This window comes from Bubalus bubalis, chromosome 1, assembly GCF_019923935.1.
Source record: "Bubalus bubalis isolate 160015118507 breed Murrah chromosome 1, NDDB_SH_1, whole genome shotgun sequence".
Taxonomy (NCBI): Eukaryota; Metazoa; Chordata; class Mammalia; order Artiodactyla; family Bovidae; genus Bubalus; species Bubalus bubalis.
The window spans coordinates 113,645,092-114,791,282 of record NC_059157.1 but is presented as its reverse complement, the minus strand read 5'-3'; the positions used below and the strand labels follow the sequence as shown (position 1 = coordinate 114,791,282).

The window sequence follows — 1,146,191 nt, the reverse complement described above, 5'->3', positions numbered from 1 at the left end:
CCCTCCCAGCATCAGAGTCTTTTCCAATGAGTCAACTCTTCCCATGAGGTGGCCAAAGTACTGGAGTTTCAGCTTTAGCATCATTCTTTCCAAAGAAATCCCAGGGCTGATCTCCTTCAGAGAGAGGAGGAGCAACCCCACGCCCAAGACCAGGGGCGGCAGCCGGGAGGACCAACCCCACATCCAAGGAGCGGTGGCTGCGTGGGCACAGGAGGGCCTGGAGGAGCTATCCCATGTTGAAGGTCAAGAAGGGTGGCAGTGAGGAGATACCCCTTGTCCAAGGTAAGGAGCAATAGCTGCACTTTGCTGGAGCAGCTGTGAAGAGATACCCCACGCCTAAGGTAAGAGAAACCCAAGTAAGACGGTAGGTGTTGCAAGAGGGCATCAGAGGGCAGACACACTGAAACCATACTCACAGAAAACTAGTCAATCTAATCACACTAGGACCATAGCCTTGTCTAACTCAATGAAACTAAGCCATGCCTGTGGGGCAACCCAAGACAGGAGGGTCATGGTGGAGAGATCTGACAGAATGTGGTCCACTGGAGAAGGGAATGGCAAACCACTTCAGTATTCTTGCCTTGAGAACCCCATGAACAGTATGAAAAGGCAAAATGATAGGATACTGAAAGAGGAACTCCCCAGGTCAGTAGGTGCCCAATATGCTGCTGGAGATCAGTGGAGAAATAACTCCAGAAAGAATGAAGGGATGGAACCAAAGCAAAAACAATACCCAGCTGTGGATGTGACTGGTGATAGAAGCAAGGTCTGATGCTGTAAAGAGCAATATTGCATAGGAACCTGGAAGGTCAGGTCCATAAATCAAGGCAAATTGGAAGTGGTCAAATAAGAGATGGCAAGAGTGAATGTCGACATTCTAGGAATCAGCGAACTGAAATGGACTGGAATGGGTGAATTTAACTCAGATGACCATTATATCTACTACTGCGGGCAGGAATCCCTCAGAAGAAATGGAGTAGCCATCATGGTCAACAAAAGAGTCCAAATTCCAGTACTTGGATGCAATCTCAAAAACGACAGAATGATCTCTGTTCGTTTCCAAGGCAAACCATTCAATATCACAGTAATCCAAGTCTATGCCCCAACCAGTAACGCTGAAGAAGCTGAAGTTGAATGGTTCTATGAAGACCTACAAGACCTTTTAGAACTAATACCCAAAAAAGATGTCCTTTTCATTATAGGGGACTGGAATGCAAAAGTAGGAAGTCAAGAAACACCTGGAGTAACAGGCAAATTTGGCCTTGGAATACGGAATGAAGCAGGGCAAAGACTAATAGAGTTTTGCCAAGAAAATGCACTGGTCATAGCAAACACCCTCTTCCAACAACACAAGAGAAGACTCTATACATGGACATCACCAGATGGTCAACACTGAAATCAGGTTGATTATATTCTTTGCAGCCAAAGATGGAGAAGCTCTATACAGTCAGCAAAAACAAGACCAGGAGTTGACTGTGGCTCAGATCATGAACTCCTTATTGCCAAATTCAGACTTAAATTGAAGAAAGTAGGGAAAACCACTAGACCATTCAGGTATGACCTAAATCAAATCCCTTATGATTATACAGTGGAAGTGAGAAATAGATTTAAGGGCCTAGATCTGATAGATAGAATGCCTAATGAACTATGGAATGAGGTTCGTGACATTGTACAGGAGACAGGGATCAAGACCATCCCCATGGAAAAGAAATGCAAAAAAGCAAAATGGCTGTCTGGGGAGGCCTTACAAATAGCTGTGAAAAGAAGAGAAGTGAAAAGCAAAGGAGAAAAGGAAAGATATAAGCATCTGAATGCCGAGTTCCGAAGAATAGCTAGGAGAGATAAGAAAGCCTTGCTCAGCGATCAATGCAAAGAAATAGAGGAAAACAACAGAATGGGAAAGACTAGAGATCTCTTCAAGAAAATTAGAGATACCAAGGGAACATTTCATGCAAATATGGGCTCAATAAAGGACAGAAATGGTATGGACCTAACAGAAGCAGAAGATATTAAGAAGAGGTGGCAAGAATACATAGAAGAACTGTACAAAAAAGATCTTCATGACCAAGATAATCACGATGGTGTGATCACTGACCTAGAGCCAGACATCCTGGAATGTGAAGTCAAGTGGGCCTTAGAAAGCATCACTATGAACAAAGCTAGTGGAGATGATGGAATTCCAGTTGAGGTATTTCAAATCCTGAAAGCTGATACTGTGAAAGTGCTGCACTCAATATGCCAGCAAATTTGGAAAACTCAGCAGTGGCCACAGGACTGGAAAAGGTCAGTTTTCGTTCCAATCCCAAAGAAAGGCAATGCAAAGGATGCTCAAACTACCACACAATTGCACTCATCTCACACGCTAGAAAAGTAATGCTCAAAATTCTCCAAGCCAGGCTTCAGCAATATGTGAACTGTAAACTTACTGATGTTCAAGCTGGTTTTAGAAAAGGCAGAGGGACCAGAGATCAAATTGCCAACATCCACTGGATCATGGAAAAAGCAAGAGAGTTCCAGAAAAACATCTATTTCTGTTTTATTGACTATGCCAAACCCTTTGACTGTGTGGATCACAATAAACTGTGGAAAATTCTAAAAGAGATGGGAATACCAGACCACCTGACCTGCCTCTTGAGAAATCTGTATGCAGGTCAGGAAGCAACAGTTAGAACTGGACACGGAACAACAGACTGGTTCCAAATAGGAAAAGGAGTACGTCAGGGCTGTATACTGTTTCTCTGCTTATTTAACTTCTATGCAGAGTACATCATGAGAAACTCTGGACTGGAAGAAACACAAGCTGGAATCAAGATTGCTGGGAGAAATATCAATAACCTCAGATATGCAGATGACACCACCCTTATGGCAGAAAGTGAAGAGGAACTAAAAAGCCTCTTGATGAAAGTGAAAGAGGAGAGTGAAAAAGTTGGCTTAAAGCTCAACATTCAGAAAACGAAGATCATGGCATCCGGTCCCACCACTTCATGGCAAATAGATGGGGAAACAGTGTCAGACTTTATTTTTGGGGGCTCCAAAATCACTGCAGATGGTGACTGCAGCCATGAAATTCAAAGATGCTTACTCCTTGGAAGTAAAGTTATGTCCAACCTAGATAGCATATTCAAAAGCAGAGACATTACTTTGCCAACAAAGGTCCATCTAGTCATGGCTATGGTTTTTCCAGTAGTCATATATGGATGTGAGAGTTGGACTGTGAAGAAAGCTGAGCGCGGAAGAATTGATGCTTTTGAACTGTGGTATTGGAGAAGACTTATTGGAAAAGACTCTGCCAAAGATTGATGGCAGGAGTAAAAGGGGATGACAGAGGATGAGATGGTTGGATGGCATCACCAGCTTGATGGACATGAGTTTGAGTAAGCTCCGGGAGTTGGTGATAGACAGGGAAGCCTGGCGTGCTGCAGTCCATGGGGTCGCAAAGAGTCGGACATGACTGAGCGACTGAACTGAAAATTAAGCCTTTACCTGTATGAGTCCTGTCTTTGTGGGCCTTCAATCTGCCCTCAGGACCTATGTCAATTGAAGCCCTGGACCTAAAGGAAGACCTTGAATGATGAAGATCTATGAATTCAGTTTCTTAGAAATCAGTGGCATTCAGTGTCTGAGGCAGAGCTATCAACAGTTGGTATTAACCTGGACATAATAAGAAAAATATGTCCAAAATGAGCCTTAACCTGAAAGGAATTGGGTTCAGGGTTTTTGAAGAGGGTGGTTATGGGAGAAGGTAGATGTAGAGACCCCTCTCCAAGTGAAGTGGATGTGTCTTTGGGATAAGCATCAGTATTAAAAGTAGAAATAATAAAGTTGGAGAAGAGAGATGGTTCAGGACATCAGAGTGGAGACCCTTTGCTTTAGTAAATATTAAAGACAAATTAAAACAGTGCTAGAAAACATAAAATATAGATACCCAGAATCTCAGGTTTGGAAATGATTTTTAGCCATTGTTTATTACAACTACTCTTAAAAAAAAAAAATAACAAAACTTCAATTCGTCTCATCTGAGTGAAGTGAAGTTGCTCAGTCATGTCCGACTCTTTGTGACCCCATGGACTGTAGCCTACCAGGTTCCTCCATCCATGGGATTTTCCAGACAAGAATACTGGAGTGGGTTGCCAGTTCCTTCTCCAGGAGATCTTCCCAACCCAGGGATTGAACCCAGGTCTCCCGCATTGTAGGCAGACACTTCACCGTCTGAGCCACCAGGGAAGTCCTACTCATCTGATTACATGTCCCAGAAACAGGGAGCTCATTTGCTTAGAGGAAGCCCCCTGCATATCTCAATAACTCCAGTTGCTAGAAAGTTCCTCCCTATTTTCAACCCAGTTATTTCATTCTTCTTGGATAAGAATCATTTTGGGAGTGGCAAAGAATTTGGAGGGTGGAGAAACTGGATTTAGGTTAGGGCTGTATAGGGATAGATTTGAGCAGAGCTAAGCAGGAGAGATGAGGGGTTGAGGCTAAGGAGGAGGGTCTGCATGAAGGCAGGGTGGACTTCAGGTACAGAGAGACACCAGTGACTGGGGACACAGGGTCCTCTGCTCTGGGTGAGACACAACCAACCTCCCAGGAGTTTTTGGGAAAAATGTGAGGAGAAAGAGGTTCTTGCTCGTCTCTGCAAATTTTTCTCCAGCCATCCTTGCAGATGTGGAGGGGAAGGGAAAAGGTTGACAAGATGGTAAGACAGGGGAGATGACCCTGGCCACTCATGCAGACTTCCTGGGGTCATACCCTCACTTACTTGCTCTATGACCCTGGACATATTATTGTTATTTAAAAAAATTTTTTTTGGAGTATAGTTGATTTACAATGTTAGTTTCAGTTATATAGCAAAGTGAATCTGTTAAACATATACATATATCCATATTTTTTTTTAGAATCTTTTCCCATATAGACCATTACGGAGTATTGAGTAGAGTTTCCTGTGCTGTTTAATAGGTCTTTATTAGTTGTCTATTTTATATATAGTAGTGTGTATATATCAATCCCAGTTTTCCAATTTACCCCTCGCTCTCTTCCCCCTTGGTAACCATAAGTTTATTTTCTACATCTGTAACTCTATTTCTATTTTGTAGATAAGTTCATTTGTACCATTTTTTTAAATTCCACATGCAAGCAATATATGATATTCATCTTCATCTGACTTACTTCACTCACTGTGACAATCTCTAAGCTCATGTTATTGCAAATGGCATTATTTCATTCTTTTTTCTAATTGAGAAATATCCCATGTATATATGTACCATATCTTCTTTATCCATTGATCTATTGATGGACATTTAAGTTGCTTCCATGTCCTAGCTATTATAAACAGTGCTGCAATGAACATTGGGGTGCCTGTATCTTTTCAAATTATGGCTTTCTCTGGATATATGCCCAAGAGTAGGATTGCTGGATCATATGGTAGTTCTATTTTTAGTTTTTTAAGGAACTTCCATACTATTCTCCATAGTAGCTGTACTAATTTACATTCCCACCAACGGTGTAGGAGGATTCCCTTTTCTCTACACCCTCTCCAGCATCTATTGTTTGTAGATTTTTTTGATGGTGGTCATTCTGACCTATAGTAATTTCATTGTAGTTTTGATTTGCATTTCTCTAATAATGAGTGATTATTATTAATAATCTAATAATGGCTGAGCACCAAAGAATTAATGCTTTTGAACTGTGGTGTTGGAGAAGACTCTTGAGAGTCCCTTGGACTGCAAGGAGATCCAGCCAGTCCATCCTAAAGGAGATCAGTCCTGGGTGTTCATTGGAAGGACTGATGCTGAAGCTGAAACTCCAATACTTTGGCCACCTCATGCGGAGAGTTGACTCATTGGAAAAAACCCTGATGCTGGGAGGGATTGAGGGCGGGAGGAGAAGGGGACGACAGAGGATGAGATGGCTGGATGGCATTACTGACTCAATGGACATGAGTTTGAGTAAACTCTGGGAGTTGGTGATGGACAGGGAGGCCTGGCATGCTGCGATTCATGGGGTCGCAAAGAGTCGGACATGACTGAGCGACTGAACTGAATAATGAGTGATGTTGAGCATCCTTTCATATGCTTTTTGGCCACCCATATGTCTTCTTTGGAGAAATGTCTATTTTGATCTTTCACTCATTTTTTGATTGGGTTGTTTGGTGTTTTTTTTTTAACATTGAGTTACATGAGCTATTTGTATGTTTTGGAGATTAATTGCTTGTCATTTGCTTCGTTTGCAAATATTTTCTCCCAGACAACCCTCCCTGAGATTGTCATCATTTTGTTTATGGTTTCCTTTGCTATGAAAAGCTTTAAATTAAGTCCCATTTATTTATTTTTTTATTTTCATTACTCTAGGAGGTGATTGGGAAAAGATCTTGCTGCAATTTATGTTCTTATTATTTTTTAACTGAAGGATAGTTGATTTACAATGTGTTAGTTTCAGGTCCTGGGCAAGTTATTTTTAATCATTCTGTGCCTTAGCTCCTCAGGTAAAATCATAATGGAATCTACCCCTTAGAGTTGTCTTAAGGATGAAATGGGTCATTATCTATAAAACATTTACACCAGTATTTTACGTGTAGTAAGTCTTATATGTTTGTTAAACATAATACATTTCGGAGTTCAAACTGGAGAACAAATTTATGGAACTATGACTTGGATTTCATGATGTATATAGCTGATTTCATACACTGCCAGGTCACTTTTTTATTACTATATTCCTGAAAACCTCCTAAACAGTGAAACTAGTTGAGAATCACATTATAATGAGAGAGGTTTTCTAACAAAAGTTGCTAAGAGAGCAAGTTCAAGTTCTCACTGCAAGAAAAATAATTATTTTGTAATTATGTGTGGTGATGGGTGTTAACTAAATTTATCGTACCAGTCATTTCACAGTCTAAACATATGTCAAATCATTATATTGTACACCTAAAACAAATACAGTGTTATTTGTCAATTATGTCTTGGTTGGAAAGAAAACCAGGTCTTCTCCTGAAAGAGAACGAAAGTGTGTGATGGGAATTGAAAAACCATCTGAAGTGGCTGCTTGGGAAATGATAGGAAGATGATTCAGGACATGGGGTAACAGAGAGGCAGAACAGGAAGCCTGTGGTAGTAGCAGCCCTGACAATGCTTTTTCTCTAGCAGAACTCAGCAATAGGTATTAGAGCAGAGAAGGGGCCAACGAGTGGACCCAGAATTGAGGTTTGGGCAGGTGGCACCAGATGAGATAATATCGGCTGGAGGACTTTACCGCAAACGATGCCTGTGGGTCTGGACTTAGAAGAAGGAAGGACTGGGTGAAAATGAAGGGCTGATAACAGTTTATATTTTTAATCCACAAAAATATGTAAAAAAAACTCATACATTTTCATTAGAACATTATGAATAACCCTCCCCCTGAAACAACAGACAAAAATTATAGACAGGAACTACACATAACCTAACAAACATATGGAGAATGTTCAATGTCATTAGTGGTCAAAGAAATGAGAATTTAAATGCTGAGATAGCATTTCTCACCTACCATGGTAGGACTAAAGCCTACTTTTTACTAGTGAAAATACTTGTGCTCTTGGGTGAAAAGAAAACTACTGGGCAGTAAATTAATATGAATCTTTAAGAACATAATTTGGCCAATGATTTCAAGAAGCCTTAACATTTTTACTCTTAAATTAGTAATTTTATTCTTTGTAATTTATACCAAGAAAACAATACAATACAAAGGCAAAACAGGAGAAAGGCACATCCTTCTTGCTCCCTTGTCACACCTTAGTTCTTGTATCCAAAGAACTAAGCTAGTTAACCTTCAGGAAAAGTGGAAGTTTGAGGCCATTAATGTCCTGTCCCCTGAAGCTCTCTGTCCTTTGATTAATAGGTATCACAATAAAGGAAGTTTTCTCAGCCCACTTCTCTATAGAGGCAGGCGGATCAAAGTCCCCCTGACTTCATTGCCATCGATTTCTACATTTCTATTAGCCTAAGTTTCTATTACTTAGCACTTCGATTATCACCTGCTGGACTGTGAACTCCTCAAGGGCAGGAACTTCAGATTTACTTATCTCTGTTTTACATCCTCCTGTATTCCATATGGCAAACACTCACACACTAGACGCCTCATAGATATTTATAAAATTGGCTGTCATTTCAGCCGCTTCCCACTCCATAATGCCCCATTCTCTACCCTCTTCAGTCTGTGCATTTGGCCAAAGTTGGTGTCTCTGTTCAGTTGATTTATGCATAGATATCCTTGTGTATGTGCCAACCAGTCTGAATTTCAGGAGTGCTATGTTTATTAAAGGACTCTCGTGTCATGTACCTTAAAGCAAGGTTCAGGGTCCATGCCTCTCTGGGCCTGTCAACAGTAATTGCTTTCCGTAACTATTACTAACAGAGGGATGTGGTAGTATGTGGGTAATAAAACATGATGGAAAGCCAGTTGACTCATAGAAAGTTAAAACTGGAAAGGAGCTCAGAAAATGGTGGTATCACTCATGCTCCACTCTGATTTTACATCCAAGGTCTAGGCAGCCAGCTCATTAAGATTTCCAGGGCACTTGTCTTCAAAAGTATGTGTCAGCAGAGCATGTGAACTGCAGAAGTGTATGGGGGACAGAGAGGACAGTGAGCCCAGCCATGGTGACTGACAAGGCAGAGCTCCACAGTGGTGGCAGAGGCAGCAGGGATTCTGTGAGATGGCCTAGATGGCAGCATGGGTGGGTGAGGGGGGAAGGCCTGGATAAATATCTAGATGAAATAAAAACAGTGTGGTAAGGTGAGTTGAGCATGACCTTTAAAACTTGGAATTCAATCTCTGGACTGCCAAATATCCCTTTGTTATGTAACCTCTCTAAGATCCAAGTGTTTGGTCTGTAGAAACTTGCCCACAGACTTGACTTCACAGAATCAAATTAAGAGAGCCAGTGGAGGTAATTTCAGCTCAGCACCAGGAAAGAGCCCCGGAAGATGGTGGTTGGTGCCCTCCTCATCAGGGTCAGGTCTCATGGTCCGAAAGTGAGCTCTTGTCCCTCTGTCTGTCCTCAGAATGCTTTTGGATATGTCATGCTCCTACCTTGTGAGGGAGGACCTGTTCCCAGTGGGCTGACTGCACTCATGAGCATGGGTTGGCCAACTACAGCCCTAGGCTGAAGTCTGTCAGCTGCCTATTTTGTAGGACCTACAAGCTAAAAGGGATTTTTACATTTTTTTTTAAACTGGAAAAAATTAAAAGAAGAATCATATTTTGTGAAATGTAGATTATGTGGGATCCAAATTTCAGTGTCACAGGGCCTTATTGGAACAGAGCCACCTTCATCTGTTTGTATGTTGTCTATAGCTGCTTACATATAGTTGCAGGGTCATTTACTCATAAGAGGTTATGGTGACATGACGACACCTGATCACTTCACACTGCTACTCAGCACACTAAACACCATAGTGATACAGGTATAACCCAGTAGTATTTCAGATGCCATATGTAGTAATACTATGGCATTTTGTGAAATATAATTGATGTACAACCTTATGTTAGTTTCAGGTGTACCTCATAATGATTTGACATTTGCATTCCCCAGTGGCTCTGCAGTAAAGAATCTGCCTGCAATGCAGGATTCACAGACAATGTGGGTTTGATCCCTAGGTTGGAAAGATCCCCTGGAGGAGGGCATGGCAACCCATTTCAATATTCTTGCCTGGAGAATCCCATGGACAGAGGAGCCTGGCAAGCTACAGTCCATGGGGTTGCAAACAGTCAGACACAGCTGAAATGACTTAGCTGCTGCTGTTGCTAAGTTGCTTCAGTCGTGTCCGACTCTGTGCGACCCCATAGACAGCAGCCCACCAGGCTCCCCCTTCCCTGGGATTCTCCAGGCAAGAACACTGGAGTGGGTTGCCATTTCCTCCTCCAATGCATGAAAGTGAAAAGTCAAAGTGAAGTTGCTTAGTCATGTCCGACTCTTAGCGACCCCATGGACTGCAGCCTACCAGGCTCCTCCATCCATGGGATTTTCCAGGCAAGAGTACTGGAGTGGGGTGACATTGCCTTCTCCAATGACTTAGCTAAGTCATGGTAAAATGATAACCATAAGTCTAGCAATCATTTGTCCTCACACAAAGTTATTAATACAATGTTATTAACCATATTCCTTATGCTGTATGTTATATCCTTGTGACTTACTTATTTTGTTACTTATGTGACTGGAGTTTTGCAACTCTTAATCCCTTTTACTTGTATCCTTCATCTTCCACCCTATTCCTTTCTGTCAACCACCTATTCAGCCTCTGTATCTATGAGTCTCTTTTCATTTTGTTTTATTTGTGTGATTGCTTTTTTGATTCCATATATAAGTGAGATGATGTGATATTTGTCTTTGTATTGCTTATTTCACTTAGCATAATTGCTAAGATCCATCCATGTTGTCACAAATGTCAACATTTCTTTTTTATGGCTGAATAATAATACACTGTATATGTACACCACATCTTCTTTATCTATTCATATATAAATTGGACACTTAAGTTACTTCCATATTTTCTCTATTGTAAATAATGCTGCAAACAGCATAGCATTTCCATACCCACTCACCCCTGGGCACTGTTTAGGACTGAAAGTGGCAGGACTTTCTGCTGTCCACCTACAAGCTGGCCTGAGTGCTTGTCCTACCTGAATGCTGGTCATTGCAACAACCAATGCAAGATTGGTCATCCAAGAATCTTGAACCTCCATATCAGAACTTGATTTGCCATTAGTAAAAATCTAAAAAATAATTTTAGACCCTTAGACTTAAAGAACTCCAACAAGACATGCTCATTTTCCAATTGTTTGAGAAGTAATGAAAGTTAAGGGGCACAATATAGAGATTACATTAGCCAGAGTCCTCCTGTCTTGGCTATTGCTCAGTCAGGACAGTTTTAAACCCTCAAAATCGAATGACATGAAGTCACCTGGTGCAGCACATATGAACTTTAGATCAGAAAGATACAAGAGAGAGATACTAAGAGAAAGAAATGCAGGTGGATATTTACTGACCTCATAAAAACTTACAGCATTATCAGAAGGCTTAGGCTCTAACCAGCTGGTACGAGACACTCCCTCATAGTTTCCTGGCTGTTTTTCCCAGGTTGTGGTGTCAGGCCTAAGAGTCTGCTCATCTCCCTGAGCCTCAGTGTCCTGACGTGATCAGGGAAGTGGGGATTATTATCCCCACTTGTGTTGCCTCCCAGAGTTGTTGTGAGGAGGAAAAGGGTGAATTCATATGAAAACACTCTGTAAACTACAAAGAAACATAACACAGGTTCCCTTCAGCAGGGCCATCCTGTCCCCAGAAGAAAGACAAGCAATTACAGGATTAAGGTATCACTTCAAAGCTGACTCACTAGTAACTTGGACTTGCCATCAGAGCACTGCTGTGATTTCTCCTTCACTCCTTCTCCCACCTGCTCCCCCTATCATAAAGGGATTAATTGGCTAAAAAGTGTAAGCTCTGTAAGGTAGGAATTAGTGCCTGGCATCTAGTAGGCATTCACTAAACAAAGAATTGGTAAGTGGGTGGATGAATCATCCAGTAGAAGAAGTATATGGAAGTTAAAATTCCTGGAGACCTACTCCCTCTGGTAGCAGCAGGCTGATGACTGGCTGATGATAGAAAAATATATAGCTATGACATGTAACTGAATAGGAACTCAGCAAAGATCTCTTGTAGCAAACAAGGCTCAAGCAGGCATTTATGGACCCCCAAAATTGAAAGATATTCTAGAAATCCCTTCACCTGATGAATTACGGAACAACTATACAGTGAAATATCACTCAACAAATAAAAGGAAGAAAGATAATAGATATCTGTGTATTAATTCTGTATCCTGAAACTTGGTGAATTTTTTAGTTCTAATAGTTTTTTGATAACATCTTTAAGATTTTCTATGTATTATGTCATCTGCAAACAGTGACAGTTTTACTTGTCCCTTCCAAATTGAATTCCTCTTATTTTTCTTGTCTGTTGCTGTGGCTAAAATTTTCACTATTACGTTGAATAAGGATGGCAAAAGTGCATATCTTTGTATTGTTTCTGATTTAGTGGAAAGGCTTTCAGCTTTTCACCGCTGAGTATGATGCTGGCTCTAGGGTGTCATACAGGATTTATTATGTTGAGGTATGTTCCCTCTATACCCACTTGATTGAGAGTTTTTATCATAAAAGGATGTTGAATTTTGTCAAAAAGTTTTTCTGTATCTATTGAGATGATCATATTATTCTTCAGTTTGTTAATATAGTATATCACATTGATTTAAAGATATTGAACCATCCTTGCCTCCCTGGGAAAATCCCACTTAATCACGGTATATGTCTTTTAATGTATTATTGAATTGTTTTTGCTAATATTCCATTGAAGACTTTTGCATTGATGTTCATCAGTGATATTTGCCTGCAATTTTCTTTTTTTGTGTGGTACCTTTGTCTGATTTTATTATCAAGGCAATGCTAGCCTCGTAGAATGTTTGGAAGCATTCCTTCCATTTCAAAACTTTTAGAATAGTTTGAGAGGGATGGGTGTCAGTTCTTCTCTAAATATGTCATAGAATTTACCTGTGAAGTCACCTGATATTGGACATTTGTTTGTTGGGCTTTTTAAAAAAATTACTGATTCTATTTTATGACTGGTAATTGATTGGTTCATATTTTCTATTTCTTCCTTTGAGAGTGTACATTTCCAGGAATTTCTCCATTTCTTCTAGGTTGTCACTTTATTGTCATAGAGTGTTCATAATAAATCTCTGCATTTCTGCAGTGTCAGTTGTAACTTCTTTTTCATATCAAATTTTATTGATTTGGGCCTTTTTTTGCCTCATGAGTCTGTCTAAATGTTTATCAATTTTTGTTTATGTTTTCAAAGAACCAGCTCTTCATTTCAATGAGCTTTTCTATTGTCTCTTTAGTATCTATTTTATTTATTTCTGTTTGATATTTATTGTTCCTTTCCTTCTATAAAACTTGAGTTTTGTTTCTTCTTTTTCTAGTTACTTTAGATATAAGGTTAGGTTGCTTGAGATTTTTGCTTGTTTCTTGAGGTAGGCTTGTATCACTATTAACTTCCCCCTTAGAACCGGTTTCTCTGCATTCCACAAGTTTTGGATCATTGTGTTTCATTTTAATTTGTCTCCATATGTTTATTGATTTCCTCATTTCTTCAGTGACCCAATCATTGTTTAATAGCATCTTGTTTAAGCACCGTGTGTTTATGTTCTTTTGGAGTTTTTTCCTGTAGTTGATTTCTAATCTCATACTGTTGTGGTTGGAAAAGATGTTTCTTATGATTTCAGTCTTCTTAAATTTATCGGCACTTGTTTTGTAGCCTAGCAAATAACCTATCCTAGAGAATATTCTATATACACTTGAGAAAAATGTGTTATTCTGTTCCTTTCATTTTTGTTTTTGTTGAAGTATAGTTGATTTACAATATTGAGCTAGTTTCTGTTGTACAGCAAAGTGATTCAGTTACATATTTTTTTTCTACCTCTACTATATATATATATATATATATATATATATATATATATATTCTGTTTCATAGACTTTTCCCTTATGGTTTATTACAGGATATTGAATATAGTTCCTTGTGTTATACAGTATGTTATACTTGTTGTTTATCTATTTTATATATAGTAGTTTGCATATGCTAATCCCAAACTCCCCCACTCCTTTCCCCTTTGGTAACCATAAGTTTGTTTTCTATGTCTGTGGGTCTATTTCTATTTCATAAATAAGTTATTTTGTATTATCTTTTATATTTCACGTATAAGTGATATCATATGATATTTGTATTTCTCTTTCTGACTTAGTTCATGTAATGTGATAATCTCTAGATCCATTTATGTTGTTGCAAATGTCATTATTTCATTCTTTTTTATGACTGAATACTATTCCATTGTGTACATATACCACATCTTCTTTTTCCATTCATCTGTTGACGGACAGTTAAGTTGCATCCATGTCTTGGCAATTGTAAATAGTGCTGCTATGAACATTGGGGTGCACATATCTTTTCAAATTGGGGTTTTATCCATATATATGCCCAGGAATGGGATTCCTGGATCATATGAAACTCTCTTTTTAGTTTTTTGAGGACCCTCCATACTGTTTTCCATAGTGGCTGCACAAATTTATATTCTCATCAACAGTGTAGAAAGGTTCCCTTTTCTCCACACTCTCCCCAACATTTGTTATTTGTACATTTTTTAATGATGACCAGTTTGACTGATGTGAAGTGGTACCTTATTGTAGTTCTCATTTGCATTTCTCTAATAATTAGCAATGTTGAACATCTTTTCATGTGCCTATCAGCCTTTTTATTTTCTTGGTGAGCCTGGCCAGAATTTTGTCAATTTTGTTTACCCTTTCAAAGAAACAGCTCTTCATTTTATTGAAATTTTTTCTATTTTTAAAATCTCTATTTTATTTCCTTTCTTATCTTTATTATTTCCTTCCCTCTGCTGACTTTAGGCCTTGTTCTTTTCTTTCTAATTCTTTTTAGCGATAGGTTATGTTGTTTATTTGAGATTTTTCTTGTTTTTTGAGGAAAGCCTGCATTGCTATGAACTTACCTCTAAAAATTGGTTTTGCTGCATCCTACAACTTTTGTGTGGTTATGTTTTTATTGTCATTTGTCTCAAGGTATTTTTATTTCCTCTTTGATTTTATTATTGATCCATTAGCTTTGTAATACCATGTTGTTTAGTCTCTATGTAATAATCTTTTCTTTTTCTGTGACTGATTTATAGTTTCATGCTATCAGGAAAGATGCTTGAAATAATTTCTATCCTCTTAAATGTGTTGATGCTTGTTTTTTGTCCTGGTATGTAGTCAATCCTTGAAAATGCTCTATGTGCACTTGCAAAGGATCACATTCTGGGTTTTTTGGATGTAATACACTGAAAATATCGAGTCTAACTGTTCTGTTGTATTATTAGGATCTCTGTTGCCTGATTGATTTTCCCTCTGAAAGATCTGTCTATTGATGTGAGTGGGCTGTTATAGTCTCTTACTATTATTGTATTCTCATCAATTTCTCCCTTTATGTTTGTCAGTATTTTTTTGTGTATTTAGGTACTCCTATATTGGGTGCATATATGTCAATGAGTTTAATATCCTCTTCTTGTGTTGATCCTCTTATCATTATATAATGTCCTTCTTTACCTTTATAGCTTTTCTTTTAAAGTCTGTTTTATCTAACATGAGTATTACTAATTATTTCTTGTCATTTCCATTTGCACGAAATATCTTTTTCCATCCCTTCACTTTCAATCTATGTGTATCCTTTGCCCTAAAGTGGGTTTCTTGTAGGCAGCTTATTGTAGGCTCTTCTTAAAATATTTAATCTGCCACTCTATTTTTTTGATTGGAACATTTAGTTCATTGACATTTAAGGTAATTGATAGGTATTGATAGATATGTATTTATTGCCACTTTAAACCTCGTTTTCCAGTTGCTTTTATATTTCTTCTTAGTACTTTCCTTTTTCTTTTTCATTTTGTAGTTTGAGGTTTTTCTATTATGCTATGGTCTCTCTTTTTTGGTTTTGCGAATCTGTTGGCCACCTGATGCAAAAAACTGACTCATTCAAAAAGACCTTGATGCTGGGAAAGATTGAAGGCGGGAGGAGAAGGGGATGACAGAGGATGAGATGGTTGGATGGCATCATCAACCTGATGGACATGAGTTTGAGTAAGCTCAAACAGGAATCCTGGTGTGCTTCCTGTCTATGAGGTCACAAAGAGTTGGACACGACTGAGTGACTGAACTGAACTGTGTGTTTTTTATTTTTTGTTACTCTGTTTTTCAAGTATGTTAAGGCATTGCCGTATCTATTTGCTTTAGACTGGTAATCATATAGGCTCAAACACATTCTTTTAAAAAAAATCTATATTTTCTTACTTTCCCCACAACATTTTATGATTTTTATGTCTTATTTTACATCTTCATGTTTATCCTTTTGCTGTTCATTGTAATTATCATTGCTTTTATAAGTTTTTTAAAAATCTGTGTACTGGCTAACTTAAATTATCTACTTTCCAATTATGATATTCTCTTTCCTATAAATTCTTGCTTCTCTGTTTAGAAAAGAACTTTCAATATTTCTTTTATTTTAAAAGAATAAACTAAAAGGTTTAGTCTTGCTGTATTCTTTAGTTTTTGGTTATCTGAGAAATTCTTTATCACTACTTCTATTTTAAATGATAATCTTGCTGGGTAGATTAAGTTGCAAGCTTTTCCATTTCAGGACTTCAAATACATCTTGTTACTCCCTTCTGGCTTGCAAGGTTTTTAGAGAGCAATCAACTTATGGAGGTTTCCTTGTAATTAACTTTGTTTTTCTCTTGTTGCCTTTAGAATCCTCTCTTCATCCTTAACTTTTGCCATTTTAGTTATTATATGTCTTGGTATAGATCTTCTTGGGTTCACCTTGTTGGGGACCCTCTGTTCCTCCTATACATGGTTATTTGTTTTCTTCTTTAGGTTTGGGAAATTTTCAGCCATAATTTTTAAAAATACATTTTTGACCCCCTTTTCTCTTTCTTCTCCTTTTGGAATCCCTATTGTTCATAGATTGGGATGCTTTATATTCCCATAGGTCTCATATATTGGTTTCATTTTGTGTGTGTGTCTTTGTCCGCTCTTTTGATAGAGTGATTTCCATTATTCTACCTTCCAGCTCACTTATTCACTATTCTGCATTACCCAGTTTGCTATTTACTGCCTTTAGCTCAGCATTTGTCTCAGTGGGTGATTTTTCCACTGAGTATAAGAACATTACATGAACCGAGAACTTCCAGATGTTCAAGCTGAATTTAGAAAAGGCAGAGGAACCAGAGATCAAATTGTCAACATCCATTGTGTCATCAAAAAAGCAAGAGAGTTCTACTTCTGCTTTATTGACTACGCTAAAATATTTGACTGTGTGGATCACCACAAACTGTGGAAAATTCTGAAAGAGATGGGAATTCCAAACCACCTTACCTGCCTCCTGAGAAATCTGTATGCATGTCAGGAAGCAACAGGTAGAACTGGACATGGAACAACAGACTGATTCCAAATTGGGAAAGGAGTGCATCAAGGCTATATATTGTCACCATGCTTATTTAACTTTTATGCAGAGTACATTATTAGAAATGCTGGGCTGGATGAAGCACAAGCTGGAATCAAGATTGCCAGGAGAAATATCAATAACTTCAGATATGCAGATGACAGCACCCGTATGGCAGAAAGTGAGGAAGAACTAAAGAGCCTCTTGATTAAAGTGAAAGAGGAGAGTGAAAAAGCTGGCTTAAAGCTCAACATTCAGAAAACTAAGATCATGGCATCTGGTTCCATCACTTCATGGCAAATAGATGGGGAAACAATGGAATCAGTGTCAGACTTTATTTTCTTGGGCTCCAAAATGACTGCAGATGGTGACTGCAGCTATGAAATTAAAAGACGCCTGCTCCTTGGAAGAAAAGCTATGACCAACCTGGACAGCATATTAAAAAGCAGAGACATTACTTGGCCAACAAAAGTCCATCTAGTCAAAGCTATGGTTTTTCCAGTAGTCATGTATGGATGTGAGAGTTGGACCATAATGAAAGCTGAGCGCCAAAGAATTGATGTTTTTGAACCGCGGTGTTGGAGAAGACTCTTGAGAGTCCCTTGGACTGCAAGGAGATCCAACCAGTCAATCCTAAAGAAATCAGTCATGAATATTCATTGGAAGGACTGATGCTGAAGCTGGAACTCCAATACTTTGGCCATCTGATGTGAAGAACTGACTCATTGGAAAAGACCATGATGGTGGGAAAGATTGAAGACAGGAGGAGAAGGGGATGACAGAGGGTGAGATGGCTGGATGGCATTACTGACTCGATGGACATGAGTTTGAGCAAGATCTGGGGATTGGCGATGGACAGGTAAGGCTGGCATGCTACAGTCCATGGGGTCACAATGAGTCAAACACGACAGAGTGAGCGACTAAAGCGAATTGAATTGTGTCCTCTTTATAATGAAGGGATGGAGCCAAAGGAAAAAGAATACCCAGCTGCGGATGTGACTGGTGATAGAAGCAAGGTCCAATGCTGTAAAGAGCAATATTGCATAGGAACCTGGAATGTTAGGTCTATAAATCAAGGCAAATTGGAAGTGGTCAAATAAGAGATGGCAAGAGTGAATGTCGACATTCTAGGAATCAGCGAACTGAAATGGACTGGAATGGGTGAATTTAACTCAGATGACCATTATATCTACTACTGCGGGCAGGAATCCCTCAGAAGAAATGGAGTAGCCATCATGGTCAACAAAAGAGTCCGAAATGCAGTACTTGGATGCAATCTCAAAAACGACAGGATGATCTCTGTTCGTTTCCAAGGCAAACCATTCAATATCACAGTAATCCAAGTCTATGCCCCAACCAGTAACGCTGAAGAAGCTGAAGTTGAATGGTTCTATGAAGACCTACAAGACCTTTTAGAACTAACACCCAAAAAAGATGTCCTTTTCATTATAGGGGACTGGAATGCAAAAGTAGGAAGTCAAGAAACACCTGGAGTAACAGGCAAATTTGGCCTTGGAACACGGAATGAAGCAGGGCAAAGACTAATAGAGTTTTGCCAAGAAAATGCACTGGTCATAGCAAACACCCTCTTCCAACAACACAAGAGAAGACTCTATACATGGACATCACCAGAGGGTCAACACTGAAATCAGATTGATTATATTCTTTGCAGCCAAAGATGGAAAAGCTCTATACAGTCAGCAAAAACAAGACCAGGAGCTGACTGTGGCTCAGACCATGAACTCCTTATTGCCAAATTCAGACTGAAATTGAAGAAAGTAGGGAAAACCACTAGACCATTCAGGTATGACCTAAATCAAATCCCTTATGATTATACAGTGGAAGTGAGAAATAGATTTAAGGGACTAGATCTGATAGATAGAGTGCCTGATGAACTATGGAATGAGGTTCATGACATTGTACAGGAGACAGGGATCAAGACCATCTCCAAGAAAAAGAAATGCAAAAAAGCAAAATGGCTGTCTGGGGAGGCCTTACAAATAGCTGTGAAAAGAAGAGAAGCAAAAAGCAAAGCAGAAAAGGAAAGATATAAACATCTGAATGCAGAGTTCCAAAGAATAGCAAGAAGAGATAAGAAAGCCTTCTTCAGCGATCAATAGAGGCAAAGAAATAGAGGAAAACAACAGAATGGGAAAGACTAGGGATCTCTTCATGAAAATCAGAGATACCAAAGGAACATTTCATGCAAAGATGAGCTCGATAAAGGACAGAAATGGTATGGACCTAACAGAAGCAGAAGATATTAAGAAGAGATGGCAAGAATATACAGAAGAACTGTACAAAAAAGATCTTCACGACCCAGATAATCACAATGGTGTGATCACTGACCTAGAGCCAGACATCCTGGAATGTGAAGTCAAGTGGGCCTTAGAAAGCATCACTACGAACAAAGCTAGTGGAGGTGATGGAATTCCAGTTGAGCTATTCCAAATCCTGAAAGCTGATGCTGTGAAAGTGCTGCACTCAATATGCCAGCAAATTTGGAAAACTCAGCAGTGGCCACAGGACTGGCAAAGGTCAGTTTTCATTCCAATCCCAAAGAAAGGCAATGCCAAAAAATTGCTCAAACTACTGCACAATTGTACTCATCTCACATGCTAGTAAAGTAATGCTCAAAATTCTCCAAGCCAGGCTTCAGCAATATGTGAACCGTGAACTTCCTGATGTTCAAGCTGGTTTTAGAAAAGGCAGAGGAACCAGAGATCAAATTGCCAACATCTGCTGGATCATGGAAAAAGCAAGAGAGTTCCAGAAAAACATCTATTTCTGCTTTATTGACTATGCCAAAGCCTTTGACTGTGTGGATCACAATAAACTGTGGAAAATTCTGAAAGAGATGGAAATACCAGACCACCTGACCTGCCTCTTGAGAAACCTGTATGCAGGTCAGGAAGCAACAGTTAGAACTGGACATGGAACAACAGACTGGTTCCAAATAGGAAAAGGAATACGTCAAGGCTGTATATTGTTACACTGCTTATTTAACTTCTATGCAGAGTACATCATGAGAAATGCTGGGCTGGAGGAAGCACAAGCTGGAATCAAGATTGCCGGGAGAAATATCAATAACCTCAGATATGCAGATGACACCACCCTTATGGCAGAAAGTGAAGAGGAACTAAAAAGCCTCTTGATGAAAGTGAGAGGAGAGTGAAAAAGTTGGCTTAAAGCTCAACATTCAGAACACTAAGATCATGGCATCTGGTCCCATCACTTCATGGCAGATAGATGGGGAAACAGTGGAAACAGTGTCAGACTTTATTTTTGGGGGCTCCAAAATCACTGCAGATGGTGACTGCAGCCATGAAATTAAAAGACACTTACTCCTTGGAAGAAAAGTTATGACCAACCTAGATAGCATATTGAAAAGCAGAGACATTACTTTGCCAACAAAGGTCCATTTAGTCATGGCTATGGTTTTTCCAGTGGTCATGTATGGATGTGAGAGTTGGACTGTGAAGAAAGCTGAGCACCGAAGAATTGATGCTTTTGAACTGTTGTGGTGGAGAAGACTCTTGAGAGTCCCTTGGACTGCAAGGAGATCCAACCAGTCCATCCTAAAGGTGATCAGTCCTGGGTGTTCATTGGAAGGACTGATGCTAAAGCTGAAACTCCAATACTTTGGCCACCTCATGCAAAGAGTTGACTCATTGGAAAAGACTCTGATGCTGGGAGGGATTGGGGGCGGGAGGAGAAGGGGACAACAGAGGATGAGATGGCTTGATGGTGTCACTGACTCGAAGGACATGAGTTTGGGTGAACTCCGGGAGTTGGTGATGGACAGGGAGGCCTGGCGTGCTGCAATTCATGGGGTCGCAAACAGTAGGACACGACTGAGTGACTGGCCTGAACTGATAGTAGACTGGAGAGTTCTGTTTCATTGTTCTTTCAGGGAAGTTCTCCTGATCTTTTAATTGGGAGTGGTTCCTCTGCTTCTTCATTTTACTCATACTTCTCTGGCTTTATGAGTTTCGGAGAAACAGTTATCTACTGTGGTCCTGAAGGTTTTTTAATTTGGGAATGTTCCTGTGTGGCGTCCGTGAGTCTTATGTTTTTTTGTGTGAGGGCTGTTTGTAGTATGGATGCCTGCCACATCTTTCCTCGGTGTATGTTGGCCATTATCGCCCTGACAGGAGAGTGTGATTTTGTGGTGACCAGAACCTGCACTGAATGTTGAATGGGACCTCCTCTGTGGTTGTCACAGCCCTATTGGGGCAGGATCTGCTCCCCAGTTGTTGGAGTAGACATCCCCCAGATCTGTTTCTGAACTGCAGTGTGCAGTAGGCAGGACTGGAGCACTCCCACTGAGAGACGAGCCACTGTGGATTCCTCTGTAGAAACTACATTCTGGAAAGTGCTCTCCATGGTGTCTCCTATCACCCCTTGTGCAGGCTCACAAAATACAGTTTGGGGCGCTGCCCTCAGCCCCACTTCAACCATGGAAATTCAGGTGGTTGGCCTGGGTGTCCCTTAGGCACTGAGCTCACAAAGCCATTAGCGCGGACCCACTGGTTCAGAACCACTGAGGTCAGGCACCAGAATTGCTGTAGTCATACATCTGGACTCGCCACGGGAGCTATTGAGTTAGCCCAGACCTCAGCCCTACCTCTACATGTTCCCACAGAGCCTTCAGCTGCTATTGCTGAACCCGACCTACCCACCGGAGCTCCAGTAATCTGATTGGATATCCCCCAGGCACTAAGTTTACAAAGCTGCCAGTGGCACATAAATCTGCAGATTGCACAGCTGCTGGGACACAGCTCAGATTTTAGCCCTGCTTTTGAAGTCACGTGGCCCTTGAGGATCAGCTTGGATTTTAGCCCTGGCTACATGTGTGGACAACCTGCCAATGCTTGCATGCTTTCAGAGCTTGTAAAGGTGGAGCTGTACCCACCATAAGAATGAGGCTGCTCTGATGGGCGCTGCCTCTCCCTTCAAGTATGCACATTAACAATGGGGCTTCAATGGCAGACACAAGCTCCTTCCTGTGTACATCCCCAGTTGCTGCTTGGACCGCATTCCAGACTTTTCAGGCTATCTCTGTATAGCCAACCCCAGTGCTCTTCCCAGGTCTGTCCTTTGAAACCCAAGTTTTAGCACCCAGCCCTTACACACAGTAGCAGATTTATTTCTTGGGCTGGGGGGTGCAGGGAGGTGACAAGGATCCCCTATACTGGTCTCTCTCTGTTTGCCTGCCATAAGCTGACTGCTGTGCTCTTCTCTGAGCCTCTGAAGTTCCATTTCTGTCCCAGCTCATCTCCCAGTTGTTGAAGGAGGTTTCTAGGATGAAGGAACCTTTCCTCTTTCACAGCTCCCTTCCAGGGTTGCTGGTCTCATCCCATTTTTTTTTTTTTTTTCCCTTTATTTCATCCTTCTTGGTTACATGGTGATCTTTCTTGTGATTTTGGTTTCATGAGATCGTCTGCCAGCATTCAGCAGTTATTCTGTGAGAATTGTTCCCACATGCAGTTGTATTTTTGATGTATTTGTGGGAGGAGGTGAGCTCCAAATCTTTCTATTTCACCGTCTTGATCCAGCCCCCCTCAACTCTTTCCTATTCTGTTTCTTTTGGATGGAAATAACTAAACAACAACAATATATAAAATCCATCTGGTCTAATGTGCCATTTAAGGCCAGTTTCCTTAATGATTTTCTGTCTGGATGATCTGCCCGTTGATGTAAGTGGGATGTTAAAAGTTCACTATTATTACTGTGCTACTGCCAGTTTTTCCCTTTGGGTTTACTAATATTTGTTGTATGTCTTTTAGGTGCTCTTTTGTTGGGTCATATATATTTATAATTATTATACCTTCTTGTTGGATCGGTCCCTTTGTCTTATGTATTGTCCTTTGTCACTTGTTACAGTCTTTGTTTATTTATTTATTTTTTTTTTTTTTTACCCAATCAAATTTTAATTTTTTATTTATTTATTTTTTTTTATTTTTTTTTTAATTTTATTTTATTTTTAAACTTAACATAACTGTATTAGATTTGCCAAATATCAAAATGAATCCGCCACAGGTATACATGTGTTCCCCATCCTGAACCCTCCTCCCTCCTCCCTCCCCATTCCATCCCTCTGGGTCGTCCCAGTGCACCAGCCCCAAGCATCCAGTCTTTGTTTAAAAGCCTATTTTGACTGACAGAAATATAGCTACCAGCTTAATTTTGGTTTCCATTTGCATAGAATACCTTTTTTTGTCCCCTCACTCTGTTTGTCTTTAGATCGAAGTAAATCTCTTGCAGACAACAAATAAATGGTTCTTCTTTCCCATCCTTTCAACTACTCTATGTCGTTTGGCGCATTTAGTCTATTTACATTTAAAGTAATCATTGATGGGTATGTACTTATTGCCATTTTGTTCATTTGTTTTTTTTTATTTTTGTAGTTTTTTGTTCCTTTCTTTTTTTGCTCTTTTCCCTTGTGACTTGATGACTATCTTTAGTGTTATGTTTGGATTCCTTTCTCTTGTGTGTGTGTGTATCTATTATATATTTTTGATTAGCAGTTGCCATAAGGTTATATATAACAACATATTTTTTTAAGTTGATGATCTCTTAGGTTCAAATACATTCTAACAACCCTGCATTTTCACTCCTTCCCCACAACATTGAACAGTTTGGTGTCATACTTAACATTTTTTATTTTGTATATCCCTTTACTATGTATTGGTATATAAATGATCTTACTACTTTTGTCTTTTAATCTTCCTACTAGCTTTATGAGTGGTTGGTTTACTACCTTTACTCTATGTTTGTCTTTACCAATGAGATTTCTTCCCTTTGTAATTTTTAAATTTCTGGTTGTGGTCTTTTCTACTTAGAGAAGTCCCTTTAACTTTTCCTGCAAAGCCAGCTTAATGGCAATGAACTCTTTTAGGGTTTGCTTATCTGTAAAACTCTTTGTCAGTCCTTCAAATTTGAATAATAACCCTGCCAGCTAGAATATTCTTGGTTATAGGTGTTTTCCTTTCATCACTTTAAATATACTGTGCCACTTCCTTCTGGCCTGCAAAGTTTCTGCTGAAAAGTCAAGCTTATTGTTGTAGGAGAGTTCCCTTATGCATAAGTAGTTGCTTTCCTTTTGCTGCTTTTGTTATTCTATCTACGTCTTTAATTTTTGCCATTTTAATTATAGTATGTGTTGGTGTAGGCCAATTTGGATTCATCTTTTTGAGGACTCTCTGTGCTTGTTAGATCTGAATTTTGTTTTTCCTTTCCCAGGTTAGGGAAGTTTTCAGTTATTATTTCTTCAGATAAGTTCTCTGTCCCCTTCTGTCTCTTTTCTCCTTCTGGGACCTCTACAATACAAATTTTAGTATGCTTTATGTTGTCCCAGAGATTTCTTAAACATCCCTCATTTTTAAAAAATGTTTGTTTTTCTTTTTGGCTGTGCTATGCACGGACTTTTCTCTAGTTGCAGCAAGTGGGGGCTGCTCTCTAGTTGCGGTGCACAAGCTTCTCATTGATGTGGCTTCTCTCGTTGCAGAGCACAGGCTCTAGGGGCTTTCAGTGGTTTAGGCTCCTGGGCTCTAGAGGGTCAGTTCAGTAGTTGTGGCACTTGGGCTTAGTTGCCCCTTGGTATGTGGGATCTTCCCAGATCAGGGGTCAAACCCATGTTTCCTGCTTTGACAGGCAGATTCTTTACCACAGAGCCACCGGAGAAGTCCACACTCCTCATTTTTTAAGAATTCTTTTTTGATTTCCACTACTGTCTTCCACTGATCTGTTCCTCTGTAGCATCTTATCTACTGTTGATTCCTTCTAGTATGTTTTTTATTTCGGTTATTATATTCTTCAGCTCTGTTTGTTTCTACTTTGTGTCTTCTAACTGTTGAAATCTCACTGTATTCATCCATTATTTTCCTGAGTTCACTGAACATCTTTATGATCATTAGATTGAATTCTTTATCAGGTAGATTGCATATCTCCTCTTAGTTCTTTTACTGAGGTTTTGTCTTGTTTTTGTTTTTGTTTTTGTTTTTTTCTCATTTGCAACATATTCCTCTGTCTCCTCATTTTGCCTAATTCTCTGTTTATTTGTGTGTATTAGACTGGTCACTTCTCAGTCTTGGAGAAGTGACCTTATGTAGGAGACATCCTATGGGGCCCAGCAAGACATTTCCCTCTGATCATTAGAGTTATATGCGCTAGCAGTGCCTTATATGTGGGCTCTTCTGTTGTAGAGAGGCCAACTGCTATGGGCACATGGTAGGCAAGCCTGGCCCTTAGCCTGGTTGGCTGCCAGGCCTTGCCTCATGCAGAGGCTGCTGGCCCATTTGTGAGTGAGACTGATTCCTGGGGCTGCTGACTACAGGGTCCAGGGAGTTCCAAGGGTGGTTCTGGCCAGCTGATGGGCAGGGCTGGGTCCTGGGGCTGTGTCTGTCCACTGGTAGGCAGGTAAAGCTGTGATGCTAATAAGCTAGAGAAAGGACACCAATATGGCACTCACCAGCACCAGTGTCCTCCTGGTAGAAGGAGTTCCCCCAAATGGCTTCTGCCTGCATCTGTGTCCCCAGAGCATTTCCCCTTTGCTTTCTGCCTCTCTGGGAGGTACTGTAAGATCAACAAGTGTGTCTGACCCAGGTCCCTTTCAATGTATTGCCTCTGTACTGGGACTTGGAGCATGTGAGATTTTGTGTGAGACCTTTAAAAGTGGAATTTCTGTTTCTTTGAGCCCTCCAGCTCTCCTAAACTTAAGCTCTGCTGGTCTTCAAAGCCAGACATTCTGGGAATTCATCTTCCCAGTGCCAGACCCCTAGGCTGGGGAACCCGGTACAGGGCTTAGACTCCTTGCTCCTTGGGAAGAATCTTGAAGATTGTGTTTATCCTCCTGTTTGTGGGTTGTCTCTCCAGGCAAGTGAATCTTGAGTATACTGCATCCCTGCCCCTCCTACCTATCTCATTTTGGTTTCTTCTTTATATCTTTAATTATAGAAAATCATTTCTGCTGGGTTTCAAATTATTCTAATCAATAGTTGCTTTGCAAATAGTAAGTTTGATGTGTCCATGGGAGGAAATGAGGTCAGGCTTTTCCTACTCCCCCCTGTTGGCTTCACCTAATAGCAGACTTTGTATTAGCAATGGGAAATGAGTTCTGTGTCCCCTCTGGTCCCTAAGGACATGCCAATGCTTCAACATTTTCATTTTAAAATCACCAAAGCATATTCATCATGTCAAAAAATAGGGGGGGGGGGAGAAAAGTTGATGCCAAATGCCATACTTTAAAATCCCAGTATGGATTATTCTGAAGTATGGATTATGGATTATTTTGTTATCAAATTCTATGACAAGGCATTACTTATTATACAGTGACACTATTGGTGGGCTAAAATAACAGATTGTGTTAATTTACCAGACTAAGGGTGTATCCTAGTATTCCCAACTCACAGGAAAGCAACCATCAGGAAAAATAGAAAATTTTAAATGAATTATCTCATTATGGAAAAATTTCTTCATGAAATTAAATAATGAAAATGAGTCTGCAATCAAAGCAAGTTTGCAAGTGGCTCATGTGTTAGCCAGGCAAGGAAAACCATTTAGGGATGAGTTAATTAAGTTGTGTTTGATTGTAGCAGCCAGAGAAATGTGCTCAGATGAAAGAAGCTTATTTAAGACTGTTTTAGCCAGAACAGTTGTTCAGAGAGTTGAGAACATTGGGAACAATGTCATAGTCAATTAATAAGCAAGGCAAATAATTTTGAGTGTTTTCTCTTGAATCTTGATGAGTTGATGGATGTTACCAATACTGCTTAGTTGTGGTTTATTCAAGAAGTCAGTTACAAGGTTGAAATGACTGAATAATTAGCCTCTATGAATAGCTTCTATGGCAAAACCTGCAAGAAATAATATTTTCAAAATGAAATTATACACTTCAAATGGGTGAATTATATGATAGATAAGTTGAATCTCAATAAAGCTGTTTTGTAAAAAAATTTTCAAGGTAATTGTGAAAAACAGTATGAACCAAATAAGAATCTCCTCAGGTATGTCATTGCTCTTTACAGCACTGGACTTTACTTCTATCACCAGTCACATCCACAACTGGGTGGTGGTTTGCTTTGGCTCTGTCTCTTCAGTTTTTCTGGAGTTATTTCTCCATTGATCTCTAGTAGCATATTGGGCACTTACTGACCTGGGGAGTTCATCTTTCAGTGTCCTATCTTTTTGCCTTTTCATACTGTTCATGGGGTTCTCAAGACAAGAATACTGAAGTGGTTTGCCATTCCCTTCTCCAGTGGACCATGTTTTGTCAGAACTCTCCACCATGACCCATCCATCTTGGGTGGCCCTACACAGCATGGTTCATAGTTTCATTGAGTTAGACAAGGCTGTGGTCCATGTGATCAGATTGGTTAGTTTTCTGTGATTGTGGTTTTCATTTTGTCTGCCCTCTGATGGAGAAGGATAAGAGGCTTATGGAAACTTCCTGATGGGAGAGACTGACTGAGGGGGAAACAGGGTCTTGTTCTGATGGGCAGGGCCATGCTCAGTGAATCTTTAAACCAATTTTATGTTGATGGGTGGAGCAATAATGGATGCTGTAAAGAGCAATATTGTATAGGAACCTGGAATGTTAGGTCCATGAAGTAAGGCAAATTGGAAATGGTCAAACAGGAGATGGCAAGAGTGAATGTTGACATTCTAGGAATCAGCAAACTAAAATGGACTGGAATGGGTGAATTTAACTCAGATGACCATTACTTCTATGACTGTGGGCAAGAATCCTTTAGAAGCAATGGAGTAGCCATCATAGTCAACTAAAGAGTCTGAAGTGCAGTACTTGGATGCAATCTCAAAAACAACAGAATGATCTTTGTTCATTTCCAAGGCAAACCATTTAATATCAAATTAATCCAAGTCTATGCCCCAACCACTAATGCTGAAGAAGCTGAAGTTGAACGGTTCTATGAAGACCTACAAGACCTTTTAGAACTAACACCCAAAAAAGATGTCCTTTTCACTATAGGGGACTGGAATGCAAAAGTAGGAAGTCAAGAAACACCTGGAGTAACAGGCAAATTTGGCCTTGGAATACGGAATGAAGCAGGGCAAATACTAATAGAGTTTTGCCAAGAGAATGCACTGGTCATAACAAACACCCTCTTCCAACAACACAAGAGAAGACTCTACACATGGACATCACCAGAGGGTCAACACTGAAATCAAGATTGATTATATTCTTTGCAGCCAAAGATGGAGAAGCTCTATACAGTCAGCAAAAACAAGACCAGGAGCTGACTGTGGCTCAGATCATGAACTGTTTAATGCCAAATTCAGACTTAAATTGAGGAAAGTAGGGAAAACCACTAGACCATTCAGATATGGCTTAAATCAAATCCCTTATGATTATACGGTGAAAGCGAGAAATAAATTTAAGGGCCTAGATCTGATAGATAGAGTGCCTGATGAACTATGAACGGAGGTTCATGACATTGTACAGGAGACAGGGATCAAGACCATCCCCAAGAAGAAGAAATACAAAAAGGCAAAATGGTTGTCTGAGGAGGCCTTACAAATAGCTGTGAAAAGAAAAGAAGCAAAAAGCAAAGGAGAAAAGGAAGGATATACTCATTTGAATGCAGAGTTCCAAAAAATAGCTAGGAGAGATAAGAAAGCCTTCCTCAGTGTTCAGTGCAAAGAAATAGAGGAAAACAACAGAATGGGAAAGACTAGAGATCTCTTCAAGAAAATTAGAGACACCAAGGGAACATTTCATGCAAAGATGGGCACAATAAAGGACAGAAATTGTATGGACCTAACAGAAGCAGAAGATATTAAGAAGAGGTGGCAAGAATACACAGAAGAACTATACAAAAAAGATCTTCACGGCCCAGATAATCATGATGATATGATCACTCACCTAGAGCCAGACATCCTGGAATGTGAAGTCAAGTAGGCCTTAGGAAGCATCACTATGAACAAAGCTAGTGGAGGTGATGGAACTCCAGTTGAGCTATTTCAAATCCTGAAAGATGATGCTGTGAAAGTGCTGCACTCAATATGCCAACAAATTTGGAAAACTCAGCAGTGGCCACAGGACTGGCAAAGGTCAGTTTTCATTCCAATCCCAAAGAAAAGCAATGCCAAAGAATCCTTAAACTCCCGCACAATTGCAGTCATCTCACATGTTAGTAAAGTAATGCTCAAAATTCTTCAAGCCAGGCTTCAGCAATACATGAACTGTGAACTTGCAGATGTTCAAGCTGGTTTTAGAAAAGGCAGAGGAACCAGAGATCAAATTGCCAACATCTCTTGGATCATCAGAAAAGCAAGAGATTTCCAGAAAAATATCTGCTTCTGGTTTATTGACTATGCCAAAACTTTTGACTGTGTGGATCACAACAAACTGTGGAAAATTCTTAAAGAGATAGGAATACCAGATGACCTTACCTGCCTTTTGAGAAATCTGTATGCAGGTCAGAAAGCAACAGTTCAAATTGGGCATGGAACAACAGACTGGTTCCAAACAGGGAAAGGACTACGTCAAGACTGTATATTGTCACCCTGCTTATTTAACTTCTATGCAGAGTGCATCATGTGAAATGCCAGGCTGGATGAAGCACAGGCTGGAATCAAGATTGCCAGGAGAAATATCAATAACCTCAGATATGCAGATGACACCACCGTTACAGCAGAAATCGAAGAAGAACTAAAGGGCCTCTTGATAAAAGTGGAAGAGGAGAGTGAAAGTTGGCTTAAAACTCAACATTCAGAAAACTAAGATCATGGCATCTGGTCCCATCACTTCATGGCAAATAGGTGGGGAAACAGTGGAAACAGTGACAGCCTTTATTTTCTTGGGCTCCAAAATCACTGCAGATGGTGACTGCAGTCATGAAATTAAAAGACACTTGCTCCTTGGAAGAAAAGTTATGACCAACCTAGACAGCATATTAAAAAGCAGAGACGTCACTTTGCCAACAAAGGTCCATCTAGTCAAAGCTATGGTTTTTCCAGTAGTCATTTATGGGTGTGAGAGTTGGACCATAAAGAAAGCTGAGCACCGAAGAATTGATGCTTTTGAACTGTGGTGCTGGAGAAGACTCTTGAGAGTCCCTTGGACAGCAAGGAGGTCCAACCAGCCAATCCTAAAGGAAATCAGTCCTGAATATTCATTGGAAGGACTGATGCTGAAGCTGAAGCTCCAATACTTTGGCCACCTGATCCAAAGAACTGACTCATTGGAAAAGACCCTGATGCTGGGAAAGATTGAAGGCAGGAGGAGAAGGGGATGACAGAGGATGAGATGGTTGAATAGCATCACTGACTCAATGGATGCGAGTTTGAGTAAACTCCAGGAGTTGGTGACAGACAGGGAAGCCTGGTGTGCTGCAGTCCATGGGGTTGCGAAGAGTCAAACACAACTGAACGACTGAACTGAACCAAACTGAACAGGTATGTTATAACTGAAGGTGGTAGAAATATGTGTGGAGCAGAAAAAGCTATAGTTGGATTAATTTGCAAAGCTTATGAAAATGTTGCACATTTAAAGCCTATGTCAAAGATAAGGTGTCCATAGGTGCATGGATTTCTCTCTGGGCTTTCTATTTTATTCCATTGATCTATATTTCTGTCTTTGTGCCAGTACCATATGTCTTGATGACTATAGCTTTGTAGTATAGTCTGAAGTCAAGCAGGTTGATTCCTCCAGTACCATTCTTCTTTCTTAAGTTTGCTTTGGCTATTCGAGGTTTTTTGTATTTCCATACAAATTGTGAAATTATTTGCTTGATAGGTATTGCATTGACTCTATAGATTGCTTTGGGTAGTATACTCATTTTCACTATATTGATTCTTCCAATCCAGGAACATGGTATATTTCTCCATCTATGTGTCATCTTTGATTTCTTTCATCAGTGTTTTATAGTTTTCTATATATAGATCTTTTGTTTCTTTAGGTTGATTTATTCCTAAGTATCTTATTATTTTTGTTGCAATGATGAATGGAATTGTTTCCTGTTTTCTCATTGTTAGTGTATAGGGATGCAAGGGATTTCTGTGTGTTAACTTTGTATCCTGCAACTTTACTATATTCATTGATTAGCTCTAGTAATTTTCTGGTGGAATCTTTAGGGTTTTCTATGTAGAGGATCAAGTCATCTGCAAACAGTGAGAGTTTTACTTCTTCTTTTCCAATCTGGATTCCTTTTATTTCGTTTTCTTCTCTGATTGCTGTGGCTAAAACTTCCAAATTCAAGTACTATGTTGAGTAGTAGTGGTCAACCACTTGTCAAAGAATGAAACTAAAACACTTTCCAACACCATACACAAAAATAAACTCAAAATAGATTAAAGATCTAAATGTAAGACCAGAAACTATAAAACTCCTAGAGGAAAACATAGGCAAAATACTCTCTGACATAAATCACAGAAGGATCCTCTGTGACCCACCTCCTAGAGTAATGGAAATAAAAGCAGAAATCAACAAATGGGACCTAATTAAACTTAAAAGCTTTTGCACAACAAAGGAAGCTATAAGCTATAAGGTGAAAAGACAGCCTTCAGAATGGGAGAAAATAATAGCAAACGAAGCAACTGACAAAAAATTAATCTCAAAACTATACAAGCAGCTCCTGCAGCTCAATTCCAGAAAAATAAATGGCCCAATCAAAAACTCGGCCAAAGAACTAAACAGACATTTCTTCAAAGAAGACATACAGATGGTTAACAGACACATGCTCAACATCACTCAAAGACTTGGTAATGCTTCTTAATGAATTCAACTTACAATAACAAGGTAAAACAGCAAATTTTATACTACAGTTAAGTCATCTTAACAGCAATTTAATAGTGTTGTGTAATTTACAAGTGTTGTCAAACTAGTTTCTATATGACCCATGTAGCCAAAATTTAAAATGAGAAGCAAGACCTTCCTATCTGGCCCATTACTGAAAAACTTGGCTGACCCAGATTCAAGTCACAGTCCTAACTGTGCTTCAGAGTCCTAGCTATAATATATGTATTATAATGGTAAATCTTCTTCATGATTTTGAGTAAATTAGTGTGAAGTAAATTGTGTAGAATAGTGGCACATGGTAAGTGCTTTTAAAGTTTAAGTTGTTCTTAATAACTATATTTCTATAGCTCTTCTGAACTATACAGAGTTGTGGTCATTATAAAAGATTATCTGTAGGCAGAGGGAGGTCTTCGGTGAATAGAAATTTCCTTTAAAAGACAGTCCTCTTTAAAATTACTGGAGGAATTTCTACCTTGTCCATCCCTTGCTTTTTTATGTTTTGGTAGCAGCTTTATTGAGATATAATTCACATACCAGATAATTCACTGATTTAAATTCAATGCATCATCACAACCAATTTTAGAACATTTACATCATCCCAGAAAGAAACCCATACTTCTTAACCATCATCCCCTAATCCTATTTGCCTATTTTGGACATTTAATATAAATGGAATTATACTGGGCTTCTCTGGTGGCTCAGATGGTAAAGAATCTGCCTGCAATCCAGGAGACCTGGGTTCAATCTCAGGGTTGGGAAGATTCCCTGGAGAAAGGAATGGCTACCCACTCCAGTATTCTTGCCTGGAAAATCCCATGGACAGAAGAGTTTGGCAGGCAACAGTCCACGGGTTTGCAAAGAGTCAGACATGACTGAATGATAACACTTTCGCTTTCATATGAGATGAGGTCTTTTGTGACTGGTTTGTTTCGTTTAGCATATTATTTTCAAGTTTTAAACATATTGTACTTTATTCCTTTTTATGGAGGAATAATGTTCCATTTATGAATATACCACATTCTATTAAACCATTCATCAGATGATGGAGTTCAGTTGTTTCTATCTTTTGGCTATTGTGAATAATGAACGAACTGTCATGTACAAATTTTTATGTGGACATTTTTTTCATTTCTCCTAGGAATGTATCTGGAAGTAAAATTGCTGCATGAAATGGGAACTCAGCATGAAACAGGACCATATTTTTGTCCAAAGTGGCTATACCATTTTACATCCCTGCCAGCAGTATATGAGGATTCCAGTTCCCCCATATCCTCACCAACTCTTGCAATTACCTGTCTTCTTTATTATAACCATCTTAGTGATGATAAAGTGATATCTGGCTCACTTTTAATTCTCTGGGATGACATATTGGGGAAAACTACTCTTCTCACCACTCCACGCTGGGTTCACGAGGGGACAACACCCTGAGGGCCCAGCCCTGCAAGAGCATGAGGATATTTCCACTAAAACTCAAGTTTTTCTCAGAGGAGAAAAGATTCCCAGAGATTGTGCTCAACTGGTAATTAGTTTTCAATTCACAGACTCACACATTCATACCACCCTCAGAGGGGGCATTATTGAAAAATGAGGAAATATTTTTCAAGGTATGGCCAAAGAGTTACAGGGCATGTATGCTCAGTCACTTCAGTCATGTCCAACTCTTTGTGACCCTATGGACTGTAGCCCGCCAGGCTCCTCTGTCCATGGGATTCTCCAGGTGAGAATACTGGAGTGGTTGCCATGCCCTCCTCCTCCAGGGGATCTTCCTGACCCAGGGATCGAACCCAAGTCTCTTATGTCTCCTACACTGGCAGGCGGGTTCTTTACCACTAGTGCCACCTGAGAAGCCCAAGTTACAGGGCAGATGATCACAAAGCATCTTGACTCAGCAGAAGCCAGGACAAGCTAGCTTCCAGAGAGAAGTTCTATGGACATTGCTGCCCAGCCCCACCTCCTACCATCTGCTCCTCATCTCTGCAATTTTCGGAGACACAAAGGAGCCTTCTAGGGAGAAGGATCAGGGCTACTGGGAGATAGTTACCATAAAGGAAAGAGGAGTCTCCCTGAAGAGGCAGACCCTGCATCACAGCAGGACATCAGAAGGTGCCGGGGTCCAGCCCCAGCAGGATCCAGGGGTACCCTCAGGATGACGGCCTAGGCGAAAGGATAGCAAAGCAGAGAGAGAGGCTTGATCTTCCTTGATTAACACAGAAAGCCAATAAAGCTCCTGTGTTCCAAGGAGTCATCCTGAAAGAAGAACAGAGAGAGAAAAGGAAAAAAGAATGACACAGAGAGACCAAGCTTCGGTGAGCGAGGCCCATGACTATTTTCAAAAGGAACTTTTATACTTTGACTTGTACATAGAGGGAAATGAAAGATGCAAAGTCATACAGAGTCAGCCCAAACATTACATCTGTTTTGTCTTTATCAAAACCAGGATTTTTTCTGCACATCTTTCCCATAAACAATGTTGTGTACAGTATCTTCTGGCCTTGGAGGCCTGTGGACATTTTATAACCCTTTTTTGATAAAGGCTGCTCAACCAGAAAACCTGTTTTCCCTTAAGGTGTTTCTTCTTTATTTCTCCCAGCCTCAGAAAGTACTAAACAGAGTTACATTCTCACGGAGCAAAGGTGCAGTGGGTCACAACAAAGAACCAATTAGCTCAAAGGTCTGATGTGGTTAATTCCAAGGCTGCTACTTGTTTTTCTTACATTCCAACTATGTTAACTAATGCACTCCCAGGTGCACAATGGATAAGGCATATGGGCATCTGGCAGCAAGCATTGGCCCAATAATGAAGCCCTTTACCAGTACTATCTATTCTAATAATTTTTCATCCCTTAAAGGACTCTATGCTCATTAGGACTTTTAGAATGTTTTGGCTTCCCGTGTCTTTCAAGGTTGGGGAGTTGTGAACCATCATGTGTGTTAATTGCAAGGGTATGGATAAACCTGTCAGGCAAGCTAGAATGCCAACAGAGGGGCTTGAATTGAAACAGTCCTATCATGCCCATTAACTAAAGCCCTAAGTTTATTTTTTCCAGAGAAAGGTGGTCAGGGATAGCCCCCTGTTAATGTCAGAAGAGTTGGTGAAAGGCACAAAATAGTAAGACAGATTTTGGTTTTGGGGTGGATGCTCGAGCAGATTCAGGGGGTCCCTTGAGGCCTGATCCAACTTTGCCTGTCAGGTCTCTTCCGCATGATCTTTGTCATGGGTGGAATCTCCCGTGGTGGCTTCCGGCAACAGGGGAGGGTGGTTTCTGGTCCTGCCCTGTATGGTGACTGCTGCCCAGGGTGGAGAGATTTGCCCCCAGAGGAAGTCTGCCAATTGGTGGCTGTTTACTGCATGCCTGCATGCACTGGCCTCTGCTGGGTGTTGTGCTTACTGGGTGCACTTTGCAGAAAGTGTTTCAGGGTAAGGTTTCCTCTTTACGTGCTCCCACCACCCCCCAAGTGTGTCCTGTGTAGCACTTTCACAGTTACCGCAGAAATGTAAATTTCAGTTCATTGCTCTGTTCTCTAGAGTCAGAAATAACACCTGACATTTGTAGATGCTCTAAAGTATTTGCTGAATGAGGATAAAAACTGAAGTCGACACTGGCTCATTGAACCCAAGCATAGTACCTCACTGTATATATTGTTTTGTAGTTTATTTATGCCTAGTAAATATAGTATTGTTGAAAATTTCCTTTGTCCTAGTGACTATGTAGTATTCTTCTCACAAACTCCCCAAATTTGTCTTGACCAGGCTCTAGGTTTTGGACATTTACATAGTTGAAAATTTGTAAGCACAGGCTGTAGGTGAGCAGGCTTCAGTAGTTGCAGCACATGGGCTCGGTAGTTGCTACTTGTGGGCTCTAGAACATTCAGGCTTCAGTAGTTGTGGTGCATGGGATTGGTTGCTCTTTGGCACATGGAATCTTCCTGTACCGAGGATTGAACCCATGTCTCCCTCGTTGGAAGGTGGATCCTTAACCAGGGAAGTCCCAATATTATTATTGAGCACAAGTCTCACTGTTTCTTAGGAGAAATTCTTAGAATGGAATGGAACATTGCTGGGTGGAATGATAGGTCTGTTGTTAAAGGTCTGCAATGCATATTGCCAAATTTCCCTTCCCCCAAAGACTCTGTGTGAAACCTATTTCTCACACACATTGTCCTTGGCAAGTGCCGTCATTCTCTTCATCTTTTCAGTGAACTAGGCCCACAGAGTATCTCATTGATTCCTGAAGCTATGCAGCCTCTCAGGAGATTGCTTATGAATGCCTTCCCAAGTTTTATTTAAAATTTGTCATAAAGAAAACTGTTCCCGAGAAAGCCAGATCAAAGATTCCTTCTTGAAAGAGACATTTTATAGGTGACGAAGAAAAACAGCAACCAAAATGAATGTCTGGTGAAAGATCACTGGGAAAGTTGAAGGTCAAGTTTGAGCCTTGAATGTCAGGTTAAATGTCATTACATTCTCCCTAGACTGACAGTCAGCTGGGGGGCAACTTCCCTGGAACAGGTGCTTATCTGAAAATAACTCAGTTATCAGAAAGGAACTCAGAGTCCAGCTCCAATGCAGGCTTGGTGCAGTCTTCTCTTTTACTACTTTCATGTGACATTTGCCATGTTATTGATATTTCCTATTTCTTTTTCAGTTCATTTACCTGTTTGCTTCCCCCACTACCCTACTTTTAAAGACCATTTTCCTCTACATGCATGCAGTGATGTGTCCTAGCGTTGTGTGGGTTCTTGACAAACCATATATCATCTCTACTTTTGTCTTCCATAATCTGTCTTCTTGAAACTGACTTATTTTTTTTCAAGACCTAAATAAATTTAGTTCTAAAATAAACTTTACATCACCTGAAATAAAAAAAAACTAGTTTCGTTTTCCATGAATAGAAAGTCCCCATAAAATAAATACAATTAAAGTGTGATTGGATTCTGGGTGGGTATCTATGATTGTCAAAGGCTCTTTGAGCAATTCTCTTCCTTGTAATGGGAAACAATGCAAGAAAGAGATATGCTAGCAATAGATGAGATTTCACAATCAGAATGACTGAAATAAATTTGAGAATGCAGTTACCTCTCCCCTCTAAGTAAGCCAATGTTCTCCAGTACTGTGTCCACAGATGACTTAAAATCATCTGTTTACCTTGGGCACAGTGGCTGTCACACCCGAGCATGCATCAGCGTTTCCTGGAGTCTTGTTAAAACACAGATCACTGATTCATTAAGTCTGGGCTAGCACTTGAAATGTGCATTTTTAAAAAGATCCAAGCCATGCTGGTGCTGCAGGTCCAGATCACAGACTCCAAGAAGCACAGGCCTCACTGCATCACCTCTCACTTTAGGAAAAACTGGCTGGAGAGGGCCAGCAGGTGCAAACCTACTCCATTCATTGTGACTATTTTCCTCTCAAAGTGCAACAAGCCCAGGTCCAGCTATAGCATCCAGAGAGCAGTGCTATAGTCTCTCTAGAACCACTCACTTCCTCTAGAAGGAAAACTGAATTACAGTGTGTGACCAGAAGAGAGATTTATGGCCTTCATAAAACCTCCCCACAATCAAGGAGCAGAGGAGGAAGTAGGTGAGAAGCCTTCCTTGGGAAAGCCCCTCTCTATGACTTCTCCCAGAGCTGAATTTCCTGAAGACTGATAATCAAATGGAATTAAGGAGTTCACAAAATTTGACTCTCCATGATGCAAAAAAAATTGTTTTTGAGAACTGACTAAACTCAGTGAGATGAGTAGATAAGTGATTGTGGAATTTTACAAGCCAACCTTCTAAAGTTAATGCCTCCCTCTTTTGAAGGCCAAGGTGTTTGAAACTTAGCTCCAGTGATAGAATGCCCATGTGTCAGCATTGGAATCTTCCTCTGAGCCCTTGACATCAACTGTGTGTGAGAATAGAAAATCTCAAGAGAGCTCAACCATAATACTGCCTCCCAACAATTCAAAGCACGTTAATTGGTCCATGTTTCCCTCTAGGGTTGGCCCTGCTGCTGCTAAGTTGCTTCAGTCGTGTCCGACTCTGTGCGACTCCATAGACGGCAGCCCAAAGTCTCCCCCATCCCTGGGATTCTCCAGGCAAGAACACTGGAGTGGGTTGCCATTGCCTTCTCCAGGGTTGGCCCTAGAGGGGACCATTTAAAGAAGTTTACTGAAGTACATGAAGCATAGTTGATTTACAATGTTGTGTTAATTTCTGGTGTATCACAGAGTTATTCAGTTTTATGTGTATTTATATATTTTCCATATTCTTTTCTATTATGGTTTATTATAGGATATTGAATATATTTCCCTGTGCTATACAGCAAAACCTTGTTGTTTATCTAATTTATATACAGTAGTTTATTAACCCCAAACTCCTAATATATCCCTCTCCACCCCTTTCTCCTTTGGTAACCATAAGTTTGTTCTCTATGTCTGTGAGTCTGTTTCTATTTTGTAAATAAGTTCATTTGTGTCACATTCTAGATTCCACATGTATGTGATATCATATTTGTCTTTCTCTGACTTATTTCACTTAGTACAATAATATCTAGGTTCATCCATGTCACTGCAAATTACATTATTTCACTTTATGGCTGAGTAATATTCCATTGTCTATGTATACCACATCTTCTTTATCCATTCATCTGTTGATGGACATCTAGGCTGCTTCCATGTCTTTATTATTATAAAGAGTGCTGCTAATGAACATTGGAGGTGCATGAATCTTTTGGAATCTGTTTTCTCCAGACATATGCCCACCAGTGGGATTAGTTGGGTCATATGGAAATTCTATTTCTGTTTTTTAAGGAACCTCCATATTGTTCTCCATAATGGCTTGACCAATTTACATTCCCACCAACAGTGTAGGAAGGAGAACCCTGTTTTTTTTCCACACACTGTCACAGTAGAAGAAATGCTCTCCTTTACTGCTGTATCTAGGCTTCCCTTATGCCATGTATCATTCGCTGCATCAAGGATAGTCACCACAGTTATTGCTCTGTTCTTTGATTTATTTGACTGGAATGGGTCTTAGTTGCAGCACTCAGGATCTTTGTTGCATCCCGTGGGCTCTTTCACTGGGGGCACACGGCCTGTCTAGTTACAGCTCACAGACTCTGGAGCAGGCAAACTCAGCAGTTGTGGGGTGTGGGCTTTCGTTGCTCCAAGATACGTATGGGATTCCCTGACCAGGGATTGAACCGGCATCCCTGCATTGCAAAGCAGATTCTTAACCATTGGACCACTGGGAAAGTCCGTATTCCTCTGGTCTTGACTATGAAATGTTCCTTTTAATTTTTTATAATAAACATAATAGTGTAACAAATGTATTTGCACATATAATTTTCCCTTCAGTTGAAAATATTTCCTTAGGATACATGCCTAGAAGTGGATTTCTCAGTCAAAAGCTAAGGATATTTTGAGGGCTCTTAATATTTGAGGCTAAATTGCTTTTGGGTATGGACCTAACAGAAGCAGAAGATATGAAGAAGGGGTGGCAAGATTACACAGAAGAACTATACAAAAAAGATCTTCACAACCCAGATAATCATGATGATATGATCACTCACCTAGAGCCAGACATCCTGGAATGTGAAGTCAAGTGGGCCTTAGGAAGCATCACTATGAACAAAGCTAGTGGAGGTGATGGAATTCCAGTTGAGCTATTTCAAATCCTGAAAGCTGATGCTGTGAAAGTGCTGCACTCAATATGCCAGCAAATTTGGAAAACTCAGCAGTGGCCACAGGACTGGCAAAGGTCAGTTTTCATTCCAATCCCAAAGAAAAGCAATGCCAAAGAATCCTTAAACTCCCGCACAATTGCAGTCATCTCACATGCTAGTAAAGTAATGCTCAAAATTCTCCAAGCCAGGCTTCAGCAATACATGAACTGTGAACTTCCAGATGTTCAAGCTGGATTTAGAAAAGGCAGAGGAACCAGAGATCAAATTGCCAACATCTCTTGGATCATCAGAAAAGCAAGAGATTTCCAGAAAAATATCTACTTCTGGTTTACTGACTACGCCAAAACTTTTGACTGTGTGGATCACAACAAACTGTGGAAAATTCTTAAAGAGATAGGAATACCAGATGACCTTACCTGCCTTTTGAGAAATCTGTATGCAGGTCAGAAAGCAACAGTTCAAATTGGGCATGGAACAACAGACTGGTTCCAAACAGGGAAAGGACTACGTCAAGACTGTATATTGTCACCCTGCTTATTTAACTTCTATGCAGAGTGCATCATGCGAAATGCCAGGCTGGATGAAGCACAGGCTGGAATCAAGATTGCCAGGAGAAATATCAATAACCTCAGATATGCAGATGACACCACCCTTATGGCAGAAATCGAAGAAGAACTAAAGAGCCTCGTGATGAAAGTGAAACAGTTGGCTTAAAACTCAACATTCCGAAAACTAAGATCATGGCATCTGGTCCCATCACTTCATGGGAAATAGATGGGGAAACAGTGACAGCCTTTATTTTCTTGGCCTCCAAAATCAGTGCAGATGGTGACTGCAGCCATGAAATTAAAAGACACTTGTTCCTTGGAAGAAAAGCTATGACAAACCATATTAGACAGCATATTAAAAAGCAGAGACATTACTTTGCCAATAAAGGTCTGTCCAGTCAAAGCTCTTGTTTTTCCAGTAGTCATGTATGGATGTGAGAGTTGGACCATAAAGAAAGCTGAGCGCTGAAGAATTGATGGTTTTGAACTGTGGTGCTGGAGAAGACTCTTGAGAGTCTCTTGGACTGCAAGGAGATCCAACCAGTCCATCCTAAAGGAGATCAGTCGTGAATATTCATTGGAAGGACTGATGCTGAAGCTGAAGCTCCAATACTTTGGCCACCTGATGCGAAGAACTGACTCACTGAAAAAGACCCTGATGCTGGGAAAGATTGAAGGGGGGAAGAGAAGGGGACAACAGAGGATGAGATGGTTGAATGGCATCACTGACTCTATGGACATGAGTTTGAGTAAACTCTGGGAGTTGGTGATGGACAGGGAAGCTTGGCGTGCTGCAGTCCATGGGGTCACAAAGAGTTGGACACGACTGAGCGACTGAACTGAACTGAATATTGGCTGCTGAATTGCCTTTGGGGGAGGGGGGATGTAGAACTGACCAGCATGTTAAATTACATATACCCTCACCAGAAATGATTATTATCAATGTGAATATTTTAAACAGATGCATGTCATTTCATTTCTGTTCTGGTTAGCAGCATGTCTTTAAAATGAGTGTAAAGTTGAGTACTTTTCCCACATTTCTTAATGAATTTTATTTTCCCTTTCTGAATAATTTGATTATGTCAGCCAACTTTTGGAAAATAAATTATGATGAGTCTGAAGACCCAGAACAGTGTCTTATTTACTTGCATTCTGTGCTCCCTGAACCTTCAACAAACTGGATGACATTAGTCCATTCTTTCCTTTAATCCATAAATATTTACTGAGCACCGGCTGTGTGCCAGTGTTCTGGCTGCTGGAGACGGAGGAGTGAATGAGGCAGGGAAGCTCTTGTGGGCAACAGACACTCAAACCAACAGAGACAAAGTCATTTCATACATGGTGAGAACATGGAGGAAATGAGCTGCAGATGGATAGTCAGGTGGCTCTCTTAGAGGAGACCACAGAGAACCCCCCTGTCATTCACCTCTTTAAAAAAAAAAAAAAAAAAAAAGCCATCTCTACGGCTTCCTGTTTTGCACTCCCTGCAGAATCAGTCCTCAGTCTGCCTCTCTGACATCACCTCCTTCCAATCTCCTCCTAAACAACAGTGCTCCTCAAACACCAGACTCGTTCTCATTGCTCCTTCTGCCTTCAAAGTTCTTCTCCTATGTTTAAATGGCAGCCTCTTTCTTAATATCAAGTCTGAGTTCAGATATCAACTCCCATGAGAAGATTCTGCTTACTGTCCTATATAAAGAAGTACCTTCTAACCCACCAGTCACCATCCTGTTGTGTTTTATTTTCTTCATAGCATTTATTAATTGCTCTGAAATTAATTGTTTGCTGCCCAGCCCTTTGCCTCTATAAACTCCAGGCGCATAGGAACCATTGCCCTCTTGTCCACTGCTTCAGTGATGTGTCTGATAAATACACAGAACTGCCCCAGACATCTGATATCAATCCCTGACTTTATTCCTGTAAAGTATCCATTAGGTGAAAAGTTAATTTCAGTAGATAAGAATGCCAGGATTGGCAATGGTTTTTGTCAAAACATCACCAGTTAAACACTTGAGTTGGGAATATTGCTTTTCCACAAGGCATTTCTCTGGGGATGGTTTACTAAAATAGGAAAATAACTGATAACTTTATTTATTATCCAAATAGGATATTAATAGTATTAGTGAATCTGAGAAGACTATATATCAAGGGACTAGAATTAGTGAGAAGTAGTTAAGGGCAGTTAAAATTTCTTGCAACATTTGATCCTGTAGGCAAAAAATTCTGTGGGCCAGTTATTTAATCCTGATAGAGATTTTTGGTTTCTAATGATTCCCCAAAGCCTTGGAGTGTTGATGCTGTGGAATCAAAGTAGCTGAAGAGGGGCTCTTGACGAATCAGATTCAAATCCTAAATGTCTTTGACTCAGCACTCTTCTGTTTGCCCTATGTCTGAATATTCAGATATAATTTTAAATTAACACATCCTGTCCATCTCTATAGATAATAGATCATTGATAAGGCCTCTGCTGAAGTATAGTTCTGTGGTAACCAAGTAATTACAGGTAAACTTAGCTCTTTTTAGCTGTTTCTGCGTCATCACCTACATATCACATTGTTTTTATGGGAAAGTGGCATCTGTGTTTTTGACTTATAGGTAAATACAAAAAATATAGCTGGTGTGGTGCTAATATCACCCCTTTTCCTTGCCCAGGAATCATGTGAGAAATGAGACAGAATATGGCAAATGGAGACAAATATCACTTGCAATAGGAGCTTATTTTGGAGACTTTGATTTGGGGGCCTCCTTATTTAAAATATTTACTTATTTATGACCGTGTTGAGTCTTGGTTGCATCGGGTGGCCTCTTCGTTGCAGTGCTTGGGCTTCTCTCTAGTTGTGGCCTGCAGGCTCCAGAGCACATAAACTCTGTAGTTTGCAGCACGTGGGCTCTCTAGTTGAGAACTCATGTGAACTCAACATGTGAACTCAGTAGTTCTGGCCCATGGGCTTAGTTACTCCATAGCATGTGGGATCTCTGTTCCCTGATCAGAGATCAAACCCTGTCCCCTGCATTGCAAGGCAGATTCTTAACCACTGGACCACCAGGTAAGTCCCTGATTTAGGGCTAATACTGAATCCTGACCCTCCCTGTTACAACAGTCCTGAGTGGGGCTCTGGGAGAGTCCAGGTGCTCTCCCAGAAGGGAAAGGCAGGATCAGAGGTTAGTATTCCTGGTTTATTCTTCTGAGATAGGTCAGTACACCTCACTTGGGACAGAGTGAATAAGGGCTCTGAGAGGCCAGGAGCATGGCACTTATTGAGCTGCTCCACATGGAAGGAAATATCAGCAATGAGCAAGAAGAATTTCCCCTCCTGAGAAGGTCTAATGGATTTGTCTCTGTAGTCCTAGAGTGTTGCCGGCTGGTGTGGCCTGGGTTCAAAAAGGCCTAAGAAAGGATGACTGTGGATTCATGCTTTCAGGACTGCCTGACCTTCTTGTTGCTCACGTTTTGCCAGGGAAGAGTCAGGAAGGCAGATGCCTAGCAGATCTGCATTTCTTCCTGGTCACACTTTCTTGTGTCCTCAGTAGGGAATTGGAGTAGAAAGCCACGGCAGATACTGACACTGTTGTAGTAGAGTTCCATTAGCAGACATTGGCAGTAGGAATCTGTGTACAGTACTCTCTTGATGTCTTGAACCCAGGAAAAGGTAGAGCAGTGGGCTCTTCCTGTTTATGAAACAGGATTTGAGACGCAGCAGCTAATTATGTGACCTCAGGCTACTTTCTTAATTTTCTTAAAATCCTGGTTAGCCTTTTGTAAAGTGAATGTATTATGTAGAAATGCCATGTAAAAATGGTGGAAAGGGAGAACATATTTGTGAGACATATATAAAGAACACTGACAACTCAAAAATAAGGAGACAAACTGGTCCACTAAAAATGGACAAATGATTGATTTGGAGCAAATATTTTTAAGAGACATGAGTAGCTAATAAGCACATGATAAAAGGCTCCGTATCATTTGTCATCAGGAAATGCAAATTAAAACCAAAGTGAGATACCACTACATACCCTTTAGAATGGCTAATATTATAAAAACTGGTAATAACCAAGTGTTGGCAAGGCTGGAAGCAACTGGAACTTCTATGTTACTGATGGGAATGTAAAATGGAACAACTCTGGAAAACAATTTAGGATTTATTATAAGTTAAAAACATACCTATCATATGATGTGGTCTTTCCACACCTAAGTATTTACCCAAGAGAAATGAAAGCATATGACCACACAGAAACTTGTGTTTAAATACTCATAACATCTTTATTTGTAATAGTCAAAACCTGGAAACAACATAAACGTCCATCAACAGGTGAATAGATAAACCATGGTATGTCCAGCATATCTACACAATGGAATATTGTTCAGAAGTAGAAAAAAACCGAACTATGAAATATATACAATAATATGGATGAATCTCAAAATAATCATGCCGCGTCAAAGAAGCCAGATCAAAAAATAAACCCCTCCAAACCCAGTACTTTGGCACCAACATTTTGGCCACCTGGTGCAAAGAGCTGACTCATTGGAAAAGACCCTGATGCTGGGAGGGATTGATGGCAAAAGGAGAAGGGGGCAACAGAGGATGAGATGGTTAGATAGAGTCAGTGACTCAATGGACATGAATTTGAGCAAACTCCAGGAGATAGTGAAGGACAGGGGAGCCTGGTGCGTGCTGCAGTCCAGGGGGTCACAAAGAGCTGGACACAACTTGGCGGCTGAACCACAGCAACAAACCCAGTACATCTGTATGACTCCTTTGTATAAAATTCTAGAAAAGACAAATTAATCTGTAGTGACAGAAAGCAGATCAGTGGTTACGTTAGACTGCAGGTATGGGAAAGGTTGAACACAAGAAAACTTTTGGGAATTATAAGAACATTTGATATCTTGATTGTGCTGATGGTTTCATGGGTGTGTGTACATGTCAAAAGGCTTCCCAGGTGGCTCTAGTGGTAAAGAACCTGGCTGCCAGTGCAGGAGATGTAAGAGACATGAGTTTAGTCCCTGGGTCGGAAAGAGCCCCTGGAGGAGGTCATGGCAACCCACTCCAGTGTTCTTGCCTGGAGAAGCCCATGAATACAGGAGCCTGGCAGGCTACAGTCCACAGTGTCGCCAAGAGTTGGACAGGACTGAAACAAGTTAACATATACACGCACACATGTCTAAGCTTTAAACATGTTCCATTTACATAAAGTATACCTCAATAAAATTGTAAAAGAAAGCAAAAACAAGTAGGGAAGGAAGAAGAACTGATACACAGTAATAAGGAAGAATTTCACAAACAGTGTGCTGAGGGGGAGAAGCCAGACACTGAAATAGCACATATCATACGACTCCATTTATATACAATTCCAGAAAAACCAAACTAATCTCCAGTGACAGAAAGCAGGTCTGTACTTGCCTGGGTTAGAGGGTGGAGGAAAGAATGGACTGCAAAAGGGCAAGAGGAAACTTTTGGATGTGATAGAAAAGTTCTGTATCTTGATTGTAATAGTGGTTTCACATGAATATACATCTATCAAAGCTCATTGAGTTTTATACTTTAAATGGATTCATGTATTGAAGTAAATTATATCTACCTCAATAAAGTGAGTTTAAAAAGAATTTTAAAATGCCTTTGTTTAACTCTCGCTTCCAGGAATCATTCAAGCTGAGAATAACACAAAACATATGGGCCTGAGAGGTATCTTTGCTTGGGAAAAATACTTAAACAGGCCTCTCTGCTATGTAAGAGTTAATCCCAAATCCTATTCCTGAATGAAGACTTTGGGGACAACAGGGAACTCACCTGCTGTGTAATAACATAAAAATTTTTGCTTTCACTAAGGTTAGAATTAACATTCTGGCTAATATTCACGAGGTGTTACTGGCTTCATTCCTCTGCCTAGGGCCAAATTGCAAAGGGAGTTGGGGTCCTGGATTTTTAAAGAGGGAGGATTGGATTAAAAAGACCCTCATCCAGTACTTCCCTGGTGGTCCAGGGGCTAAGACTCTGTGCTTCCAATGCAGGGGGCACAGGTTCGATCCCTGGTCAGGGAACTAGATCCCACATGCCGCAACTGAGTTTGAAACCCACAACTAAAGATCCCCCATGCCACATCCCAAGTGTCACAACTAAGACCCAGCACAGCCAAATATATATATATATATGTTTTTTTAAGAGTTAGCAAAGTTTAAAAAAAAAAAAAAAGACTCTCATCCAAGAGATAAACTGGTTCCTGAAACGTGAGAGGTCAGGGGCTAAGGAGCAAGAGGTGAGTAGGGGACCTTCGAGGGGGGACGTGGCTTGTGAACAAGCAGGAGTCACGATACCAAGTAACCTGTTTTGAGTTGTTCTCTTCCTTTCCCTCCTTGACCTGCCACCCACAAGCTCTCAGTAAAGTTAAATGCTACAACCTTATATTAACTGCTTTTGAGAACATTAGTGGGGGGCCATGTCCAGTTACAGTGATATGTGGGGAGCCAGGGAAACTTGGAGACATGAATACACAGTTGTTGGAAGTGGTCATCAAAGAGACCCACAGTAGTGATCCACAGCAAAAGGTGATAAAAGCTCAGCAACAAACAGTCAGGGGAAAGACATGAGGACACCTCAGGGATTCTCAGAACTACAGCTGGAGGAAACTGGATTTCCCGCACTCCATCGCAGCACGAGGGGCCCAGACTCTCTTACTGGGTGTTTAGACGAATGTGACGTCCTAAAATGTGATAACTTGGGGATGTTTGGGATATAAAGACATTAACATTCCCCCCTTCACCCCATAATCTCCCAAGGACGTTTGGATGGACTGTCCTGAGTTATTTTGGACTATGAGACAGAAAAAATAATCCGTAAGGTCTGGTTCACCTCTTTGTTCTCAAAAGCTTGAGAGAGACCTATGTTATACGACCAAACCCTAACTAGAAATTGCCTCTGTTGGGTTTGACGTCAGTTGATGACTGGACTTTGAACCCGAGAGAGAGTTTAAAAGAAAGGTAGCTGGAGGCAAATCATTTCCTTCCTGGATTACCTAGCGAGAACATCCAAAATGAAAGCCTTCGCTCACCTCACTCTTCTTGCCCTCCTTTTTCCAGCCTTAGGTAAGGAACCCTTAAAATTTTTTCATTCCTTTAGTCCTGTTTGTTGTCTCTGAGATAGAATCAGCAGGTTTAAGCTACTAATTCCCACCGCCCCATTAGGTGGACTGTGTTGTGGATGAAGTTTCCTAGGGGCTCAAAGGCACAAGGCATTTCAGTCTGTGATGAAGGCAGATAGAACAGTAGTGAAAAGAAATTTCTGGACTAGGATTTGGAATTCAGAGAGCCTGGGATTTGCCCTTGAAAGTCCTGAGGCCAAACAAAAGCAATTTAGTAGTTCCAAGAGCTCAGTGCCCTAGAATCTCCTTCTGTTTAATCCCCAAATGTCATTTGGGTCCTAATGCAGAGCATGGACCTGGTTTAATCCCTGAATGTGGCATCAAGAGTTTTCTGCCCCTTATACTTGGGAATTAGCGTTTATCTCTGGGCAAATCCCTTAATCCTCTGAGTATTGGTGGCACTTCTGTCAAATGTTGATGCTCATATCTGTTCCACAGACACAGATGGGCACAGGTAAGCCCTTGATAAGTGGGAGTAACAGCAGGAGCAGGGTAGCAGCAGTCAAAATGGCCAGCTGGTCAACTGTTCTCTTGTTCCTGGAAGGACACTTGCCTATGACTGACTGGTTAAACCAAGCCCTGTTCAAGGTGAAGAGCCAGATTCTACCATCCAGGGGTGTCCAGACCCAAGGGGAAATCCGATAGCATCTTCAGCAGTTTTCTATATCCAAAGGTTTAGGAATAGCTTCCTCACTAAAACTTTTCTTTTAATTATTTCTTTTAAACTGACCATCATTCTCAGAGCTCTTGGAGACAGTTAAGGGTTCTAGAAAAGTGATTTGGAGAAGGCAATGGCACCCCACTCCAGCACTCTTGCCTGGAAAATCCCATGGACAGAGGAGCCTGGAAGGCTGCAATCCATGGGGTCGCTGAGGGTCGGACACAGCTGAGCGACTTCACTTTCACTTTTCACTTTCATGCATTGGAGAAGGAAATGGCAACCCACTCCAGTGTTCTTGCCTGGAAAATCCCAGGGACGGGGGAGCCTGGTGGGCTGCCGTCTATGGGGTCGCACAGAGTCGGACACAACTGAAGTGACTTAGCAGCAGCAGCAGCAGAAGGTGGCTCAGATGGTAAAGCGTCTGCCTGCATATGCAGGAGACCTGGGTTCAGTCCCTGGGTCGCGAAGATCCCCTGGAGAAGGAAATGGCAACCCACTCCAGTATGCTTGCCTGGAAAATTCCATGGACAGAGGAGCCTGGTAGGCTACAGTCCATGGGATTACAAAGAGTTGGACACGACTGAGCAACTTCACTCACTCAAGAGTTTACTACTTCATGTGTCCAGGGATTCCTAAGAGTGGAAAAAAGGTGACTTTGATGAATACCATAGCCCTTAGGGCAAAGATTATCTCTATTCATTTTACTCTTTAAAAAGTTTCTGTGTCTAGGATTAAGAATTGGGTACACATCACTAGAAAACATCTTGAAAGAAGTTTGATACATTAAATACCTTAATGGGGGTATTTTTCATCATTGTTTAAACATACCCCCTTCTCTACCATCCCTCAACTAATATGTCCTGTAATTGAAAATAGGGATAATTGCCATGAACTGTAAGGACAAAAGGAAGCTGCTTCCAGATGGTAAACAGTGTCCCCTTGTGGCATTTTAAATTGTCCTCACTGAGAACCACTCTGAGGAATATTAAACTCAGATTGACAGTTCTGCAACTACAGACATAAATGATATTACATCTCATAATAATAGGATATGTTGATATTAATATATAATTAATATTTTACATTATATTAATACATTATAATTTATAACAATTAATGTAATAAATGATATTTACCTCATATTTTTCTAAGCAGCTGAGCTAACAGACCAACTGCCATTGTACTTTTCAGTGACTTTTTTTTTGCTATGATGCACAGCTTGTAGGATCTCAGTTCCCTGATGAGGAATGGAACCCGGGCCATGGCAGTGAAAGCCCAGAATCCTAACCACTAGACCACCAGAGAACTCCCTAGTAATATTTTTCCAGTTTTGTCTGTTTAATTTTTAATTTGTGTCAGTTTTTTTTAGTAGTCATGTATTTTTATTTTTAATATAGTCCACTACATTTATTTTTTCAGAAAAAAATGGATTAGGTACTAATTAATATTAAATAATAGCAACTGCATTATATGTTCAGTGTTTTGTCTTCTGAAACTTGGTATCTTTATTCTTCCAGCCATGATCCAAATTGGCACTGCAACCTCAGCTACTACAACCCCTACCACCACAAGTGCACCTACTCCTACCACAGCTACTACAACCCCTACCGCCACAAGTACACCTACTCCTACCACAGCTACTACAACCCCTACCCCCACAAGTACACCTACTCCTACCACAGCTACTACAACCCCTACCGCCACAAGTGCACCTACTCCTACCACAGCTACTACAACCCCTACCGCCACAAGTACACCTACTCCTACCACAGCTACTACAACCCCTACCGCCACAAGTACACCTACTCCTACCACAGCTACTACAACCCCTACCGCCACAAGTACACCTACTCCTACCACAGCTACTACAACCCCTACCGCCACAAGTACACCTACTCCTACCACAGCTACTACAACCCCTACCGCCACAAGTACACCTACTCCTACCACAGCTACTACAACCCCTACCGCCACAAGTACACCTACTCCTACCACAGCTACTACAACCCCTACCGCCACAAGTACACCTACTCCTACCACAGCTACTACAACCCCTACCGCCACAAGTACACCTACTCCTACCACAGCTACTACAACCCCTACCGCCACAAGTACACCTACTCCTACCACAGCTACTACAACCCCTACCGCCACAAGTACACCTACTCCTACCACAGCTACTACAACCCCTACCGCCACAAGTACACCTACTCCTACCACAGCTACTACAACCCCTACCGCCACAAGTACACCTACTCCAACCACAGCTACTACAACCCCTACCGCCACAAGTACACCTACTCCTACCACAGCTACTACAACCCCTACCGCCACAAGTACACCTACTCCTACCACAGCTACTACAACCCCTACCGCCACAAGTACACCTACTCCTACCACAGCTACTACAACCCCTACCGCCACAAGTACACCTACTCCTACCACAGCTACTACAACCCCTACCGCCACAAGTACACCTACTCCAGCCACAGCTACTACAACCCCTACCGCCACAAGTACACCTACTCCTGCCACAGCTACTACAACCCCTACCGCCACAAGTACACCTACTCCTGCCACAGCTACTACAACCCCTACCGCCACAAGTACACCTACTCCTGCCACAGCTACTACAACCCCTACCGCCACAAGTACACCTACTCCTACCACAGCTACTACAACCCCTACTGCCACAAGTACACCTACTTCTACCACAGAAAGTACAACTCCTAACACTGCTACGAGTACACCTACTTCTCCTGCAGGTAGTACAAGTCCTGCTAACACCTCGAATACGTCTACTTCTACCATACATACTCCAGGTAAGAGCAAGACCCTCAAATCTCCTCACTAAGGAGTCACAGTATTGTGAAGGATGGTAAGTATGTGCGTTCTGCCAGAGAAGGGAAGTGTGTATGACTAAGCAACTGAACTGAACTGAACTGAACTGGAGGTGTCTTTGGATATAAAACCCTGGAATTAGAAAGTCTGGGTCACACAGGCTAATAGTGATGGCAGAGATGCTAAAAGATTACCTGCAGTTCCATTCTATTCTTTCCTCAAGCTACTAGCTAGATGTGGAAAATTTTTTAAACTTGGACTTTGTGAAAGCTACTTTTGCAGTTTCCCTCTCCCTAGGAGATTTTTGGAAATAGTTTCTTTTCTCTGAGGTCAGGTGCTAATAAGCACTGATGAAATCTCTATGCTATGCTATGCTAAGTCACTTCAGTTGTGTCCGACTCTGTGTGACCCCATAGACGGCAGCTCCCCCGTCCCTGGGATTCTCCAGGCAAGAACACTGGAGTGGGTTGCCATTTCCTGCTCCAGTGCATGAAAGTGAAAAGTGAAAGTGAAGTCGCTCAGTCATGTCCGACTCTTAGCGACCCCATGGATTGCAGCCTAACAGGCTCCTCCGTCCACGGGATTTTCCAGGCAAGGGTACTGGAGTGGGGTGCCATTGCCTTCTCCGATGAAATCTCTAGCCCCACTACTAGATCCTCGGTCTACTGAAGAAATGAGTCAGTTCTACCCTGATTCTTCATCAAATGTTACTGAAAACAGGTGAAATTACCAGAGCCATGGTCCAAAGGACAGATGTTTAGGGATACTGTTTAAGAGATGAAAATTGACCTCCTGCCTAAGTTATTGAGACAGGAAACACTTGCTTCTTTTGCCAAATTTTGGTATAGAATAGAGGTCAGTAAACTTTATCATTGAAGGCAAACTAATAAATATTTTAGGTTTTGTGGGCCATAATAAGATCTGTTAAACAACTACCCCACTCAGCCATATTAACATCAAAGTAGCCATGGACAATATACACATGAATGTGCTGATTGTGTACTGATAAAACTTAGTTTACAAAAACAGAAGAGGACTGGCAAGAATTGGCTTATGAGTCATAGTTTTCCAAACCCTGGTCTAAAAGAGTCCTCAAACCTATGTTTAAAGGATGTAGATAAACCCTGTTATTCTCAGTTAGGGAGACTGAGGCTCAGTGAGGATAGCCACTTGCCCAGGGTCAAAGAGAAAGTTGATGTCTTCCTATACATTCTTCTTTTGGCTTCCTCAGTAATCTTTGGTAGATCTAAGAAATAAATGATTAAGGAAATGGAGCCAGAGGGTGCACTGAAACCTGCTTCCCAATCTTCTTTCATGTTTGGAACAGCTACACAATCAGTTCTCCTGTAGTCAGGAAAGGGAGCTTTTCTATGCCATTTCTGCTTCCCTAGACCCTCTGTCCGGAGAAGGCAATGGCACCCCACTCCAGTACTCTTGCCTGGAAAATCCCATGGACGGAGGAGCCTGGTAGGCTGCAGTCCATGGGGTCGCTAAGAGTCAGACACGACTGAGTGACTTCACTTTCACTTTTTCACTTTCATGCATTGGAGAAGGAAATGGCAACCCACTCCAGTGTTCTTGCCTGGAGAATCCCAGGGGGAGGAGAGCCTGGTGGGCTGCTGTCTATGGGGTCGCACAGAGTCGGACACGACTGAAGTGGCTTAGCAGCAGCAGCAGCAGTAGACCTTCCGTCAGAGTAAGGGAGCCTTCTTGTGTTCTGGCCCTATACTAACTGTTAGGCATGGGCCAAACCAATTCTCTTTTGGCTTCAACATACTCACCTGTAATAAGAGATGATTGAACTAAATAGCCACAAAATCCTTTTCCCACTGTAACATCCTGTGACTTTATTCCTGGCACACAGAAATGCTACCGAGTCTGTCCTTTATTGCCAAGGAGAAAACCACACTGGGAGTTATCTGACCAGTATATCCAAAATGGTGCTGCACTTGATTTCTTCCCTAGGCTTTTCCAAATCATCCTTGCAATGTGGTTAAGTCTTTGTTAAAAAGCCATTTACTTTACTTAGAATATTGGTTAACACCCTGTTAGAGAGCTGGCCCTTATTGTTGTTTGTGAGATACTGCATGCACTATGCCTCCTATGTCCAGGTAGCCCGTTTTGTTTTTTTCTTTTACTCTTAAAAATATTCTTTTTAGATAGAATTTATTTTTTAGAGAAGTTTTAGATTCATAGCAAAATTGAGACAGAGGTAGAGAGATTTCCCATAGTTCCCTGCCCCCATACCTGCACGGCCTCCCTTATTATCAACATTCCTCATCAGAGGGTACATTTGTGACAACTGATGAATCTACACTGACACATCATAGTCCAGTTTACTGAGGGTTTACTCTTGGTGTTGTATATTCTATAGGTTTGGACAAATGTGGAATGATATGTATCCATCATGAAGACCTTTTCACCTTCCTAACAATCTGCTGTGCTCGGCCTATTCACCCCTCTTTCCCTGCTAACCCTTGGCAACTGCTGATCTTTTGTTGCCAGAGTTTTGCCTTTTTTAGAATGTCATGTTGTTGGAATCACACAGTATGTAGCCTTTTCAGATAGGCTGCTTTCATTTAGTAATATGCATTTAAGATTCCGCCATGTTGATTGTCAAGGCTTGAACATGAATAATATTCCATTGTCTGGCTGTACAAGTTTGTTTATTCACTTACCTACTGAAGGACATCTTGATTGCCTCCAAGTTTTGGCAATTATGAGTAAAACTGCTCTAAGTATTCATTTGCAGGGTTTTGAGTGGAAAAAGGTTGGTAAATACTAAGTGAATACTTAGCATTTATATTGGGTAAATACTAAAGCTTGCACTTGCTGGGTCATATATTTAGTTTTGTAAGAAACTGCCAACCTGTCTTCTGAAATGGCTATGCTGTATATTTATATTCCCACCAGTATGAGAATTCCTCACTAGCACTATTTTATTTTTTAGTAAAAGTGAATTAGGCCCATAGTTATGGAAAAAATAGCTTAAATGGGGTAAAAGTTTATCCTGCTGCTGCTGCTGCTAAATCACTTCAGTCGTGTCCAACTCTGTGCGACCCCATAGACGGCAGCCCACCAGGCTCCCCCGTCCCTGGGATTCTCCAGGCAAGAACGCTGGAGTGGGTTGCCATTTCCTTCTCCAATGCATGAAAGTGAAAAGTGAAAGTGAAGTCGCTCAGTCACGTCTGACTCTTCGCAACCCCATGGACTGCAGCCCACCAGGCTCCCCCGTCCCTGGGATTCTCCAGGCAAGAACGCTGGAGTGGGTTGCCATTTCCTTCTCCAATGCATGAAAGTGAAAAGTGAAAGTGAAGTCGCTCAGTCACGTCCGACTCTTCGCGACCCCATGGACTGTAGCCTACCAGGCCCCTCCGTCCATGGGAGTTTCCAGGCAAGAGTACTGGAGTGGGGTGCCATCGCCTTCTCCTAACCACCAAAGGGGAGGGGGACAAATTAGGAATATGGGATTAACAGATTCAAACTACTATGTATAAAAGAGATAGGCAACAAGGATATATTATATAGCACAGGGAATTATAGCCATTATTTTGTAATAACTTCTAATGTAGTATAATCTGCAAAAATACTGAATCACTATACTGTACACTTGAAACTAACATTGTAGATCAACTATACTTCAATAAAAAAGAGACCATGTTATATACATTGTACCTTATATGTAGTTTTATTTTTTTTTAAGCAACGATTTCCACCTATGGAACCATAAGAATTTTAAGACAGCTCTGAAGGTTGTCAGTCATTCAACCTATTCTGAAATCAAAGCTCAGAATCATTTCATTTGACAGAGGGAAATGGCTAGCCAAGGTCGCCATTTGGCTAACTGGTGATTTCTCTTCTCAGATCCCGTCAGTTTTCCAAAGATAGGAAAGGTGCTGCACACTGTCTGATCTAGGAATCCTCGCCAGTGGTGTAGAAACCATAGTAATATTCTTCTCACCATTTATTCAGTCATCCACTCAGAAAGCTAGAAAGTAGAGTGGCCCTTCATCACTTCCTCTTAGAATTTTCACTGAGTTAATCCACGTTGTTCCCTTCCCCTTCCTCATAGGTCTGTATACCATGTGTGTTAACCAGAGTATAATATCTAGTTTTGGGTGGGGGTTAGTTTTTTGCCTGGTCCTCCCTGTAAGTCAGTCATTCATATCTTCTGAAAAAAATATGGTGCTTTTTCTAAAATGATTTTGGAGCACCCCACCTAGTATTAGAGGAGCGGACATCAAAGTTCTGGGGGATCTGTGAAATCCAAACTATTTCCTTACTCCTTGGAATTAGAACACTGGGATCTCTTTCTGAGCAGACTGTTACTCACCAACCTCTGACCTTTACTATTGACAAGTGCTTGGCTCTAGAATTTTAGCAACAATCTTCCTAGAGACATAAGAAAATATGTGTTTGTTTCTAGATGTTCTAAGGGTATACCATGGCGTAACACAGCCAAGTAATAGAAAGTGCCCAGGAGGGAGACATGAAGATTTAAAAGTGTATTTCCAGGTGTTATTTGTTGTCACTTGTGGATTTTTAATCTCTTTCTACTGTATCTCAGGTCCCAGCACACCTTGCAAAGAGGATTCATGTAAGGATGGTTCTTTGTGTGTTAATCTGCTTAATGATTATTTCTGCCTGTGTTCACAAGGATATTACTATAATTCTTCCACATGCAATAGAGGTGAGTTACAAAGGATGAACAATGGAAATGTGCATCTCAGGCCTAAAGGGAATAGAAAACTTAAAATAATGATGAAAAGAGCTTCTGGAATATTAAAAGGAGAAGAAAATGTGGAGGCAACAAAGGCCAGCCAAGCAGAAAAAGAGTTTGTCTTTATCTCAGTGGAACCTAGTGGGAGAGGAAATGGATCAATTCAGATATGTGAACTAGTTCTAGAGGCGCGGGAGGGAATGGGTCCCTTCACTTTATCTGGTTGAAGGATCAGAGCCATGGGGTCAAAATGAAAATGATAGGTGTAGAAAGGTAGGTGTGTAAAACGATAGATGTGGGTGTGTAAAACTACAAAGACTGTATAAATACAAAGCAGTGCTGTTACATGGGGACACTGATGCAAAATAAGGTGATTTCCTAAAACTACAGAGTCAGACAAGCCAGGAACCTGGTCTCTGACTTTGGCTTAGTTTTTTTTGTCATAGAATTTTCTTGTACCATAACACCAAATCTTAGTTTTGGAGACTTAAGAACTCAGCTCTGGAAATGGACTTTAAGAGCAAATTGACACTACACTTTTTTGGTTAGATCAGCTGGGTGCTATAAAAGTCCAAGGCTGTTTCCTGAGCTATATGTTTTTGTCTGTTTTATGAAAAAGAAATATCCCTTCTTGCCAACTGCACTGGAAATGAATGTATCGTGTTGGCACAGGGATTAGAGATATCCCCAAGGCCAAATGGCTGTTCCTGTTGTTAGCATGAGTAATCTCATTTTGGGGATCCACTGCAGCCTACCAGGCTCCTCTGTCCATAGGATTTTCCAGGCAAGAGTACTGGAGTGGGTTGCCATTGCCTTCTCCGCCACTGTAAGTGAATGACCCCAAATATAGAAAAGTTTTGTGCATTGAGATGTTTGTGCAAACTTTTTTTCCTTTTGAATAATTAAAAGCATTGAAAACAAAGAGTGACTCCATCAATGAAGGAAAGATGTGTTTCATAGATTATTATATAGCATTTAAGATGATAATTATGAAGACTGAGTAATGATTTGGAAAAATGTTTACTATTAAGAGTCAGTAAAGAAGACTCATGATATAAACTTGCAATTATAACGATACAAACTAGACACATACACACACACAAAAGAGCTGAGAGAAATATACCAAAATGAGAATAATTGTGATAGGTTAGGTTGGGTTTGGGATAATGTTTTTCATATTTCCAGAATTACTGTAGTATCATCATATGTTTAGAATTTAAAAATAATCTATGCTTTAAGCAAAATGGACCTTGTTTACATTGAATATCACAGAGGATTCTGCTTAAATTTCAGGAAAGATATTCCCTGGTACAATTAAGGTCAAAATATCATACACACCTGAACTTGAAAATAAAACTTCTGAGGCATATCAGAATTTATACTTTCAAGTTACTACATTTGTAAGTATTTTCCAAACATCCTTCCTCTATAAATATTCTTTATTCTAACACTGACTTGTATAGACTGGCATTTGGGTGGTACAGGCTGGTACAGCTATCCCAGTGTTTCAAACAGTGAAATGTACCCTTATTGGTCTGTAAACAGTAGCTGTTCCAAATTCCCAGTGCCACTGCTTCCTTGGTGCCTGGGCTCTTCCTCTAGGACCTGGGGGCCTCCCTGTGATCCCGCAACCAGAGGTAATACAAGGCACGGCCGAGGGCCTTCAAAGCCACTTCTAGCCATGCCATACTCTTTCTTACAGAGGCTGATTAAATGGGCAGATAAATGTAATGCTCTTTTAAAATAAATTATTTCCATAGAATTAAAGAGAAAAAAATTGAAAAATTGTATTTTTTCCTTTTGCATACATTAGCATACATAGTCTGGCTTCTTTAATGTCCGGAAGAGGAAGTCCATCTGAATTAATAAACATTACTTCTTTATCCCGTTGTCAAAAAGGTCAAAGTGAACAACAGTTTCATTTCATGTTGATTACTGTGAGTGAGTGTGTCGACATGGAGGAAATGGAGATCTCTATTCTGGAACCACATATGTCAGGAAGGTCTGGAAGGTCTCAGAGAGGGTGTCCAGCCAGTGTTTCTCAAAATTTAGTTTTGAAAGGAAAAATATTAGGTTGGAAATATATCTCAGAACTCTAGGTGGAGAAAGACTTTAAAAAACTAATGTCTTAATGGGGGCCCACGAACCATGGTGGCATGAAAATGGACCACAAAGTACAGAATAACAGCATCTAGCGACAGATTAAAAATTATGTAAAGAGGATAAACACACCTCTTTTAAGTCAAAAATCAAAAGATGTCAAAGATCCTTGGAGTACGGCATGAGGATGAATGTGAGGTTTGTCAGAGTTGTGTGTTTTATTAGTTGTGTGTGCTTTTGGCATGACGCTTTAACTCTTAATCTTGTCTTCTCAGTTTTCAAATGAAATTTGATTAGATTAGAGGCTCTACAGTAGAAGCTACCATGCTTTATGGTTTTTGTGTTTTTAAAGAAACCAATAAAGCATCTTATACAAATTTGAAAAAAAAAAAAAAGTAACGTTTTACTCTATGACAGTGTGTTTATATTTGAAATTACATAATTATAAGAGAGTTTTGTTATTAGAATTGTTAAAACATGAAAAAATATTATCCAAATGATCTTACAGATAGTCCAGGGAGAGCATGTGCTCATGACCAAACAGCTGGTGCCTGGCACTGCTGTGATAAAAGCTGTGTCTGCTGTATCCCAGGCTTGCCTGAGCCCCTTTGCCTTACCTCTTGGGCATGAGTGGCCTGCTGGCCGTGACTTAGCTTCTTACCCTGGATCTATAGTCCAATTTCCTGCTCAGATGATATTTGGCACATTGAGGATAAGCAACACCAGTGTTTCCATTTCTAGGAAATCCTTCAGCTGTCTCATGTGGCTTTACTGAGCACTGGCCACTGTGGCCACTGCATTTCCCAACATGATTTGGGTATATGAGTGTCCAGAAGCCTTTTCCTGCTACAGATCTAGGCCCCTGGTCTTCAGAGACTAGTGACTTGTTCAGTCAGATCTTGATGGTCCCAGAGGTGCCAGGGAGGGGATAGAGCACTTTATAATATCCAAGAAACTTTTAATCTGAAAGGGATACACCAGAACTCCTTTGCAACTCCTGGAGATAGGATAAGAAAGACAGTTTACATTCTTTAATGTCCTCTTAGCAGACCATGTTGCCAGGGCAGTGCCAGCTCAGGCCCTGAGAAGCCTCTCAGGGTCTATTTTGTCCCCAGCTAGATCCAAGTGGACAGGCTGCATAGGGATTTGAAGTTTCCCTGTTATGCTGTACCTGGCATTTTATGTATATTTCTAATTCGCAAAGTAGCCACATGGGGAAGATGGTACTATGATACTGTTTAGCAGATGAGGTAGGTAGTCAAGGATCAGGAAGGCTAAGTAAACTGGCTGAAGGTCACCCAGCTGGTGAGTGAGGACGAGGAATTTGAACCCAGTCCTGCCTGACCCTCAGGGCTGCTGCTTCTCCCCTGCTGGCTCTGTTGTGCAGTGGGGGCCTGGCAGGCCTGTTTGCATAATTCCTGCCCCCATGCCCAGCCTTTTGGCCTTTCAGATCAATAAGTGTATATCCTCAAATCCTCGAAGGATGACCTGGAAGAAGGAAAAAAGAAAAGGAAAGCCTTTTTCCTATGCCAGATGCTAATTTTGCAATCTTTTTTTTTTTTTTTTTTTTGAGATTTAAGAAATTTAAATGGCCAATGGTCAATAGTGGAGCTGGATAGAACCTTGGAGGTCATCCAATGAACTTGATCCTACGTAGACTCCCAGTGCTCTGATGGTTTACAGAAATACTAGCTCTTTCTGATATTTAAAAGGAATAGAGACATATTCTGGATACAAGGCTGCTCAGCCTTAACTAGAGTATCAAATTTATTTGAATTGGACTAGAATAAGAGAAATGTTTTAATATCTCTTAAAATTACACTGGTTGCCATGATCTTTTAAAGTGTGGGGAAAAATAATCAAATTCTTGAATTACAAAAAGTTGCACCAACCCAGTTCAACTTTCATGTAATAAATATCAAGACTGGGGTCCAAAGAGAGGAAGACATGTCCAAGGTTATGATTTCACATTTAATTTCATCAATCATCAGTCAGCTTGTGTTTGTTGAGTGTTTCCTGGAGATGGCCCTATGCTGAGTGCTATGGGATGGAAGTTGGGGATGGGCAGGAATGGGTGGTATCATAAGAGGAAATGAACCCATTCTTGGCATCAAATAACTTACCTTCTAGCTGGGACCTCCAGCCTACCTCCACCTCACCCCTGCCAGAGGTCCCAGCTTCATCTCTGGCCGCTTGTTTACAAGTATCTGGAGTTGTCTGCTCTTAGAACACAACTCAGGCCTAATAAGATCTACCAGTGCTGGAGCCCTTCCAGCTCACAAAGCTATGTATCATGTATTCTGTCTCATTTTCTACACATTAGAGCCCTATTCGGTGGGAATTACTGCTGTCTCAAATTTCCCAGTGAGAAAGTGAGGTTCAAAGAAGTTAAAATTTGCAAATGCTGACAAATGGAGAAACTTGACCCTTCAGCTGTCTTCTGAGCCACACTGCTCCCAAGCATTGGTGCGAGCTATTCCTTCCTCTGCCTACTCCCTGGACCCGCGCCACCTACTGAAATGCTTTACGGCCCATTTCCTTTATGAAGCCCTGTCTTGCGCTCTGAGACTGGAAGAGCATTTCTTTGAACTTCCATGGAAGATTGTATTATCTCTGGCACTTACCTCTGTCAGCTTCATGGTGTAATCTGAGGTTACATGGTGTAACTTGATCATAGGCTGGGTCTGCCCATCTTGGTAATCTATGTCTCTGGCATAATGCCTTGGGAAGGTAAGCATTTAAGTCTTCCTTGGGTAAATTGATGAGTGTATGAAGTATGCCTATAGGTAAGTCTAACAAAGATGCAAAACTTCACATGACTTTGAAAAGAGAAAACAAGTCAGTCACGCTATATTTAAGAGTATTGATTTGACTGAGCGCTTCAGGTTTCCATCTTTTTCCTGGGTAGCTCTGACTTATAGCAGAATCATCCTATTTTAGAGCAGAAATTACTGAAAGGTGTTAGAGCACATGTAAAGAATAAATTTGCTGTGTTACACAAATGAGTTTAGAAATGGGTTTATATTAAAAATCTAGATATGCTATTACTTTTCCCCGTTGCTGTAGTTGTTATTAAATCTGTTCTTCTTCTCCACAGTTTAAAGATACATTTAACAATTCTGAATACGGACAGACTGTAATTGTTAAAGTAAGGTAAGTTTGCTGTGGACGGAGTACTTTGGAAGCAGGCTGTGTTCCCTAACTTTTAGCCTCCTCTTGCATTCCCCATATGGCACTGAAGTCCTAGGGTGGCCAGTCACAAGTCAAGAAGAGGTGGTCAGTCTGAGTACCACAAAGGGCCCTGACTCAGATGTGTATTGACCCTGGCCTGGGTGGGCAGAGTGTAGCCTGGGGATAGCAAGATGTTCCCTGTGATTGGCTACTTAGCAACTTGCTCACATGGTCCAGGACATCACCTGAATCTGTTTGATCCCTTGAATACAAACCACACCTGGCCATTCCCTGGAATGTGCATCCCAGGGGGCCTGGAGGAGAATGAATGGTTCATGGCCATCTCTTCCTTCAAAGGGGGAAATGAGGCAGACAGGAAGACCCCAGTCACACGACTGGTCACTGAAGGGCCTGTCATGAGCTCTTTCTACAGTAAGAACAGGCATGCAGTGAGCGTATCAGCATGTGGTGACCAGGGCTGTGTGCTATTTGGAAACCCAAAGAGGTAGAAGAGTCTCAAGAAATTAGTGATTCCATCTTGGCCTTCTCTGAAGCATATCGATACACAAGTGCTGCAGGCTGAGGAAAGAACTCTCTAAGGTAAACAGAATCGTGCAGAACAAGCAGCTCTAATGTATTTATATTTCTGTGGTTTTATTATCACATCTATCTTCATAAATGTTGTCAAATCCTTTGTGGAAAAAGATGAATTAAGAGAAGACCCCCTAAAAGTCGTGAGTTTTGATCTTGGCGATGAGCAAGGGGCACGTGTGACTGGTAGCCAGGAGGCAGTCTGATGGGAGGCATGGCACAGGCAGCAGGCAGAGAGGCTGGGCCCCAACACTGGCTGGAAGCTGGAGACACAGCAGACAATACTGAAGGCTATACATCACTGAAGTGTGTTAGGCTTGCTTTAGGGGACAACAGGGAGTTCATGCATCAGGATGACTGGATAAAAGCAGGAACAGTGAGGCATGACAGTAGTAGGTAGTAGGCAAACCTCTTCTTGAATCCCAGCCTTGGCACCTTATTGCTGTGTGACTGGGTGGGTGTTTTAACCTCTCTGAACTTTTGTTACCTAATCTGTATATCTGGTTTACTCTGATCAACTTTCCCAGAACCCTGTGGGGAGCAAATAAGACACAGTTGGAAAGCTTCCCCGTGCAAAGTACCCAGCATGTAGTCAGTTTCAACATGTGTTAGTTCCCATCTGTTTGCCTTCCAGAATAGGGGACCCTGCAAGTGTGATGGAGAGCTGGTCCCACGGAATCATTAGGTGGGCAGTGGTTCCCTGAAACTGTGGCACTCCTTCCATTTTTAGGGAGTTACTGAAAGGGAGCCAGGGGGAGTTTGGTGACAACACCTTACCTGTGAACTCAGTGTCCTGAGAGGAGCAACTCCCCCAGCTTGGGGGCAGTGGTGGGCAGATGGACCTCAGTCTCACTTCAGAGGGCATTTCTTAGGCTCCAGACCACTGCTCTCTCCCCGGAATCCCCAAGCTCTTTATTTACTGCCCGAATGTTAGAATTGGAAGGATCCTCAGAATTCCTCCTACACTCCAATCTCTCTTTGGACAGAGGAGGACACTCAGGCTGAGGGAAGTTAGGACTGGTCTTGGGCCACAGAAGATGGTGGCTCCCCTGGGTCTAGATCTCTAGGTTCTTAACTTGGAAGCTAGCGCCCTGGTTCTGTATGCTGCTGCTGCTAAGTCGCTTCTGTCATGTCCGACTCTGTGCGACCCCATAGACGGCAGCCCACCAGGCTCCGCCATCCCTGGGATTCTCCAGGCAAAAACACTGGAGTGGGTTGCCATTTCCTTCTCCAATGCATGAAAGTGAAAAGTGAAAGGGAAGTCGCTCAGTCGTATCTGACTCTTAGTGACCCCATGGACTGCAGCCCACCAGGCTCCTCCATCCATGGGAGTTTCCACGCAAGAGTACTGGAGTGGGGTGCCATTGCCTTCTCCCCTGGTTCTGTATACGACAACCTTTTGTCACTTGAGTACATGGCCACTCCATCCTTTCCTTGAACTCGTCCATGAGTAATGTCTTGCCTCCTGAACTGTATGCTAGTAGGTTCTTCAGATGATGAATGAATTATGGATGGCATGTCTTTCCTAGCCCCACAGCAAAATTATACCATAGATCTCTGGTCGTCTTTCAACTGACAAAGACGAGTTTGTACCAGGTACCCCTTTCTCACTGCCTGGTACCTTCCTTTGTTACTTCTGAGTTCTACCATGAACAAATCATAAAACTTTAAGATTCTAAAGCCCACTTTGCTTTTTGGACTCCTTTTTTTGAGGTGATCATTCCTAAAAACAGAATTTGGTTCATGTTTTGGATTTTCTGGATTGTTCCACAGAACCCATATAGCTGCAAACATTATCTAAGTAGGGTTGGCTGTGTTTTCAAACTTCTGTATTTATTCAAAAGTCAGAATGGAGTATAGGAAAACAATAGGACTGCAAAAATATATCCTGAGTCTTAAAAATACATGGCCACAAGTCAGAGAGGGAAGAAGTCTTTTAAAGTCCTTTTTTTCTTTTTTTCTCTCTCAGTGGTTTTATCACTTGATTTTTTCTTGGATAAATGAAAGAATTAGAACTTGGCACAGCCGATCTCAGGACCCCAACTGTAGTGCTAGTTAGAGAGAGGGAAAGACCCTTAGGATGGCTTGCAGCAAGGTGATGTGATTTGGTATTACATTCTGATGCTTCCTGGGCTTCCCAAGTGGTGCTAGTGGTAAAGAACCCACCTGGCCAATGCAGGAGACCTAAAGAGATGCTGTTTCCATCCCTGGGGTGGAAAGATTCCCCTGGAGAAGGGAATGGCAACCCACTCCAAAATTCTTGCCTGGAGAATCCCATGGACAGAGGAGCCTGGTGGGCTATAGTACACAGGATCACAAAGAGTTGTACACAACTGAAGCAACTTAGCATGCGTGCACGTCTGATGCTTCCCACGGCCCCTCCTTTTTTGGGATCAGTTCTCCTCTGGGTCAGGTGTGCCCAGGCCTAGTCACACACACACACTTTGAAGCTGCCTGCTGGCTTTCTGGGCCCTTTCTGGGAATGATCCAGACTCAATATGGTTGATTACTGCTCTCTCTGTGTGCAGAAAAGAATACATATCCCTTTGTCTCTCTCAAGGCACAAATCTGAGATTTTGCAGCTTATCAGGAGATCTACTCTTGATTTTCTACAGAAAATGACAGCTTACTGTTTCACATGTCACTGATTCTACTTCTGGTTCAATCCAGGCACCTAGTAATGATTGTCCACAATTTTTCTAAGTGCCTTCCACTAGGACCTTACTATAGTCCTAGATTTCCTCTGAATGCATATTGATTAGAGATCTCTAAGTCTATAAATGGCCATCTTATAGCAACCCCAGGCCTCCCTCTTTAAGCCTCAACTGTGGATATAAAACAATGGGTTGGGACTAACTCTGGGAGATTTGAGAGTCTGGGAGGTCTGAAGACCAATTTGGTGATGCTTTAGTTCAATTCATCAAGTGATGGATTCATTTCATTTTTAGCGCATCCACTTCAGCAAGATCTGAAATGCGTGCTGGTAACCAGGGTGTTGACGTAGAAGTAGTAAACATTTTTACAGAAAGTACAAAGGAAAATGAGACAACCATATCAAATGCCATTACAAAGGCGATTGATGCACAGTCATGGAACTTTTCAGGATATGACCGTAAGTATTAAATAATTTTTATTCAACATTTACCTAAAGACCTATCTATATTTTCTATTATAAATAAATAGAAGTAAATTTTTTACTTTCCTTGTGAAGGGGGCCAGAAGAACTGGATAATTGAATCCACAGACATCTCTGAGTTTTCTTTGAACTGTCCTTTCTTGCTCCCTCCCTTTCCCCAGTCACTTGACTTCTGCTCATTTATAACCATCCCCTAAGTCATCAAACTGACTAGTTTCTTCCTCTTCTTTGAAGGTAGCCTTGGATAAATAGCCTCTGGACTGGGAAAGATGAAGAAAGGCAGAAACAGGAGTGCTCTATACCAAGTTACAGCTTTCCAAATGCTTAAAGAAAATCTTAGTTCCACGGTTTCCCCTTTAGGCGGATGCACATGCCCACAGCAGAGCCGCAACAGTTCACTTTAGCTGTTTTACAAACACGCCAACCAGGCCTGGCCTTTCCATGAGCCCTTGTGACGTGGAAAACACGCACGCTCTTTATTTGCTCATTTTTTATTTTTAACCCTTTGCTCTTTGTAATTGGATTTTTTGTTGTTGTTGTTTTGGGTTTTGCTTGTAACAAGCCTGAACTCATTTGGGACTCTGGACTGTCATACTTCTAATTTTCCACCTTTGGTTTCAGGACTTTCTTTTTATATTTTGTGTATGTCTCTCCTCTGAGAACTTCCTGTGCAAACCATGCCAGTTTCTTTAAATTACCTGGCCTTCTCCCACTATTTTTTTTTTTTAATAGCTCATTGGGGGTCATTTGCAGCTGCACAGTTAGGATTACATTTTCAAAGCTTCTTACTTTTCTGAACTGTTTTCATCTTCCAGAGTCTCATACCATGGAACTACACCTTAGCGTTTCTGAACATTACAACATTTACTCTCTCAAAGTCATACTCCTGTTTCTGGCTATCACTTGGTCCTTGTCTTCCAAGGAGCCAGTCACTTCCACCTGCCAATAAACTTCTCCTTGGGGGTCAGAATTTGGTCCAGAGTAGCAATTCATGTAGTCAGAATAGCTATACCCGCCTGGAAGATGAAATTGTCAGCAGGGCAAGACAAAACCTTACTATACACCCTGCTTTTGGCTAGATGAGATTTCTAGCAAGTGTGAGGAAGTTGAGAGTCCCGATCAGCTTGGGGATGGACCACTCATAATGGTCATCAAATGAATATATCCAGTGCATTCTTCAAGATAAAGTTAGGGTTCCCTTTGCAGTTCTCCCATTTGGCTCTACTTGAACTGCCTTAGCTCTGAGCCTGGCCGACTTGAAACCATTTGGCCTCAGCTCTAAGAACTGCTCTTTTTGACAACTCCTCTCAGCATCTCTCCACTCTGAGACCAGGCATGTGCTCTTAGATACATTAACAGAATCTCAAATGATCCCAGCTGGAGATGGCCACAGGAGCACGAACTGCCCAGCATGTGGAAGGGAGAGCTCAAAACTTATAGAGAAAAGTTGCTGCTCTCTCATTTCAGCTGCAAAGACAGGGTCTGTCTTCTATGTCAACAGTTGTAAAATCTCTTTCTCTGAGTTTTTATTTAGAGGCATTTTCAAACAGCAGGTGGTAAAGGAAGGTTAGTTACAGGCTTGGGATGTTTGGAAGAGAGTAACCACATCTTTTCTACCTGCTCCTATTCTCTCCCCCCAATCTATTTCAGATTCATCTTTTTGTCCTTAATGCCTTCCAGTCTTTTTCTAGACTAACATTCTTAAAAGGTGGTTTTCTCAGGGCCATGCTTCTGCTTAGAATCTACAATGGATTCTCAGACTTGTAGGATAAAAGTCAGTGGCCTTAACCTAGCCTTCTAACCCTGCTATACCAATGAATGAACAAAGGGATGATTATTTGTTGAGTCTCCTATAGTAGACACTTGCATTTGCCCCATTTCACAGGTGGAAGACACCTTGAACCCACCAAAACTCAAATGATTGAACAAAAAGCCTCCAGACAATCAACTGAAGAGCCAAGAATTCTATTTTCTTCCACCTCACCTCCCTGCCTCTCCCCTGCCCAAGTACAGTCCCATCACTCCCAGACAACAATCCTTTCCTTCTTTTCCTCCCTTGTTTACTGCACTTAGACTTTGCCTCGGACTATTAAAATCTTTCCTCTCTTTCAAGACTTAGCCCAATTTCCACCTTCTCCATGTTATCTTTAGCTATCTGAGCCCCTGAATTCCCATTGTACTTAAAGTCTATGTTACAAGTTGCTGGTTGCAACTTCCTATGGGTACAAACAAGTAACTCTTCGAAGATGGGGTCCAAAACTTATGCAGCTACTGTGTCCTTTGTGGAACCCAGCAAAGAGCTAGGTACAAAAGAGAATTTGAACATAATTCTATTGCACGGGATTGAATTATTTTTAATTGAATTATATAAGGAAATATTTACAGAAGAGACCCACTGGGGAGCTGAATTTCAGAATCTTGGATTTTCATTGGTTGAATCCCAAAATGTGTTAAAAGGCAGTGATGAGCACAATGGAATGGGGTGTTTTCACAAGTTAGCTTATCCATATTGACTTGCTAAATATGTCTTTGAATTATTTGTGCCTCTCAGAGCAAGATCGGTGTGATTACTATGGTTGTAAAAAACCGAATGACCAAAATGGCTGTGACGATGGTTTACTATGTGAGTGCAAAGACGGGCTGGTGAGACCAAACCCACAGGCGCCTGTGTGTGTTGGTAAGTGTTCCACCTGCTTCAAATGGTTCACCTCTTTCCCCTTTCCTTCTGCATTCTCACAAAGTACACGCTTTCCTGCTCAAGCCTCCATGTGCATTTCAGAGTCTGAGGGATGTGAATTTTGGCTTTCATCCTACGGGCCTGGAGGGGGCCTTGGGTAAGAGCTGGTGAGGAGGTCCACGTACCACTTCACAGCCACTGAGCACCTAGTTTCACCCAGAAAAAGCAATGTGAAAAATTGTAGTCTGTGATGTGTCGCTTTGGGGTTGAAGAGGTTGTTTCTGAAAATTACCCAGAAATCACTCTCTTTTGAAGCTTTGGGTGCAACGTGTTCCGATACCTGCAATGCACAGAGCAAGAAGCAATGCCTAGTGACGAACAGCATGGATGCTCGCTGCGTATGCCTGCCAGGCTACAAGGAAGATAGTCAAGGAAAGTGTCAAGAGTAAGAGAAATCACCCCTTTTTCATCTTTTCATAGCTAAGGCTAGGTGAAAAGGACAGAGCTTGTAATGTACGTATGAGTTTAGGTTTGGGAAGTTGGTTCACTGGCAGAAGGTTCAGAGCAGCACCACCACCACCAATTTTTGAACGTTTATCTGTGTGCTGGGAACTACAGTAGGTAATGCTTCTCAAATAACAACTTCAGGAATGTATTCATTCCCCCATTTTCAAGTGATAAAACTAAAGCTCAGAGAATATGAATGGCAAGTCCCTGCTCACAGGGCAGCAAATAAGTAATAGAGTGAGCCATGTGGTCTCCCAGCTTGAGGGGTCCCACTAAGTGCTAGGCCTCTGGGACTCATCTTCACCCAAACCGATGAATCCTCCCAGTGCTCTGAAGATGGAGCATTCAGCTGGTAGCCAATGGAACCACACAGCATTGTATGCCTCCTCAATCTTCCCGAGAGCCATGAAAGGTACTTACCTGGAAGATCGGGGTGCATAAGGAAGAAAAGAGAAAGAGGAGACAGAACAGGGAGAAGACAATGAAAGAAGGATGCACAGAAGACATGGAGGTTGGGTAGGAACTCTGACCTGCTTTCATAAGGTTCTTTACCACAGTTTCCTATTCCTTCTTGTATTTTAGGTGTCCATTTGGCTACAGTGGAATCAATTGTAAAGACTGTGAGTAGAAAAGTCTAGCTTTGTTATTAAGCTTCTGAGAAACAGACATTGAGCACATTCAAAATTCTGTCCAGTCCCCCAAAGTCTCTGACATGAAGAGAAAGAAAATCTGCCTGGAGTTTGTCTTCTGGGTCAGGCCAGTCCATGCCCACCCTTAGGTCATAGGTAGAGCCTCTTGGCTATGGGAAACAATAGAACTCAGCCCAAGAGATGGGCTGGAACACCTGGACTTGTCCCAGGCCAAAGAAGGTTGTCCCAACATTGTATTCATTTCCTGCATTAGATTAAATATTCATCGTCTGCTACTAGAAAGGATAAAGACCAGTATATTCCAAAAATGTTTACATTCATAGTGGAGCAAAACTAGAAACCAGACATTTAAATACTCAAATCATCTTTTTGTTTTACTAGTGTTTTTTAACAATTTTTTTCCTTTTTCCAAGTTTGGGATATGTTGTTGTAAATTCAGTTGCCTTGTTCCCTCCCATGCCCTACCCTCACCAGACTGGGACAATACTAACTGTATTATATTTAAAATTTTATATAATGAACTAAAGATCAATGACCCAAGGTGAAGGAAATATTTCTGTTAGTTTCCCAGCCAGCCACAAAGTTAGTGATTAGAAATGCTTTTCTTTTCTACTGTATTTTGTTGTGAACCTGGGTTTGATAAGTCATTTCTTCCTTCTGGGCTTTCAGTGTCTCCACCTATAACATGAGAAGTTTGGCTCAGATGACCTTTGAGGCTTTTTTCCAGACTTAGTGATCAATGGCCCCAGGCATCCTGGTTAGTTAAGAGGTGGCATAAAGGGGAGTCATGGAGCAGGAAGAATCAAAGGGATCTAGAGCAGCACTGACCAATAAAAATACAACATGAACTTCAGACTTAATTTCAGATTTTAAAAATTCTACGTAAAATTTTAAAAGTAAAGAGAAATAGGTGAAATTGATTTTTAATAAAATTTTATTTCACTCACTATCTGGAAAATAGTATCATTTTAGCAGGCAATCAATATAAGAATTATCAGAGATATTTTACTTTTTTTTCACACCATGTGTTAGAAATCCACTGTGTATGTTACACTGACATGCCACATCGGGACGACATTTGAAGTGCTCAGGAACACTAAACAGAGCAGATCTAGAGACTGAGTGGGAATGAACCTCCAGACTCTTCCCTCACCAATCCCATCCAGCCTTTACCTGGCTCCTCTATTAGTGACAAATTTAACTCCAACACAGTTCCCCTAAGTTTATCAGCAAAATCAGTTATGGCGGCAGGCAAAGGCAGCAGAGGTAAGGAGGTAGAGTGGACTTCAGGTGAGATCCCACTCCCTAGAAGCCCAGGAAGGCCTGCCACCATGGCCTCCTTTGGGTTTATGGCCTTCTTTCTTCTGGCAAGTTTGTCTCTTCTGACTGAGTTCTGAAGACACAGTTGGGGGTGACGGTGGACACAGGGTTAAAGGAAGTGAGCCACCCACTCATCCTGGCCCTGGAAGGGGGGTCACAGACCACAGCCCCATTGTGTTCTTGGCCAGAAACCACTGGGAATACCCATACCTGTGCAGTTGACAGGGGGGGTCTGCTTGGGGGAAGCTGTTCCTACTCTTCTCTTTTCCCTTTCAGCATTTCAGCTGATCCTCACGATCGTGGGCACCATTGCTGGCATCGTCATTCTTGGCATGGTGATTGCACTCATCGTCTCAATGAGGTATGGGACAAAGCGTCCCTTTCTTGGGTCACAACGCCGTCAGCGCTACACTCTGGTTTCCAAACACCCCCAGCCTTTCCCAGGCAATAGAAGGAAAATAAGGCGAGACCTCTCTAATACCATTGACCTTTTATCATCAGAACTTTCTTCTGATTCTATGAGCTACACATGATTCACTGAAGAAAATAGAACATGTGTAAGGGAGCAGAATAAAAAAATCACCCACAAAACCAACTACCCTGAAACAACCAACATTTTGGCATACATCTTTCTAGGTTTTGGGCTACTGTTTAAAATGAATTTTGTATCTTTTGTGCTTTTAAATTTTTTGTTGAGATCTGTTTTTGCTTAATACTATAAAGTGACATCAGTGTTAGTTGCTCAGTAGTGTCTGACTCTTTGTGACCCCATGGATTGTAGCCCACCAGGCTCCTCTGTCCATGGGATTCTCCAGGAAAGAATAATGGAGTGGGTAGCCATTCCCTTCTCCAGCGGATCTTCCCAAGCCTGGGACTGAACCCAGGTCTCCTGCATTGTAGGCAGATTCTTCACCATCTGAGCCACCAGGGAAGCCTATAAAGTGACATAGCAACCATTTTCTGATGTCATTAAAAACGCTTTGGGTAGTTTGGGTTTTTTTGAGCATGAGCCACTCATTCTCCTTATTTGCCCTACAATAAACCTTTATTTGCTCAAAAAAAAAAATCAAACAAAAAACTATTTTGTTAGCAATATTTAACTCCATTGATATTGTCAAATATAATTTTCATCAAGTCACCCCTGCCCAGAATCTCACTGCAAATAGCCTAACATCCCTGGTGGCTCAGATGATGAAGAATATGCCTACAATGCAGGAGACCTGGGCTTGATCCCTGGGTCAGGAAGATCCCCTGGAGAAGGTCATGGCAACCCACTCCAGTATTCTTGTCTGGAGAATCCTATGGACAGAGGAGCCTGGCAGGCTGCAGTCCATGGGGTCACAGAGTTGAACGTGATGGAGTAACTAACACTAGGACAAGGACACCTCAGCTGAGCCTCCTAGGTTTTAAGTAGAAACATTATCTCTGCATGGTGTTTTTTCAGTTTGGTGCCTTAAGTGCCCTTTTTAAAAACTTAAGTAGGATCCATTCATTCACTCTACATTTAGATAAAGTTCCCTCCATTAACAGGGATGGAATGCTATCATCTATTCCATTCTAGATGCGCCAAGTGAGGAGCCACTCTGATTTAAAAAAAAATGAAAAGCTACTTTTTAAAAGCAGCATTTGGCTCATAGCTTATATTTTGGCAAATAGTTTTCTTGCGCTGTAATGTGAGAGGACAAATAGTTTTCATTCCTAAAATATTTTGTTTCTTCTTTTTTTTTTTCCCCCTTTTCACTCCATTTTGTTATTAACTCTTCCCCAGAGACTTGATTGCAAGGATGCCAAGCTGGGAACTGGGAACATGGCCTTCCCTTTCCCAGGGGGAGGGGGGCCAGGACATTCAGCTCCGGAGCAAGGCTGCCTCCTCCACGGTGGACCAGCTCACCACCATGGTCTCCAGGGCCCTCAGGGGCTGCAATAGAGCTATGTCCCGGAACAGCCTTGGTTCTCAGTTCCCTCTTCCTGCTGCAGAGCCTGGTTTTGCTCTTAGCTCAGCCTTGGATTCATTTCTCCCGAAGCCCTCCAAGAATTAGAATTTCTTGCCCACTCCCAAGGGAAGGGAGCCTCTTCTCAGCCACCTTAGACAGGAGTGTTGTCACAGGGAAGAACTCTGTGCTGGCTATCAGGGTCAGCAGGTGAAGGGGTCTTCCTTTACAACACCCCAGTGTCTGAGAGTCACCCTTGGACTGCCCTGCTGCCTTTACAGATGCCTCTAGCCCTACCACCCACTCTAACAGAGCAGCACTGTGGGTGACTGTGGGCCAGAAGGAAAGAAGGGTCATGATCAGAGTAACTGGCAGGGAGGCAAGTGCCTCCCTCACCTCAAATCCTTCCACTTGGCACTGAATGCTTACATTTGAGGTCCTTAAGGGCTCGCAGCAGATCCTGGGAAACTTCTATTTCTCCTTAAGACCTTTATGCCTTGAACTCATCCTATTCATTGAGGTGCTTCTATAGAATTGACTTTGCTTGAATGAAAAACTGTATCACAAATCATCCTTTTTCTTTAACGTTTACTATCATTTCCATAAGTAATTCAAAGGCACACTGAAGAAAACTAACATTATTAGCAAAATGTAATATGACAGGCAGAATTATTAATAGATGGTAATGTTGGATCGGGATAATGTTCTGGTTTTGATGGTTACATGGAGCTTATGCGGAGAGTCAAGGAATCTACACTGAATGAAGTACTGAAGTATTACCAGTAATGGACATCAGGTCTGTAGCTTATTCTTAAATGGTTCAGGAATGTTAACAGTTGAGGACTCTGGGTGATAGATGTATGGGAGCTTTGTGTATTTTTCTTTTTTTTTTTTTTGGTAACTTAGGATGTAAATTTGAAATTATTAAAAAAATTTAAATATTGAAAAAAGAATATTAACATTTGCTTCAAGGAACTTGCCGCCATTGTGAGATCCTAATTTCTGTTACCAATTACAGGTTAAAGAACAAAGGCATGAATGTGGAAGAAGAGACCTTGATTGAGAAGGACTCGAGAAATCTGAGACTCAAGGAGACTGGGTTTAGCAATCTAGGAGCAGAGGGGAGCATCTTCCCTAAGATCAAGGTGAACCTGCCCAGAGACAACCAGCCAGAGAACCCCTACACAAGGCACGGTATTCTACCCCTACCAGACTATTAGGTATTATATGCTTTCTATTTGCCTTTGTTAAGTGAAATGCCCCAGGGCAGACTTGGGACCTGGCTACTATATCAGCAGCAGCCCTGGCTGCCCCGCAGACCTTTTTTATTTTTCATCAGGAAGCTATTATAATTAGCCACCAGTTGGTCCCTAACACTGACCATCTATGTGACTTTAGTTCAGTTCAGTCGCTCAGTCGTGTCCGACTCTTTGCAGCCCCATAGACTGTAGCCTACCAGTCTCCTCTGTCCATGGGATTTTCCAGGCAATAGTACTGGAGTGGATTGCCATTTCCTTCTCCAGGGGATCTTCCCAACCCACGGCTCGAACCTGGGTATCCCGCATTGTAGACAGATGCTTTACCGTCTGAGCCACCAGGCAAGTCCTATATGTGACTTTAGACACACCACTTAATTTCTCTTACCATCTATTTCCTCAGCTGTAAAAAGGGAAGCTTAATTCAGATGCCCTTAAGGTCTCTTTATACATTTCTTGGGCTATAACTCCAGTGGTTGTGATGATAATTCCTAGACTGCTGAAGGCCCTAGGACCCAATGTAGGTCTGGCCTGGGAAGAGCTATTGGTTGTAAGCATGGTTCTGTTTACATGGGTCCTTTCCAGCCAGCCCACATAAAGGCAAATCTCTCTTCTCCTCCCCACCCAGACCACAAGGCAACCTGGTCAATTTCTAAAGTAACAAGTGAGGCTGGAAATATTTTCTTTCCCTTGGGAGGACTTTCAAGCTGAATAGCTTGTTCTCCTGAGATTTGTATTAGAGAATTGTAGCTGGCATTGCTCACTGTGACCAAATGAAATACTGAAAGGAGAAAGCCTGTCAGAGGAGACTCCTGCAAGGAGGAGTGACAAGACAGAAGGCAAAGGAGAAGGGGCTGGAGACGAGGAGGGGGAAACCAAAGAGGCAAGGAGAAAAAAGACTTGTTTAAAAGAGGAAGAGTGTGGAGAAAGAGGAAGCAGGAGGGGTGAGGCATCGCAGGAGAGAAGAAAAAGAGGCTGAGGAGAAGGAGGGCCTAGGAGGTTGGGAGAAGGGCCGGGGAAGGGGTCACAGCATCCCCGCTTCCCAGGTTTGAGCTCAGCTTCTGTGGGTGGCCTGGGTGAGTGCGCCATCCTTTGAGAGTCTCAACGCACTTTGAATATTCTGGGAAAATCTGAGTCGTTTTATTTTAAAATCTCATGGTTGATTTTCCTTTAGTCATGGACTCTAAGTGTTTCACGTGTGCATGAAGGGGTGATTTGCACAAAGTGTGCCATGTGGGGTTGGACACAGTGTCTAGTCAGCAGTAGTTGAGAATGGATGTCTCATGGACGCCTGTTGGTCCTACCTGGGGTGAACCTTCCATTGAACTCACTTCAAGCCTCCCTTTCTCCACACTGGTGGAATGCTTACTTCAAGTATTGCCTCTGAAGAAAGGCCTTTAGTGGCTCAGTTTCGGAGAAGGCAATGGCAACCCACTCCAGTACTCTTGCCTGGCAAATCCCATGGATGGAGGGGCCTGGTGGGCTGCAGTCCATGGGGTCGCTAGGAGTCGGACATGACTGAGCGACTTCACTTTATTTTTTCACTTTCATGCATTGGAGAAGGAATGTCAACCCACTCCAGTGTTCTTGCCTGGAGAATCCCAGGGACGGGGGAGCCTGGTGGGCTGCCGTCTATGGGGTCGCACAGAGTCAGACACGACTGAAGCAACTTAGCAGTAGCAGCACGCATGGGATTTAGAATCTGACAGACCTGGTTCACAGTCTGGCCCTTCCTGCTCTGAGCTGTGTGATCTCTGACAGGTTATTTGACTTCTCTGGGTTAGTTTACTCATCTGTGAAATGAACTAAATGAAGCCTACTTCAGAGGATAAAGATCAAATAAGCCAAAGTACATAAAGAGCTATTTGAATAATATTATTCAAATAATATTTTAAAACAATGTTAATCACTTATGAAACTAAATTTTCTTATGCATTTATGTCGGAATACTTCTTTTCTAAGAGTTCCCCTCCCCTCTCTCATTTTGTCTAGAATTTTGTAAGAATTTGGATCCATCTACAGTCCCTCAACCTAACATATGAGCTTTTATTTTGAATGTTCAAAAGACTGATGGAGAAGGGAGCAGCCTTGAAGATCTGGCCTTTGGTACTTCTCTTCCATCCAACATCTAGCCTCTCCGAATGGAAGTTATGACTATTTACAATGAATACAGCTTGTTTGCCAACTAAGTACCTATGAAATTAAATGCATGTAGATACTGTGAGCATTTGCAAGATAGTTGATTTGCTCCAGTCAGGTCAGTGGTTAGTTTTTCTTCCTGGTGGGGCAACAATAACAATTTCCTATCTAGAAGGAAGCTCCTTGGGATTATTCACTCCTGGAAGAGTCTAGAAGAATGTTGCTTGGAGTTGATACACTGCAGATAAGTGGCCTAATTTTGGAAGACTCTTACACACCAGCTATGGAGGTCCCAGGCAATGGGAGGAGGTACCATCCTTCAAGGTGCTCAAGTTCATCCTCTAGCAAGTTAAAACAGAGATGCTACTTCTGTTCCTCAAATATAGGGATTTCATTTCCCTGCTGGGAGTTTGTGACCTGGCCTCACATCCAGGGGACAGAAAAAGAGACATGTCTCTTAGTTTTTGAGGAGCAGTTACTGGCAATGCAGGACCTTCTTAATGTCAACTAGAAGGCCTGGACTGGAAATGTCCCTCGAGCCTTGTGATACAGATTCCAGAGGTACTTCACCAAAGCATCAGCCTTCCCTCAGAGGCTCAGCAGCGGCCACCAACATACACACAGCCAAGAATGGGGGCAGTCACCTCGAGCACAGTCTTTCTTTAATGTTAACAGTATCCTTGCTTATGTCTATTGTCCTGTCTCTGTGCAAGTTATTTTTAATTATTATTATTTTTTCTTGACTGTTAAATATAAAAGATAACAAATACAGTGTCTTTAATAGATGGTCTCCTTCCTTGTGTTTGGGACTTGGGGTGATGCAAATGGTGGTTAAGTTTCACTTTTAATAGCAAACCTGACATGTGGTAAACCAAACTGATTAACATCTGGTCATTAGGCGCAGCTGGATTACCCACGGTAATTTAAAAATAAAACATTTGGCTGCACTGGATCTTCATTGTGGTACGTGGGCTTCTCTTGTGGAATGCAGGCTCTAGAGCACGTGGGCTCAGTAGTTGCGGTGCGCTGGCTTAGTTTCACTGTGGTATGTGGGATTCAATTCCCCGGCCAGTCGAACCTTCATCCCCTGCATTGGAAGGCAGATTCTTAATCACTGAACCACCAGAGAAGTCCCTACCCAAGGTAATTTTTTTTTTTTATCATAGAGTAGACATTTCTGGCTTCTTCCCCTGCATATCCCACTACTCTTCCATTATGAAGCAACCAAGCATTTTGAATGGGACTGATCCAACCACCCGACCCTCAGCTTCAAATGTAGGCCTTGGTTGGCCCAAGCCTTTCAGGGGAATCCCATGCCCCCTTGCCACAGTGATCGACTTAGTGAACGTCGATTGTATGGCCTAAATGCATACAATTAGAATAAAGCTTAAATGTTGGTAGGAGACTTGTGGGAGGAGAGAGTTCTGGAGACGGGGGTTGAAGTATGAGGCCTTGAACTGCTTCGGTTTTGCTGAACTGACACATAGAGGGCAAAACCGAGAGAATCATGGGAAAATGGAGCTGGTGCTCTGATCAGACCATACCTGAAGGCTTTAGATTTTACTTAGAGGCCAGTTTTTGCAGGTGAAAGCAGCCTCACCGATACAGCTTGTGTTTACTCTTGTGTTCTCAAGGCTAACTGGTAAACAGAATAAAAGAAATACACTCATGTGAGCTATTAATGCCCACAGTAAAGACATCTGTTATCAATCAATGAGTTTTGACTGACCACTGTAACTTGTCAAACTACTGTACAATTGCGCTCATTTCACATACTAGCAAGGTAATGCTCAAAATCCTTTAAGCTAGGCTTCAACAGTACATGAAGAGAGAACTTCCAGATGTTCAAGCTGGATTTAGAAAAGGCAGAGGAACCAGAGATCAAATTGCCAACATTCTCTGGATCATAGGAAAAAGCAAGAGAATTCCAGAAAAGCATCTGCTTCATGACTACACTAAAACCTTTGTGTGGATCACAACAAATTGGGGAAAATTCTTAAAGAGATGGGAATACCAGACCATCTTACCTGCCTCCTGAGAAATCTGTATGCAAGTCAAGAAGCAACAGTTAGAACTGGACATGGAACAGCAGACTGGTTCCAAATTGGGAAAGGAGTACATCAAGGCTGTATATTGTCACCCTGTTTATTTCACTTATATGCAGAATGCTGCTGCTGCTAAGTCGCTTCAGTTGTGTCCGACTCTGTGCGACCCCATGGACTGCAGCCTACCAGGCTCCTCCATCCATGGGATTTTCCAGGCAACAGTACTGGAGTGGGGTGCCATTGTCTTCTCCCTATATGCAGAATACATTATGCAAAATGCCAGGCTGGATGAATCAATAGAGGGAATCAAGATTGCCGGGAGAAATATCAACAACCTCAGATATGCAGATAATACCACCCTAATGGCAGAATGCGAAAAGGAACTAAAGAACCTCTTGATGAAGGTGAAAGAGAAGAGTGAAAAAGCTGGCTTAAAACTCAACATTCAACAAACGAAGATCATGGCATCCGTTCCCATCACGTCATGGTAAATAGATGGGGAAGAAATGAAAAAAGTGACAGACTTTATTTTCCTGGGCTCCTAAATTACTACAGATGGTGATTGCAGCCATGAAACTAAAAGACGCTTGCTACTTAGAAGAAAAACTATGACAAACCTAGACAGGATATTAAAAAGCAGAGACGTCACTTTGCCAACAAAGGTGTGTATAGTCAAAACTATGGTTTTTCCAGTAGTACAGATGTGAGAGTTGGACCATAAAGAAGGCTGAGCACCGAAGAGTTGATGTTTTTGAACTGTGGTGCTGGAGAAGACTCTTTAGAGTTCCTTGGATAGCAAGGGGATCAAACCAGTCAATTCTGAAGGAAATCAACCCTGAATATTCATTAGAAGCACTGATGCTGAAGCTGAAGCTCCAATACTTTGGCCACCCGATGTGAAGAACCAACTCATTGGATATGACCCTGATGCTGGGAAAGATTGAGGGCAAGAGGAGAAGAGGGCAACAGAGGATGAGATGGTTGGATATCATCATTGACTCAATGGACATGAGTTTGAGCAATCTCTGGGAGATAGTGAAGGACAGGGAAGCCTACTGTGCTGCAGTCCATTGAGTTGCTGAGAATCAGACATGACTTAGCGACTGAACAACTGTAACTTGTGTTCACAGACTCTAGTTCTGACATGCATGTTACCTCCTTTACATTTGAAGATGATTCTGGATTTAGTGCTAAAAGTAGGCTATTTGAACTTCTTCTCTAAGAGTCTCACCTGTCTCATACTCCTCTTCACTACACTACATCCGTTTCCATCACTTCTCAAAGGTCCTGGGTCATTCAAAACTCTGGGCTTCATGGAGCAGAGTACATTCATTCTTGGGAGACTTTCACTGCTATTGTGTGAATAAAAATAATGCTCTAAATATATATGTGTGTATAATGTTTATGAAAATGGCTCTTGCCTCCAAAGTTGCTTTTGATTCTTATATAATATGCTGTAATTCATTTGCTTCTGCTCACTGGGACTTCTGCAAAGGTCTTCTAACTGACTGTCCTGCAACACTAGAGGGCTGTCAGAATGAACTTTCTAAGATGTGAGTCTGATCATGGCACTTCCTTGCTTAGGGCTCTCAGGGGCTCTGCACTGAGAGAATCAAGCTCAGAGAATCCAGTCAGACTCCTTGTGGCTCCTTTCATCACTCCTGCTATGGCACCAAGAGCTCCAGCTTTGCCACTTCTTCCCACCCCATGCCTCTCCCCCTCCCCAGCAGTGTACTAACACTGGTACACCAGCTGCTCCCTAAACATGCCACCTCTTTCTGCCTCTGCTTTTGGCCTATGCTGTGTCCTACGCTTGACACACCCCTTTCCTTCAACTGCCTAACATACACTTCCATCTGTCTAGAACAGCTAAACCACCATCTCCTCTGACCAACTTTCTCTAATCCTCCTCTTCTCTACACAGCCCTCTTAAGCAAAAGTATCACCTCCCTCGTGTCAGCTGAGACCTGGAACTCGCTTCCCCAGGAAAGAAGTCCTGCACTAGGTAAGTCTGTGTTTCTTTCTCACCCAGAACAATGCCTGGCATAGAAGATTAAATAGTTATGAAACAGTATAAAGCAGGAGTCTCTCAGTTCAGCCTTGAGGAGTATGTTCATTATCTTGATGGTGGTGAAGGTTGCACAGATATTTGTTGTTGTTCAGTAGCTCAGTCATGGCCAAAGTATTGGAGCTTCAGCTTCAGTATCAGTCCTTCCAATGAATATTCAGGGTTGATTTCCTTTAGGACTGACTCGTTTGATCTTCCACTCTCAAGAGTCTTCTCCAACACCACAGTTTAAAAGCAGCAATTCTTCGGTCCTCAGCCTTCTTTATGGTCCAACTCTCACACCCATACATGGCTACTGGAAAAACCATAGCTTTGACTGTATGGATACACTGTCTAGGTTTGTCATAGCTATGACAAACAGCAAAGCTATGGCAAACCTATACAGTGTATTAAAAAGTAGTCCCATCCATACATGACTATTCATGGGTATCAGTTCAGTTCAGTCGCTCAGTCGTGTCTGACTCTTTGCGACCCCATGAATTGCAGCACGCCAGGCCTCCCTGTCCATCACCAGCTCCTGGAGTTCCCTCAAACTCATGTCCATCGAGTCGGTGATGCCATCCAGGCATCTCATCCTCTGTTGTCCCCTTCTTCTCCTGCCCCCAATCCCTCCCAGCATCAGAGTCTTTGCCAATGAGTCAACTCTTCACATGAGGTGGCCAAAGTATTGGAGTTTCAGCTTTAGCATCAGTCCTTCCAAAGAGCACCCAGGACTGATCTCCTTTAGGATGGACTGGTTGGATCTCCTTGCAGTCCAAGGGACTCTCAAGAGTCTTCTCCAACACCACACTTCAAAAGCATCAATTCTTCGGCGCTCAGCTTTCTTCACAGTCCAACTCTCACATCCATACATGACCACTGGAAAAACCATAGCCTTGACTAGACGGACCTTTGTTGGCAAAGTAATGTCTCTGCTTTTGAATATACTATCTAGGTTGGTCATAACTTTCCTTCTAAGGAGTAAGCGTCTTTTAATTTCATGGCTGCAATCACCATCTGCAGTGATTTTGGAGCCCAGAAAAATAAAGTCTGACACTGTTTCCACTGTTTCCCCATCTATTTCCCATGAAGTGATGGGACCAGATTATAGCAAACCTTAAATTATAACCTGTGTATATGAAATTTATTAGACCTCAATAGACCTGTTTTTTAAAAATGGGATGTAGATGCTCACGTGGGAGCCTCTCTGACCCCGAGGAAGGCATCCTCTGGTCACAGCCCCGGGACAGCACAGGAGTACACACATGTAATTCTGCTGATCTCTGCTTCAGCCTGAAGGCTGAGATGAGCGTTGAGCAAAACTAGCTGGGGATGGGCCACTGCCCCAACAGGAGCAGGTCTCGGCTGTACATTGGAGTCCTTGAGAAGATCTAAAAGTCACTGATACCTGGGTCCCACCCAAGAGTGCTTCACTGGTCCAGATCAGACCTGTGCATCCTGCTTGTTGAAGCTTTGCAGGTGATTCAAATGTGTTGGGGAGTTTGAGAACCATTGCTCTAGACCAGCGGCTTGGCTCCTTGCAGTCAAAACCCAGATCATATCATTTTTCCATTCCTTCTCCAGAGATTCTAGAGATCAGGAGTTTTTTATGAATAAGAAATCTTCAGTGGGCTCTGAGCCTCTTTATGGAGAAGGGACTTACCATCCAGGTGGCATCAACACCAAAACAGCTGGAAACTTAAATCTTTGGGGCAGTTTTACCCCTGAATTAATCACCACCCTCTTTCCCCTTCTTAAGTGAAAGTGAAGTTGCTCAGTTGTGTCCGACTCTTTGCGACCCCGTGGACTGTAGCCTACCAGGCTCCTCCATCCATGGGATTCTCCAGGTGAGAGTACTGGAGTGGGTTGCCATTTCCAACCCCCGGGCAAATTACGTGGCCAGTAGGTGGTGCTGTCTCCTGTGGCTTGCAAAAAGCAACTTCGGGTGAGATAGTTCTTTTAAAAGCCTTGTTTGAAATTGCTCACTTTTAATGCAACAATTCTAAATAATTCCCCCTTGACTTTTTCTTGGTCTCTTCATTTCTTCCTCTTGTGCCAGGTAAACATGAATATTATCAGGTCACTCTTGTTACAATATTTGAGTAATTTTGACTGGATCATTAGAGATCATACATTGTTTCTAGTGGGCCTATAATACCTTTAGAATTGAAGTAATGTCAGTGTCATCTTAATGATGCATAAATTTTGCATCATTATCCAGATAATCAATGCTTTATTTAATGGCTTTCCAAAATAAAAAAAAGGAGAAAAATCCATTTCCACTGAAAAATTCATCATTTTGTGTTAAAAAAGAAATGCCACGAGAGGAAGGTTTCTGTCTTTCATCAGCTTTCATGAGGTGAACAAGGTCTGGTTGGATTCCTGGGGCACAGTATGGGAATCTTCTCTTCAACCTCCAGGTTGTAACATGTACATACTTTTATTCAAAAATGAAGCTTGGGGCAAACCATCAAAAGTTTCATTATTCATGCAGTCTCAGTTAACATCTTCTGAGCCAACAATCATGACATGTGGTCTAATAAAAGAACTCTCCTGCTTCCAGATGACAGTCAGTTTGAAAAAACAATAAAAATAGTAAATATATTAGGGAGTATTTAATATATACCAGGCACAATTCTTAAATTCTCACAATAACTGTGAAGTCATGCTGTCATTACTCTTGTTCACTAATTGGGGAAATAGAGGCCAGAAACGTGCCCAAAGCTGTACAGGTAGTAATTAGCGCTGCGTTAGCACTGCTGTGCTGTGTGTAGTCACTCAGTTGTGTCTGACTCTTTGCAACCCCATGGACTACATGGAGCCCGCCAGGCTCCTCTGTCCATGGGGATTCTCCAGGAGAGAATACTGGAATGGGTTGCCATGCCCTCCCCCAGGGGACCTTCCCAACCGAGGGATCAAACCCAGGTCTGTGTGACCTCATGGAATGTAGCCTGCCAGGCTCTTCTGTCCATGAGGATTCTCCAGGCAAGAGTACTGGAGTGGATTGCCATGCCCTCCTGCAGGGGAGCTTCTCAACCCAGGGATCAAACCCAGGTCTCCCTCATTGCAGGTGGATTCTTTACCACCTGAGCCACCAAGGAAACTCAAGAATACTGGAGTGGGTAGCCTATCCCTTCTCCAGCGGATCTTCCTGACCCAGAAATTGAACCAGGGTCTTCTGCATTGCAAGTGGATTCTTTACCACTTGAGTGGTGGTAAAGAATCCACTTGGTGGTTCTTTACCACTTTACCTGGTGAGCTACCAGGAAAGCCCAGATGGGTTCAAATCCCAGGTAATCTGACTCCAGAGTCTACCTTTCTATCATTAATGCCAGAATATTAACATAGGAGCTTCCCAGGTGTAGCTGGTGGTAAAGAACCTGTCTGCCACTGCAGGAGACTTACAAGACATGGGTTCAGTTCCTGGGTCAGCAAGATCCCCTGGAGGAGGAAATGGCAACCTATTCCAGTATTCTTGCTGGGAAATTCCATGGACAGAGGAGCCTGGTGGGCTACTGTCCAGGGGGTCGCAGAATTGGACATGACTGAAGCAACTTAGCATGCATGCAAAATTAACATATGTAGGCTGTTTCGGTGATTCATACACATAGTATTTGAAACTGAGAGTGTCCTATATTTACTAGGCCTGGTGCCAGATACAAACAGGACTTCCTGGAGCATATGGGTTAATGGGCCTTTATTATAAAAAATGAAAATTTTATCCTTATGCAATTGTTCAGATTTCAGAAACTATTCTCTCCATTAAAGTAATTCATCTAAAACCACATACAAAATGCCTGCTGTGGATTACTGATGACCCCAGCTGTGGCTGTGGCCTTACACTCTGGGCACAGGGGCTCCAGTTTCTCTCCAATGAAAACTCTGTGCACTCTCTGCCCACCTGTGGTATCCTGCCCATCTGTGGTGACGCAGGAGTCTTTTGAGGCTTCTTTCCTTATGATGGAAACAATAACCTCTTGACGGGGTCCCAGCCCCCACTGGGTTGACACTGAACACCACTATCCCCACCCGCCCCTTAGTACCACCTTTATCAGCCAGTCCTTCTTTGCTCCTGAGCTTCTGGGGAAAAACCCTCTGTCTTGTTTCTCTGGTGTGTAGAAGGTCCTCAATAAAACTCACTGAGTGAAAGAATGAAGTCCCTATTTCAGTGAACTAACATCCTAGAGAAAAGAATATACTGGACTATGGAAGCAAAGAATAGAATTAGGGAAAAACATCAGGAGAAGTCTCTGGATTATAATAGGGTTGATTGTCCAAATGTCTGTTTGTAATGACACTTTCGAGGTATTTGATTTTTTTTTTTTAAAAAAGCTCAGGCCATAACAGAAAGCCTCTCTTAACCAGCCCTAACTAACCAGCTTTAACATTTTCTTGAGAATTAACTTATACAATACCCTCTAAATGGTACATAATTCTCATTCCACAATAGAACATCTATCATTTTAAACAAATGCTTTAAAATTTTCTATTGTTATTAAGTCTCATGCTTTTAAAAAAACACACCTTAAAAGGGTCAACACAAATAGACTCTTGGACAGTGAACTGCCTGATAGCCCAGAGGCATCTATTTTTGCTCCTGGGGCTCCTGTGAGCCCTCTCTACTCTCCTCTAAGTGGTGATCCAGGCTCCTTCCTGCTATGGCTCATTTTGAATGTTTCTCAAGGTCACACCATACTCATCTGCATCAATGTACTGGAAAGGGAAAGAGTGTGAAGGATCATGCAACAGAGATTTTCATGGGTCGGGTCTGGTGTTAATACCTTTCATTTCTTCCCACATCACACTGGCTTAGAACCCAGTCATATAACTACACTCAACACACCAACGGAGACAGAGGAACATAGCAGAGCTACACAGGCAAGAAGACCAGGAAATGGGTGCTTTGTGAACAGCTAGCCTGCCTCTGTTCCTCTCCCTCCCTTTTACCGTACATTTTCTCACCCTTCAGGATTCTTCATAAATATCGCCATTTCATCCTTAACCTAGAACAATATCTGGCACAAAGTATACACTCAATAAATATTTGTTAAATTAATGAGTCATTCCACAAATAATTTTTTACATTTTATTAAATTATAGTGGATTTACAGTGTTGTGTTAGTTTCTGCTGTACGGCAAAGTGATTTTCTTTTACACATTCTTTTCCATTATGGTTTAGTACAGGATATTGAATATAGTTCCCTATGCTCTTCACCTTGTTTTTTATCCCACAAATACATTTTAAGTGCCTACTCTTAATTCTCAGTTAAGGCAGAGAGTCAGTCATGCCGTAAGCAAACATTTCAAATTCAACTCATCTGATGAAGCAAGGACCAAGCCCTTTGAGAATATGGAGGAAAACATTTTTACAAACATCAGTTCTGGGAGGCTTGAGCTGGGTATGGAAAGATGAGTTGGGTTTATTAGTTGGGAAGATCAAGGATACAGCCTTCTAGGAGAAGAAGCCTGATGTGCGAAGGTGAGAATGTGCTTATGAGGGCGAGTGTCAGGGCCAGGTTATGACGGGTCTTCTTTGTGCTGTTTAATCATTGATTCCTGGTGTGATGACCTTTCAGTTACACAAACTATGTACCCTGCCTGCTTTTCTTGAAGTGAAGGCTGAACGGCAATACCTACTAAAGCGTTCACTCAAGTCCTTCTTGTGTGGAGATACTTAAGAGCCTTCTTGTGTGGAGTCGCTTACAATGCCCTCCCTGGTCCCTTTGGAAGGAGGGAGCCCAGCCAGCTCAAGTTATAGCTCGTGGGTTTCCTGCTTTGAGTCTCGTTGGCTTTGTCCTTCAGCTACACTTGGGAAACATGGTTTGGGTGGCCTAGTCTGGGAGACACAGATCTCCACAGCTAACTACACTGCAGCCTATTGACCTATGGGCAGAAGACCCTGTGCTCGCTGTTAGTTGTTGTTTGGGGATGAATGTTATTAGGGTAGTTATAAAGTATGGAGCTCCATGTAATGAAAAGTTTGCTGTGACCCTGGATAGCCACCCTGTATAACATGACTCAGAAGACTAGTGGGTCAAAACTGTGGGGACTTAATTTAGGAATCACAAGGCAGATTCAATGAACATTTACTGAAAGCCCGCTGTGTGCCAGGTGTTTTCAGATGTATTTGCTAATTTAACCTGCATGTAAATACTTCCTGAAATGATCACAAATAAGACCAATTATGAGATAACATTGGGCTTCCATGGTGGCTCAGATGGTAAAGAATCCACCTGCAATGCAGGAGACCTGGGTTTGATCCCTGGAAGGAAGAGGGCATGGCAACCCACTCCAGTATTCTTACCTGGAGAGTCCCCATGGACAGAGGAGCCTGGCAGGCTACAGTCTATGGAGTTGCAAAGAGTCAGACATGACTGAGTGACTAAGCACATGAAATTACATTGCACTTCAGAAAACATTAAGATATATTTCTTTTAAGTACACTCAAATTAAGACTAGGCCATCATCATAGTGAAGATCAGAGTTTCATTCAAATGAGGCAGCTGTGATAGAATAGAAGGAACTATGGCCCTTGGAGTAAGGTGATCTTGGCTCTATCACTTATCATTACTTCTCCAAAGCCCCAGTGTCCAAATGGGGGAGAATGAGGTATGTTTTACAACATTGATTTGTTCTATAAATACCTAACCTAACTATAAATACTTGACTGGGAGCCATTCTTCGGGCCTCTCTGAATGTGGTGACTTTTTGAATTGTGCTTGTCTTTGGGAGGAACCTAGAAACTATTCTCCTGGAATTACTACAAAATATAATGTCTTCTAAGCTGGGGAGGCACCTACATCTGTGCAACCACGCTCTTTTCTCCTGCACCCGAGATGAGTGCTATGTTAGACTGAGGGCTGAGTTCCCATGAGATGAACCCTTGATGCTGTCAGGCTGGCTAGCTCTTCCCTACATCTTCTTGACTAAAGCCACACGTGGCCTCCAGAAGGCTTGTGAGTCTGAATATTGAGTTGACCCTTGGAGGAACCTCTGGTGGGTACTGCAGGCATTGTTTTATTGTATGGTCTCTGAAATGTTGGAGCAGATAGTGACCAATCTCTAGCAAGGCTAGGGAAGAAACTACCAAAGAAGGAACTTGGGTTACATGGCACGAAGAATGTGCTGTGATTGATGATTAAATAACCAGAGTATATTAGCCAGGGAGCTGGTAGGGGGCTATCCCTTAAAGAGGTAAAGTGGTCCTTTTCAGAGTGCACTCTCAAGATAGGTCCTCACGATCTTCCCATGTAAAGAATGTGTTCAACCGGGTCCTGCATCCTGTTAAAGGGCAGTGGTTTTTCCGCAGGACAATTTTTAGTTGGTAGAACAGGTTATGTAAACCAGAGCCTGCTGCCAAGTGCCAAACACATGTGAGTTCACAAGCAGTAATTATAGAGCCAGCACTGGCATGGATCAGATCCTTTGCTTTCCAAGTGAGCAAACTGAAGTCCAGGGAGGGGCAGGTGATCGCACGGTTGCCCAGCTAGTTGATGGCACTGAGGATTGGAACTGAATTCTTATAAGTTCAGATTTATAGTTTTGCTCCACTAGCAATTAAATATGAAGAGCTATAGTCTACCAAAGGGGCAGTAGCCCCGTACATGGTCAAAGCTGGGTCCTGGGCTGGAGGCTTCTTGCAGGGCTGCTGGCTGTTGACTTCTGCAGACCCGGTCGTTGAGTAGCAGCGCAGCCTCCACTCACCATCATACCCCTGAACTTGGTCCCCAGAAAGGGGTAGAGGTCAGAAGTCCTACCTTTTAAAAAGTGGCTGAATTCCTAGCTCCAGCATTGCCTGAAGGACCACTGATAGAGCTAAAACAAGGCAGAAGAGAAAGGCAAGATGGAAGCGGGGGATGGCAAGGATGGGATTGTAGGAGAAAAGGAGGATTAAAAAAAAAGGTGGTCCTCTACTGGCCAAGGCAGAAAGCTGGATGGGCTTCCAAGAGCGTTCCCAAGTTCACTTGGGAACGTATTGGTGTTCACTACCCTCTATCCTATACCCTCATTTTGTCACATTTCTTCCCAGGCCACATCTGTATGGACCATTACCTGTTCTGTGCCCCTTCCCAATTCCTTACTCACTCCTTTTTTCCTGGCATTTATACTAGAAGTCTCTAGATATGACTAATTAAAAAGGAGTTTGTGTGTGTGTGTGTGTGTTTGTCTTTATTCATTGTAGTTTTAAGTAACTGGAAAAGCATCTGTGCCCTTTAGGTGGTGTGAGATAACGTCTAGGAAAACAGAAACAAATTGTAATGGCTTTGCTAGAGTGGAAAAGGGGCATTTATAGAAAGACTCCAGCAGTCTCCTCTGGGTCTAAGCTCTACAACAGACATGTCAAAATTCATTGAAAAATATCACAACTTTTACTGTAACTAAACTAATGGATATTGTTTTCAAATATCTCAGTTCATGAAAGCTGGAAAACATACATTCCCTCTGGAATATATAATCTTAAAAATATTTTCAAAACTAACCTTCAAAAAAATGCTCACAGAAAGATATAATAATTCATGAGCATTTTCAGAATTGATAATTCCATGAACAGAGAGGTTGAAAAAACATGACTTAATGTATCAAGGGTGTGCTATATTCTCCTTAAATAAGTTTAAAATAAGTTTCTTAACGGATTCCGAGAATTTGATGTTTCTATGCCTTACAACTATATTTGTACATTAAAAGCAACAAGAAACAGAAACTTAGCTCACTGCTGAAATTTCCATCAAGACTGTTTTGTTTTCTGTCTCTCAATATGAAATTCCACCCATCTGAGCCTTGGCATAACCACAATATGTGTCCTTAACCTCAAAATAAACAAAAATTACCGAGATCAACTACATGCCAATTAACATAATAGGCTATTTTCACCAAAATGGAACTTGCTGTGCGTCTCATGGCCTATCATTTGCCCATCTCCTTTGTTCATTTATTACCTGGACGGTGCCTTTAGGTCTGTCCTTGGCAGTCCTGTATGCGCTGCCATGGGGAGTGCTTTTGCCTAACCAGGATCATGTCACATAGAAGTAGAAAAATCTATAAAGAACATTTTCTTATATAAAGGCATATAATTTTATATTTTTAAAACAAAAAGTTAGGGAATTCCATGGTAATCTAGCTATTAGGATTCCAGCCTTTCACTGCCATGGCCCAGTTCAATCCCTGGTCAGGAAACCGAGATCCCACAAGCTGTGCAGCATGGACCAGGAAAAAAAAAAAAAACCAGTTAATTATTAGGTTGATGCAAAGTAACTGTGGTTTTGCATTGTTGAATTTTGCTGTTTGATATTGGAATACATTCTTAAATGCAGTCATGTCATACATCATTTTAATGCACATTTCTTGTGCTTTATTTTTTTACTAATGACTTACTACTTGCTGTTTATTTTATATTTATTTTAGACTAGGGAAATAATGTTAGAAGAAAGCAAATTTAAGCAATCTTTTTATTTGAGTTCAAAATGGGTCGTAAGGCTGCGGAGACAACTTGCAATATCAACAACGCGTTTGGCCCAGGAACTACTAATGCACGTACAGTGTAGTAGCGGTTCACGAAGTTTTGCAAAGGAGACAAAAAGAGCCTTGAAGATGAGGAGGACAGTGGCCGACAGAGGCCGGCCATCAGAAGTTGATAACGACCAACTGAGAGCCATCGTCAAAGCTGATCCTCTTACAACTACATGAGAAGTTGGCGAAGAACTCAACACTGACCACTATGAGGTCATTCAGCATTGGAAGCAAATTGGAAAAGTGAAAAAGCTTGATAAGTGGGTGCCTCATGAGCTGACTGCAAATTCAAAAAAATTGTTTTGAAGTTTTGTCTTCTCTTATTCTATAGAACAACAATGAACCATTTCTCGACTGGATTGTGGCATGCAATGAAAAAGTGGATTTTATACAGTAACCTGTGACGACCAGCTCAGGTTGGACCAAGAAGAAGCTCCAAAACACTTCCTAAAGCCAAACTTGCACCAAAAAAAAGGGTCATGGGTCACTGTTTGGTGGTTTGCTGCTGGTCTGAGCCACTACAGTTTTCTGAATCCTGGCAAAATCATTATACCTGAGAAGTATGTTCAGCAAATTGATGAGATGCATTGAAAACTGCAATGTCTGCAGTGGTCAACAGAACGGACCCAATTCTTCTCTCCCACAATGCCCGACTGCACATCACAATCAATGCTTCAGAAGTTGAATGAATTGGGCTATAAAGTTTTGCCTTATCTGCCATATTCACCTGACCTCTCGCCAACCAACTACTACTTCTTCAAGCATCCTGACAACTTTTTGCAGGGAAAATGCTTCCACAACCAGCAGGAAGCACAAAATACTTTCCAAGAGTTTGTCAAATCCTGAAGCATGGATTTTTATGCTACAGGTATAAACAAACTTATTTCTCATTGGCAAAAATGTGTCGATTGTAATGGTTCCTATTTTGATTAATAAAGATATGTTTGACCCTAGTTACAATGATTTAAAATTCATGGTCTGAAAGCACAATGACCTTTTCACCAACCTAATATTAACATTAAAGAAAATTTTATACATGTTTCATACTCCTATCAATTGCTGCAAAAGAATTTGATAACATTCTGTCATCAAGGTCATTCATTTCTAGCACTGTGACAAGCCCCAGACATGACTATTATAAAAGCAGAGTAAATTAAGCATATTATCTAAAGTAAGGTGAAAACTGTAGGGTTGTTCTTTTCCCCCTTGGACTTCTTTTCCCTGCATATTACAATGTATCTATTTATCAGTGAAATATTTTTGACCTGGATTATAGATTGAATTATACAATAGGACAATTTACCCATGGGAGTGAGTTAGCATGGAAATCTGAATTTCAAAATACAAAATTTTCTTTTTAATGAATTAATTTTATTTTTGACAATGCTGGGTCTTCATTGCTGTGAGGGCTTTTCTCTAGTTATGGCGAGCAGGCTTCTCATTGCAGTGGCTTCTCTTGTTGCAGAGCGTGCGCTCAACAGTTGCAGCTCCTGGGCTCACAGGCTCAATAGTTGTGGTGCACAGGCTTAGTTGCTCCATGGCCATGTGGGATTTTCCTAGACCAGAGATCAACCTTGCATCTCCTGAATTGGCAGGCAGACTCTTTCAGGGAAGCCCCAAAAGTCTTAATTGATTTCAAGTTTTTTAAAAAAATTATTATAAGATATAGATAACACAAAAGTTGTTGTTCAGTTGATCAGTCATGTCCGACTCTTTGCAGCCGTGTGGACTGCAGCACGCCAGGCTTCCCTGTCCTTCACTATCTCCCGGAGCTTGCTCAAACTTGAGTCTATTGAATTGAATTGGTGATGCCATCCAGCCATCTCCTTCTCTGTCGTCCCGCCCCCTCTCCTCCTGCCTTCAATCTTTCCCAGCATCAGGGTCTTTTCTAATGAGTCAGCTCTTCCAATCAGATGGCCAAAGTATTGGAGGTTCAGCTTCAGCATTAGTCTTTCCAATGAATATTCAGGGTTGATTTCCTTTAGGATTGACTGGTTTAAGTGGACAGCTCAGTAGTAGTAAACATTCTCATGTTGTGCAACCATCACCATGATCCATTTTCAGAACTTTCCCATCGTACAAACTGAAATTCTGTACCATTAATAACTTCCAATTCACCCCTCTCTCCAGCTTCTGGTAACCTCTATTATCCTTTCTGAAGCTATGAATTTACTTATTCTAGGTCTCTTATATAACTAGAATTCTACATTTGTCCTTTTGTGTCTTGTTTATTTCACTTACCACAATGTTTTCAAGGTTCATCTGTGTATAATGTGTCAGTATTTAATTCCTTTTTAAGACTGAATATTTCATTGTATGTAGATATATTTTATTTATCCATTCATCTCTTAACAGATATTCAAATTATCTCCACCTTCCTGCGATTGTGGATATTGCTGCTATGAATGTGGGTGTATAACTATCTGTTTGAGGCCTTGCTTTCAATTCATTTGGGAGTTGGAGTTGCTGGATAATATGGTAATTCTATTTTTAACTTTTTGAGGATTTAATCTTATTTTAAAACTAATAAGAAACATAAAATTCCTCTGGGTTATCTATGTTCAAACTTTGAGACTCAAACTCAATCCACCCAGCAGCCTCCTTTGGATCTGGAAGCTCAGCAATGATTAGAAATGGGATGTTGTGGAGGCAGCCACAACAAGAACTATTAATATTCCAGTGGCTGGGGGAAGCACAGCCTTGTCTCCTGCCTGAGAGGGACCATCAGTGCACGCTGACTTTGTTTGTCAGAGGAAGTCAAAGCATTTGAAGGGCACTTCCACTCTCTCTGATGCCTCAGATGGTAAAGAATCTGCCCAGGTTCAACCCCTGGGTCGGGAAGATTCCCTGGAGAAGGAAATGGCAACCCACTCCAGTATTCTTGCCTGGAAAATCCCATGGACAGAAGAGCCTGGCAGGCTATAGTCCATGGGGGAGCAAAGAGTCAGACATGACTACAACTGAGAGACTAGCTTTACTTCTCCACTCTAGCTAATAAAAAGAATGAAGGGTGACTGGACAAGAAAAAGCCACACAACAGAAAACAAAAGCTTGGGAGGAATTAGAAGAGGCATCTACCTCCAAACTAGTTCTGAGATAATGGAACATGGAAGAATGTTGTCATCACTTGGGATTCAGTGGTTTATGGCAGGTCGGGGCAGGTTGGAAACCACCAGGGTGGAACTGGAGGAGAGCAGATTTGGTTGCAGTTTTTTCCAGGTGCAGTCCAGGTAAACAGGGGTGTGTGTTGGGACTGAACAGTGAAGGGCCATGTTGGGGTGGGGGAGGTGGTGCACATACCAGACACCACAGGGTATAAACTTAGAGGATGCTTGATAAATGCAAGTTTTTAATTGTACTTATCAATGCAATACTTATTCAATTTCTGCAACTTTCCTTCCATCTAATCTATCCATCACATCCTTACCAGACAAATCTTTGAAAATCACCACTTGGCACTGACACCTCTCAGTTCAAATTCTTTTACTGGCTGCCCATTAATTATAATCATTGCCTCTCAGGCTTGGTTAAGAGTAGTCCCAAGGTCATTCAGCTGAGGCAGAAAGACCTAAGATAAACCCGGAGAAGCTCTGGCAGCACCAATTTTACTGGAAGAAGTGTAAGGACAAGCATGACTCTTACATCAGAATAAACACTGGGAATATTTAGAGTACAGTGATGTTTACATGCAACTTATGGATGAAACCCTCTTTCAAGTGGAACTTGGAGCTTGGCCTCTATGCACACTGTACCACAAGAATAAATTGACTTCCTCTGGCATCAGGCCACCACCTTGGTAGAATGTGGGGTGGGAGGGCACAATTAAACTCCAAACTCCCTAATCTGGTTAGTTAGAACTGCTACCCCTCCCCCTCCCTCCCCAGAGCCATCTGTCCGACTGGTTCCTGACCTGCAAAGGTCAAATCACTTTGCTTTTTGTTTTGCTGCTTCTGCTTCTAGTCAAAGGCACTCTGAACTTTTGGACAAGGCATCCAGCTCTGTCGCTTTTGGCACGTTAATCCCTTTGCCTCAGTTTTCTCACCTGGTTAACAGTAGGGTTGTGGGAGAGGATTTCAAGAGTTAACAGGGTATTTACATTTCAGTGTCGGCCTAGCTACGGGCTCTTTCTGCTCTACGTGTTAGGCTGCTCTACTGTTATCTCCTTCTACGTGAACACCGCCTCTTCTTCTCTGGCCTACAAACCATTCCGGTCTTAACCCCCTCAACGTGGCGCAGCTCAAGCCCACCTGGTCCTTTGCACATGCTGTTAAGAGAAGCTCCCCACCCCATCCCTTACAGTCAATTTTAGAACCAGCTCTCAGATATAAAGAATAAGGTGAAAGGCTGAGCATCTGTTTTTAATTTGTTTCGCTTTACGGAAACCGCCAGCGTATCGAGATAAGAAAAACGCATAATAGCGACATATTGACCAATTTCAAATCCGCGTAAGGGGCAAAACTTTAAAGAGAGGACAGTGTGTTTCAGGTGTGCTTCCACGCCCCCACGTTCCCCATGGAGCGACTCTCCTCGCGTTAACACGCACGGTGCCTTGGTCTCTCGGGCGAGCGCTGCTTTGGGAAGGTAGACCAGACTGCCGCTGCACGATTCCCCCCGCCCTCTTAAATTCAGCAGTCCCAAGTAATCTCTGCTCTCGGATGGAGCGTGCCCTGCCGCCTTCCCGCAGGTCCACGCTGCTAGGAAAGCCCGGCAGACCCCACCCCGGGATTTAGACCCCCGCTCCGGCCTCCAGGTGCGCCGGAAGCGACTTCCACCTGGATGCCCCCGGCCTCCCGTTTCGGGCCGGTCCCCGCGAGGGGCGGAGCTCGGCCCGCCCCGCCTTGCCGTCAGCGGACCGTGTGGCAGCCGGGCGGGGGCCGGGAAGGGGAGAGAAGGGGAGGAGTGAGGAGAGGAGGAAAGTGGAGCCCGGCGGGCCGGAGCGAGGAAAGGAAGGGAAGGGGTGGAGGCGACTGGCAAGAGTTTGCCGGCGCGCGGGGGAGCCTCCGCCCAGGACGCGTCCCGGAGCCAGAGTCGCGGCCGCAGCGCGGAGCTTGCTGTCCCGCCTCTGACCAGACCGTCCGCCGGGGCCGTCCCGAGCGGCGACACCCCGGGCGTCCCGGCCGGCGAGCCGGCGCAGCGGCGGCCCCGGGACTCGGCGGCGAGCGCTGCGGGAGGGATGGTGGCGGCGGGGCGCGGGCCAGAGCAGCCGCCCCCGCCTCCCGTCCGGCCGAGGCCCCCGGCCCTCCGCCCCCGCTCCCCGGCCGCACGCCCCCGCCGAGTCCGCCGCCCGCGCAGCCGCTGAGCCGGGTGCCCCACCATGCCGCGGGCCCCCGCGCTCCTGTTCTCCTGCCTCCTCGGGCTTTGCGCGCTCGTGCCCCGGCTCCCAGGTAAGCCACGCCGCCCGCTGTGCAGAAAGAAACTTCGTGGAGCCCTGAGCCGCCCGCCGGCGTCTTGGAGGGGCTGGGGCCAGGGCAGTTGTTTGAAGGTGGGAGGCGTCCTCGGGGACACCCCCAGGTGGAGAGCCGCCGGGGACGACCGGGTAGGGGGCTTTCAGACTGCGTGCGCCACCCCGCGCGCGGCCCGCCGCAGCCCCACTGGGCTGTCGTCGGCCCCTGGTCCCCTCCCGGGCGAGGAGGAGCCTTCCTGTGTAAACAGCCCTGCCCGTCTGCTGACCTAGCCCGCGAGCCCCCGCGCCCAGTGCGCGGGGAGGGCCGCCGCCAGCCCCGCGTCGGGATCCGGGCTCTGCAACTCCCGGCACAAAGCGGCCCTTGTGGCCGGCCCGGGGCGGCCGGGCTGCTGGGAGGCACCGGGTGATGCAGCCGGTGCCCCGAGCGCGGGGAGCGAAGGGTAACTGGAGGCGCGTGACCCGGAGCCAAAGCGTGGGGTTCACGGCTACTTTCGAGGGCTAGACTCTTGCAAGCGTGGATGCCCAGGGTCTCCTGGCGAATCCTATAGTTTCACCCCACCTAGGCCAGCCGCCTTTCTTTAAAGATGTAAACACCCCTTCCTCCCCCAAGCTCCCGCATACCCGAGGGGAGACCCGCGTCCGAAACCACAGCCCCACCTGGGAACCAAGCCCCACCTGGGATCTCGCAATCTACTTCCTTCTGCCTGGCTTTATGTCGGAGTTTACAAACACCCCTGCAGCGTACTCCCCCTGATTCTGAAGGATTCTGGAGCAGGGGATGTGCAATTGCACTCGCGCCATCCTGCTCTGGGCTGGCGTCTGTGTGAGGACCCTCAGTTACCTGCTTTAAGTTTTCAGAGTTGGGAGACTGCTGAGGAAGGATGTTCTGTTGCCGCTGGGGTTGCCAGGCAGAAGGATCTACCCCCACCCCGTCCCCTCTAAAAGCAGGAAGCTTCAGACTTTCTCTTTTCCGGTAGGAGATAATTGTGTTGAGGTTCTCCGCTCACTTTCAAGCCTAAAATTCTTGATTGCTGTTCCGAACCCTGTGTCTGGCCAAGAGGGAGGGGAGGACGGTCCCCTGCCGAGTTTCATTTACATGAAGGCAGTGAAGGTTGCTGTCTGAGAGAGAGGAGAGGTCTAGACAGACAAAAACTTTTTTAGGCGATATTTCAGACTTATTAGTGTAACAGGTTTCTTTCATCAGTCCAGAGCTTGGAGTGGATCACTGGTTTCCAAACACCCATCTGGCAACCAGTGCCCATTGCTCATGGGTCCCCAGGGAAGGGCAAAGAGAGGGATATAGCCTGTGTCATACACAGGAATATATTATTGCCAACAGCTCCCTGCTTCACAAGGACTGTCCTTTAATTCGAAATTCTTTTATATTTTTAGGAAAACTTTTTTTTAAATAATTTGTAGTGATAAATCCCATGGATGGAGGGGCCTGGAAGGCTGCAGTCCATGGGGTCACTGAGGGTCGGATAGGACTGAGCGTCTTCACTTTCACTTTTCACTTTCATGCATTGGAGAAGGAAATGGCAACCCACTCCAGTGTTCTCGCCTGGAGAATCCCAGGGATGGGGGAGCCTGGTGGGCTGCCGTCTATGGGGTCACACAGAGTCGGACACGACTGAAGTGACTTAGCAGCATCAGCAGCAGCAGTGATAACAGGGTGGTTTTTCGTTTTGAGCAAACAAAAAAATCGGCAATCCTATATAAATTTTACCTTCTCTTTTTGTTTTCTTTTTAAATCATAATCTGTGCAATACAAAAGTTTAGAAACTGCTGAAGGAGATATTTTTTTAGTTTCCTTACAGGTTGACATCCTGGTTCTGATAAAAACTTAAATACTTCCAGTGGCGAATAATTCTTTCAATCCATTATTTTCCATTTGCATTGTGATTTCTGCTTTTCAAAGTTCATATATTTCTTCTTAATGATCTCCATTTTGGGGGTTGGCCCAGGATAGTGAAGTGATTTGCCCACTATCCTTGTCCATAGGCCTCATAACTTTTTGGTTTAGGGCCCTTTGTCCTGCATGACACAATTTAGGTAGGGAAAAAAGCTTTGAGCCCACAGAGGTTTATTTCCAGTGCTGTCTCTTCTTCTGCAGTTGCCTTAGAGCTCAGCCATCCCTCCATGGATCAGCAGAGCAGTGAGAGAGCAAGCCCATCACTGGCTTCCAGACCTGGCCACCTCCCTCTTAATGCCCTGGAGCTTCTCAAGGTTACCAGGGACTGACACATATCTGTGTGACTTCTCCTAGTTTGCCAGTGTTGCTGAGCCAACTGGAAGCTTTCAAACTGCAAATCTGAAACAGCTTTTCTTTTCTCTTCCTTCCCTTGTCTTCTCTTTTTCTTGAAGCACTACAGGTACTTTATCCAATTTGTGTTTTGCTACTAGGACAGAATTTGACAGAAAAACCTTCATTACCCACTAAGAGAAAAAGGTGATCCGCAGGGTCCTGCCTGCCTGGGTGTCCCTGGATCAATGGTTAAGTTACTAGTCTATTGCTTTGCACTACTTTCATCTGTGTGTTTAATCCAGCAGGAAACAGACTTTTAATTTAAGAGGGCTCACTTCAAACAAGTCCCCAGCAGGCGGACAATCCCCCGTCCCAGAGTTCTCTGCTCTCCTTATTAGCAAAGACCTGCAGACAGGACCTGAGGAAGGGTTTCTCTTCAGGGGGGGGGCTCTTGCTCTCTACTAAGGAGGGAGGGGTATGGCATTGACTGGGCTGCAGAACTGGAGTCATGTTTGCCATCATAGTTTATTAAAAGGAAAAAAAAAAATCAAATGTTCTTTTAGTGAATGCCCTGCACATTAGAATGCTCTAAATCCTAGGCGAGCCCTTTATCCTATTTACTGGACTCCTGTTGGCAGCACTCCCCCACCACCACGATTTCCGATTTCCATGGTCTGTGATGGGGCTGTTGGAATTTGGCCTTGGGTTTGCAGCTCTCAGGTAACCAGGCAAAGGTTTAGAAATGCAAACCAGGGAGCTTGGTGGGTCGGCTGCTGTTTACCCTAGGTATTTACACTTTAGCGCCATCATCCTTGAATTAGGGGGACTTTTAATAAAGGAGATTGAGGCAAAAGAGGGCAGGGTCTAATTAGCTCTAATTAGTATTCCTCTCCTGCTTGTTCTCCATGCTTATTTAGCTACTGAGGCAACAGAGAATGAATATATCTAAGTAGTTGGCGAAAGGCCCTTTGTGCCTGCCTACCCTGGTAACTAGTTTTTCTTCTCCAGCCAGCTCACGGAAATATTCTGAAGTTTTAATGTAATGTGGGGTGATTACCTAGTGCTTAAATGATAATACCCCGCTCACGTGGCAGTGAGCAGCTGGGTTAATGGTGGTGGGGTCGCATCGCAGGTATTTTCAATACACTGGGACTGAGGGCTGTAGTGTGTTTCTTCTTTCAAGCTGAAATGAGATTAATGGCCTTTATGAATGTAAAGGAACACTTTATAGGCACCCATTTGTTTGTGAGGCTGCTGCTTCTATTGATTGCTGGGTTTGATTCCTGGGCCACATGGTGAAAAGTTTGCTTCCAGGGAAGGCCGGGACACCTTCCCTGTGGTTGATGCTAGTTCCCGCCCCCACCAGTTTTTCAAAAACAGTTGCTTGTCTCTTGTAGAGTTAAACTCAACTCTTAGTCAGAATGATCCTTTCAAAACTCAACTTAGATTGTGTTACTCTGCCTAAAGTCCTCCACTGGCTTCCAGAAGTCCTGCCAGGGTCCTGCCAGGCTCTGCATGAACACCCCCTGACCGCCCCCTCCCCCGCCCCACCTAATACCTCTCACTGCTCCCCCTCCCCCACTTCAGTCCCATCACTGTTCTTCGGGCTGGATCACAGGCCTTCCCTCTGCCTGGAATGTTCGCCCTGCCGATCTCTGCACAGCAGGCCTCCGCAGCCTTTTCTCAGCGTGTCATACTCAGGCAAACTGCAACCTCCTGCCTCACGTTCTTCCCATCTCCTTGCCTTCCTTGATTTTTTTCCTGAGCACTTACCACCATCTAGTGTACTTGCTTATCTGGTTTATTGTTCATCTTCTCCTCTGAGCATTCAACCCCCAATCAGGACATAAGGTCCATGAAAGCAGGGAGTTTTGTTGGTTTTATTTGTCCTTGTATTCATCTGTGCTTAGAACAGTGCCTGACTAATACTTGTTGAATGAATGGATGGATCCAAGTTTTGGTACTCTGTATGTGTGTGTGTGTTGGAGGCAGAGTGACCCATCCTCACTTCCTTGCCACCTTCTACAACTAGCTTTGAGGTCAGAGACTATGCATGTAGCTTGTTAGGAAGAAACAGTTGCATGCGAGAGAACTCATTTGAGTCTGTCAAGATTTTTTTGAACTGGCACCTATGATACAGCTCGTTTTCATCACCCCTGAATTGTTTGCAGGGGGATGCTAAGGCCAGGAAAAGTGACTTGCCCAAGGTCATGTAGCCAATAAGTGACAGAACAAGCTCTTGGGTCTTTCATGCCAGGGTGTCCTCTCCTTATCACACGACTCCAGCCCAAATGTTCTGTCTTCTGTGAAGCCTGGTCTGCATCCCTTGGGTGGAGCAGAGTGGGCCCCTCCTTCCCTCCCTCTCATTGCATATTCTGTCTTTTAGAGGAGGCTGGAAGTTGGAGGGGATCTGCCTCACCTGCTATAAGGTGAATTGCCTGGCTCTCACAAAACAACAGCAAAAACAACACTTACCTTTAGGTCCCTGATATGGACAGAATGATTGGTACTGGGTTGATTCCTACCCCCCTCCCCACTCCCACCATGATTTCAATGATCTTTAAAACAAACCACAAAACCCTCAACTTTTTAAATATGTAAAACAGTTTTAGACTTACGGGAAAACTGAGACGTTAGTTTGGGAGTTCTCATGTGCCCCAGTTCCAGCTTTGCCTGTGGTTTGCATGTTGCATTCATATGGCGTATTTGTTACAATTCATGAACCACATCAGTAAGTTATTATTAACTAAAGCCATACTTAGATTTTCTTAGTTTAAGTCTGATGTTCTTTTTCAGTCCTAGGAGCCCTTGCAGGACACCGTATTACATTGAGTTGTCATGTCTTCATAGGCTCCTCTTGGTTGTGACAGTTTTTCTATCTTTTAATGACCTTGACATTTTTGAGGAGGTATTTTGTAGATAGTCCCTCCACTGGGATTTGTCTGTTTTTGTTTTTTTTTTTTTAATGATTAGACTGGAGTTATGAATTTTTAGAGGAAGATCACATAAGTAGTCAGTTGTCTTTTTAAAAATAAATTTTAAATAGGTAATAGATTCATGTACTTTTTAAAAGCATATCCAGTGTAGGGTGAGAGATTGCTCTTTCATTCTTGTTGCTGGTTAGTCTGGGACATTACCCGGACCTGCTTCCCTGCTTAGACCATCCCTGCCAGTTTCTTATTGGGTCCATCGTGTTTTTTATATGTTTACTACAAATCTCCCTCCCCCAGTTTTATTGAAAGGCAGCACTAAACACACTGTTCTGCACCTTGCCTTTTATGTTAACTTGGTGATAACTATCTCAGAGTGAGCATCATACCAGTATGCAGGCAAGAGAGCATGCACATTCTTTTTTAAAGCTGCATAGTATCCTATATATGAACTGAGGTTTTTCAAACAACAAGTCATGTCTGTAAACGTGATGATGTTGAATGTTCTGCAGATGTCTGGTGTTCAGAAAAGCAGTAAAGATACAAATGAGACAGATCCTTTCTAGGGTGTATTTATACTTTGTGGTAACATCTTTAGACCGATGACTATTTAATTGCTAGATTCAGCACTGGAAAGACTTTGTCTATCATGTGACACATGAGTGGCTGTGGTTCAGGGCATGGGGAGAAGCACTCCAGTGCCTTACCATTTTTTTCCCCCCAAACAACAATGATGAGATGTTTTTATTTTCTGTTGTCTTGAAAACAATGAGTAAAATGTAATTCAGGATTGTGTTTCTCTCGCTGGCTTCTCAGTTGTATCTTGAAGGTGGTTGCACAGACATTAACGGCAGGGTCTGTTCTCGTCTGCGTGCTTTCCAGGGTGAGTGCACACCCTACTTGCTCGCTGTGTGTTTCCCACTATTCCCAGTGAGTGGTGTCGTGTCTCCTCTCTCCCTGCCATTAGGGCTGCTCCGTCTTGGGACTCACCTCTATTATCCCATGGAGTGTTTTAGATCAGGAAATTCCAACTGCTGGAGGTGTGCATCAGTGGGTGCTGTGTGACCTTGGCCACGTCGGGTAGATAGACAGAGGTTTGGAGAAGCTGAGTGGAGGGAGACCAGCCAGGAGGTGACCACAGAAACCTGCGGAGGGCCTGGCTTGGGCTGTGTGGGGCTGGAGGAGGGTGCAGGCAGGAAGGTTGGATTAGGAGAAACATTTCATGCATCTTGAAGGAAAGATCGGCCTGGATAAGACTGATAACAGGGAGGGATGAGTCATTGAGTTTCGGAAGGAGAGCGTATTTTCAGATGATGGTTTGCAGTAAACCCCTGGCTTCAGAGACATTAAGGGCTGCAGGCAATTGACACTGAGCTGGGAGTGGTCACCGTGCAAACAGTAACCAAGAAAAGTTGTGGCACTGTCTGGGCCTCTAGCACCTATTACTATGACCTAGACACAACACTCTGACATTTGTGAACTGCAGCTGTTTAAGGTTTTATTCATTACTTCCTTCCTTTCAGAGTGCTGTTGGTGCCGAATGACTCATCCGGCCAAATCCAAACTCACTGCAATATTAATAGGTGGAGGGAGGGGAGATGCCAGAGGAGTAGCACTGGCACTGGGGCACATGTCAGCACACGGTCTATGCTTTTGGTTCCCAGAGTGCCTGGCGGGACTGGCATGACCTGTCCCTGGCAGTTGTGAGCTCCCAGGGAGCACAGCCTGGGTCATTCATCTCTGTGTCTCTAGCATCCCCTAGTCCAGTACTTGGCATTTAGGACTTGCATAGAGCAGGGTTTCTTGAATTTGAATTTGTCTCAACAGCAACCTAATTTTATTTTTATATTTTAAAATTATTTTTTATATGGTTTTTAAAGGTTACTTTCCATTTCGTTATTACAAAATATAGCAACCTGATTTTAGTGGAATCACTGTCGGTGCAGTGAGACCACTATTGCATGTGAATATGTAAGAAGTAACAGAAACGACTAAGAATGGAGTATGACAGATATTTTACAGTTGTTCAATATGTTTTCGTACTGGGTGCTTGTCACATCTGTGGAGCCTCTTCAGGATTTTGTCCAAGGTCTTTTAGGCTAACAAAGCAGAAGACCAGAGACCAGTGTGATATGGGTCAGAGAGGAGGAGCCCTTAATGCTCTGAACCCGAGATCTCTGATCCAAGGTCCCAGAGCTCACTGATGAGGCCCTGGTAATTAGAAAGTGGTGTTTGTGAATTAATGTGAGCTGGGGTAGAGACGTAAATGAGACATCCAACCTCAAATTCCTTTCTGACTGAGGGCCTGTTGAACATCTCCTTCAGAGGACCCGGGAATTCACTGGTCACATGGCCCGTGTCTGGGGGGGCACAGAGACCCCATATGGGTACTTGTGTGCTGGTTCCCCTTCTGACCTCTTACTGGAAGACTGGGCTCCTTGTTATTTTTTTCAAGTTATTGTTGTTTTCTCAGGTTTTCAGCTGTAAAATGAGATGACTTAGTGAGCTGATCCTAAAGCATTTCTAGCGCCAAGGTTCTGCACTTCCATGATTTTATAGAAATGATTTATAGGGATGATTTTATGCATTCTTTATAGAAATTATTTTATATGTCAAAGCAGATGACATGCCACAAGAGCCTGAATGTATTTGATAAGGTGGAAGAGAACAGGAGAAAAGTCACTTTCATTCTATGTTTGATTCTGTCCCCTGTGCAGCTAGAGGTTTCTGTCAGATAAGGAGTTTTTTTTTTTTTTTTTTTTTAATTTTAGTTGTCTGTTTATTTTTCTAAGTTTATTTATTTTTGGCTGTGCTGGGTCTTTGTTGCTGCTTATAGGCTTTCTCTAGTTACAGCGAGTAGGGACCGCTCTCCGATTGCCATGTGAGGGCTTCTCATTGTGGTGGCTTTTCTTGTTGCAGAGCAGGGGCTCTAGGGTGCACGGCATCAGTAGATGTGGCTCCTGGGCTCAGTCGTCGTTGTGGCTCACGGGCTTAGTTGCTCCACAGCATGTGGGATCCTCTTGGATTCAACTCATGTCCCCTGCATTGGCAGGTGGACTCTTAACCACTGGACTGCCAAGGAAGTTCCCATATCTATTTATTTAATGTCAACTTTCAGCTAAATATTCTGGGAAATATTTTTTTTTAATTGAAGTATAGTTGGTTTACAGTGTTATGTTAATTTCTGCTGTACAGCAAAGTGATTCAGGTAAGGAGATTTAACCAAACAATGAAACTGACAGTTTGAAACTTTTCCTGCAATCATTTCTCTTTTTTTAATAGGCTCAGGTACCTATTTGAAAGTCTCCAAGTGAGTGGATTCATTTTAAAGTGAGAAAGGAGGTTGTTAGTGTAAGCAGGTGGATGGCAAGCCCAACTTCCCTGTGGGCTGAATTCTGATACCTTCTTGGTGAATGTTTGGACCTGCGAAGGACTCTTCCTCCTGAAGTGAGGCATGCAGGGTGATTGGTCCTGGCTTTGTTTCACCTATAAAATGCATTCCGAGTCCAGCGTTGTACCCAGGAGGTCCCACTGCAGGCCTGGCAGTGACATTGGGGTCCCCAGCTCTGGTGGTATGAGGTGGAGTCCCAACAGGGTGGCAGTTGGTGGAGATGAAGTGCCGAGGGTTCCATGTTGAGGTCTCTGGCTGGGGAAAACCATCATTCTCACCCTCTGTGGGCTCCCAGAGTCACCTTTCTTTCTTCCCAGCCTCTCAGCTCCTGCAAGTTTCTCCCACTTTCATTGCCTGAAAGTGGGAATAAGCTGCCATTCTCATCCCAAATGGTTTTCCCTCTAGTGCCTCAATGCAGTGACTCAGTGCAGCCTCCTGCGTCACCCGATTTCTGTTGGTTTTTTTCTGCTAGTGACAAAGAAGAATCAAGGAGTTAAAATGACCAAATTAGAGAAATGTTATAGTTTTAAGATGTCTTACAACCAATATTGTTATGTTGTTTGGCGAAGCTGGGGAAGAGACTCAACCTCCCAATTTTCTCCTCCACACTCTCTTGTTAATCTTATTGCCTCTGTTTTTCCCCTTTATGATCTGAGCCCTTCTTCCTAGGGCTGGTGGCCCTGGGTTTTTCTTTTTCCCATTTATCCAGTGAGCCTCTAGGCAATGACCAGAAGAGACCAGTGGGTCTGTTAGTGCTGTGAGGACCAAATAAAGTTACATCTGTTTAGAGAGAAGCCAGTAAGTATTGCTCTTGGTCAAAAGAAATCTGTCCCAGAAGGAAAAGACTTGGGTGATGATAAATTTCACCAAGGATGCCTTTGCTGTTGGGGATGGTAGTGGGAGGGGCATACAGTGGAGAAAGGAGATGGGGGAGGAGGGGGACAATGGATTTAACCTGAATACCACACTTGAGTTTGCTTCAGGAGACCCCTCCACAGATTAATGGGATGGGGACAGAGGGTGGAGAGTAAATAATTTTTACAAGGACGTTTCCTTCTAGTCTTCGTTTCTGATCTTTTTTTTGAACATCAGGGATAGACTTTGAATGGGTGGTTTTTTAATGTGATCAAATACCTTTTTATTATCTCCCCAGATGATATGTATTTTCTTGATCTATTAGTAGCTATATTGAATTAATAGATACCCTGTATCTTAAGCTGGCATTGTAGTCCTCGGCCACATTCTTCTTTAAGGACTTTGCTGCTGTCTTTCGGTACACTATGTATTTGGTGTGACAGTACCTGATTTAGGATTTTCTTACGTCTGAAGAAGATCAATCAGTTCTTTTTTTAATTTGCTTTTTGTGCTATTTATGATATTTTGTCTGGACTGAGCATAGAGGGGCCTTGTTCTCGACGAGCCAGGACCTGCTGTGTCAGGAAGAAGGCAGCGGGACCCCTGGTAGGCACAGTAGAAACGACGGGACTTGCTGACCCAAGTGTGCACGCGGTGGGTGCTTCAGAAACCGTCAGTGTTTAGCTTCTGCCAGTGAGCAGAGGCCTGTGATCAGCACAGGGCCTGCACCCTTCAGCTTCAGGGAGGCCCCCTGTTAGAGACGGAAGTGACTCCTCCTCCCGCCCATTCAAAAGCACATTAATGGAGTTTATGGCTGGAAGCTAATGGCTGCATCTTCATCTTTCTTTGAAGGTCTCAACATATGCACCAGTGGAAGTGCCACCTCATGTGAAGAATGCCTGCTAATCCACCCAAAATGTGCCTGGTGCTTCAAAGAGGTGCGTAGGTGGGGGAGGGGAGGAGTGCTCGGAGGGGCGGGTGGGGGAGGGGTGGGCTTCACCTCGGCATCCAAGTTGACCGAGCAGAAAAAGTGTGTGCAGGTTCTGTGAGCTGCCTCTTCCTTTCTCCCAGGGCGGAGACAAAAGAAAAGCTGCATTTTTAGGTGTTAATCCTGTTGTAGGGAAACAAGATCCTCTTTCCCTTTTGCAGGGGAATCAGTTATGATTCTTGTACAGTTTTCTGCTATTTGATAAAAGACCTGAGCTTGTGAAGTGAGTCTTTTGCCTAACGATATAAAACATGCCTGGGTGGGTGGCCTGTTGGCGGATGCCGGTCATTGTTCAGTGGCTTATCTGAGGATGAATATTATGAATTGGCCTTTATGGAATGGTTTTACTTGAAAAGAATAGCTGCTGTTTCTTTAGACCCTGTAGGAAGGGATGTAAGTTTGGGATGGTGATAGGCATATTGCTCTCGTAAAGCAATACAAATATCAGTGCTTGGTTGGCTAATCAGGAATATTCAGTTTCTAAACCTACACTGCCTCTTCCAAGTGACTGTTCTAGATTTTTTTTTTCTCCTAGTAAAGAGTAAGATTACTAAACAAGCTACTTTGAAAGAGGACTTTTCCCAACATATGAACCCCTCATTGTATTTGGGGCTTAATGGTACTGTTTTGTTATCAACTTTAAAACCTTTCATGGATTCCTTACAACCTGCATGACAAATCCAAGTTCCATGGCCCCTGCCTGTTTCCCTACCTTCATCTCTTGCTTGCCTTCAACACTTTAGCCCCAGGGGATGACCCGAGCGAGGGTCCCCAGAGAGCCCTGACTGGTGAACACCCTCATGGTTTTCTCTTTGCTGCTTCTCCTGAAGAGCGTCCCAGATTTCCCCTCCTTCTCCTGACCAACGCCTTGTCTTCAGTTTTTAAGAGATTAGTTCAAGACTCATCTACTCCATGAAGACTTTGATGGTTTTCCCCAGACACATCTGTCTGTCCACCCAACCATGTTTCCGTCATCTATCCATCTATCTGCAATAAGAACGTCAGCTTCCCCCACCAGAAATTTAGGGCAGGGGTTTTATCTGTTTTCTTCACTGTTGAACCTCCCATACCCAGAGTAGTGCCTGGCTCATAGTATTAATAGCTGCTCAGTAAGATTGATGAAGGATTTCATTGGGTGGCTGTTTATTACATGTCTGCATGTACAGCCCATGACCGACCACCTTTCTGTCTCCCTGTAGTTAGTCCTCCAGCAATAGCACTTGTAACCTCTTACTCGGTGCATTTGTTTTCATGCCTGTTTCCAATTAAATCATTATTTCCTCGAGAATCTGTGTCTTCCTCATCTTCAGAATTGGCCAAGAATCTGTCAGGAATTCATATTTGATAAAAGAGGCCAGCTAAAAAGACACCTTGTTTAGAAAACCAAAGTTGAAATCTCAGTTTCACCATAATTTACTGTTTCTTGGCATGTAAAATGAAGATGACAATTCCCACCCTCCAGTACTTTGGAAGTACAAAACAAGGTCAATTCATGAGAGGGCTTGTGGATGGAACTGCTAATTAACTGAGCCTCCTGTACCTTATAGATATTTTCTAGTGGAATGTGAGCCATGGTTTCTGGAAGTTGGGCTGGATTGTCAACTTTAGGTCTCTTCCTTTCCCCAAGTCTGATGTCCTGATACTGGTAGTATCTGATGACACTTTTTTATGTTTTTGTTTCTGGCTGAGAAGCACAACATATCTTAGTTCCCCAGCCTGTTCAAGTCCATGTCCCCTGTGTTGGAAGCGTAGAGTCAACCACTGGACCACCAGGGAAATCCCGACTGATATCTCCAGGAGTAAATCATTGACCTGCTCCACACCTGGGTCCCCTCTGTAGCTTACTGGGCTCTGTCTGTGCTTATGGCCTCAGTCTTGGCTAATGAACCTCCGGTGATACCTGCGTGGGAATGCAGCTTCCCATCCCCTGTGGGGGTGAACTTTCTCCAGGGCCTGAGTAGTCTCAAAGCTGAGTTTGGGGCTTTCTAGACTGCCCCTTAACAGGGTGAGTGTGGCTGAGTGCCATAATCATGAATCCTGGGACATCATCAAAGAGGTGAGGTTATCTGCAGAGCACATGATGTGGAGGGGCTGGTACCCAGTAGGGGGCTGGGTCCCTAACCAGTGTGTTCTTGTGGACTCCGGGCTGCATACCACCGCAGATTAACCCCCAAACACATTCCACTGAGCGCCTCTGCTTCAGATCCTACAATGGCTTTCTTGTTTACCTGGGGTGGGGGTGGGGACGCCTTACTCTGCATTTAACAAACTTGTAACCTAATTCCATCTCCCAGGTCCCCCTCCCATTACTCTGTTCTCCCACAGGTGTGGCATTTGAGTCAGCCAGTGCCCTTGCCACCCTTCCCCGCCCCCACTTCATGCTACTCTGTCTGCCTGGTTCTGCTGCTTGGCTGGCCCTGTTAACCTGGCTCTCCTGGCTCTCCTTCATCTTTCAACTGTGGCTTCATTTTCTCTGGTAGCTACAGATCTTACCCTCTGGCTCTAAGGTCAGAGTCTCCAGACTCTCCCCTACCCTAGTTGAGGATATGGCATGGGGCAGGGAGACTGCCGGTCCTTATCACACAACTCAACCCCTGTCCCTTGCCCTTTGTCAGAGCCCGGGGCTGTGCTCCGCCAGCTTGAACTCTCCCAGTGCTGTTTGTGCTGCACGGCCTAAGACATACAACAGACTCCGGTGGCTTATTACCTATTTTTCTATTTTGTCCTTCACGTTTCTGAAGTAGACATTTGCCTCTGCTCTAAGAGAGTAAGTTTCACAACCCAGCTGTCTGTGAAGGGGTGTGTGTGGGTAAGAATGTGCGCGGGTGCTTTTATGGCAAGGCCTCGGGGCAGCCCACGTGATTTCCACTCATATTTTCTCATCTAAAACCAGTCACAGCACTCAGCCTAAGTACATAGGGAGCTGGGAGACTTCATGTAGCTGTGTGCCCGGGAAAAAGGGAGAAGGGGCTTTGTGGATCAGCAGCCTGTGCCAGAAGCAGGGAGGCCAGCGTACTGGACAGAGGACGGTGTTTGGGGAGAAGTGGGCAGGGCTGAAGCAGCGGTGCTCCCCCAGGACAGAAAGCAGGGTTACGGGAGCTGGAGAGGAGACAGGCAGGCTAGGCGATGGTGCTGAGGGCTGTGGGGAGACGGGAGGCTGTTGGGATGTGAAGGTGAGACATCCTCAGGAGATGTAGCTGGGAGTAGTTCAGACTGACCTGAAACCAGAGGGAGAAGGACCCAGAATGCCAAGGCCGCTGGAAGGAATCCCGCCGGGACAAGAACAGGGAGGCCTGGGGCACATCGATGGTGGCTGTAGGGGCAGAGGTGGGAGAAGGCTGGGGCACCTGGGCTGTGGGGACCAGTCTTTGCCTTGGAGGTGGACATGGAGAGAAGGAATGAAGGGGTCAGTAGGACTGGAGGCGGGAACGTGAGGAAGGAGACAGATTAGAGGCTGGGAAACAAGACCAGCTGACTGGATCTTCTGGGAGATTACCGTGCTGGGGAAAGTAGAGCGGAGGGGTCATGACCTGTATTCTCCTTTGAGCTGGGAAGGAGTGAAAAACATGAGTGTCTGCTCCAGTTCACAATGAAACACAGATCTGTGGAGAACACCGCTGTGTGGTCGCGAAAGGGAAGCGTCTCAGCCCATTGTGCTTGCCCCATGAACAGCCATCCAGCGCGTAGAGTGAGCCCAGCAGCCCTGACGGGACTCACCCGTCTCCCAGCAGCCGGGCCCCGCGGTGGTGTGCTGACGCTCCCAGCAGCCGGGCCGCGCGGTGGTGTGCTGACGGGGCACAGATTCTAGTTTGTCATCACTCACCTTCGGCCTCCCCTCCCCTCCCCCAGATCCATGAGGGCTCCGATGGAGCCAGGGCCGCAGCCACAGAGGGCCCCAGCTTCCTGCCCCTGCCCAAGTCTCTGCCAGGCCCTCTCCCTGTTCGCCAGTTTGCATTTGCTTCCCCCTCTTACCAGGATCAGGGCGTCTGCCCACGGTCTGCACCCCGCCACCCCGCCCTGTTCCTGCTTGGGTTCCTCTTTCCCCAGGTCTGCAGTTTCTCAGCTCCTCACCCTGCTGTTTCAGGAACAAACCAAAACCCATCTTTTCACCCTGAATACCACCCACATCTTTTTTGAGCTTTGGCTTTCCGCAGCAGGCAGTGAGGCGCAGAGGATGTGATGGCCGGAGTGCTGCAGGCGGACGAGCCGAGTGCCCTGGCCGCTGTGCCCCACTGCCGAGAGCCTGCTGAGCGCTGGTCTTGGCTGCAGGAGGGGGTTTTGATTAACAAAATGTATGAGAGTTAAGTACTATTTCGGTGAGCAGTAGACCTCATTATATCCTCCATGTGACAGGTGACAGAGGCAGCGCAGACGGTCAGCTTGTAACAACTCTGCGCACCAGTGTTAGAACAAAGCAAAAGTCATCTAGGTTTGGTACGCCTGCTTCTTATGTTTTTCTCTCTTATGTAATTACTGTTTAGTGACTAAAAGCCATGAAAGATATTTCGAGTTCCAGTGTGCCTTCTGTTGCTTCTCTTAGTGGGTTGCCTGTCATACAGTTACCTTCCCTGAGCCCTTTGGAGGGTTGGAGACAGTGTTTCTGGAGACTGTGTGGACAGATGCTTCCTTCGTGAACTGAAACTTCTTCCACCACAGAGCTGTGGCGCTAGTGATAAAGAACCCGCCTGCCAGTGCAGGAGACTTAAGAGACACTGGTTCGATCCCTAGGTCGGGAAGATCCCCTGGAGGAGAGCATGGCCACCCACTCCAGTATTATTGCCTGGAGAATCCCATGGACAGAAGACCCTAGCAGGCTATATAGTCCATGGGGTCGCAAAGACTCGGACATGAACTCAAGCAGCTGAGCATGAGAGACCATTCTGAAACTAGTTTCCATTTTTCCATGTTGAGATGAAGTCTCATGCCTGTTTTTCTGCATCAAGTGGATAGTTATCCTCCAAGTTTGATAGGTGGCAGAAGAGTTCTGCACCTGGAGCAGCTAAATTCAGGGGGATGGAGTCTGGGGTCACAGAGTTAGTTTCCTGCTCTGGAATTCAGCAGTGACCTTGACCGAGAAGGGCGGCAGATGATGCAAGGAACACTGAGCTTGTGTTCACAAAGCTGAGGCTGGAGAAACTTAAACTCCTCAGGTGAACATAGGCATGAACTTAGGTATGTGGACCTCAGACTCATCATCTGTAGAAGCGAGAGGCTGGACCAGGTGATGCATCTGAGGTCCCTTCTCCCTGGAAATTGTTTTGTTCTGACACCTGGCAGAGGCTCTTGGCACATCAGACTTCAGGATGTCACTCATGTGAGGAGGATTTTTTAACCATGAGTCTTCCTTTCCTTCAAGAGTTTATAATTTGGGGCATCTGCATTCATTGAATTTAAAGCTTAGGAATGGAGGTATTGAGACATTGTCTTTATAACATTTGTGCCACCTGGAAAGGTCATAGCTCTCATAATATATGCCCTGGTCTTTGTGATTTTGGTTTCTTCTCTTTTAATGTGCATCTGCCCTTATTCAAAATTAAAATATCGAGTGAGGATCTCAGGGGAAGAGAGCGGAAGCTTGTGGAGGGTTTCTCACTCGCTGCTGGGTCTGCAGTGCTGTCTGTCCCTTTCTTGGGCAGCAGGAGCCTATGCTAGAAACCAGGCATGGCTATCTTCAGATTCCATGCCAGAGAGAACTTCAGCTATTGTGGGCATCCTTGATAGACTGTTTGTTTTTTTAAACTGCTTCATCAGAATCGCTTTATCAGAGCCCAGCTTGACTGTACAGAACCCAGCTTTGGACTCTTGTAATTTCTAGAATAATCATTTTTCTCAGCTTGTTCCACAAGTGTTTTTGGAGACATTTATATGTATATTTATTGTGGTATCCCTGAGGTTGTTGACAGGCAAGATCTCCTGTTATGTCAAGAGTTCAATATACAAAATTAAAAAAAAAAAACAGTTATAAACAAACAAAATCACAGAAGCTCAGAACAACACATCTGGTTTCACTTACTTAAAAATACTTCAAAGTCTCCTTGACTTCCTGGTCTTGACTCTTGCAGAGGCCCTACTGGGCACCTACTGGCCTTGGGATATTGTCTGAGTGACGGCTACTCGGCCACTTGTATCTTTCAAAATTTTTAGTTATGCAACTTTTGACCATATCAGTTGTTTTCTTCTGCTTATCAGGTAGACAGGCACATTTTTTTAAAGAAGCATTTTGACCATTAAAATAACAGTGCAGCCAAATGTTTTACTGTGTGTGTTTACAACTTATAAAATGCCTCCGTGTCCAGCACCTCAGTTCATTATTTAATTCTCATAATACTCTGTGAGGCATTTGGGGTGGGGGTGACCATCTTGTCCACTTTTGGGAAATGGACTGTAGAGGGTCCGAGGTCGAGGGGTGATGATGAATCCACAGCCTGAGATGCTCTGGAGCCATCCTGACTGCCCCCTGCCCTCTTCCCCTGTTTCCGTGCCTCCAGGACTTCGGCAGCCTGCGGTCGGTCACCTCCCGGTGCGACTTGAAGGCGAACCTGATCAGGAATGGCTGTGGTGGCGAGTTCGAGAGCCCGGCCAGCAGCACCCAGGTTCTGCGGAACCTGCCGCTCAGCAGCAAGGGCTCCAGCCCAGCGGGGTCCGATGTCATCCAGCTGACACCGCAGGAGGTCACGGTGACCCTGAGGCCCGGTGAGTGCCCTGGGGTGGGCCAGTTCAGGATGGTGGGAAGAGAAGCCTGGCAGGGGAGGGCGATGGGAGGCAAGGCCCAGACCCCGGGAAGGGAGGGCCAAGGCCTTTGGGATAATAAGAGTATCTTTGCTATTTTAAAAATTGTGAAATATACGTACCATAAAATTTGCCATTTTAACCATTTCTAAGTGTGTAGGTCAGTGCCATTAATTGTACTCCCAGTGTTGTCTAACCATCACCACTGTCCATTTCCAGAACTTTTTTCTTATCCCAGACTGAAACTCTGAACCCATTAAATGCTAACCCCTCAGTCCCTCTCCCCCTCCTCACTGCCCCCCAGTCCCTGGTAGCCACCATTCTACTTTCTGTGTTTGTGAATTTGACTACTCCACATACCTCATACAAGTGGACTCCAATACATTTGTCTGTTTGTGACTGGAGCATTTCACTTAGTGTAACACCCTCCAGGTTCATCCATGAGGTAGCATGTGTCTATTTCCTCCATTTTCAAGCTGAATAGTCCTCCATTGGCTGTGTAGACACAGTTGTTTATCCATCCACCCATGGATGGGCTCTTGGGTTGTTTCCACATCTTGATTGTTGTGAATAATGTTCTTATTTTCAATGGGAGGATGCTGGTACGTTTACTCCTTAGTCCATGCAAGTTTCTAAGGGAACGTGCTACCTCCAGGAGCAAGTACTTTTTCCCGTCAGCAAATTTGAATCGGTGGCATTCTGAAGTGGCAAACTTGCAGAGTAGAGATATTTTTTTCTTTATGACCTTGGAACCTCTGCCTTGGAGTTGATTGTGGTATAAGGGGACTAACAGTTTTTGCACACATACTATGTGCTAATTACTTGACCTACCCAAAGGTAGCAGACATAATTTTACACCCGAGGAGCTGTGTGCTCAAGGGCTCGCAGGCAGAGCAGTGAACCTCGTTCAGTGTTGGGTCTTTGTGGTTGCACAGCTCATGGCTTCTTGCTCACCACTTTTCTCGCCTCATATTCCACACATGAGGTTCCTTGTGATGTCAAGGGAGGATGTGAACATGGCCAAATTAGAGAGTATCACTTGTTGAGAGAAGGCAGCCTTTTCCCCCCGAATCCTGTTGACTTTTAGCCTCTTCTCCTTTCTTATTGTCTAGGAAGCCACTCGCAATAACCATTTCCAGATGGTTCGTTGAGACTTCGGCGTGGCTGGGGCTGTGGGAAGATGAGGGATCTGGTTGGCTGTCTGGGCTTGGGTTCTGGCTCTGTTTCTAGCTCGGGACCCTGGGCAAGTGGCCCCACTCCTTAGCATCTCAGGGTCTTTGTCACCTTCATTCCTCACAGCCCTATTCAGAGGCTTAAATGAGACTTTGTTTAAATACACTTTAAGAACTTGAAATTACTGTTTTCAAAGAGTCATGGCCAAAGATGCAGATTTTGGAGACAGCCACATCTCTATTTGGATAGAGATTCTCATATCTCAGAAACAATCTAGCGTGGCCCTGCACATCGTAAGTGTTCAGTCACGCTTCTTCTAGTTGTTGTTAGAAAGGACTCTGAGTCACCGTGCATTTGAGAACTGTCTAATTTCACCTACTGACTTGTCTTGGAAATAAGAAACAAAAGAAGGTATCAGTGGCCCTGCTGGACATAGAGCAGTGCGAACTGCTGTACAGCCCAGGGCTTAGTGCTGGGATTAGCTCAAATACTGTTCTTACAAGTCATCTGACTAGAAGGGACACTCGGAACCTTTAATGAGGTTCCAAGCTGAGAGAGAGAAGGGAGCCCTTCCAGAACTGTGTGAGTGGGTAGAAAAGAGGAAGCCGAGTGGGCAGATGTTTGATGGTGTCCTCTGGGGAAAGACGAATGCCTCTCCTCACGTTAATCTTTGATTCCGACTCAAGGTCAAGGGCTCTGACCTAGAAGGGGACATAGGCATCCTTGTAGATTAGTAAGTTATCAGAGCACAACGTATGATAAAAATGGTTATTGGCTAACATAAGTGGTGTATTTTCCTTTTTATCTTAAAAACTGTGTAACAGGCACTTCAAGAAAAGCCTTGAAAAATCATCCGCTTTAACACTGTTTTCATTTTTGCTAGGTTTTCTGTCTTGATTCATGTATTCGTGTTCATATGTTTATGATGTATATATTACTGTGTACCGTTTTCAGTCAGTTTTTGAAAACAAAGACCAAAATTAACACCTCTAAAAGAGTTTGAGGGTCATCACTGAGGGACGTTTTTATTTTGGGAACTCCTCATCTAGAATTGCTCTGAGCCTGTGCCGCTGTCTCCAAGAAATATTCTTCATGGGGGTGAATCCTTATTCTTGAGGGTAGATTTAATTTAGGGAGAAGCTGGAGGTCACACAAAGCCAAAGATTTCACAGTTTCAATTCCAGTTTTTAAAATGAGAATTAAGGTGTGGCTCTAAGGCAGAGAGACTGTTGTTTGGTTTGAGTTATCAATTCTTTTGAAGCAGCCACCAAAGAAATGACTTGAATAAGGGGATCCTCCTTGTGCAAAGTCCTCATAACGTTCAGTTTATGCGCAATGCTTATTTATGCACGAAGCTCAACATACACTCAGTTAAAGAAAGAAAGCAGTCTTATTTGGTATAGTTACATCTCTCACTAAGCATTGTGATTCAGTTTCCAATATTGAAAATAAAAATACATGATTCTGTGTTTATACAATATCATGATGTAAGGACTGTGTGCAGCTCTGTTCCTACAGAAGGTGCAATAACGGAGAGCCCATTTCAGCCTATAGAGATGAAGATAGAGAATTGGAGAAGAAAATTAGTGAAAAGTGAGGAGACCTGATGAAAATCTGAATTCCTAGAGGCCTAGAACCTCATGAACACGTTTCTTTCTCAAATATAGAAACATGTGATGCCAATGATGCCTCTTAAAATTTTGAAAATTTCAGTATTAATAAAGAGAAATACAGGCAAACCCCAGATATTTATTTGTTTGGGGGAAGAGAAGAATAGTGTGTTGTAATTAGCAACATTTTCAGTTTACCAAGTGCATACTTATTTCAAGGTAATGCCCCTCTGATTCTGGGGAAGGCATTCAGGTATGCAGCGATTGGTTTCTCCATTGTGTAATTTCAGAAATGCTTTTGTGTCTCCTTTGCCCAGCTCCCCCAGACCTCATGATAGGTGTTTGTTGAGTGAAATGTGTAGCACTTTATTAGGTTTATGCCAGACTAGTCAAGGACAAGCTTCAGCACTATATATGAGGCACTTCACCCAGGCAAGGTTATTATTCCAGAATAAGCCTGGAAGAAAAAGAACAATTTTCCCTTTTTTTAAGTAGAATTTAAAAATTTTTATTTTGTTTTTTAATTGAGACATAACTCACATACTGTATAACTTACCATTTTAAAGTATACGATTCAGTGGTGTGTAGTGTATTTGCAAAGTGGTACAGCATCACCACTATATGATTCCAGGACATTTTCACCACTACAACAAGAAAGCCCGGTAGCCCGTAATACTCCTTATTCTCTCCCTCCCCACCACATGCATTCAGCCCCTGACAACCACTAATCTGTTTTCAGTCTCTGGGGTTTTGCTTACTTTTCATTTCATTTAAATCACATAATATGTGATCTTTTATGTCTGGCTTCTTTCACTTAAGCAAAATATTTTCAAGATTCATGGATGCTGCAGCATGTATCAGGACTTCATTCCTTTTTATGGCCAAATAATGTTCCACTGTATATGTATAGATATACCACATTTTAGTCGATGAATATTTGGGGCTGTTTTCACTTTGGGACAATTATGACTAATGCTGCTGTGAACATTTATGTACACATTTTTGTATGGACATATGTTTTCAATAATCTTGAGTGTATAGCTAGGAGTGGAATTGCTGGGTCATATGGTAATTCTGTGTTTAACTTTTTGAGGGACTGCCAAACTTCAAGCAAGATTTTGTATAAACACAAGATCATGTTTTCCATTCTGTTTCCAATCCTGGAAACTGTATGTCAGGATAACAATCTTAAAAAAACCTTAATGAAGAACATAAAATCCCTAAGAAAGAACATAAACTTGAGAATAAAGCATACTGAAATGGTGAAAAGCTAGGGGTGGAGCAATTAGAAAGGGTTTACTTAAGTCTTGATTTGCCTCAGTCCATTAGTCTCTTAAAAAATGACCTCTGATTGGCAGCTTTAAAGCATTTTTTTTTAATGTTTTATTTTGAAGTAATTTTAGAGTCACGAGAAGTTGCAAAAATAATAGAGTCCCTGTGTACCCATCTCAGCTTTCCCCAAGGATAACTTGTTACATAACTGGAGCGCATTATCAGAGCCAGGAAACTGCCCTGGGACTGTACTGTTAACTGCAGAGGATGGGTTGCTTTTGAGATGGGCTTCTTTCCATCCCTGTGTATACTGCCTTTCTCCCGTCTCTCACATTCTGATTGGAGATGGCACGTGCCTGACTTGGGTATTGGGTCTGCTCCCCAGACTGACAATGCACACACTTAAAAACACTTGATAATGGGTGGATAGTGCTTCGCTGTGGGCTGAATGTTTGTATCTCCAACATTCATATGTTGAAATCCTAACCCTCTAATGTGATAGTATTAAGTGAAGTGGGGCCTTTAAGAGGTGATTGGGTAATGGGCTGGAACCCTCATGAATGAGATTAGTAGTATAAAAACAAACCCCCCAAACCCCAGAGGGTTCTTCTGCTTGCTTCGGCAGGAAGTCTGTAGTCTGAAACCCAGAAGAGGGCTCTCATCAGAACCCAACCACACTGGCCTAGTCTTGGTCTTACACTGTTGTTAACTGTGAGAAATAAATTTATGTTGTTTATAAGCCACTTGGTCCATGGTACTTGTTATAGCAGCCCAAACTAAGATTATTTTCAAGGAAACTAAAAATGCTGAGCCCTAATTGCTTGGCGTCAGGTACTGTAAAGGTCAGTAACGTCTTCTGATGGTTCCATCTGTCGAGTCAGAATTCTGAGGAGGGGGAGTAGCGTTTGGTGCAGCACCCAGACTTGTTCTGGGCCAGGGAGGCGATTCTTCATTATGGGTCTGGATTTAATTCTGAGTCTTAATTGCCTTCTGCTTCAGTGAGCAGAGAGCTGGGTGATAGTCTTAGAAGTTATGTGCTGGGGCCCTAATTCCCTGTTCAGCTGTGGTCCATTTATAATGTAGCTGATTTTAACGTTTCTTTCAATTTCTAGCACAGAAGTATAATTCTAAGGAATCAAAAACTACTTGCAATGGGGATAGTAAGAGTGTTTATCTGTTAGATGCTACTTTGTCTAAAATATTTGAACACAAATCAGTTTTAGGAAAACCAAAAGTTGTTGTTAGAATTCTCTACGTTCATTTTCTGGGAATGTTTGTCATCTGGTATATGTTCCCAGGAAACATAACTTCTCACTTTTTGTTGGAGGGAAGACAGAAGAAAGCTTTAAAAATACATTTCAGAGGCAGTGCTGGTAGATACTTGATTATGGACGGAGAATCTACACTGAGGAGCCAAGCAGTGGCGTGAGTTCTGTGCAGAAACAGCTGAGGCTGGCTGAACTGGAAACTGGAGGAACCAGAGGGGCTGCAGGAGTAGCCGTGTCCTCACAGGTGTGAGGTGATCAGCTTTACTTTGGTGTTTGTTTTATCCTATTTCTCTGATTCTGCTGCTGGGCCCAAGGCGGGGATTTTGTGGACTGGCCCCAGAGAAGAGGGTGACAGCCACACAGGGAGAAGAACCTGTAGGGGTCTTACGTGGAGAGGGAGGAGGGGGACGTGTGGGCTGGGCTGGTGTCACCAGAGACAGGTACAGACTGAGCGCCCACAGTGGAGGTGAGCCTGGCTCTCATCCTCCTGGACTCACAAGAGGTGGCGACTGGTTTAACGTCTCAGGTGGTGCCAAACTGGGCGGCTGGATGTATTTTTGAGTGTGTCTAAGTGGCTCAGATGGTAAAGTGTCTGCTTGCAATGCGGGAGACCAGAGTTCGATCCCTGGGTTGGGAAGATCCCTTGGAGAAGGAAATGGCAACCCACTCTGGTATTTTTGCCTGAAAAATCCCAGGAACAGAGGAGCCTGGTAGGCTCCATTTCATGGGGTCGCAAAGAGCTGGTCATGACTGAGTGACTTCACTTTCCTTTTCAAGTGTACTTGGTTCCAGAAGTGTACTCAAAGATGGAGAAGGTGCCCCAGACCCTCTCCTGGCAGGAGGTGCCTCTGGCCTGCAGCAGAGCTTCACCTTCAGTCAGCTAACCCTGGGGGCTCCCTCATCAGGGAGTTGGGACACTGTAGCTTAACTCCCACACTTAGCACCCATGCTGAGAACTGGTCCAGAAGTGTCAGTCCCTCCAAAATCTGCTGTTAATTGAGTCCAAGCTTATATTGCTTGCTGTGTAACAGGCCAGTAAATCACGAGACAAGTTGTTGGGACAAGAAATAATGGCTTTACTCAAAAAGCCAGCAGAGCAAGGAGATGGTGGACTAGTGTCCCAGAGAAGCGTCTTCCCTGAGTTAGAATTCAGGCTTCGTCCCTAATGGCTCAGCTGGTAAAGAATCCGCCTGCAATGCAGGAGACCTAGGTTTGATGCCTGGGTTGGGAAGAGCCCCTGGAGAAGGGAAAGGCTATCCACTCCAGCATTCTGGCCTGGATAATTCCATGGACTGTATAGTCCATGGCATCGCAAAGAGTTGGACACTACTGAGCGACCTTTGCTTTCACTTTTATACTAAAAGGAGAGGAGGCAAAGTCTTGGTTCCCAGCAGGCTTCAAAGGAGATGTTTTAATTCCTTCCTTCCTGCAGCCATTCACAGGTAAGCCTGGTTGGGATGTTTCTTTCGAGCAGATAAACAATGGTATCTGGGAGGCAGTGTTCCCTGAGATGGGCCAGTATGTATAATTTAAGTTTATAGACAACATCCCTTTTAATTTGTGACAAAGGTTCTTCCTGGATTACATTTACAGAAATTCCATTATTGTCAAGGACTACTGAGGAGTTTGTAGCATTTAAAATCCAGCATAGATAAGATAGCCGTAAACCCTTATTTTGAACATTAATGATTTAACCCTTTTTCATACATTCCTCCATTTTTGGAAAACTTGGAGAGAAATTTTTTGTTTTTGTTTTTAGCATTTGCAGTCTCCCTTTGGGGAGGGGTGTGTGTGTGTGTGTTTTAATGATCAGCTTCTCTTAGAATTTACTGGCAATAGATTTCTTAATTCACAATAGAGAACCTTTTGCATACAGAGCGACCTATGTATCACATCTCGTTTCTCTGTTTGCCTTCATGTCTGGAAAATTTGGAGTTAAGTATAATACCGAAGGCTGTTAGCCATTTACACAAGTTTTTGGCAGAATGTTCTGTCTCTCTTTTTAGCCCCACAGGAAATTGCTTTAATAATTGACTTTCAGGGGACCTGGGGTTGAAGTTTTTCTTGCATAGAAGCATTTGTACAGTGTTTATATATATGTGTATATATATATATAGAGAGAGAGTGTCCTCCACACCCACAGTAATGAACATCTTCCCCATTTTACTGATCTAGAAACTGGGCAGCAAGTTTAAAGGAGCCTGAGGTCTGGAATCCTTGGTGACAAGGTCTGGATTCCAACCTGGCTCTTGCTCTCCAAGGCTAGTGTCTACTTCCCTCCCGTGGATGCCTCCCAGCCTCCATGAATCCAAGCTGGTTCCCTGTTTCCTGGTCCTAAAGTGCTCATCTGTTAACTGGTCATAATCCCCCCAAAGGTGGAAGCAGCTTCTGGATTAAAGAAGGTGTAGCTGGGACCTTGGGAGAAGGGCACAGGTCAGAAAACCACAGAAGACCCTGCAAAGAGGTCATAGGCTTGAATAAAGGGGACATGTTTGCAGGCCGCCGCCCCTCCCCTACTGTGGTGTGGCATCCAGGGATGGGAGGGGCCCTGTGCTGAGAACTGCTCTCTCTGCCTCATGGGAACCAGAGACAGATACTGTAGCAGTCCGGAATTCATTCTGGAAGAAATCTCGAACATTCCTCTGAGTCAGACTCCAGTGGTTTTTAAAAATAGACTCATACCAACAGGCAGCCCAAACTACATCAATCTCCAGGTGGCTTGAGCAGCACATGCAAGGACAAGTCAGGGGAAGCAGGCTGGGCTCCGCCACTCAGGCTACAGTGGTAATTATAGTAATCATTCTGCATTTGGGCAGGCCTTCACTGCTTACAAGACTCCTTCTCACACGAGTGCTTCATAGACTTAATGCTGGGTGCTGTTATTGCCATTTTACAGTTAAGGAAATGGAGATTTGGGTGGCATCCCTAGTTGAGGGGCAAAGCTGGAATTTGGACTAAAATCTTTGGGTCCTTAGATTCTTCACGGTCTAATTAATGAAGTATGCCTCGTCTGGGATGGGAGGAGGGGAGGGAGAACAGACCGCTGGGTCTCCTTTCCTGCAAGTTCAAGAAGGCTTCAACCCACTGGTTGTCAGCTAGAGGTGAAGGATTGGTTCCTCTGAAATGTCTCTGTAGGCATATGAGGTGTGGACCCTCATGTGGGAGCAAAGTCACCTTCGACATTGCACCTCTGAACACAAGAGAGTACATCCACATTTCAAACGTGTGTGGGCAGTTCTACGCAAAGAGTTCAAAGACATCTCTTGGTGTCTCTGGGGGGCTAATAACTGTGATGGCAGATAGAATCACCTGGTAGGATTTACTTCTTGAAATTATGTCTGAACAGTGTGTTTTTAGAGGTTATGAAATGATGAAGAATCATTGTCCTGGCATGCATCCCCCAGTTACTGCGCTGACTTGGGCCTTTCTGCACAGCCCGTGGGGCAAGCTTGCAGAGGCCACGCCTCCCAGACACTGCCTTTTTCTCTTTGTTCTTTTCCTCTGAATCAATTTCTTTTTCCTTTGTTTGTTGACTGTCTTATTATAGAACCAAAAACTGTTTTCTCTCTTGTAGCTGTAGATAAATCTAATAGTGTTTTTTTTTTTCCCTTTTCTTTTTGATGGTGCTAAAATTTGTAATACTCTCCTATTTATAGATAATTTATGATAATGATTTGTGTCTGCAATGTCAAATATGCCCTAGAACTAAATACTATTGTTTGATAAATGGCTAGAGAGGTAGAAATAGGTAACACAATATAAGCATAAACATTTTTGCCCTTGTGGGGGTATTTTAAGTAACCACCTTTGTTTTCCCCCTTTCTCTTGCCTTCTCCTCTCCCTTCCCACCTCAGTTCTTATATCTGTACCCTTCTTTTGTTCATTTCTTCCCTGTTTTCTGTTTCACACACACCTTTATAGTCTCCTGGCCATACTCACATCTTGGTCAGTCACCCAGTTTGTGTCCATGGAATTGTCTGGTTCACTATCCACCAATTACCTAAAGTCGTTTTTGCTGAGAAAACAGAACACTGCTAAGGAGACTCAGTCTTAAAGAGTTTCCTTAAAAATTGCTGAGCCCTGTGTGTGAAAGGAGTGGCTTCCCTAGTGGTTTAGATGGTAAAGCATCTGCCCACAATGTGGGAGACCTGGGTTCGATGCCTGGGTGGGAAAGATCCCCTGGAGAAGGAAATGGCAATTCATCCCAGTACTCTTGCCTGGAAAATGCCATGGATGGAGGAACCTGGTAGGCTGTGGTCCGTGGGGTCACAAATACCCCATGTGTGTGAAAGAACCTAGAGATGCATCCTTAGCACCTGTATTCCATCAGTCACTCTGCTTCCAGGAAAAAGATGTCTTCCAAGAGGCACATGGTCACTAAAGAAAAGTCGCAGGTGGACCAGCTTTGAAATCAAAACCCATCCCTTCCGCCCCAGCAAACTGGATGACCTACCTCTAACATGCATGGTCTCTCGGTTGGCACAGGTGACAAGACTACGTTCCAGCTGCAGGTTCGACAGGTGGAGGATTATCCCGTGGACTTGTACTACCTGATGGACCTCTCTCTGTCCATGAAGGATGACCTGGAAAACATCCGGAGCCTGGGCACCAAGCTAGCTGAGGAGATGAGGAAGCTCACCAGCAACTTCCGGTTGGGGTTTGGGTCTTTTGTAGACAAGAACATCTCTCCTTTCTCCTACACGGCGCCGAGGTACCAGACCAACCCATGCATTGGGTGAGTGACAACCGCCTTTCTGTTGGGTATTTAAGGATGGAGGAATGGTTCAGCAGGAAGACTGACCCTAAAGAAAGGCCTAGGGAGGTCATATTTGGGTGGGGGAGGGAACCTGGCTTAGGTGTTAAATTTGCTGAAGGATGTTCTGGCTCTGTTCTCCCTCTGCTTGAGAAGAAAGAAGTTGTTATAAGGTTGTGTAACGCTACAGTGATGATAGCTCTTTTGTTTTCCTGCCTGCCCGACACAGCAGTGTTTTCTACATTTTTCTACAATTTCTACATAGATTTTAGAGAGTGTTCTCAGGAAGTGATGGACACCGATAATCGGGAGCAGGCAGAATAATTTAAACTTTCCCCTTGTTTAGAGTAACTCAGGTGTTTGGAATAAGTGAATTCAAAGTCTATTCCTGTTGTTTATATAAATAACTATAACTTACCTTGACAAAACAAAATGAAAACCCTGCCCTTTATAAGTGTGGTTTTTTTTTCTAACATAAGTACTTGAATAAAAAAGATTCGACACATTATTAGAGAATGGCAGTTTCTAACTACTGCAATGAACAAATCTAAAAAATTATGTAGTGACTCAAGCTTGATGGAAGTTTATTTTCTGAACTCATCTAAGGGCAAATGGGTCTCCTGATCAGTGGGTACCTGTCCTCTAAGCAGTGACTTGGGGCCCAGGCTCCATTGCTTCATGTGTGGCTTGTAAGGTCATCATGCCTCAAGGATTGCTCCTAGGAGGATACTGTGGACCAGAAGAGAGTGGCCTTTGCTCCTACATTCGGTTCTGTAGTACTGGGTTCTACAGGGAGGCTGGGAGCTAGGTTAGCCGTGCACAGTAGAGGAGATAAATGAGTTGATGAATAGGTTTCTGCCCTGGTACATTTGTGTATTGGAGGTGGAGGATCTCTTCCTCCAACTCCCCAAACACAACCTCTGTGAGGTGGGTTTGTTCAGATGGCAAGACTATGTGGTGTGACAACAATGATAACCTTCAACTTTTTCTTATCTCTTCTCCATATTCAGCTTTAGTTAGGCTTTGGCATATGAGGCCCCAAAACAGTTACTAGATGAGGAATAGGTAAGACTTAAGTTCTTACTAAGTGTCAGGCACCCACTGCACTTCATACCTTATATGGATTGTCTCACTTAAATTTCCTAGCAATCTTTTGAGGTTTCTAAAGTAGAAGTGAGCTGTAGTTTTAAGATAAGGAAAATGAGGCTTAAAAATAATAAATAACTTGCCCAAGATTATACAAATAGTAAGGGGCTTCCCTGGTGGCTCAACCAGTAAAGAATCTTCCTGCAGTGTGGGAGACCTGGGTTCAATCCCTAGGTCAGGAAGATCCCCTGGAGAAGCGAATGGCAACCCACTCCAGTATTCTTGCTGGAGAATCCCATGGACAGAGGAGCTTGGTAGGCTACAGTCCATGGGGTTGCACAGTCGGACATGACTGAGGGACTAGCACTATCTATCCACACTTGGAATATGAATCAAGATGAACTACTTCCAGAGTCTGTTTCCATTAATGCTTATTTTTACCCCGTCCAAATCACACCGCCACACAGTTGCTTTACTTGTGTTTCAGTAATAATACGGTGAAGATCGCTCAGTCATGTCCAACTCTGCGACCCCATGGACTGTAGCCTCCCAGGCTCCTCTGTCCATGGGATTTTCCAGGCAATAGTACTGGAGTGGATTGCCATTTCCTTCTCTAGGGAACTTCGGGACCCAGGGATCGAACCCGGGTCTCCCACATTGTAGACAGACGCTTAACCGTCTGAGCCACCAGGGAAGTCCAATACCCATTCCCAGACCACCCAGCCTTCAGGGCACTTGCATAAGGGTCATGTTACCTATGCTACAGTAATAAGCAATCAATCCCCAAATCTCAGTGGCTCAACACAATGAAAGTTTATTTCTTGCTTGTACAGAATCTTGGGAGAGCTGCTTTTTGTTGCAGCTCTTCTTCAAGGGGTGACTCAGGGATTCAGGCATCTTGTGATGTCATTTTTGATTCTTTGTTTCCTTGACTTTCCCTGAAGGGAAGGGGCTGTTCTTAAGTCCCTGAGCCTGTCTGTCCTCTTGGCTCCCGTTCGGCAGCCTCAACAGTTTTCAGGTCTGGTTTGGGCTGGGTGGGGGAAGGGGCGAGGTGATAGTTATGCTGGTATTGTGTGTTCTGAAACCTTCTTCATCCCTCTGTACATTCTTCTGGAAGTTAGCTTCCAGATCTTCTTAGATCTCCTCCGGGGATTGCAATAACACAGTGGTGGAGAAAACAAGAACAAATTTTAGATACAGATGAGATTCTGAGCGCCTTAACCATGAAGAGGTATTAGGGGTCCTCATTGCGGGCTTTGGCTTCCTCCTGGCCACTGTTGGCTGTGGTGTTGTTACTTTGGTCCTCTCCCCGAGTCCCCTGCACCACATCTTTTTGTTGGAGTTCTGTTACTTGCCAGGAGCAACAGCATCTTAACCAAAAGTTTTTTCAGTTCATCCAGAATGGTGATTCTTTCTGTTGCTTTTCCTCTCTGCCTTCCGGTTGGGCCCTGTCTCCAGACAGGCAGGGTGTGTCTGTACTTCGATTCTTCTGGGGACCATCGGCGAACTGTCAGATGCTAGATTGGAAGCTGGCAGAGGATGAAGGGCTGGCTCAGGGCCCTCAGCATTGAGTGTTCAAGGTTATTACACTCTCATTCAGAGCTGCTTCTCCAAGCCCTAGAAGGCAGAACCAACTGCAGACAGTAGAAGTTTTGACAGTGAGTACAAGGCACACTGACAGGCTGCTTGGGAGACAGGAAATCCGATGAAAGAATGGGGGTTTGAAAGGAAACATCAGGTCTGAGCTATGCAGATCCCTCCTGCCTAAGCTGGGCAGCACTTGAGGGAGTTGCTCCCTGAATCAGTGAGCAGGCTGAGATAGATGTCCTGCGTCCAGGCAGTGGACTCTGCTGTCGCCTGGGTGTCCTCGGAGATCTCCCACCACCTCTGGGGGAGAACAGAGCGAGAAGATGTAGGCAGCTATTTCTGCCCTTGATCCGGCCTGTACATGGGCTTTGTTTGCTTTCCTAAGTAAGTGTTAATGGCACTGTGAATTAGTTACCAACAGTTAAGATAAAAGATTTAACAAAGAATGGCCAGGATTTCTAGGTTTTCTCCAAAAAGTAGGAGGTCTGGTAAAGCAGGCTGGTTTCACATGTTACTGGCTGCCACAGTCCCTACCACTCCCTCTTGTCTCCCAGCTGGTCTCATTCACTGGTTCTGTTACTGGGCCCTCTCTAGATTCTTGGATAGCAATGCCATAGACACAAATGTTGCTCCCATAAGACTCTTAGACAAGCAGAGCTTTTTATTGAAAGGATAGCTTATGCATAAGAGAGAAGGTGGAAAAGAATGTCAGTGCCCCAAAGACTGTCTGATAAGGGGTTTTAAAGGCAGTGTGAGGGAAGAGGGGCAGTGGTTTGCCTGATGAGCTTGTACTCAGTTCTTAGATTGGTTGGCATCAGGGTGAAGTTTTGAGCATCATCACCCTCTGTGTGCCTGCAGTCAGCAGTTTTCAGCTTGTGGAGGAGGCGGGGCGGGCCTGCTTCCTGCAAAAACAACTTAGGAATGTGTGTCAAGGTTTTATCTATATCTTTTGGGGAACTGGGAGTTTGGCAGTTCTGCTAGGTGGTGGTTTTATGGTTCCACTTTTGTGTTTTGGAAGCCATGTACAGACAATCTCATGTACAGAGATGGAGCTCATCTTTTATGCCTGTGGGTCTTTAGTTGTTGTCTCAGAAGCCCAAGCTTTTAGGCGCTGTTCTTCTGGCTTGTGAAGCCCACTTGCTCAAGGCCTTTCGCTCAGTTCTGTTCCAGAATGGCTGTATTCTTGTCTCCCTGTCTCATCTTGAGTTCTGTGCTTGGCTCTGTAGATGCTGTCCGGGATCCTTGTCTGTTCTTTTCCTTCCACTCACGTGGAAAGAAGATCACAGCGTTCTCCCCCAGTGGTACGTTCTGTAGGTTTTTCTCCCTGTGATGCTGGAAGCAGCGGTAGTAGCCCCTGGGAAGTTCTGGGGAGATGGGGGTCAGGAGGAACGATCTGACCACCTGTGCAGGACATCTCAGAAGAGAACCAGTTTCTCATGGGGCTTTCCTAAGATGTGTCCCTCCTCCTGCTCCAGATGTTTCTGCCAAAGGATGAAAATCCTAGACTTATCTTCTTCTCCCATCTTAGAATGAACCAGAAATGCCAGAACTGAAGTCAGTAGTACTAGGGCTGCCATAAGAAGAAAAAACAAAAAATAGTTTAATCATCAGATTAAAGAACTGTTTAATTCTTTAATCAGAGTTGCTGAATTTAATCAGCAGCTCTGGGTATTAGCAATACTGTGTTCCTATTCTATTCTGGGTAATAGGAATAGTGTCCTTGGGAAGAGTCACATCATATTCACTGATACAGGATTTGACAGATTAATCCAGCCTGGTATTTCTGGTTCTGAACCTTTTTCTTTTGTTAGAGGTATAGAAGCAGCTCACAGAAACAGACTATAGAGTGGCGGTTGCCAGAGGCTGGGGAGTTGGGGGTGGGGGAAAGGGGGAGAAGTTGGTCAAAGGGTGCAGACTTCCAGTTATAAGGTGAATACATTCTGGAACTTTAATATACAGTGTGGTGGCGGTAGTCAACAATACTGTATTTGAAATATACAATTGTATACTTGAAAGTTGTGAAAGAGTTGTTAAATGTTCTCACGCCCACGCACAAGAAGTGGAAGTACATATCTAAAAATCTTTGCAAATGAGATAAGACATTTTGTCTTTCATCGTTTATATTTTTTCCTTAACCCTTTGTATTTCGTCCAAGAGTGGTACTCCTTTACCACCTCAAAGGTATTATTTCATTGTCTTCTGGCATGTTCTGTGGCTGGTGAGAAGTCTGCTGTCCATCTGATGGTTTTCCTTCTCTCTGGTAACTTTTAATATTTCCCTGTTTTTTCATGTCCTGTACTGATAGGCACTCCAGTGTGACTAGGTTGGATTTAGTACTTTTATTTGCGTTGTACAGAGCTTGCTCTGCTTGTTTAATTCGAGAATACAGCTCTATTCTTGAAAATTTCCAACATCTGATTGCCTTCTCTGATTCTCTTCGTTCTCCTTCTGACACTGCTAGGTGTGTGTTGGAGCCTCTCATTCTAAACATCATGTTTCTTAATTTTTCTTCCATAATTTCTCTTTCTTTCCTTTAGCTGCATAATAGAAAATGTCTTCCAGTTTACCATTTTGTTCTTCAATTTAAAAAAAATCTTTATTTTATATTGTAGGATAGTTGAGTAACAGTGCTGTGTTAGTTTCAGGTGTACAGAATAGTGCTTCAGTTATATCTATACATGCATCTCTTCTTTTTCAAATTCTTTCCCATTTAGGTTATTATAGAATATTGAGCAGCTTTCTCTGTGCTATACAGTAGGTCCTTGTTGGTTATCTATTTTAAATATAGCGGTGTGTACATGTCAGCCCCAAACTCCCAATCTATCTTTTGCCCCTCCCCCCTTCCCTGGAACCATGAGCTCCTACTCTTAAGTCTGTGTGAGTCTGTTTCTGTTCTCTAAGTAAGTTCATTCATATGTATTTTTTTTTAGATTCCACATATGTGCCATGCTGCTGCTGCTGCATATGCAATTTGTCTTTCTCTGTCTTACTTCACTTCGTGTGATAATCTCCAGGTTCATCCATATGGCTGCAAATAGCATTATCCCATCTTTTTAATAGCTGAGTAATATTCCATTATATATATATGCACCACACATCTCTTGATGGACGTGTGGGTTGCTTCCATGCCTTGTCTATTGCAAACAGCGCTGCAGTGCACATTGGGGTGCCTTCATCCTTTCAAACCATGTTTTTCTCTGGATTATGCATAGGAGTGGGAATCCTGGGTCATAGGGCACAGCAGCCCTCTCCAGTATTCTTGCCTGGAGAATCCCCATAGACAGGGGATCCTGGTGGGCTACAGTTCATGGGGTCGAAAAGAGCGGGATACAGCTGAGTGACTAAGCACAGCACAGCACATAGTGTTTCTATTTTTCGTTTCTTAGGGAACCTCCATACCATTCTCCATAGTGGCTGTACCAATTTGTATTCCCATCAATAGTGTAGGGGGGTTCCCTTTTCTCCACATCCTCTCCAGTATTTATTGTTTGTAGATTTTTTGATGATGGCCATTCTGACTGGTGTGAGGTGATATCTCATTGTAGTTTTGATTTGCATTTCTCTAATAATTGGTGATGTTGAGCATCTTTTCACGTGCTATCTCTTGGCCATCTGTATGTCTTCTTTGGAGATACGTCTGTTTAGGTCTTCTCTCTTTTTTTTTTTTCTTAATTTATTGGCTATGCTGGGTCTTCGTTGCTACTTCGGCTTTTCTCTAGTTGCGGTGTCCAGGCTTCTTTTACCGTGGAATGTGGGCTTCAGCAGTAGCGGCACTTGGGCTTGGTAGTTTTGGTTCCCAGGCTGTAAAGCACGGGCTCAGTAGTTGTGGCATAGAGGCTTAGTTTTTCCAAGGCATGTGGGATCTTCCAGCCTTCTGCATTGGCAGGCAGATTCTTTACCACCAAGCCACCAGGGAAGCCCCAAAGTCTTCTCATTTTTTGATTGAACTGTTTGTTGTCTTATATTGAGCCACATGAGCTGTTTGTACATTTTGAGACTAATCCCTTGTTGGTCACATCATTTGCAAATATTTTCTCCCAATCCATGGGCTGACTTTTCATTTTCTTTATGGTTTCCTTTGCTGTGCAAAAAAAGCTTTTGAGTTTAATTAGGTCCCATTTGTTTATTTTTGTTTTTATTTCCATTAATCTGGGAGACAGCTCAAAAAAGATATTGCTGCAGTTTTATGTCAAAGAGTGTTCTGCCTATGTTTTCCTGTAAGAATTTTATGGTGTCTGGTCTTATATTTAGGACTTTAATCCATTTTGAGTTTATTTTTGTGTGTGGAGTTAAAGAATGTTCTAATTTCATTTTTTTACATGTTGCTGTCTGGATTTCCCAGCACCGTTTATTGAAGAGAGTGTCTTTTCTTCATTGTATAGTCTTGCCTCTTATGTTGTAGATTAATTGACCATAGGTGCATGGGCTTATTTCTGCGCTTTTTATGCTGTTCTATTGATTTATATTTCTGTTTTTGTGCCAGTGCCTTGTTCTTTAGTTTTTAAATCCATGCACTGAAGTTTCATTTTTGAATTTGAGTGACAATATTTTTTATTTATTTTTTTCAGACTTTTGCTTTTTTATAATATTTTTTCATAACCTTCTGATTGTTTTTTCTCCCTAATACTATCCCATTGTAGTCTTTGGTATTTATTCCTTCTTCTCCTCAGTGTTTTAAATATGTTTGTTTTAAAGTGCTTTAGATCATTGTGCTATCTGTTTCTTGAAGATCCTTCAGTTGGTTGCATTTGCTGACATTCCTCCATGGTGGTTCGTTTCTCATAGGGTCTGTAACGTTTTCCTTAGCTCCTCTTCAGAAGAGGTTGTTTCCATCAGGGGATGCTGTGTCCCAGGTATGCTGACTTCCCTGCAGGGTGGTTTTTTGTTCCTGCTTCCAGGATCCTCCAAGTCTCACTGTGGGACTAGTTCTCCTGTTTTGTTTCTCAGCAGGGGGGTTCCTTCCTTGTACAAGTAATGAATTCTGACTTGTTCAGGCCTGGGGTAACAATCTTTGTGGGTGATTCATCCCACCCTGGCCCTGGAGTGCATCTTCCTTGCTTCTTTCCCAAGCCAGGGGCTGGAATTTTTCTGGTTTTAATTTTAGTGACAGGGCAACTCTTCGTGGCCCACAACTTTATGCAGAGAACCCTGTTCTGGTGCTTGACCCTGCGTGGCTGAAGTCCATCATCCCTGATAGAACCTGGCCCCAAGCCCCAGATTCTCATATTGAAAACATTGAGGAGAAGAAGGAAGAAATACCAAAGACTAGAATGGGATATTATTAGGGAGAAAAAACAATCAGAAGGTTATGAAAAAATATTATAAAAAAGCAACCCAGTGTAACCAACCAGGGTTCTTGGCCTCCTTAAGCAATAAAAATTAATCAGAGGCCAGACGAGAAATTCAGGCACGGCTTTATTGAGGTCTCTGCTGCAGCAGGGGCGAGTAAGAACGATCAACAGGTTCTCTTGCTTGCTTGCTTCCCGTCCCCCCACACCACCCCCCGCCCCGTTGGAGCCCGGAGTGGTGGTGAGCTTGTTCCTTATATGGGCTGAGGGTAGGGGAGCATCCAGGGGTCGGGCTGGAGGGGAGCTTAGGTGATCTGCCCACCCCTTCAGTGGCATTGCGTGCAAGGGGGCCTGTGCAGCTCCCTGCTTTTGCTCCTGACCCTCTGCTTTTTCACTCCAGGCTCTTCAAAAGTGGCAGATGGGTTTTTTGGACTCTTGTATCTTTTGTCCAGAGTCTGCCCCAGCTGCACATGTGCTCGGTCTTGCACAGTTTCTTTGTGTTTTGTTGCTTGAGGAGAGATGTGTCCAGGTGCAAGCATTGCAGCGCGACAGCAAAGGGGCCCAGGTCCCAGCCTGCCTGACAACATGCCATGGTGGGCGGCAGAGGGCCCCTTTGCCCCGAGATCCCTGCTCATTGCTTTTCCTGCTCACTACTTCCCACCTACTCTTAAGTCCATTCATTTGTGCAGTGCTTTCTTCTCCGTTCCTGGCACCTGGGATTTCCCTGCGAAGCTTCCAGTCTTGGCTACATATTAACATTTTTCAAGATGAGATTTTTACACAGTTCTCTTTGTTTAGAAGAAGAGGGGAGGTCTTTCTCTGTCAGCTCCACTGTCCACAGTATTATTGTTCTGAAGCGTTAGACTGTTTTCTGGATTTGCCTAGATTTAATGTCTTCAAATGGGATTCACTTTTTATACACACATGCACCCCCAGACTCTTTAAGCATATATATTTTATTCATCTTCTTGGTTCATCATCCTTAATTTAGTAACGATTTAGTAGGCCCTAAACTGGGGTCCTACAGCACAGACACAGGTTGGGGGGTGGGCGGGCTTCCTGACACAAGACCATCGAACACCCAGATCTTCAGGTCCCTCAGGCAGCTCTCCCAGGGGGAAAATAACTAGTCACAGGTGACATTATTCTCCAGTGACTGCAGAGACATTCAACAGAGCCTATGTGACAACACTGTTTTCCTCTCTAAGAGGCGCCTCTGATTTGGTTGTAATAAAGTTCTCTGCAGTGAAGACTTCTCTCTGGTAAAGGCATTCTCTAGTTCCTGATTATTAATAGTAATTCTCTGCAGTAAAAATGTATCTATTTAACTGTCCTTTGCAGGAAGGAAGGGAAAGGTGAAAAATGCTGATTTAGCTGAGCTTTTCTGGTTTTCTCATTGAACAGCAGTTGCTGTTCTGTTCTCCTCCCTTCCTCAACCAACCCCATCAGCCATAGCAGTAAATACCCGTAGTCCGCAACCATGGGCCAGCACAGCACAGGGTGAAGTTGCTCCAAGGGCGAAGAGTCGGTGTACATTTCTTCCTTCCTGGGTCCCTCTATTTGCCAGATCACCACAGTGGGACTCACTTCCTATTTCTCAGCTCACTTCCTATTTCCAGCTGGGAATGCAATTTCCGTGACCTTTCTCTTTATGGCCAGCTGAGAATGGGAATAGAAAGTTTGGACGGCCTGGAGTCATGGGTTATAGACAAGCTTGATCTGTGCAAGCACAAGGGGTGGGGAAAGATGTAGGTGGAAGGAAGAGGGAGGAAAACAAAGGAGAGGCAAACAGGGACAGCCTCTGATGGTTCTCCTCGTGCGGGAGGCACCACAGCCATTACGGCAGTGGGGTTGACCAGCCACAGCTGGCTTGCAGCCGGTGACTGATGGAGCAGGTACTGAAGGATCTGAGAGGAATGGGTCCTCTTAGAAAGCCCAGGGTTGCCTCTTGTGGAGGAGGGGAGCCTCTCACACCTGCCCTGGCTGCCCTTCAAGGTGCAATTAGGCAGGAGCTGCTAGGTCCTAAGCCGGCTTCCCTTCCCATGCACATGGCTTGGATTGGGTTATGAAGCCATTCCCTTGTGCCTGTCTGTTAAGTTTGGTTTTCATCTTTGTTCTGAAAGAGAGGCTTCCTTAGCATGGCCACAGACCTGCACAGTCTGTCCAGCTGGCCGCCCAGCTGCCTCACTGCCCATCTTTGCTCTTACTCCCAGCCCTACGGTCTCGCTGGCCGCCCTCCGCCCTTGGGCTCACCTCTGCCGCAGGGCCTTGTATTTACTCTTCCCTCTCCCCCTGTACCTAGTGGACCTTCCTGGAAGAGGTGTCAGGCCTCTCACCCTATTCTGTTGGCTGTATGCCCAACTGACACTCCTGCAGCTATGGTTGGGATCTAACTTCCTCCAGGAAGGGGGCCACTTGGGATCTCTACTGTGGACTGAAGATGAGAACACCCAACAGTCAGGAGAGTTGTTTTTTGTTATTGTTCAGTAACTAAGTTGTGTCTGACTTTTTGCAATCCTGTGGACTGCAGGACGCCAGGCTTCCCTGTCCTTCACCATCTCCTGGAATTGGCTCAAACTCATGTCCATTGAGTCAGTGATGCCATCCAGCCGTCTCATCCTCTGTTGCCCCTTTCTCCTTCTGCTCTCTATCTTTCCCAGCATCAGGGTCCTTTCCCATAAGAGGGCTCTTCCCATCAGGTGGCCAAAGTATTGGAGCTTCAGCATCAGTCCTTCCAATGAATATTCAGGAGAGAGATATGGCATTAGCCTTCTATTGAGATGTGATACTTCCCTCTTTCCAAATTTCCAGATAGAATATTCCATTTGAAGATGATTTGCTCCTAAATGATTTCTCTTTGCATGCATCTGGGAGAGCTGATAGTTTATCATTCCAATATTTATAAATGAATGAGGAGGCAGGAAGGACATTTTCATTCCTATTGCATTTAGTGTTTGCTCATGTGCCAGCGTGTCCTGGTTGTCTCTGAGTGGGTTGACAGGAGAGGTTATGTGATCTTTTATCATGTGACAGCAGCAAAGTGGATGTGAGAAGCTGGTTTTGTAAAGTCACTCTGCCATCCCTTGACACTGCCCGCCTTCGCCAGCCCCAAAGCACCCCCACCCCCTTCCTCAGGCACTGCTGAGGCTATGATGCCCGTGCTCCAGGCCCTTGCCTCTTCAAGGCGCATGTCAGGGCTCCTCTATGGCATCTTCCTCAGACTGCAGAAGCCCATCGTTACCTCTGCTTCTTTTGACCTGTTTGTCCATTTCATGCACTTACAGCCTAATGTATGCTGTCTTTCCTGCCGATTAGGACTTGTGTTTGGGAGGTAGGAACTGTTATTGCTCTGTTGTCCCCCGTGTACCTGTCCCAGGGACACATGGTAGGTGGCTGAGTATTCGTTGGTGCCACTCAGGGCACTCAGTAAAGGCACAGAGAATGTTGTTGTTTAAGATTTTAAGATAATGAAGGAAACGTGACTCTTGTCCTCTTTCTCTCTAGTTACAAGCTGTTCCCAAACTGTGTCCCCTCCTTTGGGTTCCGCCACTTGCTGCCTCTCACGGACAGAGTGGACAGCTTCAATGAGGAAGTTCGGAAGCAGAGGGTGTCCCGGAACCGTGATGCCCCGGAGGGTGGCTTTGACGCAGTGCTCCAGGCGGCCGTCTGCAAGGTAACCTTCCCTTCTGTCCCGTCCCCACATGGGAGGTCAACAAAGAGGCATCAGTGTGCATGTTGGCATTGCCTGCGTATTTTAAGCCACCCCAGCCCATGGGCTCCTGTCCGCTGTTGCTCAGTGGGCCCCTGGGGAAATCTGCAGCCATCAAACCAGCTGGAGTGCAGGGATAACTGGGGGCTGGTGTGTGTCTGTGTCAGGGTGTGGCTGTGTACAGTGGGAAGCCGTCTTTGCCAGCAGACAGCTGTTCTGTGTTTCTGCATTTGACTCTCTCGTCTCTTTTTTGGGGGTGGGGGGAGGGAAGGGGTGGCGTCAAGCCGTACGCATAGAACCTTTAGTGCTTTATGACCCAATTTTCGTAAATACTAAAGATTGCTCTCTTGGGGAAATACAGTGAAAAAAGAAATTGCTTGTCATCTTTGGTTTTGTTTGTTTGTTTGTTTGTCTTTCTCCTGTTTCTCTATAATATATGAATCCAGAGGGAGGACACAGACTTAGGTCAGAAATGAACTCAGGCTTTGAGAGGTTCCAATCTCAGCAAAATATATAAATGGAATGTTGGTAATAATTTATTCTTAAAATAATTTTCTACTGTCAAAACAACCCAATAACATCAACAAAAGATAAAAATAAATGTCACTCTTGAATTTTGCTATCCCAACACATACTTCAGAATTTTTTCCAGAGTGGTCATCACAGACTATGCATAATTGGTAGCACTTTTTTGAACATTTCAGTGGGCTCAGCAGCAGGGCGGTGGTCAGGACACCCATGTCTGGGGGAGGAGAGCTGGGTAGGGAGGTTAGCATTCAGTTTGGGGAGGCCGCATAACTGATCTCAGAGAGCCTGTGTCTAGTGCTTCAGAGACTCACTTCTCCTCTCAATCCTTTACAAAATGATAAGAGAGCCATGGTTGTCCTTCCTGAAATATTAATAAAACCCCAAATGGTAGACAGGGGGGATAAGGGAAAAGGAAAATGTGAAGGAAGCACAGCCTTCTCAGTCCTCTTCTTGGTCCCACTGGCATTCTGCCCATCCCTGTTCCTTGGGGCCGCCCTGGAGAGGAAGGTCTCACAGTGGCCCCTGCCCAGCTGCTGGCCAGAGGTGAATGGTTTGATTCAGAGGCCCCTGATGCTTCATAGCAGCCCAAGAAAGGCAGACAGGACCCAGCTAGATTAAGCTCTGAATCTTTCAAGTAAGTTACAAAGTAGTTCATGGATTTGCCTCAGGAAGAAAAATTATGACTCTCATTCAGGTTTTGACTCTCATTCAGATACTGACTGTATGGGGTGCTATCTTTAGAGATGTTCTTCCAAATCCACTGCTTGGCTGAAAAAAACAGTGCAGGGAGAACACAGGATCCCTCTCATCGCCCCATCCTGGGAATATTGTGGGTTTTCTTTTTGAGGGGGAAAGTCATCTTTAAGGCTTAGGGGGAAGAACCCAGTAACAGGCCTGTACACTGTCCAGTTATATTAATTCTGTTTGATTAGATGAATCAGAATGGCGTGATGGAATGCTGGAGGTTTGGTGGTCTGTGGGAAGCTGTTTGATTTGCTCTTTGCCCAACAGTACCTTCCCTTATTGTCCCAGACCCATGACAATATCCTTCCCTTTGAAAACGCAGTATTTTAAGACTCGGGTATTGAGTGGAGATGCTAACAGATTTCTTAAACTCAGTGCCTGCACCTGGTTGTGAATTGTTGGCTAAGAGGCATTTTAGCGTGTGTTTCGGTTTCATATCTTTTGGCGTTTTTTCTTTATTCCCCACCCTGCCCTTTGCTGTGGGGAGTCTCTGGAAAGTTACTTAATTGCTTGGAATTAGGCAGCTTGATGAGACCCCAGCTTTTCTCTTCGCCATTCCTTCTCCGTTGTGCTGTGTCAGTCTTTGAGTACCAATCAAGCAGTTTCTTTCTCAGTTGAAATCACCTGTTTATAACATGTCATCTTTCCTGGTTGACCACAGGCTTATTTATAGTAGCTGAATATTGGAAATAGATTATGACCTGTCTATTGATGAAAGGCTGTAACAATCAAACCCTATAAGAATATTTGAGCACTTGAATAATTCTTAAGATAAATTAAGAGAAGAAAGAAAAGCAAATGATAAAACAGTGTAGAGGTATGACTGTATTGTGCAAACAAAAAAGAAAAATAACAGAAAAGATTGGAAATAAGTAGACCAAAGTGTTAACAGCAGTTGACTTCTAGTGATAGGATTATGTGTGGCTTTTTTTCTCTGTGTTTTTTTAATTTCCTATTTTACTTAAATTTTCACAATAACTAACATGTGATTTTTAAACTTTGTAATGGAACATTTCAAACATGTGAGAGTAAAGAGTGAAATAAAACCCCATGTACCCATGGTCCATTCTTAGGCAGTTACCAATCTGTAGCCAGTCTTGTTTCATTTGTATTCCTAACCACTTTATTTTCATTATTTGACGTAAATCCTAGATATCATTTGTTTCAGTGATATTTAGATTTTTAATGTTAATTAGATTTCAGTGATAATGAGATTTTTAAAGTTCTTTTAAAAGCCCTAAGCACGCCTTATCTTGTTGACTGTATTTTCTGCCTCCTCCTGATTTGCCCAGATTAAAGGCCCTTCCTCTTAATCCTACAACCCGAATGTGAGAGCACCAGCAGGCCTGTGATCTCTGCAGTTGGAGAGAGGCTCCTGCAGGCTGGAGCTTACTGGGCAGCCCCAGCACTGTCTTCCTCTGACCCCATGCCCTGGAGATGGAGCTGATAACAGGCCTAGTCCCAGCCCACAGGGGCGGGTGCTTTGTTCTGATTTCATTCTCACTCTGGCTTCCCTAGGATGGACTGATAGTTACCAACTAGAGAGACTTAGGGGTGTGGAATGCTCACAAGACTGGTCTTAAATCCCACCCTGACCACCGACTTTACATTTCTTGGGAAGCTGCTCTTTGCAAAAAGAAGGAAACAAGTCTGTTTCTACTTAGGATTGTATTTGGGTTAAGTAGAATTCTGCTTTTATGAGTGGACATTCTGAGTTGCCATCTCTCCCCGCTGCAGGTCACATTGTTAGGAGAGGCCATGGACCCGCAGCCACAGCTAAGGAGCCCCTCTGTCACCAATGCAGGTGTTTTTCCCGAGGCTCTACTGGCCTGGGCTGGAACGAGGGAGGGCCACTACCCCCAATTTCTTATCTTTACCTAGAGACCTGTTATTAAACTTGTTATGCTTTTTCTTGGTCTGAATAATGGTTTCACCCTTTACTGCTTCTGTTGCTCTCCTGGGACTTCCTAGAAGTTGACTGTAAGTTGTTTATTCTGAAATTGAGTAGGTGGAAGTGTGATGAGTGGTTCAGATTGGAACCATGGCTGCTTTCGTGCTCTCCCCAAATAGGGAGAGCTGGTGCCCCGGGAAACAAAGGGTGGAGGGGGGTGCCCAGGCCCTCCGAGTTGTCAGTCTCAGCTTTGCTGTTCTCTGTGACTCTCAAGTCAAACCAGTTCCCTGCAAAGTTATGCCTGGCTGGGTGTGTCCCAGCTATGTGGATTCTGTGGGCTGCTTTCTCTCCCGTCAGACAGAAAAATCAGATCTCTGCAACCCAGCCTGTTTCCCTTTGGCCTCACCTTCTAGCCCCCTAACATTTATCCATCTTACCCTTTAGACAGATTTTCTGTTCTAATCTCAATTACCTAATTTTGCATTATTATTTTTTTAAGCATTGTATGCCTTCTCAGAAATAGGTTAATAAGTGTGTCTCAAAGCAAACAAAGTAAGTTTGCATGTAAACAGTCTTGGTGTGGTGTGGATCCTTTATCCCTTGACTAGTGAGAGCATCCTAATGTAAAGTGGGGACCACAGCCCCAGAGAGGCTGGAGGGACAGCTTCCCGCGATAAGACTTCCTGCAGGAATGCAGATTCTGTGGGCCTCTGGAAGCAAAACAACGGCTGCCCTTGCCCCACTCTCATCCTTGCCCCAGGTGTTTAGTACGCATTAGCTCTGATTCTCACAGCAGTCCTGTAGTGTATGGGTGGTGTTGGTGCACACTCTGGGGGCTCAGTGGTAAAGAATCTGCCTGCCAGTGCAGGAGATGCCAGAGGCACGAGTTCAGTCCCCGGGGGCAGAAAGATCCCCTGGAGGAGGAAACGTAACCCACTCCAGGATTCTTGCCTGGAGAATCCACATGGACAGAGGAGCCTGGCGGGCTACAGTCCTAGGGTTGCAAAGAGTCGGACACAACTGAGCACGCATGCCATAGTGCCCAGTTTACAGGTGAGGAAACTGAGTATCCCGAGGTTCATTATACTGACTGTTGGTGACAGGTAGAGCCAGGTTTGAACCAGTTCCAGTTCCTCCTAAAGCCCAAGCCCTGTCTGTTTCCTGGTACTAGGCACTTTGGGAAGTATCGATAGTGCCATGCAGAGCAGAGAGGACTTGATTTAGAGTCCTCTTGTCCCAATTCAAGCTGTGTCTCTTTTGCTGCTAATGGCTCCATGGTGGTCTGGGTGCTCGGCTGGAGGGGAGGAAGTCCAGGGTGCCCTCCAGCTGTGCTGTCAGCGCCCCTTCTCACAAAGGCCATGTCATAGCCTTGTTTGTGCCCCTTTGCCCAGAGCCCTTGATTTTGCTTTTTGTCTCTCCTGGTTCAGTTTTGAGCCCAGGCCAGGCAGTGGCTGCTGTGGATACAGCAGAGGGTGGAGAATTCCCCAGTCCTGGAGGCAGGCTCGGCTCCGAGAGGTTTTCACTCTGCCCAACCTCCCCTGGAGTTGATTTGGCTTCTTTTGACTGTTGTCTGATTTCTTTTAGACCGGAGACTTGTCATTCTTCCAAGTGTGAACTGAGAAATGTAGACAATTGCCTTTCTTTCTGAGTTATCTGTCTCGGCGTGTGTGAGCCATTTCTGCTAGCAGATCACACAGTGGTTTCTGGGGCCTAGCACAACCCGCCCTGCTTGCTCTTCCCCTGGTCTTTGTGAAGCCCGGGAAAGTATTGGATTTCCCTGTGGTCCATGGAGGCTATGGGGCTGTGTGGGCAGGCACATGGGCCCTCTGTCCATGCTCATAGGTGTTTTTGTCGGAGGTGGTAAAGGTTCTCCTTGGCTTTCTGTTTTGTAGATGGTTGTGGTTTAATGTGGGACTTCCCTGGTGGCTCATACGATAAAGAATCCACCTGCAGTGTGGGAGACCCAGGTTCGATCCCTGGGTTGAGACGATCTCCTGGAGGAGGGAACACCAACCCACTCCAGTATTCTTGCATGGAGAATCCTATGGACAGAGGAACCTAGCGGGCTGCAGTCCATCGGGTCTCAAAGGCGGGGGGGTGCGGGGCACGACTGAGCGACTAAGCATGCATACGTGGTTTAATGTGAACTTTTGAATCACTCAACTGTCTTGGCCCCTCGAGTGATATGTCCTTGTTCTGCCTCCTGTCTGTGAGCTGTGCTGTAGGCCTCACTGTCCTGCTCACAGCTGCTAGTTCTACACGAGGGGTAGGAACAGACAGAGTTACAACTCAGAGTTATCAACAGGGCACAAGTGAAGTGTTTGTGTCTCACTTTTAAAAATAATTAGTTAATGGTGGCTCTGGGTCTTCACCGTTGCATGGGCTTTTCTTCAGTTGTGGTGAGCAGGTGCTACTCTGTAGTTGCAGCGTGTGGCACACACACTCATTGCAGAGGCTTCTCTAGTTGTGGAGCACAGGCTGTAGGCGAGTGGGCTTCAGTAGTTGTGGCTCATGGGCTTAGTCGTCCTGTAGCATGTGGGATGCCCCCAGACCCAGGGATCCCCCCAGGGATCAAGCTCATGTCCCCTGTGTTGGTAGGCGGTTTCTTTACCACTGAGCCACCAGGGAGGCCCATGTCTCAGTTGCCTGCATGGCTGTCCCCACACCTTGGCTCCCTTGGCTGACGAAGGCAGGGAGGACTCAAGCTGGGAAAAGTTAGAAGGCCCCTTCAGTGAATGCCTGGTATTGTTTCAGATGATGGGCTCATTTTTGCTCTATTTGAGGAAAAGGGGGAAAGTGACAAGGGTTTATTCTTGGGCTATCCTGACACTACTCTTCCTAGCCTCCATCCTGGCCTCTGCATTCCAGTCACAGTGACCTTCAGTCCATTACTCTGACTCATGGGAGGCCCTTTGCACCTGCTGTTTCCTCTGCTTGGAATACTCCTCCCCTGTATTCTTGCATTTCTTTCAAAAATTAAAAAAAATTAATAGACTATATTTTCTAAGAGCAGTTCTCTGTTCATAGTGAAATTGAACAGGAAGTACACAGAGTTCCCATATACCCTCCTCCCGTACGCAGCCTTCCCCAGCAGAATGACACATCACTATCTCTCAAGGCCTGTAGTTGATGCAAGGTTTTTCTTGGTGGTTCTATGGGTTTGGACAGATATAACGACATGTGTCCCCCAGTGTCATAGCATGCAGAGCATTCCAGTGCCTATGCATCCCTCCCTCCTCCGCCCATGAACCCTCTTTTAGTGTTTGTACTCTGCCTACTTGGGACCTCTGCTTGCTTGCCTTAGGTCAAGGAAGCCTTCCCTGATCCTCCTGGAGAGGTTGGAGTCGCTGTGCACCAGGCCCTTGGTCATGTCAATGACAGTTATTTTTATTTGAGCTGCTCCTTGAGTGATGTCTGCCTCCCCTGAGAGACTGGAAGCTTCCTAAAGGCAAGGAACCATGTCTGTTTTCACACACCTGGTTCGGCAGCACCAAGCTCATTGGTTGCACACAGCAGTTTCTTCTTGAGCATTTGGCAAATAAGGAGATGCTTTGTCCTCACTGGTTCCTTTATGCTTCTGAAGTTTAGGATGCCCAAGTCTGCCTGGCTCCCGAGTGCTCCATGTCATTCACACATACTTCACACGTCCTCTAAAGCAGAGCCAGAAGTACTATTACTGGACCATGCTTTCCAACTTAGAAATGTTTATTCTGTGCTCAGTAAGTGCTCAGTGACAGGTATGGTGAAGAAAATTAAAGAAAGATGAGAAAAAGTCCTCATTCTCCGAGATTTGATCTGAGCTTGCAGATCCACTCAAAGGAAATAGAACAACCTATTTGTAAACATTAAATATGCTATGCTAAGTCACTTCAGTCATGTCCAACTCTGTGCGACCCCATAGACAGCAGCCCATCAGGCTCCCCCGTCCCTGGGATTCTCCAGGCAAGAACACTGGAGTGGGTTGCCATTTCCTTCTCCAATGCATGAAAGTGAAAAGTGAAAGTGAAGTTGCTCAGTCGTGTCCGACCCTCAGAGACTCCATGGACTGCAGCCTTCCAGGCTCCTCCGTCCATGGGATTTTCCAGGCAAGAGTACTGGAGTGGGGGCCATTGCCTTCTCCATAGAACCATGTAAAATCATGGACATTTTACTGTCAATGAAATTTGATATTTGACTATTGATAGTTTCTCCTACAAAAATTGAAAATGCATATAGTGCAGCTTCATATACTACAAATGTTGTCTTTAGTTGAGGTTGGACTCAACATAAGAGTCTACATTATACATGTTCCACTGCAAGTTGTTAGGGCTTGGGCTGCAGATGAATGTCTAAATCCTGAGTCATGGGCTGAGATTTCCTTTCCCTGAGGAATGAAATGAAACATTTTTACCTGTAAGTTGAACCACAGACAGATTTTTTGAAAAGATTTTTCATTGCAAAGCATGGACGGAAACAGGAGGAACAAACATCAGTAGCATCAGTAGGAATGCCACTGATGAGAGCATGTTTACTGTTACAAAGTGATGGAAGTAGGCTTGAATGTCCACATGATTGGGGAAGTGAATCAGGGAGAATCCAGCCTTGATTTTCCTCATGTGCATCGTTGGAATTGAGACTCCTTGGTCCCCAAGCTCAGCCCTGCTATGGGTTCTGCGCCTTGGCTGGTCAGGTCTGCCTTCTTCCCATCCTTATTTCCTCCCTCAAACCTATTCTCTCTCTGTGCTTGCCTGAAAGGTCAACACACAGAGTGTTTCAGTTGTGACTTTGAAAATTTGTTGGGCACTTACTTGTCTGCAGGATGCCCCATTAGCTGCTGTGAGAGATACACAGATGATGAAGCCACAGCTCCCGCCCTGGGGAGCATCTCTCCAGTTGGACGACAGATGCCTATATGACAGTCTAAAGTACTGGCAGAATGCACAGACTCTGTCGAAGGTCTGGCTTGGGGGACCCAGTGGTTAACTAAGTGTTCTTTCCCTTCAAGGGATCACCTTTGTCTCTTTGCCTCCCTGTGTTGGCCCTGAGGCTGTGATGCTGATGATGCTATTGATTACCATTGGCTGAGAGCCAGGCTTCTATGCCACGTACTTCATTGGGCTTGTTTTACCTAATCCATTGAAAAGAAAGTGAAAGTGAAGTCCCTCAAGTCATGTCCGACCCCATGGGCTATAGCCTACGAGACTCCTCCATCCATGGAATTTTCCAGGCAAGAGAACTGGAGTGGGTTGCCATTTCCTTCTCCAGGGGATCTTCCCGACCCAGGGATTGAACTCGTGTCTCCCGCATTGCAAGCAGATGCTTTTATCACCTGAGCCACCAGGGAAGCTATATTATATCATCCCATTTTGATGATCAAAACAAGCCTGGAAAGGTTGAGTAGCATTAGAAGGTCTTACAACTGGAAATGACAGAGCCAGAGATGGAACTGTGCCCACTCTCCCAGCTCCAGAGACAGAGTTCTTAACCTTGACCTTAGAGAGCCTGCCGCTTTTTGTGGCCACACAGGAGCAGAAAGGTGGGAGGGGTGTGCTTCCAAAGGGGGCGGGTCCTGGTCTCAGGAAGCATTTTGGTTTCCTGTGTGACTCAGTTCACCAGCAGAAGAGCCAGGACCAAGTCTGTCCCTGGGGAGACAGCTGCACATGCTGCTGCCCTCTGGAGCGCAGAGCTTCCTGTTTACCAGAAACAGTTATAAGGAGGCTCCAGCAGCCTCTGGGTTTGCTAGGGAAACCTCAAGTACCATGCCAAGGTCCGTGCGCTGCCGGAGCCCAGCCCTTGGAGTGATGCACATCTTTGCCCTTGGCTTCCCCATCTGTGAGATGGGAACTCGGAATCCCCTTTTGCATTTATAATTTCCAGCATCTGGGAACCGTGGCTCTGCTGTTTGGCTCTCCCACATAGCACTATGGAGATACTTTCTCAGATGGTACGTCCTTCCCAGCAGTGAGGGAGTGTGTTCCATGACAACTGATGCCCATGGCTGTGTCGACACCTGGCTGGAGGCCCCAGGTGTTTGAGTGACCATTGCTTTTACTTAGATAGGCTTATGTTGAGAACAGAGAACCCCATGATTAAAGCTGGTGTTTCTGTCCTTGCAGAAACTGCTAGCTACATGGCATCCTGACCTAAGGCCTCCCCTGTATTGAACTGTGTCTACCCAGAGAGAGTACTGTGGGCCTTGTCTCCGAATAGGAACAAGCTGAGTTGAACAAGGCAGCCTGCCTTTGGGTGGCCCAACCCATGTCCTCTAAGGCTGTTGGGTGGGGTGTTAGCTTTTCTCATGTTCCTAGAGATCGATGTGCCAGGCCCTCCCCCACCCTCCCACAGGTCATATCTGAGACTCCCTTTCACACTTGCCATGCTCTGATGTGGTCCCTGCATGTGAGACGGTCATTGGGATGTGAGCATCAGGACCCACAGGCTTCTGTGAGCCTGTCAGAAGACCCAGCCCCTTGCAGTCCCAGCCCCTCCTTCCTCTGCAGCCAGGCTACATCCCAGGACCTGCATGTGCCTCTGGGGCTGTGTTTAAGACCGACATTGATCCTGGAGAACAGAGAGGGTGAGTGGATGGTGCTGGGGTTGGAAACCACACCCATGAGGAGTGGTTAAAGGTTAACTAGGAGGAGAGACACCACCGGAAGAAGTGTGTTTCCCGACCTCAGATGTCACTACGGAGGAGGGCTGTTCCAGGGAACATACCTGGGTGGCCACAGAGAAACAGGTTCGTGTTCAAGGCTTGGGAGAATTGTCTAATAAAGATCTCTGTTTGGCGTGGAACAGGCTGCCAGATGTGACAGTGGGTCTGTATGGGGACCCCAGGCCCATATGCTTGGGGTGCCATTCAAAAGGTCCCTGCCCGGGGCAGAGCATGGTTGAGCCAACCTCTAGGGTCCTTCCAGCTCCAGGTGCTGGGTATTTCCTCTGAAGTGGCTTTTCTGCCCAGTAACCCGCCGGTGCTTCTGTTCCATAGTGACCTCTTCTAGCCTGTTTCCTTTGGGCCTCACTGCTCCCTTTTAAGCCACATTTGTATTCAGTCACTGTGACTATGAACTCTGCCTGCACACTCGTTTTGTGTGCCAGGCACAGCTAGCCTGAAGCTAATGCCCGGAAAAGCTTTCCGCTCCCGATGGCTTCCCCATGGAGCCACCTTGCCCAGTGGGCAAAAGTCCAGGTGACGTGGGCAGCTGATCAAGGGGACCCAGGGACAGTCTGGAAGTGGACAGGGAGGATGGAAGCCTGTTCTTGGTCCTTTGAGTGACCTTTCTCCTTTGTTAGACCTCGTAGCCCCTTGCGTGTGACTTGTTCCAACCCCAGAAACCAAAACCTCACAGGCCAGAGCTTCGTATCATCAAATAGAGAAACTACACCCTTACTCCCTAGCCCTTATTTTTCCCCAGTCCAACCCTGGAGCCAGATGTTGGAGGTGAACAAGCCTGCAAGTTTGTCTTCACTCCTGGGAGGATCCAGTTTCTATTTATTTTCTCAAAGTCTGTAAGACCGGGTATTCTGTCTCCAGTCTGCTTCCCCTTTAATGAACTGCTGCTCCCTCTTCACCATTTCAAGGTCCCAGGGCCCCCCATTCCAGGCCTGGCTGCCTGGGGCTTCCAATAACGATCCCACTGCCACCCACCCACCCTCCCCTCTCCTGCAGCTTGTACTGGGGGGTCCCCTGGCCTTGCAGCCACTTTTTCTGCAATCCCCATTAGTTTTCTCAGATCCCAGTGTATAACAGGTGATTGGATGCAACATTTTTCAGTTAAATTAGCCCCTTAATGCTTCCCATATTTATATGATTAAAAGAAGATGTTTGTTGGATTCCAAAGCATATTAAATAGTTGGTGGAATAGGGAGTGACGTGAGTGAACACTTCTAGACATTGTGAGGGAGGTTTCTTGTTGCACAGCCCCAAGCTTATTTATGTGTCCCCTTACGACTCATTCCTCACTGGGCACAAAATGTGTGCCAGGCGCAATGCCCTTTGTTGTTTTGGGCCCCACAGCCCTTTCTCTCTTCTCTCAGCTCTAGATTGCTACTGCTTTTTAAGGACAGAGCAGAGTGTTGGTAAGTTCTGTACTGAGCTTCCAACTGGTAAAGTCATCTCCAGCCCCAGCACAGAGTAGACTGTTCAGTACCCAGAAAACCGGAGGGTTTGCCTCCTGCAACCTGGACAGAGTCAGAGATTCTGGGCTTGGTGACAGGTCCCCCCAACTCGTGTGTCTGGAGTCTGTGGATTGCTGCTTTTCACATAGCGTGGTCTCCTATGCACATGTGTGCCTCACCTGGAACAGCTGGAGTAAATGTGAGTCACAGAATGTGTCACCCTCTGGTGGCAGGATGCAAGCTGGTGGCCTGGAGAGGGGTGGGCCTGGGACCTTGGCTGCTCACACAGAGTGGGCTTAGGAAAAGGAAGGTGAGACATGCTGCACTGCCCAGAGGCTCTGGCTCAACACAGGTCATGGGAATGGATTATAAGACAGAATGGACAGTTCGGGACTGGACAGGTGCTGTTGGGGGACCTGGAAGGTAGGATGAAAGAGACACCTCTAAGTTTTCTAGATAAGACATTTGATGGTCCTTTGTCAGAAATGGGGAAGAAGGTGCCTCAACTTTGGAGAAGTTGAGTTTTAGGTGATGGCAGACACATCTGGCTTTTGATGAAGACCCAGCACTAAAACTCCAGAAGGAGGTCGTGGGGGGGGGCGGGGGGAGCAGGGATGTAATTGTGTGCTATTCAAGCAGATGTACGGAACTTGGGTAAATCTCCTCAGAGGACAGTCTTACCTTTGACCTCATCCAGTGCCTGGAGAGGAAGTGGAATCTGCAAGCAGCGGAGCGGAATGGGGCACTGGACAGTGTAATGTCCAGGACACCCAGGGCAGGAGAGCTCGAGGGAGGCCCTGGTTGGCAGCAGAGAGGCGGGAGAACAAGATGAGAGGATCACTGTGGGGTTGGCGACAGGACCTCAGCATGGGGTTCTCCACTTTGGCTGCACTGGAGTCTCACCTGGGAGCTGGAACCTGGTGGCTGGCCTACAGGTCACAGGAGAGCCACTGGGCAGTAGCATCATTAGAGTACCCTCAAGTGCAGCCAGGGCAGAGAACCACTGTGGGGAGCAGCTAGAACCATCTGTGAAAGAGGGAGTGGGGGCATGTGAGGAGACTGGGGTATACAGAATTGGGGAGAGAAAGTGGAGGCAACCTGTCTGCTAGTCTTAGAGACAGGTGATGAGAGATGCTGGGTCAAAAGCAGGGTATTTATTTTAAGTGGGTCATGAGCATATTTTTAGGCACGAGGAAGGAAGCAAAGGAAATTGACTAATGGAACAGTGCCCAGAGAGGGTGGAATTTGGGAGCTGTGTTTCCTAGGGGAGGGAGAGCACTCCTACCTTTAGGGCAGCCAGACCAGAAAAGAAATCAGGAGGATGCGCCATTTATTTATGATGGAGAGACATCCTTGAGTTGTGGAAGCAGACTCTGAGTGCCTGGAGTAGACGAGTCCTGTTCCGTCTTCCCTGGATGCACCTCCTGAGTGCGTGGGAACTGGGAGTTGGGAGGATAGAACAGACCTTATGTGGCTTTGATGCAGACTTGACCAAAGAGAAGGCAAGTGAACTGCAGTCTTGGCCAGATATTGGGTTTCTGACTTCTGAGTCCAGTGCATTTCCGTCCCGCCCACCCCTGACATTTTCATCTGAGGGCAGACCTCTATCATGTTGGAGGAGATTGGCTTTTAAAAATCTTGTTTTTACCCAGAGACTTGGAGAAAAGTTTAGCTAAACAAATAAATCTTTTTTTTTCCCTCTTAAAATAGTTTTGTATAAAAAACAGAATATATTCAATTTAAAAATTTAGAAAATGCAGAGAGCCAAAAGGAGATAAACATCACATCCCTACAATCCAAAACCAAGATTGTGCATTTCTGGATTTCAGTCACAGATTTTCAGCCTCATGGAAATACCAAGGACAGTTACTGTCAGTTCTTCTCTATTTACATCATGCAGTTACTGAACTGATTGCTCCTTGTGTGTGGATTTTGTTTTAATCCTCTCAACAGCCCTATTCTATCAATACTATTATTATCTCCATCTTATAGCTGAGAAGCTGGGACTGGGAAAGATAAAGTAACTTGCCCAAGATCACAAAGAAAAGCTGAGGGAAGGTGTGGGCATGAACCAAGATTTGCCACTCATCCATTCATTGGAGCCCACGCACCCAGCTGCTTCTGTGGACACTGCCACCAGACAAAGGAATACTCAAAACTGGTGTTCCCAGCGCAGTACTGACGTCAAGTCTGGTCATCTAAATTTCTGTATTTGAATGAATTTCTGAGCAAACTAAGCCCTCTTTTTCAAAAAAGAAAAACTTTATTGAGGTATAATGGATGTATGCGCTTCCCAGGTGGCTCATCCACCAATGCAGAAGACACATGAGATGTGAGTTCGATCTCTGGGTCAGGAAGATCCCCTGGAGGAGGAAATGGCAACCCGCTCCAGTGTTCTTGCTTGAAAAATCCCATGGACAGAGGAGCCTGGTGGGCTACAGTCCACAGGCTCAAAAGAGTTGGGCACAATTGAGCTTGCACACTTAAGTTTATTATATATCCATCGGGTACATGCTCAGTCGTGTCTGACTCTTTGTAACCTCATGGACTGTAGTCTGCCAGGCTTCTCTGTCCATGGGATTTTTCCAGGCAAGAATAATGGAGTGGGTTGCCATTCCCTCCTGCAGGGGATCTTCCTGACCCAGGGATTGAACTCATGTCTCCTGTGTCTTCTGCATTGGCAGGCGGATTCTTTACCACTGAGCCACCTGGGAAGCCCCTAGTATAATAAATTACATGTATTGAAAGTGTACAATTTGACAAATTTTGACCTTTATACGTACCCATGAGATATATATGCACTGCAATCAAGACGACGAACACACATCCTTCTCCCCACAACGAGTGCTTTTGCTCTTTTGTCATTTCTCCCTCCTGCATCTCCTGCCCTCTTTTCCCAGGCCCTCACTACTTTGCTTTCTATCACAACATTTGACTTTGCATTTGTTAAAACTTTATGAATCCAGTATATATTCTCTTTTTTTTTTGTCCTGGTTTATTTCAGAACCATTGTTTTGAGATTCATCTGTGCTGTTGAGTGTCTCCATCCCTTCCTTTTGTTACAGAGTAGTATTCCATTGTATAGATCCACCACAGTTTGTCCATCCACCATTGGATTGTTTGGATATTTGGTAGTTTTTGCCTATTATAAATGGAGCAGCTATAATGTAAATGTGTTTAAGTCTGTGTGGACCTATAGCCACGCTGGTATGATCACTCACCTAGAGCCAGACATCCTGGAATGTGAAGTCAAGTGGGCCTTAGGAAAGCATCACTATGAACAAAGCTAGTGGAGGTGGTGGAATTCCAGTTGAGCTATTTCAAATCCTAAAAGATGATGCTGTGAAAGCACTGCACTCAATATGCCAGCAAATTTGGAAAACTCAGCAGTGGCCACAGGACTGGAAAAGGTCAGTTTTCATTCCAATCCCAAAGAAAGGCAATGCCAAAGAATGCTCAAACTACCGCACAATTGCACTCATCTCACACCCTAACAAAGTAATGCTCAAAATTCTCCAAGCCAGTCTTTAACAGTACGTGAACTGTGAACTTCCAGATGTTCCAACTGGATTTGGAAAAGGCAGAGGAACCAGAGATCAAATATCCAACATCTGTTGGCTCGTCGAAAAAGCAAGACAGTTCGAGAAAAACATCTACTTCTGCTTTATTGATTATGCCAAAGCCTTTGACTGTGTGGATCACAATTAACTGTGGAAAATTCTGAAAGAGATGGGAATACCAGACCACCTGACCTGCCTCCTGAGCAATCTGTATGCAGGTCAAGAAGCAACAGTTAGAACTGGACATGGAACAACAGACTGGTTCCAGATAAGGAAAGGAGTATGTCAAGGTTGTATATTGTCACCCTGCTTATTTAACTTCTGTGCAGAGTACATCATGGGAAATGCTGGGCTGGATGAAGCATAAGCTGGAATCAAGATTGTGGGGAGAAATATTAATCATCTCAGATATGCAGATGACACCACCTTTATGGCAGAAAGTGAAGAAGAACTAAAGAGCCTCTCGATGAAAGTGAAAAAGTTGGCTTAAAACTCAACGTTCAGAAAACTAAGATCATGGCATCTCATCCCATCACTTCATGACAAATAGATGGGGAAACAATGGAAACAGTGACAGACTTTATTTTTGGGGGCTCCAAAACCACTGCAGATGGTAACTACAGCCATAAAATTAAAAGACACTTGCTCCTTGGAAGGAAAGTTATGATCAACCTAGACAGCATATTGAAAAGCAGAGACATTACTTTGGCAACAAAGTTCTGTCTAGTCAAAGCTATGGTTTTTCCAGTAGTCATGTATGGATGTGAGAGTTGGACTGTGAAGAGGCTGAGTGCCAAAGAACTGATGCTTTTGAATTGTAGTGTTGGAGAAGACTCTTGAGAGTCCCTTGGACTGCAAGGAGATCCAACCAGTCCGTCCTAAAGGAGATCAGTCCTTAATATTCATTGGAAGGACTGATGCTGAAGCTGAAACTCCAATACTTTGGCCACCTGATGCGAAGAGCTGACTCATTTGAAAAGACCCTGATGCTGGGAAAGACTGGGGGCAGGAGGAGAAGGGGACAACAGAGGATGAGATGGCTGGATGGCATCACTGACGTGAGTTTGAGTGAACTCCGGGAGTTGGTTTTGGACAGGGAGGCCTGGCGTGCTGCAGTCCATGGGGTCGCAAAGAGTCGGACACGACTGAGCAACTGAACTGATGCTTTTATTTCTCATGGGTCAGTCCTTTGGAGTGAAATGGCTGGGTCATATGGATGATGTTTAACTATTTAAGAAACTATCAAACTGTTTTCCAGGGTACATGTATCACTTGACATCCCTTTCAGCACTGTATGTTGGTTACATTTTCTCCCTCAGCATTTGATATGGCCAGTCTTTTTAATATTTAGCCATTAGGCGTGTGGTAGGATATCAGTGGTTTTAATTAACAGAAGGCTTTTAAACTTCCTGGTTTGCAGTTCTTCACTGTCCCTGTGGCAACTGTGGAGCCTCATACATTAGGCAGTAAAAGGAGAAGATGTAAAAGTTATTGCTAGTCTGAGAGTCTAATAACCATAGATCCTTTTTTAAGTCCATCATATGTACTAAATACTTGTTAACCTAGCAACCGCCCTGCAAAATAGGATTATTTTCATTTTACAGATGGAGAAACTGAGGCTTAGAGAGACGACGTGACTGACTTAGTGTCTCAAAAAGCAAAGACTTGAACTCAGCCTTGCCTCTGCCGACACTCTCATACACTGGCCCCCACGCCACACTCCATTTGGTATTATAGTTATTCCCTTAAAAAAATCCACTTTCCCAATACTGCTCTCTGTCCTAAATGTGGATACAAAGCTGAAGCCTTCAAAATAGTCCAGGCAGACAGTGGGAAAATTATTTCTGTTGTAAATTCTCATTGGAGTTGGTGCTTATATAATCTCCCAGCCCCAAAGCCTGGGTGGATGAATAAGCATGTCCCTCTCCACAGCCCGACCTCTTGGCCAAGTTTGTTAACATCACTTACACAGTAAGAGTCCACTTCAGAGAAGACAGAATTAATATTATTATGCTACACTACTCTTCATTTGTGGAACTATTTCTGTTTCAGATGCAATTTTCCAATTCACCAAACCTTTATCTTGGACCCAGCAGTCATTAATTGAGAGCCTGCCATGCACTTTGAATTATTGCAGTTATCACACACCCTCCCCTCTCCCTATGTGAGTGGATAGTTCAGCTTTCTGTGTAGAGGCAGATCATCTGAATCTGACTTCTGTGGTCCTTACTGGTTCAGTGACCTTGGGTTGGTTTCTTAATGTCTGAACACCAGTGTCCTTATCTGCAAGATGACAGTATGTTACCTCCTTCATAAAGTTTGCAGTGAAGATGGAATGGAACAGTGGAGGTGATCAATAAACTTTTAAGTATTATTATTCCTTCTTACTAACATGAAAAAACATAGAGGGTTAAATAATGTGGTCAGATCTACACAGGTAATTGCTGATGGCATAAACCTCCCATGCCCACCTTCAAGCTCCCAAGTTTCACATTATTCTGACTGCTTGTTGTCACTCTCCTGTAGGTTTCTGCATGCCACTTGAGAAGCTGGTGTGGAAGGAAAGGAGGCCAATGACAGAGCCAACATTCAAGTCTTCTAAAGTTGCACTTGGATATTAAAGATAGTTTGAGGGAAAAAAGGGGAAGATTATTGCCTCTAATCTCAACCCCAGTGATATTCTGGTGTATTTTGTTTCAAACTCTTCTCCTTTTAATAGAAAGTGATGCTTGTTTCTTACTTGGTTTGTTCAGTTCAGCTGCTCAGTCGTGTCCGAGTCTTTGCAACCCGATGAATCACAGCACGCCAGGCCTCCCTGTCCATCACCAACTCCCAGAGTTCACTCAGACTCACGTCCATCGAGTCGGTGATGCCATCCAGCCATCTCATCCTCTGTCATCCCCTTTTCCTCCTGCCCCCAATCTTTCCCAGCATCAGGGTCTTTTCCAATGAGTCAGCTCTTTGCATCAGGTGGCCAAAGTATTGGAGTTTCAGCTTCAACATCAGTCCTTCCAGTGAGCACCCAGGACTGATCTCCTTTTGGATGACTGGTTGGATCTCCTTGCAGTCCAAGGGACTCTCAAGAGTCTTCTCCAACACCACACTTCAAAAGCATCAATTCTTCGGCACTCACCTTTCTTTATAGTCTAACTCTCACATCCATACATGACCACTAGAAAAACCATAGCCTTGACTAGACGGACCTTTGTTGGCAAAGTAATGTCTCTGCTTTTTAATATGCTGTCTAGGTTGGTCATAACTTTCCTTCCAAGGAGTAAGCGTCTTTTAATTTCATGGCTGCAGTCACCATCTGCAGTGATTTTGGAGCCCAGAAAAATAAAGTCACCCACTGTTTCTACTGTCTCCCCATCTATTTCCCATGAAGTGATGGGACCAGATGCCATGATCTTAGTTTTCTGAATGTTGAGCTTTAAGCTAACTTTTTCACTCTCCACTTTCACTTTTATCAAGAGGCTCTTTAGTTCTTCACTTTCTGCCATAAGGGTGGTGTCATTTGCATATCTGAAGTTATTGATAGTTCTCCTGGCAATCTTGATTCCAGCTTGTGCTTCTTCCAGCCCAGCATTTCTCATGATGTACTCTGCCTAGAAGTTAAATAAGCAGGGTGACAGAATATAGCCTTGACGTATTCCTTTTCCTATTTATAACCAGTCTTTTGTTCCATGTCCAGTTCTAACTGTTGCTTCCTGACCTGCATACAGGTTTCTCAAGAGGCAGGTCAGGTGGTCCAGTATTCCCATCTCTTTCAGAATTTTCCACAGTTAATTGTGATCCACACAGTCAAAGGCTTTGGCATAGTCAATAAAGCAGAAATAGATATTTTTCTGGAACTCCTCTTGCTTTTCAATGATCCAGCGGATGTTGCCAAAGAAAGCAATGGCAACCCACTCCAGTACTCTTGCCTGGAAAATCCCATGGACGGAGGAGCCTGGTAGGCTGCAGTCCATGGGGTCGCGAAGAGTCAGACATGACCGAGCGTCTTCACTTTCACTTTTCACTTTCATGCACTGGAGAAGAAAATGGCAACCCACCCCAGTGTTCTTGCCTGGAGAATCCCAGGGACGGGGGAGCCTGGTGGGCTGCCGTCTATGGGGATGCATAGAGTCTGACACAACTGAAGTGACTTAGCAGCAGCAGCAGCAGCGGATGTTGGCAATTTGATCTCTGGTTCCTCTGCCTTTTCTGTAACCAGCTTGAACATCTGAAAAGTTCACAGTTCACATATTGCTGAAGCCTGGCTTGGAGAATTTTAAGCATCACTTGACTAGCGTGTGAGATGAGTGCGATTGTGCGGTAGTTTGCGCATTCTTTGCATTGCCTTTCTTTGGGATTGGAATGAAAACTGACCTTTTCCAGTCCTGTGGCCACGGCTGAGTTTTCCAAATTTGCTGGCATATTGAGTGCAGCACTTTCATAGCATCATCTTTCAGGATTTGAAGTAGCTCAACTGGAATTCCATCACCTCCACTAGCTTTGTTCGTAGTGATGCTTCCTAAGGCCCACTTGACTTCACATTCCAGGATGTCTGGCTCTAGGTGAGGGATCACACCATCATGATTATCTTGGTCGTGAAGATCTTTTTAGTACAGTTCTTCTGTGTATTCTTGCCACCTCTTCTTAATATCTTCTGCTTCTGTTAGGTCCCTACCATTTCTGTCCTTGAGTGTGCCCATCTTTGCACGAAATGTTCCCTTGGTATCTCTAAATTATTGAAGAGCTCTCTAGCCTTTCCCATTCTGTTGTTTTCCTCTATTGTTTTGCACTGAACGCTGAGGAAGGCTTTCTTATCTCTCCTTGCTATTCTTTGGAACTCTGCATTCAAATGGGTATATCTTTCCTTTTCTCCTTTGCTTTTCACTTCCCTTTTTTCCACAGCTATTTGTAAGGCCTCCTCAGACAGCCGTTTTGCTTTTTTGCATTTCTTTTTCTTGGAGATGGTCTTGACCCCTGTCTCCTGTACAGCGTCACAAACCTCCGTCCATAGTTCATCAGGCACTCTGTCTATCAGATCTAGTCCCTTAAATCTATTTCTCACTTCCACTGTATAGTCATAAGGGATTTGATTTAGGTCATACCTGAATGGTCTAGTGGTTTTCCCTACTTTCTTCAATTTCCGTCTGAATTTGGCAATAAGGAGTTCATGATCTGAGCCACAGTCAGCTCCCAGTCTTGTTTTTGCTCACTGTATAGAGCTTCTCCATCTTTGGCTACAAGGAATATAATCAGTCTGATTTCAATGTCGACTATCTGGTGATGTCCACATGTAGAGTCTTCTCCTGTGTTGTTGGAAGAGGGTGTTTGCTCTGACCAGTGCGTTATCTTGGCAGAACGCCATTAGCCTTTGCCCTGCTTCATTCTGTACTCCAAGGCCAAATTTAATCACACTCTAATTACAGTACTGTATTCTTTTCCACTGTTATAAATGTTTACAATAATTTCATACTTTTTATGAACACAATTTCTAATGGCAGTGAGGAGAGATCTCAGTTGACTTAACTGTTCCCGAGTAGTAGGGTATTCATCTGTTCCCTGTTTTGTCACTATTAGTAAGAACACTGCTGTGTGTGTTTCAGAATACTTCTTGCAGATAGTCTCCTGAAGGAGAGAGTCATTGAGTCAAAAGATGTGTACTTCTTCAAGGGCTTTTTTCAAGTCAGGTGTACTGAGGGATAATTTACATAGAGTAAAATTCACTCTTTTATATATGTAAAGTCTTAAAGCCACCCCCAGAATTAAGATATAAATGAAGAAAAAAATTGATGAAAAAAGAGATGTAGATGATTTCTTTCGCCTGAGGAAGTTTTCTGGTGTTGTCTCTTGTTGACTCCTCTCTTTGCCCTCAGCCTTTGGCCATCACCGGTCTGTTTTCTATCCCTATATATTTGTCTTTCCATGAATGTCTTCTGAATGAAGTTAGGCTCAAGTTTCCCCTTGAGGGTTTTTTTTAGGCTTTTTCCACTTAAATCTGGAGCTTTGGAGATTCATCTGAGCTGTGTGCATCTGCAGTTTGTTCCTTTTTATTGCTGAATAGTATTCCATCTAGAGATGTATGACAGTATGTCTATGTACTCACCACTTGATGGACATCTGGATTGTTTCTAAATTTTGGTGATCATGAATAGCTGCTATATAAATATTTGCATAGTAGTATTTATGTGAGCAAGTTTTCATTTCTCTTTGATAAATACCAAAGGGTGAGATTGCTGAGTTGATGGTCAGTGTGTATTTAACTTTATAGGAATATGCCAAACTATTTTCCAAAGTTGCCAAAACATTTTGTATTCTCGCTAGCAATTTATGAGAGTTCTGGTTGTTCCACATTCTTTCCAGCACTTGGTATTTTCAGGGCTCTTTTTTTTTTGGCATAGCTATCCAGTGGCATCTCCTTGCGAGTTTAATATGCACTTCCTTAATGACTAAGGATGTTGGGGATCTTTTTGTGTGCTTATTTCCATCCATATCTCTTCTTTGGTAAAATGTCTGTTCAAGTTTCTATTTTTAAAAATTCAGTTGTTTGTGTTGTTACCAACCTACGAGAGTGCTTGCTACATTCTGAGTACAAGTCCTTTATCAGATTTTTATTTTTTGCCAAACATTTTCTCCCAATCATGCCTTGTCATTTAATTTTCTCAATGAGAAACCATTGAGAGAGAGAAGATGGTTTTAATTTTGGTGAAGTCCTGCTTATACCAAGATTACAAACCAAGATTATAAAGCTTTTTCTCCTTTCTTTCCTTTGGACATATTATAGTTTTAGGTCTGTGGTCCTATTTGAGTTCATTTTTGTACATAGTGAGAGGTGTGGGTTAAGCTTCATTTTTTTTCAAATAGATGTCTGATTATTCCATTAAGCTGACCTCGTGTGTGGGTCTATTTCTGGTCTCTGTTGTGTCCCACTGGCCTGAGTGTCTTTCCTTTTGTCAGCAGCACGCTGTCTCAATTACTGTAGCTTTTTAGTAAGTCTTGGCCTTATTGAATGAATTCCACAACTTTGTTGTTGTTTTTCAAAATTGTTTTGAGTTTTCATTGTTGAGTTCTCATATATGCCAGTTATTAGCCCTCCTAACATATTCTCAGTCTTGCCACCAAGGGGACCCACTCCTCTCCACTTCTATCCCTTAAATTAGATTTGTCACAACTTAGGATTTCATGGCTGTAAGGGACTTTCTAGGTTTCTTCCTCAGGGTTTTGAAAATGTGCCCGGCCTCCTCATCATGCCTTTACTGGGCTTCCTTGTGGCTCAGACGGTTAAGAATCGGCCTGCAAGGCAGGAGACCTGGGTTCAATCTCCGGGTTGGGAAGATTCCCTAGAGAAAGGAATGGCAACCCACTCCATTATTCTTGCCTGACCATTATTCCATGGACAGAGGAGATTCTGTCCTCTGTACCTGGCCTTCTTACTGAGCCTTACTAGTGCCTAGGACACCTCCCATCCCCAGCTTCTGCCTTCCCCCTCGTGTCTTCTTCCAGCTTCCTGGAAGGGTCCTCCTGACCTTTAGCTCAGTTTGTGTTTCCTCTGCCCTGGGAAGACTTTCTCGCTTCCTCCCCCAGTTTCTGTTGAGAGTGTATTTACCTTTTTTAGCACACTTATCCTAATATGTTGAAGTTGTATTTCTGCTTGACTGCAAGCTTTTTGAGGTCCGGAACAGATGATTTCATAGACCCAGTGCCTTCCATGGAGCCTGCGCGAGGTCAGAGGTCAGTAATTGTTTGTTGGCTGAATGTTGAGCATCTGGGAAACGGATTCCCCAGAGGTAGATTCCTTGCTCACAGCTGGTATCCTGGCTTTCAGTCCTTGCTGGCTTCCTTTCAAACCACCTTTTCTTCCTTGTGTTACTCTTTTTGTGACTTATTTCCATGCTGCTTTTCGAGTGAATAAGAAAATGTCATAGCTCTTAAAGGCTATTTTGTCCATCATTTTGGTGATAAGAAAGGATGATACCTTCATCCCCTCATCTGCCATAAGGTGATAGCTTTTAACTTGTGAAGTCTATGAATCCGGTCTCCTATTTCAGTGTCAAGTGTTTGTGTGCAGATAACTCAGCAGTGTTTAAACCCTTCCTATGTTCATCCTGCTACCCATGTATTTTCTTTCACTACTGGTATGAAAACACCCCAATCCCAGATTTTGTTGCTCTGTATCAGGATCTAGCTGCTCCTAATGGTAATGATTAGGAGTGCTTTGTGTAATATCAGGGCCACAGTGGTTAAAGATTTAAAATAGAGTCCTTCCCTGACACTATAGCCTGTATTGAGCCATGCTGCTGTCTGAAGCGTGGACATATTCCATACAGGGAAGCAGTTAAAGGGAGAAGAGAGGTTATCTGACTGACCTTAATCACTGGAGTAGTTCAATTAATGATTGAAGTGGTTTGCATCTACCAGAAAGATGGTAGATTTTACCAAATTCTCCAAAGACAAATCCATCTGTTGGTCATTTGGGTGCTCTGTTCTGAGTGATTTGTGTCTTAATTGGGGGACTGAAGTGGTCACTTACTGGTCACCTTAGACTGTGGCAGCCAGCCGAGTGTGTTGGAGTGTGGGGAAGTTGGGGTGGGCTAAAGGCTGTTCTGTGGAAGGAATACTAGGGGAGACTCAAAGGGGAGGCCTCCAGGAGGAGTGGCTATCAGGTAGAGAGTGGGAGCAGCAAGGGCAGGGTGGCCTGCAGCGAGGGGTTCCAGGCACAGGTGGGCCCCGCGGTGGAGATTCACCTCTGCCCTTTGGCTTCCCCCGTCAGCTGGCTCTCTGTGATCCCACAGTGCTTGTAGAGTGATCCCCCAGCTGTGCACGCAGAGGATCACCTGTGATCCGCACTACAACCCCTGGTAAGGGCCAGTGCCCCGTCTGATGCCCCAGGGCAGCCAGGAGGCCTTTAAACCCGTCAACCTCTGTCCCTCAGGAGAAGATCGGCTGGCGAAAGGATGCGCTGCACTTGCTGGTGTTCACCACGGACGACGTGCCCCACATCGCGCTGGACGGAAAGCTGGGGGGCCTGGTGCAGCCGCACGATGGCCAGTGCCACCTGAACGAGGCCAACGAGTACACGGCGTCCAACCAGATGGTGAGGGTCAGACCCCCGGCACCGCCCTTGCGACCCTGCCTGTGGTCTGAGGCCTCACCCAGCCTTGACCACCTTCCTCTGGACTTCTGCTCACTGACTTCCCCATCCTTTCTTGGGACTGGGTTTCTATTCCATCTCCTCCAACTGGGCTTCCAGAACTCCTGCTCATCATTACCTTAGAGCATTTCTCAAGGATTTCTGTAGCTGGTTCAGCTTTCTGCTGTTGTGCATCCACATGAGGAATGTTTAGTTGAAGGAAGAGGTGGGTGAGACAGGATAGATGTCAAAGGGAAGAGGCGATTTTACACGAGAGAGAGGACTGTTCCACAGAGGAAAAAAACTGGGACAGAAGTTATGAGGCAAGACCAGCAAAGATGAGACTTCCTGGTTTCTAGAATGGGTTTCCTGAGGCCCTGCGTTCCATCAGTGTTGGGGGCAGGCGGCAGGTGTCCTGTACTGGCTGAGAAGCCCCAAGGACTTGCCACTCTCAGTAGTCTGTCACTGTGGGTGTGCAGTTAAATAGAATTCATGCAGAATTTCAAACATACAATAGGCCAGTAAATGAACTTCTACCTACCTGTCACCCAGACCGAACGATTAAGATTTTTTTCACACTTGCTATACAAAGTTTGTTTTTTTCCCCCAAATATCCTCTTCCTTCCCAAATGTGCTTTCCAGAGTGCATTTGGTAGAGTAGCTGACTAGAGAGAAATTCTTTCTAAATCTTGCTGGACTAACCCATTTTCTCCAGTTTTAAGAGGTGGTCAAGAATAATGGAGTCCAGAGAAAGAACTCCTAACTATACTACCTGATAACTGTAGAACCTCACTGATGAGCAGTCCTAGACCCATTCAGTTCAGTTCAGTTCAGTCTCTCAGTCGTGTCCAACTCTTTGTGACCCCATGAATCGCAGCACGCCAGGCCTCCCTGTCCATCACCAACTCCTGGAGTTCACTCAAACTCACGTCCATCGAGTCAGTGATGCCATCCAGCCATCTCATCCTCTGTCGTCCCCTTCTCCTCCTGCCCCCAATCCCTCCCAGCATCAGAGACTTTTCCAGTGAGTCAACTCTTCGCATGAGGTGGCCAAAGTACTGGAGTTTCAGCTTTAGCATCATTCCTTCCAAACCCATTACCAGCCCTTAAAATCCTTCAGGACTTTGTTAAGCTGCCTTGCAGCATCCTTCAGGGAGCATTCTCCCTCCCTCCCTCCTCTGTACCCCTTCCCACGCCACAGCCCAACTTGTCCAAATGTCAGCAGCCTTTTCTGCCCATTCTGGGCCGTGAGAGGCCTGAGCAGAACCTGTGCAGGACATTGGCAGGCCCAACACTGGGCATGGGAAAAGGAAAATAGGGCAAGGAGATCAGAAAGAAAGTCTTAGGGGAGAGAGGACAGATAAACAGGTGCTGATGGCAGGATATGGTCGCTGCTGTCTTGCTGGCTTCCCCACTCTGCCGCATTCCTGCGGAAGGGATGGAAACATGGACCAAGTGTGGGAGACCTCCACTCATCACTTCTCCATTCTGGGTTGAGAGGGGCAGGAGGAGTGAGTCTGGTTTGGTGGGTGCCAGAGGGTCCTTTCCTGGAGAATCTTCCCTACGTAGTTTCTCAGTAAGGAGCTGCCCAAGGGGCTTAGCTGTTAAGGGGCTGCTAGGGGAAGATGCTTATTGTCTGCACAGGTGATGAGTTACTGAGTGCACATTGGAGCCAGGTGCTAGTGTCTCTACTTGCACGAAATGTTACAGCCTTGACTTTTGCCTTGGCCCTAGGACTATCCATCCCTTGCCTTGCTCGGAGAGAAATTGGCAGAGAACAACATCAACCTCATCTTTGCAGTGACGAAAAACCACTATATGCTCTATAAGGTACACCTGGAAGGGAGCAAGGAAGGCTGGTGGCCTGAACCTGGGGGCCCTGCTGACTCTGAGATGATTGGGAGAACGGAATGTGGGGCCAGGCGAAGTGTGGGGCGGCCTCATGAGGAGTGTTAACAGCCCTGCTCTGTGTGGGCAGAGATCCAAAGGAGCGTGGAGTATAGTCCTGTCTTGATCTAGTGGAAAATGATGGTATTGAGGAAGCTCTTTAGCATTCACATAGCAGAGCATACCAAGCGAGTTAAACATATGGTTTCTAATTTGATAATGAGGGAAACAGTATCAATTCCTGTTTTTCAGATGATGAAATGGAAACACCCAGGGAATAGGGAAGGAAGATATAAAAGGAAGATGTGCAGAGAGAACACTAGGCACACATGGAGACAGGCTGCATGCAGAGTCTGTGTGCCTTCCCGCAGGGTGTGGGAGACCAGTGGGTTAGTCTGGGGCAGGAATTTCCAAAGAAAACAGTACGTGTCTTGAGTGCACAGAGCGGTCTGTATGAGTCTGTTACAAGACTTTCCCCAGCCATCCCACGGGCCACCGCTCTACTCTCCCCTCATGAATGTGCTTCTCCCCCACAATCATGGGCAAATCGACTTTCACTAGAACTCTCCTGTGAGCTGCTCCCGGAGTGTTCGTGTCCGTTGGTGTGAAGCCCAGCTCACCTCTGACATCCTTTGAAATGAGAGGTCATGAGAAGTTCATCCCCACCTCTAGAACAGTCAACCCCAGTCCCCTCTCTCTGCTGCTCTTAAATATCCGCAAGAGAACCTTTATCTGAAGGCGTGTTTCTACTGTACCTGCCTGAGATGATCATTGATAAAATGCCACTTATATCTTCTTAAGTTCTTACCTTCTTTTAGTCTGAATCAATTTTAGATGAAAACAAGAGAAAGAGTTTTTTTTTTTTTTTTTTTGTCTTTGTTTAGTGAAGATAGCAGGATAGGACATGGCCATTTACAGGGATCAGTTTTGGAGAGGTGGTTGCACGGGCTGTACTCCAGATGCTTCAGGAGGGAAGAGACACACCTTGGCTTAAGCCAGCCTTGCTCAGAACCAAGTACACCTCACTCAGGGAGGAAGCATGTCCAGTCCAAGGCAGGCTGAGGGTGGTGGCTATTTCTAGATGTTTCTGTCACTTTAGTAAGTGACATACACAGGCCTTGGTACCAGTGAAAGAAGAAAGGCAGCCACGTCAAGGCCGCCTGCTTTGTCAAGGACTTCACCCAGAGATACCAGACCTCCTTGGAAGCACCATTCCCATTCCGTTCCCTGCTAAGGAAAGAGACTGTCTTGGAGACCACTGGCAGAGTTTCCTCTTTCACTCTTCCTGGACAGATTGAGGGCATCTTTGAACGGAAACTGGGAATACCTACATAGTCTAGAAGAGAGGACAAGAACATTGAGAATATATTGATTCTGGTGGTGGTGGTGGTTTAGTCACTAAGTCGCGTCCAACTCTTGCAGACCCATGGACTGTAGCCTGCCAGGCTCTTCTGGCAGACGAGAATCCTGCCAGAGATCAAACCTGCATCTCTTGCATTGCAGGAGGATTCTTTACCATTGAGCCACCACGGCTCCCTATATTGACACTAGAGGATGGAATTTCAGAGCGTTTTCCAGTACATGCCAGAGAGGAGGGGTCTCCAGGAAGAAGCCTGATGTTGTACTTTAGAAACACATCTTGTCAGACCCTTCTCACTCAGACCTTGCAGAACCGAGATTCCACAGCCTACTGCAACAGCTCCATTCCCTTGTGCTTGGTGTGGCATCTCTGAGTTCTGGTGCCAGTGAGTGGCAGAAGCAATGCGGAGGGCCCTGACCATTCTAGCTCAGTAGGGCATGTTCACTGTTGGACAGGATGGAAAGGCAGAGTGGGCTCATTTATTTTCTTTTGTTTTTTTCTCGCAAGAATTTTACAGCCCTGATACCTGGAACAACAGTGGAGATTTTACATGGAGACTCCAAAAATATTCTTCAACTGATTATCAATGCGTACAATGTAAGTCACCGATTTCTTCTCCCACCTTCACCCCCACCCTCTCCCCCTGGGGCTCCAGGAGCTGGTGCAGACTCAGGTTGGAAGGGCACCATTGTGCTGGGGTGCTTGGTTCCGTGTCTTGCCTCCTGCCTCTTGAGTTTGGCACCTTCCTCCTCCATTTGGATTCGGGGTAGAGAAGGCATCCTGCCTGTGCATCGGTCTCCCCTCACCCCTGCCACACCTTGACTCACATTGTAAGCGGATCCCAATGAAGCAGCAAATGGCTCAGTCAGTCTCTGGCTGGTGGCCCTGGGATGTGCTTGGGTTCTGACTTTGTGGTAACCCTGGTCCCCATTAGGGCACCACGCTTGGGTGGTGGGTACTGCTCTTCAGCCATCCAGGTGCCTGGGCCATCCTGCCACTGTGTTCCCTGTGGCAAGAAGTGAGAAGCACGCTCACTGCTCGCCTCCCAGCAGAACTGAAATTCCCCAGGCTCCTGGAGCTCCACATTGAGCCACAGACTAAAATGGGTCAGAAGAATCCAACAAGAGTCAACAATAGTTCTTTTGCCTACTTGTGTAGGCTCTAATTGTGTTCAGGTCCTTTTCAAGGGAGCCTGCGGGGCTGTTAAATACTGCACTATTGTAGCTCCATTAGCCTGACTCTGTTGTAGTAATAAGTACAGTGCTTAAGGACATGATTTAGGGGGTCACTGCTGCATCCCAAGCCAGTCATCTGCGATTCCCAAATCCCTCTCCATCCCACCCCCTTCCCTCCATTCCTAACACCCAAAAAGTGCTTGACACAGACTTCCTCTCCTCGGGGAAATGACGAGCCCCGATTCTTGTGCTGGCACGTATGTGCCCCTCCCTGTGAAGCCTCCAGTGCCCACCCAGCCCCTCATGAGGCCTGGTGGTTCCCGAGTTGGAATTCAGAGTGCATCTGCCTGTTAAAAACAAAGTTCTACATAGAGTAAATGTAGTTTAGCTGGCTCTATTATGTAGAATAGACCCGTGGGCTAACCTAGGAATATAATCAACTGCACTGGCATCACACGGTATTAGAAAAACCATCTTACTTTCCCATGAATTATTTACAAATGCACATTTGGAGCTCTATCTTTCCAGCTGAATTTGTTTCCTACTGTGGTAGCCTTATTTTGGGTCACAAAATGCTGCTGTGCTAGACCAGGGGCTGTAGGTAATACCCTTCTTATGGAGGACCTGGAGCATAGGGTGCCAGCCCTCTCCTGGTCCTGAAGGCAGTGAGTGGGTGGCAGTAAGGAGTTGGGGCAGGTTTTCCCTCCTGCCCGTACCTGTCCCCCGATTCTGTGCAGCTAAGGCTCCTCTTTCTCTCATACATACTCTGATCCTCATTCTTGAAACTTCCTGTTGAGAGAAACTGGATTTCCTTCTCCTTCCTAACTCACTCCTCTCACACTAACATCCTCTTTTCTGATCTCTGACCTTTAATCTTCATCGTGTCCAGCACAGAGCCCAGTGAGACCAGGTTTCCAGGTTAGCTACGCTTTGTGGTTTTCAGATTCCTGCAGTGCGTGGAGGCGTAATGTAGTGAGGGAGTCTGAGCAGAGTGTGTGTGAGGGAGGGCCCAGGCCTACCCCATGTCACCACTGTCCCAAGGGCCCCCCTCACCATGATACCCAGGGTCTCAAGCTCTGGATACGAACAGGGTGGTCAGAACGAGAGCCAGAGGCCTGCCCTGGACTGATTGCCCCATCCTGCTGGAGTCCTAGGGCTTGAAGACCCCTGGGTTAGCAGGGGGACTGTTGCTGACCGGCTCTCAACTGTGGAGTGACCACTGCTTACCTCTTGCCAGGCCAGAGCCTTTGGGGAAGAAATGGCTGAAGGGTGACTATGTCCTGAACTCCAGCATGGGGTGCAGGTTTCTCCTGGGCTTCTGGGGAGGAGCCGTCTCCCAGCATCTCCATCCTCAGTCAGCTCCTGAGTTCTGACATCCTGGGTAGCTGGCAGCCAGCTGCTCTCCCTCTGAGGCATGGTGCAATGACCTGAGCAGGACTCACGACAGATGAATTCTCTTTCTTAATGGAAACCCAGGGGCCTGGGTTAGGCAGAGTTCTGGAGGGGATCAGGGAGCCCTCTCTGTGGCTGAGGATTCAGGAACAGGCAGAGTAGAGAGAAGATCTATTCCAGGCAGGGGCTACATTTGGAACCAGGAGTGAGCCCCCAAGGACCTCTATGGGTCCAGTACTATAGCTGCTCCCTGAGTTAGATTGGTGTGTCTGAAAGGAAACATGTCAGGAAACCAGACTCTATGACTCCAGAGTGAGTGTATGAAACCTGCCCTTTAAAATGGGCTTTTCTGGAATATGATCCAAAGTAGCTATTCAAATTCAGTGGAAAACGAAAACAGCTTTCTTGAGAAGTAATTAACAAACTGTAATTTGTAATGCACTGTACAGATTTAAAGTGCATGCTTTGATAAGTTTTTGACAGTTGTACACACCTGTAAAATCATCACCGCAGTGAACGTGTCAATTACCCTGATAAGTTGGGACCCTTGGTCGCTCCCTACTTCTGCTCTTTCCTTCAGTGGAAATGTTAAAGAAATACATTAACTATAGAAATGTGAAACAGCAAGGTGTTCAGAGCCAAGTCTAGTTGGTGGAAGCTGTGTTGGGGGGCACGTTGGTGTTCTGTGTTCATTAGCACCTGATTCATTGGCTGCGGTCCTCTCTGGTAAGGACTGGCCTCGGCCGCCCACACGTCTCCTGGATTTGAGCCTGCACGGGTCCATGTGTATGTGTGTCCTTTGGCCTGTGGTGGGGGCTCTGGTTATCCTTTCACCTGCTCCTCTGCCCGGTCAGGGTCAGGGCATGGCTCTAACTGGACTGTTTGCGTTTCTCGGCGTCACCTTCCCGCCTCCGCACTTGGTGGTGGATTTCCTGTGAGTCACACAAGGCATGACTAAGTGTGGTGTGGATGCCTGCCTCCCCCAGCGCTGGCACACCATCTTTGGGGACATCCTGAAGGGACTGCAGCGCAGCACACGTAGCAGACGAGGTGGTGTGACTGGAGGCTGGGGAGGGAGCGCAGCAGGAAGGGTGTGTCTAATGTATCATCTCGCAGAATCGAGTCTGTTGTTCTCAGCTTTCATGGTGGGACATCTGTACCGCTGGGCTCTGATTGCTACATTTTTTCTCGCTATGCCAGATTCTTCATTGTAAGGGATCCCCGGTGTGGAGCTTTGCGCTACCGTGGGTGCTGGTGGGAGGTTCCCTTCCAGAGCTCGGAGGTGGGGCACTAGGTGCACGCATGTGCGTACACACGACACCAGCATTGTGTCACATAGACAAAGGGAGGGTCGAACTCGGGGAGAAATTCTGGGGGTCCCTTTTCAGGATGAGCAAGAACAGGGTGTGCTGGACGCCCCTAGAGCTGCACGTGGGGGGTGACGTCAGAGGCCTCCTCACCCAGCACATGGTTTTCTTTTCGCTGTTGCCATACAGTCTGCTCTTCCCGCTCCACAGCTGGCCTGCCTTAAAATGATGGCAGATGTCACCTAGCCTGGGTATTTAACAGCCTTTAAACTTCTTGACATTGTCTACTCGTTCTAGGCTGTGAGGAATAAGGAATCATATTCAGAAACAAATTTGGGAGGAGTTCATTGAATTTCAGGAGTGACAAATAATGTTTTCATACATCACAACTGCATTGGCTGTGGCTTTGCTTTTCTACTGTATCCTGTATCCCAGCCACTTCTTCCTTCCTTCCTTCATTCAGCAAACAGAGACAGCTTAACGTGTGGCAGGCATCATGCTACCTCCTGGGGATAAAACTGAACAGAACACAGTGCTACCCTCCAGAAACTCATAATCTTTAAGGGGAGACTGATTGAACCAGGATATGTCCTAAACATCCACAATCCCCGAGGTCAGAGCCAGTTTCCAGTTAAGAAGTGTATAACTGCAGAGAGCACTGCAGGGGGACCCAGAAGGCCCGGTTCTGATCCTGCCTGCCCCTGCCAGCTAAGTGGCCTCAGTTCCCACTTCCATAAAATGGGAAGTTTGAACTGAATAATCTCCACAGTTCCTACCCTTGCTAACATCTTAAAGCGTTTCTCATTCCAGAGACTGCATGGGGATCAAGAATAATACACACTGTGGATCTGAACACAAAGCTTAGGGGTCTCATGGCCAGAGTAGGACATAAGATTCCATGTCCATCTGCTACAGTTACCCATGCATCGACTAGGAGTTCAGTCCTCAGAGTCCCCTTCCTCCGCCAGATTCCCCGTTAATTCTTCCAGGCGGTAGCTTCAGCAGATCTTGATGGCAAGTACTGATGCTTCTTCCCAATGTCTTGTTTGTGAGCCATGGGGCCTTCGCATTTCATGAGACTGAGCCTAAGAAATTTAAATAGCTCCAGTCTACCTAGCCCTTTAATGATAAACTGCTTTGCCTCATCCTCACACTTACTCACGATTAAAATATACAATTTTAATTTACCTCATCTTCCAAAAATTTTCTTCCGCTAAGCCCGAGCTGCCTAGCATAGCTGTTGTTAAAAATATCCATCTTTCCCTTCATCCATCCATTCAATAAAAGTTTATATTCAGTCCTAGAGAGAAATATGCTATGGTCCTTGGAATTCACAGCTCAGTGGGGAGAACAGATTTGTAAAAAAACTGACCACATTTAGCAGGGCTTCCCTGGTGGCTCAGCAATAAAGAATCCACGTGCAATGCAGGAGATGCAGGTTCGATCCCTGGGTTGGGGAAGATTCCCTGGAGAAGGAAATGGCAAGCCACTCCAGCATTCTTGCCTGGGAAATCCCATGGACAGAGGAGGCTGACAGGCTACACTCCATGGGGTTGCAGAGGGTAGGACACGGCTGAGCAACTCAACAGCAACAAATCGCGTTCAGCAGAGCTGTGTGTGCTGAGTGGCACTCTCGCAGTCCTCCGCCAGTGGAGGCTGGCACTACCAAGAGAAGAGGAAGTGGATTTAAGAGAGAATATTTTTAGAGTTGTAGAAGCACTTAGATAATTTGTGGCAAAGGGAGAGACTATTTTTTGCAGAGAGTGTTTTCAATAAGCTGTTAATGTGTTGGGAAAACTGCATATTTAACTAATGCAGGTTTAACACTTCATGCTCAGCAGGAAAAAAAAAAAAAAGATAAGCAGCCCTAGGAGAGCAGGAAGCACTTCTGCCTTCCTCTGCCCAAAGCCTTGTTGCTGGAGTGCACCCGAGGAGGGAGGTAGGGGCTGAAGGGCCGTCAACTGATCTGGGGAGGGAGATCCATGTGTCTCTTGGAGTTTGTGTGCAACCTGCTATTCTGAGTGTATTTAGTGTATAAAAAGTCATTTTTGTAAGATGTACCTTAATTACAAGTTAGTTATTTCATTTGGCCTCTGTCTCCAAAGTATATCCTCCTTAGAGATTTTCAGTGGCGATTTTTAAAACTTGGAGATGTACAGATGATTGTGTAGACTTTTTACAAACTAAATACACCCCTAGTATTGAGCCACCCAGGCCAAAATGGAATTTTACTATTATTGACTCCAGAACTCCTATGTCTTCTTCTATTACTGTCCCCCAGGGGATAGTATAAATAAGCAGAATCATAGATTGTATGCTGTGCACATCTGGTTTCTTTTGGACTGTGTGATATTTATGAGATTCATCTGTGTGGCAACAGGCAGTCATGTTTCATTCATTCTTGTACTGTATGGTATTCTACATGAGCACACCATAATTTGGAACAAAAATTCTATTCTATCGATAAGCATTTGGCTAGTTCCAGTTTCTAGCTGTTACAGACAGTGTTGCTGTGAGCATTATTGTATGTGTCTGCTGGTCAGTACACATCTCTGTTGGATATGATTCTGATGTGAATTGCTTGTCTAAGGTTGACCTAAGCATTAGTAGGTACCAGCTGATGTTTTTCTTGAGGGTTGTACCAGTGCACATTCCCACCAGCAGGGTTTGAGAGCCCCAGTTGCCCCAACTCCTTTCCAACATTTGGTGTTTTTAGTCTTTTATCTTTTCTATTCTGGTGGATAATTTTAACTTGATTTTGGTTTCATCTATTGTCTTGAGGACATATCCACACATAAGATGTTACGTTCTCTCAGAAAGGAGTTGAGAGCTCGTGAATGTGGACCTCATCTGATGGGAGATGGATGTGATGGTGAGCAGTGGAGGGTGGGTTCCAGGAGAAAGTGCCTGCTGAGCTGATGGGAAAGGATGATAAGGAGCTGGTCAGGGGAGGAGAGAGAGGAGCAGTTGAGCAAAGGACCATTACCCCAGGCATGTGCAAGGCCCATAGTCTAGGGAGCACATGGCAAGATATGAAGAGCTCCATGTCTAAAGCTGAGGGTGGGGATGAGAGATGGCTCTGCAGAGATGAGCAGGGACAGCTCATCACCCTTGGAAGCAGATGAGGTCATCATGCGGCAGGTGGACCACTAGCCACTTCTCTGAGCTCCCAGAGGGAGACCTCAGGCCCAGCCTAGTAAGATGGTGTGTGGGTGTGGAGAGGAGGAAAGGGATGAGGGAGGAGCAGCGAACCTAGCTCACTGGCTCTCACCTTGGCTTGAGACCCCAGAGTCAGAGGAAGCCATGTGGGCATCAGAGAACCGGTGTGGAGAGCATCTCAGCTGTAGCCTTGACTGAGTGGTTCCGGCTTCTTCTCTCTCTGTTCAGAGCATCCGGTCTAAAGTGGAGCTGTCTGTCTGGGATCAGCCTGAGGATCTTAATCTCTTCTTCACTGCTACCTGCCAGGACGGTGTATCCTACCCTGGTCAGAGGAAGTGCGAGGGCCTGAAGATCGGGGACACGGTAAGTTCTCACCTCCTCATATGCTTAGACTTGTTAACATTGGCCATCGTGCTTTGGCTTCTGATAACTTTTGTGACTTACTAGAGGCCTTTGGGAGTTTGTATTCTGTCTTCCAGCTCAGCCTTCTCTGTGCTGTGCCTTCAAGATGCAGGTGGACTTGTTAAAAACTCCAGTCAGTACACAGCCCTCAGTATATTGGCTCCCTCAAGTTGACATGGTACCTTTGGTGCCTTTAACTTATTATTTTTTTTTTCCCCACCCCCTTTAACTTATTATTATTACCTTTGTTTGACAAGGATTAAATTGGGTTGGGGGAGTGTAAGTGGAAACCTAAAAGCCCCTGCCTTCATTCCTCGTCTCCTGGAGCTTGCTCTGTGCCTTGGGTAGTCTGATCTTCACTTTCCCCTTCTATAAAATATGAAGAAAACCTTTCACCTCTTCTGATCTGATCAGATGGAATGGATAACTCTGTCACAATGGAGGGAGCATGGATTGCCTTGTCTGAATTTAAGTGGATATAATCAAACGGTGGGGAAGAAATATCGCATATGAAGATACAGTCCAAGCTAAGGACTTGAGGGAGGGAGGAGTATGTACAAGTGATGAGAACAAAGGTGAAACACTGGCTCAGAGGCAGGCAGAGTGGTGATGGAGAGCCAGCCACACTTCTAGAGATTTCTGCCACCAGAAGCACCAGACAGACTGTGAGATGCATTCTTTGCTTTATTGTCACTGTCAGTGCTCAGAAAATGGGAAGGCAGTGAGGGCAAGTTCTCCTCTGTAATGAAAGAATCTGATTGGAGCTGGAAAAATTAGAGGGATCTTAAAGATCCATGACTGTATCTTCTGGGCTTTCATAAGCACTAATGATGACCAAGGTGGAGGTTAGCAGACATATCCTGGACTCCAGGGAAACGGCTCAGAAAGACATGGGTGGGGTCACACAGTTGCTTACACCGCAGTCTGGTCTTTTGGAGTTTCCTCATGTTCTGTAATTGATTCTGTCCCTCCTTCACCTTCCCAACTGCTCTTCACCCACTTTATGACCCACAAGCATACATCTCACCCATTCTAAATCTTATAGGGGTGCCTTACCCCAGCAAAGGGACAGTTCAGAATGTGGTATGAAAGTTCAGAAAGTGAAGGACTCTAATAACCAGATAACAAATCTTTTTCTCACTCAGGTTTTTTTTCCAAGTGTCTTTTTGATCTTAAAAAAAAGGAGAGGGGGAGATTGAGCTAATCAAGTTGTCAGATAATGAATTATTAAAATTTAAAAATGCTTATTTATGGCCTTTAGCTCAGAAGATATTCATAGAATAAGGTGATGTTGCTGTAACAGACTCCTATTCCCATCTTCCTATTGACGTGAATAAATTTTGGAGAGAGTGGTTTAGTCTATACAAATAAAATATAGGAGTAGAATTGATGCTAATCCCTGTCTTACTTATTAATAAGTCAAATTTTTAATATACATGGACTATTTGGGTAGAGAAAGCCCCATCTCATTAAAGTTGTACACCCAATAAAATTTTATTTTTTAATACTTGTCATATTTTGTAATATATTTATGTTGTTTTGATCAGTTGCAGTGATTAGTCAAATCCAGATGGTGTTTTTAAAAACATAAAAGCCTTACAGTCACCGAGTTTAAAGAGGCAATTATGAAATGTAGGATGAGTCAGAACTAACCAGAAAAAATACATGTAAGTGGGTTCTGTAGATCTGTGGTGCAAGGGGTGTTTAGTGCAGTGTGTCAGGAAAGCCAACGAAGGATGCGTGAGAAACACCCAAGGAACCCTTTGCTTGGAGAAATAGGTACCGTGAAACTGAGGAGGCGAGGATGTACAGCACACACCAGATGCCTGGGTGTCAAGATGTCTCTTGACAAATTCTAATGACATCCTAATCCAAAGGTAACATGGGTTGGCAATAGCGTAGCTGGGCAGACGCATAGCTGAGTGAATCTGCTTGCTAGGAGTGTTGATGACATCAGCTGGAGGAAGGCTTGACTGAGGTTCCTACTGTCTCCTGTTCGTGTTTACTACTGGCTTGAGGTTAACTCGTGGGAGAACTGCTTATCAAAGGTGGGAAGGTCACAAAGCTGGAGAAAATAGATTACTTACAAAGCAGGAAAACCAAGATTTAAGAACATTTTTCAAAATGAAGTGGAGTTGAAATCATTGGGATTAGTATCTTGCATTTAGTCCAGAATATTAATAAAATACAGGGAACTTGGTTTGATAGTAGCTTTTAAGTAAAGGATCTGGTAGATTCTAATTCTCAAAGGCTCCACGTGAATAACTAGTGTTGCTTTAAAAAAAATATAATGCCAACTGAGGCTGCATTAATGGAACCCCGAGATAATGGTTTCACTTTTCTCTGTGCAGGTCAGACCGCATCTGGAGTTCTTTGTTCAGGGAAAGTTCTTTGACAGGGAAAGCAACTGTCACGATGAGGTATCTAGAAACCAGGAAGATCAAAAGAGCTAGTTTGTTGATAATAAAGTTGAAATAGTGGATGCAAGAAACTGAAGCCAGTTCAAGAAAGGGAAATTTATTGTAAGAATATTGGGTTCCTGATGGTCCATGCAGGAAGGGGGCCATGCAGTTAGTCTTGGAAAGGACTGAGAAGTGACTGGACAGAGTTAGCTCCATGTTCCTCACTGGGTTCCCTGTAAGGAAGGTAGTTATTCACATTGACAGATGAGAAAAGCTGAAGCACCGAGTTCAGTCACTTCCTCAGGTAAGCAGCCAGTAAGTAGCGGGGCAGAAGTTCAAGGCTCAGACCTTCTGGCTCTGGCACCGGTACCAGTGCTCCTCCCTACCCCCCACCACCTTCCCTTGGCACTCGCTGCCCATCACTGTGTTCCATCACACCTGTTGCACCTATCCAGAGGGCTCACCTCAGAGTATGATCTCAAGGGCCAGCCTCTAGCAAGGGAGTACCTCCCCATGTGCTCTGCACACCCCCTGTGGCTAGGTGCTGCCAGGCACCCTGAGATGTGAGATCACCCACAGACGGGCAGTGGACTTGCAACACTCTCCTAACTGAGTCCCCTCACTGCTCATAGCATCCTGACCGTGGGAATAGTGACGTGAGCTACCGTTTCCTGGGAATTTATAATGCACTCCATGCTGTGCTAGGGGTTTGCTGCCAGGTCTCTGCTGCTTGCAGCACCTGGGTCAGGTAGACATTACTTCTCCATTTTATGTGAGAAAGACTGAGACTCCAGGGTGGGGTTGTGGGGTGGCGCTGAGGGACTTGCTGGAAGTCTGACTGCTGGTGAGTACGCACGCTAGGAGACAGCTGCAGCCACTGATGCCATAGTCCAGGTTTTTTCCGTTAAACCTTGTGCACTTTGGAAAGTTTCAGAGAAGCGAAAGGTGTTATCATCACCACTTTCATGTGGTCACTCTAGTGTGCAGATCTTGTTTTTGCTAGGATATGTCAGCAAGATAGGAACATTGTCCAGAAGATAGGACAGGATTCCAAGCGGCATTTTTCTCACAAACGTGAACAATCTCAGATGTATTTGGATGGTTTCAGGAGCATTTGAAGCAGAAGAAGGAAGGGTGCTTCTCCTACGCTCTCCATAGCATTTCTATCCCAGCAGGTGAGCTGGAGCCTCCCTTGGGCTCCGAGGGGCCTTGACCCTATTGAGACAGCAGCCCAAAGGCAGGCCTCCCATACTGGCTCCCTGTTTCCTCTCTCTGTCCAAGAGGCTACAGTCATGTGGCCCCTGGCTCTTGCTGCCAGGGCTGTTAAGTTTTGTCTTCTGTGGAAGGAGACAGGCTGGCACAGAGCAGCAGCCACTCACCCATCATAACCGGACCAAGTGGTGCTGGCCAGGCCACCAGAGGTGAGCTCCTTGAGGGCCCTGGAGGCAGCAGAGGACAGAACCCAGGGCAAAATGGAAAGGTGGGATCCTTGTTCAGAAATAACTTCAGATAGCAGAGTATTACACCTAAGCATGGGTCATTCTGAGTGTGGGGTCCACCATGCTGGTGTGGCATGGAAACTGGGGGCCTCCCCTCAGCCCCCTTTTTGCTGATGGAGCCCCAAGGAAGAAAGGCCCCTCATCACAGGGGCAGCTATTTCAGCTGAGGCTTAGAGTTTTCCAGACATAGAAGATTTAGAGAATTGAAAGAAAAATGTGTACCCCAATGTTCATCGCAGCACTGTTTATAATAGCCGGGACATGGAAGCAACCTAGATGTCCATCAGCAGATGAATGGATAAGAAAGCTGTGGTACATATACACAATGGAGTATTACTCAGCCATTAAAAAGAATACATTTGAGTCAGTTCTAATGAGGTGGATGAAACTGGAGCCTATTATACAGAGTGAAGTAAGCCAGAAAGAAAAACACCAATACAGTATACTAATGCATATATATGGAATTTAGAAAGATGGTAACAATAACCCTGTATACGAGACAGCAAAAGAGACACTGATGTATAGAACAGTCTTTTGGACTCTGTGGGAGAGGGAGAGGGTGGGATGATTTGGGAGAATGGCATTGAAATACGTATAATATCATATATGGAATGAGTCGCCAGTCCAGGTTTGATGCATGATACTGGATGCTTGGGGCTGGTACACTGGGACGACCCAGAGGGATGGTATGGGGAGGGAGGAGGGAGGAGGGTTCAGGATGGGGAACGCATGTATACCTGTGGCAGATTCATTTTGATATTTGGCAAAACCAATACAATATTGTGAAGTTTAAAAATAAAAAATAAAAAAAAGAAGGTTTAGGAGACCCCATTAGTGGTGAGTCCATGAGGGTATTGCCCTTTTGCAGGTGGGAAGCAGCTGAGGGGAGTGGGCTGGGGACGGAGGGGAGAGTGGCAGGGACAGAGGCAGGATCGGGCTGACTGGTAGGGCCCACGTTCCAGTACGGTGTCTGGCTGTTATTCGGCAGGTGTTTCCTGTTCCTTAGCACCACAAGTTGGGAGGGCTGCGGGCAAGTCAGGAAACAGCGAGGAGGTAGGCAGGGGCACAGGGCACAGCGGAGAGGCGCTGGGTCTCAACCGGAGAAGAGGAATTAGGGAGCGCAGACGGGCTATCACTACCATCAAGTGTGTCTCGGGGCCTGGCCTGTGGATAAGGACATGGCCCATGGGTTGTGGGGAGCCATGAGACAGCTGAGTTCAAGTGGCTTCCGTGTGGGTCTCGCCTCTGTAACTAGAATTTCCTGCAGGGGTCGGGGTGGTCAGGCAGCAGCTCCGTGGTTCCTTCCAACCAGAGGTTGTGGTTCCCTGACTGTCCTGTGTTCTCTGGGTAAGGGGTCTATTCAGAAAAGAAGCAGGTGGTAGGGTTGCTGTTATTCAGTTGCTAAGTTGTGTCCGACTCTTTGCCACCCCATGGACTGCAGCTCACCAGGCTTCCCTGTCCTTCACTGTCTCCCGGAGTTTGCTCAAACTCATGTCCATTGAGTAGATGGTGCTGTCCAACCATCTCGTCTTCTGTCGCTGCCTTCTCCTCCTGCCCCCAATCTTTCCTAGCATTGGGGTCTTTTCCAGTGAGACGGCTCTCTGCATCAGGTGGCCAAAGTATTGGAGCTTCAGCATCTGTCTTTCCAATGAATAATCAGGGTTGATTTCCTCTAGGAGGTGTAGGGGGTAAGGGACAAAGGTGGTCCTCAGAGAAATAATTCTTAAATGAAATCTTGAAGTCCCGAATCTAGTGATTTCCATTTTTCTTCCCAACATCAACCAAGGCTGACTGAGTGGGCCTGGCTGCTGGAAGTTGGTTTTCTCGTGAACTGGCTTTGACACATCAGTATGCAAGTGGCCTGCTGAGTGGCCAGCACTAACGCCTGGTACAAAGGACTCTGTGAGCCCGTCATAGGCTTCCCACGGCGTCCCCTCTACTGTCCCCTCCCCTGGGGCTCTCCACCTCGTGTCCGGGCCCATTGTCTCAGTGAGCTCCTAGGAGCCTTGGCATCTGCACAGCCTGGATTTGGTGGACCCGAGTCGGGGTTGGACAGCCCCTGGGAAAGGATGAATCAGGCCAGCAGCCCCAAGGCGGGAACCAGGAGCATCTCAATGAGGTTCAGATAACAAGGCTGGGCAGAGGAAGGGCTGCTGTGCCCGTGACCATCCTCTGGAACCTTAGAATGGGAAGCAGAGAATCTCCAGAACTGGGGGCCTTCACTGTCAGTCCACAGTGGTCGCAGAAGAGGAGCCTCATTCCAGCCACCTGACAGGCTCGCTGGATTCTTTCCTGATCCCTCAGGGAAATGGACTCTGAGGGGAGGGGTGGCAGAACAGATTGACTCTCTGTTCCCAACGTGCTTTTTATAGCATTCCTGTGCCCAGCAGGACCTGAAGCTTGGCTGAAACTGAGCCATTCCCTGGTTATCAGGTGGCCAGGCAGACATTAGGCCGCATGGGGCCCGACATTGAGGGCCTTGGTTGGACCAGAGCTTGGCTGGGGAAGGCCAGCGGGACCTGCTGAGAAGCCAGGCCTTCCTGCTCCTCCAGCCGGGCAGCCTGGGCAGACAGCAGGTGAGCATTTCTGAATCCTGGGTGGTTGGCTGCCAGCACTCATTGAAGGGCTTCACCTTTCCACTTACTCCTGGTAAGTCCCAGGAGATTAATCCCCCTCTTGCTACTTAATTCCATGATGCAGGCAAGTTTTCCTGGGGGAAGGTTATGCTCACAGATGGATACTACCCACAGTCTTGCAATAATTAAATGCCTTGGACTCTTGGTCCAGGCTGTTTCTTTGTAACTTTTTTCATTTCTGACCCCCAGCTGCCTTTGCAGGGAGCAGAGCTTTCCATTTACCAAGTCCAGCAAAGTTGTTCCCCTGGGAAGCACTAGGCTTCTCTCTGAGCCTCAGAGGGAGAGATGTTCACCTCCACATTCTTGATGCCCTTGGCACCTTGGTCAGGTGCGGCCTCCTTGTCCTTCCATTTGCACCCAGTTTACCCCCAGCCCAAGGCTGGAAGATTTAAATAAACCTCTGGTCACCACTTGGGGGGTCCCCGCCTATGGTCCCTGTGTGAGCTGGGCCTCTCCCTCTGAACCCAGCTCTGGACACTGGACGCCTGCCTCATTCTCTCCTTCTAGGAGGTGATGTGCCAAGGTGAGCACAGGCCTAGCCCCACCCCTCCCCAGCTGTGTGAGCATCACTAAGCCCCCTGAGCCCACCAACCAACCCCGCTTTCTCTCTGGTAAATGAGGATGTGTCCTCCTAGGGCGTGTAAATGAGATGCTCACGGAAATACCAAGCACGGTGCCTGGTGCGTGTAGTACGCAGCAGCTGGTAACTGTCAGGCAGGCTGCAGTATCCTGGGTGGGTCCCCATCTTACTTCCTTACCTGGAGAGCCCCGCTGTACCCGAGGGCCTTGGAACTTACTCTTGAATTTGCTTTCGTCAGTCTTTCCCTTTGTCCCTCCCACTGCCCACGTGGAAGTGGGGCTGGGCCAGTCCCAACTATCTGCAGCTGGCTTGGTCCTCCCAGCTTCCTGACCCTGGCTCGTGGCCATTGTCCTCAATTCACTTGTCCGACAGCATGTCCTGTGACACCCCTTTCCTAGTGCTGACTCCTGCTGTCTTGTTGCCAGCAGGACCCTCTCCAGGGCCTGGGGAGCTGGGTCTCCTGCTCAGTCTCACACTCTCCCCCTCCCACCCTGGGGGGGTCCCTGGGTGTCACGGAATCTGAGGGGAGGCCTTTTAGAATTAGTAATGATCCCAAAGTAAAAGGGATCTATAGAACGTTTAGAAAAAGATATTTTGAGAGTTTTCCGAAAATCTACCTAAAGAGTACCCAGTGAAGCAGGTTATTGATGACTTTTTAAAGAAATCAGTTCTTTTCCAACCCAGATAGTAGAATTAACAACAACAGTAGCTAAAAGTGGATCCTAACTTGTTTTGAGCTTCCAGAATGTTCTGAGGAGCCTTTTGAAAAAGAAAGACATCTGGGCCAGGCAGTGGGTCAGTTTCTGGAGTGGGTCCAGGCCTCTGTCCATTTGAGGGAGAAGGACTCAGGGTATTGTCTGGCCAGGTGTGCCAGCTACCTGTCTGGAGATTTCTGCAGCGCCACGCAGGGAGGGCAGTGCTAGATGGTTCTCACCACACAGCGTGAGGGGGGAAGTGGTGTCATGCTTGACTTCGTGGGAGAATCACAGCGAGCAGTGTCTTTCCTTTCCTCACATCCCAGCCATGTGGGCAGCTAATAGGCGCCTTTCCTCCATTGTGATCTGCCATCGAGGTCCACCTTCCTACCTGTTTCCATGGCAACTCATAAGCAGCTCAGGAGTTGGCAACATGCTTTGCATGCTTTGTTTAATAAGAAAAAGTCTGTCCACATGTATCCCTGGTGACTCAGATGGTAAAGAATCTGCCTGCAGTGCAGGAGACCTGATTTTGATCCCTGGGTCGGAAAGATCCCCTGGAGAAAGGAATGGCTACCCACTCCAGTATTCTTGCCTGGAGAATCTCTGTGGACAGTGGAGCCTGGTGGGCTACAGTCCATGGGGTCACAAAGAGTTGGATATGACTGAGCGACTAACCCTCTCACTTTTTCTTTCACTTCTAAATACAACCTCATGGCCGTGGGCTGATTGTGAAAGACGGTTGTGGGCACCACACAGAGAGAAACTGGGACGAAGGGAGGCTCAGGTGTGTCTGTGAGGAGACGGCTAAGCTGGAAGGGACCCAGGGGTCCTCTGTCCCTTCTCCAGCAGGGGAGGAGGCACCTCTGCGGGAGAGTAGGCAGCTGCCAGGGCTGCTGGGCCCCAGGGCCCCACGTGCTCAGGGAGCATGTCTAGCTTGGCCCAGACGAGGTGCCTGGTAAATTGTTGAATATTTTGTTGACTTTCAAGATGGAGATGAGGAGAGGATAGGTTAGAAGTGAAAAAAAAGGGGAGAAAGAGAACCATGTAACCTTGAGTGAATCTTTCTACCTTCCTATGGAAGCCTTTTTCCTCCAGGGTGTGAGGATTCAAAGAGATAATGAACATTAACGAACCAAGCACGATACCTGTCAGATGATGGTGCCTGAACATGCCCTTCCTGGGTAAAGGAAAGGGCTTGCTGACTTGGGGCCTCATCCTCCTCGGGTGGCTGGAGTGGCCTCTCTGCGTGTGGGCAGGGGCCAGCTTTGATCCCAGCTCTGCACTGAGGGCCTTGGAGGAACTGTGCTCGGGCCCCTGGGTGATGGGGAGGCCAGTACAGGGAGCGGGAGGCCCAGTCGCGCCACGGCCACAACATCCCCTCTCTTTCTCCTGCCCAGGCGTCCTTTGAGGTGTCGGTGGAGGCCCGGAGCTGCCCCAGCAAGCACGTGCAGCACACGTTCACCCTGCGGCCCGTGGGCTTCCGGGACAGCCTGGAGGTGGGGGTCACCTACAACTGCAGGTGCGGCTGCAGCGCGGGGCTGGAACCCGACAGCGCCAGGTGCAGCAGCAACGGGACTTACGTCTGCGGCCTGTGTGAGTGCAACCCCGGCTACCTGGGTACCAGGTGCGAGTGCCAGGAAGGGGAGAGCCAGAGCGGGTACCAGAACCTGTGCCGGGAGGCGGAGGGCAAGCCACTATGCAGCGGGCGCGGGCAGTGCAGCTGCAACCAGTGCTCCTGCTTTGAGAGCGAGTTTGGCAAGATCTACGGGTCCTTCTGCGAGTGCGACAACTTCTCCTGCGCCAGGAACAAAGGTGTCCTCTGCTCAGGTAGGTGCCCCCGCAAGCACTGTTGCTCTGAGCCAAAGCATGCCTTTTACTGATTGCCATGGTTCTGCTGGGAGCAAGCGAGGGCCAGCCTTGGGGGTGGCACCAGCATGTTGAATACAAAAACAAGAGACAGCGCTGCTGCGTGGTCTGAGGTACTCAGGGTTGGCGGGGTCTGCTGTGCGTCCTTCAGCACTCACCCACACAGCATTCCTGACTCGTAGATGATCAGCCTCTTCTTGATCGCCCTGGGGACAAGGAGCTCCCCAGGGATGGTAGTGATTATTCTTTATTAGACATCCATTCATCGCCTATGGGCTTCCCTGGTGGCTCAGCTGGTAAAGAATCTGCCTGCAATGTGGGAGACCTGGGTTCAATCCCTGGGTTGGGAAGATCCCCTGGAGAAGGGAACAGCTACCCACTCCAGTGTTCTGGCCTGGAGAATTCCATGAACTATACAGTCCATGAGGTCGCGAAGAGTCAGACACGAGTGAGCAACTTTCACTTATCTCCTATGGCTGCTCTAACAAGTTTCCATAGACTTAGTGGCTTAAAACAACCCAAGTTTATTCCATTCCTGTTCTGGATGTCAAAAGTCTGAAGTGGGTGTTATTTGGCTAAAATCCAGGTGTCGTCAGGGCTGTGTTCCTTCTTGAAGTTCTAAGGGAGAATCTGTTCCTTGGCCCTCTCCAACTTCCAGAAACCCATCTGCATTCCTTGGCTTGCAGCACCTTCCTCTGTTTTCTCAGCCAGCAGTGTAACATCCTCACATCTCTCTCTGACCTCTGTTTTGCTCTGATGCTCTTTGCCTCCCCCTTATAAGGAGCCTTGCAGCTGCATTGGACCCACCAGATAGTCCAGACCAGTCTCCTCATCTCAGGATCCTTGACTTAATCACATCTGCAGGGTCCCTTCTACCCTGTAAAGCAGCACTGATACAAGTTCCAGGGGTTAGGCTCTGCATATCTTTGAGGGCCATCCTTCTGCTTCCCACAGGTATGATTTGAAAGTTTTCTTTTATATCCAACAGAAAATTGTTTCTCAGTCACTTCCACTGGTGGGTCACATTTTAGGCTTCCCTTTTCCGTATGGCAACCTGCTAAAACATCTGAGAACTAATTTGTGTTTCTCTGTTCTCTTTTTTTTTTAAATTTTCAAAATATTAAATTTTTTTGTTCTCTTTTCTTAACCCAAACTAGATACCAGGTCTCTCCCTGCTTTGAGGCTCTGTCATTTTGTTCAGCATGCTTCTCAGAATCAGGCAGGTTACTTGTCATCTGGGTAACAGGGGCTCAGCCCCAGGTCCAACTAACATTTGCTTCCTGTGACCTGAACATTCCACTTCCATAAACACCTCCTAACAACACTCACCTTTTCTTTTCTATTAAGCAATCACATTGTACGGTTGAACTTGATTTTAACTTGACTACCAAAAGTTGAAGATTAATATTTGAATGAACTGTAACAAAGCCAAGTTTCTGTTGTGTCACATCTGAGCACTTAAGTGTTTGAATCTAAGCATAGGACTTTACATGGATACAGTTAAGTGGAAGTTTGGCAGTTCCCATTCTGGGAGTGGCACTCTGGTGAAACACTGTGTCCTTTAACACATCTCTTAAAGGTCAGTCTGTCCAACACCATGCCACCTGCAGATCGAGTGAACAGAACAGTTTTGGGCAAGATTATAGTTTCTTCTACTATCTCTTATTCTCTTATATGTTCTGTTGCTTCCAGGATCCCTTCTTTGTGAATGGTCTCCTGGTGGTGAAGTGTTGATTTAGAAGGAACATGGAGTATGGCAGGGAAGATGAAGCACAAACGTGTGAAGCGAATCAGATCATAGAAATCATCTGTCCCTGTGGCAGGAGTAACCCCCCTTCTGTCCACAGGAGAAACAAGTGCAGATGGTAGCACAGGGGAGGATAAGCCAGTGAGGTCTCCAGGGGCAGACCACACTGTGAGACACATACATGGGTGTGGCATGCTCAGAATTGGAAATGTTCTAGAAAGCGTAGGATGTATGGTGTCGTAGAAGAGTCAGCTAGCTGATAGGGTCTGGATTTGATGTGCTGAACAGGCAACAGGGATCCGCTCTTCCTGAGGGGTTGGATGGTTCCCCTGGATCAGCAGAAAAGTGCTTAGGATCAGGCAGGCCTGGGCCTGAATCCAGCACCACCATGGGCTGCTTGTGTCCCTCTGGGCACAGGACTTTAGTGAGCAGTAAGAGAACGTGTCTAAGCACCTAGCACATTGCCTTGCTGACCGCCAGCTCCTTTAAGAATCAGGGCCACACGCTCCTGGGAGCTGTAGCCACTCCCAGTGTGCCCGCGGGGCCGCCTTCCCCATGAGTCCCGCATGGTGGGATGGACAGACTGCCGCCACAAACACTCTAAGATACCTGACTGTGTCTGTAATTGGCTTTCAGCAGTTTTTTTTTTTTTTTTTTTTAAATTAGCAAGTATTATTGTGGAATGCTGTCCTTTCCCCTCAAGTGCCAAAAATGCGCTGGTGGGAGACTCTCACATGTCCCTGAGTGAGGAAACGGGAGGTTAGAGATGCTTTGGGGCTCCTGCCTGTGTGGTATGTTGAGTCACTAACTCCTTTGGGTTGCTGAGCTAGATGTCTTCTGTTCCCTCATAGGAAAATTTGAAAAATACAGGGGAGTTGATGGATGTGTGGTCAGTCTGAGCTGTCTGTCTCCTTCTTGGTGACCAGGATTAATTTGGACCATCTGGTGAAGCAGACAAGAAACTTCTTTTACCCTCTGTGTCCTCAGTCAAGAGAATGATTCCAGCTAGCTGGAGGATTATTCTTAGGTCTAGAATATTCTGAAGGGAAAGAAAGAAGTTGTTCATTATTCCAGCATTCTTACTTTAAGACGTCTCCCGTCTAAATTTTTTTCTAAATGTGTATGTGTATGCAATTTTGTATCTTGCTTTTTTTTCTTATGATATTATATCCTAAGAAGCACCTGAAGTTGAATTACTTGAACACAGCAATGATTAGAAGAACATTTGGCTGTCTTTCCACTGCATCCCCAATTAGCCGCCTCCACCCCTTCACTTCCTGGCTCAGACAGTAAAGAATCCCCCTGCAATGCAGGAGACGTGGGTTCAATTCCTGGGTCAGGAAGATCCCCTGGAGAAGGAAATGGCAACCTAGTCCAGTATTCTTGCCTGGGAAATCCCACAGACAGAAGAGCCTAGCGGGCTACAATTTATGGGGTTGCAAGAGTTGGACCGACTTAGCAACTAAAACACCACCCCTTCACTTTGAAAGCAGCAGCTAGTTGAAGCTATCCAAGTCTTCCTGGAGACAGTAGTTTGTAGGTCAGGAGGTGTGGGTGATGTGAGGTCATCCAGGAAGGATGCCCAGCTCCAGGCAGGACCCATCCGCATGCATGCAACCCTGCCTGCCCATCCATGTTGCTTGTCTCACAAGCACTCCAGCTTGTTCAGGAGGCAGCAGCGAGTGGGTGAGGGGTCCACCCCCAGTTCTTGTTCCAGAGGTCAGCTTGGGGCTCCTGCTCTGAAATTGAGTTCTTTGGTTTCAAGCTCTCAGATCACTGTTATGTTGGGGTTTTGTGGGGGAGAAGTCTTATTTCTCAACAGCCGTTCTGGTCTTGAAGATGCTGACTCAGAGACTCACAAGCAGCTGACTTCAGCATTCTCTCAGCCCTTCCCCCTGCAGCCAGGCCTGCGGGGGCTGTGAGGTTGTGATCCACCTTCAGACAGGGCCTGAGGCAGAAACAGGCCAGAGCTGATGGGGACGTCCTGGAGAAGTTCTTCCACTTCTCCCAGGTATTTTCACCTGTAAGAGGCTTCTGGTCCTTTACCCCCAACCAAGACACAGGACCGAGGGTCAGGCAAGAAGTTACAGGTTTGAGACGTGTTATACGTCACAAAAGTTAGTAGTGAAGGAAACCCGACTAAGGTCTGGAAGCAATTGAACATCTTGGTTATTACTTTTGTGGCAGACTGTCATGGGAATGTGTGTGGATCCAGGGCTGCTGTTCCTCCCTCTGGTTTCTAGAGGCAAAATAACTCAGAGTGGTTCTGTCCACAGACCAATCCTGTGAGTACAGAGAGAGCCACAGGACCATTGTGAGGGTTTCTGTTCCTTTGAGTCTCCTTAAGTGTTGACCCTTCAGAATCGCTCTGTTAATAGAACATGTGGACATGGTCTGTTTAGTTGTTTTCAGTATAATTAGAGGTTATTGTGCAAACTTTGTTATTCTTTGCTGGTTTCTGTACCCAAACAGTGCATTTCCTGGGATTTGAGTTACTCTGCTATGGTAAGCTGTTGAAATCATCCCAACCCTAGTGCTTTCAGCAATCTCTGTTCTTAAAATGCCTGCACTGCTGAGTCGCTCAGTAGTGTCCGACTCTTTGAGACCCCATTGACTGTAGCCCGCCAGTCCATGGGATTCTGCAGGCAAGAATACTGGAACGGGTTGCCATGCCCTCCTGCAGGGGATCTTCCCAACCCAGGGATCGAACCTAGGTCTCCCACGTTGTAGATGGATTCTTTACTTGTCTGAGCCACCAGGGAAGCCTGCACTGGGATATGTGGAATAATTTACTGAAAGCTTACTTCTTGGGTTTCATATACTGAGAAAATTTGTATCAAATAGGATATAGAATTTTGAACAGAATGCTTTTGGTCTTGTGATTGTGAGATCCTAGAAGTATATCTAAGTATTTTACTTCATATTTTACTTCATCTAATAGGTTATTTGGGCATTCATCTAATAGGTTATTTGGGCAATTAAGGCAAGTAGAGGTCAAGGGGCAATTGCATTATTCTTCCAGACGTAAGAAAATGGAGAGTTGCATCATTCTGAGTGGCCAGAGCCAGCGTCCAAACAGAGATTCCTGGTCTGGGCTGCTGGTTTCCAGAAGGTTTCACAAGGTTGTATTAAACCCTTCCTGTTAAAAGCACCTCTGACATTATGGCCTGCTTCTAGACTTATTGATTCTTGCCAAATGAAACACCTCCCATGGCAACAGTTATCTGGATATGTTTACAAAGTGCTTCTCACTCTGTTTATACTATTTTCTTTAGAAATATAATTTTCACACTCAGAGTAAGTGTCCTAGTGGCCATCTCTGGAGCTGTGGTCCCAGCTCTACCTTCTGTCACTGCATTGCAATTTCACATTCCATAAATGACTTATAGGATCTTCTGGAATGTAGGTCCATGACAGAGGCCTCAAAAAGTACCTTTTGAATGAACCCAGATTTGACATATTTAATTTCTCAAGAAGAAAGGGGCTCTTGGTGGGATTACTACCACTGCGTGCCTCAGGTGGGAGAGCCTAGAAAATTCTTCACATCTTTTCATGTGTATTAGCCTCTATTCAGTTTCTTGATGCTTACCTGGATGCTTTTTGCAAATGCAAGGAGGCACTATATATGAGTGTAAAAATTCCGTCCTTATCTTGCTCAAGTTCATTTGAAAAAACAGCAAAATGTAGGGCTCAGTCAGTCATATAAGCAAATGATGTATCTTTCAGACTGGCCAGGTGAAGCAGATGAGCTGGACTGCTCAGCTCTGGAGTCATCCAGCATCTTGCAGCCTGAGGCTGGAGAAAGCTCTTTCAAAAACTGTGGTGTAGAAGTATCCGATCTTAGTGTAGCTGCAGACACTGAGGTGGTGATCTCTCACTGAGGTCGTTTCATTTTAGGTAGAGTGCTGCATTCATCCCATTGAGGAGCTCACTGAGCATTCCTCATGTGCCAGGTTTTTACTGGGTGCCAGGGGTACAGAGTTGGAATTGCTCACAGTACTGAATTAATTTTTAAATGTGTGTTGTCACTAGAATTTTCCACTCCTCAGAAATTTTCTGGGTTAGAGGAGTGAGGATATGAACCTCTTAAGCTTCTACCTTCACCATCCAGACTTGTGTGAGATGTTGAAAATTAAGCATGTCGGCAAGCCGTGTGGAGAACCTGCCTTGTTCCATGCTCTGGGCTCTTGTTCCAACTCTGGGAATTGAGTTTTCTTATGGCTCTTCTCACTGCTCAGTTCAGTTCAGTTGTTCAGTCGTGTCCGACTCTTTGCGACCCATGAATCGCAGCACGCCAGGCCTCCCTGTCCATCACCAACTCCCGGAGTTCACTCAAACTCATGTCCATTGAGTCAGTGACGCCATCCAGCCATCTCATCCTCTGTCGTCCCCTTCTCCTCCTGCCCCCAATCCCTCCCAGCATCAGAGTCTTTTCCAATGAGTCAACTCTTCGCATGAGGTGGCCAAAGTACTGGAGTTTCAGCTTTAGCATCATTCCTTCCAAAGAACACCAGGGCTGATCTCCTTTAGGATGGACTGGTTGGATCTCCTTGCAGTCCAGGGGACTCTCAAGAGGCTTCTCCAACACCACACTTCAAAAGCATCAATTCTTCGGTGCTCAGCTTTCTTCACAGTCCAACTCTCATATCCATACATGACCACTGGAAAAACCATAGCCTTGACTAGACGGACCTTTGTTGGCAAAGTAATGTCTCTGCTTTTGAATATGCTATCTAGGTTGGTCATAACTTTCCTTCCAAGGAGTAAGCATCTTTTAATTTCATGGCTTTAATGACCATCTGCAGTGATTTTGGAGCCCCCCAAAATAAAGTCTGACACTGTTTCCACTGTTTCCCCATCTATTTCCCATGAAGTGATGGGACCAGATGCCATGATCTTAGTTTTCTGAATGTTGAGCTTTAAGCCAACTTTTTCACTCTCCACTTTCACTTTCATCAAGAGGCTTTTGAGTTCCTCTTCCTCTTCACTTTCTGCCATACGGGTGGTATCATCTGCATATCTGAGGTTATTGATATTTCTCCTGGCACTCTTGATTGCAGCTTGTGCTTCATCCAGCCCAGCGTTTCTCATGATGTACTCTGCATAGAAGTTAAATAAGCAGGGTGACAATATACAGCCTTGATGTACTCCTTTTCCTCTTTGGAATCAGTCTGTTGTTCCATGTCCAGTTCTAACTTTTGCTTCCCGACCTGCATACAGGTTTCTCACTGCTCAGATCCCAGAAGTATCTGAAGCAGCAATTTACCAGTGACTGTGAAAACTGGAGTAATCTGGACATTGGACCTCACCTTACTACCCTTGTTTCTCTACTTAGAAAGGGAACCTGTGACGTGGACTCTGCACATGCTTTTGAACTTCAGGCCTAATCCAAGGTCATGGAATTTGGCTTGTGAAGGAAATAATGAAACTTTAAAAACAAAGGAAAAGCCTAAGAAAGCCATGAAAATGCCAAAGATAAAATCTTAATCATGTATAGAATTGGGTGGCATTAACTTTTTGATATTATGGAATAACACATTAGGAAATTTTCCATTCTTAGTTAAGTTGAAAACACTGAGAGACCTCTGGTGACTAAAATAGTTATTCTTAGAGCTACTTTGGTTCCCTTTCTTCAGTGTTGAGCTGTCACTTTTGAGTTTAGTCTTGATTTTGGAAACTGTTATATAACTGATGGTAAGTCTCTGCTGCTCAGTGCTTTGGGTGGGGTGTGGCAGGATTGGATGGAGCCCTGTTTTCCTTTGGGGTAAGTGTTCTTGACTGTCAAACACTGACCTAAGAACTCCACCCAGATCCAAACTCTCCCTGCTGTCTGGAAGTTGCTCTAAGTGAGTTCAGCCTCCTGAAATTTTGTGTCTTGTTAATGAAAGGTACCGGGGTCTGTTAGCCTGACTTCCATCAAAGCCATTCGACTGACACTGTGTTGTGGTGAAGGAAAGCACAGTGTTTATTGCAGGTGCCAGGCAAGGAGACTAGGCAGCTCATGCTGGAAAGACCCTTAACTCCCCAAGGACCGTCACAGAAGAGTCTTTAAAGGCCAGGTTAGGGGTGATGGTTGCAGGGAGCCTGACCAGCTTGTGAACATTCTCCTGATTAGCTTATGGTGAAGTAGTAGCATGAATTTTTTTTTTTGAATTTCAGCTGGTCTGGGGTCTACCATCATCATGCAGTCAACTTGCTCTACTTGGTGGGGGCTTTAGTTTCTGCAAAACAACTCAGGGATATGACTCAGGATGTCAGTAGCCCTTGAGGAGGAGCTAAGGGTCCTTGACCTGGTTTTATGCCTAAGCTGTTATTTTGCTTTTCTTGACTGCATTTCTTTATTTCTGCATTTTCTCACTTCTCTGATTAAATTTCCTCTTTGGAACTTGGGGGAGGCCTCGGAGGAGGCTAAAGCTTTTCTACAAACAAGAGTCAGAGGACACAGGGCAGGAGGAAGGTCTATCCCTGGAAGGCCCCTCGGACTTGTTGTCTTCTGGACATCTTCCTGAGCCCTTGCCTATTGCCCTCTGACCCAGAGGATGGGACCTCCTATCACCCCAGTCCACAAACCCCAGCCCCAAAGTCTTGATCAGGTGACCCATCATCCTTAAGCTAAAGGAATATACTTCTCAGGTTGCTATTTTATGTTGTTTGACATTGCAGTATTGGCCTTTAGGCAAACATTGTAACAATGCAAGGAGAATCTACTTTAACACACTTTTTAGTATCTTGAGGTGTTTTCCTTGGGAACACACTGAGGCTAATTTGTACTCTCCATAAGCAAGCATGAAATAGTAGGATTATTTGCATCTCCTGCGTTTCCTGCCACCACCAGACACACACACACACACAGCTGCCTGTTACCTGCACTGACCGTTTGCATTGTGGGAAACTGAGGCCCAGAACCTGGACTAAATCACTTTATGATTCTTGGTTATAGATTCAGACTTGGGGAACCTTGCAAGTAAATAGCTAACCTTGTTTCTACTGAATTTTGCTCATTTTGACTAGCTTGAGACCCTTCCCAAATCTCTCTATTACCAGGTTCAGCCCTTCCTGCCACTACTCAAGCATGAAGCCCACAATTTTCCAAGTCTTCCCTAATAAGTGCGCTTTATTTTGGTCAAAATTTTAGGAAACAGTTAGTCTCTGTTTTGCTCAGTGAGTTTTCTCTGGGTTGCATAAGGAGAGTACACACCAGGCTGAAGAACACACGTGGACCAGGAGGCCAGCTGAGGCGCCCGGTTTTATGACTGTTACTCGAGAGGCACAGACTGTTCCTCTTAGTAGCCATTGAGTGTCTGGCTGTTGTTATTGATTAGACTGGACCCACTTTTCCTTAAATGAGCCTTTGTTAGCCTGTTATGATTTATAAAATGCTCTTGATGTGAATGATCTCATTTGGTTGTTTTCCTCTACCGGGAGTTGGAGGTGGCTGTTACTGATCAGGCCTGTGGGGGAGACTGTGGCCGAGAAGATTGGCATGTTGGCCACACTCCCCACTGGTGGTGGTTGGCCCAGAGCCTTGACCTAAGAAAAGCACACCTACCCTGACCCTCAGGGGATTCTCTTCTCTTGGCAGCTGCTTCCTGCCATCTCATGGCTTGGCTGGGCTTCTGGCAGCCAGGCTTCAGCGTGGCCCACTCTTGTCACATGCCACACCGACTCTGTCCATCAAGAGTGCTGCTCCAGGCTCTGAGCAGTGGCCAGCTGAGGATGGAATATGGAACCTGTTCACCAGCCACAACAACGTGACAGCTTTCCAGGTTGAAAATAGTCACCCTCTCATCCTGTCGCAGTGACCAGAGGAAAGGGGAGAGAATTCACGTCTCCCCAGATGCGGTTGGCATTTCCCCACAGTGCCTGCCAGGCAGATCGGGCAGATTAAGCCACTTGAGAAGTTGATCTGGGGCACCTCTGTTTCTTTTGGCCGCAGGCCTTCTGTTTTTCTTTCTGAGTCAGCATTCTTGGGGGCCTGTGAGGACTCTGGTTCATTGCATTCAGCTGATTACATACTCCTTTGAAACTGGAAAGGTGAGTTCATTAAGGAACTCGGGATTTTGCATCTTCTCTCCATGGCCTGAATCTCCCTGTAATCGATAGAGTTGGGTCAGACACCAAGGCCTTTCCTTGGTGCCCTCGTGTGAAATGCAGCAGTAATAAGAGGGACTTGGCAGCTGGGCACCAGCATGGAGAAGTCAGATGCTAGGACCAGAAAGGCAACAATGTCCTTTGAGAAGGCTCTGCTGCCTTTGACAGTGGAGTCTTGACTTTCTAGCCAGTGAAAGCGAAAGTCGCTCAGTCATGTCTGACTCTCTGCAACCCCGTGGACTATACAGTCCATGGAGTTCTCCAGGCCAGAATACTGCAGTGGGTAGCCTTTCCCTTCTCCAGGGGATCTTCCTAACCCAGGGATCAAACCCAAGTCTCTCACATTGTGAGCACATTCTTTACCGGCTGAGCCACAAGAGGAGCCCAAGAATACTGGAGTAGGTAGCCTATCCCTTCTCCAGAGGATCTTCCTGAGCCAGGAATCAAACCGGGGTCTCCTGCATCGCAGGCAGATTCTTTACCAACTGAGCTATGAGGGAAGCCCTGTCCAGCCTGAGCTATCATCTTCAAGTAATCTTGAGGTTTGGGAAAGCTTAGCTTGAAGCAGCAGCGCCTTGCTTGCTTAGTGGTGCTTGCATTCACCGCTCATATGCAGAATGCAGCATGCAGTCCAGCAGATGCGGGCAAAGGGTGAGGGGCTTATCAGGGCCTCGCCTATTGGGAAGCAGCGTCAGCTGAGCTTGTCAGGGCTGGTTCATTGATACTAAGCCAAGGACAGAGGAGCAGCCGATCCCGGGACTGAGGATGCATCATTGTTCACATCTCCGAAGAGCCTTTTGCTGGAGAAATCTGAACAATGCACAGGCACGGTAGTGAGTGCAAAGCCTGTGACTTCTGCTTGACCACAGCCATGTGTTGCCACAGGAAAGAGTTTCTAATTTTTATTTCTTGTGTCATCCTGAAGTCTCTGTTTTTCTTGGGCATTTGTTGAGAATTTGAAATATCTCAAGAGTCATGTTTAAACATCAGTAATACTCCTTTTCCTTTTCTAATTTCTAGTATCAGATATCTTCTCCAGGGTTTCAGGCTTGTCCTGATGGCGTTCACAGCCTCCAAGAGCCAACAACATATTCTGAGCATCTACTGTGTACCTGACACCATGCTAGGCATTGGGCAAGCAAAAATAAAACACTGCCTTTGATTTTGTATGGGTTTGCAGGCTAATGAGATGCGTCACATGGGGAAACAAATGTATCTGTGTGATAAGTGATGTGTACTATACTCTCCCTGTTAACTATTCTAGTTGACTTAAGAACATGCTCAGGACTCTAAAGAAAAAAAAAAGAATAGAGAAAGAGAAACCCTTAACCCCCGACCCCCCTCACTGTGAGCTCCTCTCCTCCATACTCACAGCCGTATTCCTCAGAACATTTGTCTGCACCCACCGACTACATGAACTACCTCCCAGGCAGCCCTCACCTCAGTCCAGTTCGGATTCAGCCCCACGATTCCACCAGAGCAGGTCTTCCAGGCCCCATATGGCTGTGTCCTGCTACGCCTAAGGCTTATCAGCCCTCCTCTTGACCTGAGTGTTGAATAGCAGCTGACCGCCTTTCAGTGCTGGGATTGTCTGCGGCATGGCTTAGCCATCTGCTCCTCTGGAGTGTCCCTCGGGCATTTCGCTGTGCCCACACCTTCAGTCACCCTTAAGTTGCTCGGTTGCTCAGACCTGCTTCCAAGCTCCCTTCAGCTTTGTATGTCTTAAATGCACCTCAATCTCAGGACGTTTCAGACTGATTTTATGATCTTCTTCCCAGCCGTGGTTCTCTCCTGATTTTCCTTATCTCCCCCTTTCATCCACCTGTACAAGCCAGAAACCTGGAAATCATCCTTTTTCCTACCGTCTCCTCAACTCCTGCATTCCTTCTACTACCAAGTCTTGTGCACTCCCCTCTTCTGTCTGAAATCCGTCTCCTCCCCATCTGTACTGCCACTCTCCTAGTCTGTCTACTCCCCATACTGCGGCCAGAGTAGTTGTTTAAAAATAAATATATGCTGCAGATATATAAAAAAACAAATATATACTGCAGCCAAAGTAATTGTTTCAAAACAAAGATACACTAAAGTTCAGCATGTTTCAGAAGCTTGGAGTGGTTTGGAATGGCCAGAACTTGGGGTGCCTGGGGGCACAGGGGCAGCTGAACAGACTCGAGAGGTAGGCCTCGAACAGCCCCGTATGTTGGGGACAACAGTTTAAATGTGGAAGTTGTGCTTTCGGTGGTGAGGAGCTGTTGAGTTTTAAGCGAAAGGGTGTCATGACATAGTTGACAATTTAGGGAAGTGATGGAGGAGGCCACATGGACACTGACCTGGGGAAAGGACAGACCGTAGTGTGAGGACTCAACCAGGGGAGCGTCGCAGTGTCCAGCTGAGGCACTCAGCCTCCCTTTCGGGAAGGGAGTTTATTGTCCAGCCATCTGGGGGCTACGGAATAAATTCACGCTCCTCAGTCTAGCCCTCAGGCCCTCCTTCCTCCACAGTCGGCCTCCTGCCCTCTTTCCCTTCCTTCCCTTCTGTCGGTTTCTATACACACTTGCCCGCAAACACGTACGCCTACAAACACACATGCAGACAAACAGACCCATGTCTAGCCCCTGGGTGGCCATTCTCATCCACCTCTCCTTTTCAAATACTTCCCCTCCAGGCTGCCCACTCTCTCTATTCATCCTCACAAAGGGATGCATCCCATTTTTTGCACCCCAAATGCCTTCTGTCCTCTACTATTCCAAAACCTGTAGCTTAGCCTAGAGCCTGTCCCAGTCTCTCGCTGCTCTGACCTGGAATAGCAAGTGCCAGTGTGGAGGGATGGGAGAGCCCACCTAGTTACCTACTTGCTGTTCACATAGGAAAATAGAGGCCAAGAGTGATTTAATGATCAGTGATTAAAAGGGCCAGCCTTGGGCATGGGTCGGTTGCACATTTTTAAGCTATAAAATACCCTGGGTCACCTTGAACATTTATCCTGTGTGTTGTTCTAGTTGTTCTGACTTAGTCATGACTAAGTCACGACTGGGCTGGAGAGGCAGTGCATGTAGTGGTTAGGCTCCAGAGTCAAACAAATGTGGTTCCAACCCCAGCCCTGACTCCTACCTGCTTTGTGACTTTGGATAAATTACGTGGCTTCTCTAGGCCTCATTTTCCATACTTGCAAAAATTAGGGTAATAATTATATCAGTGGGACTATTAATGAGAACATTCAGATTAAGTGCTTAGAACAATGCCTGTCCTGTTGTAAGTACCCCAAAAAGTTTCTCTATTAAGAGATTTTAATGACTTGATGTCTCAGTGAAATTAGACATTCCTGAAAGGCAGTACCTGATACAGTTCCTGTAGTGCACATTAACAGAGAATTCCCCTGGTCCTGTGAGATAGACAAGCCACTGCGCCTTTTTTATTGATGAAGAAGCTGGACCGCTGCCAGAGCCAGCAGGTGGCTGGGAGAGGTTGCACGGTAGGTAGCTCCGTCCAGAAGAGGTGCCCCCAGCTGAGGGGTTCCAAGTCGAGTGGCAAGGTAGGGCCGAGTGGGTCTGAGGAGAGTTTCTGTAGAGCTGGCGTCGGGGTTGGTGTGGAGCAAGGAGCGCTGTGCTCTCTTTGGGAGGGGCAGCCCTTAGTTGGCAAGTTCTCCAGTCAGTAACTCATCCTTGGCAAGAGCAGGCTGTGTTTACAGGCTCGGGAAGCCCGTGGTGAGAAGGACACAACCCTTCAAGAGCAACTTCTCTCCTGCCCTTGGAGATTTATTTAGTTTCCGCTGAGGTGTCCGGAGCCAGGCCGAGATCGCTCACATGGGAACTGAGGAGATGTCCTGTGCATTTCCCTGTTCTCTGTTTTTTCCAGCACCAAAAGCCAGTGCATGGAAGGGAACACTGAGACAGGGAGGGGCCCTTCCCATGGGGACCAGACTCATGACACGAGAACACTCGGCTGTTATGTAATCCTAACCTGCTCCTGGGCCAGGCGCCAGGAAGAGTGTCTCTCAGGAGGGTTTTCCCCTTCCCAGCCCCGGACACAGACACGGACCCTTTAGAAGCCTGTGTGTGTGTTTGGCCACAAGGAGGGCAGCCCAGATCTGGCTGTGGTTCACCATGGAGACTGTGTGAGTGCCAGGATGTCTGTGACCATGCCCTTCTGTCTGCTGTTGTGTCCACAGGCTCAGAGAGCAGCTCTGGACACTGGCTGATGCTAAGGAGGGCAGGGCTGTGCACTGTCTGCCTCAGCAGTGGCTTGGGATCCCCGAGTCACACAGACACCGGGGGACTGGAGGCACACAAAGCTCTGAGTTGGTTTTCCTGCTTTTTTTAAAGACGGCTGTTAGAGAGTTCTAGAGGCTGTGCCCCGGGTGTCACCCAGAGGTGTCCACACCGCAGACAAGGCCTGACTTCTGTGGCAGGGAAATCACCCAGATGAGCGGAGGTTTTCCAGCCCACATCCCTTCTTTTTCTTTTCTCTCTTAACCACTTCCTGTTTACATGCTGCCCGTCCTGGGAAGAGTGGGAGAGAGAGGAGGGGGAGATGACGGGCAGACAGAGGGCTGTGGGAAGAGAAGTGTTGGGGGCTGTGAGGGAGGCAGAAGCTGGAGTATATACTTGGATGAGAGAGGGATGCTGCCAGTGGGAGAGGAAGAGACGGGAGTGAGGGACGCAGCCCTCCACTCCTCAGCCTGGAGAGGAAGGGCTGCAAGCTGATCAGTGAAGGAAGCAGCAGTGCATTCCCAAGCTGGATGGAAACTATTTTTGGACCTGCTGTGGAGAGAGATGATTTGTACCCAAAGCATCTGACGTCTGTGGTAACCCTTGTTCCTGGGCTGGGCCAAGATGGGGAGAAGACACCCACTTCTGTTTCTGCCCCGTCCCAGGCTGGCTCGCTCCTTCTTCCAGCCCCAGGGCTCTCACGCAAGTTCTCTGAAGTCACCCCAGGGCCCTCTTGGGTCTCTGCAGACCGGCGTCCAGCTGGGAGCCGAGGGCCACATATGCTCTGCCTCAGATGTCCTGCTCTCCCTGCTGAGGCTGGAACCCCGCCCCCCACACCCCCCTCCTCCAACACACACACAAAACAGGGCCTCCGGCACCATTGGGTGTCAGCCTCCACAGCAAAGCTCTGGGGTCCAGCGAGCGGTCCCACCAAACCCTGAGTGTTCTCTCTTTGGGCTGGATGTGGATTAAGTCACTTTCCGGGAGCTTGTAACTCTGGAAGTCTGTTTTTTTTTTTTCTTTGGCTGTACCATGCAGCTAACCAGATCTTAGTTCCCCAACCAGAGATTGAACCTGGGTCCCGGCGGTGAAAGCGCTGAGTCCTAACCAGTGAGCCTCCAAGGAATTCCCTAACCTTGGAAGTCTTTGATCCAAGCTCCCAGAAAGTGTTTCCTCTCCGAACTCTGAGATCATCTGCTCCAGGCTTCCCTTCCCTCACCCCCCCTCTATTGTGACGGCGACAAGGATGGAGCTAGCTAGCGTTGACTCAGCACTTCTGTCATTTAGTTGCTAAGTTGTGTCTGACACTTTTGTGACCCCCATGGACTTTAGTCCACCAGGCTCCCCTGTCCATGGGATTTCCCAGGCAAGAATACTGGAGTGGGTTTCCATTTCCTTCTCCAGGGATCTTCCCAACCCAGGATAGAACCTGAGTCTCTTGCTTGGCAGGCAGAGTCTTTACCACTGAGCCACCAGGGAAGCCCATATGTCAAACACAAGTGCTTTATACAGGTTAAGTGATTGAACTCATAACAGCAAGCCCACAAGGGAGGCATCATTATTGGCCCTATTTTATTTTTTTAAAGAGTGTTCTAGATTTTATTTAAAGTTACAGTTTACTGAATTTTTATTTTTTGGCCATGCTGCATGGCATAAATGCAGGACCTTAGTTTTCCAACCAAGGATGGAAGCCATTCCCCCTGCAGTGGAAGCACAGAGTTTTAACCACCGGACTGTCAGGGAAGCCCCTATTGGCTCTCTTCTAAAATGAAGAAACTAACATACAGAGGGGTTAAACATCAGTTACTTCTGGCAAATAGCAGAATCAGGAGGCAACCCAGGCTCCCTGATTTCAGAAGCCACGTGTGAGCCGCCGCTCTACCGCCTCGGTTCCTCAATGTTTCCTGTATCCCTGCTCTGTTGCCTATCACCCATGTTCCGTGGTGTGTTTACTCCCCTTCACCCTTTGCCTCATGCAGGAATGTCCACCCCTCCTTTTCCTGAGGACAGGGGGCCTGGCTGTCTCCTATCTGAGTCAGTCACCCCTCGCCTGGCAGATCCTTGCTTTCCACTCCCTTGAACTCCCCCCCTTTGAAGTTGTGTCCTTCCACGGAACAGTCCCATACTTTTTCTCATCCCTGTCTTCTGATCACCCCGGAACAGTGCTGTGACCACTGTCCAGAGCACTGATCCTTGCTTGCTCCGCTCCAAGGGCAGTCCTGTGTCAGCTGCTGCACTATAGGGCTTGATTTGCAGTAACATCAGTATTTCTGAAGACACTCCCATGAGGAAGGCATTGTTCTCATGGACAGATAAGGACGTGATCATCAGTCAGGTTTAGAGATTTGCCCAAGGTGACATAGCCAGTGGTGCAGGATACACTTGAACATGGTTCACACACTTGAACAAGTATGCACAGCCCCAGCCCTTCACGCAGCTGATCAGGGTTATCCTGAGCTCCTCCGGCCACAGCCCTCACCCCAAGCCGTTCAGTCTCCCTTCACCACTCCCCACCACTTCCTCCCCACCTCAGTCTCTTTCTGCTGTGATCTCTTTAGAGTTTGTTCTTCCCTTGATCCCTCCACTTGCCACCAGATTTTCTCTTTTCTGTATCTTTCTCTTTAATCAGAAGGATGCTTAAATATCCCCTCTTTAAAATCCCCAGCCTCCTTGCTCCCCATCTCTTCCTTTCCCTGAACAACCAGATTCCTTGTGGGAGCTGCCATGCTGTTTGTGGCCACTGCCTCACCACTTTGTCACTGGATTCCACCCTCACATACCACTGCACTATAGAATTTGCCCTTGTTGGCCTCTGCAGAGCACTGGTTCTGGCTGGGGCTTCCTCACAGGCCCCCCATCCCTCCTCTCCAGCAGCTCCTTCCTGCCCGCTTCCACGGCACCCCTGCCTCTGAATAGCCCGTATTCTACTTTATCAAGGGAGGCAGGGGGCTGCATCTTGGCCCGTGGCCCACACAAGCACCGTTTTGCTGATGGAAAGCTGTTGAATTCTGTAGAGCTGAAATTCTGTATAAATAGACACATTTACAACTTCCTGTCCATTTAACTATCAATCATTCCAACAAAGGTACTAATAATAACTTGCACATGTAGCAATTCACAGCTTACAAAGTGCTTTCACATGCCCTTCAGTATCCCTATCTGTATGTAATGAAAAAATTTTTTACGTCTGCAGAGTATTAAACAGGCATCATGAAATTCAGCACACTCTGCCAAGGTGCTGGGGAAGCATTATAAATGAGCTCTGTTATGATAAGGACTCCTTGCTTCGGCCCTCTGGGTGTTCCCGTTCCCCGTGCAGCTCTCCTGGTAATAGATGGGTTATTGAGCCTGGGGATGGGACCCAAGTGGCCCTTGTCATTTTAATAACACATGGTCCTCCTAGGGCATTAGGAGAGGCCAAGGGCTGACCAGAGGATGTGGAAATCTGCCTGTGTGGGTCGAGGGAAAGGCAGGTTGAGGCCCAACTGCAGGGTCTGAGATGTTTGGGTTAGCATACATTGTGACCAGATTTACATGCTTTGTGACACTCTGTACAGGTCACGCTTTCTGGAGGAGACGTGGAAGCTTTAGGCTGAGATGGCGCGTGGCTGTGCCTTGTTGCCAGCTCCTCTGGTTGGGAGACCGTCCTTGGAGGACGGTGTTGAGGGTGATTCTGAGGCTAATCCCAGGCTCCCTGGCAGAGACTCCCCTGATTAGACGGTAGGATCTGCCGTGGGAGTGAAGGAGGGCAAAGTGCATGCGCCCCTCTCTGCTGGAGCTTCTTTACACTGTCTTGGGAGGCAATGGACCACCTGACGGACAAACTGGGGCCATCTAGGGAGTCCCTGAGGACAGCCCTTAGGCGGATTCAGCCATTCCACCAAGTGTGGCTTCTCTCTAGTGTGACTTGCTGGGACTTTGTATTGGAACTGGCAACTGTTAGAAGCCAAAAAGCCCCATGGATGAGGACTTTCCAGGGTCCTGTGGCCTCTGTGCCTCCCACCTGCTGCCCCCACTAATGGCACAGCTCTTGTGTCCTCACTCACAGGCTCTTTGCACAGCGTTTCCTTCTCTCCATGTCCTCGCTGCTCAGGTGCTGGGGGCGTGGCTTCCAGGGATGGCTTACGTCTCTGGCCATGAGTCCTGCCCCTCACCACGGAGCCACAGTGGTGACCACCGACTCCTAGTATCTCCTGCCTGTGACTCCTAACTCTGCTCACACCCCAGATCCAGGACACATTCAACTGCTTTGACCTTGGGCTGGGTTTTGGAGCTCTTGGGTTCTCATGGGTCATATGTGCCCGAGGCAGCTGGGTTTACTTGCCAGTCAACAATCATGGGGGAAAGTACGAGCAGTTGGCAACTTTGCTATCTTCTCATTGAGCAGATCTTTTCACGTGAGATGCTCAGTCACAATGGGGAGCAAGTTCTTCTTTCAACACACACATACCCACACTTCACCACAAAAAATAATAAACTACCTCTTCTCCAAACCACTGACAGTTTGGAATAGTTGTCAGGTTACATCTGGTTCATTGTACATTGCTGCCAAATACAGAGTAAGAGGGAAAACAACACTCATCCAGGTCAAACAAGCAGTCTCTCTGGCCTGAGTAGTGTCTTTGCTGCATGTAAATATGGCACCAGCCATGCCTCTTCTGATATTTTTGCTTTATGAGATGCTGCTATGTACAAGCCATTGGAGAGGCCAGAGCTAATGAAAAACCTACCCCTGAAGTGCACTCACTTTGAGATGCGTTTAAAAATGATGGATGGAAGGAGGGAGGGATGTGTGATGGAGCAGGTAACACGCTGGCGGTGGGAGAGCTGGTAAACAGGCGGATGTTCACACCACAGTCTTTTCATCTTGGCTGCAGGTTTGGAATTTTCATAATAAAATGTTGGGGGGGGGGCAGAAATTACCCTGACAGTGAACCATTTTAATTTAAAACAGGCTCCTGACCAATGTGGTCCCGAGGTCGAGAGTGAGGGAGCTAGCTATGTGGATTGGATCCATTTCATTTGGGAAGACTTCCCTGTGGAGGGTGATTTCCTGCCTGCCATGGCTGTTCGAGGACTGGAGGAGAGGAGGGGTGTGCAGGCCTCCCTCCCTGGAGTGGCTGTGTGCTCTGCTCCCCCCCTAACCGTAACCCTTGAGCCAGGGATGCTGCTCTCTCCTGTGGCCCACAGACCGCACGCCAGCTTCCAGGCAGTTAAACTGCATTCCGCAGCCTCCTCCTGGCTGGGCCTGGCTTTCCTCACCTCTCCCAGAGGGCTGCCATATGCCTCCACGCTGCCTGTGAAGTGTGTGTGTGTGGGGGGGCTGTTGCCCAGTGCAGTGTCTGCCGGGGCTCTGCGTCCCTGGGCTGTGGTCCATGTGTGGGGGGTTTGGTGGGGGAGGCTTGTTGGCTCCAGATGGCCACCCTTGCGTCCCGCAGGTCCCAGGCACTACAGTGAGGACTGGGCAGAGAGGGGGACAAGAAGGAAGTAGGGGTGAAGCAGCGCTCTGAAGTTAGGTCCTGACCTGAACTGTGGATCACACTCGCTGGGGGCCCTCACAGAAGGTGCTGAGACCCAACTACCAGGACAGCTGACTCAGGGGTGGGAGTAGAATGCAAGCCCTCCCCCGACATCTGACGCCATCCCCTGTCTGTCTGGTCTCCTGCTAGTGTGTCTGTGGGTTCTCAGTAAATACAAATTCTTGGTCCTTTTGGTATCAGTCTTAGAAGAATGGCATGAGAAAGGAAAGTATGCTACAATAGTAGTGTAAGGAAGACTTTTTAAAAAACTGCCATTTGTAGCACTGCTTTCCGCTGTATTAGCACAGAGAACAGGAGATCCATGAACAGTCAGGCCCCCTGGAAGTTTGCACTCCCCATGCGCCTCACTGCCCAACAGGTGCACGCATGTGCCTGGCGCACACACAGTCCTCTGAGCCCAGCAGCCCCCCTTCCCTTGATGCCTGCAGAGCTTGGAGGGGATGCCCGACCCCTCTTCCCTTGGAGGCTGTGGAGCGAACGGGTCCCTCCTGCACGGGGGAGCCGGGGGACCCTCAGCTGGTTCTCCTCGTGATTAGGGCCTACTCTGTCTCCTGAGAGGCTGCAGGTCCTCAAGGTCAGACTGTGGGTCCTTGAGCCATGCTCCGGGTTTGGGTCCTGGCGCTGTGGCCACCCTCAAGCTGCTCCGTCCTTCCGTGTGTCGTTTTCATCACTTGTGAGCAGGAGATAGTTGTAAGAGTTCCGTGAGCCCACGCTGTAAAGCCTGACACATTCATAGTGAGTTCAGTGTTAGCTGCTGGCGCCCTTGGCCCCTGCTCCTGAATCGTCCCGCTCTGGCCACAGCTCCGGAGTGAGCATCCCACTGAGACTCGGGACAGCGCCTGTGTGCATTTCCGTTGCGGCTGTGGCAGGTTACCACAAATCGGTGACTGAAGACGACTCCAGTGTGTCCTCTTACAGCTCTGGAGGTCAGAGTCTGCCATGGTTCTCCCTGACTACAGTGTCGGTACCAGGAGGGCCACAGTCCCTGCAAGGCTCCAGGAGGGTCCTTCCCTCACCTTTCCCATCTTACAGAGCTGTGCTCCTTGCGCTCCTGGCTCCTTGAGGCTGCTGCCTCTCTTCAGAGCTGGCAGCACAGCATCTTGCTTCTCTTGGCCGTGGCCACCACCTTCTGCAGTCAGATCTCCCTTTGCCTTACTCCTACACGGAACCCTTGTGATGGCACTTAGGGTCCCAGGATAATCTGGGAGAATCTCCCCTGTCTCAAAATCCTTCACTTTACCACGTTGCAAAGTCTCCTTTGCTATAGGGGGTCACATCCACAAGCCCTGGGGCTGTTAGTCACATAACCGGGGAGACAGGAAGAAGTCCTCTGGGGTCCTGGGTCCAGGGCACAACTTGGCCAAGTTCTGGACAAACTTGGAGCAGCATCCAGCCCCGGCAGATGACATGCACCGCCTGGGCGCCTGGGTGTCACCTCGTGGTGGCACCAGGCCCTCTTTGTCTGCCCGGTCAGAGTCTGAGGGCACAGTCTGTGTCTCATTGTTACATCCCCAGGGCCCAGCACGTGGCAGGCACCAGCTTGGTTGTGTGTTCGTGCAAGCAGGCTGGCACTGATGTGTGGTGTGTGTCCTTCTAGGCCATGGCGAGTGTCACTGCGGAGAATGCAAGTGCCATGCAGGTTATATTGGGGACAACTGTAACTGCTCGACAGACATCAGCACATGCCAGGCCAGGGATGGCCACATCTGCAGCGACCGTGGGCACTGCGTCTGCGGGCAGTGCCAGTGCACAGAGCCAGGGGCCTTTGGGGAGACATGTGAGAAGTGCCCAACCTGCCCCGATGCCTGCAGCACAAAGAGGTAAAGCCCCCATCCCAGCTTCTCCCCCAGACCATCCTGCCATCTGGCCAGTCAGCCTCCAGGGCCGCCAGGCTCTCACTGCCCATCTCCCACACCTTGCCCATGCAACCTTGTAGGGGAATGAAACTCTTACTCGCATGAACTAGAATAGGGCCTTTGAAGCTCTGGTTCCATGGAGATTTTGTAAAAACAAAACAAAAGCAAAACAGAACAACAAAAAGCAAGACTGTTATTCAAGTTTAGAAATTACCAGATTACTAGGTTAAATGAAATTGAATTGATTTTGGTACCAAAATAGCATCTTCTTGAGCCCTTACTCTGTCACTGAGTATTTCAAAAGGACATTCAGCATGCATGTTTTTTCCAAATGAATTTAACCCTCCCCATTAACATCTCCCAGTGTTTCACAGGCCACCTTCCCTGTATAGAAAATACTGCTTTAAACAAAACATCATCAGAAGGTAGATTGGACAGGAGGGCATCCGACCTAGATAAGGCATGCCAGGAACAAACTGCAGTGGCTTTTGAATTTTCTGCTCCATTTGCACAGATAATGGAGCGGGTCTCCGTGTTGCTGCTGAATGCAGAGATTGTCCAGATACAGGCTCCAGGCCTCCACTGACCCAGCCACAGGGTCGCGTTCCCCAGTTGACCTCGCAGCTCTGCCTCCACATTCTGACAGAGCACAAATGAGAGGGAATGAAGGAGAGCAGGGAGTTACTGCGTCGGGAGAGCAAGAGTGACAGCTTGCCTTGCTTTTGCTAGAGAAGCAGCTGTGCCATCGTCGTCCTTGTGCTGAGGGGCCAGGAGGGAGGGGCACAGATAATCAGAAACAAGTAATAATACAGACGTTGTTTCCTTTTGGCTGGGAAATGCAACTGTGCAATTTTTTTTGGCAGATATCCCTTCCAAATGCCTGGCCCAGGCTCCTAATGAGAGGAGGTCATGCTCCCCGAGTGGCTGGGGCTGCCGGTCAGTCTGAACTCAGAAACGTTCTGGGTGGCAGAGCCCCTGTCTGGACGTTTGCCACAAATAATCCAGGCGTGGGTAATTGAAAGCTGGCCGCAGATGGAGAGACAAGATAGACAGGGCCAGATTTTATTTTGTGTAATTAGAGGGAAGCCAGGCAGAGTAAGGGAAAAGAAACACAGATCCACTGTAGACCTGCTAAGAGCGGAGAAACAGCAGAAATGCAAATGGAAACGTCCCAGGGGAGGAGGTTAGGACCCTGGGTCTGGAGCCCAAATAGCTGTGGCCATCTGAGCCTGGACTCTCAGCCATTATCAACATGTAATGCCTGAGGGAGGCACCCTCCCCCCAGCTCCCACCAGCAAAGCCCTTTGGAGTCTGTGCTCCCAGACCTTGGGGCATGTGAGGCTGTTGGGAGGTGGGGATGAAGCTGGGACAATACGTGTGGAACAATAAAAGCTGATAAGACCTGTTTCTTTGCCTTCCTCTGGAGCAGCAAGGCAATAAAGGGTCGGCTTAGGTCAGTTAAAAGGCCGCTTGGGAAGACAGCCTTAGCTTTAAATGTTTAAAGCATTCATTTCCAAGAAGACATGGATTTTTTTTTTTCATCCATTAAACAACACCAAAGGAGCAAGGAGAGCAAAGAGATGCCATCAAGGAACCTCACTATTCCTTCTTACTTGTCTCTGGGCCACACTGACACTGCCTCTTTCACAGCCTACTTGTAACTTTAAAAAAACAACAACAACAAAAAAATGAAGTCCTTTTGATAGTGCCTCATTTCAGGCTGTTTTTCTACTCACCGCTTTGCTGAGAACCACCAGATTTCCAATGCCTTATGTCCTTTTTCTTCCCCTCTGGTACTTCAGAGCAGGCAATCTCCACTTTCTAGAACTAACCAAACACACCCTTCACCTTGGGTGAGTTCATATTCAGCCTCAGCTGATTTCAATTAACAGACTCCCTGAGCAGAGTCTGTCTCAGCAGCTTGTTTGTTTAAAGGCCAGACTTATGTTAATACGTGACTATAATAAATCACAAGTTTCAACCCAGTGCGAGGAGCACGTGGGTTAAACTGATTTGCCAGTGTGGATGATGAGGGAATGTTCCCTGGAAGCAGGCCTGTCCTTTCCTGACTGCAGGGCCTGCAGGTGGAGGCCTCCGTGGTGAATCCTAGTGGAGACCGGAACCAGACACCTTTCTTTGCAGTGTGTTGTGGGGAGGGGGGAGGGCAGCGGCATTAGTGTGAAGGACCAGAGGAGGAGCCACCCCTTCCTGGTGCCCAGCCAAGTCTCAGTACCCGCCCACTGGGCTCTGGCCTCAGGGGAAATGCAGCAATTCTGACTTGTTTAACTCCAGAATGTTTCCATGAAGTCATTCCGGGAGAGAGGAATTTGGTGGCCCATCCTGGAATGGTTGAATTCTTCAAACTATTAGAACCCTAGTAAGAAAGTCTTATCTGCTTTCTCTCCATGATCTACTCACTCGCGCAGTCCTCCTCAATGTTCAGAAAGCAGAGGAAGGACTTGGGAAGGGACTTGACGGAGTGGCGGGGGTCCTGGGTGCTGAGCCCTGCTGCCTTTGAGTCCGCATTTCCCTCACCTGTAAAATAGAGCCGCATTTCCCTCGCCTGTAAAATAGAGCGACTTAATGAAACGCTCCCAGCTCCCTTCAGGCCTGGCATCTACTGCACAGGTTTTGTCCTGGAAATGTACTAACTGGTTCCTCCATCCCAAGGAATTTAAAAATGAAAATGAGAAACCTAATGCATGGCAGTTATATTTCCTGCCATATTTTTCCCAGACAGCCTTCCGGACACACAGCCCTGTTGGTCCCCATAGGCCGGTGGGGTATGGACTGCTGTCCCCTGTGTCACTGAGGCTCTGTAAGCTTCCCCTCACCCCTGCCACACTCTGGTGCCAGGACACAGCTGCAAGGAGGCAGTGGCCCGCCCCACATGCTTAACTCCAGAGTCCTCACCCCATTTCCTGGAGAAGCCCCTGTTTGGGGGATCTCTTTGCTCCCTGCAGGTCACCGAGCACCATCAGCTGCAAGTGGACAGTCAGCTGGCAGTTTTGTTGCAACCCACTTCTCCCTGGAGTTGAGTTCTGGCCACCCCATTTATGCACCTCCCCACAGTCCCCCAGAGGGGTTAGGGACCCTCTCTCCCCTCCACAACAATCTCAATGAACCATTAGAGCTTGGCTCCCATGCCACGTGGGCTCTGTCTGGGAGGGAGAAGGGGGAAGGGCCGAGTCTCCAGGACAGTGGTCCTCAGCCCTCACCTTTTTGCTCAATCCCTGAAAGATCAGGCTCCATCCCTAGAGATCCAGATTCTGTGGGTGTGGCTGGGCCCCGGCAGTGATGTCCTAAAAGCCCACCCAGAGAGGTTAATGTGCAGGAGGGCTGAGAGCCCTGCCTGCGTGATGGTCTCCTGGTGGGGATCTTGGGAGTTGGGCCACGGGGGTGTGAGAACCCCTCCTCAAGGCCAGGAATATTTTTTTTTTTTAATCATCAGAAGCTCCCTGTGTTGGGCAGACTCCTCAGGGAGGCATTTGACGCAGCGGAGTGCAGGTGGATGTGGCTCCTGGTGTCAGAATTTGAAAGGCCTCCAGCCTGCAACTTGACATGGGGACCAGACACATCTCTAAACTCACCTAGGCTCCTCCAAGGACCTTCAGGCTTCCCTGCATGAGGGCAACGGGGGGGACAGTAGGGCTAAGCAACTGAAGATGGCAGAAGTTAAAGCTTCAGGGGCCTAAAGGAGGGCTGGGATCTGTACTCTTGGGGCATGTACTCGGTTACATGTGTGGAGCTGATCCACAGCATTTAACACCCACATTTATCGCCTCTCTTCCAAAGAGACTGTGTCGAGTGCTTGCTGCTTCACTCAGGGAGCTCAGCTGACAACCAGACCTGCCAAAACCTGTGCAAGGACGAGGTGATCACACGGGTGGACACCATCGGTGAGTATGCCGAGTGGCCTGGGCAGCCGGCCCCTTTTGGATCCTGGCAGTAGATGTAGAGACGTAGAGACTCTATCCTGTGGGGGTCTTCAGGGCTGCCTGGCAGACAGGACGCTAGTTTTAGCCTTGAGTTAGGAAGTAGCCTCAGGTCCTTGGCCAGTCCTTGCTGGCTCCCCAAGAGGACTTGGGGTACCTGGGCTAGGGCACAGGTTCCAGGCTCTCCCTGTTCATCGGTGTCTATCCTGTCCCTGGGCCCAGTCCCTTCCTAGACACATCTTCTCCCAGGCTTCCTGAGAAGTTGGTGTATTAGTTAGAATAAGTACTGTTAGCTGCCACAACAAACAGGCCCCACACCTCAGTGACTTAACAAAACAGAAGTTGGTTTGTCACTCACTGAAAGTGAAGATGTTCCTGGTTGACAAAGCCTCCATTGGTCCTTCATGAGCCCAGATACCCTCTCAGTTTTGGTTCTACCCTCCCCCATGCCCTCAGAAGCCTCTCCATTGAGTCTACAAATGGGGAGGACAGAGGGAAGGATTGGATGGGAGGTTTACATGGGCTGGACCTGGAAGGGTACATGTAACTTCCCCCCAGAATTCAGTCACCCGGCCACATTTACTGCAGGAATGGTGGGAAATGCCATCCAGGTGCGCCCAGGAAGCTGGGAAACCACGTTTGGTGACCAGCTAGCCAGTCTCTGCCCCATTTAGCCTCAGCCCAGCACAGCTCTCTTGATGCTGCTGGCATCAGACAAGGCAGAGCTTGCATTCTGTCCAGGTGAACCCAGGATAGAATTCCTGCAGGTCTCTCTGCTCCCTGTTCCTGCCTCCCTGGTCTTGATTGATGCTCTGGCCAAATCATGGCAACCAAGTCATGAATGCCATCAGCGCATAGTCACTGAGCACCTACTGTGTGCCAGGGCTTGTACTGCACCTGGGAGCCAATGGGGAGCCCCCCACCCACCCAGTCTGGCCTCTCATGCCAGTTTTCCTGCCCTGCTTCTGTCTTGTGACTTGAGACCTGGCTCACAGCAAGTTCTGCCTGCAGACCTGGGCCATTGCCTCATGACTGGACACCCACAGAAAGACAGGGCAATGCCTCTCCTGACCCACTGACTACTCCGTCACTCTGGAGCAAATGTTGCTGTTCATGCACAGCTGTGACCTGAATCAGCTGCTTCACAGAGAAAGTTTCTGTTCGAATTCAGCAGTTATCCTTCCTTCCTTCCCCCAGGCTTTCACACACACACACACACACACACACACACACACACATGCTCACACTCAGCCAGACTGGGCTTACGGTTAGGGTTTGAGAGGAAAAGCCCAGTTTCTATTCAAATTCAGCAGTTATCCTTCCTTCCTTCCTTCCCCCAGGCTTTCACACACACACACACACACACACACACACACACTTGCTCACACTCAGCCAGACTGGGCTTACGGTTGGGGTTTGAGAGGAAAAGCCCAGTTTCTATTCAAATTCAGCAGTTATCTTTCCTTCCTTCCTTCCCCCAGGCTTTCACACACACACACACACACACACACACTTGCTCACACTCAGCCAGACTGGGCTTACGGTTGGGGTTTGAGAGGAAAAGCCCAGGCCTCTGCATCTGATAACCACTCAAAACTGTCTGGTCCCAGGTAGAGCCTCCTTTGAGCCACAGGCTTACAGAGGGTGGAGCTGGAAGGCGTTCCATGTCACAACATAACCTGCAGTTGTTACTCAGGACCCATGGGTCATTCTCTTATCACCCGCCTCCCTCTTACTTCACACTCTTTCTGGCTTCCTTCCCCCCTAGAAATCAGTCTAACCCCCACCCAGGGAAGCCTTGGACTGTGGATAATGCCTCGGGGGTGGGGGCTGGAGGGGGTGGGGACGGTGGCACCTTCACCTCAGGTGACAGCCATGTGGGGACAGCAGGTGTGAGGCAGTGTGAGGAAAGGAGCTTCTTCGCACGGGGAGCAAGGCAAGCAGTGTGCACCATGCTGGGGGCTGGGAGTCTCTCTCTCGCCTCGTGGCCTCGTGGCACGCTTGTTTCACATCTCAGGACGGCACTGCCAGCTCTCGGCCTCTGTGGCTGGCTCTCGGCAGGGGGCTCGAGCGCAAGCTCTCACTCAGGCCTCTGCGGGCAGCCGGACAGCCGCTTCTTTCTCCAGTTCCATTGTCCTGCCCACCTGGCCACAGTGCGTCCTTTCCTCCCACATCCCCACAGTGAGTGTTACAGAGGTTCCCTCACGTGGAGGGGAGTTGGCATCCCTGGGGCAGTTTAACTCAGTGCTGGGCCTGCATTCTTGATATGAGAGTCTCCCAGTCGGCCCCTCTGCACCCCTTTTCTTTGGGGGCAGGATTTGGCTCTTCACCCATCCCTTGGTGGCTCCGAGTTACTCAGAGAGATACTCAAGACATCTCTGCTTGGTTTTCTTCCAGTGAAAGATGACCAGGAGGCTGTGCTTTGTTTCTACAAAACCGCCAAGGATTGTGTGATGATGTTCACCTACTCAGAGCTCCCCAGTGGGAAGTCCAACCTCACGGTCCTCAGGGAGCCAGGTGGGTGAGGCCTGGCCCCGTCTGCTCCCCCGGGCCACTTGGTTTCTGACTTATCACCCATCCTCTTCTCGCCATCCTTTCCAAACTCCAGAGAGGGGAGGGACACAGTTCCCTGTGAAGATCAGGATCTAAGGCCTCCTCTACCTGACTGCTGTAGTTCAGAAGAAAAATGATTGTTCATCTGGGGACCATCGCTGGGGCGGAGCTGGGGGGCTGTGACTGGAGGGAATGGGAGTTATAGGAGGATAGGGCCCTGCCCTGGGGGAGTGTCTCATCTCAAAGGAAGGGGTACAGGGGTGACAGTAAGCACAAAACACACTTAACCTACATGGCTAATGGCAGTGTGAATGTGCAAGGCAGGGCCGGACCATCAGGGCTAGGCATCAGGGAGCTCTGGGTACATGCATGGCCCTGGCTGGGCTGCCGCTTCCTGGAGTGGAGTCCAGGAAGGGTAGAGTGCTGGGTTAACATTCCCACAAGTGCTGTGCCCAGCCGCTGAGGACAGCACGCTCTGACCCAACATGGACATTTCTGCCTCCTGCTCTGGGCCCAGGGACCAGTTCCTTTTCCTTGGGATAATTAGGGTTTCTGGTATGACCCCTTTTATTCTTTGGAGGAGGTTGGAGCGGGGGTGAGGGTGCAGGAAAAGATCTGCTCTCTTGAGTTCGCAGCATTGCAAACTGCTTCCACATGAGGCCAGACCACATAACATGCCTTCCCGAGGCAGAGGCAGAGGGAAGGGTTGTGGTCTCAGCCCAGGATGCACGCCTGAAGAATGAGGCTTTGTTTCCAAGCGCTGTCTTTGTGGTTCTTTGAAAATAAGCACATTTGCTCCAAAGGCTGCACACTAAGGGCTTACAAATGTTGGCTGGCCCCCAGCCCAGCCCTTGTGGAACGGCTTCGTGAAACCTCCTGCCGCCTGGTCTACTCCCGAAACCATTTACGTGAAAGTTGAGACGTGGTCCAGCATCCTGTGTGGGAGGTGGGGCCGGGCTGGAGCGTGGGTGCTTCGAGTTGGGGGTTGCAGCTGTGCGGAGGGTGTGTGGGAAAAAAGTGGAGCAGCCTCCAAGTTCTCCTGGACTTTGCCCTCGATTTGCTGTGTGGCCTTGGGACAATCACCAGCCTTCTTTGAATCTTTTACTTCATGTGCATTGGAGAAACCCGCCTGCCACCCACACCTCCCAGAAGCCATGTGAGGGTCTTATGAAGCACAGGAGGACCTCTGGGGAGAGCTGGTGGGCCTGAGGTTGGAGGGGGGGCATGGTGATGCCGGCGGCTTGCTCACCGTGCCCTGGTCCTCTATCCAGAGTGTGGGACCGCCCCCAGTGCCATGACCATCCTCCTGGCTGTGGTCGGCAGCATCCTCCTGACTGGGTTTGCACTTCTGGTCATCTGGAAGCTGCTCGTCACCATCCACGACCGGAGAGAGTTCGCCAAGTTCCAGAGTGAGCGATCCAGGGCCCGCTACGAAATGGTACGCCAGTGGGAAGCTGGAAGTGGGAAACATGTCAAGCTTAGGGGTCCAATTGAGTTCAGGCAAAGGCCCCTCACACCAGAGGGCTCCTGGGAGCATTCAGAACAAAGAAGTGAAGCCTGAGGGGTGGTGGGTACCCAGTTCTGAACACCCTGCACAGAGCCCCACACCACGTCCAGGTCAGGAGACTCATGAGCAGAGGTGCTGGGCACAGCCTGAGCAGGGGGAGTCTGGACGGTCTGGACACAGCCCAGGAGGGGACCCCCTTACCCACAGTCTATTGCAATGTCTGTGTGTGCCTTGCTTCCCCAAGCAGACTGCATGTTACCCAAGGACAGAGCACAGTGAGTGCCCCCTGAAGTCCTAGTTAGTTTCTGTTAAAACTGGAAGGGACTTTAGAGACCATCTGATGGACAAGGTCCCTCATTTCAGAGACGGAGAGAGAAAGTTCAGGGGAGGGCGGGGCCCTTCCAGGCCAGTGGGTTGGAGGAGCAAGTCTTGCAGCACAGGGCAGGCACCTCCACCTGCACGCTGAGCCCGCTGCCCTCCTGGTGACTGACCCTGGAAGGGCCTCCAACCCTGTGTGTTCGAATGAGTGAATGAACTAACACGTGTCCTTTTACCCTCCGTGTTCTCTAGGCTTCAAACCCTCTGTACAGAAAGCCCATCTCCACACACACTGTGGATTTCACCTTCAACAAGTTCAACAAATCCTACAATGGCACAGTGGACTGACAGCTCCTTCCCCTCAGAGGGCTGGAGGGGGCAAGCTGTCAAGCCAGAGACTGACACGCTCTGGACAGCTGCTCGGCTTGATCGCTGCTCCCTGCTCCACCGAGCGCAGAGACCTTCCGGCAAGCCCGGGCAGGGAGCCTGTGCAGGAAGGCGCCCGGCTGTGCCGGCTGGCCACCCCTCCAAGCCTGGCCGCGGTACTCTCGGCTCTCCTCAGCACGTCCAGCTTGTCGTCTCAATGAACTACTGAGACGCGGGCCGCGTCCTCCTTCCGGGAGGGCTGGGCCTCAGATCTGGCCCCACGAGAGGGCTCTTGGGAGTGTCAAGAGTGTGTAAAATCCACAGTCTGGCTTTGCTCATGTTGATCATGTTTGTATGAAATAAAATGATCGTGCATTTATGTATAGTTCTGATTCCCGAGAATTACCTGCCTGTTGTCTCTGCCTCGCACGTGGGTGTTGGTGAAGGGATCGAGACGCCTGTTGGAGGCATGTAGTTTGCAGAGGTCAGCTTTCTTCTGTCCACGTTCATCTAGTACTTTTGTAATGAAAAGGAAAGAGATTGTTTGGGATTGAAAGTAAAGATTAAAACCAAAAGATTTTGTGTCTGACACTCTTCATGACATGCACTTACCTTTCTGAAGTCCCCAGCAGGGACACCACACAAGCCAGTCCAATACTCCAGACCAGGGCTCGTCACACAGAGCTCCATGCAGTACTCAGGGGGCATTTGGCAGGGGCAGGGAGGCACTCCAGGGAGGGCTGAGCAGATGTCTTTGGACACTCCCAGCTTTTACTTAGGTTTGAAACTGTGACGATCACCCCTTTGGCTTCTTTCCCATGTCCCAGGTGTTAGGCTGAGAATTGTGCAGGTGAAGAAGGGTCAAGATGTGGCTTCCACATAAAGTGACTTCTTGCACATTATAACAAGTTTCCTGTCAGCTGTCCTTCCTGCAGGGCCCTTTAAGGCCTCTCTCTATCCATATCTGAGTCAAATCTGATCCTATCCCCTGTTTATAGACAAGGAAAATCACTGGAGGAAGGGATGGGGCTTTCCTAGGTGTCATTAAGTATAACTAAGGACAAGCTGGTACAAAGAGCAGGCCTCACAAGCAAAGGTACCTGCTCCTTTTTGCAACATCTCTTTCACTAATCACTTAGCTGCTGCTGGCATCACTTCAAGGCTATTGGGCTTTCATTCCAGATTCATCTGTTCTCAGCCTTGGACCAAATTCCCTTTACTTCATTTCGGCAAACGCTAAGACAAATGTCTATTAATAAACAGCCATATTTATTACCTGGGGCAAATATGAACAGATCCGTGTTTCCTTTGTCCTGTGTAATTAGGATGAAACAGAGACCTTGCGGCTTGGTGAAACTGCCTTAAATCCTTTTTGGAATAAAGCCAAATGTAGGTAAATAGACACAGGGTGGTCTTGTGACTTTTCGAAACTGAGAAAAATATGATTTCAGAAGAAACGTTGGATTTCTCTTTTGATTGTGGGTTTCCTGACGACACGGTTAACTTGTTCAAAGTCTGATTTTCTACCAGGTGGCTCTGTAAGGGCACAGCATTCTTGAGCCAGGGACAGAAAGGATGACTTGCTCCAGGCTTCCACCTGATGTGGAAGTTCGGGCTATTTCCTCGGTGACACCAGATGGCTGTTGCTCACAGTGCCCTGCTGCCCCCTGCTGGAGGCTCTGGGGACAGCTGTTCAGAGACCTGACGAGATTCTGACCCAGTGTGTGATTCCCTTCCTTTTTTTGGTGATTTGGCCAGGTCCTCACTGCCTCCTGTTAACGCAGATAATGGAGCAGGAGCTGAGGGTGCTCTGGACCTTTGCTCTGCCAAGCTCTCTCAAACCGAGGGCCCATTGTTTCTGGGCTGTGGAAGCACTCAGGTGAGAGTGAGCTGCAAAAGGACCTGCCGCTGTGTGGCCACTGGAGGAGCACATGCCTGGTGGCCTCTGGAAATCTCTTTACTGTTATCTGTTTGGACAGGTAATTAGTAACGTGTTTGTTGGAAAGGAAGAGTGGAGGTGGCTATTTACCTTTGTAATCAATCTTTGTTGACTTAATACAGATTTCCAAATGGTACTTTATTCATTTTTAACAGGTTTTCTAATTGCAAAAGCGGCACATGGGAAAAATGAAAAAGAGATCAGAAGGAAAGTAAAAATCTTTTACCATCACAGCACACAGAGGCAACAACTCTTATCCTTTTTGTGGACGACGTCTCAGTCTTTTCTCCCGTGCGTGTATGTGTCATTTTAACCAAATCTGAATTATGCTGTCACTTTTCAAGAGGACTGCGGATTCTCATTCCACTTGGTTGACTAGTACTTAATCAAATTAAAGTAACTAACAGCTGCCTCTTCTGAGGTGATATTTTTTTAAACTTGCTTAATCAGGTTCAAAGCTGGCGGTGATCATTGTGAAACTCGTGGGATGAATTTCAGGTAACAGCAAACAGATGGGGAGATTAGAGGGGCGGAGAGATGGCCCGTTTTCTGTTCACGTGACATCTCTTAATTGAATAGCTCCTCCCTCTCTGGAGGGCTCTCGTCGTGTGGGGCTCCTGTTGCTTCTCAGAAGGGCAGCCTGGCGAGCTCAGCTTCCACGGGCCTTTGTGACTGGCTGGGATGGGGCAGTGGAGTGGAGGACACTCAGGAGGAGGTAAGAGCCTCTGCAGCATCCTTGTGGACGTGTGGGGCCTGTGTGAGGCTTGGTGAGGTCTCTCCTGAGCTGACTTCTGTTTGCACCCAGCTCAGGGGCTCCAGGCTTCCCAGGAAGGACGTAGTTCCATTCTGATCCTCAGAGAAGGATGTAAGTGAAGGCAGGACAATGAGGGAGACAGTTGAGCAGGTGGTGGTGCTGAGAAGGGAGAACTCGTCTTTCTCAGCCCCCAGGGCTCCTCCCGCTGACCTTGTGGCTTTAGGGATGGTCACTGCCCAGCCGGCCCCAGCTGACAGCGCCGCCTCCAGGGCAGGCTGGTGATGTGTCAGTGAGACAGAGGGTCTTCGCATCCAGTTTGTGTCTCTGGAGTTCAGTGCCGGGACATTCGGAGCCTCCTTTTGTCATACCATGGGAATGTATAATCTAGCTTCGGTGTCTGGAATTTTTGCTTTTGGTTGTAATCGGTATCTTGAGCATCAAGAGGCTGGGAACTAAATGCCAGGAAGTGGAACCTACCTCCAGTTCTTACTGAAATCCCCGTCTTCTCCAATGAACCCCACCCCCTCCACGACCCCCTCAATCCTTGCCTGTCTCCCCTCCCACACACGCTTTCTGATCCTTCCGATGTCCTGCTCTGTAGTGCTTCGTTTTAAGTGGCCTTGAATTCTTGTTGCAAACAGGCAAGCTGTAACCTGTAGGTAACCATAGGGCTGTGTGCTGCGGTGACCTTCTAGGAGAGGAGTTCTTGGTCATATTGTGTTGGGGACACTTTTGGTGTTCTAGTGAACCTTTATTAGAATAAGGCTAATACATGCGTAAACAGGGGTCATACTAAAAAGCCTGGACCCGTTTATCAGGGCAGCTGGTTACTATTTACCAGCTTAGCTTGACTTCAGAAACCCCTTGGAATACTCGTCAATTACAGCCTCATTGGTTCTACCTGCATCGCATATCAAATGCCTGCAGCGAAAAGCAGCCTCTCTTCACGTGACCCTCACAGTAGTCGCACCTGGTGTTCAGGGATGGTATTTCCTGTCTTCCTAAGGAGTTGAGACCAGTCACTCTGGGAGAGGGTTGGCACGTGAGACTCCGCCTCTAATTCGATGCTTTCTCCTCTGTGTTCACCTTCTGGGAAAGCAGGGCTGTCAGTTCTTAGAACTCTGCCATGTGACCAGAAGGCGCACATGTCTGCTGAAATTGAGTGAGTGTGGATGAAGAGATTATGTCCCTTCCCCTCCCTCTTGCGTCTTTTTCTCCCATCTCCATCTCATCAGCAATCTCTGGTACATGTGTGTTCACTGGAAATCGAGGTGCTTTTACTATTTAAAACTTGAGGGAAGATGAACTGACACACGTTTCATGGTTCCCGGCACCAAAGTTTAGCAGTTTAAAGACTTTTCCGTGGAGGTGACCATAGGTTGGTGCAGACACTGGTTCAGGGCTCACCTCCCTGCTGGTTCAGCCAGCCCGATGGGAATAGACTATTTGTATGAGTGGTTGTGTGTGCTGGTTGACAGTCACATCCTCGCCTGTGTCCATACAACAGTATTTCTAAGAAGCCTACAGTAAACGGAACACACCGTCAACTGAGGGTTGTGGGTGGCACCCCATGTGAGGATCCCACATGGGCAGCAGAGCTAGGCAGAGGTCCCAGGAGAGGCGGGGAAGCCAGGGCTGCCTGACTGCCTGCCTGCCAAATGTCCCTGAGGGCTTGTTCCTGCTCAAGCCTCGGGGATTGTAGGCTTGAGGTAGGAGACATCCCCTATCTGACGGACCCAGAGAAGAAGGCAACAGGGAGGGAGGGAGAGGGGAACACTCCGGCCCAAAAGGAAACCACAGGGGCTTGGGGAAGTCAGGGCAGCAGGATGTTGAGGGTGAGAGTGGAAGAGGAAGTTGTAAAGGAGGAGGGAGAGCAGAGACTGACGAGGCTGTTTTTCCCTGAGCTAGTTCTTTTTGTTTGTTTGTTTTTTGGCTGCACTGGGCCTTCGTGGCTGTGTGGGCTTTTCTCGAGCTGCTGCGATCGGGGGCGGCTGTCTAGTGTGGCGCACGGGCTTCTCCTGGCAGGGGCTTCTCTTGTTGCGGAGCACAGGCTCGCGGGCGCACAGGCTCCGGTAGTTGAGGTACTGGTCTCAGCAGGTGTGGCTCGTAGGCTCTAGAGCGTGGGCTTAGCAGTGGTGCACGTGGGCTTCATTCCTCCGCTGTGTGTGGAGTCTTCCTGGACCAGGGGTTGAACCTGCACTGGCCCGTGGATTCTACCCACTGTATCACCAGGGAAGTCCTCCCTGAACAAATTCCATGAGATCATCATTGAAGTGTGCAAAAAACATTATTTTTTAAAAAACTTATCACCTCTACTTCAAGTGTCTGTTCAAGTGATGGGAGAAAACAAAGCCACTAAGTAAAGAGAGACAGTGTCTTGTTAAGCACAGTCGTTCCAGGGTCTCCCGAGCCCCAGCCTGGAGGCTCAGTGCAGCATCATGACGTTGGAGGCAGGTCCACAGAGCTGTCTGCACACATGATACCTGCTAAGAGGTCACTGCCCTCATCAGGACCACGTTCCTGCATGGTGGTCGAGAGAGCCTTCAGGTCCACCAGTCCTGTTTCTCAGTTAACTTCCAGGCCCTTTTCAGGGAAATGCGGCTTCTCCCTCACGTTATCTGGAGCCACAGGCCACCTCAGGCTCTGCCCCAGCCACACCTGGCCTCCAGGTCCACTGCCCTGCTCCGTGCCGGGGTCTCTGGCATCGCTGCTCTCCTGGGCCCCTCCTGAAAAGCGAGGCCCAGAGCTCCTCTGCTGGCTGCGTGTCGATTTCCCTCTCTCCCTCCCTGCCTGGAGTGGGGTGCCTGTGCCACAGCCTCCCCCAGGATCTGACTGTGCCCACCCCTGCACCTTCTTTTCCTCTCCCCAGGTCAGAACACTCCTCCCCGCTCCCTTGATGGGAAGGGGAGAGGCAAACGTTCTTCCAGACCAGTCCTTCTGCCAAGACCTTGAACTTTAAAAGTTAAAAAAATACTCTAATTGTTTTGTTTCTCTTTGTATTTCCATTGTGGCATTACTTTCCTGTGGCTCAGAGGCCAAGTGTGGGCTTGGAAGGGCTGTGGAGAAAACAGACTGCGGAGCAAAAAAAACAAAATCACTTGATAATTCATACAAGGCCGGATTATGAACTTTAAATGCCCTAAGCCCTAAAAAAGATATGGCACCTCATGTTCTATAATCTAAAATAAAAGCAGCATTTAACAAGACAGCAGCTACTATTAAATAAAGAACCGCAAGGAGTCCTGATTTGCACCCCCCCCCCTTTTTAAAAAATACCAGATTCCTTCAAAAAACGTGTTTCAGTATCCTTGCTCCCTGGGCCTCTTAGCCCATGCCTCAGTCAGGTGATGGTGTGCCCTAGCGCTGATGGCACGTATCACATCCATCTGCTAAGGGGTGGAGGAAGCAGATGGCAGAGCCCCTGGGTGACACACCGATTGACGCTGGCTTCTCTGCTGAAGCACAGCAATCACGCGAGAGCCAAGTGGCTGTTTGTTTTGGAGAGGTCACTGACTGCAGCCGAAGGTGAAGGCTGAAGGCAGGCAGGAAGCCTGAGTCTTGGTGGAATCAAGCTTTTGTCTTGCTGGTGACCGGGGCTAGATGTGGGGGAGCTGCAGGACACCGTTGAATGTGTTAGTCAGCTGTTGCTGCACAACCAGCTCCGAGCCCCCAATTCCATGGCATACAAGGATGTGCATTTACTACGTGCTCACAGGCTTGCGGACCACGTGAGGCCCCTGTGCATCGGGCCGTGGAAGGCTGGTTTGGGCTCTACTCCGTTTTTATTCTACTGGGATGTGTGGGCTACTCAGAGCGTGTTCTTCTCATGGTGGTGGCAGACATGAAGGGTGAGCGGAAATACAAGTCTAGGCTCAGAACTGGGACCCTGCCCCCTTCCCCCACATTCCACTGGTCAGAGAAGGTTACACAGCTGAGCCCTCCAGTGGGGTGTGGAAATACTCTCCACCTCAAATGGGAGGAACTGATGAGTCATAAGGGAAGGTGTGTGGATTCAGGGAGGAAGGAAGGATGGGAGTATCAGTAGCACTGTCCCTTGTCTTGGCACTTACTGCTGAATCTTGGTAGCAGTGAAACATGAGTCTCCGAGTTGTGACTGATGGTGTTACCGACCAGGGTTGTTTGGCTTCCTTAATCAATAGAAGGTGATCAGAGGCAAGACAAGAAATTCAGGCAAGGCTTTATTGGGGGCCCCTGCTGTAGCGGAGGGGAGCAAGAACAAACAACTGGGGAGTGAGCTTGTTCCTTATATGGGATGAAGGTAGGGGTGTGTCCAGGGGGTTGGGTCAGAGAGCTGCTGTTGTTCAGTCACTCAGTTGTGTGTGACTTTTTGTGACTCCATGGAATGCAGCCACACCAGGCTTCCCTATCCTTCACCATCTCCTGGAGTTTACTCAAACTCATGTCCATTGAGTCAGTGATGCCATCCAATCATCTTTTCCTCTACCACCCCCTTTTCCTCCTGCCTTTGATCTTTCCTGGCATCAGGGTCTTTTCCAATGAGTTGGCTCTTTGCATCAGGTGACCAAAGTATTAGAGGTTCAGCATCAGTCCTTCCAGTGAATATTCAGGGTTGATTTCCTTTAGGATTGATTGGTTTGATCTCCTTGCTGTCCAAGGGACTTTTAAGAGTCTTCTCCAGCACCACATTTCAAAAGCATCAATTCTTCGGTGTTCAGCCTTCTTTATGGTACAACTCTCACACCCACATATGACTACTGGAAAAACCATACCTTTGACTAGATGGACCTTTGTTGGCAAAGTGATGTCCCTGCTTTTTAATATGCTGTCTAGGTTTGTCATAGCTTTTCTTCCAAAGAGGAAGCATCTTTTAAGAATACACAGAAAAACTGTACAAAAAAATATCTTACTGACCCAGATAACCACAATGGTGTAGTTACTCACCTAGAGCCAGACATCCTGGAGTGTGAAGTCAAGTGGGCCTTAGGAAGCATTACTATGAACAAAGCTAGTGGAAGTGGTGGAATTCCAGCTGAGCTATTTCAAGTCCTAAAAGATGATGCTGTTAAAGTGCTGCACTCAATATGCCAGCAAATTTGGAAAACTCAGCAATGGTTTTATATTGGAAACCATTTTTATAATGGTTTTATAATGGAAAAGGTCAATTTTCATTCCAGTTCCAAAAGCCCACCCCTTTTGGGGGTCATGTGCAGCAGGGCATGCATAGTACCCTGCTTTTGAGCTTCTGTTTTTGCTCTAGGCTCTTCAAAAGTGGAAGTTGGTTTTTTGGAGTCTCTCTGTATCTTTTGTCCATAATTTTGCCCCAGCTACACATTTGTTGTGCTTAGTCATTCAGTCAGATCTGACTCTTTACGACCCCATGGACTGTAGCCCACCAGGCTCCTCTGTCCATGGGAACTCTCCAGGCAAGAATACTGGAATGGGTTGCCATGCCCTCCTCCAGGGGATCTTCCCCACCCAGAGACTGAATCCAGGTCTCCCACGTTGCAGGCGGATTCTTTACTGTCTGAGCCACCAGGGAAGCCCCATGCATGCAGTTATTTTTAGTCCTATATGGTTTCTTTGTATTTTGTTGCTCAGGGATAAGTGTGTCCGGGTGCAAGCATTGCAGCCCTGCAGCAAAGGGTCCCAGGTCTGTCTCATTCCCGCCTGAGAGGCTCCACACACTTATTCTTAGGGGCTAAGGAGCTGAAGGTCTCTTCTGAAACTTCTTCCTGCTGGACAGAGGCTGCAGTCCCTAGCCTGCCCTAGAGGTGTAGAAGTCCCTCACTTAACTGTTCCAGGGACCTCTAGGGAACTGAATCATTTTCTTCTTGTAATGGACTGAATTCCTTAAGCCATCATGGTCCTTACTTCAAACTACTGGAACCTGAAAGATGCAAACTTAACCAAAAGGTTAAACAAGGGCTAAAAAGAACAACAACAATAGCTATTAAAGAGCCTAGAAAGGGAAGGAGCCAGGTGAATTTTGGACTTCCTTAGCTGTTGACCAGACAAAGCTATTAATAAAATTGCCAAAATTATGAAGCCACTCTGTCTGAGCATATATTTCCTTAACATTAACTTTCATCTGTCCTGTCCCATTGATCCAAATGCAGCAGGAAGTAATAGTTATTGTGCAAACTCTGCTTTGTTCTGCCAGAAGGCAGTCAAGGGCAGGATGATTGTCAAGAACCACATGATCCAAGGAAACGAGAGGTCCCAAGTCCCATTAAGGCTTCAACTAGGAGCCAGCCCGCTACATCATTTTACTTGTGTGTTGTTGGTGCCTGCCTTTTGAACAGGTGTCTCAGGTCTTTCACTGGCTCACAGGTATACTGTTCTTCTGTTGTGATTCAAGGGGTTTCTGGATAGAAAAGCTTTAGTCTGGACAAATGTGCACAGCTAGATGTCCCTTGCAGAGAAGGGCATGGAAACCCACTCCAGTATTCTTGCCTAGAGAATCCCGTGGATGGGGGGGCCTGATGGGCTGCTGTCCATGGCGTCGCACAGAGTCGGCCACGACTGAAGCAACTTAGCAGCAGCAGATATCCCTTGCAGTTTAACAGCAGTGGGGGTGGTTAAAAGTACTTTATAGGGACCTTCCACTTTGGCAATAAGTAATCTTCAGGAGACCCCTCTTTCTAGGTTTAAAGAACTTGGTCCCTGGGTTTATCTGTGCAGAAACTCCTCCTTCTCTGTAGTTTAGTGGGAGCTGGAAGTGTTTTGTGGGCATAGTCCTGGACTGCCTTCTGAACTTGTCCTAGATTAATAATATATCTCAGGGCCTGATTCACATCCTCATCCAGTAGAATGGCAGTAGTAAGACAAGGTCTCAGACCACTCCTGGGGGTGACATGGACCCTGAGGAGTAATAGGAAGCAAGTTGGTCCAGGGTCCATGAGTTTCTTGGCAGAGGTTTGCTAAGGTTTTCTTTAAAGTACGGTTCATTTTCTCTATTTTCCATGAGGACTAGAGATGTCAAGAGGTTTGTGGCTCATAGTCTATCCCTAGGACTGTCGTGAGCCCCTGTGTGATTTTTGCTGTAAGAGAAGACCCGCTATCACTCTGGAGGGACTTTGGAAGTCCAAACTGAGGAACTATTATCTTTTAAAAGGGATTTGCCAGGGCTTTCCTGGTGGCTCAGTGGTAAAGAATCCACCTGCCAATGCGGGAGACACAGCTTCAATCCCTGATCTGGGAAGATCCCACATGCCTTGGAGAAACTAAGCCTGTACGCCACAACTATTGAGCCCGTGCTCCAGAGCTCGGGAGCCACAGCTGCTGAAGCCTGTGTGCCTAGAGCCTGTGCTCCGCAATGAGAAAAGCCGCCACCATGAGAAGGCTGCCCGCCACCGCTGGGGCAGTCCTCGCTCTCCACAACTGAAGTCCACACAGCAACGAAGACCCAGCACCGCCAAAAATGAAAGAATAATTTTTTTTTTTAAAGGGACTTACTGACTTCCATAGCCTTTTCAAGTGAGGTGGGGAAGGCTTCAACCTATTCTGTGAAAGTATCAACAAACACCAGAAGATATCTGTATACGGGTTGTGGGGGCATGTGAATGAAACCTAACTGCCAGTCTTCCCCTAGATATGTCCCTTGGCATTGAATTGCCCTGACTTACAAAGAGCAGATTGGATAGGTCTGTGGGTTATTACAGGCACATAAACCATAGGAAGCATTACTTGTTTTACTGTTCTTTTAAGCCCTTTCCCTACTCTTCCCTTAAGCTTTTTGCATCAAGTTCCATAGTGCGTCCCTCCCATAGTGGCTGGCATCATGTAAGCTCGTAGTGAATTTCCATTGTTGAGTTTCAGGGATTAGAACCTTATCCTTCTTTTTATACCAACCTGTGCTTCTCTTCTCATAACCCCATTTTTACCATTTTCTTTTTACTGTGGGAAATACTAGGGAAGGCCAGGGAGTTCAGGGGGACCAGTCACTAGAGCTATAACTTTTTCAGGTTCCTGCAAATTGCCTGTTTTGCGATTTGATCACCTTTGCTCTTCTCTTGGCTCACAAAAGATCCATCCCTCTGATACATCCCACTGTAAGGTTGCAGAAGCTACACTGCCTCTAAAACAGCCAGATCCAAATCTTTGTGTTTCATGGGGGAATTTCTAGCAGTTAACATTCCTCTTTATTTCCAAATGGCAGCATGAATCTGTAACACGTGATAGAGTCAGTAAAAATATTTAGAGTCACGTTTAGAGTCAGTAAAAATATTTAATTTCTTATCTTTCCCCAATGGAAAATTCCCATTAGTGCCTTTAGTTCAGCCTTCTGGGCTGATGTCTAGGTTGGCAGACCCTTGGCTTCTATGACTTCATCTAGTCTAACTATGGCATACTCTTGCCCTTTGAGTATGCCTGTTCCCATTTCTACAAAACTGCGCCCATCATTAAATGATTTGACCTCAAGGCTGTCAAGAGGCTCATCTAGAAGATCAGACTTTCTGGAGTAAGTTTGTTCTAGGGTCTCCATACCAGTCTCCTCTCTTGACTGCTGGAAGCAGAGCTGCTGGGTTAGGATCTTGCACACTTTGTAGGTAATGTTGGGGGTGTCCATCAGGAAGGCCTGATATCTTATTAACCTTCTTCCAGTCAACCAATGATGTCCTTTAACTTCCAGCCCAGATTGTACCTGATTAGGGGTTAGCACACCTGAGTGTTGTCCCAGGGTGAGTGGGGAAGCCTCATTAACCAACAGGGTCGTGGCTGCTACTACACACAAGCAGCGTGGCCAGCGCAGGGCCACTGAGTCCAGTTGTTGCGAAAAGTAAGGCCAGTGGCCACTGTCTGGTCCCAGCTTTGGGGCCAGGACTCCTAGTGCTATCCCTGTCCTCTTGTGAATGTGTCGCATCAAGGGCTTGTCCAGATTTGGAAGCCCCAGTGCTGGTGCTCTACTCAGCTCGGTCTTTAGTCTCAAAGGCCCGCTGGTGATCTTCATTCCATCAAAGTTGTTCATTTCTCCTCCTCTTAAAGCCTCATATGGGTTTTGCTCTAAGGCCATAATTTGGAATCCAGATAAAACAGCCAGCCTTCCCAAGAAAGTCTCGGAGTTGCCTCTTTGTGGTTGGAAATGGTAATGCACTAATTGCTATTTTTTGATCAATGGCCAGGGCTCGTGCTTCTGGGATCAAAACAAATCCTAAGTGTTGAACCCCCTGCTGTGAGATCTGAGCCTTGGTTTGAGAGACTTTATATTCCCTTTTATACCAGAAAATTTAGGACCCTAAGAGTATTTTGACCTAAATCTTGTTTGGTCTCACTGCTAAGTCACTTCAGTCGTGTCCGACTCTGTGGGACCCCATACACGGCAGCCCACCAGGCTCCCCCGTCCCTGGGAAACTACTTATCAATAAATCTCAATAGATTGTAGCAGAGTTCCCTTGTTAATGCATTTCCAGAAACATGGGAACTGTCTCGAAAACCTTCTGGAATCACTGTCCAGTATATTGGATAGCCTCCAGGGTGTCAGGGTCCCTCCATTCAAAGGCAAAAAGGTAGTGAGAGTCTGAGTGCAGGGGAATACAGAAAAATGCATCTTTGAGGACCAAAACAGAAATACTGGGCGCTCCCTGGCACTTGGATGAGGAGTGTGAATGGGTCTGGCACCTGTGGCTCATTCACTGCTTGTAAGTCTTGCACAAACTGATACTCCTATTAGGCTTGTAAACAGGGAGGATGGTGTAACAAGGGCAGGATGCAATGAGTCTGTGTTTTAGGAATTTGCTGAATGGCATTTGGACTCCCCTCAGGGCCTTAGGCTTTTAAAGGGCATTTTCTGTTCCAGGGGTATTTTTCCTGAGGCCCTAACCTTATTTTTATTAGGGGAACTTATCTTGCCCTTCCTGGCACCAAAGTATCCCAAACTGCAGGGTCTACTTGTTCTCTGATTTCCTGGAGAATATTTTGATACCCAATAGTAGGTCATCTGGGGTTACTAATAGATGCGTTCTCAGTTCAGATACTTTACCCCTTGGACTTGACCCTGCCCTAAGAATATACTAGTTCCTGACTTATCTAGCAGACCTCTCCCGAGGAGGGGCACAGGGCATTCCGGCATATACAAAAAGGCACGAGTAATAATAATGGACCCAACTCCTCAGGCAAGGAAGAGGAGATGTAAATCACCCTCCCTTTGGCTGCCTGTCAACTCCTGCCACAGTACAGTCCACGGATGGAGAGGGGGCTGGCTGGTCAAGTCAGAACAGAGCAAGCACCTCCAGTGTCTACAGGAAATTCAGTTCTTCTGCCTGCCACATCGAGGGTGACTCGAACCCCCCCTGGGATAATGAGGATGGATCGAGTGGAATCTGGAGCTGGTGCCACTTGGGCCCTATCCGTTGGTGTTTGAGAATCTGTCATCCAAGGGATTCACAAGGAACTGGGGCCAGTCAGGGTTGCCCCTTGGGCATCCCACAGGAGGGAGCTCAGGCCATTCCCCTTCCAGTGGCCCCCTTTCTGAGAAAGATGCACAATGGCTCAGGCCCCGGCAGCTCCTTGGTGGTCTGTCCAGCCAACTCAGCCCCCCAGGGTGCTGCTCTCGAGGTGGTGGGTGAATCAGAGCAGCCAGAAACTGTTTCATTAGCCTCTTATTCTTACTGTCCATTAAGTCTTGGTTGTTGCAGACTTTGAAGACCTCCTCTACCAAGGCTGACAGTGGGGTTTGAGGTCCCATTGAGGCCCCTCAAGCTTCTGTAATTTTCTCCGGATACCTGGAGGAGCTCGGTGGTAAAATGCATGGCCAGTAGTGTCCTCCCTGTGGCAGACTCGGGGTCTGTATTGGTGTATGTCCTGACTGCCTCTCTCACCCGGCTGAGGAAGACTGCCAGGCTTTCACCTTCTTCCTGTGTAACCTCTCAGACCTCATCATAGTTTATAGGCTTCGCCATGTGCCTTTTCATTCCTTCTGATAGACAAGTCATGTCTCACCCTAGCCTGGCCTTACACAGTCCTCTGGTCCCAGTGTGAGTCATGTTCTGGGATTGCATCCCCACCTGCCTGATGAGTTGGGTGGTGTGGGTTGGTGGCCAGGAGGCCATCTGTTCCCTGGCCTTTGAGTACTCTCCTCTTCATCCCTGGTGCAACAATGGGCCAGAATAACCATGAGGTCCTGCCAGGTGAGAGAATGCCAACCCCAGCCTGACAAATTCATCCCTAAACTTGTCAGGGTTCTCTTGAGAACCTCGCAAACCTCTCCTTACAGATGAATCCAGTTAAGTTTAAGATCTCTCTTTGGGGTGTTCAAGGGGCTGCTTGAAGCACCCCAAAGTTAACTGCAAGTCAAGAGAATTTCAATTAGATTTTTAAAAAAAAATTCCACACAGTGATTTTATTTTTTATTATCTTTTAAAATAGTGCCGGTTCTTAGTTGCAGCACACAGGATCTTCAGTCTTCATTGCAACATGCAGGATCTTTAGTTGCGGCTGACCAGAGACTGAAACTGGGTCCCGGCGTTGGGAGTGCAGAATCTTAGCCACTGGACCACCAGGGAAGTCCTTCAATTAGAATGTGGTATTTGGGAAGTCTGTCAAAATTGTTTAAAAGTTTCAAAACACCTGATCAGGTAGGAATTAGGTTTCTTTGAAACAATACTTATTCACTGAGCTAAGGTGGGGGGAAAAAACAAAAGTAAATATAGATCACTTAAAGGCACAGAAACTCAATCAATCTGTTATCAAAAGCAGCATTCCAGGACAATGCTGTTCTCTTATGAGAGAAACCAAATCCAGTCTTGCGTCAGCCTACTCATAATAAAATCCATTTACCTAATTAAATTTAATCCAACCTTTGAAAATTCTGACCACATACAAAATTCTTGTCTCAATGTTCCTCTTCTGCAAACCCGCAACTTTCTATAGCCATACTTTGTCCCTTTTCTTTCCCTGTTTAGAATAGCCAGCTCTAGGACAAAATCACCCTTTTCCCTTTCAACAAAATATATTTGCATTCCTCATACCTTCTTTTCTGGAAACACACCCTACTTTCCTAAATCAACCATGAACTGTCCTCTGTATTAGCATACATCTCACGGTGGCGCCAGCGTTAGTTTCTCTCTCTCTCAGGAAGACAAAGTAGGTAAATTTAGAATAGACCTGCTTAGCAATTAATGTTCCAATATTTTATCTGAAATGATCTGGATATTCAGTGAATTCCTGTCATTTATTTTTAAATTTATCAAAATTTGGACTGTTTTACATGGGTGTTTCCAAGACATAATTATTCCTGTACAGTTTTTCAAATCCAATACGTGGGACTCTCACCCATAAGTACATCAGTATATGGAAATCTGCTGCTTCAGCCCGTTCCCAGGGGACTTTTCTTGGTGGAAGGAAAATACAGGCGAGAATATTGGGGAGAATCAGATTTCGAGCCACTACACGATATGAGGTTTAAACCTCTATCACTCTCATAAATCTTTGGTCAGGGAGAGCCCGCTGGACCAAGGTCTACACGGTGTGAGGCGCGCCTCTCCCACCTCTGCTTGTCACCATCAAGGGAGCCATTACTGCAGAGAGAGCTGAGAGGAGCGGTGCTGAGAGGAGCGGTGCTGAGAGGAGCGATGCTAAGAGGAGCGATGCTGTAGCTGCTGACGTCTCAGAAGCATGGGACAGAGGGAGGAGAGGACAGAGAGGACACAGAAGTAGAGAGATTTCAGGAGAGGGAAAGGGAAAAAGGACAAAGGGAGGGGGGAAGTGCTGCCTGGATGAGGGCAGGAGGCCAGACTTACCGAACATGTTGACACTGAAAGATTCAATTGGTCACTTGTCACCCATGGAGAAGCTGTGCTCAGTATTCCCAGAGGTGCCCAGATCCTCTCCCCAGAAGGGGACAAGCCCCACGTTGGGCACCACAAAGTATGTTACCAGCTAGGGTTCTTGACCTCCTGAATCAATAGAAATTAATCAGAGGCCAGACAAGAAATTCAGGCAAGGCTTTATTGAGGTCCCTGCTGCAGCAGGGGCAAGGGAGAACAATCAACAGGTTCTCTTGCTCGCTTCTGGGTGGAGTGGGGATGGCGGTGAGCTCGTTCCTTATATGGGATGAGGGTAGGCGTGTGTCCAGGGGTTGGGCTGGAGGGGTGGTTTGCCCACCCCTTAGGTGGTATTGTGTGCAGGGGCCATGCGCAGCTCCCTGCTTTTGCTTCTGACCCCCTGCTTTTTTGCTCCAGGCTTTTCAAAAGTGGCAGCTGGGTTTTTGGTCCCTTTGTATCTTTTGTCCAGAATTTGCCCCAACTGCACATGCGCTCAGCCCCATACAGTTTCTTTGTATTTTGCGGTCTGAGGAGAGATGTGTCTGGGTGCTGATATTGTAGCACTGCAGCAAAGGGGCCCAGGTCTCAGCAGTGGAAGGAAAGACTAGCTGTGTGTCTCAGGATGGTATGGAAGTACCTTTGAACCTTTAGTAAGTTCCTTAATGACTGGGATGATGTATATCGGGTTCATTCCGTGTTCAATAAATTGACTCTTTTCGACCCCATGGACTATACAGTCTATAGAATTCTCCAGATCAGAATACTGGAGTGGGTAGCCTTTCCCTTCTCCAGGGGATCTTCCCAACCCAGGGATTGAACCCAGGTCTCCTACTCTTGCCTGGAGAATCCCATGGACAGAGGAGCCTGGTAGGCTACAGTCCATGGGGTCGCTAAGAGTCTGACATGACTGAGCGACTTCACTTTCACTTTTCACTTTCATGCATTGGAGAAAGAAATGGCAACCCACTCCAGTATTCTTGCCTGGAGAATCCCAGGGACAGATGAGCCTGTTGGGCTACTGTCTATGGGGTCGCACAGAGTCGGACACGACTGACGTGACTTAGCAGCAGCTCCCACATTGCAGGTGGATTCTTTACCAGCTGAGCCACAAGGGAAGCCCAGGTTAAATGATGGAAGAATCTTATAGGATGTATCTGCATGTTGACAGAAAAGGGAGGAAAGTTGAATATTATCTACTTTACAGAAAGTGTGAGAACAAAATTACCAACTGGAGGGTAAGGACAGGGATTCTAATTCTTACTCTGCCTGTAATTGGCTCTTCTGCAACCTTGGAGTGGGTACCATTCCTTCTCCGGGGGATCTTCCCAACCTAGGGATTGAACCCAGGTCTCCTGCATTGCAGGCGGATTCTTTAACTTCTGAGTTACCAGGGAAGCCCAGTCATTTTCCAGTGGGCTTCAATTTTATCTGTGAAATGGGGTTATCAGATTAGATGACCTCTAGAGAGCTTTCATGGAGAAGGCAATGGCACCCCACTCCAGTACTCTTGCCTGGAAAATCCCATGGATGGAGGAGCCTGGTAGGCTCCAGTCCATGGGGTCGCTAAGAGTCGGGCACGACTGAGCGACTTCCCTTTCACTTTTCCCTTTCATGCATTGGAGAAGGAAATGGCAACCCACTCCAGTGTTCTTCCCTGAAGAATCCCAGGGACGGGGGAGCCTAGTGGGCTGCCCTCTATGGGGTCGCACAGAGTCGGACACGACTGAGGCGACTTAGCAGCAGCAGTAGCAGAGAGCTTTCAAACTCAAGTTTCCTAAGATTCTGGGATATGTAAGTCACTACATCAGTGGGTGACTGGTCCCAATATTGCCAGATTCCTCCCCTGCACCCCCCCACCCCACCCCCACCCACCTGTGCACTCCCAGCCTCCCCCAGTGAGCCTTTTCATGAATCGGAGCACTGAGGTGCACCATGAATGCTCACAGCCAGGCTGCCACAGCTGGATGGATCATGTGGCTGGGCTCAGGATTCCTGGTTGTGATGGGCCTTTCTCAAGCCCAGTTGATTCCCTCCCTTTGCAAGGGATTATTCCTCGAGATGCTTATAAATTTTCCATCCTTGAAATTCAGTCATATTGACAGATGTGTCCAGGTATACACCTTTGTCCATAACACCCGCCTAGAACTTAGTGGGCCCTTTGCTTCTGCAGACGCAAGTATTTTTTCATGACTGTGGAAACTTTCCTCAATTATGATTACTTCCTGTCCTTACATTGTCTTTTCCTCTTTATATTCATGAATCTGTTCTCTAAGCCTCTCTCATCTACTCCCTCATTATTTCCATTTCTTTGTCCCTTTGTTTTGAATTTTGGTATGTTTTCCACTTGACCTTCCCGCCCACAGATGTAGTTCTCAATATTATACCATCTTGAAATTTTTCCACCTAATTTTCACATTCAAATCATGGCAGAAATCTTCATTTCAGCGACCCCCACCCTGTGCCGGGGCCCCCCAACACACACAAACTGCCATCCTCCTCTTGTTATCCTGCAGTGGGTCTGCTTCCTGTGGCTGCCCCCCTTCCCCAGAAGGCCCTACGCTCACTTTCATTCAGAAGCACTTGCTGGGCCTGCTCCAGCTCCTGCACTGAGCAGGTGAAATCCCTGCGCTCTTAGAGCTTATACCTATCACAGGCGGTTCTCTTTGCTTTCCTCCCCTGGTTGCTGGATTTCCTCAGGTACTTTCTTTCGTCCCTTTCAGCACCCCAACCCCCACGCCCCAGCCAGAACTTGACCCTCATGTAGCAGCAGACCTATCGTTGGTAGGAGGCCCACGGACTGCGTCTATGGGTCAGCACTGCGGTCACCAGAACGGGCTGTCGGAAACCTCAGCTCTTCCCAAGCAAGGGCCATCCAGTTGGTGCTCTGACACCCACACACATGAGCGTGCATCCTAGCCCTGAGCCTCCCCACTCTTGCTCCTGTGTCCACCCACCTCACAGGATTACAGGGGTGCTTCTGGGCCTTGCCTGCACGAACCCAGCAGCATTAGGTTCAGAAGTAGGTGAGTGCGAGCTGTGTCCTCAGGCTGCCATCCGCACCCTCCGGTGCCCGTTTTCCAGAGGCTGGTGGCGGTCCACATCAGCATGGGCGCGAGTGAGCTGGTTCTGAGCCCTGGGCCTGTGTGGCTCACAAGCTGGTTGTGAACAGTGTCTGTACGCCTGTAGCTCTAAACTGAGGAGAGGACCAGGGTTCTGAGGCTCGTGTAGCACTACACATCCGCTGCCCTTTGCTGTACTAAAGACCTGGAGTGGAGGAGAGGCCAGTGTTCATATCGCCCACTCCCACTGCTCTCAGATGTTGTTTTGGGTGTCCTGTGAGGGCTGTCCCCACATTCTTCACTACGTCGGGTGTTTTCAATACTCCTTGACCACAAAAGGGCTAAACTATCAAAAATGCCTCTAAAATAGGTCTAGGCTGAATAGCCCCCTCACAGCTCCTGGACAGCCAAATTCTTCTTTGTCTTGTCTTAGTCAATTTGTGCTTCAAAGTTTCATGATTCCAGAATGTCTGCGCTGGGCTTAGTCTTGAAAAACATCAAAATCACCTGAAGTACCTGTTACAAATGCAGATTTCCAGGCTTCATCGCCTGTCTGCTAAACCAGTCTCTGATGGTGGGGCCCGGGTAGTTCTTTGATGCTCCTGAATTCCCTTCATTACCCCTGAGAAGGGGCCTGAGTGAACCTCAGTACCAGAACTGCTTACGGCAGGAGTGGGTTTCTCAGCAGGAGGTGGAGACCCCACGACCGCCTTATTGCAGAAGAAAAATGTGACGAAGCAGGGCGGTGATGCTCCAAGTGTGGTGCCTGCACCAGAATTAGCATCGCCTGAGAACTTGTTAGAAATGCAAACTTTCATGTCCTGTCCTAGAACTACCCAGAGGCAGAAACACTGGAGCTGGGCCAGCATCTGACTGACTGAGATTCTACGTGATTCTGATGCATGCTGAAGTGCAAGAATCTCAGCACATTACTGCAAAGGTCTCTCAGCCTTGAGGTCACCAAGACTTTGAAGACAATTTCTAACTTTCAGCTCCTCCAGAGTAGCCCCAAGGTCACACCTCTTCCATTTCCTTCCAACCTTATTCTGTGATCATTTCCCTTTCCCAGAGGGGACTTCTCTGGAGCTGCAGCACTGGGACCCGAAGCTGAACTGGACTTTGGGGCAGAGGTGATTAAGTGTAGACTCTAAGATAAGCCTTAAATGGGGCCATTTCAAAATGATCATCTGAGCCCATATCCTTCACTCCCCTCTAAGATGCTTCCTGAACAGACCAATTTCTTTGGAGAACAGGGATCATCCAGAAACTGAGAATTTCTAGGAAAAAGTGCAGTTGTGGCCAGAATAAGAGGGCTGCCTAACTGCCGCATGTGTGAGGAAAGGTGGATGTGCCCAGCGCCTCCACTGTGGAAACCCGGATGGTTGTCACTACCAACTTCAACCCTCTGTTGCTGGGCTCCTTTCTATTTCTGAATCTGAAGGCTGACATCTCTCTAGCGATGCCCTTTGGGACAATCATGTGGGATCCCCTGACAAACTTCCAAGTGAAACCTCAGACCTCTTGACACTGTTGTCTTTTTAAATAAATGAAAGAGCAGCTGCTCCATGTGTAACAGAGAAGCCCTCTCCATGTTGCAATGAAAGCCAGACACAGGCTTCAGGGGCTCATCTCCTGCTTCCCCAGCAGGCCCTCTCCCGTGAGTGAGTGGTTAGCAGTGCTGGGAGCTAGCACCATGTACACACCTGGTCTATTACTTTTAGGCAGAATGGCTAATATTTAAGTATTATTAGGGTACCCCATTAGAGAATAAAGGACCCAGAAATGTTGTACTGGTTTTAAGCTCCTTATGACCTAAAATTTCTGTATCACGGCAGTTAAAAGAATCAAAAGGTCTGATCTGGAGATGGTGGGGGGGGGAGGGGGCACAGTCCTCAAATGTGACATTCTGACAGAATGGGGTTTGACTGCCTAACTAGCATCAGTCTCAGTAACGAAATCTTGAACTGATGACAGTGACAGCGTAGTGATCACAAGTCATTCGATATTTCCTGTCGACCGTGGTAACTCCAGTTCCACACAGGACCCATGGACAAATCCAAGCAGGATTAAAGGCTGCTTATTGTTTCAAGCCAGTGGCATCTCAGGAGTCCATGTATCTATCTCCTGGGCCATCCCAAAAGCACATCCAAGAGGCTCAAACAGCAAGTCTACTCAAGTAAGCTTCCCAAGCAGCTTTTCTGTACATCTCGGCTGCTTCCAGCGGATTAGCTGATGCTATTATGCCCCGGCCCACAATGATGATATCAGAGCCTCGTTTGCCGATGACTTCTTGTGGGCTGTGGTACTGCTGGCCGAGATTATCACCTACAAACACAAAGAAGTCTGTTTAATACAGAAAATGAAAAAAACCTGAAACGTCACCTTTCTGAGAAGTATCGAACCTGATTTAAATAAGAATATGCTCTTGTTCACCATGCCCCTTCTACACAGCAACTGAATAAAGGCAGGTGAAGAGACTCTTAAACTGGCCAGAGATCTCCACAGTGGAAACAGATGCTCACCAATTCCTTTTTGATGTCTAATTTTAGCGCATTTACACTTTAACAGTATAAAAAAAATTTATTTTGCCCTAAAAGGTTCAATACTAAATATAATGCAATAAAATTACCTCACAATTCAAGACTATTTAGTATACATTTTAGAATCACTGTGCCACGCTGTTGGAAAAGTCCTCATAAGGCATCTGCCCTGACCACAACCACATGTTTGAAGCTTTCCCTGCAACTCTACCAAATGCTTCGATTATGTACAGATCCTAATTCTTAATTCTGGCTTTTTTTTTTTTTTTTCCTTTAAGAATTCTTTTTTACTGAAGTGTAACTGACACATGACATTAGTTTCAGGTGTACATCATGACTCAGTATTTGGACACATTATACATTATGAATGTATTTGGAAACAGTATTTGGATACATCATCACAGTAAGTCTAGTCAACACCTGGAAAGGTCTGACAGAATGTGGTCCACTGGAGAAGGGAATGGCAAACCACTTCAGTATTCTTGCCTTGAGAACCCCATGAACAGTATGAAAAGGCAAAATGATAGGATACTGAAAGAGGAACTCCCCAGGTCAGTAGGTGCCCAATATGCTACTGGAGATCAGTGGAGAAACAACTCCAGAAAAAATGAAGGGATGGAGCCAAAGCACGGGTGATAGAAGCAAGGTCCGATGCTGTAAAGAGCAATATTGCATAGGAACCTGGAATGTTAGGTCCATGCTGCCGCTGCTGCTAAGTCGCTTCAGTTGTGTCCGACTATGTGTGACCCCATAGACGGAAGCCCACCAGGCTCCCCCGTCCCTGGGATTCTCCAGGCAAGAACACTGGAGTGGGTTGCCATTTCCTTCTCCAATGCATGAAAGTGAAAGTGAAAGTGAAGTCGCTCAGTCGTGTCCAACTCCTAGAGACCCCATGGACTGCAGCCTACCAGGCTCCTCTGTCCATGGGATTTGCCAGGCAAGGAATCAAGGCAAATTGGAAGTGGTCAAACAGGAGATGGCAAGAGTGAACGTCGACATTCTAGGAATCGGCAAACTAAAATGGACTAGAATGGGTGAATTTAACTCAGATGACCATTGTATCTCCTACTGCGGGCAGGAATCCCTTAGAAGAAATGGAGTAGCCATCATAATCAACAAAAGAGTCCGAAATGCAGTACTTGGATGCAATCTAAAAAACAACAGAATGATCTCTGTTTGTTCCCAAAGCAAACCATTCAACATCACAGTAATCCAAGTCTATGCCCAAACCAGTAACGCTGAAGAAGCTGAAGTTGAACAGTTCTATGAAGACCTACAAGACCTTTTAGAACTAACACCCAAAAAAGATGTCCTTTTCATTACAGGGGACTGGAATGCAAAAGTAGGAAGTCAAGAAACACCTGGAGTAACAGGCAGATTTGGCCTTGGAATACGGAATGAAGCAGGGCAAAGGCTAATAGAATTTTGCCAAGAGAACACACTGGTCATAGCAAACACCCTTTTCCAACAACACAAGAGAAGACTCTACACATGGACATCACCAGATGGTCAACACTGAAATCAGATGGATTATATTCGTTGTAGCCAAAGATGGAGAAGCTCTATACAGTCAGCAAAAACAAGACCAGGAGCTGACTGTGGCTCAGATCATGAGCTCCTTATTGCCAAATTCAGACTTAAATTGAAGAAAGTAGGGAAAACCACTAGACCATTCAGGTATGACCTAAATCAAATCCCTTATGATTATACAGTGGAAGTGAGAAATAGATTTAAGGGCCTAGATCTGATAGAGTGCCTGATGAACTACGGATGGAGGTTTGTGACATTGTACAGGAGACAGGGATCAAGACCATCCCCATGGAAAAGAAATGCAAAAAAGCAAAATGGCTGTCTGAGGAGGCCTTACAAATAGCTGTGAAAAGAAGAGAAGTGAAAAGCAAAGGAGAAAAGGAAAGATAGAAGCATCTGAATGCAGAGTTCCAAAGAATAGCTAGGAGAGATAAGAAAGCCTTGCTCAGCGATCAATGCAAAGAAATAGAGGAAAACAACAGAATGGGAAAGACTAGAGATCTCTTCAAGAAAATTAGAGATACCAAGGGAACATGCAAAGATGGGCTCGATAAAGGACAGAAAGGGTATGGACCTAACAGAAGCAGAAGATATTAAGAAAAGGTGGCAAGAATACACAGAAGAACTGTATGAAAAAGATCTTCATGACCAAGATAATCACAATGGTGTGATCACTCACCTAGAGCCAGACATCCTGGAATGTTAAGTCAAGTGGGCCTTAGGAAACATCACTATGAACAAAGCTAGTGGAGGTGATGGAATTCCAGTTGCACTATTTCAAATCCTCAAAGATGATGCTGTGAAAGTGCTGCACTCAATATGCCAGCAAATTTGGAAAACTCAGCAGTGGCCACAGGACTGGGAAAGGTCAGTTTTCATTCCAATCCCAAAGAAAGGCAATGCCAAAAAATGCTCAAACTACCGCACAATTGCACTCATCTCACACACTAGTAAAGTAATGCTCAAAATTCTCCAAGCCAGGCTTCAGCAATACCTGAACCATGAACTTCCTGATGTTCAAGCTGGTTTTAGAAAAGGCAGAGGAACCAGAGATCAAATTGCCAACATCCGCTGGATCATGGAAAAAGCAAGAGAGTTCCAGAAAAACATTTATTTCTGCTTTATTGATTATGCCAAAGCCTTTGACTGTGTGGATCACAATAAACTGTGGAAAATTCTGAACGAGATGGGAATACCAGACCACCTGACCTGCCTCTTGAGAAACCTATATGCAGGTCAGGAAGCAACAGTTAGAACTGGACATGGAACAACAGACTGGTTCCAAAGAGGAAAAGGAGTACGTCAAGGCTGTATATTGTCACCCTGCTTATTTAACTTCTATGCAGAGTACATCATGAGAAACGCTGGGCTGGAGGAAGCACAAGCTGGAATCAAGATTGCCGGGAGAAATTTCGATAACCTCAGATATGCAGATGACACCACCCTTATGGCAGAAAGTGAAGAGGAACTAAAAAGCCTCTTCATGAGAGTGAAAGAGGAGAGTGAAAAAGTTGGCTTTAAAGCTCAACATTCAGAAAAGATCATGGCATCTGGTCCCATCACTTCATGGCAAACAGTGGAAACAGTATCAGACTTTATTTTTGGGGGCTCCAAAATCACTGCAGATGGTGAGTGACTGCAGCCATGAAATTAAAAGATGCTTACTCCTTGGAAGGAAAGTTATAACCAACCTAGATAGCATATTGAAAAGCAGAGACATTAGTTTGCCAACAAAGGTCCGTCTGGTCAAGGCTATGGTTTTTCCAGTGGTCATGTATGGATATGAGAGTTGGGCTGTGAAGAAAGCTGAGCACCAAAGAATTGATGCTTTTGAACTGTGGTGTTGGAGAAGCCTCTTGAGAGTCCCTTGGACTGCAAGGAGATCCAACCAGTCCATTCTGAAGGAGATCAGCCCTGGGTGTTCTTTGGAAGGAATGATGCTAAACCCGAAACTCCAGTACTTTGGCCACCTGATGCAAAAAGTTGACTCATTGGAAAAGACTCTGATGCTGGGAGGGATTGGGGGCAGGAGAAGGGGATGACAGAGGATGAGATGGCTGGATGGCATCATCAACTGGATGGACGTGAGTTTGAGTGAACTCCGGGAGATGGTGATGGACAGGGAGCCCTGGTGTGCTGCAGTTCATGGGGTTGCAAAGAATCGGACATGACTGAGCAACTGAACTGACTGACCTTATATAACCACAGAATTTTTTTTCTCTTGTGATAAGAACTTTTAAGATTTACAACTTTCAAACAGCAACAAATTTGGCATGTTGTACATTACATCCTCATGACTTACTCTGTAACTTCAAGTCTCTACCCTTTGACCCCCTTCGTCCATTCCATCTATCCCATCCATCCCACCCTAAAACTCTGGGAGCAAGCAATCTGTTTTGTCTATAAGCTTGTTCTTTTGGTTTTTAGCTTACATATATAAGCGATCATATAGTATTTGTCTTTCTCTGACTTATTTCACTTAGCATAGTACCCTCAAGGGTATCCATCCATATTGTCACAAATCCTAAGGTTTCTTTTTTTAATAGCTGAGTGATAACTCCATTGTGTGCATATACAGCATCTTCTCTGCTCACCCATCAGTGGGCACTTAGCTTGTTTCCGTATCTTGGCTGTGGTAAATACTGCTGTGAACATGGGGGTGCAGATATTTCTCCGAGTTTTTGTTTTCTTTGGATAAATACCCAGAAGTGGAGCTGCTGGATCATATGGTAGTTCTATTTTTAATTTTTGGGGGAACATCCATACTGTTCCCCATAGGAGCTGCACCAATTTACATTCTCACATACAGTGTGCAAGAGGCCCTTTTCTCCAGATCCTCACCAGCACATGTTATTTCTTGTGATAGTGGGCATCCTTGTTGTTTCTGATCATAGAGAAAAAGCTTTGACAGTAGTCATTCTAACATGTGGGAGGTGGTATCTCATTGTGTTTGTTTTGCATTTTCCTGATGATAAGTGATGCTGAGCATCTTTTCATGCATTTTTTGGCCATTTGTATTCTTTTTGAAAACTGTCTATTCAGATCCTTTACCAATTTAAAAAATATTTACTTACTATTTATTTTTACTTATTTGGCTGTGCTGGGTCTTGGTTGGGGCATGTGGGATCTTTAGTTGGGGCATGTGGGATCTAGTTCCCTGACCAGGGATCAAACCTGGGTCCCCTGCTTTGGGAGCATGCAGTCTTGGCCACTGGACCACCAGGGAAGTCCCCTTTGCCAATTTTTTAATCTGATTGTTCTGTTGTTCTTATTGAGCTGTATGAGTTCTTTACATTTGTACACTAGCCCCTAATCAGACACATGATTTGGAAATATGTTCTATCATTCCGCAAGTGAAAGTGTTAGTTGCTCAGTCGTATCCAACTCTTTGTGAACCCAAGGACTATAGCCTGCCAGGCTCCTCTGTCCATGGGGTTCTCCAGGCTAGAATACAGAGTGGATTGCCATTTCCTTCTCCAGAGGATCTTCCCAACCTAGGGATCAAACCCAGGTCTCTTGCACTGCAGGCAAACTCTTTACTGTCTGAGCCACCAAGGAAACAATCATTCAATAAGTTGCCTTTTTATTTTGCTGGTTTCCTTTGCTGTGTGGAAGCTTTTAAGTTTGATGAAGTCCCACTTGTTCATTTCTGCTTCTGTTGTTTTGGAGTCAGATTTTTAAAAAATCATTGAGAAGACTGATGTAGCAATGATTACCACATATGTTTTATTCTAGTAACTTTACGGTTTCAGATTTTACATTCATGGCTTTAATCCATTTTGAATTAAGCTTTGTGTATGGTATAAGATAGTGGTCCAGTTTCATTCTTTTGCATGTGGCTAACCAGTCTTCCCAACACCACTTTATTGAAGAGGCCATCCTATCCCCATTGTATATTCTTGGCTCTTTTCAAAAACTAATTGACCGTATATGTGTGGGTTAATTTCTGGGCTATTTTGTTCCATTGATCTAGGTGTCTGTTTTTAAGTTTTGTAATTTGAAATTAGGGAGTGTGATGCCTCCAGTTTCATTATTCTTTCTCCAGACTGCTTTGGCTATTTGATGCCTTTTGTGATTCCAAAGAAATTTTAGGACTCTCTTCCATTTCTGTGAAAAGTGCTATTAGACTGTTAGTAGGGATTACACTGAATCTGTAGTTTGCTTTGGGTAATTCAGACATCTTTACAAGATTCTTCGGGTAGATGAGCATGAAATATCTTTCCATTTCTTTGTGTGCTCATTGTCATTCAAAAATGATTCTGTCTTTATGGTTTTTAGTGTACAGGCCTTTCACCTCCTTGGTTAAATTTACTTGTAGGTATTTTTTTCTGATGCAATTGTAAATGGGATTGTTTTCTTAATTTCTGATTGTTAGTGTATAAAAATGCAACAGATTTTTGACCTTGTATCTTGTAACTTAACTGAATTTGTGTATTAGTTCTAACAGTCTTTTTGAGTCTGTAGGGTTTCCCATATATAGTAATATGTCTTCTACAAATAGTGACAGTTTTACAATTCAGATACTTTCTGTTATACTTTTTCTTGATTAATTTCTCTGGCTAGGATCTCCAAAACTATCTTGAATAAAAGTGGCAAAAGTGGGCACTGCTGTTGTGTTTTTGATTTTAGAGGAAAACCTTTCACCTTTTTTGGTATGATGTTGGCTGTGGCCTTAATTATGTTGAGGTAAGTTCTCTCTATAGCCACTTTGTTAAGAGTCTTTCTCAAATGGATGTTGAATTTTGTCAAATATGTTTTCTGCATCTATTGAGTCTCTCTTCTTCCTTCTGTTGGTTTCTTCCACTGCATATGAGTCTCTTTATTGGTATGCTTAGATTCCTTTCTCTTCATCTTCTGCTTATCTGCTATAGGATTGTGCTTTCCATGTGGTTTATTATATATTCTATTTTCAGTTGATAACTTAAGTTTGACTGCATTCTAAATCTCTACATGTTCATTCCCTCCACAAAGTTTTGTTTTCGATGCCACATTTTACATCTTTTTGTCTTATATTTTAATTAATTCTATAGTTGTAATTATTTTCACTACTTTTGCCTCAACCTTTTAAGTGGTTGATCCACTGCTGCTGCTAAGTCACTTCAGTCGTGTCCGACTCTGTGCAGCCCCATAGACGGCAGCCCACCAGGCTCCCCCGTCCCTGGGATTCTCCAGGCAAGAACACTGGAGTGGGTTGCCATTTCCTTCTCCAGTGCATGAAAGTAAAAAGTGAAAGTGAAGTCGCTCAGTCGTGTCTGACTCTTAGCGACCCCATGGACTGCAGCCTACCAGGCTCCTCCGTCCACGGGATTTTCCAGGCAAGAGTACTGGAGTGGGGTGCCATCGCTTTCTCCGGGTTGGTCCACTCACTACCTTGACTATATATTTGCTTTTTCAGTGAAACTTACTCTTTCCTAAGTTTTCTTGTTACTAATTAGCACCCTTTCTTTTCAGCCTAAAGAAGTCCTTTTAACATTTCTTGTAAAGCCAGTGTAGCAATGCTTGACCTCATTTAGACTTGCTAATCTGGAAAACTCTTCAATTCTGAATAACTCTGCTGGGTAGAGTTCTTTGTTACAAGGTTTTTTTTTTTTTTTTTCACACTTCCGCTATATTATGCCACTGCTTTCTGATCTGCAAAGTTTCTGCTGAAAATTCTGCTGATAGTCTCATGGGGGGTCAGTTGTATATAAGAAGTTTTTCTCTTGCTGCTTTAAGATTCTCTTATGTTTAGCTTTTGGTGCTTTTAATTATAACGTGTCTCGATGTGGGTCTCTTTGGGCTTATCTCGTCTGAACACTGGGCTTTCTGCGTCTGGATGTCCATTTCCTTCCCTCGAGTAGGGAAGTTTTCAGCCATTATTTCATCAAGTAAGTTTCTAGCCTTTTCTCTATCTTTTCTTCTTGGGACTCCTATAACGAGAATGCCAGTCTGCTCGATGCATCCCATGAGTCTTTTAAGCTATCTTTAGTTTTTTATTTTTTTGGTTTCTGTCCCGATTGGGTAAGTTCCACTGCCTTTTCCTCAAGTTCCTTTGCTTCACCCGGTCTACTAGTGAACCACTCTACTGTATTTTCAGTTATGTTATTGTATTCCTCAGCTCTGTGACTAGTATTTTCCACCTCTCTTGAAGTTGAGTTTGGGGAGCATCTTTATGACCATTACTTTGAACTCATTATTAGGTAAATTACTTATCTCCATTTCATTAAGGTTTTTTCCCCTGAGGCTTGTATCTTGTTCTTTCATTTGGAATACATGCCTCTGTTTCTTCATTCTGCTTTTCTCTGGGTTGGTTTCTATGCATTAGATGAAACAAGTGTCTCCCCAGCCTTGAAGGAATAGCCTCATGTATGAGATGAACCTTGTCATTCAACCCTTCCCTAGCTCCTGGTTGTTTCTCAAATCTTCTGATTGTCAAAGCAGCCTATGATATTTGTAATAGCTCCCAGTAACTGAGGGTGTGCCAAGACCTACCAGTGTCCCAGAGAGAAGGGAGTCTCAGTTAAGCATCTAGATTCATTCTCTGGTTGCCATGGCTAGGACTTTCAAATCTATGTTGAATAAAAGTGACAAGAGTGGATATCCTTGCCTTGTTCCTGATCTTAGAGGAAATGCTTTCAGCTTTTCACCGCTGTGATTTTGTCATATATGGCTTTTAATATGATGAAGCAGCTTCCCTCTATGCCCACTTTCTAGAGAGTCTTCATCATAAATGGGTGTTGAATTTTGTCAAAAGCTTTTTCTGCATTGATTGAGATGATCATATGGTTTTTATTCTCAATTTGTTGATGTGTTATATTACACTGATTGATTTGTGGATACTGAAAAACCCTTGCATCCCTGGAATAAATCCCACTTGGTCGTGGTATATGATCCTGTTAATGTATTGTTGGGTTCAATTTGCTAGTATTTTGTTAAAGATTTTTGTGCCTATATTCATCTGGATACTGGCCTGTAATTTTATTTTTTTGTGGTATCTTTGTCTGATTTTGGTATCAGGGTGATTGGCAGCCTCTTAGAATGAATTTGGGAGTGTTCCTTCCTCTGCAGTTTTTGGGAATAGTTTCAGAAGGACAGGTAACTTTTTCTAAATTTGATAGAACTATGAAGCCAAGCCATCTGGTCATGGATTTTTGTTGGGAGTTTTTTTTTACTCAGTTTTAATTTTAGTACTTGTGATTGGTCTTTCATATTTTCTATTTCTTACTTGTTCCGTCCTGGGGGCTTGTATCTTTCTAAAAATTTGTCCATTTCTTCTAGAGTGTCCATTTCATTGGCGTATAATTGCTTGTAGTAGTCTCTCATGAGCCTTTGAATTTCTGTGGTGTCTGTGGTAACTTCTATTTTCTTTTGTATCCATTCAAGCAGTCTGTTTTCTGGTTGGAGCATTTAATCCATTACACTTTAATTATTGATATGTATGTTCATACTGCCATTTTGTTAATTGCTTTGGATTTGTTTTTGTTCATAGACCTTCTCTTGTTCTCTTGTGATTTGATGACTATCTTTAGTGTTGTGTTTGGATTCCTTTTTTTGTGTGTGTACTACTGTAGATTTTCGGTTTGCCATTAACATGAGGTTTTATATAGCTCGCTCGCGCTCTCTCTCTCTCTCTACACATACACACACAAAATTGTTTTAAGTTGTTAGCCTCAATTTCAAATGCATTTCTAATATCTTACATTTGTACTCTTTTCATGATTTCTGGTTTTGATATCAGATTTGTATGTGGATGATTTCCTATCTTTATGTATGCCTTTATTGGTGAGTTTTCCCACTCATAATATTCTTGTTTCTACCTGGGGCCTTTTCTTTTCCATCTAGAGAAGTTCCTTTAGCATTTTTTTTTTTCCTTTAGCATTTTTTGTAAAGCGGTTTTGATGGTGCTAAATACTGTAAAGCTTTTGATTTCTCTAATGTGAATAAGTGCCTTTCTGTGTAGAGTATTCTTGGTTGTAGGTTTTTAATCCTTCATCATTTTAAATGTATCATACCACTCCCTTCTGGCCTGCAGAACTTCTGCTGAAAAATCAGTTGATAACCTTATGGGGATTCCCTTTTATGCTATTTGTTGCTTTTAATATTTTCTCTTAGTTTGATTAATGCCTCTCAGTGTGTTCCTCCTTGGGTTTATCCTGTATGGGACTCAGTGCTTCCTGGACTTGAGTATCTCCTTTCTCTTTTGGGGAAAGTTTTTGGATATTCTCTCTTAAAACGTTTTCTAAGGTCCTTTCTCTTTCTCCCTCTGGGACCACTATAATGTGAATGTTGGTGCATTTCATGTTGTTCCAGAGGTCTCTGTCCTCATATCTTTTCATTTTTCTTTCTTCTCTTCCACAGAAATGATTTCCACTAACTTGTTTTTCAGTTTGTTCATCTGTTCTACTGCCTCATTTATCTGCTACTGATTTCTATGTATTTTTCATCTGTTTGTTCTCAAAAGCTTCTTTTTTTTTTTTCTTTTTGGCTATACCATGCATCTTAATTCCCCAACCAGGGATCGAACCCATGACCCCTGCACTGGAAGCACAGAATCTAAATCACTGGACCACGAGGGAAGTCTCCTAGCTCTTTAATAAACATGTCTTGTATCAGTTTGTGCCTCCATTCTTTTTGAGGTATTGGATCATCTTTACTTTGATACCATTACTCTGAATTCTTTTTCTAGTAGACTGCCTATCTTCACTCAGTTGTTGTTCTTAGGTTTTGTTCCTTCGTCTGGAATGTATTTCTTAGCCATCTGATTTTGTCTGATTTTCTGTGTTTGCGGTCTGTTTTCTTCAGACTGCAGGACTGTAGCTCTTGCTTCTGGTGTCCATACTGTGGTAGGTGAGGTTGCTCCAGGGGTCGTGCAGATTTTCTCGTGGGAGGGATGGGTGCCTGACCACTGGTGGGTGGAGCTGGGTCTTATGTCTGGTGAGCAAGGCTATCTCGAGAAGTACGTTTACAGGCAGCTGTGGAGTCAGGAGGACTTTAGGCAGCCTGTTTGCTTAGGGCTGAGTCTGTGTCTCTACCCTGCAGGTTGCTTGGCCTGAGGTGTCCCAGCACTGGAGCCTACAGGCTGTTTTTGGGGCCAGGCCTTGCCAAAATGGTGACCTCTGGGAGAGCTCACACTGATGAATACTTCCTGGAAACTCGGCCACCAGTTAACTTGCCCCCACAGTGAGCCACAGCCAACCTGCACCTTCTCCCAGGGACCCTCCACATTGCTTTCCTCTGGGTCCAAGTGCATGTGAAACCTTGTGTGTGCCCCCCAAGAGTGGAGTTTCTGTTTCCCCAGTCCTATGGAGCTGCTGCACTCAAGCCCACTGACTCCTGCAGTGGAAGTTCAGAGTCGAAACCACTGGACCACCAGGGAAGTCCTCCAGCTCTTGAATACATTTCTTGCATCAGTTTGCACCTCCATTCATAGACAAGTACTCTGGGGCTCCTTGTCTAGCGTCAGGAAAAGGAGGCTGGGGAGCCTCATGTGGGGCTCAGAACTCACTCCTATGGGAAAACCTCTGCAATATAATTCTTTTTCAATCTGTGGGTCACCCACCTGGCAGGTATGAGATTTAATTATAAGGTATAAGCACCCCCTCCTACCATCTATTTGTGGCTCCTTCTTTATCGTCAGGTGTAGAATATCTTTTTTGGTAGGTTCATGTCTTTGTTGTTGACGGCTGTTCAGCAGTTGTGATTCTGGTGTTTTCATGAGAGGTGAGCTTAACTCCTTCTACTTGACCACTTTGTCTCCACCCCTGGCAAAATCTTTTGAAGTTTGCAAATACATAGTCCTGCAGGACTGCAAGCATTACGTCCTGCTGGCCCCCAGATACGTTCTTTACTAGGTGATAACAGCGGCAATGACGCACAAGCGGAGCACAACGATGGCGCCCACCAGACTATGCTCTCCTGAAAAGGCTGAGCTCCTGGGTCTGCTGCTCCTGCTGTGCCCTGGGGGTGGTGGCTATTTAAGAACTCCCTCTCTGTTGATGATAGTTCAGTGAAACCTCAAGTGTAACCCTCACTGGTCACAAGAAACAGCCTATGCAAATATATCCCTCAATGGAAGCTGTAAAAACCAGGGTCCCAATCAGGGATGTAAGTTCCTTTTTGGGAGATAACAGTGAGCTGGAATGTGGAGAGAGACAGCACAATGATTGTGTCCACAGCCTCTTTTCCCTGAGAGGACTTCCACGGGGCCACTAGGTATCTGCCCCACAGGCCTCTTTCACACACCCTCTTTGTGGGTGCTATCTGTGCAGTGTTGGGGGATGCCAAGTACTGTCTCTACAGCTCTTATTATCATGGGACCAAACATAAGCTCTCCTGACCTTCAGAGCCCAGTAATCAAGGGGTGTTCCTTGGGCAGCAGCTGCAAATATCAGGGGACATTGTAAACGCTCCTTGTTCAGCAGTTCAGCAAAGGGAAAGTGTGAAGATGGTGCCCACTGGTCTCCATCCCTGGAGGAAATTCCCACAAGCTCTTCAACGTATGTGTTAAATTAGATGCCTACCCCTTAGATCAACTCTTAAACATTAGCAATGAGCCTTTACTTCAAGTCTGAGGATGGGCTGCCTCTGAGTTGGGCCCTGAGCCAGGTGAGTCTCAGATCACTAGTCTTGTGAGTCTTGTGAACATGAGCCCAATGGTGTTTCAGAGCTAGATGTTTTTGGGGCTCATCTCTCAGGTTCAAGTTTTTAAAAAGTTGGGATGCCTGATGTGGAGTTCAAACCCTTTGCTCCTCAGAAAAAGCTCTGGGTTTTGAGCTTCACTTTGCATCTGGGTCTCCATACCAGGGGCGAAGACCCAATATCAAGATGGTTTTTCTCGTTTGCTTGCTGTACTGTGCTCAGCCAGCTCTTAGGTTTTATCCAGAGGAAACTGTTACACAGGTAGTTACAGACTCAGCGTATCTGGGAGAAGGCTGGCTCAGGATTAGCCTATGTTGCCATCTTGAACCCCATTTTTCCCTTCCTTTTAAATTCTGCTGTTCCAGAAGACTTCTGATAAGTGGCATATCATTATCTTTCAAATCCAAGATGCTTTAAAAATCCCAGATCCTAACTGTACTATCTACTTGAAAAACTATGGCAGCTTCCAATAAATATTACTAATTAACAAGCCGAGTACTCTATGCCAAGACATTGTGCTAAGTGCTTTGCACACATTATCTTTTAAGCCTCTCAACAACTCTGAGGTTCAGAGTTGTTATTCACATTTTACAGATCAAGAAAATGAGACCGAAACAAGGGAAGTGATTTGTCTAAAGATACTGTAAGGGCTAGGAATCCAAATCCAACCAACTCATAAAATGTTTAGCACAAATATAGGGTTTAAAATAAAAATTGTCAAGTACTTTCTTATTTAGTTGCTAAGTTGTATCTACCTCTTCTGCCACTGGATGGACTGCAGTCCTCCAGGCTCCTCTGTCCATGGGATTTCCCAGGCAAGAATACTGGTGCAGGTGAACATTTCCTTCTCCAGGGGAATCTTCCTGACCTAGGGGTGGAACGTGCTTGGCAGGTGGATGGATTCTTTACCACTCACCCACCTGAGAAGTCCATCAAGCTACTAGAGCAACTCTTTAGTCACTCAGTCGTGTCCGACTCTTTGAGACCCCAGGGACTGCAGCATGCAAGGCCTCCCTGTCCGTCACCAACTCTTCGAGTTTACTCACATTCTGTCTATTGAGTAAGTGATGCCATCCAACCATCTCATCGTCTGTTGTCCCCTTCTCCTCCGCCTTCAATCTTTCCCAATGAGTCAGTTCTTTGCATCAGGTGGCCAAAGTTTGGAGTTTTACTTCAGCATCAGTCCTTCCAATGAATATTCAGGACTGATCTCCTTTAGGATGGACTGCTTGGATCTCCTTGCAGCAAAGGGACTCTCAAGAGTCCTTTCCAAGCCCACAGTTCAAAGCATAAATTCTTCATTGCTCAGCTTTCTTTATGGTCCAACTCTCACATCCATACATGACTACTGGAAAAGCCACAGCTTTGACTAGACAGACCTTTGCTGGTGAAGTAATGTCTCTGCTTTTTAATATGCTGTCTCGGTTGGTCATAACTTTTCTTCCAAGGAACAAGAGTCTTAATTTCATGGCTGCAGTCACTATGGGGGGGGGGGGGGCCTCCGAAATTACTGCAGATAAAGTCTCTCACTGTTTCCCCATCTATTTGCCATGAAGTGATGGGACTGGATGCCATGATCTTAGTTTTCTGAAATGTTGAGCTTTAAGCCAACTTTTTCACTCTCCTCTTTCACTTTCATCAAGAGACACTTTAGTTCTTCTTTGCTTTCTTCCATAAGGGTGATATCATCTGCATATCTGAGGTTATTGATATTTCTCCTGGCAATCTTGATTCCAGCTTGTGCTTCTTCCAGCCCAGTGTTTCTCATGATGTGCTCTGCATATAAGTTAAATAAGCAGGGTGACAATATACAGCCTTGACGTACTCCTTTTCCTATTTGGAACCAGTCTGTTGTTCCATGTCCAGTTCTAACTGTTGCTTCCTGACCTGCATACAGGTTTCTCAAGAGGCAGGTCAGGTGGTCTGGTAGTCCCATCTCTGGTTCCTCTGACTTTTCTAAAACCAGCTTGAACATCTGGAAGTTCACAGTTCACGTATTGCTGAAGTCTGGCGTGGAGAATTTTAAGCATCACTTGACTAGCGTGTGAGATGAGTGCGATTGTGCGGTAGTTTGAGCATTCTTTGGCATTGCCTTTCTTTGGGACTGGAATGAAAACTGCCCTTTTCCAGTCCTGCGGCCACTCCTGAATTTTCCAAATTTGCTGGCATATTGAGTGCAGCACTTTCACAGCATCAGCTTTCAGGATTTGAAATAGCTCAACTGGAATTCCATCACCTCCACTAGCATTGTTCGTAGTGATGCTTTCTAAGGCCCACTTGACTTCACATTCCAGGATGTCTGGCTCTAGGTGAGTGAGCACACCATCGTGATTATCTGGGTCATGAAGATCTTTTTTGTACAGTTCTTCTGTGTATTCTTGTCACCTCTTAATATCTTCTGCTTCTGCTAGGTCCATACTGTTTCTGTCCTTTATTGTGCCCATCTTTGCATGAAATTTCCCTTGGTATCTCTAATTTTCTTGAAGAGAACTCTAGTCTTTCCCATTCTGTTGTTTTCCTCTGAAGAAGGCTTTCTTATCTCTCCTTGCTATTCTTTGGAACTCTGCATTCAAATGGGTATATCTTTCCTTTTCACCTTTCGCTTCTATTGTTTTCACAGCTGTTTCCCCAGCAAGACGGTAGGAGGGGCGAAATCGCATTTACAATCAAACCCCATACCCGCCAGAGATGCTCAGAGGGCTCAAACATACCTTGTGCACACCAGGACCCAGAACTATATTTGAGTGTCTCCTGAGGAGGTAACGGGTCAGCAGTGGACTGCCACAGGGGCTCTGGGTACAGAAGCTTTGGGTATGGCATAAGCCCTCCTAAAGGAGGTAGCCATTAACTCCACCATAGAGCCACCAGAACTTACACAGGACTGGGAAGCAAACTCTTGGCGGGCACAAACAGAACCTTGTGTGCACCAGGAAAAGGGAGCAGTGACTCCACAAGAGACTGACCCAGACTTGCCCGTAAGTGTCTGGGAGTCTCCGGTGGTGGCACCGAATGTAGCAGTGCCATGGAACCTTTTGAAGAAGGTCACTATTATCTTCATTACCTCCACCATAATTTGGCCCTGGGTCAAATAACAGGGAGGGAACATGGCCCTGTCCAATTTCCCCCTCAGTCAGTCTCTCCCATCAGGAAGCTTCTGTAAGCCTCTTATCCTTCTCCATCAGAGGGAAGACAGACTGAAAACCACAATCACAGAAAACTAACCAATCTGATCACAGGGACCACAGCCTTGTCTAACTCAATGAAACTATGAGCCATGCCGTGTGGGGCCACCCAAGATGGACGGGTCATGGTAGAGAGTTCTGATAAAACGTGGTCCACTGGAGAAGGGAATGGCAAACCACTTCATCTTTCAGTGTTATATCTCTCTGCCTTTTCATACTGTTCATGGGGTTCTCAAGGCAAGAATACTGAACTCCCCAGGTCAGTAGGTGCCTAATATGCTACTGATATCAGTGGAGAAATAACTCCAGAAAGAGTGAAGGGACAGAGCAAAGCAAAAACAACACCCAGTTGTGGATGTGACTGGTGACAGAAGCAAGGTCCGATGCTGCAAAGAGCAATATTGCATAGGAACCTGGAATATCAGGTCCATGAATCAAGGCAAATTGGAAGACGTCAAACAGAAGCTGGCAAGAGTGAATGCTAACATTATAGGAATCAGTGAACTAAAATAGACTGGAATGGGTGAATTTAACTCAGATGACCATCATATCTACTACTGTGGTCAAGAATCCCTTAGGAGAAATGGAGTAGCCATCACAGTCAACAAAAGAGTCCAAAATGCAGTACTTGGGTACAATCTCAAAAATGACAGAATGATCTCTGTTTGTTTTCAAGGCAAATCATTCAATATCAAGTAATCCTAGTCTATGCCCTGACCAGTAACGCTGAAGAAGCTCAAGTTGAATGGTCTTCGACCTATAAGACCTTCTAGAACTAAAACCCAAAAAAGATGTCCTTTTCATTATAGGGGACTGGAATGTAAAAGTAGGAAGTCAAGAAGTACCTGGAGTAACAGGCAAATTTGGCATTGGACTATAGACTGAAGCAGGGCAAAGACTAATAGAGTTCTGCCAAGAGAACGCACTGGTCATAGCAAACACCCTCTTCGAACAACACAAGAGAAGACTCTACACATGGACATCACCAGATGGTCAACACTGAAATCAGATGGATTATATTCTTTGCAGCCAAAGATGGAGAAGCTCTATACAGTCAGCAAAAACAAGACCAGGAGCTGACTGTGGCTCAGATCATGAACTCCTTATTGCTAAATTCAGACTGAAATTGAAGAAAGTAGGGAAAACCACTAGACCATTCCGGTATGACCTAAATCAAGGCAGCTATTATCAAGTCTTAAATAGGTAAGTCATTCTGCTGAGGTCTACTCTGTAGTATATAAAACCTACAATGTGAAACTTGAAAAATAGCAGAGACCTTCAATATTCTCTAGTCCCAGGGGAACATCTACTGTTTTTTGGTTAACCTGCAATGTTTTTTGTTTACTTAATTGAAAGCAAAATCCTGAAAAGGATGTCTTTCGTTTTAAGTGTTATGTTATTTATAAAAAATAATTAGTTCTGTCAAGGTTAATAGGTATCCAACAGTTGAAGTATTTCAGGATTTAAAAGCAACTAAGCTTTACCAAATCTATAATCTCATTCAGTATGTTCTCAGTATTATCATTCCATCCACAGAAACACCAATTCTTGCATCTGCTCCTATACAGTGTATTATCCTTCCCTCAACACTTGTGTATTTATAGAACATTTATGATGCACAGGGATACTGTGCTAGAGTATATGCATTCTTCAGAAAGAGACCTCATCCTCAAGGGGTTTCTAGCCTAATAAACGTGTTCCAAATACCCTACATGTGCAAAATATATGTACAACAATGTTAAGTTTATAAAAAGTTCAAGTGTATTCACAGTGAAATGACTGAACATATTACAGCCCAATTGTAACTAGGATACACTAAGGGGTTGTAAAAAAGGTACCTCTCGATGTGGAAACAACATAGCACATACACAAGTCACTTCAGCCATGTAAGACTCTCATTTAGCCATGGACTGTAGCCGCCAGGCTCCTCTGTCCACGGGATTCTCCAAGCAAGAATACGGGAGTGGGCTGCCATTCCCTTCTCCAGAGGAACCCTCCTGACCCAGGGATTGAACCCATGTTTCTTATGCTTCCTGCATTGGCAGTGAGTTCTTTACCGCCAGCACCACCTGGGAAGCCCCAACTCCGCACGTGGAAACATTAGCGGCACGTACACAAACATTCTCCATCCTCTATGGAGCACAGCTGTTTTCATCTTAAACAGTTTTGCTGAAAACCAGATGTTCATAGTTCCAATCTTAAGGAAAGAGATAGAAAGTAGAATAGAATAAACTCCCATACTTGTGATAAGCAAGGTTTCTCATACAATAACCAATTCAGGAAAAATATTTCCAGATCACCATTTCTTCCCCATTCAAAACAGTTATCCAGATGGAAGAATGTGAAGTTCGCCTCCTCCCACAAATACATCAAAAAATACATCTACACATGGAACAAGTCTCGCAGAAGACATCACACTTCTGAAAGGACAAAAAGAATCTCCATATAACCAGGTAGGACCAAAAAAAAGAAAGGAATCTGGGCAGGACCTGCACCCCTTGGAGGGAACTGTGAAAGACCAAAGGCTCCCACACCCTCCTGGTGGGAAGAAAAGGGGACTGAAAATATATTTTAAAAAGTATTTCTGAAAACTCCCCAAACTAAAGAAGGAAATATATCCAGGTATAGGAAGCACAGAGGGCCCCAAACAGAGCTACACCAAGACATAATTAAAATGGCAAAAGTTACCATTTTAAAGGCAGTAAGAGAAAAACAATCAGCTGATTTCTCTACAGAAACGTTGCAGGCCAGAAGGGAGTAGCAACATATACATATTCAAAGTCCTGAAAGAGAAAAATCTATAACCTAGAATACTCTAGTCAACAGCATTATCATTTAGATAGAAGCAGCGATAAAGAATTTCTCAGACAAGCAAAAAGTGGAAGACTACAGTAATACTAAACCTATTATGAAAGAAATACTGCAAGGTCTTCCCCAAATAGAAAAGCTATATTAAAAGAAAATTAGTCAAAAAGTAAATCACTTAAAGCTGGTATACAGATTAAAAAAAAAAAAATCCTGTGTGAACGTTACAATAACCACAATGAACAGCAAAAGGATAAATATGAAGATGTAAAAGAGGACATCAAAATCATAAAACGAAGGAGATTAAAATGTAGATTTTTTTTTCAGAATGTGTTTGAGTCTATGATTACCAGTTTAAAGTAAGTAGATATATGAAGGGGTTAACATAGTTGAAAAACAGGGTAAGCACAATTCAAAAACAAAATACATTCACAAAAGAGAACACAAGCATAAAATAAAAGGAAATCACCAAACTGCAAAAGGAAAAAGGGAGAAAAGCAAATACAGAATCAACTAGAAAGCAAGGTTTAAAATGGCAATAAATACACCTATGAATAGTGACCTTGCTTCTGTGATGATCGAGAGGGGTGGGAGGGATATGTATACATATGGCTGATTCACACTGATGTACAGCAGAAACTAACACTGTAAAGAACTTATATTCCAGTAAAAAAAAGTTATTACCTTAAATGTCAATGGGGTAACTGCTCTAATCAAAAGATGCAGAGTGGCAAACTGGATAAAAAAACAGCAGACAATATGTTGCCTACGAGAGACCCGCTTTAGGGCAAAAGACACGCATAGACTGAGTAGGAAAAGATATTTCCTGAAAATGGCAATGACAATAAAGCACAGTACCTGTGTCAGACAAAACAAACTTTACACCAAAGGCTGTAAAGGAAGATACAGGACACTATATAATGATAAGCACTACAAGAAGAAGATATTTACTCTTGTCAACGAATATGCATGCACCTAATAATAGGGACATCACTACAAACAAAGCGAGCGGAGGTGATGGAATTCCAGTTGAGCTCTTTCAAATCCTCAAAGATGATGCTGTCAAAATGCTGCACTCAATATGCCAGCAACTTTGGAAAACTCAGCAGTGGCCACGGGACTGGGAAAGGTCAGTTTTCATTCCAATCCCAAAGAAAGGCAATGCCAAAGAATGCTCAAACTACCGCACAATTGCACTCATCTCACACGCTAGCAAAGTAATGCTCAAAATTCTCCAAGCCAGGCTTCAGCAATACCTGAACCGTGAACTTCCTGATGTTCAAGCTGATTTTAGAAAAGGCAGAAGAACCAGAGATCAATTGCCAACATCTGCTGGATCATGGAAAAAGCAAGTGAGTTCCAGAAAAACATCTACTTCTGCTTTATTGACTATGCCAAAGCCTTTGACTGTGTGGATCACAATAAACTATGGAAAATTCTGAAAGAGATGGGAATACCAGACCACCTGACCTGCCTCTTGAGAAACCTGCATGCAGGTCAGGAAGCAACAGTTAGAACTGGACACAGAACAACAGACTGGTTCCAAATAGGAAAAGGAGTACGTCAAGGCTATATATTGTCACCCTGCTTATTTAACTTATTTGCAGAGTACATCATGAGAAACGCTGGGCTGGAGGAAGCACAAGTTGGAATCAAGATTGCAGGGAGAAATATCAATAACCTCAGATATGCAGATGACACCACCCTTATGGCAGAAAGTGAAGAGGAACTCAAAAGCCTCTTGGTGAAAGTGAAAGTGGAGAGTGAAAAAGTTGGCTTAAAGCTCAACATTCAGAAAATGAAGATCATGGCATCCAGTCCCATCACTTCATGGCAAATGGTTGGGGAAACAGTGGCTGACTTTATTTTTCTGGGCTCCAAAATCACTGCAGATGGTGACTGCAGCCATGAAATTAAAAGACACTTACTCCTTGGAAGGAAAGTTATGACCAACCTAGACAGCATATTAAAAAGTACACATTACTTTGTCAACAAAGGTCCGTCTAGTCAAGGCTATGGTTTTTCCAGTAGTCATGTATGGATGTGAGAGTTAGATTATAAAGAAAGCTGAGCTCCAAAGAATTGATGCTTTTGAACCGTGGTGTTGGAGAAGACTCTTGAGTCCCTTGCACTGCAAGGAGATTCAACCCATCCTTCCTAAACCTTTAGGAAGGATGGGTTGAATCTCCTTGCAGTGCAAGGGACTCAAGAGTCCTGTGTGTTCACTGGAAGGACTGATGTTGAAGCTGAAACTCCAATACTTGGGCCACCTGATGCGAAGAGCTGACTCATTTGAAAAGACCCTGATGCTGGGAAAGATTGAGGGCAGGAGGAGAAGGGGACGACAGAGGATGAGATGGTTGGATGGCATCACCAACTCAATGAGCGTGAGTTTGGGTAAACTCCGGGAGTTGGTGATGGACAGGGAGGCCTGGCATGCTGCAGTTCATGGGGTCACAAAGAGTTGGACACGACTGAGTGACTGAACTGAACTGAATATAGGCGCACCTAAATACATAAATACTAACAGGAGACTTTAACACGAAACTCACAACAATGGACAGATCCTCTAGACAGAAAGTCAGTAAGGCAATAGAGATCCTAAATGATACAATAGGACAGTTAGCCTTAACTGACATTTTCAGAACACTGCACATTCTTTTCAGGTGCACATGCAACGTTTTCTAGGCTTGACCACATACCAGGGCACGCACACACACAAAGCCAGAACAAATTTAAGTGGGTAAAGAGGGTAGAAATTATTTCAAGAATCTTTCTGACTACACAGCATGAAACAAAAATCAACCACAGAAGAAATGAGAAAAAAACAGTTACATGGACTTTACACACAATCATTCAAAATCGGTGGGATTTGCAAAAGGGGTTGTTAGAGGGAAGTTCATAGCAATATAAGCCTTCCTCAAAAAAACAAGAAAAATCTCAAACAGCAGAACCTACTACCTAGAAGAATTAGAAAAAAGAACAAACAAAGCCTAAGTCAGCAGAAGGAAATAATCAAGATCTGAGAGGAAAAATATGAAATAGATTAAAAAAACAATAGATAAAATCAATGAAACCAAGACTTGGTTAAACAAAATTGACAAACCTCTGGCCTGGATTATTAAGAAGGAAAGAGCGCAAATATGAAATAAAAAAGGAGAAATAACAACCAATACTGCAGAAATACAAATGCCGTAGGACAATATTATAAACAGCTCCATGCTAACAAATTTGCCAGCCCAGAAGAGATGAAAATATACAGCTCTCCAAAACTGAAGTAAGAAGAAACAGATAATGTGAACAGAAACTAGAAGTGAAACAAAATCTGTAATTAAAAAAAAAACAACAAGCTCCCAACAAACAAAACTTAAGGACCATGTGGTTTTACAGGTGAATTCAACCAAACATATAAAGGAAAACTAACACATTTGAGGATCCTTCTCAAATTCTTCCAAAAGGCTGAAGAGGAGGGAACACTCAAAGATGTTTTATGAAGCCACCATCACACTGATACCAAAACCAGACAAGTAAACCACCACAAAAGAAAATTACAGGTCAATACCTTTGATGAATATAGATGCAAAATTTCTAAACAAAGTATTAGCAGACCCAATCCAACAAACATAAAACAGATCATACACCATGGCCAAGTTAGATTCACTTCAAGATCACAAGGATGGTACAATATACGAAATCAATATAATACACCACATTAACAAAGAAAAGTCACATGATCATCTCAATAGATATAGAAAAAAAGCAATGGTGGCAAGCTGAAAGCCTTCCTGCTAAAATCTGGAACAAGACAAGGATGCCAACTCTCATCACTTCTATTCAACATAGTATTGGAAATCAGACAAGAAAAAGAAAAGGTATCCAAATTGGCAGGGAAGAGGTAAAGCTGTCATTTTATGCACATGCACGCTAAGTCGCTCAGTCGTGTCTGACACTTTGCGACCCCATGGACTGTAGCCACGAGGCTCCTCTGTCCATGGGATTCTCCAGGCAAGAATGCTGGAGTGGGTTGCCATGCCCTCCTCCAGGGGATCTTCCTGACCCAGGGATCAAACCTGAGTCTCTTACATCTCCTGCACTGGGAGGCAGGTTCTTTACAGCACTACCTGAGAGGCCCTTTATGCAGATGACATGATACTATATGTAGAAAACCCTAAAGAACTGATCAGTTCAGCAGGGTAATGGGATACAAGATTAACATTGAGAAGCTGGTTTCATTTCTTTAACAATATCAGAAAGGGAATGTAAAACAAAAAACTAAAAAACTTTTAAAATCACACAAAATAAACCCAAAATACTTAGAAATAAACCTGACCAAGGAGGTGAAAGACTTATAAGCTGAGAACTATAAAACGTTAATAGAGAAAACTGAAGATGATTCAAAGAAATGAAGAGATATCCCATGTTTTAGGGTCAGAAGAATTAAGATGGCCATACTACCCAAAGCAATCTTCAGATTGCACCCTCACCATACACAAAAATAAAATCAAAATGGGTTAAAGACCTGAAGACGTGACATAATAAAACTCTGAGAACACAGGCAAAACATTCTCTGACATGAATCGTACCAGTGTCTCAAAGCAACAGAAACAAAAGCAAAAATAAACAAATGGGAACTTACCAAACTTACAAGCTTTTGCACAGCAAGAAACCATAAACAAAACAAAAATACAATCTATGGATGGGGAGAAATATTTATTCGCACACGTGACTGACAAGGGCTTGATTTCCAAAATGTACAAACAGCTCATGCAGTTCAACAACAACAACAAAACCCAATCATGGGCAGAAGACCTAAATTCTCCAAAGAAGACATACAGATGGCCAACAGGCACATGAAAAGGGAGGTTCAACATCGCTGATCAGTAGACAGGTGCAAATCAAAACGAACAACGTGGTCCCTGATGATAGCGAATGCTGGAGAGAGTGGGGAAAAGGGACCCTCCCTCAATGTTGGCGGGATGTACACTGGTACAGTCGCTAAAGACCAGTAAGGAAGTTCCTCAGAAAGCTACAAGTAAAGTTGCCACATGATGCAGGAATCCCATTCAAAAGACACATACGCTCCTGTGTTCACAGCAGCACTATTCACAACAGCTAAGACATGGAAACAATCTCAACGTTCAATGAGTAAAGAAGATGGGTGACACAAACATGCTCATGCATGCACGCATGCACACGCACACACACACAGGGATACTACTCAGCCATAAAGAGAACGAAATAATGCCATCTGTCCAACATGGATGGACCTACACAGTCTCGTACTAAGGAAGAAAGACAAATACCCTATGATACCACTGATACGTGGAATCTAAAATATGACACAAATGAGCACATCACCAAGACAGAAACAGACTCCCAAAGAGAACAGACTTGTGCTCGCCAACTGGGAGGGAGAGTGGGAAAGCGATGGGGTGGGAATCTGGGGTTAGCAGATAGATTCTATTATATATAGAATGGATAAAGAACGAGGTCCTATTGTATATAGCACAGGGAACTACATTTAATATTCTGTGATAAACTATCATGGAAAAGAATATTTTTTAATGTGTATATAGGACTTCCTGGTAACGCAGTGGGTAAGAATCCACCTGACAATGCAGGAGACACGGCTTCGATCCTTGGTCGGGAAGATCCCACATGCCGCAGAGCAGCTAAACCCTGATCACAACTACTGAGCCTGTGCTCTAGAGCCCACAGGCCACAACGAGCAACTTGGGCACCACAATGAAGGAGAGCCCTGGCTCACCCCGACAGGAGAAGGCCCACGCACGGCAACAAATAAAATATATATATACACACACACACGTAACTTAATCACTTTTCTGTACAGCAGAAATTAACACAACATTGTAAATCAACTATATCTCAATAAAAAGGTAACACAAAAAAGCAGCCTTATGGAGTTCCACAGGACATCAGCCTAGACCATCCCTTTGTTAACTCAAGACCACCAGTGGGCAGTTCGCAGCTTTGAGCCACTGCAGCTGTGTTTCTAAGACTGCTAAAAGTGCTCTGTGTTCAGATAAGTTTGGAAGACATGACAGAACCCTGTATTCCACACTGAAAAGTCACAAACATGAGCACAACAAAGATTCCGCAAAGTCCTAAACAAATGTCTGATTCTGTTTCGAGGATTCCTCCTTGAGCATAGAACACCTGTTTTTTGGCAGTATCTTCAAAATATCAGTTGGGAAACAATGATCAGTTTCTAGGCATATTTCAATAAAAAGTAACCTTCCGGATTTTCATCCTAAAATTAGACTGCAAGCTATTTTTACACATCTAGGTTTTATTTTGCTGACTTGGAAAAAGCAGCATTTTAGAGGAATCATTACCAATCAATAGGCTTACCTCCTGCTTCTAACTGAACTCCTGGAGTCAAGTGAAGAAATTCTGGTTTCATGCTTACTTGGGAGCCAGAAATAAAACCAATCACAAATTTAGAATGTTCTTCAGCCATTTTCACCTGAATGGAATGTAATAAACAGATGACAGGACAGCAGTTAACCACACCAAATGTAAGAAACTTTGCTATCTTATAGACGTATTTTCTCACATCACATTAAACTCATATTTAAACAGGTAATCTTAGATATGAAACTACACACTTGCTCCACTAAGACCCTAAAATAACTCCTATCCCCTTCTCCCATAAGCAAACACAAAAACACTAAAAATCCTATACTATTTGCATCGAAAATCTAGATGCTCCATTATTACCTATTTTTAATAATGTTTAGGGACCTACCTACTTCCAAAAAGGATATAAATCATACCCTAGAATACATTTATAATGATCTAAAGCTACACTGAAGTCTTACTGCCCATCGACACAGATATCCAATGACAGCCACCACATAAAAACAGCTGTGCTGTAAAGAGCTAGCTGAAGAAATCTTACCTCCACAGCTTTCCCTATACTTTAACACTGCCTCCACAATTTCTCTTCCATTACGTCACATCTTTAGAAGACTCCCTAGGTCTGCCTAACTTTTTTTCCGCCCCCTGCCTAACTTTCTAATTTGGTTCTTCCCTGAGGCCCAGACTGTTTCGTTCTTGCTACTAAGTACTACCACCTACCAATAATCAATGTATTTCCTTGAGCCAGATCCAGAATGACAAGTATTAACACTGACTCGTGGACCCTCTGTAAGTCAGCTGGGAAATCACAGATACTTATGGTCAAATCAAGGGTAGGGTTAATGCCTGGCCCCAGGGCCATGAGTTTTTCACAGTTCCACAACCTTTGAAATATGAAAAATAAAATTTTAATTTTTACATGGGAATTTATTAAAATAAAAGCTCCTACTACTTTAAAAAGTAGTCTTTAAAATGTATGCAAAGGTAATCCATCTCATCTTTCTAGGTGACTATCCAACTATGAAACTTGCCCAGAGGACAATGTGAAGAGGAACTTTATAACCAGATGATTATCCATCTCTTATTTTGTTCTGGTGTGCAGCGGGTGGGAGCTGGGTATGGTACATTAGAACATGTATGGTGCTATAAGAACTTCCCTGGTGGCTCAGTCGGTAAAGAAACCACCTGCAATGTGGGAGACCTGGGTTCGATCCCTGGGTTGGGAAGATCCCCTGGAGAAGGGAATGGCAACCCACTCCAGTATTCTTGCCTGAGAATCCCCATGAACATAGGAACCTGGCGGGCTGCGGTCCATGGGGTCGCAAAGAGTTGAACACAACTGAGCGACTAAGCACACACATAAGAATTTTTAATAATGGGGAGTTACTAGAGGAAATAACGTGTCTGGACTCTAATTAAGAGCTCTCCTATAGAACCCCAATCAATATCAAAGACTGAAAAAGATAACCCACTTCGTGGGCTGCTGTCATGAGAATGTGCATCTTTGTGACTCAGGAAGATTCCAAGAAACTGGAAAAAAGCTCTTCAATTTCAACTCATGGTGAGATGGGAAAAACTCTATCTTAAAGGCCAGGTACATACAGACACATATGCTTATTTGACCCAATATCTGTGTTTCAATGTTTCTCTTGTAGTACCATTCAAATCTCTTTAGTGTCTGCTATAAAACATAAAAGGCTACTAACCATCAGTGCATTCTAGCCCACTAGTATTACTATACTGTCCCAGTAACAGCAGCTGATTTGTTGTTTTGGGCGGCAATTTCACAGACCCCAAATGCAGGTATTTTCTCTCCCTGTAACATCCAGTGTCACGGTCCTGCCTTCCTTGCCCCAGTCCCTCTCCTCTGTCACTTACTGCTGCCTCAGTGTAGCTCCCAGTAGCCAAGGTGCCAGCAGAGCTCATTTCTGCAACAAGGAGGCATGCCCGGTGCAGCGGCAGGCCGACTTCTTCCAGGCCTTTCACAACTCCTGAGCCGGGCACGGCGTGAGCATTTACAAGATCTGCCCAGGAAGCTATTTTAAAGACCCCACCTCAGAAAGGGAAAGAAAGATCTTTGTCAATTTTCAAACAAAAACCTTTAACTTTTAACTCAACCAGCCATCTACAATATGGAAATAATCTAGTAACATGCTAATGAAACAGTGAAGCACTTCAAGAATTTTAGTAACTATCAGTGGACCTACTTGTGAAAAATGAATCTTTCCATCTGCTTAGCTAGTTGAGAAATAACAAGGAGAAAAAAATCTTGTAAGCTCCATACTTAGTTTATTAGCAAAACTGGTAAGGGTGTTTTTCTTTGCAGGCTGATGTTTGTGACCACCAGTAAGATTTATGCAACTGGAAAGGGACTCCAGTGAACACAGGTGTATTGAGGTCAAAGATAGCAAACTGAAATTCCCCTGAAGATGACAGATTTTCACTCTGTAGGGATATCTCAGGAACTTACCATCTCTTAAATCTTCTTCCTGTTCCTTAGGTTTCACTAGCTCTTCAAATTTCAATAAAGCAATCGTATTCATTTTAAAAGCAGAACAATAACTCAAGTAGATTTTTGAAAAAACTATATGCAAACTTGTAGAAAGCTTGTATAACTTTTTCAACAGTCAATATCTTAAGCATATGAAGTCATTACAAACAAATCTATTCTTAAAGAAGTAGCTTAAGAATATGCATGTATTACTTTAAGAAAAAATTATCTTAAAAGATGCTTATTAAAGAACATAAAATGTCTGTTGTAAGGTTAAGTGAAAACAAAAAAGCATTACATAAATAAGACAGAAATTTGCATAGATGAATGGGTAAAAGAAGCATTTTTACTATGTATGCTCTACTCTGAGTTCCTATTTAACACTTTTAAAAAAGGATGCGTATCAACAGATCTTTTTCTGCTAAAAATAAATCTTACCACTTTACACTCTTTTCCCTTATTTCCTGTATCTGCAATTTTCATTCTCCAAAGATGCAGAACTGTGTTTTGTTCTGCCAGGGCCAACACCTGTCATTTCTGCCTGCCTAAAACCCATGTCCCTTTCTTCTGGCATCAGCACAGCCATTTTCTTTAGGAGAATTAACCCTGTACTCGAGTTTCAAGAAGTTTACGTAAAGCTAATAGCCTCAGATCACCAGGAGCAGGGTCTATTACCCAAGTGAGTTAATAAAGGTATTCTATACCCAGGCCTGAGTGATTGGCTTGGGGCAGGCATGAGCAATGTGCCTACCTGAGAAAGAAGAGAGAAGAAAGCAGAGCTGAGACTTGAGGAGAAAGTAAGCCCGAAAGATATCGCTTGAGCTCCTAGATCCAACCACGCTTGACAGGCTGTTCTACTGCTGCACTTGTCACGTGAGCCAATACATTTCCTTTTGTTCTTCAGCCAGTTTAGGCTGGATTTTGATTCTTGTTGGTTCCCGAATAATGCTTACCTTCATACTGCTTTTTTACTGTGTTTCCTATATCTGCAAATTTCCGGTCTTCAAAAATTAGAAACTCATGGCGTTTTGCCAGAGTGGTTAACTCCTTCATCACATCCAGAGTAAAATCATTCAAAATATCTACGTGAATCTTAAGCAAGCAGATTCTGGATCCCAAAGCATCTGCTAGCTGCAGCAGCTCTCTGGACTCTGAAACATCAGCAGACAGACACAGATTGGTCTCCTTCTTTTGCATAAGCCTGAGCAGCTTCGCTGCAACTGGGTGGGTCCCAGGCAGCTCTGCACGTGCACCAAAACTTAGTTCTTTGGGTTCTTTCTTCACAGAAGGGAGAGAATCATTAGGATTAGCTACCACAAGAACATTCTCCTGAATAAATCTCTTCACTCTCTCCACCATCTCAGCACTGATTTTCTTCTGCTGCTCAAGAATATGCAGTATTGTGGACAAGGTGCACACTGAGTGGAGACGAATCCCACGGGCCTGCAGATTGTCCTTGCCCCCCTGCTCTCTGTCCACCAGCACTACGGCGTCGGTGACCTTCAAGCCTTCTTTCTGAAGAACCTCAGCAGTTTCCCAAACACTAGATCCGCTGCTGACAACATCTTCAATGATCAAGCAGGTGTCTCCTGGATTAACAACCCCTTCTATAAGCTGTTTAGTACCTGGGAAAGAAAAAATTATGTTGATTCCATTTTAAAATTATGTATTTCAACCAACTCAAGATGTATCTACAGTATAAATTTGGCATGTATTTATGAAAAGGTGGGTAATCTAAATTATACTTTCTGATAATCCACTTTGGAAATATATTTTTTAAATTTCTGATGAATCTTCAATGTGCTATGATTTACTGTTCTGTTAAATGTCTCTATTTCAAAACTGTCAAAGTTACATATACAGAATATTTACAGTAAAACTAGCAAATTATTTAACTTTGTAAAACATCACAATGTGTTTATGATCAAAATTTCAAATATGGGGTTTCTTTAGGCAAGATCACCTGGACTGATGAAAGTTATTAAAGAATAGCACAATATCATCAATGAAATCATTCCTTTTTCCATTAACAATTTCTTTATTCAAGATCAGCAAAACAACTGGCCTTTGAGTATACAAATTGAAGGGGGAAAATATTCAACAACCATTTAGATGAATCACTACATCCTTACGAATTATATATATAATGTAATGTGACTAAATATACTGGCCCACTCCAGTGGGCCTACTACAGACTATTTTCAGATAACCTACACATTGTAAATAATTCATGCTGGAGACTACAAAGACCTGTGTTTTCAGAGACGCATTTTTGTGTTTTCCACCACCAAATTTGCCTTATTTTGATGCAGAATATATTTAGTGGGTGTTTTGCCCACTTTTAACTTTCCCACATGTACTATCTTTGTCTTTTCCCCAACTCCTTTTCTTCCTCGAAGAACTGGAAAGTTTAACTTAGACGAGAACATAAGACTGTATTTATAGGTATATTTTAAAATGAATGATCATATGCTAAGAAATATTTTTGAAGATACATAATAAGGAAATAGAAATAATAGTTTCTTTATGGGAGAGATTCATATAGATAAAACACTGTGCCACTAAATACCAAAAATATTATTCTAGTTTTTTATAATGTTGAATAAACTAAAACTAGACAAGAGTATAACAAATCTCCACAAATACAGAAACTTGCCACCTAATAACTCATGGGCGATCTTGTTTCAGCTATAATTCCAATCCCACCCTCCCCCCAATAATTTTTAGAAGCAAATCTCAGACATCATATGATTTCATCATAAAAATTTTTAGAACACATTGGTAAAAAAGGACTCATCAAAAAAAGCAACAAAACAGAAATAATACCAAAACACATTAATTCTTAATGTAATAAAATATGAAGTCAGTCCCAATACTTTTAGACTGATGTAGCTTTAAAACATGTTTGAAATACCCACCTGATAACCTACTGCCATGAACCCATTAAAAAAAAAAAATCTCTATTTAGAATTCCATGCGGCATTTACATTGCCCCCCCCTTTTTTTGCCATGCTTCATGGCTTGTAGGATCTTACTTCCCCAACCAGGCCTCCTGCAGTGGAAATGCGGAGTCCTAACCACTGGGCCACCAAGGAATTCCTTTACCTCGCTTTAAGGGAATGGTTTTATCCAGGTAATTTGAACACGGTACCCTGGGGAAGTATGTGCTCTAAAAGCATTCTGCTGATGAGGAAAGTCCTGGTAAAAATGTTGGGTTTCATAAATTTGGTGCACAAAGCACTTTTTTTTTTTTACTGCCTAATTAAAATAAAGCATTTTATCCCCAGACTCTAAAGGAAAGGGAGTTGCTTTATAACAACAGTTAACACACTCCAAGGCCATAACAACTTAAAGGACTTATGAGGAATATTCAAGGTGACTATCAACCTCAGTACCTAGAAGAACAAATTCTAAAAGTGCCAGGTTATGAATCAACTTAATGCTATACTACTTTTACTTTACCATAATCCTTTTTCTCCTTCCTTCTGACAAGCATTGGAATTTGGTGGGTTGAACAGACAACCGCAGCCAATGGTAAAGCTGTATAAGGTACTCCACACACAGTGTCAAACTTGATCTCTGCATTTTGGGCAGTTTGAAATAACATTTCTGCAACCTGTTAAAGAAAAAGAACATATGAATGACCTATTATTACTATTTTTAAAGCTGTATATAAATCATGTAACAATGTGACAGTAAGAACCTAGCAAAGGAAAGTCTCAAACTTGGGCCAGAAAAATATAAATGCCTTGTTAAATTATTCTCTCCACAAATCCCAGTTTACAAAACAAATATAAAAACACAAGAATTAATCTACTTGGCTAGACTCAGGACTGCTTCAAGGGCAACATGGAATGTGTCAGGAAAGGCTATGAAATTGACCCTGAGACTGGGCATTACACTTAGGCTTCACAGTTGTTCTCAGTAAATTCATTATGCTTTGAGTATCTAAACCCATCAGTTTTATTTTCCCAACACAAGTTTTCAATTAAGAAGTTTTACAAGAGAAATAAAACAATCGCATCAGGACTTGTCTGGTGAATGAGTGGCTAAGACTTGGTGCTCCCAACACAGGGGACCCAGGTTCTATCCCTGGTTGGGGAAGTAGATCCCACATGCCACAACTAAAGATCCTGCATGCTGTATCTAAAGATTCCACATTCTACATTCCACATATCTAAAGATTCCGCAACAAAGGTCAAAGGTCCCATGTGCCACAATTGAGACCCAGTGCAGTCGAATAAATAAATACAAATATTTAAAAAGAAAACAGTTGCATTATGAAGAATAAAACACCTACAAATAAATTTAACCAAGGAAGTGAAAGACTTGCACATTAAAAATATTAGATTTAAAAAAAAACTGAAGGTGGCATAAGCAAATGGAAGAATATTCCAGGCTCATGGATCAGAAGAATTAAAATGTTAAAATGTCCATGTTATCCAAAGCAATAAACAAACTCAATACAATTTCTATATAGTTACAAAGGCACTTTTCACAGAAATGGAACAATCCTAAAATTCGTACGGAACTACAAAAGACCCAGGATACCCAAAACAATCTTGAAAAAGAACAAAACTAGAGGCATCATGCTCCTTGATTTCAGACTATATTACAAAGTAATAGTAATCAAAACAATATGGCATTGGCATAAAACCAGACACACAGGTCAACAGAATGGAAAGCCCAGAAATAAAGCTACACATATATGTTCAAACAATACACATTAAAGGAGCCAAGGATATAAAAAGGGAAAAGGATAGTCTCTTCAACAAACAGGTTTGGGGCACATTAGACTACTGTCTTACACCATACATAAAAATTAACTCAGAATCATTTTGATATTTGGCAAAACTAATACAATTATGTAAAGTTTAAAAATAAAATAAAATTTAAAAAATAAATAAAATAAAGAGAAAAATAAATAAATAAATAAATAAAATCTCTCTTGGTAAATGTCAAAAAAAAAAATTAACTCAGAATGGATTAAAGACAGGAAATCATAAAATTCCTAGAAAAAAACAAGTGGTAAGTTCCTTGACATTGGTCTTAGCAATGATATTTTTGGATTTGACACCAAAAGCAAAGGCAACAAAACCAAAAATAAACAAGTGGGAAAGTGGTTCAAGACTGCAGAGTAAGAACATCCTGAACTCACCTCCTCTCATTGACACAACAATTCTATAACTCACTGTGAACAATTCCCTCTAAAGGAACCTGAGAACCAGCAGAACAGCTCCATCACAACAAAGGATAAAAAGGCCTATTGAGATATGTAGAAGTTAGACACAGTCTCCTCAAAACTCCATCCCCACTTCAGCAACCCATAAGCAACACGGAGCTCACAAAAACCGAACTTCCCCCTGACACCCTACATCAGTCGCCCTAACCTGCGAACCCGCACCAGACAGATAAGTACTCAAAACACTTGGCTTTGAACACCAACAGAGTTTAGATCCAGGAAAATCAGATGGATGCAGGGAATGGAGATTTTCTCTTAAATGGATTGTGAGCAGACTCACTCACCCTGGGACCCAGCTAAAGGGCAGCAACTTGAAAAGAGCCCAGATCATATATCAAGGAAATTCATCTGGTAATCTTAAAAACTCTGCCGGAATGTCACTGCTGGAGCTCTCTCCAGGTATGGAAGCACTGCTGCTGCTGAGTCGCTTCAGTCGTGTCCGACTCTGTGCGACCCCATAGACGGCAGCCCACCAGGCTCCCCCGTCCCTGGGATCCTCCAGGCAAGAACACTGGAGTGGGTTGCCATTTCCTTCTTCAAGGCATGAAAGGGAAAAGGGAAAGTGAAGTCGCTCAGTCATGTCCGACTCTTAGCGACTCCATGGGCTGCAGCCTACCAGACTCCTCCATCCATGGATTTTCCAGGCAAGAGTACTGGAGTGGGGTGCCGTTGCCTTCTCCAATGGAAGCACCAGCAGGCACCATTTTTACATTCTCTAACTTGCCAGTGCCTTCCCCACACGCCTCTGCCCAGCACCCCCAGAGGCAGCAGGGGAATGCACCATTTCCCCATGCTTCTGCAACAGCATAACAGCATGCTCCCCATCCCCTCCAGTCCTGCAGCCACAGCAGCAGTGTGGATACGCACCAAAGCCAGCAGGCATGTGCAACCCAAACAGGGGACACCACTTGAGTCTGTACTCTGGTTGCAAAGGGGGATTTCATTTCTGGGCTCCACAGGTGTGAAACAGTAGAATACACAGTTTGAGAAATAACCAAGAATTACGCAAGGTTAAAGGTTAAGTAAGCTTCATTTCCAACGTGGGGCCACCCCATCAAGACTGGAAGAAATACTGTTTTACCTAACACATGGAAACAAACACAGAGTCAAGCAAATTGAAGAAACAGAGATATATGTTCCAAATAACAAAAAAAGATAAAGCTCCTAGAAAAAATCTTAATGAAAAAGGTAAGTAATTTACCTGATAAAGCATTTAAAGTAATGGTCATAAAGATGCTCACCAAAATAGGAAAAAGAATAGATGAACTTGAAAAAAGAGAAAATGCAAAAATATACCAAAGAGAAATCAGAGAGCTGAAGAATATAACAACTTATCTGAAAAACACACTAAAGGGGTTCAAAAACAGACTAGATAAAGCAGAAAGATTGGTAATCTGGAAGACAGGGCAGTGGAACTCATCCAAACAGGGCAGCAATAAACAAAACCCCAGAATTTTAAAAAGCAGAAACAGTCTAGGAGACCAAGGGGATAATACTGAGAATAATGGCTTCCAGTTTAAGATAGTGGAGTAGAAGATGTGCACTCATCTCCTGTGAGAACACCCGAATGGTAACTAGCTGTTGAACAATCATTGACAGGACACTGGAACCCACCAAAGAAAGATACCCCACGTCCAAAGACAAAGAAGAAGCTGCAGTAAGACAGCAGGAGAGGCACAATCACAATAAAATCAAATCCCATACCCACCAGGTGGGTGATCCACAGACTACAATACAATAATGCCAAAAAGTTATCCCACTGTTATGAAGCTTCCGAATACCACTTCAGGCTTCCCAGCCTGGGGATCTGACAAAGGGACTAGAAATCCCCAGGGACTCTGGCCTCAAAGGCCAGTGGGGTTTGATTACAGGACTTCCACAGGACTAGGGGAAACATGGACTCCAGTCTTAGAGGGCACAAACAAAATCTTGCATGAACAAAGACCCAGAAGAGGAGGAGTGATCCCACTGGAGACTGAACCAAACTACCTGATAGTGTTGGAAAGCCTCCTGTGGAGTCAGCAGGGGCTCACCACAGGGACAGGGGCACCAGTCTGGGAAGGTCCCCCTTGGTGGTTGCCATTAACCATGCCAGCTGAGCTATTTGAAATCCTAAAAGAAGATGCTGTTAAAGTGCTGCACTCAATATGCCAGCAAATTTGGAAAACTCAGCAGTGGCCACAGGACTGGAAATGGTCAGTTTTCATTCCAATCCCAAAGAAGGGCAATGACAAAGAATCTTAAACTACCGCACAATTGCACTCATCTCACATGCTAGTAATGCTCAAAATTCTCCAAGCTAGATTTCAACGCTACATGAACCGAGAACTTCTAGATGGTTAAGCTGGATTTAGAAAAGGCAGAGGAACCAGAGATCAAATAGCCAACATCCGCTGGAACACCAAAAAAGCAAGACAATTCCAGAAAAACATCTACTTCTCCTTCATTGACTACACTGAAGCCTTTGACCGTGTGGATCATGACAAACTGGGGAAAACTCTCAAAGAGATGGGGATACTCGCCTCCTGTGAAACCTGTATGCAGGTCAAGAAACAACAGTTAGAACTGGACATGGAACAACAGACTGGTTCCAAATTGGGAAAGGAGAATGTCAAAGCTGTATATTGTCATCCTGCTTATTTAACTTACACACAGAGTACATCATACGAAATGCCAGGCTGGATGAAGCACAAGCTGGAATCAAGATTGCCGGGAGAAATATCAATAACCTCAGATATGCAGATAACACCAGCCTTATGGCAGAAAGCAAAGAACTAAAGAGCCTCTTGATGAAGGTGAAAGAAAAGAGTGAAAAAGTTGGCTTAAAAGTCAACATTCAAAAAACTAAGGTCATGGCATCTGGTCCCATCACTTCATGTCAAATAGATGGGGAAACAATGGAAACAGTGACAGACTTAATTTTGTTGGGCTCCAAAATCACTGCAGATGGTGACTGCAGCAATGAAATTAAAAGACGCTCGCTTGTTGGAAGAAAAGCTATGAGCAACCTAGACAGCATATTAAAAAGCAGACGTTACTTTGCTGACAAAGGTCCGTATAGTTAAAGCTATGGTTTTTCCAGGAGTCATGGATGGATGTGAGAGTTGGACCATACAGAAGGCTGAGCACCGAAGAATTGATGCTTTTGGACTGTGGTGCTGGAGAAGGCTCTTGAGAGTCCCTTGGACTGCCAGGAGATCCAACCAGTCAATCCTAAAGGAGATCAGTCCTGAATATTCATTGGAAGGACTGATGCTGAAGCTGAAGCTCCAATACTTTGGCCATGTGATTCAAAGAGCCAACTCATTGGAAAAAACCCTAATGCTGGGCAAGACTGAAGGCAGGAGAAGGGGATGACAGAGGATGAGATGGTTAGATGGCATCACTGACTCAATGGACATGAGTTTGAGCAAGCTCCGGGAAATGGTGAAGGACAGGGAAGCCTGACGTGCTGCAGTCCATGGGGTCGCAAAGAGTCAGACATGACTGAGCAACTAAACACCAGTGGGCAGACAGAAGAAGCAAGAAGCAGCACAGTCCCAGAGTGGCTAAAGGAAAAAACATATTACAGAGAGTTAATCACGATGAAAAAGTAAAAAGTTATGTCCCAGATGAAGGGACAAGATAAAACCCCAGAAAAACAACTAAATGAAGTGGAGATAGGCAACCTTCCAGAAAAAAAATTCAGAATAATGATAGTGAAGATGATCCAGGATCTCTGGAAAACAATGGAGAAAATGCAAGAATACCAAAGATCTACTAGAACTAAAGAACAAACAAACAGATGAAAAATACACTAGAAGGAATCAGCAGCAGAATAAGGCAGAAGAATGAATAAATGATCTGGAGGACAGAATAGTGGAAATCACTGCTGTAGAACAGAATATAGAAAAAAGAATGAAAAGAAATGAAGACACTGTAAGAGACCTCTGGGATAACATTAAACCACCAACATTTGCATTATAGGGGTCCTAGAAGGAGAAGAGAGAAAGGACCTAAGAAATATCTGGAGAGATAATAGCTGAAAACTTCCCTAAATTGTGAAAGGAAATAGTCAACCAAGTCCAAGAAGCAGAGAATCCCAGGCAGGATAAACCCAGGGAGGAACACTCCAAGACACATAGTAATCAAACTGACAAAAATTAAAGACAGAGATAAAACATTAAAAGCAACAAGGAAAAAACAACAAATAACATCAAGGGAACTCCTATCAGGCTATCAGCTGATTTTTCAACAGAAACTCTACAAGCCAGAAAGGAATGTCACAGTATATTTAAAGTGATGAAAGGAAGAACCTACAACCAAGAATACTCTACCCACCAAGTCTCATTCAGATTTGATGGAGAAACCAAAAGCTTTCCAGACAAGCAAAAGTTAACAGAATTCAGGACCACCAAACCAGCTTTACAACAAACATTAAAGGAACTTCTCTAGGCAGCAAACACAAGAGAAGGGAAAGATCTACAGAACATAAACCCAAGATAATTAAGAAAATGGTAATATGATCATATACATCGATTAATTACCTTAAATGTAAATGGGTTAAGTGCACCAACCAAAGACACAGACTGGCTGCGCTGATGAAAACAAATGCATGTATGTACTTCCACTTCCATATCACTCTGCCGGACCCCCAAATTGTATCTAATTATTTTATATTGCTAAGTTAATCATGTTCCCGTGTAATTATCTTCTATTTTTGGTCTGGCTATTGATTATGAAAACTGATAAAACATCTTTTACTATTATGATCATGTAATTATTACTTAATATCACTGGATCACAATTGGTCAGCAGAAAAAAATAATAGAACTCTATATCACCAAAACTACAATAGAGAAACCTATAATCACTTTTCAAAATCCAGATGCATATCAGAATTATCTTGAAACTTTTTGAAAAATACAAATGCCCAGGTATTGCTTTTTTTTCTCCAGAGCTCCAGGTATGTTAAAAAAAAAAGTTCTGTCCCCTTTCCCAGGATATCAGCTCATTCAAGTCTCATCTTTGGTAATTAAGAGTAGGCAGGGACTTCCCTGGCAGTCCAGTGGCTAAGACTCTACCTTCCAACGCAAAGGGTGCAGGTTCAATTCCTGGCAGGCGAGTTAATAATCCCACCACCAAAAATCCAAAACATAAAACAGAAACAATATTGTAACAAATTCAAGAGACTTTATCCCTCTCTTATGGAGGACTTCATGCGTGAAAGTGAAACAACTGTCAACGGTTAGGGGATTCTTTTATCTCTTTGTATACACATGGAATTTGCTCACATGATATTTTAAAATTCTGTTTCAGTCCCACACCCCATTATTCAGAATGCCCATCATACTAAAAAAGCTGAAAGAATTCCAAAGGACATATAACTTTAGGTGGGAAAAAACTGTAACACTTATTTTAATACCAATGATCATTTTTTAGACATCAAGACCTTCTAACAGATTCTAACTCCAAGGAGTCCCAAGCTCCCTAGAAGTCCTCCTGCCTCCTGTCTTGACTGTCTTAATTAACAAAGTCCTGTCCTACCCAGAGGCTTGGATGCACAAGGATTTCCTTTTCTCCCTGCTCTCTGCCAGGGAGTTTTCACCACTTGTGCCTCAAAGGGTGAGCCCAGGTGCTTCTTGTTTAGAGCTCTTCCTTTGCCCTTCTTGGATGTGACTAAGGGAAAAAAGCTAGGGAGGAGACATCCCAGCGAGTGGATGCTTCTCATTTAGATCGAAAAAAATCTCCAACCCAATAAACAAGCCCTTCACAAACTACCAACCAGAAAAACTGCTAGCCATTGCCAAGCACATAGTAGGCACCTGTTCAATACTGAAGAAATGAATGAATGAATCTAAAGAAAAAAATACTGAGAACATTCACATTGTACACTATATATATAACAACTGTAAATACATATGTACCCAACACAGGAGCACCTCAATATATGAGGCAAATATTAACAGCCGTAAAAGGAGAAATCGACAGCTACACAATAATAGTGGGGGACTTTAACACCCCATTTACATCAACAGAGATGGTCCAGACAGAAAATCAATAAGGAAACACATGCCTTAAATGACACATTGGACCAGACTGATTTAATTGATATTTATAAGAACATCCCATCCAAAATACACATTCTCAAGTGCACATAGAACATTCTCCAGGATTTATCACATGCTGGACCACAAAGCAAGCCACGGTAAGTTTAAGAAAACTGAAATCATATCAAGCATATTTTCCCATCACAACACTATGAGATTAGAAATACACTAAGACAAAAAACTGTAAAAAACACAAACATGTGGAAGCTGAACAACATGTTACTAAACAACTCACTGAAGAAATCAAAGAATAAATGACTAGAGACAAGAGAAAACAAAAACACAGACTTCCCTGGTGTTCTAACGGTTAAGAATCCGCCCGCCAGTGCAGGGTCATGTGTTGACCCCTGGTCTAGGGGCATCCCACATACAGTGGAGCAGCCAACCCAGTGTGCCACACTGCTGAAGCCCGCATGCCTAGGGCCCGAGCTCCACCAGAGAAACCGCTGCAACGAGAAGCCCGGGCAGCTCGGAGAGCAGCCCCCACTCGCCAAAACTAGAGAAAGCCCATGGACAGCAATGGAGACTTGGTGCAGCCTAAAAATGTACACATTAAAAAAAAAGATTCAAATTCTATGGGACGCAGCAAAAGCAGTTCTAAGAGGGGAAGTTATAGCAATACCATCTTACCTCAGGAAACAAGAAAAGTCTCAATGAAATGACCTAACTTTACACATAAAGCAAACTAGAGGAAGAAAAACAAACAAAACCCAAAGTTAGTAGAAAGAAATCATAAAGATCAGAGCAGAAATAAATGAAATAGAGATGAAGACTACCATAGAAAAGACCAATGAAACTAAAAGCTGGTTGTTTGAAAAGGTAAACAAAATTGATACAGCTTTAGCCAGACTCATCCAGGAAACAGGGGAAAGGGCTCAAATCAATAAAATTAGAAATGAAAACGAAGTTACAGTGGACACCAAGGAAATACAAAGGATCGTGAGAGTACTATAAGTAACTATAAGTTAATAAAACGGACCATCTAGAAGAAATGGACAATTCTTAGAAAGGTTTCCCAAGACTGAATGAGGAAGATACAGAAAGCATGAACAGACCAATCACAAGTATTGAAATTGAAACTGTGAGTAAAAAACTAACAAACAAAAGTCCATGACTAGATGACTTCACAGGCCAATTCTTATCAAATTTAGAGAAGAGTTAACACCCATCCTCAAACTGTTCCAAAAAATGGCAGAGGAAGGAATACTCCCAAACCAGACTCAATGTGGCCACCATCACCCTGATACCAAAATCAGAGAACAATAACACACACAAAAATAAAATTACAGGCCAACACCACTGATGAACATAGATGTAAAAATCCTCAACAAAATACTAGAAAAGCAAATCCAGCAATACATTAAAAGGATCATACACCATGATGAACTGGGATTTATCCCAGTGATGGAAGGATTTTTGAATATCTGCAAATCAATCAGTATGATACATCACACCAACAAATTGAAGAATACAAATTATATGATCATCTCAGTAGATGCAGAAAAACCTGACAAAATCCAAAACGTATTTATTTTAAAAACTCTCCACAAAATGAGAATAAAGAGAATATACCTCAACATAATAAAGACCATATATGACAAAGCTAACATAATAGTCAACAGTTAAAAGCTGAAAGCATCTTTCTAAGATCAGGAACAAGACTAGGATGCCCACTCTCACCACCTTTATTCAGCAGTTTTGGAAGTCCTAGCCATAGCAATCACAGAAGAAAAAGAAATAAATAGAATCGAAATTGGAAAACTGGTAAAACTGTCACTGATCTCAGATGACATATTCTACATAGAAAACTCTAAAGATGCCACCAGAAAACTACTAGAGCACATCAGTGAATTTGGTAAAGTTTGGAGAATACAAAATTAATACACAGAAATCTCTTGCATTTTTACATACCTAACAACAGGAGGTGGTGACCAAAACCACTCCCAAGAAGAAGAAATGCAACAAGGCAATGGTTGTCTGAGGCCGCCTTACAAACAGCTGAGAAAAGAAGATAAGTGAAAGGCAAAGGAGAAAAGGGAAGATACACCCATCTGAATGCAGACTTCCAAAGAACAGCAAGGAGAGAGAAGAAAGCCTTAAGCGAAAAAAATGAAGATCATGGCATCTGGTCCCATCACTTCATGGCAAATAGATGGGGAAACAATGGAAACAGTGACAGACTTTATTTTCTTGGGCTCCAAAGTCACTGTGGACAGTGACTGCAGCCATGAAATTAAAAGACACTTGCTCCTTGGAAGAAAAGCTGTGACAAACCTAGACAGTGTATTAAAATGCAGAGACATCACTTTACTGACAAAGGTCCATCTAGTCAAAGCTATGGTTTTTCCAGTAGTCATGTACAGATGTGAGAATTGGACCATAAAGAAGGCTGAGCATCGAAGAATTGATGCTCCTAAACTGTGGTGCTGGAGAAGACTCTTGAGAGTCCCTTGGACTGCAAGGAGATCAAACCAGTCAATCCTAAAGGAAATCAACCCTGAACATTCATTGGAAGGACTGATGTTGAAGCTAAAGCTCCAATACTCTGGCCACCTGATGCAAAGAGTCAACTCACTGGAGGAAACTCTGATGCTGGGAAAGATTGAGGGCAGGAGGAGAAGGGGTGACAGAGGAGAAAATGGCTGGATGGCATTATTGACTCAATGGACATGAGTTTGAGCAAACTCCAGGACTTAGTCAAGGGAAGCCTGGCATGCTGCAGTCCATGGGGTTGCAAAGACTCAGACATGACTGAGCAAATGAACAACAAAAAATCAGGAAGAGAAATTTAAAAAACAATTCCATTTACCATCACATCAGAAAGAGTAAAATACCAGGACTTTTTTGGTGGTCCAGTGGTTAAGATTCATACTTACAATGCAAGGGACACAGGTTCAATTCCTAGTCAGGGAACTAAGATCCCACATGCCAGCCGGTGTGGCCAAATATATATGTGTGTGTGTGTGTGTGTGTGTGTGTGTGTGTGTATGTGTGTGTGTATGTATATATATAGTCTTGGAGAAGGCAATTGCACCCCACTCCAGTACTCTTGCCTGGAAAATCCCATGGACGGAGGAGCCTGGTAGGCTGCAGTCCATGGGATCGCAAAGAGTTGGACACGACTGAGTGACTTCACTTTCACTCTTCACTTTCACGCATTGGAGAAGGAAATGGCGACCCACTCCAGTGTTCTTGCCTGGAGAATCCCAGGGATGGGGCAACCTGGTGGGCTGCCGTCTATGGGGTCGCACAGAGTCGGACACGACTGAAGTGACTTAGCAGCAGTAGCATATATAGTCTTATTTTTGCTTAAAAATAAAAAGAATAAAATACCTAGGAACAAACCTAAGGAGACAAAAATCTCAACTCTGAAAACTAAGATGGTGATGAAAGAAATCAGAGATGACACAAACAGATGGAAAGGTGTACCATGCTCTTGGACAACTGTCAAAATGACTATACTACCCAAGGCAATCTACAGACACAGTGCAATCCCTACCAAACTACTGATGGCATTTTTCACAGAACTAGAACAAAAAAAATTTTAATTTCTGTGAAGACACAAAAGACCCCAAATAGCCAAAGCAACCACAAGTACAAAAAGCAATGATGGAAAAATCAGGCTCCCTGACCTTAGACTATACTACAAAACTGCAGTATGACACTGTCACAAAAATATAGATCAATGAAACAGGACACAAAATCCAGAAATAAACACATGCATTTATGGTAAATTAATCTTTGAGAAAGGAGGCAAGACTATATATGTAACGGAGAAAGGACAGTCTCTTCAATAAGTGGTCCTGGGCAAATTGGACAGCCATATGTAAAGCGATGAAATTGGCACACTCTTTAATACCATATACAAATATAAACTCAAAATGTATTAAAGACTTAAATATAAGACTGGATACTATAAAATTCTGACAGGAAAACATATGTGCAATGCTCTTTGACACACATTGCAGCAGTATCTTTTCCAATCCATTTCCTAAAGTAATGGAAATAAAACAAAAATTAAATAAATGTGACCTAATTAAACTCAGAAGTTTGTGCACAACAAAGGAAATAACAAACAAAATGAAAAGACAGCCCATAGGATGGGAGACCATATTTGCAAACCATGAAACTGGCAAGGAATTAATCTCCAAAATTTACAAACACCTCATGCAACTCAGTATCAAAGAAACAAACAACTCAATCAAATGGGCAGAAGACCTAAACAGACATTTCTCCCAAGAAGCCAGGCTTATGGCCAAGAGGTACATAAAAAGATGCTCAACACCGCTAATTATTAGGGAAATGCAAATCAAAACTACAATGAGATATCACCTCACACCAGTCAGAATAGAATGGCTATCATCAAAAAGGTTACAAACAATAAATACTAGAGAGGGCTTGGAGAAAGGGAACCCTCCTATGCTTTTGGTGGGAATGGATATTGGTACAGCCACTATAGAAGACAGTATGGACATTCCTTAAAAAACTAAAAATATATATAGCTATGACATTATCCAGCAATCCCACTCCTGAGCATAGATCCAGAGAAAACCATGGTTCAAAAGGATCCATGCACCCTAATATTCACCGCTGTGTTATTCACAATATCCAAGAAACGGGAGTAACCTAAGTGTCCATCAACAGATAAATGGATAGAGATGGGGTACATATATACAATGGAATATTACTCAGCAATTAAAAAGAATGAAATAATGCCATTTGCAGTAATATGGATGGACCTGGAGATTATCATACCAAGTGAATTAAGTTAGACAGAAAAAGACAATGAACATATTTACAAAACATAGACTCACAGACTACAAAACAAACATATGATTATCAAAGGGAAAGATGAGGGGAGGGATAAACTGGGAGTCTGGAATATATACACACTGCCATATTTAAAATAGATAACCAGCAAGAACCTACTGTATAGCACAGGCAACTCTGCTCAATATTCTATAATAATCTAAATGGGAGAAGAATCTGAAAAAGAACAGATACATGTGTACATATATAACTGAATCACTTTGCTGTACGCCTGAAACTAACAACACTGTTAATCAACTCTGCTACCAATATAAAATAAAAACATTAAAAACAAAAAGAAAGAAAGAATGACTGAAAGCTTACTTAACTCGGGGATGGAAGCAGACATCCAGAATTAGGAGTGTTTGAAAGAAGATGAACCCCAAAAAACCTGAACATAATTAAAATGTCGAAAGTTAAAGACAAGGGAAGAATCTTAAAGGAGCAAGAGAAAAACAACTTGTTATGCAAGAGAACAACCCCCCTACCCCATTAGGACTATCAGCAGATTTCTCAGCAAAAACGTTGCAGCCCAGAAGCAGGTGGCATGATATAGTCCGAGTGCTCAAAGGAAAACACTTTCTACCAAGAATACTCCAGACCCTATGGACGACATTCCATCCCAAAGCAGCAGAATACACATTGTTTAAGTGTACCTGCAAGATTCTCAAGGATAGCTCATGTTAGACCACAAAACAATTCCCAAGGAATTTAAGAAGACTGAAATCATATCAAGTATCTTTCTGACCACAATGGCATGAAACTGGAACTCAGTTACATGAAGAAAACAAGAAAAATCTCAAATATATAAAGATTAAACAATATGCTATGGAACAACCAGTGGGTCAATGAAGAAATCAAAGGACAATTAAAAAAAAAACAACCCTTAATTCAAATGAAAATTAAAAGAAAACATACAAAGTCTATAAGATTCAGCAAAAGCAGTTTTAAGAGCAAAGTTTATAATGATACAGGCCCACCTCAAGAAATAAGAAAAATTTCAAATAAACAACCTAACTTTATGCCTAAACAAAGCAGAAAAAGAACAAATGAAGCCCAAAGGTAGCAGAAAGAAGGAAATAAAGATCACAGTGGAAATAAATGGAGACCAAAAAGACAATTTAAATAAATGAACTAATAGCTGGTTCTTTAAAAAGATAACCAAAATTGATAAACCTTTAGCTAAAGCACCAGGAAAAAAAGAGAACTCAAATCAATAAAATCAGAAATCAAAGAGTATACACACCTGATACCAAAGAAATAAAAGGCTCCTAAGAGGTAACTATGAACAACTGTAAGTCAACAAATACCCTGGGAAATGGATCAATTCCTAGAAACAGTCTTCCAAGACTGAACCATAATTAGAAATAATGAATAAATAGGAGAAATATTAAGAATTAATCAATAATAAACAGACAACTCACAACAAACGAAAGTTTAAGACCCTATGCCCTCATCACTGAATTTTACTATTCAAAAAAGATTTAATTCCTATCCTCCTCCAATTCTTCCAAAACATTAAAAAGAGGAGGGAATGTCCCCAAACTCCTTTTACAAGGCCAGCATTACACTGATACCAAAACCAGACAAGGACACATACAAAAAAAGTACAGGTCAATATTGATAATGAATTTAGATGTACAAACCTTCAACAAAATATTAGCAAACCAAACTCAACAATGCATAAAGAAGATAATCAGCTATGATCAAGTGGGATTTATCTCAGGGATACAAGGATGATTCAACATTACAAATCAATGTGACACATCACATTAACAAAATGAAGGATAAAAATCATATGGTCATCTCAATAGGTACAGAAAAAGCACTTGATAAAATTCAACCACGATTGATAAAGACTGAACAATGGGTAGAGATGGACTAATAAAGGCCATATGATAGGCCCACAGCTAATCACACTCAATGGTGAAAAGCTGAAAGCTATTTCCTTAGGATCAGAAACATGACAAAGATGCTCATTCTTGCCACTTTTTACTCAGCATAGTACTGGAAGCTCTAGTCAGAGCAATTAGGCAGGAAAAAAGAAATAAAAGGTATGCATATTGGAAAGGGAGGAGGAACTAAGCGCTGGTGGTGGCTTAGTCACTAAGTCGATTCCGACTCTTGCGATGCCATGGACTGTGGCCTGCCAGTGGACTCTGTCCATGGGATTCTCCAAACGAGAATACTGGAGTGGCCTGCCATTTCCTTCTCCAAACTAAGTGGATGACATGATTTTATATTTAGAAAACCATAAAGATGGCACAAAAAATTGTTAGAATAAACGAACTCAGTAAAGTTGGAAGGTACAAAATCAATATACAAAAATCTGTTGTGTTTTTACAGAATAACAACAAACTATCAGAGAAATTAAGAAGACAATGCCATATACAATTGCCTCAAAAAGAACAAAGTACCTAAGAATAAATTCAACCAAGGAGGTGAAAGACCTGTACACTAAAAGGACACTAATGAACAAAATTGAACATGACACAAATTAAGATATTCCATGCTCATATTTGGAAGAATTAATATTGTAAAAATGTCCACATTACCCAAAGCAATCTGCAGATTCAATGTCATCCCTTTCAAAAATCCAATAGTACTTTTCACAGAAATAGAACAATCCTAAAATTTCTTTGGAACCATCAGTTCAGTTCAGTCGCTCAGTCGTGTCCGACTCTTTGCAACCCCATGAATCGCAGCACGCCAGGCCTCCCTGTCCATCACCAATTCCCGGAGTTCACTCAGACTCACGTCCATCGAGTCAGTGATGCCATCCAGCCATCTCATCCTCTGTCGTCCCCTTCTCCTCCTGCCCCCAATCCCTCCCAGCATCAGAGTCTTTTCCAATGAGTCAACTCTTCGCATCAGGTGGCCAAAGTACTGGAGTTTCAGCTTTAGCATCATTCCTTCCAAAGAAATCCCAAGGCTGATCTCCTTTCAAATGGACTGGTTGGATCTCCTTGCAGTCCAAGGGACTCTCAAGAGTCTTCTCCAACACCACACTTCAAAAGCATCACTTCTTCGGCGCTCAGCTTTCTTCACAGTCCAGCTCTCACATCCATACATGACCACTGGAAAAACCATAGCCTTGACCAGACGGACCTTTGTTGGCAAAGAAATGTCTCTGCTTTCCAATATGCTGTCTAGGTTGGTCATAACTTTCCTTCCAATGAGTAAGTGTCTTTTAATTTCATGGCTGCAGTCACCATCTGCAGTGATTTGGGAGCCCAAAAAAATAAAGTCTGACACTGTTTCCCCATCTATTTGCCATGAAGTGATGGGACTGGATGCCATGATCTTAGTTTTCTGAATGTTGAGCTTTAAGCCAACTTTTTCACTCTCCTCTTTCACTTTCATCAAGAGGCTTTTTAGTTCCTCCTCACTTTATGCCACCCAAATGGCCAAAGCAACCTTGAGAAAGAAAAATAAAGGTGGAGACTTCACACTCGTTTATTTCAAACTATATTAATAAAGCTATCGTGGTCAAAACTAATTGGCATAAAAACAAACAAACAGATCAACAGAACAGAATAGAGAGCCTAAAAATAAACCCAAGCACATATTTCAATTAACTTATGAGAAAGGAGCCAAGAACGCACAATGGGCAAGGACACTCTCTTTAATGACACACTGCTGGTAAAACAGGACAGCCACACGCAAAAGAATGAAAGTGGACCGCTATAATCCACCATACATAAACATTAACTCAAAATGGATTAAACCTGAATGTAAGACCTGACAACATAAAACTCCTAGAATAACACACAGCTGGTAAGCTCCCTGACATCACTCTTGGTGACATTTCTTTGGATTTCACTTCAAAGGCAAAGACAACAAAAGTAAAAATAAACAAATGGGACTATATCAAACTAAAGAGCTTCCACAGAACAAAGGGAGCCATCAGCAACACCCCCTCCCCCCAAAAAAGTAGCCTTCTGAACTGCAGAAGATATTTGCAAATTATATTCCCGAAAAGGGATTAGTATCTAAAATATATAAAGAATTCATAGAGCTCAATAATAAAAAACAATCTGATCAAAAAAATGAGCAGAGGATCTGAACGGACATTTTTTCCAAACAAGACATACAAATAGCCCAGAAGCATATGCAAAGATGCTCAAAATCACCAATAATCAGGGAAATGCAAATCAAAACCACAATGAGATATCAAATGGCTATTACCAAAAGAACAAGAAATAATAAGTTTTGGTGAGGATGCAAAGGAAATGGAACCCTTCTGCACTTATGGTGGGAATGATACTTGGTGCAGCCACTGTGGAAAGTAATATGGAGGTTCCTCAAAAAGTTAAAAACAGAACTCCCATGTCATCCAGCAAGTCCACTTCTGGATATTTACCTAAGGGAAATGAAAACACTACCTTAAAAAGATATCTGCACCCTCACGTTCACTGGAGCATTATTTACAATAACCAAGATGTGGAAACAACCTAATTTGCAAAACAACCATCAATGAACAAATGGATAAAGAGAATGTGGTATGTACATACACACACACACACACACACACACACACACACACACACGCAGCGGAGTATTATTCAGCCACAACAAAGGTAATACATTCCCACTGGCTCAACACTTAAGGGCATTAAGGGACTTTAAGGGCATTATGCTAAGCGAAATAGATGGAGAAAGGCAAATACCTCACGATCTTATTTATATGTGGAGTCTTATCAACACAAAGATAAATCGTAGATATAAAGAACTGATTGGTGGCTGCCAGAGGCAGAGTAGGGGAGAGGCAAAATGGGTGAAGGAATTCAAAAGGTACAAACTTCCAATTATAAAATAAATAAGTCATGGAAATGTATTACAACACACAGCATAGTGACCAGAGTTCATAATACTGTTTTGCATGTTTGGAGGTTGCTGAGAGATCTTGAAAGTTCCCAGCACAAGAAAAAGATTGCAATTATGTTAACTACACTTACTGCGGCAATGATTATGCAATATACACAGTCATTACGTACACCTGAAACAAATTTAAAGTTATCTGTCAACTGTATCTCAATTTTTAAAAAATCAACAAAAGACTATACACCAAAGTGTTTTTGAAAGTTCTCATAAATACAGAGCCACTAGTTGATAATATCTTTTCCCACAAAAATCATCACACTGTAACACTACAATGCATACTCCCACCCAACACCATCTTATTTTAAGAAAAGCGAAGAATTACTAAGTGACCTATATCAGAGGTGTTCAAATTTTTTTGTTCCTGTATTTCTAAAGATTTGAAAAATTTATGAATATTTTTAAGTGGCAAAAAATGTAACTTCTGGAGTCCTGAAAAAATTAACATGTTATTCTAGGACTGTTACATCATTCTTTTAAGTCCAAATGCCTTATTGATTTGATACGCAACATCTGCTTTAAAAAAAAAAAAGAGAGAGAGACTTCCCTATTGGTCCAGTGGCTAAGACTGCATTCCCAATGTGGGGAAAGTGGGATGGGGTTGGGAACTAGATTCCACGTAAGGCAACTAAAGATCCTGGATACCACTACTAAGACTTCAGGGAGCCAGAAACAAAACAAACTACAACATGAAAATGCTTAACTATGAAACCTGGAAAAATTTACACTTTTTTGAACTCATATTCTCATTTCATTATCTCCAGAGGATTTTATTCTAATGCAATATACATTTATGCTTGAAAAACTTCTACTGACCGTTCTATGATACTTCTCCAAAAATGTATGTAAACTGAAATTTTAAATTGTTTAAATTTAAAATTTTTTCCCATGACCTTAAGTCTCTAACTGTTAAAACTTCTATGTTATTACAATTGTTATGATCATAAAATGAATTAAAACATAATCTGCAAATTTTGATAGAAGCATAAAACATATTATTTTGAAAATGCATTGCTTAGTAACAGGAATAGTAGTACCTGATCCTGGCAATTTGGAAAAGGCAATGGCACCCCACTCCAGTACTCTTGCCTGGAAAGTCCCATGGACGGAGGAGCCTGGTAGGCTGCAGTCCATGAGATCACTAAGAGTCAGACACAACCGAGCAACTTCACTTTCACTTTCATGCCTTGGAGAAGGAAATGGCAACCCACTCCAGTGTTCTTGCCTGGAGAATCCCAGGGATGGGGCAACCTGGTGGGCTGCCATCTATGGGGTCGCACAGAGTCGGACACGACTGGAGCGACTTAGCAGCAGCAGCAGATCCTGGCAATTAATTTATGTATCTAGTATAACTATTACTTACTATTAGGAAGTCAGAGTTCAGTGTAAATTCTATTGTGTCTCAGGGTGTGCAAATAATAAGAAACCCTATTTACATACATAAGCAGACATGAAAGAGTTCTGTTATAGCCAGACCTCTCAGTGTTTTGAGCTCCTTCTGAGTTAACTACCCAAAATAACACACACATACACACAAACCTCAACATCTAGTATCAAAAGATAATTTTTAGTCATCTGTAAACTGATGACTTCTTCAAAAATAAACCAATTTTTCAAAATAAGATTCCTAATCATTCACTTTCTCAGCACTGATGAGATGCACCATAGCAAGATTCTGGATTCTAACCCACTTCAACTAGAGCTTCAGATCTTTTTGTAATAACCTCATAGAGTGGGGTTCACAAGGGGTGAACATAAACCCTTAGTGGTGGAGAAAGCTTTACACGTCTTCCAGACAGAACTTCTGTGACAATGGCAAGGTTCTGTATCTTCACTGTTTAAAAAGGTAGGCACTAGTCGCATGTGACTAAATTTAAAAATTCCCGGGACTTTTAAGTTAAGAATCCGTCTGCCTATGCACGGGACAGGAGTTCAACGCCCGGTCAGGGAAGATCATACATGCCCCGGAGCAACTAAGCCCACGTGCCACAACTTCTGAGGTCAGAGTGCTTAGAGTCTGAGCTCCACAAGAGAATCCACAGCAACGAGAAGCCCAGGCACAGAAGAGTAGTCCCCGGTGACCACAACTAGACAAAGACCATGGGCAGCAAGGAAGACCTAGCGCAACCAAAACAACAACAACAACAACAACCCATAGGAAACCCTATTAAACAGCACATTTAGACCCTTCTACTTACACTGTGATCTGCAGCTTTGGTCGGCAGCTTGTGAGGAAAGCATAACCTCCTATCCTGCCTCAGATGTACTCAGTCGATCAGATAACCCATTTTAACAAAATTCCAGGTGATTCATATGAGTTTGAGAAGCATTGTGCTAGAAATCTCTTAACTTCTACACAGCTTTTCCCTTTTATTCACCAAAGAACTGCCTCCATGAAATGTCCACCCTCTGGCCTTAATTCTTGCTCCTGGCCACAAAGTCCAAAATCGAATCCCCTTGTCCTAGCAAGAGCCTTTCCAAGTATTTAAGCAGCTACTAAATTCTTCCCTCACTCACCTTTTCCTCCCCGTCCCATTTTCACGAAGTTGAATACGCAGAACTTCAACTACTTCTGTGAGAGCCAAGGCCCCAAACTGGGTTCCTTGACTCGGCTGCAAAGCACGTGTCAAAGCCAAGCGAGTCTACGAGCACGCTGCCCTCTAGATCCTAAAGAGCCTAACAGTTCCTGGTCTCTGGGTTTCGCAAACCAACTCCCCCAAGCCGAAGCAGGGTCGGCCCTCCTGCTTGGCTCTTTTGATCTCACCCAGAGCCCAGCTTCCGTCACTCCACTCCACTCCTCCTGGTCCCCATTCACGCCACGAAACACTCTTCTTTCCTTTCCCCGGTAGGTACCTGATTCAGAATACTCGGTCGAGACACGATACCCCGCAGATCGATGTACACGGGGGAAGAGAGCCGACTCTTCAGCACGAAGTTCCCAAACTTAAAAGCCTGCACGTCGTACAGACCCGTTACCAATGACCCCAAAAGGGCATCAGCCGCCGCCATGGTCCCGCTCTCCCAGTTCACTCCAAACTCCAAACCTCAGCTTGCCGCGGCGCCCGATGACGCCACCTGAGAAGTCCCGCCTCTTCCGGCCCCTTTTCCGGCGGCTGGGCGGGGTAGCTGGCTGCGCGCGGCTCCGGGTCCCAAGTAACGAGGAAGATGAATTTATACTTTGGTATCAAGGTTATCCAGGAGGAATATCATGCCAGCCAGTCTGAAAATCTAAGCATATTTTGTATTCACAAATCAGTTCCTTAGAGGAAATTCCCTTTATGGGTAGATGGCAATACTTTAAAGATAATTACCGTTAAAAACCATAAGGCTTATAATTGTTACTCATCAAATTGATTCTGACTCATTTGAAGAACTGACTTATTGGAAAAGATCCTGATGCTGGGAAGGATTGAAGTCGGGAGGAGAAGGGGATGACAGAGGATGAGATGGTTGGATGGCATCACCGACTCGATGGACATGAGTTTGAGTAAGCTCTGGGAGTTGGTGATGGACAGGGAGGCCTGGCGTGCTGCAGTCCATGGGATTGCAGAGTCGGACACGACTGAGCGACTGAACTGAACTGAAATTGATTGTTATTTCTGTTTTATTTTCTTTATGTATGTCTGTGTTTTCTGTGAAGACAAGATGACCAGCCAGCGTGAAGGAGCCCATGCTTTTGACAGTTCTCGTTTCAAATAAATGCAATAAAATCTTGATGAAATAGAAACCAAACTTTAAGATATTTTTATTCTTGTTTGCAAAATAAACTAATCATAATACTTCAATCCCTAATACTTGTCAACCTAAAGAATAAAATGGCCAGTTACTGTACCAGCAAGATGAGTTTTATTTGGGAATGGCAGAGGAATTGTATTATCAGCATGGAAACTGTGGCAAACCATAAGCAATCCTGGAGAACAAAGGAGAGGAATGCTACTTTATGAAGACACCCCGGAAATTGGGAGGGTTTTCTTCGAAGGAAAGTTCTTTGGAGTAAATCAAGAGTTCAGGGTGGTGACAGTTTCTTATGGGCTGACAGTTTCTTGGTTGCTTTTCATTGGCTGCATTATTGGTGGGCAAGGAAAAAAATCTTCCATCCTCATGCTAAGGAAGTTAAGTAAACCTCTTCCTACCCAGGGATGTAAAATAAGGTGCACAGGGTGGTATGTGCTTTTGTGTGCAACACAGCTCCTCCTTCAGGGCTTCCTCCCTCCACTTTAAATGAGATTTTTCCTTTACAAAGTATAAATTTTAACACACTCTAGTTAATTGACAATATACTATGAATTAGTTTCATTTGCATTTGGGTGGCACATACAGACTCTTTCAAAGCCTGATTACGTCTGCACAGTCTAATCCAGACTCCTGGAGTCCACAATATATTGTGTAAACTTCTGAGATCCATCCCCTATGGCCTAACAATTTTCTAACTAAGTTGCCAAATGTAACACCATAATGAAGTTAACAACACACATTGAGGCTTCTTTGGCATTTTTAGATAGAGAAATGCCTTAGAGTATTTCTTCAGGCTACAAAATTATTCTTTTCTTTCCAAAATGCTGGGCAAAATGTGTTTTAATAAAAGTGCAATATTTGCATCTTGTCAAAGGCTTTCATATATTTGGAAGAAGAACAAAAAAAATTACTCTTTTCTTTTACTGGACATTTTAATTTGAAAGAAAACAAAAGACCACCAGAAATAATCTTTAATATAGTATATTTATAGGAATGCATAACTTGAGATGTACAGTTTGAAGCTTCATCCATAACTTAGAACATTTACTGTAATGATAATAACAAGACAGCAAGTCATCACTTTACAACATTACACATGAGTGATTTTGACTTACAAATAAAATATTTACAACCTACCTTTACAAAACGACATTGTGTGCATACAAAATGAACAACTGCAGAAAAATTTAATAATGAGACAACCAAAAACCCAGAAGATACACTTAAGGCAGACCAGCAAGACACTGAAATAATTAAGGCTGTGGAATTCTTCTGCACCTTGAAAATATAGAGCTATTTATCAATACTGTGGAGTGATTTTAAATCAATTGTTACAAGCCTGATGGAAGTATGTACTTATATGTATATGTGTAATGGTCCCTATGGGGAAACCTGTCCACTTATGGATAAGGCCCTTTATCTGAATGGCCAGAGAAGCCCACCCCCAAACTCTCAAAAGATCTGGTGGGGAGGAATCACTCAAAACCAAGAGGTGCCAGTAAAATTTGCAAACCAACTGTTAAATATTCAAATATAAAGATTCTTCTGACTCCAGGCAAACAATAACCTAAATGATGGTCCCATTATGTTTCAAGCTTTGTTCGTTTGGCTTTGTAGCTTCAAAAGACAGCAAATAAATCCCCAGTGAGTAGACTCTAACTCTACCCATCAGCCCTAATGGTTTTGAATGGCCCTAAATGGTTTTCTACTAGAAAACTGATCCACCTGGGCTGTCTTCAAATGGATAGATTTCTGCATATGAGCAATAACATATACATACATATTATACACTATATACATGTACAGATGTACATATATCCAGATTTTCCAACAGTTTGCACTTTGATCACTACTGTGCTCTGACTAGGATCTCGTTCTGAAGAACACGTTTAGTTTTTTCAGTCTTCACATTTGTCCTAACTACTAGTTTTACTCACTCACCTTCCCCATAGAGTAGGCCAAAGTTTGGCAGAAACAGAAGTAAAAGCACCGGGGTCAAAAAAAATCAATCATAGAGATGACGTATATGGCTTAAGTTAGTAAGAGAAGACGTATGTTTTGTTACCTTCAAATTCATAACCACAGTCTTTGAGATCATAGTAACAGTCCCCATAATACTCCAAGATGTGGCTTCATTTCTTGATGGAAGTCGGGCACTCTTACACTAGCTATTCCTCAGCTAGTAAATTCATTTGCACTCTTTTCCATTTCTTCAGCCATCCTCATTATCCAAAATAACAGTTATCTGAATAAGCAGTTAATCTTGTTCATCTGAATAAAAACAGAATCTGACCACAATTTAGAATCTCCCAGCAAACAGGCTAACAGGAAACACAATAGCCCATGAGTATTAATTTCAATCTTTTCATAAATGTCCCTTAAAGATGAAAATTTGTCTGAGAGTAATTGTTTTTTCCTCTCTTCTAACTTCTACATGTATTGAAAATGAGGAAGAAATGTCTTTCATAGAAAATATGGCCTGTGTTCTACTATTTTTGTGTATATTTCTCACATGAATAATATTCTCTATTAAAGATATCTAATGCTATGGATAAATTTCAGCTGTTTTTAACCCTCTAGAATTAATGAAACAAAGAACCTTTTAGTTTTTAGAAAATGTATATTAACATAGTAGTTCCCCTTTTCTTAGTAGAGAATGGGTAAATCTTATCTTTTCTAACCCCACCTTGGGTTTAGTTATTCATTTCCAAATGATCCCTAGATTTTAAATAGTTAAGAAAACTGTAATGCTAATAAACCCACTGAAAGCTCACATTCTGTGGTTGCCTAACCCAGACTCCACGGAGATGCTACACAGGAGGGAAATAAATAAGCCCCACATTTCTCAAAACTGAACAAGGATGTGGTGAGTTTGCACTTTTCCCCTCCTCTATCAAATTTACGGGACAAAGTTTTACTTAATATTCAGAAATAACCAGCATCTAGTTTATAACATATTTGCCCCTTTGTAGTCTCACAAATCTAAATGTCCATGCTCTTCCACAAGGCAAGAAAAAAGTAACAACTAACTCACCAGCACTAAATCATGGAGACTATGGAAAAACAAATATGCTACTTCCAGAACATCTAGTTATCTTAAAAAAAAAAAGAAAAAGATCCCAAGTTTTCCCTCCAAAAACAGTTCATTTCTACACCTGTGCATTTAATTTGCCTCTTATTATAGAAACCTGTGAGATTCTAAAGAAATGAGTTGTGATATCAGAAAATATTTTATTCTCATCTCTGCCCTCCCAGTGAGGAAAGTGGCTGTTTGGGCTTTTCTCTGTCAATTTTTCTAGAGCATAAAGCTTGAGAAGAGAGTCGTGGTTGCTTTGGAGGGCATCTTACTCTGTGCTTCTGCCATAAGACATTCTCGAGAAAACAGTTTATTGACAAACACTTCATCAGCTCTCCTAACCTTTTTCTGTAAATAAGCTTTTAAATGATTGAAATTACAGGCTAAGATCAAATAACATTCAGACAAAGAGCACCTAGTACTTCCAATTAAAATCAATTTACAGAATTTAATCTCATAAGTTTGTAAATGGTATCTAAAGTCATGAATATTGAAATCTTGGAATGTTCAAAGTTACCATCAATAAAATTCTTAGCACTGGCAGTGTGTAGCACTTTTTAAAAAATCAAAGTATTTTCTAGACATCCCAACTAAGGTATTTTCCCCACATTCCTATAAGATTAATTCCTCCCTCCTTCCCCCAACTCCCATTTTCACAATGGGGATATTTGGGGAAGAAAAAAACAAAGACTTTCTGTAAGAAAGGACGAATCAGGAACAGCTGAGGTTGAAACTCAAGAATTCCTGGGCTCACCCTATGTTCAGATGGTTTAATTTAAAAGATATTTTAAGGAAAAAATGCTGCAATATCAGTCAATCTAAATACAATGAACTTCTTTATCTCCCATCCTCCCCTCTGAAAGGCACTACTATTTATAAAGACTTAAGCGGTACAGCCAGCTTTTCCTCTGCTTCCTCTGTTCCCCCCAAGAGTGTTTATGGCTGTGAGAGACCTGAAGGACACCTCCAACGTTACAATTTTTTTTCTTAAAAATTTTCTCACATTCAGCTGTAAGTGGATACAAATCTGTTTAATTTGAAACCAATGTAAAAGATGTAGTAAATTACTATATATACCTTTAAAAAATTATTGTGGGTTGTCCCTGATCTTTTCCTTCTTTCTGCATCCCATCCTTATACAACAAAAAAACCCAAAACCCTATACAATGGATATAAGCCAAGCAAGAAACTTGTGACTTTAACCAATATTTATTTTTCCCATTTCAACTGGAAGTTCATTCTTACTGATTCCTAGTTAAGTTTTGATTGCAAAAATTACCATAATTAGAAGGGGACTATTTTCTCATCTCTCCCCTCTTCTCTACCACAAAGTAATAAATCTCTCTGCCAAAATAGGTACAAGAAAGTGGTTCCTAATCCTTCATCCCTCACCACAGTTGCCCACAGAGCAGCTAGAGTATATTTCCCAGCCCCATCTTCTGGGATTCCTTGTTATTTCCAACTTGCTAAAGAGAATTCCTGAACCAGGAACACAATCAACTTATCCTCATTGGGAAGGACCAGGAGCTTTGAAGATAGGATGTCTCCCTGTTGGCTTTCTTCAGTTATCAAACCATATAAAATATATACCCTTTCTCTTGGGGCCACTATTAAATTCATTCTATTCTAATGATTGTTCTTTGGCTCCAGTTAACAAAATCATACTTGCCTTCCATCTGGACCATTCCAACTCTGATGTGAAAGCTGTTATAAATGCTTTGGCTCTAACATTCTTGCCCTCCCAACAGCACAATTTCATTAATGCTCTCCTGTGCAGTCTGGACACCATTATCCTTCTCAAGCAAAAACTCAGCTTGTCTCCTACATGGTCATAAAAACTCATAAAGATTCATCAGGGGGCTTTTTAGTTATCATCCACAGTGGATGGAAAATAACTTGCCAAGCCATACTGTACAGATATTCAGAATCCTCAGTGCCTGTATCTATCCCATGATGAGCCCGAGGGACCAGGCTTTCTTCTTTTATGTTATATCTTATAACAAAGACATGTTTACTAAAAGAGTTTTTAGTAAACTTGTTTTAAATTTCAAAATATTGTATCATATAGTATTGGTATAGAACTATGGGTTTAAATGAAGAATATGAAGGGTTAGAGAGCTCTGAGAAAGTAGCCTTGGTGGCCCAGGGCCATTCGAAAACTGGGAAACAAATACAGTCAGAATCAGTTTCCACTTATTTGGTTAATCCTGAAAATACATAAGTGCTATCTAGTCTTATTGCTTGTACTTTCTACTAATTTATTAGTCTATAATCTTAGATGGGATGAGGTGGAGCATGGATGAAGAAGTTGACTTTGAAGTCAATGGAAAAGAATGATGAGTATTTTTAATTCTACATTTCCACTGCAGGAATAAGTATTTTATATATTAAAGTTCAGGCTTAGTTTCCATCATTCTTCTTCATTAAGATAGGTTTATAGTTCTATTTATCCTTCATAAACTCTCTGCTTGCACTTCTGTGCTGCATGATTTTAATTTTCTCAGTCTTTTTATAAGAGAGAAGCAATGCCATTAAACCTGATTTGAACAAACACTTAAGTTATATTTTTTAAAATAGCATTTGCATAAGAGTAATTTAAAAAACACATTCTAGGAAACAAAAGATGGCTCATGTACAAAACTCAAAAACAAATCTCCCAAAAACCGAGGAAAAAGAAAGAAAGAAAGAGACTATGAAATGCCCAGGTTTAATTTTTTTTCCACCAGTGGAAAAAAAGGCAGTTCATAACCATCTTGTATGGAGAATATATACCAGAAAGCAGCGTCGGCCTCAAAATGCAATTAGTCCTTTTAGTCCAGGGAAATATTGGTGGCTGAGCAGTGATAGATATTGCAATTGCAGTTAAAACTCAATGCTCTGTTAGGATGACGTATCAGATTTTATTCCATGGCTTCAAAAAGGACTTGGGACCAGGCCTTTGAAAGGCCTGTATGGCTGCTTCCTTTTGGTAAGCACCCCTTCATTTCTCTAAGGGGTTAGAAATAAAGCAGGCTAGCTTTCTGAGGACTGCATTCTACAGCTGCAGAAGACATCAGAAAGTGTGGGTACGTTCTTCACAGGAACTGCAGGAAAGGTTTCTATTTGCACTTTTGTATGAACCTGTTTTACTCGTTACCTATTTCAAATCAAGTGTAGACATAAAAAATAGCCCCACAACTCATGCTATATTTGGACTTATTCCCTGGCAGGCTTTCCTGCCAGATGAACTCTGAGCTGCCAGTGAATCCGGGGATAGCATTTCATAAACAGAACCTAAGTTAGTCAAATACCTGTGACCGAGAGAAAAATCTTCTCACTCACAGATTGCAAAAGGGTAACATTGCTTTCTTTTAATGCACAGGTTCTGGTAAAAGAGTTCTATACAAGATTTATAAAAGGCTTTAGAAAAAAAACCCAAAACCTGTCATCTAATTGTGCTTAGTCAAAACAATGTAATGCTTCGGTACATAAGTTACTGTCTTAACTGGAGCACTCAAAGTTACTTAAGATTGATTTCATATATATCTCTATATTATAAAACTCTGAAAGTTGAATGCGATATATTTTTACTGTATGTGTACATGTATCCTATTAAGAAACTATATGTAAGTAATCTAAACCGGTACAGTTGACATACATGACATCTCTGTTAAATAGAACTTCTTGCTTAAAATTTCAGCAAAGGCAGGAACCTTTATTCTTTCTTCAGTGATCTTATGTTTTGCCAAGTTAACCACTCATTTTGGAACACAGTTAAAATGTCATAACAGCTGCTATTCTTGTTATCTCTGCCTCTTTTCTGAATACTTTCCGTGACTCTACATCTGTATCTCTTCTGAACGACCTTCTGGAAAGTCCCTGGATTTAGGGTGATTTCACTGCTGCTCAGACCTTGACAAACCACTGAGGAGGCTTAAGAGGTACATCTCTCAATCCAGAGAACCACATGGAGTGAATGATGGACAGAATTATTTACAGACACATTCAGTCTTGCTTTGGTTCACACTGCACTTCCATGTGAAACCACGAGGGCTGGGAGATGGCTACGTGCCTTGGTTTAGCCGATTGACAATGTAGCTTTTGACGTTGGGAATGGGGCGCACATCATTCTGATGCTTGCGGCGCTCGATGAAGCACGCCAAGCGGGAGGTGTCCAGGGGGATCTTGGAGTAGCTGCCATTGTGGGGCTGCAGCCACGGATGCTGCAGGCAGGTGGCTGCCGTGGGCCGCCTCCGAAAGTCTTCCTGTAGGATCACATTGATGAAATCTCTGGCAGCATTGCTCACACCACAGAAGTACTCATGGGGAAAGCTGAAGTCCACCCTGCACACATTGATACATGTCTCCTCCTTGCTCTCATCCAAGAAGGGGGAGACCCCACTCAGCATGACGTATGTCAAAACCCCGATGCTCCAGATGTCGGTGCCCAGGGATACAGGGATGCCCTGGATCACTTCTGGGGCAGCAAACTCGGGGTTCCCCAGCAGGTGGTGGATATGGAAGTGACCTGAGATCTGGACAGCATCCTCCAAGTCAATGAGCTTCACTCGAGGCACTGGAATCCGTAGGTCAATGAGCAGGTTTTCAGGCTGCGGAGATCCAAGGAGGTGGGGAGGAAAGAAGGCAAGTTCAGCTCTGTTTTGACTTTCTGTAGGACTCCAGCCACTCCAACATGGTTCTGCTATTCTTTGATAAAGCCTCTAGTGTGTGGGATGTTCCCTATGCTTCAAACTGAACTAAACTCTTGAGGCTGGATGGTACTTCAGAGAAGTTGGTTGACACTAAAAATCCTGTCTTTTTAACTAGCCCTTCTGCACTGAAAGAGTAAATTATTTATTTGGGGGGGAACAGGGGCTTCTTTAGAAAAAGACAGCAACATTTAGTGATTCCTTCTATAAAGTTAGACAAAGTGGTTAAAGCCTACCTACCTTCTCTTAGCCCAGATATTATGTGACTCTGATGTGTTCTCATTAATTTAATAATAACACACAAATTGTGTGATGACCCATTTTGTGTTTAATATTCACAGGGATTCTAATGCAAGAAAATAAAATGAGAATTTACATTCCTCAAGGGCAATGACTGGCAGGTTGAACTTAACCATTTCTCTGCTAGGGTTGCTGTTTATTATTACCTTTATGTCCAAATGTGCAACTCTGCAGTTATGAAGGTACTGCAGGGCTTCCATGATGTCTCGAATGTAGAAAGCTACTTTTTCTTCCATCAGCTCATCATGATTCATAAGGTAGTCTAAGAGTCGGCCATCGTCCATCCTGAAAAAAGGGAGGAAAAGGCCAAGGAAATATGTTTGCAAAGAAAACAAAAAAATAGCACACATATAAATCTGTAACATTGCTAATATTTCTCCTATTTCTTATTATAAATGAAGATCAGTGTTGCAAGACATGCGCATTTTAGTTAGAGTCCAAAGTTAGTACAATGTTCAGAACTTACATTAAAAAGATAGATAGATAGGTAAATAGATATGGAGGAGATAGAAAGAGATAGAAATAGATGGGTAGATAAGAGAGAGACGCATGCTTCAGAGAATAAATCTGTATAATCTTAAGAAACATTGTGAATGCCTGCTAAGTCGCTTCAGTTGTGTCCAACTCTGCAAGGCTATGGACTGTAGCCTTGCAGACTCTGTCCATTGAAATTGCTCACAAGGAAAGTCTGACATCCCTTTAAGAGAGGTTGCTGCTGCTACTGCTGCTAAGTCGCTTCAGTCGTGTCCGACTCTGTGCGACCCCATAGACGGCAGCCCACCAGGCTTCCCCGTCCCTGGGATTCTCAAGGCAAGAACACTGGAGTGGGTTGCCATTTCCTTCTCCAATGCAGGAAAAGTGAAAAGTGAAAGTGAAGTCACTCAGTCGTGCCTGACTCTTAGTGACCCCATGGACTGCAGCCTACCAGGCTCCTTCATCCATGGGATTTTCCAGGCAAGAGTACTGGAGTGGGGTGCCATTGCCTTCTCCATTAAGAGAGGTTAGATTGCAAAATACAGAAAGGGAGGAGACAGAGACAGATCTTGCAACTATCTGAATAACTGGAATCTGATGGCTTCAAGGAGCCTCACGTGTTTTGCAAATTGCTTTTCCTTTGTCAGCTTTTAGTTGGGGAAAAGTAGCAAGTAGGCAAAATTTGACCTTGACATTCACGATCCCTTCTTGAATCCTACTCCTCCTGGGAAACTATCCAACTTTAAAAACTATGCCTGAGAGCCTGCTACGAGGAGCCAGCCAAACCTAGACTTGAATCCTGGTTCTGCCACAAACAGGCTGGGGTCTTGGAACAAGTCATTTAAACTCTCTGTGTTTTGCTTTCTTCATCTTTAAAGTGAGAGTAACAACAACAACAGTAACAATCCCTATTTCATCTATGAGGACTCTTGATGGATCAAGTGAGACAATGAGGCATTAAAGCATAACTGGCAGCAATAGTAAGTGTGCAAGGAATGGCAACTATCTTTAGGTGCCCTGTGCCCTCTTTAGCAGGGAGTGACCAGATGTCAGGCGGCTGTTCTCTAACGTGCACTGGGCCATTGAGGACCATCCCCAGGAGAGGCCCAGGCAGAGCAACCTGAGCCAGAATCAGAAGCTACTTTTGAGCACAGCTGATATCCTCCCACCAAGTTCCCATTCTCTTCTCTAGCTTGTTCCTTCCCACCAGCTTGTTTTCTTCTCCTGCTTTCCTTGACAGGCTCAGAGGCCTAAATCACAGTTGAAAGCTGTAAATGGAGGTGCTTCTTTACTGAACAGAGGTACATGTGGAGCCATACACAGTACTGGTCTCCAGTATAAATGTCTGTCTTCTCTCCAGACCCAGGGCCTCATCACACCAACCAGACAACATTTCTATGAGGGATCCATACTTCTGAAAAGACTGTCCTCTTGGGCCTCTGTAAGATTTCTCTAAACTACAGGGCATGATCTCTGTTCTTAGCTTGGGGAAGGAGTGGGAAGGATGTGACCTTATTGCTCTCTTCTGGGACCCAGTATACAGGGATACATACTGGAATGAGTGGAAGTTTTTGAAGGTCTGGAATGAGAGGAACTCTGGAATGAGTGGGAGGTTTTGAAAGTAAGATTCTACCCTGAAAGTACTTTCTTGGGGGTAGACTGGGGATGCTATAGCAGTAGATGAGAGGAGCAACCCCACATCCAAGGAGTGGCAGCTGTGCAGGTGCAGGAGGACCGAGAGGAGCTACTCCACGTTCAAGGTCAGGAGGGGCAGCCCTGAGGAGATACCCCACGTCCAAGGTAAGGAGCAGGGCTGTGCTTTGCTGGAGCAGCCGTGAAGAGATACCCCACGACCAAGGTAAGAGAAACCCAAGTAAGACGGTAGGTGTTGCGAGAAGGCATCAGAGGGCAGATACACTGAAACCACACTCACAGAAAACTAGCCAATCTGATCACATGGACCATAGCCTTGTCTAACTCAATGAAACTAAACCATGCTGTGTGGGGCCACCCAGGACGGGCAGGTCATGGTGGAGAGGTCTGACAGAATGTGGTCCACTGGAGAAGGGAACAGCAAACCATTTCAGTATTCTTGCCTTGAGAACCCCATGAACAGTATGAAAAGGCAAAAGATAGGATACTGAAAGAGGAACTCCCCAGGTCAGTAGGTGCCCAGTATGCTACTGGAGATCAGTGGAGAAATAACTCCAGAAAGAATGAAGGGATGGGGCCAAAGCAAAAACAATACCCAGCTGTGGATGTGACTGGTGATAGAAGCCAGGTCCGATGCTGTTAAGAGCAATATTGCATAGGAACCTGGAATGTTAGATCCATGAATCAAGGCCAATTGGAAGTGGTCAAACAGGAGATGGCAAGAGTGAACATTGACATTCTAGGAATCAGCGAACTAAAATGGACTGGAATGGGTGGATTTAACTCAGATGACCATTATATCTACTACTGCGGGCAGAAGAAATGGAGTAGCCATCATGGTCAACAAAAGAGTCCGAAATGCAGTACTTGGATGCAATCTCAAAAACGACAGAATGATCTCTGTTCGCTTCCGAGGCAAACCACTCAATATCACAGTAATCCAAGTCTATGCCCCAACCAGTAATGCTGAAGAAGCTGAAGTTGAACAGTTCTATGAAGACGTACAAGACCTTTTAGAACTAACACTCAAAAAAGATGTCCTTTTCATTATAGAGGACTGGAATGCAAAAGTAGGAAGTCAAGAAACACCTGCGGTAATAGGCAAATTTGGCCTTGGAGTACAGAATGCAGCAGGGCAAAGACTAATAGAGTTTTGCCAAGCGAACGCACTGGTCATAGCAAACACCCTCTTCCAACAACACAAGAGAAGACTCTACACGTGGACATCACCAGAGGGTCAATACTGAAATCAGATTGATTATATTCTTTGCAGTCAAAGATGGAGAAGCTCTATAGAATCAGCAAAAACAAGACCGGGAGCTGACTGTGGCTCAGATCATGAGCTCTTTATTGCCAAATTCAGACTGAAATTGAAGAAAGTAGGGAAAACCACTAGACCATTCAGGTATGACCTAAATCAAATCCCTTATGATTATACAGTGGAAGTAAGAAATAGATTTAAGGGACTAGATCTGATAGAGTGCCTGATGAACTATGGAATGAGGTTCGTGACATTGTACAGGAGACAGGGATCAAGACCATCCCCATGGAAAAGAAATGCAAAAAAGCAAAATGGCTGTCTAAGGAGGCCTTACAAATAGCTGTGAAAAGAAGAGAAGTGAACAGCAAAGGAGAAAAGGAAAGATATAAGCATCTGAATGCAGAGTTCCAAAGAATAGCAAGAAGAGATAAGAAAGCCTTCCTCAGTGATCAATGCAAAGAAATAGAGGAAAACAAGAGAATGGGAAAGACTAGAGATCTCTTCAAGAAAATTAGAGATACAAAAGGAACATTTCATGCAAAGATGGGCTCAATAAAGGACAGAAATGGTATGGACCTAACAGAAGCAGAAGATATTAAGAAAAGGTGGCAAGAATACACAGAAGAACTGTACAAAAAAGATGTTCACGACCCAGATAATCATGATGGTGTGATCACTGACCTAGAGCCAGACATCCTGGAATGTGAAGTCAAGTGGGCCTTAGGAAGCATCACTATGAACAAAGCTAGTGGAGGTGATGGAATTCCAGTTGAGCTATTTCAAATCTTCATAGATGATGCTGTGAAAGTGCTGCACTCAATATACCAGCAAATTTGGAAAACTCAGCAGTGGCCACAGGACTGGAAAAGGTCAGTTTTCATTCCAATCCCAAAGAAAGGCAATGCCAAAGAATGCTCAAACTATTGCACAATTGCACTTATCTCACACGCTAGTAAAGTAATGCTCAAAATTCTCCAAGCCAGGCTTCAGCAATACCTGAACCGTGAACTTCCAGATGTTCAAGCTGGTTTTAGAAAAGGCAGAGGAACCAGAGATCAAATGGCCAACATCCGCTGGATCATGGAAAAAGCAAGAGAGTTCCAGAAAAACATCTATTTCTGCTTTATTGACTATGCCAAAGCCTTTAACTGTGTGGATCACAATAAACTGTGGGAAATTCTTCAAGAGATGGGAATACCTGACCACCTGACCTGCCTTTTGAGAAACCTGTATGCAGGTCAGGAAGCAACAGACCTGGACATGAAACAACAGACTGGTTCCAAATAGGCAAAGGAGTATGTCAAGGCTGCTTATGTATGTCAAGGAGTATGTCACCCTGCTTATTTAACTTATATGCAGAATAGATCATGAGAAATGCTGGGCTGGAAGAAGCACAAGCTGGAATCAAGATTGCCAGGAGAAATATCAGTCACCTCAGATATGCAGATGACACCACCCTTATGGCAGAAAGTGAAGAGGAACTAAAAAGCCTCTTGATAAGAGTGAAAGAAGAGAGTGAAAAAGTTGGCTTAAAGCTCAACATTCAGAAAAGAAGATCATGGCATCTGGTCCCATCACTTCATGGGAAACAGTGGAAACAGTATCAGACTTGATTTTTTTGGGCTCCAAAATCACTGCAGATGGTGACTGCAGCCATGAAATTAAAAGACACTTACTCCTTGGAAGGAAAGTTATGACCAACCTAGATAGCATATTGAAAAGCAGAGACATTAGTTTGCCAACAAAGGTCCATCTGGTCAAGGCTATGGTTTTTCCAGTGATCACGTATGGATGTGAGAGTTGGACCGTGAAGAAGGCTGAGTGCCGAAGAATTGATGCTTTTGAACTGTGGTGTTGGAGAAGACTCTTGAGAGTCCCTTGGACTGCAAGGAGATCCAACCAGTCCACTCTAAGGGAGGTCAGTCCTGGGCGTTCACTGGAAGGACTGATGCTAAAGCTGAAACTCCAGTACTTTGGCCACCTCATGTGAAGAGTTGACTCATTGGAAAAGACTCTGATGCTGGGAGGGATTGGGGCGGGAGGAGAAGGGGACGACAGAGGATGAGATGGCTGGATGGCATCACCGGCTCAATGGACGTGAGTCTGAGTGAACTCCGGGAGATGGTGATGGACAGGGAGGCCTGGCGTGCTGCAATTCATGGGGTCGCAAAGAGTCAGATACGACTGAGGGACTGAACTGAACTGAACTGATAGCAGTAGATAGATGCACAAACTCCTCTCTTTCATTTCATTTTCACCCCTTCCAGTGAGCCCATTGCCAATAAGCTTTTCCTAAACTCCTGCCCAGCCCAAGAGCCCATAAGAGAAAGAAGATGAAAACTGGAGTGAGACAGCTGTGGGTTCAAGACCCAGCTTCTCCATTTCCTAGTTTTAAGGAGCTACTTTTAATGAACTTCCTTATCTCTGATCTTCTGATCTATTAAATGGGAATCACATTTTTATACAGTGGAGGGGAGAGTGCATGTCACATACAACACTTTGTAAGCTAGAGGCATTGTATGAAATGTAACTGCCATTTCCATTGGGAGCAAGAAAGAAGCCAAGCAGCTGGGGACCGCGCTCGAGAGGCGAGACTGGTACTCACAGCTCCAGAATGAGGATGTAGGACGTGGGGGACTCGTAGGTGTCGTGCAGCGTGACGTACTGCGGGTGCTGCAGGTGCTGAAGCAGGGCAGCCTCGTGCGCGGCCTGCTCTTTTCTCTTCATTTTTTTGCTAACAAATTTCACAGCAACATCTTTGCGAGTAGCTTTGTGAATGCACTTCTTTACTATGGAGAACCGGCCTCTGGAAAACAAAAGGGAGAAAGTGTTTGGCCAAGAGTCCTCAATCAACTAGGTACCATTTTATTCAAGGATGTGAGAAGTTTTATCTGAAGTGCTTAGACAGTAACATTTTATTATTATAGAAATCTACTTTTTTTTGCATTTTTAACTATAACAGTATCATTCAGAATTGTTAACTATAATATTATCTTTCCTTTCTTAGCATTTGAGGGTTCTCCAAGATGCAAAAAACTAAATAACATTTTTAGTCAATGAACATCAACTACAAGTTCAGTTTCCTGAACAGAGTATATTTCTATAGAATACAACAGTAATAATATCAAAGAAGGAGGAATTCTGCTCTATGATATTTTCAAAACATTTTCTAAAGAGGCAATTTTTTTCATCTTATTTTATATTTCTTTTCCTTTTGTTACAGAAAATTTCCTATATACACAAAAGTAGAGAGAAGAGTATAACAGATCTTCTATGTATCCAGCAGCCAGTATCAACAATTATCAACATTTTGCCAAACTCTCATCTACCCTTTACCTATCTCCTGCCCATTTTTTTTTGTTTTTCTGCAGTGTTTTAAGTGCATGTTATTTCTAGAATAAATATTAAGTTTGCATCTCTAGTTTGACAAGGACATTTAAAAATATATCACCACCACTCCATTTTCACTTCTAACAAAATTAACTACACCTAAATTAGACAGACTGTTCCCAGACTCACCTAAAGGCCTATGGAAGGTAGTAAGAAAGTAATACAGGAGGAGAAACTGGTTGGCAGAGAAGGCGAGAGAGGGAGGGCTGAAGAGGTGACAAGGAAGCAACATACAGAATCTGTCCATGAGGGGCCCTAACCCAAGAGTAGGGGAGTGAGAAGTCCTAGGGCAGTCCACTTATCTAGCAGAATGAATGCATCAGATATCATGGGTACCACTAAGGTTGTCCAGTTGACTTCTTGACCTGGCTCTGTGTTCCCTAAGCAACTTCCTGATAGTAACTTTTTTCACTATAAATTTTCCCCAAATAGGAGAAGGCCCTAATTAACAAAGCAAGTATTAGACAAATATTAATTGAATGCCTATTACATGCCAGACATCTATCTTGGCATAGTGAACAAGTATTTGGCCAAACTGGCAGTTCTATTTTACACTATCAAGTAATAAGTTGCCATCCTGGGTTTTAACAGCACTCTCTCTTGTTTGTTTCCTATAGGTCACTCCTTCCAGAGGACTTTAAATGCAGGAAAACAACTGATTGCTGAAGAGAGATCTGAATTGGTGGTTATGTCACAGTATTGCCACCTTAATTTTTAAAATATATTTTGTGTTTATCAATGTTATGCATCCTTAAGGTTTAAAAAGTCATTAGCTTTAGCAAAGTTTGTCATCAAAAGCAGTAATGTCTCATTCTCCATTCATCACCGTTTTTCTTCCCGTAGAAGCAGTTTAATGTATTTTGCTGATTTTTCAGATATTTTCTTCTATCGCAGTAAGTATAGTATGTTTTGTATGATTACTTCTTGATTTTTCAGTTTTAGTTATTATCTGTTGACATCCCGCTATGGAAGATGAGATTTTAGCCTCTTTCCTTCCTTTGTCTCTACTGCATAACCACTTTTCCCATTCCCTGTCCTTCCAAGAGAATTATATTGTAATCAATATTCAGTTTTTCCATTATTGCAACTATGTGAAGTGCTGGTCACAGTTGAACCTCTAGTAAAGTAAGACAATTTTTCATGTTTGTAGTAAAATGCATTCTTTAATAATTTCTGACAAAGAGTGCATGGGAAATAAGTTGTTTGATATTTACATATCTAAAATGCTTATTCTACATTTATAATTGTTAGGTTAGCTCGGTATAATTCTAGGTTGAAAAAATTTGAAGGAGTTATTCTGTTGCCTTCTAACTTCTAGTGTGAATGATGATGTTAACTGTTAATGCCCATAGCATTATTATTCCTAACCCTTTGCATATGATTCTTATAAAAATATTTAATTCTCTTTTCATTGAGATTTCTCTTACATTCTTTAGCTCAAAGACCCTTTCTATAGTTCTGCTGGCCAGAAATATTGGATTCCATCAGAATTTTAGCCTCTGCATCATCATATACTTTCACATGAATACCCTTGGGGGTAAAGGAGTAAAAGAAAGAAGAAAAAGGTGAAAATAGGGATCTCATTGCTCTCTTCCTGTTTTTTGGCCATAAAGACGGATTTCTCTCAGAGAGTTTGCTCTCTGGGGATGCGGGACAGTTCCCTTATTTGGCCCACCCTTGGGTCAAAGCTAGGAGATCAAAGAGAGAAAAAAACCTCAAAGCCCAGAAAACTCACTGCCACTGTCCATGTCTTTTTCAGGTGTTACCCTCCCTCCCCAAGCTCCCTGTTGTTAACTTTTCAGGAAGCTCAGACAGTTGCTGTTTGTATTTCATCCAGAGATGCTGGTGTAGTCAGAGAGAGAACAGGCCACAATGCGCTTACTCCACTTGGCCATCATGAATTGGTTCATGTTAACAACTGGGGACTAGGAAGTTGTTTGGAAGCTCTGAGTTTGTGGATGGAGTCTGTCAACTTGACTCTCACTGTATGGTGAACTGCATGGACTGTGTTGGGGGAAACTTCAAAGTCAGTATCTTTAAATCTTTCCTCTTGAGTTGGTCAAATTTTGCAGAGAAAGATCCTCCAACTTTCTGGCAAGAATGTGAAGCCTTGCTTTTCCACCTCTGGAAGCCTGTTTGGTAAGAGAACAGGGGTCCTCGGTATCTAGCATTTATATATTCTCATAAGGGTCCTGTGTCGGTGATGCCATCCAACCATCTCATCCTCTGTCATCCCCTTCTCCTCCCACCTTCAATCTTTCCCAGCATCAGGGTCTTTTCCAATGAGTCAGTTCTTCGCATCAGGTGGCCAAAGTATTGGAGTTTCAGCTTCAGCATCAGTCCTTCCAATGAATATTCAGGACTGATCTCTTTTAGGATGGACTGGTTTGATCTCCTTGCAGTCCAAGGGACTCTCAAGAGTCCTTTCCAACAGCACAGTTCAAAAGCATCAATTCTTTGGTACTCAGCTTTCTTTATAGTCCAACTCTATGGCTATACTGCTGCCTTTTTGGATCCTGTAACCAAGTAGCATTCCCAGGGGATAACTCTTCAGCTTCTTTAAGCTGCAATGGTGCCTGTATAGTTTATTTCTGGTTAAGTATGCTATGCTCAAGTGCTCTTTGCTTCTATGAATGAGCTACAGGAGTGAAGATATTTCTTTTTTGTAATAATTACTGAAGAGCCATTTCTAACAAGATAGCCATATAGACCCAGAATTCTAGGTTTGTGTGTGATGGAGAAAGCTGACTCACATATATAACCCTGGCACAGTGGCACAGATATATTTTGTGTCTCATGTAAGTATCTACATGTCTTATTTCCATTCTGTTAACATAACAGCATTTTAAAGGATCTTCTAAAAATATGAAGACTATCTTGGGAGAGAGGAAAATCTTCTGGTTATTGGAGATAAAAAACGTGCCTTAGCCTATGACTATCAACAGCAAACACAGGCTTCGGGGAGGACTTAACTGGTACATCCAGGGGACTGAGCCAGTTTCATTTAGAACCAGATGGGGATTTGATCTGCTTATTATTGGGGCTCACAGTGTGGTAGTGTTTTAGTCACTAAGTCGTGTCTGACTCTTGCGATCCCATGGACTGTAGCCCACTGGGCTCCTCTATCCATGGGATTCTCCAGGCAAGAATACTGGAGTGGGTTGCCATTTCCTTCTCCAGGGGATCTTCCCAACCCAGGGATTGAACCTGGTTCTCCTGCATTGCAGGCAGATTCTTTACTGCTGATTCACCATGAAGCCCTGGGGGTCATATATAGCTTCACAAACTTCAGTATCATGGAGCAAACTAGATTTCAATTACCAAAATTTATTTTTGACAAAAATTGCTGTGATGAGAAACAACATATATTAGTAAAAAAAACACAGGCTTAAAGTCAGGTACCCAAGGTTTGAATCCTGGCTGTATACTTACTAGTTGTGGGATCTTGAAAAAGTTACTTAACCTTCTGAGCCTGAGTTTCTTTTATTGGAAATCTACTCAAACACTACCTCATGGTGTTGTAAGGATTAGATTAAATAACTTTTGTATAATATCTACATAGTATCCAGAGGACTATATTACTCAATAAGCATCATCATCATTCATTACCATGTAGATTTCCACTGGCTGTCCCCCGTTTTTCTGTTTGGCTACCTACATGAAGAAGATCAGGAAGTAGAGCTAAAGCTGGGTTTTGATGAAAGGAGCTGTAACAAAAGGCAGTGAATTACACTGTGACTCCTGCCTAGGAAAATGAGAATAATGAACATTTTTGCTCTCTCCACAACCTCTGTCACAACCACTTAGGAAATTTTATGCTTCCTTGAGAAATGTCAATTAGAGATGGAGATGATACCAATGGCCCATTGCTAGTGGGTGCTCTCTTATTTACACATCACAGGAGGTGGGTGACTTGCAAGACCTACTCACATTCTCTCACTTAGACCACCTGGAGACCAATATATCACAAGCATGAACCCCTTTTTTTCCTTATCATCAACTATTTTGTGAGACATGTGATACACTATTTTTCACTATTCTGTTAAAAGTCATATTTTTATCCTTTTCATTTTTGAGAACACATTTTTCTAACTAAAGGGGAGAGAGAAAAAGAGAGAGACACTTGAACCCAACAATTAGTGATTATACATTCTTCTAAGGAAGACATGGAACTTCTTATGAAAATTGACCATATACTACTCATAAAGCAAGTCCCAACAAAAATCAGGGAATCAGTATCACATAGACCAAATTTTCTAACTACATGGTAATTAAATTAGAAATCAGTAGTAAGAAGATAATTTTTTAAATGGACAGATTTTTAGAAAAGTTCCATCTTCCAAGACTGAACCAGAAAGATATAGAAATTATGAACAACACAATTACAAGCACTGAAATTGAAACTGTGATTAAAAATCTCCCCAAAAACAAAAGCCCAGGACCAGATAGCTTCACAAGGGAATTCCATCAAACATGTAGAGAACAGCTAATGCCTATCCTTTGAAAACTCTTTCAAAAAATTGCAGAGGAAGGAACACTTCCAAACTCATTTGATGAGGCCATCACCATGATACCAAAACCAGACAAAACAACACAAAAAAAGAAAACTACAGGGCAATATCACTGATGAATATAGATGCAAAAATCTTCAACAGAATTTTAGCAAACAGAATTCAGCAACACATCAAAAACCTCATACACTATGATCAAGTTGGGTTTATTCCAGGAATGCAAGGATTTTTCAATATACACAAATCAATCAATGTGATACACCATATTAACAAACTGAAAGACAAAAATCTCTTATTGAGACGATAATCTCAATAAATGCAGAAAAAGCCTTTGACAAAATTCAGCACCCATTTATTCTTAAAATTCTTCAAAATATGGGCATAGAAGGAACCTACCTCAACATAGAAAAGGCCATATATGATAAGCCTACAGCAAACATTATTCTCAATGGTCAAAAACTGAAAGCATTCCCCCTAAGATCAGGAACAAGACAAGGGTGTCCACTTTCACCACTATTATTCAACATAGTTGTGGAAGTCCTAGCTAGAGCAATCAGAGAAAAAAAGAAATAAAAGGAATCCAGATCGGAAAAGAAGAAGTAAAGCTCTCACTGTTTGCAGATGACATGATACTGTATATAGAAAACCCTAAAGACAGTATCAGAAAATTACTAGAGCTAATCAGTGAATTTAGCAAAGTTGTAGGATACAAAATCAATACACAGAAATCACTTGCATTTATATACATTAACAATGAAAATTCAGAAAGAGAAATTAAGGAATCAATCCCATTTACCACTGCAACAAAAAGAATTAAATATCTAGGAATAAACCTACATAAGGAGACAAAAGAACTGTACACAGAAAATTATAAGACACTAATGAAAAACATAAACAGATGGGGAGATATTCCATGTTCCTGGGTAGGGAGAATCAATATTGTGAAAATGACTATACTACCTAATGCAATCTACAGATTCAATGCGATCCCTATCAAATTACCAATGGCATTTTTCACAGAACTAAAACAAAAAATTTCACAATTCATATGGAAACACAAAAGACCCAAAATGGCCAAAACAGTCTTGAGAAAGAAGAATGGAGCTGGAGGAATCAACCTTCCTGACTTCAGATTATACTACAAAGCTACAGACATCAAGACAGTATGATACAGGCACAAAAACAGAAATATAGACCAATGGAACAAGATAGAAAACCCAGAAACAAACCCATGCACCTATGGGGATCTTATTTTTGACAAAGGAGGCAAGAATATACAGTGGGTCAAAGACAGCCTCTTCAATAAATGGTGCTGGGAAAACTGGACAGCTACATGTAAAAGAATGAAATTAGAACACTTCCTAACACCATACACAAAGACAAACTCAAAATGGATTAAAGACCTAAATGTAAGACCAGAAACTATAAAACTCTTAGAGGAAAACATAGGCAGAATACTTGATAACATAAATCAAAGCAAGATCCTCTATGACCCACCTCCTAGAGTAATGGAAATAAAAACAAAAGTAAACAAGTAGGATGTTCAGTTCAGTCGCTCAGTCATGTCTGACTCTTTGCAACCCCATGAATCACAGCACACCAGGCTTCCCTGTCCATCACCAACTCCCGGAGTTCACTCAGACTCACGTCCATCGAGTCAGTGATGCCATCCAGCCATCTCATCCTCTGTCGTCCCCTTCTCCTCCTGCCCCCAATCCCTCCCAGCATCAGAGTCTTTTCCAATGAGTCAACTCTTTGCATGAGGTGGCCAAAGTACTGGAGTTTCAGCTTTAGCATCATTCCTTCCAAAGACATCCCAGGGCTGATCTCCTAGGATGGGATTAAACTTAAAAGCTTTTATGCAGCAAAGGAAACTATAAGCAAGGTGAAAAGACAACCCTCAGAATGGGGGGAAATAATAGCAAATGAAACAACTGACAAAGGATTAATTTCCAAAATATACAAGTAGCTCATACAACTCAATGCCAGAAAAACAAACAACCCAATCAAAAAGTGGGAAAAAGACCTCAATAGACATTTCTCCAAAGAAGACATACAGGTGGCTAACAAACACATGAAAAGATGCTCAACATCATTCATTATTAGAGAAATGCAAATCAAAACTACAATGAGATATCACCTCACACCGATCAGAATGGCCCTCATCAAACAACCTACAAACAATGCTGGAGATGTAAATTGATACAGCCACTACGGAAGATGGTATGGAGATTCCTTAAAAAACTGGGAATAAAATCACCGTATGACCCAGAAATGCTACTCCTAGGCATATACCTTGAGGAAACCAAAAAGGCACATGTGTCCCATCGTGCACTGCAGCACTATTTACAGTAGCTGGAACATGGAAGCAACCTGGAGGTCCATCGACAGATGAATGGATACAGAAGTAGTGGTACATATGCACAGTGGAATATTACTCAGCCATAAAAAGGAATGCATTTGAGTCAGTTCTGATGAGGTGGATGAACCTAGAGGCTATTATACAGACTGAAGTGAGTCAGAAAGAGAAAGATAAATATTGTATTCTAACACATATATACCGAATCTAAAAGAATGGTACTGAAAAATTTATTTACAGGGCAGCAGTGGAGAAATAGACATAGAGAATAGACTTACAGACATGGGGAGAGGGGAGGAGAGGGTGAGATGTATGGAGAGAGTAACATGGAAACTTACATTACCATATGTAAAAAGATAGCCAACAGGAATTTGCTGTATGGCTCAGGAAACTCAAACAGGGGCTCTGTATCAACCTAGAAGGGTGGGATGGGGAGGGAGATGGGAGGGAGTTTCAAAAGGGAGGGGGTATATGTATACCTATGGCTGATTCATGTTGAGGTTTGACAGAAAACAACAAAATTCTGTAAAGCAATTACCCTTCAATAAAAATAAAAAGAAAAAAGATAATAAAAAAATCTCACACATTTGGACATTTTAAAAACATTTCTACAGTTGGGCCAAAGAGAAGAATCATAGTTGAAGGATAAAGTACTTAGAGCTGAACAATGAAAATGCCACAATCAGAACTCTGGATGTAGCTAAATTGTACCCTGAAGAGAAGACTGAGCCTTAAATTCTTATATTAGAAAAGCAGAAAGGCTGAGAACTTCAACTTAAGTTAGAAAAAGAACCATATAAAAGACACATAAATAGTCTAGTTTTTTCTTAGTATGGAGAAAATGCACTTAGTGAAAGAAACAAAAAACAAGAAAAAAGTCATTTTCATGATGTGATGTTGTTAAGTGTTCATAAACGAAGGAACAGAAAACTGAGTCATTACCTTCCAATTTCATTCAGCTCAGTATAAGCTGAATCAAAATTTTCCTTCCAAGAAATGGTGGCACCATCGGCAGCAGCGTCTTTGGAAGAGAAAGGATCCATTTATCATATTGAGGAAGTCATACAAGAGGAACGAAAAGGTTAACAGAAAAGCTCCAACATCACCCCCAAAGCAATTCTCATGACTAAATATGGGATCTAACTCAGTGGGAAAATACCACAATTCTCTGAAATGTTATCTAAAAAAATACTAGCCAAGGGGAAACTGATATGACAGAGTCAGACTCCCCGTACTACCTCCATAAATGAAGGGAAAACTTGGAACAATCAGAAATGTAACTTCTGGATGTTTTCAAATAGAAATCTGGTAGCAAAAATTAAAAGGGAGGAAAAAAAAAAACAAAACGCTTTGAAAGGCCTGGAAAAGCCAGTGAGAATCAGGGCTGTAGGAAGGATGCAGCAGAGAGGAAAGGGGAAGAGTTATAAAGCCAAGAAGAAAAGGAACATGCACAGAGCAGGCTAAAACCTGCTCATTCTCACCCCTTTATTCTCTGCATTAACGAGCCTATCTGGTGTACTGAATGATTTAGCTTTACCCCAAATATATTAATACACCTGGCATAATCTTTGGCGGCACTAACTTGTTTGATACGTTAAACAATCATTCCCTGGCAATGATTTATATACACACACAGGCACGCACGCACACACACACACACAAACATGCAAAACAACATTTGTGTTGTCTGCTGGGGAGCAAGGCTCGCAACAGGAAGCAAAACAGAAGCAGTGGTCATCCCAGGTGGGACTCAGGGGGCAGCTGAGAATAGCAGTCAAGCTGCAGCACGTCTCTTTTGACCCTGGTCATCTCAGTCTGCCCACAGCACAGCTGGGCTGATGCTGGACTTGGTTTACCCACGTAGAGTTTTGAGGAAATAAAGAACCAGGACCAAGGTTTCCCAGTGAGTCACAGGCCCCTCAGGAGCAGAGCTGAGCCTGGCTGGCAGTGGGGAGGGCCTGGGGAGCATTTCCGGAGTTAACCGTGGGGGTGGGGGGCGCTGCAACCAGAGGGCCCTAGAGGTCCACAGCCCCTCTGGAGACTCCGGGATGCCCTTGACCCAAAGACACAAGTTCACTGTCTTTTAATTTCAGTGACTTCCTCTCCCTACTCCATACAGTCCATTGTCCTGCACTGTCCCAAACTTCACTATTGGGAGATTTCTTACAAAATGTCCCAGGGACCAAGGTGGCTTGGTGAATTCACGAATGCTGCTGCTGCTGCTGCTAAGTTGCTTCAGTCGTGTCCGACTCTGTGCAACCCCATAGACGGCAGCCCACCAGGCTCTGCCGTCCCTGGGATTCTCCAGGCAAGAACACTGGAGTGGGTTGCCATTTCCTTCTCCAATGCATGAAAGTGAAAAGTGAAAGTGAAGTCACTCAGTGAAGTTGCTCAGTTGTGTCCGACTGTTCGCAACCCCATGGACTGCAGCCTACCAGGCTCCTCCGTCCATGGGACTTTCCAGGCAAGAGTACTGGAGTGGGGTGCCATAGAGGGGCAAAAAAAGAACCAGGTTCGTAAAATACTCAAATGCAGCTAGTTAAATGCATATCTTGGTCATTCAATGTATCTACACAAAAATGTATCCACCCTGAAAAAAGACATTCTGGGAGGGCTGGGGGTGGAGAAATGATACTCATTTTAACTCCAACCTTCGAGCAGGTGGCTTTCCTCTCCCCGTTTTAAATTGGTGAGTGGGGCTGTCACTAATTCTGTGAGGCGCACTTAGGCTGGCAGGGGTTCCCAGGGAAGAGGAGGCTTGGTGTTTCCATCAAAGAAGAGGGACAAGAAGTACCCACGGGGCTCATGGCTCCTGCCTGCCCCTCTAGGTGCCTGGCAGCACACACAGATGCCCAGGACCTGGTAGGCCTCGGGCAGACACGGGTGGCCGATCTAACTTGAGCCCCATACTTTATGGAAACACTCATCATCAGGCCTCTGAAATGCTACTTGACAGAAGCCGACGAGCAAATCCAGGTCACCCCTAGCTCAATGGCCCAGCAGGCCAGTGGGCTGCCAGGGCCAGTGAGTGTATGACAGTTAGCCAGTTATCTTATATCCACCACCAGGGTGCTGGGTGTGGCTGGGACTCACCGTACTCTGGAAGTCGCACGAATTCTGAGGGCTCGCTGGGCAGGCTGATCCCCCAGGGGTTACTGGCACTGACTCTGAACTGATAAGGACTCCCAGGACTGAGGTCTTCAATGACAAGGTAGGTGTCCAAGGTCGACGCTACTGACTGCTGCCAGGCCTGGGAACCTAGGGCACAATTTTCGAGGAGTGGGAAAGACAAAAGGCCAGAGGGACATTGTTTCAAAGACCTTCAGCAAACAATGAAAGGAAAAATGACACATTCCACTCAAGGGACAGTTGTGGTCACTGCCTCGGGCCCTGAAAGCCTGTTGGCTAACTGTGGCAGGTCTGGGTTCGACTTCTTGACAGCCTGAATACATCATGAGTGGTGGTAAAGCAGCTGGCCTGTAGAGTCTGTTCATTTCCAAATGGGCACGTGAGAGAGTGAAAGAGTGTGACGAATTCACAGAGGAACACACAGCACATTTTCAACAAGGCCAGAAAAATATATGGCACATTAATAACAAAGGGAGAGAAAACAGGCATTTCAAAATGGAAACAGAATGGAAATGAACATGTACTGAGCACCATGTACCTGTAAAATACTGTGGAAGGAGTCTACCTGCAATCCTCTCCTTCCACGTTGTCACTTAAATCCACAGAAGCCCTGTGAGATCGGGAGCATTCGTCTCACTTTACACGTAAAGTAACCGAGGCTCAGAAAGATTAGATAACTTTCCCAAGAGAACTTAGTTCATAAGATGAACTATGACCTGAAGAATGCCAAGGGAAATACAAACTTGGAAAGACTTCTCTCGGCTCAGCATCAATGCCATTGTGCTGAGTTGAGAGATAGAGTGAAAAGCTAAACAAAGAGGTGGACAAATATTTTTATAACTGCAGAGGGTCTCTTTAAGAGAAGAAAGAAGGGTGAAAATAAGAAGAGTAGCAGAGAGCAGAGCAAACAAAGGATTCTGGTTCCAGGTGAAAACCGTTGCTTTCAATTCAGGTGTGTGATTCATCACCTGGTTCAGAGAGTGCTATTAACAATTAGAGCTACCTGGCAGCTTCTCATTTCAATGAATTCTTCTTGATAATAGTTGTTCCTAACTACTAAGGATATGTATGCACTCTTAGTGTGTAAATGTAACAAAGTTAAAAACAGAACAATTTAAAAAGTGATGTCTAAATGTATACAGTGATCTCTAAGTTTCCTCCTGGGTAAAGATGAGGGGGGAGGTGGGGTGGAGCATTGCTTTTGCTCTCCTAGTTACTACTCTGGAAGAAAGATCACAGATTAGCAAACTATTAATAGAGAGCTGGGTTCTCATGCCAGCTCTGCCTCTTATGAACCCCAGCTTCATGCTTCTTAACTTTCTTTCAGCTTTAGCCTCCTCATCTGTAAAATGGGCCTGACTGTCCCTGTCCGGCTGATCAGGCTTGTTAGGCAGGTAAGAGCAGGTGAAGGTACTTTGCCACCTGCCATGAGTCATTATCATTTTGGCAAAAAATCGTGCTCGGGGTTTGAGATCAAAGGCAGCTGAAGCCTGGCCTGAAGCCTTGGTGCTGAGTTGGAAGATATGAGAAGGGACAGCTGATGAAAGGCATGGAAGCAGACAGTGTTAGGACTCCGAAGGACCTCCTTAAGAGAGAGAAGATGGAAGCGGAGGCAGGGGAGGCGGCACACCTTCCTCTCTGTACTCCACGGTGTAACCGGAAATGGTGCAGTTTCCCGTGCTGGATGGGGGCAGCCAGCGGAGGATCACGGAAGTGCAGCTTCTCTCTTGGGCAATGGGGCGGTTAGGGGCTGCTGGAACACCTGCGGGACAGAAATTAGGGTCAAATGCCATTTCTGCAGAACTCGGCATTTATGCCAAGGCTGAAAGTCACCTAGGGCATGTGACCTAACCTTTACCTCATATGTTTCCTGTGACCTTGCCCACCAAGTGGTACACCTTCCCTAGGCTAAAGGAGACTTGGGAGACACACCTTGCTGCCGAAATTCTTCTTGGATTAAACGCTGCATACTGGACAGAAAGCTCAGTGAGAGAACCGTGCTGTGGGAGGCATACAGTAGGGCCTGGACAGCTCTTATCAAAGATTCATTCTGTTCCCATTTGCTGCAACCTTGTTTTGGAACTTTCACAATGCCCCTCTTCTTCCCCAGGTCTCAGGGAGCCCTTATAATGTCCAGTTAAAATGTTTGACTAACACAAACTCATAGAAAGTAGAATGGTGGTTGTCAGGGGCTGAGGGGAGTGAGGGGAAGTGGACATACTTTGTTTCAAGGGTGCAGAGTTTCAGCTTTATAACATGAAGAGAGTTCTGGAGATGGGTTACATAACAGTGTGCGTGTACTTCACACTACTGAACAGCGCACTTGAAATTGGTGAAGATGGTACATTTTATGTGTATTTTACCGTAATTAAAAATGAATATTAAAACACGAGAAATGTTTGACTAACAAAGAAACTGTACCTTGCACTTTAACAGTAGCAGATGTTGACGCAGTACCATGGTCGTTTGCTGCTATGCAGGTATAGATACCGCTGTCTTGGGGCATCAGATTGCAGATTTTCAGGGTGATTTCCCCAGAGTCACTAGGGACATGAAAAGGATGTCCTTCAAACACCAGTAATGAGACAGTCAACTCGTAAGGGTACAAGGTGTGCTGAGCGGAGTCCTTTGGACCAAGGTCTAGTCCGTTTGTTATCTTGGCTGAGCACCTTGCCCTCTATTTCCCCAATTCCATACAGAGGAAGAAAATTCTTGGCATGCCTATCTCTCAAGTTGGTTGTAAATGAGGGATAGTAAAGAAGTAAAATAAGATAAGAATTAGAACACGGTTTGAAATAAAGTCCTATACAAATACTGATCCCCAATATTATTACTACCTAAAATATTTGGTCCTAAAATACTTTCAGTCCATAAGCAATAACAAGTGGTACAAAAAATGGAAAGACTAAAGAATGAAAATGTGCAAGTAGTTCACATTCTACATGTGGCACCCTCGAAATAATTGAGTGACTTAAGGCAAATTCCTTCACTGAATAACTTTCCCAGTAGTTCCAGCCTGGGGTTCAAGACATTAAAGACCTACTCTGAAAAGGTTAAACCCAGCGGTCACAGTCAGTCCCACTCCCTCCTCACTGGTTGTAACATAATGTGGTAATCTTCCTGACCCTTGCCACGCACTGACTCTCATCCTAAGCTCCCTGGGTCCACTGATATTTTAGGATCAGGCCATGGAGTCTCTGATAGGAATATCATTTCACACACAAAAACATTAAGCTAAAGGATGAAGTGTCTTGATCCCAGCTGTTTCTTCCATAAATGTTTTTTAAGCATCTAGGGCTTGTTACTGCTTGTCCTATGTAAGCAGCATTGTGCAAGAAAGATCTTAATTAGCGGGGCTTCCCTGGTGACTGAGAAGTAAAGAATCTGCCTGCAATGCAGGAGAACCAGGTTCAACCCCTGAACCAGGAAGATCCCCTGGAGAAGGGCATGGCAACCCACTCCAGTATTCTTGCCTGGAGAATCCCATGGACAGAGGAGCCTGGTAGGCTACATACACTCCATGGGGTTGCAAAGAGTTGGACACGACTGAGCGCCTAACACTTTCACTTTTGGTTCAACCAAGTTTGATTTTATAGTCTTTGCATGGAAGCATACTTGTGGCTGGATTTTCTGTTTTCTATTGTACACTTTGGAGTAAGTCATTCTTTTTTTCCTTCTAAGAAAATTGTTCTTAATGGAGGAATTGAGTATATCACTGTTTCACAGGATCCCAAGGGCCACAAAGGGTCTGTGCTAGAACAGGTTCCAGGGCAGCCCTTCTCTGAGAGACTAAGTACCCTGCACAGGAAATGCATCCCAGACTTAGCTTCTGGGTACTGCCCGAGGTGTGGGGAGGTGCGGTGCTGATGTGGGGCTGCTGCTTACCAGGAGGAGACGGTGTATGTAGCTGAGCTGTTGTCGGTGTCAAGGACGTTCTGGTCTGGACCCTTCCAAGTGATGGTGGGCTTTGGCCGCCCACAGACTTTGCACTGCAGAGTCACTGTGTCCCCAAGCAAGCAGGTCACATCCACTAAGGGCACGAGGAATTCTGGCGCCACTGTGGTCAAATCAACATGACATACATTTGCATTATTCAGAAGAAACTGAACAAAACAATTATTTTATAATACAACCCTCTCATTCCCCACCCATGCTGTGTAATGATTCGAATAATCTTCAGCTTAACAGCGCAGAGTCACTTGTGTCCTGTGAAAAAGTATTTTTAAAGTGCCAGGCCATGTTAAGTCGCTTCAGTTGTGTCCGACTCTCTGTCTGACCCTATGGACTGTAGCCCACCAGGCTCTTCTGTCCATAGGATTCTCCAGGCAAGAATACTGGAATGGGTTTCCATTAATAAATGTTTAGTTTTAGAAAAATTAGGAAATATAGATTTAAAAAAAGAGAAGACAGTCTCCATGATGTCATCACTCAGAGGTTTCTGTGAACAGTCTGGTATATATCCTTTTAGATTTTATAGAAATATATCTTTTCTTACAAAAAGTGGATCCCATTATACACATTGCAAGTTGTGGTCTTTTTTACCCCACTGTTTATCCTAAACATTTTCCCTGTCCATAAGTACAGGACTACATGACCATTGTTTAAAGATGCTACCTCAGTGCTGGATTTGCCATACTTTATTTAGCCAATCCCTGTGTAGTCAATTCTGTCACTTTTTAACTCACCTTCTTGGATGAAATTTGGATTTAAGATCTGAAAAACACAAAGAAACAGAAAATTGCATAAATCCTAAGCTACTTAAAGAGAACAGGAGACTCATCAGAGTGACCAAAGTGGAAGTACGATTTGGGGCAAGAAGCCTTGAGCCCAGCCCCTATAGTTTGTGACCGTAGCACTAGGGCAGTAACAACAAGGGCACCTGATTTACCTTCCCCTCTGCCTGTTCACACTCCCTCTGGGCAGCTGGGGCCCCAGGCAGGGGTACTGTAACTGCAGAGCTGGCCTTGCTGTCCTCCGGCTCTTGCTTTCCTCCCTATTGTATGCATGCAAACCCATTCTCCTCCACCTTGACATTCACTCAAGCATCAGGATGGCACTGATTCTTCCCAGCATTGGGAATATTCAAAAATAGAGGAACTGACATCTGTTAAAGTGGAAGGGTGCTGGACAAGAATCCAGTCATTTCCTCCCAGCAGCTAAATGCACAGTTTGACTGGTTGAGGGGAAAGGAAAGTTCCACTTCTTCATCCTGCCCTCCCAGAACTTCTCCTATGGCCCAAGTCTCCATGCTGCTGCTGCTAAGTCGCTTCAGTCGTGTCCAACTCTGTGCGACCCCATAGACGGCAGCCCACTAGGCTCCTCTGTCCCTGGGATTCTCCAGGCAAGAATACTGGAGTGGGTTGCCATTTCCTTCTCCAATGCATGAAAGTGAAAAGTGAAAGTGAAGTTGCTCAGTCGGCCCGACTCTTAGCGACCCCATGGACTGGAGCCTACCAGGCTCCTCCGTCCATGGGAATCTCCAGGCAAGAGCACTGGGGTGGGGTGCCATTGCCTTCTCCCAAGTCTCCATAGGCAGCTTGAAAACCACAGAACTGCCCTCCTGGCTGCCTGGGTGAGGAAACGGAGACTTGGGCTGCCCTAGTGAACTGTCTGGTCATATGGCTGGTTGGTGGAGGCCCTGCTGGTGCCCTTTGTACATATCAAGCTGTCTGCCATGTGACAACATGGAGCTCACAGAAGGGACAACCTTCCAGTCCACTGGCCGTTACCCCTTCTTGAGAAGATGATTGCTTGATTTCTCTCCCATCTTTTGTCTGACCTCTAACCCTATAATCTAGGTCACAAAGCTGGGTGGGGTGAACAAAACCTGGGCTACAGAGCAGAAGAGGCTGGGGCTCACTTCTTTCATTTTATGTGGTTTTATCCTAGTCATTTAAACTTTACTACCATAACTTTCCTTCATTATAAACTGGGGATAAATAATACCTAGTACAAAGTGTTATCATGAAGATTAAATGACACCATGTATATTGCACAATGCTTGACAAGTATTCAATGACTATTTAAAGATGATCTAATTCTAATCATCTCCCTTCTGCTAAGAGGCCTATTGTTGCAGTGGCTTCTAACAGTTGATCTTGCAAAATTCTTTACTTCACAATGAAGGCAGGAAGCTTGTGTGCCTGGCAAACCGCCCACTGGGGCAGTCACACTTATCTCCCTGATTCACCCAAGTCCCAGGTCAACTCGGTTTCTGTGTGGTTTTACCTTATACAGGCATCCATCAAGCCCTTTGGAAAAAGATATTCCTCCTCTGAGTTCCTCTCTGCAAACCTTTTGCCTGTGTCTATCACTCAGGCTTTTCATGAAACAGGCTGCAGGAAACTGCTGTAATGCTTTGTCCTGGAGCTGAGTGTCTCAGGATTCTGACCACCACAGGGCTCTCTGCTAGTCTCCGAGGCTGCTCACACCACTGCCCTGCCCGCTTTTAAACCGGTGGTTCTCACTCCTTGACCCAGGTGGCTTTAAAAACACACAAAAACCCAATGCCTGGGCCTTATGCCTAGAAATTCTCTTTTAATTGGTTGGGATCAGCAGTTTTAAAACACAGGTGAATCAACATGCAGCCCGTTGAGGAAGGCTGCTAAAAGTTACCCTCAATCCAAGGAAACCAATCTCGGATAGACCAGTTTCCTGCCCCAGAGGTTTTTCTGGGTGGGGTGGGGGATGCATGGGGCATATGGTAAAGGGACTGCTTTTCCCACACTTTTGAAACCCCATCTACGTGAGGAGACCCCAGAGCACGGTAGGAGAAGTGTGAAGAGTTGCCCCAGTTGACAAGGCAACTAAGCCACCGGTGCCCCCGATGGGCAGCACAGCATCACGTGCAGGGGCTGCTGAGGGAGCCAGGAGTCGATCCGCCTGGCTTAGGTGGAGTGGGAGGACGACATGGAATCAGGCATTTCACAGTCAAGGAAAACTAGGAATATTTCCTAAACGTTAACAGTGGTTTTCTCAGGGTGATGAGATGGCGGGTGGCTGTCCCCCTACTCAAAAAATACTGCTTGCTTCTCTCAGTTCAGTCACTCAGTTGTGTCCGACTCTTTGTGACCCCATAGACTGGAGCACACTGGATGGTGTAAGATTTTGTGGATACAGAGATACTAAGACATAGGCTCTGACCTCAGAATTTATAAAACATCGGAACACTGGGTGATTTTTTTTTTTTCTTACATGGGCTTTCCAAATATTCTGCAGTCATTATGTTTCACTTTTGTAATAAATTTTTAAAGGAAAAAATGGTTCGGTCAGAGGTATTAGACTGTACGCTCTTAAAAAACAGGAACCATGTTATTCATCTTTGCACCTCAGGCTTCTAGCCCCCAGTGTGCCATGTAATGGGCATTTAATACACGTTGGTTGAATGAATATTTGATCTATGTCACATTTCAGTTCTCCCATGAATTTAGGACTGATTTATACATAACATCTGGAAACAGGACCAAAAGATCTATAACATAATTACTCCTGTGTATAATCCTAATAATATTTGACTGGAGTCAGCTTTTAAATACAATAGAATGCAAACTTTAAAAAAAAAAAAAGATTAAAAACAATAAAATCCATGGCCTCTGAGAGAGTAGGGTCTTTAGGAATATGGGATGCATGAGGGATTATAAACTCTAGGAGCAGACAGAGCATGTAGTATCCAGACTCTAAGCCAGACACACTCTCTTGCCTTGAACAACATTCCCAAGCAACTGAAGCCTCGGTTTTATCTGTAAACTGGGGATCATAATGCCCACTTGGAAAGTTGTTTGACTGAAGACCTCAACCTATTTGATGATGATTTACTGAGCTTACCATTGGTTAAGTGGTGGTGGCCAGCAGGTGGCGAGGCAGAATGCCCACTACCCTCCTTGAGCCAATGGTCTAGTGGGAAAGATGGAATTAAATGACAGGCAGTGTCGAGGACGGTGCTTGGCTGGTGTCAATAACCAGCCTTCAAGGAACACGAAGCACTGCCCTCTCCCTCCTCCTACCCCAAGTCAATCAGAAGGATTTGACTCTAGGGTCAAAAAGATTTGGGAATGCTGCCAGCTTTGTTCCATGGCCTGTATTTCCCATCTTGATGGGAATCCACAAGGGAGCAAGACACCAAGTCCACGCCAGGAGTCTCAGAGAGCTCTCCAATGGCAGTTTCCTATGTTACAAACATTTGAGTGGGGTTTCATAAACCTACACTGTGGCAGTGCTTTATAAACATCCCACACTGCTGCTTAGAGAGTTTACCTTATTCCCCTTTCTTGTCACAACCCCAACTGTGTTAAGTATATTATTAAACACAGCAAGCATTGTTTAAAAAGAAAATCCTCCTAGCTTTGGTATAGACCTTAGCAGGGACTTTGGAGAGAAAGGCTGCCAGTACGGCTTAACTGCAGGTTCTTTATCTGGAGGCAGCTTGTGGAAGGCATCTCTTTTCATGCCGCTGCCCTTTGGCCGGCCCAGGTGTTGCTGATAATGGTAATACCATCAGCAACATTGGTTTAGCCTTTCATAGTTGGCACAAACTACTCAGACTCCTTCATTTGCTTCTCCAAAGCCCTGGGAGAAAGTGCTGAGCAGTTACTTATTCCCGTTTCCAGTGGAGACAGGGAAGTTAAGTGTAACAGCACAGAGACAGTGATGGGGAAATGGCTCCCAGAGCTTTTTCCACCTTGGTGTTCAGTGCAGAGGCAAGGTCTTGGGAAAAGCATTGGGAGACTTTGTTATCAATGTCAAAGGACTGCCTGCTGACCTTTGCTCTGTGTCCCATCTCTACCCAGTTCTCTACAAACTTGTCCAGCAAGAACAAAGAGCCCGAAAAAAAAAATCCATCCTAATGTTTTTCTGTGACTCTGGATTATGCCCATAGGGGATTCCTTCCTTGTTTTCTTTTATTTTGAAGCAAATCAGATTATTGACTGGAAGAGGGTCATGACAACCTTTCATCCCATAGCTTCATATTTATCTGTGGTTCCCTATGGACCACCAGGCCCGTGTGGGTGAGGGCCATGTTTCATTCATTCACTGCCATTGCCTCAGAGCCTAGCACAATACCTGACACACAGCGTTCCATTGCTGTCAAATCAATGAAGAACTGAAATGATAGGGAGGAGAGTTGAGAAAAATGCCTTGCCATGAACTCGGAGTGTTTTTCTATTTCCATTTATCCGGAACATGGCTTGTTCTGAAATCTCATCAGCCAGGCACGATCTGAGATTTAGCCGACAGTGATCTTCCCCTCTTCTCTGCTCTTCCAGAGGTCGGTCCCTTTGGCTCTGATCGTGTTCTGCCATCTGTCGTCACATCTCCCCTGCATGTTAAGAGCCCCACCAGACTTGTGAACCCTTTTGAAGCCATAACCTGTTCATGTATTTTATGTACTCTTTGTCATGTTGCTTGACATAGCAGAACAAGTAGAATTTGTTAAATTAACTGAGGTCACTCAATGAGTTTAGACTAGAACTTAGGTTTCCTTTCCATTAGACACTACCTCGTCTAATGATCACAGGCGGTGTGGGACAGGACCTGAGGTATCAGACTGGGACTCAAAGGGTTAATTATAAGGGGCACACATTTCTTGAAACCTAATGTTTTCCTTCCTCAGAAACAGTCTGGGAGCCCATGTAAAGTGGTGGCGGGGCAGGGGGAGAGATCTGGATTCCAAAATGGAAGCCGAGGTGGAGGGAAGATGATGTTGTTTATATGAAATGCATGTTCTCTCTCTGAGAGACCAAACTTCAGGAGGAGGCTGGTATAGACCATGTGGGAAAGGGCTGGTTAGGAATCCGGTTGTGTATAAACAGCAGAGGGCAGCAGGTGGTAGTGGGTCCTCCTAGAACCACCACAATCCGGTTCATCAGGAACTCCGTTTCTTCCTTCTGGAGAGAATTCCAATTGTTTTCTTGATTTTACTTTAAAATGGGAGGGTAGTGAGGTAACAGGGAAGAATTACAGGTGAAATCAACCAGCAATGAATAATAAGCTGAGCTTTGAGCAAATCTGGAGTTTATTTTTCTTGCCAGTCAGTGTCCAAGGTTCTGACTCCAAGACCTGAGTGTGAGGATGAAATCCCATCTGTCTAGAAGACCAGGTGTCAAACGACTCCAGAAGAAAAATACATCTTTCTTTTAAATCCCTCATCACCTCTCATAAAACACAGTTCAGAACTATACATCGAGAATGCCGATGGAGTCAAAATAGTCAAACAAAACTCTAGCCAAAGGTCCTAAACTCAACTCAGAGCTACCTTGAGTGAAATAAAATTCCATTCTCTGCCTCCTCTTTCTCTTAGTGCTTGTGTCAAGCGACTCTGTGTTCCAACAAGGAAAGAAAGGGATTTTTAGATGATGAATAAAATGGACAGATAACAGAAAAACAATGTCTAAAAGTTGAGGTATGATTTCTGGTTTGGAGGTTTAGTCCTTCATGTTTCCAATCTGGTGAAACCAGACACAATATTCTATTTTTTTAGTAAACATTTCTCTAAGTATTTAGAAAATATTCCTATTTCTTCTCATTTCTAAGAGGACATAAGCTGGAATTTAAAAAATACATAAATGCAACACAATCCCAGACAACAGAATTCTCTTTGAACTATCCTTACCTCCCCGATATTTTCATTATCATTTAGTTCATTATCATTTTTCTTTCAACCGTGATTTTTTCCTTTGACCCAATTTTAATAGAAATGCTTTTAAATTTACAAATATATGAAATAAAAAAAAATTATCTTCTTGTTCCTGGTTTCTACAGGACTGATTCCTTGATTTTCACTGGGATTTGCTTTATGGGTAGTACATAGTTGATTTTCACAAAAAGTTCCATGTGTTCCTGAGAACATATTAAGCACTAACTACTGGGTAGAGTTATGAGTGTCTATGTGTGGAGCATGTTGTTTCATGGGGACTTCTAGTCCAAAGTGAAAGTGAAAGTCAAATCAGAAATCATACCTCAGTCTTGTCTGACTTTTTGCGACACCATGGACCATACAGTCCATGGAATTCTCCAGGCCAGAATACTGGAGTGGGTAGCCTTTCCCTTCTCCAGGGGATCTTCCCAACCCAGGGATCGAACCCAGGTCTCCTGCATTGCAGGTGGATTCTTTACCAGCTGAGCCACAAGGGAAGCCCAAGAATACTGGAGTGGGTAGCCTACCCCTTCTCCAGGAGATCTTCCTGACCTAGGAATCGAACTGGGGTCTCCTGCATTGCAGGAGGATTCTTTACCAACTGAGCCATGAGGGAAGCCCCTTCTAGTCCAAATCCCTCTCCTATTCTTCAAGCTTTGCTTTAAGAAGATTGTGTTCTCAAAAATAAAAGGGATAAAAATATGACTTCCACAGAATAATGAAAAAAGATCTATCTTCTATCTCACAAAACAGTAGAGGAGAAAGGAACTAAAAAGTGGTATATGGAGTGCACATACTGGTCTCTGGTTTCGTGAGGATGGGGCTGGGGTTCCAGTGGTGGTGGTATCCTTTCCCTTCTGTAACTCACGTTTCCAACGTGGAATCTACAGTCTTGACTGTGAATATTCAAAATCTCTATGCATGAGTGTCCTGAGGTCTCATCCCTTAATGATTTGACCTTGATCATATCCTGATCCCCCAAACCTCTTTTACTGGGGAAACAACCTCCCAGAATCTGTGGACCCACAATAGGTTACGATGTGCTCTGAGGACAAGGGCCAGAGGAAGACTGACTTGTGGATTCCCACCCAGGTGCTTCTTCCCTGAGGTCCCTGAGCTAAACACACAGTTGCTGTCGTCCCTGCTTCCCCTACCAGTCATTCCCTGCCTTTCACCAGCGCTCTTCCTCTCCCTGTCCTGCCCCTTAGGGCTGGGTATTTGCCACCTTCCACTTTAGTCTACTACAACAGCCCTCCAATGGGCCTGCCTGTCCCCACTGTGTTCAGTTAGGTGCCAGTTACTTCCTAAAGCCCAGAATGAATTATCCGGACTCTGCCCAACAACCTTCAACTGCTCCTCATTGTCTGCTCGATCAAGTCCAGGCTTCCTGGCAAATCCCCCGAAACCTTCAGAATCTGGTTAAAACTCACCTGCCAGGCTTTATTTCCTACCACTCTTCTCACATACCTAAACCCCAGGTATCCAGATAGCAGTCTCTTTTCAATATGTGCTAGGCACTCTCAAGCCCCTTCCTCACCCTTCACACTTCTCCAAGACTCTTTACATCCTATCAGTCCCTCCAACCCAGCCCCTGACATTGTGTGAAGCCAATGACCATGCACACAGGCATCCTGGGAGACAGGTTGTGAATGCACAACCTTGGGGCAGTTACTTAACCTCTCTGCTCTCTCACCTGTAAAGCAAAAACAACGTGAACAGTACCTATGTCATGGTATATGGAGCTGGATGCACAGGAAAGGCTGATAAACAGGAGCTACTGTTATTAGCCCAGCCCTGCTGCTGCTGCCGCTAAGTCGCTTCAGTTGTGTCCAACTCTGTGCGACCCCATAGACAGCAGCCCACCAGGCTCCCCCATCCCTGGGATTCTCCAGGCAAGAACACTGGAGTGGGTTGCCATTTCCTTCTCCAATGCATGAAAGTGAAAAGTGAAAGTGAAGTCACTCAGTCCTGTCTGACTCTTAGCAACCTCATGGACTGCCGCCTACCAGGCTCCTGCATCCATAGAATTTTCCAGGCAAGAGTACTGGAGTGGGTTGCTATTGCCTTCTCCTAGCCCAGCCCTGAATGGCTGTTAAATATTCACCGAATGAGTACTTGAATGGCTCTATGACCCCAAAAGAGCAGATTTCAAAGTTCCCTATATAACAAAGGCATTTAATCAAAGCCATCTCCCTCCACGTGGCAGCACAGGGAGGAACCTAAATTACATAATTTGTTGGCCCTCTATAGTACTCACTGCGATGCCTTGTATCAACCAACTTGTGTTAAACTGAATTGACTAGGAAATCATGTTGAGCGGGCCTGTAGGTGGATCTTGACAGCACAGGGTGTGGGCAAGGGAGGTGGTGGCCTCTGCTCCTCTAATAGCTGGCTCTTAGAGCAACTTCTCCTGGGTCAATAGCACCTCATAATCTCATCAGTGTATGATACAAATGAGATGGGCCAGGCTTCCAGATGAGGGTGAGGGTGTGCTGGGTGACTATTCTGAACTGAAAAAACAATTCAGACGTTTCCGGCTCTTGAAACTAGACCTCTTTCCTGGCATTTATGGCTGGACTCCTGAGTCACTGGGAACGGGTGTGGTGAGGCCAAATAATTACCCCAACTGTCAAGGGATTTAAAAAGTTGTTGAGGAAGAAATTCTCCTCCAGCAAGCAAATGTGCACCAGGGGACGGCCTGAAACTGATCTTCCTTTAGGAACTGAGCCTCACTTGGGGAGCAGACTTCTCTATCACATGCCAAGTCTGTCCTCTCAAAGCACCACAATTAAGACCTGCTGTTTCTATCGGTTGTGTGACCATGATCTTTCTGAACCTGTTTCTTCTAGGAGGGTAAGAAAACCCCATATTCACCAAACGGTTGGAAGGAGCAGAAAGCACAGTAGACATGACGGTGCTGTGGAAGATTTTGTAGTGAATCCTCTTGGAGAAACACTAGCTCCAGCCAGCTAAGTGCGCTTCTCCCAGTGGCAGAATATAAATCAATGTGCATGTAGAGTTAGAGCTAAGCTAGGCAAGAGGAGTGAATCTCTGGGCCCAACCCATCAGATCTATTACAAAGAAAATATTTTGTAAAAAATAAAATGAGAGGAATGTGATGTTTCACTTTCTTTTCTCCAAAGAGTTCTTTTCATTTAAAAAAAAAAAAATTCTTTTTATAAAATGCAGAAACAGGCACCAGTGGCGATGCCAGGAGGTCAGTCACCCGACCAGGGGTGTAAAAGTTTCCTTGAATCTGTCTGGCCAGGTTATTTTGAAGCTCTGAATCCGGGACAAGGCGCCGAGGCAGCTAAGGTGGGAGCAGCAGGCTAGCTCTTTGAAGACGTGAAAGCCAGGGCTAGGGAACCGTGGGTCTGGGCGAGAAAGAAAGGTCAATTCTGGCCACTCAAACCCTTCCCAGAGCTGGAAGTGGACGCTCCAGCTGGGGCTCGGGAGGAAATGTACCCAGGCCATTCCTGCCACAGCCCCTGCAGAACAAGTTTCAGGGGCAAAGCACAAACTCTTCTACTTTCTCTTCTGTTGGGGCCTCATTGTTCTCAGAGTCAGAAGTTCAGGAGAGCAAGGTCTTTCAGTACTACACCTTAGACCAGCATGAGGCTCAAAGGGTTCAACATTTCTTAGATAAACACCCGTGCTCCTGGAGCTCTGTGACCTCCCACAGAGAAACCGCCTCAGGCTCAGAAAGGCTGACCTGCCTGAGGCCTTACAGTTGACAGTCCCTACACTGGAGTCCAGGTTTCCTGGCTCCTGTGCCAGTGTTCTTTCCATATGACACTGCCTTTGTGTGATTTTTATTTAAGTCCTGCTTCAGCCTTGCAGGGCCGGGATGGGTGGAAAAGATATTCTTCTTTGTTGAGCTGGAAAACTGAATAACAAATGAACAGAGGAAAACTGGCACTGGAAGGCACGTCTTCTTGTCTGCCAGAATCTGTGTTTTAGATTAAAAACAACCTGAAGATGGGGGTGGGCATGAGAGGGTAACAGGCAGGAAGGCCAGGGGTCTCCAAATGGAAGAAATAGCCTGCAAGTGTCAGACATTTTTATCTCTCTTAAGCGGCAGGAGGAAACAAACTAGCAATATTTTTTTCCTTCTCTATACAAATTTAAAGAGAGGTTTCTCTTAAAATACTGTGTTGCCATAATGACACCTGGTTTCGCCTGAAGTTAGCTATTCTTGAGCCTAGAGATAACCAATGCCTTTTTCTTATGGAAATGTTTGTCTTAAGCTATGCTAATGTACTACGCCTTTACCCCAAACTCTGTCTCCAAGTCGGTTCCGCCTCTTGGCCCAAAACCTACTTGACAAACCAGTATGTTATACTCAGATATTGTTCCCCTAATCTATGTAAATGAAACTTTGTATGGTGGTCTGCCCTTCTTTAAGATTCAAGTTAATTATTTTATGGCCCAGGATAAACCATTTGGTGCCATTCTGAATTATAAGACATTCCTTTCTTTCATTAACAGACTGCTAGTGACTACATAACATCCAGCTGAAGACTAACAAGGGGGTACTCTTTCTGCCCCCTTCTGATGCCTATGTCAGAAGCTTTCTCTATCTCCTTTATACTTTAATAAAACTTTATTACACAAAAGCTCTGAGCGATCAAGCCTCGTCTCTGGCCCCAGATTGAATTCTTCTCCCCCGGGGGCCAAGAATCCCGGTGTATTCGCGTGAATCAACAACAACCTTTCAGGCAGCTCCAAGCGGGGAGCAGGATAGTGTGGGTGGGGGAACAAGGGCCAGGGAAAACCAGAAACAGGCTTCAGGGCACCTGCTCATTTTGTGAACAGAAAGCCACAACTTCCTCTGCCTCGGTTTCCTCTTCTAAAAGTCTTGGAAGGGGCTGGAGAGACGGCGAGTGGAGTGGAGTTATTGTTCAGCAGGTAAAGTTTCAGTTTGGGATGATGAAACAGTTGTGGAAATGAATAATGGTGACGGCTGCACAACACTGTGAAAGCACTTAATGCCACTTAAAACAGGTAAAACGGTAAATTTTACATCATGTATGTTTCAGCACGATAAAAAACAAACAAATGAAGGGGATAGTGTTAACTAAAGGTTTCCAAGATTCCATCAACTCTGAAAGTCCATGATTCTTACCCTAGTTGGAAATTTCTTTTCAAATTAGCTTCATCTTCTCACATGCTTTCTCTCCCACAGGTTCCCAACCCAGTTCTTACACAGTAAGCACCAATACCCACCCCCTGTAGTCAAATGCCTCATGGTTGGCATTATGACTGCACGTAGCCTGTGTTGTGGCTGAGGACGGCCCCGTGTCAAACGGCTAGCTAAGGCAGAGATGTGACCTTTTTAGAATCATGACAACCTCTTACTCTGATGGACTGACCATCTCTGTTAAAAGTGGTATTGGCATTAAAAAATATTAAGATGCATTTAATTAACTGGACTCGACATAAATGCTAGCCTGAAGACTGAGACCCAAGTCTGGGAGGTTGGGTCAGGCCTTTCTACGCCAGCATCCGCTGCAGGCAAGCGGCGATGCTGAGGTTGGAGGAGGAGTGCCAAAGCCCAAGCATTGAGTCTTCAAACTTTTCAAAGGTGGCAGGGATGTGGGAACCCGTGTAGCCTGGGTCCTGGGAGAAATCCAATACAGTTCAGAAAAACCCAGACTCTTCAGAGATGGGTGTGTTAGCTGAGAGGGCGGAGGCTGAGCCTCAAGCCTTCAGCCCTGCCTCCCGCCTGGGTGTCAGTGCAGACACGGGGCAGGACAGGGTGAGGAGCTGGCAGGTGGGCATGTGGTGCCTAGCCCACCATCACACCTGCCTGCCTTGTCAATAAAAGACAACTGGCAGTCTAAGCTCTACTGGGAAAAATGAATTAACATTCACTTGTAGTGAATGTTCCCAAGCCTTGTGTTTGATTTTCAGCCTGATTTGACTCTTCCACGTACAGACATTTCTCTCATTTATAATATCCCCTCCATTGCCACTCCCAAAGTGTAATCAGTGCAGGGTAAAGAACAAGACTAAACTATGGACAGATCTAGTCGTTTTTAGAATGGCCCCTCTGAGATGCGCTCATGGATCAGCAGGAGACAAGGGGGCTGTGAGCTGTGAGGCGATCGCAGAGACCCAGAGCCAGTTCAGCAGGGGCTGGTGGTGTGGCTTGCAGTCCTGGGAGTGGGAGGGGAGGTTATGCTTGAGAACACTCATAAGCATGTCTCTACAGGGGAAGAAAAAGGATGTACACATCAGAGCAGAACTGCCTCCCTTTACAAATCTGGGTGTTCTCAGAAAGCTTTGAAAATCAGATTCCTAGGATTCAAGGTGCTGTATTTTCCTCTTACTAGCTTTCAGGGATGTGCCTATATGTCTCCCTAAAACTGTATGTTAGGACATATGCCTGCCATGAGGGTAGCAATCAGCTAACGTGTAAGCAGAGACCCCAGAAAACTGCCCCTTGAAGGAAACCTTCAACCCAGTAATTGAGAATAAATAAAGAATGCTCTGGAAATTATATTCGTGCAGAGGCAGGAGATAAGAGCCTATACATGACCAGGCTTGGAATCAACATGCTGGCATCAGGTCAAGGGTGGGTAGTCAGCAGGGCAGGACTTAGCACTCAGAGATCTAGCATTGAGCAGTGCACAGGGTGTGTGGAGTGGGTGTCAGCTGGGGGGCTCAGGCCCAGGGGATCTTAGCAGAGGTCATAGGAATTGCAGCTCAGCTCAGCTCAGCTCAGCTCAGCGGGGCACAGGGACACACTCCCAGTGAGACCGCACCTATTACAGTCATCAGGTACAAAAAGCCTGGGGCCAGACTGGGCCTGGAAATGATGCCCAAAGCGCTCAATTTAACAGCAAGAGTCCTTTATGAGGTGGACGGCCCACATATTTCTCAAACCGGGTCTTTAACATATAGCTCTTTTCAGTAGGCACCCCCAAGCCATTTTCTTCTGCAAGGGACATTGCAATAAAGTGCTACCTATACCTATCCCTTGAGAAAATTCTCAACTCATATTGAATAGGTTAACTTTGTATATCTTATTTGTCATCTGTGTCTGAAAACGCTAGCAGTGCCATGATGCCTGCTTTCCCTCAGCACCTGCTTCTGTGCTCAGAGTTAATTTCAACATAGCAACACAGTTTAGAAGAGCCCGATAATTCCTACAAGGATGCATAGGAATGTTCAAGGGCTGCAGGCACTTCTACTACAGAAAACTCGATTAACCAAAATATTTGCAGCTTCCAACTCCTTCAAGAGTTCCAGTTCTGCCTCAACTGTTACATCTGAAAACTTTTCATACATGCATCACACAATTTTTGGCTTTCTATCAGCATTGACATCCTAACATCTTTCCTTATGCAACCACAGCACCTCCCTGTGCTCAAGCTCATGTGAAGCCTTGGATGAACAAGAACCCAAGAAATGTGTGCAATTCACAAAGCAGGGCTACAACACGCACACTTGCAAGCTTTTGCTCATCTAAACGCAGAACAGAGTATTAATTACACCAGTCAACCTTCTCAGTGTTGACCCATGAGAAGATCACCTGGTCCCACACCTCCCTGTGCTCAATTCTTCCTCTAAAGAGCAGAGAAGGAAAGTCATTCTTCTCCCCCTAGTCCACCAGAGCTGAGAAACGTCCCAAATTGCCTTGTAGAATGCAGATACCTGGCTCTCCCCCCTCCCTCCAGGTATTTGCAGATGACATTTTCAGGACATGCCAGCAACACTGAGGTCTGGAGATACAGGTGCCATAAGGCATATCGCCAAGCTGACAGGTGTGGGCGTCCCAGGAGTTGGTGCTTGTCCTGTGAAATGCAAGGAAAGCAGAGCCAGAAATTTCTCCCACCTTCCTCACTCTCTAAGATACATTTAGACTACGAAGGCCATATCTACTTCCTCCCACAGGGGCGCACCGGACTGGCCCACACCTGCCAGATTTAGCTCCGTGGCAACACCTGCAGCCACAGGGGACTATTTTCTCCAGATCTCTCACTTTCAACCACTAGTCTCTGGCTTGGCTCAAGTCAGCTGACATCTTCCACCACCGACTTATCCCTCAGAGTCATTTGGTTTTCCTTGGCTTTTGTGCTGGTTGTCATAATATAGTGGTGGCTTTCTTTGGGATTAGGTCAAATTAGAATAATAAAGGTCCATTTAGTTAAGTGAAAAACATAGGGCTATAAAAAGGAAGAGTTTTTAAAAATACATTCTACATTTTATGCACAGAAGAACTCTCAAACTTTTATCCATTATCAGGGATGTGGGCACAGATTTGGAGAAAAACATTTCAATTTACTGGGAAAGACAAAATGGCAGGAAAGCCATTTGCTCCAATTCTCTAGGGTTTGTAAATTTATGATGCTTGTCAGTGGTGAGCCATGTGAAAATCCTAATTCTATAATCCCAAAGAGTTCCTGGCCTAGGAGGAGTTGAAGTTGATTGGATGTCCTTGGTGGTGAAGATGTTGGTTTCTCTTCCACATTCCTGTAACCCTGTGGTATGAGAAAGGCCCCTGAGCTGGGTTTCAGCGTCCTTATCTCTGGAAAGGACTCAGCAAGGCCTACAGGAGGCAGGCTGTTCCCAAGGCTCTTTTCCTTCATGACGGGTGCAGCTACTGCCCAGGAGCCCTGGGGGCTGGGGAAGAGCAGGTTCTGGAGTTGCTGCGGTCACTCCTCATTTGCTATCCGCCAGCTATACCCAGTGACCAGGGCTCAGGTCAGCCCACAAACCGCACCTAATCCCTGATTTTACTGGTGCCTTCAGGGAGGAATTAGTCCCAGAAGAAAAAGAACATAAAGGGGAAAGGGAAAAGGGAGGAAGGAGAACTAAAAAAAATGGGTTCTTCTCTTTGAGAGCCAGTCACTATTTATAATGCTATTTTCCATGAAAAAATGTTTTCCAAGTCTCCCATTATGAAGCTGGAGATTTTCTACACAAAGCCAGATCGTCCAAAGAAGAAAATAATAAGCAAGTATTCAAGAGAACCAGAAGTTTTTAAAAAGGCATCTAGGAAGAATTTGTTGTTGTTTTTTTTTAAATCAAAATTAAACTGAATTCAGTTTTGTTTTGCTTTTTGTAAGTTGGATGGGACACCCAGAAATGCCCTAATATCACCACGTATCCTTGACTGGCTGGTCACTTGAGCAAGGTCACTGTTACAGAACACATCGAAACAGACAATCATTGTAGTAAAGAGGACAATAGCTGCTTCTACCTCCATGCTAGTATTAGGGTCAAGATCATCACACTCTGACTCCTCGGAACTGTTCGTCTCCTTGATGGGCAGCATGAGGTGGGGGAAGAAAGAGAACACAGTTAGAACACAGGCAGCTTTGGCTAGAGAGTGGGGAGAACTTAAGAGAAGCATGAACAATGGGAAACCGGGCAGAGAGAAGCCAGGTGCTGTGAGGTGGGTGTGGGCCCCCTGGGGCGGCATGCTCTTTCCAGGGAGAGCCGCTCATCTCCCAGGAAATAGCAACGGAAGCAGCCAAATGAAGCACGAGCGCTGTCAAATCTCAGCTGTTGTCTTCTGTGAGGCTGGACTTTTCCGGCGAGGGTGAGGGAGACAGTATAATTTCTTTTCCCCAAGAAGGACATTAGAACGGGTTTTGACTGTTCCTATTTTTCTCAGGAAGACTCAGGTAGATAATACACATTATAACAATATTACACATCAGCAATCTAATTTCCATTGTCCAGAGGCAGATCTTTTCCTCTGAGGGCCCAAAACAAAGAAAACAGATCACATCATTTCAAGATGGGGTACAACAAGGATCTGCCGAAGCTTAGAATCAGGGAGTTCATTATCATAGTTGGGTTATTATAGAGCAATAGCTTGGATTTCATCAACATGCTTCCCTTCTCTGCCCAGGCACAGGCCTGAAGGTGATGTCTGAATTCTGGGGAAAAGAAATGAAACTTTACCAAGGACACAGTAGCCCTTACATTCCAAACCTCAGACTTCAAAGGGTTGGAGGTTTGGAAAACAGCTCTAATCTCTTTACCTTGCATGTATTTTTAAACCCAAGACACTGAATGGGTGACTTTGAGAACTTTACTATGAATCAAGCATCTTGCATTTCTAAGAGAATAAATAATACTGCAGATAATTTTGCTATAAAACATCTGCATAGTATAAGAAGGAAGGTATAAAAGAAAAAAAAAAAGAGATACTTACTTATTTGAATCGAAGTTGCCAGGAGAAATAAAAAATAAAAAATAAATTGATCTCGCATGCAAAATCCTACTAAACTACTTCCCCTCTGGTCCCCATCCACCCAAGTCTCCTTGTGAGAATGCTGCAGGGTGGGGGTAGATGAGAGGTTGGACACAGTTCCGGAATACCTTACTCACTTTAACAGAGACTTTGTTGCCCAGAATATCCTTGGGTTTACGAGGCCCTGTGGCTTCATTTTTACCCGTGTTCTCCACTTCTGCCCGCTTTCTCATGCGTAGAGTATGCCATGAACATGACTTCCTGTTGTACCAAAAAATGCACCAATCAAAATGGTAGGTCAAGGCAGAGTGAGGCGGTGGGTGGGACTGCCACCCTCTGGTGAGTCCGCAAGTGAGGCACTCCAGGGAAGCCCTGGCTGCGGAGGCCCCAAACCTGCACACCAGCTCCTGTGGTGGAGGCTGGCAGCGGGTCTTACTTCCAACAGGAAGTGAGTGAGGATGAACTTTGACCCCTCCCAACAGGCGTGCGAGGTTGGTTGCAGCATTGGAGGGAAGAATGAGAATGGAGTTATTAATACTCTAGTGAGGGAAGTTTTTATATCATACTGATGAGGGCTTAGAGGACTCAGGAATTCCCTTCCTGAAGGGTATGGTGGATGGGAGAAGACTAGGGGTGGGGAGTCAAATAGGAAATATAAGGGAGGTATATTCTATAGTGTGTAAGGTACTTTCCCAGGATCAGACACAAAGACCCAAAAGGATGATAATGAGGTTTCCATCTCATTATTTGTATTTGGGCTGTGGCCAGTCTCAAACGCTGTGTAGTACAGATAGAAGTTTTAGGGCATTGACTTAATAGACTGGTGAGTACCACTCAGTTATCTGGAGGAGTTAGGATGAAGGGTTGGTGTTCTCCACATTATCCCATGTCTGTGAATACAGGGCTCTATCAACCACTGAGAGGTCCTAGAATTTTCCTGTTGGGCGAAGACTCAACATGTGCTCTCAGGAGGTGAGAGTAGCAATGCCCTTTCACACTATCCTAACTTCTTTCTTCTCCCTAGGGGGTTTGGAGCTATTTCTTCATAGACCTGTAAAGAGAGGCTGGTGCAGAGCTCTTGAGTTCCACATATGTCACAACTCAAAGACAAAGACATCAAAAGTCAAGCCACAAACAGCATCGGGGACCTGGGCGAGCATCGTCAGTTTCAGATGTGGTCACAGAGTTTGGATGACATTCTATTACGTCTGGAGTAAATGAGGCTGGCTCCTCTCCAGTGTCTCCTTATCAAATTTAGGCCTATACAGACAAAGCTCAATTAACAGAGCCTTCATTAAGGGAGACAGGGGAGAGAGAGAGAGACCTATGAGATTCAGGAGGAAGGAGGATGCTCCAAAATACATAGCATCTCCTCCAGAAAACTCCACAAATGTCAGGGATTTTAGGATGTTTTGGGGAAGATGTGCTCAAAATATTTATCACAAACATGGAGGTTTAGCAATCTACTTTCTGAGTAAGAAACAGTGATAATAGTCATGTCCTCATTTTTTTTTTTTTTTTTTTTTGGAAAGTAGCTCCTACAAAAGGCAAGAAAGAATCTCCTGGCCAGACCTCTTGTATCTTCTAAATTGGCAGGCTCCCTGGGATCCCTTGCATACCAGCTGTTCACTCCAACAGTTGTTTCTGAGTGAGAACTGGTTACAGAAACTAACTTCAGGTAATATCATCTTAACTCCAGACTTTAATCCCCTATCTTTACCCCCAAAGCAAAGTCCCTGCTCATTCTGAGAACATCTTGAGTCAGGGAGGTCCCTGCTGAAAAGACTCCTAGAGCAGCCAACACAGTGTGTGTGTGTGTGTGTGTGTGAGCACGGGGGTGCGTTCCTATGTTTATCACAACCCAACTAGAAATGCTACAAGTAATGTTGAGAAGCAGACACGAAATAGTACAAGAGGCAGAACGCATTTAATTTCACTATTCCTTTTCTCAGAAGAAGGCGTCATCATGGTTTGGGATCTTCCATCTCTTGGCCACAAGCCCGGGGATTGATGTGGAAACAGAGACATTTCAGTGACATTTATCCTGTAGCAACACAACCAACTTGACACTTGTGGTCACAGCAGCCCTTGGGAGGGTGCAATGAGTGTCCTTCACTGATAAATAGTGACAACCACTTTCAGTCCACTGCTCTGTTCCACTCCCACTAACCCTTGTGCAAGAATTGCTGATAAGGAATCAAATGAGCAATTGGTATTCGAATCTGCTCTCTTTTGCCTGGTTTGACACCCTTCCTACCAGTCTTCCCGTGGAAGGTGTGAAACGTGAACAAAAGATGTGAAGGTGAGAAGGGAGAAGTGCTGAGCGCCTGGATAATTAGATCACAACTAACTGGCTAGCACTGTAAGTCATTGATTAATAAGAACCTGAATGCTTTGAGGGCCTTTATTTCCAAGGCTTCTGAAACCAAATATCTAAAGGATAAGATGAATGGGGTCTATTGCCCTTTAGGGGCTGCTGCTGATTTCCAGCTGGGGCTATGGTTTCCTGGAAAGGCCAGGGTGGGGTCAGCAACCTGTCTCCTGAGCCAGAGAAAGCACCAAGGAGGTGCAGCTCTGCTGGTGTTGCTGCTCAAGTATCCTATGGGAGTTCCTCTTCCCTGGGCACCGGTGACCACTCAGTGTGGAGCACAGTGGGGGCTGCGAGCCACCCCACCGCCTTCTACACTAGCCATTGATCTACAGCAGCACCACCAGGTCACCCAGTTGGACAGCATCTGATCTGCATCATTCCTCATCTCAGAGGTTAGAGACAACCCATGGGGCTGTTTAGAAGGGAAGGCTAGGGCTGGAGCTTTGGTGGCAAAGGCACTTTTTGTTTAGGAAAAAATTGCCAATGCATTCAACCAACTTTTAAAGGAAAAAAAAAAAAAAGAAGAGGAAGAAGAAGAATCATTTGTACATTTAAAAGTTCCAGAACAGTGCAATGAGGAAAAAGGGTCCACTAGTCTTTAACCTCATAAAGACATGCTCATGGTAAAAATTTATTTTACATATTTAAAATAATACATTTAAAATTATTAGTTACATTACAGGTACAATGATGAACATTGTGACTCTCCATTATATTGCACAGCCTGACTTCATTCATATGGGTTTCTTTAAATAGTGCAAAATACTTTATACAGGAATGTGTTTGGAAGGGCCTTCGCAACCAAAATGCAGAAAAGAAATATCTTACAAATGACCATGAACATATATTAAAGAGACAGGGGAGGGGGAAAATTAGAAAAAAAAGTTACAATCTGTACACAGGAATTTCCATAGACAACCAAAAAGTTCCCTCTCTCCTGGGAGAAGCAGCAGGCCTCTGACCTATGCAGGTCTGGCATTTGTGCTAAGGTAATTTTTTGGAGTCAATCAAAAAATAATATATATATATGTGTGTGTGTGTGTGTGTATATATATATCAGTAACTTAATACAATATAAATAGAAGTCCAGTCCAGTGGATCCTGTGGTGGGTCAAATGGAGCAACAGGAGGCATGCCTTTTGTCACCTAGGGTTTCAGTAGGGTTCTTTTCTTAACAAGGGGGTGGTGGGGAGAAAAGAAAAAAAAAAAAACAGAAAATTATAAATGAAAAGGAAAGAAAACCACCACTGTTACCACCACCACCAAAGAAAGAACTGAACAATCCAGCCCGGATGCCCCCTGCTGCGTGTGGTCCAGCACTCAGACCTCGGCTCCGCTGGCGCTGTGGAGAATAAGCAGCAGTAACTCCCTACCATGCGTTTGCATTTTTGTGTTCTTTGTTTTGAAATTTTTTTTAGATCCACATACTCCTCTCCCGGGGACGCCAACGAGGCACTTACTTGATGCTCCCGTCACTATTTTCTGTGGCTGCCGTGGCTTTGGTGAGGGGCGCCAGGATGCTGCCAGGGACCCAGCCCTCAGCGGCAGGGGAGTGGTCGCTAGCGGGCTGGTACACCAGGCACATGTTCTGCTGGTTGACGGCGAGGACCTGGACCACCTCACCTTGGCTCACACAGATTTCATTCTCCTTCAGTGCATAATAATCTTTGATCACGGCCATGGATGAGGCCCCATTGCAGCCTCCCAGGTCACTCTGCGAGGAGACAAAGGTGAAAGGGACACAGATACAGGAAGGCTGGTTCACACATGCTTGCTCTGCACTCTTGTGTGGTTAAAAGCCAATCTTCCTACTAGCAAGGTAAATAGCAGGCAGAAATTATCCTGAGAAATGAAACTATATTCATAAATGGGATCTGAGAATATATTTTATGGCAATGTTTCATTAATATTATAATTGAGGGTGTAAAGGTAGAGATACTGCTCAGCCATAGGGTAAGGTATGAACACGCCTTCCGCATGGAAATCCCTCCTTAGCACGCACCTTCCTGCCAGCATCCTCCAGCTCATGGGAGGAAGAGTGTGGCAAAGGTATGGCATATGTAAACACCTGGGCAAAGGTCAGGTCAGCGGTCACAACCTCCCAGTGAAAAGAACACAGGCTCTTTGATATATTTTTTTTCTTCCTTTTGAAAAAGCACTGGTCTTACTCTACATTCTGACCCTCTTTGAGACAGAAGTAACAATGAGACATTTGCCCAGTTCAAAGGCCAGGCCATGACTTATCCTGACCCAACCACTATGGGAACAGAACTCCTCCAGACCCCCAGCTCCACCCCCCAGCCGGTACTCATTAATATGAAGGATCCTGCCCCCCTGACTTTTTCACGTGACTCGGCACCGGGAAGCTACTTCAAGACAGACCTGCAACTCCCATGGATGCCTGGTTGCCTCACAGCATGGTGAGAGCCAGAAATTCTTCAGTAAATTAATGTGACTTCAACTTACTCACAGGGCAAGGGATTTTAAGATGAAAAAAATCACTTCCAGGTGATAAAATAGGTCAGTATAGTTACTCTAACACAGAATTGAACTTGGTCATCAATAGTTAAAAAAAGAAAAAGGGAATTCCTTGGTGCTTTCACTGCCGAGGGTCTGGGTTCAATCCCTGGTTGGGATCTAAGATCCCACAAGCTGTGCAGTGTGGTTGGAAAAAAAAAAAAAAATCAGTATCATCTAATAATTTGGGTAAGAAAAATAAAACTATAAGGTAAAAACATATAGGTCAAAAATGTAGACATTCCTATCCATAGACCCACTGATTTCTAGAGGAAGTGGAGGCCTGATGAGATTAAGTAACCCACTGAGGTTCTAATGCAAGACACAAAGTTCTGAGCTGCAGAATTTGGAATGGAAACCAGATAGCCTAACTCCTGACCTAGCACTTTTCCCATTCGTTCTCATTTCTACTACTTTGTGGGGTCAAAACAGCTGTGTACATTGATGACAATCCTCATGACAATGTTTGAATTGTGGATTATCTGTGATAAATGTCTAATCCAAGGCTAGCTTCCGCAGTTACACATCAATGGGCAGCACCCCCTTGCTGCATCAGCCTCTGGGTGGTGAAGAGCTGTGGGCTCGCTTCAGGAGCTCATCTTTAGAAAGGGCAATCTCTTTAAGCTGTCAAACCCTAGAGCTTCGACTTTTAGGTGATCCATCTCACAACTCCTCTATTTGCTGCAAATCATAATTGCTACCACACTATTACCTACAGCGTTTCTGCAGATGGCAACAATAGCCCTTCAACACAGAGTGTCTGAACCGGGGGGAAACTGGCCTTACTCACTCAGTTTTTCAGAGAAGGAAGAGACATAATTGAGACTAGAAGGCATTTAGTGGATTCTTCCTGCTAAAACAATCAGCATAAAAAGATGCTACTTTATGAAGAAAGAACAGAGGTTGTGCCCTCAAAGAGGGTGAGGGTGGAGGTGATGGGCCATCACTTACCTTGCTGGCCTCAAACTTGTCCCCAGCCTGGTGGTAGTCAAACCCTGGACTGCCATTGGAGGTAGATATCTTCAGGGGTGGCAGAGGCGGGTTATAGCTGGAGCCCTTTGGGGGCTTCTCGGAGCCCACGGGGATGGAGGAGTAGGGCCTGGGGCTGGCTTGGGGAACCCTAGCAGGCTGGGACCTCATCACGGCTGTGCTCCTTTCTTTCCGCTGATACTCAATGGGCGACTGTAGGGCTGCAGGGAAAGAGCAGACTGTTACTCTCAGCTTTGGAAATCCCACGAGGACTTGGAGGCTCATGAGGTGAAGGCTTTGTGAGAGAGAGAGAGTGGGGATACTCTGTATCCCCAGTATCATGAGGAAGATGCTGCCCTGTTTTTAATGAATGTATAAGCTACTGAGAACTATTCTTAGTGTTGTCTGAATGATGAAAATGCAAAACCAAAATGGTACAAAAGGAGGGAGAGAAGGCTCTGTAGTATGTGTACGTGTGCATGGACACAGGGGTGAGTGGGGGTGGCGACAGAGAGCTTCAGAAACTGCCGGCCCTCAGCCACCATGCAGGCTCTGCAGGGTGGGAACAAATGGGAGGTGGGTCTCAGACACAGAATGGAGTCAGATTCCCTGGTGCACAGGGCCATGGCTCTCCGTGGAGGAAAAGGAGATGAGACGGGTAAGGGAGGTTCAAGTTGCCATGCTGTAAAAGATCTAGAAAGTCAGGTGACTGAGTCTGGATTTAATTCTGAAGATCACGAAAAGTGACTGAATTCAGTGAACTTGCATGTTTTAAATGCAGGTGCTGGCACCAAGACCTTGCAGCAGGTTGGGGGAGGGATAGGCCAGGCTGATCAGGAGCCCTGAGATGGTGACAGGGCAGAGGCGGGACCTGAGCAGAGCCGTGGGAACAAGGAAGGGGTGCGGCAGGTGCTCCAGCGGGAGGCGAGGCTGACACAGCCTAGACGGGAAAAGATGGCAAGAAGCCAGGGTCCCTCGAGTTTGGGGGCTGGGAGAATGGTGGTTAGCGGAACTCAGGAGACAGGGGAAAGCCGTCTTGAAGGGAAAGGGATGAACTTTGTTTTCCTGAGTTGATGATAAAGTTCCAAGGTCTGAGTAGTAAAGAGGTATAGCAGGTAAAAACCACACAGGTCAAATTCTCTAACAGTGACTTCAAGGCTGGCCTGATTATGCTGTTTCTATCAGTGTTCACTGTAACAAATATTTAATTGGGTTAATGGCTGAGGCCCAGAGAACTTTCCATGACGAGGACATTTCTACAGTAATAGGTATATACTTTAACAGGACTCAACATACAGTCCAAATTTCCTTTCCATCTGAGGCCTCAGGACGGGAAGGCTGACTCTGAGGTGCCTGCACACGTGTCTATAAGTAAAAGCCTGGCCCCAGTCCATCGTCACGTCCTTTGTCTTCTGAGTGTGCAAGTGCAGCACGGGCTGCTACCAGACCTCGACCTTTCTCCTTGGAGAACGGTAAATATTTAAGCATTGAGAACTGAGTTCAGTAATAGCTTCATAACTCACTATAATTAGGGAAAAGTTTTCTTGGAACCAGGTATCAATACAAGTCTGGATAAGTGACTACGGTCAAAGAAGTACCATTCCAAATCTGAAGCAGATTGCAAGACAGCTGTGAAGCAGACTGTAGCAAACTGATTTGATGAATCAATATCTGTCTCATGGAGCTGGGGTTTTACTTTGATTATATACAATAATTATGCTAAAGTGTTTGAAAATGGCATATCTTCTTAAATAAGCTCCACAGAGAGACTGTCTTCTTCTACCAGCCTCAATCTGCCTAACTTAGGTCTTAGGATTAGGAAAGCTGTACATCTCTGGATTGGGTTTGTATCTGGCTGACAGATACAGTGTCTTATACCCGATCCTGTTTTTTTGTTTTGTTTGCTGGGGAGTTCATAGACAAATGTATGCCCTACCACTAGCAACTATACTGCAGTTTTAGGGTTAAGAACCTGATTTTAAGTTACACAGCTCTTAGTTCAAGTTCTTATTCTAGCACCTACTGGTTTTCTGACTTGGGACCAGTTTATTTACCTCTCTGAGCTTCCTCTTCCTCATTTGAAAAATACAGTGTGATAATATGTGAAATGCTCAGTACCGTGTCTCACACAGAGAAAGGACTCAATATATGGGTGGGAGCCATTACTGGTACTCAGTTATCTACAGTTTCAATTTATTGTCCTACCTTATTGTTCTTTCGTCCTGAATTGATGAACTTAACAACTTCATTTTCAACTTAGACTCTGTCAGAAATTCCTAACAGAATGCAATTTAATGAATGTTTTTTATATTTCACACATTTTTGCTTACTTTATCCACATAAGCATTAAATCAAAGTTGTGTATTCAAAAGCTGTGAACAATATACAGCTTTCATTACTATCCCTCAGGGCTGGGCTGGTGTTTAATTTTAGATTCTTTAGAATTAGAAAGAACCCTAGAGATCACATAGTTTAGTGTTGTTGTTGTTGTTGTTTTAACCAAATTGTTCTACAGTTGGGAGACAAGAGGCATGGCCCAAACTCTCTGTGTAATTGCTTTAAAGTCTCATGTTGTTGTTTTACTTGCTAAGTCATGTCCAACTCTTTGCAACCCCATGGACTGTAGTCTGTCAGGCTCCTCTTTTGCGACCCCATGGACTTTAGTCTGTCAGGCTCCTCTGTCCATGGAATTCTCCAGGCAAGAATACCAAAGTGAGTTGCCATTTCCTTCTTCAGGGGATCTTCTGACCCAGGGATTGAACCCATATCTCCTGCGTTGCAGGAGAATTCTTTACCACTGAGCCACCTGGGAAGCCTTGAAGTCTCATGTTCTATCTTAAAAAATCAAGGCATTCTACTATATAATCTCATGTTATTTGTTTTAAAATAGGTACAATGTGCTAAATCCCTTACCGTGGAGTACAATTGATACCTGATGATCTCACAGGCTCTGTGGAGTTATCTGGAGACAACAGGGGCTACACAGAGACTGACGCTATCTATGGGAGGTGTGCTGTGTTTTCCTGCTTCCAAAGCTGCAGAGTAGATCGTTCACGAGAGCCAACGGAGGCCCAGTGACACGTCATGACTTGACCAAGGTTCACCACCTCTAGTCTCTCCCCACAGTATTCAGTCCATGCTAGACACCCAGCAACTGCTCTATGTGCATCATTTCAAAGAGACCAGATTCTAGACTAGAAAAAGTGATATGCCTAAGGGTTGGACGTGTGTGTGTAAACAAGGGAACACATATGGCCATACAGTACTCCTGTAAGTCTATAGAGAATGCCATTCTCTGTGTAAGTGACGATTTGTTCTGGGAAGCTTCTTGGTATTCCTGAAATTTAGAGTTAGCAATCACCTCTGTTGGGAGCAAAGAGGGATTTGAGCTGATCTGCCAAACTCCCAGTTATCTCTAGATAACACTAGAGAACCTCTGAGATTACCAGCCATTAACTGCCCAATGGAAAAATGTACATCACCGATAGCTGGCCCCTGAGACAAAGAGAATGTGCTCATTTCAGATTTTGGCCCCAGTTATTACCAGCTGGTAATGGTGGCCACAAGGCACAACTTCTGTGCCAAGGCTGTAAGAGATTCTCTCTTCTTTTGGAAACATGGCCTTCTTTATCATGCCCTATCTGCCCACTTGTATATTTGGGTTCAGAAAAATTCTACACAGTGTTTCTGAAAACTACAAGGTTGGAATGCACGTAAATGTGATCGAGGCTCATAACTCACCAACAGTCCAGACCCAAAGGGGCTTAGGGGTGTGAGGTTCCCTGAAAATGGCCTGCCTAGAAGCCAGACCCAGTACCTACCATTTAAGAAGTCTCGCTGTGTTTCTAAGACTTGGTTGATGTCCTGCACCCAGGCCTGCTGGATGTCAGCATTGGCGGCTTGCAGAATGACCCTCTCTGAAGTCTCCCTGTTCAGAAGCGCAAACTTGCAGGGGTCATTGTCCACGTTCTCCTCCAGGACCAAGTAGTTCATCTGGAAGAAACCAAGGGGATCGTTTACATATCTAAGTGGCTTAAAAATATCAACAATATATTACAGTTCCTTCAAGCTTTTATTTCATATGTTTCCAAAAATGTGCCCTGGCTCTAACAGCTTAAATACTTTGGTTTCTGCTTTTGAGCGAACAACTCGATCTTGGAGAACCCGCACGATCACCTTGGAGACTGGTGCCAAGCTGTCACTTTTTCTCACGATAATCGACCTTCAAGCCTGAAGGCTACACACTTAAAAGAGCTTCACTGTTCTGGATCCTCACTCATGCCAGTGCCTTGTCTTTGGAAAGCAGCTCCCCCAGTGTGGCTCTTCCTTGCCCGTCCTCATCCTCGCCTGGATCCTCACCTTGATGCTCCTTTTGAACATGTAGCCTGGGGTGAGGGAGCCCTTCCTGAGCAGTTCACTGAAGATGACGATTTGCTCAAAGAGGAACACACGCCTCTCCTTGGTCCGCGACTGCATGCCAGCGTCCAGCTCAATCACGTAGAATGTGTCCTGCTGCAGCAGCTTGCCCTGAGCAGTCAGGGTCCCCTGATGGGAAGAAGGGTTGGAATGCAGTAAGTGAAGCACAGGGAGATGACCCTAGCTCTCTGGGTAACAGAACCTCCCCTCTGGGGACATGGACAACAGACAGCAAAAGCCTCAGGTTCTAGTAAGAGACTGAATCAGGGCCCATCTAGGGTAGACTGTGGCCACCTTCCTTCTCATAGGGCCCCAGACGGAAGGGAAAGATGGCTACAGAACCACGAAGAAGCAGTTCGGGGAAAATGCCAGAAAGAAGATAAAATTATTACCTACAAAGATGTTCAGGAATTGTCCTAGCCTTATTTTTTTTTAGTAAAAGCAAAACAGAAAGTAGGTGATGCTGGAGCTGGAAGCGGCCTTGCTGTCCTTCGAGAAAATGTGCCACTGAGAGGTATGCCTGCCTGGCCCTTGGGAGAAGACCGGGGGTACTCTCAAAGCCATGGACCTAGAACCAGTCTAGGGCCAGGGAAATGATGGAGGCAGGACCACACACACACACACCAGATGAGCTGGGACCCTCTCTTCTATTATTTCAGGCTGGTGAAATTGAGACCTTCATCTCCTGCTACAGATCAGCAGGTACAGCTGAGATACTATCAATAGGTACGCTTATTTTATAAGCTGATGGATATTTTTTGGGGGTCCTGGAATCCTTCTTATAATGTCTCCAGTTGCCAGATCACTTGACACCCAGTCTAGGAAGTAGAGTACATTTGGTTTACCAGTTCTAACCAGATTTTCAGAATACTGTCACATCTTTCAAGGGAATCTAGCCAAGCCAGCAAGTCTTCATAGATGCTACTGGACAGCCTTGCTTTTTCTACTGTTCTGCAACAAGAAGATGCTGCCATCTGAGACAGTGACCAGAGCACTGCCTCTAAACTGTATTCTCAGCTGAAAACTTTTGTCCTTTAATGCAAATGTGGGCTATTCTCTGCACATGATGCCTTTTTCCAAACATTACCTAACACATGAGCTATTTTCCTTTCATGTTCCTGAGAAATGCCTGCCCTTTGCTTGGATCATGGTCCTTACTGTCAAGGTCAGCAGCCAAACAGGCTTATCTCTACCCTGGTCCAAAGTTAATATTAAGCCAGTGACCAGCTCTAAAAGCTCTATTAATATTACATAAGAGCCTGACCCAAGAGTTATAGCCCTGCCAACACTGAAGGGAAAGCTAAAGGATGTAAAAGGGAGGGAATCTAAGTGAAGGGGTTAACTTCTCCCTGCCCCAGAGCCATGGACTTCAGAAGGAATGGTCCTTCCCAGTTAGCAGAAGGAATGCAAAGCAGATTCTCTAGGACTTGATGAAAAAAGGAGATGGTGGTGGTTGATTTAAAAAAGAAAATAATTCTACCCTCCTATATACGTCCTTCTGTGGACACATGAACATGTATAATATGGTTCCTGTGAAGTCTGAGTGGGTCAGAAGGCACATCAGATGCTCCTCCTGTCAGAGTTCAGTTCCTCCAGAGACCAAGAGAAATTCAAGTCAGACTCTTGCTCAGAAAAACACAGGGAACATCAAGGATGAAGGGCAAAAGGAATTTCTTGGCTTCTTCAGAACAGCCTCAGACCTGGCATAATTCCAAGCAAACAAGTGTAAAATGTCATCTAGTGTGACTTAAGAAACACTATGTGAAAACTTGAGATGGATTTCTGATGCACGGCCCTTCTTCTCAAATACCTCAGGTCTACTGTGGAGAACCGGAACCTGTGAAAAACATTAAGAGCAAAAAGACACTCCACATAGTTCCTGATCACAACAAAGTGATGAAAATCAGAAAGGGAGAGCAGGATGGGCTGTAAGGGCAGAAAGGACAAAAGAATTTGGCTCAAAACCATCATGAATCAGACTCATTAACCCAAACCTGAATATAGCACTTCCTAACCTTATATATATACCAGTCTACCTTATGTCTATTTTATTCTAGTTTAGCCAGAAAGAAAAGCCCCGTTTCCAAAATGAAAAATGCAATGTTACAAGATTACTGGGAAACAGGATTAGAAGATCCACATCTTTCTCTAAGGGGCTCAACAACAACTATAAGCACTGTCAATAATTGTGTTAGTTCCAGTTTTATCATATTAGTATTTAAAATAGACTGTGTTCAGCTTAAATCAGGAAAGCTAATTTGCTCTTCTGAGATTCATTGTTTTGGGTTGAACTGAATCCCTTCTCCAAGTTGCATGTTAAAGTCTTAACCCCCAGTACCTCAGAATGCAACCTTATTCAAAGACAGAGTCTTTACAAAGGGAAACAAGTTGAAGTGAGGTCATTACAGTGAGCCCTAATCAAATGATTGATGTGTTTATAAAAAGGGGAAATTTCCACAGAGGTATGTACAGAAGGAAGATGATATGAAGGCACAGCAAGAATGCCATGTGAACATGAAGATGGCCATCTACAAGCCAAGGAGGGAGGCCTGAACAGACCCTTTCCTCACAGCGCTCAGAAGAAACCACCCTTGCCTACAACTTGATCTGATTTCCAGCTTGTGGAAACATGAGATGATGTATTTCTGTTGTTGAAGTCCACAGTACTCTGGTTATGACCACCCTAGCACGCTAACTCTGGTTATGGCAGCCCTAGCACACTGCTGCTGCTGCTGCTGCTAAGTCGCTTCAGTCATGTCCGACTCTGTGCGACCCCAGAGACGGCAGCCCACCAGGCTCCCCCGTCCCTGGGATTCTCCAGGCAAGAACACTGGAGTGGGTTGCCATTTCCTTCTCCAATGCATTTAAGTGAAAAGTGAAAATGAAGTCGCTCAGTCGTGTCCGACCTTCAGCGACCCCATGGACTGCAGCCTTCCAGGCTCCTTCGTCCATGGGATTTTCCAGGCAAGAGTACTGGAGTGGGGTGCCATTGCCTTCTTCTCCCTAGCACACTAGCATATTCAATTGAAACCCAAATCCTGGGTACATCCAGCTGTTTCTCCCAAGGCTTGACTCTTCTTGTCAAAGAATAGAAATGTGCACTGTGAGGTTTTAGAGCTTTAAACATCCACTTAACTAAAAAGCCAGTCACTATGTATACCTGTTTATTAGAACCACCCTCTCAGAAGGAAAAAAAAAAGTGTGTTCCATTTCTCCCTAGTTCTACTCCTATCACACAGTCCTGCACTCCCTCACATTCCTAGCATTTCTTAAGTAAGAAAAAGGGAAGAGGTCATTGGCAGGTCCACGGCTATAAAGAATCTTGGGTCTTTCCAACCCCCTTGGAATTCTGACTGCAACCTGGTTGACCTATGACTGCTCTATTGCTGGAAATCCTAAATAGGTGCATCTTCTAGGCCCGTGAACCAGAGGGGCCCAGGCACAATGGCGTAGACAGCAAGAGAGACAGAGAGGGTGGGCACAAGGCTTCAAAGGGAAGCCTGGGCTCCTGCTGCTCCAAAGAGAGAGGGCTAAGAAGCCTTCCTGAGAGCTCACCTCAAAGCCCTGCAGGCGTCCCAGGTTCATCATGTCATTGCAGCGTTTTGGAACAAGGCACATTAACTCCACTGCTTTCTGTGGGGAAGAAAAGCAGTAGTCATAGCCAGGAGCAGCACTTGGGTAGGGGGCTCAGGACAATTCCATACTGGAAGACTGAGGCCTCCTGGTGGCTTCTTGATCCTAGGAAAGGACACTGGTCCCTACTGTCCACTTCAGAAGAGAATGGATTTCCTGTTCTAGGTTGCGGGGTGTTGGTCATCCATGCAGAGGCTCCACACGAATCAGTGACCACATCAGGAAGGAGGCTACCCAGTCCATCCATTTTCTACCTTCCCGCTTTTGTTTATCCATTTGCTTTCCTTCTCACATTTTCTTTCTTCTCTTTGTTGCTTTCTGGCTGCCCAAGCAACAGCTTAGCCTTGTTTGTGAAACACTAGAGGTTTTAACCTAAAATAACCTGCCAGAATGGTCTGTAACCACTCTGGCTTAAAATAATCCCCATGGTGACGTTGTCTCAAAGGACTTCACTTAGAGAGTAATCCTCGGGGCCCAGGGAGGGAGTGAAAATGGAATAATTTATATGTCAGCTTCAAACAGCACCTGGATTCATGGATAAAGCTGTACACTGAAACACTCAATCTCTGCAGGATGTTAGAGAGCTCAAATGCCACCCTTTCACACCACATGTCACTGGGAGCCACAAAGAGAATATCAGTGGAGCTAAGCTCTGCTCTGGCTCAAGTTTGGATTCTTGTGTTCTTGATAAACCCTCAGTGTGCTCCTCAGTGCTTGGCATTCCTCATCCTGCTGGGCAGCTGTCTGTAAGGGGCTCTGCTGTCTGAGTTGGCCTGGATCCTCTATTCTCCAGTCAATACTTCCCCTCTAGAGGGAGACATTCAGTACTGACCCATGACAACCACCAGCATTACAAGCAGAAAACTCACCTCAATATCTGAACACTCCAAACCAGCCTTCTCGCTGTATCTCAGGAAGTCCTAGCAAGTGGGGAGGCAGGGAAGGGTGAGGGGAGGGTAAAACCAGTTAGGAAAATACAGCACTATTAAAAAAAAAGGAAGCATCATAAAAACCAAGATGACACCCAGAAGACTCCTCCCCAGCAGAGATGGCAATGCTTTGTAGTAGCTGAGATATGAAGTTACGAGTCACGGTAGACACGGAGAAAACATTCAAAGATTCAAAACTATGGGTAGAGGGGAGGGGCGAAGAGGAGAGAGTGAGTGAACAGGGACAAAAGGGGAATGATGACAAGAATGAATGAGAAGGAATGGGAGACAAGACAGTTAGATATCTCTTCTATTTGCCTTATATTTCTGTAAGACAACTCAAATGAAACAACTTTAAAAAGTAAAAAATGATCAAATTTTAGGTTTAACTCTTCTGAGATTTCTAGGTTTTTTTGCATTTTCTTTCTCGGTGAATTCTTCTCTGATTTTATGCTCTTATAATTTTTTAGTTTTTAAAGGTACCAAGTTAGTCGGTGACTGCAACAATGTAAGAAAGTGATTTGGAACAAAGAAAATCAAATAATGACCAAACTTAAAGACAGGAACAACAGGCATGCAATTTATTTGGGGGCAAAGGTGATGCAAATAACCAGCGGGTAAGGTAAAACCCACATAGGCCTCCCATAGGAAAAGTGTGGTGGAGACGGAACCTCGAGCTGACCTGCTCCCTAACTCAGAGCCTGACTAAGACCCTGCTCTGGCCCTGAGCAGAGCTCACAGCCCTCTTACCTTGAGGAGCAATTGATATTTTGTTATTCTCTGAATGGGCTTGATAAGGAAGTCGCTAAGCGTCAGCCTTTGATTTATCTCTTGTTTCACCTCCTGGAACACAAGGGAGCTGTATTACGCAAAAAGGAACCAAAGGATTGGGGTGCTCTGGTTACGGGTTCAAAGGAAAGGAAGGCAGGTCTTCATGTTTGCCAGTAAAGGTTTAGAATCTCCAAGGCACACAATGGGTAGAACTGCCTACACAATGGTTCATTGGTTATTAACACATAGCACACCTCATTATCACCTTCTTACCTATCAAGCTCTGTCTCCCTGTGTCCTTACCCCTGTCCTGGGGACAAGCTGGAATGGGTGTTCCTTTCTCTCTTCCCCTTCAGGGTCAAGTCAGAAATGAAGGGATTTCCCTGGGACACAGAGGCCTAGGGGCTGGACCCTGAACTCAGATCTGCAAACAATTAGTTGCGGGCTCTTTCCTAGACAAGGTGCTGCCTCTCCTCCAGCAAAATAAACACTTCCAGGTTGGGACAGAACAGACACTTTGAGGTGCTTGCTGGATCTCTGGGAACAGGAGCAGAGGCTATGTACAAGGTGCCTATGAGCGCCCCCGGGGAGGAGGAGGGCCCTCAGCAGTCTCCAGTGCCTGGTGACAAAGACTGGGGGCACAGTGGGCTCCGGGGCCATGGGAGGAGGACCGGAATTCTGCAGCAGTCTTCGAATTACAGAGTCATTCTATCAGCAGAGACTCCAGTCCACTCACTGGGCTGCTTCTGCTCCTCTCCAGCAAAGGGACTCATGAGAACTTAGCCAAGAAGCTAATTAATGACTCTGAGGAGGTGGCTATCTCTGTCCTGAGGGATGGGCAGTGCTGGGTGGGGGTTCCTGAATGGGTTGATCTTGGCCTGAGTTTCTTGCCCCAACCCTGGTTCAGCCAAAATCGAGCAGCTTACTTCAAAGTAGGCGTCGTACTCGGCAACGATGTACTCGGAGCGTGGCTTGTTCTGGCAGTACCACACGTAGATGTGCAGCTTCCGCTCCTGCAAGGAGGGAAGAGGGAAAAGCGCTCAGGCACCTGAGCTGCGCAGTCAACCTGAGAGCACTAAGCTGGTCTAAGCGTGGAGAAGAGGACACAGATCTGGTTCACGCTCTGGGGATGCACCAGTGCGGCTGAACAACAGGGACAGAAGAGTAAACACAGTGGGCAAGAACCCATCTTCCAAACTGCCAAGGAAGGCAGGAAAAAACCCCAACAGCTCAGAAAGGGGTGAGGAGGAAGAGGAGAGAAGGGAAGGGATTGTAAAATGCATGCAATGAGCCTGCTGTGAGGGGGAGGGGTGGGGCGTGGGGCAACACTCACATATTTAATAAAGAGCTGTGCCAATCTGTCTTGCTCCTGGATACATTTTTCCAGTTCACCCAGGAAAACACTAACGGAGGATGGAGAAGAGAAGAAAGCCACATTCTTCAGAACTGTATTACTTTTCAATGAGGAGATAAATGACAGAAGACTCCCCCCAGACTCTACCCCTAAGGTCAGATGCGGGAGGCTGGGAGAGCCCCAGGTTCCAGGACACCCTGATCCTCAGGGCAATGCAGCACTTACTCCTTATGCCAATCATAAATCTGGTGAATATTTCCAAACACGATTTTATCCTTTCCTCGCATGTCCTCGGGGACACCCTTTTCTTCTATTCTCTTCATGAAACCCTGCAGGGCAGAGGCAATGGTGAGTACAGCATTTCAGAGAATATTTCTAGACCAAGGCCCACCCAGAAGCCTGGAGGAAGCCCACTCTCTGTGTGAGGAGAAGCCCTTAAGGGCTTCTATGGTTTCTCACCACTCAACCAGGACTTCACCCTTATGCAGAGTGACAGACAGAGCTTTCTGAAGTTCTGGGTCCCTTTCTTTGTCTCCAGCCCCCTTAAGAAAGTAGGGACAAAGAAGATATAGCTGGCTGTTCCTCTCCTGTCTCCCAATCCAAGTTATGTCTTTGAAGGCTTAAAACTAGATGTGTCTGACTTAGAAATAAGTCTTAATATGTGAATACTTCAGCTTCTGTAACTGGAGAAGGACATGGCAACCCACTCCAGTATTCTTGCCTGGAGAATCCCATGGACAGAGGAGGCTGGCAAGCTACAGTTCATGGGGTCACAAAGAGTTGGACATGACTGAGTGACTAAGCACAGCACAGCTTCTGTAAAGTGCTAGCAAATATAATCTCATTTCAGCTTTAAGTTCTGATGTTGTTATCAGCAGCATTTGTCCCATTCAAAAGATGAGAAAGCCAATGCACAGGGGATTATGTGATATGTCTAAGTCATACCACTGATGTGACTAATCCCTGGACCTCAGGCTCCAGACTCCTAAGCCCACCACACTCCCAGGCTGGACTGCCTCTGGTAGCTGCTACACCTTTAGCTGTCCCCATCTCACCCTGGAGAAGAGGATAACTTTCCTAAGTTAGAATTCAGGTCCTCTGTATGCCAGGTTAGTCTGTTTATCCAAGGTTCGGGATAGGCAAATGTGTGTGTGTGCATGTGTGTGCGTGTGTGTGTGTATTAGTTGCTCAGTTGTGCCTGACTCTTTGCAACCCCATGGACTGTATGAACCCCTAAATCAGAAGACTGCCTAGGACTGGGACTTATAGACCCAATGCAAGGAAGCAGCAAGTGATTTAGATATCAGGCATTCACGTTGTTAGACTTCACATCTTTTCGTTTAAGATGATTAACCACAGGGCTCTAAGCCATCTAAATTATCCATTTACTTTCTTATACCTTCTCATCCATGTGTCTAAATCCCTCTAAAGTAAACCCCTATGGAGAGAGAATTGTTTTATTTACTATCAAGTTGACTCAACTGTGGATCTGCCAATCTTGCTTTATTGGTGGTTTTTAGTTTGTCTGTCGGCTTGGTAGCAATATGCTGTCCTTAAAAATCTAGGGAAACACAGAAGCCCCGAGGTTTCACTAAGAGTGACCTGCTTGACCTGCTGAGTGCTCATGGTGGCTCATAGCCTTGAGGAATATATGTCCATATATTTCTTATATACACACACACACACACAAATATGGGCTTCCCGGGTGGCGCTACTGATAAAGAACCCACCTGACAATGCAGGAGATGTAAGAGATATGGGTTCGATCCCTGGGTCGGGAAGATCCTCTGGAGGAGCGCATGGCAACCCACTCCAGTATTCCTGCCTGGAGAATCCCATGGACAGAGGATCCTGGCAGGCTACGGTCCATAGGGCCGCAAAGAGTCGGACATGACTAAAGTGACTTAGCACACATGCACACATATATATAACTAATATATACGTTGGTTAAATACCAATGCAAAGCTTTGGAGACAATGGCTTGGTTACCTAAAACAAGGTGGAATGGATTCAGGTCTAACCAAGAGGCTGCAACATTTGAGGCCCTGCATCCCCCTAAATCTCCTATAGTATTTCAAGGGGAAAAGGTAAAAAAAAAAAAAAAAAAAAGTGTAAAAAAAAAAAAAATCACATATTGTATTCGATCTACTACCATTTTTAGTTTCATCTCTGTAAACACCCAGGGAGAGGAAAATACCCTGGGGCCCAGGTAGGGTCCAATATCCCCCTGGCTGGGTGACCACAGACGTGTCCTGAGCCAGGTACTCACCTCCACCACAATTCCCAGGTCCTTGACATAGTCCTTCTCTGTCTGTACCAGTTCATTCAGGACAAACCTGAGCAAGAGATTAAGAACAATGATGGCTCCTCTTCACTGTGAAGCAAGAAATCCTCACATCAAAGTTCACAATAAAGTCACTTTGGTGCCTCTATGACAAGACCACCCAAACCCACACTGAGCACTCTGGCGGAGGTGCTGGCTGATGCCCCCTGGATGAGAGGCCCCCACTGGTGAGAAGCTGAGGGCATCCAGGCTGAGAGGGCTTTCCCAGACGGCAGCAATGCCAAAAGAACAACACTTACAGCCAAGCGTTTGTCTTCCCATTGTTTACAATTCCTCCTCCCTCACCTATAACTGAATAATTGTACAACACAAGGCAGAAGGAATAACAGCCACTTGGGCAAACCTGAGTTATGAAAGCTTTGATCAGCATGAGACTTTTTCTCCTTCAGGTCAACTCTGTTCTTTGCTTAACCAGAACAGAAAGACATTTGTTTGATAAGCAACCTTTGGGCCTCAGAGACACTCATCAAGTGAAGTGTTTGAGATACAGAAGCTACAATTATTCAGATAGGTGTCCATGGTAACCAGCCTGCAAAATCCCCAGTCAAGGTCAGAAAGACTGACTGAAGCCATTCCCTAATCACCACTTTCAGTGTGGCCACCTCCCCAGCCCCACCAGAGGTGGGATTTAATCACTACAAGGATATTTACTTTCTTGGTTTCTTTCTTGTTAATGATTTCTTCTTCTTAGAGCATTTACTTTGTGCTTATGAGAGGGTAAGTGCTGTAAGCCCTAGTTTATGCAGATGTTGAGACTGGCAGTATTGCCAGAAATGACAATGTGAGAGGCAGAGCTGGGATCTGAACCCAGCTGTACGAGAGTTCAGAGACCATTCTTTCACTGCTGCCTGCAGCCTGGCTAAACTACTCAGACTGGCTCTCTGGAGTCCCTGAGGCATCAAACCCAAACATTTCTTTCTGTCCAGACAGTAAAGAGCTGGACATAAAGCAAGTATGGCTGTGTACAGAGGCAGGGTAGCTGTATGCAGCCTACTGGAGTCTGACTTGTATCCAAGTTTGCAAGAGTTCTGCCTAGAGCCGCACAGCTGCATTTTTGGTCTGAGTGGGAGAAGGAATCAAGTTCTAGGACATCAAAGAGGGGCTGCAGCACAAGGGTGGTAGCTGTTCTAAGCCTTGGAAGCAATTCATCTGAAATTTTTGTCCAATACAGCGCAGAGAAGCCACAAATCCCTGGGCCTGGAGCCCCAGGGTGATGGGGTGGAGGCAAGGGAAACACACACTTCTTTATCAGTGTGCCCAGCACTTCCAACCAGCTCCCTCTCTCTGATACACACAATTACGTGTTTCAGGCCACAGGAAGGAACTGGCAAGGCCAAATAAAAGCATTTAAATATACTGGAGCACAGACTGAGTTACCGCTTAGAAGAAAGTGGTAAAAAGAAAAACCACAGGAAAGTTAGAGTGGGAATTTGGGGCTGGAAGGGCTTTCTGGGGAGGAAGTCCGGCTCTCCGCCTCTGGATGGTATTTCTATCCTGCTGACACTGAAGGGTATCCTAGCTTTCCAGCCTCTAGGAAAGGGGATTGGACTAGGTGCTGCTAGTGGACCTAGCATCTCCTCCCTCCAAGAGCTGATGAAACACTTGAAGAGATAAGGACACATGGAAAGACATCTGAAAGGGATGTAAAAGATTTATGCTGCCTGAAACTCAAGGCAGTGCACAATCAATTGCCAAATAAATTGAACTGATAATAAAACAATTTTTCCATGTTCAGTTCTTCTGATTAAAAGTTATTTATCATTTATTAATTATTATTTGTTATTATTTATTTATTAATGGGCTTCCTTTATAGCTCAGTTGGTAGAGAGTCCACCTACAATGCAGGAGACCCCAGTTCAATTCCTGGGTTGGGAAGATCCACTGGAGAAGGGATAGACTATCCACTTCAGTATTCTTGGGCTTCCCTGGTGGCTCAACTGGTAAAGAATCCGCCTGCAATGCAGGAGACCTGGTTTTGATCCCTGGGTTGGGAAGATCCCCTGGAGAAGGGAAAGGCTATCCACTCCAGTATTCTGGCCTGGAGTATTCTCCAGGACTATACAGTCCATGGGGTTGCAAAGAGTAATACAAAGTAAATGTTATTTTCTGGTCCAACTAACTACTTCCAGATACAGGTAAGATCCACATCTGACCCTCTATCCTTCACAGTAGTAGGGAATGGCTGGTTTTCCCCAGAAAATCTCTTAGAGCCTCTGCACTGGCTGTTCCCTGTGCTGAGAATACTTTTCCGCAACGGTTCAACCTCCTTCTGGTCTTCATGCAGAACACTTCAGTCAGAACCATTTAGAGCTGCAGCATGGCCCCATCCATGCTCCCAATCGCCCTTACTATTTTTTTTTCCAGCTTCTAACATACTACATGATTTACTTTAAATTTTATTGTATGATTTCTCACATTAAAATGTGAACTTGCCATGAGAGCATGGACTTTTCTTTTGTTGTTATTGTTTGTTTTATTCACTGATATATGCCAAGCAGTTGGTACAACAGATATTCAACAAATATCTGTTGAATAAATGAGTGGCTAAAACTTGAAGACAATTACATCGATTCTTGACTTTTTTCTTCTCCTGGACAGATAACTGTCTGTTTTCATCTTTTTTCCATGGAGCTCCCATTTAATACTCTGAGGTCTTACTGGATTGAGTCTCAGTTCTCTATTCCCCTCAGCCTCCAGCCTCATGTGGGGTTTACAATTAAACACCCACACATCATCTCTTTCACTGTGGCCATAAATTATAGCAGAATAAGGGCAATATACAGCAAAAGGAATGAGTCATTCTAACAGCTGGCTTTTTGGGACAGCACAGGATGTGGAGAGATACAGAGCTGAGCGAGGGAGAGAGGGGGAAGAAATGAGCGAAATGGGTAAAAGAGGCAACAAACTTTTGCCTCTCGGATTGAAATTAGACAAAGTCACGTCTGGAAGCAAGATAATGACTGGAAGCTTCAATGACTGTTCACAGGCTCTTACGTAGAGACAGGCTTTGCCAAGGAGCACCTGTCATCTCAAAGGTCACCACCCTGATATAAGCGTTCATCTTCCTGACGAAAGTTTTGCTTTGGCTTGACAAGACTGGAACATCAGCTTCGACCCTGTCTCATTTATGTAAAAACAACCTGGAAAGCTAAGAGAATTAGCTTTGTCCAAATCCTAAGAAATTTCCCTTTGGGGATGGTATTTCTTTACCTCTATTCTATTCTTGGGGTTCCCCTGAGCACCATAAAGTTAAGGTGGTAAATACAGAACCAGAGTGCTTACATGCCCCCTGCTCATTTCCCCTAGGTGACAGCCCTGCCCTGGCTATGATGTTTCCTAGGAAATAGTCACAAATGGTCATTTGCCTATTTCCCGGCAACAGGAGGGACTGGCCTCATTTATTTCTGCTCATCTTCAGGTCTATGACCAGGCTCAAGGAGTTACGAGTTTGAGGGATTAGGAACAGGGAGGGGCCTTCCCCAACCGCCTGGCCTGTTCTCAGTGTGCTCACCATCACTCCCACGTCAGGCTACGTGCAGACTCATCAGCAGCTCTGCTGCCAACACTCAAACCCTGAACAAGAAAACTGAAGTTCCAGAGGGACTGTGGTTTTACATTAATGGTGTCGCCATCTTCTTGATCAAACCAAGGAACAGAAGAGTGCCTTCACATCAGGGAGGATAACCCAAACCTTACACAACACCTGGGTCCTTGTGAGATGGACTGCAATGTGAACTGTATTTACCCCTAAACATTCAAATAGCAAAGAGTTTCTCTTGGAACTCAGACCACAGTGAAATAAGTCAGACAGAGAAAGACAAATACTGTATGATATTACTTATGTGTGGAATCCAAAAAAGTAAAACAAACTATGAACATAGCAAAAAGGAAACAGACTCACAGATATACGGGACAAACTGGTTACCAGTGGGGAGGAGGAAGTGGGCAGGGGCAAGATAGGAGTAGAGGAGTAAGAAGTAGAAACTATTTTAGAAACTAGGAGTGAGAACTATAAAATAAACAAGCCAGGGTGTACTGTACAGCACAGGGAAATATACCAGTATTTTATAATAACTATACATGGAATATAACCTGTAAAGTTGCGTGAATCACAATGCTGTAAACCTGTAGCTTAAGTAATATTGTACATCAGCTATAATTCAATCTTTAAAACATTTTTAAAATAACCAAAAAAGAAATATTACTATATAAAAAATGTTTTTTAAATAGACAAAACCTTTGAGAAGCGGTGGAGCTAGACCCTAGCCCGGTAGCCCAACAGCTCCCTTTTCCTATATGTTACTTTCCTACATCTGGGGAAGCGTTTCCTCAGATAAAATTCCATCAGACTTTCTACCAAGGATTCTTTGATATGGGGTCACAGAAATGGTCCCAAAGTTTCCTAATCTTTGTTTTCTTTTTATCATCATGTTTTAAATTTCTAACAGACCTTGGTTATAACCACACTTTGTCAGTAATATTTCAGCTGAAAATCAGAGCCAAACATCTCCTTATTGATCAACACCACACTGTATAGACCGACGGTCACCTTTACTTAGAATGAATGATATCAATGGAAACAGTGCGGGGAATCCCTAATTCTCCCTAAACTTCCCAGGACCCCTGACCCTTGCCCACTGCACACATGCGCAGGAGGCTGGAGTCTGGGGAAGTACTTACATCCTGCCTCTCAGGGCCTTGGCTTTCTGTTCTTCTTCCAGATTTCTGGGAGGTGTGGGTGGGGTCATGCCTTCATTCAGGCAGCCTGTGGGGTCTTTCAAGCTCCCTCGGTAAGAGCCTCCTTCCAGACTCTGAAAAGAGAAGAATAAACAATCCTAAAGAAGCGCACGTGAGAGAGCAGTCCGGAAGTCCTCGCGTCCCCCCAGCCTGGCCACAGCCATCTTGGCAGATCAGTAACCAAGGCTGTTCGCCCTGAACCTCAGGGAAGTACCAGGAGGCCAGACTCCCATCTTCCTGCAGCAGGGCACCCAGAGCTGCCGCCTTCTCAGGCAATCAGGATGTGCTTGGCGTCAGGGGCCGCCAATTTCCCAGACATAATGGACACTGTCAAAGTGACTGATCTCTGGGTAAGAGCTCCAGAGGTAAAGCTAATTACTGCAATTCTACAAACAAGCAGCAAGGAAAGAAAGTCAGTTGTAGGACCACCAAGTGCAAGTTAACAAGGGGAGGGTGGTGATGGGAGAGTTCTTTCAGTAAAATCATGTTTGTTAAATCAGCTACAATTTTCTTTGAAGAGACTAATGAGATGCAGACAAGAAGAGGTAAACTGATTTAGCATTTTCTAAAAACATCTTTGCTAAGGTTATTTACCAAGGGCTTTCTTTCATTTATTAATCCCTTTAATCTCTTTTAATTAAGGTACTGCAGGACTGAGAAACAAGTTAAAGAGCTTAATAAACATGTTACTCTAGAAAGAGCTAAGGGTAAAGGATTCTAATCCCAGACTTGCCAGTCCCTGGACAATTTTAAGACAGCTAAAATCATTCCAAATTGATTTCTTCTCAATTTTTAAATTGGGTTTCTCCTTTTTTAACAGATTTTTAAGGAACAGTCAGAGACAGTAGGCGCATAACCCCTTGAAAAATTTAAAATGCTCTAAAACAGTGAGCTTCCCCAACTACCCCCATGGATGGAACTAACCAGGATGCTAAAAAAAAAATGGGGTCAATCTTAACATTTTTATAAGCACTGTAGGAAAAACAGCACAGAATGACATGTCATTTCATTGTGCAAACTGGCAGAAACCATGTGGATAAACAGTAAGCTGGAGACCAAGGTTATGGTGGGCAACTGTAAAACAAATACGAGAGCGTAATCCAGACTATCCACACAAAACGACTGTCTAGGACAGCCACTGTGTAGGAAAAGGGAAGGCTTTACTTCAGCAGTCTTTGAAAGAAGTGCCCCTAAAGGTAGTAGGAACAAAAGGCTTAAGCGTTGTCTTAAACAACCTGCACCCGGAGCGTCTATCGTGAACTGGCTTAGCTGCAGTATTTCAACACAGGCTGAACAGAGGTAGGAAAAGTCCAGGCAAATGAAACAGAAAGTGAATGAGGTGGCATTATATGAGAACAGGTGGGGGATATCAGAATTGGAGGCAGAAAAACTTAAAGCTGAGAAGAGATGTCAACCTTTTTTTCCTCTATTTCACCCTTAAATCAAGAACCTGCGGCATAGCCTAACATGAATTTGTTATTAACACTAGACCTCAGCATTAAGAGGACAGGGTCTTCAAACTTGAGAGAGAGAATTTCTTTTAACTTGACATAAAGGTATTTCACAGAACAAGTAACCAACCATGGAAGCTGTCATCCGGGGAAGAAGCCTAGGCTAAATATGTAGAAAGGTCAAGAAAAGTTTAGCTAAATTTGCAGATTCAGGATCTGTAACCAGTGATTAAGGAAATGAGTATCTGATGCTGAGGCTTGACAAGCCACCAGACAGACATGCTTTCCAACGACATGTGACATGTCCCTTGGTGCCATCACCAGAGAAAGGCTCCCCAGGCAGATGAACCCAGTTGGTGATTGATCTGATTACACGCCTTTTACTTCCCCTCCCCTTGCCCACATTGTTTCATTTCAGCCTTTGTTCTATAGCTTGTTGGCTGGCAGGATGCTGGCTGCAAGGCCTGGGAAATAATATGCTTACATCTCTGCTACAAGGCTCTCCCATGGACCATCCATCTTGGCGTGGTCCACTCTCAACTCTTGTACAGAATGAAGGACATCTGAGGAGTCCAAAGTGTTACACAGGGAAATATGTTCTGTCTCTTCGTGCCTGACCTGTTATATGAGCAAAGAGCCAGGTTATCTCTGTGCAAGGACTCTCAGGCATGGAGTTGAGGAAGGCAGAGGCAGTGAGAGTAGGAGAAGAGAGAAATTTAGGGTTTGGCTAAAGTGTGTGCTGTTTCGATCTCTGGGTTGGAAAAATTCCCCAGAGAAGGAAATGGCAACCCACTCCAGTATTCTTGCTCGGAGAATCCCATAGACAGAGGAGCTTGGTGGGCTACAGTCCACGGGGTTGCAAAGAGTCGGACACGGCTTAGCAACTAAAACAACAACAACATGCTGGGTCATCCGTCTCAAATAATGGCATTGGCTAGAAATACCGTAACTAATGCAAGAGTGATTCCCTTTGAGGATCTGGCTACCTGTGCTAGAGTTGGGATATGGGGTCCAGCCAAGGACCACTATAGGTGATCTTCAATTGTCTGTCTGTGCTGCTCCTTGGGGGACATGCGCAGTGATGGCTGGTTGATGAGTGGTAGACTGTGCAGCCACAGTGGGGACTTCTGCCCTGTCTGGGGCTCAGGACCACAATAGTCTTAACAGACAAAGGAAAAGGTGTGCCAAGGAGGAAGCAACAAATGCTACAAACGGGGTGCTCCTATTGTTGGTGCCAGGTCAGGGAACAGAAATGCAAATACAATTCAAAAAAGTGGATTAAGAATGAAGGAAGACTATTGCCACAATGGAAATGAACACATTTCCTGTCAGCTTGATCTTGGACCACATATCCATAAAAAGCCCTTCCCTCTGGACTCCTATAAGCACCCTTTACATACCTTCTGAACAGTATTTATCACAGTGTTGTGACTGATTTGTTTATACTTAAGCAAATATTTATTGTACTTCTACTATGTGCTGAATATTTGCAAAGTGCTAGAGAAATGAAGACAGATAACATACGGTTCCCTGCCCACCAAAATCTAAGCTACAATGGGCATTCTTCTAGACAGGAGGGTACCACGGGGAAGATGAGAAAAAAGATCAGGCAGCTCTACAGTGGGGTAGGGAAGGAAGGGAATGGCTCAGTGGAAGAGGAAACGCTTGAACTGAGTAATGAGAAATAGAAAAGATTTCACTGGATACACCAATGGGAGGATGATCCAGGCAGGAGGAGCACAGTGAGGAAAGGATCGACTTGAGCCACTGCCTGGGGCAGCCCGGGAAGCTGAAAGCCACCCGGTGTACGTAGGACAGTCTGTAAAGGGGGGAGAAGGGGAATTAGCAAGTGACTGTGTGTTATGTGAGTTGGGGGGAGTAGGAACTAGGGAAAGAAGAAATAGGAAGTGAAATGGACAACCCTGGAGAAGGATGCAGAGATCAGATTACAAGAAGTCTTATGTGTAGCAAAAAATCCAAACCACTATGCTGAACACCTGAAATTAATACAAGACTGTAAATCAACTATACTTCAATTTTAAAAAAGAGTACCAACTTCCATGACCAATGAGAGGAGAATTTTATGCAGGGAAGTAATGTGATTGGATTAAGTTTAAGAAAGATTTGTCTTAATACTCCTAAGAGCTCTTCATGACTTGGGAAAATATATCTGATGTCAGTAAAGGAAAACAGGACTTATGATTTATATACTCTATGATTAACTACATTATTTTTTAAATATCTGAATTTCAACACTATGTTTAGATGATGATATCATGAGATATAATTGTGCTTAAAATCTTGTCATTTTTCCAATTTTTCTTGAATGAGCATATAATGCTTTTGTTAATCAGAAAAGAACTATTAGGTTTTTTTAAAAGGAAAAATGAAAGAAAAGTAAGATTCCCCCCATCAGTCATGCAAAGAGATGTCAGACTGAAATTAAGGAGGAAATGGTTGCAACTGCCCAGGTGGGAGAGGATTTCTGAGCATCAACCCTAGACTGTGAGCTCCATTAAGGAAGGCTCTATGCTGGCAGGAGAGGGCACAGAGTAGGACTCCAAGAATTTACTGAATGAAACTCTTGGGTAGAGGTCAAAGTTCATCTGAAAGAACAACAGACAAGGGTGCTGATCCAGCATCACCCACCACAACCAACCTTTTAGCTGTCCTACCCTTTCATACAAATAAGTATGAAATACCTTGACAAAAAATATTACGATCTTAGTCATTCCCAGGCAAACTGGGGGCAGCGGTAGGGAAGACATTTTAAAGCAGAAACACTGAAGTCTGGATTTTCCAGGCAAATGACATTACACGTTTGAGACTTCAGATTAAATTTTTTTGGTGGAAATCTAAACTATTCTATTTTAACAAGCTCAGGAATCTTTTCCACAGAAGGATGCCAGAGGAACTCAGTTCTTGAAAGCACACATTTTCACAATGGATATGATGAGGCCATTATTTCCTCCCATCTGGACTGTTAACTCTACTGTACCTTTGACAAAGCAAGCTGATTTATCTAAAAGAGAGCAAAGCATACACACAAATGCAGCCTGGCCCTGGCTACGTTCTGTGACCCACAGACTGACCTAGGGAGGTGAATACTATCAAAGTAGAACCAGAGGGAAGTCTTGCTGAAGCAGATAGGGCCAATTCTCAGGGTGTCAGGCCACCAGGTAGACCAAACAAGAGCTCACTCCTGGCCAGCCTCTTCCCTAAAGATGGAGGATTTTCAGTCAAGGGTCCACCTGTGCCACCATGAGCCCAGTGAACTACTGTGACGTGCCACCTGAGGATAGGAATTCAGTGAGGAGGCTTTCCTTCTTGAGGCCTAGTCCCTGGTGGGTCAGACGGTAAAGAATCTGCCTGCAACGTGGGAGACCCAGGTTCTATCCCTGGGTGGGGAAGATCCCCTGGAGAAGTAAATGGCAACCCACTTCAGTATTCTTGCCTGGGAAATCCTATGGATAGAGGAGCCTGGTGGGCTACAGTCCATGGAGTAGCAAACAGTCAGACACGACTGAGTGACTAACAGTTCACTCTTTCATCTAAGGTAGGTGGTAGAATCCTGGGCTGTTTACAAACACAGTAGATTCCCACAAAGCCAGGAAGCCCTTGCTCCTCAAACTTGAGGCATGCTAAGTCGCTTCACTATGGACTGTAGTGTTAGTCGCTGAGTTGTGTCCGACTCTTTGCAACCCCCTGCCAGGTTCATCTGTCCATGGGGTTCTCCAGGCAAGAATACTGGAATGGGTTGCCATGCCCTCCTTCAGCGGATGTTCCCAACCCAGGAATCAAGCCCGAGTCTCCTGCACTGCAGGTGGATTCTTTATTGTCTGAGCCGCCAGGGAAGACCTTCAAATTTGAGGAATAAAACCAAATCACATAGACTGCTAAGATACTACCCTGCATGCAACATTCACCCAACCACCGATCTATTGCTACTGCTGCTGCTAAGTCGCTTCAGTCGTGTCTGACTCTGTGCGACCCCAAAGACAGCAACTACCAGGCTCCCCTGTCCCTGGGATTCTCAAGGCAAGAACACTGGAGTGGGTTGCCATTTCCTTCTCCAATGCATGAAAGTGAAGTTGCTCAGTTGTGTCCGACTCTTAGCAACCACTGATCTACTAACTGACAAATACTATGTCCCTGTGTTCCGGATGAAGATAAAGTATGACTGACTCCCTTTCCCTGCCCTTCACAATGCAAATAAGGTGGTTAAGAGCTAACATTTGTGGGATGCTCAACTAATCAGTTTACAAAGCACATTCATACCTTACTCAGCCCTCAGTGTAACTCTCTTGAGATTAGATTCAGGTAGACAGAATTATCACTGTTGATAGGCAAGATAAAAGAGAGGCCTCCAAGTAGACTAAATAACTTGCCCAAAGCTACACAATAAGTAGCAGAGGCAAGATTAACATTGTCTTCTGATTCCTTATGTACTTAGTACAACCACAGCCTGTCCCTACATCTAGGAAAAACTTTATTAAAAATCACACAGAAAAACAAGAGAGTCCTTAGTCCTGGCTTAAAGACCATACCTTAATACAAAACCCAGAAAAAGTATGTGAGCTCTCTTTGGGGGGAGATGTGTGGGCATGCTCTCCTGATAAACAAAATCACTGATTAAAGACCAAATTGGGCAGGTGAGATCTCAGGAGCGTTCATTAATGTCCAGAGACTCACCAAAGGAGTTTTTGGGGTTTTATCTGCACTGCAGGTGAGTGGAACCCCGGTCCTAGTTCCCTAACGGCACCTCTCCAGCAGCAGAGATGACAACTTCTGGAGGCTGTAGCCCCGAATGTCATAGACACGTGACCATAACACACCAAGGGCAGCTTTCAGACAAAGGGACATGAGGGATCTCATGGCTTTTGGGTGGAGCTTGGGGCCAAATGATTTCTAACTACAGCATCTAGTACCATCTCCTGAGCAACCCAAAAAGAACGCAGAAAGAATCTAAGCCCTGGATATAAAAGTCCAAGCACGCCAGATGCTCCTGTAATATTTCCAGTTCTGTACATTTGGAAGGACCTTATTAGTTCTCCTTATACTGAATGAATTTCCACTCACAGGTTCTGCCCTCTGGAGCAGCCAAGAGTGAGACCAGTTCTTCTTTCCCACAGCAGAACTCAATTACTAAAAGACAGCTCTCATGTGCCTTTTCTCTCCTAACTTCTCCCCATACTTACCTTCTGCAACTCTACTTCAAATGACATGCACTGCATGGTGTTGGTACTTCCTCCAGGGCCCTTCCACTGAGTTCAAGAACATTTTAGAATGCTGCATTCAGAACCTGAGACATGACTCATACACAGCTCATGACAGGTGTGGTCTGAGGAGCTTTGAGTACAATGGGGCATTACGCCCCTGGATCTGTACGCTGTACTTTCATTAACCCAGTCTATGACCACGCTGGTTATTTTGGCAGCTGACATACTATTGTACTTACAGTCAAATAAAAACTCCAGAACTTTTTTTTTATAGGCTCTAGATCTTATCCTCCTCTAAGCTAGACAGCTCATGAGCAATACGCATACCAGTGTTGGAGGTGAAGATGCAACTCCATATTTTCAAATAGGGCCGAAGAAACAACCACCTACAGGTGCTCTGTTGCTACCCCATGGTGGGTACATAGGATAGGAAGAAAGAGAAAGTAGAGGAAAGGAGAAAGGATGGAATTTTGGTTAGAAGATTCTGAGAAATCAAACCACTGCTCTTGCCTTCCTTTCCGTGACACAGGCTTGGTTTTATATGTTTGGTCAAAGAAATTGCTGTAATTCTGGGTTTACTGCAGGTCCCCAAGAAGTAGCTATTGGTAGGAGAAGAAGTTAAAGTCCTTATTATGGTAAAGTCACCACTGAAAGGCCATTCATTCAACTGCCATTTTTAGACAATTTGTTATAGGCCTGAACAACTCTAGCATTATCCTACACTTCCCCTCTACTCTGGGACATTTGCTCTAATGGGACTTCTCAATATCTGTACTCACAGGGAAAACACGTGACCCATGGACCACACAAACTAGAGGCCTGTAGAGGCTCACGACAGTAGCAGTAGGTGAACAGGATCAGTAAGAAAATGGTAATCCAAAATGTGAAAAATACAGACTTTGGAAACAAGTGTTTACTGATGTAAGTATAAAAGACTAGGACACACTAACACAAGGAGGAGAAAATAATGTCCCAAATGACTAATAATGTAGCTGTGGAGGTAAGCTGCAAATGAAAAGATGAAGATATTTTAACAAGTAACATAAAGGGATTATTAAGAGCTGTCCCAGGGAGCATGTGGTTTGCACAGAAACTGTTCTGGGACTTCTTCTGCAAGAAGAAACCTGGCCTGCGCTGGCCAGGGAGGCCCTTGTGGAGAGATGAGATTTGAGTGGGACCTTGAGGGGCTGCTATACTTTAGATAAACAAAAATAGGGAGAACATTCCAGAGCAGTCGGGGTGGTATGAACAGAAACTTGGGGAGAGGAAGCCAAATGCATGTTTAGGGACAGTGAAGAAAACAATTTGGTTGGAGCCAAGTTCATTGACCAGAATAACACATGGATGTTGGAAAGGGAGGTTGGAGAACAGGCCACAGGACATTAGACTATTGGGTAAGTTTGGGCTTCATCTGTGGGCCAGGGATTTCCAAACTTTGATTATATACTTCAATTAGTGAACACGATTACAGTCATGCACTCCCAAAACAAGTAACTTATTTATAAATTATGTTTCTGTACTCCTGTATTACCTTTAAGTACATAATAAAACATACACAAAACCATTTTAAAAGGATGAGTTAAAGAGATTCTAATATTTTCTTTCAGTACCTCAAAAAACCATCCTGTATACCTGGAGGCACCCCCACATTAGAGACCACTGCCATGAGGGTAGAGGGAGGCAGGGAGCCCTCACCAAGTAGGGAGACAATGTGGTGGGGGGGGTGGCTGGTGAGGCTGGGAGGCAGATGATGGGGAGGAGGATTAAGAAGGCTTCTCTGGGCATGAGGTCAGGCCCATGCTCAGGTGGTAGAAGAGAAAATGCAAAAAAAGGGGCAAAAGAGAAAAGGCAAAAAGAGGGATGATTTTTTAAGGAAAAAAAATTTAATGGTTATTTGGAGAATGAAGAGGGTCTATGGATTAGTGTAGAGAGGAGAGGAAGTGAGGAGTGGTCAGGGAGATGGGCTTTGAGAAGTCAGTGCCGTGCCCATGAGAGCTCTCAGCTCCCTTTGGCTCCCTGCCCCCACCACAGCATTGACAGAGATGGCAGGAAAAGGGACAACCTTCAGCATTTGATACTAGCACTAAAAACACCAGCTAATCTTTTTTTTTTAATTAGTAAGGAAAATTAGAAAGAAAAGAAGGTACTATATGTTAAATTTCAATGGTCCTCTATAAGCTGGGGTATTTGAAAAGGGAGTTACTATAATCAAAACTATATTCAGGCAGCTTTCCCTAGAGAGCATCCATCCTTTTCCAAGTGGAGAAGGGTTTAAACGGTGCTGATTGACAGGACTGCTCCACAGAAGTTTGGCAGAAGCACAGACATTTATCCTAATGAGAGCTGTAGGAAAAACCAAATGAATGATGTGAATAGGAGCAAAGGAAAGAAAGGTGCTTCAAGTTGTCATCCTGTAGTGATACACTCAAACGTAAAGATATGGGAGGAGAGGAATAGCCCTATTCAAATGAGTTATCCAAAAAGGGGCTCTTTCATGCCAAAACCCTGAGCTCAGACTCATAACCCTTCCCTCTAATGGTCTGTTTAGTCTTTGAGACAGTCACAAGCTAGACCAGTTTTCAGTGGTGTACATTCACGATGGGATACACACCGTCTCCCTTAATTTCTTGTGATGAGGTGTCCACATACTTTTGCCCACTCCCCTTTATCATCAGCAACCTCCTTTTGTAAGACTTTGTAAGCCAGAAGACTCTGACATCCCCAGATAAAATTACCCGGTGCTTTCCAAGACCCAAGCCATGTTCTGTGTCTCAGGAGCAAAGTTAGTTTCAGGGCTACCCAGACACACACCAGTTACCAGTGGGAGGCCACTTCCCTACAGGCCAGTGGACCAGACTTACAGAAGGCTACTTTGTCCTTGATACTTTACACCTTTCATCAATGTCACAATCCCAAAAGGACCTGTTAATTGCCCAGGCTCATTCTCAAAAAAAGCCAAAAGGACTTTGGGGTGCAGTTTTTAAGAAATCATCACTGGCTAGAAACAATCCTACAGGAGGAATGAGGACAAGTGCAAAGGAGAACACAGCAAACAGAAGTCAGGCCTGGGAGCCGCATGGAGGTGAAACATGCAGAACTGCCTCCAGGACCCCCACTTACCAGCTTGCTTTTGACCAACTGTTCTATCGCACTGACAAGGTCTGCAGCAGTAGGTACTTCGGTGGAAGCCTGCCGGGCTGCTAGCAAAGAGGAGGACTGCAAGACATTGAGCAGCAAGGGAAAAGCAGATTAGCGAGGAATGAGGAATAGCAATTAGGAAGAAACACAGCAAGTACAAAGCTCAAAGCAGGCAAGGGAAGCAAAGCTCTATGTTTAGAGGGAAGAGATGACAGAGGGAGATAGGGGTAGAGCGGGAGTGGGGCAGGCCTGCCGGACCCCTCGTCAGGAGCTCTGGCCAGCAGCGAAGCAGGGCCAGATGAGGCTCTGTTTAGGCAGGCCTCCAGAGGAGCTGGGGGGAGGGTCACTGAGTTCCCAGGAGGCCAACAGGGAAGGGCTGCGCCCACTGACAGCAACAGGGGAGGGGGTGGACAGGACTTTGGTCGCTACAGGGCTGCCCACTGCTATTCCAGGAAATGAGGGGTCAATAAACCTAGCCTCAAGTGCGTCCAAAGAGAAACTGTCCTTGCTTTGCTGAGATTTAGATCTTTAGCACAGTCAATTTGTGTCAAGCAGAAATGCTAGGGGCAGGGCACTTGGGAGACCAGAAACCGCCTCCTACTCTCTCTCTCTCACACACACACACTCTCTCCTCCACAAACACAACTGTTTCTGGTAAGGCCCAGGACTGCGTAAGCAGGCCTCGTGCCTCTCATGCTGGAGCACACACGGACGACCCTGTTCACAGTGAAAGGAGGCTCAAGCCAGGGCCTTCCTCCTCCCTTCACATTAGCAATGAGGACTGGGCCATGGGACTGTTGGTCAACGTCCCTGCTCCCCGAGGGACAGTGCTTTTGCTTTTGTTTTCTTCCTTTTCCTACTGGAGAAGAAACTGGGAGAGAAATGGTTAACCCTACATGCATGTGTAAACTTTAACCCACCCCGCACTTCCAAGAAGAGGGCAATGGTGTTCGCAGGGCCCAGGACAAACGGCCATAGCGACTGTGGGAGTAGAAAGTTGAACTCCCCAGCTGGGCTCTGGATTCAAGCTTGTTCCTTAAGTTAGGGGGAAGAGTTTCAAAAGGGAAATTTTTTGTTGTCTCATCTAAGACTGACTTGAGGTTTTTGCTTCTGAGATGGGGTAATAATATCAAATGAATGTAATTAAGAGAGCAACAGTCTTTTTCCTTTCCTGGAAAGCAGGAAAACAGCTTACGATTCTTTGGAAATCCAAGTTAGCTACTTCTCAATCTAGTCATCCTACCCCCTGGGAACTGATTCCAAGGAAGGAAGTCAAAAGAAAAAATGCTGTATGTACCAAGTGATCTGCAGCAGTATTACCGAGAGCAGCAAAAACTGGAAACAACCCAGGATATCCCCAAACAGGCTGGTCAAGCGAATTATGATACATAAGTGTAATACTCCTCAACTATTAAAATTACAGTTATGAAGGTAAAATTAATAAGATTTTAGGAAATATTAAACATTGTTTATATTTAATTTTATAGGTATTAAAAATATAAAACAGCGAACACATCATATGCCTATTTAGAATTATAGAAATAAAACATACACGCATATGAACAAATGGAAGGAAACAAACAGAATTAAAGTAACCGCAGAACTAGAATGAGTGAACTTCTTAAAACTCCTTTTATGCTGATTTAAAACTTATTTTAATAATTCCAATTCCATTTGCTAGAAAATTCTGAAGCTCGTCCCACTCCCAAATATTCCAGGAAAACAGAAGTTCAGAAATAAAAAACAGGACTGAGGAGGTTCACTTGTCTTAAAAGGGGCTAATGCCATCTGCCGTAATCCTGTGTCTGGGGTGAGGCTGCATTCACAGTTAAAGATTATCCAGAAACAACACAACATCCTTTCCCCAAAACAAACCGTGTTTGAGGGATTTCGAGGGGGAGGGTTCATGACCTTTCCTTGTAAGTTGGCACCTCCATGTGGAGGGCAGTGTGGGATGGTAGATACGTGACCTGACCACCCTGCTCCCCACACACATTCTCACTGCTTCTAGAACCTTTCACAATAGGCCTCTGGGAACACAGCAGGTTAGTTCTCGTTCCCATCTCGAGGCGAAGGTATTTCTGTCTCTAGGAATCCAGGATGGGTATCATGCCATGCTTCCTCTCCTCTTTCCAACAGTCCAGGGTCAGAGCATCACCTTAGGAGGGACTGTAACTGTGTGCTTCTCATGGGTGAGTCACCGAGGGGGGCAGTACTCACACTGCAGTCACTGGCCTGTCCGTGGAAAATCCCTCTAGCTTAGCACTGAGAAAGAGTGCAAGTAACGTCTGGGGACAACTGATCCAAACGCAAAGCAGAGAGAATGCGAGTGAGATCTGGGATCTCCCGGGAACTCTGAAGCAACTGTACCCAGTACTTCCTGAATTGTACCCTGGGTGGCACTGTGAAGGTCAGCTCCCTGCCCGTGCAACTTGGGCCCACCACCTCTGAGGGGTGGGACAGAGCTGTGCGGGACAGAGCATGAGAGAGCCAGGGAGACCCTGGGGGGATGGCTAACCACCACCAACAGTACCATAAAACAACACTGAAGTCACCACCTCCGCCTCCAGTCCTCTAGGACAGAAACACTGAGAGAAGAAGCAAGAGAAACACGATGAAGTGAGAGGACTTCAGTGGTAAGGAAGGGTGGTGACAGATTACACTACGAAAGGAGGGACCTGCCTGAGCCCCAGCTCGGTACCAGGAAGCAAACCCAGCCTGAGCTCTGCTCCAGAACAGCTGGGATGACCAGCTGTGCTCAGAGACACAGGGACACACACATTCCCAACACCAGCGAGCCTCTGCATGCCACTGAGCCAGGGGGTTTTGCAAACCAAAGAACTGGGCCAACCTGGCATATTGGGTCTGTCCATCTATGACAAAACGTCCCCTTAGCAGCATCTCCATCCCTTACGCTGTTCGCACCAGGCTTGACTGGAAGTTACTGTGATTTGGAGTTTAGAGTTAAGGATGAGAAAAACCATCAGCTAAAACATTGGTTGAACAGTTATGTACAACAGAACGATCACTACCTAGAGCCATCTCAGCTTCCTCTTTGAGACAAGTAGTTTCTTTTGGGATCTGCTGTTTCCGAAGAGAGAGACATTATCCTTCATCAGCAGGACCTGGTACTAGGCAGATTCTCACTTTGAGAATTCTCGCTTTGAGAACCCACCCCTACACTGACCAGAATGAAGTTAGTCCCCATAACCCAATACAGACGGAATCTGCATCATCTGGGAGTCATGAGGCATAAGAGACAACAAGGGAGAGACAGCATTACTACCCTCACACCACACACTAAACAAAATCACTTTTCACACATGGCTCTTTCAAGTGTGAAAAAGATCCTACCATTTCGTCCTGCGTGGGGTCGTTGTCAAAGATCTTCATAGGCGGGGGGAGGGGTGTGTGTGACTCTTCATCTGCCTCATCTTCACCCCAACCTTTCTTGCTCTTCTAGAACAAAAGAGCAGCATTAGTCACTGTTTCCTACAGTTAGAGATGTCAGTTGGTTCAGGACTTGGGATTTCTTAAAAAACAACATATGATAACCTCCTCTCTCAACACACTCCTATTTTTCCCTGTGTGGAATGGGCACCCTTGTTTATCTCAAAGGACAGGGAGGACCAAATGGGGAAAACACACACACACACACACATGAAAGACATCTACTTTACCGGTTAGCCAGGAAAAGAAAGGCTGAGACAGTGGTCAGAGAGAAACCAGCATTTTAAGTTTATGAACAACGATTAAACCACAGTCTAAATGTCACCAGGCCCTACTGTCATTCTCAGAGGAAGAAAAAGCAGATAGCATAAAACTACAAAAAGAGTCTGGTTTCATATCAAGAAGAATCTCTTAGCCATGTCAAGTGACTAGAGTAGGTTAGTTTGCCAGGTAAAAGAGTTATCTCATTCCATAACCAAATACCCTGTATGTTTTGACCACAGAATCCCAGCTTTGGAAGGGATATAAAAGATCATTGGCCAGTCTGACCATCAGGTCAACATGGGTCTCTCCGACTGTTATGTGAGGTCATATGCTCTCCCAGACCTTTCCGATATGGATGTCCATTTGTTTTCATGAAGGCCCATTTCATTACTAGTTGAGCTTATTAAAGGCTGAAACCTTGCCTACTGTAAAGCTTCACCTGTTAAGTGTAATACTCCCCTCTGGAGCAACCAGGAGTTGTATACTCCCTCTCATATATGGCTCTGCTCAACATACTCGAAAAGTCATAATCTCAAAAGACAGTCCTCTTGTTTTCCAACTGAAATGACCTCCATCCTTTTATTCTTATTCTAAACAGGCCTAGCAGGAACTTGCGGGGAAGTCCAGCGGCTAAGACTCCATGCTCCCACCGCAGGGGGCCAGCGTTCTGTCTGTGCTCAGGGAACCAGATCCCACGTGCCACAACTAAGCATCCGTGGGTCACAACTAAAGACCTTGCCTGCGGCAACTAAGGCCCTAAGCAACCAACCAAACATTGTAAAAATCAGTAAATAAAAGTCCTAGCAGGTTTTATGCTGTCTTTAGTAGAGACTGGGGACTTGGTGACCACTGACTGGCTCCCTGTGGGCCTAGACCGCCATCTCCAGAGGGTGGGTGGAGGAGGAAGAGGGATAGACTGGGAGTTTGGCATTGGCAGATGCAAACTATTACATTTAGAATGGATAAACAACAAGGCCCTACTGTATAGTCAGGGAACTACATTCAAACTAGGGATCTGGAAAATACCTAGGCCCAACAAGACCAACTATGGGGAGTTAGAATCCGGCTAGTTCACAAACCTTGGTGAAGGACACCTCTTGAGGCTCCAGGAATGAGGCATGTCAGAAGCCCCTCCTGATGGAAGGCTCCGAGGCCTCATGTAATTACCTCATCAGCGCTGTCTCCCTGAGGGGTCGTCTCATCCCCAGGCTTGGGAGATCCCAGGTCAAAGCTCTTCCGACCATCTCGTACTTTCTTCTGCTTCTTGATGTTTCCGTCTGCTTTCCCACTGTTAAGCCGGCGCACGGGACTCGTCAGCCACTTCTTCAGGGTGTTGGTGGAACGCTTGGGCCCAGGGGAGCTGTGGATGGAGTTCAGGGATGGTTGGGCCTGCAGGTTGGCCACCGACTCGGACTTGCCTCCGTTTTCACTTGAAGAATGAGAGTACGCATCTGAGGAGGAAGAACAGATAGCCATAGCTGTGTCAGGACACTTCAGGTAGGCTGCCAGCCTGGGAATAAGAGTGCTCGGCCTCAGGAAGCAGGGCACGAGGCCGAATGCAGATCCTGGTCAAGGAAACCCCCTTATTATCAGATGGCAATAGCTAACACTCAATCCACAGGTGCTGTGGATACAGTAGTAGTAGAAGACAAAGACCCCTGCTGCTGCTGCTGCTGCTGCTAAGTTGCTTCAGTCGTGTCCGACTCTGTGCGACCCCAGAGACGGCAGCCCACCAGGCTCCCACATCCCTGGGATTCTCCAGGCAAGAACACTGGAGTGGGTTGCCATTTCCTTCTCCAATGCATGAAAGTGAAAGTGAAGTCGCTCAGTCGTCTTCGACCCTCAGTGACCCCATGGACTGCAGCCTTCCAGGCTCCTCCGTCCATGGGATTTTCCAGGCAAGAGTACTGGAGTGGGGTGCCATTGCCTTCTCCGAAAGACCCCCGCCTTCATGGAAAAAAAAAAAAAATCAAGCCTCTAAGTGAGATTCATCAACTGAAACCAATGTCATAAAAGCACTGATGAGTATTCTAAAGTTGTATAAGACAGATTTTATTTTCAAACCCCTTATTTAGTTACATACACAGAGAGAGACAGAGAGACAGAGAGAACAAGAAAGACAAGAGCCAAAGAGCAAGACAGGACACGCAAAATAAAGATAAATGCACAAAGCAGTATATGATTAATTGCCAAAGGGCTGGCATGGACTCTAGACGATAAAGAAACAGAGTTCAGAGGAGGGTCAGATCAGTGTAGGCAGCAAGACTGGTCTGAAAAGCTTTAATGGAAAAGATGTGTCTGAATAGAAGAGAAGGAATTCCAAAAGGGGGAGATGGCAGGAACAGAGGCAGGAAAATGGAAAAATAAGTTAACACAGCCCTTAAATAGATCCTTTAAATGAAATACAGATTAACAGAAGGAAAACTGGACAGAAAGAAGAGTGAAAACATTTAATAATAAACTAGAGGAGTATGAACTTTATTATGAGACTCTACTGGGAAATGGGGTGATAGAAAAGGCTTTTGTTTTTTAATTAATTTGGTAACTACATGTAACATAGCCCTGGGAAGAAGACTGAATCCAGAAGGCCACACTAGGACACAGCGAGGACAAAAGAAGGAATGTGAGGCATTTCAAAGCAAGATGTGATAGGGCTAGTAACTGGATGACACACCAAGGGTGAGCTGTCTCTTGTGCTGCTGCTTCTCAATGGCGAAAGGTCTTGGCAGAATACCTGACCAGTTTCACCTCACCCCTGATGGGCCCTCTTACCCTGGTACCAGTTTACATGCTGGTATTTAAACAGAGTATTGCTGTGACTTTTCATACCCAGTTGTCTCAAAGACCAAATCATCTTTTCCTATAATGACTTTATCTGAGACCCAGACTAGAGGTCTAACCTGGCCTTGGAGGCCCTACAGCCTAGACCTGCCCAACACATTCAGTATAAAGCCTTAAAGTGAATCAGTGTTTTTGCCAATAGAGAGCTGCCTCCAGCTTTTATACTGGTGGATCTCATAGGCACCAAGCTCAGGCTCTTGACCCTGTGGGAACTTCCTTAGCTATGGTCAGAGTTCTGTGCATACTCTGGAAAACAATGGCAGAATATCTGCATGTAGAAGCATTAAAAATTGAGCTCCTAAAGCCCCTTGGTATGAAGGAACACTGAGAGGGCTGCTCAGCTCAGGGACTATGTGGGGATCGACTGGCCTGGTTGACGTCTCTTTAAGGACAAAGCTGTAATCTTATCTCAAGAGAATTCTGTGTTGGCTGTGGTCTTGGTTGTGTTGACATTATTTCTCAAGTGTTTGGTATGGATCAAACTCTTGTTCTCAGAAGCCTGGGTGATAAACATCTCAGAAGCACTGGTAGTGGGCCTCTTATCTTTCTGTTGATAAGCTGCAGAGGCTTTCCATTCACCATACCCATGTGATATCACAAAGTTCTATTAAATCCAAGCCTTCAAAACTTAGATATCAGCATATGTTATGTCAGCAGAGCTAGAGGCCCAGCTACATTAACTGCGCCTGGTACTACTGTGCAGACAGATGACTGAATACATTTTCTGTTCCATGGCAAACCATAGGCTGGCTTTGAGATTCAAGAATGCAAATTTTGACTGACCATTCTTCTTGTCTCTCTGTCATCTGGTTCTGCTTTGGTGCATTCTGCACAGATTAGTGGCAAGTGGACAGATTACAAAGTACAAATAAAAATCAAGAGTATTCTCACTTTTGTTTGAAGTTTATTCTGTGAAAAACAATTAGGGCCATTCAACCACAGCCCACATAAAAGAGAATTCAAGAATTGGAAGCAATCTCTAATTTGTCATTTACACTTAGGGTCCTGTATTGAGGCAGGGCTGCCTCTAAATCACTTTGAATGCAAAAGAATATGGCATCATTTAGTCTCAAATTTATACTTAGTTTATTGCTACTTCAAAGAATAATTGGCACGTGATCCTCATCCTATCTTTGAAAAATGGATGCAATGAGCTGTTTGAAAATTTATTCTAGTACCTTTCCAGGCACAACTGTTAACTGACTGATTTGTAACAACTACAACAGTAATACTGTTATTTCATCAAATCTTCCCAAGCTGAGATAGGCACTATTTAGTAGGATTGTCATTTTAGGAAATAGAGTGTTCCAAGAAACCAAGGGTCAGTGTTGGTAAGTGGCAGAGAAGCAAAATTTATACCTAGATCTGACTCCACTACACATATATTTAATCTTAGTCCAACATCTGTGTTTATACCATGTATTCTTTTAGCCTCTATAATTATTGTAAAAAGGACCATCAAGTTGCTAGTCTATGCAACATTAATATAATATAAATATACATTTATATATAATTTATATGTCACAACATTTCAATGATGAAAACATTCTCAGTCTCACTAATTTTACAGATAAGGCAAGGAAAGCTTATATTTGGGAAATCCATGGTCATAGATCAGTTAGTCATAAAGGTAGGACCAGAATCCAGGCACCTCTACATTTCTCCAGGGTTCTGAACTAATGCTTCATCTTTAGCCTTGACGCATTAAAAACTGCCTCATAAGGTTGGTATCTGGCTTTAAGTCACTGAGAAGACAGGTAATGTGCAGGTAATAAAGTTCCTTGGTATGTCCATCCTTTCTAGATCAGGAAAAAAATATTCTGAGGTTGATTTTACTATGAGATATTTTTAAGACAGAGAAAAATATATAGAAAAAAATTAACATCCAGGTACCTACCACCTAGGTAGGTAGACAATTTTTTTGCCATATTTGCTTGTTTTAAATCTTTCTTTTAATTGAACTATAATTGATTTACAAAGTTATGTTGGTTTTAGGTGTATAGCAAAGTGATTGTTATACATATGTATGTGTACATATATACATATTTTTTCAGATTCTTCACTATTATAGGTTATTATAAGATGTTGAATATAGTTACCTGTGCTGTACAGTAAATCCTTGTTTATCTAATTTATATATGGTAGTGAGTGAAAGTCGCTCAGCCATGTCCAATTCTTTGTGACCCATGGACTGTACACTCCATGGGATTCTCCAGGCCAGAATGCTGGAGTGGGTAGCCTTTCCCTTTTCCAGGGGAATCTTCCCAATCAGGGATCGAACCCAGGTCTCCTGCATTGCAGGCGGATTCTTTACCAACTGAGACACAAGGGAAGCCCATGTAGCCCATATACAGTAGTGTATATATGTTAACCCCAAAGTCCTAATTTATCCTCCCCCTTCTTTCCCCTTTGGTAATCATAAACTTATTTTCTATGTCTGGAGTCTGTTTCCATTTTGTAAATAAGTTCATTTATATCATTTAAGATTTCATATGTAAGTGATACACTATGGTATATGGACTTCACTTAAAATGATAATCTCAAGGTCTATCCATGTTGCTGCAAATGGCATTATGTCATTCTTTTTTATGGATTAGTAATATTCCATTATATGTATAATATGTGTGTGTATATATACACACACACACTACATCTTCCTTATTGATTCATTTGTTGATGGATATTTAGGTTGCTCCCATGTCTTAGCTATTAAAAATGGTGCTGCTATAAACATTGGGGAGCAGGTATCTTTTCAAATGAGAGTTTTCCTTGGATATCTGCCTAGGAATGAGATCACTGGATCATATGATAATTCTATTTTTAGTTTTTTAAGGCATCTCCATATTGTTCTCCATAGGAGCTGCACCAATGTATATTTCCAACAACAGTGTAGAGGGTTCCTTCTTCTCCACATCTTCTCTAGCACATGTGATTTCTAGACTCTTTGATGATCGCCATTCTGATCAGTGTGAAGTGATACCTCATTGTAGTTTTAATCTGCATTTCTCAAATAAGTAGCAATATTGAACACCTCTTCATGTGGCTGGCTGTGGGCCATCTGTATGTCTTTGGAGAAATGTCTATTTAGGTCTTCTGGCCATTTTTTGATTGGGTTGTTTGTTGTTTTTTTTAATATTAAGCTGTATGAGCTGCTTGTATATTTTGGAGATTAATCCCTTGTTGGTAGCATTGTTCATAAGTATTTTCTCCCAATTCATAGTTGTCTTTTCTGTTTATGGTTTCCTTTGTTGTGCCAAAGCTTGTAAGTTTAATAAGGTTCCATTTGTTTATTTTTGCTTTTGTTTCTGTTACTCTAGGGTAGAGAGCCAAAAAAAATATTGCTGTGATTTATGTCCAAGAGTAGTATGCACCTACATCTTCTTCTAGGAGTTTTACAGTACTGTATTTGGTCTTATGCTTAGGTCTTTCATTCATTTTGAGTTTATTTTTGTATATAGATAACGTTCTAATTTAATTCCCTCGCCACCTCTCTAAACTGCCCAATTTCTTCCTTAATATCTAAGAAAAGTAGACATGATGCATGGTCACAGAACACATTCCAAAGCTTCACCGATGACTAGAGAATTCTTGACACCAACATTCATCTCTTAATGATATTTTGTTCAAGCAGATTAAAAAAGAAAACTTCTTACAGTATAACTGGCATAAGTTCCCTGCCTTGATTATATGATTCAAGAATAATCTACTGGTGCCTACTTAATGGATGGCAACAGAGAGATGGCAGCACTGGACAGACATTCAGGCCTCTGTTTCTTCATCCATAAAATGGTCAGATTAGACACAATGCATTCAAAGTCTTGCCCTACCACTGCATAGCTCTGTGACTCTGGGCCAATTACTTGATCTCTGTCTATCTCAGTTTTCTCATCAGTAAATGAAGATAACATTAGTATCAACCCTATAGGGCTGTTATTAGGATTAAGGAATAAATATTTGTGAAGCGCTTATAACAAATGTTATACTTCCACTGGAAGTACCATATAAGTTACATAAAAAGTAATAAAACCATAACTATCTCCCCTAGTTCCATGTCTGTGATTCTACTCTGTATCTTCCTTCACTACATCTGTATGTTCTTCTAAAGGCTAGACTAGATAACATAAGGCCATTTTTAACCTCAAAGTGCTCTGCCTCATGAAAACAAAGAAAAACTTAGGTCTACCAGTTGCTATTCTGTGCTATTCTCCCTTCCAACATAGAATAACTTACAATCAATGCCTAAAATCTCACTGGAGTATAAGGAGTCACATCCTTGGGCTACCAGGTCATTGCTGTCCGCCCTCCCACGATTAAGAAGTTTAAGCAGTACAGGTTACTCCCTGGAGATGACACATGCCTCTTTATCTACAGGGTATCCCTAGGAACAGGAGCTTCTGATGGGCTTGATGACCAGGCAACTGAATGGCTGTGAATATTTAGTTCAGTCGCTCAGTCGTGTCCAACTCTCTGCAACCCCATGAATCGCAGCACGCCAGGCCTCCCTGTCCATCCCCAACTCCTGGAGTTCACCCAAACTCATGTCCATCGAGTCAGTGATGCCATCCAGCCATCTCATCCTCTGTCGTCCCCTTCTCCTCTTGCCCCCAGTCCCTCCCAGCATCAGTCTTTTCCAATGAGTCAACTCTTCACGTGAGGTGGCCAAAGTATTGGAGCTTCAGCCTCAGCATCAGTGCTTCCAAAGAACACCCAGGACTCATCTCCCTTAGAATGGACTGGTTGGATCTCCTTGCAGTCCAAGGGACTCTTAAGAGTCTTCTCCAACACCACAGTTCAAAAGCATCAATTCTTCGGTGCTCAGCTTTCTTCACAGTCCAACTCTCACATCCATATATGACCACTGGAAAAACCATAGCCTTGACCAGACGGACCTTTATTGGCAAAGTAATGTCTCTGCTTTTGAATATGCTATCTATGTTGGTCGTAACTTTCCTTCCAAGGAGTAAGCATCTTCATGGCTGCAATCACCATCTGCAGTGATTTTGGAGCCCAGAAAAATAAAGTCTGACACTGTTTCCACTGTTTCCCCATCTATTTCCCATGAAGTGATGGGACCAGATGCCATGATCTTAGTTTTCTGAATGTTGAGCTTTAAGCCAACTTTTTCACTCTCCTCTTTCACCTTCATCAAGAGGTTTTTTAGTTCCTCTTCACTTTCTGCCATAAGGGTGGTGTCATCTGCATATCTGAGGTGATTGATATCAATCTTGATTCCAGCTTGTGCTTCTTCCAGCCCGGCGTTTCTCATGATGTACTCTGCATAGAAGTTAAATAAGCAGGGTGACAATATACAGCCTTGATGTACTCCTTTTCCTATTTGGAACCAGTCTGTTGTTTCATGGCCAGTTCTAACTGTTGCTTCCTGACCTGAATACAGGTTTCTCAAGAGGCAGGTCAGGTGGTCTGGTATTCCCATCTCTTTCAGAATTTTCCACAGTTTATTGTGATCCCCAGAGTCAAAGGCTTTGGCATAGTCAATAAAGCAGAAATAGACACTTTTCTGGAATTCTCTTGCTTTTTCGATGATCCGGCAGATGTTGGCCATTTGATCTCTGGTTTCTCTGCCTTTTCTAAAACCAGTTTGAACATGGTTCAGGTATTGCTGAAGCCTGGCTTGGAGAATTTTGAGCATTACTTTACTAGCGTGTGAGATGAGTGCAATTGTGCGGTAGTTTGAACATTCTTTGGCATTGCCTTTCTTTGGGATTGGAATGAAAACTCACCTTTTCCAGTCCTGTGGCCACTGCTGAGTTTTCCAAATTTGCTGGCATATTGAGTGCAGCACTTTCACAGCATCATCTTTCAGGATTTGAAATAGTTCAACTGCAATTCCATCACCTCCACTAGCTTTGTTCGTAGTGATGCTTTCTAAGGCCCACTTGACTTCACATTCCAGGATGTCTGGCTCTAGGTTAGTGATCACACCATTGTGATTATCTGGGTCGTGAAGATCTTTTTTGTACAGTTCTTCTGTGTATTCTTGCCACCTCTTCTTAATATCTTCTGCTTCTGTTAGGTCCATACCATTTCTGTCCTTTATTGAGCCCATCTTTGCATGAAATGTTCCCTTGCTGTGAATATTAGGGTCTCAGATAACATCATGGGGTTGGAATAAACATATCAACATTATTGGTCTAAGCCTTGAGAGAAAGGTTCCATAATTTTAGGTATTCAAGAATCATGTTTCTAAGCACCACAGGAGATGAGAGCTGTCTGCTTGACATAAAGATGAAAATCGGAATAAAACCCATGAGAGTTTACATACTTGAACACATCCTAATAAGTCCACTGTTTATGTTGTATATTCTTTTAGTTGGGTAACCTTTCATTATTAACCAAAATATAAGATATTTGTATACAACAGGGGTAGTGACTGAATATACTAGAAATTTTGTTCATTTATAAATTAAATTTTCTTCCTGAAATGTTTTGCCTCATATTTATTTCACTTTTAATGTTACACCTAAAAAAGAAAAGGTTCTACTCTTTTTTTGCTCTAGTGTAAATTTTGCAAAACTATTCCTAAAGAATACATTGTGTACAAGTCACCAAAGAATGCAAATTTAGGATACGGCTGCATCCACAGATCTGTCATCTGCCAGTTTTCTAATCACAAAATACAGGTTCAGCTTTCTTTTCACTGATCTCAAAGTGAGTTGAAAGTGAAGGACCACAACTCCTAGACAAAAAAGAGGCAGTTCTATTAGTTTTGTGTGTTAAATAGCCCCAAAGACCAGGAATGGTGTCCTCAGAAGGGCTAGGCTGGGACCCCAGAGTACACATGTACAGATGGCACCTAAGGTTTTGGTGGGTTACGAGTGCCCCAGATGCATAACTCACTAAGCTGGCCCACCATTTTATACATTGACTCCACGGGCACAACTCAAGAAGGAAAACTCATTTCAATCCAGTCTTCTGCAGTTCAGTGATGGTATTCAATCACATCCCAAAGGCAGATGTGATTCGTAGTACATATACACAGTATGTAATTCACACACTGTATTATGTAATTGCTAAAAGATTTGGGGTCTAGCTGTTCTTTATTAGTCATACCTCATCACCCGCCCTCTAGATGGACAATAGGTCTATAAAATTCTTGCTGGTATTCATCATAATATTGTTTTGGAAGTTTTGACTCCAGTAGCTGAAATCAGAAGAAATCACAAAGATTTCTACAATCATTAGATATTTACAAAAAAGTCCTTTAAACTCCTGTTATTGTGTTTTGCTTCAGCTCCAATGATCCAAGAATAATTGTAAACTCATTCTTATTGCTCTCAATGTCTAAAGTATATGTAATGTGAATGCATTCAAATACATCTGCCTATAGAGATTATCTATGCCCAAACATTTCTGTTTTCTTTGGCTTTCTATAAATAATTTACTTAATATAAAAATCAGAAGTATCATACCCTTTTTTTTTTTTTCACACTGGAAACTGCACATCTAGAGAAGGGTGTATGATGGGAAGGAAGGTCAAGGGTGCAATTCTCTGGGTAATAAACCCATAAGTTCAATTGTTTATAAGCATGGAGAGCACAAAACCTACAGTATTAGTGTATCCTTCATGATACAACAGAAGGGCCCTGGCAGGTCTTTTCACAGAGTGTTTAGCAAAAATGGTCTCCTGGATGCACTTGCCAATGAGGTCCTGAGGCAAGGCATCACCAGTTCCTGGCATGGTTGACTTCCCTGAGAACCACCTGGCTGCCTGTCTTGGTGTCTGGGCCACGTGGCAGCAGAGGAAAGCTGCTACGGTGACAGCAGCAGGGCATGTGGGAGGGTCAGCCTGGTCCAAACCAGGAAACTTGCTGCCCTTGCGATTGCTCCTCCCACAACCTTAGACTAAAACTGGCAAACAGCCTGGCTCAGGACATTCCCTCCCTCACCTCTTAGCCTGATCCAAGTCCCAAATGCATAGTGCAAACCCTGCTTCCTGCTTATTAAGTCATAGCTTTTACACACTTAGTTCAGGAATTTCTTCTCCAGTAAGTCCCTTGCCAACTTATCATTCTTCACCACTCTACTCAGGCTATTTTTATGCTTTTTAAAATATATTTTTAACATTCAGATCTCTATGATTTATAATATGTCTTATTTTTCTCATTAAATTAAAAATATAAAATGAAGGTCCACGCTGAGCCTCAAAAGCACATGGCTTTGGGCTCTATGTTTTTACAAATTTTTAAAAAATTTTATATTGGAGTATAGTTGACTGTACTAGCTTCCCAGGTGGCACTAGTGGTAAAGAACCTGCCTTCCAGTGCAGGAGACATAAGAGACACGGGTTCGATCCTTGGGCTGGGAAGATCCTCTGAAGAAGGGAATGGCAACCCACTCCAGTATTCTTGCCTGGAGAACCCCATGGACAGAGAAGTCTTGTGGGCTGCAGTCCCTGGGGTCACAGAGTCAGAAGTGACTTAGCACACATGATTGACTAACGACATTGTGTTAAGTTCCTGAGCTCTCTCTTATTTACTTTCTACGTATTGGTCCCCTTCTCTTCCCTGCTGGTCCTATCCTGGAGCATGTGCACAGAGATCTGAACCACAGGGACAATTCCAAATCCCAGTGGCATCCATATAGGGCAGGAATCCTTTTCATCTTCAAAGCCCACTGGGATGTTAGCTCTTCATATTGGGATCTTCTCCAACAGACAAAGCAATCTCCACAAGAGTTAAAAGTCAGCACCCCTGGCTCTAATATAGATGAATTCTTTGGAATTCTGTTCTAATTCAGTCCAGATCTCCATTGACTACTGCTGGTTGCTTCAGTGCCTTCGACTTCTGGCAGGATGCCACTGGATACAGAGTAAAATAAAATTTCCAACTGCTCATTGTCAGGTTTCCTTGGCCTCAGTTTCACCTGTGTAATCTTCTCTCTGAGCCAGAGGCAGAGGGAGGAGAGACATCAAAGGGCACTGAGTCCATCCCCTCGCTGATCCCAGACAAGCATCTGCTGCTGCTTTATTGCCTATACCAAAGCCTTGACTGTGTGGATCACAACAAACTGTGGAAAATTCTTAAAGAAATGGAATACCAGACTACCTTAACTACCTCCTGAGAAATCTGTATGCAGGTCAAGAAGCAACAGTTAGAACTGGACATGGAACAACGGACTGGTTCCAAATTGGGAAAGGAGTACATCAAGGCTGTATATTGTCACCCTGCTTATTTAACTTCTATGCAGAATACATCATGCAAAATGCCAGGTTGGATGAAGCACAAGCTATAATCAAGATTGCCAGGAGAAATATCAATAACCTCAGATATGCAGATGACACCGCTCTTACGGCAGAAAGTAAAGAGGCACTAAAGAGCCTCTTGATGAAAGTGAAAGAGGAGAGTGAAAAATCTGGCTAACAACTGAACATTCAAAAACTAAGATCATGGCATCTGTTCCCATCACTTCACGGAAAACAGATGAAGAAAACAATGGAAACAGTGACAGACTTTATTTTCTTGGGCTCAAAAATCACTGCAGATGGTGACTACAGACACAAAATTAAAAGACACTTGCTCCTTGGAAGAAAAGCTATGACAAACCTAGACAGCATATTAAAAAGCAGAGACATTATTTTGCCAACAAAGGTCCATCTAGTCAAAGCTATGGTTTTTCCAGTAGTCATATATGGATGTGAGAGTTGGATCAGAAAGAAAGCTGAGCACCAAAGAATTGATGCTTTTGAACTGTGGTGTTGGAGAAGACTCTTGAGAGTGCCTTGGACTGCAAGGAGATCAAACCAGTCAATCCTAAAGGAAATTAGTCCTGAATATTCATTGGAAGGACTGATGCTGAAGCTGCAGCTCCAAAAGTTTGGCTACCTGATGCAAAGAACTGATTCATTGGAAAAGACCCTGATGCTGGGAAAGATTGAAGGCAGGAGAAGTGGATGACAGAGGATGAGACAGTTGGATGGCACCACCGACTCAACTGGACAAGAGTTTGGGCAAGCTCCAGGAGCTGGTGATGGACAGGGAAGCCTGGCGTACTGCAGTCCATGGAGTCACAAAGAATCGGACATGACTGAGTGACTGAACTGAACTGAAACATGCTACATCATGGCTGTCACAGGCTATCACACTGGCTCATATGATAAACTATTCCCCCTAGTTGGCTCTGGAAGTTAAGGGCCAAGAATTCTGAAGCTTGACACATCAGATTAGGCAAAAGTCAGTGAACAGAGCTCTACTTCTCTTCCAAGAGCAAATATTCTAAATATTAGTTTCATTGATAGTGTTTTATCTCTGAGACTTGTCCACAGTCTCTGGAGAGGAATGCACATTTTTTTTTTCCCCCTAAACTGTGGAATAGGAAACTCTCCTAAAAGGCTTCTGAACAGTTCAAAACATCACCACCAAGACTGTGGTAAAACTTCCCTAAACTGAGACTGAATAAAGGATAAAACCTAAATACAGAATTACTAGTACGAAACCTATTAGTGTTGAACTACGTATCAGTCTAAAACATAAATACAGAATTTTTGTTTAAGTAATCGTTTCTAGTTGTAATAGGGCAACAAGAATCAGCATCAGTAGGAACCGAGGTCACCTGGGATCTGTTTTCTTCTATAAACATATCATGAGCACAAGGAAGTCTTCTAGTTATGACACAAGCACCTGTCAGGTCCCAAGGCTGGGGAAGGCGTCTTCTTCTCATTGGCCATGCTTCCAAGTGCCATGCCTGTCAAGGAAGCCAAACTCTCCTGGCAAAGAAGGGCCACTCCTGAGTCCAGGATGTATCCACACCACTGCTTTCTCCTAAGCCTTCAAATAAGCTCACAGGTGGGCTTCTCTGGTGGCTCAGATGTTAAAGAATCTGTCTGCAATGCGGAGACCTGGGTTCGATCCCTGGGTTGGGAAGATCCCCTGGAGGAGGGCATGGCAACCCACTCCAGTATTCTTGCCTGGAGAATCTCCATGGACAGAGGAGCCTGGTGGGCTACAGTCCATGGGGTCGCAAAGATTGGACACAACTGAGTGACTAAGCACACAGCACACACAGGTTAAATGTAAGCTCTCTAAAATAGCCTTACCCTATTACCTAACATGGTAACATTTCCCACTTTTCAGAATGTGTGAACATAAACAAGTTCAGCTCCAGTAATACACACAAAGCCTCAAAATGACATTATGTAAGTTACTGTATTTAACTGAAGACTCTCAGAGAATGACCAAGACTATCTCTCAGTTTTTCTGTCCTGCAAGCAGATTCTTCATTCACAACGGTTTCTGCAAGGATATGTCTCTTCCCATTCCTGCTTCCACTGCCCTCATTCAGAGACTTTAAAGCCTCTTGTTTTAACTATGTGTTAACAACAACCTCCAAACTGGTCTCTCTGAAGCTACTCTTTTTGTCTTATCTATTCGATGTCTCTCTACTACGAGAACAATTCTATCACTTTGGTCAAGTCCCCATTTAAAACTTGACTAACAAAGTCTAACTTAGCCTGCCATTTAAGGTACTCCATGGTCAGGCCCGAGCTCACATTTCCAGCTCTCTGAGCTTCCACTCTTTGATAATCTAAGGTTCTCAAACTGTGGTCCCCAGAGCAACAAGATAACCATCATCTGGGTACTTGTTAGAAATGCAAAATCTTGGGTCCCGCTCTACCAGATGAGAAATTAAGAGGGTGGCTCAGCACTCTTGTGTTCTAAACAAGCCCTGCAAGTAATTTTGATGTATGTTAAGGTTTAGAAACAACTATCCTATATGAGCCATCTGCTTTCAGCTAATTATTCAGTTCACTGCATTTCTCTTTGCTCAAACCATTTCTGCAGCCTCTCGGCTTGTCTAAAGCCTACCTAGGAGTTCTTAGGTGACTAAGCCCAGCATAATCCTCCTGTTTTTCTGGGAGTATCTCTCATGCGATTCATTTGGCACTGATAAATGCTTGTTTATGTCCTTTACCTCCCTAACTCTATCTAAGGAATGTCCTTGAGGACAGAGATGTCCTCCGTCTTTATATCCCCAGCAGAAGCCCTTTGGTTACAAAGGTGCTCATTAAATAGCTGGTGATGAATAGCTAAGGACAAAGCAAAAGAATTCATTGGAGTCTGATTATTTTCAGACCCAGAGACCTCTAAGAAAAGGTTGTTGAGACCTCTAAGACCTCTAAGAAATTTTGTTGAGGTGCTCATCTCTTAAACTTAGCAATTTGACTATCCATGTAGGCTAGTGCTTCCTGTTCTTTATGGTGTTCAAAGTGTCACCCAATCAATTAAGATGGGTTAAAGAAACTACCTGTTTCCTTTCTGCAGGACTTCTAGGAAACTTTAATATACTAATTAATATGCTCATGTAGATTACTCTTCAAAGGGAATATTTACCAAAATTCTATTAATATGTTATAGAAAGCAGGGTTGTTAGCATCCATCTTGGCTATTATTCCATCTCAGACTGGAATACAAAAGGTGAATTGGATTCCTGAGGATGGTATCCTGAAAACAGGGTTGACAGTCAAACTCAAAACCTTCTATGAACACCAAAGCAAGAGATAAGTTACAGTCCAGACCAGTTATTTTTGGCTATGTGCTATCATATCAGAGTCTACACAGGAGCCAATGGGAAGCCTGACCTGAATTCAACTTATAATGTGCCCTTCAGTAGTAACCTTAACCAAAGGTAACCATGCCAGGCTTAATTACAGAGGGGGATGGAAAGAGCTAAGCAGGGTGCTGCTGGAACATTAAGACTTTAATTATGTGCTACTTAACTGAAAATGTCACAGTGGAAATTCTCCTAGGGAACCTGAGGTGAGGCAAGACAAAAGAGGAGGGAACTACATATCTGGAGGAAGTAACAGGTAGTCAATGATTGGGTTTTCAGGGTCCTTTTTTTGGAAACTACATTTGTGTGTGTGTGTGGGGGGGGGTGGGGGGAGTGTAGGAAATAAACTGTTAAGATTTAGGGTTTCCAGGAATTAATACAACTTGAGACCCTGCAGTCTTAGCCTGGCCCTGTCGTTCCTAAGGACCTGTCCCAAGGGAGTTTTCTTCTAGGGCCTTGCTACCTGGCTTGGAAAAAAGCAGCAGGCAAATAAGACTGTGTTCAGTCTGGGCCTCCCAACCAAGCCCAGCCTCTCCGTCTACATTCTCCCCTCTGCTCTTCATTCAGCAGCGCCCTCACAGTCCTCCCTGGCCTCTCTGGGCCCAAAGCACACATGTACTCTAAGGGTACACTAAGGGAATGCATCCTCAGGTTGATAAGTTCACGAATATCAACCTGGGGTTGAGTTCACGAGTATGATCCCACTGGTGTCATTTCTTAAAAAAATTACTTAAACATAATTTCAGATTTAGAGAAAAGTGCCAAGATCTTGTACAAAGTATTCTTATATCTCCTTCACCCAGATTTCCCAACTAATAACTCTCTACCACTTGCTTTTTCTTTTCTTCCTCTTTCCAAACTGTTGAGAATAAGTTACAGAGAAGATTCCCCTATATCCCTAAATACTTCAGTGTTGTTAGTTGCTCAGTTGTATCTGACTCTTTGGACTGTACTACCCGTGGACTGTACCCCACCAGGCTACTCTGTCCATGGAATTCTCTAGGCAAGAATACTGGAGTGGGTTGCCATGCTCTCCTCCAGGGGACCTTCCCCATCCAGGGATCGAACCCAGGTCTCCTGTACTGCAGGCAGATTCTTTACTGTCTGAGCCACCAGGGAATATAGATACTCTATTTTGCTGAAATGTTGCCAATCATTCCTATAACACGTTTTATGGAAAAAGGTCTTATCTTTCATGACTTGGACATTTTTGATGAGTATAGGGTAGTTATTTTGTAGAATATTCCCTCAAATGGGGTTTGCTGGATGTTTCCTTAATGTTAGAGTCAGCATTTTTGCAGGAACAGCCCTGAATGTGATGCATCCTTATCAGGAGGTGCACAATATCTATTAGATCCAATTCTCATGATGTTAACTCTGATCTCTTAGTTATGGTGAGATCTGTTCCTGGCACAATTTTCTAATCCATCAGGTTAAACTGCAGATACGCTTAGTCCTGGTGTTTTCAAAGTCTGGTATAAACCAACTATAAATGATATTTGAACATAATTCCTAGGTAAAATACTCAATTCCACTCATGAAACAATTTCCTGATCACAAATGTTGTTGTTGTTCAGTTGCTAAGTCATGTCTGACTCTTTACAACTCGATGGACTGTTGCATGCCAGGCTCCTCTGTCCTCTATTATCTCCCAGAGTTTGCTCAAACTCCTGTTCATTGAGTCAGTGATGCTATCTAACATCTCATCCTCAAGAACCCCATGTATGTATGATGACAAGAATCCCATGTATGTATGATGACAAGAATCCCATGTCATGTATGATGACAAGAGCCCCATGTCATGTATGATGACAAATATGAGAGAATAATTTTCTGTTCCACTGAAAACAGATTGAACAATGTATAATGAAAATAGTGATTTTTGCTAAAGGCTAGAACTAGACTTTGTTAAAATTTTGTTAAGTTGTGCTTTGACATGCTATTTAAAATTGATTTTAGCCTTGTGGGTATATAAAACCAGTCAAGCTGAAGTTTCCACATGAAACTCACATTCCTAAACGGGCCCAGGAGGTCCTTTTGTGGCTGCTGTTGCTAAGTCGCTTCAGTCGTGTCCGACTCTGTGCGACCCCATGGACAGCAGCCCACCAGGCTTCTCTGTCCACAGGATTCTCCAGGCAAGAATACTGGAGTGGGTTGCCATTTCCTTCTCCAGGAGTGCCTTCTATAGATCTTGAAGTTGGCCCTGAAAATGACATTGGGGGTTTTGTGAAGAGGCAAAAAAATTCTGACTAGTTCTGTTGATTATTTACAATATTTTACTAATAAGTACAGAAATATCACGACAAAGAGCACTGGTTGCTCTAGTCTTGAGTGTGTGAGCTGACCAGCTGAGAAAGCCAGAGACTAAAGAATGGAAACACAATTCTAAGATACTGGTAGACAGCAAGCCATTTCTGTCTTCACAAGTCAGACTTAAAGAGTGTTAACCGGTGGGACAAATGGCAAGTGAGTGATGAGAGAATGATCACTGAGAACCTTAGCTGGCCCCAGGGGCGCAGGTTAAAGCTAGGTAGGGGCTATGTTGGGAACATACAATGGGAACCCTGGAAGGGTCACTTCCTAATTATACCACATAGATTATTTGCATAACTGGGTCAAGGAACTTTAATAGGCATTCCCTGCCTTTCGGGCAGGTGAGACAAGCTGACACCTTGTCCTCTAACCACGAGCTGGTTCTTGAGACTTACCAGTAGTATTTCAACTTCCCTTCTATCAGCAAAAACATCCAAAGTGCCCACTGGGCTGCTAGAGAACAGAGCGCTTACTCATACAGGGCAGGGGCCAAAGCTCAGATGTCCTTGGGGATTAATAGGAAAGATAAACACGAGAAGAATTCAGATATCAGACAATCAAGAGAGGCATGGAATGGCAACATGGAGAGTGCAAATCTGCTAGGGACATTCATATTCATGTTTTAAGAAAGAATCCAAACACTGCTGCCAAATAACCACATACCTGGGACCAAAGGCCCAAAGGCTGCTACTCTGCCATGCGACAAAGCCATCTCCTTATTACTACAGCTGGAACCCCCAGCTTCTTGATCATTAATGACTGGGGTGGGGTATCATCCAGTGCCCCTGATATCCTGGAGATAGCCTCTGCAGGAAAAATTACAATTGCACTATTTCCCTAAGAATGTCTCTTTGCTAGAAGACTACCTAGATGCTGCCCTACTATGAGGACTCTTTTATTCCTTAAGAACCCTGGGTCCTGTAGGCTCAATTTTTATTTGAAGATAAGGTTTTATTATTATTTCATTCAACAAATGTCTACTGAGTGCTGTCTATATGCCCAGCACAGTTCTTGATTCTGCGCAACACAAAGCCCCTGACATTAGGAAGTTGATTCTAGTTGGGGATGGCGGTGGGGTCAGAAAATAAACTAAGAAATTAATTAGAAACATTTCCAATACTCTTGAGCAGCATTTAGAGAACTAAACTGGCTAATGGGTTGGAGAGGGCCTGCATAACTTTTTCAGAGTGAACAGCTGGTGACAGTCTGAGAAGTAAGCACAGACCTGAATGATAAGATGGAACCAGTCATGTAAAGATGAGGAGAAGACCTTCTGTCAAGGGTGCAGCCGGCGCAGGAATTCTAAGGCAGAAAGAAGTTTGGGATGCTCAAGATACCTGCAGGAAGTTCATGTAGCTGGAACAGGGTTGGTGGGTGATCCTCATCCATGGGATTTCCCAGGCAAGTACACTGGAGAGGGTTGTCATTTCCCTTCTCCAGGAGATCTTCCTGACCCAGGGTCAAACCTGCATCTCCTACATTGCAGGCAAATTCTTTACCACTAAGCCACCTGGGAAGCCCCACATTTAAGAGTACAAACATAAACACATGTACATGAAATTTCAAATGGTACCATAGAAGATTATAGGGTAAAATATCCTCCATTCCTAATTCCGTTCCTACCCCCCCTTCCCCCAAGTCTACTCTTCTACGTTTTTAGCAACCATAGTGTGTATAGTGTGTATAATCTCTCAGACTAATATCCATGTATACAGACAAAAGCACAAAGTAGTTCATATTATACAGCTGACTATTTCTATACATTTTTTAAATTGCGGGAGATCTTTCCATGTTTGTGTTTTCTTTTTTGTTTTAGTGGTTGCTAAACAGTATTCCACAGTAAAACTGTACCACAACCAATCCCCTGTTGAAAACCATGCTGCTGTCTTTTTGTTGGTTATTACCAAAAACTGCCACTGAGCATCCTGGGACAAATGGAAAACTTCTTTATGGTATACTCCTATCAGTCAGTTCAGTTCAGTCGCTCAGTCGTGTCCAACTCTTTTCGACCCCATGAATCGCAGCACACCAGGCTTCCCTGTCCATCACCAACTCCCAGAGTTCACCCAAACTCATGTCCATCGAGTTGGTGATGCCATCCAGCCATCTCATCCTCTGTCGTCCCCTTCTCCTCCTGCCCCCAATCCCTCCCAGCATCAGGGTCTTTTCTAATGCGTCAACTCTTCGCATGAGGTGGCCAAAGTATTGGAGTTTCAGCTTCAACATCAGTCCTTCCAATGAACACCCAGGACTGATCTCCTTTAGGATGGACTGGTTGGATCTCCTTGCAGTCCAAGGGACTCTAAGAGTCTTTTCCAACACCACAGTTGAAAAGCATCAGTTCTTCGGCACTCAGCTTTTTTCACAGCCCAACTCTCACATCCATACATGACCACTGGAAAAACCACAGCCTTGAATAGACAGACCTTTGTGGGCAAAGTAATATCTCTGCTTTTTAATGTGCTGTCTAGGTTGGTCATAACTTTCCTTCCAAGGAGTAAGCATCTTTTAATTTCATGGCTGCAATCACTATCTGCAGTGATTTTGGAGCCCCAAAATATAAAGTCTGATAATGTTTCCACTGTCTCCCCATCTATTTCCCATGAAATGATGGGACCAGATGCCACGATCTTTGTTTTCTGAATGTTGAGCTTTAAGTCAACTTTTTCACTCTCCTCTTTCACCTTCATCAAGAGGCTCTTTAGTTCTTCCTCACTTTCTGCCATAAGGGTGGTGTCATCTGTATATCTGAGGTTATTGAAATTTCTCCCAGCAATCTTGATTCCAGCTTATGCTTCTTCCAGCCCAGTGTTTCTCATGATGTACTCTGCATATAAGTTAAAAAAGCAGGCTGACAACATACAGCCTTGATGTATCCTTTTCCTATTTGGGACCAGTCTGTTGTTCCATGTCCAGTTCTAACTGTTGCTTCCTGACCTGCATATAGGTTTCTCAAGAGGCAGGTCAGGTGGTCAGGTATTCCCATCTCTTGAAGAATTTTCCACAGTTTATTGTGATCCACACAGTCAAAGGCTTTGGCATAGTCAATAAAGCAGAAATAGATGTTTTTCTGGAATTCTCTTGCTTTTTCAATGATCCAGCTGATGTTGGCAATTTGATTTCTGGTTCCTCTGCCTTTTCTAAAACCAGCTTGAACATCTGGAAGTTCATGGTTCAGGTATTGCTGAAGCCTGGCTTGGAGAATTTTGAGCATTACTTTACTAGCGTGTGAGATGAGTGCAATTGTGCAGTAGTTTGAGCATTCTTTTGCATTGCCTTTCTTTGGGATTGGAATGAAAACTGACCTTTTCCAGTCCTGTGGCCACTGCTGAGTTTTCCAAATTTGCTGGCATACTCCTATAAGTAGGTTAATAAAGACATATACATGTTAAGTGTTTAAAGATGCTGTGAAATGGCTCTCTAGAAAGACTGCTGCGGCTGCTGGTAAGTCGCTTCAGTTGTGTCCGACTCTGTGCGACCCTATGGACAGCAGCCCACCAGGCTCCTCTGTCCACGGGATTCTCTAGGCAAGAATATTGGAGAGGGCTGCCATTTCCTTCTCCCCAGAAAGACTATATCAATTTATATTCTTACCAGTGTATGACTATTTCCCCCATTCTTACCATTAATTTTGTTCACCTGAAGGGTTAAAATTTCTTATTTTATTTGTGTTTCTCTTATTTCTACTGTTACTATCTTTTCCAAAAGCTTACTTTTTTTAGTTCTCCTTTTTACTTTGGCCCATTTTCCTATTGGGTTGTTGCCTTTTTTCTTATTGATTTCTAAGAACTCTTTATATATTCTAGATATTAATCTTTTGTCTAATATGTAGATTGCAAGTATTTTCTCTCAGCCTATTGCTTAACTTCCTTTAGAGTGTCTATTAAATTCCCCTGAAATCCATCTGGAATTAATTTTTATGTAGAATGTTATTTGAAAACATAATTTATCTTACTATTAAAAAAAATTTTTTTTTGGCCATGCTGAGCAGCATGCGAGATCTTAGGTTCTTGACCAGAGATCAAACCAGTTCTCCATGCAATGGACTGTGCAGTCTTAACCACTGGGTTGCCAGGAAGTCCCCTTACCTAGTCTAGCATCAGGAAAAATATTTTAAACTTCAAAAGAACCAGTTTTCTATTTATCTCATAAGCTTCCATATTTTATAAATCAAAATCATGGACTTTTTTTTAGCAGATAGGATTCTGAGAAAAGATTAAGCAGCAGTCTTACCCCACATCTCACAGCCTGAGTATCTTCATGCCCCATGCATGCCCCACCCTGTGCAGGCACCAAGCTTGCCAGACTCGTGAGAAGCAAAGCTCAGGCTCTGGCTCTTGGGGCCGTTTCTATGCTCCTCTGGGTCACATGTCAACAGTAAGGTTCCCTATCGAAGAGACGATGCAGTCCAGTCTAAGTATCGCAGAAGGCCCAAGTTTAAGGACCTAGGAATGCCCATATGAAGACATTACAGTCACTACTCCAAATCACAATTTCCCCCATGCAAACACTCCAATAAATGTGATTTTATTTATCTGTTTTAAGTTTTAATATATTTAGGTTCAATAAGTAGTTACAATGAATGCATGAACATAATAAGTTGAATGTTTAAATTATTTGTGATGGCGATAGTATGAGTCAGCAGGGCGCTGAGGTGATAAAGAGGGTTAAAGTCAACAAGAAGTAGATTTTCCAGTAAAGCCTCATGAGAGATGCTAGAAGCTGTAGCAAGAATAACATGCTGAGGGGGTGTGTTTAGGGGAGGAGGGAATCCCAGTCATGTGTGATGGAGAGCTGGGGTGGAGAGTAGGGAGTGGTGGAAGTGGGGCCAATGCCACTCTGCTCTTGGATGTTCTGATATATCATGCTGTCATGGGTGAAGCACAGAGGCTGAAAAACACCTGTGAGTGAATACGCATCTACTAAATATATGAACCAAAAAAACCCTAAGCTACTGAAACTCTATAACTGGAGTCAAAAATTGATGCAGCACCTGTGGTCACTGAAGCTCAATGGGGTGGGTCACAAAGAGCCATCTGCACTGTCCCATCCAACCCCCCAATGACTGTGGCCATGCATATGGTAGACAGAGGACTAGGTTAGAGGTCAGGTAGGGCCAGGACAAAGAGCAGCTGCACTTGCCACCCTGCCCCCATCAACCCCAAGAACCACAAGGCCAGGTGGAAAAAAGAGTCTAGGGACCTGCTCAACATAAAATCTACCATTTTAACCATGTAAGTGTACAATGTTGTGCAACATCACCATCATCCACCTTTACATTCTGTATGTTCTCTACTGAGAGCTTACAACATGACAAACACTCTAATCGTTTTATTTCCACTCTTCTGTAAGGCTTGCAACACTGCCCATGTATAGGTGCTATTATGATGCCCATTTGACACCAAGGATGTGGCATAGAGAGGTTAAATCCTTTCTGGCAGGTTGCAGAGGTGCTAAGTGACAGAGCCAGTATTTAGGGTAGGTATGCAGGACTCTAAAATCTATACTCTTATGGTTTTGAGCCTCATTTGGATGAAGGACCACATTATAAATGAGAGTGAAAATGTCTTAATGCACCTATTATCTGCACACACAAAAATGAATCTTAAAATTTCTAGTTCAAATTGCAAGTGAGGAAAATCTGAACTATTTATAAACCCAAAGAATGGAAATTGCACAGTACTCATTCTATTTAGTAGGATAATATAAGGATCATAAAAATATTTATAGGGCTTTCATAAGCTCATTTGCAAACTACATCTCCCAAACCTATTTTCTACCATTAAGCACCTCACCTTTCAATTCTACTATCACAGGGTTGTGCAGAAACAACTTCTGTGGTTCAGGACAAGCAATAGAGCCCAACAGTAGCACCAGGAGTGGCTTGCCACAGCCCAGTGGGTGACCCCCATGCTCCCACTCTGGAGGACACACTGTTCAAAGCACAGAGAAAGCCTGGAAAATGGAAAAGCAATCTTGATAAGACTATTTTTTTTTGTCCTTACCATGAGTTTTTTGTGTTTGCCACCCATGCGTCTCTTGATTGTTTCAGAAAAGGGATCTCTTAGTAGTAGGATCCCAGTCCAGAGCACACCACCCAGAACCACACATGTGAGTTGAAGTTGTTCATCTGCCTTCTCCTGGTGATGCTGTGAGAAAGACCTGCTCAAAGACCATTGGGTCCCATCTGAGAGCAGGTTTTCCTAGTTTGGTATGATGTATTATTCCAGGGGATGGGACAGGGTTAGGAGCGGGGTGATCCATAGATAGAAACCATGAGGTAAAAAAAAAAACAAGAACAACCTTTATTTCCCTCTAACTCTCGTCAAGTTCAAAGTCAAATGAGGCAACTTTTACTTTAAAGCAAAGGAATCTGACAGGCTAGCAGAGGGGAATACTGACTTTCTTTGAGACAGAATCCCACAGTCAGGATGCACGTTTTCAATATCTATGCCAAGTAACAGCAGAGATGGATATTCCATTCCAAAAACTGGGTGGGTTGGGACTTTCCTGGTAGTCCAGTGGTTAAGAATCCTCCTTGCAATGTAGAGGATGTGGGTTTGATCCCTGGCCAGGGAACTATGATCCCACATACTGTGGAGTTACTGAGTCCATACACCCCAAAGAAGATCCACCGTGCCACAACTAAGACCCAATGCAATCAAATTAAAAGAGAAAACTTGGCTGGGTCCACCCCACAGGTCAGACACAGGTGGGCCTGTAGGCAGCTCTCCTGTGGGGGAGGCGGCCCCTGCACAGTCCAGGGCCCGTGGGCAGAGAAAGGCACAGGAAGGAAGAAGGGATGATGGACATTGCAGGGAAAGCTACACTTTCAGTTACTCAGGTTAACAGGGGGCTCTGGAGGTGAAATCTAGTGGTCTCACTAGGAGAGGTCTGTGAACCCTATGGAAGAATTCAGGAGTGTCAACACAAGGGAGCAGGAAATTAATCACAGTCAATCACAGGCTGCCCTCCTACCAGGAGAAGGCAGGTGGAACACACAGGGTTCTGGGAGGGCTGTGATGACTAGAAACAGCCTCCCTGAGAGAGTTGATACTATTTTAAGAGACAAACAAGAGTGACTGTGGTTAAAGATAATCACAGTCAGATGTTGGCAAAAGTAGACAAACATTCTAGGCCTCTGCTATTTAGGGTATAACAGTGTGTGCACGTGTGCGTGTGTGTGTGTGTGTAGGCAATACTTAGGTTAAGAGCTTTGGCAGCACAGGGTTTATATATGCAAATAAAAGTAATATCCTGCAAGAAAAAGCTGCTTCTGGAACGACAAACCTATCCCATAGTTTCAGAACACAGTATGGAACTGTACCAAATTCCAGCACAGTAATAAAAAATATAGAACTTGATGCAAGGATCAGAATCAAGCTGGGCAGGCAGCAGGGTAAGTGGGAGACAGAGTAGAAAAATGAGAAGAAACCAGGACTCAATTTATTCACCACATGCTGTTGGGAAAATGGTTTCATCTGTCTGAGCCCCAGTCTTCTCAGATGTGAAATGTGTAGGCTGACTCCCCAGAGAACACCGAAGAGGAGGCTGTAGTGGCACCTGGTAAATCATTTCCAGACACTTCCTTTCATGCCTGGACCCCACCTCTTTCCCCAAGCTGTTTCCTTTGCCCAGCTACCTGGATGAAGATGATCTCTCCTGACCCTTCAAGACCCACTCCCCATGTTACCTCTTCACAAGGCCTTCCCTGCACCCAACCTTACTTCTCCAGAAGTGCTGTCCTCTGAGCATGCCCAACAGAGGAGGCAGAGGGACTTGACTTGTCCTTAAACTCACTGCACTTTCTCATTAGACCAAGGGGCCTATAGGTCAACAGAGAAGATACCTGCTAGCTGTCTCCCCAGCACCCACTTCTTTCTTTCCCCTTCACAGGAGCACCTCAGATTTCCCAGCTTTGTGAGTTGAAACCCTGTCCCTGCTCAATCTCCAGCCCCGCCCATATCTCAGGGGTAGGTCCTAAAATAACTGGAATATTTTATTCTCTGGGCCATGGGGATTAAGTCAAGGATGATCACATGCCTGACTCCACATAGGCCCAAAGAAAATCAATTTTAGAGACTTTTTACTTCCTCTTTCTCATTGAACACGAAGGTCTGTGAGTTTCATTATTGGTAAAAGTAATCTAAATCTAACCAATACTACATTTATTTAATAACCAAAATGTCAAGTTTCTTTGTTTAAAAGTGATAAATGCGATTTCTGAATACAAGAAGCTCTGACTGGCTGCTGATGACAGGGAGGACATTTCTGAGCCATAAATGGAAGATCAGATATGTACCAGAGCACAGCAGATAACTGCAGTAATTAAAGGAACACATCCAAGTTGATCAACTTTGGACATGAATACAGGATAATGGCACAGACTAAACAAATGAATATAAAAGTTGTTAGAGATAACCTGCTGAGAAAGTGCTTAAGAACCCAACACACTGGCCTCCAGGTGTAGGGAGGAGACCTTTATACCTCTTAAGAAAAACTGGCACCCTGAACCAGCCCTAGGACCCACCAGTTCAGCAACTTATTTTTAAAAATGGACACTCCCACAGATCAAAAATTGGGCAAAAAGGCCATTAATTGGAGGTCTAATAAGTTTCAGGTCTGCTTTCTTGGAAAGCTTTGAAAAATGTTCACTAATCCTCCATCCCACTTAATGGTCCATCTCAAATTACTGCCCTATAAGACAGAGAAATATCTGATAATGAGAAAGAATATGATTATTCATAAGCTAGCATTTACAGAGTGCAGTCTATGCGCCAGAAAGCAAAGACTATATTAGGAGATACACTCCAGTAAATACCTATTTTCCCAAGTATAAAGATGAAAAAATTAGCATAAAGAAGTAACTAGACTAATGCAGTTTAGTAAATTCTAATGACAGGATAGAAACTCAGTCTGACCCCTCTAACTCACACTTCCCTTAGAGACCTGAGCTCAAAAGAGAATTGCCCTCAAAATCCTTGTTACTTACAGAAAATGACAGATGAGCACAAGATAGCTAAATGGCCCATGTTCCCTTCTGAGTCAAGTCCCTGTTTGTAAGACTGGACATTGTTACAAAGTGCTAGAATCACAGCTCTAGAAGCTTTGTGATCTGGTTCTCCTCGCAAGTACAAACTGGGGCGTTTCAGAAAGACACACCCCATATAGCCTCTCCAAACCTGCCTCTGTTTGTTAGAGATCAAACAGAAAAATAAGATTGCCTATCTGAGTCACAATCTGATACCATTCTAAAAATGTCACATATGTATGTATAAATTTTATGGTGTAGGCTGCTAATCATGACTATAAACACAAATTGGTGGTATGACTAAATTATAATAAGAAATATTTTACAAACTAAACCAGTTTCAATCTTTTGCATTTATACATTTTTCGTATAAAAATGTGCAAAGCTATTCCAGTATTATGGACAATGTCTCTGTCCTGTCTCTGAGATATGTACATGTCGATACATAAAAAGACACAAACCCAACAAAAATACACTCCAGACAACCAAACCAGGGTGGCAGAAACTAGAGCCAGGGGCAGGGGTGGGGAAGCCCAAGGTGGGTGGGTACTGGTGAGTGGGAATTTAGCCCTTTTGTACCTTCATAGTACCTCATGAACCTGGGATTGGTGATTTTGGAATAAGAGGCAACAGTGAACACACAACTGTGGCATAATGCTTGGCAGGAAGCCAGGGTAAGTACAAATCCAGGTGAGTTATGTTGCTGATTCTTTGCAATGGGAGGAAACCAAGAGGGTGGAGAATTTAGCTGACTTTCTCCAGGGACCCAGCCAAGCCTGGATAAACTCCAATCGTCGCTTGGGATGACTATACTTCTCCCTACCCTGAAGTCCTCCTCTTCTCCCCACAAGGCTGCTCTGGCTTTTGGAGGAGCCTCGCACACACCCTTGAGGACAGATCGGGTCTGTTTTGCTCTTGCAGCCCGAGCTTGCATATGCTGGCAGAAGGTCACAGTTAAATTTAGACCTGACCACCTCACTGGGAAGGAGCTGGGAAGCTGGCTGTTTGAGGAGATCCACAGACACTCTGGGAGAGGTGGCTGATTATACTCCAAGTGGAAGCACTATTTGGTGGTCAAAACATAAGTTAAATTGGGAAGGGGGTATAATTTTCAAACCAAAGCATAAAGAAACAGGGACTTAAAAATTAGAAAGACGGGAAAAAACTCAAAAGGTTACTGAGGTCTTCTCTGTTTTCACACAGAATCCAAGTAAATAAATAGAATTGTCTTTTTTAAACCCTTTTGTGGAATGGGAACTGGAAAGAGTCTCAGAAGCCATCGAGTACAATGTCCTACATGTTGTCAAGTCAAGTCTGCAATACTATCGAAGACGATCACTTCGACTAGGCTGAAAACTGTCCTCACGCATGAGGGGGGTGTATCCCTACAAGAGGTGGCAGCTGTGGATGGTAACGCCCCAGAGCAGAAACTAGAGCCAGGGGCAGGGGTGGGGAAGCCCAAGGTGGGTGGGTACTGGTGAGTGGGAATTTAGCCCTTTTCTCTGGATCCCAGTTTCAAAGTATGGAGGAATATGACAGCTCCCGAGGACTCAGGTCATGAACTAGAAAGTGAGGACCTCACCAGTGATCCTTTGTGGACACTGTACAGGTTCCCCAGGTACTTGTGGATCACAGAAAGGTACATAAGCTCTTGAAGCAAGCCAGTGTCAAGTAAGGGAACCTCCAAAAACTATCTAGCTTTATGCCTCTTTTACTTTACGTCCCTGTGTTTATTTTCCCATGATAGTGAGCAAAACTTTTGCAAAAGACTCTTTTAAATGAGGCTCAGAATGCAAATGATACACACTTAGGGACCGGAAGAATGGCAGTAACAAAACTTTTGGTACTTACGTCAGTTTCTCCTACAAGTTCCCTATTGCCCTAGTGTAAATTCTACCTCCTTCTCTCTCCCTCCAACAGATACTCTCATAGCATCCATTGAGAACACTTACAGAGATCTGTGTGTGTGAGAGATCTGCTGCCCTCTCTAAACTGTAAATTTATAAGGGCAACGCTATGTCCACTTTGTTCACTGGCTGTGATCTCCAATTATCCTCCAGTTCTGGAGGAGTCAGAGATGACCAGTCCAGGAAACTTTAAGTAAGGTCCCCAGAATACCGTGGCAGCCACAGACCTCCCTGGGTTGTTTGGGAGGGCTTCATGAGACCCTGATTAGATAGGAGCAGGCTACCCAGGCCTGGCTTTGGATCAACCTTGACCTTCCATCAGGCCTAAAAGGTAATAGGAAGGCCCCATGATATGTCTAAAGAAGGTCCCCAGTATCGCCTGGCCTCACCTAGAGACCCCAGGCCAGTGGAACAGATCCCGACTTGGTCAGGACGAGTGGAACCTAAATCTCAGCTCCAGCATCTGGGAATTCAGCTGTGACTTCATAGTTGTAAAGTTCCCCCAGGATCCCTCTAGACATTTAGAAACACTGGATGCAAGTGGCCACGGCAGGCCAGATTCCAATGGGAGCAAATCTAGAGCAGGTGGCATGGACATAGTTTCAGGAACCAGAGAGTGACTTCTCATTCACTGGGACCCTTGCCCCCCTAGATTCCTTCCAAAGAGCTGGATCTCCTAGAAGACTTGATTCAGTGCTTCTACCCTCCCCATTCCCCCCAAAACAAAAGAGCAGGACTATTCTACATTTGGGCTTCCCTAGTGGCTCAGACAGTAAAGAATTCGCCTGTAATGCAGGAGATCTGGGTTTGATCCCTGCGTCAGGAAGATGCCTGAAGAAGGGAATGGCAACCAACTCCAGTATTCTTGCCTAGAGAATTTCATGGACAGAGGAGCCTGGCAGTTCAAGGGGTCGAAAAGAGTCGGATATGACTGAGCGGCTAACATTCACTTTTTCATTCTACATTTCACTGTCTTTTCTACACTTGGTCTTAGCCAAAAGGCCGAGAAGCAATTCCACTATCTTTTCTGTAAAAGTGTAAGCAGTATACTTGATATTATTTTACTCAGTACCAGCTAAGACTTCAGGCAAGCCCTTTATCTTTTCCAAAGTGCTCTTCTCAAGGATAAAACTGAGATCTTTTGTTCTGTGATGCGGTAACATTCTAGCAATCTATGACACCATACAAACAAGGCAAGCTATATACACACTTTCCCTACACAAATAGGGAGATGGTCCCAATATCTGTACAACGCTGCACTCTGTCAAGCACTCAGTGAAGCTTTGAAAGGACAAAAATGGAATGAAAAATGATGCTCAGAATGAATCAAACATCAAACGTCATTCAGCTCAATGGCAAAATGAAACTTGCCTGAGTTCAACCAAGAGCTGACTTGGTGGGACTGACAGATTTAAAAGATTTACTTCAAAAAATGTAAAATAGTTCAGTAATCTTTTTATAGATTACATATTGAAATGACCGTGTTTTGGACATATTGGGTTAAATATGATATATGAAAATTAATTGTACCTATTTGTTTTTACTTTTTACTGTGACTACTAGAAGATTTTAAATGATGTAAAATTTAAAATCTGGGATCTCCTCTGGATCTCAGTCCCAAGTCAGAGCAGTGAGGCTACCCTCACCCTGCCACACAGCCCCATCATATCCCTCAGATCCTCAGGACAGGCCAGCCATGCTTATGTCACGTGAGGAGGCAGGACTGGAGTGAAGTCAATCAGTTGAGGGTTAGAGAGTTGGGAGCTGGTAGCACATTGTCACTCTTCCTGTTCACTGTTCTTTTTAAGACTTTCCCTCATTTTGTTCCCAAAAGGTGGCTAATCTGAGCTCTCTGAGGAGAACTTGGATTTCAGTCTTGTTTCCTCACAAACTATGTTGGCTCAGAATGGAAAATGTATAACTGCTTTTCTTGAAGGTTTCAGTGGAGAAAGCCTGTGGGCATCTTCAAGCATCAGAGAGACTGCTATCCTCCTGGAATTACGGAGAGGACTGAGGGAATGGGCTGGGATTAGCCCTGGAGTGGGACTACAGTTTCTAATTTTATATCCTTTCTACTCTGGCACATCAATGTATCATGGACTATAAGATGCAGGAAAGCTCCATCCAAGGGAAATATAATGCAAGCCACAAATATGAGCCATGTATTTTATATTACACAAAAAATAAACTGCATAATTTTACATCATTTAAAATCTTCTAGTAGTCACAGTAAAAAGTAAAAACAAACAGATACAATTAATTTTCATATATCATATTAACCCAATATGTCCAAAACACGATCATTTCAATATGTAATCTATAAAAAGATCACTGAACTATTTTACACTTTTTGAAGTAAATCTTTTAAATCTGGCATGTAATTTACACTTCAGTACAGCTCCACTTGGACCAGGGTTCATCTCAAGTCCTCGACAGCCACATATGGCCCGTGGCTACAGAATTAGCATAGCTTGAGAAGGCGGGTCTAACCTTTCCTCTATGGTCTACTGCATTTCCCTGCTGGCTTTAAGCACACTATATACTCAGCCCTTTAAAAACCCCTGTAGGGGGCTTCCCTGGTGGTTCAGTGGAGAATCTGCCTGCCAACGCAAGAGACACAGGTTCCATTCCTGATCAGGGAAGATTCCACATGCCATGTGGCAACTAAGCCCATGTCCCACAACTGTTGAGCCTGTGCTCTAGAGCCCGGGAACTACTGGGCCCATAACCACAAAAGCCAGTGTGCCCAAGAGCCTACGCTCTGCAACAAGAGAAACCCATGAGAAGTCCGTGAACCATAATTAGAAGCCTGTAACAAAGACTCAGCACAGCCACAATAAATAAATAAAATAATTTTTAAAAACCTGTAAGGCCCAGAGAGAACCCTAAATCTCCTGATAAGCCCTCTCAGATCCCCAGGCCACTGTGCTCCCATCAGCCTCTGCATAATTATTTTAGTAAGAAACCAGGCAGATCCTTGAAGCATCTTTCCTCTTATTGTCTTCAGCAACTATTTTCCTTGTTTTTTTGGAGGGGTCATTATTTACTGTTTCATACTTATCAAGCACCCCCAAGTTGAACTAAAAGATCCTCAGGGGCATAGAAACATCTTAAACTCTCTATGGTTGCTAGTCTAATATCTGCCACATGGTACTCAAATATTTGAGGACTAAGCATACAAAATACACTGAGCTCGATTTCTCATAGGATTAAGGAACTGATGAAATCATTTGAAGGCGACAGCACAGTGCCACAGAGACGTCCATACACTCACTAATGTAACAATAATGCAGCACTTACATCCACTCCCCATGGGCCAGTTCTAGGTGACTGACGTATGTCAACCCATCTAAGCCTTGTAAGATCTCCATGACTAGGTTTCATGATCATCAAATTTCACTAGATGTCCATCTTTCAGATCAGGAAACTGAGGCAGAGTTTATGTAACCTGCACAAAGTCACATAGGTAAATGGTAGAACTGGGATTCAAATCCATTCCGGCTCCAGAGTCCAAGCTCTTAATCATTATGATATATTGCCTCTCAATCCATTACCATCACAAAGTGTATTTTTTTACACCATACCTATCAGAACATAGCTTAAGAAACAAAGGCTCTCAGCCAACATATCTTTATAAAAAAAGAATTAAGTTAATTCAGAAAATGTAAACAGAAGTAAACAACAGGAGAGACATGAAATTCCTGGTCCCAGAGGATGTTTCTCATTAATCCTCTTTAAACAAAGAACAGTATACTCTTGCTTTCAAAGAGTATAGAATTGAGGGTAACCGGCAACTAAGTCTTGAAATTTGGGATGTCATTTCTTTCAGGACCTCCACTTTACAGGATTTATCCTAAGGAAGTAATTACAGGTTTGTGTCAAGACTTAACTATAAGAATGGTCATTATAATATTGTTGATAATAGCAAAATTAGAAACAACCAAAAATAGGTTGAAAATAAAAACAAACCTTATTTACACATGATAAAATGAGCATCTAGTGCTATACTATTAAAACAGGTTTCTGAATAAAACAAAAAACCTTGATTTGTGGTGTCTAGTGACGGCACCCCACTCCAGTACTCTTGCCTGGAAAATCCCATGGATGGAGGAGACTGGTAGGCTGCAATCCATGGGGTCGCTACGAGTTGGACACAGCTGAGCGACTTCACTTTCACTTTTCACTTTCATGCATTGGAGAAGGAAATGGCAACCCACTCCAGTGTTCCTGCCTGGAGAATCCCAGGGACAGAGAAGCCTGGTGGGCTGCCGTCTATGGGGTCACACAGAGTCGGACATGACTGAAGTGACTTAGCAGCAGCAGCAGCAGGTGACCCTCTTGGTATAAATACTCCCACTATGGCTGATCTCAAGCTTAACCATCCACTCTCAAAATCCTGAATATTTAACAATCCCAATCTGAACTGAGCTGGTATATCACTGGATGCATTCACAAAAATGTCATGAAAATTGTTTAATATGTTACGTGAAAAAAGTTTATAACACTACTATATCATATTTCTGGAAAAAATATACACATGAAAAAAGATAAAAAGGATATATTCAACATGTTAACATGGCTCTCTCTAAGTAATGGGATTTTATCATCATTTATCTGTATTTTCAAATGCTTTCCCAAGGCAGAAAAAAGTAAATCAAGACTCTCTTTCCCAATAACAATAATTTTGAAATGACCTATCTCTTTGGAGGCATGTCTCAAAAAGAGAAAGAGAAAAATCTCTGGACCTGCTGGTGAAAGCAACTACACAGTTAGAAGCCTCAGGATTGAGGAGATTCCTAACACCAAGTAAGCAAGAAAAGGCTGAGTGGGTAAAATCTGCAGCTCTAGCCCTGTGCATACTGGTCTCATGGGGGAAGGAGGTAGGTTGTACTCCTTGGAAAGGAAAGGTGCGACGTAGGGAGTGGAGATATGTAAATGCCACAAGAATCTGTCTGAACAACCTGATTCTGGAAGGATCTATTTCTTAACCCAAAACTCTTCCTCATCCCTTCCCACCAAATTTTAGCCATTGTATTAAATCAGTCCTGACAATTGTCAAGTTCAAGTCTTGCCTATGGCAAAACTCTCTGTAGCCACTAAAAATATCCTGGAAATACATCTATTTGGGAAGACATTTCAAAGATTAAGCAAAATCTTGTTTAAAAACAGAATATATAATATGAAGCCATTTATTTTAAAAGGGAGCAAACACATAGAAAAGAATGTATTAAATGGCTAAGTAGTTGTTTCTAGGTAATTAGGATTATGTTATCAAAGTTTTATTTTTATGGCCTTTTGGTTTGCCTAACTTTTGATTTTTTTCTTAACTAAGCATAGTTACCATTAAGAGTCTGAGGGAAATGATCACAAAAGTGAAGGAGTCTTAAATGGGAAGAAGGATGCCGTAACTACCCTTCCTCCCCCCTGGGGGCTAATGGGCTGAGAAGATGTGCATGAGTCTTAATGCCAACCCCTCCTCCCATCCCATCCCCCTCAAGTAACAGTGAGTGGGAAGGACCCCCCTCCCCACTTCTCAATCCCCAGGAAGCAAAATCCCTAGGAAGCAGGTCACAGATGCCCTTGCCAGAGCTGGGCGAAGGGAGGAGGAAGGTAGGAGAGGGTGGAGAGGAAAGAACAAACCAAAAATATGAAGCCCTCTGGAGAGCTTGTTAAAACGCAGACCGCTGGGTTGTAGTCAATGGAATTTGAATCAGTAGGGCCAAGAATCTGTATTTCTAATATGTTCTCCAGTGGCAACCACTCTTGTAGCCCTTCTCCTTTAAGGTGAGGAGAGGAGGTGGCACCACACAGGTATGAGGCTGAGATTCAAAATCTGCACAAAGTGGCGTGTTTGTGATTCTTTTGAACAGTTAGGCTTGGTTCATTTTTGGATGGGGAAGGGTAATATCCCTTTCTCCCTGGGAGCAATAATGGATATGCTAATGGAGGAAGGGAAGAAACTGGGACTTCCTGATCAGTCCTGAGCCTGCACATACAAGGTACCCTAAGAGACCAAACACAGGCCTACAACTAATCCTGCCCCAAGGAGAGCAGGATCTTGGATACAGAGATGTTTTATGAGGTACTGTTTCAACCAAGCAGCAGAAGGGGGTTTCCCTTCCTTTCAATTTGTGGTCTCCAGGAAAGTAAGAAAAATGTGAAAGGACTTGTTCTGTAACTCTGATCTTTGCTTTTTATCTGGCAAAAGTCAACCTGGCAGCCTCTTGGCTGCCTCACAGGTGTTTAACCAGGGCTCCCCTCCTTCAAGGAAGTATAACACAGAAGGTTCTGTCAACCTCAAGAGAGGAGCTCCATTAGTCACTGAAGAGACCAAGCTACCCATGTCTCCCATCCACAAGGAATATACAAGATACTGGCCAAACCTCAGACAAATGTCTAGAACCTCAAGGGCTGTGGTGAGCAGGTCATGATTTTTACCTAGGCAAAAACAGCCTGAAGAGGACCTGCAAATCTTTGCAAATGAAGGATGTGCAACAAATGCTGGCTGATGGGATCAGAAAAATGTTTCACTGGATTGTTAGCCAAAGTCAAGGGGCTGGCAGGACACGACATCTTTTTACTTAACATAGGTTCTCAGGACCTAAACTTCAATGCTGGTGTAATTATGATCCAATTCTTACACACTGTGTTCCCCCTCAGAGAAGAATAACTCAAGGATGCTTATGGTATCTTGCCAGTACCTACTCTCAAGCGTTCTTTTATGTAACCAGTGATTATAATACTAAAAGTGTCATGTTTTTTAAAGTTTTAATTGGTTTAATTTAAAAAAGAAGGAAATCCCTATCATCCTTATAGATACAGGCCTTCTTTCCCCACAGTGGCAGCTCTACAGCAGTGAGGCACAGTTGACAACGGTTTGAACCAAGACCATCAAGTTCCCTAGGAAGGTATATTTGCAGCATTTTCACCCAGAAGACCCCACATATTTAGCCCCCTGGGTATGCATTCTACATCTAATATTATAATTACAATTACTGTTACCATTAGTAGCTAACCTTTTTAAAGCACTTTATATACCTGGTGGTAAGCTAAGTCCTTTACATACATTCTGTTAACTAATCCTCATAACAGCCCAATGGGGTCAGCACCATTATGATTCCCATCCATTATCCCCCAGTATCCAGGGCAGGGCTGGCAGGCAGTCAACATGTAAACATGTGTCAAATGAATTAAAATACTGTGTGTTACATAAAAACCAGTGATGTTTAAAAATGGAATGATAGGAATGCATTTCATTGCTTCATTTTTACCCGAAAGCATACACTTCATGGAAGAAGACAAGAAAAATGGGGGGGAAGGACCCTTGGAATTAAATTGAACCAGAGGGAAAAACATGGACAAATATTTACTAAGAACAATGTGCAGAAACTGTTCTGGGAGAGCCAGAGATGCTCAGCCTTCTGTGGTCCTGGGATAGAACAGCCGCTCAAAAGAGACCAGGCAGGTCCAGATCCCAGTGACTCCAGTCACCCCGCAGGAACCACAGATCATTCCACAGTCAACACCCAAGTTCCAGCCTGGGGTCAGCCTCTACCCTTCTCAATTGGGTAAGCCAACTGAGAAGGGTAGAGGCTGACCCCAGATATCTTTGTCCAGAGTAAGAGAAATTGATTGCATGGGCAGGAAGAGGAAAACGCAGTTGCGGAAAGAGTGCTGGGAAAGGGCTATAGGTCTGACCTTGCTACTAAATGGCTGAATCGGTTTCTTCTTGTAGAGAAAAAAAAAGATCTATTAAATAGCTCTGAAGTTACTTCTAATTCTAATGTCCCATGAATAGCTAGCCCCTTCCGTTTGAGAAGCCCTTCTCAGAGTTCAGATCCATGCTCTTTCAAGGGCAGGGAAAATCTGGGATTTGGTCTGAAGGAGAGGGCAGGTCATGCAGCCACTTACACTCACTGGAGAGCAGCAGCATTAAAAGGATGGGGAGTGTTTTTAGGGCACAAGAGAAGCATCAAGATTCAAGAAGAACTTCGCTAAGTAGAAACAAAAGCACTACTCCAGAATAAGGCAGGCCTACAACATTGTTTGGACTCAGAAGTGAATCCCTCCTTCTTCATGCACACATTGCATAAAAATACAAGAGTCTGAGCTGTTATCTTTTTATCTCAGGTTCAGTTCAGTCGCTCAGTCATGTCTGACTCTTTGCGACCCCATGAACTGCAGCACGCCAGGCTAGGACTTACCAACTTGAGGCACATGGAACCACTGTGGTGACAGGCCTACAGCATGATCAGTGATTACTGGACTTATAGTGGTACCAAAGGAAGGATATTTGGCTTCCATTTCCGATTTCTCCCACCACAACCAATTCCATATATTCCTATTTATACTAGGCTACATTATGACTGGAAAACAGGAATAATTGATATCCCTATTACTATTAACTAGTTAGAGAATCAAACATTCAGAAAACTAAGATCATGGCAACCAGTCCCATCACTTCATGGCAAATAGATGGGGAAACAATGGAAACAGTGACAGACTTTATTTTTGGGGGCTCCAAAATCACTGCAGATGGTGATTGCAGCCACGAAATTAAAAGACGCTTGCTCCTTGGAAGAAAAGCTATGACCAACCTAGACAGCATATTAAAAAGCAGAGACATTACGTTAGCAACAAAGGTCCATCTAGGCAAAGCTATGGTGTTTCCAGTAGTCTTGTATGGATGTGAGAGTTGGACTATAAAGAAAGCTGAGTGCCGAAGAATTGATGCTTTTGAACTGTGGTGTTGGAGAAGACTCTTGAGAGTCCCTTGGACTGCAAGGGGATCCAACCAGTCCATCCTAAAGGAAATCAGTCCTGAATATTCATTGGAAGGACTGAAGCTGAAGCTGAAACTCCAATACTTTGGCCACCTGATGCAAAGAACTGACTCACTGGAAAAGACCCTGATGCTGGGAAAGATTGAAGGAGGGAGAAGGGCACGATAGAGGATGAGATGGTTGAATGGCATCATCGACACAATGGAAATGACTTTGAATAGGCTCCAGAAGTTGGTGATGGACAGGGCAGCCTGGCATGCTGCAGTCCATGGGGTCGCAAAGAGTCAGACACGACTGAGCAACTGAAATGAACTGAGTCAGAGGATCAGAGATGGGAAGAGAAGCATAAGACCTAAGTTGGGGACAGTATGTATGTTTGGAAATTCTCCCCAGATTAAGGTATATTCCTGGGAGGCAGAGAAAACCAAGAGGTGTATTGGGAAAACATACATGTTAAATGGTCAATTCAATTTTCATAGTGGTAAAGGCACTTGCTGGAACATAAAGAAAATGGTATGTATTCCTCAATGTCCTAAGGCTTCTCTGTCCTTTGGGAGGTGAACTAAAGTAAACCAAAGTGAAGGTCACTTCTGTTCCTCTCTGAGGTTACCAACACCTTTCTAAAGAAACTTGCTGTCATGGTTTCACACATTAAATTCAGTTTATAAAATGAGCCAGGGAAGGGACACTCAAGGTTTTGAATAAGGTTCCTACTCAGTTATTCTGGGAAAATGTAGGGAGGAGAAAGAAATTATAGATGAAAATGGCTTGCAAACGCCATTTTCATCGGCTTGCAAACGCCCTGTAAACCCCCATAACCTTTGCCCAGACCCACCCACCCCTGTGATGAGAGAGCCATGGGAATGTGATCCCAGCAGCTCTCCTGTGAGCTGACTCAGCCTGGGTAAGTCACCACTGCTTCCTCTTTTCACCTCTGAGACAGTCTCCTGAAGCAGTCACTGTTCACTGTCTAAATGGGGAGCCGTGTCGGCACATGGGCTTCAGCTGCAAGGACAATGATACAACAGTAAGCAAGTATGAATAAAGGCCATGAACCCTGTGGAGAAACAGAGGAGGCCAGTAGTCAGGAAACGTTTCCAAGAAGGGACAGTTGTCCATAGATCCAAGGTTAATTACAAGTTGACTAGAAAATTAAAGCCTCTAAAACTGACTGCCACCCACTCAGGTCTAAAAAATCTCCAGGCTCTGTGATCTAAGAGGTCACAATTTTCAGTCTACAGCATAGGACTTAGCAACCCTCCAGGTGACTTGAAATCCTTTTCATCACTTGGAAACAAGTTGCTTTTTAAAATCTTAAGATCATTAAAGAACAATCCAGAATGGACTCACTTCTTCAGGTGTAGAGGAAAGTGTAACTAGCCAAACCAATCCTGAAACTTTCCACAGAGCGCAGCATCAATGATTGATCACCCTTCACACACACACACACACACCATTATTTCATGTTTGGCTATTTTTCACTTCCAATAAGACAGTTATAAATGTTATTTGCTCTCTTCCTTCCTTCTCACCCATCTCTATTTCCATTCTGCCAATGATTCTCAGTTTTCCTGCTCTTTAACACTAATTTCAAGGTAGGGAAGGAACATCATCTTTCATCAAACCTCTCTGTCACACTCATACTCAACAGAAACAAAAACTGGAACAGAAGAACACCAGACAGCTGCCTTCCTCACTTTCCCAAACCCAAAGACAAGCTCCACTAACTTCGTCTATATTTTTCCCAAATATGATTTAAAGGCCACATAGGTATATCACTAAATCCTTAACTCTTACTCCAGTGTTAGGATTCACCACAGCAAGTCCAGGACAGCTTAGGTTTGTATCAAAAATAACCAAAACATTCCACTTCCTCTTGGTTCCTTTTTTCCCAGCCTTTAGGAGGTATCCTTTAAATGCAGGACTGGAAGCCAGTCACCATCAGCCAGGACCCCTTGACTTAGGAACCATAGTATGGGTTCTGACAGCTTCACAGTCATCTTTACAACCAGAGAAACTGGTTTAACGGAAAAGGGAGGCCAGGCAGGTCCCTGGCGATGCCATCAGCCCCTCGGACACTCTCCTGAATCCTTCTCTGTGTTGCAGCTTGGGCATAGAGTTCTGGGGCTCTGGACAATGCATTCAAGCTCAGTACAAGACCTTATATTTTCAGTCGGCTTCCAGATAGATGTCTATAGGCTGGGTGGGGACTCAGAGCTCTCTTTTCTGTTAGAGCAGATGCAGAAAGCCTCAAGCAGTACCCAACACCTCAGATACTGTCACCCTGCCCAGTGGCGCCAGGAGCTCTTTGAAGGCTGGCTAAGTCATGTCCACCACCATCCTCCTCAGATTTGAGCCTCATTTTCCCATCTTCACATCTTTTAGATTTAGGAAAGAGTAAGGATTAAAGTTGGAGAAGGCAATGGCACCCCACACCAGTACTCTTGCCTGGAAAATCCCATGGATGGAGGAGCCTGGTGGGCTGCAGTCCATGGGGTCGCTAAGAGTCGGACACGACTGAGCGACTAGACTTTCACTTTTCACTTTCATCCATCGGAGAAGGAAACGGCAACCCACTCCAGTGTTGTTGCCTGGAGAATCCCAGGGATCAGGGAGCCTGGTAGGCTGCCCTCTATGGGGTCGCACAGAGTCGGACACAACTGAAGCGACTTAGCAGTAGCAGCAGCAAGGGGTAAAGTGGGAGAAGGGGAGAGGCACCCACCTTTGTTATCCTCCTTTTCCCTTTTAAGCTGCTTTCACTGCTCGGGACTTTTACTTCCCTCAGTCTTCAGCTGAGACAATCTCCTCCACTCAGGCTGCAGCAACACTCCCTTCTCCAAGCCACAGAGCCCGCAGCCACTGCTTTCCCAGTCCTGCAGGCAGGAGGTGACCCAGCAGGCGCCCCAAGTGAGCTCCCAGCCCCCTCCTTGCACCACAACACCGAGGGCCAGCCAGGGCAATTCACAAACAAATTGAAGGCTGAAAGACCCCTGGAGAATTGCTCTGTCAGGAAGCTTGGGCTGCCACACATTTGGACTCAAGGAGGCAGCTGCAGGGCCTTCAGATAAGCACCGCCCAAGTTCCCAAATTTTGCCTTTGGACAGGAAATGGACTCCCTAGAAATCCTACTTGGAAACTCTGCACCAGGACAGCAGCCTAGCCTTCATCGAAAACCCACCCACTCAGATTCCCTTTGGCCATTTCCGGCTTTCTCTCCCTTTTAATACCTGCTTCTTGCAATTCCCAGCCACGGTTTTATATGGTTCTGAACCAGGCTTGGATTTTTGTGAGGGTCCCTGGCCTCCTAAAATTCTTTCTCCCTCTGAATTTTGATTTTTAGAGTTAGCTACTACACAGTTCTGTTTTAATTAAATGCAGAGACTGAGAGAATCTAACACTGAGAGTATGAACCTTAATGACTTGGGGAAAGGTCCTTCAGATTTAATTAGTTTTTGTGGCCTTATATCTGCTTAGGATGGAGAATTTGTCAGAGCTGTGTGTAGGGTGGGCACATAGGATGGTGGTCACTTGGATAAAGTTTATTTACCAGTAAGTCCCAGAGAGTTCCATGGAGACCTTATCAGGTTAAGATGGACATGGAGACTGAAACATCACAACAGGGGTGGAGGCGAGACACCATCAGGTAAAATTTTTAAAAGACCGATGTCAAGTGAGAGCCTATCTTCTCACTTCTAATTACACAGAAACAGACCCTCTGAGCTGAGGTGTTAAAGTGACATGAAATGTGTTAGGAACATCTACTAACTGGCTAGGAAGGGCTCCATTCTTTTTCAGGATGGGCTGCACACTGATAGCCTTCCTTCTGTCATCCTTCTCACCATCTTGTTTTGCAGGCTGATTTTGGGGAAATGAGTTGCTTCCTGCGAAGCTGCTCGACAACATTAAAATTAGCATAATAATTAAATACAGTCCTAATTGGGTACATAGAGAGTTCTTGGTTAATTAATGAGCCAAGCTCTGGCCCAGAGCTGCAAACCCACACTAGCCTGCCAAAGCCCAGGCACAGAAAAGCCGACTCCAGTCCCCAAATAAAGTTGTCACTTGGCAAAAATAGTTCCTGGTGTAGAGACAGTGTCAAATACATTCCTATAGCTAAGAGTCATCTGTTAACCCGCGTCTGAGGTCCATATGTAAATGAGAGCAGGAAAGTGTGACTCTGCCACTACGGGGAGCACAGAGCTCCCAGTGCCCTCTCCCCATCCTCCGCATCCGCGCCCCACCCCCCTGCAGACTGGCGCCCAACAACCAAAGTCGCTGATAAGTAACTTGAGTTCCCAAACTGGAGCTCCGCATCCAAGTCTGAAGCTCTATGAGACAGAGAGCGAGAGAACCGCGTAGTGCCGCAGAAACTGCAAAGAACACAACTGGGAGCAAACTGTCCATCTGCCGTGCTCCACTCCCCAGACCCGTTTTCCCCCATCCCACATCCCGCCTCGCCCCCTCCCCCCGCCCCAATTCAGCCGGTCCAGTCTTTGCCTAAAAAGAAGGTGCCAATGCCGACAGTCACTCACCTCTGCACGGAAAGCAACAGCAGCACTTCGCAAAGAGCCACCCCAAAGAGGGACCTCGGGTGTACGCGCGGTCGCCGCCCTTCATGCTGCCGGTGGCCCCAGCGCTCCGGCATGGCCCGGGGCACCAGCACCTGTGGGAGCGCAGCCGGCACAGCCGGCAGGGCACCTCGGCGGGCGCCGCGGCCCCGGAGGCAGCTCGCAACCTCGGCCCTCCTTCCCGGCCGTCCCGCACCGCGCGAGGCAGCCACTGCGACTTTCTGGGAGCCGGAGCCACCTTGGGGAGGAGAGGAGGGGCCGGCGGGGAGGGCGGGGCTGGGGGCGGAGTTCCAAAGTCCAGCTGTTTGCCCTAGTCCTGCAGGCAGCGTGGCCCAGAGCCTTATGCAACGCTGCTCTGACCCAGGGCACAGAGCATGTAAGGAGACGAGTGTACACAACCCACAGCACAACACAGGTGCTTTTCCTTCAGTGTAACTTCCTCTCCTCAAAGGCCGCCACAGTCAGCTCCGGCTTAAAATATACAACCTGATGAAGCTAGAAAGAAGCAAATTTAGAAGGTTCCAGACTCCATAGTGCTTTTTCTCTAACAGGTTTCCCTCTTCCTTCTCCTCAACCTCCGAACATGGACAGCCCCCTCTGTGTTGAAAATACCTTCACCTATCCTTTTCTTTCCTTCTTTTAAATATTTAAGGTTAAGTAATAATAGTGCCTCCTCTTGTTATCGGCTCCAGGGCGGCAATGTTGTTACTGGAAACTGTAAGACCGAAGTTCAAAGCTTTGTCCCCTACTAGCTGTCTGACCTTAGGCAAGTCATTTCACTTTTTTAATCTTCAGTTTCTTCATTTAAAAATTATAGGAGGGAAAAATAATCCCCATATTACAGGGTTGCTAAGAGAATTTTAAAAGACATATCCATGAAGTTAAGAGATTTGAGTGAGTGCCTACAGAGAAACTGCAGACACCTTACTTGTGGTGGAAGATGTCCATTTATTCCCCTAACCACACCCAGTGGGTCTATCATTCCTTTACCTAAATCTCTAGATGTTTCCTTTTTTAAGTCTTCTCATATTTCAAGATCAAGCTCATATCCACCATACCTCCCTGCCCCCCAGAAGCCCACATGGACCACACCAACTGGACCTTCCCATGAACCACTGAGTTTTATCACTCACAAAACATCTCTCCCATTCCTTTGTGTCCAGATTTAGGAGAAGGGATTTCTGGAAACATACAGCACTCAGAAGGTAGCAATAGCCCAATCATCAGATTAAAAAAAAAAAAAAAAAAAAAAAAAGGAAGCTTGTGAGAAGCAGCAGAAGCTTGATGAAACAGAAGCTTGATCACTGAATTCCCACCTGGAAGAAAGACAGCCACAGGACAAGACTTTGCCTTCTATACATTAACTCATCGATCACACCAAAAAACCTTATAAGGTAAGAGTCCTCTTTTAAATCGAAAGAAACTTAATGTATGAATGGTTATGAGGCTCTGATGATTTAACTCTAAAGAGAGATTCTAAAAATCTTCACCCCATAGGAAGAACAGAACCCAAAGTCAAAATCTACCTTCAAGGTCTACCACTGCCACCTCCTTGATGGCTTCTCCTGGCAAGTTTTTAAATAATAATCTCACTGTTAAGCAGGAAGTATGCCCCAGGTGCTCCAGATATGAAACACAGAAATGAAAGTTCAAATTGCTCATGCAGCCCAAACCCCAGATTCCTGAATTCAGTGATCATTCTATTGGTCAGTCTCATCTTGACCCTTCAGCCCATCTAAAAATGAACCTTGTTTCACTCTGATCCACTGCCTGGGTGCTATGATATGAATCAACATTTGGTCTACCCACCCAATACTGGGGCATTCTGATAGGAATTCAAAGATGATTCAAATTGCTTGATGAGTAACCTCTTTTACTTTAAACCTTCCTCTGGGCCTTTGCATTTGAAAACTGAAACTGTTAGTTGCTCAGTTGTGTCTGACTTTGTGCAACCCCATGAACTGTAGCCCACCAGGCTCCTCTGTTCATGGAATTTTCCAGGCAAGAATACTGGAGTGGGTTGCCAGCCCTTCTCCAGGAAAATCTTCCCGACTCAGGGATCAAACCTGGGTCTCCTGCATGGCAGGTGGATTCTTTACCTGTGTTCAGGTGACACTGGATTATCTTTCCATCAAAATCTTTTGCAAGAGGCTAATGATGTCATCTTGTAGAAGCTGGCTTGAATTAGATGTCTGAGAAAGACTCCACCCTTGCTTCAGAAATAAAAGTACCAGAAACTAATAGGTAAAAAATAAGCTATAAGGGTATATCGTACAACACAGAGAATATAGTGAATATTTTATAACAACTATAAATAGAGTATTTAAAAATGGTTAAATAGCTTTTTAAACTTATCACTACACTGTACACCTGTAACAGAATGTTGTACAGTGAAATGAAAGTGTTAGTTGCTCAGTCATGTCCAACTCTTTGCGACCCTATGGACTGTAGCCTGCTAGGCTCCTCTATGGAATCCTCCAGGCAAGAATACTAGAGTGGGTTGTCATTCCCTTCTCCAGGGGGTCTTCCTAACCCGGGGATCGAACTCTATAAATATACTTCAAAAAGAATCTGAGTACAAGTAGACCCTTAAAGTAGTCTTAGTCTCCATGTAAAGGCTTCATTAGGCATGTTTCCACTTGTCCTTATTAACCAGGAATCCACTATCAATTTAAAGGACATTAAAATAAAGCCATTAGGGACATCTTAAGTTGATATGATCAGCACATTTTGGGCCATTCTGAAGACTGGTTAGGCATCAACAACCCAAGAGTCCCATTGCCATCCTTGTGTGCCTTCCAGAATGAGACCAGTGATGTCTAAAACCCAGAAAGGAAGTCTTGAACACTACTGAAGACACTGACCAATTTCAGGCTGATTCATTGACTCAGCAAACACCTACTGAGTGCCTACTATGTGCCAGGCTCTGTTTAAGGCACTGGGTCTACATTCTCAAACAGAAACAATCCCAGTCGTTGTGGAATTAGCTGCTACAACAGACTCAACATGAACATGAAAGAAAAGGGAATCAATGTCAATCATTTGACCAAGTTTTGAGTTTAGGGATTTAAGAAAATAGGTGCCTGAATCCTCTAACCTACATCTAGATGTTTTAAGTGTCCTCAGGACAAGTTGGAGGGATGGCAGGGCAGTGGTTTTTAAACACAGATGCTTATTAGAATCATCAGGGAAGTTTTTCTATTAATAAATTCTAGGCCTTAGTATTTTTTTTAAGTTTCTCCAGGTGATTTCAGGGTAGAACTAAGTTTAAGAACCACTGATGCCTGGGTCTTCCTCCCCTATCCCTCTCAAGATTCAGATTAATTCACTTTGGGTGAGGCTGTATTAGTATTTTTCCAAGTCCCCCAGGTGTTCCGTAAGATGCAGCATAGTTTGACAGCCACCGCTGTAACGTGCTGGTTCTCAAACTTGAGTGTGCATCAGAATCACTTGGAGAGGAAGCTACAGCACAGATTACCGGGCCCCACTCCCCACTCTGATTCAGTAGATCTGGGGTGGGGCCTAAGGATTTCATTGCTGCAAGTTCCAGGATGATGTTCATGTTGTTGGTAGAAGGACCACACATTGAGGACCAATTCAGTTCAGCTCAGTTCAGTCACTCAGTCGTGTCCGACTCTTTGGGACCCCATGCACTGCAGCACGCCAGGCTTCCCTGAGCTTGCCAACTCCTGGAGCTTGCTCAAACTCATGTCCATCGAGTCGGTGATGCCATCCAACCATCTCATCCTCTGTCGTCCCCTTCTCCTCCTGCCTTCAATCTTTCCCAGCATTAGGGTCTTTTCCAATGAGTCAGTTCTTTGCATCAGGTGGCCGAAGTATTGGAGTTTCAGCTTCAGCATCAGTCCTTCCAATGAATATTCAGGACTGATTTCCTTTAGGATTGACTGGTTTGATCTTGCAGTCCAAGGGACTCTAGGTTGCAATTTACACCCTCTTCTTTTTGTAACAGCACTTTGATTTTTCTTTGAGAAACCGGCTCTCCTCCATTCTTAGACCATGTTTTTGGATGTAGCTGACACCCTCTCTGTGTCCATGCTCAGCACTCTAAGGATAGGCCTATGACCTGGGCTTAGCCAGCCAGCCAAGGGGACTGGTTCAGATTTAGCACATGACCCAATTTCAGCCAATGATCATAAACTAGAGACCATAGCAAGAACTACTGTGAAAGTAGTAATCCCTTCTCAGAAGATTTCTACATTGATAGAATGTTAACCTAAAACAGCGGGAGGCCATCTTGCCAGAAAGCCAACACAGAGGAAAGAGATGAAACGAGAGAGAGGTAGGGGTGTGTGTGTGAGAGGTTCGATGACATCACCTAAATACACTTCTTCCCCAAAGTTTTATTTATCCCTGGACCTTATCTGAGCCCTACTCCAAATAAACACCATTTTGCATAAGATAGTGGAATGTCTATAATCTCAAGGTTTTCAAACTCCACCCCACCCACTCCCAAAGTTCAGGCTAAGAACCACTGAGCTATAGCAGTATCTCTGTTGCTGCTGCTGCTAAGTCGCTTCAGTCATGTCCGACTCTGTGCAACCCCATGGCAGCCCACCAGGCTCCTCTGTCCCTGGGATTCTCCAGGCAAGAACACCAGAGTGGGTTGCCCTTTCCTTCTCCAGCACTATCTCTGGAGTGTTCCTAATTTCCAAACAGATGGTTGACTTTTATTCCTATTTTTGGCGGAATTTGTCTTCAGTGATGTTTCCAAGTCTATCTTGCATGAATCAGGCTATCCCCTGTCTGTGTGTCCATTTTACCTCACCTCCATTTCCCACAACAGTGAACCCCAAAGAATTCCTGCTGGTCTCAGCCTGCAGAGGTACTGGGCCTAGTACACCACAACGCTGGGCTTGGTACCAGTGACTACTGACCTCTCGCCCAAAGTTAGCCACAGGCTTCAGGAACACTGGACCATGATTTCAGGCATCTGCCCTTTTCACTGACAGGTGTGTCCAATTTTATCCTTGAGACTTATTCTCCTCAGATCTATAGGAACAGAGTTTTTAAAAATCACAGCATTTATCCAGGCTTCTTAATGAGAGCTCAGCCTAGAGATGGAAGGAATAGCAACTGTATTATGCCCCTACTCTGGTCTAGAGATTCCTGTGAGAACTTTCTTACAGTGAAAAGCACAGTGCACGCCTTCTACACAATATGCCCAGAGAGGACTGTGGCATGGTTTCTGGAGACTATGGGCAGGCCTGCCTTCCTCAGTCCCACCCCAACCAGTCACTTACCTGCCTTTTCCTCCAGCAGTAAATCTCAGCTCCAGTATGCACTCTCAGGTTCTGATCCAGATTCCTATCTAGAGTTTTTTAAAGCTCTGCAGGTGATTTCAATATGAAGTCAGGGCTAAGGACCATGGGCCTTGGGACTCTGTGATTACTTCCTGCATAGTATAGAGTTTAGGAAGCACCCCAATTCAAATATTTTCACTTTCTCAAACTCTGACAGCTGGTCCTTTGACTCATTCTCCCACCACCTGCTACGCTCTCCAGCTACTAACCACATGCTCCTTAATCCCCATCTTCCTGCGTAGATTTCTGGTCTGTAAACTGCCTAATGGCTGACACCGGAATGGTTCTTAATTTCCCCCAAAGTATCCTGTCCTGGCCTCCATTTGCGACTGCGGCTTAAAACACCAAGGTTCTTGCCAAGTACTGATCATTTATTCAACAAAGAGTTGTTTTTTTAATATCTGCTATCTATGATTCACTAAGCTAACCTATATATGGGAATTTATATGGGAATCTTGTAAGAGAAACACAAACTGAATATGATGTGTTCCCTGAGCAAAGACAAAGAGGAAAAAGGTGAGTTCCAGGAAAGCAGTTGGTTCCATGTTTTTGTAGCACAAAAAGGAAATTGACGGCAAACCAAGACCAGACATAAAGTACAGGTTTCATCTTTATGTGAAGAATAATAATTATCAGTGACCAGAAACACTTAAGATTAAAATAAAGGAGATGCAATGTGTACATTGTTTCTGTATTTAATTTGAACTCCAAACATGTCTTTCAAAATTGTATAATGTCTATGTAGATAGCTAGCCTCAGGTTATATGTGTTATTTTAATAGTAATGTCTATAGAAAAAGCATTATTGCTAGCAGTATGCATAGTAATCTCCTCCAGTTATAGCTGTTTAGTGGTCTAACCACTGAACCACTGCTGGCCCCATGGGTGTCTGCATTCACCTAGCGACAGCTTCTAGACTCCAAGGACTAAACCACCATTGAGCTTGTTCTTTCTGTTTTCAACTATGCCATGTAAATGTGTCCTCGTGTCCCTCTCTGCCTACCTAGCTGACACCTTTCTGCCTCCTTCTGGCTCAAACAGTTAAGCCTGGCTTGCCCTGCCAACACTGCTTTTCAGGAAGGAAGGATCACTGACCACCCTCTGGTTTGAATCAAGCCCCAGGTAAGGGTAGCCAGGTGATGATGAGAAGGCCGTGGTGTTTCACAAAGGACCTAGGGGTCTCACCAGAACAGCCAGTGCCCATGCTCTTCTGGGGGACAGTGAGATAAAGCTACAGCCAGGATGGGTTCCTGGAGGTCCAAGCTCAGGAGGAGACAAGCTGTTTATCAAAGTGAGAGATGACTGCAGCTGGAGTTGCTAAAAACAAACCACTCCAGGTTTTATCTACTTCCCAAAAGGTTCACTTCTAAGTAGGTCAAAGTGTTCCCGAAGTAGGGCAGTAAGAAGTGCCCGTCTATCACTCTGATGGAGTTCCAGTTTGGGAAGGCTCACCATTACCAAGTGTCCACTATGAGGGATGGTATTTTCACTCTGTCAATGCCCACTTCCCTCCCACAGGCAGAAATAGCAGCTGCAGCAGCATGTGGATTCCTGGGTGTGATGAAGAGGTTTCTGATACATTAAATGCAGTGTGGATTTTGCCTTCATGTAACTCAAGTCAGTTTATGGAGGAGTTCATGAATAGGAGGGATATGGAAGATGCTGCCCATCCTTATATTTCTGAATTTTCAACCATTCCAGATGCATGAGAGGTAAGCTTAGCCCATGTGTCCCAGAGGAGATTTCCCAGGAAGCCAGCTTGCAAAGATTTTCTCAGTTAGAACAGGCCTCATAATATTATTCCTACCACATCCTCAGGCCCCCCCTGATAAAGTTAGCCAGTTTCCCCTGCAGTCCTCGGGGGATGGAGGACACTGAGCCTGCTCGTCACAGATGAACTCTCTCAGGAGTCCCTGACACACAGTCCTTTCTCCTTCCTCCCCTCCCTCCTCTCTTCCTCTCTTCTCTTTTCCTCCCTCCTTCCTTCTCTCCCTCCCTCCATCCTTCCTTTCCTTCCTCCCTTTCTTCCTTCCCATAAATATTTACCGAGACCTTCTTACATGTCAGCTACTGTTCAGGCTACCTGGGATAGAGTAAAGAACAAAATAAACAGAACCTCTTCACTTGTACAGGGAATCTGGGAAGCAGTTGGGGAGGGGAATAAACAATAAACACTGGTAAACAAGCCAGGTAGTGACATCATTGCTATGAGGAAAAGTAAAACAGCAAAGGGGTATCCAGGGTGATGGTAGAGGGTGGGAGTGAGGGAAAGTCTCTCTAATCAGGTGATGTTTAAGCAGAGACGTGAAGGAAGTGTGGTGACAAGTCGTCTGGGTACCTGAGGACCTGGGGTGTTCCAGAAGGCGTGCATGCTGGGAAGGAGAATGCATCACTCAGTTGTGGAAGAGTTCGGTCAGACAGGCTGGTCAGGAGTTGGTAGGATGTGGTAGGAAGAATACGCCCCTCCCCACAAGGATGTCCACACACAATCCTTAGACACTGCAAATGCAGTATCTTACAGAGCAAAAGGGACTCTGCAGACATGATTAGGGACCTTGGGATGGGGAGCACACACTTGATTATTCAGGTTAGCACAGTGTAATCATGTGAGTCCTTAAGAGCAGAGAACCTTTCCCACTGTGGTCACAGGGAGATGTGACTTTGGAAGAAGGACCAGAGAGATGCAACATCACTTGCTCTCAAGATGGAGGAAGGGACCACAAGCCAAGGAATGCAGGTGGCCTCTAGCTAGAAGCTGGAAAAGGTGAGGAAACAACCTCTTGTCTAGGGCTTCTAGAAGGAAGGCTGTCCTGCCGCTTCTTGATTTTAGTCCAATGACAATCACATTGGACTTATAACCTAAAGAACTGTAAGAGAATAAATATGGTGTTGTTTGTAGCCACTAAGTCTGTGGTAATTTGTTAGAGCAGCAGGAGGGAACTAAGAGGAGATGAAGTCAGAGAACAGGCTCTGGGGCAGGTTTTGCAGGAGCCTCCCTGCAGCCACACAAGGGCCTCTTGTTATCACTGGAAGTGAGACAGGAGCCATGGACTGTTTTGAGCTGAGCCCAGCCCTCCTCCCTGTAGCCTGGAGCCCAGCAATGGTAATTATCCACATGCCCTCCTGTGTACAAAGGTAGGCACCCACACCCCCTGTAGCATACAGGCCTTGTGGAGAGTAAGGCAAATGGACATAATATCAGAATTGGTGTTCCTAGCTGGGGCTGGGGGACAGTGCTGGGGAAACCAGGCCGCCTAGTCTTTTCCCAAAGGTAAGGACAAGAAAAGAGGCAGGCTGGTCCGTGAGTGGATGGCCTCTCTGCTCCAGAGAATGGGGAGCTGGTATTAAACATGGCAAGACTTGCAAACTGAAAGATTCCTCACCCATGTTGTAGAGTTTGAGCTCAGACTGCAGGTTCAGTGCTACGGGGGTCCTAGACGAGGGATGGTTGCTTTCAAAGTTTGACTGACACAGGGGAAGGCATTGAGGTGATGGGAAGAGGGTCCTCAACACTCTCTTCAGCATGAGTCCCACTGCTGAAAGCTCCTCAGGCCGAGGGCTGCAAGGCTTGCTCCTCATGACCGACTGTTTATGATCCTCTCGTCCCTGGCCTTCCCTGAGCAGGTCCGGTGGGCTTCCCCCCAGCCTTTAGACCTCTGTCGCTCCTTCTCTGCCTCCCAAGCTACAATCTGTGCATGTCATTTCTACATTCCCTGCCCTTTCGTGGGGAAAGTGGTTTTAGCTGGGGTAGCTCTAGTAAAAGAAAACGGCATCATCTTCTCTTTGGGAAACATTCTGTTTTTGATTTCTCCTCTCTATCATTTATCTCCCATTCCTTCTCAGCAAGCACACACTGTGGTAGCCTCTCCTCTCTTGGTCTGAATCTGAGGCTCTCGTTTTAGCTCTGAGCACTACCAGCTCTGAGCTGGTTCATGAGGCTCCAAGGAGCGAAGTTGCTATTCACGTCTCACCCTCCTCCCCCCGGGAATAATAAGAGGCATCATTCTCATGTATATTTCACAGATTTACAGTGGGCACCAGGAGGCATGAAAATATGCTGTCAAGACAGGCGTTTGGCATAAGCTAAGTGTCAGCAGGCTGGTTACACAAAGGAGAGGGGCAGGATCTCTGCAGAGGGTCCCCAGAGGCATCAGTCGTTTCCCTGGATAGTGCAGCGTCTCCTCCTGCGTCACTTCTTCTTGGAGCAGCACCACACTGGGGCGTACTGAAAGGAGGATGTGGCCTGGCCTGACATTTTTCTATTTGAGGCCTCCATTCCAAGCCCTTTGATGTCCTAAATAATATCAGACAATGGTGGCCGGTCCCAGGCAGGACATCTCACCCAGAACAAAGTAGGCTCGGGGCAAGTTCTAACTGTCTTTGCTGATCCCTTATCCTTAAAAGAAAAATAAAATAAAAAGGAGGGTAAGGTGTGAACTAGATGGCACCTACATCTCCCTCTTCCTGAAATTGTCCTGGGAGGGCTCCCATTTGGTCAGTAACTATTGAGTCATTTCTGGCCCATCCTAATACAGACAGGAAAGTGAAAGAAATTCAGTTGAAAGTAAAATAAGGCAGTTTTTACAAAATTGGTCTTTGTCCTTCTCTTCTTTGAATCGGGGAAGGACACATTCATGCCCACCCAGCAACACTCAACATCTCAGCACCACCCTCCATCACGTAGGGTCAGCCCAGCTCTAGGGTATGATTCAAATGTTACCTTCAATGACCAGAGTTAATCAATGAAAGAACAGGGCATCAAGAGGCACAAGCCAGGGAATAATTTGAATTTTCAGTTCAAATATATCATATATAAACTCTACCCTCTAAGTGGAGGCAAAAGAAAATGAGAAGAGAGGAGTCCACCATTATTTCTTAAGAAATCAGAGTCAGCTGGATCTGCTGTTGGTAGTGTAGAAAAGGCTCAGGGTAGGCCAGGAGTGGAAACTGAGGGCAGGGAGAGGGTGCAGAGTAGAGAGAATGGTGGGCCTTCGCAAGGCCTGCGGATGGAACTAGAAACAGCACCTTGACCCTGTGAGCAGCCGTGGGGAAGATTCACGCTGGAGACACCCTAGACGCATCCCTCTAGAGGCATCAGAAGTGGGACAAAGGACAGGGAAATGAACGTTAGTTGACTGTGTGGTACTCACAGGTCAGAAGTCTGACTCAAGGCAAGTGGGCACTATTGCCCGTTTTATAGATTTTAAGTATTTCGTCCAAGATCATCATCTTATCAGTGACTGGGCAAGGATTCAGATGCCCCCAGATCTTTCATCTAAGACTCTTATTCCACACCTCTCATCATGCCATCCATGTCCTTCTACATGTCACTCTAAAACCTCACGCATAGCAGGGTCACTTGTGTTTTAGTCTAAGCAATCTATGCATATAACAAAGAGAACTACTTCACAGCGTAAAAGCATTTCTACTTAACTTTGCAACCTCTGAGGCTCCCAGCAACTGTGAGAGATGAGTATGTTTATCTGCTTCCCCTACAGTTGCAGAAACCAATATTCAGTGACTTTCTACTTGTTTCATATTCTGTCCTCCTTCTGATCCATCTGACTCCCTGAGTACCAAGCCCTCCCCAGTTTTCTCAAAGATTTGCAAGTATGCTTCTATGAAAAAGATAGGCTGGTTATAACATATCAGATTGAACCATTTAAAATTTCTGATTTTCAACCAGTTTTGACTACAAGCCTGGTGGGCTGCCGTCTGTGGGGTTGCACAGAGTCGGACACGACTGAAGTGACTTAGCAGCAGCAGCAGCAGCATGGCTATTTCATGTGGTTCAGCCTAATAAATTGGACCTCAAAATGAAGGTCCAATATATGCTATGCTTGGATGGATTAAACACAGGACGCTTAGACTGTTATCTCTCTAGGTTACTTACAGTACTTGCCAGATGTGGAGAGAAAAATGCAGATGTTTTTAGAACAGGATGGGATCGTAGAGGTAAATCAGGAAGATATGGATGGAAGGTGATACAAATGCTATTTTAGAACATGTGGCAGTATGAGTAACTGTACAGAAAAAAAAAAAAAAAAGACCAGCCCATAGAGAGCCTCAGAGTGGAAGGCAGTCACTATTAAGTCCTGAGAGAGACTGGCAGTGGACTCTCCAGCCAGTAGGCAGGAGGAGACTCTAAGTGTCTGGATTTGACAGCAGAGGAGATAGTAAAGGTGCATTTTCGCTTCTGAAGCAGAAAGTGCAGGGAATTCCCACCCCACAGCGAATCTGCTAGACCAGTTGGACCAGCTCCAGCGGGTATCCGGCCCCCAGCAGAGCTGGACCCCATTTAGCCCACTAGCCAGACTGCTGCTCAGAGCCGTTCTGCTCCAGCCAGGCTCTTTCTAGCGTGCAAAGCACGCCCAGGACAAGTCTGTCTGCTGCTACCGCCCATAGGGAAGGGAGCCCAGGAGACCAGAGGGACAGGGAGTGGGAGGCATCATGTGTACAGGGCTGTGCTTTCTCAACCTTCACCCAGCTAGACTGGGTAAATCCAAGGGCACTGAGTCAGAGAGAAGGACAACAAAGTAAAATAGCTCTCTGCAGTACCTCCAGCCTTGGGAGGTGGTGGAGCACGATGGGAAAGAGTGAGACCTTGGGAAATAGACCTGCGTTGAAATCTAGATCTGCCACTACCAAGCTATGTGACTTTGGGCAAGTTACCTGATCTAAGACCCAGTTTTCAGTCTGTCAAGTGAGGAAAATAGTGAAGCATGAACACAGAATCTGGCGCTAGGTGAGGCCCAATAAATGCCAGGTACTTTTACGAGCTGATGACACGCTTAATACAGGTGGGCAGTATCACGACTCGTGCGGCATCTTCAGCTGTGGCGGCACACCCCTCCAGAGCCCACTGTCCTCCACTGCTCTGTACCGTCACACCTTCCCCAGCCTGGGTAAGCTGTTCCCGAGGCCAGCGAGGTGATAAACGGAGAACTCATCAGGAGACCCCATAAGAGAGGACTCCCTGTAAACAAGCCAGGCCACCACAGGCACGGCCTCTTTCCTCCAGGACAGCAGCTCCAGGGCTCACCAGGCCCTGTTTAGTTTGGCTAAGCAAACAGGCATTTCCCTCGGGCTTCTTCAGGTGCTCAGTTGGAACCAGGGCAAAAATCATACAGGAAAAGAAAAGGAACACAGGTATCCTACAGAGCTGGGTGGAGAAGAACCTGGACTGTGTTTCTGGACCCTGTGCTTCTTTGAAAGACTGCTTTTAAGTATACAGTTCAGCGGCAGTAAGTACATCTCCAATGTTGTTTAACCATCACCGTCATCTACCTCCAATTTTTTTTTTATCTTGCAGAAGTGAAACCCTGTACCTGTTAAACACTAACGCCATAATTCCTCTTCTTTCCCCAGTCCCTGGCAACCACCATTCCGCTTTCTGTCTATGACTCTGACTGCAGTAGTTACCTCACATCGTGGAATCATACAGTATTCGTCCTCTTTTGTCTGGCTTATTTCACCTGGCACAATGTCTTCAAAGTTCATCCACGCTGTAGCATGTGTCAGAGTTTCCTTCTTTTTTTAAGTCTAAATAATATTTCATTGTATGTATATCCTACCTTCTGTTTACCTGCACATCTGCTAATGGACACTTGGGGTGCTTCCATCTTTGCTATGAACTTAACTGTACAAACACCTCTTTGAGTCCCTGCTTTCAAGTCTCTCTGGGGTATGCATCCAGAAGTGGAACTTCTGGATCATATAGTAATTCTATGTTTAATTTTTTGAGCATTCCCATACTGTTTTTCATAGCAATTCACCATTTAACTTTCCCACCAGCAGGGTAAAGGTTTCCAATTTTTCCACAGCCTCACAAACACCTGTTGTTTTCTATGGTTTGTGAAAAAAATAATAGCGTTCCTGATGAACCACTATGAATTGCTTTCTCATTGCAGTATTGACGCGCAGCTCCCTCACGATCAGTGATGTTGCCCATCTTTTTATGGCTGCAAAGTTGCTTCAGTCTTGTCCGACTCTGTGCAACCCCATAGACGGTGGCCTGCCAGGCTCCCCCATCCCTGGGATTCTCCAGGCAAGAACATTGGAGTGGGTTGCCATTTCCTTCTCCAATGCAGGAAAGTGAAAACTGAAAGTGAAGTCGCTCAGTCGTGTCCGACCCTTAGCGACCCCATGGACTGCAGCCTACCAGGCTCCTCCGTCCATGGGATTTTCCAGGCAAGAGTACTGGAGTGGGGTGCCGATGCCTTATTTGTCTTTTTAGGACTTATGACCATTTGTATACCTTCTTTTGAGAAATGTCTATACAAGTCTTTTGTTAATTTTAAAATCGAATTGGTTCTTTGTTGTTGAGTTGTTACATAACTGCATATTAACCTCTACCAACGGACTTCTAAGTCCTTCCTATGCCTGACACTCAGGCAGCACCAAACCCCTAAAGCAGTCACTCTGGACCCATTAGAATTACCAAGGAACTTAAAAAATACTAATGCCCAGGTCCTTGGTGGCTCTGAATTAACTGGTCTGGGTTGGGGCACGAAGCATCAGTACTTTTTAGTCTCCTCCAGGTGGTTCTAAGATGCCCCAGAATTGAAACCACTACTGCCAAGTCTTTGTCCCTTGGAAGGTACTGCCTTTGCCAGTCACTGCTGAGAAAGTCAGAGGGGATTAGGAAGAGGAACGACTAGGTCCACAGGCCCCAACACCAGGGAGAAGCTCTAGGATGTCAGGGGGGCTGTAACAGGAAAGGCAGGCCCCTCTGCTTTGTCACACAGCCCCACCAGCAGTCCTGCCACAAAGATATCAAGAGGAAACAAGCAACCACTGACTCCTAAGCAGCCTCAGGAAGGAAAGACTGGAGAAAGGCCCTGGAGCCTCTTGGAAGCCCAGCAGGCAGAGTGTGGTACAGAGGTTTAGCGAGGAGGTAGGAGCCCTGGTCTCTTCCAGCTCTGCCACCAACTCCCTCTGTGGCTTTGAGAGGTCACCCTGCTTTCCGGAGCCCAAGAGAGCCCCTACAAGAGAGGAGGCTGGCCAGTGCAGTGATTCTCAACCTTTCTGTCCCTTGGATTCACCTGAGGAGGGCTTGAAAAACACTGACGCTTAGGTCTACTCCGGGAATTCCGACACCTCTTGTTCTAGGTGGGGCCTGGATCTTGTCGTTTGATAAAGCGTCCAGGTGACCCCAGGCAGCTGGAGTTGAGAGCCCTGCTCTAGTAGTTCTCCAAGCTCCCTCCTCAGCGCTGACATCCAGGGCTCTTTTGTGTCCATTTCTTGGGATGGCAGTCGTGCCTGAGTACCCACGCAGCACTCAGCACACACATGATTTTCTACCCCTTAAGATTTGTAGGAGCACTAGCCTGATGCTCTCTCAAAGGTTAAGACGACCAGTTGCCTTCTGAGCATTGACAAAGAAATGAATTCTAACCTCTGGTGACACTGGAGGATGCCCTAGCCTATTCCACAACCCCCAGAAGATCATTTCAGCCTCAGTTCCATTGGGCATAACTCAGGAGGTGGAGTGCCCACTGGAGACAAGTCACTTGGAGAGGAGAGAAAGCCAGGTGGCCCACAGGCAGCCTGCTGGATGGGAAAAGGAATAGCTTATCGAATTTCTGCTAAGAGGCTGAGACTCCAGACAGGTCCTAGAGAGAGACAGAGGGGCTTTTCCAAGATGTGGCGTGTGCTTGAGTGTACATACTTGCAGCTGAGGCCTTGTTAGGGCTGTGAGGATGCTCTGAGAAGAGAGACTTAAACCTGACTGCTGGGAGTCAGGCACCTGGAGGAGGGGGGTGGATCCTGAATCCTCGGGGTGAGAAGCCAGTGAGAGCTCACAGGCTGCCATGTGAAACCCCGCCTAACTGGCTTATGCTGGGAGAGAGCAAGCAGGCTGCCAACAGGACGAGCCAAGGAAATGGTGATAGGCACTACGGGTGGTGCTCGTAAGAAGTCATGATGGCAGCAGAGTTAGCTGGAAAGTTCTGTGCCAGGGTCCTGACTTTCTTGCCTCTATTTTGCATCCCCCATCCTCAGCTCCCATTTTTCAATTAACTCTCCACCAACTGTATGCCCCTCTGAACACTTCCACCTCCCCCCTTGGGCCAGGGCAGGGAGGGGCTGCAACCAGCCAGGAACCAGGGAAGCCAGGCCTAGGGCAAGAAGCCCAGGTCCTCCCTGGAAGTCAAGTCTTTTCAGATGGACCACCCCACACTGGGAGATGAGTGACCAGTTAAGTTTCCCTGCAAATGAATGGCTGTCCTGGCTTTGTCTCTGGAGATGGGAGTTTTCAGTCATTTTGCTGAATAATCTGTGGAAGTGATATACTAAGTTATAATAACTATAACTTATCCTGACAGCTAACATGTACTGAGTGCCAGACACTGTTCTAAGTGTTTTGCACATATTACTTCATTTCACCCGCACAATTCTAACCGCTTTGTGTTCCAGGTTCCGCCATGGTGAGATTTCAGGTAGAACCTGAGATCCCCTGCTTGTCCCTTCCCCAAAACCACCAGATTCTCTAGTGACCACTTCAGAGGACCGAGGAGCTACACCTGCAATTACAGATGCACACAACTTCCTGATACAGAGCCAAGAGGGAAACGCGGGTGATGGCTGCACTGGCGGAGGGGAGCACAGGGGTGTGCGTGCGGAGTGAGGTGAATTAGCTTTTAGCAGCCATTCTCCAGATGGAAACCACCCCTACCCGCTCCAGGCCCTTGGAAGAACCAGGCAGCACCAATAATGCAGCCTGCTATCGCCACCTTGTGGACGAGAGGAGGAAGTCAGGTTTTAGAGGTGGACCCGATGGAATTCCAGAAATGAAAACATCACAATTTCATTAGTCAGTAGCATCCACAGCTCTCCGTGGCGACCCTTACCCCTGCCTCCTGACAGAATCAGGTCCTTCCCTCTTCCCATTCCATAAATACCTAGCACAGGGTTGCACGGAAACCCTGAGGTAGATGTCTGACCTGTGACAAAAAGAAGCTCAAGAGTTTTCTGGGCCTCAGTGTCCTCAATGTAAAACGAGTGACTTCCAGGCCCTGACAGCCTTGACTTCTGAAGTCAGAGACGCTGGTACTTGAGTGTGCGTCGGTGTCCCCAGGGACTTACTAACATGCAGACGGCGGCCCCGTGCCAGCATTTCTGGCCCAGAAGGTCTGCAGTGGGGTCTGAGAATTTGCATTCCTAAAAGTTCTCAGGAGATGAAGATGCTGCCAGTCCAGCGACACCCCTTGCCTGGAGAATCACTGTTTCCAGGGGCTCAGTCTCCCTGGTGTGAGACAGTGAATAAACAAGCAAGTGGGAAGAACACAGAGCTTATACAAAACAGAAGCCAAGGCTCCAGTAATTTGTACGTCAGAGGCACATAAATGAATGTCTCAGACCCTGGCAGGGCCGAGGGGAAGGTCAAACTCAGCTGGCTTGTGCTGTGTGTTACCCCCAGGTTTGCTCAGGCTTCTGGGAACCGTGAGTGCCTGGGGAGGGGACGGGCCCAGGGAGCTGACAGCAGCTGTGGAGGGGAGGCTTAGTGGAGAAGGGAATCTAGGTATTGGGCTGTGGGTGGAAGATAACTTTTTTGGATGATCGGTGATACAATGGAAGAGTTAGAAGAGATCTTGGTGGTTTAGTCGCTAAAAGGCGTGTCTGACTCTTGCGACTCCATGGACTGTAGCCTGCCACGCTCCTGGGTCCATGGGATTCTCCAGGCAAGAATACTGGTTGTCATTTCCTTCTCCGGGGGATTTTCCCAACCCAGAGATCAAACATGGGTCTCCTGCATTGCAGGCGCATTGTTTACCGACTGAGCTACCATGGATCTTAAGGGTCATCTAAGTCAGCCTTCATTTTTAAGATGAAAATGATTCAGAAAGATTAAGTGATTCTTTCCCAAAGTTACATGGTTGTTCCATAGCTCTTTCTTTTTAAACTCCCAATGCACTCCCTTCACAAGTAATCCCACAGGTCAAAACAGGTTCCTGAGACAAGCGAGTGCCATGATGCTCTTCTAACAAGTGGGCCACATCTCCAGCAGCCTCTGGTCCTCATCCCTTCCCCTCCTTTCTCCCTACCTTTCACCAGGGGGAAGAAGCAGTCCATCTCCACGCTGCTTCGGGAGTGGGAGATGCACAGGGCGCTGCTGGGGACCAGGCCCTCCTGGGGGGGGCTCCGCTCCGTGGTTCGGACCAGACACCAGCCCGGCCGCTCGCCCGGCCGCTCTAGCAGCTCCACCGTCTGTCCCACCTGGATGCTCAGCTCGCTGCTGTGGCCTGCGTTGAAGTCCTGGAGCACCACGGTCAACTCACAGCCGCCAGAGAGCTTTTGGGGGTGAGGTGGGGGTGGAGTAAAACACGGGGGCATGGGGGAAGGAGATGGGTAGGTGGGTGGGTGGGGAAGGGGACAAAGTATGCATGAGAGCAGAGGAGAGGGGGAAGGGAAATAGAAAAGATGAGATTCAGGGTGGAGAAAAGGTAGAAGATGGGAAAGGGAGTCGGGAAAAGGAAAGGAAATAAGGAAAAAGAAAACAAAAAATAAGAAATTAACACAGTGTTATTCAATTACTGTCATTCACTCTAGCTGCAGAGACAGTCTGGAGCCTACCCAGATCTGGGCTTGCTCCTAATCCCTTCCTGTTGCATGGGAGTTAGTTCTTTTCATCATTCCTTTACAAGCTTCCAGCCAACAGTGCCCTCCAACCCTGGCCCTAGGGTGCCCCTTTTCTTCTTCCAAGGGCTCCTCTGCCCCATGCCTGGCTACACTCCTGGCCCTCCCACTCTTCTGGCATCATTTTTAACTCACTCACTCTCACTTGATTCTAACTGATGTTGGGAATAAGGGAGATGACCTCCCTTCCTTCTCATTCCTGCCACCTTCCTCATCCCCACCCCATGCTGCAGCCATTAGCATAGAATGTAGGCACTAGAGATATAAAAGAGAACAGACCGTCAACTCCATGGCAGACACAGGAGACTGTTCGCCTGGAACAGAATCATCTTCTGCTTGCTCAGCCACTGGGGAGCAGGGGGAAGATGGGCAGAGAAGAACGGACGCATCTCCCTTAGGAACCAGCCTAGTGCTCCAGCCTTCTTCCTTCTAGGCCTGCCACCATTCCTGGGGCAGAATCAGTAAAACTGGGGAGAGAGACCCCGCGACAGGAACACCCTCTGCTAGTTGAACACTGAGACTTATCACTCTCACCGAGAGAAACCGTTCGTTATTCATTTGTCTTCTGGAACTCAGCACACAGCCTGCCTCTTAGAAGAGCTGCTGCACTTAGGGGTAGGGTAAGAAGGGGGCGAAGGGAAGGAACAGGAGACCCAGGGGCCCAGCTCAGCAGCCTGTTCTCTGAGATTCAGGGGGAAGCTCCCTGTTATCTCCAGGGACCTCGCCTTCAGTGTGCACATCTTTGCTTTAAGCCTCCAGGGCCTGCACTGCCAGTGCCAGCAGCGGTAGCTGTGAATTTTACACACATCCAGAGAGGCTTCTGCTGAACGGTAAGCACGGCATAGGTAAGCACAGTGAGTAGGGAGTCAGCAGTGCCCCAGGGTCAAAAGCTTGGGCTGGGAGAAATTTCTATTAAAGGAACTTGAATGTTACAGTGGGCTCGAAAAGGTTAACATGACATATCAGACTCATAGCTGCAATATGCATCATTACCAATCACAAAGCATGGAGTCCACTCTAAACACATTTCCATGGATGGGCGTGGTTCTGCCGTCAGGGTTAGGTCAAGAAGAGAAAGTATAGGACAAGAGGTGGGAGGTGGAAAGAGACAAGAAGAAAGAAACATGGTTTTGGTTCATGTTTTCCATTTGACTCCACAGACCCCACCACCCACTCAGCTGGTGTTATCCTTCTCCAAAATAGAGAAGGATGTTGTGGAATGGAAATACCTCAAGTCTGAAGAGTGCTCTTACAGTGTGTAAAGTACCTTCACATATATTATCCACTCCATTGTCATTTCTTACATCAAGAAATTTAAGCTCAGAAATGTCAAGATCAGTGGTTGGAACAGTGTGTGCATGGAAATCACCTAGGGAGGTTATTGAAAATGTAGATGCCCTAGCTGTTCCCTCCCTTGCTCCTGGATTAGGACCCAGAAATGCATATTTTTAACAAGGAAACCTCCAGGCCTCCTCCTGAAACTCAGGATTCTGGAAAGGGGATTCCCTGGTCTACTATTTGAGAAACACTGCTAGGTGGTTTCCCATAGTCAGCCAGCTGGGCTTGAACCCAGACCTCGACTACAAACCCCTTGCTCCTTAAACCACATCCCACAGGGCAAGTCACACATTTTCAGGCATGTCTGTGGTTGCAGAGGGTGGGAGGCAGATAGGGAGAATATGCCCATGGCCTGAGCTCCTGGGTCTCTCAGTGTGCCTGCCCTACATCAGGTCTCTTAAGCTTTTTGGATTGAAATTCTTGACCAGTTTATACTACATATGAATAACTGTATCACTGACACACAAATGTTACTCGATATTCTATTTAATTTTTTCCCTCTCAGTTGCTGGTGGCATCCCACTAGGTCGATTACACTTTCTACTAATGGACCATCTGTAGGACTCTGGGCTAGGTGACCACAACATTTCCTTAACTCTAAGAAGTTCTGTCACTGAGTTTCTATGCCTCTGTGGCGTTCTCCTCTGCGCCACCCTCAGGAACTCAGGTTCTTTCCTGGGGCCAAGGGTGCACAGGGCCTGATGTAACCTGCAACCTTTTCAGGGCTGGGTGTGGCCTCTGCAGACTGCTGAGGGAACGCAGAGGGGGCCTGAAGTTCTGGCTGCAAACAGCTCAGTGGGCACCAGACACAAGGCCCATTGCCCCTGAGGGCGAGTTACAGCCAGACCCACCCACCAGCAGGTAGAGGACCGGGGTTGGGTAAGAGCATGGAGCCACGCTGTGCGCTTCCACAATTCAAAACCCAGATCTAGTAGAGAAGCCTGGAAACACCACAGGTGGTGCTGTTTGCCCCTTCAGGCTAACAGTCCAGAAATGAGGGCGGGGAAGATGAAGGAGAGGCATTTCTGTGACACTCATGCTCTAGATCCAGCCAAACCCACTTGAGTCAAATATAGGGTTGATAACCTGGCTCCTCTCACCTCAATGGCTTAGTCAAAGAGATTACTACACAGGGTCCCCATCCCCATGGCAATAAGGGAATTCCAAAGAGTGGCAATGGAGGGAATTAGGAGAAATGGATGAGGCAGTGGTTAGGCATGGCTGCCCCCCAAACAATCCCTTGTCCTCTTCCCAGAGCCACGGGGAAATTTTAGGGTGCACAGATTTGGGGTTCATAATTGAGAAACACTGCTTCAGAAAACCCACAGTGGAATTAGTACTGAAAAGTTCTAAGAGCCCCTGTTGATATGGGGAAGGTCAAGGGCAGAGGGCCCAAGAGATCTCTGAGGAAGCTTTGCACATTTAAGGTGCTTCCTTGCAATTCTTAACGTAATTCATTCAGGCTTTGGGCCTTACGCTTTCTGGACCGCGATGCTTCTCACCACCATCTGAACATTAATTACACAGAGTGTGTGTGCGTGCTCCATCACTTCAATCATGTCTGACTCTTTGCAATCTTATGAACTTTAGCCCTCCAGGCTCCTCTGTCCGTGCGATTTCCCAGGCAAGAATACTGGAGTGGGTGGCCATGCCTTCCTCCAGGGGATCTTCCCAACCTAGGGATCGAATGCTTGACTCCTCCATCTCTCACACTGCAGGCACATTCTTTACCTCTGAGCCACCCGGGAAGCCCCTACACAGAGGGCTTATTAACCAATAAGCCCAAATCCCTCACAAATACTAAATTATCAGTTCCATAGAAAAGTTCATGTGTATATATTTCTTTCCGACCAGTTCTGGTGTCTCCTGACTCACAGAGTCCCATGACCATTATTTTCTCTTCCTCCACCTCCCATTTCCCAAGGACCAGTGGTGTGTTCCCAAGGACCAGTGGCGTGTCCCCATCCTCATGTTTCTTATTGCCTTTGCAGCGAGTGGCACATTTGGGAAGTTCCCACCTCTCTGCCTTAGCTAAATCTCCAGTCCCAGGAACTTAAACAGCTTTATCTAACAGCCTGTTACAGAAAATGCTACAAAGAACAATTCCTGTTTTCACTTAGTTTCTTCACAGGCAATTAAGAACTTTTTAAGGTCTTCCTTTGCAAATCTTTAGATTTTTATTTTATATTTCTCAGCATGTTTGTTTTCTAACTTTCCTTTTAGGCTTGCAGATTATTTTTCTCATCTGGCTTCATTTCCAACACTCCTTTGTCCGAGATGACCCCTTTGTGCTTTCCCAACACAAAGCTGCCACATACAGCCTATCTTTCAGCTGTTCCCCTGCTTGACTGACTAGCCATGGAGACATGCACAGAGCTGGAAAACCACTGCCCATTTACCCTCCTTGTCTCCACTCTGGGCTTGTCTTTTGGCCTCGTGACTCCTCCTCAAGGAGGGCCATTCACAGAGAAGGCAGCTGTCTGGACACACTCTCTCTCTTCCTCAGTATCTGCATCTCCCAGAACTGACTTATTTTAAAGATGACTTTGCTTTTAATGATCAGTTCCTTGAACAACCTCTCCTTCCTGAGTATGCAAGCCTTCCACCTAAGCAGCTCTCATTCTTACTTCTCTGATGCATCTATCCCTCCCCTTGCCCCATCCTCCCATTTCATGGCTCTAGACTTGGATTACTTTCATAATTTCTTCAGCCTCCCGGGCCCTCTTTGCCTCCTTTAATTACCTGCTCTCTCCCACTGCCTGTCCATGAACACTTATCTGGGCCTCACCCTCTTACACCTGCAGCTTCACTCTGAAGTTGCCCCATGGAGATCTGCCATCAGGCAGCTCACGGACTTTCCCAGCACTTCAGATGTACTACTCTCCACTGAGCTGAGCTATGCTTATCCTCAAAAAAAATAAAGCTATGATCAGGTTCTTTCTTTAACTAGTTCCCAAGGGTAAAGCAGGCCTTGTGTTCTAGACCCTTTTTACTGATCAAAATGTAAAAACTTGACTTTTTTCTCTATTAGCGGAGTCCCTGATTTCTCTAAGATGACCATCACTCCCCCCACAGTAGCTAGTTCTTTTCATGATGTACGTTTGAGTCTCTTCCACCAGCCTGTTGCTTATTCCCTCTATGAACAACATTCCTATTTGATGGGTGTCCTTAGACCTGTCTCTCACACCACAGAGGTCACAGGTGATTTGATGGGCACCAGGAAGGGCTGTCATGTCCTGTCCAAAACTTTGAGGCTGCATTGAAGTTTTATTGCATATTTTTAAACTATGTGAAATGGTTGCTTAACTTTCAAACTATCAGTTCAATCCTACTCCAGATTCTAAGACCAGACTTATTCCTGCTAGAAAAAATGTCATGAGTCTTGACCTGAGAGCACAGTCTGAGCATGAAGCTGGGTGTGGTGGAGTCTTCTCTGACCTTGCGCCCTGTTTCTGTAATCTCCCATCTTTCTCACTTCACAGTGACCCCCCGACTTAGCAGTGTGTCGCTGTCTGGCCTGGGCGTGAGCCTTTGGTGAGGCCTGTTAAACCCCTTCGATGCTAATTACCACTTGTGTCTGCTCCCATTGCCCCTGAGTCATCAGCTGATTCTTTGGCTTCCTTTCCCAGTCTGTCTCCTTTTCGGGTCCAGGCTTTCTTGGTGGAGCCTGTTCCCCTCTTGCCCAGTCTCTGGGTGGACTTCACCCTCCACCCTCTGTGATGCTTCCCAGAGGGCAGAAGGAGCACCTCACTTCCCCCTGCTCCTCGGTGACAGCGCACGCTGCTATACACCAGGGAAGACTTCATAACCACCCCTGGCTCTTGCGCGTATTCACCAGAAACTGCTGCCTTCATGCAGGCCATTTTTGCTTGGTTACTATTTGGAGATTAATGGAACCTCCTTCTTGTACAAACAGTGTGAACTAGATTACCCCTGTGAGCTTCCCCATGTTACAGAAAAAGAACATGAATATTCCCTGTGGGGTTTCCGGTAATATTCAGAAATGTAGGACTATACCCCTCCCTTCTATTGTGATTTCAGAGCCTCAGCTTCTGTGTGCTCTAATCAGATTCTCCCCAGGCAGCACAGACTAGTGGTGAGGCAGGGACTCTGGAGCCCTTTATCAGTTGTGTGACCAGGGACAAGATTTTTAACATCTTGGTCTCAGTTTGCTCATCTGTAGAATGGGGATATGTCACAGTACCTACTTTGTAGGTTGTTATAAGATTAACTGAGATAACACTTGTAAGTATTATAGATTGTGCCAGATGTATCAATATATAGGCATGTAAATGATTATATAATGATTATGCCATGAATTAATGTGTAAATGAATACTTTTTTTTTTTTTCTTTTTAAACATCTTAATGGAGTCTTGTCCTAAACTCAGACAACTAGAAGAACTGGCCCTTGCTGTCTAGGGAACGTTATGTGGACACCTTTAAAGATTTCCCAAGTCAGCATGCCAGTTCCCTCCAATTAGCCCTGCTTGATCCTCAGAAAGCCTCAGGAACTGGAAGCACCAGGCAACAAGGAGGGCAGGAGTTCAGGTGGGGCTGAAGGGGTAAGATGGGCTGAAAGTCTGTAAAGGAAACAGATCCCTAGTTTCCCCTCTACCCAATGCACACTGTCCTGAAAAATTGAAATTCACTGAATATCTACACACAGAGTAAGGAGATGACCACATCCTTGTCCCTCTTGGCTCCCAGGATACTGGCAATCAAATAAACATCTGAGGCTCTTTCATTTTGGGAAACCAAAAAGGTGTAGGGAAACTGACAGCTGGGAACCCCTCCCCAGAAAGCCGCAGTGCCCTGCCCGATCACCAACAGGGAATCCTTCCAGTCAATAAGCGCCTTCCTTTTACGCAGAATATGTGGTCAGGTTTCTTGGTGCCTCAAGATTCAGCTAAGAATTACCAGACTTTTCAGAAAAGTCTCCCTGACAGAGACCAAACTAGGCAAACACAGAGGACCAGGAACTCAGAGGGAACAAAACGCAGGCAGGACGAACTTCAGCAACACTATAATGTCCTCAGAGAGATAAGAGGATATTTTATCCATGGAAAAAAGAGCAGGCTGCTACAGAAAGGAGAAAACTTACAGGATGAGAAAGCGCTCTTAGAAACTAAAATTATGGTTGAAAAGAGACATTTCATATATGGGTTGGTCTCCCGCATTGCAGGCGGATTCTTTACCAGCTGAGCCACCAGGGAAGTCCATGTGGATTGGAGATATATTCAAATTTTCCAAAAAGTAGAATAAGAACACCAGTAGAGGAAAATAAGAGGAAAATAAGACAATTAAAGAATCAATCCAACAAGTTTTAGATAAAGTAGAAAGGAATAAATTGTAAAGAAAAATTCCCAGGACTGAGGGCATGAATTGCCAAATTGATACAGTGTTGTAAGTGCCTGCTGTAATTAGGTTTTTTTTTTGTTTGTTTTTTTAAAAAGACCTACTCTAAAGCACAGCACTGGAACATATCAGTCAAAGGGCATCCTAAAAGCTTTCAGAGAGGAGAAAAAGTCAGGTAAAACTCCAAAAATCAAGAATCATAATGATAGCAGATTTTAACAACATTGAACATAAAAGAAAATGGAACAATTTCTTTAAAATTCTGAGGGAGAATGACTTCCAATCTAGAATTCTATGCCCAAACCATCATTAAGACGAGGGTACACTAAAAATATATCCAGACTTTAAAGACTAAAAAGTTTGCCTCAATAAGCATTCAATGAGTATTATGATTACCATTTGTTTCCCCAATTTTCCTTAATTTCTCTTTACTTTCTTTGTTTCTCTTAATGTGATATGTCTTTGAAAAAAAATGAACTGCCTGAACCCACAAAATGGTTTTTGATTTTAGCAAAGCATTCATCAGAATCTTATGTGATAAACTTTTAGTTAAAGAGTGAAATGTGGACTGAGATGATGCTGGAACTGTTGGGTGGATTTATGGCCTGTTGGAGGTGAAAGGAATCTGGGGGCTCATCTGATCCAATCCTCTCATTTTTCAGATGAGAAAAATAATTCCCCAAGAAAGAAAGGAACTTAACTAAGGAAAATAGTGTTTGGAAGACAGTAGATACTAAATAAACATTTGTTGCTTGAAAGGATACGTTAGTAAGCAAGCAAATGAGTTAAGTCAGATATTATTCAGCCTCCTTTTTTTTTTAGATAAATAAATAATTAATGCATGACTGTGCTGGCTCTGGCTGCTCTGCATGGGTTTTCTCTAGCTGTGGTGAGCAGGGGCTGGTCTCTCTAGTTGTGGCGGGCAGGCTTCTCATTGCAGTGTTTTTTTCTTGCTGCAGAGCACAGGCTCTAGGGTGTGCAGGCTTCAGTAGTTGCTGCACACAGGCCTAGCTGCCCCGTGACATGTGGGATCTTCCAGGACCAGGGATCAAACCTATGTCCCCTGCACTGGCAGGTGGATTCCTAACCACTGGACCACAAGGGAAGTCCTATCCAACCCTTTTAACTCACGCAGGGAAAAGCTGAGGATCTCAACCTAGTTGGTAGTTGGGCCAAGACCAGACTCGGGTTTTCAAATTTAGGCTCAATACACTTTCACCAAACTTTGCTAGATTAATGATGTCATTGCTCTAAAAGAATAACACAAGGCTCTCAGTCCACTTTCCCACCGACTGCCTCGATATATGGAATGATGTCAGTGTGGGAGGAGGGCTTTCAGATCCACGCTGCAGAGGTTGCAGAGCTGGGAGAGGCAGCTAGGATGACAGATCACAGGAGCCAAGTGCCTTCGTGGGTTTCTCTCTGGCCTCCTACTCAAGGCTGGATTCTTTTAAAGATACCTGGCTGTCTGCTTTATGATACTGTTCCCTGCTGGTGAAGAGCTGCGGTTTTAAGAACATTTTCCTTGTTTTTAATTTTCATTCATGGTTCTCAGTCTGCGTTCCAGGGGAGTACAGAGGATTTAATTCTTCCTTTTTTTAAACATTCCTTCTAATGGTTCTAGAACATGTAGTTTCCAATATTTTCTTCATATGCTTCTGGATAAACTTCAGTATGTTACTGTCCCTCCTAACAGGGTGTTCCCTATTAGGACTGAACCTATTTCTTTAGATGGAGTCTTCCAGCACAGACCAAGGCACATACTAACTTCCCGGGAGTGACCGCTATACTTCCATGTGGTTTGAGAGTCTCTTGTTAAGTCAAACTGTTGATGCCTATTAAGCAGAATCTACTGCAAACCCCAATCTGAATTGCAGGGTCTTCTCAAGCCTGCAGCTGCCCTTTCTCTACTTGGGAGCTCTGAGACTTTTAACTCAGAGAATTTTCTTTTTATCTTCATTAAATGAGGGGTGACCTGTTGACCCCGTGATAGAGGGGCTTGTCTCAGCCCTTGCTGAGAATGTAAGAGACAGCCGGCCAGCTGCTGGCAAGCTGGCGGGTGGGGGGTGAATTACACATTCACATTCAGAAGAAGTACATTCTCAATGCTTTGTCTCAGAAAGCAAACACCCATAGTGACATAGGCCAAAAGAGATGCCAGGAGGCATCCTGTTAATTTCTCATTTTTGGGCTGAAGAAGATGATAATTTGCATCTGAATGGCCCTTTATAGAGCACAAAACTCTTCCACAGACATTATCTGACTCTCACGGATCCCTGATTTTACAGATGAGGAAACTGAGGCTCAACGAGCAGGGAATGACAGGCTTAGGGTCACAGACAACTAATCACAAAGGCAGGACTCCAAGTCTTAGAATTGCAGTTATCTCATCCACACTCATTCACTTGCTCCGCAGCCAGCCACTGAGCTGGGCACAGGGCACAGAGCAGCGAGGCAGATGGTTGTGATGACCTGCCCTCACGGGCTTACTAGCTGTCCACACATCATATGAGCACCCAAGTTCGACAGGGGAAACGCAAGGTACTGGTCCAGGGATGAGGAACAATGTCCCTTACTATTGCCCCATGGGTACTGCCACGATTGTGTCTGTTATTAGCTTCCGCCCCTCCCTGGATAACAACTTCACTCCTGCTTACCCACAAGCCAGGGGGACCCTAGAGCACCTGCCTCTCTCTGATGCCGGCCCACTCAGCTCCGTCACCACTGGGCCATCTCTAGTTGTGCAGATGCCCCCTCTGCAGATGAATGATCTGGAACAAATGCCAAGCGAAGAGAGAGTGCAGCAGCAACAGAAAGGTTCCCAGAGTCTCATCACGGCTTCCCTAAAAGTTGTGGTCTTTGCCGTCAATGAATCACTGTTAGGATTTCCTCTTATCCCTGGTCCTACCCTTTTCAGTGTGAGTTTGGGTCTTGGTCTGTGACCCCATATTCCCTATTTCCCAGGCTCACCCACTACTGGGTGAGTCCTAATGAGACTTTCTGCTTCTATCTGCTGCTGTTGGCTGGTTTTGCTCTGGGACTGACTGCCAACCACGTCTCATGTCTGGTTCCTGACATTGTGTCTTCCTCGCCACTGCCTCCCAGCCTGGTTACCAACTATCAGGATGCCCCTGCTGGACACTGCTTACTACCTGTCCGTGATCTGTGATCTAGTTTCATCTTCACTTTTTAACTTGCGTTTTTTGTAATTTTATCAACAAAATCTTTTTTTTTTTTTTTTTTAAAAGATGTGCCTTGGTCCATTAGGAGTTAATGTGTTCTCTGCTCCTGATTTTCAATTCAGGTCAGGGCTCCAGGAACAGAGGAGCAAAAAAAATGTTAGTTGCTCAGTTGTGTCTGACTCTTTGTGACTCCATAGACTGTAGCCCACCAGGTTCCTCTGTCCTTGGGATTCTCCAGGCAAGAATACTGGAGTGGGTAGCCATTCCCTTCTCCAGGGGATCTTCCCAGCCCAGGGATTGAACCCAGGTCTCCTACATTGCAGGCAGATTCTTCACTCTCTGAGCCACCAGGGATAACAAAAACTTTTCTTTCTTTCGTTTTTTAAAGATGTGCTTTGGTCCATGAAACATTAACGTGTTCTCTGTTCCTGACTTTCAATTTAGATCAGGGCTGCAGTAACAGAGGAGAAAAAGAACAGTGCTAATGGCGCACTGTGGCCACTAGAGGGAAGCAAAAGCTAGGACTTACTAAAGGCAAGAGCCACACTTGGGTTGCTTGACTAGAAGCCTGGATCCTACCCTGCTTAGGGCACATGTGGGAAATATGAGACAGCTGGTTGCATAGTGCCTGCACACAGTAGATGCTCAATAAATGTTTGCTGGATTAAATTCCTAATTTTGGATATAAGAAAGCACAGACCAGGGCAAGTTACATGACGTGATCACAAAATCAGTGTCAGGGCCCAGTCTTCTTGGCTCTCAGGCCAGTGTGCCTTTCCATCACATGGTACACCAGTCCCCCTCCCCCTCCTTTTCTGCTCCTTTCTCTACCAGATCCAGATTTCTCGACCTGTCCATCCAGATTCCAAAACGTCCTTGGACAAAACTGTAGTCATTTTGTGGCCCTTTCCTGCATCCCTTGTATCTAATCTGAAACCTGGCCCCGTCAGGCTATAGAAACCTCTTTGTTGTCTTTTGGACAGCTCCTCACTAATCCAGGCCTGCACCACCCACCTCTGAGTTTCTGTGGGTGTCTCCTCATATCTACTCTTCCATGCTCCGGCATCATCATAAATCTATTATTTTAGATACACATCAACTCTACTGTGTCTGTCCCTTCAAATTCTACCAGCTTCATCCTAGCTTCACAGCCCCTGTAATCATCCCATTCACTTGTCTACCCCAACTTCTACCACTTGTCCAGAGACGTTCTCCGCTTGGTCTGTTCCCAGACAGGTACAGGTCGTTTCTGCCTGTGGACAGCTGTTGATGGGGTGGGTGAACGTCCCACTGAAAGTTCCCTCTTCCTCTGCAGACCCTGTCTTCCCCACAGCTCTTGATTCCCTGCATCTCACGTCTTCCACATTCTTTGGCAGTCGTCTGCACAGCACGCTTTCCCCTTCCTGGGACTAATGTGTCCTGACCAGCGTGTTTGATACTGAAGCAGTCAGAAGGATTTACTCTGTCTCTTGCCTTTTTGGTTTAGTTACTGAATTTGTGGAGTGCCTTCTTAGCTTCACCAGTTTTCTGCACTCTATGGCACTGCGTCAACAACAGGCCTGGCAGAGCTCTGGGTTTGGTAATAGCCAAGATGACTGTGACTGTTGCGGTCTCGCAGCTTTTGTCCTCACAAGTTTTAGCTTTTCGGTTTTTCCTACCGAGATATGTCAACATCTGTAGCCCAGACACTGTGTTTCAGTTGGTAGTGGTGGCAACGGAGTGGCGGGGCAGGGGGTGAGGGAACCAGTAAGACTAAGACTTCCCTGGAGGACAGCATGGTGGTTTGTAGGCTGGATTTTGAACTCAGCAGTCTGAACGTGAGTCCAAGTTCTACCACTGAGTAGCTATGTTACCTTGGAAATGGAAGATGCAAGGTCTCTTTAAGTTCCTCATCAGAAATACTGAGGTACTGAAGTTAACAGAGTTGCCATTTTGGTTAAAGATAATGCATGTGAAGCACTTGATATCCAGTTAATGGCTATTATTCTTGTGATTTTTACTATTGCCATTATTATTTGGTGTGGTTGGTTGATCTATTGAGTGTAGATGCAACAGTTCCTTTTCTTTAGGGAGAGAAATCATTCATTTTATTTTAAAACTCTTAAATGCTATACATAGAGTGCATCTCTCAGCTCAATGAATTTTCTCAAACTGAACACATCTGTGTGATCAGCACCCAGACCCCGGAAAAGAACATGAGGAGCAGCCCTGAAGCCTTACTCACACTCACTTCCTGGTGCCCCCCCACAACCTTTTTTTGTGTGTGTGTGGTGAGAATCAGTTCAGTTCAGTTCAGTCGCTCAGTCGTGTCCAACTCTTTGCGACCCCATGAATTGCAGCACGCCAGGCCTCCCTGTCCATCACCAACTCCCGGAGTTCACCCAGACTCATGTCTATCAAGTCAGTGATGCCATCCAACCATCTCATCCTCTGTCGTCCCCTTCTCCTCCTGCCCTCAATCCCTCCCAGCATCAGAGTCTTTTCCAATGAGTCAACTCTTCGCATGAGGTGGCCAAAGTACTGGAGTTTCAGCTTTAGCATCATTCCTTCCAAAGAAATCCCAGGGCTGATCTCCTTCAGAATGGACTGGTTGGATCTCCTTGCAGTCCAAGGGACTCTCAAGAGTCTATTTACTATGAAATCTGTCCTCAACACATTCTTAAGTGCACAGTGCTCAAAGCTGTACTGTTGGCTACAGGCACAATGGTGTACAGCAGATCTCTACATTCCCTTCTGTGCTGTCCTGCCGTGTGACTCTGAGCAGTGAGGGTTTAACAGAGTCAGAATATTTCAACTTCTTTCTGATAGTTGCAGAAGCTGGGGTCAAATATTAAGGAAGAGTACTAAACTGCAGGTCTGGTTAGAATATCTGAGCTAGACTAAGATTTAATAGCTAACGGCAGAATGCAAAGTCAAGATCATAGACCCTCTAAGAACTGGGGTGAGATGGGAACTCTATTTTCCTTTACATATAAATCAACTATACCAAATATGGGTTGAGAGCAGACATCCATCGTTTCAGAGAAGGCAGAGGAAAAAACAGTTTAGATATCTTTTAAAATTTTAGAATTTTTTCTTCACTGTGCCCCTTTCCTTGTGATTAGGAGTTTAGTAGCTAGAAGGGCAGAGAAGGCAATGGCACCCCACTCCAGTACTCTTGCCTGGAATATCCCATGGGTGGAGGAGCCTGGTAGGCTGCAGTCCATGGGGTCACTGAGGGTCGGACACGACTGAGCGACTTCACTTTTCACTTTCATGCACTGGAGAAGGAAATGGCAACCCATTCCAGTGTTCTGTTCTTGCCTGGAGAATCCCAGGGACGGGGGAGCCTGGTGGGCTGCCGTCTATGGGGTTGCACAGAGTCGGACATGACTGAAGTGACTCAGCAGCAGCTAGAAGGGGCTGGCTTGATCTGAGATACATCTTGGACAGAATAATCAAGGAAGTGAGGGGCAGACTCGGTGAGGAAACTGATGGCCCATAGGAGCGCACACCACCTTAGCTAAGAGTTCCTAGTGGCAGCACTTGGATGGAGAGCAGATTTCTTTATATCCTGAGGAGAAGATGGAAATTGGTGTGGTACTTGGGCAAGTTACAGAAAACTAGGCAGTGTGCCTGTGGGAGGGCCCCTGGGCCCCAAATGTTAGCACACAGGGAGGAGAATGAGCTCTTAAGCAAAGCAATGGTTAGTAGTGTCAGCCTCGGGATGTATTTGGTATACATCAGACCAAAGAGCTTCCCTGGTGGCTCAGATGATAAAGAATCTGCCTGCAATGCAGGAGACCCAGGTTTGAACCCTGGGTCAGGAAGATCCCCTGGAGAAGGCAATGGATACTCACTCCAGTATTCTTGCCAGGCTAATCCCATGGACAGAGGAGCCTGGTGGGCTACAGTCCATGGGGTCACAAAGATTCATACACGACTGAGTGACTAACACTTTTCAGACCGAAAAAGAGAATACTCTACTGGAGCTAAACACTCTGGTATACAAGGAAGACAGCACACACATACTCAGCATCACAACAGGGGAGCCCCCCCCCCCTCCCCTCACCACCATAAATACTCCCTACTTTTCTGGGTCTTCAGCTGTTGGCAATGCACTGGATTCTAATAGAGAAACAGTCACCTCTTCCCCCAAGTACAAAGAGGTACTTCTCTCTCAATGTTTTGGCTTCTGGAAAGTCTTGGTCAACTTCAAACCAACTTGGTTCCTGCAGGGAAGAAACTGCTTAGATAGTCTAAGGTAGATTAAAGGTAGAAATTCTTCTCCTTTTAGGTTGACCTTGAGTTACTCATTCATTCAACACATATATATGAAGTACTCCTGCCTCTGGATTTACAGTTAGGTTAGCATGCAGTCCTCAAATGCCTGCCCCAAGCCCCCACATACATCCTCCCAGCACACATGGGCAAGGATGTACTCCACATTCTCACAGCTCCATCCCACTGCTAAGACCTCCCTTAACTGTTTCCACCAGTCTCCTCCACCTGCTTCCTATCTCTCCAGGAAAGCCTTCATTAGGCCTGAGACCTCCAAGGGATTCTTTGAGATGCTCCCTCCCACCTGTCAGCTGTGTCTAACATGGATCCAGACTGGGCACTTTGGGCTCTAGGACCATCCCCCATATCACAAGGATGCAAGGTTTCTTTTGGGGAGGAGATGTTCTGATTGTGTATTTTCCCAGAGGCACTCACCCTCCACACTCACCACCACAACAACCCTCGATACTGAGGTCCAGGTAAAGTCACTGCTTAAAATCACCACTGCCAGGCAACTGCTAGGCACTTTGACAAGGTAACACTGAGTTGTCAGTGAGAACAACAAGGGTGGTGTTTGCTTCTTTTGAAAATGGCTTTAGATCTTAACTATCTTAGGACTTTTTTTTTTTTTTTTTTTAATGAAATTCAATTAGTGGCTGATGAGAGCTCTCTGGGTTGCCTGCCCTTTTTGATGACAAAGCACACTCTCCAGTCTTTCCATTGCCTCTTCTGTTTGACTGAAGGAAAATCTGAGACAAAGGAGGACACTTTAGGACAAAAACTCTCCCGTGCTCAGTCTTTGCCTTCTTGATTGTGAAGTCAGCTGTGGGCAGGGCTGTGTTCTGACCTTGGGGTGAGAGGAGACTTCACAGAGTTAAGATGGAGTTGCCTTTTTTATCTAAAATCATGTTCCTTTAGAGAGGGCTGGACTCTCTGGGCCTCAGAGAAGCTCCATCAGGGTGGGGTGTGGCACAGACCCCCACCTGCCTTAACAATGAAGGCTGAACAGAGATTAATGACACATCCATGACCAGGTGGCAGTCTCCTCATGGCAGTGGTACCGGCAGAGGACACTGGGAACCTCGCCCTGGAGAGCTGCTCCTTTTCTGGCAAAGTGCAGGAAACAGTGGTCCTCACCCACTGGGCTTCCAGGAACAGCTCTGTGTCTCTGTGTGAGGCTCCCACACTTCAACACAGCTGCTGCTGGCAGCTGCAAGGGGGATTTTTTAAAAATCTCAGCATATGAGGTTTTGAGAAAAGAAAGGCTCCCTACACATCAGGGAAGCTGAAAATTAGAGGAAGAAATTCATGATTCATTCTCTAGGCATAAAGCCACTGTCACATACGCCACAAATGTCACCGGATTTCCCAGGTCTAGTGTGGACCTCAGGCTCACTGGCAAAGGATGGAGAACATAAAAGACTCCAATATACACAGAGCTTCACCCTTCATATACCAGAAAGGGAAAATGAAGAAGGAAGTGCTTGTTGCTAAAGTAAGAGTCAGAATTATTGGTCATTATGCAGCAAGTAAAATGTTAGATAATACAGGAAATGTATATTCTTAAATACAGCCAGACCATTGAGAAAGAGTACAGACATCACCTCTGGCCATAAAACTGAAGCAAATCCCCTTTGTGCATGAGAAAATCCTAATCGCTTCACAACATCCTTTAGCACACACCTCTTCAGCCTTCCCGTCTGCCACAGCAGTCTACAATCCACAGGTCCAGCTATGTGGACGGCTGGTCCTGAACACCTATCTGAGGGTGTCTTTTCGGCTTTCCCCTCTGCCTGGAACACCTTGCCCCCCAGTGCCCACCTGCCACGTTCTCCTGCTCCTGTATGGTTGAGCTCAATTTCCTTATGTCCTGATTAATTATCGAATTGATTCATTCAACAAAAATGTATACTGAGTGCTTAGAATGTGCCAGGTATTGCTTTAGAGACTGTATTCAGCACGAAAAAAAATAAATACTTCTGACCTCATGGAGTTTGCATTCTTGTAGGGGAGGCAGGCAGTAAACAAGATAAATAGGTAAGACAAGCAGCATGTTAGAATGCTAGTGATTAAGTGCTAAAAAGCAAAAGAGAGCAAGGAAAAGGTATGGAGAGTCTGGTGCGTGGGTGTGTAGGTCTGGTGTGTGGTGTGTGTGGGGAGTCTGTGTGGGGGGGTGCAAACCCCTTGTGGTTGCATATCTTCTGCAAGAATTTCCAAAACTCCACCATCTCATAATTGCTTTTTTCTTACATGTTGCCAGTACACAGTATATGCACCTCAATTATGTATTTAACATCCTTATATTTTTATATAGGGGCTATTTATACACATGGGTCATGCTCTGCAACTGGAATCCAGGTCCCGACAGCTTTGTGTCTTCAGACTCCAGCCCTGGACATACTTTATGCAGTCTCTGTTCACACAGGGTTTCACGAATTAAGACAGAACTCTGCCCATGAAGTCAGAATCTAATGTGCCCTTGCTTCTGGTTTTTCCCCTCCAATGTTCTTTCTCCTATATCTTTTCCTCTTTATTTTTCTTTCTTGCTTGCAACAGAGGGTTTCTTAATACTTTCCTGAGAAGGTATCCTCATCAATTAATCTCTCCTTCAGTAATGAATGAGACTAACCTCTCATCAAGTAACGGGGAGGCAGGGGGAATGGTAGGTAGTGGGAGCTGATCTCTTATGGAAACTCATTTGCAGAGAAACTAATATATTAAACCTTCTGTGGTGTTTAAAAAATATGCCCACAAATTCTTTGATATTCCTCCCTTCAGTGGTTGGTGGAGCTTAGTTCCTTCCACCTGAGTGCTCGCTGGACTTAGAGGCTTGCTTCTAGTGAACAGAATACGGTGGAAGTGTTGAAGTTGACTACTGAAGCCAGGAGACAAAAAACACAGTAGTTTCCTCCTTGTGCTCTCTTGGATCACTGGCTTTGAGGGAAAGCCAGCCATCATGTCATGAGGACACTGAGAGAGAGGACCATATGGTGAGGCACTGAGGCCTCTGGCCAACAGCCATGTGAGGCAGCTCTCTTGGAAGCAGGTCTTCTAGCCCCAGTCAGACTTTTAGAGACTAAAGCTTTGCTCACATCTTGACTGCAACCGCAGGAGAAACCCTGAGCCTGAACTACCCATTTTGAAGTCACCCTTGGATTCCAGACTGCAGAAATGCTTAGATAATGAATATTTGTTGTTTTAAGTAGCTAAGCTTTGAGGTAATTTGTTATATGGCAATAGAAATTGAGTGAGTTCTTGTTCTACAACTGACATTGAGAAAGTCAATGAACCTCTCTAAGCTTTAGTCCTTCAATTGTGGATAAAGGAGATTTGGGTCAGAAGACTAAGGGGTGCCAGGCCTCAAATCCTATGTTCTCTGAACGGAACACTCTAGGAATTATGTAGTATATGTCAGTTCAGTTCAGTTCAGTTGCTCAGTTGTGTCTGACTCTTTGTGACCTCATGGACTGCAGAACGCTAGGCCTCCCTATCCATCGCCAACTCCCGGTAGTATATGTCAGCTATGTATAAAAGGTATCAATAACAATCTTGATCTCTCTGAGCTATTTCTGCAGATTTAGATAGCAAAGGGATCATCGTTTGAACCCAAAGGTGCAATTTATGTTCTGAGAAGTGATATTCATCTTAGAAAGAGATACACACAAAAAATCCCACCAACAGGAGATTTTGTGCTTAGGAGGAGCCTAGAGGGGTAATATCCTTTACATGGGTATGGTGCTTCACAACTGACTATGTGCTTTCATGCATATTTCATTTAATCCTCACAAATCTCCATTTTATAAATGGGGTTGAGGCTCAGACAGTTTTGGTAACTTGCTTAACATCATGCAGTTATTATGTTCTAGAGTTTGAAACCTGAACCACAAATTCTTTGTTACTAAATTCTACTTTCCCTTACTCTCAGCTGCTTCCCTGATGAAATGGCAACCCACTCCAGTACTCTTGCCTGGAAAATCCTATGGATGGAGGAGCTTGTTCGGCTACCGTCCACAGGGTCGCAAAGAGTCAGACACGATCAAGCGACTTCACTTCACTTTACTTCACTTCATTCTATTAAGCAGATTAAGAACATTCCTAGCATGACACAACACCTCCTACAAGAAACTTCTGTGGAGAGCTGCTGATAGGAGAGGTCTTACACAGCAACATCTTCTATCACAAAACTGCATTCCATCCTGCATCCAAGTGACTGGACCAGAGTGGTCATCTGCCCGTGGACAGTGAATAGCTGACCAGGAATAAAGGACATGGCCTGGCATGAAAAGATGAACAGGGCCAACTAGATTCTATCTTTTAAAAAATGTGAGCTAGGAAATGGCAAGAGAATGACACACTTACCTGAGGGCAGTACATGTAATTATGAGGAGAAGAAAGGTCAGAGGGGTTACAATGGGCCACAGGCAAGTCAAGGTTATGTGGGAACAGAAAATGGAGTAGGTAGAGGTGATAAGGTGAAGACAGATGTATAGCTCTATCTGTCCATCTATCTGTCTGTGTCTGTCTGTCTACTTATCTACCTATCCACCTAGCTTTCTATCTGCTTATCTCTTGAGAAAAGAGAGACTGGGACAGAATAAGCCAGACAGGAGGAGAGGAACTTAAACTGGGACCACAAGTGAGGTCCCTATAACCATCTTGGATCTAGGACCATCCTACAGACCCAGGCTCACAAGGTCTGAATCTACTGTGGCCACTAGGATATGGTTCCTATGAGAGTCCATCTCTCTCATTGATCCCTGGTGAAACTAACCCCCTTTGCTGAGTTCTCTTGAGAGAGCTGTTTACCTTATAACTAAACAAATGTAACTAGAGCTGGCATGGCTAATATGAAATTTAATAAACAAAACTGTGTGAGTATAAACTTCCAAGAATCATGAGGGTTTTCTAAATAAAAATATACATACACAAAGAGCTCCATGGATTCTGACAGTTAAATAACAAAACCACTTGTGATACCAAAACCGCTTGTACTTTATGATACCCAAGACATAGGACATGAACTCTACTCCTGTGATTATGAAATAACCAATGGTTTTTTAATTTTAAGAAACTGCTCCTAACTGTGCAAAAGAGTCCAGAGCAATGCAAAGACCAGCTAAGACATCTGTGTGTCCTAAGCTCTATTGTAGGGCTGTGACTGGCAAACAGGGAAGAGCCTTGTGAAGCTCTAAAGGTCACTTGGGATGGACATACACCAGTACCTCATCAGGGCTGAATTTTGTTAACTGGTGTAACTGAGCAGCCTCTGACCACCCAGAATATTGGCCTTGCCACCATCCAGACTCAGTATAGGGAGTTCTGGACTAGAAAGATCCTGGATATGACTCTCAGCTCTGTCACTTAGCAGCCATATGGGTTGGACAAGCAACTTTACCTTTCTAAGCCAGTTATCCCATTTCTACAACAAAATGCATGGACTTAATAAAAAATCATCAAGGTCCATTCCAGCTTTAAAACTGTATGAGTGTAATTCAAAGATTCTCAACTATTCGTGCACAGCTAGCTGCTCACCATACACACATGGTAACTGCATTACCGTAGTATGTCTATAAACTCCAAACAAACAAAAAACCCGGACACATGATCTAGCCACGGGACAGATTCTTTAAAATTGGAATTGTTCCATAAACTGCTTAGTAGATAGACCTGGGCCCATGGCTCCCCAGTTGGTCCATATTGCTCTTCAAGGGGGGCTTGAATGGGTGACTGGAGTGGGTTGCCATTTCCTCCTCCAGGGGATCTTCCTGACCCAGGGATTGAACCTGGGTCTCCCAGATTGCAGGCAGATGCTTTACTGTCTGAGCCACCAAGAATCTTGGAAATCTAAGGCGTATCTAGCTTCTTTCTTTCAGTTTTCTTATAAAACACCAGCAGTCACACCCACTTCTTTTTTCAGACCTCACTAACCCCCTGGGCAGAGTATTTACATCTCCTCCAATTCTGCTTTGCACTAAACCCTAAAGCATGCTGCTGGGGGATGCGGTGTACCAGGCTGCAGCTGGTCCAAGCCTCAATGAGATGGATGGGGGCTGGTGGAAAAGTGGTTGAGATGACTATGTCTCTCTCTCTAAATGATGATGACTCATCATTTAGTGGAACAAGGGTCAGTGTTTTTTAAAGCTTCCTGTCTTTCCCCTCTCCACTGGGAGAGGATTTGGAACTTTGTAGGCTATTTCCCTCGGAGGATCAATGCGTTTTAGAAAGATCTATCAGTTCCCCAAAGGCACAGAAAGCCTAAATGCAGGAGAGCAGTCTGCACTGCATTTTAATATCCCTGAAACATGGTAGTAAGTAGATTTGTTCCCTAATACCCTCTAAGACCATTTGAGGATATTTCCCGAAATCCCCATCTGAGAGCTTCCCTCGGCTCCTCTTCATCCGCTGGCCACAGATCACTCCCCCAAGCTGCCTCTTCCTCTGGGAGTGACGCACCCAGGCTTCGGGGTCTGCACAGATACACTCAGGGTGGACTGCCCGGCCCTCCGGACGCCTGTGACAGCACAGCGGAGGTGGTGCGGGAGCGCTGGGCCCCGAGACGGAGATCTGGACAGCCATCTTGTTCTGCCCCTAAGAGGACGGTGATCTTGGTCAAGTCAGTGGATCTTGCTGGGTCTGTTTACTCATCTCTAAATGAGCACCGGGTACACGAAACAGAAAAGCATCCCTGAGCTCTCCCTCTGGGTTCTGATTCACAGCTTGCCCTTCTTTGAATCTCCGGGTGGAGATGCTGAGGATTCGGAGTGCGGGCGGCTTCTCCGTCCACTCTGAGCTCTTGGCCATCTGCTGGACACACTCATCTTTGACATTTTGTATTTTACAGAGCCTTTCTGAAAGAATTGAGGGGAAAGTCTGTCTCCCTCCTACTCCAGAGAAAACACTGTTTAGTTCCTGTTTAAATTTCTCTTATTAAAAGTTCTTTTATGGAAAATTCTCTCTTCTTGTTTTACTGTTACCATGCCCTAGAATATCCAGCATTGCTTTAAGAATATTCCAAATGTCAGCCAGATTTTCTGCAACAAGAACACATAACTTATTCCTCTGACCACAAATTTCTACCCTTAACAACTCAACCAAGAGTAACGAATACCACTCCTGTCTCTGTCTCTTGCTCTGAGTCTCTCTCTCTCACACATATACACACACACACTCTTTCTCTCTCCAGCAATTCAATGTCATCTTCCTTGAGTCCTGCATCAAAGGCCCTCACAATCATCCCATTGTGTTGAAAGAAGGCCTTGTTGAGAGATCTTTAAATGTTAATCCATACAGTTTAAGAAAACACACCACAGTATACTTGTACTTGTCAAAAATCAAAATGTTACTTAACCTAACATGTTTGCCTTTTTGCTCTTGCTGTCAAAATCTGAAGACAAATTGACTCTATGGGGACTTTCAAATTGTCAAAACTCCTTGTTCATTTCTTTTTTGATTTTTCATATTATCCTCTCTTAAATCTTTTATATTCTTTTTAAGCTAACAAACTGCTCATCAACAATAGATAGTCTTGCTCACTACTCACTGAGAAAATAGAGGTCCTAAAAGGTGAACATGTTCAATTTCCTTCTCCTGCTATTCCTCTCCAGCTTAGAGAACCAGTCCAAATCCTTGAGCACATAATTTAAGGCCTCTCAGATCCAACCTCTCAATCTTTCCAACTCATCTGCTACCAAGACGGACCCTGGGTTCCAAGTCACAGCTGTACTTGCTGATTCCTGGACGTATCCAATAATTTCCCATTTCCCTGGCTTTTTATTTATGATGTTTTCTCAGTACAGAATAGTCCTACCTTCCCCTCCCAAACCACACCCCTCTCATCTTCTGGAAATCCTTTCCCACCTTCAAGCCCAGCTCAAAGGCAGCCTCATCGACAAAGCTGTCCACAAGCAGCTCCCATCCAAGCCACCACCACTGGCAGTTCCAAATAATCTCTTCCCTTCCTTTCTAGCAGAATGCTATTTGTGCCTCTATTATAGCGCACCTTTGCCTTGGATATTTGTTCCCACCCCTGTGTCTTTTGTTGGCTTGAAAGTGCCTTAACAGTAGAGCCTATGTGGTTTAAAATTTTTTCTTTTACAGAAAGTATTTTGCTGAAGTAGATGGAAAGAGTTGTACCTTGCTTCATCACATTTTTAGAACTTCTACCTCTTTGCTTCCTTCATATGAACTCTCATGTTTAATTTTAAAATCTTACATTCTTTTTAGTGTTTTTAGTAAAACAAGTTTTTTCTGGAAATAGGGAGGATATACATTTTAAATGTTTTTACTGGCTTATGATTTTGGAATTTTCATTGGACCATCATCAATTTTTAGGAAATTCTTCATAATTCTTTAAAAATTAATCAATTTCAAAACGTTTAAATATTAAGAGGGAAAAATAAAACTATTCTTTATGAGATATGGAAGGACTTAGGAGTCATGAGTCTCAAGGATACTTCTGCTACACAGTAATATTCTTTGGTACAAGATAAGCACAAAATGTGGAAGAGGGAATTAGAGAGGTGTATAATGGATTGTCACTTGTCACTTTTCTGATAGTAAGAGAGACTATGGCAAAGACTTCTAGGATCCCCCAAAAGTCCATTCTGCCCTTATTTCTTAGTAATAAAGACTCATTTTTTTTTTTGAGGGGGAGGGTGTACATTGCTGCCCAGAAAAAGACTATACTCCTTGGGCTCCCTTGCAACCATAGTAGTCTTATTATCAAGTTTGGCCAAGGAGATGTAAGCCTGAGTGTAAGCTGCAAGCTCCTTAACATGAGAGGGATGGCTCTTCTCTTTTGCCTAATATCCTCTTTGGAACACTGGCCATCTTGGAGTATGAATTAGATCAAACCCTGCAAATGGTGGAGGAATAAGCTAGAAGGAGACTGGGTACCAAATGCATTTGTGGATCTTCTCCAGCAGTCCTAGACTGCTTACACTCAAGTGTCTATTGTGTGAGATAAACTTCACCCTGATTTAAGTCAGTCTTTGGGAGCTTTTATATGTAGCTGAATCTTCTAATCCTAACTATATAGATGACAGGATCTTATAAAGGTAGGAGGGGGAAGTTTAGAAATAGATTTCTTAAATCTCCATGTTTTTCTTTTCTGACCAGGAGAGAAAAGTAAATTCAAAAGCAGGTTGGCTCAAAGAACCATATCTCTTTGACGAAAGAAGACGGCGAGTGAGGGGAATGCTGCAGGACTGATGAGGAAAGCCAGCTGACAGCAACGCCTGTGACACCCGAGAGACCAGGACGGACCGGGAGAGACTGCAGGGGCAAGGTTCACAGAGGCTTTCCCGCAGCATTCTTAGAAACCCAACCACCTAGCAGAAGCAGAGCCCCCAAAATCTCTGCCTTAAAGAAAAGATGAAAAACGAGCTGCAAGTCAGTGCAAGGAGTAAACACAGGGCGACCGAGGGTGACTGACAATGAGGTTTCGTGAGAACATCCGTATATAAAACACGTTCAAGTCTCCTTCATTGTATTTATCTTAGTTTTCACAAGTTTAAAATTTACAAGAGTATTTACAAGTTTATAGTGTTAAAAATCTTCTTTATATGAAATCTCTCTCTACCTGCCCAATTGACTAATACAATCATGTACTGATTTTTAAGTTGCATTCCTGGGGAGATTCTTTTTGATGATTTTTCACTTGTTAAAAGACCCATAGTCTGCTTGCAGGAGCTACAAAAATTGCAGGAAAAGTGCCAGTGATGGGATAATTAGTCTCTATAGGACTTTCCTTGAATTTCTAAACTTATTAAATAGTGATAAATATCAACCAACTCAGGTTTAACTCAAAAAAGGTAGTCTAGTACTTTTACCAGTCGTCAGCTTTACTAGCCTTTCTTTGTACTGAAGGAAACCACTTCTTTCCATGTTTCTCCAAGCCCAAAACTTCTAGATTTCTGTCCCCTAAAGTTCACAAAGCCACCAATAAAATCTTGAACCCAATGTTACTTTTATGTATTGAGTTGGCCAATAAGTTAATTTGAGTTTTTCTGTAAGTTGTTTTGGAAAAAGCTGAACAAAGTTTTGGTCAACCTCATACTATTATATCTTTGTTTTTATCAGCAAAATAAGGTTACTGTGTTGCTGTGTGATAAAGTGCAGTCATGCAGGCTATGATCCCCTGGCCACCTGTGTGAATGCAGTCCTGGAAACAGCCTCTTATGGATGTCTCAGTCCTCAGAGCCTCTTCTGCGTGGTACCTGTAAGTCTCAACATCCCTCCCAGCCTGATTTCATCTGACCAGCCTCACTGTTCATTCCTGCAACTCCAACCACGGGAGCCATTTCACTGTTTATTTCTTTGGGTTGTGCTGCTTCTGCATCTGAACCTGAGTGCAGGCCATTCTAGAGGCATGAAAAATACTTCCCCTCATTTACTCTATACAAGTTCATCCTCTCTGGACTGTCCACAGTGACTGGAGGATAACTTCCCTACTGCTGCTTTGGCTGTGAGTGCCATTTTAGAAATGGTATGGTTTATAGGCATAAATTACAAAATGCTAGGGCACTTGCCTTGTGGGCTAGTGATTAAGAATCCACCTGTCAGTGCAAGAGACACAGGTTAGATCCCTGCTCTGGGAAGATTCCACATGCGGTGGGGCAACTAAGTCTGTGCACCACACCACTGAGCCCATGCTCCAGAGCCCGTGCTCTGCAACAAAAGAAGCCACCTCAACGAGAAGCCTGTGTACTGCAACTAGACTGTAGCCCCCAGACACCACAACTAGAGAAAGCATGCACAGCAAGGAAGACCCAGAACAGCCAAAAATAAAAAAGCTAGGGTTTGAATGGAACTTAGAGATTATGTGTTTACATGTTTATTTATCATTTAATACTTTGCTATTTCCCAAAAAGCATCTGAAGAGGCTACATAAAATGTATATACATGAAAATATTTAAAATACAAAGAGACTATCAAAAGCTATATAGAGATGGAGAATTCATAACTCCCTTATTTATATATGGGCTTTCCTGTGGCTCAGCTGGTAAAGAATCTACCTACAATGAGGGAGACCTGGGTTTGATCCCTGCATTGGGAAGATCTCTTGGAGTATGGAAAGGCTACCCACTCCAGTATTCTGGTCTAGAGAATTCCAAGGACTGTATAGTCCATGGGGTCGCAAACAGTCAGACACAACTGAGTGACTTTCACACTATTTATATACAAGGAAACAGAGGCTCAGAGAGATGAAGTGATTTGCAAAGATTACAAAGTTGGGACTAGAAGCTCTTCCTTTATTGGTGACTTTGGTTCCAGGCTGATGGTTTTCCTTTCTACTCCAAGTTTCATCATCATGTCTGACTTCTCTCCCTGTGGGCAGTCTCTCTAGCACCCTGGCCTTGTTTCTCTGACCTCAGTTCCCCTGAGCTCCTCTTTTACTTCACTTCAGCAGCTCTTCCCCAAGGTCACACCATGATCACTATTTCTGAATGCTCTAACTCCCATAATCACTAAAGTATATATCTTCCTTTCTTTAATGGCATTCTACAAATTTTGATATGTTGTATTTTTATTTTCATTCAGTTCAACTAATTTCTCTTTTGGCTTCGAATTTGATCTGTGGGCTATTTAGAAGTATGTTATTTAGTTCCCAAATACCTGAAAAATTTCCAGAAAGGGCACCAGAGCTCATATTAACATAGGGGAAAGGCCATTTGGGGACACAGGAAGAAGGCAAAACCACAAGCTGGGAAAAGGGTCCTCACCAGAAACAGAATTTGCCCGCACCTTGATCATGGATTCTAGCCTCCAGAACTGTGAGAAAAATCAATGTGTTGTTTATGCTGTAGCACTTTGTTATGTAAGCCCAAGCAGATGAAGACAGCTTATTGGCTGTAACTCTTTGTTCTGTTACTTTGGTTTCATGTTAGGATTCTGATATACATTTTTAACTGAGCACAGTCTACTTTCAAGTGAAATCACAACACTTCTTGATCATATAAGAACCTTAAACAGTCATTCCATTTCCCCCTTCCTGGCCTTTATGCTATTATTGATACAGAGATTATATTTACATGTTATGGGTCACAGACACCACTGTTACTGCTTTTCTTGAAATGATTCAATTATTTCCATTTAAAAAAATCCTGGACTCTTCATCTTAATGTGCTTATTCATTAGATATATGAGCTGACTTCCAAATTATTGTAAATGACAGTTTTCCAAATGTTTCACCACTTTACAATGTGGGTTTCCATTTTTCTAGCTTCCAATAACACTCTCTTTCAACTTCAGCTTTCTTCCAAAGCCTATACCACACATTTTCTTTTTTTGTTGCTCTTTTCTTTCTTTACAAATTTTTGGTCTGGTAGCACTCCAATTTCAGGTAGACATTTCTGAATTAGCTTGCTGGAGTGATAAATATACTAAACATAATAAGAATTTAAAGAACTAGAGAACTTAAATGATTGAATTTTATCTGATAATAAAATTTCTATACCAGATTTCTATTAGCTAACATTTGCTTGGTGTATCTTTTTCCATCTTTATTTTCTATATCATTGCTTTTAGACTTCCATCTCTCTTACACAGTGTATATCTGAGTTTTGATTAATAGGTTCAATTGGAAAGTATCTGTATTTTAATTACTGTATTAAATTCATTTGCATTGATAGTGATTAACATTATACGTGGGCTTCTTTCTGACTTTTTTATTTATATTTTTCAATTAGCCATGAATTTTCTCAGCTTCTTTTTTTCCTTCTATCAGAATGATTAAAATTGCTTGATTCTCTGTACTTTACCCTACCAGTATTTAAATTATATATTCTATTTCTTTCCTCCCAGTGGCTATCTTATACTACCCTTGAAAGAGTATATATTTCTAACAAAGCCTAAGTGAATTCCCACTTCTATCTGTTTCTTAAGTCAGAAAAGATCTGAGCTTGCTTTATCCTCCCTCAGAATACTTCATTTTGTTTCAAATGTTTATTATTCTTTTTATTCTTATTATTTGTGCTTAAAATTAAATTATATTTGTGTGCTTAGTTGCTCAGTCATGTCTGACTCTTTTGCAATCCTTTGGACTGTAGGCTTCCAGGCTCCTCCATCTATGGGATTTTTCAGGCAAGAATACTGGAGTGGGTTGCCATTTCCTTTTCCAGGAGATCTTCCCAACCCAGGGATTGAACCCAGGTCTCCTGTGTCTCCTGCAATGCAGGTGGATTCTTAACCAACTGAGTCATGGGGGAAGACCGAATTTACCATAGTATTTTAGTGTCTCTTTTACTTTTATTTTCTTTGTGTATCTAGTACTCCCTCCTGGGTTCATTTTCCTTTTTGCAAAAGAGTGAGGATTTATGAGTGATACAATGTCTAAGTTATTGTATATTAAAAACATGCTTATCTCACCCTTACTCTTATAGTTTTACTAGTCATAGAATTCTAGGTAGCAAAGATTTTCCACTAGAACACTGATGCTTTTACCCATTTCCCTGTAGTCTCTGTGATGAGAAGCTTGTTATCACGCTGAATGTCATTCCTTTTTGGGTAACTACTTTCTCTCTCACAACATTTTTTTTCTTTTTTTGATGTTCTCTACTTTCACTAAAATGTTTCTATATTTCCTGAGATCTGGAAAATTCTTTTACTATATGTTTGAAAAATGTCTTTTGCCATCCTCCCCACTGTATTCCAGAATTATTATTAAAATTATTTGTCATCCCCTCTCTTTTATCGCTCTGGTTGTGCTCTAAGACATTCCTTCACTTCTATTTTCTAAATCAGTAATACTCTCATCAGTGTGCATTCTTATTTTGTGGTCACTTGTTTCTGTTTCATATACAGTATTCTTCCTTTACTTCACTGAGGAATTTTTAACATCCTTGTTTAAAGGCTCTTTCATACTGCTCTTTATCTATCAGTGTTTATATTAACCATGTATTTGCCATTTCTAGCACTTTTCATTTCTTTGTGCAGATTTGTTTTTCCTTGTGGTATCATTTCCTTCTACCTAAAGGACTCCCTTTAACATTTCCTATAGTGTAGATCTGCTGGTGAGGAATTTGGAATTTTTTTCCAGCTTTTATATGTCAGGGAAAAAATATTTTGCTTTCATTATTAAGAGTTATCTTTACTAGATATAGAAGTCTTGGTTGATAGTTTTCCTTTTACTTTCGTTATTACACTCTGAGGTGCCACTGTCTCTTTGCTTACCTTGTCTTCAACGAGAAATATGCTGTCGTTTTTATCTTTGTTCATCTGCATATAGCATGTATTGACTGCGTTTCAGTTCAGTTCAGTTCAGTTCAGTCACTCAGTCATGTCCTAATCTTTGCGACCCTATGAACCACAGCATGCCAGGCCTCCCTGTCCAACACCAACTCCTGGAGCCTACCCAAACTCATGTCCATTGTGTCGGTGATGCCATCCAACCATCTCATCCTCTGTTGTCCCCTTCTCCTCCCGCCCCCAATCCCTCCCAGCATCAGGGTCTTTCCAATGAGTCAACTCTTCACATGAGGTGGCCAAAGTATTGGAGTTTCAGCTTTAGCATCCGTCCTTCCAATGAACACCCAGGACTGATCTCCTTTAGGATGGACCGGTTGGATCTCCTTGCAGTCCAAGGGACTCTCACGAGTCTTCTCCAACACCACAGTTCAAAAACATCAATTCTTTGGCTCTCAGCTTTCTTTATAGTCCAACTCTCACATCCATACATGACCACTGGAAAAACCATAGCCTTGACTAGACGGACCTTTGTTGACAAAGTAATGTTTCTGCTTTGTAATATGCTGTCTAAGTTGGTCAGAACTTTCCTTCCAAGGAATAAGCGTCTTTTAATTTCATGACTGCAATCACCATCTGCAGTGATTTTGGAGCCCCAAAAGATAAAGTCTGACACTGTTTCCACTGTTTCCCCATCTATTTTCCATGAAGTGATGGGACCAGATGCCATGATCTTCGTTTTCTGAATGTTGAGCTTTAAGCCAACTTTTTCACTCTCCTCTTTCACTTTCATCAAGAGGCTTTTGAGTTCCTCTTCACTTTCTGCCATAAGGGTGGTGTCATCTGCATATCTGAGGTGATTGATATTTTTCCCGGCAATCTTGATTCCAGCTTGTGCTTCCTCCAGCCCAGTGTTTCTCATGATGTACTCTGCATAGAAGTTAAATAAGCATGGTGACAATATACAGCCTTGATGTACTCCTTTTCCTAACTGGAACCAGTCTGTTGTTCCATGTCCAGTTCTAACCGTTGCTTCCTGACCTGCATACAGGTTTCTCAAGAGGCAGGTCAGGTGGTCTGGTATTCCCATCTCTTTCAGAATTTTCCAGTTTATTGTGATCCACACAGTCAAAGGCTTTGGCATAGTCAATAAAGCAGAAGTAGATGTTTTTCTGGAACTCTTGCTTTTTCGATGATCCAGCGGATGTTGGCAGTTTGGTCTCTGGTTCCTCTGCCTTTTCTACAACCAGCTTGAACATCTGGAAGTTCACGGTTCACATATTGCTGAAGCCTGGCTTGGAAAATTTTGAGAATTACTTTACTAGTGTGTGAGATGAGAGCAATTGTGCAGTAGTTTGAGCATTCTTTGGCATTGCCTTTCTTTGGGATTGGAATGAACACTGACCTTTTCCGGTCCTGTGGCCACTGCTGAGTTTTCCAAATTTGCTGGCATATTGAGTGCAGCACTTTCACAGCATCAGCTTTCAGGATTTGAAATAGCTCAACTGAAATTCCATCACCTCCACTAGCTTTGTTCGTAGTGATGCTTTCTAAGGCCCACTTGACTTCACATTCCAGGATGTCTGGCTCTACGTCAGTGATCACACCATTGTGATTATCTGGGTTGTGAAGCTCTTTTTTGTACAGTTCTTCTGTGTATTCTTGCCACCTCTTCTTAATATCTTCTGCTTCTGTTAGGTCGATACCGTTTCTGTTCTTTATTGTGCCCATCTTTGCATGAAATGTTCCCTTGGTATCTCTAATTTTCTTGAAGAGATCTCTAGTCTTTCCCATTCTATTGTTTTCCTCTATTTCTTTGCACTGATCACTGAGGAAGGCTTTCTTATCTCTCCTTGCTATTCTTTGGAACTCTACATTCAAATGGGTATATCTTTCCTTTTACCCTTTGCTTTTCACTTCCCTTCTTTTCACAGCTATTTGTAAGGCCTCCTCAGACAGCCATTTTGCTTTTTTGCATTTCTTTTCCGTGGGGATGGTCTTGATCCCTGTCTCCTGTACAATGTCACGAACCTCCCTCCACAGTCCATCAGGCACTCTGTCTATCAGATCGAGTCCCTTAAATCTATTTCTCACTTCCACTGTATAGTCATAAGGGATTTGATTTAGGTCAGACCTGAATGATCTAGTGGTTTTCTCCACTTTCTTCAATTTCAGTCTGAATTTGGCAATAAGGAGTTCATGATCTGAGGCCCACTCAGCTCCCAGTCTTGTTTTTGCTCACTGTATAGAGCTTCTCCATCTTTGGCTGCAAAGAATAGAATCTGATTTTGGTATCGACCATTTGGTGATGTCCATGTGTACAGTCTTCTCTTGTGTTGCTGGAAGAGAGTGTTTTCTACGACCAGTGCGTTCTCTTGGTAGAACTCTATTAGCCTTGACTAGATGGACTTTTGTTTTTAGGGTTTTCTATTTTATCACTCATTTTGAGCAATTTAATTATGTTATGCCTTGCTTTTGTTTTCTTCTTAGTTATTGTGTGTGGGATTTACTGGGATTCTTGGATCTATCAATTTATAGCCTTTATCAAATTTGAAACCTTTTCAGCCATTATTGGGCTTCCCTGGTGGCTCAGATGGTAAAGAATTTGCCTAAAATGCAGGAGACCTGGTTTAATCTCTGGGTTGGGCCAATCCCCTGGAGAAGGGAATGGCTACCCACTCCAAGTATTCTTGCCTGGAGAATCCCATGGACAGATAGTCTGGTGGCTACAGTCCTTGGGGTTGCAAAGAATGATATGACTGAGTGATTAATACTTTCTACTTTCTTTCTCAGTCATTATTGTTTTAAATATTTTTATGCCCCCCTTTCCATTTTGGGAACTCCAATTACATGAATATTAGGATGCTTGAGGTTGTTCCATGGATCAACAATGATGATGCTTTGTACTTCTAAAAAAGTTATTATTTTTTCAATGTTTCCCTTTGTATAGTTTCTATTATGATGCTTTCAAGTATGCTTATATTTTCTCCTGGAATGTCTAATCTACTGTGAATCTTATTCAGGTAGTTTTTAGTTCTGACATTATAGTTTTCACCTGTAGAAGTTCAACATGGGTTTGTCCTTATGTTTCCCATATCTCTCCTTAATTTTTTGAATGTATGAAACACTTAATAATAACTGTTTTTATGTCCATGTCTGCTACTGCCAACATGTGTGTCAGTGTTGGTTAAGTGTCAATGGATTTTTATCCCTCATTATGGGTCATATTTTCCTGCTTCTTTGCATGCCCAGTAATTTTTGATTGGATACCAGATATTGTGAATTTTACCTTTTCTTGGGCGCTCAACAATTATATTCATATATTCCTATAACTACTCTTGAGCTTTTCCTGGCATGCAGTTACTTTGAAACAGTCTTATTCTATTAAGATTTGTTAGGCAGAATCAGAGCCTAGTTCTTCTAGGGCTTATTCTAAGTATTTAACCTGATGTCCTGAGAATTTGAGGTTTCCTAGTCTGCCTGGTGGGAACAAGCATTACTGTAGGCTCTTTGGGGAACAATGAGTACCCTTCCTCTAATTAATTCAGGTGATTCTTCCCCATCCTGGGGGAGTTTCCATTTATGCATGTGCTGATCAATAATTTGATGAATACTCGCAGGAAACCCTCTGAATATCTCCAGAGTTCTCTTTCTGTGCAGCTTTCTTCTCTCTACTACTCTATCCTGTGGAATCTAGATGCCTTGATATCACTGGATTTCCAGCTCCATATTCTCTAGTTAAATTAAGAAGATGAGACTGAAAGTCCACTGGTTTACCTCTCCCTGCACTGAAACCTGGAAACTCAGAGCAGTAAGCAAGGGTATTCACAGGGCTCACTTTGTTTGTTTCCTGTCTCTTGGGGATCACACTGTCCTTTGTTGTCTGATGTCCAGTGTCTTGAAAATAGTTTCTTATTTTTTGTCTGGTTTTTGGTTGCTTCAAGCAGGGGAGTATATCTGGCCCTTGTTTCTCTATTTTGGTTGCACAGATAAGTCTCACATCCTCTTTCCTGACCACAACTTACCCTCCTTAGTTATTCTTACTATGACCTTTCCTTAATTCCCCTGGGGCCTCTAGCACATGGAGCCCTCTACTGACTCCCATAGAAAAGCTATGACAAACCTAGACAGCGTACTAAAAAGCAGAGACATTACTTTGCTGACAAAGGTCTATATAGTCAAAGCTATGGTTTTTCCAGTAGTCATGTATGGATGTGAGAGTTGGACTATACAGAAAGCTGAGTGCCAGAGAATTGATGCATTTGAACTGTGGTGTTGGAGACGACTCTTGAGAGTCCCATGGACTGCAAAGAGATCAAACCAGTCAATCCTAAAGGAAATCAACCCTGAATATTTATTGGAAGGACTGATGCTGAAGTTGAAGCTCCCACACTTTGGCCACCTGATACAAAGAACTGACTCACCAGAAAAGACCCTGATGCTGGGAAAGATTGAGGGCAGGAGGAGAAGGGGACGACAGAGGATGAGATGGTTGGATGGCATCACTGACTCAATGGACATGAGTCTGAGCAAGTTCCAGGAGATGGTGAAGGACAGGAAAGCCTGGCTTGCTGCAGTCCATGGGGTCAGAAAGAGTCGGACATGACCAAGAAACTGAACAAAGTCTCCCAAATCTGTCAAGACTCTCCCTTCATTACTTTCCTTCCTATGCAGCTTGTATTCCATGATCCATTATTTCAGTAATGTTCTTGTCAAGGTCCTCAATTCCCATTCTACCCCTAGGCTCATTTAACCTAGCTAATTACATGGTAGAGGTTCAATATATTTTTAAAAAATAATCGGATACATAAATGAGAAATGAAATATATATGTTAATTTCTGAAAAACTCTTTGCCTGTATTTAAAAACTAAGCATTAAAAAATTACTAATTTTTAATACATCTCTTTTATCAACACAGATAATAATTATGTATAAAGTTAGGTTATCCTTTATATACAAATAACATTTTCCCAATTCTACATTACTTAGGATGAATGCTTGTGATTTTCCCTAGACCTCTGTGATTTTCATAGACCTCTGGGGTAAAACTAAGTCAATAATAGAAAAACAGAATGTTTAAGTACGAACGAAATTTAGAGATAAGTTTCTATTACTCTTCAACTTTATAGATGTGGAAATTGAGATATTTAGAAGACAAATGATTGGCTAAAATGTTTTTCAAAGCTCATACAGCTGGTCAATAGCAGAATGAGGAGCAAAATCAACTTTCCTAACTCCAAACCAGGGTTCCTTCCTTCTCATTGCAGTGCTATCTTTTCTTGCCCAGGTCTACTTGTATTCAATACCCTGTGTTTGCAGAAATTTGAATGTGGTTTACAGCAGAGCTTGCTCTGGCTTCCCAGTGAAATCAGCTGCTTAATGATGGAGTAACCATGTGATTTCTAGAACAAGGTTATGCAATCTTATAGCACTGCTTATAATAGGACTAAAGTAGCACATGGGTCTTGTTCTCATACTTAGGTAAAACATTCTTTGAACCATTAGTCACTGACTCTGCCAGAGGATTCAATAAGTTCACATTCCTACTGTGTAAAACTTACTGTGTAGAGGCTGATGCCATATACTAATAGAGAACTTGGTGGGTTAGCATATAAATAATGTAATAAATTAAGATATGAAAGGGCTCAAGTCCCTCTATATTCATCAGGACATTGTGCCCTTAAAAAAATGGTTCCCTAAGTCTGGAAAAAGTTTTAAGAACAAGAAGCCTTCCAATCTTTATATTCCAATTAGACATTGACACATTGACTCAATAAATTCAGAGCCTAATAGTCAGGGATGAGGCCTAGTGAAAATTAGGCAGTGGGAATAACAGAAAACAATGACTCAAACATGAATAACACTATTTCAATGTATATGTTTGAAATTCACAAACACACACATGCAAACACACATACATACACATACTTGTTGAGCAGATGCAATATTTGAAATCTGAGTTGAGACAAAATGTAAATTATATGCAAATATGACTTGAGGTTACTGCTAATGTAGTCATTCTGATGTTCACTAAACATTTTTAGCTTTTTGCCTTCTGGACACATAACTTGTTTGGTTTGCTGGCTCCTATTGGTTTTGTAGGGCCACATGACTAGTCCTGGCCATTGAAGTTGAGTCATTTCCAGGCCGGATCATTTAATTTTGGGTTAAAATCCTTTAAAATTCTCTTTCTGTCTGGGATGGTAATCAGCAACTTTACAAGATGATACATCAGCTAGGGTCCCTGATTTTCTGTGACAAATAGAGCCCCATGCCAACCCATTATGAATATGTAGTGTTAGCAAGAAATAAATCTTTGCTTATTTAGCCACCAGTATTTTTAAAGTCGTTTGTTACCAGAGCACAACCTAGCTTGTCCTGACAGATATATCTGCTTTCATTCTCTTCCCTGGATGGGAAAGATACTGACTTAGGGATAGATACTAGTAGGACCTCAGGAATATTGGGAGAGTGGTAAGAAAGATGAAGTTAAGGAAGGGAGAGATATGTAAAGGGGATATTCTAAGACAAACATAAACATATACACATTAAATGCAATTTGGGAAGACTGCTGGGCTGGAGGAAGCACAAGCTGGAATCAAGATTGCCAGGAGAAATATCAATAACCTCAGATATGCAGATGACACCACCCTTATGGCAGAAAGTGAAGAAGAACTAAAGAGCCTCTTGATGAAAGTGAAAGAGGACTGTGAAAAAGATGGCTTAAAGCTCAACATTCAGAAAATGAAGATCATGGCATCCAGTCCCATCACTTCATGGGAAATAGATGGGGAAACAGTGGAAACAGTGTCAGACTTTATTTTTCTGGGCTCCAAAATCACTGCAGATGGTGATTGCAGTCATGAAATTAAAAGACGCTTACTCCTTGGAAAGAAAGTTATGACCAACCTAGACAGCAGATTAAAAAGCAGAGACATTACTTTGTCAACAAAGGTCAGTCTAGTCAAGGCTATGGGTTTTCCAGTGGTCATGTATGGATGTGAGAGTTGGACTATAAAGAAAGCTGAGAGCTGAAGAATTGATGCTTTTGAACTGTGGTGTTGGAGAAGACTCTTGAGAATCCCTTGGACTGCAAGGAGATCCAACCCATCCATCCTAAAGGAGATCAGTCCTGGGTGTTCATGGGAAGGACTGATGTTGAAGCTGAAACTCCAATACTTTGGCTACCTGATGCAAAGAGCTGACTCATTGGAAAAGACCCTGATGCTGGGAAAGATTGAGGGCAGGAGGAGAAGGGGACGACAGGGGATGAGATGGCTGGATGGCATCACCGACTCAATGGACATGGGTTTGGGTAGACTCTGGGAGCTGGTGTTGGATAGGGAGGCCTGGCGTGCTGCAGTTCATGGGGTCGCAAAGAGTTGGACACGACTGAGTGACTGAACTGGACTGAACTGAACTAGATTTTATTATTGTTGTTGTTACTATTACTACCATGATTATTATTATATTTATTATTATTTTTTTAAACAATCTGAAGATTATGGCCATTACATGCTATGACTCATCCTTGGTGTTTGATAAAAAGAGGAAGGAGAAATAATTCTAGCTTTCGGAATCTCTTAGATTAATGCAATAGCTATGCTTCCGACATAGTGTGAATTTTGTTCTTTGAGTATATTTTTTTCTATCCCAGTTGGACTATACAATTCTTGCAGTTAAGGACTATATTTTATTTTCCTTGTGTGTACTTTGGAAACAGTCCTAAAGCTCAATAAAATCAAGCTGAAGGCCAGCTGCACTTGTTATCAGGGAATTGGCATCACATTCCATTGTTGACCATCTCTTGGACTGACTCGAACAGATGCATCAATTCTCACATTTTCATTTCCTGGAGCTTCAGGAATATGTAATGAGAATCATGAACATGGTGATAGGACAGGGCAGTGAGGAAAAGTGCATTTGCAATCAACACTGTCTTTGGAATTGTAGTCCTTTTCACTGGCGACCAACTCAGTGAAGCATTTTTCAAATTTGACTTTTCATAGCAACTGTTTCAATTTTTTAGACATGTGTGCTTTGGGGTTTTTTCTCCTTTTTATTGCTCCTGGCCCTTGGTGCTTTTCCTTTTTCAATTGTCCCATTTGCCATTCGTAATTAAAAATAAGCTACAGAGCCCCAAAAGTCAAATGATATATTTAAAAACTCATGGGTGTATAATACAATAAAACTGTTGCGGGAAGAGTCGGCATTTATCAGAATCCTTTGCACTGTCAGTGTCTAAACCACACAGCATTTTCCCACACATAGCTGGCACCTGGGCTTCTGCTCGCCTATTTGATCACGGCCTTGGAGCTTCCTTGCTAACTTTCCAATTGCTTTCCTTGTTTATCAGTTCTTGTCCTTGATCTCAGGTTTTAACTTTGCCTATCACACACAAACCTGTCTTCTACTCTTGCATTACCTGGAACTCAAGCAACAGGCTCCTTGTTTTTGCCAAGAGTGACATTATTCTTCCGAACTCCTTCCTACTCCCCAGTGGTGTAATGGAAGTATTCACCATCAATACAACCAGTCGGGTTGTATTAAAGATGGGAAATATTTCTGTTTTCTGCATATTAAAAAATATGCAATTGCACTTACAGGGCCTACTCTGTGTCTGGCGCTAACACAGGCAGTGGGGGTACTGCAGTGAAAAAAGCAGACAAGAATTGCGGCCCTCGTGGGACTTATTTTATAGCAATGACAGATCCAGTTACTAGTAAGATCTGACATGGATCCTATAAAGCTGTAGTGGTTCTTTATTCAGCTAATGATCTACATCTACATGTAAGGTATAATGTTTTTGCATTCTATAGTTTTAGTTAAAAATTAAATTTTTATCAGGATAGGCCAAAAGATAGTTGACCCATACCCATACGAGGTATGATCAGATGCCCCCTCCTCAGCACACATGTTGGTCCCCACTCTCACCCTGGGATCCTTTAACCCTGATTGATGCCATAGCAGAAACCCAGAAAAATCTAAAAAATCAATACAGCCAAATCTAAAAATTCCACATAATATTTGGGTGTAAGGCCCATTAAAAGGTCACCATTGCCAGGCGACAGTATCCCTGGACAGCGTAACAAGTAGAACAATGCTTCTTATTCCACTATCCCAGAAACTCAAAGGCATATACGTCGAGACCCCCTCCTCCCATCACTGCTATTTCTTCCTGTGGCTACCACCATCCATGACCAGACCCACCCACAGCGGGCCTGGCTAGACGGTCAAGCCACTAGCACCCTTGATGGTCACTGGTAAGGCTCGATGCATCATCTATGCTGTGAAAACTCCCTCCCAGGCCAGAAGAGGCTTGCAGAACTGGCAGAAATTGGATTCCTGAACCCCTGTGTTGAGATTCTGCTATTTACAAAACCCAACCTAAAGCAGACTGGAGTCAGAGCCTGAGCAGCTCCTTTGAATAGAGGGAGTAAGGGCTGCTGTACCAACAGGTGACCCAACACAAACAGAAGGAAGGTATGTGAGTGGTATTCCTTGAGCTACTTGGGTCATCAGAACTACAATCTAATCCTTGTCTTCTGACTTCATTTTGGTTTTCTAAACTTGCCTTCCTTTTTGGATTATGTATTTGCAATTTATTTAACGGGCTCACAAAATTCTTTTTGCTGGGCTTCAGCACCCTTCCTGTGCATATGTATTTGTGCACACATGTATTGTTGAATTACAGTCTGCCTTTCTTCTCATGGTGTCTCTAACACTGACCTGATTAACTGAATCCTCTGCACGCCACCTCATCTCCTCCAACCCACCTTGTTTGCTTATATGCTCAGTCCTTGTGTTGCAGTGGACATGAACTATTTGTTTTTAAGGAGTAGTCATGTTCATAGCACAATTTGGAGTCTAAAGCTCAGGAAAAACACATTCACATAGTATCTTTCATAAATATGGAAATTCTAATCATCCAAGTTTTATGATCTTCATATTTTCAATTTACCATGGTCCACATGTGGAATAACTGTGACAGATGTTAGCTCCTATGCCACCTCCTTGTTACTAAGCTTTTGGGTTTCTGATGCACATCTCAGTGTGTGCTCAGAGCTACAGAGTAGAGTTTCTTCCTTACCCCACTCTTTTCTTCCCCAGGCATTTCTTTCCCAATGATACCTATTTTATGTTGAAGCTAAAATAACTCATTAATTAGCTTTCTTTGAGCATATAGTGAGTACAGAGAATTAAAATGGGGAGATGCTCACATGGGTTTATTATCTACATCTAGAATATACTTCAACTTGACTATTCCATGTGATTTATAAAATGATTCTAATATATGCCATGTATTTGAGTATAAGATTATTCCTAACTCATTTTCATAGCCTATTCAGTGGCTCTTACAGTGTCTGGTGCAGAGTAAGTGCTTATTGAATAAATGAGTGGTCCCAATGGTGGTACAGGAAGAAAATGTTAGAATATTGAAGAGTTGAGAGACAGATGAGGACCGTTTTAGAAATGAAGCATCTAAAACCTTTGGCTCTTGGATGGTTAAAACACATATGGGAGCTGAAGAGAAACAGCTCCTTGTAACTCTTGGGTCCTTGTCTGTGAAATTCAGTGAGACCTTAGTTTCTCACTGTGAGGAATCAGTGCACAACTGGAGAAAATAACAAAAAGAAAGGCAAGTACTGGAAAACAGGATTTTCTCTTTCATGTCTATGATTTTCTTGGGTATATTTAAATACCTGGGAATGTGATTCACCAGTCATTGGATTTAATAAAATCCACCCTCATTTCCCCATATGCTTAAGTGATACAGGAAACTTTCAATTATCACAACTAATAGAATGGAAGCAAAAGTACACATAATCAAATACCATTTCTATTTGCCTTTGTAAAGTATTATGTCTGCTTTCCCCCCAGCAGGTTTGCTTTTACGATGATTAGTTCTAGCTTGGGCTAATATTAAAATGAGTTTGCATTTTCTCTGTACAATACCTGGCCGTACAAGAGAAATGTGTTTATGGCAGAGGAAACTTATGCAGGGCTTAGAATTTGTCACAGTTAATCACCCACATGGATAATCTACATGCAGCAAGTGGGATTTTGAACAGACTAAAAGGCAAAGAGCAACTACACGTCCTGCATTTTAGTGGCCCGGGGTAGATACGCCAGGGGAAAGCTATAGCTCATGTTATGAAGAGTGTGAGTAGAAAAAGAACACTGAACTAGGAGGAAGGCAACTGGTGTGCTCATCCTTGATGCCCAAGGGAGGCCATATAACCTCTTTGTGTTTCAGTTTATTTATCTAGAAAATGTAATAAGGACATCTGTAACTATTTACCTAACAGATTAACTGCCAAAAAAGAGTAGTGAATAAAAGTGTTTGTAAAAGTATTAAATGCTAGGAAAACACAAAGTATTGATAGACAAACAGTGAAATACTGTCACCAGCTTTTGACAACCTGTCCTTTGCCCTAACTCCTCACTTGGAGTCTTGGAGTGTGGCTTCTGAAACTTAACCCAGTTTTTTAAAAAGTCACATTTCTTAAGGATTCTGATCTTCCAGGAAGAGCTACTTTGATAATGTCCGTGGATCCTAATGAATAGTTACATCCTTTATCAGGATTTTAACAGAGATCTTTCAGCTATAATAATTAATCTTGTTGTTGTTGTTTAATCATTGTGTCTGACTCTTTGTGACCCCATGGACTGTAGCCCGCCAGACTCCACTATCCATGGATATTCCAATAGAATACTGGAGTGGGCTGCCATTTCCTTCTCCAATAATACTTAACCTAGTGGCTCTCAAAGTGAGATCCCTGGACCACCTGCAGCAGCAGCATCTGGGGATACAAATTCTTGCACCCACCCCGACCTAGTGAATCACAAGCTCTGGGAGTGGAGCCCAGCAATCTGTGTTTTAACAAGTGCTCCAGATGATTCTGGTGTACACTCACGTTTGAGAAAGTGAGTGAAGTCGCTCAGTCGTGTCCAACTCTTTGTGACCTCATGGACTGTAGCCTACCAGGCTCCTCCATCCCTGAGATTTTCCAGGCGAGAGTACTGGAGTGGGTTGCCATTCCTTCTCCAAGTTTGAGAACCACTGCCTTAAGTCAAAGGGAAAAAGGGAAACCCAGAAATTGGGCTCTGAGACATGCTACTGAAAGACCTTTATTTCTCTGAAGGAGGTAGGATAAGGCTTATGGGACATTTCAAATCATACTGCACAGCTGTGTGTGTGTGTAAGTAAAATGATAGCCAAGAACATAATTTTCTCTGGGAGGTTTTTTTCCCAACCATCCCACCTAAAAATGTATCTCCACCTTCCTTAGCAGTCCCCACTTGCCTTTCTTGATCTACTTTTCCTTGTAGCATTCCTTGGAGAAGGAAATGGCAACCCACTCCAGTGTTCTTGCCTGGAGAATCCCAGGGATGGGGGAGCCTGGTGGGCTGCCGTCTATGGGGTCGCACAGAGTCGGACACGACTGAAGCGACTTAGCAGTAGCAATATGCTGTTATTTACTTATTTCAGTTATTGTCTGTCTCCCCCAGCTGGAATGTTCACTCCATAAGGGCAAGCTGTTTTGTTCACTGCTGTGTCCCTAGTTCTGAGAACTGTGCATGGTTCCTAGTCAGTACTCTGAACTAACAAGTGAATGAACAACTGCTGACATTGAGAGATAAGAAAATACTGGGTCAGATCAAAACACCTGCAAGAACCCTTCTTATAGCACAGGACTTGCCTCTCTGTTCCTGCTTTGGGCTCTGAAATAAGTCTGCAAACAAGGCTTGAGTAACTGCCATCTTCAGGGGTTTAATTCACTATGCTGTTTGATTTTCATTACAAAAAATGTGCTATCTGGTTTTTCCTAGGCTGGGGATAGTGTACTGATTGATCAATGCATTCACAGGGCTGGCTATGGGTGTGCAAGAGACCTGAGTGTGACACAATAGGGAAAAGGCCCTCTAGGAACAGAAATCTACTGAATTCTCATTCTTATGCTGCCCCTAACTTGCTATATTGTCCTAACCAAACTGCTTAGCATTTCTGGGTCTTGTTTCATCTGTGGATCTCAACGATCTCCAAGGTCCCTTTCAATTATATTAATAATTACATATCCATTCAAATATTACTTGATTAATGCCTCTCTCCTCCACTAGCAAGCTCTGTGAGAACAGGGGCTGAGTCTGTATTTGCCCACCTAGTTCATAATGCCCAGCACATGGGGGCACTCAAATATTTGCTGAGTGAGCAAATTCCTGTGAAAACCAAATAGGAATCTCAGCCTCATCAGCTTGTGCTCTATACAGCTAAGTTCAAGGTATGTGGATGTAGGTTTCAAAACTCTGGCCTGGAAGAGATCTCCAATCAACAGGAAGAGCAGGATGCCGTGCCTTCCTCCACCAACCCCCAGAGCACACAGAGGTTGCAAAATTCATTAAATGTATTCATGGCAAGGTTTAGCCCTGTGGTCTGAAGAAGCAAGGGTTTGGGGATCAGAAACCTGAATCACAGATCTGTTATTCTCTAGCTTTATGACTTTGTGCAAATTATTTACTTCTCTCAGCTTCAGCCTTTTTATCTGGAAGATGAAGTACTGCCTGCCTCTCAGGATGCCTCTGAAGATAAGAGGAGTTGATATGTATCAAGTGCTTTCCCAATAATCTGGTGTGAGGAGAGTGCTCAGTGTATGGAAGCCTCCTTGTCTGGTCCTGCCTTTTCTGCCCCTTACAAGGTTTCTAACAAAGCTTCCTGTTCCAAAAAATTGACCCAAGTTGGTTATGGCTAATGGGAGTGCCCTGGCCAGCCTGGCTTAAGGGGAGATAGAGATCAGAGTCAAAAGTGCTTCTCAAAATATTTACTTTGGAAATACATACTTTCTCCATTTGCTTCTAGTTTGCTTAATGACATTTTGAGATTGGAACTTGCTCTAACTTGATATCAAAAAGTACAATTTTGTAAATAAATCTTAACTGATAATCACTTGAATGCACTCTTATCAGCGAACAGGATGAGTTGGAACTTAACTTCTCTATTTGGCTGCCTTTGTCTCTCCTGCTTTGCTCTTTGAGGGAATTATCCTCCTGGTCCTGCCTTGCCCCCTCCACCTTCCCCCACCACACTCATCCACTTCACATGACCATCTTTATCCTGGAAAACAAATTCTGCTGCTAGGCAACCAGAAAACAAAATCCACAGTGGGCGACATGATTTGCATTGTGATGGCAATCGCAGTGGCGCCACCAGCAGGCCAGCGTACACCCATTGCTTCTGTCCTCAGCAGACCTTTCCAGAAAGGGGGACGGGGTGCATTCTTAGTAGAAAATTAAGGGCCTCAGTACTCAACGGAAAGTATTTATAAATCACTGTATATCAACAGCCTGCTTTAGAATAATTTTATTAGAACACATTCAAGAAAGTGACATATGGAAAAAGACAGCAGCAATTCTTAGTCATGCAAATGCCCATGTTAAGGTTCTCCATTGGATTTAAATTCAAGTACAAAGACAGTCCTTTCCTGAGCCAGGTGCAATTCCAGAGCATGACACTTTGAGTCGAGAGCATGTTTCCTCTGCAAAGTTCAGAACACTGAACAAGTCCCACCCTCACAATAAGATTGTGAGATACATGGAAGTGTAAACTTTCAGGATTTTAAGGAACCCTTTACCCAAGCCCTCCCCCATAACCCAGCTGGGGGAAGTAAACCCAACTTTGGGACCTCTTATAAATAGATTTAGTCTATTGAAAATAAAGCAGTGGGCCTTAAAAAAAAATAGAAAATGAATATATACATACATATATATATAATGGAATGGAATCACCTTTGCCTTTTGCCTTGGTGTGGGATTTCCATGAAACTCTGTGTTAGGGGTGGGGGCTCTCAAGTGTTTTGGGAGTTGGAGGACTTTTTTTCTTTTTTAACTTTTTATTAAGAAAAACTGCGAACATATACAAAAGGGATAGAATGATATGACGAACACCACGTGCCCATCATCTAGTCTCAACAATTATCAACATGTGGCCAGTTTGTTTATTTCTTCTCCCACCTCCCACCCACCCCTGCCAACAGGATAATTTGGAAGCCAAGGAAGGCTGGTAGGGAGATCTTCGAACCAGACACCTCAGCAGTGAGTAAGGTTAGGGAGAAGCTAGAAAACAGTGGCAAAACCTGGGTAGGTTGAAGATTATGGAACATTTGTTGGGAGAACTAGTTCCTGCCAGTGTTTGGGATCAGTTGGAGTTGACCCTCACCTTCCATAAACCATAACCATAAGAGGTCCCTTTTTCCCTCTCCCTCCCATTCATGATATAGGGGAGGCAGGCTAGATTAAAATGATGGTTTTTTTCCAGATTGGGGCCACTGATAAAAGAAACATTCAACCTGGAGAAAAACTCCAGGAAAACTCTAATGAATCCCCCACCAGGGCCGGGGGCCTGATGTTCAGACTGGGAGCTGGGGGAGTGTGTTGGGCCATGGGGCCTCTCACAGGTCCCTACTGCCCCCCGCCCCCCATTTTAGACTTTGGAGAGAAGCTCGGCAACCTTGAATTGCACCCAGTAGAGAAAGAAGCAAGGGGCCCCGAGGAGTGAGCCCATGGCCCGGGGGGCAGATTTTGCATGGAACATGTTGCCCTCTGAGCAAAGGCTGCACCCCACACCAGCCCTGCCAGAGCAGTCTCAAGAGAGGCGGGTGATGGGAGTCCAGGTGGGAGGTCCCAACGGCGGCACGGCTACCCCGGTGAGCTGCGTGCTAAACGTAAGTGGAGAAAGGATCTCCAGGTCCCAGGTACCACCGAGGAGCAAGGTTGCCATCCTGTTAAGAAAAGGGCCGGGGCTCTGTGATTTGCATATAACTTTGCAAAAATTTTCATGAGATCCTGTAGCCCTTTATAGAAAACAGAGTGAAACCATCATTGTGACCTAGTGTATTTCTAGTGATCCAATGCACACAGTGCAACCTGGCAAATACACAGTCATTATTTTAGAGGAAATGGAGGAAGCAGAGTGCTGTGTAGGACAGTGCTTGGTCTGAAGGTTCAGAAGTCAACCAGTCTAGCATCCAGAGGAGGATCACTGAGTGGCCACTTTTAACTGTGAAATACTGTCAAGAGCGCAAACCTGCACACTGTTCTTAGCATTAGTTCCCTGTAGAGCAATCCTGCTGTGACTTTCCAACTTCCCAGACAGACAAGGAGAGGTGGAGCCAGGAATAATATAGAGATACATTAAATAAGAGGTCCAGTGGCAGTGATCATTAGTGTTTATTTCATACCCTTCCTGTTTTTTTTGTTTTATTTTCTTGTTTCAATTCTTTTAGGGTCTCTGTGCCCTACCAAGTCTTACCATGACATTCAGCTAGAGAAAGAAACTGAGAAAAGGTTACCCATTTATGCAGCAGATCTTTAGTAGTAACTGACTTAACACTCTTGATTTCAAGTGTTTCCAGGGCCTATAACGTGGTAATCTGGAACTTTACTAAGGCACAAAGCTGGTTCATGCACACTGCAAGGCTGGCTAAGAGAATGGATTACTGAGTGAGGGAGTGATGGAGCCATGCCAGAGACCCCATATTCCAGTGTGGTTCTACCATCTCTATTGGGCCACTGGAGGCAATGGAATCATCCATTCTTTAGGAACGATGGTCCCTCAAAGAGAACCAACTTCTTTTTTTTCTTTTTTTGAGAACCAACTTCTAGTGCTATTGGAAGAGTGAAATATTTCAAAAAGCAATGGCTCTTATCCAGGAGAAAAGTTTAAGAGGAATGAAAGAGTCTGACCTCCGGTTTGACTGTGGTTCAGCTCACGGTGTCAAAGGCTACCTTATGGAAATGAGAAAACCAGTATGAGACTCTTTTAGTAAGAGCTCCAGCCAGGCAAAGTCTGTTCATTAAGGGCAGAAAAAGCCTCAGCATGGAGTTCAAATGGCAGTTACTCTGAACTGTGGAGAAGGTCGGGGCTGCTAAGGATTCAGAAGAGAGATGAGATTCTAAAGAAAGTCTGGGACAGGATGCATGTATTTGTGAAAGGGCAAAGTACTGGTGCCCACTGAGCTCACCTTTTCCAGGGCAAAAGGGTCTCAAAAAATTTAAATCATATTTTCCTTTGTATAATGTTACATTAATGGGCTGAGGGTAGGGATGTGGCATCAACTGTCCTGATTAGCTAGTCCCCCACATCATAATTCACTGTCAGTACCAGTTTATAGATGTGCTATTACCTCTGCAGAACTTACTTTAGTGGCAGAATTTAATAGTTTTACAAGTGCTGAATTTGACATTTGGCTCTGTATACAATGGTTAAAATTATAAGGGAGGAGAACAGTTAAAATATATATTTTTAGTGTCATCATTATTAATAGCTAATTTATTTGTCATTTTTATTATCACTATTATTAATGGATACTATTTGTTGCATGTTTACCACATGCCAGGCAAAGTGCTGAGTATCTGGCATACATTATTTCACGACATTTGGAATGGGTAATACCATTACTCCCATTTTGCAGACTGAGGCATTAAGGTCCTGCCCAGGATCATACAACTGGTAAGTGGAGGGGCTGAATCTGAACTGAGGTTGGTTTGACTCCAAAGTGGTCCTAACTGCTGTGGTAGGTTGCCTTGTGTAAAGGAGAATTCATCTGCTAAATGATATTTGTATGTGTGTATGTTTGTGGATTCCAAAGGTCTTAGAAAGCATCCCTCACATATTTTGAGGATCCATGTTATCCTTGAAGACGTAACTAGAAGTGGTTTGGGTCACTTCAGTATGTGTATTTATTAGATTTTGCACAAAAATTTTTATCTCCTTTTAAACCTCAAGATGTGATGGTCTCTGTGTACCTGCAAATCTGATGATGGTTTGTTATGTGAGACATATAAGAAATTCAGGCATGTAGGCAAACTTAACACTTGTTCTCCAAAACTGAGAAAATACATGCACGTTTACATAGGAAGTCATTATATTATATGGCCCAGTTGGTGCCTTGGAAGAGTAGTTAACATCCATACATCAACATTAAAAAGCGACGGCCATTTATGATCTCATTGAGATGATTTTCTGAAAATCTAGCCTATGGCCGAGACTAGTGGGAAAAATTTAAGTGGAAATGTGCTTTAAAAAAATGCCATTACATTTCTTTGAAATGTCAACGATCTCTATTATTTAGACAATAACTCTCAGCTTAGAATTCACAGATATCCCATATCCAATCGCCCTCTACCTTTGGCATTCTGATTCAGCAGGCCAGTGAGGAGCCTGGGATGAGTTTTTTGAAATGTTTCCTTCGTAATTCTAGGGGTCACTTGGTTTAAAGTCATTAGGGCACAGGACTTGTCTATGTACCAGACAATACATGGTTGGAAAACCTGAGTTGTGCAGCATTTCAACTGCATTTTCACATCTGCCAGTATACACTGTCCAGAAGCACCTGGGCATTTTCCATGAGGAGCAAGAATCAGTGAGACCCATTTTGATAGGAGAGCAGCTTTTATTAACCAGACCTTCCAGAATTCTTTTTTTTGGGGAGGGGGCATATATTGAGATTCCTCCCATCTCCTGTTCAGTTATGTGCATGTGCTAAGTTGCTTCAGTTGTGTCTGACTCTGTGATGCTATGGACTGTAGCCTGCCAGGCTCCTCTGTCCACGGGATTCAGCAGGCAAGAATACTGGAGTGGGTTGCCACTTTCTCCTCCAGGGGATCTTCCCAACCCAGAGACTGAACCCACGTCTCTTACATCTCCTGTACTGGCAGGCAGGTTCTTTACCACTAGCGCTACCTGGGGAGCCCAGGTATAGACTCCTTCATAGAAACCCTTTACTTATTTATTAATATACTGCAGGTCTCACTCTAATATTAGACACTCATAATATGAGTTTTCTGAGTTATAAAGAGAGGTTCTACAGTCTCTGGGTAGAACATCCAGTGGTATAAAAATAGCCACAAATGGGGAACATATTTGTTATATTATAGATTTATATCCTTTCTTGTTCTACAAAGAATCTGAGGCAGCTGTTTTACAATATGTTTTTAAATGCATCTTCAGTTGACTATATGTTCTAGATGTTTCTGTCTGATAGATTTGGAGGCCACTGAGGCAGGTATGTGCCTGAGTTACTAGTTCTGTGGCAGACATAATAAACTGTCTCTTCTAAATTCCTGAGTCACGTCATGTTGTTAGGCACAGCAGACAGTGAGCAGTTGACATGTATAATACATGGAACATGGTACGTTCCTGGTTTTTTATTTTTTCCCCTTGCCCTTGGTATTTTCAATCAGGTGCATTTCATTCAGTTGATCAGGAGGGAGAAATGATATGACTTAACAGCATCTGGAGAAGGAAATGGCAACCCACTCCAGTATTCTTGCCTGGAGAATCCCAGGGACAGGAGCCTGGTGGGCTGCTGTCTATGGGGTTGCACAGAGTTGGACACAACTGACGTGACTTAGCAGCAGCAACAGTATCTGGGCCAAAATGTTGCTTTGTATGTTTCTGCCTGAATCATCCAAATGTTTTGGTTCATGGACTTGGCCAGAAGAAGGCAGTGTACACAGCAGACATGAGAAAGACCTGGGTTCAAATCTCAGCTCTGCCACTTTCTGGATGTATGACCTTGGGCAGGTTATTTAACTTCTACATTTTCCTCATCTGCAAAAATGAGGATAATGATACTTACCTTGAAGAATTGTGAGGATTGAGTAAGAAATTACATAAAAAATGCCAGGCTCATAGTAATGCGGTCAGGAAGAAAGACACTTGTTACTCTCAGTTGTCTATGTTCTGGACGCTTCCTTATAGTAGCCTTCATGCTTTCCTTGGCCTGTTCGGTTATAGCAGGGGCTTCTAAGGGAAAGGACTGTGTGCCTCTCATTAGATGGGCAGATTTGTCCTTGGGGGCACTTCACTGCTCTGTGTTCTTCTGTTACACACATGGAACTGCAAAGCCCATATTAAATGGTTTAAAAGAGCCTTTCTCCACGTCCAGTTTCAAACTAGAGCCCAGACTGGAGATATTCCTTCACCAGAACGGGAAACTGAGGTACATAATAGTACAAATGTTGAATCGTGCAGACAGACATCATGAATTATGGTTTCAGTGTAGCTCTTTTTCAAAACTGATTTTTGTGACTTTCTTAGTTTTTTTCATGTTTCCTACTCTACTTTTGGCTTCTGGCCATGTGTGTGTGCTGCTCATACTGACTCCAGGGCTCCTCATCTGGAATTTGGTGAGGAGGTTACTGGCAAGGAGTGGTTAGCCAAGCATCTCGGTGAAGAACAAAGAGGCTTCGGGGCGGTGCAGAGACAGGCTCTGCTGTGTCCCCTCCTGAGTGACAGATTGAAGTCCCCACTTGCAGAACACTATCCCAAAGGAAAGAAACCAGCCTCAGCAAGGAAGAGTCACTCCCTCTGTTTTTCATCTCTCCATTTTGCCTTCTGCTTTTGGACAGAACTGTGAGACTAGGCCAGGTGGGAGGAGCATCCTTGACAATGTTTGTTTTATGTAACTTTTTTGTTCCAAGTTCAGAAAAGTTAGAAACTTTCTCTACCGAAAATTATCAGAAACTTTGCTCTGTCCTTTGAGAGCAGGAGAGGAGGGAGAAGGAGGTTAGGGGAGGGAGTGGGGGAGCTGTGTGTTGACCTGATGATGAACCCGCTGTTAGGAACCTTGCTGCCCATGCAGGGGTGACCCATCCTCCCTACCCGGGGACCCAGTGTCCCCACACTGATCACGTGGGGAACCCTTCCATCTGGAATCATAGGGGGTTAAAACCGAACTTGAGCATGCCTGCCTTTTCTCCATCCCACTGTATATCTCTTCGTGAAATCTCTTCATGAATTTGAGCGTATATTTCAAGCTTTTCCTCTCACCTTTTCTATACTTTACTAAACAGCTGAGTTTGGGGGAAAACCCTGATAACTAACCCACTATTCACCTTCCCTATTTCCCCGCCTGAATTTTCCTCCTCTTCCCTTTCGCTATCCAAGGCTCCTGACCTTCAAAAACCAAAGTTGCCAGTTCCTCAACTAACAACCTTCAGTAACCTTGGCCCATCCTGCAAATCGGCCCAAATTCACTGTCTGGTCACTTTCTCTCATCTTGAGATGTTGAGGGGAAGTTCATCCCTCTGTTACCTACTAGTCACCTGCTCATCCCTTTGTCTTTGGTTCACACAGAGGTTTGATCCAGAAACCAACTAATAATCATGACCCTTCCTGTCCTTAAAAATAACATCTACTCTTTTTTTGATTAATAAAAGTAATCTGACTTATTGTGGAGAATTTGGAAAAAGCCACCATCCAGAAATAACCATTACTTACATTTTGGTGTATTTCCTTCATATATACATACATGCATACATATATGTATATATAAGTATATGTATATATGCATACAGAAGCACAAACACACACATATATACACATCCACATTCCTTTTAGTGTTTAACAGAAGAGTTAGTCTTTCATATTTAGAGGGAAAAGGAAGATCCCAGGTAGGTGGAGAAGAAAAATAACCCCAGGCTGCAGCTCAGGTAGGCTCTTCACCTGTGTCAGCTGTAGCCATGAGCTTTTGGAGCACATGGCTCATTGGTTTGTAATGTCATGGACTTGAAGGCCAGGAGAAATATCCAAGCTATCCCTGCCTCCCAAATCACGTGGGTGAATCCTTCTTAGAGAGCAACACGGGAAACACAGTCAGAGACACACCAAAATTCATAGATACACACAAACAGAAATTATACATGTAAAAACATATTCAAACAAGTCTTTTCTGAGGCCTCTCGGTGAATGCCCACTCTATTTCAATGCATTGCTGATAATACAGTGTATCACATGTAAGCCTTGTTTTTAATGGGTCTCAGGGTTCACCTGCTGAGATGAAAACTAACCCATGGGAAACAATAGCAAACTGGAAGAAGATGCTTTCTCATAAAGTGCTGATGGAAGGGGCTCCAGAGAGTCATTCTAATATCATTCTAATATGATGAAGATGCATTCCAGCAACATTCTTCCTGAGGTCAGAAACATCTTTTAGGACAGAGAGCTAAGTTTAGAGACACAGTGATGCAGTATGTGTTAGACATATACTAACTAAGGTGATTATGATTTGAAGGATCATTATATTTTAGTGAAAATATAATCACACATATCTACCAGAAAATGTGAGAAGAGTAATCTGCAGACAGCAAGGGAGGAGCAGGACCAAGGGGAAGGGGCCAGTTTATCAGGACGCTCTAGGTCCTAGAGAACGTTACTGTGGTTTGGGAGACATTCTTCCTCTCTTGAAGCTCTCAGGGATAAACTTGATACATTATATAAAAGTCTAAAGGCAGGCTAAGAAAAATGCAGCCACTGTGATGATCCTGTGGAATGTTATTTCAGGAGGAGGACAGAGAATGAAGAAGAGCTGAGATGGCTTAGAGACCAAGCTGTGGATGGGGATCTAGACCAGGAGCAGATCTGGGAGGTGGCATATGAGTTTAGTTTCAGTTCTGTTGAGTAGACTACAGTGAGTCATTCAAGAGCAGTTATGTCATAGACAATTGAAAATATGCTGCTGGATCCTAGGGTGAAAAGTAAGGGCTAGAAACAGACATCTTTCAATTCATTGTTAAAGTGCCACTGTATGCAAAGTATAATATATATGCTTTGGCTGTTAAAGAATAACATTTGACTGTGGGAGACCAATATTGGTGGCTCAGAGGTGGTAGCAGGGGATTAATGTGGAGAAATAGTGAGCATTTCCATGAAGGAGGCATGAGTCAGGCTAGAAGTGAGTGGTGGGTAGGATGTGATTAGAAGTCAGTGGGCATTACGGGAAATGGAAGCAGCAGGAGCAGATCATGACATGAGTGGAGGCAGCTGACTGCCACTGATGCACCAGATGCTGTAGTAGACAGTAAAGATAGAAGCATCATTAAAACCAAGCCATGATCATCAGGCAACTCACAATGTAACATGGGAGAGAGACATACAGGTAACCAATTATTTGGTAAGTGCAATTAGGTTGCAACCTACAAATTGCTAATATTTGATCAACCATTTTGGATCTAATCCACAAAAATGGCAGTTTCACATGATTCAATCTAATCTAAGTGTATTTTAGTGTATATAACAGATAAGGATCATTTATAGGGAGGAAAAATTATATAAATGTCTTTGGAGATGGGACTGTACTTTATTCTAAGTATACGCTACAGAAGGCTTTTAACAGACAAGTGAGACGCTGAAAGAAATGTTTTAGGAAGATGAATTTGGTATCAGTAGAAAAGATATAATGCAGGGCCAACATCCCAGAAAGCAGTGGGGGGCAGAATTTAGGAGGCTACTTAAAGAATTTAAATAAAGGGTAAGCAGCGCCTGACCAGGGTGATGTGATAGATATTTTGAGGGAATCATGAATCATCCTTAGTACTTGGCTGTGGACCGGCTGGCTATCAGGGGATATTGCCCAAAATGGATCGACAGATATATACCTGGGTGTCTGGAAAATTCTGCTTCTGTCCCATACAGGGCAGTCAAGCCAGGTTTGCTGGTTTGTGAGAAAAAAGAAGGTTTTCTGACGCCGAGACTGAAGGAAGTTGGCATCAAACTATAAAGACCAACAGTGACGGTGTTCACTGTGTCACCACCTGGTCTCGGGTTTGCTTGTTAGTTTCCTGGTTCCACAGGAGAACTGAGAGTTCATACGGTTGGGGACTGGCCTGTTTGGGGTCACTGCTGCATCTCCAGTCTGCAATACTGCCTTGCACATAGGAGGTGTGCAAAAATGTGCTGAGTAAATAGTGAATATGAAACTGTCATGAGGAGTAAGTCACTGCAGAGATATCATCTTGGAATTTGTCATGGACATCAGAATGGAAGCAAAAACTATTATTGAAGGTGGGGGAAGACCTAGAGAAGGAAAAATCAAAAGAAGTTCCAGTTCAGTGAGCATGAAGCAGCAAAGAGGTGTGAAATGGCAAAAGGAAAGGAGGTACCTGACAATATGAGGGAGAGGAGATGTTGAATGTACCAGATGGAAGTGGGCACAAAACATGCGACTTAGAACCTGTGGACAGGTTACCCTTAGACTCACTCTGAGTTGAGAGAAAGATGAGAGCATATACAGAATTACACATAAAGGTGAAGATATGAGTAATTCTGTAACCATCATGCTAAAAACAACTCTCAGTATTTCTTAGGTGCTCCCAACAAAGTCCACATTCCTTTGAATGGTGTCCAGTGTCTGCCATGATTTGACCCAACCAATCATTTCAGCCTTGTTTCCCACATCTCACCTCACAAAGTCCATACTGCATCAGGCATATTTACTGTGCATGTCCCAAATGTACCCTATATATTCCTTTCTCCCTTTCCCTGTTCTAGATGTTTGATCCATTTAGAATGACATTCCTCCCCACTCCCAATACCAGTCCTGCTGAGATAAACTCTACCCACTTGGTAAAGTTTAATGCTAACCTTTTCTAATCTTCCCAGACTAGGTAAGTTTGATTTTATTTTTCATTTAAAAATATTTTGCTATTTTATTTTTTTAAGAGGTTTAATTATTTTTGGCTGTGCAGCACATGGGATCTTAGTTTCCCCATCCAGGATTCGAACCTATGCCTCCTGCATTGGAAGTGTAGCATTTTAACTACTGGACCACCCAGGAAGTCCTCTGATTTTCTTCATATCTGTTCCGTATTTCTAGATCTCTTTCTTACCCATAATGCCCAACACATTACCTTGTGTTTATTGGGTCTTCATTCATTGATTTAATAAACAGTGACAGAGTCCCTTCTGTGAATCAATATTTTGTTGGATTTGGTAATGCAATAGGGGTGATGCAGTAAGTCTATGATGCCTTCATGGACTTAACATCTGGTGGAGGAAGCAACTGAGTAACCAAACAAATGCTGAGATAGTCAATAATGGTGACAGGTTCTAAGAAATAATAATACAGAAGACTGTGGGAGATGTGACTTGGGGAGAGGAGTTAGTCAGAGGGTCAGGACGGGCTAAGAAGAGAGAGCAAACGGGGCAGACTGTGGCATGAGAGGACTAAGAATTTTCTAGGCAAAAGAAACAAAGGACCTGAGATGGCAAGAAACCTGACACATTCCTGGTAGGCCAGGAAGATTACGGGGCAGGAAACAAGAGGAAAGTGGCTGCAGTGAGGAGAAGAGGGCCAAGGTCCAGGTCATGCAGCCCTCATAGGGCATCCTGAGGATTTTGGTATTCATCCTAAGAGCAAACAGACACTTTCAAAGGGGTTGAAGCCATAGATGTGAAGAGCTTACATTTTAAAAAGATCACATTGGCCTCAGAATGGAGAAGAGATTAGAGGAAGGTCAGAGTGAATGCCTGGGCACCAATTAGGAGGCTTCTTTCATAGGCCATGTGTGATAGTACAGTAATGTGGACTAGAGTGGATTATACAGACCGTCAATAAATGCCAAAAGAGGGCAGAAGCAGTCTTTTGGAGTCAATAACTAGGATTGAGAAAAATTGAGTTTCACCTTTACAAATCTCTCCACTAATGTAAATCACAGTCAACAGCACTTCAGCTCTCCAGACCCCTTTGGGAAATGCGCCCTCAGGATAATCAAGTGTTCTCGATGACAAAAGGTAAACAGCAACACCAACTTTTTCTTCCCGTTTAAATCTTTTGATGAATAGCCTTACATCTTTGACTTCTTAAAAAGAAAAATAAACTGAACATAATTTCCCCTTCTGTTGACAATTCCAACAGACTAATAGTTACGGCATAGGACAAAATATGAAGGATGTGCCAGGTTATATACCCTCAGTAAATAGGACCCAACTGCTGGAGTTTTGCTTCCTCTGTCAGCTTTTGCTTTCATAGCTTTTCTGCTTCCTCTTTTGCTATCAGTAGCTCAGCTTTTGTGGCTACTAGGTCTACATAGAAGTAACTTTCTCTTATGGGCTAAGTAACTAGATGAAAATGGTAAGAATTACATATAAAATTAGGATTTGAGAGGCTCTCCTGTGAGCATAGATGCTTAGTTTTGCTATGTAAAGATTTCCTACCTGGGTCTTAGATCTGTTTGTCGAACAACTGAGTTCCAAATGCAATGGACTTATCATCTTTTTTCTTAATACATTTCATTGCTTTAACTGTATTGCCTGTTACATAATATATAAAATGCAACAGATATATTTTAAAATGTCAAAGTCTTTGTTCTTATTCTTTTAGTAAAACAGAGGTAAATGTAGGGATTGACAAAAGCCCACATTATGTATAAAGTTTCCATATTGGTATTCTCCACTATTCAGTGGAGAATAAAATGATGAACTCTATTTTAAAGGACTAAATGTAAGAAATGTCTCATTATATCCCATCATATGAGCCTTTAACTTACAAATGTGTTGCCTTCAAAATGTCAAATTAGATTTAGATGCTTTTTAAGACACAATAGAGTGAAAAGACTACCCACAGAATGAAAGAAGATATTTACAACATGTATAACCAACAAAGGATTCATATCTAGAATATATAAAGGCCCAAAAATGCATAAGAAAAAAACAAACAAACAGGCAGCTCACTAAAAAACTAGGCATCATGCCCTTGCGATGAACAGGGGCATTGCAAAGGAGAAAATCTAAAGGCCCACTAAGATATGGAAAGATCTTCAACTTCATTAATAATGAGGGGACTGCAGATTAAAACCATAAGCAAATATTACTACATACCCATCAGATCTGGCTCTCTCAAGTATACATGATGATGTGGAGCAACAGAAAATCTCACATATACTTATAGGTAGGAGTGGAAAGCTGGTGTCAGCAGTTAATAGTAAAAAGGAAGATACACTTACACACTATCACCTAGCAATTTCTTTCTCTTTTTGCACCTAGCAATTTCATTCCTAGCTTTATACCCTAGAGAAACTCAAGTACATGTCTTCTGCAAGGATACACATACAAGAGTATTCATAGCAGCATTGTTCATAATAGTCCCAAACATCCCATGTGCAAAATGGATAAATAAGTTGTGGTATATTCATACAACGGAATACTATACAACAACGAAAACGAATGAACAACTCCACATGTCAGAAAGAATGAATTCCATAAAAATAAGTGTTGAGCAAGAGAGGACACACACACGGAGAATGGTTCTAGCCATATAAAACTTTACAACAGTCACACTGAAATAATATTCTTTAGGTATATATACATGATGAAGATGATCAAAGTAGCTCAGTCGTGTCCAGCTCTTTGCGACCCCATGGACTATATAGTCCATGGAATTCTCCAGGCCAGAATACTGGAGTGGGTAGCCTTTCCCTTCTCCAGGGGCTCTTCCCAACCCAGGGATCGAACCCAGGTCTCCCACATTGCAGGTGGATTGTTTACCAGCTGAGCCACAAGGGAAGCCCATAGAAGGTACAATAATAAAGAAAATAAGGACATTACTATTATGAATGTCAGAAGAATGGTTACCTTTAGGGAAGAGGACAGGGTTGTGACCAGAGAGGGGCACACATGGAGCTTATGGAAATCTGGCCATGTCCTGCTCTTATGAACTGCATGGTTATTACATGTATGTTCACTTTATAATTATCTATTCAAATGTTTAGTAATTTTTATGCATTTTTAGTATACCTATTTTACATTAATAAATTTAAGAAAAGGTTTAATGTATACCAGATGTATCTGATTAGGAATGCATTTTATCCATAGTAACCACTAATCAGACAAATCTGTAAGTCTCATTCAGTAATAGTGTAAGTCCAATACTGCACATTTCAATAAAAATAACAGAAAATAAGACAGTTGCAATATTATCAGTTAAACAAAATATATACAAGAGAAATATTGAATAAGGATTATTTTAAAGTATCTAATATCAGATTGGAAAAGATAAAAACTATTGAAGATACATTAGGTGGCAAGACTGCAGAAACTGACACACATACTCAGCTGGAGAGAGTATAGATTGGTCCAACTTCTATAAGGGGTGGTCTAACAACATCTATCAAAAATTTTAAACACATATTCTACTTCTAAGAAGTTACGCTAGTAATAAACTCATAATTCACAAGCGTGAAAAACTACATTTGTATAAGGATTACAGCCCTGTTTGTAGTGGTAAAAGACTGGAACATCCCAGGCACCCATCAATAGAACACCAGTTAAATAAATTATGGTCCTCTTAAGCAATGGAATACTGTGTAGCCATAAAAGAGAATGACCCAGCTCTACATGTCCTGCTATGAAATTACCCAGATTTGTTACAAGAAAAAAGTATAAAACAGTACTTATTGTTTGTTTACTTGTTTAGACATTTTCAAAAAAGAATAAATGTGAGCTTTTATATTTTAAAATAGTATCTCAAGAAAAACACCTAAATTTTAAATCATGTGCATGTATTATTGCTTCAAAAGTTCCTTTAAAAAATGTTGAGTACATCTGCTTAAGGAAAAACAGATTTAATTAGATTATAATGAGGAAGTATAAGAAACTTTTGGGAAAAATTCTGAGGGAACTTTTTAATAGTTCCCATCAGAACTAACAGGTCATTAAAAAAAGCCTAATTCCACATCAAAACAAAATACTTCTTTTGATACAGATGTATCAGTTGCACTGCTCTTTTACAATCTCTCCATGATTAGAATAATTATTCTAGAGTTAAAACTGATACAAAAGAGGAGCAATAGAAGGAAGATAAACTTCAAGGTCAAGCTCAAATTTCTCTTCTGGTGTAAAAGCCGTCCTTGGTTCCTAGGCTGTTGTTCAAAGTGCCTATACTTGTTAAAAAAAAATGTAGCATATTGTGTGATAAGTATATATCTCACCTAACATTCATTGTCCTACTTTCTCTGATGCTAAGCACAAAAACTGGAACCAAAGAAGTGCTAAATACAATTGTGTCCTTCCATAAATACAAATAACATGTATATAGCCACTGTATGTGGCATCATATATAAGACACTTGTGGGTGTGAACTCAGGAAACTCTGGGACAAGGTCAGAGGTTGTTCTTATATATCCTGAATCTCCATGGTAAATGGTCATCAGTGAACACTCAATAAAATTCTGTTGAATAAAATTCAGTGTACCTAAATATTTGAAATAATTTTCCATTTTTGTCTCTAGCTAATTTCATTCTTCTCTGTTAACAGAGTTTCCTGCTTGATCAGGAGTTAATGGTGGTGCCTACTTCAGTCAGTTCAGTTCAGTTGCTCAGTCGTGTCCGACTCTTTGAGACCCCATGGACTGCAGCATGCCAGGCTATTTATTTGCCTCCTTAATGCATAACCAATCCAGTGGTTTGGACTTTATATGCCCCCGTTGGAAGTACTGTTTTAAATCTAATGTTAGAGAACATATGCCTAAAATATTTTTCTTTGAGCGGTTTTCAATACATTTTCATGGGTTCAATAAAGGTGCTTGCTTAATATCTTGTGTGTAATAGAAACTATGACTGTTCTTGTTTTGGGGGGTGCAGGGTGATGGGGAGATGAGTTAGACGCTGTATTATAGATTTCAGATTCTACAATTTGAAATAAGTTCCTTGAATAAACTCTTCCCCACTTCTCATCCCCTCATATCCTTCCTCATTATCATCATCATCACCTGTTATTATGACAGTTTCCCCTTTTTTTAAATAACAGTTTTCCTTTGATATTCTTGTTTTATGAGATAGAAGTAATGTTTGGGCGCTATGTGACTACTTCCTGATCTTTTCTCTTTGTCTGGAATGTCTACCAGCCAGGAAGGCTGCTGCTGCTGCTAAGTCGCTTCAGTTGTGTCCGACTCTGTGTGACCCCATAGACAGCAGCCCACGAGGCTCCCCCGTCCCTGGGATTCTCCAGGCAAGAACACTGGAGTGGGTTGCCATTTCCTTCTCCAATGCATGAAAGTGAAAAGTGAAAGTGAAGTCGCTCCGTCGTGTCCGACTCTTCGTGACCCCATGGATTACAGCTCACCAGGCCCTCCGTCCGTGGGATTTTCCAGGCAAGAGTACTGGAGTGGGGTGCCATTGACCTTCCCTAACTGAAAGTCTACTGACTGCAACTACAGCTCAAAGGTGATAGTGGTGGGAATTCTAACATTCTGGTTTGAAATCATTATGAATCAAGAAGTTAAAAACTGGGGGACTACCTTCAAGAACTCCCATGTTATGTTTTTAAAAGATTTGCTGAATTCTTTTAAAATAAAAGCTGCAATAGTGTCAATCACAGATGCACACACAAAAAATAGATGTAAGTTGCAACGCATTCCAAATATCTTCATTTTGAGTATATTTAGGTTCACATCAACACAAAAGAGAAAGGTTTAAGCAGGCCACCTAGGTGCTTTGTCTGCTTTGTTCACTGCCATAACCTCTTTGTCTAGAATAGCACCTACCAAACAGTAGGAGCTCAATAAATGCTTGATAAGTTAATCAATGAGATTAAAAGATAGCATGCATCAAGGTAATGAGGAAAAGAAAAGGTAATGAACTTTTAACATCCTCTAGTGCTCACCAAGTCAGACTATCGTCCATGTGTAAGTGACTAACAGCAGAGTCTTGAATGAAACTTTCTAAATCCCATTCCTGCAACTGAAAGAAAACCAGCTAGCAGGAGACAGGAAAGGGACAGAAAAACACAGAGCCTGTTTTTTTTTTCTTCATAATCTTCAGAGTGGAGTACAACCCCTTGCATATGACACAGAGAGCAATGCATATGGGAGCATTCAGTAAACGCCCCATAACCAGCATCAGCAGGGGCCATGCAGATTTAGAATTGCTCTTCTGAACTTCTAATCAATGTCTATATGTTGCTGCAATTAGCAGCTTCAAGTAGAACCAATTAGAGCATTAATGATGATGATAATAATGATAACAATAATGATTAGAGACGAACATTCTGAACTTAGAAAACGCAACTCTAATGGGGGAGGCTGAAAACTTGACTATCAGCTTTGAATAAGGCAGTGACTACTCCAGCACAAGCAGGGCCAGATCCGAGTGGAACATGGCAGCAGAAGATCAGAAAGACTGATGAGCAGAAGGAAGAGTCTGGGTGAAACTACGGAGTGGACATGTGGAATGCGTCTAGTCTTTATAGATCTGCATCTTCCAGCACTTCTCTCAATAGGAAGAGCTATCAGGGCAGAAGTAGGCTGCTCCTCTCAGCAGGCATTTGCTATTTGTTGCTCTGGGCCAAAGTCCCATCCTTGGAGTTTTTTTCCTAGTGGCAAGCCACCACAGAGGACAGGCAATCTTGTTTCTCTTGACAAGGCTCTGCTTTCTGGCAATAGGATCATATCATCTCACCCCAGTGCCACAGAAGCGTAGATCTTCCCATGGCCATCCTGTGTGCACTATATCCCACTAGTCATGACAGATAGGTGGGCAGTAGCCATTAGCAGTAGGGCAGTGAAGCTAAGCTTCCAGGAAGGTAAAACCCACACAAGCATTTGCAATCTACAGTCAAGATCACAAAAAAACGGTAATATTTATCCACTTATCTACCAAGACTCCCATGTTATGGGAGGAAACATGTCATGTTTGACAGCACAGCACAAATGGGGAAAGGAAGCTCAGCTAAAGCACAACCACCACCTCAAAGCCTCGTTCACCCACCCCATCCACTCTAATCTCACTGCTTTGGCTCTAGATGTTCATATCCTGAAATTCCTAAGAGTTCACTTTTACCCCTACCAGGAGAGCTTGCCTCCAGAAACCAGAACTCCTCGTGTCATCACCCCCTAGTCATCCAGGAGCACAACATTTAAAAAAACAATATTTCCCAAAGCCTGTTTCAATCTTACCAGTAGCTTTAAGAAGGTAGATTCAGTCATCTTGTTCTGCACTAAAAGAACTTTTTTAACTCAGAAGGAAAAAGGGCAAATGATATGCCAAGAGGTCTGTGCAGAACAGCCCGGTAAAACCCTCGCCCTGAGAGCTGCCACTTCTCTCTGCCTCCAACCTCCAAGCTGGCCCTGCCCTCGACCTGTGCCATCTCCCAGTCCTGTGTCCCTTCTCCCCAGTGCGTCCGACCGGCAGTGTACTCACTTGAGGCTTGTTTGCCTTGGACTGTTGCCAGCTAATCCACTTGAACATCTTGGCTTGATCTCAAATTTGCTTTCTGCTTCCACCAAACTTTTTACAAATAGAATTTAAGTTTGTGCTGGGTGGCAGTAGGGTTGAACTTGTTCTGAAGACTCACGCTCCCACAGCGCTTGGAGACAGGGATCAGCCTCACCACAGTGCTTTCTGCCCAAGCTCTCAGAATCCGAAAGGGAATTTGCCTACAGTGGCTTGAAGACTCGGGCAGAATCGCACTCCCACCAAGGCCACTACATGAGTCACAAGTACTTAGTATCGAACAGTGTGTGGTAGGCATTAACACTTGATAAGTTATCTTTCTCCTTTGCAGTCTGGAGACAACTTAAAGAACCACTTTGTAGTTTACTTTGGGTTGCTGTAGATTTGCTGGGACTGGGCAGGGAGGTATAGAGGCAGCTGGAAAAGAAGCCAGTACCAATAGTGTTTGTTTTTGCTACAAAGTTTTAGAAGCTGAACTATCAGTTACTACAAAAGTAATATGCTTTTGATTCCATTTAACAGGCAGGAGAGTGACTTGGGCTTCAATCTGAGGTCTGCCATGAACTGGCTTTGTGATTCTGTGCAAATCACCTTGTTCCCTTTAAACAGGATGGAAACAGAGGGCAAGAGGCTATCTTGGGCTCCATTCTTCCCTGAGTGTCTGTTTTCAAACTCCAGACTTACCTGGAGTCATATCTGGCCTCTGGACAGCCCTATAGCTATCACACAGAGATCTAATCTACTGACAAATCACCTTTTGCAATTTCCTTATTTCTGGATCATATATTTGCAAATACCACCACTGGAAACCAAGAAATTTGTGGGCTCAGTGCTCTGTGATCTGCCTGTGTACTGCAAACTGCTTCTCACCCGGGTGGGTTATGAAGATTATTTGCTTTCTAGATGATTGATTGGTAACATTTATGAAGTCTAAGTTTAGGTTTCAGATGTATCCACCTCAGAGGAGGAGTACAACTGTATATCTTTTAAAGGTATTTGTTTAAGAGTTAGAAAATGCTCTGTTACTAGATGGGAGGCAACACAAACCTCTCCCTCTAAAGAAACAGTTTAGGGCCCTGAGATAAAGGGCAGAGTAACAGAAGTGGTGAGGACTCTCCTGGAGACCCATTACATTTTTTCTTTCTAGCTTTTAGCATTGTGCATTTAATAGGCTAGACCTCCAGAAGGTGGATCACCTGCTCAGGCCCCAGGGCTAAATGTCACACATTGTCACAATCTCATTCTGGAGACTCAAACTTGGGTGGACCATCTTGATGGTTTTCGTTTTTGTTTTGTTTCTTAATGATGATCAATAACTTTATTTTTATATTTTTATTATTTCATACATTTATTTTTTAAGATCAAGTACTTCCTTAGGTATGCAATTGAGTTGACCATTAAATTCTTTTGAATACATTTTTAGTAGACCTGTATTACACTGTCTTATTTAGATATATCTGAAAGAAAATTCAAACAAAACCAACCAACCGACCAACCAAAAAAACATATGAAACAAAAACTCTGGCCTTTCTCCAACTAGAAAATGTACCAGTGGCCTGTCTGTGTTCTCTCAAATACCAAACCATATGTTGTAATGTATTTTATAATATCTCTATTAGCTATCACTTTGGGTTATTTACACCTTCTATATTAACGCAGATAAAGGAGTTTTAAAAAGTATGTCTTCTCTTATAATTTTATTTAATTTAATATAACTAAAAGAGTAGCAACTCTTTTACAGGTCATTTACCCAAATATATCATAAAATTGTGTATATTATACACACGAAAAATCTAGGGCTATGGCTCATAACGCATTATTCCCTTTATAACAAGTTATATCCTGCTGGTGTAGTGCAGCATCTTGATTTTTTTTTTTAAAGAATTTGCTAAGTGAAAAATATTACAATGTGTGAACTGATAGGATTTTTATTAGTCTTGACACTGTTGAGTCTCCACATTTCCAGATATTTGGTTTTTATCCTTAGTGGCAAAAGCCAGTGATCTGCAGGCCCTTAAAACTCAAGTCACCACAGTCATCTGGACAGTCTCCTCTGCTTCACACCCTCTTTTGTACAGGATCTTGGCTAGTCCTTCAGAATCCCAGGAAGCTGAAATCACTGCCTTCACTGTACAGACTTGGAGATGGAGGCATGGGATGATTAAGTGACCCGTTCAAGGTCCTGCCACTGTAAGCAGCCAGGGACTGAATGCGTGCCTGATTCCCCAAGCCATCTCCTCTGTGCAGCTGACGGCTTCGCAGTCCACTCAGACTCTCTTTCCTGCTGGGGCTGCCATGCCCCAGCTCTTTGCATGTTGGCTGCTAACAGCTCACAGCTGCCACAAAAGACCAGCCCTTTGCCTCAAGGTAGGACAGATTTTGGGTGCCATTCACACTCCAGCTCCAGGAGGGATCGGGCTGAGCTGGACTCCAGCTGAAGCCATGTGCACATTTGCCTTAGCTCCTTCTACAATGGGCCCTGTTTCCTGCCCCTTTCCCTGAAGGGGCACCAATAAACTCCATGCACAGGAATCCCGGTCTCAGACTTTGCTTCTAGGGAACTGGAACCAGTATGCTCTCCTTCCTCCCAAGAAGCCCTATATCCAGCCTTATTCTCTGGAGAATTTTTCTACTTAGGAGCCCATTTCTTTATTTTTAAAGATATTAGTTTATTTTATTTGGCTGGGATCTTTCTTTAGTTGTGGCATGTGGGAGCTTCTTCCGCAACCAGGGATCAAACCTTGGCCCCCTCCATTTTAAGAGCACAGAATCTTAGCCACTGGGCCACCAGGGAAGTTTCCCTATGAGCCCATTTAAATGGAGAGTCTATTTTTCTCTCCCCCTATCAACAATAATCCCTACAAGGAAACTAACTTCTTACATTTAAGGCAAGTTCTTCCAATTGCAGCATTAGCCCACTTTTTCTTACAAGAAAAACCTAGGAGCCTTTTTTATCTCTTGTTAATAGCAGAAGACTAGAATGCCATCCTTTCTCTTTCTGGTTATTTACCTTTCCTCCTTATATAGGAAAGCAAGCCAAAGGAGGGCTTGTTCATTCATTGCTGCCCTCTCAGCATGGAGAGCCGCACCTGCTATGCAGCAGAGCATGAACGGAGAGCACAGAAGAGCATAACAGAGCATGAGTGGAGAGAGATGAAATAGGCCAGTGCACGGGCGGGGCCCTCACCAATATACCAATGCGGGCGCCAGACCCTCTCTGACTACATCCCTTGCACCTAGTGGCCTGTTCTGTGCTCCCAGAGTACATGTGTCAGGATCACCAGGGTCTGATAAACCAGGTGGGGCTCTTTAGTAAAGAAGTTCTTTCCCAGAAGGCTTCTGCAGCCAGGCTGCCCTGCTCCTTGTTAGTGATATTGTGTTACCGCAGTGAGTGACCTTGTAGGAATCCTTTGTCCCCTTAGTCTGGCCCTTGCCATCTCTAAACAGAATATTTCCTCCCAAACAGTAGAACAAAGTTTGGATCATAACTCATTATACTGATTTGACAGTTGAGAGTTTAAACACTTCTGAGTTGTATTCTGAAATCTCCAGGCTTCTCTAGGCATTTCCCTGTCCCCCTTCAGCACGTTGTCATTATCAGCCCACCTTGTAACTTAGATCACATTTGCTTGTTTTTGAAATCCCTCATTCAAGTCACAGTCAGCACTGGGATGTTTCAGCAGTATTCTTCTGTTACAATTTTTGCAGAGAATAGCACTTGCAGCTCAATTTCCTGTCTCCAGCCAGCCTGAACATGTCTAGAAATTCATAGCGTATTTTGGATGGAGAGCACCCTTCCTAGGAGGGGTTTGTAATGTTCAATTCAATAAGCACTTACTGAGCACCTCTGGCATGCCTAGTCTAAACAACATATACATGCATAGAGACTGTCACTGCCTAGCTGGCTACTTCTGTACCATTAGTTGGTAATTATTTGGCAGATACCCATCTTGTTCAATGACAAGACACTTCTTCACTACTACCTTATTACTCAGCCTTGCTTGACTAGAATTCTATGATTCTGGATTTCTCTGAAATATGGTTGCAAACTTCCACCACCTAATACATGTATAAGCAAGAGGGTCTTATAGTCATGTCCAGAGTACCATGAGCATAATCTGGACAGAATAGGAAGGGGCTCAGATCCAGAGCTCTATGGACAAAGTAAGGACATCCATTTGCCTTCAGGGAAATGACACTTTTACACGGGACAAGGATAAAGTAGAACCTAATTATGCAGACCCATTTGAGAGCTGAACAAAAAAAACTTTGGGGAAAGCTATTCATATCATTTACTGAGGCACCCATGTTGGCTTTGTCAGAATTTAACGCAGAATTAAGAATACTAGACTGATTCCTCATTAAGGGAGGACATACCACAAGCAATTCCAGCTTCTCTGTTATAGAGGAAAATGGGGGCGTTCCCTTTCCTAAAAGGAAGAGTCAGACAAGGATAGACCCAAGTTTCAAAACCTGAGTGGGAAATGAGGAAGGGCCAGATGTTCGTCGTTTGTTGGTCTTCTGTTCTCAATCTTGTCTTCATAGTCAGAATTTGGATGAAGTCACAAAAAGTATGTTTAGCCAATAATGCAGGGGAATGCATCTGATACACTGGACAGAATAATTCTGTATTCAAAACATGCTGGAATATGGATGGAATTAAACAAGAGAACATCTAATAGATATTAAATAGTCCAACACTCAGGTTACTAAGTCACCTGCCCAACTAAGAGCGGGCCACAAAAACAGGCAAGGAGATTCCATAAGTCAGCATTGTACATCCTACTATACAGGGTAAAACATCTTAGGGAGGAGGGCAGGCATTGTCGCTCTAGAACAAGAAGCTGAATTTGCATTGGTTAGTTCACATCTAATGTACTATATGTCACTCTGCAAGCCCCATTTTATATAGATCATTATATACTAGAGTAAATCTGAGGAAAGCAACCAGGATATGGAAAGGTCTGAAAATATATTAATACAAAGAATAGCTGGAGAAACTGAGAACTTCTAAAAAAGAAGATTAAAAAATAGAAAAGACAAGTCAACTGTCTTCAAATATCTAAAGCTTTAGGCGTTACCACTGGCCAAAGGTGATACAATTTGAGGATTAAAATGAAATACCTGAGAATAATGGATCATAACCCATTAGATAACAAAATAAACCAAGAGCCAATGCTAACAACAAATAGCTACATTTTAGATTCTAAGGCTTAGCAAATGGAAAGTGGAGTAAAGTTGTTCTATTTATAGACAAGCAAACTGAAGCTATGTCCCTTTAGGTCTAATATAGAAAAAACTTTTTGACATTTAATGAACCATGGACCTGGAGGGCAGAACTCTATTCAAGAACTTCCAAAGATCTTTAATCTGCTAAATAATCAAGTACTCTTATTCAGTCTCTAGATTTCTATTTCCTTTCTAATAAAGACAGAAAGTTAACCTTTACTGAGTGTCTAATAGGTAACAACTAAACATATTTTACTTAACCTTCCCAAAGACTCAGTGAGATGGGTATTATCTTTGTTTTATAGATTGGGAGATTAAGGTGCAATAACTCGTGCAACGTGACACAAAGGGCAAGTGCCAGAGCTGGAATTTGAACCCAGGTGTGTCCACACTCCTTCCACCCTACCCCACACACAGAGGACACATTAAGTGATTGCAGAGGTGTCTTAGGATCCCACAGGTCCCGAAGGCCATCCGTCCTGGCCCTTTGATGGTTATGTTCACCATCTATCCAGCCCACAGTTCTACTATTCTCATTCCTCTGGATTAGAAGAAAAAGACTGGGGCTTTTCTAGAAACTCACTGTTAAAATAACCCTGATTTCTGTGAGGTATCTCTGCCCCGTCCCTTCCCCACAGTCTCCCTGTCTGCCCTCCTGCTGAATATGACTCAGCCTACCCGAATTAACCCATTTTCTCTTTCTCTTCTTCAGAGTCTATTCAGCTGACTCCTTGGAAACCAGTGAAGACTAGTTTCCAGGTCTTGTGGTATAGTTAGGGGGAAATTTTTAACACTGTTGATAACATTTTTAAATTCAAAGATACCAATCAACAGTTTCTCTGATGAAGGGCAGTGCAGGTCAAGGGGACACATGGTTGTCCCATTCTCACTGCTTAGTGTTAGAAGAGTAAGAACATTCTAATCACAGTGCATGATTGCAGACAGGCCCTCCCTTTATTTGACTGTTTCTAAGTGATTTTCCAGGTTTCCTGTCAGAACACAGAATCTCTCTTCATCTTCCAACCTACTGTTCATATTTCCCAAAGGCTGAGAAGGTAATTGGGAATTGACCAGTCCTCCAGCTGATCAAAGCTTTTTGCTTGAAGTAAGGAAACTTCCAGGTTTCTTTAGCATATTTATAAATACACTATTTGTATGTTTGGCTGCTTTCAGACCACCTGTTTTAGCTTCTTCTTCATTCTAGAGTTCCCTGCCTGCTCTGTTCATTCCCCAAGTACTTCCTGAGCATCCCTGTGTGCTATGTGCCGAGGGGACAGCCGTGAAACAGACAGACATAACCCCTGCCCTCATCAGGGCTTAAGAGCCTGGCTATAGAGACATACATGAAACGAAAATTACACAAATAAGAATTCACACTCAACAAAGAGTCCACATGTCTCTACAGTATCCAGCACAGAGCTTGGCACGTGGTGGGTGCTTTTTCACGAGTATGTGCCTGGAAGTTTTGTGGAATGTGAAGCAGGACCTACTAGCTGAGCTCATCTTAGCACTGGGAGCTCAAAGCTTTGACTTTTAGAGTGAGGAGAAAACATGACAGTGAATCAGGGAGACATGGGTTCTAGTTTCTGCTTTTCTACTCGCTGCTAGGGTTTTCTTAGGTGAGTCACTCAGACTTTCTGGCATCAGTTTCCTCACTTGTGAATAACGTGTAACTACCAGGGTTCCTCATTAATAAAGAAGTGGCTGCTGTCAGAAGTGATCTACTCTAACTGCAATCACCCTGCTAGAAGACAAGGAAAGGCTGGAGTGGAGGCTTCCTAAGACAACTCTTTGGCTGAGGTGTCTAACGGCCCTGGGGAAGACAAAGTAGCAGCCGGAAGGGAAGCATCCCCTGGACGACCACCATGCAACTAATAGGCTCCTAGGCTGAACATGGGAAGCATGATCACTTACCACCACTGACTGCTTAAAAAAAACCACTTTCATTCATAGGATACTCTAGGTTATATTTCTAAACAACCAACAGGAGGAGAAAGGAAGTACAGAAATAGTTTTGTTTGTATGTTTAACAAGTAGAAAAATCCAATTTTCCATCTACTCTGATAGTCAAAAATGAAAGCAGGATGTCAAATAGAATTGATTACCCTGCATGTCCTTGAACACTAGTCTAGAGAATGATTTTGCACCATGATCTTAGGAAGTTTCCAGTAAGAAAGAAAAAATTTGGAAAAATTCTAATAAATGCAGATTATCCTAAAAAGAGTGTCCCTAATTTAGAAAACTAAAATGAAGTCAGGACACAGCATGTTGCCTGAGGCTGGAGGACTAAGGCCAAAATACTCAGTCTAGAAACTAGGATCAATTAGCCTTTGAAAACCCCTACCTTTATTAATAAAATCCCTAGTATTCAGAAAAGGATCATCTCACACTCTTCTGACCTTCAGGTAAACAGATGAGAGGAGGGTCAGAGACAGAACCTTCCCCCGCTCCTGATGCACATTCAGACCGCTGAACTCCTCCCGTGGCTTGAGCAAACACTCCAAGTCTCTGCTACAGTCTCCTTTCTTTGGCTCCTCATCAGAGCTCCTCTTACTCACTTGCTCCAAAATGTAAGAGAGCAAGTGACCAGGTTTTCTCCTGAGACAACTACATCCCTCCACATTTTTTCAAACATCACTTCCTGGTCCTCTGTCCCTCAGGAACTGGGCCCCAGTACTCTGGCCAGAGAAAGGCATCATTTTCACCAGAGTGCCTTCGGACAGGAGGCCCCTTCCAACTGGCATCTCTGTGGCCATTTCCAAAGTCACTGGTCTTGGTCTAACTTCGGGATGAGCCAGTCACAGCCACTAAGGTCTCTGGAAACTATCCCAGTCTCAGCTTCCTGAGTTCCAGTCTCCCAGAAAGCACAGCCTAATAAGTGCCCCTGGGGCATCTCAGGAGAGGAAACCCAGACTCACTCTTCACTCTCCCCAGTGCTGCTAAGCTTTGATGGCATGAGAGGGCTGGCTGGCCCCTCAATCTTCTGTCCCCTCAGACAAAATCTCCACGCTGTAGCATATCTGCTCCAGCCCTCCAGCTCTTTCCCCTCTGGCCGCCACAAAGGCCACTGGCTACTGAGGTCAGGCTCTACCATGGGAGACATTCCCCCATGGGTGGCCCTCTAGGAGTGGTTAAGCCAGTAGGAAGTCTTGGGGAGGAAGGTTGGCTATAGCATATCTCCTCCAGCCCTCCAGCTCTTTCTCCTCTGGCCGCCACAAAGACCACTGGCTACTGAGGTCAGGCTCCACCATGGGAGACATTCCTCCATGGGTGGCCTTCCAGGAGTGGTTCAGCCAGTAGGAAGTCTTGGGGAGGAAGGTTGGGGCACTGGCCTACCTTGTCACTGTCCGCTGTGTTCTGGGAGGTCCTAGAGGCAATGGAGATGGTGTCTGGCTGGCTGCTCCCATCCCCCTGGCTGTCAACATCCTCCACTCCATCCCTGCAGGAAGAAGAGAAAAACAGCAGGGGTGGGGGTGGGGGGAACAACTGTGGGTTTAGAGCACACAAGGATTTCCAGCTGGTCTGGCAGAGCAGAGCCTTAGCACTTTTTAGCAGGGATTTGTCTAAAATTATCCCACTAAAGGAAGCAGTCCCATGTGATTTTCAATGATGTCACTTCTTGCGCTTAGCAAATACATAATCACTATGTTGATAACTGAATACAAAATGACTCTCTATAACTCTTCTGGCCCATGGTACAGAGGGGGCAGCTATTTATTTTCACTAGGAATGGGTCTATAATAGCCAGTAGGGAGAAGCACCTGCTTCTAAGCACCTGCTTAGAACCTAGGCTTCTCTCCAACTGTCTGGGTCATCTGCAACAATCCCAGAGCTCAGGGCATTCAAACAGATTTTGTGCGTGCTGTAACAGGATGGGGGTGGTTTATAGCTGGCTTATAAAGAGAACAGAGCTGAGAAGAATTTTTTTTGACCTGTGATTCTCTTGCTTAAGAAAATTGGGTGGGATATTTTCTCCAGGGGAGATGATCCTTGGGAGGGTCCTTATGTTGGACCCTCAACTCCTGCGTCTGGAGGAAGAGTTTATTGCCTTCATTTTGGTGGGTCTTACTGATCGCATGCTTATTTATGATGACTTCTTATTAACATAGAAAGCCAAGGCATCTTCTCAAAGATAAGAGGACAGTCACAGATTCCACAGCAGCTCTGGAGCCAGCTGTGCTCCTGAGGGTCTGACAGGACAGTCTCCCAAGTGTACTCCTGGCCTTTGGACCGTTCCTAGGCCCCTGGACCATTTCATTCACATGCTCCCTCAACTCTGCTGCTTTACAACTGGGTCCCAATCCCATACTGAACACAAAGGCTGGGCCAAGGGGCATTAGCGGTCTGGCAACTGGTGAAAGCCAAAGGGTCCGTGTCAGGAAAAACTGGAGGTGTGGGCCAGGGGTTGGATAAATCAGCACAGGAAATGACAGCACTTCCTATGGGGGGGTCTGTGTGAAAGTCATACCCCTGCTGCTACTTTAGAAAAATATGGCCTTAGGGGAAATGGGAACTCACTGCCCGAGAGTGTTACTCCATGGGCAACATTTATTGAAGCTGTCTCATCAAAGTCTACACCATTACAATCTACAGTGTGGGAGAACATGGACATGTGTGTGCATGTGTGCATACATGTGATGCATATGTACATACACAGAGAGTGCTAATCATAAGAAGTTTCTCCCACTCAGAATAATTCTAAGTCGACTGTTTTCTCAACACCACTTGTGGGCTTGGGAAATGCCAACTTATTTTAATAATATAAGCCACATGTTCGTAGGAAGGAAAATCTGCTGTAAAAAAAAATTATGTGATGCATTTCAAAACCAAAAATAAAGGACATTTAGATCATCTGTTATTTTAGATATCTGGAACACTGCTCCCCACCATTTGTAGATAGTTCCAAGCTGGCTGTACTTCCTGCTTCCTACTATTCTGGCCCATTGCAGGACCTTCTGGTCCACTCCAGATGAAGCTAGTTCTGGGGAAGGTGAGGAGCCTAGCCAGGAGGGTAGGAAGTATTCCCCAAGCCAACCCATTCCTCTGTAAACTCTGTCCCCATATATAGGGAGCCAAGCTAATGAAATAACACAATGCCTGGCTGTTCTCTGCAGAGTCCACCAAGGTTTCTCACTCTCTCATCACCTGACAACGACCAAGGCAAGGCATGAGGCATTTCCAAGGTATGTCCATCCCATGTTCTAGAAATGCTCAAATTCTACTAGAGGAGAAAGGGGCTCTTTCCCTGGACAGCCTCGCCTGAATATCCTTTCTCATCAAGGTTCTGGACCTTGAGTTCCTTATAACTGTTTTTCATTCTCTCTTTTATTGAAGTAAAGACTCGCTACAGAAGGATCCATCTCTAGCACTAAACTAATTGTGCCCCTTACCCTGACACAGGTAACTGAAAATAACCCCTCCCCAGCACAGTCATAACTGTTCTTTCAGCACCTAGCAGGGGCCTTATCCTGGCCATGCATGTCCTGGGGCTCCTGCCCCTGGGGGAATCTCTCTCTACCTTAGCCACACCCTTCTTTTGACTACCACCTCTCCTGGTGGCTCCCTGGCTTGTGTATGCTGGCTGGTACCAAAGGGTCAACTAAATCTTCTGAATTTATTCCATTCATGAATAGGAGAGAAGACAGCCTGTTATCACCAACATCCATAACCTCCAAAACTCTGTTTTTACTTTTTTTTTTTTTCGAGTTTTCCAAAATTGACATGAAGTTTTTCTATTCTTTCTTTTAAAGTGCCCTCCAAAGAGTCATTGAAGGTGACTGTCACAAGGAGACTTGAGAAAGAAATACTTAAGCAGTCACCCACTGGTATAGGGAAAACTGGGATTCAGAAGGACCCAGAGAGATGAAGATATTTTAAGAAAAGTCATCTTCTGCCCAATCACAAGGCTTGCCTCAAATGAAAGAAGATGAGGGCTTGGCAGGGGTGGAGGTGTAGAGTAAGAGCCGCAGTGACGCCATACCCCTGCCCGTCACAGCCCTTCGCTGTCAAGCCGGTCCAGAGAGCCCTCCCCTCAGCCACCTCCCTCCCAAAGCCTTCCCCATACACTTCACTCTAGTGCCCATCACAAGTCCTCTCTCCGTGATGCCTGCAGCATTTCCCGTCCCTACCGGTGGCCCTAGCTCTTCTTGTTTAATTATCCCACGTGTGAGACATGCCTGTCAGATGATTCTTGAGCGAATGGACTCCCTTTTATATTCCTGGGGTACCCAACACACTCAGGTGCTCACTGAAGCTCTGCTGAGTATAACTGACAGTGATGGGTGAGGTGCTTAAGAGGAGGTGACTCCTCTTAGGTAGAATTCAGTGGGGTGCCACAGAGAGGGGTGCACCACCCCCACAGAAGCAAAGGTTTACCCCACCCCTGTGCTAGGGGCAGAGACCCTGGTTACCTCTTACTATTGTTCCTCTGTTTGGCTGGTGTTTTGGGGAGCTGAATCGGCTCCTTCAAAGCTCCTTTCAGGTGAATGATCCTTTCTTGAATCACCTCTCGAATGTTCTTGATCCACTCCTGCTTGGTTTCTATGTTGGAGGCCTGCAGTGCCACAGGGAGAGACAGTAAGAACGTCATTTCCCTTCAATCCACCGCAACAGTTCTCAACCCTTCTCTTGCAGGCTTAATCCATCATTGGTCAAGGATACCAAATGTTGGAGGGGTTTATTTCTCTGGTTTTTTTTTTTTTTTAATTTTTTTATTATTGTTATTATTATTTTTTTTACTTTACAATAATGTATTGGTTTTGCCATACATCAACATGCATCCGCCACGGGTGTACATGTGTTCCCGATCCTGAACCCCCCTCCCACCTCCCTCCCCATACCATCCCTCTGGGTCATCCCAGTGCACCAGCCCCAAGCTTCCTGTATCCTGCATCGAACCTGGACTGGCAATTCGTTTCTTATATGATATTATACATGTTTTAGTGCCATTCTCCCAAATCATCTCCCCACCCTCCCTCCCGGTTTTATACTTGTGACTTCAATCCCACGGACATGCTTTTCCAACTCCTTGAACAGGGCTCTGACCTCAAGACTCAATGAAAACTTCAACAGGGTCATTTTCAAAGTTTTAATAACTTTGGAGGCACTGACCAACAATGAAATCTGCCCCTGCTGGACCAAGGATTAACACTTCAGTTACTGGATTCTGGGGAGGTCTGGAGAATACAGGAGGGGCAACAAGGGGGTGTTTGGAGGCAGCAGCCACTTACCAAATGGATATATAGACCTGGATATACTGGTCTAACTCGGATATACTTATATCGAACCTGGATGTAAGTCCAACGCCCATATGACTACATAGGCTTGTACTGACTGAGTCGGTCCCAGGTTTTTAGCCTAGTAAACCTGTTAATTGAAGGCACTGCTATCACTCCATGAATACCCTATTTGTCTTCATGGAAGTCTGTTCAGGTACTTCTTCCTCATGCCGGGCAGCAGCCATGCTGACAACACAGAGTGAACAAGTGTGAAGCTTGCTTAGGGCTGGCCCATTTCTTCCTTGGTGATGAGCACTTCCCTGAGAAGCACACAGCTGACGGGTGCGCCACATGCAGGATCTGTCCTCGGTTTCACTAGCGTGACCACAAGTGCTCACTCAGCTCCCCGGTGACGTGTACTCTGGGGAGCTGAGGGGACTCCTTAGGGACCCTTCTCAACACTCCTCTCAATCGGCCTAGTTCCCATGCTCGCTCGTATGATTCACTCAAGTTTCTAGAATGTAAGGGTCTATATCTCACACACAGCCTCCACTGAGCAGAATACCTTATATGCGGAAGGTGTTCAGGAAAGAAATGTAGAATGAATGTAGAGCAAAATAAGGTGACTTTTGCCAAAGGTCAGTTGTCATCCTTGACACTTGAAGTGGCCACATGGGCAGAACATATTTAAGTGGGCCCCACTAAGGCCATTCCCTGCCTTCTTCCTTCCACACGCCAACAAGTACCTGGACTTAGAGACCAGTAGTCTGAGATTTCAGGCTACTTTCATGATAGAATTTGTGTCTGAACACCCATGTGGGGCTGCCCTCCTGAGGGAAGCCCAGAGGCCCCAGCTTTCAGGCATATCCTGCCCACATCCCTCTAAGCCCCCTTTGGTTACACCCAACCCTGGTCTTGTGCCCAGCAGAGAGCAATACTTACTTTCAGCACTGTTTTATTGTCTGAGGATGGGGTGCGCCCAGACCACAAGGCGAATTTGCAGGGATCGCCCTCTACGTGTTCGGTCACACCCAGCTCTGAGGTCTGTAGACAGGAAATGCCTGTGAGAGGCGGGGAAGGGGAGGGCGGTGGGGAGACTTAGGGCTGGGGTGGGAAGGGAAAGGCAACAGAGAGGAGAGGACCGAGGGAGGGGCTCTGTCAATCAAACTTAAACAGACCAGATGTTCTGTTCTTCTACCCAGGATGAAAGGACCTACAGGCACGTGCCTGATGAGCAGGTAGCAGGGAGGGAGGGTGAAGAGGGAGGCGCCCACGCCAACAGGAAGAAGAAAGGTGAGCTCTAAGATGCGGAAGTGGGCTGAGGGGGCACTTTCCAACTAGGATGCCTTTCACTTGTCCAGGATGGTGTTGGTGTGGCACCAGGGGAGAGACGAGCAGAGTGTACAAGATCCCTTCCTGCCCAAGGGAGCTAGCAAATGGGGAGACTCGTCTGATCCCACCTGCCCCACCTACCAGTAGCTTGTTCTTGTAAACATATTTCGTGTGTCCTGAAGAGTCTTTGATCTCCTTGCTGAAAACCAAGGAGATCTCAAAGAGGAATAGGTGTCGCTCCCGCCCTTTCCGGATCAGCGATTTGGGGTCCCACACTTGAAAGGCATCTTGTAAAATCAGCTCCCCCTGCACGTCCAGGTTCTCGTCGAACCCTGAAAAAAACCCGTTTCCAGTCTGTGTGATTTCTCCACCACATGTGGGCCCCTTGCTCCAGTCCCCTCTTGGAGGCAGGCTTCCTGACAGGGACCCCTCAGCTCCCACACTTTTCTCTCAGGCTGATTCCTGTGGCTTCTGCACACCTCAGAGGACAGCTCTATGGCATTGGGATCAGACCCCCTTTCTGCCTCAGGTCTCCTCTACGGAACCAATATCAGGGGAATCTCATGCAGAGTTCCAGAGCAGTCTCCCCCAGCCCTCTGCCAGCCGGGGAGCGCCGGCAAGGGCAAACGCCATCTCTCCTTCTCCCTCCACAGCTCCCGCTGTAGCTGACCTGGAGCCCAGAATGGGGCTGACGACACACACTGCCTGCCTGAGTGCCTCCGACTCCACTCCATTTGTTGTCACTTCATTTCCTCATTTCTAATGCTCCATTCCTAGGACTTCCCTTTGATAGCTCCTGTACTATGCGGTGCACAAGCCTTCAGCAATTTATATTCGTATCATTTTAACGGAGGTTCTGAAACTTTATTGTGTATAAGAATCACCTAAATTGATTATGAAAACACATAATCAATTCTTCAATCCCTAAAAGGCTGGGATTCAGTAGGAGTGGGGTGGAGCCCATGAATTTGCACTTTTAAACAAGTTCTCAGGTGCTGCTGCTGTTGGTCCATAGAGCATACTGAAGTACCTGGATCCAGAATACAGGTCAGGGACAGGCTGGAGGAGAAGGTGCTCAGAGAGGCAGACATGGGGGAGGGGGTGGGGAGCAGGTGTGAACAGAAGAGTAGGAGGTGGAGAAGGTGAGATACTAGGAATAGATTCAGATAGTCAGTGCTCAGTCTGGAGAAGGTAATCATGGCTCCTCTGCATGAAGAAGTGGGCTTCTTGTGTTAAGGGTGGCCAGGATATACTGAAACCAGACTAAGTCTTTGGCAGTGTTGGGGTAAGGGGCAGGGAAGGAAAAGTGGTCTCGAAGAGAGGAATACCCCACAGGGTTACTATGTACAACAAAGAAGACTTGCCTCCCTTATCTCACCTGTTTGCCAGCCCAGGTTGGGATATGGAATATTAACTCATCTAACAGTTTTGACCATGGCTGCTCTGCCCTCATCTGCTGGGTTTTGTGGTGTTGGGAGTGCTTTACTGTCTCACTCTGCCAGGTTTCTGGGTCCCTAGAACATGGTTCCAGTGGACTGAAGGGGCTTTGACAGAGTCCCTTCAGTTTTATCTCGCTGGACTTGACTCACGTGCTGCGAATGGGTGAGGGTAGCTGCACACTGACGTGAATGTACTTGACGCCACTGGACTGTACATTTAAAAATGGTTCGGATGGTAACCTTTATGTTATATGGATTTTAAAAGAATAAACAAGAGAGAAGGACAAGGCTAAATACAGCGTGTGTGTGTATGTGCCGGATTTCTGCTTATTATGATGACAAGTGCGATGCAGATGCTATGCAGATGAACAGGATGGCTATGGGTCAGGGTTTTCACACCTTTCCAGTAAGGATGGTGATGGCTTGTCCTACTCTGGCTCTCAGGCAGCAGGTTGTCCACATATCTGATGCGACACAGGCCTGGGGCTACCTGGAGGCAGGTGATAGCTGAGCTGGCCCCTGTGGATCTCCTCTCACACTTCCCCAGGACCTATGGAACAACTTGCCATTTCTCCTGTCTTCCAGCCTGGCACTCTGCATGACTTCACACCACTTCCCCCCCATGACGCCAGTTCCACAGCTTTAGGAAAGGAGGAGGCTCCCCGGGAGGCTGAGCGCACAGCTACCTTCCAGCATGCTGACGTGCATGGCGTCGTTGGCTCTCTTTGGAACACTAAGCATCACCTCCAGGCCTTCCTTGAGCTCCCCTTTTCCTTCTTCACAGCAAGTTAAAAGTTCCTGTGAAAAGATCCAGACACAGTTAGAACAGTTTCCCCCAGCTTCCCCAGCCTCCCACTACCTAACCCCTCAAGGCAATTATATACCAGTTCCTCAAGGAATTATGTGCTGTGTGCTTAGTCACTCAGTTCTGTCCATCTCCTTGCAACCCCATGGACTGTAGCCCACCAGGCTCCTCTGTCCATGGGGATTCTCTGGGCAAGAATGCTGGAGTGGGTTGTCACGCCCTCCTCCAGGGGATCTTCCCAACCCAGGGATTGAACACAGGTCTCCCACAATGCATGTGGATTCTTTACTGTCTGAGCCACCAGGGAAGCTAGCTTCATTGTCTGTAATGGTCCCCTCTGGGAACCCCTCTGGGGTGGAGAGGTTATCACCAAAGAATTCAACCACCATGCTTTTCCCAGACTGAGTTTCCTCAGCTCAATCTAATCCAACTAACTCAACCCAACTCCCAAGTGGCTGGCACTAGAAGTGAGCAACTAGGGTATTCTCTGTCACTCAACTAACCTGGAGGTCAGGGAATACCCCTGGCAAAACATACAAACAGAGGTGCAGTACTATGCGATCATAAAGAGGACACATCACTGCACGCCAACCTCCAGCACCACTTTTATTGACACACCTCTACTGCCTGAATGACTTCTTCCACACTGGGAACAACTAGGGATTATGGAAAGTATAGGTTTATAGCTTTTCAGAGTCCTAAAAGATTTTTAGATTATATGTATTAGATGTCGGCCCAGGGCTAACAGATAGGATCATGGACTAGTCCCTGGATTGTCAAATGAGGACACTGTGCTCAAGAGGGACATGGGTTTTGCCCAGGTTATAGAACTCATTGGAGGCCATGTAGAGGCTTGAATCCAGGTCTCTTGAATCCAAATCCAGTACTCCATCCACCAGGCCAACCTGCCTTCCCCCTGTCCTCCTGGACCATGCTCTCTCTTTAACGTCTCCATTGGAGACTAGGTTTTTACCCTTTCCATAAAAGATATATAATATCTGGTTATGGAGAAAAGATAATTTCCAACTATGTTAGTAACCATAAAGACCATTCAAAATGATTTCACTCAAACCAGAGGAATGCTGGGTTTCGCTTTTCCTATCAGGGTTATCGTATCTTGCTCACTTTGACACTGGAAAGGAAGAAGTTAAGCAACAGATCTACAAACCATACTTCCCCCTTCTGGGGAGGGGGAAGGGAGGAAATGGGTGGATGGGTGGGGATGCACTTCCAGGAAAGAAAGAAAGTTGACAAGACCAAACCTTATAAACACATCAATGACAGACCTCCTGACAAACTAACGGTACCTGCCAGCAGGAGACTCTTTATTTATGGTGCGTTTTAGTAGGATCTGTCTGGCCTGTCTATGACTTCTTATGGTAGACAAACCTACAATCAATGGCTCCCTGGAAAGTATCAAATAAGTTACATAACTAAGTAAAAAGTGATTACATTTCATGATGAAATGGCTCTCTTCAGGGTAAGTGATAGGATGCAACATGCATTATTTAGAAACTTTGCATGCCAATCAAGATCTCAGCATATCCTGAGGTTGTAAGAAAGATCGTGGAGCTTTTGGTGGTCCTGGACTTCTGTGTTTTATCTCTGTCTTGGATTATCTGTATCTTTGAAATTATTAGTAAAGTAAAATATCTGATTAGTGATCATCTGATATGAAAATCCAGGCCTTTGTGTTATCTTCCCACATGAAGAAGGGAGCTCTGAGTGTCCAAAGAAGAGATACACCACCTAGAGCAGACGCTTGGGAGGTAGACAAGATCATTTCTCAGCTCTGTCTTTGGTTCCAGTCAGTGTAACAGCATCATTGTTCAGAAAGCTGCATTTACTTCTGCCAACCTTAAGTTCTCTTCCCTTACCTAATTTTAACCCTTCCAACCTGTTCTCATATATCATCAAAGGAATTTCTAGGCAGAAACATAAGAGGGAAATAAGAAATAGGCTACAGTTTGTAACAGAAAACACCAATTACTTTAACCTCCCAAAGCAATTTGGCATGTCCACCAACCAACCAGCAAAACCAATGAGTTCTCCTCAGATCTCTGCTATAGTTTATGAAACGGAGAAAGCTCCACATTTAATTTAGACTGAAAAGGACAGCTGTAGCAGATTTACACAGAGAATATTGAACACTCTGACTTTCACTTTTATGCAACACCTAAAGGGAGGAACTCAGAGGATACTGATAATTAAATATCAATTTACTTGGAATAAAGCTGACTTTAATGAGAAAATAAATCCCATATTATTTATTTATAGTAAAAGCTCAGCAAACTATTTTTCTTTTACTCAGCAAGCACTCAGCTACAAGCACATTTGAAAGAGGTCAAAATTATCTTACTAAGTCTTTTCTCCCCCAAAAAACTTTAAAACATTTCTACAGCAAATTCCCCCTACTTTACTGTCTTCTCTCTCAGTTACCTGCATAGTCTTCTCTTTCTAAAACAGCTAATCACAGAGTTAAAGCCCAGAGCCCACCCTTCCATCTGCTTAAAGCAAAGCACAGGGCAGCCTATCCATTGTCCACATCTCTCCCTTGCCCAAGGCACAAAATTCATCCTAGGAACTTCAGCCTTAGGTATTAACAAGGAGGGGTGAAACCTATATTTCTCTTAGAACTGAGGCCTAATTGACTGGAGACCCTGGCAGTGTGGATGGGTGAGTCAGTTTTATTTTATTTTTAAAAAATTCACAACCCTACCAATTCCTGAAAGAGCTTTGGAAATACTTAAGTTTGAAAACCACACCCACAAAAATCTTCTTGTATAATAATAATCATTTAGAAGGGTCATACATCATGTGGTCTAGGGAAGGAGAGGATAATTATATACAGTTATTATTGTTGCTATTTAGTTGCTAAGTCGTGTCTGACTCTTTTGTGACCCCACGGACTGTAGCCCACCAGGTTCCTCTGTCCATGGGATTTCCCAGGCAAGAATAATGGAGTGGGTTGTCATTTCTTCCTCCAGGGGATCTTCTCGACCTAGGGATCAAACCTGGGTCTCCTACATTGACAGGCGGATTCTTTACCACGGAGCCACCAGGGAAGCCCAACAGTACAATACTTTTCATTTAAATCTATAACCCTGCTCCATCCAACTGCCCATTCATTATGCTTACTCAAATGTTTTGTCAGAATCCAGGATAGAAGATTGTTCCCCACCTCTGGGGTAAGGAGAAACTCCTGTAAGTAACCATAAAACTAGACACTATCTGACAGTCAAAGGCAAAGAAGGACCTCAAGTTCTTGTGATTTAAGAGCAGAGACATTACTTTGCCAAACAAGGTCCGTCTAGTCAAAGCTATGGTTTTTCCAGTAGTCATGTATGGATGTGTGAGTTGGCCTATAAAGAAAGCTGAGCACCAAAGAATTGATGTTTTTGAACTTTGGTGTTGGAGAAGACTCTTGAGAGTCCCTTGGACAGCAAGGAGATCCAATCAGTCCATCCTAAAGGAGATCAGTCCTGGGTGTTCATTGGAAGGACTGATGCTGAAGCTCCAATACTTTGGCCACATGATGCAAAGAACTGACTCATTGGAAAAGACTCTGATGCTGGGAAAGACTGAAGGCACGAGGAGAAGGGGACAACTGAGGATGAGATAGTTAGATGGCATCACCAACTCATGGACATGAGTTTGAGTAAACTCCAGGGGTTGGTGACGGACAGGGAAGCCTGGCGTGATGCAGTCCATGGGGTCACAAAGAGTCGGACACGATGGAGCGACTGAACTGACTGACTGTCTGGCACACCAATTTTTCAGGAAAGAATACCCATGCCCTATGCTGAGATCTTAGGAGAATTTTTGTGAGTCTTTATATAAGAAACTTCAAAAACAGAATGGCATCTTCAAAGTTCTACCCGAACAGCTGTGATGGTCTGCACATAGTTATTTCTGACACTAGTCCTCAATAAAGGCCAAAGGCATGGATGCCCTGTGGTGATTCTCTAAGTCATTTTCTACAGGGTTGGAAGACTGGAGTGCCTGGAAGTGAAGTCCTGAAGTTGAGGAAGGTGAAGGTTTGAAGGACGGGGCTGAAAAATAAGGATGAGGTAAGACCCGCTCCTAACCCAGAAGAGAGAAGAGAGGTTGGGGCGTAGCTCACTGCTGCCCCCACTCTTCTCATCTTGGAACTACAAGTGCTAAGTCAGTAGGACCCCACAAACAGGAAAGGCGGGCGCACTTCAACATGACTAGAATCTAGATTTGAAACAAGACTGATTTTCAGGTTTACTGAAGCAGCTAGGAAATGTGAGGTTCAGCAAGCATCTCATAGACCTGAATTTCATCAGAGTTTCTCTAGAACTATACTACTTACGACATGCTTCTCACAATCCTTTTTTTGCATTTGAGAAGTGACCAGAAATATAGTCAAACTTAGGGAAAACTCCACCCTTACACATTAAGAGTTAATGTAGATACAGTTATATAACTGCCTAAGATATAGACTTCCCAGGCTTTCTTTGAGAAGTATCACATTTTCAGACTGTTAGTGTATTCTTCTCTGAGAAGAATCAGCCCAAATCACATCGTATTTTATATAATTTGATGATTTGACTCTTAAAGAAAAGGGTTGGGAGAAAAAACATATCTCCTGGTTGGCTCTAGAAGAACCCGTAACACGTAGGAGCCTACAGATACAGAGTTGTCACTGTGTCTTTGTATGTACTTTCAAACTATTTCCTCTTTAAAATCTACTAGTCTAGACAAACAGAGATTAAGGCAATGATAGGTGCTGCCCTGGGCCTCCACTGCCCATGCTGGCACTGACCCTAAGACCTTGATCCTGGATCCTACCAAGCAAGGGCCACCAGGAGGAATCTGCCCAGAAGGGAAGGACGGGAGAGTCTCTGTGTACCCACCACTGTCTGGGGTGGCAGTCACTAGGATCTGTGCAGTGGTGGATATGAAAACAATCACAATCCATCCCTGCTTCCATTTCTCCTCTTTCCCCCAAAATAAGCATGGGAGATTTCACAGGATAGAACATGCAGTCTGGAGCCAGCAATGGCAGCGTGGGCTCATTGCTGAAGTTCTGCTCTAGGCAGATGAAAGGTCTTCAGGTAGAAGCTTTCCCATGCCTGGGCAAAGCTAGGATTCCTTGGACCTGGTTGGCAGTGTGGTCAGGGTGACATAGAGGGGGGAGGTACCTTCAGGAGCAGCTGGTACTTGGTAATCCTCTGGACAGGCTTAATTAGGTAGGAAGAAATGGAGTTGGCCAGACCATGCCGCTGCTGTATCTCCTACAGGGATGAAAATGGACACTGTTAGACACGGTGGGACATGTGCACGTATGTGTTCTGGGAGGAGGTGGGCAGGGTTAAGGAGAGAGGAGAAAAGAAAAAGGTACAAAATGAATAGAAACTATTCTTGGAAGGGGAAAAAAGGGAAAATGTATAAACCAAAACACATAGGAAATCATCACTGTGTCTTTAGAGGATAATGAGTGCCTGAGCAGTAGAGAGGCTCACACCTAGATTCTGGAACAAGTGAAAATACAGTTAGATAAGCGAGACGTACATGGGTCATTGATGGCGTAGAGCTAAAAGGATGAATTAGGGTATGATGGTGAGTTTTTCAAGGGTCAAGTTTCGCAGATCTTATATAGAAGAAAAACATGGTGAAAACAATGTTTCAGAAAGACTCATATAAGCCTAATAGCAACACAGAGAGTAGAGATTGGGAAATAGACAGAGAGACCAGTCCAGAGATTATTGCAGAAGTCTAAGTGTGTAAAAATTGAATTACCATCAATCCAACAATTCCATTCCTGGGTACATACCCAAGGGAAATCAAAACATATGCCCACAAAAAACTGCTGCAAAATATTCATAGTAGTATTATTTTATTAAAAGTAGTGAAAAGGTGGGCATAACCCAAATGTCCATCAACTGATGAGTGAAAAAACAAAATGTATTATAGTCATACAACAGAGTATTTTTTTGGCCATAAAACAGAATGAAATACTGAGACATGCTACAACATAGATGAACCTTGAAAGCCTTATGCTAAGTGAAAGAAGTCAGTCACAAAAGAACACCTATCATTCCATTTTTAAAAGAAATGTCCAGAAGAGGAAATCTATGGAGATGGAAAATAGATTGTCAGTTGCTCAGAGCTGGGGGTATAGGGAGGATAAGGTGGACTGTGTGGGGTTGCCTTATGAGGTGATGAACATGCTCTAAAATTGACTGTGAGGATGGCTGCACGTGTCTGCGAAGGTACTAAAACAAACTGTACCCTCTACATACGTCTATATCTGCAGGTGTGTAATGTGGGGGCTTGCCATAAATGAAGGTTAGTGAGCACAAAGCATCAGGAGAATTACAAGAAACATTTTAAACCTAGATAAAGTAGGACTTGTTACGGGCCATGAAGGAAGGTGAAGCAAAGGGAATAATAATAGTAATAAATCATTCCATTTTCCTCCAGCTATCCCAGAAGGTGGCAATTTTCTCACTCATTTGCCTCTTCCCTAAAGTTGTGTGTTTATATCAGGACTTGTTCAAGGAAAATGGGCAAAACAGCTGGCAGCCTGACCCTATTTGGGCAAATTAACATTTTGAGCTTATCTGGGGCTTTGGCAGGAGAGCTCAGGCAATAAGGCACTTTGACTGGCTTCCCTCTCTGACAAGATGCCGAGTTCTGGGAAGGCTTCATGTGGAGAGTAAGGAAGGGGTGGTGTCCAGTGGCTGGGTCAGCCAACCAAGCTTAGTAATCAACAGGGTACCAGTCATCACCGCCTCACAGCTCCTACGTCTGATGTAGAAAATGCTGGATCATGTCAATGTGTGGGCCTTTCTGGTGCTTGAATTTTCTGTGCTCTCTTTACAGTAATGGATAACAGGGCTGTCTTTATTGGGGGTTTAATCTCTGATAGAAAGAGGGCCTAAAGTAGATGGTCTCTAAGTATAGCATTTAGGGAAACTCTTCTGATGGGAGTGAAAAAGCTACAAAGATGATGCTTTCTAGAACGTTTAGGGAACCATCAGGAGAGTTTGCTGTCCTCCCTCCCCACCTCTAGGCCAAGCTCCAGGAACTCCTACTGGACTGGTTTTCTGTCTTGCATTGGCCTCCCCAACTAATGTACAGGCTCATTAGGCATGATATTAGAAACGGGGGGTAGGGTGTAAAATTTGGGGTATGTCCAACTTATAAATCAAAGCCTAGAAATTGGCTAGAAACAGGAATATGAGGAATGTAGGATGAGAGGAAAATGCAGATTAGCACCAGACACTGTAACATGTAAAAAATGAACCAGGCAAACCATGAGTCAACCTTCTGAGGAGCTCACAAAAGGCATAGTATGGCATTTGTAACCTTCAAAAGGCAGATGGTTACAAATGCCATAAAGAGACAAAGTATACTGCACATAAAGAGAAAGGCAAGGATTCACATAGGAAGCAACACATGACTGACCGTTTAAGGACAGGAAGACTTCTAAGGGTGTCTATGTGTGCCTGTGTGCAGTGTGTGCAAAGGGCTCACGGTCTATCTTAGGCAGTGAGAATAGTGTGTGCAAAGATAAGGAGGCAGATGAGTCTGCAGCCTACTCAGAGCACAGGATATATATGTGAAGTGGAAGACAGGACACAGTGCATATAAAACTTCAAAAAGACTCTTCTAGATACTATTGATAAAAACCCAGAAATATATTAAGAGAAATACATTATTAAGGAGAGAGAATAGGAGTAAAGGGCATCTAAAATGATACCCAGTAACTTCTGATACCAAGTCAGAGAAGTACTTTTCTTGAGTTTTCAGTTTAAACAAAACCTCACAAATTTCACTTTGGGACCATTTCCATAGTAATACTCCATCTTTAAAAATCATGTCTGTTTTTTCTTGTCTGGTTTTCACCCATTCAAGTATCATTCCTTCACTGAGCAACAAGACACTTGTAGAATCATTTCTGTTACAGCAGGTCAGGCTAGAAAGATGCTCAGAGAAGGATTATTTTGTAAACTTGAGTTTGGGAACCATGTTTGAATGTCTGAGACCCCATGGGACCTGGCACATTATCTTACTTACAGTAGACATGCAAATATTTAGAGAAGGAATGAGTAGGCAGAAAGTTAGACTTACAGACATTTAAAGTTTTCTGAATTTCAAGTGTTTGTCACTTCTGCTCTGACTGTCAGAATGGCCATCACTGCCATCACCTCTCATCGAACGCCACTTTCTTATTCTCATTTCTTTCTTCCCCCTTGTTCTTTCCATGCATCCTACAGTGATCCATTTGATTCTGTTCATGTTATAGCCAATAAGTCACTCTCTGGGGACCAGTATCATATACACATCATTTGCCAACAGGACTGTGTGCTCACCCAAAACCAGAGGCCCTGACAAGGCACATCAGCTCTGAATCTCCTCTTGGCTTCCACTACAGAACAAGTGCTCGACCCTGGCTGCACGTTACTCTCACCTGGAAATGTTTAAAAATCTCAATGCCCAGGCCAAATCCAGGCTGATCATAACACAATCAGGGCTGGGACTGGAACCAGTATTTTTCATAGCTCTAAGGTGATTAAAGGTGCAGTCAAGGTTGAAACAATTGTATTAGAGTAGTTAGTGATTCTCAAACCTGAGTGGGCATCAGAGTCACCTGAAGGGCTCCTTAAAACTCAAGATTGTTTCATTCCAGCCCTGGGGATTCTGATTCAATAGATCTGGAGTGGTGTCCAAAAATAGGCATTTCTAATAAGTTCTCAGGTGATAACGATGTAGCTGAGCTGAGACCACACTTTGAGAAGTCCTGCATTTGAGGAGCTATAGAGGTGGCTCAGATGGTAAAGAATCTGCCTGCAACGCGGGAGACCTGGGTTCGATCCCCAGGAGGGGAAGATCCCCTGGAGGAGGGAACGGCAACCCACTCCAGTATTCTTGTCTGGAGAATCCCATGGAGAGAAACAGGAGGGCTACTGTCCATGGGGTCACAAAGAGTTGGACATGACTGAGCGACTAAGCACGTGAGCGCGCGTGCACACACACACACACATGCTGTAGAAGTGGAACATCTTAACTGGCACCTGCATCCTAGTACACCTCTTCTACACATGAGATTTATGGCTAGTTAGATTTGGTGTTGTGTGCTTAGCTGCTCACTTATGTCAGACTCTTTGCAACTCCATGATGTTGAGATATGCAGGCAAATGTGCCTTATCAGAAACCACAGCACTTGAGATGGGATGAAATAAAACACAACATTGTTGTTTTGTTATTTATAAGTCGTGTCCAACTCTTTTGCAACCCCATGAACTGTAGCCCGCCATGTTCCTCTGTCCATGGGATTTCCCAGGCAAGAATACTAGAGTGAGTTACCATTTTCTTCTCTAGGGGATCTTCCTGACTCAGGGATCAAACCTGTGTCTTCTGCTTGGCACATGGGTTCTTTACCATTGAGCCACCAGGGAAACCCAAAACAAAAGATAAACAGTGGTTTTGGTTTTTTCCATGTTTTATCCACAAGAGAGAGGATTGGGGGGACAATAAAGAAAAATGAGGAACAAAGGATAGTTAGAAACCCATAACCTCAAAGTAGAGAAGCATTCCACCTGCTCATCAGTGGCTCAAGAATGGAAATTCACAGCTTACATCAAAGAAGGTGCCTGCATGCTCCAGGATCAGCTGGTTGGAATCAGGCTTGTTTTTACAGTAGGTGACGTACATCTGAAATTTGTCTGCCTAAAAAAACAAAGATAATAATAGATCAGCATCCATTAGTTGCTCCCTTCTGTTGACTGTGCCATCAAGTGCTGTGCAGTTAAGCCCTTAGATATTGCCTGGCACAGACAATCCTGTGGCAAATGCCCTGGGCTCATTAGGCCTGTGCTACCCTAATAAACTTGGGGATACTTTTTTCTTATCAGCAGGGGAAGAGCGCTCACTGAAAGAGAGTTCATTTAAAAACTAGTGTGTACTAGATAGAATTAGAGAAATCAATTTACAAATCATAATATGTTCTGAAGCTGAACAGAATTTATTGAGAGAGTATCCCCCTTTTAGTGTTACCTATAATTTGCTTCCCATCTTGAAAAATGATAGCATTTGCTTTAAAAACGAAAAGTCAAAGAATGAAAATGAAGTGTAATCTCAGCGGGAGATCTGCGTGCACTCTAAATGTCCCCATGGGGGCAGTTTCTAGGGCATGTCAAGCAACTGTGCCACCATCCCACACGTGCCAGAAGCAATGATGGGGGAAAACGAAAGCAGGGTGACCCTTAGGGGGTCCTAAGTGAATCCTAAACAGTGAATCCCAAACAGATTGCCACTTCAAGTCAAGAATCCTATGGCTTGGTAAAAATTCATTTCTTATGTCTTTGACATCTCCTGGGTTAGTGCTTCACAGCCTTTCCACTGGGAAAGTCACGTGTACTTTGCCCACCAAGCACTTTTCCCAACTGTGAAGTACTCCCCATCCCAATGCCTGCATAACATTGGGGGTGTCCTCTTCTAAAAAAGAAGCCTAAGTGCTAATTATAGCAGGTTTCACTTATGCCAGCACTTCCTTTCCCAAGTACTCTATACATATTAACTCATTTGATCCTTATGAGAACCCTATGTGATGAGTTCTTTTATTATCAACCCACTTAACAGGTATGAAAATAGTGGCATGAGGTTGGTTGCTGTTGTTTAGTCGCTAAGTCATGTTTGACTTTTGTGACCCCATGGACTCTAGCCTGCCAGGCTCCTCTATCCATGGGATTTTCCAGGCAAGAATATTGAAGTGGGTTGCCATTTCTTTTTCTCCAGGGCATCTTCCTGACCCAGGGACCGAACCTGTGTCTCCTGCATTGGCAGGCAGATTCTTTACCATTGAGCCACATGAGAAGTCCACAATGTAGGTTAGGTCACTTTAAATTCAGAAAGCAGTGGAGCCCAGGCAAGTTGACTTGAGGCTTCGTGGTCATAACTCTTGCCGTTCAATACGTGGCAACTCTTTCTACCCTTCACTCCTGCATTATAGTCATACATTAAGGTGATAAGACTTAAGAAATCACTTTGAGATAATTCTTGGCAAAATGAGCATATTGTATACTAAAGGTTTTCTGAAACCGATTTTATGTACTATTTAGGAGGCATTCATCATCCCTAAGAGATGCTAATAAATCATACTTATGGTTGATTGAAAGGCAAATCCACAAAATGTATGAAACAAGATACCAAAAAAAAAAAAATCCTTTCACTTAATGGTCAGTTTCATTTTTCCTCTACATTGGCTGTGCAAGGGATCATATACTATCATTAGCAATAATGTGAACTGTGCATGGGCTCATGTATTTAGAGGTGGAAAATGTATTAGCACAAAATAAAATGGCAGTCTGAGATTTCCTTAAGAGGGCAGGCCAGGAAGTAAATGTTACAGTTTCAGAAAAAGGAGGCAACTCAGGTCTAGAGTTGCAGGATAAACTGTGGTATTAATTATAGGTCAATGGACTATTCAACATCCCAGCTCCTCTGAGATCTTTCCATCTATAAAATATAAAACATAACCGCAGCCCTGCCTATTCCATAGGGCTGTTAAGAGCGCAAACTCTCTGAATTGTGAAGACATTGGAAAAGTAATTAGCCTGTTTTGAGTAGTAGTTCTAATTAGTTAATTGTTGAATATTTAGAACTCCTGGCCCTGGGGAAAGATTTCTGTGTTTAGTTGCACTTATTGTACTAGGTGGGCTTCCCTGGAGGTGTTGGTACACATATCATGAGCCTGAACTCAGGATAATGGGGCGTGGAGATACTAACAAAGACTAGTGTTTCCATTTATATAATTAAAATCTGGTACATTCAGCCCATTTACTTGGCCCATGACAACAGCTCCAAGAAAGAGAATGACTACGTATACATCCTGTAGGTCAGGATTGGGATGGATAACCAAGGAGTCTGTTCTCTTACTAAGGAAGAAAATGTGAACAATGGCTTGGTGGATTTCTAAAGTTCTAATTCCCTCATCCTGTTAAAAATAACTCATGGATGGAGCTGGAACAGTTCTTCTACCAGGGGTGGTGGTCTTATTTCAATCTCCTGACATTTCAGTTTTTGAAAGTTTTTTAAGGTAGATATCAGACACAACATCTAAGGACCCTTCCCAAGGAGGGCTCTGGTGCTCAGTGATAGACTGCTTTCTTTCAGATCTACTCATGGATCTTCTCTACAGCCCCTGGTCCTGTGTTAGAATGTCAGTGACACCAATCATCAGTCAGGCACTGAACAGTGATGCCATCTGGTATCACCTGTACCCCTGAAAAACATGGGATCGTAGGAGGAGAAGTTCAGTAGGTTACCCAAGTAACAAAGCAGTGTCCCACATCCTCAGGCAGCTGCTCATACTTCTCCAGTTCTTTGAGGAAGATGCTGCAAGGAGGGAGAAAGGCTGAAATCAGACATTTCTGTACTGTTGGACCCCTCCCCACCAGAGGCTCATGCTGAGGCCAACCCAATCTAATCAACTCCACTTTCTAAGTGCATTCTCCACTTTCTAAGTGATATGCGGTAAGGAGCAATTTAAAATATGTTGGAACTAATTTCATTACATTTTTAATTAATTGATTAATTAGTGCTACTTAATTGTTTCCCTTAAAGGTTTACACTTCTCAGGCTGAAAATAATGGAATATGATACTTGTGTTGGGCATTTCAATGGTAACTATGACTCTATTTTTTAATACAAGTAGTCTGATCATGTTGCAACACTTGAAAATATATAGATATAGGTATCAAAAGGCCAAAATAATACTATCTATGATCCCAGAGGTAAGGTGGAAAAATTCTGAATCCTATACTGACTTCTTTCCAATTTTTCACTTTCTTCCATCAGTACCCAGTTTGTGCTAAAAACTGAGTTAATGCTTCCTGTTGCTGACACTGTTAGGAAAGAAAATTTAATGGGGAAAATGTCATAATACATTTCAAAGCTGAATTGAATTACTACCGAATTTTCTGCCATTGTGAATATCTACGGTATGGCTCCTTTTTATGTTAATAAATAATAAAGAGCTGACCACATCAACTTCAAATTCATACATTAAACAGTTGGTTTGAGCTCAGAGAATACAAGCTCAAATAAGCCAGAATCATTGGAATGGCATTTTCTTTTTAAAAATCAGACAAAGTGTTATAAACAATTATGAAGTTGTAGGGAAACATTCTGCCAATGATGGAAGATGGTATAATCTTTACAGGTCAATTCGACAATACCTATCAAAGTAAAAAAGTACCTCTCTTTGCCGCCGCAATTTTAATTTTGGAAAATGGGCTATAGTTGTAGTCACACACATGCAAAATGAAGTATATACATATGCATATTCTCCGTGGCACTCTTCATAATAGCAAAAGGCAGTGTATAGAGGACAAAGTAAACCATAGTACACCCATAGAACCATATACTATATGGCTATAGAAAATGGCAAAACTTCGTAGGTTTTTACATGGAAGAGCTCCAGGGCAAGCTGTTAAGTACAAAAGGCAAGGTGTAGAAGAATATACCTAATATTCTGCCTTTTGTCTAAGTAGGGGATATATATACTGTTATTTCCAATCCAAGAAACTAATGGTTAAAGTGTATAATTTTAGTTTTGCAAGATTAATTCTGGAGATCTACTATATAGCATAATATCAATAGCTAAGATTATTGCATCACATACTTAAAATTTGCAAAGAAGATGGATCTTTTGTTAAGTGTTCTTATACAACAATAGAAAAGAAAACTTTGGGAGGTGATAAATATGTCTATGGCCTTGATGGTGGTGATAGTTTCATGGGTATATAATTATCCCCAAATGCATCAGTGTTTTTGTGATATTAAATATGTACAACTTCTTACACCAATCGTACTTCAATAAAGTGGTTAAAAAGAAAGTCTTCCCAAAACAAAAAGTCAACCTACTAAACGGGAGAAAACACTTGCAAATGATGTAACCAATACAAGGTTACTATTCAACATATATAAATAGCTCATACAACTGCAAATGAAGCAACTGACAAAGGATTAATTCCAAAATATATAAGCAGCTCATATAGTTCAATATCAGAAAAACTAACAATGCGATCAAACAATGGGCAGAAGATCTAAACAGACATTTCTCCAAAGACATACAGATGGCCAATAAACACATGAAAAGATACTCAACATCACTCATTATTAGAGAAATGCAAATCAAAGGTACACTGAGGTATCACCTCACACCAATCAGAATGACCAAAATACTACAAACAATAAATGCTGGAGAGGATGTGAAGAAAAGGGAACCCTACTGCACTGTTGCTGGGAATGTAAATTGCTACAGCCACTATGGAGAACATTACGGAGATTTCTTAACAAACTAGGAATAAAACTACCATATCACCCAGCAATCTAACTACTGGGCATAAACCTTGAGAAAACCACAATTCTAAAAGATACATGCACTCCAATGTTCATTGCAGCACTATTTACAATAGCCAGGACATGGAAGCAACCTAGATGTCCATCGACAGATGAATGGATAAAGAAGCTGTGGTGCATAGGTACAATGGAATATTACTCAGCCATAAAAAGGAACACATTTGAGTCAGTTGTAGTGACGTGGATAAACCTAGAGCCTGTTATACCGAGTGAAGAAGTCAGAAAGAGAAAGAAATATGGTGTATTAATGCATATAAATGGGATCTAGAAAATAGTACTGACGAACCTATTTACAGAGAAGAAATGGAGACAGAGAAAATGGTCTTGTGGACACAGTGGGGGAAGGAGAGGGTGGGACAAGCTGAGAGAGCAGCATTGACACATATGCACCATTGTGTCTAAAACAGACAGCTAGCGGGAAGCTGCTGTGTAGTACAGGGAGCCCAGCTGCGTGCTCTGTGACGACCGAGAGGGCTGGGATGAGGAGGGGAGGGTGGCTTAAGAGGGAGCAGATATATAATATAATCATGACTGATTTGCACTGATGTATGGCAGAGACCACCACAATATTGTAAAGCATTATCCTCCAATAAAAAAAAAAAACAAAAAAAACAACGTGATTTAAAAATGGGCAGAAGACCTGAATGGACTTTTTCTCCCAGGAAGACATACAGATGGCTAACAGGCACATGATAAGATGTTTCAACATCATTAATCATCATTAATCATCAGAGAAATGCAAATTAAAACCACAATGAAGCATCATCTCACACTAGTCAGAATGGCTATCACCAAAAGGAACACAAATAACAAATGTTGGCAAGGATGTGGAGAAAAGGAGCCATCCTATACACACACACACACACACACACACACACACACACGCACACACACGAATTTACTCAGCCATAAAAAGAGGAGAGGGGCAAGAAAGGGATGGGGGATTAAGAGGCACAGAGAAACAACCTACAAGCATACACTGTACAGTGTGGGGAGTATAGCCAATATTTTATAATAATTATAAATGGAGTATAATCTTTAGAGACTGTGGCTCACTATGTTGTACACCCGAAACTTATATAATATTGTACATCAAGTATACCGCAATAAAAAAAAAAAAAGAAAGAGAAGAGCAACAGACTTTCACACGTGAAATAACACAAAAAGAAGAGCATTCACTGCAGTACTGTTTGAAATAAAACTGGGTTGGAAACAATGCAAATATATTTTTAACTCATTACCACAGGAAACCACATGAAAAAACATGGTGGATAAAGATAAAACATGGGTCAAATACTGCCACCAACTATCACAGGCTGTTATCTAATGCAGTAGGAAAAGAGGACAGTTTAAGAACTGAAAGGCCTTGGGTTAAAATCCTTATTTTGTTAGGTTAGGCGGCTCTGGGCAACTTACCATGAATCATAGCACCCATATTAAGTGACATTGTAATTATTATAAATGAGACAAGAAAAAGTTTTTAAAGTAAATTAAAAGAAATAAATGAAACAGTATAAAATGCAAAAACAGGATAGAGGTGGGTGGGGCTTCTTAATCTATACTTTTCTATTTAATTTTGATTTAAAAGTTGATTCAAAAATTAAAAGATATAAAGTAGGTCTGAATTATTCCATTTCTTACTTCTACCATTGGAACAAATAAATTTTATTGATTTGACTTACACTACCTGATTTCTCTTGTCCAAGCATTTTGGAAGCATCTTATAATTACAATTGGTTATGGTGACTGCAGCCATGAAATTAAAAGATGCTTACTCCTTGGAAGGAAAGTTATAATGAACCTAGATAGCATATTGAAAAGCAGAGACATTATTTTGCCAACAAAGGTTCGTCTAGTCAAGGCTATGGTTTTTCCAGTGGTCATGTATGGATGTGAGAGTTGGACTGAGAAGAAAGCTGAGCGCCGAAGAATTGATGCTTTTGAACTGTGGTGTTGGAGAAGACTCTCGAGAGTCCCTTGGACTGCAAGGAGATCCAACCAGTCCATTCTGAAGGAGATCAGCCCTGGGATTTCTTTGGAGGGAATGATGCCGAAGCTGAAACTCCAGTACTTTGGCCACCTCATGCGAAGAGTTGACTCACTGGAAAAGACTCTGATGCTAGGAGGGATTGGGGGCAGGAGGAGAAGGGGACAACAGAGGATGAGATGGCTGGATGGCATCACCGACTCGATGGACGTGAGTCTGAGTGAACTCCGGGAGTTGGTGATGGACAGGGAGGCCTGGCGTGCTTCAATTCATGGGGTTACAAAGATTCGGACACGACTGAGCGACTGAACTGAACTGAACTGATTATATATATATATACACACACACACACACACACACATATATATACACACACACACACACCTGTTATCTGTGTTCTGTTTTCAATGACACAGAATGATTTGGTTTTGGTTTAAAGAAATATATATGTGCAATTAAAAAATGTTTGGCAAGCCATATTTGTAAGGCCAAAATGCCAATGGTTTATAGAATCATGCTGCTAAGTCACTTCAGTCATGTCCAACTCTGTGTGACCGCATAGACGGCAGCCCACCAGGCTCCCCCGTCCCTGGGATTCTTCAGGGAAGAACACTGGAGTGGGTTGCCATTTCCTTCTCCAATGCATGAAAGTGAAAAGTGAAAGTGAAGTCGCTCAGTCGTGTCCGACTCTTAGCGACCCCATGGACTGCAGCCTACCAGGCTCCTCTGTCCATGGGATTTTCCAGGCCAGAGTACTGGAGTGGGGTGCCACTGCCTTCTCTGTTTATAGAATCATAGATGATATTTTTTGTCCATCTGCCATTGAAATTTTCTACTACAAATAAGTATTACTTCAGTAGTAAGTCAGTTGAAAATGCTTGAAGACTCCTAGCAGTATCCATTTAATGATAATCATCTTTCCCCTGAATTCTGGAGTATCCTGATTTGAATCACTGAACAGCAGTGATTACAATGCAATCTGGGCTTACAGAATGCAAACGCGCAGTGCTCAAAAATCAATAAAGTATCATATTTACTGCTACTTTTAGAAGAACTGTAGGTGACCCACATGTATTTAATATGAATTCTAAATTAGAAATAGAAAAATATTATATAATGCTGCAAGTGAGGATCAAATTTTTTTACAAGGACAAGAAGAAAACATGTTTTTTTTGTTGTTGTTGCAAAGAGAAGCAATCTGGATCATCACCACATACATAACATAACATATTAAAACATTCATCTATTTTTAATATACTATAATTTTTATTTCTGGAACTAAATTCTAAAAGACACGTATTGTGTGGGTGTTTTCCATGAGAACACTGAACAACATAAGGTACAAAATCTTCACAGGTATTTTTTCAGGTGTTGAGATAGTCTTTATGGCTATTTCTCATCTTGGCCTTCAGGATAATCTCAGTGAAGACAATGGATAGAGATTCAGCTCTGAGATGTGATGGGTTGAACAGGACCTGGGAGTTAGGGCTGGAATGGCTTGGTGAGTCGGGGAAGAGCTACTCTAGGACAAGGACTGGTGAAAGGAAATGAACCGCTTTAAAGAGAAGAGGAGTAAGCACAGAAGAGCACTCGGAACAAAAGAGAAGGAGGAGAACCTGGAGCCCCAGGTGCCTAGGATAAATAAATGCTCCTGGGTGTAGGAAACTTCCACTTGCCCACTTCTGGGCTCTCACTCCAGTCCCCTCACTCTGACCACTATGGTATACAGGTTCTTCTCTATTAAGAGTGACCAAGGAAATGATACGATAGCCTGGATCATGACATTCCATAGAAGATATAAAATTGTATCCTTGTTTTAGAAGTTGCAAGGACCCTGTGACGACTCAGGGAGAGCTTCCCTCTTTCCTTAACTTATGACCAAAGGTCAGTGACTTGGTCACTTAAGGTTTATTTTAAGTAAAAAACGGTAATTATGCCCACAGAGTTGATAATTGATCTAGAGGCTGAAGAGAGTAATAGCAATTTTTGGTGACAGTAGCTGCCTATGGGAGGATACTCCAAAAATTCTCAAGAAATGAAAGCGCTTCAAAATGAATTAAGTACATAGCATATCATTTCTAGAATTAATGCCTTTCTGGAAAATGAAGGTTTTAACAGCAACTGCCACTAGCCCACTCTTCTACTAATCCAAGGCCTCACTCCCCTTTCCTCCCCAAACCAAGCTCAAATGAAAGAGCCAGAGCTCACATCTAGTCACAGCTGTCAGTAGGGGTCTTACAGAGTGCCATTTTTCTCAGTTTTAAACAACCTCATGTTGTGAGGATTTAATAAACTCATGTAGGTAAAAAACCCAAAGCAATACCTGGTGTACAGTAGGCACTAAATTAGTTTTTCAGGATCAGTGCCTCCCAATTTTAATAAGCTCCACTCCTGGAGACTTATCCCCAGGGAGCTTTTCCCACCCTGCCCCTGGTAAAAATCTATAGTAGATTGTCTTCGCTGAAAACCATATCCTGGGAAAAATCTTGATTGGGGTTATGTAAAAATTGGATTTCAAGGTCACATATCATTTAAGCTTGGAAATTCTGGGTTAAATTGGTTTGTTTATGAAGGGACTTTCAAAATCCTATAATATGATGAGGTACATTATATCTCTGAAATAAGTAGAGTATGCAATGCTTCCCAAACTTCTTTGCAAGTGGAACACTTTTGGGGAAAGTATCAGACTTTGTCTCAAGGAACACTTAGTGATCCCTGCTCCTGCCTGTGCACTGTCCTCTGGGTTAGGATCTGAGCATCTGTATCATTTAGCAAAACTCCTTGGGTGATTTTAATGCATCCAGTCCATAGATCAGCTTTTGAAAGCAATTTTTTGGGGCTCCAAAATCACTGCAGATGGTGACTGCAGCCATGAAATTAAAAGATGCTTGCTACTTGGAAGAAAAGCTATGACCAACCTACACAGCATATTAAAAAGCAGAGTCATTACTTTGTTAACAAATGTCCATCTAGTCAAAGCTATGGTTTTTCCAGTAGTCATGTATGGATGTGAGAGTTGGACTATAAAGAAGGCTGAATGCTGAAGAATTGATGCTTTTGAACTGTGGTGTTGGAGAAGACTCTTGAGAGTCCCTTGGACTGCAAGGAGATCCAACCAGCCATCCTAAAGGAAATCAGTCCCGAATATTCATTGGAAGGACTGCTGCTGAAGCTGAAACTCCAACACTTTGGCCACCTGATGCGAAGAGCTGACTCATTGGAAAAGACCCTGATGCTGGGAAAGATTGAAGGCGGGAGAAGGGGACGACGGAGGATGAAATGATTGGATGGCATCACCTACTCTATGGACATGAGTGTGAGTAAGCTCTGGGAGTTGGTGATGGACAGGGAGGCCTGGCGTGCTGCAGTCCATGGGGTCACAAAGAGTTGGACACGGCTGAGCGACTGAACTGACTGCCCTTTCCAGTGTGCTTCCAGCTGGCAGATCCTACATCCACTCTATATGGTTTAATTTTTAAATAAAAAAGGTAGGAATTAAACAAGCTATCCTGTGATGGGCATATTGATTCATAACTTTGAGTAAGTTGTGCACTACCATCTCAAGTAATTGTTGAAGACCAGTAGCAGTATTAAACTCTATTTTGCTTTTTAATTTGAAACTTATGAAGACGACAGGTTATGTACACTTGATCAGTATAATTCTACCTACTTCAAATAGACATGATGAGTTTAAATTAAAGCACAAGAAGTCACAACACTTTTCACAAATGATGGGACATTCCCCCTCAGCTGTTCTATAGCAACATCTTGGTCTTTACCACTTCAGTAATTATGTGTAATAAATCATGGGAGAATGAGCAAAGCAAGAAGTTTAGCTGCTTGTGTGAATATCTGGGGTTCTTTCAGAAATAAGTAAAACTTTTAAAGAAATGTCAAGATTCAAATACTGTATGATATCACTTTTTTGCAGAATTTAAAAAATACAACAGACTTATGAATATAACAAAAAAGAAGCACGCTCACAGAGAACAAACTAATGGTTACCAGTGGGGCGAGAGAAGTGGGAGGGGCAATACAGGGGTAGGGGATTAAAAGTTACAACTATCAGGTATAAAATAAAATAAGCTACAAGGATATACTGTATAACACAAGGGATACAGTCAGTATCTTAAATGGAATATAACCTTTAAAATTGTGAATTACTCTATTGTACACCTGTATTGTACATAGTGGGGCTTCCCTGGTGGCTCAAATGGTAAAGAATCCACCTGCAATGTGGGAGACCTGGGTTCAGTACCTAGGTTGGGAAGATCCCCTGGAGGAGGGCATGGAGACCCACTTCAGTATTCTTGCCTGGAGAATCCCCATGGACAGAGGAGCCTGGCGGGCTACAGTCCATGGAGTCGCAGAGTCGGACACGACTGAGTGACTAAGCACAGCACATCATACTTAGTGTACAACAACTACACTTCAATAAAAAAGAAATGTCAAGATCTAAGCAATGCTATTACTCTATCAAATTATTGTGATGCAATACATTATGCAGTTACTCTATGAGGAAAATGCTTCCCTCCGGCTTTGGATGGGATCCTGGGGAATAAAGCCACTAGCATTATTGACAGAAAACCTTTGTGAGCTTTGTCATTGCTGCTGCTGCTGCTAAGTCACTTCAGTCGTGTCTGACTCTGTGCGACCCCATAGACGGCAGCCCACCAGGCTCCCCTGTCCCTGGGATTCTCCAGGCAAGAACACTGGAGTGGGTTGCCATTTCCTTCTCCAATGCATGAAAGTGAAAAGTGAAAGTGAAGTCGCTCAGTCGTGTCCGACCCTCAGAGACCCCATGGACTGCAGCCCACCAGGCTCCTCCGTCCATGGGATTTTCCAGGCAAGAGTACTGGAGTGGGGTGCCATAAGCACTATGAAAACAGTACCATTCCAAAGGCACCCTGGGCCATTCTGAAACTGTTATTTTTGCCAAAGGTAAATTTGGTCTATAGTCTTACTGCTTCTAGAGGAGTGTGTCCTTCACTGAGGACCTTCATATCAAGGGTAGAGCTTGAATTTAAAGGGGAATACATGTGATGGCCTTGCTTGTGCATGCTCTCAGGCATGGGCATATACACTTGTTGGTGAGAAGGGGAATGAAGCAGGGTCACAGTGGTAACAAGAGAAAAGTAGAACAACAAGGAGACATAAACAAATAAAGCTGGAGGCAGGCTGGGGAGAGAGGATCAGGCTTATTTGCAGGCAGCCCAGGACACTGCCCCTTATGCTTCTGCCTACAAGAGGAGCTAGAGATCATTTCTAAGGGACCCATTAGTGACCAGATAGACCCAGAGCCCAGCATGGAAGAGGTTCTGGACTGCAGGCCAGGACAGCTGGTTAGCACACTAAGCAGCTGTTAAAACTACTGGAGGGTTGTGTGCACCCCAGGGAAGGTGCCAGATGGCTCATAGAAGTCTTTGCTCAGCACAGTTTGATCATCTGGGCTGAGCCATGACAATCACCAGGCTCTGTCTCTTTATTTCACAGCAGAAACTTCTTCTGAGGTTAGAGGTGGAGAGGAAAGGTGCACACGGCTGGACTCTTACTCAGTATACCCCCCACCCTCACCTTAAACCTCAAGCAGCAGCTTACCTCACTGCAGTGCTACCTGTTGAATGTGTTTTGCTTATATTTCCTAAATTTAACTTTTGTGATTAGATGAATCAAACAGTACTGCACAAACATAAGTTTAATGTTAAAGTAAAATATAAACAACTAATCTTGCATTTAATGTTATTCATAGGCCATTGACAGACAGGCTGTTTAGTAGCTAGGCATGGACACCAAGAAGTTAGTGTGTACAACTGAAATGAACATGACTTTGACACACCAAAATGAATGTTTAGACTTTGTTTTTCTTTGGGTACTCCCCCATATTTATAAAACTAGCACTGGGAAAAAAAAAACAAACCAGCAACAAAATCGCAGCTATAATTTTTTAAGGCCCTACTGATAAGTGTGTAAGGCTCACAGTTATCTCTCAGAGTATAAATTTAGGGCCCAAGAAAAAACACACTAGGATGTCCCTCTCTGCTAGACATTTGAATATTAAGAAAATGACAGTGTGAAAATAGGGAGTCATGAAGACGTGGATTCTTTGGCTGTGTTACTCAGTTTGAGCAGGTCACAAACCTTTGTAAGTTCCAGTTTCTATGAAACAAGAGAGTAGAATAGAACGAGATTTTACTGGTGTGGGAACGAAGCACAGAAAGCAGAGAATACAAACAAGGTGCGTGAGTACAGGAGGGAGAAGGAGAGGCCAAGCAGGGAAAGCAGCTGCAGCCTGGCAGAGGGGCCTTCAGATGAGGCTGTGGCCTGCACACCCCTTCTCTCTCCACTTGGGGGAGCCAGCGCCTCACCTTGTAGCTACAGATCCACCGTCTGCATTCCAAGGGGTTGTAGAATCAATTTAGAGGGTGGAAACCAGCGTTAAAGAGGAAAGAGAACAGAACCTAATCCAAAATATCAGAGCTCATCACACATGGTGAGGGTATCATTTTGCAGGATTTAATTTTCCTATTATATATAATATATAAAGCATGTGCATATCAGGACAGGATATATAATTTTTCTTTGGCTCATAATACAAAATGTTTGAAAAACACTTAACTGACTCTCCTGCCTACCATGGGAGACAGGGAGGGCTAGCTCTTTTTCATTCATCTCTCCCCTTCCATCTCACTCTCCCCCTCTCTATACTGCCTCCTCTAGTACTGCCCACTCTCCCTCCCTCTCTCCCTTCTTCTCCCCATCTCTTCTTTCCCTTGATATCCACTGTCCTCACTTCTCCTCTATCCAGGTGTTCTATCCCACTTTCCCACTCACTCTGTCTCTCCTCCCTTCCTCCACACTCCGGTCGCCACCGTTCCTGCCTTGCACCCCCTCCACCCACCACCTCGCCCCTCTTGTGCCTCAGTCTCACAGGAGCGGACGTGACAAGACACAGTCCACCTGGGAGTGTGACGGCTTCACCTTCCCCTACCCTTGACCCAGGATGGAGACTCACTCCCAGACTTCTTCATTTCAGGCCATTATTGTAAGGGTGTGTGACCTGGATGACATACCTATGGAAGAAATGGGTTGAAGTGTTCCTGAGATTTGAGGATGCACGTTGAAGCTGGTTAGATATGAACCAAAACAACCAGACTTGGCAGTGCCAGCCATGGTCTGTGGAGAGGAGAAAGGGACCGCCCCAGCCCCTGGAATCTATGCCTAATTGTTCAATGGGGAGATGTCACAAAGTGTGCAAGTCACTGGGCCCTCTCTGGGTCTCAGGGCCCTTATCTGTCAGTGGAGACGATTATGCTTGATGTTCAGGAAGACCTTCTGATCCCTGACAACAGAGATTTTATAAAAATGTTATTGCCCAGACTCACATATGGCCATATCTCCAGAAACTGAAAGGGAAAAATTAAGTTCAGATTTAACCAAAGGGGATGAGCATTTTAAACAAACTGCTGTCCTTACTGAAGCTGAAAATCAAATACAAGGCAAACTGAAAATGAATGATTTTCCCACATTACAAGCTGTAGGCCAGTCAAAGTGGGGAGAGAGCATTAATAAAACCATCACCATTGGGGAGACCTATGTATGGCATTTATTACCTTTCCTGAGTACTCCCAGAATGCTTAACAAAATGCAAAAAATATATCTAGGTTTTGAATAGATAAGTGCCATGATCTTTGTATTTAGTTCCACAGATATGAGATGCAGAATCAACATAGGGAGAGCAGAGGGTAAAAACCAAGTATCACTCCACTTAAACCTCCAATTTGTGTTAACATCACTACTTGTAACTATTAAATTCTACATATATGAATTGTTCTTCTTTACAAAAATTTTGGTACTTGGGAACTTCCCCATTCAATACCTACAGAGACAAAGCTCCTACAGGAAGGTCACACACACACAAAACCAATCTTGACTGTCATTTTTCAAAGTGACATCATTTAGAAGGATTGATATTAACTAGCCGAGTTATTTAACATATTCACCTTTGGTCTAGATACTAATTTCCTAGTGCCTCAGCTGATGTGGTTACGCAGGCAGTGTCCATCTCAGTCTCTCTGCCTCTCAGTCTCTGTCTCCAGTCTTCCTCCCTCCCAATCTCTTTCCCTCACTCTCTCTCTAGAGAAGACGCACAGAACCTGAGCTATGCACTAGAAATCAGAGGAGTCTGTTTCTCTGTCAGATAGCACTTAATTATAAATTTGAAAAGATGCAAGCAACTGGGGTTCAAAAGAACCTTTTGATATGTTTAGGTTAAAAAGTGACCATTTCAGAAAAGTATTCCTGAAGAGCAAACTAGAGTTTGGATAATTGCCTGGTCTTCCCAATAAGAAGTACCCAGGAAACTCTTTCATTTAGACATGCAAATGTTTTGCTTGTCTAGAAGGTTCTGACAGTGGTGAAGAAAAATAATGATTTTCCGTATCTTGAGATTTTCATAAACAAAAGAGAGAATTATGACTTGAATGGCATTAGCCATAAGTCTGCAAATTTTAATTCTATTTTTAGCCCATCCATACATTCATCCACCCAACAAACACTAACTTAATGTTTACTGTGTGCCAGGTATTGGGGTTATGCAGTGAAAGATATGACGTCTTATGGAGTTCACAATTTCTGCATTTTCAAAGTTGGCTTAATTGCCATTTTTAATACTACTCGTTAGAGATTTTAGAGGGTTATACTTTCTACATTAGTCAAATTTTGTATGACATGAGAAGAAAGCACATATTATGAGTAGAGTAAATAAAGCCTTAAGTCCTCTAGATCCTACTGGGAATTAATAAACAGCTTCATTTTTTTGCATATTCCCCTAAATTGTGGACTATTTAAAACATCTTTGGTGGATAGCTTTCTAAATGCATTACAAGTTCCTTGCTTTTTCATGCAGGATATGCCAATGATTCATTATTAGCTATTACTAATATAATAATATATTATTACGCTGTATCATAATACAGTGGTTCTGTTGGGCTCTATATTGGGTTATATTGGGACATAGGATCATCGGTACCAATGGAGAATAGCTCTTGACCACCTTGATCTTTTGGGTTCTTTTGACTCTTTTTTGGAAGTTTCTCTTTCTTTCCTGTCACATACTGATATCAAGCTACTTGCTCAAATTCTTGATTCTTATTTGATGCTTCTAAATTGCTATGGGCTTGGAAACAATCTAACCAAGAAATAGAGAGGTTTTATGGGAGACAAGAAGGAGTTCCTCTGGAAAGGTAAGAACTTTATGCTATTTCTTTTGGTTGGTCAGAGGCTGGTTTTTATTTTCTTCTTGTTTCTTATAATGTTATAAATAGGTAACATTTTTGGGGTAGCTGTGTTCTTAATCATTGTATTTATTCCTCTACAAAATGCAATATTCCTATGGCTTAATTTGACTTTTTATTTTATGGAGTTCTTAGAACTCTATTTTGTAACTGTTAGGTAGATCTTCAGCTACTTTTTAAATAGACTATCAAACAGCTTGCCTTGATTTACTGGATTGATACCTTTAAACCACAATAAGGCAAGGTTCTGCTAGATAGTCTGTTGTTATTTAGTTGTTAAATTGTGCCCAACTCTTTATGACCCCATGGACCATAGCTCACAAGGCTTATCTGTCCATGGGATTTCCCAGGCAAGAATGGGGAACATGGAGTGTTCCAAACATGGAGTGGGTTGCCATGTCCTTCTCCAGGGGATCTTTCCAACCCAGGGATTGAACCCATGTCTCCTGTATGGCAAGTGGATCCTTTCAACGCTGAGCCATCAGGGAAGCCCAGATATTTTGTTACAATTGATCAATTTTGAAACGCAGAGTCTTTCCCCTTATATACTGATTTGGCAAAAACAAGGCTCACAGGAAGTGCATATAGTGATCTCTGTATTCCTATACCTTGCCAATTTGGTAAGAATGTGAGCAAAGTGAGACTTCTGACTAAATCCCAGAGATCATAAATCAGATAAGAAAAGTAACATGACTTACTGCTTTCTAGGCTGATATCTTCCCAAATATCTAGGGAGATGGGATAATACTCAACTGAGCTCAGATGATGGAATGTGAGGTCAGTGGTCAAGAATGGCTTTATTAGGATCTTATTAAATAGACATGAAGAGAAAATATTGCTGTTGCTGGAGATTTCCAGACAAAAAATATAGAGTATAAAAATTTGGATTAAAAAAAGACTAGAAACTTTTATCAAGTACTCCAGAGAGTCAGAAGGTATTTTCACCCTGGAGCTTACTGCTTTCATAATCGGACAGGGGAGCTACATATTTTATGTTTCCTTTAAACTAATGCCATTTGATGACTTTACAGGGATTAATCATCAGGTGTTGATGAGAGGAGTGCCTCTTCACCTGCTTTTTAGACCTTTTAGAGCTCAGCATCCTTTAAATCCAACTATTACTTGCCAGGTGGCTCAGTAAGAATCCGCCTGCAGTGCAGGAGATGCGTGTTTGATCCTTGGGTTGGGAAGATCCCCTGGAGGAGGAAATGGCAACCCACTCCAGTATTCTTGCCTGGAAAATTCCATGGACAGAGGAGCCTCGTGGGCTATAGTCCATAGAGTTGCAAAGAGTCAGACACTGCTGAGCAACTGAACACACACACTTGCCTTTGGTCATTCTTAGCAAAGAATGAGGTCTCATTCTCTAGAGCTGGGCCATGCCATAAAGTAGCCCCTTGTCACCTATATTTATTAAACAAAGTTGAAAACTCAGCTCTCAGTAGCATAATCACACATCATGTGTTCACTAAGCACACATAACCAGTGGCTTTGGTATTGGACATCACAGACACAAAACATTCCCACCCTACTGATGGCTCGATGGCACAGTGCTGCTCTGGAGTCTTGGCTCAGGGACTGCCACCCTGGTGCCCTGGCAGTTTCATCTCCAGCATGACAACTTCATTGAGTCAAAGCCTTGACTAGCCCGACCCTAGGACTTCCTCTACACTGTATTCTACAACTCTGAACCTCTACGTTAGCCCTCCTTTGCAACAGGGTCCTGAGAGAGCTCTAGGACTTTTTGTCAACATTATTTCTCAAGGTTCCTTCCATTTGTACATTGGAAACTGAGTTATTTCCATAGCTGGATATATCATCTAACCAACCAGTGTTCTTGCTGACCCTTTGTTAACAATTGAATATGTTTAGTATGCTATGGAAAAGATGTTTAAATCAGATTGGGAGCTGGAAGAAGTGAGTTGTGAAGTTTTAGGACTCTATGATTCTACTTATTTCAACAAAACATAGAGGGTTGATTGATGTTCTCCCCTATAAACTGTCAAGAAATATATTCCATTAGATAATTTGATTAGGTATCTATCAATCTGTCTATTGTTTTGGTTGAGGGTGGGGATGATGAGGTAGTTAGGGATGAAAGGAATATTTAGGTCAAAAGAAAACATCAGAGGAACTTGAAACCTAAGGCCTGCAAGGTAGGATGGTTAACCTGAGATGAATCCTAATGTCAGGATTACCCAGAGTTTTAATAAAGAGAAGCTACTTTTACTTCCTCAAGCCCGCCTATTATTTTGATTCGGTCTGAGGATACTGCTGAACATTTGACTTCACCCTCCTTTAGGAGTTTTGGACCACTGTGGAGAAAGAGGGATGAGTGAGAAAGAAGTCTGACAGCCATTGACTTAGAGATTTAACAGGCACTACTTTACTGGGAGAGAATTCCCAGTCAACTTTGGTCCACTTGTTGGGAAGCCGTGCTGTTGGGTATTTATGGTCCTAAGTGTTCTCCACTGAAACCCTCCACCACCAACCTACTTGTTATGAAAATCGTAGATCTCCTGGATGTTGCCAAAGATGATATGCTCCTTATTAAGGATCCCAGGGGGGATCTCCTCCACACCACTGGTCATTTCCCACAGGTAGGTCTGTAAGACAGCAACAGCTCCATCATTGGCAAGCACTGCCATGTGAAATACATACAAAATAGGCCTTAAAAACTTGTGGGGTAAGGGTCAGACTAGGGATGCATGTAGAGCTTAAAAAGTGAGATGGTAAATAAGCAGAATGAAAAGAAAGAAAACCTGAATGTTCTATTATCTTGATCTGCTGTTAAGGAAATTCATCCCAGCAACAGCACAAACTCCATACTTTTATTTATTAAACATGCTTTGAGTTTGACTGTGCGTCAGGGGGGAGATGTAGATTTCAGACTTAAGTTCATTGACTGTGTCATGGATTTTATTTTGAATTCATTTTCCTTACATGCTTTCTCTTGCTGGGTCTAGTTACAATCTGAGAAAAGTTTGTTTTCCAAAGCACTTTTAATTCTCATGCAATTATTACTGACTTGGGGAAAGACATCCTCTGGCTGGTTTTTCATTCTTCAAGCTCTGGGATAAGACAGAGTACTGAGCTCCTCTCCAGTACCAGATGTGGCAAGGACATCATTTTCTAACACAGCTGAGAACTGATGACCACAAGACTTACCTCTAAGCACTCATGTAAGTCCCTCACATAAGCCTTCTCTGTCTGGAGCAATTCTGCCATAATGAATCTAGAAGGAAACAAACGGGCTTTTAGTTGGTTAGAGAGGGAATGCATCCCTTCTTTCAAACTTCACTGCCCCCACCCCAAGCATTTATCACAGTCTTGAATGTCCTTTATTTCTACTTGACTAACATAAACCCCTCCCTCTGAGGCCCTCTCACTCTGAGCGTTGTGTCCCTTCAGTACGCTTGTGCTCAGCAAGTTCCATACTTACTCCCCTCCTTTCTGCCCCAGGCCTACCATGTTGTGATTCTGTGCTGATATTTGTGCGCTCTCAGTTGCACGTGTGTGTGGGCACAAGCATGCAGCACCGCTCACACTCATTCTCACCAACTAGACACCAACTCAGCTTCCTACATTTCTCTTACTGTAGCTCCCAGAATGCTGATTCCTGCTCAGTAGAATTGCTGACTTACACCAAAATGATTCACAGTTCCACAGGTTAAACCAGGTTTAAAAGTCAGAAAGGTTAGCAAACTGTTTTCTGTAATGAACCAGAGAGTAACCACTCGTGGGTCACTCAGTCTCTGTCACAAGCACTCAGCTCTGTTGTTGGACATGAAAGAAGCCACAGACATATGTTAAAAAGAAATAAGTCTGGCTGTGTTCCAATACAATTATTTATGAACAGAAAATAATTTCATCTAATTTTTATGTAACAAAATATTCTTGTTTTGATAGTTGTCACCATTTAAAAATGTAGAAAATGATTTTTAGTTTATAGCCTATATAAAACAGGTGGTGGGCCAGGGGTGGCCTGTAGGCCACAGTATGCTGACCTCTGGCCTCCAAAGGGACTATTTTACATTGCAAACTACTGTGCCTGAGGCTGAGTGGGTGATCCCACCCACAGGACAAGCTAACAATGTTAAGTGACTGCTCTTCACTCTCCCGAAAAGAGAAGCCTGTGCCACACATTTGCAAGGGCAGGGCTCCTTTCTCCCCGACTCCTAAACAACACAGTGCACCGGGGCAGACATTAAACTTAAAGACGTGGGGCTTCACTGTAGTGTACCCACGTCTTTCACAAATTTGTATTATAAATGGTCCTTCATAGCTGGCATGTGATGAGCAATAATATCTAATTTAGCACAAAGTATATTTTTATACATTTATTTTAGATTTTCTATGTCACTGTTTTCATGGTACTTTATAATGAAAATTCCTATTTATAACGTGTCACATCAGATAAAAACTTAGAGATAGATTATCCACAGAGTGTTCCCTATTGGGAATTTCACAAGAAATGTCAAAATAAGAGGCATCTTCTCCTGGACCTTTATCTTCATGGTATTTTTGCTTTTTTAAAGCAATACACTGTTCTAGCAGTGGCCTTTCCATTAAAGTATAAAAATTCCCTTTTGTAGGAGTTAATAAGCCACACTCTTACTATTCTTGCTCTATTGGTAGATGGAAAGTCCATGAACTTTGAAGTCAGACAAACAGGAACTGAATCATGACTGCTGTTTCCTAGAGGCAGCTCTTGCTTCTCCAAGCCCCAGACTACTCAACTGTAACACAGCTGATCACACAGGGCCGCTGCAAGGATTAAACAAGCTCACGTGAGCACAGTTCCCAGAACACTGTCAGTGCTTGGTGAAAAAGCAAAGAAGGAAGATCAGAAGGAACGTAACCCCACATGCTTTGAAAAGCTGTCTTTGATTTTACTGCCTTGGATTCTGGCAAGCTTCTATCTTCCCCTTTTTTCTCCTTCTACTTCCTGCAGTTTTTCCTGTTTTTCTTCATAATATAGCTCCACTACCCTCTACCCCATTTTCTTTTACTATCCATTCACCTTTACCATCCTCTGGCGATTTGGAGTCCCAGAGAGAGCCCAGCAGGAAGATCTGTCCTCACACTCTCCTCATTTTCCTCCCTGTTATGGGTTGAATTGTGTCTCCCCTAAAATGCATATGTTGTGCCCCAACTCCCGGTACCTTAGGATGTGGCACTTATTTAGAAATAGAGTCATTGCAGATGCAGTTAGTTAAGATGAGGTCATACTGGCGTAGGCTAGGCTCCCATTCCAAAATGATTAGTATCCCTAAAAGTGGGGGGGTGGAATCTGGACACAGGCCTGTGTTCAGGGAGGATGCCAAGTGCACATGAAGACAGCCATCAATATGGCAGGAGAATGGCCTGGAGCAGAGGCTTCCCTCTCAGCCCGCAGAAGGAACCAACCCAGACAACACTGTACTTTCAGACTTCTCACCTCCAGAACTGTGAGATGATACATTCCTGTTGTTAAAAGCATCTACTTCATCATACTTTGTTACAGCAGCCCAAACAAACTACTACACTCCCAGATGAAACACAAGCTCTGACTTCACAGACCACCTTGAATTTCTTCAGCTCTAAGGGACCTGTGGTCCTAGTTTATTTTGATAAAATCAACTACAGAAGACTTCTTAATCTTAGCACACACTTTTTTCCAGCATTACCTGAAAGGACTCTGTCAAAATGCTCTTCATAAAGTGTGTGCATATCTCTGGCTGTATGTAACTGTGTAACACTGATGTAAAGGAAGCAGAGTGGCAAGATTTGGTTTGTAAAGTTGACTTGGTTCATTGCTTCTTCTCTCCAGTGCCCTACAGTTCTTGGTTAGTGTGAAATGTGGGTGGAAGCATCCCGTCTGTCCATCCCAACCTCTGTAGGTGGTCATGAGGATACATCAGCTAGTCTAAAGTGATGGGTGGCAGTGAAAACCAAGCACGGCCATGAGGAACCTGCCAGTCAAGCAGAAACTGCCCCCAACCCCTGCCCACATGCACACATAAACATACTCTTTTTTCCTGGCTGATTTCCGCTTCTCTTCATTAACCTCGTGGTTGGCATCCCGGAGCTTGACCTCACGATCTGAAAGGCTTGCTGGGATGATGTCCAGCTCCAGGTCCTTGTTATCCTACACACACACAGATCACAGAGGTCACCTTGGAGATGTTCTGGGAAAGCAACTCAACAGAGTTAGGGGAGGCAGGGGACAGGAAAAACAAAGAAAGATGTAATGGAGAAGGATAAGAAGATGGGGAATCCCACCAACTACCACCCATAAGCACTCTTCTTCATAATTCTTCAAAAATTTTTTCATAATGTTTTTTCAAATAAGAAAATATAAAATGTCCAAGTCAAATGTTCAGGACTAATATCTACAACAAAGGAAAAGAATGACCACGCTTGATAACTAGTGTCATATTTCTCCAAGGACTCTGGCTCTGTTTGGATCTACACACACACACTGGTCCAAGGTTGACTATTAACCATTAAAACAGATGTGAAACAGAAATGCATAAATACAGAAGAAAACTTCCATTTGTCAAGGGAAAGTAAAAAAAGTAAATATTTTTATTTAAACAAACAACTTCTCTGGAAATAGAAAGCTAAATGATAGAACGATTACTGAATTTTCTAATTTCCCATTCCTGCTTACTTCAACCACTGTCTGGTATTTATATAGGATGAAAACCTCTAGGGAAAAAAGCTCATAGGTTAAAGCCTGGGGGAGATGTTAACTCCCCCAACTTTAGTGGTTTGACCACTTTATTCTCTGTTTCAGAGTATGAGCTTATTTAAAGATTTAAGAATTAGAAATCCTAGGATTAAATTGCTACCCTGTATTTAGCTCTTAATTCATAGGTATCTGACCCCTATTATAAAGAAGAGATTAAAAAGTCAGTCTTCTTTGCTTCCTGGCAAAGAGTGTCTCTTTTCAGTTGAAATGTCAAATAGACTTTATACATACTGCATCCCTTATTCTTAAAAGAGCACTATTATACATACTGAGGACTCTAATCATTTGCTGGTCAACATAATTGGGTGGAAGACAGTACTGATGAAGCCAAGATAAGAAGTTTAATCCTCAAAGTCAACAGTTAACTCTACACGTAGAAAAACTGTTCTGTAGCCATAGGCCCCACCCCTGGCCAGCCAATTTTACAACATACACAGCACCAGTTGTGGGGAGTTGGAAGTTCCAGAAAGATCCAGCCCATCCAGGAGAAAAACCACACAAGGCAAGTGCTCTAGGTGTCAACAGCTCAGAAAGATTCCTCTGCAATCCCAGCTTCCTTCCACAGTGAGGAGCAGCAGTCCTGAGGGAGAGGGAAAGGAAGATGCCCCACCTGGGAACCCCCACACCTACCTCCGTGTTGACTCCTAGGGCTTTCTCCAGGGAGTACCGGTATTTTCCCATCCTCAGTGAGAAGTCTCTGTAATGCTTGTCCACTGTGGTCACCCATTTCCTGATCTCTGTGGCATGAATGTGACCTTTTTCCACAAAGCTATCAGCCAGCTGAATCAGAAGCTTCACCTTCTCCTTTGTTTGCTGCCCCAAAAGATGGTCATAAGTTACTAGCTGACCTTCACTCTCATAACCCATCACCCCATCCATCTTTCCTTCTTCACAGCAGCCAGAGAGACCTCAGAGCCAGACTGCCGGGATCTGTACCCCAGTGCTGTCACTTATAGACGGGAGGTCCTGGGCAAGCTACTGAAACCCTCTGTGCCTCAGTCCCTTCATCTGCAAAATAGGGGTCATAACAGTGTTCACATCATAACACTGCTGTGAGCATTACATGAGTTGACAATGCAGGATGGGTCTGAACACAATGCTCAAAATAAGAGCTCAGTAAGCAATATATGTTAGCCAGTATGATTACTGATGTAAGAATCTCTTATGTTAATATAGTACTTTATTGGTTTACAGAGTATGCTAATATCACATCAGAGGCTTGTTGGAGTCTTAAAGCATCCCTAGAAGGCTGGTGGAGGGAGGCGGTGTAGGTCTTATTGAGTCACATATGAAAAAAGCTGAGGCTTTGAGAGGCTTAGGGCTTGTCCAAGTTCATATAACCTGTAAGTGGTTGAGTGTATTTGCCTCTTGTCTGTAGTTTCTAGTTCTCTCCCTTCATTGCACTGGCTTGAAGAAGGCTTTCTAAACCTCAAATGTGTTGGTACAGCCAGAATCTGAAGAAATCTAACTAGCAGATTTAAGAGTAAACTCTGTCTCTTTCACCACCAGGATCTTATCTTTAGTTTTCTTTAGAGAGAGGAGTGAACAAAGCTAGTTTCCATCACAGGGCTAAGTGAGGTGGAGCCATGGCATATATTGGGTTAATTTCATTCCTAACAAGAGTGTGTTTAACACCTACTCTGACCACACCAATGTGCAGAGGGGTGTGGGAACTGACTTGGGGGGTAGACAAGAGAAGAAAAAGAGATACTCATTTCCTCCCAACAGTCTTTATTCCTAGAGGGACAAGACTTTCACCCAGAGTAGTTAAACAACTCAGGGCATTGTATAACTGAATGCCAAAATGTAAAGTATGTATAGTTAATACTGCAGTGATTTTAAAAAAGGAAAAAAATAAAGGTGGGCTGGCAGAGGCAGGACAGGTCTCATGGGGGAGGTGGGGTCTATGTGCGTCAAGATATAGAAATGGAAGGGCTGTCCAAACAAGCAAACGCTTGCTCATCTTTTATCCTAAGTTTGGGTTTTGAAACTCTAAAGTCTATTAGGAAAGCCTGATAGATTTTAAGAGAAAAGAAGAGTATTTAAATACAATTCTGAAAAAATAATCTTTTTTCTTTCAAACAGGGGGAAAGTAGGTCCAAAATTTGGACCATGCTATAATCCAGATAACTGAGGGAAGCAGGCAGAAAATCACTGGAGCAACAGTGGAACAGACAGAAGAGCCTTTCATTCCTTATGCCACCACCATCACCCTGGCCTCTCCAGGCTCATCTACAGCCCCTCCTCCCATGAGAGACTGATCCTTTCAAGAAATGCCCGAGGTCTGGTGGGAAAGGCAAGAAGAGAACTTGGCCACCACACAGCCAGGGCTTCTGCTCTCCAGCAACTCACTGAACACGCCTGAGCCTCTCCTATCTCAGTGCAGTGGGCTGGTCCCTGGGGCTGGGAGACAAGCAGCCAGAAGAGCTTTAGTGTGAAGGAGATAAGGTGGGTATGAGGACAGGAGAAACACCTCTTTAACCATGAAAAGGCAAACAGCAGCAGCACTGAGAATAAGTCAATAAAAGATACCTGATATTCCAAGAACTTTTAAAAAACTTTATTTATTTGGCTGCACTGGGTCTTAGTTGTAGCATGTGGGATCTAGTTCCCTGACCAGGGACCAAACCGTGCACTGGGAGCACAGAGTCTTAGCCACTGGACCACCAGGGAAGTTCCCCAAGGACATACATATCATTGCATTTGGGGTTTTCCCCCTGGAAAACAATTTTTCTTAGGCTTTTTTATAACTTTAAACATTAATTTTGTAGCTATAATCAGGAAATCTATCTTTATATAAAAGTCTTGGAAATATATATCTATTCTCTGCTATTGGTATGGAGACTTGCGTATGAGATGGGGGTTTATGCCTATTGGTAGCAACAGTCCTACCAGAGCAGCTAAAGCAGAGGAAATTATATCCTGAAACATCAAAACTGATTTCAGCATCAATAAGGAGAATGGCATGTGAGCAAGAGCATTCCAGGTACATGTGGAACCCGGGGAAGCAAATAGACAGTGAAATGAGCAGCACAGAAAGGCCTTCCTCATGTGGCCTCACCTGCCTGTGTGACCACAGCTCTCCGTGGCTCCTAAACTCCAGCCATGTTGAGCTCCACCTGCCCCTCCTGCAGTCAGTGGCTCTTCTTCACCTCTGTTTTTATCTAAATGTCCCTCCTCCCCTCCCAAGAAGCTGAAGGGGGATTGCCCTTCCCAGTCTTCACACAGTACCACACACATGCTGCTACTTCAGTGTGTATCATCCTGAGTTATTTATGTGTCTCCTTCATTAGACCATATGTTTCTAAGAGATAAATGTGATATCTTACTCATTTGTATCAGCAATGTTTAGTAGGTATAACATAAATGTTGGGAAAATGGATGAGTGGGCAAATATTGTGCTGAAAGGTGAGCAGAGCTAGACCAGCAAGAGTTGAAGGCTTACATGGGGAAGAATTGTTGTTCAGTCAATCAGTTATGTCCAACTCTTTGTGACTCCATGGACTGCAGCACCTCAGGCTTCCCTGTCCTTCACCATCTACTGGAGCTTGCTCAAACTCATGTCCACTGAGTCAGTGATGCCACCCAATCATCTTGTCCTCTATCATCCCCTTCTCCTCCTACCCTCAATCTTTCCCAGCATCAGGGTCTTTTCTAATGAGCTGGCTCTTCACATCAGGTGGCCAAAGTATAGGAGCTTCAGCTTCAGCATCAGTCCTTCCAATGAATATTCAGGACTGATTTCCTTTAGGGTTGACTGGTTTGATCTTCTTGCAGTCTAAGGGACTCTCAAGAGTCTCCTCCAATAACACAGTTCAAAAACATCAATTCTTCAGTGCTCAGACTTCTTTATGGTCCAACTCTCACACCCACACATGACTACTGGAAAAACCATAGCTTTGATTATATGGACCTTTGTTGGTAAAGTAATGTCTCTGCTTTTTCATATGTTGTCTAGGTTTGTCATAGCTTTTCTCCCAAAGAGCAAGCGTCTTTTAATTTCACAGCTGCAGTCACAGTCTACAGTGATTTTGGAGGCCAAGAAAATAGTCTTTCACTGTTTCCATCATTTCCCCATCTATTTGCCATGAAGTGATGGGACCAGATGCCATGATCTTTGCTTTTTGAGTGTTGCATTTTAAGCAAGCTTTTTCATTGTCTCTTTCACCTTCATCAAGAGGCTCTTTAGTTCCTCTTCACTTTCTGCCATAAGGGGGTGGTGTCATCTGCTTATCTGAGGTTACTGATATTTCTCCCAGCAATCTTTTTTTTTTATTGTTATGTCACAATTTATTCAATTGATTCCAGTTTGTGATTCATCCAGACCAGCATTTTGCATGATGTACTCTACATATAAGTTAAATAAGCAGGGTGACAATGTACAGGCTTGATGTTCTCTTTTCCCAACTTGGAACCAGTTCATTGTTCCATGTGAGGTTCTAACTGCTGCTTCTTAACCTGCATACAGGTTTCTCAGGAGGCACGTAAGGTGGTCGGTCTGGTATTCCCATCTCTTGAAGAATTTCCCACAGTTTACTGTGATCCCTTCAGTCAAAGGCTTTAGCATAGTCAATGAAGCAGAAACAGATGTTTTTTTGGAATTCTCTTGCTTTTTCTATGATCCAACGGATGTTGGCAATTTGATCTCTGGTTCCTCTGCCTTTTCTAAATCCAGTTTGTACATCTGGAAGTTCTTGGTTCGTGTACTGTTGAAGCCGAGCTTGGATGATTTTGAGCATGATCTTGCTAGCATGTGAAACGAGTGCCATTGTGTGGTAGTTTGAACATTCTTTGGCATTATGTTCTTTGGGAATGGAATGAAAACTGATGAACAGATTTGAGTCATGAAACGGACCCAACCCCTCCTGAGAGCAGCCTGAACTGATTTCTAGTAGGTGACTATGGTGGCACCATGTGACCTGCTGCAAGTCTGGGCACTGCTGATGAGATCAGAGGTAAAACCTGCCCCATGAGGGCAGCCCATCAATATTCAGCCAGTGACTTCCAAGGTGTCCTGGTCTAGGAGCTCTTACTGAACAGGAACAGGGGCAACATGCTGGGTGGATTTTCTGGGAACGTGGACCATAGAGACAGGGTTCTGGGTAGCTTGTTGCAGAGCAGAAGTGAAAGCAGAGAGCAGACAGGAGGAGAGAAGGGAAGTGAGTCACAGTGGTGGTGATGTTGGCCTGTGATGAGCTGACCAGGTAACACGGCTGCTGGAACTGTCCTTGTCTCAGGTGACATCCCAATTTTCATCTCCAGAGGTGAGACTATGCTATATGTCTTGTTCTTCCCATTGGGTTGAGTCACTCAGCTTTTCCTGGGCTCCTGGGAAGTCCAGCTACATAGCTTCTGTCTTTATTTCCATATCCTGCCATACAATAATCTTTTCCTCTTTATAACTTAAGCCAGTTTGAAACTCAAATCTTACCACCAAGAAGAGTAACTTATATAGACTGACAAAGTGGGGGTCAGATTGTAGAGGTGCTTGCATGTTAGGTTCAGAAGTAAAGACATGATCCTGTGGACAAAGGGAGACTTTGGGGAATATAATTTACTTGGGATTGGAAATTTGGGACTGACATCTCACTTATCTTGGGCTTCTTATGCCCCCTATTATATGTTTTGCTCTTTCATTTTGAATTCTAATTGTTATTGCTGGAAAAAACAGAAGTTAAAACAAATAAGAATTCAGTGGTTCTATTTTTCTTTTTTCTTTCTTTCTTTCTCTTCCTTCCTTTGATCAGTTAATATTATACCATCTTCCCTAAGCACAGTGCCTTACTCTGAATATAGTTTGTTAAAAACCCCTTTGGTGTCTTTAGCACATTTGACAAGTCTTTAAAATTTAGCCTTCTTGATATATTCTTATCAACTCATTATAAACTTCCAATTGGCCTTTCATTGCTAATCTGCCTTGTACTTATTGCTACATTCTTTGTAGTTATGGAATTATCGAGTTCCCTGTATAGGAAAACAGTTTCTTGAGGTATATCTTCATGTTCATTTCATGGGAGAGAGAAATTGCCATTAAACATGAAAAACTAAACTTTTCAAAAATGTCTGTCACATGTGAGCTATATTCATTCCTCTTAAGAAAGAAAAATGAAGTCGCTCAGTTGTGTCCAACTCTTTGTGACCCCATGGACTGTAGCCTACCAGGTTCCTCTGTCCATGGGATTTTCCAGGCAAGAGTACTGGAGTGGGTTGCCATTTCCTTCTCCACAGGATCTTCCCAATCCAGGGATTGAACCTGGGTCTCCCAGGCTGTAGGCAGACACTTTGCCATCTGAGCCACCAGGGAAGACCCATTCCTCTTAAGAGTTTCAAAAACAGAAATATGCTCATCTTTTATCTGCTGCTTAGATTCTACTTTTCTCATAGAAAGTGCCCGACAAGTTCAGTGTTCCCTTTCCTGGCTATCTGAATTCCAAGACATAATTTAGTTCAACTAAAGCTCCAGTTACTTTCATTATCACTTAATTCTCTTTGTTAAGAAGAATTTAGCCAAGTTTATCTCATAGCTTCTTTCACTTTCAGAGATGAAATTATCAGTTTAAAAAACTACTTTCTCAGCAATTAAGGAATCAATTCCAATCACCATTGCAACAAAAAGAATTAAATATCTAGGAATAAACTTACCTAAGGAGATAAAAGAACTGTACACAGAAAATTATAAGACACTAATGAAAGAAATCAAAAGTGACATAAATAGATGGAGGGATATTCCATGTTCCTGGATAGAAGAATCAATATTGTGAAAATGACTATACTACCAAATGCAATCTACAGATTCAATGCGATCCCTATCAAATTACCAATGGGATTTTTCACAGAACTAGAACAAGAAATTTCACAATTCATATGGAAATACAAAAGATCCCAAATAGCCAAAGCAGTCTAGAGAAAGAAGAATGGAGTGGAGGAATCAACCTTCCTGACTTCACGTTATACTACAAAGCTACAGTCATCAAGATAGTCTGGCACTGGCACAAAAACAGAAGTGTAGACCAATGGGACAAGATAGAAAGCCCAGAGATAAACCCATGCACCAAGGGGTACCTTATTTTTGACAAAGGAGGCAAGAATATACCATGGGGCAAAGACAGCTTCTTCAATAAATGGTGCTGGGAAAACTGGACAGCTACATGTAAAAGAATGAAATTAGAACACTTGCTAAACACCATACACAAAGATAAACTCAAAATGGATAAAGACGTAAATGTAAGACCAGAAACTATAAAACTCTTAGAGGAAAACATAGGCAGAACACTCGATGACATAAATTAAAGCAAGATCCTCTATGACCCACCTCCTAGATTAATGGAAATAAAAACTAAAGTAAATAAGTGGAACCTGATTAAACTTAAAAACTTTTGCACAGCAAAGGAAACTAGAAGCAAGGTGAAAAGACAACTCTCAGAATGGGAGAAAATAATAGCAAATGAAGCAACTGACAAAGGATTAATTTCCAAAATATATAAGCAGCTCAAACAACTCAATACCAGAAAAACAAACAACCCAATCAAAAAGTGGGAAAAAGACCTAAACAGACATTTCTCCAAAGAAGACATACAGATGGCTAACAAACACATGAAAAGATGCTCAATATCGCTCATTATTAGAGAAATGCAAATCAAAAACTACAATGAGATATCACCTCACACCTGTCAGAATGGCCCTCATCAAAAAGCTTACAAACAATAAATGCTGGAGAGGGTGTGGAGAAAAGGGAACACTCTTGCACTGTTGTTAGGAATGTAAATTGATACAGCCACTATGGAAGACTGTACGGAGATTCCTTAAAAAACTAGGAATAAAACCACCATATGACCCAGCAATTCCACTCCTAGGCATATACCCTGAGGAAACCAAAATTGAAAGAGACACATGTATCCCACTGTTCATTGCAGCACTATTTACAATAGCTAGAACATGGAAGCAAGCAACCTAGATGTCCATCAACAGATGAATGGATAAAGAAGTTGTGGTATATATGTATGTATGTGTGTGTGTGTGTGTGTGTATATATATATGGAATATTACTCAGCCATAAAAAGCATTTGAGTCAGTTCTGATGAGGTGGATGAACCTAGAATCTATTATACAGAGTGAAGTGAGTCAGAAAGAGAAAGATAAATACCATATTCTAACACATATATATGGAATCTAGAAAAATGGTACTGAATAATTTATTTACAGGGCAACAGTGGAGAAACAGACATAGAGAATAGACTTAGGACATGTGGAGAGGGGAGGAGAGGGTGAGATGTATGGAAAGAGTAACATGGAAACTTACATTATCATATGAAAAATAGATATCAAACGGGAATTTGCTGTATGTCTCAGGAAACTCAAACAGGGGCTCTGTATCAACCTAGAGGGGTGGGTTGGGGAGGGAGATGGGATGGAGTTTCAAAAAGGAGGGGATATATGTATACCTATGGCTTGATTCATGTTGAGGTTTGACAGAAAACAGCAAAATTCTGTAAAGCAATTTTATCCTTCAATAAAAAATAAATTAATTAAAAAATACTTTCTCAACATCATTACTCATTGAGAAATATAAATAAAAACCACAATGAAATGCCACTTCATACCCTCTAGTATGGCTATATAAAGAATACAGATGATAACCAGTGTTGGAGAGGATATGGAGAAGTCAGAACTCATATACACTGCTGGTGGGAATGGAAAATGGTGTTCACACTTTTGGAAACAGTTTGGCATTTCCTCAAAAAGTTAAATATAGAGTCATCATGTGACCCAGACATCTACTTTTAGGTATATACCTAAGAGAATTGAAAACAAATGTTCACACCAACACCCGTACACAAGGGTCACAGCAACATCATTCACAGTAGTCAAAAACTGGAAACAATTCAAATGTCTATCAACTGATGAATGGATAAACAAATGTGGTATATATCCATACAATGGAGTATTATCCAGTCACAAAAATGGAGTTCCAATGAAGACCTGCTGCAAAATGGATGAATCTTGAAAATATGTTAAGTAAAAGAAGCCAGACACTAAAGGCCACATATTATATGATTCCATGATTCCAAGTTGCATCACAAAGTGTCTGGAACAGGCAGATTCATAGAGATAGAAAGCAGATTAGAGGTTGTCAGGGGCTTAGGGGAGGAAAAGACGCGAGTAACTATTGATGGGTATGGGGTTTATTCTGGAAGTGATGAAATATTCTGGAACTAGATGGTGGCAACCGTTGCACAACCCTGTCAATGTATGGAAAACCACTAAATTGTAAAAAATGGAAAACAGAAGAATCTAAAGAGTTTTGCTATTAGAAAAACTGAGTTCTTCCAGATGTCAAGATGATTAAGCTTTAATTATCACCATATACCTTGGCCCTTTATAAATTTTGAGATCCACAACTGGAATATATCACTTGGACTCTTCTAACTGGCTTGACTACAATATAGCACAACAAGAAAATTTTGTTTTCCTCTTATCCTCACACAAATTCTCTTTATCTTATTTTTATTCTCACATTTTTGTATTGCTAAATAGAAAGTACGTTTTGATATGCAGTGTTTCTTCTACTTGATCTGTTTCTTTGGAATAGAGTATCTAATTTGATAGACTCAATATATTCTATACTTCCCTGCTGGCTCAGACAGTAAAGTGTGTGTCTACAATGCAGGAGACCTGGGTTCGATCCCTGGGTTGGGAAGATCCCCTGGAGAAGGAAATAGCAATCCACTCCAGGACTATTGCCTGGAAAATCCCATGGACAGAGGAGCCTGGTAGGCTACAGTCCACGGGGTTGCAAAGAGTCGGACATGACTAGTATATTCTATTGCTCAATTCAATCCTGTGGTCCATCATACTTTCTGTCTTGTGGTTTAAGGCCAATTTGGTTTCTATTTCAAATTCACTTTACTGGTTATAAAGATTAAAACCAAAGATGGGTGGTTAAAAGAGGTTTGCTTCTGGTAAGTAGGAATAGGGTAGGGCAGGAGGCTATTGCCTTTCATCAGAAGATCCCCAGGTAGATTTGTTAACTTGTAGATATTCTCATACCGAATAGTCCTGACAGTTGGGAATGATAAATGGGAGGATGAAATCCCATTAACAGAAATAGTTAACAGTAAGAACAGAGAGAGAGCCTAAGTAAAAAAATCATATTAAATAGAAATTTGAGGAGGAAGGGTTCTTGAAATCTACCCAGACTTTTTTTTCTCTTATGTTCTCAAATATTTGTAGCCTCTCTTCAATGTATAAGATACAGTTCAGTTCAGTTGCTCAGTCGTGTCCAACTATTTGCGACCCCATGAACCGCAGCATGCCAGGCCTCCTTGTCCAGCACCAACTCCCAGAGTCTACCCAAACCCATGTCCATCAAGTCGGTGATGCCATCCACCATCTCATCCTCTGTTGTCCCCTTCTCCTCCTGCCCTCAATCTTTCCCAGAATCAGGGTCTTTTCCAATGAGTCAGCTCTTTGCATCAGGTGGCCAAAGTACTGGAGTTTCAGCTTCAACATCAGACCTTCCAATGAACACCCAGGACTGATCTCCTTTAGAATGGACAGGTTGGATCTCCTTGCATTCCAAGGGACTCTCAAGAGTCTTTTACAACACCATCATTCCAAAGCATCAATTCTTCGATGCTCAGCTTTTTTCACAGTCCAACTCTCACATCCATACATGACTACTGGAAAAACCATAGCCTTGACTAGACGGAGCTTCATTGGCAAAGTAATGTCTCTGCTTTTTAATGTGTTATCTAGGTTGGTCATAACTTTCCTTCCAAGGAGTAGGCATCTTTTAATTTCATGGCTGCAATCACCATCTGCAGTGATTTTGGAGCCCCAAAAAATAAAGTCAGCCACTGTTTCTACTGTTTCCCCATCTATCTGCTATGAAGTGATGGGACCGGATGCCATGATCTTCGGTTTCTGAATGTTGAGCTTTAAGCCAACTTTTTCACTCTCCACTTTCACTTTCATCAAGAGGCTCTTTAGTTCTTCTTCACTTTCTGCCATAAGGGTGGTGTCATCTGCATATCTGAGGTTATTGATAGTTCTCCCGGCAATCTTGATTCTAGCTTGTGCTTCCTCCAGCCCAGTGTTTCTCATGATGTACTCTGCATAGAAGTTAAATAAGCAGGGTGACAATATATATATAGCCTTGACTACTCCTTTTCCTATTTGGAACCAGTCTGTTGTTCCATGTCCAGTTCTAACTGTTGCTTCCTGACCTGCATACAGGTTTCTCAAGAGGCAGGTCAGGTGGTCTGGTATTCCCATCTCTTTCAGAATTTTCCACAGTTTATTGTGATCCACACAGTCAAAGGCTTTGGCATAGTCAATAAAGCAGAAATGTTTTTCTGGAGCTCTCTTGCTTTTTCAATGATCCAGCAGATGTTGGCAATTTGATTTCTGGTTCCTCTGCCTTTTCTAAAACCAGCTTGAACATCTGGAAGTTCATGGTTCATGTATTGCTGAAGCCTGGCTTGGAGAATTTTAAGCATTACTTTACTAGCGTGTGAGATGAGTGCAATTGTGCGGTAGTTTGAGCATTCTTTGGCATTGCCTTTCTTTGGGACTGGAATGAAAACTGGCCTTTTCCAGTCCTGTGGCCACTGCTGAGTCTTCCAAATTTGCTGGCATATTGAGTGCAGCACTTTCACAGCATCATCTTTCAGGATTTGAAATAGCTCAACTGGAATTCCATCACCTTCACTACCTTTGTATGTAGTGATGCTTCCTAAGGCCACTTCACTTCACATTTCAGGATGTCTAGCTCTAGGTGAGTGATCCCACATTCGTGATTATTTGGGTCATGAAGATCTTTTTTGTACAGTTCTTCTGTGTATTCTTGCCACCACTTCTTAATATCTTCTGCTTCTTCTAGGTCCCTACCATTTCTCTCCTTTATTGAGCTCATCTTTGCATGAAATGGTCCCTTGGTATCTCTAATTTTCTTGAAGAGATCTCTAGTCTTTCCCATTCTATTGTTTTCCTCTATTTCATTGCATTGATCGCTGAGGAAGGCTTTCTTATCTCTCCTTGCTATTCTTTGGAACTCTGCATTCACATGGGTATATCTTTCCTTTCGTCCTTTGCTTTTTGTTTCTCTTCTTTTCACAGCTATTTGTAAGGCCTCCTCAGAAGGCCATTTTTTTTTTTTTTTTTTTGCATTTCTTTTTCTTGGGGATCGTCTTGATTCCTGTCTCCTGTACAATGTCACGTACCTCCACCCATAGTTCATCAGGCACTTTATCAGATCTAGTCCCTTAAATATATTTCTCACTTCCACTGTATAGTCATAAGGGATTTGATTTGTCATACCTGAATGATCTAGTGGTTTTCTCCACTTTCTTCAATTTCAGTCTGAATTTGGCAATAAGGAGCTCATGATCTGAGCCACAGTCGGCTCCTGGTCTTGTTTTTGCTAACTGTATAGCGCTTCTCCATCTTTGGCTGCAAAGAATATAATCAGTCTGATTTTGGCGTGAGTGTCTGGTGCTGCGCGCCTGTGCCGCGGCAGCTGCCGCGCTCGTGCGCCGTCACAGCCGCCATGAGATATAGTTAGGAAAGTGAATAAAGCATTGTTCTTGTCCTTTCGGATCTTGCAGGCTCATACAGGAGCCAACACTGCATACACATTACTGGGAGAACAGGATGGTCCATGACAGGTGCCTTAAGGGCTACACAGACAATGGCTGCAGTCCAAGGATGGGCCGGATTGTATTCTGGCAGTTGGCAGGATCACGGAGGAGGAGGCACTGAAGTGGAAAGGTGGCATCTTTTTAAAAAGTACAAACTAGAGGGAAGAGAAGGCTAATCTAAGGAGAAAATTAGTATAGAAAAGATACAGAGGCACGAAAATAAATGATGTATTTCTTGGAGGGTAAGAAAATATATCCATTCAGCTGGAGTGTAAAATTTGCATAAATGGGTAAGTGAAGATACAGTTGGGGTGGTAAGGTGACCCAGATGTAGACGTTGTTGAGTGTTAGCCTGAAGGCACTGGAGAGTTATAAAAGCACTCAAGCTGGTTGGTAATATGACCAAAGTAGTGTTTTAGAGAGGAACACCAGTGAAGGACAGGATGGACTGGAAGGAAGGAAAGGCTGAAAGCAAAGAACCCAATTAGGGTGACAACAATGTGAGCAGAAAGGAGAAAGACAGGAAGATTGTAAAAGAAGAATAAAATTAATTGACTAAATGATTCTCCACATTTCTACTTGTGTGATGGGCAGATTCTGATCCTAGGAAGTTCTGGGTATCTGCTGTGATCCATCCTATGTGAATAGGATCACCATGGATCTGATACTATTTAGACTACTAATGATTCATTGTTGACACTATCTGGAGAGGGGCAGATGGATGCAAAGTGGGTAATTCAAAACTATTTTCATTTGGAATTTAAAAGGGTTCTGTGCATCTGCCACATCCCTAGTGCTGTTTGTTCTAGCTGGTGTTGAAATGAATTTCTTATCTGATTGACAGCTTTTCATATTGAGTGACAAGGCCCAAAAGCTCACAAGCGTGCAGAGGAAAACTCCCTGCTATCAAGAGTTCGGGGTGTAGGATTCACAAAGTGTAAAACCACTTCTGAAATATCTCAGGAATGAGGCTAAGAGTCTAATTTTGTTACAGCAAATTAGAGGGAGATTTGCCATAGTGTCAGAGGGATCTCTGGGTAAGGTAGGCATTAATATGTTCCTCCCTTGACTGCCACAAAAGCAGCTCTCATCCTGGAAGAGCATCTGCCATGTCTGGAAGTGATGCCAAAGGTGGTCCTCCATGGCAGGGAGCCCAGGGTGAGGGACAAGGAAGCTACAAAGAGGGAACTGAGATAGATTTCCTTCAAGCCCAAGGTCCTCAGATCAAATCCTGGCTAGGAAAACATGAAAACAAGATTTCCTTCTATTATAGCATTCTCCACTCAGTGTGAATGGGGGTGTGAGGATGTGGGTACATACACCAGAGTGTGTTTTGCTCCCCAGGGACCCCAGCCCAGCTCATTTCCTGGGCAAGGCCAGATGGAAATAGTTCTGGAATCTGCTTTGTGAAGCCACCCATAACCACTGGCCCTTCTCAAAAGATGGACTTCCCAAGCCATTCAGATTTCAAGAGTATGTGGCTGATATTCATACACACAATGTGCATTTCACATAAATACATTCCTTTGCTGTATTTGGTCTAAAGGAACACAGCAGATTCCAGAACCTGGAGCACAAAGATGAGGTCCATTCAGAAGCACAGCATATAGGAGTTGAGACCCTGTATACAGAGCTCTACCCAGCAGCTGCATCTCTTTGAATGTTCAGATTTCAAAGGAGATGATTCTACCTACATGTCCCCCATTGGCTCTGTGGTCAAGCATTTCTGTACAGAGGCTGTTCTCTCACTCACAGTGTGAAAATGGCCAGAATGGGATGTGCTGGGTGGAAGGGGAGGGCTCCAGGATGCTTCCTACCTTGGCAGGCACTCTGAACTCCCCATATTCTTTCAGCAGTTCCTGAGTCTCCTCTGTGGTCTCCCCGGTGGAGGTATGTGTTGAGAGGTAATATTCACCTGTTTCTTGGATCCAGTCTAGTGCCTGTGGGAGGAAACAACCCACTAAGTTCTCCCAAAAGCCAGCTGTTAGTAGGAAAACATGCCATGGTCTGATGTGAACATTTGTGGTTTGGAACAATATGATGGACCCAGGAAACCCTGGCATGATTTAATCAGTACGTAGCTTGGAAGTTGGTTTATGAAAGTGCCCTTCTCTGTTATACCTGGAAAAACCCACCAGCAAAGACAGTGTCTTGTCCATTATCATCCATGAGTCAGGGCGATCTGCCCCCAGCATCTCCTCCCAACTCCTGTCATCAAACTCTGAGCAGAGTGCTTGGTGAAGGTCAAACTGCTGTCAGTGAAAGCATTCCTCTTCTCACCCCCATCTCCCATCTCTATTCTGTCGGTGTGATGACCCTCTTTGGAACTTCCCAAGTCTTGATCATCTGGGCCTCTGTACGGTCCTTGTCCAAGACAACTCCAGGGAAAGCGCTGAACATACCTGCTTGGCACTTCGCTCAAACACCACGTATTGCTGACACTGGTCTAACCGCCGCTTCTTCAATGTCCAGAAGTGCAGGACACGGTTCTCCCTCTGTAAGAGCTCACTCAGGATGGCTGCAGGGCAGAGAGCAGGTGCTGGTCTCAGGAAGGCCCTGATCAAATCTGACCAGCCACTCGGGCCCCCCATCCCAGATAACTGTGCCCTTCGACTCTCCCCATAGGACTAATTCAACACCAGAAGCAAGGGGTCAAAGTTTGGTTCAGAGAGAATTTCCCAGAGGACAGCAATACTGGGGAGACTGGGGGAGGGCTTACTGATGAAGTTGCATCAATAAAGTGGGGGAGAGGATGTCCCCAGGGTGACTTAAAAGTGACCCTGATTTTCTTCACACCAAAGCTTGTCCTTGATGATAGGAGACCTTGGGAAGTATTGGTGCTGAAAATAATAATTCAACCAGACACTTAGAGCCTGTAGAGAGTGAATGGACTTGGCAGGGATCCCAGCCACTCTTGGAGGTTCTAGGGGAGGGCCAGAGGTGAACAGGCAGGAGGACTGGGGTAACTGCATGGACAACCACGTCACTTGCCACGTACTCTGCTTATACAAAGGGCTGTGCTCTTAGTACTTTAACAGCATAGCCTCAGTTTAAAAACCTCTAAATCGTGGGCATAGGGAAGTTTCATTGGAATCATGTCTCTAAGCCCAAACTCCCCTGGTGGTTGGGACCGATCATAAGAAAAGCTAAAGCTATTCTCAATCATCTCTAATGATGGTAGGTGTGAGGATGAGCATGAGGCCATGAAGCACAGCAGAGGCTGTGGGAGGCATTTGTCCATGTCAGCTCCCTCCCTCTTCCTACTTCTCCTGTTGTTTCAGAAGCAGCTGGCTATGTGGATAGATTTCCAGTGTTTAATAGTATGTTCTAAGCTTGAAGCATCAAATCTATTTTGTACTATTTGCCTCTGACTCCCCACTAACTACATTAGATACTAATAAGATATATAAGAACGATGCTATGAAAAGTTGACACTTATTCAGTGCTCACTATATGGCAGACACGTATTTTCAGAGTACTTCATTATGCATGGACCATTATTATCTCCACTTTACAGATGAAGAAACTGAGGTTTAGAGAGGGTAGGCAACTGGCCCAAGGTCATTCTTATGGAAAAGGGTAGAACTTTATGACTTCTTAGCCACCATGGGCTCTCAGGTTATTGGGGCTGTAAAGCACAAGTTATGTTGCAGGGAAAAGCCAATTCTGACTGCATGTTGGAACTGTTTCTTTGACTTGCTTTTTGTTTTGTTACTATAATCCATAATGGATTATAATAATAATCCATAACCACCCATAATGGTCTGCCTCAGAGAATCCTGCCCCTCTGCCTGACTGTTAAACTAAAGTGCCTTTGCTCAGAATCCTGCCCACTTGTGGATGGCAGAAAGGAAGAAATCAACACATTTCCTGGCTGAGGCTTGTCATTATAGGAGATATTTGCAAGATTAATGGCCCTTATACTTTGTTTCCTCACCTCCTCTCATCTCTGATCTATAAAAGAACCTAGTATTAATACCCCAATAAGACTGTTATTTTGAGACATTAGTCTGCCATCTTCTAGGTCTACTGGCTCATGGGGCAAGCAGAGCAAGCCTGGACTCGGTAACAGCGTGCTCTACACAGAGGGCACAGCCCAAATTGTAGTGCTTGTTGATTTTTGTGAACTTTTAATGCACTATGGAAGTTTAACTCTTGAAGGATAGAACCTGTCTTTTCTCCCTTAGGCTGAGAACTTATATGGGTCCCTATTATTGATCTCTCTCTATACCTATGCTCTTATTATGTAGCTTTTTAGTTCCTCCCCCAAAGAGACTAAGTGTACTTCCTCACCTGTGACCTCACACTTGGTCATGTGACTTGTTTTGGCAAATGGGTCGTTGATAGGACATAAGTAGGGGCTTGGAGTGTGCTTGTGCACTCGACCTTGCCCCTTTGATCTCTGCTATTACCTCCCTAAGAAGTTCTCCTGGGTGACCACTGCCCCTTCAACAAGGTCCCAGAATTAATCCACATGGAGCAGACAAGAATCCATCCTGTAGTGAAGGGGCCAAGCCAGCCAGACCTGCAGTCTCAAGGAGTGCATTGTTGAGCCCAGCCAAGGCAGCTGGTCTCCAGGCAATGCAGTCAATGAACAATAAATGCTTACTGTTGTGGGCCACTGTATTTCAGGGGTTGTTATATAGTAATAATTGTTCCTATAAGAAAAACTTAAAATAAGAGGTACTGGCTTTGGGCCCAGGCAGCAGGTGGAAAGGAAATGGATACAGAAGAGGTTATAGGTCTCTGCTAAGGTGAAAGCTACAACTGGGCAAAGACAGTGAGAACCTGTGTTACCTTTAGTCTGTCTGTCTCTAAGTTAGAGCTTTGTTCACTGAGGTCCCTCCGTGGTGGCTGAGGGAATTAGCCCAGCTTAGGTGAATGTCCTAATGAGTTTCAGGTTTCATTTTTGCCCCTCCTGTAAGCTTTCCTGAGGGCATACCCTGTGCTGGCCCCCACCAAGATGCAGCACAACCTGCTCTCCCTGGGAGGCTGCCACTCTTGGCACACTGGGGCGGAGGTGGGGCGCGCTTGCTCTCAGCAGGTAGCTGGCCTCTCTCAAGTCACATTTAGACATCAGAACACAGACCTTGAAAAATCTGCAGGAAGGGAAAGGTGACATAATGCCAGCCACCCACAGGGCCCCTCAGCTGCAAACAGATAGCACATCTGGAAAAGGAACCCTCTTCCTTCTTCTCTGTAGGGAACTTTGATTCCTAAGTTTTAATTCTTCCTGGTGTCCTCTGATCTTGCCACCTCCCGAGCTCCTTAAGCAGAAAAGATGCCCTTCCTAAAAGAGGTCCAAGCTTCCCACTGTCCCCTTAGCAGCTTGCCAAGCCTGTATCACTTCCCTCCCTAGCGCTGGTCTCCAGGGTTGTATTGCTCTGCTGTGTCAAGATGACATTTGTTAAATTCTTCACCCACTCAAAGGCTAATTTCTGTAAGGTCCAGAGTAAGTGATTCCACCAATTATAATTTAAGCTTAATGTTGGTCAGCAAATGAACAATTTTAAAGGTTACTGATTTTTGTCCATAGAACTGTAGACTTTACAGAAATCAGATAAATATTGAAGATTATCTAGACCAGTACTTATCTAAATTTTACATGCACAAAAATCACCTGGTTCTGGTGGGATGGAGGAACTCTTGCCAAAAAGGAGGTTCTGATTCTGTAAGTTTAAGTGGGGCATGAGATAATGTTTTTTATAAGCTCCCAAGTGTTGTCAATGCTACTGGTCTGGGGCCCATATTTTGAGCAGCAAGAATTTACACATCCTTCTTCATTTTTCAATAAGAAAACTGAAATTTCTAAAGCTTAAGCAGTAAGTAATAAAACTAGGTGGCTCAGTGGTAAAAAAAAAACAAACCCCGCCTGCCAATGCAGGTAACTCAGGAGACTTGGGTTTGATTCCTGGGTTGGAAAGATCCCCTGGAGGAGGAAATGGCAACTCACTTCAGGATTCTTATCTGGAAAATCCTAGGGACAGAGGAGCTGGTAGGCTACAGTCCATGGGGTTGCAAAGAGTCAGACACGACTGAGCATGCAGCACATTGTACATTGCAATAAAACCAGGATTAGAATGTGGTTTTATGAATCTCAGTCCATGTCTCGTTCTCAGGCTGTAAGGTAACTCAATCTTGTGCCATTTGATATGGTAGCCATGTTTGGCTATGACACTTAAAGTAATTAATAGTCAGTGGGGGTACCTAGGCACATTTCAACTGCTCAGAAGTCACATGTGACCAGTGACGATGATACTGCACAGTGTAGATATGTACAGATTATCTGTTATTTCTCTTAGCATTGTTATAAACTCTAAGAGAGTCCCTTGGACTGCAAGGAGATCCAACCAGTCCATCCTAAAGGAGATCAGTTCTGAGTGTTCATTGGAAGGACTGATGTTGAAGCTGAAATTCCAATACTTTGGCCATCTGATGTGAAGAGCTGACTCATTTGAAAAGACCCTGATGCTGGGAAAGATTGAAGGCAGGAGGAAAAGGTGATGACAGAGGATGAGATGGTTGGATGGCATGACTGACTCAATGGACAGGAGTTTGGGTAAACTCTGGGAGTTGGTGATGGACAGGGAGGCCTGGCATGCTGCAGTCCATGGGGTCGCAAAGAGTTGGACGTGACTGAACTGAACTGAAACTCTAAGATAAAACAAAATATATTTGGAGAAATTTTATAGTCATTTTTCCATTCAAAATTTTGATGCATGATGAATTGCCACTGTCCATACCATCCCACATCACACTTTTTCTTATCTAAGGAGAAGAACCAGGAAATTTGAGGTCACATGAAGACCAGGTACCAAGCTCTGGTCCATGTGGCTGGAGTGGCTTCAGGTCGGCAGGGCTCACACTGACCTTTCACTTGCTGTTCGGGTCCTCGGGTGTGGCTGGCAGCACTGGGCATGCTGACGTTGTTCCTATGGATGTACTTGAGAAAGACCTCAGCATTCCGCCGTGCCAGGGTGCAGGCCTGAGAGAGACAAAGTGTGAAGTCCCAGTCCAGAGGTGCACATGATCTAAGGCACCAGAGAAGGGATGCTGGTGATGAGGCTTTTGGGTCTCTGGGTGAGCAGAGTCCTGGAGGCCAACTGGAGCAACATGGATGTTCCAGTTCTAATGGAAGAGGTTCACTTATTCTTTTAAGTGAAAAGCTTAAAAAAAAAAGCTCCCTTGTTCCTCTCTCCTTTCCATCACAAGCGAAAAAAGAAATCAGCTACTCCTTGACTACTACATGTATTGATTCAGCATGACCACCATCACCTTTCAGGCTAATTTCCCTCTGCCACATATAAGAGTGCCTCATATATGACCTTGGTGTAAGTCGCTTTAACATTAGCTTAATTTAGACTCGAGAAAGCAAATTTAGTAATCAAACTTATTAACCACACGTTCCAAATATAAATGGAAATTACCCACATTTTAGAAACATGTTTGTCTATAAAACCCAACTCCACCTCAGTAAGATTAATAAGCATCCTATTGCTGGGCACAATATATCATGTAAAAGAGTAAGAGCCATTGTACCATCCCCTTAAGGCTCACAGAGCAGTGGGTGGCAGAGAGGACAGGTTTGTCCCATGCTGCTGTACTGGAAGGAGGCTGGGGCCCAGCAAGGGCAGGAGTCATGAGCAAGTCAGGACTAGAACCTAGGTCTACTGATAGAGTGCTTCTAGTTTCTCTCAAGACCAGAGATTTTCTGAAATTTCTTTACAAAGCAGTAGTTTTCCTGTTGGTAGAAGTAATACATGTTATTCCATTAATTTTCAGTCCACAGCTTTCAGAACTACATTATCTCTAAACAAAATTGTTAACTTCTAAACTTTTTCCTACTTAGCATCTGATTCTACAAATTATATGGTCAAAACTAAGCTTTTTTATATTTAGTATCTGATTCTACAAATCACATGGTAAAAAATTATTTTAAATGTTGCTTTCACAATAACGGTTTCTGGGAGCTCTGGTAAGATTGTTCATGGTTCTACCACCCTAAGGCCCATGAATTTAACAGCTGGATAGTGGTCCAAAACTAAAGAATCCAAAATACATCAACTAATGTATACAGAGAGCTTGATCTTCTGTCCATTTGGCTTGTAATTTCCACAACAACAGTTTCTCAACTATGGTTTTAGGCACATATGGAAAACCTCAGAACATTTTTTTCCCTTCTTCAAAAAAAACATTTAATTTTATGAAGAAATACCTTTATACTTCTATTTAAAAACTTTGACATGCTCTACTTAAATTGTTTCATTTTAAACTTTATCAGAGGGAAGACTTTTAAAATCATCTTAAGCCTTATATGGAAGGATTTCTATTTAATCTTATTAGTAAGAGCTGATTACTAAGGGTTCTGATCAAATGCAGGTGCAGATACTAGATAGATGGGAGGAGAGCAGCAGGAGGTCATCTTTAAAAAAGAATAAAAATAAAACTTAAAGAAGTGGTCAAGTAGAGAAAATCCCTAATGAAAGAAAAGCAGTTAATTACAGAATTGTAGAAAATCAGGGGCAACATGTTAAGGTATAAAAATTCTCTAGTGTGCTTTCAGAAACCTGAAAGGAAGCAGAACCTAAAAGCAAGGAATTTGAGAGTAAATAGATCCTTTGAAAAAGTTTTCACACTGAAGGCTCTGTCAGAGAGAAGATCAAAGGCAGAAGGAAAGAGGCTTAGGAGGTCTTCCCACACCAGCTGAAAGCTGTTCAGAGCTGGACTGTGTTTCCCCCCTGGGAAGCTAGGTATTTCTGTCTTCATACACAGAATAAACAGTGTCACATTTATTGGTAATCGGTAATTGTTAGATTGATAAATAAATGTCTAAACATATTTTTTTAAACTCTTGCTCTAAATTTTGTGTCATCCAGTTATAAAAGATGTATTTTATTAGTTTTCTATCTAGGCTTATATATTTAAATTAAAATACTTTTATAGATAAAACATAACTAAGTGAAAGTGTGTATTTTCCTCAGTAAACATCAATGGGTATCAGGATATTTATACATAGCACCAGCAGAAACGGAGCATTCTAATTACCTAATTATACAAAAAGTGTGGAGAGAAATAATGTTTGAAGTGTAACTTTTCAACCTTTCAAATGTCCTCTCTACAAATGCCTCCCTTTAGATAAGAAACTAGAAAATACAGGGGTATGGGAAGCCCATATGAAGCAGTGAGAGAGAGAGAGAGAAAGAAAGAGACTGAGACAGAGAGGAGGAGGAAGAAGAGGAGGAGACTGAGAGAGAGGGAGACGGTAGATGAAAAACAAGGCTAAAGTCCCAGAACTTGGATGACAATGTGCTCTGACCTTAAGAAAGGCTTCCTTTTGTTCCAAATGTTTACTGATGAGTGGAATGACGTGGTCGATCTCTGCTGCTGGCCCCAATTTATCTCGTCCACCACACCAGTCCTCATCTCTTCGGTATTCTTGCTCTAAGCTCTCCAGGACACTACAGACCTAATGAATCATGAATGAAAAGACTCAGTAATTGTTTAAGAAGTGTTTTATAAGGACCATTAGTTTAGAGACCCCTATTGTAAGTGACATTTTTCATTCAAAATCCAATTTGTGGCCTTAGGTGTGCAGTACCCCTGAGATGTCTAAGAAAAAGTCCAGGAGGCAGTGAGAATCCAGTGTCTGGAGCTTGGAAGACAGATTACAACTGAGGTATGGACTTTGGAATCATTTTCTGACAGCTGATGGTTGAAGGCTACAGGGATTGATGACATCACCTAGAGATAGTGTACACAGCAAGAAAGGAGGAAGGACTAGTAATTTGGGGAGTTTCAAAGTGTTTTATATATTAAATTGCTATAATCTTATGATAACCTATGAATTAAGTAGAACAGGAAAAGGAGGTTTGGGGAAGATATTTGGGTTGCCCAGCCATCTGTACTTGTCCTACAGGAAGTAGCCTCAAGTAGAGGTAAAAGAGGAAGTTGCCTATGTTGTGTGATTTATGGACCATAAGTGAATGCTATCTTTCCCCTTGCTGGGAAAAATATTCCAGCAAAAATGTTTCAAGGTGCTACCATAAGGCAATGACATCTCCAGGCCTGCTATTGCAAAATGTACATTTCCTTCAGAGGAATAACAAATTTGAGTTAACTTAAAAGATAGTTAAGATGGTTTTTCAGTTCTAAAACGTCTGGGAGGCCATGCTCTAATTGACCTTAGAGACAAATTGGGTGCATCAGTAGGAGACACAGTGCAGCCTAGTGTCAGGGATTAAGGAAGGATGCAGAAAACAAAAACCATTTCTATACTTTCCTTCAACAATCTATGGTTACTTGCCTGGCTAGGGCAGCAGGGGAAAGTGGTTCTAACTATCCTTGACCTCCTCTATCTGAGAAAGTCATCTCTTTTGGTAAATGACATGGCATTGGATAGGATGCTTTATGAATTATGAACTGAACTGAAAAATAAGCTGAAAGATGTCCAAAGCAGAACACTCCCATTGCCAACATGCTTCCCATGTCATGAGAAGGCCTATCCCTGAACTCTAGCTAATTTCTTTAGCACCACACATCTCTCTTGAGACAAGGCCTCAAAGCAAGCAGGAGGCTCACATCTTGAGAGAAAACAGATTATACACATGCAACAACTTTAAGAAAACAAGTGCTTAACACTTGTCCCAAGGTAGTATTAGTTTTAAAACCAATCAATTTGGGAGCTAGAAGAAATGGAAAGATTACCCAGTGTAAGTCATTTAATTTAATAGATGAAGAATCAAAAATCTAGAGAGAGAAAGTGACCTTTGGTAAGGTCAGTTCAGGGTCAAATTTCCTGACTCTTAATCTAGTGTTTTGTCCCCTTCAGCATCTTGCTGCTGCTGCTGCTGCTGCTGCTAAGTCGCTTCAGTCGTGTCCGACTCTGTGCGACCCCATAGATGGCAGCCCACCAGGCTCCCCCGTCCCTGGGATTCTCCAAGCAAGAACACTGGAGTGGGTTGCCATTTCCTTCTCCAATGCACGAAAGTGAAAAGTGAAAGTGAAGTCGTTCAGTCGTGTCCGATTCTTCACGACCTCATGGACTGCAGCCTACCAGGCTCCTCTGCCCATGGGATTTTGCAGGCAAGAGTACTGGAGTGGGGTGCCATTGCCTTCTCCTCAGCATCTTGAGCCATCTCAAATTAAAAACTATATATGATATTACAAAGGGATTAAGCCTCATTTTTTTCATATGGATAGTCAGTTGTCCGGCACCATTTTTTAAAAAACTTTACTTGTTGAATTGCTTTTTCAGGAATCAATTGACTGTATATATGTGGGTCTATTTCTGCAACCTCTACTCTGTTCCATTGTGTCTGTTCTCACACCAATACCATCTTGTCTTGATCCCTACAGCTTTAGTCTTAAAGTCAGGTGGTATAAAGCCTCCAGTGTTCTTTGTCAAGATTGCTTTTGGCTATTCTAGGTTCTTCACATATCCGTGTAAATCTTAGAATTAGCATATCGATTTCTATTTTTAAAAAAAGCTTGCTGAGGTGTGACTGGGCTGTGCTTAATTTATAAATCAACTGGAGAAGCTCTTTATTATGTTAGTCTGCTGCTCTCACTTCTGAGGCCATGTAAGACGCCACCTCTCTGAAATGCTTGAAAGGAGAACTGAGAGAAGGTGTAAAGATGAATGCTGGCTGCAGGGCCCACTGACAGGTTACATCTCATTCATGGGATTCCCGGTGTAGTACAGGAAACACGGCTCTCTGTCATCAGAGAACTGTGAGCCTAACTAGTGTTCCAGAGAAGGCAATGGCACCCCACTCCAGTACTTTTGCCTGGAAAATCCCATGGATGGAGGAGCCTGGAAGGCTGCAGTCCATGGGGTAGCTAGAGTCGGACACGACTGAGCGACTTCCCTTTCACTTTTAACTTTCATGCACTGGAGAAGGAAATGGCAACCCACTCCAGTGTTCTTGCCTGGAGAATCCCAGGGACGGGGGAGCCTTGGTGGGCTGCTGTCTATGGGGTCGCACAGAGTCGGACACGACTGAAGCGACTTAGCAGCAGCAGCAGCAGCAGCAGCAAACTGTGTTCAGTAACTCATCACTCTCTTTTCACAATCCTCACAGGAGGCATACTTCACTGATGTTGGCTTGGACACATGACTTGTTTTGGCCGAAAGGATGTTACAGCATGTGACACAGGCAAACTTGAAATGCACTTGCACAGTAGATTTTGGGCTCTTGCACCCCTGCCTTTCACCATAAATGTGGCTCAAATACCTGCCAGTCAAGAAGGAAGAGAAATACAGGAACAGATCTAGATCCAACCTGTAGCTTGGAGCCTAGTTTTACTATGCTCAGCCAAGATCAGCTGAATACTAGATACCTAAGCAAAAATAGTTGTTCATTGTTTTACACCACTGGGATTGGGGGTGATTTGTTATACAGCATTATTGTGGCCAGAGCTAACTGGTACATCACTGAAACCTAGCATTCAGCATATACCCAACCAATTTCTACTTCAACACCTACATCTAGTGAGTTTGAGAAATTTATAAGAAACAAATTACGTGGTCCACTCCTTTAATGGAAATAATCATACGGAAGCAAACCATGGTGTTTCCACAAATCATTCTTGTACTCTCAGGCTAGTGCTGAGAGGATTGGCTTCTTGCTAAGGTAGATCCTACAGATTTGCCATGTGTGGCAGAAAACTGCCCTCCATTGGTCTCAGGCCCACACAGCCCTCTCCCTCACCTGCTCAGAAGTTTTATAAAAGGCCACTGAGGCATTGACCAGTTTCAGTCGGTCTTCCATCTTGAGCATGAGTTGCTGCCAGTGGAGGGCCACCTTCTCAGCACATTCCCGGATGGCATCTGCATCATAGTGACCAGCCTGGAGCAGCGCCTCAGCTTTCTGCTGAACCTGCAGGGCGCTCTGGTGTGTCTTCTGCAAGGAAGTGGCATGAAAGAGGGACTGGGCACAAGGGGAGGAGAGAGAGGTCCGTGGGAACAACCCAGGCGTGGTATGGGAAGGGGTGGAGTGAGGCGTGAGTGGAAAGATGCAGAAAAGTTAAAGAGCTTTAAATGACTGATTCAAACATGTTGTCATCACTGTTTTAAAAGCATATTTAAAAAATGAATATCAAACATTTTCATTAACTAACTGCTCAGGTCCCTAACTCCTGTCCCTACCCCTTTCTCATTTATTTGCATCACTCTTCGTTTTAAAGACATTTTAGTTTCTGTGCTAGAGAAACACAGTTGTGTATAAATCTGCTTCCTGGTTGACTCAAACATTAATTAAATCTCCTTTTCCAATCTAATCATAAAAGTATTCATCATCAGTTTTCAGAGGAGGCTATTGCTATAGTCCCACTCTGCAGATCAAATAAATAGTACATAAAATAGTACATAAAAAAATCCCCATGTAATACAAGTCTCAACCAACAATGCAATCATTTTAAACATGAATGATCATTTTTAAAAGGGTTCTAGTAGAAGGAAGACATTTGACAGGTTAGTAAAGCAGGAGAGTAGAATCTCACACCATCTCTTAGTTGTCAAGGGAACAGAACAGTACAGAAGATAATTCAGTTTAACATATAATCCCACATTACCACATCATTTACGTTTGCCTTTAGGATAATCTATACTGCAGAAGGTTTGTTTTCTTATTCAGGTAAGTGTGGTTTGCATCCTGAGTTCACTTTAACTGAAGGAGGTGGGGAGAATAGGTTGGAGAACTGGGTGGCAGGAAGACAGCCAAATAAATACAATTTATTAAAATAAGAGACTGATGTGGATGAGCCATATGACTTCAACCAGCTAATATTATCCCAGCTTCAGCTACTGGGATCATTTCAAGCCAATGGCATAGTATGAATTTGGCCTTTGCACTTTCAGGAAAGGATAGCTTAGCTGACAGTGGGGAAGAACAGCTGGAAGCCCAGCGCCTCACTCCTGAATGATTTCTGCTCGTTTTGGGCTGCACTGCAGGGACAGTTCCCCAGAGCAAACCCATTCAAGCACTGCCTGTGTGTGAATACAACCTCCCCTCTTCTCACCTCTACCTCCCGCTTACCTTCATTCCAAACTGCAGTCTACACAGCCTATCAACTACCTTCTGGCTGCCCTTTCCCCTCTGCTGAATCTGTCCTCAGCATGAGCTATGTTAGCATGACCTCCTACAGCACCTAGACTCCTTTATTCCCTTACTTTGCCACTGATTTAGCCTTCAGTCCTGATGAGCACATTCTTATCATGTAGCAATCTTCCTAATTGCTACATGAAGTTAGAAAAAATTAACAAGTAGAAATAATCCATTACAAATCTTTGGTTTCTTTCTCTATTTTTCTTATTGGTACCATTTTCTTTTCCTGTCTCCTAAATGTAGAAGTACCCTCAGGTCCATTCTTTTGGTTCACTTCTGTAGAGTTCTCATCTATTCCCTTGGACACTCAGCTCAGCTCTGACCGCCTTCAAAGATCTTTCTGGATAGCCTGAGACTTACTATAAACTACCCTCTTCTGAATGCCTATACCACTTGGCTGATTTTCCTTACTTAATGAAACTCTTAAGGCAAGAGCTGTTTTAAAAAATCTCTTTAAAAGCCATTTAGTCATGTGTATTTTCTGTGCTAGGCACTGTACTTATGAATTTTTCTAGTTCTTATGATACTTCTACAGGTGGATATTCTTATTTCCACTTTATAGATTAAGAAACTGAGGCTCAGGCTGATCAAGGTACTTGCCCCAAAACGTACATACAAGGAAGTGATGAAATCAGATTCAGGTTTGACCTATTTCCAAATTTATGTCCTTTCCACCATATCACATCACATCACTTCATATTTAGCAATTAGAATGGTATATACAGTTTCTCATTTAGAGGAAGGGCTCACTAAGTAGAATTAGTGATTCTGATAATTATCTTGTCTCTCCTCAATATATAAAACCAGCATATAATTGTCATAAACCTTTATTGTACCTTTTTCTCAGAGTAGAGGAGTAACTTTAATTTTCTTACAATTTATGCTATGTAACAAATCCTCTTCCTTATTCTGAAACTCATTAATATCTAATAGTCCTGGGAGCCTCTTCTTCCCTTTCATTTCCTAAATAATAAACTCTTATGCATATGACATAATCTCTGCTTCGCTACGCTTGAGTCATTATTTTGCATTTATTTCTACTATTATCTAATCTTATTAAGTGCTGTCTTTGAGACATGGATTTTCAAGGATGTTCATATTTAGTAGGGGGACATGGAAGAAAACCAAACCAAATCAACTGAATTTATTATCCAGTTTTAACTACTGTCATAGTGCTTATGCTTAGAATGCATAAGAGGATTTCAAATAAAAATGGATTTTAAAAAGCAGGTTATAAAAACAAGGGTGCTTCTATGATGTTCACAGTTCTTGAAGACACATCAGCCACAACATTTGGATACTAAAAAATGCGAATCTGTAAAGCTGTATTTCTGGAGAGCTGTCTACTGCTCTGCATTCTGAATGGCTCTGGGGAAGTTTTTCTGTAACCAAGTATACTTCAGGTAAACATTCTGACCTTCTTTAAGGAGACCAAAACCTTCAGACAGATGAGGCCAATCAAGCTAGGGGGAGCAAACATCTCAGTTTTCCCATGAGAGTTCTAGTCCATGCTGATTTTTCTGGATTAGTTATTATTAATTCCCACTTTTTCTCTTAAAAGAGTCTTAGTTCTAACAATAAATTATATAATTGTCTTACATAGAGCTATTTTATTTTCCCTTCTAGAGGCCAGGATTCTTTCTTAGGGCCCAAGAAGTCAAATTATGTTCCCTATCACTGTAAGGACCTCCAGTAACACTATCAAAATGGGTTAAATAAAACCAGACTAGTAAAATCTCCTATCAAATTGCTCACACCCTTCCTGGCATATGTTCCCCCAGTGCAGAACCTGGTCTAAATTGACATATTTAGAGAGAATCATAATGCCACCTGGAGAAGGAGCATACGTTGAAATTCTATTTCCTACTCTTTCCCCATACTGTTCTAGAGCAATCAGCTCAAGTCTCTTTGGGAAGGAAATGTTCCAGTACAAATTCTGGCTCTGTTCTTGTCATTATTCTAGCCAAGCTGCAGACCCTGCCCACCTTCCATTCCCAAGATCTACCAGAAATCCTGTTTGTTTTGTCACGTCCTCTTGAGTCCACAGACAAACTCTACAGGCATTTATATCTCAACATATATCCTAGGAATATTTGATCAAGTTGCATCCATGAAATTTAGAGACACAGATGCTTAGTAAGCCTCTATTCTGTAAGGATGCAACATCATCTAATACAAATTTGTGTATACTGCATAAGCAAGTCAGATAGAATTTAGCTATTTCAGTAACATCACTAATGGATTTACCCACTATTTTCTACTAGCTCATTGAGACGCTCAAGTGTGTCACAACACTTGGTTTTACTATTACTAGCCCAACATCTAATTAAGGGACTGAAAATTGAATTACCTGACAGGGCAGGTAAACGTCCACATTCGAGGTAAGTAAGGAGGAGGCATGGCCAACAGCTGTCCTTTCTTCGCCTAGTGTCCCTCACAGATTCACGTCAAGCCTTGAATGTGACTGCCCGACTTTCATTTTCTTCACGGCTGCCTCTCAATGGGGCTTTGACCACTGTGGGCCTAATTTTTTTTATTATAATCTCAATCTTGATTTTTCCTTCACAATGAATAGATCCCAACACCCTAATATTTGGATGTGCCAGTAAAACGCAATATTTCCTAAGAAGTTATCAAACGTCTTAGAGAAGTATGACATTCATGTTAATGCTACATTTTCACATATAAGAAAGCTTTTCGAAAATTAAATGGCTGAAATCCATCAATACTAGTTTAAAAATGGCTAGCAATCAGTTGGACCACTGTATTAAAGATAAACTTCATGACACAGACAGTTAAGATTTTATCACTGTTGTGCTTCTTTAGTAGAAGATAATACCTTTGCACTTCTTACACATTCAAAACTGGGTTAACTTCTATACTGAACCACAAGTGATGCAGGTCTTTGAGGTTTTCTCTCTTTATCTCTTTTCCCATTGGAACTGAACTTATTTTTAGCATAGTTCCCATGTCCTATTTCCTACTCTTTCCCCATACTGTTCTAGAGCAATCAGCTCAAGTCTCTTTGGGAAGGAAATGTTCCAGTACAAAGGATAATTAAAGATATTATTTAAAGCAAGACAAAACTCACATTAGACTATCACAAGTGGAATTTTATTTTAAAATAGCCTTGGTTGGTAAATTTCTGATTTTAGTTTATTCTTTAAATATGACTTCCACCCGCATTATTGAACAACTACTTTCAGTGAAACAAACTATCTAGTGTAGTCTGCTCCTGTGCTCACTGCTCTTGTTAAAAGGCAGATTTGACAATGAAATCTAAATGTTACATGTAAATCAAATGTTTAAAAATGGAATCCTAATTTACTACTGACTTCTACAGTTGTTTATCCTCAATTCTGAGTGAGCTTCAACTGGAAGTGACTTCTAACTTTTTAGCTTTATATTTTTCACATGATGCATAGATCATAAGGTATTAAAAGACTCAATGGACCAAGGGCCTTGAAGGTTAAAGGTACTAATAAAAAAGACCACATTTGGAGTGTGCATATTTGTCTTCTAATACCAGGCTTCCTTGGGGTGATGAAGCCTTGGATTTGCTTCTCCAATTCCTGGGTGATAAGGAAGCTACCTGGCCCATTTCACAAGAAAGAGTAATGGCTTCACCACATAAAGGAAAACCCACATCTTAAGGAATCATCCTGCCTAAGTTACAGAGCAGAGAAGGGAAGGGAGGACAGTGCAGTCAGATCTGGGTGTTACCTCGATGGCGAGTTGGAACTGCTCATGCTCCCGCTGTAGCTGCTCTGCTTCAGACAAAGAGCTGGCGTTGACCAGGCTGGCATTGAGCATTGACTCCCCATTGCGGATCCATCCTAGGACCTAGGGAGTTGAGACAAGAGCACAGGTGAATGGCCTTCAGTCGGATAGCTCACTATCTCCTACCCGCAATGAAGAGAAGATAGGAAGGATGTGGATAAGTAAATCTCTCCAAATTTATCTGGAACCCTGTGCCATAAGATATTTATTATAAGTACCAATCTTATTCCCAGCTTCACATTTTCTTTCCTACCCTTATCACTCTTCAATCCCAGTCTCCTCAGCTACTTAATTTAAACATTACTTTATCTGATTGCACTGTAGGTATGTTTCTGAAGTTCCTTCTGGAACACAGTATGGTAAAAATAAATAAATTCCATATGTATGGAATATCGGTATGGTATCCTTTTCTTTTTTAAGGCTAACAACTGCTTGAAATCTTCTATATCTCATCACACCTATTAGAAACAATTTATTCATCATCTAGTGAAACCAGACCATTCTGTGGCACTCACGGAAGTCTGCCTTATTTGGTTATTTTGACCTATGTTTCATCTCCCCTCGTTAGAATGTAAACTTCTGGGAGACTTGATTAATACATGAGTCATATCATAATCTCACCCAATGCCTAGCATAGTGCTTTTCATATGACAGGTATGCAGTAACATTTTTGAAAGAGTGAAAATATCCAAGTCACTGTGGAAAATATCCAAGTCACACCTGAAAAGTGGGTCCAACCTCCTATGGTTTGCAAAATAGCCAAGAGTAGACAAGTCTCAGCCTTGATTGGTTAAACAACCCAAAAGGAGGAAAAAGAAAACAAGCAAAATAGTATGAATCACCCATACACTGGATCATTAGAAAACAAAAGAGTATGTTATAACTGATTTATTTAGAGGTTATGACTAGGCTGAGTAAGATTTCTAGGTGACCTTAACTTAATACTGGGGGAAAGAAAATTCAGCTAGAGAATATTAGAATAGAGGGAGAAACAGCTGATACTGTCTAGATAGTCCTAGCTGAAATGGAAATGTGGCAATTACCCAGCTAATAGAGTCTGGTGCAAATAATCAAACTGGAAGTATTAGGCCTTGAAAATCTACCTTGTGTCTGGTCATCAGAAAATTGCCAAATATTTGCTTTATTAAAGAGTCTGAGAGTTTGCTTGGAGAGGAAATAAAAGTTCTTCTGAAATTTCAAGATCAGTAAATATCATCCATCTGTTCCCTCAAGGCAAAGCAGAAGACATCACAATCTGTTTCAGAGGTTTTGAGATTTTTTTTTTTCTTCTCTCAACTTCTTCATGTTAAACAATTAGAAAAATACTAATCCTAGTCTCCTTTTCCATAACCCTCACTGGCATTTCTCAAATGTCCTCCTTGGGCAGACAATGACTGATGCCATATTGTGCATGGATAACATTGGGACGTAAATCCCATTGAAGCTGGGCTATTTGGATTGAGATGTTAATTCATGGGCAGTCTGGCAGATTGCGGATGAGACGCCAATCTGTAAAGCAATTAGTAGCAGGAAATAACAGTTCAGAGTGTATGTGTGAAAGCTCTGATGCCACTGGTGCACTGTAGTTGGCTGACTAGAGGCGCTTATGATTTCTAAAAGCTGGCTGTAAGTTTGGGTACATGCATACACAGATTGCATGCCCAAATGCTTCACTCCTTTGGAAAATGGAGCTCATAATTTATATTTCTGAACTATGTAAGTCCTTCTGCCATGATTCATCACATCTTGCTTGGTTCAAGATTCATTTGAGGGTGTCAGAGAAACATTTTCTCAATGTGCATCACAAATCAACACTTGGGGGGTGGGGCAATCTGACTCCCTCTGGGCCTCTTGAGTTCTTGCTGGAATATTTTTCTCTCTATTCTGAGCCAACTGAAAGCATCAGTTATAGCTATAATTGTGGGATCTCCATCTACCAGATTCTCCATTTAGAAATATGATAGGTTTTAGTCTCTGCATCTTACATTAAATCATGCCATATCCTTGATATCCTTGTTCATTTTTATTTCCCAAATGTTGTTTATAAAGGCATTCCAGGACTTTAAATAGGAAATTTGATTTTAGGAAGACAAAAATGCATGGCAGTTTAATCAATGGTTTAGTTCAAGGGTGGGACGGATGCCAATGATTAAACTACAAGCATTTTTATCTTCTTAGAATCAAATCCCCCATGTTGAAGTCCTGGACTCAGTCCTAGAAGCAGAACTGAGACCATGTTGAAAGAACACAAAATCTCAAGTCAAAACACCTGGCTTTGTTTCTACTTGATAAAGCCACTTAACTCCCCTGAGCCACAGCTTTTTCATCTGTAAAGGTAGGATATCTTTCCTTCCTGTATCAGGGTTGACGTAGCATACTGTTAAAGGCAAAGCCTGATGATGGTGGTGATTTTTAGTTTCGAGACAAACCTAACTATGATTCTACAATTATACCTCTCACAATGAGAAGAAAAAGAGTTTAGGAATACCAACTTATATTCTAGTATTTGCGGAGTTCATTTGTATATTATGATGAGATATAGATACCTTAGCTGTTTTCTTATCATCAGTCTTTGCACTCTGATCAATAACTCTTGTTGGTATAATTTTCCATTACTGTCATCCTTTATCTTCCTGGTTCATAAAATTGGTTATTTATTCTCTGTGAGCATCCAAATGAGAGAAAGGTAGTAGAAGAAATTTTGTAACAAACATGAGAAATATTGGCCTACTAATCTTGAGCTATTTGACTTTCGAAACATCATTTAATCTCCCTGAGGCTCAGTTTTCTTATCTGTAAAATGGTAAGTCACAAGGTACAGTTGAAATGAAATAATTACTGTAAAAGTATTTTGTAAACTATAAGATGTAATCCTATAAACGCACATTTTACATAGATCATTCATCTTGGATCATAGTTTACCAATAGGTTAGATGGTCTTTAAAGGTCACTTGGAGCCATAATATTCCATACTCCTTTCAAAATTCAGAGACTGTCCCTATAACCACAGGATAACAGAGAAACATAGCCCTGCAGAAATGAGGGTTGGGAAGAGTATTGCTGCTTGGGGGCTTGGGAGTTAAGTCACCAATTCAGCTCAGTCAGGCTGAGGGGGCACTGAACACAGAGATCTGCTTCGTTAGGCCACGGAATCTCAGATAACCGAGTTGGGAGAAGGGTGGATTTGGTTAACTAGATGTGAATGTCCAAAATGATGATGCCACCTACGCTGGGCAAGCTGGACCCTGTGCCCACGTAGGTTGGGGAAGTTGCTTGGCTATGACTGTGTTCTCTAGGTCACACTGACAGGAAACCTATGAGGCTCCTGCTACTGCAGATGATTTATCACAAGGCACAGTCATTTCTGAAACTCTAACCACAGGAAAATCGTCAGCCTCTCAGGTGGTTAAATGGGAGCCTGTTGTATTTCTAGTATTTCTTAGTTAAAAAAATTCACAATTTATGAGTTATATAAGTTTATCTTTCATGGTTTTATAGACTCTGACTGTGTGTCTTCTTAATTATCTCCATTTTGAAACAAATGGATGATACTTGTCCCTATGGCTGCCCATCTTTCGGTACTACTCCAACTCCTTTTAATTTTTTGTACAGTGAACAGAATTAAATGGTATTTTCTATATGAATATGAGGATAAGGTAATATTTTCTCCTTTGTTTTAAATTCCTATCTTGATCATATGAAAATATTGGCCAGTATTTAGTCCACAGGGATAATTTAAGTCAATGTCTTTAGTAGACAAATAAGTACAATTTATTTTCCCATAGCTCAGAGCTCCAACATCCTACAAATCCATTTTGGCCTATTTTCTGCTAAATGCATTGCTCTGCAGGAATACATATGGGCATTCATTTAGTTTTATGCCCACTAAATAGGTTTTTCAAATCTCCCTCAATTATCTAATAAGTGTAAGGTCATCCTTACCAGTGTAGCAATTTTCCTGGAAACAATCAGAGCATTCTGTGGGGTCTGGAGAATAATCTGAACAATTTTTCTAGAAGAAAGTGGGTATCTGGGTGGTCTAGGGCCCTGGACCATGGGAATTAGGGGAGTGGTTTCCTTCAAGACTCAGCATTTCTCTGGAGATGCTGGGGCCATTTATCTTAGACACAAAGTCCTAAGCAATCCCTCAGAAAGCAAATCAGTTGCACTAATCAGTTTCATTTGTTCTAAATACTTGAAAATTATTTTTAGTCAACGTCTGTGATATCACTGCTCCTCAGAGCTCCAGTTTAATATAACTGTGGTATAACTTCACATAGGTTATGAAGGCCTAATCTAAACCTTTAACCTCTGCGCTCTAATGACAGAGACATAACACAGTGTTGTCCTCTCCCTTTCTGTCTCTATTAATGGCACTTCAATTAAGGTGTCTTTTTTTTTTTTTTTTTGAGAGTACATTCCAAAGAGAAACTCTCAAGCTGGGGTCTAAATTTAGCCCACATGATCAATACTGACATCTAAATTAACTCCCTCTTTCCAAGTGTCAACAGCTTCCAAGTCAATATTTCCTGCTCCACCAACTTCCATCAAATCCTGAATGCCTTCTCTGAAACTGGATTCGATGACTCCCTAAAGAAAGAGCCCACGCTGACAAGGAGAACAAGTCTGTTTAATGAGGCATAATGGCTTAACGGAACAGCAGCCCCTCGGCACCTGCAAGGGCTGATAGCCGCTGCCAAGGCCTTCGTGGTTTCCTAAAGGCTGATCTCAGCCATCCAGGACCATTTTGAACTACAATCCCCCATGTGTCTTTCTTGCCATGGTGAAGAGAAGAAGGAATTTTCTCATTCCAGAATTTTCTCTTCTGGTTTTTGAAATTCCAGAAGAACTTTTTTTTGCTCTATAATTCATGAAATACTGAATGGGAATGTATGCAATTAGTCAAGCCTGGATGATCCATATTTGGTTAATCTACTTCCCCACTTGACAAACTACCTATCATCCTTTAGCTCCCCATCCTATACAGAATGTATACTTGGAAAGTTAAAAATTCATTTCATTTCCATTTTCATCACAGTCAAGAAAAACATAATTAGAAAGTTGGCTCTACTATGAATTCTGTAACAAAAATAAATAAAAAACAAAGAATGCAAACAAAATTATATGTTGTTCTTTCGCTAAGTCATGTCCACCTCTTTGCGTACCATGCACTGCAGTACGCCAGGCTTCCCTGTCTTTCACTCTCTCCCAGAGCTGGCTCAAATTCATGTCCATTGAGTTGGTGATTCTATCTAACCATCTTATCCTCTGTCACCTCTTTCTCCTCTTGCTCTCAATCTTTCCCAGCAACAAGCTCTTTTCCAATTAGTTGGCTCTTCGATTCAGGTGGCCAAAATATTGGAGCTTCAGCTTCAGCATTAGTCCTTCCAATGAATATTCAGGGTTTATTTCCTTTAGGGTTGACTGGTTTGATCTCCATGAAGTCCAAGGGACTCTCTAGAGTCTATTCTAGCACCACAATTCGAAAGCATCAACTGTTCAACACTCAGCCTTCTTCATGGTCCAACTCTCACATCCATACATGACTACTGGAAAAACCATAGCTTTGACTATATGGACCTTTGCTGGCAAAGTGATGTGTCTGCTTTTTAATATGCTGTCTAGGTTTGTCATAACTTTCTTTCCAAGGAGCAAGAGTCTTTTAATTTCATAGCCACAGTTACCATCCACAGTGATTTTGGAGCCCAAGGAAAGAAAATCTGTCATCATTTCCACTTTTTTCCTGGCTATTTGCCATGAAGTGATGGGACCAGATGTCATGATCTTAGTTTTTTGAATGCTGAATTTTAAGCCAGCTTTTTCACTCTCTTCTTTCACCTTCATCAAGAGGCTCTTTAGTTCCTCTTCATTTCCTGCCATTAGAGTGGTATCATTTGCATATCTGAAGTTGTTGATATTTCTCTTAGCAGTCTTGATTCCAGCTTGTGATTCATCCAGCCCAGCATTTCACATGATGTACTCTGCATAATATAAGTTAAATAAGCAAGGTACTAATATACGGCCTTGTTGTACTCCTTTCCCAATTTTGAACCAGTCCGTTGTTCCATGTCTGGTTCTAACTGTTGCTTCTTGACCTGCATGCAGGTTTTTCAGGAGACAGGTAAGGTGGTCTGGTACTTCCATCTCAAAAATTCAATTAGGAATAATTTTCCTGTTATCCAGTTTATTGAGATGACCATGAACAAAGAGCAGAGGAGAAGTCCCAGGTCTGGATTTAGGAGGCCTGGGCTCAAGTTTCAGCTAAGCAGCCACAAGGCCCTGGGAACACTCATCTTATGGTACCTCAGTTCCTCATTTATAAAGTAAACGTACACCACTCTCTCTCATGGACTTTTTCTCCTAAATTGAGATCACAAATGAGAAAGTACTTCTCATAAGAAAAAATTACTATCATTGCTGCCAAGAGATTCAGAATTTGAATACTCATCCCTACTCTGGGCCTGCTAGGATTTCTACCATGTCACCATGAGTAACATGTCTCTCCAGACAATTAGGTGTGACCCCAGGATAATTAAACTGAATAAAACCTGGATGGCAGTGCTGTGACCTGGCTTTGCTTAGGGCTCAGTGATGTCACCGGTGCTCAAGATGAATCTTTAGCACAGAATGTGAGGACTCAGCACTGATTGGAAAAGAAGGGGAGCAGAGAAAGTAATTTTGCACATTATAATAAATAATATATAATAACTATATAAGCATAGGCATTAACAAGGACTACCCTGAATAAAAGGGACCAAGAAATAATTATAAAATATATTTTTTTTCCCTGTGCTAAATTGATAGACTTAAATCTAAAAGTTCTAGTGGTTACTGAACATGATATTTTGGGCGGGGCTCTGCCTAGAGGAAGCGGGGGAAACGGGTTGATTGGGAGAGTCTGGAGCAAAAAAAGCAAACAGTGAAGTGCTGTGGGGTCTACCCCGCCAGGAAGTCCTCCTGGACATGGGGAAGGTGATGGCGAGTTCTTTCTTCAGTGTGACCTTTGTCTGGTGACCTTGCTAAGCTTCAGTGACTTCCTCTGAAAGGAGAGTAATGTTTGTTTCAGAGAATGGTTGTGAGGACTGATCAAGAGATAGGTATAAAAGGTCTATGACACTCAATAAGTGGAACTATAATTATATTCGGATTTCTTCAGTCCCACTTTGTCTAAATAGGAAGTCACCAATCATTACGCTGAAAATTCCCATTTAGTCTGTTTATAATATAAATATGCAGTATTTTAAAAATGTATCATTGGTCATTGTGTGTATGTTCCTATAAATCCCTAGGAACGGTACAGGAATATCCTTTAGAACAATAGATAGTATCATGTCTCATAGAGGTAAGAAGTCTTTAAAGTTGGCTTTAATGTGGCGAGAACATTTTCTTACAAAACCACAAACATACGGAAAAGAATAATGGGAAGTGAATGATGGCTACCACTTATTATCAAGAATATGTTAGGTCCTTACTAGACACATAGGTGCCCCCAAATTAATCAGTCTGGCTCTAAAGCCTGAATATGTCTATTGATAAAGGCTTTGCCTTTCCCATGAACTCTATGCAGGATTGAGGACAGAAAGGAAGAGAATGGATTCAGTGATTGAGGACAACTTGGAAAAGCCCTGAGAAGATGTTCTCCTTAGATTGTTATATGCCAGAGAAATCATGAATTTGTAAGTCTGAGCCACTGGACCATTAGATCTATCTGTTAGAGTCAATAGACAGCAGACTAGCTTTCAGAAGCTAATACGACCGTTCCTTAACTTACCTATTCCTAAGTTCTGGTCACACCTGAGGCTCTGTATGCCTTACCCCATACCAGGAGCAGGCCCAGACCAGACTCAGCCACTGGAAAGCCCAGGCTGAAGGTGGAGGGCCAGGCTCACCTGTTTGACCTCGGCCTGGAGGTGCCGTAGTTGGAGGCACTGCTCAAGTCGCTTGTGGGTCTGCTCTGCGTTGAGCTCCAACTCATGCTGTTTCTCATGGAGAAACTCTAATAGCTCTTGTACCTGGGCTGCCAGATCAATGTCTTTTTCACAGATTAACTCAATCCCTGATTAAAACAAAATGTAAACAATTAAAAACCAGGTAGTACAGTAAAGACTACATTTCCTTCAGCATGCATATGAAAGCTGGAATTCGAAAAGACAACACCAGTACCCTCCCAACCTCTGCATATCACTCTGTGAAAAGGGATAAATCACCATATGGGCCTTTGAGATGCTCAAAGCATACCATCTCTATTGAATTAACTGATCCTTTGCCAGGGAACAACTCTTTAACAGATGATCAGCTCCTTACCAACTGGAGTCAAAGAGGTGGCTTACTGGAGGCCACCCCCAGACAAGACCACATATAGCAGTCCTTACTGGGTGGTTTGCCAACACCCAGAATGTTCACAACCAAGCATTTGGATTACATTGGGAAATACAAAACAAAGCCCAAAAGACGCTGTCTCAGGAACTTCTGCCAAAGGCACACTCTCTTTCAGCTGGTCAGATGTAATTCACGATTAGAAGCTAAATGCATTCCGAAGAGAATAGTTGGCCAGTGGTAATTTTATTAGTCAACTACTTAGGTTCCCTAAAAAAGCACTCTTAGAAATACCTGCTAGCTCTATTGTTTATCAAATACAGGCAAACACGCCTGATAACCATACCCCAGCAATATCACAGGGGTACTGAGTACTTGGCCTTCTCAGGTGGTTCAGCAGTAAAGAATCCACTTGCCAATGCAAGAGACATGGGTTCAATCCCTGGGTGGGGAAGATCTCCTGGAGAAGGAAACAGCAATCCACTCCAGTATTCTTGCCTGGAGAATCCCATGGAAAAAGGAGCCTGGTGGGCTACAGTCTATGGGGTCGTAGAGTCGGACACGACTGAAGCGACTTAGCACACACTGAATTCTTTATCCGTTTAGAAAAATCATCACACTAAAATTGTGCCCACAGGAGAGTTTGCTCATCCTTCTACTGATTCAAAGCATTAGTAAGCCCCACCAGTCACCAACAAGGGCTCCCAAAGTTTATTAATAAGCTGCCAATCACCTGACTTTGATGGGAGACGAATCAACACCCACCAGGCAGAAGCTGTGGCTCCACTCCTTGTGTAAAACCCCTCACCTCCCTGTCTGATTTTTTTGGAGTACCTCTCCCAGCACACAGGCATGTGTTCATGCGTGCGTGCGTGCACACACACACACACACACACTTTCTCTCTTCTCCAAACCAGAGCTCCTATTCACACATTATCACCAACAAGCCTAAAGTAGCCTTTCTCCAACAGATTTCTGCTTCAGCAAGGGTCACTAAGGAACTCTAAGATGGAGCAAAGGCACTGCCTAGTTATCAAGGTCCTTCTGTCCTCTAGTGACTTGACTGTGATTCCTTACTTGCTGTGATAGAGCACACGGAATGCGTGAAGCCTGTCCCAAATCAGAATCCTGATCTTGGCAAGTTACCTAAGCTTTCAGAAACTTCACTTTCCTTATATGTAAAATGGGATTTTACATAGCCACCTATCTCAGGAGCTGGTTGGGAGGATTCAATGAGATAATATATAATATATATATAAGTATCTAACATATGATAACAATAAACATGCTTTGCTCCTCAGTCCCACGGCTTTCCTGGTTCCTGACTTAAACTTTCTATCTTCTGACATTCATGTCTTCTTGGCTCCTATCTCCATCTTCATGCAAGTTGTATTATTTCTTGATTCTTACTGTCCAGCTATTTCTGATTCAGCCCTGCTCAGGTCCTTGGCTTTGGGAAAATCCTAACTCTGGATTGCTTGCCTCCTTCTGATCCCTGACTCCACCTGGCTCCTCAGATTCTTAATTTTGTCCAGATCCTTTCCCTGAGCCCGTACCCTGGAATCTATGACCTGGTGCAGTTGTGGTCCTGATACTGACAAACAGAATCCCAACTACCATGAAGCTCAGGGTGCCAAAGTATAGTTACTTCCATGGAGATCACACTCAGAGAGGCCCCCAAATCTCAGTGTACAGCCACATTAAAAAAAACCGCTCTTTTGAGACTCCCCCCTCATTCTGACTGACAACATCAGAAATTCATCATTGCCATCACCAACACAGTGGCCTGATGCAGTGGGAATGTATAAGGAAAGTCTATACATGTGAAGGGAAATTCAGTTCTAGAGCCAAAAATAGTGTTTTATATAAGACAATATGGGAGAGTGGGAGATTTTTTTCTGGTGTTACATGTAGTAATTTCAGTATCTTTCCATGTTTATTTTTTCTGTTGGTTTCATAATTCTAAGTCCCAGGTCCTGAAAATCTGTATCTGTGGGAGACAGAGAAGGGAATGGCTTGTTCTTTTGGCAGTCAACTCCCTCCACTTACTATTTTCAATTACCAAGAGGATGTGGTAGAGCATCACTTTGACTGAAATAAAAAAAGATAAAAGGAAAATTTCTACCTTTGCATTGCTAGGCATCATGGGATGACCCTTGACTTCCACGTTTACTTCCTAAAAATGTAATATAAGATTCACCTGCAGAAGTAGATCCTTGCTTCCAGCCACAGTGCAGATTTTTTTCCATTTCATTTTCATTCTGCATGCATCTCTGGTGTTTAGTATGCTGGGCTTGGGCTAAGTGTCTTTCTATGGGAAGCTCATGGCTCACATCTGCCACATCACATGCAAATGGGCTATCTAAGCCTCGTACCTCATCAAAGGGGCCAGCCACCTGCTTAGAACACCATCTAGAACCTGCCTGCCCTGAGACTCCCTGCCTGCCCTGAGACTCCAGTCCTTCATTTTCATTAATTTCACTTGATTTTTTTTTAATGAGATGAACAGGAAATAAAATGGGTGAAGACAATGCCTATTGCATTTCTACACTCAACAACCCATCACATGAATGAAGTGAATGGGAGGAACATGCAGAGTTACTCCAGCAATACCTAGAAGAACAGAAACTCATGCCTCTTTCCTGGTGCCCACAAGCACACTGACATGAGTCTCAGCTAATACCCATCAACTGGTAAGCAGCATCAATCAATAGCAAAGAGTATTTTCGTGTACTGACATTACTCCTTTCAGTCTAATCTGAGGCCTAACTGTCTTCCTTAGGGGCTCTCCAGAGATGCAATAAGATGTTTGTCTTTTCCATCAAGTAATGAAATATATTCATCCTGAAATAGTTTGTCAGCCTCTCTAGAGAAAGCTGTATTGAAATTTCTTTCTGATATACCTCCACAATGTCCTGCAAATATCCTTGTGTCAGAACACTTCCATTGAGGTCAGTTCCTTACTAACTTGTCTGTGTCCTCACAGTAATGTAGGTTCCCTGGGGCCAGGGCCATTTCTATTTCATGTATCTCAGCTTCTTTAGGACCTAGCACAGTGCTTGACCCGTAATACTCCCAAAATACCTGTTAGTGAACACAGGGGCCTCTTTAAGGACAAACTCGGGTAACCTGAGATCTCTGGGAACAAAGTTAGGTTGGAATGCAGGCTCTGCAACCTATTAACAGTGAGGCTCTGGGTTCCAAATCCCCTCTGAGCCTGCGTAAGATGGGAATCTGAACATTGAGTCCTCGGGATTGTTATGAGGACTAAGAGAGATAAGGTAGATACAGGGCCTGGCATTTAGTAGGCTCAAAAACACCCATATCCCCACTTTTTCCTTTCCCTTGGGGGAAATTATATTCTGTGTTGATTACTGATGGGACTATTGAATGACATATAAAATGTAAATAGAAAATCTTACCATCAGATGTTTATGAGCTTGTTCAAAATATATCATTAGAAATGATGATTTGGATGCTACTAGACTAGGCTCTCAACCTTGGCTCACACAAGATTCATCTGGAGAACTTTAAAAGTTACCATGTCCTGGCCACAGCCCAGACCAATAACATCAAAATCTCTATGGGTAGGAACCAGGCAACAGGAATTCCCACCTTAAAGTTCTCAGGGTGATTCCAACATGCAATGAAGATTGGGATCCACTGGATAAGATGGAACAATGGTCAGCGATCCAGGGACAGAGACATTCCTCAGGGTACACTCAGTTACCAGAACGTTCAGCATAGCAATTACTTAGGGCTCAAGGCCACAGTTAGTAATAAAATGTTATTTTGTTTTCCTTTGCTGCCAGATTGAGAGTATCACTTTAATTTCCTCATGGAGAGAGGAGGCTGTGGTCTAGGGTAGAGTTAGGTATTTCTGGATATGCTGCCCATACTTGTAACATGTTTTTCAACTGTTTGTATGTTCTTTAAATATCTGTGTCTGCCTCAGATAGAGAACATCTTCTTTTCTCTTTTCTCCTCCCCCCACTCCTCTTTCTGTGTCACTACCTCAATTAACACCCAGTTCTGAAATTACAAAGTCCTTTAATCAGGTTTTTAGATGAGTATTTTCAACCCTGGCTATATATTAGAATCACCTGGGAAGTTTAAAAAATATGGGCTCACTCCAGACCAATTAACTAAGAATCCCTGAGGAACGGGATCCAGACACTGGTATTTTTAAGAAGCTCTTCAGGTGATTCCAAAATATGTAGTCAGGCTGAGAACCATCATTTTACATCAGCTTCTCTTCCCTTCCTCTCAGAGCCTCATTCCTTCACCCCAGAGTAGCTTACATTTTGGAAGAACACAGGCCTTTTCTTTCCTTTTACAACATAAGTACAATTATTTGTGGTCCATTATTTAAGTGAACTCCGGGAGTTGGTGATGGACAGGGAGGCCTGCCGTGCTGCGATTCATGGGGTCGCAAAGAGTTGGACACGACTGAGCGACTGAACTGAACTGAACTGATTTTTATGTATATTGGTTTCTCCCAGACTGATGTTCACTTGATTAATTCAACAAATGTCAATATAGAGAATTTGCTATGAGCGAGACATAACCACTCTGGATGCTGGAAACATAAAGAGAAGGAAGGAAATGACCCGCCCTCACGCTGCTGGAGAAGCTACAGGAACACAAATAACCCCAATAGAATTCAGTGTGAGCTACAGTATCAGTACAATGTACAACAGTTATCAAGCTTTACTGAACTCATACCAGGCTCATGTTTCACCCCCCCGCATGCTCACAGTGACTTCATATGGTTAGGATTCCTATAATTGCTGTTTTTAGAGGAAGGTGAGGCTTGGAGAGATTGGATAACATGCTCAGGGAACCCATGCAGTGGGAGGTATGATGCAGATTCCAACCCAGAAATCTCTGTCTCTCCTGGCTGTACAATTAACCTCTATGTTCAAAGAGACGAGTGATCCTCACAACCTACTTTAAGAATTAATTTAAGTGCTGGGGCTGGGTTCTTCCCAAGCACAGTAAATTTTAAGCACCATTGCCACACACTCCAAAGAGTTTTCACTTAAAGACCTTCCATAAAGAGAGAACTTGATGCTTTGATTAAACCACGAAAGGAACATATGCACAAGATACACAGCTCTTGTCTTATTTCTAAGGTCACATGTAACAGTCGCATGGTCAGATAACATTAGGGAGACGAGCTGGGGCATAACCAGTGGGGGCAATGAGGCTAAATCATGGCAAGTGAGAACTGAAGGGAAGTTTAAGAATGAAGGCCCACCTTCCATGCTAGACAGAAGAAGAAACTAAGGTCTACAGAGAAAGAATGGTGACTTCCAAAGTCAGACTGCTTTTTGGTGGTGCAGCTGGGCCTTGAATTCTAAATTCTGCCAGTGTGTTTGACCCAGCATGACTCTTTCCAGAAAAACCTGCCACTTCCTAAGTTGAGGCCAGTAGATAACCCTAAATAATGTGCAGGTAAAGAAAATGTTCCTATTTTGCCAACTAATTTTAAGGCTGATGTTGATTTAAGCAGAGGCTTTTGCTTTGGTTTGGGCTCTTAGCAAATCAGGCGGATTTAGTACAACCTGGCTGAATGTTACAAAGTTCACACCTAAAAGCTGGTGTAAGGAAATTCCCTACTTCCATTTATTCCTATAAAAATCAAAGCATAAGCCCTTAATTAATTCAGCTTGGAAGGCTACATAGCAACCAAATTCTTCATTTTTCCAATTGTTCTTTTTCTGAGACAGCAGTTTTTGTTTTTTTTTTTTTTTACCTCTAGTTCAAATATAATTCATTAGACATACAAGGCAAATGCCCAACCCATTTGTTCCCTGAGTCCTGTGTCTCTGAAGTTCTGCATTCTTCAGCCACCCAGGTTCTTGGCAAGGCCCACTCTCAGTCCACCTTCAACTTCCACTCCCAGTCCCAGCTCCGATGTGATGCTGCCCTCCCTCCAAGCCAGAGAGGAGACAGACATCTCCTCCTCTGCAGGACAGGCACATGGCAGCAGACAGAAGAAGCTTCCCTGAGAGCCCTGGAACTACTCCACTGGAGCTCTCGTGGGCTATGCCAGACTGAACAGCTAGCCAAGGAGGAGCAGGGAACAGCCGTCCCAGCAGAGAGGGCTGAAGAGGCCAATCAAGGCTCTTTTGACAAAGCTCATTTCTAGAACAGGATATGTGGGGGTGGGCAGCCCATCTGCCTGGGGTGTTTCACCCACTCAGCCCTCATGGTTAAGGTGGCCGCCAAGCACAGTCAGTCTACAGGGACTGCTAGCTCCTGGCAGTCTTTCTGTTACCAAGGATATCTGGCCCTTGGACAGAGGTGCACTTGCCCAGGATCATACCAGCACCTTGCTCCTAAGTGCTGCAAGTTTTCAGGCAGATGAGGCTCTCCACCTGCGAGACACATCAGTACTGAGGGATGAAGGGATAAGCATACCTGCAGAATTTCTCTGCACAGCCTCCTTCCTAGGTACTGTGTCTGCATTCTCTCATGTTTCCCTATCTTAGTTGGATAGCCAGCTATCTCGAGGATCATGAGGACAAGCTGTAGGGTGAAACCTTGAGTCCAGACAAGGTTCTCCATCAGTTTTCCCCTTCTGTAATAAGGCCTTGAAAAGGTACAGCTGTGGCCAAGAATACTGCTTCTCAAACTTTAAAGTGCACATAATTTACCTGAAGATAAAATGAGGTTCAGATTCCTAAGTCTGGGATTCTGTCTTTCCAATCAGCTCTTGAGCGATGCTGGTGCTGCTGGCCCAGAGCCCACACTTAGAGCAGGTCCTAGATCAGCAGTCTTAGATTAATGCATTAGAATCACCTGGAGGGCTTACTGTTGGGCCTCATGCCTGAGAGATTATGACGTGGCAGGTTCTGGGGATGGGCACCTGAATTTGCATTTCTAACAAGTACTCAGGTAATGCTGATGCCGCTGATCTGGGGACCACAATTGGAAGTTGCTGTCCTAAGGTACACCAGAGATATCGGCTGCTGTGATTTAACCTTCACAATAAAAAGCAGTGATTCTCAGCCCTGGCCGCACGGTGGCATCATCTGAGAAGGTTTTGCCAAGGCCCAAGTCCCATTCAGAGGTGCTAAATCAGAGTATCTGGGTATTGTCATTTTTAAAATAATCCCCAGATATACCACAAAGTGAATAAGGGCTCCTCCTGGAGCTGCGTGGAGCATGATCTGCACCCTGAAAACAGTGTCTCACAGACAGCTGCAGCCTGTTCACAACACAAATGAACATTCAAGGAAAGATAATACTGATCAAAGTAAACAGAATTTACTAGATTGTCTCTCCTCCAGTTAGGAGTGAAGTTCCTTTGAATGCTTGTTTGTCCCCTTTCAGGTCATTAAAAGAAGCACAGTATCCTAAAGTCAAGTTTGATTGCTAAGGTCTGTCTGACAATCTCACGATTCTGAATCAACAGAGACATGGACCAACCGTGTTTCAGAGAGTTGATGGCCTGAGCTCCTGCCTGCCTCTTCCTGGAGGACCTGGGGTGGTGAGGGTGAGGAGACCTGGGCTCTGGCAGTCCACTAGTTTTAGGCCCAGACCAATAACTTCTTCCTTCTGGACTAGGGAACCACTATGGCTCTCTCCAGCTCTGAGCTTAAAGGCTGTTCGGCTAAGTGGCAGCTGAAACTTAAGAGTCCATGCATTTGTTGGATAAACAACGAATAAATTCTAAATAGAAAAAGAAGTCTAGTCTGAGTAACAGCCATGTGTTTTTTGAGAAGTTATAAAATTATATGACCTTGCCATAAATTTTGTCTGTACTTTTTACACTCACACACAGACCAGTGATAAGAAAAAAGAGGACTCTGGGAGGGCTTCCCTGGTGGCTCAATTGGTAAAGAATCTGCCTGCAACTTGGGAGACCTGGGTTCAATCCCTGGGTTGGGAAGATCCCTGGAGAAGGCCATGACAACCCATTCCAGTATTCTTGTCTGGAGAACTCCATGGACAGAGGAGCCTGGTGGGCTACAGTCCATGGGATTGCAAGGAGTTGTAACACTGAGAGGCATGGACTGGAGATGAGGAGTCAGCCCTGAGGGTGGAGGACAGGGCAGGAGAGTATGTGCAGGGGATAGGGGTGGAACAGCAATATGAATACATTTGAATACAAATCACAAGGATGGCTGATGGCATTTGGAGCCCACCTGGTTTATTTCTCTAGAGCACCATGTTTGTAACTCTGTGCTAATTTCCATCATTGGTTTTTCCCATTCTCCCCACAGCACCACAGAGAAGGCAACGGCAACCCACTCCAGTACTCTTGCCTGGAAAATCCCATGGACAGAGGAGCCTGGTAGGCTGCAGTCCATGGGGTAGTGAAGAGTCGGACATGACTGAGCGACTTCACTTTCACTTTTCACTTACATGCATTGGGGAAGGAAATGGCAACCCGCTCCAGTGTTCTTGCCTGGAGAATCCCAGGGACAGGGGGATCCTGGTGGGCTGCCGTCTATGGGGTCACACAGAGTTGGACGCAACTGAAGCGACTTAGCAGCAGCAGCCACAGCACCAGAAGAACCTGGTCCTATTCCTGTCTTTATGATAGCTAACTGGGCAACCTCAGACAAACAATTTCAGCTCTCATGCTTCAGTTTCTTTTTTTTTGTTTTTAAATGGTACAAAACTCTCTGTTCCTTGTACCTGTGGGAAGAGAATGAATGAGTGGAGTGGAAATGGCCCTTGGAGTTAAGCTGATTGATGTTCTTGTTTTCATCATCTCCCTGCTGGACGCATAAGCACAGGACAGGTCTCCTACCTGAGGCCTGGACCTCCATGATGTACTGGTGCAGATCCTGGCCCTGCTGGATGACCTCAAAGGTCATGTTGTTCATGGCTAGCTTCCGCTCTGTGTGGCGCTGCAGCCGCTGTTCCGCCAGTGTTAGATCCTCCGTGTTGAAGTCATTCATCTGCCGAAGCAAATCCTCATTCCAAGCGTCGAGCTCTGCTGTCACCTGTAAGGCAACCACCGTCAGTGCAGCTTCACTGGTTCACAAGAGACATATGTAGAAGCTCACTGATTCTGAGCCTTACTAACTAATCTAGGTCAGATCTGACTCTGCTTTGCATCTCTTTCCTGACCCCTAGACTACGTTTAAGCAATGATGCCAGGCACCCATGTATGCATGCCTTTAATAGGGTTCTCCCTGTGTTTCAATGTCTACAACACCTACTTTGCTGTACACCTGGAACCAGCTATGCTCCAATATAAAATTAAAATGTTAAAAAAATTGTTCTCCCTGTGCTTTAGTGTCTACAGCAGCAGCAAATACTTAAATGATGACTTACGGTTTAGAAAGGTTTTGCATGCTCCATCTCACTCCACCCACAATAACCTGAGACACAGGCAGGGTGGAGATCTCTAGGTCCATCTCACAGAGAAAGCAGCCGATACTCACTCACACAGATGGAATGGTTTGCCCAGAGTTTACCCTACTCATGAGGGACATGATCAGAGGACATAACTCAGTTTCTCTCCTTACTGCAAACACTTGGTCCACCATACCGTAACTGTTGTTCTAAAGATCTCATCATTGGAGAAGGCCTCAGAAATTATGTACTGAATCTAACTTCAAGAAACAAACAGAAGGCTGGAGAAGCCCAGGGATTGACCGAAGGTCAGGTAATTGTTTAGAGCTGGTATACACTAAACCCAGGGATCCTGATCTGGTTCCTTTGTTCTGGGTACAGGATTCTATTACTCACAGAGGGTGATGCCTGGTAATAGTGACTAAACAAGGTGTAAATGTATAGCTTACCAGTAGAAATCCAAGAAGATTACACACTATTGAAAGGCACACATGATTCTAATGAAGACTGAAGCATAGAATGAAGGGAAACTGCCCTAACATGGATTTGCTAATTGGTTATTGCTCTACAGTTTCAGTCATGTGATGTGCCCTCATTTACTCAAATAAGTGCCTGCACACGGAGACTGAATCCTACACTTCCTTACGATCGCTGCAATCAAACACACAGGAACAACTCAGAAGTACTTAACTGGATAATAATTCCACATGATACATAAATCAAACAAAACCTTTTCCAAAGTGGGTTTCAGGTGTGTTATCTCATGAAGTACCTGTGAATGGCACACGTAGTGTCACTCTCTTTTCTGGGAAGAGGCAATGGAAGCCTCACCCCAGATCACACAGTGCAGTTTGGTCCAGGCACCCTAAGCACACAGCCCAGAGACCAGCTTAGTGATTTTCATCATGCTGGGAGGCATCCCAGCTGACATGTGGCAAAACCTTCCCAGTTACCAAACACTGCTATCCAGGAACATCAGGAGACAAAGAGAAGGAAAGACCAGTCTGATGCAGCCTATTCACAACGGGAGATGGCACTGTACCATGCTGTGCCAGGGCCACACAGACCCAGATGGGAAAGGCAAGCAGTCCCTCATGAGAGGCACAGGATTCCCATTCTTCGTCTAACAGTAAGACTTTCCTCCATTGAAAGTGCAGTTACTCTCTTCGAAGCAGAAATGGGGCAACTAAAAATATTACCTTCACAAGTCAGACAGAGGAAGACAAATATCATATGATATTACTTATATGTGGAATCTTAAAAAAAAAGGTACAAATGAACTTATCTACAAAACAGAAATAGAGCTACAGATGTAGAAAACAAACTAACAGTTACCAGGGGGTAAAGGCGGGGAGGAAGAATACATTGGAAGACTGAGATTGACACATACACACTACTGTGTATAAAATAGATAACTAATAAGAACCTACTGTATAGCACAGAGAACTCAGCTCAATACTCTGTAATGGCCTATATGGGAAACAAATCTAAAAAAGAGTGGATATTTGTATAACTGATTCACTTTGCTGTACATCTGAAGCTAACACAACATTGTAAATCAACTATAGTATAATAATTTTTTTTTTTTTAAACCCTTCAGTGTCATGGGTTCTCACTTTATGCCCCTACCTCTTTGCAGGTCAACTAAGGGATCCACTGAGTTCAGCCCAAAACCTGGTATCAATTTATTGTGGGGAGTTCTTGGTGATTTGGGAATCAGGAGGTTGGCAGGCACACAGGTTTTTGTTATATCCTATCTTTGAAAAGCACTTCATTCTGTAACTAGAGAAGGGAGTTAAAATGAGAAAAACAAGAGAGCGAACTTATAATTGTGGGCTTCCTTGATGGCTCAGTTGGTAAAGAGTCCTGCCTGCAATGCAGGAGACCCATGTTCAGTCCCTGGGTGGGGAAGATCCCCTGGAGAAGGAAACAGCAACTCACTCCAGTATTCTTGCCTGGAGAATCCCATGGACAGAGGAGCCTGGTGGGCTACAGTCCATGGGGTTGCAAAGAGTCAGACACAACTTAGCAACTAAACCACCACCAACTTATAATTTATAAGAGATAATTTATAGAATGAATAGGACTTTGTAGGCTAGGCCTATAAATGTTTTTCCTTCTTGTATTAAAAAAAAATTGAAGTAAAATTTGCATACAATAAGATACACAAATATTCAGTTCTGTGAGTTTTGACAACTTTAGATACCAGTGTAACCGTCACCAAAAACAAAATACAGGACCTTTCCATCACCCTAGGGACTCACCCCTTCCAGTCAGTTCCTGCCCACTGCCTTCAGGTACTACTTTCTGATTTCTATCATCACAGATTCTTAGATTCCATATAAATGAAATCATACAATATGGACTCTCATGTCTGGCTTCTTGTGTTCAACACACTGTATTTAAGATTCAGTTGTGCTGTATCCGTTCATTCCTTGCTGCTGCTGAGTACTGTTCCACGGTGTAGAGACCCCGTGATTTGTTTACCAGCCCTCAAGTTGATGAACTCCTAGGTTGTTTTCAGTATTTCGCTATTATGAGTAAGGCTGATGTGAAAGACTTACACAAGTCTTTTGTGGACACGGCTTTTCATTTCTCTTGAGAGTCACTTAGGAGTGTGATTGTAGGGTCATAGGCTAAGTGTATGCTTAACATTCCCAAGAGGAATTTCACATTCCCTGTGAAAGTTTCAGTTGTTCACCATCATTTGGTACTATCAGTCTATTTAATTTTAGCCATGCTAGTGGGTGTGAAGTGATATCTTATGACTTTAGGTTGTATTTTCCTGATGACTCATCATGGTGAGCACATTTTCATATGCTTATTGACTGCTGGAATCGACTTTTAGAAAGTGTCAATTTTTTTTCTCATTTTTCAGAACCTAGGTTATCTTTTGATTATAGATTTGTTAGAGTTCTTAATACATGCTGGATATAAGTCATTTATCAGATAATATATGGGAAAGAGCCCAAACAAAATTTTTAGTCCATTTCCTTGCCTACAAACTTAAGGGAAGTAAGAATAAGACAAGCATGAAAGAAAGAGTCTTTTTCTTTATATTTCTTTTTCTTAACATTTTAGCTTTTGCTTTGTTTTCATGAAACTGAGTCAATGAAGAAGCTGTTTGTTGCAGGAAGACCCTAGAGAGGTCCCGAGCCATGAGTCTGTGGAGTGGAAAGGCAAGTGCCAAGAGGCCTGATCAGAGCAGAGCAATGATGAGGTGCTTTAGCTGTGAGAATAAAGCTCAGAGGTCTGGTATCTTGAGAATCTGAATCCAAACCAAATGTGAAATATACCCAGGATTCTATATCTGGTGTTTCTATATTCCTTCCTTCCCCTTCTCTACCTACACTACCCAACCCCATTAAGCTGAGGGGCCCACGTCTGAAATGAAGCCTGAAGAATGAGAATTTCAAGAAGCTACTCAATGCAACAGCCTGACTTCCAAGCTTTGCTCCTTGGGTCTACACATTCTTTACTATCTCTGTGGCTGACCTTTCCCAACTTCCAAGAACTGAAGCCCAGAGCCTTGAAATAGTCTGATTTATGTATTTCAAATGATGGCTAGAGTTTAATTATTTTCTTTCCTGAGTATTTTCTGTTTCCTCAAGGAATATTCTGTTATTGGCTTCCCCCTCTCGACGTTCTTTCTAGGGCACAAGGCTGGCACAGAGCAGGGGTTCATTTTTTAAGGTAAAAAAAATTTGTTTTCAAACCTGAAGTTCACTTTACTGCTAATGAACAAACATAGCATTCTAGCCCCATCTCATGCTGTCCTGTTATGTGAACTAGGCATGTGGCTTACTCTCTGGTGTGAGAAGTTGCTCTGCCCTCTCCAGCCACCTTCTCTGGTCCGGCAGCCCTGAGACATCCTTGCTCCTCCTCCCAGTCTGCTCAAGTCCTCACCACCCTTCAGAGTCAACTCTGGCATGGAGTTTCATGACAACCCCCAGAACCTGATGTTTTTCTCTGGCTTATCTCATTACACGGGACAAGGGTTAATTTGCTAGTACAGAAACAAAACCACAAAAAGAAAAACCTGTCTGGTGGACTAATCCGGTGATCTAACTCCATTTGGAAAGGAAACCTGGAAGAATTTGTTCTGGGCAGAAACTAAGGCCTGAACCAAATGAGTGAAAGATGGAACATAAGGTACCCACAGGACATTCAGCTTTCAATCAACCTATTTTTCTTTCTCCTTCCACTCAATTAGCTCCATCTCAGCTCCTGGCTCACTCAGTTCCTCTCTTGGCTCCGATGGCCACTCTCTGCCTCGTTCTTCTGAATTAATTGAAGTGTTAGGATATGATGACCTCTTTGAGAGATACATTGGCAGTGTTTTCTATTCTAACAATTATCTACTCCAGAGTCACAGCCATAAGGGAAATCAGAGGAAAGAGCTAAACAGGAATTTAGATAGGATAAGAGGCAGTAGGAAATGGGAATGCACTTCAAAAAGAAGCCCAAAGCTTTCCTGCCAGATGAGATTCACTGAATCCAGTATTCTGCAGCCCAAAATTGACTCCAGGGACTTGGTTTAGCAGTGGCCTTGGGCTCTGTTCTCAGAAAGCCCTCTTCTTTGGCTCCTCTCATTTTTGGGGTCCTTTCCAGTAGTTATGTGTAGAGGATACTTTCTCCCCTCACCCCCAAGTGTCTTAAAGAAGATATTTTACCCTGAACTGTGTATTCATTATGGGATAGACAGTATTTTACCACTACCTTCCCAGGTGGCACTAGTGGTAAAGAACCCACCTGCCAATGCAGGAGATGCCTGAGACAAGGGTTTGATTCCTGGGTGGGAAAGATCCCTTGGAGGAGGGCATGGCAACCCACTCCAGTATTCTTGCCTGGAGAATGAATCCCTATGGACAGAGAAGCCTGGCAGGCTACAGTCCATAGCATCGCAAAGAGTTGGACATGACTGAAGCAACTGAAGAATCCCAGGGACGGGGGAGCCTGGTGGGCTGCCGTCTATGGGGTCACACAGAGTCAGACACGACTGAAGCAACTTAGCAGCAGCGGCAGCAGCAGAAGCGACTGAGCACACAGTGTTAAGCATTTGATTCTCTTTTCTTTCATCCTCATAGCAGCTCCTCACAGCAACAACATGAGAAAACCAAGGCACAGAGAAGTCGCATCATTTGCCTCAGGGCCTCAGAGCTGGTGGAGGCGGGACTGAGCACTCAACTCCAAGGCCAAGGGCTCTTAACCACGGTGTCATATCCATAGAGCTGGTATAAGAACCATCTTCAGGGCGTACTTTAAAATTTTTCTCACTTCAGAGAAGTGCCTGTTTAACCTTTCCTCTGTTTTCTTCTCTAAAAAAACCTTCACAAACTCATTGTAACTCCATTTTCTTCACTTCACATGAACTTTTAAAATTAATCATGTGCTTTGAACAGATCAATAAATTGTATGTTTGTGGCTTTATATAATGCCAGGAATAACTTACCCTTTCAAAAAACACACAACCTTCCCCTAGTAAGATATTTGTGTTGAAGAGTTTGGTAAATTTTAAAAATTGATTCTGAGAACTTATATACTTAAAAATATAGTTTATATATTTAAAGTATACTGAGTACTTATACTCAATATAAAGGTCATATTAATCTAACTGGAATTCTTTGGTCCCTCAGAAGCATTTGGGGCTTCCCTGTGGCTCAGACAGTAATGAATCTGCAATGCAGGGGACCTGGGTTTGATCCCTGGGTTGGGAAGATTCTCTGGAGAAGGGCATGGCAACCCACTCCAGTATTCTAGCCTGGTGGGCTACAGTCTATGAGGCTGCAAAGAGTTGGACAGGACTGAGCAACTAACACTTTCACTTTTATTTTCAGGAGCCTTTGCCATGAACAGGATAAACATCTGCAATCTGGCATTGGGGTGTGAACACTGGGACAAAAGTTGTGGCAAAGAGAAGTGTAATCTGCCCTCTGCATGGGCACATTCTCTTTATGGCAACAGCAAACGCCTGTGTCTCTCACAGCAGTTATGAACACTCAGGGATCACCTAACAGATCAGATCAGATCAGTCGCTCAGTCGTGTCCAACTCTTTGCGACCCATGAATCGCAGCACGTCAGGCCTCCCTGTCCATCACCAACTCCCGGAGTTCATTCAGACTCACGTCCATTGAGTCAGTGATGCCATCCAGCCATTTCATCCTCTGTCGTCCCCTTCTCCTCCTGCCCCCAATCCCTCCCAGCATCAGAGTCTTTTCCAATGAGTCAACTCTTCGCATGAGGTGGCCAACGTACTGGAGTTTCAGCTTCAGCATCATTCCTTCCAAAGAAATCCCAGGGCTGATCTCCTTCACAATGGACTGGTTGGATCTCCTTGCAGTCCAAGGGACTCTCAAGAGTCTTCTCCAACACCACAGTTCAAAAGCATCAATTCTTCAGTGCTCAGCCTTCTTCACAGTCCAACTCTCACATCCATACATGACCACAGGAAAAACCATAGTCTTGACTAGACAGACCTTTGTTGGCAAAGTAATGTCTCTGCTTTTGAATATGCTATCTAGGTTGGTCATAACTTTCCTTCCAAGGAGTAAGCGTCTTTTAATTTCATGGCTGCAGTCACCATCTGTAGTGATTTTGGAGCCCAGAAAAATAAAGTCTGACACTGTTTCCACTGTTTCCCCATCTATTTCCCATGAAGTGATGGGACCAGATGCCACGATCTTCATTTTCTGAATGTTGAGCTTTAAGCCAACTTTTTCAGTCTCCACTTTCATCAAGAGGCTTTTTACTTGCTCTTCACTTTCTGCCATAAGGGTGGTGTCATCTGCATATCTGAGGTTATTGATATTTCTCCTGGCAATCTTGATTTCAGCTTGTGATTCTTCCAGTCCAGCGTTTCTCATGATGTACTCTGCATATAAGTTAAATAAACAGGGTGACAATATACAGCCTTGACGAACTCCTTTTCCTATTTGGAACCAGTCTGTTGTTCCATGTCCAGTTCTAACTGTTGCTTCCTGACCTGTATACAGATTTCTCAAGAGGCAGATCAGGTGGTCTGGTATTCCCATCTCTTTCAGAATTTTCCACAGTTTAGTGTGATCCACACAAAGGCTTTGGCATAGTCAATAAAGCAGAAATAGATGTTTTTCTGGAACTCTCTTGCTTTTTCCATGATCCAGCAGATGTTGGCAATTTGATCTCTGGTTCCTCTGCCTTTTCTAAAACCAGCTTGAACATCAGGAAGTTCACGGTTCACATATTGCTGAAGCCTGGCTTGGAGAATTTTGAGCATTACTTTACTAGCATGTGAGATGAGTGCAATTGTGCGGTAGTTTGAGTATTCTTTGGCATTGCCTTTCTTTGGGATTGGAAGGAAAACTGACCTTTTCCAGTCCTGTGGCCACTGCTGAGTTTTCCAAATTTGTTGGCATATTGAGTGCAGCACTTTCACAGCATCATCTTTCAGGATTTGGAATAGCTCAACTGGAATTCCATCACCTCCACTAGCTTTGTTCGTAGTGATGTTTTCTAAGGCCCACTTGACTTCACATTCCAGGATGTCTGGCTCTAGGTCAGTGATCACATCATCGTGATTATCTGGGTCATGAAGATCTTTTTTGTACAGTTCTTCTGTGTATTCTTGCCATCTCTTCTTAATATCTTCTGTTTCTGTTAGGTCCATACCATTTCTGTCCTTTATCGAGCCCATCTTTTCATGAAATGTTCCCTTGGTATCTCTGATTTTCTTGAGGAGATCCCTAGTCTTTCCCATTCTGTTGTTTTCCTCTATTTCTTTGCATTGATCACTGAAGAAGGCTTTCTTATCTCTTCTTGCTATTCTTTGGAACTCTGCATTCAGATGTTTATATCTTTCCTTTTCTCCTTTGCTTTTTGCTTCTCTTCTTTTCACAGCTATTTGTAAGGCCTCCCCAGACAGCCATTTTGCTTTTTTGCATTTCTTTTGCATGGGGATGGTCTTGATCCCTGTCTCCTGTACAATGTCATGAACCTCATTCCATAGTTCATTAGGCACTCTATCTATCAGATCTAGGCCCTTAAATCTATTTCTCACTTCCACTGTATAATCATAAGGGATTGGATTTAGGTCATACCTGAATGGTCTAGTGGTTTTCCCTACTTTCTTCAATTTCAGTCTGAATTTGGCAATAAGGAGTTCATGGTCTGAGCCACAGTCAGCTCCTGGTCTTGTTTTTGCTGACTGTATAGAGCTTCTCCATCTTTGGCTACAAAGAATGTAATCAATCTGATTTCGGTATTGACCATCTGGTGATGTCCATGTATAGAGTCTTCTCTTGTGTTGTTGGAAGAGGTTGTTTGCTATGACCAGTGCATTTTCTTGGCAAAATCTATTAGTCTTCGCCCTGCTTCATTCCGTATTCCAAGGCCAAATTTGCCTGTTATTCCAGGTGTTTCTTGACTTCCTACTTTTGCATTCCACTCCCCTATAATGAAAAGGACATCTTTTTTGGGTGTTAGTTCTAAAAGGTCTTGTAGGTCTTCACAGAACCGTTCAACTTCAGCTTCTTCAGCGTTACTGGTTGGGGCATAGACTTGGATTACTGTGATATTGAATGGTTTGCCTTGGAAACGAACAGAGATCATTCTGTCGTTTTTGAGATTGCATCCAAGTACTGCATTTCGGACTCTTTTGTTGACCGTGATGGCCACTCCATTTCTTCTGAGGGATTCCTGCCCGCAGTAGTAGATATAATGGTCATCTGAGTTAAATTCACCCATTCCAGTTCATTTCAGTTTGCTGATTCCTAGAATGTCACCTAACAGAACTGGGTAATAAATTCAGAGAGAATATGACGGGATGTTTGCTTAAAATGTGTATGCAAATACATATGCATATGTGTGTGTGTATATATATATATCAAATTTGTATATATTATTTAGGTAGTTTATTAATAATAACAATGTTAACTACAATGTATTACAGTGTTAAGTGCTAGGTACTTGAGTTCTATGTGTTAACTCATTAAATCCTTAATAACTCTATGGACTGGGAATTATTATTCTCATACCTATTTCTCAGATGAGGAAACCAAGGGAGTAACTTGCATAAAATCATACAATTAGTGAAGCTGGTGAGACAGGTTTCAAACCCAGGCCCTGTAACTCATACTGCATACTCAGTGACTATACTACACTGCCATTCAGCAAAGAGTGGCTGTGTGTGTGCATGCATATGTGTGTGTGTATATCAACACTACACATGTTATGCACATTAAGGCCCAATCCCATTCCAACTAATAATGAGGAGGAAGGGTGTAAGGCATTTCACTGTGGTAAGATGCTCTGAAATACATGAGCATGCTCTGTCAATACATGCTCTGTCAATGCAAATGAACATCTTTCTGTTCTATAATGTCATTATTTATATTAAAATGAGAAAAAGTGAAAGTGAAGTCGCTCAGTCATGTCCGACTCTTTGTGACCCCGTGGACTGTAGCCCACCAGGCTCCTCTGTCCATGGGATTCTCCAAGCAAGGATACTGGAGTGGGTTGCCATTTCCTTCTCCATACTGGAGTGGGTTGCCATTTCCTTCTCCAGGGGATCTTCCCGACCCAGGGATTGAAGCCGGGTCTCCTGCATTGCAGGCAGACGCTTTACCCTCTGAGCCACCAGGGAACTGAAGGCTAAATATTCTTCACTGACCTACAAGTGCTGGCTGGTAGGAGAAGAGCTATTGCAGCTAAATAGAATTTCATTGCTTTGGGAAGAGCTATTTCATCTACAATGGGTATGTATATTTACATGTTCTTTGGACTGAAAGGAGATCCAGTCAGTCAATCCTAAAGAAAATCAGCCCTGAATATTCACTGGAAGGGCTGATGCTGAAGCTCCAATACTTAGACCACCTGATATGAAGACCCAACTCACTGGAAAAGACCCTGATACTGGGAAAGATGAAGGCAAAAGGAGAAGGGGGCCTCAGAGGATGAGGTGGTTAGATAGCATCACTGACTCAATGGATATGAATCTGAGCAAAGTCTGGGAGATAGTGAAGGACAGGGGAGCCTGGTGTGCTGCAGTCCATGGGATTGCAGAGTCAGACATGACTTAGCGACTGAACAACAACATATTTATGTGTATTACCACTGTGAAACTAAACTAAATTACCATAGCCATTTGTTCTTCCTGTAGTCTAGTATTAGGCTCTTTTCTGTTAATCAATTAAATTGATAAGATTAGTGAATTCTAATACAGATTATTTTAAAAATATATCATGGAATTTCACTGTGTTTTAGAAATACATACAATCTGTCCAGAGTTAAAATACTGATGTATGTAGCTATAAGGAAACCTTTGAGGATACTGAAAGAAGCAGTATGGAAAAGCAGGACTTAGCAATAAAGAAATCCATGCAGTTATTTTTTTTTATTTTTGTGAAAAAAAGTAAGAACATATCATAACACTCTAACTGATGAGTTCCAATGTTTGGTTACCTAATTTCTATTCCAACTGGATAATTTAGATACTGGAACACAGTTTTTATGACCAAGTTCATGTTCTTTTTTTCATCATCATCATGATTAAAATTGAGATCTTTTAAAATCATGACTGATACTGAGGGGATCTTGAGTCTTTATTTTGCCCATATCTTTGCCTCTTAATCAGTTTGAGACTCATAGAAATCTATTGTTTTCAAAAAATCTCCCATCTGTTGAAGAGCTCCCATGATATATATTGTTCACCCATTCTAGAACTTATCAATGCTTGAGTTTCAGAACGGATTTTCTTCCACAAAGGCTAAACACCCCATGCTGGAGTTTACGTTATTTCCTTCTACTGAGTTACTTGCATCTTTACCAGAAAGGAGAAGTGGGCAGCACTTGAACCTTCATAATGTCACCTGACTTCAGGTCCACAGCCCCTTACCCACCCCATTACAGAATGATCTGAAAGCTTCCATTAGGGATCTTTGATAATTTAACAAAACAGGTGACATTCTAGAATACTAAAGCTATGTAAGTAATTTTTTTTTTTTAAATGGAAGATGTGAGGGGAAACTGCCAATGATTCTGAAATCAATTTGACAAAAGTCTAGAAGAAACGATCAAATAAATATTTTGCAAGAATTTTGGTTTACTTTATTGCACTTATTCTGTATTTCCTTTGCAAAAGAACTGGAGTACATTTAGAAAAGGATATAGGGATCCCAAGGGAACCTACAAAGATTGATCCCAAACAAATCTTATTTTTTTTCTTGATATAGTTACTATGTTGGTGGGTTTGAGGCACATTATAACCAGGAGAACAGCAAGGCTTTGCAGAGTCTAACACTATCTATGGAGGAAAGGGCTGTGAAATCGGACTAGATGATGTGGCCCTTTAAGGAATGACTGTGTGGGCTGATGGCTCTGTGTCACTGAAGGAAAACGTCCAGTGAAGCACCACAGAGCCCTGCCTGACCTGGCCAATATTTCAAATTGTTGAAACACTGATAGCAATAATAAATTAAATATATTTTGATAGGCTGAAGAACTGTGCCAGAAAAAGGAGAATAAAATTTGAGAAGAAAAATACATAAAACACTTTCATTTAAATTTTTTACAAAGTCAGTGTACTGCCAACATGTACCCAGAAAAAACAGCCAGGGGCTTTTGGGGGAGCAGAAGCGTCAACAGGACAGGTGATAAGTCATAGAAATGTCTCTTGGGCTGAGTGTATAGAACACCAGCGTCTTGGACACACAGCTGCCCCAGGGTTGGTGGGGCCGGGGGTATAAGCCACCGTGGATAACTAGAGTCCAGCCACCAGGAGGCAATGAGGCAACAATGTGGGCCCAGAAAGTGGGGAGAAAGAACACTGGGGTTATATCCCACAGAGAAGGGCTAACAGTGAAGAGAAGTAGTTATTGAAGTTTTAGAGGGGACTGCAGAAATAACTTTCACAATCTCAACACTTTCTGGATAAAGGAAAAGAAGCCCATGACGAACATTTTCAAATACGTTAAAGCTTCCAAAAAGCGGGAGCAGATTCGTTTGGTTTCTCCAGAGAGCAGAAGCAGGAGAAAAGGGCAGAAGGAGATCTTGGTTCAACACAATAATGAGATCCTGAGTTCCCTCCTCTCCTGAACTCTGCTTCTGGGCTCTGGAGATATTCTGGTAGAAGCTGGATGGCATTCTTCAGAGATGCCAAACCCTGGCCATCAATTTTGACCTGTCCTCCAGGTGTCATCTTACAGGGAAACCTTCCACGGGCAGCCTGAAAAGCTAAGCGGTCTTGCCTCAGTGTTCTCATCGATCTGTAAGCCTGTCTGTGTCATAAATTATCACTATGGGATGGTTCTGTTTCTTGGGTTCTTCCCATCTAGCCCCCTGATAGCAGGGACAGTTTCATCCTCAGTGCCCAAAATAATTTTTGAGGCATAGTAGGTGCTCACTAGATGCTTACCAAGTTGAATTTGTTAGGTAAAAGACTGACTGAACAATCTCACTGAAGTATAAAACATAAAAGGCCTCTGCATACAACCAATCACAGAGTTGATGCTACCAGTGAATAACAATCAGCTTTCTCTCCTCTAGGAAGAATTTTCCTCCGTGAAGGCCATTTTCCTCTAGCCTCAGCCTGGCCCCAGCCTATCCCAATATGAACCCCATGGATTTAGAGCTGCTATTCCGTTCCTTACTCTGATTAATTGTGCGGATTAATTTTCAAGTACATTGAAAAAACTCTTGTAATTACAGAGTCAGAAATTTAAAAGAAAGATTATAGGTAGGTGTGGCCCTTTTTTCATAAAGTCCTTGTATGGGTTTATCTTTCTTGGTGTCATTCCTAGCACTCTCCAGTATGCGTATGCTCATCCCAGGGGGCACCCAAGATTGCCCATTGATAACAAATAGAAAAATTCTAAGTATATAAATAAGCATATGTATGTACATATATATTATACACACACATATTTGATCAAACTACTAAAAAAAAAAAAAGATACAACAGTTCCCTGGACTTTCATAGTATACTGACCCCAGACTCTCACTTGTACCACATGGTAGATGGTGTGTTGGGAGGGCTCCTCAGAGGACACAGGAAGTATCTCAATACTTCAGAAGACAGACTTTCTGGCTCATCTGTTCAGCTGCTTTTAGCACATTTCAAATTATTGCTCTTTTCATGTGCCCAGTTAAAGGGACTTATCTAGTTTTAACTAAACTACCCTTCACAAAAGACATGTGGCTTAACAAGGTTCCTCAAAGAAACTACAGTTTGAAGATAATACTGACCATGAAAGCTCAAGAGAACTCAGAACTCTTTGGCAGCCATGTGACGGGGTAAAGAAACAATGACAATCTAATCCGATCTGTCAAGAAGCAGAACCAAAAAATAATTGAAAATTATCAAGAATACTATTTGAAATACAGAACTGCAGCTTCTGATGAAAAAGTCAAGCTTCCTTCACCCTAAGGGCACAGTGAATTTTGAGATTATTAGTGACAGAATACATACATAAGCTAACACAGATGAGCATGTAGAGAGCTGAAAGTTCAAAAACAGTTTATTGAGTGTATATTATCAAAGGAGTTTGGAGACCACTGACCTGTTCCTGTTTCTAAAAATATTTTCTTTCCAATCATTCTAATTAATTGTATAAAAGGTGAAATGCATGGAAGCATCAAAAAGAAGAAGAAATTTTCCATATTCTTACCATCACAAGATAAAGATTATTTGCATTTGGTGAAGTGTCTTTTCTATTACAACTGTTTCTTATAACATGTCTTTCACAGAAGGAGGCTGAACTTACAGGGAAAAAACTTGATAGAATATCTGTGAGTCATTGCTTCTGGTCTCCAGGGATGTGAAGAAGGCATATCAGGAATGCAGTCTTGGTTTTTTAACTTTTTCCTAATACGTTTGGGATAAGTGTCACTCTTAGCCGGGGACCCTCAACACCACCCCAGGTACTTCGGGAGCCATATAATTACATAAAAGGAGACTAATGCAGCAACTCATGTCTTATCTTAGTTTTAAAACTATTAGCCCATGCTAGCCATCAGTGACATGGTTAAGGAGTCTTAACTTAGACTCCCCAGATGTGGGGGGCAGGCCTGCACTGGTCTTCAGTAATCCCTAGGAATTCTGAGTATGCCCATCAAATGCCTTCCTTTAGGGAAGGAAACCATAGCTGTGGGTCCTGCAGTGACAGGCTCTGCCCTGGCTTATATCAGCTCCACACAGCTCTCATTACAGAAACCACCCTCAGTTTCACACTCTGAATCTTCTCTAGAAGCTTGCCTTTTACCTCCACAGTGAAACACTAGCTGGCATTTGAAATAATCTCATCACCCTCAAATATAACTCTGACAATCTGACTTAAAGCAGAAATTTTCCATAAGTTTGGCAGGATTTTCATTCCTATCTAAGATGAAAAGCAACATTTCCCCAAGTTTGGGGCCACACCTGCAATGGGGAACCAGACCTCTGCTAAAACCTGGGTGTAGAACCAAATTCTTATTCCCCTCATTTGACCTATTCACTATTTTCATCTCCCTCATTTTATTAGACCCTTTACTGCTTCCTTACTTCAGCTTCGCTGCATACCAAGCTGTCCAAGTTGTCAGGGTGGGAGGGGAAACTTATACAACACAAAGGCTGAGAAATGCAAATCCTACAATTTAAATATCAAGCTCTTCTACTGCAACATTTAAATAGGATCAAATTTTAAGCTATTTGATCTATAGCCAACTTTATTATTTTTTTTTTTAAAAAGGCATATTTTTTTTCTGTAGGCTTTGGGCCGGAAATGGATTGTCCCAGAATCGCTGCAGGCAAACACATCCTAATGGTGCCCGCAGCTGATGTCAATGGGTTACAGTCCAAGTGGCGAAGTGAAGCTAACCGACCCACTGTGGAACTAAACCAGCAACCAGACCTCAAAACCACAGCCATCTCACCAAGTAAAGCTTAAACACCCAAACCCTTAGGTTATTTCCTTCCCCTTAAGCATTTTTTGATGTGGACTTGGAAGGATAGGGAAGTAAATAAAGAACACAACAGCCAAATTCCCACACCTGCTAACGTAATTCCCTCGTGGATGTATTCACTCTCAGTGGGTGAAATGGAGTCAAGGACAGATGGTGGGAGTGTCCGTGGCCAAAACTACTGCAACCAAACATCACCTCTGTTTATTTCTCACTCTCAATTATCACTCTTTCTTTTATCACCTTTGTCACCCCATGTTCATGCCTTTCCACACACCAATATCTCTCATTTTCCATTGGCATTTTCATTGTTCTTTCAATATATGTTTAAATACCATTTGCAACCTGAAATCACTATGAGTACCAGTTCAAAATAGGTTATAAATAAAAAGTATAAATAAATTCACTTGAAGTTATGGAATGAGTTGGAAGGATAATCAAGATCTAGATTTAAAGACTTATCTCTTCCTTTATTTCAGAAATTGTCCAGAGAGCACCTTTTAGAACATGACATCTTTAAGTAAAACCTTGCAGTGGCTTCTAGGAAGTTAGGGTAGAGGTAAAGAAGAGAAAGGTCAAAAGAGAGTCAGAGATAGGAAGGATGGCTCTAGGGATTGAAGAAGAGGGCATCTGTTGTCAAAACAGCTTTCTGGCCTATAAGCGGTTGAGAATGACACTGAGACTGGAATATTGGAGCATTCAACATTTGAAGGGTTTCCCTGATGGCTCAGATGGTAAAGAATCTGCCTGAATGTGGGATACACAAGTTCAATCTCTGTGTCTGGAAGATTTCCTAGAGGAGGGAATGCCAACCCACTCTAGTATTCATGCCTGGAGAATTCCTTGGACAGAGGAGCCTGGTGAGCTACAGTCCATGGGATCACAAAGAGTCGGACACAACTGCACGACTAACACTTTAACACTTACGTTCAAAAAAATAATAATTTTCCTTCCCAAACCAGTTCCACAGAAGTTTCCGTAGATATTGTTGGGAAGATCAATCCCAGACCCCCAGAAGCCTCAACTTGGAGGAGATGGCGGAATGCAAAGTAAAGTTTTAATGAACGGTAGAGAGAGAATTGGTTTTCCTTCACAACACACCAGCCAGGAGCAAAGAGAAGACATAGTTTTTAACCATTTGCCATCGCTTAAAAGGACAATACGCCATAGGTGTTGAATGTTTCTCACGGCTCAGAAACCCTACTGACTTGGCTTTAGTCACTGGCTTAAAGCAGAAAATAATAAAAGGCTGGTATTATGTGGGGCAGACATTATTAGTAGGCATCAAAAGAGGACATAAATATACCAGAACGCCAGATTCTGACCTTCCCAGGATGAGCTGAGGCGCTGATGAGATGAACCAGCAAATGACCTTTGCACACGCTTAGTTTCTTCATAAGCAGAAAGCAAACGAAGGACTGGGCTTTCCTTCCTCTGACTTCCTGGCTGCTGTGTAAGTCCATCCAACCCCTAATCTACAGTCACCAGCTGAGATGACCACCTAATTTTAATACCTTCCTACTCAAGAAGCTATAGAACTTAGCAAATCTACCTCAGTCACCAAACAACCAACTCCGTGGTCTTCCAGGAACCAAAGTGCCAAGCAAGAGTCCAGTGAAAACCAACAAACCCTTCCCAGTGGACTAATCCCAGAGACTGAGGAGAGGGCCTCTGCTTGGCAGTGGGGTGAAAGGGTCTGGAAGGAATCTAACACGGTGATCATGAATTTGCTGATCTCTAAAAATGTATTGTGATACATAATCCCGTCCAGTCCCCTTAGTTTAGCTCTGGGGCAGTACCCTTGGCCGGGAAGCAGCCTGCCCTCCACCTGCCCATACCTCCCCCCCACATCTACCTCAATGGTGTACTGCTCAAAGATGCGCAGCTGCAGGAAGATGTCCAGCTTGATCTTGCGTTCGTGGAACAGCTCCTCCATTTGCACCTGGGCGTCATCCAGCTGCTGCAGAACCGACTCTATGTGGCTGATGGAGCTACTATGGGGCGTCTTGTTGTTGGACACAGCCGAGTCCCTGTGGCACAGTGGGAGAGAGAAAGGAGGGGGCTTGCCATATTAAAAGTGACAGTGGAGAGGGAGGCTTCCTTGTCTCAGCAATAGGGATGGTAATCAACAGAGTCACTCAAGCAATGGGTGTTTATCAGACTCCTATTGTGAGCCTGGCACAGTCTGCCTAATAGGTGAGCCAAAGATACATGTATCCTCTTTGGGGTTCACAGCACTGTAACTCCGAGATTAGCTGCTGTCCTGTTTCTCAGACAGAACTGTGACAGGAATCAAATGAAATAGCACATGCAAAGGGGCTCTATAAACATCAATGAAATGGAATGGTTCCAAACATATATGTAGTCTAATATACACATATTTCCATATACACACACAAATACACATATCACAATACATAAAGGTAGACAAATTAAAAGTATATGGAAAAAATCCTTCCTAGTTTTAACTCACAGGATCATGGTTAAAGTAAAATGAGATCATGGTTGCAAAAACTATTCATCCCCTTTATAATTCTATGCCAAAGTTATGGCTGGTATTATTTAATAGGCTTCAAGCTGTACTTAGGAAAGCTTGAAGCCTGGCTCAAATCCCTGATCTGACATACATGGGCTGGTGACCTTGGGAAATCTCCTCCCTGAGGCTCAGTTGCCTCCTGTAAAGTGGACTTAATAATCCTCACCCTGCTCATGGCATGGTTTGCTGTTAAATAAGATGGCATGTATGACTGTACTCTGTGACCAGGAATGTGCTGTATGCATGACTGTTAATTCTGAAAGATGTGTCAGGTTCTTACTGGGCACAGGTCCAGTTGGGGAAAGTAGAATCTAGGGCACAAGAGGCTGAGCAATGAACAAAGGCTTCAAAGATGATAAGCCCTGATTTGAGTGTTAGAAGAAAAGGATGAACCAAGTAGATGGGAAGGGTGGGCTTTCTGAGCAGAGAAGGTCCATACAAAGGCAGTAAGGGGAGATGACACATCACAAAGGGAATAAAGAGATAAACATTGATCGAGATAAACATTGATCTGCTGAGACAAGCGAGGTGGTAACACCTCCAAAGAGACCGTTACAATAGAAAAACTGGAATTCACTACGTTTAGATTCTATAGGGCCTTGAGTGAGTAAGCTAGAGCCCCTAGCCTTGAAAGAAACAGGCACATTCATTATCTCATGACATCCTGGTTTCTGATACAATCTAAGAAGTCAGAGGGGAAAGTCCTTAGTTTTGAATGCTCTCATCAGCAGCTTTTCTGAAGATCAGGTCCTTTTGGCCTATGTCTGACTCAGAAGCAATGGTATCTGAGCTCACACTGTTACTGGAGGGAGCACAAGGCCAAGAGCCTCCCCTTCTGTCATCTAGAGGACTTACAGTCCCTCTCTTCTCACCTTGGCCTATTTGGGCATGAAAGCCCACCATGCACAGCTTCCCCAACCATGAAAAGAACTCAAGAGGAGTACCGAACACTATACATCGTGCATTTGCTGAGAACAGCACTATTGAGAGGATGTGATTATATTTCTGATGGCTCCCCTCAGTCTTTCTCTATCACTCAGCTTCCAGAATGAAAAGGATGATTTCTGGCCCCTTTGTATAGCACCTCTGTCACTGTCATATACACTAGAATCAAAGACATAATGTAAAAGCACCTTAGGTGCCTCAGTGTGAAGAGTCATGAGGCCTAGGGAAGACGTGTGTGCTGGTGTGTGTGAGGCATCTTGCCAGTGTCTACTAGGGATTGTTTACTTTTTTCTTTGACTGGTCTTGATATCAAGGAAGGGAGCCTAGATGAGTGTCAGACTAGTGGAGGAAGGAACAGTCACTAGTGGTTCTTGTCACATGTCTGTGGTCCTCTCTGAAATCCATAGAACTTAAACTTGTAGGACAGGCATCAGCCATATCATTGTCTCCACCAACACTGAGCAGCCTTCAGCCCTAAGGCATGGTGCAAGGTGGGCAGGGCATCTGCCACAGACTCAGTCCCACAGACAAGCCAGCCAAGCTTGTGGAAAGCATTTGGAAAGAAAACACAAAAGCCATGACATAATTCTAGAGTTGACAAGCTCCTAGAGTAAACTCCTTAAATCACACAGATGAAACAGCTGAGGCCCAGAGAGTTTAAGTCACTGCTCATTATTTGGAATTTTCCTCAGAAACAAATAACAGTGGAGTTTCCTGGGCAGGCAGACAAAACTGTCATGTATCATACATCCATGAAGATGAACCAGGGGAAGAAAGGAAAGAGGCTGTCTTGTTAGTATGCAATAGGAGGACTCAGAACATGGCCTGTGAATGTTTGGAAGAGAAATGATCAATCCAACAGAAAAACATGCCAGGGCTATCTTAAGGTAAGTTCTTATTGTTTATTTAATTGGACAACTGGTTTGAGTGTGGGGGGTGGGAGGAAGCCCTCTCCAACTGAAGTAATTCCCTCTGGCCTCAGGATTGTCCTGGGTCTTGCTGATGAGATTATTATTATCTGGAGCTGGCAGAGCTCCCAGCACTCAGTGATCTGGGGATAGGAACAAGTCCCCGCATGCAGGCATCATTAGTGCCATCAAATCCTATTTACATATCACCTGGGCACATGGCCGGTTGCTGAGGGCTTGCTCAAGGCCTCATGACACTTCATCTGAGGAGCTGATGCCCTTGACAGAGACAGGAAACTAGATATTGATGCAAATGGAAAGGAGGCAATGGGGTGGATTATTAGAAATGAATATAAGGTGTCAGACAGGATTTTCTAAGATTCATTCTTAGCTATATTTGTTTAGGGCAATAGAGAAGGAGTTTTATTTTCTGGGTACCAAGGCATGGTACAAAGGTCATATGTGGGTAAGCAGAGAGCAGAGCAGGACACATTACACACTCTCTACGTTCGCATGAGGCCAAAGGCAATCATTTGGGGTCACATATTACTGACTGGAGCACTGGAATTCAGAATTAGCCCAAGACCAGATGCAAAATAACACTATGTTCCATAATGGCTATTTCTTCGCATGATCAAATATGCCATCATTCTTAATGAAGATGCTGTTTGTTTTCTATTGAATATTGCTAAATTTTTATTGTATTTATATTACTTATTGATCACTGAATAACATCTTCAATGATATACATAATTCTTTGAAACATAAGAGCTTTTCCACTGACTATTTCATTCTAAATTCAAGTTGGGTATGCTACAGGCATTTTTATATCTGACAGATGGAGAAACTGAAGCTCACACAAGACCACAAAGCTGGCTGCAGCTGAGCCAAGACCAAGGCATGATGACTTATCTTGTGTCTAGTCCAAGGCATTTCCCACTGGAAAGCACCGCCCATGCTGACCTGGCCTCGCTGGGCTCCCCCAGGGAGGGAGGCGCTGACCTGAGTTGCTGGATAAGGTCTTCGCCCTCCTTGATGACATTAAGTGTGGCATCCAGAGTAGCGGTCTGCTGCTGCTGGAACTGCTTGATCAGTTCCTGGACCGCATCCACAGAGTCTGCACAGACATCCTCCAGCATCTCCTTCTGAAGGTCTTCCATCCATGTCCATAGCTGTAGGGGATAGAGAGAGCAGAGTCTACTCAGGGTACATGGGAGTGGAGGGCTGGGGTTAAGGGCAAGAGTGTGGAACTCAGGTTATCCAACCTATTCTCAACTACTCAGTCAATATCAGACTGTCCTTCTAATCAGCACCCTAAGGGTCAGTTTACATCTCTGTATTTATATTCACTATCCATCTCTGCTAAGTTTACTCCATTAGTACAGGCATTCCCTAAGGACAGGAATTACCCTCTGCTTTACTTTCTAGTGGTTCTGGAAAACTGGTCTTAGAGCAGGAAGCTCACTCATTTTTGAGAGAGTGGGAAGAACAGGAAACTGATGGACAAATTCTATTTCATCTTTCATAAAGGAGGACTCTGCACAGTTCCTGCAGATAGCTAGAGGCTGATTCCCAGAAATTTATCATGATTTTACAAATATGCAAGAAAGAATGGGATGTTCACTAAGAACCAAGTGAAGATTAATTAAGAAAATATGTGTTAGGCTAAACTATTTTTTTCTTCTCAGGACTGCTTTGTTGGTTAGAAAGTTGACTACTAAAGAGGTATAGCTTATCTTAATTTCAATATAAGACATTTCCCTCATGATATTCAAGATGATGAAATGCAGTCAGGATGATATTACTGGTCAGACAACTTTAAAAGAGCTAGTTCAGTTCAGTTCAGTCACTCAGTCATGTCTGACTCTTTGCGACCCCATTAATCACAGCATGCCAGGCCTCCCTGTCCATCACCAACTCCCAGAGTTCAACCAGACTCACGTCCATCGAGTCAGTGATGCCATCCAGCCATCTCATCCTCTGTCGTCCCCTTCTCTTCCTACCCCCAATCCCTCCCAGCATCAGAGTCTTTTCCAATGAGTCAACTCTTTGCATGAGGTAGCCAAAGTACTGGAGTTTCAGCTTTAGCATCATTCCTTCCAAAGAAATCCCAGGGCTGATCTCCTTCAGAATGGATTGGTTGGATCTCCTTGCAGTCCAAGGGACTCTCAAGAGTCTTCTCCAACACCACAGTTCAAAAGCATCAATTCTTCAGCGCTCAGCCTTCTTCACAGTCCAATTCTCACATCCATACATGACCACAGGAAAAACCATAGCCTTGACCAGATGGACCTTTGTTGGCAAAGTCATGTCTCTGCTTTTGAATATGCTATCTAGGTTGGTCATAACTTTCCTTCCAAGGAGTAAGCGTCTTTTAATTTCATGGCTGCAGTCACCATCTGCAGTGATTTTGCAGCCCCCCAAAATAAAGTCTGACACTGTTTCCACTATTTCCCCATCTATCTGTCATGAAGTGATGGGACCAGATGCCATGATCTTCATTTTCTGAATGTTGAGCTTTTAGCCAACTTTTTCACTCTCCTCTTTCACTTTCATCAAGAGGCTTTTTAGTTCCTCTTCACTTTCTGCTATAAGGGTGGTGTCATCTGCACATCTGAGGTTATTGATATTTCTCCCAGCAATCTTGATTCCAGCTTGTGCTTCTTCCAGTCCAGCGTTTCTCATGATGTACTCTGCATAGAAGTTAAATAAGCAGGATGACAATATACAGCCTTGACGAACTCCTTTTCCTATTTGGAACCAGTCTGTTGTTCCATGTCCGTTCTAACTGTTGTTTCCTGACCTGCATACAGGTTTCTCAAGAGGCAGATCAGGTGGTCTGGTATTCCCATCTCTTTCAGAATTTTCCACAGTTTATTGTGATCCACACAGTCAAAGGCTTTGGCATAGTCAATAAAGCAGAAATAGATGCTTTTCTGGAACTCTTGCTTTTTCCATGATCCAGTGGATGTTGGCAATTTGATCTCTGATTCCTCTCCCTTTTCTAAAACCAGCTTGACCATCAGGAAGTTCACGGTTCACATATTGCTGAAGCCTGGCTTGGAGAATTTTGAGCATTACTTTACTAGCATGTCAGATGAGGGCAATTGTGTGGTAGTTTGAGCATTCTTTGGCATTGCCTTTCTTTGGGATTGGAAGGAAAACTGACCTTTTCCAGTCCTGTGCCCCTGCTGAGTTTTCCAAATTTGCTGGCATATTGAATGCAGCACTTTCACAGCATCATCTTTCAGGATTTGAAATAGCTCAACTGCAATCCCATCACCTCCACTAGCTTTGTTCGTAGTGATGCTTTCTAAGGCCCACTTGACTTCACATTCCAGGATGTCTGGCTCTAGGTCAGTGATCACACCATTGTGATTATCTTGGTCGTGAAGATCTTTTTTGTACAGTTCTTCTGTGTATTCTTGCCACCTCTTCTTAATATCTTCTGCTTCTGTTAGGTCCCTACCATTTCTGTCCTTTATCGAGCCCATCTTTTCATGAAATGTTCCCTTAGTATCTCTAATTTTCTTGATGAGATCTCTAGTCTTTCCCATTCTGCTGTTTTCCTCTATTTCTTTGCATTGATCGCTGAGGAAGGCTTTCTTATCTCTTCTTGCTATTCTTTGGAACTCTGTGTTCAGATGCTTGTATCTTTCCTTTTCTCCTTTGCTTTTCGCTTCTCTTCTTTTCACAGCTATTTGTAAGGCCTCCCCAGACAGCCAAGTGTAGTTATTTGAATGGAATAAGTACTGGAAATGAGGAGGAGTAGAACTGAATTGGTAAATTAATGGATTGACAGCTCTTCCTCATAGTGAAAACAGGTGGCCTTCCATGGTGCTCCACTTCTAAATGCTCTCAGCGAGCATTTTCATGAATGGTGGAGGGAAAGACATGTCTGATGTTTGCTTAGAAACAAGGAATCTTCCCCTGGTTAGCAGACAAGATAAGCTCATGACTCTACCAGGAGAAAAGCCAGTAGAGAGAAAAAATTGATAGAAGGAGCCAGAAGATGCAGACTGTGACTGCTGTTCTTCCCATAACCTGTGGTGTCTTTGAGTATATCACCTTTGCTTGTCAGACTTCACGTGTAACATAGGCTGAGGAGAGCATAATATAAAAGTTAACTTACAGTTCTAACATTCTGTAAGTTTTCCATGTCAAAAACATGGATAAATATCCATCTTAAGAATATTATTTCATCTTGCTGGTATCAGTATGGTAAATCATGGTGTGGCCTTTATAACAAGGGGTTAGAAAAGAGACAATAAAGAGAGACAAAAATAATCTTCAGACTTTTGACAAGTTATTCTTGTCCTTAGGAGAGTAAAGGCCTTAAGTGTGACAGAAAAGGTTGAGTTCATAAGACTAAGGAGTAAAGGCCTTAAGTGTGACAGAAAAGGTTGAGTTCATAAGACTAAGAAGCCCTGGAGGTAACAAATAAAGGGAGGTGTTCTTTTTGGACAAGTAAGAACTTCTCTGAGCTTCCGTTTCCTAATCTACAAAATGGAAAGAAAAAGATTTGACCTGCTCACTTCAAAGATTATGAAAAATGAATTATTTACTTATTATCAATGCTTTAAATAAACAGATAGCATTATTAATAAGCCTATTGCAAATTATTATTCAGTGTTTCTGTCATTTAGCAGCTTGTGTCTGGTTTAGTTCAATTTACTTATTTATTTTTTACAAATAAGCTTTCTGTTGTAAAACACACGTTTTCCAGACTATTTAAGCTGAGGCACATTTTCCTACAGGTATGAATGTATCTATTTCAAATCAGTATGAAATCAGAAAGTTCAGGATATTGGTCACTATAACTTAAAGTTACTTCAGACTTTGTGGCTGCTGTTTTTCCTGGAGCAAAACCATTTTCCAACTATGCTGAAGTCCTTGGGTATAAGACAATGGAATCTCTGAAAAACTGCTATATAGAGAGGCAATATAGCATAGCAGTTAAGAACTTCTAAATCAACAATACATTAATTTTAAAAATTAAATAATAAAGGAAGGAAGAAAGAAAGAAAGAAAGAGAGGGAGAGAGAGAGAGAAAGAAAAAAAAACCAACAAAAGGTAAGAAAGAAAGAACCCCCGGTTCTACCACATATTAACTCTATAACCTTGGGTAAGTAATGTAATAGTAATAGTTGTTATCCCTACAGAGTTGTAAAGATTATTAATAAATTGATATATCTGTGTGTTTTATGTCTTTATGTATACACACACAAATAAATGAGATACATGTGTGTATGTATATATACCAGAGAAGGCAATGGCACCCCACTCCAGTACTCTTGCCTGGAAAATCCCATGGACGGAGGAGCCTGGTGGGCTGCAATCCATGGGGTCGCTAAGAGTCAGACACGACTTCACTTTCACTTTTCACTTTCATGCATTGGAGAAGGAAATGGCAACCTACTCCAGTGTTCTTGCCTGGAGAATCCCAGGGATGGGGGAGCCTGTTGGGCTGCCATCTATGGGGTCGCACAGAGTCGGACACGACTGAAGTGACTTAATACATACACTCTACATTTATATAAATTTTATATATAAATATATACATATGATATAATATGCATATCACTTAGAAACAGTGCCTGGCATATAGTAAGTGCTAGATATTATTATATTTAAAAGATATTTTTATGCAAGTCACCTCCAGTTCCCACTAGAAGACAGAGGAAAAGTTTGAACTATTCCATTTTTAAATTGGTAAAAGATCAATACTGGACTTGATCTTTCAATATGCTAACATGAGTTGGGCCCCTCTTTTCTGTTTTTTGCAACTTTTTCCTGGGATACGTAAAGAAAACCTAGAGATTGAAAAGTCCAGAAATTTCCTTTTTAAAAAAAGCAAGAAAAGACAAGACTATGTGAAGAGAGAGAGATTAAAATTGTGGATAGGAAACAGGTCACTTAAGAAAAACAAATTTAAAAAAAAAAAAAAAAGAAAAAAGAAAAACAAATTTAGTGTGTCCAGGTAGAAAAGGCACTGGATGGAAGACTGCTCAGGATGAGGTTGGTATTCCTATTACAAGAATGAGAGAGCTCAGAAGCTTATAGATATCTTAAGGAATTTATTTTATTCAAGATAATTTTGTTCTCAGTACCATCCTTAAGCTATTTTAATGGCTTCATAGCTTGGAGTTTCTTTTTTTTCTCCTCTTCAGTAAGAAACTTGAACATTTCTGGTGTAGGTCTAGGGAAGAAAGTCAGCATTATTCTGTTCTGAGGAAATCCACCATGACTCATGACACTCCGTCCACCTGATAGCCATGTAGCTAAATTGTAGGGACCAAAGATCAAACTTGCCAAAGACGAGATGTCAGTGTAACAACAAAAAGACTAGAGAAAGATTAGGTATGTCTGAGGAAACACACCAACCTCGGGAGTCAATATCATTTTAATAAAAATGTGTCCTACTCCTGTATATTCTCTGATTAATGAGTTTAAGTTGATTTTTCACATTATCAGGTCATATATTCTACTTTATTATAAAGAAAATCTTGTCTGCTGCTGTTGCTGCTAAGTCGCTTCAGTCGTGTCTGACTCTGTGCAACTGCAGAGACGGCAGCCCACCAGGCTCCCCCGTCCCTGGGATTCTCCAGGCAAGAACACTGGAGTGGGTTGCCATTTGCTTCTCCAAAATCTTGTCTAAGGTAGTTTAAAACCTACCACTAAGGAAAATCGACTAAGAAATCAATGATGTACAACATAGATGCCACTCAGCCCAGTGGTCAGCAGCCTGCTGAGGAAAGGAAAGGGCCGGTCTACCTTCAAGAGGATAAAATGTCAAGTAAAATTGCTATGGAATTTGACTCAGAGATAGGGAAGCACCAGAGACAAAGGGTTAGTGATAACATTTCTTCATTTTTCCTTCTGTAAAAACAAAACCAAAACAAAACCCAGAGGGAAAGAAGTTCTTGGATGGAATTGGTATGTACTGGGGATAATTCTCGATCTTGCCATTGTCCTAGCTCTATGATCATGGGAAAACTACTTCAAGTATTTCATACTTAAAGTACATGTGCATAAGTGTGTGTGTGCAGGTGGGTTCTCCAGAAGCTGAAGTAAAGAAGAGAGTTGTAATCAAAATGCCTCTCTAAATTGAAAAAAACTGCAGTCACATCTTTGACACCAAGACACCCAAAGTCCAGAGAGTTTAGCAACACTTTGAAGATAATTGTACTACCAAGTTAAGATACTATTTAGTATCTGGAAGGCTTGAGTGGAGAACCACAGGAAATCATGCACAGTCGCCCCCTGGTGTCAGCAAGCTTAAATTGCAGGCTCATAATTCTGAAAAAGCACCTCCGAGGGATAAACATTAACATCAGCGTGACTAACCTATGAGTAAGGGCCCATATTCCATTCCTTAGGCTGTAAGTTTTCTACTGTCTGAATTTCCTGCAGGTCTCTGTCTGTCTATGTGTCCATCTGACTTATTCTTGAAGAGCATGCCTAGACTGAAAAGAATCCAAATCAGAGAGTCACTTCTATTATTAATTAATTTATTATCAGGGAGCCAACGAGACTGAGTCAGAATTATCTTGTAGTTCAAGTTATCACAAGCCACTGCCAGAATGAGGTGGAATCATGGAGTGAGTGAGGCAGCTCAGGAGCAGCCACCACATGTTTCTTCCTGCTGTCCTCCATTTCCATTTCTCTCCCCTACAATAATCTTCCTAACCCTCTGGTTATCTACAGTCTAAAACATTAATTAGCACTGTGCCTCTGCCACCAACCCACCTGCTCCTGAGAAAAAATCTCCTGTTTCAGCCATTTCCAGACCCTCTGTTCTTGATCAAACACACCTGTGCAAAGACCATTATTTCAGGGTTCTGCTCTCTGCTTGGCAAAAATTATTTGGGCCCTGCTTCCCAGGTGGGAGCCTGGTGGGCTACCATTCATGGGTTTGCAGAGTCAGATGCAACTGAACACGCATGATACATACACTTAGGTCTCTTTATGTGTTCTCTCAGAGAACACATGTAATTATGGCCCAAAATACCTATATCCAAAAGAATGAACTGATTTGAGACTCTCTGAACTTTAGTAGAGGGGGAGTTAAGGCAGCCTTTCAATGAGCTACATAAAGTTTGCTCTAAGACTGAAACCAGTGAGTTCAGGAAGGGCCAGCGCATGGACCCCATTCTGCTTACGTAGAGGGGCAGCCTGAGAAAAGGGCAACTGAAAAGGGCAGGAAGGGAGGGACAGGAAGGAAGAAACTAGGAGGTCTGTAGAAATGATGAGGCTTATGGATGAGAGGTTAAGGAAAGAGGTAATTTTACTCTGTTGCTTTCTCCTGTTGATTGGCTGTACCATTTGGACAGTTCTGGTAGCCATTGTGCTGATACAACTGAATGACTCCTGGAGATGCAAAAGGAACACCAATTTCATGGGATGAATCACCCCTCCCTCATTTTGAAGGCATCATTTTCCTTTGGCATTGACTACCAGTTTTTATCTCTTAAATAAATACCATACCAGCCTAACAACTGACATGGAAGAAGTTGTTTTGTTCTTAAGGCCAATAATCCCTTTTGAAAACTGATTTAGTTTTGGTTCTATAGTGGGCAGATAAAGGAATATGTGTGTATGTGTGTATCTACGGCATTTGTGTTATACGCACCTATTTGAGCAGGAAATAGCATGAAAGAATGATTTCACAGGGTTATAAACAATTGGAAATGGCATTTAATTAAACATTTAACAAAGAGCTGAGGTTGATTATCTTGGACACATTCCTTAGTTAATTTGACTCTCATATTATGACTACAAAAATATCTAAAAACAGTTATTTTGAAAACCCAGCAATTGCAGCATTTCCATGGAAACACAGCAAAGAGAGAGAATTCTGCCTGGACAATCTCTGTGGAGCAGATGACACTTGCCACAAATGCCTTTTTTTTCCCCTGGACAAAGAAAATGAGGACTTGAGTAAATACTTCTCCCTACTTTCTCCCTGAGGTTTCCAGACCAGCAAACAGCCAGCTGGCCTCTTGTCCCCAGGCAAAAGGAAGATATTTGAAAGTTCAATTTCTATTCACAATTTCTATTAATAGCTGAGGTTCTGGATGCATAAGAAAGTTCCAAGCACATGTTTGTCACCTCTCTTTATTATGTAGCTCTTCTCTCAAAGTAGAGATGGAAAGTTTTGTTTTTATAAAATAACATTTATTGGGATTGTTCCTTTCAATTGAAAATATTAAAGAAAACTTATAAAACAAATAAAATATTCAAAGGAAAATTAAATCATTCATAACATTCTTAACTTCTTTGTATACTTTCTTCTAGTCTTTATTCTAAGTGCATAATCAAAATTGTGGTCATGATGGATATACAGCTTTTTATATATTATACCACAAGCTCTTTCTCATGCCATTAATGATCTTTGACACTGTGATTTATAACTGGATAATATTTCACTCTATAGATTCATTATGATTTAATGAATCACTTAACATGGAATATTTAGATGGTTTCTAATTATTCAAGGTTATTAATAACGCTGCAATTAAATAATTAGAAGCCTTTAACCCTCCGGACGCCTTTAGTCACGAAGAATTCACAAAGCCAGCAAACAGAATCAAGCAGACTCTTGAATCTGCAGAAGAAACGAGCCTGGGGGACATCTTCTTCATATCTTCCTTCTGTTTCCCCTCTGATCCTAATTAAAGTACATCTTTGATACAGCTGAGTAGAAAATTATTCTTCCATTCACTCTATTTACTGTAAGAGAGAAAACATCCATAGCAACTCAAAATTCCCTAACAGACTTGTGGACTAGTAAACTTGGCTACTAACCTTGCCATGAGTAAAAATCAGAACTTTGCCTACAGAGTAAAGAGGATGGAGTCAAGAGTTAATTGACCAGGATCAGCCAGGATCCACACTTAGCAAGGTCTGAGAGGCGGTGTGTCTTGAAAGGCATTAAACAGAATAGGGAAAGAGCAAACCACAGGTGTTCCTTCATTAGCCCATTCAAGGATCCTCACTTCTGACTACCCAATAATCCATTTCTGCCTGTTATACAGGCTGTAGAGGAAAGCTCCCACAGGCAACTCAGATTTCCCCACCTGCCTTTTTGTTTACACTGTCCGTAGAGTTCAAATCAAAGAACTGGAGTAGTTGAATGATGCAATTGAATGGGCTTTCCTCCGCCTTTTTATTTTTTCTATTTTCTTTTTTTTAGGAGAAGTGACTAGCTTCGCATTGTCAAATAAGCCTGTTTAATATTTATTCAGCGTCACTAAGTATCAGACACAGCAGCAGAAATATTAGAATCTATGTTTACACATCTAAACCCACATGTGTACTCTACATATGAGTACCCCCAATTTAACGAGGGACAGTCAATAATCTCACTGAGATCCCAGCATTGTTGATGAGGTACAAACACAGTGCTCCTATCCTGTCTGGGTGGGAAGCTGGAAGCCCCAGGGAAGAATTTCAAGGAAAAATGATGCCTCTGAGCTGAGTCCTCAAGTTCTTTACAACCTACTTTAGAGATGATGTAAGGATAAATCTGCGAGGGAGTCTCCACTAGGAAAGAGTGGGTATTAGAATTGGAAGACTCCAATTTGTAACAGTCACCATCACAATTATCACAAAATAACAGAGACTAAGTGATACCCCAAAGACACACAGCCATGCCCAGTGAAGATCTAGATCTGGAAATCTGGCATCTAGGATCTTGCTGCATCTAATGTGTGTGTATAACACATATGCATAAGTGTGTACTCACATACACAGGTCGTATTCTCTACTCTGTATAAAAGGGGCCTCAGACAGACTAGTTTGGGGGTAGGAAGGTAACTGAGAGGAAACAGGCAGATAAAAAGTCCTAAAGGATGCTCCCCCATGAGGAGCCCCACTATGATAGCCACTCAAAATGATACTTTTCTTTCCCTCCTGGAAAAAAGTTAGAATGTATATGATCTAAGAGTTGTAGATCTCTTGAACAGAAAAGGCCTCACAATCACACACCCCTTTGCATCCCGGCAGGACTGCTCCTAATTTCTCTCCTATTTTGGGCTCCCAAAGAAAGAGACTATGCTACTTGCCGACAGCCTCAAATAAATTCCTGGGTTTAGAAAACTCTTCCAAGTCTGTTTCCTGGCTGTTATATGAAAGGCCAATGAGAAACAGCAGGGGCTTTGGAGTCAGAAAGATCTAGTTCAATCCTTACATTTACCACATCCTCACTACAAGACCTTGGGCAAATTATTAATTTCTCTGATACATAAAATTAGAATTAAAAATGACAATTCTCATTGCTATTGACTAGACAGAGGAATAGTTAGGCACATAGTAGGGAAAATTCATTTTCGTTCCCTCTCCCTTTCTCCATCTGTCCCAGTATCATCCCACTTCCTTTGGTACTATTTCATACGAATGTGGTTGCATAAACTGAGCCATGGTGGGAAAACAAGTCTCAGATTCAAACAGGACCAAACTTAGCAAGGTTTGAGAGCTATCTTGGAAAACAGTGGTTAATAACTGCATCCCTGACTATTCTTTCACTTTCTTCATCTAAGAGCTACCCTGCCTCTGTCTTGGGGTTTGGAAAGGTAAAAAGATGAGTAAGGAGAAGGAAGAAGAGCAGAGGAGACGCAAGAGGGAGTAGGAGGAGGACAGAATGCATGGTAGCAGGTAAGAACACGAGCACAGAATTTAGGAAGACAGGTCAAAACCCTGCTGCACTGAGCAGCTCTGTAACTTCAAACAGGTTCTTTTCTGGGCCTTAGCGTCTTCATTTGAATATGTGTTTAATAAAGTCTGTATCATAAGATTCTCATGAGGATTACATGAGATGATGTATGTGTCTAGCAAGTAGTCAATATTCAATTAGAAAAAGATACTACCTAATATACACTGAGTGCTTGCAACAGACCAAATCTTAGGCTAGATAAATCACATATATCACACCAGGCTTAATTACTATTATTAATTATGATTATCGACATCAAATAAAGAAGAAGAGGAGGAAAAAAAATCTTGAAATCACATTAGAACCATAAAGGGCCTTAGGGACATTGAGTCTAACTGTGCAACTTTATAAATGCGGCAACCTAAGGCCATTGGAAAAGACTCTGATGCTGGGAGGGATTGGGGGCAGGAGGAAAAGGGGATGACAGAGGATGAGATGGCTGGATGGAATCACCGACTTGATGGACGTGAGTCTGAGTGAACTCTGGGAGATGGTGATGGACAGGGAGGCCTGGCGTGCTGCGATTCATGGGGTCGCAAAGAGTCATACACGACTGAGCGACTGAACTGAAGGGCCAGAGACACCGTGATTAGCACAAACACACAGGGTTTTATAGCAGCAGGCTCTGGACTAGAATCCCACCCTCCTAGCTCCATGTCCAGAAGGCTGAAGATGCAGCTGGAGAGCTTTCCTGGGAGCTTCAGTTTCCTTTTCAGGAGCAGCACTTCCCTGGAAACTAACCTGGTCCACACCTCCTTTGGCAGCCTACAGCCCCACAGTCCTCAAAAGCAACGTGGCTCTTGTTCATTCATGCTCTTTTCTCTCACCCACAGCCTCATAATTAAAAGAGAATACACATGCCTTTGGTTTCTGAGACCTTATTAAGAATCGAGTAAGCCACAGCAAGCAGACAACCAGGCAAGAAAACTTGGATTAAAGCTAATCGCCCCCACACCCCCCTTGCTTTACAGACTCTCATCAGAGGGTGGTTGTAGGTCCCATGGAGAAGCAGCAGAGCCAGCTTCACAGTGCTCCCCAGCCCTTCATCTGCCTGGGGAATCTCAGTTTAGAAAACATCTTTTCATGTTTAATTCTGATAGACACTGCAATGATCTGCATTCATTCCCACAAAGAGTCAGAAAAGCCTGTGAAGGAGGAACAACCAGGATTCTTAAGGCATTTCAAATATCAAAAATCAACTTAAGTAAGGTTAATTTTTCTTCCTGAGCAGCAATCCAACTTTAATTAATACTTCATAAAAAAATTAATTCCTGGGGGAATACAAGCATGTATACACCTAATGAGTTCATCTGTCAAGGGTGTTATTACAGAAGATGTTAAATGTGCCTCCTCACTGGCCACTTAGACTGCCCCGGATTAATAGGAGCCAAAAAGCAACCATAGGTCTGCAACTCTCCTGCTCTCTGTGGGCTCTTTGATCCTGCCAACAATGTAACATGATCCATCCTCTTCTACCCTGTCTCCACTCTGTGAATGATTCAGGGGCCAGATTTAAGCCCAGCCTCCTGCATGGACGGCACCCCAGTTTCCCTCCCTTCACTGGCTTTTGCTCCACAATGAGAAAGGTTAGGACACTCTCACTTTATTAGCACACTGTGGCAGACTTCATTAGATGATTTAATCCTCTGTTTAAAAAAAATAAAATAAAAACTTTGAACAGATTTGCGAACTCTGTATATTCCCTGCTGGTAGGAAAGATGATTTAAGTTCTGCAGGACTCTGATTTCTGATGGGAAACATCAACCAAGAGAAACTGGGTGTTGCGTGGGAAAGAAATCTCTGATCCTCTATTATTGCCTCTTAAGGTGACTATTTCTATACTAGGAATTTCCAAATTTCTCCAGTTGTAGACTGAATGCTCTAACAGACCCCCCCAAACCATCTGCCTCCCCAGCCCTCTCCTCACTAGAAATAACGAGGAAATTTTGCCCCATATTGGTTGAGACCTCAGTGTAAATTATCAGGAGCAAGTTGTTAATAACATCAACCTCAGGAGGCTAGTAACTTCCAGACCACCCAGGACACCAGGCAGACCTCAGGGAGCTAGGAGATCGACCTGACTGTTGCCAGAAAAAAGCAGCCCAGCCCAATGCCCCTCCTTGCTAACTGCCCATACCTCTTTGGTGTGAGTATGGAAGGAGACAGACATGTCCAGCAGAAGCTTCCGCTGCTCCACCCTGCGCACGAAGTCTTGGATGCGCACCTCCAGGTGTCTAGCTGCCTTGTAGATCTCCTCCGGGTCACATTCCCCCGTCTGAGCCAGCTGCTCTGCCGCTTCTAGGAGCTTGTCCGCATTGGTGTATGTATTCTGCCAGCAACGACAGTGAGGAAAAGTCAACTTGCAGTCACGAATGGAGCTTCACGTCTTCCCCCAGCCCACCAGGGCTGCCCAGAGCTGGAGCGCAGTGCGTGGGCACTGAGCCCAGAGCTCCCTAATCTGGCACGGAAGAGCTGAGCGCCCAGCTCATCCACCACCTCCCAGCAAGCCAGCAGCCTGCCTGGCAGCTCAGCACAAGCGGGTACTAGCTCGGTGCCTCCTCTGTGCCTGGGATTTCTCCCAGGTGGGGTGCCCTGGAAAGAAGTGAGCAGACATGCTAGAATCTCCATTCCTCAGCCTCGCCTGGATCCCCTACCCTTAGGGAGATCCATCACTGCCCTCACCGCTCAGGCTGTAACTGCCAGAGTTGAAAATACCTCATCCACAAAGATCAGCTGTGTTTCTATATGAGAACACCAGAGAAATAACAACTGGGAAACTTGCATGACTTTTCCCCCAAGTCCCTTATAACTACTGGTGTTTATCTTTTGGAACAGAGCTATCTCTTTGGAGGGGAAAGGGTCAGAACTCAGGGAATTGACAGAAGGAAGCAGCCACAGCCAGAGTGAGGAGATGCAGGCAATTCCCTGTGTGCCCAGCAAAGGCTTAAAGCTTGCAGGAAGGTTGGGGAGGTGTCTGGTGATTTTGTTTATCTTACGCTACCGCATGCACGCACACATGAACACACTCATTCTCACACACACACTCTCCTCCAAACCCCTGTCTATGTTCTCCAGAGCATTTTGAAAAGCAACCAACTTGTAATTATTGCTCATCAGGATGGAGTCACTGCCTCTGCAATACATGTATGTCAGTTAGTACATATATGCCATGGATACAATTTTTCCTGGGTAGGCTTCCTGTAAAAGAGAGTTCCAGACAGACCCTTAATTAGAGCTGGCGGCTCAGATGTACATTATATTTCTCAACACCCTTATAATGACACAAGGCGCAACAGAGTGATGAACAAGTGAACTGGTGATGATATGAAACTGGCAGCAGAAATAGTCAGGATCAAGTGCAAAGTGAGTGGAGAAGTGGAATGGATTTTGTAGCAATGATTGTGCGTGGTGCTTTACTTTGCCTATATCTGAATGGTCTCCGGTCCCCGGAGAGTTCACTCACCTGAAGACCTGGGTGTTAAAGGTTGAATTGTGTCCCCTCTAAATTTGCATGTTGAAGTTCTCAGCCCCAGGACCTCAGAATGGGGCCCTTATTTGGAGACAGAGTAATGGCAGAGGTAATTAAGATCAAGTCATAGTGAAGTAGGATTCCTACTTCAATATGACTGCTGTCTTTACAAAAATAACACCATGTAAAGAGAGGTACCTCCCTTGTGGTCTGTGCTTAAAGATAGGTCCCATGTGTCACTCATTGTGGGTTCTTCACGCCAGACACCATGGCTGGTAGACAATAGGCACTTACTAAATATCTACTGAACAAACAAGACTCAGAGCTTGAATGAGCATGTCATGTCTGGGTAAGTTGAGCTAACCTCACTAAAATTGGAGAGTAGAAGGAAATCATATTTATAAGGCAGGGAAGGGCCAGATAATAGATTTTACAGTGAGAGGGACAGGAGAGCCAGTGGGAGGGCAACAGGGTCAGCACTAGAAGCAGGGCTCCCTTCTTTACCTGTTTCCCAGCCCTCCTCCCCATCATGACTGGAAAGAGCCTCTAAAATTCAGACCCAGTCATAGCTCTCTTCCACGTAAAACTGTCCAGTGGCTTTCCACTGCCTCTGGGGTAAAACCCCTCAGGGTGCCATGCAAGGCCCCTCTTTACCTGACACTTGTTTTTTCCCTTCAGCCTCAACTGCCCTAAAACAGCCTGTGAAATAAATTGCTTATACTTCTGGAAACTCATAGCACTGGGTCTTCCCCTGTGCTTCTGCCTAGGTTGTCCTTCCCCTACTTTTTTTTCCATGACCAACTCTTACTCACCCTGTAAGACCCAGCCCAGGTGTCACTTCCTCAAGGAAGTCCACCCTGAGATCCACTTCCCTCCCAAAGTTGGCCTATATGAGCCCCTCTGAGCTCTCAGAGTGATCTGTGCCAAACCTCTTCTTGGTTCCTGCCATATTCTAATGCCAGTGTTTGCCTTTCTCATCCACTTAGGGGCAGGTAGTCTTTCACTTCTTTCTCTTGGTGCCTGGTACCAAGTAAGTGCTCTATAAAAATTTAATGAATTAATTAATAAATTAAAGAATACATCAATCCCCACCAACCCTAATGTTCAATCCTTGGCCCCATCAACTACTTGGTACAAGATCTTATATGCTAGAATTTATGTTCAATGTTTAATCTCATTTGGTTTATCCTATTTCCTGGCAGAATCGTGAAATAAGAATGTGCTTATAGAATATCAATTAAAGTGTTAATGGAGCAATTCACTGACACCTGTCATTGCCCCAGTTGGGCAATCCTTGTCCCACTGGGGCAAGGATCACAACTGGGAGGGCAACAGGGTCAGCACTAAAAGTTGGGCTCCCTTCTTTACCTGTTTCCCAGCCCTCCTCCCCATCATGACTAGAAAGAGCCTCTAAAATTCAGACTCAGTCATAGCTCTCTTCCACGTAAAACTGTCCAGTGGCTTTCCACTGCCTCTGGGGTAAACCTTCTCACCTTCTGACCAAGCCAACAAGAGTTTCTACCCCAGGGCCAGAATCCAACTCACTATGAGTACAGTTCCTAGGCATTCTTTGGCTCCTCAGTCTCCTATCCTCTGCCTTGGGTTTGATCCCTTGATGACATTTCCTAATTGGCATTGCAAAAATAGGTTATGAGTAGGGGGACATCAATTCCTCAGCCCCTGGGGCTTTTAGGCAGGGCCTGTGGTAACTGGAGCCCTGGGTCAGAGATTTAGGCCATATGGATGGCTGCATTTCCTGTTCTTTCCTCCCTCCATGCCTGTGTCTACCAGGTAAAAGGTTCTAGATAATTCAGCCCTTATGTTGATGGGCATAAATCTCATCTTCACTTGTTGTGCTTTGCAGATCCTGCTTTTTGTTTTACAAACTGAAGGTCTGTGGCAATCCTGTGTTAAGCAAGTCTATCAGCATTGTTTTTCCAACAACATCAGCTCACTTCATGTCTCTATGTCACATTTTGGTAATACTTGCAATATTTTAAATTCTTTCATTATCATTATCTTTGTTGATTTTTGATCATTGATCTTTGATGTTACTACTAGGACTTACTGAAGGCTCAGATGATGGCTAGCATTTTCTAGTAATAAAGCATTTTTCAATATCATGGAGGGCATTTATTCATTTACATTGAAGGTCTCTTTATATCTGATCATTTCTACAGCTGTGCATACACAAATAACTCAAACATGAATCCTCCAGAAATTTAGGTTCATATTTGACTTTAAAAACACATCTCTAAAAGTCCCAAACTGAATCCTCCAGGAATTTAGGTTCATATTTGACTCTATAAACACATCTCTGACAGTACCATCAACTCCCCAAGTCAACATATCTTTCTGGAATCCTGCACCCCTACTGGATCACATTTACTTTTCTCGATCACACTGAGCTGATAACAGAAACCAGGGATGTGTTTTCCCTTCGTAATGTACCTATGTCCTAGATTTCAGTTTCCAAGTGTCCTGAAGAAAGCTTCTGATAGAAGCAACAACTAGGCAGGGTGTTACAGCATTATGTATCGGAACTCAGGTGATCACACATGTCACCATCACAGTGAGGACAGGGGCTGGGACTAACCCAAATCTTCCTGGGACATCCTAAGTCTGTAAGAATCTCCCAAAGTTCAGCCTGTAGCTGGGCAAGTCTCTCCTGATGAAGAATACCCAGAGTGCTGTAACTCTCCCGAGGGACAGGATAAAGCTCTAGACTTAAATCAGGAAGGCTATCAGTATGATGCAGGAGACTCTCTAGGATGGCCATGGAGATGAGATTTCCACACACGTTGATGACCCTGAGCTGGGAGCAGTGGCTCAGGGCAGGCAGAATGGCCGTGAGATGGGAGTCCATGATTCCATACAGGTTTAAGTCCAGTTCTTTCAGAGAGCCTACAACTTTCTCCAGCAGCACTTGGAGGAGCTCAGGACTAAAGCTGGTCAGGATAACACCACTCAGATTCAGGCCCTTTAGCTGATAGATGTTCATTCACTGGAACAGATTGGTCAAGTCAGATTCTCTAGACAGGCAGTTGGTTATTGAGAAGTTGTCCAAGGCGGGTCTTCAGGCATCTGAGTATCTGGCTCAGACGGCCTTCCAAGAAAGATGGAGATTCCATTAGGAGATACTGGAGGTACTGCAGCCTGAGGATCTGAGAAGTAAATTGCAGAAGATGCTGATTGTCCTGCTCCTCAACAGCAGACACATGAATGGGGCAGATAAGGAGTTTCTGAACATTGCTCATCTTGCCCAGCTGATCCTCAGCTGACCAGAGTGGACAGCTTCTGAGTGAAACTCAAATCCACCTCCTGTACACAGTCCAGCTTCACTAAACTGTTGCTAAGTCTGCTAAGTCACTTCAGTCGTGTCCGACTCTGTGCGACCCCAGAGACGGCAGCCCACCAGGCTCCCCGTCCCTGGGATTCTCCAGGCAAGAACACTGGAGTGGGTTGCCATTTCCTTCTCCAGTGCATGAAAGTGAAAAGTGAAAGTGAAGTCACTCAGTCATGTCCGACTCCTAGCGACCCCATGGACCTCCGTCCATGGGATTTTCCAGGCAAGAGTACTGGAGTGGGGTGCCATCGCCTTTTCTGTCACTAAACTGAGAACTCTCTTAATATCTTCCGTAGCCACTGAAATAATGTTCATCTTCTTACAGCATAGGTGTATAGAGCCTTTTCTCTGTCCCACCCACATGAAGAGGTAAGTGAGGAATTTACCCAGGCCTTTTTCTTGAGACAAAGTTCTATGATTACCTCCAAGGGAGCCAAGGGATGCTTTGTCCTTGACATGTCCTCAGCCACTGGTGCCATCAGTGAGCTTGAGGGTACATAGTCCATGTCTCCAGACCACGTCCTCCAGAAGTCCCAGCCAGTATTCCTCAAGTCCAGCACCTGAAATTTGTACTTCCTGGGGTGAACCTTCTGGGCCAGCAGGATATCAAGGCCATCCAGCACTGCTTGTAAGGTTCCCTTGTGAGGCTGCTGCATCAGGCCCTCCAGAGGCAGGTGGGCAAAGGGCCAGGCTTGCACCATGGCCTTCAGGGTCTCACTGTGCCTGCCAGAGAAGGTGACCATGAATAATGGTGGATAGAGCTCAGTAGGCAGATACTCCAAAGAGGTGATGGCTGAGGCTTCGTCTCTCATCAGGCTTACTGCTGCTAAGTTCACAAATCTGGGTGGGTTGTGAACACTCATCCTGACTCTTCTCTGAATTGAATCCAGCTCTGATCTGTTTGGTGGGCTGCTCAGACCTCAGACTTGGTGGAGAACACAGGCAGTGACTCCAGAGTGAGAAGCTTCTGCATCTCTTCTTTGATGATTGATGCTTTTATAGAACTTTTCTAACCACATCTGCCCTCCTTCCAACCACTAACTTCCAATCAGAAGGCACTTCCTGATAAGATTCCACAGTGTCCCTCAGGTTAACCCTGACTGGGTTACTGTCAATCTCCACATGAATTGATTGAGTCAGACCTTCATTAACAAGAGAGAAAGAACAGGGGGAGAGGTGGTGGCATCAAGGACTTATTCATTGATTTACCTCAAAAAATTGGATTGAGTTTTGCTAAAATGGACAGTTGTATCCCTGGATGTGAGAAAGGGAAAGGATTATGGGTTTCTGACATTACACAAAAAGCTAAGTCAAAAACAATGTCTTCAACATATCATTGTTGGGAGATCTTCGGCAAAATCAAAGTTGTTAAATGTCCCAGAATCAAAACAGCTTCATAAAGGCAGTGGTTTCATTTCCAAAAGAAACAAAATAAACTCCTATTTCTTTCAAGTTGTCACTTAAGTGTTATATGAGGAAGATAGCAAATTATGAGTGTATTCAGAGAGTTAAGGGATGTGCAATTGGAGATGTGGTTGGACCTCCAGATTCAAGTTCTGACTTCTTTAAAGGACATCTAGTCAAAATCCTAATGAGAATTAAGGGTGGGTGCTGGGCAGTGTGGTGGTGGCCATTCCTAAAGGGACCCTGTGAATGACTCAAACAGCATCATATATGTTGTTTTTTTGTTTGCTTTTCTCTTGGGAAAGAGGGACATTAAAGACTTTTCTTTGGGTGATATTTAGAAATTAAACAGGAGAGGCTAAGAGGAGACAGTGCCATCTTTGAGGGTGTTTCCTCCTAGAATGTTGCGATCAGGACAGCAAATTGACATGAAAAGACTAAATCTGAAAATGTGAGCAAAGGGAGACATGACCAGCTCTGCACAGGAGGACATTTTCATGTCTGGGAGTCAATGATGGTGGTCATTGTGGGCTCTTTGGGAACTTGGAGCAGGGGGTGAAACCAATGTGGATCAGTCAGACCTAACCTTGTTCTCAACATGGCCACTGCTACCAGTAAACATTGTCTTTTAGGTTCTTCACACAGGGGATGAGCCGAGATGGCAACTGACCGCAGGCATATTCTATGGACATCACCAGATGGTCAACACCAAAATCAGATTGGTTATATTCTTTGCAGCTGAAGATGCAGAAGCTCTATACAGTCAGCAAAAACAAGAACAGGAGCTGACTGTAGCTCAGATCATGAACCTCTTGTTGCAAAATTCAGACTTAAATTGAAGAAAGTAGGGAAAACCATTAGGCCATTTGGGTATGACCTAAATCAAATACCTTATGTTTATACAGTGGAAGTGACAAACAGATTCAAGGGATTAGATCTGGTAGACAGAGAGCCTGAAGAACTGTGAACGGAGGCTCGTGACATTGTACAGGCGGCAGTGATCAAGACCATCCCCAAGAAAAAGAAATGCAAAAAGGCAAAATGCTTGTTTGAGGAGGCTTTACAAAATTGCTGAGAAGAGAAGAGAAGTGAAAGGCAAAGGAGAAAAAAAGAAAGATATACTCATTTAAATGCCGAGTTCCAAAAAAAAATAAAAATAAAAAAAATAAATGCCGAGTTCCAAAGAACAGTAAGGAGAGATAAAAAAGTCTTTTTAAGTGAACAATGCAAAGAAATAGAGGAAAACAACAGAATAGGAAAGACTAGAGATCTCTTCAGGAGAATTAGAACTACCAAGGGAACATTTCATGTAAAGATGGGCACAATAAAGAACAGAAACGGTATGGACCTAACAGAAGCAGAAGATATTAAGAGGTGGCAAGAATACAAAGAAGAACTATACAAAAAAGATCTTCATGACCCAGATAACCACAATGGTGTGGTCACTCACCTACAACCAGACATCCTGGAGTGTGAAGTCAAGTGGGCCTTAGGAAGCATCACTACAAACAAAGCTAATGGAGGTGATGGAATTCCAGCTGAGCTTTTTTCAAATCCTAAAAGATGCTGCTGCTAAAGTGCTGCACTCAATATGCCAGCAAATTTGGAAAACTCAACAGTGGCCACAGGACTGGGAAAGGTCAGTTTTAATTCCAATCCCAAAGAAGGGCAATGCCAAAGAATGTCCAAACTACCACACAACTGCACTCATTTCACATGCTAGCAAGGTCATGCTCAAAATTCTCCAAGCTAGGCTTCAATAGTACATGAACTGAGAACTTCCAGATGTTCAAGCTGGATTCAGAAAAGGCAGAGGAACCAGAGATCAAATTGCCAACATCTGCTGGATCATAGAAAAAGCAAGAGAATTCCAGAAAAACATCTGCTTCATTGACTATGCTAAAGCCTTTGTGTGGATCACAACAAACTATGGAAAATTCTTCAAGAGATGGGAATACCAGACCATCTTATCTGCCTCCTGAGAAACCTGTATGCAGGTTAAGAAGCAACAGTTAGAACTGAACATGGAACAACATACTGTTTCAAAATTGGGAAAGGAGTGCATCAAAGCTGTATATTGTCACCCTGTTTATTTAACTTACATACAGAGTACATCATGTGAAATGCCGGGCTGGATGAAATACAAGCTGGAATCAAGATTGCCAGGAGAAATATCAATAACTTAGATATGCAGATGATACCACCCTAATGGCAGATAGTGAAGAGGAACTGAAGAGCCTCTTGATGAAGGTGAAAGAGGAGAGTGAAAAAGCTAGCTTAAAACTCAACATTCAAAAACTAAGATCATGGCATCCGGTCCCATCACTTCATGGCAAATAGATGGGGGAAAAAATGGAAACAGTAACAGACTTTATTTTCTCAGGCTCCAAAATCACTGCAGATGGTGACTACAACCATGAAATTAAAAGGCACTTGCTCCTTGGAAGAAAAGTCTAGATTTGTCTGACAAATCTAGACAGCATATTAAAAAGCAGACACATTACTTTGCCACCAAAGGTCCAAACAGTCAAAGCTATGGTTTGTCCAGTAGTCATGGATGCGAGAGTGGACCATAAAGAAGGGTGAGCGCTGAAGAATTGATGCTTCTGAACTGTGATGTTGGAGAAGACTCCTGAGAGTCCCTTGGACTGCAAGATCAAACCAGTCAATCCTAAAAGAAATCAACCCTGAATACTTACTGGAAGGACTGATGCTGAAGCTGAAGCTCCAGTACTTTGTTCACCTGATGCCAAGAGTCGACTCACTGAAAAAGGTCCTGATGCAGGCAAAGATTGAAGGCAGGAGGAGAAGTGGGTGGTAGAGGATGAGATGGTTAGATAGCATCACCGACTCAATGGATATGAATTTGAGCAAACTCCGAGAGATAGTGAAGGACAAGGAAGCCTGGCGTACTGCAGTCCATGGGGTTGCAAAGAGTAGGACAGGACTGAGTGACTGAACAACAATATTCTAGGGACTCTGGGAGCTGAACCATAATCCCTCACATTTGGTTATTCTCACAATATTTTAAATTCTTTCATTATCATTATCTTTGTTGATTTCTGACCAGTGATCTTTGATGTTACTACTATAACTTGCTGAAAGCTCAGATGATGGTTAGTATTTTTTTTAGCATTAAAGCATTTTTTAAAAAGTCATATACTTTGTTTTTTTAGACATAATGCTATGGCATACTTAACAGACAAAACTTTTATATGCACTGGGAAACCAAGATTCATGTGGCTCACTTTGTTTTGGTATTCAGTTTATTGCAGTGGTCTGAAAGTGAACCCACAAGAGCTCTGAGGTATGCCTTCCTTCCATTCCCCCTGCTGCAGCCTCGGCTCAAGACTTTATGCCTTTCCTCAGGGAGGAAATAGAGCATTGCAGGATAACTTGTCTCTAAAAACATTGGCATCCCAGCAATCTAGCTGTGGTTTCAGCCTCCTTAGGCTGAAGCAGAAGGATAAGTAGGCTTTTTAAAGACAGAGTGTGGAAGAGGCGGTGAGTGAAAACACTTCTGGAGTTAAGAGGTGACCTCCTTGATAACATGAAGTTAGCACTCTGGGCCCTGTGCTCTGGGGATGAGGATGGATGAGGATGGATAAGGCCAAAGCTCCTCTTATAATTCAAAAGAGGTTAGTGTGGACCGGAGGATGTAACAACCAGAGGACCAGTATAGAACTCTCCCCTCCTGACGATTATTTTTCCAGGCTTGGAAATGGACATTTGCCTTATCTCCTAGTGTAGCTAGTCCTAAGTTTAAGGATAAGTAGTGATCCAAAAGTTCCTTTGTAAGACTCTTACTTAGCACTGGGAGTGTATAGTCCATGTAAATGGGAGTTAGATTCCCAGGACAAAATAGAGAAAATCAGTTGAGCACATAGCATTTTTTTTTTTTTTTTGGCTAAGCTGCATGGCATGTGGGATTTTAGTTACTTAATCAGGGATTAAATCTGAGCCCCCTGCAGTGGAAGAGCAGAGTCTTTACCACTGGGAAGACTCCATAGCATATTTAAACTATAGTACTAGCTTCTCAGGTGGCTCAGTGGTAAAGAATCCACCCGTCCATACAGAAGATACAGGAGACCCAGATTTGATCCCTGAGTTGGGAAGACCTGCTGGAGGAGGAAATGGCAACCCATTCCAGTATTCTTGCCTGAAAAAAAAATCCCATGGACAGAGGAACTTGGGGGTTACAGTCCATGGGATCTCAAAGAGGCAGACATGACTGCGTACGCAAGCTCACTGATATAGCACATCAGTACAGTCAAAATGTTTAACTAGGGTGATACAGGAAAATGCTTTTCAGTTTTCATTCCAGGGCATCAGGCACATATTTCTCCATCATCTGTTGGCTCTTGGAGAGGAAGAAGGGATGGACTCTGATGATAGCAAAGTGGTCTTTGGTGGGAAGCAATAGGATAGAAAGGAGGAAACCACTTGGTACCAGTGATGGGTTAACCTACCACATTATGTCTGCTGGAAGGACATCTGCCTACGTATCCTGAATAAAGGAATAAACAGTAGTTGTCTCCATGAGGACGATTTGTGTGTCCAAACAAGGAGTAACTAATGACTACTCCTAATCAGATGCTCCTTCAATTGGAGACTGTCTATACAAATCTGCTACAAGTCTACTAATTGGGACTGATACCAAAAATAACTATTGCACTTGCCAATACTTCCCAACACAAATAGTGTGGGAGCTGAGAGTATCTCTGGGAACCTAAACACTGGCTTTATCACATTTACATATACAATCATCACCCTGTCCCATTCTCATACACATCTCTACTTGCTGGAAAGCATTTTCCTCTGCACGTCTAAAATGTTTCAACACCTCTTCCTGTTAACAATAAGTGGTGTATTTTCAGAACTCCACATTTTTAAAGTAAAGTTTTATTTCCTACAGTCTAACTTTTATGTGTTTAAGAACACCTAGACTGAGTAATTCTGAGAAAAGAATAGCAGTTGTTCTTTACCAGGGTGTTCTCCTTTACTGATTTTCTCTTTCCTTCTTATCCTCAGTAACCCTCTTCATTTACAGGCTATGCTTTAACCTTGATGTATTTTCTTTCAGTTGCAGGCCAGAAGCTGAGTATCTAGGTATTCTCAGGCAAAACAGCAGAAGAGATAACAAGAATTAACTATTAGCATATTACCTATTTAATATAATGATAAAAAGCAATGCTTTGTTTCTGGACCAAAAGCCAGGGTCAATCCTAGAGGCTGCCAATACTGGTTACAAAACATGATCTGTCAGAAAACATCAGGACCAGCTTGTAAGAAAGGACCAACCAGATTCCAGAAAATGTGGCCACCCCAGGGGACTGAGACACAAAGCAAGGAAGGACTTTCTCCTTGACTCTTCCCACCTACGCCTCCAGGGCAGAGAGAGCAGTGGATGGCAGAGACTGGGCCAGGCCTGATGCTCAGACTGAACAAAAGAAGACGGTATATACAGGAAGGGACCTAGAGGCCAGAGGCTGGCCTAGAGCTGCAGGCTGAGACTAAAAGAAGAGTGAGAAGAGAGAGCCCTAGGGAGCTGAGCAATTAGAAGATCAAAACCAGGAGAGTGTCATGCAGACACAAAGCTCTGAAGACTGCTCCTGCTGCTGCTGCTGCTGCTGCTGCTAAGTCGCTTCAGTTGTGTCTGACTCTGTGCGACCCCATAGACGGCAGCCCACCAGGCTCCCCCGTCCCTGAGATTCTCCAGGCAAGGACACTGGATTGGGTTGCCATTTCCTTCTCCAATGCAGGAAAGTGAAAAGTCAAAGTGAAGTTGCTCAGTCGTGTCCGACTCAGAGGGAAGTATTTAATCCTTTTCCCACTAAGCAAGTCCCAGATGCAGCCAGCTGGCAACTATATTGCTGCTGGGAAGCAACCCACCACCCCAGCACTATGGGAATTTGATAACACAGTCTCCACCCTGGCTACCCTTCCCCTCCTTCCTCCTCGTCACTCAGCTCAAATGGGCAAAATAATGGAGGGGAACATGTAACCACAAAAGAAGAATGAGGACAAAAATGTTTTAGAAGTGAAGAAGGCAGACCTAAGTGTTCAGATATGAATTTGTGGCTTGCCCAGTAGCCTGGCCCTATAGAAGTTCATTCTCACGTGGAATTCTTGAAGCCAAAAAAATAGCGGTTGGAGAGACAGGATCTCCATGGAACAGAGATAAGTAGGGCCACCTGCTGCAAGATTTGGCAATTCAAGAGACTGGGGAGGCAGGGAGCTGTACCCAAAATGCTGTTCTCTCTCAAAAGAGTAACTTTGCACAGTTGCTGTTTTTCCTGTTTTCCATATTCTATGTTTGGCTGTCGGTGGGAGGCAGTGGGCGGGAGGAGGGAGAAGGCAGGCCTTTGGAGAAAGACAGTTGGTTTGAAAATACTGCTGAAAGCCTTGGGGCTTGTGGACTTACTTTCTCTTCTGTTCTATCCTGAAAAGGGCAGACAGAAAAAGATGTGCCTGACCCAGGGAAATGGGGGTCAGGTGAAAGGGGGAATGAGCAGAGGGGCTGGTCCACACTTCTGCTTCTGCCCCAGTGGGCACAGTGCTTCTCGAGCCCTTTCACCCCCATGTGGTCACATATAGTCCTAAGAGTCCACATTCCGATCTGAAGGGAGCCCACTGCCTATGACCCTCTTTATGAATGGTGTTCCTGCTCATTTTCAACTTCGTGGACCCTGGACCCCTATCTGCCCTGTTCTTATCATAGCTAACCTCCCTGGGTTTCATCCATAGACTCTATGGAACAGGGTCTCTTAACAGCAGCACTGATATCATTTTGGGCTGGATAATTCTATGTTAGGGGGCTGTTATGGGTTGAGTTCTGTTCTTCCAAAAAGGTATGTTGCAACCTTAATGGCCCGTACCTGAGAATGTGACCTTTTTTTTTTTTTTAAGAAATAGTGTCAGTGAAGGTAGAATTAGTTGAGGTCAGACTGGAGTTGGGTGGGCTGTAATCCACTATGACTTGTGGCCTTATAAAAAGATGAGTTCAGGAACATACAGATACAGAGAGGGCACTGTGTGACGCGAAGGCCAAGGCTGGGATGATACAAAGGAATACCAAAGATTGTCAGCAAATACCAGAAGTCCAGAGAGAGGCTCGGAACAGATTCTCCCTTACGGAAGGAACTAACCTACCAATACCTTGATTTTAGTCTTTGAGCCTCAGGAACTGAGAGACAATACACTTCTGTTGTTTTAAGCCACCCAGTTTGTGGTCTTTTGTTACAGTAGCCCTAGGAAATTAACACAGGGGCTGTTCTCTGTACTGCAGGGTGTTTAGCTGCATCCCTGCCCTCTACCCACAGGATGCCAAAAGCAACGCCTTCCCCAGATGCCAACCCAAAATTCCTTGGACATTGACAGACATGCCCTGGGTGGGGGTGGGGGATGGGCAAAAATGTCTTCCAGTGGAGAAGTTCTTTTAGATCATAAGACCATCAAGGAAGTCCCAGTGAGGGAGCCCATACAACCTCCTTAGCTTATACTGCTTTTCTGATAGTCCCTCAGATGGCAGAAGCCTTAAGAAATCTAATCCTGTGGTTCGCATAGGACAGGACTGGGCAGTAGACCAAGGAGCCTGGGGGAGAAAAGCAGTGTTCAGGCCCTACCCCAGATTACTCAAATCAGAATGGGAGCTAAGGAGGAGGTGGGGGAGGGGAGTATCCGGCAGCATATGTTTTTAAAAACTTAAACTTATATGCAGAGTACATCATTCTAAACACTAAGTTGGATGAATCACAAGCTGGAATCAAGATTGCCAGGAGAAATATCAATAATCTCATGCAGATGATACCACCCTAATGGCAGAAAGTGAAGAGGAACTGAAGAGCCTCTTGATGAAGGTGAAAGAGGAGAGTGAAAAAGCTAGCATAAAACTCAACATTCAAAAAATGAAGATCATGGCATCTGGTACCATCACTTCATGGCAAATAGATGGGAAAAAATGGAAAAGTAATAGACTTTTTTCTTGGACTCCAAAATCTGCAGTGACTGCAGCCATGAAATTAAAAAATGCTTGCTCCTTGGAAGAAAAGCTATGACAAACCTAGACAGCATATTAAAAAGCAGACACATCATTTTGCCAACAAAGGTCTGTATAGTCAAAGCTATGATCTTTCCAGTAGTCATGTACAGATGTGAGAGTTGGACCATAAAGAAGGCTAAGCGCTGAAGAATTGATGCTTCTGAACTGTGGTGCTGGAAAAGACTCGTGAGAGTCCCTTGGACTGCAAGGAGATCCAACCAGTCAGTCCTGAAGGAGATCAACCCTAAATATTCATTGGAAGGACTGATGCCAAAGCTGAAGCTCCAATACTTTGGCCACCTGATGGAAAGAGCCGACTCATTGGAAAAGACCCTGATGATGAGAAAGATTGAGGGCATGAGGAGAAGGGGACAAGAGAGGATGAGATGGTTGGATGGCATCACTGACTCAATGGACATGAGTTTGAGCAAACTCTAGGAGACAGTAAAGGACAGGGAAGCCTGGTGTGCTACAGTCCATGGGGTCCCAAAGATTCAGACATGACTGAGCAACTCAACAACAACAAAAGTGTGTTAGTCACTCAGTCATGTCTGACTCTTTTCGACCCCATGGACTGTAGCCCATCAGGCTCTGTCCGTGGAATTCTATATGCAAGAGTACTGGAGTGGGTAGCCATTACCTTCTCCAGGGGATCTTCCTGACCCAGGGATCAAACCTAGGTCTCCCACATTGAAGCAGATTCTTTACCATTTGAGCCACCAGGGAAGCCTGTAAAAGCTTCCTAGGTGACTATAATTGCAGTCTCTGCTGCTGCTAAGTCGCTTCAGTCGTGTCTGACTCTGTGCAACCCCTGAGACGGCAGCCCACCAGGCTCCCCTGTCCCTGGGATTCTCCAGGCAAGAACACTGGAGTGGGTTGCCATTTCCTTCTCCAATGCATGAAAGTGAAAAGTGAAAGTGAAGTCGCTCAGTCATGTCCGACTCTTAGCGACCCCATGGACTGCAGCCTACCAGGCTCTTCCGTCCAGGGATTTTCCAGGCAAGAGTACTGGAGTGGGGTGCCATTGCCTTCTCCAATTGCAGTCTCTATCTAAGGTTAAAAGCACTCTCTAAGCGTAGGGCTCACAGCCTGGGCTGAAATTCTAAGGTGACAGAAACCTCATGTTTTGCCCCAAAAGAGCTACAGGTTTTGAATGAATGGTAATATTATTAATGACCAGAAAAACCTGGAGAATTTAGGACTATAATGAATTCAACAGTTTACCTAGTAGTTTAAATACAGTAACTATGGTTTATAAAAGTAAAAAATAAACATAACCAGGATGTTCAATACTGGGGGGAGGTTACTACACTGTGGGCTTTCCTGGTGGCTCTGCCTACAATGCAGGAGACCGAGGTTCAATCCCCGGGTTGGGAAGATCCCCTGGAGAAGGAAACGGCCACCCACTCCAGTATTCTTGCCTGGAGAATCCCAGGGACAGAGGAGTCTGGCTGGACATGACTGAGACAACACTTTTAATACACTGTGGTACGACCAAATGAGGCAGTGCTCACGATTATGCTTTGAAGACTATCTAGTGATCTGAGGAAGTATCCCTGATGTAAGATCAAATGAAGAAGTCAGCATAAATCAAAGTATGGTTCTGGTCCTAACTACCTACCTATCTACTGGAAAAAACTACTACTGGTGATGGTGGCTGCCAGTTTTGGACCCATCTACAAGTATTACTACAGTGTAAGGTAGTAATGCTATTATGTCATGTTATAGATAAGAAAAAAGAGGCTTGGAAAGGTGAAAGAATTTGAAATCTCAAATAAGCTCACATAGCTGCTGAATAGTAGATGTCAAGGTGGAATTCACACTCATTTGACTCTAAGCAAAACATTCTTTGCATTTTTCTGTGCTGACTGGCAACTTGCCAATAAATATTAATAGTTTATATATAACTATCTCTAAGCTATATTAGGGATATGATTTTCCCCACTATTTTCTTGTTTCCAAATGTTCTATGATCAGCATGTATTAATTTTATAGTCAAAAAAATGGGAAAATCATTTGAAGTAAAAAAATTATATGCAGGGCATTCTTTAGAAATTATTCCAAAAAATAAACCAAATTTTATGTTTACATGTGTTTGCTTCTTTTTGTCTGTGTAAGAAGAAAAACATACAAATTAACTGTGATTGCCTTGGGAGGAAGGGATTAGGAAGTGGGAATGGAGGGATAATTAGCATTTTTATTTACACATATCTTTGCAAGGTTTCACTTCTTATTGTAACAATTAGGAATCTCTTTCAAACTTTGAAAAATACTAAATAAAAGAAATTTAAAAGGAAAACATGGGGATCTAATATATTTTTGTCAATGGAGTAACATCTAGAAATACAAATAACTTTCATTATAAATGTATTTATGTTAGAGATGGATGCATTTCCTAGTTCTGGGTTCCCGAAGACATTCATGCTTGACCAATCAGTGTGACATATTCTATCATATAAAAACGCACAATCTCTATGTAGCCCCAGTCAGTGATTTCAGCTTTCTCAGTTTGGATTTTATGACACTGCTCAGCATAGCTCAGAAGAAACATGATTTTGATATGACATATATATATATGCAAAAAAGATCCAGTCAAAAATAATCACCTATGAAATCTTGGACATTATTTCCCCTGGCACAATGCCAGCATCAACTACCCAGGACCCTGAGCTGTCTCCCACAGCAGGAAAAAAATAAGAGACATGTCAAATTTGAAAATACTTAAAAGTGAGGCTGATTCTCAGACAATACTCCCAAGAGCCTCTGTCTGGAATGCTGCGATAGGCTTTGGTTGAAAGCCTTCTTTATCACCATCACATAAATATCAAAGCCCTCATGCCGATGGCGTGGAGCCGACAGCAGCACAGAGTGACAGGCAAGGGCCAGTCCTTGGGTACTTACGTGTGTGAGACTGACAAGGTGATGTGACTGAAAAGCTTAGGGCCTTTTAAATAAAAGTCAGCAAAATAAAGATGGAGTGATGCAAAGATCAAAGGAATAATAGAAGAATCATTTTCTTCTTCTAGAAGAAGAAAATGATCATTTTCTTCTTCTAGATGAAGAAAATGATCATTTTCTTCAGATTCTTCTAGAGGAATCATTGTCTCTCTCCCTATCTTGCTGATGCACTCTGGGACTGTGGTTTCAGTGGCTTTAGAAGGTCCAGGTCACTTATATCTCACCTTCCCCAGGTGTGCCACTAAGATCATCATCACCATTATGCAAGAGAAATATGGGTTTTAGCCACAGGACTGCTCCAGGGCCCACAGGAGGTGACACATACTGCTCTAGGGTCTACATTCCCTCACCCAGTCAGGTCTCCCTGAATGCAAGCCAGCCCTAGAAGGTTCTGAAGTGTTGGGAAGGACCCTCAGTAAGGGCAAAGGAAAACCTTGGCCTCTGCTGTGGCCCTGAAGGTCTTTGTACTCATGACTGAAATTAGTGAACATGGCCATGCATCCTGAGGCACCCAAAAAAAAAAAAAAAAGATGAATTATGTTCAGAATGATCTATATATAAAGCATAGAAAGTTTAAACTGTATTTCAGAAAGTTTACCATCAATAAAGATGAACTTTGAAAAGTTTCAGCATGAAGTGGTTAGGATTAAATCTTGGTTCTCTATGAAATGACATAGAGTAGTTCATTCTCTAATGATGAGAAGGAAATGAGGTGTGACAGTACAAAGTGAAGATGTGATGCTCGGTGTACACTGGATAACAAATGACTGGGTAAATGTATAGGCCTGGAGAAGGTTTCAAAAACAGGCACGTTTTTGAGTCAACTTCAAAAAGTCTAAAATGTGAAGGCTAAGAGGAGGAATCTACCAGGCAAGAGAATGGCTTGGGCAAAGGTCCAGATTGGAAAGTTGGGAGGATATGAGAGCTCTTGGCAAGGAGCTAAGAGAGGCACAGTCCTGGGTTTTTCCCCTCAAGCCAGGGTTGGTGATGGAAAGCTTGCTGGGGGTAAAAAGAAGAAGTGGCACTTGGTTCTTCAGGAAGAACAGCCACTCTGTTCAGAAAAGCACAGTGTAGGAGTCAGAGAGCCTAGCTCTAGTCCTCACTGTGGAATATGTCCAGAACAGTGGCTATGTGATATGGAACGGTGGTAGGGAGTGGGCTGAAGGGGGCAAGAGAGACAGAGGAAGGAGACCTACACAAAGAATGGGGCTACCTGCACTCCCTTCTCAAATAGGACCAGACTCAGAGATTTGCTCTAAGACAGAAGAGACACCATATATCCACCAAGGACTGTAGACCACAAACTGTCCCCCAAAACCCAGGGCCCTCTGAAACCTCAGGATCTCCATTTTCAAAGAGTAAACAACATTTTCTCGTTTCCTTAGGTGATCAATTGAAGACACTCACCCACTGGAGCATTTCCTTGGAGCAGAGATGCTGCAGGAGATCAAAGTCTCCCCACATATGGCCTCCAAGGGAAAGGGCAGAATCCGAAAAGCTGGAGATCAACTATGAGATAGGGAAGGGTCATAGAGTTCGGGCTCATATCTCATCATTCACCTTATTATCTGGAGTTCTTGAAAGTTCCTAACTTTTACAGACCAAGCAGTATCTTCCATGACCAGACTATACCCATAATGCTCATCATGAGAACCTTGGCATGATCATGAGTAATTAAGTACAACTCCCCTCCCTCAATACAACAAAGGGGAAATTAAGCAATGAGGAGTCTTTACTGCTGAGCCACTGGGGAAGCCCAGAGGTTATGTGAACTCAGAAGCAATAAATGGGAGAAAGTTGGCTAGGTAGTAAGGTCTGGCAGGGCATGGATACATTGACATAACCCTAAAGAAGGTAGAGGGAAGGGTCACTGTAGGCCCCCCAGGGCTTTCTGAAAGCTGTGAGCAAGGCTTCCTTGTTCTCTTTGGGCAGAAGGGCATGTAAGAGAAGTGGCCACCATGCTCTATGTACAAAGCATCATGATGTTTCCATTTCCAAAATCCACCTCTGACCCCAAACTCTCCCTGATCTACACTTACATAAACATCAGAACAAGGCTCATAAAATCACTAGCTTTAGCTTTAGAATGTGGGAAGTTTCCCGGCTAATCCCTGCTACGCCTGGGAATCTGGCCCTCAAACAGTGTCAGAAGTCTGGGGCGTAAAGAGTTCACTTAAACTCAGAGACTGGTCAGCTCATTCCCTCTCTTGGGAAATAGCCGGTATGGGGCAGCAGCATCAATCTTTTCTGTATCTTTAGCTCCTCTTTCCTGAGCATGTTCCAGACATGATCTCATCCACTGTCATTATATGCCCCGAGTAATAATGATAATTTACATCTGCTTTGTGCTCTAGACTTAAAGCATTTTTAAGTACATTATCTCATTTAATACTTACTTCAGCTATGATGGAATAAACATAATCCCCACTTTGTAGATGTAGAAAGGCTGTTAGGCGACCTGTACACATAGCCAGAGTGGCTCTGGGCTTCCTACCCAGGTGTTCCAATCCCTGTGCCCTTCCTTCTCACTGGGATCTTGTTGCCTCCCACAAGGAAAAAGGGAGGAAGAATCTATAACTCTCATTTTGTTGATGATAAGGTTATGGCTTTAATTATCGAAATGGCCTTTATGTGGGGCACAGGATAAGGAAAGAATCTAGGAAAATAGTGTGTGAAAGTCATCTGGCACCAAGTCATTTGACCCCTGAAGCCATGATGGGATGTAATTCCTTGGAACAAACTTCACACCTTTCTAACTTTATAAACTTGTAAAACTTTTACCAAAGCCACAGCAGGTGGGTCAGACCCAAGTTTTGCATCCAAATAACCCTCTCTTCTGTAGCTGGTCCCCCAGCCCAAGCAAATGAGACTGACCTTATTAAATCCCAAGACACTAAAGAGTCCATGACTTCCCTAGTAGCTCAGATGGTAAAGCGACCGCTTGCAATACAAGAGACCCTGCAGAAGGAAAGATCCTTGGGTCAGGAAGATCCCCTGGAGAAGGAAATGGCAACCCAATCCAGTATTCTTGTCTGGAAAATCCCATGGATGGAGGCCCCTGGTGGGCTACAGTACATGGGGTCGCAGAGAATCAGACATGGCTGAGCAACTTTCACTTTCACTTCACTTCAAACAGTCCATAAATTTAGAGTCCAAGAAGGCTCCTGAAGAAGAAGAAAACTGAAACATGTCTATCACGTGGGTTTGGAGTTCCCTTTTTAGCCTTATTCGCTGCCCCCTTCCCTCAAAGTTATTTTCAAATTCTATGCATGTGATGGACTAAAGTCCACCAGAGCTATTTCAATCCATACTTGGCATTGCTGAGGCTCAGATATATTATACAAAATAGCCCAAAGTGTGAAACACCATGGGGATGTGTAATTACAGCTAAGGTTGCCCATGCTCCTAGAATATAGTAGGACAGCTGTGCTAGTCTCAGAAGGTGAAATTGAGCTGCTCAGTTGTGTTTGACCCTTTGCAACCCCATGGACTGTAGCCTATCAGACTCGTCTGTCCATGGAATTCTCCAGGCAAGAATACTGGAGTGCGTTCAGTTCAGTTCAGTTCAGTCGCTCAGTCATGTCCGAATCCTTGCGACCCCATGAACTGCAGGATGCCAGGCCTCCCTGTCCATCACTAACTCCTGGAGTTTACTCAAACTCACGTCCATCGAGTCGGTGATGCCATCCAGCCATCTCATCCTCTGTCGTCCCCTCTTCCTCCTGCCCTCAATCCCTGCCAGCATCAGAGTCTTTTCCAATGAGTCAACTCTTTGCATGAGGTGGACAAAGTACTGGAGTTTCAGCTTCAGCATCATTCCTTCCAAACAACACCCCACCCAGGACTGGTCTCCTTTAGGATGGACGGGTTGGATCTCCTTGCAGTCCAAGGGACTCTCAAGAGTCTTCTCCAACACCACAGTTCAAAAGCATCAATTCTTCGGTGCTCAGCTTTCTTCATAGTCCAACTCTCATACATGACCACGGTAAAAACCACAGCCTTGACTAGACGGACCTTTGTTGGCAAAGTAATGTCTCTGCTTTTGAATATGCTATCTAGGTTGGTCATAACTTTCCTTCCAAGGAGTAAGCATTTTTTAATTTCATGGGTGCAATCACCATCTACAGTGATTTTGGAGCCCAAAAACATAAAGTCTGACACTGTTTTCATTATTTCCCCATCTATCTGTCATGAAGTGATGGGACTGGATGCCATGATCTTAGTTTTCTGAATGTTGAGCTTTAAGCCAACTTTTTCACTCTCCTCTTTCACTTTCATCAAGAGGCTCTTTAGTTCCTCTTCACTTTCTGCCATAAGGGTGGTGTAATCTGCATATCTGAGGTTATTGATATTTCTCCCGGCAGTCTTGATTCCAGCTTGTGCTTCATCCAGCCCAGCGTTTCTCATGATGTACTCTACATAGAAGTTAAATAAGCAGGGTGACAATATACAGCCTTGACATACTCCTTTTCCTATTTGGAAGCAGTCTGTTGTTCCATGTCCAGTTCTAACTGTTGCTTCCTGACCTGCATACAGGTTTCTCAAGAGACAGGTCAGGTGGTCTGGTATTCCCATCTCTTTCAGAATTTTCCACAGTTTATTGTGATCCACACAGTCAAAGGCTTTGGTACAGTCAATAAAGCAGAAATAGATGTTTTTCTGGAACTCTTTTGCTTTTTCCATGATCCAGTGGATGTTGGCAATTTGATCTCTGGTTCCTCTGCCTTTTCTAAAACCAGCTTGAACATCCGGAAGTTCACAATTCACATATTGCTGAAGCCTGGCTTGGAGAATTTTAAGCATTACTTTACTACTGTGTGAGATGAGTGTAATTGTGCGGTGTTTGGAGCATTTTTTGGCATTGCCTGTCTTTGGGATTGGAATGAAAACTGACCTTTCCCAGTCCTGTGGCCACTGCTGAGTTTTCCAAATTTGTTGGCATATTGAGTGCAGCACTTTCACAACATCATCTTTCAGGATTTGGAATAGCTCAACTAGAATTCCATCACCTCCACTAGCATTGTTTGTAGTGATGCTTTCTAAGGCCCACTTGACTTCACATTCCAGGATGTCTGGCTCTAGGTGAGTGATCACACCATCATGATTATCTTGGTTGTGAAGATCTTTTTTGTACAGTTCTTCTGTGTATTTTTGCCACCTCTTCTTAATATCTTCTGCTTCTGTTAGGTCCCTACCATTTCTGTCCTTTATAGAGCCCATCTTTGCATGAAACGTTCCCTTGGTATCTCTAATTTTCTTGAAGAGATCTCTAGTCTTTCCCATTCTGTTGTTTTCCTCTATTTCTTTGCATTGATTGCTGAGGAAGGCTTTCTTATCTCTTCTTGCTATTCTTTGGAACTCTGCATTCAGATGCTTGTATCTTTCCTTGTCACCTTTGCTTTTCACTTCTCTTCTTTTCACAGCTATGTCAGGCCTCCCCAGACAGCCATTTTGCTTTTTTGCATTTCTTTTCCATGGGGATGGTCTTGATCCCTGTCTCCTGTACAACGTCACGAACCTCAGTCCATAGTTCATCAGGCACTCTGTCTACCAGATCTAGTCCCTTAAATCGATTTCTGACTTCAACTGTATAATCATAAGGGACTTGATTTAGGTTATACCTGTATCAGCCATTCCCTTCTCTAGGGGATCCTTCCAACCCAGGGATTGAACCCGGGTATCCTGCATTGCAGGCAGATTCTTTACTGTCTGAACCATCAGGGTAGCCCATACTAGTCTCTACTGAAACCCAAGAGGCAGTGCCTTGGGCCGGCTGGGCAGCTTCCTTGCACATCCTGAGACAAATAAAGGGATTCTATCCCAATGAGGCTTGGATATCACCTGGTACCACAGGAGGCCACAGGAACTCAGCTCCCTCTGTCCCAAACCTGTTTGCCTATCCATGTGGAATAACCAGATGTAATGCTTTATGCCTGTCAGAACTTGGCAGTGGGCTTTTTTTTCCTATTAAAAAATTATTCCAAACATAATTGGTTCATGAAATATCTCCAGTTGCTCAGCAGAAGAGAAAAAAAACATATCTATTTGGTGGGCTGTCCTTGTTGGTGATGTAAGTTTAGCTTTCAGTTTTCATAATATTTAGCCTGAAACCCTTTCACCTGAAGCTCTTAGGTGCTGGTTCCTGGAACCCTTGTCCCAGAAGCACTCCACTCACAAGTTCTCAAAAGCCTTTACCCTAGAGCCCAGAAACTCCTGATTTGCCCATCACAGCTACAGAGGACTCACGTCACACAGCTCTTAGGGGTCCTGGAAAGTACTACCACCTAAAACCACACTTGGATCAGAACCAAGTGCTGCATCCTGGATCCTGGCTAGAACCCTGATTTCAGGAAAGGATCTCCCAAGAGGAGATGGAACAGACAAAAAGGAAAAAAAGAAAAAGGGAGATAGAGAACAAGGAGAGAGAGAAGAAGGGGGAGGAGGAGAGAGGCTACAACTATTAATATTTTGAAGAATTCCCCACCCACCCACCACCACCACCTCCACCTCCACCATCACCGTCTCCACCATCATCTTAGCCAATTTCAGGGGCTCAGAATGTCCTCACATTCTTCTAATATACATGCATTTACAATGGGGAACTGGAAAGTCTTGGGACGGCATTTGTAAGTAAGTTGCCATTCTCTGAAGCTTTCTCTTGGGAAATGATTCTGAACATTTGGCTTAAACCTAGCCCTCTGTTTTCAATGCTTATTTTGCTTCTCTTTACTAACTTATAACTGTACCTACTTTTAATAGCCTATAATTATAGTTACTAGAATCTGGAAAAGAGTAAAAAGTCTTAATATAAAAGACTCCATCACCAAAAAAATAAAAACAGAACCACTGTAGATATTTATCCATTAACATGGATATATCATTAAGTGAGAAAAGCTGACAACCAACATACATATATGTATAAATAATGGAAGAATAAATATCTGAAAGAATTAACACCAAAGTATTAGCAACTAAGACAGACAACTGAGTGGGTAAAATTTTTTTTGTTCCTTTAGGCTTGTCTGTACTTCTATATTCAAATGGGTATATTTTTCCTTTTACCCTTTGCTTTTCGCTTCCCGTCTTTTCACAGCTATTTGTAAGGCCTCCTCAGACAGCCATTTTGCTTTTTTGCATTTCTTTTTCTTGGGGGTGTTCTTGATTCCTGTCTCCTGTACAATGTCATGAACCTCCATCCATAGTTCATCAGGCACTCTGTCTATCAGATCTAGTCCCTTAAATCTATTTCTCACTTCCACTGTATAGTCTTATAAGGGATTGGATTTAGGTCATAGCTGAATGGTCTAGTGGTTTTCTCCACTTTCAAGTTCAGTCTGAATTTGGCAATAAGGAGTTCATGATCCGAGCCACAGTCAGCTCCTGGTCTTGTTTTTGCTGACTGTATAGAGCTTCTCCATCTTTGTCTGCAAAGAATATAATCAATCTGATTTCGGTGTTGACCATCTGGTGATGTCCACGTATAGAGTCTTCTCTTGTATTGTTGGAAAGGGGGATTTGCTATGACCAGTGCGTTCTCTTGGCAGAACTCTATTAGCCTTTGCCCTGCTTCATTCTGTACTCCAAGGCCAAATCTGCCTGTTCCTTCAGGTGTTTCTTGACTTCCTACTTTTGCATTCCAGTCCCCTATAATGAAAAGGACATCTTTTTGGGGTGTTAGTTCTAAAAGGTCTTGTGGGTCTTCTTGTTCAACTTCAGCTTCTTTGGTGTTACTGGTCGGGGCACAGACTTGAATTACCGTGATATTGAATGGTTAGCCTTGGAAATGAAGAGATCATTCTGTCGTTTTTGAGATTGCATCCAAGTACTGCATTTCAGACTCTTTTGATGACTATGATGGCTACTCCATTTCTTCTAAGGGATTCCTGCCCACAGTAGTAGATATAATGGTCATCTGAGTTAAATTCACCCATTCCAGTCCATTTTAGTTCACTGATTCCTGGAATGTCAATGTTCACTCTTGCCATCTCCTGTTTGACCACTTCCAATATTTCTTGATTCATGGACCTAACATTCCAGGTTCCTATGCAATATTGCTCTTTACACATTGATTTTTGCTTCTATCACCAGTCACATTCACAACTGGGTATTGTTTTTTGTTTGGCTCCATCCCTTCATTCTTTCTGGAGCTATTTCTCCACTGATCTCCAGTAGCATATTGGGCACCTACGGACCTGGGGAGTTCATCTTTCAGTATCCTATCTTTTTGCCTTTTCATACTGTTCATGGGGTTCTCAAGGAAAGAATACTGAAGTGGTTTGCCATTCCCTTCTCCAGTGGACCACATTCTGTCAGAAATCGTCAAGAAAATTAGAGATACCGAGGGAACATTTCATGCAAAGATGGGCTCAATAAAGGACAGAAATGGTAGGGACCTAACAGAAGCAGAAGATATTAACAAGAGGTGGCAGGAATACACAGAAGAACTGTACAAAAAAGATCTTCACAACCAAGATAATCATGATGGTGTGATCACTCACCTAGAGCCAGACATCCTGGAATGTGAAGTCAAGTGGGCCTTAGAAAGCATCACTACGAACAAAGCTAGTGGAGGTGATGGAATTCCAGTTGAGCTATTCCAAATCCTGAAAGATGATGCTGTGAAAGTGCTGCACTCAATATACCAGCAAATATGGAAAACTCAGCAGTGGCCACAGGACTGGAAAAGGTCAGTTTTCATTCCAATCCCAAAGACAGGCAATGCCAAAAAATGCTCCAACCACCGCACAGTTGCACTCATCTCACATGCTAGTAAAGTAATGCTTAAAATTCTCCGAGCCAGGCTTCAGCAATACATGAACTATGAACTTCCACATGTTCAAGCTGGTTTTAGACAAGGCAGAGGAACCAGAGATCAAATTGCCAACATCCACTGGATCATGGAAAAAGCAAAAGAGTTCCAGAAAAACATCTATTTCTGCTTTATTGACTATGCTAAAGCCTTTGACCTTGTGGATCACAATAAACTGTGGAAAATTCTGAAAGAGATGGGCATACAAGACCGCCTGACCTGCCTCTTGAGAAACCTGTATGCAGGTCAAGAAGCAACAGTTAGAACTGGACATGGAACAACAGACTGGTTCCAAACAGGATAAGGAGTTGTCAAAGCTATATATTGTCACCCTGCTTATTTAACTTCTATGCAGAGTACATCATGAGAAACGCTGGGCTGGAAGAAGCACAAGGTAGAATCAAGATTGCCAGGAGAAATATCAATAACCTCAGATATGCAGATGACATCTTATGGCAGAAAGTGAAGAAGAACTAAAGAGCCTCTTGATGAAAGTGAAAGAGGAAAGTGAAAAAGTTGGCTTAAAGCTCAACATTCAGAAAACTAAGATCATGGCATCTGGTCCCATCAGTTCGTGGCAGATAGATGGGGAAACAGTGGAAACAGTGGCTGACTTTATTTTTCTGGGCTCTAAAATGACTGCAGATGGTGATTGCAGCCATGAAATTAAAAGACACTTACTCCTTGGAAGGAAAGTTATGACCAACCTAGATAGCATATTCAAAAGCAGAGACATTACTTTGCCAACAAAGTTCCATCTAGTCAAGGGTATGGTTTTTACCGTGGTCATGTATGGATGTGAGAGTTGGACTGTGAAGAAAGCTGAGTGCCGAAGAATTGATGCTTTTGAATTGTGGTGTTGGAGAAGACTCTTGAGAGTCCCTTGGACTGCAAGGAGATCCAACCCATCCATCCTAAAGGAGATCAGTCCTGGGTGTTCATTGGAAGGACTGATGTTGAAGCTGAAACTCCAATACATTGGCCACCTCATGCGGAGTTGACTCATTGGAAAAGACCCTGATGCTGGGAAAGATTGAGGGCAGGAAGAGAAGGGGACTACAGAGGATGAGATGGTTGGATGGCATCATCGACTTGATGGACTTGGGTTTGGTTGGACTCCTGGAGTTGGTGATGGATAGGAAGGCCTGGCGTGCTGTGGTTCATGGGGTCACAAAGAGTCAGACACGATTCGTGACTGAACTGAACTGAACTTCTATATTGAAAATGTGTGGTTTTGTAATTAGAAATCTTTAAAAAATAAAATAGAAGCTTCATTTGGAAAAAATATAAAATGAGAGTGAATAAGCTCAGTTTTTCTCATTACTCTGAATGTACATGAGCTAGAAGCATGGGCTCTGGTATCAGACTGCTTGGGTTCAAAGCTTGTCTCCAACACTTGAGTGATCGTCTCTAGGCCTGATTTTTTCATCTGGAAATTGAGGACAACATTAAAATCTACTGCACAAAATTGTTTCAAGGATGAAATGAGATATTTCTTATAAAGATATGTATTCAGTAAATGGCAGTTATTTTTATTACCAATTTTTACCTGCTTATAGCCAGGTTTAAAATACTCTCAAAATGTTTTTATCCAGGAGAAATTTTCATTGTATAATTTGCATACATTCCCCCATATGCAAATCCATCACGGTCTCCTTCTGTCTTTCAGCTACCTCAATGCTGGCTTCCAGAGACCTACCCTGTGGGCCTAGTGTCACAGAAATGAAAAAAGGCGGAAGAGAAAGGAAGTCAGTATGGTTTGAAATCAACTGCTGGAAGACATGGTAATCCATGGCTTGCTTTCAGAATCAATACGGGGCAATGAGGAAGCTCTTCTCTGGAACAGCTTTCCTGGTTTCCTTTCTAAACCACATCAGCGCTCTCTGAGGTCAGCAACTTGATTCTTCCCACCAGTGTGTTAGTCTCACTGTGCAAGGTAAATACGTTGTCACCTTGTGGAAGTAGTGCCCACACACTTGGGGCCCCTCTAAGGAAGAGCACTGAAGCAGAGAACCCTTTAGAAGGGAGAGTGCTCTCACTTGGTACCCAGACTCTCTCCCCTTCCTTCCCCTTTACTGAGGCCCCATGTAGGCTCAGATTCAGTCCCATCACAGAAATCAAATGGAATCACAGGTCTTAGCAACAGGCTAGTCCTCCATATCGGGTCTCACTGGCAGTTAACTCAGCCTTGCCCTGGTGTTCACATTTGGTAATATGGCTTTTACCACTATCCCTGCCTTACCTGGTGCCCTAGCAACCCTGCCTCTGATTTGCAGCCCAGTAACTGAGAGTCCCTTGGACTGCAAGGAGATCCAATCAGTCCATTCTGAAGGAGATCAGCCCTGGGATTTCTTTGGAGGGAATGATGCTGAAGCTGAAACTCCAGTACTTTGGCCACCTCATGTGAAGAGTTGACTCATTGGAAAAGACTCTGATGCTGGGAGGGATTGGGGACAGGAGGAAAAGGGGATGACAGAGGATGAGATGGCTGGATGGCATCACTAACTCAATAGACGTGAGTTTGAGTGAACTCCAGGAGTTGGTGATGGACAGTGAGGCCTGGTGTGCTGCGATTCATGGGGTCGCAAACAGTCGGACACGACTGAGTAACTGAACTGAACTGAACTGAACCGAACCCTGCTAGCTGTTAAGAGAGCTTGCTATCTCTTAAGAGTCTTCTTAATGCAAACCACCAATCTTCCTCCTCAGATCTCTGAATACACTGACTCCCAGATGCCCAATGCTTGGTACCCCTTATCACCCAAGGCTGAATGTACCATTACTCTATTGCTTTTACATGGTTCTGACTGGTCATATTGGATGGACCCCTCTTCCATATGCTTAACCTGAGGGCCAAGCTTAGTTCCTGTAGCTGATCTTTCCAGTCAGCACCTGACAAATCTCAAAGGACAAGCCTACTTTTTCCAACATAATTAGGCAGACCAGGCAACACCTGGGGCTTCCCAGATGGCACCAGTGGTAAAGAACCTTCCTGCCAATAAAGGAGATGCCTGAGACAAGGGTTTGATCCAGGGAAGATTCCCTGGAGGAAGGCATGGGAATACACTCTAGTATTCTTGCCTATGGACAGAGGAGCCTAGCAGGCTACAGTCCAAAGGGTCACAGTCAGTCAGTTTAGTTGCTCAGTCGTGTCTGACTCTTTGTGACCCCATGAACTGCAGCACGCCAGGCCTCCCTGTCCATCACCAACTCCCGGAGTTCACTCAGATTCACCCATCTCATTCTCTGTCGTCCCCTTCTCCTCCTGCCCCCAATCCCTCCCAGCATCAGAGTCTTTTCCAATGAGTCAACTCTTCGCCTGAGGTGGCCAAAGTACTGGAGTTTCAGCTTCAGCATCATTCCTTCCAAAGAACATCCAGGACTGACCTCCTTTAGAATGGACGGGTTGGATCATCTTGCTGTCCGAGGGACTCTCAAGAATCTTCTCCAACACCATAGTTCAAAAGCATCAATTCTTTGGTGCTCAGCTTTCTTCACAGTCCAACTCTCACATCCATACATGACAACTGGAAAAACCATAGCCTTGACTAGATGGACCTTTGTTGGCAAAGTAATGTCTCTGCTTTTGAATATGCTATCTAGGTTGGACATAACTTTCCTTCCAAGGAGTAAGTGTCTCCAATGTCACCAATTTCATGGGTGCAATCACCATCTGCAGTGATTTTGGAACCCAAAAAAATAAAGTCTGACACTGTTTCCACTGTTTCCCCATCTATTTCCCATGAAGTGATGGGACCAGATGCCATGTTCTTTGTTTTCTGAATGTTGAGCATTAAGCCAACATTTTCAGTCTCCTCTTTCACCTTCATCAAGAGGCTTTTGAGTTCCTCTTCACTTTCTGCCATACGGGTGGTGTCATCTGCATATCTGAGGTTATTGATATTTCTCCCGGCAATCTTGAGTCGGACACAACTGAAGCAACTTGGCAGAGCACACACAGACCACACCAGGATGAGTCTTGAAAGGTGACAGTACAGCTCATGACAACCCTTCCTGGCGGGGAGTGAGGCTTGGAAGTATGCCATCACCACCACTACCATGGTCACCACTGCTGCTGCAGAGGCCACCGTTCGCCAGGCACCCCCTATGAACCGAATGCTCTATTAGACACATTCCATGTGTTATTTCTGACCCTCAGTCTTCAGGGGAGGTATCACTATCTCCATTTTAGACATGACACTGAGTCTCAGGGAAATTCATTATCACAGGGTCCAAGGCCAACAAAAGGAAAGAAGAGATTGACTGCAAATGCTACACTTTTCTTTACTATATTGTAAAAATTACAACTGAGAGGGATGTCTCAAATAGGCTCATGGAGCTATCAAGGGGTATGTGGTCTGAAAACAAGGAGGTTTTGTTAATGATAGCCTGACTTTAGCATAAGGTAAAAAGAAAGAGACAGAATAATATCCTGGGCTGGGTCAAGTGTAGTCCACTTTTTGCTAGGAAATGGAAATGAAGACTCGGGCCAGATACTGGCCAAGTTAATTGTTAAATAGGCCTAGCTCCAGCAGAGAGCATAGTGAGCTATCACCAACCGTGGGTACATGTGTTTCAGATGAGGCAGAGGACAGGCAGAGAATAGTGAGAGGCCGTCATAGGATTCCACAGCCCTGGGGTCACACAAAACCTTTAGATAAGAAGATGTCATAGAGGGTCATGTAGGTGACCCTGAAATCCAAGGGAATTCTTATACACAAGGCGGGAAAGAGTGTCACTCAGCAGTCCTGTGGCCACAGGCTAACATGTGGCTGTCTGAGGGTTCACCCAGATCCATACACAAAAAGGACTAGGAACTGGTTCTGGGGTGGAACTGAGCACCCTGCCAGGTCTGATCCCAGAGACATCCAGAGCTTTGTGAATCAAGAGACTCTGCAGCAAAAGGCTTGAGAGCCAGGGGTCTGGAGTCAGACTACTGGGATTTGAATCCCAGTTCCACCACTTACTAGCTCTGCCAACTCGACCTATTGTTTTACTTCTTTGCCTTAGATTCCTTGTCTGTAAATGGGAATGTCAATACCTAACTCATGGGATGTTACGAGAATGAAATGAACAGGGTCTGGCACATAGAAAGTACTCAGCGTTACTGTTATTATCATTGTTGTTGTTAGTCACTCAGTTGTGTCTGACTCTTTGTGACCCCATGAACTGTAACCCACCAGGCTCCTCTGTCCATGTTATTATCTTTAGTACTGTTGTTATTAGGATCTCCTCAAAAGGGAGAAGGAAGAGGTAAGACTTGATGAGTACTCAAAGATGAACAGAAATTGGTCAGGGTAGTTAAAGAGCCAGGAAGGATTAAAGAGGAGACTGCATTGAGACTTGGGAGCATGACCTGTTCAGTTAAAACCCTGAGATAGCAAAAGTATAGAGTGGGGTAGAAGGAGCACAGAAGGGATAAAAGGTAAAACCAGAGAGGTCAGCAGTCAGGTTCTACTATCAAGAGCTTGAGGGACTTTCTTAGAGTCTAGATGGTAAGAATCTCCCTGTCAATGCAGGGGACATGGCTTCAATCCCTGGTCCGGGAAGACCCCACATGCTGAGGGGCAACTAAGCCTGTGTGCCACAACTACTGAATCTGAGCTCTAGAGCCCGTACTCTGCAACAAGAGAAGCCATTGCAATGAAACGCCTATGCACTGCAACTAGAGAGTAGCCCCTACTTGCCACAACTAGAGAAATTCTGCACAGACAGAAAAATAAGAGCCAAGCTGTCCTTTATTAAAAAAAAAGAAGTTTGAACTTAATCCCAATGGGAAGATACCCATGAGTACCATAACAAATGGAGTAACACAATGAGATGTGCATTTTAGGAAAACCACTCTGGTAGCAATTTGTGCATGGATTTAAGGAGACCATGACTAGAGTCAGGGAAAACAGGAGAATACTGAAATAATACAATCAAGAGATAATGAGACTCTGATCTAGGGCAGTGGTAAAGAAGATGGAAGAAAAGGGACATTAAAGATATAGTCAGTAGGATTTTGTGAAGGATTCAGGAGGAGTGAGAGTCAAGAATGACTCCCACATTTCTAGCTCAAGCAGCTGGATGGTTGGTGCTGTTCACTGGCACAGGGAACACAGGGGTAAGAGTATATCTGGAAGGAGTAGAAGATGATCAAATAAATTTTGGACACATTAGGTTGGAGAATCCTCTGAAAAATTGAGGTGGAAACGTCCAGAAAGCCAGTGGGTTTTCAAACAGGAAGCACAGGGTGAGACCAGAGACAAGACATGGATCTGGAAGCCATCAGAGCAGGGGGCCAACTGAGAGTGGGAAAGAGTATAAAATCATGCAGGCAGTGTAAAGGGAGAAGAAAAGGTCTGGGGAACAAATCCTGGGGAAAAGGAGAAGAGCCTAAGAAGGACCAGTAAGAAAGTCATGTGGAAACCAAGAGATCCAGATATCATGGAAGGCTGACGACAAGGGAATTTAAAAAGTAGCTGACAGGGTCAAATGCTGCAGGAAGACCATTATCTAAAGAGTATCCTTTGGATTTAACAAACAAAAAGAAACGTTCAGGTGGAGACTTTGGTAAGATTAACCTCTATTGGTTACAGAGAACAGAAGCCCAATGGCGGAGGTCAAAGGGCATCTAGGAGGTAAGGAAGTAAGTGCCTATGCAACTATAAACTGTTCTCTTAAGAACTTGGGCGTTCAAGGGAAGGAGAAATGGGAAGTAGGGTTTCTTTTTATTCATTTGTTTGTTTTTTTAAGATGGGAAAAACTTGAGGATGTTTAAGGAAAAAAGAGTTGCCTCTAATGTAAAACCTCCCATGATAAGAAGCACACTGCATCACAAGACATTTCATTCTGGCTTTGGATAGTGTATAAAAAAGTAATTGTGGGTTGGAAATGATACATGAGTTAAGCTAAAATTAGCTTCACAATACCTTTCACCCTATCTCTTCTACAGGAAGATTTCAACTGTCAAACCTCCATCCACCCCAACCTTCCATAAAAAAATATTTACTCAAAATAATTGAACATAATTGAACATATAATTGAACATATCCAGTTATTTCAATGTCGCTATCTTGGCAGGCTTCCAACAATCACAGCACAGTTTGTCAATAGCCTTTTGAAAATATATTTTCTAGAATTAGGCACAGTATTCTTATATGATCTAAATAGTGCATAAAGAAATTCTTATTTCTCTGGTTGAGAGATTATATTTTAATTTGCATCATCACTCAAATGTCTTTAATATTCCCCTTTAAGAGAAATGTCTAAACTCTTTCATCTAAAGGTCAAAGTTCTTGAGAGTCTTTCAAGCTTTTCTAAAATGATCCTCTCTCTACATTGTATTAATAGAACACTTTGCTCTCATCAACTTATTAATGTTTTATTTACGGTGTCACAATTTACAGGAGATGCCAGGAAATTTGAGGGCTCTCATAACCACTACAGTTTTCCCTGAGCCAGAACTGAAATCATATCAGACATTCCTATATCCTCCGTCTAACGGAGGAGACTATGGTCCTCTTGAGTCACAAGCATGGCTTTCTGTTTGCTCTCCTTTAATCTCTATTATTTCTTCATATTGTTTACTACCCTCAGGCTTGTAGATCTCATATAGATAAGAACCTTTCTAATATATCCTTAGCCCTCCTATGAAAAGAGTCTAAACAGAAAACCTTATACAATTGCCATTTTTTACTTATGCTTAATACCCTAAAGTCTCAGGAATATTTACATTTATCTTGTGTTAAAGTCTAAGTACCTTACTTATTACACATGCCTTTTGTTGATATATGGATAAGAGAGACTACAAATATTGTTTACAATCTGTATTTTTGGTATTTTTTCTAACTTAAGTTGATCTATGGGCATTTCCTTCAGAAAATGCTTCTTTCTGTGTCACCTGTGGGCCTCACATATCTGGTTTTGGCTTTACTGGGGTAATTTCTCCTTCCATTTCAAAATTCACTTAAATCCTTCTAGACAGATCAATGTTTCCTGCCAAAGCACATCCTTCTCAATCTTTACAAGATGCACTCTGCCCCTTGCCAGAAGTCCATCATCCTGGCTTTGCAGGATATCGTCCAAAAGACTTTTTAAAACATCATTTACACAGGAAATCATTCTCAGCCTCCCTTCTTTCTCATAGTCACTTCCATCATACAGAACAAGAGATAGAAACACCATTTGTGCTTCTGAATCTTTCAGTGTGCCACCCAGAACTTAGCCATTAAGAATGGACTCCCAATTCTTCTGAGTTTGCTGTCTGTTCCACACAGGAAGCAGCAAAAGTGGTGGCGGGGGCGGTGGGCAATTCACAGTCTTGATAAGAAGTTCTTGGCAGGCTCTATATAATATCTTGGATACTGGCTCCGACCTCCTCTCAATTTTCCACATCAAGTCTATAGAACATGACCTTAAAAACCCTTGTTTGGGAATTATCCACTATATAAAATATCTTTCTTCTTCCTGACAGTGGTCACAAGACCCCTCCCATCAGCTTATGCCAGTAACTTCTCCCTAGTGAGAGAAGGAGAAAGAGGAATGTACTGAGTCCGCCCCAATGGGAAGAGTGCCAGGCAAGCTCCAAAGGGTAAGACTGTCCTTCATTTCTCTGCTGTTTCACATTCTTCCACTTGCCCACTTCATGACATTAATTTATCAGCATTTTCCTGGCTTTCTCACCATTTTTTCCATCCTGCCTAAGAAGCTTTCATCATCTCTAATAAACTGGTGTGTGAAAAAGTATCTACTTAATCTCTCCCCGCTCTTCCTTCTGCTTGCATTTGCAGCTGCTATAATTGGTTGCCATCTCAGGAGTGACAAGCAAGATGGAACTTACTCCAAGGTCACTATACTACTGCTAGGCAGCCATATTTTTTGGATCATCAAATGAACTAAGGCTTTATCTTGGTTTCACTAGATGTACTCCTTGAAAACCCTAAAAGAGTAAAGATTATGTTCCCTCTTTTACTGCGGGACTTCTTAGAGGGTTAGAATACTCTGGCTGCATGTTTTTCATTAGATTGTGAGTTCCGCAAGACAGAAACTATGCATTTGTTTCATTTTCTACAGGGCCCTACACAGAGACTTGATGGGACATGGAAACTGAGTGTAATTGTCCAATTCTGTGGACATAGGCTATCCATCTCTATGAATTATCCTATTCTCCTCACCCCTACTACTCTGGTAAGTTAGCTGATTATACTTTGAATATCATTTAGGGGCAAGGTCATTAGTAGGTCCACCAAAATGTTTCTCTTCCATTTTTTGCCTATTTTTGACCCTAAGACTCAGAATGAGGTTTTTTAAAAATGTATTCAAGGTTGAGGAAAAGCAAGGATCAGCTAGAGAAATAACTAATCAGAGATTACTGAATGAAGTACCTAATTGTGACTGTGTTTTTAATATTTCTTTAACTCTTTCTTTGAATGGTCTGTTCTTTCAAAAATGTTACACTAGTGCTTAGCTACTTAAATGTGACTTGTGGCTTTGAGATTTTAAAAAATATACATTTGAATGTAAATGCTTGCTAATTTTTGACTAAACCAGCTTACAGAGAGTCTGGCATTTCAGATAATGAAGTCATACAGCAGCCCATTAACAGAGTGGGCACAGCTGCCCTCTGAACCACAAGCATTTGTATACTCCCCTCCTGAGTTACAGAAAATATCTCAGGGCAAAATGGCAGCACCATTGCCCATTCCACCTCCTGAGCAGATAGGGACGCATCTGTCCCCGGACAGCTATGCTCTTATGGGCAGCAATTCCATTCCTATGCTTGTTTATACCGCCAGTGACATTTAACATGCAACACACACACACACATTTATACACACACACACACACACATATACACACATGTATATAATGTGTGTGTGTATGTATGTAATAAGTGTTTTTTTAAAAATCTGATTTACTCTATCACCTGAGTCATTTGATAAGTTTATAGGCAACTTGAGTCAAGTATCTGTCTGGACCAGAAGGGGTCTCCTGGCGCCCAGCTCTTCTATATTTGAACATGGACAATCTCAGCAGCTTAGACTAGACACCTGCAGAGACACCTGTTGGTGAGCCCCCTGGCCTTGACCCCTCACCATCTGCCTGTCAGGCTGTCATGACTGAGGCTCCCTTACTCACTCACGCAGCTCGGCTTCTACATAGGCTGTTGAAAGAGTGCCATCTGCAGGATGAAGGAGGACTCATAAATACTTAATTCATTTCCTTCAAATGAATTAAAATGTGTTCAAAGGTAATCAACACAAGATTTAAGTTAAAGTTTAATGACAGATAATGAATTGCTACAATCATTCTTCACAGATATAATTTCTTTCTATTTATTTTAATGACTGCCTTAAATATCTTTACCTCAAACAGTAACAAGCAGTGAGAATCAAAGGTGCATCCACTATCCCATGAGCGGAGAACTGTTGGTTTAGGGACTTTGTGCTGCTCTAGACCTGTCCCCGGAGAAGGCAATGGCAGCCCACTCCAGTGTTCTTGCCTGGAGAATCCCAGCGACAGGGGAGCCTGGTGGGCTGCTGTCTATGGGGTCGCACAGAGTTGGACATGACTGAAGCGACTTAGCAGCAGCAGTAGCAGCAGCAGACCTGTCCCCATGGGTAGCCACTTCTCTGCTCTTCCCTGCATAAGGGCATATTTCCAGGCACTGTGACAGATGAAACAGCTCTTTTCCTGCTTTCATTCAAGACAGTTTTTAAACTTGAATGCAGAAAATGGGAGCTCAGAATTCCCTTGTCATATCAGCCTTGGGTCAAAAGAATCATAAAATCATGAAGCTGAAAGAGGTTTCTGCACTCAGTCATGACCCTCTGTCATGCAGGTTCATGACCCTCTGTAGTGTTGCTGACCAGTGGCTCCCAGCCTCTGACTTCATACCACGTGTGATGCCTTTCGTGACTATCTCATAACCAGCAGCCCATAACAACCAGCACAGGTTTCTAATGCTTTCGCTGATTGACACTGATCTCTAACTCAGGAATTATCTAATTCTGGGTCAAATCCACTTCTCTCCTCCCAGTGGCCCTCACCTAGTTGAAAACAGAAGCAAGAAAGAGAGAGCCCTCTTCTGCCTGGATCACCTCCTTTCTCATCACTTGAGCATGATGGTCACACTGCACAGGACAAAGCAGAGCTGAGGCAGCTGGCTACTGACTGTCCATCCACCTGCCTTCATCATGGTCACGGGTGGTTTTCCTATGTGGACTAACAATTCTAGGATGCTAGGCAGCTCAACTGCCCACTCCCTTCCCCAGAATGGGGACAGGGAACAAGACATGAACAAGGATTCATTTCCAGAATATGAGACCATCTCCAGAGGCCTATTTGCAGGGCAATGATGTGGTGACTGCACCTGCATGTATGTGTTTCCTTTGTGGCCCACATCCACTGCACCCCCTTTCCAGAGGAAACACTCCTAAAAGCAGGAGCCTTTTGGAAGGTACAACACCCTCTTCTCTCATAAAGACACAGTCTAATCAGGAAGCAGAAGCAGGGAGAGGTGGATTTTATCAAGAGATTACTTGTTGGCTGGACAGGGAAAAGTAATGCCCGTGACAGAGGAAGCCTCCCCACTCTATTTTTCTCTCTGACCTGTAATTTACATGAGCAAACTGGCAATGGATTTTACACCCAATTCCTCTACTTCAGTAAGGAGGGACAGCATGGGGTTAGCGTTATCATCCTGTACTGATACCCTTCCCAGCTACCTCTTCCCTGCCTTACTCTTTCTACTGCAACTGTCTGCAGTTGACAAATATTTATTTACCATTCATCTAGTGATCCAAAACAAGGATCTCCTTGCATCAGGCAGGAAGGCAGCCCAGAATGCCCCACCAAACACCAAAGCCACAGCCCTGGTCTCCCTCTCCAGGATCCAAACACATACAACCATTCACAACATCTCACCTGAGCCACCTCTTCAAAGTCATCGTGCCTCTTCTGCAGGGCCCGAGCTCGGTGCAGAGACTTCCCGACCCCTGTGTGCTTGCTGAGAAAGGCCTCGCCGTGGTTTTCAATCCAATCTAACACCTAGTCAGAGAAGGAAGACAGAAACAATGACTTCTTGGCAAAAGGAAAGACATGTGACAACATGTGTGACCGCTAGGCTATCAGAGCCCCATCCCAATTAGAAAGTGGCAGTCCAGGTGGAAATGTTCAATCCATGATAGACACAGGGATTTCATTACTGTCATTGGCAATATAACAATCCCACCCTTAACTAAGTTCAGCTCCTCCTCTTTGATCTCCAGAACATCCTCTCATTACTTGTTCAGTTTTTTCAGCCTTAATAAGCCCATTATTTTAAACAAGCTACATAGACTGCCAGACACAGTTTAACCCTCTCACAACTTTGACTCCAACCATAAAGTCAGACACACTTGCAGGAAATTAGGCAGTAATCCCTGGGCCGGAAAGATCCCCTGGAGTAGGAAATGGTAACCCACTCCAGTATTCTTGCCTGGAAAATTCCATGGACAGAGGTGCCTGCCAGACTACAGTCCATGGGGTCACAAAAGAGTTGGACATGATTGAACCACTGAGCACACACACAGGTGGTGTCAGGTCAGGGCAGTTCCTTGGCTCTCATTCCACCATAAAAATGCTCATGGAAGTGTCACTAAGTCATGGGGACCCTGCCTCATTGCTCTCCTAGGACTCCATCCCTAATTCTGGAGGTAAAGTCTGGAGTAGTCAATCCCCAACTGGAACTGTACTAAAGATAGCCCATCACCAGGACAATTGTGGTCTCTGGCTTCTTTTCATCTTTCTCCTCCAATCAGCATCAACCAATCAACCAAATAAAGTAAGGTCTTTAGTATCACTGATGCTCTTGGGAAGCAGTAGAGACTCCATGTTCTCCACACTTAAGGTATAGTGATTGGCTTCAAGACATTTTCCCTGGAGTTGAGGGCAGCTGAAAAAGAGGTGACTGAAGCACTAGAGGGATGGGTGAGGGAATGCTGAGAAGGTGAGGAAATATGTTGTCCTAAGGGGCAGTAAAACCCTTGAAATATAGGCAGGATCAAAGCCTGGAGTCCCTTTTGCATTTGTCCACATCAGTTCAGTTCAGTTCAGTCACTCAGTCATGTCCGCCTCTTTGCGACCCCATGAATCACAGCATGCCAGGCCTCCCTAACAAAAATGTGGGTCTCCCAGGGAGAAGGGAAGCAGTTCATCTGGGCTCTGAGAAGTTGGCACTCAATAAATCAAATGGCCACAATTAAATCAGAATTACAGGACAGACACACCTATTGCAGATCCTGCCAAGATTCAACTAATTTGACTCTACTCCTACTACAGTAAACTTCAACTAAACATTTGATTAATGAGGTACTAGCTTTCTCAGATTTTAGAAGGACTTTTGGGAAAATGATTTAGATGGACTAGGCCTGTTTAAAAGGATACTTTAATTCTGTTTCTTTTACAGATTGTCCTGTGGTAAGCAGAGAGACCAAATCATTGCCTGGATTGCAGGCATGGGAGTTCTGGTTCTACAGAATCTACCCTTTGGTTCACATCCTCTAACATTTGAGATAAATTAATGTCTGCAATTGTACGAAGTATGGAAACTTTCAATATCATAAAGTGGCAATATCATAAAGTCATACCAAGATGGTATTAGAGAAAAGCACATATAAATATAAAAACGAGGTTTAACAAAAGTACATAGTATAAAGCTACTCCAGTATTCTGGCCTGGAGAATTCCATGGACCGTATAGTCCACGGGGTTGCAGAGTCAGACACGACTGGGTGACTTTCTTCTACACTATGATCAAGTTTGGTTTATCCCTGGAATGCAAGGATTCTTCAATATAAGCAAATCAATGTGATACACCATATTAACAAACTGAAAGATAAAAACTATATGATAATCAATAGATGCAGAAAAAGCTTTTAACAAAATTCAGCATCCATTATGATAAAAACTCTTTAAAAAAATGGGCAGAGAAGGAATTTACCTCAACATAATAAAGGCCATATATGATAAATCCAGAGCAAACATTATTCTCAATGGTGAAAAACTGAAAGCATTCCTTCTGAGATCAGGAACAAGACAAGGGTACCCATTCCTGCCACTATTGTTTAACACAGTTTTGGAGGTCCTAGCTATGGCAATCAGAGAAGAAAAAGAAATAAAAGGAATCCACATTGGAAAATAAAAAGTAAAACACACCGTTTGCAGATGACATGATATTATACATAGAAAACCCTAAAGATACTACTAGAGCTAATCAGTGAATACAGTAAAGTCACAGAAATCAAAATCAGTACACAGAAATCACTTGCATCCTATACATTAACACAAAAAATCAGAAAGAGAAATTAAGGACTCTATCCCATTTACTACTGCAACAAAAAGAATAAAATGCCTAGGAATAAAAAAAAAAAAAAAGCTAAGTCAGGTAATTATCCATGAAAATGAAGGCGCAAAAAGCCTTTAAAAAACGACTTTATCTAAACACAGTGTAAAGAGCTTAAACACTTTAGCAAAAAGAATTTATATATAACACAGGGAACTATATTCAATATCTTGTAATAATCAGTAATGGAAATTAATCTGAAAATATATATGTATAAAACGGAATCACTTTGCTGTACACCTGACTCTAACACAATATTGTAAATCAACTATACTTCAATCAAAAAGATTTTAGACACTAACAAAAATCTGACAATACTTTTTAATATTCTGGAGGCATATCTGCAGAAAGAGATTGCAATAGTAAGTGAACTGAATTTTTACCTTTTGCAAACACTGAAAGGCAGCACTGAAAGGAACTTTAAATATCCCTTTCTCAGAATAAAGAAGAGCCTACTTTTCTTTTGAGTTACTTATGGTGATATTTCAGCAAAAAAAAATCAGGAGAGTGCATTTTTACTTGACTTACCACAATTTGATCCCACAGTTCTGTACAGTAAAAGGGATGATGGGTATTAGCATGCAAAGCCAAAGATAAACATTTCTAGTCACAAATTTTTCCATATATTGTGTACCATGGATGGTGTAACTTTATAATTTTTATGCATATTTAAACTTTCATTAATCCCCTTTTGAGAATGAACTGAAGCTTGGAGATAATTTTAATATACAAAAGAGCTGTCTTGTAGCTTTTCATGAGTGCTTTGGAATCTATGACGTATTTTCAGATCATAATTTTTTTTTAAAAAAATTCATTTTGAGTAGTTAAGTGTGCTCTACTTCTCTGGCACTTTTTTCATGAATTTTATTTTGTTCCTTTTTATTTTCAATCTCTAAAATTTCAATCTATTTCATTTTCAATAAATATTCTAAATAATATTCTAAAGCAAATTGGTTAGAGAGAAATGTTTTGTATGTACTAGTTCATAAACAGTTAGCTTTTATACTCCCTGGGGGTGTTTTCACAACTTTTAAACATTTTCTTTTAAAAGCAATTTGTTTACTGTTTCAGTTATTTTGGTTTCTTTAAAATGTCAATTTATTTTCCTTTAGTGACACCTAGTTTACTTAATTAGCTCAAATTTAACCACTTAAAAGCCTATTTCATATTTAAGAGGCTTTTACTTAGTTTACACATAACTTTGCTCTGTGATGTTACGTTGTCTCCGTTTAGTCTAACTTCTTTCATTAGAACTGGAGCTGTGGGGAAAACAGTGCAACCTCAATGCCAATTCAGGGACTGCAGGGAAATCAACTTAACAAATGTAAAAGCAAAAGATTTAGGAAGGGAATAAAATTACTTTAGTAGTACATAGAGACTGAAGAAGTACCTGAGGTCAGATAAACGTAATCAATGAATTGTTCAAAATGATAATTTCTGACGATTTTGTTTCAGACAGTTCACAAGCTCTCTTGACCTTTGATTTCATGGTCCCCAACCCTGGGGATACAGGGTTCTAACACGGACTGCATAGCAGAGAAAGGTGCTTGTGAGCAGACACCAGCAGTGCCTGGCAATTAGCGACACGCTGTAAATTAATGTGCAGCATTGGAAGTCTAGTGAGACCCAGAACCTGAATATCACTGGCTGAAGAATAAATTGAGTTTCTAGCCTCACCCTGGACCCTATCAAAGTGTAAGCACCCATCAAGGTACCCCTTATTTGTGCCCCTTTATTTAATTTCTCTCATCTACAAGATCCTATTTAAAATAGTCAATTATCAGTTATAGTTAGGATAGTACAGGATGATAGGTAATGATTCTACTGATGGTTTTGAACTGGTATTTAAGTGTTTCCAACAATAGGTTTTACTTTTATTTTTTGTCTGAAGGAAGGGTCTTCTGGATGCAGAGAAGCATGTGTGGGATATGGCTATTCACATACTCTAATAAATATATATATTGTTAGTCTCATGGTGGCCTACTGTCAGGCCAGAGGACAGCCCAAGGTGCAGGATTAAACAAAGCAGGGCTGGCCCTGACTCTAGGAACTCAGTCTAGGTGGGTAATGAGCACTAGATATGAAACCACACAATTCATCATTAATTGCAAGGGTGAAAAGTGCCCAAAGTCAGGGAAGCTCACTCTGAAGAAATGAGGTTTAGCTGAGACCTGAGAGACAGTAGGACTTAACCAAGTTAGCAACTGAAAAGATCAGCATGGCTTAAGCAGGCTTTAGTAGGAAATGAGCCCAGAGAAGGCAGGCACCAGATAGAGCTAAGCCTTGGTGGGCTGAGCTCCATTTCAGTGTTTGGCCTAAGAGCCCCTGAAGGGCTAAAGGAGGAGAACGACACCATCAGATTTGATTTAAAAATTATTGCTCTGACTGCTTTGTGGAGAATCGATTGGATGAAGGCAGGAACACGGGTAGGAAAACAGGAAGTTCCTACAGAAATCCTGACAAGAGGCAATAATAGCTCAGATGAGGCCAATGGCAGTGTCTGTGAGGAGGCAGGTTTGAGTAATATTCAGGGGACAGAATGGCTAGGATTTGGTGAGTGGGCATGGGGGTGATGAAGAAGCAGGTAGAAGGTTAATCCCTCCAGGAGAAAGGCTTGAAAAACTGGGTGGAATAGGAACTTGTCACTGGTGCAGAAGCAAGTGTGTCGCGAGGGATAGCAGATGACAGATTTTTTCATATTTTCTTTCAATTTTTATACTCACATTCTGGTTTTGATAAATGACAGGTGTGTGTCTGAACTTGAGTGGGAAGTAGCATCTAATGATAGTTCTCAATCTGATTCTGGCAAGATGTGCCTTTAATTTCAAAGGAGTAATTTTATACACGAAGGTTTAAAAATAAATTATAAATTATTAATACAGCTGGATCCTAATGATAAAAAAAATAGGGATATGAAATCCATCTGAAGAATTATAAATTTAGGCTTATATCAAATTAACCCTTGCATTCCTGAAGGCATTTCACTGGGGTATAATTTTTGGTAGTGGTGGTTTAGTCGCTAAGTTGTGTCCAACTCTTGCTATCCCATGGACTGGAGCCCACCAGGCTCCTCTGTCCATTGGATTCTCCAGGCAAGAATACTGGAGTGGGTTGCCATTTCCTTCTCCAGGGGATCTTCCTGACTGAGGAATCTAACCCAGGTCTCCTGCATTGCAGGCAGATGATTTACCAACTGAGCTATGAGGGAAGTGTTAACATGACATGTGAAGTCCTCTATGACCAGCCCTACCCACCCCAAACTCCACCTCCAGCGAATTCCTGTCCCACCTCTCAATATCCCCAAAACTGCTTGTTACCTTCTGAGTTTTGTTCTTGGTATTTTTCACTTCACATGAAATGTCTCTTTTTTTCTCCCTACATCTACTTCCCAGGCTCCTTCGTATTTATCCTTTAAGCACCATCTCAAAATCTCTAGTTTTGGAAAGTGTTTTCTCTTTAACAGCCCACTCAGGCTGGGGGTGGTATCACTCTGCTCTGCTCAAACTACAATTATTGCCCACAGGCTGGTCTCTTCCACTAGACTCTGACCTCTCTGTGATTCCTGGACATAGCATGGTACTTGGCAGAGGGGTTTGCTTAAGACATGCTGAAGTCAACTCAAACTCGTCCTCTCAACATATGACTTTGAATGTCTCTAGCTCCATACTCCTTAGCTAGGACCCTCCATTTCAGTACCTCTCACAGCTCGCACTCAAAGTTCTCCCTTTGTGTGTATCCTCCCTCTGCACTGCCTCACTTTGCAGGTGGTTCCTGAAGAAGTACGAGGTTTCCACCATTGTATGCTGCCCTTTCATCACTTGCCTGCCCCCAGTGTCCCCATCAGCCTTGCACACGCAGGAGATACTCAATGAATATTTATAGACATGAACTGTCAAGTGCAAGCATGGCTGCCTACTGTCTCGGGGAAAGCTGTGCCAACCCATTCAGCTGGAGGCCTGTTCTTTGCCCTGTCGCTGGGGACAGTAGTCCTGGTCAGCCCAGGACTCCTCACCACAACAGCAGGCAGGTAATCTTGCAAACCACTTGTAAAGTTCTTCCTCCTTTCTCACACCCCAACTTTCCCCAACTTTTTCACCAGAATTAGTCCTTTCCCAGAACAGCCTTTTCCAAGGGAGGACACTCACATCCTGAACTGGATTTAGGAGCCAATCTAACAGCCATTAAGTATAATTCCCTAATCACCCCCTTTCTTCCTCAGCTAATTGTGTTTATTCCAACCAGTATACAATCAAGACTCTGTTTTTCAGGGGAGGAGACAGTTATTTCTAGCTGCTAAGGAGAACAGAAAAGTCCTTTTGAAGAGAAGTATTGATATTTTCTGAACAGTGGGCATGAATGCAACCAAGTTAATGGGAGAAAATCAAAGGCGTAGCTGCTTTCTGTCCAGGGACTCTGATTTTTTTGATTCTTCTAATATGATAGAATCTTAATTTTGGGGAAGGAGAGAGCGACTCTCTCCAGTATCGTTGCCTGGAAAATTGCATGGATGGAGGAGCCTGGCAGGCTATAGTCCATGCGGTCACAAAGAGTCGGACACAACTGAGTGACTTCACTTTCACTTAACACTGGAGAAGGACTCCAACTTAAAATGCAGGAGGACCCTGCATTTTAAGGCAACTACCTTTGAACACAGTTTTAAGTTGATGTCTAAGCTCTGTTTACATGAGTGGTTTAGGTGGCTAAAGCATCATCAAAATGTGCACCATCATAAATTAAGGGCATCATAACTTAGAGGAACCTAGGTTCTTGTCCCTTCTCCCTTGACTCACTGTGGTACTCTGACGGTTCTCCTGTTTTCATGAATGCACCTATGCATTCTGGCCCCAAGGACTGTGTAGGTTCCATTTCACATACTTGGAACCTTTTCTTAAACACATTCCATGGCTTATTCATTTAGCTCACTGGCTATCACATAGCACCTATGACATATTTGTTTGTTTGCAGTAGTGTTTTTCTCTACTTCCTAAATATAAGCCCCACATGGGCAGGGGCTTTGTTTGGTTTACTGCTAAGGCCTCAAAGAACATCAGCTGAATAAATGAGTGAATTAACTCAACCAATCTGATGTGAGAACTTTCTGTGTGAAGAAGGGCAAAACCATGAAAAGAAATGAAGATGTTTAGCAAACAGTTGTGAAATCAGAATTCCAACTGATTCCCTCCCTGGCTCTCTCTGATCAATCATCTTATTTGAAATATGTTATTAATTTTGTGTCATAATCTGATCCCTGATAAAATAGGCAAGATGTTTTACATAAAGTGAAGAACTGCCCCACTCAGCTCCTACCTCCCAGTCCCACCCTCAACTCTGTAGAAGCCATTATTCTGAGCTCAGGGAGGAGGGCTGACACGTCATCATGTGTCAACAATACATTCTGTCCTGTTAAAGGCTCCAGTACACATGATGTGTGAGAGTACCCAGGACAGTCCATCAAATCATTATTTCTGCTTCCTTACACAGCACACTGCACATTAGTTCTAAAGGGAAATGGCTCATCCTTTGCCAGCACCACCCTGCTCCCCATTGGCTGTGACTGGAGAGCATGTGGGCAACACTTGAAATGCCCAATTATCAGCAATTATCAGTTATCAGCAATTCATTTTCTGTCTCATCTTTGGAACAAGTATGATCAAAATAAATGTCTTGCTATGGGAGGGAAAGCCGTCGCGTTTCCAAGAGGGCTCAGCTGAAACTCATTAGCAGGTGAACAGATTATCTTCCCCTGAGAACCATGGTCCTGTCTCCTGACACATGTGATGCCAGGTGGAAGCCAGCTAGGAGACCAGCAGTCTTCCTCCCCTGGGCCCCTCCACTCCGGCCAGCCCTACAGGCTGGGGTGACTGGAACTCGTCTTTGTCCTTGGCAGCTCCCTGAGAGCATCTCCTCACTACAGTGCCTTGATTCCTGTTTATGGTATCACCACACTTTTCATCACTAAGGACTGAATCTCTCAAGTCAGAGGCTCTCAAACTTTAGAATGCTTCAGAATCACCTGGGGTTCTTTCTAAAACACAGGCACCATGTTATCCACAGATTCTGAACTAAATAGTGTGGAACAGGACCAGGTAATCTGTTTTTAATAAGCCCCAACTCTGCCCAGATGATCTTAATGCCAGAGATCTGAAACCCTGGCAAGTCCCCCCCTAAACCGAGTTTTTAACTTCTCTATCCAAAACTGTATTCCTTTTATTATCCCACCCCTCTTCCTCTCAGGATTGAGGAACATCAAAGAAAGGGGGGAACTGAAACTGAGTAGGATCTCCGAGGTCCTTTCAGGTGCAAAAGCCTCTCCGTGGCCCCTGTTCTTGTTTGGCCTTCCTCAAGTTTCAAAGGGGAGGCTCATGTAGTTAATGATTAGAACAACAGAGCCACAGGACTCCTAGTTCCTCCTGAAGGAATACGGATAACAATCTGGTGTGTATCTTTGAGTTGTTCTGCAGAAACTAAGACCACCCCCACCTCTATCCAGGGGAGAGTGGTGATTACATGCTGACCACAAGCACTAGACCCCAGACTGGATGGAAATAGAAGGTTGCTAATTAAGATTTTCAAAACATCACCCTGTTACCTCACCACCAACCAATCAGAAGAATGTCCATGAACAGATAACATACCCTGTGTGTGTACCCCTAATGTTGCCTGTAAAAACCCTTCCCTGAAAACTATGAAGGAGTTCAGGTCTTTTGAGCACCAGCTTCCTGTTTTCCCTGCTAGTCACCCTGCAAAAAATATTGTACTTTCCTTCACTAGGACTTGATGTCAGTACACTGGCTTTGCTCTATGTTGGACAAGTGGACCTGAGTTGGGTTCTTTAACTGGTCCAAGAACCACACTTGGAAAAATACACGTCTATATTCATAACTGACACTTCCTTTGCTTTCTATTACAAAATGGACAGCAATTTTCAGTGATGCTTTTTCATAAATACTCTCATATCTACCCTCGTTCCCATCACTTCAGTCAATGACTGTGATCCCACAATCTTCCCACTCCAACTCAGTCCTCTACTGGCACAAAATTACCTCGGCCCTTCACTCTGATAACCTGTTTTCTCTGGTCAGAATCTTTTCTAGCTCTCCACTAGTTACAAAGTGTGAATCTTTTATCCTTTAGCCTGGTATTCAAAGCTCCAGACATAGCACATTGAGGTCAAGGACACGCTGAGTACATGTTTATCAGAAATGTCCTTGGATGGTGACTGTCTGGTTGTTCAGTCACTACGTCCTGTCTGACACTTCGCAATGCCATGGACTGCAGCATGCCAGGCTTCCCTTTTTTTGCTATTTCCCAGAATTTGCTCAAATTCATGTTGAGTTGGTGATGCCATCCAGCCATCTCACCCTCTGTCACCCCCTTCTCCTTCTGCTCTCAGTCTTTCCCAGCATGAAAGACTTTTCCAATGAGTCATCTGTGCACATCAGATGACCAAAATACTGGAGCTTCAGCTTCAGCATCAGTCCTTCCACTGAATATTTAGGATTGATTTCCTTTAGGATTGTTGGGTTTTATCTCCTTGCTGTCCAAGGGACTCTGAAGAGTACCATAATTATGGTATCTCCAGTACCATAATTCGAAAGCATCAATTCTTCAGTGCTCAGCCTTCTCTTGGAGAAGGAAATGGCAATCCACTCCAGTATTCTTGCCTGGAGAGTCCCATGGACCAAGGAACCTGGCAGGCTACAGTCTGTGGGGTTGCAAGAGTCAGACACGACTTAGCGACTAAACTGCTGCCTCTGCTGCTGCTGCTAAGTCGCTTCAGTTGTGTTCGACTCTGTGCAACCCCATAGATGGCAGCCCACCAGGCTCCCCCGTCCCTGGGATTCTCCAGGCAAGAACACTGAAGTGGGTTGCCATTTCCTTCTCCAATGCATGACAGTGAAAAGGGAAAGTGAAGTCGCTCAGTCGTGTCCGACTCCCAGCGACCCCAGCGACTGCAGCCCACCAGGCTCCTCCGTCCATGGGATTTTCCAGGCAAGAGTACTGGAGTGGGGTGCCCTTGCCTTCTCCGAGTGACTAAACTACTACTAGTAAAATTAGCATTGGAAAAGGAAATGGCAACCCACTCCAGTATTCTCTCCTGGAGAACTCCATGGACAGAGGAGCCTGGCGGGCTGCAGTCCATGGAGTCACAGAGAGTCGGACACGACTGAGTGACTAACACACACACACACACACACACACACCTTTCTTTATGGTTCAACTCTCACACCTGTACATGACTACTGGAAAAACCATAGCATTGACTATATGGACCTTTGTTGGTAAAGTGATGTCTCTGTTTTTTAATAAGCTGTCCAGGTTTGTCATAGCTTTTCTTCCAAGGAGCAAGTGTCTTAACTTCATGGCTGCAGTTACTGCCCATCCACAGTGATTTTGGAGCCCAAGAAAATAAAATCTGCCACTGTTTCCACTTGTTCCCCACATATCTGCCATGAAGTGATAGAACTAGATGTCATGGTCTTAGTTTTTTGAATGTTGTTTAGTCACTTGTTAACAATAAAAGAGAAACTGAGGACATTAAAGGTGTTTAAAATTACGGTGGCTCAAGAAAGCCCCGAGAAATGAGTAACTTTTGGGGAGGGACTTCTCACTGCTTCTCAGGACCCACCAGCTTCCCAAGCCTGCCAGAGGGAGGGACCCAAATCCTTCCTTGGAAGGTGCTCATCACAAAATGACCACTGTTCAGTCAGAACAGAGTCTGCAATCAGAAAATCAAAGTAAGCACCAAGGGAGAAGACCATGACAGGGAAGGGAACAGAAGGTGGAAAGCAGGGCAGAGAGGAAGGCGGGTGAGGTGTAGAGTGTGAGGGGTACTAAGGGTCCATGAAATTCCAGGCAGGAGGATCTGAGCACATCAGAGGCAGGCCTCCAAGGCCCACTCCCCAGCCCTGCTAATTCTAGTGGAGAGTACATGGAGAAGACTGGAACATACACTTTGGTGCCAGCCTCCTCCCACAGGGAGAGGGATAGAGTGCCCCCTCCAAGATCAGTGACACCGAAGAGTCAGATGAGAAAGCTTCCTCATCCCCACTCCAATCAGAAAGCAACCCTGACTGGCAGAGCCCTCTGTTTCTCCCCTCTCTACTTCCCCCAGTTCAGCCAAGCCCAAACCTAGTCACTTTCTGGACACCCGCCCTGCCCAAAGAATCATCTGTTGTCTACTTGAACATATTTGAATGACTGGATTATCAACATCAAAATTTAATTGAGTTTTAATACTGCTAAATACTACCATGGGCAAATGGAAATTATTCAAGATACTCAAAACCACCAACAAAGAAAACCACCAACAATGTTGAGGTAATGTAATTATGGTTGTGAAAAACAAGTGAGAATGGGTAGCGCTTGTTTTAGGGGCATTGTGTTAGAGATAAATAACCATAGCGGGCCATTTTCTAATGATGGAGCGGGTGGAGAAGAGCGTATGAGTGCGAGTGTGATTGCCTGTGTGGGTCTTACTGCACAGTTTGGGAATGAATCTCATCTGTCAGCAGTTATGCAACCTTGGGCAAGTCTCAGCCTTTGGGACCAAGTAATCTATCTGGGCCCTTTGAGCAATGACATTCCAGCACTAACTTATAAACCCCTCGAGGGCAGGGGCTGTGTCTCTCTGCATCCCCATCATCCAGCATAGTGCCCAGGGCATAGCAGAGAGGCTAAGAGCATGGACTTAGAAATTCAGTGGAAGTGAGTTTAAATCCTTCCTCTGCCTCTAGCTATGTGACCTTATACAAGTTTACTTAACCTTTCTAAGCCTCAATTTCCTTATCAGTAAGATGAAGACCAAACTACCACCTGCTTTATAGTGGTGGAAGATTAAATAAGATAAGTGAAGTGATTAGATATTCAATTGCTCATAAAGATGAATCATGAGCTATGAATAATAAAACGTTTATAGACACATTTAATCTCAGGAAAAAAAAAAATCTCAGGGCTGGAATCCAATCATACCTCTGATGTTTGAATCTCCTCCCTGACATACCCACCAGCTACCACCAGTTGGCATTTCAGATTTTTGAGAATGATTCCTGCTGTGTGTGTTCCCCCATCTCCCTGGGACTATGTATGCCCTGGGTGAGCATTTTCCTTCTCAGATGCTTTAATCCTTCCTTTTTATAAGAAGAGTTCATTTCTAGACCCATCATCATTCCAGTCATTTTGTTCCTAAGCATGCAATTTGTAACCTAAAGTGCTCACCTTTTATTATGCAAAGCTGTTAACTGGATTATACAATGCCCAAACTGGTTTAGTATGATTAAGGGGCTTTAGTCACTATAGCTAGTAAAAGATCCACTATCTGGAGTTTTAAAAAATTACCCTCAAATCCTTTTTACACATTGTTTGGCAGGCAAGAGCTGACACAGTAAAAGCTATAGCTTTCCATATAAGGCTTCAGTAAAAACTGAGAGAAACAGGTGAGATTCATTTGTAGTACAGAACTACGGATTTTAATATTAATGCATTCATTCAGAATGGAAAGTCACTGAGCCAGAAAATACTGTCATCATTGCCCCTCCCTAGCTCACTTTTGGACCACTTAAAAGCAAAACACATTGTTCTTAAGGGAGGGCACTGGAACCTCAAACAGGTCATGTCCCCCCGGAGACCACTCCTAACCCTTCCAGCCTGACCTCCTGCTATCACTGCCAAGAGCAGGCACTCAGTTAGATTTCCTCTTCCCTGTCCCCTGGCTGTAACTTAGCTCTCCGCTTCCTTGCTATCCCCAGGAATACCATCCCCAGATCCTCTGCCTGAGCGCCAAGGACCAGTGCAAATGCCATTCCAACCATGGGAAATTCTTCTGCTCTGACTCCACCAGCCCATTGTTGTCTTGCTTCTCTGGCCCTAAACCCAGATAGACACATGCCACTGACACATCCTCAGGTACATACGGCTTCTCTCAGGCCAGGGACCCCCAACTCCTAGCACAGGGCCTTGCACACAGGTGTTTCAAAACACTTTACCAATTTATTCTTGCACCACAAGCAAGGGGAAGAAGAAAAGGAGGTACAATAAGACAGCTTACAGAGATACTCATGACAGTTTCTCTGTCTGTGAAAAAATGGGATGGAATTTGCATCTGTCAGAAAGATCAAGACTAGTTACTCCTTGTTCTTCTCAACAAAATTAGGTCTATCTGGGCTCGGAAGGAGCCCATGGTGGAAAGATAAGTTGGCTGATATTGTGAAATGCTCTTTTGGCTATTGCTTAGTAGGGAATGGCAACCCACTCCAGCATTCTTGCCTGGGAAATCCCATGGACAGAGGATGGGGTTGCAGAGTCAGACACAACTGAGGACTGACACTTTCACTTTCACTTTTAGTACTGTTCTACTCTATGCTGGAAAAACAATAGCACTGAAAATTATTCCACTAGCAATACTATGGCAGGTGTGCCCTATCCATGCATTTCTGCATCTTAATGAACCCAAGTTCCAGTTTGATCCTCAGAGACTTATTTTCACTGCCTCCAAGCCCAGAGGGAAAGAGAATGGTAAAAGGACACCCGTTGGGACCCAAAGAAGAGCTAGCACAGAGATAATGTGTCAGGCCGATTCTGGCTACATAATGTCTAAATCTTGTTTTCACTGGTGTCTATCTCGATTTCAACCTCTCTGCTTTACTCCATGCTTTGGACAAGGTAATCCTGCTTGGGAAAAGACCACCCCCAGAAATGGCAATGAGATAAGGAGTCAGGCACAGGGAGAGGTTGGCTGGCTTTCCCTCCTCTCTCCACAAGCAGGAGTCCCTGTCTCTTTCTCTTCTGTCTCTGCCCCACCTTCCTCTTTCTCTTTCTCCTCCCAGCCCATGTATGTCTGTTTCTCTGATCTCTGTTTTTAAATCTATCCTTTTCTTTCCCATCCCCCACAGTCCCTGTCTCTCCTTTCTCTCCCTGTTCCAGGGTGTGTGTATGTGCATGTCTGTCTTTCCTCTCTCTCTGTTAGGTTGTATGTATCCCTCCTGTCTCTCTTCTGTTCTCCTTCTCTGTCTGCCAGGCTCCTTTCTCGTGTGACTTTTCTGTAGGATACCTGGACTGGGAGCCAGAAGACTTAGTTTCTGGTCCTGGAACTACCATTAACTAGCTGTATGATTATGACTCAATTTCCTTGACCTATAGTAGGTGAGACTGGGTGCTCTTCCAGTCCCTAGAAGTTCTGAGATTTTTATCACTGAATGAAATGAAACTCAACAGATCCACGAAGCAGTTGCTATTGTAGAAACAAAGGAATCAAGCTGGGGGTTCCCAACAGCACAAGCATCAGGGCACACCCGAGTACTACTCAAAGAAGATGTGACTAAACCCAGGCCATACTGCTGGAGGATCTACTACATGCTAGGCAGGCACTGTGCTTGCACCTCATCCAGTCCAAAAAGACAGGTATGTGATGTTTCCTATTTTAGGGGTGAGGAACTTGAAGCACCAAGAGTGAAGTCACTTACCCAAGGTCCCATGGCCAAGACTTGTCAGGGCAGGGTTTAAACTCAGGCTCTCTGGCTCCAGAGCCCATGCTTTTTATCCACAACGCTATATTGCCCCAGCCACTGATGCTCATTCACAAGCTTCCCACTTAGGCTGTAGAGTAAACATCTCTCAACCCCAAATGTGCTCAGGAGTCTTGGATCCAGACTATATGGTTAATCAATTGTCTCCTCTTTCAGGATACCAACTCTGACTTCTTGTGCCTTGCCTGTCCCATTAATACATGATTGCTATGCACCTGCCTGGCATGCTTAGGTAGCATGGAACTTTCTACTTTCAAGTGTGTATCTTTTGTTGCCTTTCTATCTAAGCAGGCATCTTACCAGAACCTAGCGCAGTGCTGGGCTCCCTGCCCAGGCCCACACTTGCTGAATAGCTGATGGGCACCAAGATGCTTTGTAGCACTAATGTTATGTGCCTGAGTCCCCTGCCTGGGGCTGTAAGTAAATACCTGGGACCCTGCAGCCTTCCACGATTCCTGCACGCAGACCCCCGCTACTCCCTGGCAACTACTAAAGGGGCTGGAAGGGAGGGTTAGCTGGCACTCAAGTCATAGAGGCAGAAACTGGGGTCCTCCAGGGGTCATTTCAGCTCAAGTCAGCAAATATAGAAAGAACTCCAGCTTTATGCCAGACAGCTAAGAGGTGTAAGGGGCACAGAGAAGCAGCAGTCATGCCTTCTGCTCTCAAGGAGATACTGGAACACAAGAGTTAGAAAAATGCAAAATAAAAAAATGATAAATATATAAAATTTCAATAGCTTGTGTTAAATTATTTTTTATGTATGTGGATGCATGCATGCATGTCAAGTTGCTTCAGTCATGTCTGACACTCTGCGACCCTATGGAATGTAGCCCACCAGGTTCCTCTGTCCATGGTATTCTCCAGGCAAGAATACTGGAGTGGGTTGCCATGCCCCCTCCTCCAGGGGATCTTCCTGACCCAGGGATCAAACTCAAGTCTTTTATTTTTCTTGCAGTTGCAGGTGGGTTCTTTACCACTAGTGCCACCTGGGAAGTATGTGTATGTGTGTGTGTGTGTATATATATATATATATATAATTAAATATAATTATATAATTGTGTCGGAGAAGGCAATGGCACCCCACTCCAGTACTCTTGCCTGGAAAATCCCATGGACGGAGGAGCCTGGTGGGCTGCAGTCCATGAGGTCGCTAAGAGTTGGACACGACTGAGCGGCTTCACTTTCACTTTTCACTTTCATGCATTGGAGAAGGAAATGGCAACCCACTCCAGTGTTCTTGCCTGGAGAATCCCAGGGATGGAGAAGCCTGGTGGGCGGCACAGAGTCAGACATGACTGAAGCGACTTAGCAGCAGCGTATAATTGTGGGAGCACAGAGAAAGGAAACTACTTGTCCCAATCTCATTGTAAAAACTAGGACAGGCTCCTGCATGGCTTGGAGTTTGGAGACCAAAATTCGAGTTTGTCACTGGAACCACTGAGTTCATCATGTCCAGTGACCTCTGAAGCACCAGCTCAGACACTGATCAGATGCTGATGGTTGCTGGGTGTCAGGAAGCATCTGAGACCCATCACGAATTAGTAGCCCTTGTTTATCACATTCGTCTTTGCATATGTGTCCCAGAGTCAGATATTTGGTGAGTGAGAATGAGTGGGCCAATGGCTGAATGATATCATGTCTTCAGAAGTCACATTCACATGTCCAGAAAAGAACAATGGAATGAACCACCCTGGGGGATTCAGTCCTCATGGAAAATCCAAACCCCTTTACTTCTACCTCATAACCTTATTGTTTTGTTGAGTGCCAACAATGTGATTCACTGATAGAGGTGAACTGATAGGGTCTGCATTCCTGAAATGCTCTCATTTCTAAGAACAGTCACCAGTGTAGCTTTGTTATGCTTTCCCTCAGCTGTAGTGTAGATGTCAGGGTGGCCACGGAAAAGTCTGATAACCGCGATTTCCAGAGAGTCTGTGTCTAGATGCCGCCCTCCTAACGGGGATGTCTTTCCCCACCCCCCTCACAGCCCTCTGCCCCTCTCCAGCATCAACCCTACACCATCCAACAGCCATGAAAACAGCAGGAAGGCAATGAGCACACCAAGGAAGCTGCATAATCCATGGTACAGAAATCTCCAAAGTCACTCAAAATTCACCAAAACAGTAACGTCCCCTCTGTGTGCCTCTGGAGGCTGGCACCTCACTCTGTCTCATTCACAGACCAACCCTGCGGTCTCCTGTGCTCAGAGATGATGATACACTGATCTGAACAATTCCAGACAGCAGGAACAGACAACTAAAGCATTTGCTTCTCCATTCCCAGCAAACACCACAAGGGTTTTAGAGCCTGGGCCAGCACATCAGCAGTTCCCATCTCTCCTGAGACTAACATGTCACCTCTGAAGTCTCCTCACTGCCCTAGCTGGGGGGCGGGGGCTACAAAGAAGTTAGGGCAGCCCAAGAATATGGGACACTTCTGGAGGCCTGTCTACTCCTGGGACTGACTGCATGGCGGTAACCCAACACACAGAGGGTGTCACAGCCCCTGATAGGATGCCCTGCTCTCCCTCCAAACCTAGCTCCTTCTCAGGGTACCCAGTGTAAGGTCTCCCTAACGACAGCTGTAAGGGGAACCAACATTCCAAAGACACATCCAGTTAGCTTTCCATTTTCCATGTATGTTTTGATATACTTTTTGACTACACTTGGTCAATATCACAGGAGGTGTGGAAGGAGAGTGAAACACTATTTTATGTGTATAATCCTGAAATTATGAGGTGGCCACAGAAAAAGTTTGAGAACATGAGTGCTCCCACCCCTGCCTCTTGCAGTGAACCAGCAGGGAAATGATACTAAATCTTAACTCTCATCTCTAGTTCCCAGCCACCCCCTGCTCCAGCTATTAGTCCTCGGAGAAAAGCTCCCAGGGGTCCCCAAAGAGACAGACAAAGGAAGTATGAGGAGAAAAGAATGGGTCATTTCATCCAAAAGGGTATTTGTGGCAAGTCTATCCTTTTATAGTTAGAAAATAACCATTTCTTTACTCTTTGTGGTAAAGAATAAAAGCTGTGACTATTATAATAATGCAAGAAACAGATTAAGCCAGAAGTAACCTCTAATTACAGAACATACAATTATCAACAGCCCATCTTTTAAATCTGATTTCCGAATCAAGCTTGTCAAAGAATCCCCTAAAGGCTCTGTATCCCACCACCCCCCAGCTCCAGCAGGCCACCTGCATCCCTGGTTGAGAAGAGAGCTGGTTGGGGGTCCAGCCCTGACAGTGCTCAGATACCCACCACCCCAGACCCAGAGCTGTCCAGAAAGCTCATGCCTGGGGGACGGTCAAGCTTTCCCCAAAGAAAACAAAGTCATGATTGCAAAGAATTGCTCTTTCTCAGATTGAGCCTCCCTTCCCAACCCCAGGCCAGGTCTGTAAAGCTGCTTAAGTGAGAAGCATCAGTGAACAAGTCTGAATGGTATAGGAGAGGGTGGGGGCTGATGGGGGCTGGATTGCCCTCTTCTGTCCATAAATCAGGCATCCTCAGGCCTGATCACCTCGGTGAGGGACTCAGGCATGCCTGCCTGGTCTGTGACAGATGCCGGACGGGGGAGCAGTGTGTTACCTGCTGGACGTCCTGCTGGAAGACGCAGAGCTGCAGGCGCTGGTGGAGCCGCACCTTGCGGTGCTGCCAGATGCTCTCGAGCCGCCGCTGGTGGTGCAGCACTTCGTGCACCACATCCAGCACCTGGTGCACCGCCTTGGAGTAGTTGGCTGTGGCTGTGAGGGACTCGGAGTTCCCGGGACTCAGGGGCCGCTGCAGCACATCTAGCAGTGCTTTGCCATCCTGGCTGACCTGTAAGACAAGAAAAGTCAAGTCAAAGGAGAAGGGGGAGGCAGGGTGAGGCACAGACAGGCAAGGCAAGCTGCCGGGGCCCCTGGTTGGAACTGAGATTCCCACCCAGATTCATGACAACCGAGGAGTGTGCCACCAGAGCTGACCCAGTGTTCGGCCTGCAGCCTGGGGAGGTGCTGGTGCTGCAGCCATGGTCTTCAAGACCCTGAATCAGTGTCTCTCTTCGAATTTCAGCTTTTTCAGGGCAAGTACTCTGCATTGTTTATCTCTCTCCATGCCTAGAACAGTGCCTGACACTCGGTACCTGGTAAATATCTTAGCTGAATCTCTAACTAGGTTAGGCAACAGAGCTCCACTTTGGGAAAAAAACCTGAACATACGTTGTCTCCATAAACCCCTCTGCCTCTTCCTTCCTCACCTTCCTCTGCCTAGCTCTGAACTTCTAGGTGTGCGACTAGAGGCAAGTTACTTAACCTCTTTGGGCCTCAGCTTCCTTGTGTGTGAGGTAGGGATAGTAATGGCACATACCTCAAAGAGTTGTGGTAAGGATTAAATGAATTAACACAAGCAGAGTACTTAGTTAGAACAGAACCCAGTGCGTAGTACTGGCTACCAAATTCTATCTTTATCATCATCATCATTTCTCTATCTTGCCTTCTTTATTTCCTTGTCATTTTCTTTCTTTTATATTTATCCTTCTTTCACTCTCCTTTTATTCACCCCCCCCTTTTTTTTATTCTGAAAGTGGTAACATCCCTGTCTTTTCAGAACATGCAGAATAAGGGAGGGACCCTTAGATTGTAGACACAATATCCATGCTCCTGGGTTCCCCAAAACTCACCCTCAGTGCTAAAACCAGTGGGGGTGACATTCCCTGTCAATCCTCACCAGATTCCTGGCAATATTTCTAGAAAGTGGTGTCATCTGATTGACACTTGTGGCTCTCCAGTGCTTGGCAGAGTATCCAAGGAGCATGTGTCTTTCTAATTTAAAACAGTGATGACTAGGGAACTGATAGGAATTTTAAGACCCCAAATTAATCTGGTTAACAATGAAGTCAAAGTTAATGTAGAGTTAAGTCAGTCTTTTCCTTCCAAAAACGTGGCAGAGGAGGTGTGCTTCCACTTCTGGCCTTATGATGATGAATAGGGAGCCATTTGCTGGGCTTGCAGCTCCCCCTCCCCTACCTGCACATCTTGATAATAGCTTGGCTGGGGGTTCAGAAGTACAGAGCCTGCATTACTCCCCTGTTGATGGAGCCACAAAAGTGCATGGGGGACTGTGGCATGATTAAGAAAGGAGAACACATGATTAAGGTGGAGAACACAGCTGAGACAGGAGAGAGAGCCTGGCTGGAGGAAAATGACCAATTTTGATGACCAACTCTATCCACCCCATTCTACCGTGCTGCCTCCTACGATGTATTGCCAGGAGAGGGAGAGGGGAAGTACCTCATCAATAAGCGACATGAGTAAGATACACATTCCGTGGCCATACCCGGGAGACCTCTCTTCAGGGAATTCTGAGCAATGCTGCCTTTGGGCACTGTGCTCTGTCCAGGGCTGGGTGGTTCCAGTTGGAGGGCCAAGTCCTGAAACTCAAGTCAACCCAAGTCCCAGTCCTCGGCCTCAGCCCACATGTGCAGGACGCAGGGGCATTCCACTGCCCTCTAAAGTGGGCTTGAAGGGAGCATCTCCATCCCACAGTGCTAGGGCCCGAGAATTAATTGAGAGAAATGCTGTGTGTCTCTCTATATATTATAATCACACTCCATGAGTGTGTGAGTATAATATTACTCTCATTTATATGCTCTATTTTTATATTTTATAACGAGTAAATTTAGAGATTCTTGACACATGGGCAGAGGCACAGTTCTGTCCTGAGAGAAAGCCTTCGGCTGTGAGCATTGGAACTGGTGAGATCAAATTTGGCTCACTAGTTCTCCTCTCTCTGCCTCTTAAATGATGAAACCTGTTACCTTTTCAGTACTTATTACTGTCAGGCACTGGGCCAAGTGGATTACACAAATTACCTTTACAACTCTTAAAACTACAGGCATTTGTTATTACTTTCATTTCACAGAGGAATAAAATGAGGCTTTGGGTGGTTAAGTAACTTGTTTGAGGTCACACGGGTAAGAGAAGGAACCAGGATTCAAATTTCCATTTTGACTGTGGCAAAAACTCTTATTTTCACTCAGTTGAAATTAGTTAGTTCTTTGACTTCAACAAGCACCAAACTTACTTGGGTTGATATTTATTGAAATGGAGGTTCCAGGTTCTACTACTTGAGTCAGATTCAGCCTGGGATGGAACCCAGGAATCTACACCTTTAACAAGCACCTCAGGTGAGTCTGAGGCAGCTGGTCCCAGGACACACTTTGAGAAACAGTGCCTTAGCTGACCTTTCCCCCAAGAAAATCCATGGGCCAGATGTGAAGACTCTTCCCTCTTCTCATCCAGCTTTCCTGATCAGCCCATCTCTTCACATCCCTCAGCCACTCCCTCAGAGTTCACATCACTTGACAAACTTATTGGGCTGGGTGTATTCACACACATGCACCTATATACTTATTTTCTTTTACTTTAAAACGAAGTGTTTCCCCCTTAACTTTTACCATGTTCCCAGTCTTTGATTTTCTAGCAGAAGAGCTGTTTAGTTGGACTTTCACTTCCGCAGCAGCTTCTCACTCCTACAAACACTTATCTCCACCCCATGGTGAGTTGTCCTCTGGACCTGCCGGTGAGGAAATTAGTACTTTTTTTGATGAGCTGCTTCATAAAAGTGGTGACAAGGCTAGTGTGTACATGCCTGTTCACCATCCAGAAAGCTCCAGAGGAGCACAGCCTTGCTTTCTTACAGTCTTTCCTCTGACAGTCCAGTCTTCACACACAGGGTGAGGTAGGGACATGTGTGTGTGTGTGTGCGCACACACATGTACACCAATGTGGTACCTGCTGATGGCTGCATTTTTCTGCTTCCTGGGCAGAGACCATCATTCACAGATCAAAGATCTTAAAGATGTCTCCGAAAGGAGAAAAATGGCCTCTTTTCTTCTTAGTCCAACCCAAGCTATTTCACAGCTCACAGGCTGGCGCTCTTGCCACCCACGCCCATACATAGCCAGGACCCTTGGGTGTCCTGCTTGGTTCTCACCTCTGTGTAGGCCTGGGTCACCTGCTCATACAAAGACTGGTGGTGGTGGATCGCCAGCTCCAGGTCCTGCATCTCAGAGGGCAGGCCACCTTCACTGCACATCTTGCACCAGGCATCCACTCCCGACAAGAACTGGAAGGAGATGCCAGCTAGGTCAGTGTGGGAGCACTGGGGGTGGGCAGTGACAGGCACGGACAGATACCTTTAAGAAGCATCAGGACCTCTGGAAGCTTTCAGAGACCACTGCAGAAGGTGGAGTTTTTTCTTTAATTCTATAAACACCAACCTCAGGAAACAAAGTCAGACCCAAATACCTATTTAGAAAGTGTAGTTTACACAAAGAAAGATGACTACTATGAAACTGCTGGGGATGGAGTTGTCTTCATGTTCAGTGGGCTATATCCACTATAAAATACACGTGTGAAAACAGCTCACTAAATTATATGTGTACATGAGAGATGCTTATCCTGTGCATGCTCACACATGAGAGGCAACATATAACAAAATGGGATATTTACACATACGTGCTTTACAATGTGGATATCTAGCTGTGAAGATGAGCAAAGAATGCCTCATAAAGGCCCATCCGGCACCCCAGGGAACTTGGAAAGACCATTCCTACAGGGGATGGAGATTAACACTCAATAAGATTCCTGCTGTTGGGTCAGAACCCCAAGGGGCTGGCAGGGGGAGGGGAGATTAAGGACAGACTGCACTGTGTCTAGAGTGACTCCTGTGATGTGATATATAGATATAGATCTTGACAGAAATCAAATTATTTAAAAATTAAAATTAACAACTGTGGAAGACTATGGGTCTCCATGCACAAAGGGTGAGCTAACTGAAATCACTCAGATTTATTGGGTGGAAAATACACCTCTAAAATGCAGATAATTCTTCACCCAGTAGTCTGGAATGGTTCTGTCTGTGATTCTTCTTGCCTGAGTGCACAGCTCCATTTAAATTAATTGCCTAAATACCTTTTTATCTCATTGCCTAGAATAGCCCATCTGAGGACAATAAAGAGCTGCCTAAATAAATGTATTGAAAAAATAGCCTTGAATCCATTGTTTGGTGTGTGCCTGTGTGTGTGTATGTTTTCCAGCTAAAAATAAACATGGTTTATGAGTTTCCCTGAAGGACTGGCAATCTTGAGAAACTGCATTAAAAAAATTGATACAAATAAAATTTCTTCTCATCCAAAGTAATCCAAGTCAGGAAACAGCAAATAAAAGTTGATTCCTCCAGTTACTCTCAATTTGGGTATGTGCTTCTACAACTGCTTGAGTCCTCCTCTTGGTATTATGTCAGCTTTCAGTCCTTAGCCAGTTGGCTGTGGCGGTTGATTTTTCATTCTGTATGTTTATATTGCATTAAGCCACCTCCTAACAATTCTGGAAGAGTGCTGGGTATGACCCAGTATCAATCTGCACGTGTTTTCTAATACCTCAGAAGCTGCTTTGCTCCATCAACAACCATTTTACCAAGGAACCCGAAAGTAACTTGACGGTTATATGTCAATCATGGGGGTGGGACCGCTTCAAGGCCTTTGGGATTTCTTGGTAATACTCTAACCAGAATCCTATATCAGACCCCACACAATGGTCATCTCAAGGAGAGAAAGAGAGGCAGAGAGGGAGGCATTGAATCTCCATTGCCAATCTGGAGAAATCTTGAACAACATTTGAAGTAATAGGGTTGAAGAGAGAATAGGAGATTCGTTGTGAATATTTGCTACTACCACCATTATCATAAAAAATAATAATAAAAGGTTAGATTCCTCTCAATGTGTAGGGCTGCTCTTAACTTATAACACAGAATTTCAGTTTCTGGGAAAGGCTCAGATAGAATCAGACACAGGGTGGAGGAAATACAAATATACCAGGCTAGTATGTTGAACATATACCCACAGTAGTAATGTTTACCATTTAAGAAACACACTAAGCACCTAATGTTCCATTTCTAATTCTTATAACAGTGCTGTGAGATTTATGATCATCCCCACATTAGAGATGAGCAAACAAGCTCAGAATGTTGAGGTGACTTGCCTAAGAGTTAATGATCAGAACCTACATATGTCTGGCATCAAAACCCAGACTCTTTCAATTATTCCATGCTGACTTCCATGTTAGGTGGGTAACAGAGGAAGAGATTTAAGGAATGACCTTGTGTCTGACTCTACATTACCTATGAGCTAACCAAATGTCATACAAAGAAAGAAATTTAGATAAGACCATAGCTTTAATGTTAGACACACTTGATCCCAGACACCTATGGATTGATTTTCACAATGGTGTATTAATAAACTTTTAAGAACCAGCATATATTTGTGTGTGCACACACATGGTATGTTATAAATTTTACTGCTTATAAAAGATGTGTAGCACATACATAATTTACAAAGAAACTGTAAATTTAGAAGCATATAGAATGCTTGTGATAAATTCCATGTAACAAATTAATTCTCACAGATGCTTCTATTTGTAAATGAAAAACTTATATAGTTACGACACAAAGCTGGTTGGTATTTTAACTTTCGTTAAGGTATAAGACAAAAGTGAAAAACACCTGGAGACTTATGTCAGAATGTTACTCATTCATCAGTGATTTTAAGTGGCTTTTTTGCCTGAATGAAATTATATTTTTGAATATCAGAAGAATATTTCCTTAATTTTGTGTTCTATTCACAGTGTAACAGCTCTACACAGGGCACATTTTTATACTAAATCTAAATTTTAAAATATTTTTTCTCTCATTTTCTTTTAAAGATTCTATACAATCAATAAAACAACAAATCAAGCACCGGTTTGTAACACTTGATGATTTGCATGGTGTAAAACATCTGTCTTGGTCTGTTTCAGGCTACCAGTGTGACATCACCAGCTGTGGAGCTGGGAGGAGGTGGTCAGCAGCACACAATTGTACACTTTTTCCACCACAGACATAAATATTAGAAATTATCTCAAGGACATAGAAAATAACAAGACCTATTGAAATAACTGAAAATGATGAATTTTGAGTACTAATTACCTTTGTTTTTAATATGATATATTTAAACTTATACAGTTTGAAGTAATGGCTATGCTTAACAACCAGTTCATTTTTTAAATTTGTGAAAATTTAGCCGTTGGCTCTTCCTAAGCTGGTTAGAGTCAGCTCCTACACTGGATCTTAGGCAGGTCACTTAATCTCTCTGAGCTTCCCTGCTCCTCTCCATAAAATGGGTTAATAATGTCACTGGCCAATGCCAGTAAGTAAATGGCAACAAATAATAATTATTTCTGTCCACTGTATTATTATTATCCACAGCAAATGCTTCATGTAAAATTAGTTTTTCCCTGATAAAACTCAATGATCAGTTTAGTTTCACTCCTTGGTCTATGTTCATGGAATGCAAACTAAGCAGTCAACACACACACACCAATAAACTAGTAAGCAGAATGTAAACAGGGTCTGGGTTCCTTCCTGTTTGAATGTAAGCAAAGCCATTAAGAGTTATCAATGTCTCTCTGTGTACACAGGGGCCACGACTGTGGTAGAACATGGGTTTTGTCACAACTACCCAACAAGGTCTTCAGTGTTTCAAAAAGAGAGGAGGGGCTCTCCTCACCTCAGTGTATGTCTCTCCCAGCCTGCCCTGTCTCTGCCCCTCCCCACCACCAGCAGCTGCAGCAGTTCCCCCTGGCCTCACCTGCTCAGCCTTCTGATGGAACACAGCAGACATGGCGAGGATGGTGCTGCGTTCATCCAGGGCAGCTGCGAAACTCTTCCACTCCTGGTCTAGCTGCGTGGAGATCTGCTTGATTTGCTGTGAAGCATAGTGGCCAGCCTCTGAGAGGCGGGAAGCCACAGACATGATGCGGTTGATGTTGACATAGGCATTCTGGGAAGCAAGGGAGAGTGGTGCTTAGTGGGGCAGGCTGAAAGGGCACCCACAGAGCACTCTGGGGTGGGGAAGGACATAGTGAAGGAGGCCACCCAAACTGAAAAGCTTGAGAGAGGCTCTATCAGCCATATTAGCATACCCATTTTAGGCCCAAAGGAGGCCTTTGTTTACATATTAAAATTTCAGCAGCTGGCAGATACAGAAACTGAGCTTTTCCATTCTGGGGACCAACACAGTTTCTGTGGTTCAGACACTAAAGAATCTGCCTGTAATGCAGGAGACCCAGCTTTGATCCCTGGGTTGGGAAGATCCTCTGAGAAGGGAATGGCTACCTACTCCAGTATTCTTGCCTAGAGAATCCCATGGACAGAGGAGCCTGGCAGGCTACAGTCCATAGGGTTGCAAAGTGTTGGACACGACTGAAGGGACTTAAAGCGGCACATGGCACATTAATACCCATGAATACAGTCACTTTACATGGACGACCTTAATAATCCTCACAATCACCTTATGAGGTCATGCATGGGGACAACATGGTACTTCCAAGAGTTTCTCGCTAGAAGCAATGGCTCAGACCAAGGCAAAAGCAAGAGGAGGAAAAGGCACCTCTCTCAACTCAGGAGATGGCTGTACCCAGGACATTACCACAGTAGGGCAGCAATGCTCAGAGAGCAAAGTACACAGGTCACAGGATAACCACACATCTTCCTACCACCAAGTGAATACTTTACTGTCCCCTGTTCCTACCCCCACCAAGGAAGCAGGTGAATAAATAAAGATAGCATGTGCTGTGCTTAGTTGCTCAGTTGTGTCTGACTCTTTGCAACCCCATGGACTGTACCCTGCCAGGCTCTTCTGTCCATGGGGATTCTCCAGGCAAGAATACCGGAGTAGGTTGTCATGCCCTCCTCCAGGAAAGATAGCATATGAAGCCACAATATCCACACTAAAAATAAGACCCGTGGAGCCCTTTCTTATCCCTATATGATTTAGGAACATTTCCCCACCTGACCTCAAAAAGGCATCTGTGAGGTTCTCCTGGCCCTGCTGACTCCGCTCACCCTGTGTTTTGTTTACATCCATTCTCGTCTTTGATTGCCAATTAAAAATTCATGACCATGTGTGTCATTCCTTACTAGGCCGGCAGAAAACTCTCCAGGAAGAAACAAGACAATAGAAAACCCACAGAAACAAAGACAGTAGTGAGCATGGTTATTTTTAACTGCTGTCTCCTATTAATTGTCTGAGGTGTCAAAACAATCAAGCAATATTGTGGCACCTGCAAGGAGCTTTTCTGACTCACACAATGTCTGTCTGGAGAAGGACTAGGGTGGCAGGTTGCTTGCACACCTTTGTTCTTTGTTACAAATCTTCTCATATGATAATACATATTCTTTAGCAACGGCATTTTCTCTTGGCTCTATTAGCTCAGCGGTAGTTCATTAATAGTGGGTAAGTTTAATGAAGGTTATTTTCTTTTCCCTCTTCCTTCATGGTCCCCACTCATCTTCATTGTCCCTGACCTCAAGCATTCTGTCCCAAATCTGAGACAGGTTTATAAAGTGGCTCTTCATTTAAAAGGTCTCTGTGAAGGTTTAAAGGGTTAAGTGAAGCACTTAAGCACAAATCCATCCTGATGTCTATGCGCAATTTCTTCCTTTAGACTGGCCTGAGACCTTTCTGATATAGCATGTTTCCTTAATAGAACTAGAATATTATTAACTATTATTATTTGAAATAACTATCCTTCAAAGATTTAGGAATCGTTATCGGTCCTGTTTTCTGAGTTAGGACATAGATTCTTCTTAAAATTAAATTCTATTTATAGAACTGACAAGAAAGACCAACTCTGAATTAGAAGGAAAGAAATGGGGAAGATGGGCATACACTCAGTTTAATAGTTCTGTCTTCTAAGGGACTAACATCTGGATTTCCCCCAAATTTCCTGGATTTGGGGCAGATTGTTTATACAGGTATGATTTCAGGAAGCACAATGAGGGAGTGGGCAAGTCAGAGGGAAGGGAGGCAAATGAAGACAGTATGTGTTCATTAATGGGTTACTGCTGTGAGCACCTGGGGGGTCCTCCTTCCTGAAAACTTTTAGAGACTGTATAGAACATACTTCCAAACATCGCAAGGGGAGATGAGGGATCTGGAGTATTAATGCACCAAGTACCATCAGTCATGGTTGAAGTTCCTCCTGGAGTTACTCCCTGGCATTTCCAGCCTGGCCTATACACAAGCCTAGCACACTCCCCAGGCCAGAGAGTGACCATGGGCAGAGAAACGTGGGAAGCTGTAATTGTATATGGGAACCAGATGTCCCTTGGGGCAGACTGAGGGGTATGAGTGGGACATTGACAGAGTCTAATAAAGCTCTCCTTCCAAACTAGGTTCAAGTTCTGCAAACCCTCCCCACCCTCATACATTTATCCAGACCTATCTAGTTTTGCTGGGTTTTCCTGTCCTGGGACAGACCTCCACATCCTCTGGCCAGATGGGAAGCAAGAACAGCAATAAAGAGCAGGGCATGGCCAGTCCCCAGGCTCTCTTGTGTGTGCCGCGTGAATGCCTGGCCCTTTCTCATCAATGCCTGTTTTATGTTCTCTCCCCACAGGAACGGGGAGACATGTTCCTGCTCACTTTCAGGAAGAACTTTCTAGCTATTAGAGATGTCGAATTGTGGCTACCACTGGAGGCTGTTAACACTTTGTCACTCATTCAAATGTTTATGGAGAGTGGGCCAGGCTCTGTGCTGGGGGCTGTGGGACATCAAAGAGGAATGAGACAGGATTTCTGTCCTCAGGGGCTCACAGCTGAGACTTAAGAGAAGTCCTCAAATAACTGTAATTTAAAGCAAAATGAAGTAAGTGTTGCGACAGAGGTAGCAGCAACTCACAGTGGGGATGCAGAGAGAAAGTGTCTGAACCACCAGCCAGGATGTTAGGAAGGGACTTCCTGCACAGAAGGGGGTGGTGAAGCTGGCGGTCCTCCAAGGCCCCCTTCAACCCTTAAGCCTGTGATCATAAATGAAAGCTAAAGACAAACAAATAGAAAAGACCATAGCTTACATTTCACATTCTAGAGACTAGCACAGTAAATGCCTTTTTGTTTCCTTATCAGTGGGCAGGGAAATGTCTTACTTAAGCTAACAAATGATTATGCCTCACACAAGTAGAGGCAGTATTCCTCACAATGGAAGGATAAATATAATGTTGACTCATGAATTTGCTCATTGTTCTTCTCCACAGCCCCTGTGCAGAACAGCAAAACACTGCAGGCAAATCACGTGGCCCAAGCTCATCATCTTCATCTCCCTGGAGCCTAGAACCCAAGACAAGTAGGCAGATAGATTCTAAACTGGAGTCACAAAACAAATGACCAGAGATGAATGGAGGAGGTCTCCCATCACTTAAAAGGACAAAGTAAGGTTAAGAATCCAAATATATAGGGTGCTTAATCATTAGGCCAGAGAAGGCAATGGCACCCCACTCCAGTACTCTTGCCTGGAAAATCCCATGGATGGAGGAGCCTGGTAGGCTGCAGTCCATGGGGTCGCTAGAGTCGGACATGACTGAGTGACTTCACTTTCCCTTTTCACTTTCATGCATTGGAGAAGGAAATGGCAACCCACTCCAGTGTTCTTGCCTGGAGAATCCCAGGGACGGGGGAGCCTGGTGGGCTGCCGTCTCTGGGGTCGCACAGAGTCGGACACGACTGAAGCGACTTAGCAGCAGCAGCAGTCGTTAGGCACAAATGTCATGGCCTTTGGTCAACCCCTCTGTGTAGTTTTTCTGTGTTACTGTTTATGCCTCTGTTAAAGAACATATGGGACTCACATTTGTCTTGGGAATATGGCCGGCAAGAATGGGTATTTTGAATCTTTATGGCCTTTCCATTTCCTACCAGCTGCCTCCTCCACTCTCTCTGCATGACTCTGCTGTTCTTCCCTGTCAGCCTTCAATGCCCTTTCAGCTGTAGAGTTGACCACCAGTCAAAGGCATCAAAGTTGTTAGACCAGGAGCCAGGAGTTAGATGTGAGTTCTGGTCCAGCCCTGGCACTCACTTAAGATGTCATGTGCCTCCTCTGTGCCCCAGCTTCCTCATCTGTACTATCAACTGAAGATCTGACATTCCATTTCTGAGTAAGCAGTGTTGGTGCTATATAACCAGGCCTCGAGGTATTCCCTGATTCAAGGAGAGTGTCCAGATTGAAAGTAGAGAGAACCTAGGAGGTCACAGTCTTCTTCTGTCTCATCTCAGTGCCTGGGGGAATACCTGCTAAATCTAGACTCTTTTCTATGGAGGCGGTGAGGCATACATTGAAGCAACAAGAGTAACTCAAAGCTGTCAAGTATCCATGCTCAATGGGGCGGTTTTAAACAGAAGAGTAATATCTGGTTTATGCTTTCAACAAACTGCTCTGTTTGCTAAAAGGCTAGCAAGGGGATGCCTGCCTGGAGTGAGACCAAGAAGAGCAGTACAGCTCAGCCTAGGCTGTCTGCATGCCTCAGCCCCTCAGTCCAGCTCTGCTCTCTGTTCCATCGTGTGAGATCCACGCCTGGAGCTGGGTGACCAAAGACCAGCCTCTTCACCCAAGCTGAGCTACCAAGACTAACCATGTTCTCTGACCAGAAATTTAACAATAGGACTAATAATTCTGGCTTAGTGAGTATCCTATTAAACCCTTATCTCAACACTGCCTTATCAATTTACCCCAGCCCCCACCAAGTGCTGCTATTATTATCATTATCAAAATATCGCACTGTCCAAGGTTTAAGCACGATCTACCCTGCAGAATGCAATCCACCAGCAGCCTGGTCTGCTGCACCATTCACCCCCTGCCATCTCCCCTCAGAGCCATTCCTCTTATCGTTTTGGTCACAAACAGAAAAAAATAACTAAATTCAGCAAAATCGTGCTAACTTGAAATCCTCTCTCTATATTTACACCTTGCCCCCACTTTTGTTGCCTATAAAATTGTTTTCTCATTTCATTCCTGTAGTCAGTAACTGAAGATCAGAGGATGGACGACTGGACTCTTCTCCTGAGGTCTTGTCTCCTGCTGTGATTAACTTAAATCGATGAAACAAGTCATTCTACTGAAATTTCTATGTGGCAGAATCTTGATGAAAGTTTTCAGCCCTGCCAAAGGCTCTCACTTTGAACCTGGCCCCTGGCTCCTCTGACTGGCTACAAAACATGCAAAGTTGCTTGCAAGATAATGATAACTTTCCACATAAAAACCCAGCTAGATTTTCTCTTTAAATGTAGTCTCTTATGTGGTATACTCTGAAAGAAATACTGGTTCTTTTAGAAATAGTCATTTGATGCAAGCTATCATTTTGGTAACCCTGGGGTCTGTGTCAGGGGCTGATTATAAGAACAGATTGTTTCTGAATTCATATATTATTTGAATCCCATTCATTTCACTCCTAAAATCAGGAGTAAATTTTATATTCCTGTGGTCATAGGTCCCCACCCTGAATCATAAACTCCCTGCTGTGGGCTATATGAGATAACATAAAGCATCCAGTCAGTCTGTGCCTGGCATATAACTGATAACTCAAAGAATATCGTATCTCTTCCCACATCCAAGTGCAGCAGTTTGGGGTTAACTCTCCTCTCCAAATTAAGTGCAACTCAAATCAAAGTATTAGTAAAAAGTAAGACAAAAGAAAAATCTATCAATGATTCCAACTAGAGACAAATATTCCAATAAGCCAGAGTCCCACTGTATTTCATAGAGAGTTTGCCACAAAGTCCCCTACTATTCCTGAGAAAGAGTCCCTTGCACAAGAGCCTGTGAGGGTAAACTTCCCTCGCTGTCTGTCAGGCCACTGCCCTGAAAACCACACTTCCAGTGTTGGCAGAAGCCCTTCCCCTAGGATTCAAGGGTCTGTGGCCCTGAATTATTCATAAGCCTTTCTTTGATTCAGAAAGACTGGAGAAATCAGAGTTGGCTAGTGACTGATTCTGTGAGCCATGCCCTTTCAACCTTAAGCTGGAAAAACAGAGGTTCTTGTCTTTGGGATAGCCTTCTTAAGGTGTCTCCACTACCTTGATATGTGTGAGCCACATCCAGAGCGCCCAGAAGTGGGAATGTCCCATGTTCATACAAGGGGATAGATCCATCTCCTTATCAATGAGCATATTGCAAAAGGTGGCCAAAGCCTCTTCCCCAGCCCAGGCAAGGGAGCCTGTCACTTTGTTGTCCAGGGGCACATTTCTCATCATCACCTCCGAATGGCAGAGGGGATTTACTGAACTGTCCCATCTCTGCAAGGAATAGTCCTGGGCACAAGGCTTTCAATTCCATTCTGCTCAATGGGACTGCAGCTTTTAAACTATCATAGTGAAAATGGAAGTTGTGAACTGACAGGTCATCACAGAAGGTAAGGCCAACTACCACAGAGGGGCCACTTTCCTGAAAGGGGCTCAGTCCTCTAGACAAGCCCTGCAGATCTTGTCTCTCTGAATCCAAAAGTCCAAGGAGGGAGGCCAGGCAAACAATCAGTCAAGAGCCAGGGTACTGGGCAAAATCATTCAGGTCAAATGCAAACTGAATGCTAAATCAGAATGTGAAATACAAAATATATAAACCTCAGCTGATAAAAATATTATGTAAACCAGAGAAGCACACCCAAAGGTTACTGAATGCTATTTTGTACTAGATATGCATGGTGGGTGGGGAGAAACTTTTCTTTAGGGTCTTTTTCTGATCTTATTTCTCCTGTGTATAGAGAAGTTTTTTTTTTGTTTTTTTTTTAAGTAATTTTGAGTATATATATATATATACAGTAATTGGGGGAAAATATTCTTAAAGCTATATAGAGGAAATATATATTATTTTATCCCCTAGTCCTTTCCCGCCCCAGTGAAGCTAATATTCAAAGCATCAAATGTCTATGAGTGATGGAGCTAAGGGGGAATTTATGTTCAACCTTCTACTTTTATCAAGCTCATTCCTTCTCCTGAGACACAAAGGTTGTTTCTAGTTCAGTATCACTGAACAAAAAGTTCAGTGCTTTTTGATCCCTCTCTATAAATAATGCTGAGGGTTGCAGTGCATTTTTAATTTTAATGCATTTGGTATTTTAAATATTACTTAGTTTTAAAAATTATTTTAATGTACCTTTAATTTTAATAGATTTGATCAAGTTACATTACATGACAGCTCTAATTATTCAAACGTCCTCACAACTTTTTACTTTGGTAAAGCATTTTTTTTGCAAGTAAAGTATAATTTATTTACAAGTAATAGGCAAGTTTTACTGACCAAATTACACTTTAAGAAGGAAAAGAATATAAATACACTTTATTTAAAAAATTTTAGAAGCCAAGTTCATAAACAATCTAATTTTATAGTTAGAAAAAAATAATAAGACCCAGACATTTCTTGATTCTGCCTAGTAGGTGCTTAAAAATTTGTAAAATCAATTAGGTAGTATGTTCAAAGTCACAAAAAAAGAGAGGCAAATTGGGACTAGATCCAGGTCCCCTAATTCCTAGTCTGCACGACCCCTTTACTTATACTACCCTTTTCTCTTGCCCTACAGATCATTCAAAGTATTGTTTTTGTTTTTTTCACAATACTCTTAAGAGAGCCACGAGGAGATGTATTTGGATATCTTCCCAGGCAGCTTTCAGAGATTTCATGAGTAACATTCAGAATTAGTAAGAAAATAGAGATTGTGCCAAGGCAATGGAAAAAGCTGACCATCACCTCCTTTTTCCCAATTAATAATACCATATGTACTGCTTACATCTTTGCATTACCAAACCCACTTTGGGTCCTGAAACTGTTAAAGCATCAGCTTATGATTAATTACTTGAACATTACCATATAAACCTGCTGATCCCACCTCAGAACATATGGGCATCGGGATAGTTACTTACATCTGGAGTAAGAACTCTCCATGCTTTTGAAACTCTACTGCAATAGCCATGAGATGTGGTGAGCTCTAAATGAAACCTCTAACTTCTGCCTCCCTCAAGCCACAGGGTGCCCTCTAAGGGGCCTAACAGGCAGCTGATGGATGACTATCTGGTCAGGTCTGGCCAAACAGTAGGTCAAACCATGTGGAAGCCATCTGTCTCTGTCGGGCAGAGAAAGGAAAGAAGCTGGAAGAGCCCTGGTGCTCAGCAAAGATAACACTGGCCCGTGAATCCCTCAGTCTCTCTTGCCTGGCTTGCTGTAGCAATGTTTCCTCCAGCAATTGCTTTACAAACCATTAAACAGCCATGAAAACAAGTGCCTGGCCATATGTCTGAGGGCCAAGGAAGCCCAGGAGCAGATTTAAGTAAAAGAGAAAATCTCTCTCTCCTCTTTTAGTTTTGAGTGAAACTTCCTTAAAAGGGTGAGTGTCTTTGCATGAGGCATTTTTTGTGGGATTGAAATGGTAGGGAGGGATGAAATAGCTGGAATCAGATTCAGGGACACCGTAAGTAAAGAGGCTAGAAACAAAATAGCTCTTTTGAGTTGCTGCCGCTGCCAAGTCACTTCAGTTGTGTCCGACTCTGTGCGACCCCATAGATGGCAGCCCACCAGGCTCCCCCATCCCTGGGATTCTCCAGGCAAGAACACCGAAGTGGGTTGCCATTTCCTTCTCTTTTGAGTTAAGACATAGTAATTTCAGGATTCCTTTAAGGTTGGAATCAGAGACTATGAAACATCACAGAAACACCAGTATTTTATACCCCAGGCCTTTCTCCTATATTTTCTCTTGACTACTCAGAGCTTGGTCTGAGACACCATCACAACCCAGGAACTGGTTAGAAATGCAGAATCTCAGGCCCCTTCCCAATCTTCTGAATAAGACTGCATTTTAACAAGACTGTCCCAAGTGATACGTATACACATTAAAGTTTGAGAAGCTCTGTAGACAGAACTGTGAGGAGCTGTCCTGAACAAAAGGAACTATTTCTTCTGGCACTCCCACCCTAAGAATGATAAGAGCTGAACATGTGCCAAGCATAACATCATGCCAAATGTTGTGCTTAAAATGCATGATCACATTGCATCCTTACAATGTCTGCATTTGTCAAAGGTACTATCACTATTCTCCATTTACATACGAGGTAGTGAGGTTCTGAGAATAACTTGCCAATGATCTCACAGATAGGAAGGAAGTACAGAGCAATGGTTAGCACCAGGTGCCCGTGCTCTTTTCCACCGTGCTGGTTTACTTTACCACACACCTGAAAGCAGGTGAGCTGGCCAAAGATGTCCCGAGAGAGAGGGGAGAAATGATGAAGAGAAATTGCTCCCAAAGACCCAAAAAACTCAAATTCCAGAAAAACAGGTCTCCTGGAGAGAGAATTCAATAAGTATTTCTACTTCTCTGAAGTCTCCCCACTGGGGCCCTTGACTTGCCCTTGCAATGCCTAGAATAGCTCTGCTCCAGAATGGGCATGAGCCTAGCAGGTGGACTTTTCTTGTCCTTTCCCTCCTTGGAGGAAAAATCACAACCTGTAAATCCAAGACCAGTCACCTTGAGGAATAGGTCCCTGCCTCAACAGGACCATAGTAAAGCTCAGGATTAAGACAATTCTTTGACCCTCGATATCTTGATTTATCATTGGAGACTAAATCTGCTATCCTATTGTTTATTCAACCATTCATCCAACAATGTAAGTGGGGAACAAGACAAGCAAAACTCCTATGTTCATGGAGCTTACATTTTGGAAGCGCCATTATTACAATAATGTAATATCTATTATATATTACCTATTTAGGTGCTATACAAAATTCAGGTGGGGCTGAGAAGTGCTACTTAAGACAGAGAAGTCAGGGGAAGCTGACCTCTGAAACTGAGGGTAAGACTGGAGCTTAGCCCTGAATGAAGTGAGAGAATGAACAGCCAGAAAGAGGCTGCAGGTAGAGGAAATAGTTGGGGCAAAGACCATGAGGCAGGAGTGACCTTGGAGCGTTCAAGAAACAACAAGTCCAGGGTGGCTGGAGCAGATGAGTAAGTGGTAGAGGATGAGACTGGAGGGGTAATGGGGGTCTAGGCCACAGAGAGCCTTATAAACCACGGTAAGGGACTTCAGCTTTTATCCTGAGAAGGACAAGAAGACATTAAAGCATTTTGAGCACAGGAGTGACATGATGTGAAGTACCTTACTTTTGGCAGGATCACTAGGGCTGTTATGTTGAAAGTGGATTGTAAGGAATCAAAGGTGGAAGCAGGGAGACCAGATAGGAGCTACTACAATAGTCCAGACAGGTAATGGCTATGGAGGTGGTAACAAGTGGCCAGATTCTGGATTATTTTGAGGGTAGAACCAAAAGGACTTGCTGATGGAAATCCTTTACGCTCTTCCTTATTTCTGGGCCTCTGGTTGCGTCACAAAATCTGAGCTTGGTTTTTTTTATTTTTTTAGCACTGCCCTTTTCTCATTTGCCTATTTAACCCAGACCTCTCAGTTCTCAAATATTCTGATTTGTAAACGTTTTGCTTGTATGTCCCTGATCCATCTCTGTCCCTCATCTGGTACTCCTGGTCGGCAACCAGCCATGTCCCAGAAGACAATATGCAGTGCTGCTCCTGCATATTACTATTATTAATACTTCATATTTGTGTCATGCTAAAAGTTAAAGCCCTTTGGTGTACATTATCTGATCTGATGTGTGAGGTTTCACAGACCATTTCACGTCTTTCATTTGGCTCCAGGAAACCTCAGAGAAGAAGCATGAGTCAGCTTTGGCTGAATTTCAGACAAGTTAACTCCTTGGCAGCTACAGACCTGGCAGAGAGCTGGCACTGGCTGCATGTGAGTATGTCAAAGTGTGTGGGTAAACTGAGCTACAAGGCTCAGGGGGCAAACATCCAGAGGGCAGAGCAAATATCCTGAAGGCAAGGTACATGCTGACAGAGGGCCTCTGAGAGCAGTAGATTGAAGCTAGAAAAGTGGTATCAGGGGTGTTGGGCAGAGAACCAGGAGTGAGGGGGAAGAACAGGGAAAACTGGGCCCTGGAGGGGTGAATGATCAGGAGAGAAGGCTGAACCAGGCCAGTGCCAGCCACAAGTCAGAAATCTGTGTGGTCAGTCAAGCCCTGCAGGTCAGCTCAGAGAAGCCTTCCAGGAAGTATCTGCCCATGCCAAGTATCTGGGCAGCAGGTGAGGGAAGCCAGCATTGTACACCAGAGTGACACTGAGTAATACAGGGTGGTTCTTTGCCTATGCCAAGGAGCTGCTCTCTGTTTCTGGTTAAAAAGGAGCCAGTCCTCAAAACATGGCTGATCAGTGGGTAAAGGAAAATGGGGCACCTGGAAAGGCTAGAGTAGGGAGCAAAGACAGGAAGCAGACAGATGCTCTTTCTCCCTGGATACTCTTGAACACAGACTAATTAATCGATAGCTTTAGAGTCTGACCTCAGGAATAGTGTCAGCTGACTTATTTTCTTAGTCCAAAGCATATTCCTTCTCCTTTGGACAATTCTAATGTCAACAACGGTTCCAAAAGCATGGATCACAAATGGATCCTGAGCACATCAGAAAATAAATCTAATCCTTCTCCTGAGTTGGAAGGAAAGGGTAACTCCATTCACAAGGCTGTTTGTGGAAATACAAACATTGCATCCTGTTCAACTGATTAGTAAGAAAAGGTCTGGTTGGAGATACATGTATTATTTTACAAGCACAGGTTTCCTTAGAAGGCCTGCCCTAGGGAATCTCAGTGTTAACAGAAAACACTGGATTATGTTCATTCTTGCCAAAGAAGGACACATTTTAATGGCTTTACTTCCATCTTTAGGATTAGAACCTCAGAAACCAAGATGCTTGAGGTCAGGTTGAACTTAAAAGATCGAGTCCAATGCTTCCTGAACTTTATTGTGTATCACATGTGGACCCTTAGGCCTACAGGGTATTTTCTAATTTCCCTTTTTATTTTTTTTCTTTGATCCATTATATACTAAAGAGAGCATTATTCAATTTCCACATATTTGATAATTCCCCAAATTCCTTCTGTTGCTGATTTTTAATTTCATTCCAGTATAGTCTGAGAACATATTTTATGTTATTTTTATCCTTTTTATTTATTAAGATTTGTTTTATGGCCAATATATAGTCTTATTTTGGACATGTTTCATGTGCTTTTGAGAAGAATACATAGTCTGCTGTTGTTGGGTGGAGTGTTCTATAGGTCATTTTGGTTTTTTTCTTCACGCAAGTCTACTATTTTCTTACTGATCTTCTGCTTAGTGTTCCAATCATTATTAAAATTGGGTATCAAAGTCTCTATTAATTTTAAATTGTATATCACCCATCATTTTTGTCAGTTTTTGCCTCATTTTGGGGTTACATGTTAGGCACATATGCTTCCTGATGGAGTAATTCTTTCATCAAATGTTCTGCTTTTTCCCCAGTAACATTTTTGTTTAATTTATTTTAATTGCGGGATAACTGCTTTACAATACTGCGTTGGTTTTGCCATGCATAAACATGAATCAGCTATTAGTATACATAAGTATACACATGTCCCCTCTCTTGAACCTCGCTCCAACCCATCCCACCCCTCAAAGTTGTCACACCACCCAGGTTGAGCTCCCTGAATCGTATAGCAAATTCTCACTGGCTCTCTACTTTACATATGGTGATGTATATGTTTCCATGCTACTCTCTCAATTCTTCCCCTCCTCTCCTTCCCCCACTGGGTCCATAAGTCTGTTCTCTATGTTTGTGTCTCCATTGCTGCTCTGCAAATAGGTTCATCAGTATCATCTTTCTAGATTCTATATAAACACATTAGTATACATTACTTGTTTTTTTCTTTCTGACTTACTTCACTCTGTATAATAGGCTCTGGGTTCATCCATCTCACTCAGTTCAGTTCAGTTCAGTCGCTCAGTCATGTCCGACTCTTTGTGACCCCATGAACTGCAGCATGCCAGGCCTCCCTGTCCACCACCAACTCCCAGAGTCCACCCAAATTCATGTCCATTGAGTTGGTGATGCCATCCAACCATCTCATCCTCTGTCATCCCCTTCTCCTCTTGCTCTCAATCTTTCCCAGCATCAGGGTCTTTTCCAATGAGTCGGCTATTCGCATCAGGTGGCCAAAATATTGGAGTTTCAGCTTCAACATCAGACCTTCCAATGAACACCCAGGACTGATCTTGTTTGGAATGGACTAGTTGGATCTCCTTGTAGTCCAAGGGACTCTCAAGAGTCTTCTCCAACACCACAGTTCAAAAGCATCAATTCTTCGGCGCTCAGCTTTCTTTATAGTGCAACTCTCACATCCACACATGACCACTGGAAAAACCATTGCCTTGACCAGATGGACCTTTGTTGGCAAAGTAATGTCTCTGCTTTTTAATATGCTATCTAGGTTGGTCATAATTTTCCTTCCAAGGAGTAAGTGTCTTTTAATTTCATGGCTGCAATCACCATCTGCAGTGATTTTGGAGCCCAGAAAAATAAAGTCAGCCACTGTTTCCACTGTTTCCCCATCTATCTGCCATGAAGTGATGGGACCGGATGCCATGATCTTAGTTTTCTAAATGTTGAGCTTTAAGCCAACTTTTTCACTCTCCACTTTCACTTTCACCAAGAGGCTTTTTAGTTCCTCTTCACTTTCTGCCATAAGGGTGGTGTCATCTGCATATCTGAGGTTATTGATATTTCTCCTGGCAATCTTCATTCCAGCTTGTGCTTCATCCAGCCCAGCTAAAATGCATTCCTTTTTATAGCTGAGTAATATTCCATTGTATATATGTACCACAGCTTCTTTATCTATTTATCTGTCAATGGACATCTAGATTGTTTCCATGTCCTAGTTTTTGTTTTGAAGTCTATTTAAAAGTCTGCTATTAGTATAGCCACTCTGGGTTTTCTTATGATTGCTGTTTTATCATTTTTCCCATTCATTTACTTTCAATATATTATAATCTTGAATCTAAAGTGTTTGTCCTATAAACAGTATATAGTTGGATCTCATTTTTTAAAAATCCATTCTGACAATCTCTGCCTCAGATTAAATTGTTTAACCCTTTCACAGTTAATGTCATTATTGATACAGTTGGATTTATGTCTGCCATTTAACTGTTTCTATATGTCACAAGTTTGCCTTTAAAATTCTGTTCTTTCTAGAGTGCTTTATGTATTGTATTTTATAATGTAGCACTTTATTATTTTGCTAACTTTTGTTCACTACATATTTTTTGTTATTTTCTTAGCTGTTGTTCTAGGGTTTACTATGAATATCTTAACTCATGAGAATCAGCTTCAGATGTATACTAACTCAATTCCAGTGAGATATTAAAATGTCACTCCTGTGTAGGTTCATTCTCTTTCCCCAGTGTTTTGTGATGTTGTTATTATACATATTACATCTCTCAGTGTTATAAACCCAACATTAGATTGTATCACTTTTTATAATTTATGTCTTTTGAAGCTGAGACAAGAAAGTACAGTAAATATAAGTCTACAGTTCTTATTATATCAACTTCCTTATTTATCATTTCTAGATCTTCCCTTTTACCCCTGTGCCCATCCTTTCTGCTGTCACTGGAAAATATGTTACATTTCTGTATGTTTTATGCTCAGTAGTACATTACACACATATTATTTTATATAATGGATTTTTGAATCAGTGAAGAGAAGAAAGAAGGAAAAATTTGCAAGTATACTGTCTTTTATAGTTATATAATTACCTTTCCCAGTGGTTTTTGTCTTTTTGTATGGATTCAGATTACTGTCTGGGTCGCCTGCTTTCACTGTAAAGAACTTCCTTTATTTCTCATAAAGTAAGTCTGCTAGCAAAAAATTTCCTCAGTATTTGTTTATGAGGAAATATCTTTATTTTATTTTCATTTTTGAAAGATATCTTTGCTGAATACAGGATTCTTGGTTGACAGTTTTTTTTTTTTTCCTTTAAGCACTTTGAATATATTATTCTATGTCTTTCTGGGCATGATTGTTTCTGATGAGAAATCATCTATTATTCTTATTGAGATGTCCTTGTGACAATTCATTTTTCTCTTGCTGCTTTCAAAATTTTTCTGTCTTTGGCTTTCAGTATTTTCACTATGATGAATCTGTTTGTGGATCCCTTTCCTTTATCTTACTTGGAGTTCCTTGAACTTCCTGGCTGTGTAGATTGCTTTTCAATATTTGGGAGGATTTCCACCATGATTTTTTTTAACTGCAAAATGTTTACTTTAATTTTTTAACTTTTTGTCTTATAGTTGATTAAAAATGTGCTAGTTTCAAGTACACAGCAAAGCAATTCAGTTATACATATACATGGATCTATTCTTTTTCAAATTCTTTTCCCATTTAAGTTGTTACATAATACTAAGCAGACTTCCTTGTGCTATATAATAGGTCCTTGTTGGTTATCCATTTTAAATATACCAGTGTTGTACATGTCAATCCCAAACTATCCCTTCCCCCAACTCTTTCTCTCTGGTAACTATAAGTTCATTCTCTAAGTCTGAATCTGTTTCTGTTTTGCATCATTTGTATCATTTCTTTTTAGGTTCCACATATAAGCAATTTGTTGTTCAATCGCTAAGTCATGTCCGACTCTTTGTGAACCCATAAACTGCAGCACATCAGGCTACCTTGTCCTTCACTATCTCCCAGAGTTTGCTCACACTCATATCCATTGAGTAGGTGATGCCATCCAACCATCTCATCCTCTGTCTCCTCCTTCTCCTCATGCCCTCAATCTTTCCCAGTATCAGGGTATCTTCCAATGAGTCAGATTTTTGCATCTGATGGCCAATGTATTGGAGCTTCAGCTGCAGCATCAGTCCTTCCAATGAATATTCAGGGTTAATTTCTCTTGGGATTTACAGGTTTGATCTCTTTGCTGGTCCAAGGGACTCTCAAGAGTTCTCCAGTACCATAATTCAAAGGCATCAATTCTTTGGCAATCAGCCTTCTTTATGGTTCAACTCTCACACCAGTACATGACTACAGGAAAAGCCATAGTTTTGACTATACAGACAGACCTTTGTTGGCAAAGTGATGTCTCTACTTTTTAAAATGCTGTCTAGGTTTGTTACAGTTTTTCTTCCAAGGAGCAAGTTTATAGTCACCATCTGCAGTGATTTTGGAGCCCAAGAAAATAAAATCTGTCACTGTTTCCACTTTCCCTCCTTCTTTTGTCATGAAGAGATAGGACTGGATGCCATCATTTTAGTTTTGTGAATGCTGAGTTTCAAGCCAGCTTTTTCACTCTCCTCTTTCATCCTGATCAAGAGACTCTTTAGTTCCTCTTCACTTTCTGCCATTAGAGTGATATCATCTGCATATCTGAGGTTGTTGATATCTCTCCCAGCAATCGTATGTAAGCAATATCGTACAATTTTTCTCTTTTCTGTCTGAGTTCACTCACTATGACATTCTCTACATGCATCCATGTTGCTGCAAATGGCATTATTTCATTCTTTTTAATAGCTGAGTAATATTCCATTGTACATATGTACCACACCTTCTTTTTCCATTCCTCTGTTGATGGACATTTAGGTTGCTCTCATGTCTTGGCTATTGTAAACATTGCTGCAATCAACACTGGTGTACATGAGCCCTTTCATACCATGTTTTTCTCCAGGTATATGCCAAGGAGTGGGATTGCAGGATCATATAGTAGCTCCATTTTTTGTTGTTTTTTTTTTTTAAGGAACTTCCATCTGTTCTTCACAGGGATTCTACCAATTTACATTCCCATCAACAATGTAGGAGGGTTCTCTTCTCTCCACACACTATCCAGCATTTATTGTTTGTGGATTTTATGATGGTGGCCATTTTGACTGGTGTGAGGTGATATTTCATTGTAGTTTTGATTTGTACTTTTGCAAATCAAATAATTAATGATGTCAAACATCTTTTCATGTGCCTCTTGGCCATCTGTATGTCTTCTTTGGAGAAAGTCTATTTAGATCTTCTGTCCATATTTTGATTGGGTTGGTTGTTTTGATATTAAGTCACATGAGCTCTTTGTATTAATAAATTTTAGAGACTAATCCCTTGTTGGTTACATCATTTGCAAATATTTTTTCCCATTCTTTGGGTTGTCTTTTCATTTTGTTTATGGTTTTCTTTGCTGTGCAAAATCTTTTGAGTTTAACCATGTTCCATTTGTTTATTTTTATTTCCATTAATCTCAGAGATGGAATGAAAAACATATTGCTGCAACTTATGTCAGAGAGTGTTCTGCCTATGTTTTCCTCTAAGAGTTTTATAGTGTCCAGTCTCACATTCAGATGAGACCTAAATGGAAATTAAACAATATGTTATTAAACAACCAATGGATCACTGAAGAAGTCAGATAGGAAATTAAAAAATACCTAGAGACAAATGAAAACAAAACACAAGGATCCAAAACCTATGGGGTACAGTGAAAGCAGTTCTAAGAGGGAAATTTATAGTAATACAATCTTACCTAAGCAAACAAGAAAAATCTCAAATAATCTAATCTTACACCTAAAGTCACTAGAGAAAGAAAGAACAAAGCAGCTCAATTCCAGAAAAATAAACGACCCAATCAAAAAATGGGCCAAAGAACTAAATAGACATTTCTCCAAAGAAGACATACAGATGGCTAACAAACACATGAAAAGATGCTCAACATCACTCATTATCAGAGAAATGCAAATCAAAACCACTATGAGGTACCATTTCACGCCAGTCAGAATGGCTGAGATCCAAAAGTCTATAAGCAATAAATGCTGGAGAGAGTGTGGAGAAAGGGGAACCCTCTTATGCTGTTGGTGGGAATGCAAACTAGTACAGCCACTATGGAGAACAGTGTGGAGATTCCTTAAAAAACTGGAAATAGAACCGCCTTATGATCCAGCAATCCCACTGCTGGGCATACACACTGAGGAAACCAGAATAGAAAGAGACACATGTACTCCAATGTTCATCGCAGCACTGTTTATAATAGCCAGGACATGGAAGCAACTTAGATGTCCATCAGCAGATGAATGGATAAGAAAGTTGTGGTACATATACACAATGGAGTATTACTCAGCCATTAAAAAGAATACATTTGAATCAGTTCTAATGAGGTGGATGAAACTGGAGCCTATTATACAGAGTGAAGTAAGCCAGAAAGAAAAACACCAATACAGTATACTAACACATATATATGGAATTTAGAAAGACGGTAACAATAACCCTGTGTACGAGACAGCAAAAGAGACACTGATATATAGAACAGTCTTTTGGACTCTGTGGGAGAGGGAGAGGGTGGGATGATTTAGGAGAATGGCACTGAAACATGTATAATATCATATATGAAATGAGTCGCCAGTCCAGGTTCGATGCACGATACTGGATGCTTGGGGCTGGTGCACTGGGACGACCCAGAGGGATGGTATGGGGAGGGAGGCGGGAGGAGGGTTCAGGATGGGGAGCACATGTATACCTGTGGCAGATTCATTTTGATATATGGCAAAACCAATACAATATTTTAAGTTTAAAAAAAAAAAAAAAAGAAAACCCAAAGTTAATAAAAAGAAAGAAATCATAAAGATCAGGGCAGAAATAAAATGAAATAGAGACCAAAAAACAATAGCAAAGATTAATGAAACTAAAAGCTGGTTCTTTGAAAAAATAAAATTAATAAACCTTTAGACAAACTCATCAAGAAAAAAAAGGAGTGGGTTCAAATCAATAAAATTAGAAATTAAATAGGAGAAGTTACAATTGACACCACAGTAATATAAAGGATCATAAGAGGCTACTACAAACAATTATATGCCAATAAAATGGACAACCTAGAAGAAATGGACAAATTCTTAGAAAAGTACAACCTTCCAAGACTGAACCTTGAAGAAATACAAAATATAAACAGATCAATTACATGTGCTAATATCAAATTTGTGATTTAAAAAACTCCCAACAGACAAAAGCCTAGGATCAGAAGGCTCCACAGGTGAATTCTCCCAAAGATTTAGAGAAGAGTTAACACTTATCATTCTGAAACTATTCTAAAAAATTGCAGATGAAGGAACATTTACAAACTCACTCAATGAGGCCACTACCACTGTGATACCACAGCCATACAAAGATACTACAAAAAAGAAAATTTCAGGCCACTATCCCTGATGAACATAGACACTAAAATCCTCAAGAAAATACTAGCAAGCAGAATCCAACAAAACATTAAAAGGATCAAACACCATGACCAAGTGGGATTTATTCCAGGGAGGCAAGGATTTTTCAAACTCCACAAAGCAATCAGCATGATACAGGACAATAACAAACTGAAAAATAAAAACCATATGATCATCTCAATAGATGCATAAAAATGTTTTGACAAAATTCAACACCCATTTATGATAAAAACTTTCTAGAAAATGGGCACAAAGTGAACATATCTCAACTTAATAAAGACCATATATGACAAACTTACAGCTAACATCACACTCTACAGTGAATAGATGAAAGCATTTCCTCTAAGATAAGGAACAAGACAAGGGTGTCCACTCTTGCCACTGTCATTCAACTTAGTTTTGGAAGTTGTAGCTACAGCAATCAGAAGAGAAAAAGAAAAAAGAATCCAAATTGGAAAAGAATAAGTTAAACTCTCACTGTTTGCAGATGACTTGATACTATACATAGAAAATCCTAAAGATGCTACCAGAAAACTACTGCTGCTGCTGCTGCTAAGTCGCTTCAGTCGTGTCCAACTCTATGCGACCCCATAGACAGCAGCCCACCAGGCTCCCCTGTCCCTGGGATTCTCCAGGCAAGAATACTGGAGTGGGTTGCCATTTCCTTCTCCAATGCATAAAGGTGAAAAGTGAAAGTGAAGTCACTCAGTCGTGTCCGACTCTGAGCGACCCCATGGACTGCAGCCTACAGGGCTCCTCCATCCATGGGATTTTCCAGGCAAGAGTACTGGAGTAGGGTGCCATCGCCTTCTCCGAGAAAACTACTAGAACTTATCAACAAATTTGGTAAAGAAAAAATTGGTTACAAAATTAATACATAGAAATCGGTTGCATTTCTATACACTAACAACAAAAGATCAGAAGGAGAAATTCAAGGAACAATCAAATTTACCATTGCATCAAAAAGAATAAGATACCTAGGAATAAACCTACCCAAGGAGACAAAAGACTTGTACTCCAAAACTATAAGACACAGATGAAAAAAATCAAAGATAACATAAACAGACAGAAAGATAAACCATGTTCTTGGATTAGAAGAATCAATATTGTTAAAATGACTATACTACACAAGGCAAGCTATAGCTTCAACACAACTGCTACGAAATTACCAATGGCATTTCCACAGAACTTGAACAAAAAAAATCTTAAAATGTATATAACAGAGACACAAAAGACCTTGAATGAGCAAAGCAATCTTGGGAAAGAAAAATGGAGCTGAGGAATCAGACTCCCTGATCTCAGACTATACTACAAAGCTATAGTAATCAAGACAGTAGAGACATAGATCATTGGAACAAGATAGAAACCCCAGAAATTAGTCCATGCATCTATGGTTAATTAGTCTATGACAAAGGAGGCAAAACTACCCTTAAAAAAAAAAAAACATTTATAATGGCTACTTTGAATCTTTGTTAAATTTGGTGTCTGGTGACTATCGGAGGCATTTTCTGTTTCTTGCTTTTTCCAGCAAGTGCTTTTTATCTGTTTGTCCCCTCACCCACCACTTCCATTCACACATTTGTTTCTTTGCATAACTTATAATTTTTTGTTAGAACCTGGACATTTTAGATAATATATTGCAGCATTTCTGGGTACTGATTCCTCCACTTCTGGGGCTTGTTATTGTTATTTGTTTACTTATTTGTTTAGTGACTGGCTGGATTATCTTAGTGGGAAAACTCTGATGTTGTTCCTCATGGGGTGCAGCATTGGGTATGCCCACAGTCACCCCGGGGTGACACTGGTCTTCGTAATCATCTCTTTAACTTTCTCTTTCCCTGACCACATCAAGCTGTTAAATTTCACTAATTTCCAGATCACTATTGTATTGTTTCCCATAATGTCCTGGGGGTATCAATTGCTCCACAGATCTATCCAATCAAATCCAAGCTCCTTTGAAGGGATAGTTCCTGAGGCCAGTATTTCAGATTTGTTCTGACCCCAGGAGGTCTTTTTCTCTCTGGCAAACTAACCTGCCTACTATTCATCCTGTATCTTCAAATTCTCTAGCAATCTTCTCTGAGTTATCTCTCACCTTAACTTCCCTAAGGGCATTTTTGAGAGTGCTACTGGCTTGAACTTCTCCACCCTCTGTTGAAAATAAAATCAGTTGCTTTGGGAAAAGATTTGGGGCTCTCTGCTTTATATTTTGCTTCTACTCCAAGGCAGTGCTATGCCCATGATATAGCAGCAGCTCCATGAGTGGGGGCTAGGCAAAAGAAGATGCTCCACCTCTTGGCCACACTCACCTAAAACTTAACTTCAGCATCCGGTAGCTTGGAGCAGGATAGGAATTGTTCTATCCAAGAAGAGAGTCCTTCAACTGGGAACTAGGGAGAAAGGGGATCCTGTGTTCCTGGTTGCACTAGTCTCGAGCAGAATTTCCATCTCACTGAGGTGGAAATGGGGAGAAAAGAGGGTCCTTGTTCAAATACCACAGATTCACTGTTCTTAGCAAGTTTTAGTAAATTTTCTTGAATAAATGTTTCTTCATTTGTTGTATGCACTTAGGAAAATTTTTAGAGACTTTTTGTTTAAAATATGTCTGCCAACCTGCTGTATAGCACAGGGAACTCTACTCTGTAATGGCCTATGTGGGAAAAGAATCTTAAAAAAAAAATACTTTCACTAGAGAGGAAGTCTGCATAGCTCCTCACCATTCTATCACACTATCATACTGGAAGTGGACTTTCTTTCAGAACACATAATGCTACATTTTAGGGCATGACTATTTTATACATATACATGTCCACAGAACAATAGTTTGCTAACTCTAATATGTACATAAAATCACCAGTGAAACTTGTTAAAAATGGAGGTTTGGGGGTCTCATCCCCCAGAGATTAGAATTTTCTAGGATTTTCTAGTCTTCCAGGAGTAGAGGCCAAAAAGAAATCTGCACTTTTAGCAAGTGCACTAATGATTCTTTGGGGAAAAAAAATTGCACTAAAAGACTAAAGCATACCAGCAAAGATGTCTCTTCTCTTTTTCAGCAGGTTTTGTGTCTTGCAGCTATGGCAGGGTCAAACCCTATTAAACATTACTATAGTGTGCGTGCAAGTGTGTGTGTGTTTTCACCAAAACCTAGAAATACTGTCATTATAGGAAGTGCTGCTGCCTGTTTGCGGGTAGGGAAGTGCTTGCAGAGTCACAGTTTGGGCCTGCTGAGAATCAAAGGTGACAGAAGACCCCAGAGCGAGGCTTCTCAAATTGGGGTCAGGAAAGCTGCTCAGAACCTTTCTCTCTCTTCCACCAGGTTTGATTTCTCTCTGGTGTTACTATTTGTAACTTTCCCTCAAAACAAAGAGAGTGCCACAGGCTTTGTTGCAATTGGTCTGATTTGCACACCACCTAAGAGTCGGACACGACTGAGTGACTTCACCTTCACTTTTCACTTTCATGCATTGGAGAAGGAAATGGCAACCCACTCCAGTGTTCTTGCCTGGAGAATCCCAGGGACGGGGGAGCCTGGTGGGCTGCCATCTATGGGGTCGCATAGAGTCGGACACGACTGAAGTGATTTAGCAGCAGCCGCAGCAATTGACAGTTAGTGCCTCTGGTGAGCAAATTAATAGCATTAAAGCAGCTATCAACATGCTGCTGCAGAAATGCTTCCTACTGCCCAGCTGCACATAGTTATCACCAACATGAGTCCTCACAGTCATAATCATAGAAAATGAATATCATTTCATATTTTAAAACTCTAGACAGAAACCATTAGCAATTTATTTTTTCCCAAAGAACCAGCTAATTAAAATTGTAAATAACACTGTTATGCTTGTATGTACTTCTGTGAGTGTCTCTTTCATGAGTGACTGGAGCATAGATAGCTACATAATGGTTCTATTACACATTACAACCCAAACTCTACTTCCATTTGCCCACACTCCCATCAGAGGAGGAGGCCACACTCAGGGCAAGGAGAATTTGTAAGAAAGGCTTTCACAACAGAAGACATATCAGGAAAAAGGAGGGCCCCAGAGAGCTCAGGAAATCTGGCTTTATGAGGCACTGTAAGAAGCCAGAGGATATTTATCTACTGGGTTTAGTAGGTAGGTTATTATTGTTATTATTGGAGATGAAAAAAGTATAATAGGATTCCCCAGTTGAAATTGCAAAAAAAAAAATTCTTGCTATAACAAAAAGGCAAAGATAAAGCATTTTTAACCATTTTCTTTCAGAGTTGCTCACAGACCATTCTCAGTGGGGCATTACTCCCACGCTCTCCACATGTTAATAACTGATAGCCTTTACTAGTACCAATTCATAGATAAAATCTAGGATATTTCTGATCTTTTTCCATAATTTGCTGATACGCAATTATTTCTCAATAATGGTCATCTCAGCTGGAGTTGGGTATTTAACTGGTATATAAAACTAGACATGAAAACAAGACTTAAAAAATACACAAATTATAACTAGATCATTTTCATTTACCAAATGATATACATAGGGCTTCCTTAAATTATAAAGAAGAATTGGTACTTTACAGAGTTAATTCATGGGTTTCCCTGGTGGCTTAGATGGTAATGAATCTGCCTCCAATGCAGGAGACCCGGGTTCAATCCCTGGATGGGGAAGATCCCCTGGAGGAGGGAATGGCAATCCATGCCAGTATTCTTGCCTGGAGAATCCCATGGACAGAGAAGCCTGATGGACTCCAGTCCATAGGGTCACACAGAGTCAGGCACAACTGAAGCAAGTTAGCACAGCACAGCAGTTAATTCACAGACCAATAATTACTATCAATTAATGAACAATAAGTCAATACTAATTATTACTTGAAAATGTACCTGACCTCTCATCATTTAAATGGAGCCTCTTTTGTTATTCTCCATCATAGCAGCCCTACTCTTCCAACACAAGACTTATTGATTTATGATTATATATTTACTTATGAGATTATATAATATAATCCATCTCCCCATTGGAACCTCAGTTGGAGAGACCATCTCTCTTTTATTCACCACGATATGCTCAACATCCAGCACAACGTCCGATCCTTAATTATTTCTGGAATGAATGAAGAAAGAAGTCATGAGGTTCTGGGGATCTTAAATTGGGGAGGATGATCAGTAGGCTTTAGGATTCCCTCGAATCCCCTGAAAATATTAATATCTTTAAAACGTTGTCTACATACATTTCTCTGCAGAGAAGACTCACAATTTTCATTAGATTTCAAAGGGGCTTGTGACTGTGCAGAAAGGTAAGGGATCACTGGCCTATTTCAGCAGTAAACCCTAAAGCCTATCAATCACCCTCCCCAATTTAAGATCCCAAGAACCTCATGACTTCTTTCTTTACTCATTCCACAAATAATTAAGGATTAGATGTTGTGCTGGATGTTGGGCATATAGTGGTGAACAAAAGAGAGATGGTCTGTCCCACAGAGGTTCCAGTGGAGAGACAGATGACATGATAAGGATTCAGTAGCAAACAACCACCTGTAGCCTGAAACAAAGAATGCTACATGTACCTTTAGGTGGACAAATGTGTGGCATATGTGTAGGTCCTGTTCCAAGAACCAAAATGCAAATGTCTCAGTGAAATTACAGAACAATCTACATTCCCACTTCCCCTGAGTAACTGATCATTCCTACAGTCACTGGGCTCCATCAGTAGCTGCTTAAATTCATCTGTTTCTTGGCAGCAACATCTATCACTCAGGCCAGAGAAAAGGAGTCTGTAATACCCTTCTTTTACCTGCTCGGGATGATGACATCCATTTGGGAGAAGTTCCTTTTAATAACAAACCTGTAAACCTCCCAGTTAACAACGGCACTGGTCTCTGTCTATAATGCACTGGTTTGGGCAATTTGATCAAACAGCACTGGGGTTTCCCTTCCCCTGCCTGCAGCTGGAGAGGAAAGCCGGGATAATCAGGCTAAATGGGCCTTGAGTGCTGCAGGCACTCATGGCAGTAGGAGACTTAGAGATGGGCTGGAACATATTAATTGGCTGTTGTATATTAAAATTCCTCTTCTTCTCTCCCAGCTCCAAAATATGCTTCCCTTCTGTAAAATTCTTCCCTTGTTTTAATTTTTTTGTGTCCTGAAAATGGAAACATCAAAGGTAAATTTGTCAGAGGAAAGAGTTTTTGATGTGTCATTAACTCTCAGTTATCCATCTTAACAGAGAAGAGCAGTGGTGCAGATAATTCAAAGCCAAAGGCTCTTTCTATTTAACTTTGTAGTTCATTGTTTTGAGGGGCTTGGTAGCAGACTTACCTCTCTAATTATGTTTGTCTTTGCTTCTTATTAAAATGAGTTTGTCTGCCTTAGGGCCAGGCAGTTGGGTGACATGAAGATTCTGGTACAGAATTTGTAAAATTCACCAGGGGAAATCTACAAGGCACACAGATAATCAAACCTGACTAGATTTGAGTTCACATTCTTAATCACTTGTGATCAATTGCTTTGCTCCTCTGTGACTAAAGCAAACCTGAGATTAGACATAATTATAGAAGACTAGTTGGAAGGGAATGAGTCTTTACATTTAGATAAGATAAGACTGCTGTGGCCAAAACTGATAACACAGTCAATATTGATGTTTTCCCTGCCTGGTCCCACAGCCTTCTGTTCTGAAGCCAGAAGTACCTTCCCATGCAAATCCCTGTTTTGTACAGATGAACAAATGCTGTTCATCTGTACCTGATTATCCTGAAGTGACTCCCTCTGCTAACCATTAGGGTTATTCACAAGTACCCACTCTCTCTTCCCCAATATGTGGAGGTAAGACCATATATCTCCACACACGAAGTTAGATGTGGCCGTGTGACTGCTGTTAGGTAGTAAAATGTGCCACTTCCAGGTGGAAGCTTTCAGAGCTAACATGTGCCTGGAGGCTTGCTTTGTCTAGTGAGGCACTGGCTGCACCTGAGACAGTGGCTGCTCCCTCAGCCTGGATCCCTGAGTGACTGTGATGAGCAGAAGTCCCACCAGCCAGTGATGGGTACATGGTAGGAACAAGAAGTAAACCCCTACTGCTTTAAATCATTGAGACTGTAAGGTTCTTAGTCACTCAGCATCTCTTGTTGTTTAGTTGCTAAGTCACGTCCAACTCTCTTGCAACATCATGGACTGTAGCCTGCCAGGCTCCTCTGTCCATGGGATTTCCCAGGCAAGAACACTGGAGTGGATTGCCATTTCCTTCTCAGGGGATCTTCCCTACCCAGGAATCAAACCCGTATCGCCTGCATTGGCGGGCAGATTGTTTACCACTGAGCCACCAGGGAAGCCCATACAGCAACTCAATCACAGCACATATCAAACTGCGCCATGACTGTCTGAGTTATCTCCCTTATTAGACACTGAAAACTTGAGGCCAGAATTATTTCTTATTCAATACATTAAGTCCAGTGTATAACATAATTAAAATAACTCCTTAGAAAATGAAATTGTCTTCCTTCCTGGCCTCTGTGATCCTCTGTGTTTATGTTTTTCTAACACTTGCCCTCCTATCATCACCAGTTGAAATGATAAGGTGTCTTTGGCATTCAGATATATGGGGAATGGCAGAGATATTCTTTTGGACCAGCAGTACAAGTAGGAAGAGCTGGCAGAGGGGAGAGAGAAAAAGATGTTGAGGCATACTTAGGCTGCAGGCATTTCAAATACAAAGGGTTCAAGAGGCAGACAAGATTTCAAAGTCTTGGGGTGACCACATGGGAAAATAAGTATCCCAAAGTGTTAGTTTCTCAAGGAATCACAGGTATTATCTAGATTAGACTCTTATATCATCAGCATCATTAATATCACAATACCAATACTTACTGATAATGGACTAAGTACCAGGCACATCTCCAGCCACCTTACAATTAATTCATTAAATCTTCCCAACCACCGTATAAAGTAGCTATTATTATTCTGATTTTACAGATGAAGAAATTGAAGCACAGAAAAGTACATTTCCTATGACCACAATCAGCAAGTATCCCTCTCTGTTTGAATTCAGCATCTGCTTGAACTCTCCCCATCACGGGGGCTCTAACTTCCAATACAAGCCAACTCCCGAGCCACGTCCTGCCTCCTGCTCCAACTGTGGTCCCCTGGACAGTTCTGCTTCCTAGACCAACAGGAAACAATTCCACCTCTTCTCTGCAAGGCAGCCCTTCACATGTCTGAAGGCAGCAATTGTAATGCCCTGCCAGGCTCCTCTCCTCTAGTCCAACAACCCAGTTTACTCACTGGTTTCCAGCGTGCCATAGACTGAGGTCCCTCTCCATCAGCTCAGTGACTCATGCGCCAGTCGGTGGGGTCAGTGGAGTAGAAAGGGGCACTCTCCCTTCTAGTACAGCACAGGGCTGATAGCTTCTACAACCGCAGCACATTCCTTTTACCATGTAAAGCAGGGTTCACAGGCTGAAACAGGGCCATAATCTGCTGCAGGAATAGCCGACTCACCGCATGCTCTGCACACGTCCCCATGCTAGCAAACGGAATGCTAAAAGGGGCTTCATGTTCAGAGCTTCTCCTTCCTACTCAGGTTGGAAGTCCGTTTCTACCCTCTGTATCCCAACCCCTTTCCTCCTCATCATTCTCTTGCCCCAAGAAAACAGGTCCTGCACTCACCATGGAGTTCATGGCAAAGTGATTGTGCTGTGTCTGGAGGTCTAGGGCATGCTGGTAGCTGACTCCAATCTCTGTATGGCTCTGGAGGAATAACTCCTTGTTGTGGCTTATCCAGTCAAACATCTGGAAGGGGAAAAGAAGACACAGATAATGGTTATGAGTTCCACAGCAAGAAATTTTAAGAGCTACTGGAAGAAAACCAGCCCTTCTGCTGGTGGCCAGTGAGGACCAGACATTGTGCTCAGGGTTGGGGTGCCCACAGCCTGGCTTCCCAGGAGAGCCCTCCTTAGAAGAAGGCCCCACCATCAGCCTCGATGCTTCCTTACAAAGTCTAGAGGAAAAAGAGAAAATGAGTAAGAGGACCAGGGAGAGTTAGGAGAAAGCTGTTCACTATCAGGTGCTTCTTTTAAAAACTTTTAGAAACCTTTACTTCCCCTTTTAAAAACTTTTCAAAATCATCAAAAGAACCCCATACATGCTTTAGGGACAGGACAGTTGGGAGGTTTCATGTATTCCCTACTGCACCAGCAGGAGAGACCCTTGTCGGGCCACAGAGCATCCTAATAGACTCCCCTCCCATTTACACTGCCTGACCACACACATCATTGAATTGACTCTGAATGGAATCAACTTTTCTTTTGATCCCACAGCCTCACAATTCCAGGGTTTCTGCTATAAGCCATGAGGAATCAGAAGAGGAGGATTTTAAGGGTAGGGTAAATACTGCCTGGCACAGTGGGCACTGAGCCATTTTCCTTCCCTAGCTCTGTACCTGGTTTTCATTTAGGTTTCTACCTCCTTCCCAGGCGGCCCATTCACTTTTAGGGGAGCTGATCAGAATCTCAGTTCCAAGGAAAAGCCTGGTCACTCTAAAGGTTATCGCTTCTCAGGACACCAGATCTAAGCTAATCAGTGTATGACATTTCCTGACTGATGGGATTATCTTAGAAACATGTCCAACTCTTTGTGACCCCATGGACTGTAGCCCGCCAGGCTTCTCTGTCCATGGAATACTCCAGGCAAGTATACTGTAGTGGGCTGCTGTTTCCTTCTCCAGGGGACCTTCCCAACCCAGGGATCAAACCTAGGTCTCGTGCATTACAGGCAGATTCTTTACTGTCTGAGCCACCAGGGAAACTGGTAAGAAATAGGAATGTTATTCAATTCAGTATAATAATACACAAAGGGAAGTTTGCTGGAAACTTCTGGGAAAACAGAACTGCAGTACTATAGATACAGCTTCTCTTCCTCTGATACTGTCATTGTGACCCTGCACCTCAAATTGCTGAATTGTCACAATTCTGGTGGTAGCTTGAGGGAGAAGTCAATGGGCAGAGAAAGGGTGTAGCCAAAATAATGGAAAGAAACAGGCAGAGTTCTGCTTGAGCCTTGCCTGATCACCACCTTCTCTCTGGACTTCCTTAGTACCTGAGCCAATAAATCCTCTTTATTATTCAAACTGGTTTAAGCTGGATTTTCTGTAATTTTCTGCCTAGAGTAGTCAACTGATATAGCCAGGAAAGATGTTAAACCTTTGGAGAAGAGGACTGCTACACTTGGAACTCAACGCTCAGTAGCTTGGGATGAGCTAAAGACTGTGGCTCAGTTGCAGAGAAGAGCAGGGAAGAACTGAGCAGAGATGCAAGCTGAGATGCTGCAAAATTCACGCCAGCTTTCCTCAAGGCAGAACCACAGCCTCATTCCATTTTCTTCTTTAAACAGACAAATGAATTTACTTTTTCAGTTACATTTAACCAATATTTATCGGACACTCATTATATGCCCGGCACTGTTCAAGGCAAAAATGATTAATATGTGCTTCTTGAGTTTAAGTGGCTTAAAAGCCATTGTGAACAGCAAACATGGACTCAGATACAATGTTAGTATAACTTGGCATATGACAATTAAGATCACAATTTGAAAAGAAATCTATCATGATAAAGGTCAAGATGGTGGATCAAGGTAGCTGCCACTCTTGGTGGTGTGGAGACAGGAAAGAGCACAGAAGGCTTCCCAGAGTTGGGGACACCTGAGTTGACCTTGACTCAGGTAGGAATTAGCCAGGGGAAGATGAATGAGATAATAAGCTCCACACACAGGGGAGATCAAAGGGGCAGAACTCTGGGGCAGACCAGTGTGCGAAGGGCTCTGAAATCACCACTTTTGTGCTTCTGGACCTGATGTAAGGAGAATATGTGGCTGAGGAGGTAGATGGGACCATGAAGAGCTCTGGACACAGGCTTTAGGAAACCTGGACTATATACTGTGAGCAGCAAGGCATCAGTGGAGGGCCGAGCAGTGAAATTCGATGTGAGCTTTGAGAGCAGTGTGGGATGGGAGACTGGAGGGGAGATATGGAACAGTGAAAATGGTTAGGAGGCTGTTACAGTAATCCTGGGGAGCAAAAGTGATAACCTGGAAACCTGGGTGTAGGGAATGGCAGTGGAGTTTGAGAAGTGGGCAGAGTGAGAGCTACTAGGAGGGGACTGAGGACTCCCAACTGTTGGAGGAAGTGGAGGTGAGGGAGAGAAAGGGAGAATAGTCAGGTATCTGGAATAGCACCCTGGGTCCTTGTAAAAGAAGATGCCATGGCACTACCTCAAGAGGAGGGTGAGAAGCTGGGGTGAGGGAGGAGAGATCGTGGTTCCATTTTAGAAACTGAGTTTTAGACGCTTAGGAGAACTTCAAGTGAAGGTGTCCTGTGGGTAGTTAAGAGTTTTGTCTGGAGGTCAGGAGAGAGACATCAAGGCTATGACAACCCACACATAAGCATAAACAAACCACCTTCCCAAGGCAAATGGGCATGCTTTGATTTAGAGAGGATTCTCCCTTCTGAATTACCCAGATCACTCCCTGCTACCTACACAGATAAAGGGCAAAAGTAGCATTCTTCACTTTCGACTGTCCATGGATGTCCCAGGCTAGGGGAGCCTGTGGAGGCTGGTTGGTATTGGTGGTGTGCAACACCCTGGTTCTGCCAGCCATAGCCAATCCCACACCAATGGCATATGGTTGGTGTGGCACATGGTTCTTAAAATTATTATTAAGGACAAGAGTGGAAGAAGACAAGCACCCCTGGAGACTAAAGGAATTTCATTGTGTAATTTTTGTTCTTTAAAATTCTACCTCTCAACCTCATTTTAAAATAATTCTACCTCTTTTTCTTGTCGATGAAAGAATCAATAAAATTAATGAAAATCTGAAATGCTTGAAGTCCTTAGAACTTGGGATGAACTCACTTCTTATATTTTCTTGGCTCTTAGTGGCCTGGAAGTGACCTTCCCTGTATTTTCTGCTAAATGACTATTTAGATATGCTAATAAACAGAGAGTTATGTGCTAGCATCAGAATTATTAGATTGCCTGGCGCCAGGTCCCTGCTGGACTACAGAGCAAGGAGAGCTGAGCATGGGCCAATTAGGGAGGAAAAGCAGGGACAGCAGTGAGTTAAATGGCAGGTGACAACAGAAAGTGCTGGAGGAAGTGCACATCTCATTGAGTGGACTTATTACATGATCAGGTCTGTGCCCAAGCCATTTTGCCCCATCTGCCTTCCATAGTGGAGCACATGAGCAGTCTCTGGGGGCTGAACTTTTTGGGGAACTGCAGCTATGCTCGGAGAAGGCAAAGGCACCCCACTCCAGTACTCTTGCCTGGAAAATCCCATGGATGGAGGAGCCTGGTAGGCTGCAGTCCATGGGGTCGCAAAGAGTCAGACACGACTGAGCGACTTCACTTTCACTTTTCACTTTCATGCATTGGAGAAGGAAATGGCAACCCACTCCAGTGTTCTTGCCTTGAGAATCCCAGGGACGGGGGAGCCTGGTGGGCTGCTGTCTATGGGGTTGCACAGAGTCAGACACGACTGAAGCGACTTAGCAACAGCAGCAGCAGCTATGCTGGAGGCTAGATGCAATGCTCCAAAGATGTGACACTCATCTCGTGCAGCGAGAAAAAGACCTGCTCTAGAGGCCAAATAGTCTACATGATAGCAGGAACCAGGGTTTCTCCAACGTGGCTGTTTTCTAGGGACAGTCTCAAGTCTTCTCTGGGCCTGAATCTGCTAATTATATATAACCCTCACCTTTTTGAACTTGGCTGCCTGCAAGGATCATCAGCATTTCTGCTGCATTCAGTGGAACCAGCAGCAGAGAATGTGTGTGTGTGCATGCATGCTCCCAGGTGAGTGTGCAGTTAAGCAGGATGAGGACAAGACTGGGTCTGGGCCTGGCTCTGTCACTAACTACCCGTGAGACTGTGGGCAAGTCTCTTCATTTCTCTGCTTCTCTTCATTTGCAAGGGATAAGTAGTACCCAGAATGGAAGTAAGCATCCTGGCTCAATTGGGAAACTTATGCAAAGTATTTTTTTCCATTCAAAATAAAAATTAGTCTTATTGAGTCTCCTGGATCAGAATACATATTCATTGTTACAAAGTACACTTCTAACTTTTGATTACAAAGAATGTCTGTGAGAAAACTGGCATTGTTTTGACAGCCAGAGAAAGGCAGCTTCTTAGTCTTAGCCCTGGTATCTGTGTGGAGCTTTAGAGTTCAACATGTCCATTTGCATGTATCATCTCACTGCCTCCATCAGGCCCAATTTACAGATGGCAAACAGGTTCAGAGAAGTGAAGCCCACCCAATGGGCTTTTATTCATTTCACCCAAGGCACATTCACTGAGTGCCTGCTGATCCAGGCTTGAGGGATACTGCCCTGCCTCCTTGACTACAGGACCTCCTCTGCCCAGGCTCCGCAGAGCTGTTGCCCCTCAGAAGGCAGCCACCAGGGCACTATGAGGCTCCAGCTGTGGTAGGCCACTGTCCCTCACAGGCCACGCACTGTCTAGTACCCAGCCCCCTCCTCTCTGCCTCACCTTTGCCCTCTCAGTGCCTGGAGATAGCTGATTCAAACAGCTACACTTCTCTCAATAAATACTTCAGTTCAGTTCAGTTGCTCAGTCGTGTCTGACTCTTCATGACCCCATGAATCGCAGCACGCCAGGCCTCCCTGTCCATCACCAACTCCCGGAGTTCACCCAGACTCACGTCCATCGAGTCAGTGATGCCATCCAGCCATGTCATCCTCTGTCATCCCCTTCTCCTCCTGCCCCCAGTCCCTCCCAGCATCAGAGTCTTTTCCAATGAGTCAACTCTTCACATGAAGTGGCCAAAGTACTGGAGTTTCAGCTTCAGCATCATTCCTTCCAAAGAAATCCCAGGGCTGATCTCCTTCAGAATGGACTGGCTGGATCTCCTTGCAGTCCAAGAATTACTTAGTGAATGAAAGTAATGCGTGAGCAAGCTGGCTATGGGTTCTGGGCTTGCTCATCTCCAGACAAGCTGACCCTTTCTAAATTCCCTTCCAACTAAGACACTGCACTTGATTTGTTTGAACTGGCTTCTCTGGAAGACACTTCAACTAGACACTTGAACAAAACTCTAAAGAAAAAAAAAAATTAAAGGAAATATTTCCACAGTGGTTTCAAATATTTTGAACTCTTCATTGTTGTTGTTGTTACTGTTGTTTATTTTTTTGAGAAGCAGCAAATGGTAGGTTCCACAAAATGTAAAAAGACAACAAAATTCCTCCAGGAGGAAAGTTCATGTCTAAATAATGAAATTTTATCTCTTTGTTTGGAAACCAACATAGTTTCATCTCATTAAGAAGATGGATGTTACATATAAGCTACTTGAGTTTTTTTCTTCATATTTTGCTAAGTAATTTTTTATGCTGGCTAAAACTCAGTGAAAATATAAAAATCTAGTTTTTAATATATAATAAATGATAGAATCTATTTAAATGCAAATTAGGAAACTAAACAGAAACATTTTTATCCTTTTCTTTTAAAGATGGGGGTAGCTAAAAGATTATTATTGTTCTGTTCTGTTTTTAATAAAGCATAAGCTATTTCATAGAGCAAGGATATTAAATAAGGATCCTGGACTTATTTCCTTCATTTGCCACATTTAGCAACAGAATCTGATTTAGAGTTTTAACTTTCAAACCAACTTACCACCTAGTGTTAGAATTTTATGCTACCTGTAATTTAAATTATATCGGTTTTAATTTGCTCATATTCAGGTTTGGTGACTTGATTGAGAGGATAGAAAACAACTAAATGATTTTCTTTTCTAAGTATGCACATTCCCGTATTACCTGTTGTCCCCTGTATCCTGCTTATACACTGCATTAACCCATCCGTGAACGCCTATGCCCTAAAGAACACTAACAACCTCCTTGCCAGAGAAGCTTGCTACATCTGAAAACTTGCTGTGCAGTCAATTCCACAACAAAATGTTATGCGTTTTATAGCGTAAAGAAGAGGTTTCAATTCAGGAGACTTGGGTTTTAGTATAGACCTGCTTTATAAACTTTGACAAGTTAATTAATGGTCTGAACCTCAGTTTCCTTATCGGTGAAATGGGGATAACAATTTACACTATTTCAACCTTATCATAATAGTGAGATTAAAATAAGACTATGAATTTCATGCTTCGGTAATTGCTACATACCAGATAGATTTTTAAATCTATATAGTGAGCATATTCTATTGCACATATTTCCCTAATGTTTGTGTCAGAGCAGGGAACAGATGAAAGGTGTGGATTTAAAATTGCACAACCTTCACCCTACTGCAAAATCACTGTGGGCTCATGGAAATTACACCTGAAGCTCATACACAAACATCCACAGCCCACCCCTGCCGGAGACATGCTCCCAGAGCCACCACAGGGCTCTAGACAGACCAAGGACACCTGTACATCTTCCCTCTGCCCCCACCCTGACATACACTCGGGGTGAGAAAGAGAGGGAGGGAGGGAGGGAGGGAGAGAGAATGAAAGAAAGAAAGAAAGAAAGCCTTTGCTTACACAGGCCTAAAAGCCCTGCATATTCTCTCAGGGTCATGCCTGAGGGCATTGTCCCCTCCTGGCCTCCCTGTGTAGCCCAAACAGTGGAACAGTGATCTAACCCTCTCCTGCCCTCCCCCTTCCCCATCCTCTCTGCCACATCCCAACCCTTCACTATTACAGACTCAATCCCTTTGACTTTTAACAGTTTTTCACCCAGGAGAGACTCCTATTAAAATGCATCATTCCTGCAACCCCTCCTGAAATTGGTTTATCCTGGACACAGAAACAGTTCATTAAGAAAGCAAGGCCCTTTGCGAGCATGACTCAGGGATGGGATCCTAAAATGGGGTGGCAGAGGAGCCCTAGACCAAAAGAAACAGGCCCTAAAGTGGGAGTGGGAGAGAACCAAGGGCAAATTTCCCCACTTTACAACTCTGCTTTCACATAACTCTGCCTGACCCTGGGAAAATGTCTTCAGGCAAACAGGGACACACACAGACCCCATGTGTGTGTTCTGACCTAGGACCCTTGTTGTCGTTCTTCAACAGCCCAGTCTTGTCTGACTCTTTGAGACCCCATGGACTGCAACACACCAGGCCTCCCTGTCCCTCACTATCTCCCGGAGTTTGCCCAATTTCGTGTTCATGCTGTCCACCATCTCATTCTCTGATGCCCTCTTCTCCTTCTGCCCTTGATCTTTCCCAGCATCAGGGACTTTTCCAATGAGTCATCTGTGCGCATCAGATGACCAAAATACTGGAGCTTCAGCTTCAGCATCAGTCCTTCCAGTGAATATTCAGGGCTGATCTTCCTTAAGACTGACTGGCTTGATCTCCTTGCTGTCCAAAGGACTTTTAGGAGTCTTTTCCAGCACCACAGTTTGAAAGCATCAATTCTTTGGCATTCTGCCTTCTTTACAGACCAGCCCTCACAACCATATGTGACCACTGGGAAGACCATAGCCTTGACCATACAGACCTTTGTCGGCAGAGTAACGTCTCTGCTTTTCAACACACTGTCTAGGTTTGTCATTGCCTTCCTGCCAAGAAGCAGTCTTCTGATTTCATGGCTGCAGTCACCGCCCACAATGATTTTTGAGCCCAAGAAGAGGAAATCTGTCACTACTTCCACCTTTTCCCCTTCTATTTGCCATGAAGTAATGGGGCCAGATGCCATGATTTTACTTTTTTTTAATATTCAGTCTTAAGCCAGCTCTTTCATTCTCCTCCTTCACCCTCATTAAGAGGCTCTTTAGTTCCTCTACACTTTCTGCCATTACAGGGGTATCATCTGCATATCTGAGGTTGTTGATGTTTCTCCCACTTATCTTGTTTTCTGGCTTGTAACTCATCCAGCCTGCATTTCTCATGATGTGCTCAGTCTATAGGTTAAACAAACAGGGTGACAGCAGACAGCCCTGTCGTACTCCTTTCTCGATCTTGAACCAGTCAGTTGTTCCATACAGGGCTCTCACTGTTGCTTCTTGACTCACATACAGGTTTCTCGGGGGACAGGTGAGATGGTCTGGTGTGCTTTCCACAGTGTGTCATGATCCACACAGTCAAAGGCTTTAAGTGTAGTAGATGAAACAGAGATAGATGTTTTTCTGAAACTCTCTTGCTTTCTCTATAATTCAGCAAATGTTGGCAATTTGATCTCTAGTTCCTTTTCCTTTTTTAAACCCAGCTTGGCCATCTGGAAGTTCTTGGTTCGCATAATGCTGAAGCCTAGCATGCAAGATTTTAAGCATGACCTTTCTAGCATGGGAGACGAGTACAACTGATGGTTAGCACATTCTTTGGTACTGTCCTTCTTGGGAATTGGGATGAGGACTGACCTTTCTCTTGTGGCCACTGCTGGGCCTTTCAGATTTGCTGACATAATGAATGCAAAATTTTGATGGCATCTTCCTTGAGGGACCCTTAAGACCTTTCAGTCTTTGTTTTCAATTATCTGCTCATCTAGGATTGAGCTTTCCTGCTTTTCCAAAGCAGGATAGAGAAAGAAAAAGTAAAGGACCCCAAGATGTGGACCTAGTTTGCAGTTTCCCAGAATTCCTTACTGAAGGGAGTTTGATACCTTGCCTCTTCTGTATCCTGCAGGCCTGCAGACCATAAGGAGCTCAAGGTTCTGGGAGATAGTCTTTACACTTGTGTCTATAGACAGGGAGGCAGTTGGGACTTATGCCTGACAGACAGTTAATAAATACCTACTGAAGGGGAGAAGGTGTTCTGGGCCCTGTCTGTTCTTCTTTAGGCTTTTGGAATGACAGCAGGCATAGCTGTATATAAGGTACAAGAAAGAAGTCATTTTTATCTATCACCATAAATCCAGCTCTTCTCAGAGGATGGCTCAGCCTGGTTACCTGGGAGACCCCAGCACTGGCCTCAGGAATCAGTCAGGGCATCAAACAAGATCACAGGCCAGGCTGTATCTCGGACCTGCAGACATGCTATTGCTGCTCTAGCATATTTCTTACCCACTCTGACCCGCAATTCCCTAATTCCCAGATCTCAGATCTAACATCCTAACTAACATCATGATACTCACATCTAGAACTGCCCAGTTTCTCTATAAAACAGATAAATGTCCCTGTTTGCTCCCATTGTGAGCAAGGAGTTAATAAAACCCTCTCCCCTTGCGCATGCTAATCTGACCTTCAGTTAACACCATAGTTCTGTTTCCCTGGAAACAGATAAAGACAGTATGTGCCAACATGTTACTAAATCATGTTGCCTATGGTTAAAAAAAAAAACAACTCTCCCGACTGGTAAACTGAATCTGGATTGGAAAGACTATCAGTGAACTATAAATAACTGGTGGGGATAATGTTCCTTAATCTTCCCTGAAGGGGGTGACTCTTGTAACTGGTGTGTCCATTGCCAGAACCCTGGAAGCTGTGTCAATAGAGTTGCTATAAGAGACACTGGCTCATGTGAGACATGGGTTATTGAGCCGTGAGAGCTTCTGCAGTTGCCCACCATGGATCTTGTCTCCTTACACCTGAGCTGGCCTGCTGCAAGGGCTGTACGGCAAGGAAACCACAGCTCCCATCTTATACTGTCCCGAGTGGATCAGCACCAAAGGTGGCCCATAGCAGTCTTTGAGTCTGAATGCTCAGTGGAGTCTAAGGAGACTCCTTAGTATGTGTGGTATCTATATTGCAGAGCCAAATCCTGTGTGCATAGACTCTGTCTTCCCTTTCCCCAGGCTCCTTTCTCACCTTCAACTTCTCTCAATAACAGCAGTAATAATGGTAGCAACAACAATAATAGCAACTAACATTTGCTAAATGCTCATCCTGGGCTTCCCTGGTGGCCCAGTCAGTAAAGAATCTGCCTGCAATGTGGGAGACCTGGGTTTGATCCCTTGGTTGGGAAGATCCCCTGGAGGAGGGCAGGGCAACCCACCCCAGTATTCTTGCCTGGAGAATGTCCCAAGGATAGAGGAGCCTGGTGGGCTACAGTCCATGGGGTCGCCAAGAGTCGGACATGACTAAGTGACAAAGCACAGCACAGCACCTTGTGCCAGGCACAGCTCTAAGCATTATTAACATATAACTCATTTATTCCTCTTAATAACATCCTAATTATCTCTCTAATATTAACCCCCAATATTATCATCTCCATTCTACAAATTGAGAGACTAAGGTATAGAGAGGCTAATTAACTTGCCCAAAGTCACAAAGCTAATAAGTGGCAGAGCCAAGATTCAAATTCAGGAGGCCTAATTCCAGTGTTGATATTCTTAACCCTGTTGCTCCACCTTCCAAAATGCTCAAAGCTTCATTTTGGTCTACCCTTCTCTTTTTCACCAAACTTTCAGATGTACATTTGGCCCCTTGGCTGCTTTTGTTTTTCCTCCATCCACTTCCTCTTTAACTTCTTGTACTATCTTCTACCTTTACTGCTTTCCTAAGTCTGCACTCACCAAGAAAACTGACTGCCTCCTCCTTTCTGAGATCTTGACCCTGCCCTTGGTCTTGCATCAGAATCCAGTACTGTGATTTCTGCTGTCCTTTCGACTGGCTCTGACCCTCTACCAGAGGCAGGCCATCCGGCTGCAGGCATGATCAGCTTTCCCCTCCTGCTTTCACAAGTCTCTACCCAACACAAATTTCTCCCAGGAGAATCAGGACTTCACAGACTCAGGCTCTCTTGACACACCACATCTAGTCTCAGCATGACAAAAACAATAGAACACTCTAATTTCAAAAGCTCACCAATTCTTCAGTTCTACACTGATTTATCTAAACTTGCCTCCTAATTCTCTGCTGCCCCTTTATGGCTGTCCTTCATGTCCTTCACACCCTCACTGGAACTATCTCAACCCTTAGCCCTCTGCCTTTTCTTCATCGGCTTTGTCCATTTGAAAATCCATTCAGGCTCACATTTTCAACAACCCAAATATTATTTCCTGTTTCATGTGCCACATCCTGTGCCAAGTACCTTCACAGACTTTCTTGTGTAGTCTTTATAATAATGCAAAAATAAGGTATTGTTAATTTCGCTTTTGACATAGTGAAAACTCAGTACAAAGAGCTGAAGTAAATTGCCCAAGATTACACAGCTTGTAAGTGATGGAGATAAATCCAGAATCTAGTGTCCATCTGAACCTAATTTCCTCTGTTCTAGGGTGCTCTCTAACCTCAACTTCCCTGATAACTGACAAGAAGAAATATGTGGCTCTGCACAATGAGCTTTACACACATTATCTCAAGCCTCAAAACAGCCCTATGAGTTAGATACCACCTTCACCACCTTTCTCTAGAAGAAACTGTTTGAGAGATCAAATAATTTGGCCAAGGTTGCACAGTCAGGGTGCATATTAAATGAAAGTCTATATGACTTCAAATTCCATGCTTTTAAACTACTATCCAATTGTCTCCCAAATGCACACAATTTTGGATTATTCCTAGTCACCTGGTGCCCATGAATTCAGTATGAATACCCCCTTGCTGTAGCATCAGCATCTCAAACTATTCCGCCTGCTCTGTGAAAACTCTTAGCTTCTCTTGATCCCCCACATCTTCACCCTGCCCCCCTGAAGTCGATTCATTGTCTTTCTTCAAATCATTCTGAAATATATCCTTCACTTTCCACTGCTACGGATACTCACCGCTCAGCCCCTCCTGCCAAGATTACTGTAATTACTCCCTTACTGGTGTCCCTGACTCTGTTTTCTTCTTTATACCAAGCAATCTGTTCCACCAGGCTCACTGCTCTGATACACTACTTTTACCCTGTCATTCCCTCAGTCAAAAAAAAAAAAAAAATCCCCTACAAAATTATCGTTGCTATCTATTATCTATAATTCAAAATCTAATCTCCTTTTTCTGGCATGCAAGGTACCTCTCCCTTCCATGCCCAACTGGTCCATATCTGCCCTTCTGCCTGGTCTTTCACACCACTGTCTTCATCAAGCATCCTTTCCTGCCATATTCTATTCAGCACCAGGCAAATAAATCACACTATGCTCATTGCCACCCCCATATATGTGTTCAAATCTCTCCTTCCATATCCAAAAATCCAGTTTACTTCCACCCTTCAAAATGTACTGGAAGTCTCCTTTCCTCTCAATGATTTCTTTGACCAACTAAGCCCATACTGATTTCTCTTTCCTCCAAGTTCACTGCCCAAGTATGTACCATAATTCACAAACCTAAACTTCATTCAGAACTACCTAAAGTGTTTTCTTAAAGAAGTATAGCTTCCTAGGCCCTATCCTTGAGATTCTGATTCAGCAGGAACTCTGCAGGTAAATCTGATGCACTTGCATTTTTATCTAAACAGTTCATATAGACTTACAGTCTGTTTTTGATGGGGTCGCTAGTAGGGAACTTAACTCTACCACATGTACACTAGTTAAAAGCATTGGTTAACAACCAACATAAACCACTGATCCTTGATGGAAGGGAAACATACAAGTAAGCCCCAGGCCCACCCTGGCTTTCTCCCTGAGAGTATTTTCCAAACTATGAAGTCAAGAAACAGGAACTGAGCAGAGAGCAGTAGTCTTAATGGCTGTAATACAACAGAGACTAGACTTAGGGGCTGGTAGGGTGGTTGTAATTATGGTGATAGGAAATTAGAGAGGAGGGAGCTAAGAAAACGAGACCTAAAAATCTTCACCAAATTTCCTTTAGGTCCTTGGCCAAATCCTAAGCTGTGCATAGGCAAAGTGAGATTCCAGAAGGTCCAGGAGAGAATAGCTGTGGTATGTGGAAAACTGAAGAGAAACATCAGGGGCTACAGTGCTGAGGAAATGTTATGAGTTCTAAATCAAACAGTATGAAGAGACTTTGGTGAACTCTGGACACTCAACTGGGACTCCAAAAAGACAAGACTGGTAAGAGTAAGAACTGCATCCTAAGAATATGGGCTATATCCTAGAATTAAAGAAAAGATGGGAGTAGATATGTCATAGCAAAGCCTAAACCAAGGCTCAACAGGATCACAATCTGTAGTTTAACTGCATCCCAGAACTAAACTTAACAAAATTTAGAGGAGGATAACCTAATCAAGTGGAGAAGGCAATGGCAACCCACTCCAGTACTCTTGCCTGGAAAATCCCATGGGTGGAGGAGGAGCCTGGTAGGCTGCAGTCCATGGGGTCGCTAAGAGTCAGACACGACTGAGCGACTTCACTTTCCCTTTTCACTTTCATGCATTGGAGAAGGAAATGGCAACCCATTCTACTGTTCTTGCCTGGAGAATCCCAGGGACGGGGGAGCCTGGTGGGCTGCCATCTATGGGGTTGCACAGAGTAGGAAATGACTGAAGTGACTTAGCAGCAGCAACCTAATCAAGAGGCTGTACAATATGTCATCTATAACAACCAGTAGATTATTCAACATATGAAGAAGAGAAAAGTGACTAAGAATAAAAAAAATTAAAGTCAATAGAAACAGAACCTGAGATGATTAGGCTATAATTTAGCAGACAAGACTTTCGAAAGAACCATGATTAACATCTTGAAGAAAATAAGAGGGAAAGGCACAAAATGAATTAAAAGGTGAACATAACAACAGAGTCCAGTCTTCTGTTTCTTGTAGCCAAAAGCATCCCGACATAAACAGTCACATGCTCAGGATGCTTAGCACACTATTTTATTCACTTATTGAGCACCCACTGTATTCCAGATATTGGATTAGAGACTAACGAGAAAAGATCAAGGTCAGAGTCTAGTGAGGGAGGCAAATATATCTGATAGTCTGTCACTTTTAACTGTGAAAAGTACTATGAAAAGTGTATATGCCCTGGAGAAGGAAATGGCAACCCACTCCAGTATTCTTGCCTGGTAAGTCCCATGGACACAGGAGCCTGGCAGGCTACAGTCCATGGGGTTGCAAAGAGCTGAACATGACTTAGCAACTAAACAAGAACAACAAATACGTGTATGTATAACTGATTCACTTTGCTGTATACCTGCAATACACCATTGCAAATCAGCTATACTTCAATAAAAATTTAAGAAATTGAAAAAAAAGGCAAAGGTCAAAAGGCAGAAGTAGGTCTTCATTTTGTGGCGGTGAGGAACCACTGAAGGAAACTGATAAGGTTGAATTCACTTCTAACTCTAAATGGGTCTCTGCACTGAAGCCCTCAACACACAGTCATTTATCTCATTGCAAAGAAGAGTCCAAGGCAGCCACCACGATCTCACAAAAAATCAACTAACACATTATAGGTTTCTCCATGACTGAGGGCTCTCCCACACAGGCCCCTGCCTCCTTCCTTCCCCTTCACCTTTTTCTTAAAAACCCTTCAGCATCTGAGATGAAGAAGATAAATATAAAGGAGGAGATGCAGGTGACATACGGAAGGTGCCTGGCACAGTGCACTGAACACAGTAGATGCTGAACACGTGCTAGTTCCTTCCCACTTTCTTCCCCTCCTTATCCTGCCAGACAGGATAAGCTGCCAGTCACAGGTAGCTGCTTTCTGACTAAAGAAACCCAGGCTACAACTCTCCACGCTCGAGTCACACACTGTCCTAGAAAATCAGCACACTCCTATTAGGCCTGAAAAGGCTACTCTCTTCAGACTTGCCCTCCTCATGCTAAGTGAGGTAATGAAAAGTTTCACCAAGTCAATTATTAATATAAATATTTTCAGAATTTGAATAATGTTTTTATTCTTTGCATTTTATTTCCAGTCTGCTTGCCTGGATGGACTAAATTTCCTGCAGTCCTGGCAACACACACACTACCCCACTGTGGGAAGGAACGGTCACCCAGGAGCCAGTAAGTCAAACAGAGGAGAAACAGGACCAGCCAAGCCAGGAGTCAGCCTGGGTAGCCTTGGGATATTGACTCTGAGTGGCCAAATTCCTTCCATCTGAACCACAGATGATGATAAAATATTTTCAGGAACAGCATGAGGGAATGTTTACTCACTTCCCAAAATGTAAAATTGAAGAGGTCAAACTCAATTTAATTCAAGCTGAGAAAATAGTGCCCAACTTTATCCCAGAGCTAAATTTAGGCATAAACAGAGTTCTGGCCCTGGCGAGTTAATTTATATGAGCTAATGCTTGTTCCTGGCCTATAAGATACACTCAGTAAATGGTAACTATTATTGTTACTGCAAAAATGGAGTGTCTGTTGGATGTTCTCACCCAGTCCTCCCACACATCCTAAAATCAGCTGTGGCAATTACTTGCACATCTGGGAAAAAAATTCCACGTGGACTGAGGAGGAGGTGGCCTCCCCTTCAGGAGTCCCTCTTCGAGAAAGGGGGGCAGGTGCTATGCTGGAAGGGGTCTGGACAGGTGGGCTTGACTCTGAGCAGAGGAAGAAAGCTAGCCCTCTCCTTTTCCCTTCTCCCCTCTTCCTATGGCAACAATGAGGCTGAGAGGTGGGAGACCATGAGGGAGCCAGGCTCAGGTACCTGCTGGAGAAGATGCTCTATCACGCTTCCAGCTTCCAGACCTCACCTAGCAGAATATACTCCATAGGACAGGAAAGACTTAGGAAGGAAGAGCCCAATCTTCAAAACCCTCCATTTCCTTAACAACCTCATTCAGAGGACTAAGGTAAATTCTTGTGTTTAGATAATGCCACTGTCCCTAAGAGTAGAGCAGAAATGCACTAACCAGATAACTCCTGGTAACGTTTTCAATAACCTTCATCACCATTTCTTTGACTTCTCCATGCCTTAAGAGAAACCAACATTTGAAGTAAGTCATTTATCCTCCTTCCAAAGTGCTTTTGGGCTTTCTTTTCACCACCTTAACACCCTAACATAAAAGTCTGGTGGTTCCCTTAGTTCTCCTTCCTCCTTGACCTCCAACTAATCACCATGTCCTATTTTCTTTCCCTTAGACTATCTCCAGGGCTTGCCCCTCTCCTTTCCTCTCACCCTGTCAACTCATCTGCTCACATTTGGATTAGTATAAAAGGACAAGAATTGGTTTCCCTAACTCCAGCTCTTTCTGTCTATTGCAAGAGGAAACCTGTTAATTCCAATTTTTAAGCAATAGAATTGGAGTCACATCTCTTGAAGCCACTCAGCAGTAGGTGGTGCTCTTGTGCCAACTTAGAGCACTCACAAAAGTTTTGTTCCATCAGGCAGCTTATTGAGTGCCTCTGAGGAACGCAGTTATCTCAGACACTGGCCCTGACCTCTGGGAATGTGTAATATCACTGCATTGGAACAGGGCCAATTTGATAGATAAAGACTATGGAAAGTTGCCCAGAGGAGAGAAAGACCACCTCCATCAGAGGAGAGTGGGGAAAGTAGCTAGTCCTTCAACTAGGATAGGGTTTCAATAGGCAGATAGGAGGGAGGTTGGTATAAACACAGGTGCGAGAGATGGGCCTGTGCAAAGCACAAAAGAGGTTTTCCTAACGTCGGGGCTGAAGGCCCAAGTCCAGTCTCATTCTCCATTCTAGGACCTTCTGGTTTGCACTTCCTCGGACACCTTGGGACAAGGGGTATCCCAGGGAAATCTTTAGAACAGGACACATGCCTCTCTCAGGTGAGACAAGTCAGTCCACCCATTTGCATGGAAGAAACCAACATCCCTTTTTTCTATATACCAAGAAAGGGCAAGAATGCAGCTTTCCTCCAGTGCCTGGTTACTCAGGGAGTGGTGGGACTAGATTTCTGACCCCCTGTTGTGACCCCAGGTAATCGACATGGCATGGACATCCCTCCCTCCGCTGCCCTCCCCACCGCCTACAGCCCACATCCTCCCCATGCTGACCCTGAGCTGCAGCCACACTGGACAGAACCTACTCTGTGCCTCTGAGGCTGCCATGCCTTTGCTCATGTTCTTCCCTGGCCTGCACCCCAACCCAGGCTGAAGGTTTCCCCTCATGCTCTTCCCACAGCAGTGACAGGTTCTTTGGTCAGCTTTCCCTGTGCAGCAGCTGTTTGCCAGTGCCTCCCCACTCTAGTGTGGTAAATAAAGCCTGACTCCAGTTCATCTTCCAATGGCCTGTTCCCAGTACAGTATCTGGCATTTATTTAATTGGCTTGTCTTCAGCAACAGTGTTTTAGATCCTGCCAAACTTGGCACACACTTCTAACTTCCTTCCTCTAGCTTCCCCAGACTCCAGGGCCCTACCTCACCTCTATGTTTAGCTGCCACATACTGGCCACTGTCTGCTCCAGTACCCATGCTGTGGACGACCCTGTACTCTCTGCCCTTCTTCCCATGCCCTGAAAGAAAGCCCCCCACCCCACAAGCCTTTTCCACTCTTGATGGCCCAGCTGCAATTGGTCTCCATAAACCTACCATCTGCTGAGCACCTACTGGGCTCCTGGCATACTAGATGCTTCAGATACATTTTCCATAATCCATACAACAATCCTAAAGCACGTATTAAAAATCTACGTTTTACAGATAAAGAAACTGCTCAGAGAAGGCAAACTCGCCACAGATAGTCAATCAGCTAGCAAGTGGCTAAGTTGCAATTCAAAACCCAAGTCTCTTGTGATTGTAATGCCAGTGCTCTTTCTAGAAGCCTTGGCTGGGTCTTCTGGTGGCCTATGCACGCTGCCCTCCATGGGAGGCCTGAGCCACACAGGGAACCACCCAAGGAAAGAAGCAAGACCACAAAGCAAGACCAAAAAAGGGAAGCGAAACAACCAGTTCCGAGAGAATAATGCATCCTAGAAGGCTGGGGTAACAGGCTAGAGGAGGTGCATGGGCACCAAGAAGAGGGCCACCAACAGGAGAGGAAGCAGAAGGGGCGCTTAGGGAGGGCAGAAGGTGAAGGGGAGGGAGGACAGAAGGTGAAGGGAAGGGAGGACAGAAGGTCAAGCGAAGGGAAGAAAGTGGCTTCTTCAAAGTAAAATGCCTGGGAAGAAATCTTGGAAAACAATTTCTGTTTATATCTCTGATGAGTGTCCTTCTTTTCTGCTGCTGCTGCTGCTGCTAAGTCACTTCAGTCGTGTCCGACTCTGTGTGACCCCATAGATGGCAGCCCACGAGGCTCCCCCGTCCCTGGGATTCTCCAGGCAAGAACACTGGAGTGGGTTGCCATTTCCTTCTCCAATGCATGAAAGTGAAAAGTCAAAGTGAAGTCTCTCAGTCTTGTCCGACTCTTCGCGACCCCATGGACTGCAGCCAACCAGGCTCCTCTGCAGACAGACTCAGAGTAACAACCCAGATTCTGGAAAGTACTGTTAGCATAGTGTCTCTGTTCTCAGTTCTGAAGGGTCATCTTGTGGGGTCCACAGGTAATGGGAGGCCACCTATGACACATATGACAATTCAGGCTACTTCCAGCCCTCATAAGAGACCTGGGAGGGTTGGGGGAGTCAAGCCTGCTGTGCCCAGCGTTCCTGCCACTCCTTGCTCCACTCTGCTTTTCACACCCACTTCCCATGCAGGCCTGGCCACCTCAGTGGCCACTGAGCACATGGTGCACACTGAGCACACGGTGTCCTGAGCATGAAGCAGAGTGAAGGACAGAGTGGGAGAACGGGTGTTAAGGAAGAGAAAAACAGCTTCAGGAGAAAACATGCACACAGGCATTCTGCAAAACACTGTGACGTGGATTATTTTTGGAATCTAATGTTTCTAATGTTCAAGGGGAGGAAATGAAAAAGAGTAAGTAGAGATTCCCAGGACCAACAGGCTGGAAATAATACAGGACACGATGTCCTGTGTTGGGTGGGACACAGACACACTTCCTTGCCCTGAGCCTGAGCCCAGGCAGCGGGAGGGGGGCCGGGCAGTGGAACAGCCTCAGCAGGAGGGAGGGCAGGAGCAAGGGGCACCGGGAACCTTTCTCCAAAAACAGCAGGAAGTTACAAGCCACCCAGTAAAGACTTTATCTCAAAGGTCATAGTTCTTGGAGGCCTCTCTCCCAACACCAAGGGCTCAAGCAAATGAATCACAGAAACTTGTCAACATGCTCCCTAGAGGCCCAACCAGTGCTTGCCCTCTTACCATAGCAGTGGTAAGGTCACAGGTCAGGTGACCACCAGCCTCCACTCCACCCCAGTCTCTCTAGCCACCTCCTAGGTTACTGACCTATGCACTCTTTCTCCTGCAGGGCAAGGGCAAGATTGGTATTGGGGTGCGTGTGTGTGTGTGTGTGTGTGTGTGTGTGTTGGGGAGGGGGAGGAAGCCCAGCCACAGAGCAGAGGGCCCACCTTCCCACTGCCTACCTGGCACTATCCCAGGCACACCTCCCACCATTGCCAAATCTCAGCTTTCTCAAGTAAAACGGTGCTCACATTCACACCCCCACCCTCCCCGACAGACAGGAGACCAAATGAGGAGCCACCAACTGCGTGACTCTGGGTGGGTCTCTGCTCTGGGTCAAAGTTTTCTATGTAAAAGGAAGGGCTGGACCAGAAAACCTCTAAGGTCAGGGGTGTGAGAACACTTTAAAAACCGACATTCAAAAAAAGGTTTCATATGATGCCAACAGCAGCACTTGAGTCTGGCGAACGGCAGTGTTGGCTCAAGGCGTGCGGGGGCTGGGGAGGTGGCCAAGAGGCAGGGAGCCAAGCGTGCGGCAGGGAGGACGAGCAGCGCGTTTCTTCCACACTGGCCCCAGCGGTCCTCGTCACCCCAGGCACAGTGAGATTTAGGGTCCTGCTTTGGGCTCTGGGGAGTGAACAGAAGTGTCTGTACCTCAGAGGGAAAGGGCAGGAAACAGCAGTGGATACTCTGTCCAGTGAGTATTAGTGTTGCCCACCGTGATGCTCTTCACCCATCTTCTCAGGGTGACTAACATGAAAGAAACATTATTTTGTTTGCATAGACCTCAGAGAATATAAAAATGCATAGACATTTCTTGGATAAACTGCAGGAAGTTCTGGCTGCAAGACTGTAAGAGAATACGACAAATATGCGCTTTGCTCTAACGCATGGCAGAAGGCGACAAGTGTCTCAGGTGTAGCTCGTGCATGGGGACGGGTGGTCTCCTGCACCTGAGGATACTTGCTTTCCTCTGTGGCTGTTTCAAGGACAGACACTACTTTTCCAGAGACCTTTCCCTTTGGCAGCTCCCCAACCCTGACTCATCAGATATGATCCCAATTTGACCTGGTGCTTCTCTCTTTTGCTTCATCCAGGGGCACCACACAATGCAGTGATCTGGGGGACCCTCATGAACCTATATCATAATTGCCAACTTCTCTCAAAACTCAGTTCTTAACTTCATTCCACTAGGGATCATTGAAAATTATTTGGAGCAAGTTCATTTGAAAGGTAGCATCGATCACACTCTTTGAGGTCTCAGCAGGTGCCTGATGACTAAGAAGTAAACCAGGATTGAAACAGCACAAGGAGAAGGAAGGGAAGCCAAGGTTAAGGGAGCAGTGATCTGGGCTAGTCACAGGGCTGGGGCCTCCACACATATCATCTCATTCAATTTTCCTAGCAACCCTGGGGAGCTTTCTTTTTTTAATCAGGAAAAGAACTCAACAAATCATGATTCTATTTGCTGAGAAAAGCTTCTCTTTCTCATTTTCCATCATCAACCAAAATGATAACCCTAAAGAGAGAAAAGTCAACTGTAGATACACAGGGGAGGATGAATAGTAAAAAGGCAAAAATTACTGTACAACTGTTGAGCTGTGAAGGGGCTTAGACACCATGCAGTGTGGCAAGTCTCAAAGGAGAAGGAACGTTAGCACATTTGGGTTGGGGGGAGAGGGGTCTTTACTCAACCACTCTGGGGATTGTGAAACACCCCCTTTACAAGGCTACTCTTGACCACCACTCTCACTACTGTGACCACACACAGGCCCCGCTGCCCTCTTTATCCCAGTGAAGGTCAGTTTCACAGAGAGGATTGTACATGGATAATATCATGTGGAATCAAGAGAAAAAGTCAAAAGACACTGAGATAGCCCAAATTCTTCATCTCTGTTTTGTTGGGAACATAATTGGGGGTCAGAAGTTAAAGATGCACCTAAGATCTCCTAAGTGCTAAGTGGCACCCCAGGCCACGTCGGAGCCCCCTCTCACAAGACTCTATTTCATCACAGACACGGCACCCATGAGTGTGAATAGAATTTCACCACACAAGGATGAATATGAAGGAACGAATTTAAAATTAGGTTCTCCAAAGGGAGCTTTTCCACAGGTGGCAGCCATTGAGGTCAGGCTCCTCTAAGCAAACGAGAGGTCCTCATCTGGGCAGGTGCCTTGGTCATGGAGGAGGCAGGCACTTAAATATCCTCCCAAGTGTGGTGATAAATACCTTGTCTTGGGTGTGTCCCACATGAAACAAATACAACATGCAGTATAAACTGATAATAAGCACAATTCTAATACTGGAAGTCCACTGGATAGCTCTGTTCATTCCTTGGGGGATACTCTCACAGGAAGTGGAAATATATTCCTTCTTTCCAGAATGGCTTTGAACAAGATTAGAGGGCCTCCTGGATAGACATCGTATAGCCTCCTTTATTCAGAAGCAAAGTAGATAAAGGTTCCTCCATTAATTAAGTCAAGTTATGCCCTAGAGCCCTTCTAAGAGCTTCCCTTTCCCTACAAAGACTGGAAGATTGTAGGGAATCTTCCAGCAGGCATCTGGTACAGCAGCTCCGGTATTTTCTGATAGCTATGATCAGCATCAGCACATATATGGGCAGCAAGAGGTCACAATGGCGTGTGTCAAGATGACAAGGCTGGGTTTCCTATAGTGCACAGAAGGTAAACTCTTGCATCTCAAGGTCTCTTCCAATTCTACCATTCTAAGATGTAGCCTAGGCATCCAGGAAAAGTGGGGAGCTAAGGAAGACACTCCACTGAGCTGTAACTGTACCCACCCTTCTCTTTTCCAAGGAGACATCTACCATGAGTCTACTTAATGACTCTTACAAACTGCCCCCTAATGGGGAAGAGGCCTCCCTTCTCTCCAGTAATGGGATGTGATTGTAGGGCAGATATCTTCATCACACAGGATCCACTGCAGCTAGTGGGGCAAATAGCTGTGAAACAGGGCTGCAAATAGAGTCGTAATCTGTGCCTGGCTAATGAGGAGCGACTGGACCATGCTCTGTGAACACAGTGGAGGACAGGCCCATTAGTTACAGACCAGAGGGCACAGGGCCCAGGCAGTGGTGCTCATCTTCCAACAAGATGCGTTCTGTGTTACTCGAATCACCTCTGAATTACCCAGCCCTCCCACAAATGGCTCATTAAGGCTTTCCTGTCATTTCCGAGCTGCAATATTCCCCTTTTCTAAGAACTCCTTAATCACAGAGGCTGTGCCTAGGACAGTGGGGTCCACACAGCAGACATAAGTAGTAATAAATAGGACTTGATGACAACCTGCTGCTGACAGACAGAAATTCTGGCTCACTCGTCTTTATCCAAGTGCCTTGTTTTGGGCTCATGACAGCTGCTCAGCAGACGTTTATTAAATGAATGGGTGGCCTGCCTTATGAATTATCTGTAAAACAGAGTCCCTCCTCCCTAAATGTTTAATTGGCAGAGAAAATGGCTCCTTCATGGCCACCCCCGAGATGAGGGATGCATGGGGTCATTGCAGAGGTCAGGGGAAGGTGGTGAGGGGTGGTTTCACTTCTCAAGGCCAGCTGGCAAATGGGAAGTGCTGCCATTATTGAAGGCCTGGGAAACAAGCTGTCACCCACAGGGCCAGAGAGGAGACCGCGTCCACCCCTTTATAAAAATAGAAGCTGGGTGATCACCAGACTCCTCCAATTGCCAAGAGCTTCCCAGATCTGGAGTCAGAGGCCTTCAACAAGCCTCCCACCAGAGAGGAGGCTAAGACGTGGCTCATGCAGTAACTATTTCCTCAGGCCCTTGTTTAGATGTGGATCTGCTCACACAACTCTTACCCAAACCACCATCCTCCTCACCCTCTTTCCAAAACACCAAATAAGTCAAGGGCTGAGGCACTTAGTTCTGCACAGATATTTTAAATTAATCTTGAAGCAATTTAAAAGTTTTATTTTTCTCCCCTGCCCCTCACCCAGCACATTTCTGTGGCAGCTAGGTCAAGCCTGAGCAGCATTTCCACCACTGACTCAATATCAAAATATTCCTGGGCTGCCTTCTCCCCATCAGCCTTTCACTCCCTCCGTTGTTTTTTTGATATTCCTCCTCTCCTCCTCTGCATGCACACACACACACACACACACACACACACACACACACGTGCACAAATATGCAAGCAAATACACTTCTCTTTAAGGCATGAGCATGGATCCTAACAGAATCCACATACAGAATTCAGGGATCGTAGACTTCAATAGGAAAAAAAATATGCTTTTATTTTTATCCACCATACGCAGATCAGGAAGCAACTGTTAGAACTGGACATGGAACAACAGACTGGTTTCAAATAGGAAAAGGAGTACTTCAAGGCTGTATATTGTCACCCTGCTTATTTACCTTATATGCAGAGTACATCACGAGAAACGCTGGACTGGAAGAAACACAAGCTGGAATCAAGATTGCCTGGAGAAATATCAATAACCTCAGATATGCAGATGACACCACCTTTATGGCAGAGAGTGAAGAGGAACTCAAAAGCCTCTTGATGAAAGTGAAAGTGGAGTGGAAAAGTTGGCTTAAAGCTCAACATTCAGAAATCGAAGATCATGGCATCTGGTCCCATCACTTCATGGGAAATAGATGGGGAAACAGTGGAAACAGTGTCAGACTTTATTTTTCTGGGCTCCAAAACCACTGCAGATGGTGACTGCAGCCATGAAATTAAAAGACGCTTACTCCTTGGAAGGAAAGTTATGACCAACCTAGATAGCATATTCAAAAGCAGAGATATTACTTTGCCAACAAAGGTCCGTCTAGTCAAGGATATGGTTTTTCCTGTGGTCATGTATGGATGTGAGAGTTGGACTGTGAAGAAGGCTGAGCGCTGAAGAATTGATGCTTTTGAACTGTGGTGTTGGAGAAGACTCTCGAGAGCCCCTTGGACTGCAAGGAGATCCAACCAGTCCATTCTGAAGGAGATCAGCCCTGGGTGTTCTTTGGAAGAACTGATGCTAAAGCTGAAACTCCAGTACTTTGGCCACCTCATGTGAAGAGTTGACTCATTGGAAAAGACTCTGATGCTGGGAGGGATTGGGGGCAGGAGCAGAAGGGGACAACAGAGGATGAAATGGCTGGGTGGCATCACCAACTCAATGGATGTGAGTCTGAGTGAACTCCAGGAGTTGGTGATGGACAGGGAGGCCTGGCGTGCTGCGATTCATGGGGTCGCAAAGAGTCGGACACGACTGAGCGACTGAACTGAACTGAACTGAAAGAAGTACCTAAGTTGCTATACTTTAAAAATTTTAATAACTGTATTTCAATAATTATTTTCCAACTGGCAGTGTGATCTTAGGGAAGCCGCTGTACCTCTCTGATCTTCCATTTCCTCCATATGAATTAAGAATAATAATACACCATACAATTCTGTGAGCATGAACTGTGAGGCAGCCTTACTGCTTGGCTGACTGGTACTAGGCTGACTCTAGGTCAGCCTTCTCTACCTGGGGGCTTCTGCGGTAAGGCACGTTATGCTGTTTTGTTTTGTAAATGGGCACTGTCTGGGCCCTTTTAGGCTTTCCATTTCCTGAACGTGAAGGATGCCATGAAGTGCCTCAAACTCAAACACATCTAGGCAGACCCAAGTCCCCTACCTCCCTGAAACAGGCACCCAGGCCAGGATGCAAAGCAGATCTCCTACCCCAGAGCAGAAAAAATCTCAAGTAAAAATGAAATGCTCCAGACCTTTCCAACACTGGTCACAGAGGCCAAAACACATGCCTCTGGCTTTACAGAGTAGCTGGCTCCTGACCTGCTGTCTCTTCTCACTTGGATATGAGCAGGGGGTTCTGCAGTCCATGTGCTCCAAACCTCAGGCCCAGGCCAGGCTAGGGTCAGACTCAGGCTGCCTGGCCACTGGGTCGAGAGTCCTCAGAAAGGCCAGAGGAAACCTGGAAACTCCAAAAGTTGTGCAAGAAACTCCTATCTCTTCCAAACTCTGGATTAAATGATGTTTAAAAGTTCTGTTGTAGAAAGGGGTCATGCACTCTTTTAAAATTATATATATTGATTTTCATCTGATTATAAATTATAAAAGATTGGAAAGCACAGAAAACTTACACAGAGAGATTAAAATTAATCATAATCCTTGCCCCTGGAAATAAAAACTATTAATGGTGAATGTTTTTCCAGCTATACCTATATTGGCACACTTATTATATAAACTAGGATCATAATTATATAGTTTTGTATCTTGATTTCATCACTTAAAATACCTAGAGACATTTTCAGTATAGGCTCTTAAAAGACACAAAACTATTATATCAGACACTGTCTGTTAAGACTCACAGGTTACTGAGAGTCATGGTGTTCCTACTAGTGATATTATGTATTTAAATTTTATTCCCAGAAAATTGATGAGAGCCCCTTTCACTCCTCTTAAAAGTATATGCAACAGTCAACTCTCTTCTTTAGCTCAGAGAGCATCTAGAGAAGATATTTTGCATCCTTAGCAAAGAGGCACTATAGGGTATTTTCCTTTTTCACTTTTCTCTTTTTCACTGATAAGGGGAAAGCTTTGAAAATTTACTGCTGGAAAAAATATCTTGCTTGAGAAAATGTGCAGCAGTGAGGAAAAACCTCCAGAAATAAAGTGGTATGGCAGGAAGAGAGCCCTGGACTTCAAATGGAAGAGAGCTAGATTCCCATGTCAAGCTACCACTGTAGCCCCAAGATCAAAGAACACCCAACATCACCCACTCAAAGGGCCAAAGGACTGTATAGACTAAATGAGACTCTGTATGCAGAAGTGCTTTGTCAATAGTCAAGTATACTGCAGGGCAATAATCACTAAGTCACGTTGCGGCTGGTAATAGCATTGTTACTTCTGTTGCTCGGCGGGCTTGACCCATTCACAGGACGCCCCAAGAGGGGCAGTGTCCAACAGTGCCAAAGTGTGGAGTCTGCAGCCATGCTGCACCTTCTAGTTTGGCCAAGATATTTAGCTTCTCAGTTTCTTCATCTGTAAAATGGGATAATGACAACATACCTACCTCGTAGGACTCTTGACAGATTAAAATGGGTTAATTCACACACGGTGCACAGAACAGTACCTGACACATAATAAACACTACACAAGGGCAGCTTTAAAAAGCTGGACTAGCAGTATCTGTGCGTGCCCCCCACCCCAGCCCCACTCAGGTCTGGCCGGCACTCCCCTACCTTTTCAGCATCCTGCTCGAAGAGCCGCAGCTGGAAGCACTGGTCTAACTTGAGCTTGCGCACATGCCACATCTGGTGCAGGTGCTGCCGGGTGGAGTGCAGCTTGTCCAACAGGCTGGTGATCTTGGGCACCAAGCTCTGGAAGTCGGCACTGCCCGGGATGCAGTTGCGCCCTGAGAAGCCGTCACTGCAGCGGATGCACTGCAGCAGTCGCTGCCCCTCCCGGTCCAGCTCCTCCACAGGCGCCTTCAGCACCTTCTTCTTCAGCTGTGTGTGTTCATCAATTAGCCGCCTCGAGCCCTCCACATCCACGGGGAACTCCTTCCGGGCCAGCATCTCCTGCAGGTCTTCAAGGCGTGAGAGCAGGTGTACGGCGCTGTTGAAGAACTCCTCCAGGGAGAGCCGCAGCTCGATCCACTCCTCGTGGTTGTAGTCCAGGGAGCCATCGAACTCCTCCGTCAGCTGGGAGGGGTCCACCAGCTTCGTGAGGCCCTCCACGGACACCATGCTTGTCTGGGATGGGCAGACACAGAGAGGGAGACTCAGTGATGCATGGGCAAGTCTGGGGAAGACCCCCAGGGGAGCCGTGGTCAGGAAAGAGAAAGTCAAGAGGAAAGGCCAAGATACGTCCAGAAAATGACCAGACCCTGCCTGGAAAAGGGCGAGTGGGAGAATGTGCAGCCTCCTGATCAGATGTCACAATTAGCCAAGGTCAGTAGTTTCAACAGACTAGCTGACTGGTTCAAAACGTCTCTTCATCTGCCACCATTTGCCACTGAAGGAAAGATGTCTTTATGTCCCTACTGCCCTCATTTTCCTCCTCCCAAGTCCACCACACCACAAGCTAGAAGCTGGGGGAATAGACTGAATCTAGTCCCAGGGGCCTAGTTCTCAATAGCTTTAAAACCCAGGATCCTATCCTCATGGGTGGATTAAACAGTGAGGGTCAGTTTTGAGCTGCAAGGGTCTCAGAATTGATCTTCCTGTATCTGTCCACGAGCAGATGCCCTTCTCTGGTGCAGAAAACAGACAGGGCTTGGGGACAGGAAGTCTGGGCCCCCCATTTTCTCCGAGCCCCCTACAAGCTCTTAGAGAGTAGAATGCAGAAGGTTTGTCTCTGGAACGCAGAGCAGCAAGTGATGGCACAGGAAACCACTCTAATTTACCAAGAAAGATCTTTTCCTTCCTACAGGATTACCTGATTCTGTTTCCTGGAGAAGGAGAGGCAACTAGAGAATATCTAGATCCAAAGTCCAACCCTACAATTAACAATTGTGCAAACTAGGTAAACCAAGTTTGCAAAGCTTCTGTTCCTTCCACTGTATAATGGAGATAATAATGGGCTGTGTGTAAAGTGCCTAGGGCACAGAGTCAGCGCATGCTCAGACCCTGTTAGCGCTCACTGGGATAGCGCTCATCCTTTCTGAAGCCTTTAAATGCACATGCCCTTCTGTCTAGCTGATCTTTGAGCATCTCCTCCTCTTTTCCCTTTTCCCTCTATCTCCTTCCAAAGACACAGAAAGGGGCTCTGAAACTGGACTGCTCATCAGAGCCCCTTGGCAAGTTTACGAAAACACTGATGCTCAAATCCTTGTCCCTAGAAACCCTCATCTACTTGGCCTGGACTGGAACTTGGGCATGGGTAGTTTTAAAAGCTCCTAATGTGCAACCCGGAGAAGGCAATGGCATCCCACTCCAGTACTCTTGCCTGGAAAATCCCATGGACGGAGGAGCCTGGTAGGCTGCAGTCCATGGGGTCGCTAAGAGTCGGACACAACTGAGCGACTTCCCTTTCATTTTTCACTTTCCACTTTCATGCACTGGAGAAGGAAATGGCAACCCACTCCAGTGTTCTTGCCTGGAGAGTCCCAGGGACGGGGGAGCCTGGTGGGCTGCCATCTATGGGGTCGCACAGAGTCGGATACGACTGAAGCGACTTAGCAGCAGCAGCAATGTGCAACCAGTGATATACCTCTGCAGATCCAAATCCCTGCTACTCAAAACGCAGCCCTGGAACCAGCAGCACTAGCACCACGTGGGAGCTTGTTAGAAATCCAGGATCTCAGGCCCCACCTAAACCTGCTGGGTCAGAATCTGCATCTAAGATCCCTAGGGACTCTGTGCATTAAATCCAAGAAGCCTTCTTTTAGAGCACTTTCCCCCTTTGAATTTGGCCCCAAGTTGACCACTTCTGGGAAGTCTCCCATGATTTCATTCACCAATTTTTCTTTAAGTATCTGCCATTGAAAATGCCAGGACTCTCATCTCTTAGCACTTATTGCCTCAGTCTATACTAAGTACTGGAGAAGGCAATGGCACCCCACTCCAGTACTCTTGCCTGTCAAATTTCATGGACGGAGGAGCCTGGTAGGCTGCAATCCATGAGGTCGCTAAGAGTCGGACATGACTGAGCGACTTCATTTTCACTTTTCACTTTCATGCATTGGAGAAGGAAATGGCAACCCACTCCAGTGTTCTTGCCTGGAGAATCCCAGGGACGGGGGAACCTGGTGGGCTGCCGTCTCTGGGGTCGCACAGAGTTGGACATGACTGAAGCGACTTAGCAGCAGCAGCAGCAGCATACTAAGCACCTCATCAGCTCTTTGTGAAACACTATAAACATTCTTTCAAGTGGGAAGCTCCCAGCTCTCTCTCCTGTTCTTCATGGTTAAGGAGGTAAAGACCAGCTTTCTCAACTTGGGGTGAAGCGGGTGCAGGGAGATGGAAAATGCTGGGCAGCTGTGCTGAAGCACAAGTTTGAAGACTTGGAAAGATTGTTTCCAGTCATTTCAACTAATAAATTTATAAGCCTGTTGTCACTGCTTCTGTATATAAACAAACCCAAAATACACAAAGCATTTATTTCCCTACAGGACTCCTAGTGCAGGGGAAGATGAGAGTTAACTGTTTTTACACCAAGTCGAATTTCTCATGTTATTTACATAAAGAACTGCCTCTCAGCTGGTTTCATTGCTGTGCTCAAATTGCAGCCTGCTGGGGCCACCCCCACTCCACACACACACACACACACACACACACACACACACAGGAGCTCCCGGCCCCTAGGGCCAAGCCTCTGGAATGGGAAGTTACTGATAGATTAAGGGCAGCTCTGCTTTCCAACATGAACACACACTGTACTCAGGGTTCATCCTCTTGCAGATGAGAGCAAAGTTCCCAGAAAGGGGGAACAGCTCGGATTTGGCTGGAACAAAGATTCCTAAATCATTGCTTTAATATGTTGTCATTAAAGGCTCTCAGGGGACTCATATGGCCTCTTGAAAAATCTAGTTAAAAAACAACATGTTTTCTGAGTGTAAAAGTAATACAAAATTCTCAAAAGAAAGTAGAAAAACATGAAAATCAAATCACTCATCCAGCCACCTCAAATAAAGCACTGTTACCATTTTCATGTATTTCTCATGTATTTCTGAGAAATACATATACTATATACATATATAGAAATACATATACTATACACTTAAAAACCAATGGCATTGAAACATGTATAATATCATATATGAAACAAGCCACCAGTCCAGGTTTGATGCACCATACTGGATGCTTAGGGCTGGTGCACTGGGACGACCCAGAGGGATGGTACGGGGAGGGAGGAGGGTTCAGGATGGGGAACACGTGTATACCTGTGGAGGATTCATGCTGATATATGGCAAAACCAATACAATATTGTAAAGTTAAAAAAGAAAAGAAAAGAAAAAGAATTAGATTAGACTATTAGATAATTTAAAAAAAAATAAATTATATTGCTAATACTGTCTTATAACTTGTTTTTAGAAAAACAATATATCATGCACCTTTTTCAGTGACACTATTGTTCTAAATATGATTTTAATGGCCTCATCGTACTTGTGTATTAATGTAGCCAAAATTAATGGATATTTAGGATACAAACTATACATATATGTTTGTATATATATGTATATGTGTAAATATGTGTGTATACATATGTATGTATATTACTGCAAAAAACAATGTGATGAATATCCCTGTAGACATTTGTTTGTTTGTTTATAATTATCATTAGTTATTTACCTTTTTTTTTTTTTTAATTTTTATATTAAAAACATTTTCCTAGAAGGAGAATTAAAAGATCAGTAGATATCAACTCTTTTTAAGGCATCTGACCCAAATTACAAGGTTGCCCCCAGAAACAATTCCTCTGACTTCCACTCACCAGTAGACACAGGACTGCTTAAAGACTCTGTACCCTTGGGACAATCTCGTGAGCCTCTCCTCCCTTCTGAGAATCTCACTGGAAAGGCCACAGTGACCCAGGAATCCTGAATTATCAGCCAGTCCCTGACATGTTGGGGATTTTAGGGTGGTGGAGAAGGGCAGGTGAGAAATGGGTGGGTGGCAGAAAGGGGAGGAAACAGGAGTTAAGAGAGAGGTCGGGCCTCACCTCAAAGATGAATTTGGAGCTGCCAAAGTTGGTCTTCTGTTTCTGCCAGAAATTGTCGGGTTTGATGATGAGGGCCACATGGATCTCAGCAGGAAAGGCTTCTTGCAGTGTCTTGAGGAGGGGCTTGATGAGGTCCCACTTGGACCCCCGCATGTCGATGATGACAGTGAAGCCACGTTTGCACACGTCCTCGCTGTGGGGAGGTCAGAGGGCAGGCATGGTCATTCTGGGCCGCTGCGACTTTGCAGTACACAGTCAAAAAGCATCTGGAAACCTGCATTCCTCTTAATCTGGACCAACCTTCCAACTTCACACCAGGTCTCCTGGCTGTCTTCCAATGTAACTCAAAATGTACTGCCTCAGAAAACCTTTTGCGATTAACCTCATTTGACCAAGGGCATCTGGCTTCTCCCAGCACTTAGCAAATAACTCAGCCTTCCCTGTAGTCAATTGCACTTGTTGGGACGTTTATGGTTTCAGCATTCACTATTGTGTTAGAGTTTCTTTTAATTCTTGTCTCCCTCTCTTGCTTCTGGGATGAATCATCTTTTCTCCATTTGAATGCTGTACAAGCTCTCTAAAGACAGGGATGCTGCTGCCCTTAGATCTTAAATGGAAAGTCCTCAGCATGAGTGCTATCCTTCCCCAGGCCCACATCAATGGTAGCCACTGGAATGCTTTATCACTGAACCGAACCTGGGCCAAAGAATCTTTTTCAAAAAAAGGGATCTAGGCTGATTCTATCAATTGATTAGAGATGGTACACAAGGTATTGATAACACCACTGTATTTAAGACGTATTACTTGTAGTTCAAATTGTATGTCAATTTTGACAAATTGTTGGGTCATGCCAATTACTCTTAAATGGCCAAGGATGGGACTGATTAGAACAGTGGATGTGGTCCCATTGTCTCACACACTTCCATTACAAGAGTCAGGTATAAAAAGGCACATTTCAGGAAGTTAAGTAGGGGGAACTACTCTTGAAATCAACGCAAGATGAAATGACAGTGACCAACTTGAAAACTGAAAACTAATCAGACTAAGTGAATCAAGATGATGCTACAAACTTATTTAAACACTTGGACTTTATAACACCTAATAATTTAAAGAAAAAAAGAAAGTCGAAACAGTTATAACATCTCAGTTTGGAATAAATTCTATGTTTTTGTAGTTAGGGGGCTTTTCTTGCTTTATTCAATCTATGTATTTATTTTCTAACTCAAAATAGACTTTGGTTAATTCACATGTTTGTATAAATACTGGTGTAACATTTCCTTAGGGTGCTTGTCTTAATTTCCTATTACCCAGACTGTACGCCGGAGAAGGCAATGGCAACCCACTCCAGTACTCTTGCCTGGAAAATCCCATGGACGGAGGGGCCTGGTGGGCTGCAGTCCATGGGGTTGCTAGGAGTCGGACACGACTGAGCAACTTCACTTTATTTTTTCACTTTCATGCATTGGAGAAGGCAATGGCAACCTACTCCAGTGTTCTTGCCTGGAGAATCCCAGGGACGGGGGAGCCTGGTGGGCTGCCGTCTATGAGGTCGCACAGAGTCGGACATGACTGAAGCGACTTAGCAGCAGCAGCAGCAGCAGCAGCAGCAGACTGTACTCGCTTAAAACCCTGTGCATGTTGCATGCTCCACAGTCATGTACCACCAGCTACCAATCACTTATTGCTACTGGAGGTAAGGCTAAAACTGGAGGATTTAGTCTACAAATGGAAACAAAATTCTGTTTCAGGCTTCACTCTCAAATCTCAACCAGTGATAAACTTGTCAGACTTTTGAAGAGACCACAGCTCTTGCAATTGTGTGAATGTCTCAAGCATAAGGCAGCTTATTGGGCCTCCCAGTTATACAGGAAACTCCCCAGGCAGGACAGACACTCTTTCCATTTCTTCTTGTTGACACAAAGGATTAGACTCAGCAAGGAAGAAGGTTGAGCCTTCTGTTTCTCCGCAAATCCTATATCCCAAAGGAAAGCAGTTACCTCTTCTCCTACTCTGACATTTACTGAGTCAGTAAGTGGCCAGCATAATTCTATATTATTGTATGAAAGGAACGTACCTTTTACTTAAATTGCAGGATTTCTTTCCCATTGTAAGAAAACACCTGCTAATCATAGAAAAGTTAAAATATTCAGAGATCTGTATAAGAGATACTAATGATAGGGATGTATAATACTCAGGCCTATTTCCTTCCAGCCTTTTTTGTGCATGTAATTTTCATACCCTATAGTGTTCTACCTTTCACTGTAACATAGAATTTTTCTCATGTCTCAGATTTTTTGAAATGGTTACATTTAATGGCTTCCCTGGTGGCTCAGAGGTTAAAGCGTCTGCCTGCAGTGTGGGAGACCAGGATTCGATCCCTGGGTTGGAAAGATCCCCTGGAGAAGGAAATGGCAACCCACTCCAGTATTCTTGCCTGGAGAATCCCATGGATGGAGGAGCCTGATGGGCTACAGTCCATGCGGTTGCAAAGAGTTGGACATGACTGAGCGACTTCACTTCACTTCACTTCACTTGTAGCTCAGTCAGTAAAGAATCTGCCTGTAGTAAAGGAGACATGGGTTTGATCCCTGGGTTGGGAAGATCCCCTAGAGAAGGAAATGACAACCCACTCCAGTATCCTTGCCTGGAAAATCTCATGGACACAGGAGCCTGGTGGGCTGCAGTCCATGGGGTTGCAAAGAGTTGGGCACAACTGAGTGACTAATACTTACTTAATGACACATAATCCATCTTATAACTACACCATAGTTTATTTAATCATTCTCATTACAGCTTTACAGAAGGGCACATCAATTTACATGTATACCAGCAAAGCATAAGTGTACCCCCTGCCCCGACTACTGTATCCTCATCAGCACTAATTATTGAATTTTTTAAATCTTTGCCAATTTTATAAAAAAAATATTGTATTACATTTATATTTGCATTTCTTTGCTTACTGGCTATAGCTTATTGACCTATAAGAATTTCTTCTGTGACTTACCTGATCATTTCTTTTAACTATTTTTCTATTTCAGTTTAATGGCATTTCTTATTGAGCTTAGTTTCATTTGCAAATGGAAGTCACTTGGTCGTGTCCGACTCTTTGCAACCCCATGGATTATACAGTCCATGGAATTCTCCAGGCAAGAATACTGGAGTGGGTAGCAGTTCCCTTCTCCAGGAGATCTTCCCAACCCAGGAATTGAACCGGGGTCTCCTGCATTGCAGGCAGATTCTTTACCAGCTGAGCTACCAGGGAAGCCCTAGTCTGACTCACATTTGCTGTATGCCCACTTAGGCCAGGCATTGCACAGTAATAGGGGGTCTTCCCTTCTCTTAGAGATGACTGACTTCCTTGTTTACCAGCTCCTCAGGCCCCGTCGCTGTTACCATAATTATGTAGACATGAGAAAACCCCATCCCTAACAACAAAGAGTCAGTGTTGCTACCAAGAGCTGGAGTTTGACTATCCCAGATCTCAATGTGGTCATCAGTAACAGCTCACACACTGTTAACGAATAATTTCTGACAACTAAAAGAGAAATCAGGTACTAATACTCTCTAGGAAGTTCTCACTAGCTCAGGAGATGGAGAAAGAGGCCCAGAGGCTGAATGCTGAGAGATAACCTAATTGGGCTTCCCTGGTGGCTCAGACTGAAAGGAATCTGCCTGCAATGTGGGAGACCTGGGTTCAATCCCTGGGACGGGAAGATCCCCCAGAGAAGGGAATGGCAACCCACTCCAGTATTCTTGCCTGGAGAATCCCACGGACAGAGGAGCCTGGTGGGCTACAGTTCATGGGGTCACAAAGAGTTGGACACGACTGAGCAACTAACACTTTCACTTTCAACCTAATTGGCATCTCTCTGTGAAAATAGCTAATCTACCAAAGTGCTTTCTCTGTGTGATTTGAAGCAAAAAGCATAGCCAGGGGAGGGTAAGGAACTTTTTATTACGTGCTTGTTGTGCCACGGACTGTGGTTAGACACTTAACCCATGTTATTTCATTTTGTCCTCACAATGACCTATAAACTTGGCATGGTTATCATCATATAAGAGATGATGCCACGGAGGCAGAGGATGTGCCTAAGGTTATGTGACTGGTAGGTGCCCAGCACAGAATCCAAACCAGGGCCACTGACTCCAAAGCCCACACTCAGGTTACCACGTCAGATCACACCTACCAGTGCCACTACGTGCAGTGCTTTTGTGACTGGGTGTGGAATGAAGGGTCAGTGATGAGGGGACCAGATTAGGAGACGGGGGAAATTAGGGCAAGGAATCCAAGTGTATGGCTTCATTCTACAGTCTTCAAAAATCACAAAAGCACAGAAGCAAAAGATCATGGCAAATTCAGAAAGTTCAAGTAATTCACTTTGGTTTAGGCACAGGGGTAAGAAACAGCGTGGTGAGACAGTGCGGTCCGAGTGCCTCAGAGAGCCCTATTCAGGCTCTGACCCTCCTTTTCCACACCCTCCCCCCCAGAGAACAAGGAGACTTGCCACAGAGAGTCCAGGCTGCCCCTACCCTTTTCTAGACCAAATTCCTTGTCCCTGACATCCTAAAATTTTCAGCTCAAAGGGCCCTTAACCTACTTCCTGAGCTCATATGTGCCTCTCTCCTAGGTTCCATCCCCAGGGGGTAAAGAACACTACTAGTGTGAGCACCTTGGCCTGAGGGGTGGCAAACAGCTTCTATTTTCAAAGATGTGGCTAAAACGTGGATGTGTCAGCCAGGGCGTCCACATGCATGTAGGGGGCCCTTCCACAATCGAAGACAGACCTAGGAGGTAGGCAGAGAAGGGAGGCAGAGCATGGAACACAGAGGAGTCTAACAAATATGAATCTGAAGTTGGCCTCCTAGGTTGCTATGAAAATATTTTTGTCAAGGTAGAAGGGTAGAACACATTTTTTTCTAACAGTTCATTAACTTGCTATATTAATTTTCAATATTTAGACACAGGGTATGTAGGTTTCCATTTGTACTCCTGCCCCACCTAGCATTGCAATGTTAGAAGCAGGTCTCAAATTCAGAAGCAACTTGTACCACGGCAGGAGTGCTGCATTTATCCCTAAGGGCAATGAGGGACAGAACATGATCAGGTGATTTGGGAAGATTACCCCTCCAGGTGTGCAGAGGGAGAGTAAATCGGGATCAGCCAGACAGAGTAGGAGAACAAAAGCAGCAGAAGCAGAGAGACCACCTCCCTAAGACTAAAATGTGTCCTAAATGAAGCCTTCCTTGGGCTACCTGATTTAAAGCTGCAGCTGTCCCCTACCACTCCCTACTTCCCTTCCCTGATTTATAGTCTCCTTAGTGTTCCTGCCTGGAAAATCGCAGGGGAAAATCACCACGGGGGAGCCTGGTGGGCTGCCATCTATGGGGTCGCACAGAGTCGGACACGACCGAAGCGACTTAGCAGCAGCAGCAGTAGTACTCATTAACCAGTGATTTGCTGGCAAAGACAGTAAAGAATTTGCCTGCAGTGAGGGAGATGCGGGTTCAATCCCTGGGTCAGAAAGATCTCCTGGAGAAGGAAATGGCAACTCACTCTAGTATTCTTGTCTGGAGAATTCCATGGAGGGAGGAATCTGGTTACCATCTGGAGTGTGTATTTTACTTATTCATTTTTACTGTCCATTTTCCCCTCAATGGAAAGTAACCTCAATGAGGGAAGGGCTGTTTGTGTTGACTTCACTGCTAGATTCCCTGTGCCTACAGCACCTGGGGCAGGCTAAGACTCAACATATTGAGGAAGGAGGGTAGCAGGTAAGGGTATGATAGAATCTAGAGCCAACACACCTTGGTCAAAATCCCAGCTCCATCATCTACCTGTTGAGGAAACTTAGGCAAGTACCTTTAAAACTCAACATCTCAGTTCCTTCACTATAAACTGTGAATAATAGTAACTACATTACAGAGTTATTTTAGAGATTAGGTTTGTTAAGATACATAAAGCACTTACGGTGGTGCTGGGCACATATCCCTACTATGCAAGTCTAAGCTGCTGGGGGAGACACTGTTGGTGTCCCACTGAGGGCAATTTTGTTGATCTTTGTGCCCAGTCCCCAGCTCCATAAGTGTTGTGGCGATCAGCTTATGCCTGAAACCATCTCAGGAGATTTGCCTTTGACTGATGGATGCACTTTTCCAAAAGACATGTGGCAGTTATACCCCTATCCCAATGGGGCCAGTGCTTCTCTTATACAGAGGTGCCTTTCACTCAAGGCAGGGTATCTCTGAAGTGTGACTTATACTCCAGAGCCTTCTATCTCCCCTGAGGGTCTCCACTGGACTTCATCTTTGCTCAGTCCTGCTCCTTCCTACTCTGTACCTCCAACTCCTTTACAATTTTTTCCTGAAGAGAATGACCTTTAATAGACAATTTCTGTCTGAGTCCCTGTGTCAAGAAACAGTCACACATACATCAATTTCATAAATATATGACATTCTGAAGGCAATCTGAGGTATAGTCTTGAGATTAAAAGAGAAATATGAGTTGCAAATTTTGACTTGGGAGTCATACTATGCCTGGCACATAGTAGGTGTTCAATAACATTTGCTAAATGAATAAATCCATGAACATTGGCAGCAGATATGCACAGAAGTGGGTGACATCACCCAGTGAAGACAAGTAAGATGAAAAAAGGGCTCCCTGATAGCTCAGTTGGTAAAGAATCTGCCTGCAATGCAGGAGGCCCTAGTTAGATTTCTGGGTCGGGAAGATCCGCTGGAGAAGGGATAGGCTACCCACTCTAGTATTTTTAGGCTGCTGCTGCTAAGTCACTTCAGTCGTGTCCGACTCTGTGCAATCCCATAGACGGCAGCCCACCAGGCTCCCCCGGTCCCTGGGATTCTCCAGGCAAGAACACTGGAGTAGGTTGCCATTGCCTTCTCCAATGCATGAAAGTGAAAAGTGAAAGTGAAGTCGCTCAGTCATGTCCGACTCTTAGCGACCCCATGGACTGCAGCCTACCAGGCTCCTCCATCCATGGGAGTTTCCAGGCAAGAGTACTGAAGTGGGGTGCCATTGCCTTCTCTGATTCTTAGGCTACCCACTCCAGTATTCTTGGGCTTCCCTTGTGGCTCAGCTGGTAAAGAATCTGCCTGCAATGTGGAAGACCTGGGTTTGATCCCTGGGTTGGGAAGATTCCCTGGAGAAGGGAAAGGCTATCCATTCCAATATTCTTGAGAATTCCATGGACTGTATAGTATAGTCCATGGGGTCACAAAGAATTGGACACGACTGAGCAACTTTCACTTTTAAGATGAAAAAAACCGGCTTCTGAGTCTAGGATAGAACTGATATGAATATCAATTTTAAGAGATAGGAGAAGAAAGTAGCTGAAGAACAAATGCAAAGAGGTAAGATAAAACTGGGAGAGCAATGAAGTCAAAAAAATCAGGGAGGAGAGGACTTCAAGGAGGAACTACAGCATCAAGTGCTCCAGAGAGGTAGGTCTTGGCTGAGATGAGAACTACTGCACTTAGCAGCTACAAGGCCTTAGTCCAGTTGGTCAGCACAACGTCACTGGGCACTGGGGCAGGAACTGGGTGGGGCAGGAAAGCAGCCTTCCTAATTGGTCTCTGAGATGATGGGAGAAAAGGTCAAGGTCATCAGAGACAGGATTCGGTGCACGTACTCCAGAAACCAGCCGAGTTCACACTGCTCTTTGGCTATGCTCAACCCCACAGAGGCCACCAGGCCGCCTCTTCCTCAAGCCTGCATGCCCCCAGACCTCCCTTCCTCTCCCTCAGTGTGCTCACATGGGGAGAGCTGCAGCAAGACAGTTTAGGATATTTACCTTTTCTCTTTTCCCTTTAGGATATTTACCTTTTCAGTGATATTTCTTAGCCCAAACTTCATTTTCAGGGGAAGAATCTGCATTGTGTATGGTGAGGATGGGAGCACAGAAGGTGAAGTTTGGAGCAGTGGGCCTTCAGATCCACTAAGTAGGGGGAAGGAGAGTGAGTGACCCTCCGCATCTCCCATGCCCCCTGCTTTAGAGGCAGAGTGCAGTCACTGCTCTACTCCCCCTGCCCTGCTCATTTCCCATATGGCACTTGAGACCTGGGCCCTGTTGGCCAGCTTCTCATCCTTTGCAATAAATTACAGTTCCTTCCAACTGAGCTGTGAACTGTTTCATGGACTCTCCGGGGCTCTCAGGACATAATGTATACTGAGTGATGGGATGATTGATCAGATAGTTCTTGTACTCAGTTCTACACCATTTACTCTTTTGTTCTTATGTGTCACTGGGGCTGTTTTCACTCAGCAAGCCCATGCTACCTCAAAACAGCATTTGCACCACTTTATGGCAATGCTTTTCAAACTTTACTGACTTTCATCATCACCTAAGACCCTTATTTAGAATGATGATTTCAGGAGCTTCCTTTGTGGTCCAGTGGTTAGGAGTCTGCCTTGCAATGCAGGGGACATCAATTCAATCCTTGGTCCAGGAAGATTCTACATGCACAGGGAGCTAAGCCTGTGAACCACAACTACTGAGCCCATGTGCCACAATTACTGAAGCCAGACTGCCTAGAGTCTGTGCTCTGAAACGAGAAGCCACTTCAGTGAGAAGCCCATGCACCACAACTACAGAGTAGCCCCTGCTTGCTTCAACTACAGAAAGCCCCTGTGCAGCAAGGAGACTCAGTGAAATCAAAATACAAATAATTTTTTTTTAATTTTTAAAAAATAATGATTTCAGTGACCCTTTTCAGATACTTTGATGAAAATCAGTCTGGGATGAGCTCCAGGAATCTCCTAGGTGATCCAAGGACAACACCTAGACTCTCTTAGGTGTGGTTTGTGCGAGTTTAATGATGTGCACTTTGTCTACAATAGATGAGGCCTGGCGTTAATAAACAGGTGACAGAATGCGACGCCACAGTCTGAACATTGTTTGCAGGGAGGATGGACAGCTGTGCTATACAGAAGTTGGTCAAAAATGTTAGTGAGTTTCTCTCTTCATAGCCTTATGCTCTCTTGAAGGGAGTTATTTATTGCAAGCCCAGGGATATATGCCTTCACAATGAGAGACTAGTCATGAAGGGGCTTCATAAATAATACAGTGTCATAAAACTATATTTTTCATTTATTTTTTAATCTAACAAATATTTATTGAGCACTTACTCTGTGGCTGGCCCAGTGCTAGGCACTAGGGATATAAATGTGGATAAGACAGAAACATGAAGGTTACATTCTGGGGCGAGAGATGGACACAAGACAGTGGCTAGATCAATAGAACAAAAGCAAATTGTGATAAGTCTTAACAACTTATCAGGTGGCCAGAACAGGCCACTATGAGGAGCTGACATTTAAACAGTGGCCAAAACTATAAGAAGGAGATAGTTAAGGGAATGTTGTAAAAAGAATAATGTAGGCAGAGGAAACAGCCTGAGCGAAGGTCTGGAGGTGGAAAAGAGCCTGTGTGCTGGCTGATCCTTCACTATGGGGAGGAAACAGGGGAAGTGAAGTTCATAAGGAAGCTGGAGAGCAGCAGCCAGAACTGGCTGTAAATATTGAGGAGCTCCAAACTCTAACCTGGAGAGAAATATAAACTGAGAGCCAAACTTGGGGCAGCTGTTTTTTTGTTGTTTTTTTTTTTTTTAAATTAAAGTGGGACAGACACATAGATTGTTAATTATTATTAATCTATGTGTATGTTCATGAGAATCTATGTCTGCTAAGTGTTTTATATGCATTATCTAATTTATTCCTCACGTGAAACTCACAAGTAGCTTCTATTATTATCCCACCCTATAGTTAAAGGAACTAAGGCCCAGAGAGGCTGAGTAACTTGCTAAAGTCACCAGGAAAAAGTAAAATCATATTTGAATCTAGTCTGATTGCAGTATCTGTCGTGCTGCCTTGCCTCAGAGAGAAACAGAACACTTGAACCTGAAGAAACGTTAGTGCTTACCCTGCTGATCCTTCATTTCAGAGCTAAGGGCAGCAAATTCCAGAGGAGGGAAGCGATTTGTTCAGAGTCACACAGTTGGGTGGATGTTTTGTGTATTTAGCTTCCCTGGTGGCTCAGGTGATAAAAGCATCTGCTTGCAATGCAGGAGACACTGGTTCAATCCCTGGGCCAGGAAGATCCCCTGGAGAAGGAAATGGCAACCCACTCCAGTTCTCTTGCCTGAAAAATTCCATGGATGGAGGAATCTCATAGGCTATAGTCCATGGGGTCGCAAAGAGTCAGACACGACTGAGCGATTTCACTTCACTTTGTATATTTGAACCAGACATCCAGTTGTCAATCTGCCCATTTCATGTCTTCTATTAAGCCACAAGAAGTTTGGAACTGAGACATCAAGTAATCTGGTTTGCAGGGCCAGGATATCCTGTTTTGAGCATCAAAGTTCCTTCCCTGGGAGTGAGGACTCTCCTATTTATGGTTCCACTGAGCTCTGGCAGTAGAGAGATAGCCTGATCCCCTGTGCCCCAGCTTCTGTGGTGCCAACTGAGATTTACCCCATATATATGAGTGCCTGACAGATTCTCACTTGGAACAGCTACTGGAATAAATGTAACAATGACCCATCCTGGTGGCAGGTGGGGGAGCAGAGATCAGCAATGAGTACCACTCCAGCGGAACAGGTGAGGAGGCGGCAAGGGCTTCTGCTTAGTGTGTGCTGATGGGAGCTGCTCAGGTGCTGTTAATTGTGGGGTATAGGGTGTGTCTGAATCCTAGTGTGGGGACCTGGGAAGGCCCAGCGCTTGGGCTATGATGGAGCAGAAGTAGATTTCAAATCAGACCTATTCACTGAGTAGTCCAGGGAAGGAGACAAACTGAACACTGGGGTAGAGGGCTGGACTGGCCACTGAGGAGGGAGTGAGGGACAGGACGGCCAAGACAGATGGGAGGACTTCCTGTATCACAGGGCAGCAGGGCCCTACCACACACAGCTCTGGCCCCACAGGAGCAAGCAGGACCCGCAACGCAGGATGATCTGGAGGGATGATGGAGTCTTACCACGGTGCACGGACAGCTCAGTGCGAGCAACAGAAACCAGCCAAGTGTAGAATGAAGGGTAGCCCCAAGAAATCTCCCACTTCACACTTTCCTTAGAACTACACTCTACCCATGTCTCCCTGACATCATTTCAAGCTGAATTTCTCCATTCAGAATTTGAGCATCAAAAAAGGTCCTTGGAGTTCTGAGAAGAAAACCATGCCCTGACCTATTTGTGTCTGAGTTCTCAAGCCATTCCCAGGCCATGGAGAGTCTGTGGCTATGGGATCCCGATTTTGTTTCGCTCATTTTGTCTATCACACTGATCTGTGTTAACCTGTTTTCTGCTCTTTGGTGCTATTCTAATAGCAGCTTTCTGCTGATTGCCCCAAACCACACCACACCCACTTTCTTAAACAACCAGAAGTCAGCAGGTGTTAAAGAGAAGTGTTAAAGACACATTAGCACCTGCTTTAAGCTTTCTAATTGGTATAATCAGAAGTAGTAAAAAGAACATTGGAGGAGGCAGTGCCTTACAGAGCAATGAGCCACTCGAGAAAATATCCTGTAGTGAGTAAGAGATCAGTCACACAGACAGTTCTCAAACTCAACCTGCACAGCATGAAGGTTCCTGTTTGGCTGTATGTGAAAAGAAGAGGAGAAGCTCAGAGAGGTGGGAGGACTCCCGTGCTTGTCCTATACCTCTTGGCAGACTCAGAGGTGTCTGTCCACCATCAGCTGGCTTTCATAAGGCGATTCATCTACCATCAAATCCTTCTCAGGATCCATGTTAATCCATCCAGAGGGTTTTTTTTTTCCTTCTATGTTTGTTTCTTTAAAAAAAAAAATTTATTTATTGTTAGCTGTCCTTGGTCTTCGCTGCTGCACAGCATTTTTTTCTCTCTAGTTGCTGTGACTAGGGGTTACTCTCTAGTTGGTGCGTGGGCTTCTCATTGTGGTGGCTTCTTTTGTTGCAGAGCACAGGCTCTAGGATGTGCAAACTTCAGTAGTTGTGGCACGTGGACTCAGCAGTTGTGGCGCGTGGGCTCAGTAGTTGTGGCATGTGGGCTCAGCAGTTGCAGCCCCAGGCTCTAGAGCACAGGCTCAATAATTGTGGTGCACAGGCTTAGTTGCTCCACAGCATGTGGGATCTTCCCGGATCAGGGATCACACCTATGTCTCCTACATTGGCAGGTGGATTCTTTATGTTTTGTTTCTGTATTTTGTTTTGATTTACTGGAAGACACTCTCTGTCCACTTTTCCAGGGTATGATTATTCCAAACAACTTGTGTCTTTTCTATCCAATTACCAACACATCTTTTGCCTCTGCACCTCTGATCTGTGATGCCAGGACTACAGGGCAAAGCTCAGAGATGATCCTTTATCCTAAAACAAAGTCTCAATCCTTTTTCTGTAAAGTGGGGAGACTGACTAATTGGTCTCGGGTTTCGGCTCAGCAGTGTTTAAAAGTTCCCTGGAGATGTGAACATGCAGCCATGGTTAAGTGCCCCTACAATAAACGTTCTAGAGATTTCTTGCCTGTTTCTGGGTGTAAGAGCTCCCGCTTGCCAGTTCCCCCCCTTGACTACCAGAAGCCAAGCCAACTCTTGCCCAACTCAGCATCCCAGGTAGACCTCACAATGGAGTCCAAATAAAGAAGGGTTATGTTTTCTACTGCTTTAAAGTTTGCTGCCTAATTCCACCCAAATGAAACTGTTTTTATAATAAAAAAAAAAAGAAAAGAAATAAAACATTTTGATTGCAGCTGTGCCAGAGGCAGAGATGTAGCCGATTCTCTTTTCTATCCATGGACAGAGTGTGGTGAAGATTCAGGCCCCAAGATTACTCCCACATCCCCAAGTATGGCCATAAAGTAACAGGTCAATGGCCTAAAAAACACAGCAAGACCTCTGCACCCACAAACTGACTTATTCTCAATGCTGTCTTTAAAAACACTTTCTAAAAATAAAACACCAAAAATGCTCAAAAAGAACAAGATTTTCCAGCCTACAGATAGTCAAAGGAGCATGCCATAGACTGAAAGGAGCTCTCAAGAAGAGTTCCAGAAGTGGCCCAGCTAACAGTAAGATCAAAGTAAAAGGATGCAGCCTTCCAAAGGAAGGTACCTGTGGGGGCCAGCCTGGTTAGAGGCATATAAACCTAGAATGTGTTAACCTACCAGGTTATATTACCTGACAGTCTCACATTCTCTGAAACACAACTTCCATTCACCAAAGAAAGAGACCTGCTTTCTAAGCCAGACTGGTCTGGGGCAGGGCACTTGGAAGGAGCTATTCTCAGCTAGGAGAAAAGGATCTGGGAAACTTGGGAGAAGCACCAGAACCATTGCTCCTAAAAGTTTGAGGCTGGCTGGCTAGAGAGAGCAGGTGGCAGAGGGGCGGGTCCAGGGGGCTGGGATGGAAACTGACATTTCCATTTCCCAATCTCAGCCTCCTGTCCTATTTCCTATTCTCCTTCATAGAGTTGTTCACCCCCTCCTTCTAGGGCATTCAGAATATGAAACAGAAATGAAATGGAAACCAAGGGAAAGAAAGAATGAATGAAAGCCCAAAACAGCAAGCTCTCCACACTGCCCTCCCCCGCTGCTCCCTAGACCATCCCCAAGGCCATGCTCCTCTGGCCTTCACCATCTGCACTTTCCCATAGTCAGGCCAGGTGAAAAATCAGGCATCTTTTTTTTTTAACTTAAAAAAAAAATACATCATTATAAATTGCTCATACATCTGTGAGTAGTAGGCCAAAGACTGAATCCACATTCCAAAGACTGTAATCTAACCATGGTGTCTCAGTCACCCCAACTATCAGACACAGGGAGCTTTTCCAAAGCCGGGAGACAGAGAAGAGAGTTGACCCAGGAGAGGCTGCAGCAATGTGCCATGTGCCGCCCCACCCACAGAACAGGGACTCCTTGCTCACTGCAATCTCTGTTGCCATCACCACTCTTCCTCCTCCTCTCACTGCACCCCCACCTCTCTCACCCTCTCAAAGGGATCCCCTCCTCTCCAGCTGGGCTCCACTTTCCTAGCAGGGCAGGTGGAATCCTAATTAATAAGCCACACACTTCCTCCAGGAAATAATCATTGGTCAAAACTGCCTGCATACGCCTCCTCTCCTCTCTGAGTAACAATCACTTTCTTGAAAGCCCACTGCTATCTCCCTGTACATACAGACAACTGCCCAAATAACCCATCAACATAGACCCCTCAGCTGTCTTTACGGTCACTGTCAGGGCCAGGTCCGCTGGACTTTGCCGAGGCAGGAGCTTCACTTGGCGCAGAGCAGGTGGCCTCACCCAGCTTCTACCTTCTGACACCAGCCAGGGTCTCTGTGATTTCCATAGTGGAAAACCTCGGTAAGGCTCAGGCACAGGTGTAAACCTGAGAGCAGTGAGGGAGGGAGTGGAGACCCAAAGGAGAAAGCCAAGGGAGTGGGACATGTCTGGAATTTAAACTAAATAGGTAGGGCTCCTGCATGCCTTTGCCCTGACCCACAGCTAGCTTAGAGACTCTGAGAGCTCGTGGGTAAGGGGATAATTCCTCCACACAAGACCCCAGGGAGGCCCCAGTGACTGTCAGGAGGCAGTTCAAGGTTGTAACCACCAGCCCCAGCAACACCACTGGCCAGCTGGCTGACCCTCAGCATCTCGCCACACTCTCTGGATAGCACTCCACCCTTTTAAAGTGAAGGGGTTGGCTTGGCTGACCTCTGCAATCCCTTCCTGCCTCAAATTCCAGGATCCTAATTCATCTACTTCTTTTGAAATTCAGTTCAGATTATACATCCAATAAACTGTCTCTGATGATGTCCACTGAACTGCTATGCTTATTTAACAACTGCCTAGAAAACGTATAGTTTGTTTTCTCCAGTGGGTCCTAGAATCTCTACCAGACTGCAAGCTTTTCCAAGGCCAAGAACTAGGTGCCCTCTCAGTCTGCAAGTTCAGCCTGAAAAAAACCAGAGGATTATTTGAACATCATTTCTAAGTTGTTGTGTATGTAAACTAAACAATTGTCCCAATTATTCACAGATTTAAATCTGGGCTGATTTGCAGGTGTCCTAATGGAATACTTTATCCCCATCGGGGCTAGGTCAGGGGGAGGAATGGTTCTTGCCTTCCTCAGGTCCAAAACAGGGAATTTCCTCCTTAGTAAGTAAGTTCTGAAGTCTGAGTTTCCTGCAAAGGAAAGCTGCCTGCAGTCTAGAAATGAGAGGACAGTCTCTTCTGGGACAGGGCATCAGGGTGCAGAGTGTCACAGCTCAGGTGCAAGCCTTGCCTGGAGCACCAGGCCAAGAGGAGTTTCCGTGCAAAACCTGGCACACAAATTGCTAGCATTGTAAACATGAGATTCCAGCTCAGGACTGCATGAAACAGTCTGAGATAAGAGGGAGAAAAATGTATTGGTTTTAGAGTTTTTCAATAGTTCTCAAAACCAAAGCTGGTCCTTGTTTGACCTAGAATAAGATGGGGGTGGGGGTGGGGGCAGAGGAGGGAGGCCCTGAGAGAAGGCGAAAGAGGGAGCAGGACCATCAGAGTGCACACTTGGATGATGTCAGTAAGTGACTTGGAAAAACATTCGTCCTAGCTGAGTCACGGTGGCTCTGACAAAGTGCTTGTGTCTGGGTTCCGGAAGAAAAAGGGCTGGCTGTCACACTTGCTCGATATAGAAACAGGAATACTTCTTGTTGATGAGACAGCGTCCACTCCCGGCTCCCTGGCATGCTCCTCCACACTCTATCCTCTGATAGAAGGCTCTGCAGTGGAGCCAGTCCACCCACCCGGCCCAGGCCCCTCTGTGGGTACAGCCCCTTACAGAGGAAAGAAGACATCCCAAAGGAGCCCTGGGTCTGACTTCAGTGACTTCCTGTCTGGAAAAGAGAGGCTGGCATTGGCTCTGATAGGATGAGAGGTTGAGACACTGCCCTTTCCTCTTGGGGCTCTCCCAGTCTAAGGGAATTCAGCCAACTTGCAAGGTGCTGCTCTGTAAACTTCCAGCCAAACAAGACCCACTGACCTGCCCTCAAGCTGTTTTCCATCTATCAGGGAAAAAGCTTTGTGAATAATCAGAATTCATGGAAGACAGGGGACCCATCACCACTACCTGATGGGTTTTCCAGTTTCAAAAGTCTTCTTCAAATTTTTTTCAAAGTATTTTGTTCTGCATAGGTGATGCCAGACTTTCAAGACAGAAATTCTTTAAAAGTTGTTTTATCTAAAGCAATCCAAGGAGAGATAAGGTGGAGTAAAACAGGTAAGGGGGACACCTCCTTCTTATAATAAAAGCTACAGTGACAAACTGGCATAGAGATTTCCCACAGTAGTAAGTATATACACCAGGATTATACTCTGCACCAAAAAGCCCTTCATGGTGATTTTTTCTTGTTCTCATTTCCCATGTTTGGAGAGAAAAAATAGAACCTTTAAGGGGAGGTTTGAAAAGACAAATTAAGACGTCAATCTTCAGTGTTTGTGGCTAATGCAAACAGTGAGGGAGACAGTAGAAATTTCAAGAGATAAGTATGCCTGGGGCACTGCAACTTCAAGTCTACCTAAGACTGAAGACAAACCAATAGGAGTGATTTTCTTTTTAAAAAAGGATTTTATTTTATAAAAGGAAGAATTGATATAGAGATTCTACATTATTTAAGCATTTTTACCCAAAATACCATTATTATAAAATTCTCAGTTTCAACTGGAAATTATTACATATTCAAGCTAAAGATTTCTACAAACATTATTTAATATTTCAATGTGAAAGTGTAAGTTGCTCAGCCAGGTCCGACTCTTTGCAACCCCATGGACTATACAGTCCATGGAATTCTCCAGGCCAGAATACTGGAGTAGGGTAGCCTTTCCCTTCTCCAGGGGATCTTCCCAACCCAGGGACTGAACCCAGATCTCCCACATTCTTTACCAGCTGAGCCACAAGGGAAGCCCAAAATTACTGGAGTGGGTAGCCTATCCCTTCTCTAGCAGATCTTCTCAACTCAGGAATTGAACCAGGGTCTCCTGCATTGTAGGCAGCTTCTTTACCAACTGAGCTATCAGGGAATTTAATATTAAACTCATTCCGTAGTTCAGGAAAAATAATTATCACTTAGTGATTACTTAAGTTTAAATGTTTCAATAAAAATTTAAAAAGTAAAGCCTAGAAAATCTAAGGTCTAAGGAGGAAAGAGCATAATATTTGGAGCCCTTGACAAAATCCACCTGTATCTTCCCTGGAGAAGGAATGGCAACCCACTCCAGTATTCTCGCCTGGAAAATCCCATGGACAGAGGAACAGCTACAGTCTATGGGGTGGCAGGGAGTCACACATGACTTAGCGGCTACACCATACAAACCATCTCCATCTTCCAAGGCAGCTGAGCTAATGTGCTCCACCACCTGGTGGCAGCATACCTAAACTGCCAGAGTGTGTAAAGGGTAAAGGGTTAGCAGCTCAGCTGTGTATGACTCTGCCACCCCATGGAATGTGGCTCGCCAGGCTGCTCTGTCCGTGGAATTCTCCAGGCAAGATTACTGGGGTAGGTTGCCATTTTATACATATATAAGACTTCCCTAATGGCTCAAATAGTAAAGAATCAGTCTGCCATGCAAGAGATCCAGATTTGATGCCTGGGTCAGGAAGATCCCCAGGAGAAAGAAATGACTACCTACTAAAGTATTCTTGCCTAGAGAACTCCATGGACAGAGGAGGCTAACAGGCTACAGTCCAAGGGGTTGCAAAGAGTTGGACACGACTGAGAAACTAAGTTTCACTTTCATACATATATAATAAAGGCAGTCTCAACAAAACTAATGGAGAAGGCAATGGCACCCCACTCCAGTACTCTTGCCTGGAAAATCCCATGGATGGAGGAGCCTGGTAGGCTGTAGTCCATGGGGTCTCGAAGAGTCGGACACGACTGAGCGACTTCACTTTCACTTTCCACTTTCATGCATTGGAGAAGGAAATGGCAACCCACTCCAGTGTTCTTGCCTGGAGAACCCCAGGGATGGGGGAGCCTGGTGGGCTGCCGTCTATGGGGTCACACAGAGTCAGACATGACTAAAGTGACTTAGCAGCAGCAACAAAACTAAAGTGACATAACATGAAGTGTCAGCATCCAATATATTCCTCCCAAACATGCACTCATCTCACATGCTGGCAAAATAATGCTCAAAATTCTCCAAGCTAGGCTTCAACAGTGTGTGAACCTAGAACTTCCTGATGTATAAGCTGGATTCAGAAAATGCAGAGGAACCAGAGACCAAATTGCCAACATCCACTGGCTCATAGAAAAAGCAAGAGAATTCCAAAAAAACATCTACTTCTGCTTCCTTGACTACACTAAACCTTTTGACTGTGTGGATCACAACAAACTGTGGAAAATTCTTCAAGAGATGGGAATACCAGACCACCTTACCTGCCTCCTGAGAAATATGTATGCAGGTCAAGAAGCAACAATTACAACTGGACTTTGAACAAAGGACTGGTTCCAAATTGGGAAAGGAGTACATCAAGGCTGTATATTGTCATCCTGTTTATTAAACTTCTACAGAGAAGGCAATGGCACCCCACTCCAGTATTCTTGCCTGGAAAATCCCATGGATGGAGGAGCCTGGTAGGCTGCAGTCCATGGGGTCGCTAGGAGTCGGATGTGACTGAGCGACTTCACTTTCACTTTTTCCTTTCAAGCATTGGAGAAGGAAATGGCAACCCACTCCAGTGTTCTTGCCTGGAGAATCCCAGGGATAGGAGAGCCTGGTGGGCTGCCATCTATGGGGTCGGCACAGAGTCGGACACGACTGAAGCGACTCAGCAGCAGCAGCAGCACGCAGAGTGCATCATGCGAAATGCTGGGCTGGATGAAGCACAAGCTAGAGTCAAAATTGAGAAATAACCTCAGATATGCAGATGACACCACCCTTATGGCAGAAAGCGAAGAGGAACTAAAAGCCTCTTGATGAAAGTGAAAGAGGAGAGGGAAAAAGCTGGCTTAAAACTCAATATTCAAAAAACTAAGATCAAGGCATCTGGTCCCATCACTTCATGGCAAATAGATGGGGGAATAATGGAAACAGTGACAGACTTTATTTTCTTGGGCTCCAAAACCACTGCAGATGGTGACTGCAGCCATGAAATTAAAAGATGCTTGCTCCTTGGAAGAAAAGCTATGACCAGCCTAGACAGCATATTAAAAAGCAGAGACCTTACTTTGCCGATAAAGGTCTGTCTAGCTGAACCTATGGTTTTTTCCAGTGGTCATGTATGGATGTGAGAGTTGCACCATAAAGAAAGCTGAGCACCGAAGAATTGCTTTTGGACTGTGGTGTTGAAGAAGACTCTTTAGAGTCCCTTGGACTGCAAGGATATCCAACCAGTCCATCCTAAAGGAAGTCAGTCATGAATATTCATTGTAAGGACTGATGCTAAAGCTGAAACTCCAATACTCTGGCCACTTGATGCGAATAACTGACTCATTAGAAAAGACTCAGAGGCTGGGAAAGATTAAAGGCAGGAGGAGAAGGGGACAACAGAGGATGAGATGGTTGGATGGCATCACCGACTCGATGGACATGAGTTTGAGCAAGCTCTGGGAGTTGGCGATGGACAGGGAAGCCTGGCATGCTGCAGTCCATGGGGTCGCAAAGAGTTGGATGTGACTGAGTGACTGAACAGAACCGAAACATACACAACCCCAAATACCAGTGAGGGGCATCTGACAGAACCTAACCAATGACAGGTGAAGAGAGAAATAGAAACATGTTGAAAATATTTACATAATGAGAGAGGGAATACGTATGCTTAGTTGTTCAGTCATGTCTGACTCTTTGTGACCCCATGGACTGTAGCCTGCCAGGCTACAGAAAGCTGGGTCCCAGAATCCATAGGATTCTCCAGGCAAGAATATTGGAGTGGGTTGCCATTCCCTTCTCCAGGGGATCTTACTGACTCAGGGATCGAATCTGGGTCTCCTGCAATGCATGCAGATTTTTTACCATCTGAGCCACCAGGAAAGCCCCAAAGTGGGAGGGAGAAACAACCCCAAATCTGGAACCCACAAAGTGAAAAATACATCCTTCTTCCTCAATGCCAAGCTCTCTCTCTGGTATCCATATTTAGGGATCTCCCTCACTTACAACATTCCAGACAAATGAATTTGAATGAAATTTTAATCATCCTGATTCCCCAGCATGAATTCCTGAAAAACCTGAATACTCTGGAACTTATTTCACCTGCAACGCAGAAGTTTACCTAATCTAAGCAGAAACAGCAACATTAGCTTCCTAATCAGCCTGCTGTCGGTAAGCCATAGATCTCTGAATCCTAAGAGAGCGAGCAAATGACCGCACCTAAGCTTTAAAGGCTCATTCAACATTGCTGCCCAGAAACAAACTCCAAGGAGACCCAACTTTCTCAGCGGAAGGCAGATGAGGACCTCAGCTCAGATGAGAGCAGAGGAGATTAACTACCACTTTGTGCCAAGCCAGGAACTCAGTGCACAACCAGCCAAGGAGATGAAATATACCCAGAGGCAAAACAAAAGATTCACCAAGGGCAAAAGCAATTAAGTCATCATAGATTTCTTATCAGATTTGAACTTTAATGTATGGTCCCCCTTTCAACATTCCTATTAGTTTAGGAAAGTTAAAGGAATCCTCCCCTGGGCGACCCCAAAGGGCAATTCTTTTATTCTTTCAAATCCGGGGATAGGTTTAAGTGCATAACCCTAAATTAGGGTTCTTGATGATGGTAATAACAATGTTTTCACAGGGGGTTCTGGTCAGTGAGGAGTGTAAAAACTTAAATTTGGAGAAACAAAAAGACTTTGAAGTCTATAGCAAGGCATACCGGAACTATAAATTGGGAAATTTGGAAAGAAATGTGGCAATGCAGATCACTAGCCTTAAAAAAATCCAAAATTGCCACGAATCTATCCCCAAGAAACCATTTAAACCATTTAAAATGTAGACAAAGGTTCATACACCAAGAAGTTTACTGAGAGTCATTTATAGCAATGAAGTTTTTAGAAATGACTTGGATATCTAATGATAAGGTTAATTAGAATATGGTGTATCCAAAGATATACTATTATGCATAAAATGTTATGAAAATATTCTTAGGGTATAATAGTAAGTGGGATAAAACATGAAGCAAAATTAAATAAACAATATGATTCAATTCTGCTTTACAAAATCTCCAATAAAAAGAGATAGAAAGAAAAATGTCAATATACTAATTGTTTCTATTTCCAGAGGGTAGAGTTACAAGTGACTTAAAAATTTTTTCTATTTTCTGCATTTATTTTTATAATAAATAAATAGTTTTCTAATTTTAAAATAGGCCAAGACTTTATCACACTATTAGGTACATATATATATATATATATATATATATATATATATATCCATTAATTCAGTATTTATTACAGTGATGATATACTCCTAGATGATACTGATCTTATTACTATTACTACTATTCCTTTTAGCTCTTATTCTAACCTTAACCATTATTGTAACATTGACTTTAAGGGACTTCCCCTAATAGCTTGGTTGGTAAAGAATCTGCCTGCAATGCAGGAGACCCTAGTTCGATTCCTGGGTCAGGAAGATCCGCTGGAGAAGGGAAAGGCCACTCCAGTATTCTGGCCTGGAGAATTCCATGGACTGTATAGTCCATGGGGTCACAAAGAGTCAAACACGACAGAGCGACTTTCATGGGACGGGCCCAATTTAAGGACTTTTCTGTAGCTCAAATGGTAAAGAATCCGCCTGCAATGAAGGAAACCAGGGTTCGATCCCTGGGTTGGGAAGTTTCTCTGGAGAGTGAAGTCTCTCAGTCGTGTCCAACTCTTTGCAACCCCATGGACTGTAGCCTATCAGGCTCCTCTGTCCATGGGATTTTCCAGGCAAGAGTGCTGGAGTGGATTGCCATTTCCTTCTCCAGAGGATCTTCCCGACCCAGGAATGGAACCAGGGTCTCCCGCATTGCAGGCAGACGTTTTACTGTCTGAGCCACCAGGGAAGCCAGGGACTGGCAATCCACTCCAGTATTCTCGCCTGGAGAATTCCATGGACAGAGAAGCCTGGCGGGCTACAGTCCATGGGATCACAAAGAGTTGGACATGACTAAGTGATTAAGACACACAAACTTGACTTTGATAAAGTTGTGCTAGACACAGTGAAGGACAAATAACAAAACAAGGTCCCCACTGCCAAGCAAGAAAAGGGAAAGAAATCGGCCGTCGGCCCCTGCTGTGTGCCAAGACCTTGGCTAGGTACCTTACATGTGTTCTTACGTGATCCCCACTACCTTTATGTCTGGTGATATCTGTGCCTATTTTATAGGCGAGGAAATCTGTCAGCTACATGTACATTTCTCCTCCCAGAGGGGAAGGTTCAGAGGTTCATTCTTCCTGGGCTGGAACACTCTGCATAATTTCCAGGATCAGTAATTGTCCTTGAGGCCACTCCTTCCTCCTCTACTAGTCCATAGTTCCACTCCCAACAAGTCAGTGGCAATGTCCAAAGTCCCTTCTATGGGTCACGTTGAAGATGCACATGAAGAAAAAACAACACTCCCCTCTCCATCAGGGGTCCTTTTGTCCAGTGCTGGGTCCTTGATTCATCACCTAAAGGCGTTTACTGGAAGCATTTCTGGAATAATGAGAGCAGCTTCTCATAGTTACGTTATGACCACATGGTTTCCGCCTCTGATTGTCCAGGTTATTGTTCTCCAGGGAATCACAAATGCTTGTCTCTGCATTTGAAGCATCACAGTAGGCTCTTCAGGGTTTCCACAAGCCCCCCCTGGGCCCTCTGCCTCAGAATACAGCAGCATAGACAGACACACACCTGCCAAGTCTGGCAGTGGCATGGTCAAGAAAGTGAACTAACTTCAAAATGCCTATTGGCTGACTGCTAAGTAATGCCAGAATCACGCTTCTGATATCAGAGCAATGCAAGATCACTCCAGGCAGGTGACTGAGTGAAACAAACATCTTAGACCCACGGAAACAGAACAGGATGAGCACCCTAGAATACAATGGAGACCACCCCCACCTTTCCAGTTTATATGTTCAGGGTCCCTACTACAGACTTTCACTCATCTCTTTAAACAGTTTCCAAGGTCTTCAGTGCTTTAATTTTTTCACAGCATCCCTCAGTGTAATTCACACTTAAAAACATTTGACTGTTCATCCACAGATGAGCATAAATGAATAGAACTGTGTGTCTAAAACTGAGCACACAGACATGGGAGAGGAAGTTTGAGGCACCAACCCCCACCTCCATCACCCTGCACACCCACAGCCACCATGAGCTGAAACCTGAGCTTCAGACAATCACCACCTGCATTTCCCACCTGCAAAACCTTCATACTTAGAATCTAAAGAGTATCTTGGACAACACAGGTTTGATGGGACACCACTGCCCACCATAATTAGAATCATCCGCCCTTCTTCTCGGAGAAGGCAACGGCATCCCACTCCAGTACTCTTGCCTGGAAAATCCCATGGACAGAGGAGCCTGGTAGGCTGCAGTCCATGGGGTCACGAAGAGTCGGACACGACTGAGCGACTTCACTTTTTCACTTTCATGCATTGGAGAAGGAAATGGCAACCCACTCCAGTGCTGTTGCCTGGAGAATCCCAGGGATGGGGGAGCCTGGTGGGCTGCTGTCTACGGGGTCGCACAGAGTCGGACACGACTGAAGTGACTTAGCAGCAGCAGCAGCATACGTAAGCAATAAAAGAAATTTAAAAGGGATCTGGAAAAGGATAAGATTTAGGCAAATGTCTTCATTGGCTCTATTTTCTGAACTTTACACCACTAGTCTTTGCAGTCTTCTTTAATTGATGGGGCTTCCCTGGTAGCTCAGCTGGTAAAGAATCTTCCTGCAATGCTAGACACCCTGGTTCAATTCCTGGGTTGAAAAGATCTGCTGGAAAAGGGATAGGCTACCCACTCTGGTATTTGTGTGCTTGCCTGGTGGCTTAGCTGGTAAAGAATCTGCCTGGAATGCAGGAAACCTGAGTTCAATCCCTGGGTTGGGAAGATCCCCTGGAAGAGGGAATAGCTACCCACTCTCATATTCTGGCCTGGAGAATTCCATGGACTGTGTAGTCCATGGGGTTGCAAAGAGTCAGACACAACTGAGCAACTTTCATTTTCACTTTCACTTTCAGATCAAAGGGCAAGATACCACCGGCACATCTCAACAGGCCCTTACAACAGACACATTCAGTGATGATAGATTACATAGCTTGGGTTCTCTCGTGCTGAATACAGTGGGAGGAAATCCTTGTAGCTTTCACCTCTTCATCTTTTAACTTTCTGGCCCTCTCTATTTATTTCTATTTTCTGGTGACACTGCACAAAGACCGTGCTGGCTATAAGCCCAATTTATCTGTTGCTGAAATTGTAGAACAAGAACAAATTATCAGGTAATAAGCTGAATATTGGCACGTTGGTTTGATTGACATTACAGAATATCCCATCATTATTTCTTGTCATTTTTCCTCACCAGTATGATACCTGTATTCCCTGCTAGAACACTCAGCATCTCAGCAGCATTGCTATTAAGTGGCAGATACATCAAGGTGCTAACAATCAGTGCCCAGAGGAGCTGTAGAAAGCTGATCATGACAAAGCAGGATAACAATGAAGAAGAGGAAGAATACAATGCAATAAAAATAACCTGGGATTTCTTTACTAGATACTTAGAAATTTCTACTCCAAGCATATGGTCAACTCCCAATAATCACAGTGGGTAGACTATCCATACTACGGGTAATGCTTGGGCAACTGCTTACTCTCAGCCTAGATTTTGTCTCTCAGTTTCTAGGGACACTCATCCACTGCTTGTTTCTGAGTATTTCTTTTCCACTCCTTTCATGTATGAGTAATTACAAGCAGATATCAGGGCAGAAGGACCAAAAAGTTAGGTAAGTATAGGATGGATGACAGAAAAGATAACACAAGTTTACCAAGATCCCTAACTGTGCCCTGGCTTATGGTAGGCACTCAGTAAATATTTGTTGAATTAAGTGAATGAAGTTATCATAAAGTTGAATTAGAAGACTTTTAAGGCTTTTCTTCCTACCCTAATTTCATCACTCCTCAAAATAAGATGACAGAAATCTCGGAGAAGCCCCAGGAGATAGATGTTCAGACTCATCAGGAGCAAGAAAGGCAAGTTGGAGGACCCACGTCAGGCTGAGACGGGCTCCAAGAGCAACCGCTGCTGGCGCAGTCACACTCTAGAATCCCGCGTAGCCCCACCCAGAACGCAAGGGCGCTGGAAAAGACTTCTCTTAGAATTTAAGATACACACAAGATCTGAAGGGAAATTCCAGGCCTTAAATAATTTAGGGGATTTGAGAAAGAGAGTATGTTTGTGGGGTGGTAATACTGTTTTGAGGTTATAGATGTCTATAATGTGTTTTCCCCCAGTATCATAGAAACACAGAATTCAGGGCAGGAAAGTTTCTTAGAAACGATCTAATCGGCCTCCAACCCAGTGTAGAAGTCTTGGACAGGAAGCTCACTTTCTCCAGAGGCAGCGGCAGTAGTGCTGGACAGCTCCCACCTGGGCAGACTGCTTCTCCACCTCAGAGTCCCCATCTCTCTAACTTCTACCCATTGATGCAACAGAGACCATGCCTGTTCCCGCCTCTTAGGGGCAGCACAGCTCTCCTGATACTTGAAGTCAGGAGTCACTTTTCTTCCATTTTCACCCCCACCAGAAAACATCCTCCAACTGCAGAAACAGTTTGTGGATCCCTTAGTATGCTGCTCTCCTGACAATATTCTAACTGGTCCACAAAGCTCCTAAAAAGGAGCTGGTAAGGTTCAGTGTAGCAGACTGAATGCAGTGGCCCAGACATAACCTGTTGGGACTTTTTCTTCCCATTCATTTCATACAACCATCCTTCTTCCCAGACTCTCTTGGGTTTTTGTTCCCTTTAGCTAGCAGAAACCTTTTCCTTTTAAATTGTTTACAATCTGTTCTGTCCCACTTTTGCTTAACAGGTCAGAAATAAGTTCTTTTAATTGTTCACTTTCTATTTAGAGTATGCAGTAGCTGCATGGATATGATAAACCTACCAGAAAGAAAATCACACCCTTCATATTTATAAAGGGCACACTGTAATAACTCATAAATTATCACAACCCTCTGTTTAATCACCTATTCTATAACAGTGCCCAAAGTGGCCATCGAGCTGATTGGTCCCTTAGATTCTGGGATCCTCTTTCATCACTTACTGGCCCTGTTTGCTTGTCTTCTCCTGCTTCATCCCTATGCTACCAGCACAGTTATATACTGTACTGTCCTTTATGGTCACTGGTTTGGCACTCAGTAGGCAAATACTTAGGTTTTTCCTAACATTCTCAAAATGTCTGTTCCTGCTCACCATGAATCCTAAATCAGCCCGGCTTATAGAGGCTCTAAATATTTGTAAAATACATAAATGATAAATGCTTGAATAAATGAGTGTCACCCACAGGTGATTACCCCAGTCTGAAGAGCACATTCCACCTGACAGAAGCCTAGCTTTATAGCCTCCTTGGCCATGACCCAGAATAGTCTATTTCTTCTAGTCAGTGTCACCTGACTAAATCTAGCTGTTCATTTTTGCAGATTCCTTTCTTTCCAAAGCCAGGGCTAAGCAGAAGAATGGCAAACACTATCTGGTGTGCTAAGTGCTTCAGTTTCCTCCCCAGACCTCACTGTCATTGGAATAACCCTGTTCAAGGTTTTGTTTCCAACAGTCATCATGTGTGAACTTGTGGCCAACAGAACTAGGAAGCGATGGGTGGGCATGACTAGTTGGTAAGCTCTTCAGCCTGCCAGGTACACACACTCCTGGTAAACATAGGCCCCTTGGGAAGGAGGCAGCAGGCATCCCTGAACAATTTTTCCCACTGAAAGTAGCAACAGCATTTTTGCCTCCCACCTGCCAGAACCTGTGAACCTTTTCTGTTAGCAGGAGCCTAGGATGAAATGCTTAGGACTACCCTCAGGGAAGCAAAAAGCCTGAATCTACTATGCTCTTTCCATGATAACCTATTGTTTATACTTTTTCATGACCTTCCTCCCAGCTCTTCTTGAGTTTTGTTCCCCTTTACCTAGTAGAAATCTTTTCCTTTTTAATTGCTCCCAATCCTTTTTGTCCCAGCTTTGCTTAACAGTCAGAATTAATAAAATGTTCTTCCAATTCTTTCACTTACTATTCTAAAGAAAAGAAGAGTGTGCATTAGCTTCAGGGATGTGATAAACCTATCAGAAACAAAAACATACCCTCAGGATCCCAAATTTCTTTTGACTCTGAAAGAACTAAGAGTCTGTCATGGGTCCCCATGAAAACTCTTCCTGTAAATTGCTTTAGGAAATGCTTGGTTTTATGCCTGTTAGTAGTATACTTGGGAAAGATGCCTTTAAAACTGCTTAGCCCCTCAATGGCTAAATTGCTAAATTACCTACATCAATCATGGGTTATTTAATTCATCTCCTCGCCTCCAAGACAGATGGGAATATTTCTTCTGAATAAAGACCTCCTAAGCGGGGTAGGGGGGGGGACCTTCTGTTCTATTCTTTATCCAACTCTCTTATACTCATAGTTTAGAAGCTCTTCTTTGGATACAACCTAAGTCCATTTCATTGGAGCTTAAGACTTCTTGCCTTTATTCTGGTTCTCTGTGGATATCATAAAGAAAAAAAAAAGCCACCATTTGACATCTATTTGTTCACAGCCTTCTGCTCAGGGCTCTTCATTCTGTTCAACATCCTTCCAGCATTTGATGACTGCCCTTAAATCCCCTTTACCACCTGCCCACCACCATCCACCAATCCTTGTACATGTGTCTCCCCCATAGCTCTTTCAAATGCAGTGATTGCCTCAATTGACATCTGTTTCAAGAACTTAATCAGCACGTTCAACAATTATCCAAGGTCTCCCCGCAAAGGCAGAGCTCCTCTGTACAATTTACTGCTTCCTCTATAAAATGCAGAGAGACAAGATGAAAGTTCTAAAAGCCCCAGGCACCACTTCTTATTTGCCACAACAAACACTTGACAGACTCCAACCCCACTAAGTCAGAGAACAGAGTTCTCACTGACCGTGAACAAGGATGGGGAGAGCACTACGGTAGGAGTCAGGAGGGCTCTGAACCAAGCTCTGCCACGGACTACCACCACCCCGTAAGCAACTCCAATCCCACAAAGATGTTGTTTCCAAAGTAAAACACGACATCTATTTGCTTGGATTACTTCTCAGGGCTCTTCTAGCTCTCACATTCCATGTTTCTCTAACCATGCAAAGGCCTCTCCTCCATCTTCTTAAAAGATAAATTCCATGTCCCTAGCACGTCTACCTTGCCACCCTCTGAGCGCAGCACCACCTAGAAACACTCAGAAACCAGTGTTTCTCAATCATTTTTTAAAATCATCATCCTGCCACAAAAGAGGCTTTTTATACTTTTTTCCTTAATCACCCCCAATGAGATTTTAATACCATGAATATATTGTATATATGTTTATGCACTATATATTTAACTGTGCTTAATACATGAAAGTTTTTTGTGTGTGTGCCGTACACAAGAACCAATTCGCATCCCCCTTGGAGGCAATATTGCCCCCATTGAAAATTCATGACCTAGATCGAGCTGAAGGCTGCCTCTTGAATGATATAAGTGGAGCTATTTGCCCTAAACTCTAAAAGCCACAAACATATTCAAAAGCCAGAGGTTTTAGAAAAAATCCATTACACAAGCCAGAGTGGAATCAGCCAGAATTTCCATTTCCCCAAGGCAAAGAATGGCTTCCCATCCCTGCCCCCACAGGCCACACTGTCACCTGTTCCAGGGCCTGTCCTGGTCCTCTAAGCCTGGAACCTTCACCTCTGCCCATGGTTCCAGCATCCAGCTTCCACTTTGTTCATATGAATCCCAGCAGTAACAATGGGAATGCTGGGAATGAGGTGAACAATAGGTATTGACGTAACAGAAATAATTAGAATCCATTCCAAGGGCAGACAGCTTACTTGCATCAGGCCAGCTTCCCCCTCTCTCCCCTGCAGAACATTCACCTTACCTTGGCACGCTGGCCAGATAGGTCACCAGTTTCCGCAGGTCTTCCTGTCTTATTCTGTCATGATTGCTGCGAGCAGGGAAGGTCAGGATGGGTCCACCTCGCTTATCACGGCCCCCTGCAAAGAAGAAGAGAAGGGTGTTTAAGAAAAACCAGCTAGAAACTGTGCCACAGAGGAAAAAGAATTCTCCTGAGTGCTAGATAAAACAGGCAGAAAGACGGTGCCCAGAGAAATCTGGTCACTGCCTTGGGCAAAGGCAAGGAGTTTAGATTCGTGACCTTGGGCAAGTCTTTTGACATCTCTGTTGCCTCATCTGCAAAATGCAGATGAAAATAATGATGACTACATTACAGGGCTGCTGCAAGACTTGATAAGATGGCACATGGCGAAGCACTTTGAGAAGTACTCTCTACAAATATGAGATGATAATGAAGGCGGTGATAATTGCTCTTACTGAGAAAACAAGCCATTGAAAGTGCTATGGTCTTTGGAAATTCAACCTCCAGTTTACTTCTCTTTGCAGACCTCTATGAGCAGAGTGCTCAGGGTTAACTGAATACCGTGGTGAGAAGCCCCTAAAGCATCCAGCTGGGACATCATTGCTAGGAGGTTTTTAGGTTCATAGAAAAGACCTAAGTGTGGTCTACACAGCCAAGGATCCACCCCTGCCTGCCTGCCTGCCTAAGTGCCACCTGTCACTCCTGCTGGAGGAGCCCATGAATCTTCATTGGAAATAGGATGCTCAAGGTCTTAATCACTGCAAATGCATATGTACACACTATGATTACAAATGTCTTCTAAACATCTGGTTTAAAAAAAAAGTGGGGAGGAGTAACCGCTATGATGATCATTGTTTGCTATCAGGATGCTGGGGTTTTACATGGTTGCTTTTTCTTTCCTCTATTTTCCAAACTTTCTACTCATGATTTATTCTGCGATTAAAAATTTATTCCTTAGTGGATGCTATGATTAGGAAGCAGGACCAAGTTTCTCAAGAAGGTTAAATGAGGACAAAGCTAAGGTGCAGTAACTGTGTCCTACCAGGCACTGGCCATTTCACAAAGAAGACTCTGTCATGATCTCAGGCTGCCACCTGACACCCCCAGAGCAGGTCTACAAAGGGATCTAGTGCAAGAGGGAGGAAGAGCTGGCAAGGCCACCACCAATACTAGAAAACAAGCTTAAAGGTCAGCGCCTTGAAGAAGGGTACTTTCCAAGCCTCCCAGGATCCCACTCAAGTATGAGTTCATGAATATTGTTCCCTCTGATTGTGGAATCCAGAAATCACAAGACAGAGGGAGTCTAAACAAAGTCCAACTCATTGCAGGATACTCCTCAGGAAGAAATAAGAAGGCTGCAAGGAGAAAAAGGTCAAACAAGATCATGGCCACTGAGAGATCTGGCCCTGAAGAAAAAATATTTCACCACCACCATCCCCTCCCTGCAGCCCCGACCCAGCTGTATTTGTGTACACATACCACAGAGTTGGATCCTGACCCCCAACTCCAAACCTTAAAAACCACAGGCTCTCAGCTCTGAATATGGGTGACCAATCTCATCTCATCTACCTTGGAAATGATCTCCATCTCCCAACTGCCTTCACAGGGGGAAAAGGAAGTAAAGGGATCAAGAGGAAAGTTTCCTCAAAGCTAGGAGGCTCTCCCTCACTATCAACCTTCACCTGCAGTGTTGACCTCATTTGAAAGATTTTCACTCTTGGGTGGTTTTAACTGCAGCTATTGCCTTTCTCACAGTCCTTCTTCTGTGAATGGTTTAAGAGAAGTGAACATGGGGAGCCAAGGTTGGTGTGATGGCAAAGACTATCTAAGAGGCTTGGAAGGATGTGGGCATTGTCCCTCCTAAGCAGAAGCCAGTTCTTCCCTGGGAGTCAAGAGTTTCATAATCTTGGCTGCAGAAGGTTCCAGATGGTGGTGAGTGGTGGCGGGGGACATGGGATGGGGAGGGTGGGGGAGATGACCCAGGGGAGTGGAATCCCTTCCTTCCAGGAAAAATGAATGGATATGGAGTCCAGAGTGGGCAGCAGGACCAAGCCAGATATTTTTCAGAAGGAAGATGAACTTGCAAGATTGTAGGAAGAAAAGGAGGAACAGGCATAAAGGAAGAAAATCTGTGCTGGAAAGAATGGAGACAAGGGATGGATAAAGGCTTCAGGACAGGTACAAGAGGGGGGCCCTGACCTTTTGTCTGTGGTATACTCAAAGAGGAAGGAAAAAACAGACATAAGTTAGAAAGACAAAAAGTTCAGCCTGCCTAGGAGACACTTTCTCTAGGTAAAATAGTGTTGAAGGTCAGAGTAGGCTGAGGTACTGGGGAAAGGGAGGATGGACCATCTTTGGAGAGTGTTCCTAGAGAATGGACAGCTGGACTGGGTATGATGTAGGTTTAAGGGTAGGTGCAGGTATCTGGCTTTAATGAGAGCTCTGTTGAAGGTCTGGCCATGGTATCCATGCTAGCCTGTAACCTGAGCGAAGGCAGAACAGAGCTCATGCATAGATTAAGTGGGGAGGACTTGGGGAGGAAGGAAAATGGCCTGTTTCTTTGTGAGTTCTCAAAGGAGAGGGAACAGCATATGTTTTATTTACCTGATATCCATACTTCCCCAACTGATAGGGGAACACCAGAAGCGGTCATGGGTAAGAAGATAAGGCTACAGACAGACATATCAAGGTCAAGGTCTTGAATGTGCGTGGCTACAGTAAGGAGGTGGAAGACTTCAGTGCCAAGGAGATTGAGAAGCCATGAAGCTGTAGGATTTGACTGATAATTAACATGAGTGCTGAGGTTCCAGAGGGCACTAAGTAGAGATAAATAATAAGAACCCTTTGCTGAAGTCAAGGTGCATTGTGGAGTGGGCCCCAGACAGTGGAGACAAAAAAAGCAAAGTTTTTAAAAGATGATTGAGATGGTGGCAGGATCTTCAGCAGCGCCATCCCCTTACTTATCCAACACCTGCTGTTTGCCAGTTAATTGAGGCTTTGGTGCTGGGAATAGAGGCTGGGAATATAGAGGATAAATAGGGAGGGAGTGGTCTGATGTGCTAGAAAAGGCACTGATCTCCTTCGGCAAAAGCAGGGCAGGACAGGCCTAGGTAGGAGGCAAGTTCAAAGGCAAGGGAAGTTAAGGCTTTGCTGATTGAGGTGGAGGAAGATGGCACTCATATTTTTCAGGGGGAACTAGGCTCCAGTGGGGACAAGTAGATTAGGGTAATTTTGGAGGAGGACAAGAAAAACACCTCTAGGGAATCATACCAAAAGTTTGGCCCATACAACTGTAGTTCTGCAAGATGCTGATGGATACACAGGGTATTTTTAAGAGAATGTGTTATTTGTATTTTGGGAAATGCTTTCATGTTTTGAATGGACAGTCTCCAAGAAGGTGGCTACAATAGGCAGCATTACCCAAGTTTACTTGAGAGTAAGCCCTTTTTTCTTTTTTGAGGATCATCTCATGTACCTGTTGTTCTATGGGACATGCTTTGAGACATGGGTCCAGAGTATAAATGGTGGTGCCACAGCAGTGTGGAGTTCCTCTGAGAACAATGGGCATGATGTTGATGGTTGATAAGGTGGCAAAGAGGGACATCGGGAGGAGCCAGATGAGGGTGTGAGCACACGCAGAGAACAGGGTGAAAAGGGTCTGCACAGGGAGGCTGGAGAGAAGGGACAATGGGTGCTGAAAGTGGGAGGCAGAAGCACATGAAGGAAGCTGGAGAGAGAGCAGAGGGAGAGCCATGGCTGAGAACACAGAGCAGGATGGGGCAGGGCTGGAACGATGTAGGCTGCCTGAGCACAGCCACAGATTCCGTTGCACACACGTGCACTTGCCCACACACTGGTGGGCCCTGGATTATTCCAAATGCCCGTTCCCATGGCAGCACAGCTTCCCCTCGCCTTGGCCACACCAGGGCACCAGCAGGGGAGGGGGCTTAACCAGCACTTGGTTTCTCTGCTCAACACTTCCTGCAGGGCTTCTTCTCAGAGAGACATGGATCCGGTACACTGCATTACTTAATTCTGGGTTTCTTTATTTTTATTTTTGTGTTTGGTCTTCTAAAAGCTTAGGATACAAGTGCCTTTTTTGGTTTGTTTTTTGTTTGGGGTTTTTTTTTTTAGCTGCAGCCAGTCATCTCTCTGGCACCCTCAGTGTCCTTACCAGGCACAGAAGGACAACACTCCCTAAGCCCCAAAGTTCCTAGCACCACTTGCAAATGAATAAGACTTACCCCACATAGAGAACAGACTTGTGGTTGCTGGGGGAAAGGGTGGCCCACGTGGACATGTGGGCATGAGTTGCCCACTGGCCCCCTTGGTCCCACTCTGGGAAGCAGCTACCTGCCTCTCGCTTGACTGACCATCTTTCTGGCACATTGCTGCTCTGTACACCCCGAGGAAACCTCCTGATGCTTGGAAAGCTCTTTTCTAGGGCTGGCTGGACCCTGCTCCAGGGCTCTAATGGAATTCACTGGGAAAAAATAAGCCACAATCAAGCTAGGGTCCCGATGCCAGACTGTAACATGTCTGCATTCATATGCCCTGAACTGCTGTCCAACAGGATGGTGCTCAGAGGGTATGCATTAAAGCCAGGATGACCTCCAGGAGGAGGCAAAGTGGGAACTGACTTGGGAAGCAGAGGAATGACTCAAAAGTATGGGGAAGGCACTGCAGATAGAGGGAGCCTCAGGCATAAGAGAATGGAAGGATGAGCAGGACACCTGGGCAGAGGTAGGACACCTGGTTAAACAGGCTCAAGGCATTAAAGAAGAGGAAGAGAAACGCTCTGGCTCCCTAGAGATTGTGGGCCATGTCCTGGGAGCCCAGATGATGGACAGCAGTAGAGATCAGAGCCCTGGTGCTACTCAGCAGTCCCAAGACTTCTACACAAGGTCTTCCCAAAATGCTCAGTGAGCACTCAGATCCAAGTCTATGAAGGCTTCGGAGGCTGTCTTCTGTCTCCACCTATACTGAACTCACTGCCACCTGATCGAGTCAAGGATCCAGCCTGAGCTTCAGCTTCTTCAGTGACAGGGGCTCATTACCTAATAAGATATGCTGCTGCTGCTGCTAAGTCACTTCAGTCGTGTCCGACTCTGTGTGACCCCATAGACGGCAGCCCACCAGGCTTCCCGTCCCTGGGATTCTCCAGGCAAGAACACTGGAGTGGGTTGCCATTTCCTTCTCCAATGCATGAAAGTGAAAAGTAAAAGTGAAGTCGCTCAGTCGTGTCTGAATCTAGCGACCCCATGGACTGCAGCCTACCAGGCTCCTCCATCCATGGGATTTTCTAGGCAAAAGTACTGGAGTGGGACCAGTGCCTAATGCTAATGGAGAAGGGGAGCTTCCCAGCCACTCTAACAGCAAAAACAGTAGCAAAACACTATATTATTATTACCACTACACTGCTGTGCTTAGTCGCTCAGTCGTGTCTGACTCTTTGCGACCCCATAGACTGTAACCTGCAGTAGCCTGCCAGGTCCCTCTGCCCAGGCAAGAATACTGGAGTGGGTTGACATGTCCTTCTTCAGCGGATCTTCCTAACCTAGGGGTCAAACCCAGGTCTCCCACACTGCAGGTGGATTCCTTACCGTCTAAGCCACCAGGATACCACTACTACTGCTACTACTACTACTAATATAGAATGCACTTAGTACTTACAAAGGCTTGACTACTCCCATCACATACTCCGCCTTCACTTCCCATCCCTACACTCTGAGTTATCAGTCTCCCCTCCGGTCAGGTGGGAGACACCTGCTGCTTGGTTTCTCCTTCCTCAACCTCCCCCCACCCCACTTTCTCCCTTCTCTCCATTTTGGCTGTCACCCATCAGTGTGCCCAGCAGTGCCTATGGAGTGAACCCCTTCACTGAAGGACTCTGCTGGCTCTTTCCCTGTGATTCCATTGTCACTCCTTGTAGATGGCCGGAATCATCCAGAAACAAAAGTTCAATCTATGAAGCTTAAGTACCTGGGTGTATTTTTTTAAAATCTGATCCCTGGCTACTCACACTGCCATTCCCCCAGCCCCTGCTAGAGACTCTGAGCCAGGAGGCCTATATTGATGGCCTAGAACTGGCACCCATAGTGATGCCGGTGCACCTCATAGTTCAGTTGCAATTACATCAGCAGTTACCAGACTTTTTCTTAAAGGGTCAGATGCCTGTGGTCATCTGGTCTCTGGTAGAACTACTCAACTCTGCTATTACAGCAACAAAGCAGCCATTGGCAACACTGGTAGTAGACTGAATAATGGCCCCCAAGCATATCAAGCCCTAATCTCTGGAACCTGTAAATGTTACCTTATTTGGAAAAAGAGTTTCTATAGATAGTGATTGTTAGGGCTCTAGAGATGGGAAGATTATCCTGGGTGGTCTGAGTGGGCCCCCAAGTGAAGTCACAGGTATCCTTACTGTGAGGCAGAAGGATCTGACATAAACAGAAGAGCAGAAGGTAATACCACCAGGGAGGCAGAGATGGGAGTGACATGGCCACCGGCCAAGGGATGCTGGCAGCCCCCAGAAGCTAAAAGAGGCAAGAATCAAATTCTCCCCCAGAACCTCTAGAGGGAGCACAGCCCTGCTCACATCTTGATTTCAGTCCAGGAAACTGATTTTGGACTTTTGGCCTCCATAACTGTGAGCGAATACATGTCTATTGTTGTAAGCCACCAAGTTTGTGGCAAGAGGAAGCTAATACACTACTAAATGAATGCACATGGGCTATGTTCCAATAAAACTTTATTTGCAAAAAGAAGTGTCTGGCCTGCAGCAAAACACAGGCTATAGTTTGCTGATCCCTGAATTAGACATTAAAAGGACTGGGTGCGCAAGACATGCTATAGAGAAAAGTCAGAAATGAATATTATTCAGAAAAACAAAAAATAGATACAAATACTCACTTGAGTTCCCTTTGCTAGAAGAAGAGATAAGGAAGAGCCAGAAAAAAATTTACATCTCTTGTTCTTGACCCACTCAGAGACGAAACTAAATAAAACCTGTGGGAAGGTGTGAAGGGGACAGACCCTTGCATCTCTCAGAGGGGCCTCAGCAGCTCCCATAAGCCTGAGAGGCCTGGAAGGGTAGGGCAAGGTGAGGTGGATGTGCATGCGTGCATGACGGACCCACCTTTGGGTTGTGAATGTCCTCCAGAACACCCAGTGGGGACCAAAGTGCTCCTTTCCCTTTCTGCCCGCCTCTGGAGAGAGGAGCAGCTGCTTTGAACATCACCACCACCCCCACCTCTTTCTCATTAGCACACAAAGAAGTGCATGCCTGCACACATTCCCAACACACACACACACACAGACTTCTCTAGATCTGTAACAGAGGAAACTTGCATAGACACTCACCAGACACGAAGGCCACTTTTTCCTTTAGGATGGGAAGGACATCAGAAGCTTTCAAACCATCATTCCGAAAAGAGCCTGTCAGAGAATAAAACAGAAGGAATCAGAGTGAAAGGGGTCAATAGACTGAATCCCTCGGTTCCCCCTTAGCTTTTGAATCCCCTCATGGGCCAGAAAACAATGCCCTCTTTGGGGCCCACAGCCTAGCCCAAGAGCAGGAGAGGCTCCACAACAGAAAGGACACTTTGACATGATGCCAGTCCACAGGGGTGACCAAGAGTATTCCCCTCTGGGTCCTTTCCAAGAAGAGGACAGTGCAACTCACCCGCCCCCCCAATTATACACAAAGTACCATGTCCTGGAAGCAAAACTACAGCCCCATTGCTGTGCACTTGAAGATGGGGGCTTTTTGGAAATCGTTTTTGTACTTCCAGTGCTAGCACAGTGGCTGGTACATAGTGAATGTTACACACTAGACACTCAGTAAATATCTGTTGAACAAGTCAAGTTAACATCAAGATGGACCACAATGTCCTAAATAATTCCTTTTGCTTTTTCCTCTACGTGGCATAGCAACTGTTAGTCTTCATTTTACAGATGGAAAAAGTGAAAATTCCTGAGAAGCAAACTCGAGCGCCACACCACTTTCCAGCTCTTCTCCCTTCGCTTCAGTGCCACTGTCATCGGTCCACAGTGAGCGACTGATGAGCAATGGCGATTCCACGGGAAGCAAATGCACTCCCTTCTTCAGCAACTCACCCTCTGCCTAAATCTCATTTCTCAGGTGGAAAGTCATTTCTGGGGTCCAGCTGAGCTCCTGTTAGGAGGCTAGAGGCAGAGGCCTGGGGCTCACACAGAATAGAAAATAACAATGTGCCTGGAGAAACAGCAGCCTCAGGAAGCAAAGGACAACCCAGGCTGGTGTTAGATGTGTGGGAAGGGAGGACTCAGCTTACACATGCACACATACAAACTCCAGGCCATCTCACCGCCCCTTGTCATTTATCCTGAGTACCCCAGAGGACTCTCAGGGAGAGCCAGCCCACACTCAGAGCCCTGCAAGCTGTAAATGGAATTTCTGCTGTGTACCACCTCCAGGAACATGGCACAGAGGGACCCCAGAAGAAAGGCAGCCCTGTGTGGGCTCAGTGGGACAGAGCTAGAGACCACGGACACCCTTTCAAGTGCCTTTCTCCACTTGGCTTTCTCCCTTGTGCTCCCAACCTGATAATCTACAAAGGGGAGAAACGTGCTGAGAAGGATGGTCTTGCTCAAAGCGTCTCAATTCCTAATCACTGACTATTTCAAGCATCCAAAATTGTTGGGAATTTTGGCAACACCCCAGGACTAAGATCACTGCCTAGAGAAGGGAAATAAGACAGTTGCACACTCAACCAAAGAGGAGAAGCAGGCTCAGAATGCCAGTGTCCGTGGTAAGAGGTCATATGCTAGCCCAAGACAAATTTACAAAGGATCTCTGACCCTTCCATCTATTTCTTCATTTTCATTTTTCACTAAATGTAGACAGTGATGCTTTTTGCTCATCAGTTGCTTCTCTTTATAAGCTGACCCAGAGCAGCTGATGCTGAAGTAACCAGCTGCAAGGCTCACTTTGAGAAGACTGTGGGCAATAGAGGAAAAAAAATAACACCATAAAAAGAAAGTTCTAACTATAGAACTTTTTGTACTTTCTATCTTTGTTTCTACTGATCTTTATGCTCTGACTTTATCTTCCAACAAAGGAAAGCTATTAAACCTCACCAGTAGAAAGTAATTAGGATCAATGTGCTGCTGCTGCCGCCAGGTCGCTTCAGTCGTGTCCAACTCTGGGCGACCCCATAGACAGCAGCCCACCAGGCTCCCTGTTCCCTGGGATTCTCCAGGCAAGAACATTGGAGTGGGTTGCCATTTCCTTCTCCAATGCATGAAAATGAAAAGTGAAAGTGAAGTTGCTCAGTCATGTCTGACTCTTCGCGACCCCATGGACTGCAGCCTACCAGGCTCCTCCTTTCATGGGATTTTCCAGGCAAGAACACTGGAGTGGGTTGCCATTGCCTTCTCCAAGGATCAACATAAATTATCATAAAAAATTACAAATAGATACATAGATAATTTTTCACCATGATGCAATAAGAATAAGCTTCAGTTTCCTGGGCAAGGAAGAGTCCTATTAGACTTTACCAGCTAGACAGAGATCATCTTTAACACATGAGTTATGTGCATAGAATGATATATCTGCATCAAAAGTTTTATTTTCATATATGGAATACATCTTTCTATACATGAGTTTTAAAACACTCTCCTTGACATCACTATATACACTATTAATTTCTAGAGAAAAAAACTTAACAAGTTAAACTTCAGTTCTGTGTCCTTCCAGATTATTTCCAAGTTCAAAAACAGCAAGACCCAAGCTAATGAAATATTACTGTATAACAACAATCCATATAACCCTCTTGTCTCCTAAACTCTTGTCCTATTTTTTTCCACTGTTGTTCCTCTCCTGCTCTACCATGTTAAAGTATACAGAAAGTGAAAGTCGCTGTAGCCTTTTCCTTCTCCAAGGGATCTTGTCAACCCAGGGATCAAACCCAGGTCTCCCGCATTGCAGGCAGATTCTTTACCAGCTGAGCCACAAGGAAAGCCCAGTAAAGTATACAAGATGGCTCTAATTTCCATACAGTTCCCAAACAATTAAGGAAGAAAATGCTATAACAGAAGCAAAAGGTTACCCATCCTACCACCTACCACCTGTAGAGAGACAGAGAGAGAGCGCTTGGAATTCCATTCTGCAGACCCCACTCATCAAGCCCCACCTCCTCCTCCTCCACTCCAGACTCCAAGGCCTGAGAGAAGAGGAGCAGCTTGTCCAGGCAGCTTGCAGTTACTGCTCCAAGTATACGTCACTATCTTGGGTTGGGCTGGTCTATGATTCCTGGCAGGGGTTGGGGGTCCTTTCTCTTCCCAGGCCGGAGTTTTCCCCATCCAATTCAGACCACAGCTGAGCTATCTCCTAGGTTGTGTGTCCAGCCATAAGAAAACCTAAAGGGTCCAGGTTTACAAAATCCTTAACTAAAGGATAATCATTTCCAACAGCAACAACAATTTTCACATTATAAAAGGATGTGATCCAGGGTCTCTTTAAATAAAAGTTGCCTTAGTGGTTTGAATTAGTTTCCTATTTGCCAGAAATTGAATTACAAATAACTTTTCAACAATGTATTTATTATGTAAAGCCAAGTAAAGCTAAACTAATTAGTCTAGCAGCTCAGAAGTTGGTGACCTTGCATAGAAAACCCATTTGCACCGGCTAAAGATCCTATGTATCAATAACCCCATGGCCCTTGTGAAACCAGTTGTCATACATAATCTGTAAGAAAGGAGAACTTCATTGAACACTAACTCAAACAGAACCAATGAAATAGCAACGTGTTTTCACTACTAGGTACATGTCTGCACAGACTCATAGTAAATGTTCAATAAATATTTGATGACAAAATAAATATATGAATGAAATGTTAACCTTTCCTAAAGTGACTTGCACAAGGTCAGTGGCCTCATCTGTCACACCAAATGCTGGTGATCTGAGTAGATGATCTCCAGAGCACCACTCAGCTCTAGCATTCTGAGACTTTTTAAACCTTTTCCTCATATTTATTGGCCTTTGAGATCCTTAGATTATCAGATCAGTATGCTTTGAAAGAACCAATTTCCTGACATGATTCAGTACACTTCAGGAAGACAGAACAACTCTTCCTTGGACTTCCAGTCCATTCTTCCCCAGGAATCAATTTAGAGACTGGAATACTCAGGGCACATCACACCATTTTGCAGACAGCCAAGTTACCAAAATGAGAGACTAGTGACAGGAGAACTTCCGGGGGCATCACACTTTGAAGGAGGCAGGCCTGAATGGCAAATTCTCTCTGTGATATAAAGGTATATTTGATGGCACTAATAGACTATAAACCCCAGGCCCCTTGCTACCTCTAAAGAAAGCCTGGAAAGAAATAAAAGCCCCTGTGCTCTTGCAGTTACTGCAGGAAAAGAAAGAACCAGGGGGGCTCCCTCATGGACCTGACCCAACATGAATGCTGTGCTTTATCTTAAGGACAAAGACACACTTCGCTGGTGCTCAGTGCTAGTCCCAACCCATTCACGCCCTGCTGCTGTCAGAATTACAAGCCTGCTGTTCTGTTAATTAGCAACGTTCAAATGCTCTGCATCTATTAGGGAAGTAAAAGTTACCACTGCCATCGCCCCAGGATCTCCAGCATGGGTCTTCTCCAAGCCCCACTCTTGCCTACTCCTCACTCCAAATGGGCTATGCTCACATTGCTGCTGCCTGCTCCTCTTCACATTTTCCTAGTCACTGTTCCCATGCAAGAAGATGCCAATCACCCTCATCTGGCTCCCAGCCTCTGTGTGGCTCCCTGAGGCAGGAGCAGGACTGGCCCTCTGTCACAGGCCCTGTCTGTGGTTCTGTAGCTCTGGGATAGCAGGGAGTCTCTCAGGGGAGCTGGGGCATCATGTAGGTAACCTTCTTTAGGAAGCAATCCTGATTTCAACAAAAAACAAATAAGCCACTGTTGAACATTTGGAGGTGAAAGCTGCCAGGGTACCCAAGGATTGCTTTTTGTTTCCTTTTGGTTTGCAGTCACTCCCCCTTAATTTGCACTTAGAAGTTACTGTGTTAAGTATTCTAATGTTGCATCAAATAGACCCGAACCCTGTTTAGCTACTGAGACAGCAAATTGCCCAGTGCTCTGGTCTCCATCTCCTCTTTCCACTCCAACCCTGTGTGTCCAGGATGGAAGGCTTGATCATGGTGGCAGTGAAAGACTGACTGATCTGCCACAAAAATGATTTGGCTTAGAGCTAAGAGTTCCAAGAGCTCATTAGGCCAAACCTTAGCTTGGGCACTATTTGGACAATTTCCTATTCCCAGAGTCATTCTTTTATCAATTATTTCTTGAACCCTATTATGTGTGAGGCCTTATGTTAAGCTTTGGTTATACTTTGACAAGTAAGAAATGGATCCTGCTCTCCAGGAGGCTTCCAGGCAGAGGTAAGTGGGCATGCAGACAAGAAAGTGAGCTGTTTTCAGAGACAGGATAACATATGTACAGAATGCAAAGGAGTCCAGGGGAAAGCCTTAAGGAGGAGTCCTAACTGCTTGCTACTTAAAGTAACAAGCATCACCGAGCAGCTAGAATCTTGCTAGAAATGCAGAATCCCAGGCCCTACCCCAGACCTACAGAATCAGAGCCTGTATTTTAACAAGAAGCTCAGGTGAGGAATACACATCATGTTTACGAAAGTGCTATACTCTAAAGTTTGTCTTTGTATTCCAGAGTTGCCTCAGAAGCAGAGATAGACAAAAGCATCCTTTAGCCCAGTCTAAACTGAACCCCTAAAATCTGATCTAGGGCTTCTGCTCACGGCCAACCCCCTGCACAGGATTCCAGAGATTCAGCCATTACTCTGTGACCCAAAACTCAAATCCAGCTCTGGAATAAAAAGGCTATCCAGGAAGGCTATCCTCCTCCAGGGCACTGAGACTGGACCATGTCATATTTTTTTATGGTAGGAACTTTTATGAATAACCCTTGTTCAAACTGCTCAGAATTTTGGTAGTTTAAACCACTTTCTCATGGACCAGATGCTTTAATTTCACAACAAATCTTCCTCTACACCAGGCCTCAGAGCCCTCTGCCTTCTGGAACTGTTCTCAGTACCACAAGCACTGTCACTGATCATATTTACAGGCCAAGATGCCATCTCTGAGACAGCCCTGGAGGACAGAGCACCCAAGCGGCTTATGCCTGTTTGCCACACCTGCACTCCCACCCACGGTACAAAGCCCTGAACACTGGGCAACACTGGATGAGACACCGAGGAGGAGAGGGGCTGTCACCCCAGGGAGCCTCACATCTATGGAGAGCACAGTGCTCATCCCAGGCAATTTGCTCCTTAGGAGAGGAGACCCAATGTTTGCCCTCTGAGAGTTTTCTGCCTAATACCTAATGCCTATTTCCTCTGACACCAGAAAGCTACCAGACACAGTACAAAAAGATAACTTAGATTCTGAGATACTGATAAAGATCCTCCCATCTTGCCTCCAACATGGCTGGCCCACATCCCCTCTACCCTGATTACTGCTGCCATCACCCACTGAGTTACCAAAACAGAAACTTGGAGGCGTATCCCAGACTCCCCTCCATTGCAAATATCGATTCAGTCACTTGATACTGTTGATTCTGCCTCTTCAATCTTTCTCTAATGAATCACTCCTTCTGAGCAGTTTGTTTGACCACCCCCATCAGGTTGAGCTGTCCCTGACTATACCTTGTACTCTGTTACTCCTAAAAGGCATTTCTGGGTTTTCATTCTGTTCCCCCATTAACTGCCCACCATACCCCATGTCTTACTTGGTGCTCTACCCTAGCACCCAGCACAGTGCCTGTCATGCAAAAAAGGCTAAAGAAATACGGAACTGAGACTGAGCACACACAGGTCCTAAGAAGACAGAGAGTAAGAGCGGTGAGTGGTCAGGATGGTTCCCCCAGGAGGTGATCTTTGAACCAGATTTTGAATAAGGGAGGGGCCAAAGAAGAATGCTCTGATGGGAAGCAGTACATGCCAAGGCAGAGAGAAAGGGGCAAGCAAACTGTGTGCTATAGATGGAGAGATTACTGGCTGAACAGAACAGCAGGGTTAGAAAGGCATGGTGGTAAGGGGTGGGCTGTGTGATCTCACTCTGAACCTGATCATTCTCAACAGGTTGGGCTCCTGAGAAGGCTTCCAGCAAAGATGTGGCTGCAAATGCCTACAGAAGCTCAGAGAGCTGGATTGTGCCACAGTAAGGACCAGAGCTGGTAGAATCTGGCTGGTCCCAAAGGAAGGCTATAGTTCCGGAATGGATTTGGATCCAGCAGGCACTGACTCCAACCTCCATGTCACATCCTGTTCTGTCTTCAGGGAGACAGGGTAGGATGGGACACACAGCGCCTGCTGAGGTGGCTGGTGGAATGGGGTGTGAGGGGCACTAGAGCTTGGCCTCTTTGTATCTTCTCCCTAGGTTCCAAAACAGGCAGGAGGAATGTTTGCTTGCAAGGTATCTCCTGGGAACCTGCCAGGCTGGAAGTTTGGGGAAGACCCCATGAAGATGCAACATGGAATGATTCATAAAGGGAAGAGACTCAAGGACATGGCTCCTTCTGTGTGGGGACTAGTTGGGGGAAAGCTCTTGGGAGAAGATGCTGTCAGTGCAGCTGGGATGAGAGGGAACCCACTGGTGCAAAGAGGTAGTGGTCTTTATTCCCCTTACTGTCCTTTCTTTCCTTCCTCTTTTCCTATATTAATTCAAGACAAGGATGAGAGGGGAAAGGGTAAGAGAGATAAAGAGCTGGAAACACACACACACACACACACACACGCAGATGGAAGTGATTGTCTTGTCTCGTCTTTACAGACGCTAATGAGCTATTGAGGCAACTGCCTGTGGGAAACTCTTTCAGGGACTATAAATATGTTCCTTGGCACTCTCCTTAAAACACCTGCCACTGAGGCAGGAAGTGTGTGCAGAGCTGAACGGAAGGAACAAATCTGGCCGAGAAAGAGAAGGAATAGCTTTGTGCCAGCAACAGACACACAGCACAGTGTGGGGATTCATTGCCTCTGCCCAGTCTGGGGACCCATTGCCTCCAGTCAGGCTGACTCCCTGCAGTGTCCTTCACCACTGACACTTGCAAATGTCAGACCAGCCAGCAGCATCCTCCCACCCCACGAGCAGCAGCCACAGAGCAGTGATAGTGTGGCAGGCTCTCACCCCACAGCACCAGGCCATAGCACTTCTGAGAGAAGGATAGTCACAAGCCTCAGCTCACCTGATCTTAATGCAGAAAGGAAGGGGGGGTGGTGGTGGTGCAAAAAAACAAAAGGGCTCCTCTCTCAGTAATTACTAAAATTAAGCTTTTCCAAGCAAACTGATGAGGCATTATGCCAGAGACTGGCAAGGATGGCCAGACTGAGCCGTCTTTACACGAGGGGATGCAAGGTCTACCTTCTCCGAACCCTGGCATGCATCTGAATGTCACTCCTCACAGTGACCACTTTCTGCCCTTCTTCATCGTGAAGTGTGCCTCTTCCCCACAGTACCTTCCCTAACTCCTTCCTGACCCCAGGCTGGCCCGGCTTCCCTTCTCTCTACATCACATAGCAGGCACCCCACTGCAATGAGGTCTCCACCCCTGAATTGAGATCTTTGTCTAGACTCTTAAGCTCTTGAGGGAAGGAACTGGGTGCTTTTCTCCATATCTCCAGTGCATGGCACACAGCTGGTGCTTAATGAGTGACCTAGGAACTGAATCTTATTCATCCACAGTGCCTTCTACACAAAAGGTGCTTAACAGCAGCTGTGCCTCTTCCTCTCCTGGTCCCACTTTGTGCCTGCTTCCACCCCATCTCCATCTTTCTCTCTCTCATGCTTCACACAAACTCTAACTGTGGCCTACTTGACTGTTAACTTCCTAAAGTCAATATTAGATATAAAGGCCTGGCTAATAGGCTACTTCTGAAGAGCAGAAATGTGTAACACTTACCATTACTAAATTAGCTCCTTTAAAGATCACTAATAATTAGCACTTTAAACATATGGGTAACACCTCTCTGAGCCCAGCTAATGAGCAAACCATTTCTGTTTATTCTTCACAAGCTTTAGCATTAGCTTGAGTTGAGACCTCAGTTGCAATACACAGGTTCACTCACTCTCCCTCCCTTCCCAGAAAAGTTGCCATCATTTAATGTACTCTGGACACAAGAAAATGGCCACTTCAAAAGAAATTATACTGCTCATCACTTTTTTTAACAGTCTTTTCTAACTGATCAGGTTATTTACAGTGCTCATACCTTACAGATGGTGGTGATGGTGGGAGATTTACTGTCTTTTTGTTACACTGAGCATTACTCTTGGATGGGTCCTCAAAGTAGCACAGAACATTAGCCAGAGATGAATATAAATAAGCTGTTGAACATTAGCAGTATATTTGCTTTTATACTATGTTTAGAGAGAGCTATACAGGTACTCAGAGGCAGAGGGTGTGTACTATGGAGGTTTCGACATATAAAAGGTTTACTCCTTGGAACCCTCACTCTCAGTGTCTTTCCTTCTTCCCCAGTGTGCATATCAATAACATTTTAATTAATTTTAATTTAATCAGGATATTATGACTTTAGTTAAAAATGAAACTGTTGACTTGAAGAAAAGTCAGCTTAGGCCTCTGTCATTATAGAAGGCATTCAAGCAGGCATCCAAACATGAAATGGCCCATCAGTGGAAGCAATGCCAGAGGGACATATTGGGCACAGACTGGACACAGGTCCACCACAGATGAAAACCTAGGGCCACAGTGAAAAACAGGTTTGCAAAATTGCAAGTGCAGCCTGATAGGTGAGAAAGGCCATACCCAAAGGTCATACTGTTGAATAAACTTTAGCACACTAAAGCCCCTTCTCCCACTTTAAGGACATGCATGCTGCTGTCCTTGGTCCTGAGTTAGTTGTACAGCTGCTACTCAGAGTGGCTGCTGTCCAGCCTGCCTTAGGATATATGAACCAAATGAGAAAGAGTCAGAGATGATAGAGACGTTAACAGGTATCAGAGAGATAAACAAATACAAAAAAGTATTGAAGGGCATAGACATGGAGACATTACTGTAGCGAATTGAAAGAGTCATTTTGGGATTGTTTTCAAATAATTGCAGTAATGAAGAAAGATCTGCATACATCACACGACACAGACAGAGACACATACACACACACACACACACACACACATACCTCCCATGGAAATGAGACAGCATGAACTCATGTCCCCCAATATTATGTGTTGGTTTCTGAATAAACTGACATAGATGGGTTGGTCATGGAAAGACTCTTAAGAGTTTTAAGGAATTAAAAAATCTCTCCTTAAGTTATTACCTTAAGCTATTATCTAAACACTGTACAATTCAGCTCAGTAAATACTAACTGAGCATCTATATGTGCCAGGTAAAGTCCCAGTCACTATGGGTAAAATGAAAAAAAAAATGTAGAGTTTCTGACCTTAAGGGACTTTCAGTTTAGAGGGAGACTCAGACATGTCAACATGTAATTTTATTATCAGGTAGGAAGCATAATGGTAGAGGTACACACAAGGGACAAACATTCAGAAAATCCTAAAGGGCTAATATAACTCAAGGTATAAGCAAGTGTCTGAAAAGTGAAGGGACAGTAACTAGAGAAGAGGCAGAGAGGCAGAGAAGAGGCAAAATAGGTTATGGGTACCTCAGCAAGGTCCAGGACTGGACTGGACAGTAGCGAGTACTGAGGTCTCTCTAGTGGGTTTCAGGGAATAGAGAAGAGTAGCTAAGACATGATGGCTTCCCTCCTACAACCCAGACCCTCTCCACAGTATCAGAGTGATCAGTTAATGTTTGCCAGAGATAAACAACAAAGTTCCCTTACAGACTTAGCATTATGAGGAGCTAACATAAGTTAGGAAATGACCAGGATCGGGAAAAGTCTGACTCATGATGCCTGATATCTCTTTAGAAAGAAGCATAACCATGTCACCAGAGAAGGAATGGCAGCCCACTCCAGTATTCTTGCCTGGTGAATCCCATGGACAGAGGAGCCTGGCATGCTACTCTGTCCAAGGGGTCTGAAGAGTCAGACACAACTTAGCAACTAAACTACTAATTACTACTAACCATGTCATGTGTCAAATTGGAAACCAAAGTAATCCAAATATCTCATGAAGCTATAATTCTTCTCCAGAATATGGAAAACAAGGATCTTGGGGCAGGGGAGGGTATCTGCAAAGGGTTGCCTAAGTAACCTTCAACTCTGCTCACCAGAGGACATACTAAGCTGCACATTCCAGGAGCATCTGGTAGACTGAAACTGGCTTTTTAACCTTGCATCAAAATGTATGTGGTGGGAAAGGCCTTGAAACTCATGAAAATAAATGCAATTTATTGAATATATGTCCATACATGTTGACTTTTCTGAGAATTGTGTAATTCCAGTTTTCATGAGATGTCCAAGGGGTCAATGGCTCCCTAAATGGTAGAGAACCACTGGTCTAAAGCAAAGTCAAATGAGAGCCTACAATCTGTCTTGAGCTCTAATCAGTAAACCCTATCACCCAGCATCTGTCTCACTCATGGCCCACTAACAGGGTTTAGCTGAGACCCAATACAGTTCTTGGGCTTCCCTGGTGGCCCAGATGGTAAAGCATCTGTCTGCAATGCAGGAGACCTGGGTTCAATGGGTTGGGAAGATCCCCTGGAGAAGAAAATGGCAGCCCACACCAGTACTCTTGCCTGGAAAATCCCATGGACAGAGGAGCCTGGTAGGCTACACAGTCCATGGGGTTGCAAAGAGTCGGACATGACTGAGCAACTTCACTTCCACTTTCACTTCAATACAGTTGTTGGGCTAGAAGAGAAAGTAACTAGAGAAGACAAATGATTTAGATTCCTTAGCTTGGATAAGAGGAATCTGAGGCAGATGGTAGGATGTGAAGGCTGAGTGCCAGATCCTGTGTTCCAAAGATAAGCTTCAGAGATGGTTTTCTCTCATTACAGAGTTACTGAAAGCCAGAATGAGTGAGGTTAAACACAAAATGAGTTGTGTAAATGTCTAGGTAGTGCCTTTCCTGGATGCCTTCTTAACTGAAGATTTCCCTGGCTTCTAGCAAAGTGATGACAACTTGACCCAAGACCACTCCTAGAGCATGAGGGGTTATGGTCAGAATTAGAGCTGACAGAAAGAGTCTGCAAATTTATTTAACATGATCCCCCGGAGGCTGCATTGTGGCAAGATGAGAAGGAGGCTCTCAGATGTTCCTAGTAAGGCAGCCACACCAGAACAAGCCTGGCCACTATTTGCTCATCAAATCATCTTGTACCAGATGGTGAGCTCTCTCAGGGCAGCACATCCTGAGAGGCAGCTCACACCCCTGAGTAAAGCACAGGCTCTGGATTCAGACAGAACTAAGTCTGACTCTCAGCTCCAGCACTTATTAGCTGTGTGCCCTTGGACAGCTTACTTAACATCTCTGGGCCTGTTTCTTCATCAGAGATTTAAAATACCTACCTTACAGGCTGTGGAGATGATTAAAAGAGAAAATCTATTTGAAGGTACCAGACACATAGCTGATGGCAGGTCCCCATGATACTCCTTCCTGTTCATTTTGGCAGTCCCAGCATGGGCCCTAGTACATAGTAAGTGTTGACTGTGTCAATAAATGAGTTAATGAATAAGTGAATAGAGTAAATTCAGAAGACAGCAACTAAAAACTGCCTTCCCACCTTTCCACTACATACCTGTAAGCCAAGCTGCTCATACTTAACTGTGTAGTTGCTCTGAATTTTTATCATTTCTTTCCCCTACCTAATATCAGCTATTTGGCAAGCACTCCAACCATTCCTGCTCCCCAAAGCCTGGTTCCTCAGATGCAAAAGAAAAGTATCCCCAATAGGAGAGCAGCTGCTGACTGAGTGCTCACCTTCTCCTTCTGTGTCCAGAGAGCTATGGTCCTGGGCACCCCTTCCACACTAATCTCTATGTGCTGGACCCTGTAGCTAGACAGCCTTGCCTCTTCTTCCCTAGCTCCTCTTCCCCACTGCTCTGGATTCCAGACGAAGGTGTACTAATTCAGATGGCATTTCTGAGAAGTACCCCTACTGAAAACACATCCCAAAAGCAAGGCCACCATCTGAGATGAGATGGGCCTGACATCTACCTGTAGGCAGAATCTTCACAGCCCTGTGAGGAGACACAACAGCTTGTGGGGAGAAACAAGAGGCCGGAGGGGAGTCCCTGCTCTGTGGATCTTTTCCCTTGTTGCCCTTGAGTTGTCAAGCCATTGAGTGGAGAATTCACAGAGGCAGAAAGGGCTAAAGAGGTCAAAGAGCTAGGTTTGGAGGCCAGGGGAGTGGCAAATACAAATCAGGGTGAGTTGAATCTTCAGTCCACCTGCTACATAGGATAAATGGCCCCAAGCTGCTAAAATTCTCTGTTCTGGGTGCTCTGAAAGTCTTTTCTCATTTATTCTCCAATACTTACAATTTTTTTTTGCCAGTAATCTAAGCAGAATACCTCTAGGAGGCTGGGAAACCAGACCTTCTTTGCTCTCTTCCAGCTTCTTAAAGAAAAGGAACCCTTAACCATGGCCAGGGAGCTGTGAGGCTGCCTTGTCCATGGACAAATGCACACACATACTCAGAAAACAGCTTATATGCTAAGTACTAGAATCATATTAAAGTAGGGAGTAATGACATTCATTATGGCTTCATACTATTGAAAAATTACACAAAACCTAAATGTTGAACCACAGGGGACTGGTAAAACAATCCATGGTCTAACCACTCTATGTAACCATTAAACATGACTGTACAATAATAATTAATGCCACAGGAATTGTCATGGTATAAGGTTAAAGTGGGAAAGCCAGATTATAAAATAGCATGTACAACCTTATTCTAATTGTATATACACTGGTGAAAGTAAAAGTGAAGTCACTCAGTCATGTCAGACTCCTTGTGACCCTGTGGACTATAGCCTACCAGGCTTCTCCGTCCATGGGATTCTCCAGGCAAGAATACTGGAGTGGGTTACCATTTCCTTCTCCAAATTGTACAACCTTATCCTAATTGTATATACACTGGTACGTGAGTATAAAAACCAGATACACATACACAGACAGTGGTTATCTCTGGAAAATGGGATTATGACTAATTTAATAGTTCTTAACTGTTTTTCACTGTCTAATTTTTCTTATCTATTCTTCAAATAATTGAAAAGAGCAAGTTCCCTCCTTTGTATATTTATCTTTCATTTATAGGATCCTTATATAATAATATTCATGCACTTAAAACATTTAATAATTAGGTTGTGGTTATGACAGCATCTGCACCCAACATTTTAAATCAAACATATTTAAAGTTAAGGATGGCTGTGTTATTCAGCTGTTCACTCTATGATGTGATTCCATGGCAAATTAAAAAGTGGCTACCATTCATCATAGATAAAGTTGTTCCATGACTGAAAAAATGAACTTCAAAGAAGCTGTAAAAAGAAATTTAATTTTTCATTAAATTCCATTCAAAGATTTGCTATATATCCAAATAAAGTTTATCTCAGGAAGGCAAGATATTAAAGATTCAAGTAAAATAAAATGCAAATAAAATCAACTTGGTTTTAGATTAAAAACTAAACATTATATCAGTTGAATAAATTTTTTTTAACATATGCTTAATTATTTTATTGTAATAAAGTCAGGCAGACACGCTAAGGCAAGAAGGAATGAATTTCTAAGTACTTATTATGTGCCAAAGGGATTTTCAACTAGGCTTCTATTTGGAGGAATAAGTGGATAAAAAGGGCTTCCCAGGTGGCTCAGTGGTAAAGAATACACCTGCCAATGCAGAAGATGTGAGTTTGATCCCTGGGTTGGGAAGATCCCCTGAAGGAAGAAATGGCAATCCACTCCAGTATTCTTGCCTGGAGAATCCCATGGACAGAGGAGCCTGGTGGACTACAGCCCATAGGTCGCAAAGAATCAGACACAACTGAGCGACTGAGCATGCGTGCACATGGATAAAAATAATTAAATATGTTTTTGAAAAAAGATGAATAATGGGTTGGGTTTGCCCTACTAGATATTAAAATATATATTTTTAAACTACAATTATTAAAAGGTGGCACAGACACAAGGATTAACATACAAATGAATGGCACCTGATTCATAGACCTAATATAGACCTGACATTTAAGAACCTAATATATGATAAGAGAAGAAACTAAAGCAAAGGAGAAAAGACAAATTATTCAATAAATGGCACTGGAAAAACAGACTAGTTGGAAAAGAAAAATCAAGTTAATTCTCATAACTTCACTCTATACACCACAATAAATTTTAGACAGATTAGAAAACCAAATCTTAAAAATGACGTATACAAAAACACCTTAGGAAAAAACATGGGTGAGTATTTAACTGATCCCTGAATGACAAAGAGCTCTCTAAACATGAAAACACTGAAAAAAATAAAAAAGGAAAATATTTATGATTTTTGTCTATGGAAATTTTTAAACTATATATCAGAGTATAAACAAAACTTAGAATGCAAATGACAAGCTGGAAAACATATTTGCAACAAAACTGACAAAAGATTAATATTATTCCCACCTGAAAAACAGGCAAAGAATATAAATACACATTTCAAAAAGAGAAACAGCAATAAACAAGAAAAAGGGGTTGTGAGGCTTATGATGATATTTCATTTTCTTCTTCATACTGTTCTATAGCTTTCAACATTTCTTCAGTGAACATGTATTATATTAAAACTTTTAAGCTGTATATTTATGTGAAGACCATATGAAGAAACATCCAAAACTCAAATCTGTAACAAACCACCTTTCTCCCCCTTGTCTCGATTTTACAGTTCTCTGCCTCCTTGATCTCTTAATATCCATGCTACTCATCTGTATCTCTCTTTTAATTTATCTGCATGTTCTGTCATTTGTTCTTTGGGGTTAATCCCCAGAAAAAGAAGCAGGGCCCTAGAAAAGGTCTGACCTGTTCTGTCAGTCCCCTTTCCTCCAGGAAGACTTCCCAGACCAGGCATGAGTATCAAGAGACTTCTAATGCCCAGAAGTGGTCCCATGTTTTCCAGTCAGTGAAGTATCACCGAAGAGGAAAGCAGGCAGCCTCCTCATTGGAAATCCTCCCAACTTGTGCCACTGCCAATCCCCTAGAGTTGGGAGTGAGGTTCCTGTCCCTGCTTCATGGTAGGATCACAAAAAAATGTAAAAGATCACCCACAGACTTGGGGAGAGGTAGGCAGCAGCTTCCCTCTGACAGCACAATGGTGAGAATGAGTCCATCACCTGTAGCCTGACGTCTTGTGCTCTCTATTCTTGGCATTTTTGTATGCTAAATGATGAAGACCTTTTGATGACTTGTCCTTTCCCAGAACTTCTTGACTATGCCACTCACAGAGCTCTTAGGCCCCATGGGGTGGCAGAAAGAGCACTGGACTTGGGAGTCAGATGATCTAGGTTCAACTCGATATATCAACTTGGCCACTTTGAGGAGGTTCTTCACCCCTCTAGTGTCTCAGGTGTGAGGACATAACTCTGCTGATTGAACCCTGAACTCTAGGCAGGCACCAGTTTGCAGGGCAAACATGGGGCTAGACACTGGTTAACTGTGTGGCTATGTTCCCAATCCCATTCAGAGAACACGGTTCCCAGTGTAGGGTGAGGACTCTGTCAAAATAACCAAAGTCACATCCTTGAATTCCTACATGTGCTAGGACAAGTGGATGAGTGAAACCTGAGAGTCAGGCTCAGTTCTTCATGAAATGCCAGACCTAGTCATGTCCTGCCACCTCTTCCAACCTCTTTCTCTTCCGACAACTGATGCATCCTTATAACCTCTAGATGCATGAAAAAATGGATCACCATCCCAGGGCCTTCACATCTTCACCAGTCTCCCAGAGTAAAGCATCACTTCGTCTTACCTCCCTCTCCCATGACCCTCATCCAGAAAGAACTCCTAAACGTGCCCAGCAGCTCTACAAACAGGTCCTGGCAGTGGGTTCATCAGAGACAACAACATCCCTTCTCAGAGCACTGGTCTGTGACAAAACATGCCCCGTCCTAGAGCACCCCACTGGGGGGCCAGAACCAGTGGAATGACATATCTAGAAAGCCCTTACAGACTGCCAGTCCTTCATTTACAAGAAAGGGAAGCTGAGACCCAGTGAGAAGAAGGCACTCAAGGCCACACAATGAGTGTAGAAACCCAATTTCAGTCAAGCATTCTCTGTTCCATACCACACAGCCTGAAGAGTATCCCCACTATAGATGCTTAATAGTAGAATGCAAGGATGGGTAGATGATAATTCAGAGCTTTGCTATTCAACCAGCTACATGAGGCTATTTAAATATCAATTGATTAAACAAAATTAAAAATTCAGTCTCTCAGTCACATTTGACGTAGCTAATGGCTGTCATATTAGAGAACATAGAGAATATCTTCATCACTGCAGAAAAGTTTCTACTGACAGTGCCAATCATTTAGATGGAGAGAAGATGGATAGATATCCTACAAGAAGAAAAGCTCCCTGGGGGCAAGGTCTGTGTCAAGTACTCCCTTGAGAGGTACTGAGGTGTGCTCTCCATATCCTATAACCCATGACTCGATGACTGAAGGAACAGCCCCATAATACAATCAACAAGGGCTCAGCCAGTGCGGACCACAAGTCCAAGAGACACAGATCGCCATCCAAGGGAGCTTCCTGGGTCTAAGCACAGGAGTCTATGGAAGAAACAAGTGGCTTCTGTCTCCTCTTTTTTCAAAAAGTATGATTATCAATTTTTTTTAATTTTATTTTATTTTTAAACTTTACAATATTGTATTGGTTTTGCCAAATATCAAAATGATTATCAATTTTTGAAACTTGATCAAATTTTCCCATAGGTACCAAAGGTCTCAGTTACTAACCACCAAGCCTCACACAGATGCTTCTGAGCTGTGCAGCAGGCAAAAAGAAGCTGAAAGGAGAAGGGAAATCCTCAGGTTCCCTAGTGGGAAAGTCTTCACTAACCTCTCATTTTCAAGAGGCAATTTGAAACCCTGCATGTGTGCTTACTTTGTAGTGTCCAATCACCCTCCATCAAGCCAACAAAAAGCTGACTGGTTATACCAGAAATCAGGCTGTCATGCTATAGAGAAAAGTCAACCTGCCCGATAGCTTTGTAAGCCCACAGTCCAACACGTGACAAGGTGAAAAGTCTCTTAAAAGACTGGGTGAATATTCTGTCAAGAAAAAAGCCCCTTTGCAAACAGGCTTGACTTGTTCTGCTCTATTCAAAATTTGGAGTAAAAGCCTGATTAAGAACACTTGCCAATTAAAAAATTAGCTTTAGAAATTTCAGGATGCTCAGCCTCCAGTAAAGACATCCTTAAAAAGATTTTATTGGAAAAAAATTGCTTTGCAATATCATGCTGGTTTCTGCCCTACATCGACATGAATCAGCCAGATGACCCCTCCCTCTTGAACCTCCCTCCTATCTCCCACCCTATCCCATCCCTCTATGTTGTCACAGAGCATTGGGCTGAGTTCCCTGTGTCACAAAGAAAATTCTTACTACATAAAGTTTCAGTCATTAAAATGAGAGACATCTGCTACTTACAGAGAGCAGAAGAAGACCAGGTCCTCTGGATATTTTTTCTTTTTTTTTAATTGAAGTATAGTTGATTTACCCCTGCATATTTTCAACACCTGAAGGTCCAACTATACATGAGACAAAGAAAAGATCTATTCTGAATTCTACTGGCTCAGTTAAGGCAATAGATACAGTTAATCTTTAGTTTTAATAAGATCTCAATGAACATTCAGTTTCTTTTCTATAGCCAATGAGTATATTTTTATTAGTTCACACTGTAGTGATTAATAATCTACTTTGCTATTTCAATTTTAAGACATATTTTCTTATAACAATAGAATTCTCTTTTGCTTTGGAGTGCCCTAGCTCCATTTTTCCGGAGAAGGCAATGGTACCCCACTCCAGTACTCTTGCCTGGAAAAGCCCATGGACGGAGGAGCCTGGTAGGCTGCAGTCCATGGGGTCGCTAAGAGTCGGACACGACTGAAGAGACTTAGCAGCAGCAGCTCCATTTTTCAGGAGGAAGATTCATCAGTATTCAACCTCAAAAAAATGTTAGTATCCCTGTGCCTCAGCTGTACCATCAGCAACATGTAAGTAGTACCACCTCATAAATGTTGTGAAAATTAACTGAGATTATATGCCTGTCTTTTGACTGGTTCTAAGGAGTAAATGCTAGGTGATGGAGTGAATGAATGAATGAATGAAGTGTCTGAACTATGTGACTGATTTGTCAATGGACTCAGCTATACAAACCTGGAAGCAGACAAACTGCAGAAACGATTCACAATTTAAGACACAGTCATTCATGTACTGTCGGCTCCTAAAATTGTAGATACAATAAGTGGGAGGAAATAAGCTGCCTACAAAAAGCATGCCTTGCAAATTCAGGCTACTGCAAAGGTAAGAACATTACAGTTTTTCCATGAGAAAAAATCTTCCCTTCCACTCTAAAGTTTTATGATTCTGTATTTGTGCAAATGAGAAGAACAGTTAATCTAATAGGTTTCAGCTTTGGAGTTATAGGATTAAAATCTACCCATCAAAATCCATATGTAGATTTGGATTTGGAAGTGTTCCCCATTTGACTTGGATCCAGGTATGTAAAGAGTAATTGAGTCATAATAATGTTATTGTTTCATGCTATAATGCTTCTGACATGGAAGGAAACTGGACTGAGAATCTGAAGATCTGAGTTTGCTTGTGGCTTTTTCAAAGTCTCTTCCCCTTTCTGACCTTCATTTTGAACACCAGTAAAATGAACAAGCCAGGCAAGATGATTACTGAGGCCAGTCCTCCCCGAGCTCTCCTGTGCCTAATTCTGTTTGTTGTAGAAGAGATAATGGTGTGCAAGAAGATAGATAAGCAGGCATCCCAGAGGGGAAGTGAGAATGTAAGGGTGAAAATCATGCTAGGAAAGTACCATGTTTAATTAATTATAAAATGCATCATTAGTTTATACACCACTAAGAAAGAAAAGAAGCAAGGTCCGATGCTGTAAAGAGCAATATTGCATAGGAACCTGGAATGTCAGGTCCATGAATCAAGGCAAATTGGAAGTGGTCAAACAGGAGATGGCAAGAGTGAACGTCGACATTCTAGGAATCAGCAAACTAAAATGGACTGGAATGGGTGAATTTAACTCAGATGACCATTATATCTACTACTGCAGGCAGGAATCCCTCAGAAGAAATGAAGTAGCCATCATGGTCAACAAAAGAGTCCAAAATGCAGTACTTGGATGCAATCTCAAAAATGACAGAATGATCTCTGTTCGTTTCCAAGGCAAACCATTTACTATCACAGCAATCCAAGTCTATGCCCCAACCAGTAATGCTAAAGAAGCTGAAGTTGAATGGTTCTATGAAGACCTACAAGACCTTTTAGAACTAACACCCAAGAAAGATGTCCTTTTCATTATAGGAGACTGGAATGCAAAAGTAGGAAGTCAAGAAACACCTGGAGTAACAGGCAGATTTGGCCTTGGAATACAGAATGAAGCAGGGCAAAGACTAATAGAGTTTTGCCAAGAAAATGCACTGGTCATAGCAAACACCCTCTTCCAACAACACAAGAGAAGACTCTACACATGGACATCACCAGATGGTCAACACCGAAATCAGATTGATTATGTTCTTTGCAGCCAAAGATGGAGAAGCTCTATACAGTCAACAAAAACAAGACCAGGAGCTGACTGTGGCTCAGACCATGAACTCCTTATTGCCAAATTCAGACTTGAATTGAAGAAAGTAGGGAAAACCACTAGACCATTCAGGTATGACCTAAATCAAATCCCTTATGATTATACAGTGGAAGTGGGAAATAGATTTAAGGGCCTAGATCTGATAGCTAGAGTGCCTGATGAACTATGGAATGAGGTTCGTGACACTGTACAGGAGACAGGGATCAAGACCATCCCCATGGAAAAGAAATGCAGAAAAGCAAAATGGCTGTCTGGGGACGCCTTACAAATAGCTGTGAAAAGAAGAGAAGTGAAAAGCAAAGGAGAAAAGGAAAAATATAAGCATCTGAATGCAGAGTTCCAAAGAATGGCAAGAAGAGATAGCAAAGCCTTCCTCAGTGATCAATGCAAAGAAATAGAGGAAAACAACAGAATGGGAAAGACTAGAGATCTCTTCAAGAAAATTAGAGATACCAAGGGAACATTTCATGCAAAGATGGGCTCAATAAAGGACAGAAATGGTATGGACCTAACAGAAGCAGAAGAGATTAAGAAGAGGTGGCAAGAATACACAGAAGAACTGTACAAAAAAGATCTTCACGACCCAGATAATCACAATGGTGTGATTACTGACCTAGAGCCAGATATCCTGGAATGTGAAGTCCAGTGGGCCTTAGATAGCATCACTACGAACAAAGCTAGTGGAGGGGATGGAATTCCAGTGGAGCTATTTCAAATCCTGAAAGATGATGCTGTGAAAGTGCTGCACTCAATATGCCAGCAAATTTGGAAAACTCAGCAGTGGCCACAGGACTGGAAAAGGTCAGTTTTCATTCCAATCCCAAAGAAAGGCAATGCCAAAGAATGCTCAAACTACCGCACAATTGCACTCATCTCACACACTAGTAAAGTAATGCTCAAAATTCTCCAAGCCAGGCTTCAGCAATATGTGAACCGTGAACTTCCTGATGTTCAAGCTGGTTTTAGAAAAGGCAGAGGAACCAGAGATCAAATTGCCAACATCCGCTGGATCATGGAAAAAGCAAGAGAGTTCCAGAAAAACATCTATTTCTGCTTTATTGACTATGCCAAAGCCTTTGACTGTGTGGATCACAATAAACTGTGGAAAATTCTGAAAGAGATGGGCATAGCAGACCACCTGACCTGCCTCTTGAGAAACCTGTATGCAGGTCAGGAAGCAACATTTAGAACTGGACATGGGACAACAGACTGGTTCCAAATAGGAAAAGGAGTACGTCAAGGCTGTATATTGTCACCCTGATTATTTAACTTCTATGCAGAGTACATCATGAGAAATGCTGGACTGGAAGAAGCACAAGCTGGAATCAAGATTGCCGGGAGAAATATCAATAACCTCAGATATGCAGATGACACCACCCTTATGGCAGAAAGTGAAGAGGAACTCAAAAGCCTCTTGATGAAAGTGAAAGTGGAGAGTAAAAAAGTTGGCTTAAAGCTCAACATTCCGAAAATGAAGATCATGGCATCTGGTCCCATCACTTCATGGGAAATAGATGGGGAAACAGTGGAAACAGTGTCAGACTTTATTTTTTGGGGCTCCAAAATCACTGCAGATAGTGATTGCAGCCATGAAATTAAAAGATGCTTACTCCTTGGAAGGAAAGTTATGACCAACCTAGATAGCATATTCAAAAGCAGAGACATTACTTTGCCAACAAAGGTCCGTCTAGTCAAGGCTATGATTTTTCCTGTGGTCATGTATGGATGTGAGAGTTGGACTGTGAAGAGGGCTGAGCCCCGAAGAATTGATGGTTTTGAACTGTGGTGTTGGAGAAGACTCTTGAGAGTCTCTTGGACTGCAAGGAGATCCAACCAGTCCATTCTGAAGGAGATCAGCCCTGGGATTTCTTTGGAGGGAATGATGCTGAAGCTGAAACTCCAGTACTTTGGCCACCTCATGCGAAGAGCTGACTCATTGGAAAAGACTCTGATGCTGGGAGGGATTGAGGGCAGGAGGAGAAGGGGACACCAGAGGATGAGATGGCTGGATGGCATCACTGACTCGATAGACTTGAGTCTGAGTGAACTCCGGGAGTTGGTGATGGACAGGGAGGCCTGGCGTGCTGCGATTCATGGGGTCGCAAAGATTTGGACACGACTGAGTGACTGAACTGAACTAAACTGAAGAAAGAAAAAAGTATTGCAACTACCTCTTAATTTGAGAGATGGCAAAATGTGACAGTAAAGGGGAATCGCATAATGAAACATGGGAAAGTATTTATTACATTACTGGTTACTTATTATACTCTAGGCACTAAGCTAAGTGTTTTAGATATTATCTTTATTTAACTCAAAAACAACCCTACAAGATAGAAATGTATGATCTTATATGAAAGATCAGCATTTTACAGAAGAGATGATTGAGGTACAGAGGGTTTACATCATTTGCTTAAGATCCTCTAACTAGTCCATAAGAAAGGTGAGATATGAACCTATAACTATTTCACTCCAAACTCCATCTTTCTAACCTTTTACTCTTTGAACAAGGCCGGAGCATTTGATGCAAAGTGAAAACGAGTGTCTGATGGAGACAGGGCTGAAACATTGAAACTGTCAGGATACATTAAAGGAACTTATTAGAGTAAAATACTTAGAACTAGAATGGACCTTAAAGACAATGTATCACAAGCATATACTTTACAAAGAATCTAAAGCCCAGAGAGGGGATATGTCATTTGTGCAAGGTTATATAGCCAGTCCTAGTGGCTCAGACCATAAAGAATCTGTCTACAATGTGGGAGACCTGGATTCGATCCCTGGGTCAGAAAGATCCCTTGGAGAGAAGGGAATGGCTACCCACTCCAGTACGCTTGCCTGGAGAATTCCATGGACAGAGGAACCTGGTGGGATTCAGTCCACGGGGTTGGCAAGGAGTCCGACACAACTGAGCAATTATCACTTTCACTTCACATACAGCCAATCAGTGTAAAAGCTAGGATTCTAGAATTTTGCCAGGTAATAAAATCAAGCTTGCCAGTCTATAATTGCCTGAATCTGGCAATTCCCATCTTTTTACATCCTAGGCATTTCCCATTTTTATACATTGATTTCTTAGTGATTTGCCTGTAATTACATAGGCAAGTTCCTTCAGTGTTCCAGGATGCAATTTATTCAAGACTGAGATACAGAGCATTCTCAAAGCAGTGTGGGGAGGTGGACAGAGCAGGAGGGCCGGGGGTTCTAATCCCCCTAGCTCTAGAAACCCTGCAAGCTTAATTTCTCTGTCTTGTGGATTCATATGTAAAATGAGGCTAATAACACTAATCTCACACAGAGACAATGTCTACAAAGTCCCGATGGTACATCAATGGCAGATATTTTGGCTAAAATTGTTGCAATAGCTTGGGGTTTGTATTATGCCCTCACCTTTCTTGGCCATCAGTTCTTATGTGGATAATCTGTTGTGCATTTTCCAATCTGAACTATACCTTCTTTGGCTGGATACAGTGGGAGCAGGATGACAGACTTGACCCTTGCCTTCTCCATTTCCCTTTAAGATGATTCAACTTTTCCAAGAAGAAAACCAAAACCCTTCTCTATACTGTTCTCAAGCTTGTCTCCTGCTAGCTTTAATTTTGTTACCTGACTTTACTTTAAATTTTTGTATAAGGCCTTTAAACATCTAGCTCCTCGAAGAAGTCCCTTTCCTTTCATAATTCATGCTGCTCGTCTTAAAGTGAAGACCAACCTCTTTCCAAAGTGTGGGCAGTCCTCAAGATTTCATAGTCACTTGAAGCTCAACCATTGGGAATTGAGTGCCAGTACAGGAAAAGCCCCTTCCTACCTTTTCAGGGATCTTTGTTCTTCTAGTTACACATGTGTGAAAAGACAATGTGTGATAATTATGTTGCAGGCTGCCAGGAGCTAGGGCGGACCCTCAAGCTGGGAAGTGGAAACTGCCAAAGAAACTGAGTAGCCAGGATGTGGGCTGACTTATCAGTCCTACTTTCTATTTTAAAGGCACCCAACTAGGGGGAAGCATGTGCCCAGCTCCACAGTCAGCCACTCTATGGAAAGCCCAGCTGGTGAAACCAGCGGGCATAACCAAGGCACCTCCACCTCTGTGGTGATAGCCTACCTCACAAAATACATGCTTTGTAAATCAAGCATCACAAGAGCCCAAACTTCAGCTCCCGCTTTTGCAAGTCCTCCTGACTATTCTGTTACTGCTGCTTTTGTGGGACTTGGCAGTAAATGTTTGCTACAAGGATTAAAGGCTGCTGGAGACCTGGGTTCAATCCCTGGGTCAGGAAGATCCCCTGGAGAAGGAAATGGGAACCCACTGCAGTATTCTTGCCTAGGAAATCCCATGGACAGGGGAGCCTGGTGGGCTACAGTCCATGGGGTTGCAAAAGAGTCAGACACGACTGAGTGATTAACACACCTACAGGTGGAAACCCTAAGTGCCTTTCATACCTGATGTGAAGTCTCACACCTACCCTCTGAGATACATATTATTTCTACATTTTATGGATGAAAACTAGAAGTGAGTGAAATCAAATAATTTACCCAAAGTTATAGGACTAGGGCATAGGGAACTCTATTCAATATTCTGTGAATAAAACCTATATGAGAAAAGAATCTGAAAATAATATCTGTGTATGTATAATTGAATCACTTTGCTGTACACCTGAAACACAGCATTGTAAATAAACTATACTCCAATAAATTAAAAAAAAAAAAACAAACTGAAAAAGCACAAAGTTATAGGGCTAAGAAAGGATGAAGTCACAATTTGAATTCAGGTCTATTCCATTCCAATGACTGTGCACAAAACCTCAAATTATATGGATCTATCTCATCTAGTTCCTGAGCACTCTGGGTCAAGGCACATTCGAAGCATCAGCAGCCTTAGACACACAGTTTGATGTGACTAGGTTGAGCCTCCAGTGCCTGAGTTTCTATAGAGTCAGAAGATAGTCAGACTGCTGAGCCTCTGCCTTGGTTTCCTGCTGAGCACTGCAATTAGTACCCTGCAGCTAGCATTGTGATCTAAAACTCCACCTGACTAGAGCCTTGCTCATCATTTGCCATGCCCCTCAACTGGAGCACGCCAGAGGGAAATGTCTTAGCCCTGTGCTCCCAAGTCACTGTCTGGGAGCCTGCCAGGAGTGGATAGATTGCCCCACAGGGTAGGACCACAGACTCCCTTGACCCTGAGGGTCTCTTACCACTTGTAGACTCTGGTGACACCCTCTCCCAGGATTACCCTTATCTTCCCCTACCTTGGATGGTGGATGGTGGTGCTGGCCTGAAAGAAACTTTCTTTTGTGATGCTCCACTGGATCCCATGTATTTCACTGCTCAGTTGTGTCCGACTCTTTGCAACCCCATGAACTATAGCCTGCCAGGATCCTCTGTCCATGGGATTTTTCCAGGCAAGAATACTGGAGCGGGTTGCCATTTCCTTAAGCATAACAAAAGAAAGTTTCTTTCAGGCCAGCACCACCATCTACCATCCAAGGTAGGGGAAGGAGATTAGGGCAATCCTGGGAGGGGGTGTTACCAGAGTCTACAAGTGATGAGAGACCCTCAGGGTCAAGAGGCTAAGCATAAGAAGTCTTCTGCAGTGACCTGGGTTGTCCTAGATCCATGGTGGCAACTATTTCCACCAAGCCCTGTAAGGACAGGCCAGAGACTGGCCAGATGCTCACCAAACCCATTCCCTCTTCTTCTGGAGGACACAGTTCTTATTTTTTCCACTCTCCCTTGCATTTCAGAGCAGTCATGTGACTGAGCTCTAGCCAATGAAATATGGGCAGAAATGTTATGTGCCACTTCCAGGGCTAGCCCATAAAATCGTCCCACACATGTGTCCTCTACTCTTTCTCTCTCCTCTTCTGAAGGCTGAAAGCAGAGTTCCACTAGAGGACTCCAAGGAATGGCAGAGTCACTAAAGAGAAATAGAACATCTGGAATGAACTATGATGTGAGCAAGAAATAAGCTTCTATTACACTACCCCTGATACTTGTAGATTATTTTAGTAGGCAACATATGCTGACCAATTAGCAGAGAACACCAACACTGTTGACATAATTTGGGGTGAAACATGGTGATGGTAAACTACACAGGCTGAAGAAATTACTTTCTCCATTCCAAAATCTCTGTCTAGTGTTAATGTGTAAGGAGTAGACAGGTCTCATTTGAAAGCAATAAGGATATGGCAGTGATGTGGGTACCAAAACTGTGGGAGAACTTCAAAGAGGAGAAAAATAAATATAAAAAAAGGAATAATTTAGGGGGACTTAGAACTACTTCGGAGAAGGCAATGGCACCCCTCTCCAGTACTCTTGCCTGGAAAATCCCATGGATGGAGGAGCCTGGTAGGCTGCAGTCCATGGGGTCGCTAAGAGTCGGACACGACTGAGCGACTTCACTTTCACTTTTCACTTTCATGCATTGGAGAAGGAAATGGCAACCCACTCCAGTATTCTTGCCTGGAGAATCCCAGGGATGGCAGAGCCTGGTGGGCTGCCGTCTATGGGGTCACACAGAGTCGGACACGACTGAAGCGACTTAGCTTTAGAACTACTTAGGACTCAGTAGTTAGCTGGGGTCTCTATTCTCCTCTCTGAAAGAGTTGATCCATTCCCATGCCTCTGACAAACACATGTGAAAGTATCAGGTAAATTTCAAAGATAGATATTAACACAAAGCACTGTGATGGTTTTTATTCCCAAATCCAAATTCTTGACCTTGTCTCTCACCCAGCCTAGCTCCAGGTGCATGGCCAACCACCAGCAGGTATTTCCATTTGGATGCAAAGTTCAAATCTTCCTCTATTCTCAACTTTGTCCCCATCCTGTCAGAGAGGGGAATCATCACTTGCTTCACACCTAACATGTGCCATATCCATATGTAATAATTATAATATATAATATTACATATACATGATTATAGTAATCACCTAATTAAATTCTCTTATATTCTTTCCTGATATAAATGTCATTATCACATTTTGCAGATGTGGAGACTGAGATTCATAGAAGTTATAAAGTGATTTGGCCAAGGTCACACAATTGGTAACTGCTGCTGCTGCTGCTGCTGCTGCTAAGTCGCTTCAGTCGTGTCTGACTCTGTGCGACCCCATAGACTGCAACCCACCAGGCTCCCCTGTCCCTCAGATTCTCCAGGCAAGAACACTGGAGTGGGTTGCCATTTCCTTCTCCAATGCATGAAAGTGAAAAGTGAAAGTGAAGTCGCTCAGTCGTGTCCGACTCTGTGCGACCCCATGGACTGCAGCCTACCAGTCTCCTCCGTCCATGAAATTTGACAGGCAAGAGTACTGGAGTGGGGTGCCATTGCCTTCTCCGATAACTGATGAGAGTGCTTCCTTAAACAGCTAAATACACCTGGTGGTGTGCTACAGCCTATTGTTCTGGAGCCCAAGAGCCAATGGTAATCATCAGAATTTTTGCCAGCTGGTTGTTAAATAGGTTGGGTAGCTTGAAAACTGCCACAGACATAAGTATTTACACGTTGGAAACTGGCAAATGCTACAAACGCTACAATCAGGACTTTCATTCCTCCATCACTAACAACACCTTTCTATTTGGACCAGTTAGGCAGGCAACACTGTTGTTCTGTTGAGATTTCAGGAATAAGAATTAGAAGGAAAAAGCCTTACGGAAGACTTTGCAAACAAAAAACTAACAAAAGTAAAGGCAAACATTACCAAGATACAAAGAAGTGAAGAAGAAGTATGAGTCCCTCAGCATGGCTCAAGCATCTAACAATTCCATACAAGCTCTCCCAGTAAACTGGTAAGAATTAAAAAGAACAATGCCAGTTTAGGAGGAGAAGCAGTTAAACTGTAGGGCCATGTGAAGAAATGCTATGGAAAGAAAGATCATAGAGATTTAGTTTTGAACTAAGGGATGAGGGAGGTATTACAAGCCCCTTGGGGTCACTTCTGAAATAGGGATTATTAAAAAAAAATTTTAACCCCCAAATCTGCAGTGAGCACATTAATGCAGCAGCACGGATAATCCAAAGCAGAAGATAAAATCACATGATGCATTCCAAAGCCAAAGATAAATAACTGGAATATTTCCTTTGATCAGCTGCACATGGTTTACCTTCTGTAATCAAAGTGTATCTTAATTAGATGAGCATGTGTATATATACAGTATTTAGGGAAAGGAGGTTAGAAGCTTACAAAGTGGTTAGGGGCAGTCAGCCTGCATTCACTTTTTTTTTTTAAGTAAACACTCCCCCTGTGGACAATAATCCCCATGTGAAAAAAAAAAAAATAATTGGTGTTTTTATTTGTGGCCTACAGGAGTTATTCCCAAACCTGACTTATCATCAAATTTGGCTGAAAAAAAATTTAAACATAGACTTTGGTATCTACATTTAGATTTAGATTCAAGGAGTATAAGAAACTCAATAATTGAACTGAAAGACTCATAAAAGCATAACACCAAAGCAATAATTTTTGTTAAAGGATTAAAGAATCCTAAGAAGAAACCTAAACAAAGTTGACCAACCAACCCCAGTAAAGCCAGGGAGGGAAAAACACTTAGGGCAGAGGGACTGAGGGAATTCCAGTTTTTGAAGAGGTTACACCAGATGAAGCTGAACTCTAGGAAGGAAGACTAATTGCCACTTTTTAGCTATGTTTGAAAAGCAGAGACATTACTTTGCCAACAAAGGTCCATCTAGTCAAGGCTATGGTTTTTCCAGTAGTCATGTATGGATGTGAGAGTTGGACTGTGAAGAAGGCTGAGCCCCGAAGAATTGATGCTTTTGAACTGTGGTGTTGGAGAAGACTCTTGAGAGTCCCTTGGACTGCAAGGAGATCCAACCAGTCCATTCTAAAGGAGATCAGTCCTGGGTGTTCTTTGGAAGGACTGATGCTAAAGCTGAAACTCTAGTACTTTGGCCACCTCATGCGAAGAGTTGACTCATTGGAAAAGACTCTGATGCTGGGAGGGATTGGGAGCAGGAGGAGAAGGGGACTTCAGAGGATGAGATGGCTGGATGGCATCACTGACTCGATGGACGTGAGTTTGAGTGAACTCTGGGAGTTGGTGATGGACAGGGAGGCCTGGCGTGCTGCAATTCATGAGGTCGCAAAAAGTCGGATGCGACTGAACTGAACTGACTGAGCTATGTTTGGGGAGAAGGCAATGGCACCCCACTCCAGTACTCTTGCCTGGAGAATCCCATGGACAGAGGAGCCTGGTAGGCTGCAGTCCATGGGATCGCTAAGAGTCGGACACAACTGAGCGACTTCACTTTCACTTTTCACTTCCATGCTTTGGAGAAGGAAATGGCAACCCACTCCAGTGTTCTTGTCTGGAGAATCTGAGGGACGGGGGAGCCTGGTGGGCTGCCGTCTATGGGGTCGCACAGAGTCAGACATGACTGAAGCAACTTAGCAGCAGCAGCTATGTTTGGAGGGTGAATAACAATCTCACTGGGCTTCAGAATTCTTATCTATGAGATGAGGAGATTCACACCAAAACTGAGAGGTGCTTTCCATTCTCCAACTGCCTATCACAGTTTCTGGCACAGAGGAGTTCATTGTTAGCTACTGCTCTATTATTATTTTCTCCTTTCACCCTGCTTTGGGAACATTATCCATTTCCAAAGCTATAGAAGCTGTTGCCTGGGTGCTTCCAACCTCCCTCTCCTGCAGCACCCTACAGCAGGCTCAGAGTACAGGATGACAGAAAAGGTTCATCACTGCACCAGGACAAAAATCAAGAGAGCCCCTTTCACGTGGCTCTGCTTTCAATTCTGCACGACCTTGAACAAGGCTGCTTCCCTTGGTCTCAGTTTCTAGTCCTGAAATGGGCACAATAAAAAAGAACCTGTCCTGGCCAGAAAGCTCAATGAAGAGCCCAGGAGAATGGGTTAACATTAAGCTCCAGACAGCTCAGGGATAACAACACAGCTTTCACTGTCTCTGGGAGCTCTCCCTCCCTCCTGCGTCAGGGAGATGGTTGGTACTCCCAACCTGCTGCACTGAGCTTCTGCTAATTGGAGACTTGATGACAGATGACACCAAGTTTCTGGGAGACAAAATGATCTCTCCAGCCCCAGAGCTCTGCAGTGAGGAGGAGGGAGGATAGGAAGCTTCCCCTGAGTACTGCAACCAAGGTTCCTGAGGGCAGCACATAAAACATTCATGGAACTCGAGCTACCACTAGAACATGTCAGGGGGTATAGGAAACAAGCAAAGCTAAGAGTGGAGAATGCTTATGGCCTACCCTGCCAGCTGCCACAACCCAATGGGAATCAGCTGGAGCCAGCCAGGAGCAGCAGGACAGTCATAGAGGACCACAGCAGCTTGAGAGCACCAGAGACCCTGGAAGAGTCTCAGGAATTAAGGGAAGGGTACTTTGTTCCCTACCAGAGAGGAAAACAGGCATGTCTTGAAAAAAAAAAGAGGTGATGATGCAAAATTAGGAGGGAAGGACCCTAGTTTGTACCTGTTGTAAGAGATCATCACAGGAGAGATGAACAAAGGCCACGTGTTGGAGAAGGCAGACTTGGGAAGAGGGAAAGGTTGATGAGTCTGTGAGAATGCAACCTGAATAAAAGTGAAGGAGAGAGACAAAGAGGAGGAGAGCGGGTTCCAAAAAATTAGGATACCCAAACTTTATTAAAAGAGTAGGGTGGAGTGGCTGCTACTTATCAACACAGGAAAGAAAATTCTAGATCTTTATGCTGACTTCTTTCTAATTTAAATTTTCTAAGTCACTTCCATGTAAATGAAGTACACCAAACACATGGGATTTCACACTTCCAACTTGAGTTAGCTCTGAAGACACCATATTTTCTCTCCATCCACCCCATCCCCTCATCAAGTGAAGGGAGGTAGGAGGTGGAGAGGGGTGACAGGGTGAGGAGTGACAGAAAATGCCCAGATGGCCCTAGTCTGCTTACTGGGTCATCCTCATTTCCAGCAGCTCCTACTCATAGCTCCAAAGCCCAAGTCTAACTAGAGATGAGGAGATAGCCCAAGTAAAAGCCACTTCTTCCTAAGATGGGAGCCACGTCATTGCAGTAACTCCCATGGCTACGTTTATGGACTTAATTCATACCAAACTGATTTCAGTCCAGTTCAGTTCAGTCACTCAGTCGTGTCCGACTCTTTGCAACCCCCATGAATTGCAGCATGCCAGGCCTCCCTGTCCATCACCAACTCCCAGAGTTCACTCAAACTCATGTCCATCGAGTCGGTGATGCCATCCAGCCATCTCATCTTCTGTCGTCCCCTTCTCCTCCTGCCCCCAATCCCTCCCAGCATCAGAGTCTTTTCCAATGAGTCAACTCTTCGCATGAGGTGGCCAAAGTACTGGAGTTTCAGCTTTAGCATCAGTCCTTCCAAAGAACACCCAGGACTGATCTCCTTTAGAATGGACTGGTTGGATCTCCTTGCAGTCCAAGGGACTCTCAAGAGTCTTCTCCAACACCACAGTTCAAAACCATCAATTCTTTGGCCCTCAGCTTTCTTCACAGTCCAACCCTCACATCCATACATGACCATTGGAAAAATCATAGCCTTGAGTAGATGGACCTTTGTTGGCAAAGTAATGTCTCTGCTTTTGAATATGCTGTCTAGGTTGGTCATGACTTCCCTTCCAAGGAGTAAGCATCCTTTAATTTCATGGCTGCAGTCACCATCTGCAGTGATTTTGGAGCCCCAAAAAATAGTCTGACACTGTTTCCACTGTTTCCCCATCTATTTCCCATGAAGTGATGGGACCGGATGCCATGATCTTTGTGTTCTGAATGTTGAGCTTTAAGCCAACTTTTTCACTCTCTTCTTTCACTTTCACCAAGAGGCTTTTGAGTTCCTCTTCACTTTCTGCAATAAGGGTGGTGTCATCTGCATATCTGAGGTTATTGATATTTTCCCCAGCAATCTTGATTCCAGCTTGTGCTTCTTCCAGTCCAGCATTTCTCATGATGTATTCTGCATAGAAGTTAAATAAGCAGGATGACAATACACAGCCTTGACGTACTCCTTTTCCTATTTGGAAAAGGAGTCTGTTGTTCCATGTCCAGTTCTAAATGTTGCTTCCTGACCTGCATACAGGTTTCTCAAGAGGCAGGTCAGGTGGTCTGCTATGCCCATCTCTTTCAGAATTTTCCACAGTTTATTGTGATCCACACAATCAAAGGCTTTGGCATAGTCAAATTAATTTATGTATCCTCAAAAGTTAAACATTCTCCAAAAGTAAAAACATTCCCAAGTCCTCTGCTTGTTTATGTTTAATGTTCTCCATCGGATCTGGAGTTGCCAATGGCAGCTCTAGACTTCTCCCTTCCCACCAGGAGCTTTGGGAGAACAGAAATCATACCCATCAGACTGTATAGACCCCAGCAGAGCCACACACCAGGACTTCGTGAATACTTTTTGATGAGGATGGCATTTTAAATCCTTGTTATTCCCTAAGGATTCTCCTCCAGAAAGAGAAAAGTTCTGAGAACTAGCAATGCCTGTTGAAAACACACAAGGTTCCAGTCTTCCATGGGGAGTGCCGAGACCTGGAGTGACCAGGAGCTCAGCCAGCCGGAATCAAGGAAAGCCACTGTTCTTCCACTATGAAGGACGACTTGCACCATGCAATGTCTCCACCACCCTCTGAGCCCCAAATTCAGCTGGGACTTCCCAGACCTCACAATCCTGCATTGGTTAGGATTGTGTTTGGCTGAGAATAGCGGAAAACCCCACTTATACAAGTAAGGTGCTTATATGTCTCAAGAAACAAGAAGTCTGGAGCTGGCAATCTGGAGCTGCTTCAATGATGACTATATTCTTGATCCACCATCTTTGCACATGGCTTTTGTCTCTTGGTCACAAGATGGCTGCAACACCTCCTGGCATCTTGGTCCCACTCCAGGAAGGAAGAAGGGTGAAAAGCAAACAGCTTTCTCTTTGGGTGTTTTTATCTTTACTTGGAAGAGAAGGCCTTCCCATTGACTTGTGCCTACATATCAAAAGAATCATGTCACATGGTCTCCCCTAGTGGCAAAGGAAGCTGGAAATGTAAGTATTTCACTCTCCACCCTTCATAATAAACGAAGAAAAGGGAGAAGGTCTTTGGAATAGATGTTAGGTGCACCAGCTGCAGTATTTGTGCCATTCATACAGATTCACAAATCAAAAGGACACACCCTCCTAAAAGGGATGATGTGGGGTGCCTCTTGATTGTCTGTTCTCTCAAATGGGGAAGGCTGTGAAAAAATTTACCCAAGGCTCAGAAAAGCCTCCTGGGCTCCCAAATGTGCCCCCTTCCACTGAACATGCTGAGTCACTTTTACATGTATTGCTCACTACAATTCCCCAGGGCATGGATAACCTATCCCACTTTTAAAGATAAAGAAGGAAAGGCTAATGCCAAATGTCCATGGCTTACAAGAGGGAGAAACAGATTTTGAACCCAGATTTCTAGTCTCAAATCAGTGCTCTTTTCTTTACACCATTGGTCATTCTTATACTGCATGCCTATTTCTGCTACTGCGGTAATCCCTGCACCCTTCCTGTTTATGATGATCCTTTCACCTTTTAAAATGGAGATTAATGCAAAAGGAGAAGACAGGTCATAGAGAATCTGGAAAATACCATAATAGGTTGGAAAAGATGAGGAACCTCTCACTCTTGCCAACAGAATGTGCATCTCACTCTCCCAAAACTCAACCAAAAGAGGTTTTAAAAAACCAAATCCATGAATAGAAGATGTCTTCCAGGGGTCAGCTGCTCCATGGCCCTCACTCCACCCCCCTCAAACTTCAGAGACAGATCTTGGAGTTCCCTGGCATGTCTGCGACTACCCCCCACTGCAGGTTGCTGCACAGGCTCAGCATTGCTCAGGCTAGCCACGTATTCCTCCAGCAGAGCACTTCTATCCCTGCATGGCAATTGCCTGGCCACTGTTTTGACTTCCATACAAGACCCTTCACTTCTCAAGAAAAAAGGACTGTGTCTAATTCAATATCCTATCTGCAGCATCTAGCATGATGCCTGGTACATGGTAAGGTCTTAATAAAAAATATTCAAATAAATAATGCAAAACATCGATTCTTATTGTAGTATCTGTGTATTTCTTTTTGTCCTCTCCAGAGTGGAAACAGAAAGCAGCTGGTCACTCTGGTGGGAGCTCAAATAGACTCCACAGACTCCAAGGGCAGTAGAATTTGAGCCATTCAGCACAAATTTCTTAGGATGTAAGATCCAAGGAGGCTGAAATCTACAGCATTGGAAATGATGTTTCTGCATTTTGGGGTGGGCTGGGGGTGTGAGAAGGAGAAGGAAGTGAGCTCTGAACTTCTAACTCTTGGTGGGACTTATGGTGCAAGAAAAACAGAGAAGAAGGGAAATGGGAAGAAGCACAGCCTGGAAGCAACAAGAGTGAATGCCAGACGCTACCTGAGCTTCCCATTCAGCGAATCGGTGCTTTGCCACACAGGCAGCCTGGACTCGACTTCAAAGTCCCCCTGCCTCTGGCTTCTCAGGCTCCTTTTTAGCTTAAGTCCATCCTACTGCTTTGCCCTGACCCCTGTACCCTGCCCCTGACTCTCTCCTAGCACTGATCCATCACACTTTCATAGACTCCCTGAGTCTAGCTGAGGCCCCAAGATCCATTCCCGCTCTGCCCACTGCAGCCTGATGGAGGAGGAGGATGAAGAAGCGAAAGGTACCTCTTAAGTAGCGGTTCCTAGCCTCCCTGGAGTCAATGACCCCTTTAAGAATCTGAGAAAAGCCACAGACTTTGCCCCTGCTACAACTGCACATATGCATACAACCACAAAATTTTCATGTGATTATAGGAGCTGAACAGGCTTCCCAGGTGGCTCAGTGGTAAAGAATCCAAGGAGCTTGGTGGGCTACAGTCCACAGGGCTGCAAACAGTCAGACATGACTGAGCATGCACGCACATAGGAGCTGGACAGATCTCCAACAAAGCCTACTCATGAACCCAGAATAAGAACTCCGGGTCCAAGGGCAGGCACAACTTTTGTCTTAGGGCTGTTGCATTCCCTGGGAGAAGCTCTCAATGGCCTGGGCAGGCCACTCCCAGCTTGTCTTTCCCACATGGAAGTTTTTGAAACAGTGAGAACACAAATTGTCTCTTTGATCCCTCCCACCTGAGAATCCTTTAATGAAAACACTAAGTGCTTACTGTGTGGCAAGCTGTGGAAGTCAAAGGAGTGACACACATCTTCTGGAAATCTAATCTTCACAATGAACTTGTGGAGCAGATATTCTCCCTTTCAGATGAGGAAATCAGGCTTAAAGAAGTTAAGGAATCAGGTGGTTACACAAATGCATAGTGGGTTATGGAATACAGAATCAGACCCAGGCTTATCAGGGGTCCATGGCTGCTCTTGTGTGCACCACATTCCAGACAGTTCCCAAGCCTAGATTACCTTTGGAAGTAAGCAAAAGAAAGCTCCCCTGGCCACCCAAAATCTAACCCCTCCCTCCATGCCCACAAAAGCCTATAATTCCACAATCAGAAATCTAGCCAAAGAGAGAACTAATGCCTCATGGTTATGAAGCCATTTCTCTGGTTCTATATCAATGTGGTTTTGCTGTTTGGACAGTTCATGGAACTGTCACCTGAGTCACTGAGTGTAAACCAGAAGACAGGGTAGGGAGCACTCCAGCAGTAAATAGTGAAAGCAGCTGAAGGTGGGTTGGAGGACATGCTAGAGAGCATCTTCGAAGATGCAATGAAGAAAACTAGCTGGCAGATGGAGGGAACATTCCCTGATAAACTGTAAAGCAAGAAAAAATAAAAAGACAACGCCTGACAAATTCCTTCCTATGAACAACACTGTAGGAGCTTGAGGTCAAAGCAAAGGACAAGCCCTACCTTGTTACGTAGCTGTTGGAGGGTTTGGGGCTGGAGATAGCCTTTAGAATGGACTATTTTCACATGCTGAGACTAAGCTGGAGATCAAGCCCAACGGAGATCATTCAGGAAAGATGTCACCTATAGCTGGAAGAATGTCACAGCTTGGGAGGGGCGGGGTGGGGACTAAGTCAGCCTATGATTTGACAGAGTCTGGAATCCAGGAGACAGTGAAAGCAATTTGGGAGCAAATGAGGGGACAGGAAAAGACCTCACTCTGGGTGTCTGTTTATAACCAGCACCTAGGGCTTACTTTTAGAGGCCAGAGGCAAGGGCTTGGTAAGCAAGAGGGCTGGTCTTGACTAAAGCACCCGAAGAAGGTGGGCCCCTTCCCCTAGCATCATGGAAATTCAGGAAATCAAATTAAAAAATTATAACATAGAATGAAAATTAAAAGTTTAACATGCTATAAGTCTACAGAATAGCATGTTCTTCAAACATATTAGAATTGATATAAGGCAAAGCTAGTCAACAATACCATTATGTATGTATGTAAAGATTAAACAAGTGTTTATAATTTTTTGTTAAAATAATCCCAAATGTTCAACAATAAGAGTGCAGTTAAATAAATCACAGCATAATTGTTAGGTATGTAGGGTCTGAAATCAGAATGCTTAAAGTCCTGGCTTTGTCAGTCAAGAATTATGTGCCCTTTTGAAAATTAAGTTCCTTAAGCCTCCATTTCCTCACCTGTAAATGGGTATAATTATAGTAATTGCCTTCTGGTATTATTATTTGGCACAGTGCTTGATATATTCCTAGGTAACTATATAGCAAGAAATTATTCCAGAAAATGTTAGCTGGCAGTTTCGTTGTCATTTTAGAAAGCAGGGAAAACCACCAGGCCATTCAGGTATGACCTAAATCAAATCCCTTGTGATTATACAGTGGAAGTGATGAATAGATTCAAGGGATTAGATCTGGTAGACAGAGTGCCTGAAGAACTGGGCAGAGGTTTGTAACACTGCAGAGGAGGCAGTGACCAAAAACACTCCAAAGAAATGCAAGGAGGCAAAGTGGTTGTCTGAGGAGGCCTTTCAAATAACTGAGGAAAGAAGAGAAGTGAAAAGCAAGGGAAAAAGGGAAAGATATACCCAATGAATGCCGAGTTCCAGAGAATAGCAAGGAGAGATAAGAAGGTCTTCTTCAAGATAGAACACTATTGAGCCATTAAAAATAATTTATAGAAATATAATATTGGAAGATGTTTACAAATAACTTGTTTGGGGTTTTAAGAAGCAAATTATAAAGCAGGCATACTTTATTTTTGTTATTCCTACATTGATATAGTTACGTATCTATGTTTTATACATGTATTTTTTTCAATTTAAATATAGTTGATTTACAACATTGTGTTAGTTTCAACGTGTATGTATTTATGTGATTAAAAAGATGAGAAAAAGATTCAGAAAAGACTAGCCAAGGAGAAAAAGAAAGCACTTTTGCACTCAGAAACGAAGACAAGAAAGACCAACTTCAATACAGCCAGAAAAAGCTCTAACGGAGTATGATGCTGAGGAATTTCTTTGATGTGAGCTTATAGAAAATTCCTGGCTGTCACTGCTGCCCCGGCCTTCACCCTGTCCTTCTTTTCACTTGTCCTCAGTCCATGAACCAGGATTTGAATCTCTTCAATCGCAGGAGGGTGGAGAAGAGCTACTCCATGTTCAAGGTCAGGAGGGCCAGCCGTGAGGAGATACCCCTCGTCCAAGGTAAGGAGCAGCGGCTAGGCCTTGCTGGAGCAGCTGTGAAGAGATACCCCACGTCCAAGGTAAGAGAAACCCAAGTAAGATGGTAGGTGTTGCGAGAGGCATCAGAGGGCAGACACACTGAAACCATACTCACAGAAAACTAGCAAATCTGAACACATGGACCACAGCCTTGTCTAACTCAATGAAACTAAACCATGCCGTGTGGGGCCACCAAAGATGGGCGGGTCATGGTGGAGAGGTCTGACAGAATGTGGTCCACTGGAGAAGGGAATGGCAAACCACTTCAGTATTCTTGCCTTGACAACCCCATGAGTAGTATGAAAAAGCAAAATGATAGGATACTGAAAGAGGAACTCCCCAGGTCAGTAGGTGCCCAATATGCTACTGGAGATCAGTGGAGAAATAACTCCAGAAAGAATGAAGGGATGGACCCAAAGCAAAAACAATACGAAGTTGTGGATGTGACTGGTGATAGAAGCAAGGTCTGATGTTGTAAAGAGCAATATTGCATAGGAACCTGGAATCTTAGGTCCATGAATCAAGGCAAATTAGAACTGGTCAAACAGGAGATGGCAAGAGTGAACGTCGACATTCTAGGAATCAGCAAACTAAAATGGACTGGAATGGGTGAATTTAACTCAGATGACCATTATATCTACTACTGTGGGCAGGAATCCCTTAGAAGAAATGGAGTAGACATCATGGTCAACAAAAGAGTCTGAAATGCAGTACTTGGATGCAATCTCAAAAATGACAGAATGATCTCTGTTCATTTCCAAGGCAAATCATTCAATATCATGGTAATCCAAGCCTATGCCCCAACCAGTAATGCTGAGGAGCTGAAGTTGAACGGTTTTATGAAGACCAACAGACCTTTTAGAACTAACAAACACCCAAAAAAGATGTCCTTTTCATTATAGGGGACTGGAATGCAAAAGTAGAAAGTCAAGAAACACCTGGAATAACAGGAAAATCTGGCCTTGGAATACGGAATGAAGCAGGGCAAAGGTTAATAGAGTTTTGCCAAGAGAACACACTGGTCATACCAAACACCTTCTTCCAACAACACAAGAGAAGACTCTACACATGGACATCACCAGATGGTCAACACCGAAATCAGACTGATTATGTTCTTTGCAGCCAAAGACGGAGAAGCTCTATACAGTCAACAAAAACAAGACCAGGAGCTGACTGTGGCTCAGATCATGAACTCCTTATTGCCAAATTCAGACTGAAATTGAAGAAAGTAGGGAAAACCACTAGACCATTCAGGTATGACCTAAATCAAATCCCTTATGATTATACAGTGGAAGTGAGAAATAGATTTAAGGGACTAGATCTGATAGCTAGAGTGCCTGATGAACTATGGAATGAGGTTCGTGACACTGTACAGGAGACAGGGATCAAGACCATCCCCATGGAAAAGAAATGCAGAAAAGCAAAATGGCTGTCTGGGGATGCCTTACAAATAGCTGTGAAAAGAAGAGAAGCAAAAAGCAAAGGAGAAAAGGAAAGATAGAAGCATCTGAATGCAGAGTTCCAAAGAATAGCAAGGAGAGATAAGAAAGCCTTCTTCAGCGATCAGTGCAAAGAAATAGAGGAAAACAACAGAATGGGAAAGACTAGAGATCTCTTCAAGAAAATTAGAGATACCAAGGGAACATTTCATGCAAAGGTGGGCTCAATAAAGGACAGGAATGGTATGGACCTAACAGAAGTAGAAGATATTAAGAAGAGGTGGCAAGAATACACAGAAGAACTGTACAAAAAAGATCACGACCAAGATAATCACGATGGTGTGATCACTCACTTAGAGCCCGACATCCTGGAATGTGAAGCCAAGTGGGCCTTAGAAAGCATCACTACGAACAAAGCTAGTGGAGGTGATGGAATTCCAGTTGAGCTATTCCAAATCCTGAAAGATGATGCTGTGAAAGTGCTGCACTCAATATGCCAGCAAATTTGGAAAACTCAGCAGTGGCGACAGGACTGGAAAAGGTCAGTTTTCATTCCAATGCCCCCAAAAAGTAAATGCCAAAGAATGTTCAAACTACCGCACAATTGCACTCATCTCACACACTAGTAAAGTAATGCTCAAAATTCTCCAAGCCAGGCTTCAGCAATACATGAACCGTGAACTTCCAGATGTTCAAGCTGGTTTTAGAAAAGGCAGAGGAACCAGAGATCAAATGGCCAACATCCGCTGGGTCATGGAAAAAGCAAGAGAGTTCCAGAAAAACATCTATTTCTGCTTTATTGACTATGCCAAAGCCTTTGACTGTGTGGATCACAATAAACTGTGGAAAATTCTGAAAGAGATGGGCATACCAGACCACCTGACCTGCCTCTTGAGAAACCTGTATGCAGGTCAGGAAGCAACATTTAGAACTGGACATGGAACAACAGACTGGTTCCAAATAGGAAAAGGAGTACGTCAAGGCTGTATATTGTCACCCTGCTTATTTAACTTCTATGCAGAGTACATCATGAGAAACGCTGGACTGGAAGAAGCACAAGCTGGAATCAAGATTGCCGGGAGAAATATCAATAACTTCACATATGCAGATGACACCACCCTTACGGCAGAAAGTGAAGAGGAACTCAAAAGCCTCTTAGTGAAAGTGAAAGAGGAGAGTGAAAAAGTTGGCTTAAAGCTCAACATTCCAAAAATGAAGATCATGGCATCTGGTCCCATCACTTCATGGGAAATAGATGGGGAAACAGTGGAAACAGTGTCAGACTTTATTTTTGGGGGCTCCAAAATCACTGCAGATGGTGATTGCAACCATGAAATTAAAAGACGCTTACTCCTTGGAAGGAAAGTCTTGACCAACCTAGATAGCATATTCAAAAGCAGAGACATTACTTTGCCAACAACGGTCCGTCTAGTCAAGGCTATGATTTTTCCAGTGGTCATGTATGGATGTGAGAGTTGGACTGTGAAGAAAGCTGAGGGCCAAAGAATTGATGGTTTTGAACTGTGGTGTTGGAGAAGACTCTTGAGAGTCCCTTGGACTGCAAGGAGATCCAACCAGTCCATTCTAAAGGAGATCAGTCCTGGGTGTTCTTTGGAAGGACTGATGCTAAAGCTGAAACTCCAGTACTTTGGCCACCTCATGCGAAGAGTTGACTCATTGGAAAGGACTCTGATGCTGGGGGGGATTGGGGGCAGGAGGAGAAGGGGACAACAGTGGATGAGATGGCTGGATGGCATCACCGACTCAATGGACATGAGTTTGAGTGAACTCCAGGAGTTGGTGATGGACAGGGGGGCCTGGTGTGCTGCAATTCATGGGGTTGCAAAGAGTCGGACACAACTGAGCGACTGAACTGAAGTGAATCTCAGAAACAGGAAACAGAGGCCTCCATTATTATCAGTATGACTAATGATAACAGTAATACCTCTCATGGGAGGAGCACTTCATCTTTTCTATGACTGCTTCACACACCCAACCAGTCTTTAAAACAACCTTTACCTGAGCATTGACCAAGAGTAGGACCCCATTTGCAGCTCATCCCAGTCTGAAATGCACACCCTCCCCCAGGCCAGGAATTAAATGAGTAAATCAGGGATGCTCGCTCAGGCCACACAAATCAGGAGAGGACCGTGTACATCATGCAGATGTCACCAAAGGGCAGTTCTGAGGGTTTTTGGCTAAGACTGTTACCAAAACTCAAGTCCCTGTGCCTGCCGCACAGTGAGCCAAATAATACCAAAATGTCTGAGTTTAGAGTGAGAAAGATTTACCGCAGGGCCCCACAAGGATTGAGTGGATTATGCCTTAAAACCCCCAAACCCCTCAAAAGTTTTCAGCAAAGCCCTTTTCTAGGAAGGTGAGAGAAGGGCATGGTTAGTTGTTGCAAACTTCTTGGTGTTTTTTCTTGATGTCAGTCATGGCCAGGTAACGATGTTCCTATAAATCTCTACCAAATGTTATTGTGTTTTTACAAGAAAGGACAAGGTCCCAAGGCTCAACTTTCACTCTCCAAGGTCCAGGTCCTGGCTAAGAGGAGACAGATCTCAGCTGGCTGCTCCTTCAAGGCCAGGTCCCCAAACCCTGCCCAGCTGTCATTGCTGAGGGAGTCAGGTGCCCAGGACCCAGTTGGCCCTCAGACTTCTCATGCAGCCTGTATAGTGGGTGCTAGGTCCCAAGGCAGCCTGCCAGCACTATTAGGCTGCAAGGCAGGGATGGGAGAGAGGTTCAGCACTGCCTCAAGGCCCGGGCTCATGTGCGGCCTTGGCAAGGGCTCTGGAGCCCTGCATGACATAGCCCCCCAGCCTGTTCCCCGCCCACCCCGCCCCCAGCTCACCCACTGGCCTGAGGCCAGGTAAGCTGGATTGCCCTAGGGAGAAGGCCGGGATTCACCTCTTACCTCACTCTCTGCCTGATGACCATCATTCCAGCAACAGTTGGCTGAAGAGCCCCATTAACGGTACATCATTGACAGTTGGTTGCTTGGGGGAGGGGCCCACCGCAGTGCAGACCAATGGCTGAGCAGGACCACTAACAGTCACACATGGACAGTTGGTTGCTTGGGGGAGGGGCCCACCGCAGTGGTGACCAATGGCTGAGCAGGACCACTAACGGTCACACATGGACAGTTGGTTGCTTGGGGGAGGGGCCCACCGCAGTGCAGACCAATGGCTGAGCAGGACCACTAACAGTCACACATGGACAGTTGGTTGCTTGGGGGAGGGGCCCACTGCAGTGCAGACCAATGGCTGAGCAGGACCACTAACGGTCACACACGGACAGTTGGTTGCTTGGGGCAGGGGTCCTTTGCAGTGCTGAACAATGGCTGAGTGACCATTAATGGTCTCATAGTAACCATTGCTTGGTAACAGGGTGAGAGATAACAAGCTGAAGAGGAGCTATGAATAATGACGAATCATATTATGCAATAGAGGAGGGCAATGTGCAACCCGTAGCGTGCAGCAGTTGCTGGGCACCATTACGGTGCAAGCCACTATGGTTATAGTTACTGCAAGACCACTACCATGGGATGGTTAGAGTGGCAGCAGTTAGAGCTCCCCTCTCAGTATAAGCAGCCTGAGGAGCCTGAGGGCCAGTAGGGTCCTGGATGCTTGGCTCCTTCAGTGATTACGGATGAGCAGGGCCTGGAGACCTGGCTGAGATCTGTCTCTTCAGAAGGGCCTAGGTACTGGTGGGAGTACTCAGACTGAGTGCTGGACCCAGGCAGGGTAACCAGCTAGAGCAAGGACCCCCTCCTGTTAGCCAGGGCCTGGGCCTTGGAGGGTGAAAGCTGAAACTTGGAAACTTGCCCTTTCTTGTCAGAACAGAGAATAATATTTGTTTGGTGGAGATTTACAGGAACATCGTTACCTGACAGTGGTTTGACCTCAAGAACAAAGGATTTAGCACCAAGAAATCTGCAACAACTAACCACGCCTCTCCCTCACCTTTCCTAGAAAAGGTCTTGCTAAAAGCTTTCAGGGAGTTTGGTCTTTTTAAGGCATGATCCACCCATCTCCTTGTGGGGCCTGCAGTAAACCTTTTTCTGTTGCAAACTCCAACATGTTGGTAATGTTTGGCCTCAGTGTGTGTCAGGTACATAGACTAGCATTTCCGTTAACAAGATCAGTGGAGGCATGGAAAACACTCTACCCCATTTCTCATTTATTCCCAGTATTCAGAGTGGGTAGCTGGGGAAGAATTCCATGCCCTGAGGACAAAGCTGGCAATTAAAGAAATGTCCCCAGTTCCCTTCCTCTGGGCTCTGGGGAGCTCTGCCTCCTCCCAATGCAAAAGAGAATTTTGTTGAGAATCAAAACAATTATATGTGTGCATGAGTGCAGGTGAGTTTGATGCAAGTGTCTGAAATTAGGGTTCTGGCAGGTAGGCAGGCTTTTGCAGGCTTCAGCAGCTGTCCTTTTGTGCAGAAACATGGATAAAGCACCCCATGCTCACTGCTAAACTCGGCTCCTCATTGTTATCCAAACAATGGAGTCAAGAGGTAGATGAGAGTGGAGGCAAAGAGAGGGGCTCTTGTGGAGCCAATTCCATGCCCAGGAATAAGCATCCAAGGGCAGTGATTCATTGAGGCTTTATATTTTAAGACCTCCTTTTAGGACAGGTTGGATAAGCCAGGTGGCTCTGTAAGGGCCTTGGGGAGGAGAAAGAAAAGACCGATTCCATCTTCCCACCTTGCCCACACAGGGAGATTCAGGAGGAGGTTCTGGAAATGACAACATTCTATTAGGACTCTTAGAAGGTCAGGGTCCACTCGCAAGGAGCTCCCTCTCCATCCTCAACAAAGCACTTCAACATGCACCATCAGTTTGATCCTTACAACAGGGGAATGGACAACCTATTGGTTTATAGCAGGCAGCATCCCAAGGACCATGTCACATAGGAGGTCTTGAGGAAAGTGAGGGACTCTGTGGGGAAGAATGAGGCCCTGTGAGGTCTGGTAAGCAAGGTTTCAGCAGCCTGGCTAAGCTCCAGGAGAGAAGGTAATTAACACAGGGCTACAGGAAAAGTTCTTTCCACCTTCTGAATGTGTGGATGTGGTTTCTTCTAAGTCTTAACCTTCTCACTAATTCTTCCCACATCTCTTCTAGTAGTAATAACCAGTCAACTTTGCAAACAGACTCTAAAGTATTTGTGGTCCACAGACATTTACCCCAATGTGCAGTATTTGCAACAACTACATACACATGTTCTCATTCTGGTGATTCCCCCAACCTTTCGCCTAACCCCCCACCATCGAGATTAGCTTCTCTTCCTAACATTCAGGTCTACCAGCTCAGGGTCCTCAAACACACGGCCTTAGAAAACACACTTTCCCTGATATTCAGCCCTCTTCTTGTGAAGCCATAGATAAGGGCCCATCCAGGAAGGGAAAAGGATCAAGCTGAAATCTGAGAAACCACACTGATCCAGAGGCCCTGGCGGTGCCTAGTGTACAAGGAGCACTGGGCAAAGGCTTGGTGCCCTTTGGGTTCAGCTTCATCAGGAAATATATCTCCCAACTCAACTCAGATACTATTGATAATTTGTCCTGCTCTTGTAGGGCGAACCATTTATGCTTTAGTAACATGGAGATGCAGGTTTAACGACAGGTGACAGCCAACAGCAGGTCTTACATGAAGATTATTCACTTCCATGCTCACCTGGAGGTAATGTTCATCCTGGTGGGAATAAGGTTGTCACTCTTTTTGAATACTGCATTTCATTCTAAGAAGTAGGTACTAGTATCATGACCACCAAGAAGCTGGAACCTAGGGAGGCGCCTAACTTGCCTATCATCACACATATAATAGAGATAAGGGAGCCAGGATTAGAATTGGATCTCTCTGAGTCCAATGCCCCAAATCTGCACCCTCCTTGCCCTGGAACTCCTTCTCTCTCCTCCAGACCTATCTGAATCCTGCCATGTGACTCTATACCAATGGCATCACTAGAAGAGACCTGGGGGGATAGTCCCGCTCATATTGATCTCTCCTCCCTCTGCTCTTTTATTACACTCACAGTCTGAGGTACTCCACCTAGCATTTGATTTTTTTTTCACTCTATTTCTCTCTGATTGCTTCATATGTGACCTCTTGGCTCCAAATCAGTCCTTGATCCTGGATCATTTTCTCTCACTTCTCCCACTGTGCCGTGGGCACTGCAAGCACTAGTGAACAATTAGTTTGAGAGACACAGATTCACACTCTAGTTGGCACCCTCTCTCTGGGGTACAGAATTTCAAAAGTCAGAATTTTTCCCAATTCTACCTTTTTGGCTCCTTTTACAAATTAACAGTTGTGTTTATGAAGAATTCTAAAGAAATGGGAAAATGCTTATGATAAAATGTCACGCTAAAAGAGAAAGGATGCAAAAATAAATATACCTGTCTGAGTTCAACTATGTAAAAAATACATTAAAATGTTGGAGAAAATATATTAAAGAAAAAAAGAAAATAAAGACTGGAAGGAAATATACCAAAGGTTAAAGAGGGGTTATCTCTGGTAGGACTATTAAAGATTGCTATTTTTCCATTTAGTTTTCAGTCTCTCTTTTGGAAATGTCAGAAACTGCACTTAAATTCCAGAATGAAAGTCAAATTGGATTCTATCTGTAGAGGAGTCAGTGAGAGTGAACTTGGTGGTGAAAAAGAGTTACATTAGGAAAAAATTCTAAAAATATTTCATTCAGGGCCCAAATAGACAAACAAAAATCACTCTAGGAACTAAAAATGGAGGAAAATTGACTACCCAAACAACAGAAAAGCTAAGAAGCCAAATAGGATGGAGTCAGAGTCACCCATGGAAACTTCCCATTTCCAGGACAGGTGGGCCTAACTTCCTTCACCCAGAAAATGGAGCCATCAGAGAGAGAGGAGAATAATGCCCCATCTCCTTTTTTCCTCCACCCTTCAGTTTCCTGCCAGTGAAATTCAGTTAGAGGCCAGATCTCACGGGGCCTGGGAAACACAGTCTGCAGGGGGCTGGCAACCTGCCAAACCCAACAGGGCAGGAGAAGCTGGGAGAGGAGGGGATCTGAAGGGAAACTCTCTCAGGACCAGCATGAAGGGGGTTAAATTAGATTAAATATCAAATAAATTCTAGGTCAGGTCAATACAGAATAAAAGGACACATGTTGACAATTTTCAGGAGCATGTAAGTTTTGCACACATACAATCAGTTCAAGGCAAACACATTCTATTTTAACAGCCAACTCTAAATATCAGTATTTCCCAAACTTTCCTGATAGTAAGAGTCCCCTGGAGTTATTTGTTAAACACACAGGTTCCCAGGCCCCTACCTGAAGATATGAATTTTGATCTGCCCAGACCGTCTGTGGTAGATTAAAAGACAGCAATAAATTGTTTGCTGCTGCTGCTGCTGCTAAGTCGCTTTAGTCGTGTCCAACTCTGTGCGACCCCATAGACGGCAGCCCACTAGGCTCCCCCGTCCCTGGGATTCTCCAGGCAGGAACACTGGAGTGGGTTGCCATTTCCTTCTCCAATGCATGAAAGTGAAAAGTTAAAGTGAAATCGCTCAGTCATGTCCAACTCTTAGTGACCCCATGGACTGCAGCCTACCAGGGTCCTCCATCCATGGGATTTTCCAGGCAAGAGTACTGGAGTGGGGTGCCACTGTCTTCTCCAAATTGTTTGCTAGTCCTCCCATTAAGAGACAGAGTCCACTCCCCTTCCTTTGCATCTGGAATGGTTTTAGTGACTTGCTTGACCAATAGAATGAAATAGAAGGAGCCGTCTAAGGCCTTGGAGCATCTGCTGAGTACCCTTGAAATACTCACAATGAGAAAGCCAACCACGACATAGGAAATCTAACTACCCTGAGACCCCCATCCTATCCGAAAGCCCCAGAGAGCCTTGTGGAAGGACCACACAAAGAGAGGGAAATGGCTGGCCAGCTCAGCTGTTCCCCTTAGCATCAGACATGATATGAAGAGCTGTCCTAGACATCCCAGCCTCTGCACACACAATGTGAGTGTGAGTGTGTGTGTGTGTGTGTGTGTGTGTGTGTGTTGGGGAAGCAAAAGATGGTAGGGAAAGAATCTAGCTACAGCCAATATGGAAGCCTCAAACATAGTAGTAGTGTACCTGTCCCAGCCATCTCTAACCATAAGAGCCACCACTGAGGCCTCAAATGTTATGAAGTAGAGATAAGCCACCCCCACTGTGCCCTGCCTGAATTCTTGACCCACAAAATCACAAGCATAATAAAATGGCTTTTGTTTCAGGCTGTTATGTCTTGGGGTCAGCAACAGATAAAAGGAACACCTTGCCAGGGATTTGAGAGTCTTCAGAAGTGATCTGGTACACCCCCAGCCTCCTCAGGTAGGACTATGTTCCAAGTAACTGACAGATGGATGTCAGTGTTGGTGATGGAGGGAAGGGGACTCATTCGAGTCTTGAAGATAAATGACAGCACTCAGACACATAAACACTAGGGGGAAAGTCAGAGGCCCTGGAAGGATTCAGAGGAGAACTGCTCCCTGGTTTTTGTTTTTTCCAGCTTTGGGGCTTGAAAACAAATTCTTTTCCTCTCCAAATGCTTTCTGCTCCTCATGTCCTATCTATTCTCCATCCCGTCCCTTCATCACCTTCCAACTCTGTTCAAAGTTGCTTCCTAGAGTAAGTAAGACCTGACCTGGTTCTAGTTTCATTTTCTACATTTTCTCAATGGCCATGCACAGAAATTGAGGAAAATAATTGTGGAGTAAAATAAGGTGGTTTGGGAAAGTAGTTATGGACTGTAAAGCACTGTATAAATAAATATTTCCCTTGTATGTTTCTTTTTATACAATCTTGTATGTAAGACTTCTCCAGAGACAAGAACTGGGTGGTCACAGGGAGAAGCATTTCTATTCCCTGCTTCCTGTGCCTCTTTCAAAACTCCTGGAATCCCATGCATGCTGTGAGGGTATGCGCTGATATCACATACAGTATCAACACTTGAACAAATATAAGACTTGAAGCCTTATGAGTACTTGGATTACTGTCTCAGGACACATTCCACTCCATCTCCATTCCAAGGTAAACCTGTGTGCTCAGTCTTGTCTATGTGACATATAGTGAGAAGACCAGAACAGTCTTCAGTTCAGTCGCTCAGTCATGTCCAACTCTTTGCAACCCCATGGGCTGCAGCATGCCAGGCTTCTCTGTCCATCACCAACTCCCAGAGCTTGCTCAAACTCATGTCCATCGAGTCAGTGATGCCATCCAACCATCTCATCCTAAGTCCCCTTCTCCTCCACCTTCTTTCCCAGCATCAGGGTCTTTTCCAATGAGTCAGTTCTTCCCATTAGGTGGCCAAAGTATTGGAGCTTCATCTTCAGCATCAGTCCTTCCAATGAATATTCTGGACTGACTTCCTTCAGTATTGACTGGTTTGATCTCCTTGCAGTCCAAGGGACTCTCAAGAGTCTTCTCCAACACCACAGTTCAAAAGCATCCGTTCTTCGGTGCTCAGTTTTCCTTATAGTCCAACTCTCACATCCATACATGACTACTAAAAAACCATAGCTTTGATTAGATGGACCTCTGTTGGCAAAGTGATGTCTGCTTTTTAATATGCTGTCTAGATTGGTCATAGCTTTTCTTCCAAGGATCAAGCATCTTTTAATTTCATGGCTGCAGTTACCATCTTCAGTGATTTTGGAGCCCCCCAAAATAAAGTCTGTCACTGTTTCCATTTTTTCCCCATCTATTTGCCACGAAGTGATGGGACCAGATGCCATGATCTTCGTTTTCTGAATGTTGAGCTTTTTCAAATTCCTCTTTCACTTTCATCAAGAGGCTCTTTAGTTCTTTCACTCTCTTTAGTTCTTTAGGTATTGCACTAGGAGGACAGTCTTAGTGCAATACCTACTCACTGGGAGACTTGAGGTGTCAGGTATTAGACAGTTCTCCATGGTGCCCTGCAATTATGAGCAGAGGCCCTGATAACTTCTGTTTCACACCACCTTTTCCCTCTGAGGCAAAGAGCAGATTTGTTTGCTGGTCAGTGTAATAAAGACATCTCCTTCTGGGACAAAGGCTAGGCAGATTTGCACCTGTTCATGTGCAGCCTCTGTCAGGCCTCCTCTGCATGGCTGCTGTGGGTAAGGGATAGCCACACAAATATGCTAAAGCTCATGCTACTGGTTTTGCCATGAGTAACGAAGTCCTTTGTCTCTGAGCCAGGCTAACTTGTTAGCTTGCAAATAGGTAATAACTCAGGCCCTTCTGAGTTGGAGTTTTTGGCCACTGGGTACTAGAGTACACACTCCCCCCTCCCCTAAACACCTGCTCCAGTTTCTCCCATTTTTCCTGTCCAAAGTACTTCCTTCTGTCAAATCCTTGATGACAAACCCACTGCCTGTGCTAGCACAAGACAAGAAAAGCTGAAGGTAAATGTAATTAAGGGACTAATTCAAGCACTAGACACCAATTTCTGTCAGAACCAGCCTTGCTGAGGGGATAATGATACTAAGTAAGGCAGCTTTTGCTCTGAAGAAAAATCTATTCAGAAATTTCGTTTTTCCTACACAGCTTTTCTCCTCAACAATCCCAGTCCCCTCAGGACTGTTTTCTCACTGTCCTAAAAGTCCACATCCTCCACTCCATTGTTGCACTGCAGAATCAGTTTATTTAGACACCTTGTGAAAACTGCAGATTCCTGTTTCACCCCTGACCTACTGAGTCAGAGTCTTTAGTGGTGGGGTCCTGGAACTTGCATTTGAAACAAATGCCCAGGTGATTGTAAGTATGCCAAAATCTGCTTTAAACACTGCGGGCTCAATCCTGGCTTAACATGAAAATATGATGCCCAGGTTCCAGGCCAGAAAATCTCATTAATTTCTCTGGTGTGGGGCCTTGGCGCAGTTTTTTTTTCTCCTAATGCTTTCTTAGAAGAGTCCATTTGCAGTCAGGATTCAAAACCCCCAGTCTATTTACCCTAATTGGAAATGCATATATTTGGAGTTTTCTCTAATATTCTTCTGCTCCAACATCCCATTGCCCTTCAACAAATGTGTTTAGTTCTTCTCCCTTCGAATATAAATCTTAAGACTTTCCTCCACATGTAACTCTTTAATAAATCACTTACAATAGAAATCTACCCTCACAATGTACAGTTAATTGGCCCATTACCTTTCTTTCACTCCACCTTGGGGCTCCAGTTAATCCATTTATAATTCATGTATCCATTAACCCCCATGAGCCTTGCTAAAGGTATCTCAGCAACCACTGGGTTTCTCCTGGCTTATGACTCTGCCATTCAGAGTCAATTCTCCCTGCCTCCCTCCCTATCCCCTCTCCTCAGCACCCAAATCTTTAGGGGAATGGAAGCCCGGGAAGACAGCCTTCATACCCGCAGGTCTGGGAACATTTGCTAATAAAGTGGAGTCCGAATGGTTGCTAAAGATCATAGCTTCTCATCCCCCACACACTCCCTCTGACTGGATGGGTGACCAGGGTGCCACAGAAGCCTCTATTTAGATACTAAATTCAGCAGGTCTGACATAGAAGGCCTGCTTTCTTCTCACTGTGCTCTCAAGGGTACCACTTAACAGGAGGGTTACTTAGGTACCTCTAAACATAAGACATTGACTTTTTGTTTTTTGGAAATACTTCCCCTTCCGTCAACCATATCGATATATTTATATCATAAATTTCAAATGCTCAGTATTGTGTTTGATCTAAAAAATTAATTGTTTTTATTTTTTTATTGGGGGATAACTGCTTTACTGTTTATGGGGTTCTCAAGGCAAGAATGCTGAAATGGTTTGCCATTCCCTTCTTAAGTGAACCACGTTTTGTCAGAAGTCTGCACCATGACCCCTACGTCTCGGGTGGCCTACATGGCATAGCTCATAGTTTCATTGATTTAGGCAAGGTTGTAGTCCAACTCAACGTTCAGAAAACGAAGACCATGGCATCTGGTCCCGTCACTTCATGGCAAATAGATGGGGAAACAATGGAAACAGGGACAGACTACTTTCTTGGGCTCCAAAATCACTGTGGATGGTAACTGCAGCCATGAAATTAAAAGACACTTGCTCCTTGGAAGAAAAGCTATGACAAACCTAAACAGTATTTAAAAAGCAGAGACATCACTTTGCCTACAAAGTTCTGTATAATCAAAACTATGGTTTCTCCACTAGTCATGTACTGATGTGAGAGGTGGACTATAAAAAAGGCTAAACACCGAAGAATTGAAGCCTTCGAACTGTGGTGCTGGAGAAGACTCTTGAGAGTCTCTTGGACTACAAGGAGATCAAACCAGTCAATCCTAAAGGAAATCAACCCTGAATATTCATTGGAAGGACTGATGCTGAAGCTCCAATGCTTTGGCCACCTGGTGTGAAGAGCCAACACGTTAGAAAAGGCCCTGATGCTGGGAAAGACTGAAGGCAGGAGGAGAAGGGGATGACAGAGGATGAGATGGTTGGATGGCATCACCGACTCAATGGACATGAGTTTGAGCAAACTCCAGGAGATAGTGAAGGACAGGGAAGCCTGGTGTGCTGCAGTCCATAGGGTCACAAAGAGTCAGACATGACTGAGCAACTAAACAACAATTGTTTTACAATATTGTCTCCATTTCTGCCATGCAACAACTCAAATCAGCTGTAACTATATATATATGTGTGAGTGTGTGTGTGTGTGTGTGTGTGTGTGTGTGTGTATATATATATATATCTCCCCTCCCTCTTGAACCTCCCTCCCCCTACCCCCCATTCGACCCCTCTAGGTCATCACAGAGGGCCAGGCTGGACTCCCTGTGTTATATAGCAGCTTCCCACTAGCTATCTATTTTATACATGGTACAAATATAGGCTACTCTCTCAATTCATCTCACATTCTTCTTCCTCTGCTGTGTCCACAAATCCATTCTCCATGTCCGCATCTTTATTCCTGCCCTGCAAATAGGTTCATTAATATCTATTTTTGTAGATTCCATGCTGCTGCTAAGTCACTTTAGTCGTGTCCGACTCTGTGCAACCCTGTAGACGGCAACCCACCAGGCTCCCCCGTCCCTGGGATTCTCCAGGCAAGAACACTGGAGTGGGTTGTCATTTCCTTCTCCAACACATGAAAGTGAAAAGTGAAAGTGAAGTCACTCAGTCGTGTCCGACTCTTCGCGACCCCATGGACTGCAGCCTACCAGGCTCCTCCATCCATGGGATTTTCCAGGCAAGAGTACTGGAGTGGGGTGCCATTGCCTTCTCCACCTCTCTCAGTTATAAGCCCTCCCTCCTTTCCTTTTTACATGATTTTCACTGTCTTTGCCCCTCTTTCCTTCCCCAATGCTCTCTCTCACATTCAGTCACAAACAAATACACCCCCTCCTCCATAATCTCTGCACGCCAGCCTTACAGAACTACACAGAAACGTATGGAGTTTCCCAAACACTCCAAGCTATTCTGCTGCTGCTGCTGCTGCTGCTAAGTTGCTTCAGTCGTGTCCGACTCTTATGTGACCCCATGGACGGCAGCCCACCAGGCTCCCCCAGTCCTGGGATTCTCCAGGCAAGAACACTGGAGTGGGTTGCCATTTCCTTCTCCAATGCAGGAAAGTGAAAATTGAAAGTGAAGTCGCTCAGTCGTGTCTGACTCTTAGCGACCCCATGGACTGCAGCCTACCAGGCTCCTCCGTCCATGGGATTTTCCAGGCAAGAGTACTGGAGTGGGTTGCCATTGCCTTCTCTGTAGATTCCATATATATGTGTTAATATATATTTGTTTTTCTCTTTCTGACTTACTTCACTGTGTATAACAGGCTCTAGACTCATCCACATCAGTTCAACCAATTCACACTTGTTCCTTTTATAGCTGAGTAATATTCCACTATATACAAGACATTGACTTCTTTATGGGGAGGAGAGAGAAGAGTATTACAGAGCCTACATTCCACATGAATTAAAGACAGCAAGATCTATGTGCTCCACGTCTACCCCACTTGCTGTGCTTTTTAGGAGGCTCTCCCGTACCCCTACCAAGGTGAGCTCTGGACAGCACTGCCAAGTCATCAAGATCATTGATGTATTAAATCACTAGCCATTTCTGCCAGTATAATTCCCCTCTTCTGCCATACTCCCCTTCCAGAAGAGTAACTAGCCCCACACTCGCACCACAGTCACCTCTGTCAAAACTCCCACTGAGTAGGACTCTGATAAACTCAGGCTTGGAGCACTGATAAGATATGGCCAGGGAAACATCTTGTGTCAAAAGAATGAGTCACTTTCATTGTCAAAATGTAGACTGGGCTGAGCTGGAGGGAGAGATTTTCTAAGGGGAAAGCGAGAAGGTTTTTATTCCTAGGATAAAGTAACAAGTTAATTAGCCTCAGCCTCTGCCTAATGAAAATATAAACTGGGGGAAGTAATCAGAGATCTTAGCATTTCATTCAGTAAACAAATGGGCACCTATTTGCAACAGGTTCTGATTGAGCACTGTGTGGATTTAGTAATGGATGAGATATGTCCTTTTCTACCATAAAAAGCAATCACACATGAAGAAGATACTTGGATAAGAATGGTCAATAAACCACAAAAAAATGTTCAATATCACTAATCATTGCTGCTGCTGCTGCGGCTAAGTCGCTTCAGTCGTATCCAACTCTGTGTGACCCCATAGACGGCAGCCCACCAGGCTCCCCCATCCCTGGGATTCTCCAGGCAAGAACACTGGAGTGGGTTGCCATTGTCTTCTCCAATGCATGAAAGTGAAAAATGAAAAGTGAAAGTGAAGTCGCTCAGTCGTGTCCGACTCTTCGCGACCCCATGGACTGCAGCCCACCAGGCCCCTCTCTCTGTGGGATTTTCCAGGCAAGAGTACTGGAGTGGGGTGCCATTGGCTTCTCCCACTAATCATTATGGAAACACAAATCAAAACTACAAAGAGATACCACCTCACACTCATTAGGATGACTACTATAAAAAACAAAACAAAAACAAAATCATGTTTGCAAGGATATGGAGAAATTGAACCCTTTTGCACTGTTGGTGAGAATGTAAAATGGTGTAGCTGCTGTAGTAAATAGTATGGCAATTTTAAAGACAGAATTACCAAATGGTGCAGCAATTCCACTCCTTGGTATATACAAAAAAAACAAAACAAAACAAAACAAAAACAAAAAAAACCCACCTAAAAGCATGTCTTAATGAGATATTGGTACACCTATGCTCATAACAGCTTTACTGACAGTAGCTAAAATATGGAAGCAACTCAAGTGTCCATTGACAGATAAATGAATAAAAAAAAAATGGTATGTATATACTAGTATATTGTCTGGCCCTAAAAAGAAAAGAACTTCTGACACATACTACAACAAGGATGAACCTTGAGGACCTTATGCTAAGTGAAATAAGTCAGCCACAAAGACAAATACGGTACCTTAGACTGGGCAAAATCATTGAGAAAAAGGTAGAATGGTGGTTGCTAGGGGAGGGGACAATGAAGAGTTATCATTGAATGGGTACCTGGATGACACTTTGATTGCAGCCTCATGAGAGGCCATGAGGCAGCAGACCCAGTAAGTTGTGTCTACACTCCTGACCCACAGAAACTGTAAGATGAAAACTGTGTGTTACTGTAAGCCATTAAGTTTCAGAGTAATTTGTTACAAAGAAATAGATAACTAACATACTACCTTCAAGTCCTCTCTCTAGCCCCCAAAATGTGCCAGCCTATGGTTTCGATTTCTGACCCATTAATATCTTTCAATACCCACGTCTGGGCTCCATTTCCTTAGGATAATTTTATATTCTACATAATTTTCATCAGATTGATATTTCCTATGGCAGAAGGATGCAGTCACTATAAAGGCATTCCTGGGCTCAGAACAGTCAATGTGGAAACATTCAAACTGAGATTGGTAACAGGATTCTCATTCTTGATCTGCACAAGGTCTCTGTAGCCTGTTTCTAAAACACGAGGGCACTCACTCTCCCACCTGACTTGGTTTCCCTTTTCTACTGCCTCCTTTCTTTCTTCCCCACCAAAGAGATGCTGTTCTCCTATATTCCTCAGAGGAATCGCTTCCCACTATAAACTGTATTTTCACAGAACATCCTAGGCCTGTCTCTTTTCTTTATTTCCAATTCTCTCCAAACTACCTCAGGAAAAGATCTCCTTCTCCCTCCCTTCTACTTTCTCCTCCCTGCTTTGTTCCATTTTGAGCCAAAAAGTAATCCTAGTCATGACTGAAGTGCAAGATCAGTGCCAGGAATTTACACCTGTATCAGGAAAAAGGCAGAACCACATATTTTGAAGTAAATGAGAGCTAATAGCCAAAGCTAACAACTCGAAAGCCCTTGGCAGCACCCCAAATCAACATCCGAGCCTCTACAAAAACTTCAACGCCCACCTCCTCATTATCTAACTTAACCTGCTTCTGATCATAAGCAGCTTGCCAGAAAAAAATGAATAGGACTTTCCTTTGCTGAGGTCTTTGCTATCCATACAATTAAAACAATGCGTTCTCTGTTTTTTAAAATTGCAAATGCATGATATGTGGCGAGTTATTTTGTATTTAGCCTGAGAGCTAAATACACATTACACATAAATGTGTTTTTTAGAAAATTATAAGGCTAGTTCTGCCATCTGACCTCTCAATGAATTTTGAGACATAGCCCACTTGTAAGTTGGGTCAGAGAACCTGCAGAGTGTGAATGGTGTTGTTCATTAAGGAAGTGAGGTGAGAGACAGGCAGATGTATAAATACAGGCAAGGGGGTGGAGTAGAGTTGAGAGGAAGGAGACCAGGGAATGAAGTGAGGTCTGTGGGAAAGAGGACCAGGGGAGGGGAGTGGAAGGAAGATGCTATTCTCTGAGTAACTCACGTGTGAGGGACACTTAGTAACTAAGTGTGGAATCCTCACTTCCACCCTGTGAGGCAGGGCATCTTCTTCTGCCACTTTTCAGATGAGGAGCCTGGTTCTTAGAACATTTATATGATCTGCTGAAGGTCATGTAGCTCGTAAGCTTTGAGGTCAAGATTTCAACTGGGATCTTTTTGAATAGTCAGCAAGGTCCTTCTGGTACTTCTCTGTGCATCCACCCACTCCCTTCTTTATCTAGGCTCCTAACAGCCAATGTGGAAACGTCTAAACTTTATCTAGGTGGAAAAAAAGGAGGAGGTGGATTGTCCCACTTTTCTTGATGAAAGTTGGGGCAAGGAAATGCTAAAACATAAGAGGAAAGTAGCAGAGAGAGTCTGTGAACCAGAGAGTTTCCATTTCCTAAATCATGGAAAACTGTTTGGCTTTTAAGGTAGGAGCTGGAGGACTGGTGGGCTGGGTCTTGACTGCTCACAAGGAATGAGAAGAGAAGGCCAGGGGACCCCTTCTCAAAGTCACCACCGTCTCCCTGGGCAGGTGAGAAACAGCAGCCCCAGCAGAACAGGGCCAAGGCAAGGAGAGCAGCCAAGAAGGGCCACAGCAATGAAACCAAGAACAGATAATACCAGTTACCCAGGCACAAACTTGGCCTCATCTTGATCAAAGTATATGCATATGATTATGGTTGGGGGAAAACTGAGGGAGGGGAAGCTATAGCTTAATGAAGAAGATACAGCAATATATCCTGGGCATTTGTTTCATTAAAATGTTTGCTCTGAATTATCTTCCTTTTGCTTGCTTGCTTTGTGCTATTTAAACATCACCCTTTTAATAACAAGGTATGCTGTGGATCCAACAAGAGGGATATAGAAACTGTGTCCAGCTTTTATCTCAAGCAAACATTTGGATGCCACTGCTTGGACCTATACTTTCAGGCAGAGCCCAGGTCTTGCCTTGGGAAAGAGCCCCCCAGGGGATGCAGATGCAAGTGGTCCAAACCCATTTTAGGAAACTGGCTCAGACCGAGTGGCTATGGAAAAGTCCACCTTTGGCATGGATAACTGATTAGACTGGGACCGCTCTTTAAGACATAGGGCTTAGGAAACTGAGGGGAAACTGTTGCAGGATAAGAAAAACTAGGCTACTGGCCACTAAAATACAATGACCACCAGCATACTCCACCTGCACTCCTCATTGGCACTTCACAACTTCTCACTGACTCCTTATAACCCTCCCGTCCCTAATATTGCTCCCAGTTAACTGCCGATCCTGATATTTTTACTAGACCACAGGCTGAGGTCAAGGTTGCTAGGATACTTATTGTGTTTAAAATGCTGCAGGAAGAGAATAGAGGGGTTTGCCTGAGTCCACACTTGTCCAAGCAACGGCCTTGTCCTGAACACATGGGAGGTGACTGGCTTTCCCCTAGGGAGGCCTCCCCTAGGTCTCCATCTGCACAGGGCAGAGCCCCCAGACTCCTAGGTCCTATGGAAGGCAGGGGGAGAGCAGAGGAAGCCAGTTGGCACATCTGCCCCCATGGTGGTGCCCACCAGGGCATCTGTCCACCTCTAACAGCAGAGACCACCTCCGCCTCTTCTCAGGGAAGGTCAGTGATCTTTACTAAGTGCTCTGAGCCCTTGGGATGTTAGGGGCCTCCCTGCCCCAGGAGTCTGACAGGAAATCAATCTGCTGTCTCCTTTGCTTTCTGAATATTATGAATGTCCATCAGGTAGGAGTCTGACTCAGATGATCTCCAAGGTCCCGCCTAGCACCAACACTCCATAATTCCTTTTAGCCTTTAGGTCTGAGGATGGCTTTTTGGCTTGAGGCAAGGATAAAACTGACATAAAGTTAGCAAATGCAGTCACCTCCCAAATTGCCTTGAAAACAGAGGAGAGTAGTGGCATGAATAATCCAGAATTAGACCTTCTCTTGCATTGGTAGAAACTGAGACCAGATTGGAGGAACTAGTTAAAGATGAGGTGATATGGCTGACTGTTGAACTTGGACGGGGGCCAGGACTCCTGACTTCTAGTGCTTGCCCCTCTCCATCGCTCAGGTCTGCTACGTTTGGCTTGAGAGTGTATGCCCTGACTTTTGGAACCAGCAACTGCTTTCTGCTCATAGGGATATTTGGTTCCAGCTAACATCCCTAAGAGTCAAAATCTTGAGCACATAGTGGTCAGATGATGAGGACAGGTGCCATGGCCATGTTTGAGGGGCAGACAGAAGCCATCCCAGGTTTTGCAAGTCATCATAAATGTATCACAATGTGGGTGATTCACATAGAGACTGCTGAGTAATAAAAATGATCACTTCACCAAATATTATTAAGGGGTTCCCTCAGGATGGATTCCCTGGTAACTCCAACCATCCCACTTGATGTTTTTATAGATGATTCTGATATGATCCTAAGTGAAGTCTCTGCTAGGAGGTGGAGAGCAACTGAACATATTTACTGTTTCAGGAAGACTGACCCAGGTGACCTACCAAGGAGAAAGGCAGGATGAGACAGGCTGGTGAGGAGGCTTTTGAAGCATCTAGGCATGAGGTTAAAAATGGGGATGAGAGGGAAAAAAATGGAATGCAGGCAAGAGGTTATAAACAGCTACTGGATCTGAAGACTAAGATGAGGCGGCCATTGGAGAAAAGAAATCAAGAAGAAACTCAAGGCTTTAAATCCTGAAAAAGAAAAACCATGTATGTTGGGAAAAGAGGCTGAATTTCACTTTGGACATCTTGAAAAGGGTATTCACATAGAGTTCATACAGAGCAGAGAGAGAGGAGAACCTGAAATCTAAAAGGTATGCGCATGCACATCCATGGTGATCCAGAGAACAGGCCTAGATGCTCAGCAGGGCACATGCCATGCTGGGCGCTCAGGGCCTCCGGATGTGTGTCTTACATTCCTAACATTCTGTAAGCATCTTGAGGACGGAGAACTCAGCATGTTGTTATTCCACATTCACCACCATACCCAGTACAGGGCACACGAAGCACAGAACTGAGAAGTCTCCTCTGGCAGCACACATGGGGCCCCATCAGTGGTCTCCCCGGCATGTTAGCCTTCATGTCAACAGAAGTCACGCTGGCCCAGGGCCATAGGGGCCTGCCAGCTGCCCCCTTCTCTTAGAGGACACCACAAGGTTCCCACACAGACTGAAAGGCAGAAAAGGAAGCCCCTCTCTGGATTAAACCCTGCTGTTATTTCCTCAGTTCTAAAGATGATGACCAGCTCATAAAACTCGAGTCATTCTCCAAATATCTTTCCTGCCAAGGATTATAACACTGAAATCAAGAAAGGAAAAAGAGCCCTGACCAACGAGGGAAGTCAAGACTCTCCAGGCTCCAGGTCTTGTGGATGAGTCCCTGGCCACAAACCCTTCTACCTGCAGCTGAGGCCACATACACAGGACCCTCCTGGGCCAAAGCCCACCTCCAGTTCCTGACTACATAGCCTTCCTGTCCCTCCCTGGACCCTGGGGCAAAGGTCCACTAGCCACCATTCCACATCTGCCCTGTGATGAGAAGAGCAGGGTTGGGACCTTTTCCCCAAGGCACCTGGTGAGGGCTAAACAGACAAGCTGATAGCTACATGCGGATACATTCCTCAAACAAACTGGTGCATCCAATCTCTACAGATTTACTGTCATTGAGGAACCTATTAAAGATAAGGCCTCCCTCTTCCCTTTTGTCTGAGGCAGAAGCCAGAAAAGATGGTTAGGAGTGGAGAATGCCCAAGAAACATAGCGGCCTGCATTTGCCAGAGGTACCATAAAGCTCCACATCATCAGGGGAGATGGGGGCTCTGATGTGGCTCACCCCACCCCTTTTGCATGTGATCAGGGAGCAGAAGCTGAGAGCCCAAGCTTTGCAACAAAGTCCTGAATTCACATCCAAGATTCTGTCTCCAGAGCACACCTCCAGCATGTCTGCAGGCTGCTCCCTCCCCACCTCTTACTGGAAAGCCCTCTTCTGGCTATGCTCTGCCAGCTCAGGCCTGGTCAGTCAGGGCTACTCTAGGAGGTGGGGGTTGGGGGGTTAGGTGGAGCTGGCGGAGACCCAGCACTAAGCCACATGCACAAGGGCCCAAAGGGAACCCTGCAATTTGTGCCCTGCTCCAGAGAGAAAGCTGTGATTTCAGACCTCTGGGCACTGTGCCCAACAGCCTGACATCCTAGGAGGGCAGGCGAGGCCCTGCTGGCTCCAAGAAAGGAGTCTGCCATGGAAGTAACTGGTGGAGGGGCTCCATGCAGACAACCCAAATCTGAGGGATGATTGGCAGCGATGAATGAGCAAGCAAGCCTTGTGCCTAAAAGGGGCGAAGTTCCCACCTCACTGCTGCAGAAAATCTGCTGGAACATTAGGGATGCCTAGGCAGTGATGAATGGCAGGGCATTCTGTGCTTCACAGTATCAACAACAAGCTTTATATATATATTTCCCCACAGTTTCTGGAGAATCTTCAGCTCTGCCCAGCTGGGCACTTCGAAGGCTTTGTCCCAGCTTCTCCAGTTGGCCCTGGGGCCACTGAAAATAACAGCAAACCTTGATTCTTTCCCCAGTTATCACAGGGCCTGGAGGCCAAGGCAAAGACAAAGGAGGTAAAGGAAACTTCAGTACAATGGTTTGTGGACCCTACCTCCCCCTCATCTCCCTGCCAAATCTTCAAATCAACCTAAGCACCGCTTCATCCACAAAGTGTAACAGAGGGCTAATGTCTACTCCCAGTTGTGTCTGCCCTTTGCTAACTGCATGCCCTTCCATCCAGTCTGGGACCACCGTGTCCACAATCCAAACAGCAGTTCAGTTCCACTCACTCAGTGGTGTCCAACTCTTGGCGACTCCATGGACTGCAGCATGCCAGGGTTCTCTGTCCTTCACCATCTCCCAGAGCTTGCTCGAACTCACGTCCATTGAGTCGGTGATGTCACCCAACCATCTCATCCTCTGTTGTCCCCTTCTCCTGCCTGCAATCTTTCCAGCATCAAGGTCTTTTCTAATGAGTCTAAACTTAGGCCACAACTAAGGCTCTCTCCTCCCACCCTTTCTCTTTTCAAATTTCTTTTTTCTCTTTATCAAATTTACTTTAGCTATTATAAAAGCAATACATGTTAATAACCCTGGCAAGTTATTTCCTTAATCTCACGAAGCCAGATTTCTGGGCTGGCATGGCTATAGGGGTGGAAGCTGACCGTGGCAGCTCTGACCATTCCTATTACGTCTGCTTTCCAATAAATACTTTCTCTGAGATCAATGATCAGACCCATCAATTAAAAAACAGTTCAATTAATACAACCTCATGTGACACACAGCTTTTTTGAAATGCGGCTATCGTATCCCAGGAGGTAGATCATTTAAGTGTGGAATCATCACTTCCTGTAGATAGCACAGGCCCAGCACGCAGGCAACAGTGAGGTACAGTGTTGACAGAGTCAAGAAGAATCACAAAGCTATCACTTACTGTGCACCTACTACATTCTAGGAACTCTGCTAGGCTCTGGGCAAATGTTTTTCTCCTATCCTCAACAAACTTGCAGAACAAATTCAGATCCCCAGATAAGGGAAGCTAGGCTAAAAGACTTACCCAACACCTCAGATCTGGAAGCCCTGGAGTCCAGTCTTCTGCATCCAAATCCACTCTGTTGTCCTAAGCAGAGACCTGATTCCCTGTGGATCATTTCTGGCTGTTCCCTGCAGTACTCAAGTAGAATTTCTTGCCATCGAGAGCAAGAAATTTCTTTCTGGCTTTCTCAGACTTCCTCCTCTAACTTTCTACAAGGGACTGAGAGGAGTTAGGTGGAGCCATTGTGACCTTCCCAGCCCACAGCAATCAAGACAGAATAAAGCAGGAAGATCTGTGGGAACTCAAGAGCTTCTGGCCATTATGCCAAGGTAAGGTAAAGGAGGATGTGGTGGGGGGACCAACATGATTCAGGAGCTCTGAATGAGGAACTTGAATTCGTTCTCCCCTTCAAATAGAATCTAATGATTCCTGGAACACCATCACCCTCTGTTGAATGATTTACACCTTATATGAATCACACAAAATAAATACAGTCATATTATGGATGAGGAAAATAAGATTCAGAAAAGTCAACTAATCTATTGAGAGCCACACAGCCAGTTAGTGCAAAGGTGAGCTGGCTAAACCCAGGTCTGTCCAACTCCAAACTCATGCTTTTCCACCCCACCAAGCTGCCCTCCTTACTAAGCATCCAAAACATATTTTGGTAGTGCCAGGTTTAGGGAGCAGACGCTTAGGACACCCATCAGAACTTTTCTCAGAACCCCCAGGAAGATGATTTTATTTAGGGACCTTGATGGTAACTGCTCACAGCTATTAAGCCATCTGCCTGAGAATCCAAATTCTAATTTCTTCTACAGGCAGGAATTCCTCAGGGAACATGTAGTTCAAACTTCAGGAAGAGTCAGAAAAACATAGTCCTTCTGTGGTAGATTGTTTACAAAGCTGGTCACATTGAGTCCTCCCATCCACATGTGCATGCTCCTCTGCAATGTGACTGTCTCTCTGTCCATCATGAGGTGGCATCTATCTCCTTACCCCTCCCCACCCCAAACCTAGACTAGTCTGAGACTTGGTTGAGCCAGCATGTAGCAGAAGAGACACTGTGTGACTTCTGGGTTTTGACTTCAGGAGGTCTTGTATCTTCTGGTCTCATCTTCTTGGAACACTTCTGCCATTATGTAAAGAAACTCAGTCCTGTCTTCTGGTGGATGTGAAGCCATCAGATGAACAGAGAAAGACACCCACTGACAGCCAGCACCACTGCCAGAAGTGAAGCCATCTGAGACCATCCAGCCCCAGTCAAACTGTCAAATGACTGTAGCTACATGACTGACCCCAGCTGATCCCAGCCCAAATTGCTGACCAATAGAACTGTAAGCAAAGCAGCAGTGTTTTAAGCCACTAAGGTATGGGTATTTTGTTACACAGCAATAGGTAACTGATAGGTAACTGATACAACTTCCTTTTTGCCTCTGGGAACACTTCCCTCACCTACACCTCTCAGCAATACCCACCCACCTATCTAGTGAGGAATCTCTTTTGGTTCTAGGCAACCCCTGCATAGGACTTCTCTCAGAAGTTTCTTGCTGATAATCAATCACTTTCATTCGGCACATTTGATGCAGTGTACCCTACAAGGCCAGCACTGTGCTGGAAGACACAGGATATTTTCCTCAATCAACTCATGGCATTACAGATGTCAGTAACCCAAGCCCCCAAACAGTACTAACATAGATAGAAATGTGGGCTGCACAGCTGAGCTACCAGGTCACCAGAGTATGTGCCTGTGGTGGGCAGAAGTGTAAATATATGAACAATATCGAGAAAAGTCATTTGGGGTCCAATTTCCCAGATCACCTTACAGAAGATTACTCCAGTGCACACATCCATGACTTCTGAGAGCATAAAGGAAGTGGGAACTGAGGAAGACCATAAAGTATATTTCAGGCAAGGCAGCTGACGTGGCTCATGGCCTGAGACTCCACAGGCTCCAAGAAGCCCTGAGACTGGAACCAGAGAGCACATATAGTTTTGACTGCATAAAGAATTGAGCCCAAGGGTTTCACAAGGGCTCATAAAAATGGAAGAGGTTTAGAGACTGCTTTTATTGATGCACAACTCCTCCGTGTGTACTCAAGAGGAAAATGTCTTCTCTCATATATCAAGCTGTTGGTCACAGTCAACAACTCCCTGCTGTCTTCTGAAGAATTCCAAACTTCTAATCTGACATGAGGGGCTCTCCATGAGCTGTTGCTAAAGTCGGTTCTGGGATTTGATTCCCAGAACTAACACTACTCACCAGCTGTGTGGCCCTGGACAGGACACTTCACACTTCTGAGTCTCAGTGTCTTAATCTGAAAAACTGGGATTTTACATGCATAGGTAAAAGGCATGCCATGAAAACTAAAATAACATAACAAAGAGCCCAATATTGTCTCTGGCAATGGGTATTGACTAAGTGTACAGTTCCTTCCCAAGAATTCAACATTTTCCATCACAGAGAACAGTTAGTTAGATGCCAGGAAAGAGGTCAGGATTCCTTAGAATAAAGGCTAGAAGCTTGATGTGGTTGGTAAAGAACCAGAGTGATGCACTATGTCTCTGTGTAATTGGTTTTGTTTCTTACTGCTCATCCCAGCTACATCTACACAGCAATCAGGTTTTTTGGCAAGGCTTTGGCAAGGGATCTCTTGAGACAGGCACTCTGAAATGCTCTTGCTTGCACTTTATCTAAGCCAGCTTCCTCTTGCCTTATACCTCATATCCAACAGTGGGCAATAACCTCTTGTACTCAGAACACTGGTCCCATTTGAGGACTGTTCTCACTCCATATCTGGTTTTATAAGTGGAAAAAAGTGGTTCAGATGGTAAAGAATCTGCCCGCAATGCGGAGACCTAGGTTCAATCCCTGGGTTGAGAAGATCCCCTGGAGAAGGGAACAGCTACCCACTCCAGTATTCTTGCCTAGAGAATCTCAAGGACAGAGGAGCCTGGTGGGCTACAGTCCATGGGGTTGCAAAGAGTCGGACACGACTGAGCAGCTAACACTTTCAATTTCAATTTCCTTAGTTCCATCTCAGCAAGGCACCACTCCCATATCCAGGCAGACTGAGAGTCCCAGAGAGACTCACCCCTAACTCTTCCCCTTCTGACAGGAAAGTCAGTCCATTGTTGATCATAACTCCTTCCTGCCTCTCTCACACAATGCACACTGATATTCTATAGTAAAATGGGAAACGGAACTAAGAGAAATAAATCTTCATCAGAGACCAATCAATACCATTGACTGGGGAAGCTTTTCACTGAACATGAGGCGCCAGGGAGCTATGGAGATCCTCCCCTCCTTCTCCTAAAACTAAATGTACCACCCCTCTACCAATCCCTGGGATTTCACTGCAGGGTAGTCGTATTGCCCACAAGTATTAACCTCTGCCCAACTAGAGCCTAAGGCTGAGCAAAAGCTACAGCTACTAAAATGTCAACCATTGGCTCAGGACAAAAGAGAAATAGGTTCCTTCACACCTGTGAGCCTTTGTCCTGTGGAAGGGCCTCCCTGGCTCAGTAGCCCACACACACCTCTACCCTGTCATTCAGACAGCCCATAGAGCACACACACTTAGTGAAATGGAGTGGTTCCCAGTCCAAGCATCAATTCCCATGCTCCATCAATCCCATCCAAATCGCAGCACTGACCCCTCATAAGAGAATAGAAATAATTTAAGTGACTCAGTGTGCCAAGCCTTCTGGTCAGTCCTTTATACAAGTCATTATCATTCATTTCTACTACATCCCTCTAAGTAAAGCATTATTATTTCCATTTTACATATGAGTAAACTGAAGTTAATAGAGCCTAAAAACATAGTCCATGCATGCGTGCAAGTCACTTCAGTCGTGTCCAACTCTTGTGACCTTATGGACTATAGCCTGCCAGGCTCCTCTGTCCATGGGATTCTCCAGGCAAGACTACTGGAATGGGTTGCCATGCCCTCCTCCAAGGGATCTTCTTGACTCAGGATCAAACACACATTTCTTATCTCCTGCACTTGCAGGTGGGTTATTTACCACTAGTGGGAAGCCCACCTGGGACTATCTACATAGCCCATAGATAGGATTAGAACCAAGGTCCATGTAGCTATAAGTCCATGACTTTCCAACCAGGAGTCAACTTGTAGAGTTTCACTCTCTTGGTATGTATTCTGAAAACATCCGCCTGTGTCTGAGTGTCTACATGGGACAGAGTGTGTGCTTCAGTCACTGGTTTTCGGTAGCTGCCAGTACAGTGTCATATTTGAAGGCAGGATTGACAATGGTGACAGAAGGGGTTGTCTTCCAAGTCATTCCCAGAGTCCTCCCCATCAGAGGCCCAGAGACCTAACCCAAACCAGAGGGCATGTAAATGTAGTTGCCAAAAGTCATCAAAAATGACCTATTTCTTCCAATACTTAGCATACTATGTTGTCATGGCAGGAATTTAGACCATGATGAAAAGACATGAAAAGAAGGAGAGAGATGTGCAGAGAGGGTAGACAGAGTCAGTCACCTTTTCCATGAGCTCACTCTTCACCCAGGGACCCCGAAGCCTCTTCCCAGGGACCTCCCTCTAGTTTTCAAACCTAGCTGAGCCCCTGACCAGGCACAACTTGGGACTCTCACCACCACTCCAGGAGCTCCCTCAAAGTTGAGGCAAACAACTCTCTCAGCAGAAGCCAGCTCTCCTTGCTCTCCCCTGAACCCTCCCCCCATCCTCTCTAACCCAGGTTCCCAGAGCTTAGACCAGGTAGAGAGCCAGTTGCCAATGGCAACCAAACCCGACTGCTTCAATTCCAACTCCACTTTGATTGGTTTGAAGGGATGGAAGTCAAGGAGGGGCCAGGACCGAGTTGCCTTGTGTCTGATGCATTCACTTAACAATCATCATGCCTTGTACTCATGCAACTCTTCAACTTTTCTAAGGGCTTTCCAGTATCATCTCATCATCTCTTAATCTTGCTGCAATCCTTGAGGTGAATAACAATATCCTCAGGCAGACAGGCACTCCTTGCAGTTGCTTTGTCCCTCCCCACCAGGCTTAGCACCTTTGGAGACTAAAAAAAGACTTTCAGCAGAGGAAGAGCAGGAATTTGATCCTCTCAGTACAAAGCCACAGATTCATTCAGCCCTTGAGGTGGATGGAGTCTTAGCAGCTCTTCAACTAAACATGTCTCATCCCTAGCAGGGGTGCCCTCCTAATCAGCACCCTCCAATAGAACTTCCTGTGATGTTGGAAATACACATATCTATTCTGCAGTACTGTCCACAGGGGCCACATGGGACTATTGATCACTTCAAATGTAGCAATTTGATGGAGAAGCTGAATTTTTCATTTTATTGTAATTGTAAATAATTTTAATAGCCACATGTGCTAGTGGCTACTGTATAGACAATAGTGTCCCAATCAGACCTCACTGCGATGGTAACTTACTGCCTCCGTTTGCTGCTGTCCCACAGAACAAAAGGTGTCATGGAATTCAACACTGAGGATACTGTATGTGCCAAAAGAACCACTTGGTGTAAAGGTCAGCTGGATCACTTCTGCCTACAGTTTGGATGTTGAGTGCTTCAATTACAAAATGCTCACAAATGCCTGCAGACTGAGAAGGCTGGAAACAGGAGGCATGGAAGGGCATTGAGCCCAACCCCTTCAGAAAACAGACTAGCTGCCCCTTTCTCCCCAGATCACACCTGACAGATTCATGTTCCCTAGGAAATTTGCTGTTGGTCCAACTTTCTCCCAAAGTTTCTGACTACCTTCCCAATGATTCTCTACCTGTAGGTATCCCAGGGTGAGAGCCAAGCTAGGGAGAAGTTACATCTGCCACCTTGCATCACCTCCTCAAAAATTCCACAAGGGCCCACAGGTCAGCAGTATCCCTCAGGAAAAGAGCTGTAGGAGTGCTGGGCCCAGGCTCCTAGTGCAAGGTCCTCAGGTTCTCTCTAGTTCCTGCCTATCTCCATCTTCACTCATCAGTCACCTATTTGGAAATCTCCAAATTTAGATGTTCAGAAAACCATATTTTCCTCTCAGATTAGCTCAGAGCAGTGGTCACAGTTTAAATTTGGGGCTTCTAGGCAAAATTGCTTCCCAGAGGAACCTCATTCCCTTTGTTACTTTCTGAATGGATCTCTAGAGAGAGGGAGCGCCCACTGGTGTACGCCCTAGAAAAGAAGATTTTGAAGTTGTGGAGAGATAGAATCTAATTTTCTTGTAAGAAGAAAAATATCTGGGGGGAGCCAGATCAAGATGGCAGAATACATCAAAAATACATCTCCATGTGAAACAATCCTCACAAAATATCTGCTGGCAGAAAATCTCATACAACCAAAACTACAAGACAAATATTTACTTTTCCTGTTTTTTAAACCAGAAATTAAGAAGAATGAATATGTAGGACTGTCTAGTGTTTATTAGTATTATTTAGAGATTTCCAGTCACACTGTTGTACCTACAACTCTTCACCCATCCACCATGTATTGAACATGGTTCATACTCTTTCCAGTCACTATGCTGGCCATAGCATTATCTTATAGAGGAGACAAAGAATACCCAGCCACTCAATATTTATTGAGCCCCTACTAGACGGAGAAGTTCTTATCTTCACAGAACTTATATTTCAGTAATGGAAGGCTTTCAATACTCTGTGTACAAAATAAAAATATCATTTCCGATAGTGTAAGTCCTAAAAGAACATAAAGCAGTAGGACTGGGGAGTGATGGGTAGAGTGGGGGATGTGCAGTTTTAGTTCTAGTGGTCAGGAAAGACCACTTTAAGGAGGTGACATGAGCTGAGGCCTGATCCTTGGAAAGGAAGCAAATGAGAAGGCAAGGGAAGATGCCCCAGGGAGTGGGAAGAACACGCACAAAGGCCTGAGAGGAGAACAAGCTTGGCAGGTTTTAGGAATAGCAGACTGGCTGCAGTAAAGTGAACATGTGGGAAGTAGTAGGAGAAGGGGTCTGAGAAAGAGGCAGGCTCAGATTACGGAGCTTCTGACAGGCCTCAGTGAGAGGAAGGCACTGGGGGCAGGGGGTTTAGGCGTGAGAGAGACAGGATCAGATTTATGAATACTGGAGTGGGTTGCCATTTCCTTTCTTCAGGGGATCTTCCCGACCCAGGGATTAAACCCACATCTCCCACATTGCAGGCAGATTCTTTACCATCTGAGCCATCAAGGAAGCCCCATGAGTAAAATACATTATTATAAAACATAGGACAGGAAGAATACTGTAAATCATGCCATTACAAAGTATTATAGGAACTATGCTAATAAAGAAACCTACACTGCAGGGAAGAAGCAAAAAATCCACTAGGCTTCTCAGGATGCTGGCATTCCAGGCCATAATGACAGCTGCCAAGGTGTGGAAGTGTGAGACAACACATATAGACATGATGGCACGTTGGAGGGGACATAGGTAGTCAGCATGAAGGGCAAGTGGGTGCATGCACGGGAGGTCTTATATACCAGCCTCAGGAATTGAATTGATTTTACATGTCACTGGTTCTTAAATTGGCTCTTAAAAATACTGGTACCCAGCCCCACACTGGACCGATTCCATCAGAACTTCTGAGGTGGGAAGACTGGCACCAGTACATTTAAAAGCTCTCTAGGTAATGCCAGTGCACAGCCAGGGTCGACAGCCACCACTGCAGGTGATGACTGAGAGAAGCAGTCACAATTATTTATTTTCCATAACAGATTTTTTTGTCTAAAGATTTTAGTTTAGAACACAGTATTTTTAAAGTATAATATATTCAGGCGATGAAGACAAATTATTAATAATTACCTACATTTGCATTTTAAAGTTTTGATCAGATCAGATCAGTCGCTCAGTCGTGTCCAACTCTTTGCGACCCCATGAATCGCAGCACGCCAGGCCTCCCTGTCCATCACCAACTCCTGGAGCTCACTGAGACTCACGTCCATCGAGTCAGTGATGCCTATTGCAAATGGAGTCACGAGTTTCCATCCCTACTGAACTCTGGCTCTTCTGACAGTTTATGAGAAATCTAGAAACATCTAAACAGAAGAAACCATCAGCAGTTCACAGTTAACGGACTTTAGAGCCAGAAGGATTTCCCCTGAGAGCCAATTTATTTTATAAATTTGGGGGGGAAAAAAAAAAAGAGGCCCGGAGGTGTTATGACAAGGCTAAGGTTATCCGGGATTAGCAGCAAAGGTATAATTGGAACCCAAGCTCTCCACCACACCACGCTGCTGCTTGTTTAATGGAAAAGCCATCCCAATGTCTGGACTCTGCATTTTTCACAATACTAAGTAGATCTTGAAAGTGCACTTAATTTTATAAGAGAAATATGAGAGGAAAAGGACAGAAAATAAAAATCCAAACTAATCAAAGGCAGTTTGGGTCACATAGAACTTTATTTTTCACGTTATCTCCTTGGTTTATGACCTTCTGATGCTTTACTTTGATATTTTTGATAGTTTTCTGTAAACAGAATTTGTTTAAAGGAAGACAGGTTTTCTACAGATCAGTAGTTCTTATTCAAGGTGCATATGTCAAGATGTAGACCCACATCTTTTTCCAGAAGATGGGAGAATTTGAAGTGAGTGTCACAGAAGACTGGTCCTCTCCCTGGGCTCCAGGATGCATTTGCAGGATAGAACCCCTGGCTCTATATTAGAATCAAACACCTTAGGATTTTTAAGCCTATACTTGGTAATACCATCCCAACACTGAAGGCTAAAATATGCTGCATATTTTATAGGAGCGCCAGGCAAATGCAGCAGCAGTGCCACCTGCATTTTTACTGCCACCTTTGAGCCTAAGATCCAAGATTCAAGTGGCAGCAGTGGCCAACCATGTGGTTCTTCTCCAACTCTTGATGAAGTCTTTTACTTTACTTTCATCTGGACAGGCTGGAGGAAGCACACTGACATTTTATTTGCCAGCTGAGTTTATCTGAAACAGAGGTAAGGGATGGTTCAGCCAAGGTCACTGTTTAATCCGGATGCAGTGACAGCTATAGAAACTGACTTTGTCCATTTAAGTATGTGAGAAAGACACTGCTTCTTACTCAGAATGACCACAGAAGAGATTGGGTTCAGGCTGGACCGTGTGTAGGCTATGAAAGCTTTGACCATCCCCAGCAGGAACAGATGTTGCAACTGAATCAACAGAAAAACTGTGGCTTGGCTAAGTAAGGCTTGGTCATGCAGAGGAAGCAAATCCTCAGGAATTTAAAAAAAAAAAAAAATCAGTCAGGTGGCCCAGGAGAAGACTGTGTGCAGGGAAGCTCAGAAGGACGAGCATAAGCTTAGAAGCTGGCTCAGAGCAAGCCTGCAGGTGAAAAACAGGACCATGGTCAAGAGCCACCCAGCCCAGGGGTGGCCACTTCTGATGTTAAAGGGACAAAGCTCATCAGACAGTCATCAGTACGTTCTTCAGCCGGAAATCCTCTGAAATTATCTCTAGGATCCTCCTAGAGTAGACCAAAACATTACTACTGTCTGGAATAGAGACAAGGGTTTCCAGAACTGGGTTATCTTTCTAAGCTATGAAACTACAACTTATAGTCCTTTAAAATCTTCAGATATTACTTTACTGAATAACTTATTTTTAAACTCCCAAGAAGCCATCAATCCTCCACATTATCTAGTGTTTTTCTACAGCTTCTCAGTGTCTTTTATAAAATTATCCAATTTTTTTTTCAACCCTTGAGTAACAGTCCCCAAATTCAATGTCCTGTTGTAATTTTTATACATCTCTTCTATCTTTCTATCATTTCCTTTTCCTTCTTGCCTACCCTCAACTCTCAAACCTATTTCTCTATGCATCTTAGAACCTATTTTCCTCCCCTACCTATTTTCTCGAATGCATCCAGCTTATAAAAATCTATAAAGAACACCAACAAAAAATATTTTTTAATGTCAACAGGTTTAGGCTACGGGATGCACACTCTGATGCAGCATCAGATGGGGACATTTTTCTCCAAACTGCTTCCACTTCACTTGCAAGGTGATTTGTCAAAACAAATTACCGCTCTTCTCTGGAGGATTTCATCTACTCCATACATGGTGGTCGCCTTCCATTTTTAACGATTCTGAAAACACAAAAGATGGTTCAAGTGTCCTATGACAGAATCTGAGGTTCCCTCTCTCTGTGCAAATGATCGACCCTCCACTGCAGGAGCTGCTGGCTCTCATGGGTGCTTTCATTCCCCATGGGTTCACAGCCTCACTCTGAAGAGGTTTGCTAACCTGTCGTCTGAACCTGGGGCTAGTGAGCACCTGAAACCTCTAGCTAAGGTCTACTTTCAGGCATTCAAACCAGCATGCCAGAAGAGCCCACGCTCTTTTTCTTTCAATCCTTCTCATCTTCAGACATCATCTTACTCATGATGTGTTTTGAATAAGGTGAGGAGGACAGTGGGTGGTCCGCATTTGCTCCCCGTGTGGCCCTGATAAGGACACTGAGGTTCCCCACATGGCAGCCGCAGGGAGGGACTGCAGTGCTAGGAGGAAGGGCCAGCATTGTCTTCATCTTGCACATTCACTTATGGAGAATTTTTTATGCAGCAGACACATCCCACACATGAAGATATATTCACTTCCTTTAGACACACTCATTTCCTTGGGTGGTTTTGGAGGTCATGCTTCTTTCTCTCCTTTGGAATAACCTGCAGTTAGAAGGGCTTCATGTGCAGGAAGGAAGTTGCATTTTGCTGAGGAGAAAAAGGACAAAACTGCAGTTAGTGCCTCTCTCGTTTCTAGATAATTTTCTGTAACGTATAAACTCTGATAACAGCCTCTTCAGAGGGTACTAAACAGTATTCCAGCTCTGAAAGCCCCACCTCAGGAGTAAGATAAGGTATTTGACTTTGCCTCTAAGCATGGCTCCATAAGAATTCAAATATAATTTACATACATTATGGAAATACGCCACTGCAGCTAAAACAGACTGTGATGTTCAGTTTAGATAAATTTAAACTCTTACCTTTCGGTGAGGAGACATCTCTCTTTCCTTTGTGAATCTCAAAGTGAAGCTCCAGGAGCTGGTTTCCAACTTCCTGCCAACTCCTGCACCTTCAGCTGGCTGTGCCCCTGCCTCTCCTGACTGAATGAGGCAGAGTGCTCCTTGTTTCGCAGCCTCCAAGGCTCCAGCGAGCGTCTGGGTCACGTAGACTCTAAAGGCCTAGTTAGGAGGACTGGGACTTGTGCTCCAACCTGTGGAGCAAAATTCAGCAACAGGAGGCCCACCAGGAAGGCACTGATTTTTCCTATCCCAAGCCCCTCTTAGTACATTGGCTGCCGGCCCTGAAGACAGAAACACACGCGACCATTTCATCTGAGAGCCATACCCGGCTCTGTGCGTGACTCAAACCACCTGGCACCATGGGCAGTTATCCACCATACAGTGCTCTGTGTCGTTATCAGAGATGATGTGGAGGAGGCACAAGACAGGTCTGAATACAAAACTTTAAACATTTGATTTTATGCTAAAATGAAACAATTTCTCAATCCAAAAAATGTCCATCTTTCAGAGTTATTTTCTGGGCCTTCAGCCTGTGGGGGTTCCTGAGAAACAGAGAGGCCATTAGGCAGTGCCTGTGGTTCTGATCTTCAGAAGCAGCTCGGGAAAGAAGAAAAATGCTATGAGGCTTTGATGTGGATGCCCACAGGCCTGGAGAATGAAATGTTTTGGGAGGTGTGCAAATAGTTCTCACTTTTCAGAGCAAAGTCTGAGCCAGAAGACCTGGGTTCATGACAGTACAGGACATTTTTGGTGAAGTGCGTGAGGCCACATGACACTCACATATTTCTGTGCTGTAGATGCAGACCTGTGTCCACTCAGTGGAAGAAGGTAAGTGTGGGATGATCTAAGAGAATAGCATTGAAACATGTACATCATCACATGTAAAACAGAGGACCAGTGCAAGTTCAATACACGAAGCAGAGAATTCAAAGCCAGTGCTCTGGCACAACCCAGAGGGATAGGATGCGGAGAGAGGTGGGAGGGGAGTTCAAGATGGGGGGACATATGTATACCTGTGGCCGATTCATGTTGATATATGGCAAAAACCATCACAATATTGTTAAGTAATTATCCTCCAATTAAAAAAAAAAAAAACAACTGTGTCCACCCTAACCTCCTGGAATAAAGAGTACATTGTGAATCAAAGGGAAGGAAGAAAGAGGAAAGCATAGAGTTGGAGAGGGAGCATAACCTTGGGGGCAGAGGCAGAACCGGCGAGATGATCTCAGATCATCTGTTATTAAGCACGGCCTACAGTTCATTTCAATCCCCCTCCCAAGGGAACTTACAGAGCCATCCAAAATAAATAATATATTGTGTTAATTTAGTCCCAGTTAACAGGGCCAAGGGCTTCCCTGGTAGCTCAGTGGTAAAGAATCGGCCTGCTGAGCAGGAGACTTGGGTTCGATCCTTGGGTGGGAGGATCCCCTAAAGAAGGAAATGGCAGCCCGCTCTAGTATTCTTGCCTGGGAAATCCCATGTGCAGAGGAGCCTGGTGGGCTACAGTCCATGGGGTCGCAAAATGTTAGACACGACTGAGCGGCTAAACAGCAGCAGCAGCAAACAGGGCTTACGCTTCCCAATGATTGTAAATGGTGAGCATTTACCACAAAGTGCAATAATCAGGGTGTCAAATTTACTTGAATATCAGCTTAGTCCAGTATCTGTATTATTTTGTTTTGGGGGAAAATGCTTGTGATTTTTGTTCATGGGAAAATATACATAACATACAATTGTAGCCATTTTTAAGTGTACAGCTTAGTGGCATTATATATCCACGTTGTTGTACAACCAACACCTTTCAAATGGCATTAAGTATACTCACCTTGTATAGCCATCACCACCATCCACCTCCAGAACTTTTTCATCATCCCCAGTTGAAATCCGCATTACTTTTCACACAGTCTATGAGCCACCCCGGAACGTCAAGGGATGAAGCCCCTAACTACTATTCTATGCAGTCCTGGGGAGGACTCTAAGATACAATATTATCTAGCATTTTAAGCTTCACAAAGTTCTTCCCCAATGCGCACACCAACCTCATTTGACTCCTGTAAAAGGGAGGAGGCCAAGGCTCTGCGAGGGAGACAGACTTGCTCCAGCAAAACACTGACAACGGTGGGACCAGCTCGGCTTCCAGTGCACATCTCACGACACCTCAGTACATCTAACGCTGAGAAGGAGGGCGTGAGGGGCCCTGCACTGGTGCCCAAGCCTATCCTCCAAGGGCTGACCTATCCCTTGCCCCACCCTCTGCTTTGTGGGATTCTCACTGCTTTGGGCAGAGCACCAGAGTTGCCTGGTAGCCCAGAAAAAGAAGACAGCTCTCTCACACAGCACTCACTGCAAAACAAACTTAGTTGTTGGCACTTGTTTTTTCCTTTCCATTTTCATTTCCATGAAAACAAACCCACTTCCCATCCGCTTCTTCACAAAATCGCCATAACATACTCCCTACCACGCTTCCCTCAGTGTTCTTCCCAGCCGACAGGAATAGAGGAGGTCTCTATTCCTAATCAAGATCACTGGTTTAGCCAGATTTCATCTGCATAAGAATAGGAGTGCCCAGGAGATCCTGCGTGGTGAGAGTTCTCCTTCCTGTACCTCGTAGGGGTGGCTCTGCCCATGACTTCCCATCAAGCTCAAGATGCCCCCAGTGCTTCTCAGGTCACCTCCGTTCAGGTGACCAGGAGCTTTCAGGAGGAGATTTGCCACCGTGTAGTTCTGGGCAGAATTGTACCACAAATGATAAGTACAGACTTCTTACCACAAACAGAACCACAACACCACAACATTGTCACAGTATTACACACATACACTAGCACCCAAGAATTTGATCCCCTCAATTTCTGATGCATACACCCCAAGTGCATGTTGACCCCACTGTATTCCTTTCTTAGGGCTGCCACAACAAATCACCACAAACTGGATGGCTTAACACAACAGAAATTTATGCTCTCAGAGTTCAACCCCAAAGTCCAAAATCAAGGTAGCAATGCCCGAAGGCTCCAGCCTCGGCTCTTCCTGGCTTCTAATGGCTCCTGAGAATGCTTGTCATTTCTGGGCTTGTAGCTCCACCACTCATCTCTGTTCCTCCTTCACATGGCCCTCTTCTCCATGAATCCTCTGCTCTCCTTACAAGAACACTGAACATGGGATTTAGGATTCACCCTAATCCAGTACAACCCCATTTTACCTGAACTAATTATTATCTGCATAAGTCCTATTTCCAAATAATATCACATTCTGAGATTTTGGGTAGACATGAATTGTTAGACAGAGCTTATCCAACCTATGATACCCGCCTCTAAGATATGTTCAATCCAGTGTCTCACTTTGTTTTCTTTGTTTTTGCCTTCTCTGTTTCAATCCTACTTGTGACCGACCACTGCCTTGTTGGAACCATTTCTAAGACATCTGCTTCCATCCTCACAACCCTATTCAAATCTCCAGATGGCACTTTAAATGGGTGCAGACCTCACCAGGTCAAGGAGGAGATGATATTAAGTTGCCCACAGAGGATTCAATACTTCAAATATCCGTCTCTCCCCATTCACCCAAGAAGTTGTGTGCACTCAACTCACATTCAGCATTGCACTGGAGGTTACAGGTTTCCTGCCCTCAGGGAACTTAGTGCACAATAGAAAAATGGACAACTGCATGACCAGATGAGCAAAGCAAGCAAAAGGGTGAGGCAGTGAAGGAGGAAGAGGATATACGCCATGCAGGAGCAAGGACACAGAGACAACCTGGGAAGAGGCAGGAAGACACAAACAAGTCCAGAATTTTCAAATCTTTTCAAGAGACTTAGAGCTACCAAGGGAAATTTTCATGCAAAGATGGGTACAATAAAGAACAGAAATCGTATGGACCTAACAGAAGCAGAAGAGATTAAGAAGAGGTGGCAAGAATACACAGAAGAACTATACAAAAAAGATCTTAATGACCCAGATAACCATGGTGTGATCACTCACCTAGAGCCAGATATCCTGGAGTGTGAAGTCAAGTGGGCCTTAGAAAGCATCACTACGAACAAAGCTAGAGGAGATGATGGAATTCCAGTTGAGCTATTTCAAATCCTAAAAGATGATGCTGTGAAAGTGCTACACTCAATATGCCAGCAAATTTGGAAAACTCAGCAGTGGCCACAGGACTGGAAAAGGTCAGTTTTCATTCCAGTCCCAAAGAAAGGCAATGCCAAAGAATATTCAAACTACCTCACAATTGCACTCATCTCACACACTAGTAAAGTAATGCTCAAAATTCTCCAAGCCAGGCTTCAACAGTACATGAACTGTGAACTTCCAGATTTTCAAGCTGGTTTTAGAAAAGGTAAAGGAAACAGAGATCAAATTGCCAATATTTGTTGGATCATAGAAAAAGCAAGAAAATTCCAGAAAAACATCTACTTCTGCTTTATTGACTATGCCAAAGCCTTTGACTGTGTGGATCACAACAAACTACGGAAAATTCTTCAAGAGATGGGCATACCAGACCACCTGACCTGCCTCTTGAGAAATCTGTATGCAGGTCAAGAAGCAACAGAACCGGACATGGAACAACAAACTGGTTCCAAAATGGGAAAGGAGTATGTCAAGGCTGTATATTGTCACCCTGCTTATTTAACTTATATGTAGAGTACATCATGCAAAATGCCAGGCTGGATGAAGCACAAGCTGGAATCAAGATTGCAGGGAGAAATATCATAACCTCAGATACACAGATGACACCATCCTTATGGCAAAAAATGAAGAGGAACTAAAAAGCCTCTTGATGAAAGTGAGAGAGGAAAGGGAAAAAGCTGGCTTAAAACTCAACATTCAAAAAACAAAGATCATAGTATCCAGTACCATCACTTCATGACAAATAGATGGGGAAACAATGGAAAGTGACAAACTTTATTTTCTTGTGCTCCAAAATCACTGCAGATGGTGACTGCAGTCACAAAATTAAAAGACGCTTGCCCTTTGGAAGAAAATCTGTGACCAACCTAGACAGCTTATTAAAAAGCAGAAACATTACTTTGCCAACAAAAGTCCTTCTAATCAGAGCTGTGGTTTTTCCAGCAGTCATGTATGGATTGAGAGTTGGACTATAAAGAAAGCTGAGCACCGAAGAACTGATGCTTTTGAACTGTGGTGTTGGAGAAGACTCTTGAGAGTCTCTTGGACTGCAAGGACATCAAACCAGTCCATCCTAAAGGAAGTCAACCCTGAAAATTCATTGGAAGAACTGATGCTGAAGCTGAAGCTCCAATACTTTGGCCACCTGATGCGAAGAACTGACTCATTGGAAAAGACCCTGATGCTGGGAAAGATTGAAGGCAGGAGGAGAAGGGGACAACAGAGGATAACATGGTTGGATGGCATCACCGATTCAATGGACATGAGTCTGAGCAAGCTCTGGAAGTTGATGATGGACAGGGAAGCCTGTTGTGCTACAGTCCATAGGGCTGCAAAGAGTTGGACACGACTGAGCGACTGAACTGAACTCAGAATTTTCAGGGGGCTGTAAGCAGATCCCATCTAGATGGGGTCTAGATGATGGATCTGCTGCAAAGGGTAGGGTCATCAGTGTTAAGGTTGTAAACACATCTGTTTGTAGATGTGTACCTGATCCTGCAGGGCCCTGAGTCCAGGCCAAGAGGACCCATTAAGTTTTTCTAAGCAATTGGGAGGGTTGACTAAGTGATGTTCAGGGAAGCCAGATCTAGTTGGGTGTGCATGACAGACTGGGGGGAGTCACGAGCTGGCAAGGAAACACTGGCTGAGAGCCCAGTTAAGAAGACAGGCTCGAGGGCCAGAGCTTTATTCCTCTGCTATCAGTGAAGACCCATTCACAGCCGAACCTTCCATTAGACTCTGCAGTCAATACAACCATCTGGACATGGTTGGGGGTGGGGTGGGCATCCTGGCTGCCCTCCAGCCCTCCCTTCCCATTAATGTGATGAGTTACAGAGGGCATGTCAGGGAGAGTGTTCAATGAATTCCGAGAATGGAGATCCCCTTTGGACAAAATTCCCCAAAGAGGAGCTCAGGAGTACTTTGCAAATCAACACACGAATGCCTCTTATGGACAAGAGACTGTCCTGAGAGGAGAGCACCACCGTCTCAGTTCAGATCCAGCTTCTTCCCACTGCTGCATTTCCCCAGGACTGGCACTGGCGTCCAGGAGGTAATGAAGCAACCCCCAGCTCAGGCACCGCTTCCCACAAGAGGCAACCAGATGGGTGATTATCATCTCCTCCACGAGACTGGAAACTCCCCACCTCCCATAAGGCTCCATCTGGGTCCCTCTGGTCATGAGACATGAAGCCCAGGGGAGGCTATAAATACAACCCCCTCCCCTGCCCCACCTTCTCTATCTTCTTCATCTGTCCACAAATTCTACTTGGGACCTTAAGGGGCAGAGCGTGGTGTGGAGGTGACATGGATGGAGCAGGAGCAAGCCCAGAATGTGGGGGGACAGAACAGTCTCTGAAGTCTTCAAGGCACATCTCTGAGCCTGTCTTCTTGCCTAAGCCTTTCTGGAGAAATGCAGGCAGAAGGGAGCTCAAAGGAGCAGCAGGATGGCTCATCCCTTCGGTTTCCTGTCTCCTTAAGAAAAGTTTTGTGCACCATCACAGGAAGCCTTCACAGGCCCCACAGTCACAGCCACCCTTGCCCGGCTGGAAACCAGCCTGGAGCAAAAGGCCTCAGGAGAGAGCCTGGGGCAGGCACACCCACCGCGGAAAAGGGGTGGGTGTGGAATTTCCTGAGTGCAGATTAGGCAGAGGAGAGAAAAGGCACACTCTCCATGTCCATCTCCATTGGCCTGGAGGCTCAAGCTCTGCTAGTAGACGGGGCACAGGAAAGCTGTCCACAAGGAAAAGGACCCTCCTCCAGCTTGTTTTCACTTCTTCAGCAATCAATCTAACTTCAAAGACATAACTTCCACCCCCTTTATTTCTGAAGGCAGATGCAAACGGGTGATCTGTTTGGACTAAAATTAAACTCTCTCTGTGTAACTTCTCAATGGTATTCATTTATTGAATCTGACTCACACTTTTGATGTGGAAAGGTTTTATTAATATAACTACTTATCCCAGCCCACTCCCACTGGGATTCATGGCTCTTGCCCAACGTACATTTTGGCTAGTTCTGTTACCTTAAATTCTACCATGGGTTAATGTTTCATGACAAGCACATTCACAGATTCTGTGAGAAATTCCTCGCTGTCCTTGGGTAACAATTATGAAGCAAAATTGGAAATGGGAAGCAGCCTTGTCTACCCTGGCAAAGACTCCCAGATTAGGGGTCTGGAGGCTCAGGGTCTTATCCTACAACTATCCATGGGATCCAGCCACTGCCTCTTCAGAGTCTTGGGTTCTTCATCTGTAGAATGAGACTGCTGGCCTCACACAGTTCTCAGTTCTCTTTTAGCTCTGACTTCCTGTGATTGTAAAAGACATTTTAAAATATCTCCAGGGAGAGAAATCTCACAATATTATTTAGTCATGAGAAGACTGGACTAATGATATCTAATATCTCTGAGTTCTGAAAGTCTGTTATTCAATTATATACAATGGTTTTTAAATGTGCATAGTAAAACAAAAAACCAAAAGTTTAACAAACAGAACAGTCTTCTTTAAATGCCCATTTTAAAAGAACAGAAGTTAAAGAGCCTAAAATAAAATCTCTAGCCATTCTGTATACACACAGAGAAAAAAAGTGGATGAGATTAAAGCTATGTAACATCTGGGGCAGCAAGCCTTTGGTGACTATGACACTTGGCTGACTGAAATAAGACATAACAATTACCAAAGGGAAGTTATACCACAGTCCTAACTCCACGTCACCACTACATCTTTTGCCATTAGACACAAGTGGAACCCAGAATCCCAAAGTATGGACAGCATTATGCAAAAAAGATTAATTCTCTCTTAGCAAGGGCACTGCTCTCTCCCTCACTCCATGGCAGACCCTAGGGCAGTAGAACAGCATCTCAAGATACTCAAGAACATGGGTAGGACAACTAGAGCTCCAGCAGGTACCACTCTGGATATTACTATGAAAAATCTGACAGCAGGTTGAAGTTACAGTCATCCTGGTTAACAGGCCATAGATGAGCTCAGGTCACAATAGAGGTACAAAGAGGGGGTACAATACAGGACAGACGAGTGGCACTCATCACCAAACACTTAGCTACGTCTGGTTACAGCAGGGAACAGTAACAGGCAAGAGTTTTGGTCAAGTGATCAAGGATCAGTAAGGTTTTGTTAGGCCCTAAGTTTAACCAAAAACTATCATTTAACACAGTCAGAAGTCATCTAAGCCCTCAAGGGCTAGGAATAGATTTTGAGTGCTGGCATATAGAAGATTCTCAACTGTATTTCTTGATCAAATGGAAACTTACGAACAAGCTATTGCTCCACTGTTTGCTGAGCAATGTTTCCCATTTATGGCAGCTCAGGCTTCTTAGTCACTCAGGAGAGGGGAATAGGACTGAGAAGTAAGCTTAAAGATGCTTGGACCAGGTCCAAGATCCCTCGGAAGTAGAATTTCACTTCATCGACCAGCCTGTGTGTCACTTATGGAAAGGAGCTGTATTATCGGGATGCACTGATGATCTGACGGTGACCAATACCCTCCATAGATTGAGTTGGGCTGGGCTTTTGGAAAAAGGGTGCTCACTCACCTGAGGAAACACCCCTCAGCAGCACCTGAGACACAGGTGCCCCAGGATCTTAGAAAACTTGAAAGATTTCTGGTTACTTGAGGTAGTCAGACCCTCCACAGAGTCATCAAAATAAACAAGCAATTAGAGGCTTTGGGTACCTAATGCCTCAGCAGGACAATCGGACAGATGTGATGAACCTCAAGAATAAGAACCAGTTAAACCTATTTTGAGTGAAAGTATTCCCTTATTAAGAGAAAAACTGACAGATAAAGTAAGGAACATTGTCAGCTGAATATTGTGAGAAATTGTATTTAACTTGAAAATAAATATTGCATTCCTATCAAATCCATTTCTTATGGTGTATCTATCTTCTAACACAGAGGAAAATTAACTAATAAAAATTGATTTTATTAGAATTATTTTATTTGGAGAAGTATATCTAAGTACAGTCTGTGAGTCAATGGGTTTTATATCTGGGAACTTTCTAGACCTCTGATCTTGTCCTGGCCTCTCTTAGCCATCCATACCTGTGCCAATAATCTCACTAGCCACTTATCCAATAAAATCAAGCTCAAAGTAGTATCAATTACTTGATGGCACCTCCAAATTTTAATGCATGGAAACAGACCCACAAATATATATGTATCCCGTGATTCACGACAAAGGTGACACTACAGAGCAGTAGGGAAAGAACACTCTTTTCAACAAAAGACTAAGTCAACTGGATGGTAAAACAGGAAGAGAAAAAAGAATCTTTCCCTCACTAGACACAAAAAGCACTTCCTTTCTGTGTAAGCACTTCAACTTTTGTGAAAACACTTCCTTTTACATATAAATGTGAAAAGTAAAATAATAAAGCTTTCAGTAAAAAAAAAAAAAAAAAAAAAAATTGGGGTAGACAAAGATTTCTTAAACAGGACACAAAGAGCATTAACAGTAAAAGAAAAAACTTGGTAGATTAAAATTTGGACTACATTAAAATACATAACATATTTTATCAAAATACACCATAAAGAGCATGAAGAGCCAAGCTATAGACTGGAAGAAGATATTCACAATGCATATATTCCACAAAGAACTCATATCCAGAACATACAAAGAACTCCTACAACTCAATAAGAAAAAGGAGATCATTCCATAGAAAAGGCTAAGCAAAACAAGTGACGATTCACTTTACAAAAGTGGGCATCCAAATGGCCAATAAACATATACAAAGGTTCTTGGCCCCATTCATCATCAGGGAAACACAAAGTCAAACAAAAAGCAAAGCCACAATGAGGCACTATCACATACCTATCAGAAGAACTAAAACAGAAAAGACAAATAACACCGAGTATTAGCCAAGATGTTGAGTGACTGCAAGTCTCCTACCTCCTGATGGAGATGTGAATTGTTATAACTCTTTAGGAAACTATTTGGCAGTACTTACTACAGCTAAACATAATCATCTTCTAGAGCTTATTAACTACTCCCCCTGGTACATACTCCACAGTACTGGGAACATACACTCTTTAACAGCAGCTTTATTCATCATAGCCCCAAACTGGAAACAACTCATATTCCTTATACAGTAAAATAAACAATTTTTGGTGCTTATAGAATATTATATCACAATGAAAGTGACATACTTGCTACACACAGCATGAATTAATCTCTCACGTATAATGCTGAGCAAAAGAGGACATATACAAAATAGTACATACTTTAAGATTTCATTTATATAAAGTGTCAAAACAGACAAACTAATCTATGGTGCTAGAAGTTACCCTGGATAGTGCTCTTGAGAGGAGAGACTAGTGAAGGAAAGGGGATACTTGGGGGCCAGTGTTCTAGGTGCTTGTAATGTTAGGATTCTTGATCTGTACCCTGCTTTCTCAGGTATGCTCACTGGGAAAAATTCATTGAGCTGTATGCTTAGGATTTGCACACTTTTTCTTTTATATTTCAATACAAAGTTAATAATGAGAAAACACAAACACAAAATAAATTTAAGGCATAAAGTCTATGGCGGAGGGACATAAAAATCTGCCTTCCAAATCCAAACCTATTAAATGACAGCAAAATTGACAGCTTCTAACTGTTTAGATTATTCTGTTCTCAAGTGAAAATTTGACTTTATTTAAGATATAGGCCCCACTTTTCAAACAAAATTGGAAACCACCATCTTATTGAACGAACACACATTAGAGAGTTTTCAGTCTTCATTGGAAACTTTTAGGACATCAAAATTGTTAAACTTTGCTTGGTTTACTTTTACTTTTTTTCCCATGTTAATATTGTTGTTGTTTAGTCGCTAAGTCATGTCCAGCTCTTTTGCAACCCCGGGATTGTAAGCCCAGCAGGCAAGAATACTGGAGTGCCATTTTCTTCTCCACACCATCTCCCCAACCCAGAGATTTAACCCATATCTCCTGCTTGGCAGGCAGATTCTTTACTACTGAGCCACCAGGGAAGCTCTCCATGTTAATATGTGGGTTTTTAAAAATATAATTTCTCTTGGGTAACATTTTCTAATGAAGATTAGCCACCCTAGTACTCATTATAGCCAGCAAGCAAATTAACCTGAACAGAACACAATCTACCCAATCCGAATCTGGGGAAGGTCAGCCAGTGATCATTATTCATATCTAACAGCTTCATACTCATTGGACAGGGAAGACTGGGAGCAATTATCTCAATAATCCAAGGCAGGAAACACAACCACGCTATTCAGGAAAAAGAGGGGGCCACAGGGGCCAAAGTTGCTCCAGTGAAATGGAGCCTGGCTAGCCAGAAAGAGCTCATGTTTTCCATGCGCTGGCTTCCACCCCTTCTGGAGGAAAGCTTTTCCAGGAGATGGGAACATTCTCTTCCATCCCTTAGACCTACATTTGTACAATGCCTATGGTTTACAAAGCTGCCCAGATACTACTATCATCTGAGTCTTTTGCTCACCCTAAAGTAAGATTATTACTACCTCCTTTTTGCTGATGAAAGAACTGAGGCTCAGCAAGCTTAAAAAAAAAAAAAAAAAAAAAAGAAAGTCGCTAAGTCATGTCTGACTCTTTGCGACCCCATGGACTGTAGCCTACCAGGTTCCTCCATCCATGGGATTTTTCAGGCAAGAGTACTGAAGTAGGTTGCCAAAAGGTCCTCCTTAAAGCTGCAGGACTAGAAAGTCACACAGCAAGGACAAGGCACATTCAGGCACAATGCTGTCTCCTCTACGATGAGGTCTTCTGACCTCTCTCCAATCTTGCTCGTGAGAATGAGAATATAATTCCAAGACTTGAAAAGAAATAAGTCTAGGACTCTTAGACATCAGGCAGCAGGCAAGCTGGAAACTGTGCCCCAGCCCAAGAATAGTGTTCATACCTTCACGATCATACTTCCTGGAGGCACTGGGAAGTAGGGGAGAGGACTGGGGCAATTAGCTGTTGAGTGTAGTAATGGTCTGAATGCCCTAGTCCATCTCCACTGCAGAAAGATCATCAGCAACAATGAAACATGTTTCATGAAACATCAGGCAGGCTTTCCTGCAGATGGAACTGACACATGTGGCTTTGAAATACACACCATATAGTTCTGAAATCCACTCACAAACATGGTAAGGTTGATTTCGCTAGAGATGCCATGTCCCCAGTACTAAACAGCATAAAGAGCACTGGCTTTGGAGTCCAACAGACCTGGCTTTGAATCCCAACTCTACTCTGTGAAGACACATCTAGTGAACAAGTTACTCTTCTCAGCTTCAGTTTCCTTGGCCATAAGAAAACAATAATATCTGTCCAGAATCACTGTGAAAATTGATGAAACAACATATGTAAAGTTCCTTTCCCTGCTTCCTACTTTAAACAATAAATACATGGTAATAAGATTAGGTTTCTTTTTGTGAGTTTTTAAAATATATGATAAGTTTGAGTCTTCCTTGGCAGCTAAAATGAAATAAAAACATAAATCATTTATTTTTTAAATTAAATTTATTTATTTTAATTAGAGGCTAATTACTTTACAATATTGTATTGGTTTTGCCATACATCAACATGAATTCGCCACGGGTGTACACGTGTTTCCAACCCCGAATCCCCCCACCCCACCTCCCTCCCCATACCATCCCTCTGGGTCATCCCAGTGCACCAGCCCCAAGCTTCCTGTATCCTGCATCGAACCTGGACTGGCGATTCATTTCTTATATGATATTATACATGTTTCAATGCCATTCTCCCAAATCATCCCCCCGCTCCCTCTCCCACAGAGTCCAAAAGACTGTTCTATACATCTGTGTCTCTTCTGCTGTCTCCCATACAGGTTATCGTTACCATCTTTCTAAATTCCATATATATCCGTTAGTATACTGTATTGGTATTTTTCTTTCTGGCTTACTTCACTCTGTATAATAGGCTCCAGTTTCATCCACCTCATTAAAACTGATTCAAATGTATTCTTTTTAATGGCCGAGTAATATTCCATTGTGTATATGTACCACAGCTTTCTTATCCATTCATCTGCTAATGGACATCTAGGTTGCTTCCATGTCCTGGCTATTACAAACAGTGCTGCAATGAACATTGGGGTACATGTGTCTCTTTCAATTCTGGTTTCCTCGGTGTGTATGCCCAGCAATCGGATTGCTGGGTCATATGGCAGTTCTATTTCCAGGAAATAAAAACATAAATCATTTAAAATATACCTTATAGGATAATCATACATGAATATATAATCACCTTCTCAGATGGCCTAATTTAAGAACCTTGACTTATTTTTTTTTTCCACCTGGAAGTAATCTGATTAACTCAGTGCCTGCTTCGTTTCCTGGAATAGAAATTGCAATAATCTTCTCCCTAATTTCAATAAATGATTAACATGACCAAAACATGTGAGCTGTAGTCAGAATCCAGCTCCTACAATTTCATCTAGAACTGGTGTTACCAAATGCTGCCTAAAAGAAAGATGAGTATCTGATTGTCTGGTTAACTCTAGATGTTGTCTTGGGCATATTCCACAGGTTACCCAAAGAAGCAGAAATAAAGGGTCTTATATTTGGCTGCCTATGACTTTCCTTTTAAAAAGAAAAAAAAAAAAAAATCAAAATCTATAGGTGTTCTTCCACGAGAATGTTTTGCTTTCACCTCAACCCCCATGAATACCCTCTACCCATAAACTGGTCTGCCTTCTCAACTGTTCTATTTCTCTCCATGCCTGCACATTCTTAAAACCTTAGAAACAAGGAACTAGAAAGATTTCCGTTAAAGCCATTCGGCCTAATATCAAAAAAACACAGGAATCATTCCTTCTGTATCCCTGACAAACTGCTATTAGCAAAGTACTTCCAGTGTAGGAGAGACAGCTACATACTTCTCTGCTGCACCATTTCCATTCTTGGTCAAATTCTTCTATAAATCCAGCTGGGATGTTTCCCCTTTAGTTCTTCCCCCATTCACTAGTCCTAGCTCTGCTCTCACAAACAATGGGGGACATAGATAAATCTCACCAGTCCTCCTTATCAGAGGCCCAGCAATATGGAAGGCAGTCATTATGTTTATACATACATTTTCTGCTCTGAATCAAACACTCAATTCAAATAACACTTGTTGCGGGTCAACTACGTGCCTTATATTGCTTTAGGGGCTAAGGCAGGAGAGCTACATAACACATGGCACCTATATGTAAGACGCTGACACTAGTCCCCTAAGAACAACCTGGATGTGACCTGTGCTTCCAGACCACCCACGCTCTCCAGGTACACTGTGGCTTGGTGATGCCTCTCTTAAAGCATGGTACTTTGGGGTATTTACCCAAAGAAGTTGAAAAGTTATGTCCACACAAAAACCTGTATACAGATGTTTATAGCAGGTTTATTCTTAACTGCCAAAACTTGGAAGCAACCAAGATGTCCTTCAATAGGTCAATCTATAAACTGTGGTGTATCCAGACAATGGAATATTATTATTCAGGGCTAAAAACAAATGAACTATCAAGCCATGAAAAGACACGGAGGAACCTTAAATGCCCATTACTAAGTGAAAGAAGCCAATCTGAAAGGCTATATACCGTATGGTTCCTACTACATGACGTTCTGGAAAAACTATGGAGACAGTAAAAAGATCAGTGGATGCCAAGTGGGAGGAGGAGGGAGGGATGTACAGGCAGAGCACATGGGATTTTTAGGGCAGTAAAACTTACTATGTATGCACCTATAATGGAAGACACATTATACTTTTGTCTTAACCCATAGAATATACAACACCAAGAGTGAACCTTCATGTAAAATGTGGACTTTGGGTGATTATGACATGTCAGTGTGGGTTCATCAATTGTCACAAATGTACCGCTCTACTGGGGGATGCTGACAATGGGGGAGGGTAAGCATGTCTGCGGGCAGGGTGTAAAAGTGGGAAATCTCTGTATCTCCCTCTCAATTTTTCTGTGAACTGAAATTGCTCTTAAAAAACAAGTCTTTTTAATGGAGAAGGAAACAGCAATCCACTCCAGTCTTCTTGTCTGGAGAATGCCATAGACAGAGGAGCCTGGCGAGCTACAATACACGGGGTCACAGAGAGTCAGACATAACTGAGCGACTAACACTTTCACTTTAACAATGGGCACCTAAACCTCTCCAAGCCTCAATCTCTTCATCCCTGTATGTTTCTTTGCAACTTCCTGTGAATCTACAATTATTTCAAAATTAAAAGTTTAAAAATAAATGGGTAGATGGGATGACACTGGCAAAAGCTGCTGATAAGACAGTTCAGTTCAGTCCAGTCCAGTCACTCAGTCGTGTCCGACTCTTTAAGACAGTTCAGAGTCTAATAAAAGGTCCAAACCAGGGTGGGTCCATCTACTGAAATATCTCTGGAAGTGAGCACCAAGGACTGTCAGATCAACATCTACACCCTGCCTCTCACTAGGAGGTAAGGCATCTTTCTGGAATGGCAACCCTGAGCCCTGTGTTCTGAAACTACAGGGCCTTCTCCTCATTCCTATTCTGGAACAACTGGATGGGCAGAGTCTGCGTCCTGTGCTCCGTGTCACCTGGACGGACTCCGTGAAGAAGGGGAGGGGGTCATGAGCCATCAGGTCCCAGAGTCCAACATGCTTTAACAGGCAGGCCCGCCACTCACCAGCTGTGGTGGCCTCTTGCAGACTCCGCAAGATAGGGGTGGAGACAAGCATGTTATCACACAGGTTGTGAGAGGAGTCAATGAAAGAATTCACACCAAGCACATATAAAGCTCCAGTAGCTACTAGAAATTCAATAAATGTTCATGATCTTAGAGCCTCCTGCATGAGTAAGGTCTAGGTTTTCAGGACACACTCTTACTCCCTTTTCAACATCAGACAGAACACGGTCCTTCCCCACTTGGTACCTTTCAGCTTGCCATGACGTCTCAGATTTCCCACTACTCTAACCAGAGCTTAAACCATCTGCAGTAAAGGACCAGTTTAGCTTGTTTGGCTCATTTTTTTTAATCCAATCTGTCATAGACTGGTACTTTGATAAAATACAATGAAAATGAATTACTTGAGAAAGGCAATTTTAAAAACAAAATATAAGGCCTCGGTCTTTTTTTTCTTTAAATTTTTACATTCAACAGACAAAATTGCCCTGGCAAATTGCTATAAAAGTTTCTAAATGCTTCCTTTCAATTTCTGTACTTCTCATTACTGACTGATAACAGCTGGCAGAGCTGAGCCATGGCTTGCACTTTCAGTCATGCCTCTTTTGTACCTTTTCCTCCAAGTTCCTAATAATCTTACAGTCATAAAATACAACTGGGTAGTTTAAAATCTCTATTTTTTATATTAATTTTATTTTTCCCAAGACAGCATATTTTTTCAGTGCCACAGTCACGTCCATGGTGCCTAGCATAGGGCAGGTGCCTCACAGGGGCTCAAATCCTTGCTAATACTCCAAATATTAAACCGGGATATTACTTTTACTTTTTCACAAAGTGCATTTGTGAAAACCTGCCCAATGAACACACCCTATCTTTGTAGCATCCCTATTATTTGCCTGCCTTCCATCTATTTGTGTTTGTCTTTTTCACCACCTGCTTCATCTCCATTTAACTGAAACACACCAGATATAGTCACTGTTTCTCTTCCACGGAGGGACGAGACAGGACAAATCACTGAAAATCCCATTCATCAGAAAAGCTGGCTCTGGTTCACCAGATAAACATTCAAGGAAATGGAGTGCTTATATTAACACACTTCCAGGAGATACTGTTATTCTGTCTACTGCTGGGCCTGTGATAGCCGCTCGATAAACTTTTATGTGAACTAGCCATGGAGCACTGGCTACATCTCAGGGACTACAACACATATCTTTATCTTGGGTAGACAGACCAAAAGTGGTGATGAGTGCTGTTACAGGAAGGAGCCTCAGGCCATTTAGACCAGTGCTTTTCTACCCTGGCCACATAGCAGAATCACCTGCGGAACTTTCCAAAATCATACTCATGCCCATCCCACAGACCCAGAGATTTATGAAACTGGAGCCTATTATACAGAGTGAAGTAAGCCAGAAAGAAAAACACCAATACAGTATACTAACGCATATATATGGAATTTAGAAAGATGGTAACAATAACCCTGTGTACGAGACAGCAAAAGAGACACTGATGTATAGAACAGTCTTATGGACTCTGGGAGAGGGAGAGGGTGGGAAGATTTGGGAGAATGGCATTGAAACATGTATAATATCATGTATGAAACGAGTTGCCAGTCCAGGTTTGAAGCACGATACTGGATGCTTGGGGCTGGTGCACTGGGACGACGCAGAGGGATGGTATGGGGAGGGAGGAGGGAGGAGGGTTCAGGATGGGGAACACATGTATACCTGTGGCAGATTCATTTTGATATTTGGCAAAACTAATACAATTTTGTAAAGTTTAAAAATAAAATTAAAAAAAAAATGTGGACATCAGCATTCTTCAGGTTCCATCACTAATTCCAGTGTGCAGCTAAGATGAAAAGCCACTAATTTGGCATACCCTCCCACCCATACTGGTACTTAGCAGGTGTTCCTTAGATGTTTGTTGAGTAGATGAATGACCCATTCAATGAGTGTGGCAAATGTGGAGATGGTCTTGACTCCTGTCTCCTCAGACCCTTCACTTCCAGTGTGCATCTCCTCTCAAGGTCCAGCCTTAAACTCTAGCCAGAAACACCCCCTTTCCATCCTCTTCCTGGTGGGAGGAGGGCTTGTTTCTCCCAGGGATTACTGTCCCTAAAAAAGCACTAACTTAGCTCATCCTCACCTTTGTCAAGCAGGAAAGTCCAGGACTTTCTAGCATACACATCCAGAAGGCCCCCACAAAGAGCTCTGTCCCCACTCACACAGGATGGGAACATGTTATCTCATATATCTTGTGTTTATTTAATGCTTGTTCCCTGATTGTTTTTCTGGCGGTCCATGGGACCATGATGCTATCTCAGACTCCAGACCCCAGAGGACAGAGGCCCGAGAACACTTAGTACCAAGTGACTGATTCGTGAAAGTCTAGTAAATGGACACTGTTGTGCTCCTAAGGCAGGGCCAGAAGGCAGGAAATAGGCAGTGTGAGAGGTGAAGAAGGGCGGGGAGTGAGGCAACATGTGGGCCTGGAGGGGAGATGAGATGCTGGTGCCCACTGTGGGGAGGCACAGGGGGACACATGGATCAGGAAGTGTCTGCAAACCCATCCAAGGGCCAGGGAAGAGCTTCACTGAGTTCTGAGTCCTCTGCTGAGAAGTGTGCCTGCAGCTGCCCTGGCTTCTGACCTCAGGCTGTTCCCCGGGTAGCTGCTGCTGCTATTCTTAGCCCAACAGCAGCCCCGCCCCAGCCTCCTCTTCAAACCTCTTTCCATGACCCCAAAGGAGCTGCTGAACTTTCTATCTCCCTCTGGACCCTGAACCTTCCTGTCCTTGACTATGGGGACGTTTGGAAGGAGATGAACACAGGGTAGCTAAAGACAGTTGTGAAATCCAATACATATTTTTTAATATAGAAAGGTAGAAAACAAAAGAAATACATTAGGTCCTTCCTCTTACCCCCCACCAAAAAAGACATTCCCTGGGTCTCCCCTTCCTTGCCCATCCACGTATTGATGACATCTCACTATTAGTAATGGGCATTTTCTGGTATGTTTCTATCTCCCCACTAAACAGGGAAAAGGTAACTCACACTATTTGGGCACCCCTGTTTCCTGGCACTCTGCTGGCCTTTCCAGGTAGTGCTAGTGGTAAAGAACACACCTTGCCAATGCAGGAGACATGAGACATGGGTTTTATCCCTGGGTCAGGAAGATTCCCCTGGAGGAGGGCATAGCAACCCACTCCCATATTCTTGCCTGGAGAATCCCATGGACAGAGGAGCCTGGTGGGCTGCAGTCCATAGGGTCGCAAAGAGTCAGACACCACTGAAGCGATTTAGCACACATGCTGGTCTCTGCTTTTTCTCATACAATTCTTCTAATCCATGAGCTATGTTAAGAGACCCACCAAGGGTCACAGAGTTTGCAGTTGGCACAGCTGGGATTCAAACCTGGTACTTTGTGACTTCAAAGCTGACAGAGCATTGTCCTCTCCTGAATGCAAGTACCATACTTCTGTCACCAAAAAGAATAATCTTCCCTCAGCCCTAATGCAGCTTCTCAAGGCAAGAATCATGAAGCCCCATTAGATTGGTTCCTCCCACTAGGCTCCATAAACCTTGTGGGCTGACTGAACCATCCGCTTCCAGAAAACACAGAGAGGAAAACATATTTGCCATCCACATGCCAGTGAGAAATGAAGAGATATGTGGCTTCTCTTGTTACATCAGATTTTTAGGAGGCTGAAGAAAGGGAGGAGGGAAGCACCCAGCCAACAGAGAGGAATCATTGACCACCCAGGATCCATAATAACATTTCTGAGTCCCAGAAGCACCTCATAACTGTAGGGATTCTGAGAAAGTGATTCATTTATTCACCATCCAGTAGATACTTCCTGAGCACCTACTATGAGCCAACACTGTACTAGGTGCTGGGAGAAGAGGTGAACAAAGCCATCAGCCTCTGTCCTCATAAAGCTAGCAGCTATTGGAGGACATTTGTGGGGTAATAGCATCTCCTGACACACTACCATAAATTTAGAGCTGAGGCACTTTTAAGGGAGTAGGAGGAGGAGGAGGAGTTAAGGAACCCAAACTCGTTGCTATGCAACCGTGATGATTATTCTTAGCCAGGGCAGGCAGCACAGCAGCACCACTCAGGGCGTGGGTGGGGGGAGGTGGGAGCGGGGAGGGCGGGGGGTGGGGCAGGGAAGCTGAAGGAGTGGGAGTGGGCCCTCTCCAAGGGCACAAATGGACACTGAACAGAATCACACTCGCCAGAGGCAGACAGAATATGGTGGGGACAGCCCAAGAAACCACAGAGAGGACCTCCTGCCCGGCTATGAAAATCCTTGTTCTTGGGCCTGACCTTCTGTTACTATAATCACATCTGTACTGAATACCAAAAAGGGACAAAGAACAGCACAAATGCTGGCATGTTTCTTGCCTGGGGGAACACGCAGTCCACCAGGGCAGTGAGATCCATAGGCACAGAAACAGTCCATCAACAAGTATTTATTAAGCTTCTCCTCCATGTGCATTCTGCACTGCACAGGATGCTGTGGGGGCGGAGGCAGCCCCGGGGCTGAGGGAGGGCACAGATCGTGTTGGCTGCACAGAGGCCAGCACCATGCTGACCGACACTGCTGGGTCACGGCTCTGAGTGCTAGACCTGGCTCAGTCGCATGGGCTCCAGGCAGCCTGGAGCTAGTTGTTAGACGTCTCTGAGCCTCAGTCTCCTGATCTTTAAAACAAGACTTACACTAAGCAATCCTTCCAGTTCTGACAAGCCTCTGCCATAATAAACACTACAGGATTTCAGGGGAAACACAACGGAGTATGTAATAAAATACTCAGGAGCTACGTGGAAGAGGGAAGATTTGAAGATGGGGTGGAGAGGTGGGAGACTGATGTTTACTGAGGGCCTATTATGTACCTTTACCTAAGGATGAAGGGTTTTCAGAGTTGAAAAAGCCAAGCCTCAGGAAGGTTGAGTAACATGCTCAAAGCTACATAGCCAGTAAGTAGCAGATCCAAGATTCAAACCCAGATCCACATGGTTCCACAGCCAGTGCACTTGCCACTGGTTCCCACTGCTTCTCTAAGACGGTAGGACATGGATAGGAATGGGGGTGTGGGTAAGCAGCATGGACAAAGACACTGGCAGCTCGAAAGCCTCCAGGATTAACAAGGGAAGACCCCTGGGGGCTGTGTGGGGAAGGAGGGTGTGGTGAGCACAAAGAATGAGAACTGGGCAGTTCTCACTCACAACATTGTGCTTTGTTGTGCTTAGTCACTCAGTTGTGTCCAACTCTTTGCGACCCCATGGACTGCAGCCTGCCAGACTCCTCTGTCCATGAGGATTCTCTAAGCAAGAATACTGGAGTGGGTTGATATGCCCTCCTCCAGGGGATCTTCCCAACCCAGGGATAGAACCCAGGTCTTCCATACTGCAGGTTAATTCTTTACTGTCTAAGCCCCAGCATTGTGCTAAATTCAAATAAAAAGAAAATGTTATATAAAACAGTCTTTACCCTAAATTGGGACTTCCCTGGTAGCTCAGACAGTGAAGAATCTGCCTGCAATGCAGGAGACTCAGGTTCGATCCCTGGGTTGGGAAGATCCCCTGGAGAAGGAAATGGCAACCCACTCCAGTATTCTTGCCTGGAGAGTTCCAAAGACAGAGGAGTCTGGCAGGTTGTATAGAGTCAGACACAACTGAGTAACTAATACTTTCACTTGCACTTTTTGTCCTAAATTAATGTGCAACCAAGGAGATAAAATGTGAAAACCAACAATTAGTGAAATACACCAAAAAGTCCCAAAGAAGGTGTTCAAAAGTACAGTATATCATAGCACAGTGTAAGTGGGGGGACTGCTGCTTCTGATTTGGGTGACCATAGATCTGTGGAGGAAGGGGAGTGGATATGAGCCTTAGAGGATTCCATGGGGCACAGGTCGGGGAAGGGGAGAGAGGTAAGGACATTTGGGACAGGAAAAATCTCATCCTGGGGAGAAAAGTGCAGAAATATGCTCTCTCTGTTTAGAAGACAGAGCCGGTGGGAAACAGCTGGATTGGGAGAGACTAGAGCAGTTTGGCTGATGGAGTGAAGAGTCTGATCCTTAACTAGAAGGCTGTGAGAAGTCACTGAGCACACTTGAACAGGGGAAAGACAGGCTGAAGAGGGATTGATGTAAAGGCAACCAGCAGCACTTAGAGAGCCAGGCTAGGCTGAGCAGGGTCTGAACAAGGGGGTCACCTTGGGATTGGCAGGGAGGACAAGGTCCTCAGTGTTTCAAGATGAATAGGAAAGTCCTGGTGAATGAGGTGCAGGAGACTCTGGGAATCAGAGTCAACCTGAGCTTCAAGAGAATGATAGGGTCATGTTCAGAATCAGAGAAGCCTAGCAAAAAGTAAAATTTGGGGGGAGGATGGTGATGAGGTTGATTAGTTTCATTTTAGACATTCCGTCTAAGGTTCCTTTGGGATATACAAAATCATGAATTATAAACTCAGGGAAAGAAAAGCTTAGGCTGGGGGAAGGAAGGTGGGCTCATCCATTGTCCAGGGTGAGAGGAGATCACCCTCGCTCCTGAAGCCCCCAGGAAAGGCAGGACAGCTGCTCTGTGAGTTAGAACTGTATGTCCTGATAAGAGAAAATCACAGGAGAATGGAAACAAAATCTTTGAGCTAACCCATAATTATTCCCATCAATAGACATAGTGAGGCTCTCTGTCAGGGTCAGGCCCAGAAGAATGGAATCCGCTTCCCTCTTCAAGCTGTAATCCCTTCTGGGCTCTTAGGAGAGACTGTCAGCATCTGTCAGGGACAGGGACTACAGAGGACCACACCCGGCATCTCAGTATGAATACAAGGAATAAGATTTTGGAGTAAAGAGTTCTGGGTAAGAATCACGACAGCTCCATCTTGAGTGTGGGCAAGTTCCCCAACTTCTGTGAAGAGTATAAAAGACAAGCTTCAAGTACCTGACATAGTGCAGGACATACATACAGTGTCAGTTAAATATTAGCTCCCTCCAACCCCACCCCAGAGCAGGCCTTTCTGTTACTGATCAGTTCTTACTGATTCAGTTTTTTTCATTAATATCTACTCAGAAGACCTAGTTATACTCTCTGGGATAACACACAAAAAAGTCAGTTTCCCCTTCTACCTGTCAAATGATATGTTTCCTCTGAAGCTGGATTTGACACATCTTGAACTGAATTTCATCCTCAGGATAAGGTCTGACAGATACAGAGCAGAGAGGGGGTATAACTGTTCTATAAATGCAGCCCAAAGGCCCCAAAATATCATCTCTGCCTGACTGTTAAGGGCATATGAAATTCTACCATTAGATTTATTTCTTTAACCTAACTTGCTTCTTTTAAATGACAAATTCTCCCATGAGGAATACATTGAACTGTTGTTGTTTAGTTAAGTCCTGTCCAGCTCTTTCTGATCCCATAGATTGTATAGCATGCCAGGTTCCCCGGTCCTTTACTATCTCCGAGTTTGCTCAAATTCGTATCCATTGAGTTGGTGATGCTATCTGGCCATCTCATCCTCTGTCATCCCCTTCTCCTTTTGCCTTCAATCTGTCCCAGAGTCTTTTCCAATGAGACAGCTCTTCACATTAGGTGGCCAAAGTACTGGACCTTCAGCTTCCGCATCAGTCCTTCCAATATTCAGGGTTAATTTCTTTTAGGATTGACTGGTTTAATCTCTTTGCTGTCCAAGGGGCTCTCAAGAGTCTCCTCTGGCACCACAATTCAAAAGCATCAATTCTTCAGCACTCAGCCTTCTTGATGATCCAACTCACATCTATACCTGACTACTGGAAAAACCACAGCTTTGAATATACGGACCTGAATGAATATTGAGATCTGAGCAATCAGTGAACTAAAATGGATAGGAAGGAGTGAATTTAATGCAGATCATCATTATATCTATTACTGAGGGCAAGAATCCCTTAGAAGCAACGGAGTAGCCCTCATGGACAACAAGAGTCCGAAATGCAGTACTGGGGTACAATCTCTGACACTGTAGTCAGAGCCACGAGGCACTTCCAAGTGATGCAGAAATTCTCCTTTGTCACCCAGCTAGGCTTTCCTTTGCCCACCACTCTCTGAAACTGTTCCTTCAATAATGACCTATGATATCCTATTTTCCAAATTCCAGGGTTCCACCTCACTCCTCAGCAGATTGGAGGCCAGCATCCACATTTTCCTTGAAACCCACGTGTGAAGACACCCAAGGTATCTCAGAGTTACCACTCTCACGAGACGTTTCACCTGGCCCAGGGCTCTGCCCTTCTCCTCTGCACCAGCCCGTCCCCAACAAGGCAGAGAGACCCCTTCCCCACCCTGCAGGTCTCCGCAGAGCGGGAAGGCTGGTTCCGAAGAGTGGTTCCGAAGAGTCTCTTCCACAGTGGGCCAAGCACACAGCCAGTGCATAATAAATTGCACACAAAGCAAAGGGAGCCATCACATTCAGATGCTGGCCAGAGTGTGGCTCAAGAGGATGGTGCCCCAAGAAGTGAGCCACAGAAGGAAAGGACTTTGCTGTGTCTCCAAGGGAGTTTCCGTTGCTCAACATATGCAACCTGATCCACAAGCACCCATTCAGTGTGTTCTCTCCAGAGAACAACGTAAAGGGAGTGCCCCAGGGCCCTTTGCCTCCTTGCTACTCTGGTCTCCGTGTCCAAGGAAACGTTCTCACAAAGGACCACATCTCCGTAGAAAAAGGTTCCAGCAATGGAACCCTGAGAGGAGAACCCTCCTTGGTCAAAAGGGGCTTTTCTCCTCCAGCCAGCTTCCCCAGTCCCCTGCTGCAGGCCTCCAACATCCTCCCGGGCCCCCACCCTTGCCTGAGCTGCACCAACTTTCTTGGGATGCAGTCTTTCTGTCACCTCACTTCTTCATTATTTGTCCCACGATACACACAAAGATAAACAATATCCGAGATCACCACACTCCCAACCACTAGGCTACCTCACACCAAGGTCTTTCCTCTCCTCCCAGCAGAAGTGCCATGGAGAGGAAGACCATGCTCTCCCTTGACAAGTGTGGAGCTCTCTGAGGACCACAGCCATGACCAAGAGTCACATGTCATCCCCAACTGTTCCTCCCTCTGGACCCACTGCTTTTCCTTCTGCTACCAGCAGAATTCTGCCCATACAGGCCACCCCCAGTTCATGCTGGTGACTCAGAGTACACAAGGAAAAACAAGAGGCCCCAGGACAGACAGGGAGATACAGATATGCAAGGAAAGGTGGAAGGAGAGAAGGCAGGAGAGGGTAGGACTGGAGTGAATCCTTTGTGAGCTCAGCCATTTCTTACACCTTATCTTAGTCACCCTTGTCATCTTTGGCCCTGGTCCTGATTCCTGAGATTCACCCTTTGATCTGCTCCTCTGTCTCTGCTCATTGCGTGTGAAATACTGAAATTTGTCAGATATTCTGAGCTCCAGAACCCATGAAGAGAGTTGCCAAGGCAACAGAATACTCCTCTTTGGTTATAATTATTCGTGGGTGATACCACTGGTGGAGTTAGAGCTCAGCTGTCTACCCCACTCCCCCTCCTTAGGCAGGTCTGGCTGGTTTCAGTTGAGGTAGCCCTTAATGGCTTTGACAGGGGGATTGGAATGGAAAAGAGTGCGTCCCTCCAAAGACCGGCTAAGATGCTACCTAATGGGCCACCCAGTAGGGAGACAGGATTTTGCAATGTTGATTAAATGCTCTGCTCCTACTGGGATGGGGTAGGAGGGGGATAGAGAGAAGACTGTCAGAGGGTGGAGTGGCATGAGCTGTGGGAGAGGACTTATGCAACCATGGTGCCAGGCCATGGCACTCAGGACAGGGGCTCGAGATAATACCAGCCTGCTCGGGCTGGGGGGAGGTGTCTGGGGCCTTATGTCCTGTCTAGGTTTGTTCTGACCTCCCTTGTTCTCCACACTTTCTCCCCAGACCTTCAGAGACACAGACTGCACAGAACACACTTAGGCTCAAGTGCCCAGGCCCCGGTGCTATTCAGGGAAGACTGTGCTCAGCAGATACTGTTCCATTCAGAGGGCTAGCTCAACCATTTCCTGCATCCAACTCACATCTAAGCCCCATTTCTAGCCCCTACCCTTCCCTGGATCTCAGTCTTACCATCTCTAAAAGGGAAGGGCTTTCCTCTCCTCCTTCTACCACTAATATTTCTGGAAAAGGTAAAAATAATATGAACTTTTGCCTGTGAGGGCTCCTCGGAGAAACTCTTTAAAGAAGCAGTCAGTACCAGCAGCCCCACCACCAAGAGGCAGGGGTCCTCAGGGGTCCTCAGAGACCCAGGCTCTCTTGTTTTGAGGGAGACAGGGCACAATAGTCCAGAACAAGGTCTCTTACACTCAGCCTCCCTCTTCCTCCATATCTTCACCATCATTACCCACATGCACCCACTGCCCTCAGACTGAGCTATTCACACAAGGGGTGCTTCCTCCCCCCACCCTGCTCACACCATGATCACTACACATCTCACACTCACTCCTCCCACCAGGACCAGCAGACTCACCTCCCCAAAGCCTCCCCAGCCACACAGCCCACAGGACTCTTCTCCCCACGCCTAAGACTTTCCACCTGTACCAATCATTTGACACATCCCTCTCTTGTGTTTTTATCAGTCTTGTCTTGAAGGCCTCACAGAGCCTCTAGAACAGTGCTGTGCACATAGTAGGCACTTAAGTTTGTTTGAGGGTGGATTTTTAAAAATTATTCCTTGTTCAGCAAAACCAAGTGACTCAAGTCTCCAGGTATCTGAGCACGTCCTTCCGGAGAATGGGAGCTCCTCACATCCTGCTATACTTCCCAGCACAGCTCTCCTCCTTCTCTCCTAAATACACCATTTCCAGCTGCGCAAACTTTCACAGCCATTCCACCCCATCCACCTTGTCCCCTACTTGTCCGGATGGCTTGGGACCTCACTCCCCTCTGACCTCACTGAGCCATGTTTCCCTCACTAGAGGCCCCTGAATTTCCTGTGGAGCACAAGCTAGGCGTGTAGCTTTAAAGCAACATCACCAGCTTGGTCACAAACACCCTGGGACAATGCACATCCATGACTGTCTTTTCCCAGGTCACACCCAGCACCAGGAGTCTGTCCAGGCTTGGAATTCCAGGATCTCTTTGCTGCCTTGAACCTCTACCCAGAATTTCTGGGCCTCCAACACCTCTGGGTTTCCTGGCAGGAAACTGGTATTGTCTCTCCCTGTGAGGAGACTATAAAGACCAACAAACTCTACCCTCTTCCTGGAGCCTAAGCAGATGTCAGACCCACCCTACATGCTCCCATAGGCTCCCCGAGAGTAGGCTCAGTGTCATGATGAGAGGGTGGGCTTTGCTACCAGGCAGCCCAGGGTTCAGATCTTTGGGTGATTTGATAATATACCCAAGTCAGTCAGCATCTATTGATGGGCTGCTCTGTTCCAAAGGGTCAGGTGCTCTCAGAGTATGGTCCTCACACAGGCAGCATGAGTAGGATCTGGGGACTTGTTAGACATGCTGTTTTTTCCTGATTTGTGGGCTCAGGAACTGCTCGTTTTAAAAATTTTTATTGGGGTATAGTTGATCTACAACATTGTGTTAGTTTCAAGTTTTCAGTAAAGTGAGTCTGTTATGCATATATCCATTCTTTTTTAGACCCTTTTCCCATATAGGCCACTACAGAGTATTGAGTAGAGTTCCCTGTGCTATACAGTAGGTCCTTATTAGTTATCTATTTTAAACATAACAGTGTGTATGTGTCAATCCCAATCTTCTTTATCCCTTCCCCCTCACCGCCCCCCATAACCATAAGTTTATTTTCTACATCTGCAACCCTAAGAAATGCAAATTCTTGGGCCCACCCCAGACCTGTTAGATCAGAAACTCCAGCAACCTGTTTTAACAAACTCTCCAACTGATTCTGGTGCACATTCAAATTTGAGGACCACTGACTTAGGTCTTGCATGCATGACTCTTTGTGACCCTATGGACTATAGCCTGCCAGGCTCCTCTATCCATAGGATTCTCCAGGCAAGAATACTGGAGTGGGTTGCCATGCCCTCCTCCAGGGGGTCTTCCTGACCGAGGGATCAAACTTGAGTCTCCTGGGGTTCTTGTATTGCAGGTGGAGTCTTTACCCATGATATACAAAAATGAAAAACCTAAAATCTAAACCAGCAGTTCTCAGCCCTAGCCACACATTAAAATCAGCGGGGGAGCTTTTAAAATGACACCAAAGCCCGGCCCCATCCCAGAGTAATTCCATTAGAATTTCTAGGAATGGGTAAATAATCATAATGCAATGTGCTGAGAGCAAAGACTAAACAAGTGTGCAGGCAACTGAGCAGAGAGAAGACGGTGAGGAGATCAGGGCAAGTGGGTTCACTACCTGTGCCTCTGTTTTCTTATCTGTAATATGGGGATTGCAACATCCACCCTACATGAAATGATGCACCTAGATGCCTGCTATACAGCAGATGCTAAGTGTGGGCATCAATCCCTCTGTTCCCCAGACCTGGCTCTTATCCAACTCTGAGCTCAGTAGCTGGACTGATGTATTTAGTATGCCCCACATTAGCTCTTCTCCAAGGACCCCCGCCCCACCGAGGAGAGACCTCCTGGCTGGCCGTAACTGGACAAGATCTCTTCAGCAGCCATTTCAACATTTCCAGTCTTTGGTCACCATCCTGAAAAACAGCCTCAGTCCTTGGGAACCAAACTATTCCCAGAGAGCTGCTCACAGCCCAGACCCCAGCTCTCACATCCCCAATTCTTTCAAAGACCAGCCCTCTAAAACAGTGGACAAAGGCCTCTTGAGAGTTACACAAGGGACACATACATGGTCCTACACCTGCCCCTTCTCACGCTTTTGCCTGTGGCTCCAGGCAGGTCCACTGGCTCAGGGGAAGCTCTCTCCTATCAGGCAGATGCCCTGGTACTGAACCATTCTTATTCCATCTCCCTCCTCAGCAACATCTGAATGCGGGCCTATTGGGGACTTGGCAAAAGTACCAAGCTCATTTCCCCTCCCTCCTCACAAGGCACAGGAGTGGGTCTGCTGTCAAAGACAGCACGCTGGGCCTCCCCCACAATGCTGCCAACCCCCAGACCCACAGGCAACCCTATGGCTCCCAAACAGAGCAGAGGGCTGCCCTTGTGGCTGCCTCCTTGGGCTCTGTGCTTATCCCAGCAAACGTAAGAACATTTTTGGCCGCTTGAGAACAATCTTCTCTGTCATTTAAAATGTTTTAAAAAGCGAATTGCGTCATCACTTCATAGGCAAACCTAGCTTTTTTTTTTTAAACTAAAAATGTAATCACTCAGCTTGCCCAGACTTGGTTTCCTCTCCCCTGGATTTCATCAAATGAAGCTGGGCTGTTTCCTAAAATCAAATTAGCATTCAAAGAATAACGTTTTGTCACCACGAAGAATGTGCTGTGCTATGCTTAGTCGTTCAGTCGTGTCCGACTCTTTGCAACCTCATGGACTATAACCCACCAGGCTCCTTTGTCTGTAGGGATTCTCCAGGCAAGAATATTGAAGTGGGTTTCCTTGCTGTCCTCCAGGGGATCTTCCCAACCCAGGGATCAAACCCAGGTCTCCTGCATTGCAGGCAGATTCTTTACTGTCTAAGCCACCAGGGAAGCCCATGAAGAATAGTTTAAAACAAACAAACAAGAAAAGCTCTGCACCACCAGATTGGGAAACAGTCTCCAGAATGCAGACCCCACAGAGTTGAACACAGGTGGCAGCCCTGGCCTCAGTTCCCCTGGAGGAGGTGCCTTGAAAGCAGCAGCCCCTCAGTAGGAAGTGGTCAGTAAAGCATCAGTCATGCCATTATCTATAAGACACCTAGAAACCAAGCCCCCACCCCAAATAAGGGAGTGGGAGGGGGACACACAAACAAGGAGGGATCTGACTTCAGAGAAAAGGGGCTAGACGAACATTTCTCCAGGAAAAAACAGGCCTATCCTCCTAGGAGGCGGGGGCTGCCAGGAAGAAACAGTGTCTTTGGAAGCCAAAGCCTGGCCTCGTTCCCTGCCCCTGACCCACAGAGTCCCCACAGAAGAATTCAGAACATGAGACAAGAAGAGAAATCCCTGCACAAACAGTCTTGGAGGAAGAGGAAAAATAAAGCAGCCACACAGCTTTCCCCCAGCTCCCTGAGTGGTAATGCTAGGGCCGGATTCCTTCCCAGACACCACAAAGTCATCCTCTCCTGGCCCCATCACCCCTCCTCCTTCCCCGAGTCCTGCCACGTGCAAAATAAGACCTCAGCCCAGGCTGGCCAGAGGAGAATGAGATATTTTCTCCTTGGCTCTGCATTTTCATTCAGCCTTAAAAAGCCCAAGCTGGGCAAGAAGCCTGCAAGCGTGTTGTGCTGTGCCTCAATGCTCCCTCCCTAGGGCTGGCTGAAAATCCCTGCGTTTCTCCTTCTTGCTCTGGCATTCTCACTGGCTGGGGTGCCAGTCCCTGGGATCTGGAAGCACTAATGGAATGGCCCTTACAATGCTTAGAAAAGTGTGACCCCAAACTGAGCATTAGCAATGCACAGTTCTGTCCACCAAGACAAGCCAAGCTGGGGCTCCGACAGGTAGAGGGCGGCTGGAGGGACAGGGAAAGGGTGCACTATTGGTGGTATGCAGTCATTGGCACTAATGGTGGAAAGAGATACTGGGTAGCCAAAATGATGGACAGCTGATACTCCAGAATCAGGGGAACTGTTTCTTAGGAGGCAGCATGTTTTTTCACAGCAGAGTTGCAAAGAATCTACTTGTTTAAAAATGAATTTCCATTTCCTGAATATAAAAGACTGGGAAGGACTGGGAAACACATGAAGAGAGGAAGCCAGTTCATGCTTCAAAACTGACCCTATAATAGGCATCTAGAAATAAGCAAGAACTGGCTGTATGGGCAAGATGCATAGGAAGTTAGAGTTGAGAGGGACCTGAGACCACATTTAACCCCTGCTTTGCAGATTAGAGGGGCCTAGAGGTGGTGGCTCTGGAGGAGGAAATGGCAACCCACTCCAGTATTCTTGTCTAGAGAATCCCGTGGACAGAGGGGCCTGGTGGGCTGCTGTCCATAGGGTCACACAAAGTTGGACATGACTGAAGCAACTTAGCATGCATGCATGCATGCATTGGAGAAGGAAATGGCAACCCACTCCAGTATTCTTGCCTGGAGAATCCCATGGACAGAAGAGCCTGGTGGGCTGCCATCTATGGGGTCTCACAGAGTTGGGCATGACTGAAAGGACTTAGCAGCAGCAGTAGAGGTGGTACCTCAGATGGTAAAGAATCTGCCTGCGATGCAAGAGACCTAGGTTCGACCCCTGGGTTAGGAAGATCCCCTGGAGAAGGGAATGGCAACCCACTCCAGTATTCTTCCCCAGGGAAGTCCCATGGACAGCAGAGCCTGGTGGGCTACACTCCATGGGGTCACAGAGAGTTGGATATGACTGGGCAACTAACACAGATTAGAAAGCTAAGGCCTGGGGAAGTGAAGTGATTGCCTCATATTACAAGGCCACTGGGCAGAAGAACCACAACTAGAGCTGGATGGTCTAAGTAGAGCCCTGTTCACTTGGCTACAATGGTCCAAGAGCTTTTCCCCTTGAAAAGATCCATCATCCCAATGACCTGATACCAGCCAGTGTGTCGCCAGGACCCTGCAAGGCTCTTGGCAGTGGCTGTTTCTGCGATTACCATGTTTCCCTACACACAAGTCACCCTCATGTGCTACTGACTACACTAAACAACCACCAAAATGATTAATAAATTACTGCCCAGTCATTCAAAATCACAGCATGGACTTTGATAGCAGCACCTTATCTGATTCAAACCAGTGAGCTGTGCTCAGTAATGTCCAACTTTTTGTGACCCCATGGACTGTAGCCCACCAGGCCCTTCTGTCCATGAAATTTTCCAGGCAAGAATACTGGAGTGAGTTGCCATTTCCTACTCCAGAGATCTTCCCCACCTAGGGACTGAATTCAAGTCTCTTGCTTCTCCAGCATTAGCAGCAGATTCTTTACCATTACTGCCACCTGGGCAGAGCCCGATTCAAACCAGGAGCTGATATCAATTTCATCAAGTTCTTGTATAATAATATTCTCAGTATTTGGGTGGCCCTTTTGAGTTTTTCCAAAATTCTTTGATATCTTATGTTTAACATTCTGTTCATCAAACCCCAGGGATTAAAGGTAGAGAAGGGGCCGAGACACCTGTTTCACAGACTTTTCCAATGATTATCCATCAGTAAACAGCTGGTGAGTGAGGCCAAGAGACCAGCTGCTGCTGCTGCTAAGTCGCTTCAGTCGTGTCCGACTCTGTGCGACCCCATAGACGGCAGTCCACCAGGCTCTCCCGTCCCTGGGATTCTCCAGGCAAGAACACTGGAGTGGGTTGCCATTTCCTTCTCCAATGCATGAAAGTGAAAAGTGAAAGTGAAGTCGCTCAGTCGTGTCTGACTCTTAGCGACTCCATGGACTGCAGCCTACCAGGCTCCTCCACCCATGGGATTTTCTAGGCAAGAGTACTGGAGTGGGGTGCCATTGCCTTCTCTGAAGAGAGACCAGCAAAGGCCTCTTATTCCCAGAGCCAAGCTCTTTCCTGAGCAAGTTGGGAATAGGAATAAGAAGCTAAACTTTACAAGAAGTTTCAGAAGGAAGAGCCATAAGGATATTGTCTGTTAACCTGCAGGCAAACAGAAGATACAGGAGCCTGGGGGCTAACTACTGAGAATCATACTTCAGTCATACTTCCTTTTTCTTTTTTTTTTTTATTAAAGTATTAATTGTACACAGTAAAGTGTACAAATCTTAAGGGAAGAGCTAGGTAAATTTTTGCATGTTTATACACTAATGTAACCATCCGACCTTAGAACATTTACAACTACCCAGAAGGCCTCCTCATCCCCCTTCTAATTAAAAATAACCACTATTCTGACCTCTATCTCATACAATAGGTTCTTCTTGTTCTTGAACGTCATATAAATAAGAGAATATAATATGTATTCTTTTTTTATATACTTGGCTTCTTTTACTCAACATTCTGCTTGTAAGATTCTTCTATGCTGTTCGTAAGCCAATGGTGTGATTCTTCTCATTGCTGTGTAACATTTTGTTGCATCAATATACAACAATGCATTTATCTATTCTACTGTTGATAGAAGCACTTTGGTTGCTTCCAGTCTGGGGCTGTCATGAATAAAGTTTTATGAACAGTCATATAAATGTTTTGATGAATAAAAAACCCTCTTGTCAGTTGGGAATATCCAGGAGCAGAATTGGAGCATCATGGGTGTATACAGAAAGATACTACTGAAAATTTTTCAAAGTGACTGCATCCATCAGCAAAGAGAGTTCCTGGAGCTCCACACTTGGTATTATTGGTAAAGACTTCTTTTTAAAGTATCACTGTGAAACAAGGTACCCCGGTTAGGTTTTTAGACAACCGATTTTAATCTATAAGCAACTTTGCAATTCTAATTTTTAATTCTAAGAATTCTACTTCTTGAACAGAGTTAACCACCTAACCCTTGCAGCCCACACAGAGGTGGGCAGAGAGATGTCTACTCATATATTCAATATCTAGAAATTTCACTGTCTCTTCTTTCATGGGTAGTCATCACTAAAGTATCAAAAGGTCATACAGCTTCTAATCACTCTTCTAGGAAATGTTGAAGATGGCCAAATCAAGAACTTAATTTCCACATAATCGTTAAGCCCATAAGTTCTAGTCTCATTGTGCATGGACATCTTTGCTGCTTTAAGGCTATTTCTATGTCCAGAATACTGAAGGTTGCCCCATAAGTGGGCAAGTGAGTTATTACTCATTTCATTTGTTTTCATGCGGCTTGGGAAATGTTAACTCAGTTATCAAATAATCAACACATATTTACAAAGCACATATTTTATGTTACTGAGCTAGACATTCTGGAAGCCACAAAGAAAATCAACATTTCTCTTGAGGAGGCAGGGCCCTAGGGTAAATCATGTGGAATGTTGTCATCTACCTTCCTCTTCTCATTTTAATACAAACTCTTTCATAGATGAAATGGAGTTAAAACAAACATCAATGATGGCCTTGACCTTGGAGAGGAAAGCATGTCTTAAGAGAATGAAAATGGAAGAGGGGAGAACAGGCCTGCCCATAGGGCCATGGTGATGGGGTTAGCAGGTGTTTGGTTCTATCCAAAATGTCCATAAGGCACTTGGTCCCATAAGACATCTGGTCCATGTCGAAAGGCCCTTGAAATTTGGTCCCATCTAAATCATCCATGAATATATTTGGTCCATGCCAAATGGTCTTGGACAGGACCAAATATCAAGGATCTTTTGGCATGGACCAAACAAACTGCAATATGATAGAGTAATTGGAAGATAGAAGGTGATGACTAACCTATAGCCGTCTCTTAGAACAAGATCAAATTCTACCTTATCCCTTCCTCCCCTGACATCTGCCCACCACCACCTTTTTTGTCCCCAGCAACTCTAAGTGTTATTACCCATACCTCACCACTGGGGAATATGTGCCCAAGACAAGATATATTCCCTGACCTTACCGAACATACCAACCTTAAAGAAAATACCTATGGAGACCACCAAATGCAGAGTTGACTCTAAAGAGGAGGCACATACAGGCAAAGAGTAGAAGGGCCTTGAGCTGGTCCTCAGCACAGGTCAGACAAGGCAGAGCAGTGGAGCAATGGTCGTAAGTGCTCTGCCCTCTAGCAGAGCAAGGAAAAGAGCAAGCATAAACATGGAGCCCGTCGAGTCTGTTAACAGACTGGACAAGCTTTCCACATACTACATCACTATGATGCTAGGGTAGGATTCGGCTACAGCTCCTGAGTACAGCCTGGCTTCTTCACTCAAACAAAAGCTTCCTGAAAACCATGACTGAGAATTTTAGGAATTTTCTTAGAAACATCCTCAGATAAGCAGGTGGAGGTGGCTGTGTACAGTTCTGCTCATTAGCATGCTACAGCCCTCAATTTCTCAATTCAGAGTTTCTGACTTGGATCTCTAGACAAATGTAAATGACTAAGAACAACGCCGTGGCTTTTCTGGACTGGAAAGCTGCTTCTGCTCCTATGCAGAGACATAACCAAGTTGATTTGGCAGCTAGAGGAGGGCATGGCAACCCACTCCAGTATTCTTGCCTGGAGGATCCTATGAACAGAAGAGTCTGGCGGGTTACAGTCCATAGGGTCGCACAGAGTTGGACACGACTAAAGCAACGTAGGCATGTACGACATGGCAGCAAATACTGAGGAGTGGGGGAGGGGACCGGGAGCAGGAACGGGAGGGTCAGAGCCATGCTGCTACTGCTGCTGCTGCTAAGTCGCTTCAGTCGTGTCTGACTCTGTGCAACCCTATAGATGGCAGCCCACCAGGCTCTGCCGTCCCGTCCCTGGGATTCTCCAGGCAAGAACACTGGAGTGGGTTGCCATTTCCTTCTCCAATGCATGAAAGTGAAAAGTGAAAGTGAAGTCGCTCAGTCGTGTCCGACTCTTAGCGACCCCATGGACTGCAGCCCACCAGGCTCCTCCATCCATGGGATTTTCCAGGCAAGAGTACTAGAGTGGGGGTGCCATTGCCTTCTCTGGTCAGACCCATGAGGTGGCTCTAAACCCCAGAACCCTTCAGGACCAGGTGAAGAAGGCAGAAACAGCACCTGAGTAAGGGCAGAAGGAAAACCTGGCACCACGTCAAAGCCACCCACACGAAGACATGGCTGTTAGATCACAACGCTCCCCTCCATCAAGCTCATGTCTTCTCCAGGTATCTTTTTGAGACAATTCACATTTTGGGTTTTTGCTGTTTGCTTTGTGTTATTCCCAGGAATCTGTAGTCTTATTCTATCTTGAGGGACCATTTACTTCTTACCACTTGGTTTCAACTTTCATTTGGTTTTCCTGCTTCCCTACACTGTCAACTCACAGGAAACACCTCCCCTCTGTCTGGGGCAAAAGTGAAACTACCACTTTTTAAAATTTTATTTTTAATTGTAAGATAATCGCTTTACAATGTTGTGTTGGCTTCTGCCGCAAAACAGTGAATCAGCACCAAGTACACAATGTCCCCTTCCTCAAACCCCCCTCCCATCCCGCCACCATCCCCTCCCCAGGTTGTCACAGCACCAGGCTGAGCTCCCAGTGTTACACAGCAACTTCCCACCCATCGCCTGTTTTACGTATGGTGATATATGTTTCACCGCTACTCTCTCAGTGTGTGCCACCCTCTCCTTCACTGTGCCCACAAGTCTGTTCTCTATGTCTGCATCTCCATTGCTGCCCTGCAAATAACTTCATCGGTACTATTTTTCTATATTCCATATGTATGCGTTAATATACAATATTTGTAAAACTACCACTTCTGAATGCCCAAACAGTAAAGAGGGATGGGGCTGACACCTCCATCCTCAGCCCCAAATTTTATTTCATCTCAGGCTTCTGTCTTCATCACTGTTTGTTATCTAAATAACCTCCGCAGGAAATATATCTTTTTCAGGGACAAACGTCTCTTAATATACAAAAAGTAACAGCCATCAGTTAAACAAACATTAGTTGGTAGCATCTATGTCTCAGCACTCCAGGGTTCCATTTTCTTTGATGGCTGATCTGATTCCACTGATAAATTTGATATAGGAATAATAAACAGCTAGAAAAAGTCAGAGCGTGCATATCAGTAAGTGCTTCTTGAGGGCAAGGAGCTGGCCTTATTCGTTGCTGTCTTCCTAACACTTAGCCTAGACAAGCACAAAAGTACTGAATAAATGTTAATTGAGGGAACACATGAATGAAGGAAATAATACAGTAACTTAAAACATACTGTCCACATCAAAGGCATAAATTCTAAAGGGACACATAATTATGGAGAAGTTTAGCCTGTAAGACTGTGGAGTAATAAAGTAAGTGCAGCCTAAGAGAAAGAAAACAAAAATGAAGGAGACACAAGGATCAACCAAAAAGTCTAAAGCATTGCCAAATAAACTGTGGTAATAATAACTGCTGTCCTCAATTATCTGAAGGATTTCAAGTAAAAATGAAATTATATAGCTCCGAGTTCTATAGAGGGCTGAACTCAGATCAATGTGCCTAAATTAGACAAAGTCAGATTTCAATTACATCCAATAGTTGACTAGTAGTTAGCTCTGTCCAACACTAAAGTGGGTTGTCATGTGGCGTCATTAGAGACTTGTCACCGAACCTATAGATCATCACTGCTCAGACATCATCCAGAGGCAATTTCTGCCTCAAGTGGAAGTTAGATTTAATGGACTCTAAGGTCTCATCCATAACTAAGATTCTATGAATCTATAACTCTGTGATCAAAAGTGAAGAGAGTCAAACAAAGCCAACTTTCTGGAAGAGGACAGTTTGAAGTCAAACTGGAAAGGAGATAACATGGAATTGGCAAATTAGTCCAGTTGCTTCAGTCAGCATTGGAGTATAGGACCCAGAAACCTTACTAAAGCGGGGAGGATGAGAAAATTTACCCTGTATAATTGTATAAGGGACACTTCAAGGTCCATTGTCTTATTCACAGAACCATCTATTTAAAGTAAATTGATCCCTTCCAAAATTGTCAGATAATCCTAATCTAATGAAGTTGAAATGGGGAAATCTTATCAGATATTTAACGAGTTGATGCACAATGGAGAGACCATAGAGCTGGAAATTAAAGGAAGCCAACAAGGCAAGTCTAGTACACAAATCTGTAACCAATTTGAAACTTGTGAATGGTGGTCTCTGAGTGCCACCACAAAAGTGCCTATCCTGGCAGCCTTGGACTCTTGTCATTATCAAATCAGGGGTCATTATTTTATGAATCTTATTCTGTAGCTGAGCCAGACGTACAACAGTACCTTCTTTCATTTCACTTGGATGATGGCCAGACACAAGTCATTTTACTATGACTTAAAGAGTACTGTGCCCATCTGTTCACAATTGATGGGAATAATTGAGGGGTAGAATGTGCCAGGCACTCTTGGACAATCCTGTAGAAATGGGTCAGGAGCTTTCTTGGCCATTCGCCATGTGACAACACTTCCTTCATCTGTGAACATATGGACTTGATGAAACTATCACTTGGAGAGCATGGTGCAACAGGGCTGGGGCCATTCTATTTCCACAAGAAAATCCACCTAAGTTACAGCGAGGGGATAGCTTTTACATCCTATTACGCCTTGAGAAATTCCTGCAAGCATGCGTCCTTGTGTTGTTCCCTCAAGTTAGAAAGGGAGAGTTGTGATTGAATGTCATCCCTGTCCACTGTCTTGAGTTTAAGATAGGGATATAAATCGCCAGAAAGATAAGTGGCCAGATGAAGTCCTGAGACCACAAACTTCTGTTGTCCGTCTCCACTAAGTTGGAGCAGTGGTGGGGAGCAAGAACGTGTTCTCAAATATTTGCCCAGGCTTTTGAAATAGTTCAACAGCTGAAGGAGAAAAACTCACCATTAATGGCTGGGAAAATAGTTAACAAAACACTGAATTATTTGTAAATGTAATTTTGAGTGAAAAAAAAAAAGATAGAACTGGCTGAAAAATCTTCCTCATGTCTGTCCGTTCAAGTTCAGAAACTCACTCATGACTTATTTTAAAAAGAGAGAAACAAAGAAAGAAAGAACAGAATCATTAATTTGAGGCAACGAAGTCTCTCCTTATTCTTGGCCAGGAATTCCCCAAACCATGATCCTCTTTAATTCAACTTTTCTACAGTGAACATCAAGGTAAACCATGGAAGCAGAAGAGATGTCCCTTTAGGGCATCCCAGAGGAGGATCTATGTATACCAGGCACTGTGCTAGGTTGTTCTGGCATAAAACAATATAAACAGTCAAAATCTCTGCCTAGTGGTCCCATCTTCTAATCTGTTAATGGAAGCAGTGTTTATAACCCCTGCATCAAATACAGTATTTCACAGAAAATCTATGACTCTCCACTTTACAACATAATTATGCTGTGCTATGTGCTAGAGGTGGAAAAGGCAATGGCACCCGACTCCAGTACTCTCGCCTGGAAAATCTCAAGGATGGAGGAGCCTGGTAGGCTGTAGTCCATGGGGTCGCTAAGAGTCAGACATGACTGAGTGACTTCACTTTCACGCATTGGAAAAGGAAATGGAAACCCACTCCAGTGTTCTTGCCTGGAGAATCCCAGGGATGGCGGAGCCTGGTGGGCTGCTGTCTATGGGGTCGCACAGAGTTGGACATGACTGAAGTGACTTAGCAGCAGCAGCATGTGCTAGAGGAGGGAAGGAGTATTAATAGGTGAGCTGTTGAATTCTGGTTATAAGCTGGTAGAGTCAACTTCTGGAGAAGCCAATGGCACCCCACTCCAGTACTCTTGCCTGGAAAATCCCATGGACAGAGGAGCCTGGTAGGCTGCAGTCCCTGGGGTCGCTAAGAGTCAGACACGAGTGAGCAACTTCCCTTTCACTTTTCACTTCATGCATTGGAGAAGGAAATGGCAACCCACTCCAGTGTTCTTGCCTGGAGAATCCCAGGGACGGCGGAGCCTGGTGGGCTGCCGTCTAATGGGGTCGCACAGAGTCGGACACAACTGAAGCGACTTAGCAGCAGCAGTAGCAGCAGAGTCGACTTCTTTCCCCCAAACCAAGATGGAGCCTCTAACTCATGAAGCCACCATTGCTCAAGTGGAAACACCTGATTGGTGGAGCCCAGGCCAAATCAACCCGAGGGGCTGATGGCCTAATTGTGTATTATCCAGGTTCTTGACATTACCTCCTCAGTCCTTCCAAGCATTTTCCTGCTTACAGGGGAACCAAGGACGAGGAGTGGAAGAAATTCATTCCAAGGTATTTTGCTGTTTGTGGGCAGTGTGTTGAAAGCATTTCTAGGAAAAGCAGATTACGTTGTACATTAAAAAGAGTGTTTGTATTTCCTCTGATTTTAATTATTCAGGCCCTTGGTGTCCTTGACTCCCCCCCGTCTCCCTGGCATGCCCAAGAAAAAAGAAGAGTGGGCCTAAACAACGATATCTGCCAGCAGTGCCAGGAGCACCACATGCAGCCCTCTGCCCACCATAACCATGGCTTCCTGTCCTTTGCATGACAGCACAAAGTCACCTGCTCCTGGAACTCTTGCTTACGCACCACGCCACCTCTAACCTTGTCCCTTCCTCTTTACAATATTAGCATTTTGAGTCAGGTCATGCATATTTTTCGTTCTCATGATTTGGAACTGTCAGTGTGAAAGAACAAAGCAAGAAGCATGTCATCTGAGGCCCTGGCTTCAAGGCATGGCTCCTCCTTGCTAGCTGGGTCACCTTAGGTAACTCTCTTCACCTGTATAAACTACAATCTCCCCATCTAGAAAAAGGTGATATATGTGAAGGGCTTCCCTAGTGGCTCAGATGGTAAAGAACCCACCTGCAAAGTGTGAGACTCAAGTTCAAATCCCTGAGTAGGGAAGATCCCCTGGAGAAGATAATGGCTACCTACTCAGTATTCTTGCCTGGAGAATTCTATGGACAGAGGAGCTTGGCAGGCTACAGCCCATGGGGTCACAAAGAGTCAGACACGACTGAGCCACTAACATTCACTTTCAGTTTTCAGTCCATGTGAACCTTTTTGGAAATTGTAAAGCAGCCTGTTTCTATTGGGGGTGATGCATAGACCATGTGTCTTCTTTATACTCCAGAGTCTGAACTAGGGTTATACTCCCCCTCTGCAGGCTCTGCACAGATTTGGCTGAAATGTCACTGAATGCCCCTCTTGTTGCTACAGTGCTAACATGGACTCTGTACATTCAGAAGCCACACATATTATTATAAAGATGCCTACTGAGAAGGATCTTGTAAGCCCACCCTGTGTACCCCAGACAGGAGACAGGAGAGTAGAGCTAGCCCTCAGAGCCTGCTGAAGGAAACAATGGCTATAGCCAGCTGGTGCCAAGACTTCTCCAGCACTGCAGGCCATGCAGGTACATCCAGCCCCATGGCCCAGGAGACAATAATCCTCAACTCCCAGGAACTTGATCTCCTCTTTAGCACCACCACCTGCAGAACGACCTTCACAACCACTGCAGCCAAACTCCCTGGCACCACTCACCTCACCATTTGGCAAGCTAATAGCCAGAATTCTCTCACTAGAACTTTTTTTTTTTTTAGAGCCATAACTAAAATCTCTGATTGTCCAACAAAAATACCCAGGAGACCAAAGGGAGCAAGATGTTGTGTGACCCCCAAAGTCACTAATCGCCCTTCAGTGGTGCACTGCGGTGTCCTGTCTTCTTCCTGAGTGTCTGCTAACAGGCCCACCCGTGATCAGAGGCACTTAGAGTGATACTGACTCACTCTGCATCTTCAACAGCTGACACCAATAAGCAGCTGCTTTGTTTTACAACAAAGCGAATTCAATAATTAATAGTCTTATGGAGAATTTCAATCCACAGCCTTGTTTAATAGAAATGCAAAGGCATCCCCAAGCTGTACAAATGCTTCAAGTAGAAATAAATCGCTTTCTTGCACTTCATTGTACAACCAGGTATCACGGGCCCCAGATTCAACCCTTCCCTAATGGTCTGATAAAGGAGGTAAGATGTGGCTGAGTGCTCGTGAATGACTTAGACAATAATTTATAAACATGAAAGAAATCCACATTACAGTGCTTCAGAGGTAACAAGGATTTTCCCTGAAAAACTTGAAATGTCCTCCCTAGTGCTACCCAAGTTCTATCATGTGAAAAATATCAAGTTGGACTTCTTCCATGAGACTTTCTCTGATCTCTCCAGCCTAGAAAAAGTTCATTCATTCATTCAATATTTATTTATTGGCTATCTATGTATACCAGGCACTGTTCTAGGTTGTTTGGGCATAAAACAACAGTAAACAGTAAAATATAAACAGTAAAAATCTCTGTCTAGTGGTTCCATCTTCTGATCTATTAATAGAAGGAGTGTTTATACCCCCTGCATCAAAAATGTCTTTCACAGAAAATCTATCAGCCTCCACTTTACAATATAATTATTTTCCCAAACTCATATTACTCTCCACTTTACAATATAATTATGCTGTGCTATGTGCTAAGTTGCTTCAGTCATGTCCGACTCTTTGCAACCCCATGGACTATAGCCCACCAGGCTCCTCTGTCCATGGGATTCTCCAGGCAAGAATACTGGAGTGGGTTGCCATGCCTTCTCCAGGGGATCTTCCCAACCCAGGGATCAAGCCCGTGTCTCTTATGTCTCCTGCATTTCCAAGCAGGTTCTTTACCACTAGCAGTACCTGGGAAGTCCCATATAATTATGAACATATCTTTTTAAGCAGCATGGGATCAAAAGCACTTCTGATTATTTTTTTGGTGTGGTAAGAGAAGGTGCTGGAGCTTCCCTGGTGGCTCAGCAGTATTAAGAATCTGCCTGCCAAGAAAGAGACTCGAGTTCGATCCCTGGGTCAGGAAGATGCCCTGGAGAAGGAAATGGCAACCCTCTCCAGTATTCTTGGCTGGAATATCCCACAGAGAGAGAAGCCTGGCGGGCTACAGTCCATGTGGTGGTAGGTGTCAGATACAACTTAGCAAGTAAACGACCACCACCACCAATAGAAGGTGCTAAGTAAATATATGTTGAATGAATAGTTAGCTAATCGTGTGAAATAAATAAACATGTTTTCATTTTCTTCAAATTAATTTTCTTCAATTAGCTTCTCCAAAGACAAGAATTTCTCTGTTAACATTTCTGTATCTTCTACAGCATCCAACCTGGTACCCAGTACCAGGACTGGGTACATGGCTCGTTCCAAATACATTCTTAGTTGAATTTAGTAATTCTCCTTGCAGTGGGGATTTCTCTTCCATGCCAATTCTGTTAATCATACCGTAGATTTAGAAAATGGGAAGCCTAAGACCAAGGAAAACAATATAATCAATAGTAAGTGACCTACAATCCCCCGACATGCTGACTAAACTATCTCTCAAAGCAGAGCACTGTGTCTGTGAGAGGGGAACAAAGTCATCATTCATCCATGAGGACTGACATAAGCCACCTGTGCATTGCAAGAAGAAAACCAGAATGAAATTGGAGCAGCAAGCCTGACTTTGGACAGGACCACCCATGAAAACATCCATCATGTGACCTACATAGGGTCTGCCTACCAAAAGATGGTGAACCCAGGAGTCAAGGACACCTCCCCATCAGGCGTACAGCTGCAGCCAAAACCAGTCCAGAGAGGCCAGAGACCCTGGACATGTACCCTTGCTTTCAGTCTTTTGAGTCTATCTCTTGAAATCCATGGAACAGCTAGCCTTGTCCTTATAATCCTTAAGGGATGCCTCAGATAAAGAAGTCAGTGGTTGGAGCTGACCTCTGTGAGGAGATGAACTGATACCCTTTACTACCCTAGCTGAGATCAGGTGAACTGATGATGCTCTCCCAACCCCATGGGCATTCGTGAGTCCTGTCACCTAGACCACCAATGAGTATATCATTAGTGTTGGCAGCCTGAGAATGGCATAGGCATCTGTGTGTTACCTAAACGGGCTTTAAAGTTCCAAGTTTTGGACATGTTCATAGGATATCACATGATTTACCATCTGAAAATTCAACTCACTTAGAAGCCTATCCTCCCCATTTCCAAAATGAGCAAGTACCCCAGGACCTTCAAAATCAATATTAAATGACCCAAAATTACTTTCCCCTTTCTATCACAGACAATGCCAGACTTGGTTTCAGCCTTCCCAGATGTGAGCAGTCTGATCCCTGCTCACATTGTGTCAGCCTGAAAGTATTCCTGCCTCCTTCCCCATCCTTTTGATCCAGCAAGGATCCTGAAGCTGCTCTTGGAAGCTAGCAATGGCATTTAGTCATGCAAAGCAGGGAGTTGACTTCATTTTGCTCAATAAATATTTCATTGAGATTTAGAGAAATAAGAGAAACCTTATTCATGAGATGTATGTTTATCTTAATGATTCACAGCATAATTTGTTCCAATTAAATATTTATTTTAGTATCGTCTTAGGTCTGAAAACTTCTACCCATTCATCAGTGAGTCTTCATATCATCACCTCACAGATGTGAAGGTGCAGGGTACAGCCTCATTATCCTCCAAACTGGAAGCTTTTCCTTTCCAGCTCCCTCCTGGTGGGAGCCTGGGTCATGCTTTTGCTGTCTCTGACACATGCCCCAGAGCCCTCCAGTCCATCTCCATTCCCTGCTCCTTCTCATCTTGTATTTCTCAACCCTATATACAATCTTAAAGCTTATCTGGCTCAGATACCTCTCCCAGGCACAGAATCCCAAGAAATTGTATAGAACAGGGGTGAGGCATGTGCTGGGAGTTATGATATGGTCAAAAAGAGACTGGACTTGCAATAAAGACCTCTGAGTTCATGTTCCAGTGTCACAACTTCTGGCAAGTTCCAACTTGTATAATAGGGAAATACGTATTGTTGGAAGAATCAAGTGAGATAATGGAGGTGCTTCATAAACTATAAAGAATTATAGCTCCTTCCCAGGGGTGTGACAATTAAATAAGAAGATATTTTTCCAGTGTTTAGGACAAACCTGGTATGTAATAAATATTCAAATAAGCCATAGTTACTATAAAAATATAGGGCTTCCCAGGTGGCACTAGTGGAAAAGAACCCCCCTACCAATGCAGGAGACCTAAGAGACGCAAGTTCGATTCCTGGGTCAGGAAGATCCCCTTGAGGAGGACACAGCAATGCACTCCAGTATTCTTACCTGGAGAATCCCCTGGACAGAAGGGCCTGGCAGGCTACAGTTCATAGGGTCACAAAGCATCAGACATGACTGAAGCGACTTCAGTTCAGTTCAGTTCAGGTCAGTCACTCAGTCGTGTCCGACTCTTTGCAACCCCATGAATCAAAGCACGCCAGGCCTCCCTGTCCATCACCAACTCCTGGAGTTCACTCAGACTCATGTCCATCGAGTTGGTGATGCCATCCAACCATCTCATCCTCTGTCATCCCCTTCTCCTCCTGCCCTCAATCCCTTTACACACTATAAAAATGTTGGGGGTGTGGGGAGAATGAGTAGACTTCCAAGGCAACTTGAAACCAAAGGGATTTTACCTTTTGCATTAACTAAATGTCATTTCTAAAATTTTTAAATCCTTGGCACCATGAGAAAGATTTACTATGCCAAAGCAAAAGGGACTTCTAAAAAGTAATTATAAAGGCTTATATGTTAATAATGGCTTTGTACCTTGTATTACTAGAGCTAATTTCATTATCTGAGAAACTAAAAACTGACGTTCAGTAACCTGGTGAACGCTCCAATGCACGGCTCCTAAAAGAGCTTTGCTACCACAGCATGTTAAGAATCACTTTTTTAAGAAGCCATCCCAAAATATCTCCCACCATGTCTGAGTCATTCTATCCACTCTAGACACCACCCACCCCACTCCACACACACATACACATAGTCTTCATGTTCCTCTACTTCCGGAGCCAAAGAATCTTAAATTAACACCAGAGTGCATTATTTTCCCACTCATAAAAGGATTAGCTGAGTGACATTAGCCCAAAAGAATGAACCACTGGTACCAAGGCACTGCCAGGGTCAAAGAGGTTTTGAGCTGGGAGTACCTACTGAGCTCCCTTCAAATGACATCAATTCTGCCTTCCCTAGAGATAACTCTTAATAAATGTTTTAGTTATTTAAATATCAGACAATTTTCTGATTTTCTTTACCCCATATGCTCAAGGGGAAAACCCCTTATTTTTCTCTTTAATAAATGAAATTCCCAATAGGATCCCCTGTTCAGGGCAGCAGGTCAACAGCATACACTCATCCACACATGCAGCCAGTACCCCCTCCTCTCCCTCAGAGCTGCCGCAGATCAGAATGAAACCTGTAGTGTCTGAAATCTGATCTTGTATCTGCACTTGATCTTCCATCTGTCACTTTTCCAATTCAGCAGAGGACTGGGAGCTAAAAGATAGAGCAAAAGAGGTCTCCAGGAGTCCACTTGGCAATGAGCAGATGTTAACCAAATGGGAGAGATGTAACCCTCCTTCAAAGAAAGAAGAGGCCCAAAATCATGGCCCAGTACACCTTGGTGGCCAGAGGAGATTCCAAGATGTCACTTAATGGTACAACATCTAACTACCCCCAGCTGTCTAGGCTATGGGTATTCTCATCAGTTTTCAGATGGAGAAGTGGAAAAGAATATGAGGTGTAGAATAAGAAAACTTAGGTGAGAATCCTGACTCATCATTATATGAGCTGGATGACTTGGGCAAGTCACATACTTCTTTGAGCTTCAGTATCCTCATCTGTAAAATAGGGACAATACTATTGTGAGGTTTGAGATAAGCACCTAGGACAGTTCCTGGCAAATTAGGAAGTATTTAATCAATATCCCAAAACACTAACTTACAACACAAATACTATCAACAGGCCATATTCTCTGGATTCCTTTTCCAGTAGAAGGTCTAGATCTCTGTTAACTGTCTATACTATTTTTGCTGGCTCTTGCATGACTAAGAAAAAGCTACTGAGAGACTACCAGCTGGAATGGAAGATGTAGTCTCCAACCACAACCAGAGAGAAATTATCTAACAGATAATTTAGCCACAGAGTTCTCCTCATGAATGTAGTGTCGGGGCCAACAATGTCAACAACACCAGCAGGACATTTTAAAACATCACTATCTCTGGAAGATAAATCTGCACTATCCCCTTCATTTGGATACAGAAGAGAAGTGTTAAGTCATCAAATTTGCTTCTTTGTAGACCATATCCTAACTTCAATACTTTGGCCACCTGATATAAAGAAATGACTCATTGGAAAAGACCCTGATGCTGGGAAAGATTGAAGGCAGGAGGAGAAGGAGACAACAGAGGATGAGATGGTTGGATGGCATCGCCAACTCAATGGACATGAGTTTGAGCAAGCTCCGGGAGTTGGTGATGGACAGGGAAGCCTGGCATGCTGCAGTCCATGGGGTCGCAAAGAGTCAGACACGACTGAGCGACTGAACTGAACTGAGACCATGTCCTGGCAATAGATCTTATCTTTAAAAATGCATCCCTATCTTTGTTGACAATCTTGTCTTCTATACTGAGAAACGTTCCTGGAACCAGGGTCTCTTTCTGGAAACCAATTTAAATTTATGAAGCTGCTTGTATTTATGGTAAAATGAAAGTAAATCTGGCTGAAGCCAAGATCTACATTCCCAAGATGACTGACTGTTCATTTATTAGTTACCTCCCCTAGCTAACACGCGAGCCACAGGCTGCCCCTTGCACAGCCTTCCTACAGGAACCTGGTTCATTCAGGAGCACCGGGAAGGAGCTGAAAAAGTAGGGGAAACAAACAGCATTAAATCAAGGGACACACCCTCTACAGCCAAGGTCAACACCCAGGAGGGCAGCAGGGCTTGGACAGTGGCAGAAGGACTCCACCCACACAGCACTTTGAACAGAAGCTCTCTTCCAACTGGAGGCAAAGAGCCGCTAATCTGACGCACGCCCTAAACAGAGACATGGGTAAAAATAAAATGACGACTGCTCCCCTGTGAGAAAGCCAGGAAGAGAACATATTGAAGCAATCACAGCCTGAAGCCCTGCCCAACACAGTGCTACTACCAAGTGACCTCAGTCAGGGACAGGAAAGGATTGATCAAGTTACTTTCCTTGCTCAAAATCTCCCAATAGCTACCCATAAACTATTGAATAAAATCTGAAATCTCCACAGTGTGGAACATAAAGCAACCTTTCCAGCTTTCTCTCTCATTATCCCAAATCCCTTACCCACATACTCACAATGAGCATACACACTGGACTCCAAGTGAAGACTATCTCCCCAACTCCGAAACTTACCCCCAGCACCTCTCCTCTCTTGCCCTTCTCCATCTCCACAAGTTCAGCTTCTACGCATCCTTCAAGGCCTATCAAGGCCAAGTCCACAGCTAAGATTCTTCTCTCTCTCTTCACTGCTCCCATGGCACTTTCCAAATAAACAATCTTTTCACTTCACTGCAATTTCCATGAATAAAAAGATAGCTTGCCTTGTTCATTCTCATAATAGTATCTTTGCAGATATTCAATACATATTTGTCAATTTAAGAAGTCTCTCAGTGCCAAGATGTTTGTTCTGTAACTTGAACTTTCTAGTCCTCACCAGACAAGAGAATTCAAATTCCACTGGCTTTGCCCGATTTCCTTTCTCATGTGGCGCGTCAGCCTCTAGAAAGTCTCATTGCACTGTGTCCAGGAGGCCCTTTCACATCTTCCCTGTGCTCCCCGGGTGACCCACCTGCATGTCCCTCTCTCCTGCTCTGGCTGCCAGCTGCTGCTGGAGGAGGTCTGAGGTGACCTCTCTGAGGAATCCAGCATCTGACCCAGGGTACTGACTCCAGGGCTCTCCAATCCCCAACGCTCCAAAGGCCAAACAGCCTGAGTTCCCTGGAGTCTGCCTGGCCCCTGGCTCTAACCTCCAGTGGAAGCTTAGTCTCCTTCCCCACTCTGTCCAGGAGATCGGCATCATCTCTCCCCAAGCTTTACACAGAACCCTCCTGAGAGCTGCTCCTCCCATTCTGAGCAGCACACCCCCCTCTTCAGGGCTCATACCCCAGCCCATGGAATTGGCTAGAGATGGATATCTGGGAAAGAGAGTGTGTGGTCTCTCCAAAACCCATCTTCCTCTTCCTCCCATTCAAACCCCTCGCACAAACCAGTACCACTGGGCTGCTTGCCTCTCTGATGAAGTGGCCAGGACGTGTCCAGGTGGCCACAGTGTGCACTAAGTTACACTTGTCTCCCCCAGTCAGCTGCCTCAGGCCTCATCCCTCATCCCCCTGAAGGAGAAGCACCAACTACAACCACCTTTCCTATTCAAAAGACAAGAAACCCTTCCTCTGACTTCTCCTTTCAGCACCTCTGCCCAGGGCAGACTCTACCTGTCCTGCACCTCCCAGGACGCCCCTGCCTCAGGCCCCTTCCGTTCTTCCTCCAATGGGCCTTCACCACTGCACACAGGTCCTTCTCTCCAGAAGTGATCGATAAGATTGGATTTCAGCAGATACTGCCCAGGGCCTGAAGCTTTATCAGTGCTGAAGCTTTCTATGCCTGCCAATTAGTGTGTCCATTATTCTGGGCTGGGTCATCCAAACCCTTAATCTACTTAATGGAGGAGGAACTCCAGGGAGGCAGGAAGCACCTTGAGCTGAAAGGCTGAACCTGCACAGCAAACTACAGCGGGCAAGGAAGTGCCCTCAAGGGCAGCCCAGCTTGGCCGCCTGGCAAGTCGCCTCAAGGAAAGGAGGCAGGGTCTTCGAAGGAGTCACTGATGGATGACTCCACGCCTGCAGGAGACAACAAGGTGAGGCAGAAGTTTTTCCTCAGGGCCTCAGGCCAAACTTCAAGGCCTGAGGAGGTTGCTCTGCAATTCCATCCCTGACAACAGACCTGACTGCCCTCCCACAGGGCCTGGTACCTAGACTGGCAGCACAGGGTCTCCCTCACCCTTTTAAAACCTGCCCATCAAGCTGTGAGGCCCCAGATCCCCTCCTGACCATTCCACCACGCTTTTCTCATCCAAAAGGTAAACTGTAGGCAATATGGGTTAAGAATTAACAGCTAACATCACTTCATCCACACAGTAACCCTACAAGATAACGACTGATATTGTGAGCATCTTATAAATGAGGAAATGAAGGCCTAGAGCAGCCAAGTGACACAGCAGATACTACGCAGTAGTGAGTGGCAGAGTTGAACCACTTTTGGTTCACACTGAACCATTCAGCATACTGCCTTAAAGGCAAGTCCATCACCAAACTAAGCCAAGCCACTGAGCTTGATGCTTCCAAACTTTATTAAGCTTTAGGTTTTTCTTTGTTTTTTAAAGGAGTCTGGTCGTGCAAATCAATAGCTTTAACCAGCAGAGTTTAAGGATGACAAAAGGGGACAGAACCTACTTCCGACTTTCACCCCACTTGAAAGCACCGACCCCAAACTCAGCTGTCCTCATCTGCCCATGACTAAAATATGCACACATTCAAGCTGCTTGACGCACCTTTTTTGGGTATCTTCTTTGAGGCCCATTGGAGGAAGAAAGGAAGGGGCCTGAGGTAGGGGGTCCTGGGAGGTGCAGGACAGGTAGAGTGCAGGACAGACAGGAGCTAGCAACCTGGAGCAAGTAATGTACTGATAAAGGGAACTTTTAAGATGCAGTCAAGCCACGGACATGGGTTATGGAAAAGAGAGGGAGGGAGATGGATTCTGAGCCTGTGGGAGGCACTGGGTCAGGAACTGGGCCTCCTTTCCTCAAGTGGAAACTACAGAGGGGCCAGACAGGGCAGGGCAGGGCAGGAGGGTAAATGTCCCTCCTTATGGGTCCTCTTGTCCCAAAGAGAGGACATGGAGTCCATCTGATTTCCCAAAGGCAGGGAGCAAGGGGCCTGCCGGAAAAGCTGTCTTTGGAGGCCTCAGACCTCACTTCTGTGCTCCAACCCTGCTCCTAGGGAATGAGGGCAGGTGTATTAGAGCAAGGACAGCCTTCTAGAGAAGTGACGCTCATAGAAGCCCTGCTGGGGAAGTGACGCCCTTGTCCCCAAGGTCTGTGAGTATTCTTAGATCTTAATATGGTCCTTCTTCTGCAAGCTGCACCCCATTTCTGCCAGAAACACCTGGATGGACCCAGCTCACCCACTGGACCCATATAACATGCATTAGATTTTATGCAGTATGAATTTATAAAGGTAATTTGTAGTGTGATTAAATTTTGTGAATAAATTTCCTATAAGGCCATTCTTTCTACCATAGAATTTTGGTTTTGAATATTTTGATTAAACAAAATTATTCTATTGTGATAGCAGGCTATATAAAATTTTTACAGTTTTTAGGTTCCAAAGTGAGTTTTCAAGGAACATGTCCTCAACATTTCTGAATCCTTTCCATTAGGGTGTGGCTTTACATTTTTCTGCAATCATTCCAAGCATGTAGTTCCCCAAATAGGCAAGAAACATGGCTACACTTAATCTTTTTCTCTAGCTGAGCAGAGATTGTGATAGATATAGTTGTTTTCCTGCTCAGTAGCCACTTACCCGCTTCTTCCTGGCTTAGAGGACCCAGACTTCATTCAGGAATCAAGTATCTGTGTGCTTCATGGGAAGCAGAGACACTTTCAGCCCCACAGGGTAAATGCTACTTCTGTTACACTAATCGCGGAACTGGCATCCGCTTTCTGGCCACTTGTCTGGGAATACATGCATGAAAAACAGTCTCTTTGAGTTGCTGCGCATTGCTCATGAGGCATATGAAACGGTGGCAGCCACCCTGGACAGTAAGGAAGAGGACAGTGCGAAGAAACACAGTCCTGGGCCTTCATTTCTTGCAGTGGCTGGTTGGGCAATTAGGACCGACCCTCCCACTGAAGAACATCTCTGGGGTTTTCTCTTAACTTTCTTAAAAGCATTAAAGAGCTAAGTAACTAGGCCAAAGCCTCGAAGAAAGTAAGAATCCAAAGAAGTTGCCTTAAAACACAAAGCTACTTTTTGCCCTGAAAATATCTGGCAACCTGTAAGAAACAGTGGCAAAAGGAAGCTGTGCTTTTGGCAGCCAGGAAGAGAAAAGGGAACAGAAATCAAAGTTCAGAGCCAGCCCAATGAAGGAACTCTGATATATAATACCCCACACTAAGCTGGGTTTTCTCCAGAGGGAGGGTTTCGCTCTCAAGGTAAAGTCAGTCTAGAAGAAACAAGCCAGCTCTTCTGAAAACTTGAAACACAGCTGCCTGTAATCTGGGTCCAAGGAACCTTGAGCATTCAACTTGGGTTAAGGTAGAGTTGGACTAGTGGTACCCCTTGGAGTCTGGCAAAAGAAAACAATCACTGCAAGAGGAAGTCACCATTCTAGGCTTCAAATTATTCTCATACAATCTTTTTCAAAAATAATGACCAAAGAGAACACAAGGAAAAAGATACTTTGAGTAAGAATCATCAGAAACAGCAGACTACAGGAACAGACCCACAAAGACTTCAGATATTGGAATTATAAAATAGAGACTATGAAGCAAATATATCTATTGTGGTCAAAGAAATAAAGGACAAGCTTAAAAGATTTTCTTAAATTAAACTAAAAGCTTTTTTTAAGTGATTTGAAAGAGAATTAAGTCAGGATTCTAGCATTGAAAAATCTAACACTTGAAATTAAGTCAATGAACAAGTTTAATTGCAGATTAGATATAGCTGAATAGAGAATCAAACTAGAAGATAAACAAATATCACATGACACTTCTTATCTTTGGAATCTAAAAAAAAGTTATGCCAATGAACTTATTTACAAAACAAAAATAGACTCACAGACATAGAAAACAAACTTATGGTTACCAAAGGGGAAGGACGGGGGGAGACACAAATTATGAGTTTGGAATTAAAATATACACACTACTGTCTATGGAGTAGATAACCAACAAGGACTTCCTGCACAGGGAACTATACTCAATATCTTATAATAAACTATAATGGAACAGAATCACTTTGCTGTGCACCTAAAACTAACACATTATTGTAAACCAACTGTATTTCAATAAAATTTATTTAAGAAAAAAGAAAAAATTAACTGGAAGAGAAACATCTAGGATGTATTATGGAAAGATAAAATTGTGAAAATATAGAATGATAAGAAATACAGAAGATACGGTGAGAAATTTCAACTTCAATCACTTTCAAAATGAATTCAACTTCAAGGAATTTCCATTTTAATCAACTATATCCCAAAAGTAAGAGAAGGGAGCAGGGTGGCGGCGGTGGGGGGTCGGGGGGGAATGGCAGAGAATTTTCCAAAACTGATGAGTTGCAACCTGTAGACATCAGAAATCTAATAAACCCAAGTAGACTAAATAAGAGAGAATCTGGTTATGATATTGAGCCTCTGATTTAATGGTCTAACTTATGAACTTCTTGTTAAGCACTAAAAGAGGTAGGAAAAGAGGAGAATTATTTATGTCATTTTGAGTTTAGGTTGAGTTACCTGCAGCCACATCCTAAATGATATTCATAGTGAGAATGAAGTATCCACCATTTTTAAATGCCTGCTATGTGTCATGCACAACATATATATTTCAATTTTTCATAATTCCCCACAAGCCTTATAAGGTAATACATATTAGTTAATACAGGCTTGGTATACAGAAAAAATAGATTATTTCTTGCTCATATTATATCTTCAAAATGGTTCAGCAGAGGGCTATGTTCATAGTCACTCAGGGTCCCATGCTGATGGAGGCTTTAAAATCCAACAGAGATCCTGTAATTGATGAAACAGTGGGAGAATAAAGTGAATCATATTTTATTTTTAAAGCTTCCATATGGAAATGAAACACCTAATTCTGCTTACAATTCACTGGCCAAAGTAACTCACACAGCCAAAGATGTAGAAAAGTGGAATCTTACTGTGTGCCTGAAAGATGTAGAGCTGGAAATATTCAGTGATGACCTCTTATGACGACCACAGAGAGACATGACCCTAATTCTTCACATGAGGAAGCTGAGGCTCGGAGAGGTATTTAACACATGTTAGATGAAGGGAGAATGTACTCACATTAATATGTCTTCTAAGGTAATATTATGAACATGACTATTTGCCCTTTGGTGAGGGAGGTCATGAGAAGACAAATGGAGCTGTGGTGTGATCTATAAGGAGACAAGCAAAGTACCAGTTGGGTCTCACTATGCTCTGTCCCAGAATCACCACTGTCAGGGGCAAAGCATGGGTCCAAGGCCACCAGGAGGCAAACACCCTAGTCCTTCCTTTGGTCCTTGTGCTAACCAGAGCCTTTCCTACATGGATAAGATGGGACAAAAATTGGCCAGAGAGAGTTTGTATACATGAACCAAGGGTTCTCACTATCTTACATATTCCAGGTGTTCAAGATGTGGTTAAGAGGGAAAAAACAATCCCACATAATTGAATCGGCCATGCCAAGTTTCCTAACTTTGATCTATGTAGATTCAGAGAGCAGGCCGAGGCAAAGGAGATGCAGAGTGTTCTCAACCCATCATGTTCAAACACAGGAGAAGGGGCCACCTTGTTCTCTTAGATCCTCAAGACCTTCCTATGAGGTGGATTTTCCAACCTGTAATGTGCACAATATCCCCCCCACCCCCCACATACCTATTAATGATACAGGCACCACTTCCTCCCAGGACCCACACCTACTGGCAGGCTCCCTTGGCTGCCACGTGTGTGTCTGCCTCTGCCAGCCCTGTCCAGCCTACTGCGACACAGCAGTATCTGCCTGAGATTCTCTCCCTGTGGCAGAGAAGGACCTGTGGGGTTCTTATTTATTTATGTGTTGGTTTACTCCGTTGCAGGGATGAGGCAGCGGTTAAGAGGAAGGGGAGGGAGGAAGAGGATAGGGGTGGAGGTGGGGGTGGGAAGGGGGCAAGCGGGTAAGGCCCAGAAGAGAAGCTGTGGTGAGCCAGAGATTGGCGGAAGAAATGTCTTTATAATTTCAACTGCTTTTGAACCACACTGTCTCTAGCTGAGCCCCCTGGGGTGAAAGGTAGGTGTATTACTGGGAATAGGAGTCTGTAACCTTAATTATGCCTCAAAGCATTTGGCTGTGTTCTTCCTGAAACTTCCAGAAGGAAAAAAAAAAAAAATGTGGTTTCCATTACAGTGTCACTGAGGGACTTGTACTGGGGTTGGGATCATTAAAATAAAAACACTGATGAGTAAGCCATGGCATTTTTTCCTCCAAGACTTACGTCCTTCCTCCACCCCTAGTCCTGTACTTTATTTTGAGACAAGCTTAAAATAGTCTATAAAATATGGAGCTCATTATATCCCATCTAGCAGATTTCATTTGGCATGAATGTAGATTAAAAGCCCCATGCCAGTTCTTCCTCCTAGCCTGAGTTTATAGGGAAGACACTCCTCTGCTTTTGCTCAGGGCTGAGTTCTTTAGAGTGTGATTCTGCAATAGATCAGGAGAGCCAGGAGGTGCCACTTCCAACTCCACTCAACTTATTTTTCATGATAATAACAAGGGAGGATAGACAAAAAAATACAATTCTGCTTTTGGGGCTTTTTAGAACTTTTCCCAGAGCCTTGAAAAGCTTAATTCAAACTAGGCGCCCTTCAAACCCATGAATTTCTCCAGTCTTCCACATAACAATGACTACCTGGGCTGCTGAGCGCATTAAAAGGGGCAGAACTGAACTGAAACTGCAGGGGAATATAATGAAAAGAGGCCTCAACTAGGAGCTTTTGCATCCTTGCTTCAAAGGTAGGCTCAGCCAACAACTAACTGTATGGCTTTGAGAAGTGAAATCATCTCTTTGGGCTCAGTTTCCTCATCTCTAAAATCAGAGGTCTCTTCCAACTCTGTCTCTTTTTTTCTTTTGCTGAGGGTACAATTATGGAGGCAAAAGGATGAGAAGTGAAACCTTCCTCTTACCACTCATCTTACTTGACCCAATACCATCTCTTGAACTAGTAAATTCCCTTTCTATCTGATAAAGCCCCCGTCTTCTCTGATTATACCTTCCCTCTGAATCACTAGAAAAGGCCCTGCATTTTCTCTTACCTGAATACCCTTTTCCCTTGCTCTACCTACATCCCTAAAAATCCAAATACAAGGACAGTGTGCTTCATAGTAAGTACATGCTGAAGGCTTGATCTATCAGTTTCTAACACAGTTCTTGCACAGGTATCATCTTCTCCCCAAGGGTCTCCCCCAAGGGTGCAGTATAGAGTTTTGTCTCTGAGGCGGGAGTAGGACTCAGTCAACGCTTGATGGCAGCGGAAGGCTCCACTCATTAGCAGTCCGCTCTGAGCTACCCAGTGGCTGAGTACCAAGGTGACAGACCTACTCCTCCCCCCATACTCTCTGGCTGTGGGTCCCTCTGAGTCTCCTCAGCTACCTCACCTATGCAATGAGAATAACACCCCCTACACACAGCCCTGCTGGCAGCTTGAATGAAACAGGTGAGCCTACGCAAAGTCTTGAACTACCTACCTCTTCAGTCACAGCCCATAACAGTGCCTACTCTTTTGCTAAGCGTATTAAGCCCATCCAAACCGCATTTCCTCATTTCTCCTTTTTCCTACTTAAAAATAGCTCTCTAAGCACCCCCTTCTTCCTTCCTTCCAGCAGAGGAAGCATTCTCCCTCCTCCAGTCTTCCACTTCCATCTGCACTCTTCAGTCAACCCAATCCTACCTCCTCCAGGTTGTTGCTGCACTTCACAGTACTTATCACAAGCTTTTTTCAATTCAACTGTCGCCTGGATCATGGATCATCTGCCTCACTCATTAGAATGTAAACTTCATGAAGATTTCATGCCTTATTCATACTGTATCCCCAGCAAATAGCTCGGTGCCTGGAACACTGTCAGTGCTCGATGAATATTTCTTGAATGGATTAATTGATCCATTTCTGTTCATCATTTTCAAACTTCTCTCATCACTGGCTCCCGCCCCCAGCCTCAAACACATTCAAGCCTCCCTTCTTTAACAGAACCATTGCTTGACCCTAATGTCCTATCAACCACCATTCTATTTTTACCTTGCATTTTCTGACATATTTCTCAAACAAACAATATGTGCTTGCTGCTGCCTCATCTTCACCACCTCCTCCCACTGCAATCTGGTTTCTCTTCATCAGGGCTGCTGAAACAATGCTATGAGTCGTCACCAATGCCTTCTGTCACCGAACTCCTCACACTGCCCCACTTCCCTGCAGAGGGGGACCCCTAACTGTCCCTTCTTCTCTACCCTCAAGAATATATTGTATCCTGGCTTCTTCCTATCCCTTTGACACTGTCTCCCCACGTCCACACTTTCCAAAACCAATCTATGCCAGTCACCTCTTCCCCTATACTGTCTTTCCTGAGCTAGTATCAACTTCACTATCATTTTGGGGCAAATGACTCAAAACCATGCATCTCCCATCCTAACTCTCTAGAAAGACAGACGTACTTGCATGGAATGAAGGAAGTGGGCATTTTGTTATGCTATGTTATACTTCTGTGTATTCTCAGCACCTGGTCTACTGCCTGGTAAATGAAAATTGTTCATTTCATTTTTAAAAAATGAAATGCTCTTGCTCTGCTATTATCTGTCTTTAACCTGATACGGAAACAAGAATCTTCACAGGATGATCCCAACCTACCTTTCCAAACTGAACTCTTACCACACAGAGATGTTCCAGGCAATCTATACTCTACAACTTCCATCCTTGCCATTAAGTACTACTAAAGCTTAAGTCAGTTCTCTCCTCTTTAATTTACCTGCCATTGTATTATTTACCATGGTATTTGTTAGTGTGTATCTCCCTTGCTAAATCCTAAAGCTTCGTGAAGACCAGAACACTATCTTCTTCAGCATTGTATTTCTAGGCTCTTGAATAGGGCACATACAGTAGGTGCTCAGAAGATATCTGCTGAAGCAATAATACTGCCTCTTTCCTTCAGACCCAACTACTCCTCCCCCTTGTGAGTGCATAGCACTTGTTTAGCAATTCAACATGAGATACCTTGTGGGATCACACAGATATATTGTAGGCACTGTGGATGCATTATCTACAGGTAATACATGTATTCTCCAGTATTCTTGCCTGGAGAATTGCATGAGCAGGGGAGCCTGGCAGGCTACAGTTCATGGGATTGTGAGAGTCGGACACAACTTAGCACCATCTTTTTATTACAGGTATTATCCACATAGAACCTTGGAACATTAAAGCTGGAAGGGATCCTTTTCATAAGATCCATCACTTGATAGAAGGGCCGACAGGGACTCAGAGAGATTACCATTGGTTCTAGATCTTTCAGGAATTTGAACTTTAAGTTCCTGAGGACAGGAATCCTACCTCCTACTCCTAAACACTCCCTGCTATACCTAGGGCTTAGTAGGTAGTATTACTACTGCCACTAATATTAACAATAGTCTTTATTGTTTTGACAGTTTCTTTGGTAACATAGCACCCTCTATCCACAAGGTGAAGAGCAAACCCATCACCTACACTGGGAATCCACAGCTGGCTGTCTGACCATCCAGGGACACAGTTGTCCCACTTCTCCTCAGTTATCATTGAAAATGCCACAACAGAAGAACAAGCACTGGGAGGCCATGTGGGTGCTTAGTCACTCAGTTGTGTCTGACTCTGTGACCCAATAAGACCGTAGCCCACCAGCCTCCTCTGTCCATGGAATTTTCCCAGCAAGAATACTGGTATGGGTTGCCATTTTCTCCTTCAGGGGATCTTTCCAACCCAGCAATCATGCCCACGTCTCTTGCACCTCCTGCACTGGCAGGTGGGTTCTGTACCACTGTGCCACCTGGGAAGCCCCATGCCACACCCAGAAAGTGCTATTTTACTGTTCTCACATGGCAGTCACCTCCTCCTCACCGGGCAGAAACACCACACCAGGACCGCACAGCACAGCTATCAGGGTCCTTCCCCTAGGACCTGGCCTAGACGTATCTTGTCTAGTGATCTCACACCACAGAAAAAACATCCCAGTGATACACTCTACTCTCCACTGACAGGGGCAATGGGCACCCCAGTTTAACATGTTTTCCAGAGAGAGAGAAAGATGGGGTCCCCCCACCTGTACAAGAACAGGTAGAAGAGAGAACTCATCCCAGGTGAGAGCTGGGGGTCCTGGATCTTGATTCTTCTCTTAGCATCTCTGTGACTAGAGCAGAGTCTTTTAACTTTATAAGCTGATTTCCTATGTGTGAAAGTGGAACTAAATTAACTGCTCTCAGAGAGACATAGTGAGAACCAAGGGGGATAAGATACTGGAACTGTCAAGTCATTACAGTTCTCTACCCACAACCAACAATTCCATGACAATCACCTCTGAGTTCCCTGGAGAGTTTAGATACTCTGTTAGCCTCTTTATTTGGGTTTCTTGATAAGATACAGTTTTAAAGAATCCACCTGCCAATGCAGGAGATGCAGACTCGATCCCTGGGTCAAGAACATTGCCTGGAGTAGGAAATGGAAACCGACTCCAGTATTCTTACCTGGAAAATTTCATGGACAGAGGAGCCTGGTGGGCTCCAGTCCATGGGGTTGCAAAAAGTCAGACACGACTGTGCGAGCACACTTGCGTGGCAGGATACAACGTTGAACTCGCTGTCCAGGTGAGAACACTCAGGGATGGGGAGACAAGGACCTGCCCTTGGGGACACTACTCACAATGGAAGAGACGGACCCCCGGAAGCAACTAAGCCCCTAAAACAATAGCAGTCTGGGAGTACAGCATGTCTTACTGAGCACTTATTCATACCAGGCCCTGGCCACACATACTAATGCCTTCAAGGCTCACGACCAGACCACCAGGTGTGTCCTCCTACCACCCACAGGAGTCCATCGTGAATCACAGAACACTGGCCTTGCACCTAAATGCCCACGTGTCTTTGAACAGAACCAGTATGATTAACTGGGGGAACATTTTCTGGAGGACAAGGGGGCTATGTGGTTTGGAAGGGGAAGGATGTGGATTAATTGTGAGAAGGGGAAGCTTCAGATATTTAAAGTGGAAGCACTTGAATCATGAAGGGAAAATATGAAGGTTGCTGGGGTGTGGGGCAATGGGGAATTGTGCTGAGATAGTGTTTCAAGGGGTGCTGAAATCAAACTTTTTACTGAACAATAGGTCCCTTTAAGAAAGTGGTTTTGTGCCAAAAGCCAACTGAATAAGAGACATCTATTAGTGACTTAAAAACTAAGTTAAAGTAACTTCTTTGTGTAGTGTATGAACATTCAACTTCAATGGGAAGCTGATTACAACCTAACCTCCTCTAATTATAAAATTCCCAGCAAAAACTGGTCACCACTTGTAAAAGAATGAAACTAGAACACTTTCTAACACCATACACAAAAATAAACTCAAAATGGATTAAAGATCTAAACATAAGACCAGAAACTATAAAACTCCTAGAGGAGAACATAGGTAAAACACTCTCCGACATACATCACAGCAGGATCCTCTATGACCCACCTCCCAGAATATTGGAAATAAAAGCAAAAACAAACAAATGGGACCTAATTAAACTTAAAAGCTTCTGCACAACAAAGGAAACTATTAGCAAGGTGAAAAGACAGCCTTCAGAATGGGAGAAAATAATAGCAAATGAAGCAACTGACAAACAACTAATCTCAAAATATACAAGCAACTCCTACACCTCAATTCCAGAAAAATAAATGACCCAATCAAAAATGGGCCAAAGAACTAAGTAGACATTTCTCCAAAGAAGACATACAGATGGCTAACAAACACATGAAAAGATGCTCAACATCACTCATTATCAGAGAAATGCAAATCAAAACCTCTATGAGGTACCATTTCATGCCAATCAGAATGGCTATGATCCAAAAGTCTACAAGTAATAAATGCTGGAGAGGGTGTGGAGAAAAGGGAACCCTCTTACACTGTTGGTGGGAATGCAAACTAGTACAGCCACTATGGAGAACAGTGTGGAGATTCCTCAAAAAACTGGAAATAGAACTGCCTTATGATCCAGCAATCCCACTGCTGGGCATACACACTGAGGAAACCAGAAGGGAAAGAGACACGTGTACCCCAATGTTCATCGCAGCACTGTTTATAATAGCCAGGACATGGAAGCAACCTAGATGTCCATCAGCAGATGAATGGATAAGAAAGCTATGGTACATATACACAATGGAGTATTACTAGCCATTAAAAAGAATTCATTTGAATCAGTTCTAATGAGATGGATGAAACTGGAGCCTATTATACAGAGTGAAGTAAGCCAGAAAGAAAAACACCAATACAGTATACTAACACACATATATGGAATTTAGAAAGATGGTAACAATAACCCTGTGTACGAGACAGCAAAAGAGACACCAATGTATAGAACAGTCTTATGGACTCTGTGGGAGAGGGAGAGGTGGGAAGATTTGGGAGAATGGCATTGAAACATGTATACTATCATGTATGAAACGAGTCACCAGTCCAGGTTTGATGCACGATACTGGATGCTTGGGGCTGGTGCACTGGGACGACCCAGAGGGATGGTATGGGGAGGGAGGAGGGAGGAGGGTTCAGGATGGTGAACACATGTATACCTGTGGCGGATTCATTTCGATATTTGGCAAAACCAATACAATATTGTAAAGTTTAAAAATAAAATAAAATTTAAAAAAATAAAATAAAATTAGATCCAAAAAAAAAAGAAAAAGTAAATGACCAAGAAGAGCTAAGAAAATTTCACTAAATGAAATACAGTCATCCTGCAATACAGAATTTATCTGCACTAGATAGAAAACCTGTTATAAAGCATATGGAAATGTTGTAAAATGAGCCCCAGGATACAGATCAATGTGCCCCAACAAAGGCTGGTTCAAACCCCTACATACAAAAAGCTGTGTGTATGAGTGGCTGGCTGTTCAAGCGGGACAAGGCTGGACCACTTGGTCCATGGTGGTGGGACAATTGGCTCTCCATGTGTAAAATATTAGGTCCCTATCACACGCCATGCATAAACATAACTTCTAGTTGGATTAAGTATCTAAATGTGAGAAACAAGCATATGTAACTTTTGAAAAAAAATACAGGAGAATATCTTTATGGCTTCAATGTAGGAAAGAATTTCTTGAATTAAGGCAAAAAAGCAAAAGCTAGGAAAAAAGAATGAATCAATTTTATTAAAGGATAAAGTTTTATAACACAAAAGACCCCAGAAGCAAAACCAAAAGACAAGCCATGGACTGATGAAAGGCCAGAAACTAGAATTTTATGCCATACAATGTGATGTTTTATGAAAAGTTCAAAAATGCATTATACCATACTGTATGCTCTGTGTGTGCACATGTGTGTAGGAATAGAAATCTACATATTAAACATGTACAGAAACCAGGAAAAGAAAGACCATGACTGTTGGAAGAAGGGAGGGAAATAGGACTGTGGAGATTTCCATTTTATGGGTAATACTTCACCTTTAAGACAAATCTGAAGCCAAAAAAGCTTTTTTGTGGAAAAAAAAAAAAAAGGAAAAGAAAATTCCCAACAAAGAAAAACCAGCCTACTTGCTTTTCATACACAGGCTGTGATTTCCTTTTCCCCACCAGCCATAGAAAGAAAAGAACAAGTCATAAAGGTTGGCACAAAGAAGCTACATGCCATGCTGGGCACATATATGTAACAGGACAAGCCAAATCAAGGTGGGTCTCCAGCATTCAAGGCAGGCTAGGAACGGGCTAAGCAAGACAACTTATGGTTACCAGGGAGGAAGAGTGGGAGGCAGGGATAGACTGGGAGTTTGGGATTGACACGTACACACTGCTATATTTAAAATAGATAATCAATAAGGACCTGCTGTATAGCATAGGGAACTCTGCTCAATCTTCTGTAATAACCTAAATGGGAAAAGAATTTGAAAAAGAATAGATACTTATATATACGTATAACTGAATCACTTGGCTGTATACCTGAAACTAACACATTGTTAATCAACTATGCTTCAACTTAAAAACTACAAAGAAAAGTTAAAAATCTGTAAAAAAAAAAAAAAAAGGTTTAGTCAGTGATAGAAAATGACTGTAGTTGAAATTTCTGAAGAAACTTGCATGAATTATATCCAAAGGATTGTGTTCTTTTAAATGTTGTTCCTTAGTGCATTCCTTTGTTTACCACTCCCATATAGTGACTGATTTCCTCATTTATTTTGCTGAAAAGTCCATTTTACCTATATTCTCTGGCATCCATGTGAAAGCCTGACAATGAGCACTTCTCAACTGTGGCTGTCATTAGAATCACCGGCAGAGCTCCTTAAACATGCTGGTGTCCAACCCCCCTCCCAAGGACTCTCATTTAGCTGGCTGGGGCGGTGGGGGGAGGTCAGGGGGTAGGAAGGGAGGAGCTAGATGTCATGCTTTCTAAGAGCTCCCAGATGATTCCAGCATATATCCAGGAACGAGAACCAGCTGGTTTCTGGCCCAGAATCCAAAGCACTTTGTGGTAGCTACAGGAATGTACATGAAGCACCAAGAAGAAATTGGCGGCCTAAAGCTTATGATGTAAATTCAACATCTCACTTAAGTTTTCCACACACCAGTCATTTCTGTACCTCTGTCATCATTGCACCATATCCACATACCTCCTATAGTTATTTCCCTGATATCATTTTAAATCAACTCCATCTCTTAAATTTGTTTTTCAAAGAAACTCATAGACTGGGGATAATGGCAAAGTGACATAAAAAGGCAGGAGCAAGAGAAAACAAAACGTGGCTCTCGAGAGGAAAAAACACCCAGAAATGAGGGAAGGGCTTCCCTGGTAGCTTAGGTGGTAAAGAATCTGTCTGCAATGTGGGAGACCTGGGTTTGATGCCTGGGTCAGGAAGATTTCCTGGAGGACAGCATGGCAACCCACTCCAATATTCTTGCCTGGAGAATTCCCATGAACAGAGAAGCCTGGCAGGCTACAGTCTACGGGGTCACAAAGAATTGGACACCACTAAGCACAGAAGGGCGGGTCCAGGGCAGGAGACCCAGGATCCATGGGGTCAAGTTGGTCCAGGCACAGCAGTGAGAAGGGATGAAGCCTTGGCTCTGGTTAGAGAATACTAGAGAATGCCACGGAATAGGGTTACATATGGCCTGGGGTTGTGCCTTTAAAGGGGCTTTAGAGACAGAGAGAGAAGACTGAGGGAACACAGGGGCTAGATGAGGCAGATATCTGGGGCAGAGAGGAAGGCAGGGCAGAGTGTGAGGCCTAGGGAAAGCTGGTGGGGAGGTAAAAGGGAGACTAGGGGCAGGAATAAGGGGAGATCTGAGAGACGGGTGGGGCTCAGGCAGGCCTCGCTGGATAGGGTAAGAGCAGGGGCTGGATAGCACAGCAGAAGCAGACAGTGGACCAAACAGGGTGTCCTCCAGACACTGCCAAGCAGTGACCAGCAAGAAAGTGCACAGGGACACCTGTAAACTGCCTGCAATCATCCCACGAGCTACCAGAGGCGGTCGCTCCCACACACAGAGAAACACTGCCTAATGCGCTACCAATAAAGAGCAGCTAGCTGCCTTTTCACTCTTCCCCTTTTATGACCAAAAAAAATTTTTAATTAAATGTAAACAAAGAAATGTAAACCCCCATCTCATTTGTCAGGTCCCCATGGATACACTAAAACTCAACAACAAAATGCAATGTTACTTCTCTTACACACACACTCATGTTTTAGATCTGTATGAACACCCTTCTTTTGATGGACAGATCCCACCATACAAACCATCTCCTTAGTCACCATCTGAAAGCACAGAACATGATCAACAGAGTTGACAAATGCCCAGTAACAAACACTGTAAAAACAGCATCTGATATTAATGAAAGAAATCATCAAAATAATCATGTCTGAGCAACCTGGCAGTTCATTATCTTATAAATCCTCACATACAGTCAAGTTCTAGAAAACAACCCCTTTCATTTTCTTAAATCCTTACCCTTAATGAACAATGATGAGGGAGATGAAAGATTCATTTGCAATCACCAAGTATATGCATTGCCATTTCTTCATAAAGTTTATTTCCGCTCCATGATGTGTTCCAGTATTTTTCTCCCTTTTCCTAGGTGTGTCAAATCACAGATTCATTTATCCCCCAGTCACAGCCAAGAGAATGACTCAGGCTGGCACACAGCTTGTCGATTATTTCATTTTCCTGGGCTAAACTTATCATTTCCCACTTCTTCTTATTGCTTACTTACTCCCTCTTCACTTTCTTGAGGTCTGTTACTTTCAAAATGATATGAGGCATGACAATGATAAGGGTGAAACAACAAAATCCTAAAAAAGATGATGAAGGGAGCTAAATTCGGTTACACTAAAGACAGATCCCAGGGAATTTTGTTCACTGCCCAGAAGGACAGGTTCATCATTCATCCATTCATTCAACAAATATTTATTGAGCATTTCCCATGAGCCAGCTCCGCCTAGCACACCATATTAAAGCTGCTGCAGTCTACATGAAGTTAGCTAACGTTAGTTACTAGAGGAAAGTTGCTACATCTTAAAACTCTGCTTGACCATGGCTGCAGGCATCACACATGTACATGTATAATACTGTGATACTCATTAACCAGAACTGGGCAACATAATCAACACTCACCACCTCCCAAAACCTGGAAATAAGTTTCCCTACACAGTCAGAAGCTGCTAAAGACTCACATTAAAGAAAACCCTGGAGACACTGTTTATGAAAGACCATAAACTTTCCAAATATAGCCACACATGTTGATGAAACATTCATGGAAGAACACGTCTGGCAAACAATGTTTTGGGGAGAGTTTAATTAGTTAATTCATAAATTTACTAACCTGACATTTCTAACAATGCCTGACACTTTTACATGCACTAACACAAAAAATTTCCCCCAAATTCTATAATATAACTATTATTATTAACATTTACCATTTTTCAAATTAGTAAACCAAGGGTCAGTTTGAAGGTAAATCATTTATTCAAGGGCACTTAGAAAGTAATGAAGCCAAAACTTGAACCTAAGTTTGCAACTCATGGATTCAAGCACTTTCTAAAAAATAAAACCAAATTATTATTAATATAGCTTGTATATTAACATCTAGCTTTTTATAATTAGCATCATGTTAGTTTGAATCTTGTTTTAATTTACATAAGTATAAATTATCTCTACACCTCTAACAACTCTTAATTGGACTTTTCTCAACTCCTGGTTATTAGATACCACATGTTCCTGTCTTTCCTAACACATCTGTAAGACAGTAAGAATCAACAGCATTGGTAAAGAAAACTAACACTCAAGGGGCACTTTTCTTCCTGCCAGGCACTGGAATAAGTATTTCACTTGTAGTTTTTCCCTACAGCAACCCTCTGAGTTGGTGCTGTCCTCATTACCATTTTCTTTTACAATGAAGGAGGCACAGAGAGGTTAAGAACTTGCCTAAGGCCACAAGGATAAGGAGGATTCCCACCTGTGGCCTCTCCTTCCTCTGGTCTCTGATCTTCACCAGTAACAAATTCTGGCTCTCTTCCTAACATTCTCATCTCAAGTCTGGGCTCCCACTGGCCTGTTCTCAGAGCTAGTGAGAGGCTGCTTTTCAGATGTGCTGGTTTGGCTTCCTCCATCTTTGATTTCTCCCCAATAAGAGCCCTGGTTCACCTGCTGTGTGCAGCTCTCTGATCCCAGCTGGTACTGGCCTCCTGGCACCCCTAAGACAATCCCCAGTACAGATGACCACACCCTGGGCTGGGCAGCAGAGCCTCCCCTAGGCCACTTTTTCCACCAGGATTTCATCTCAATCTTGCCAAAAATCTCTTAAAGGAGCCAACACTTTTAAAAATAACACTCAACATTGTTTAAAAAAAAAAAAAAATCAATTACTCAACCAAATTAACAGTGGCTTTTCCCTAAAACAGAATGTCTGGATTTGCATCACATTACCAGGAGATTTACATAACATGACTATTTGATGGTAAAATGTATTAAGGTCAGATTAACCTGAGGAATAAAATGGACTTTCCCTTCCGTTTCCACTAACTGCAAATTCTGTATGGCTCACCGATAACCCACAAAGGCAGCTGTCCTCCAGACAGATGCCAAGCTCCACGATGCTGAGGGGCCTCGTAAGGAGGAAATGAACACTTACAAAGCACCTACTATGCACCAGACATTATGTCATGTGTTTTACAGGTATGAATGAACTAAGAATTCGGCAACAACCCCAACAGATAGGTCTCACCACGCCCATTTTACAGATGGGAAAACAAGCTCGTAAAGGTCTCATAAATCAGCCTAAGGTCACAGAGCTGGTGGTGGCAGAGCTGAGATGTGAGCCTGCATGTGTTTGCCCCCAGCTTCTTGCTCAGGGACTATTCTTCTTGCTGCACTGCTCAGGGTTCCATCTAGAGTCCTGCAAGATGGAGCTTACCTTTGACTACAGTACTTAGTTTGCCGATCAACCAAACAAGAAATGAGGTCCCAATATACACGTGCTTCCCAAATGGCCCTGGGCTCCTGATTCCCAGCTGGGTCACAAACGTCCCCAGAAAAACAGCTACTTTTTTTTTTACTTTCTATGGGCTGGCTACTCATCTGTTTCATTCCCTCTTCTCTCTCCTTGCTCTCTGCTCCCTCCTCTACTGTGTCTTCCTGTGTGTGTGTGTGTGTGTGTGTGTGTGTGTTTCTGTGTCAGAAAGCTGTGTGTATATGCATGCCTTCTGCTTCTGTCTCTTACACACACACACGCATGCACACACATTCTCATGTCCATTCTCGCCACCCCTCCCCCCCCCCCCAGGAATACCTCGATCCAGCAGCCGGAGCAAGCGGAGATACCAAAGATACCACTGTTCCCAGAAGCGGTCCGTCATCCCCCCCTGAACTCATCCTTCACAGCCAGTCCCCTCAGCAGAGCCTCGTCCCACCACCGCCAACTTGAGGAGGCCGGAATTTCTTGACGCTGGGCTTGCGCACAGCCTGCTCGAAGCAAATGCCTGCCTGCGAAGACAGCCACCAATCCTCCCACACAGAGGCTGACTGTGCCGGGAGCCTGTTTCACAGCAACAAAGGAACAAGTGCGGAACACTGCCGCCTGGTGCAGACCGAGCCTGCAGGGGCCCAAAGGGAGGTCAAGAGACGCAGGGGAGGGCACCAGGGAGCACCTTCACAAAGAAGGGAGCAGAGAAGTGGTCTTGGGAATGAAACTGCACAGTCAAGGTCATATCTTAGATGTCATTCCAGGATCTCCTGCCATCCTGGCTTCCCCTGCCTTCCATGCCAAAGGCCAGTGGCTCTCCTAACAGGAGACAGGGATAGGAAGCCAGGAACTCAGCCATCCTGGACTCTGAGGCCAGGCTACAAGAGCCAGAGCCTCACTGCCTTATTCCGTGGGAACCACAGGCACCCCAGGCCCAAGGCTGCTGGACCCATGTGGTCAGAAAAAGGCCACAGACTCCATCTCCCTTTGTGGATCCTCTGTTAGAGTAGAGAGAGCATGGACTCCAGTCACATGGATATGGGTTCAAATCCTGCTACCACTTAACAGTTGCCTGGCCTTAATCACTTTACTCCAACCCAGCTTCCTCCTCTGGAAACTAGAGAGAAGAGTATTTGCTTCACTGAGCTGTTGTGAGGTTCCCAAGAAAGGAAGGACCTAAAACCTCTGGTCCAGCACGTGGTGAATGGTGGTGCTCAAGGGCTCCTTCCCCCTTCTGCTCCAACCCCTCTTCCTCTAGCCAGATCCTCAGCTCCCATAGCCCTTACATCCCATGCTTTCCCACCTCTGTGCAAATGGCTCCTGATCTTTCTGTCCAGAGCATGGCCATCCTACGGCCAAGTATTCACTGTGGCCAAGTCTTCCTGGTTTTACCAACACGTAGCCACAGAGTCAGGCAGCCTTCCCTGGTCCTCCTTCCCATCTCCTGACTCAGCCAAAAACTCCATGAAGACAGGATCTGCTCTGTGATCATCACTGAACCTTGAAGAGTCTTGAACTTTGCAAGTGCCTAAGTATTTACTAACTGAATGAGTGAAGAGGCAAATGTCTGTGCACACCACATGGTTTTGTTTTTTAAGTTAGGAAAAGGAGTGGATTACAAGGGCCTCGGTCCCTGGGTACCACCTAAAGCCTGTGGAAGAATGACAGGCACCCTGGCCTTGTATTGCTGGGAACCCATTTTACAGGATGCTGGCTGCTGACCCAGTAAGGCTGTGCTCCCAGGTGACCAGAAGTCCTGTTTGCATAAGTGAAGTCAAGAGGACCCCAGGTCCAGAACCACTTTGGACTCCAAGCCTAAAAACTACCCAGCAGCCATGTGCACATGCATCGCTGCTTTCGCCCAGCCCAGGCCATGCCAGCAATGTCTTCTCACTGTTCCAGTAGAAATGCTGGCCTCCCAGGCCTCCTGGTCTCCATCTGGAAGCCGGCAGGAGCAGGCCTCCTCAGCGTCAGCTCTTCCTAGAGGCTCAGGCTTCCAAGATGACACAGGCTGCAGATTCCAACAGAATTCAGACTGAGGAGGAGGCCTGGCCTAGGGCAGGAGCTAGGAGGGAGAGGGAGAAGGCAGCAGAGCCACGTCTCCTCCAGGCTGGCCCTGCCCCTGCTCCACCACGGCATCGTGGCTCTTCATGAAGAGCAGCACTGGGACCGAGCACACCCCGCCACCCAGAAGCTACCTCGCCGGCTCTCCTAGAGTTATTTTACTATTACCTTAAATGGACAAGACTCCAGCCTGTAGTTAACACAAGAATGCACACCCCTCCTCCTCTCTCTCCAGAGAGAAGTGCACTGACCCTTAGCTTCCCCCTCCTTCACGAATAACAGGCTCCATCATTCAGGTGTGGCCGGTACTTTTCAAGCTCACAAAGAACTTTCACATCCATCTTCTCCCTCGGGCCTCTGAGCCACCCTGTGAGGTCTGTAGGATGGGACTCACTTTCCCCAGTGTACATAAGGGAAAACCCACATGCCAAGAGGTTAAATAACTGACTTATGATCAAATACCTAGTTGGTGGCTGGGCTGAAGAAGCGTGTGCCATCTGTCTCTCCCAAAGTGTTTCTGTGGCTCTGGATTGTTCTCTGGGGAAGTGTGATGTCTTCCATAGAGAGGTGGAGGTCCTCACAGTAGGGCAGGACCCTAGGGCAGTGCCGACAGGCCACAAGCACAGGCTCGGGAGAGGGCCTGCGTGTGGCCTCTTACTGAGTGACAGCCTTTCATCTTTTTCTTTGGCTCCGGGCTTCTGGCTGCCGAGGAAGAGCAGTCTCCAAATAAGAATGCCAAAAATGGCTCTGTCTAACCCTACTGGGGAGAAATCCGAGATGGGAGGCATGCACACGTGGCTCCCACCTCGATCTGAGGAGACCCAGACAGAGATAGGCTTTGAAAAGAGCACCTGCCTGTGAGGCAGAAAGTCCCAGTGACCATGTGGGAGCTGTGTGAACTAGAATACTCTGACGGGGCTAATGTTACTCTTCCACGTCCCATTCTCGGGCCTGGAGAAGGCAGCTGGCCCTGTTCCCCTCCTTCCAGTAATCAAGTGCCAAACATTCCACACAGCTTCGTTTTCAAAGACAGAGAGGGAATAAAGATGTTAACAACATGGGTGCAAGTGCTGCCCCCACAAACTGTAAACATAAGAACATAAGCGCCACCTGTGGGGTCAGGCCCAGGATGAACCCATTCAGCCAGCAATTTCACTAAAGATTGGCTTCAGCCCATCATGCTGGGCTCCCGGGAGCTCCTCGGTCCACCACTGCTCATTTCTCCAACTCCCACAGAGCCTCATAAGCCTGCTTTCAATGCAGCCCCTCCAGAAGATGAATACAATGTTCCAAGAGGCTGTCCCAGTTGCCATTTAGCTGCAGTGCAATTAGAATGGACGGGATATTGGCCAGGAAGGGGCCTTATTAGGTTTTGTTGTTGTTGTCGCTTTGTCTTAAACAATACTCCTGCGGCCGCTCCTTCTTTCATCACGGTCGGAGCAAGCATGGTCATTCCTGTTGGCATGATTCCTGCAACCCACCTGGCTGGTGCTACGGGGACCCATTCTCAGAAGCAAGGAGCATCTCCAGGCCAGCAACAACCCATCCACCCCAGAGGGCTGATGCCTGTCTGGATGATCACCAGAACATGGATGTGTTCCCTTCTCTTCCCTGTTCCTTCTTCCTACGTGGCACTGTTCTTTCTCCCGCTCTCCGCCCGCCCCAACATGGAAACACTGTGTTCCCAATCAGACAGAGCCAGCACAAGTGTATGGAGCAGAAGGCAAGCAGCACGGAGGGAGGGGAGAAGCAGTCATGTCCCAGAGCTTTCCCTCTCATCTCCTGGGACGATGACCACTGTTCCCACAGTGGCACTGGCTGGCTTGTCGGACACAAGGGCTATCTCACCAGGGAAGGTCGTAGTATTGCTAGTCTGCGTAGCAGAGCGAAGACTATCTCTGCCCGAGGAAGTGGGCTCCACCAGGCTGCCATTTTGCCCTGCAAGCTGTACTTCAGTTGCAACATGTATCACACACTCCAGCACACACCATCCTCAGCCACCTCCCACACCACTTCTGTCCCCTTGGCGATGAGCACCCAAGTGGAGAAGTGAAGCCCCGTGACAACACATTCTCGGCAATGCCATCCATGGATGGAACGGACACCGGCCCGTCTCTCCTGTGAGAGCCGGGTGTCCCCAGGTGAGCAGGTTTCCTAGGTCCACACCCGAGGCTGGCACCTAAGACAGGTTACCACCTGTCACACTGAAATTCAAGCCCACTTCTCCCAAGAGGCCTTTTCCAGCTAACCTCGTTCATTCTCTACCTCTGAGGTTCTCAAAGTTTAATGGGCAGCAGAATCACCTTAGAGGGTTGGTTATCCAGGCAGGTAACTTGGTCTCACTCCCCAAGGCCTGCATTTTTAACCAGCTCCCCAGATGAGTCTGAAACTGGGATCTGTCTGCTTCCATCCCTGCTCTCCTCTCTTACTTCACTGAGCTATTCCAATTGAATTCTAGAGTGTACCCTGTTTCCCCACACACCCTCCGAGTGCAGAGTTGAAGAATCTGCTGGAAGGTAAGGGGCCTTCAAGGCCCAGTAGAGGGTCCCAGACTGCAGGGCTGAGGAGCTGCCAGCCAGGAGGCTGAGAATCAGGCTCCTCTCTCCACAGGCTCCAGAGAGCATTCATCTGTACAATGGCTTTAAATGTCACCTCAAATATCAGGCCGGGCGGCAGGAGCGAAAGGCGGAAGCTCATTAGCCTGCCTTGCCCTGCTTTTGTGTGGCTTTCATCCATGTTCACCTCCGACCTCCTCTGGGATCATTAACGCTCCCTCGACTGGGGGAGCCTCAGCTCTTGGAAACGTCACACAGCCCTTCCTCACACTGGGCTCTACACCAAATCGCTAAGTCAGGGAAATGCAGTCCCTCCTGGACACCTCCCCAGAGCACTTATTCCTCCCCCACCAATCGCCAGAACCCCGTGTAGCCCTGACTCTCCTTCCACAGCATGCCACTCCAACACTGCCACCCTGGCCCCAAAAACCAAGCTGTGCCCTCATGCCTTTTCAAAGCTCACCCATCCTGGGCTTGTGAAAAGTATTATGATAAATAATCTCAACCCCTCTAAGGTCTGCACAATGAGAGTTTGGTATTCAGACCCTCGGGGAATATTTACATTTTGGCAAAAGATAATGCCCTAGATCAAAGGAAAGAAAACAAAGAACAAAAACAAACCAAGCTTATAAATAGAACAGATGGATGGTTTGCCAGAGGTGGGCAACAGAGAGTGGGTCAAGTGGGTGAAAAGGTACAAACACCCAGTTATAGTAAAATAAACAAGTCATGGGGATGCAATGCACAGCATGGTGAGGCTATAGTTAATAACACTGTGCTGTATACATGAAAGGTGCTGAGAAAGTAGATCTTATAAGTTCTCATCTAAGGAAAAAAATCTGTAACTATGTGTGGTGATAGATGCTAACTTGAATTACTGTGGTGATCATTTCACAGCATATACAAATCATTATGTTGCACACCTGAAACTAATATAATGTACTGTTGTATGTCAACTATATATCAACTTTTTAAAAAGGGAATTGGGAAAAAATAGTATATTTCTACCATCACCGGGAATGCTGACTTTTTTTTTTGAGGATTTTTATGTGTGTGTGTGTGTGTGTGTGTGTGTGTGTGTGTATATATATATATATATACAGGCTTCCCTGATAGCTCAGTTGGTAAAGAATCCACCTGCAATGCAGGAGACCCTGGTTGGTTCCTGGGTTGGGAAGATCTGCTGGAGAAGGGATAGGCTACCCACTCCAGTACTCGGGCTTCCCTTGTGGCTCAGCAGGTAAAGAATCTGCCTGCAATTTGGGAGACTTGGGAACTAAAAAGCCTCTTGATGAAAGTGAAAGTGGAGAGTGAAAAAGTTGGCTTAAAGCTCAACATTCAGAAAACGAAGATCATGGCATCTGGTCCCACCACTTCATGGGAAATAGATGGGGAAACAGTGGAAACAGTTTCAGACTTGATTTTTCTGGGCTCCAAAATCACTGCAGATGGTGACTGCAGCCATGAAATTAAAAGACGCTTACTCCTTGGAAGGAAAGTTATGACCAACTTAGATAGCATGTTCAAAGGCAGAGATATTACTTTGCCAACAAAGGTTCGTCTAGTCAAGGCTTTGGTTTTTCCTGTGGTCATGTATGGATGTGAGAGTTGGATTGTGAAGAAGGCTGAGCGCTGAAGAATTGATGAAGAATTTTGAACTGTGGTGTTGGAGAAGACTCTTGAGAGTCCCTTGGACTGCAAGGAGATCCAACCAGTCCATTCTGAAGGAGATCAGCCCTGGGATTTCTTTGGAAGGAATGATGCTAAAGCTGAAACTCCAGTACTTTGGCCACCTCATGCGAAGAGTTGACTCATTGGAAAAGACTCTGATGCTGGGATTTATTGGGGGCAGGAGGAGAAGGGGACGATGGAAGATGAGATGGCTGGATGGCATCACTGACTCGATGGATGTGAATCTGGGTGAACTCCGGGAGTTGGTGATGGACAGGGAGGCCTGGCGTGCTGCAATTCATGGGGTCGCAAAGAGTCGGACACGACTGAGCCACTGATCTGATCTGATATGGGTTCGATGGATGGGTTGGGAAGATCCCCTGGAGAAGGGAAAGGCTTCCCACTCCAGTACTCTAGCCTGGAGAATTCCATAGACTGTATAGCCCATGGATTGCAAAGAGTCGGTATACATATACATACATACATATATATATACACACACACACACACACACACACATATAAAGTCAAAAAGCTTAGTTTGTACAAATTATGATCCAGAATGACAAGTAAATTTATTCAACATTTTTTTTTTTTTAAAGGAAGGGGAGTGGAAGTCCAGGCCTTGGATAAGCAGCAGGGGTGGGGTGTGTTGGGGGCAAGGAAGAGGGTCCATGACTCTCTTCCCTAGCTCCATGGGCACGTGCTATTGGGTGACCTGATGAAGGCAACTCAAGGAACCCGGTGCCTCCTTTGCCTCCCTCATTCATCCCATAATCCCCCACTTCCTACCCAGAAAGAACATAGTTGACTGCTCTCTCCAAACCCCTAAATTATAAAGTAGTTCTTCTTGAGGAAAAAAATAAAACAATAAATAGAGAGGACACCTCAGAACCTGATCCCAGAAGCCCAGAAATCCAAGAGTTTATTATTGCCTCCTCTGTTTCCCTCACACCTGGCAGGGGTGCCTCCCTATTCCCTCTACTAACAGCAGCTTCTTCACCCATCAATCAAGGTGGTGTGACTCAGTGACCTAAGGGTCCTTAGGTCTGGGGGCGTTTTGCCCCCCTGACATTTGGTTTCTCTTAACTCTTCCTCCTGCCTCTCAATTGCCACAGTTTATTGACTTAGAAAAACTTAAAGATGTCAGTCACCACAGCTGAAATCGCATGCCTCACTCAACCTGTGGGGAGCCCTTAGTGTCGAGAATCCTCTCCCTTCTCTCTCCATCCCACGCCTGCTCCATCCACCGAGAGCTTTTCCAAACAGACCCCTCAGCATATCTGCCCAGGAAAGTCAGGCACCAGACACGACAACTGTGGTTGATAATCTTGAATATGAAGTTCAACAGGATCAAAAAGAGCCCACTGCATCATCAAACAAATACTAAATTTTGACTAGCATATATCTAGAACTAAACTTTTTTTATATATAATTGTTTGGAAAATGTATAATTTGTGTTTGTTCCATAATGTAATCCACTATTACATCTGAATATTTGACTCACTGGAATGCCCTGACACCCACCCCAAAACACACACACACACACACACACAAGCACACTAGCCAATTTGAATTCTCTCTTCCTCGACTCTTATTTTTAAAAAGAAAAGAATCAATTGCCATGATCACTTTACTTTTCATGAAATAAATTCTGCTTATGGTTCTTAAAAATAACCAATTCCCATAAATTCTAGAACTAATCCCTGTATGATCTGTTTATCCAGTTAATATGAAGCCTGCTAAAGTTAGGAAAGGGCCTGAGCTGAATCAGACCAACTGAGTTCAAATCATGTCCTTATCTAACTGACTAGTAACTTGAGGCCGGAGAAGGCAATGGCAACCCACTCCAGTACTCTTGCCTGGAAAATCCCATGGATGGAGGGGCCTGGTGGGCTGCGGTCCATGGGGTCGCTAGGGGTCGGACACGACTGAGCGACTTCACTTTCACTTTTCACTTTCATGCATTGGAGAAGGCAATGGCAACCCACTCCAGTGTTCTTGCCTGGAGAATCCCAGGGACGGGGGAGCCTGGTGGGCTGCCGTCTACGGGGTCGCACAGAGTCGGACACGACTGAAGTGACTTAGCAGCAGCAGCAGTAACTTGAGGCAAATCACTTAACTTCCCTAAATCTCAGTTTCTTCATCTTTTGGATGAAGATAAGGCTGACCTTACAATTTCTGAACAACCTGCACAAGGGAAAAACAAAATAACATGTATAAAATATTAAGTACTGTACCTAACACAGCAGGTGCATTCTCCTACAATAGGCAACAAGCTCGTGCCAGTTGAACTTAGCAATCCATGGGATCCAAATGGACAAATACACCAGTTTATAACAAAAAGGACAATGTCAGTTTTGCCTCTGAGGATAGCTGTAAGCCAAGTGGACCTTGTGAAGTGCTAGGTTAGGGACAAGTTAGGACTCCAAATCCCCCAGCTCTCCACCGGCCCTTCAGGGAGGGACAGTTTCCTACATCTTACTTGCCCAAATGCCCCAGCTCATCTGGCTTCTTCCCTCTGCCCTAACACAGGTTGCAAAGATCCAAGAGACAGTCAATTAGAAAAAGTCCTTTGACTATGTCCACATGAAATATGTGGATGACTCTCAGTACTGAGGAGATGGAAAACTTTTTGGAGTTCCCTGATATAGTTTCCATGTAGTAAATGCCAATGATTTGGCTTCCCTAAAAGTCCATCAAGCCTGACCTCACAGCATGCATATGGGAAAGCCTAGTTAAAGATATCCATGTCAAAAAACAACTACTATAAAACTCCAAGAAGAAAAACGGACAGTCTTAGGGTAGGAAGTTTTTCCTAGGCAAGACACAAAGCTCAACACACATATATGCATTTTTTAATCTCTGAAGGAATACACAAGTCACCTAAGGAGAACAGGGGATGGAGAACAGTATTGAAAGGAATACTTCTCACTGAATATCTTTTTAACCTTTTGAATTTTGACCCTTGAACTGTACCTAACTTTTTAAAGAACATTTTAAGATAATGGAGTCAAGAATAAATGTAACTGTTCTTGGAGTCTAGCTGCCATGCTGAGAGAAGACCAAGCCACATGGAAAGACCACATGAAGGAGAACCAAGGACCCAGGCTGAGAAGCCCAGCTAGTCAGTCTCAGCCTCACCCATGCCAGCTGCCATCCACAAGTGAGGTCACTTTAGAGCTTCCTGCCTTTCCAGCACCATGACAGACACACGTAGAGCAGAACTGCCTACTCGGTCCTCACAATCAGGGAAATGGTAAATTGTTGGTGTAAGTCACTAAGACTGGGGGTGGTTTGTCACAGTGTAAAGATAAATGAAGGTGGGAGTCATTGGTGATTGGAGACAAGTTAAAGCCACAAGACTGGCTGAGATCACAAGGGAGTATTAAAAAGGACTGTACCTTATTTCATCTTGAAGACAAAAGCACGTCTAGTCTCAGGACCATACCTATCTGTCTACCTATCTACGTATCTTAGAATTTGAATTCTGAAGGCAGAATTGTCACAGGGATGTCTAATTAACTTGCTTGCTTGCATTTTTAAAAAAAGAGACAGATTTTCTCTACAGGAAGTAAATATATCTGATTTGGCTACTTGTTTTGACAATGAGAGATACCTTTTCCAATTCACTAAATTTGCAGCTCCAAGATTTTTAAGAAAACATATTTAAAGCCTGTTTATAATCTACAATGTGCTAGAAAATATTTTATTTGCAACCACTTAAACTTATGGTTTAAAAAAATGTTTAATGTCAACTTAGATGTATGAGGGGAGTATATAGTTTTCAATATTCTTTTAGGGCATACATAAGCAAAAAAAGTCTAAAGCCTACTGAGGTGTATATCTCGGCAATTGTTAAAAATGATAGTTTTCCACGAATAGATATGAAAAGATCTTCTAAACATACTGTTGGGCTAAAAATGCAAGGTATAGAACAACGAAGCTAGTATTTACTCACTTTCGATAATAAAATGGTATAATAAGTACAGATTCAGATTTGCCTATATTTTCAAAAAGAAGCACTGGAAGGATTCACAAGAAATAACACTGATAGTTACCTACGGAAGGAGTGGATTAGGTAGATAGGCATAAGGTCATATTTGATCTTGTACTGATTTTTGACCAATATGAATGTATTATATTCACAGATTTTTTAAGTCTTCAGGAGGAGAAAGGAATATATAAAATTATAAAAACATGAACAACATTAAAAGATAATCTAGGAGACAAATATATGCTGCATTGCAACAAAACATTACGTAAAAGATTAAGATCTCAAATTTACAAAGAGCTCTCAAAAAAACAGAAAGAAAAAGGTAAACCCAGTATAAAAATGAGTCAAGAACATGAACAGGAAATTTACAAAAGAAGAAACACAAATGATCGATAAAAAGTAAAAAGATGCTAACTTCTACTAATGATCAGGGAAATGCAAATAAAAACATAAAAGCAGGCCATATTTCACCTATCAGATTGGAAAATATATATACATAACATGGCAGGAGTATATTGATATAGTGGTTTTAGAAATTAATTTGGCAGTACCTATCAACATTTATAAAGTGCACAACCTTCAATTCCAGCAATTCTACTTATAAAACTCTCACAATTACAAAAATGCTTCAGTATATTCTGTAAAAACTAGCAAGAAAAAACTGGAGATAACCTAAAAATCCAACAATAAGGAACTAGTAAAATAAATTGATATAATTATTGATACAATCTACATTACGCTTTGAAACCACTATAAAGGACAAGGAGTTTTATGCTGCTGCTGCTGCTAAGTCGCTCCAGTCGTATCCGACTCTGTGCGACCCCATAGACGGCAGCCCACCAGGCTCGCCGTCCCTGGGATTCTCCAGGCAAGAACACTGGAGTGGGTTGCCATTGCCTTCTCCAATGCATGAAAGTGAAAAGTGAAAGGGAAGTCGCTCAGTCGTGTCTGACCCTCAGCGACCCCATGGACTCCAGACTTCCCGGCTCCTCCATCCATGGGATTTTCCAGGCAAGACTACTGGAGTGGGGTGCCATTGCCTTCTCCAAGAAGTTTTATATATAGTGATAATTTAAGGATGTCCATGATATATTGTATGTGTGGGAGAAAAAATTTGCAAGATAATTTGAAATAATTTGTACTAGTCCATTTTTTTTGTGAGAAAAGATAGAATATAAATACACACATAGACACTATGAGTATGTGCATAGAAAAGGAGTTCTGGTAGGACATTTACCAAACTGCTAACAGTGATTATCCCTAGGAGATGGGAGTAAGTGGTTAGAGAATTATATTTTATGCAATTTTATATCCTTATAACTTTTTACCATAAGCATTCATTACTTTGGTAATTTTGAAAGCATTTAGGCTGACTAAAGTAGCAGCTCAGGCTTTTTATGAAAAATGAGAGCTCCCTCAGGGCCAGGACAGCAAGTTCCTTCTCCACTTCTCACTCACAGGGTCCTGAATGTGAGATGATCCACAGAGAACCCACAGGCCATCGGAACCGAGTCCCTAGACTCATGCACCCATCCCCTGACTGGCAAAGGCAGTTCATCCCACACTTCGCACCACTCCTTGTTCACCACAGGGATGGGCTAGGTGCTTTGTGACCTCAGCCAGCACTCAGCACAACCCACCTCTTCTCAGCCCACTCAGTCATCAGCCACTTAGACATCTTGTGGGACTTTGGTCAGAGATGGCAACTATGTTTCATATCAAGTTCCAGCTCTGGTCAGAGGCAGTAGTTGTCCAAAGCTTGTGTTAAACAGCTACTATCTTCCCCTTGTATCAATACATATCTTTGAGACTATGTAGTTAAAAAAAAAAAACAAAAACCACTGAGGCCACAGACAGGATGGATGTGGAAAGAGTGGCACTGCCAATTAGTGATGCTGCCAAGATGAGGCTGGAAGAGCTGTGGCAGGCAGACTGGCAAGTCTGCCATCCTTGCCTTTGAACAGTGGGCTCTGACTCACCAACACGGATACTCTCAAACCACTGTCTCTACTGGGAGGGTTGTCACTTAGGGGGTGAGGACGGAAGGGGGGCTGAGGGTGAAGGGAGGTGACAGCTGACTGTGGCTGTGTCCATCAGAAGACAGGGTGAAAGCAAGGAGAGCCTGAGGAAGGGGAAGGAGTCCCAAACAGCTGCAGATAGAGGCTCCAAACATCCAGGTACAGTGCCAGCCCAGAGACTGAGTTCCATCTGTCAGGTCTTACCAAGTTCCTTGACCCAAGGACACGCAGCTGTGTCCACATAAGAAGATGCCTTCACAATTGTGAACAGTCCAAGTGCCCTGTTTGTTGGGAATTCACTCATCTTCTCTATCCCCACAACCAAAACCAGAAAAACCCAAAGCCAAAAAAATCTCAGAACTTCACGTGTTGTAACTAAAAACACTCAATAAACAAAGCCAGTCTTTGGGCTCCCTCGGGGAGTAATTGTCTAAGAATGCTTCTTTGCTTTTCAGCTGGTGAGAGAGAGACAGACGTGCTAAGGCTGTATGGAGCTCATCTTGAAAGCATTAGTTTTTCCAAGCACCAACGTGCAGTTCCTGTGCTTTTCCTGAGCAAGTGGCAGCAGGCTGTGAGGAGGCTGCAAGGACACCCCTCTGAGCAGGGTCTGCCCCAGCGAGTTTGGAGGAAGGGTCACAACCTGCCACAGGGAGGGGCTGCATAAGGCCTGTGGGGCACTCAGGCTTTGGGGCGGATCACTCAATTCCAAAACGGGAAGAAAGCAAGCAGAAGCAATACCTCCACCTCTTTTCAGGCCCATTCTCTAAGGGCCCAGTGGTGACCAATTAAAATCTTCTTCTTTCTCACCCATCCCTCACCACCTGTAGCCCTGACAGCCACATCCAGTGGCCAAGCACCGGGAGAGGGTATCCAGCTTGTGGGTAGAGGTCTTTACACCAGTTCTTCTTCTTCTCTCCTCCTCTCCCTCATTAGGGATGGGAGTCCACCGTGGAGGCTGCAATCTGGCCATACACAGTTTATTCTTTGTTGGCCCAGGTCCATTCTCCCTAGGAAGCTGAGGACCCTCTGCTCTTCAGTCTGTTCACAGAGGACAAGACACAATGAACCATCTACAGCAACAAAGGGAAGTCTCACTGTCTGCCTGATGGAGGCAGATGTGAGAATTAGGATGTACCAGAAGTCCTGACCATCTTCACTAGACATTCTCCAAGCACAGTGCTATCACAGGGGCTTGTCCATATCCAGCAGCATGCCTGGATTCCCAGTGGGGAGCAGTGACCAACCCCTACCCAAGCTTAAATGCTGTATCACCATCAAGACTTCATACGCCAGCCTACCACTGACTAGCTGTGCGAGGTTGCTCAAGGTACTGCACCTCCAGTACATCTGTTTTCTTATCAGTAGAATGAGGATGATGATAGCATTTAAATAAGTTAACAAATACAAAAGCATTAAAGGAGTACCTGGCACACAGTGAGTACTATATACATGTTCGTGATTAATATTATCATTCTTATGAACTTCCAGCTTCCGCACTCCATCTCAGATAGCTATTTCAGTCCATTGCATGTGCTCTTCCAAGCTTTGGAATATTGTCTCCTATCTGTCATTATCTAAGCTATCTGTGCCAATTCTCTAGTCTCTAGAAGGCCTTCCCTGCCCCGTCCAGCTGAGCTGAGTACTCTGTTCTTCCTCAGTGTCATATTAAATCCATTTTACATCATACTGTAATTCAAGTTGTCTGTATGTCTCCTCAACCAGGTCCCGTTCACTTCTGTATCCCTTAGTGCCTGTCACAGAGAAGGCAATTGATAAACATGTGTTCAGCGAATGAATGAATGAGGAATAGAAGAAGGGAAGCTTTCATTTATTCAACAAGCATTAAATAGGTGCCTACTCTATGTCATATGCCTGGAAATACAGGAAGGAGCAGGATACCCAAGGGGCTCCCCAAGAACTCACAGTATGAAAAGCAGAATTTCTACCCTCTAGCAGTAACTCAAGAAAAAAAGAAGGGGTATGTGCAGCCCTGCCCAAGGCAGGAGATCACTAGGTCCCAGAGGGAAGAAGTGGTTCTTGGAGGGAAATATGGTTTGCCCAGAGTGGGTCTGTTTAACTTGAAGCAAACAATGGAAGCCCTGAACATAAGATTCTATTTATTTTCCCTGTATTGGAAGGATAAATGTAGCTTTGCAAGACCTATGAAAAACAAAAGGTAGATTCTTCTTCATGAGGGTGGTTTATTTACCCAGGTACTTTTCATCAAAATCTTCCTAGAGCAACACTGGTCATATCATTGCACCCATGCTGTCTGCAGACTATCTTCACCAGACTGTAGACTCCTATGGGCAGAGACCATAGCTGGTGCATTTTTGTATTTCACCCGACTCCCATCTGCCATTAGCAGCCATGCCAGCACAGTGCCGTGTCCAGGGTAAAGGAACACTGCGGCATGCAAATGAGGAACAGCGCACTCATTTTGTATCATTTCTTCCCTTCTGCACTTCTCACTATGTTTTTACCTTTGTTTTGCTTATCAGCTTAAGGGAAAAGAAACATCAAGAGTAAAAGGAGTGTTTGTTGTTCCTTCTATTTTTCTCTTCTGAACCAGAATTGACACCACCACCATCCCATCCCGCAAATAAAGATGGTTGTGGGATTTTGGAGATCTACTTGGCTGTAACTCTGCCAGAAGCCTCTGACAGCTCAGGCCCACTGACGAAGAAAAGGAAATAGAATTTCTACTTATAGTAAGAAAAAGCCAAAGCAACTTTTTCCTTGGAGATTACATCATAGATACTTGAGGTTATGTTTTCCATACTGGATGCCCTAAAAATGAGCTTCTTTTCCTGAATGAAAAGTCAAAGCCTACCCACAACCAAAAGGGCAACAGAGGTCCCAAACCCCAGCCTGGGGAACAGGGAGCCTCCAAGGACCACCGCCCTGTGGTTGCAGCGAGGTGACTGCACATCAGAGTTGCAATGCCTTCATCACTCGCTCCAGGACTCTGGTCCCACCATCCCTCTTATCTTGAGGACTGCCTGTGGGCATATCATAAACACAAATTTCCAAGCCAGGTAAAAGTGAGTTGGAAATTACCTGCCTCATCATTTCCATCATTCTTACGAATAAGGTAGATTAAGCTAAAAAGGCCTGTAACTCAGACAAGGTCCTTTTACAAGAACTGAACAGAGAAAACACGTGTCCATGGTTGTGTGTCAAGTCCATGCACCTACACCTGTGGATGTGTCCATGTGATTATATCTCTGTATATCTCTGAACAAGACTGGAAATATAACCCGAGGCACTGAGCTGATCACTAAGGCTGCTATGTCTCTGCCACCAGACACAGTCTCCCTGGGAGACCAAAACTGGTTTGGGAACATATATGGAAGAAGGGTAATTTGATAACAGATAGTTTATGTTTTCCTAGTATCTCTGAGATGGAAAGTACTCTTCCACAGAGGTACACACAAACACTGCCCATTAAAGTGTTTCCCGCATATACTTTAAACAACTCTCATCTTGAGCAATGCGTATCATCTTCATTTCCCTCCACGACAGGCCTGTGAGGGTGGGTGGGCAGGAGAACAGCATAAAGTATGTGCCTGGATCTCTGCTAAACCTTTGGCAAATGTCCTCCACAGCAGTCTTATAGATAAGATGGTGAAAAATGAACAGGATAAGAGTAGAGCTGGGTGGGATTACTGCAGATAAATTGCAGAACTCTAAGAGTGTTTATTAGGACAATACAGTGAGCTTTGGGTAGGATACAGGTCTCTGGTGGTAGCCACAAAGCTCTTCCCTTGACTGCTGCATTTTGACTTCAAAAGAAAATAGTTTCTAAGATGACAAGATGAAAGATATGCTTGATGGTATGGACAGATGACACAAAACTGGTATAGTGAGGTTAATACTGTAAGAGATGACCAAAATCAATAAGTAAATTTATCTCAGTAGATTTGAACACTAGGCCAAAATTAACAAGGGCAAGCAAAAGCATGAAATCTACATTTTAAAATTAAAAAATGTACCTATTACTCAGCTTAGCAATTCCAATCCTTTGTATCTACCCTAGAGAATAATTGCCTATGTACATGCTTGATCATGAATGTCCACTGCAGCACTGTTTATAATGGTAAAAAATTAAAAAAAGAAACAATAGAAGAATTGCTAAGACAACTATGGAATATCTACCATGAAAAATACTATCTGGAAGATTTTCAAGACATGTCATTGCATGAAAAAAAAAATTTGCAAAATGATATAAAAGCCCTATACGTTAACCTCAGCCATATATACACAGAGAGATATTTACAAATTTCCACAGATAGACAGACATATATGTAAATACATGGAAAGGTGTGGAAAGTCCCTGATGTCTGCTACCAGAATCTACCTCCAGGGAGAAATTAAGTTGGTATGAAGTAAAAAGGGCCTTTGACTTTACTTGTAACATCCAAAATTGAGAATGTATTGTGTTAAACTATGTGACTCAGCTTTCATTTTACAGTCAAGTCTTGCTTTTAGCTTTTAAAAAAAAGTTCAAAAATATGGGGAAGGACACAAATTCTTGGGTTTTCCATCACCACAAATGTAAGAGGGGTCAGCACTGTCAGACTGCAGAAAGCTACTTCATACTACCCAGAAGGCATCTGAAGCCTGGTGCCCAGGCAGCCTGCAAGGACCAGGGATCACTCAGCTGATCAAGTCTGCAGCGCTGTGCTGGATCGAAGCCTGGCAGCACAATTAGGCAGGGACACTGACAAAGTAGAAAGCAGCTAAAGGAAAGAAATGCCTATAGGGAGCCTGAAAAGCATGACTTCAGAATAAAGACGGAAGGAACCACAACTGTTTAACCTCAAAACAAGATCATGGGGAGACAGACAGGCTGCTTCCAATATTCGAAGGGTTATAACGCAGATGACAAAGCAAACTTATTTTGGGTTTTTCCAGAGGTAAAAACTAGGATAAATAAAAACAGGTAATTCTACCTATGAAACATGAATAAAAAGGAGAAACACTCTGATGGAATGAATGACAACAGAACAGTCTGTCGAGCAAGATCATGAGCTTCCTGTTATTGGAGGCATTCAAGTAAGAGAGTCTATGTGAAAAGATATTGGATTTCATTAGAAGCAAAACTACGTGATCTATAAGATCCCTAACAACTCTAATACTTTACGATTCTATATTTTGGCTGCAGAATCAGTTTTCAATCAATGTGTACCCCCCGTCAATTTCAAATCCCACAGGTGGTGAATTCTGCCACCAGGTGGCAGTAGACGCCTTGGGCTCTGGGTCCTAAATGTTAGCTGTGGTGAAAAAAAAAGCAGTTTTATGAAATGTTTTTAAATAAAAATGTAAAAAGAACAGATGCAAGCATGAAGTCCCAATGTAGCCCACTTCAAAGGAACATTAAGTGTAATTTATCATTTTTCCGATTATTCTATCACAAGGATTCTTAATCACCTGCTTTCCTCTTGTCATTTGCTTTGTACAGGGTCTACAAAGAGAGCCTTATCTTCTTCTGTGGTCTCCTCTCTCTGGTGTCAGGTTTCCTGACTTGCACCCATTCCAGATCTCTGCGTCTCCTCAATGCAAAAATCTCTGCTTCCTCTGCAGCTGCAGACTGTCTACTACTACAGTCTTTCTTCCCAACCCAAGCAGAAGACCCAACATGAGGGTCAGAGAAACACCCCAGCCATTTCCTGCTTCTAGCTGTCCTGCCTCTGTATCCACACAATTGAAGCCACAAAACAAGCAAGGAACAGACAAAAACAGAATAGACCGAGCCACTGAATCTCCACACCCTGACAGTGTCAAAGTCTGTGATTATCTTTTCCCAATTAGAAGAGAATCATCTCCCACCCAGCTCTTAAAGAAAGGAGAAACTTTGTTCTCTAACACAGCTGTCAGCTTGGGTGTTGCTTAAAATTTGAATACAATCAACAACCCTTGTCCCAGGCCCTAGCAACCTAAAATGCTAACATTGCCTTGGTTACAAATCACTTCAGAAAACCTGGTTCTCAAAAAGTTATCTGTGTAAGAGCTTGTGAGTGAATGAAAACAAAGCAAGGTTTTCTTAAAACTGAGACGTAGAGCCGCTTCATCACAATAAACCATGTACCTGAGTCAAGGTATCAGGCATCCTTCTGCATCTCAGGTGAAATGGCTCTTCTTCCAGGAAGCCCTCAGGAGACCAGGGCTGCGTTGGCTGCCCCATGCTGTGTGCACCAGTAGCATCCTGTGCCTGCCTTGTCACAGCCGGCCTTACCCTGTCACTGTCCTTACCACACTCACTTCAGTGGCCTCTGCACTGGCCCATTTTCTGGTTACACTGCAGGATTCAGGAAGACCCAGACTACATCTGTTTCTTTTACAGCTGAATCCCCTGAACACTGCTGCTGCTGCTGCTGCTGCTGCTGCTAAGTCGCTTCAGTCGTGTCCAACTCTGTGCAACCCCATAGACGGCCTCCTACCAGGCTCCCCCGTCCCTGGGATTCTCCAGGCAAGAACACTGGAGTGGGTTGCCATTTCCTTCTCCAATGCAGGAAAGTGAAAAGTGAAAGTGAAGTCGCTCAGTCGTGTCCGACTCTTAGCGACCCCATGGACTGCAGCCTACCAGGCTCCTCCGTCCATGGGATTTTCCAGGCAAGAGTACTGGAGTGGGGTACCATTGCCTTCTCCGTCCCTGAACACAGTAGGACTCAATAAATATTCATGAAACTATCATAAATACATAATCAATTAACTAACTGATGTGGAGCCCAAGTGTAGGCAGCTGCTCCACTGAGGATATGATTTATCCATTTCACAAACATTTCCTGAGCATCTCTCGTGCCGCTGTGGTACAGGATGTCTCAAATGCAGGCTCTGCCCTCAAAGAGCATGCAATGCGGGAAGGAAGTCAATGACACGAATACCTACGCTGTGAAGTAGACACACAGTAAAACCAAAACAGGATGGATATTGGAGAACGAGAAAACAACCACGGCACTGGGGTCACCGAGCAGTTCAAAGCGGCTGGAGCTAAGGCTGCGGGACAGGTAATACTGGAACCAGAGTCTGGAGGCCCTTGAATGAAAATTTCAATTAAATAATCAATATGTGGCAGGGTAAGAGCTTTATATTTATGATTTCACTTATTTCTTGAAACAGTTCTATGTAAAACTATCCTATTACAGAGAAGGAAAAGTCTCAGAGGAGTCAAGAAAACTGCCTAAGATGACACAGCCAGTAAATGCCAGAGCTGGGTCCACACCTAGGCCAGACTAATGACAACGACAGGGCTATAGGGCTTTGGAGACTGAGGTGCCAAGTTAAGGAGCTGTTACTTTATCCAGTGGGATGCAGAGCCACTTTGAGTAGGAAAATGCCCCAGTCAAAGACTGAAGATTTATCAGACAGTAATGGAGAATGCGTTAGGAGCAGTCAGGCTTGAAGCCTACTGCAATGGCCCCAACACTATATCACGAAACTCCTGAACAGGGAGAGCAGCAACAGACTGGAAAGGTGGTCCCAAGCCGAGGAATCCAGGAAGAGTGGGGACAGTCTAGTATAATCCCAAGGTATAAACCTGAGTGATAGAGGGCAAGGCTTCGAAAGTGGCATATGCCTGCTTCTCTAGTGCCTCAGCATGTGTGCACGTGTGCCTGGGGGAAAGAAAAGGACAGACTGCAGCCAAGGATACAGCTCCAAAACAGGGGGCAACCTAAATACCCAGCCCCACACCTTACTATGCACTGCTGCTACCTGCAAAATTCCCGGAACTGTGAATTCCCGGAACCATCCCCCGCACTTGGAGCACGTGAGCTCCAGTGACTCACAAAAGCAATAATGTGGCATGAGGCATCCATAGTGTCTCCTCAGGTCTGGTCTCCTCCAACTGGCCTGCCCCAACATAGAGAACGCCTGGCCCCAAATCAGCACCAAGAAGCAGAAGACTGCTAGAGAGACTTACACACCCCAGGCAGTAATCCTGACTCCCTGTAATCTTGGGCCAAAAGCTTAACCTCTCTGGATCTGTTTCCTCATCTGTAAGATAAGCAGTTTGGATCACAATCAGATGTTGCACACTGGTGGCCCACAGCCTGAACTCATCCTGCTAATGGACTTTGTTTGACTAACACAAAGTCTTTTAGTTGAATTAGTTTCAACATTTTAAAACAAGGCTATTTCACAAAGAAAATTCATATTTAAATCCTCTCTGAAACAAGATCTGGCAACAAGGAGCTCACATTCCCACATGGCATCAATCAGCTGGAGCTGAGTGGCTGCAGCTCCCCTGAGATGAGGGGCCACTCTCCAGTCTGCCAGAGTCACCACCACTCCCTACTGCTCCCTGACAGTCTCCACTCACCATCTACAATAGGCCTGCTTCAAAAATCTCAGGTTACTGGTCTGGCTCCTTGGGGCACCTGAGTTCACGATTCCTAAGATGATGATGATCTAAAATACCATCATTGTAAGGCTTAGGAACTGGGGACAATAAACAGAAGCACAGAGAAGTTGGCAGTGAACTCCCCACAATGGCGGATACAGGTCTCTCAGAGAGGCAGGGGCTTGCTGCAGCTGAAGAAGGTTTATTAAAATGAGTGTCAGACCTGCCCGCCATACCCACCGCCCCAACCAGGAGGAACTCACAGATGACATCAGCTTTGGACATAGTCAGAGAAACCCCATCATGAAGCAATTTACTTCCCCAGTCTCTTTAATTTAACAACTAGCTTAACAACCCTGGTCAGGCACTTGCTGCTGGAACATAGAAGTGATCCTGACCAGCAGCTTCAGCCTAGAATCTTCACAAGGTCCTTTCCCGCACTGCCCTTGCTTCAGCTGGGTTGGCCTCTCGGCTCACACAGACAGACATTCTCAATATTTTCAAAGAGGTTCCACCTCCTCCTTGAGCCTCCCACTTGAGCTCCTTAGAAATTCTCCCCTGTGTCCAAAATCAATTTCTCCTACTGCACTTTTAGCCCCTTCTCTGTTAGTCTGTCCTGCAGAGATCCAGGCCTCATCACAGGAAGTATGCAGGCAAGAATGCTTTAGCCAATCACTTCTCTGGCTCTTCAGGAGCTGGGGTGTGGGAGGGAAGTCTGAAGACAGTCCATGCTGCAGGAGAGAGGGTACAGTCCCAAGGCTGGAAGCTTTGTACACCCTGGGCACAGATCCTGACTCAGAGAATGAGTCTCAGGAACTGGGCTTGCCCTGACCTGGACAGCAAGCTCAGTTCTCCATCTGCACTGCCAAAGGGCCTCTCAGTACGATGCACAGTGCCTCCCTTGCCCAGCTCATCCTGCTCCTGCCTCCAAGGCCTTTCACAAGGGGTACCTTAAACCCCAAATGCCAGAAAGAGATGCACACACATTGGTAAGGGGAGACTCAAGAGGAGAGCTTATAAAGTCACAAGTCCACAGATACCTGCAGGATATTTTGAAAATACAGTATTAGAATTCCCAGGATAGAAGGGGTGAGACTGGGGACCACAATAGCAGACCTCAAAGAGGAAAGCATCACTGTGTGACTAGGGAGAAATTTCAAAGAGGCCATGGAAGGAGAAAAGGCCAGGAACTAAATGACCCAGGAACTTAAATCAAGCCAAAAATAAAACTGAGGAATGCCAGTGTCAAAGCTAATCACAGAGATTATTCTGTTTCACCAAAGAGACACAATGAGATGAAGAATCAGGGGACCTGTTGGTGGTGCTCCTGGTACAAGAAGTATCCTCAAGAAAGGAAGTTCTTCCCAACTTGCCCTCCTCCATTGCCAGGACTGAGGTCAGGGTTGAAAATGCAGTTAAGTGCTCAGGAACCTGACCGACAAACGAGGTGTAAATAAATCACCAGGACCATATGGCGTCCACCTGGCAGTCCTGAAGGAATTCAAGGGTGAAATTGTAGAGCTGCTAACCAAAATGTGTAACCTCTTATTTCAAAGTCACTTGTGCCCTAGAACTGCCAGAGTACTCATGTAGCCTCCATTCATAAGAAAAGACCCAGGGAGAATTCTCATTTTTCAAGCCAGGAAAGCCAGCAAAATATATGTGAACAGGACTACTAAGCATGTAAGCAAGCATGACCTATCAGAAGAAAAAAACAGAACAGTTCTGATAACAGCAAAGCATAAGACTTTTAGAGTAAACATTAATGTGAATTAAAGAGAATCTGTGGGTGTAACTTACATAAATTTCCAAGAAATTATTAGCAAGGGATTATAGTAAAAACACTTTTTTTAACTGACTAATGATGCAACAGGGAAACACTTTTTCAGTATGCTGACTCAGAGACCAGAAACAAGTAAAAAATTAATAAATTGACCATATTCAAATTAAGAAATAAAAAAGTGGAGTTCTTAAGGCATGAAGAGTAGAACTGGTCTTATATAATATTCTTATAAATAATCTGTTGGAGGTATCGGAGAGCTACTCCACAGGTCTACACTCTTCCAGGCAAGAAAGAGAACTACTGATCCAAAGAAATGATAGGAAGGTCTTTTCGGGTTCTAAGAGTTGATGTGAGACAGAAGGCTGAGTTTCAGTGTGATGGGATCTATCTGCCCTGTGACAATTCCTTAGTCTCCTCTCCCTTGATAAAACAAATTCTGGACTCCATTCTCTGAACCTTATGGACATGGGCCCCAAAACCTACATATGCTTAAAAAATAGGAACAGATACAGATTTAACTCACAGAAAATGATTCTGAATAGACTAACAGAGAGACTGTTCACCACATCTGGTTAAACTCTGACCAGTCAGGTTCACCATGGGCTGGCCCTTCTTCCCTCACCTGCAGTGCCCACTCAATACATAGAACTTCAAACTCATAAACCAAAGGCAGACATCCATAGAAAAACCAGTCTGAAGCTATGAACCAAATATTCTAAAACAAACAAGAGTTGACTGGATTGAACTACTCCCTTGAATTAATTTCTGTTAACACATCTTAGGTCGGGCTTATAGCTGGGAGCTAACCAGAGAAATGCAAACCTGAGTGGTTCAGCATCTCTTCCTTGTGATCCACATCTGTCCATCCCACTTCTCTGACTGCTTATAACATGAGTGGCTGCCACATAGTCAGAGGCTGTGTACCACTTTCTCAGCACCATCTCTGCTTATCCAAGTCCATTCATTCCTTCAAAACGAGAAGCAAAACAACTCCTCACCATTAGCATCATGGGAATTTAAAACTTACTCTTTCATTTTGGGGCTTGAAGTTAGTGTTTTGTTGGAGAATGCAGGAAAAAAAAAAGAGTTCTATATTGTGTCACCTGCTAAAACTTGTTCTTATGTAATATAGTGGCTATATCAGTTCAGTTCAGTTCAGTCACTCAGTCGTGTCTGACTCTTTGCGTCCCCATCAATCGCAGCACACCAGGCCTCCCTGTCCATCACCAACTCCTGGAGTTCACTCAAACTCACATCCATTGAGTCGGTGATGCCATCCAGCCATCTCATCCTCTGTCATCCCCTTTTCCTCCCGCCCCCAATCCCTCCCAGATTCAGAGTCTTTTCCAATGAGTCAACTCTTCGCATGAGGTGGCCAAAGTACTGGAGTTTCAGCTTCAGCATCATTCCTTCCAAAGAACACCCAGGGCTGACTGATCTCCTTTAGAATGGACTGGTTGGATCTCCTTGCAGTCCAAGGGACTCTCAAGAGTCTTCTCCAACACCACAGTTCAAAAGCATCAATTCTTTGATGCTCAGCTTTCTTCACAGTCCAACTTTCACATCCATACATGACCACTGGAACATACATAGGTTCAAATCGTGGCGCTGCTAGTCACCAGGTGAGTAAACACAGAGCCCAACACCCTCACTTGTCAAATGGATGGTATAACATTCACCTACTTCAAAGGGCAGTTCTGGGGATCATTTTAGGTCATGTTTAGAGCTTGGTACAGTAGCTGGTGCATAATAAACACTCAACAAAATTCAGCTGGTACTAATAAAGTCTCCTAACCTCTAGATCTAACAAAGTAATTCGTTTCTTGACTTTCTCCTCAAATCTAACTGTAGCTTTTAAGAATTTTTCAAGAGGTAACTGATTATAGCTGCCTCTGATCTACAACCCTTCAGGGCTCAGCTGTTCTTTTACTATCTTCTTGAGCAGTATTTGCTTAGACCTGTCTGTATGTCATTTCATAAACTGTGAAGTCCCTTCCATGTGCCCGTGTCACCACTGCCTGTTCTTGGGTAAAGTTTGCACGCAAACTGGCAGCAAGCCTAGTTTTACCAGTAATGGGCCACTAACTGCTTCCAAGAGAGTCAACATATGAAACTGTTTTTGATGAATCTGTCGAGGTAAAGGGGGTGCACTGTGACACTAGACTCTGTCATCACTTTGAGAGCAGATCTATTGTTGGTGATGTCTCACTAACCAAGCTCACAATGCTGATGCAAGAGTCAGAAGCTCCATTTACAGGATACCAAAAGCAACAGCAAAATACAACTGTTACAGGACCCAGAGAGGTCATGGTCGGTGAGGCTGATGGACTGGGGAAACCAAACCATCACCCAGATGTTGCTTAGAGAGCATATAAAAGCAAGGCTAGAAGAGTCTGCAGAATAATTCATGGCCCAAGGGCAGCGGACCACAATGGGCTGGTGTATATACCCCAAGATTTGAGGTAGACCTTCCAGAGAACCAAAGTTCCCTTGTTTGTAGTCAGAGCCTGAATGGGTACTACCAGCTTCTGCCTCTTTAATAACCTGCCCTTCAGAAGTGTCTCTGCTGACCAGCAACTTCTGTACACAGTCATTCCCCAGGCTGCACTCAGTACAATTAATTAGGCTTTGGATTATGAAATTACAGTCACATTTCAGCCCAGCATCCCTGAGATTACTCCCAGCTCATGCTAATGGAGTCTTTTCTCTTCTTTCACACATTTGCAGAACATCTCCTGGTTCACAGCTGTAGAGGATGGATCACATCCATGTAGGATGGATGGATGGACGGACCTAATTTAACCCTCAGAGGAAGCTTTACTTCTATTATTTCCAGGTTCCTAGGAGACTTCACTGTTACCTCTATGAAACCTCCATGGGTCAAAACTCCTCCAGGCCAGAATCCTCATCTTTTATTTGATTTCATGGTTCTTTAGTGAGTAGAACAAGAATTCATTAGCAGTAGGCACCTCATCAATGGCGTTGATTGACCTGTTAAGTGATGCTGTAGATATTTGCTTTCATTAACAGGAAGAGACCACTTTTCAAGCACTGGTGAGAAAGAGCAGATTTAGGAAGCAGATTGGAACAGAACAAGACCAGGAAGAGGGTACACTGAGCTGCTGTCTGTACAAGGACTTGAAGAAGGAGGTATAACATGTCCCTGGGTTGTATTTAGAAAATTGATACCCACTACTTAGAAAGAAACAGCTAGTCTTCCATCACATTATCCTGGCCAACATCCTCTTTTCCTTCCCTGGTGTCTTGACAGCCCATGGAAGAACATTCAGCTTTAGTCCTCAGAAGAAAGAAACTTGGAGCCTGGGACATAAATATGTCTTATTCTACAAATCACTGACTTCTTACGCTGGGCAAGATCATCAAGAGGTCTCTGAAGAATCCATCTGGTTCAAGGACTGGTATGCCAGCAGGCAATTCTAATAGAGGAGACACCTTGCCAGTTGAGGGATTCCTGCCTTCCTACGTGGTTGTGGCATGGACATCTGCTCTCTTCTTCTTGGTTTGAGTTGCAAGGCAATGTTGATGAAAAGAGTCCATGTTTGAAGCCAGGCAACCTTGGGTGAGACCCTGGTTTTGACAATTTCTGACAAATCACTTAACCTCTCTGAGCCTGTTCTTTGGTACAGGAGATATACTACCTTTCCGAGTCTGGGGAGGACTAGAGATGACATCTGAAATGTGCCTATTCAATGGTTGTCTTAGGATGGGGGCTTTTTGGCTAGCTTGGCACTTGCAAAGACATCACCATTACAGAAGTCACCACCAAGTAACACCTGACTGGCTCAGAGCACTAGCATCCAAGCACACCTAAACAGGTGGGAACCCCTCACCCCCACACCCCCAACCAGGTGCAAGGATGCCTCCCTCCCCTTCCTAGTCATCCTTCACATGGACATGCTGCCTTCCTGAGTCCAGAGTTCTAACCATGAATAGAAACACTTCAGTGACAGACATCAGCATATAGCATACAAAGGTAGTATGGAGAGAGCAAGACAGAGCAGAAAACAACCCTAACTAAGACAATTGCAATCACACAATTATATATGTAGAAGGGACCCTGGTAATCATTCAGTACAACCCTCTTATTTTACAGGTGGGACAACTGAGAACTTGAAAGGATAAGGGACAGATCCATATCAATGATAGATCAATATCTAAGTCAACAATAGGTCAGTCCTAGAACCAAGACCTCATGACAGGGTAAGGGCTTTATTCACTATACTGCACTGCACTGCAGAGACCCACGGAAGCTGACACACAAGGCAAGGTGCCAGAAGAAGAGAATGTCAAACGTGCTTATTTAGCTTCTACTGCATAAACAACACTGGGGTAGGCACTAAGACTTTCAAAAAAGTTCTCAGCTGTCCTCCAGGGGCTTAACATCTGTCATCTGGGGAGAAAACCCCTGACGTGTGCAATAGCAACAATGAAAGAAGGTTTGTGATGACAGGTCCTGGAATGTGTTCAAGGAGATCAGAGATGAGAACAGAGTGATGTCACAGAAGATTTCTTCCCCACCTGGAGTGGAACAACGCTGGAGCCTTATAAAATGGATGGACAATGAATAGACCACTGCTAGGATGGAAAGAACCCTCAAGCAAAGTTTCCAGCAGAAGCAGAGTCTTGGAGTCTAGCCTGACTATGGTATGTTCTCAAGCCAGTAAAGACAGAGCCTCTGGCAACTTCTCCAAGAACCTGGAAACTATTACCTGGCTGCTTCCTTACCATCTCTTACTATCTCTTACCATAGAGCATGGAGCTTGATGCTCAGAGCAGAGACCCTTGAGGATTTCAAACTTCTCAGAAATCACTGTAGCACTGAGGTCTCTCTCACACAGACAAACACACATGCCTGCACACAGGCAGGCATGCACTGGGATGGCGATGGAGTTGGCTGCTCAGATTTCTCTCTTCCTACACACCCCATGGCCCACTCTCATCTGGGTTCCACCAGGCTCTGACCACTCCATCACTGAAGCAGCCTTCATCTCTGCTCCCCACAAAGGCTCATCTAGGAATCCTCGGTGCTGCCCAAAGGACTGCGGTGTGTGTGTTGCTACTGCCTCTTCAGTCTCTTCCTTTGCTTCATACAGGCTGTCTTTCAGAGCAGTCTCTGTCTGTGAGCTTTTGACAGAATGTCCCCAGAATATCAGGGACAGGTCCAGCTACCTGTGCTAACCTCCTCCTAACGCTGCCTTCCTTTTGCTTTGTTTTCCTTAATTTTCCCTCTGCCATTCTTTCATCACCTCTTTACTTTGTCCTGTTGTAGGGCATACTTTTTATAAGCTGCTATAACCCCTTTTTCAAGCAAAGTGGTATCTAAACATGTGTCTGCTGGTCCAGCATATTTGCACAGCAGCCTGACAAGAGAAGCTCTCCAGTCTTTCCTCCAGTGAAACCTTGGCATCACCATCACGGATTTTCCAAATCCATCCTTCCAGGCCTAAACTGATGTTAGCTTTCCTGCAAACCATTCCCTAGCTTCTCCTGGTAAAGCTCACCTCCTTCCTCTGAGCTCAACCACATGTGGGATTTACCTCTTTATAAAACTTACCCTATTCCACCTTGTAATCCATTCTAAACATGGGTAAAATAGCAACAACAACAATAATAATTTTCTTAAAGAAAAGCAGCTCTATGATGTCATTCCCTCACTCAAAAATACCTAGTGGCTCCCCACAACGAAGGACTCCCTCATTTTACCAGCAGCATACCTCTAGTTTGATTTCCTATTTTCATCCTACATACCTGCTGATCCCAACTGCCTACTGTTCCTTAAGTACACCGTTCTTTGCTACAAGTAAGAGAGGAGCAGGAGATTCTGTGTACTTCTCTCTAGCCCTGTCCCTGGGCTGCACAACAGATACAGGAACATACACATAGACTCAGTTCTGGGAGATTCCCAGTCTCTTAGACAGTCTTTTTAACTTTGTTCCTTGGTATTTCTTTCTCTTCTTCTTTCTCCTAGGTCTCCATGAATTTATTTTCTTCCAAGGTAGTACAAGAGAAAGAACACAGATTATGGAAGTAGACATACAGACTATTTTTTGGCTTGAAGCCTAGCTCTGCCACTTAACAGCTGTGTGATTTTAGGCAAGTCCCTAGCTTCTCTGAGTCTCCATTTCCTTATCTTTAAAATGGGAACCACAAAGATTATTTATTTACTTTTTCATATTCTTTTCTATTATGGTTAATTACAAAGTACTGACTATCAGTCTCTGGTCTCAACAGAGGCACTACTTGGGACTGAGGTCTTTTTCACATCACAAATGGTATTGCTTCCTCGTACATTGAGTAGAAACACCACATTGTCCCTTCCTCAGGCCACCAGGCAGTGAAAGCTCCTCCCCAGCCCTTACCAACTCCTCTAAGTGCCATAATGTTTTCTTCTTATTGTAGAAATAAGTTTCAAATACCTCTATCAATAAGCATTATTCAACTGTTGGCGGGGAGAAGGTCTATATCAATACATACATAAAATCCACCAGGCTCTCTATCATCTCCAGATGCTGCAGGGTGGGGTTCTGATGTTCAAATGCAAAATGAACTGTTGGTTGTGACGGAGGTAGCCAGAGAATGGGGCTTACTCTAGCTGCCTCATGTCTGTGTCTCTGGATGTCAAGTGTACTTGGTAGGAACAGGGGACAGTACTAGATGGACTCTAACAGCTAAACCTCATTCCATAGCACAGGCAGCAAAAGAGCCTTCCAGAGACTCACCGTGCAGTTTGGGGCTGTCATTGGTGTCATTGAGCCAACTAAACTTTCTGATTTTCATCCTAATTTCACAGAGTGATCTGGATACTTCAGAGCTGTGACCTGGTATGATGTCATTAGGCTGCCACCTGTGGAAAGGCAGGTTACACCAGGTGAGGCTGACCAAGGCCCACGCAAGTGCCCTTGAGTTCCACAGATGGAGATAAGTGATTTCCTTCCTGAAGGAAGACCATGCTCCTTCCCCGACTTCTAGTTGATCCCAGAGTGAGATCTGGTTGAGTTATCCAAACTTTGTCATCCTGCCCCCTTGGTGAAGGGACTGTCAGAACAGTGGCCCACCCAGGGTTAGAGGAGGCCACTGCTTATGAAAGGGAAGCCATGCTTTTCTCCATGCAACACTAGCAGGGCCCTATCATAATCAGACTTGTCGCTGGCCTCCTCAAGGCCACGGTCAAGCAGCTGAGCTAGCAGAGCAGGTCCAGAGAAGATACGTGCGAGATATGAAGCGAGTGGTAAGGAGACCATGGGAGGAGCCTCCTGACTGTGTCGTCATGTGTCATCATTAGCTGGAGATAAAGATCCAATCTGTGCTTTCCCGGTGGCAGCAGTAAAGAATACGCCTGTCAATGCAGGAGACGCAGGTTCAATCTCTGGGTCAGAAAGCCCTGGAGAAGGAAATGGCAACCTGCCCTAGTACTCTTGCTTGGGAAATCCCACAGACAGAGGAACCTTGCAGGCTACAGTCCATGGGGTCATAACGAATCAGACACAACTTAGTGGCTAAACACCACCACCACAATGACCCATTCTGGTATCTATGAGGTTGGGCAATCAGGGGTAATTTCAGTGAAGAAACATTCAACTGAGGGCCCTCTTGCTCTTTTTACCTTTGGAAATTACAGACATGACCTCAGATGCCTTTTTTTTTTTTTAATCTCCAAAGCCTAGACTCTAAGGTACAAAATATAAACATTGCCTAAATCTATGGAGGGTGTAATGTGTATTTGCTCTGCTATTTAAGAATGTTCAATTATACTCTACAGGGAACAAGAGAAACAAACAAAATGAAGATAGATAAAATTAAGCACAAACGCTAAAGAAGCAAGTAGCTCATGAGGCATGTTAGCCATAGATAAATAAGAGCATGCGCGTGTTGAGGAGAAGCTAGGAAGAAGGAAAGGATCAACCAGACACCTAACATTCGTGCTGGACACCAACTGCTCTTTTGTGACACCCATTCAGGTCCCCTAAGTCCTCTGCCCGCACAAGATCCAGAGCTGTTATCAGAACTGCTCTAGTCAGGCTTACCACCCTAGCGTTTCTCAAAAAAAGTATGTGTTGGCCACAGGCACCTTCTGCCTCCTTTCCCCTCTCATTCACCTCTCAGTTCTGGTTTCCATAACCACATCATCAGCGGGAAAGGGTGACCTGGCAGAGACAGACAGGACCTCTGACCCCGTACAACACAGAAGCCAGGGATGTGGTCTTTACACCCACTTGTACCCTATCCTGAGTGTGTAAACTCATCCCATATCTTTGGCTGAGTTTTCAGTTCCGTGACCTCAGGACAGTGTGTGCCAACTATGTGTATAGAGGTCACCATTGCATCAAGGTTATTTCCTATTGCAAGAGGGCCTGTTGGGGGTGACCTTGAAGAGTCAAGGTCAAGGAATGTAGAAAGAGAGGACAGGGGCCAATTTCAGGTCTAAAGTCAGAGTAGAATTAGGAACTTGAGGATAGATCATTTCACTGAGCGCCAGGATATAAATGTCCTCTCTCTGGTTCTGCCACTAAGAAGCTGTGGACAAATCACTTTGCCTCTCAGAAACCTGGGTTTTTTACCTGTCTGGAATTAGGCAGTTAGGCTGCCATTGTTGTTCAGTCACTAAGTTGCATCTCTTTGCGACCCAGTGGAATGCAGCATGCCAGGCTTCCCTGTCCTTCACTATCTCCCAGAGTTTGCTTAAACTCATGTCCATTGAGTCAGTGATGCTATCCAACCATCTCATCCTCTGTCGTCCCCTTCTCCTCCTGCCTTTAATCTTTCCCACCATCAGGGTCTTTGCCAATGAGTTGGTTCTTCGTATCATCAGGTGACCAAAGTATTGGAGTTTCAGCTTCAGCATCAGTTCTTCCAATGAATATTCAGGGGTGATTTCCTTCAAGATTGACTGTTCTGATCTCCTTGCTGTCCCAGGCACTCTCAAGAGTCTTCTCCAGCACCACAATTAGAAAGCATCAATTCTTTGGTGCTTAGCCTTCTGTATGTTCCAGCTCTCACATCTGTACATGACTACTGGAAAAACAACAGCTTTGACTAGACGGACCTTTGTTGGCAAAGTGATATCTTTGATTTTTAATATGCTGTCTTGGTTTGTCATAGCTTTTCTTCCAAGGAGCTAGCATCTTTTAATTTCATGGCTGCAGTCAGTGTCCACAGTGATTCTGGAGTTAGACTAAATTATCTCTAATATTCCTTCTGGAGCTCCCATTTCGGTATTTAAAGTCTGCTTCCAGCCTGCACACCACAGCCAAAGTGCATCCTTGGAAACTGGTGTTTACATAAAGTTCTTGGTGCTTACACAGTAGAGTACAAGAGATCACCTGGCTCCTCTGCATACTAGCAATGAGGAAGTAACTAAGAGTGAGGTTGGAAAAATAAAGTCTTTTCCTTGAAGTCTCATATTCTCCTAGTGGGTCAGATGAAGATGTCCATATCCACCGTCCCCCACTCTGTACCCTGTTCCAGGTTGGCCTCCATGGTTCTCCAGCCAGCTCTGGGCCTGGGAGTCTGACCTGAGTGTACCACAGCAAGGCTCTCTCACTCTCCTTCATCCTGCTGAGTTCAGCCACTGGAAAGCCCCTAACAGAAGATGAAGAGAAGCACAGAGAATGAGGCCTGGATATCTGCTACCTCTCCACAGCTTCTCTTGAGGTTCTGATGGGCTGCCTGTGTTCCTTAACTGAAAGTCCCAGCTCCTTTCCAGGTGGCCCTCAACACAAACTCTCTGTCCCCAAGTTCCGGAACCACTTCTTCCTCATTCTGTTAGGTCTAGGGACGATAACCTCATCACTAGTCCCTGTCCACACTTACGTAAAGAGTCCCTTCGCTTCCTCAAATGACCCACCAAGGCTGGGCCATCTGTTTCCTGCTGGATTCCTGACTGGTGTTCCTAATGAACCCATTTTCTCTCTATCTCCACCTTTGAATGACTGATTCACCCTGAAAATCTCTGCACTATGCAACACACATTCCAGACTTTCTCTGGCACAGCTGAATTCCCAGACAGGGGCTGAGGTGCCTCTTTTCTCTGTAGCCGTCTACAAGCCTACCTGCAAAATTTCCTGTTCCACTTGAAAAAACATATCACAATGACTAAAAGAACCTCAGTTCTGTGCATGAATGAGCAGCACAACAATCAGCTCACTGTCCACTGAGCTCTTCCACCCAACTTGGTGACTCAACATCTCTCCTTGGAGATGGCCTTATTGCCCCTCATGTCAATGTTTTCCTATTTATAAGCCTCTCCCTGACAACACCCAGCCCACCCTGCCAGAGAAAACAGTGTCATCAGGGCTGCCCGAGCCCCATCACACCCAGCTCCAACTCTGCCCCCTTGGACTCACCACAAACTGAAGGCGACCCAAACTGAATGCTTTTGTCTGGCCTCTTTTTTTTTTTTTTTTAATTTCAGCTATATTGATGTATAACTGACATACAAAATTGTAAGATATTTAAAGTGTACATCATGGTGATTTGTTACACATATACATGGTGAAAGGATTCCCCCCATCTAGTGAACATACCCATCACTTCACATATTCATCTGTTTTTATGAGAACATTTAAGTTCTACTCTCTCAGCAAATTTCAATTGCACAATACAGCATTGTTAACAACAGGCACCATGACATACACTGATCCTCAGACTTTATTCACTGTACAACTGAATCTGTACCAAGATATCCTCCAGCCCCTGGTAACCACTTTCTACTCTCTATTTCTAAGAGTTTAACTTTTTTTTTGTTGTTTTTAAGATTCCACATATAAGCAATACCACGCAGTATTTGTCTTTCTCTAGTTGACTGATTTCACTTAGCCCAATGCCCTCAAGGTCCATTCATGTTGTCACAAGGGGTGGGATTTCCTTTGGCCTCCGGAGAACTTATGTTCTTTCTCAGTTCCAGTCTAAGTTTAACATCTCTACTTGTTGAAATGGTTTCTTTTTAATAATAATAGTAATAATAATGATGAAACAGTGATTGAGCACTTGTGGACCAGACACCAATCCAAGCATTTTGTGTGTTACACAGTTCAGTCTCTACAGCTCTCTGCAGCAGGTACCTTTATCATCCCACTTCACTTTATGAAAGAAATGGCATAGAGGTCAAGCCACATGCTGAAACTCAGGCCCCTCAAGTCTGGCACCAGAGCCTTTACACTTTTTCTTAATGTTTTCTTATGAAATGCTTTAATCATCTCAGAGAATAGAAAGAATAGTAGAATTCATCCCGATATACTCACAACCTAAATTTACCAATTACTAACTTGTTGCCGTATTTGCCTCATAGTTTTTATACAATTATCTCGAAGTGATTTGCAACATCATAACATTTCATCTATAAATACAATATAGATTTTCTCATCCACAATACCACTAATCACATGTAACAAAATTAACAGTAATTCCTTAATATTATCTAATAACCAAATTTAGATATATTCAAATTTCCCCAACTGTCCCCACAAAATGCAGAACTCTTCAAGTTCGCCTGTTGGCCTCACATATGGCCAGTCAGATCGCATCTGAATTATTCCAATTTTAGTTCACATGCTGCACCCACCCCCAGCACCAATATGCTATCTGCTCCTCGCTGTACTTTTCCTACTTATATAGTCTTTTTAAATGAAAATCTCTCTCACTCTAGTTCTCCTTCTACTCAGTCCTTGTATAAATCTAGTGCAAACCAGTCTTCCCTGGTGGAAAAGACCAATCTCCCCAGTTTAGCGACAGCTGCACCGCAGCCCCGGCTGTGTCGGAGCAGACGCACGCACCGCACTCAGCACTGTTCACGTCACTGGGGGCAGCTCAAGGAAAAGGATTAAGGTGCGGAGGTTCCTGAAGAGATGGTCGGGGGTCTCTCTAGGGGGAATGTTCTTGCCAAGAGGAAGGAAACTGGCAAGTTTTGCTCCAGGTGGTTGCCTCTGTCACTCTTGTCCTGAAAACAATGTGTGCACACCTCAAGTGGTGTCAGGTGGAAAGGGGAGGCCAGGCTGGGTCACTCCAGGCACCGATGGCCACTTCTGAGAGTCCAGATGCCAACCAAAGGCAGTCCTGATAACATACCCCCGTTCTCTTCCTCAGGGCCCAGCCAATCAGCTCCTAATCAGATGCCCTCTCTGGGCACCCTCTCAAAAACCTTTAGGTCTTCTCCCACCCAAGGTGGGCAGTGTGTGGGGAGGGAGGGTTGACAAGGAGAACAGGTCACCATTACTGTTCCTTTTTGTCCTACTTCCAACCTCTCTGATGAAGAAGAAAGATGAGGAAGAGAGAAGCAGAAGAAGAAGAGTTCAGAGAAGAGGGCATCAGCTAAGTCTGGCTGCATACTACTCAGGAGCCGAAGTCCTTAACTCACCTCTAAACACCAAAATGTATATCCTGCCTGTAAAGGGCTGCCAACGGAATCACAGCTTTTTACACACACTGATATTTTTTAAAAAGTCTCTTGCTATCTCTCAGCAGTTTAAACTCCTTCTTGTCCTTTAAGGCTTAATCAAAATCACTCCCTGAGTTTGACATCCTCATCTATGCCTCCTTAGCATCCTGTGATGACCTGACTGCAGGATGTATCATGATGAGCTGTAATTATCTGTTTCCTTGGTTGTCTCCTCTGCTAGACTTCAAGCTCCGGAGGCTAAAACCATGTCTTGTTTATCTCTGTACCCTCAATCCTTAACACAAAGCCTGTCACATATCAGTCATTTAGTAAGTGTTGGTCAAATGAATTCTAGCACTTCTCCCCAAACCGCCTTCTGTGTATTGCTAACGGCATGAGAGTGTTTTTCTTTATTTTTCTTTACTTAAAAAAAATACCCAGTCGCATCTCAGTAGCTCACCTGATAATCAAAGTAACTGGAAAACACCATGCATCCTGAAAACTGAGTCTGTGTATATAGAGAAGTGAGCCTGCCCCTTCTGAGTGTTCTGTATGCCAATTCTTTTATACCATGACTCCTGAAGGTTTGGCCCAGCTTTTTTCGATCCCTGCCACACCAAAGTCAGTGCTTTACATATGGTACACCTCAAGAAACGCGTGTTGAAATAACCTGATGATGTCCATGACTCAAGCTCCCTAGAGAAGTTGACCATCTGCCAAATATAGCTACAGTGTGTTTGAATTATGTTAAATAGTCAACAAAGTTCCGGCAAGGAAGAAAATTGCCAATCCCTCCTGGAAGTGAGCAGAGAGAAGGACTTTCTTGCTTTCAAAATGTCCAAACATCTTGTTCTAAATACTGACATCTGTTTGCCTCCAGCTTGCTGCTCCCAATGTTTGCCAACTGGCCGAGAATATCTGTGTTTTTACCAACCATTTCCCCCCATCGCATCACTTCCTTCAGGAGCTGGCAATTTCACAGGCACTAGGGTGGAGCACTATGTGGGCACCAAGGGCAGATATTCACCCCCAATGCGGAGGTGATACTACTGCCTCTGCACCCTGGACAAACCCGCTATCAAAGCGTCCCAGTGGCTCATCCCTCTAGGAAGGCGCCGGCAGCGCCATCACCCCAACACAGTCCCCGCTGCCCTCCCCTCCTCTGCTTCTCTTCCCACTGCCCTCTTCAATCATGTACCATCTGGCTGCCAATGACACCTTTAAAGACATCAAACCCTCATTTCAAACACATGAGTCCTCCTGGAGGCAGACTGACCGGCCTCCAGTGTTTGGCGACCACGTCCATGCTCTTCGTTCCTGGGGTTCTCCCCTTGAGCTCTCCTGGCTCTCCTTCTGCCTCTCCCACTCTCTGTGGCTGTCTTTTGGGCTCCTCAGTCCCTCCCAACCCTCTAAATCTGAGCTGTCCTGAAGTTGTCCGTTTAGTTCTTTCCTTGCGCAGCCAGGGACTCCAACTCCTGGGAAGGCTCCCTGCCTTGTGCAGAAACACCTCCTCACACTGAAATGCATGGCAGCCTTTCTCCTTCACATCCCTCAGAATCCCAGTCCTGCATCAGGCACTCCCAAATGCAAAGCTCAACCCTCTTTCTACACATTTAGCCCCACACACCCAATGTGTTCCAGACAACTGCGTTGTCTGGAACCACCTACTGTCTCCACACCTTTGACATCACCCCTCTCCTAATCAGCACCCTTTCCAAACAGCCTCCTTTCTTCCACTGTGCCTCCATTTTCCTAAGGCACCAAGGAAGTGTACAATGTCAAAAAAAAAAAGAGAGAGAGAAAATAATGAGAAGCAGTAGAGATTTATCCTTAGAAAGTAACAGGGGAGTATTAGCACCTACACTGGACACAGAGGTTAAAGATACGGATTTCTAGGATCCACTCCCAGATTCCACTTCAGGAAGCCTGGGGCCCAGGAATCTGCATTTTTTTAATTTTGTTTTTTTTTTATTTTTCTGCACTGGGTCTTATTGTGCAAGGGCTTTCTAGAGCACAGGCTCTAGAGCTTGGGCTTCAACAATGTCCCCAAGTGATTCTGATACAAATAATCATAAGTCACATTCTGGAAAAAAACTGGGTCTCAGCAGCTGGGTACAGGATAAAGATGACAGGGCTAAAAATGTGTAAATGCCCAAAGGTGACTTTAAATAGAAGCAATAAACTGTTACAAGGCTCTGTTGCATAGGGATTTCTACTAAAACCATAGAACCGGGATGCACTGCAGAAATTATCCGGTCTCACCCCTCCATTTAACAAAGAAAAACTGAAGCTCAGAGGAGGTTAATTACCTACCCAAGGCCACACAAGTCTAAGGCAGAATGCTTAACATGACAAAGGCTGTCTTTTCTCCACAGAAGTAAACAAAATAAATATGCCCATGCATGCACACACACACAAGCTTAAAATGGTACTCTCCAGATTTTAACCTGCAAATGAATTACATGAGGCTTTTTTTAATATGCAGAGTCTGATTCAGCAATTCGGGGCAGCAGCGGGGGCGGGGCGGCGGGGCGGGGCGGGTAGCTTGACACCTTGTATTTCTAACCCCAGGTGATGCTGACGCTGCTGATTCACAATCCACCCTTTGAGTAGCAAGGTCTTAGAAAGTGAAATAACTGCCCTTCTGTTCTAAATAAATGGTCTATTTCTCTACAGTGAGCACTTGTGCCACAGAAAGCTGAGCACCTCTGATTTCCTCGGCCACACTGTGCGAAGGGAATGGACTTGCTACATCACTGGTTCCAGATCCAGGCCACTAATCACCTGCTGACAGCCAGCAGGGGTGGAACTCAGACCAAAGCAGGACTCATGAGCCTGCAACTGCAGCCCTGTTACCAAAACATCCATGGTGAAAAATGTAATGAGATGACAAAAAAATTTTTAAGCACTTTAAAAGATTTAGCCGTGCACTTTTCTTGAAATTATAGTTAGAAAATTAGGAGATTATTTCATTTTGAAGAAAACTTCCCAATTAAAAATGAATGTCCTTGTCTGGAAATACACGTAGAACCAAATGGTTTTGTCTAAATCAGGAAATAAATGCACTTGGGCACCATTACTATGAACAAAACTGAATGACACCCAGAAGAATGGCCTCCTAGCTCAGAGGTGCTGGGTGCTCCTAGCACCACAATGTCTGACCTCACCTCTGGGCTCCATCACTTACATGCCACAGGATGCTGAGCAAGTCACTTAAGCTCAGTCTCCTCATCTGTAAAATGGGATTATGATGAGCATTTCATGAGTTCCTACAGGAAAGTAGGAAAGAAAGGACAAGAAAGCACTTAGCATGATGCCTGAAACGTGATGAGCACTCAGTACAAACTGGCTGTAAATATTTCCAGAGGCGTGAGCACAGCCAAGGAACCACCATTTAGTGAATTCCTCAATCACCAAGGAATTCAGCTTCATCAGTCACAAGGCAGAACTGTCTACTATACCTGCCTCCCCCAGGCTTAGAGGCCTTCTCTGGAGAAAGAGACACACACAAAACTTACTGGCTCAGTCTTTTCCATCCATCTTGGGACATCCCAAGTGCAGGCAGCATGCCCTGTGACAGGGGCAAGTGTCATCAGTGGCTGTGTCTGGGTACCCATTACCCACGTAGGAATCCTACCGTCGGCAAAGCCACCTTGGGGGTATGTAGTCACACAGGATCCCACACTGAGAAGGCCCTCTGCTTGGGATTTGATGTTCTGTGGTCACTGTCTCAAAATTCTTAATAATTCAATCTTAGAGTATGTGTTTTGTAAGGGAAAGCTGATGGGAAAAGGGAGAACTCGCTAGGGGGCTGAGGCCCAGGCTTACTCACAGTCTACTTAAGCCACCTTCCAGAGGTGGGTTCTCAGGGTCCCATTCCCCCACCCTCCAGGGCTCCAGGTCTTGTCTGGCCACCCCATCCCTGTCCCATGGCAGAAACCTGGACACAAATTGGCTGGGGGGTGAGGGTCAGGCACACACACCCCCAACATCTCAAGGCAGAACATGGCAGCCATTCCTCCCCTGAACTGGCCACACCGCAGCAAGCTCAGAGGGCGACTGGAAGGAGCAAGCCTCTCTTCTAGCTGCAGTCCAGGTAGCCAGCATGCCCCTGTGCTTTCACTACTCTTGGTGGTGGCCCGTCCGCTCTGGGTTGAAGCAGTGGGCCCATGGGAAGGGGAGACGCCTGGCCCAACTTCTCTGCCCCTGGCCAAGGGTCAGTCCCGCAGCTGGCAGAAGGGGGATCCCCGCAGTCCAGAGGCCACATGCACCAAGTTACAGCAGAGGGGTCCCGGCTCCAGTAAGGGTCTGAATGGCCCCCTGAGTATCCCGTGCTAAGGGAGCACATCATTAAATAGAAATTTAAAACATCATGACAGGTGAAGAGAGACACCATGGGAGAAAGGAAAGGCTTTATATTTTAGCAACTACAATAGCACTTTTTCCGTTTTTGAACAAGAGACTTCGAATTTTCATTTTGCACCTTGGCTTGCAAATTATGTACCTGGTCCCGGCCCTCAGCCTCCAGCCCCACCCCAACTCACCTGCTTGGTGCTATTTTCACCTCACCCTCAGCTCACACTGAGGGAGCAAGACCCAGCCCTTCTTGTGAAAGGAATCCCTGCTAAGATAGGTACCAATCAGCCTCAAGAATGGTCAGCAATGCTAATGGAGAATGGAAAAGAAGAGGCCCTGAGAACCAAGGCCACCTAGAAGCAAAGGAATTCCCAGGAGATGATATCTGGCAACCTAGAGAATGACAACGAGGTTGAGGAGATAAAAGGATTAACATCACCCCCAGAAAAGATTTCCCAACATTTATACCATCATCCCCATGGCTCCCAAACTGTGTATCCAAGATACCTTGGGGCACCATAGCAAATTCATAGGGGCTCCATGGGATATTTAATTTTTTGAAGGAAATACATCACTGCTTGACACCCGTCAGATACCACATGAGCAACTAGCACAAGACTGTTCTCAATCACAGCATTAAGTTACACTCCATTCCTTTTGATGACATCGTATCTTTGCAAAACTAGATGTGGGGCAGTTGCTATGAAAAAACCAAGTGCAGTACAAAAATAAATACAGAACAGGAAATGAAGAAAGTAATATCCAAACTGATTCCAAGTTCTGAGCTGTGCAGTGCCCAAAAGGGACATCCACCTCAGTAATGAGTAATCATGGCTATTTAAGAATGAAATAAAAAAATACTTTCCTTTCCATTTATGTGTATTACTTTTTCAAATGGCTACTATATTGTTAGGACACATACTTATTAAGTTTTTTGGACCTAAATATTTAATAAACAGATCTATGAAGTCCTTGCTTGGCCTAGGGGTGCCATGAAAAAATTAGTGAGATGTTACAGAAGCATGAGCCGAGAAAGTTTGGGAGCCTCTGCACTATACTTTCTTTCACATAGTGAAAGTCTCTGAAAGGAGAGGACAAGGGTGAGGATGATGAGGTGCACATACCCAGTGAAACCAGAGCTAGACTCAGCCAGGTATACACCAACAACTGACCCAGGGACATTTCTCTCATTATGTTTGAAGAGGCTACTACCAAAGTTCCAAAAAAATTGTTTAATATTTATTTATTTATTTATTGGCCATGCTGCACAGGATGTAGGATCTTAGTTCCATGACCAGTGATTGAACCTGAGCCCCCTGCAGTGGAAGCACAGTCAACCACTGGACCACCAAGGAATTCCCCCAAAGTTCAAAATTAAATGTGGATGCTAAAAAATAAAACACAGTCAATCTAGACCCTTTCATCTTCAGCCTGGAGGATGGATAGTCCAATGTGGAAAAGGTTGAAGGAGATGTTAAATCCACAGGTGAAGGATGCAAAGACAGATACCAGAGGAAAGCTCATTGATTTCATTGGGCTGGAACAATTCCAGGAAGAATTCCCAGAGAAACCCAACTGCAGGTCAAGGTTATGAAGCCTGCAGTGCTGAGCCAGGCCACAGATAAGGCTGAAGCTCTCTGGCACCACAGGGAGATGGGTAACTTCAAAACATTCAAGCTTGAGAGGGAAGGAAAAAAAAAAAAAACCTGAGAGAAGAGTCTGGATCAAAAAGCAATCAAGGACTTCTATATTGGCAGAATAAAAGCTTGAAGATAAATGGGACTCTTCAGGTCACAACCTGTTTTATTTGTGGCCAGAAAGAATATCCAGCCCACCTATCGAAATGAGTTAACCTTACCCAAGACTTCAGGAACACAAAGATGTGGCAGCAGCCAAAGAGACAGAAGACATACAGGTAGCTCTGTTACCATGAAATGAAGGAGGAATTTACATATAAAAGACCCTCCAGGGCTAAAGGATAATGTTCTGTGGGGAATTTGGATGCCTTGTGTCTCACTTTCTTAATACTGTAAGATGGCTTGAATCACATAACCCCAGGCTTAGGGAATAAGCCTGGGCACCAGCAGGCTCATTCAATAGAGGGGACATTTGTGAGCCTCACAAACAGCAGAACCTCCTGGGCTGACCTGATGCAGAAAGAGGTATGGGGATGGGAACTGATGACATCAAGAAGTATGTCCCAGCCAAGTGCTCTCAGTGGGCTCCTCCTGCTTGAGAGCTGGTGCCTGCACATCCAGGGGCCAGGGCCAGAGCGCTCAATCAATGAGGACCGCTGCAGTGAGAACGCACATACTCTCTCCTCCGTCCGGCTGCCCCTTCAGCTCCTGCAGGTGCGCTGGAGACTGGTGGGTCTTTCCCTACTCTCCTTGACTAACCTTATTCCATTTCACCTACTTGGCTGTTACCTACCTTCCTTGTCCCCAGCCCTTTGCTGTCCTTGGGGGTGCATTCCAACCTGACCACCCTCTCTTGTCAGTCTATACACTTTGAGAATTTCTTGACCTTTAATCTTAGTGGTTATTTCCCAGTTTCTCATCCTCAGCCCAGTTTCCAGAATATCCATACCATCTGAAGACAGACAGGCAGAATAGGGAGTGCAATGGGGGCAGCCTAAGAAAAAGAACGGGATACAGGGCTTCCCCGGTGGCTCAGCTGGTAAAGAACTACCTGCCTATGCAAGAGAGGCAAGAGACGTGAATTCAGTCTGAGTCGGGAAGATCTTCTGGAGGAGGAAATGGTAACCTGCTCCAGTATTCTTGCCTGGAAAATTCCACAGACAGAGGAACCTGGCGGGCTACAGTCCATTGGGTCCCAAAGTGTTGGACATGACTGATCTTGCACACACTCATGGTCCTGGAGGCTCGATCTCTGGAGCAAGAAGCACTCTGAGGATGACCTCCCAGCCAACTCTTCACCAAGCCACATGTGATAAAGGATAAATCAGTGGAAGTTACAGCGTTCCCTCTACTAGGGAGGGAAAGGATCTGGCAGGGCCAGCCTAGACACAACTCTCTGGGGAAGAAGATTTGCCAAATATTTAATTTAAAGAAGTTGGAGGCTTTGAAAAAATTCAAAAAAATTTTTTCTCCTTTCAAAAATCCTCTTTACACACTAGGAGAGGAAACAAATCATGTTTTAAGAGTAGTTGTTATATATAGATTATTGGTATCCCAAAATTGTTGACTGCACTTTCTTGGGAGTGTATAAATATTTGGCAGGTCTCATAAAAGTATGAGCTAAGGATACTATAACTGGTTCAGAATTTATCATGTACGGTTTACCCAGAGATTGGCAAGATTGGGAGTTTGTCGTTGCTAAATGTCTAATGGCTGGGGACAGATATCAGCCAATGACAATTTATTCTGAATCTTTTGTGTCACATGTGAAAAAGGGATTTTCTCCCTACTGCACCCTCCCAAGGCAATCTTTAAAGGACTGGCATTTTCTTAGAGCTAAGATAAGCAGAGGAGAAACCTCCCTTAAAGAACATTCTCAAAGAGACCTTCAGTTCAGTTCAGTTCAGTCACTCAGTCGTGTCCGACTCTTTGCGACCCCATGAATTGCAGCACGCCAGGCCTCCCTGTCCACCACAAACTCCCGGAGTTCACTCAGACTCAAGTCCATCAAGTCAGTGATGCCATCCAGCCATCTCATCCTCTGGCGTCCCCTTCTCCTCCTGCCCTCAATCCCTCCCAGCATCAGAGTCTTTTCCAATGAGTCAGCTCTTCGCATGAGGTGGCCAAAGTACTGGAGTTTCAGCTTCAACATCATTCCCTAGACTTTCAAAATGACAATCATCCATTTCAGCACCTTCAGTCTCCAGTGAAGAAACTCAAGCTCAGAGAGGTGAGTGTCCTGCCTGAGATCACAGTGCAGGCCAGCACAGAGCTGAGAGCAACACGCAGCTCTCCCTACCCCAAACAGGGACATGCCTCTCTGTACCACAGTGCGGTCATCACTGTGCCATAAGCCAGCCGGAAGGCTTGTGAAGATTCCTACTGACACCCAAAGCTAGGCCAACTTCCGCTGAGCCACAGTTTGGGGGAGTCCTCCTACCCCTCCCCCCCAAAAAAAAGATGTGTGTCTGCTCAGTCATCTGCCTCTTTGTCACCCCATGGACTCTAGCCCACCAGGCTCCTCTGTCCATGGAATTTTCCAGGAAAGACTACTGGAGCCGATTGCTATTTCCTACTTCAGGAGATCATCCCAACCCAGGGTCTGAATCTGAGTCTCTTGTATCTCCTGTATTGGCAGGCAGATTCTTTACCAACTGTGCCACCTGGGAAACCAGATAATCATATATAGTTTCATTTCAAGGACTGAGCAGTGCCTGGAAAGTGTAGCCTCAACCACACAACACTCATGACATGCAAGGCAAGGGGCTGCAGAAGGTTAAAAGACCCTGAAGTAGAGGATGAAAAACAGAAGGTTAAAAGTCCTGACACTTAAAGAGATAAATTGCCTCCTTTGTTCTTAACCTCCACAAAGGCTCTCCAGGAATTCACAAGACTCTCCCATTTAAGCTGATGTATGGGGAGATCAAACTGAATTCAACAACCCAGAAATGGAAAAGTCCCAGAGAACAAAGCCTCAGTAGTGCATACATTGAGGGTCCAGGAAGGGATGAACAGAGTGTGTACCTGGATGCAGAACCATTTAAGTGTAGAAGAACTGAAAAGTCTTAGCGTGGAAAAAAAGTGATACCCACCAGAGTGCTTGACGGAGTCCTAAAAGGATTGGCCTTCCGCTCTACCATAAAGAGGTTTAGAGTAGGATTTGATGCCGCCACCCCTGCTGTCAGATCCTGCCAAATCTAGAGTTTAGGACCCAGGACACCTGAGGTAGCACATGATCACACACTTGGCTATGGGTCTGTCAGAGAGGACTGTAGCTGGGAATCTGCCTTGGTCTTTGTCATGAGGACAGTTAAAACCTAAGGAGAAATCACAAACATGCTTATTCAATACCTACTGTGGTGCTAGATGGACTAGTTAGGGAGGTCTGAAAATTATCTCTATGCATAACAAGTTAAATTAAGTCTTCTAAAAAAACTAGGTAGAACTAAACTAACTAGGTAGAACAACTGAATGGCTGTAAGAGCTTAGTAACTGAGCCAAAGCAAAGGGAATAACTTAGATGATCTCCTCTTGGATTCAAGAGACATACTGAGCAGCATCAGGAAAAGGGCAGAAGAAGGTTTTAGCTAACAGCAGCAGACTTCGGTGAACACTGCACCCTTCAGTAGCCCAATGGTCCTGGCTCAAAAATCAGACATTACAGTCACATTCTATGAGAATTTTTGTTTTTGTTTAGTCACTCAGTCATGTCCGACTCTTTTGCAACCCCATGGACTGTAGCCCACCAGGGTCCTCTGTCCATGGGATTCCCCAGGCAAGAATACTGGAGTGGGTTGCCGTCTTCTTCTCCAGGGGATCTTCCCGACCCAAGGACTGAACCCGCCTCTCCTGTACTGCAGACAGATTCTTTACCACTGAGCCACCTTGAAAGCCCATTCAATGAGAATTATAGAGCACTCAGTTGTGTAACCAAGTCTGGAGTGTGCCTCTGCTAGAAGTGAGGCACTGTGGAGTCTGTCAGGAACTGCTAAAACTCATTTCCGTTACCACTTTATACAAAAGCTTTTGGCAAATAAAATTCACATCCCACCACCCTCCCCCAAAAGTAACTGTAATACCAAATAATATAGAAATTTAGCACTTTTACCCTTTGGGATGAGGAATTCATTAGCCGCCTTCTTAAAGTTCCAAAGGTCCTGAGGTTAATGGTTAACTGAATGAGCTAAGATATTTGCCATAACCCCACTAATTAAAGAGCTACAGTCAACTAGACTATAGACAATAGACTCCTAGAGAAACTTTGGCTAGACCTACTGATAATCATAACCCACGAGGTTTATCTTAAAGTTAGTAAGTGCTAAGCAGGACATCCAGAATTCCATATTATAGGAAAAGAATACACATCTATTCTTAGGGAGACTTTATCACATACTCACAAAGCTCATACTGACAAAAAACTAATTAGTTCATCAGTGGACAGTAAATTCTAACCCAGCCTGCTGTTCACAGGTCAGTAAATCAATGGTTCCAACTGTGAGAAAGATAATCTGAAAGTCCCTGGTCTGGTGTCTGGACTCAGTCAGGCACAGTGTGGAAGGCCAGATCTCTGGCACCATGAATCTAGGGGCCACATGTTAGGAAAGTCCTGAGGGGTATTCTGAGGGTTCTCCAAAGCCTGCAGGGAAGCACCAGGACTGGGGCAGAAAAGAAAACCACCCCCAGAGGTCTCTGATGCTTGCATACACTCGGGCAGAGCATGATAGCACATTCTCCATTTGCTTCCAGAGGCTTCTGCAACGTTTTAAATAAAGCAGTAACAGGAAGATGGGGCATAGAAGAGGAAATGCTACCATGGCTGATGCTGAAAAGACTCAAGCCTCTCATAGGCAGCCATCTATACCTAGTCTCCTTTTCTTGTTGCCTAGGAACAGTTGCAAAGCATGCTGGGAAGGGTAGCTTAAGCATCCAGGTGCAGGCTCTATGGGTTCCCTAGACCAATTCTTGACCCAAACCCAACTTTATTCATCTATCAGAGCTTGCATTTGGCTAGAGGCCTGGAGATTTCCCCATTTTGCACATGGCAGACACTCTCCCTAGGAAGGAAAAAAATTAATTTGACACAAGCAATCAATCCCACTGGAATGTTTGCACACACTGAGCCAAGCAGAAATGGATCCTAAAGGGAGTACTTCTGGGAGGTGATGGGAATTTTAATGCTGAAAAATGATACTGTGTCAAGAACCAAGTATGATGGAGGAAGCACACACATTTGTATCCAAAGCATGAGTAACACACACACATGCACGTGGCACATATATACACAGAGGCAGGTACACGCACCATCCTTATGGGGAAACGCATCTGGGTGTATAACTGTCCAGGCTTCCATCACTCTGTTTATTTTCTGTATTCAAAATGTTTTAAGAGATTGAAGAATACAGCAGTGTTAAACCTCTTTAAAGTAGAAAGTTAGAGAAGCTTGTGAAATGTTCCTATGATTCCAGTGTGATTCCTGAGGTGGCAGCCTTGGTGAAAGCACCCACCACCTCTAATTCCCCATGATCCCACAAAACCCTCTGCCTTTGCCAGGAATTCCCTCCCTACCCTGTCAACTCTGGATAATGAGAGCATCTTCCAAATGCATTCAAGCCTCTCCTACTCTATGACCACCACCACCACCACATCTGTCAAAATAGGCTTCACCATGCTCTTGTTTATGTCCCTGAATTCCGCTAGTGTAGTCATATCATATACTTGGGATGTTTCAATGTACTTAAAAAAAAAAACCTCTAATGTTTCCCTCTATCAAAATGTGAGTTATCTGACAGTCTAAAGAATGTGAGGGAAAGAAGATGGAGTTCTGGGAAGAAGAAATGTAGAAGAAAGCCAAGACAGTAGTTCAATTACCCAGTGCCTCCTCTTGAGATGATGTGGTTGGGCTGGGTTTGCACATGCCCTGGGGAAATGAAAACTTTGGATTGCTTTCACCGTCTTCTCTAGGTGACTCAAAGGAAAAGTTCAAGGACATGAGCTGGCAGGAATATCATTAAGTCAGTCCTCCTCGTGCCTTGAGAGAGCTGGCAGAGCAGCTCTGAGGGATCCCTGGTAAGGGCATTCTCAAGGGTGCTCATACGCATCCCTAATGACAGACTTGGGGTCCAAAGGAACAGACTGAGAAGTGTAGGCTTTTCAACACAGACCCAGAAGTCCCAGAAACAGGGCTCCTCTTTCAAAAGGTTCTAAAGACCAAAACAGTTTTAAGTTACTGCTGACCATCAGTTGATTCTCAGGGGAATTAGAACCCTTGATCACCAAGCAAGGATGTGGGGTCACCTGTGAGTTCTGGCATCAGGGGTCTGACCAAGCAGTCTAGAGATGCTCAGACAAAAGGCCTCAGAAGGATGGAAAACCTTCAGGGAACCAGGGTATAAAGGTCCTGAGACTACTTACCTCCTGGTTTCCATCCCTGCTGGCTTTACTATGGTCTAGTTAGCTTAGAATGTTTAAGATGGAAGATGCTTTTGAGACTACCTCACTAACCTCCCACATCAGTCTCAGAAAGGGAAAGGAATTTACCACCTTCATCAATCACAACGCTGGGCTCTGGATGCCCAGCCCATCACTCTTTCCACTTAAACCTAAACACCTGACACCACCATTTGCCTGTTTTGTTAGTTTTTCCTGAAATGTCTTGTTTGCCATTCTCCCAGTTTCTGCCACCTTTACCAGGAATAGAGTTCTCATTCACCCTGGTCAAATGAAAAATAATGCTCATAGCTACTAGGGCTACTCAAGCCCCAGAGCCCTGGAGCCAAGAACAGTACATAAAACACTGAAGTCTTCCTATGTTAAAAGAAGCAGAAGAGTTTTGGTTAAAGAAAACAGCCAATAAACAACTCCATGGCAAAAGACTCAGAGCAACAGTCCCAATCTGGACTTCATTTTTCTACCTATTTATGATGTATTTCAGTTAATCTTATTTCTATAGAATACACATTCATGAAAACCTAGGGTGATGTTAAAGGAATTAGCTTTATTTGGAAAAAGCAAAACTGACTGTAACTTGTCATTTTAGGAGGCTGAAGAGACTTAGAAAGCAGATCCTAGCAAGGTAAGAGGGAATCCAGACCCATTAGAGGCCCCTAATTCAAATGTTAGTCATACACACCAGACAGAAATGCAGGCATCAGCAGAGCAGCTCTGTGAGTAATCCATCACCCTCCTAAAGCTGGGAGCCCCTTGAAGATAGAGACTGTTCGATACTCCCCTCTGGACCACAGTGCACGGGATGTAAGAAGTGCTCACTAACTGCTTGCTGGGAGAATCAACAATGCCTCGTTCACATGCTTATGGGCACATACACACATACATGTATGTAGACAGAATCCCAGTGAAGACAGTCTCAGAATTAAGCCCCTTTTCTAAACCTTTTTCCCCCAAAACTATTATTTTAACTAGGGTAACACTGTTCAAAATACAATGTCTTTTTCTCTTTTGCATGTCCTTATGTGTATTTAACCTCCTCCCTACTCTATCAGAAGCATCTACTTGCCTCAGGGAAGTTCAGGACAGTTGTAGCAGCAGGCATAGAGAAAGTGTTCACATTTAGCTGTTGACATCCTGGGTAGGACTTTTTTTAGTGTTCAGCTTGAATTCTCGACACATTCTTGTGGGAATCAACACATCAAGATCCAAAATGCGTGGACCTGACCATGGAGATCACTTTAAAACAGAGGTAAATAGTACTCAAGATGTCACATTAGGGAGATCCTTGCTACAAGAGAAGGAGAGGAAGCCCTTTTCCTCAAGTATCAGGGGAATGTGCCAAAAATCCAGTCTAGGAGATCAGACACCAGGGTCTCAGCTTCCTCCCATATGCCACTTCAAGGCCCAACCAGAGTTTGGGGGTGAAGGAGGCAGCTTTAGAATATAACACCTCAACAGGTGTGAAGGCACCTGAGAACCCTCAGGCCACTCCTGAAGTGGCTGCAGGCCTCTAGGATAACAGCTGTCATTCAGTCCCGTACCCTGATCCACATGGTGTGATGGCAAGAAACAGCACTGGCCTAGTGGGTATATAGTTAGACAAGCCAGGCATAGAGGTTCTGACTTTTCACAGCTGGCACTGAGTGAGCTGGGGATCTGCATATTTCTTCATTCCCTGATGATGGAACTCAGAGATGCTCAGAGAGCCAGTGACCTGAGCAGGCAGAGCCCTGGGGTCGGGACTAGGAGGCTGCCATGCACAGGGACTTTGACCCCACAAACAGTCAGGACATGATTGCTACTGCTTGGTAGCAATATCAGACAATATCCCAGCAAGAAAACACAAGTACAGGGATCAGATCAGACCAGTCCCGCCCCTATGAGGCAAAGACCAGGGGAATCCAACCATCATACCATGACTCCAAGTACCCCTCTCCCCCTACCCCCGCCACTATCACAAGTTCACAGGGGCACCTCTACAGACCCAGATCAAGAGAAGTGGGAAAATAGGAGAAAACCCAAGTGAATGGGAAATTAACCTGTAAGAAACAGTCGTCTAAAAACACATGACATACTACAAACTAGCCAAGTTGAGGTGGGGGGAGATCAGCTGCACATTAGGAAATTTTAAAGCTACATTTTCTGTGCACATTTGGGTGATAAGGAATGTGCAACTGAGCTGCAGTGTCACCCGTCAGAGAAAAGCCCAGTCATTCTGGGCAGTTAGATGAGCCACTCTTCCACTCAGACACACATGTCTCTTTTCCAAAAGCAAATGGAACACATCATGAAACGTTTCACTCCAGCCCTGGTGCAGCCAATTCCCTACCAGACGTGAAAAAATGTACAGTCCTCAGGAGGTACAGCTGTCACTGCCATCCAAGTCCCCTGGCTCAGCTTTCAACCACACTCAAAACCAAGGGAGACCCCAGAGAAAGGCAGCAGAAAAAACCCCTTTTCATTGACTCAGCAATTTCATTTGTCCAGAGTATTTTCCTTCTGTTATCTCGCTTTATCTCATATGCTCCTATGATGTATGGCAGGGCAAGTATGTTTACCTCTCTCTTCAGATGAGGAAAGACAGGTCCCATCTGTAAAAACAGACATTTTAACTGGCTTGGCGAAGTCACAGGGATAATTAGTTGCGGGTAGAATTGGAAACCGAGGTCTCCTGAATCACATCCTTGGATTCTTCTAGCCAAACACAAACTATGGCTTTTGCACACACAACCTAAAGCACTTCCATACCTGTGGTATTGGAATTAACTTTCACTCAAACCCACAAAACACATGTGGCCTTTTTTTTTGGCTAATTGTGACTGCAAATCTGGCTCCTAAGTCACTTAAAGGCATACAGCAAAAGAAGCCAAGAATGGCCTCTACCATTTATTTAAATGTCATTAATAAAAGCGTCAGTGAACACTGCACAGAAAGTTAGCCTCCAGAGAACAGGACTGGCTGCTCTCCCTCCTTCCTGAGAATAAAAGCAGACGAAGCATCCTGATCCTGTGGTTGTCCTGCCGTCACCTCTGAAAGAGATTAAATAATGGGTGATGCTCTTGCTACTCTTTGGACCAAATAATGTTCCAGAACAAACACTCGTCCTCAGAAAAGATGGGTTATAAATGTCCACCATTAAGAGAATGGTTAAACAAAATGGGGCATATCCACACAACAGAATGTGACACAACTCTCCAAACAAATGAGGTAGAACATATGCACTGACATGGAAAAATGTCCACAATTACAAAGTGATAAAAACAAATTGCAGAATAAAAGGGATAGCATAATTCTCTTTTTTGTCAAAATATGAAAGAAAGCTACGCATTTGTGATAAATACATACTTGCATGTGTAACAGGTACCTATGTCAGTCGAATTTATCTTATCATCAGGGGAAAGGAGGGAGAAAGAGCATTCACTTTTAAACATCCTGAAACCATCCTGTACTTTCCTTTTGTGTGACTATTTCTTACAACAGTATCAATGCCTTTACTCCTCCAGACAAGGGACACATCCTCTGTTTTCTTTCATTACCCCATATAAAGAGTATTAGCTTATGAATGTCTCACTTTGCTCAATAGATACATGTATACTGATATATCATACATTTAAACTAACAGGGAAATGGCTTCATTTAGGAAAAAGTCTAAATGTCTAAATAAATGCTCTATGAAAGTATATTGGAAACCAAATCTCTCTAAACAAAACCTTGTTTACCACCTACTTAAATTATCTTTTAACTTATAGACAATAAACACATATGAAATGAATCAACAAATGAGTGAAATTCCCTTTCTAATTGGCTACCAATGAGCCATTTTTCCCTGTATCAATCTTCTCCTAACCCCAAAGGACTATAAACTCTTCAGAGACAAGGACCATTTGTTACTCACCTTTAGTAACTCCTTTAGTACCTGGCATAATACTGGGCACATCGTAGACACTCAGTCAATATTGTTTAGTTGATCCATTTGAATGTTTGAACTTCCCTATGTGGATATGAAATTAAAAGAGGGTTGCTCCTTGGAAGAAAAGCTATGATCAACTTAGACAGCATTTTAAAAAGCAGAGATGCTGCTTTGCTGACAAAGGTCCATATAGTCAAAGCTACGGTTTTTCCAGTAGTCACGTATGGATGTGAGTTGGACCATAAAGAAGGCTGAGCTTTTGAACTGTGGTGTTGGAGAAGACTCTTGAGAATCCCCTGGACTGCAAGGAGATCAAACCAGTCAATCCTAAAGGAAATCAACCCTGAATGTTCATTGGAAAGACTGATACTGAAGCTCCAATACTTTGGCTACCTGATATGAAGAGCTGCCTCACTAGAAAAGACCCTCATGCTGGGAAAGATTGAGGGCAGGAGGAGAAGGGGACAACAGAGGATGAGATGGTTGGATGGCATCACCGAGTCAATGGATATGAATTTGAGCAAGCTCCGGGAGATGGTGAAGGACAGGGAAGCCTGGGGTGCTGTAGTCCATGGAGTCACAAAGAGCTGGACATGACTGAGCAACTGAATGACAACAACAATGTGTATTTTTGCAAAAGAAGGGTGCTTCGTTAGTTTTCCAGTGCCTATGGGATATTTGTAAGCAAGCAATAAAAGATCCCCTCTAATTAATCCAGGATAAACAACAAATGTTTGCTATATTTTACAATAAATATTGATTTCATAGGTCTTGTTGTTTAAGGTAGAATTGCCTGTCTACACAAAACAGATTCATTTCCTTAGCACAATGTTTCATTATAAAACTCCCAAATGACCTGCACACCAATAAATAGCTCTTATAAAAAGAAAAAAATTCAAGCCAACAAATACTAATCAAGCAAGTATATGCAAGGCACTATGTTAATGGTGAGAAGAAGACAGACAAGTCCAAAGCAAAAGGTAGAGCCTACTTGGGGAAACCAGACATGACAATTTTCCAAGGTGGGGCTTCCAAAACGTCTTGGAGTCATCGATGTTGAGTAAAGTTCTGGAAAGAAACTAATGTCCAAACAAGTCTAGTGTACAGCTCACCTCCACCTTGGACATCTCATCCAAGTCACCAGATAAGGACTCAAGAATCCCCTGTTTTCACCTCTACTCTAGAGGCTCCAGGGCTGAGCGAGATGCAGGAGTCTGCACACCTAGCTCACTCTGAATTCAACTGGACAGATCATTCTTTAAAGCAATTCTCCCCCATTCTCCAGAGAATGGATCCAATCCATCTCCTCTCTTTACGGGATCTCAGCACCCCGCAGTCCTTCAGAGGATCTTGGATTCCATTCACAGAGAACAATGAAGTCAGTCTTCTTAATAGCTTAATAAGGACTTTACCATCTGACCTAAACATCTGACCTGAAAACCTCCTGGTCTTTTCCCCACAGCCACAGAGGAAGAGGTGTCCCTCCATCCCGGAGATAACCTCTTTGCCTGGGAACCTCATCCTTTCCTGACTTCTGAAGAAGGTAGTGCCCACTCTGATACCCTATCCACACACATACCACTTTCTATCACCTTCAGTGTCTACCACTATTTCCTCCCGTGATTTTTTTCTCAAACACTGAAAGATTTTTCTCTCTCTTTAAAGCAAACAAACAAAATTTCACCGAACCTGATAACTTTTTAAAAAACTTACTGAAGTACAATTTGCATGCATAAAATTCCATATATAAGTCTATAACTCACTGAAAGCTCACAAACAGATCACACCATACCTATGACCAAGAAACAAGACAACCAGTACTCCCTAAATGCCCCTTCAGTTACCATTGCATTATTTTCCTTACTTTTATTAGCAAACCTCTTCAACAGTGGTCTATCTTCATTTTTACCATCTCTTCAGCTATTTCAGAATAAGCATCCCCTGTTCCATGAATCCTCCCCACAGCCATGCAGATGAGGCTGTTGATCCTTCCTCTCTGTTCTCAGTGTACAGCATGCGATCCTTTGTTTATGTGTCAGGCAACTCCACCAGACAGTCACCCTCCATGTCAGAAAGATGATTTCTAACTTGCTGGTATGGCCTCAGCCTGGCACTTAATTAGGTTCATGGCTGGTGTTTGACACTTGAATATGAATGAATGCAAGAATGAATGAAAAGATCCACTCACTGAAATCTAGTGTTTGCTGAAACTGATCAGTCCCCGTCCAGTTCTCATCAAAAGTAATCATGATATTTAGCTGTCAAAATGCAATGGCTAGGATCATGAAGAATGACTAGAAAATTATACCATTCCAATCACTGCTTAAGCATTCTCTTTATATCCAAATATTTGAGCCCATTATGTGCCAATGGCCTGGGGTACAGAGACAACATTTTGCATCCACACTACAAATGGAAGCTGTGACATCACTCCCAATGGCACTCTGTCTTTCCATGGCCATAGACCCAACATGGAGTCCTGCCAATCTTTCCCCTTAACTGCTCCTGAAGATACTCCCCCCTCTTCCCACAATCTCCTTTCCAGGAGAGTTAACAAGTCAGAGACAGGAATCCCCCAGGAGCCCCAGACCCCTCCCCCTAGCCCCCTTTTGTCACATCCAATTTACCATCTGCCATTCTCCTGGGTCTCTCTCTAGGTCCACTGTCCAGCTGCCAACTGAACACTGTGCTTCCCCACCCCCATACCCCATAGATGCCCATTGTCCCTGGGCTGCAGGGCAAGAGTATAGCCACATTCCCAGTCCCTGCCTGCCATGCCCTGGAATAACTAACTGCAAGCTTAAAAATCACGTCCCTACCTATGTGGAAAGAAGGAAGGAAAGGAGAGAAGGAGGGAAGGGGAGAAGGAGACGGGAAAGGAGGGAGCAAAGATGGGAGGGTATCACAGGGGAGGGGAAGGGAGAGGAAGAAGCGACTGCAGCATAATTTGGAAATTCTAACCAGTAATATGATATTATATGCAATATAGTCTTACTAGTAATATATATGGTCATATTCTATTATATATAGTCATATTCTATTACCAGAAGTATGATCCCATTTCTATTACTAATTACAATATGAAGATAACTATCACAATCTATAGCTACAAAATCAAGTGATCCTGATAGGTAAGGTTTGTTTATTTTTTACCCATTTTACACATAAGGAAACTGAATCTCAGGAAGGCTGTACCCTGTACAAGACACACAGTAAGTTCCTGTTCTAAGACTCTGATTCTGAAACTGAGCCACACCTAAGGAAATTTCCACCTCCTCCTACTCCAGGGAATAGAAACCCAGTACCCCAGAGCCCACCTTTTGGTAATAGGATCCACAGGATCCCCTGGATTCCTACTCCGTCCCCTAGAGGGCCACATAACACGCCTCTCTAAACGACAGTTCTTGGGTCTGCCTCCAAATGAGAGCTGAAAGGAGGGCTTTGGGGCCAAAGGAATGGGTGTGCTCCCTGGCATTGTCCTCTGGTGTGAAGCGTTCCTCTTCATGGAGAATGGGCAAGAGGCTCCTCCATGACCCCTGTCTGCTTCCTCTTTGTTTGAGAGCCTGAGAAGGCAATGGCGACCCACTCCAGTACTCTTGCCTGGAAAATCGCATGGGCGGAGGAACCTGGTAGGCTGCAGTCCATGGGGTCGCTGAGTCGGACACGACTGAGCGATTTCACTTTCACTTTTCACTTTCATGCACTGGAGAAGGAAATGGCAACCCACTCCAGTACTCTTGCCTGGAGAATCCTAGGGATGGGGGAGCCTGGTGGGCTGCCGTCTATGGGGTCGTGCAGAGTCGGACACGACTGAAGCGACTCAGCAGCAGAGGCATTAAGGAAACGGAAAATTCAGAACAGGTCAGTCCCTGACAGAGAGAGCACCTGATGGCCAGGAATGAGCCCTCCTCAGGAAGCTGCCCCAATAACTTCTTGCCTGATTCCTCCTCTTCTGTCCTCTCCTCATTCATTCTCCACCACCACCCCCCGACCACCCCCCCCACTCCCCACTCCCCCGACAACTTCCCTTTCTGACTCACACTCTGTAGGAAGTGATTCTACAGACCCCTCTAGAGCCTGGAGCAGATCCCACCTCAACCTGCAGAAGAAAGCCACAAGTACTTCTAAAAGGATTGCTATTTTGGGACCTCTCTTTCTAACTTCTCTGCCCAAGGAACCTTTTAGAGCCACGCCAACCCAGCTCACCCACTTCACAGCTGCCCTCAGCTTGCACTATCCACCCCAAGCACAGGACCACAAGCCCCTGATCCCCCAAGCCAGGTGATGCTCTCTCTGTTGGGGTTATTGACCAAGCACATGATGCCCTCATCTGAGCTGCTGGCCAGCTGGCTGCTTGACTGAGGTCTGCCTTCCCCCAGTCTCCTCCTCTGGCCCGAGGCTCACCCCCAGCTACCCTGGAGATCCACCCCAACGTGCTCATCCAGGATCTTCTTCCTTCAACTGCTCCTCTTTTCCAAATATTCATTCCCTTCCCCAAGCCTGCCTTCCCCCTCCTCCCCACTCCTAGGTATTCACAGATCTTCTCTACCTAAAAAAAGCCTCCCCTCAACTCTGCTACCCATCTCCAACTACTTTATTATTTTTAACCTTCCCTTCACAGCCAAACTTTTCCAAAGAGTCATCTATATGCACTCCCACCACTTCCTCCCCATCCACTCAACTCCCTATTCCCCTTGAAATTTGAATTCCACCTCCCATACACAAGTGAATGTTATTTCAAAGGTTACCAGTGATCTCCCAGTTTCCAGAACCCAGAAGGTTTGTTCAGTCCCCTCTCCCTCAGCCTCTCTGCAGCACTAGATCCTGTTGATGGCCGGACTGTTTCCAAGCCCTGCTCTTTCCTGGTTCTCCTCCAGCCTTTCACTTGGGTCTACAGCTCTGTCCTTGGCCCTCTGCCCTTAAGTCTGTATACACTTTTCATTTATTATCTCATCTATTCTGATAGCTCCAGCCACAACTTCTTACGGATATCTCCCAAATCTATATTTCCGTCTCTGGCCTCCCTCCAAAGCTCCAGACTCCCTCCGCTATCCGCCTACTGAATCAACACCTCCCTAAGCTATTTCACTGACACCTGAAAAGCAACATGTCCTAAAGAAAGTTCCCAAATCCTCCCTCTCCTCTGCCTCCCCACAGCTGCTCCTCCTCTTCCCGAACTCCTGATTTTCATTTAGGGTACTTCCATCCTCCCCGTTACCCAACTAAGCTTTGAAGTCATCTTTGAGACCTGCCTCTTCCTTAACACCTCTACATCCAAGTTACCAAGTCCTATAGACATTACCTCCATAAGTTTCCTCATAGCCACCCTGCCTCCCCATTTCAACTCTGCCATCTCAAGTTCAGACCCTCCTAACCTTTCACAGTGGTCTCCCAGTCCAGCTGTGGCTACCAGTTCCTCCCCTGTTGCAACTGACCCTCTGCAGGGCAGCCAGATTTATCTTCCTGATGACATCAGCACCCCAGTCAGAAACTTGCAGTGGTTCCTGAAAGCAAACTGAAGAAAGACCATACTCTTTGGCCTGTCACTCAAAGCCCGTGGTTATCTAAGAGTCCAGTAAATGTTTAATAAATGAAGCAATCAATCAACTTGATCCCCATCCCCTTCTAACTTTGCTCTCCCACTGATCCTCCACCTGAATCCTCTGAGTCATATAAACTAGACCACTGACTGTCCCCAGATATGCCATGGATGGTTGCACCTTTTTTTTAACAGTTTGAACACTGTCTTCTCCATCTAAAGTCTACCCATCCTTCAAATCTCAAGAAGTAACTACTTCCTCGAGGACACGGTTCATTTGCCACTTTTCACTTGTTTATCCCTCATATCTGTGTTTTCTAGCTAATATCCAGCTCTCTTCTAATAAAGCCATGGGACAGAAGGGGAGGAGATGAAGCTAATTCTCCAACGGTTTCTTCTTTACTTCTTTGTAATAATTCCTCTGTCCTCCCAGCTAATTCTCTCTGTTCCCTCACTCAACAGCAGACACAATTTCAAGTAGCTCTATTGATCCAACAGCCCTGTGGCTGTCAATCATTTCCTAGTTATTCTGCTGCCAGTCATTCACACTCAAAGGAGTGGCAGGAGGAGTCTGAACAGCATGCAGACAGAGCAGGAGCAGGAACAGACTGCTTCACTGCACCCACCTGAGGCTCAGTGGAAGCAAGACCCCCATTCTTGCTGGGCTTCTCTAGATGGTATGGGGCCATGTGGCCCAAGGCCTGAGGGACTGGCATTTTTATACTTTGGTGGAGGAGAAGAAGTGCCTTGATTTGTTGCAAGGAGGGTGCCCCATCCAGTTCCCATGGGAAACCAAACTGAGAAGGATTGGAAAAGGTCCCGTGGAGGTCAAGTTTAATAAAAGAATACTTGCCAGAAGGGGTACTTAGGGTAATACAATGTTCAATTTGGAAAGAACTACCTACATAAATTTGGAGAGAATTGTACAACTTATAAAGACCTTTCACATACAGTGCCTTATTTGAGTCTTTCAACAACCCTATAAGGGAACTGGAGTGGGGGCAGGCATCATCCTCATCTTACACTCTAGGTGCTACTCGCTCGCCCAAGTCATCCAGATAAGTAGAGAGCAATGGGGAGGGTTCACCTCCTTCTCTCTTAGCTGACCTTCTCAGCCTCTTTCACAGGCTTTTTCTCCCTTTCCCATCCCTTAACTTCAAGTGCTCCCTGAGGGGGGTATTATAATTATATCCATTTTCCTTCCTGCTCTATATTCTTTCTTGCAATGATTTTATACACTCCCAGAGCACAGCACATGGCTGCACTAGGCGCTCGATAAATATTTGTCAAACAAATGATGAAATGAATGAAAGAAAAAGAGCCAAGGCCCAGACTCTAGCCTTCTGATTCCACCCAGGCTCCTGCACACCACTGTGATGCCTCTCCAGCACCCCTTCACTTCATGTCAAAGGCCCTGCGTGGTCCCCCTTCAGGAGAGTCCCTCAGCCTCTGTGCCATCACATTCACTTAATAATGAAAACAACAGCTAAGGACACCTAGGATTTCTTGTGTTCCTAATGTGGGTCAGAAACCACCAGATGCTATTTACATGTTTTTCCTATTTAATTCTCTCAACCTGTGAAATAAGCATTCTTGGTCCCATTTTGCAGAAGACTGAGGATGACATAGATTATTTAATTTATTCAATATTCCACCCCTGATTAGTGCTGAGCCTCTCTGATCCAAAACCCATGATCATCTAGCTTCTTGGCCTTAGCACCACTGACAATTGGAAGCTGGAGAATTTTTTATTGTCCTATGCATTATAAGATGTTCAGCAGTATTCTAGACTTCTACCCAAAAATTCCAGTTGCCACCCCCTCCCTGAGTTATGGCAACCAAAAAACGTCTCCAGACACCGTCAAATATTTCTTGGAGGACAAAACTGCCTCCATTTGAGAGCCACTAAACTAAACCCTACTGCCTACCTCCAAAAGTGAACTACCAAGTTCCAGAACCAGAAAGAACTGGAAAAGTAAAAGCGTTCATTCTTCAACAGCTAAAAAGGACCTCTAGTTCACCTATTCTGGTGTTTTACTGACATTGACAATTGGGAAGATTTGTTTCGCTTCTCAACTAATTTCTTTCTGCAGCTTCAGTTTATTCCAACATTTCTTCCATACCCCAAGGGATTATCAAATACAACTGGATAGAATGTACCAATAATTGAGTTATTGATGATTGCTGGCACAAGGATAAAGCAAAGCCTCCCAAATCTTATGGAAGTGTGCATAGATGTTATATGTCCTAAAATATATTAAAGTAGAAATAACCAATATAAATACAATATTAAAAATATTAACAACATTCCCTTTTCAGAGCAACAAAGTCCTCTCAATACTCCATCAGAAGTTCTTGAGAAATGGCATGATCAAAAGCCCAAATCATGATGGGTGGAAGTGAAGGAGAATCAAGAAGGAATGGTAAATATTAAATTAAGCATCATGTTTACATTCTGCAGCAAACACAACATCAAAAAGGGATGTTTTTCTTTGCTGCAGAAGAGCACTCAGAAGCTAAGAGACTCCACCCCTTGCGGGTGCCTGACTATGCAGAGACAGGATGATGATATTTACCCAAAAAACTGCACACCAACATAGGATGTTATTCCAAAATGTCCCTTGTCTATGATCTGGACCTTACAATGTCCAGTTCTCTAGGTGGCATGGGGTTTTTATTTGAGAGAAAAATTGAAAGAGTAGTCAATAAACACCAATATATCACCACCTTAGATTCAGCAACTGCTTATATTTTGCTGTGTTTGCTTTACCTATATCAGAGGGAGATGGCTTGTTTTGGTTTGGTTTTGGTGACTCATAAACTTTTTAAAAGATCTTTTAAAGAACAAATCATTTAATTACGCGAAAAGGCTAAAAACAATATAATACCTCTGATGAAGTGAGAAAATGAGTATAGACAAGTGAGTGTTGTAGGAATTCCGGGGGGAAGAGTTGCTCTTGTGGGCTGTGAAAGCTTCCAGAAGAATGTGGTGCTCAAGTTTTGAAGAATGAGTTGCATTTGTAGAGCAGGGGTGAGGAAACATGAGTCAAACTGCCCTTGGACACTGAGAAGAGCAGCCTGGCTAAAGCTGAGGTATGAAAGACAAACTTGACCCTAAAGACTGTAGAGGGTCACTGTAGGTTCATAAACCAGGTGTGATGGAAGTACTGCAACCTACTTTAGGAAGTGCAATCTGTCACAGACGCCAATTTGGAGTGGGGGTGAGAGAGCCAATTCCAACGGGCAAGAATAAAGGCTACTGAAAGAGTCCATGGCACCATAATGGGTCTCCTGGCATAGGGCAGAAGCCCTGAGAATGAAGAGCATGGGCTCACTATGAAAGATAATTCAACAGAGATAGTTAGAAGAGAGACTCCTCAGAGACAAGGTGTTAAATATCAACCCTAGGAAAGGGAAAATACCAGTAATAGCAATAAAGAAGACAAGAGGAGAAGCTAGTTTAGGGACTTGGAAAGACAGAGTTGAGTGTGAGGCTGACCGAAGTCCAAGTAATAGCAAACAATCCAATTAAAAATGTCTTGACTCACAAGACCAAAGCTCAACAGAAATATATATTTCCACATCAATTTCATTAAATTTATCCTCTGATTGTTTTTCCTTTGAGTCCTAAAGAAAGACGTTTCTCCTCAGTTCACCAAAGCCAAGATTTTACTTTTACTAGGGAACCTCCTCTGTCTCATCTCTTCAGATATCTAACTCAATCAATCTAGCATCTTCAGTTCTTCCTGCCCAGAAGCTCCCTCCCTTCCACATCTAACGCTGTTCTGACTCTCCAACAAAAAAAATGAAAACTCTTTTTCTTGATGCTAATATCCTGTCTGACTAGCACCCAAATTCTTTTTGCTTTCACCAGTAAACTCCTACCCACCCCAAATGCCTACCCCGGAATGCCTCTTCTAATACTGTGCTCCCAAGAGCTCACAGTGGCCTTCTTTTTATCACATCCAGTGACACTTACCTGGCATTCCTCTTGTTCAACCTGTCTGCAGCCTGTCATCACATCAGAACCCACGCTGACTCCCTGGGGTCTCTAGGATCAAGTCTCCTTTGCTGCCACTTTCTATACAAGGGTTTCTCCCCCAAATTCTAACTTTAGCCCTCTCCTCTTCCCTCCACCCCCTCCCTCTGAGAGCTGATGCATTCACAAGCCTCAGCTGCAGCAAGCCTCGATGCAGAAGGCTTCCAAGACCAGCCCTAATCTCCTGCCTGTGCCCCTGTCTGGAGTCCCATTTCTCCCACAAACTGATTCCACCTGTATGCTCCTCAATTAACCTGAATTTTCCACACCCAAAGCGAACAGCATTATCTGCCCGGCAAAACCCAGCTCCTGTCCTCAACCAGAGTGCATCAATCAAGACAATGTTGGTCCTCTATCCTTTCAACCCAGTTACTCCCATTTTCTTGCGGACTTAATTTTCTTTCCCTCCTACAACAAGTTTGTCAATAAATTCCCATATTTATGCCTTTGACAATGCCTTTTTCTCCAAGTGGTCCCTGAGTCCCCATTCTTTCTGCCACTAACCCAGCCATGCCCTTCTCCCTCAGTTCTGGGTCACTTTTGCATTTGGATTCTTTCTCTCTCTTATCAACTCTATCATATGACCCCCCAGATAAACCTTTCCAAATATCACCTTCTTCAGGATGTGCCCTTGATCAAGAACCTAAAATGACTCCCTACCAATCTTGAATCAAATCCAATCTCCTCTCTCTTGGGCTTCCAAGACTCTCCCTATCTGGTCTTGTCCTACTTAACAAACTCTGTTTCCCATTCCTCCATTCCCTACACTTTCTGATCCATCTTCCCAGCATCCTCAATGTCAATGCCTCAACCTCCCTGAGATTTTGTCCATGATTCTCCTCCTACCCTCCATCTCTCCTTCATAGGGTACCCTCAGTCCCTCTCCTCTGTAGTTCTGCCAACTTTTTATCTTAGAGTACCATAATGTTCAGCAGTTAATTAATCTCTAATTGAGCAGTAATTGTAATCTTCTTTTAAAAGCTCTTGGAGGAGAGAGACCACGTTGAATGTTTCTATCCCACAGCACCCTGGACAGCAGAAGGTTCCTTAGTAGGAGCTGAAAAGTCCTTGTTGGTTTTCTGTTCCCAATTCTGAGTTTCTATATTTCCCCTCCTCTGCCTCATAACCATGATCAATAAAATTATTGTGACATACTTTCCCAGGCTTGGGTCAAAGAGTTCCCAGAAAGACAGTACAGAATACACCAGTCTGTAAGACTGGGGTGTGGGGTGTGTGTGCTTCTCTCTGTGTGTCTATCTATCCATGTATATGTACGGATATAGGATTTAGAAAATGTAGCTTAATCCATGATCAAAAGAACTTAAGTACCAAAATAATCAGAAGAGGACAAGGAACCAAAATGACAGAATTAGCTGAAACATGCCTAATTAGAGGCAGAGTATGCCAGAATTTTGACAAAGCAATTGCCAGTCTGGTCTTTGTGTGAGCAAAATTTTCCACCAGAAAGTAGGGGGTAACCCTGGCCCCAGGGACTTTGAAAATGTGCTTGAAGCTTTCTCAGTGCTTCGACTAAATAAATTTATAATCTGTCCAACCTACCAGGTGTAGAGCACTATATCCCATAAAGATTAGGGGATCAGAAAGGAGACACTTAAGAAATATGGTCTTTTCCAGGTTTAAGAATCCCCAGGCTAGAGATTGGAAGGGAGTAAGATCAGAAAGCAGAGCACAGAGGGCCACTCAGATGGGTGGTGGTCCTAGACCCTACCACAGATAGCCTGCTTCCCCTCTTACAACTTGTTACACATTGTCAGTCATTTTCAGCCTTATCTGTTGTAGATTTCACCCTTCTCTGATTTGAAGAGCACATCAAACCTAGCCACCCGCGCCCCACCCCCATAAGGCTGCCCAAGGAGGAAAGAGAATACCCCCAGCAGGATTCCACAGGAGACAGCCCCCAGTCAGTTATTTACTCTGTGATTTTAGCCAGAGCTAGACAATGTAAGCCCCATGTTGTATTTTGAAAGGCCCTGGGAAAAGTAACACATTGGACCATTATAGGTCATTAACACCATTAACACTGTGTGAATTCATTTGTCAGAAATTAGCAAGCCTCCAGAAACTGAGATCTGCTCCAAGTGCCTGGGACAGAGAATGGACAGGAACTAGTGTTTGGATGGTAGAAAAAGGGAAGGAGGAATGGGTGCCAAAAGATAAAAGTAGGTCCAGAAAGGGAAGGTAGGAAAGCTCATACTTCAAGAGTTTTCCCCAGAACTAAGGAAAGGCAGACTTTTGTGCCAGATGAGAGGCAGGAGTGGGGCAAGGTGGGGAGTCAGGGAAGACATCCTGGTGAATGTTTCCAGATATGACTTAATCTCTCTCCTAGACTATAAACTAAGGTTATAAACTCAGGTCAGGCACGTTTTTAGAATGTGAGTGTAAGGGGGCTGGGGGAGGCGCTGGGGGGCGGTGTATGTTAGAAACCACGACTGGGTAAAAGGACAAGGAGACAAGGCTGAGCCCTGAGAAGCAGGGTAGGATAACAGGGGCTCTTTCTGTTTTCTCCAGGCTCTGGCATCAGCTCCTGTCCTCCATCTCTTTACTCTTCAGACCAACTAGAAAATGAACATATGGGTCGACCGACTCTTGACTTCTAAAGCCACAGGTCTCCGCAACAAAGCACCCCACCCCTTCCCCTCAGATGACCTCCAGGGCAGGGCAATGAGGTTAGGAAACAGATGGGTGTGCACGGAGCCTCCACAGCTAACCTGCTCCTTGACCCCACCAATTCATGCGCTTTAATCCAATTTACAGAAAGAGGGGGTCCCCATAACTTACTGGACTCTTTGGGACAAAGATTCCATTCAAAATGGTTCCAGATATGGAAGATGGGGAGCTCTACCTACCGAGTTGGTGGAAGCCACAGGTAAAGAGGAGATGGAGAAACCCTGGTTATCAGAGAAACAGGGCCACAGGTGGTGGGAGAGGAGAGTGGTCGGCATCTGCTCTGGGAAAGGGGCTGTGCAGCCAAGGAACCTGCGACTCAGACCCAGGACTGGGTGGTGGCGGGGGCAAAGAACAACCGTGAAAGCAGGTCTGGCGGGGGAGCTCTACATACCACAGGCAAGCAAAGATTCAGTGGGTGTGTATGAGGGGGACGCTAACTCACACGTCCAGAATGAGTGATTTTTATGAAAAGCTCCTGCGTTCCCATCACTGGAGAAGAGGAGAACAAGGACGAGGTCCCAGGCGCCCACCGCCCTCCCAGCCGAGTCCGCCTCTGAAGTCTGAGACGCCCGGCTCCTCACACGCATCAGGCTCCGCGGTCCACCGTCCGCCCCGCTCCTGACTGTCAGGCTGCAGCCTGCGCGACTCCCGATCCCTCTTTGCATATCAGGGCCCGGGGCCCCTGGCCCGGAGCAGGGGTGCGGGCGCGGGGCGGCCAGAGCCAGGCTGACAGGCGCTAGGGGGAGGGGGGAGCGAGGGAGGGGCGAGGGGAGCCGGGAGCGAGAGCGGCGCGCTGCAAAGTGATCCAACCTCGCCCCATCCCCGCGCTCCGGGAGAAGGCGGCCCACCGGGACCGCCTCCCGCCTCCCCACACAGACTCCCGCAAGTGGGGTGAACGCCGAGGGGCGCCAAGCTCCCAGCCCCCACCCCTATCCAAAACGCAACCAGCACTGCCATAACAACAAGAATCTGGGCAACTCCGGCCCGGACGACGAGAGGGACAGCACCCCCAACACGCCCGCCCCAGCAACAGTCTCGTTCCCCAAACTTGTCCGAGAAGCCGCGTCCAGGGCAGCAGCCCCCCACCCGCCCCACCCCCTCAAGCTCCCCGCGCCCTGTCCAGCTTACCTGTCCGGAAAAAGGCGTCCACGTCCGAGTCGGCGGCTCCTCCTTCCTCCGCTGCCCCCTCCGGGGGGTTCATGACTGGGGGAGGGCGTCCACAGGAAGCCGGGGGGCGGCCAAGCCCGGGGCCGAGGGCTGCTCTGTGGGCGGAGGGCGCTGGGCTGCGGACACCGGGCTTCGAGGGCGGCCGGCCGGGGCGGCTGGGCTGGGGCAGAGGACGCCGAGGCTCCCTCAGGCGGAGGCGCACGGCGGGCTGGGGGCGCCTGCCGCGGGCTCCCCCATGGTCCCCCTTCCCCGGGGGGCGCTGGCCGCCTGCGGTCTGCCCGGGCCGGGGTCCGAGCTGCTTGGGCGCCCGCTCTCCCTCAGCAGCGGCAGCTGGCTCTCCTTCTCGCCCGTCTGCCTGTCTCTATTGTTCAGCCCTGCTCGGCTCTCCTCTTTATTTTTCCTCCTCCCTCCCACCCTCCCTGTCTCTCTACCTCCTCCCTCCCTCGCTCTATCGCCCGCACGCTCTCAGCCTCCCTCCCTCGCACGCTCTCTGGCTCCCCCTCTGGCTCCCTCCGCCGCCGCCGCCGCCTCGCAGCTCCTCCCCCGGCTCCCGCTCCTCAGTCCCGGCCAACAATGCCCAGGGCAGCGCCGAGCTCAACTGAAGCTTCGGCCCGGGCCGGGGTTCGCCGCGGGCCCCCGGCGGCGCGGATGCCTCCCTCCCCCCCGCCTCCCCGCGCCGGCCTCTCCAAGGAGCCAAGCCCGGGCCCCGAGCTATTGTTCGCGGCTGTGCTAGGCCGGCTTCCTGAGCCCCGCAGGAAAAGCCCTGGCGAAGGAGGCGGCCGGGGAGGGGGCGGGGCCGCCGGGCGAGTCCGGGGCCGCCGGGCGCACGCCGGGCTTGCCGAGGGGGCTCGGACGCCTGAGCCCCGCGTGCTCAGCCTCGCCCCTATCGCTGTACGTACTCCCGCCCGGCGGCGGCCGCCTCCTCAACCCCACCCCGTTCTCAGGTGTATGAGCCGCGACCCCCCTCAAGCTGCCTGTCCCCCAAGATGGGCTGATCTGTCTCTAGAGGCTGGACTTTCCTCCTCTCTTCTCGACAAGCTCCCTTCTGTCTCCTTGACCTCCTGAGCCTTTCGCATTTTCCTCACCAACTCTTAGTTCCTCTCTCTCTTTTTTTTTTTTTTAAAGCTTTTCTCTTCCTTTCTCCCCTTTTCAGCGCCCCTTTAAACATCTCTGCCTGTCTCAGTAACCCTTTGTCCAGTTCATTTCTCTTGCGATGTGCCCCTGCCTATCGTTCCCTCCGTGACTCTCTTCTGTCTCTCATTTGTCTCTGTCCTGCCTCGGTACTTGGCCAGTGTCTCAACGCTCCTCTTGGACAGCTGTCAAACTCCCTAATCCCCGGGGCCTTCTCTGTTTTGTTCTTCTCCCTCGTGTGAATGGAGAGATCCAGTTGGCCAGGAGAAAGGAGGTGTTACAGCAAGCTGAATTTCAATTAAAGTGGGGAGAGGGACAGGAGAGGAATGGGGAAGACCTCAAAAAAGAAAGCAGATGCTGTATGGGGTAATTAATGCAGTGATTGTATTGTGCCAATTGGTTTTTAAGCAATAATTAAACAATAATTAGCCAGTATTCTGTTTATAGTCCTAGTGACTGCAAAGCTTACAAAACAGAGGCTCTTTAGACCTGAGTACTTAATGTGGTGTGTTGGAGGCTGTTGTTGCTACCTCATCCAGACAGATGGAGAGGCTGTGGCCTGACCTAATGTGTTAAAAACACACCTAATAGGAAAATCAGATAGTATAGTGTAAAACTGATGGACTGCTACCCACCAGCCAGAATCTCCCAGATCTGTCATCACTGGTAACCTACTTGGTTCCATCTCTCTCCAGGTAAAGCACCTGGAACCTCTCCAGATCTACAACCAGCTAACTCTTAACAGCAAATAGATTTAAATGCGTTTTTAGTGAACTCTTTCTGGTTCCCTGTACTCCTTACTTTCCTTACTGAATGACAAAATTATTTTTCAACCATTGAAAAAAAATAAGTACAGTTGCCTGTCTTCAATGTTGGGTACATCTATCAGGCCCCATTTCTTAAAAATTATTAATAGAGACTCTGACATCACAAGTTCATTGCCATGAGATCTAATTCATCTGGTCCAAATAGCTTGAACTGCCTTAAAGCAACCAGATGCCCCTTTACTTACCACCTGCCCTGACAATGAAAGTACTTCTCCTTTGTCTTTTCTAAGTTTTGCCTTCCCTTTTACCCTAAGCTGACACTCTGGCCTGCACTCCCACACATACACATGATGGCAGAGCTGCTGTGAACTGGCACCATTGTGCAGACAGAGAACCAGAGGCCTGGCAAGAGCATTGCATGTGTGTAAGTCACTTCAGTTGAGTCCAACTCTCTGTGACCCTATGGACTGTAGCCTGCCAGGCTCCTCTGTCCATGGGATTTTCCTGGCAAGAATACTGGAGTGGGTTGCCATGCCCTCCTCCAGGGGATCTTCCCAGCCCAGGGATCAAAGCTGTGTATCTTATGTCCCCTGCATTGGCAGGTGGGTTCTTTACCACTACCACCACCTGGGAAGCCAGGCAAGAGCATTAGCTCATCCCAAATTCAAAGGAAACATGTTTAGAGAAAAGTTCATGTCAAATTTTCAATAGATGTGGACCAGAATGGGGGAAAAACTTATGAAATGACACATATTTTTTTTTAAAGGAAATTTGGCAATTTCTATTAAGGTTTTAAATGTTCATGGCTATATTAATATCAGACAAAGATTTCCTAGCAAAAGCTGTTACTAGGGATAAAAAGGGACATTTCAGTTAATCAACTGCACACACAATCCTAAAATGTTTTGCATCTAAGAAAATTTCAAAATAAATGAAGCAAAATTGATAGGACAAAACAGAGAGAAACAGACAAATTCAAAAGTATAGTCAGAGATTTTAACCTCTATCTCGCTCAATAATTGATAAGGAAATAGATCATCAATAAGGATATGAAGGACTTGATCAATGCTATCAACCAACATTCTATAAACTGACATTTATAGAATACTCCACTCAATAACAGCAAATATACATTTTTCTTCAAGTACACAGGTATTAAGCACACAAGATAAACTCTATGCTAAGCCATAAAACAAGTTTTGAAAAATGTAAGAAGATTAACATCATGCAGATTACACCTCAGTTGTTTTTTTTTTTAAAGCATGTAATATTCTCTGAACACAATGAATTAAGCTAAAAATTAATAACAAATATATGAAAAAAACCACATATATGAAAACTAAATAAATACTTCTAAATAACCCATGATCAACTAATAACTCAGTGGAGATATTAGAAAGAATTTTTAACTGAATAAAAATGAAAAAAATCATATAAAAATCTATGAAACAGAGCTAAAACAGTACACAGAGGGAAATTTGTAGTACTAAAATTCCTATTTTGTAAAGTCTCAAATCATTGATCTCCTCTTCTGCCTTAAGAGCAAAAGAAATCCAAAGCAGAAGAATAGAAAGTTTAAAAGATTAGAGCATTAAAAAATTAAATATATAACAGAAAAACAAGGAGAAAAATCAGTGAAACTAAAAGAAAATTCTTTGAGAATATCAATAAAATTGATAAACCTCTAACCAGACTGCAATAAGGAAACAGATAAGACTCAAATTAGTATTAGCAGACACAAGAGAAGTGATATCACTATAGATTATAGATAGGTAAAAAACAATAAGGGAATATTATGCACAATTTTATGCCAACAAATTTGACAACTTAAAATGGACAAATTCCTTGGAAGACATGAACAAAATTTCATTTATGAATAAGTCAGTTCAGTTCAGTTGCTCAGTTGTGTCCAACTCTTTGCGACCCCATGAATCGCAACATGCCAGGCCTCCCTGTCCATCATGAACTCCCGGAGTTCACTCAGACTCACGTGCATTAAATCAGTGATGCCATCCAGCCATCTCATCCTCTGTCGTTCCCTTCTCCTCCTGCCCCCAATCCCTCCCAGCATCAGAGTCTTTTCCAATGAGTCAGCTCTTCGCATGAGGTGGCCAAAGTACTGGAGTTTCAGCTTCAGCATCATTCCCTCCAAAAAAATCCCAAGGCTGATCTCCTTTAGAATGGACTGGTTGGATCTTCTTGCAGTCCAAGGGACTCTCAAGAGTCTTCTCCAACACCACAGTTCAAAAGCATCAATTCTTCTGCGACCTTTTAGAACTAACACCCAAAAAAGATGTCCTTTTCATTATAGGGGACTGGAATGCAAAAGTAGAAAGTCAAGAAACACCTGGAGTAACAAGCAAATTTGGCCTTGGAATACGGAATGAAGCAGGACAAAGACTAATAGAGTTTTGCCAAGAAAATGCACTGGTCATAGCAAACACCCTCTTCCAACAACACAAGAGAAGAGTCTACACATGGACATCACCAGATGGTCAACACCGAAATCAGATTGATTATATTCTTTGCAGCCAAAGATGGAGAAGCTCTATACAGTCAGCAAAAACAAGACCAGGAGCTGACTGTGGCTCAGATCATGAACTCCTTATGAATAAGTAGATAACTTAAATAGCCTTATATCAAAGAAATTAAATTTGTAGCTTAAAAGTGTCCCACAAAGAAAACTCAAGACCCATACAGCTTGAATGTTGAATTCTATAAAACATTTAAGTAAGAAATAATACCAATTCCATACACACTTCTCCAGAAAATTTTGAAAAAAAGAGAGTATTTCCCAACCAATTCTATCAGACCAGCATTACTGTGATGCCAAAATCAAACAAGGACCATATAAGAGAAAAACAAAACTATAGTTTGCTATCCTGCATGAACACTGATGCAAAATTCTTAATAAAATTTTAGCAAGTCAAATAAAAAATGTTAGTAAATATATAAAAAGAATAATACAACAGGACCAAGAGGGTCAGTTTATACCAAGGAAGCAAGATTTATTTAATATTTGAAAATCTATCAATGTAATTTACCACATGTTATGGATTGAATTGTGTCCCCCCCCAAAAAAAAGATATGTTGAAGTGAGAGTGGATACCTAATCTGAGGTATCTGTGAATGTGACCTTATTTTGAAATAAATTCCTTGTAGATGTAATCAGTTTGGATAAGGTCATTAAAGTGGACTCTTATCCATTATAACTGGTATCCTTATAAGAAGAGAAAACCTATGTGAAGACAGGAAAAACACCATGTGACAACAGAGGCAGAGACTGGAATGATGCAGCCGCAAGCCAAGGAGCACCGAGAAATGACAGCCACCACCAGAAGGTAGACAGAGGCAAGGAAGGATTCAGGATTCTACCCAGAATCTCAGAGGGAGCGTGGCCCTGCTGACACCTTGATTTCAGACTTCTGGCCTGCAGAAGTGGGACAAAAGAAACTTACGTTCTTTTAAGCTACCCAAATTTTGGTACTTTGTTATGGCAGCGCTAGAAAATTCATATACTGTATCTAAAAAGAAAAGCCATATGATAATTTGAATAGATACAGGAAAGGCGTTTGACAGAAAACAACATCTATTTCTGATCAAAACTCTCAGCAAACTAGGAATTGAAAGAACTTCCTCAACTTAATAAATGGCATCTACAAAAAAACCTACAGAAACATTATACTAAATGGCACAAGACTAAATGCTTCCTCCAAAGATCAGAACAAAATAAGCAAGAATATCCACTCTCACTCCTATTCAACATTGTACTGGATGTTCTAACCAGTACAGAAAGTAAGAAAAAGAAATTAAAGGCATCCAAATTGAAGAGGTGAAACTGTCTTTATTCATAGACAACATAATTGCCTATTTAGAAAATCCATGAAATCCATCAAATGCCACTAGAACTAATAATGTGTTTAGCAAGATTCCAGGATGTAAGACCAATATTTAAAAATAAATTGTATTTGTATACACTAGCAATGAGGGTTGTGAACAGAAGTTTAAAAGCATCATTATTTATATTAGCTTGGAAAAATATGAAATATGAAGGCTAAATCTGATAAAAAGATATGTAAGACCCATGTGGTATAAACTACAATATATTCTGAAAGAAACCAAAGAAGACTTAAGTAATAGGAGAGAGATACTGTGTCATGATCAGAAGACTCAAAATGCTTAAGACATCAATTTTCTCCAGATTGATGATAAGATTTGATGCAACCCCAATCAAGTTTCTGGAAGGTTTTTTTGTAGATATTGACAAGCCAATTCAATGTGAAGAAACAAAAAAATCCAAAACAACTAAGAAAAAGAGGGAAAAATTGGAGGACTTACACTACCCAATTTGAAGACATTATAAAGTTACAGTAATTAAGACAATGTAGCACTCGTGTAAAGACAGACAAATCAATGGAAGAGAGCACAGAAACAGACCCACACATGTACTGTCGATTGCTTTGCAACAAAGATCGAAGGGAATTCAGTGTAAAAAGGATAGTCTTTACAAACGGTGCTTGAAAAACTGAAAATAAGTTAGTTTTCTATGACTGCTATAACCAATTGCCACAAACTTAGTGGCTTAAAACAATACAAATTCTATTATCTTACAGTTTTGGAAGTCAAAAGTCTAATATGGGTCTCACTGTGCTAAAATCAAGGTGTTAGTGGGATTGTGTTCTTCCTGGAGGCTCTGGGAGAGAATCTGCCTCCTTGCTTTTTTCAGCTTTTTTCAAAAAGCCAGCTGCATTTTTGGCTTTTGTCCTCCTCCTTCATCTTCAAATCCACCTGTGGGCTTTTCACATTGCCATCTCTCTGGTTCTCTCTTTAGCCTCCCCCTTGCACTTTTAAGGGCCCTTGTGATTATACTGGGCCCACTCAGAATAATCTAAGATAATCTCCCTACTTTAAGGTTGCTCCCTACTTTTAGAAACCACAATTCCATCTGAAACCTTAACTCCCATGTAATTTGCTACGTAACATAATATAATCACAGGTTCTGAGCCTGGGAGGTAGACATCATTGGGGGAAGTGCCTTATTCTATCACAATATCCATATACCAAAAAAAAAAAAAAAAAGATAATTTGGATCAATATTTCAAACTATATACAAAAACTAACTCAAGATGGATCATAGACATTAAAGTGTACCTAAAACTATAAAATTTCTAGTAGACATTGAAGAAAATCTTTGTGATTTTGGTAGTCAGTTTCTTAGCTATGATGCCAAAAGCATAATCCTTAAAAGGAAAAAAATTATAAACTTGACATCATCAAAATTAAGAGGTTCTACTCTTCAAAAGACATTGTTAAGAAAATGAAAAGACAAGCCATCGGGAGAAAATATTTGAGAGTCACATATCTGATGAAGGGCGTATCCAGATTATATAAAGAATTCTCAAACTCTCAAAACAAGAAAATAAGCAACCCAATTTTGAAAAACTGGGCAGATTTGAATAAACACTCACCTTAGCAGATATATGGATGGCAAATAAGCACTTGAGAAGATATTCAATATCTTTAGTTATTAGGGAAATTAAAATCACAATGAGACACTACAATCTATGAGAATATCTAAAATAAAAAGATGTTCATATCAAGTGTTGCTAAAGATATGAACAAACTGGAACTCCCCTTCACTTCTGGTGGGACTGTTAAACTGTACAACCACTCTAGAAAACAGTTTGGCAGTTCCTTAAATAAACATGCCCCTGTGATATGGCCCAGTTATTCATGGTATTTACACAAGAGAAATAAAAGCATACATCTATATATTATACAGTGGAAGTGAGAAATAGATTTAAGGGACTAGATCTGATAGATAGAGTGCCTGATGAACTATGGACTGAGGTTCATGACATTGTACAGGAGACAGGGATCAAGACCATCCCCATGGAAAAGAAATGCAAAAAAGCAAAATGGCTGTCTGGGGAGGCCTTACAAATAGCTGTGAAAAGAAGAGAAGCAAAAAGCAAAGGAGAAAAGGAAAGATATAAACATCTGAATGCAGAGTTCCAAAGAATAGCAAGAAGAGATAAGAAAGCCTTCCTCAACGAACAATGCAAAGAAATAGAGGAAAACAACAGAATGGGAAAGACTAGAGATCTCAAGAAAATTAGAGATACCAAGGGAACATTTCATGCAAATATGGGCTCGATAAAGGACAGAAATGGTATAGACCTAACAGAAGCAGAAGATATCAAGAGGTGGCAAGAATACACAGAAGAACTGTACAAAAAAGATCTTCATGACCCAGATAATCACGATGGTGTGATCACTCACCTAGAGCCAGACATCCAGGAATGTGAAGTCAAGTGGGCCTTAGAAAGCATCACGACAAACAAAGCTAGTGGAGGTGATGGAATTCCAGTTGAACTATTCCAAATCCTGAAAGCTGATGCTGTGAAAGTGCTGCACTCAATATGCCAGCAAATTTGGAAAACTCAGCAGTGGCCACAGGACTGGAAAAGGTCGGTTTTCATTCCAATCCCAAAGAAAGGCAATGCCAAAAATGCTCAAACTACCACACAATTGCACTCATCTCACACGCTAGTAAAGTAATGCTCAAAATTCTCCAAGCCAGGCTTCAGCAATACATGAACCGTGAACTTCCTGATGTTCAAGCTGGTTTTAGAAAAGGCAGAGGAACCAGAGACCAAATTGCCAACATCCGCTGGATCATGGAGAAAGCAAGAAAGTTCCAGAAAAACATCTATTTCTGCTTTATTGACTATGCCAAAGCCTTTGACTGTGTGGATCACAATAAACTGTGGAAAATTCTGAAACAGATGGGAATACCAGACCACCTGACCTGCCTCTTGAGAAACCTATATGCAGGTCAGGAAGCAACAGTTAGAACTGGACATGGAACAACAGACTGGTTCCAAATAGGCAAAGGAGTACGTCAAGGCTGTATATTGTCACCCTGCTTATTTAACTTATAAGCAGAGTACATCATGAGAAACGCTGGACTGGAAGAAGCACAAGCTGGAATCAAGATTGCCAGGAGAAATATCAATAACCTCAGATATGCAGATGACACCACCCTTATGGCAGAAAGTGAAGAGGCACTAAAAAGCCTCTTGATGAAGGTGAAAGAGGAGAGTGAAAAAGTTGGCTTAAAGCTCAACATTCAGAAAACAAAGATCATGGCATTTGGTCCCATCACTTCATGGGAAATAGATGGGGAAACAGTGGAAACAGTGTCAGACTTTATTTTGGGGGGCTCCAAAATCACTGCAGATGGTGACTGAAGCCATGAAATTAAAAGACACTTGCTCCTTGGAAGAAAAGCTATGAGCAACCTAGACAGCATATTAAAAGGCAGAGACATTACTTTGCCAATAAAGGTCCGTTTAGTCAAACCTATGGTTTTTTACAGTAGTCATATATGGATGTAAGAGTTGCACCATAAAGAAAGCTGAGCACCAAAGAATTGATGCTTTTGAACTGTGGTGTTGGAGAAGACTCTTGAGAGACCTTGGACTGCAAGGAGATCTAACAAGTCCATCCCAAAGGAAATCAGTCCTGAATATTCATTGGAAGGACTGATGCCAAAGCTGAAACGCCAATACTCTGGCCACCTGATGAGAAGAACTGACTCATTGGAAAAGACCCTGATGCTGGGAAAGATTGAAGGTGAGAGGGAAGGGGACGATAGAGGATGAGATGGCTGGATGGCAGCACCGACTCAATGGACATGAGTTTGAGTGAGCTCCGGGAGTTGGTGATGAACAGGGAAGCCTGGCGTACTGCAGTCCATGGGGTCATAAAGAGTTGGACACGACTGAGCGACTGAACTGAACTGATAAAATATACATATTTAAAATTTCATAATGTTGATTCTTTACAACGAGGAAAGAGAGAGAATCATGACCTGGGGGAAATTTTTTCACACAGTGCCTAAGAATTCAGGGTGGAGGAAGGAGGAGAAATGTTCAGGTCCAAGTATTTAGAAAAAACTCTCAAATAACTTGACAGACAGCCCCTTGTCTTCACCCCACTTTGAAGATTTAAGGAGGAAGGGGACAGAATGATACAGAAGAACAGATGGAAGAATGGCGAAGAAGTGTAATGTGCCCAGAAGACTCCAGAGTATTACTGACCTGGGTTCTTGGAGTCTTTTATCAACAGAAATTGACAATAGGCCAGCTGAGGAATTCAGGCAAGGCTTTTATTGGGACTCTCCTACAGCACGAGGGAGCAAAAACAAGCAACAGGTGCCCTCGCTTGTTCTCTGAGGGAAAGGCGAGCTGGTTATGAGGTGAGGGTAGGGGTAGTTCAGTGGGTTTGGCAGGAGGGGTGGCTTAGGTGGTCTGCCCACCCCTTGGTGATACTGTATGCAGGCGTCATGTGCAGTTCCCTGTTCCTGACACCTCAGAAGTGGAAGTTGGGTTTTGGCCTTTCTGTATATTATTGTTCATAATTTGCCCCAACTGCGCATGTTTGCAATTAATTTTAGTCCCTTATAGCTTCTGTGTCTTTTATCACTTGAGGAGACATTTATTCAGGTGCAGGCACTGTAGCAAAGGATCCCAGGCCCCAGGAACCAGCCTGTCTCAAGAGAGGTTCAGAGTTCATAGAAATAATTGGGGAGGGAGGCAGTAAGCACCTCCAGGAGGGTGTGGCTGTGGGAAGGAAACAAATCTGTGAAAGTCAGCGAGGAGGAAATGCAGCAGCATGTGTTGATGGTTTATATGTGAAGTGGAGCAGGTGTGGACAGGAAAGAGAGACTGGTGGTGAGCTGAAGTTCAAGACTCAGCTGGACACTAGATAACAGAGAATGGTGGCATCACTCACTGAAGAAAAAGTCTAGAGGAGAAACCAATCCAGGGAAAGATGGAAAAGTGAGTTAGTAGGATATTACTTCATCTAACCCTTCACTTCGTCATTGAGAAAATTAGAAAGTAAAATGACTTGTCCAAAGTCACACAGCAGACCCTATAAATCATGCCTTCTAGGCCAGTTTTCCATGCTACTTCCCAGTAGCACATTTCCTCCCACCTGGGGATCTGAAGTGATGATGGGCGTCTGGGTGGTCATGTCCAACCAGCAATTAGAACTGTCAGCACAGAGCCCGGGAGGGCTGGGAGCTGGAAATATTGATTAAGGAGCTAGGAGCAGGAGCAAACGAGATAAAAGGTTTTCTATCCATTTCCATTAACTTTCCTCTTTAGACGTATCATCAACTTGTATGTCCTGCTTTCCACTCAAATCAAATTTGCCTTAGGACCTGCACCTCTTCCTGACTTCCCTGACATAGTTATTCCATTCTCAGAGACTAGAAGCTGGGACACTTTCTTGTCTCCTCCACCTCTCCTACTTCCAGCATCCATGCTGTCATTTAGCCTAAGTTTTCCTTTGAAATGTCATCAGTTGCCCCCTTTTCCCTCCAATGCCATCCTAGTCCAGTCTGCAGCTCTGTAATCTTGATTTTCCACAACAACTTGTCAGCTGGCTTCCCCAGGCAAGGTGGGGGGAAGTACAGCCAATGCCTGAAAGAAAAGATAAGCCAGAGAGGCAGAGAAGTCACAGAAACAGGCTGACTGTGGAGACAGGAGACGAGAGTGTTTTGGGAGGTAGTTCAGTTCAGTTCAGTCTATCAGTTGTGTCTGAGTCTTTGTGACCCCATGAACCACAGCACGCCAGGCCTCCCTGTCCATCACCAACTCCCCGAGTTCACTCAAACCCATGTCCACCGAGGCGGTGATGACTTCCAACCATCTCATCCTCTGTTGTCCCCTTCTCCTCCTGCCCTCAATCTTTCCCAGCATCAGGGTCTTTTCAAGTGAGTCAGCTCTTTGCATCAGGTGGCCAAAGTATTGGAGTTTCAGCTTCAACATCAGTCCTTCCAATGAACACCCAGGACTGATCTCCTTCAGGATGGACTGGTTGGATCTCCTTGCAGTCCAAGGGACTCTCAAGAGTCTTCTCCAACACCACAGTTCAAAAGCATCAATTCTTCAGCGTTCAGCTTTCTTCACAGTCCAACTCTCACATCCATACATGACCACTGGAAAAACCATAGCCTTGACTAGATGGACCTTTATTGGCAAAGTAATGTCTCTGCTTTTCAATATCCTGTCTAGGTTGGTCATAACTTTCCTTCCAAGGAGTAAGCATCTTTTAATTTCATGGCTGCAGTCACCATCTGCAGTGATTTTGGAGCCCAGAAAAATAAAGTCTGACACTGTTTCCACTGTTTCCCCATCTATTTCCCATGAAGTGATGGGACTGAATGCCACGATCTTAGTTTTCTGAATGTTGAGCTTTAAGCCAACTTTTTCACTCTCCTCTTTCACCTTCATCAAGAGGCTTTTTAGTGCCTCTTCACTTTCTGCCATAAGGCTGGTGTCATCTGCATATTTGAGGTTATTGATATTTCTCCCGGCAATCTTGATTCCAGCTTGTGCTTCTTCCAGTCCAGCGTTTCTCATGGTGTACTCTGCATAGAAGTTAAATAAGCAGGGTGACAACATACAGCCTTGACGTACTCCTTTTCCTATCTGGAACCAGTCTGTTGTTCCATGTCCAGTTCTAACTGTTGCTTCCTGACCTGCATATAGGTTTCTCAAGAGGCAGGTCAGGTGGTCTGGTATTCCCATCTGTTTCAGAATTTTCCACAGTTTATTGTGATCCACACAGTCAAAGGCTTTGGTATAGTCAATAAAGCAGAAATAGATGTTTTTCTGGAACTCTCTTGCTTTTTCGAGGTAGACAGGAGGTCAAAAATGGCAGATGCCTCAGATGAGTGAGGGACAACCAAGACTGGATTTGGGTAAGTGGTAGATTTCAGTGCACTTTTGAGAGAGAAAGAAGAGGCTAGAACTAAATTGCAGGAAAAAGTATGTGATGAGGGAGCAAAGTGAAGGGTAGAACCCAACTGTAGACAGGAAGGGAGCCAGCATGTGGAGAGAAAATGGGAGAAACAGAGTCGAATCATCTGTTCATGCAGTTTGGACAGTGACAAAAAGAAAATAAGACCACAGTTAGATAGCTTGATCAAGTGTCCAAACATTCATTTCATTTTGCTTTTCAAAACAGAGCTAGCTGTGCAGAGTTGAAGGACACAGCTGAGAAAAGAAAGTGAAAGTGTTGGTCATTCAGTCTTGTCCGACTCTTGCAACTCCGTGGACTCCTCTGTCCATGGGATTCTCCAGGCAAGAATACTGGAGTGGGTTGCCATTTCTTTCTCCAAGGGATCTTCCCAACCCAGGGATCGAACCCGGGTCTCCTGCATTGCGACCAAATTCTCTACCATCTGAGCCACCTGGGAAGCCCACAGAGAAAGAAGAGAGGGATCAAAAATTCAGAGGCTGGAAAACTATGAGCAGCCTCACAGAAACTGGAAGGGAGGACAGCCTTCTCTCTTATAGGGGTCAGCCACCATCCTGAAAGTTGGTCTGCATAGAGGAAGCTGGTGGGAGATATTTGGGCCTCAAATCTTGATTGCCAGCCCTCTCTCCATACTGCACAGGAAATTTCTAACACAAAGCTGTTTCCTTTGTCACCATTTTCTGTTTAGAGTGAACATAGGAAGTAATTTGTCCTGTTCTTTTAACAATTCCAAGGGAACGTCAGCACATCCCCTGGTCCTCGCCTTGCTTGATATATAGTTATAACAGAACCAAAGTTCATCCTGATCTCTACTCTTAAATCTTTCCTGCTGCAACTGAAACTCATTCCCTCTCATCCTGTCTTTGGGGAAAGCATATGGTGGCCGAAAAGCCTGCTTGCGTGAGCAAAGCTGCGACAGGTAAGGTGATACAGATTTCCTCCAGGCCCTAAGGAAGCTGCCCTCATAGACACCACACACATATTCCTGTCAGCCTTGCCTCTCCTGCATAAAGCGGAGAACTCAAAAAGACAAAAGCACATTCAAATATCCCTCAGGTTCCACTGACATTTTAAGAGGAAGACCCCGTTAGACAGTTCAGAGATTCAAGTCCAAAAGAAGCTACTGCTGCTGCTAAGTCGCTTCAGTCGTGTCTGACTCTGTGTGACCCCATAGACGGAAGCCCACCAGGCTCCCCCATCCCTGGGATTCTCCAGGCAAGAACACTGGAGTGGGTTGCCATTGTCTTCTCCGCCAAAGGAAGCTAGAAGAAATTAAAGAACTAATAAACTAAAGTATATCTGAAGCCACACAGGAAGAGTTACACGGTGCTTAAGAAGCAACCAGACACATAACCCAGTCAGTCCAGGAGCCTCTCTGTGTCACTAAGTGGACTCAGGGGAGAGTAAAGTCTCCTCTCTGATGCCATCTCAGAGGCTAGGAGGACCTGCTAAACATCCCTGGGGATATGTCTCGCAGCAAGTGACAAGAAATGAATCAAGATGAAAAAAAGTGAGTGAGAAACAGAAAGATCAGGATGGAAATGGGATAAAGACAGAGGTGAAAGAAAGATGATGGTAAGAAGACAACAATATAGGATAGAGAGTGCAAGAGAGGTGAGACGAGATACAGAGAAAGGGATATAACGTTTTCCTGCTGTTCACTTAGAGCAAGGTTTTGTAAATAAAGTTTTATTGGAACGCAGCCTTGCCATTCTTTTACTTAGTGTCTATGTCTGCTTTTGTGGTATAAGAGCAGAACTAAGTCGTTGTGACAGAGACCCATGGCCCACAAAGTCAAAAATATTTACTATTTGGCTGACTCCTGAATAATAATAATAATAATAATATTTGCTGACTCCTGAATAATCTCATAACTTCCTCTAACACTAGTAACGTTTTCCTGATTCTTCAATTATTCTTGATGCTTAAAGTTATCTTCAGAAACAATCATCCTGAAAGAAACCAAGGCTACAGCCAAGAAATGGGAAAATTATTCAGAACTGTAACTTAGAGAGTGACCAAAGCAAGACTGTACCAAGATAGAAAAGAAATCTCAAAGCTGAAGGACAAATCTCTCAAAAAGATGGTTATACATGGAAAAATATGGGTATCTCATGTGAAGAATTGACTCATTGGAAAAGATTCTGATGCTGGGAGGGATTGGGGGCAGGAGGAGAAGGGGACGACAGAGGATGAGATGGCTGGATGGCATCACTGACTCGATGGACGTGAGTCTGAGTGAACTCCAGGAGTTGGTGATGGACAGGGAGGCCTGGTGTGCTGCGATTCATGGGGTTGCAAAGAATCGGACACAGCTGAGCTACTGAACTGGACTGAGCTGATATATATGTGTGTGTGAAATACAAATTTAGTATTGTTAAATGCTAATCAGAAATTATTATAGAAATACATATTTCTGATAAGCATTATGTTTCTGTATTTATATTTTTCCTGATTAACATTTTAGCAATGCTAAAATCACATTTTGTATATTACTAAAATCACAATTGTTTCATGGTGAAAAGGTTGATACATTTTGGTGCTCAAGGGAAGGAATTGATCCATATAATATATGAATAACAATATAAAATTGAAGTATGGATAACAGGGGAATTTAGAGGAAGAAAATGGTTTAAATATTTTCATTATCTTCTTCTGATATTAACATGAGGGTACAAGTTTGAAAGTGGTATTTTTCAGTATCTCTAGCCAAGGCACTTGATAACATGAGTCTGGAGAGGAAAAAGGCCAGGAGTAAAGGGCGAATTCTATTCCCATGAAACCTGAAACATTTACACTCTTCTGGAGATTCTGCAAACAAATGAAAGAGTCAGGCAAAATAACATGTCTCCTGCATTTTGGCTCATATTTTTCCAATCTTATCTTCTTCAGATTCAGTTCAGTTCAGTTCAGTCGCTCAGTCATACCCGACTCTTTGTGACCCCATGAATCGCAGCACACCAGGCCTCCCTGTCCATCACCAACTCCTGGAGTTCACCCAAACTCATGTCCATCGCGGTGATGCCATCCAGCCATCTCATCCTCTGTCATCCCCTTCTCCTCCTGCCCCCAATACCTCCCAGCATCAGGGTCTTTTCCAATGAGTCAACTCTTCGCATGAGGTGGCCAAAGTATTGGAGTTTCAGCCTCAGCATCAGTCCTTCCAATGAACACCCAGGACTGATCTCCTTTAGGATGGACTGGTTGGATCTCCTTGCAGTCCAAGGGACTCTCAAGAGTCTTCTCCAACACCACAGTTCAAAAGCATCAATTCTTCTGTGCTCAGCTTTCTTCACAGTCCAACTCTCACATCCATACATGACCACTGGAAAAACCATAGCCTTGACTACACAGACCTTTGTTGGCAGAGTAATGTCTCTGCTTTTTAATATGCTGTCTAGATTGGTCATAACTTTCCTTCCAAGGAGTAAGTGTCCTTTAATTTCAGATTACTCCTCCCCAAACTCCATGAAACCAACCCACTCCACTTTGTTCCTTGTGTATGCAGGCACACACACACACTTGCACACACTTAGACACACACACACACACACACACACACACGATTCCAGGCACAAGGTTCTATTCTTCATCCTCTCAATTATCCAGCAATCCCTGCCCTGTCCCCATTTCCAGGTTCCTGTTCAAAGGCACAAACACTGCTGATTACCTACCCCAAATCCATTCTCTATACTACGACAGTTGCAATATTATCCAGGAGCACAGTGCGTCCAGCTAAAATATGCAGTGTCCCCAACCCCTTTGCAGCTAGGAGTGGCCATGAAACCCATTTCTTGTCTTGAGACATAACTCAGAGAAAATCTGCCAGGGAATTGAGGAAAGTGTTTGCCCTCGTCACACAGGCCCTCCTTTCTCTCCCACGTGCCTTTCTCCTTTGTCCATTTTCCTTTCTTTCCTTCTTTTTCCTGCCTGGCCCACAAATAGAAGGCTTGAGATAGAATAGCCATCTTGGGAGCATGCGACAGCAAAGCCCCAGGCTAAGGATAGGAAGGTTAAAGATGGGAAGGCTAAGGAGCTTGAGACCCTCATGACACCTTGGAGCTGCTGCATCTGCCTTGGACTTCTTGTTAAGTGAGAATAACATGCTGTCATTTATTAATAGGTGAGGTCCTATAGGCAGGCTTCCCAGGTGGTGCTAGTGGTAAAGAATCCACCTGCCAGTGCAGGAGACACAAGAGAGGCTGGTTTGATCCCTGAAGTAGGAAATGGCACCCCCACTCCAGTATTCTTCAACAGAGGAACCTGGTGGGCTACAGTGCATGAGAGTGCAAAGAGTCAGACACGACTAAGCAACCAAGCAACAACAACAAGCAGGTTTAGGTAATGAGTCTTCATGCATGGTAAGTAGCTTCAGTTGTGTTCGACTCTTTGTGACCCTATGGACCGTAGTCCACCAGGCTCCTCTGTCCATGGGATTCTCCAGGCAAGAAAACTGGAGTGGGTTGCCATGCCCTCTTCCAGGGGATCTTCCCACCCCAGGGATCGAACCCTCATCTCTTATGCCTCCTGTGTTAGCAGGCATGTTCTTTACTACTAGCACTACCTGGGAAGCCCAGGTAATGAGTAGCCCAATGCAAGTAATACCCTCCTTTCTACCTGGAGAGTAGCCAATTTTTGAAGACCTATACTTCCTCCAAAACCCACCTTAAATCCCACCTCCTTGAGAAGGCATTTCATAACATCTCAAGGTTAATCTCCTTCTCTCCCTAATACGGTGACATGGGGCACAATTAAAATCATTGAAGTTGCATGCATATATCAAGCGTGCCTCACATGATAAATAATTACAAGTGTTTATTCACACAGACCATCCCACTCCCACATTGAGAGCTGCTAAAGGCAAGGATCTTCCTAACTCATTTTGAATGCCCTGCGGCACCCAGCACCTTGCCCAGAGCAGTCACTCAATGGATTGTTGACTTACTGATTGGAGAACTGCTCCTCCCTTCCCACATGTATATTATGGATCATGTTAAAACACCTGGCCTCTGTGTATATAGGGTGGAAAAGTTACCAAATGGAAAAATGAATTTAGAAATCCTAGCCATGTTTTGACCATAGTTGACAGTTTTGAAACTGTACAGCCTGTTGCTGACTAATGGCCCAGAAATATAGACTAAAGTCAAAGAAGGAACAAAAATGAGATGGTATTTAAAACCCAAGACTGGGCCTATATACCATCAAAATACTGTGCTGGTTTTAACAAACTCAAACTCAAAGCAGTGTCTGTTGAAGGTAGACCCCTATCTATAGCAGTTAATCCAGCTTTTAAATTTATATTGCTTATTTATTTCCTTTGTCAAAAATTTTTAAGTACCTGCTGTATGTATAGGTTTCCCTGATAGCTCAGCTGGTAAAGAATCTGCCTGCAATGAGAGAGACTTGGGTTCAGTCTCTGGATAGGGAATTTTCCCTGAAGGAGGAAATGGCGACCCACTCCAGTATTCTAGCCTGGAGAATTCCATGGACTGTATAGTCCACAGGGTTGCAAAGAGTTGGACACAACTGAGTGACTTTCACTCAATATATGTATAGCCTAGCATGACCAATCATTCCAGTTTGCCTGTGACTGAGGGGCTTTTGAGATGCAGAACGTTTAGTGCTAAAACCAGAGAGCCCCAGGCAAACCAAGATGATTAGTTACCCAAGAAACTCTGTGCTTGATACTGGATATAAAGCAGTAAAAAAGACAAATGTGGCTGCTACTTATATGGAACCCTACAACATAGTCGGCTTTTGGGGGGGCTCCTAGTAATTACAAGTAGATTTGCATCCTTTAACTGTATTTTCAAGTCTTTCAAGTTAGATTTTATTACACAGGAATCAAGTCCTTCCAACACTTCCAGGTGCTAACACCACAAATCTCTCTGCACAGCTGGCTGTCCATGTGGAAGGAAGATGAAGGACTCTGGAATAGGAGAGTAAGCAGAAGTTCAGTTCATGAATGTGGTCATTGTTCTGCCGGCTGTGAGTTCCAACCGGTTTTAATCACAGCCTGAGCCAGTTGTCTGTTGTTCTTGGATCAGCAGGCAGACTCTATCTTCAGGTTCTCAGCCATCTTCATGACACAGATTTTGACCTACTGGGTGGAACAGTGCCATCTTTGGAAAGGGCCAGGAGATGTCAACCTTCCCTGGGGGAGTACAGAGGTAATCTGACTCTGGCATTGCTGATGTGGCCATCGCAGCTAGTGGGGATGTGACTTTTTATCAATCAATGTTCCATATGCATTCCTCCTATGGCTGGATACCAGATTAAAGAGAAAAGCACTCTTGGGTCAAAGGTATATGATGGCTTATTTTCTCTCTCACAGTGTCAACTCTTCTCCCAGGCAGATACAGCTGGCCCTCTATATCCACAGGAAATTCAAGGACAATGTCTATTTTTCAATTTTTAAGGAAATTTTTTAAAAAAGAGCTTACATAACACAAAAGGAGGCAGAGTGGAGTATTTCACAAACACCCCTGTAACAAGGTGTGTCAATATTCTAAGTAAAAGAAATGGTTTTTTTTTAAAAGCCTCAGTCACATTGCAAGGAAATGTTTCTTTATACAGCAGCTCCTCTTTATTGGCAGTTTCTGCATCCATGAATTCATGGATGGACCAAAATATGCAGAAAAGATTTTAGAAAAAAATTCCAAAAAGCAACTTGAGTTTGCCACATGCTGGGAACTACTTACATCACATTTACATTGTATTCACAGTTATTTACATCATATTTACATTGTGTTAGATATCAGAAATGCTCTGCGTGCATGTGCATTCGAAGTGATTTCTGTGATGTCCAACTATTTGTGACCCCATGGACTGTAGCCCGCCAGGCTCCTCTGTCCATAGGATTCTCCAGGCAAGAATACTGGAGGGGGTTGCTATGCCCTCCTTCAGGGGATCTTCCCAACCCAAGGATCCAACCTCCTTCTTCTGTGGCTCCTGCAATGCAGGCGGCTTCTTTACCGCTGAGCCACCGAGGAAGCCCCAGTAATACTCTAGAGATGGCTTAAAATATACAGGAGGATGTGCATAGGTTACATGCAGGTACTATACCATTTTATATAAAGGATTTGAACATTCCCATATTTTGGGGTTTGTGAAGATCCTGGAAACAATAGCCCACAAATACCAATGACAGCTGTAATATGTTCTACTGAGCTTAGTGGTCTGAAGGTCCTTTGGTAGTTATCAATGCAACAAAGGCGGAAGGTCCTGGTTCCTCCATTTTGAGAATTGGTGGAAAACTTCTTAGCCTATGGTGGACTTTTTCTATCTCCAGACTTCATTTCTGAAGATAGAACTCCAGAAGTTTCTATCTGGAAATAGAAACCACTCAAGTGGTTAGACTTGACTAAACACCAACTGGTTTTTTACGATCGGCTAGACACTGTGCTAGGTATTTTTTATATCCATTATCTTATTTAAACTGCACAACTCAAAGTTGATATTGTTGTTCCCATTTCCAGATGAAGAATCCAAGGCACAGAAAGGTTAGGGAACTTTCCCTGTGTCATATGTTACCACAGAGCATAATTTGAATCCCTCTCTCAGACCTTTCTGAGAGTTGGTTTGATGCACTGAAAGAGAACAGACCTTGTGCACTTAATGATGAGTGTGAGAAGGACTTCGACAAGAGAAGAAATTTTCTGTCTGTTTACTCCTAAATTTTGCTTGGGGAGAGGGTGGGTGGGGGGACTCAGAACACTGCAAATCAGGGAGAAAGACTGGACAAAAAGCCTTGGTCTATTTCCCTGCACTAGATCAAATGTTAGCTTCATTTGTAACTATATGTGAGTTTGTGCTTTGAAGCAATAAGGAATTAATTTAAGAACTATCTTAGAGGGTTTTAAGAGCATTTTTTTGACAAACAAAACTAAAATGCTTAATTTTATTTCCATGGAACTTTTCATGGCAAAGATGCTTTAAGTGGTGTAGAATTACCTTCTGCAAAGATACAGACCAGAGAAGCTAGGCACCCCTCCCTTTGTTGTTCCTCCTATGGCAGCTTTATCTCTGAGGCACAGCACTGTGGTCTTCAGAGCCTGACCACGTCACTGCCCATGCCATCCATCAGTACAGTGGTAGGACGCTGCAGGGACCCCAGAATAGCATTTACAAATGAGGCAAGCAAAGCCTAGAGCCATGTGTCCCCAGGGCCTTGCCAACAGCCTGATTTGTGGTCGGTACTCAAAAATTTTATTGAATAAATAAATAAGTGAGCAAATAAAGTGATTTTTTTAAAGAAGGTCACACAGCAGGGACAAAAATCCAGTGTCCTAAATCTTAATTCCATTCTCAATCTAGTTACATCATCCTTTGGGTTAGCCTAGCCAACTTTAAAATGGATATTTGGATGTCAGAATGAATAGGGCTCTGTGCCTGACCTAAGCAATATCAAAAATTTAATTAGAGATGTGGAAAAGATGGAGTTGGTGAAGACCTCCTGTTATCCAGATGCCAAGACCATTCGGTGTGGTAGGTTTGATTTCTAATGAGCATCTGCTTCAATTCACCAAACCCTTTACACTTTCATACAATGCACAGCTCATATTACGAAGTCAAAAATTCTTTATCATCTGCGTGGTCATTCACTCTTTTGTTGTCCTCTCCCTGTAACTGTTTAATCTGGCTTCCCCTACCACATTTCTTGGCTGCTTGCTCCCTCCTGCCTCTGTCAGTCAGGTTGTATTCAGGGAAGGTAAAGGCACAGAGAACATTCCATAGTCAATTATAACTCATTAGGTGTTTATCTATTGCTTTGGATTAGCCCCACGCCCTGTATGAATACACAGCTTTGGCTGGTTGAACAACCATCCGTGGATGAGGGAGGATTCTAAGATTTATTCTCAGCTTTCCATTGTCTGTTCTAAGAGAGGAGGCAAGGAGTGTGAATGCACAGCAGATACATTTTAAAAAATCAAGGTATAATTTACACCCTAAAAAGTCCACATTTTAATGAGTTTTTACAACGTTATATACCTGGGCAACCATTACCGTAATTGAAACAAAGCACATTTCCAACATCACAATACTTCTCTCGTGCCCCATCTCCATCAGCCTTCCCTTACTTTGGCCTCGGGCAACCACCAACCTTCTTCCTGTCACTATAGATTAGATTTGTCCTTTCTAGGGTTTCATGTAAGTGGAATCAGAGAGTAGGTACTAAACAAAAGTTATTTTTACTTGACTTTGGAATAGCTTCTCTGATTTCCTTCCCAGCGATGTCTGGTTCAGGCTGTTAAAATAAGTTCATCTTTCCAGCACCCACACTGATTTGACAGGATGGGCATAGCTAGGACTTGGAGGAAACCTGAGAGGTAAGAAGCAGAGGCTGATGAAAATAATTACTGGCAATGAGAAGAATGTTGGCTCTTCCCAGAACTGGTAGACTATGACCAAGAGTGCATGCCCACTTTGTGCCCTGAACCTATTTTCAGTGTCGCTCAATACAGCTTCTCCAAAACCTAACTGCCTGGGAATTTTGCCTGCTTTGCCTTGAATGGGCATTTTATTTGGAAACTTCAGGCTCCAGCCAGCCCCTCTCAGCCACGGAGTCATTGCACCCTCTGGTGTAAACACAGGGATCTGTCACCCCTGTGGCATGAGGCATTCCCACCCCCGCAGCCATCTATTATCCACCATAGCCCTGCCCTGGAGGGTCATCTCCCTCCAGCTGCTGTTAGGTTCATGGGTCAGAGCTGAGCTTGTGAATACATGAACACAGAAGAGTCCCAAGAGTTTAAGCGCTTAAGAGAAGACAGGACCAGAGAGAAGGGAAACCCCAGAGAAGACAGAGAAAACTGGATGTGAAAGATGAAGCGAAGGGCAGAGGCACAGTCCCCCAAAACAAAGCTGGAAGCCATAGAGGGATGGACTTTTTTTCCATCTGAGAGAAATCCTAAAAATTCTCTCCTCTGCCCAAATAAATAGATTCAGACCCAGGCTATGACAGTCCTTGAAAAGTGGTTTTTAACATAGAAATGCTGATAAATCTTTTCGATCTCCTCTATACCTCCAGGTGCCACTGGATCCGCTTAATCCCTTTAAACCTCCAATAACTTCAACTACAGTGTTTAAAGTCTCATAAATCTGTACTAGCTTAAAATAGGGAAATATAAATCATGTTCAGGAGCTTAGGGGTAGGGACAGAAGATGGGCATTCCCATGCCATTGAAAACCACAGCACAGGCTTTTCATCAAATTATTCCAAGAAAAGTTGAAATGGGAAGTGCTCAGATTTCTGAGCTGTGGTTCCATTCGTTCTCAGTTTGTTCTTTTTCAGGGGGCGAGACGAAGTGTTAGGGAGTATCAATGGGATATTCAGTTAGAGAGGAAAAAAATCACAAAGACCTATCACAGTTAGTCTGATTTTTACACAAAATAAAACCAAAATGAAACAATAGTAATTTTAAAAAATCTACTGCCAGAAGTCATTAGAAACAGTTCTGTTTTCAGTAAGCTAACAACATAAATGATGTTTTCTTTTTGTTAAAATATTAACTCATGCTAAAATGTAAATTATGGCTACTATGCTACTAATAATAGTTAACTTTTTTTTTTTATCATTTCTGCTACATGCTAGATACTTCCCCTGTGAAGAACTTTAGGTGCATTAGTTAATTTCACCCTCACAGGAGCCCCAAGAGAATTATTATTCTGTTTTACAGATAAGAAAATTAGGTTCAGATTGTTAACTCATCGAAGTCACACAGCTGGTAAAAGATAGAGCCAAAATCCAAACCCAGTGTTTGTTTTGAAAACCTTGATCTTATCTACTTCTGGGCTGTGATGGAACCAGCCCACAGACCACCTGGAGGAAACCCATATATCATGCTCTGAGAATTGATGTGTTTTCCTCTTACTCTTTCTTGGCCTGGTCCAATGAGCTTTTCCCTAACCCCAAAGTCTTAGAAACGTCTGCTATATTAGTTGAATCTTTACTCAAACTTCAGACAATGTAGAGAAAGTAAGAGTCCTTCGCTTATGCTGCTTGCTTCAAAGTGCAGTTTTCCTGCAAAGATGTACCACCAAGCAGTCCTGAGAAAACCACTGAACTTTAGTTTCCTCACCTATTAAATAAGGATGCATATGACCCACCTTTGGGGTTGTTATGAGGATTAATGTGTGGGAAAGCAGTCTGGAGACTGCAAAGACTAAGCAATTAATTGCTGAGTCTTATAATGATTCAGATCAGATCAGATCAGATCAGTCGCTCAGTCATGTCCGACTCTTTGCGACCCCATGAATCGCAGCACGCCAGGCCTCCCTATCCATCACCAACTCCCGGAGTTCACTGAGACTCATGTCCATCGAGTCAGTGATGCCATCCAGCCATCTTATCCTCTGTCGCCCCCTTCTCCTCTTGCCCCCAATCCCTCCCTGCATCAGAGTCTTTTCCAATGAGTCAACTCTTCGCATGGGTGGCCAAAGTACTGGAGCTTCAGCTTCAACATCAGTCCTTCCAAAGAAGTCCCAGGGCTGATCTCCTTCAGAATGGACTGGTTGGATCTCCTTGCAGTCCAAGGGACTCTCAAGAGTCTTCTCCAACACCACAGTTCAAAAGCATCAATTCTTCAGCGCTCAGCCTTCTTCACAGTCCAAATCTCACATCCATACATGCTGCTGCTGCTGCTAAGTCACCTCAGTCGTGTCCGACTCTGTGTGACCCCATAGACGGCAGCCCACCAGGCTGCCCCATCCCTGGGATTCTCCAGGCAAGAACACTGGAGTGGGTTGCCATTTCCTTCTCCAGTGCATGAAAGTGAAAACTGAAAGTGAAGTCGCTCAGTCGTGTCTGACTCTTAGCGGCCCCATGGACTGCAGCCTACCAGGCTCCTCCGTCCATACATGACCACAGGAAAAACCATAGCCTTGACTAGACGAACCTTTGTTGGCAAAGTAATGTCTCTGCTTTTCAATATGCTATCTAGGTTGGTCATACTTTCCTTCCAAGGAGTAAGAGTCTTTTAATTTCATGGCTGCAGTCACCATCCGCAGCGATTTTGGAGCCCCGCAAAAATAAAGTCTGACACTGTTTCCACTGTTTCCCCATCTATTTCCCATGAAGTGATGGGACCGGATGCCATGATCTTTGTTTTCTGAATGTTGAGCTTTAAGCCAATTTTTTCACTCTCCACTTTCACTTTCATCAAGAGGCTTTTTAGTTCCTCTTCATTTTCTGCCATAAGGGTGGTGTCATCTGCATATCTGAGGTTATTGATATTTCTCCCGGCAATCTTGATTCCAGCTTGTGTTTCTTCCAGTCCAGCGTTTCTCATGATGTACTCTGCATAGAAGTTAAATAAACAGGGTGATGATATACAGCCTTGACGTACTCCTTTTCCTATCTGGAACCAGTCTGTTGTTCCATGTCCAGTTCTAACTGTTGCTTCCTGACCTGCATACAAATTTCTCAAGAGGCAGATCAGGTGGTCTGCTATTCCCATCTCTTTCAGAATTTTCCACAGTTTCTTGTGATCCACACAGTCAAAGGCTTTGGCATAGTCAATAAAGCAGAAATAGATATTTTTCTGGAACTCTCTTGTTTTTTCCATGATCCAGTGGATGTTGGCAATTTGATCTCTTGTTCCTCTGCCTTTTCTAAAACCAGCTTGAACATCAGGAAGTTCACGGTTCACATATTGCTGAAGCCTGGCTTGGAGAATTTTGACCTTTACTTTACTAGCATGTGAGATGAATGCAATTGTGCGGTAGTTTGAGCATTCTTTGGCATTGCCTTTCTTTGGGATTGGAATGAAAACTGACCTTTTCCAGTCCTGTGGCCACTGCTGAGTTTTCCAAATTTGCTGGCATATTGAGTGCAGCACTTTCACAGCATCATCTTTCAGGATTTGGAATAGCTCAACTGGAATTCCATCACCTCCACTAGCTTTGTTCGTAGTGATGCTTTCTAAGGCCCACTTGACTTCACATTCCAGGATGTCTGGCTCTAGGTGAGTGATCACACCATCATGATTATCTGGGTCATGAAGCTCTTTTTTGTACAGTTCTTCTGTGTATTCTTGCCACCTTTTCTTAATATCTTCTGCTTCTGTTAGGTTCATACCATTTTTGTCCTTTATCGAGCCCATCTTTGCATGAAATGTTCCCTTGGTATCTCTAATTTTCTTGAAGAGATCTCTAGTCTTTCCCATTCTGTTGTTTTCCTCTATTTCTTTGCATTGATCACTGAAGAAGGCTTTCTTATCTCTTCTTGCTATTCTTTGGAACTCTGCATTCAGATGTTTATATCTTTCCTTTTCTCCTTTGCTTTTCACTTCTCTTCTTTTCACAGCTATTTGTAAGGCCTCCCCAGACAGCCATTTTGCTTTTTCTGCATATCTTTTCCATGGGGATGGTCTTGATCCCTGTCTCCTGTACAATGTCATGAACCTCAGTCCATAGTTCATCAGGCACTCTATCTATCAGATCTAGGCCCTTAAATCTATTTCTCACTTCCACTGTATAATCATAAGGGATTTGATTTAGGTCATACCTGAATGGTCTAGTGGTTTTCCCTACTTTCTTCAATTTCAGTCTGAATTTGGCAATAAGGAGTTCATGGTCTGAGCCACAGTCAGCTCCTGGTCTTGTTTTTGTTGACTGTATAGAGCTTCTCCATCTTTGGCTGCAAAGAACATAATCAGTCTGATTTTGGTGTTGACCATCTGGTGATGTCCGTGTGTAGAGTCTTCTCTTGTGTTGTTGGAAGAGGGTGTTTGCTATGACCAGTGCATTTTCTTGGCAAAACTCTATTAGTCTTTGCCCTGCTTCATTCCGTATTCCAAGGCCAAATTTGCCTGTTACTCCAGGTGTTTCTTAACTTCCTACTTTTGCATTCCAGTCCCCTATAATGAAAAGCACATCTTTTTTGGGTGTTAGTTCTAAAAGGTCTTGTAGGTCTTCATAGAACCGTTCAACTTCTGCTTCTTCAGCGTTACTGGTTGGGGCATAGACTTGGATTACTGTGATATTGAATGGTTTGCCTTGGAAATGAACAGAGATCATTCTGTCGTTTTTGAGATTGCATCCAAGTACTGCATTTCGGACTCTTTTGTTGACCTTGATGGCTACTCCATTTCTTCTGAGGGATTCCTGCCTGCAGTAGTAGATATAATGGTCATCCGAGTTAAATTCACCCATTCCAGTCCATTTCAGTTTGCTGATTCCTAGAATGTCGACATTCACTCTCGCCATCTCTTGTTTGACCACTTCCAATTTGCCTTGATTCATGGACAGGTTCCTATGCAATATTGCTCTTTACAGCATCAGACCTTGCTTCTATCACCAGTCACATCCACAGCTAGGTATTCTTTTTGCTTTGGCTCCATCCCTTCATTCTTTCTGGAGTTATTTCTCCACTGATCTCCAGTAGCATATTGGGCACCTACTGACCTGGGGAGTTTCTCTTTCAGTATCCTATCATTTTGCCTTTTCATACTGTTCATGGGGTTCTCAAGGCAAGAATACTGAAGTGGTTTGCCATTCCCTTCTCCAGTGGACCACATTCTGTCAGATCTCTCCACCATGACCCGCCCATCTTGGGTTGCCCCGCCGGCATGGCTTAGTTTCACTGAGTTAGACAAGGCTGTGGACCTAGTGTGATTAGATTGACTAGTTTTCTGTGAGTATGGTTTCAGTGTGTTTGCCCTCAGATGCCCTCTTGCAACACCTACCGTCTTACTTGGGTTTCTCTTATCTTGGGTGCGGGGTATCTCTTCATGGCTGCTCCAGCAAAGCACAGCCATTGCTCCTTACCTTGGACAAGGGGTATCTTATAATGATTATGGCACCTTAAATATAATATGGAGGAACAGCCCCTCTTCAACCCCTAGCTTCACAGACATGAGAAAACAGACATTTCAGTCACTCAGATGGAGGCCAGAATTCAATTCAAAGCACTCATGATTGAAAGGCACGAGAGAGGGAATACATATCTCTCTATCATCACTTCCCCAGCTATCTTCAATGGGGTATTGACATTGAAGACAGTTTGGGAAAATAGTTTGGTTCCTCAAAAAGTCTATGGCCAGAGAGATTTGGAAAACACCATATACATAATACTTCCCTCAGGAAATCACAATGTACTTTGTCTTAAAGGTCCTAAGAAGTCTTACCATAACACAGCCTCTGCTTGATCCAGCAGTTTCCGAGCATTTGACCAAAGGAACTTTATTTTGGGGTTTCCATTTATTAAACATCTCCCAGAACACCAGGGAACACAGTGTAGGTGGTACCACTCTTGAAAACCATAGCTTCTCTCACTCACCATCAGCTCAGCTTCTGACCACTCTCTCTCCACTGTGACCCATGTTCCTTCATCAAACACTCACACACAGTGAGGAGACCCCCAACGTCTGTAAACATGTTGTTACAATACCAGGCTGCTCATAGGGGAGGCTCCATATAGCACACCCCACAAATCTCTGGGTTCAAGCCCCAATGCCTCAGATAAAAACAGAGGAATAAGAGGAGGGGGTGTCTCTCTCATTTAGTGGCTTTTCAGTAATGTATGTTTAATGATGCTAACTTACACTAGAAAATCCTCTTTGTTTGGGGTCCCTCAGAAATCAACCTTGAAATAAGTATTTGAGAGTAAGTAGTTTATTTGGGAATTGATCCAAGGAAATACCAGCAAGAGAGTGAGGAAGTGAGTCAGGAAGGGGAAGACAGCCAATAAAAAGTGAATTATTAAGCCAACTACACAGTGGACAGCTATAGCTTAAGCCTACAGGGAAACAGTGTAAAACACACACTTCAGAATTATCCCACCCAAGGCATGAGGTTACTGGGATATTTACACATAATCTCCCATCATTCATTGGTTGAAGGAAGCTCGGGGCTGTGGGACGGGGTGGTTAAATTTCTAGAACTGCTGAGCTGCCATGTTATCTTGGACCTAGTGAGCTTCCAGAGCTTCAGATAAAGTCTTCAAGCACCAGCTTGTAGATACTGGCAGTTGGAAGATGTGCGGAGCCCACTGAAAATGATAAAACCCGAGAGATATGGGTATGCCTCACCATGTCTCATACTTTCTTTGTATTTTCAGATGGGAAAACCAAGTTGGAAGAAAGTTAAATGTACCCCTACTTTCTGAACAGCGGTTTCGGGTATTTTTGAGGTGCGAGGTGGGCTGAACATGACCTTAAGTGTATAGCCAGAGGCCAAGAAGATAACTGAGACAAAGAAGCAGGTGACCAGCTCTCTTCTCCCTGAGACAGTGGCTATTGGACTTCTTTCTGGCTCCACATCAGTAATAGTTCTCATCACAAGCAGTGATTCTCAACAGCTGAAGGTAAGGAGAAGCCACATTCCCCTAGAGTTGTGTGTGGGAATCCAGGGGGACAGAGTCTGTTAAAGTATCTGTTTATAACTGCCTCACTCTCACACCCAATGCTAGGTCTCTGTGATAGTGGTGATAGGAACATAGGATGAGCTAATGCCTGATCTAACGAAGCCAGCCAATGTGCCTCTGAAACCAGCAACTATTTCAGCTAAAGCCTTCGTGTTTTTCTAACATTTAAGAGAAGTTTCAGTAAGGCAGCAGAGGGAGAAGTTTGCACTGTGAGCCAAGGATGTTTGAGTGTTTCCAGAAGTGGGCGAAAGACCAGAGTTTAGGAGAATGTGCAAGCAAAGTTGTCTGTGACTCAGCTTATGATGGTTCAACTCAAGACCATCATTCAACATCCAGTTGAGTTGAAAGTCAGAGGTTCCCTGTTCTGTTTCAAGGGATTATTACTCTCTGTTCCCTTTTCCCCAAATCTTACCTGCCTACCTTATTCCTTCCCCGAGTTCATCCCTATTAAAAACATTTACATATGTGGCTAAATTTGGAGCAATGTCAGTAATTTGTACCAAAGAGAACTCGGTTACTTTGTCTTCACAGTATTCCAGATTATAAAATCTGACTATATCTATGGTTTGAACCTCTATTTTGTCAGGTTATGGAACATAAGTTAAAGAGAAGTAAAGGTAGCATTTTAGGAAGGGCAAGGTAGAGATTCCTCCACAAAAGCTGTACTTCCTTTACTAACATTACATCATATGATTCCTTGACCCTTAATAGAAGTAATCATTGGTGCCTATAATTTTCACTCAAGTTCCTAAGCATTTTAACTCTATGTGCCTCCTCTCCTGGCTCAAGTCTTTGTTGCTGGATACAGCTTTCAGGGGAAGCAATGAAAATACCGCCTTGCCTTATTCTGACCTCTCCAAGCTGGAACTTCTTTTCACAATTTCTCTGAAAACAGTGGCCTATACACCATTCATGATGCAGGATGGAAGAGTGGCTTTCAGATACAGACCAAGAACCTCCACCCATCTATACTTTACCCCTGAGAAGAGAAGGAACTCAAGCTATTTTTACTTCTCCCGTGCCCCTCACCTCTATACCTCAAGAAGAAATCATGCCAGTGTGATGGAGAAATCTTAGCACGCTGAGTGGGAGTGGCCAAGTAGAAGATGGCGGCTGCTGTCTGGTACCTCAGGTCTCCTCTTCCCTTTGCGTCGCTCAAAAGTTCATGTGGCTTGCAGTTGTCTTCTCCCACACCTGCTGCAGTATATTCATCTAACTGGGGTTTTGTCCCATGAAGAGGATCTCCAGACTAGGGTTTGTGCTTAGGAGAAGGAGCGGCATAGGTCAGCCTCTGGCCTCTGTCTTGTGCTCTGGGCCTCCTAACAGAGAGAGGAGAATTTAGCTTTCAGACACAAGCTCCCTTGTCACTGCTACCAGTGAGCATATTGTCCTGAAGAACTTTATGGAGAAGAGAAAGAAGACTACATGCCTTGTTTTGGGAACAGGATTTGGCCATTTCCTGAGGGTTCCTGGCCACCTTCCCCCTCCACCTCCATGTTTACCGGGAATGTTTTCATATGTACAGGAAAAATTATCAGAATAAAACAGTGAGTACCGGGCCTATATATACTCCTCCTAACTCACCAACCAGAGAAGGCAATGGGCACCCCACTTCAGTACTCTTGCCTGGAGAATCCCATGGATGGAGGAGCCTGGTAGGCTGCAGTCCATAGGGTCGCGAAGAGTTAGACATGACTGAGTGATTGAACTGAACTGAGCTGAAACTGTCAGTTTATTGCCTGAGCAATAAATTTGTGTTTTGTCAACCTGTAATGGTATTTAGTCCAGAAAGGCAATGGCACCCCACTCCAGTACTCTTGCCTGGAGAATCCCAGGGACGGTGGGGGGGAAGGGGTGGAGCCTGGTGGGTTACCGTCTATGGGGTTGCACTGAGTCGGACACGACTGAAGTGACTTAGCAGCAGCAGCAACTCACCAACTGTTAAAGTTTTGCCACATTTGCTTTATCTATATGTATGGTATGCTGCTGCTGCTAAGTTGCTTAAGTCGTGTCTCTTTTTTTTTTTCTTTCTTGTTTTGAACCATTTGAAAATAAGTCATAGGTATCATGAAACTTTATCCTCCACATATGTGAGAATTCATCTCCTAAGAATATGGACATTGTCCTATATAACCATCAGTATACCTAAGAAAATTAATAATAATTCCATAATATCAAATAGCCCCAATTGTTGCAAGAATGTCATCTGTTGTATTTTTATTGTGGTAAAACATCCATCACAGTTACCATTTTAATGCTGTTAATTGCACCTTTCAGTGGCACTAAGTACCTTTACATTTTTGTGCAACTATCACCACCATCCATCTTCCCAAAGCAGAACTTTTCCCTTTGGGCAACAGCCCTTCATTCCTCCTCTCCTGAGCTCCTGGCAACCATCATTCTGCTCTGTCTCTACACACTTTGACTATTCTAGGTACCGTATGTAGGTGGAATCATACAATATTTGTCCTTTTGTGTCTGGCTTATTTCACTTACCATAATGTCTTCAAGGTCCATCCACAATGTAGCACGTGTAAGAATTTCCTTCCTTTTCAAAGATGAATAAAATTCCATTTAACATATATATCACATTTTGTTTATTCATTCATCCATTGATGTCCACTTGAGTTTCTTTTACCTTTTGACAGCAGTATATTAACTACTGCTGCTATGAATATTGAATACACAAATAAGTGTTCAAGTCCCTGCTTTCAATTCTTTTGGGTATATATCCAGATGTGAGAGTGCTGGATCCTATGGTAATTCTATTTATTTTTTGTGGATTTACCATATTGTTTTCTACAGAGGTTGCACCATTTACATTCTCATCAGCAATAGTTTCCATTTCAATAGTTTCAACTTCTACACATCCTTACCAACACTTTTTATTTCCCATTTTTTAAAATAATAGTCATTGCAATCAGTATGATCTCATTGAAGTTTTTTTTTTTTTCTTTTAAACACCAAAAACATTTTGTACTGGGGTCATTGAAGTTTTGATACGCATTTCCCTAATGATTAGTGATGTATCCATCAGTGATTATCAATCAGTTGTGTATCTTCTCTGAAAAATATATTTTCAAGTTCTTTGTCCACTTTTAGTCTAGTTATATTTTTGTTGTTATTGAGTTGTAGTTCTTTATATATTCTGTATATCAATCCCTTATCAGATATATGATTTGCAAATATTTTCTCCAATCCTGTGGTTGCCTTTTCATTCTGTTGGTTGTATCCTTTGATACATATAAGTTTTAATTAGGCTATAGTCCAATTTATTTTTTTTTATTTTGTTGCCCGTTGGTGGCTACTAGAAAAGTTAAAACTACTTGTGACTCATATTATACTTCTGTTGAATAGTGCTGGCCTGAAAGTTTGATTAGATTCACTTTGGGCAAGAATACATTATATATTCTTGATTATATCATCAGCTATATGGGCTCATGGCCACACAAGCATACAGAAGAAAATTTAGAAATTTCACCGAGTGGTTCTTTCCTACTTAGCTACTGTAATGTATAATATGACTAGCTGTCCCATCTGGAGCCTAAATGAATTTCACATTCCTCTGAAGAAAAGTGGGCAGAAGTGCCAGGAGCTGATTTGGCTAATGGAAGAGGGAAGGTATTTTTTCTCAGGCACCTGGAGAAACAGGGAGATCAGAAGAAAGCAAGGTGTCTATCCTGGATATTTATGACGATCCTAGTTCTAGAGATTGAAGCAGAAACTGAAGGATATGATTTCACAATCAATGCTGTGAGGCAGAGGAACACAAACAGAGGTGCTACCTTGGCATCCAGGGAAAAGTGCCCTACCCACATGGTCTTCTCCACCTTACATAGCAGTTCTCACCAGCAGGACTTTAACCTGGGAAGACTGGAAGCATGGGGCATCTTTGGTACCATGGAAGTTTCTAGGTCTGAGAGCCCTGAGACATTGGCATAGACCAGTGTGGTCACAGAAAAAAAGAAGTGGCGACAGAGATGAAAACAAAAGAGAGAGGTTCTCGAGTGCATGAGAGACTCCCCTGGGAAGTCTCCAAAACACTGGAGTAAAGGGTTATTGCCAGTAACAAGATGGGAAAGGAGAGCTGGGTAAGCTTTTGGGACAGTTACAATGGAAACGACTGGCTCATTTGAGTGCTACAGGTTACTTAAACAGCCATGAGGAAGGAGGACAGGGAAGGTAAAGCATGGAGTGCTTTCTTCCTGTTGCAGACATGAAGAAGTCAAGGTCTAAAATGGCCAAGAGTTAGCTGAACTGCCCTCCCCAGGAGAGTTATGGATTCAAGATTTGACTCTTTGATGATTATCCTTACTGTTTATCTGTAGATGTTGGTTCCTCTAAGAGGGCTAAGAAGGTTTAATGATAATTTTAAAAGTATTCTGGTGACTTCCCTGGTGGCCCAGTGGTTAAGATTCCACACTCCCATTGCAGAGCCATGGGTTGGATCCCTGATTGGGGAGCTAAGATCTCACATGCTGCATGAAGCAACCAAAACAAAAAAAGGGAAAAGAAATGAAAAAGTATACTGGTAAATAGTATCATCTCACAAATTGTTTGTAGCTGCAAAGGAAAAACATATATCTGAAAGTTACCATTTTAACCACATGATCAAATTTAGCATCACCACTAGTCAAATAATCTGATATTATATATCTCCTGCTGAGATACATTATGAAGTACACAGCATCATATATAATGGACTCCAACTAGGTCCTTCTCATTATATATTAGATTCACTTTGGGCAAGAATACATTATATATAAAGGATGCCAGCTAGGTCTTCAGGTTTATTCCCCTTATAGATACAAAGAGATGCTACTGACCCTTCCAGGAAAGAGCCATGGACCCAAGGATCTGAGAGATCAGAGGAGGAAGATTATGCACAAAGATATAAAATCCTAAACCCTACAATTTCTAAAAGAAAACACAGGAGAAAAACTTTGCAATCTCAGGGTATGAAAAGATTTCTTAGTATACACAAAAGATAAAACAGTTAATAGATTGGGATTCATTAAAAATTTTATATGCTGCTCTTTGAGCTGTCTTTAAACTGTTTTTAAACTGATACTGTTTTTAAAAATGAAAAGTTATGCCACAGAATGGGAAAAATATTTGTAGCACACATATATAGCAAATGACTTATACTCAGAATATATAAAGAACATGTACAAATCAATAATAAAAATGCAAAGAATGAAATTTTAAAATGGTCAAAAACTGAAGCAGCATTTCATGAGAGAAGGTTATGAATGGCCAATAAGCACATAAAAATGCTCCACATCATTAATTGTTGGTAATTAAAATCATGGTATACCATTACACACCCTTTAGAATAGGAACAAATTTAAAAAGACTGACCATATCAACCATTGACAAGGATATGGATTAACTGGAACTCTTCTATAATACTACTGGGGATGTAAAATAGTACAGTCACTTTGAAAAAGAATGTAGTAATTTTTTAAAATGTTAAACATACACCTGTCATTTAGTCAAATCATTGAACTCCTATTTATCCAAGAGAATTAAAGCAAACATGGAAATTTGTACATGAATATTCATAGCAGCTTTAATCATAATAGCCCCAAAGAGAAAGCAACTTAAATGTCTCTCAACAAGGAAACAGATAAAATGTCATGTACTCATACAATGGAATACTATTCAGCAATTTAAAAAGTAAAAATTTTGATATGCCAATAAGATGGATGAATCTCAAAATAGATAATCATAATGAAAAAAGCCAGACACTAAAGAGAATATATTATAAAACTCTATTTATACAGAATTTTGGAAAATGTAAACTTCCCTAGAGTGACAGAAAAGAGATCAGTGGTTCCGTGGGGCTATGGACAGAGGGAATGATGTTCTGCAGATATGTCTAAGGAAACTTTTAGGGGAGCCTGGACATGTCCTGGGCTTCCCAGGTGGTGCTAGTGGTAAAGAACCCGCCTGCCAGTGCAGGAGACATAAGAGACACGGGTTTGACCCCTGGATCAGGAAGATCCGCTGGAGGAAGGCGTGGCAAGCCACTCCAGTATTCTTGCTTGGGAAATCCCATGGACAGAGGAGCCTGGTGGGCTACAGTCCATGGGGTCCCAAAAAGAGTCAGACAGGACTGAAGTGACTTAGCATGCACTCATGCAAGCACGGACATGTCCTACAGTTTGATTGTGATCATGGTTTCACAAGGGTATGCATCTGTCAAAATTCATTAAACTGTATAAATTTTCAAAGTGGCAAAGAGAGAGTTAAGGAAGAGAGGGGAGTTGGAAGCTGAGAGTCTGTCATATCCCCAGGGAAATTCAGAGATCTTTTTCCTTGGGTGGGAAGGGGATGGACTGAGTGCCAGATAACTATAGTCAGAGGAAGAGAGATCATCTCTGCCCTTAAGGATCACTCAACAGTGATCAGTCCGAACCCCTGTGAGCCCTGCACACATCTTTCCTGCCTGGAAGGCTTTCCTCTTTCCAGCCATGTTTATCTCTTCTTCTAAGACTCTCTTCCTCCAAGAATTATTTTCTATATATTCCCAAACATTCTTCATTCATAGCATGATTTCCACTAAATCATCTCTACTTCCTTTCACAGTTAGCTGTTGCCCATAGCTGTATATACTTTTTGAGTCAGATATTACTAAGCATTGGCAAGGAGGTGGGGAAATCAGACCCTCATCCACAGCTGGTATAGCCATTCTGAAGTAGAATTGAGTACCTTAAAATCTACCAAGGGAGAAGGCAATGGCACCCCACTCCAGTACTCTTGCCTGGAGAATCCCATGGACGGAGGAGCCTGGTAGGCTGCAGTCCATGGGGTCGCTAAGAGTTGGACCTGACTGAGCAACTTCACTTTCACTTTTCACTTTCATGCATTGGAGAAGGAAATGGCAACCCACTCCAGTGTTCTTGCCTGGAGAATCCCAGGGACGGGGGAGCCTGGTGGGCTGCTGTCTATGGGGCCGCACAGAGTCGGACAGGACTGAAGTGACTTAGCAGCAGCTTAGCAGCAAAATCTACCAACCCCGTTACTGTGTATACCTGAAGGGAAATTCCTCCTAGGGAACACAAGGAGATGTGTCTAAGGAAGTTCATTGCCTGAGTGTTGGGGACCACCTAGATGTCCATCTCTAATGCATGGACAAGTAAAAGTGTATGCATACAGAAGCATAATGAACCAGATATACAGAAACCTGGATTGATCTCAAGAACAGAGTTGAGAGAAAAAAATAAAAATAAGATTTATACCCCAATTCATTTATGTATCACACACCCACATAAAACAGCCTTGTGTATTTTTGTTAAAGTTGCTCATATATCTAAATAAACATGTGTCAGATGTATTGGAAGGACTATATTAAATATATTAGAGTAGATGCCTATGGGAGGAGGGCAGGGAGATTGGGAATGGTGGGTGAAGGGAAAACACATTAAAATTGATTTTTTTCTTGAAAAGAAAGAGGGCCATTCCATGGATAGATGATGATATTCCATGAACTGAGGATGGGATCAACTCAAGCATGTACACTTGAACCCCAAAGGATATAAGAAAGAAAAAAATAGAGATAGATAGATAATAGGTAGATGGATGATAGACAGACAGGTAGGTAGATAGATTGATGGATAGATTTTGCCATTCACATTAAAAATGAATGAACTAACTGTTCCCTGGTATGGTGTATTAGTTTCCTATTGATGCTGTATGTTGCACAATTTTAGTGGCTTAAAACAACATGAATTATTGTTGCACAGCTCTATAGGTAAGAAGTCAACCACAGGTCTCACTGGGCAAAAATCAAAGTGTTGTCAGGGCTGCGTTCCTTTCTGGAGGCTCTAAGGAAAACTCATTCACTTGACTTTTCCAGTGTGTAGGAATCACCCCCATCCCTTGACTCATGGCCCTCTTCCTCCACCTCCAATAAGGGCAGGCCTAGTTTTTCTTACATGTCCTTCTCTGACCCTGACCTTCTCTTCTGCCAGCCTCTTTCACTTTTCAGAATCATTGTGATTACATGAAGTCCACCTGAATACTCCAGAAATATCTGCCTATCTTAAAGTTGTGTGACTAATCCCTCAATGCCAGGTAAGTTAACACATTCACAGGTTTTAGGGATTCACGGGCTCCATGTAGACATTTTGGGATCCATTATTCTGCCTACCACACCTGAGCATATAGCAAATCATGATACCCATAAAACTACATATCCTTTGTTATTGTAAGTCAGTTACTCAGCTAAACAGCAAAAAAGCAAAACAAAAGTGTGTTGAGTCCTACTATATGCCAGATCCCTGTGGTAGGGCTGAGGCTGGAATAGGGGTCAAGGATTGGAAATTTGATGATTTCTTCCTCCCTTTCAAACAAAATTCCCATCTGGCTTATGTTAGCAAAGAGATAAATAAAGTAATTTGCTTAAACCATTCTCATTTCATTGTAAATGACTGGCCTATGGTAACCTGCTAGAAGAGATGTTTGTATTCTTTTTTAAAGGAGAACCCTAACCCAGGGCTTCTTAACCTCTAGTGAGCATACAGATCACATGGGAATCTTGTCAAATGCAGTTATGATCCAGTAGGTCTGGCATGAGGCCTGAGACTCTGCTTTTTGACAAGCTCCCTCTCAGGCAGTGCTGATGCTGCCTGTCCGAGGTTGGCAGTTGAAGGAGCATAGCCCTAACTCAGATAAAAGCTCAAGTTGACTTTGCCACCAGTCTATCCCTATGCAGGGTTTGCTGTAAGGCAAGAGGTTGTGGTAGCCATTCAATTTGCTAAAACATCACACTTTGTCAATGACAAAACACCTATGGCAGAGGGGACACTCTGCCTATTGGTAACAGCCTTGGTTTCCCACCCAGGTTTCTGACCAAGACTCACATTTATCCCCAAATATGGAACATACTATTTACAACTCTTGATATAAGAGTGAGTTGCTTGCCTCCTAGACCAGGACTTCCAATATCCAAGGCTGACATGCCACCCTCCATTTCAGACAGTGACCTAGTGACCCAGTACCTGAATGCATACCTATTGTCAGAATTTTAAAAGATTTGAGCTATTTAAAGATTCCCTAGACAAGGGAATTAAGGCTGATTAAGACTCAAAGTTATCCATTGAATAGGATTGAGCTTTTGCATATTACCTCCTCTGGGGCCATGGGGAGAGATGGGCAGGAAGCAACAGAATCTCTACAGATAACTCGGATCATCTTGATAGGGACCTCTGACTAGTGACAGTGAAACAGTGAAACAGTTCAGGGACCAGTGAGAGGACATATGATGGCATCAAGGGAATTGATACTGTAATTTGTTAGGTGAAAGAATATAGCATGTTCCTATATATACCACATGGCTACTCCTGATTTCTGAGCTCAGCAATAGGACTTTAGGGAACACTTCTCAATATTGATGCACTTGGATGTCCTCTGACCTACAATTTTTCCAAATCTTTTTTTTTTTTTTTTTTTTTTTGGACCTCAGAAAGAGATCACTTTGGGGAAAAGAAGCAGATCCATACCTGCAGTTCCATTCCTTCCCTTCACAAGACAACTGGGTCCGTCTCATCCTCTGGGCAGAGTGCTGTTGTTTGTCCAAGGCCTGCTTGAGGAGTCTTCATTGTATCTTCTCTCTAGGCCCCCTTCTCACCTTACTCTGGGTGGGTAACTGCTAAAGACTCTCTTGTGATCCACCCTCAGCATTCGTCCAAGTATTAAAACACAGAATTTTACCCCTGGCAGCAGCTTCTAAGACATAGTATAATATCTGTATGGATAAAGAAAAGGAAGTCTGCCGAAGGGAAATAAATAGATCAAGACTGGAGAGGCAGTTCATGACAGAGTCTATATCCAAACCTAGTCACAGAGGTCTGGTGACCTGTTTGAGGTCATATGGCCAGTTGATGACAATGCTGGAATGAGAACCCAACTCCAAGAATTTTTTCCACTACAGCATCCTTCAACACAGCTAGAACACCCTTGCCCATTCCTGATGGGAGGACACCGCATTATTGATTCACTAATGCTTTTGAAGATATTCACCTTGAGGGCTGAGTGTCAAGGTGGGCTTTAGGAAAAAGGGTAAATTGTGCTACCAGGGAATGCTAGTGACCAAGTCTGGTCTTTTATCTCATACCAGCCTTTCCACCTAAATCCACTTTTATGGCTTAAGCTTTTTGATTATTTTCCTACCCAATCCCCCTTTCTGGCCATGTGTGATTATCTTGCTATTTCAAGTTTCTCTCCAGCTGGGTAAGTCTTCACATAGGTTTTTCTCTTTGATTTCATCTCATCTGCCTGGGGGAGGAGAGGAGGGAGCAGCTTACCTTCCCACTGCTCTGTTCACCTCTCACTCATTTCTTCCCAGCTCTCCACTTTTCACCAATTTCTATTTCCCATTCCCTCTCTCCCTTCCATTTCTGTTAAAATAATGGCCCCTGAATTTCTTGCCCCCACCAAAATAGATGGCTTCCCTCCCTCTGCTCAAGGGGTGGGGGCGCACCGTGAAAACCCCAAATGCCATCTTTCATCTTTCTTATTTCCTATTTTCAGCACATATCCTATTTTTAACTCTGCCTCCTTCTTAGCAGATTGACACAGCACTCTGCTTGGTTCCCAGAATAAATGCAGTTCAAGAATGAGCGGCAAGTCCAGCCTCCCAGAATCCTCTGTAGGCAGGCATTTGCTAGGACTGTTGCTGCCAGCCCTGGAGAAGTATCTCTACTGGCATCTGTGTGTCTCAGAGCCCTGTCTTTTGCTCTCCTGGAAACTCCTTCCATACAGGATTTTCTTCCTAGCAGATTCCCCTTCTTGATCATGTAAGCACCAAGCTTACATTAAAGATGTTTTTATTCCCCTAGCATACACTGGCTACACTATAAAGGATACTTAAGAAATACTTGTTGAGTGAATGAATGCTGGCACATTAATAACAGATGATCACTGAGTTTATAGGAAGTCAATTTGGAATTATATGATCCACAAGGGGAACAATACATATTAGAATTCACATTTTAAAAATAAAAACCAATTTCATATTACATCCAATATTGCTGATGTCTCCAAATCATTATAAACCTGAATGAAGGAGCAACATTTACAGAGCAACTTCCACTATCAGGACCTGTACCTTGCTTAAATGATTTCTTTTATTCTACAACCTCTGAAATAGGTACTATTATCCCCATTTGGGGGTAATAAAACCAAGACTCAAGTAGGTGAGCAACTTGGTCTTGATAACAGAAAGAGTAAGTGGATTCAACCCAAGTCTAACTGCCTTCAAAACTCACTTTAAAAACTGAGAGAGGACTTGGAGTCTTTGAACACAACATCTGAGGTAGCACGTGCTAATACCTTCTGGTTCAGCCCATGTCCCCTTGTCTATTTCTCTCATGCTTGGCACATAGTAGGTGCTCAAACAAATTATCTGTTGAATTACATTATTGAATGTACCATTCAGACCCAGTTTCCTAACCTGGTATCATTCTAATTTTCTGGGCTTGACATAGACACTTTAGAAGAAACTCAGCATCAAGCTCTGGAGGGTTATCAGATGGGGACGCACAAGCCAATGTTTTCTGTCTTCATAAAGGAAAATGGGTATGGGATGAAAACCTAGCAGGCAGGATTCAGGTTAGAACTAAAGGAAACGCTGAAAGACACTGGACCAGACCGTGAAGAAGACAAAATATTTTGTCTGCAGAACCCCATCTCTCTGGGATGCGTCAGACTCCTGCCTACAGGGAAGGCTCTATTTCTGAGGGTCTACAGAGGCACCAGAAGTTGCTTTTGTGCAAGTGTGGCAACAGTAGGAAGAGCCTGCCACTGAAACTGCCCTCATTCGATGGCACCCTGTTCACAGCAATATGGTGTTGTCAGTTCCCTTGATTGCTCTCTGATGCGTAGCTTTAATTGTATCCTTGCTTTTATGTAGAGAATAGAATCATGTTCCCAAGAGGATAGCCGGGAAAATCCACTGCCAGACTCGAATACAAATGGGAGCCTGCAGAAATTGCTGCTTCATGGGTGGGCATGGGAGAAAGGGGAAGAGGGAGGACACATATCCCTGAAGATTTGGGGTTTATGCAGGAAGAGTCACTGCCCCCCTCTACCTCTCCTAGGAGTACAAACAGCAGAATGTTATTCATAGGAAACTGCCTGGAAATCGCATAGGAAACATCCTATGCATAGGAAATGGCCTGTGAAGGAGGGTTTATGTGTGTTGAAAAGCTGCCATCCTCCCAAAAAGCTGCCCCTCATCCACACTGGAGCTTCTGTGGCCTAATATCACTGTTGACATAATTATCTATTGCCTCCCTCAATGTTATGCGTGTTGCTATGCAATTGAGATCATACCGTACATACAGTTTGCAATCTGCTTTTTTCATTTAATATTGTAGTTAATAAGCCTTGGAGGGTGGGAAAGTTTGGTAAAATCCAGCCATTTTATAGTTGGCAGTGATAACAGGCAAAAACAGCAACAACAACCAGCTCTGCGGTTCAGGTCCTGGGAGCTGGACTAGTCCTGTCCCATCAGTGGAAGGGTTCAGCTGTTTATACAACTTCATGAGGCAGTAGGCAGTGGTTGGCTTTAGGAGTTGGAATTAAAGGAGTTTTGTTTTGTTTTAATCTGCTCTTATTTTCCCCTCAAATTTCATAATAAACCAGTATCATTTTTATAGTCAGAAAAAATTATTTTAAGTGTTTCTTCGTTGTGCTGCCAAGAAAGCAGCAAGACACTAGAATCTGAATCAGCTACAAAAGAGCAAGCCACCTAGGCTCATGTCACCATGCCTTAGGCTGTTTATCTACAAAGTGGGACAATCACCCTAGACCCTCTCACAGTAGAGACTGTAACACCATTACTGTCATACAGAAAAGGTATATGGGACAAGGTAAAGAGATTAGCAGCCTGGGTCTGGGAGGTGGCCGAGCCTTGTGGCCCACAGCTGCCCAAGCCTCCACACCCCTTCTCCAACAAGCCTCTCAGAAGAAGAACATTCATTCACCTTACTTAGGCTCATAACCTCCCAATGTAGGCATCACTGAGAACAGACTGGAACTCAGTATCTTTAGACCCTGAAATAAGGAATCAAGCTCCTTTCTTGTCCCACTGCTCACTCACAGAGCTGACTAGTTCTTAAGGCCCAGGAGACAAGAACCTAGGGACCAAAAAATGTTTAGGTGTCCACAAAAATATTTTAATATATTACTGTATCTGTCATATGCCAACAGAGCTGTAAACATACTTTTTTTTTTTTTTTAATGGTGGAAGAGGGCCCACAAAAGCAAATTTACCTGAGATTCACAAAAGTCATAATGTGATCCTGCTCAGCCTATATCAGCTTCATTTTTTCTGGGCCCTACTATGAAATTATCAAGGTGGATTGTGGATTAGATTGCTGACCAGTCCTCTCTATTCATCTTCTTTATCTTTCTGGTACAAAGGACACAAAACTTGGGTGTGGATATTTCACATAACAAGTAACTAGAATGATGAGGTTAGACCGAGAACCCCACAGCAGAATTAGGCAGATGGAGACATATTTAGCAGAGAGCAGAAGAAATAGGGCTTTTAATTGCCCACACAAACAACCATTACAACACAGGAAGAACAAGAAACCATAACTCTAGGAAATGACTTGGCATTTTCCCTTTTTTTTAAGAATGATTATCCCTTATTCCTTAGGATAAGGTTTCTGCAAAATGTGAACATACCCTTTAATAACTCTGGTTCTTCTTTTCAAATTAGAGTTATAAATAAATAAGCACACTTTGCGAACCATTTGATTACATCCCTGTACTTTCCCAAGATTCCCTAAGGAGGCACTTACACCAATTTTTGCATCATTAATATTTAAATAAAAATTCAAATTGAATTGTGGGACAAAAAGGCATTTACAAAGCACATGTTTGGGCACAATGCAGCATGAGTTTTAGACTTAGGGAGCCAGTGGAACATTTGGTCCCTGCAGAGCAGCAACAGAATAATGCAGCAAAGAATTTTGAAAGGAGAGAATACTGGTTTCAAGGGAGGAAGCCAGGGCAGAAACTCCCAGTTTTACTTGGAGTCTCTTATTCAGCAGCCACAAATACATGGACCACGATCAGGAACCAGGAAATAAGCAAAACAGGGCAGTTGAGCAGGCAACATCAAGTCACAAAGCCCAAGTCATTCTTAAAACATCAAGGAAAAGTTACTGTGCTTGAGACTTCCCTGGTGGTCCATCGGCTAAGACTCCATGCTCTCAGTGTATGAGGTCCAGGTTTGATCCTTGATCAGGGAACTAGATCTCACATGCTGCAACTAAGACCCTATGCAGCCAAATAAAATTTTTTAAAAAGTTACTGAATTCAAATCACCCCAAATACCTGTGATACCAAAAAAAAAAAAAAAATTTAATTCCAAATGCCTTGTTTAAAAAATGAGATGACTTTTCAATACATCTTGTTGAAAATTTCATTTTGTAATTTTGTTGTAATTTTCATTGGTAAACATTTATAGAGCTCGGCACTATGCCAAGAAGGTGTATACGATTGTTCAATAAGTCAGCCCCCAGGGGATTGTAATGTGTTTGGGAAACATGAGAAATACTAGATGTAAATGCATCACAGCAGTATGGGGCATTCCTGCTGAATGACACTGGAATGGCCCTGCCTCTAAGTTCTGTGCCAAAAGAAAGGCGAATCCTCAAGTGACTAACATGTCATTGAGGATCCAGTGGAAAGCAGATGGCACGCTCAAAGGACTTCACTGAAAGTTTAAGAAAATAATGATTGGAGTGTGGGCAGAGTTAAGCCAACTAATCACAGTGGCAAACAGGGCCAGCAGCAGGGAATGCTGGTGCCACTCTTGGCCTGTAGGGGAAAGCAAGGAGCGAGGTCGTGGAGCCCCATTGAGCAAGTGCTGGTGCCTGGAAAATGGGAAGCTCCACAGGAGCTGAGAACAGAAGCTCAGGATGGGGGTTGGGGAGTAAATCCCCAGCCTGCTGGTGCCGTCCACAGGCTCAACCAGAAACTGGAGGACAAGGGAGCTAGGAGATGCAGTCATGGGGCACAGATTGGGAGAGACAAAAGTGGAGAATGGACATGGTGACAAATGAAGACTAACCCAGTGCACGGGCTGGGCACCTTACTATGGGCTTTGAGAGAGAGAGAGTTCTTGGCATAGTAATGGAAAGGGAAAGGCATCTTAGACAGAGGAAGACATGCCCATCCAGGAAATGGGAAACAATTTATCTTTCAGCCAAGAAATGTATGCAAAGTGCATTTTCTTGAGAACAGGCAGGCTGCAACATTCAGGAAGCTTGGAGGTACAGATACACAGAACTCAATCTCGGCACTATGACGTCTGAGGTGGATAATTCTTTGTGCCTCGTAGGATGTTTAGCAGCATCCTTGGCCTCAGCAGCATTTCACTCTGAGTTGAGATACTCAGAAGTCTTCAGACATGGCCAAATGTCCTCTGCACCCATGCTAAGTCCCTTCAGTCATGTCAGACTCTTTGTGACCCTATGGACTGTAGCCCACCAGGCTCATCTGTCCATGGGATTCTCTAGGCAAGAATACTGGAATGGGTAGCCATGCCCCCCTCCAGGGAATCTTCCTGACTCGGGGATCAAACCCGCATTTCCTGTGGCTCCTGCATTGGCAGCAGATTCCTTATCGCTGAGCCACTGAGGAAACCCAAATGTCCTCTAAGCAAATTTCCCCCCAATTGAGAACCACTGGGAAAAGAAAGGAAAGAGACTATAACCAGAAATCTGTTGAAACATGGGATAGACAGGAGATTCTAAAGGCTTAGATCAATACAGAACAGTAAGACAAGAGAAGGACAAATGACACAGACCCTGAAAAAGAGGAGCAGGTAGGCTGTGTGAGGACAAGGGTGGGTGGTCGTGGGTAGCTTCCAGGCGTGCAGATTGGATAGCAGGTAGGATGACAGACGTCTCCACTGACAGAACTGGGAAGGCCTGAGGATCACCTTACGGAACAAGATGTGTCTTCTGTGAACTTACTTGAAAGGAACCATCGTTTAGATATGGCACTGAGTGGAGAGCGGAGACTAGGACAAGAGGCATAACTTTGAGTCATCCACACAGAGACAGACTTCTACTCTCCTATGGACAGAAGGAAAAGTAGAGAAAACCAAGGTTCTCTTTTCTTTTTTGGGGGGGAGGGATGTTGAGGTGGGAAGGCATGGTGTGCCTATTTAGAAGAAACACGTGGGACAGAAACAGAAGGCTCTGCAGACAAGAAAACCAGGGAGTTTCCTGAGGTGGAAAATAGGCTGAAGTCCAGCTCCTGCCCCACTTGTCAGTTCCTTTGTCCTGAGGACTCTGCCTGACACGAGCCTGACACACCTTTTTCTAATGTACAGAGATGCCATGTAGGCTGGGGGTGGTACTGAGGAGACTCAAATCTCCCACAGCAGTCACGAGTGTCAAGAAGGGAAGTGCCTTGTTGGCCTCACCTCCCCAGTGATGAATGGTCCTCTTTTATTTTTTCTTTTATTCATTCAAATCTGTAAAGAAGTAGAATTTCCTAGGTGATAAGAATGACCATGGTGACTTTTGTTATGTTAATGAAGTGACTTTTGAAAGTCACCAAAGGATGGAGGCTGTTTACCAGAAGAACTAGACATGTCCTTAGAGAATTGGAAATTTCAGTCCCACTCCCCAGACCCCTGAGGAGGGGAAAGGGGCTAGAGGTTGAATCACTCACCTGTGGTAGGTAATAATTTTATCAAACATGCCTATGTAATGAACCCTTCATAAAATCCCCAAAGGAGAGAGTTTACAGAGCTTCCAGGCTGATGAACCAAAATGCATCCATATGCCATGGAGCTGGGCACCAGACTGCACAGGGACAGAAGCCCCTTTCTTCTGGGCCTCACTCTATGCATCTCTCATCTGACTGTTGATCTATATCCTTTAATATCCTTTGTAATGATCCTGATTAAGTGAGTAAACTGGTTTCTTGAGTTCTGTGAGCTGCTCTAGCAAATTAATTGAACCCAAGGGGAGGGTTATGGGTCCTGTGATTTATAGATAGTTGGTTAGAAGCACAAGTGACAACCTGAATTTTAGACAAACATCCCAAAGAATGCTCAAACTACCGCACAATTGCATTCATCTCACACGCTAGTAAAGTAATGCTCAAAATTCTCCAAGCCAGACTTCAGCAATATGTGAACCGTGAACTTCCAGATTTTCAAGCTGGTTTTAGAAAAGGCAGAGGAACCAGAGACCAAATTGCCAACATCCGCTGGATCATCAAAAAAGCAAGAGAGTTCCAGAAAAACAACTATTTCTGCTTTATTGACTATGCCAAAGCCTTTGACTGTGTGGATCACAAAAAATTGTGGAAAATTCTGAAAGAGATAGGAATACCAGACCACCTGATCTGGCTCTTGAGAAACCTGTATGCAGGTCAGGAAGCATCAGTTAGAACTGGACATGGAGCAACAGATTGGTTCCAAATAGGAAAAGGAGTACGTCAAGGCTGTATATTGTCACCTTACTTATTTAACTTCTATGCAGAGTACATCATGAGAAACGCTGGGCTGGAAGAAGCACAAGCTAGAATCAAGATTGCCAGGAGAAATATCAATAACCTCAGATATGCAGATGACACCACCCTTATGGCAGAAAATGAAGAGGAACTAAAAAGCCTCTTGATGAAAGTGAAAGAGGAGAATGAAAAAGTTGGCTTAAAACTCAACATTCAGAAAACGAAGCTCATGGCATCTGGTCCCATCACTTCATGGGAAATAGATGGGGAAACAGTGGAAACAGTGTCAGACTTTATTTTGGGGGGCTCCAAAATCACTGCAGATAGTGACTTCAGCCATGAAATTAAAAGACACTTGCTCCTTGGAAGAAAAGTTATGACCAACCTGGATAGCATATTGAAAGGCAGAGACATTACTTTGCCAATCAAGGTCCATCTAGTCAAGGCTATGGGTTTTCCAGTGGTCATGTATGGATGTGAGAGTTGGACTGTAAAGAAAGCTGAGCACCAAAGAATTGAAGCTTTTGAACTGTGGTGTTGGAGAAGACTCTTGAGAGTCTCTTGGACTGCATGGAGATCCAACCAGTCCATTCTGAAGGAGATCAGCCCTGGGATTCCTTTGGAAAGAATGATGCTAAAGCTGAAACTCCAGTACTTTGGCCACCTCATGCGAAGAGTTGACTCATTGGAAAAGACTCTGATGCTGGGAGGGATTGGGGGTGGGAGGAGAAGGGGACGACAGAGGATGAGATGGCTGGATGGCATTACTGACTCGATGGACGTGAGTCTGAATGAACTCCAGGAGTTGGTGATGGACAGGGAGGCCTGGTGTGCTGCGATTCATGGGGTTGCAAAGAGTTGGACTCGACTGAGCGACTGAACTGACTAACTTGTGGGACTGAGCCCTTACCTGTGCAACCTGATGCTATCTCTGGGTAGACAGCGTCAGAATTGAGTGAAACTGTAGGACACCCTACAGATGTAGATGGTGTCAGAGAACTGCTTGGTGGTGTGGAGGGGAAAACTGCACATACTGGAACTGGATGCAGAATGGTAGGCTACTATAACAATATACCATAGACTGGGTGGCCTAAAAAACAGAAATTTATTTATCCTGTGGGGACAGTGTGTAATTTCCTCAGTTCAGTCTCACTGCAACAAAGATTTGAAACAATGGGCAAGTGTTACAGCTTGCTTACAGCTTAGAGTTTTATTCAGTAAACAGAGGATGGTGGAATAGCATCACTGCCTCAATAGAAATGAATGAGAAAGTTCCGGGAGATGGTGAAGGACAGGGAAGCCTGGAGTGCTCCAGTCCGTGGGGTCACAGAGTCAGACACGACTGAGCGAGTGACTGAACAACAACAACAAACAAAGGATAGTACACCCTCAAGGCTTGAGCATAGGCTCGTTGATAGGAAGGGGGAGTGTTTGTTTCACCTGAGGTTCTCACTCAGGTCTGCGGACTTTTCCTTTGTTTCTTTTTCATGGGCTTTCCCGCTTTGTCTGTTTTTTTAGCCACTGCCAGTTTGAACTCCTTTTTCCTATTCTAACTACCTAACACTCCCAGTTCTGGAGGCTGGGAAGTCTAAGATCAAAGGTCTGGCCGACTGGGTCCCTGTGAGAGCCCAAATCAAGGCTTACACACTGCAACCTTCTTGTTTGCCCTCACACGGCAAAGAGTCAAATTCTTTTCTGTATCATTTACCCTGCATGAAAGCAGGAAAGACACATCACACCTTCTTCTCTTGTGCACACACAGAATGGACCCCAGTGACCACAGCATTTTTTTTCTCCTGAAAGATGCACCTACAGCCCTCAAATCCCCAGCCTCCCTGTCCAATACCAAGGCATACACTGCTCAGCAGATGCCTTCACCAGAATCTGGTGGTCCCTCCACAGAGGGAGCAGGAAAGCGGGTGATGGCCAGTGATTCTGTATCCTTTATCTCCTATTCTTTCCTGTGGACAAGTGGCCATCCTGAAGTCATCTAGAATTCTCCAGGTGTGCAAGGACCTGTAAGACCCTGACAAATGCCAACAGACTGGACCCTTCACAAACAGATGACAGCAGGCTCTGAAAGCCCTTTGCTTTCAGAGGCTCCAGCTCCCCCACTTGCTCATCCATGCTTGAAATTGCTTTAAGGACAGACAACAGTTTTCACTCACAATTGCAGAAATCTTTGAAGGCCCTAAATGAACTAACTCATTGATTTAGATCAGTGCACTGGTCTGAAAGATTAGATGACACAATGGGCACCTGAAAAATGGGTATGAAATGACAGACAAGGGTTATAGTAGAGAGCAAAATGGCTTTTCTTGCTTCCTTGGGCACCTAAAAAAGAAAAATCTTAAAATCACAAGACCTGGAGTCAAATTTGGTCTCACTGCCAGTGGTCTGACCATAGGCAAGTTACTCAATGTTTTAAGTCTGTCACTTATTCCTAAAATGAAGGTGAATACCTACTTCCAGAGTCACTGTGAGACTTTGAGGCCATTCTAAGCCTGAATATTTTCCTTCTTGCCCTGTTACCTTTAGCACTTCGAGCTCTGTTCCTATCCACACCAGCTCCATCCCCCTCTCTGATCATTACAGAGGTTAAAAGGGAGAAGTCTGGAACACTGAATCTAAGTACAAACCCTAACCCTATCACTTGCTGTGATCTTGGACAAGTTACTTGACTGCTCTGTGCTGTTTTCTCTGTAAAATGAAGATAATAAGGGTATTTGCCTCATGGAATGACTGTAAGGATTGAGCGACTTAAGACGTTTGAAAAAGGCGGGGGCGGAGGGGGGAGGGTCACTGCAAGAAACGTTTCTGACAATCGTTCCCCAGGGCTTCTCCTCACCTGCTCTCTTTCCATAAGCCAAAGGCAGCACTGAAAGCTCCTCCACTTCCGCTAACATAAAAAAGCCTGCAAAGTGCTACACATTGCCAAGGTTTCTCAAAGCCCCCAGCCTCATCCCTAGTCTGTTCCTAAGCAGATCTAGATCCCTCAGCCTGGCCCCGGCGAAACCTGGGGAACCCAGACTCCTCGGGGGCAGCTGCAGAGGGGGCGGGGCGGGGGCCACGCGGGAGCCGGCGGGGGCAGGGGAGGCTCTGTGAGGTGGTGCCGGCACCCCGCCCCCGCGGTTGCCAGGCAGCGCAGCGGGCGTTGGCGTAGCCCGGCGAAGGCGAAGCGCTAACAAAGCCCGGCCCCACCGCTCCTCTCTCCTGTGCTCCTGGCTGAGGCAGGTGCCGCCCTACCCCGCTCACATTCGGCTGCTTTCCGCCCGCCGGCCCGCCGAAGGTGCGAGGCGGTGGATCTCTCTCCACACCTCCCGCCTGAAACCAGGCGCCAGGTGTCGCCCGGTGCCGGATAGCCCACTTGGGAGCAAGCCTCAGGTAGCCACCCCGAGGGGAAGTGGAGGGAGGGGAGCACCCTGAACACCCCAACGGTGGCTCAGGTCTGAGGAAGAGTCCTGCCCGATGGGCCCACCTGGATTCAGAACCCTTCCTGTTCACAGAGCCAAAAAAGGGGACTGCGATCTTTAGGAGAAGGTAACCATGGGTGATTATTGCTCTCTACCCAAACTATATGTATATTTTGTATCCAGAACTACCATTTTATGATTTCTTACACGGGGGCAGTGATTTGGAAACACAAAATCTGGGATCAAATCCTCCCATTGACTAACCAAACCCCGGCTTTTTCTTCTCTAACATGGATATAGCAATACCTATGGAGGGAGTAAAACTGTGTCCAAAACAGGTCTGTATAGTCAAAGCTATGGTTGTTCCAGTAGTTATGTACACATGTGAGAGTTGGACCATAAAGAAGGCTGGAGGCCAAAGAATTGATGCCTTCGAATTGTGGTGCTGGAGAAGACTCTTGAGAGTCTCTTGGACTGCAAGGCGATCAAACCAGTCCATCCTAAAGGAAATCAACCCTGAATATTCATTGGAAGGACTGTTGCTGAAGCTGAAGCTCCAATTCTTTGGCCACCTGATGCAAAGAGTTTACTGGAAAAGACCCTGATGCTGGAAAGATTAAAGGCAGAAGGAGAAGAGGGCAACAGAGGATGAGATGGTTGGATGGCATTGCCAACTCAATGGACATGGATTTGAACAAACCCTGGGAGATAATGGAGGAGAGGCAAGCCTGGAATGCTGTGGTCTATGGGGTCACAAAGAGTCAGATATGACTTAGCAACTGAACAACAAAAATGAAGGAGTTGCCATGAGGACCAAAGGACATGACTAATACTTTATATAAACTGCTATCATTCATTCATTTTCCTCATATATATTGAGTAATGTCTGTATTCCAGGCACCGGGTTTGGCATCAGGGATTCTATTGTGAACAGAAAGTGACTATCCCTGCCCTTGAGTTAACAGTCTATTGGGAATAGCAGTTGTTTGTAAAAAAAAAAAAAAAATCACACAAATAATGTAAAATTAGTCAAGTGTTGCCAAGGAGAAGTGAATAAGGGGTGCTCTGAGAGGGTATAAGGTAACAGAGAGAGGTCAGGAAAAACTGAGCTGAGACCTGAAGAACCTATGAAATGATGAGGAGTGTGTCCAGGCAAGGGTAACCATGTGTCTAAAACCCATCATCTATTCCAAACCCAAACAAATACATACAGTTCCTGGTCCTTGGTTCTAAGAGTTGTTCATAGACCCTCCTCCTGAGATTCTGGTGTCTGAAGCCTTTCATTCAGGTAATTGCAGGCTTTTGTTTAAATTTTTGAGGCCCTGTTTAGCCCACGCCAATAAAACCAAATGGGAAATTGCAAAAACAAATATATATTTCATATTCAGTAAGACCTATGTTCTTTAGCATGTATGTGTTGGCCTGCCATTTCACATTGGGAGGTATAAGAGGAAATCTGTTGAATTTTAAGATTTGAGGAGGCAGGGCTGGGATGGATGGATAATTTAGGAAGGCCTTGCATAATGAGAGCTTTAAGAATGGAAAAGAACTTCACAAAGCACTGGAATAATGAAATGTTAAGATAGAATGGATCTTTCCCCATTATTTTTTTATCAGATATGAATAAATGATCCACAGTGCCCAAAAGAAAACATTGGTCTTCAGACTCCGCATGGAAGTCCTGAGAGTCCGATGGGGACATGGGAGAGGACTTTGACCTGTCCCTCCTTCGATGTTCACTATTTCTACTGTGGTGTCACCATCTACCCAGTCATCAATGCTCGAAGGGAGTCACCCTAAACTTTTCTCTCTTCTCATCCATCTCTCCCAGTGGTTACCAAGTCCTGTATCTCCTGTCTCTCGTGTCCCTCCCAGTTGCAATTATTTTTCAAGGCAAGGATGCTCTCCAGAGTTTTCCCCAAAGTGCTGCCATGGTCTCCTAACCAGGCTCCTTGCATAAGACTTCACTCCACTCTCTTAGTGCATCTCAGCAGCTTTCAGTCAATGTGTGTTTCAGAGTCCGGCAAAGAGAAAGAAATCATACAACAATTTAACAAAGTTCAATGTAACAAATTTTTAACTATAATGGATTTGGGTAATGGAAGATTGGTTAGCAGGACATAAAGATCCAAAGAGTACAGGAATCACAGATTTAAGAAGCGGTCAATACCCTTGAGATGGATCACCCAAGAAAGAGATGACCTCCTAAGAGTGTGTTACAGAGGGTGTGGACACAGCTCATTAGATGGCAGAGAAGTGGAGGTGCCAGGCAGTCAGAAATCCACTGTCTGGGATGCCAAAGAAGCCATGAAAAGGTGACAGTACACTGGCTGTACTCTGCTGCAAACCTCCCAAGAGAGGTGCCAGGGGAAGCAGCCAGCCACTGGGCGCTGCTGACTGCTGTGCACTACAGCCATTGGGCATTTAAGAGATTGTATACTGCAGATGCTGGAGAAGCTGTGCACTGCGGATCCCTGCACTGGGGAAACTGCTCATTCCCGGAGCCTAGTGGGAAGAACTTGCGGAACCCAGGAGAGAAGTCCCTTCCTCCTCGAGTATCCCTCCAGCGCCCTCTACTGATAAAGCTTAACATTATGCCAGGCAGCGAAGGAGACCGATCTAAGGGACAAGTTTTTGATGAAGAGGCTGTGCGGGTGAATTTGGAGCAGAGAGGCAATCAATTGATAACTGGAGTGTAATACGAACACCAAAATCTGTTTGAGTGACTCCAGTGCTTAATCTTCTAGTAGCTCCCTACTGCCCTTAAGATAAAGTTTGAAAGCCTTGCCATGGCAAACCAGGCCTCATATTCTGGTGTTGGGCTGTATTTTCAGCCTTAAGCCCAACCATTCCCCCTTTTGCCACTCGGCTAGCCCTCCATAATTACATTTCCCTGAACTCTCTGTTTTTTGACACCTCTATACTTTTATCTAGTCCTAGCCACAGAGAATTCTCTCCTTGCTCTTATCAGGAACCTATTCTGTACCTGGCACTGTTCTGGGACTGGGAATGACAGCAGTAAACAAACCAGGCTTATCCAAGTCTCTGTTCAAATATCATCACTATTTTGGAAGTATTTTCTGACCACCTTATCTAGCCTTCAGATTAGTAAGATGCCTCATCAAGGAGATTTTGTTCTTTTATATCTATATCTTGACACTTATTGTACCCTATTTTAATCACTGATTTTCCTGTTAGTCTCTTCCTTTGGCCTATGAGTGCTCTGAGGGCAGGGTGTGTGACTTATTTATTTCTGTATGCCAGTATTTATTTAGTGCTACTCCTGACACATAAGCTGTTATTGGATTAATTGTTTGCCCAGGATCACATAATTAGTCAAAGATAGGCCCAGGACCAGAGTCCTGGTCTCCTGTTTCATGGTCAGAAGGGCTCTTCATTAGAGTTTGATCTGCCCTGTGGGGTCTCTGAAGGACAGCAGCCCTGTATTTTGTGTTGGAAAAGCCAAATACAGTGTTAAATATCATCAGGAATGATAGTGGAGAGAGGAGAGAAATGTAGCCCTGACCTTTTGTTGAAAACTATGGTGCATTCACCCCCCATAGCCCTTGCTTACTTTGAGTCCCTGGATCATAGGGATGCTATGATGAAAATCAGAAGGAGGGAGAACAGGTAAAAGGATGGAAATGATGTGGATGTGGGGAACAGTCTTCATTCAAGGAAATGGAGACTCTCATACACTTATGAAAGAAGGTTAAGGTGGCCCCAGGTTTGTCTGACAGGTCCCCAAATCAGGGTGGAGGGTGTGTGTTCCTAGAGGAGGAAGGGACTTCTCTCTTGTGAGTTTCATAAGCTCCATAACTGTGATTAGGGATCACAGTTAACACACAAGTCTGTAAATGGTATCCCTGGGCTTGTGGACCATGATATGAACATGGAAAGATTCTTTGAAATATGAACATGGCTAAGTTAAGACGCATTGCAAGAGGTAACTATTCATTTGTTAAATAATTGTGGCTCAGCAAGTAAAAGAATCCGCCTGCAATGCAGGAGACCTGGGTTTACTCCCTGGGTTGAGAAAATCCCCTGGAGAAGGGAAAGGCTACCCACTTCAGTATTCTGGCATGGAGACTTCCATGCACTGTATAGTCCACGGGGTCAAAAAGAGTTGGACACAAATGAGCAACTTTCACTTCACTTCATGTGGAGCTTTTAACTTTCAAAATGTACTAGCATGATATATAAGCAATTTGGAGAAATCTGCTAATAACAGAGCCAAGAACCACTATTCAAAAAAAAGGGACAAGGTCAAATAGGACTGCTCTTAGTAATATTGCTGCTGGCATCCAAATGCTGGGTTGACTTGATCCAGGGGTTGGCCCAGGGTAGAAAAAGATCCAGACTTCTGTGAAATAAAGTTGGAGAGGCAAGCTAATAAGAATAAGACAAGTCATGGATGGCTTGAAAGTCAGACAGGGCATCATTTTGATGAGAAAAGAAATGAAGATCCAATAAAGGTTTTAGAGAGTGATGTGATAACATGAATGATTAAGGCGTTTTATCTGAAAAAACTAAATCTTAATTTCCTGGCATTGGAAAATGATTATAATATTAGAACCTACCTACTCATAGATTGCTGAAAGGATTAAATGAGATAAGGAAACTTCATTGACTTTAAAGAAAGTGAAAATGTTGATCACTCAGTTGTGCCCAACTCTTTTCGACCCCATGGACTGTATATCACCAGGTTCTTCTGTCCATGGAGTTCTCCAGGCAAGAATATTGGATTGGGTAGCCATTCCCTTCTCCAGGGGATCTTCCCTACCCAGGGATCAAACTCAGGTATCCTGGATTGCAGGTGGATTCTTTACCATCTGAGCCATCATCTGAAAGCCAAAGGGCTTTCAAAGGGAAGCCCGTTGAAAACATTGACTTTCAAGCCCCTCTTAATGCTGGGAACCCTTCCATTATTTGCAACTGTGCAGAATATGGCTAATGAGACAATAATCATATTTTCAGGACAAAAAATTAGGACATACTCTGGCAAATAAAAGTTTTGTTCCACTGAAAATGTACTTTTCATGATGCAAATGGGAATATCCATGATATTTCAGTGATTTATGGAAAGAGTCAAACATAATTTTTGAAACTAGGATTGTCTTAGAGAAAATCCATGATGTTTAAATGGCCTTATTCTGAGAGAGGCAGTGTGGTGTGGTGTGGGAAAAGCAATGAAGGAGACCTGAATTTTTGATTCAGCTCCAACAGAAACTGTGAGCTTGTGCCAATCACTTCACCTCTTTGTGCATCAATTAGTGCTAAGGCGTGTCCAACTCTTTGCAACCCCATGGACAGTGGAGCCTGGTAGGCTCCACTGTCCATGGGATTTTCCAGGCAAGAATGATGGAGTGGGTTGCCATTTCCTCTTCCAGGGAATCTTCCTGACCCAGGGATCAAACCTACATCTCTTATGTCTCCTGCATTGGCAGGCAGGCAAATTCTTTACCACTGTGCCACATGGGAAGCCCCATATTGGACTATATTATAAGTCAGATTAAGTCCCTTCCTATTTTTGGAAAAGATGTTCTTTTTTATTTTCTAGACAGATTTTTTTTTTAAGTTCACCAGGACTAAAGTGGGGAATGAAAGAGAAGGATAAATAAAAACTGGCTATGATGTATCCAACTAATACAATTGAGGGAGTAAAAGAAGTTCATTTTGGATGCTTTTATGGGAAAGAGGAACTCTACAGTAGGAAGCTGGTGGATATGACTGTAGCATGGTTGACAGTTTACAACCGGGGATTTGGCGGTCATCAGCACAGAAAAAGTATCTACTTCCAGTTAGAATATAGTAGATTGCAGCAGCTCAAGCCACCCACTGCAACAAATATAAAAATCTAGAAAAATTATTTTTAAAAATATTGTAAATACATCAGAGAGCTTTAGAAGCAATGGGTACTAGATTAATTCAAATTCCAGGAGGGTGCCAAACCCTTCCAAAGTGAACTCATGGTAAGTCATTTTCTTCCCAGTGGACCTTTGCCAACTTTGGATGTGGACTCAGGACTGCCAGCAAGCCTTGGTGGTCAAACAGCTCTGGCATAACAGATTAGAAATTTAAGTCACCCAAACACTTTCGTTTTTACATAAGGTCTGACATAAAATTAAAAAAAATACAAAGAAGCATGAAAATGTGTATAGTAATCAAGAAAAATATACATCAAAGAGGATATCCACAGGGAAATTCAGCCACTGGAGTTATCAGAACTTGTTGACTCTAAAATAACTCTAAATAATACGTTCAGGAAAATAAAGGAAAAGATGTATAAATGGCTGAAAGTGGAGAATTCCAACACAGAAATTGTATGTATAAAAATAACAGATATTCTGGAAATCAAAATGCAATATTTGAAATAATTTATTAAGTGGATTTATCAGCATCCTGGATAGCAGAAGACATGCTTACTGATGGAAGAAAAGGTGCCAGGTAAGTGGAAAGAAGAAACTTTTCTAAAGAATGGAGAGGGTCAGACGCCAGTTCCTCAGGTCTTGGACAAGGCAAGAACTAAGAGCTCAGGCAGCAGAGGAAAGACTATGAGGTCAAAGAGATAGGCTGAGTTGGCAGCCAACGGCAGTGTGACTTCTTTCTGACATCCTTGATCTCACTCAAGTAAGAGATTGCTTCATCTACTGGGAGTGAGGAAAACAGTTGAGTGGGACTCAGGCTTGAGGGGACAGTCATTACCTGGAGATTAAATAAGAACTAGAAGTGTGTTCTTGGGGGCGTGGCAAAGATCAACACAGAAGCAGGCGTGAAGGACCTAGAGAGTAGAGGTGGTGCAAGAATGGAGTGTGCTGCTCTGAATGATCTTGCAACTGAAGGATTAGTTTTGTGATGCTATTGTTTTATTAAAATAAAAACAGAGTGAGGCTTAAAGATCAGCCTAGATCTAAATGTGATTGCCTGTGAGATTAAGTCTAACTTGATATGAGCCTACTTTTCTGGTTCTTTCAAACTCACTCAGTTTACTTAAATCTTAGAATCACATGACCATCTTTAAATATATGTTCATGCTTTGGTGTTTTATGAAAGGGTTAGTCATTCGGTCATGTCCAACTATTTGTGACCCCATGGACTGTAGCCTGCCAGGCTCCTCTGTCCATGGAATTTTCCAGGCAAGAATACTGCAGTGGGTTGCCATTCCCTCCTCCAGGGGATCTTCCCATCCCAGGGATTGAAGCCGGGTCTCCTACATCATAGGCAGATTCTTTACAGAAATCTTAAAGATCCCCTCCCTCTTCTAGCTTCAGAAAACAACTTCAATTCTCCTAAGGGCATCCCAGCTCCTGTTCATAAACTAATGCAGAGTTACCCTGCCTTATCCTGCCTCCTCAGGAAAGGAGTTGCTACCAATATTAGATGCTGCTCTTTCTTTCCCTTGGCTCTTACTTTCTTTCAGTTCAGTTCAGTCACTCAGTCATATCTGACTCTTTGCGACCCCATGAACCGCGCAGCATGCCAGGCCTCCCTGTCCATTACCAACTCCCGGAGTCCACCCAAACCCGAGTCCACCCAAACCCATGTCCACCAAGTCGGTGATGCCATCCAACCATCTCATCATCTGTTGTCCCCTTCTCCTCCTGCCCTCAATCTTTCCCAGCATCAGGGTCTTTTCAAATGAGTCAGCTCTTCTCATCAGGTGGCCAAAGTATTGGAGTTTCAGCTTCAACATTAGTCCTACCAATGAACACCCAGGACTGATCTCCCTTAGGATGGACTGGTTGGATCTCCTTGCAGTCCAAAGGACTCTCAAGAGTCTTCTCCAACACCACAGTTAAAAAGCATTAATTCTTCTGTGCTCAGCTTTCTTCACAGTCTGACTCTCACTTCCATACATGACCACTGGGAAAACCATAGCCTTGACTAGGTGGACCTTTGTTGACAAAGTAATGTCTCTGCTTTTCAATATGCTGTCTAGGCTGGTCATAACTTTTCTTCCAAGGAGTAAGCATCTTTTAATTTCATGGCTGCAGTCACCATCTGCAGTGATTTTGGAGCCCAGAAAAATAAAGTCTGACACTGTTTCCCCATCTATTCCCCATGAAGTGATGGGACTAGATGCCATGATCTTCGTTTTCTGAATGTTGAGCTTTAAGCCAACTTTTTCACTCTCCTCTTTCACCTTCATCAAGAGGCTTTTCAGTTCCCCTTCACTTTCTGCCATAAGGATGGTGTCATCTGCATATCTGAGGTTATTGATATTTCTCCTGGCAATCTTGATTCCAGCTTGTGCTTCCTCCAGCCCAGCATTTCTCATGCTGTACTCTGCATAGAAGTTAAGTAAGTAAGGTGACAATATACAGCCTTGACGTACTCCTTTTCCTATTTGGGATCAGTTCCATGTCCAATTCTAACTGTTGCTTCCTGACCTGCATACAGGTTTCTCAAGAGGCAGGTCAGGTGGTCTGGTATTCCCATCTCTTTCAGAATTTTCCACAGTTTCTTGTGATCCACATAGTCAAAGGCTTTGGCATAGTCAATAAAGCAGAAATAGATGTTTTTCTGGAACTCTCTTGCTTTTTCGATGATCCAGTGGATGTTGGCAATTTGATCTCTGGTTCCTCTGCCTTTTCTAAAACCAGCTTGAACATCTGAAAGTTCATGGTTCATGTATTGCTGAAGCCTGGCTTGGAGAATTTTGAGCATTAGTACTAGATGTTTTCGGCCTTTGTGACACTCTGAGGACACCATTTCTCTGCGATCAAAAGAAGTTTATCTGTTTTGCTAATTTATCTCAAACTTTTTTGATGGCTTCTAATCAATACTTCAGCTGAGTAATTTAACTTGGAAGTGAATTGTTCCATTAACAACCAGTATTTTTATAGTTCCCTTTCTAATTACATTCTTTTAAAATTACATAAGTTATATATATATATATATAATGTATATGTATGCATTGACTTACCTGGTGGCTCAGATGGCAAACTGAGCAACTAACACTTTCACTTTCCCTCTCTCTAAATATATGGGGCTTCCCTAGTGGCACAATTGGTAAAGAATCTGCCTGCAATCCAGGAGACCCGGGTTTGATCCCTGGGTCAGGAATATCCGCTGGAGGAGGAAATGGCAACCCATTCCAGTGTTTTTGCATGGAGAATGCCATGGACAGAGGAGGCTGGTGGGCTACAGTATCTTGGGGTGCAGAATTAGACATGATTGAGTGACAAACACACACACATACATATATGTAATATAAATCTCAGCTTTTACCAGAAATTGATTTTAATAATCATCAGCATCTCTTCCATAACACATAATCTTAAAACATTGAAACAAAAGGTTTTTAAACAAAAGTTTTTTAACCAAAGTACTTGAAACCAGATTTTACGTCAGAGCTTCCCAACCTTTTTCAACATCATGGCATACAGAAATCTTCGTAAAACATGCTGGGGTACACTGTAGGGTTTTGGCAGGTCTATATGGAGCTTATGAAAAATCCAATATAGTTTTATCATATAATTGCAATAACAAGTTACACAGTGAGAGTGAAGATATTGAAAGTTTACTCTCAATAAAACTTTAAATAAAAAAGATTTTAAAACTTTTTAAAGAGAAATAAAGCTCATTTTCTAATCATGATTTTGCTTTATACCAAATTTTGTGTTGAAATAACTACATGCAGAAAATTTTTAATTTTCTTTTCAAATTCTTTTTTCTTTTTTTTTTAAATTAATTGATTTAATTGGAGGCTAATTACTTTGCAATATTGTGGTGGTTTTTGCCATACATTGACATGAATCAGCCACAGGTGTACATGTGTCCTCCATCCCAAACCCCGCTCCCACCCCCCTCCCCATCCCAGCCCTCTGGGTTGTCCCAGTGCACCAGCTTTGAGTGCCCTGCTTCACACATCAAACTTGGACTGGTCATCTATTTCACATATGGTAATATACATGTTTCAATGCTATTCTCTCAGATCATCCCTCCCTCGCCTTCTCCCACAGAGTTCAAAAGTCTGTTCTTTGTATCTGTGTCTCTTTTGCTGTCTTGCATATAGGGTCATCGTTACCATCTTTCTAAACTCCATATATATGCATTAATAAACTGTATTGGTGTTTTTCTTTCTGACTTAACTTCACTCTGTATAATAGGGTGAAGTAAGTTTCATTCACCTCATTAGAACTGATTCAAATGCATTCTTTTTAATAACTGAGTAATATTCCATTGTGTATATCTCTTCAAATTCTTATAGTCACCATCAGTGAGAAAGTTTGCCCCACAGATGGTTGTTACTTAGCAAATGTTAAAAAGGTTGATTTTTCTCCGACTTACAGAAAACTCCTTTCTATCTATTAACCAAAATTTGAATACTTTGATTTCTTCTGTCTTTGGTTGAAATTTTTAGGATAATGTGAATTGATTTCTAATTCACTTAATTTTTTTTACATCAAGTATCTACAAGTAACATGACACCTAACATGTTTTGCTACTAGTCTTATTTAGGGTTAAAGTTAGAAATATTACTTAAACTCCCCACTGAACTACTTCTAACATCATGTTTCCCTTGAATCTATGAGCACTGTTGGTATACTTTTATATTTTCAAACATTCATTGTGATTTTTATTAAATTTATTCTGGTGCTTGAAAATGTCAAATAAGCCAATTTTCTGAAAAAAAATCTCTCCCCAACAATTCTGCAATAAGAATCACTGACATTTTCAATTCCTCTTTTAGTTCCTAGCCTCCAGGAAAAAAAAAGAAAGAAAAAATTTTCCTTTGATAGGTAACTTAGTAGCAAACAGCAGACTGTTTCTTCACAAGAGCTGAAAGCAGACAAAACCATAGCAGCCTGGATTTATTAGTTGCTGCTGCTGCTGCTAAGTGGCTTCAGTCGTGTCCGACTCTGTGCGACCCCATAGATGGCAGCCCACCAGGCTCCCCTATCCCTGGGATTCTCCAGGCAAGAATACTGGAATGGGTTGCCATTTCCTTCTCCGATGCATGAAAGTGAAAAGGGAAAGTGAACTTGCTCAGTCGTGTCCGACTCTGTGCGACCCCATAGACAGCAGCCCAACAGGCTCCTCCATCCATGGGATTTTCCAGGCAAAAGTACTGGAGTGGGGTGCCATTGCCTTCTCTGGGATTTATTAGTAACATCCTTTAATATGGAATTCACATCTACAGGCAAATATATAGACTAGACCTCTGTAAACAAAGCATGTCTTACTTGCATCTCAAGTGATCAGAACATGGAGAAGAGATATGAGGTAAAGCCCTCACACCTTCCTGTCATCACAGCTTTCCCACTAGTACTAAATTGTTGTTCTTGCATAAACTAGAAAGTCTTATTTCTTTTAAAGTATTTAGTTACTACTCATCCTGAGTACTTTGTTTCGTTCAGTTCAGTTCAGTTCAGTCGCTCAGTCGTGTCCAACTCTTTGTGACCCCATGAATCACAGCACACCAGGCCTCCCTGTCCATCACCAACTCCCAGAGTTCACTCAAACTCATTTCCATCGAGTCGGTGATACCATCCAGCCATCTCATCCTCTGTCCTTCTCCTCCTGCCCCCAGTCATGAGTCAACTCTTCGCATGAGGTGGCCAAAGTACTGGAGTTTCAGCTTTAGCATCATTCCTTCCAAAGAAATCCCAGGGCTGATCTCCTTTAGGATGGACTGGTTGGATCTCCTTGCAGTCCAAGGGACTCTCAAGAGTCTTCTCCAACACCACACTTCAAAAGCATCAATTCTTCAGCACTCAGCTTTCTTCACAGTCCAACTCTCACATCCATACATGACCACAGGAAAAACCATAGCCTTGACTAGACAGACCTTTGTTGGCAAAGTAATGTCTTTGCTTTTCAATACGCTATCTAGGTTGGTCATAACTTTCCTTCCAAGAGTAAGTGTCTTTTAATATCATGGCTGCAGTCACCACCTGCAGTGATTTTGGAGCCCAGAAAAATAAAGTCCGACACTGTTTCCACTGTTTCCCCATCTATTTCCCATGAAGTGATGGGACCAGATACCATGATCTTCATTTTCTGAATGTTGATCTTTAAGCCAACTTTTTCACTCTCCTCTTTCACCTTCATCAAGAGGCTTTTTAGTTCCTCTTCACTTTCTGCCATAAGGGTGGTGTCATCTGCATATCTGAGGTTATTGATATTTCTCCCAGCAATCTTGATTCCAGCTTGTGCTTCTTCCAGCCCAGTGTTTCTCATGATGTGCTCTGCATATAAGTTAAATAAGCAGGGTGACAATATACAGCCTTGACGTACTCCTTTTCCTATTTGGAACCAGTCTGTTGTCCCATGTCCACTTCTAACTGTTGCTTCCTTACCTGCATATAGGTTTCTCAAGAGGCAGGTCAGGTGGTCTGGTATTCCCTTCTCTTTCAGAATTTTCCACAGCTTATTGTGGTCCACACAGTCAAAGGCTTTGGCATAGTCAATAAAGCAGAAATAGATGTTTTTCTGGAACTCTCTTGCTTTTTCGATGATCCAGTGGATGTTGGCAATTTGATCTCTTGTTCCTCTGCCTTTTCTAAAACCAGCTTGAACATCAGGAAGTTCATGGTTCACGTATTGCTGAAGCCTGGCTTGGAGAATTTTGAGCATTAATTTACTAGTGTGTGAGATGAATACAATTGTGTGGTAGTTTGAGCATTCTTTGGCATTGCCTTTCTTTCGGATTGGAATGAAAACTGACCTTTTCCAGTCCTCTGGCCACTGCTGAATTTTCCAAATTTGTTGGCATATTGAGTGCAGCACTTTCACAGCATCATCTTTCAGGATTTGAAATAGCTCAACTGGAATTCCATCACCTCCATTAGCTTTGTTCATAGTGATGCTTTCTAAGGCCCACTTGACTTCCCATTCCAGGATGTCTGGCTCTAGGTGAGTGATCACACCATCATGATTATCTGGGTCATGAAGCTCTTTTTTGTACAGTTCTTTGTATTCTTGCCACCTCTTCTTAATATCTTCTGCTTCTGTTAGGTCCATACCATTTCTGTCCTTTATCGAGCCCATCTTTGCATGAAATGTTCCCTTGGTATCTGTAATTTTCTTGAAGAGATCTCTAGTCTTTCCCTTTCTGTTGTTTTCCTCTATTTCTTAGCATTGATCTCTGAGGAAGGCTTTCTTATCTCTCCTTATTCTTTGTAAGTCTGCATTCGGATGCTTATATCTTTCCTTTTCTCCTTTGCTTTTCACTTCCCTTCTTTTCACAGCTATTTGTAAGGCCTCCCCAGACAGCCATTTTGCTTTTTTGTATTTCTTTTCCATGGGGATGGTCTTGATCCCTGTCTCCTGTACAATGTCATGAACCTCTGTCCATAGTTCATCAGGCACTCTGTCTATCAGATCTAGTCCCTTAAATCTATTTCTCACTTCCACTGTATAGTCATAAGGGATTTGATTTAGGTCATACCTGAATGGTCTAGTGGTGTTCCCTACTTTCTTCAATTTAAGTCTGAATTCGGCAATAAGGAGTTCATGGTCTGAGCCACAGTCACTGTATAGAGCTTCTCCATCTTTGGCTGCAAAGAACATAATCAGTCTGATTTCGGTGTTGACCATCTGGTGATGTCCGTGTGTAGAGTCTTCTCTTGTGTTGTTGGAAGAGAGTGTTGGCTATGACCAGTGCGTTCTCTTGGCAAAACTCTATTAGTCTTTGCCCTGCTTCATTCCGTATTCCAAGGCCAAATTAACCTGTTACTCCATGTGTTTCTTAACTTCCTACTTTTGCATTCCAGTCCCCTATAAATGAAAAGGACATCTTTTTGGATGTTAGTTCTAAAAGGTCTTGTAGGTCTTCATAGAACCGTTCAACTTCAGCTTTTTCAGTGTTACTGGTTGGGGCATAGATTTGGATTACTGTGATATTGAATGGTTTGCCTTGGAAACGAACAGAGATCATTCTGTCGTTTTTGAGATTGCATCTAAGTACTGCATTTCAGACTCTTGTTGACCATGATGGCTACTCCATTTCTTCTAAGGGATTCCTGCCCACAGTAGTAGATATAATGGTCATCTGAGTTAAATTCCCCCATTCCAGTCCATTTCAGTTCGCTGATTCCTAGAATGTTGTTTACTCTTGCCACCTCCTGTTTGACCACTTCCAATTTGCCTTGATTCATGGACCTAACATTCCAGGTTCCTATGCAATATTGCTTTTTACAGCATCAGACCTTGCTTCCATCACCAGTCACATCCACAGCTAGGTATTGTTTTTGCTTTGGCTCCATCCCTTCATTCTTTTTGGAGTTATTTCTCCACTGACCTCCAGTAGCATATTCCCCTTTCAGTGTCCTATCTTTTTGCCTTTTCATACTGTTCATGGGGTTCTCAAGGCACTTTCTGGCAAATCAGTATTCTTCCAAGCCTTCCCCTTGAGGGATGCTAACTAGTGCTGTTAACTGTACACTCTTACTAACATCTGTAGATTCATCACCCTGCAAGGAAACACTTTGATTTGGTCATGTGGAGACTGCATCTATGCATCTTCTAATAGTAATGTTCCATTTTTATATTTCCTTTGCTTCATTTGGTTCCGAATGTGATCATATCTCAGGCAGGTGGGTAAAATGATTCTGTAATTGTGGGAGACATTTTGGCCTTACTTCTTAATTATGTGACCTTTTAATTAGCTTCCTGAACCCAACCTGATGTAAACTACCGTGTAGTTGTAAACACCTTTGTAAAACATTTCATAAAGCAGTGGTTTTCAAAGTGTGGTTTCAGGGACTTCTGAGGATCCTTGAGATTTTAGGGGGTAGGAATCCATGAAGGTAAAACTATTTTTGTAATAATATCAAGACATTGTAGGTGTTTCTCATGCTTCTTCTTAAGAGTGTACACTGGAGTTTCCCAGAAGCTACACGATGTGTGATTGAATTCAGTCAAATGGATTGAATGCAAAAAGCAGATATGATAATCTAGCTGGTTCTATTAAGCCAGACATTAGAAGACTTTCAGAAAATATAATGCCACACTTCTCACTAGGAATTTTTGTTGGTTTGTTTTCTAGAAACTATAGTTATTTTTTATAAGATATGAAGGAGCTATTTTTATTTTAAAATAAATATTTTAAAATTCCGAAAATGACAAATATTGCATGATATAACCCATATTAACAGAAGACTTTTTGGATCCTCAATAACTTTTCAGAATGTAAGGGGTGCTGAGATCAAAGACTTTGAGAATTAATCTCTTAAAAGACTATCTGTATAATATAGATATTTTCTGTTAAGGCTCTGGCATAATTTACCTGGCACCATTTTTTTCATTCGATAACTTTTCCATTAAAATGAGATATTTAGGCAGATATCTGGGTAAAGAAAAAAATTATCAGAGGAAACAAATCCAAATTTCAAATAGTCCTCACTATGTTGCCTAATAAGTGATTTAAATTTATATTTTGGACTATATGTATAATGTCTGTGAATCTGCACAAGTATTAAATTATAATTAGATATTAATTCAAAATTATATTTTATAGTAGGAAAATCGGAGAAGGCAATGGCACCCCACTCCACCACTCTTGCCTGGAAAATCCCATGGACGGAGGAGCCTGGTGGGCTGCAGTCCAAGGGGTCGCGAAGAGTCAGACACGACTGAGCGACTTCCCTTTCCCTTTTCACTTTCATGCATTGGAGAAGGAAATGGCAACCCACTCCAGTGTTCTTGCCTGGAGAATCCCAGGGACGGTGGAGCCTGGTGGGCTGCCATCTATGGGGTCACACAGAGTCAGACACGACTGAAGCAACTTAGCAGCAGCAGCAGCAGCAGTAGGAAAATAAATCATATATTTAAAATACTTGAGACTATAGGCCTTTTTTACTGTAACAAATCAGTTTTCAGATAGAAGAAAATTGTTCATTTTCTTTAGAGTAGTTTCATAACACTTTTGAAAAGGGGAATTTTAAGAAATGCTACCATTTAATTTAGCAGTTAAAATGCTAAACTGTCCACAAAATGTAAATATTACTCATACTCAAGTATAGTTAAAGTATTTTGAGAAATATTTTTATAAGGTAATAAAGGCCCACAGTCTCTTACTGAATCAATTAAATTATTTTACACTATTATTTGCTTTTAGAAGAGAGCTTAGTTTTTTAATTTCCACAAACAAATAACGTCATAGAATTTCATACTGAATCAAATTTTGGATATTTAACATCACAAACCAAGGATAGATAAATATATAAATCAAGACACAATTTTTTAAAATTAACAAAATCAATTATGTTTTATTAGAGAGAAATGATGATGATTAAAACATATACCTTCTTTTGAGGGAGTAAATTTTAAAAATAAGAGAAAATTAAAGGAAGACCTAACTACTGGAAACATATATGCACAAAACTTTGGCACTGACAGTAAATACATTGCAGTTAAAACAGTGATCAAACTTAGAGGTGGTTTTAACATGGTGGTTAAAGGGGGAAATTCTATAAAAGCATCTCTGCTGGCATGTGCTCTGCCTAAAACCTTAAGCACCAAAACAATAATCACAGAAATCTGGAAGTTTACTGACTGAGCGAAACAGTATCCAAATATAATTTCAACTGTTATAAATTTGTGTATAGTTGTAAAATGGTTGTAAATTTTGTATCACTATGAAAAATATACAATCACTAATCAATCACTGCACACCTGTAACCCATTCTGCCATGACCACTTATGGGAAGCTCCGCTTTAGAGATCTATAAAGGCAGAATAGGATGAAATGGTAAAATGTGTGCTACAAAGAATATGTGATGATACTCAAGGTTTGTAGGAAGGCTCATGGCATAGCACAGACTCAAGATGAACCTTGGCGAGGATGTGCAGGGTTTTAACAGATGGGAAGAAAGAGCGAGGACCCCTCAATTAAGCCAGCCTGAATTAGCAACATACTGAGGGAAAGAGGAAAGCTGGATGGAGTATTATTAACAGTGGGAAAGTGCTAAGCTTTGAATTTATAATTTTTTTGGAAAGTGGCCAGAGTAAACCATGTGTTAGAAATTTATGTTGATAAATACTAGTAAAAATTTATACTGTAAAATTCTATATAAATTTATTTAATGGAGAGCCTTGAAAGTCAGGATTGGATTATCATTTTGTCAGCTGGACTTTCTGACCTATTAACAGCAGTGTAGAAGGTAGATCAGGACATACCAGTCAGGAGAGACCAGAGAGTAACCCGAGATAGGGTAGCCCATTAGGAGGTGAAGGACTGAACCAGAGTAAATAAGGCGAAAATAAAGAGGAAGGGATGAGTAGGAGACACATGTCAAACAAAACATCAATGAGATTTAGTGACAGATTCAACAGACTAAAGAGAATAGAGGCTCCAGGGCTTGGAGGCCAAACGACCGAGGAATGGTGGCATTGTGTTCAGAAACAAATCTAGAGAGGGGGCTTGGGAGATGGAGAATGAGTGACTGAACAACAACAAAAAGATTTGTTATATATATTATATATCTATTTATGTATATATAAATATATTTTACATGTATGTATTTGGTGGTAAAATATACATAAAACTGATCACATTAACCATTTTTAAGTGTACAGTGGCATTCGATACCTTCACTTTTTTGTGACATCATCACCCCCATCCATCTTCACAACTTTCTCATCTTTCTAAACTGAAACCGTACCTGTTACCTAACAGTCATGTCCAACTCTTAGTGACCCCATGGAATGCAGCAGGCCAGGCTTCCCTGTCCTTCACTGTCTCACGGAGTTTGCTCAGACTCATGTCCTTTGAGTTGGTGATGCCATCCAACCATCCTATCCTCTGTCACCCATTCTTCTCCTGCCCTCAATCTTTCCCAATATCAGGGTCTTTTCCAATGAGTCAAGTCTTCACATAGGTGGCCAAAGTATTGGAGCTTCAGCATGAATCCTTCTAATGAGTATTCATGGTTGATTTCCTTTAGGATTGACTTGTTTGATACAGTTGACTACTTTAATCAGATATATATACATGGTTATGAGCAGACAATATGAGCAAACTAAGTTACTGCCCCTTGCTAGATAAAATGAATTGAAAAGTTATCAGAAACAATCAACTTGTAACAATAACTTTTTAAATTGTGAACTATTTCATACATACAAATAAAATACATAACTAAATTTAGACATAAAAATGATGAAACACACATGTAAGCTTAAAACATAGAACATTCCTAATAGTGTTGGGACTCCTGTTGCATCTCCCTCCCTGATGGTATCTCTCTCCCTCCCCTATCAAGGACAATACCATTCTGAATTTGTATTTATCATCCTTTGCTCTTTCTTATAATATTATAAGCATAATAATTTATAATTTAATTTCTTATAATGCTATTCTTATTATATATGTGACCCTAACTAATATATGGCTTGTTCTACCCAGCATCATGAGATTCACCCTGGTGATACTTGCTGAGGACTGTGCTATCTTCCCAATGAATTGAAGCTTTTATATTATGTAGTGACCCTCTTTATTCTTACATGCTTTGTGCCTTAAAGTCTCTTTCGTCTGGTTTTGACTCATCTACCTCAACTTTCCTTTGGTTATTATTTGCCTATTTATCCATACATCCTTTTACCTTCAGCCTTTCTGTATACTTGAGTCTTTTCAGGTGTGCCTGCAACTAGACATTTAAAAAATCCAGTCTGGCAATTTCTGTATTTTAGTTGGCACATTTAAGACCTTTCCTTTTACTGATTACTGATATATGTGACTTCTCTTCTATCATGTCATTTATCCACTTTTCCTATGCTTTCCCCAGCCCCTCTTTTCTTGCCTTCTTTTGGATCAATCAAGTTGCGTTGTTATTACTTTTAATTCCTTTTCTTATTTCTGATTGGTGGTTATATTACTTTTATGGTAATTACCCTTGAATTTTTGTATGCAAAATTGATGTCTTTAGACCCTTCTTCCTCTGAACAATAGTACACAAAATGGAAGATAATGGAGTACCACCAACCTGATACCACTTTAATTTCTTGTCTTGAGATTTCCCAACCAGGCTGGTAGTATAAATTTAAAACTTAGACCTAGCTTGTGGCTTCATATTTGTGGGAGACTATTTCTCCCCCAATAAGAAGCAGCAACCCTGGAGTAGGAAATGGCAACCCTCTCTAGTGTTCTTGCCTGGGAAATGCTATGGACTGTAGGGCTACTACAGTCCATGGCCTACAGTCCATGGGGTCACAAAGAGTTGGACACAACTTAGCTACTAACCAACCACAAAAGAAGCAGCAAGGGAGAAAGATTTCTGTGCCACTTGCCCTTTGCCAGTAGGCAGGTATTTTCAGTCCCATCCTTTCACACTAAGTGTGTGAACCCTGAAGGGCTTCAGGTTTAGGGGAATAAGAGAGTCTTCCTTTCAGCTGTTTACTTTTTCACTCCTTGCCTGGCCTTTTATCTCAAAGCCTCAGTTCCTGGCATCTACATTTGCCCCAAGACAGCCCTAACCTCTTCATTTGCTTTCCACTCTCATTTCTGCCTTACTTATGTGGCACATGAGGATTCCCCTCACTTTCTTGCAAGCTCAGCAAAACAATTTGAAAGGTGTGTTTGCTGGGATTTGTCTCATATCCAGGTGTTTCGAAGAGACAGGGCTTTTCAGAACATTTATACTCTATTTTAAAGCAAACAAAGTCTTTTCATCTGTTGTTCATTTGTGCATGGTGTTGTATACTATCTATGGACTTTCATGTTTTGTTTCAATTTACCCTGGAACTTTTTGAATGAAACATACAAGTTTCTCTTTACAATTAAAGTAGATGAGTATGCCTGCAAAGGTATAGAGAGCTGTTTATCAAATGGCTCTTTAGTGATCATTTTTATTTGGAAATATGTAATACAATGTCAAGTAATGGAGGATTCACAGAGTGAATTTTGCTACAACTCTTATGGGACCAATAAGAGTTGTGTGATGTGGAAGATGGTAGTAATCTGATGTTGAGCAAATTATTTTGCATGAACCCATTTTTATTTATACAAATATATATTTACATTGGAAAAATTCTGAATGGAGAGATTCAGTATTTTGGGGGTGCTATCATTAGAGGTCTTTCTGTTTACTTCTTATTGATCTCTACCTTTTTTTTGTAAATTAGCAATAATCCTACCTCGGATAAACCTCATTGGCCAGGAAACCGCCACTGTGCAAAGCTAACCTCTACTTTTTTAATGAACAAATAATATTTTGTGTTTTTTAAGTAAATGAAATAATTATAACAACAGAAAGCGGGGATTAGTGAAGGCCTTCTAACTTCGGGGTCGTGTAACAATAGGTCTGTCTTGTGGGGTAGTGAACCCCCAATATTGAGAGTGTCTCACAGAGGCTGGGTGACCTCCTGTCGAAGATTCCTGTCATCTTATGATTCAAAGATTCTCATTTTATTTTATTTTTCCTCTGACAATAGGTCAATCAATCAATGCCTCAGACAGATAAGCAAATATGCATCCCCCCGGAGCTGCCGGAATTGCTGAAGCAATTCACCAAAGCCGCCATTCGGTCCCAGCCGCAGGATCTCATCCAGTGGGCTGCAGAGTACGTACTCCTTTCTCACCTCAAGCCCCTGGCTCCCCTTGGAGGTGGAGGTGGCGGGTGGAGGAGGGAAGGTTTGCAAAACTGAGAGGAGGTTGTCATGGCTGCAGCCTGGGAGTTGGGACTGATTAGCATAATCTTTGTGATGTTCAGCTGTCACGTTGCTTTGATACTTTAAATCCATACAGAAATCCCGCAAACTGAGAGGATGGAGGCCCTTCGCCAAGTGAACCAGACTGAGCGATAGGACGCCAGGGCTATAGTCAAAGTCCTAGGGCAATCAGCAAGAGTTAGATTACCACATCACATCACTCAAGCACATTCCACTGGGTCCCTGCTCCCACCCCCGCCCCTCCCCCACTCCCTGTCCCAGTGGAAAGAAAGGCCCCGAGTCCCTCAGAGCTTTAGCCTGCCTTTCCCTGATGTAAACCAGAGCCTCATTCTCAGATTTCACCACCAGATGGCAGCGGTGCACATGTGGGGGAGCTATGCGATGAGCCCGCGGGGCGGACTGTGTGGGATCAGTCCAAGTGGGTTCTCTCCTGAGTTAAAGCCTGTAATGAGATCCCTTCCTCTACTACTGTTAAAGCTCATTCTTGAGCCTAGCCACAGACACTTTGTATCTCGTCTTTGGGGAAATCGCTATTTTCTTGAGTTTGAACTAATGTGTTCCTTCAGCATAAGGATTCCACACTGCGCTAGTGACGGGGGCAGGCGGAGCAGCGGCCTGGCTTCATTGTGCCTCAAACACAGGTGTCCCCTTTCAGGAGACACCTCCAGAGGCTGCTCAGTGGAAGGAGCTCACTCAGTAACTGCTAGCCGGGACTGAAACAACTTCACACAGAAAGGCTCCCAGCTACGAAACTGCTCCTTAGACAAAAGTGCCTGCATGAAACGGGGGAACTGAGGCTTGGGGCAGAGTTAGGAGTGGACCAATCCTCCCAGGGACCACTTTCAGGCTAGTTTTACTGTTTGGTGATGGCCTCCTTAGTAGGGCTTCACTGGGAGAGGGGGTGCGGAGTCAGAGGCTGCAGACCAGAGCTGGTAGGTTGGGGGAGGGGAGCACCTTCCTCCTGAGGTTGAGGAGGCCCATTGAGCAGGTGGTGAGGAGGAAGCACTGATACCTCTGAGAAGGCTCAAGATGTATTCCAAGAGGACCCTCACGGAGTCTCCCTGACCAGTGTGCTCCTGCTCCTGGGCTGGGCTAGTATGAAGTTTCTACAAATGGAAGGAAAATGAGCCAGGAGCGCTCATAAAAACAAGACACAAGTGGGGCTGCTCTGCCTGGTAATGAACCGTGTTTAGTTTTCCGTTCTCAGCTTTATATGTAACGTCTACGATTGAACTTTAAGCATCAGAAGACTAATTTCCTTTGGCACACCCAGATAGACTTTTATACTACACCGTAGTTCAAAAACCTCATTTTATTGTTCTTGCACTGCTGCTTTATAGCAAGAAAAATGACATTTCTTGGTAGTGTCCCTGACATTTATGGGAGAAAACATTCCACTGTTGTAGTTTGCTTGCTTCCATATCGTATCGTGTGCTATAAGTGTTGTAGATATCCGTGAAGAATCAGTTTGCAGTTTAACTACAGTGAAAAAGGAGAACATGACCTAAGAGCACTTTCCATCTATTCAGACACAGAAAGCACTTGTCAGATGGTTTTATGTGGCTTAGGAACCTGCAGCATTTTAGAGATAAAACTCCACAAAGTATTTTCAAGACAAAATGTCTATTTACCACGAGCCAGAGTTTCCCTGCATATATACTATCCATGAAGAAACCACCTCCCAGACGTCAGCAGGACATAAACTCATTTGTCTTGTGTTGGGTATGTGTGACCACACAAATGTGAAGAACCAAGGAAATGCTCACTACAAATGAAGCCAGATAACCCACGGAGGATTACACCCATGACTGTAGGCTCATTTCCACACGCTCTAACCAACTCTGCTATAAGATCCAAAGATGCTGCTGAGTCTCATTCACCCCCACACTGACCTGGTCTGCAGAGACCACTCAGGTACATTAGTAGGGTGACCTGGAAGTATTTCTTCTGTCCTCCCTGTGGATGACCTCCAAGGGGTGCCTGGAAGATGTTTTGGTCTTGGAAGCTGTTGCTGTGCGTTGTGTGATGACACAACTTAGACACGGCTAAAAGGCCGTGGTTCACCCCATCATTGTAAGTTGTTCAATCTCTCAGTTGTGTCTAACTCTTTATGACACCATGGACTGCAGCACGCCAGGCCTCCCTGTCCCTCACTATCTCCCGGAGTTTACCCAAGTTCATGTGCATTGAATCAGTGATGCTATCCAACCATCTCATCATTGTATAACTTCACCCTAAAATGGGCTTTTAAAAAATTTCATCTGAATTCTTTGTATATCACCTGGAGCTGGAGAAATTCATAAAAAGTAAGAGAGGGGCAGAGGCTGTGATCCATGGGTAGTCAATAACGAGGCTTCTGATGGAGACAGGCCTTTCCACATAGCATCAGTGCCCTGTGGATCAACTGCTCATGTCTGTTCTCTGCTGCAGGCAGCCAGTTTCCTTCAAAGGTCAGTCCCCAAACAGAACTCATTGTTTTTCCCACTGCACCAAAACAAAGTGCATTCCACAAAGCACTGATGTTCAGGCAGTGCTGAAATTTTGAGGGAAGATGAAGATTTTAGGGCTTCCCAGGTGGCTCAGCGGTAAAGAAACTGCCTGCCAATGTAGGAGACTCCCACTAGTTAATGGGACTTCCCAGGTGGAGCTAGTGGTAAAGAACCCACCTGCCAATGTGGGAGATGTAAGAGATGCAGGTTCAGTTCCTGGGTCAGGAAGATCCTCTGGAGAAAGGCATGGCAACCCATTCTAGTAATCTTGCCTGGAGAATCCTGTGGACAGAGGAGCCTGGCAGGCTATGGTTCATAGGATCACAAGGAGTTGAACATGACAAAGTGACTTAGCACTTAGCACCACTGCCTAATACCAACTTTAAGTATGTAGATAGCCGTACCAAGCACAAAGATTTTTATGTTTGAAAAAAAGTTCCTTCAGGTACTAGAATTCTTCCTTCATAAAAAAGAGTAGGGGATTTAAAAACAACAATAATTTTCTTTCCTTTTATATGCATACATATATATAGACATGTGTATGTACCTATACTATATATATATTATTATATCTCAACACACATATGCCTGTATATATGTGTATGTCTCTTTTTGTGCATGTACACACATAAATGTAAAACATTTAGAAGAGAATGACAAAAAAGTACCCAGACCCACTATGCTTCAGGGAATTTCATACCAAACTTTTGTTGGTTATTCCACATCCTTAGAGAAAAACAAATCTACTTATTCCCTAAGCCATCTCTATACCTTAAGTGTGAAGTAACACATGTAGGCTGCAGTCTGTGGGGTTGCTAGGAGTTGGACATGACTGAGCGACTTCACTTTCACTTTTCACTTTCACGCATTGGAGAAGGAAATGGCAACCCACTCCAGTGTTCTTGCCTGGAGAATCCCAGGGACGGGGAGCCTGGTGGGCTGCCGTGTGTGGGGTCGCACAGAGTCAGACACGACTGACATGACTTAGCAGCAGCAGCAACACATTCAGAGTTTTCCTGTACATAAATGAACTAAAAACAACATCTTGCATATTTGTTGTTATTTAGTTGCAACCCATGGACTGTAGTTCACCAGGCTCATCTGTCCATGGGATTTTCCAGGCAAGAATACTGGAGTGGGTTGCCAGTTCCTTCTCCAGGGGATTTTCCTAACCCAGGGATCAAACCTGCATCTCCTGCTTGGCAGGTTGATTTTTTTTACCACTGAGCCACCTGGGAAGTCCATCTAGCATACAGAAGCCACTTAATAAATGTTCTTTCCTCCACCCCTACCATCAAAAAAAGAGGAGAAGGGATTCCCAAAGCAGCCAGAGGCCACTGAAGCTCCCCCACCCCTTTTTTTCTTGTAGTTATTTTGGGGCTATGTCCCGTGGAGAGATTCCTCCAGTAAGAGAGCGGTCTGAGCGAGTGGCTTTGTCTAACTGGGCTGAACTGACACCGGAGCTGTTAAAGATCCTGCATTCCCGGGTAAGTGCCAACAGGCAGTGCAGATAAGGAGCGTGGGGTGATACTGAGTTTGGATGGGTGCAGACAAAAGTCCTCTTGCTTATCAGCTGGCCACTCGGCACTGTCTTAAAATTCACTAAAGCATGCACTGAGAGTAAATCTTCCCTTGTGGAAATAGGAAAGATGCTGAAATAGGCTGTAAGCTGACTTGTCACTTGGGTCATTCCGCATTGTCCTGAAGCTGCCAGAACTGTCAGGGTCTCAATGCAATTTGAATTCCTTCTCTCTAGAAAATGCAGGTCCACATGCCCTGACAGTGTCTTCCTTACTGATCAAGTCCAGATATGATGCCAATCAGAGTTTGGAGAGGGGCATATTATAGTTCCCCAGTTATCTCAGGTGCCAGCATAGCCTTGCTTTTAGGCTCTCTGCACAGCCATATCATCCTGGGAGCTGTCCTGGGATTGGTTGAGAAGGGTCTGTCCTAAGACAACTTGCAGCTTGGCCAACTCCCAAGAAATATGATTTAGCACTACCATACCTCATTTTAGGATACAGGTTTGAGGTGATTCAGGATTGACTTAGCCAAATGCGTTGGTCCCAGAGGTTTAGCATTTCACTGGAATCAGAGGACCAGGGAAGGCATAGTAGTACTTCACTGGGGCATCTGCACCCCTATTGTATTGTTGGCTAACAACTAGCCACTTGTGCCCTTCTCCTCTTGACTGCCAAGCACTTTGTGCAGTGGACATGGCAGAGAGCCGAGGCACCTGGGAACAAGCAACATCAGCCATCCAGACCATAGACCCCATATTAAAGCAATGCATTTAGAGTCTAGTACAAAGAACTCAGTGGGGTCTAGAAGCAAGGGATTTAACATCTAGTTCTAGTTCTAGTTTCACCATTAATTAGTGTTTCCAGACAAGTTCTCTACTCCTTGGTTTCATTTTCAGGCTGCCCTCTCTGCCTTATAGGGACAACCTAGGGATGAAACAGCAAATAATAAAAGACCTAGAAAAAAATTAAAGTGTAATATACATGTATGTTTTCCCCATAACTCTTATACCTGAAGTTCAAGTGATTAAATTATATATCAGAACGTTCTTCACTGGGCTGAACGTTTCTCTACCCTTGCAAAGAGAACTGCCAGAGTCCCTGCCGACCCCTGACACCTTCCCCCACCCCTTGCTGTATGCTGGGAGAACAGGGCCCTTGCCCTGGCAGGTGTCCTCAGGGCCTTCTCTCCTCCTACCCCTCATTCCTTGTCTCATGTCGGTCCCCCGCCCCGCAGGTTGGTGGCAGACTGATTGTCCATGCAGATGAGCTGGCCCAGATGTGGAAGGTGCTGAATCTCCCAACTGACCTGTTTAACAGTGTGATGAATGTGGGCCGCTTCACGGAGGAAATTGAGTGGCTGAAGTTTCTAGCCCTTGCCTGTAGCTCTCTTGGAGTTGTAAGTTAGCTTTAACGTTTTTTGTTCCTTAAGGGAAAATCTTTTGTGGGGCTGGACAGTCTCCAGGAGGGGGGAGGGGGCGGTGTAGTACACACAGTCAACTCTCCAGGGTTGATAAGGAGCCTACCCCTTCTTTTCTACTCCCCCTCCTCTCTGAATTAAGGTTATTTCTCTGCTTGTTAGCCAGAAGCAGGGATGGGGAGGAGAGCAGGGAAAGCTGTCATCTGGTTCTGGGGAGAAGTTGACTAAAATGCAGTTTTTGGATTATTTATTAATTTCACTTAGGTTTATTGCCACTCCACTCCCTCCATTCATGTTCCTAAAGATAAGCAAGAGCCAGCTGTAGACGAAGATTGGCTTACAGTTGGGTTTCAGACACCTAGAAGATATAACAATAGAGATTTTAAAAAATAAATACAGCCTTATAGAAAACTACTGTATGATAAGCATAATTGGATACAAAAATCAGAGATAAGAGAGCAGGAAAGAAGATACGAGGCTGTTTCCAGATTCATAGTCATGACATCACCATGGATGCAGGATGTTCATACAAATTCATGCCTTTTCCAAATTTGACTTGAATTTACAATTGGAAAAGCCATTTTCCCATTTCAAAGAAACATACTTAAAAGCTTTAGGTATCATATTATATGTGGACTCACTCTTGTTAAACACTATTATAATAGCAAATGAAAATGAGTCAGAAAAATGATTTTTTAAAAATCCCTTAAATACGTACAAATTTAAAAATTAACGAGAAAATTATTACTTCTGCCAAAACCAAATGGTACAAAAAAGGTAGTTTGAATCATTCAGTATATCTAAATACAATCTTGTTCTTCCTTCTCAAATATCCTGAGTATGTGTACTTGACACTTGTGCTTGTGAGAAAATTATCAGAAATACTGTAGTCCAACTTTTCCTGTGATTCTGCTCAACTTTCAGCATAATTATTTCTTTAGAGAGGAAGAGAGAAGAGGTCATTCTTGGGTTTTTTCCTTTTTCATGGCCTTTCCTAGCACTCTTATGCAATGAATAAACTATTCCCAGCAACAGAGGCAAATGAGTTGCCAATGGGCACTGCCACACTTCTGTGGAAATAGCCCCATGGATTGGGGGAAAATCACAGAGGAAAAATGAAAAATGATACATTTTATTAAATTCTCGTAAGGTCACAAGCTTACTCACGCCATATTCACAGATGCTCATGGAGGGGGGAAATGTACTTTCTCTGTAGTTAATCCTGCTTTTCCGCACCTACCCTACCCATGAAGAGTGGATTAAGAAAAGAATAGATTCAACCCAACCCAGGAGTTTTTCATCTGCTGCAGTAACTAAAAACAGCTTTCAGGTGAATTACTCAGTTTCTCAGATTTCTCCTCACAGCTCCTCTCTGCAAGGTGGCAGTTGAGTGTTCAAGGGGAGGGGTGATGCTGGGATCTCGGAGCACCCAGTAGGAGGGTTCCCACTTCCCTTGGTCCTCTCCAGCATCTCTGATCTCCATGGAAATACTCACCTGTGTGGTGCTAGCTGTGCAGCTGAAGCCTTTGGTCTTTTCTTTCTCACGGCACAATAGTCCCCCAACCGGCAAACCTCCATTCTCCCTGGTGTTCAGGGCCTCCTTAAGTCACTTCCAGAGTGCCCTCATCTGCTCCACGTCACAGCCGCCCACCACCTTGGAGGTGTCTGAGTCCTCTCATCCACACGCCTCACAGTAACCTAGAATGACTTGGGAAAACCAAATTCCAACCCTCCCTTTGCAGCTGCTAGGTTTACTCTGATATGGCTGCCTCCCACACCAGGGGAAAAAAACCCATGAGGTGATGTTTCTACTTCCCTGCTAAAACGAGGAGGTTTGAGTAAATGTTCCATGAGGTTCTTTGGCCTCTATCATCCTGTGATTCTGTTCCACCTTCTCGGTTTCCACTGAGACACCCTCAAGCCTGGCCCAGGATAGCAGTGGACCCACCAATTCTGAGCGGTGACGGGGGTCTGACTTTGTGTCCTGTATCCTTATGTCAAGGGCGCCCAGTGCTGAAGTCCACCTGCAGGTCCAGTCCATAAATAAAGGGCGCCCTGTGAATCCAGGAGCCCATCCCGTTTTACCCCTTTGTTTCATGCGGGACTGTTGCTGGGAACTTAAACGTGGGAGGTCGGGGTGTCACCATCTGGAGGAGGGGTGCGTTCTTGCTAATCTATACATCCTTCAAGGCAAGCCCAGAAATTGCATTCTTGCTTTGCCAACTCACAGTCAGCCATGATATCCGTGCCATTTAGGAAATCGAGTCCCCTACTTACAGACAATCTAATGGCAGGAATTTTAGGAAGCAGGTACATTTACTCCAGTCTTGAGCTCCCTGAATCTACACGTGGTTCAAACTGCTGCAGATACACTTCCCTTTGAGCATGCGTTCCTCTTCCCTTAGAGCATTTCTTCCTCTAGAATACCTCTCAACCTCCTGTTCCACGGAGACCAATTATATACAAGAGGAGGTTGTGTGATGTGTTCACTAGAAGGAAGGGCATGTTTTGTCAGCAAATAATTCACTTTCTGAGGCTTTCACCTCTGAGTTTTAAAAAGAGGCTTGCAAGATGCTTAAAGGTTATCTTTATGGAGTGGACCCCCATCTGACCAAAAAAACTTGTGCAACAGAATGCAGATCTCTGTTTTTATTGTTGTTTAGTAGCTAGGTCATGTCCGACTCTTTGTTACCCTAGGGACTGTAGCCTGCCAGGCTCCTCTTTCTATGCAATTTCCCAGGCAAGAATACTGGAATGGGTTATCATTTCCTTCTCCAGGGGATCCTAACCCAGGGGTGAAACCTCTGTCTCCTGCATTGCAAGGGAGATTTTTTTTTTTTTACCACTGAGCCATCTGGGAAGCCCAGATCTCTGTTTACTTTAGGCTTATTTAAGTTTACCAAAAAGCTCCAGTCCAGAGAGTTCTTATCCATTGATCTATTTATTAAATATTTGAAAATCTTAAGAAGGCAATAGAATTTGAAGGTCTGTTGTTTGAATAATCAATAAAAGATGTTTGAGGCAGAAAGCAAGGGCTGCCATAACAGTGTACCACAGACTAGGTGGCTTAAACAACAGCAATATTTTTTGGAAGCTGGAAGTCTGAGATCAAGATTGTAAATGGAACCACCTTGGCTTGTGAATGGAAGTTGTCTCCCTCTTCCTCATGTGGTCGTCCGTCTCTGCACTCATGAGTCTGGTCTCTCTCTCTCTGCATCGTAACCTCTTCTTGTAAGGACACCAGACCTACTGGATTAGAGTCCACTCTAATGACTTCCTTTTAACGTAATTAGCTCTTTAAAGGCTCCATCTCCAAATACAATCACATAAACCCTAAGGGTTAGGGTTTCAACATATGGATTTTGGGCAGACATAACACAGTCCATAACAGCACCCCAATTTGGATGAGGCTGTAGGAAGAGGACTACAGAACAAAAGCAATAGGGCAATAGAGTTTAAAAAAAAAACACACACAGAGGATGAGCTATAGATGGGAATTGTGAAGTTCGTGCACACATGCTCGTAAATCTACCCAAAACCACTGCCACGCTGACCTCAAGTCATGCACACGCCCTCCCATCCTCTGACAACCTCTTACCAGCCTCCTGTGTGCCCACCCCCCGCCCTCCTCTGTCGAAGCACCTGGCACACTGCCTCACACACCGCTTCACAACAGCCTCCAGGAGAGAACTCCCAAGGGCAGGAGACAGAGAGTAAATGGAAGTGGCCTGCCCCCCTCCTGTGGCATGGCTCCAAGTGTCTCTCTGGAGTAGATAAGCTGTCCTAATCACTGCAGCCCTTTAGAACTAAGACCAGAGAGAAGTCAGAAGAAATTATTCTAATTTTGTAGGATGCAAAATCAAATTCCCCTCCTTAAGTGAGGTTATTCTCATTAAGGTAATAAATGTCTTAAAGCATTCAACAGTCTATAAACTTAATTCCTTGAAAGTATCCCTCCCACCAAGAAAGGAAAGGAAATATTATAGAAAGACACCCAGTAGAGACAGAGGTGAGTATATTTTCAAAATGAGAAGCAAGTGATTTAAGAAAATCATATGGGGAGAAGAAAGGTAATAAAGGAAATAAAATAGTAACACAGCCCGAAGATTCTCCATTTACTTCTAACATTTACTCTTGGAGGACTTTAGTGATTCACACCATTTGTTTGGACATTCAGGTAACTAATCTTTATTATTACTATAAGTGAATTCATTTGACCTAAGTTTGATTTTACCTTTCTGATAAGAGGGTTTGCTGTTTATATATTCTAACCATTATCTTCCATAGAGATGGTAGCTGTGGTTTCTTTAAAGTACTTATTTTGTGAATAGATAGGGTTGCCACAACAACAAAAAAAAAGAAAGACACCCAGTAGATACTCAATATTTTGAGATTGAGTTCACTGACATTCAGCATAAAAAATTCAAGCTTTCCAGAATATTGCATCATCCCCACTTAATTTTATGAGAGCAAGGTTTTTGTTTTGTTATATCTAAACTGATCTTAGGAATTTAGCGTGGAGTAGTGAGCTTCTCCTCACTTAACCTTCTGGTTTTATAGACCATTGCCAAAACTCTCAAGATAGTGTGTGAAGTGTTATCATCGGACCATGACAGTGGCCCTCCCCGGATCCCATTCAGCACCTTCCAGTTTCTCTACACGTATATCGCTGAAGTGGATGGGGAGATCTCAGCATCACACGTCAGTCGAATGCTGAACTACATTGAACAGGAAGTGTAAGCAAACATTTAGCAATTGGAGGGGAAAGCGTATATGGAAAACAAATCCAGCAGACCAAGGCATAGTGAGGTTACTGTATTATGCAGCTCTGGGAACAGAGGAATGTTGTGAATAGGGATCAGAAAGAGAAGGGGAAATGGAAGAGAGAGAATGGTATAGGACAGTGACTCTTAGAGTGCCACCCAGACCAGCAGCAGCGGCACCTGGGAACGTGTTAGAAATGCAGTTTTTCAGGCTGTACCCTAAGCCCATCAAATCAGAAACCCTGGGGCTGAGACCAGGCACCTGTGCTTCAGCAAGCCCTCCAAGTGTCTCTGGCTCACATTCAGGTTTGACCCGTGGTGGAGGCGGGGTGGAGGAGGAACAGACAGACAAGAGGTCAGACAAAGAGAGGGTGATGAGGGCAGGAGCCACAGCAGAATTAAGTTGGAGGGAGAGAGTTGTTCATATATTGTCTTTCTTAAGATTACATATTAAATAAACTAACACCCCAATTTTTTTCTCCCAAACAGTATTGGTCCTGATGGTTTAATCAAGGTGAATGACTTTACCCAAAACCCCAGGGTTCGGCTGGAATAAAAGCACACTTTTGGCAATTTTAAAGGAAGATACAGAGATGATTGTGCTTCAGAATGACTGAACCCCATATACCATCCAAAGTCAATTTTCTTGTGTAACTGGTACACACTAATAAACAATTAGGCAAACATATGAAATCAGAAATGTGTGGAATTAAGATGTAGAGTTGTTGAGACATAACACTTCGATTAACAGAAGATTAGTATTCTTCCCACATGGACACTCTGTAAAGTCACTGATAAAGCATGGATAGAAAATACATCTCGAGTGAAAGCCAGGCTGTCAGATTTTCAGAGGGGGAATGTTATCCAGACACAGTTTTGATGTTTTGTGACTGTTAGGCATAATTTACACGAGCATCCTTTACATGATCAATCCACATTTTTACCAGTTTATTTCTCCATTTGTTGTTTTGATGCTAGTTCATTCATTCATTCATTCATTCACTTACTAATGTTTATTGAGGCTAGCTGTATGCCAGGGATAAGACTGCCAGGTAAGATACAGAACACTCAGTTGGACAAATTTTATATATATATATATATATATATTTTTTTTTTTTTTTTAGTAATTTCTGTTTTATTCTTTTGCTACACCTGGCAACCCTAGCCAGGAATTATGCTGGCTTCTGGGCATATACAAATAAATCATATGTGAATTCTGCCTTCAAGGAGCTCACAGTCTAAAGTGAAGATAAAACATGAACTTAAAACCACTTTAATGTAAGCGCCCTGCTGCTGCTACTGCTGCTAAGTCGCTTCAGTCATGTCTGACTCTGGGCAACCCCATAGACGGCAGCCAACCAGGCTCCCCCATCCCTGGGATTCTCCAGGCAAGAACACTGGAGTGGGTTGCCATTTCCTTCTCCAATGCATGAAAGTGAAAAGTGAAAGTGAAGTCACTCAGTCGTGTCCGACTCTTAGCGACCCCATGGACTGCAGCCTACCAGGCTCCTCCATCCATGGGATTTTCCAGGCAAGAGTACTGGAATGGGTTGCCATTGCCTTTTCCGTAAGCGCCTTAAGAGGCATTAAAAAGCATTTCAGAGATGATTATTGAAGTTTCCACATTAAGGTGCTGACACCATATCCCGATATAATGAGACCCTCTTAGGAAAATCTCCCTGCATGAGCTTAAGACCTTCTGACAAGGTTACCAGATTTTTCTTTCTCCCAGGAAGCCACAAATTTAACAGGCTGTGTGGTTATTGTTCTTAAGGCCAGGTGTGCCCAGGTTGCCTTTCTATCTGTAACACCATCCCCTCTTGAAAGTTGTTTTTGTATAAAAACCATGTTGCCTTTTTCATAATACATGCACCTCTCTACTGAATTGGGGAAATTTTTGTCCATTAGTATCTAAATAAGTAAAAGAAGATAGTGATGGGATGTCACCACAGGCCCTAGAGTGAAACAATAAAAAGGGCTGAAACGAATTTTACCCCTGTGGTCATCTGGCCACACCTGCAGGGGGTCAGTTCAGTTCAGTCACTCAGCCGTGTCCAACTCTTTGCGACCCCATGAATTGCAGCATGCCAGGCCTCCCTGTCCATCACCAACTCCCGGAGTTTACTCAGACTCACGTCTATCAAGTCAGTGATGCCATCCAGCCATCTCATCCTCTGTCGTCCCCTTTTCCTCCTGCCCCCAGTCCCTCCCAGCATCAGAGTCTTTTCCAATGAGTGAACTCTTTGCATGAGGTGGCCAAAGTACTGGAGTTTCAGCTTTAGCGTCATTCCTTCCAAAGAAATTCCAGGGCTGATCTCCTTCAGAATGGACTGGTTGGATCTCCTTGTAGTCCAAGGGACTCTCAAGAGTCTTCTCCAACACCACACTTCAAAAGCATCAATTCGGCACTCAGCTTTCTTCACAGTCCAACTCTCACATCCATACATGACCACTGGAAAAAACATAGCCTTGACTAGACGGACCTTTGTTGGCAAAGTAATGTCTCTGCCTTTCAATATGCTATCTAGGTTGGTCATAACTTTTCTTCCAAGGAGTAAGCGTCTTTTAATTTCATGGCTGCAGTCACCATCTGCAGTGATTTTGGAGCCCAAAAAAATAAAGTCTGACACTGTTTCCATTGTTTCCCCATCTATTTCCCATGAAGTGATGGGACCAGATGCCATGATCTTCGTTTTCTGAATGTTGAGTTTTAAGCCAACTTTTTCACTCTCCTCTTTCACCTTCATCAAGAGGCTTTTCAGTTCCTCTTCACTTTCTGCCATAAGGGTGGTGTCACAGCCTTGTCTAACTCAATGAAACTAAGCCATGCCCATGGGGCCACCCAAGATGGGTGGGTCATGGTGGAGAGGTCTGACAGAATGTGGTCCACTGGAGAAGGGAATGGCAAACCACTTCAGTATTCTTGCCTTGAGAACCCCATGAACAGTAGGAAAAGGCAAAATGATAGGATACTGAAAGAGGAACTCCCCAGGTCAGTAAGTGCCCAATATGCTACTGGAGATCAGTGGAGAAATAACTCCAGAAAGAATGAAGGGATGGAGCCAAAGCAAAAACAATACCCAGTTGTGGATGTGACTGGTGATAGAAGCAAGGCCCGCTGCTGTAAAGAGCAATATTGCATAGGAACCTGGAATGTCAGGTCCATGAATCAAGGCAAATTGGAAGTGGTCAAACAAGAGATGGCGAAAGTGAACGTCGACATTCTAGGAATCAGTGAACTAAAATGGACTGGAATGGGTGAATTTAACTCAGATGACCATTATATCTACTACTGTGGGCAAGAGTCCCTTAGAAGAAATGGAGTAGACATCATGGTCAACAAAAGAGTTTGAAGTGCAGTACTTGGATGCAATCTCAAAAACGACAGAATGATCTCTGTTTGTTTCCAAGGCAAACCATTTAGTATCACAGTAATCCAAGTCTATGCCCCAACCAGTAACGCTGAAGAAGCTGAAGTTGAACGGTTCTATGAAGACCTACAAGACCTTTTAGAACTAACACCCAAAAAAGATGTCCTTTTCATTATAGGGGACTGGAATGCAAAAGTAGGAAGTTAAGAAACACCTGGAGTAACAGGTAAATTTGGCCTTGGAATACGGAATGAAGCAGGGCAAAGGCTAATAGAGTTTTGCCAAGAAAATGCGCTGCAGGGGGTAGGGAACAACTAATTCTCCCTGCTGTTTGCCATCAGCCAGAGTGACCCATCAGTTATAGCCACTCTAGAGCCTTTGGTTGTTTGAAAGGCTGAAGCACTGCAGGTGAAACCCTGCACTGTAATTAATCAGGGTTAGAGAGTGCCTATTTTTGGGGGCTCCAAAATCACTGCAGATGGTGATTGCAGCCATAAAATTAAAAGACGCTTACTCCTTGGAAGGAAAGTTATGACCAACCTAGATAACATATTGAAAAGCAGAGACATTACTTTGCCAACAAAGGTCTGTCTAGTCAAGGCTATGTTTTTTCCAGTGGTCATGTATGGATGTGAGAATTGGACTGTGAAGAAAGCTGAGCACCGAAGAATTGATGCCTTTGAAGTGTGGTGTTGGAGAAGACTCTTGAGAGTCCCTTGGACTGCAAGGAGATCCAACCAGTCCATCCTAAAGGAGATCAGTCCTGGGTGTTCATTGGAAGGACTGATGCTGAAGCTGAAACTCCAATACTTTGGCCGCCTCATGCGAAGAGTTGATTCATTGGAAAAGACCCTGATGCTGGGAGGGATTGGGGGCAGAGGAGAAGGGGATGACAGAGGATGAGGCAGCTGGATGGCATCACCGACTCGATGGACATGAGTTTGGGTAAACTCTGGGAGTTGGTGATGGACAGGGAAGCCTGGCGTGCTACAATTCATGGGGTTGCAAAGAGCCGGACACGACTAAGCGACTGAACTGAACTGACTGAGAGAGTGACTGACATCTTTTAACCTGCCTCAGTCTCTCTATTTCTCTTTCACTGTGATCAAAGAATTTTAAATATGATCTTGCCTGGCAGTGAGGAGTGAAGGGGAGCTGAGGGAACAGCCCCAGTTTGAAAGACCCTAAGACAACAAGTTCATAGAATAATAAAAGTTAAAAGATCTTTTGTACATTTGAGGTAACAGATTGAAATTAGAAACTAAACCTCAGTAGTCCTGCGCATAATCCCTGAAGAGTGAGGCTAATGAAACCTCAGCCATCAAAGTGAATCCTGAACACAGACATGAAATCATCGGTAGTACTAGAGCCGACAGTTGAGACTCAGCACAACTGGCAATTCCGGTGGGGCACAGTCCATTGCTCGCCTTCCAAGCCACCACTTAGTGTCTGCTGTTTTCCTCCTCTCCTGCTCCCGGCGGTGATGCTTCCTCCAAGGCATTGATATTACTAAACCATAGACGTTCATCAGGGACACAGCACATCTGCACAGCACATCTCATCTACAGCGCATCTCCCGAGTTAACCTGCGGCAGCCGTCACCCCAATGGTGAAAAACAGCCTTTCCGTCTACATTAATGATAATATTACATTACACATTAATGTACACATTATGTACATTAACGTACATAACGTACATTATTACGTACACATACGTAACGTACACATTAATGATAACAGCCAGCATTTATCAAGCACTTCCTATGTGCAAGGCACTGTGCCCAACACTTTACAGACATTCTCAATTTTTTCTTTATGACCTGACCTTACAGAGTCAGTGCTATTATCCCCGTTTTATAGATGAAAAACTGGTCTTAGGGAAATTAAGTTATTCATTGTCACTGGTAAGAAGGAATTTGAGTTCAGGTCTGTTTGGTTCCACACTTGTGCTGCCCTGCATGCACAGTGACTATCTTAGTATGGAGTCTTCCCCCAGAAACAGCCTCTGAGACAAGAATTTAAATGTATGTAGTTTGTTTGGGAGGCAATCCCAGGAATAGTGGAAGGGGAGTAGAGACCGTAAGATGGTGAAAGGAAGAAAGCCAATAGAGATATGTTACCAAGCCAGTCATCCCTGGAGGACTCTGGAGGCAGTGTAGATCATGCCTCACTGTTACCCAACCTGAGGGCTGAGCAAACTCCCCATCCATCATCAGCTAAGAGGCATTCACTTTCTGGCATTAACAGCTTGACCAGCTCATGGCCTGAGCTTGCTCCTTTTACTCCAGAAAAATAAAAAGCTCTTATGTAGGAAGTTACAGATGTACACAATAAGCAACCTTTGAAAGCATACGGATGAGGTGCCACCAGCCTCTGCACAATGCCTTACAGAGACTTTAATGATTTTTAGCATTTTGATCACTATTGTTTCTCTCCTAGGGTGAGGGCCAATCCATAGGGGCTGTAGGCAATGAGTGACTGACACTGTGCTGTTGTAAAATCACAACCTTGACCTTCAAACTGACACACTGTCCCAGACCAACTACTTTGTGTAACTTCCCTAGTGGAGATCATTCCAGAGGGGCCCACTTGGTCATTGCTGCCAATAGACCCTTTTCAGATCCATCCCACTGCCCTTCCTATTGTGACCAGAAATATCTGAATCCTAGCATGACCTGAGTTAAGCTGTCTAACTTAGACCCTTGTAACATATGGTTTGTATGTCTCCTTTAAAAAGAACAACATTCAGGAAGCAATAAAACCAGGATTTTTTGGAACAAAAAAAGTGGGCTCTTTCTTTCCTAAATTAAGCTATTTTGATTAAAGTGAAGACTGCAGATATATTTAAAGCCTCAGTAGGAAATGCAAAGATTATGGCTCAATTCCACTTTCTCTGTGCTCCATGCCCCCTCTCTCCTGGATGCTGTTCAATCAGGCACCTCTCTAGCCCCAATTAACCAAAAACTTCCAAGAACCCCAGGGCCCGGAAACAGAAGCTGCTGGACACTCAAGTGTGGAAAGCTGAGTTTGAATCATGTAAGAATGGGATTCTTAACCTGAAATTTTTGGAGAGGCTCCTGAATGTCTCTGATAATGTTGTATAAGAATGTTTCATAAATGTGCACATTTGCATTTTTCTGAGGAAAAATTTAAAAGCTTCTAGAAAAGTCTCAAAATTGTATAGGATCTCAAAAAGTTAAGAACCCTTGTGTTAGAAATAATTACAGAAGTCATCGAATGACTTGAGGAAAAGCAATACAGCAGTCTCAGATCTTTCCAAGCAGAACTGAGCTCATGTTTCTAAGCTTTAATTTATTATTCAGTTCAGAGCTGATTCTTGTTTCCTGGCTACAAATCTTAACCGTGTTTTTAGTTTAGATTTTCATATACTTTGCAACTTTGATGGTTTCCTATAAACTGAAACATGGTTAAACATGGACAAATACTTTCACACTTCAGAGGTGAGCCAACTGGAAAAAGTCATTGGTCCAAGGTACTAAATTACAAAATACGGCCTAGACCAAGCTGAGTCATTAACCATGATACTACAGGGACCTAAACTTCCCTATTAGGCTTAAAGGACTGAGTTCTGAATAATTTTGAGTCTTGGGATTCCCTGGTGGTCCAGTGGTTAAGACTCTGCCTTGCAGTACAAAGATGTCAATTTGACCCCTGATCTGGGAAGATTCTAGGCTTCCCTTGTGACTCAGCTGGGAAAGAATCAGCCAGCAATGCCGGAGGCCTGGGTTTGATCCCTGGGTTGGGAAGATCTCCTGGAGAAGGAATACGCCAGTATTCTTGCCTGGAGAATTCCATGGACTATATAGTCCATGGAGTCACTAAGAGTTGGACACGACTGAGCAACTTTCACTTTCACTGGGAAGATTCCACATGCTTTGGAGTAAGTAAGTCCTGGGTTACAGCTACTGAAGCCCTTCTACCTAGAGCCTGGGCTCCACAAGAGAAGCCACCACAGTGAGAAGCCTGTGCACTGCAACTAGAGAGTAGCCCCTGCTCGCTGCTTCTAGAGAAAGCCCACATGCAGCAATGAAGACCCAGCACAGCCAAACATAAAAATAAATGAAAAAATAATAATCCTGAGTTTCAGAACATGCAAATAGCCGTCAGCCCCAATGCAACAAAGGAGTCCAAACACTGGTTGGTTCATTTGTTTACTTAACCATTAAAAAATTCCTACATGGACACCCCTGGTGGTCCAGTGGCTAAGAATCTGCCTGCCAGTGCAGGGGACTTGGGTTCAATCCCTGGTCTCAGATTCCACATGCCATGGGCAACTAAGCTTCTTGCCCACAACTGCTAAAGCCTGTGTGCCCTAGAGCCTATACATCACAACTAGAGAAAGCCTGAGCACAGCGCAGACCCAGTACTGCTGCTGCTGCTGCTAAGTCACTTCAGTATTGTCCGACTCTGTGCGACCCCATAGATGGTAGCCCACCAGGCCCCACCATCCCTGGGATTCTCCAGGCAAGAACACTGGAGTGGGTTGCCATTTCCTCCTCCAATGCATGAAAGTGAAAAGTGAAAGTGAAGTCGCCCAGTCATGTCCGACTCTTAGTGACCCCATGGACTGCAGCCTACCAGGCTCCTCCATCCATGGGATTTTCCAGGCAAGAGTACTGGAGTGGGTTGCCATTGCCTTCTCCGAGACCCAGTACAGCCATAAATAAATAAATAAAATTCCCACTCTGCACAAGACATGTGCTAGGTATTAGGGATGCTACACTGAATAAGATAAGTTTCTTGCTTTCATAGAAATGAAATTTTACTTGGGAAGACATCAAGTAACTAATCATGTAAAATAGCTCAGTTGGTAAAGAATCCGCATGCAATGCAGGAGACTCAGCTTCAATCCCCGGGTTGAGAAGATCCCCTGGAGAAGGGAGAGGCTACCCACTCCAGTATTCTGGCCTGGAGAATCCCATGAACTACCATGGGTTCACAAAGAGTCAGACACGACTGAGTGACTTTCACTTTCAGGTGAAGAGTGGTGCTATAACAGCAAAGTAAGGGGGCACACTAATTAGGCTGCAGGAGTGGAGCAGAAGGAAAGACTTTCTTGAGAAACTAACGGGAGAGAGAACTCAGAAGACCATAGCTTCAGTTACCGCAGATGATTGAGAAACGGTTTCTGTAGCCTATACCTCTCTGCCAAGCTCCAGATTCAAATATCCAGTAGCCTACTTGATATTATTTCTTTTATGATTCCAATGAACTCCCAATCTACATGCCCCCAAATGAGTTCTTCAGTTCAGTTCAGTTCAGTCACTAAGTCGTGTCCAACGCTTTGCGACCCCATGAATCACAGCACGCCAGGCCTCCCTGTCCATCACCAACTCCCGGAGTTCACTCAGACTCACGTCCATCAAGCCAGTGATGCCATCCAGCCATCTCATCCTCTGTCGTCCCCTTTTCTTTCTGCCCCAAATCCCTCCCAGCATCAGAGTCTTTTCCAATGAGTGAACTCTTCACATGAGGTGGCCAAAGTACTGGAGTTTCAGCTTCAGCATCATTCCTTCCAAAGAAATCCCAGGGCTGATCTCCTTCAGAATGGACTGGTTGGATCGCCTTGCAGTCCAAGGGACTCTCAAGAGTCTTCTCCAACACCACAGTTCAAAAGCATCAATTCTTCGGCGCTCAGCTTTCTTCACAGTCCGACTCTCACATCCATACATGACCACAGGAAAAACCATAGCCTTGACTAGACGGACCTTTGTTGGCAAAGTAAATGCCTCTGCTTTTCAATATGCTATCTAGGTTGGTCATAACTTTCCTTCCAAGGAGTAAGCGTCTTTTAATTTCATGGCTGCAGTCACCATCTGTAGTGATTTTGGAGCCCAGAAAAATAAAGTCTGACACTGTTTCCCCATCTATTTCCCATGAAGTGATGGATCCAGATGCCATGATCTTCGTTTTCTGAATGTTGAGCTTTAAGCCAATCTTTTCACTCTCCACTTTCACTTTCATCAAGAGGCTTTTTTGTTCCTCTTCACTTTCTGCCATAAGGGTGGTGTCATCTGCATATCTGAGGTTATTGATATTTCTCCCTTGATTCCAGCTTGTGTTTCTTCCAGTCCAGTGTTTCTCATGATGTACTCTGCATAGAAGTTAAATAAGCAGGGTGACAATACACAGCCTTGACGAACTCCTTTTCCTATTTGGAACCAGTCTGTTGTTCCATGTCCAGTTCTAACTGTTGCTTCCTGATCTGCATACAGATTTCTCAAGAGGCAGGTCAGGTGGTCTGGTATTCCTATCTCTTTCAGAATTTTCCACAGTGTATTGTGACCCGCACAGTCAAAGGCTTTGGCATAGTCAATAAAGCAGAAGTAGATGTTTTTCTGGAACTCTCTTGCTTTTTCCATGATCCAGCAGATGTTGGCAATTTAATCTCTGGTTCCTCTGCCTTTTCTAAAACCAGCTTGAACATCAGGAAGTTCACGGTTCACATATTGCTGAAGCCTGGCTTGGAGAATTTTGAGCATTACTTTACTAGCATGTGAGATGAGTGCAATTGTGCAGTAGTTTGAGCATTCTTTGGCATTGCCTTTCCTTGGGATTGGAATGAAAACTGACCTTTTCCAGTCCTGTGGCCACTGTTGAGTTTTCCAAATTTGCTGGCATATTGAGTGCAGCACTTTCACAGCATCATCTTTCAGGATTTAAAATAGCTCAACTGGAATTCCATCACCTCCACTAGCTTTGTTCGTAGTCATGCTTTCTAATGAGGTCTTAGTTTGTATTTTTTCATAATAAAATGTTAGGGGGGAAATGAGTTCATACACTTAGCTCCTAAATGTGGATCTCTCCCACCACTCATCCAGATACAAAACCTAGAAACCAAAGTCAATGTAATAAACCTCCCCTTTACCTTACTTCCCAAATTTATCACTAATCCCTGTTCATTTACTTCCTACGCTTCTCTTGCATCTGTCCTCTTCATCTCCTGTCATACCTCCCTCTGTTCTAGCTACAAATGTATTTCCTCTGAACACTATGGTGGCTTTCTTTAAGTCTCATCATGGTAGCAAACAGAAAACACTCTGAACTAAGATTTTAATGATAATTAAAAAGCTTTACAGAGTTGTGGATGAGGAAACCAACGAGGAGTGTTGAGATGCCCAGACACTCCCAAACACTAGCAAAGAGAGGGAAATGTTTTATTGCAGCCTGCAAAGAACTGGAGCCCAGTAGCTCCTCCGAGTTGTAGCCTCAGAGAGCCAAGGCATCAGCCGGAATGTGCTAGGAAGGGAGGAATATTCCAGTTTCTCTCCTCTTTTCCTCCTATCTTCTGCCAGGTGATGCCTATTGATTAAACAAAACCTAAAGTGGAAACCCAATTCTGAGTGATGCTATCCTTAAGAGTGAGTTCCCAGGGCATGGAGAAGGGCAGAGAATGGATAGGCAGAAAATGGGGAGATCTATCTATACTGATGATTTCTTTTTCTAAAAACATCCTTTATACTAGGGGCTGGCACTCTTTCTGTAAAGGATCAGGTTGTAAATATTTTAGGCTTTGCAGGCTATAGAGTCTATATTGCAATTACTCAAATTTGCAGCTTTAAGACAGAAGCAACCATAAATAATATGTAAACAATGAGTGTGACAGTGTCCCAACAACATTTTATTTATGACACTGAAGTATAATTTTTCTATAATTTCATGTCATGAAATATTATTCTTTTGATTTTTAAAAAACAATTTAAAATGTAAAAACTGCTGACTACTGTACAAAAAAAGGTGGCAGATTGGCTGTGGCCAGGGGCTATGGATTGTGGATTCTTGCTCTATGCTGCAGTCAGTAATATTTGTTAAACACCATTCATTTCACTCCATTTTACACTTTTACACATTCCTATTGCCCTTAGCACAATCCAAATCCTTAATGTGGTCTATGAGAACTGCATAGTCTGACACCTATATATATGTTTATGCCTGCTATCAGCACTCGAGCCACAAGTCTCTCTTACTCATCATCATACTGTCTCCACAAGTTTAGAATATCTTTCTCTCTCCTATCTAGTTTATTCTTCAGATCTCAACACACTGTAGCAGTACTTGAAATAGCAGAGCAGGGAAAAGGGAGGAGAATTCTGGAAATACTGTGGAATAGGAATCACCAGAATCTATCTCCCCACCTAGACAACAGTTACACTTGGAGAATCTGTTTGATGTAATTATTTTGGAACTCTGGAGTCAATTGAAATGTTGAAATTTTTAGGGGGATGGCTAGTATGGTAAATTGAAGCTAATTTCCATTTTAGCTCTTAGTATAGTAGCAGCAACCCATGCTTCACTCCCAGTCCAATTCCAGGCAGCCACACATAGGTTCCAGGAACAGCTTGCACACAGCTTGTGGGAGCCAAGATGGGCAAAAAGCTCCTCATCCTACAACTGTTGGGTATCTGTGCTCTGATCATTGTTGCTTTTGATCACAGAGGTTCAGACTAAGAGGTGGATAGCCTTTGTTGTACTTGCCTCCATTGTTGGAAGCCCCTCCCCCTCTGGTTGAAGAGACTCACTGGATTTAAAGGACTGGTATCCTTTCTTCTGGAGAAGGCAATGGTAACCCACTCCAGTCTTCTTGCCTGGAGAACCCTATGGGCAGAGGAGCCTGGTGGGCTACAGTCCACGGGGTCGCAAAGAGTCGGACACAACTGAGTGACTAAACCAAACCATCCTTTCTTCCTCCTTTCATTTTTCTCTTTTTCCTATTTTGAGAGTCAGAGAGTAAAGACTGGGATATTCAAAAGCAACAGTACACATAGGGAAAATTAGAACATGACCATACATGCCCAGGGAAACATGCAGGTTCAGAAAGCACTGAGAAGACCTTACATTCTGCCAGAGATGTAAAACTGCATCCTGAAATTCAATGGGAATCTCAAAGTACTCTGAATAGACAAAAGAACCTTGAAAGAGAGGAACAAAGTTGGAAGAGTCACACGTTCTGATTTCAAACTTACTACAAAGCTTCCATCATAAAAACAGTTCAGTGTTGGCATAAAGGCAGATAAATAAAACAATGGAATAGATAGCCCAGAAATAAACCGTTATATACACAGTCAAATATTTTTGGGCTGCCAGGACCATTCAATGGGAAAAGGACAGTCCTTTCAAAAAATGATACTAGGAAAATTGGATATCCACATTTAAAAGGATGCATTTAGACCCTTATCTAATATAAGAATGAAATAAAAATGGATCAAAGACCTAGATAAATGTAAGACTTAAAATATAGAAATGTTAGAAGAAAACACAGGGCAAATCTTCATGACATGGATATGCCAATGATTTCTTGGATGTGACAGTAAAAACATAGGTAAGGAAAGAAAAAAAAGGGAAAAATTGGAAATTTCATGAAAATAAAAAATTTTGTATATCAAGAGACAGTATCAACAGAGTAAAAATACAAATCACAGAATGAGAGAAAATATTTGCAAATCATATATATGACAAGAGATTAATATCCAAAATTTGCACAGAACTCCTAAAAATCAACAACAAAAATACAACTCAACTTTTAAAAAGGCAAAGGCCTTGAACAGACATTTCTCCAAAGAAAATATGTGGATGGCCAATAAGCATATGAAAAGATGCTCAACAATATTAATCATTCAGTTCAGCTCAGTCGCTCAGTTGTGTCTGAATCTTTGTGACCCCGTGGACTGCAGCATGCCAGGCTTCCCTGTTCACTGCCAACCCCCGGAGCTTGCTCAAACTCATGTCCATTGAGTCGGTGATGCCATCCAACCATCTCATCCTCTGTCGTCCCCTTCTGCTCCCACCTTCAATCTTTCTCAGCATCAGGGTCTTTCCCAATGAGTCAGTTCTTTGCATCAAGTGGCGAAAGTATTGGAAAGTCAGCTTCAGCATCAGTCCTTCCAATGAATATTCAGAACTGATTCCCTTTAGGATGGACTGATTAGATCTCCTTGCAGTCCAAAGGACCCTCAAGAGTCTTCTCCAACACCACCGTTCAAAAGCATCAATTCTTTGGCGGTCAGCTTTCATTATAATCCAACTCTCACATCCATACATGACAACTGGAAAAACAGCTTTGAATAGACAAACCTTTGTTGGTAAAGTGATGTCTCTGCTTTTTAATATGCTGTCTAGGTTGGTCATAGCTTTTCTTCCAAGGAGCAAATGTCTTTTAATTTCATGGCTGAAGTCGCCATCTGCAGTGATTTTGGAGCCCCCCCAAAATAAAGTCTCTCACTGTTTTCATTGTTTTCCCATCTATTTGAAGTGGGGGGAATGAAGTGATGGGACTGGATGCCATGATCTTAGCTTTTTGAATGCTGAGTTTTAAGCCAACTTTTTCACTCTCCTCTTTCACCTTCATCAAGAGGCTCTTTAGTTCTTCTTCACTTTCTGCCATAAGGGTAGTGTCATCTGCATATCTGAAGTTTATTGATATTTCTCCCTGCAGCCTTGATTCCAGCTTGTGCTTCATCCAGCTCAGCATTTCACATGATGTACTCTGCATATAAGTTAAATAAGCAGGGTGACAATATATAGCCTTGACATACTCCTTTTCCAATTTTGAACCAGTCTGTTGTTCCATGTCTGGTTCTAACTGTTGCTTCTTGACTTACATACAGATTTCTCAGGAGGCAGGTAAGGTGGTCTGGTATTCCCATCTCTTTCAGAATTTTGCACAGTTTCTTGTGATCCACACAGTCAAAGGCTTTGGCATAGTCAATAAAGCAGAAGTAGATGTTTTTCTGGAATTCTCTTGCTTTTTCGATGATCCAGTGGTTGTTGGCAATTTGATCTCTGGTTCCTCTGCCTTTCTAAATCCAGCTTGAACATCTGGAAGTTCACAGTTCACATACTGTTGAAGTCTGGCTTGGAGAATTTTGAGCATTACTTTGCTAGCGTGTGAGATGAGTGCAATTGTGTGGTAGTTTGAGCATTCTTAGGCATTGCCTTTCTTGGGGATTGGAATGAAAACTGACCTTTTCCAGTCCTGTGGTCACTGCTGAGTATTCCAAATTTGGTAGCATATTGAGTGCAACACTTTCACAGCATCATCTTTTAGGACTTTAAATAGCTCAACTGGAATTCCATCACCTCCACTAGCTTTGTTTGTAGTGATGCTTCCGAAGGCCCACTTGACTTCCCATTCCAGGATGTCTGGCTCTAGGTGAGTGATCACACCATCATGATTATCTGGGTCATAAAGATCTTTTTTGTATAGTTCTTCTGTGTGTTCTTGTCACCTCTTCTTAATATCTTCAGTTTCTGTTAAGGTCCATACCATTTCTGTCCTTTATTGTGCCCATCTTTGCATGAAAACTTCCCTTGGTATTTCTAATTTTCTTGAAGGGATCTCTAGTCTTTCCCATTCTATTGTTTTCCTCTATGTCTTTGCATTGTTCACTGAGGAAGGCTTTCTTATCTCTCCTTGATAGTCTTTGGAAATTTGCATTCAAACGGTATATCTTTCCTTTTCTCCTTGCCTTTACCTCTCTTCTTTTCTCAGCTACTTATAAAGCCTCCTCCATTAATCATTAGGGAAATTCAAATCAAAATTATAGTGAAATACCACCTCCCACCAATTAGGATGGTCTTGTAGCTCAGTTGGTAAAGAATCTGCCTGCAATGCAGGATACCCGGGTTCGATCCCTGGGTCAGGAAGATCCCCTGGAGAAGGAAATGGCAACCCACTCCAGTATTCTTGCCTGGAGAATCCCATGGACAGAGAAGCCTAGCAGGCTACAGTCCATGGGGTCGCTAGAGTCAAACATGACTTAGCAACTAAACCACCACCACTACCATCAAAAAAAAAAAAAAAAAAAATGAAAATAACAAGTGTTGGGGAGAACGTGGAGAAATTGGAACCCTTGTGCACTGTTGATGGGAATGTAAAATGGTGCAGCTGTTGTGGAAAAGAGTATGGTGGTTTGTCAAAAAGTTTAATAGTAGAACTATCATATGATCCAGTAGTTCTGGGTATATACCCAAAAGAATTGAAAGCAGAGTCTGGAAAAGATACTAGTACACCCATGTTTATAGAAACAATATTCATCACAATAGCTAAAATTTTGAAGCAACCCGAGTCCATCAAGAGATAGATGGATAGATAAATGTGGCATATACATACAATGGAATATTATTTAGCTTCAAAAAGGAAATTTTGATACATGCTACAACATTGATAGACCTTGAAGACAAGTAAAGTATGCCAGTCTTGAAATAATATTCCATTGTCTGTATATGCCACATTTATCTATCCATCAGGGACTGGAGGATGGGTGAATGGGGATTCATTGTTTGATGGCTACAGTATTTTAGTTTTATAAGATGAAGAGTTCTGGAGATGTATGGTGGTGATGGGTGCACAATATTGCAATGTATTTACAACTGCTGAATTGTACACTTAATATTGGTTCAGATGGCAAATTTTATGATTTGTCTATTTTTCCACAATAAAAAATTTTAATTAAAAAAAAGCATCAGGAACTATTATCTTAAAAACTTATAAAGAGGTAAAAACCCCAATGAAACAAACAAACAAAAATGGACGGGAGAAGCATAAAATTCCAAAGATTAGGGAAATGACTATCAGGCAGCCATTTTGTAATTGTAGGTTAATAAACAACTTTGATGAGATATTAAAACACATGTTTCAGTAATACGTATCCTACTGTATTGTAACTGTAATATACTTGTATGTTATTCACTTGCTCCTTGGTTACCATGGGATTGTTGTTGTTGGTTGTTTAGTGGGTAAGTCCTGTCTAACATCTTTGAGGCCCCATGGACTGTAGCCCATCAGCCTCCTCTGTCCACGGGAATTCCCAGGCAAGAATACCTGAGTGGGTTGCCATTTCCTCCTCCAGGGGATCCTCCTCACCCAGGGATTAAACTGGATTTCTCCTGCATTGCAGGCAGATTCTTTACTGCTGAGCCACCGGGGAAGCCCATAGCTTAGCCTCGCCTACATTAAACATGCTCAAACACAGTGCACTGTCCTCACGCTGTGGCTGGCTGGGGACTGAGGCTCCCTAAGATGCCCAGCATCATGAGAGAGTATCTTACCTCATATCACTAGGCTGGGAAAAGATCAAAATCCAAAATTAAAAGTACAGTTTCTACTGAACTCATATTGCTTTCAAACCATCATAAAGCTGAAAAATCCTAGCTGGACCATCATAAATGGGGACTGTCTGTATGTAGTCGGAAAAAGTCTAGAAGGGAATGTATCAATCTAGTGGGAACATGAGTTTTATTTCTTTATCTGTGTTTCCTAAAATATGCCTGTATTAATTAGGAAAAATCAGTATAAGTTTTGAAAAATCAACTAAGAAAAAACTGAAAACAGTCGAATATGTTAAACACTTTATAGGATTAGATGAAGAGGGAAGACAGAGTTCTCCTCAATTTAATCTAATTCAAAGCTAAATATATCTAGTTTCGCCAAATCACTCAGTACAAGTGTGCAATATATTGGTACATAGATTTCAGTTTTTGGATTATTCTAATTGTAATTAGGACTTGCAAGACGTAGATCTTTTTCTTTCTTACTTTAAAATGAAATAAGTTGGGTTAATTTCTCTCCAGCTCGATTTAAAACAGTAACTCCAAACTCAGTACCTTAAAAACAAAGACATTCCATTAAAATTCGTGCAGCATGCCAATGGTAAGAATACTGTGCTATTCTTTGTTAACAGTGATTACCTTCACTGAAGAAACAACTATGCCTGGAAGTAAAACTAAAATCGCAGCTAATGAGCACGATTATTAGGCCACAGAATAAAAAATCTTAAATTGCTATCAGAATCACACAAAGAAAACAGGGCTTAGGATTGATGTTTATTGATTACCAAGAAAAAAACATTCAAAATGGTATACAAAACACCAACTAAAAATACAGGGTCAAAATCCAGAGACAGTGCAATTCCTTTTGAAACCTATTCGCGTTCTACCGTAGTCCCTTCCTCTGTCGTGGCGGGTCCCCGTTGCCACTTCCCCTAGCAGATGCAGGACAACGGCTCTCCCTCCAGTGGAAGCCCTCGCAGCAGAAAACTCAGGTCTCCCAGGTGATCATGGATTCTGGTCAGCTCAATGCTCCCGCTCCTCGTCCCGCCCTCCTCCGCCCCGCCCCTCTCGGCCCCGCCCCGCCCCAGACCCGCAGCGTTCGCCGGCGTTCTTTGGACTTCTCTCACCCTGCAGCCGAGTGTGACGAGCCGGGGCCGGGAGGGGGTCTATTGCGCAAACCCAAGGCGCCGTGCGGTGGGTCGGAGAGAGGTTCTGGTTGCGCGCCCGGGACTATGAGGCGCAGCATTCGGCGGGCTCCTTCCCGGAAGCGGAAGCTCGAGGGGCGGGCCAAGGGCGGCCGGGAGTCAGCGGCGGTTAATTCCTTTTATCTTGCGGCTTTGCTTCACTCCGTTTGGACTTTTCTGAAGCTGCGAGAGATGGTCAGGTCTGGATCTCGACCGGGCCAGGTGAGGTCTGCGGACCTGAGGCGTCCACTGTCGGGGTGGAGAGGGACGGAGGTAGTCCTCGGGCCTGGAGAAGTGGAAAGCCCCCTTTGAAAAAATAAAAAGAGTGCTGCCGCGTTAAAAAATGCGACAGGAGACGAGGCGGAGGGTGGGTGTGCGTACCTAATCTTAACGCCCTAACACAGTTGTTCTGCCTGTAGATGTAGATTCTGTTTTAATCGTTGTGGTCCAGCTGAGCGCTGGCTTTGGTGTGGTCTCCGGGTTCGAGTCCAGCCTCAGCCGCTGGGTGCGTGACTTAACCTCTCGGAGCCTCAAGACGTTGTTGCATCAACTCCAGGTTCCCAGCTTTTCCAACAAGTGCTGCTATTAGCTGGTTTTCCGTCACAGTTGCTGGTATTTTACTGGTTTTTAAAAAAGTCTCCCAAGTAGTGTCCCTGTATTTAGCCTCATCCTTCTCAAATGCACACCCCTCATCAATTCTCTGCTAAAAATCCAACTCTGGAACTTTTTTTTTTTTCCCCCAAGATAAACATCCCAGTTCTTTGACCTGTCAACAGCCATTTTTCGACGTGGCTAGTGCATTCCCTACCAGCCCCCACCTCCATCCCAGGAATATCCAGCGCTCTTCAGCTATTTCTTCCAGTGCCCTGAGTCCCCGTGTTCTTTCAGGCTTCTGTGCCTTTGCCTTTTGTTCTGCCGAGAATGATGGCCTTCTCTCCCTGAAATCTCCAGTTTTCATCTCCTGTCCCTTCAGCTCAAGTACTGCTTCTAGAAGCCTTGTCTGGCCCTGTCAACATTTACATTGGGTGCCCTCAGCTCCCGTTTTGTGCCCTTACTAAAATCCAGGCTAGAGATATTGCTCATCTTCCTATGCTACTAAGCCGTTTATCTCTGTCTTTTCAGGTAATCAATCAGTCAACCAATAGGAATCAATCAAGCCTTACACAGACCCTCTACTTAGAGTGATCTTACGCCTCCTTAAGTGTACTACCCTTCTTTGCCCTTTCATTTTTGCTCTTCCTTTATTTATCAACTCACTTTTAATGCTGTCTCCCCTATTAATGTGAATCTTACACTTTTCCCCAAGGCTTGGCTCAAGACTTTCTTCATGAATGCTTCCAGACCAGTCCCACCCTTATAGTTCTTTCTTTTATGTTGAATGAACTCAGACTTGGTGCAGTCAGCAAGGGGGAAAACATGGTTTTTGTAGTCATAGTCACCTACCAATTCAGGTTCCAGTTCTGCCGCTACTGTCATAGTGATAGTAAGCAAAGTACTTTTTACTTCTCTGAGATTTCTTTTTCTTATCTACAAAGTAGGTGTAATATCCTGCCTTAAAGAATTGAGGAGATTAAATGAGAGAACCTGGTAAAACATCTATTTCACACTTGGCATAAATTGTGCAACACAACATAGTCCCCTTAAAAACAGTTTATTACTGTCAATAATCACAGCTAACATTTGGGTAGCACTTATGTGACAGGTATTATTCTGTGTGCTTTTACATATGCTGCTGCTGCTCCTAAGTTGCTTCAGTTGTGTCCGACTCTGTGCGACCCCATAGACGGCAGCCCACCAGGCTCCTCCCTCCCTGGGATTCTCCAGACAAGAATACTGGAGTGGGTTGCTATTTCCTTGTCCAGTGCATGAAAGTGAAAAGTGAAAGTGAAGTTGCTCAGTCATGTCCAACTGTTCGTAACCTAATGGACTGTAGCCTACCAAGCTCCTGTTTCCATGGGATTTTCCAGGCAAGAGTATTGGAGTGGGTTGCCATTTATTCTCATTTAATCTTCACAATAGGCTTAGGAAGTAGATAATAATCCTCATTTTATAGATGAGGAAGTTGAGGGATGCAGAGTTCAGATAACTTCTCTAGTTATGCAGCTGGTTAGCAGTGGAGACAGGCTTTAGACCTGTCTAAAGCCTGACATAGTTGGTGCTGGAGTGCATTTAAACATCTGTTCTTAGGTGTATGACTCTGAACAAGCCACCTTTCTGAAATGTAGGGTCCTACCTCACAGAAATAATAACTAACAGGGTCTTGATTAAGTGGAAATGAAAGGCTTTGAACACTAAATTATTCCACAAATATAATTTTATCTTGCACTTGTTGGTAGGAGATACAGCTCCTAAGAGGTACTTATGTTTTTCTCAAATAATAAAGTAAAAGTTTCTTGCTAATACTTAGTGGAAGTAAATGTGGGATAAAACAAACATTCTCTTATATATTGCCATTTGGGGCACTTGTTTTGAAAAGTGGTTTTGCAGTTTGTATCTAGGGGCACTAAAGGCATTAAACAATGAATAACTTATCAAATAATTAAGCTTTCAATCCTGAATATGAAAAGATATTTCCAGTATATGAAACGATTTATTTCAGATTTGTATTTTAACTGAAAAATTTGAAGCACTCCAAGGGCACATTACTTCCATTTAAGGAAATAGTATACAACTGTTAAAAAATTTTGAACTTTTTTAATATGGAAAAAGATTTGAAAGTAAAAACACAACACTCAAAATTGCAGCTGTCTAGTCATGATGACTAAATAATCCATATGAAGCCTCAGTAGCAAAGAGCACAGCTAGTGCCTAGATCTTGGTTTCTATTAATAAATACTGTTGTCCTCGGGAAGGAATCACTACTTTTTGGGGAAATGGTCAACTCTAGGGTTGGGGCCTGGATATATCAAAGTAAAAAGCTGCACAGCTTTTCACAACACTGAAAAGTCAACTTATGGGATGAGGAAAAATATTTAAAACTACATATCTGATAAAAGGTTCATAATCATAATATACAAGGAACTCCTACATTTCAGTAGCATACATAGGCAAGGGACTTGAATAGGCATTTCTCCAAAGAAGACATATAGATGGTCAGCAAGTATATGGAAAGATGCTCAATATCACTGATCAGGGGAATGCAAATCGAAGCCACAGCGAGATATCACCTCACACCTGTTGGGATGGCTATCATAAAAACAAAACCAATCCAGAAGATAACAAGTGTTGATGAGGATATGGAGAAATTTGAACCCTTGTACACTGTTCATGGGAATGTCAGGGTGCATCTGTTATGAAAAATCATGAAATTTCCTCCAAAATTAAAAGTAGAATTGTTATGTGATCCAGCATTCTCACTTTGGTTGTTTATCCAGGAGAGTTAAAAATAGGATCTTAAGAGATATTTTCACTCACATGTTTATTATAACATTCACAATAGCTAAGATGTGATAACAACCTAAATGTCCATTTATGGATTAGTGGATACACAGTGGAATATTATTCAGCCTTTAAAAAGGAAGGAAATCATGCTATATGCAACATGAATGGATCTTGAGGATACTTTGCTAAGTGAAATAAGCCACTTCAGTTCAGTTCAGTCACTCAGTCGTGTCCAGCTCTTTGTGACCCCATGAACTGCAGCATGCCAGGCCTCCCTGTCCATCACCAACTGCTGGAGTCTACCCAAACCCATGTCCATTGAGTCGGTGATGCCGTCCAACCATCTCATCCTCTGTCATCCCTTCTCCTCAATCTTTCCCAGCATCAGGGTCTTTTCAAATGAGTCAGCTCTTTGCATCAGGTGGCCAACATATTGGAGTTTCAGCTTCAACATCAGTCCTTCCAATGAACACCCAGGACTGATCTCCTTTAGGATGGACTGGTTGGATCTCCTTGCAGTCCAAGGGACTCTCAAGAGTCTTCTCCAACACCACAGTTCAAAAGCATCAATTCTTCAGCTCTCAGCTTTCTTTATAGTCCAACTCACATCCATACAAGACTACTGGAAAAACCATAGCCTTGACTAGATGGACCTTTGTTGACAAAGTAATGTCACTGCTTTTTAAAATGCTGTCTAGGTTGGTCATAACTTTCCTTCCAAGGAGTAAGTGTCTTTTAATTTCATGGCTGCAATCACCATCTGCAGTGATTTGGGAGCCAAGAAAAATAAAGTCAGCCACTGTTTCCCCATCTATTTGCCATGAAGTGATGGGACCAGATGTCATGATCTTAGTTTTCTGAATGTTGAGCTTTAAGCCAACTTTTTCACTCTCTTTCACTTTCATCAAGAGGCTCTTTAGTTCTTCTTCACTTTCTGCCATAAGGGTGGTGTCATCTGCATCATTCCGCTTATATGAGGTATCTAAAATAGCTAGACTCATAGAAACAGTAAGTAGGGTGGTTGTTGCCAGGGGCTGGAGGGAGAGAAATGGAGAGATGCTATTCAGTGGGCATTAAGTTTTAGTTATGTACAATGAATAAGCTCTGTTAGATTTATGAGATAGATCTAAGAGATCTGCTGTAAACATGTGGAATTGAAGTGAAAGTGAAGTCACTCAGTCATGTCTGACTCTTCAACCCCATGGTATGTAACCTGCCAGGCTCCTCCATCCGTGGGATTTTCCAGGCAAGAATACTGGAGTGGGTTGCCATTTCCTTCTCCAGGCAGTCTTAATCCAGGAATGGAACCTGGGTCTCCCACACTGAGAGCAGACTCTTTACTGTCTGAGCCACCAGGGAATCCCATAAACATCATACTACAGTTAACAATTGATGTACACTTAAAATTTGTTGAGGGTAGATTTCATGTTACCACAATGGGGAGAAAAAAAAAAGCCGGGAGGGGGGGCAGGTGGGGTGGGACCTGGAGATCTTTACTGTAAGGAATGGCTCAAAAATAATGGTGACGTGTTGAAATGATACAGGGACTGGTTTGAAAAGACTCCTACTGGTAGACTCTGGGACAGTTTGAGCATTAATATAAATAATGATAATCATCAGAACCCATTAAATAAACTAGGAATCAATGAGTCCATACTAGTGAACAAAGAAGTACTTCAGTGAAGTACTTCACTAAGGTTGAATGCCAGTTAATAAATCTAGAATGAATGATGTAAGTTAGAAAAATCACTATTTGACAAATGATTAAGGCAAGAATCCTCAATGAATGCTACTCGATGAAAGTTTGATGAATAGGATGTCTGCATAATCTTCAAGTATCTCCCCACAAAATGCTTAATATTTACAAAGGTAAAAATAGTAACCTGGTGAAAAATCTGGCAGGCACCACCTTAAATAATCAAACTTTACATCCCTAGTAATGGGACAGACTAACATATGCCTGCTCATACGGTATTGAGATAAATACAACATCCCTTTTGTGGTATTCCTGCCAAAAAAGCACAACCTGAATCTAATCAAGGGGAAGCAGACAAGTCTAAATGCTTACCAGAGGGACATTCTACCAAAGTAACTGCTCATATTCTTTGAATATGTCAAGGCTGTAAAAGACAATGAATGACACCTCTAGGAACTGTTCCCGAGTAAAGGAGACAAAAGAGAAACGACAGCTTAAAATGCTTCGTATGATCCTGGATTTATGGGATAAGGGCCATAATTTTTTTTTTAATGTAAAGGACAGTATTTTGATAATTGGCAAAATGTGAATAAGATCTGTAGATTAGATTATAGTATGGTTTCACTGTTAATTTCCTGATTTTGATAATTTGGTTTTATGAGAGAGTGACCTTGTCCTTAGGAAATATTTAGGAGTAAATAAATATAAAGAAGTATCATGTCTGTAACATAATCTGAAATGGTTCACACAAAAAGTAATACTATACATTTTTGAAAGGGAGAAGATGGCAGATATAGTAAATGTCAGCAGTTGCGGAATCTTGGTAGCATTATACCGTTCTTTGTACTATTATTTCAAAATAAAGAATACAAAATACATTTGAAGGGAATCTGCTAATATCACAGTGTTGCAGCATGCTTTATTCTGGTTAATTTTCTTTACCTGATTTTGTAATATGACCTAATGTGTGTGTGTATGTGTTTCGGTGAAATGCTTTATATAATCTTTCAATTATGCCATCATGCCATACATTTATCTCGACAGTATACTTTTTAAATTCTGACAGATAATTATTGTGGTAGTTGTTTTTAGACTTAGCATGATGGTTTGGTTTTTTTATTATGGTCCTGGACAGGACACCAACATAGATACTGTGAAAGGAAAGCCCCTTAGGGTCTAGTAGAGTTGTGTTACATGGCATCTTATTTCTGCCAATGTTGGTTCTTGCTGCTGCTTTTTGACTCCCTCATATTCTAAGTTATCTTAAGGAGAAGTGAAACTTTATAATTCCAGAAAGTTTAATAGTAATTGCTCAAAGGTATCTTGAGATGAAATATGTAAACATGTCAAGAAAAATCCTAAGTGTAACTGCTAACAGTGACTACACCTAAAGGGTAAAATGAGGGAGTGAGTAGGAAATTTAACCATGTCTTTCAAAAATTATATTTTGAATAGATATTATATTTAAATAATGTAAAATTATTAATATATAAAAACGTATACCATGGAAAGTCTCCCTTGTTCTGTCCCCCAGATTCTGAGTTTCCCTCCCCAGAGGCAAGCACAGTTAACTTGCTTCTTGTGTAACTCCCAGCGTATTGGATGCGTGTAGAAGCAAATGAGTATAGTTTTCACGGGCTGGTCTTGTCGGGCATTCCAAAGAATGTGGAAAAATAGAATCAAATCATCTGCCCTATGTCTTGAGTTAATGTAGTTTGAAGACCTAGGGGAAGTAGAATATTTTGAGGGATTGAGTATAGTCCAGACTTACTATAGTAGATACTTCTGGTTAAAGTAAAATTTCAACTTCAGTCTTCAACTTACATAGACTTAAGGAACAAATCTATGTGTTGCTTGCTTGACATTTTATATAAAAAAAAAAATTTATGAGTTCAGTTGTAATAGTGGATTTTATTAAAATTAATAACATAGTACATATATAAAATGGAGTATTATTCAACCTTAACAAGAAGGAAATTTTGCACATGCTGCAACATGGATACTATGAAGATACTGTGCTAAGCAAAGTAAGCCAGTCACAAAAGGACAAATACTATCTGGTTCCATTTATATGAGATTCCTACAACAGTGAGACCAAAAGTAGAAGGGTGGTTACACCAGGTACTTAGGAGAGGATTAGAGATTAATGATTAATGGGTACAGAATTTCAGTTTGGGAAGAGGACAAAGTTCTGGAGATGGGCTGTAGTGATGGCTGTTCAACTGTGAATGTGTTTAATGCCACAGAGCCGTATACTTCAGAATGGTTTATTTTATGTTATGTATGTTTTACCAAGTGAAACAAAAGGAAACAATAACATTTTAGGTTTTGTCAGAACAGTATACTGAGAATGTGATAGAAAAATATTTGTATATCTCCTATAATATAATGCATCATGTCATAGGTAATACCTTCGGGAAAGCACACTGGACCTGCTAAATTAACAAATGGAAAGAAAGGGTAAGTACTTAAGAAAGTGTCCAACTTCAGGAATTCTCAGGAGATTTTCAAGTCTATGGGATGGACTAAATTTTTCCTACCCCAGAGAACTAAGTGAGGGTCTCTACTTTCACAAAACTCTGGGGAGAAACCTTTCATATCTCTACCCATGTTGATCATCTTAGTCTTTACAACCTTCATAAAGTCCTGCATAAATCCATCTTTTACATGGTTGGACAAGCTTTCTTATCCAACCTTTGGTGGAAAGCAAGTGTCTTTTTAGAATGTATTTTGGGAAAATATTATATTATTTGTAATTATATTTGTATTATATGTAAATGTATTAACAAACTTGTTTTCTAGGACCAATTTGAGAAAGATACCCCGTTTTAATGCAGATTCTGGCTATCCCACTCACTCTGATTCAGAAAGTCAGGTAATAGTAAACTGAATAGATACAGTGTATACTGTTTAATTAGTTTTCAGGTAAAAGCTAAGAAGTGGAAATAAAAATTCAAAGGTGAAGTATTAATTGTCCTGACAAAGAATGAAGACTTTTTTTCTTTAAAACATGTCTTCTACCAATAATAAATTGCTCCTAAATAAGGAAATTTTAAAATTACAGAATTTTTTTTAGGCACTAAAATTTTATGTACAATTTCTATGTGACTTTCTCCTTACAGACTGAAACTGTACAGGGGCTTGATGGCTGTGCATCTTTGCTGCGGGACATTTTGAGAAATGAAGATTCAGGTTTTTTTTTTAAATGCTTCTTTGCTGATCACCTTTTCTCAATTAAGTAGTTCTCTTAATGCTAATGAATTTTTGTTTTAATCATTAATAGGTTCAGAAATAACATATTCAGAAAATAGATGTAACCTTAGACCTGTAGAAACCAAAAGATACAGATCCAAAAAGAAAGGACATGAAAAACATACTGTGCCTTCTGTAGTCCGGAAGGAAATTTGTAAGTATTTTTTTCTCTTATTTATTTAAATATGATACTTAATTATGGGAGTTTTGATAGACTACTGGGGTTATGCAATTGGGCTTACATTTTAATAATACTGGTTATACAGGTGTGTGTGTGTGCTTGTGATTTCTTTTTCCCCTCTATTCAGCTTCTAATTGCTGAGTGCTTTGCCAGGAAGAAAAGTAGAAAAAAAAATGGTTAGGTTTTGTAGGAGAATAGGTTCAAACTCAGAATGATATTCACAGATTGATTGGGTTTCATATTTCATTGGGTGTTTCATATTTCATATACATTGGGTGTATATTTATTGTTTTAAAAATACTATATGTGTATACATATATTCTAAGTAGGATCTATAGCTCAATTTTTCAGCTGCACAGTTAGAAGCTATGGTAACAGGAAGGTAAAATTCCAAGTTGGGTAGTTATGTAAGGAAAAAAAGTCTGCCACTGATTGACAGTGACTGTAGCCAAGGATGGTTTACACTCACAATTAACTTGCTGACTTAAGTGGAATGATTCAGTAAGCAGTTTAGAATAAGCAAGTTTTGATTATGTTGTTCCACAGAGGCCTATGGAACATGGTAGCCCAAAATAGAGATGAAAAAGTCCATAATGGGATTTCAGAGCATCAAGAATGGAACCAGCTAGTTCACAGTTCACGTGGGCCAAAAATGTTAGTACAGCAGAGTACAGTAAGATTTAGCTTAGGTAAGGGGTTTGAGTCATGTACAGCACTAGTTCTGGGTACTAGACATCAGGATTCAGGCAAAGAGGCTGAAATTCAGATGGTCTTGAGTCAGAACCAAGGCCGAGAAAACAACTTCCTAACCTATCTTGGAGGCCAGTTGCGTTTAGCCTTGTATTGTCTTGACCTGTGCCACTTAAGATGGCAGTCTCAAGCCACATGTGACTGCGGAGCATTCCAAGTATGGCTAGTACAACTAGGGAACTCAGTTGTAAATGTTATTTAATTTTAATTAATTTACATTTGAAAGCTGGTACTTGACCTAGTTATTAGGAAACTTTTAAAGTATGTTTGAAATAACTTGGTAAATGAATCGACTTTTTTCAACTGTAAAGTTTATTAAACCTAAATACAGATCAAGGATTTCTGATAAAAATTTACCATCCGGATTGAGATGTGCTTTATAGTAAAAATACACAGTATGCTTAGAATATTTAATGCAAAAAAATAAAATATCTCAGTGATTAATGTTAATCACATATTGTAACGTTAATATTTTGGCTGTATTGATTTGAATAAAACATTATAGTAATTAATGTTGCCTATTTTAATTTTTTTAATGTAGTTCTTGGAAAATTTTAAATTGCTTATATGATTTACATTATATTTCAGTGGGACAATATTAGTCTAATCCAGGGTGAGCATACTACAGCCAGTTTTGTTTTATTATAATGTTTAGTTATTTTGTAAATGAAGCTTTATCAGAGCACAGTCATGCTAATTCATTTTTGTTTATGTATTTTCTATGGTTACTTTCGTGTTATAGGAGCAGAGTTCAGTAGTTGTGAAAGAGACCATCTGGCCTGTTTAAAGCATAATATGTTTATTCTCTAGCCTTTTAAGAACAAGTGTGCTTACCCCTGGTCTAACTCTTAAAGTAGAAACCTATTTTGGAGGACCGATGGACAAAGAAATGAGTGGTAGTACATGGTCAGCGATGGTGCCATGGTAGCAACTTGTTGGATCCTAACTTAACTATTTGTTCAGAGTTCCCACAGAGTTCAGTCGATAAGTCATGTCTGACTCTGCGAGCCCATGGACTTCCAGACTTGTCCTTCCTTCACTATCTCCCAGAGTTTACTCAAACTCATGTCCATTGAGTCAGTGATGCTGTCCAACCATCTCATCCTCTGTCACCCTCTTCTCCTTCTGCCCTCAATCTTTCCCAGCATCAGCGTCTTTTCCAGTAAGTCGGCTTTTTGCATCAGGTGGCCAAAGTATTGGAGCTTCAGCATCAGCCCCTCCAATGAATATTCAGGGTTGATTTCCTTTAGAATTGACTGGCAAGAAAGAATAGATGGCAACACCCAAATTAAGATAGGGGTTTTATTTATGAAGAAACTCATTATAAACTCATTAGGATATAAGGAAACCACAAGGGATTCTGCTAGCCCAGTGCTAGCAGCATGAACAGAACTGTTAATATCCCTAGGTCTTAAGGGATGAGGTGAGGAAGAGGTTACTGGGATTCAGCTAGAGATATTGTTCTGTTAGAGTAGGCCACCTTGAGAGGATCAGTGAGCTTTAAGGGACAAAGCCAGCCCAAGGTGGCCTCATAGAGAGGAGTTTGAAATACCTTGAATGCATGCCTTTTCCTGTCTTTGATAATGCCACAATTCCCATTGGATTGGACCCAACTGGAACCCTGTTGATGTATATCTAGTCAGGGATCTGATTTTCATTCTTACAAGCTAATGAATTATCCTTACTATGTCATGCATGTTGACAGGAGACACAAGACTCTTGGGTCAGAGACAAAGGTGCTGTGCTCATAGCACAGCTCGCAGCATGCACATTAGCATATTTGTGCTGGTTCTGCCTCACTGCCAACTGCCAGTGGGATGATACGATGGACCCACGGGGAAACTGCACATGCTGAAGAGCACTGAGCTTGGGGAATTCATTGCTTTGGTGGTAAGCAGTTAGAAAGCCTATACTTGACTGACGGAAAAACATCACCTTATCCCTCAACGTTGCTCAGTATAAACACAGCCCTGAAAAATGTCCCAGGTACAGAGCTTAGCTCAAAGCCTTACTTTTTCTTTGGTAAACCCAGCAAGACATGTAGGAGCACAAGAGACCCATAAAGGAATGTCTCTTAATAATGTAATCCATACAGAGTAGCATCCCAGAGAGAGCAGAGCAGAGTGGAGATGGGTAGAAGGTGGGTTTGGTGAAGCAAAAGAGAGAGATCTGGCATTCTTAGTCCCTAGCATTAAATTCTTATTTGGATTAGAGTCAGACCAGCAGTTCTGGCCTGTTATCAGTATATAATATTCTTATTGTCCTTTCCCCTACACTGTCATCATCAGAAGTTAGGACCTACTTGCCAAAGGACAATCTCCATTAGGGTTATAGTATAAGAAGTGGTTCTCATTGACCAAGGTTTATTCTTTGGAAGCAGAAACCTCTTTCCCTTTGGTTAAATTACTTCATCTTTCTTTGATTTATCACTGTAGCACTATCTAGAAAGGATATTTTTTTTTCTTTTTTTGTAGTTAACAGCTGTTAGCCAGTACAAGGTTTTTGCTCTGTTAATCACAGTGCCTAAAATACACAAAAGCTGGGACTTCTTTGGTGGTCCAGTGGTTAAGACTCTACACTTCCAATGCAGAGGGCACAGTCTGATGCCTGGTCGGAGAACTAAGATCCCACATGCCACTGGATATGGCCAGAAGATTTTTTTTTAATAAAATAAATAAAAATGCCCTTTATCTAAAAAGCACAGTTTCTGACAACTCACCAATTTAACATTTAAAAAAAAATAGGCAAAACTGCATTTCCTTCCTTTTTCATCTCTCCACAAGTGAGATAGTCCTAATTAGAACTTTAGGAATTTATTATAGCATGTTAACTAGTATCTACATATCATTTTAACTTTAACATATGTTATCTTACTATTTTGTGTTACTGTCTTCTGGGGCGTGGGCTCCTTATGTATTTTCTGTCTGGGACCTGCCAGATCACTGGGTGTCTGTGGAGTCACACCCACCCACCCTGTTGTTTACTCAGAGGAATGAGGCAGAAAGGCAGTTCCAAAAATGCATTGAGAGCTTACCCAAGAGTGCACCTGACATTTAAAAGAAAAAAAAAAAAAAAAACATTTTTTAATAAGCAGCTACTTAGTTTTGATAACTGTATTGAATGCTGTGGTCACATGCTCCTACCTTCAGTATCATATATATATTTCTGCCCTCATCTTGGAGAAATAAACCACTACAGGCAGAATATTTTTAGCATTGATTGCCCCCATCAAGGCCAAGTGTTCTCCATATTTCAAATTATAATAGGCATCCAGCAATGCCTATCTGCAGTAGGTGTTTATTCCATATTTGGGTGGCAGGAATTATCTAGAAATTGTACATCCACTTAATGGTTTTTAACTTGTCTTGGATAAATTGTTTTAAGATTTTTGTGTCTTAAATACAGATTAGAGTTTCACATAGATTGAGTTAATGGAGCAGTTAAGTAAGACATGTTAATTCTAAAGCTTTGAATTTTAAGAAGTATTTGAAGTTTATTAATTTATGTTGGGTGATGGCATCTGCTGGCAAAGGCAAAATATTGTAGCTTAACTTAATCAGAGATTAAGACAGAATGTGGTCCACTGGAGAAGGGAATAGCAAACCACTTCAGTATTCTTGCCTTGAGAACCCCATGAACAGTAGGAAAAGGCAAAATGATAGGATACTGAAAAGGGAACTCCCCGGGTCGGTAGGGGCCCAATATGCTACTGGAGATCAGTGGAGAAATAACTCCAAAAAGAATGAAGGGATGGAGCCAAAGCAAAAACAATACCCAGTTGTGGATGTGACTGGTGATAGGAGCAAGGTCCGATGCTGTAAAGAGCAATATTGCATAGGAACCTGGAATGTCAGGTCCATGAATCAAGGCAAATTGGAAGTGGTCAAACAGGAGGTGGCAAGAGTGAACATTGACATTCTAGGAATCAGCGAACTAAAATGGACTGGAATGGGTGAATTTAACGCAGATGACCATTATATCTACTACTGTGGGCAGGAATCCCTCAGAAGAAATGGAGTAGCCATCATGGTCAACAAAAGAGTCCGAAATGCAGTACTTGGATGCAATCTCAAAAACGACAGAATGATCTCTATTCATTTCCAAGGCAAACCATTCAATATCATGGTAATCCAAGCCTATGTCCCAACCAGTAATGCTAAAGAAGCTGAAGTTCAATGGTTCTATGAAGACCTACAAGACCTTTTAGAACTAACACCCAAAAAAGATGTCCTTTCATTATAGGGGACTGGAATGCAAAAGTAGGAAGTCAAGAAACACCTGGAGTAACAGGCAAATTGGGCCTTGGAGTACAGAATGAAGCAGGGCAAAGGCTAATAGAGTTTTGCCAAGAGAACGTACTGGTCATAGCAAACACCCTCTTCCAACAACACAAGAGAAGACTCTACACATGGACATCACCAGAGGGTCAACACCGAAATCAGATTGATTATATTGTTTGCAGCCAAAAATGGAGAAGCTCTATACAGTCAGCAAAAACAAGACCAGGAGCTGACTGTGGCTCAGATCATGAACACCTTATTGCCAAATTCAGACTTAAATTGAAGAAAGTAGGGAAAACCACTAGACCATTCAGGTATGACCTAAATCAAATCCCTTATGATTATACAGTGGAAGTGAGAAATAGATTTAAGGGCCTACATCTGATAGCTAGAGTGCCTGATGAACTATGGAATGAGGTTCGTGACATTGTACAGGAGACAGGGATCAAGACCATTCCCATGGAAAAGATATGCAGAAAAAGCAAAATGGCTGTCTGGGGAGGCCTTATAAATAGCTGTGAAAAGAAGAGAAGTGAAAAGCAAAGGAAAAAAGGAAAGATATAAGCATCTGAATGCAGAGTTTCAAAGAATAGCAAGAAGAGATAAGAAAGCCTTCCTCAGAGATCAATGCAAAGAAATAGAGGAAAACAACAGAATGGGAAAGACTAGAGATCTCTTCAAGAAAATTAGAGACACCAAAGGAACATTTCATGCAAAGATGGGCTCGATAAAGGACAGAAATGGTATGGACCTAACAGAAGCAGAAGATATTAAGAAGAGGTGACAAGAATACACAGAAGAACGGTACAAAAAAGAGCTTCACGACCCAGATAATCCCGATGGTGTGATCACTGACCTAAAGCCAGACATCCTGGAATGTGAAGTCAAGTGGGCCTTAGAAAGCATCACTACAAACAAAGCTAGTGGAGGTGATGGAATTCCAGTTGAGCTATTCCAAATCCTGAAAGATGATGCTGTGAAAGTGATGCACTCAATATGCCAGCAAATTTGGAAAATTCAGCCGTGGCCACAGGACTGGAAAAGGTCAGTTTTCATTCCAATCCCCAAGAAAGGCAATGCCAAAGAATGCTCAAACTGCCACACAATTGCACTCATCTCACATGCTAGTAAAGTAATGCTCAAAATTCTCCAAGCCAGGCTTCAGCAATATGTGAACCGTGAACTTCCAGATGTTCAAGCTGGTTTTAGAAAAGGCAGAGGAACCAGAGATCAAATTGCCAACATCCGCTGGATCATGGAAAAAGCAAGAGAGTTCCAGAAAAACATCTATTTCTGCTTTATTGACTATGCCAAAGCCTTTCACTGTGTGGATCACAAGAAACTGTGGAAAATTCTGAAAAAGATGGGAATACCAGACCACCTGACCTGCCTCTTGAGAAACCTGTATGCAGGTCAGGAAGCAACAGTTAGAACTGGACATGGAACAACAGACTGGTTCCAAATAGGCAAAGGAGTACATCAAGGCTGTATATTGTCACCCTGCTTATTTAACTTATATGCAGAGTACATCATGAGAAATGCTGGGCTGTAAGAAGCACAAGCTGGAATCAAGATTGCCGGGAGAAATATCAATAACCTCAGATATGCAGATGATACCACCCTTATGGCAGAAAATGAAGAGGAACTAAAAAGGCTATTGATGAAAGTGAAAGAGGAGAGTGAAAAAGTTGGCTTAAAGCTCAACATTCAGAAAATGAAGATCATGGCATCCCGTCCCATCACTTCACAGGAAATAGATGGGGAAACACTGGAAACAGTGTCAGACTTTATTTTTTTTGGGCTCCAAAATCACTGCAGATGGTGATTGCAGCCATGAAATTAAAAGACACTTACTTCTTGGAAGGAAAGTTATGACCAACCTAGACAGCATATTCAAAAGCAGAGATATTACTTTACCAACAAAGTCTGTCTAGTCAAGGCTATGGTTTTTCCAGTGGTCATGTATGGATGTGAGAGTCGGACTGTGAAGAAAGCTGAGCACCGAAGAATTGATGCTTTTGAACTGTGGTGTTGGAGAAGACTCTTGAGAGTCCCTTGGACTGCAAGGCGATCCAACCAGTCCATCCTAAGGGAGATCAGTCCTGGGTGTTGATTGGAAGGCTGATACTGAAGCTGAAACTCCAGTATTTTGGCCACCTCATGCAAAGAGTTGACTCATTGGAAAAGACCCTGCTGCTGGGAGGGATTGGGGGCTGGAGGAGAAGGGGATGACAGAGGATGAGATGCCTGGATGGCATCACTGACTCGATGGATGTGAGTTTGAGTGAACTCTGGGAGTTGGTTGATGGACAGGGAGGCCTGACGTGCTGTGATTCATGGGGTGGCAAAGAGTTGGACACGACTGAGCAACTGAACTGAACTGAATCAGAGATTGTGAAAACCATCTCTTGAAAAGAAAGTGAATGAGTGCCAATGCTTGGGACCTATGAGTATAAAATCTGAGAACTCCTCAAACCAGACATATATTATGGAGCCAAAAGAAATCCAAGAGCAGAAGAGAGACCTAGGAATTAGGAGGAAAGGAAGAACAATATTCTGGATGGCCGTGGGCTGCATGGGATCTCAGCTTTCATCATTTTAGATTCGAAGTTAAAACTATTTTAGGAGGGTACTTTTCCTTTTTATTTATTATAAATTGTATTTCCACTAAGGATTTCCTTGGTGGTCCAGTGGCTAATACTCTACACTCCCAGTGCAGCGGGACCCACCCAGGTTCTATCCCTGGTCAGGGAACTAGATCCCACATGCGACAACTGAAAAGATCTCACTTTCCAATGGCAGAAAGTAAAGAGGGGCTAAAGTGCCTCTTGATAAGAGTGAAAGAGGAGAGTGAAAAAGCTGTCTTGAAACTCAACATTGAAAAAACTAAGGTCATGGTATCTGGTCCCATCATTTCATGGCAAGTAGAAGGGGGAAATGTGGAAGTAGTAGCAGATTTTATTTTCTTGAGCTCCAAAATCACTGCAGACAATGACTGCAGCCATGAAATTAAAGACACTTGCTTCTTGGAAGGAAAGCTATGACAAACTTAGACACCCTATTAAAAAGCAGAGACATCACTTTGCTGACAAAGATCTGTATAGTCAAAGCTAGGCCTTTCCAGTAGTCATGTACAGATGTGAGAGTTGGACCATAAAGAAGGCTGAGTGCTAAAAAATTGATGCTTTTGTACCGTGGTACTGGAGAAGACTCTTGAGAGTCCTTTGGACTGAAAGTAGATCAAACCAGTGAATCCTAAAGGAAATCAACCCTGAATATTCATTGAAAGGACTGACGCTGAAGCTCCAATAATTTGGCCACCTGATGTGAAGAGCTGAGTCATTGGAAAAGAGTCAGCTGATGCTGGAAAAGATTGAAGGGAAAAGGAGAAGGAGTCAGCAGAGGATGATAGCTAGACGACTCAATGGATATGAATTTGAGCAAACTGGGAGATAGTGGAGAAAAGAGGAGTGCGGTGTGTTGCAATCCAGGAGGTTGCAAATAGTTGGACACGACTTAGGGACTCAACAACATTTCCACTCTTTTTTTTTTTTTTAAACAAATGTTTATTAACCAGTTTGTTTTAGTTCACATATTCAGAGAATGAAGAATAACTTATTGCATGTCACCTTAGAAGGGAAATGGCTAGAGATTTATTATTGATATCAGTTGGGAAGATCTATGAATATAAAATATTTATTTGGCCCTATTAAGACTTTTGATCTCTGGCTCCTCTGCCTTTTCTAAAACCAGCTTGAACATCAGGAAGTTCACGGTTCACATATTGCTGAAGCCTGGCTTGGAGAATTTTGAGCATTACTTTACTAGCGTGTGACATGAGTACAATTGTGCGATAGTTTGAGCATTCTTTGGCATTGCCTTTCTTGGGGATTGGAATGAAAACTGACCTTTTCCAGTTCTGTGGCCACTGCTGAGTTTTCCAAATTTGCTGGCATATTGAGTGCAGCACTTTCACAGCATCATCTTTCAGGATTTGAAATAGCTCAACTGGAATTCCATCACCTCCACTAGCTTTGGTCGTAGTGATGCTTTCTAAGGCCCACTTGACTTCCCATTCCAGGATGTCTGGCTCTAGGTCAGTGATCACACCATTGTGATTATCTGGGTCGTGAAGATCTTTTTTGTACAGTTCTTCTGTGTATTCTTGCCATCTCTTCTTAATATCTTCTGCTTCTATTAGGTCCATACCATTTCTGTCCTTTATCAAGCCCATCTTTGCATGAAATGTTCCTTTGGTATCTCTTGTTTTCTTGAAGAGATCCCTAGTCTTTCCCATTCTGTTGTTTTCCTCTATTTCTTTGCATTGATCACTGAAGGAGGCTTTCTTATTTCTTCTTGCTATTCTTTGGAGCTCTGCATTCAGATGTTTATATCTTTCCTTTTCTCCTTTGCTTTTCGCTTCTCTTCTTTTCACAGCTATTTGTAAGGCCTCCTCAGACAGCCATTTTGCTTTTTTGCATTTCTTTTACATGGGGATGGTCTTGATCCCTGTCTCCTGTACAATGTCACGAACCTCATTCCTTAGTTCATCAGGTACTCTATCAGATCTAGTCCCTTAAATCTATTTCTCACTTCCACTGTATAATCATAAGGGATTTGATTTAGGTCATACCTGAATGGTCTAGTGGTTTTCCCTACTTTCTTCAATTTAAGTCTGAATTTGGCAATAAGGAGTTCATGGTCTGAGCCACAGTCAGCTCCTGGTCTTGTTTTTGCTGACTGTATAGAGCTTCTCCATCTTTGGCTGCAAAGAATGTAATCAGTCTGATTTTGGTGTTGACCATCTGGTGATGTCCATGTATAGAAAAGGCAGAGGAACCAGAGATCAAATTGCCAACATCTGCTGGATCATGGAAAAAGCAAGAGAGTTCCAGAAAAGCATCTATTTCTGCTTTATTTACTATGCCAAAGCCTTTGACTGTGTGGATCACAATAAACTGTGGAAAATTCTGAAAAAGATAGGAATACCAGACCACCTGATCTGCCTCTTAAGAAATTTGTATGCAGATCAGGAAGCAACAGTTAGAACTGGACATGGAACAACAGACTGGTTCCAAATAGGCAAAGGAGTACATCAAGGCTGTATATTGTCACCCTGTTTATTTAACTTATATGCAGAGTACATCATGAGAAATGCTGGACTGGAAGAAACATAAGGTGGAATCAAGATTGCCGGGAGAAATATCAATAACCTCAGATATGCAGATGACACCACCCTTATGGCAGAAAGTGAAGAGGATCTAAAAAGCCTCTTGATGAAAGTGAAAGTGGAGAGTGAAAAAGTTGGCTTAAAGCTCAACATTCAGAAAACGAAGATCACGACATCTGGTCCCATCACTTCATGGGAAATAGATGGGGAAACAATGGAAACAGTGTCAGACTTTATTTTTCTGGGCTCCAAAATCACTACAGATGGTGACTGCAGCCATGAAATTAAAAGACGCTTACTCCTTGGAAGGAAAGTTATGACCAACCTAGATAGCATATTGAAAAGCAGAGACATTACTTTGCCAACAAAGGTCCGTCTAGTCAAGGCTATGGTTTTTCCAGTGGTCATGTATGGATGTGAGAATTGGACTGTGAAGAAGGCTGAGCGCCGAAGAATTGATGCTTTTGAACTGTGGTGTTGGAGAAGACTCTTGAGAGTCCCTTGGACTGCAAGGCGATCCAACCAGTCCATTCTGAAGGAGATCAGCCCTGGGATTTCTTTGGAAGGAATGATGCTGAAGCTGAAACTCCAGTACTTTGGCCACCTCATGCGAAGAGTTGACTCATTGGAAAAGAATCTGATGCTGGGAGGGATTGGGGGCAAGAGGAGAAGGGGACGACAGAGGATGAGATGGCTGGATGGCATCACTGACTCGATGGACGTGAGTCTGGGTGAACTCCGGGAGTTGGTGATGGACAGGGAGGCCTGGCATGCTACGATTCATGGAGTCGCAAAGAGTCAGACATGACTGAGGGACTGATCTGATCTGATCTGATCTGATTAAGACTTTGGAGCCATTTGGTAATGGCTGTAACATTTATTGAGTTCTTACTATGTGCTAGACACTGATAGTTTACATGTGCTATTTAATTTTCATAACAGTGTTATAAAACAGGTAATGCTCTTATTATCATCATTTTTTTGATGAGGAAGAAGAGTCCAAGAGAGGTTAAATAATTTGCCAAAAGTTATTCAGCTAGTAATTGTTAGAGCTCATATGCAGGCCAGGGAAGTATGTTCACAGCAATAGGTTATCACAAAGGAAAGAATAACTCAAGTCAAAATAGATGCATCCAGTATCTCCAACCATTTTCATAGTCCAATAATAATTTAGTAGTAGTTTTCTGTGTTTATTGGTTATAATATTTCATTTGCCTTTAACGTTTTGCTTTTACTTGTAGGTTTTATGCTTTTAGCAGTGTTTTTATTTTCAATAAATTGTGTATGTATTTAGGGAATTCCATACCATTTAAAAATTTTTAACTTTTCACTGTTTAAGTAAGGATTAACTTTAATAAAGCAAGTGTATAAATCTCAATAAATATTTGCATATGTGTACATCCATGTAGTTGACCACCCAGTTGAAAATAAAGAACGATTTCAGTACCCTGCCAGGCTCCTGTCTATCAGTATTCTCATTATTACCTGTCTCCTCATCCTTGAATAAACACTTTTCTGACTTCTTTCTTGATTGGATAGTTTTACTATCTTTGAACTTCATGTACACTGTGAAAATGCAGCTGTACCCTGTAGTCTTGTGTCTGACTCTCACACAGCATCATATCTGTTAACTTCATATAGGCAGTCAGAGTATATCAGTACTTTGTTCTTTTCCATTGCTATATAGTATTCCATCATATGGCTACACCACAATTCATCCACTTCTACTATTCATGACTGTTTGGGTTTTCAGTTTGGGGCTACTGCTAATAAAGCTGTTGCGAACATTCTTGTACACATTTTAGTAGACGTAATACTCATTTCTGCTAGGTATATTCCCCGAAATATAATTGCTATATCATAAAATATATTTTAGCTTTGGTAAGCTTTTGCCAAAAAGTATATGTTTTTCTAAGTTTGTTTTGTACTCTGATATAGCCCTGCCTAAGGAAGCTTATAGTTTAGTCAAACAGACAAGAGAGTGAAAGATAAGCAATATAGTACAGTATCCAAGTGGTACATGATTTGTATAGACAGTATGTACTCTGGCATGGTGAAGAGCAGTCACTAGACTGAAATAACTGGAGAAGGCTTCAGATGAGCTTTGGTGAGTTAGGTAGAATTGAATTGAAAGGTATGATTCATCATGAGTAATATTATAGGAAAGTGAGAAAAGCTTGTAGGTGTCTAAATTGGTCTGACTGGATTGAAAGATTTCTTAGTTGAGGGTGATGGAAAGATGGTTGGAAAATTATGTTGTGGTTAGGCTTTTGAGACTTTAAATGTCAGGTTAAGGTCTTATTTGAGAGCTCAATGTGTAGATTAAATTCACTTTCTCACTCTAAAAGCTCTGATTTATTTATTGTTGCTGTTATTGTCATCATTATCATCAAAGCATCATAATTGTACAAGGTATTCCATCTTTCTGTTCCATTCTCCCTCTCAAGAGCATTCCATTTAGTTCAGTCACTCAATCGTGTCTGACTTTTTGCAAGCCCATGGACTGTAGCACGCCAGGCTTCCCTGTCCATCACCAGCTCCCAGAGCTTTCCTCAAACTCATGTGCATCGAGTCAGTGATGCCATCCAACCATCTCATCCTCTGTCGTCCCCTTCTCCTCCTGCCTTCAACTTTCCCAGCATCAGGGTCTTTTCCAATGAGTCAGTTCTTCCAGTGAGTCAGTTCTTATCAGGTGGCCAAAGTATTGGAGTTTCAGCTTCAGCATCAGTCCTTCCAGTGACTCCTTTCCCAACTCAAGTGCATTATGAGTAGCATTTAATAGAGATTTTAAAGACATAGTATAAGTTAATTTTGAAGAGAGCCTGATTCATTACTTCCTTTTAAAAAAAGAATTTGAGGTGATTTTCTTTAGGGGTGATCACACTCTGTAAAGTATGTGATGATCGAGTTACTTCTGAGAGCCCTTTTTTCCTCTAATACCTTTGGTAAAGGTTTTTGAAAAGAACCATATTTCAGAAATTTTTTCCCCCTTTTTCCATATTAGTATCTTCAGATAAGAAGAAGCAGATACCTAATGATGCTTCTGTTGGAAGTGAAAGAGACTCATCAGATATACTGCAAAATTGGTCACTACAAGACCACTGTGGAATGTATTCACCCTTAATATACCAAGCTCTTTGTGAACATGTGCAGACTCAAATGTCGCTGATGAATAACTTGGCTTCAAAGAACAACCCTAATGGAATTCCTACTACACCTTGCCACACTGTGTCTGGTTCTGGTTAGTATGAATGACGTTTTAAAAAGCATGAATATAAGCTCTAATTAAGTTGCCTGGTAATTGTATAAGCAGTCTGAGATGTGAATGACTTTTTCTCCCTTTTACTTTTCAGAATCTCAGACGTCTTCACCTTCTAGTTATGGTTTACCCACCTCTATCCCAGTCCGGGTACCTCGGCAGCCACCCTGCCCTCCAATGGTTCATTCTGTGAGTGCAGTTTATATACTATATAAGTAATAATTTGCTTTTAGAAATTGTCATCTTGAGAGAAAATTTCATTTGCTGATTGTATCTTAATGCCCTAGGCTGTAAAGACCAATTATTTTTTGAGTTATTTTTTATTAGAAAAGTTTGCCTATTAATTAAGGACAGTGGTGGGCAGGGCGAAGGAAAAAGATTACTAGGAAAAAAAAATCACCCATACCTACCAGCCAAGCACAATTGCTGTTAACACATCGATAGAGCATGTTCCAGTCATTTAATTCTTTGTGTAGGTTTCATTTTCTGGTTTTAATTTAAGTAAACTTTCTTTTAATAATATCATCATAATTAAATTTTATATAGTTTTACATGCTGCTTTTTTCCACTTAACATTTAATTGTGATTTACCTTTTGTAAATTTTTACTAAGTTCTTACTACTCTAGTGGATATACCATGGTCTGTGTAACTCCTCACCTATGGTTAGACATTTAAATAAATTTTTTACTACTGTAACATTTCTCTAAATATGTTTATGCAGAAGCCTTTTCAGCTTATTTTCTACACTGTGATTTCCCAAAGTGGAAGTTTATTTTAGTCCCAAAGTAGACTAAATTTTGATGCCTTTAAACCATTTATGATATATGTAAACAATCTATTTTGGTCATGGCTTTATAATGTTCCCATATTACTGAGTGAACTAATTAAGCTTTAAAAATGCAGAATAATGAGCTAAGGGAAATTGACTTATTCACTGGTAATCTGTAACTCCATCCTGCAAATGTCATCTTCTAACATTTTTCATTTGAGTTTATTGTAGTTCATGCCCACAAGTCAGTGCTCATTATTTTTGAAGTCTTAGCTTGTTTTTTTCTTTCTTTAGGAAGTTCAGACTGATGGTGACAGTCAGTTTGCATCACAAGGAAGAACAACTTCTGTGAACTGTACTGATGATGTTGTAAGGAATTCCTTCAATACCTGTCTTGGAGTTTCATGTAACCTGCCCCAAACTGGCAAACCAGCTACTCCAACATTTCAGCAACTGGGTCTTCCTAACGGGGTTCTGCCGAAAAGACTTTCTGAGGAACCGGACTTACTGAAGTGTTTCCAAACATACATGAAACTGTTGCGTTCTCATCCTGACAGTCCCACTCGCCGCAGCCCCACCCTATTACAGCCAGCTTTCTTGGCTACTCATGAAGAAAAATGTACTAACGAACACATTGATGAGGTCAGAAGTGAAGGAAAGGATTTAAACATACCTCTGGGAGATTCAAGAATAAAGGATGTGCAGAAGGCAAAAAATGTGAACCAGAGCGCTGAAAAAGTTAGAACTATCAAGTATTTGTTGGGAGAGCTCAAGGCCCTGGTAGCAGAACAAGGTAGATAAGTACTTTCTTTATAATTTTCTGTGGCATGTCATCATTTAAATTCAGAATAATCAACATTAAGTTTGTGATATTTTCCATAGAAGTATGTCTTATGCTAATGAGGAGATGAGTTTTGTCTGTTTTATTCTTATTTTGTGGGTTTTTGCTCCCTGTTGTTTCCTGTGGATTTGAAACATGCTAGGGAATATCATTCTTTTACTTGTAAGTGTGTGTTCATTCTACTTCATTCAAAGGGACCTTGAAAAGATTCAACCAAGGAAAATTCATAGAGATAAATTTTAAGGGGTTGGAGGACATGGTTAACTCCCTAGAACAGAGTGATAATGTTTCCTACTTTAAAAAGATGTAAAACTTTTCCTCTCATCATTTATTTAATAACTGTTACAATGTTTAACAAATCTCACTTTGAGAAGGAACCTAAATCTTCTGATGCCTTTTTCAATTCACTCTTAAGATATTTTAATTAATCAAAAAAAAAAATCTTGGGTGGAGTTATGAGATATTTGAGCCAGGTTGTATTCGTTTTCATTATGTATGTATATTCTGAATAATGACTTTCACTTGGAGTTAGTTACACATTTGTCATCTAGAAAACACAGTAATTGATTATGGAAGTTCTAATTGAGTACCTCATATTTGCAATCTGACAAAAAAGTTACCAAATCTTAAAATTTATCTGTATTATTAGGATGTAGCACTATTAATCCTGTGGTTCAGTATATTAAAATCTCCTGTATTTTCAGACTGTTAATTCATTATTATTCTCTTAACTGAATACTTAATCATTGGTAACAATTATAATAGTAGTAATATTAGCTATCACTTCTTGAGCACTTAGCATGTGCCCAGCACTGTGCTAAGTGTTTTATATGCATTATTTCATTTAATCCTCACAGCAACCCTATGAGGTACTATTATTGTCCCCATTTTACAGATGAGGAAACTGAGGCTTGGAGAACAGTATTTCATTTAATCCTCTCAGCAACCCCATGAGGTACTGTTGTTATCTATTTAACCATGAAGAAACCTAGGCTTCAAGAATTAAGTAATTTGACTAAGGTACATTGCAGGAAAATGGTGGTGCCCAGGTCTCTGCCTCTAATGCTTTCATGCAAAACCCCTCTACAGAGTATTCTGCTCTGTAATTGGGCACAATTGTTTACTGTATGCATGTAAACTTTCCATTAAGGTGTTAAAATACTTGTGGAATTGATTAACTTTTTGTAGCTGAATACTTTATCTCTTTTGGATATCAGTTAGTATTATATTTATTAAATGTTTTCATTTCCCAGAAATTTTTGTTTAATTGAAGTATAGTTGCTTTACAATGTTGTATGAGTTTCTCCTGTACAGCAAAGTGCATCAGTTGTATGTATACATATATCCACTCTTTTTAAAAATTTTCTTCCTGTTTAGGTCACCATAGATCAAGTAGGATTCCCTGTGCTGTACCATAGGTTCTCATTAGTGATCTGTTTTTTACATAGTACTGTACGTATATCAACCCTCATCTCCCAGTTCATCCCACCTTCTCCCTCTTTGCTGGCCATAAGCTTTTTTGCTGCATTTGTGACTCTATTTCTGCTTTGCAAATAAATTCATCTGTACCATTTCTCTAGCAGTTTACAGAAAATCTGAATAAAAATGAACAAAAATAAAAGGACAAGAGATCTAAAATCTACCTTCTACCTGTATCTTTTTGCCACCTCCCAAATCATCCACTCCCCACAGTCAGTGACAAAAATGATACTGCTTTTGATGCTGCATCAAATGAAGTGTAGCCGGTTGTGTTAAATTTACTTTATAAAATTAAATAATAAAACCTTATCTTAGTAGACCCTCCCTCAATATATTTCCAAAATGAATCACCGGAAGTGAATTATTTGCTTATGCCAGGATCAAAGGTTGTGTTGTTAATACTATAATCAATTATAAGAAACCCTTTAGTAATTATAGGAACATGTGGACTAGGAGATATATATAAACCATCTTCCTACTAGACACTTTAACTGAAAAAAAAATCACTGATATAATAATTCTGTGACTTAACATAAATCTTTAGAATTCTTCTCAATAAGGAAATGCAGACTGCAGGAAAAAGGAAAATAGGATTTGTATAATAAATTCATAAATAACTGAGTTGAGTTTGTTTATAGTACATATGTATATATGTGAAATGTTTTCTTTTTTAGTAATACATATGAATAATCTTATCAAAACAGCAATTTATAATACTGTGTTTACTCATTTCTTCTGTTTTTTATAGAAGATTCAGAAATTCAGAGGGTGATTACAGAACTGGAGATGTGTATATCTCTGCTTCCAGCCATAAGTGCAAACACAAATATTCAGGTTGAAATAGCACTGGCCATGCAGCCACTAAGAAGTGAAAACGCTCATTTACGCAGGTAAGAATTGCTCTTTGACTTTTTCTGTCTCCATGCAAAGATGTCCTATGGCCAGAACAAAAATGCCTAATGAGATATCTAGGGCTTTGTAAGGAAAATAGACATAGTCTCACTGTATTTATACTCTTAATCCCCTATTTTCCAAATACTGACAGCAGTCTCTAACTCTTCCATTATTTCTGCCCACTAGTATGTATTTTTTCACAACTTTTTCACATCTGTTGTCACTTGGTTGGTAACAAATAGAGAGGAAAGTGAACTACATCCGGATATTCATTAGGCTAGTCTAGGCTATGCAGTCCATGGACTGTATCATCCATGGGGTCGCAGAGTTGGACACGACTGGGCGACTTTCACTTTCATTTTCAGGCTGTGCAGTGCTTGTGCTCAGTTGCTTCAGTCATGTTCGACTCTGCAACCCCATGGACTGTAGCCTGCCAGATTCCTCTGTCCACAGGATTTCCCAGGCGAGAAGACTGGAGTGAGTTGTCATTTCCTTCTCCAGGGCATCTTCCTGACCCCAGGGATTGAATCTGGGTCTCCTACATTGCAGGGGAATTCTTTACTGCTGAGCCACCTGGCAGAGAAGGCAATGGCACCCCACTCCAGTACTCTTGCCTGGAAAATTCCATGGATGGAGGTAGGCTGCAGTCCATGGGGTCGCTGAGAGTCAGACATGACTGAGTGACTTCACTTTCCACTCTCAGGCATTGGAGAAGGAAATGGCAACCCACTCCAGTGTTCTTGCCTGGAGAATCCCAGGGACGGGGGAGCCTGGTGGGCCGCCGTCTCTGGAGTCGCACAGAGTCGGACACGACTGAAGCGACTTAGCAGCAGCAGCAGAGCCACCTGGGAAGCCCAGAACTTAGTCTCTGCGTATTATTTATCTTGATATTGTGACCATAGGAAATATCAATAGTTATTATTTATTTCTATTTCTTAGAACATTTTTCTTTGATTGATTGATTTTTATTTTTGGCTGTGCTGGGTTTTCGTTGCTTTCGTGGACTTCTCTAGTTGCAGCAAGCAGGGCTGCTCTTTGTTGTGGTGTGTGGACTTCTCTTGCAGTGGCTTCTCTTAGGGCAGAGCACAGGCTCTAGGTGCTCAGGCTTCAGTAGTTGCAGCCTGCAGGCTCAGCCGTTGTGGTGCACGGGCTTAGTTTCTCAGTGGCATGTGGAGTCTTCCCAAACCAGGGGTTGAACCTGTGTCCCCTGCACTGGCAGGCAAATTCTTATACGCTGTGACACTGGGGAAGTCGCAGAACATTTTAAAATTGCTTTAGGAGCTAATTTATAAGCCACTTTAGAAAATAAAACTTACTTTATTGGTCACTGCTTGTTTTTAATTTTTTTAAAAGGTATTAGTTTGATGTCTAACCTAATTCTTCGGACTTGGCACCAACGTTTCTTGGCTGTGTCTTTAGAGGACAAAGATCATATATCGTGCTACTGCCACCGTTTACCTGACCTTCCCAAAGTGAAATTATCGAAAAATGAAGAATTTATCAGATATGCTTTTTTTTTAAGCAGAATGAGATTTCCAGCAGAAGTAGGAATTTTTGTGTCTCTTTGTTAATCTTTATTTGGAAAGAATCATCCATAATCTCTGTTATAAATGAGAGTTGGAATGCATAGGCTCATTCAAAAGTGTTTTTCAGCATTTTCAATCAAAAACCGGGGTGTTTTGTTTTTTTTTTTCTTGTTTGGACATTTTGAAACTTCCTGTTCCTTTTTAGCCAGAAAACTGATCTTTCAGGACTTTCTTGGTGCTTATTGCCATCTTGTGGCATTAAAAAAAATGGCTAGCTGCATTGTTTGTTTGGCGTTTGGGTCTGGACAGTGTTTGTGTGAGACTCCTGACACAGTATTCAACTGTTAGCCCTCTTGGTCCCTACCCGTAAAATATCTGTAGTGACCCATTCATTGTGACCTTGTGGCACATTCCAAAATATCCCGGATGAAGGTTGTGGGGGGTTCCAGTTAAGCTAGTGAGTGCTGTAATATTTAAAGGGCAAGTTAGAACTCATGACCATTTCCTGATTTTAAACTAAAATACAAGACCATTATGTACCCACGAAGAACAAAGAAATGAAATGGAACTGAAAGGGAGGAACTGGGGTGTGGCATTCAGGCTTTGGCCTGATAATTTGACATATGATAACATAATCCTCCCAGATGGAAGTTACTAGAGGAAGAATAGATTGTTATTTCATTTTATTTTTTAGTTAGAAAATGTAGTGGGAGAACCAGTGAGTTAAGATTTAGACCCTCTGGAGACATGTGTGGTATGAGTGGAACCCACAAACAAGATTCAGGATAGAAACGTAAGCTTGGGAGTTATTCACTGAAACCACATTTTTACTGAGCATTTACTACAGATCTGGCCCTGTGTAGGTACTGGAGACAATAATGATTAAAAGCAAGTGGTTTGGTATCAGTGTGTAAGTGTTGAATTCACTAAGAAGGTACAGAGTGTGAACACAACCAAGGGTGCATTGCTGGGGAATAACAGCTTCTTAAGCAGAGAACACAGAAGGAGAAGCCTGTGAAAGAAACCTGAGAAGGAGCAAGTAGGGACTCCTACCAAATGAGATATTTCATTTCCTTATCCTGTCACCAACAAAAAGTGTTATTTCCTTTGAGAATGAAATAGCAACCTACCCCAGTGTTCTTGCCTGGGAAATCCCATAGACAAGAAGCTTGGCAGGCTACTGTCCATGGGGTCACAAAAGAGTCAGAGAGAGACACACACACACACAACTAAAGATCCTGCAACTAAGACCCGGTGCAGCCAAATAAATATATATATTTTTTAAAGTGTTGTTTCCTTTTATTTTTGTGAATCCTATGGTCATAAAATATCTCCTGTTTTAAATTTGTATTTCTTCATACTAGTGTGGCCGAGAATTTTTCATATGCTTATCGGCCTCTTCTGTTTCTTTTGTGAATTTCCCATTCTTATCGTTGGTCATGTTTTCTTTCCCTACTTGCTGATTTGTAGGAGCTCTTCGATGTTACAGCCCCTTTGTCTGTTATATGTGTAGCAGATATTTTCTTCCAGACTGCTAATTCTAGAACAAGTTTCAGTTTTGATGTAGTTAAATCCTTTACTTTTTTCCTTGATGATTGCTGGATTTTGAGTATTGCTTAGGAATGCCTTTCCCACTTAAGATTATGTAGATTGCCACCTAAAACTTGTTAAGTTTTGTTTGTTTGTTGTTATATGTTTAGCTCTTTAATCCAACCTGAATGAATATATACAAATGATGTGAGGTAGGATCTATCGTTTTAGATTTCATAACAGTGATACTTAAGCGCAGAATATTTCCAGATAATAATTCTCAAAAGATATTAGAGATTTTTTTTTTAAGTGTTAACTTCTTAGAAGTAAACACTTGCAGTTCCTTTTGTATGTTCCTATTTGCAAAGCAGCTATATATTATAAAGTTCATTGTGAGGTAGAGTTGGTGCTTATTGGCATTCTCTTTACTTAAATAAAGCCATTAACCTTTAAGATCTATTAAAGAAATTAGTAGCAGCATAAGTTTTTGTTTCCCAGTTTTTACACTGCGTGACAAACCAAGCAGTTAGTTGTCTGATAGCAGCTGGTCCTTGTAGGAATTCTGGTTCATAATTACAACAGATCTTTTAAAAGTAGATAATTACTACAGTAATGAAAATACTTCCTGAGAAGGAAGACAGAAGAAAATAGCAAGAGGAGATAGAAATGAAAGAAATAGAAAAACAAGGAAATCACTGAAGAGATAAGAGAACAAAAAAGGGAAGAGGAAAAATAAGTTAACCATTTTCTGTTGAAGGGGGGTTTTATGCCATCCTGGGCAATCTTTTAAAAATTATCTCAGGTCTTATAATAATAGCAGTAGCGTGGTTTTGTTTATTTGGTTTTTGTCTTATGTTTAGGGACAAGATGGACTTCTGCTCTCCTAGTAGGTGCCACTGTTTATGTTCTCTATTTTAATAGGCTGTCACATGTACACTCTAAAATGAGCTTGGGATTCTTGCATTCATGTTTCTTCATTATTTCATTTAGGCAATTGAGAATTTTGAACCAGCAACTTAGAGAACGAGAAAAAACTCAAAAGGCATCTGGTTCTCTGGAATGCAACCTTGAATGTAGGTAAAAGAACTGTGAGGACTGATTGTGAACTCTTTATGGCTCTGGAAATGTTGATAAAGAATTGAACTTTCTTAATTACTTTGTCTTAATGGACTTTTTGTTAAAAAAGTAGGAATGATACTCATTAAAATTTAAAATAGTATAGAAACACAAAAATAAAAGATTTGTGCTATTCCCGATAATTCAATCCTATTTTTTTTTTAAGTCTGTATTTCCTTTCACATATCTCCTGTTCATTTATAATTGATTTATTTCATAAATGCTTACTGAGTATCTACTATTAACAGATGAGTCCTAGTAGAACTACATATGTATTTTTCTTTTGTAAAAATGAGATTGCACAGTATATACTCCTGCAGCTTGCATTTCTTCACTTATTATGTAGTGGATATTTTTCTCTATCAAAATACATAAATATTATTTTTTCTTATTAAAACTAAGTATATATTTTGTTTATGTAGTTCTGTTGCAATGTATTTAAAGTCCTCTGCTGATAGATATCTAGATACTTTCCCTGTTTTCCTAGTACAAATAATCCTGCAGTGAAAATCCTTGTACATGTCTTTGTGCCCATGTGTGACTGTTTTTGTAGATTATAGCCATAGAATTGCTGAGTCAGAGTATTACTGTTTCAGTTTTGACTGATGTTGCCAGATTGTCCTTATGGCTCATAGAGCTTAAAGTAATAGAAAAGAAAAAAAAAACAACACAGTAACTAGAGGAAAAGATAGGGATTTCTTTTTGTATAGGGAACTTTTCCTAAGCCCAACAAAAACTCACATGCTACAAAGGAAAGATTGGTAAAGCATGTCCCAGAAATCTTTTTCATTTCATGTACAGCAGAATTATAAATAACATTTTATCTTTATTATTATTTTTACACCCTCTCCAGCATTTGTTTGTAGATTTTTTGGCGATGGCCATTCTGACTGGTGTGAGGTGATATCTCATTGTAGTTTTGATTTGCATTTCTCTAATAATGAGCGATATTGAGCATCTTTTCATGTGTTTGTTAGCCATCTGTATGTCTTCTTTGGAGAAATGTCTGTTTAGGTCTTTTTCCCACTTTTTGATTGGGTTGTTTGTTTCTCTGGCACTCAGTTGTATGAGCTGCTTGTATATTTTGAAAATTAACCCTTTGTCAGTTGTTTCTTTTGCTATTATTTTCTCCCATTCTGAGGATTGTCTTTACCCCTTGCTTATAGTTTCCTTTGCTGTGCAAAAGCTTTTAAGTTTAATCAGGTTGCACTTGTTTGCTTTTGTTTTTATTTTCATTACTCTAGGAGGTGGGTCATAGAGGATCTTGCTTTGATTTATGTCATCATATGTTCTGCTTGTGTTTTCCTCTAAGAATTTTATAAGTCTCCGGTTTTAATTTAGGTTTTTAATCCATTTTGAGTTTGTCTTTGTGTATGGTCTTTGTCTTTGTGTTAGGAAGTGTTCTAATTTCATTCTTTTACATGTAGCTGGCCAGTTTTCCCAGCACCATTTATTGAAGAGGCTGTCTTTGCCCCATTGTATATTCTTGCCTCCTTTGTCAAAAATAAGGTACCCATAGGTGCATGGGTTTATTTCTGGGCTTTCTATCTTGTTCCATTGGTCTATATTTCTGTTTTGTGCCAGTACCATACTGTCTTGATGACTGTAGCTTTGTAGTTTAATTTTGAAGTCAGGAAGGTTGATTCCTCCAGCTCCACTCTTTTTTCTCAACACTTCTTTGGCCATTCAGGGTCTTTTGTGTTTCCATATGAATTGTGAAATTTTGTGTTCTAGTTTCATGAAAAATGCCATTGGTAATTTGTTGCTGCTGCTGCTAAGTCGCTTCAGTCGTGTCCAACTCTGTGTAACCCCATAGACTGCAGCCCACCAGGCTCCCCCGTCCCTGAAATTTTCCAGGCAAGAGTACTGGAGTGGGTTGCCATTGCCTTCTCCGGGTAATTTGTTAGGGATCACATTGAATCTGTAGATTGCATTTGGGAGTATAGTCATTTTCACAGTATTGATTCTTCCTACCCAGGAACATGGGTAATATATCCATCTGTTTATACCGTCTTTATTTCATCAGTCTTATAATTTTCTGTGTACAGTTCTTTTGTCTCCTTAGGTAAGTTTATTCCTAGATATTTAATTCTGTTGCAGTGGTGAATGGGATTGATTTCTTAATTTCTATTTCTGAATTTTCATTGTTAGTATATGGAAATGCAAGTGATTTCTGTGTATTGATTTGTATCCTGCAACTTTGCTAAATTCACCAATTAGCTCTAATAATTTTTTGATACTGTCTTTGGGGTTTTCTATGTACAGTATCATGTCATCTGCAAACAGTGAGAGCTTTGCTACTTCTTTTCCGATCTGGAGTCCTTTTATTTCTTTTTCTTCTCTGATTGCTGTAGCTAGGACTTCCAGAACTATGTTGAATAATAGTGGTGAAAGTGGACACCCTTGTCTTGTTCCTGATCTTAGGGGGAATGCTTTCAGTTTTTCACCACTGAGAATAATGTTTGCTGTAGGCTTATCATATATGGCCTTTCCTATGTTGAGGTAGGTTCCTCCTATGCCCATTTTTTGAAGAATTTTAATTGTAAATGGGTACCGAATTTTGTCAAATTTGTCAAAAGCAAAAATAGATGCTTTTTCTGTATCTATTAAGATTATCATACGGTTTTTATCTTTCAGTTTGTTAATATGGTGTATCACATTAATTGATTTGCATATATTGAAGAATCCTTGTATTCCTGGAATAAACCCAACTTGATGATGGTGTATGAGCTTCTTGATGTGTTGCTGAATTTTGTTTGCTAAGATTTTGTTGAGGATTTTTGCATCTATGTTCAGTGATGTTGGCCTGTAGTTTTCTTTTTTTGTGTTGTCTTTGTCTGGTTTTAGTATCAGGGTGATGGTGGTCTCAGCAAATAAATTTGAAAGTGTTCTTTCCTCTGCAATTTTTGAAAGAGTTTTAGAAAGATAGGCATTAGCTCTTCTCTGAATGTTTGATGGAATTCTCATGTGAAGCCATCTGGTCCTGGGCTTTAGTTTTTTGGGAGTTTTTTTTTTATCACAGCTTCAATTTCACTGCTTGTATTTGGGTTGTTCATAATTTCTATATCTTCCCTTGGAAGATTGAACTTTTCTAAGAATCTGTCCGTTTCTTCCAGTTTACTCATTTTATTGCCATATAGTTGTTCATAATAGTCTCTTATGCTGCTGCTGCTGCTGCTAAGTCACTTCAGTCGTGTCCGACTCTGTGTGACCCCATAGACGGCAGCCCGCCAGGCTCCCCTGTCCCTGGGATTCTCCAGGCAAGAACACTGGAGTGGGTTGCCATTTCCTCCTATGCATGAAAGTGAAAAGTGAAAGTGAAGTCGCTGAGTCTTGTCCAACTCTTAGCGACCCCATGGACTGCGGCCCACCAGGCTCCTCCGTCCATGGGATTTTCCAGGCAAGAGTGCTGGAGTGGGGTGCCATTGCCTTCTCCGAATAGTCTCTTATAATCTTTTGTATTTCTGCATTGTCGGATGTAATCTCTCCTTTTTTGTTTCTAATTTTGTTGATTTGATTCTTCTCTTTTTTTCTTGATAAGTGTGGCTAAAGATTTGTCGATTTTGTTTATCTTCTCAAAGAACCAGCTTTTAGTTTTATTAATCTTTACTATTGTTTCTTTGATTTCTTTTTCATTTATTTCTGCTCGAATCTTTACGATTTCTTTCCTTCTACTAATTTTGGGGGTTTTTTGTTCTTCTTTTCCAGTTGTTTTAGGTGTAAAGTTAGGTTGTCTATTTGATGTTTTTCTTGTTTCTTGAGGTAGGATTGTATTGCTATAATCTTCCCTCTTAGGACTGCTTTTGCTGCATCCCATAGGTTTTGACTTGTTGTTTTCACTGTCATTTGTTTCTAGAAATTTTTTGATTTCCCTTTTGCTTTCTTCAGTAACCTGTTGATTATTTAGAAACATGTTCTTTAATCTCCATGTGTCTGTGTTTCTTACAGTTTTTTTCTTGTAATTGATATCTACTCTCATAGCATTGTGATCAGAGAAGATGCTTGATACAATTTCAATTTTCTTAAGTTTACTGAGGTTTGATTTGTGACCCAAGATGTGGTCTACCCTGGAGAATGTTCCATGTGCACTTGAGAAGAACGTGCATTCTTCTGCACTTGGATGGAATGTCCTAAAGATATCAATGAGATCCATCTCACCTAATGTATCATTTAAGACTTGTGTTTCCTTATTAATTTTCTGTTTTGATGATCTGTCCATTGGTGTGAGTGGAGTGTTAAAGTCTCCTACTGTTATTATGTTACTGTTAATTTCTCATTTTATGTCTGTTAGTGTTTGTCTTATGTATTGAGGTGCTCCTATGTTGGGTGAGTAGATATTTACAATTGTTAAGTCTTCCTCTTGGATTGATCCGTTGATCATTATGTAATCTTGTATCATGTAATCATTATCTCTTGTAATCTTCTTTACTTTAAGGTCTATTTTGTCTGATATGAGGATTGCTACTCCAGCTTTCTTTTGCTTCCCGTTTGCATAGAATATATTTTTCCCTCCTCTTACTTTCAGTCTATATGTGTCTTTAGATCTGAAATGGATTTCTTGAAGACAGCATATATATGGGTCTTGTTTTTGTATCCATTCAGCCAGTCTGTGTCTTTTGGTTGGAGCATTTAATCCATTTACATTTAAAGTAATTATTGATATATATATTCCTATTGCCATTTTCTTAATTGTTTGGGGTTGTTTTGTAGATCTTTTTCTTCTCTTGTATTTCTTGACTATATAAGTCAGTTTAACATTTGTTGTAAAGCTGGTTTGGTGGTACTAAATTCTTACTTTTGCTTGTCGGAAAAGCTTTTTATTTCTCCATCAATTTTGAATGAGATCCTTGCTGGGTACAGTAAATTGGTTGTAGATTTTTCCCATTCAGTACTTTAACTATATCCTGCCATTCCCTTCTGACCTGCAGAGTTTCTGCTGAAAGAGCAGCTGTTAAGTGTGTGGGGTTTCCTTTGTCTGTTACTTGTTGCTTCTCCCTTGCTGCTTTTAATATTCTTTCTTTGTGTTTAGTCTTTGTTAGTTTGATTAGTATGTGTCTTGGTGTGTTTCTCCTTGGGTTTATCCTGTACGGGACCTTTTGTGCCTCTTGGACTTAATTGACTATTTCCTTTACCATGTTGGGGAAATTTTCAACTATAATCTCTTCAAAAATTTTCTCATACTCTTTCTTTTTCTCTTCTTCTGGTACCCCTGTAATTTGAATATTGGTGCATTTGATATGGTCCCAGAGGTCTCTGCGACTGTCCTCAGTTCTTTTCATTCTTTTTGCTTTATTCTGCTCTTCAGAAGTTATTTCCACCATTTTATCTTCTAGCTCACTGATTTGTTCTTCTGCTTCAGATATTCTGCTATTGATTCCTTCTAGAGTATTTTTAATTTCAGTAATTGTGTTGTTTGTCTCTGTATGTTTATTCTTTAATTCTTCTAGGTCTTTGTTAATTGATTCTTCCATTTTCTCCATTTTGTTTTCAAGGTTTTTTATCATCTTTACTATCATTATTCTGAATTCTTTTTCTGGTAGTTTGCCTATTTCCTCTTCATTTATTTGGACTTCTGTATTTCTAGTTTGTTCCTTCATTTATGTAGTATTTCTCTGCCTTTTCATTTTTTTTTAACTTACTGTGTTTGAGGTCTCCTTTTCTCAGGCTTTAAGGTTGAATTCTTTCTTCCTTTTGGTTTCTGCCCTCTTAAAGTTGGTATGGTGGTTTGTGTAAGCTTCGTATAGGGTGGGCTTGGTGCTGAGTTTTTGTTTGTTTGTTTATTTGTTTGTTTTTCCTCTCATGGGCAAGGGTGAGTGAGGTGGTAATCCTGTTTGCTGATGATTGGGTTTGTATTTTTGCTTTGTTTGTTGTTTAGAGATGTCCTGCACAGGGTGCTACTGGTGGTTGGGTGATGCCAGGTCTTGTATTCAAGTGGTTTCCTTTGTGTGGGTTCTCACTATTTGATACCCCTTAGGGTTAGTTCTTGGGTAGTCTACGGTCTTGGAGTCAGTGCTCCCACTCCAAAGGCTCAGGGCTTGATCTCGTCGGTCACCAGAGCATCTGCCTCCTCCCCCACGGGGTGTACCTCCAGCCACAGAGACTTTGGATTGGGGAATGAGAGCAGCCCTGTGGCAAAGAACTGCTCCTGGGTGACGAAGCAGAGCTGCACGCGGTAGTTCAGTTTAAATTTTGAGTTGCATCTTCCAGCAGAAGCTTCCTCACCTGACAGGACACCTTGCCCCCAGGTTTGTACTTTTTAACTGAGGTAATAATTATTTGATCTATTTTGTCTTACAGTGTTTTCTCTTCAATCATTGAACAAGTCACTGCAAAATCAATTACAGGAGTCATTAAAGAGCCAGGAATTACTGCAGAGTAAAAATGAAGAGCTCTTAAAAGTGATAGAAAATCAGAAAGATGAAAACAAAAAATTTGCTGGTATATTTAAAGAGAAAGATCAAACTTTACTTGAAAATAAACAGCAATTTGACATTGAGACAACAAGGATGAAAATTGGTAAGTGTTTGAACCGTAGTCACAGTCACTTTTTAAAAAGTAATACTGAAACTGAAACTTTGTGTTGTTTTAGAATTGGAGGAAGCCTTAGTCAATGTGAAAAGCTCCCGGTTTAAGTTAGAAGCTGCTGAAAAGGAGAATCAGATATTGGGAATAACATTACGCCAGCGTGATGCCGAGGTGACTCGACTGAGAGAATTAACCAGGTGATCTTGACATTATTTGAATAACTTATGCCTTTTGTTAGATATATTTATAAACTTCAAAATAATTTCAGACCTGCCTTCTTAACCTTATCCTTTTCTCAGTGTTTTTGCTAATTTCTAAGGATATTTTTCTTCTGTTCCAGTTAAATTTCAAACATGGCTAAATTCCTTTTTAAACCATGTGATTCCTGGCAAAGGAGTCTGATGAGGAACTGAAGACCTGTGTAGCAAATGGTTAAGAACTCTCTGAAGCCAGAGACACCTGAGTGGAATTCCAGCTCTATCATTTATTAGCTGTATGACTTTGAGCAAGATAGTTAACCTTTCTAAACCTTAGTTGTAAAGTGGGGGCATGATTAGGGTTGATAAGAGGGCTAAGAAATCATTCATGAAAAGCACTTAGCACAGTAAGCCCTCATTCATAGGATCTTAGGTAAGTTATTTAGCCTCTTTGAACCTTATTCATTGCATTAGTAAAATGAGCAATTTGATAATAATTTCTAAGATTCCTTTGTTCCTTAACATGTCTTAAATAAATAAAACCACCTCACTCAATTTTTATATGATATTCTTTTATAAAGTTCAGTTTTCTCTTGAGATGGTTGACAAAAATTGGATTTTCAACTGATTTTTTCAATCCTAGAGAAGTCAGTTATTTTAGGCCTGAATTATATATCATCAGATCTGACCATGCTTTTGACTGATCCTGGAAAGTCATAGTTCTAAATATAAAGCAATCCTGAATATAAAAAATCTTCTTTGTATTTCAAATGAAAAGACCCATTTTGAATTATATACTTTTTTCCCCACTTTGAGTTATAATTTTTAGAGAATAAATGATATATAGATATATGGTAGTAGTTTAGTCACTAAGTTGTATCTGACTTTTGCAGTCCTGGCAGGACTGTAGCCTGCCAGGCTTCTCTATCCTTGGGATTTCCCAGGCAAGAATACTGGAATGGGTAGCTATTTCCTTCTCCAGGGGATCTACCTGACCCAGAGATCAAACCCACATCTCCTGCATTACAGATGGATTCTTTTACTACTGAGCTACCAGGGAAGCCTATACATATATATATATATATATATATATATATATATAAAGAATATTTATTAGTTTTGTAAACACATTTGAAATGACTTTATATAAGCTATGTTAATATAGAAATATTGCTTCCCCCCACATTCATATTTCACAGAATAATTTCACTCAAACTTTTTTTGAACAGTGAGAAAAGCAAAATGTACTTCTTGTATCCATGTAGTGTTAGTGTTAATTAGGCTATAGTCCGAGTTTCTGGAATATTGGGTTATACCACTCTTTTTCCAAGTTAATTATGAGGATGCCCCTTCTTATGAAAGTCTTTATAAGGTCTCTAAAGAAAAGCATCTTCTTTTTTCTTTTTTTTATTTTTATTTTTTTATCATAATTAGTTATTTTTAAAACTTCCTTGTTTTATTGTCTCCCTGGAAAACAGATTGCCCCCTAAGTTTTACATAGAGATTTCAAGTTTAGTATTGTATTCACTTCAGTTCAGTTCAGTCACTCAGTCGTGTCTGACTCTTTGCGACCCCATGAATTGCAGCACGCCAGGCCTCCCTGTCCATCACCAACTCCCGGAGTTCACCCAGACTCACGTCCATCGAGTCGATGATGCCATCCAGCCATCTCATCTTCTGTGGACCCCTTCTCCTCCTGCCCCCAATCCCTCCCAGCATCAGATTCTTTTCCAATGAGTCAACTCTTCGCATGAGGTGGCCAAAGTACAGGAGTTTCAGCTTGAGCATCATTCCCTCCAAAGAAATCCCAGGGCTGATCTCCTTTATAATGGACTGGTTGGATCTCCTTGCAGTCCAAGGGACTCTCAAGAGTCTTCTCCAACACCACAGTTCAAAAGCATCAATTCTTTGGTGCTCAGCTTTCTTCACAGGCCAACTCTCGCATCCATACGTGATCACTGGAAAAACCATAGCCTTGACTAGACGGACCTTGGTTGGCAAAGTAATGTCTCTGCTTTTCAATATGCTGTCTAGGTTGGTCATAACTTTTCTTCCAAGGAGTAAGCGTCTTTTAATTTCATGGCTGCAGTCACCATCTGCAGTGATTTTGGAGCCCCCCAAAATAAAGTCTGACACTGTTTCCATTGTTTCCCCATCTATTTCCCATGAAGTGATGGGACCAGATGTCATGATCTTCGTTTTCTGAATGTTGAGCTTTAAGCCAACTTTTTCACCCTCCTCTTTCACTTTCATCAAGAGGCTTTTTAGTTCCTCTTCACTTTCTGCCATAAGGATGGTGTCATCTGCATATCTGAGCTTATTGATATTTCTCCCAGCAATCTTGATTCCAGCTTGTGCTTCTTACAGCACAGCGTTTCTCATGATGTACTCTGCATATAAGTTAAATAAGCAGGGTGACAATATACAGCCTTGATGTACTCCTTTTCCTAGTCTGTTGTTCCATGTCCAGTTCTAACTGTTGCTTTCTGACCTGCATATAGGTTTCTCAAGAGACAGGTCAGGTGGTCTGGTATTCCCATCTCTTTCAGAATTTTCCACAGTTTATTGTGATCCACACAATCAAAGGCTTTGGCATAGTCAATAAAGCAGAAATAGATGTTTCTCTGGAACTCTCTTGCTTTTTCCATGATCCAGCAGATGTTGGCAATTTGATCTCTGGTTCCTCTGCCTTTTCTAAAACCAGCTTGAATATCTGGAAGTTCACGCTTCAAGTATTGCTGAAGCCTGGCTTGGAGAATTTTGAGCATTACTTTACTAGTGTGTGCTGCTGCTAAGTCGCTTCGGTTGTGTCTGACTCTGTGTGACCCCATAGACGGCAGCCCAACAGGCTTCCTGTCCCTGGGATTCTCCAGGCAAGAACACTGGAGTGGGCTGCCATTTCCTTCTCCATCTTCTCTTTTCTGAAGAGTAATTTAGGGTAAAAACTTTGTTATCTTTAAGTATTTATGGTAAAAGAAGTTAATCACAAAAAACCACATATTTTATGATTTTATTTCTAAGAAATGTCCAGAAAAATGCTAGGATTTACTCAGACCAGATTGCCCTTTAAATTTAAGAGCAAAACAGACAAAAAATACTCTCTGAGCTTGGTTGTCAAAATTCACCCACATTGGTGACTTGTAATGTGTTTGGTGTTACTCTAGGCAATTGAATTAGTTAGGAATATCCCTAGTACTATAGGTGGGCTACTGTGACAATGTACATTTGACTTCTGACATTAGAGCATCAGTCAACAACACTTGACAACACAGATAAATCTTCATGTTCGCCTACCCCATCTCTTTTTCCTATAGCCATGTAACCTCAGTCAGATATGTGTGTGTGTGTATTTTTTTTTTTTTTTTTGCATGTGTTAAATAGTCTCAGAGATTTGACAAAAATTTTAAATGCCTTTCTCAGACTACTGGGGAAGGATAATGGAGCTAGAAGTTTCACATACAAGTGCTAAACAAATTTCCTAAACCATTTCTTCTCCAACTTTGAATAGTTTTGAAATACATCTTTATTATTTTTAGATTTTACTAGAATGCATGTTATAATACCATTAAAATGTGAGGAAAATTAATATATTTTTCAGTAAATAAGTAGTAAATATTCTTCTGATAGTTTCTAAGAGCACTCATACAAGTGCTGATATTTATTTAAATTAGTATAGTTTTATAAATAGCCAAGAAAGGACTTTACATTTTTATGAAAATGCACCAGTTTTCCAAGCATTAAAAATCATTGTGTTTAGCTGAGTCTCATGTAATAGAAACACAGATATATCTACTTGGTAGCTATTTAGGTGCTTGTATTGCTTCCTTTAAAATTTTGGCATAGTTCTATCTCTTTATTTACAGAGATTTTTCTTTTAATTTCAAAGACAGTTGTAAGTCACATTTGTTTACACATGAGAAACTTAATGATTGCATTTAATTTCCAGAGATTAAACTCTTATTACATGTCCCTTTTTGTATTGTGAATTTTGTACAGAGCAAAGATAATATTTCTAATTAAGTCTGAAAAGGAACTTCAACATAAGGATTTCTTTTCTAAAAATAAATGAAAATAAAAATGTCAGTATGCTGTCTGGTTGAATTAACTAGTGGTCATTACTCATTACAGCACTTCTTTAAAGATAGTTTCTATAGCATGCTTTTTATCTTTTAATAGTAGCTCGTTAGCTTCTTGAAAGAGGTACGAAAAAAAGTGGCTGGAGCCATTGCCATTTGAAGGGCAATCAGAACTCAAGACATAGCATATTTAAGATGACAGTGTATGCCAGGTTGGGAAAGAATATTTTTTCCTTTTGTAGGAAAAGAATCACTCATTCTATATCCAAAGATATTAATATAATCACTGCTAACAGTTTGATACAGAGATTTCCCTTTATTATTTTATTTGGACGTATATAACTGTTTTTACAAAAATAGTATTGTTACTGTGTTGCGTATGGCCTACTCTTTTAAATTTAACCTTGTATAATGAACATTTTCCTATCAATAAATATTCTTTACAAATGACTATAAAAAATGGCTATGATGTAGTAAGACTGTAATATACCTGAATCAGTCCACAGTATTTGAAGATAAAGATATTAAGTTCATCAATTTTCTGTTATAAATTACATCTTTGTAAATATATCTTTGGGTGCAGCCTATTGGTGAATATCAGTAGGTTAAATTCCTAGAAGTGCAACTTGGTGGGTCTAAAGGTGTGGGATATAAAAATATTAAGATTTCTGATATAATGCTATTTTGCTAGGGGAGTGTACACTCCCACTTTGCCTCTCCAAGCCTTTTTAACAATGGATATTCTTATTTTCCTATGTTAGCTTGATAGGCCAAAAAAAATCATATTTAAAAAATTTTAATTTCTCTGATAAAAGTCAAACTTTAAAACATACTTATTGACTCATTATAATCTTTTAAAATTACCTGTTAATGTTCTTTGTATCTTTTGTTTTAATTAGTGTTTCTTTTTCTTATCTATATTTAAATATATATATGATTCCATTCAAATAGACTAAGGTCTTGGTATAAAATGGTTTTAAGAGGACTAATAATAAAAGCTGTCACCAGATGGAAACTGTGCTAAGCACTTTACCCTTATGTTTTATTATTTTATCTTATTTAATGTTCATTCTAAATGTGAAGTAGTTATCTTCATTTTGCAGTTGAGGAACTTGAGAGTCAGAAAGGTTGAACAGCTTGCTCAAGATCACAGCTAGCAATAGTGCTAGGATATGAATCAGTTTCTGTCTGACTTCAAACCCTGTGTGGTTTTCCTTATATCACACTTTCCCTGGAGTCTAGCTGTCAGTTATACCTAATTATACTAGATAATTAAATTATGTCAAACTATCCTTTTTTTGGCCAGTATTGTTCCAATATCCTTTCCATATATGTTTTGAATGTAGAGTAATAGTTACTAACACAATCCACTAACAAATGGGTAGTGTATTTACCATTTTGCAGTGTTGCTCAAGAATAAAGCATCTCTACCTTAAGAGAAAATTTTTTCTGAGCCTCCATTTTTAGATATAATAGTATTTAGATTTGATGCAGACTAAGATCTTTTATCAATTGTTACTTTAATTTACTCTTTCCAGAGCATATTCTGTGATTTTGTGCTTTTAGTTGCTTTTTTCCATATTAAGAACCAGGTGCTTGCCTCAGATACTTTCTTTTAAAGATGAGAGGAATATGTAAGTAAATGAAACAAATGGGTAAAAAGAAATAATTAGTGTACTAAATTCTTCTTAACAGAACTTTACAGAGCAGTATGGCAAAGCTTCTCTCAGATCTTAGTATGGACACTGCTCGCTGCAAGCCTGGGAATAATCTTACCAAATCACTTCTGAACATTTATGAAAAGCAACATCAACATGACCCGATCCCTGCTCACACTTCCATAATGAGCTACCTAAGTAAGTTAGAACCAGATCACACTCTTATTACACATTCAGAGCCTCTTTCTACAATTGACAATGAGGAAAACATGGTGCCAGATAGACCTTATGAAAATGTTCTGCCCTCCAAAGGCCCTCAGCATAGTAATACTAGGAGCATGGAGGAGGTATCAGCCCCTGGAATTGTTCCTGCCCTTTCAAAACGGGAGTCTGATGAGGAAAGTGAAATTACAACCTTAGTAGAAGATGAGCATAATTTGGATAAAACAATTTACATTCCATTTGCTAGAAGCACTCCTAAAAAGATATCACCACTGTCTAAGAGATTATCCCCCCAGGCCCAGATCAGTGTAGCTCCACTGCAACCAGTCAGTGGACTTGTTGCTGAAAAAGAAAATAAACTGTGTGCACCTGGAGTTTGTTCCTCTTGCAAAAAGGAAGAAGATGCACCTGACAAACTTTCCAGAACAGCTGATATGGAGGACAAGCAGCTCCTCAAGAAAATAAAGGAAGCCATTTGCAAGATCCCTCCTGCCCCTGAGGAGGGATCGTCGGCCTGTCACGGCCCCTCCGCTTGTCAGAACAGCAACGTTCAGGTGAAAAGCGGTGCAGTCTCTGACGGTAGCTTTTTAAATTCTGAGTTAACTTCTGACTGGAGCATCTCTTCTCTTTCCACGTTCACGTCTCATGATGAGCAAGACTTCCGAAATGGCCTTGCAGCACTGGATGCCAACATTGCCAGACTCCAGAAGTCCTTAAGGACTGGTCTTCTGCAGAAGTAAGCTCAGAAGAAAGGAAAAGTTGTTTTTAAGACTAGAACTTGGCTACATTGAATGTATATTTTAAATTTCTTTAGAGAAAAGTTTTATATTATGTGTGAAATAAATTGTATGAATAATACATTTATCATTGGAATATATTGACACTAGAGCTTATAAAAACAAGTCATCTTAAGAAACTGACATATGTTAAGAGAAGAAAGTTGTGTGTTACTAGAAAAATACTGTATTATAAATAAAATTTAGTATTTATTAGAGTTTATTCTTAGTCTGCTGGGCTAAGAATACAGGTTGGAAGGAATTTCTGGTTGTTCTAAAGGATAATGGGAAGGGAGTCTCTGGGTACAATTTACTATATTAGAAGTAGAGTTTTTTTTTCTCTTTCAGGATTCCTGTTTGTTTTTTAATGGCATTGTGTTTTAATGTGTGATGTTCTGTGCTACAGGCTGGTGGTGTTGGTGAGACATATAAACATTTATTTTAAGAGAAAAAGTGCCAGTATCTCCATTTTAAAAAAAACAAACGTTGATTGGTCTTAAAAAATACAGATAACATCCTAAGTTAGCATATGGTTTCTTAACACTTTAGCACTTTTATTTATTTGTGTCACAGATACATTGAAGATCATTAAAAAGTAAAGTCAGACTAATAAAAAAAATGCTAAGATAGGTTTTGGTTTTGTAAATTTGTTTTTCTAAATAAATAAGTGTTTATTTGCTTTTTGTCATTATATTTGAACATGATGGATTTTATAAATCTTGTACGGTTGTAATTCTGCCTTTCTGGGCCAATTCCCCCCTCCCCTCCCCCGCCCCCCCAGCACTTTAGCTGAGAGCATTCTCTATTGTGTAAATAATATGGGTTAGGTTGGTCTCTGCTTCTCTAAACTAGCACTTCTAACTACTTGTGTTATCTCCTTCCATGTAAATAGCACATTTTAACTCTTAGAAAGCTGCATATTGTGCTATGACTGATACTTCATACAAGTGACCTGCCTGGTGTCATTTTATTTGGTGCTTGGGCAGGCTTTAGCATTAGAGTGTTCTGCTGGTCCCAGAACCACCTCCTGCTGTTTTTAAGTGTTGGGGCTACAACTTCTAGAGACCCAGATAGTCTCTTTAACATGTTCAGATTTTATAGAAAGAGATTTCTTAGGCCTAAATATTAAATGAATTTTAAGCTGTTTTCACAGAATTGCCTATTGTTTATAATTTCTTCTAGTATTCATAAATTAATTCCTTAGTTTATGTGGAGGTAGTAGGTCACAAGCCTTGAACACATAAGTTGAGAAGTACAGTTCAGAAATACAAAATAGTAAAGCAAGGAAGGAAATTGTGTCATATGTCTACACCTAAATATTCAGTTGTTATTCATATGCATATGCAGAAGTAAATTCTTAAAATTATCATGGGACTTTCAAGAAGATTGTCCTCTTTTACCCTTAATATAAGATGGGTATCTTTACATGGAAAGAAACTTTTTAATATTTATGGGTTCAGTTAACTAGGATTAATAATTTGATTGAATAACAAATGAGACTGGAACGTCCCCAAGGGACCTTTACCAGGAGCTTACTGTTTATTTGGTAAAAGACACATACATGTCACAAAAGCATGAAAGAATTTGGTTAAACTTTAAGATGGAATATGATCCTAGCAAAACTGAGGGAATAGACAGTGACTTTCATAGAAATTTAAAGTAGAAAGAAGCCCCAGTATGGTAGCAAGCAAGCATGAGCTATGCTCAGTCATGGCTAACTCTTTGCAACCCCATGGACTATAGCCTGCCAGGTTCCTCTGTCCATGGGATTTTCCCAGAAAGAATACAGGAGTGGGTTGCCATCTCTTCCTCCAAGGAATCTTCCTGACACAGGGATCAAACCCACGTCTCCTGTGTTGTAGGTGGATTCTACCACTGAGCCACTCAGTTCAGTTCAGTCACTCAGTCATGTCTGACTCTTTGCGACCCCATGAACCGCAGCACGCCAAGCCTCCCTGTCCATCGCCAACTCCCGGAGTCCACCCAAACCCATGTCCACTGAGTTGGTGATGCCATCCAACCATCTCCTCCTCTGTCGTCCCCTTCTCCTCCTCCCCCCAATCCTTCCTAGCATCAAGGTCTTTTCCAATGAGTCATGTCTTCACATCAGGTGGCCAAAGTATTGGAGTTTCACTTCAACATCAGTCCTTCCAGTGAACACCCAGGACTGATCTTTAGGATGGACTGGTTGGATCTCCTTGCAGTCCAAGGAACTCAAGAGTCTTCTCCAACACCACAGTTCAAAAGCATCAGTTCTTTGGCACTCAGCTTTCTTTATAGTCCAATTCTCAACATCCATACATGACCACTGGAAAAACCATAACCTTGACTAGACGGACTTTTGTTGACCAAGTAATGTCTCTGCTTTTTAATATGCTGTCTCAGTTGGTCCTAACTTTCCTTCCAAGGAGTAAGTGTCTTTAATGTCATGGCTGCAGTCACCATCTGTGGTGATTTTCTAGCCCAAAAAAATAAAGTCTGACACTGTTTCCCCATCTATTTGCCAAGAAGTGATGGGACCGGATGCCATAATCTTAGTTTTCTGAAATAATGAGCATTAAGCCAACTTTTTCACTCTCCTCTTTCACTTTCATCAAGAGGCTCTTTAGTTCTTCACTTTCTGCCATAAGGATGGTGTCATCAGCATATCTGAGGTTATTGATATTTCTCCCAGCAATCTTGATTCCACCTTGTGCTTCTTCCAGCCCAGCATTTCCCATGATGTACTCTGCATATAAGTTAAATAAGCAGGGTGACAATATACAGCCTTGACATACTCCTTTGCCTATTTGGAACCAGTCTGTTGTTCCATGTCCAGTTCTAACTGTTGCTTCCTGATCTGCATACAGGTTTCTCAAGAGGCAGGTCAGGTGGTCTGGTATTCCCATCTTTTTCAGAATTTTCCACAGTTTCTTGTGATCCACACAGTCAAAGGCTTTGGCATAGTCAATAAAGCAGAAATAGATGCTTTTTAGATGCTTTTCTGGAACTCTCTTGCTTTTTTGATGATCCAGTGGATGTTGGCAAATTGATCTCTGGTTCCTCTGCCTTTTCTAAAACCAGCTTGAACATCTGAAAGTTCACGACTTGGAAAATTTTGAGCATTACTTTGCTAGCGTGTGAGATGAGTGCAATTGTGCGGTAGTTTGAGCATTCTTTGGCATTGCCTTTCTTTGGGATTGGAATGAAAACTGACCTTTTCCAGTCCTGTGGCCACTGCTGAGTTTTCCAAATTTGCTGGCATATTGAGTGCAGCACTTTCACAGCATCATCTTTGAGGATTTGAAATAGCTCAACTGGAATTCCATCACCTACACTAGGTGTGTTCATAGTGATGCTTCCTTAGGCCCACTTGACCTCACATTCCAGGTTGTCTGGCTCTAGGTCAGTGATCACACCATTGGGGTTATCTGGGTCGTGAAGCTCTTTTTTGTACAGTTCTTCTGTGTATTCTTGCCACCTCTTCTTAATATCTTCTGCTTCTGTTAGGTCCATACCATTTCTCTCCTTTATTGAGCCCATCTTTGCATGAAATGTTTCCTTGGTATCTAATTTTCTTGAAGAGATCTCTAGTCTTTCCCATTCTGTTGTTTTACTCTATTTCTTTGCACTGATTGCTGAGGAACACTTTCTTATCTCTCCTGCTATTCTTTGGAATTCTGCATTCAAATGGGTATATCTTTCCTTTTCTCCCTTGCTTTTCGCTTCTCTTCTTTTCACAGCTATTTGTAAGGCCTTCTCAGACAGCCATTTTGCTTTTTTGCATTTCTTTTCCATGGGGATGGTCTCGATCCCTGTGTCCTGTACAATGTCATGAACCTCCATCCTTAGTTCATCAGGCACTCGATCAGATCTAGTCCCTTGACTCTATTTGTCACTTCCACTGTATAGTCATAAGGGATTTGATTTAGATCAGACCTGAATGGTTTAGTGGTTTTTTCACTTTCTTCAATTTAAGTCTGAATTTGGCAATAAGGAGTTCATGATCTGAGCCACAGTCAGCTCCCAGTCTTGATTTTGCTGACTGTATAGAGCTTCTCCATCTTTGGCTGCAAACAATATAATCAGTCTGATTTCGGTGTTGGCCATCTAGTCATGTTGGCCATCTAGTACAGTCTTCTCTTGTGTTGTTGCAAAAGAGTGTTTGCTATGATCAATGTATTCTCTTGGCAAAACTCTATTAGCCTTTGCCTTGCTTCATTCTGTACTCCAAGGCCAAATTTGCCTATTACTTCAGGTGTTTCTTGACTTCCTACTTTTGCATTCCAGTCCCCTATAATGAAAAGGATATCTTTTTTGGGTGTTAGTTGTAAAAGGTCTTGGAGGTCTTCATAGAACCGTTCAGCTTCTTCAGCGTTACTGGTCAGGGCATAAACTTGGATTACCGTGATATTGAATGGTTTGACTTGAAAACGAACTGAGATCATTCTGTCGTTTTTGAGATTGTGTCCAAGTACTGCATTTCGGACTCTTGTTGGCTATGATGGCTACTCCATTTCTTCTAAGGGATTCCTGCCCACAGTAGTAGATATAATGGTTATCTGAGTTAAATTCACCCATTCCAGTCAATTTTAGTTCACTGATTCCTAGAATGTCGATGCTCACTCTTGCCATCTCCTGTTTGACCACTTCCAATTTGCCTTGATTCATGGACCTAACATTCCAGGTTCCTATGCAATATTGCTCTTTACAGCATCGGACCTTGCTTCTATCACCAGTCATATCCACAACTGGGTGTTGTTTTTGCTTTGGCTCCATCCCTTCATTCTTTCTGGAGTTATTTCTCCACTAATCTCCAGTTGCATATTGGGCACCTACCGACCTGAGGAGTTCATCTTTCAGTGTCCTATCTTTTTGCTTTTTCATACTGTTCATGGGGTTCTCGAGGCAAGAAGATTGAAGTGGTTTGCCATTCCCTTCTCCAGTGGACCACATTCTGTCACACCCTTCCACCATGACCCGTCTGTCTTGGGTGGCCCCACACGGCATGGCTTAGTTTCATTGAGTTAGAGAAGGCTGTGGTCCATGTGATCAGATTGGCTAGTTTTCTGTGATTGTGGTTTCAGTCTGTCTGCCCTCTAATGCCCTCTGTCAGTGCCTACTGTCTTTCTTGGGTGTCTCTCACCTTGGATGTGGGGTATCTCTTCATGGCTGCTCCAGCAAAGCATAGCTGCTGCTCCTGAGCCACTGGGGAAGCCCAAAGCCAAAATGGTAGAGAAAGACCTAGAAGAGAAGAAACTTCCTTTGGATCTTAAATAATGCATAGGATTTGGATATTCTATAAATATCCTCACAATGTTAATCCCATGTAAAGTCAGTATTACCAAAATGTGGGGGTTGAGTGGTATATTAAGAGATTGTTAGATACACCAATCTGGTTAAAAAAGAGGAGCTGAAGTTGCTAAATGATAATGGTAGTACTAGATGATGGTAACACAACTTAGAAGAGCTGGGGTCAGATTGTAGAATTTCCTGAACTCCAGACCGAGGAATGACCATTGCACAGTATGAAATCATTGGGTGTGAGGGTTATCTTGGGGGTGTTTTTTGTTTTTGTTTTTAAATTGAGGATCACCAGATGAATGTTCTTAAAACCGCATAGAGTAATGGTAAATAAGGATTAGAGAAGAGAGAGGCTAGGGGCCATTTAGTAAGCTGCTGCAGTAGTCCAGACATAAGTTGATAAGCCTTTAGCAGTAAGATTGAAAAAGGAGAGAAAAATTGAAAATTTTTCAGTAGGCTTGATGACTTAATTGAAAATGAAGGAGAAATCAAAGATGACACCAAAGTTTTTAATTTGGTCAGTTTGGGTCACACCAAGCACTGTCTAAAATGAAAAATCAAGTTCTTGGTTAAGTTCAAAGTTAACAAATTCTAATGTAAGTCTTGCTAAATGGTACTGATTGGAGAGTAGGCTAAAAAGAGTGGGAGTGCCCATTTTTAGTAGTTCTGATCTTTACACTAGGAATTATTATAGCTGCCTCATCATCATCTTATTCTAGTCCCAAGTCCCAGTGCTTTCACAAAACCTTTTCTGATAACCCAGAAAATGTGAAAAGCACTTGGTGTGTCTCCTGATTTCTGGAAGGATGAATTCAGTGTCTCCTGATAGATACGCGCTCTTGAATAGGAAGGAACTAACTATCTTGTCGCTATCCTATGGTCCTTTCTTGGATCAGGGCTAAAGATGCCAAAGTACTTGGTGCATGTTCTTCTCTTGCCACCCTTGGAGTTTAGTGAATCATCCAGAAATCTTTACTTTTTACTAATGGTGGCATTTATGTCAAGTGTCTTAAAAGTTATAAAGGCCTGCTTCAACTACATGGAAAGTAGGGTAGAATTGCAAATTCTAGTTATATAGAAAACATATGGGACCAAATCATAATGAAGTATATATCTACTGCTTATACTGTGGGGCAGTCCCATCAGCTAGAGAGTCACTCATTTAATGAATAAATGAAATGGAGCTCTAATATATGTCTGGTGCTATTCTGGGCTCTGAGAAAACAATGAGCAAGACAAGTATTCTCCACTTCCAAGGAGTTTATGTTGAGACAAAATATAAGTGCTGTGAAGAAAAAACATGATGTAAGGGCATAAAAAATGAGAAGTGGCTAAAGTTTTAATTATTAGAGGCTGTTTCTCAAAAAGTATTTTAAGAAGGCTAAAATTTAAGCATACCACTAGTTGAATTATTTGCAGGCTAACAGTCCCTTAACCATTTTCAAATCTGTTAATTCTTGATTTCTTTCTGCTCAGAATTGCTTTTTAAAAAGGGTTCTATGTATCAGTTATATTTTGATGTTTTGGTTGATTGTGAGTAGAGAACTGGTCTGTTTTATATAAAGTAGTTGGCCTGAGTAGAACCTCCCAGAGAATTACCAGATATCATAAGATGTAAGGGATATCTGAAGGGCTTAAAATCGGTTTTTGAAAAGGCTTCTATCTATGAAAGTCTTCCATCTCACTCTCATGCCCAGAGAGGGAATCATAGTGATGCCTGCTACTGGGAAAGCACCAGGTGCACCTTCTGTCTGGACTGCCCTTTTGCCCGGCTCCTCACACACTTGGACTCGTTCTTCAAGCCCACAGCACCACCACTGTGCCTTGTGTTCCTCTGTTGATGCATGTATCAGCTTACATTTCAGCCTCTGGTGTGTTCTCTGTCACCAGTACAAGGGTAATCTGTCCTACCAGCCTACCTCACTGATTTGCAGGAGGAATAAAGGTAGTTGCACTTTGAATACTGGAAGATGGTGTACACCGTCTGTGACTTACGAAGTTTAAAGAGCTCTCACTAAGTGGAAAAAAGGGAACCTTCCTATACTGTTGGTGGGAATATAAAATGGTGTAGCAACTATGGAAAACAGTATGGAAATTCCTTAAAACTAAAAAGAGCATTACCATATGATCCAGCCATCCAACTTCTGCAAAGATATCTGGAAAAGATGAAAACTAATTTAAAAAGATTGCACTCTAATGTTCATAGCAGCACTGAAGAGCTGAAATACGGAAACAACTCAAGTGCCCTTCAACAGATGATTGACTTAAGATGTGGTGTATATACACAATGGAATATTGCATGCATGCTCAGTCACTAAGTCATGTCTGACTCCTTGCTATTCCATGGACAGCCCACCAGGCTCCTTTGTCCATAGGGTTTCCCAAGCAAGAATACTGGAGTGGGTTGCCATTTCCTTCAAGGGATCTTCCTGACCCAAGGATGGATCCTGCATCTTCTACATTGGCAGGCGGGTTCTTTACCAATGAACCACCAAGGAAATCCATAATGGAATATTACTCAGCCATAAAAATAATTAAATATTGCCATTTGCAGCAACATGGATGGACCTAGAGAATATTATATTAAGGGAAATAAGAAAGACAAATGTATGATGTTGCTTATACGTGAGATCTAAAAAATAATACAGACAAATCTACACACAAAACAGAAATAGACTCACAGACATAGGAACAAACTTCTGATTCACAAAGGGGAAAGGGGGGACAGGAGAGGTAAACTAGGAGATAAAAACTAGTATACACAAAAATAGATAAGCAATAAGGTTTACTGTATAGCACAGGGAACTATATTCAGTATCTTGTAGTAATGGAAAATAATCTGAAAAGTATATAAAACTGAATCACTGCTGATACCTGAAACTAGCACAATATTGTAAATTAACTACTCTTCAGTTTAAATAAAAAATAAGGAGCCCTCACTGTCCTGCTTGCCCACTTCTGATGGTCTCCAGTTTGTCAGTATCTTTTAGTGTAAGTCCATCAGTGAGCAGTGAACTCCAGATGTGATCTGATCAAGCAGAATACAGTTAGATTATCATTTCTTACAATCTTGTTAGTGAGTGAAGTGAAGTCGCTCAGTCGTGTCTGACTCTTTGCGACTGTAGCCCACCAGCCTCCTTCATCCATGAGCTTCTCCAGGCAAGAGCACTGGAGTGGGTTGCCATTTGTTTAAAATGGACTTAGACTGAGTTGGCTGTCTTTACCCATCACAGTATACTATATGACATATTAGGACTGTAGTTAGTTTCCAGACAATATTCTCATGGTCATTCTCCTTGTTTTGTGTGGCATTATGTTAGCACAGCTTGGGGAGCCAGGTCCTATCCACTAGAAATGAGCAGTTCCTTAAAGACAGTTTTGTGCCCAAAACAAGTGGCCTCCACTGCCCCTAAAGGAAGAGCTCACATTTGCCACAACTTGAAGCACTTGTTCTCCCTGAAGCCAGGTCTGCCCCTGGAGGCCATAAAGCATGGTGAAGAGAGCTAGACTGGAAATCAGGAGTCTTGGGTTTGGGTTCAGTTGCTGTTTTTTTCTGTGTGAACCATTTTTCCCAGTTACCAAAACGTGCAAATTTGATGAACAGTTCTCTTTTGTCACTCCATGATTCAACAATCATCTATTTAATAATATAGTTCTAGCATTTTGACCAGACATATCTTTCAGTGAGTCAACCACAAAGGGTTTGCTCAGAGTTTCAGATCTTTATGTGAAACTTTTGTTTAGAACTTTATGTGAAGTAGACAGGTCATTCTCCCAGTCAATAGGATGGCCCTGCCAACTCCAAAGAGGATTTGTAGAAAGAAGCGGGTAGGGGGTTGTGTGTGATTATTTGTCTCATATAATTCAAAAAGCTCTGATATTCCTGGTATCTCTTAATAATTCCATCTATTTTTAGGATTAAGTTTTGAACATCAGCATTCCCTACTAAGAAGTTTTAAATATGCCTGGTATAAAAATATTGTAAATAAATTTTGCTTTATGTTTTATAGCCACCAATTTTTATGGATTAAAAGATTGGACTGGGAAGCCACCATCATCTAAGGCTTCCCAGATGGCTCAGTGGTAAAGCATCCACCTGCCAAGCAGGAGACACAGGTTTAACCCTGGGCTGGAAAGATCCCCTGGAGAAGGAAATAAACAGCAACCAACACTAGTATTCTTGCCTGGGAAATCCCATGGACCGAGAGCCTGGCAGATTATAGTCTAGGGTGTCACAAGAGTCAGACATGACTTAAGCGACTAAACAACAGCAACAACGTGATCTTCTAGTCCAATTTCATTTTTAGAAATATATAAATTGAAACCAAAAATGTTAAAGACATTTGCTCAAAGCCCCACAGCTAACACCTTGAATCAGGTATCATGATTCGCCGTTTACTTTCTGCACTATGGCTGTCTTCTTGATACCAGTTGAATGTCATGACCACTTGAACCCCTGGGGCCTCAAATCTCTCATTCACTCTGTATGCCATTCTCTCTCTACTGGCATGGTCCAAAATTAAGGAATTCCTTCTGTAATTTATCATGAGGACTGAGTAAGATAAGTGAAAATGCTTTGCAAACTATTGACACTATAATAGTTGGTAATGATCACATTACATGTAGTTGGTGTACATGTGTATATGTGTGCATACTATACTAGACATTTAAGGTTCATTTTTGCTTTATGAAGGACACAATGTTCTTAAAGTCTGTTTAACATGCAGCATAATGCTAGTAAAACAATTTTCCCACCTATCACTCGGCCATTTCCATCAAAGGTCATTATTTAAACTTGTTTTTAAAGTAGATGGAAGAAGTTTCATTAGGTTTCTCTCAACAGCACTGGCATTCACAGTGAGTTTGGACATTATCAGGACCCCAGCACTATCTTCTCAGCTGAAGATAAAGAGAGCTCATTTTCCATGGAGATCTCAAGGAGACATGTAGAAGTATCATAAGCTATCAGGGAGGAAAACATGGTCCCCTTTTCAGCCAGAGACTTACACAATTGTTCAAATCTAAAATAGAAATGCTGTCCACTGCTCAGTAGGGAGCACACAGCCAAGGTACATATTTTCATCCCACCATCCTTTCCAGATTATTCTTTACTTGGCTGTGAGCTGAGCTCCAGGCCCAGAATGGGGTTGGAGATCAGAATCAAGTATTTTAAAAGTTGGCAGTTCCAAAACAAGCAGAACAGACCCTTTTGGAGGGTAGTAGTTTGTGGTTTGGCAAGAAGAAAGGAGTAAATGAAAAATAAAAATTTTAAATCCAGAGCCTCAATGGATGGAGAGAAAATTAATCTTTTTTTTAGGTCAGTACTATCAGACTTGTTGTTTTAGAATAGGGAGATAGATTGGTAGAAGATGAGACACAAAGTAGAACAAGCCAATAAATATTTGAGTAAGTAGGCCCTCACCATCTAGAACAGTGACCTACATGCCACCACTCCAGCCTTCCCCTGCCACAAAGCTAATGGTCACTTTTTTCACTGGAGGCTTAGAGCACGTGTCACCACCTCTCCCCACCCCCACCCCCCGTGCCTCCACCCCTTTCCCAACTGCTCTAAAAGCCCATGTGGTTAGATTTCTGTATTAATGGAAGCCTAACACATAAAGCATCTCCTCTTGTCCCCTAACTTATGCAGAAAGAGCCTGAGAATTTAAATTGTAGTTTTGTGTTCTTGGCTAAAGTTTGAGAAAAGGTCATGATATCTCATTGATGAATATAAGACACTGGAACAGGCAATGTTCTATGGGATATGTTCAATGTTCGAAGGTCTATGGGATAGTTCATTTTAATGATGGTGCATTAGAAGAGAATGAGCCGTGGATTGGGAGTCAGGTGACCAAGTGAGTCTGTCTGCGTGGTCTGTGTGACCTTCAACCAGTAATATATTAGCTCTCTGGTGTGTGCCACACTGAGCATTTAAAGACAAGATAAAGTGTGCCTCTGAAGACCTAGAGCCCCAGGACCTGCCAAATGAGGAGATATGATCTCAGAGACTCTTTCCAACTCAAAATGCCACGGCTTCCAAGGAGGAGGTTTGCAACACCAAGAGAACTAGACACACAGCCCTAATGGACATTCACACCATGTTGGGGTCACAGAATTTTAGTGTGGGATTACTGTTCTTTCTCTTTTCCTCTAATACTCGTCTCTCAGTACCCTCTATTTATACTTTCTTCTAGATGAGAACACTTTCAGAGAGCATTTTTGTGTTGTGACTCTCTGAGGACTTGAATATTTTTATCTCATCCTCACATTTAAACAATAGTTTCCACTGGATTTCGATGTGAGGATGGAATTGTAAGGTTGTCTTTTCCCTCTGTAGAAATCAAAACTGACAAAAGGAGTACAAATGCCATTCATGGGGAAAACTAGGAGATAGAAGTTTTGACTCAATATTTGACCATGAACTTTTAAAACTTTTAACAACTATTTATTCAAATCAAGAGCATTGAACAGGGAAGCAAATACTTAGGGACAAGGTGATGAGGCAGCAGAAGGAAATGAAGCAGGAGCTGGCAGAGTTTAGGCAAGAGATGGAAGGAAAAAATTAGGCCACCTCAGAAATGAAGGCAAAATTGAAAGTAAGGGAAAATAAAAAAAAAATTTTAATAATTTTTGAGGGAAAATCAAATTTAAAACATAGCAGTTTTGATATAAAATCCTAGATTTGAACTTGCTTTCCTTCAGTGCTTTGCACATTGCCTTCTAGCTCCCAGAGGCTATGAAGAAGACTATCATGGAGCAGGTCCTTATTACTTTCAAGGTGATAACAGTTTTCTCTCTGGAAGCCTTTAGAATTTTCTCTGGCTTTGATCTTAAATTTCACTCTAATGAATATTACAGTGTTTTGTTTCTGTTCTTAATGTCTCCTGTTAGTGCTCTATGAGCTCTTTAAATCAGTGATCTTACATCTTTTTTTCTAATTCTGGAAAATTATCAGCCATTATTTCTTCCAAGTTTTCCTTGTAATTTGTTTTTCTCTCTACTTTGATTCATATTAAGCTTTTACTCCAAAGTTACCTGTCACTTAACTTTTTTCTTACTTTGAACATTTCTGCCTACTCTTAACTCTCCCGGGGAAGGTTTCTTGACTTGATATTACAATTTGTTTCTCAGGTATCCCCTTCTGCTGATAAACTGGACTTCCCTGGTGGCTCAGTTTTAAAGAACCTGCCTGCCAATGCAGGAGACAGGAGACATAGGTTCAGTTCCTGGGTTGGGAAGATCCTCTGGAGGAGGGCATGGCAACCCACTCCAATGTCCCTGCCTGGAGAATCCCATGGACAGAGGAGCCTGGTGAGCTTTAGTCCATAGGGTCGCAAAGAGATGGACACAACTGAAGTGACTGAGCACACATGCAGGCTGATAAATTAATTTATTAGATTCTTAACTTGAACTGTTACATTAGTAACATAGTTCTTTTATATAATTGTTTATCTCTGCTTCATATTTCCAAAACACTTATATCTTGTTAATCATATTTATTAGGCATATTTTACATTCTTGTCTCTCTGGTCCATTGGTCATTTCCTTTAGCATGGACTGTTAAGCATGTGCACCTCGTTTGTATCATTCTTTCCCCCTGTAAGCCCATATTACCTTGGGAATATTAGCTACCAGACAGGTCATGTATACCTGGCTGAGGAGACTGAAATCCAGCCTTAGACCCTCATTAGTTCACAGATGATGTCTGGTGTCATGGAGTGGTATAGCAGTAGGAAATATTCCCTGCACTGATGACTTCTGTTGTTTCAGTCTGGATTTGATCACTCCCTACTTACCTACCCACGTTAGCTGACTTTTTCTGTATTTCCTCTCTCAGCTCTGCTCTTTCACAAAAGCTTCCTCATTGGGATTAGAATAAGAATTAGGGCTGCTCAGAGTTACGACACCGATCTGCACCTGTTAGCTGCTCCCCAGCAGCCAGATTCCAGCTCTGCCATATGTTGTATGTATATCCAATGGCACTGTGCTGGCGTTACTCTTCCTCTGCCCCACCGAAGTGATGAGGTGAGCAGTGACTTGCCCAGAACAGTGTGGGGGGGGGGGGCGGGGGGGGGAGGGGGCAAGAATGTATAATGAGACTATACTGCTGCACCCCATCCTCCACCTGCCAGCTTCTATTCTAGACTACCAGTTCCCATATGCATTTGAAACACAGCCACTTCCTGTCTTCCTCAACTTTTCTTGTTTTTATATTACATTATTCGTTGACCTACGAGTGATTTCTGTAGCAGTTCTAGGGTGGATTCTGAAAGGAGGCCCGAAACTCCTGTTTGGCTGCTATCTTGTCCTCCCCACTAATGTATAACGTCACCTCTGCCACTCACCAGTTCCACAATATATGTGGGTGAATTGCTTCTGTCTCTAGTCTATTTCATTTATGTATTATCTGCCTCTGTGCAATACCACACTGTTTTAATTATTGAAAATTCATAACATCTTTTAAGAGATGTTATTGGAATATAGTCGATTTACCATAACGTCTTGATATCTGATGTGGGGATCCTTTCTTCTTATTCATTCTGTAAATTGTCTTGGCTATTCCAGGACTTTTACTCTCCTATGTGAACTCAAGGATCAGTTTATCAAGTTCTATGAAAACTCCTCTTGAGTTTTAGGTGAATTGTGCTGAATTTATAGGTTGATTTAGAGAATTGCCATTGTTATTATATTGAGATCTCTAATACATTAGTATTGTATAAAGCTCCATTTATTTTCTCCCTAAAGATCTTGTTAAACTTTTGTGGGATTAAGTCCTGGGTGCCTTATAGCTTTTGTTACTACTGTAAGTCACTTTTCCTTTTGCTTTTTTCTACAATGAAAATACCTTTTTTTTTTTTTCTGATCATATAAAAAGTGCTCATTGGAAACACTTGATTATTATATAAAGAAGAAAGTAAATCCCACCCATCATACTGAGGTTACATTGCTGGTTATCCTTTCAAGCATTCTTTATGTATGCAATATACATACCCCAATAAATTTACATACATAGGATCCTGTCATGCTTGCTTTTTTTTGAACATTTCTTCTCTACCTTCTCTCCCCATATTAACCCCTTTCTTATTCCCTAGCCACACACCTGTTACCTATATTCATAACCAATATTTGCTCCATGCTTGTGAAATCCTACGTAGATCCTTGTATTGATATTTATAGAGATTTCAGGGAGTTGATCATTGTTGTGAAAAAAATGGGTCATATTATACTCATTCGTACTTTCATTTTCTCACACTTAGAAGTACCTAGGAAAATCTATCTGCTACTACTATAGATTCTACTAAGTCATTTATATGGATCTAATTTATTCTTTTAATATTCCATGATCTGGAGATGCAATACTGTAATTTTTTCAATAATATGGATCAGTTGTATCTAGCAGGAACTAATTATTTTAAATAGAAAGTGATTTAATACAGGTAATTTGGGACTTAACCAAATCCTTGTGAAAGTGTTAGTCACTCAGTCGTGTCCATCTCTTTACGACTCTAAGGACTGTAGTGCTCCAGGCTCCTCTGTCCATCCGATTCTCCAGGCAAGAATACTGGAATGGGTAGCCATTCCATTCTCCAGGGAATCTTCCTGACCCAGGGATTGAACTCGGGTCTCCTGCATTGCAGATGGATTCTTGACTGTCTGAGCCACTGTGGAAGCCCAAATCCTTCAGTTCAGTGAGTTCAGTTGCTCAGTCGTGTCTGACTCTTTGTGACCCCATGAATCACAGCACACCAGGCCTCCCTGTCCATCACCAACCCCCGGAGTTCACTCAAACTCATGTCCATCGAGTCGGCGATGCCATCCAGCCCTCTCATCCTCCGTCGTCACCTTCTCCTCCTGCCCCCAATCCCTCCCAGCATCAGAGTCTTTTCCAATGAGTCAACTCTTCGCATGAGGTGGCCAAAGTATTGGAGTTTCAGCTTTAGCATCAGTCCTTCCAATGAACACCCAGGACTGATCTCCTTTAAGATAGACTGGTTGGATCTCCTTGCAGTACAAGGGACTCTCAAGAGTCTTCTCCAACACCACACTTCAAAAGCATCAATTCTTTGGTGCTCAGCTTTCTTCATAGTCCAACTCTCACATCCATACATGACCACTGGAAAAACCATAGCCTTGACTAGATAGACCTTTGTTGACAAAGTAATGTCTCTGCTTTTCAATATGCTATCTAGGTTGGTCATAACTTTCCTTCCAAGGAGCAAGCATCTTTTAATTTCATGGCTGCAATCACCATCTGCAGTGATTTTGGAGCCAAAAAAAACAAAGTCTGACACTGTTTCCACTGTTTCCCCATCAGATGCCATGATCTTCGTTTTCTGAATGTTGAGCTTTAAGCCAACCCTTTCACTCTTCTCTTTCACTTTGATCAAGAGGCTTTTTAGTTCCTCTTCACTTTCTGCCATAAGGGTGGTGTCATCTGCATATCTGAGGTTATTGATATTTCTCCCGGCAATCTTGATTCCACCTTGTGTTTCTTCCAGTCCAGCGTTTCTCATGATGTACTCTGCATAGAAGTTAAATAGGCCAGGTGACAATATACAGCCTTGACGAACTCCTTTTCCTATTTGGAACCAGTCCATTGTTCCATGTCCAATTCTAACTGTTGCTTCCTGACCTGCATATAGGTTTCTCAAGAGGCAGGTCAGGTGGTCTGGTATTCCCATCTCTTTCAGAATTTTCCACAGTTTATTGTGATCCACACAGTGAAAGGCTTTGGCATAGTCAATAAAGCAGAAATAGATGTTTTTCTGGAACTCTCTTGCTTTTTCAATGATCCAGTGGATGTTGGCAATTTGATCTCTGGTTCCTCTGCCTTTTCGAAAACCAGCTTGAACATCTGGAAATTCACGGTTCACATATTGCTGAAGCCTGGCTTGGAGAATTTTGAGCATTACTTTACTAGCATGTGAGATGAGTGCAATTGTGCGGTAGTTTGAGCATTCTTTAGCATTGCCTTTCTTGGGGATTGGAATGAAAACTGACCTTTTCCATGTGGCCACTGCTGAGTTTTCCAAATTTGCTGGCATATTGAGTGCAGCACTTTCACAGCTTCATCTTTCAGGATTTGAATTAGCTCAACTGGAGTTCCATCACCTCCACTAGCTTTGTTTGTAGTGATGCTTCCTAAGGCCCACTTGACTTCATATTCCAGGATGTCTGGCTTTAGGTCAGTGATCACACCATCGGGATTATCTGGGTCATGAAGCTCTTTTTGTACAGTTCTTCTGTGTATTCTTGCCACCTCTTCTTAGTATCTTCTGCTTCTGTTAGGTCCATACCATTTCTGTCCTTTATCGAGCCTATCTTTGCATGGAATGTTCCCTTGGTATCTCTAATTTTCTTGAAGAGATCTCTAGTCTTTCCCATTCTGTTGTTTTCCTCTATTTGCATTGATCTCTGAGGAAGGCTTTCTTATCTCTCCTTGCTATTCTTTGGAACTCTGCATTCAGATGCTTATATCTTTCCTTTTCTCCTTTGCTTTTCACTTCTCTTCTTTTCACAGCTCTTTGTAAGGCGTCCCCAGACAGACATTTTGCTTTTTTGCATTTCTTTTCCATGGGGATGGTCTTGATCCCTGTCTCCCGTACAATGTCACAAACTTCCATCCATAGTTCATCAGGCACTCTGTCTATCAGATCTAGTCCAAATCCTTAGAGGGACCCAAGTACCAGATTCTAGGCTGGGCCTCCAGTGATGACTCCCACAACAGTTCCATGGAACCTGCCACCCAAGAGAAGTGCAACATCCATCACAGTCAGGAAGTTGATGTCCCAGCTGCTGGTTCCAGAGTCATGCCACCCTAGCTACAGCCTGGGGATTCAGGAAGCTACAATCAGAACTGTTGACTCGAGACCCATATCGTGTCTGTCAGAGCTACACTTGTACATCTGACTGGTGAAATTAAATCACAGTCTAGAACACTAGCTTCAAGGGAGTCTGGGAATTATGTCTTTAATTTTTCAGACTCTGCAAGTAGACACACAAGAAAAAGGTTAACTAGAGGGAGAGTGGACCAGTCTACCCAATGTGCTGTATACTGTACGTTGCTGTAGATTGGGTTCCCCTACAAACAGTTTAACAGTAAACATATCTGTAATATGGCCTCATGGGTTCCTACTTATATTCCTAAGGAATAGGGTCCCAGGAGTAGAATTTCTGGAGCAAAGTATATATGTATTTTAAAAAATAGACCTTGCTAATTTGCCTTCTGAAAAAATTGTAACACTTTACATTTCTGCCAGCAATGTGTGAGAATTACCTTCATTCATACCACACAATCAGCAATAGGAATGATGGTTTGGTGTTTGGTGTGTGTCTGTGTGTTTGCTTATTGTGGAGAATTTCAAACATGCACAAAAGTAGGCAGAGTGTGTAATGAATTGCCATGTTCCTATCTGGAAGCCTCAACCACCATCCATGCATGTCTGACTCCGTCACATCTACTTCCCATGTTTTATATTATGTTAGAAGTAATTTCAGATACCGTATTATTTCATTTATAAAGATAAGTGTATGTCTAAAAGATAAAAACACAATATTATTACAATATCTAAAATATTAACAATAATTATTCATGAAATAGTCAGCCAGTGCTTACATTTTGTTTGAGTAAAGATTCAAATGGGCTTCCCAGGTAGTGCTAGTGGTAAAGAACCCACCTGCCAGTACAGGAGACTTAGTAGATGCGGGTTTGATCCCTGGGTTGGGAAGATCCCCTAGAGCTGGAAATGGCAACCCACTCCAGTATTCTTGCCTGGAGAATGCCATGGACAGAGGAGCCTGGCAGGCTACAGTCTATACAGTCACACAGAGTTGGACACAATTGAAGCGACCTAGCATGCATGCAAGATTCAAACAAGGCCCACAAATTGCAACAAATTAAAGTGTTTTGTGTCTGTTAACTTACAGCCTCTCCCTCCATTTTTTTTGTTCCTCACAATTTATTTGTTAAAAGAACCAGGCTAACGATGCCATGAAGTTGCTTGCAGTCTGAGTTTTCCAGATCACATCCCTTTGTTGTAGTGGAATGTTGTCCTAGTTATTTCCTGTGAATTGGGAGTGGAATCCAGAGGCTTGGTCAGACTCGGGTTTGACTTTTATGACAACAATAATGCAGGTGGTGTCTGTTTCTCCACTGGGACTCACATGCTGCTGCTGCTGCTAAGTCGCTTCAGTCGTGTCCAACTCTGTGCGACCCCTGAGACAGCAGCCCACCAGGCCTCCCCATCCCTGGGATTCTCCAGGCAAGAACACTGGAGTGAGTTGCCATTTCCTTCTCCAATGCATAAAAGTGAAAAGTGAAAGTGAAGTCGCTCAGTCATGTCCGACCCTCAGTGACCCCATGGACTGCAGCCTACCAGGCTCCTCTGTCCATGGGATTTTCCAGGCAAGAGTACTGGAGTGGGGTACCATTGCCTTCTCCATAATATCTGGTTATCTCTCCCTTGTGATGTTAGCAAATCACTTGTGGTCAGTGTCCAGATCCACTAGGATTACAGCACTAGCTATCCTTTTTCATCTGTGACATAGAATACATCTATAAAGAAAAATGTCCTCCACTCTGCTATTTGATTACCCAAGTTCATTTACATAAGAAAAATGCTTGATTGTTTCCAGTTTTTTGCCAGTTTTCAAAATAATGAATTGGTTCCCTAGCATCCTCAGTGGTGACTTGTTTTTTTTAGCATCACAGTGAGTTCATGGATTAAATTTACTTGGTGTGTTTCAATCTGCTGTAGTTGTGACTCTCACAGATACTTTTAAATTGTTCCACCTTTGATCAGTGGAAGCTTTGCTATGGTTGTGTTTGTTCTTGCCACTGTGATAGGTGTCAAACAATTTTACATTACTTTCATTTTTATGTCCCTGATCTCTAGTGAATTTGACCATGTTCTTATGTTTGTTGGGCCTTTTGGCTTTACTCACTAAAGAATTATTTGTATCTTTTGCACAATTTTCTATTCCCATTGTTGGTTTTGTCTTATCAGTTTCAAAGGGTGCTTTGTATAGAAAGTAATCCTTGGTGAGACTATAGCAGCACAGACACTTTCCCATACATATTGATTGCTATTAACTTTGTCTTAGTGAAGTGATGAAGTGATAATGAAGGATATAGTAGCACAAACATTTCCCAGACATATTGATTGCTATTAACTTTATCTTAGTTCAGTTTCAGTTCAGTTTCTCAGTCATGTCCGACTCTTTGCGACCCCATGAATCGCAGCACGCCAGGCCTCCCTGTCCATCACCAACTCCCGGAGTTCACTCAGACTCACGTCCATCGAGTCAGTGATGCCATCCAGCCATCTCATCCTCTGTCGTCCCCTTCTCCTCCTCCTCCCAATCCCTCCCAGCATCAGAGTCTTCCAATGAGTCAACTCTTCGCATGAGGTGGCCAAAGTACTGGAGTTTCAGCTTTAGCTTCATTCCTTCCAAAGAAATCCCAGGGCTGATCTCCTTCAGAATGGACTGGTTGGATCGCCTTGCAGTCCAAGGGACTCTCAAGAGTCTTCTCCAACACCACAGTTCAAAAGCATCAATTCTTCGGGGCTCAGCTTTCTTCACAGTCCAACTCTCACATCCATACGTGACCACTGGAAAAACCATAGCCTTGACTAGATGGACCTTTGTTGGCAAAGTAATGTCTCTGCTTTTCAATATGCTGTCTAGGTTAGTCATAACTTTCCTTCCAAGGAGTAAGCGTCTTTTAATTTCATGGCTGCAGTCACCATATAGTTTCTTAGTTCTTGGTAAGGAAAGTCTTCCCAAATCATTGATTGTGTATATAATCTCACAGTTTTCTTCAAGTTAAAAAATTATTTTTCTTTTATACTGAAATACTTAATTTTCTTGCAATTTACTTTTGATTTTAGTGTAAGATAGTAGTCCATTTTAATTTTCTTTCATATGGGTAACCAGTTATGCCTGCACTTTTTTTTAGTAAAGAGGGTTCATCTTTTTCCCACTGAACTACCATTTTGGCACATAAACATTTCTATTAGCCACTGTAATAATGATCAATTATTTATTCTATTCCACAAATGCATTTTTATATACCCTTACTAATGGCATATTGATTTGAATACATAAACTTTACAGTACAGCTGATATCTTAGTAAGTTCCGTATATACCCACTCTTCATTTTCTTTTATTTTATAGTTGTATTAACTATTCTTTGGCATTCTTTTGCTACTGAATTTTAGAATCATCTTATCTAATTCCAAGAAAAACCTTTTTGGAATTCTAATCAGAACTACATTAAATTTATATATTAAAATTCCTGGAATTAACAGTTTTATATTGTCTTTCCTTTTAGGATTTCAATTTATTAACATCCTATTTTGTGTCTTTTAATAGTTTTTTTCCCCTTAGTTTGTTTCAATATAAATCCTAAGTCTGTCTTGTTAAATTTATTTATAAGTATTTAGCATTTTTGTCACTAACATTATTTGACTGGATTTTTATTAACAACATGAAGATTTTATAGGCATAAGAACTTTTTAGACAAACTGTTCAGTCACTGGAACTTGTAATTGAAGTGAAAGCTCCTCCTTATATTATCAGGAGGGAAGGGTAGATACACATCTCTGTAAGACGGTTAAGCATCTGTCTACAATATGGGAGACCTGGGTTCAATTCCTGGGTTGGGAAGGTCCCCAGGAGAAGGAAATGACAATCCACTCCAGTACCGTTGCCTGGAAAATCCCATGGACAGAGGAGCCTGGTAGGCTACAGTCCATGGGGTCGCAAAGAGTCGGACATGACTGAGCAACTTCACTTAACTCACTTAAGACTATTTAGGTAAGGTCTTGCTGAGAGGTTGGGGCAGGGACCAGATGAGCCCTGGAAGACCTACAAAGAAGAGGAGTCTACAACGTTGCTGTTTTAGCCAGCCTCCTAAAATCAGCCCTCATGTGAGGGCTCTTCACTTAGCCAGTTTTTCCAGTGGATACATGGACATGTATAAGACCATTATAAAACATGCTGGGATAATCTAAACTAATTTAATTCTAAATTTAGGACAATCTAAAAATTTCCCAAAAAAGTTTTTCTTCTCTTTTTTTTTCCTCAAAATTCCATTTTGCTGTTATAGTTTGTTTTGTTTTTGCAATGAATACCTTTTGGTTGTTGATTTCCCCAGGTAAACAATTACAATAAATGTACTCATTCATTCACTTTGTGTATACAAAAATAATAGAAAGAATTTTAGCCCACTGGAATCCAGAGTTAATATGCTTTGCAGTACATCTTCTCATTCAATTTTCAAAACATCACCATGAAGTAGACTGAGTTTATTTCGTTTGTATCTCGTTTTTAACAACTAGGAACTTAAGGCCCAGAAGAATGTGTTACTTGTCCAAGGTCACACAACTTAGTTAATAACATAGCTTCCATGCAAACCAAGTGGCTGACTCAGAAGATCTTATCATTATAGTATTGTCCTTTCACAGAAGAATTTGAGGTAGAAATGTATGACTTAGAACCTCCATTTCTACTTCTACAAAACAAAGGATTTTTAATAGATGGTATCTGGTTGTAGATTCTTATGCAGAAAATTGAGTTTACTGAATTTGTAAATCAAGGGTTTTACATATGCTGCTGCTGCTAAGTCGCTTCAGTCGTGTCCAACTCTGTGCGACCCCACAGACAGCAGCCCACCAGGCTCCCCCGTCCCTGGGATTCTCCAGGCAAGAACACTGGAGTGGGTTGCCATTTCCTTCTCCAATGCATGAAAGTGAAAAGTGAAAGTGAAGTTGCTCAGTCGTGTCCGACCCTCAGTGACCCCATGGACTGCAGCTTTCCAGGCTCCTCCATCCATGGGATTTTCCAGGCAAGAGTACTGGAGTGGGGTGCCATTGCCTTCTCCGTCTGGTTCCTATGAAGCTGCCTTAAAACTTTCAACAAACCACCAAACCTCCCTGACTCTCAGATTTCTTATAACAAAATAATTTAGATGCCCCTAAGGCCCTTTGTGATCTGAAATTCTATGATTTATATATTGTACCACGTGTTCCCTATTCCCCATGTCTGATTCATTGAAAACACACCTCAGTCCCAGCTCCTTGTAAGTGCCCAATAAGGAGAGATTATTTGTTCAAGTCTGTGAATTTTCCAAGTTTTAATCTCTTGTGTCACTAAAGTAATGTTCTGCTTTTATATAAGGTAGATTTTGAGTGTTGATTTGGTCCATTTTACTAATGTTAATCGAGCGCTTTACCGCGAGCCAGGTATGGTTTTAGTTGCTCAGAATGGAAAGTGTTTAAGGAGAGCTGTATCAGCCTCTGAGGACTGGAGTATTTGGGATCCACAAGTCAGGCTGGGAGTTGGGCTGGTGGTTGTATGCCTGGGTCTTTGTCTCTAATTTGCCCTGACCTCTGGGCTTTCTTTTCCTCATCTATAAATAAAGAGCTTGGACTGATGACTCTGAAGCCTCTTCCTGCTCTAACATTCCATGATTCCATGACATAAAATTTAAACAAGATTTTGGAGTAGAGACCTAGTGGCTTTATCGGTGTGCAGGCTATATCAGACTGCAGCCTACCAGGCTTCTCCATCCATGGGATTTTCCAGGCAAGAGTACTGGAGTGGGTTGCCATAAACACCTCAAAATTTGCTTTCCAGTATATAGTTTTCTCAGCTGTGATTTTCATGTGTTCATTTTCTCCTTAAAGGTGGTCTTTGCTGTACTGGCTTTTTATAGTGTTTCCCTCTGTGGTTTCTAAGATAACCTCTACAGTGTGTTTGTGGAGGAGGGGGAGCAAATAGAGACCCTATAGGTTATTAGTAGTAGAATAGGAGGAAGAATGATAGAATGTGAAATAACAGAATGTGATCACTTGAGTTCTTATTTGTCTATTCATTAAAAGAGTTGTTGCAATTCTTTCAGACTATATAAAACTGGAACCTGACCCCAGTCCCCTCTGTGTTCCCCTGTCACCTCCTTGGAATCTGGGGATTTTGCAGCTTTAAATCATTGGTTTATATCTTAAAATTGATTCTAACATTATAATAACCATAAGAACTTTAAAATAACATTTTGAACTAAATTTTAGAATTATTATTATAATAAGTGATATGATAAAATAGCCCTTTCCTAAAAGATGCCCAAGAAATTCTCAATAGAGGATACTTGTGGGATTGCAGGGTGCAACTGTGGGGGAGATGACAGGTACTTTTTATTTTCTACCCTCTGTAGGGTTCTTTTCTTCCTTTCTTTCTTTTTTTTTAGCTATTATAATATGTGACTTTAATGATTAAAATTTTGATTTAAACATTTTTTTCTTGAATTTGAAACGATATCTTCACTGATGGCTTTGTAGTCAAATGTTTTCCCCCAAATATAAGATTTTTCAATGATAAAATGACAGTGCATGACAAAATAGGTTTTAAAGTACAAAAAAGCAATTTATAGTAAATATTTATAGGAACAAACACATTCTGGAGTTCAGTATGTCTGTATTTTCATATGGCAATGACTCTGGACAAGCCACTTGTTTTTAAAGAAATCATTAGCCAAACAAAAGCACCATTGGTTAATTTCTAAAGTGATCTTTCTGCTGTGGACGTTTTATCTTAGCTATAAGCAGTTCTCAGCTCTGATCTCACATCAGAATTACTGGGGAATTTTTAAAAAACCATTCCCCAAGCCCCACCCCAGATCAACCAAATTGATTTCTGTGAGTGCAACCAGGCATAAGTATTTTTAAAAAGCTTCACAGGTAAGTCCCACCTCTGGCCAGACTTGAGAACCTTAATCCACCAAAAGTGATCTAGGTGGATTTAATGAATTCATAAACTAAGGTGAGCTATTTGTTATTTGACACTTGTCAGAGATTAATAAATTATGATATTTTACCTTCTCTTTTTTCCCTTTCCTTCTTCTTTGGTTTTCCTAACACGGGCCCAGCAATGAAGGGGGACCAGGCCAGAGGAGGGATCTGGAGACAGGAAGGAAGTGCAGAGGACACGCACAGACAGATGGAGGCTAGGACTTGCAGATTAAATTTCTTAGAAAGGCAGCAAAAATAAACAGGCACCCCCTCCCCACCAAGCAGAAGGATATTTTCTGCAACTAGTGTTTTGCTTTTGGGCAATGTAGTTAACTTGCGTTATTTTAGGACATCTAAGGGAACAAATAGACATTTCTCTCTGAAGCTGATTTATTTAATCTTAACAAACCAGCCTTCATGCACTAGGTTTGTGTGTTTGGACCATGGCGTTTTTCAGGTTCAGTGATATATTTCCTGTAATTTCATGCAAACCCTCTTGATCTCTAGTCATTAGCCATGTTTATAGGGACTGGTACAGCCCAGCTCCCATTAACTCTTAAAAACTGGCCAGCCAGGATTCCCTTTCATGACAGGACTTCACACTAAGGATAAATTTTTGGAAGTGGAATAAAATTGACATAATAGGGCAGGATACAAAAATCAATAAACAAAAATCAGTTGCATTTCTACATACTAGCAATGATCAATCATAAAAGGAAATTAAAAAAACAATTCCATTTTCAATAGCATCGAAAAGAAAAAGTAGAAACAAATTTAACCAAGAATGTGAATGATTTTTACAGCAAAAACTACAAAACATTGTTAAAAGAAATGAAAGAAGAAAATAAAGAAAAGAAATGAGAAAGCGTCTTGTGTTTATGGACTAGAAGACAATATTGTTAAGAAAGCTGTATTAACCAAAGCAATCTACAGATTCAATGCAATCTCTCTCAAAATCTCAATGATGATTTTTGCAGAAATAGGGAACAAGAAGTCCTAAAATACATATGCGAACTCCCTATTCATTTAGGGACTCCTAAATAACCACAATGATCTCAGAAAAGATGATCAAAGTTGGTAGTGAGAGAGTCAATTCCTAGGCAGGTTGATAAGAAGTCCGGGGGTCCCCAAGGAGAGAGGGGTTTGGAATTCTCAAGGAGGAGGAAAGGACAAACTTCTTTTCCCTCTACATTCCTTAGGATTATATAACAATAATGTATCCTGCTTGAGGACAGTTTCTGGAAAAAACCTTCTGGCTAATCCTGTTATCTTAAAATGTAAATTATGGGAGTGGGTCTAGTAAGGTCTTTACAACCTCCAGACATTCTTTTGATTCACTGTAATAACTAATTAAAAGTATATAACTTCATTGCTAACACTGGTGAGGAGGCACTCTCTGTCCCCCTTCTGATGTCTATGTCAGAAGCTTTCTCTCTTTTATACTTTAATAAAACTTTATTACACAAAAGCTCTGAGTGATCAAGCCTTGTCTCTGGCCCCGGATTGAATTCTTCTCCTCCAGAGGCCAAGAATCCCGGCGTCTTTCATGGTTCAGGAACATTTCAGTAGTCTCACACTTCATGATTCTAAAACATAATACAAAGCTCCAATAAGCAAAACAGAGTAGGATGGCATAAAAGCAGACGTATAGACCAATGGACTAGAAGAGACAATCCAGAAATAAACACTTGCACACCAAAATGGCAAGATTAGAAAGACATAAGGAATCAATGATGAGCATTAAATATATATTTACCTATAGAACTAAGATTAAATAAGGAAAATTATATTGGGTTGCCCAAAAAGTTTGTTCCCTAAGCTATTAAGGAAAAACCTGAAACTTCTTGGCCAACCCAATAGTATGCAAGACTAGGAGCTGACAACTATTAGAGCAGAACTATAATAAAATGCAGCCATGAAATTAAAAGACGCTTACTCCTTGGAAGGAAAGTTATGACCAAACTAGACAGCATATTAAAAAGCAGAGACATTACTTTGTCAACAAAGGTCCGTCTAGTCAAGGCTATGGTTTTTCCAGTGGTCATGTATGGATGTGAGAGTTGGACTGTGAAGAAAGCTGAGCGCCGAAGAATTGATGCTTTTGAACTGTGGTGTTGGAGAAGACTCTTGAGAGTCCCTTGGACTGCAAGGAGATCCAACCAGTCCATTCTAAAGGAGATCAGTCCTAGGTGTTCATTGGAAGGACTGATGTTGAAGCTGAAACTCCAATATTTTGGCCACCTGATGCTAAGAGCTGGCTTATTTGAAAAGACGCTGATGTTGGGAAAGATTGAGGGCAGGAGGAGAAGGGGACGGTAGAGGATGAGATGGTTGGATGGCATCACCGACTGGATGGACAGGAGTTTGGGTAGACTCCGGGAGTTGGTGATGGACAGGGAGGCCTGGCGTGCTGGGTTCATGGGGTCGCAAGGAGTTGGACATGACTGAGCGACTGAACTGACTAATAATAAAATGGATAATAGATGCAACAAAAGGAAAGTGCAAATGAAGAGACCAGGAAGCACTATGCAATATTTCATAGCAGATGCAAAGTAAATATTAGGCAAGAGGAAAAAAAGTTTTAAAGGTAGCCTCTAAATCAATGAGGGATTCTTGACTCACGACAAAGGAAAATATCTGAGGAACCCTGAAGCTAACATTTCAGAGTAGGAAGATGCCTGGAAAAAAAACCCAAACCAAAAAGCATCCTAAGGAGCATCCTGATTTTACACATTAGAAAACTGAGGCCCAGAGACAGTGAGTGACTCCGCAAGCTCCACAAAGCTAGCACCAGACCCAGGTCTAACACTCGGGTCTCACAATCTGGGACTCTCCACCACAGCACACGTCCTTTCTATTTAATTTTTTTAAAATAAGTAGCTGACTTGAACATTTTTAAGATTTCTCCAGAATATCCCATGATACCATTTCAAAATGTCTTCAAACTTGGATCTTCTGTGGGGAAGGTAAGGTAAGGTAAGTCACTTCAGTTGTGTCCGACTCTGTGCGACCCCATAGACGGCAGGCAGCCCACCAGGCTCCCCTGTCTGTGGGGAAAGAAGATACAGAAATGCTTTCACAGAGCTGGGTCTGGTTAGCCTCACAGCAGAGTTGGGTGGGGAATCCTGGTGTGAACCTTCCAGACTGTCTCTAATCTTAGGGCATTCTCTCTCTGCCTTTGATAGCTTCTTCCCCTCCTCTGCTTGCTGCTTGCCTCACCATGATCTAGTTGCCTCTCCCTTAAGTAGATATAGATTATGTCTGTGCTCTGTGCTGTGCTCAGTCGTGTACACTTTGCAACCCCATGTACTGTATGTAGCCTGCCAGACTCCTCAGTCCATGGGATTTTTCAGGCAAGAATACTGGAGTGGTTTGCCATTTTTTTTCTCCAGAAGATCTTCCTGACCCAGGGATGAAAACCTAAAGCTGTGTCTTCTGTGTCTTCCACATTGCAGGCAGATTTTTCACCCACTGAACTATCAGGGAGGCCCTAGATATAGATCATACTTGCACGTTTAAAAGTAACTCTGTTAGGTGCCATCCTAAGCGCTTTACCAGGCTTATCTCACTGAAGCCTTACATTCCTGAGGCAGATTTTGTGTCCCCATTTCAGAGACAAGAAAATACAGTAACAGAGATAAGTAACTTGCTCCAAATTTTGCAGCTAGAAAATAAGGGGTAGAGTTCTCAACTCCAGAATCCGCCTAATTTTAAGGACTACGTTATCCAGCCTGAACAAAATTGCACGTTATGCCCAATTCTGAAAGTGAGCACGTTTTTCGCGACACTTTGTCCGAAAACCAAAATTGCATTCATTTGGGGAATCTACTCGATTCGTTGTTGTTTTTGGTAGCCACATCAAAGAAAAAGACGATTAATTTTAAAGTCAACAGAGTTCTTCCAGTGTGTTGTCTTCTTTTGTGTATCTAGTGGTCTTCCAGGGGAAAACTTGAGAAATCACACTGAAGGCCA

The 1,146,191-nt window shown here is 43.5% G+C and overlaps 6 protein-coding genes, 4 long non-coding RNA genes and 1 pseudogene across 40 annotated transcripts; 6 read left to right on the top strand and 5 right to left on the bottom strand.

Annotated features, from left to right (window-relative positions):
• The first annotated feature begins 37,100 nt into the window (after window positions 1-37,100).
• On the top strand, window positions 37,101-55,372 carry LOC102398154 (alpha-amylase 4). Its single transcript, XM_044935961.2, has 3 exons — window positions 37,101-37,198; window positions 49,359-50,663; window positions 55,250-55,372. The coding sequence occupies exons 1-2, from the start codon at window positions 37,101-37,103 to the stop codon at window positions 50,572-50,574; spliced, it is 1,314 nt and encodes a 437-aa protein (XP_044791896.2). The 3' UTR covers window positions 50,575-50,663; window positions 55,250-55,372.
• Window positions 55,373-93,723: 38,351 nt separating this feature from the next.
• On the top strand, window positions 93,724-207,574 carry ITGB5 (integrin subunit beta 5). Its single transcript, XM_025282464.3, has 15 exons — window positions 93,724-93,863; window positions 104,157-104,242; window positions 110,781-110,985; window positions 120,830-121,079; window positions 132,563-132,731; window positions 156,508-156,669; window positions 158,440-158,535; window positions 160,460-160,549; window positions 167,214-167,348; window positions 176,600-177,029; window positions 198,252-198,474; window positions 202,306-202,409; window positions 204,843-204,962; window positions 206,270-206,436; window positions 207,076-207,574. The coding sequence occupies exons 1-15, from the start codon at window positions 93,794-93,796 to the stop codon at window positions 207,169-207,171; spliced, it is 2,403 nt and encodes an 800-aa protein (XP_025138249.3). The 5' UTR covers window positions 93,724-93,793; the 3' UTR covers window positions 207,172-207,574.
• Window positions 207,575-227,475: 19,901 nt separating this feature from the next.
• On the bottom strand, window positions 227,476-279,343 carry UMPS (uridine monophosphate synthetase). 3 transcript variants are annotated; one of them, XM_006078534.4, is made up of 6 exons: window positions 279,105-279,338; window positions 258,693-258,846; window positions 256,184-256,855; window positions 254,618-254,793; window positions 252,731-252,845; window positions 227,476-228,009 (listed from the first exon to the last, which is right to left on the bottom strand). In XM_006078534.4, exons 1-6 carry the CDS (start codon window positions 279,258-279,260, stop codon window positions 227,840-227,842), a joined length of 1,443 nt encoding a protein of 480 aa, XP_006078596.4. In that variant the 5' UTR covers window positions 279,261-279,338; the 3' UTR covers window positions 227,476-227,839. The 3 variants fall into 3 exon arrangements, with proteins under 3 accessions (XP_006078596.4, XP_044790179.2, XP_044790490.2); XM_044934244.2 differs by lacking the exon at window positions 227,476-228,009 and adding an exon at window positions 236,882-241,239 and having other exon boundaries at window positions 279,105-279,343; XM_044934555.2 differs by lacking the exon at window positions 227,476-228,009 and adding an exon at window positions 245,580-245,750 and having other exon boundaries at window positions 279,105-279,341.
• Window positions 279,344-279,477: 134 nt separating this feature from the next.
• Window positions 279,478-279,983, top strand: LOC102399336. The gene is made up of 2 exons (XR_329300.4): window positions 279,478-279,738; window positions 279,892-279,983. It is a non-coding gene; the product is annotated as an uncharacterized LOC102399336 (long non-coding RNA).
• Window positions 279,984-280,951: 968 nt separating this feature from the next.
• KALRN (kalirin RhoGEF kinase) lies at window positions 280,952-986,159 on the bottom strand. Of its 24 annotated transcripts, XM_025281073.3 has the most exons (61): window positions 986,135-986,159; window positions 976,093-976,226; window positions 771,978-772,052; window positions 764,619-764,733; window positions 735,553-735,745; window positions 731,130-731,642; window positions 704,619-704,741; window positions 676,717-676,908; window positions 673,026-673,157; window positions 669,639-669,869; window positions 651,072-651,194; window positions 613,272-613,463; window positions 600,385-600,593; window positions 596,888-597,062; window positions 579,568-579,763; window positions 570,374-570,540; window positions 562,428-562,547; window positions 557,310-557,528; window positions 553,916-554,065; window positions 551,470-551,584; window positions 547,002-547,117; window positions 546,417-546,539; window positions 532,592-532,774; window positions 531,237-531,355; window positions 528,394-528,460; window positions 527,722-527,831; window positions 511,848-511,917; window positions 509,161-509,250; window positions 504,717-504,809; window positions 499,430-499,541; window positions 497,446-497,636; window positions 496,915-497,016; window positions 495,166-495,308; window positions 492,092-492,194; window positions 422,608-422,854; window positions 364,401-364,684; window positions 362,874-362,978; window positions 359,502-359,597; window positions 349,655-349,785; window positions 344,900-344,966; window positions 342,856-342,959; window positions 342,610-342,679; window positions 342,203-342,289; window positions 341,256-341,348; window positions 340,446-340,496; window positions 339,499-339,576; window positions 335,887-336,072; window positions 335,349-335,520; window positions 331,510-331,748; window positions 329,502-329,755; window positions 325,808-325,931; window positions 324,669-324,728; window positions 309,513-309,540; window positions 308,713-308,884; window positions 307,249-307,370; window positions 306,458-306,589; window positions 304,792-304,956; window positions 302,641-302,719; window positions 294,044-294,244; window positions 288,197-288,335; window positions 280,952-287,651 (listed from the first exon to the last, which is right to left on the bottom strand). In XM_025281073.3, the coding sequence occupies exons 2-61, from the start codon at window positions 976,163-976,165 to the stop codon at window positions 287,106-287,108; spliced, it is 8,967 nt and encodes a 2,988-aa protein (XP_025136858.1). In that variant the 5' UTR covers window positions 976,166-976,226; window positions 986,135-986,159; the 3' UTR covers window positions 280,952-287,105. The 24 variants fall into 24 exon arrangements, with proteins under 24 accessions (XP_025136858.1, XP_025136896.1, XP_025137010.1 ...); XM_025281111.3 differs by lacking the exon at window positions 986,135-986,159 and having other exon boundaries at window positions 362,874-362,975; window positions 976,093-976,532; XM_025281225.3 differs by lacking the exon at window positions 986,135-986,159 and having other exon boundaries at window positions 557,310-557,501; window positions 976,093-976,532.
• Window positions 410,948-418,640, top strand: LOC123331464. Its single transcript, XR_006548152.2, has 3 exons — window positions 410,948-411,080; window positions 412,082-412,275; window positions 418,474-418,640. It is a non-coding gene; the product is annotated as an uncharacterized LOC123331464 (long non-coding RNA).
• LOC123331266 lies at window positions 961,662-962,912 on the bottom strand. The gene is made up of 2 exons (XR_006547884.1): window positions 962,684-962,912; window positions 961,662-961,817 (listed from the first exon to the last, which is right to left on the bottom strand). It is a non-coding gene; the product is annotated as an uncharacterized LOC123331266 (long non-coding RNA).
• A 39,665-nt stretch (window positions 986,160-1,025,824) lies between the features above and the next one.
• Window positions 1,025,825-1,057,631, top strand: ROPN1 (rhophilin associated tail protein 1). Of its 2 annotated transcripts, none has more exons than XM_006078543.3 (6): window positions 1,025,825-1,026,111; window positions 1,046,517-1,046,644; window positions 1,050,612-1,050,729; window positions 1,052,000-1,052,161; window positions 1,056,743-1,056,918; window positions 1,057,435-1,057,631. In XM_006078543.3, exons 2-6 carry the CDS (start codon window positions 1,046,529-1,046,531, stop codon window positions 1,057,499-1,057,501), a joined length of 639 nt encoding a protein of 212 aa, XP_006078605.1. In that variant the 5' UTR covers window positions 1,025,825-1,026,111; window positions 1,046,517-1,046,528; the 3' UTR covers window positions 1,057,502-1,057,631. The 2 variants fall into 2 exon arrangements, with proteins under 2 accessions (XP_006078605.1, XP_006078606.1); XM_006078544.3 differs by lacking the exon at window positions 1,025,825-1,026,111 and adding an exon at window positions 1,026,141-1,026,267.
• On the bottom strand, window positions 1,046,092-1,046,264 carry LOC112587515 (annotated as a pseudogene).
• LOC123333617 lies at window positions 1,052,415-1,054,623 on the bottom strand. The gene is made up of 2 exons (XR_006551015.1): window positions 1,053,678-1,054,623; window positions 1,052,415-1,052,540 (listed from the first exon to the last, which is right to left on the bottom strand). It is a non-coding gene; the product is annotated as an uncharacterized LOC123333617 (long non-coding RNA).
• Window positions 1,057,632-1,074,147: 16,516 nt separating the features above from the next.
• CCDC14 (coiled-coil domain containing 14) lies at window positions 1,074,148-1,118,835 on the top strand. 5 transcript variants are annotated; one of them, XM_006078545.3, is made up of 13 exons: window positions 1,074,149-1,074,790; window positions 1,082,050-1,082,105; window positions 1,082,448-1,082,520; window positions 1,082,768-1,082,837; window positions 1,082,929-1,083,051; window positions 1,096,283-1,096,519; window positions 1,096,632-1,096,726; window positions 1,097,602-1,098,100; window positions 1,100,376-1,100,517; window positions 1,104,568-1,104,650; window positions 1,110,991-1,111,209; window positions 1,111,283-1,111,415; window positions 1,117,187-1,118,835. In XM_006078545.3, the coding sequence occupies exons 1-13, from the start codon at window positions 1,074,392-1,074,394 to the stop codon at window positions 1,118,109-1,118,111; spliced, it is 3,054 nt and encodes a 1,017-aa protein (XP_006078607.3). In that variant the 5' UTR covers window positions 1,074,149-1,074,391; the 3' UTR covers window positions 1,118,112-1,118,835. The 5 variants fall into 5 exon arrangements, with proteins under 5 accessions (XP_044798577.1, XP_006078607.3, XP_025140998.2 ...); XM_025285213.2 differs by lacking the exon at window positions 1,117,187-1,118,835 and adding an exon at window positions 1,111,559-1,111,976 and having other exon boundaries at window positions 1,074,151-1,074,790; XM_044942638.1 differs by lacking the exon at window positions 1,082,448-1,082,520 and adding an exon at window positions 1,085,534-1,085,718 and having other exon boundaries at window positions 1,074,706-1,074,790.
• The last annotated feature ends 27,356 nt before the right edge of the window (window positions 1,118,836-1,146,191 follow it).

Excerpts from the sequence above, each read along its gene's own strand:
- LOC102398154 (XM_044935961.2), top strand. The coding sequence starts at position 37,101 with ATGCTGGTGCTGCAGGTCCAGATCACAGACTCCAAGAAGCACAGGCCT. Across the intron at positions 37,199-49,358 it reads TGGCTGGAGAGGGCCAGCAG|CCATGATCCAAATTGGCACT; the intron begins GTGCAAACCTAC and ends TTATTCTTCCAG.
- ITGB5 (XM_025282464.3), top strand. The coding sequence starts at position 93,794 with ATGCCGCGGGCCCCCGCGCTCCTGTTCTCCTGCCTCCTCGGGCTTTGC. Across the intron at positions 198,475-202,305 it reads GATGCCTGCAGCACAAAGAG|AGACTGTGTCGAGTGCTTGC; the intron begins GTAAAGCCCCCA and ends TCTCTTCCAAAG. Across the intron at positions 202,410-204,842 it reads CACACGGGTGGACACCATCG|TGAAAGATGACCAGGAGGCT; the intron begins GTGAGTATGCCG and ends GTTTTCTTCCAG.
- UMPS (XM_006078534.4), bottom strand. The coding sequence starts at position 279,260 with ATGGCGGCGGCTGATGCCCTTTTGGGGTCATTGGTAACGGGTCTGTAC. Across the intron at positions 252,846-254,617 it reads GGAGCTACACTGAGGCAGCA|GTGAAAATGGCTGAAGAACA; the intron begins GTAAGTGACAGA and ends CATTCCATTCAG. Across the intron at positions 228,010-252,730 it reads AGTTCAGTTAGAAGCAGGAG|GTGATAATCTCGGCCAGCAG; the intron begins GTAAGCCTATTG and ends TTGTGTTTGTAG.
- KALRN (XM_025281073.3), bottom strand. The coding sequence starts at position 976,165 with ATGAACCCCCCGGAGGGGGCAGCGGAGGAAGGAGGAGCCGCCGACTCG. Across the intron at positions 497,017-497,445 it reads TTTACAAGAACAAGCTACTG|ACCTCAGAGCTGGGTGTGAC; the intron begins GTAGGTGGGGCA and ends TCCTGTCTACAG. Across the intron at positions 287,652-288,196 it reads TTGCACATTTGGACATAAAG|CCTGAAAACCTGCTCATTGA; the intron begins GTAATAATAAAC and ends GGATCTCCGCAG.
- ROPN1 (XM_006078543.3), top strand. The coding sequence starts at position 1,046,529 with ATGCCTCAGACAGATAAGCAAATATGCATCCCCCCGGAGCTGCCGGAA. Across the intron at positions 1,046,645-1,050,611 it reads CTCATCCAGTGGGCTGCAGA|TTATTTTGGGGCTATGTCCC; the intron begins GTACGTACTCCT and ends TTTTTCTTGTAG. Across the intron at positions 1,050,730-1,051,999 it reads TAAAGATCCTGCATTCCCGG|GTTGGTGGCAGACTGATTGT; the intron begins GTAAGTGCCAAC and ends CCCGCCCCGCAG.
- CCDC14 (XM_006078545.3), top strand. The coding sequence starts at position 1,074,392 with ATGGATTCTGGTCAGCTCAATGCTCCCGCTCCTCGTCCCGCCCTCCTC. Across the intron at positions 1,074,791-1,082,049 it reads CTGGATCTCGACCGGGCCAG|GTAATACCTTCGGGAAAGCA; the intron begins GTGAGGTCTGCG and ends ATCATGTCATAG. Across the intron at positions 1,111,210-1,111,282 it reads GACAACAAGGATGAAAATTG|AATTGGAGGAAGCCTTAGTC; the intron begins GTAAGTGTTTGA and ends GTGTTGTTTTAG.